This window comes from Vulpes vulpes, chromosome 2 (assembly GCF_048418805.1).
Source record: "Vulpes vulpes isolate BD-2025 chromosome 2, VulVul3, whole genome shotgun sequence".
Taxonomy (NCBI): domain Eukaryota; kingdom Metazoa; phylum Chordata; class Mammalia; order Carnivora; family Canidae; genus Vulpes; species Vulpes vulpes.
Window position 1 is genome coordinate 106,736,704 of NC_132781.1, and position 1,135,261 is coordinate 107,871,964.

At 43.4% G+C, this 1,135,261-nt stretch overlaps 4 protein-coding genes, 1 long non-coding RNA gene and 1 pseudogene across 37 annotated transcripts; 3 read left to right on the top strand and 3 right to left on the bottom strand.

The window, feature by feature from the left end:
• The first annotated feature begins 5,702 nt into the window (after positions 1 to 5,702).
• FAM107B (family with sequence similarity 107 member B) lies at positions 5,703 to 77,302 on the top strand. 2 transcript variants are annotated; one of them, XM_072749466.1, is made up of 4 exons: positions 5,703 to 5,843; positions 65,295 to 65,478; positions 73,357 to 73,507; positions 74,530 to 77,302. In XM_072749466.1, the coding sequence occupies exons 2-4, from the start codon at positions 65,351 to 65,353 to the stop codon at positions 74,644 to 74,646; spliced, it is 396 nt and encodes a 131-aa protein (XP_072605567.1). In that variant the 5' UTR covers positions 5,703 to 5,843; positions 65,295 to 65,350; the 3' UTR covers positions 74,647 to 77,302. The 2 variants fall into 2 exon arrangements, with proteins under 2 accessions (XP_072605567.1, XP_025872102.1); XM_026016317.2 differs by lacking the exon at positions 5,703 to 5,843 and adding an exon at positions 61,243 to 61,340.
• A 163,958-nt stretch (positions 77,303 to 241,260) lies between these two features.
• Positions 241,261 to 855,578, top strand: FRMD4A (FERM domain containing 4A). Of its 11 annotated transcripts, none has more exons than XM_072749476.1 (25): positions 241,265 to 241,630; positions 242,093 to 242,204; positions 661,289 to 661,354; positions 702,189 to 702,283; positions 715,185 to 715,277; positions 727,234 to 727,318; positions 741,304 to 741,360; positions 742,291 to 742,313; positions 755,657 to 755,740; positions 761,119 to 761,184; positions 761,458 to 761,515; positions 765,294 to 765,380; positions 788,512 to 788,588; positions 794,716 to 794,854; positions 800,753 to 800,894; positions 817,286 to 817,419; positions 821,447 to 821,569; positions 823,833 to 824,061; positions 826,631 to 826,687; positions 829,237 to 829,474; positions 830,111 to 830,278; positions 832,617 to 833,470; positions 836,192 to 836,288; positions 838,496 to 838,567; positions 852,357 to 855,578. In XM_072749476.1, the coding sequence occupies exons 2-24, from the start codon at positions 242,103 to 242,105 to the stop codon at positions 838,563 to 838,565; spliced, it is 3,144 nt and encodes a 1,047-aa protein (XP_072605577.1). In that variant the 5' UTR covers positions 241,265 to 241,630; positions 242,093 to 242,102; the 3' UTR covers positions 838,566 to 838,567; positions 852,357 to 855,578. The 11 variants fall into 11 exon arrangements, with proteins under 11 accessions (XP_072605571.1, XP_072605577.1, XP_072605578.1 ...); XM_072749477.1 differs by having other exon boundaries at positions 241,281 to 241,630; positions 241,948 to 242,204; XM_072749469.1 differs by having other exon boundaries at positions 241,291 to 241,381.
• Positions 340,452 to 341,925, bottom strand: LOC112933202 (calcium uptake protein 1, mitochondrial-like; annotated as a pseudogene).
• An 8,295-nt stretch (positions 855,579 to 863,873) lies between the features above and the next one.
• On the bottom strand, positions 863,874 to 947,240 carry PRPF18 (pre-mRNA processing factor 18). 6 transcript variants are annotated; one of them, XM_072749500.1, is made up of 13 exons: positions 916,072 to 916,223; positions 915,269 to 915,611; positions 903,510 to 903,549; positions 898,058 to 898,135; positions 897,916 to 897,942; positions 894,681 to 894,785; positions 892,310 to 892,423; positions 887,331 to 887,477; positions 885,494 to 885,562; positions 882,993 to 883,133; positions 882,798 to 882,869; positions 880,294 to 880,449; positions 863,874 to 866,428 (listed from the first exon to the last, which is right to left on the bottom strand). In XM_072749500.1, exons 6-13 carry the CDS (start codon positions 894,699 to 894,701, stop codon positions 866,348 to 866,350), a joined length of 801 nt encoding a protein of 266 aa, XP_072605601.1. In that variant the 5' UTR covers positions 894,702 to 894,785; positions 897,916 to 897,942; positions 898,058 to 898,135; positions 903,510 to 903,549; positions 915,269 to 915,611; positions 916,072 to 916,223; the 3' UTR covers positions 863,874 to 866,347. The 6 variants fall into 6 exon arrangements, with proteins under 6 accessions (XP_072605601.1, XP_072605597.1, XP_025872109.1 ...); XM_072749496.1 differs by lacking the exons at positions 897,916 to 897,942; positions 903,510 to 903,549; positions 915,269 to 915,611; positions 916,072 to 916,223 and adding exons at positions 928,637 to 928,754; positions 946,916 to 947,240; XM_026016324.2 differs by lacking the exons at positions 903,510 to 903,549; positions 915,269 to 915,611 and having other exon boundaries at positions 916,072 to 916,256.
• Positions 910,549 to 913,141, bottom strand: LOC140597920 (uncharacterized). Of its 2 annotated transcripts, none has more exons than XR_011999957.1 (2): positions 912,992 to 913,141; positions 910,549 to 910,937 (listed from the first exon to the last, which is right to left on the bottom strand). It is a non-coding gene; the product is annotated as an uncharacterized lncRNA (long non-coding RNA). The 2 variants fall into 2 exon arrangements; XR_011999958.1 differs by having other exon boundaries at positions 910,719 to 910,937; positions 912,986 to 913,108.
• A 23,146-nt stretch (positions 947,241 to 970,386) lies between the features above and the next one.
• BEND7 (BEN domain containing 7) lies at positions 970,387 to 1,050,595 on the top strand. 16 transcript variants are annotated; one of them, XM_072749486.1, is made up of 9 exons: positions 970,387 to 970,813; positions 973,241 to 973,324; positions 996,364 to 996,666; positions 999,502 to 999,624; positions 1,002,826 to 1,003,091; positions 1,014,612 to 1,014,837; positions 1,035,711 to 1,035,830; positions 1,044,631 to 1,044,684; positions 1,046,572 to 1,050,595. In XM_072749486.1, the coding sequence occupies exons 1-9, from the start codon at positions 970,753 to 970,755 to the stop codon at positions 1,046,583 to 1,046,585; spliced, it is 1,251 nt and encodes a 416-aa protein (XP_072605587.1). In that variant the 5' UTR covers positions 970,387 to 970,752; the 3' UTR covers positions 1,046,586 to 1,050,595. The 16 variants fall into 16 exon arrangements, with proteins under 16 accessions (XP_072605587.1, XP_072605585.1, XP_072605583.1 ...); XM_072749484.1 differs by having other exon boundaries at positions 1,048,118 to 1,050,595; XM_072749482.1 differs by having other exon boundaries at positions 1,048,374 to 1,050,595.
• Positions 1,050,596 to 1,135,261: the final 84,666 nt, after the last annotated feature.

Sequence of the window (1,135,261 nt, forward strand, 5' to 3'; positions counted from 1 at the left end):
AGCTATGCTGTGAAGTGATTTTGCAGAGGTAAGGAAGGTCTCAAGCCCATTGACCTTAAGATAGGGAGGCGATCTGGGTCAGGCTGGCCTAATCACAACTAGCACTGTAAAAGAGTCTAGGAGCAGAGATGGAGGGAGATAGAGGTTAAGGGAGGCAGAGATAGGAAGTATGAGAAGGATTTGATGTGTCTTTGCCAACTTGATAATGGAAAGAGCCCCATGGTAAGGCACATGGACAGCCTTTAAAATCTGAGAGTGGATCTTAGTTGACAGCCAGAAAGGAAACAACAAGGAAACCTTAACCTTGGTCATACAGACTGGACAAACGAGGAACTGCATTCTGCCAAGAGGACCTTTGCGGTCCAGATGAGATGAGCCATGGGCTCTGCCAAGTTCTTGATTTTGGGATTGGGGGGGGCGGACCTTGAGCAGAGAACCCAGCCAGGCCATCCCTGAAGAAAGTGAAGATGAGTTGATCTATGGGTACTGTCTGAAGTTGCGAAGTCTGTAGTAGTTGGTTATGTGGCAAGAGAAAACTAATACACTGGTGTGGAATTTGGTTAAGCTTAGCTTGTTTAGAGACCTAATGCTATTTTTACCTCTAGTCTCATTCTTACTTGAAAGCAAAAACAAATAAACAGAAATCAAGTATTTACTCTGATCTATCAATTCAGGACATGAAGCCAGTACCAATTTATGGAACCTGTTATTATGAGCTTTATGTTCAGTTGCAGGTGGCTTTTGACTTGTTTATAAATCAGAATGATATCCCTTGAGACTACCATTCTCAGTTGTCACAGTTACCCTCCACTCTGGTTCCTCAACTCCAACTTGGGGGAAGATTCTTTGCAGGGATGATGGCCACAATTCCTCCTATCCTTGGATCTGGGTGCTCAGGTCCCTGTGTAATGTGACCACTGCTTTTACCATCAAGGGGTGTTGGCTATTTTCCTGAACCTCGGATTAGGGCTGGCTCTGTGCTATTTTTGAATGCTAGAATGTCACAGAATGACCTGGCGGCTAGACCTCCTGGGGCCCTACTGCTTCCTCTTTCACCCTCTTGGACACAGCTGCCCCGTGAGGAAGTCTCAGGGATCCTGCTGAGAGGCTATGTGGAGGGCATCTGAGGCACCCATGTAACAGCTCTAGGTAACATCTGGACTTTGAGGCCACTGGGGACATGCTGGGCCCTGGCAGGCCTCCCAACGGACGTCAAACACGTGACAGAGCCTGGCTAAAACCAAATGGAGCAGAAAGAAGCTAATCCCAGCTGAGTGTGGTCCACGTTGCCAGACCCTAGCATTGTGAGCAAATCATTCATTCTTATCTACTAAGTTTTAAGGTAATTTATTCTACAGTAATCGTTCACTGATACAGATATTAAAGAACATGACTTTTACAATACTATTTTAAAATTAAAATTTTATTTTTTTTAAAGATTTATTTATTTCAGGGAGAGATTGAGAAAGAGGGGGAGAAAGAGAGAGAGAGAGAGAGAGAGAGGCGGAGGGAGAGAGGAAAACAAGATTCCTCGCCGAATGTGGAGCCTGACAAGGGCTTGATCTTCCAATGGGGAGATCACAGTTTGAGCTGAAACCAAGAGTTGGATGCTTACAACTGGGCCACCCAGGTGCCCCTAAAATTTTATTTCTTTTTTAATGGATTATCTATTTGAATGTCCGCATACACAGTACAAAATTTAAGATACAAAAGAGTATACACATAAAATGAATTTCCAGCCTTCACGGCACTGTGAAACCCTTCTCATCTCTCTGGAGCTCTTCAGGACAATAGGTAGGGCATAAAGGAACAATTTCAAGACTATACATAGGGAAAAGTGACCAAGTAGGAGCTAAAGAACATCTTATTCCAAATTGCTTTGCGTTGTTTTACTTCATGCCCCAGATGTTCATCACTGCTTTCTTCACTTTTCCTTAGGAATAACTTTAAAAGGCCTCTAGATGTGAAAGCAACAATGAGGTTAAAGTTGAGTGCATGGGTGACCTTGTGGGTAAGTGTTATAGGATAGGAAATTATCATCCACGTTTTCTAGTAATGTCAGGTTAGGGACTCTATGACCAACATATTAAGTGACTCAACCCTTCAGAGGAGTATTTTCTTCATATTGTATTTGGAGAAAGCAAGTGGGGCAGCCCCGGTGGCTTAGCAGTTTAGCATGGCCTTCAGCCCAGGGCCTGATCCTGGAGACCCAGGACTGAGTCCCGTGTCGGGCTCCCTACATGGAGCCTGCTTCTCCCTCTGCCTGCGTCTCTGCCTCTCTCTCTGTCTCTCATGAATACATAAATAAAATCTTAAAAAAAAAAAAAAGAAAAAGAAAGCAAGTGAAAGGCCCTTGATGTCTGTCGCCTGATAATCCATGTCATCCCAGGAGCAAGAAACCCAAGCAGAGCACAGGAGGTGCCTAGGCCACTGACATTTCTTGGAGTCCTGTCCACATCCAGAATGTGGAATCTGTAGAACATAATACCTGGGCTGAGAGTTGGTGTGACCTGGCATAACCCTGGGAAGTCTACTAGTGCCCTGAAAATCTAAATGTATTCATTCTACAAACATCTACCATGCACCCACTATATTCCGGGCACTGTTGGTAGATGGTATGGGTACAAATATAAATATCACTCTAGTTCTTAACCTTAAAGTTTTTACTTCTGAGCTCTATCCATAAGAGCCCCAAACCAAACTGGATACTTGATCCTACCTGGATTAAAATTCCCCTAAGTTTCCCAGAATGTGAAATATTCAGCCCAAAACAGTAGATTCAGTAAGTGGGTATTGGTGTCTTTTCTTTTAAGAAGGCTTTGACTCAAGAAGTTCAAAGATATATTTCATCTCCTCTTAATGTTTTTGTTTAAATTATGTTTTGTGATACAAGGGTAGGCTTGTATCTTAGTGATGGCTAAGAATCTGTGGGCATTTATACCTCAGGCTATGGAATGAGCTACATATTCCTCTCAGAGGGCAGAGGAAATGCTATGTGGTCGCTTCTCACATCCAGACACTCTACCCGCTGTCCTAGCATCTTAGAAGTTTGCTTCAGGCTGCTAGAAGGGGACATTACAGGCTCACTGGTGGGTTAGTGCTTTTCCAAGGTTAGAATCTAGAATTTAATGCATGCTCAGGCTGCCATGATAGTGGCTTAAACAACATTTATTTTCTCACATTTCTGGAGGCTGGATGTCCATGAGTAAGATGCTGGCAGGGTTGGTTTCTGATGAGGCTTCTTCTTGGCTTGCACATGGTTGCTTTTTTTTGGCTATGTCCTCACATGACCTCTTCTCTGAGAAGTCTCTAGTGTCTCTTCCTCTTCTTGTAATGTCACCAGTTCTACCAGATTAGGTCCCTACCTTTATGACTTCATTTAACCTTAATTACTTCCCTAAAGGCCTTATCTCCAAATATAGTCACATTGAGGGTTAGGGTTTCAACATATGAATTTGTTGGGGGCGGGGGGAGGGAACACAATTCAGTTCCTAACTATGTTAAGCATGAGGGTGTAAAGATATATGTATCAAGCATAAACTCAGTTCACGGAGGACATATATTGGGTTGCCTCGGTAGCTCAGTGGTTGAGGATCTGCCTTTGGCTCAGGGCAGTATCCCAATGTCTTGGGATGGAGTCTTGCATCAGGCTCCCCAAGAGGAGTCTGCTTCTCCCTCTGCCTACATCTCTGCTTCTCTCTCTGTGTCTCCTTTTTTTCAAAGACAAACCTTTGAATAAATAAATAAAATCTTTTTTTTAAAAAAGGAGGACATATATTTACTGTAAAGCACAATAATTACCAGGCTGTGCCAGGCATGAGATGGGAGAGAAGGTCCATCCAGTTTGAGCAAATGAGGGAAGTCTTTTCAGAGGAACCTGGGCCTCAGAGAGGAGAGGAACCTTGGGGGGTGGAGTGGGGTGAAGGTATGCTAGGCAGAGGGGAGGTGTGCGGAAGAGCATAACAGGCTCTTCCTCCAGTCCTTATATTCACAGAGCAGGGTCATTCAGCAAATATAGCACTCTGGTTGAGTGAAGCTCTGTGGTTGTCTGGGGGATGTAAGAAGGACACACGGGACAGGTTAGGTGATATCAAAAAGTATACTACCTTATGGGGTACTATAGCAAGGGGCTTGGACTTGATTATGTAGTAGGAATTGGGTATTTGTTGAAGGGTTTTAACCTGAGCAGATTTGCACTTGGGAAGTTCACTGAGAAGCAGTTTGGAGGAAAAAATTGTGTGTGACTGGAAGCTGGGGTCAGTTGGGAGGCCAGTGTGATGACTGACACCAAAGGCCAACTATGGCAGTGTTAGTGGGATGGAGAGGTGGGCATCTAGGCCTCCTGCAGGATTCCGAAGACTTGGGATTGGCTCTATCAGCTCTATCAGGTCCTAGGATCCTGGGCTGGATCCCAGGTTCTGGTTTGGCGACTGGTAGACCCTTTGTTAGTTACAGAAACAATACAATGCAAGGACTGGGAGAAAAGAAAGATATGTAGGAAACCCTATGGATAAAGTTCACACGACAGTTTCTCGGCTGGGAAGGAGCTGCTTTCTCTCTAAATCCTGTATCAAGTGATTCCACCCCTCAGTGGGCTTCAGGGATCTAGGGCTGGTCAGGCCATTTAGGGCTTGTGGCTTTAGAGCATCTTTGGAGTGAAGTTATTCGTTTACCAAAATCCGTAATTGATATGACTGTTCTTTGTGATAATGACCCAAGCTGTTTTAGTCAGAAAGATTTCCCAATTAAAAAACAAAACAAAACACCTCATTCATCTGTTGCCAAGAAAATTAAAAAGGTTTTGATCTAAAATCCACCAACCTGCTGTCCTCCTTTGCTACTCTGAATTAGATATTTTCTCTTTTTTGTTCTATGTCCTGATTCAGGTACATGGTAATCTGAGAGTCTTAGGGTTGGGCAGAGAAGCAATTTACCGTACGAGAGCTGTAAATAAGGAAAATCAGAGAGGGGGTAAAAAGGAGGTGAGACAAACATTTCCTCCTGGCGCACAAATTAAATCCCCAATGACTCTTTGATGATTTGGGACAGGGAAGGAATAGGAGTAAATTTCCAGGTCACTGGGTTTGAAGTCCTGGTTTGGCAGTAAATTTATACAATTAGTACAAATCTGCTTCCTCTTCCTCCCTGATTCCTTTTGAGTTTTCTCCTGTGACGTATTTTCAGGATTTCAACGGGGACAGCCTCGCTAAGCCTCACAAGCATGGATTGGGGATGGAGGCCGGACACCCACCAGCCCAGCACGTGAGAGAGACAGAGACGGAGACGGGGGAGGAGAGGGAGGGAGAGAAAGGCCTTTCACTGTGGGCTTCCTGACCCTACTCCCGCCACCTTCCAGTCCCCATTTCTCTCTCTCATCTGGTGACACTTAGGGTTTTTTTTCCTTCCAACATTGCCTCTCTTCTTTGCAAGTGCCTGAAGCCAACCGGACCCAAACAGCAGAAGGGAAACCTCTCGGAACCGAATCCTCGGACTTTCTCCGAGGTCCCGCGGGGCCGGGGGCGCGCTCCCCTCGGGGCCGCCGCGAGTCCCGAGCGCCGAGCCCGCAGCCAGCGCGGCGGGGCGGGGCCGGGGCGGGGCTTCCGCCGCACGCCCCGCCCCCGCCCCGCCCCGCCCCCGCCCCGCCCCGCCCCGCCGCTTAATTCGGACGCGCGGGGCCGCGGGGTGTGAAAGAGCCGCCCTGCGCCGGACGGGCCGCGCCGCAGTCGGAGCCGCCGCCCGCGCCGCCTCGGGGCCGCCCTGAGAAGCCGGGCCGCTGGGCGCCGCCGCGGCCGCCCGCAGCGAGCGCCGGGGAGGGAGCCGCGCGCCTTTGTGAGCGCGCCGAGGTAGGTTCGCCGCCCGCACTTACTTTGCACACAAAGACTGGGAGCTCGGGAGGCGGGTGCCCGCCCCGGGGAGAGCGCGCAGCCCCGACCCCCGGCCCGAGGGACCCCGGGCGGAGACGGCGGCCGGCGCCCGCGCGGCGTGGGCGGTGGGGCGGGGGCCCCTGCGTGCGCCGGAGGACGGACACGCGCCGGGCGCCGGGAGACGGGCGACGGGCGACGGGCGTGCGGGAGCCCGCGGGGGGCCCGGGGGCGGGGCCGGGGCGGGGCGGGGCCGGCGCGTGGCCCCCGGCCCGAGGGGCGCGGGGGGGCGGGGGGCGCCGCGAGGAAGGGGAGCCCCGGCGGCCGCTCAGCTCGGCTTATTGTTGCCTCGTCGGCCCTGAAAATGGAGAGACCCTGCCCGCCCGCCCGCCCGCCCGCTCGCCCGCCTGCCTGCCTGCCTGCCTGCGGCGGGATGCGCGGCCAGATGCCGAGCCCCGGCGCCCCGTCGGCCCCGCGCTTTGCGGGCGCGCCCGGGGGGGTCGCAGCCGGCTGCGGGGCCGCCGCGAGCCGGGGCCTGGCCAGACAAAGGAGGGGCCGCGGGGGGCTTGCCCCGCCGCTTTAACGGTGACCGGCGCCCTGTTGCCCAACAGTCTGCAAGTAGTAACTTTTCCATTTTTGACTGCTTTACGCTCCCTTCCCTTGCAGTCACCCCAGCATATTGGGTGGCGTCTGCAGCCCAAGAAGTCCTGAAAATTGGGTTCCCGTTAATTTCTCCCTTCGGGTCCCTTGGGGATGGCACGGCTGCGTATGGCCAAGTTTTGACATGCTGCCTCGGGCATGGTAACAGCCCCTTCTGAAATGTGAAAAGCAATCCTGTTAGAGACGATAAATTGCAGATGTTAATCTCTGAGGCAATACACCATACCCTTCCTTCCTCAAAAAAAAAAAGAAAAGAAAAAGAAAAAAAAATCAGTAGAGCAAAGTTATTTGATTAGAATGAGTGTGATATTTAAGGGAAATAACAGAAAAATGAAGTGAGGCTTGTTAGACTTTACCTTCTTTACCTTGAGGATTTCTTGCTTACAGGTATGTTTTCTTCTTTGACCATGTTCCCCGGGCCATTACTTTGGAGATGTTAGCTGTCCAAGGAGCTTCAAGTTGACATAGTATTTGGGGTGCCTGTCTGGAGATTCCTTAGTGTTCGTAGTTTAGGGTTTAAAACTTTTAATTATAGAATTATGTATGTATATTATGAAATTGAAAAGAACACGGAAAAGAAGGTCACTTATGTCTACCACCCAAACACACCCAGAGGTTGAAGGCATCTTAGCCTGATTCATGGCTTGGCAGCCACAGTGTGATTGTGTGAGGGAGAGAGAGAGTGTGTGTGTGTGAATAAAGGAAGGAGTTACAGATTCTTAGTCTTTACCATTCACATCAGACTGAAATACATCTAATAACCATAGTCTACAGAAGTGGTTTGCCACTTTTCACATAGGATTAATACCAACAACTTGTCTGAATAGTATTTTCTTTTTTTTTTAATTTTTATTTATTTATCCATGATAGTCACAGAGAGAGAGAGAGAGAGGCAGAGACACAGGCAGAGGGAGAAGCAGGCTCCATGCACCGGGAGCCGACGTGGGATTCGATCCCGGGTCTCCAGGATCGCGCCCTGGGCCAAAGGCAGGCGCCAAACCGCTGCGCCACCCAGGGATCCCTGAATAGTATTTTCTTATAGCCTAACAAATAACTACCTGCACAAAAGGGAGAAGGGAAGAAATAGGAAAAAAAACCAGGTACTTTCCACTTAATTTGGAAGAATGAACCGACAGAAAAGTTTTAGGGACTGTTCTTTCGAATTCAGGAGTTTTAGATTGATCATTTTTTAAGAAAAGAAATATTTCAGCTTTTAAAATATTTAAAAAGTAAAATTCTGTGATTTATGAGAAATATGTGATGGAAAGGCACCCTTTTTGTAGAACACGGAATGACAGAGATTTGATAGCCAGATAACATGTTTACTTCCAAACATTTAAAAAAAAAAAATTTCCCTGAGTAGTGAGTGGTTTCAAGTGCCTGTGTTCTGTTAAAAAAAAAAAAAAAGCCAGAAAACAACACATTATTCAACCATAGATTTGTCATTGAATGCTTTTGTTATTACCTATGTTTATTTTCCACTTGTAAAATCTTCGGACATTTCATTTCTCCAGTTTCCACTTGTAAAATTTTTGGACATCTTCATTACTCCGTGCTAAGTGTAGAGGTCTTGGAGACAACTGGAAGTAGATTGATCATGAGGATGATGCAATACTCTTCGAAGTTAGAATTTACAAGAAGGAAGTTGTGGCCTTATTCTATTAGGTGCAATCTTCGTTCCTGTTCCTGACTTGAGGCTCCTTAATCTGCGTACATGCATACAGGGAGCTTTTGCCATGCAGTAGACACTTCTAAGTCAGCATGTGAAGTATATGGTGCAAAGTATGTAGTGGGCTGTAATGATCAGTGTTCCTTCAGAAACAAGGGGATCCTGCCACATGCAAAAGTCAAAAGAAACTCGAAAAACATCAGAATTTTTAGATATTAATTTTCAACCGTCCTGTGGCCTTGGACAACAGTGTAAGCAACGTAAGCCCACCTGGAATAGAGGTCAGAGTTGAGTAGCTTTGCCTTTTTTCTATAATGTTGCTTCGTGGGGAGGAGAGAAAAGTTTGGGAGTGGCCCAGTGTCATGGACTTGGCTATGGCTGTTTGTTATGGCCAGCCTCTTGCCCCGATGGACCGCAGAATCCATTCTTCAGGTGTTTAAAAGTAGACCTGGTTTGTGTTTTAGAGAAGTTCTATGAGAAATCCTCTTCCTCAGCTGTGGTAGGCTGGATATTCTTATCCTTATCTTTGTTTTCTTAATTGTTTAAAATGTCACAAGTAAAGGTGGAAAAGATTTACACTGATTTTCTTTGGGAGTGGTTGCGGGGTGGAGGATTTTTCTCTGAAAAGAGGGACCCCAGTAGATTAGTAATGTGGCTTTCGTGTTATTCATGATGTCTTGTCTGCACTTTCTTCTCTCCAGGATTCTGTGTGCAGAATGTTTTTTAAAATGGGTCAGGAGGGATCCCTGGGTGGCGCAGTGGTTTGGCGCTTGTCTTTGGCCCAGGGCGCGATCCTGGAGACCCGGGATCGAATCCCACATCGGGCTCCCGGTGCATGGAGCCTGCTTCTCCCTCTCTCTGCCTGTGTCTCTGCCTCTCTCTCTCTCTCTCTCTGTGTGACTATCATAAATAAATAAAAATTAAAAAAAATAAATAAAATGGGTCAGGACATTTGGTTCAGTAAGCTCTAGATTTCAGGCATTGGTAGAAGTCCCCATATATGTTGGGGAGTGAGTCTGGAGAAAGTAGCTGTGGGCACTGGCCCATTTTTGCAACTCATTTTGGGCGTGTGTTTTGGGGAAGCTTTGGTGCTGACGAGAAGTCTGTGTGCACAGCCCATGTAGTGCTGGGATGTCCTGATGAGGCTTCATTTTCTTGTATAATTTCCTTGTCTTATCTTGGCCTATTTTTGCTTTTCCTTTGTGAAGGCAAGTCATTTTTCTCCCTTTTTCGTTCCTAGTGCTGAAAGTGCTGGGCCTTATCTATCTGAATTTTTCCTTATGCTCAATATTTAGGGAACTCAGCTGAAAAGGAATTGGAGCTTTTACCCACCTGATATTATTTATTTCATTTCGCATCAATAAAATAAATAATTTGGCAAGCTGATGTAGGTTGCCATTTAGCCATTGTAAATAGCGGCTGTTTCTAAGACTGGTGGGGGAGCTTTTGCTTTTCATTCACTCCTTCATTTAACAGACATTCACATAGAGCCTCTTCTGTGCCCGGGGATTGGCCTAGCATGGGGTGTATTGCAGTTGACAAGACTGATGGGGGGGTTCATGTCCTCATGGCAGGGTAGGTGTGGACAGTATTTAAAGAACTGCACAAAATGACACAAAAGTTGTTTAATGACTGCGGCTCCTGGGTCAGTGAAGCCTCTGCCTTTAGCTCAGGTCATGAGCTTGGGGTCCTGGGATTGAGCCCTGGGTTAGGCTCCCCTGCTCAGTGGGGGAATCTGTTTCTCCCTCTCCTTCTGCCCTCCCCATTGCCACCTGCTTATGCCCCCCCCCCCCATAAACAAAATCTTTTAGAAAATTTCTTAAAAAGTTGTTTACTGACAGTCATGGTAAGGGCTGTGAATTAAGGTATCTGAGAGTATGATGTAAATCACAGCTAAAGCTAAGGGGTCGGGTTTCTGATTCAAAGGTGAAGCCCGGGAGAGGCGTGGGAGGGAAATGAGTGTCATTTGCTCAGGGCTGATCAGTTTAAGAGTCTGGTGGCAGGGGCGTAGCTGAACACAGGAAGAGGACTGTTCATTTTTGTCTCAAGTGTGGCTGCCTCGAGGTTGGGGCAGTCTGTAGTGTGGAATCCAGGAGAGAGAGAAACTCTGGTATTATTCTTGTGTTCTTGCTGGACATAGACGTCACAGCTGATGGCCCTTGGAAACCAGTTGTGGTGGGGCCTTTTGGTCCTGAGCTGTTCCGAAGTCTTCCCAGGAGCCGAGGGCTGGTGTCATCCGGGAGGATGGGGGTAGCTGGCTACAGGTGTGCCCACCAGACGTTCTGGACAGATGAGAAGATAAGATGGGGTTTGTGGGGGAAGTTGTGGGAATTCTAACTTCATGTTTTTCAAAGTCTGGTGAACTGTGGGCAGGAGAACGAAGGGGAGAGGTTCAGAAAAAGGAAGTAAAGAAGGAAAAAAACGAAAAAAAAGAAAAAGGAAGAAATTTGCTTTAGCACTAGGTGACCGCGTTAGCTGTGTTACCAAAGATTTCAGTGGAGGGGAAGCAGTGGGCACCAAGCATTTGTGAAGCACGGCCATAGTCTGCTCTGTGGTGGTGCTAGGTGGGGAGGTGGGAGGGAGGCATGGTCTAGTGACAGTCATGTTCCACCTACACCCCAAAGTCTTGGGGTTCTGCGGTGTAAAAGGATACGCCTATTAAAAAAAAAGCACCCTTCCCCCACCTTTAGAGGCCATGAAACAACAGAGGCCTCTGGGCTGTACACAGTGCTTTTTCCTGCTTACGCTTCTGTATCATGAGTTAGGCCCACAAGTCTTAAATAGAGGGGATGCCTAGCCTACGTAGCCTTCTGGGGTGAGTATGTGTTGTGAAGTCTCCTCCAAAAACAGGATTGAGAAAATGCAGGTTATGGACCAGCTGTCTGCTTCCTGGCTGGTCGTAGGTGCATGTGGTTTGGAGCGTTCTTGATTATCCTCTTTGTTGTCAATGCCCACTTGGGTTGCCCTGGAGCACCTATGGGGCGCTGCATGGAGCATACTCCATGAAAGGTAAGATGAAAACTCACATTTTATCCAAGTTTTTCAGGTACCTGGGCCTGTTGCATGCTAATGAGCTTATGAAACGACAGTTCTATTATAAACTGCGGTGTTAGGGACGCCTGGGTGACTCAGTGGTTGAGTGTCTGCCTTCAACTCAGGGTGTGATCCCAGGGTTCTGGGATCGAGTCCCACATCAGGCTCCCTGTAGGGAGCCTGTTTCTCCCTCTGCCTATGTCTCTGCCTCTCTATGTCTCTCATGAATAAATAAATAGAATCTAAAAGAATAAAAAATAAATAAAAAATAAACTTCCTGTAGTGTAAATAATCAGAAGTTACTTATGAATGTCTCATGTGGATGAATTCAAATTTCCAGGAAGTTAAGAATGTCATTGTGGATATGTATATGTAGAAAGACTTTACAATATTCATTTCCCTTATAACTTAATGTCATTTAAAATAGCTAAAGCTGTGGTCTTTATTTTTCTTGCTGTTTTTAATGGATGCACAGAGTAATATAGTGTGTGGGGGGACAGAGAGAGAGAGACACCTAGGTTTTAAAATTTTTAAGAATCCTAAATGCAAGCTTCTTAGTAGTATGATTTTTGAGTGGGTCATTTATTTCTGTTTTTCTACTTTCTCATCTGTAAACTGGAGGTAAATCAATCACCCTTGCCTACCTCATAGAGCTGTCTTGAGGGTGAGGTGAAGCTCGCATGCTTTATAGCTGGTGGAGGGCCTCATAACTCTAAGTTGTCATTTGAGGGACTCCCCTGTGGTTCTGTGGCACCCGGGCCACCCCGTTAGGACAGGGGTGGATCTTTGAAGGCAGAGGAGGCAGAGAAGGATGGTGAAAATCAGTTGCATCATCCTTTATGTTCCTGCCAGAGTGAGAACATGTTCCTCTGTGCTCATGGGATGAAGGCATCTTGAGTACCAAAGTGGCATACTTAGAGTTCTACCTGGATTATTAGCATGTTAACCTAGGAGGGCTTCCATATTCTTTTGTGAAATAAAATAACAATAAATGTGTTATTATTTATTACACATTGTTACTAACTTACAATTCTGGAGGATTTCCTACCTGGCAGGCTAAGTGCTTTATGAGATCTCTTCATTCAGAAAGTATTTAAGTTTCCTCTTCCATGAAATTTCCTCTATGCCAGGCTCTGTGCCAGACTCCGGGTATGTGACGAGGACAGTGGGCAGGACTGTCAAAATCCTTGCCTACATGGAGTTTTCACTATAGCAGGAAGACAGTATGTGATTCTAGGGAACAGCGATGCAATGAAGAAACCAATCAGGCGAAGGGGCTAGAGTCTAGCAGGGCAGGAAGTGGTGGTTTTAATAGGGCAAGGCCCATCTCGGAGGAGAATTTGAGATCTTAAGGGAGGAACGGATGAGCCTCGCCCCCATCTCTCTGTACAAATAACAGCCCAGAAGTGGGAGGAACTTGCTTTTGGGGAATGGCAAGAAGGCCCAGGTGGATGGAGCCAGTTGTGGGTGTGTGGTGGGACATGAGCTGAAGTCCGAGTGGACACCGGATTGTGTGGGGCCTGGAGGCCATGGTCTAGTCAGTCATGGGAGGGACTGCACAGGGAATGATAGAGCTTGGCCTTGAGTTCAACATACACCCCTTTGGGATGGAGTGCAGTGGTACCTGCAGAGGGGCCAGAATGTAAGTCCAGAGACCAACCAGTAGGCGGCTTTTGTGAGTCCCTGGGGATGTTGTGATGACTGGGAAAGAACTGGTGGGAACTGGTTGGGTACCTGATAGAGTTTGAAGATGGAGCCATCAGAACTTGCTAATGGATTGGAGCTAATATTTGAGAGGGAACGGAGTCAGATATGACATGGCACTTTTAGCCTCAACGACTTCATGAAGGGTGGCGCCATTTATTGATCTGGGAAACCCTGGAGAGGGGTAAGGGGAGGATGATGTAATGCCCACAGCAGCCTTTGAGAGTCATATTGTTAGGATTCCCATTCCCGTTTCACAGATACAGAAGCTGATGCCCAGAGAAGTGAAGAGTTTGCCCTGAAATGAGCAAAGCTGGATTAGGATTGGGATCCAAGTCTGATCCTTGCCCAAACTTGCATTCTCCACTATTTCTGCTGTCCTTGGTAAAATATCTGAATTTGCTATTTTCATGGAGAGGTATGAAAATGCCTGTGCCAAGGCTTTGGAAACCTCTCTTTTTTAGATTAGTGTGGCTTTATTGAGGTTTAATTTACATTCATACACCTTGCCCATCGTAAAGTGTGCCACTCTATAGCGCTCAGTAGATTATGCAGTTAAATGACTGTCACCCAGATTTTGCAGTCCATTCCAGTTGCCATCCGCAGTCTTAGGCAACCACGCATCTTTCTTCTGTCTCTAGAATGTTGCTTTTTCTAGACATTTCATCCACAGAGAATTGTACACACGTGGCCTTTTTGTCTGGCTTTGTCTTTGCAGTTCACCCACTGTTGCTCCATGCATCTTGCTTTTGAGGCATGTGTTTTTGCCTTTGTCAGAAAGAGGTGCTCTGTATTGATAAGAATGATTTCCACTGAGATGGGTCTTAAAGATGATGATTAAAAATAGTAATAGCTGGCATTTACCGAGCGTTTACTCTTATGCCAGGCGTGGTGGTATTCATTGTCTTCTGTGATCTTCCAAGTGATGCTTTGAGGCAGGTAGCATTACTAATGTTTGACAGATGAGACACTAAAGGATAAAGAGATTTTTTTTAAAAGATTTTATTTATTTATTCATGAGAGAGAGAGAAAGAGAGAGAGAGAGGCAGAGTCATAGGCAGAGGGAGAAGCAGGCTCCATGCAGGGAGTCCGACGTGGGACTCGATCTCGGGTCTCCAGGATCACGCCCTGGGCTGAAGGCAGCGCTAAGCCGCTCAGCCACCCGGGCTGCCCAGGACAAAGAGATTTAAAAACTTGTCCAAGGTTATGGTGAGAGCTGGTATCACACTTGGGCCTTCTCTCTCAGGACCATGTCTGTATTCCCTGTGTGGATAACACGTTTGACTTCCCAACTTTAGAAGGAGTTTGGGATCCCAATGGGAGTAATGCACTTGCCAGGTAAATCCAAAATCATAGTTTTAAGGAGAATATTTGTACTGCATTTTTACTTTGGCATTACCATATGGAAATTATAGCATCTTAACACGATTTGTTTGTGAAGTCGCTTTCTTTTAGGTCTCATGTTTGGATGGTGCCAAATTAAAAACACATAATTATGTCATAAGACAGTGCTTGTATATTTGAGTAGTGTTTTAAATATTATATTTACCAGAAATGCCATTTTTGTACAAACTATCCCCAGGCTACTGCCTTATTAATGGATGGAATTTAATTAGGCATGATGCATTTTTCAAGATGTTTATATAATTATATTATACATTAATACGTTTTTCCCCTCTTTGTAACAATTCTGTATTCAAACAGTGTTTTTTTTTCTATTCACATATAATCCATATTGGAGGATTTTGTATTCCCTATTGAAGAGGAATTCTTTGTGTATCCCCAATATTCTGAACATTTTCAAAGCATTTTAAACACCTCCTGTGTGTTTTTCTATTTACCTTTTTTTTTTTTTTAAAGATTATTAAGTAGCTTGATAAGAGCTGGTTATATAATTTTACCCTCATGAGTAATAGCCTCTTAGGAATAGGACTAACTTTACACTTTGGTTTCTGGTGAGACACTTTTTACTGGCCTCCCAGCTTCCTGACTTTCTAAAACGGAATTACAGCATTGCTAAGCTAACTCTGTAGGTGTAGTACATCTTTCATTTTTAGGGATTTTTTAATTATGGACCCAGTTTACTAGTTCAAAATAGCAAACAAAAAGGCCACTCTTTATTTTAGAATACCTGGTTTGAAGAGTGAAACAAATGAACAGTTTTGCATTTTGATCTAAAAAGATTTCCTTCAAATCTTTAAAAAGTCTCTATACAGTTAGAACCATGGGGGAGTCCGCTGTGTTTTAAAAGAAGATTGACCAGTAAAATGGCAGGTCTTTGAAACCTGTGAAAGGAGAGAAACCCTGTTCCGCAGCCATTGGGACAGTTTGGGCAGCAGCAGCAGGTTAAAAGCCCTAGAACTTGAGCTAGAAACTCTGGGAAAGTCAGATTTGGGGGCGGAGTTAGAGACTCAGAAGGTGTGGTGAAGAAGCCGTATCTTCACTTGCCATCGCCGTCTGTTCACATTTACTGTTTGTACCCTGGCTGGACGGCACATTTCGGCTGCCGAGGCCACCAGTGTGCAGAGCTTGGAAGTTGGAAACAGGCCCCAACCTGTTTCTTTGTCCATCCCAGGCTGGCTTCTGGCTGGCTCTTTAGCCTTAGGGAAAGGGGAACGCTACAAAGACAAATCAAATAAAAAGACAAAGACAAATCAAATAAAACTAAAATTACAGCAAGTGAAAAGTGATGGAAATGGTGTGAAATGTGTGCCATTTGCATTATGTATGTTCTGCCTCCATTAGATAGATTTGAAAATAGATGAGAAACAAAAGGAAACTCAACCAAACTCTCTGAGGAGTAGAGGCAGGAGTGGAGAACAGCTGAAGAAAGCAAACGTGAAGTTGCCACTTGGGTGTTGCTTGTGTGTTTTCTCCCATCGCACAGGTAACTTGCTTGTTTCAGATGCTGGTTTTCCTGCTCAGAGCAGTAATTTTATGCTTTTTACATGATGGGTTTCAGATGGAGCTTGGGGCTGCTGGAAACCTATTGGCAAAACTTGTTCGTAGAGGAACCTGTCCATTTCCTCCCTAGGTAACCCCAGGAACTAACTGCCTCTTGTTCCACCAACTGTGAATCTTCCGAATCTTACCTGCGAGTCTCCCCTTTCCGCATGGGGCTTGGTGAGGCCCAGCCATCGGTGCCCTGGTCTCCCTATGGGCCCTGCCCTTTCATTGTGGAGTGGCTGAACACACAGTTCCAGAGCATCAGACGGCAAGGTCTAGGGGAGGGCAGGGGTCTGTAGAACTTCCACCTGCCCGGGGTTGACCTCATGCCTAGTAGCTTAAAAAGGTCTTTTACAGTAAGTTTTTTTCAAACTGGCACCAGGATAGAGTCCAGACTTGCAGTCTGATTATTACACCTCCCGAAGCTTTTAAACTCTGGAGCAGCTCTTCTTCCCCCACCCTTTTCTCCAGAGCTGTTGATTTGTTGAAGAATCAGGTCAGTTGTCTTGGAAAGTGGCCCACATTCTGGACTTGGCAGCTGGTTTCAACCTGTTCCACCAGTGTCTGTAATGTCTGTAAACTGGAAGTTAACCCTAAAGCTTGATGAGATCCAGGTCCAGTTGTTTGGGTGAGATCCATCTGTTAGTGGTGGTGGTGAGTACTTCACGTTGCATCATCTGAGAAGAATGTCTGGGTACCTCCCTTGGGGTGATACCGAGGCAGGTCACTGAGTTCACAGGGTGGCCTCTTAATCCTTTCATCGTGAATTTCTTATCCTCCTCTCCCCTGATGTCTGCTAACATCCCCTGGGGACTGTTACCCAAACTAAGGATTTCAGGACAGGTTGTTGATTCTTCTTTCTTCATGGACATGGTTAGGGAGAGTGAGGCGGAATTGAAACGGGCCAGGGGTCAGGGAATACCAGTGGTGTTGATGCAGCCTAGGGACATCCAGATGACTCATAGAGAAGTAAAGATTGGTCTGGTTTCCTCCAGGTATCTCGGATACTTCCTGTCAGTACAGCTGATTACCATTTGTAGTTTTTTTTTTTTTTTTTTAACGAGTGTTACTCTGTCAGGTTAATTGTATTGTAGTCTTGCTTAGCAGCAGCATTAAGATCTGCCCTATGTTTACATAATGTGGGTACCTGGCCACCACCTAAATTAAGAGATTATGGTGTGGGTTTATGAGACAGAATCCTGTGTGATGGTGCGCACCATGACAGATTATCCTTTTCAGTAATCATTTTAAATCTCCTGCTTCGTAAGGACGTTAAAGCCCTGTCTTTCCTTAGAAGAGGTGTCACTGAGGAGTTTAAAACAGTGAGGGGAAAATGATAAATCTGAAATAGTTGCTGTTCCACCCAGATTTAAGAGAAATGGACTTTTAGTGGCTGCTTTTCGACTTCATTGTTAAGCTTAGAAAGGATAGGTTCTTGCAGTGTTTTCAGCAGGAAGTAATTGAGAGCTCCTTTTATGAAGAAGGGTGGTTACAGCAAATGAATTTAATTTACATACACGCTCCTTCACTCCCAAGCCACACCAGGACACATTACACCACATCCTGATTTGGGGACAGCCCCAACATTTGAAAGCCACAGGAATGGAAATCTATTGATTCCTCCTAGCACAGGCAGGCCTTCCTTTTGCCACCGTGTGTTCCTGGAAACCACTTGTGAGAGGGATCATCACAAAACAGGATTCCCATAAGCACAGTCACACAATGGGGAGTTGTGTTTGTTGTTGTTGTTGTTGTTGTTTTTTGGGGGGGGAGTTGTGTTTGTTGTTGTTGTTTTTTTTTGGAGAGGGGGGGAGTTGTGTTTGTGACCACACCTTTGGTATCCAGTCATGGCTGGGACCAATAAATCCCAAAAGAAAGGTGTGGGTACTAGAAGCATAAAGACGTTTGACCTGGTAAAGCACATCACGTTGTCAGAGAGGATTTGAGCTTGGAGAAGCCACAGAGATCATCTAACCGAGACTCATTTATTTTGTGAATAAGCCAACATTCAGACATGGCGACTAGCTTGCCTCAGACCACACAGCTAATTAGTGGTGGAGTTGGAACTGAACTCAGTCCAGAATGATGGTCGCTAATACTTAATTTCTTGCACACATGCTGAATGTTTTATGTGCATCATTTTTTGGATCCTCATCCATCCCACAATTGTCTTTTGCCAAAGAGGACATTGGTATATACAGACCTTCAGTAACTGATCCAAGATCACTAGAATTCCATACACTCGCTACAGACAATGCACGCTTATCCACCCTAGGGCATTGCCCTTCTCTTCACCCCTTCTTTCTTTTCCTCATTTCTTCCTTTTTATTATTTTTTAAACTTTATTATTATTCACTCAAGTAATGCTCTATTCCTTGTGGCCCATAACATTACTGCTCTAGAGCCTTCCATTTACTCTAAAGATCTATATTAAAAATCTATAAGCTCTAATTTATTGTAAATATGGTCAGTGGAAAACGAAGCACTTGCCATAATCAGTATTTAAATAATTGCTTTGCTTATTTAACAAGTGGTTCTACTTGGCTCCTTAGTATGTGGAGCTCTTAGGTGGTAGATGGTTCAGGACTCTTAGAAGAGGTCTGGGTAGGTGTGAATGGAGGGCTTTTTTCTTTTGATCAATACCCTGTGCCCACCCAAAGCTGTAAAGGTATAATTCCTTTGATAATTAAAACCAGTTGCCCCTCATCTTTTAGCGCTGGGAAACATCCCTGAGGCACTGGCTGGAGGTGGGGTCTGAAAAGCAGAAGTTTTCTCCTCTCCTGTTCCTCCTCTTTGTTTCTTGTCTTCAGTTACACCCTAGGAGTCCTGTGGCACAGATCTCATCAAAAGCGACTCTTCTTGTGGGGATCATTGTGCGAGGGGTGGTGGGCAGAAGGCAGTGCTGGTGAGTAGTCAGCCCACTAGACACGGGAGATTGTGTTTGGTGTTGGTTTTCTGAGCACTGGCCTCTTGCTGCTTCTGACTGTAAGACTCCCCTCTTTCTCTGTCCACGCTGTCCCCACAGAGCATGGTGTGGGTGTCGCAGACGCATTTATTAGACTGGTTGGTCTGTGTTATGTGAGTCCATAGGGAGGGGAAACGTGGAGACCTTGGTAACGTCCAGGGAAATGTCCACTTGGATGTCTCTCGTACTGTGCTCCGCTGGTCGCTTTAAACAATTTGCGGTTAAACAAAAACACAGTTGGCTTTGCAGCTGTCCATATATATGCCCAAAATAGGTCTTTTTGGGGGGTTTTGTTTGATTTAAATGCTTCTAAATTGCATTTTTCATGAGCTTCCTGTTTGATTTGTACAGCTGAAATCTGTAATGATTGGATGTACAAGGCTGTTTTTTTTTTGTTTTTTGTTTTTTGTTTTTTTTTTTTTCCATTTTTGCTAGAAACAAACCAGCTTACAAATAGAGTCTGGAACATGTTGCATGCATGTGGTTCTCAGTGAGCCTTAAGTCAGCCGTAGCTGCCTGACTTCATACACTCCTATTTATAGCCTCTTCAGGAGAACTGTAAAACATTAGATGTTCCCTCTACGAACCTCTTGTTGATGAACACGACTCTCTAAATGGAGGTAAATGAGTTTTTACTCATGGATGATTCACTCCCTAATCTCCTTTAAACACATACCCTCTGTTTCTTGGAAGTGTAGTCACCCCGGTCGTAAGCCCTTGTTGTTGTGGGATTGACTGGGAGATGAGGCCTCATGATGTGGAGCTCTGGCTGGGAAGCAGAAGCCCGGGAGTGCCGACTAGACCAGCATCTCACAGCTCCTGAGTGTGTGCATAGGACTTGAATTCTCTTTCCTCCATCCCTGAGTCAATACAGGTTCCTTCGTGTCACCCACCTTGAGTCACCCTGCCTACTGCACCTGTTGCCTGTTGCCACTGCTGAGGAATAGAAACAAAAACCCAAGATCGAAACTTCCTAGATACTGGGATGATGGTGACAATTTTATGGCAGAAAAAGAATGTTAGAAGAAAAGCAACTCACACAATTCTGTCATCGTAAAAAACTGCCCTTTTGGGGGGGATGTGTGCATTCTTAGCTCTTGTTTTGACTAATGTCTTAAAAACATTAAGCGTAGTTACTTGAAACACTGCGAAAGCCTAGGGACTCATTCGAATGTAGGAGAACTATCTTTGTGAACTCTCGTCTGTTCACATTTTGACTTGTAGTGCAGGCAACTTCCTACAAGTAAATACATATATAATTTCTTTCTAAATAAATATATGAGCGTATTTTTGTAAATAAGTGTGTGAGAATATAGTTCTAAGAACAAATGTGTGAGTTCTTTCTATGATTGTGGAAGAATGCCCTTCACATTACCTTTCCCTGCAAGCCTTTTTATTTTTATTTTTTTAAAGATTTTATTTATTTGAGAGAGAGAGGAAGAGTGAGCCAGAGAGCATAGCTGGGGAAACAGCAGAGGGAAAGGGAGAGGCAGGCTCCCCACTGAGCAGGGAACCCAATGCAGGGCTCAATCCCAGGACCCTGGGATCATGACCAGAGCTGAAGGCAGATGCTTAACCAACTGAGCCACCCAGGCACCCCCCTGCAAGGCTTTTTAAAGTGTTGGTTAGTATTCATTCCAACCCTGGCAAATTAGAAAGAGCATGTGCCTTATTTTAGGTAGACTTGGTGGTGTGTGGTAAGTTCTTTTACCTTTGTGAGCTCCAGTTTTCTCATTTCTACCATGGGAATTTCAGGCAGGTAATGCAGGTGAAGCCCCTGGCTCTGTGCCTGCATGTAGGTGCTAAGAGATGTTAGCGTTCTTACTTTGCCTGCTCTCCTCAAGCTGGTATCTGGATGTGACATTATACAGGACTGTTTTCATCCACCCGGTGGAATAAAACCGTTCAGTTCCATTGGACTCAGAGTCTCCCTGAGGTTTGGGGTGAGTGCCCTATTCACCTGTATCGTCCTAGTGGACCTTCTGTACCTGAAGTGCTGAGTCAGTTTTATAAATCGTGGTAGAGAAGAGAGTTGGGTTAAGAAGCTCTAGGTGAGGGGCCCACCCTGGGAGAGTAGAAGAGAGAACATTGGCTGGAAGAAAGAAAACTGAACCCAAAGGTATGGATATGCTGTCTTTGTCAGCCCAGGGGCTGTCACATGTACCATAGATGGGGTGGCATAGACAGCAGACATTTATTTCTCACAATTGTGGTAGCTGGAAGGCCGAGATCAAGATGCTGACAGATTTGGTGTCTGATGAGTGCCCCCTTCATGGTTTGCAGATGGCGGTCCTGCTATATCTTTACTTGGCAGAGAGAGAGAAGTCATCTCTCTTGTGTCTCTTCTTCCAAGGACACTAATCCCATTCACCTCCCAAAGGCCTCACCTCCAGGTACCATCATATTGGGCATTAGGGCTTCAACGTCAGAATTTTGGGGAGATAGAAACATCCAGCCCATACCAATGGCCAATGTGAAGAGAGGTTTAAAATGTGTGAACAGGCAAGGTTTTTAGAAACAAAGACATGTTATGCAGAGAAGGTAGAATTTCAGTGGTCCAGCATGGGAGTGTAAGTGAGGAGGATGTGGTGAGTGAGTCGGGAATCTCAGCCAGAGAAGAAAATCAGGTCACTAGGTCACCAGTAACCAAGAGTTACTTGGCAGGGATGCTGAGTAAGGATTGTTGCCTGGTTCATTTGTGGGTCTTGGGCTCCTGTAAATGCAGGAACTGACTGCTCGTTGAGGGGTCCAGGGTCAGTGGTTAATGGCAGTAGAGCAGCCCACCAGGTACCCCTTACATAGGGATGATTTGTTTGTCTGGTTTAAGCTTTGTTTATGTCTTTTATGTCATGTGTAGTTAATAGTAGAGCCTTCATCCAGATTCCACAGTGACCTGGTATCATTGACAAATAATTTAGCTTCCCTAGGCACATATCCTTGGTGGCAGATAAGTGTTTGTTGTGTGTTTGAATAAAGATCCTTGATCAAAAGGTTGATTGACATAAGGTTCTCTGGGAATCCCAAGTCTCCCTGCCTCATTGGGGGAGGTTGGCTCCTATCTCTTTGCTTATTATTTAGATTCTGAAGAACATTCTACATTACATTTTTCAGCGTTCTTTTCACTCTGGGTTTGTTTTCAACGACTATTTTAGGAGTGACTACTAGTGCTGTACCTGGTAATACAATCACACCTGGCAGTACCCTAATTGCACCTTTTTGGCTGCACCTCCTTAGGAGGCTGTGGTTTCTGTGGGGCTCCCCACAGTGCATGAGCTCCACATAACACCTCAGCGGCAGGACTAGTGAGAGGAAGGGAGGAGGGAAAGGATGCTTGGCCTCCTTTTATTGGTCAGCCTGATTAGAAGGGCTTTGGGAAGTCTTGCCAGCCTGGCAATTGGGGCCCCGAGGGGGTGGTGGGGGTGAGTGAGGTAAGCAGGTCTTGGGGCCATCTTGGTGCTGTTGATAAGGCATCCTGTGTGTGTTTCCTGTTCCCCTTGGCGTGGGTTCTCTGTCCATTCTGGTAAGAGTTTCATTCCCTAGAAGAAGAATGGATGTTTTTTCTTGAAGCTCCTTGAGCACTATTTGATGTGGATGCCAGCATCACGCAGTGTACTGTCCTGTTTTGAGACAGCTTCACTTATGATGAAGTGGAGTGAAAGGCTCCGGGCCTTTGGGTGCCCTGGGATGAGAAAGCAGAGCTCACTGCACATTGCCGCTGCTGGGAAGTGCTTTCCTCCTTCGGGTTTCTTTGTCGTCACTTATCACGAGTTGCATATTTTCATCTCTGATCCGAAACTGAGGATGGGGCCCCTGTCATCCTAATCGTGGCCTCCAAGTGCTTCTTCCTATGTGCTGCTATGCCGTTCCCAGGTCAGACTGATGGATGGGCTTCAGGCTGCGTAGAAGCCAAGGCTAACTTCAGTCATGCCGTTCATGAAGCGCATGAAATGTGTGTGGCCTCTTACTCAGCCTTTGTTTCAGGCTCACTGTGTGTCAGCATTGAGATCTCATGAGTGCTAGGAGTTCCTTTTCAAAGGCATCCTTTTACATATGGTTTTATGTCATTTAAGTCCCATATTTCCTGTCCCTCCTAAGGACTGGTCTTGAAACCTATCACCTCTTTCCCTGACACCAACAGCACCTCTGACAGATCCTTTTAGGGGAAAGTCTTGTACTTGATGCTGTGTCCCCAGGCCCCAGATCTCAAGAACTGGCCTTGTGATAATTGCAGAGAATCCCAACCATGTTGAGATAACAGAGATGATCCTCCTGGTAAGTGGATGGTACAGGTTTGTGTGTTTGCCTTCCCTTTGCATCAGTCGCTTACTTCCATTATGAACTTTCCCCCTTCCTCCGTGGCAGTGGTATTGGCAACTGAACGTGCAGGTTGGTGGGGCTGAGCCTCTTCCTCCACCCCCATGTACCGTGTCTTTGCAATTTTGGGTGGGGTGGTGTGTCAGGCCACAACTTTGTGACCCCTTGTTTTATTTATTTATTTATTTTTAAAAATATTTTATTTACTTATTCATCAGAGAGAGAGAGAGAGAGAGAGAGAGGCAGAGACACACCCAGAGGGAGAAGCAGGCTCCACGCAGGGAGCCCGATGTGGGGCTCCCAGGTCTCCAGGATCACGCCCTGGGCCGAAGGCAGCGCTAAACCGCTGAGCCACTGGGGCTGCCCTGTGACCCCTTGTTTTAACTAACTAACTTACTAACTACACGACAAGCTTGTGCTCTTCCCCAGATGAAAGGATGCGGAAATGTAGAAGGAGGGTGGCTAGTGGGTGGGTGCCCAGGAACGTGAGCTTGCATCCTGTTTGTGGAGGTCTGTGGTCCACACAGTGGTTCCGCATTTCATGTCACTCGTCATTAATGAGCAGTAGATTCTTCTCTGTAGTTTCTTTAGCTCTAGGTTATATATATCTCCCTAAAGAGTCTTGACTGACTGTAGATCTTAAAGAAGACACAAGACTCTCATTTTTAGCTAAATGGAAAAGGATGTGGGTAACTTTGGTCAATGAGTGAATTCTCACTGTACGATTTCTTTAAAGAGAGGCAGTGTGATTTGGCATCCTCTGGGATCAGACTGCTTGGGCCCACCCTCTGGGTCTTTAGTTTACTAGCTTTATCATAAAATAGGAATAACAACAGTATAGGCTTGATAGAGTCTTACAGAAATACAAACAGTGCATTAGCAGTGTGCCTGCATGTAGTAAGCATTCAGGCAAATGTTAAAAAACATGGGAATGTTAATAATGCAAGCCTCAACATTCTGGTACTGTTTTTAGAAGAATTTTTATCTGTCTCCTAGAGGTGTGGTCACTGTGTGTTCTCTAATCATGACCAGAGTAATTTGAGAATAAGGCATGCATTTATGGGGATGATAGGGAAGAGTATTTGAGGTTGGGGGTGTCCCAGAAAACCCCAGCTCTTTGATAACCTGTGACAGGTGGGATGAAGATGACAGGAGTTTTATTCTAACACACCATAACCTGGAGTTTCAGCTGCTGTCACAAAGAGTGTGTGGGCAGTATGCCAGGTCGGAAACCATCCGCCAGGGCAAGGAGCCTACACAGTCTCCAGCATTAATTCTGAGCACCCTGCTGTGTGTCTTCTTACAGGAACAAGGCATTGGTTCACAAATACCACCGTGTGCCGATGCCTACAGGTGAAGCCGAAGTGAGACAGTCCTGGGAACCCCCCAGATGGCCTTAGGAGGCTGGGCCAGTGGATCACTTTGAGCATCTGTCAGGCCGGTTGATTTCCACTGCATTCAGAGGTGTAGAACTCTGATCCCTGAATCAACCATTGCTCCAAGTGTTGGAGTGAATCAGAAGCTGGTCTGGCTGCTGCCATCCCCCTAACCTAGTTTCCAACCACTTTCCTCGTTCCCTCGCTCCAGCCACATTGGCCTCTTTTCTGTTTTTCCTAAACATGCCAAGCACACGCTTGCCCAGGGCCTATGGGGCTCTCCAGATCTGCTCTCTGGAAAGCTCATCCCAGATACTCTGAGGCCTCTCCATCACCCCTTAGGAAATCAGCCCCTGACCTGTACCATCTCACCCTGCTTTGTTTGTCCTGCTACCACTTAGCCAGATGCAGGACAGTTACGTCATGAGCTCCACTGTTTCCTGTCCTTGCCCTCCCCTTGCAACACCAGTAGAACATAAAGGCTGAGAAACCAGTGTTTCCAGCAACAGGGACTGTGCTTTGTTCTTGGTTTGCTGTAACCCCAGGTGTCCTTCCCCTGGATGTGATGCCTTCTCATGCTGCCGAGCAATGCAGGATAAGAGTTATTGAGGTTTTAATCACGGAGTATAACAAAAATCATTTGTCTTCTCAGTAAGGAAGAAAATATTTGGGAAGAAAATTCTGCAGAATACATTACTTTAAGTTCCATCTTGGTATAAAGTCAGGATCTTGGGAGGCCAAGTATGAGGATCACATTAGCGTTTCCTTTTGGTAAATTAAAATGAATTAAAGGCCAGTGAATTAAAGGCCAGGCATAATCCTCTGCCTTTGGCCTTTAACAGGTTGTTTTTGTTTTTGTTTTAAATAGAAAATAGCTTAAATAAATAAATAAATAAATAAATAAATAAATAGAAAATAGCTATGTGTTCCATGTGCTTTTTTGGGATTGGGCAAATGGATAAGGGATATTGTTCACACTGTTGTTCATTGTTCATACTTTTGCTGTTCCTTCTGTAGTGTGATCTTAACTTTTAAATTCTATGTATTTAGTTGCACATAGGACTTATTTTGAGGTACCCCATATCTTTGAGAGGAACCAGGGGATGACAAAACAATTTTATCCCCATTTCATCTCCTAATGAGAGGTTTTGAGTAGCCAACTTGGTTTTGAGACTGTTACCTCTGTGTGTTGCTACTTGGGCAATGCTGCTAACAAAAATTTCTGTGTTTACTTAGGTAGTTTGCATTTCTTTGGCTGATAAGCTCAGGGAAGCAACTTTTGGGTCGTGGCCAGTCAGGTAGGAGGTAAATAATCTGGGTAGGGTTTTTTAGGTGAATTTCTCTGGCTTTATCTGGATTATTCTAGTTGTAAGGTTTTGGTTACTTTGCAGTTAGGAGGCTTTCAAAGGAATATGCACTGTAATAGGGGAAACAGATAACTAGCTTCTGAATATTAAAATACAATTTCTTAAACATTGCTATTTCCAGAGGATTTGAGTCCTTTCACTCAGTAATGCTGTGCCTTCCTGTGTTCCAAGGTTTACACTAGTTGCTATGGAGGTCTAGGTTTATACTTAATAGCAGAACCTACTTTTGAGAAGCTTACATTCTAATAAATTAGTTTTCAAAATTAGCGTGTCACATTGGTAACTGTTTCATAAGCAATGAAAGAAGTATCTTCTGTTTTAGAAAATCAGTTTATTTACTAACCTGAACTTTGGGCATAATATAAAAAAATGGGTCTTTTCCTGCTGTTTGGTACCAGAATTTTTCCTAGACGCCTGTAGAAATAGAAAGCAAATGTGTTTTTTCTTTTGTTTCCTTTGTTGTTAAAATTTTTCATAGTCTTAAAGTTTGTGAACAAGGCTGTCCTTTTTAGCACCCATCTGAACAAAAACATTTCTTTTTAAAGATTTTATGTATTTATTCATGAGAGAGACACACAGAGAGAGGCAGAGACGTAGGCAGAGGGAGAAGCAGATTTCCTCTGGGAAGCCTGATGTGGGACTCGATCCTAAGATACCAGGATCACGACCCAAGCCAAAGGCAGATGCTCAACCACTGAGCCACCCAGGCACCCTGAACAAAAGCGTTTTATACTTTGTGATTAGAATAGGCACTTAGGGGGCACCAGGGTGGCTCAGTCAGCTAAGTGTCTGCATACAATTCATTGACATTCGTACATTCACATTGTTGTGCCACCATCACACCATCCATCTCCGGAACTTTGTCATTTCCCAAATGGAAACTCTGTACTCCTGAAACACAAATCCCCTATTCTCTCCTGTCCCCAGTCCTGGCAACCCCCGTTTGACCCTCTGTCTCTATAAATTCGAGTATTATAGACCTCATGTAAGTGGAACCATATGGTATTTATCTTTTTGTGTCTGACTGATTTCACTCAGCATATGGTCATTGGGGTTCGTCCGTTGTAGCAGGTGTCAGAGTTTTCTTCCTTTTAAAGGCTGAATAATATTCCACCATATGTCTGTACCACATTTTGTACACACATCCATCCTTTGATGGATCTAACTCTGTTTTATACTGTGGGTCACAATCAGTACATTTATAACATAAAATGTGATAGGAAATGTATGCTGTATTAGGTATTACCATTTTTTGAAACGTGTCTGTTATATTAAACCCTTGTTTTCACAGGTGGAGTGGGGTTGAACTCCTAAATATCTACCAGGTCTTAGGACACTTTTCACATGGGGAGGTGTGCAGTGTTTCCTTTGTGATGGGAGGGGCAGATAGAAGGAACAGGAAGGATCAACTGACTCATGTCCACAGTGATGCACTTGGAAGGAATTCTAGTGAATCAGATATGAGCCAAGCAGCATGGTTTATAAACAGTTTTCGGGATTGTCCATGGAGCCTCGCTGGTTCTCTCTGTGCCACTGTTATGTGTTGGGCTTGGTGTGGGAGCAGGTGTCACTAAATATGTCTTATGTGTGCATCTGCAATTGTAATTTTCACACCCTGCACCTTGGTCTAGATTTGATATTTCCTAATAACTTAACCTAGACCTAAAAGGAAACTTCTTTGGTTTGGAGAGGTGGATGCTTCCCAGCCCAGAATTTCACTCAGGTAGTTGGACAGAATTGGGACGGCGCAAGGCCCTTCTTCCCCTGGTTGTGGTTTTTCCATTATCTTAAACACTTCCCCCAAAATAGAAAGTTCGGAGCACATTTCATAAGTGGGCCCTCATGTCCTGAATTATTATCCTTAGAAGTGCAAGTTTTAGGTATCTTAAAGCATCTGTGCTACAGGTATCACCGTGGTGTTATAATGAGTATTAAACCCCAGCCTCTTGTAGTTGGAGAGGGTATTTATAAGCTGTTGGACAGGTGACTTGAGCATGATTAAGGTGTATGAATGTTGGATTGGGGACCGTGCACAGGCATTGACTTGTTTATAAATGTATATTGTCACAGCACTCAGAGAGGACGCTGATTCATAGGTGGAAGTGCTTGCCTTTGTTATTAGATTTCAGTGAACGGGTATAGAGGGCATTTGCCTTCTAGCAGAGTAGCTGATGTTCAGCATGAGATAGCATGTTCCATTGGTCTGGAAGGTCAGTAACTGGTACCAGAGTTGGAACAGTTTGTTTTGCATTGTTTGCTCTTGTTTCTATGCCTCATGAGGTCATTCATCTGCACACGCAGATGGATATGCCAACTTTCCTGCTCTCTGGATTTGCCACAGCGTCTCCCTTTGAAGTTGAATTCTGTCTTTTTTGAGTTCCAGAAAGAGGGCTTCTTGGTAGGGGGACAGGTAGTGGTGGTAAAGTCTTGTCTGAGGGGCTTTTCTTCCCCCTAAGGGTACTACTGCTATCTGGTAGTGCAAGTGTTTTTTAAAAATCTGTTGTATTGAGTGAGGAGCCTGCAAATATCCAGAATTTAGCCTTCATTCTCAATAACCTTTTCTTGCTTATGCTTTGAATTAGGTGACAAGTATAGGTCAATTTCCTGGGCAACTTTGTCTTACTAGAGGTTGATTTTTCAAAGCTTTGAGTGAGCATGAGTAAAGCATAAACAAGAGAATGTGTATCTGAAGTAATAATAAACCTTGAGATCTTCCCACGGGTTATTGAATCATCTAGTCCTGAAGGACTAGAAACTGTATGAACTTAAATATGTGTGTTTAACAGAATAGCAGACCTGTATGATACAAGGCCAAATTAAAAAAAATCACCTCTTGTTATAGTTCTGGACATCATATCATATCTTTGCCAGGGAGAGAGCTCTGTAAGAGGCTGTCTCTCTTAGAGTCATAGACTTTTACCCCCTAAGATTTCTTCAGATGCCCAACCATCTCTGCATACTCCGGATGAGTTGTACTTTGCTTACCTTTTTAAAATACCTTTTTTTTGTGTCCAGTAAGTTTTATCTCCATGTATTTATCTGTCCTCTATTCCATGTTTGGGATCCTGATGTTTAAATTGTGCAATTTCTTTGAAGATACATACTTCTGGTTAAAAAAAAAAAAAGTGACTATCCAATGAAAATTATAGGACTGATGTGTATTTTGAAGTATTGCATTTTAGCAAAATAGCACTTGATTTGAAGTTGTTTGGTTCATTGCCTTCACCTCCTCCCTAGTAACTGTGGATGTGAAAAACACAAGTGCGCAGCAACAACAAAACGCTCTGATATGCTCTGAGTTTAATTTGCTGCTTCTTCCCTGGTTGGGATCAGGAAGGATGGTTTCTTGGGTGTCCAATAGGAAATAGTATTTTCAGTCTCTGCTAGTACCAATCTGATAAGAAAAGGGACGCAAATGCTCTCCTTCATCATGCTGTAATTTTCACAGTGGGTCTGACTTTCCTTGCTATATGCTTCTTCACTGGCATAGGCGTGTACAAATATTTGGTGACAATGTAAAGTTGATGTAGATGGACAGATCCCCCCCCCCGCACAATTTTTTGGTTTGTTTTCTTTTTTTTGATAGGTGCATTTGCAGTATATATATATATATATATATATATATATATATATATATTTTTTTTTTTTTTTTTTTAGATTTTATTTATTTATTTATGAGAGACACAGAGAGAGGCAGAGACAAAGGCAGAGGGGAGAAGCAGGCTCCCTGTGGGGCGCTTGATGTGGGACTTGATCCCAGGATCTGGGATCACAATCTGAGCCAAAGGCAGGTGCTCAACCTCTGAGCCACCCAGGTGCTCCTGCAGTGTGTTTTTACTTGAGAAAAAAATACGGGCTATGCTAATTAACATAGGATCCTGATCTGCTTTGGGCACATTCATATTTATTTATATATAAATTAAATTTTGAGTAGCAGAGACAAATGCCCAGCTGAAGTAATACAGGCTTAACTTTTGAAAGCTTTAGTTGATAAAAGAATTCTCTTTCTGTAGCTAACAAAACTGATTTAGAAATATTTATTGACTGGGAACTGCATCTGTAGGAAATGGACCCAGTTGCTGGGGGTTTCTGCTCCAGTTTCTGTGCTCTGGTTTTTGATGAGCTCCAGCTTGTGGTTGGGGCTGAGCTGAGGCTGTCATGGGAAACTGTAGAAGCACCCATGAGGTATGAGAGCAAAGTCCCATTTTCTGTCATGAAACCTGGGCTTGAATCAACAGAGAGAGTGAGCTTGTTTGTGGACCGTGTGAGAGGAGGCAAAGGGCCTTTGGTTTCCTTCCCAGGCCTTACCTGTTGAGTAACCATCATACCTCCTGGCACCTGTGAGCTCACTGTGCTTTTTGTGTTTGGTTAGCGCCTCCCCCCAGTTCATTGTGTTATTCTGTCGCATAAGGATTTGTGAATACTCAAGTCTCTCCTATATTAAAACCAAAATAGAAAGAGCAAACACCACAAAACCCATCCCTTCCCCGGTGTCCTCCTCTTTTGGCTACTACTTTCTCTCTCCTCTTTGATTAAACTTCACAAGAGGATATTTTCCTTTCTGACTTGTACCTTATATACTGCTGCATAACAAGTTATCATAAACTTAGTGCCTTAAAGTGACATGCCTTTATTATCTCACCATTTCTGTGGGGCAGGAATCCAGGCACAGCCTATCTGGGTCCTGTGCTTCAGGCTGTCCTCAGGCTGCAGTCCATGTGTGTATGGGGCTGCAGTCTCATTAGAGGCTGAACTGGGGAAGAATTGCTTTTAAGCTCACTGAGGTTGTTGGCAGAATTCATTTCCTTGCCAGTCATTAAGCTGCATTAAGTTGTCCTCTGTTCCTAGAGGTCTCTCTTGCACTTCCATGTCACCTGGGGCTCTGCCGACTTCATGGCAGCTCCTCACAGCTGGCAAGAGAGAGACTCCAGCAAGACATAATCATGGGAGTGATATCCCATCGCGCTGTATTGTGTGGGTTAAAGGTGAGTCAAGGTCCTGTCCCCACCCAGAGGGAAGGGATTATACCAGGAGAGGTTGGTGTGGGCCACCCTAGTGTGTCCACCACACACCATATGTCTCAAGTGGCTCTCTTCTGTTCACTCCCCCAAACTACTATATTCTTTTTATAATCCCTACTTACTTCACTGAAATGGATCTCAAAGGCAAAATTAGCTATATAGTGTTCAGAGTTCAGTGCTCATTTTAAGCATGAAAATGTGAGGCTCCTTGTTCAAAAATTATTAAGAATTTCAAGATGGTGACAGCAAAGCATTAAGGCAAGTCTGGGGCCCAGGCATGCAGAGCCAGCCTCTCAGAAAAGCTGTTCTCCCAGTTGTGAAGTCCAGGGGGTGTTTCCTTGTGTTCTTGATTGACCACTTCACAGTTTTTGCTTGACAGAGATTACTACTGCTGAGGAGGTGTGCCTCTGTGCAACCTGTCTCTGAGCTTCTGAGACCTTGCTCTCTCCTGGATTCCCTTCTTTTCCTGAATACTCCCCTTCAGTCTCCCTCATTGGCTCTTCCACTTTACCCACCCTGTGGGTTTTTGGTTCCCAAGTCTGTGTATCTAGCCTATATCTGACTCCTCAGCTTGAGCACTTATGCTCAGTGCCTCCTTTATATGTCCACTAACATGCTTTATGAGCATCAAAAATGCAGCATATCTTAAAACTCTTCTTATGTTCTCTGATCCACCAAATTTGTTTCCCTCTCAGTGTTTTCCATTTTGGTGTCTGGCTTCACTGTCTCCCCAGGTGAGTTTTGACTTCAATACATATACACCCCTGCTCTCAAGCTCTTTCCTTTTTCTGATTAATCTTAAACTTATGCTCAAGATCTGTACTGCCACATGTCCACAGAGGGCTGGTTGCTGGACCTGTATTTCATCCCAAAGATCATCCTGGTGGCCTGTTCTCAGGGTTTCCCAGGCTGCTTCTCTTAAAACCCAGTGCACTTCGCTGCTGCTTCATTAGTTAGCATATTAACCTCATGAGACCAAGGGCTTTGTTTTGTTCACTGCTTTATTCTTGGTGTTGATGTGTGCTGGGCATTTGCTACACACTGGATAAATATATATTCTAATGAAAGGCTTTTTTATATTCAACCTGATTTTTTGAAGTGGGATCATTTTCTTTATAGAAACCGAATGTTATGGAAGACCAGGACAATGGCAGAGTAGCATTGCAGTTCTTGAGATACTAGGAATATCTGTAATGCTAGAATAGTTTTGGGACTTTGGATTGTTGTTGATTAGAAAGTAACATTGTAATAGAAACTAAGTGGATATTTTCTTATTTCCATGGAGTTCTGGGCACTATAGGTTAGAAGGGTGTATGTGTGTATAATTTGGTCTCTACAATTCACAGAATTGCTTTTGTAATTCTGTAAGAGGAAGTAAAACAGTTGATGACTGTGTCTTAGGCATCATCATCTGAATCACTCTGCTCTTACCTCAGATGTATTTTGATAATTTTTTGTTTTATTGTGTTTAACCAGCAAGTGGAGAAGTAATTGTCGTTAGAGATCTATATCTCTTTCTGGAGTTCTGTTTTCTTTGCACTATCTGCTTTAAGAAAGTATTTGGCAATACAATGCTGAAATGGATTAAGTATTTGGGAGCCTAGTTATTTACAGACTCAATGTGGGCCAGGAGAGGAAGAATTCCACTCAGTGCAGACATGACGAATCTCTCAAAGGTCATGGAGCAATCTCATTTTAAGCAGAAATCAGTCACAAGCAAACAAAATAATACATGGGCTTACTTGTTAAAGAGATCCTTCATTCTACAGCCCTGGATTTTTTTTTTTTTAAGATTTTAGTTTATTTATTCATGAAAGACACACACACACACACACACGCACACACACACACACACCCACACACACACAGAGGCAGAGACACAGGCAGAGGGAGAAGCAGGCAGGGAGCCCACCACGGGACTCGATCTTAGGACTCCAAGATCACGCCCTGGGCCAAAGGCAGGTGCTAAACCGCTGAGCCACCCAGGGATCCCCTGGGTTCTTAAACTTCTTGATGTCAGGACCCTTTTGTGCTGTTAAAAGGTGTTTGAGGACCTCCAAAGAACTTTTTCTATTGTAATGTGTATTGATATTTACTATATTAGACCTTAAAACTAAAAAAATTAAAAAAACGTACTTAAAAATGACAATATACTCGTTAACATTGAACAAAAAGACCATTTATAATGAAAATAACTTTTCTGGAACAAAAAAAGTATTGATATGGGAACCCTGGGTGGCGCAGCGGTTTAGCGCCTGCCTTTGGCCCAGGGCGCAATCCTAGAGTCCTGGGATCGAGTCCCACGTCGGGCTCCCGGCATGGAGCCTGCTTCTCCCTCTGCCTGTGTCTCTGCCTCTCTCTCTCTCTCTCTCTTTCTCTCTCTCTCTGTGTGACTGTCATAAATAAATAAAAATTAAAAAAAAAAAGTAGTGACAGGAACGACATTATTTTACATTTGTGTCAGTCTCTAACAATTATTTTTTTTAATAAAAAATAAGTATTTTCCAACCCCCCAAAAAAATTTAGTGAGAAGAGTGGCACTGTTTCACATTGTTTGCAGTCTGTTTCATAACAGCTTTAATAAAAAGTAGTGGGTTCTCTGGTCTGCTTTGCCCTGCGGTCTGTAAATGAGTTGGGTGGAAGTGTGCAGAAAATTTAGTCTTGCACAGATGTGTAATTGTGAAAGGTAGGAGTCTTGAAATAACCTTTTCAGATAATTGTGGGTATTCTTCTTTGATACTACACTAAAACATAACTAGTAGTAGTTTTTTAAAGGTTAGGTATGATGTAGATGCTAAAACCATAATATAGATCTTTTACCAAATCTGTTACCTTAAAATTCATTAATTTATCTTGCATTGTGAATAGAACAGGAAGGGGGGGGTGGTTAAGTCAGTTACCACACATCTGTGTAATGGAATATTATGCAACCATATTTAAAAAGTATTTTATCACAGATGAAATGTTTACCAATGGAATAAGTTGTCTCATGATCCTGATTTTGCTGAAGAATGAAGAGTGTGTGTGTTTGTATTAATTGAAAGGAAAATACAGCAAAATAAGGATATGTTTAGGGATGTGTTCATGGATGATATTTCATTTTCTTTATACTTTTCTGTATTTTCCAAATTTTCTACAATCCGCACGTTGCTTCTAAAACCAAGGGAAAATAAGATTTTTAAAAATGAGAATAAATATGTCTATTAAGCTATTTCCCTCATTCATAAGCCACCTTTTATAAGAACCACCCTGGTATTTCCAGTTGGAGTGGTAGCAGGATCTATTTCTCCCCGTTAAGTTTTATTTATTTAACAGACCAGTGTAACCTCTTTGGCTGTTCTAAGCCTCAGAACTTTTCCTCTTTATTTCAGTGGAAATTAATTATTTTTATTATATTTATTATATTTATTTATTATATTTATTATATTTATTATATTTATTATATTATAAATATTATATTTATTTCAGTGGAAATTAATTATTCAAGAAAAAAGAATTATTCAAGAAAAGTATTAGTTGTTGAGCTTTATATAGCAGGGACATAATTTGTTTTTTCTCATTTCTGTTGCACCCCAGGCAAGTTCTATTTCTAAGTAGAATGGCAAAAGGATCTTGTCCTAGGTGATAGAACGGAGTTGAGAAATATCCTAGAAATCAGCATGTAATTAACCTTTCATTTATTGCCTCTGAGTAGTTTGTCACTGTTGTGTCTGTCACATTTGTCTTTATGGTTTTATGGCTAGCAGTTGAAGTGGCTTTATAGAAATGTAGAGGGCAGCCCACGTCTAGGGATTAGTTCCCTGCTTACCCCTGGATTTAGAAAGGATGTTTGCTCACTATTATGTCCCTGAAATAGTATTGTCCTAAAATATTGCTGCTTTAAGGCTTTTGTCCTCAGTCTGTGGACAGGAATCCAAATCTGCTGATGTTTTTTTTTTTTTTTTCCTGAAAATGGAAGACCTCATCCTGTTGGCATTTTTTTTGTTTTGTTTTATGTTCCTTATGATATAATTAAGTGATTATTAAGATGTCTACAGAAGCTACAACGCATCCACAAAGCAGGAAATTAGCAGCTTTGCATCCTCTACTTCTCATCTTAAAGATGAGAACAGTCCTTTGATATTTCCAGCTGAGCATACAGTTCTGTGGCTTTAGGTAATATGTTAGTGACATGCAGTATTTGCAGTCTCTCCCAAGACTGTTTACTAAGGCACAGCTCACTTTGAAGTATAAACTGTGATGGGAAACTATGTCAATGCCTATTCTGATACTGTTTTACATTAAAAGACCATTCTATCCTCTGCCTATAAAACAGCTGAGAATGTTCTACTTGTGGGCATCCCTAATGGTTAAAGCCATCATTAAATTGGAAGTATTCTGATTTCCATCAGATTTTTGAGTTGAACATTTTGGAGGCTGGGGAATGCTCTAAATATACCTAATACTTTCTTCTTCATTTTATTATTGAAACTGCTCTTTGCATTGAATTTATTTCTCAGATCCGTCTTCATCTTTTGTGTAACAGACCAGACTTGGAAGGATCTGTAGCTTCTAAGGAAGGAATGAAGACTGTTATTATTACTGTATTACCATGACCATAAACTTTGTAAACTGCAGGGGTGCTGTACTGCTGCCTGCCTGTGGTGTTGTTGCCATAATCTTGTTCCTGACCACTCTCACAGCTCACCCTGTGCCACTCCTGCTACCTGTGCTGTACCCAGGCCTCCTGGCTGTCTGGTCTCAGCTTCTGCACCTGCACCTGCCCATAACTCTGCCTGTGCCTGGAGTGGAACTCTGGCCCCACAGAGCAGGTTGGCTTGCTCTCTCACTTCATTTGGCTCTTTGCTCAAATATCACTCAAGTATCTGCTCTCTCAATGCAGTCTTCCCCAAATATCCAGAATAACACTACCTATTTCCTTACCTGTGTGTGTTTTCCATAGTACTTACTTCCTGTCTGATAAATGCACCCTTTCTATTTGCTTGCCGGCTGCCTGCCTGCCCACCTCTCTGTCCCATGTAGGCTTCATCAGGGCAGGGGCTTTGTGTCCTTTGCTGCCACTTCCACACTGTATGGAATAGTGTCTGGTTTTACTTCATGGACATGAAATAAATACTTGGTGAATGAATGGAAGAAGGAACTCACCAGAATCTCTGTTGTGGGCTGCTATGAACAGATTGTATTTGCTTTCCAGGTATTATACCTCCTTTGAAAGACCGGGATGAAAGGCTTGCTGTTGTTAGACCTTGATTCAAACTGTGCCAAACACCGTGCCTGACACACAGTTGATGGTCACATGTCACAGTACAAAATTATACATGGATGGCCAGATAGTTGTTTGTTCATGTCTATGTCTGTCAGTGGTTCCCAGAACACCAAGTGTGCTCTGCAGATGGTGAAGATGGAGCACGAAAAAGCTCAGGAGGTCGGTGTTTGATTTTCTAGTTTGTAAATATTTGGATTCTGGCATACTTTGGCTTGATTTTTTAATAGTAGGAATGGAAGTGTTCTGAACCACTTTGATGACATTCTTGTTGAAAATAACTGGTGTGTCAGATATTCATTATAGGCTGAATCAGAGTTAATGACAGCTGTCTTATCCATGTGCCTAAGACAGTTTCCATCTGTGCTCTACTCCTTTCCTTCTCAGAGTCATGCCACACCTGTCTTTACAGGGTCATAGGACCACATCTGATTCAGAGCCCCATGTTGAACTGTTCCTACCTGTATATAGCCTTTCCTGCGCTGACCTGATGAGTCCTCCTTGATTCAGTCAGGCTGATGTCTCCATTATTTCTCTCATCCCTGGGCTCATGGTGCTCCTTAAAATATCCTGCTTGGTCACTGCTGACTATGCCTGGCCAAACCCTTCTTTCAGAGCTTGCTTCAATGGAGTGCTCACACCCTAAGTAATCGATATTCCCTACTCCTTCCACAGTTTAGTTCTGAATCAGTATGTAATATTAATATGTTGTATATCTTAGTTTAGTTTTTACAAAAAGACTAAATACTCTTTAAGAGGGATTTTTGGAGGTCTTTTATATGTCCCCAAGCCTGTGATAGACCATGAGAAAAAGAGAACATATGAGACCCAGCATGGTAATGGGACAAACTTGACTTCGGAACATTCCAGTCATCCTGAGGATGTGGATGCAGTCAGGGGCACTGAGGAAATAGTGTTTGATTGTCTGGATCCAGCCATTGAGTAGAGCAATCCATTGGGTAGTGCCTGGCCTGCCAGCTGAAGCACAGCACAATGCAACAAAAGACTTTTCGGAGGATCGAATGAGAAGCTGTGGTTTAAAAGGACTTCAGTTCAGTGAAACTGTTGGAAACTGGGGGAACCTTTTTAGCTGCCTTTTTTTTTTTTTTTTTTTAAATAGGTTAACTTAAATCACCCTGGTGTGATTTCACTAGATGGAAGGTCCTTGAGGGCAGGTCTGCCAGTGTGGTCGGCTACGTGTCTCTGGTACACAGTGCTGGCACAAGAGGTGCTCAGGGACGGGTGGATGGATGGATGGATAGTAGGTTCAGGTGGTTGGTCTTGGAGGGGAAGGAAGAGGAGACTCGAGGACTAGTTGGTTCTTGGAATCCTGACCAGCCCTCCCTCTTTACATGGTTACATGTTGGGACAGGCCCTATTGGAGGTGGCTGACGAGTGGCTGATCATGGTTGATTCTCCTTTCGTGGTTCTCTAATGGAGCAGACCCTGGAATTGTGTTCTGAAGTTCTGGCATGATTCTAATGTGTGAGCCAGGGTTGTAAACCACAGTTGTGGAGTGTTTGAAGGAAAATGGAGGTCCTGGTAGTTCAGGTGGTTCACATGTAAATAAGCAGTCAGCGTGGCCTATTGGGGGATGCGTTATTTTGCTACTCTCTAATGGGAGCCGTACAAAACTCAGTAGTTGAAGGGTTTTTTCTCTCCTACATCTTCATCTGCTACTTCAGGCTTCCTTTCACATTTAGCTCTTGGCAGCTTAAGAATCCAAGCTCTTTGGGTACACTTTTATTATACCTGGCAGCACATATTATTAAGGTGTTGAAGTGTTTTTAAAAATTCAGCAACAAAGTGTAGGCGGCCTCCAGCTGCAAACACTGGAGTTAGAATCCTCTGTTCAGTGTTCTTTCCACACATCAATTTTCCATTCCTCCCTGTGTGTTCTCCAGAAATATAGTTATGAGCAGCCTGGACTCTGGATTTGGAAACAGGGGATCATAGATAGGAAAAATCACAGTCAGGTGAGTGGTTGCCAGTTGGCCACTTGATTTAATTATCATCCTGGACACTTCTTGAAGTTGCCACCTAATTTTGGTCATTTTCAGGCTCTGTAATAATTCAACTGTACTCGGTGAACACGTAACCTTTTATGTTATGTATTTTAGCATCTCTAGGAGGGTCAAGGAGTTTTTTGTTACCTCTTCTTATACCTCAGAATGAATAGTTTAGGTGACTTATTTACCTTCCGACTTCTAAAAGCTAGAGAGAACAAGTTGGAGTTTGGAAAGGGATTTGCATATGCACGTGTGATTGCGTGGGCACACTTAGCACTCACACACTTGCACAGGCTGGGGCAGAAAGTAGTTCTGGACTGTGTGATGAATTCCAAAGCATTGAGATGCATGAAGGAGCAGGTCAGGGAAGTAGGAGACACAGGGAAGTAGGAATAGGGGAGTAGCCTCTGGAGGAATTAGGATAGAATCAGCTGGACTGAGGCCAAGTGGGTCACAAATGAGTTTTTGTTTTTGTTTTCTTTTTCCCCCAGAAAACAACAACAAAAAAATGGCCTGGTTCCAAAATAAAAAGAGAAAGCTCTACCTTGTCTCTCTTTCCCCTAGGAATGGACTGCTCTAGGAGGGATAGAAGATGGGGCAGGGATCCCTGGGTGGCTCAACGGTTTAGTGCCTGCCTTCTGCCCAGGGCGTGATCGTGGAGTCCCAGGATCGAGTCCCACATCAGGTTGCCTGCATGGAGCCTGCTTCTCACTCTGCCTGTGTCTCTGCCTCTCTCTCTCTCTCTCTCTCTCTCTCTCAAAAATAAATAAAATCTTAAAAAAAAAAAAAAAAAAAGATGGGGCAGTAGTGAGGAGGCCAGGTCTCACAGCGCCCCACCCAACCAACCCACCTCTTCCTGCAGCATGACCTTGAGCTAGTTGCTAAGTCGCTGTTCATCCGCTCCTACTCTGTCAGTAGGCATGAGAATACCTCTCTCATGGAACTGTCTTGGAGGTTACATAAGATGAACTACACAGTGTTTGAACGGTGCCTGGAACATAGTAAGCACTGAATAAATGGAAGCTAGTAGGAGGAGTATTTCTATAGATTACCTGAGACCCAACCATCACTGATAATATAGTTCCTATTACAAATTTCAAATATTTTTTTTCAAAATCTCATTTTAATCAGGAAATTGCAGTAGAGCACAGACCCAACCACAGGTGGGTATTTAGTAGGGAGAAATAGAGTAGAAATTAATTTATCTCAATACCAGTGAATAACTTTTTTTTCCACCCTGACCAATTTAGGACAAATAAAAATGTTTATGGGCTGCATCTTTTCTCCATGCAAAATTTATTGAGATGTTGAATCATCTTAACAAATGATAATTGAGCATTTAGTATATTTTTTAGCCCTGGAGATACAGTGGTTACAAGAGAAATGGCTGTGGCCCTTAGGTAGCTCTGTATCTAGAGGGGAGATGATCAAATAACATATATAGCAATATATAAAGAGTTCCAGATTGTGAGAGGGAGACACAAGCTCCCCCATTGGTTAGGGCAAAGACTGAGCGACCTGTTAGATGGGGCGCTCTGGAAAGATGATGTTTAGGTACAGATAAAAAGGGCAAGGATGAGCCAGCATAAGGAGAGTTTGGGGAAGGGTTGGGAGGGCATTCTCTAGGGTTGGGGTAATGGCCTATGCGAAGACTCAGCTGGGTAAGAAATGAAGGATGGGTAGTGTGGCTGGAGTGCACGGAGCAAGGTGAGGGAAGAGCTTGGTGTAGGCCCATGTCCAATGTGGTAGGGAGTGTGAGGGCCACTGCCAGGGGTTCAGAGAAGCTACTGTGCCAGGGACTTGACCTAATTTACCTTTTAAAATAATTGCCTGGGAAGAAGGTCCATTCTTAGAGCAGGTGTCCCGCTTTGACGTTTTTCTTTTTAATAATGAAAATGTTGGCACTGCTTTTTTAGCTATGGAACTGTTGGTATCTGAGTATGTCTGAGAAGTGGCAGTGCCAGAGTGGCCTTCGCAGATTTTCCCCTGAAACTGCATTGTTGCCAGTGAAGCCAGGCTGGTGGCTGCAGCCCAGACTGTAGATTCCCATCGAGAAGAACACATGGTGGGTTGCTAATCAAGTCAGAGGTCCTGTACAGCTCCGTTGTGTCAAGAGCAGAACTCTGAGTCAGGACTGCGATGGGTGAGAATTTTGTGCCCAGGCTGCTGTCTGGCCTGCAGAGCGCTGACTGGTGTGTTTCCTTCTTCAGTCACAGCATCCTGGCTGAGCCAGAATAATGCAGAAATTCTGTGATCAGCACTTGTAGATCTTGTGCTTGGAGAGGAGTAATTGTGGACTCCTTGATTGTAGATCTCTGATATCAAATTACTGACTTTCAAATCTGTCAGTTCTGACGACAGGGAAGGACTCTTAGGAAGGCCATTTTCAAATAATTGTTATTAATCAAGTCGTGTTTTGTGGTTACTGTTTGTTTACATTGAGTATTGAAAAAGGAGAATGTAATGCTGTGTTACTGCAGTTTGCTTTCTCTTGCTGCTAGATCACCTCTGACTGTTGAAAGCCCCAAGGTGGCAATGAGGGGCTGCATTTCATACTCAAGCTTTAATATGCATTCCTTATGGGTCATAGGTATTTTAGGGGTCACCCTATTAATTGTATTATAGCTGCAGATATAGGTAAAGAGCAGATTTCTCACATTTCTCATTTTTCGGGGGATGGGGGAGTGTGTGTGTGTGTGTGTGTGTAAGTCTCAGGTTTAGATCACACTGTCCTGACTACTGTGAACCTCTGATCTGGGTTGGGGCTCACAGGTGAGGAAACTGACCCAAAGGGACATGATCATTTTCTGAATGCACAAGCCTTTGGGGTGACAGACTTGGGAATGGGACCAGGCACTCCTGAGGCTTGAGCTTGTGCCCTCTGACAAAGAGTGTTTTAGGTAATTATAAAGGAAAGGGTCAGTAACAGATGTAATGAGGATAATAATGTCCAATTTTTCCAAGTCCTGGAGTCAAATCTTTCTATCTCTGCAGTGAACCATTTTAAGAGAAAACAAAATTTGTTTCTTACTAATGAGGTGGAAACAATTTATTTTTAAAAAAAGCACAAAAGGCAAAATAAAACTAAAGACAAAGTCTAGGATACTTTGTGTTTATTTTATAATCAGGCATTAAATGATAACTTCAGTAGGAGTGACATTAATGGTTCTAAGCTCACAGTGTCATCAGTACTTCATTTAATTAACATAATAGATGTATTTGTAAACTGCTTTTGTTTAGATAATAGTAATCTGGCAGTTAGTTTCATGGTTAATTTTTTTCCAAAGTCTGAAAGCAATGTATCTCTTGAGATTATTAAATGGCTTTATAGTAACAATGTCTTATTTTCTGAACATTCATAAATTCAATTTATGTCATTTATACCTTTCAGTGCTTTTTTTTTTTTTTTTTTCCTCCAAGTCAGGCTCATTGGTTATATTCCCCCTTGGTATGGCAAGCTAGTGATAACCTAATACTCAGAAGGTGGTTTTTATAGTGAGTAGTGATAGATGTATAATGTGAAACAGGTAAATTTCTAACTACCAATCTGAGCAGGCATTGTTGTCTGCTGTTGCTACAACAGCTAATGATTGAGTTCTGACATTGGTTGCTCCCTTGTTACACCATAGGAGCATACATACACAGTTACTCGATCTTTGTGTTAAAAAATGGCCTGAATCAGTAAGTGGGTGATGGTGTATTACTGGCATATCTTTCAACAACTTGGAAACTTGATTGATGTGTTTTGGTTAGGTCCATTGAGTGGTCCATTGAGGTCCACAGCCCATTGAGCCTGTGAGTCTGCCTCTGTTTACCCACTTTTCTTGTGAGGAAATGGAGCGGATGGCATTTGCCAATGCATATGGACAGGAAAGAAAGGGAGAATGTAATTCTATTTTGAAAACTTCTGTCGACACTTATTAGCTACTTGATACTAGTACTTCCTGTTTCCAAAACTGATGTTAATGCAATCCTGCTTTGCATTGTAAGGTGGTTTATTGCCCTCAGCAGAATTCCTGGCATATTTGAGGCCCTGCCCTCGGATTTCTGCCAGCCCCCCCCCCCCCCCCAAGCCACAACTGGCCCAGTCCATCCCACTCTGGCACTACCCACTGAGGCTCCCTCCTGCCTTCGTGCTGTTGGTGGTAGAGATCTTCCTTGCTCGGTAAATGAGCATTACCCTGATGATCGTTCTGGCACACTCCTGCCACTGCGCTGAGTCCTCTGTAGCTCTCTGCTCTCATTGTCTTGGCTTTGAGTTAGGCCTGACTACTTTGCCCTGTCTTACAAACATTACATACCTCCCTTCCTTCCTTTGGTAAATATACTCACAGGGGTTATACTGCTCTACCTCTGGTACATATTTCCTGAGGTCAGTGAAAGGTATTTGTGGGGGAGGTGTGTTTGAGGGGTGTGGGGCAGTGAGAGAGTAGAAGAAGAGATCAAAGTTTGTGACTGAACAGGTGAAGTCAGCTTACCTGAGACAGTCTGTGCCCTGTGCTGGTGGCAGCTGTCACTGGATCCTGCTGGTGATGAGCCTTTATCTGACAGGCCAGATAAAGGTGTTAATCCATATAGCAGCCCTGAGAGGGAATGATAAGGAAACCAGGGCTCAGAAGACAACCCTCACAAAGGTTTTGGGATGAGTTGGGCTGTGTTTGAACTCTGGCCTTCTTATGACTGTCTGCAGTTGGATGAGTTTCCTAGTCCCTTTGTGTCCCTCAACCTACCTCAGGGTGTTGTGAAAATTCAGTGAGTTGGTGGGTCCTTGCCCACAGCTAATATTTATTGAGTGCTATCTTTAAAGTGTTTTTATGATTGAACTAAGGTCATACAGCTAATGTGTGCTTAGAGCTGTGTTTGAGTTTCTCAGGTACTAAAGCTTAAGCTCCTCTACTGTTCCATTTTGCCCTTACTGTTGCCTTACCTCTGTTGACCAGGAAGAAAAATGGGTCAATTTTATTTTCTCCCTTACATATTCTACCCAGTTTCCTGGGTGGTGGGGCTAAACGGCCTATCCTTGGTTCCAGATACCTGGGATGGGAGCCTTTCCTCTTACTCACTGTTAACTTTAGCTTCCCTTATGGAATTTTGTTCTGCTTCTTACAAGATTATGCAAACAGAATTATTATTTTGGTGTTAAGAAACATGAGCTGAGTTGCACTGTCATTTTTTAAAAAATAGGCAAATGCCACTCAAGTTAGTTTTAAATATTGATGTACTGTATCTATAATTTTATTTGTGGGTAGAGAAATTATGAAAACTGCTTTTTAACAATATTTTAAGAAGGGGAGGGGTGCCTAGGTGGCTCAGTCAATTGTATGTGCCTTCAGCTTAGCTCATGATCTCAGTGTCCTGGGTTTGGCAAAAGTTGTCAGGCACTGTGCTCAGTGGGAAGTCTGCTTCTTCCTCTCCCCACTCATGCTCTCGCATGTGTGCACACACTCTCTCTCAAATAAAATCTTTAAAAAAATAAATTCTATAAAAAATATTTTAAGAGGAGAAAATACAATACATCCTCAGTCTTCTCTATTCCCTACCTTCTACCAGAAGCAGAGAGAAAAACTTACCTATGAACAGAATTCTCTAGGTAATCTTTAATTTGTATTCCTTTACTCATTCACACACAGCTGGAAGGATTTGAGGTTATTCTTTAATGATTGTAGTTAGGATAGTTTAAAGATTAGGTGGGAGAGAGATGATGACTTTAGTATTAAAGTCATACTAACCCAAATAAAACTTTTAAAAGGTAATGGATTTTAAGTGTTTTCTATCTGGGAGGGATGATGACAGTTGGCATACAGTAGCTCATCCAATTTACATTGCTGTTGGAAGATTTCAGGTGCCTTCTCTTGTTGCTTCAGAGTGCTGCTAAGTTATTGTGGCAAGTTTAATGAGTAAATGAATCAGGGCAGGATTTCTCAAGCTACATCCATTAATGGGTCACGAAATCAATTTAGTGGGTCACGACCAGCATTACCAAAAAAAAAAAAAAAAAAAAAAAAAGACAATGCAAACAGAGTGTATAGCATGTAGTAAAGGTGGCATATTGCTTCTGGAAACTTCTGCCTCAGCTAATTTTAGTGCGGGTGTGTATTCGGTCACTGAGTGCAAAGAGGATTTCAGACAAGTTTAAAAGCCATTGATTTCAGGTATTTTAGAAAGCTTACCAATTTTAGAGCAAGTCTTATGGTGCATAGAAGGAAAGTGCTTATAACCGTCTTTAACATTTTTTTGTGTGTATTGCTATGGGTATAAGGATATTTAGGAATGGTAACAAATCTTTTCTAGAACTAATATATTTTATAAAGAGGAAAGAAGGCTTAGGACTTTAATTCCAAAGAGTCACGGATGAAATTAGGAAAATAAAGTTGTTAATGTCCTGCTTAATTACCATGTCGTATGTACCATTGTGTTTGTAGATTTTGTACTATAAACTGAATTTTTAAATCAGAGATAAACTTCACTCCCAAATACTTGGAATCTTGTTCAATTTGACATTTGTAAGATTACAAACTAAAGAATACTTATTTCTAGATTTTGTTCGAGCCCTGAATTGCCTTGAAAATTTTTTTTAAAGAATTGTCTCATTTTTTCATAACTGCCTTTTAATTTTGAATACTTTATGTAAGTAGGTAAAACTGTTCCTATTAAGCTTTTCAGATTTTTTTTTTTTTTAAGGAATAAGAGAAATAGTCGTCATGGTACATCTGTAGTTTCTTGTTAGAGAATGATTTTATAATTGTTCTTCTGGAAGCAATTAATGATTTCCTTTATAACCAGCTGTAAGTAAAAGACAACTTTTCATTGTGAATGTGTTGACAAGTCATTTTGCCCTTCCCCTTTTCATTTAATTAAATTACAGTAGCTACTACTTGTGTGGGTTTTAAAACAGATACTGTTAAAGTTCTGAACTTTTTGACAGGAGATGTGAGAGAAGTCAAAACTGATGAGAAGTTTCTGGATGTCGAGTTCTTGAGTAATGAATCCTCTAGCAACAAGAGAAGTGAAAACATTTAAAACTTCGGTAACTGCAGGGTGAGAGAAGCAGAATTCTCCATTTTATATGGAACAAGCATTGGGCAGGGTGTTTACTGTTACCAGCCTATCCTGTTCTTTATCACTATTGCAGCTATAGAATTTAAGTGGCCTGATGGTATGGTAACATTGGAGGAAACGTCATTTGACTAGTACTATTAGTTAGTAAAAGATCTGATTGAAATGCCAGAATAAGTAGCCTGTAGCCTGATGGAGGATATGTTGAGACTTGGGGCATAAGTCCTCATCCTGCCTGATGACTGAAGCCACGAGGGCTATAGACACAGTGGTAGATGGTTTGAATCTTGCATGCTTGCATAGGAGGAAGAAGGAGTGATTTGCTTTAAGAAGAAATTTACTTAGAGTGGAAGCTATAAAGTAAATAGGAGACTATTGCAATGGTTATAAATCGGTCTTAAAAGCATCCTGTTTGAATGGGAATGAATGAAATCTCTCAACTACTATAGGATCTGGATTATGACTTACGTATCTATTTCTCACTGCTAAAAGTAAGTGATTATTTCTCTAAGGCCTCCACTCCAGAAATATGTTTGCATTTTTGAAACCTTGAATATTTTCCAAATCAGCGAGCTTCCTTCCTATTCCAGTAAGAATAAGGGCCATTACACTTTTTTTTTTTTTTTTTTTAAAGACATTATGGCACCTGAGATCTGCTCATTTGAATGCAGGCTGCTTGTTCTTAGGCTTCCATTTTCCTGTGTTCCTAGTTTGCCAAGTTGGTTGCTGTTCTTTTTCCCCCAAAACTCGTTTTGAAAGTTTCTGTCTGTTATACAGAGAGATAGTCAAGGCTTCGGTGTAGCCCTGCCAGAGACTGGATGTGTCTGTGAGATGGGTGGCTGAAGTAATGGCTTGTGGGAAGTTAGATGCATCCTGGAGCTGGGGACACCGTGTTTTGTTTTCCTGTGACTCTGCATGCAGCTCTGAGAAATAGCAAGGTCCGCGGTCTTAGAATGACAGGGGTCCGGAGGGAGCTGGATAAATGTGCAGAGTTCAAGCCGAGAAAGTAACCAGTCGGGGTCGTTGACTCCCTTGTTACAGGCTCCACACCCCCAACACATGTGTTTACACTTGAACTCTTGCCAAACTCTCCCCTCCAACCCTCCCCCCCCCCCCCCCCCCCCCCCGTGTGTAGAAAGGGAGGTTTTGTGTAGATGGAAAAGAAAAGCTAAGGATAAAACGGTTTCCATTAAAGGCCTCCTGTCTGTGTTGCTTGTTGCAGCGCTGTGAGGACTATACGCTTCCAAGACATTATTGTTGCTGGGATTTCCCGTTCCGCTTTGGAGCCCGGGTCCGGAGTGGCTAAAGGACCTCTCCCAGAAGGCCCAGCAAGCCTCTTGTCGGGAGGCTAGAGTGCCCTTGAAGGCAGGCGCATCGCGGGTATGTGGCGGTCCGCTCCGGCCACCATGGCAAAATACCCTAGGCTGGGCGCCTTACGGGACAGCCGTGTCCCTCGCACAGTTCCAGAGGCTGGCGGCCCACGAGGAGGACGCCCTTCCCAGCTTCAGGCGGCTGCCTTCTCGCCCACTGGCCTCACAGGGTGCCCGCCGCGGTGACCTCCTCCAGTCACCCCCAGGTGCCATTGCACTGGGGACTAGGGCTCTACCGGACGAATCGGGGCGGCGGGAGAGACGGAGGGGCTCTGCCCGACGGCCCCTGCTCTGGGCTGCTGGCTGCTGACTTTCCCAGCTTCCTTTGTGCGTCTGCCGAGCACATGACGTAGTTCTGACCAATCAGATGCAAGAGGCAGCCCCGGGGGCTCCTGGGAGTGACTTCCCCCAGACGGCAGGGGCGACTCCTGGGCGGAGCTGCGGTATGGGGCCGCCAAGGCAGGGCCGAGCCGCGACAGCCGAGGTCCCTGGTAACACCCCCGAGCCCCGAGGCCGCCCTGGACGGTCCGCGCCGGCTTCTTGTGTGAGTTAACCCCGAGGGCCTGTGGTTTGAGCCGCCCGCGTGCCTCGGCGCCCTCTCACGGAGCACCTGGAGTCGGAAGGAGGAGTGCGGGGAACGCCTCTGAGGCCTGGATATCACACCGGCTCAGGGCTCAGCTCGCTGGGAGCTGGGCCCCGGGGACCGCGTCTCCCCGCACCCGCACCCTCGGGGCCTGAGCCGACTCACCCTAGCGGGGGACATGGCGGCCCCCAGCGGCGGCCCCTTCCTGTCTCGGTTTCGGCCTCTTCCAGAACAAGACCGGCGGATGCTGCTGCTCACAGAAAGCCCAGGAGGGAACCGGAGGGGAGTGAGGGGGAGAACAAGCCTTAATTAAAAGTACCTGGGCTGTGTAAATGGCTGCTCTCCGGGGCTTAGTTAGAGCCAGACAGTCTTCTGAAGAACCAGACGGAGACAGAGCCCCATGTTCATTGTGAAAGCAGAAATCAAATAAAAGTCAACTGATATTCTTATAATTATGAGACATTTTAACCATTCGGAAAATAACACGTAATTGTAACCACTGTTTTTGGTATGAAGTTCTTCCCTCCTCCCTCACACACTTTTTTTTTTGAGTGTGAAAAATGAAATTTTCTAGACAAACTGTTATCAGTGGAAGGGTAAGTTGAGCGAGTGGAAGCCAGCTCACGTTCTTCCATAGAAACAAATCTGTTTGACACACAATATGGCAGAAATTTAGCAGATTTGAGATGAAAGTGAAAGGATTATGGGCTGTCATTTTATCAGTAAGGAATCGACCCAGAAAAGTGATGTCAGTTTGTGGGCTTTTTATTTTTGAGGTTCTTTCTACTCTGCCACATGGTAATGGTACCTTATTAAGACAAAAGTGTGTTGAATCTCATCCACCAGCAACAGCCAGGAGCAGGTGTGGTCAGACCCAAGTGTGGTTCATTCAGCTTGCTGCTGTAGGTGAATGCACCCCAGAAGACCGTTGAAATTTTCTTGGAAAGCAGAGTTGGGATTGTGCTTGAGCAGGGGGTTTTGAAGGCAGGATTGGGGGAATGGGGCCAAATCTGGGTTGGCTGTGGTCAGGAAGCAGGCACAGTTCAGCGATGGGGTATACTAACAATATTTATCTGGGAAGCAGGAGATGAATGTAGAGTTAGAGCTGTCACTTAGTAAAAAGTTAGCGATCACATCTGCTAGTGAGATAAGAGGGATGTCTTGTCATTTTTCTGGTGGCGGCATTGTGGGCTCATCTGGGTCTCATTCTGAGCACTCTTTATGTTCTGGTGGCAGCATTGGGGACCGCTTGTAATGTTGGTCTTCTCCAGTTGTCAGGAGGGCTGATTTTCGCTTCTCCAATAGTTTAATTTTATCCTGAATCCTGATGCTTGAGGAAGGGTAGGATTTAACAGAGGGTTGAGATCATAAGTGGGGAGTCTAAAGGGGATGTCTGAAGTTACTGTGTCTGAGTAGTCACTGGTTTTTGGTATTTTTTTGTGTGTTTGCTTTTTGTTTTTTTAACGTTGTTCAGTGCTAATATCTCAGGTTTTTAAAAAAGGGCAGAAGTGCCTGGCTGGCTTAGAAGAGTGTATGTATGATTTTAGAGTCGTGAGTTTGAGCCACAAGTTGGGTGTAGAGATTACTTAAATAAATAAATAAAAAAAATTTTTTTTTAAAGGTCAAATCAATAGTTTTCTCCTACCTTGAGGCTTTTTTTTTTTTTTTTTAAATCCTCACAATGAATTTGTACTCTTCCAGAAAATTTTGGCAGGGTATAGAAGGAGATAGAGTGTTGGTGCTGTTATTAAAGTATCCTTAAAATTCAAACATATAAGCCTCTTTAAAGATGCTATTCAGTTATTGATCGAGAGGTAATGTTAATGGTGGTGCTAGAGATTGTGCCAAATGAGTAGAAAATGTAGAGAATCAACTGAGAAAATTCAGTATGGTTGCCAGAAATGAGAGAAGGAGCCAGTGTGGAACACTGCAGTGGGGACCAGTTAGATATTGGTTCTAGTCCAGGCATTGTCCCTTTCTCTGTGAACTTAGCCAAGCCCTTTCAGTTTCCTGGGCCTCAGTTTCCTCATCTGTAATAACAGGAAGTTGAACAAATGGCCTCTGTGCTCCTTTAAAGTTTCTGTCACTAAAGTCCTTTTAAAGATAGCCTTCTCTTTTAAAATATTTGGTTGGTTGGTTGGGCCAAGTCATAAATTTTATGGAATTATTATTCAGCTCTTGAAGGCAGGAATATTTGAGGGCTTTGAAAGCTAGTCCAGCTGGATGTTTTTTTGTAGTCTGTGTAGTTTCCTTCCTTTCAGGAGTGATGAGGCCTAAATCAGCCCATCTTCCAGTGCACCCCCTTTGTAGTTTCCTGACATGAATGACTGAGGTGTTTCTTCCTAGAAAATAACATGCAATAAAGGTGCTGAGGGAGGCCTCTTTCCTTAGGAATTTGCAGTTTGGGAATAAAATCTGGCATAATCATTTTTTAAACTTGAATTTTGTGAATATAAAATAGTGTAATGTAAAAATGTACTACGTGGAAATTTTGAAATAATGCAGAAACCAGAAGAGTAAAAGAAACTGATCAAAAGTTGCATCATTTCAAAACTGGTAAGGCAGGCAGTTTGTAAAGTGTGTGTCTGGGACTGCCACACAACAGCTTCATTTCAGCTGCCAGTAGACAGGCCTTCTGTGTGTAGTTGGTATCGTGGTCCATGCTGTCTTTTGCTGGCGGGCATTGAGGCGTTTGCCAGTGTGGACTGATGTTTAACATGCACTTCAATCTAAAGATCTTTCGAGAGCCTTCAGAGATACCAAGCAGATGCTCACCAAGAGGTGTGTCTACAGTGGTGCCAGTGATCATACCAAAACACCTCCACTCCAGGCAGTAGCTTTGTAACAGAAGCACTAAAACACAGTGAAATAGGCAAACCAATAAGTGGAATGCATCATGCTGTTCGTTTAGGGGAATGAGCATGGAGCACACTTTCAAATATGAGTTCATCTGGAGAGCCTCTAGAGCAAAGTGGGTAAGAGTATGGACTCTGGGGCTAGCTGTGTGATGCTGCCCACTTATTAGCTTTTTGGCCTCAGTTGAATTACCCAGCTTCTCTGGGCCTCAGTCTGATAGGGTGAGTTTCAGTATCTTACCTCAAAGATTGTGTGGCACACAGTAAGCATGAAACATGGATTGCTGGGCCTGCCCACAGCAGTTCTGATTCAGTAGCTCTGAGGCTGGGCATTTGCATTTAGCAAGTTCCTTGTTGGTGCTGATGACAGCTGGGCCTTGTACTGTGTTTTGAATAGCTTTTGTACATGCAGACACACATACTAGAAACTAGGGGGTATACCATCTTAAAACCTGATATTTTTCTGTGTGATACATGGTGAATATTTCCCCTTTTACTGTTTAAAAATATAATGTTTAAGCCACATCGTAACCCAGTATGAAATATTTAAGTGGCTTCCGTTTTTTCACTATCATAGATTATAGATATGTGTTCTTATTTTTGTTTGTTTGTTTGTTTATTTATTTATTTATTTATTTATTTAATTTATTTATTTCTAGGGATCGCTGGGTGGCGCAGCGGTTTGGCGCCTGCCTTTGGCCCAGGGTGCGATCCTGGAGACCCAGGATCGAATCCCACGTCGGGCTCCCAGTGCATGGAGCCTGCTTCTCCCTCTGCCTGTCTCTCTCCCTCTCTCTCTGTGTGTGTGTGACTATCACAAATAAAAATTTTTTTTTAAAAAAGGCATTATTTATTTATTTCTAAAGATTTTATTTATTTATGAGAGACACAGAGAAAGAGAGGCAGAGACACAGGCAGAGGGAGAAGCAGGCTCCATGCAGGGATCCCGATGTCGGTCGGACTCGATCCAGGGACTCCAGGATCACGCCCTGGGCTGAAGGCAGGCGCTCAACCGCTGAGTCACCCAGCGATCCCTGATAAATGTTCTTATACAATATATTTTTGTCTGAATCTCTGATTATCATCTTGGAGTAAATTCTTAGAAGTGAAATTACCCTGTTCCAGGGTGTGTACATATTAAAACCTTTTGCCACAGACTGCTAACAAATTCTTCAGAAAGGATGCAGCAAAAATTTATCTTCTGATAAGTGGTCCATGAGAGTAGATAGTGATTTTCTGAATGTAAGAGAATGAGGAGAAAAGTGTAATTAACTTCATAAAACTACTAGGTATTTGGGATTTGGCAAGAATTAGCAAGAAGAATATCTATGAATTTATAAAGAAGACAAAGATGTGTAAATAGAAACTAGGTGGGAAGTAATGGGTGAATTGTGGCATGATCCTAGGGTAATTTTTAGCATTCAGACTTGAATATATTCAATTATGGTACAATTATATACTTGATGTAGGAGACTTTATGCAAAGAGGAATAAATAGATTTTAATTTACCCTCTATGGTGTATGTGTGTTTCTTCACTATGATATCAAGGAGGATATCAGGATATCAAATCCCCCCTGGATTTGGAGTTTTGGTTTATTGAAGTCTGGTTCATGCTCCATTCCTATGTGCATGTCTCTAGCTCTAGGCCAAGCAGATGAGACTTCGGAGGACTTGGAGTAAAGGTGGCTGCCTATGGGGAAATTTAGTATCACTACCAGAAAACCTCCTCACTGTAGATTTCATATGGAGAAGTCCATGGTTCTTGGGAACAGGGGTGAGTTGGAGTGGAGGCCAAGGTGGAATGTATGTGGAGTATCAGGGGAGCATCTTCCTCTAGTCCATCTGGCTTGAATGATGGGGCCAAGCTCTGTAGCCCTTGGCTATAAGCCTCTGTGGTTGAGAGCCCCAGATAAGCTGGACTCTTCTGTATTATCAGAATGTTAGAACTAGTGAGGGATCTCAAGGGTCATCTGGTCTAGCCTTCTCTTTTTACAGATAAGGATGTTAAATAATTTATTATTTTCAATTAAACTTCACCTCATAAGTTTTTAAAATCAGTCAGCCTTGGAACAGAATTGGCTGGTTCTTCTTTCCTTGTTCTGAAAGATCTAAGCTTTTGAGAACTGAAAGTGGCCAAATGGTAGACAATAAAGCAGATGGCAGGGGTGACTGCGGTCCTGTTGCTCAGCCTTGGAACACTGAACTGATTTAAAGTCAAACCTACACTACCCGAGTCACAGGAGCTTCACTTGTGCCTCTCTTCAGATCTGTACACTCTTGTGTGGTTCCCAAGGGCTTCAAAGTAACCTTGGCTATAGGGTAGCTCTCTTCTTGTACCAGCCCCATGTTTTCCAGAATTTACACATACTAGTTTCCTTTGTTCAATTCAGAAAAGTGGTTTTCTTTTTTCCCTTTTAGTAAACACATGAGACAAGTGCTTCTTTTTAAAAACAACAGCTGCTCTGAACACAAACTGTGCCTACTACCACTGGGTGACACTGTTAGATCACAGAACAGTCTTCTCTGGGAAAAAGCAAGAGTGCTTGAACTTCGGATCTCATTAAGCTGCTTTCTGTAGGAGAGACAGGCTCAGAGTCAACGGTCATGTATCAAATGTTATTTGATAAATATAATTTTCCTATCTAAGGCAATTTTAAGGCCAATGACTTTAAGGTAATCAATTATTAAAGAAATCTGTTAATTGCTTTGAGGTTTGTTCAGATTAGTGGGCAGCATTTTAATGAAGTACTAATTACTTTATGGGAATTTTTATGTAAGCCAATGGACTAATAATGTATTTCTCACCAGACAGCAATTTAAGTTATCTTTTTGGGGCAAAAGACTCAGCATTTAATGTATGGACTTCTGGTGAGTGTTTTGTTGGGTCATCTTGTTCAAGAGGGAATGTAATCTTCTGGGTTAGAAAAATGGACATTTGGTTCCCTATACTGATCTGTATTAAGAGAAGAGACTTGCCTATAACTCGTTCTGGGCTCCTTCAAAATCAAATGAGGATGGACAATGTGGAAAGCACACTGAGATGTTTCCAGAGTTGAGAAATAAGAGTCAGGCTTTCCCTTTGTGTGTTTGATGTGATGGATAAGAAAACTTCAAATATAGGGTTTTTTTTTTTTTTCCCCTTAAGATTTATTTGAGAACGAGAGGGGGAGTGCAAGTGTATATGCTTGTGAGTCGGGGGAGGGGCACAGGAAGAGAGAGAGAGAGAGAGAGAGAATCTCAAGCAGACTCTCCACTGAGCTCAGCCTGACATGGGGCTCAGTCTCATGACACTGAAATCCTGACCTGAGCCGAAACCAAGAGGGAAACACTCAACCAACTGATTGACCCAGGTGCCCCCAAGTATAGTTTTAATAGGAGTAGACTTCAGTAGCCTAAGAAGAACATGAACAATGTCCTGTTGGGCTAGAGGGGAAGGATCCCCCATGAGGAGTCAGGAAAAGCATCATGAAAGGAGCTACTTCATTTGGACACTCAAATCCTTCAGTGTTGGCTCCTGTCATTCAGTATATGTTTCTAGAATGGACATAAGCATGGTGGATTAGGGACACAGTAGAGAGTGAACCCAGATCTGTCACTGACCCCATGGTCTGCAGCAAAGGCACAAGGGGCCAGTGGCCCCCGCCTCCTCCTGGTTCTTTTGCATCATGTAGTCACTGTGTGGCTGCTTCTCCTCCTCATGCCTTCTGTTTGAGGTATTGTGCTAGAGCTGCGGGGATGACATAAGTCAGTCAGAGTCTCTTCCCTGCCAAAGGGGTGAACATCTGTTCTTGAAGGGAGACAACATGGATATATAGGAAAACTTATCTCATGATAAGTGTCAGATTCGTGGGTACAGGGGGCTGACAAGCAGAATTGTCTCCATCAGTCCAGGCAAGAGGAAGATGGCTCTTGAGTAGTTGGTATGGGAAGATTCGTGGTGAGGTGAGCTTAGAGCTGAGTCTCTGCAAAGTGCCTGGGCTTTTCATTGGCTTTGATGAGGGAATTCCACCTGGGAGGAAATCGGGAACAGAGGTGGAGATGGGAACATGTATGGGTTTGTGTGGATTTGTTTGCCAGAGTAGAGGGTTAAAGCTGGAGTGTAGGAGCCAGAGGTTTGCAAAGGTGTTTGAGGGACCTTAAGAACTAGGCAGAAAGTAAAATTTTATCCTGGTGTCTCAGTGATGCTTGGCTTGGTGGTTCTTGATCTGATTAAACAGTGTATTGGATTTGGCTAGGGTGCAGCTGGATTAGGGAAGAGTGACCAGGGGGAGCGGAGGCTCTAAAGAACCAGGTGCTCCATCCTGAGACTAGGATAAAAGCGTGGACTAGGATTAAAGCAGCGGCAATGGGTGATGGTCTCAAGGATTTAGTATGAGAAAGAAACACTGAATGTTCAATTACTTATGAGAAAGAAACACTGAATGTTCAATCATCAAGGCTGAGGGCTAGGACATTGCAGAGATAACATTGATTTAAAAGATGCCTGGCTGATAGCGAAATAAGGAAGTTGAGGGAAGGCAACAGGATTATTTCTGACACTGGAAGAATGGTGTGTGTGATGTCCTCTTTGTTGCTGTTGAAAAACAGTAATTTCAATGTAAATTTGGCTGGGTTGGTTTCCACTAGAATGTAAGGGGCCTACTCTGTCCTGTTCAGTGTTCTATCCTTATCTGGTCCATAACGGGGCACTCAGTGAATGAGCCAGCAAGGTTGAGCTCAACTTCAAGCATGTTGCTTCAGATGTGAAGTACCAGTTGGCACTTGGAGTCTGTGACCTGGAGCTTGGGGAGAAGGGAACAGTCTTTACATATGCTCTAGAAATGGCTCACGTAGCAGAAAGGCCAAGGCCACGTGGGATGACCAAAGGCAAGAGTTTAGAGAGCTAGGGACTCATTCCTGGAGAACAGTGGGAGAGAGTGGGAAGGAAGAGGCTGCTTGGGCAGACAGGTAAGGGAAAACCAGGAGAGCATTGTACAAGGGACTGGCTTTCACATCAAGGAGGAGACGGACAACAGCTTTGAATTTCAGGGAGGGGCTCAGGAGAAGAAACCAGGAGCCCTAAGAGCCCTGAGGAGAAGCCCTGTGTGTGGATGCCTTGCTGATAGGACCATGCTGTGCAGGCAGTGAGTGATCCCTGCTCAGAATTTGTTCTCTGGGACCTGTTAGTGATCCACTGGTGAGTCCTTGGCTGCCTCACAGATCGCTGTCCTTGTGAACAGACCTGAGGGCTGGAGCACAGGACCTCTTAACCTGAAAGAACACTAGACTGAACCCTGACTGAACGTCAGCCCTGTGGATAGCAGCTGATAAGGAGGCCCCCTTCTCAGGTTAAAATATCTCTGGGTTAGAACTCAAGCCCAGCTGTTTTCTTGTACTTGTTTGGTTGAGAAACCATTCTGTGCTCTTGTGCTTTGGGTAGGACTAGGTAGCTGGGACATGCGGCACCAGAAGCACAGCAGGCTCTGACATGCCCTGTGGTATGCAGCTGTGCTGCATGTCGGTACCCTTGGTGGTGCCAGTTGCTTGGTTGTCCCTGTCCTTTCAGATGTGTGTTGCTGTTGGCTAGAGCTGAGGAGCATTTCTCCCCCTCCATCATTTACGCCTCACAGAAGTAGGGTAGTCCTGCAGGCCACCAGGGAGTTCTAGAATCTGCCCTGGAGGTAGAAGGAGGGAATGTGCAGAATTCAAGTCTTATCTGAGGCCACAGGAGATTAAGCAAAATTGTGAACATTAGTAAGGTTGTCTTGATGTTTGAAGAGTTTTACCCTTCATATCAGGCCAAACTAGATGTTTTGTTTTTGTATGTTATGTTTTGATCTACAAAACAAAACAACATATGATTGCTCTGTGCTCAGAAAAGTTATTTGCAACAGACTACTGAGAAAGGGGAGAGAAATGACCACCCAGTTCTGCTGATAAGAAGACTGAAGCATAGATATTGGGAAATTATCAGGATTTTCAGGGCCTTGGCAGACTCAGGCTGTGGGCTCTGCTCTGTGCTTTGGCCTCATCTGTCTGGCATTTTCATATCTGCCCCCCGGCCCCCCATGTCCCTCTCTGTCACGTAAGTCCAAATTGGAAAGGTGAGCAGAGCAGAGACCAAGATTGGGTTTATCCGTTAAACTTTGTCTGAACTAGTATACGTGTAGTGTATGGTCATTCATTTTTACTTTGACCAAACATTAGTTAATGGAGGGGTAGATTAATGAATTAATTTGTTGGAACTATTAAACTGTCTAACTTATTGAGTGGCTGCTGCAGGGTAGGTATGGTGTACAGTGGATGTTTTCCATAGGTTTCCTTTCATGCTTATAACCACTCTGTAAAGGTAGGTAAGTAATTTATATAAAATCACATAACTGATGAGCGACAAAACCAGGATTCTAATCCAGAATAGGTGGTCTTGAAACCTGGTCTCTTTTTCCATTATATACTGTATTACTTCTCATAGACTGAACAAAGTATAAAATAACAAAGTTCTAATTACATAGCAGCAACCAAATGATCCCTAGATAGTAATTTTAATAGCTATTTAATATGTACTGCATTGAACCCAGTATACTGTACATACAGAGAAGGGCATAAGCCAAAAAGCTGTAGTAATTGGTGAATTTTCGGAATGAACAAGCCTGTATAACCAGAACATATATCAGGAAGCAGAACATTATCAGCACCCCAAAAGCCCCCTTTATCCCCTTCTAAGCCTAGCCCACTCCGAAGATACCCTTTATCCTGACATCTGACACCAAAGATTGGTTTCGCCTGTTTTTGAACATTATATATATGGAATCATCCAGTATGGACTCTTCTGTGTCTGGCTTCCTTTGCTTAATATTCTATTTGTGAGATTCAGCCTTGCAATTGTCCATTCATTCCCTTGCTGTGTAGTAGTCCACTGTCAGTGTACCATAATTTACTTATCGATACTACTGATAATGGACATTTGGGTCACTTCTGATGTGGAGCTGTCAAGAATAGCCACGCTGTGAATGACTTATAAAAGCCTTTATGTGTTTTAAGGAAAATGTGTCTTTCACTTCCTTCTGTCCTCACTTTAATGTGATAGCTTCTGCAAGATGTTTTCAGTTTGGTGTTATAAAGCTATGATGTTAGGTAGGGAAGCTTCCAAAATCTTCTCGAGAGAGAAAAATCATCCTGTTTTAAAGTGAAACTCAGTTCTTCCCTCTCTATTCATTATCCCAGTCCAGAAGAATGGAATGCCCAAAGAGCATCCTTTTGGAATCAGACCCAAGGTCAAATCCTAGTCCTGTTCTTTAGTAGCCATGTGATGCAGTACAGCAAATAACAGTGTTATCATTACTAATTATTATTTATTGCCAGTGACAGTGCGAATAAAAGATGACATCTACTGAAGGTTAGCGATTTCTAGTCCCTACCTTTGGTATACATTTTGCATTTACTCTTCCTAACAACCCTAGGAGATAATCTGCCTTTTTTTTTTTTTTTTAAAACTAGTGAGATGACATGTCCAAAGACACACAGTAAGTGAGAAATCTGGAATTTAGACCCTATTCATGTGATCTGGAATCCATGTTCTTGAAGCTGTCTGAGCCCCCTTTGTAGGCCATAGGAAGTAATAACCCCTCACCTCATAGGGTCTCATCAAGGATTAAAATATGGGGAGAAACTTAGGTACACCTTCTAGGGCAGATGCACAGGGATTCCCAAACGGATTTCTTTCGTGGCATATCTCTGTGCTTTCAGCCTGTACTTCTCACAGTGCTGAGGGCCAGGGTGAGGCGTCCCTGCTCTTCTCTGGGTTGTGGTTTTGATGATGAACACCTGGTTATTCGTGGAGCTGTCGCCACCTTCTGGTTGGTCTCACCTCAGCCAGACCTGCTTAGCTTTGATAAGGGCCTGTGTTCTGTTTACCCGATGTTTCTTGCCTCCCTTCCCATGTTCTAAATATAAAATATGTGCCTTTTTTTTAAAATAAAAATACATTTTTAGGGAATGAAAAAACTGATGAGAAAATGAGTTTGGTATTTTCCCAAGGGCGTCACCGTTTGGCATTTGTACAGCAGCATATTTGCAGCCAATTTATTGCAAGTTTGAAGTGGCGACAGTAGTGGAGTGGGCAGAGCAGAAAAAGTAATGTTTCTGTGCTTGTGCAGATGGCTCTGGTTGGCTGTCATTTCTAAGCCTTAGTTTAGGTTTGTGGCCACTAAGGCCCCCTGGGCTCTCCTAACGCCTTAGGGTACCAGTTGTTGTCACTGTTCTTGATGAATTTGCAGGTTCGCCTGAGGACCAGGCTAGTCAGGAGTTTGTCAGTGAAACCCTTGGCTGTTGGGGAACCATTCTTGCCTTAACTCACTCTGCTTCACAACTTTCTTCTCACAGCTGCTGCCCTTCTGGGAATAGTGGGTGCCGAGGGCAGGCTTTCCATCCTTAGCTGACCTAGGCCTGGACTTGGCCTGCCTGCAATCTGAAGTAACTTGGCTCTATCAGAGTTTTGTCAGAGGGTCACTAGAATTTGTTAGAGCCAGCCTGGGAAACAGCCACTCCCAAAAAATGCTTTGGAATTACTTTTAACTTGCCAGAAGTAGTTGTAGCAATTCAGAAGTTTAATTGTTTTGCTTTGACTGGTTATAGTATAGCTGTAACCTGTAGGACACCTGCATTCATTGCCATGTTTCAGGTGTTGTTTAAAAGACTTCAATTATTAGTGCTTCTGGGTAGAATTTGATTTTAAATATTTAGGTAAACGTAAAACTTAGTATAATCTCAAAATTTGAGGTTTAAATCTCATAGGATTAGGTTTTAAATTTTATCTTTCTGATATGCAGATGAACTACTAGTGTCCAAAATAGTATGAAGAGGAAACTGCAATATGATCCAAGAAATACTTGTTTTATTAATCCTGTATAATTTTTCTGTGGGAATGGTTATTTACCTCTGGAAAGCAATCAACACAGGATGCCTGGTGTAGGCATGGAGTGGTCCCAGAATCAACCTCCGGTAGGGAAAACAATGAAAAGCAAGGATTCAAAATCCATTATAATGTTGGGATTTCTTGACCTTGGGAATAGCAGAGTTTAGTAATGACTTCTGTTGATTTGCAGAAATTAAAGGCCGAAGTCTCATCAGGTGGTGTTTTTCAGTGCATGCTGTTTGGGCCTGCGGCCTCAAAGGTCCTCCAGGCTCTCGTCTAATGCCTTTGGGTACTAGAAGGTGTCCCTACCTCTTCCTGGACTAAGACTGAGTTTTTAGGTTTGCTTCAAATACCTGCCTCAGATGTACTTAGTATCTGTCTAAGATGCAATTCTGTGTTATTATTCAACTTCTTAAAATATTTCAGCAAACCCCCTTTGTCTCAGAGCAGTATAAAAGGTCCTTTTTTCTCTGTCAGGCCTGTTTCTTGCTGTTCCCTATACTCTGACTGAGCCATTCAGAACTCCATGGAGCACCTTGAAGGGGTGTGATCAACCTTTTTATACTTTTCAGAAGGTTCTTGATATTTGTTTGTAGCCTGAATGGGCCTTAGAACAATTGACTCTTATCAATGAGAAGTTCTGTGGGTCATTTAGTCAAACTCTTATGTTTTTGAAGAAAACAAGGCTTATAGAGGTGAAGTTTTGTATGTCAGTTTTCCCAGACCTCTAAATAAACTCTGTCATGGTGTTGGTCACATAGTTTATTTAGTAATAGCTTCTATTTGTTGAGCTCCCACAGACATGCCAGATATTGTACAGAGTACTTAAATCTACATTTCAGCCAGTTCTTACAACAGTCAGTTTAACAGATGGGCGAACGGGGAGTCAGGGAAGTTAAGCTCTGTTCAAGATTTCAAGCCAGTTTTATTTCTCCTACACTGAGCCAGCACTAGTTTTCCCTTATCAACTTGAAACTTAAACTGATTTGTAACTTTTAAAATTTTATCTGATCAGGGGAGTATGACAGAAATGTCTTCATGTTTATTTCTGGAAGAGTGTTTCATGTAGTAATGATAATACCCAAATGCCAAGTACTTTTCCTTCCAGATAGTTCTGTCTCATCTTTTTTGTCTGTCAGGCTTCTGGATTGCCTGATTCTCCGTGAGGAGACCTGGTTTCTCAACTCCATTCTCAGCCCTGTACAAACGCCTTGTTGCTAGGACGTCAGACAGCTCAGGGGCTCCCTCTACTGGGAGTTAACCCAGGACTCCGTTACCTAATTTAAACATTTATTGATTCAGTCCTGGGAGTCTGAGGAACGTGAATATAGAACAGATATGGTCTTTGCAGTGAAGAGTTGACGATATATATTTGTATCGCTGGAACAGTAGGTTTGGGGATTGGTGAGTAGTAGGAAGAGGAAACAGAAAATTCTTTTGTTTTTGAGAAGTCAGAGACTTTAATCGCAACTGGGGAATTAGGAAAAGTGTGGAAGATGTGACATTTATCTGGATCTGAAGGGATGAGTGAGATTTGGCTTTGTGGCAGTTCTGGGATAGGGTAGGAAGAGGATCAGCATCTCTGCTGGAAGGAATGGTGCTAGCAAAGGCATGCTGGTGAGGAATGCAGGGAAATGAAAATTTGGGGGAGCAGTGCATGTTCATTTTAGTTTAAGTAGAGCTCAACTGGAAGATAGGATCTCTGAATGGAAGAATTCCCTTAGGATCAGGATGGCATTTTCCAGCCTTGGTAGCGATGAGGAAGATGGTTGGCAGAGGGAAGAAAGTTGAATAAGAATGTAGATTCCACGTGTTGGTCTTGGCTCCAGGGGGGAAAGTCGCTGAGAAATGACCAGAATCCAGATCCTTCGCAGCCACTGCCACTGCCACGAGTACTGGAGCTTTATAGAGGTTGCTCCCTGCCAGTTCACCCCCTTCTTCCTAAGTGACCTTTGCCCAGACTCCGGCCTGGTCTACTTCATGAGGGGCTATAAGGAAACCTCAGAGCTACACTGGACTCAGGCTGAGAGCCTTCCGTCTCTCATGTCCCAGTCCCGGTTGTGAAGAAGGGCCAGTCAGTGAGGAAAGAATTGAAGGGAAGTGTTTGCACCTTCGCCTGCAGCAGAACTCCTCCTGCACACCCCTTCCTCCACCTGTAAGGGTGTCTGCTTCAGTCCAGTAGGAGACACGCTACCGCCTTCCTACACTGGTCCTCTGGGAGAAGAGCACTTCCCAGATACTAAATCTAAAGAGGAATCAGAAAAGTTTCCAAGCTGGAACTTGTTTTCTAGATTCAGAACTGAAGCCTTTTCATTCTGCACGCTGGAAGTTCTCGGAGTCTTGGCACCAGGGCCCAAGATGATGCCTGTACCCCAGTGCTGACAGGAGACATAGGTGAGCTATGTTGCCTCTGCTAGTGAGAACAGGCGAATGGAGGGGCAGAGGATGGGGGCTGGCAAGGCGGGGATGGCTGAAGTGAGAGACCGCGGAGGTCAGATTAGTGAGACAAAGGAAAGAGTCACCCAGGGGTTGAGTACTGACTGCCTTCACAGCCTTGCTGTCACCGCTTGGACGTCTGTCCAGCAAGTACCTTAAATTCTGCGTCTCCCAAACGGGATTCCTGGGCTCATCTCCTGTCCAGCTCCCCTGAGAGCACGGACTGACCTCCTCGTTGCTCAGGCCAGGAACCTCGGAGTCACCCTTGATTCTCCTGTGCCTTTCACACTTCATATCCAGTCCTCCAGGAAGTCCCGGAGGCTTTCTTATCCGAGTCTATCCTGACCGTCTGTCCTCCCACCTGTGCTGCAAGCACCCTGGTCTAAACCATCTGTCACCCTCATCATGGCGATAGCTTCCTGCCTAGTTCTTTCCCTGCCTGCTGCTGCTGTTCTAAATTCTGTAACTAGAGTAGTCTTTTAAAAATAGGAGTCAGATCTTGTCACTTTTCTGCTTCAAACCCTGAATGGCTTCTCCACTATCTCCTGAGTAAAGGCCAGCAGTCCTCACGGTGGCCCTCATGCTCCCACAACATCTGGCCCTTCCACCCCCATTCCCTCCCTCAGCTGTTACCTCTGTGTCCTCACTGACACTCCCTTGCCTCCGGCCTCACTGGCTTCTTTGCTTCTTCTTGTACTCACCAGGCACACTACTACCTCATGGCCTGGGCATGAGCTCTTCCCTCTCTGTGGAGTGCTGTTTTTCCACAAGTCCACAGGGCTCACCCTCCCGTATGTAATACCTTAGGAGGCTGTAATCTGTTTTGATTTGGTGTCATGGAGATTACCCGTGGTTTAGAACAGAGAAACAGATTCTTTTATGGAATCCTGTAGGCCTTCTTATCTACTGATTAATGAGAATGAAACTACTGTTGGTTTTTAAAGACAACTGGGACTGCACAGAGGTGTGTATGGTGCATTTTACATTTCATCCAAGGAGCACAATTTTGTGTGGGCCAGTGCATTAAAGGCAGGCCGGCTGCGATGGGTTCACTAATTCTCCATGTGCAAGGTTTATGTTTCTCCAATCATTGAAGGTTGTAGGTGTTCTTATTTAAAAGATCAATGCATGGGCAGCCAGGTGGCTCAGCGGTTTAGTGCTGCCTTCAGCCCAGGGCATGATCCTGGAGACACGAGATCGAGTCCCACGTCAGGCTCCCTGCATGGAGCCTGCTTCTCCCTCTGCCTGTGTCTCTCTCTTTCTCTCTCTCTCATGAATAAATAAATAAAAATCTTTTAAAAAAATAAAATAAAAGATCAATGCAAATAGTGTTCAAGGAACACTTGGTGTAATTTGTTATATATGTCTCAATGTTTAGTAATTTTGAGCCTCAATTATGCCATTGAACCTAAAATATATAAATGAATAACACATCTACAATGTTGCTATTTTAGTTGATTTATTTATTCTTTGGATTTTTAACCTCTTTATTTTCACATAATCTTCAAAAGATTCATTATAAAAATAGCAAATTTGATTGAGCATGAGTTTTGAGACCAGCGGGCATTCATTTTAGTTCTTTACCTTACTAGTAATTATTAGTATGAACAAGTTATTTAATGTTTGTTTCTACATTTTATTGTCTGCAAAGCAAAGATTCTAATTCTTTTCCTCGTTGGGTTGTTGCTAGGATCAGATGTGGCATGTTGTATGTGTTGCTAGGTCAGGTACTGGCTCTGAGTAGTTGTTGGCTGCCACTTGGAACGCATTTCCCTTTGGATGTGGAAGAGTACAATGGTGTTTTGGGATAGTTCAGGAAGACATCTTTAATGACTTTGAAAGCAAAACTCCTGTTTGTAGCTGAGTACCACTGAACCCATTTTTTGTTTTTGTTTTAAAATTTTTAGTTGAAAACACCTCTTTATTTTTTCCACTGTCCACCCCCCACCCCCATGTCCAGAGTCCATGGAAACATACCATGTGTTCTCTCCTCCTTTAGTCTGTGAGCATATAAATAAGCACACAGTTACTTAGATGTTTGCTCGGTGGGTTGATGTCATGGGCAGAAATAAAGATGGAGCTTGTCTTCCGTTAAGAAGCTTATTTCTGGAGGACCTCTCCACTTTTTCAGTTTAGACCAGATTTTATTTGGTTCAGCGTTTATTCACCTTCTACCATGTACCAGGCACATTGCTGGACTTGGGGATTTAAAACTGCAAAAGAAGTGGTTCTAGTCCTTGGGGAGAATAGACAGAAACATGTGGTTACCCTGTGTCGGTGCATTTCATGACGAAAGTACATCACCACCACTGCTGGACTGGGAAGGCATGTAGGTGATGATTATTTTGCTGTCCCAGGGGAGGTGGGGCAAGGTGGCAGTATTGGGTGTGAGTCCATTCACATGCACATCCCCCTCCCAAACTTCCCCTGTTCTGTGATCACTGTTTCATTTAAGGGCATAAAGCTGGCCAAAGGATTAGTAAGCATGTTCTCTGGACTTCCAAGGAAAGGCCCAATGTCTAATACTCTGCCTTAGTCTGGCTCTGCATCTGCTTTTTGGTTTGGGAAATAAAATCATCATGCAGGAACAGGGAAGCAGAAAATGCCACATTAGTTATCTTGAAATATTGGCCAGATTTGTTTTGAGGGCAAGGGAACAGGATTGAGGTCATCATCAAGAGAAGAACCTAGGAGTCTACAGCAATGGGATGCCTGCCTGATGGACCTGTGGGCTACTTCCAGCAGGATGCCCATTAGCCTTCTTGCTCCCAGCTCTTGCCCTCACTGAGTGTGTTCTTCTGTCTCATTAAGGATCACATATGTTCATGGAACACTCACCCTGTGCTGCACACTGCCCCCGGATAGCTACAGGGGTATGTGTCCTGCTGTCCGGGAGCATCTCTTATTGGGGAGGTCACGTACACTTGAATCCTAGGATGAGCAGCTCAAATTGAACATGGAGGAAGGGACCCTAGGGATTATCATCTGTTCATTTCACTGTACTGGTCTGGAATCTGAAACCGGAAAGGCTATGTGTCTCTGCCTAGGCATTACATCAATTTTTCTTCTTCTGTACTCCAGTGACTGCTTGTCCTCCTTACTAAAAAACTTGTATGGATAGGCTTTCAATACAAGGCATCCTCCCTTCTTCCTCTCTGGAACTTCCTTCCTTCCTGGCACTTTTCTAGGGCATGTGTGTTTGTGTTTGTGTGTGTGTGTGTGTGTGTGTGTGTGGCAGGGGGTAAGACCAAACCACTGCCCCCCAGAAGCATTTGCTTTGAGAGCTAGTAACAAGCAAAATCTGTAGTATTGGCAAAGCAGGGAAGAGCAGGGGTTGGGATTGCAGGTTTAAATGTGGTGGTAACAGGTCAGACCTCTTTGAGGAGGTGACATTTGAGGAGGGGCCTGAGAAGATGTGAACAGGGTGCTCATGAGAGGGGAGAGGAGACCCCGGCCGGTGGCAGCATAAGGAACAGAGGGCTCTGTGTTCCAGAAACCTCCTGACGTTGATGGATATCAGGCGTCTGTACATTGTCAGTGCATAATCATTTGGGGTGGTGGAAAGCAATGAAGCACTTCAGTCAGGTGGCCAGGGTGTTGCTTGTTATGGGGTTAAGTTGGGCTTGAGACATGTTGGTGGGAAGCATCCTATGTGACCTGAAATTCCTCAAGGTGTGAGTAGTTGTGACCAGAGTCAGATTATGGGACCCCTCTGCTTTAATCACGGGCAACCCAAAACAACAAAGCCATTCTTCTTCCCATGGCTTTCACAAAACTTCACATATTTTTCCATGAAGCAGCCAAGTGGGCCCACAAGGATAACATGTTGGTCAGATTTGTTTTGAGGGCAAGTGTGTTGCACAGGATGTTTCAGCAGAAGAGCTTATAGATGATCTCCCCTTTGTATTTCAGACGGCCCATCTGAGGATACTGACCTTAAGGATACATATCTCATCCCAAGAAACATCATGGCCGAGCCAGACTACATAGAAGATGACAATCCTGAGCTAATTAGGCCTCAGAAACTAGTCAATCCTGTCAAAACGTCCCGCAACCATCAGGATCTTCACAGAGAACTTCTCATGAATCAAAAAAGGTATTATAGTGGTTTCTCGAGCAAAGTTTGACTTTGGGGACTTTGACTTCAGAGATTTTTTTTTTTTAATTTTTATTTATTTATGATAGTCACACACACACAGAGAGGAGAGAGAGAGGCAGAGACATAGGCAGAGGGAGAAGCAGGCTCCATGCACCGGGAGCCCGACGTGGGATTCGATCCCGTATCTCCAGGATCACGCCCTGGGCCAAAGGCAGGTGCCAAACCGCTGCGCCACTCAGGGATCCCCCAGAGATTTTTTTTTTTAATTCTTTTCTTGACTGTATTTAAGGCTGTCTTATTCCTTCTAGTCTGACCCAGGGCATCCCTTCATGTAATAAGGTCATCTGCGTAGCTGCCACTACCACTCTTACTCCATGATCTACAGGACTCTGTCGCCTTCTCAGATGGACATATATTGTAGAATTTGTATGGAAGGGGATTGATTAAGGATAAAAGATAATATCCTAAGTTGAAGAGAAATACATTATTTCTTGGATTTGTAAAAACTCTGAATTTGCTCCTTACATTTGGGGAAATGTAGGAATCACATGTAATACTGCCTGCTTTAGCCTTTGTGAGTGGCAAGGAGAAGTCTCTAGAACTACATCAACTTAATAATAGACAAGAACCCTCTTTCTTTTTTTTTAAGTAACACTAAAATTATTACTATGATCATTTTTATTAATTTTTTTAAAGGGAAGAAAACATTTGCCTTTTATCTTCTTTGTAGACCATTTGTCAGCTCTACGTGTGTCATAAAAATGACAAAAATGTTTGGATGTTGGGTTGACGTAGTCTGCTTTTTAAGTGATTTTGGGCAGGGCCAATTGACTAGGCGAGCTGAAGATACAAAGGTACTTTTTATGTATTAGGACACAAAATTACTTACATTATCCAAAACCTATTAAGCTTCCTGTAGAGCTATTCTCAGACCTTCAGAATGAAATTGTTGATCTGAATTGTGGGACCACAGGTCAGTCATCCCCTCACTCTTTGCCAAGCAAGCCCTAGTTAGCTAACCATTGAACTGAAGGATATGTAGACCAAGTAAGCAGAGGGTCATGTTTTAGACAGAAGGCCTAATTTAAAAACAAAAAAATATAAAGAGGTTGTGAAGGGCAGTCCTCCTTCCCTCATGTACCCCTGCCAGAATTTGTAACTCGTGCTGAGGCGTTCATTGTCAATCGCCCTTCCTCCAGCCTGGGAATGTGACTTACTACCTTCTTTTTGTTACCAGCATGTACTAGTATGCCATTGGATTTATGCTGATAAAACTGAATGCAAGTTTGATCCATTCTGAATAAGTGCTTAGCTTCTAACTGTCTTTGTCACATAGAAGGAAAAAAAAAATACAGATTTGGTATCATCATGCTCAAAGCAAAACAAGAATATGTACATTCCTAAGTAGGCCACAGAATTTGGAGGCAGTCTTGTCTGGGAAATGATGCCTGCATTTTGATACGAAGATCACAAGTTTGATATGCTCCAAAAGAGCATTATAAGTCAGCACTAACTACTTTCCTTCTTGGACCTCAGTTCTTTTATCTGTAAAACGGGAATAGGGGACTCCATTGATCTCTGAGGGACATTTTCTCTCAAACAAGGGTTGGTTTGTTTTTCTGTTCTATTTATGAATAAAGGCTCCAAGTCAGAATAGAGGCAAAGGTAAAACCAACATTGGCAGAACAACTGTTCTCTGAATTAGAGGCTACAAATTATTCCACAGAAATGTATTTAGCACCCTGGGTTATATATCTCTAGAAAGTAGAGAATCTATTGCCAGATTTTCTAGAATACACACTTTTGTGAAAATGGACCTCCCTTCTGCCTGATGTTCTCTGGCCTGAGATCCCTTGTCCTCGTTCACATGGTGACTCTAGCCAGGCCCAGCTCAAGTAATCTGGGAGATCAGTCTGTTCCCTTGAGTACCACAGTGTAGAGAGGATGTCGCTTTGAGGTTAGAGGGAAATCATCCAGATCCTGGTTTGCCATTTGACTTGACCTACCTTTATGACCTTGGACAAGATCCGCCTTCCTGAGATGTGGCTTCATTTATAAAGTGGAGAATAAAAAAGATCCTTCTTCTAAAACTTAAAGAATAACAGGTCCAAAGTCCTACTAGGATGACTGGTGTATAATAAATATAACAAACAGATGACTCTGCCATCCATGGTCTGTTCTCAGGGAGCATCTTCAGGAAATCCCCATTGCCTCTCCCTCTTTTCCTCTGAGGGGCGCTGGTGTGGCTTTTGAAGTACATCAAGAGGGGTGGAGGGGGAAGGCAGTAAGGCAGGTTTCCAAATAAAATGAATCCATCTCATCCTATGTTTCCAGGTTTTTCAAGATAAAAATCGTAGTTTGGTGGGGGTCCTCTCATTAGAAATTACAACTGGTTTGTGAGAAACCTCTCCAGCGGTTTCTTCTCTTTATTCACCTTCCATCATGTACTTGCTAGGGACTTTGGTTTTTTTTTTTTTTCCCCTAAATTTTTGTGCCAAATGACAGGAAGTTTCACATGGATAATATGTGTGTTTGGTTATACAGGATAATTATACTTGATTACTGGTTCAGATCGTAACAAAAGTCTGCTTACTTTCCTACAATTAGTCAAGGGCCTTCCCATATTTTATCTTACCCAGTGATCTTTCCAGTAACCCAGCGTGTATTATCGTGGGGTCACCCTTATTTGATGTGTAAGTAAGAGAAAACTCAGAATAAACATGGAATTAAAGGCAGTTCATGTAGATAAGGCAAGTAATATTATTGGGAAAAAAAAGAGAAAAAGAGTGGAGACAGCAGTGAGATCAGCATGCGACAGGTGAAGCCCTGCACCTTTGCATATGCACAAATATGGCTCACAGCCCTGGAGCAGGTGGTTCACAGAGTTTTTCAGGTTACATTTTAGAAATCAAGATAAAAGCAGCATCACTACTTTTACTTCTAAGTATTTTAGCTCTGAAACCTATACCCTTTCAAGGATCTAATTCTCCTCTACTTCGCATCTTCAGACCTAGCTAAGTTTTTTAGCTCTGAAACCTATACCCTTTCAAGGATCTAATTCAGCTCCTCTACTTCGCATCCTCAGACCTAGCTAAGTTTCAGATTAAAAATCTTTAAATTTTAAACTGGTGACAGTCTGCCATTTTGTCTGATTCTGAGGACCCTTGGTCAGGTTCTCAGGTTCTGTATGTGTTACAATGGCATCATTTCAAGAGGCATTATTTTTCGTAGTTGACAGATGGGTGTTCAAGAGGTCTCTTAAATAGAGATATTTCTCATATAACCTAGAGAGGTTCTATTTTCTCTACTAAGTGTACTTTTGGCCACAAATATAGAATATCCAGTCACTTAAACATATCCCTAAAATCGATTCTTTGACTTTACCTTCCAGTTAGTGGTTTCCAGTTCTCTATGCTTTTAGTTGATCATTTTACATGCTTTGCTAGTCATAGAGTTCTTCAATAAATATTGTTGCTGTACCACATGGAAAAAAATAATAGGAAGTTGAATTACAAATGTTTGCTTTTATAAGCCATGTAGGTAGACATGGCTCAAGCCAAAAATGTAGATAAGACAGGCCAGGGCAGCCCCAGTGGCTCAGCGGTTTAGTGCCGCCTTCAGCCCAGGGCCTGATCCTAGAGACCTGGATAGAGTCCCACGTCGTCGTTGGGCCCTCTGCATGGAGCCTGCTTCTCCCTCTGCCTGTGTCTCTGCCTCTCTCTCTCTCTCTGTCTCTCATGAATAAATAAATCTTTAAAAAACAAAAAAGAAAGAAATCCTTCAATCAGTTTTTCCTCTGCCTGTGCCTCTGCCTTTCTCTCTATCTCCCTCTCCGTGTCTCTCATGAATAAATAAATAAAATCTTAAAAAAAAAAAAAAAAAAAAAGACAAGCCATACCAGGAGATTCCAAGATTAAAGGTCAAGGGCTTGAAATCCAAAAGCAGCCCTCCCCCTTCACCCTAAGAAAAAGATTAGGCCAGGAGATGTTTGGCTGGGTGGGTAGGGGGTTTGTTCTGTTAGGGTTTGCACCCGCCCTTGCCTCTGGCTCCATAGGCTTTCTGCATCTGGGATGGAGGTGGAGTGAGTGTAGACCCCTCCATCCCACCCCTGGATGTATTCAGCAGTTCTACTTCTGTGAATCTAGCCAACAGAAATACTTACATAGGAGCGTAAGTATACACATGCAAGGAAGTTCATTGCCTCATTGCCTTTAATAGGGGATGATTGAAAACAGCCTAAATGTCTGTCAAGGGAGTGGAAAATTATGGCATTTCTGTACTGTGGTATCTTGGGCAGATGTTGGGAAGAATGAGGAAGAGCTCTGTCAGGATATAGAAAGTATGGAAGAGCACAGACCAAACTCTTAGTTATCTCTGGGTGTAGGAACAGGAAGCATTGTGGGACAAGGGCCACCACGGTGTACCTTATACAGTTCTGTCCACATAGAAGAATACAATGTAAGTGGTATTTCCAAGATTGGTTTAACAGGAATAGTTTGGGTGTGCTTTTACTCCTTATTTCACATATATTTATGTTTCCTAACCAATTTTTTGTAAAAAGCACATACTAATTTTTCTAATTTATTTATTTTTGGGAGGAGGGACAGAGGGAATTATTGGGGGCAGCGGGGAGCAGAGGGAGAGGGAGAAAGAAACTTCAGCAGATTCCGTGCTGAGTGGGGATCCTGACACAGGTTTCGATCTCATGACCCTGAGACCACAATTTGAGCTGAAACTAAGAGTCAGATGCTTGACCAACTGCACCACGCAGATACCCCTAGAGCACATATTAATTTAAAAATTGTCTTGGGGGATCCCTGGGTGGCGCAGCAGTTTGGCGCCTGCCTTTGGCCCAGGGCTCGATCCTGGAGACCCGGGATCAAATCCCACATCGGGCTCCCGGTGCATGGAGCCTGCTTCTCCCTCTGCCTGTGTCTCTGCCTCTCTCTCTCTCTCTCTCTATGACTATCATAAAAAAAAAAAAAAAAAAAAAAAATTGTCTTGACCTTCTGTCACGTCACGGCCACTGAAAGACTCAGAAATAACTGCTGGTGTTGATTGGTTCAAAACCACCAGGACTTGAGCACCTGTCAGTCATAAAGGAATTGAAAGTACTTATTAATTATATATGTCAGAATTGATTAAAGCAAATCAACTGTTAACCAAGCACAGAAATGACATTGTAGTCTTTATGAGATTTGGAGAGGCTCATTTCTGTCTTTGGGCACGCTTTCTGCAATCTGATCCAGTTTTCAACTCATAATCATATGGGCAAAGCTTGACTTTTTCCATTCAGCCCAGAAAGTGAAGTGATCTGCTGTGATAAAATATTAACTAAATTTGTATGACTTTTTGACTGCTGTAAGTGCAGAACATTTATCAGATAAGCACCATTTTCCTGAGCCTTCTGTGACTAAATATTTTGTCTTACTGCCACCATTGTGTAAAATCTTTGACTAGAAAATGAATACTGGATATTAGTTAAACCCATTCATAGGCTGCAACAGAATGTCAGCTTAGTGTTCATACATCAAAGTTTGTTCAACAGCCTTTGCATAATCCAGAAGAATTTAATAACCATTGAGGTTAATTTTGTCAGTAAAATAAAGGGAAAGGAAAATGTTTGAAATTTAAATTACGCAGATAGCTAAATTCTTAATCCTAAAATTTAAATCCCTTAATTCTGTCTGTGGTATCACACTGAGGCTTTTTAATAGTCATGAAACTGAGTGGGTCTTTACTCAGATTATCTACAAACAAGTTTTCCTACATTTGCTGTGAGCAAAGTACCATAAGCACATAATATTTTTTTGCACATATTTAATTTCCAGAATCATCTGTCCATACTTCTGTAGATATTATAAGATCTTAATAACTGCAAAACAAACTATAAATTATAAAAGTTACACATGTCTTTTGCTGCTTCTTTTTTTAGCTGAATTTTAATACTTTTTTTATCAAAAGTTCTAGTGAAAATTGGCAAAGTGGAGCCATATGTTATTTTGACTACCTTTTATCGATGGAATATACTGATCTTTACTCTGTAAACAACAATTTTGAAAATTTTCTGATTTGAAAAAAATGTAGATAGGAGAGATGCCAGAATTTTTAAAAACTATAGTTAAATAAATGAAGCAGTGTGAAATTAAGAATTCATTTGTAAATGTGGTAGTGTGTACTTGAAAGACTCTGAGATGAGTGTGTTGTTAAGTTTCTACAACCAGAGCACACACTTTAGTAATTATTTAACAGTTTCTTAGATGACTCCTAGATGCTGAGACCCATTGGTTGATTGACATAGTGTAGAGAACAACCACCCAGGTATACATTCCTGATTTACAGACTAGCAATCACCATCAACAGGACCAGGAGGTGCATGGGAAGGTGCTTGGGTTCATCTCAGTTCTGGGTAGATTCAGCAGGGCCTTTTGTTGCTGCCCAGAAAAGCCTGAGTCACTGTCAGGTCAAGTGTGGCACGTGTGTGGAAGCATGAGAGTAAACACCCCCACCATCACTTACACCATGTGCTGCCTGAAATTGACAGTGTTCTTCCTGTTTTGTGGTTTCATTTTCATTTTAAATGTTCTTACTAAATGTTAATATCAAGTTGAGATGACTTATAAGCTAGTGGAGACTTGCTACAGAGAAAGGGAAGACAAGAGAGGCTGGCTGAGCGAGCACCTTGAAAGCCTGTCCTACAGAAGTCTTAAGGAAATGGTAGAAAACTGAGACAAGGAGTGTCCTTGCTAATGGTTAAACATAGACATTCCATCTAAGGAAATGCCCTTGACTTACCTCAGACATTTTGGGTGGAGGGGTAGTAGAGAATGGTCTAAGTTTTGGTTTTGTTTCTCCCATCTAAAGAGATGGCAGCCTAATTTATCTCTTAGAAATGTAGAACTTCCTGTAACCTGGTTTCCATCCATCAGTAGAAAACGACACATCTGAAGTGGTTCCATAGTGAGGAGCCCTGGGGGTGGTGGGATCAGAGTTCCCTGCTGCCACACATCCCCAGGATTGATGACATTTTAGACATCTCTGGAGATATTCAAGAACCCTCTGACAAAGTTGAGAATTTTGAAAGGGTCCAGTGCCATTTTGCTGTTTAAATTTCTGTGCTGGCCTGTCTTTAGGCTGCTTTTAGTACATGGGATCAGGGGCTCCATCTTGGAAAGCTTTCCCTAAAACTTCAAGTGGAGGCACCTTATATTCTGGGCATCTCTATCATCACCATCTCCATCTCTATCATTTTCTTCTTCACTATCTCCATTGTCTTCATCTCTGTCTTTTTTTTTTTTTTAAGATTTTATTTATTTATTCATGAGAGATAGAGAGACGAGACCCTGGCAGAGGGAGAAGCAGGCTCCACGCAGGCAGCCCTATGTGGGACTCGATCTCGGAACTCTGGGATCACACCCTGAGCCAAAGGCAGATGCTCAACTGCTAAGCTACCCTGGCATCCCTCATCTTTATCTTCTCCATCTCCGCTATCTCCATTGTCTTCATCTCCGTCGTCTCCATCATCATGAGTGATCGTGATTGAGTGATTGAATGAGCATGCTATTCCAACCTTCCCCACTCTAAACCTTTGCATAGGCTAGTATCTGGCACATAGTGGGTGCTTAATACATTTTTATTGAGTGAGTGGATTTTTCTAACTCCTGGAAGTTGTTCTTGCCCTTTTTTTCGTGTTTGAATTTCTCATACCACCAGTATTGACTAACTGGTAGCAGGCATCATAGTAATGTTAACTTGGTAGACTCATATTCTGTGGCTGACACCTTAAATTAAGTTTCTGTTTATGAAGGATGTGTCCATTAGATTAAAACCTTTTTTTTTTAGGTTTTGTTGTTATTTTTTTGTTATTTTTTGCAGGGGTCTTGCCCCTCAGAACAAGCCGGAACTGCAGAAGGTGATGGAAAAGAGAAAACGAGATCAAGTAATAAAACAGAAAGAAGAAGAAGCACAGAAGAAGAAATCTGACTTGGAAATAGAACTATTAAAACGGCAGCAGAAGCTGGAACAGGTGAGAGTACTGGGGATGAAGATTGTCTTTTTCCTTTAATGAGTTATATTTGACATATATATCAAGTATTGTATAAGTTTAAGGCATGCAGCATGTTGAATTGGCACATTTATGTTGTTGTATGTCTGCCCCTGAAGCTTAGCTAGCCCCTCTATCACATCACATAGATACCCTTTCTTGTGGTGCTGGCAACAGTTGAGATCCAGTCACTTAGCAAGTTGAATGTTCATAGTAGAGTTTTGTTGATTGCAGCCAACAAAACTGTACTGTGTGTATCAGGTCTCCAGGACTTCTATAGCTACTGGTTGTAAGTACATACCCTTAAACAATCTCTCTCCCATTTCCCCAGCCCCTGGAAGCCACCACTTTACTCTCCTTTACAGTTTTAGTGGTTATCTTTAGAGTCTACCTATGAGAGAGATCATGCAGTATTTGTCTGTGTTTGACTCATCTCAAATGTTATTGTTTTTGTCCTGAGAAATAAGGATATTGGAACAAGCCGAATTTGCCAGGCATAGGCGATGTAAATGTTTTGTCCTGTAAATGCACAAAAGGAAAATATGAGCCACAGTGTCAGCAAAGGGGCTAAAATACATTCAAAGTAAAGACAAAGATTCTGCTGAGGACCTAGATTCAGGAAGCAAAGCCCAGACTGGGGAATATCACTGAACTCACAACAGAGCATTGGGAGGAGCACAAGCAATCGAGTGAAATTGAACTTCACTGAGATTACATGCAGAGTCAACTGTGCCCTGGTCTCAGGATCTTGTTTGGTTAGCCTTGATGTTGGGTTCTCATCATCTCTGGCATTGCTGGTAGTACCAGCCAAGGAGCTGCTGCTCCTGCACAGGATGACTCCAGGGCCTGTACACATATGCCCTTTTATATACATGTGAGGTGGAGACCAGGGGAAACTTTCTCCCACTGGGAAATAGAAGGTGTTAGGGACTTTGGAAAGAGGAGGAATATTTGCAAAGCCTCTCAGTATGTGAATAATTTTCCTGTTTCTGAATTTCATTTAGCAAGAACTTGAGAAGCAGAAATTGCAAGAAGAACAAGAAAATGCCCCCGAGTTTGTGAAGGTTAAAGGCAATCTCAGAAGAACAGGCCAAGAAGTGGCACAAGTACAGGAGTCCTAGGCCCTGGCGACAGAGACCACGCATGCGCCACACCCACTCACTCCGTGGGGAAGCTGTGAGCAGGCGCCTCCTCGACACTTAATCTCAGGGCCAGAGCCCCTGGAGAGAACCCCAGCCAGCAGAGAATTGTTACTTTAAAAAAGATTTGGCTTTGATTTTCCTACAATCTAGGCGGATAAATGATCTGTGATGGTTGCAGTTCCTATTCACCAAACGAAGGACGTTGACCAGCACTTAAGTTGGGATAAATGAACCTGTGTTCGTAAGACATAAAACAAAAACACAAACACCACAAAGCAGAACAGAAAGAGGACATTGGAATAAATTCTTGAGAGTTGCACTACCTGGTTTTTCTTCCAGTCCAGGTTTAATGGGGCACAGAGCCTTTTTTCTTTTAAATCTAAAGAAAATGTGTTTTGTTTCTCCTTTAGTTATCTGTTAGATAATTTAAATCACATAGGAAGGTGTTTGATCTGTTACATCCAGTATTTGTAAATTTCCTTTTGTGAATTAGAATTTTCTTGTTTGGTTATGTTTTCACCTGTGTTAGATCTACACCTGACAGTGTTAATGTTGAGCACAGCTGTTAACCTTAGTTGGCATTAAGATTCAGGAAGAGGGTGAGAAGTTTTAAAAATATGGAGGAAAAAAAATACATAAAAATTCGGAAACAAATATATGTAAAAGATAGGAAAAAAAAAACCCACATAAATCTTGATCTTATTTTAATTCCTTTTGGTTCTCTGATACTAGAATGCTCCACAGTGATTATTCCAGTTCAGAGAAGGCACATCATATAAATCCATTTATTGTTTTGATAACTGGTAAGAATTTTGTTTGCTTTTTCAATTTCTTGCTGAGCTAGTCCTTTTATACATGAAACAATCTCCCGATCCTTCAGAGAAGAAAAATGAGTCCGTGTAACGCAGCTTCAGTGTCAAAAGTAGAGGATCCAGATCTTTGAGAACAGGGTGGGGAAAGCTCCCATGGGAAGCTGGGCAAGGAGGACTTCTTTGGGTATTTTAATGTGAAACAAACGTAGGCTGGTCTCCAGGAGGCCGAGCTGAAAGGTCGGTGGTAGTAGCATTTGTACATTTTGATTTTCATTAGAATCCCAAGTTTTGAAAACCAGATTAAGGATCACATACTGCTTTGCTTTTTTTTTTTTTTTTTTCTTGTGAAGAAAGATTGCTCACCGCTCTGTTGGCGGTGACGACTACTGTACTGCATCTCAGGAAGTGCTGAGGTGAAGGGGAGAGGCTGCCTGGCGTCTGCACGCTAGCCAGCTCGCGGTCCAAAGTGAAGTCCCAGTCCAGCAGCAAAGTCCTGATCCAGAGTGCTTTTTTTTTTTTTTTTTTTTACTGCTGGTCTGGGCAGGGGTATATTCTACATGAGGTGATCGGAGGAATTGAGGAGGATTCTGTGTGTTTCCATTGAGGTGATTGGGCCAGTCACTCTCACATTGAAGAGTCGTCTTAAACTTCCTTTAAAGGCTCCATAGGAAACTGGATCCTGAGCTTTTAATCCTAATAAGCATTGTAGAAATTAGCTTTCTATGGGAATGCTTTAGTTTTCAGTCAACAGGCTCATATTCAATCCTCATGTGAACCAGATAAAGGTAAACACGATGACAATATACTGCTAGTCAGAGGACACGTCAGTCACACCTGACTTCTCAGTAAATATCTCTGAAGAAAATATGAGATGGTTAAGATAAAATGTTGCTCTATGATAGTTCGCTTTCGAAGGATGGAACGGTAACTATTTTTCCATCCTTCTAGCTTTTGCAAGAAGAAAGTCTGTTAAATGATCATCTTGAAAATACATTCTGATAGCATATTGACTGGAATGCTTTCTTTGTGCATCTGGACTCATGATGAGATTTGCGAGGTGAGGATTCAGGACTGGTCATAGCCTTTCACCCGACTGGATGTTGGATCTTAAGTCCTGTGCCCTTGAAGCAGTTCTGCTGCTTGATAACATTCTCAAGGGCGCTGACAGGCCCCGGTACCACGATTCACCTAGAATTCATTCTTCACCGGGAAGAAAAATTATAAAAGCATTTCCCTCCCAATCGCACTCCCCAGACTGCACAGTGACATGTAGTGAGTAGTACAAAGTCTGGCCAAAAGATTTGTAAATAGTGTGAAGTGATGTCTCGGGACCGGACAGTGGAATGTACAGGTAGAGAAGCTCTGCGAAGTTGTCTGCTCCGCTCGGCTCACAGGCCTGAGCTTCAGGGCGCCCGTCTCCGCTCCACACATTGATACTGTACAGTCCAAACTCCTAGGGCTCGTGAACATCTGAGCAGTTTTGTGCTGTGAGCCACTTTTTGACAAAGAATGGCTCCATTTTTCCACTCTGTGGTTTTATTAAAATAGTTCACTGTTTTATAGTCTCCTGGTAGTAAAGTAGCGTTGCTTTCTAAGCTACAGCAAACAGTTGACTTTATTCTTCTACTCCGAAAAATCTTGACTTGTTTGAGTGTATATAATATATATAAAGGGAGCCTTAATGGATTTGTTTTCATAATTTAATATTTTTTGTATTTGCTCTTGTACAATTGTTTTTAATGGAAAGTATTACAGAATTGAGGGTGGAATTCTTAGAACCAAAGTTATTCTTAATAAAAATCACCACATGCTTGGACCATGAAGCTGTGTTTGTCTGATCTGTTGGCGATGGATGTCTGGCGCTACAGGTGGGGGTGCTGTGTTCAGCTCAAGGAGCAGAGAAGGTGCTTTTAGGGTCTCCCTTTGGTGACTGCCACCCCCTCCCCGCCCCAAATCAGTTACCTCTGCCTTGTTTCAGGCTGACAATTCACTGTGTCAAATTCATGCTTAGAGATCATCTACTTTTTGTATAAAGAATGTGGTATTTTAGCAGCCACTGCCATTCCTTCAAAGTATTCTGAATCTTCAGGGCTGGGGAGGACAGTGGGAGGTATATTTTGGTAGGGGCCATTTTTTAATGCTGTGACCTAGAACGTGTGACATACCTGAACTGTGACCATGAGATTATTCTACTTATTAAGGGAAATGAACCTTAGCCTCAAAAAGTTACTTTGGGAAACTGTACACATTGATTACATTGTACTATTAGTTACAGTAGTTCAGAGGTTTTGGTCTCTCTCTGCCTTTATTTTCTAACCCCTAATTACTACTCCATTTGATTACCCAGCTCCTGGTGTTTTGGGACTCCATTTTGATAATCAGATCTACTCAGGGCAGCGCAGGTCTCCTACCTCTCAGGGTTTGCCATGAGTTCTAAAGGCCAGTGCCCAAGATGGGCTCCAAGATGATCTGAGCTATAGTTGCATTCTTGGGCTGCAAGCAGCCAGTTTCCCCAGGGGGGCAGTTCTGAGGCTGTGGCTCCAAGCCACGCTGTGCTTGTTTGTTACTTAGAGTAATACTCCTAGATTTGAAAAGAGAGGGCAATTAAAGTCTTTGATAACATTTAAAATGCCAAGTGCAGGGAAAAACTCTTAGACTAAAACTGCCAGGCTTACATTTACTAGTATAATGAGAAGCGAAGTGTTTTCTTTCTAAGGTCTTAGGGTAAATAAAATCTTCATGAGGTAGCCTCACAATTACAATTTCTTCCTTTCTGTTTGCTCTTGAGAAGATGCAGTCTGATGATGATGAACTAGGGATGTTTTGAATGTCTTCCCACTTGTTCCTAGATGTCCTAGCAAGGTGGTAATGACCAGCTAGAGTCTGGTAATAAGGACCCTTGGTTATTTACTAAGAAAGAGTGTGCTGATTGCTGCTGGGATGTTGAGGCTCCCAGACCCCTAAAGGTTAGGGAATATGTTTGTATGTGTCAGTGTAAGTATCTTTCTGCACATTTGCATTGATAGGTTTATATCTCTAGTTGTTGAAAATCATGAGTTCATATTAGTATTCTCTAGTCTAACCTAGTAGTACTTTCTCACTTTCCAGTTTCCGTAATTGTGGCTCCTTTCTCTAGCATTGAAAGCCTCCTCCTTTTCACAGTAAGTAACCTGCCTCCTGCCTTTGCTCAGCGCCATCCCCACTCTGGCCCTGCCTGGTGGCTTTGTGACTGGATTATTAAGGAAGGAAAGAAGGAAACATGTTTTCCTTGGACATTTAAGCATTTATTGTGAATTTAAACTAGTTAAATCATCTTAAACCTCTTAAGCTGCAGATTTAGTATGCCTGGTTATTTTTTACCTTTCAAAAACTCAAACAGGATATGAACCACACTTGTCCTGTCAGGTCGGGTTCTCTAGAGAAACAGAACCAAGGAGAAATAAGAAAGGTTTAGTGAAAGATTGGATTGATGGATTGATTGATTGATAGGTAGGTAGCTTGCTAGATAGGCTTATGAGGAATTGGCTTACACAGTGATGGAGGCTGAGAGGTCACACCAACTGCTGTCTGCATCCGGAGACATCCCGGAGACCCGGGAGATTGAGCCAGTGGTGTGATTAAGCTGGAGTCTGAAGGTGTGACTCCAGTCTGAGGACAGGAGAAGACCCCAGTTCCAGCTCAGAAGTCAGGCAGAGAGCGAGAAAGGGAGTGAAATTCCTTTCCTTTGCCTTTTCTGTTCAGGTAGGCCATCCGCGGATTGGTTGAGGCACCTCCCATCCTGGGGAGAGCAGCTTACTGATTGAACCCACTGATCCAAATGCCAGTCTCCTCTGGAAACACTCTCATGGACACACCTAGAAATTATGTTCACTCTGGGTACCCTGTGGCTAGGTCAGGTCGACACAAAGCCATTATACTTGAATACAATGGTTAATACATTATTAAAACTAACTTACATAAACTACTTTAAAGTCAACTTTTGAGCTTTATGTTAAAAAATGTGTTACTTTAGAAATGCTTTCCTACTTTTATGGCTGTATTTACTTTCCTATCTTCCTAGGGATTTAGTCATAACTCACTCTATTGCCTGGGCTTGTAGGAATCTTACACCAAGCCTAAAAGAAAAGGAATTCCTCAGGCCGAGAACGTCATCTAAGGGCACGGAGCCTGGCCACACAGTGCAAGTTGATTCAACCATGAGCTGTGGATTAAGTCTTTTTATAATTAATTCTTACTTGCTTTGTCATGGGATTTTTTACTATCTTAACATATATATTACTTTAAATTTTTGGAACTTGGTGTCTTTACCAGAAATGAAGTATTCTTTACCCTTGCATGGCCAGCATTGCGTAACTTGTCCTGCCTTTAGGATACATTGATCTTGTCTATTAGCATTATTGAAAATTAGATGCGCCTTATCAATATCATGTAGGCTCAGTAGGATTATATTGAGTTTAATTAGTAGAATCATGTTGAGATTTTGTCTAAAGAATCATTAGGTCTGTGAGGCAAATTCTTTGAGACATATCTGCCTATTATCTTGGGCATGCTGTCATGTCCATTTCAATTTGTTACTGGGTCTAATCAGTGACTCCGTTTCTGTTTGTTCCATATATGTGATGTGACCACTGATGATGATCAGTATTCCTTCTTCTTGAGCTACTTTTTCTTGTTTCCTGTATAGATAGCTAGAAATAAGCACATGCCCTTGCTTTGTGAAAATACGTATTCTTAGAACAAAATACTCATATAGAAATAATTCCTTAAGTGTATCCATCCTTATTTTGTCTTGTTTTTAAAGATTTCATTTTATTATTCATGAGAGACAGAGGCAGACACAGGCAGAGGGAGAAGCAGGCTCTATGCAGGGAGCCTGATGTGCAACTCGATCCCAGGACCCCAGGATCATGCCCTGAGCCGAAGGCAAGACGCCAAACCACTGAGCCACCCAGGGATCCCTCCATTCTTATTTTGTATTAAAATTCATTTTTCTCTTTTGGGTATCACGAATCTGGCCTTTTGTAGATTCAGCTTCTTAACCATTTCCATTTCCTTTTCTTGGATGCTCAGAATTTTATAACTTGGCTAATGGAAGCCCCAAGGTTACTCCTGTGTTTTTGGAGTTTTATGAAATACTGATCCTAGCAGGAAAGCATCCTTACTTTGTTACAACGATAGGATGTTTCAGACCATCCTAATTTTTTTTCCTGACCTAAAACATATATGTGCCTTTCAAGGAGTCCTGGTTCCTCTGATGGAGAATGGAAAGGGGGATCACTGTCTGGATGAGGGGGTGCAGAGGGGAGTTAGTGGACAAAAGTGCTCCTGCATGTTTAGTAGTGTTAGAGCTACAGGATGTGAAATCACCTTGGGTTTTCCATTTTAATCCTTTAGGTGGTTCTGTCCTATGTTTCTTACAGCATGAGTCTCAGTGAACCAGAAACTTTTTCATTACACTTAGATTTACAGAGATCTTTTCCTTTAATGTAAGAATTATGAAGAGGGGGGTGGGCACACCTGGGTGGTCAGTCAGTTAAACATCTGCCTTCTGCTCAAGTCCTGATGTCAGGGTTGGAAGATCGAGCCCCACATCAGGCTTACTCTGCTTAGTGGAGAGTCTGTTCCTCTTTTCGCTCTGCCCCTCCCCACCATTCATGCTCATTCCTGCTCTCTCTTTCTCTCAAATAAAATGTTTAAATAAATATTAAATAAATAAAATCTTAAAAAAAATTATGAAAGGGGACCTGCCTGCCTAGGTATTAAAACATACTTGTAAGCAACAGTAATTTAATTGGGCTGATATTGGCCCAGAGTAGACACTCAATGGAATGGAATAGAAAGCCCAGAAAGAGACTCATTTATATATTGAAGTTACTTTATGATTGAGGTAGAATTTTATTTCACATCAGTTAGGAAAGGGTGTACAATTCAGTGAAAAGTTTTGGGGCCACTGGATCTAACCAAATACATATTCCTCTACCTAACACCATGTGTGAGACTGACTGCCAAATTTATTAAAGTGTTCACATAAAAATAAAACTATAGAAGTATTAGAAGAAAGTATAATGGAATATTTTTATAATCCTGGGAACAGGAGGGGCTTTCCTAAACAAGACATCTAATTCAAAATCTATAATGAAGAAAACTGGCAGATAGAACTGGTGAAAATTAAATGTTTTTGCACAAAAAAATTTTTAAAGGTTAAAAGGAAAGTAAGATCTACATGTATAGCAGCAAATGAATAATACCTACATTGCATACGTGTCTTACATACATGTCTACATCATAAAATGTCTATATCAATCCAATAAAAAAGAACATATGTAACAGGCAGTTCACAGAAGGAGAAATACAAATGGCCCATCAATATGTGGAGAGATGCTCAATGTCACTAGTATCAGCAAAAGGCAAATTAAGATGAGGTAATCTTATGCAAATATTCATAGAGCAAAACTTAAATAGATTGATAATAGCTATTATTGGTGAGGATGTGGAGAAATAGGTACTATTACATAGACACCTTTGGTGGGAGTGCAAGTTGGTAAACCCAACTTTGAAACACACACACCTTCACACCCTCTGGAATGAAGATGATCAGAAAGACAAAGAGGTATTGATAGGAGACTGGTGAGAATATAACATGGTACAGCCACTTTGGAAAAGCCTGGGAGTTTCTTAGGATGTCAAACATAGATTTATTATGACTCAGCAATTCTGCTTCTCAGTATATACCCCCAAAACAGAGTCTTGCACACATTTTGGAGCAACATTATTCATAGTGGCTAAAAAGTGGAAATGACCCAAATGTCTATCAGCCATTTGGTGGATAAGCAACAGGTTGCTGTATCCCTACAGTGGAATATTACTGAGCAATAAAAAGCGAAATACTGATACATGGATAAACCTCAAAAACATCACGCTAAGTAAAAAAAAGGCAAATACCAAGGACCACATAGTGTATGGTTACATTTATATCCAATGTCCAGAAGAGAGAAAGGAAGTACAGTAGTGGTTGTCTAGGGCAGGGGGCAGGTATGATGGGTTGGGGAGCCACTGCAAATGGGCATAAAGTGCCTTTTTGGGGGTGATGGAAATGATTTAAAATAAAATCATGGTGCTGGTGGCACAACACTTTAAATATGATAATGATCATTAATATAAATATAGTAATACCCACGTAAACTTTTATGGTATGTAATACATCAGTAAAGCTTTTTAATACATACATATCGTGTGACACACAATTACAGCTCTAGGAATTTGGCCTTCAGGAATATCTATACACACAAAAGTTGTTGGTCATTTCTCAGGAGAACAACCCAACTATACAATAGTAGCTTACTAAATTAAGTATAATAATACATCCCTATTTGCTATTATGGACCTATTATATTATGCTACATATATAGAAATAAGACTGAAACTATCCTGTTATACAAAACAGCAAGCTGAGGAACGACACAAAGTATAATCTCATTGACATGAAAAAAATTAAAAAAAATATATATATATAGCCATATAGCCATATAAATACTTACAGATAGGACCGGGAGTTTATTGATCATGTCAACAGTGGGGAAAGGGAGGGAATTGTGGCCAGAAATAAAAGGCTGCTGCCATGTATATTTTTGTGCAATAAAAATGTGTTCATCAATGACTATTTAAAAGGCCATAAGTCACTTGATGGGATGAGCACTGGGTGTTATGCTATATGTTGGCAAATTGAACTCAAATAAATAAATAAATAGCCATAAGTAGCAGGAGTGCCTGGGTGGTGCAGTCAGTTGAGTGTCTAACTCTTGATTTCGGCTCCCGTCGTGACTCAGGGTCATGAGATCGAGCCCTGCACTGGGTTCCCTGCTCAGCGCAGAATCTGCTTGGGATTCTCTCTCCCTCTCCTTCTGCCCCACCTGCTCATGCTCTCTCTCTCTCTCTCTGCAAAATAAATAAATCTTTTAAAAAAAGGGTATTAAAAAGCAAAGAAAAAAGTTGGAAAATGTCTGCTTCATACAAAATTCTCTCTTCCAGTTTAAACGCTATTCCTTTCCTGTTTTTTCTTTTCTTTTTTTTTTAAAGATTTTATTTATTTATTCATGAGAGACACAGAAAAAGAGAGAGGCAGAGACACAGGCAGAGGGAGAAGCAGCCTCCATCCAGGGAGCCCGATGCGGAACTCGATCCCAGGACTCCAGGATCATGCCCTGGGCCGAAGGCAGGTGCTAAACCACTGAGCCACCCAAGGATCTCCATGCTATTCCTTTCGTGATTGTGCACATGCAGAGCACAGGTGTGCTGAGAACTCACAGCACCATGATTTCAGTGTTCCAAAATAGCAGAGTAAAAGTGAATCTGTTGTAAGAAACTGTCAGGAATCCAATTATTTTAAGCAGACCTGTAATTGATGGAGAGTCCAAGAGAAAAAGGGTCCAGGTAAGGAATAAAGAGAAGCTTAGGCTTCCGTCCCGGTAAGGACGGAACAGAGACGTGAGCCAGGGCTCCCTGTGAGGGATCAGCTTTAGGCTTTGCCATGAAAACAACTCCGCCCTTTACATTTTTGCCCTGCCACCGGGATTTAAGGTAATATGGTTCCAAGATTAACTACATTTTTCCTCCTATTATTTTTATTGGATGAGGCCAGGGTTCCTGGCAATGTGAGGAAATGCGGTTTGGTAATGAAGTTCTGGCACAAGGTGCACACAGGGCCTTGGGGGAACTCTTAGTTGACCCATCAAGGTCTTCCTGGCACACATTCGCTCTTGGATGATGGTGAAACTTCTGTTCACCTTCTTCCTTGATTCCAGATGGAGCCTTCATCATATTACTCAGAACACTTTCCTTTCTCTTTCTGCTCCTGGATGCTGCTTAAGATTTAAACTTGGGCAAAGGAGCCTGCCAAGGATGGAAGAATGATGATGCCTGGCCTTGTATGGAGGCCCAGTAGGCAGAGGTGGGATAGAGGTGGGCTGAGAATGGAACTTACCAGAAAGAACATAAATGGCAGTGTTACCCGTTCTGACTTCATCATCGAGGCTTGAGGTGCACGCTCCTGGGGACCTCCTTGGTCATTTGTAGATGGCCATTCGAGAGATTCTGGGAAACCATTATACCTGTGTCAGCCAAGTGCCAACAAGGAGGGAAGCAGCATGATTAAAACATCTGCTGCTAAGCAAGAGTCCAGAATCTTACACAAGGAACTGTGAGCCACTATCGGGCTTCGTAGGTAGGCTCTCTGGAGCTAATGGCCACCCCAGGGCCTTAACGAGAACTGTGTCAACTCCAATGAGCAAAGGCGATTCTCTGGCTACTGCAAGTTGGCTTTAATTTGCTGAGTTAGAGCTCTTGTTATCTGGAGACAGCTGTTCCTGTGTGTTCTCTTTCTTCTCATTCTTCTTTCCTTCCTTAATGATTTCCGTTTCCCAAAGATAAGCAGCCAGATCAATCAGCTAAAATTACTTACCAAATACATTTACCAGATACCTTGCTAGGAGCTGGTTCCAACCCTGGGGCAGTTTATAATCTTGTTCAGAGATAAGGCATTGCCTGAGATGTAATAAATAATAACATGCATTAAATAAAATGCCACATCAACACCTACAAGATGCGAACCATAGGAGCAAATTAAGAAAAGAGAGTAAACACGCTAAACCAAATGGCTTTATTGCTGCATTAGATGGTCACATAAATGTTCTCCGAGGGAGGCTGTGAAAAAGAACAGATAATGTTTTAAATTAAATGTGAATCTTATTCATCCTTGAGCTTCCTCTCTGCTTCACAGACTCCTCTTCCAAAACTAAGACCAGACAGTTTGAAACCCCTGTTTTTTTGTGAGTACCAGCAACGGGAGAGAGATGGGGGGCGGGGGGGGTGGGAATGGCGATCAGCCCACAGCCTCCCCCACCCCTGATGGTAGTACTGCCATGTAACCTCGGTCCTGGTGGCTTTCTGCAGACCTTCCTGGGGTGCTCGAGGTTAGGCTGTGGGTGAGTTGAGGTTTGCTCTCTGCATGAAATCTGAGGCACTGTGGGGTTTCCTGTGGCATACTTGGTAACCACCGCGGGGCAGGCTGGCCCCTGGTCCTGAAGTGGCGGCGGGGGGGGGGGGGGGGGACACAGAAGTGAATGGGGCTCTGGCAAAGCAGGTGTTTCCTGTTGGGGTTGGTGGTCCACATTTATCACAATGCTTGGTGCTGGGGACACAAGGCTGAACAAAACCATACTCAGGCCCCGCCTCTTTGGAGCTGGAAATCTAGTGATGAGGCAACTATTTTTCAAAGAATCACACAAATGAATAGAAATGACAGCTGTAATGAGTGCTCTGAAGCCCCACCAAAGAAGCAGGAGCCCAGAAAGTTTGAGTGAGTCCACAGGGTGGGTCATGCCAACAAATCGAGCTAACTGGAAACTCGGGACAGTCTAGAAGGCCCTGGATAATCTGACAGGTACAAGGTGGAATGCAATGATTGCCCCTGCTCTTCCACATTGTATTTTTCAGACAAAGGGATTGGATCTATAATCAAGACTTGGATAAACTCAAACGTAAGCCATTTGTTTACCCTTATTGAGATGCTATTAGTCATCAAAAATAAGTCTCCTCTCCTCTTTCTCAATACAACTCATTGTCTTTCCCACTCTCTTTCCTGACTCTCCTTTCAACATAGCAAGACCAAAGAGATACGGTAACTGCTGATCATAACTTACTTAGCCAGGTGAGGTTTTTTTTTTTGTTTTTTCAAACCTGGAACCTCAAGGCTCTAATGAATCAACATTCCTTTACCTAATTTTTTATAATGGCTTATGTTTCTTACACAAGACCTGGAGGCATCTTGCCAATGTCGTACTTATCCAAGCTGTGCCGGCTTCTTCTGCACTGCTGTTTAAGTTTCCTCCTATCTTATTTTATACCTGGTAGCTTTTGGCTGTGATACGCATGCTCACACACCCCCACCCCCTATTCTGTGATGGGAGCAGTGAGAGGGGCCTCCCTGGGGAGCCCCAGAGAAGCCCCATGAGGGAATGGCAGGTTTGAGTGGTGGCCAGCCCAGGCAGCAGGTGGTAGGAATCCAGAGGTGACTCATTCTTTTCTGAGCCCACTCTCTCTTCTTCCTACTGTGTTCTCACACTTTACTTTGTGTCAGCTAACATTTATTGAGTGCCCACTGTGGGTGCCAGCCAGCATGAAGATAAAACAATGACTAGAACAGGGTCCCCATTCTTGAGCCTATACCCTCTGGAGACTCTGCCAGTAAATAAGCATTCCCAACATGTAAGGAGCCTCCCCTATGTTGACCTTGACCAAGTGGATATGGAAAATATAGGAGCCACAAAAGGACATAGAGATTTTTCTATGAAGCAAGTTCAGATTCAGGTGTCACAAGGAAGTAGCATGGTCTTGTCTGTGTCCCTGCACAAACACAATTACAGGCTCACACACATTTGTATAAGAGTAAAATGCCACGAACCAAAGGCAGCAGCCCATTCCTGTTTCTCTGTGGCTTCCTTTCCCTGGCCTGCCACTTACTGTTGGGCTAATTCTCACTGGCTGACAGCAGGAGCCAGGATATATTGGGGCTGGCCGCCTTCAGTAGAAGGGTGCTTGTGTGTGTGTGTGTGTGTGTGTGTGTGTCCAGGGGGTAGAGGCTGCTGTCCATACCCAAGACCTGATGTAATTTATATTGGATGTCACTTTGGAGTTTGGAAGACATTGAAGGGGCAATAGAGTAAAAGTTAGGAGTGCAGGTGCTGGTTTAGATTTTAACCCCACCCTACTTTCTAGCTTTGTGATCCTGGGAAAATAAATTCTCTGGCTTGCTACTTCCTCATCTGAAAAATGGGGATAATGAGTATACATGCGTCATTGTGCTGTTGCAAGCGTGACAGGAGTTAATCCATGCAGAGCACTTGATAAACATTAATAATTATTGTTGCTGTCCTTCATGCTGGGATCTCTATGCTGTGTTTCTGAGGTCTGAGCAAGCACAGGCTCAGTCAGCAGGGATCTGTGTGGGGCAGAATGGTTACAGGACTGTTGCCCACAGAATGAACGCCCCAGGCCAGGGGGCCTTCCAGACAAGACCTTCCACCACATGGTAGGATGTCAAGCCATAACCTATCCAACCCAGATTCCTCTTCTAAAAGCCTCTAGCATTAACCTTTAAAATCCCAAAAAGTTCAGGGGCACCTGGGTGGCTCAGTCAGTTAAGCATCTGACTCTTGATCTCAGCTCAGGTCTGGATCTCAGGGTCATGAGGTCAAACCCCATGTTGGGCTCCACACTGAGCATGGAGCCTATTGAAAAAAAAAAAAAAGCGAAACAGTTAAGATCTAAGTTCCAACATGTCATTATGTGAGGAGACACAACACATTTACGCTTTACTGCATAGCGGAGACCTCTTGATGCACTGGCAAGTACTGGAAGCAGTCTGCACTATCCCTCGTGGTTTGGGAAGGGTGGAGACAGGGCCAGGCCATGTGGGGTCAGGCTTGGGGAAGCCACACAGGAGCCCCCAAGAATCTGGAACAGCAGTGTGAGTGGAGGTGGATGGTGTTGGAGGTGAAGACACGTGGGAGTGGGGGGCTGGTGTTTGGGGCATAACTCCTGGGGCACAGCAGGAGCTCAGTAAATACCTGGCATGAAATGGCAGGTCCTGGAGGGAGGTAGCCCAGGGAACGGGGTGGCCTGAGCCCCGCTGCCCTGCTGGGGACCTCCCAGCTCCAGGTAAGTCAGGGGTGGGAGGAAGGCAGCAGGTGGTGTTGCTGCTCCATCCTCCCGGCCACACCTTCTTCACTCAGAAGAACCCCTCACTTACAGGCTCCTGGGGGTCCAGGCTTCCCCCGGGGGGGCTCCTGGAGCCGCAGGGCAGCCCAAGGAAACCGCTCGCCCTGCCGGGGTTGGTAGGAAGGTTGGTGACGATGGGCTTCTGCAACTCGGATTAGCTCCTCTTTGCTAGGGCGTTTTAGTCTAGGGTGCTGAGCAGTGGAGAAGCTTAAATAAACGAAATTCAAGCCCTTGCTTTGGTCTACGCGGCCCCTGAGAGGAGCCTGCGCTTGCTGCCCTCAATGGCCTGGAAACGATGCGAGATGCTGCCACCTGGTGTGCATCAGCAGCACTTGTCGCACTTTTTCATTAGAATTGCAATTATTATTATTAATCATTATTATTATTTATTATTATTATTATCTCTGTTGGACTTAGAATTTTTTGTTATAATCCTGATCTTTGTTCTTGGCCTCGGGCGACCCGGTGTGCACCAGGCCCCCCGCCCAGTTCACTGCTCCTGGGCGCCCCCCCCCCAGCCCGGCCTCCCTGTGGGGCGGCCCGCAGGTCCCCAGTGAGCACCCCCTGCCCGTTGCTCACCGAGCGCAGGAAGGCTGCCTTCATTCTCTGCTCCCCGCGCCCCCCTTTCCTGGTCCTAGTTCACCTGTGAATCGTGAACCTGAGCGCATAACCGCCTGGCTCACGCGTCTCCCCCTGGCAATGCAGTAGCGGCCCTACCCGCGGGGGACCCGACCCCCGACCCTCCGGGGTGCCTCAGGCCGCGACAGCACCGAACCATCTATGGTGTCTTTCCCTCTACATACAGACCTGTTGTAAAGTTTAATTCACAAATCAGGCACAGTAAGCGATTACTAGCTAATGACAAAATGCAGTTATAACTATAATAAAAGTTACATGAATGGGGTCTCTTCCAAAATGCCCCATTGTGCTCTACTCACCCTTCTTCTTGTGACACGTGAGATGCCCAAATGCCCACGCGATGGCATGAAGGGAGATGAGTGCGGTAGGTGCTGTGACCAGGTAGGTGCCAGGCGACTGCTGTTGGCCTTGTGGCCGTGTCAGAAGGGAGGTCACCTGCTTTTGGACCCTTCAGGGGTACTTGAAGCTGCAGAAAGCACAACCGCAGATAAGGGGGGAACCACTGTATAATCAAGACCACTGTATAATCAAGACTCAAGGAAAATCCATCTGCGGGTTTATATGTACTACATGGGCATTGCGGGCATTGCATTTGCGGGCATTGCATTCCCACCATGGGGGCTAGGGCTCCAGTCAAGCTGGCTGGCTTCATCAGGCTGTTGGCGGCTTTCTGGAATACCAGCAGGTGACCTTTACTTCTGCTAAGTGTTTTATCCACTAACATTCACGGCAACCTTGTTATTGTCTCTTGTTCACCTGTGGGGAAACTGAGGCAGAGAGCAGGGAAAGAACCTATCAGAGGTCCCGCAGCCACCGAAACCGAGGTCCGGCTGAGAGTAGAGCCCATGCCCTTAGCCAAGGTGTCGCATGGGGGCTGCTTCCCACTTCTGCCCCTGGGCCCCTGTCCCCTCCCACCTGGAGCGCTTGCCTTCCATCGCCCTGACTGCTCGCCGGCTCAGGTATCTCGACCTCCAGGCTGCTCCTAAGGGCCACACACTGGCCTGCTCTGCTGCCCCAGCCCTAGAGGGGTGGCGCATGTGTCAGGCTCCATGGTGCACGGTAGAGGTTGTGCCTGTGTCTGCTTCCCTTGGCACAGGGCAAGCCTCTCGTAGACACTTTGAAGACAGTCTTGCAGACGGTCTGAACTAAAGGAAGTTTTGCTGAATTGGAGTAAGTGAACAGCACAGGAAGAAAGCGCTCTGGAAACTGTAAAATACCATAGAACATAAGTCAGCAGATGATTTGAAAATGTCTTTGATTTGAAGATGATTTGAAAACGATTTGAAGATGCAAATGAATTTATAATATAAAATATTCATTTGTTTCTGAGCGTGTTCTTTTTTTATTTTAGCCCACTTTCTATGCCAGCTAGGGATTACTTCTACCTCTTTAACCAGGGGTTACTACATGGGGAAATATTCGAGGCAGGGATTTGAAACTGTCCCTCTACAGACTTTACATGAAAGCAAGCCTGACAGCGCCTGGGTGCTTAGTCCGTGACTCTTGGTTTCAGCTCAGGTCATGATCTCAGGGTCATGAGACTGAGATGGAGCCTCGCATTGGGCTCCGTACTCAGCACGGAGTTTGCTGGAGATTCTCACTCCCTCTCCCTCTGCCCCTCCCTCACTCTCTTTCTCTCTCAAATAAAATAAGTAAAAAAAAAAAAAAAAGTTAAAAAAAGAAATCAAGCCTGACCTTCCCTGCAGAGATTCAAGAGGCTCCAGTGAAGTGACTCCAACTGCGGGAAAACCTTGCCAGGAAATGGAAGGGCCCTGGCCTTGGCACAGTCCTTGGTTCTGGCTGGGGCTCTGCCTCTACTGAGGCAGAATGACATTAACCTTCTCAGCAGAACAAAGGAGCCTCGAAATTATTTCTGAGAGTCCTTCCAGTCCTAGGGTTCTTAGATTCAGATCTTGGCTCTGCAGCCTCATTACTCAGTTTCTTAATTGATTTGGGAAATCAATTTCCTTGCCTATAAATTAGAGCTGGTCTAACTTATTGGAAAATTGTGGGCATTGCAGAGAAATATGAATGTGAATTGCTCATGCAATTTAAAAATCTAATGAATGCAGGGACGCATAGTGGAGCACCGTGTTGCCACAGGTAAGTTAAGAGGGATGGCTCCCTCAAAGTGGCCTGTTTTCTCTTTCTGGGAAATGAATTAGGTAGATGAAATCTGGAATCTTTTTTCTTTGGGGGTGACAACCAGATAGTAATAATCTGTGACATCAGAAACTAGGTCTCTTGTTCTCTAAGAAAGAATGTCTTCCTCCTTCTTCCGTTGTCACCCTTGTCCGGTGGTGACGACTCCCCACTCCTCTGACCTTCCTGTTTAACAGTTCTAGACTCAAAGACGAGCAAGCTCATGGCCTCCTTCTGCCCATGCTTCTGGTTGCTAAGAGTAATTGCTTTATATGAAATAATTTGGAATGGGGGGGAAATACCTTATTAAAAGACCCAAATACTCTTCAGTCATATTTACATGCTTTGAAAATACTGAACAGTGATCAAAAAGATCTTAAAAGTCCGTACACAGCTTGCATGGCAAGTTTTACCAGATAATTAAGAAAAAAAATAATTCCAATTTTACAGAAACTCTTCCAAGGCACAGCAAAAGAGGAACTCAATTTGTGAGACTTCCAAAATGTCAATAACCTAACAAAGGCAAGTAGGAAAATTATTGGCCAGTATTAGTTATAATCATGGATACAAAAAATTCCATACAGTGTACTGGCAAACTAACTCCAGCAACGTTCAAAAGGGTAAGATGTCAGAACCAAGTCTGTTTCTTGGGGGAATGCAAGGCTGGTTTAACTTTTATTTTAGTTAATGTAATTTACTAAATTATTGCAACAAGGGAGAGAAATCATGATGATTTCACTGTATAGAAAAATACTTAATAAAATTCCACATCATTCATGATTTTTAAAAAAATCCTTTGCAATCTTAGAGAATTTTCTTAACATGATAAATATATATTAACCAAGCCAAACAAAAATCTGGCCACAGAGATCATTGTTAATGGTGAAAATATGAAATTATTGCTATTGAGATAAGTAATAATCAAAGGGCTGTCACAATCTTTAGTCATCATTGTTCTGGAAGTCTTAAAAAGTAGAGTAAGGCAAGAAAAATAAATAAAAGTATAAGAATTATAAAAGAAGAAATAAAACAATTATTACATAGAAGAGTCATTGTATATATGGGAAATTCAAAAGAATCAATGAAAAACTTATTAGATTTAATAAAAAGTTGTCAGAATTGTGGATGTAATATTAATATACAAAAATATTGTATTTTAGTATACTGGCAAGAAAAATTTAGAAAATTAAATGAAAGAGCTATTATTTATTTTTGCTGTGAACCTAAAGCTATTCTAAAAAAAAAATTTGTTGATTTTTAAAAGTTGCTATTTAGAAGAGTGTATATATTAATTTCTGCACCCAACATGAGGCTTGAACTCACAACCCTGAGATCAAGAGTCAAGCACCCCTCGAGTAGCAAAAACATTTTTAAAATTTTAAATATTTATTGAAAAATAGGAAAGAAGTCAAATAAGTGGAGAAATATACTATGCTCATGGATTAGAAGATATTCTTTTCAAATTGATTTATATTCTCAGAGCAGTCTCAATAGGTTTGTGTGTGTGTGTGTGTGTGCACATGCACACATGTGTGTGTTTGTATAATTACTAAGCAGATTCTAAATTTATATGGAAGTATGAAGGGCCAAGTACAACCAAGGAGAAGAGATCAGCCCGAGAAGGCTAATAACCTTACCAGATATCAAGACATAGTATAAGCCGAACAAGTGACTCTTGAACAACACGGGTTTGAACAGCACAGGTTCAGTTATTCGTGGAGTTTGTTTTTTTTTTTTTATAAATACAGTACAGAACTATAAATGTGTTTTCTCTTCCTTATGATTTTCTTCATGGCATTTTATTTTCTCTAGTTGGCTTTATTATAAATGTACAGTATATGATACATATGCCATACAAAATATGTGTGAATTGACTGATTACATGATCAGTAAGTCTTCTAGCCAACAGTCGGCTGTTAATAGTTACATTTTGGTGGCAGAAATTATGCATGGAGTTAGACCATGTCTCTAATCCCTGCATTGTTCAAAAGTGATGTAATAATTAAGATTGTATGGTATGATATAGAAATAAAAAAAACTGAACATGAGAACACAATAGGTCCAAAAACCAGAGCAGCACAGATATTGTCATTGGTTATACAACATAGCTGATATTACAAATTTGGAAGGAGAAGGATTGACATTTTAATAAATGTTGCTGAAACAATCATTTATCCATGTGGGAAAAATGAAATTGGATTCTACATCATACCATACACAAAAATCAATTCCAGGTGGATTAAAGAACCTAAATATGAAAGCAGAAGTTGAAAGCATTTATGAAAGAACATTTTCAGGGCTTGGGAATAGTGATGCATTTCTTAAGACAAAAATCTTAAGGAAGGTATTATAAAAATTGTAAAGAAGGGCTCACATCCAGAGTATATAGGGAGATCTTATCAATGAATGAGAAAAGACAGAACTCAGGGCACCTGGGTGGCTCAGTTGGTTGAGCATCTGCCTTCAGCTCAGGCCATGACCCCAGGGTCCTGGGATAGAGCCCCAAGTCAGGCCCCCTGCTGAGTGGCGAGCTTGCTTCTCCCTCTCCTTCCCACTCTCTATCTCTGTCGCTATCTCTCTCTCAAATAAATAAATAAAATCATTTTTTTAAAAAAGATGAGGAACTCAACAGAGAATTGCATTCAAGATGTGGTCAAATATTGCACAAAAGAAGGATAATTCGGTACTCCTGGGTGGCTCAGCGGCTGAGCGTCTGCCTTCGGTTCAGGGTGTGATCCCGAGATTTGGGATCAAGTCCTGCATCGGGCTCCCTGCAGGGAGTCTGCTTCTCCCTCTGCCTATGTCTCTGCCTTTCTCTCTCTCTGTCTTTCATGAGTAAATACATGAATTTTTTTTTTAAGGGTAATTCAATGGTCAGAAAGCATATGAAGGACGGCCAGCTTCATTAGTGATTGTTAAATGCAAATTAAAACCATAGTGTAATGCCATTACATGCACACTACATTTGGAATTTTAAAAGACTGAAAATATCCTGTTTTGGCAGGAATATGGAGCAACTAGAAATACTGTACACTGGGGTGAGGGTGAATATTGTGGCAACATTTTCGAAAACAGCCAGCATCACTTTGTAACACTGAGCAGGTGCACACACTCCAGGACCTAAGAACTTCACTGGTGTAGATGCTGTATTAATTTTCTAGTGCTGTGTAACAAAAACCACTGCAAATACAGCAGCTTAAAATATCACACCCTTGTTAGCTCACAGCTCTATAGGTCAGAAGTCTGACAGGCTGGACTGGGCTCTCTGCTTAAAGCTCTCTCAAGGTCAAAGTCAAGGTGTTAGCTGGGCTCTTGTCTGGAGGCTTAGGGAGGAATCCGCTTCCAAGCTCAATGAGGTCGTTGGCAAGATGCAATTCCCTGTGGTTGTAACACTGAGGTCTTGTCTCTTGTTTCTGCCAGTGGTGGGGAGGACCTGGAGCCCTCCCTTTGTCCAGCAAGACCACGCCATGTCCTTCTCCTGCTTTGAATTTTCTGACTTCTTCAGCACACAGAGAAAACTGTTTTCAATCCTTTTTTTAAAGATTTTTAAAATTTATTCATGAGACACACACACACACACACACACACACACAGAGGCAGAGACAGAAGCAGGCTCCATGCAGGGAGCCCGATGTGGAACTCGATCTTGGGTCTCCAGGATTGGGCCCTGGACTGAAGGCTGCACTAAACCTCTGAGCCACCAGGGCTGCCCTGCTTTAAGCCCTTTAAAGGTTCATTCGATTAGATTAAGCACCCTGGGATGATCTGCCTTTTGATTGACTCAGACAATTGATTAGGAACCTTAATTACATATGCAGAATCTCTTTCACTATGTAACTTAACATAATCAGCAGTGTACTACCTCCTGAAAGTCATGTCCCAGAGAATAGGGTGGGAAATATTGGAGGTGTTTTATAGTTTCCCCTGCCCCATATGTATCAATGAGAAACTATTCTACACGTGTACAAGGAGCCAAATACAAGAATGTTCATAACCCCCAAGTGAATGCATGCCGATGTTTATTGCCATTAGGTGAATAAATTATGATATAATCGTAAGATGGAATTCAGTACAGCAATAGAAATAAGTGAACTACAACCACTTTCATCAACAGGCATGAACTTCACAGACGACGTTAGCAAAGGAAATTTTTCACAAAAGAATGCATATACTTTGACTCCTTTCATATAAAGTACAGACAGAGGCAAAATGAGACTACTGTGCAGCAAAATCTCATGACTAGTGATGCCCTAAAATGTGGTAAAACTATTAAAAAGGGAATGAAAGGATTCTTAGAAAAATTATGATGTAGTTACTTCACATACCTCTGGGTTTAGGAAGAAAGATGCATCAAGGAGAGGAATGCAAGAACTTTCTAAGTTATTCTGATGCTCTACTTCAAAACTTGGATCATGGTTGTTTGTATATGTTTGCTTTATCATTATTTATAGTGTCGGCATATGTTTTATACACTCTTCTATAGTACAAAATATTTCAAATTAAATTTTTTTAAAGGCAAATTTTCTTTTTTTTTTTTTAGAGGTGTGGGGCGAGGGGCAGAGGGAGAGATTGGATCTCAAGCAGGCTCCATGCTCAGTGCGGAGCCTGACATGGGACTTGATCTCATGACCCTGAGCCAAAATCAAGAGTTGGATGCTTAACTGATGGAGCCACTCAGGTGCCTCTAAAGGGTGAATTTTCAGTGAAGTCTTATGAAACCAGGAAGCTTTCACCAAACAATGGTTCTGAAAGAAAGGATCTCCAGTTTCATCTCAGAGCCAGACTCTCTCCACTGCTCTGCAATCATCTCTTGCCTATCCACCAGCACTCCCAGTGGGTTCTGGCAACTGCTAGTATGCAGCGGCGGAAATACAATTCTACTGTTCCAAGGAGTAAAGGGGAGACGGCGACGGTGCCCTAATATTGCAGCAAAGGGATTTAGGTGAGATTTACTTCATCTATTTTTTAAAACTGGTAGCACTGGCAACATTTGTAATGAATCTGTAGGATGTATATTGGCCTTCTGTGCTTGTCATTGAAAACCTAAGACCCCCCCTATCTTCATCTCCTTTTACTGGCCCCCTATCATGAGGCTGAGAGAGAGTGCTAGCATCTCCTTATCTGAAATTTCATTTAGAACTCCCTTGAAACAACTGTTCCCTATAAAAATGAAACAAACAGAAGTGAAGGGGAGGAGGGCCATGCCCAGTAATTGGTCATTATGTTCACTTTATCCGTTGTAATTCATTTTGGCCCTCACTTCTATCTCCATATCTCAGGTAAGCGCTCAGGAGGCTTTTCTGCCTACGAGGTCTCTGAGGCACTGGAGCATGTGGCCATCCAAAGTTGGAACCCCCTTTGTTCTTTGAGGGCGCACTTTGGATGCTCCTACTGGCAATTTGGCGAAGGGCCCTCAGTGTATACCATTTGGGGAGATATAATCCATGCAGCAATGTCTTAATTCAATCATTTCCATGCATAAAGGGCTTCACCATTATTTTATAGGATGAATGTATTTCTTTGAAAAGAGCGCCATGTGAGGAAATTAATAACTATGGAATCAGTAAAATTTAAATTCATTCTAGTAAGAAACTGTTACTAACAAATTATTTGTAAGTAACAAATAATTATCAGTTATTTCCCACCCCACCCCCTGCCCCGACACTGGGCATGGATCATGCAGTGCTGGAGCTCCCATGTCTCACACGGCAGTGAGAAGGGACTTGTTGGGTCATGCCGAGTGACATACGCATTAGGCCGAGCATCCAGGCTTTGATTAGTGTTTTGTCCAGGCCACACTTTTAGGATCACTGCATCAAGAGACTTGTTTTCCAGCGTGTTATTCTGTGAATTTTGAGTGAAAAAAAGTAACACTTTTCCATTGCATCAAGCAGGAAGGCCATAAAACCCCTAGGCTTGAGTTTATGGTATTAAGACCTTAAAGACTCAAGATTCTGTTTGTATCAGAAGTGAAAAGTAGAATTGTGCTGGTGAATGCAGAATAGCACAGCGCATATCTTTTCCCATAAAATGGGTTTATTGAATGAAATGTAAATGTAATGTAAATATACTGGGTGAAGCAGGATGGCTCATCAAGTTATTTAAAAGAGATAGCCTGTCCTATTAGGCTCCAGAACCTTGCATTAGGCCTGAAGAGTATATTAAAATCACAAAACTTCCCCTTGAGGGTTGTAAAAACAAATCCCTGTTATTATGAGTTTTAAAAAAAAATCACTTATCTATAGAGGTCACTCCTCATGTTTTCAACCACAGATTTCCATAAGATAAAAACATGAGAATCAGAATTTAAGACAATGTGTTGTCAGTGATATATATATATATATATATATATATATATATATACACACACACACACACATAGATGTAAAATTATATATATAATTTATATATTTAAAAATATATATTTAAATTATATATATAATTTATAAATAAAATTATATATATATATATATTTGGTCTTTTTGTTTAGCTGCACGTTCTCTGAAATTAGTCTGCTGGCCTCCCAGGCCCGGGTCTGGGGCAGCCAAGCACAGATTCTCTCTTCAGGAGCACAAGTGAAGGGCCTGGCTGGTGCCTCCTGCTGAAGGTCGTAGCTCCTCTTGGGCTGCCTGAGAACCTCAGCCTCTCAAACATCCAAGTGCCCAGGAATCAATACCTGTGCTGCTCCACAGCACCCATGAGGCCAAGATCCAATTGCATCTGTGAGCAAACTTCCTAGAGTGTATAGAAAGTGAGCCTTCTTCTCTGCTCTCCTTCTTCCTTCATGCTCATGTTTTTTATTTAAGTAGGCTCCACACCCAGGGTGGGGCTTGAACTCATGACCCTGTGATCAACAGTCATTCATTCCACAAACCCAGCCCGGCACTCCGTCTCATGCTCCTGTTTTGATTCATAAAGACAAGAGTGTTGTGCCTGAATCATCTGAATCTTGACTCTATAAGCATTTGATAAAAACTCTACCTTAGCCTAGAAAATCATCTGTCATCTTTTGGATGACATGTGCCAGGCATGTGGCCCTGTTATCAGAAAAATGGCTTCTAGCCAGCTAGAGGTTCAGGGAGCCCACTACAGTGAATGTGGCCCTGCAAGTGCATTCCACGCCTGAGGGAAGTGGCATGGAGCATGCATGCTGTGGGAGGCCGTGGCGTGCCAGGTGAGCAGCTCTAGCCTTGAATCCTGCTTCCTTTATGCATCCACTTAAGGAACATTTGAGTGCCTGCTGTGGGCCAGGTTCTGTTCTAGGCATTCGTGATGCATCAGTAGACAAAGTCCTGGTCTTTACAGAGCTTGCAAACTAGCAGAGGGGGCATGTCCCAGACAAAACCAGTAAATTCTTGGATTTTGTGTTTGTTGATTCTGGGAAGAACAGTGTTTTACTTCAGCAACTCTGAAGTTGAGATGCCTTCCACAATCACTGGCATGTTTGAATTTCTGTTGGCTAGAACTATTTGTCAGTGCCTATGAATCTGCAAGCCGTTCACATTGTTGCTACTTCTGTTCAGTTCCCCATGTTGTTGGTATGCGTAGGACTTAATTCACCATTTAGTCTGTCTTCATAAAGATCCTATGATGACTTAGCATTAAAACAAAAAGTTATCATGTACCCAGAAAAGTGTGGAAACCAAGAAGCAAATATCCATTCCTGGAAGATGGACCACAATTTTATATTTCCTAATAAACGACCAGCGGTGTTTTGACACCATAAGAAAGGAGGGTACCCCCAAGTGAGAAGCAAGCTGTGTCATGTCTTACTAGTGAGCTATATGTGCAGAAAGATTGACTATCACATGCCAAGGAATTCAGCAGAAAGGCAGGAAAAGTCTCGTAAAACCTCTGAATTACTAAAGGAAACTGGAGAGATTTGACCTCATGTTAAGGCCATGACTCAGTGGCAAGTCTTAGTGGCACATGACATAACGATGTTCCTTAAAATTAATTCTGCCTTAGCTGAAATAAGCTATTTTGAGTGTCAGATGTGTCGTGCAGGAGAACACAACAGGGGGGGATGCTGGGAGGAGGTGCAGTTTTCAATGGTGGAGATGTGGATGTGCTCACTGAGAAGGTGGCATTTGAGCCAACACATGGAGGAGCTTCCTTCCAGGGGACGACTGTTCTGAGAAGAGCAACTCTAAAGGAAAATTTACTGAAGGCTGTACTCCAGCCAAACACAAAATAATTTAGAGCCGTCACTGGGGAGTAAGCTCTGCCAAAGACTGAGATTTTGCCCCCTGGTTACCGCTAGATCTCCATGCAGGGCACGTACTAGGCACTCGCTCAGTATTTGTGAATTAAGTGAATAAACTCAACAAAAGGAAAGAAATACTACAGTGAGCAGTGAAATAATTAATGCTTGAAGTTACATTTAAATAACTACTGTCAATGTGGTTGTAAGGTCTAATACTGTTGTGGTAGGAATATTGATAACCCCCAGGTTCATATATTGGAATCTTAAGCCCAAGGTGATGGGGTTAGCAGGTGGGGCCATTGGGAGTACTCATGGGTGGGATCCATGCCCTTCTAAAGAAACCCCATGAGCTCTCTCATGGAACCCTCCGACTTTCAATAGGTGAATGAATACATAAACTGTGGTACATCCATGCAGCGGAATATTATGCAACGCTAAAAGGAAGTGAGCTATCAAACCATGAAAAAGCCACGGAGGAAACTCATGTGTGTATTACTAAGTGAAGGAAGCCATCTGAAAAGGCCACCTACTTTATCATTCCAACTATATCACATTCTGGAAAAGGCGAACTATGGAGGCAGTAAAGGGTCAGTATTTGCCAGAAGTTGGCATGGGGTCAGGAGAGGCGAATAAGCAGAGCACAGAGGATTTTGGGAGCAGTGAAACCACTGCACAGGACACTACAATGGTGGATCCATGTCGTGATACATTTGTCCAAACCCATAGAGGACGAAACACCAAGTTTAGGAGGTAAACCAAAGATGTGTCAGTGTGGATTCCACTCTGGTGGGGGGTGTTGATAGTGAGGGAGGCTGTGCATGGGGGTGGGGGGACAGGAGGTATACGGGAAATCTCTAGACTTAACCCTCAATTTTCCTATAACCTAGAGCTGCTATAAAAAAATAAAGTCTCTTAGAAGTAAAAGAAAAAGCATGAAAGAGGCCCTACTGATAATAATTATAATCCTCAAACTAGAATGCCACATTATTCCAACAAAGCCCAAAGGCCAGGGGCTATTGAGAAGGGGGGTGGGTTATAAGAAGTTATGAATATCTCATCTGGCTTGACTCAGAGAAGAGAGAGGTTATAAATACTAGTTAATTATTGATGTGGCTAGGAAAATGTAGTTTAATTGAGTTAGTTAAAAATTAAAGTAAAGCTAGTAGAATAAAAATAGAACGTAGAACTTCAAAAAAGAGGACAGCAAAGAACAAAGAAAAAACTGAATGAAGCCAGTCTGTTAGGAAAGGTTTTCTCTTTATATGTAGGGAAGATATAAAGAGAAAACATAAATGGAGCTGGCGAGAGCAGGGCACCTAGCTCGGCAACACTGGGATCCCCCCCATCAGGGGCAGATGGTTCTGGGTGTTGTGAGGGAGGAGGAGGGGGCTGCCCAGGACATACTTTGGGGCTTCCTCGAGTGGGGTGGGTGCCGGCAGGAGAGGCTCTGGGGGCCAGTCCCCTTCATCCGAGGAAGCTCATGGGCTGCAAAGGAAGGGAGTTTGCAGAACCTGCTTCATGCCTTCCCGGCCGACTGTTGGCTTGGGGTCGGGGGGTCCCCGGGTGTTGCCAGTGGCGGGAAATCGGGAAGGCAGTGACACAGGAGCAAAGACTTTATCCATCGCCTTTCCCTCCTCTCCAAGCTGTGGGGCACGAGGCTCCTCAGGGATCACACTGTCTTGCTCACTGCCTCCCACCCCCTGCTTGGATGTTGGGAAACTGGGGGGCAAATCCTCCCTTCCCAGGCCAGCTGTGCACCCTGCAGGAAGCTGTTCTTTGGTGATCCTGGTGGAAGTTTGAGAGGAAAGGCATATGAGTAGCAATCTGAAGATGCAAGTTGCAATCGCAGAATGGCCTCCTTGTAAAATGAGTGTAAAAGCACTTTGAGGGTAAAAACACTCACATGGGTGTACCACGTATGGCACAGTACGTTTGTTAAGAGACAAAGCCCGTTCCTTTGAGTGCGCCGGGCCTTTGCAGGTCTCTTCCCACTGCTGGCCTGGCCCCCCCGCAGATGCTCACATAGCTTGTATCCTCTTCACTTGTTCTCTGCTCAGATGCCCCCTCCTCAGAGGGACAGTCCCTCAGTACCTTTGCCGTCTCTCTCCTTCTTTGCTTTGTTTTTTACCCTCTCTGTCTTTCCTTGCTTTATTTCTTAGCACTTCTCATTCCTTGACATTGTCTTATGCATTTATCTGTTTGCTTTTTGCCTCTCCTCTCAATAGGGATGAACTCCAAAAGGGCAGGGAGTTTGCCAACTTCTCCATCCCCAGCTCCTAGAACAGTGCCTGGCACACAGACATAACTATTGATATTTGTGACTCTAAGGATCTGTGATCATGGAGAGGGGCAACCGGTCCAGCTGGGTTGGCCGAACCACAGCCCTCATTTCCCCTTCTGTAATGTCAGATTCACACGACAGCTTGCCTTATAGTTTTGGTAGGTTTTCATCTCTGGATTAAAAAAAATCTATCTTGCATTTCATTGCATAGTAATATATCGACCTTCCAGTTAACAAAACAGCCTCTGAGATACTGGGTTACAGAGCCTGGAGACGTAACCATGTCAGAAGCCTAAACCCTGCTGCCCGTGTGCGGTGTCCCTCTGAGTATAACCTTTTGTTTGTGAGCACGTAGCTCGGATCTGCCAGCTGGACAATCATTCAGAGATAATAAGGCGGTATAGCAGTTCCCAATGGCTATGTTTGGTTGGTTCTGTCCTCAGCTGACATGATTTTATTAATACCAGCAATCACTCTTTACCATTCTATTATTTTCCAGTGTGATTAATGGTAAGCCTATGGATGAAAGGAGCTTTACAATAGTAAACGATTATTTAAGTCATGCTTTGACTACCTCCAGCTGCCTGTTCAAGTGGAAACCAACTGCTCGAGGAGGAAAGTAATTGCTAGATGTAGAATTTAAGTACCAAGAAGTGGTAAGGTGGGGAAGAAGGTTCTGAGGAGGACAGAGCATCCTGCACGGGGCAGGCTGGCCTTCCAGAGCTGCACTCGGGCCAAGGCAGGGATCAACCATCTCGTTAGCAATCTGCAGGTCCAAAGGTCCTCCAGGAGAGAGCATGAGCCAGGAACAATAGTTGTTATGAAGAAGGAGGGCGGGTGCAGAGGAGGCAGAGAAGAGGAATAAAGAAATTGGTTTCATTGGGGAGTACTAGAATATCATGATAAGAGAATTTTGCTCTCTGACCTCATTATAAGATCTTCTTTCCAAAACACTTAGGAAGGAGGGCAAGAACTGGTTCTCACTTTTCCATTGACTTCTTAATGATCTCCACAAGTCAGTGTGCTTTGATGTTGTCAGAATTGCCCTGGACAGCTTCAGCTCTTAAGCAGCACTTCAGGACACTGATAGCAGGCATCGAGAGGCTTCCAATTGTGAGGGGAAGCTGGTACCAGTGGACAGAAGTAATAAACATCCTGTTGGCCGCTCCCAGAATTCCTCCTTTTTGGGGTTAATGTTGAGGAGCTGAAGTCTGCCCTGGCTCTCAGGATGACTTTCAGGGTATGTTTTTGATCTCTGATGCCAGCTGCTATGTTGGAGCCGGAGAAGGTTATAGGATAAGACTAGCTCAAAGGGTAAATTTTGATGAAAGCTGTTACAGGAAAAATCCCATCCCTTACTGGAACATTCCATAATTCCTTCTTGGTTGAGTGCCCCTGGTTGGCGCCAGAACCAGATGTGGTGTTAACTGATGGGATATAATCAGGGAGGATGGAAAGAATCCCGCAATACAGGTTTGCCTCCAGTTCAGCCTTCAAGTTGCCTTCTTATGTTCTCCTGGTTTATGCTCAGCACATTCAGACAGGTGACATTCTACCATTAGCATTTAAAGCTTTCCAGACTACATTTAACATGTTGGCAACAAAGATATTGCTGGAATCCTTCCCTGCTGTGTCTAGTAGCAATATCTGAGGAAAATAACGCAGTTGCATAAATTTTAGCATAAGGGGTACGTTAGCAACAAGGGGCCTTGATTAACGGTTAAAAAAAGAGAGAGAGAAGACTGTATATGGTTAAGAACATGGGCTTGGCAGTCCAAAAACCTCCAAGAGCTCCTGCCTGGTAGCCTTACGAGCTTCACCTCATTACCGAGCTTCGGAAACCTCAGTTGCTTCACCTGTGAAATAGGGAGCCTCTGTCATGAGAGTTCCCAGGCAGGATTCTCAGTGGCAGGCCTTGCATATTCAAAATGTACAATAAGCAAGTGTGGTGCTATGATTACTGCTATTGCTGTGCATTCTGGAGAATAATGGGAAGAAATTTTAGCCCAAACCACATGGACTGGAGATCTTCTCTGGCCAAATCCCCCAAAATCAAACTCAAGAATCTCTCAACAGTGTATAATTGTGATCAACACGAACTGGACTGTTGTGTGCCGTCCCAACCCATCTGTCCTACCATCTCCAGATTTTATTTAAACAGTGAGAATCTTACCGTGTTACTTCCTGTCCCCTCCTCCTCCAGGAAGAAGTCTGGGGGCCTCTGCCTTGGTCCTCCTGTAAACCCATAGTTCTCACTCCCTTTCAGGAGAGACTCCAGACTGCCGAGCTGGATTCTGATCAGATAGGAGGGTTGGTAGTGGCCCTTGCAGACACCAGGCTTCCGCCACAGTGGCCCCCTCTTCCTCTCTCCCTGCCTTTGTCCACTTTGGCCACTGCCATTCATCTTTAAGGCACAACCCAAATGCCACATCCTCTGAATACTTGGCTCAGACCCAGCCGCTCACTCCCTCTGTTGTGCAGGAGCCCTGGTGTAGCCCTCTGGCTGCATTTATTTCGTGGATTAGTGGATGGTGGCATTCCTGTCCCCTTCCCCCACTAGACCTTGAGTGTCTGAGGGGTTCAGGCCATGTCTCGCTCATCTTGGGGGCCTCCATGCACACCCACTGCCTGATAACAGAAGATGCTCAGCACGGTAGTTGAATAAATCAACGAATGGCAATCGGTGTCACCTCGGGGAAGCGAGGTGCACCCCTGGGTGCCAACCTGCCTTCCTACTGTATCCCGTGGGGATGCTAATGTTAGCACAGCCTGTGCTTTCTCAGCTCCAGCATGCTCAGGACTTCCACTTCCCGAGGCTGGAGTATAGTTTCCCCTTTCCCTTGCCCTGCTCACTCCTAGGCACCTTGAAGCCTTGGCTAGAAGGGCTGCAGTTTTGAATAGTATTCAGGCCTGGTTGTAATGTGTGGCCTCCCCTGATTACCTGTGGACCCCTGAGGATAGACGCTTTGTCTTCCATCACTATAGTTTGGAGCCTGGTTGAGTGCCTGGAACATGGGATTTACTACAGAAATTTTTTTTTATGATGTGTGTATAGATGAAAGATAGACAGTGTCCTCCTTATTCATTTGAGACTTATTTACTCCTGATGTTTTAGTTGCCTTTTTAAATCTTAGACTTCTGGAAATTGCTTTTAGCAACCGTCCCTGGCCTGAAGATTTAATAGGCCCTTACCAGATATTGCTTGCTGACTCAAGGTTTTCCTTACTGTTGAGCGTTACGACTTCAATTCTGCCATTATTAAATTTCTTAATGTTATCCCGGAAGTGAAAGACACACACTTAAACTTTAAGCCCAGGCTTTCGCAGAGAAGCGGAATTATGATTATAGATAAACAGACATTCATATGTAAGTGAATCGAGTGCTGCTGGATGGCAGAAAAGTAGCTCAACACTAGAGGCCCCTCTCTCCATATCATCCCATGGCCCTTCCCAGGATCTTCGCCAGCTTCAGTGGCTTCTGGCTTGGAACAAAAAGTGAGGAGCAAAGGAAATTTGAACCAGTAAATTCTTTGCGGCATCACAAATTAGATCTTAAACATCAGGCCTGCATTGCCGAGGCTCTGGAAGAACCACAAGTAAAGTACTATTTTCTGCCCCCAAATTCTAGCCCCAGTTTAATTTTATTCTATTTATATCTGGCTCTTGAATTAGCCCATGTGACTTTATTCAGCTCTTTTTATCTCATCCCCATCTGGGAGGCAATCTGGGTTTGGTTACTAGTTTCATACTGAATTATCACTGTGGAATATAATAAGCAAGGAGTGGTGTTCCCCTGTCCCTCCTAGTGGCATGTCAAATGGCAAGACTAGAGTAGTTCGGTAATGAGTAGGATGTCCTTATTCAAGGGAAAGCTTGGATGGGGAGTACGGTATGATACCCCACAAGCAGTAGAGCACTCTTCCAGAGGGATTCTGGGGAAGAGCAAGTTTTATGGTGTTAGAAGAGGCAGAGTGGAAACAGGGCATGGTAGACTAGTGGGTCAGGGGTGTCCTTTGAAGGCTAGCAGGTCCTGTTTTCAAGGGTAGATGAGCTAGCTGGAGCTCTGATGGAAAGTTGTGATTGGCATATGTTAGCTTCCCTTGACAGATGTTTCCTGTAAGCCAGGCTGATTTAGGTTTAGATTTGTGGTGTGGTCCAGGCCACTGGGGCAGCCTCCATTTTGTGGGTTCCAATATATGAATTAACTTTATCTCAGTTCCCCCCTTTGAGAGTATTGATCAAAATCTACGATACTAGAGCTGTTTCAAGGTATCACTTTTTGTTGGTGTTGGAATCAGGTTGGGTCTCCAACTGGAAATCATAGATTAGGATATCAAGGTCCCGGTCCCTTCATTGGCCTTTTTTCTTTTTTATCTTGTTTTTAGCATTCTGAGTGAAGGGAGACCATTTGTCTGGTCACCAGTGGCTGCACATATGCATTTAAAGCTTTTGAGAGAACACAGTGTACCAGGGAGACTGTTAGAATGACTATAAGCAGGATAATATCCAACATTTGGAGAATGGTTGGAAGCCACGATCCCCATAACCCAGACTAATTTAGATGAAACAGATCAAAGAAAGGCCCGTGGAAGGAGTCGCTTTTGTAAGCCAAATGGCTTGTCCAGTGATCTTATCTAGCTGACTCTCAACTTTCCCAGAAGTGTTAATGTAAGTGTGGCAAGTCATGTTGGCCACAGCACAGACATCTCTTTGCTCAGCTAAAAGATAGTCAAAAGCTGTCCTATTATCAGGAGCAACTCTGGTCAGAGAGTGTAGGGATTTTTTTTTTTTTTTTTTTTGACACCTACTGCTGTAGCAGGAAATTCTGCAAAACTTTCAAGAGTTAAGAGATTCCTAATCATAACCTCATGTATACTTACTCCAAGCCAGGGTAGTAGGGATCTGCCCAAAGAAGTGAATTTTGAATCATGAATGCCTCCTGACAATTCCCATTTGAGCCTGTGATGTAGGTTGAGAAGTGTAGCCCGACATGAAGGTTTGGTTATGGACAGTCAGGTGTGCTGAGGTAGCACAGACCACAACTTCCAACCATTTCCCATCTATTTAACATGGAGCTGCCCATCAATGAGGGGATACTAGCCCTCCATAGATAAAGAAAAGCCCAGGAGGAGCACAGTGGCATTGCTAAAAGTGATGTCCCATGGTGGAGGCTGTTAGAATAGTGGAACACATGGCAACTAGCCAAGGCTCTGAACAGGAAAGATTATAGCCCTGGAGGCAAGTCAGATTGAAGAGTCAGATTGAAGACCACAAGATGATATTATACCAATTTCTCTTTCTGTGGCAAAGCCAGGATGGGAAGTTTCTCAAGTTTGGAGTTTTTAATTGGAAGCAGGGGCATTGACTTGCAGGGACAGGGTTAGGGAGTCTGACACTATAGAGAGGGAGCTTAGCGTCTAGCACAAGGCAAAGAGGCATTGTTTGTAGAAAAATTTGTAACGGACAATACTAAAGGAGCCCAGTATCATGAACTCACCGGGGGATTTGGTGGCAAACCCATCAGTCAGATAGGTTTCTCCATTTCCATGAACTCCAGAAATATGAATGATAACATTATTTTCCCCACCTGCAGAAAGAGAAAGAATGGCAAAGCAGATACCAAGGGGGGGGGGGGGCGGCGGGGGAAGGGGTTTTGGTTGAGAGGGGAAAGGATCAGGATTCTGGTTCTAATGTCTTGGTTACCAGCAGTCTACTTTGTGATATCAGTGGATTCTTGTCCCAGGAAGCTTGATTTTGAGGTCACCAGTGTTTGTACAGGACAGTATCATGTGGAGCCTTCTTCAGTTGTGAAATATACACCAAATTTCAACATCTTGTAATTTGGCCAGGGTGTCTGTGCTCAAGAGTTCTTGGCAAGTGTTCTTTTCATGAATCTCACTTTTGCAAAAGCATCATAGTAAAGCAATAACTGTCTGTAAATGACAAAAGACTTAAAAATGCCCATGGTTGAAAATCTAAGGAGAGTTCATTTGATAAGGAAATGTAGTTATTTCTGTGACATACAATAATTTAGGATAATAATTGGACAATGGGAGTATGGACAAATTTCTAGACTTTAACCAATTTTTGGAATGCCAATATTAGTAATATATATCCAAATACATGTAACCTAAGGTTTATCATCACTTATTTGACAATGCTACCCACATAATTCAGCATACCAAATAAACCTAATTAGTTTAATGCCTCTCCTTTCCAAGATGAGAGACAAATCCTTTGAGATTTTCCAGGGATTCTCTGGGAAATATCAAAGTTACTTTGAGTTCAGAAGACTCCATTTAGAATTTGGTTTGGAGATGTTGTCAAAATGGCTATAGGTTTGAACATTCGACTAACCAGGATCACAGATAAATAGGAAATAATACTTATCTATTTCACCAAAGTGATGATGAGATGTTAAAGGCAAACACAGAAGGTTACATAGTGATGAACAGAACTTAGCTCCTTTAAAATCAAGAAGACTAGGTTTTCCTAAGTAATCCTACCTGATAAAGACAACAGGAAGCATAGTAAATTATTTTGGTTAAGACACAAGTTCTTTGCTGTCCAAGTAGATTACTCAAAAGTTAAAAAAAAAAAAAACTTTCACAATTTCTTATAAAGAACAGATCAATAGTCCAAGAAAACTTTGTTCTTTTAACAGAGAGAAAACCAAATTCCAATTTTGTTCCAGTGTACTTTTTTATATTAAAATCATTTTTTAAAGAACTTAATTAAATCCATTCCAATCTTAGCCAGGTTAACTGCACCTAAAACTCCTTTCCCAAGATTCCACTCTCATAAATACTTTACCATTTTTTTAATATCCATTCAAGTTTGTCTTATTCCTCACCTCCCTTTCTCATTCTGGATCAATAATTTTACTTTAGCACAAAATTACTCTCCCTTCCCTTTAGAAAAACCACACACGCATACCTTTTACCTTTTCTTACCAAAAATACATCCTACTTTCTCTTCATAAAGTTATTAACTTTATTATTTCTAGTAGTTTAAATTATTTATATTGACTAGAATTCTTAACACTTAGAATCATTAATTTCTAGTGAAAACCAAGAAGTAAGCACTTGCGAACTGTCAAACTACAGTTCGGTGGATTGGCCAATTTATATACATATTATAATTTCTAGAAATATATTTTTCCTTGCAGTGAATTTTTCACTGTGACACAAAACACGTTTATGAGTAGACTCAAATATTTTTAGTTCCTCTGGAAAAGGAAGCCAAAAGTAGATAAACCTATGTTGAGTAATTAATGTTTCAGTATCTTATCTTTTTAGAAAGTGATCTAGGTATTCAGTGAATATTCATCATTTGACCATGTGACTTTAAGGTTTCAAGTTACCATATTTTTTAAGTAGATATGCCGTGACTGTAACTATTGTTGAAAAGTTTATAAACTTGTATCTTACTTATATCTATTTAATTTACTTATTCTTAATAATTATGTTTAGATTACTCATGAGACATTAAATGGCTAAACATTTTAAGTATCTTTCTTGCCGACAAATTTTGTAGCGGAGATAATATGAGCTTATTTGACTGGTAGCAAAACCTAGGTAGAATGAAAGTTTTGTGCAGAACTGTATTTAATATTGATAGTTCAAAAGAGCTACCAAGAGTTTTTGTCTTTGGGCTTTGGTCCAGTGTGGAGCCCAATGCAGGGCTTAAACTCACCACCGGGAGATCAAGACCTGAGCTGAGATCAAGAGTCAGAGCTTACCTGGCTTCAGTCACCCAGGAGCCCCAAGACATGCCTGTTTTAATTAAACTGACAAACTAGCTTTTGTTTCCTGAAGGTTACCCTAAATCATGAGAACTTGAACATTTATGTTGGTTTCTAAATTTCTGAGAGTATGCTTATTTATATAAATGCTTAAATTTTTTGAAGCTTATCAAATAGAATTCTTTACAAATTAATTTTGTCAGTACCAAGGTAGAAGAAAAAGCCCATACTTATAACACACATACATAGACATACATAGTATACAGACAGATAAAAACAGATCTGATAGCTTATGTTTTAAAATTTTAGCCATTAGACAGTCAAGATAATGCAAAACTCACTAACTTATAAAAGAATAGTTGGATCCAAACTGTGTTTCTAGCAGATGAAATAAATTAAGCTTACCTGCTCAGATGCCTTCGTCTTTGGAAAGATTTTTCATTTTCCTTGTCTCCAAATTTTTTCTCTCCTTTTTTCTCTCTTTTTTCCTTCCCATAAGAATTACCTCCCTGAAGTTTGCATTTCAAAGAGATGGCCCTTAGTTCCCAGAGAAGACTGAGTAGAACATTTACACTGAAAATGGTCAGGAAAAGAATGCAAGTCCCTCCAAGAAGGATTTTGTTTCCTAACTTCAGAATTTTACAAACCACACCTTTATAGATGAATTGGAGAGTTTGGGGTCAAGAGAATTGGTCAAGAGGATAGGTGGGCTTTGAATTGCTTTTTGAGATGAATTTTTGTTCCTGTAAAGGCTCAATTTATAAGATAAAGACACTTGTTTTTAATTTCTTAGACCTAGGTTGTAACCTCCCAGGCTGACCTGCCCATCCAACTACATTATCTTCAGTTTGCTTCTCCCCACCCCCACCCCCCTTTCTGGTTTGTTTCCCTGGTGGTCTAGTGGTTAGGATTCCACGCTCTCTTTCTGGCTTGCTTCTTTATGTCTTTCTATCAGGGAGAAGATTTTCAAGTAAGATGGAAATCAAAACATTCCTATGCTCTAGATTTAGAGCTCTTTGTCTTTGGAATGTTTTTCTTTCCTTCTGGGTACATAGTTTCATTTAGCTTAGAGGAGGAAGACATAGAAAAAAGTTCCTATCAGGCTCTGAATATCAGCTTTCAATTTGGCCAATTTCTGACCACAGAGCTGCTTAAAAAATCCTTTCAAGTATCTTGTCAGGTTTCACCCAAGACAAATAGTCAATATTCCTGGCAAGATTGAACAACCCCTTGGATGCAAGAGGCATCCTCACAGAGGGTGCAAAAGATAGTACCCTCTCAGGATCCAGAGCCACTGCCAAAGATCACCTGAAGAAAGAAATATTTAGACAGTTTCCTTGAGAACTGGCAAAAGTTGAAAGGACACCAGCTACAAATGGAGTGCAACCCACATTTCTGTTTGGCCCTATCTGGCTGCAAAATGGGATGTGGCCCACATTTCTGTCTGGCCATATTTTTAGAGCCCCCTACCTGATTTTGCCAAGCCAAGTTCTCAGGACACCATTTGAGACACACGAGAAGGCAACAGTTGTCCCTGGGAGAGAAAAGATCAATAATCAATGGGTCTAGGTTTGGAAAGTAAGGGACATGAAATTTTACCTTCCTCTTTGGGCACAGCAGAGGTTTGGGAGAGCTAATTCTGGTGAGGATTCTCACCCTGTGCCCATTTCTTCCAGTTTTCCTAGGATCTCACCTACAAGGTCTGAAGCAAGTGGGGTTTAAAGCAGAGAGTGTAGCCCTCATATCTACCAGAATTTGGTAAGGTTTTCCATTAATTTTAATTTTAATTTCCCCTTGGCGTTTAAGGGAATATCTGGTAACAGTTACAAGAGAATCCTTTGGAGTCCCATCAGTCTGGGAGGAGCTCATATATAGGGGGGGTCCTCCACTGAGGGCAGATATGAGGTGTCTGCAAGACTACTAACTTGGCAGACTTTTGTTTACAGTCCTGTGGTCTCTTCAGAGAAGACAGTACAGATAGAGGATTAGTAGTCCCTGAGTACTCATATAAAGGAAGATAAAGGGGAGTAGCGGGGCTTATGTCAGCCTTATCGTCTTTTGTTTTAGGTACCTCTTGTGTCTTTAATTTTTCATAGCTTTTTGCAATGAGCATTTCAATGAAGCTATTTTGGCATTTTGGAGCCTTTTAGAGGCTTTTGTGTGCCAATTAAAATAGGTACCCCATTCTGTTCATTGATTTGGGAACAATGACTTTTTTTTCACAATGCTTAACTCAAGGAGCCATCCCTCCCATACAAAACTAATAACACCAAAATTTTACATTCTTCCATCAAATTAAAAAGATAATCAAGGTCAAATTTCAGGTCATGAAAAATACTGTAAAGACCTAATTTAGCATTTTACAGCTGGAAAGGATTTTAGTCTCTACCCAACATCTCCTTTTATAGATAGGGGAAATGAAACCCAGGAGAGTTCAAGGATTCCCTAAATCCATACAATCAACTGTGTTAGAAGGTTTAAAAGGTTAGAACTAAGGTGATTTAAGAACTGGGTTTCCTGATTCCTAGGAAATTGCTCTGCACTGAGCAAAAATGACTTGAGAGCTATTTGTGTGGGTTGGCTTGTAGATTCATTGTGGAACCAAGATTCTTACTGCTTTAGTACATTTCTACTACTTTCAGCAAAAAGATGGATCAGTTTTTTAAGTCACTGGCTACTTTCTGATTCATTCTCTCAATAACTCTCTCTCTCTCTCTCTCCCTCTCTCTCTCCAGTATAAAGGAGTTTTCTATCTTAATTTTAAAGCATCCCTAAACTAATTAGGATTATTTAAGAGAAAAAGTTAGGGTAATTTACATGGTATTATTGAAAAGAAAAGGTAGAAAAACCTGTTAGTGAATAAAGTGAGCATGTAAACTGCTGAGAAATTGGACCATGTCAGTGTCAAAACAGAAGACAAGTACACAAATTCACTTGGCAAATGTAGAGAAGAAAGGACAGAAGAAGAAAGCAGAATAGAAGCCTCACAAAATATTTATCTTTCATCTTTGGTTTTTTGTTTTTAAAGACTTGGTTTATTTATTCATGAGAGACACAGAGAGAGGCAGAGACACAGGCAGAGGGAGAAGCAGGCTCCCTGCAGGGAGCCCGATTCGGGACTCAATTCCTGAATCCCAGGATCATGCCCTGAGCCAAAGGCAGATAGTTCCACCGCTGAGCCACTCAGGCATCCCTATCTTTCATCTTTGTTTGAAAAATGGCAAGAGGAAATTTTTAAGAAACTATCATGAAATGAGTCAGTACATAAAGTAGGAAACAAACAACAAAATGAGCAATATTTTGATTGCAACCCACTGGGACCAGCAGGGCCAGAATGTCTTTGTTGCCACAAGCATAACCACCCCTCCCTTTTAAAATTGAGGTATAATTGACATATAATATTCATTAATTTGGGGGATACAACATAATGATTCAATATTTGTATACACTGCAAAATGATCACCACAATAAGTCTAGTTAGCATCTGTCACCACACATAGTTACATTTTTTTTGTAATGAGCACTTTTAAGATCGACTCTCTTAGGAGCTTTCAAATAGGCAGCGAAGTATTATTAACTGTAGCTGCCACGCTGCATATTACATGCCCATCACTCACTTTATAACTGGAAGTTTGTATCTTTTGACCCCCTTCATCCATTTCACCACTGGTCCTTGTCTGACAACCACCAATCCATTCTCTGCATTTATGAGCTTGGTCTTTTTTTAAAGATTCTACATGTAAGTGAGATCATATGGGATTTGTCTTTGTCTGACTTATATCAGCATAATGCCTTCAAGGTCCATTCATGTCACAAATGGCAAAATTTCATTCTCATTTTATGGCTAAAAATATTCAATATGTATATTGAACAATAAATTATATATATTATATAATATTCAAAATATTGTGTATATCTACTACATCTTCTTTACTCATTTATCCACTGATGGACACTTAAGCTATTTCCATGTCTTGGCTATCATAAATAATGCCGCAATGAACATGGGGGGTGCATATATCTTTTTGACTTAGTGGTTTTCTTTTCTTTGGATAAATATCCAGAAGGGAAATTGCTGGATCATATGGAAATTCTATTTTTAATTTTCGAGGCACCTCCATACTGTTTTCCATGTGGATGCACCAATTTACATTCCCACCAACAGTGCACAGGGGTTTCCTTTTCTTTCCATCCTTGCCAACACTTATTTCTTGTCTTTTTGATAATATCCATTCTAATAGGTATGGGGTAATATCTTATTGTGGTTTTGATTTGCTTTTCTTTGATGATAAGTGATTTTGAGCATCTTTTCAAGTGCCTGCTGACCATCTGGATATCTTTTTTTTTGGAATAATGTCTATTCAGATCCTCTGCCTATTTTTAAATGGGATTATTTGGTTGGGTTTTTTTTTTTTTGATATTGAATTGTATGATTTTTAAAATATATTTTGGATATTAACCCTTATCAGATACGTAACTTGCAAATATTTTCTCTCATTTAATAGGTTTCAAGTGCACCTCTTAAATGAATAATCTTGTCTAGTTGGAATATTTCCTGTAATAGCCATTTTAATTCTAGGTTGTTTTAATAAGATTTTGCCATTTTTGTAGACATCTATAGCTTCCAGGACCACAGTTCTTAGACTAAAATAAGCAGTTGTATTCAAAGGTGGCACGTTTAATTCTTTGAAACTTGGGGATCTCATTTCTTTAGCCAAGCCTTAGGTCTCTTGGAGCCAAATTAATATGTAAGGGAATATGCCCCTGAGTTAGAGATTTTGTGGCGTTTTACAGTATACTTTTTTTGCACAGAGATTTTCTTGAGAATTGGCAGATGACCTACTGTCAATCTAACCCATTTCATGAGCAATTTATCCTAGCACAGGAGTTGGGTCGTGAGCACTCTAACAGCTTTTAAGTGCTTGACCCATGCCCATCAATTTTGTAGCTTTGGCTCTCAGACTCCCATGAGCAACAGATCTATGATGTCCTTCATGAGATTTCTTTATAATGGTAGAGTCCTAATGGCTATTAATAGTCCTGATTTAGGCCTCTTAGATTTTGATGTGGTCAAAGAAATCCAAGTTTCTCCTCTAAATTTATTTCTCCAAATCCCCAGCAGTTTATGCTGTGGACTTACCTCAAGGCTCTGGGAGTCTTCTGATAGCTGCCATCTTATTTTCTTAGACTGAGGGGTACCCATTATTTTCCTTGTTGAAATAATCCTCCTAATTCAACTAGATTTACTGTTTCTGGCTGCTGGTGCCCAGTTTCTGAGATCTGTCAGGACCCCTGAAGGCACTTACCTTGTAGATGAGCTTCGACATAAACCCAAATGCTGTGAGTTCACTAAGTCTCTCTTGGAAAATCTGGAGTTAGAAGGATTAAGACAAACTCAAGGAGCTCAGAATACAAAATAGAGTTTGATCTGAGAGAAGCTTTGGGAGATCCCAGAGAGCAGCCTAAAAGGCAGAGAATCACAAGGGCTTTGTAGGTACCCTCACCTGGACCTAGGAGCGGTCCCTGGGATCTTCAGCAGCTGTTTCTGGGTCCCATCTTGTCACCAAAACTGTCCAATGACAAACTAAAACAATTAGTAAGGAGTTTGATGTCCTTTATTTGAAGGAAAACAACCCAGGGATGAGGGATTCTGGGCAAGAACAAGTTTTATGAAGTGTTAGAAAAGGCAGCATGGAGACAGGACATGACTGGCTAGCAGTCAGTCCTGTCATCTACAGTAAGATGAGCTAGCTGAAGGCCAGGCGGAGGATTAAGACTGGTGCACTTCTCGTTCCTTGACAGGTGTTTCCCATAAGTGCAAGCTGCCTTGGCTTTATGTGTTTGTGACGTGGGCCAGGCCACTGGCAGGGCGCGGGAATGGGGGGGCTCCCTTTTGTGGGTCCCAGTATCTAAGCTAGCTCTCACACATGAAGGAAATGGGAATAAACTCAAGTACCAGGGTTTCAGAGCTCAGGCTGTGCCTTCTCCAGGATGGCTTCACACCTCAAGGGTCAAGGCTCTGCTCATCTGCAGAGCACCTTCATTTTTCACATGCAGCCAGAAGTAATGTGGGGGTGGGGGTGGCTGTAGGTGGGCACATTATTCTTTCCATCGGGATCAATAGCTCATAACCAGAAATCAGTAGAGGAACCCATGGAAAGGGTAAACACTGCTTTGAAATGAGAAACACATTTTTTTAAAATAAATTTTTATTGGTGTTCAATTTACCAACATACAGAAAAACACCCAGTGCTCATCCCGTCAAGTGTCCGCCTCAGTGCCCGTCACCCATTCCCCTCCACCCCCTGCCCTCCTCCCTATCCACCACCCCTAGTTCGAGAGAAACACATTTTAACTTCTGTTACAAAATAATAGAAAGCTGACTTTCAAGCACATAAGAAAATTAAGTTTCAGCTTTTCGACACCGCACTGATAGAGTTGTGAAGAAGAGGAGGCAAAAGGTGAAGGGTTTCCTGTAAGCTCCTTGTGGCTAAAGCAAATGTAGCCTTTTCAGAACTCATTTTGTATGATCTCCAACACTGCAGGCCCAGGAAAGGGCCTCCCCCCTTCTCTGTATCACAAGGGCCCTCCACCCTCTCCGCTGTAGGCACCTGCCCCTTGGCACTGTACGTCCCTGTGACGTACATGGGCAGAGCGCAGGACAGGGGAGGAGGTTAGGGCAGCCCTGCATGCAGGCTCTGGGCAACCTGATCACGGAATTCTGGGCTCTAGAAGTGGGAGGTGATCTGATATCTGGTTGTTGATGTTGGGGGATATCCTCTCAGCCTTATGAACTCCTATCTCTAGCTGGAGACTGGTCAGCTCAAAGCCCAGGGCCCGGACCCTGGTTGTCCCGGGGGTACTAAGAGTGATTTCAAAGTCTCCATTCTTGGATCCTTGGTTTTCTGGTTCTATGTTCAGTGCCCCCTGAGCTCAAGCCTTCCCCCCTCAAGACCAGGGACTATCCCATCACTAACCTAACTGCTTCCAGTAGTTAAACTCTTAAAGATTTACCAAATCCAATGGCATTGGACTTGGCACAAAATGTGTATAGCAGAGGAAATTTTTTTTTTTATTTATTTATGATAGTCACAGAGAGAGAAAGAGAGAGAGGCAGAGACACAGGCAGAGGGAGAAGCAGGCTCCATGCACCGGGAGCCCGATGTGGGATTCGATCCCGGGTCTCCAGGATCACGCCCTGGGCCAAAGGCAGGCGCCAAACCGCTGTGCCATGCAGGGATACCTAGCAGAGGAAATTTCAACCAGATGAGATGGGATTGGAAGTGGTAGACAATTACACAACTTATCAATGCAATTCTACATCCAGGCGAAACTCATTTTATTGCCCTTTGCAGATATAGGTAGGGGCAAGCGCAGTGCCCCCTGAAGATGGACCACTTTGGCAGGAACATTGTTTTGAGCTACAAAGCAATCAAACCCCAGTAGATTCAGGAAAAGCTCTTTGCCTCCCCTACAACTGCCTAAAAAGAATTAACATAGTGGACCTGCTCCAGGAAGGGGGCTGTCACCATAGAGAACTACATTATGACAGGAACCTAGCAAAGTGTGTTCAGTCAGAACCCTCTCTTCGTCCCATGGTTTCTGAGTGGCCCAGCAAGCATCTTCCTGTGAGTCACACTTCTTTCCTCTGAAGTCCCAGACCCCTACCCTCTTCTCCGTAGTTCAGGATGACACAGATACCTCATTTTGCCTGGCTGTCTTTGGAATTCCCACACCTGTGAGGGTTCCCCGTATGCTGTGAAATTTGATCTTCTCCTGCTAATCTGTCCCATGCCAATTTGATTCTTAGTCCAGCTAGAAGGACCTTGGAGGGGACAGATATCTTGCTCTCTGACACAGATACTGTCTTTTTTTTTTTTTCCACTAACTGAAGGTTCGTGGCAACCCCACATTGAGTGAGTTTATTCGTGCCATCTTTCCAACAGCATTTGCTCAATTTGTGTCTGTATGTCACATTTTAGTAATTCTCACAGTATTTCAAACTTTTTCGTTATTACACTTGTTATGGTGATCTGTAATTAGTAATTACTAATCACTGGCTGAAAGCGTAGATGAAGGTTAACATTTTTTAACAATAGAACATCTTTTTAAAGAAGATTTTATTTATTTATTTGAGAGAGAGAGAGAGAGGACACGAGCAGGAGGTGGGCAGAAAGAGAAGCAGACCCCCCACTAAGCAGGGAGCCCGATGGGGCTCAACCCCAGGACCCCAGGATCATGACCTGAGCCGAAGACAGATGCTTCACCGCCTGAGCCACCCAAGTGCACCATAAAATATCTTTAAAATTAACATATGCACATTGTTCTTTTAGACACAATGCTATTGCACAATTAATAAACTACAGTATAGTGTCAACATAACTTTTATGTGTGCACTGGGAAACCAAAAAATTCATCAAACTTCATTGCAATACTTGCTTTGTGGCAGTGGTCTGGCAGGGCACCCGCGGCATCTCCAAGGGGTGCCTGTACGCCTCCAGTGCCCGGGGTTTGCTCCAAGGTGGTTCCTGACTACTTTCAGGACGGGCTACACCCGGGGAATGCCCAGGGCCTGGAAATGGGTTTTAGAACCTAAGGCCAAACGCCCTTTGCCAGGAGTTCACAAAGCGGGGAGATGGGGGTGATGCCCCAGTAGCCGCCTCCCGTTGGGAATGACCCTACAGACATTTCTGACGCCTCAGTTTCAAAGGCCATGTGTCAGGTTACAGACACGTTAGTTTGCCACCCTGGAACTCTGCTTGGGGTTTGGCAGAGCCTCTTAGCTGGCTGTGACCCGGCCGCAAACGGGTAGGAATTAATGTGTTTCACATGTTGTTGGCAACTCTGAGCCCTCCTACAGTAGTGAAATAACTCAGGAAATTCTTTTGCTGACTCCTTATGGTTTTTATTTCCCCCCCCAGAGACACAACTCCGAGGCCTCTGTGATTTCCAAATCAATGAGCAGGAACACCTGTGAATCACTAATGGCATGAAACTTTGGGGAAAGAGCTCCAAACCTGACAGTGGCCTTCTGATTTATGTAGGGAGAGGCAGTGTGCAAGTGTGTATCCAGGGCGGATTTTCCCAGCATCTTGTACCTTGTTTAGTTATGAACATGTACAACCTCCTCTGAGGTGCACAGACTCTGAAATGCAATCCAATTAACCTTTTGCAGAGTTTCAGCTGGGAGGCTGTAAAGCACATTTGTTTCCCCTAATCCTGCCATTGTCGTGATGCTAATCGATGATAGCACATTGATGGGCCTAATAGTCATTTTTATAGCCTGGCAATTAGCTTCTCCATTTGACAGCAGCCTGGAAGGCTGGAATCCCAAGGCAAGATCCTTCCTCCCCACGTCCCCTGCTTCTGAGCTGCGGCGCCCCTGTGTTCTGCAGGTGCCGGAGAAGCCCCCCGAGCTCGCCCCTTGGTGGAGGGCAGTTAGGCTTCAGCAAGAAGAATGTCAGTTGCGAAACATTACAATCTTTTTTCTGTATGGAATGCATTTCTTTGGAAGATGTGGAGCTTCTACTGTGCCAGGAATTTAAAAATAAGTATTTCTGAGACATTGGAGTATTCTGGTTATAAATTGCTGTGTTGCAAATTACACCAAAAACTTTAGTAGCTTAGAGCAAAACTATTCATTTATCACCACAGTATTGATGTGCTAAGCTGCCATAACAAGGGACCACAGGCTGGCGACTTCAACAAATACATTTATTTTTTCAAGGTTCAAGGACCAAGGTGTAGGCGGGGTTGGTATCTTCCGAGGCCCCTCTCCATGGCTCTTCAATGGCCATCTCTTCCCTGTGTCCTTACATGGTCTTCCCCTACTTGCCTGTCTCCTAATCTCCTCCCCTCATGGATCAGGGCACCCCCTAACGGCCTCCTGTTAACTTACCTCTTTAAAGGCACTATCTCCAAATACAGGCACATTCTGAGGTCCTGGAATTTGGGACTTCAACTTGTGAATGTGAGGAGACGGTCATGCATCTATCGTTTGGACAGAGGTCAACAGAGACAACTCATTGTGCTCTCCAACATTCTGGGCATCAGCAGGGATGGCTGGGGCAGCCGTCGCCATCCAGGCATCTCTCTCTTCATTGGCTCTCTCCCTAAGTGTCCTTTCCTTCACTGGCTGCTTCAGGGTGGCCAATTTCTTACTTCATGCTGGGTCCAGGATCCAAGAAAATGAGGCCGAAGAAGCTACAAGGCCTTTTACAGTTCAGTCTTAGAAGTCATCGTTAGCTGTCCTTTATTCAATGGGTCACACAGGGCCAGCTCCAATTCAGCATGGGAAGGGTCTGTGAATAGTGGGAGGTCTGCATCACTGGAAAGCCATCGTGCAGGCTGGCTCCCACAGGAGAGAAGATGGACCTAACACTCAGAGGTGAAAGGAGGATAGATTGTTGGGAGAGGTCAGGGAATCATGAGTTATGGTCATGGCAACAGAGAGAAAGGAGAGATTTGAGAAATGTTTAGAATTAAAATTGACAAGGTTTTGCCAGCGATTTGGGAGTGAGGGGTGGTGGTGGTAGGGTATGTATATGTGTGTGTGTGTGTTGGGGGATGGTTCTAGAATGCTTTTTCATGGAGAAGTCTTGGCCTGACATCCTTATGGATGTAGATATACTTGGCACAGTTTCCATGATGTCCAGCTGACATCATATCAACAAAATCACCATGGAACACTGGGGGCCAGATTGATTTCAATCTTTAAATTACCCTAGGGCCCCAGAGGTCTCCAACTATGGAGAAAAGACCCTGGTGCTGGGGCAATGGCCACTTGGCAAGGTTTTCATGAGGATTAAACGAGGCTTATTTCTATGAAGGGCCTGGTAAGTGATAAACCAAAGTTCATTTCTTTCTCTTTATGGTCTTATTATAATTTATGGTCTTAAAATGATTTCTTTAAAAAATAAGGTTTTAAAAATAGCAATTCCACTTCTCTAGCAATTTTAGAAAGTTTATTTCAGGCTTGGGCACAGTTTCTAACTCTGTATAATAGATGAACCAATGCACTATAGTTTAGTGGGGGTCAGGCCAACACAGTCACCCCAGAAGTACTTGAAAACCAACTGGTGAAAAACATTTTCATGATTACAGCAACTATATATTTTTTGAGTCGAGTGGAAAACAAGTCCCAAGAAAGTGTGCAAAATGGTTCTCAGAGAAACGATAAAATCCATAGGAAGGACATCAATAGGCTATTCTTCCAACTGCCAACAAAAAAGAATAAACACTATGGTCTGCCCCGATTCCAAAGCACAGCTTTTGGAAAATAAAGATTTATGATCTGGGTATAAATGGTGATGAATCACTTGGCGATACATGTTTTCTGGCACAACCTGTCAGAAGTAACGAGCCGTAGTCTGTTCCAGAGTTCATCTGGTTGTTAGCGTTCCCTATAAAATATGGAAGAGAGTGGGGCACAATTTGTCTGAGTCTTTGCACGACTTTCCTCCCAATTACTGTGCTTCTGTCCCTGTCACCAGTGAAAATAAATGGGCTGATAATTACAGCCTCAGATACAGTCTTGTCGCCTGCGTTTCCCTGGGCTTCACCAGCCTGTGTGTATAATGGGGTCACATTACGAGTCATAACTCAAATTTTATTGTCTCCTACCAATGCCCCCTCACCCCTCTGCTCCCTCACTGACCTCTGTTTTAGTATAGGCTTCTCCCCTCACATCTCAGGCTCTCCCTGGGGCACGCCTCACTTACCCTTGGATAAGTCTGCTCTTTGGATACTGTCCATGTTCTGGGCACACAGTGTCCCCCTGGGCACATCAGGTGTCATACTATTTTTGCTGGGCTTTGGGTCTTCCTCTGCCATCATCACTGCCCCTAATTCCTGGGACCTTCCTGGTCCCAAAGCTGTGTGGTGAGCTATGGCAAGACAGGGCAACACCTCTCTCCTTGTTACTCTATGCTGTGTGCGACTATGCGTAGGCATGCGTGCCTGTAATCTGCGATGCATGCACCAGAAAGTTGTACAAATATATTAATGAAAAAGCCTGTCTAATTTTACATGTAGCCTTCCTTCTCCCTCAGACCCAAGTAAAAGCCACTGTGGCCCTCCTGCATCCCTGGCTCTCCATGCCTGGCTCTTTCTCCCCGGCTTACAATGAACTCTCTCCCAGGAGACACCTTAGTTTCCCATGTAAATAATGAGTCTGTCCTCCAGGTTCACCATACAAGTTCAACAAACATAAATCGCAGCTGAAGCTCAAGCTGGGACCTGTCTTACGTTTTCTTTTTAATGAAATATTGGTAGCTCTTTTGCAACGGTTTTCATAGCTACCCATGAATCCCGTCTTGGAAGGTAGAGAAATGAGCCGTGGCACTTCTTCCGGGGGGCTCACAGGGCCTGCTCGATCTTTTGCGTGAGACCTTGACCCTGGCTGTTATTGCTCTGTCTGTCCTACAGGTAGCTGACCCCACCCATTCTCCTTGATCTCCAACTGGTTCCGTTAGGAGTGCTGTGTCCTAGGAAAACCACCGTGAGCAATCACGTGTACGATGTTCCTGTGGCCAGTTCTTAGAAAGTGTGAGGACAGAATGTCTGCTTGGCCTATTCTGATTTTTATTGCTTTTTAAAAAAAAATCACTTAAAATTTTCTTTTATATATATATAATTTATGTAAATTCAATTTGCCAGCATATAGTATAACACTCAGTGCTTATCTCATCACATGCCCTCCTTAGTGCCCGTCACCCAGTCACCCCATCCCCACACCCACCTCCTCTTCTGCAACCCTTTATTTGTTTCCCAGAGTCAGGAGTCTCATGGTCTGTCTTCCTCTCTAATTTTTCCCCACTCAGTTTCCCTCCTTTCCCTAATGATCCCTTTCACTATTTCTTATATTCCACATATGAGTGAAACCATATAACTGTCTTTCTCCAATTGATTTATTTCACTCAGCATCATACCCTCCAGTTCCATCCACGTCAAAGCAAATGGTGGGTATTCGTCATTTCTGATGGCTGAGGAATATTCCATTGTATACATAGACCACAGCTTCTTTATCCATTCATCTGTCCATGGACACCGAGGCTCCTCCCACAGTTAAGCTATTGTGGACATTGCTGCTGTGAACACTGGGATGTGGGTGTCCCGGTATTTCACTCCATCTGTATCTTTGGGGTAAATACCCCAAAGTAGTGCTATTGCTGGGTCATAGGGTAGCTCTATTTTTAACTTCTTGAGGACCCTCCACACTGTTTTCCAGAGTGGCTACACCAGCTTGTGTTCCCACCAATAGTGCAAGAGGGTTCCCTTTTTCCACATCCTCACCAGCATTTGTTGTTTCCTGTCCTGTTAATTTTAGCCATTCTCCATGCCTGGCTTAATGATGTAAAGTGGTTGATTCTTATTGCTTTTAAGTCAACTTTATTTGCATATCTAACTTCAGATAATGGTCTTCTTTTTTTTAATTATGAATAGGGAAATTGAGAAAAAAAATTCTGAACCCTGCATCTTTCTTATAATCATCAGTGACCTGCCCTGGATACGAACTTGAAGTAGAGACTGAAAACGGAGAATACATTGACACCCAGACTTATCCCTTCTCAAGTTTGGGCCCCATTCCAGGGTTTGAGCACATGCTGTCTGTCTTCTTCCAGGATGACTTCATGTCATACTGTTGGTTTTCACGAGCCATGAAGGACACCGGTCCAGGTCACAGATGGCTGGTCCCAGTGAGTCATGCTCGCAGTTCCAAGATCTCTCCCTGTGAGCATGATTGATGGGACCTTAGGGAAGACAGCACTTCACCTTTCCAGAGGTTACCATGGAACCAGCTCAACTTAGCTGAGATTAAAAAAAAAAAAATCTCATGAGCCATGTTATAATAGCTGTAACAGGGATTTGGAAAAATAAGCATCCGGAATCCCAATATACCAATAAATAACTATTTTATTTTTTTCTGTGTTCATCTATAAGAAACAAACAAAAAATAGTATAAAGGGTGGTTGAGGCTTTGAGTAAATGTACAAAATTGATTAAATATATATGTAAATAGACCTACTTGGGTAAAAGCTATAGTCATAATACTGGATACTCCTAATTTATTCAAAAGGATTTAAAAAAATGAAATGAGAAAGCTCTATTACTTTCACACATCCTGCCCGAGTTCCTTTTGTCTAAGAGAAAGAAGTATCTTAACACCTTTTATTTTTTTATTTTTTTATGTGTGAAATATTTATTTTATTTTTTAAAAATAAATTTATTTTTTATTGGTGTTCAATTTACCAACATACAGAATAACACCCAGTGCTCATCCCGTCAAGTGCCCCCCTCCGTGCCTGTCACCCATTCACCCCCACCCCCTTCCCTCCTCCCCTTCCACCACCCCTAGTTCGTTTCCCAGAGTTAGGAGTCTTTATGTTCTGTCTCCCTTTCTGATATTTCCCAAATCACCTGTCCCCACCAAATTAACACCTTTTATTTTTAAAAGAAAACAATTAGTTTATTGCTTAAGAACTTTTTACTGATTATAAAAGTAACATACACTTATGGTAGAATATCAGCAAAAATAATAAGAAAGTGGGGGTGCCTGGGTGGCTCAGTCGATTGAGCATCTAACTCTTTTTTTTTTTTTTTTGAGCATCTAACTCTTGATTTCCACTCAGGTCATGATCTCAGGGTCATGATACCGAGCCCCGCATTAGACTCTGCACTCTGCCTAGAGTCTGCTTAAGATTCGCTTTCCCTCCTTCTGCCCCTCCCGCTCCTTTCTCTCTCTCTCTCTTTCTCTCTCTCTCAAATAAAATAAATAAATGAAATATTTTTTAAAAAAATAAGAAGAAAGTAGAAATCACTTAATTTCACCACCAGGGATGATAGCTATACTTTGTTTACTTTTTAATGATGTCTTCTCTGCACACATATGTGTACTCTAAAAACTAAATTTGGTCGTGCTGAATTGATAATGTTTATTTCTGCTCTTTTCACTTATTATCATGTGCACAGCATCTCCTCAACGCCAGTAAACATTATTTGAGGGCATCATGTTAAATGGCTGTGTCATCGTCCATCACAGAGATTCTTCTATCACTAAACATTTGATTCCAACGTTCATCATAAGCACTTCAGTGAACAAGTTTGTACATTGACCTTTGCTTGGGTTTTGGAAAAATTCCTTAGGGAAGGTGCTTAGAAAGCTTCCTGCTATTATTAGCGTGAACAGTGACATTCTTTGTTTCATCCTTTTTATTCTGATTTTGGTGGTTATCAAAGGTTTTATAGCATAATCCATGACTTCTCAAAGCCTAATTAATATCTGGTATTTTTGCCCTCTTTGGATAAGACAAAGTCCTTATAACACTTTACCATTTACAGGTGATCATTTTATTTTAATTCTCTATTTTATAACCCACAAAACTTTTGGGGGGGTATGTAAATAGTCAAAAGTTCCTCATACTTACCTACAGATTTACCCTTTTCAGTGAGCTTCATTTTTTCCTGTAACAGTGAACTTTATCTGGGATCATTTTTTCTTCTGCCTGAAGAACTCTTCTAGTATTTTTTGCAGTGCGAGCAATCAGTTCTCTGCTTCTGTTTGCACGAAAATGTCTTTATCTCACCTTTTTGGAGGATCCTTCAGCTGGGCATAGTAGTCACTTCTTTCATTCCTTTGCTTTCTGTCTTTCATTTTTTTTTCGTACTGATCTAACTGTTGCTCCTTTAAAGATAACTTGTTTTTCTTTTAAGGCTAATGTTAAGGTTTCAATTTTTATATATGTTTTAAAGGTAGTTTTACTAATATGGACCCAGACGACCATTTTCTTTTTCTTTTTTTTTCTTCCTTTCTCTATTCCTCTCTTCCTTTCTTCCTCTCGTTTGGAATTTGTAGGGCTTGAATTTTTGACTTCATATCTTTTCTTAGTTTTACCCAAGTATTTCTTACCTCCAGTTTTTTCCAGTCTCATTCTGAGACTCCAGATATACTGCTGGACCTTTACCCAGCATTCTATGTTTCCTACTCTTTTCTTCTATAGTTTTTAATCCTTATGTCTCTGTGGTTCATCCTGGATCTTTTCTTGTTAGCTGCATGTTTTTGTTCATTCTTCCTCCACCTATCTAATCTGCTCTTAATCCCATTCTTTGAGTTTTTCATTTCAGTTATTGAAGTTTTATTTATTTTTTAAAAGATTTTATTTATTTATTCATGAGAGACACAGAGAGAGAGGCAGAGACATAGGCAGAGGGAGAAGCAGGCTTCCTGCAGGGAGCCTGATGTGGAACTTGATTCCGGGATCACCCCCTGAGCTGAAGGCAGATGTTCAACCACTGAGCCACCCAGATGTCCCAGTTATTAAAGTTTTTATTTTATAATTTTAATGTCCTTTCAAATAGTTTCACATTCTCTGTTGAAATTCTCAGCCTTATTTGTCCCCTTGAGAATTGTTACCATAAAGTCTGTGTCTGGTAACTGTAATGTCTAGAGTCCTATAGGTCTGTGTCTTTTTGTTGTTGTTGTTATTTCTGCTCATTTTTATTCATGTAGTCTTATCAGTTCATGTGCTGGGTTATTTTTGATTGTGAACTTACAAAATTCTATGCAGAAATACTTATGAGGTCAACAGTGATTGTATCTTCCTTTGCCAGTAAGAAGGGGGTGGGAGGGGGCACGACCATCTGAGATTTCCTTGATACAATTTCAGGGATTAAGACCGTTCAGATGCCTCCAAGGGCCACCAGTACCTCCGTGTTATCCTACTCCTAGGATGGAGCTCTCTATAACACTAACTGAAGAAAGGGCCTTCACCAGGACATCCTCATTGTTGGAGTCTAGATCCTAGTCCTTTTTCTCTGTCAGACACAGTGCTCAGTCTTTCAGCAATGGCTGTAGAAATTGGCAAATACTTCTGGGGGAAATCAGTGCTAAGTGCCAGCTGGATGTCCCTGGACCTCTGTCCTCTCCCAGGTCCCGGCCCAGTAGTTATTCACTGGCTCATCACCTCCCTGTCCTCTCACAGGGCCAGGAGCTGAGCTGGCAGGGCCTTGGCGCAGATGGGTCCCTCTCTCTCTTCTGAGTCCTAGACCAGCACCTGGGGAGGACACTGCAACAAGCCAATGGCCCCACCATCAACCCAGCACCAAGACAGATAATCCATTTCATTATCTACCTGAAGTAACTTATCTTCTTTCATTTTGAATTTCAAGTTTTATCATTGTTGTTGCTTTTTTTTCTGCCTTAAAATTAAACCCAGTGAAGTGCCATTCCTGATGGCGAAGTCTGGATGCTTACGTCTTCGTCAGATCTGTGTTAAGTGTGGGGGGAGATTGCTGGTGGGGCTTGGATCCTTTTTCATCCTCCTATTTTTTTAGGAAAGAGCACCAGATAACAACCCAGGAAAGCTAAAACAGAAAGTGTGAGGCCAAAGCCACAGCTCCCGTTATCAAAGCCAGCCATCTCCCTGGTTGATCTCTGTTCGGATGTGTTCCAGATCCTCAAAATACCACGGCTTTATTCTCCGCCATGCCCAACAGCCAAGTCTGACCTTCAGAGTGATAGAGAAAATAAGCATCCTCTCAGGAAAGGAATGATGTCACCCCCAGTCTCTTTGTTGCTCTACATCCCAGGGGGAAGCACAGCACATTTCCCAGAAAACCACCCTGGTGATATCTTAGCCATGGTTTCATAAGCTTTACAAATGTTAGGGCCCCAGAGTACAGAGCTGCTCGCAGTTCTAGGGTAGGCACAACCTGGCTCCTCCTCTCACTTGGGCTGGATGAAATATCAGGCTGTCAATGGTTATGAAAAGAAGAAAGTAAAAGTGAGAGCAATTGCATTTTTTGCTCTGCTTCCTTTTCTCTAACATGTATCTGCCCAAAGATGACCGAGTGGAAGCTGGGAGCATGCAGGGCTGGCTGGAGAGGCTTGGCCACGCTGGGGAAAGCTGGCGTGGTGACGTCTGGGGAGCTATGTGACGCCTGTCAGAACTTGCCTCCCCATGCCGCCTGGCACGTTGGTTCCTGGCTGGTGGCAAGTGCCTGACAGGCGGGCAGTTTGTGGTGTGGGACACACTGCATAGGATGGAGCCCATGGGCATGTCTCCAGGGGGAGTGTTCTAGGTGAGGACCTGAGGCAGGACCATGTCTGGAGAGGAGAGGCCCTGCTGGGAGCTGGTGGGGCTGGAGCAAGATGAAAGCGGTGAGCTGAGAGACAGGCTTATGGGGTCAGGTGACATAGTGCTCTGAGGAATCTACAGTAAGGAATCTGAATTGTAGTATACAGGATGGTGAGGCTCAGGAGGGCCTTAGACAGGGGAGTGATAGGATCCAGTGTGTAAACCAGCTCATCGTGGCTGGTGGCTGGAGAAGGCACCAGTGGGCAAGAGCAGTGGCAGGGACACCAGTTGGGAGATCATTCTAGTACCTTGGTTGCTCCAGCTTCCTGGGAATCAGCATCCAGTGACTTTCCCTGCTCATCCTAATGGCTATATTCTTTTCTTGTTCAAACCTTGCCTCTCCTTGATTCTCTGGGTTCTGGGAACCGGCCCCTTCTAGTGCCTGAACACTGTTTTTATAAGTTACCTGGACCCACAGGGCTTCCTTTTCTTACTCATCTCTCCTTCCCACCCTAGGGAAGGAGCCTGTCTCTGGAGCCCAGGCCTGTGGTACCAGCATTCTTCCTGCTTCACTGTGTTAGGCACTGAGCAGGGAGCTGGGAATTCAGAGCTGGACAAGACAGACACAGTTCTTGTTCAAAGGGAGCTTACAGTCTCCCAGGGGAGAGAAAACATGGAAACATCAAGGAAACTAACAAATACACAGCTGAAATACCTTAACTACATGCTTATGAAATATGTAGGTCCTGGGAAAAACCCAAGAAACATGAACAGGTGGGTCTATTAGTCAGGGTTCTCTAGAGAAACAGAATATATACATATATATATTTAATATATTAAAATATATTTGTGTTTATAGAGATATTCTATATATATATGTTATATATATATGGAGGAAGGGGAGAGGGGGAGAGAGAACATATACATCTTCCATATATATGTTAGATATGGATATAGATATGTAATACATATGCTATTGAGAAAGAGATTTTAAGGAATTAGGTCATGGAATTATAGAGGCTAGCAAATCCAGAATCCACAGAGCAAGGCAGAAGGCTGGAAACTCAGGCAGGATTCCTATGTCACATGAAGTCTTGAGACAGAAGTCTTTCTATTCTGGAGAACCCAGTCTTTGCTCTTAAGGCCTTCAACTGATTAGATGAGGCCCACCACACCGTGGAGAGCAATTTGCTTTACTTAAAGTTAATGGTTAATCATATCTAAAAATTATCCTCACGGCAATATCTAGACTGGTGTTGGGCCAAAGAACTGGGCATCATAGCCTAGCCAGGTTGACACATAAAATAAACATGTGTGTGTGGGGGTTGCTTTAGACAAGATGGATGTGGAAACCCTCTGTGAGGACGGGACATTTATATGTGAATTAAAAGGATAAGAAGGGGGACGCCTGGGTGGCTCAGTGGTTGAGCGTCTGCCTTTGGCCCAGGGCGTGATCCTGGAGTCCCTGGATCGAGTCCCACATCAGGCTCCCTGCATGGAGCCTGCCTCACCCTCTGCCTATGTCTCTCCCTCTTTCTCTATGTCTTTCATGAATGAATAAATAAAACCTTTAAAAAAAAAAAAAAAAAGGATAAGAAGGATGTAACCATGTGAAGGAAGGGGAGAGAGTCCCCAGGTAGGGGAAGTCGTGTGCTCGGGTTTTGAGGCAGAGAACCTGTGTGCAGAGCAGTGGGAATGTATCCGGACAGTAATAGGAGGACAGAAGTAGGGTTGGGGGGGACAGGAGCCAGGTCACTCAGGGCCTCACTTGTGCGAGCCCTGTCGTCCCTGTAGAGAGTCTGAATTTCATTCAAAGTACAGAGGGAACCTACTGTGAGGTTTTAAGCATAAATGATATTTTGATGCACTATTTTTAAATTTTAAAATTAATGCAAAAAAAAAAAAAAAGCCATGATGAGCAATGTATCCAACTTTTAAATAAAGACAGGATCCGGTGGTGCCGTGCTGAGCCATACTGAGGCCTGAGGCCAAAGAGAAAACATTGCTCTGGTTTGCATGTTTTAATATATTTTTTAATGGTTAATTTTCCAGGACATTATAGTTGTTGAAAAATATTGAGAAATGGGAAAGTAGGTGTGTTGAAACTCACATGATTATTTTAGGTTGAAATATTGGGAAAGACATTTATTGACGCCTTTTGTAAAATTTAACATTTACCAACACACTTTAAAAGTCACTTTCTCCCATTGGTTGTCACTTAAAACTCCCAGCTGAAAAGAAGATGAACAAAGAAGTAGATTTTGAAAATACTACTGATTACTTTTGTTATATCCAGGGAAATGAAGTTATAATAAATTCTTTTTTTCTAATTATAATAAATTCTGTTTGGGGTATAAGCAAAATACTTGAACTTAAAATAACATAATAAGTTTTAATTCATCTACTTTTTCAATTTTTCAGTATTTTCAACTACTTTAATGTTTTTTAAAAAGTCACTATTAACATTTTCCCTAAAACCTGTGGATAGAAGTGCACAATTTTCCTTCTGCGCCAGGCTCCAGTGTGACGTGGCATGGCACTGTTGCACCATGTCTTTCTTTATAATTTTGGTATTTTGTTAGTTATGAATACATTTGCGTTAAATTAGGTTTTTAAAAACTGTTGCACTGAACTAGAATTTATCCCAAGTCCTGCATTTTTCAGTATATTTTGCACCCTTGCACTTTGCAGGTGAACCCCTGCTGCACCTAATTTGGATCCTGATAGGGAGTGGGGTAGTCCGTGAGAGCTTACCGTGACAGCCCAGGGGAGGCGGGTGGTAGCTGGGTCTGGGTAGTGGGGGTGGAATGGGAAAACAGTCTGAAAAGTATGAATGAGCATAACTACATGGTGTTTTAGTATTATGGTTCCTTGTTGCTTTGAAGATAATCATTTGCTGCTTCTTACTCTTTGCCTTGCTGGGCAATGTGGAGTCGGGATGTAGGTTTGCCTTAGTGGTGTAGTTTTGCAAAAGCAAAATTACAACAATCACATATTCATTTTTCACTTCATGCCAACATTTCACATGCACAAAGCCAGTCATTTTCTTCTAACATTTCAGACATTGGAATAGGAAGGAAATATATTCTGTAGGCAGTTCTCTTTCATAGCCGGGCACTGCAGACTGAATAAATATGGCACTGAAGGCAGTTGACCATAATCACGTAAAGGAAATAGTACCTTCCCTTTAAGAGACCTGGGCCATGAATAAACCAACGTGGCTTCTGGGGCCTTAGTGGATTGTCCCCCATTTGAGACTCACAGAGTTCACATGGCAACTCGGCCTATGGTGATTGCTATGCGCGTCTGATGAGTGATTTTTATTAAGTCTTCTCAATTTTCAGTAGTGACAGGTGAGGGGGATACAATACAATGATGATACAAAGAGCGTAGTTCCCAGGGATAGGATCATTCTGGCATGGATCGGGAAATTTTCTGATGATTTTTTTTTTCCTGAATGTCTCATTAATTTTCTTTCTTTCATTTCCTTTTTAATGTTTTTTTTTTTCTTCAAGGAAGCTTATTCTAGTTTAAACGATATGCTCCCAAGGAAAGAGCATGTGCAAATTATCTTTTGTTAGAAATAAAAGGGCATGTCATGAATGCTTTTCCACCGTAGGGTTTCGAAGAATGCGTTCACTCTTCTGGACAGAGAAATAATTGACTCTGAATTAATTATGCAATGAAGATTAAAATGTAATTTTCATAGCAGGGGTCCTCTGGGTACTTTACCTTTCCGTCACAGGTGAGGCATAGCCTCTGGGTTTCCTTCCCTCTGAGCTGCCATGTATTGATATGGGATATGCGGAGAATCCTAAGAGGTTTCAAATTTGGGGAATATCAAATTTGATAATGGCAGTCATCAAATCGACAGTGACCATATTATTTGATTTTTCTACACTCACTTGGGATCTAGTTTTGGAGCTAATGATGATAAATACCAAGTATCGTGTCTTAGAACTGGTAACATTAAATGCCTCTTTATCACATTCATTCAACAAATATTTGTCACATGTGCACATGTGCCTTGTGTGGTGCTAGAACTGAAGGTATGATACTTAAATGAATGTTTTATTAAACACTGGCGGATTTAAAACCTTAAGATATATGTTTTGAGTGGGTCTATTGGACTATGCCTTATAGGGAGAATCCTTGGCTTCCAGATGGCAGAAAGGTCCCCATCTTGGTCAACTCAGGCTGTTATAGCAAAACACCACAGACTGGGAGGCTTAAACAACAGTTATTTCTCATGGTTCTGGAGGCTGGACCATCAAGATCAATGTGTAGGCAGACTTGGTACTTGGAGAGGGCCTGCTTCTTGGCTTGTAGATGGTTGCCATCTTGCTGCATGCTCACATGACTTTTCTGTGTGTAAGGAGAGAGGGAATCTTCTTCTTATAAGGCATGGGGGCCTCACCCTCATGACCACATCTAAACTTATTTCTCCCAAAGACACCATTTCTAAATACCATGCCCTGGGGAGTTAGAGCTTCAACATATGAATTTGAGGGAACAGAAACTTTCAGTTCTTCACTGTTCCCTTGGGGAAGGAACCAGCTCAGGAAGGGCCACTTGAAGTGAAGAATGTTTGAGCCCTGCCTGAGCTCAGAGGAGCATGAGGAGTGGAGAAAGAATTGTTCTGTGGGCAAATCTCCCCCTGCCCCTCAGATTCCCCACCCTGAGCAGGGCTGTTGGCAACTTCAATCTGCAAAGTGAGGAGAACTTGTCAGGGGCATGCTCCCAGGCCCAGGCCTGCTGATGGCTAGAGTTTTCTCTCCCCTCATTTATTTGGGGTATGTTGGACGACTCTGAGGCAACATTTCAGCTACTCACTAATGTCCCCATAATTCCTCTCAACCCCAGCTTACCACTTTTTTGCTCAGAAATCCCTTGCCTTCTCTTTCTCCTTCAGCTGTATTTCCAAGAGGAAGGAGTCACTCTGTTATCTGTTAGAAGGAAGAAGCCCTTGCAGAAAGGACACAGCTCCGTGCTCTCCCTGGGCAAGAGCTGACCTCGGCACTGTCCCTCCTGGAACCTGTCTCCTAGACATGGCTCTCAGCTTCTTTTCTTTGTCTTTCTAAATCTGAATGAGGCCACAGTCCACGTGACTGGCACCCTTTAGTAGGACACTGGGATCCTTGCTTTCTGTCAGCAGCTGTCTTGCTTTCTCCATTCCCAGAGGCTTCCAAAGAGTGTCTCTACTGTGAAGGAGGAACACCAGAAAGAGGAGTTCCAGATGTTTGCCTGCATCCCTGTGGTTCCCTTTTGACAAGCCCTCTACACAGAGTTGTGTTCTGTTCAGGTTACCTCTTAAGCCTTCACTGGAGCAAGGAGAGTCGGTAGCTGGAGGACTTGTATGGATGCCCACCGTCCTCACCACCGTGTTGCATGTCTCCCATGCTCCAGGCTGAGGCTTTAGTCCTTAATATCCAAGGTAGTTAGTGCCTTGACTTCAAGTTCACTTGTCTTTCGCTTCATGATGTAGAAGTAGCTCAGAGTAGCGGGGAACACACTAGGCTGGTGCCTGAGGGTCCTGACTGCCTGTCCTAGCTCGGCCACTGATAGCTGTGGGGTCTTGGGCAACTTCCCCATTTAGAACTGCAATTGTCAACGGGGGCATCTACATTCCCATTCTTCGCCACTCAAGCCCCCTTTCCCACTGGATGTAGAGTCCTCCAGAAAGGTCTACCAGTGACTGGATTTGCTCACATAACCGAATCCCATATAAAATGAGGGATGTTGTACATCACTGGTTTTCCAACAATTTTTACAGAAGAATTCTTTCTTCAGATGTGGAAACCCTATATACAAGTACATTCTTCCTCATTATTCATGGATTCTGTATTTGCCAATTTGCCCACTTGCTAAAAATGTATTTGTAACCCTAAAATCAATACTTGTGGGTCTTCACAGATATGCATGGAGTGATGAGATATTCGAATTGCCCTATGGATATATTCTCAGCTTGAGTCAAACAAGGTTCTTATTTCAGCCTTATTTCAGACTAGAGGATGGACATGGCTGGAAGGGGGCAGGGTGGGTCAAGGGCTCCTGGGGCCAATCAATAGGATTTGAATCCCAACTCTGGCTCCTGTTAGTGGGGCTGCCTAAGGCAACTCATTTGACACTCAGAACCTTGTTTTCTCTTTTGTAAATCACAGAAAATATAATCAACCAGGACAAATTGTGTTTGGGATGTAAGATTATAATCTATATGATATATATATATATATATATATATATATATATATATATATATATACACACACACATGCTTCCCCTAGAAGCAATGTTAGTATTCACTAATTCAGAGGTCAGGTCACTTTATAGAACATACCCACTATGAATAACCATAATTGACTGTAAACCAAAGTGCTGACCTGGCCTGGAGATCTGTTAGTGGACCTCTCTCAACCTGGAAGAGGGTGCAAGGAAGCTAATGTCACAAGCCCTGGACATATGACTCTAAGGAGCTCCTTTGTAGTTGTTACGCTGAATGGGTTGGATCCTCCTAGTCAGAGGGGGAGACTCCCCTGGTCGAGCTGGACAGGAGGACTGCTCCATTTGGAGGATCACAAAGAATTATTCTTTCCTGAAAAAGATTTCCCACACAGCTCTTCCAGGGAGGTCTCGGCTGAATCAAAGGGACCCATTTCTATTCATGTGGTTGGGGTATCAGATCCAGAAACTCCTCTGCAGTTGGCTGTCTTTTCTGTTTCCTTTACTGGAATGAAGTGTGATTGTTTGAGCATTAAATATTGCAGTGTGTGTGTATGTGCATATTTGTGTGTCTCTGTATGGGTGTACATGTGTGTCCATGCATGTGGGTACTTGTAGGTGTACTTGTGTGTATTTATGCATGCTTATCTGTACATCTGTGTATGTGTGTGCATATTTGTGTGTATGTGCATTTATGTGAGTACATATGCATGCATGTGTATATGTGTTTGCATGTGTATGCGTTACAGGTGTGCATGGATGTATATTTGTGTTACGTGTTATGTATATTTGTGTCTCTGTGTCTGTGTTGATGCATGTTTGTATTATGTGTCTCTGTGTGAGTATGTGTGTGCACATGTGTATGTGTGCTTACGTGATATGTGCTCATGTGTGTGTTGGAGGTAGAGTGTTAAGATTCAAGGTGGGGGGAAGGCAACCAGCCCAAGTAGTGAATTTAAAGGCAGCAGAGACATGAATTTCACAATGAAATTAGTTAGTTCCGGGGCCGGAACTAACTTAAAAGATGTCAACATCCTTTCCTATTTCAGCGTTTGAACCACCGCCCAGATGGTGTCTTCAGCATGATCAAAAGGAGACAGATGCCCTCCTCTTGCTTTGATCGCCCCTCTCGTCTCATCCTCCTGAACCTCTCTCCCTTTCCAGCACTGCTTCCTCCACCGTCCCTTCTCCCACCCAGGTCGTGACTAGATTTCTTTGTCAGCAACAGGCTTTAAAGCCAGCAACTGCCACACATCCCTGCCCCCACACTCAGCCTCACTGACCTAGTCCATTTGTGGCGCAGAAGGACCTTTGCTCATCCCCAGCAAGCCAATGGGGGCCGTGGGCCAGTAGCCTCTGTCTCCCCACTTCTTTCCCCACCTCCCAAGGCTCTGGGAGCCATCACTCAAAGCTAACTATGCAGGAGAAAGTAGCTGGCCATAAGGTAACATGAGGAATGAACACATCGAGCATCCTCAAAGGAAAGCATCCTCAAATGGCAGCACACCTGCTTCAACACCGCAGTGCGAAGGGACATCTGGGGCGTCCTGCTCTGATGTTCATGGTGCATTTTTAGCACTGCAGATTGGCCATGAGAGGGGCCAGGGCTTACCTGCCACATTGGGGAGTGGATTCGGTACTGCTGCTCCCCTGGTGCTCATCCATTCACTTGTTTATTTGTGATAGGTGATCACTGAGTGCCTGCTATGTGCCAGGCACCGTTCTAGGCACTCAGGACATTGGACTCTGCCCTGATTCAACCACTCGACCTTGGGCAAAGCAACAACAAAACATCATAGCATTTGGGAATCTGACTGCTAGGAAATCCCCCGACTTAGGCCTCTCCCTCACTTTCAGCAACCTGCAAGGTCAGGAGGAGTCCACCAGGGCTTCGGGCATGACGATCAGTCCCCTTGTCAGGGCAGGGGCTGAGCTAGCTGTCCCCAAATCCCCCATGCTCCAGCCAACATCACTCAACTTCTGTTGGATTTATTAACACTTTGCCAGACTTTATTGCGCAAAGTGTTCTGGGGTTTGTTTTACTTATTTATTTTTATAAAGATTACTTGCTCAGCTTTGGATTTGGAAGGAGACTTGTATGTGATTTTCTAACCTTGAGGCAAGGTCCAACCTATGGCAACTCACTTGCTTTGGTTCCGCTTGGCTTATTTCCCCCCAGGGGATAGGGATATTAATAATTGGTAATAGCTTACATAGCTATCCCTTTATGTATTCAAAATAATTTATATACACTATGTCATTAGGTATACATTTCCTTTTTCTCATGGTTGTAGCAAAATAGTGATTGCTGTTACTGGAAGAAAGAGCACAGAGCACGTCTAAATGGATAGTTTCTGTGTAATGACAGGGTAGGCTACAAGAATGTATTTTTTTTCTATAGCACACATTATTGAAAAAGAAGCCTGTATACATTTGGGGCTTCAACATATCAATAATTAAACAGGATCATCAAATAAATATTGCAGCAATCTCCCCTTCGCCTCTTCCTTTTCCACATGGGCACCCTGACATTTTGTGCTGTCGGGATGGCTGACAAATCTGTTTACCATTGAGAAATAAACTGCTTTTCCAACCCAAAGGGGCACCCAAACAGTGTCTGTTCTTATAAGGAGACGTAAAATATATATTTTGATTAAAAGAAAATGTCAACAAGGGGGAAATACTGGGCTTTTCTCCCGACTGCAGCTGGTAGCTCTGAAGCAAAGGTTGAGATCATGAGCAATGAAAAGTAGTCTACAGAAAAAGCCCCAGTCCCATAGCCCTTTGTAGCAAAATGTTCTGAAGGTATACTCTGTACAGAAGCAAAACTTTTTGGCTATTTATTCCTTTGGCTATTTATTTCGTCCTTCATTTAAGAATTTTTTTTTGTTTGCCAATTTATAAATTATTATGATATAGTTTTAGACATAAAAAGATTTTATGTATCTATGTTTAAGATAGGAAGGATGATTAATAACCGTGTACTCATCATCCTAGTTTAAGAATATTATAAGAACTTTATGATGATAGTCCTCTCCGTTAGCCCCCCAGCAATACACTATTTTATTGTTGGTGTTCATCAATCCCTTGCTTTTTACTATAATTTTATTACCTAAATATGAATCCTTAGACTAGATGGCTTTGTTTGTATTTTTGATCATTTTATGAATAGTATCCTCCTGCTTTTATTCTTCTGTGACTTTTTGTTTTGCATTTTATGGTGCATACATGCATTCTTAAAAAAATTATCCATTTTCCTATGGAAGGACATTGATTCTTCTTTGTTTTGTTTTTGTTTTTGTTTTTGTTTTTTTGCATCACGCACAATGCTATTATGAATATTCCTGAGGCTGCTCCCTGTGCTCCAGTGCAAGAGTTTCTCTAAAGATTTTATTTATTTATTTATTTATTTATTTATTTATTTATTTATTTATTTATTTATTCATAGAGACAGAGAGAGAGAGAGGCAGAGACACAGGCAGAGGGAGAAGCAGGCTCCATGCAGGTAGCCCGACGTGGGACTCAATCCCGCGTCTCCAGGATCACACCCTGGGCTGCAGGCGCTGCCAAACCACTGCGCCACCACCACTGGGGCTGCCTGCAAGAGTTTCTCTAGAGTAGATTTCCTAGGGTAGAATTTCAGGCTCATGCAGCCTGTACATCTTCAACTTTACCAGATAATGTCAAGTTGCTTTACAAAATGTAGCAGTTTACGCCCTAGCAATATATAAAAGTTTCTGTTGCTTTGCAAACCTGCCAACACTTGATATTTTGTAACTTTAAAAATGTTTCCCTCTCTGAGGGGTGTTGATACTCATGTTGTGTTAATTTACATTTCCTCCATTAGTATTAAAGTCCAGTATTTTTTCATTCTCAACCATTGGTCATTTGTGAGAAAATGTTCTGGGAAAATATTCCTATTTTTTTGTGTCTCTGTGTAAATATTGTATCAGTTCTTTCTAGCTCCTGGGCACTGATTGTTTGCTGGTTACGTATGTTGCATCTCCTCTGGCTTGTGGCTTGATGTTTAATATCTTTAGATGGTTGTTTGATAAAGAGATCATTCTAAGTATAATGTCAAAATTGTCTGTGTTTCCTTTATGACTTGTTCTTTTTGTATATGGTCTCAAAATGCCTTCCCCACCCAAAGCTACAGAAATGTTTTCAGTACAGTTAGTTCCCTGTTCAATGAAGGGTTGATTTTTGTGTATATCGTGAAGAATAGGTCAAATGTTATTCCCTAAATGGATAACAGGTGTTCCACCCCCATTTTTGAATAATCCATTTTGTCCCCATGGTCTGCAATATCGTATCTGGGTTTTCTTTTATATTCTGTTGGTTTACAGACTTCTCTCCCATTCATACTCAGGTACAAAGGGTGAGGTTAATCATCAAATGCCTCAGTTCATGGTACATTATTATGATTGGTTCATGCAAGCTCCTCTCTTGTCTACCTCTCTCTTCCTCCCTCCATGTCTTTCTCTTTTTCTTCCCTTTTTTTTTCTTCCTAATCTCATTTTCCTCCCTTTCCCACGGGCAATCTTTCTAAATAACATAATGTATATGTTTTCACTTTTGTTTGCACAATTTTGTTTGTGTGTGTGTGCAATCAGCTTTATTGAACTGTAATTTACTTATAATAAAACTCACCCATTTTAAGCATACAGTTAGATGAGTCTTGGCAAATGTATACAATCATTAACTACCACTACAACCAAGATATGAAATGTTTCTATCACCCCACAAAGTTCTTCCATGGTTCTTTGTACTCAATCCCTCCCCTCTCCCCTAGCCTCTGGCAACTGCTGATTTGCTGTCTCTGTATTTTTTCTATAACTAAATGGAGTAATATAATCTTGAGTGTTTGAGTTATTTGTACTTCGCATGATGCTCTTAAGTTTCCTCCATGTTGTCCTATAGATCACTATTTCATTCCTTTCCATTGCTGAGCAGGATTTTGTTGTATGGATACATCACTATTTGTTTGTTCATTAACACTTTGATGGGTGTCTGGGTTGTCTCCAGTCTGAGGGGGCTATTGTGAATGAGGTAGCTAATAATATAATGTCTAAGATTGTGGAATGTATCATCATTGTTTTAGGTAAATAGCTAGAAGGAGGTTTTCTGGGTGGTATGATAGTATATATTCACCTTGATTATAACTTGTCAACATGTTTTCCAAAGTGGTTGTGTAATGTGAATTCTCACCAACAAAGAATGAGCATTCCTGTTTCTCTGCATACTCGTGAATAAACATATTGTTGGTCTTTTAAATTTTTGCCATTCTTATGGCCATGTTGTAGTATCCTCTGGTGTTTTCATTTGCATTTCCTCAATGACTAGGGATGTTGAACATTTTCTTTTATGGGCTGTTTGCCATTCTTAAGGCTGTGAAGTATTTGTTCAAATCATTTGCCTGTATTATTTTTACTAGTTGATTTTCTTGTTGTATTATAAATACACACGCACACACATATATATATGTATATATATATAAATATATATATTTATATATCCCATTGAAAGTTCTTTGTCAGATATATATTTTGCATTTATTTTTTCCCAGGATGTGACTTGCCTTTTTATTTTCTAACAGTGTGTTTCAAAGAGCAAACATTTAAAATTTTTATTTATCCAGGCACCTGGCTGACTCAGTTGGTAAAGCATGTGACTCTTGATCTCAGGGTTGTGAATTCAAGCCCCAAGTTGGGTGTGGAGCCTACTTAAAAATTTTAAAAACCTCTTTTATTTTTTTTTTCTTTTTGATGGTTTATGTTTCTGTCCTATCTGAGAAATCTTTTCTTTAAACCTAAGTTCACAAATAGTTTTTTCCTATGTTTTCTTCGGGAAGTTTTATGCTTTGAGCTCTTACATTTTGGTCTTTGATTCATTTTGAGTTTTTTTTTTTGTGTTTTTTTTTTAATACTATGAAGTTGAGTTTTAGATTCAGCCTGCTGGGATTTTGAGACAGGTATGCTGAAGAATCTCCTGCAGAAGACTGATACATGATTTTCATGCTAATTGTAAATCTAAATTCCCTCTTACAGAGGAGACATATCCTAAATCAATTTGCTTTTTCTTTTCTTTTCTTTTTTTTTTTAATTTATGATAGTCACACACAGAGAGAGAGAGAGAGAGAGAGAGGCAGAGACATAGGCAGAGGGAGAAGCAGGCTCCATGCACCGGAAGCCCGATGTGGGATTCGATCCCGGTCTCCAGGATCGCGCCCTGGGCCAAAGGCAGGAGCCAATCCGCTGCGCCACCCAGGGATCCCCAATTTGCTTTTTCTTTAAGGAGCTCTGATATTGCACTTAAACTTTCCAATCCTTGAAGCTTAAACAGCACAAGCAATTTTCACTTTTGAAATTAAATTTTTTATAATGTAAGTTCATGGCAAAGACTATATAACAATCTTGCATTTTAAGACAAGTATTCTTTTATTTCTTTTAAACTGAATGTATAATTTTTATTCCCTAGGCAACTAACTTTTGCTTGTAGCTACAATTTAATTTCAAAGTTAACTAAACACAAACAGTAAAAAGACAATTTTGATTGTGAGGACCTAATTAAAAAGTAAATAACATAAGAAAAAAAATTAAAAAATAAAAAATAAAATAAATAAAATAATAAAAAATGAAAAATAAATAAACTAATTTAAATAATAAATAAATAAAATGCAAGGAAAAACAAAAAAGTGAGGATACTTAGTTTTATTTATTTTAATAGTGGTCAGTAATTTTTTTTTTAGCTTTATTAGGTATAGTTGACAAAATTGTAAGATTTTTTTAGGTTAAATTGATTCTAGTTGGTTTCTCTTTCTGGTCATTGAAAGTGTTCTACAAATGGTCAGGGGAACGCTAGTACTTTATAGACATCAGGTTTCCAAGTAAGTCTAGGTAATCAGAAAGCTCCAAGTGTCTGAGGATGATGGAGAAATACAGTGGTAGGAAGAAGCCTGCTGTTACCAGCTGAATATCCATGTTCCTCCCAAATTCACATGTTGAAGCCCTACCCCACAATGTAATGGTTTTTGGAGGTAGGGCCTTTGAGTGGTGTTAGGATTAGATGAGATCATGAGGGTGGAGACCCACAGTGGGTTAGCATTGAGAAAGGGTCAGGTGAGGACACAGTGAGAAAGTGGCTGTCTACAAGCCCACATGAGAGCCCTCTCCATGAGCTGCATATGCTGCCCTCTTGATCTTGGACTTCCCAGCCTCCAGAACTGTGAGAAATAGATTTCTGTGTTTGAGCCACCCCTTCTGTGGGATTTGTCATGACAGTGTAAGCTGACTAAGATACCAAATCATATGCTTTCTGCTCCATTCACTCTACTTAAACCTGTGCAGACCAATGTCCACCCTGGGGCTGCTCTATGGGCATGCAAGTGAGCAAGGCCAAAGTCAGGATGCAGCAGAGGCATTGAGCATGAAGCAGTACGACTAAACAGTCTGCACACTCTATCTTTCAACCTTCCCATCTTTTCGCCTCGTTACTGCAGGTCCACAGATCACTGCTCTCCCTCGGCCTCACTGTGCTCCTTCCTTTCCCAAAGAAGCAGATGCACACCCCCATACACACCCCACCGGCACACAGCCACATGCCCACACTCCCCACCCACAGCCCTTCTCCCCTATTCCACCCTGCATACCTTTGCCAACATACCTTCAAATGCAGTAGATTCTGTGGCGATAAAGAAAGTCTCCGTTTATGTCCCCCCAACTTTATTAAAATATATAGTAATGAAGATTAGCTCAGACCAGAGCATTTACTTCCAACTTAATTTTTTCTTTGTAGGAATTCATTGATGTCCTCAATTTCCCTGACTTGGCACTACCGCGTCTAACTTAGAGGGCTTAATGGGATGGCTTCAGTCTAAGTAGGATGTCCCTGTGATGCTTGCAGCCAGACTTGGCCTAATTCATTGCTATTGCTCTGAGCTCAGCCACCAGCTACCAGATCTTGAAAATTTGCAAGGAATTGAAAAAAATCACTGGAGAAGAAAGTCAAGGAAAATAAATGTGTCCTCAGATGGCCTTTGTTCACTCGATCTGACAAGTGTAGATTATGTTGTTTGAAATACTTTCCAGTCTGCTAGAAAGTGTCCCCTAGTGGAGTATATGAAGGGAATAAAGTCCTTGTATTGTTATACACTGCTCTACTATTTATGAAATGGCGTAGATTTGAAACAAAAGGCTCATTAAGTCATTGGGTCTGCTATGGCAGCACAGACTTCTTTCTTTCTAATACTACATTCACCCTGCAGTGTTTGGCTATTTTATGCCTATAATTACTTATAGCAAAGTAGTACAAGGCCAAGGTTGAGTGCAATTCATCTTTGGATCTATAGTACCTACCTTGGTAAAGGTGACTTACAGATTAATAAATGTTTGTTGAATGGAATTAAAGCAACATTTTATCTAAAGCCTAGTCTTTGGCATATTGAATTTTTCTAGTTTGCTTATTGATTTATTATTTATTATCCACAATAGGTGAAGCACTGGTTACCTATTTTTTTTGATAATTTTTGATATACACATAAAAACAGGTTCATCCATCTTCACAAATAAATAAGATAAAACATGTGGTAGAATGGAATCCTTAGCAACTGACCTCATACTGCTTAGCTTAAAAAAAAAAAAAAAAAGAATCAGCTTTCTTTTAAAAATGAGAGAGAGCTGTGTGTAAAGAATGTAAAACAGATTTTGTTTTGTCTCTTTTTTCTTCTAAAAGCAAGTCTTAATAGACACCACAGGCAAACAAACAAAAAAGACTAATGAGAAGCTGAAAACTACTGAAATTAGAAAATGTTTTTCGTGTTATGACCAATCTTATAGAAAAGATATAATAGGTTCCTAATAAATGGAGCAATTGAAATAACCAAGGAGCTTAAATTTCATGCTGTACATCATTGCTCACATTTTTACCAATAGAATAAAAAATGTTTTTTAAAAAACAACAAATACTTAACCATATGCCATGTACAGACTATTTTTAAAGACATGCTTATGGGCAGTATCTGCATTTAGGTTCTATGATTCTTGGAGACTAATCTTACAAGGGATTGTTATAATGTAACTTCTCTGTACCCAAGTTGTTACCTTGTGTGTTTATTCCTCTCTGGAAATGATGAGGGAGGAAGTAGAAATCTTTAGTAATAGTCTTTAAAAAATAGTCTGTACATGGCATGTCATAAGGAACTTGATAAAATTAAAAATTGCAAATGCAGAGACTTGCCCACATGTTAAACATCCCAGAGCTATTCAGCATTCTTTTATCTTTTTATTTTTTAAGATTTTATTTATTTACTCATGAGAGACAGAGAGAGAGAGAGAGAGACAGAGACAGAGACAGAGAGGCAGAGATACAGGCAGAGGGAGAAGCAGGCTCCATGCAGGGACCCTGACGTGAGACTCAACCCCAGGTCTCCAGGATGACGCCCTGAGTTGAAGGCAAGCGCCAAACCGCTGAGCTACCCAGGGATCCCCATTCAGCATTCTTTTAGAATCCTCTTTGGTGTTGTTATAAAATGGTGCCATCAATTTTAAAGAAAATTCCTTTCTTTGCATTAATGGCTTTTCTCAGAGCCCCTAAAGGAAAAACACGATGTCCTCAAGGACCATAACCTCTCCCAGAACTGCTTTCCTTTTTGCTAATTAGAACCCAGTTGGTTTCATCTACAACTTAAGTTCTCTTCAGTCTTTCTGTGATGCCATTTGAAATCCTTGATGATATCTGGTCCCATCACTTGATTTTAGTTAACAGTGCTTGGGAAATCCAAATCCTTAAATCATAATCCCATGTCATACTTCATTTTTAATCTGAGTTCACATTGAATATTCTGTGATAATGTGTAATAAAAGCATCTTGTTTTTATTTGTAATGAAGAGATGTTATGGGAGAAAATGTCTCAGTGCATTACCATACAAGGCTGGCTTCATGGCCACACTCCCCATATTTCTTTTAATGTTCTGTTTTCCCATCTTGAAACTCTTCATGCTTATTGAACAAGGGACCCACATGTTCATTTTACTCTGAGCTCTTCAGATACTAGAGCTGGTCCTGTCATCAACTGCCCCAATATGTTTCTCCATTAGCAGAAAGCTGGATTTGGATGAAACACTAAAACATACTGTCTCAATGTGGCTGAGAACACAGTGGATTTTTGCAGTATTTGTTCATATTTGCTGAACACAGCGTCTTGGGGGAATCCCAATTCTTCCAGGGAAAGGAAATGGGGGTCCTTCAAGCTGTTGGCTATTATTCTTTACAATGTACCTGAAGTGTAGTGTGTGTTCCAGGCAGAATGAAAGGCAAAAATAAATAGAAATGTGTGGGAAAGTGGGGTGATGCAAGAGGTAGCCCAGTGTTGCTCATATTGCCATACTTCTTCCAGACATTTAGGCTACCCTAGAGCACAGAGTACAGCTAAGTATTTTAATGTACTTTGTGTTCAGTGATTATATTAAAGTAAATTCAGAGGCACCTTGGCAGCTCAGTCAATTAAATGTCTGCCTTCAGCTCAGGTCATGATGCCAGGGTCCTGGGGTAAAGACCCGAGTTGGGCTCCCTGCTCAGCAGAGTCTGCTTCTCTTGCTCCCTCTGTTCCTCCCCTCCCCGCCCCTCCCCCCAGCTTGTGCTCACAAGCACTCTCCCTTTCTCAAATAAACAAAATCTTTAAAAAATAATAAATTCAATCCATGTTTCTGAATCATTTATTCCTAATTCTACAAGATAATATTCTTAAAGGCCCTTTGAGGTCTAGAAAAATCTCAGAAGTTCATAGATATTTTCTTAATTCCTTTTTGCTAAAATTAAAAATATAAGATTGAGATGTGGAGAACAAGGAACCCTCTTTCACTTTGGTGGGAATCAAACTGGTGCAGCCACTTTGGAAAACAGCATGGAGTTTCCTCAAAAAGTTGAAAATAAAATCTTATGACCCAGGAATCACACGACTGGATATTTATCCAAAGAATACAAGAACCCTAATTCAGAGGGATACATGCATCCCGGTGTTTATAGCATTATTTGTAATAGCCAAGATATGGAAGCGGCCCAAGTGTCCCTCAATTGATGAATGGATGGTGAAGATGTGGTGCAAGAAGTGTTTATGTGCAATGGAGTATTAGTTAGCAATAAAAATAATAAAATCTTGCCATTTACAACAACGTGGATAGAGCTAGAGAGTACAATGCTAAGTGAAATAAGTCAGTTAGAGAAAGACAAATACCATATAATTTCAGAATTTAAGAAACCAAACAAACAAAAAGAAAAATAAACAAAAAGAAAAAAATGAAAGAGAGAGAGAGAAACCAAGAGTCAGACTCTTAATTATAGAGAACAAACTGATGGTCACCAGAGGGGATGGGTGAAAAAAGTGACGGGGATGAAGGAGTGAACTTGTGATGGGCACCAGATGTTGTATGGAAATGTCGAGTCACTATATTGTGCACCTGAAACTAATATAACACTGTATGTTAACAAACTGGAATTAAAATGAAAACTTCAAAATAGAAAAAAATGGAAAATCAAAGATTTTCCACATAACTGAAAACAAGAAATTGTAGAATATGATTTGGAACTCAAAATGTGGTAAGTGTTTTCAGTTGGCCAGTTGGTATTCAGTTTGTGCTTTCACCTCCAGCACAAACTCTGTCACTTAACCACAAAAATGTGGCCACCCTCTTCAGCTCTGGCTGACTTGTACTGCATGTAAATCAAGATAACCCTGTCACCTCCTTCAAGATTGCCTTCTGTCATAGAACGAGTTCTCAATGGTAGATCTAAATAGATTAATATTTGGTCTCTGATGTTTAGATGACAGGCAGTGTGCATATCATTTCTGCCCCTGGATTGTGGGTGGCCTTGGGTGGGTTTTCATTCTTCTAGGACCTTGATTTCAGGACTAGACTTAGATGATCCTCCATCTAAAGTGCCACCAAGACTGCCATTTGCCTTTTGATTCCCATTTTGGTCCCCATGGTGCACATATCTGGACCACAAGCACATTCTATGCAATTTAGTGGAGGTGCCATAGATAGTATGATGTTGTCCAGCCATAGTAAAATAGAGATGCCAGTATTTTCCTTTGAAACCATGGTGTGGATGTGACCACTAAAGGGTAAGTTTGCAGATATGACTTACATATGTTTGTAACCCCTCATACTTCTTAGCATAATTCCTTACCATGGAAAACTCTCCCACTATATTTCTGGTATGAATACAATGGTTTCAATACAACAGTGGAAGCACAGATGGACTTCTATTGATAATTTCTAAGTGAGTGCCAGAAAAAATTTTAAAACTTTTTTGCAATCCTCAACACTAAGGGAAAATTTTCTGCTAACAGAAGTAGGCCAAATAATCAAAGAGTGTCTAAAATAATACTTTAGAATTTCCTCCAGGATGGAAGCTCCAGGAGAACAGAGCCCTTTGTCTGTTTGATCTTTGATGTGTTCCATCAGCTTGATGGGTACTCAAGAAAATTTGTTGAATGACTATCATTGGGGATGGATGCTGGACATTTCTGGAAGCCATGGCTTCTCCCCAAGGATGAAAGCTATGATTCACCACCTACCTTAATTCCCCCTTTGCCTCATCCCAATTAACAAAAGAAATCCTGGGACGCCTGGGTGGCTCAGTGGTTGAGTGTCTCTACTTTTGGCTCAGGTCGTGATCCTGAGATCCTCGTATCGAGTCCCGCATCAGGCTCCCTACGGGGAGCTGGCTTCTCACTCTGCTTATATTTCTGCCCCTCTCTCTGTGTCTTTCATGAAAAAATAAATACAATCTTAAAAAAATAAATCCTTAAAGAAAAAAATCTCTCCATGCTGCAGACCACTATAAGCAGGTCAAAGGTGATCTGTAGACTAAGCCCCTATAAAAGTCTTGGAAAATGTTACAATTATTAATGGAACATAATTACTTGAATTCATAGTTATTTATAGGAAAGTGCAGTAGAGAAGAGATTGAGGTTTTGGAAATATATTTTGTTTTTTAACAGGCCCAATTATTTTTTTATGATACATGTCCACACATGTCTGAATCAGCCTAATCACTTTGTACCAAGATGGTCACTGGTACCATACATATACTATCATGTAATTAATGTGGCTCTGGTGATGAGATTTATTTCACAATCTTTTGGCTCCATTCCATTCTCAGCCTCTTCATTTATTTTTCAAGTAGAAGTTTTTAAAATTCGGAAAAGACTTATAGGACTGTTAAGAGCTCACCTGGATGCCCTCCCCTTACACTCTTACTGGTTTTGTTAATCTTAAGATAAACTTTACATCATCTAAATGTGACCTTTGTCTCTCAAATATGATCATTTGGGTTTGTGATTCAGAGGGCAGTGCAACAGTGACCAAGGAGTTAGGGGAGGGATATATCACTGCTGGCATGCATAGTCCCACTCTCCCTCCTTCTGCCCATGGCAGACATTGCCATTGGGCCTGGCTGTCCCATCCACTACCAATGGCCCCAGACTCCTCAGTGTAGTGTTGTGTTCACCCACCAAGTGACTGGAGTTGGTTGTTTGTCATCTTTAGCTTTGGATCTTTTCAAAATGCCATTCTGGTGAACAAATCAATTAAAGTAATTTTTACATGACTAGGGTTCATTTTGGTGGTGTTAGAGGCAATTCTAGAGATGATCTGGTTTTAGACTGGAGTACCAGGAAGTTCTATGCCATGGAAGCATGCTTAATAAGGCTCTCTCTGTTCATTTTCTCTTTGAATGGGTGTCTGTGATGTAGTGATGATGAGCCAAGCCCACCTAATTGTGCTTAGTGCCTACTGAGTATTTCATCAGTTCCTTTATGTTTCTTAGATGACTTTGCAGTTAACATGGGCCACATGATTAGTTCTGACCAGTGGACTGTGTCACCTCTGGGCTTGGACAGTCAAGAATGATACCTTTTTCTTCTCCCTGTACCACCCCCCATCCCTGCCTCCAAACAGTGATCTTGTCAACTGAGATGGCAGCATGATAAGATAGCACAATCCCTAATGTCTAGATTAAGAGAAAGAGTCTCCTGCAACCTGCAGTGGTCCTTAATTATGTTAAATTAATGCACTATATGAGTGAAACATCACTACCATGTGAATGGGATGGATTAACTTCAAGTTCAGTGTGTGACTGATATACCTGCCAGTAGAACTCATCACAGGTATTGAATGTGAACCTATGTCATATGCTTTAAAAACAAGGAACAGCATAAATACCAAAAGTGAAAGATATTTGTATACCCACGTTCACAGCAGCATTATTCACAAGAGCCAAAAAGTGGAAGCACCCAAGTATCCATCGATGGATGAGTAGATAAGCAAAATGTGGTAAATACCTACAATTGAATATTATTCAGCCTGCAAAAGTGATGAACTTCTGATATATGCTGTGGTACGGATGAACCTTGTGGACATTGTGCTAAGTGAAATAAGCCAGTCACAAACAGACACATAGTGCTTCCACTCATATGAAGTACCTCGAGCAGGCAAATTTACAGAGATGGAAAGTAGAATAGTGGTGGCCGGTGGCCAGGGAGGGAGAAACGCAGAGTTGTTTAATGAGTACAGTTACATTTGGGAAGATAAAAAAAAAAAAGTTCTGGAGATGAATGGTGGTGATGGTGGCACAATGTGAATGTACCTAATGCCACTGACCTGTACCCTTTAACCTAAAATGGGTTAAAATAATAAATTTTATGCTATGTAGAATTACCACAGTTAAGAAAAAAAAGAGAGAGGGGGAGGGGAAGAAACAGAGAAGATTATTTAACTTCTGTTAGGGGAGAGCTCTCTGAGTCTTTATCCTCTCTTGGGCAGATAATTCTCTCCTTTTCTCAATTCTCCTTCCCAGATTCTACACACTTTTCTTATCAGCCTCCTCTCCAAGGCTGCCTCCTTGTTTCTGTGACTGAAAACACTGGGAGGGCAGGGACTGGGTCTGACTCATTCATTATCATGTCTCTAGAATAGAGCATCAGCCAGGGATGCCTGGGGGGCTCAGTTGGGTAGTGGCTGCCTTTGGCTCAGGTCATGATCCCAGGGTCCTGGGATGGTGCCCTTTGTTGTTGGGCTCCCTGCTCAGCACAGAGTCGGCTCCTCTCTCTGACCCTCCCCTCTGCTTGTGCTCTCTCCCTTCCTCTCAAATAAATAAATAAAACCTTTAAGGGGGGGGTGGGGGCTAGTGTCAGGGAGAATCTAGAACTCCAGAAACCCTAAGTGAAGGAACGCGGGGACTCCCGTTTTCCCTCGATTGGTGCTGTCAGAAGCTACCAGATGGGGGCAGCACTGCTCTAGTGAACTCCTTGATGCCGCTGGAGGTGAGGCCTGGGTTCTTCCCTGTGGTCAAAGCCAGCCTGGGCACCTGCAGCTGTCGACCCATTGGGTAGAATAATGTCTGTTTTCCCTGGTGTCAACCTCCAAGAATTAAGAAGCTACCTTAAACACCATCAGCTTTCCTTAATATCTTGTTATGAATTTATTATTATATTCATATATATGAATTTATTATCAATTTATTATATATAAATATTATATATTCATTATATATATTATTATATATAATATCTTGTTATGAATTATATATCTGTATTTCTCTTAAATTCATTCATTCATTCATTCATTCATTCATTCATTCATTCAGTAAATATTTATTAGGTGCTTACTAGTCTCAAGTACTCTTCTGGGCACTGGGTAAGAAGACAGACCATAGGTTCTTGCCCTCATGGAGTTGATCCTAGTGTGGGGACACTGCCTTCCACCTAGACAAGCAGATGAGTGAACCTTGTGTATGGAGTGGGGATGAAAGCTGTGGAGAATGGGTCAAAGAAGAGGATAGACAGTGATGGATGGTTTCATGATGGTCTTTTTCCAAGTTTGTGTCTTGTGCGCTTGTTCGGAACCCATTTTTCTGTCTCTTCATTTTGATTGACTCTCTTTCTTGAGAGAGTGGCCTCCCGGGAAGGATGAACCTTGTCTTTCTACCCTGCGCTGGCCCTTGGTTGTCTCACCAGCTTTTGTGATGATTGTCCGAGCAGCCTACTGCCCTTTCAGTGGCTCCCAGGAATGGGCGTCTTCCCAGGGGAGGATCTCAGCACCTGGATTTATGCTGAATGGATGCCAGACCCTTAAGAAGCAGCTTATTTTTTATTTTTTATGAATATGTATCATCCCAGTGTAAGTCCCATGGGCCACCAGAGCTGGGGGTTCTAGAGCTGTCCTCTGGGCCACGGGGGCAAATAGGAGGGCAAGGGATGAGATGAGCACTGGGTGTTCTACTCTATGCTGGCAAATTGAATTTAGGGGCTCCAGGGCTGACCCCGGGAGGGAGAGGCGCAAAGATGGCACTGGCTTGCTGTCTTTGGAGAGCAATTTAGTAGGTCGGTTAGTAGCTGTGTAAAATTAGATGCCATGTCAATGTCTTCCTCTGTGAGATTTCTGTTCATGTCTTTTGCCCATTTCATGATTGGATTGTTTGTTTCTTTGCTGTTGAGTTTGATAAGTTCTTCATAGATCTTGGACACCAGCCCTTCATCTGATAGGTCATTTGCAAATATCTTCTCCCATTCTGGAGGCTGTCTTTTTAGTTTTGTTGACTGTTTCTTTTGCTGTTGGCAAATCGGACTCCAATTAAAAAAATACCAAAAAAAAAAAAAAATTAGATGCCTGCCCCTCAGGCCAATGCCTGATGATAGGCAAGACATCCCCGCCGGAAGTGGGAAGAACAAGTGTACAATTCTTTGTTTCTGAGCTCTGTTTCTCTTCAGACCACAGTTCTTCTAGCATTTTCTTCTTCTTCTTTTTTTTTTTAAGATTTTATTTATTTATTTATTCCTGAGAGACACACAGAGAGAGGCGGAGACATAGGCAGAGGGAGAAGCATGCTCCCTGCGGGGAGCTGGATGTAGGATTCGATCCCAGGACCCCAGAATCATGACCTGAGCCAAAAGCAGATGCTCAAATACTGAACCACTCAGGTGTCACCCCTCTTGCATCTTGTAATGAGCGCCTCAGGCAGCGAGGGATCAGGATGTCAGGTTTCCAGGGTGCTGGGAGCCTTGGCATTCCAGGATCCCGTACAAAGACATGTTCACCCTTCATCTTTTTGTGGTCTTGAGCTTCCAGAGTCGCTTCTCCTGGCCCCCATCCCCAGTCTGAGGCTTCATTTCTTTTCTTCTCATTTTATTTAAATTCACTTTGCCAGCATATAGAACACCCACTGCTCATCTCATCACATGCTCTCCTTAGTGCTCGGCACCCAGTTACCCCGCCCCCCAGCCTCCTCCTGCTCTTCCACAGCCCTTTGTTTCCCAGAGTCGGGAGTCTCTCATAGTTTGTCTTCCTCTCTGATTTTTCCCTACTTAGTTCCTAACCCCCCACATAGTCTCTTTCATTACTTCTTATATTCCACAAATGAGTGAGACCATATCATAATTGTCTTTCTCTGAGTGACTTATTTCATTCAGCATCATCCCCTCCAGTTCTATCTATGTTGATGTAAATGGTGGAAATTCATCCTTTCTGATGGCTGAGTAATATTCCGTGGTGTATATAGACCACCTCTTCTTTATCCATTCATCTGTCGAAGGACATCGTGGTTTCTTGCACAGTTTGGCTATTGTGGACATTGCTGCCATGAACATTGGGGTGCAGGTGTCCCAATGTTTTACTCCATCTGTATCTTTGGGGTAAATACTCAGGAGTGCAGTTGCTGGGTCGTAGGGTAGCTCTATTTTTAACTTGTTGAGGTCCCTCCACACTGTTTTCCAGAGTGGCTGCACCAGTCTGGAAGAGGTGCAGTCTTTCTCCACATCCTCACCAGCACTTGTTGTTTCCAATCTTGTTACTGAGGCCCTTTATTGAAGGTCAGCTCTACTGTCTGCCTGTTGATTGGTGTTGTCATCACCCAGAAAGTTTGCTTTCTGAGATAGATAGTGTGTATTATTGAGTGGAATGCTTTAGGGAGGAATTAAAATGAGTCCACTATTCTTACTTATTAGCTACCATCTTCATCAGGAATTGTTTCAATGCAATGAATGGAAACCAGTTTATCAAGGTCTAGATCAATGGCTTAGCCACCAGTGGCCTTCTTCCTTTACCCTGGGACCATCTGGAAATATGTAAAGGTCACTTTTAGTTGTCACAGTGACTGTGGGTACTCTGTCATTTAGTTGCTAGGAGCCAGTGATGCTAAGCATCCTGCAGTCTGCAAGATGGTCTTGAATGGTAAAGCATTGTTCTATTGAAATTGCTGTGAGAAACCTGTTGAAAAACACTGACCTATGAAAAAGAGTGGGGTTTGCTATAACTCAAGTAAAACTGGGCCTCCTTGTGTCCTGGCTCAGAATAGGATCTCCTTAAGAGAGGAATGCAAGTCTATTTCCTTAGAAAGCCTTGGGAAATAAAACAGCTTGCAGAGTTCCAAAGTAGTACTGCATTTAAACAGATAGCAGAGCTTTGTAAAATCTTTCCAAATATCTCATTCAATCTCAATTTTATTTTATTCTCTCAACATATCAACGTCTTACACAAACAGTTTTTCCTGAGTATTTCTCCACTCTTGTCCCCTATGCTGAGCAGCCCTCTTCTTTCCTAATACAAACCACATCTAGTTTTTCTATCTTCCTTAGTTCTGTACTAGTTACATGTGCCAGAATGTATATGAATGTGTGTGGGTGTGAGAGAGAGATCATGAGGTTGTAAACACTCCTATTTATGACTTTTTCCATGGCAAACCTAAGTGGGGGCATTGGATAAGATTACAGGTAATCCTTTAAAACTCAATGGCTAGATTTATAGCAGTGTGTCACAGGACCTAGGAAGCCATTTGGTGTCTATTGTTTCCATCCTGTTCTTTCTGGGTCCACTCCCATCTTCTCTCTGCATTTCCTATGCTCCCTACTTGGTTAACCTGCTTTTTCAGACAGCCTCCTAGTTTCTGCTCTCCATAGCTGCAATTGACTGAATGTGTCCTCACAAAATTCATGCGTTGACCCTTAACCTCCAATGCAAGGATATTAGATGATTAGGTATTGAGAAGTAATGAGGTCTTGAGGATGATACCCTTGCATGGGATTAGAAAACTCCCCCACCCGTTCCACCATGTGACATAAGAAGGCTGTCTATGAACCAGTGGTTCTTGCCAGACACCGAATCTGCTGGCATCTTCATCTTAGGCTTCTAGCTTCCAGAACTGTGAGAAATGAGTTTCTGTTGTTTATAAGCTACTCAGCCTATGACATTCTGTGGTAGAAGCCCAGACAAACTAAGATAATAACTTTGCTAACTTTTAACTTTGCATGTCATGTGAGTCTAACTTTACATGAACTTCAGCTCCAGTACTATCTGACTGATTCAAACTCTATCTCTCAGTTCCATGTGCCTTTGGTGGGGGAGCCAGTGGCTATAGATGAGGTCCTGCCTTCCCCAATGGAGTGGCATCTTCTGAGTTGTGGTGAGACAGATTCTTTAAGGAAGGGCTAGTGATGGGGAAGTGCTGATGGGTGTCTGGTTCAGCAACATAAGTCCGTGTAGTTCATGGTGATACTTAGTCAATATTAGTAAATTCCAGCTTCAGGTTAAGGCATTATCTTGAGCTCATTATTCTGCTAAAGCAACTAAACTAATCCTAGCAAATTAGCATAGTAGAGAAACTTAACCTGATGTGCTTCATTTATTTGTGGCCTTTATGATCGTAAAGCAGGTTCAAAGCTGAGTTTTAGTCTTCGTTTTGAATTTTTCTGGTTTTCACCTAGCCTGGGCGAAACATTAATATTTAACTTATAATGTCAAGGGTGGTCTAATCATAAACTCCAAGAAAACTGTAGAGATAATGCAGACTCTTAAAATGGAGATGAGCCACAAATTTTGTAGTGATGCATAAACTCTAGGGCAATGGAAATATTAATTTTAATAGCTCCAAGGACATTAATTAATATTTATTGAGAGCCAGCAACATTTACTCAATTTGGCATGTTGTAAAAAAACAAGAACGTTCTTTGCTTCTAACTAATATTTGTTGAATATTCATCATGAGACAGCAATCACTGCCATCACTGAATTGGGAATAAAAGTAAAACCATATTTACGTAGACAAGAAATTTAAAAGTCTATTTTTGTAGTTATTATTTCCTTAAATCAAACTGAAGACATTAGAAGTGCTTCTGACATAACTAAAATTCTTCTTTCATTAAAACATAGAGTTGATTGTGACCTTATAGACCTAATAGTAATACCTGTTTTTTTTTTTAAGATTTATTTATTTATTTATTCACGATAGAGAGAAAGAGATAGAGAGAGAGGCAGAGACACAGGCAGAGGGAGAAGCAGGCTCCATGCCAGGAGCCTGACACGGGACTCCATCCTAGGACTCCGGGGACTCCAGGATCGCGCCCTGGGCCAAAGGCAGGCGCTAAACCGCTGAGCCACCCAGGGATCCCCTGGTTTTTGTTTTTTTTTTTAAAGAGCAAATTGAAACCTAATAAGGGGCTAAGAAATCAGTTTAAAGTCACATGACTAATGGGCTCTCTTTCTCTTAATGCCTATGGTGTGAGCTACTTAGATGCTCTCTAGGTAGAGTGGAAAGTTGCTTGAAAAAAGGGCCAATCAGTATTGCAAACTGGAGACATTGTTTCCACATTATGTTTGATGTTTCCTTAATTAATTAAGATTCCAAAAACACTGGTTGATGACCAACTTTGTATTTTTTTTTAAAGATTTTATTTATTTATTCATGAGAGACACAGAGAGAGGCAGAGACACAGGCAGAGGGAGGAGCAGGCGCCCTGCAGGGAGCCCCATGTGAGACTCCATCCCAGGACCCCGCTATCAGGACTTGAGCCAAAGCAGACACTCAACCACTGAGCCACCAGGTGTCCCAACTTTGTATTGGTTTAAAAAAATCTCTATTGCTTGAGAATTTATGTACTTTTTATGTTCTTCTAGGTTTTTATTTTGAAGCTTCAAACTGTTTTATTTATTTATTTATTTATTTATTTATCCCCAGAAAAGCAAAACAAATTCAAACAGTTGTCTGGGAATTCTCAATCATTTAAGCAAGAAATAGTAGAAAATAGGACAAATATATAAATACTAATCAAATTGATAAATAGGTTCAAGAATAAAGGATTCTCCTCAAAATAAAAGTAGACAAAAGAACAAAGCAGATTTTCACATCGATCAGAAGCATCATGCTGTAATCATTTACTTTTTAAAAATTGAGGATTATAGCTGTAGTAAAGTATAATACTAATCTGAAGTGTTCATCTGGATGAATTTTTGTGCATAAATAATGCATGCATCTACCTGTAACCACTACCCAGATCAATACCTCCAGCATCTGCCAAGATACTCGTTCCCAGCTTATACTTTATCCCTACTAAGGAACCTACCATCTGACTGCCAGCATACTTCTTATCTAAAAGAAATTAAAGTTTTAAAGTGGAAGTTACCATAATTTATTTGCCATTCATTAATTTAACAAATATTTAATAACTATAATGAGCTTTACATAGGCACTGGGCAGCACTGGTGAAAATGACAGAAACCATTTCTCATTATTATAAATAATGCTGTGATCATTTTTACTGTATTATTTTTTAATATTTTATTTTTTAAGTAATCTTGACACCCAATGTAGGACTCAAACTCACAATCCAGATATCAAGAGCCGTATGCTCCACCAACTGAGCCAGCCAGGCGCCCTCATTCTTACTGTGTTTTGAGCCTTTTTCCTCTTAAATTTTATTCTAATTGTGAATATTTCTGAAAGATGTTACATATATCAATTTATCTTTTATAGCTTTAATATACAGTTTGAACTTTTAAAAACTTTTTTTTCTTTTTTTGAAGTGTAATGAATAGAACCATGAGAACAGTAGGATGCAACTTTCTTAGTTGACCTGCTGGGAACTCTGGCTGTCAGAACTAAACAGCTGTGGCTGTAGCACCTTTACCAACTTGGGGCAGCACATCTTGATGAAGGCAGAGTGTCCAGATGGAATAAAATGCACTGATCTGTGAATTATGCCCTGAGTTACTGTGCTATAGAGGGAGAGGAACCACGGCCTGTTGTAGGAAGGTGAAGATGGAATGTCCCAAGAGAAATGCATCAACAACAGCTGTCTGTAGGTGGAAATAGATCTCCACAGCTCATTTCATTTTTGAAATATATCAGTTGTACTCTAAGGGCAAAATGGGCAGGTGAATCTCTTTTTTTTAATTGAAAAGTATAATTAACAGTGTTGTATTAGTTTCAAGTGTATAATGATTCAACAATTTTATATATTACTCAGTGCTCATCTGGATAAGTATGCTCCTAATCCCCTTTATCTATTTTACCCATTCCCCCACCTACCTTCCCTCTGGCAACCACCAGTTCTTTGTATTTGAGTCTGTTTTTTTCTTTTTTTTCCCTTGTTTTTTCTGTTTCTTAAATGCCACATATGAGTGGAACTATATGGTATTTGTCTTTCTCTGACTGGCTTATTTCACTTAGCATTATACCCTCTAGGTTCATCCATGTTATTGCAAATGGTAAAGTCTCATTTTTTATGGCTGAGTAATATTCCTTTGTGTGTGTGTGTATGTGTGTGTGTATATTACATATTTTGTATCCATTCATCTTTGTATGGACACTTGGGTTGTTTCAATATCTTGGCTGTTGTAAATAATGCTACAAAAAACATAGGGGTGCATGTATCTTTTCAAATTAGTGTGTTCATTTTCTTTGGGTAAATACCTAGCAGTGGAATTACTTGTGTGTTATTGGTGGGATGCAAGTAGATAAGTCACGGACTGTTGTATCAGAAGTCTCTCTATAGTCCCCATATCTAAATGATGATTAAAAGCTTGCTGAGTGTATTTCCCAGAAAGAAAGACACTTCGAAGGTCACTATTAATTACAAGTACTATTCCAGGCCAGTGCTCTTGGATATCTCAGTTCTATTGTAGGGAGTCAGCTTATGATTTCTGTAAGTTAGAACTGAATTTAGATACAGTTGTTTTTGGAAAGGGGAAACACACTTTTCATTTTTATAAGAACAATCTTGAAAAAGATGTCCACTTTCATTCTTTCTAATAAACAGTTGGCGCAAGTGAAAGCAAACCAATCTATATACATAGGAAATGGCTTGTAGAAAGTGGGACTTGATCTATTATAGATTTATGGAATCTCCAAAACCAATCAACAGTCATTTACTGTTTACCAAGGAGGTTTAGGAAGGAAATAGTAGACAGGTTCACAGACTAATGTCCCAGATAGCTCTTGAGTTTGCTGTCTCTTTTTTACTTCCTGCAGGGAATGGGAGACTTCCCAGATGAACGTTTATTTCAGACAATTAAATAGAGGGTCATGATTGACATGTTTTCATGTTATTCTTTCTTGGTTTGACATAGAAAATCTACTGGAATCAGGCTAATTTACAAATGAAGGGGTTTATTTTCCCTTTGGTTTGTGGGCATAATTGTCTCCATTAACTTTAATAGGAGTTTCGGGGCCTGGTCTGAAGGGAGAATGGATGGTTTATGGTAGAGTGCGGCTCTGTGCTATTAAATCCATAGGGAGGAAATGCAGTGTATATTTCGACACCCAACTTGTATACTGTGCAGAAAATAGAAACTGTTTGAAAGCATTCACATTTTTCTCTATCAATGCCTTAAAAAGAAATAAAAATGAAAGCCCAGTGTGCACAAGAACAATTTTATGTGACCATTGAAAAGATTAAGGATCATCTTAAAAACACCACAAACATTTCGTCTTGAGTTATGAGGATGTGTGGAGCAAATAAATGCACGACAACAGGGAGTCCAATTTCTGCATCTTGTAACCAGTGCAAGTCCATATCCAAAAGGTCAGGTTGGCCAATAAAAACTTCCATAAAATTCAGGCAGTGGCAACCTAATCCCCTGGGAAATGAATATGAGATATTATCAGGGAGGTATTTCCTTTTTTAAAAAAAATCAGGGAAATAATTCACGTGAGGGTCTCTGTTTCACTATTTTAAGAATCAAGAGTGCAATAGGCATCTGGACAAGATACTAAATTCACAATTATGACACCATTATATTAATGATATAACTATCATGTAGCGTTGTATACTATGTGAAAATGATAAAAGGGCTCTGAGTGAATGGAACTCTACTTAGGATTTAATTCATTTCTAGAAATGTTAATTGTCTTCTTCACTGTCTGGCACATATTTGGAATCAGGTAGTATTTGTTGAATGAAGAATGGGCGATGAAATGTTTACAATGCACTATCTTAATAAGGAGAATCAAATAAGGTCCTTGCTCTCAAGAAACCACAGTCTAATAGATTCACATATGCAACTAGAGTGTCCTTTTATTTTTTTCAACTCTAATCTTTAAATCCAAATGCAAAGCTTATTATCCTGTCAGTATTTTTTTTAAGTATAATCTAGGTATAATGGGAGAACACAGAAGGGAGTTGTGAATTATCTAAAGGGATCTGGGAATATTTCACAAAGGAAATACCAGTTGGCCTAGGCATTCTATGATAGGGAGAAAGAGGGATGAGAAGGGGATCAGAGATGTGAAGATCCTTTCCAGGGAATAACAATCTAGTGATAATACCCATGCTTCCTTAACAGCTACTTTTTCTCCTTCATTTTCCTAACAAACCTTGATTTCTTTCTGATATTGGTTGGCCATGTACTTTTGGAGAAGCTGGACTCTTCCTCAGTCCCAGGCAGTTGATCTCAATTAGTACAAATTACTTATTAATTTATTCAATATTTATTGAGAACCTTCTAGGTACAGTTTTTCAGAACTGGGGAGATAGCAGTGAGATGAATAATGATGATTCCTCCAACTAAGATGCTCACAGTTTATTATTGGAGACACTTACTTTGATTGGAGTACATAAAAATTAACTATAGTCAGACTTGTAATGCTCATCCATATCTTAAGCTCTTCTCCTGGGTGCACACACTCCCGCAGTTAGGCAGGACCAAAGTGACTAATCATTTCTTAGCCAGGATCACTGAGTTTGCATGGAGGACCAGTACCCAACTCACTATTAACTGAGTAGGCCTTGCTTGAGAGGTGAAAAGCCTCTGCTTATACAATAACAATGATTTTCAGAGTTGATTATTACTGTAGCACAACTCAGCCTTACCTGACTGATAAAATGATTAATGCTAGTGTTCAGGTCTGAGCTAAGTGCTGCTGAAGCCCAGAGAAGGGAGTTAGCTGAACAGATAGGCAGCAAGAGGCTTCAAAGTAGCAGCTTAGGGGCTGAAGTGTCCTGACAAGTGGGAAGATTACTTTAGCCCCATGGAGAGTGTGTGGCCAAGAGAATGGCTTTTGTCAGGCCAGGAGTTCAGCTCATTACTGCAGAGTGCCTTCCCAGCACTACGATTGAGAATGGTGGAAGAACAGCAAGAGAACCAAATACAAGTAGCAAATCAAATGTCAGAGCTTTTACTTAATCACGGTAATTAGGCGTAGAATTACAGGTTTTCTTTCCACTTCAGACTTTCAGCCTTTGCCGTCACTAAATACCCTTAAATGAAGTGATATAACCTATTAGGGTCTTTCAGACAATTCCCTTTGGGCGCATGGAGATCTCTTTAGAAAGATTAAACTTTGGAACCAATGGTATAAATAGAAATTATCCAGGGAGAATTAACAAGAGTGGGTGGATGCCATTTGAGTTGTATATATTTATGGTTTAAAAAAAGGAAACCTAAAAATACTCTTAGAGCAGTGACATGTTTTGTGGCAAATTTAGTTCTATAGAGAGGGACAATTATACTATTTACTGGGAGTAATTATTTTTAAAATGTCTTCTCTATGGCTCACAAACTTTATAATAAAGAAGTACATGCCATCATGGAACTTATTAGATGTCTCAAGAAAATGCATAAGCTAGAAAATATTCTTTAGTCACTTTATAAAACTAAAGAGAATTTAATTTTTTCCTCTTTATTCCTTGACATTAAAAAAACCAGTAACTAATAAATGAATTATTAATACTGAAGACTATAAGCTCTTCTACTTGAAGGTAGAAGTGTGCTAATTATTTTTATATTTCTCCAAAACCTGGTGCAAGACAGTAAAATAAATTAATTTATTCAATTTCACAACAAATATTTACTAAATGCCTACTCTGAGTCTGGCAGTATTCTAGGTGCTAGGGTAGTGGTCAACATACTGGACTGATTGCTGCCTGGAGAAACTTGCATTTGAGTGGAAGAAGAGATTTTAAGCAAATAAATGAGTAAATGTAAATGATGTCAGATGGTGGTAAGGGCTATGGAAATAATAAATCAGGGGAGAGGTAGGACATATTGGGAATTATTTACTATTATATTTAGATTGGTTAGGGAGGGCCTCACCTGTATAAAGTGACATTTGTGCAGAGACCTGGAGGAAATAAGGTAAAGATCCTGTGGATATCTGGGCAAAGACAGATCCAAGCAGGAGGAGCAGCCATGCTGCTGAGGTGGGATGTGCTTGAGGTGGGATGAGCTTGGCATGTTGTAGGAACAGCAAGAAGGCCATTGGGGAAGGAGTGGAGTGAGCAAAGATGAGATCAGCACAGTCTTGGGATCAGATCCTATAGGACTTGTAGATCATCCTGGGAACTTTGGCTTTTGTGCTGAGTAGTCAGAGACCACTGGAGACTTCAACTGGAGTGTGAAATCTGGCTCTTACAGGCTGAGTTTTGTCCTCCTGAAATTCATTTGTTGAAGTCCTAGCCCTCCAATACCTCAGAATGTGGCTGTATTTAGAGCTAGGGCCTTTAAAGAGTTACTTTTGGTAGAATCAAGTTATATATATGGATGGACTGTAGTTCAATGTGACTAGTATCCTTACAAGAGGAGATTAGGAGACAGATGCACACAGAGGGAAGATGATGTGAAGACACAGGGAGAAGATGGCCATCTACAAGCCAAGGAGAGAGGCTTCAGGGGAAACCCATCCTGCTCACACCTTGCACTTGTACCTCCAGAACTGTGAGAAATAAATTCCTGTTGTTTAAGCCATATAGATGGTGGTACTTTGTTATGGTAGCCCTAGCTGACACCAGCATGGACCTTCTTTTTAAAACAGATCAATCTGTCCTTTGTATGAGTACAGAATGTGGGGGTCAAGGGCAAAAGCTGGAAGAACAGGTAAATGCTATTTTAATAATCCAGATAGGATTTGCTGGTGCTCAGTTCTGAGAGCTGGCAGTAGAGGAGGTGTGAAATGATCAGATTTGGGATATATTTTCAAGGTAGAATAGAGGGAATTTGTTCTTGGCTTAAGTTCTGTGTGGTAGAGGAAGAGAGGAGTCAAGACTGTCTTCAAGGTTTCAGCCTGAGCAACTAGAAAATGACATTGACATTTTCTGAGATGGGAAAGACAGGAGGAGTGGGGTTGGGAGGGTGGTGTGGAAATCAGGAAGTATGATTGGGATTTGTGAGTCTGACATGTCTACCAGAGAGCCTGTAAATGTATCTCCAGTGCCAGGTAATGGGAAAGAGAGTTTCAAGAGCCTTTGTCTACTGACCGCTCAGTAAGTGATTATACAGTGCTGATTGGATAAATGAGTGAATGAATTTGAAGATGAGGATTTTAGCTGTGCTCCTTTTAGCTTTGGGAAAAGCATATTATATCTCTGCATTTGAAAAAATGTGAATGCTACTGCAGAGATATCTTGCTATGAGCTATCTTTACAAATTATATGATGGCAGCTTAGGAAGGGATTCACATTATAGAGATATGTGCTGCCTTATTGTTTTAAGGGGATTTTCCAAATGCATTTAAATGGGACATATGATCTGAATAATGAAATGTTTGATGTTTTGTAACCTCTCTGGGACAGTTCTTGGTCCTTTCCTCCAGAAAGTGTTTAGTCCATCCTGTCCCCTTAGGTCTGTTTACATCCTGGTCTTCAGGAGGAGCCAGAAGTGTTACCCTATATTGAGATCGCTTAAGCATGGCCACTTGGTGATTCTACACATCTCCAAGATTATGTGTAGTATCCTCTAAAGGAGATAGAGCAGGTTAGACAAATTTCAAAATTCCACCCAGCAGATATACTGCAACACAAATAAATATTTGTGGATTAATTTTTTCTAGCTGTGACTTCTTCCTTGATACTATTTTGATAACATTTTAAACTTAGAGAAAAGTTTTGAGACTGGGACAAGGAATTTCTGAATACCCTTTGCCCAGAATCACCAGTTGTTTTAATTTCCCTATTCCCTCTTTGCCTCTCTCTCTCTCTCTCTCTCCCTCTCTCCATGCATGCACATGTGCATTTTTAAAAATAATATGGAAGTTGGGGATCACTGGGTGGCTCAGCAGTTTGGCACCTGCCTTTGGCCCAGAGCGTGATCCTGGAGTCCCAGGATGGAGTCCCACATCGGGCTCCCGGCATGGAGCCTGCTTCTCCCTCCTCCTGTGTCTCTGTCTCTCTCTCAATCTGTGTCTATCATTCATAAATAAATAAATAAATCTTTAAAAAAATTATATGGAAGTTAGAAACACCATCCTCTTTCATCCCTAAATACTTTAGTATGTGTTCCCTTAAAGCACGAATATTCTGTTACGTGATAATATATTATCAAAATCAGGAAATTTACTATTTATATGATGCTATTACTTAGTTCATAGTCCAAACATGCTCAAGTTTTTCATTGGTGATAATAATGTTCTTTATAGCCATTTTCTCCCCTAGCCTAGGATCCGATGATCTGAGGACACAGATTGCCTTTATTTGTCATAGCTTGTTTGTCTTTAGTTTCTCGACCCACCTTAGTTTTCTTGATCATGACATTCTTGAAAAGTAGAGGTCATTTATTTTTTAGAATGTCTATATGGCTTGTTTCTGTCTTCATAACTAGATTCAGGTACTGCATTTTGGCAGGAATAGCACAGAAGTGTTGTGTCTCTCTCTGTGCCCTATATCAGGAGGTACATGTCTGTTTGTCCCAATGTTGGAGATGGTTGTTTTGCTCACTTGTTAAAGTGAGGTCTCTCACTTGTGTTGTTACTTTTGCTCCCTTTGTAGTGAATAATGTCTGGGAGATACCACGAGACTTATATAAATGTGTTGTTTCTCATCAGGCTTTGGCCTACTAGTTTTAGTATCTGATGATGAGTTTCTGTCTCCGGGTTGATTGACTTTTATTGGTTATCCATTGGTAAGTTTCTGTCTTAAGGTTGATTAAACTTAAGACATCTAGGACATCTATTGAACTGGACATTTATAAAATTATTCCTCTCTAGATCTGTCTGTGGAGCTCAGTATATCATAACTGAGGCACACAAGTACTCATGGCCTTCTTTGGTCATGAAGGTCATGGTTAATTAAAATCCTCTGGCAAGGTGTCATAAAATTATTGGATATTCTGGAAGTCAGAGGGGTTTGTTCTAGCAATTATTTAATATTTGAAGACCATCTTATAGAATTGACAGTTCTGTATATGTAGAATGCATATGATGTACTTCTGGATGGCATAGAATAAGTGTTATAAAGTAAATCCCTGATTTGAGCCTTGTTTTCATTTACTATCCATTCAAAAGTCAAAGGAGCGATATTCCAATTACTGGAAGATTTCATTTATGTTTTAATAAAGTATGGCATAGCTAAATGTAAAAAGATCACTTTCTAAGCAATTTTAGGAATCTTTATTTCTTATGACAGAATGGAAGTTTATAGATGTCGTTATAATATATATATATATATATTCCTCTTCTTCCTGTTATATAAGTTTTGTATTATAGGACATATGCATTATAATTTTCTTCTCAGTTTTGGACAATATTTTATTTTTTGATTTGAGAGAGAGAGACAGAGAGAGAGAACAAGCAGGGGGAGCAGCAGAGGGAGAGGGAGAAGCAGGCTTTCTGGTAGGCAGAGAGCCCAATGTGGGGCTTGATCCCAAGACCCTGAGATCATGATCTGAGCCTAAGGCAGACACTTAACTGACTGAGCAACCCAGGTGCCCCTCTTTTTTCATGAATAACAGCCATGCAATACCTCAAAAACCAAGTTAGGTTAAAAATTACTTATGTGTTTAAATGATAATTCATACAAAACAGTGATTATTGTTACCCCAATAATATTGGATCAATTCATAAACAATGTCATAGTTAATAAAATTTGTAAGTATTTAGCAAAATGAAACGAAATACTCAGAAGTTCTGAGTCTCCTGTATATCTCAATGGCTTCCAGGTTACCAGGTTTTCTCTGTGACACTTAGATGTTAATTATGCTAATTTTGCCCTAGGATGGGAACCCAGCTAACTGGAGCGATCCTAGCCTAGCCCACTGCAGGATATGTTCACAAAATCTGGTCCCTCCTAGCCTCATTCCAACCCTCCTAGGTATCCATACAGACTCAGGGGCTTGAGGAGATATCTGAATAGAAGAACAGAACCAGGATTTACCACCATGGGTAGTAAGTGCACTGTGACTGGTGGGTTCTAACCCTGTCATTTGCTAAATCTGCAGGACCCCATGCTGAATGAAGCAGAACCAAGTTTCTGTTTGTGTGCTGTTGTGAGTTTTAGAAACCAGCCTCAGTGAGGAATGTCAGAGTCTTAGAAATTTTTTTAAGATTTTATTTATTTATTCATGAAAGACAGAGAGAGAGGCAGAGACACAGGCAGAGGGAGAAGCAGGCTCCATGCAGGAAGCCTGACGTGGGACTTGATCCTGGGTCTCCAGGATCACACCCTGGACTGAAGGAGGCTCTAAACCGCTGAGCCACCCGGACTACCCAGAATCTTAGAATTTTTAATGTGCTCTTATATTGCAAGCTGAACTCACAATCTGTTCAGAGACAGGAAGAGAAGTTATTAAACTCTGATCTTTGTAGTATGTGCTTAAAATGAGAATGAATTCCTTGGTTTCAGTTTGGTTATAGTGGAAGAGATGGGAGTATAGAAATCTACCAGAGCAAGGGAGACTTTCATTATGATGATGGTCCAAAGTTACCTCTTTTTGTGCAATGTGAGATCTCAGTAAATTTTTAGAGGGAGTGGACACATGCAGACCTTGACCTCACGCTGATATTACCACTTAAGGAACCCCTAATCTCCTTGATGTGGACTGAATATTATTGTATCACATAAGGTTTTCTTTCCAATGTGTTCTGTACTTGGCATGCTTTATTTACAGGAGTAGCAAATCTAGCACCACATGAATGAATTACTTTTATTGTAATATTTGGCATGCTGCTGGGATGTTGAGTAGCCCATAAGATGAATATGCTCTCTTTACATATGTGTATATATACTTGGTAGCATTTTCAGCAGTGTTCTTGAAGCTTTCAAATGTTCACTGTTATTTAGAGGAACTAAGAATTCAATCACACATTTTATTTCTTTATGCAAAGTCAAATGAGGCATCCATAGATCCAAAGTGAAATCTTTACCCTTTTTGGGATATTGCTCATGGGGCCAGGGGAGTCTGGCTGCCTCGTGTTAGTTATGCCCACAAATACGGCTCCCCTTCAGTGCTTGTTTATTGAACTAGCAGGCTAATAGGCCACTGTTTTATTAAGTGGAAGTGTTTATGGGCAGTGAGATGGTCAATAACATTGACTATTCATAAATCAAATATTTAAGTCAAATGAAGCCCCCACAAGGTAAGCTGACAATTCTCTAGAAACTAACTTCCCAAGACACTTCAACTGGTACAATTTATTTTGCTAGACTTCAAGTTATTCTGGGTTTAGCATGGAGTGGTAGTTTTGGTTTGAGGAATGTGGAGTAATACCCACAGCACAGCTTGTACCTGGGTGTTTGTTTTGATTCCCCCACTATGGTGAGATGGCACTGTCACATTTAGTGAGCTGTTCATTCTCCAAGGGCACTCCTCAAGGTTCTTCTGAATCTGCCAGGACTCAAACAGGAAAACTAAAGGCACCACACATACTTCATATTCCTACAGAGCTTTACCTGTTTCAAAGAGGAATTCTCACTGGCTGTTTCTCTAGGGAAGAATAGGAATGTTCTCAGAGCCTTTTCTCATTGTGTCTCTATGGCAAGATCAAGGACAGGAAATCAGGAAGACAAAAGAACTCCTGTTAATTCCAATTGACTTACTTCACTCAGCATTATACCCTCCAGTTCCATCCACGTTGAAGCAAATGGAAGTAAGTCAATCGGAAAAGGACAAACAGTGTATGTTCTCATTCATTTGGGGAATATAAATAATAGTGAAAGGGAATATAAGGGAAGGGAGAAGAAATGTGTGGGAAATATCAGGAAGGGAGACAGAACATAAAGACTCCTAACTCTGGGAAACGAACTAGGGGTGGTGGAAGGGGAGGAGGGCGGGGGGTGGGGGGGAATGGGTGACGGGCACTGAGGGGGACACTTGACGGGATGAGCACTGGGTGTTATTCTGTATGTTGGTAAATTGAACACCAATAAAAATTAATTTATTAAAAAAAAAGAACTCCTGTTAAACTAGGTGCATTCTTTAGCTTTAGAAATCATAATGGCAATAATGCTCTATTTGCCATTTATGAAGTGCCTGTGAGATACCAAGGATTGCACTGTAATCTTTGCACGTGTTGACTCAGACACTCAAAATAGTCTCATAGGGCAGGTAGTGTTCTCCTCTAACAGATGAATTGGGTTCTGAACATAAAGTGATAAGACTGGGATTTAAACCTGGATTGGACTGCCCTCAATAAGTATCTAGTTGGAAGAAAAAGCTAAGGCCAGATGACTCTGGGGGTAGAGTAAACCAACTTCTCTGTAACATATATTTCTAAGGCTTATGCCTGAGCTGGGAGTGTGAGTAGGTGCTGTTGAACTATGGAGACATGAGTTTCATTGAGCTTTGTGGCTCCAACAAGACAATAACTACCGCTCATGCAGTGCCTAGTAGGTGTTGATCATTTTTCTGAGCCCTTTTTTTAAAAAAAACATTTTATTTATTCATGAGAGATACAGAAAGAGGCAAAGACATAGACAAAGGGAGAAGCAGGCTCCTTGCAGGGAGCCTGATGTGGGACTCGATCCCAGGACCCAGGATCACAGCCTGAACTGAAGGCAGACGCTCAACCGCTGAGCCACCCAGGCATCCTTATTATTCTGAGTTCTTGTATATATAAGTACGCAATCCTCACCATGATCCTATGACGTAGGTACGGTTATGACCCCTGATACACCTTTGTAGGTAACCAGCAGTGTCCTCAGTGGTCTGAATTTTGATGTGGCAAAAGAAACACACTGAAATCTAACAGGAGTGAAAAAAACAGAAAACAGCCTTTTCTGGTAACTGTTCCTATAAATTCCATTTGTTGTAACACTTTTGGGTCCACATGTGCATTGTCTGATAAAATCTAAGATGACTATCTGTTACACGCATTTTGAATTTAACATTTGTTTTGATTGCAAGTATGATTTAAAATAATTTTTTAAAAGAATTATTTAATTTTTTTAGAGAGTGTGCAAGAGGGCACATGCACATGCATGGGGAGAAGGGCAGACTCCCTACCTAAGAGACCTGCTCCTGGGATCCTAAGACCCATGAGATCATGACCTGAGCCAAAATCAAGAGTCAGATGCTCAACTGACTGAGCCATCCAGGCGCCCCTGCAAGCCTGATTTTTAAAAACTAAAATAATTTTAAAAATTTCTAACCAAAAGCTTTTCTTTTTTTTTTTTTTTTTAATTAATTTTTATTGGTGTTCAATTTACCAACATACAGAAAAACACCCAGTGCTCATCCCGTCAAGTGTCCACCTCAGTGCCCGTCACCCATTCCCCTCCAACACCCGCCCTCCTCCCCCTCCACCACCCCTAGTTCGTTTCCCCGAGTTAGGAGTCTTTATGTTCTGTCTCCCTTCCTGATATTTCCCAACATTTCTTCTCCCTTCCTTTATATTCCCTTTCACTATTATTCATATTCCCCAAATGAATGAGAACATACACTGTTTGTCCTTCTCCGACTGACTTATTTCACTCAGCATAATACCCTCCAGTTCCATCCACGTTGAAGCAAATGGTGGGTATTTGTCGTTTCTAATTGCTGAGTAATATTCCATTGTATACATAGACCACATCTTCTTTATCCATTCATCTTTCGATGGACACCGAGGCTCCTTCCACAGTTTGGCTATTGTGGCCATTGCTGATAGAAACATCGGGGTGCAGGTGTCCCGACGTTTCATTGCATCTGAATCTTTGGGGTAAATCCCCAACAGTGCAATTGCTGGGTCGTAGGGCAGGTCTATTTTTAACTCTTTGAGGAACCTCCACACAGTTTTCCAGAGTGGCTGCACCAGTTCACATTCCCACCAACAGTGTAAGAGGGTTCCCTTTTCTCCGCATCCTCTCCAACATTTTCTAACCAAAAGCTTTTCAATGGTAGGGCTGGAATCTTAGAAAATCGTTACTCTTTGAGTAAGTCAGGTGGTTTAGGAAAAATCAGAAGGAATCCATTGCATCTCAAATGTCTGCTCAACACTGAAATTACCCAGACAGAGGGAACCTTCGCTGGGGATTATTCACAGTCTTTCTTTAGTTGTAGCAAAGGGAACAAACAGGCATTCTGAATGCTCTTGATTAAAAACTGCGATTCTGTCTGAGTTCTGTAGTAATCAGAACATACCTACTAGATGTCTGAGGGAGATTCAGAAGCCAGTAGCAGTTCACCTGTCAATAGGTGTAATAATCAAGTTATTAATTTACTTAAAATAACATAGTTTAGAATAGGATAGTGATGAAAAACCCACAAACTTCTGTTATCTAAAAATTTTAGATACTATAAAAACTGTTATAAAATTATTTATAATTTATTTTGAATTAGAAAATTCAAATACACAAGAATATATTTTTATTTGTCCGTAATCCCATGTCTCAGAGAAAAATCTTTGGTTGTTTTTTGTGATTTTATTAACAAGGACATCTGTGTTTTTCTGACACAGGCTAGCAACCATGTGATTCTGTGGCTAATTACTGTTGCTGGTAAGGAGATGTTCTGATTGCTACTCACTTCCAGTGATTTCCCTGCTGAAGGTGGCTCAGCGGAAGGTGGGATGGTTGTACCATTTTTGCCAAATGGCAGGAGAGAAACAAAATGAGAATAACAAATGCAGTGGTACTTAAGATGATCTAATTCAGTGAGATAAACTGCTGCCTGTAAAGTGACACAACAAATCAAGGACAAAGCTAGGGCAAACCAGAGCCTGAGACTCTACATCCTTCATTGCTTGTTCTCCACCCTCCTGGCTGACACCAGGAATTCTGGCAGTGACAAATTCTTGAGCGTGGCTTAATCCCTCTTTGTCTTCATTTTAACTCAAACAGTCACTGTCTTGTTTCATATCACAGGTCATCAGAGGAATGGATTTTTTGCTTAGGCACATCTCCACTTAGATCTTTGGTGTTTTAAGCAAAGAATTTTAGGTGAAATGCAGCTAGTGTTTATATATTTGTTTTTAACTGCCTGTTTTACCTAAATTCTCATAAGGATAAGTGAGGGATCTGGGGGTTTCTTTAAAGAGAAGGAATAAACTAATGACATGGGCAACAACATGAATCTCAAAATCATTAAACTGAGTCAAAGGAGCAGGAGGAAGGGATTACCATGGAGTACCAGGAGACTTGAGGGGTGATGAGTATGTCCTTTATCTCCATATGGTGGTAGTTTCACAGATGTACAAATGTGTAAAGGAATAAGTGAGGGACATAGGGGTCATTTGAGGGGACAAGACCGAAGGAGTAGACAAAAAAGATTGTCATCCACAGGAAGTAAGATGGGTTGAAGACCTTGGATGGGGTGAAGGGCAGGAAAGTGAGAAGCGTTAATAGGAGTGGTGTGAGGGGAGAAAACAAAGAAATAACCACAATATGGAAACAATAGGTAGAAGAAGTCAAATGAGAGGGTGTGGGCTCAAGAAAATTCAGGTCAACACTTTTCTTCCATCTAATTTTATAATTTAAAAATAATAGTAGGTTATTGGTTTTTATTGAAAAAAAAAATGGGGGGTGCTGTTTACACACACCTAGATGATGATGTTGTCATCATCTCCCTTGTCAGTTAATATAATGAATAAATCTAAACTTTCTGTGATATTTTTAGTCTTTAGGCTTATTCCCTGTGATATAAGTATGTTTAATAATAAATATGTTTGTTTTAATAAGTTCAGTATGGTTATATGAAGAGTGGAAAATATGTTTTCAGTTAAGAAGGAAAAGGAGTCCTTGGTCAAATAACTGTTAAAATATAAATAAGAATTGGAATGAAAAAAATCCAGAGAGGGTTGTAAAATGTACTGTGTTGGCAATGATGCTAGTTATGATTTTGAAGGCCAGGAAAAAATTACGAAGTTTCTCATGCCATCCAAGGGCTAATATCACAATTTATGGGCCATATAACATGTTTTATATAAACTCCTGGGAAATTTAAAAACTGTATATACCAAGATGATATTTGAGGAAATAAAGAATCTTGTTTTAATTCGATAAGGTGGTTTGAATGTTATTAATGTATGGGAGTTCATAGCTCCCTGACCTTCTCCAACCCTGCTTTTTCTGGAGAAGAAAAGGACAAAAGCCATGGAGGAACAAGGGAACCGGGGGCTGAGATGGGGCCAGGATGGGTGGACTTGGCTTAGGTGAAAGACAGAGTGGATCCTGGGAGATGTAGCCATTTAAGAGTTTGCATGGACTAATTTTTTTGACCTACCTTAAACATTTGAGAGAAGAACAAGGATTGAAATTCCCATATGGTTATTCTTCTTCCACTGTAACCCCAATTCACACTTATATACTGAGGGACAGGGCTACGTAAGGATTGTTAAGACAGAGTGACAGGACACTAACTCTACCCTAAAGTAGATCCATGTAGGAGGACAAAAGCCCATTGGTTCCAGGCTTAATGTATTTAGTGTGTGTAATCCTCATAACAGCTATCTAGTGCTGATGTCATTGAATCTCATTTACGGGCAAGGTAATCAAAACTTGGGGAGGCTGCTTAAGTTAAGCAAGTGTCGACAGCTCATATCCCATACCCAGTTATGTCTAGTGGGCTGACCCCATGCTCTGACCTCTTTCCTCTTGTCCTAAACAGCCTTTTAGTTTAGAATCACTTCTCAGTTCTTTCCATTTGGGGCCTAGTCACAAATCTCTCCCTTCTGCCCCATGGGATGTTCAGCTGAGACGGTGAGTGACAAAATGCCAAACTTAGATATGGCTTTGCTGACGGGATTGTTTCAACTCAGGGGACTTAAAATCTCTCAGATCCTCCAAGGCAAAAAACAGATAGAAGAATGTTGTTATTCTCAATCCCACAGAGAGTTTGTGAAGATTAAGAAGTCAAGGCCTGCTGCAAAACCCCTCAGGAGAAAAGCACTTCTTACAGTCAACCAGAATCAGGGTCCTTCCTATGATCATCCCAAGGTCTTGCTCAGAAGACCTCCATAAATGAGTGCATGGCAGGTCTACAACTGATTAGGATTTGAGTTACATTGCTAAGGGAAAATTCAGAATCTGAGTTGCACTTCTTCTCTGTGAGAATTGGAGATGAGAAGGGATAGGGCCCGAAATGCTTTCCCAAGTGTCTACTTAGCAGATAAGGTTCTTCGGTTTAGCACATGATTTGTCGACTGGAGTATCAGACCCCATAGAATAAACCCTGTCTGAACATAGATGCATGACTGGATAGAGTTTGCACAGGGACACCTGTCATATTACACACATAAGTAATCCTTTGTTAGCTTCCTCTCCCTAGGATAAGTGGCATTGGCAGTAATATGGAATTAAATTCTAGACCTTTAATCAAATAAATTCAGAATGAACTCTCTTGCCCATATTGATTTCAGAATAAACATATATCCAACAAAGGGACATTCTTCCTTTGAGAGCCTCCTTGTAAGTCAGGGACCGCTTGGAAGATAGTGATTCTTTTGATGCCAGGAGTTACTTAAACATCATCTTAAAATAAGGGAACTCAAAATATTTAGCAGAGGGAAGGCCACCAGATCTTGTGTCTTTGTGGTCAGGCAGCCATGTGGTGGCAGGTTACCTAACTTCTCTGCAGCCATCTGAGACTGAGAAACTGAGAAAGTAAAGCCATTCCATCAAGAGAATTATAACAATTTGAAAGAATCTTCTTTGCTTTTTACTAGATCTGATCCATGGCAGGTTGGATCCAAAAGAAGGGATATATTGACTTGGTATCTTCTTCCTGAGGGTGGTGACAAAATGAGGGTGACCTGTCAAATATGCTAGACCAGATCCTGATATTCCAGCAAGAGACAGCACAACAAAGCAATAGTACAGCATCTAGATTGACCCCAGGCAGTCAGTGGGCAGTCCTGGGCATTTTGTCCTGGTGAGGGAAGCAGTTCATTTCAGACATAGTGTCCCTTTTTTTTTTTTTAAGGCTTAGAAACTCTCTCTTAAGGGATACTTCCTCTCCTAGCCCAAGACCTCTAATCATCCTGTAGGCTGACTTTGTGCCCGACCCTAAAAAGAGAACATTGGTGGTAAATTCAGTGTCTCCTTAAATTACCCCTTTATTTGAGCATTTAAATGTTGTCCTTTGTTATTGTTGTTGAGTTATTTTTAAGCCAGAATGAATCTCTATCCTTACACCATCTATTTTGGACACCCATGAGACAAGGAGCGATGTTAGAAATCAATGCTGGCTGTGGCTTTCTAAATTAGCTTAAGAGATCCAAGAATCCTTATGTGCCCTAAACATTGTGTGTTGCCTGGGTAATAATGATTTATGTACATATGTGAGATTTATGGATTTTATTGTAAGAAATAAGATACAAATTTGTTTATAAACATTATTAAATTTATAGTAGCTTTTTGCCTTGTTCAGTGTGTGCTAAGAATAGAGTGATGATCATGTATATTTTGGAAAATTACAACAGGATTCTAATGTTGAAAAGAATGGAAGTTAGTGGAGCTGCAGGATGAACTTCACAATAGCACCTAGCTCTCCAGACCTTCTTCTACTTCATTTGATTCCTGAGAGTAGAACCTGTTTCCCTTCAAGGAGCCAGCCAGGATGGACCATGAATGGACTCAAACAACCTGTATTTAAATTCAAGCTTGTTCCTCCGTTGCTAGTTCTGTGACCCTGGCAAAGTTCCATGGCCTCTGCTTACCCTAATGTTCTCATCTGTAATATGGGCACAATGCTAGGGCTACTTAAGGTATTTATCATGAAGCTTGGAATGTAGTTACTATTCAATGAACAATAGCTATTTAAAAAATAATAATAATAGCTATGCGCTAAGAGGCCCAAACTGTGCAATTTCAATTTGATTGGTCAGTAGCCCTGTTTGTGATCAAGTGCTCTCATGAGTATGCTTTGCCTGAGCTCTGTAATTCCTTCTGTGGAGAGATAAGACACAAAGGATAAGATACTAAAATGAGCCCCAGGAAACAAAGCTGATGAGATGTTTAATTTTGTTCTAATTGAACAGACTCAGCCCATGTTTAATAGTTCCTTTATTTTTAAAATAAAAAGAGGAAGTCAAAGCCTCCCAGATAGATGTGCCTGACAGAATGGGATAACCAACCAAGAATGGCTGCTGAGCATCCAAACTCCTGTTGGGCTGCCTGCCTGTGTCCTTCGACATTGACAGCAGGTTCTGGAAGACGACCTGGCAGCCCTCACAGTCCATTAAGACAGCAGATGCAAACACACTCAGAAGCCAACTGCTGCAATCAGGTTAATTTCAGGCTCATCCTGCGGCTGTCCCTTCACAGCCAATGCCAGCTCAACCCAGAACTGTGCAAGGTTAGGTCATGGTAAAGCTCCCACTAATGGACATTTCTCAGTAGGGTGTGTGCTAAATAAATGCAAAACTGGGTGGCTGCATGGCTTCTGTTTGGAATAGAAATTGCCAGTCTGTCATTAGGAGATGAAAGTAGGGTAGAGCGTAGATAATAGGAGACAAATGCACAGAAGCGGAGTTGGGTGACAGGAAAAGTCTTCGACTTGATCTGTGTTCGTTTCCTAGAAGATAAGATTGTTTCAGCAACAGTGGGCTTAATTGGGTTATGTGATTGAACTTTTTATGAAGCAGTAAGGCTTATTTGTATTTTGCCATTGTGACAATAGCGTGTCCATGTGGAGAAACAGGAAGACAAAATTGAATAATTCAATGACCCTGCAACAACTAAAGTTGGATTTTAGATCATTTGTCCTTACCTTTGTTCTCCATACTCTCTTTTGCCTTCTTGTTGACTCAGGATTGTACTTAACATTGAGAAAATTTGTTGTTAGGCTTGCTTTTTGTGTGTGTATGTTTGTGATTTAGAGTAAAGAATGAACTTTGGGAAAATGAAAGAATTTGGAGGCTGCCAACTTTCTGGTAACAGTTACTTTGCCTCTTAGGGAAAGTGCTTTTCTCTTACTGGAAAGGGAAAATGATGTGCTTTTTCTCTCTGATGCCATTAAATTTCTGATGATTGTGGTCCCTTGATAGGCAGGTCCCCTGCCTGCCTTCTCCTGTTTGCCTTGGTGGTGTCCCTACTTCTTCTCTTCCTTTTTTCCCCAGTGCCCAGTTCAGTGTAGCTCAAAAAAAAAAAAAAAAAAAGGTCATGTGCACCTGCTCTTTGCTGGGCATATGGTAGAGCATTGGGTAGATGAGACAAACAAGTCTGATCCTTGCCCATAAAGAGTCCAAAGCCTAGGAATGTAGGGCTTGCCACCTCCAGAGGAGAAAGGCATAGCACAGGGAGGGAGAGAATCCCAAGCTCATGCTCTTTGCTCTGCAGTTCCTACCTTGAATGTACCCTAAGCTCATTTGGGCTCATGAATGGGTACAAAATGTGAATGGAAGCTTGTTTGGGCATTTTTAGGAGTGATGGTTTAAAGAGCAGTGCTGTCCATGGTTAAGAGTCTGGGCATTGGAATTAGAACAGATAGAATCGGAATTCTGGTGTTGCCATTAACCATTGCGAGACCTTGATGAATGTGCTTATTTACTTTCTGAGCATCAGTTTTTATATACGTCCAAACAAGGTGCTTTGTTGTGTTATTAAATGACATAAAGAGGAGCTTAGCAAACTGACTTGCACATAGAAGGTGCTTAATAAATGGTAACTGCTATTATCTTCTGGTTTTGTATGTTTGTGGATGAATTTGCTTATGTCTGTGAAGGGTAGGACTGCAGGCATGGGAGGAGAGAATAGCTGGGGCAGGTGACACATGAGCCATGGATGGCTGCCCAGGAACCAAGGTGGGTATGAGGAGGTGGGGGACATTGACAACATCTTTGCTTTGGCAGCTGCTGAGTTTTCTCTTATGGGAAGGAAATGGCATGTTTAGCCAGCCAGATAACCAAGCTGCTACCATCAGACAGCCTTTAAAACAGAGCTTTGCAAATGTGTTCCATGCAGCCCCTAGTAATGAGATTCATGCTTCTTCAGTGGTAATCCTCTACTAGACAGCATTTTAAATCTTTTCCTATTTGGTACACAGAACTGAAGTCCAGGATATACATATTTCCAAGTGTCATTTTTAATTTAATGGATGATTGAACGTATTACCACTGGCACAGCTAAATAGTTAAACTAGAATCTATCAATTTGTCCTGAACTGTTGACATGCAGGGTAATGCTACGGTTAAATTAAATTTAAATATAAGAATGAGAGGCAGCTTGGTTTCCTGGCAATCCTAGGGCCTGCTTTGTCAGTGAGGCCTGGCTGCAGGGAAGAAGGACATTTTAAAATATGAAGTGCGTCTCTCCCTTCCCCTCCGTATGGCTTGGAGAATTGCTAATTCTTTTGCATTTCTGGTTATTTTCCCTGAGTGGCAAAGCAGACCAGGTGTCCAGGTTCTGGCAGGAGGGCATTGTGCAAATGTAAAAGCAAATCACTGTTAATAGGAAAAACCTGGTTTGCAAATCATAACGTTTCAAAACTAGAACAGATTTGGGAGACCCCAGAATGTCAGAATCAGGGAGATGGGCCAGAGCTTTGGTCCAGCTCAGAGAGACTGGGAAACCTGCCCAAGGACATGTGAGATGAGGACCAGACAGGCTCTCCCAATTCAGAGAGAATGTTATCTCCTCTGCATTTCTTTATGCTTTATGCAAAGATGTGGCCCAGTGTGCTCTGCTGCTCATTCATGTGAGAACCTGAGGACAAGTGAGTGAACCATTCTGAGCTCAGTTTGCTTGTCTGTATAATGGAGAGAATATCAGTAGCTACCTCACAGGATTGTCAAGAAGACTAAATGGATTTTAGATGTGAGATGATTAGAACAGTGGCTGGTACTTGCTAAGAGCTCAATAGCTATAAACTGTCCTGTTTTGTTACACTAATAAAAATAACTTACTTTTATTATTAACTCAACATTTTCCCAGTTTTTTTTGTCATTCTAAGAATTCCTTGGTTTGTTCCCACATCACTCAACTCTCTCATCTTCACATAGCCTTCTCTTCTCCATGTAACTGTCCTTTATGTGTCTTTCTTTTTTTTTAAAAGATTTTTTAAAAATTTATTTATTAATGAGAGATACAGAGAGAGAGAGAGAGAGAGAGAGGTAGAGACACAGGTAGAGGGAGAAGCAGGCTCCATGAAGGGAGCCCGATGTGGGACTCGATCCCGAGTCTCCAGGATCAGGCCCTGGGCTGAAGGCAGCGCTAAACCGCTGAGGCACCCGTGGCTGCCCCTCTATGTATCTCTTATAAAAACATTTGTCATTGGATTTAGGACCCACCTGGATAATTGAGGACTTATTTCATCTGAGATTTTATGCTTAACTTAATTATATATATGCAAAAAATACCCTTTCCAAATAAGGTCATATTTATATTCATAATTTTAGAACATGGACATACCTTTTTGGGGACCACTATTCAGTTTGCCTCAGCTGGCAATTGTTGGGGTGATACTGGACATTGGAAATGGAAAAGAGCTGAAAGGTGTTAAACCCTTAGACTTGGCTTTGATTGAACTTTGTGCTAACCCACCATAGTCTCTGGTACCTAAAGGGGTGGAAAATGGTAGAAAGAGAGAGATGATGTAGAAAGACTTCATTTGGGTAATCAAAATGAAACATGTGTTGTGACTGGTAAATAAGTTGGGCCTCATTTATTCATTCAGCAAACATGAATTGAGGGCATACTATGTCTCCAGCTCTACTATGTGGCACATGTCAGAGATAGAAAGATGAAAAGGGACACTGTTTCTGTCCTTATGGAGCCAGTAGTCTGGAGAGGAGCAAACATGAAATTTAAAAAATTATAAAACGATATAATCAATCTAAAGCTTGAGCTGTTTTCAGAGTATTGTAAGTATAGGGAGGGAGTGGGATAGGGTATTAGAAAAAGAAGGTTGAGTGGTGTGTCTATTCAGGCTTCCTGAAGGAAGTGACAGTGAGTCAAATCTCAGTGAAGAAGTCAAGTTGAACACAAAAGGTGCCATGGAAGAGGAGATAGGAAGAGGGGAAGGGCTTACCAGGCATGGGGGACCAATGCATGAACAAAGCCACAGAGGCAAGTCAACAAATATGGGGACCAGGGGCCAATACAGGGGTTTTAGAGCACAGAGAGTGTGACAGGAAGTACCTGCAGCGTCCACAGAAGTAGGTAAGGGCAGATTGTGGAGAGCCTTGCTGTGCTAAGTATAGAACATGACATTTATTCTATAGGATATTCTTGAGGGTTCCTGAGTATTATAAGCAATGTAGAGTCAGATTTGCTTTATACAAGACAATCCTGGCTATGTGGAAGAGATTGAAAGGAGAGGGCAAGAAATGGAGCAAGAGGCAGTTAAGGGGGATTTTATAGAAACTCAGTCAAAAGATGAGAAGACCTAAATTTAGCTACTAAATATTGTGAGGGAAAATGAGTCATAAAAATTGCCTTCCATATCTCCGGCCTGGGTGACAGGAAGGATGGTGATGGCACTGAATGAGTGAAGAATATAGGAAAGAACACATTTTAATGGAAATTCCTGACTTCTGCTGGATGTGTCCACATGTTGGACAGTCAGGTTGGAGGAGCCAGGTGAAAACAAACATGAGTTGGAAACAAGAGGTTGGGGTATGGAGAGAAAGCTAAGGTGCTGACATAGCTTTGTGACTTACCAGCACCTTCATTAGGTCTTACAGCTGCTGTCACAAACAGCCATAACCTGGGTGACTTAAAACGACTGAAATTTATTCTCTCACGGTTCTGGAGGCTAGAAGCCTAAAATCAAGGCATCTTCAGGGTTAGTTCCTACTGAAAGCTCTAGAGAGAACCTCCTCCATGTCTTTGCGCTAGCTTCTGGTGTTTGCCTACAATCCTAGGTGTCTCTCATCTTATAGACTCATCCCTTCAAATCTCCCTCTCAGGGCCTTCTCTTCTATGTCTGTATCTTTGCTTCTTATCCTTGTCTTAGAAGGACACCATATAGGATTTAAGTCACTCTGCCCCAACTGCATATGATCACATCCTAACTAATTACATCTACAAAGTTGCTATTTCCAAATAAGCTCACATTCTGAAGTTCTGAGAAGGACATGAAATTTGGAGGATGCTATTCAACACAGTGCAGCATCCATTGTAGTATTTAAAACGATGGGAGTAAATTAAATCATTTGAACACAGGAATAGCAAGTTGAGGACAAAACACCTACTTTTTAATAATTAGCACACATTAATATCTTAGTTTCAGCTGTATACAGTATAGTGATTTGACCTTTGTATATGCTATCAAATGATCAGATCAATAAGTCTAGTTACCATCTATCACCATACAAAGTCAATACAACATTACTGACTGTTCTCCAAGTTCTATACATTATATCTCATGACTTATTTATTTTATACCTGGAATATTGTACTTCTTGATCCCCTTCACCCATTTCCTAGCCCACCCCCCTGCCTCTGCAGCCTTCCTCCCTTCTGGCAACCAATCTGCTTTCAGTAGAACTAGGTTTTGTTTTGTTTTGCTTGTTTTATTTTTTAGATTCCACATATAAGGGAAAACATATGGTATTTGTCTTTCTATGTGACTTATTTCACTTAGCATAATACCTTGAAGGTCCATCCATGTTGTCACAAATGGCAAGATTTCATTCTTTTTTATGACGGAGTAGTATCCCATTGTGTGTGAGTGTGCATGTGTGTATGTGTCACATCTTTTTATCTCTTCCTTTGTTGATGGACACAGGTTGCTTCCATATCTTGGCAATTGTCAATAATGTGCAATGAACAGAGGGGTCCATATATCTGGTCCAATTAGTGTTTTCATTTTCTTTAGATAGATACCCAGAAATGGAACTGCTGGATCATATGGTAGTTCTATTTTTAATTTTTTTAGGAATCTCTGTACTGTTTTCCACTGTGGCTAAACCAATTTACATTCCCACCAACCTCATTCTCAAGGATTCTCTTTTCTTCACATCCTTGCCGATACTTGCTATTTGGTATCTTTTGATAATAGCCACTGTGACAGGTGTGAGGTGATATCTCATTTTCTTTTGATTTGTGTTTCCCTGAGGATGAGTGATGTTGAATATCTTTTCATGTGCCTTTGACCATCTGTATATCATCTTGGGGAAAAAAAGCTACTTAGATCCTTTCTGTCCATTTTTAAATTGGACTGTTGTTTTCTGTTATTGAGTTGTATGAACTTTTTATATTTTTAATATTAACCTCTTAACCAATATATGATTTGCAGATGTGTTTTCCTATTCAGTAGGTTGCCTTTTCATTTTGTTAGTGGTTTCCTTCCCTGTGCAGAAGTTTTTTAATTTGATGTAGTCCCATTTGTTTATTTTTGCTTTTGTTACCTCTGCTTTTGGAGTCAGATCCAAAAAAAACATTGCTAAGACTGATGTCAAGTAGCTTACCACCTATATTTTTTCTAGGATTTTTATGGCTTCAGATCTTACATCCAAGTGTTTATCTGTTTTGAGTTAATTTTTGCACATGGTGTAAGACAGTGGTCCAGTTTCATTCTTTTGCATGTGGCTGTCCAGTTTTGCCAACACCATTCATTGAAGAAGACTGTTTTTTTACCATTGTATATTCTTGGCTGCTTTGTTATAAATTAAATGACCATATATTCATTGGTTGATTTGGGGGCTCTCTCTTCTGTTGATTTGTATGTCTTGTTTAATGCCAAAAACATACTGTTTTGATTACTATAGCTTTGTAGTGCAGTTTGAAATGCAGGAGCATGATACCTCAAACCTTGTTCTTTCTCAAGTTTGCTTTTGTATACACGGTCTTCTGTGGATCCATAAAGATTTTGGAATTACTTGTTTTAGCTCTGAGAAAAACGTCATTGGCATTTTTATAGGAATTGCATTGAATCTATAGATTGTTTTGGGTAATATGGACATTTTAACAATATTCTCCAAATCTATGAGCATAGACTTATCTTTCAACTTATTTATGTTGTCTTCAATTTCTTTCATCAGTGTCCTAATAGTTTTCAGGGTACAGGTTTTTCACCTTTGCTAACTTTCTTCCTAAGTATTTTATTCTTTAAAAAAATATTTTATTTATTTATGAGAGAGAGAGAGAGAGAAAGAGAGAGAGGCAGAGACACAGGCAGAGGGAGAAGCAGGCTCCATGCAGGGAGCCCGATGTGGGACTCAATCCCGGGACTCCCGGGTCATTCCCTGGGCCAAAGGCAGGCGCTAAACCACTGAGCCACGCAGGGACCCAGTATTTTATTGTTTTTGATGCAATTATAGATGTTTTCTTGATTTATCTTTCTGATAATTCGTTACTAGTGTATAGAAATGAAACAGAATTATGTGTATTAATTTTGTTTTGTGGAACTTCACTGAATTCATTTATTTTAACCATTTTTTTGTGTGTGGAGTCTTTAGGATTTTCTATGTATAGTATATGTCATCTGCAAATAGTGAAAAGTTTTATTTCTTTCCAATTTGGATGCCGTTTGCTTCTTTTTCTTGCTTAATTTCTGTGACTAGGGCTTCTAATACTGTGCTGAATAAAAGCAGAGACAGTGGGCATCCTTTTCTTATCGGACCTTAGAGAAAAAGATTTTAGCTTTTCACTATTGAGTATGATGTTATCTGTGCATTTATATAACCTTTGTATACTGAATTATGTTCCCGCCATACCCATCTTGTTAAGAGTTTTTACCAAAAATTAATGTTGATTTTTTGGCAAATGTTTTTTTTTTTTGCATCTATTGAGATAATATGATTTTTGTTTTTCATTTTTAATGTGGCATATCATGTTGATTGATTTGTGGACATTAAACTACCCTTGTTTCCCAGGAATAAATCCCACTCAATCCTTGTGGGAATTTAAAAGTCCTTTTAAAGTACTGTTGAATTCAGTTTGTTAAGGATATTTGCATCTATATTCATCAGAGACATTGTCCTATAATTTTCTTTTTCTGTAATATCTGTATTTGGTTTTAATATCAGGGTAATGTTATCCTTGTAAAATGAGTTTAGAAGCATTCTCTCTCTCACACACGTTTTGGAAGAGCTTGAGAATAATAAGCATTAAATCTTTTTTTGAATGTTTGGTATTGTACTCACTTTTCTTCTAATGATGTAAGATGATAAAATGCCTACAAGATGAGATGCAGTGAAGTGAAGGACATAGGCATTGTGACATGGCGTTAAGCTACTACTGACCTTTTGATATCAGAAGAAGGATTATCTGCTTCTGGAATGTGGTTGACTGCAGGTAACTAAAACTGTGGACAGTAAAGCCATGGAGAAGGGGAGATTATTGTAGAAAATCTAAATGGACTAATTAGTAAGGAGATTGAATCAGTAATTAAAAATCCCCAAGAAATAAAAGTCCAGGTCCCAATAGCTTCACTGGTGAACTACTAAACATTCAACAAAGATTTAATGCCTATTCTTCTGAAACTCTTCCCAAAAGAAAGGGAGAGAATGCTTCCAAACTCCTTTGACAAGGACAGCATTACCCCAATACCAAAACCCAGATGACTACTGCTTCTCAGTGCACCTCACCCATCCCATTTCCTTTGCACTGCTTCCACCTTACTTCACAACCTCATCATCTCATACTAGACTCAACTAGGAAATGTCTAGGTGCTGTCCACACTTCAGTCTCCTCTGCTCCTGATTTTGTTCCATATACCATAGAATCGTGGGGTTTCCACACAAGGATAATGGGACTTTCAATATGTCAGAATGTCTCTATAGACTTTTTCCTGTTCAAAACTCTTTGTGACTCCTCATTTTCTACAAGGCCTTTATCTGACCTTGTGTTACTCTTTTCACACGATTCTCCTATAAATTGTCCCTATCACTAGACTGGTCAAGTGGTTCCTTACCACCTGGAAATAACTCTTATTATATTCTTGTACACCAGAATTCCCTACAGCCCCTCTCCAACTATACTTATTCTACATTATTTTCAAGTCCCGACTCTTGTTCTGTGTCCCTTGTGAATTCTTCTGCATGATTCCAGCTTTCTACCAGCTTTGCTTCTTCTGACTTCCTTCAACTTTTATTAACTGTATTACTCATGAGGCATATTTTATTTTAAGGATTTGCCTTAGTTATTTTTCTGCATTTCTCTTCCTTTCAGCTAGACTGAAAAATTCTTGGGGGAAGCCCGTTTGGTGTGATGGATTGTTCTGGAGAGAGAGTAAGATAGCCTGAATTATAAACCCACTTGCATAAATTGGTAACTGTGATTTTGAGTAAACCACAGGCCCTTATTGTTTCACTGTGTGGTAGGACTTAAACTTATCTCCCCTGCCTTCACCATAAGCTTGCTGAGATCAGATGAGTAGCACGTGGGAGTGTATTGCCCTGGTAAAGTGCCTTCCCATGTTAGGTGCTGATAAATAACTGGAGCGTCATTCAGAAATTCTCCTTTGATAATCAGAAAGTAAAGTAAGTGACATCTGAGGGTGAGGGGTCACTTTTATTTCTCATATGGCTCATAACAATAGTTGGTTAAGTGAAGTTATGCCCAGAATACACCCACAAGGATGGTCTGTTTTAAAGTTTTAAGAGAAAATGGACTCAGTGTGTTTCATTACTAATTTCCTTTCACTTGCTTACCTGGTGCCAGCTACTACAAACAAAGCAACCTCTGCTTATATATCTTACAGAAAGAAAAGAAGTTTCAGTTACCTGTTTTCATAAAAAGAAGCCAAAAGTTTTACTAGGGTCCCTGCAGGAGTTTTCAAATCCAAGCTCCTTCAGGATGATCCTATAGGAAAGTCCAGTTTTTGGATTGCATATGAAACTGTGCTAAATTCTCTGGTTTTTGCACCATCATTCTCTGGTTTTGTATCTTCATTTCTTTTATAGCCCAAACTCAATGGGTAGAGAAGAAAGAAAGGTGAGGTCCATCCAAGGCAGCAACATCAGACACACCTGGCTGGCCAGCCTTGCCACCAGCCTCTCTCAGCCTGCTGTATGCTCCACAGCAAGGGAGGTGGCTGACCAGCTCCTGGCATGACATTATCAGCTGTGCAGCTGTGGGCCTGGCACATCATTGCTTGAGTGTGGTGGTAGACTGCCAGCCACTGAATAGCTGGTGATTAGGATGAAGTGCCCAGCAGATGGGTCAGATTTAAGCCTGCTGCTTGTGGTCATAGCAGCCATTTTTATCTGTCCTATTGATGCAGATTTAAGCACTCAAATGATTTTTTTTTTTTCTTTCAAGTGATTTCTTAAATTTCTTGGCCCCTGGCCTTTAAGATGACAACCACCTTTTGGGAGACCTTGACACTGCTCTTTTTATAGTTTCCCTAGGCCCACACTCTCTTTCTACTCTTCTCCAGAATGAGAGGGAACCCTTGATGCCATGAGTTCTGGGACTGATTATGCCATGATTTGAATCCAAGAAACTTTGAAAGCTGACTTTTCTTGCTGTCCTTCTATGACATCAGAACTTGGAGTCTTTGGAATCTTAGAGGGAATTTCAAAGCTGAGATAACTAATAAAACTGTGAGTTGGGCTAATGAGGTAAATGAATACCAGACAAGTTAACATGAGGATAGAGTATGGCGCCTCCTGAAGCGTAATGTCAGGGTCACCAAGATACCCATTCATGGTCACCAGGTCAAGGAGTCCTGAAATTTGACCAGCAGAAGATTGTTCTTTTGACTTAAGCCTGTTCTTTTATTGAGGAGTGAGGGCTCCTGGAAGGGATGGCCAATTCATCTGTTTTAAGATATGTCTACCTAAATGAGCATGAGTTTATCAGATTGCTTCCTAAGATTAGATTTTGTTGGCAGGATGAAAGAGGGAAAATGAGGGCACTATACATCTGAGTGATGTGAGGAATTGGGAGAGGGGCTGTCAGTAAGAGAGGGTAAAGAGAATAAGGCTAACTTCACATATATTGCTAGGCTTGGCACTGTGAAAGAACAGAATGGTGGGAAATTAGGACATCTTGATGGAATATGATGGTTAGAATCCTGCTCTCCTGGAGAGAGAGGCAGGGAGTCATCCAGCACATCATTTAAAATGTAGCAGTAGGTTAAGTGGGTTCCAGGCTTCCTTTCTTATATAATCTTTTTCTGGGTGTAAAAAACAGCCTGATACATTTTAATATATTTTCCCTTTCCTTACCTCCCCACCCCCACCCAACAAAGCATTTCATAGACCATTGCTGGATACTTAGTCCCCTTTCTCAGCTTTCCCGATGCCGAACAAGACTTTTCCACAAAGTCATACTACAGTAGGTTAATTAATGGAAAATACAATGTTGCACCTATATTTAAAATAGCAGGTGTGAACTGTTCTATAGCCCTTAGGCTGTAAATACTATAATGTCTCCATTATTTCCTCAAATTAAATTAAAACTAGACTGTGAAAATTGGCTAAAACTTAAAATTACCCTATTGAGTCTTGGTTAAAGCTAGAAGAAAGAGAACTAAGGTTGTAAGAATATGAAATAAGGTTATGGTGGCTTTGATGGAGTCAAAACTTGAAATGGAATAAACTTTGTTGACAAACTGGTTCAAGAATCCAAAGTGCAGGGCTAAGCAATTCCATATTTCAGCAAGATATGAAAGATTGAATTAAGTGATACTTATATTTGGTGGTTCATAAAATACAATGGACCAATGATCCTCAGCCATGGGAAAAAACCTTGTATTTTTCTTTAAATTTTCACATGCTCTGATTCTTGTAGATATAAGGATGGTTCTTCCTAAAATTTGGTGAATAACGGGCATAGAATTCTTTAGATGAGATCTGGCTTCTCCTTCAGAGATTATTTATTTTTGGATAATTATCACCCAAGGTTGGAACTGAAAATCATCAGTCTGTGTAAACCTCAATGTTTAAAGACAGTCATTAAAGAAACTTTATTTGTTCCTTTAAACTTATAAACTCTGTCATAGGAAATTTCATTTACTTGCTAATAACTAAATTTTTGTCTATGGCTTCACTGACCACAGTTACATAAACTAGTTAAGTTCTCTTGCTGGTCAGAAAAATATTTAAGAATTGACCTCCTTATATCCAGAATTTCCTCCTAGAAAGTCAACTAAATAAGTAAAATAACATCTTGTTTATGTCCACAATCATAAATGCACATTATTTCACAGCTACCACCTCTCCCTAAGATAAGTGGGAAGTCTCGTGTTTCTTGGGGATACTCTCCTCCGCTGGATGATAGGAGAACCCAGGGAAGTTTACACGGTTTAAGAGCCCTGTCAAATCTTGTTCTTAAGCCTACATGAGAATACTGTACTTAAAGGATACATTCTGTCATCAGAACCCAAGATACGGACACCTGGTTTTATGACTGCTGGTCAGTAGACGTGGGAGACTGAGGAAAGGCATGTACTTACTCTTATATTAGACACAATAGCTTCATGGAACTCAGTGAATTTAATATGTGTGGATAAATCAATTGTCTGTCTGCATCCAACAAGAACTCTGATTTACCTAAATTAAAGCAGGAAGCCAAGGTTATGTAATGAATATAGGGCATTCACATAATCGGCTAACATCCTTAGAGCTACCATGTCATAGACTTTTTAGCATAAACATAGCCTAGTAAATAGTGTGTATATATATGTTGGTGTGGAGTGAATTCCTTCCAGGACTCATATGGTCCTCGGGATTCAATGTCATTTACACAGTACAGTGCTTATTCTGAATTCTTGACTAATACTCATCAAGCTTCCTGAACCCACAAGTGATCATTACTAGAAGTTGGTATCTTAATTCTCCTGAAGAATTCAGTTCAGCAAAACATATCAAGACAGTGAGCTGCTGAAGATGTACCAAACTGGAGAAATACACATTTGACAAACATCAAGTTGAGATTTTGACTCATCACTGTTCATGGAGGTTTCTCATTGAAACTTGTTAAGGTCAGTGACTGAACCAAACAACTAAATTCTGTTAACATTTTTTGGATCTCATGGTCTATAGCCAGGGGTTTGTGCTATATCTCTTTACACTAAATGCTCCCCTATTTGAAGAAATATCATAAGTCATCACCCCCCTTTTATGAAATGCTATCAGTTGATTTATTCATTTATTCATTCAATTCCTTATTTAAGAAATAATGCCTGTGTTATTCTTGGCTATTAGTCCAGAATTGGTTAACATATACTTTTTAAGCTCTAGAGACAAAATAGTGAGAAAAACAGACATGTTTTACACTCTTACAGTGTTCATTGTCTTGCAGGAAAGACAAGACATTAAGCACATAATGGCAGCTAGTTAAATGCATGATTATAGGTAGGTGAAATGCCATATGGGAAAACTGGGTGCTGTGGGAATATTTAACAGGGAGACCTGAGTCAGGGAAGTCGGGAAGGTTTCCTTGAGGAAATTTAAGCTGAAATAGGATAGAAGCATCTGCATATTGTTAAGTAGCACAGATACTATTTTTAGTGGGTTTTCAGATGTACCTGTAATCCCAACTCTGTTATCATGCCCTAGTAGTCACATGAATTGGTCATTAAACTATTTCACTTGTCTCTGCATTTCAGGGAGCCAGTGGTTCCATGGGATGCACATGAAACTGAGGCCTGTTCCCAGGTCATGGGCCAGAAGGAATCTGACTTCAGCTTTGAGTCATGGGCATAATGGATTTTATCCCTGAGTATCCTAAGTTTCAAGACAGTCATTGAATTAATGAAGAACCTTCCTTCTGACAGTAGAATTCTGTCATAGGATGGCTCAGGTTTCTGCTCCCACAGCAGTCTGATAGGGGGCATGAAGTAACTATGAGTTTTATTAACAACAGCTTTTGCTCAACAGCTCCCTCTTTGAATACAGCCCACACATCCTTCCCATCACAACGAGGGATCCTCGAGTCTCTTCCATATACTTCTGAGTGCCCATTGGAATTCTTTTCTGATTGTTCTGGAATGATCCCCTTGTTTTTCTCACTATGTGATTTCTTAACTATTAGAAGGGAGAGGAAGGTCAGTAATGTATCCTTCAGACTGAGAAGGCACTTTGATACTGAAAAATAAAACAAGCCTCTTCATGTCACTTACACAAAGTTTTATTCAGGGTAACTTATTGACAGGGATGGGCAGACAGATGATTCAGGTCATACTACTCAGCTATTCTCTGCCCAGTCCAGACCTTAATCCCCACCTTTTATGGAGGAGGGCCATGGTGGTAAGGTCAGGGGGTAGATCATCTGGTCGGGGGGTAGATCATCTGTGTGCCAGAGCATCTCTACTAGTTGTCTAAAGTGGAGTCTTTTGTATGGTAGAGGGGAGGACAAGATGGAGGGCTAAAGACAGAGTCAGTATTGTCAGCAGTCCTATACTTAAAACTGTGTTGATACTTTTGCAAGGGAGAGTACTAGATGGTGCCTCAGTGTTTTGATGTTAATTTGGATCTGTATTTTCTTGTTGTTGTTGATACATGGCAACTATGTGCTTTGGGTTCCTTTGAGTCAAGGTTCCAGTGTACACAGTCAACCCCCCTCTCCTCCAGAAATTGTACAGCAACTCTGTACAATTGAAGAACAAAGAAGAAGAAGAACTCTGTACAAAAGAAAGAACAAAGAAGCAGTTGGTGCTGGTGCTGTCCACCTGTGGACCCCTTTCCCACCCTTCTGCTCCTAATGTGTACTTCTTGAGTGGTAGTGTGAATTCTTTAGCTTGAAGAAAGAGGTTCAACCCTAATGAAGAAACACCATGTCTCTGAATTCAATGCAGATAATTTGGGGGAGGAGGAGCCCAATCTATTACACACAAGTTTAAAATTTCCAAAGCTCTGTGTGGGAGCTGCTGTTATAAATCCTGCTATCTGTTAATGGGATTTGAGCCTGAAACGCCCACATGCTGCTTTGAAATTTTCCTCCATCTGTTCATCTCTGCAAAGCTTATTTATTTATTTAGGACAAGAGAAGTGGCCTACTAATGTTGCCAGCAGGACAAAATTGTAGATCTGAAGAGCAAATAAGCTGTTTGCTGAGGGTTTCCTGACATTTGTCTTCTTATGCCCATTCCTCTAGTATCTTGAGGTGAGAAATTTTTGGTAGAAATAGAGATTAATGGTAGATTAGTGGTAGAAGTCACCATTGGATAGTCACCCATCCTCAGGATGAGGGTTCCTGCAGATTAACTGTGTGGTGTCAACATGGTCACTGGAAAGTGCAGTAAATGGGTTTCAGATCATAATACTGGGTAGACCGAGAAGTGATAGGCAAGAGCTGTTCAAGCAGCTATGGAAAATATGATCAAATAAATACCTAGGAGTCTCCGTTGTGAATTGGCCCAATTTAGACCTAGTTTAGGACTTTGTTCTTAATTTGCCTTTGGAAAATTTCACCATAAACATTGGCTTTTAAAAAAAAATCAACTTTTGGAGCTTTTCTCTCCATTCTTTTTGATTATGAGCTGATTATACTTAGGGGGCTTCCTTTCCCTTTCTTGCTGGGTGGGGGTTTGGCCCGGATTTCCACTCACAAGCTTTTTGGCCCATGTCTTGAGATACTGTGGACAAGATGAGTACAAAGCTTTCAGAACCCTGGCCCTTTCTTTTGATTGTCTGCTGCTCTGGCCACAGCACTTCTACAGTTCCAGTTTTCTTTTCATAAAAATGGAGAACTAAGTCTTCTACCTATTTTGTAATTATAGAGGACTTCTGGATATTTTCTCCTTTAGCAGATATTTACTGAGTGCCCGATATGTACCAGGCACCTTGGGGATATAGAAGCAAAAATACAGACAAGGGTTTTGGCTCCTAAGATGCTATGGTTGAGTGGGAGAAACCTATATTAAACAAGGAAATACACATACACACATATTTTACTATTGTGGACAGTGTTGTTAAAAAGAGTGAATGGAAAGATCAAGACTAGGGGCCTGATTGAGAGGGGGGCACTTCTCAGAGGAGGTAACTTTCTGTTATGAAGGGCTTTACCTCTCCATTTGTGTTACATTTCAGTTCCACTTCTATTAAGGGCTTGACTGGGAATTAAAACAATGCTTGTCATTATTAAAACTCAACTTGGCTGGGTGATGCTTTCCATCCATGTCACCTTTGGTGATTGGTTACTGAGACCAGGAAACTATAACACATCCAGATATATATTTACATCATGTTTTCAGTGCCTGAGCAACTCATTTGGAAAGCGTTAGATTAATATTCCCCATGTCAGCCTTTTGTGGGGAGGGGACAAGGTCCTTAGGGAGGGAGCAGGCTAGGTAGAGAAGCAGGAGGAAGACATTGCTCACAGTTATGGTACCAGGTAGCCAGCAGAGGGTCTTTCTCCTCCATTCCTTCAGGAAATTCTGGCTGTCCTATGGGATGGGGGTGGTGGAAGGGGGCTGATGTGGAGGAGAACCTGTGGTAGTAACTGGCTTGGGGATCCACCACAGAAAGCTTTGAGGTCAACTCCTCAGAAACCCCAGGCCCAGAAAAGCATTTCCCCAGGACTCTGTGAAGAGGGAAAAGTCTCAGAAAGGAGATAAAGTGCTTCCATATCAACCACTTGGCATGGGCCCAAGAATTTGTATTTCCATCAAGTTCCCAGGTGATGCTGAAGCTGCTGATCCTTACAAGCCACCTCCACAATCTCTCTTCTGGTCTCTCTCTGTGGTCCCTCTCTGCCTCTCTCAAATGTCTCCTGTCTTAAGGGACATTTACTTTCCCCTATACTTCTCATCGCTGTTTCCCCTAGATCTACCTGGCCCCAGACACCATCTCAGCTCTGAATTTGGTCATTTCTGAAATGAGTGAAACAAAGAGTGGATACTCTTCCTGCCTTTCCTGTAACACAGATATTACATCTGACTTATGGGAGGAAGTAGACCTATCCCATATCTAGAAAAGATGGGTCATTCACAGTCTCCATCAGAACCGTGTCAGCCTTACAGTTTTTTCCATTGCTTTAGGTGTTTTCTTTCTCACTAATAGTATCCACTTAACACAAACTAGTTATGAGACAAAATTTCTTAGTGTCTACATGAGCACGCACTTAGGATGAAGTCTTGTAGATAATTATACTTTGGTGAACCTCTTTTGGATTTATTTGACAATTTGAAAAACTCAAGGAAGGATATAGAAGCAATGATTTATGTACTTAGTTTGGATTCCATAGCTGGATTACAGTACTAATGATGGCACAGAATGGTGTGGTCCACAAAACAAGTCACATGCATAATTTTAAGATTTCTAGTAATGATGTTTAAAGAAATACAAAAAAGTGGGTACAAATAGTCTTAATAGTATATTAAATTTACATATAAAATGTTATCATTTCTACCTGTAATCAATATAAAATTGTTAACATTGCAATTCAGTGTACATTTCATACTTACAGCATCTTTTAATCTGGACCAGCCACATTTCAGACACGCCATTACTACATGTGGTTAGTGGCTTCTGAATTTATACAGATAGAGCATTGTTCTCTATTTCTTCTTTGGCTTCCCAGATTTAAATAATGTCATTTTAAAATTAAAAGTCTTTCAAAACTGTTTAGCCCAAATCTCACTTTTTACAGATAAGAGATTTGAGTCTAGGAGAGATAAGGTGAATTGCCAGAGAGTGTACAGTGAGACTGAGTGGGCTCAGAGCCAGGGCTCATGTCTCCTGCTCCCCCTACCATGGCTTTTCCAGACCATGCTCCATCCCTTAGGTGTGGTGACTCATGAAACTCGTCTAGACAAGGAGCAGGCCAAACTTTGCAAATGCTGCATTCTGTGTTGTGCCTCTGCCTTAAGATAGGATCAGTTTCATATCCTTTTCTTGACAGATTCACTTGCTCACTCAATTCGTTTGACTGCCTACTACATGCTACACACTAGGAATGCAAATGGACCCCGGACAAGTTCAGTGTGAGGGGGACAAACAGCTGTGACATCCTTTGCAGCATTATGGAACCATGTATGAAAGGGTCCACCATGAATGTGTGTAAGTTTTAAAAGCTGAGGGACCATCAAGGAGAGGACTGATGAAGACATAAAATGGCAGGAGTGTAGTGAAGAGCCTAACTAAATGGACAAGTGCCACTGATACCTGTGCTGGAATTGAGACCTTTATTCATTTATGCAGGATGTGTTATTAAGTTTGTATTAGGCAGTGGGAAATAGAGTAACAAACAAGACACAATTTGCATTCTAGTGGGAGAGACATACCAAAATTAGTATGTTAAAATGAGTAAATAAGTTACAAAGTATGAAAAGAGGAAAAGAAACAACATGGTGACACAGAGAATGATGGAGGGGTAAAGATTTTTGTCATTGGTAGGGCAGAGAATACCTATGAGATTTGTATTAAAGATTAGTGTTTTAATCATAAGAGGAGCACTGCAAAATATATAAAGGCTCTAAAACAAGGGTTTCTTTTTTTAATCACTCATATAAAATCCAAATTATTTTATCAGCAGGTGGCTCCTTTCCATGCAGTTATTCAGAAACCCTGGCCCCTTCCATCTGTTGGCTCCTCAGTTTTCAACACAGCTTTCACAGGTCACTGTGCTCTTCTGCATTGTCGTTTTGTTATAGGAGATAACGAGCCCATAAGTGATGCATGCTATTTGTGCCCACTGTCATGTGACACATCTAACTACAAGGAAGGCTGGGAAATCAGGTCTAGCCCCATACCCCAGAGGAAGATTGAAGCAGCTTGCTGTATATATAGCTAGCTTTTGTCATAGATTCAAAGGTTTAAAAGTACTTATATCTGCAAAGAATAGCGAGAAGAATGTTCTTGATGAGGAAAAGATATATGCAAAGGCTCTGAGGCAAGAAAGAGGTTGGCATGTCTGAGGACCTGAAATAAGAATGTGGTGGCTGAAGCATGGGTAGCAGAGATGAGGCAATATGAGAGAGTGGTGAAGAAATGGGTAGAGGTCCAATTAGGAGAGGGGTTTGGAGTTTTTAAATTTTTTATTGTGGTAAAATATACATAACATCAAATTTATCATTTTAACCATTTTTAAGTATGTGGTTGGTGGCATTAAGTACATTGACATTGTTGTGCAGCCATTACCACTGTCCACTCCAGAACTCTTTCATCTTCCCAAACTGTATATCTGTTAAACATTAACTCTCCATTCCCCATCCTTCCACGTTCTGGCAACTACTAGTTTACTTTCTTTATCTATGGATGTGACTACTTTAGGAAACTTGAATAAGAGAAATCATGCAGTATTTGTCCTTTTGTGTCTGGCTTATTACACTCAGCTGAATGTCTTCACCATTAATCTATGGTGTAACATGTATCAGAATTTCATTCCTTTTTAAGATTAATATTCTATTACATGCATATAGCACATTTTGTTTATCCATTTCTCTAACCTGTAATGGACAGTTAAGTTGTTTCTACCTTTTTGCTATTTTGTATAATGCTACTTTGAACGCTGGTGTACAAATATGTGTTTGAGTCCCTGCTTTCAATTATTTTGAATATATATTAAGAAGAATTGGTAGATCATATGGTAATTCTGTGTTTAATTTTTTGAAGAAACACCACACTATTTTCCACAATGGCTGTACCATTTTATATTCTCACCAGCAATTTACAGAGGGTCCAATTTGTCAACATTCTTACCAACAATTACAATGTTCTGGATTTAAAAAAAAATAATAACCATAGTAGTGGATGTGGGGTGGTATCAGACTATGGTTCTGATTTGCATCTCTCTAATGATTAGTGATGTTGAGCATCTTTTCACATGCATATTGGCCATTTGTATATATTCTCTGGAGAAATGTCTATTCAAATCCCTTGCTGATTTTTGAATTGGGTTGTTATGTTGTTGAGTTTAGGATTTTATTTTAAGTGCAGTAGAAAGGCATCCTAGAGATCAGACAAGGGAGTGACATTTTAGGAAGAACCTGTGCCTTTTTCTGGGCAATTGCGTGGCATTCTTCAGCAACATTGGCTCCTGGGTCCAGAAGCAGTGTGGGTGGATATTGATGACGTCATTAACCAAAAGAGTCCTTGTTCACTATGAGCTAAAAATGTAGTGTAACTAGGGCAGAAAGCCTGGGTTCTGTTTTTCCTCCCACAAACTTCAGCAATGGCCTATATTTTCATGCTGCTCCCATGATGTCCCATATTTCCCATATACTGAAACTGAAATTGGTTGGAGTAGGGGGTGGGGCTGAGACAGTTCTGAGCCTATGAAAAGTGATTTAATTTCCAGGGCTCATTTAGTCCCTTTGATTCTTAAAGGACCTGACAAGGGCAGCCCAATTAGTGCAGGCAGTGATAGTGGTTGCTGTGAGATGGCAAAGACACCTGTTCCTTGGGAAGCTGATGACATTGTGAATTCATTTCACACCATCCTGACGGGAACAGCTGGATCAGAGTAAGAGATCAGTGATGGAGAAACAATAGGATTTCTGCTCTCCTGAGAGCCAGTTCCCCTCACCTCCCAATGTTACTGCAGTTTTATACAGCCTGATACATTCAAGTCAGGACTCAATATTAGACTTAACATGGCACTTGACAATTTTACCTGTCTTTTGCATGTTTTATTCTTCTCATAAGCTCCTGTTTATCCACTAAGGCAGCAGTTCTCAAACTTGAGTGCATTGGAATCACCTGGAGGGCCTGTTAAACTATAGAGTGCTGGGCCTGATCCCCCCAAAACTTCTGTTTTAGTGGGCTCAACTCACATTTCCGACATGTTCCCAGGAGATGCTGCTGCTGCTGCTGCTGATCTGGGCCTGCTTTTTGAGAGTCACCACACGAAGACACTAAGCAAAGCTCTTTGGGGTCATTGAGCAAGCTGATTTAGAGCTCTTAAATTAGAAGTAATTGCCGCTGCTGTTTGGTGTGGCATGGCAATAGACTGCCTACCTTCTTTAGTGAGCTTTTTGTCTTTGGCCTACAGTATGCAAGAGTGTGTGTGCATGTGAACACAGACATGTGAATCCATGACCTCTGGGGAGTCTTCAGAAGCAGCAGTAGGAAAGTCCCTGGCCCTGATATGTCTGGGAGGAAATCATTCTATTGTTTTGTGTGATCAAAAAGAAAAATATTATCTCTATTACTCAGGAGTGCATGGCAATTAATTAACACCCATTAAAACCTTGATTTCCTGCATACATCTCATTAAAAATATTAATTGAACATCTATTTTATGTTAACTTTGCTTTATATGCTGGAGACACAGTAGTGAACAAAACAAAACCCCTAATGAAGTGGAACCTTTTTTCTTTTTCTTTTTTTTTTTTTTTTGGAACCTTTTTTTCTAATGGTAGGGTGAAGAGATAAAGAGAAATTTAAATATGTTGTACGTCTAATGGCAGTACATGCTATGAGGGGAAAAAAGAGTATGGGAGGTAGGGTGCAGTGGGAGGGGGGATTTGCTCTGTGTGTGTGTGTGTGTGTGTGTGTGCGTGTGTATTTACGGTGTTCAGGGAGGCATCTCTGAGAAAGTGGCATTTGGGCATAGATTTGAAGGAAGTGAGGGAGTGAGCCATAGGGAAATCTGGAGTAAGAAGGAACAGTAAGTGCAAACGCCCTGAGGTAGAGCACCCTTAACATTTCAAGGAATAGCAAAGAAGTATTGTGGCTGGTGTGGAGAAAAATTCACAGAAGTAACCAGGACCAGATTGTGTAGGAATGGGTAAGCCACTGTAAAGATTGTAGTGAGGTGTATGTCATTGGACGGTTTGAGCAGATGACGGGAGCAGTAGGATTTATATATTAAAAGGCTCTTCCTGGTTGCTGAGTGGAGCATGCTCAGTAGGGGAGTGATGGGGGAAGCAGGAAGATCACTTAGGATGCAGTTTCAGCAACTAAGGCAATGGTGATGGTCGACTGGGTCAGAAGGTTGGAGGCCAAGGTGGGGATGAGTGGTGGCATTTTGAAGGAAGAGCCAATAGGATTATTTATTTAGATGTGAGGCAGGAGAGAGGATGGCACATGACTTCAGGTGTTTTGGCTCAAGCAGTGGGAGCAACAGAGTTGCCATTAACTGAGATGGGGAAATCTGCTGAAGGAGCAGGCCTGTTGTTTAGCTATGTGCCTGGGAGAGATTGGAAATGTAACAGTAAAAGGAAAACAAAAGAGAATATAAAAGAAAATCACCTGAATCCTACAACTTCAAAAGAGCTGATTTTTTTTCATGATTTTTTCCATTTCATATTCATATCGTACCTAGTTTACAGGTAGCAATAGTTACCATTATTGAGTAGTTAATATAAGACAGGGACTGTAATAAACATTTGTCATGCATTATCTCATTGAATCCTCAAAACACCCCAGAATAAAGATAGTAGAAATTAGACAAATTGAGCAATGTCCTGCTAGTAAGCAGGGGAACTGAAATCTCAGCCAGGACTGTCAGACTCTAAAACCTCCTGTTACATTGTAATGCAGTATTATTATCATGTATAATAAGACTTTTCTTTCTGTTGTACTGAGGGAATTCCTCACCTTCCACAATATTCCTGTGTACATTTAGGGATTGCTTTCCCTGGAATGTCAGAAATAATAAAGCCAAAAATCACCAGGGATAAATGTGTAGATCAGGGAGATTTGCTGACTTGTTACAACATAGGGGAGTCTTCCAGGGGAACCCCAGAGGATCTCATTAAACAAAGGAAGCTGCGAGGTTATAACGGGAGTTGGGGAAATGGTAGGATTTAGCTAAAATTCAAATAACCCAGGGTTTTGATGGGTTCAAAGCAACGCAGGGCTGTGTGTAAACAAATTAACATCAGCCTGGGCTAAGGAGGAGACAGACTCAGTCCTGTTTCCTTGGAAACTACAGGGTTAAGAGAGGGACAGAATGTGGTGTCCGGAAATCCTTATAGACACCTGTGCACCTGGGCTGGAAATCCAGGCTGCTTCCCTGCATCCAGGATGGCTGGGATCTTCCAGGTAGCAGTGGGATACTTCATTCTCCCTGAAATAATTTCCAACAGAAAAGTTTCTGGAAGTTAATTTTAGAAAATAAATTTCTTTTTAAAAAAGAGTTTATTTTAGAGAGAAAGGGGAGGGAGAAAGAGGATCTCAAACGGATTCTGCACTGAGCACAGATCCTGATCCTCAGGACCCTGAGACCATGACCTGAGCTGAAGCCAAGAGTCGGATGCTTAACCAACAGAGCCACCCAGGTGCCCCAGAAAATAAGTTTTTTAATGCAATGTCTTTTTGCTTGTTAGTAAAAGTATTTTTTCACAGGCTCACAGAACAAAGCTGTGTTTCCTGGCTGTTGTTTCCATGGCTCCTGTTTTGCTTGCTAACCAAGCTTGCCTTGCTGTGGTCCTGGGCCTGTGTATTCCCATGTGCATCTAACATTGGGCTGCCCATTCTTGCTTTTGTATCTGGGATCACAGCATGGGATTATAGTACAATGCAGAAGGCGTGGTTGCACTGTCAACATGACTGCTTAAAAATCATTTCCTCCTTAAGGAAATTGCCCATTGGCCAAGTCTTGCTTACTGCTGTTTTCTCAGGATTCTCTTCACTCCTTGAGGCTCTTCCTTTCCTAGCTCTCCTTCCTTTCTCTCATTTTGGGGTTCCTTACTGTTCTGCTCAATGCAGCATTCTCAGATGTACCCCACTTTCTTGTGCAGAGCATTTCTGCTTTCTTTCCCTTCTTCTAAGTAATGACCTGATGGGCAATGACTCCTCAGGTGGAGTGCTGGGGCAGGGATCTGGCAGCATGGGCTCAAGAAGGCAAGGGAGGGGAGCTCAGGTCCCTCTGTGGTGCACTCATAGGAGAGTCTACCTCTTCTGATGCCGGTCATGCCAGGATGATAGTCTCCCAAGATACACACACAGATGCAGCAGGTTTTTATTGAAAATGCAAATACTTTTCTTGGAGTTACAACAGCATATTGAAAGGGTTTACCTGGTATAGAGTTGATGAGCCCAGGATGTGGGTCTGATGTCTTTCATCTTGAGAGCAGACCGAGGAGTGATGATTTGCAAAGCTCAAGCAAAGGTGTTTCCTACCTGAGCATAGAGCCGGGATCTCTCATGCGTGGGCACAGGCTTTACGTAACTGAAGGACTCCAGGTGGGTTGCAGGGAAACTTGTGCTGGTGCACTCCACAGAGCTGCTGCCCATGTACTCAGTACAGTTTTTACTGAGGTGTACTTCTTGCCAGGCCCTGGGCAAGACTCTTGGGTAGAATGGTGTTTGAAATATAGACTTGTCCTCAAGTGTCACGTGTGAAGCAGATGAGGTGGGGGAAGAGGTCTCATTTGTGATTGTGATTGTGATTGAAATATAGACTTGTCCTCAAGTGTCACGTGTGAAGCACCTGAGGTGGGGGAAGAGGTCTCATTTGTCCTTTGGGAAGGTCCTTCTGGATGCACATGGGTGAAGTACCAGAGGCAATATGGACAGCCGGGTGAGGGCCCAGGAGAGCCTGCACTGAAGCAGCAGTGAGAAAACTGGAGAGAAATGAAAATACCAGACAGCACATGTGAGTGGGTGAGAGTGGCTACTGGGAACCTTATGTGGTAACCAGGGCCTCTCAGAGGGCAGGAGGCAAGGAGTGGAGTAAGAGTCCCAAACTGTAAGGTGGGAGCACATGCCACGTCCCCACGGAGCCACTAGGAGCCACTCCATAGCTGCCTGGGTCAAGGCTCCAAGAATGGAGACCGTGTTAGGATTATTTTCTGTTTTGTGGGGCTTGTACATGTGACTTGTTGGGTAGACTCATTCACATTTTCCACTTCGTGATGAGAAGTGGGAATGCCCTTCGGGGTGTGACGGATGCTCTCCATTAGGCTGCCTGGGGCTGTAAAGGGGGTTCAGTGGTATGTGATTAATAACCACTAATGGCTCTATTATAATGTACACTCAAGAGTAAACTGTCCATTTATCTTCACCACATGAGTAAGAAGCACTATTTAATGAGATACTAGGAAAATTTACTGAGAGAAATGCCCTCTATATAGTGTGAGGATGAAGAACAAAGGAAGACCCAGCTTTTTTTTTTTTTTATTTTTTAAGGTACCTGACATCACTTAATCACTCAACAAATATTTATTGAGCACCTAGCATGTGGCAGGCAGTGTGCTAGGCTCTGGAGATAGAACAGTGAACACAGGAAACAAAACTCCTGATGGGGTAGACACTTGGCGAAGGAGGCAGGCAACCAACAAATAACAAACAGGCAGGATAACTTGCTGGTGTGAAGTGCAGTGAAGAGAGTGATTTAACAGGGCAACATGATATAGTGTGTCAGTGGGGGTGGCCAGAACAGGCCCTCGGTCTGATAAGGTGATCCTGAGCCTGGAAGGATGAGCTGGGGTCTGCTAGTCAAGACCCAGTGGAACAGATGCTCAAACAGAGGACACTGGAAATCTGGAGGGCCTGAGAGGTTTTATGCTAGAGCAAGGCTAGAAACAGGGACATATGAGGGGCAGCAGAAGAGGTGGGCTCCAGATGGCAGCGCCGCTAACATGCTTGTGAATGTTAGGGGCCACTGAAAGGGTTCAACAGAAGAGAGACCTGGTTTGCACTGTTAAAACATCGCTGTCCTGCTGAGGGGATGAATCAATTGAAGGAAGGTAGGAGTCTGAGCAGGGAGCTCAGTTGGGAGGCAGAGGCAGTTGTTCAGAGCAGATACATTGGTGGCTTGCATTAGGGGGGTAGCCACAAGCACAGGGAAGGATGCATGAGGTTGAGGCAGAGTGGACAGGGCTTGTTGCTCAATTCAGTGTGCAGTTTGGGGTAAAGAGGTATCCAGGAATACCCCTGAAGTTGAACGGGTGGAGGGTGGCATCATTGACTACAATGGAACATCTGGGTAAAGTGTGAATAACGATACACATGTAGAACATCTGGAGTCTGAGAGGCCCCTTGGCTCTCCAGGCAGAGACATTCAAGAGACGAAGTTGGGCTGTGAGCCTATTGCCCAGAAGCCAGGTGTGGGATAGGAATTTGAGGGCCTCCATATGTAGATGGCTTCATTCAGACTATAGGATTGGGAAATAATAGCTCACACAGAGAGGCTTCGAGAGAGGAAGATCCCACCAAAGAGATGGAGGAGAGGGCCATTCAGGTAGAAGGGGAGTCTAGGGAATACAGCACATGAAAAGGCCTGACAGGAGAGAACTTCTGGAAGGAGTAGATCGTATGCTGCTACACAGCAAGTCACAGGGGTGCTGAGACAGAGCAGTGGGTTAGCAACCAGGGACAGTTGGTGACCCGGACTAAAATGTGCCAAAATATAGCTCTGGCACCCCTTGCCTGAAGAATGGCTCGACTTACATATTTTGTTATATTTCAAATAGTCTCCCTGGGCCACAGGTTAGATGAATGTAGATAGTTCAGTAACAATGATTGGGGTAGGAGCTATGGCTGCTTATCTGTATTGTGAAACAGATACAGGGTTTTACTACCAATGCCATCTTTTCTTTAAACAAGCATCAGAGGGATCCCTGGGTGGCGCAGTGGTTTAGCGCCTGTCTTTGGCCCAGGGGGTGATCCTGGAGACCCGGGATCGAATCCCACGTCGGGCTCCCGGTGCATGGAGCCTGCTTCTCCCTCTGCCTGTGTCTCTGCCTCTCTCTCTGTGTGACTATCATAAAAAAAAAAAATTAAACAAGCATCAGAGCAGACAGCAAATTCTGACTTAGAGTGGGTTCCAGAGAACCACTGCCCCGTGTTCATTTAAACAACAGTTCAGATTTGACTGTTAATTTGGCTCAAATCATGGAAGTCTCCAAGGAAGGCAAGTTGGACGCTTTGGTGTTCTCGGCTTCAGGCAACTTTCATTTGGAATACCATCAGAGTACATAGAATCATCTTCTTGTGTTTGCCCCTTCCATGTTCCTACATTGCCTAGGAGGGCAGGCTGCTCCAGCTTTGATGAGATATGGACACTATGATGCCAGATTGCATCTAGCATAACCCTCTCATTATCAGCCCAGGAAACAGGCTGTGTCACAGAGATACTCCTCCACAGATCTCAGGGCTGCCAAGACAGGAAGAAAGAACTGAAACTGAGAACTTTGGATCTCCAAAGTCCTGGGTTCTTCTAGTCCAGCTGAAGACCTTGAACTACTTATTGGTACTGCCTTTACCAACATCGTCTTGGGCTTCACAGTCATGTTAATAGCTGTTATCATTTTGCCGCTCACCTCCTCTTCCTCCTCTTTACTACAACACTATGCTCTGAAGGGAAAATGTACCTAGGACTAGAGAGAGAGTTTATGTTATAGTCTTGCACTTTCTAGAAAGATCATGCAGTGATTAGCATCAAAGGCACATGTGCACACACACACAGTATATATACACACACATATATATACGTATACACACACATTTATTTGAGTGTATAGACCATATATAGGTATACTTACATATGTATATATATAAATATAAATATTTTTATTTCTAAATATATTTTATAATATAATCTACATTATTTTGTGATAAAATACCAACCATTAGGTCACTATGGAAATGAAATATTTTGAAAGTGACTGTCATCTGGCCTTGATGTCGAATACAAACCAACTAGAACAGGATGGTGGAAGAAGTGGGAGAGGACAGTGTTGCTTGTTTTTGCTCATGAAGGCCATGGCCCTCAAGCTTATGGGTTTAAGGCTTGTTGGTGGCAGGGTTGGAGGCCCTGACTCTCCTTTCATCTTTCTGGATCTCGGCACATGATCAGCTCTGGTCTTTTTGTGAACTTGGACATGCTCCTAAATGTACACACTCCCTAAAGACCAGTTTTGTCAAGAGGGTGTTTGAGCTGGTAGTCTCTGTGCTTGTACTGAAAGGGGGCAGGAACTCTGAACTCACAGAAGAAACTCACAAAAGGGTATCTCTTGGGTGGATGCAGATGGATATGGGCTACAACCTAGCTGCAGCCCATTTGCTGAGGTCCAGAGAGATAGCTCCTGTCCTTTCCCACCCATGGACAGGAAACCACAGACGTCCAGCAATTTGATATGCTGTGATGTTTTCAGAGTCCCAGAGTGGCATGTGTGTCTGCATTGCTTGCTTCCAAGAGAGTGTCTCCAATGTGGGGAATTTGTCATTTTGTCTATAGCTCCATTAAAAGCTTTGTAGTGGTACAAACCCCAGGCAGAAATGGCCTTTTTGTAAATGCCAAGAAAATCACTGGGTTCAGATGCACAGTGTTTGTAAAAAAAGAGCAAAGCCAGAGTGATTTTTCACAACTGGTGCTTCCTGTGGTCCACTGTGAATGTGACATAACAGTCCACTGACAATGACATAATTTGCCCAGCTATCTTTATGGTCTATTTACTCAGAAAATATTTTTTTAAATGCATAGAAGATGACTTCAGGTTTAGCTGTTTTTCTTTATTTTTTTTTTTTTAATTTAGGAATGCTATACCACATTAGCTACACAAATGGCAAATTCATTTGCCCTTTCATGCAGAATTTCCACGTTTGGAAATTATTTTATAGGTTTATTTCACTGTATATGAAATAACATCTTCAGCGCCACACCCACACAGTGGGAGCCTATGCCACTTAAACAGGAGCCAGGGGAAAGAAAAGAAAAAAAGGAGCCAGGATGTGCTCTTTTTACTGACACAGTATGATGGCTAGCTTATGTTATTCATTGGAAGAAAGAGAGAAGTGGAACGGTGCTATACTTGTGTGAGAAATGGAGGAAAAATAAGCAAGTATTCATATTTGCTTGCATATGCATAAATAAACACTGGGAGGTAGAAAGGAAATTAATAAAAATGGTCCCTTTGGGGGAGGAAATGAATGGAGTAGATAGAAGACATAGTGCAAGACACCTCAGTGTATTTCTTTATTAGAGTTTTGATATTAGAGTCATGCAAATGTATTCTCCCCCCCCACACACACACAAGTGTTTTTTTGAACTAAGGAAGATACAGCCAACTATATCTAGGCCCTAGTGGGGGGCCTAGTCAATAGTTTGACTTTTGACAATGGCATACCGAGGTGCAAAGAGTTCTGAAAGTCATATAAATTTTGGACACCAGCGTGTCTGGCAGGGGCTGGGTCAGGGGGCTTCAGAGGGAGAGGTGAAGACCTAGGAGCTACCCTGGAGGTATGTGTGCTGGAGGAGGCAGGTGAGTAAATATCTGGTGACAACACATTGTACTTGGAGCCCATAGGAGAGGAAAGTACTGGATGCTCTGATGCTCAGAGATGCAGTAGCTAGCTGTTGGTGTGGGGTTGGTGCGATCTCAAAGACAGGGGAGAAGTGGCCCAATCGTAAATGTCCTCATATGTCTTTCTGTGACGAATGGTGCTTCTTGTGCTATGAATATCCTTTCTCCCTTTATTCACTTCCATTTTTGCTTAGCATATGGTCTCTTGGAACAGACGATATTACCTAGCTACTTTTGGGCATGGGTGTGGCCACGTGACTAAGTCCTGGATAAAGGGATGTAAGTGGAAGTGATGTGTGGAACTTCCAGGAAGTACTCTATTATAAGGGAAGGGGTGTGCCTTTTACCTGACCTTTTCTTCTTCCTGATGGCTGGAATGCAAACACAACAGCTAGAGCTACAGCATCCAAGTTAGACCTGACGGAAAACACATGTAGAAATGAGTAGAGCAAAGAGACTTAAGTGTCTATGTTTATGTAAGAAAGAAGTAAATTTATGACCTAGTTTAAGTCACTACAGGGTTTTCTGTTTCATGATGCTAAATCCAATACCAGTTAACGTGGATTTTATTTTTTTTTAAGGTTTTATTTATTTGAGACAGAGAGGGTGAGCATGGACGGGGGTACGGGCAGAGGGAGAGGGAGAAGCAGACTCTTCACTGAGCAGGGAGCCCGATGTGGGGCTCAATCCCAGGACCCTGGGATCGTGATCTGAACCAAAGGCAGATGCTTAACTGACTGAGCCACACAGGCACCCCTAACCTGGATTTTAAATCTTCACTATGCATTATCCTTGGTGGTTTGGGACTGTGTTTCCCAATATCTAACTTCCTTTGACTATCTCTGTCTGAAGCTAGGAATCTCGACTCTAGCCTTTGACTATTTCTAGTCTACACAATGTGTTTGAATGAACATCTCCTTATCCTTCCTGTTTGATACATGTTTTTGGAATCATTGAAAACCTTCTCCTTCAAGCTTGATATAATATCATGTGTTTAAATCAAGTCAGTATTACAGAGTGGCTGAAAGTAACCAGCTGTGTGAGGTCAGATAAGTTACTTGTTCTTAGTAAGTCCCAATTTCCCACCTTTAAAATGAGGAAACTGGTAGTCTGTTCTTTATAGCCATGTTAAGAGAATCAACTGACAAAATGTAGGAAGAGCAATTAGCACAATTCTGGTGCTTGGTAACTGCCCAGTACATTTTAAGTGCTCTTGCATTTTTTGAGAATCTCTAAGCATATTCCAAGCATAGGCTCATCAATATGCACACAAAGCTCTCATCCCAAAGTCATGTGAGGAAAGTATGTTTATCCTCTCTATTTATAGGTATAGAGATGTAAAATTGTATTTTTCACAGAGCACAGACAGAAGTAGAAATCAGATCTAGTTATGTTCTCAGATTAAAGATAATACATGTGAAACAATTTTGCTAGTTGTTCAGAAATTTATAAAGGAGATATTTTAGTATTATTTCATTTTCCTTGTTTTCTGCCTCACAGCACTTGCCCCTTACCTCTTATATCTATGCTACTACTACCTTTTTCCTGTTTGGCTTCCTGGATGACAGAAACATTGCAGGAGGAGATAGGAGGCCCTCTCTCCCCTCTACCCCCCGCCCTCCACCAGCCCCTGCCCTTCTCCCTCTATCGCCATCAGGCACTGGGCTCCTATTCTGTGCCACTCCTTACCTGCCATCCCCCGAATTGGTGCGGTAAATAGGAAAAAAATGATCCCTTCAGCATTTGTTCTCATTGGCAGGAAGAATGAGATGAGTATGAAGTATTCATGATGTAATTACAGAGCTGCTCCTATATGGACGTGTCTGGAAGCTGACAGAGTACAAGAATGGCCCTAGAGGGTTTTTGCATGTGCTGCCCCTGAAGTTAGGACAACTATTGGTGAAGACTGGGATTCTGGAATGAGGCTGCCTGGATTCAAATTCTGGCTCTGCACTTTGTTCCTGTGAGTTTGGGCAAGTTACTTAACCTCATCTGCAAATGGGGGTTACAGTAGAAGATGTGGTGATGGGACAGTGCTGTACACAAAGTTTGCCCTCAGTGTAGTGTCTGGCCCTGTAAGACACATGGTGAGTGCTGGGTTGAGTAAGGGATATCTCTCAGGGACAATTTAAGTTTTCCCTCCCGGAGTGCTTAACCTCATTTGACTATTAACTATAATCCAATGTGCTTCTTTGTATGCACAAGTCTTTTTCCTCACCTGGATTATGGGCTCTGTAATTTCTTTCTTATCAGTCCCAGGACTCCTCTGCAAAGCCTACCATGTACCTGCATCAGTTAGCTTTTGCTGCATAACAAACTTCCTTAAAGCATATTGACTTAAAGTAATAACTATTTATGGAATTCATCATTTTGCAAGTTGGCATCTTGTACTCAGCTTAGTTGGGTAATTCTGGTCTAGCCTGGACTTTGCCAATCTCACCTGGGCTCACGCACAATTTTGTGGTCAGTCAGAGGGCCAGCTGGGGAGGGCTGGTTTGTCACAACCCTACCTTGGATCCCTGGCTGACTGGAGTCCCTTTCCATTGGTGTCTAATCTTCAGCAGGCTGGCCTGGGCTTGCTAACACACTGGTTGCAAGGGCCTGAGAATTACAGAGAGGCATTAGCATTCTCTAGTCTTTGCTTCTGTCACAGTTTTCTACTGTCCTGTTATCCAAAGCAAGTCCCAGGGCCAACCCCAGAGCGAATGTGAGAGGAGATGCCTGAAGGCATGGAGACAGGGAGGTGTGAAAAAATTAGGATCCATTACTGCAACGGTCTATCATGGTGTTTCAGAGAAGAATTTTCATAACTGCTTACTAATTGGGTGATTACAGTCTGGCCCTTTCCTGGCTGAGTAGCTATCAGAAGCCACTCACTTTCCACTTTGTTTTCTGAGGCCAACATTCTAGTCAGCTCTGTATCATCACAACTGGCTGCCAGTGTGAACTATCTGTCCCTCTTTTTAGCTCTATCTAAGAAAAGAAGGTGTATCCTTCTCCTCTTAGAAAAGCCCAGGGAATCCATGTATCAAGATTCCAGAGGTGCTATTTACTTAGTTTTTGTATGAATGCACTTCCTTAATTGTGCAGTGCATAGCCTGTGCAACCATATGTGGCAGGTCTCAAGCAGAATCTCTCTGGTGGATGTGAAGGTTTTCAACTCTAACGGAGGAACTAGGTCACTGTATAGTCAAGAAGGAGGGGGAGAGTTTGCATGGCCACAAATTCTTGTGTTTTAGGAGGGGGTTGGTGTCTAGACCTCATCTGTGTCACCTGTTAACTAAGCAGCATGTACCAGAGACTCTCAATTTGAGTAAGAGTCTAACCTTCTCAGTAGTATGTTGGTTATACCAGTTAATGCCTCTCTAGTTGAGAAACAATGGAAGGGGAACTAGTATTTATCTCAGGCCTATAGGCCTATTATGTACCAGGCACTTTATATGTAGGTTACCTTGTCTAATCTTTACACCAAAGAGTCCGTGAGGTGGGTACAATTAACTCAATTTTTGCAGAAGTGGAGACTGGAAATCAGAGAGGATAAGCAACTTGCCTGAGGTCACAGAGGCAGTAAACAACAGGGATAGGATTTGAACTCTGTTCTGTCTGGCACCAAAGCACTTTTCCCTCCCCTGCAAATAACAGAAGCCTGATGAATAACAGTCAGTTTGTCTATGACAGTCTCCCTAAATATTCCATGGGCAGTTGCAGGTTGCTCACAGGGAGCCGCAGTTGTGAACATCAAAGCTGGTCAGGAATGGGGGGCCTCCACTCTTGGTAAGGCACTCGGGCAGAGCGTCATGAAGGAGGAAGGAGCACAGCTGGCTAGCTGGGCTGGAGGGCAGATTCCCGACTGGACACTAATTCTGTTGAGGGGAAATTGGCTGTTTACTGGAGATAATAAAACAGGAAATATTTCAACATTAAAGGTATCTGAGTTTTGGCAGGGAAAGATTCGATGACTTAATGACAAGCACTGGAGGCTAATTTGAAAATAGCAGATACCTCTATCTATCCCTAAAATAGGGGACTGGGCTGCTTTAAAATGGAATATGCCAACAAGCCTGGAGACAGTATTATTTAAATTGGATGGGAAGGAGAAAGCTCAGCACCAGAGGATGGCTTTTATTTCTTTTTAGGATTAATGATGTGGTGCTGGGCCTGTTCCGTTTGGTGGCCTGGCTGTGTGGGTGGCATGTTGAGGGCTCAGCTGACGGGAAGCAGCTGTCGGGAAGGGTGTTCTATCCTCAGAAAGGGAGGGCAGGAGCTGGAGCCATGAGCAGCACCATGTGACCTTATATCTGCACGCTCCCTTTTCTGATCTGCCTCTGGAGTCTATGCAGCTGACTCTCAGTTACCTAAATGGAGGAAGAGAGCTTGGCCAGCTCACAGGGAATTCATTGTTTTGACCAGTGCTGCTGATGTGCCAGTATGAGCTTGGTACTGGGGTATGCAGGTGGATTAAACTACTTCCTTATCTTGACCCTGCCTCCAGTTTGGTTACAGGAAGAAGGCAAACAGGCAACTTTAGTGTGACCTGCTAAGTGATTGTATAGCACCAATCCTGGGGATTTGGGGATGGGGATGCTGGTCCAAGCATGCATCAACCCTTAGGGTGTCCCATGGAGGCCACAGTTCCCTCATTGGACAGGTGAAGTGGACACAGTGGCTAGAAGTTGGTAGTTGTGTCCTTGGGGGCCCTAGGGGTTCCTGCCTAGAAGTTTGAGGACATTTGCTCCCCTGAGTGCCAGAATTGTCATCAGGGCAGTCACCTCCCTCACCACTGTCCAACCCCACTCTGGCTAAGGAGCCGCGTGGGGTGAGGGAACTTAGGGTGGTTGAGGTGGGGGCACTTGGTGGTCCTGGGGCAGCATCTCTTTACCAACCAGACAATTTAGACACATGTCGTCTTTTTCACCGCATTGTAGCTGTACCTGTGCATTCAGGCTCAGTGGCACATAGGAAGAGCACTGAGGGAAGAGAGGACATAGAAGACAAAGGTGAGATAAGCATTCTAAGAAGAGAGATTGGTTTATGAGAGCAACAGGGTCGGGTGGGCACTGTGATTGTGGCATAGAGGGATGTGACGAGGCTGAGGGCATGGAGGGGGGAGGGCAAGCCTGGAATGCCATTCTAGGGAGTTCAGAATACTTTCTGTTGGTGATGGCATGCTCTTTAAGGGTTTTAAGTAGCCAGTAATAATAATAATGGCCATTTAGTGAGTACTCACTATGTGTTCTATAATGTACTGCTTCCAGATTTAATTCTGGAAATAACTTCATGAGTTAGGAATTACTATCCTCCTATTTTACAAAGGAGGAAACCAAAGTACTAATAAGTCCACCTGCTATGGTTTATGCAGTCAGTGATCAGAACAGCAGGGATTTGTCTCCAAAACCCATACACATGACGAGTTTCCTACACTACCTCAGGCAGAAAAGGCCTTAGACTAGACCACTCCACTTGCAGTGTAGATGGTGAGCTGAAAGAGGGCAAGAGTATAAGCTTTTGTCCACTGGGCCTGTGCCTGGCCACTAGTAGGAACTCATGAGGAATTCATTAAGTAAGGAAGTGATCAGAGGCAGGGGGCCAGTTAGAAGGCTACTGTGACAGTTCACGCGAGTTAGAAAGTCTTCAATTAGAAGATCGTCACAGGCATTTGGACAGAATGGGAAGATTAAAATCCCTCATACCTTGATAACTGCCTAGTTAATGAGAGAACTATTTTGGTCACAACCAGGGTACATGTGGAAGAGACGAGGAAAAATGTTCAGTGCTCCCGTGGGGACACATATCTGAAGCTCACAGGGAGGTTGAGGCCACAGGTGGCAACTTGGGATCATCAGATCTAAGGTTAAAATTCTGTGAATTTCCATGAAGAGGACTAGAAAGAAAAGCCAGGAGAGCGAGAGAGGAACCAGGAGAGTGATGGAACCTGAGGGGAAGAACATATCCAGAGGGCATCAGAAGTCATCTATGGCTGCCTAAGGGAAGGAGGATTCCCTTGTGTTATGCTCTCAGCATGCCAAGAGCCACACCAGCCCTGCTGCAGCTTCTGGTTGCTTCAGGGCTCTTGGTCGCCCCTTGGGAAGCTACTGGGTGTTAAAGGAGGAGCAAATAAGTAGAAAGTTTGTGCAACTAATTTTTCAAAGTGTCTCATTTGGAAGCCACGCGAGGGGAAATCTGATGTTCCAGTAGTTTCCACGGGTTTCTGCTGACTCATCTGTTACATCTGGGTGTAGTGTTAGCACTTAGAAGATCTTTTACAGTTGGAGCATCGTAAGGCTGATGTGCAGTACCAGCCTTGGTGGGGAAGTGGATCTTCAGATGACACATTAATACATTGGTCATGGTCCCTTAGTTACATTAGATGATGTACTAGCAATTCACCCTTCCTTTTTTTTTTTTTTTAAGAACTTTTTTTTTAAGGTTTTATTTATTTATTCATGAGAGCCAGAGAGAGAGAGAGAGAGAGAGAGAGAGAGAGAGAGAGGCAGAGACACAGGCAGAGGGAGAAGTAGGCTCCACACTGGGAGGCCGACGCGGGACTCGATCCTGGGACTCCAGAATCACATCCTGGGCTGAAGGCAGGCACTTAACCGCTGAGCCACCCAGGGATCCCCTCACCCTTCTTTCTAAGGGACGTTCTTTTAAAGAACATTCAACCTTAGCTCCCTTCTCTTGACTTCATGTTAGTACCTGATGATGGAGAAAAAGAGCAGGGATGGAAAATATCTAGTATCCCATATGGTTAAGACTTGGATTCAAATTCTGATGAAATTACTTTGGTATTTTTATTATGACCCATTTTCTATTATATGACTTACTCTCTATCATTGTGACCCTCAGCAAATTGTTCAACCTTTCTTAGTTTTTTCATCTATAAAACAGGTATAATGATAATAACTAGTATTACATTACTATGTAGAAGGCACATTACCCCAGTTAGCTGATGAGTCCTTGCACCAATCCAGGAACTTTTAGTACCTGTTCTCTAGACAAAATTATTCTTTACAATGATACTAGGACATATTTGCCTTTTTTGCTATCATTCTGCCATGAGTGTATGGTGGGTTTTCTAGAAGATATGTAATGGGTGGTATGGCAACTGATAGAATGCAGAAGCAAACAGAATTTAGCTGTTTTCTTTTAATCCAGACATTTAAGAGTTTTTGCAAAAAATGTGAAACTATAATAAAACTGAATAATAAATAAAACTAAAATATTAAATAAATATTAAATAAAACATATTTTTGGATTGAAAAATATAGTCATTTGGATAATAGAAAATTTTCATTAATATTTTAAATTAACAAGTAGCTATTTTAAAATATTTCTCAGTTTTAAGTTCTATTATAGAAAATGTTGATAGGTATGATACATATAAACAAAAGTTCTCAGGGTCCCTTAGTTATTTTTAAGGTGTGCAGATGGGTCCTGCGATGAAATGAAATGTTTAGGAGTGTGGGTTGACAATGTTTATAGCAGCAATGCCCACAATAGCCAAACTGTGGAAGGAGCCTCGGTGTCCATTGAAAGATGAATGGATAAAGAAGCTGAGGTCTACGTATACAATGGAAATTACTCAGCCATTAGGAATGACAAATACCCACCAATGGCTTCAACGTGAATGGAACTGGAGGGTATTGTGCTGAATGAAGTAAGTCAGTCAGAGAAGGACAATCATTATATGGCTTCATATGGGGAATATAAAAAATAGTGAAAGGGATTATAGGGGAAAGGAGAGAAAATGAGTGGGAAAAATTAGAGAGGGTGACAAAACATGAAAGACTCCTAACTCTTGGAAACGATCAAGGGGTAGTGGAAGGGGAGGTGGGCAGGGTGATGGGGTAACTGGGTAATGGGCACTGAGGAGGACACTTGACGGGATGAGCACTGGGTGTTATATGTTGGCAAATCGATTTCCAATAAAAAAAATATACATATTAAAAAAAGGAATGTGGGTTGATACCATAGTTTATTTTTATATGTTTTAAAGTTTTTATTTAGTTATTTGAGAGAGAGAACACAAGGGCATGAGTAGGGAAGAAGGGCAGAGAGAGAAGCAGGCTCCCAGCTGAGCAGGGAGCCCTAATTGGGGCTCAATATCCCAGGATCCTGAGATCATGACAGGAGCCACCCAGGTGCCCCTACCATGGAGTATAAAAGGATGTGTTTAAGAACGTGCTCTGACATCATCTGGGATATGGCAGCTCTCCAGCCAAAGTCATGGTGGAACCAGAAGCAGCAGCTCTGTGACAGTCACTGTGGTGGGGATTGCTGTTCTGCAGCCATGCTTGTGTCCTGTTACAGCCTGAGTGGAACTTGACTGAAGAGCAGCAAGAACCAGCCGTCACTGAAAGCACAACATTCAACATACAATACTCGGGGCTGCCTAGGTATATTAGGGTTCTCCAGAGAAACAGAACCAAGAGAATATATAGAGATTTCTTTATAGAGAGATTTATTATGGGAATTGGCTCTCATAATCACAGAGGCTGAACAGTCCCACAATCTGCATCTGTAAGCTGGAGAACCAGGGGAGCCAATGGTATAATTCCCTGTTCAAGGCCCAAGGCTTGAGAACAAGAAGTGGGGGTGGGGGGGCACTGGTGTAAGTCCCAGAGTCCCAAGGCCGAGAACCAGGAGCTCCAGTGTCCAAGGGCAGAAGATGAACATCCCAGCTCAAGAAGTTTGTCCTTCCTCTGCCTGTTTGTTCCTTTCAAACCCTCAATGGATTGAATGATGCCCACTTGCATTGGGAGGAGTTATCTTTACTTGGCCTACCAGTCCAAATGTTAATCTCGTCTGGAAACAACCTTCATAGGCACACCCAGAAATAATATTCTACCAATTATCTAGGTAGCCTTCAGCCTGGCCAAATTGACATGTAAAATTAACCGTCACATCAGGTCCTTATCTTCACTTGTGATTTGGGGTAGTGGGAGCAGAAGAATGACAGAGAAATTATAACCCCTGATAATTATGAATTTTGGCAAAGTTTAAGTAGGTCTTGGATTAAAAGGAGGAACAACATGTTTTCATGGTACACACAATGAGTATGCTTATATTTCCCTTAATAACAGATGTACCTTGATGTCAAAGAGTGAAGATGTGGGTGGCAGGTGGGGAAACAGAGCTCTAAAATTTTGACAGTAGGGAAGTATCATGATGTGTTATACCAAATAGGATGGTCCAGAATATTATCCTCTTCAGAAAAATGTACCAGGTGATAATGAAATCTGCAGAGTTCAGGCTCCACTGGCCATGATGAGCACCTTCAAGATCCAGATGGCTTTGAATCCAACCTACAGATGGGGGGGACCAGTGCTGAGGCCTACCTCTACTTTAGGAAAGACTAAAGTATGTTAGACTAAACATGCTGTCTGCAAAGTGAATTATGATTTAAGTCCTAGAGGGAAGCTCAGTACCCACAGCATCATTGTGGCAAACCCTGTTTTAAAGCAAATGATCCTTTTTGACAAATGCTTATTTCAAGTTTCACACTCAGTCACATCACTTGCTGAGACTCCATGGAGAAAAAGGCCTCATTCTTTAAGACATGACACGGCATGTAATTAGAGTTGGTTTGTAAAACACCGCTCCAAGATAGAGGTGGAGATAGCACCTTGTGTTGATTTATTCAGCTTCCAGTAACCTCTTGGTAATGACCACAATAAACACAAATCCAACAGTCTGGATTTAAAGCAAGGTGGTTTCCTTTAAGAATCAAATGAATTGAGTGGGAGATCTGAGCATTTCTTTTTCTTATAACTGGGCCCCAGGGAAGTTAGGGAAGCACAGTAAGGAGCCATCCCAGAGATCCAAATGGGGGAGGTCAGTCTTCCTGCAGACAGCTTCTCCTCTGGAGGCCTCAGATGTCCAGGTGAATCACCTGCGCTTGCTTTCAGCTCTCTAGTTTCTGCTTAGCCTGGAAGTCAGGTGGGCAGCAGAGGCTGTAATGGACTGTGGTTCTCAAGTTGGGGCCACAAGCTTGGCTCCTACGTGCTGAGCCCAGTTGTTTGGGATAGACAGGATTCTGGCATGTGGGAGGTGCTATTGACCGCATGTAATAAGGTGTTATAGGGACAATTCAAGAGGTTAAGCTAGTGAGAATGGGTTGATAAAATGGGAGAGGGATCATGTCTATTGCTATGAATTAAGGCAGAATTTTGGTTCTAATGAATGCAAGATTGAGACAAACTCTTCCAACTCTGGCTGTTGCTCCCTCTGCACCAGACGGAGGCTCCTGAAAGACAGAAGCTAGGTCTCTGTTACACTTGTATCTCCCAGGCTTGGAGCGTAGTAAGTTTTCTGTGAGCATTTGTTTGCTAAATTCAAGTAGGATCTAATTCATCTCTCATTTGGAAATAATTTTGAACTTACAGAATAGATGCAAGAAAAAGTGCAGAGAGCACCTGTATATTCTGGACTCAGATTCACCTCTTGTTTGTTGGCATTTGCTTCATCATTTGCTCTCTGCCTCTTTCTGCCCCTACCCTCTACTCTCTATTCATAATGTTATTTTTTGCCTGAATCACCTGAGAGTAGGTTGCCTATATCACTGCCATGTACCCTTAAATACTTCAATATTTATTTGCTAAGAATAAAAATCTCTTCAACTGTATGGTTAACCTCAGTAGATTTGACACGTATTCTGTCCTTGTATTTACTCTACCATTAGTATTCCAGTTTTCTTAATTATTCCAATATTGGCCTTTATAGTTTATGCCCCCTCTGGTATAGGTCCTAAGATCAAGTGTATCATTTATTGTCATGTCCCTTTAGTCTTCTTTACCTAGAATGTTTCCACAGTCTGTTTTGTTCTTTATAACATTAATATTTTTGCAAAATACACTCATCAATTCTTCTGGATTGCTGTGGACATATATTCTAGATATGTGTCTGCATTTGCCTCCTGTGGTGCCTCAGACATTGCATTTCTCAAAGGGCTTCCCTGATATCTGATGTATTGTCTTGGGGTCTTGAGTAACCTTAGAACAAGGGACCAATTTTAATGCAAAGGAAGTGACCCAGGATCCACTGGTCCTGCTATACTACTGAATTGGCTGGAGATTGCCAGCCCACATTTTGGTATGGTCCTTTCAAGTGGCAGCTAAGGTGCTAGCTTGGAGATGGCACCCTGAGAGTTGAAGGTGCTATCCTTTAAGATGCAATATGTACTTTGAATCAATGACTGTTATGTGTTGCTGTGACTTCAAAAAATAGAATCAAGAGTGGATGTAGAATCAGCCCCTCTGTTGTTGTTGATCTTAGTGATCCACTGGGAATTCCCTTTCTATCCCTACAACTTCAGGTTCTTTTGGGAGTGAGGGTCTCTTTTTCTAGGGTGTACCTGGAAAAGATACTACTAAATCTGAAGGTATGGCCATCTCCTGGTTATTCTGGGCTTCTCCTGTCAGAAGTCCAGCAGGCAAAGGAGTTACTGTACTAGTGCTAATTGACCCTGATTGTCTCAAGGAGATAGGGTTGCCCTACATAATGGGATAGGAAAAGATATGTCTAGAACCCAGGGAATTCACCAGGCATTTCTTGGTGCTTCCATGATCGGTGATTACTATAAATAGACAATAGTGACAACCATAGCCTGACAAGGGCATGGTGCCCAGGGGCTCAGATCCCTTTAGGGATGAAGGCCTTGGTTGCCCCCAACCCCAACCCCTGCAAGTAAACTGGGCAGCAGAAATGTTGCCCAAGGATGAGAGGAATCTAGAACGGGTGGTGGAGCAGGGAGAAGATGAAAATCAATTAGTTTTGAGACCAACTGCGATGAGGTTGCATCTTGTCTCACTAACATTCACACTGAAACTCTTTCTTATTTTTAATTGTGAGTGGCCCCCATCTTAACGATACAGCAGACTGAGCACATGGTTTGAGTGGATCTGAGTGATGTAAATGCCAGACTGAAGCAGACACTCCTTGTGAAGTACCTGTATCCCTTGGCATTCCTCTCTATACAATAAAGGCTGCTTACAGAATCTGCCTGAACACTTCTTCCTGGTCCTGGAGACGCACTCAGCCTTCTTTCAGGGAAAGCCAGAAATGCTTTCTGCAGAGTTAACAGGCTGGGGAACATCTATGAACCAATGACAGATGGGGAGTTAGTGAGAAAACGCTGACTCTCTTGCCCTTCACTGTCTCCCAGAGTACTCTCTGGGACTGAGCTCTGGTTGCTTTTACAACTGTTTTAATAATGGGTCCTTTATTGGCTTCCTCCCCTCCTCTGTCTCACCTCTCTATTCCTTTACCAGTGTTTCGTGGGTCTACTTCCTAGATATCCCTGACTCAGGGTCTGCCTCTTGGGACACCCAAATTGGGACACCTAAGGAAGTTGCTCTAGGCTCCAAGGTCCTCATTCATGACCATTCAGGTACGTCCTCCAAGTTTATGGGCCTTTGCTTCACAGTGTCCAAGAGAGCTATGGAAGAAAAAAAATAAAACTTTTTGGGGGAGAATATTTGTAAAGAAAAGTACACATAGGAAATTATGCAGCTCATGAATTTCCCTGAAGTCAACACCTAGACTAAGGTCCAGAGTATTACCGGACTCCCAGAAGTGTTTATGGATGTTCAACTTTACTAGACACTGAAATGGTTTTCCAAACTAATTGTATGAATTTACATCGTCTTGAGCAGTATGTAAGGGTTCCCCTTGCTCATAAATTTTGTCAATACTTGATATTGCCTGTCCTTTTTTAGCCATTCTGGTGGGTATGTAGTGACTCACAATGTAGCTTTCACTTACATTTCCCTGAAGACTAGTGAATGTGAACACTTTCAGTACCTTTCCAGCCATTTGGATTTTCTCTTCTTTGAAGCATTGGGATCCAGTCTTTGCCAGTTTTTCTATCAGGTTATCTGTCTTTTTCTTATTGATTAGTAAAAATCCCTTATATATTCTGGATATGAATCATTTGACAGATATATGTATGGAAAATAACTTTTCTTTGTGAATTATCTTTTTACTCTCTTAATGGTGACTCTTGATGAGTAGAATTTCTTAACTTTAATACAGTCCAATTTATTGATTTTCCTTTTAAGTTCAGTATCTTTTGTGTCTCATTTAAGAAATCTTTGCCTGAGAATGCTTACATGGGACTGTATATATAAGGCTCCATCTGGACTTTCTGTTCCATTGGTTAGTTTTTCTATTCTTGTGTCTCTTTATTCTTATGTTAATTACTGTAGTGTGTAATAGGTTTTAATGTCCAAGGGGGGAAGTTGTGCAGCTTTTTCCACCTTTTTCAAGATTGCTTTTATACTTTCTGGCCTTTTGTATTTACATGATGGTTTTAGGATCCACTTGTATATTTCTGAAAAAAAAAAAGAAAAGGAAAATTCTGGGATTTCGTTTGGAATTACATGAAATCTATAGATTCATTAGGGAAAAAATTGATTTTTATAATATCATGTCCTACAGTTCATGAACATAGCAAGCCCCTTGATTCATTCAATTTTTCTTTATATTCTGACAGTATTGTATTTTTAGTTATCAGTGTAGAGTTCTGGCATACCATAGGGGCCTTAGAAGGTCTGAGTTGCTTCAAAGGCAGCAAAAGGATAAGTTGAGACACAAGACACACTCTACTGAGTGAAAGTTGAAATGTTTTTCAGTTCACTCAGCATCCACCCAACTACATAGCCATTACTATGGTAAAGTTTTGGAGTGAGCTGCAGTCCTCCCTTCCAAAGGAAGAAAGGACTGATGTGGGTTACATTATGGAAGTTGAAATGTTTTTTGGTTAACTCAGCAACCACCAAACTACATATCCATCACTACAGCAAGATTTTAGAGTGAGCTGCAATCCTCTCTTCCAAAGGAAGAAGGACTGATGTGGGTTACATTATGTGCCCCAGAAAGATATTTTGAGGTCCAAACCTCCTTTACCTGGATGCAGGAGAGTCTGAGAAGTGCAGTTTTTGACATTTGAGTCTTCAGTGCGGAAAGGCCCACAATAGAAGCAGGAATGAATGTTGAGTGAGCCAGCTTGAGGCATCTATTAAAGGTAAGAGGACATTTCTCCACTGCTATGGCTGGTGTCAGGAAGAGAAAACCTTCCAGGTCAATTTAGAGAGACTTCTTCATCTCAGAATTTGTGTGTAGTTTCTTCTTTTGCTGTATTATTAAATATCACCTATCTCTTACTCCTTGCCCTCTGCTAGTCTTGGGTTTTGACTCCTTAACCCTTTCCTGCCATTTGTGAAGATGACATTAGCATTCTGGTTTCAAAAGCTCTAATAGATTCTAGTAGCTATTTTCCAATCCATAGGAGAAACTACCAGACCATTGCTTTGTCTGTCTTCTCAACATATTAGAGGCAGAAGGTAACTCTTGGAACATCCAGGGCCTGCTTCCCTTTGCTCTCACTTTTGTTCTCCCAGTTCTATTCTTGGGACTGGCTGCAATTCTAACAATAGCACCACATGGCATTCTGCCTCCAGATCTACCTCTGATCAGCAATGCGTTTTTCTCTCCTCTGGTGCAGCTGACTGTTGGGCGCTTATGAAGTAGGATCAACAATACATGCTGCTAGTTGGCACTGGTACACACTCACACATATGTAATGTGTGTGGTCTGGCCGCTGTCTCCCACTATGGTGACTGGGGCATGCACCTTTCACATCACCCTAGCACAGCCACAGCAACCAATGGTGTTAGGGATGGTCTCTGGCAATGGCATTTATGTGGTCTGGCGAGGGAGGAGTATGAGCTTGTGGTTGTGCCCAAACCCAGCTGCCGTCTTTCACCTTCTCTTTAAGGGGGACAATGGCAGATGAGCTGCCCCTGCATTTGTGTACGGTATAGAGGTGGGTTTTCATGGGCTCTTGTGACTTTTGGCCCCCTGCCCTTGTAAGAACAAACTGCACAGAAAGCTTCACTCTTACCTTTTCTAAGCTCTCTGCTAGATATAAATTTGCTGTTGCAGCTGCTCAGATCGTATTTCATCTTGGGAAAAGGAGGTCCTGGCACTTGCATTTGACAACAGGGTGTAACTGACTGAATCACACTGGCTTTCCTGACAAGTCACACTTGCTTTCCTGATTCCTTCACTTGAATTTGTTTTTACGATGTATATCGATGAGAGTCCTGCAGGAAACAGATGGAATAGTCCAATGGAATAATTGCAGAGGGTTAGTTAAATGGACTTTTTATAAAGTTGGGGGTGGTGATGGTGAAGGGGCAGGAACAAGGGATGGCGAAGTATCCTTTGGGGAGTTGGAGCTATTTGGGCCTCCAAAGGGACAAGGAGAAGGCACCATTCTGAGACCCTGGTTATTGTAAGAAGGAGACTGCATGACCAGAGATCAGTCCAGAGTTGTGACCTTCAGTTCAGGAATGCAGCCACTCCCTGACCACCTTGGAGGGAGGGATTGGTGAAAAATACCCTTGCCTCATATTCCTCCTTTCCTGTAACCTCTTACCCTTCATTGACCCAACCCAGCCAGAAACCAGAGTGCAAGGGAAGCCATATGCAGCCTACATAGGTTAACCTCCTGGGGTATCAAGGGTATAAAGTGAATGTGGAGAACAGATCACCAGCAGCTGTAGGAGGAATGAATTTACCCTACTATGTTTGGGCCCAAGAGTTGTCTCATTGCTCTATTTTTCTAAATAGAGATAAAACTGGCTCAATATGCCATTATTTCAGCAGATCACAAAGCAAACATCAATCATTAGGAGGCTCCTCTGTATGACACTGGGTCATATAAAAATCCTGGCTCTACATAGCTATGGCAACAAGTGGAAGAGGCTTTTTCCTTGGCTCATAGGGTCCTAGCCATTGTGGACACCTGTAGTTTTTCCAGCATGCTCCCTTCTTTTAGCAAACAACCTATCATGTTTATTTGGGAAATGACTACCCATCAGTTGTATACTGCATGGTGGGTTTGTCAACTAACCAGTCTGCTTTTCCTTGGCCAAAGGGGAGGCATGGAACCATTACGCCAAGTACACTCAATTTTCTGGGAGTTTAAATTAGAGCCAAGTACTCAACATCTGAACCGAAAATGGGTGGAATGAAAACATCCCAGTAGTAGTCCCATGGAGAATGGACATTGCTGGTTATCTAGATATCTTGAATTGCCTTGATTTCTATCCTTTTAGAGACCTAGTTTTTCAGTTTTCCCTTTAATTGTGTGAGCTACCCTTTATTCTTTTTAAATCACCGCTGTTGCTTTTGTTGCTTACAATCAAAGCACACTGATAGCTACACCATTGTTGCCATGCTACATCTGCTACATGGTGCCTTTGCTGCCCTTATCTCCAGCCAGCTGCACTGGGAGAGCTGCAGGGAGCTCCTCACAGAGGTCTTTCCCCAATTGCAGGCTTAGTCATGGAGGACCTTACTGCAGCTGGTAACACTGTGGCTTTAGTGTCCAGCCTCCCTGCCATCCTGCCTCCAGGGAGCTTCCTGGGAACAGAGGGCATGTTTCCACACTTATGCAGAGTGCTATCCTTTTGTGCTTCCTCTTTCCCTCCTTCCTTTCCTGGGAAGTTGAGATTGGGCTGGGCCAGCTCCTTCTCTTCCAGTCCTCAGAGCTCTCTTCTCTTTGCCTACATTTAAAAAAACTAAGTCTGTTAACTCCTTGTAAGCAGGATGAGTCTTGATTCCTAGGGTTCAAACACCTTGGACTGTCTTCTTTAATGGGGGAGTTGTGGTGGAAAAATTCACCATTCTATTGTGGGAAAACTTCAGTACAAAACTAAAACAGTACAAAAATAGTTAATTTCTCTGTTTATCCTGTAATATTTCTTTCAATATCTTTTGACAGAATATATCTAAACCTATAGTATGTGTCTATGGGATCTCTTCTCTCTCTCTTTCTTTCTCCTTCCCTCCTTGCCTCTCCATATTTAATTATCATGAATATAACTTACTACTAAACTATAAGGGTTTCTCTGTATGCAAATGAACTATATTCGTAATTGAATACATGCTATTGTATATAAACAGTATTTCTCTTGAAATTGCTAGAAAAATGAATGAAATAATATCTACAATAAATGAATTCCTACCAGCTCACTAGCACTGAACTTTAATGATTTTAGTCAACATGAAAAGATGGAAACTCGCTGTTTTTCTCTGACTCCCCTCATAGTGCCTGTTTGTCATCATTCATTTATCTGGCTACAGAGCTCATTATAGTTGCTTCCGAACCCTTTATGTAAGCATCTCTTTCTGGCTAGGTGATCTCTCTTTGGTAAACTTATTGTTATTCCATTGTTTTTCATGCCTATGTCATATCTCCCCACTTATAAGAACATTTCCAAGCTTAACGGGAATTTTGTCTTTACGTAATACGAATATAGAATATAAATTCAAATACATGTTCACCCTTTCTTCCATTTGTGTATTTGTTTGTCTATTATCTATCAATCTCTTTGTTACCTCTGTGTTTACATAAACAGAGAATATGTTCATGTATTAAAACTTAATTTTGAACAAGAACCCATTTACATGTAAGAAGAAGAAGCAAATGGAAGACAAAACTTTTCCTTGCATTGAATGTGCCACTTTGCATTTATTAGAGTTTAGACAAACAGGAATAATTTTCCCTAATTTGTTTTTTGAAGAAAAGGAAATGAAACCACTATCTATAATAACTTAATGGTAACAAATTAAGACTCTATATTGACACAAGAATAATGAGAGTATAAAAGGGTGCAAGGCCAAAGGTAAGCAAAGTTGATCTAAAAAAAGCTTATTGTCCAAATAAATGAGATCATATAATGTTTGTCCTTCTCCTATTGACTTATTTCACTCAGCATAATACCCTCCAGTTCCATTCACGTTGAAGCAAATGGTGGGTATTTGTCATTTCTAATGGCTGAGTAATACTCCATTGTATACATAAACCACATCTTCTTTATCCATTCATCTTTCGATGGACACTGAGGCTCCTTCCACAGTTTGGCTTTTGTGGACATTAAGGGAAGGGAGAAGAAATGGGTAGGAAATATCAGAAAGAGAGACAGAACATAAAGACTCCTAACTCTGGGAAACGAACTAGGGGTGGTGGAAGGGGAGGAGGGCGGGAGGTGGGGGTGACTGGGTGATGGGCACTGAGGAGGGCACTTGACGGGATGAGCACTGGGTGTTATTCTGTATGTTGGCAAATTGAACACCAATAAAAATAAATTTATTATTTAAAAAAAATAAAATAAAATAAAAAAGCTTATTGTCATAAGGAATTAGTAGTAATTCTGGTAGTCTGGAAAATCGAGAAATTTCCTGAATTGCTGAAAATTTGAGTTTGTATTGGGAGAAGACAAAGAATAGTGTATTGTGATTTATGGTTTTGAATCATAAAATGTCAACTTTCAATGTAAAAGAGAGAGAAAGTTAGTCATGTTTATGTTTTATGTGCCAGGAAGCAAAGAGCAATTTCAGTTTCTTTGTGGTTTATGTCCCTCAAGTATATTTCAAAGGATGCTTATAAATTTATGCATGTCTGCAGAAGTTCATGAGGCCCCCAGGAAAAGAAGTCTAGGTACAAGAAGTTCTTCTTTACTACACTCAGGTGTCACAGAGATTGAAATTCTATTAGAAATGATTCTTTTGAGTTATGTGTTGTCCATTTTTTCATGTGTATATTAATTTTGCGTACCATTATTGAGCCTGAACATTTTCAGGGAACTGTAGGAGAACCTAAAGATGGAGAAGACTTGGTTCTGCCAGAATATATACAGCTTGGTGTGCCCCATAGGCATGTTAATAAAAAATTATGCAGGGGAAAACAGGACGTGTGCTCCAAGAGGATGGAAACACGGTGGTGAAGGAGGGAGCTCAGGGAAGGAGTGAGGTGTTCCTAGGGAAAGTACATCTTCAGGGGTCCTGATGCTGATCAGTGTGACTGCCTGATGCTGAGCACCTGCAGAGGAACTTGCCAAAGAATGGAATCTAAGGGTTAGAGAGTCACCAAAGCACTGGGGACACGGTGCTCTTCAGCAGACTTTGCTTAGGATTGGTTTTACAAAAATCACAAATGGGATATAAACTTATTGTGAACACATTCCCTGACGTTTGAAAGCTGGCCTTCTCAGATGGATTTTTATGGAACATCCCTGTTTTGTGAGCCGTCTGAGTGCAGAAGTAGATGTGTCAGTAGGCAATCTGACTTACTGAGTTGGCATCTTGCTTCACTGCTTCCCTTTTGCTCCAGGGACCCCGTTCCTTCCTTTCAGCACCTTTGTGAATTCAGGATGAGGATTTCTTCTTGCTGCCCCTGCCTCTTAAATTTGTCTCTCTTCTAAAATGTCAGTGCACTGACCCCCTAAGAACCTGGGAAAGTTAGCGGCATTACAGATAGCTTTTCTTTCAGGTCGTTGGTTCCAACCCCATTGAAGATACTCCAGCTACTTTCATTGCTGCCCACTGTATGTGCCCTGGAATATCCCTGTCACTATAGGAATCCATATCAACAAAAAGGAAAAATCAGTTATATTACAATTCTTATAAGTGCATTGCCCAAAATCTACTAGGCCATCAGTAGTTCTGGGCCTTCAGGCCACTGTTTCTTTTTATATTTGGGTTAAGGAGTTGCATTTGGATTCTGGGAATAAGAAGGTATCTGAAGCACAGCACTAACTACCGCAGCAGGGAAAAGGATGCTATTTAAATTTCCACAGTACTGCCAGGATTGATGACTCAGCAGTACTGGCTCCTGCCTCCCATTGAAAGCTATGACAAGGGACTTACCCTGGGCAGTGAGCCAGTAAACCACCTGACTGGCACATGCCCTTGCCCAGAGCTCTTCGCTTCTCTCGCCTTGCAGAGGGGCCATGGTGTTCCCAGGAAGCAGCACGGGCACAACCCAGTATGTAAATGAAGTCTTTGAAACAGCCTTTGGAGTCTTGGCGGTGCTATCCCTTTGCAGGTTCTAAAAGAAAGACTAATCTTTTTTAGAAAGTGTGTGAACCTGGGAATGACTGTATAGGGCCCTAATGAGCAGATCGTTGGGACATAATGAGACTTATGTGGTCATTTTGATGGAAAATAAGAGAGGTGGATAGATATTATAAAAAATTCATCTTTATCTTAATCAAATCCATTCACACACTTAGCACCTATCCCCAACAGCAGCTACTAACTAAATGGACAAACCTCTACTAATTAAAGTAGAATTCTCAACATTTATGTATTTTCTCTCATTCTATGTGAACAAATGGTGTATAGGACCATTAATATTTAAACTAACTGCATGATTAAGACCATTTCACAATAATTGGCTAGAGGAGTCTGATATTTACCATCTAGATATTGACCTTTTGGGCATTTGATGTTAATTATTTTATGTTGAATATTCTCTGCAGTTTTTAGAGTCTAATTAGGTTGCATTTATGTTTTATCTGGGAAGCCTAACAGGGAGAGGGAGAGTTTGTTTATTGGATATTGTTTAATTATTCTTTGAAAGCTCTTCTTCTAGCAAAAATAGGCCTTGAAGATATCCCCATTACCTTCCAGTTCTCTCCTTAACTGTTTTTTGTTCTTGCCTGAGGGCAGGTGCGAGGCCTGAGGCTCCTCTGGTTAGCAGCCAAGCGAGGAATGAGGTGCTGGCTGCCAGCAGCTGGTTTGACTATTTCTCAAGTAAAAAACACAGTACCTAAATTCCATATTAACACTGGGCCTGGCCATATGCAACCCTGGGAAAAATCATTACTAATACAGAAATTAGGTGATGAAAAACAAGTGAGAAACATGGAAGTAAAGCACTTAATGGCAACTATTTCCTAAGACTGTGTGATGCTTTAGGAGAGAAGGAGGAGAGCTACATTGTATTTTTTTCTATTGGATTATTTATATTTTTAGGTTAATTTCCCTCTGATTTCTATATTACTTGAATAATTTGTGGTTTTCTAAGAACTTATTTATTATTTATTTGAGAGAGAGAGAGAGAGTGGGAGTGGAGGGGCATAGGGAGAAGCGAGTTCTAAGCATACTCCATGGTAAGCATGGAGCCCAATGCAGAGCTTGATCCCTGGACTGTAAGATCATGACCTGAGCCAAAACCAAGAGTCAGACTCTTAACCTACTGTACCACCCAGGTGCCCCCATTGAATAATTTTGTTTTTAAAAATATTCTGGAATAGAAAATTCCCCTATAATGCATACAGTGAATTTATTAACTAGTTTCCCCCTTGATATTTTCAGTATTCTTAAGTAAATTTCTTCTTGAGAACCTTCATAGAAGTATCATATTTAGTATGTTCTTCTGAAAAGCTAATGTTGCTATCTTTTTACACTAGTAAATATTTAAAATGTAAATATTAAAGAGCAAGTTAGCAGTGGTTTGCTTGTGATCATAGAAGCTAGATCTTTGGAAGTAACTCCCAAGGTTCACTCCCAAACCCCTTTGCTCTCTCTTTTACATTAAAACACATCGCTAGGGAATGTTTGGTTTCACTTTTCCTGTGAGGGAATGCTGGAAGTCAACCCTGAAAGATACAGACACGGAAAACACAGTTTAGGGATTTGTCTATTTAACTTCATAGTAATGCTGAGTTTATGAATTCAAAATTTTCTTTGCTTCCAGCTCTTTGCTTGAGTTTTCTGTCTTGACATTAACTCAGGGTGAGGAGTAAAGAGTGCTAACTTCATGCTGTGGATTGTTTCTCTTCAGCTTGTTGACCTGATAGGCTCAACCCTGTTAGTTCCCATGGGAAAGGCTTGATCATTTGTGGTCAAGTTGCAGGAATTTGTCATTCTGGCTGCTGCCTTGTTTGCAGTTGGGCACTTAGGAGCAGAGCTCTGTGACCTTTGTGGCTATTACAAGGCTGGCTGATACCTGTTCCCTAGGGTGATATTTGGTTTGATACTACTAGATACACTGTATAGTTTGTTGTTTATAGAAGTATGCATTGCTTTAAGTAAATATACTGCACAAAAATCAAGATTTATAAAGAGAATCTGATGATCATATATTTTACAAAGGGATCATCAGTTTTGAAGAAATATTTAGCATTCTATTTTTTTTAAGTGTGATCCATATCTGCTCATTATTGACCATTCCATTATTCAGAACCAGTGTTGCTGTCTTATTTGTTTGGATTTTTATAAATATAGGCTACCTTATAAATATAAGCAATATGGAATATCAAGACAATCATCTAGATAATTCAAGCCAAAAATTACTTTGATCTCTTCGCAGAATCCAGGAGGAAAAGAATACCAGAATCGATATCACCACTTACAGTAAAATATCTCATTTGAAATTTTACATATAGTTTTGGAACATTTTTCAGCATCTGTTATGAAAATAAATCACAGTAATAATCAATATATTTGACCAAGTTTTAGCCATGTTCACAATTCTAATTTTTAGGGGGATCTCTGGGTGGCTCAGCAGTTCAGCGCCTGCCTTTGGCCCAGGGCATGATCCTGGAGTCCCGGGATCGAGTACTGCGTTGGGCTCCCGGCGGCATGGAGCCTGCCTCTCCCTCTGCCTGTGTCTCTGCCTCTCTCTCTGTCTCTCTGTCTCTCTGTCTCTCTCTATGTCTATCATGAATAAATAAAATCTTAAACAAAAAATAATTCTAATTTTTAAAATAAATTTCAGAATGCCTGGTAGTTCAGTTAATTGCGCATCCAACTCTTGGTTTTGGCTCAGCTCATGATCTTATAGGTCTTGGGAGTGAGCCCTGCGTCAGGTTTGTTCCCACTCCTGCTCCTTCGTGTTCCGTGCTCAGTGGGGAGTCTGCTAAAAGATTCTTTCTCTCTGCCCCTCTCCCCACTCACCTGAGCATGAGCACCCATGCACGTACTCTTTCTCCCTCAAATGAATAAATCTTTAAAGAAAGTAAAATAAACTTTAAAATTTTAGAACAATTTTAGATTTACAGAAAAATTGAGAAGATAGTACAGAGAATTCTCTTTTAGTTCATACACAGCTTCCCTTATTATTAATACCTTACATTAGTACAGTAGAGTTGCCAAAATCAATATTGATACATATTTTTTAAAGATTTTATTTATTTATTCATGAGAAACAGAGAGAGAGAGAGAGGGGAGGGGGGCAGAGACACAGGCAGAGGGAGAAGCAGGCTCCATGCAGGGAGCCTGATGTGGGACTCAGTCCTGGGACTCCAGGATCATGCCCTGGGCCAAAGGCAGGTGCTAAACCACTGAGCCACCCAGGGATTCCCCCTTGATACATAGTTTTAACTAAGGTCCATACTTCTTGAGAGTCCCTTCATTTTTACATAATGTCCCTTTTCTGTTTTAGGCTCCCATCCAGGGTACCACATTACATTTGGTTATCATGTCTCCTTAGGCTCCTCTTGACTGTGACAGTATTTTTTTTAAGACTTTCCTTGTTTTCAAAGGCTTTAACAATTTTAAGGAGCACTGGTCAAGTATTTTATAAAATATCCCTCATTTGGGATTTTCTAGTGCTTTTGTCATGAGTGCACTTGAGTTATATAGGTTTTTGAGAGGAAGACCAGAGAAATAAAGTGCCATTTGAATTGGCTTTGATCACTTGGCTGATGTAGTGTTTGTTAGTTTTATTTATGTATGTAAGTATGTATGCATGTATGTATGTACGTATAATTAACACACAAGTGTTATAGTGATTTCAGGTGTCTGATATAATGATTTGACAATTCTATACATTACTCAGTGCTCATCTAGGTAAGTGTACTCTTAATCCTCTTCACCTATTTCATCCATTTCCCTAACCCACCTCCCTTCCAGAAATCAACAGTTTGTCTTCTGTACCTAAGAGTCTGTTTTTTGGGTTGTCTTTTTTCTTGTTTGTTTCTTTTGTTTCTGAAATTCTACATATGAGTGAAATCATAGAATATTTGTGTTTCTCTGACTGACTTATTTCACTTAGCATTATACCTTCTAAGTCCATCCATGTTGTTGCAAATGGCAAGATTTCATTCTATTTTTGTGGCTAAGTTATATTCCAGAGTGTGTGTGTGTGTGTGTGTGTGTGTGTGTGTCAATGGACACTTGTATTGCTTCCATATTTTGGCTATTGTAAACAATGCTATAATAAACATAAGGGTGTACTTATCTTTTTATATTTCTATTTTCATTTTCTTATAGTGGAATTACTGGATCATATGATTTTTATTTATCTTTAATTTCTTGAGGAAACTTCATACTGTTTTCCACTAGTGGCTTCACTAGTTTGTATTCTCAGCAACGTTGCAGAAGAATGTAGAGCAACGTTCCTTTTGCTCTACATTCTTGCCAACACTTACTTCCTGTGTTTTTTATCTTAGCCATTCTGACAGGTGTAAGGTGATTGTAGTTTTGATTTGCATTTCCCTGATGAGAGATGTTGAGCATTTTTCGTGTCCCTTGTTGCCATCTGTTTTTCTTCTCCAGAGAGATGTCTATTCAGGTCTTCTGCCTGTTTTTAATTGGATTATTTGGGTGTTTTGGTGTTGATTTGTATACGTTCTTTATATTTTTTGGATATTAACCCCTTATCAGACACATCATTTGCAAATATCTTTTCCCATTCAGTTGGTTTGCTTTTTTGTTTTGTTGATGGATTCCTGTGCTGGGCATAGAACTCTTTTAAATGGCAATTTTCCATTGCCTATTTGAAGGATGATAAATTTATTTCTGTGCCACCTGCCGGGAACACAGCTTTTACCCAAAACAAATTATGGCCATAATGTTAATTTTGGGTAGTGAGAGACTGAATGGACATGGAATAAACCAGAACACCTAGAATTGACAAAATATTTGAATTTCTGACCAGGTTCAGATTTCATTTGACTTTTAAATATTTGTAAGTTTAAAAATAGCTCAAAAATATTTCTAAGCATTCTGAATTCTACAATATTTTATTCTATAGTAAACACCAGATTTTTACCACTGAAGGCAAAGGTTAATATAATTTATTCATTAAAACACTTTGGACACTTTGGGGCAACTGGGTGCTCTGTCGGTTAAGCATCTGCTTTTGATGATCCCAAGGTCCTGTGATGGAGCCCTGTGTTGGGCTCCCTTTGCTCCTCCCCCCTCGTGCTCCCTCTCTCTTTCTCTTAAATAAATAAATAAAATCTTTAAAAAACCTTTGAACACTTTTTCTGTGCTAATATCACAGATACGTATGTTGGAATTGGTATCTACATTCTACTTCTTACTTGTGGAGCTATTTGTAGGAAATAGTTGGGAATAAGAAAACTGCCAGATGTTGGTAAAAGAGTTAGGAGGTTAAAATCAAGGAGGTTAAAAGAAATTATAACTCTTGGGCTATGTCATATGAGGGAAACATTGTCTGTATAAAACTAGTTGTTGATAACTGGAACTCCCATCAACTTACCCAGACAGTCATTAATCAATGTTCTGTACACAAACAAATGAGACCTATTCACAGGAGTCAAGTTGAAATATGTCAGCAAAGCATTTTCACTTTATCTTGGTTATTTTTCATGCTGGCTAAATCATTAGAATTTCCTCTTCTTTGCTCTCTCGTGGATAAACCATTGGCCTGTATCCATGAAAAGGCAGTAAGCCCAGTTGAACAATATATCCAATATTTTTAGGAATATCCCTAGAGATTAATTTCATTCAATCATTCAAGGAGAAATGCTTACTGAAATGCATTAACCCCCTGAAGAATGGCATGCTATATAAAGTTACACCTGTCTAATGAAGTGTTTAATAAAATTCAGCACCAGTTCCTAATCAAAGCTATGAAAATAAAGACAGTGTTCTTCTAAAATATGATAAAAGGGTCCACTTATTATAGGTAAAAATGATTACTGAATTTAGATATATTCAGAGTGATTTATCTTCAACTAGATGCAAAACATCAGGTGTGCTTTTATTCAGTACAATTACTTATTGAGCATCTACTTTCTAATGCTGAGGATATAGTAATGAGCAAAGCAGGGAGAAATCCTCACACTCTGAATCTTTTAGTTTAGTGGTGGTGGGGGGTGGAGTGGGAAGGAGATGGGTAGAGAGATGAAAAATAACACATATACAATGTCAGATGGTGAAAAGTGCAGTGGAGAAAAATGAAGCAGGAAAGATTTAGGGAGCACAGGGGAGGAGGATGTATTTTTTAAAGGGGAGTCAGGAGAGGCCTCCTTGATGATCTGAAATTTGAGCAAACATGTGGAGGATGTGAAGGAGTGAGACAAGCAAATGCCCAGGGAAGAGCTTTTCAGGCATCCACAGCGGCAAATGCAAAAACCCTGAGGCAGGAGCATATCTGATATATTTAGGAATAGTAGAGCCTACTATTACTGCAAAAAAATTAATAAGGAAAATAGGTTAGATGAGTGGAGGAGGGAGACCATATAGAACCTTGTAAGAAACTGTTAGGACTTTGGAGAGTTTTGAGCAGAAGTGTTAGAATTTCTGATGTAAATTCTCAGAAATCACTCTGGCTGCTCTTTTGGATTGTGATTGGGAGGCCATTACAATAATCCACGTGAGAGAGGATGGTGGCTGAGAGCAAGGTGGTGAAGCAGACAGAGATGGTGGGAAGTGGTGGAATTCTGGAAGTATCTTGAAAGTAGAGTCAGCAGATTTTGCTGATCAGTCAAGTGTGGATGTGAGTTTCCTTTCATTAAGAGCAGCAGGAAGGATTTCACAGGGACTATTTTGTAGAGGCTTATATTTTCTTGTCCACACAATAATGTACAAAAAAAGAAATGAGCTTTAAAAGGAACCTGATTAGAAAATTATAATTATATACCTACCAGAGCTAAAGTAATCAACCAGAAGCTAAGAGAGATAATAGAACAATGGGGAAAAAACTGCTGGCCAAAAGATAGAATAATACAAATCAGTCCTATACTCAAATACCTTTATTTTCTAGCCAAAAATATAATAATAAAAGACTGCTAACTTATGATAGCCACAAAATTGAATTATATGTTAATTAAACTTATGTGAGCATATATAACACCTATCAAAAAAATCTACAAAATTTTAATGGTGAAAAAAGGCCTGAATTCTTAGAGAAATATGTCCTACTCCTGGATAGGGATAATGAATTGAGGTGGCAATTGTTTCTAGTTTAATTTGCAATTTTAACACAACTCCAATTAAGATGCCAAATGATGTCATTGGCATTATATAGAATTCAAAATAATTGATTCTACAGAATACTGGGAAAGATAGATAATAATATTAAAGCATTAATGAAGGAGTAATAATTATCTCCCAAAACAGACTGTTTAAAAAAAAAAAACAACTGAGCCAGTGTAATGCTGGATTAGAAGGAGAAATGTAAACCATTGAAATAAAATAGAGCATGCATAAATAATTTTAAGTACATATAAAAATATAATATATGGCAAATGAGTATAATAGAATTACAGAGAACATTATTTTATACATGCTACTAAAATAACTTTATTTCAATATGGCAAAAACCAAATTTACCTCAAGAAATTAAAGTAGAAAACTAAATCATAGACAAAAAGATAGTTTGTTTATTTAACCAAAGAGGGAAACCATTTTAGATTGTTAGAGAAGTTATGAAGAAAAGATGGGCAAAGACATTTAAATAAAATTCAAATATATTTACAATTAAAATAAATTACAAATAAAATAGTAGCAAAATAAAATATTTTTATTTTAAGTACTTGCAGGAAGTCCAAGTATCACATGTGTGGTGTTATTAAATGTTCTTTAGAGTTACTGATATTTTAAAAACACACTAATACAACATAGAAATGTAATATATGGAATATATAAAGAGCTGATAAAGTCTCTAAAATCAGCACCAAAACTCTAAATTTAGCACCAAATCTCAAATGGATATATATATATATGTATACATATATATATTTATATTTGTGTACACACACATTAAATTGGCTCCAATCAGGTGCCTGGCTGGCTAAATCAGTAGAGCATGGAATTCTTCATCTCTGAGTTGTGAGTTCTAGTCCTACTTTATGTGCCTATCCCTGGCATTGTTGTCACAATCCAACTTAATTTCAATTCAGTTTTTACTTTGCCGTTACAATTAGAAGATGAAGGAACAGGAGATTAATGCATTCCAGTAATTTCGAATGGTGATAGCAATATCTTCTTGAATGTGGTAATACTTTAGAAGTTGAATTGTTTCATTTATATATTTTGTAAAGAGCAAAATTATTGAAGGAAATTTCCAGTCTTTCATGTATACATAAAATGTATTCATTTTTATTAATGTAATGTTATCCACATATGATTTAGATAATTCTAAGGCATAATATATCCATTAAAGCATCATTTAATTTGTAAAATTATAAACTTTTTTTAAGTACCTAATAAATGTTTAATTAGTGGTTCTGAATCACAAACAAAACAAAACAAAACAAAACACACAGAGATTGTTTTAAAAATAAAATCTTAAAAAAAAAATAGCCCAAATCAGGGGACATACAGATAAATCTTAAAGAAAAGGTGCCTCACTCAAAGAGAGGACAGTGTAAATGAGTTCAGTTCTTCAATAGGGCAATGTTTTAGGGAGCATTCGTGTTTTTTTGGTTAATTCTAGGAATCTCATTATGGAGGAAGTTTTTGAACAAAAATAATTTAAAATAAAATAAATGTTAATTATACAAAGATGCACTATAGTAGTGTACCCATGGTAGTGAACAATAACTAGAAACCAAATAAATGGTCAACAATTGGAGAGTGATGAAGGAGAATTTTGAGTAATTTTATGCAAGGCTGTTTACTGTGAACCTGAGATGGGAAATTAGAAAAAATATTATCAGGAAAGGATTATAGGGAAAAAGAGCCAGAACACAAAATTTTTGATCATGATCCAAGTATTGGATAAAATCTACCTATGGTTAAAGGTAGGAGATTCTATTGAGAAGGGTAGTGAAGGAATTTAGAATATAATTTTTGTAAAAAGAATGAGTATAAACATCTGCATATGTTAATAGATTTATTGAAGGTGTTAGGATGTTATAAGAAATATACTCATTTGCCCATTTCTTATGCTTTGAATTCCTTAGGCAGTGTTGTTTGTTTCATTTTGGAACTGGGGTGGTTGAAGGCACCTTCATCTGTGGGCCCTTGGAGTGGAGGAATCCTGGCTATGGGTGGGGCTGGGGAAGGTGACCCAGGCTGCTTTGTTGCATAGACGGCATGTGACTAGGGTTTGGGGACAGAATTGGAATCTTTTGTGGAACTGGAATGCTGGGCAGGGGGCTAAGGCACAAGCTGGTCATATGGATCCAGCTACCTCAGCAAGAATGTGGCAGAGGAAGTCTTCGGGGAACAGGTCCCCTGGGGTTGATATAGGATTCCAGCAGACAACTGGCTCTGGTTTATAGCTGAGAAGACTGGGTCTGTTAGTGAGAGACATCTCTAACCCTTAGTGGGGGGGGCCCTCTGGGGAGGCTAGGGGTGGGGCCACCAACCATTGTTCTGCTACAGAGGAACAGGGAGAGACCCGTGATTGAGCCTGGGTCTGGGCTGTGGTCAGAGGGTCCTGACTGTGGGCTGGGGCTCTGAAATGGCATCAGGGAGAGCAAGCACCCAGGGAAGCCTGGCCTATTGCAGGACTTGTGTGGGGCACACATCACCTCTGTAACCCTGTGCATGCATGGTTGGTGACTGCTCAGAAAGAGGGGCCTGGCGTTGGGGAGGAGCTGGAGTAGGGCAACCAGCACTTGCCAGGGCTTGTTGTTACGTGGCGAAAGGGAGAGAGGGATGGAAACATGAGGAACATCTACGAGATCAAGACCCTTAAAAGACGGTGCATCAGGTCCTCCTTGGCAGACTAAAATATCCGTTTCTGCTTCTCCATGCTTTTTAAACATTTCTTTGCATTTTTACTTATTTATTTATTTATTTATTTATTTATTTATTTATTTATTATTTTTTATTTTTATCTTATGAGAATAAGCTCCCTTCTTTCACATGAAGAAATAAACCCTTTCCCTGGATTCTATTCTCTTTCCACTCCTTTGGTGTTTATAGTATCTTTTTGTCTTTTCATCTGTCTGGCTTCTTTTTACATGCCTTAAGATACACCTGAGCTCTTCTGCTTTCACCAGCAACAAGCACCAGCATCTTCTGACTCTACTAGCTCCTCAGTCTGTACTTTTCTCCTTATTTAGGTTAATAAAATATTTCCATAAACATTATTATTTTAATTATTGAAAATATGATGTAAAGACAAGTCAAAAATTTGAAACGGAAAAATCATGCAATCCCACCTTCTAATTTAATTTTTTTTGGTAATTATCATACCATCTGTGTCCCTTAAAAAACAGCTTTATTGACATAAAATGGACATACCATAACCTGCACATATTTAAAGCACATAGTTTGGTAAGTTTTGACATATTTATACTTCCATGAAACCACCACCATGATGAAGAAAATGGGCATACTCATCACCCCCCAAGTCTCTTCATCCCCTATGGTAATCCCTTCTTCCTTCCTCTTTGACTCAATTTAATGATTTTGAGATTCATCCATGTTGTTGCCTGTGTCATTAGATCATTCCTTCTTAAAAAAAAAACACACAGCATTTTATAGGTATAACTGACATATAATATGATTTACCCATTTAGGTGTACACTTCAATTAGTTTTCATAAGGTTGCAGAATTGTGCAACCATCACCACCATCCAGTTCTAGAATAACTTTATCCCTCAGAAAAACCCTCGTGCTCATTTGCAGCCACTGTGTTATAGGCAATCACTAATGTACTTTCTGACTTGACTGGTTTGCTTTTTTTGGATGTTGCATATAAACGGAATAAAAAAATATGTGGTTTTTGTATCTGGCTTCTTCTACTTAGCATAGTGTTCTTGAGGTTCATCCGTGTGGTATATGTATCAGTACCTTCTTCATTTTTAATTGCTGAATTGGATTTCATCATATGGCTATCCAGTTTGTTCAGACATTCACCCGCTGATGGACATTTCAATTTCCAAATTTTGGCTATTACAAATAAAGCTGCCATTAACATTCATGTACAAGTCTTTGCATGAACATAGGTTTTCACTTCTCCTAAGATGGCTGGATCATAAGATAGATATATGTTTAACTTCATAAGAAACTGCCAAACTGTTTTCCAGAGTAGGGTATATTTTACATTCTTACCAGATCATCACATGCTGCTTAATACTTGGTATGGTCAGTTTTTTTAATCGTTGCCATGTAATAGGTGTGTTACGTTGTCTCATTATGATTTTAACTTGCATTTTCCTTTTTTTAAAGTTTTGTTTATATAAGTAATCTCAATACCCAACATGGGGCTTGAACTCATGACCCTGAGATCAAGAGTCACATGTTCTTACCCCTAAGCCAGCCAGGTGCCTCTAACGTGCATTTTCCTAAAGACTGATGATGTCAAGCACCTTTTCATATTAATATTTGTCATACATATATATTCTGTGAAGTGCTTATTCAAATATTTTATATACTTTTTGTTCCATTGTTATCTTAATATTGAATATTAGGAAGCTTTTTATATGTCCCCGATCCAATACCTGTACCAAACATATGCTTTGCAAATGTTTGTTATCATTCTTTGAGTTGCATTTCTGTCCTTTTAATGGTGTTTTCCAAATAGCAGAAGTCTTAATTATGATGAAGCACAATTTATTGATCTTTTATTAGCTGTGATTTTGGTGCCACATCTAAGACATTTTTGCTCTACCCAAAGTCACAAGGATTTTCTCTTCCATGTTTTTATCTACTGATCTTACAGTTTTAGGTTTTGATTAAGTCTATGATATATTTTAAGTTAAATTTTGTGTATGTTGCAAGGAATGGATTGAAGTTCATTATTTTGCATATGCATATCCTATTATTCCACCATCTTTTAAAAAGATTTTATTTATTTATTCATGAGACACACAGAGAGAGAGAGAGAGAGAGGCAGAGACACAGGCCAAAGGAGAAGCAGGCTCCATGCAGGGTGCCTGATGTTGGACTTGATCCTGGAGTCCCAGGATCTCGCCCTGAGCCAAAGGCAGATGTTCAACCACTGAACCACCCATGCATCCCTATTCCACCATTTCTTAAAAAGGCTATCTCTTCTCCAGTGGATTGCCTTTGTACCTTTGTCAAAGATCTATTGTCTATATATCTATAGATCTCTTTCTGGATTCTTTTTTTAGCTTTGTTGGACTGTTCGCCTTTCATTATGTCAATACTACACTTTTCAATACTGTAAGTTTCTAATAAATCTTTAAGGTAGGCAGAGTTAGTTCTCCAATGCTATTTTTCTTTTCTGAAATGTTTTGGCTATTATGTCCTTTGCATTTCCATATCAATTTAGAATCAGCTTGCCAGTTTCTGCAATAAAAACCAGATGGGATATTGATTGGGATTCTGTTCAATCTCTGAATCATTTTGGTAAGAATGGACATCTCAATAACACTGAGTTTTCTGATCCATGAGCCAAGTCTGTCTCTCCATTTAAGTCTGTACTGACTGTCAGCAATGTTTTGTCCTTTTCAGTGCACAGATCTTTTATATCTTTGTCACATTTGTCCCTGAGCATTTCATATAGTCTATTGCTATTGTTAATTGTACTTTTAATTTAAATCACCTACTATTTGTTGTTGGCATGTAGAGTAATACAGTAGATTTTTTAATGTTGATGTTGTATCCTTCAACTTTACTAACCTTTCTTATTCTAGTAGCTTTTTTGTAGATTCTGACAGATTTTCTACATGAAAAATCATGTTGTCTGTGACTAAAAATAATTTTACTTTTTCTTTTCTGATCTGACTAGACTTTTTTTTCCCCCTTGGTCCTATTGCTCTGTCTCCCATATAATGTTGAAGAGCAGTCCCAAGAGTAGACATCTTTGCCCTATTCCTGATCTTGGGGGGAAAGTATTCAGTCTTCTACATTAAGTATGGTAATAGCTGTAATTTGTTGTGGATGCTCTTTATTAGGTTGAGAAAGTTCTCTTCTATTCTTAATTGTTGAAATTTTTTGGAAATCAGGAATAGATCTTGAATTTTGTTAATTGCTTTTTGTGAGTCTATTGAGCTAATTGTGTGGTTTTTCTTTTTTTCATTTGTTAATATGGTAAATTCCACTGGTTGTTTTTAGGATGTTAAACCAACCTTGTATTCCTAAGTCCTGGTTGGTCATGATGTGTTATCTTTTTATATATTGTTGGATTTTATTTTCTAGAAGTTTGTTTAGAATGTCTGCATTTTTATTCATGGGAATAATGATCTATAGTTTTCTTATACTCTGTCTCATATTTATGCTAGCTTCATAAAATGAGTTCTGAAACATTTCCTCCTCTTCAATTTTCTCAAAGAATTTATGGAGACTCAGTATTATTTCTTCCTTAAATATTTACTAGAACTCACAACTGAAACCCTGTGGGCCTGAGTTTTCTTTGTGGGAAGTTTTTCTTCCTTTCCAATCTGTTTGGCTTCTATTTGCTTTGTATATCTGAAAAAGTCTTCCTCTTGCTTTTATCTTTGAAAAATATTTTTGTTGGATTTGGAATCCTAAATTGATGATAATTTTTTCCTTTAAAATTTTTAAAGGATGTTGCTGTACTGTCTTCTTGCTTATGTTAGTTCCAACAAAAAATCTGTTGTCATCCTTATCTTTGCCCCTCAGTGTGTGTTATATATTTATTCCCCTCTGGTTGTTCTCAGAATATTCTCTTTATCACTGATATTGAGCAATTTGATTATGATGTGCCTTGGTGTAGTCTTCCTTATGCTTAGAATTTTTTCAGTGTGTAATTTGGAGGAAATCTCAGCCTTATGTCTTCAAGCATAGTGTGGCTCTTTCTTCAGGAATTACAAATTTCTTGTACATCAGGTTCCTAAAAGTTGTTCCACTGCACACACTTTTGTTTTTGTTTATAAAAACATTAAAATCTCTGTGTTTTGTCTGGAATAGTTTTTATGTTTTCAAGTTCACTAAGTTTTTCTTATATAGTGTCTAATCTCCATTAATCCCAACAAAGTGGGGGTTTTTTCCTTTTTATTTTTTTTAATTAATTTTTTTTAAATTTGACAGAGAGGGGGAGAGAGAGCAGGAGTGTGGGGAAGGGGGAAGGGTCAGAGTTAGATGGAGAAGCAGACTCCCACTGAATAGGGAGCCTGACATGGGGTTTGATCCCAAGACCTTGAGATCATTACCTGAGTGGAAGGCAAATGCTTAACCAACTGAGCCACATAGGCACCCCTCCTTTTCACTTTTAACATTGTAATTTTTCATCTCTGGAAGTTCAGGTTGGTTCTTTTTTTATATCTTTCATATCTCTACTTAACTTTTGAACATACTATATAAAATTACAGTATATAAAATTACTGTTTTAGTGTTCTTTTCTGCTAATTCTAAAATCTGTTAGCTCTGGATGATTTTGCTTGATTTTTCTTCTATTTAGTGGTCATGTTTTCCTGCTTCTTTCCATATGTGATAATTTTTATTAGATGCCAGACACTATAAATTTTACCTTGTTGAATGCTGATATTTTTATATATCTATAAATATTCTTTAACATTGTTTTTGAACACAGTTATTTGGAAACAGTTTGATTCTTTCAGGTCTTGCTTTTCAAATTTGTTAGGCAGACTCAGGGGAGTGATCGATCTAGTGCTAATTATTCCTCATGCCCGAGGCAAGAACCTTTTGAGCATCCTATCTAATGCACCATGAATCTGCGTGGCCTTCTGGCCTGGCTGGTGTGAAAAGGTACGAAACTGGCCTCTGTGTGAGCACCAGTCGCCTATCTTTTTAATTATTTTAGGTGGTTCTTTCCACAACTTCAGATAGTTTCTTCTTGTGCATGTGGTGATTAGTACCCAACTAAATGTTCAAAGGGAAGATCTCTGAGGTTCTCTCTCTGCACCACTGTCCTCTCTGGTGTCCTGCCCTGTGAATTCTACCCCTCCTGGTTTCCCCTCTTGGTTCTGCTCTTCAATTTAAGGAATCTACTTGACTGCACCTGGGTTTCCCTCTCTGTTCTGTGGCCTGGAAACACTCTGAATTCAATAATCTGGGTTATTTTAAGTCTTATCATTGTCCTTTGTTGTCCTGTGTCCAGTGTCTTGAAAATTATTGGTTCATATATTTTGCCCATTTTTTGCTTTTTTCAGTTAGTATAAATGTTGTCCCTGTTATTCCATCTTGGCTGAAAGCAAAAGTTTCTTCATGTTTTCTTAAGTACAAATATTTACATGGTTGTAATTAAAGTATATGTATCATTTTATGGTCAAATAAACTCTGTAGTTCAGACAGTTTCCATATTTTCTAAATAGTTTTCATAATTGCCATTTTAGTAGCTGCAAAGTGTTTCACAGTGTGCCAAATTTATTTGAGAGCCGTTTATACATTAAGAATGATTTATGTTCTACCTCTTTCCAAAAAAGAATTTCAGATGGCTCACTGACAAAAAGGCCTACTAAATAAGACTAATACATTATGAATTAGAAGGGAAAACAAGGTTGAGAAAAACCGAGGAAGTAATAATGCCAACTATGATAATGTCTGCTGTGGGTATCCTGGCAGCCAAATGTGACAACTGTGATCAGTTCTGTTATGTTCATTATCAGAATGAGAAGGAGATTTCTAGGGAATAATAGTTATTGAGTGCCTACTGTGCACAACTTAAGGAAAAAGTGTCTTTGATTTTACCTCTACCTTACGGTACTTGCCCTGGAGCACAGAGTAAATGACAGAATAGGCATTTTGGTTCCCAAGAATAAAATGGCACAACAGGCGTTCTGAGGATAACGCCATCCATCACACGCTACTTCAGGAGAGACAGACATCTTCCTGGTACTGAATTTTTTTTTTTTTTTTTTTTTTCCTGGTACTGAATTCTGAAAGAAATTTCTCACATGGGGCAATTCATAGAGGCAACAATGAGTGATACAGTGATCAGTGTTTTCACAACAGCTTCACACTAAATACAGAAATTTTTAATGAATTTTTTTTTTTTTTTTTTTGGTAATGACTTTTGATAGCTGTGACATTGAACCATTCTTCAGTTGAGAAGTTACACTGAAAGGATTAACGTGTCTTTCTTGGGAGATAACACTAGCCAACGATGGAATTTAGTTCCTTGGAGGAAAGGATTGCTTGCTGTCCCACATGCCTCTTTTTATGATCTGGATTGTTCTTGGATGAGGTTCTGAAAAGAACTAGAGGGCTCCTGTCTCATTGCTTTTGATTTTTAATGTGAGAGTCTATTTTTACTAATTAACTCCTTTTTCTCACAAACTGCTCCATAATCCTTTGTACTTTGACTTCTTTTAAAATATTTTTTATTTAAATAGAATTTGATTAACATATACTATATTATTAGTTTCAGGGGTAGAATTTAGTGATTCATCAGTTGTATATAACACACAGTGCTCATCCTATCACGTGCCCTCCTTCATGTCCATCACCCAGTTAGGCCACCCTCTGGGCCAACCTTTCTTCCAACGACCCTCAGCTTGTTCCCTAGAGTTAAGAGCCTCTCATGGCTTGCCTCCCTCTCCACTTTGCCTTCAGTGTCTGTAACTCTACTAAAAGCTCTAGGCACCTTTGTGGGACCACCATTGTCACTGGAATTCTGGGGTCCCTCCTTCTCTGTCAGCCTGTTACCTTTCCTCACAAACTCCTTGTGTTCTCCTTGTGTGCACTCCCAGTCCTTACCCCTTTCTATTTGTACTTAACATTTTAGCAACTTCATTAGTGCCTAACTTGATATGACTGAGTACCCACTACTCTTTGAGCTTGATGCTCAGAGCTACAGGAGTGAACAGAGACAAATGATACCTAATTCTGATGGGTTGTTCGCTTTCTAGTAGGAGATAATAAAGGAAAGTAAATAACTGTTATAAAAACCCAGCAACTTAGAAGTTGTATAAACAAAGCAAATATGAATACCCAAGTGGAAAAATGAGGGAATATTTCATACAGGCTGTAACTTTTGATGTTGTGAGTTATGTCTGTAAACATACACGCTTGCACCGGACTCCAGACTCCGTTCATCTACCCACCTTCCCCTCCATCCCACTGACTAGCTCCTGGGATTTAGCTGTTTTCTTGGTGGGACTCTAAGTGCTATCACTGTCATTTCAACTCCTGGCACTACCAGCCGTCCCAGACTTTTCCAGAGTGTGGACTGAGCTTTGGGACAATTTTCATAACATGCGCTGGGGACAGAGCCTCAGCAGCCTCAGTGTTGAGGTCCTGTCTTACTGATCCACAACGTCTGTGGCATCCCTTTCCATTTCTGGCTTCAGATGTCATGCCTTTCTGCTGTTTCTCTTCTGGTATGTTGTGCCAGCAGCTGGTATGACGTAACTCTGCAGTGCAAGGGAGTTCATGCCCTATGGGGTCAATCTGCCCAGCAAGATTCAGCTGATAGGAATAGGCAAGCAATTCCCTCTCTCCCCCTGATGTACTGTTCCAGGGAATAGAGTTCCATGCCTGTCTGGAAGCCTTTCCTCATGACTGAGCAGCTGTATTGTGAGCAGTTTAGTAGGCACCACCTTGTACCTGCTCTCATCCCTTCCCTGCCCCTCCTTCCCAACTTCTTCACTCTTGCCTCCCTGAGATGACACCTCCCAGTAATGTCTTCACACAGGAGATCTTTTTTTTCTAAAGAATCTGGACAAAGGTTCAGCAAAGTACAGAGAAAGCAAGGCAGGTGTGCTGAGGCTCCACACCAGTAGTCAATATAAAATCTTTCAGGGTGTGATCTCAGGGTCCTGGGATGGAGTTCTGCATCAGGCTCCCATAGGGAGCCTGCTTCTCTCTCTGCCTATGTCTCTGCCCCCCTCTATGTGTATCTCATGAATAAATAAATAAGATCTTTAAAAAAATCTATCTCTCAGGCCTGCCTGTCCAACTTGAGCATGTCCTGTACTCTTGCATGCCTGGAACTGTTCTCCTGGGCTCTCTGTGGGCACTGTCCCCTGCCCACCCCACCAGCAGCAGGAGTACAATATTAATTTCTCCTTGTGCTTTCTGTGTTTTACAAGCTCGTGGTCCATATAGAATTATAAAACACAAGTCATAAAAAAGACATTCTGCATATTCCTCAAGTTTCGGCCTAACAACCACCATGTTCTTGAAGCCAAAAGTAAATTTTCTCTACTCTGTGCAGCCCAACTATTTGTTTTTAGGTCACTTTCTAGCATTTATCACATACTGTCTTGAATCATAGACAGTTGTTGGGTATTACTGCATTTGTCAGATAAAAAAGGTCCTTGAGGGGAAGGGCCACAATTTAGTTTTACATCTTCTATGAAGCTTATCATAGAGTACTGCACACAGTAGGCACTCAGCACTTATCAGGTGAATACATTTAGAAAGCTATGTTCAAGGTTAAGGTAACACTATGGATATGTTCTTTAAATTTTTATGGTCACACTTGATGGGATGAACACTGGGTGATATGCTATATGTTGGCAAATTGAACTCCAATAAAAAATTTTTCAAAATTATTATGGTCAAATAATAAATTATAATAATAATCAAAAATTCTTTTGAGAAACCCACCAGCAAGTCTAGAATTTTCTGACAGCTCAGTTTCAAGGACACATTGAGAGGACTGAGGTCATGCTGTGAATCTCCAAACACCTGATAGTAGAAGATTCTCAGAGGTTCCTGAGTTCAAGGGCATTAGAATCCAATCAGACAACATAGAACAAAGGTTCAATCTCATTGGGCCACAGGATAAACAACAAGAGAGGAATCTTTTCTTTCATTCAGTGAATATTTTTGAGCACTTACTTTGTGATAATCAAATAAATGCTTTTAAAATATGAATGATAGAGGGACAATAGTTATACTTGTCCATGGGAACATATGTAAAGGTGATTAATTTCCTCCCTGAGTTTCTTATTTAGAAAGTTGGTTTGTGTTCTTACATTTCACACTGTCCAATTAATTTCAAGGAATTTTTGGAGTCATTACAGCAGGTGAGTAAAGGAAGAAATTGAAAGAGAACATGAAAACTGTTATCAGAAGTGTTAGTAATCGCCATGTGTAGTTGAATAATTGTGCTCCATAAGAAGATAGAAGCTTGGTGGTGCTCATAAATAAAAAGTATTTAATTTTCTTAAATCTTTGACTGTGAGAAGCCTTTTCAGCCACTCATTATATAACAAGACTGGGCAAGCTTCCTTCTTTCCTTTTTTTTTTTTTTTTTTTTTTTTGCCATTGACATCTTCCAAGGAAAATGCTGCATGATATGATTTTCAAGGCTAATTTGCTTTTTTGTCTTAAGCAGTGCCTCTTGCTACACATTAGCCTCCTGTACCTCCCTGAGCTAGAGAGGCTCCTTCAAAATTCCTAACAGGCAGCCTGGTGGAGAGATGGGAGGGAAAGGAAGGGAGGGAGGAAGGGCGGGAGGAAGGGAGGGAGAGAGGTAGAGGGTGCCTGTCTGCTGCGTACATGTGGTACAGGCTGGGAGATCGGAACGCTAACAGAACAGGCAGTGTAATTACATGTTCCCTGTAAGTATGTTAGCCCCACGGGGAACTGAGCTGGCCAGTCTACTTGGAGAGGAAAAGTAGATTTAAGGATAGTAGAAGGGGTCATTTCATAACTGACTTATTACTCGGTTATGATGAGGGCATTTGCTGATCTCCAGTGACTGCCTGATGCTTTTGGTCAGGCTCGGCTCTGTCACTCCCAGATACTTGATTTTGCAAAAGGGACACACCTTTCTGCAGGAAAAGAAGACACTGACCAGATTGCAAGCGGTAGGTTGTGACATTCAGCATGTTTATGCAGCAGAATTGCTGAGAGATGGGGGTGGGGTAGGGAGTGGGGGGTGGTAGTGGTGGTGTTTGGGTTGGTTAATTTATCTGCAACAGGGAATGTTTTATTTTAATTGTCAGTTAAAAAAAGAGTTGCTGCCTAGGCTAAGGTATCAGTTAAAAAATTCTGCGTTCCCAGCTTTTATATTTGTTAGATGTGGTTTCTGTGCTCATGCAGCTTTAGTGAAGCTAGGGAGGGCTCACCTTTAAATAACCTGCAGCTTCCTATTTTCATTCTTTTTTTTTTTTTCATCCCTAAGCACTGTTCCCACCCCTTCTTCCCAACATCCGCCTGACCGTCCCCCCCACCCCACCCCACCCCACCCCACCCCACATGAAATGTGGCCTCTCTTCATCATGAGTCTTCTGCACCCTGAGTCTGGATTTCTGGCTGGTTTGCTGTAGGTGTTTGTGGATGCCTCGCAGTCAGCCAGGGCCCAGGCGAACTGACTGTGCATGGGAATCGGAGACCATGGCCGTGCAGCTGGTGCCCGACTCTGCTCTAAGCCTGCTGATGGTGAGTGCTCCGGGAGGAGGTGGGGCCCAGGCAGCGCCCAGCTCCAGGCTCCCCGCCTGCTCCGCACGGTGCGCTGCTGCAGTAGCTGCAGACATGCTAAAAATCGCCCTGCTTTATCCCGCAGGCTTGTTTGAAATGATTTCTTGGGTGAGAGTATCAGCCATGACAAAGCACTCTCAGGGAAAAGAAGCATTAGATTTGCCATTTTAGAAACTTGTTGCTTAATGCTATTTTGAGAGATGTGCTTGCAAACAGGTGCTAAGAGCCCCTGGAAATAGATTCCCACCAACGCCTCCCCCTGGCTTCTCAGCATCCTTTCCCTGCTGCCTTTTGCATCGAAATTAAGGTGATGGTGTTTGTTTGTTTTTATATCTTCTCATAGCAACTGTGGAATATTTTGCCCACGGAGCAATTGAATAGGATCTTCTTTCTAAGGTGCCCCCCCCCATGACTATTCAGATTTCCCCATAGAAGCAGCTGAGGAGGTAGTTTGTGGCCTTGTGTAACACTGGGACTGTAGAGCTCACCTCCCAACTGTGATTGCTGGGGAGACACTGGTAGGCCTTGTCCAGGCACTTGCCAGTGTGTGGACCACTGACCTACTGGAAGCTTCTCTGTGATTCCCATCATGTTAAGAAGGCCTCCACTCTTAGCCTATCTAAGCAAACAGGGACACTGATGTCACCTTGTTTTAACCTGATTGACTTTCTGCTAGACTCTAGATTCAGAGTTTGCTTTTACTGTCCTGTTGCTCCCCTTCTCACTGAGCAGCCCATATGCCAGGGTAATGCTGACAGAAGTAGGGGCTTGGTGTGTGAATGTTCTCACAGTCACACAGGAGGTTTTACGAACAAGGCATAAGTGCTTCTGCTGTGTATATTGATCTGTGTTTTCTGACTGAGAAGGGGAAATGCAGCTTTGTGAGGCCTGATGAGTTTATTAAGAGCACTTGGAAGAAGAGCCAGTGGGGAGTCTGCCTCCAGAGTGATGAGCTGGGTCAAGTTAAGAGGGATAGATATCATAGCTTCTTTGTTACCCCAAATGTCATTTAGGCCACACAACCATTTGAAATGCCTGAGATCTCTTGGGCTTCTGCTGACTTCCGATTCTGCTGGGAGAGAAGTATCCACAAGAATTAAAGTTGTTTTCTGGAGAAATTATCCTTGACCCATCTCCCTTCCTCATAATTGTATTGTCTAATGACACTTTATCCTCCATTGTGTACCTGTGGTCACGTATGTGGATGGTGAGGGTCTGAGTATTTCTGACTGTGGCAGGAGATGCAGTGACAGTATCTATGAGGACCAAGAGACTCCAAGAAACTGAGAATGAGTCATTTGCAAAAAAAAATATATATATATATATATATAGGCACATATGCTCATATTCAGGTATGCATATGATCTAATATTATCTAATTAAATCTTGCATTATATTAATATAGAGAAGAAATGTGTTATTAAAAATTAGCTTTAGGGAGAGCTGGACTTGTTTGCCTCCAGATTTTGGTTCTATTTCTCCTTGATGCTTCTGAGCATTCAAGTGTGTGTCTGTTTTACTGTGAGCCATGAGGATAAATCCTTGGTACCCAAACAGAATGCAGTTTGGCATCCTGGTCCAGCTACTCTTGCCGCACGCACATTCAGGTTCTTTTATTCCTTGTGTTCCCAAATATTATGGTTGCTTTCCTGGAGGTGTCTACAGCTCACACTTGATCCTCTGTTTGTCAGCAGCCTCTGCCCTCAGATCTATCCCTAGTGCTCCCCTCTTGCCCAGATTAAAGAATTGCAAGTATGTCTCTTAGAAGCTGGGAGGAAATAGCTCTTTACACTATGAGGGACCGTTAGATTAGATAACCTTGGGGCACCATGTATAATCACAGTCTGTGCATTTTTCTGTTTCATGACTGGTTTAGAGGAATTTTCTCCTATGGACTTGGTTGCTTTTTTCATTTTTGAGAGTAAACCTCAAAATAATTGCTTCCCAACCTATTGCGTTGATGAGTCTCAAAATGTATAAGCAAGTCAATAAGGGAGAAAGGAGGAAAAGAGGCCACTTAGCAGTTGCTTTGGCTGTGAATTCAGGAAGGAAGTCGTAAACATGATTGTTTATTAGCTAATCAATCAACCAATCAGTCCTCAGCATTTATGGAATGCCTGCTGACCGAGGAAAGTAGCATAGTATAAGGGCCAGAGCAAGAGTCATAAACACCCTGTTTGGGGAGAGGTCCATACTGGGTGTCTTGATTGCAATTCTGCCATTTTATCCTGTAAAGTCATTGAGCTGCAGGGAACTAGGGGAGAGCAATTGACCACACCTCTTGATTTTGAATAAGGAGGCAGCCAGAGATTATATTCACTGTAGACTCTAGATGATTCAGGACAGAACACATTAATTTGGTTATGCAAGTGGCAACAGATCTAAAATTGGAGAGCCCTGTGCTGTCTAGCTTTGCCACTCAGGTGATCCTGGGTATGTTGCTTCCTTTCACTGTGCTTTAGTTGTGTTATTTGCTTACTGCGGAGGTCATACTCATCTGTAGGGTCCCTTTAAGCCCTGTTAAGCATAATTTAAGACTTCTAGGAATAGTGTCTAGAACAGAGGTCCTCAAGAGGCAACTCTAATGCTTTATTCAGCATTATGTCTTATTTATACCCTACAATATGGACAGTGATGCTTTTAGATGGTGGAATTTTTTCCCACCCGTATGGCTTTTATGTCGAAAGAAGTGTTTGATATTATTTGCGTGAAGAGGTAATCATTTGGGTTTGTTCACACTCTGCTATCTGGAGTCCTACCCCATGGGAGCCTAATTTATTCTGTTGGACCAGAGCAGGTGACTTTTGGAAAGTACCTAAGATGACTTTCTAAGCTGGTGCAGGGTTTGGGACATATGTAAGGGTCCTGGGTAGTAAGCATGTGCTGACTGTTTTGAGGTGGGTGGATTTCACTGATTCTTTCAGTGAAGAGTTAATTCAGGGAGATGATGATCATCCGTGCAAGACAGAGGTCTCCTCAAATAACCAAGGCAGGGTGGACTCAGAGAAAGGACACGTGCTGGTGGTGAAGACCACCTCACAGGCCATTGAAAAGCCTACCTCCTCCATCTCTGCAGAAATCTTGGGAAGCAAGAAAAGAGTATTGTGTTCACCACATCATTGGGAGTCTCTAGCCTGATGTGACTAATTATAGAGCAGGAAGCTCTTGGCTATGTGTCATTTGCTGAAATCACAAGAGTTTAGGGAACCCTTTAAGGATTGGAATGTGGTAGATCTAGCCAGAGATTTATTGATCATTTCTCTAATGACAGCTAGAGATATTTAACGAAGAGGCTACAGAGGTAGTATTAGGATATTTTGGCTCTTAGATTCTGAAAGCTCAGACAGCTAGCTTAAAATATTTTAATGTAAGTTAGCTAGCTAGGCAATAATGCAAATTATGCTTTTCTACCAACAGAGTTTCTTTACATATATTATCTCACTTAATCCCTTCAACAGTCCTGGTTTTAAGACAAAACTTTTTGATAATTAGAATCTGAGAAACTGTCAGTGGTCACACAACTGAAATTGATGGGGCAAAGTTTCAAAATCAGGGTGCTTTGACTTTCAAGTCAGGGCTTTCTTTGATACCATGTCAAAGCTCAAGAATTTGACCACCAGGATCTTCTAACACTTTGGATTTAGTGTCTCTTGGGGGCTTCACCTCTGAACCACTCTGCACTTTTCACATTTTAGGTAAGTAGTATTATCTTATTATTTATTTTTATTCTTTTCCATGTTGCAACTTAAAATAAAAATCCAGTGCCTGGCTCAAGACATCTGGTTTCATTCTAGGAAAAAGAAATATTTTTATATCTATAAGAAAATTCCCATGTTTCCAAGGTTCCATTCTCTTGGATTCTAAGAAAATTGCCAGGAGTCAAGTTTTATAATAGGAAAATTAAATATGTAAAAACTTCCATTCATAAGTCAGAGAAATTAGTGAGTAATTATTCTCAGTGAATGAAGGATGTGAATTAGATTATCTTGAAGATTCCTTCCATTGCTACAAATTTGATTTCAGATTTCTGGGATTCTCTTGAATATATTAACTCTCTGGTCTGTTTTGAATAGATTCCAGTTCATAACCTGCTCTTGGAAAACTTTATCTCTCTAGTTTTTTTTCATTTCACTTTATTATGGATTCTTCTTTCCTCACGTATTTTCCTTATTTGGAAATTTTCTTTTTTAATTAACCAAAAAATACTTGCTGAGTATCCACTCTGTGTAGGAAGAATACATGGCAGTCATTAGCTTTTGTGAACTTAAAGACTAATTGGAAAGACAAAGTAGAGATGTGACCAGGAATTTATAGGACAACTTCAGAAAATCACATAAGAACTGCAGTAAGATGTGATGATCCATAACCAAGTCAGTCCTGGGGTGCAGTGCCTATCAGAGTGGAGGAACTGGTTCAAGTTTAAGTAACAAGTTGAGGGATAGATGAACGTGAATCTGAGTTGAGGTGAGTTTATAAATTAAGATATAGTCCAGACGATGTCAGGAGACGGAAGGTGTACTGGTTTGGAGAAAGTTCCTAGAGATAACAAAGGCTTACATGGTCAGAAAAGCAGGTTAGGAGTGTGACCAATGTCCTAAGTCTATTACTATAACCTCATTTTCTTCTAAATTTGACCTGTGACAGGTCTCTATTCAGACTTTCTAGTAAGACCACAGATTTTCTCCAGATGGCAAAAGGCAAAAGGCATAGGGTAAAATTAGAGTCTGTTTTGAGGAATCTTTCTCTTGAATTAATAATAATAATCCTTATATTTTTCAAAGTGCTTTTATGCCTGCTGTCAGGACGAGTACTGTATCTTTCTATTATATGGTCAAACTGAGATCCAGAAATACTAAATGGCTTGCCCAAGATCTAAAAGGTTTTGCCCCCAGCCAACCACTGGGTCCAGGGATGGGTTCTCTGACCAAGCAGGTTGGCTAATTGTGATGGTTTCCATTATAGTTAGCTCATACATTTGAAAATGTAATATTGACCACATTTATGAAAATTCAAAGAATAATAATTATGTGTTAATACAGAATATAGCCACTTAAAGTACTGTGCACAGAGTGGGACCATCTAAGTTTAGGGTCCAGCCAGGGGTCCTGGATGTTCACATCTATAGTGGGATGGGTTCTTAGTATCATTTATCTTTCTCATTTATTTAGAGTTGGTTGATTGTCAGAACATCTCTGGAAAATGTTCGTGTAATTGTTATATCTAAGTCAGTAGCTAAAATCCTTCTTAAACTCAATTATCCACCTTCTAAAGTACATTTTTCCTAATGGATATGTCTGAAATATTGATATTAATAATATTTGTGGTTAGTATTTAATGTACAAATTTATCTGTCTCAGAAGGTGAAATTTAAAATCAATGAGTCATACTCCCTCTCTTAATTTTTTGCTGAGTGTATTTTTATTTCATTTTATGTCTTTCTGATTTTAAGTGACAGAGATCAACTCACACCAGCATTAATAAAGAGTGGAAATGTATTGACTAATGTAAATTGGAAGTCCAAGGAATTAAGTAGTTTCAGGAGAAGCTGGGCTGTGGATTTTTGGGTGACAGAATCTGGACCCTGTTTTTCTGCCTCTTTTCATGTCTTAATTCCACTTCATTCTGTGTTAACTTTAGGCTCTAGCAGATTACTTGTCCTTAGAGCTAATGGGCCCAGATAAATGAGCGGGACTTTCCTTATAAAGTAATTTCTTTTTTTTTTTTAAGATTTTATTTATTTATTTATTCATGAGAGACAGACAGAGAGAGAGAGAGAGAGAGAGAGAGAAAGGCAGAGACACAGGCAGAGGGAGAAGCAGGCTCCCTGCAGGGAGCCCAACGTGGGACTCAATCCCGGGACTCCAGGATCACGCCCTAGGCTGAAGGCAAGTGCTAAACCACTGAGCCACCAGGGATCTCCTATAAAGTCATTTCTTAACATCTGTTTGGCCCTGTTAGATAATAGGTTTTGCCCCTGGCCAATCGTTGAGTCCCGGGATGGATTCTCTGACCAAGCAGGTTGGCTTCTATTTCTAGATCTGTTGGGAAAAAGGAATTGGGTCAGTTGGCTAATAATTCCACCTGAATCAACAGGGAATGGGAAGGCCAGGTTCCAGAAGAAAAAGAGCTCTTTTACCTGGAAGGAGAAAGGGATACTAGCAAGGTAAAAACAATAGATGTTCATTACAGTGTTGCAACTTGTGTGCCATTTATAGGGCTCCTATAAAACTGGTCAGAGGGGTAAAGCATCAGTAAACCCTAAAAATAAGTATAAATGGAAAAGTCCAGTTTCCCTAAAAATAAATATAAATGGAAAAGCCCAATTATCTAGTTTATGCTAGATTTAAAAAGTCTCACCATCTGTGAAGTGGGTTAATAATAGCTACCATGTAAGATTTGGATAATTCAATGAGATATGCAGGTAGAGTACTTAGCACTGTTCCTAGATCAAAGTAAATACATGGTAAGTATTTGTAATTGTTTGCTTTATGTCAAAATGATGTGAAAGCACCATCTACCTAAGCTCATCTTATTAGACTCCTGCATGAGCCAGAGTCAATCTAAAAGAAGTTCCCCAAGCCTCTCTGCATCCCAGTTTCTGAACAGTCAGTGACCACTTTGGACAGCCAGCCAGTTGTTTTAGAAAAACAGATGCTCCTAGGATCAGGTGAACTGTTCCAATCATGAGCAAATTTAAATTTGCACTCCTATCTTGACTAACAAAATTTTCTTACCCTCTGAGGGAAGATGACTAAAATATGGGAGGCAATATGTTCTCTCTGGCATGCAAAATGCATGCCATCCAGACTGCTGTACATGATCGGGTGGCTATTAGTGCATCTCTCCTAAAAATTAATTGTATGGCTGCTTTGCAAAGTTTAGTAGTCATTTGGAGAGCATGTGTTACTGGTGCAGGTAGCACTATCTCGTTGAATTCTATGCCAAAATACAAAGTTAAATGGAACATATGGTATTTAGCCTGGACATAATCAAAGGTTCCGGAAACATGCTTGACTAAAACCATGGGTACATACAGTGTAAGAAGACTAAATTCCAATATGAAGGTAACATTGGCCTGCAATGGATGTTTCCTAGTAATGAGTGCTCTTTACAGCCTTGGATATTGAAATGTTAGTCTCTCAATCCAGACCTGAAGAAGCAATTTCCTGAGCAGCAGATCCAGTTCCACTCCCCAAGCAATGTCATGCATGCCCATGGTTATAACTCTCATCTGTACACTCATGACTCCCTAATCATGCCTTTGGCTTAGGCCTTGCCCCCAAGTTTCTCATGACTACTAATCCAAATTTATCCTTCTGCTTGTCCCATAGATGTCTTAAACTCAGTTCACTCCAAAGAGGAATTGTGACCTTCTTACTGGTTTACACTTCTTTCATTGGTGGTAGTACTATTCACTGTTGACTTTTTCTTCCTCATCCACATTATCCAGTTATCTCCAGGTTCTGTTGCTTCTGCTCCCTTGCTTCTCTGTAATCTGGCCCCTCCTCCCCTCATGCCCCTCTCCCTGCCTAGTTCAAGTTTACAATTTCTTGCACCTGACTTCTGCTTCTACTTTCTTTTCACTATATCTATCCTCTGTACATTTTCCAGAGTGATATTTATAAAATGAAATTCTGATTTCTCTACTAATTAGATCTATTTTCTTCTAAAATGAAAGTCTAAAATCCTCTGATTATACTCGATTATACATGGGATAAAGCTCAAGCTTTTTAGTTTTAATTGAGGTAAAATTGGTTTATAATAGTATGTAAGTTTCAGATGTACAAAATTATAATGATATCTGTGTGCACTACAAAGTGATCAAGCTTTTTAACAAGCACATTAGTCACTTCAAGCTCTGACCTCCGCCTCCCTGTCCAACCTCATGCTTGCTATACCTCTTACCAGCCCTCAGAATTGGTGCCTTAGCAGTGTTGGGCTGTTACTGCTCCTCAGAAACACCAAGCTGAATCTAGCCCCCCAGAAATACCAAGCTGGTTCCTGCCCCCTAGAAACACTGTGCTTATTTCTGCCCCCAGAAACACTGTGGAAGCTTCCTCCCCTCAGATACACCATGGGAGTTCCTGCCCCCCAGAAACACCATGCTGGTTCAAGACTGCACTTTTGAATGTGCTCTTTCCACTCCCTGGATTATTATTCTTTTTACTCTCCTCACTTTTTCCTTCATTTCATTTATATTTATATTTTCTATCATTTCACTTATTGATAACACTGTGTATGACATTTGACTTTTATTGTCTGTTTTCTTAATAGAATATGAGCACATCAACAATATAGAGTCTTTCTTATCCATTTATTCAACAAATATTTATTGAACACCTAGTATCTTCTGGACAGTTTTAACGTGAAGGATACAGTAAAGTGAACAAGACAGACAAGGTTTTTGGTGTCCTTGAGCTTACCTGGGTAGAGATAAGAAATAAGTACATTAAAAACACATAGAAATATCAGGGAATAGTAACTGCTTTAGAGCAAACTATAAATGATGATGGGGAGACGATGTTTGGGTGACAGCTCTAGAGTGGGTGATCAAGGGAGCCTTCTCTGAGGCAGCTAAATGATGACTGGAAGAAGGAGACAGTACTGAAAATTGTGAGCAGGGCATTCCAATTAAGGTAGAAGCCATTGGACCTGAAGGCATTTATTGGGTCCCAGCACCTGGCACCGTATAAAGTATATTTGATAAATTAAAGTATTGCTTGTTCATGTCTGGCATTTTAGCCCAGGACCAAGCTAAGACACACGAGTCTCTATCCAGAGCTTACATACCACAAAAGAAATACACCTACAGGAAAGGTGGAGGTAACACGTCATGACCTTGTGAGAGGGACAGTGCCCCCCCCCCCTTATAGGGTATGGTACCAAGACTGTGGGAAGGAGTTCAGAGGACTGGTCTGGGAGGGTTCAGGGAGGGGGACCTAGAGATCCAGTTATGGCAGGTTCTGTGGGGGAAAAGGACATGGAACCATTTGAAGGGAACAGTTTATTCCCCTCTATTGATATGACTGACATATGCATTATGTAAATGTAAGGTGGACAGTGTGTTGATTTGTTACACTGATATACTGCAATATGATTACCAGCTTAGTGTTAGCTAGCACCTCCATCAGGCACGTATTTACCATTTCTTTTTTGTGTGAAGAAAATCTAAGATTTATTCTCTCGGCAGCTTTCAAGTGTATAATACAGTGTCATTAACTCTAGTCACCATGCTGTAGATTAGATCCCAGGGCTTACTCATCTTCTAACCGCACGTTTATACCTTTGGTCAGTATTTTCCCATTTGCCCCACTCTCAGTTCCTGGTAACTGCCATTCTACTCTCCGTTTTCTGTATGTTTCACTTTTTAAGATTCCACATATAAATGATACCATACAGTATTTTGTCTTTGTCTCTCTGACTTTTTTCACTTAGGAAAATGCCCTCAATATCCGTTGATGTTGTCACAAGTGGCAGAATTTCCTTCTTTCTTGTGGCTAAATAATACTCCAGTGTGTGTGTGTGTGTGTGCGCGTGTGTGTGCGTGTGTGTGTGTGTGTGTGTGTGAGAGAGAGAGAGAGAGAGAGAGAGAGAGAGAGAGAGAGATACCTGCTTTAGCCATTCATCCATAGATGGACAGTTAGATAGTCTTGGTTAGCCAGTGTCTTAGGTTGTCGTGGTTGGCCAGTGTCTTTGCTATTGTGAGTAATGCTGCGGTGAACATGAGGATATAGATATGTCTTAGGGATCTCCTGTGTTCATTTCCTTTGGATATATTCTTAGAGGTGAGATTGGGGTGTATTTATTTTTGACGCAGGAGGGAAGGGGAAGAGTGTCTTTCTGGGAAAAGGAACAGAGTGATGAGGGAAATTGAGGAGCAAATGATTATGAACCAGTATGGTAGGGATCAGATGAAGGCAGAGGTGGGGCAGGAGGAGAAGGCTTTGGTAGGAGAGGATTTGCACTGTGGAGGAGGAGGAGATCTGATAGAGCAAGTTGGGACCAGATGAGAGAAGACATTGCAAGTGGTCCCGTGACTACTTGGTTGGAACCTTTCTGCATTCTTGGATGGGGACTGACTTAGCCAGTGTGGGAGTTGGGAAATTTAATCTGGTGGTGGTATGCAGGGCGCTCTGGGGAGACAGGAGGGTCAAATGCATGAACTCAGGTTGGGGGGTGAACGGGCAGCATCATAGTGGCTGTGGGAAAAGGGGAAAGTGGATGAATCCAAGGGATATTCTGAAAGCAGCATCATCAAGACCATATGATGGATTGACGATGGGGCCCATGCACAGGGAAGAGTCAGTCAAGACTACAGAGTGTTGATCTCAGAGCTACTGGGAGAGGTGACAGGAACACCATCAGGGTGGGAAATACGATTTGCAGATAAAAGGGTTGGAGTTACTGTAGGACCACTGTGTTAAAGGCACTGAGGAAAGAATGAGATTTCCCAGCAGAGATGGTTGATGGGCAGTTTGGATAGTGGTCATTCAGGTCACTGATTAGATTAGAGGAGCAGATCTCGGAATGAGACTAGAAGCACAGGAATCCTAAAGACAGACTATAGAGAGAAAAGAAGATAAGGCCACACCTGTGCAAGGGGAGTTCTAGAAGTCATGGTCAGAAAGAGTTCATACTTGTGATACATGCCACATTTGTAAAGGGCAATGTTACCTTAATTTTGTTAATTTTTCTTACATTAAATGTACCACATGGCCTAATTGAAGAAGCCTCAGAGCTTTTTTTTTTTTTTTTTTTTTCCTAGATGCAGGTTAAATGCAGTTTCATTAGATCACTGTACTTCCTCCCGGGTTCCTGTAGGACACAGCTGGGCTGGGAATGTGCATATGGCACCTATTACCAAACACCACAGCGCAGCTAGCTGTATCTATTGTGTGTGTGTGTGTTCCACTCACTACTAATCACTGTGTAGAAACTACTCCACACTCTGTGACTTAAGACAACTATTTTGTTAGTTTCACCAATTCTGTGGGTCAGGACTGCTAACAGATGCCAGTGGATAGGCTTGTCTTTGCTCTATAATGTCTGGAGCATCACATGGGAAGAGTGAAAGTCTGCGATGACTCAACAGCTGGAGTCAAATCTCCTGGAGGTATCTCCAATCGTGTGGCTGGTGCGGGATGGTGCTGTCAGCTGGACCACAGCACTTATGTAGGAAAACTCGGCATGACCTGGGCTTCCTCACAACATGGCTGCTTCAAGGTAGCTGGACTGCTTATGTGGTAGCTCAGGACCCAAAACTGAGTATCTGAACTAATAAGGCAGAGCTGTATGACCTTTTGTGAGCTAGCTTCAGAGGTCACACAGACTTGCTTCTGCTCCGTTTTCTTTGTTACAAACAAATCACTAAGGCTAGATTGGAAAGGAGAGGTTATAGACTCCACCTCTTGGTGAAAGGTATTAACATATTTCATGATGTGTTTAAAACCACCACAGTAGGTGTTCATTCTGCGTAATTTAATTTCATGGTCTTTGAGGGACTTTTTCTTTTCGAATCCCTCACAACTTGGCTATGGAACTTTGCTCAGAGAAAGCATTCTGTAACTATTGATAGTTGGTATCAGAAGAATCTCATTTTTTATTTTTTTGCCTACTGGCAAAAAGTTACCTTTGAGTTTTTAGATTTTTGTCCAAATCTGAAACATCTAGGGAGTAACACATTTAGTGTTTCTCTGTTATGCCTTCAAAGAACACCCAGAGAAGGTGTGAATCAGGAATGGTCTGATCTGCCTCCTCTGTGACCTCCAAGCTTCTCTGGTTTAGTTCCCACTGATGATAGGGAGCTAATAAACTAGTAGTGTTGCTTCCCTTCCATGCTTAGTGTTTGGGCTCATAATTTGTTTTGTATTTTTATTGCTCATGTGTCAAAGTAAAAGAAGGGACATAGCTTGGTATTAGGAATGAAATGCTTTCTTTCCTCATGAGGAGTGTGAGCATAATTGAGCTGTAATGAACACAGCTGAGGTCATTTTCCAGGGATTAATGACAAGGAGAATGTGTTCATGGCCCGAGGCTTAGTCTTCAGTCATTAACCTAGTTGGTCATTAATATTGTCTGGGAATGCTTTATGTTAGGCCATTACAACTACTGCCATATGCTGCTACAATTGGGAACATGAACATTACCTGTATCAGGAACTATTTGTTTCCTCCCCATTCCCCATGATTACTGAACAAGGCAGCCTTTTTAATACACACTCCAAAGGCAAGAAGCATCAAGGGCAGGACAAATTTGAAGCTTTCCTCCCTTTCTATCCCCTCCTCTCATCTTCTTCTCTTCTTTTTAAAAAAGTCATTTATGGAGGGCTGCAATCAGAGAAACAGTATAGTAAGCATAGTGAGGATATATAGACGTATGTGTAAATACCACCTTGTCCCTGCTTTCAAGAAGTTAGAGTTTATTTGGAAAGGCCAATAAACAAACAATTCCAACACAGTGAGATAAATGTTATTACAAAGAAACTGTCAATGTGCTACAGAGTACAGGAGCACAGAGCAAGAACCTCTACATGGATGGCACTGATGTTTCAGTTAAGTTTTAAAGGATTAGAAGTGGATAGGTGGACGATGGTGGTGGGGAGTTCCAGGCACAGGGAAGAGCATATACAAATGCAAATGAGAGAGTTGCATGTTCCAACAACTACGTAACATTTCTGAATGGCAAAGGTAAAAAGGAATGGAGGATAAGAGGTCAGAATCCTGCCTAGGGGCAAACCAAACTGTTTTCTGAATAAATAATAGGCAGTTTGTAATAGATGCAATAGGTGTTAATGACATGAAGCTGGAAGTGACATGATCAGTGTTGAGATATAGAAATATCATTGTGGAGGTAATGTGGAGAATCCATTCAAAGAAGATATGGGAGTCATCCAGGCCAACAATAACGTGGGCTTGAACTAATGGTGGGCCAGTGGGAATGCCTGGGATGAGCTATTCAAGTGGGAGACAGAGGTAGATCGTTTTTAATGACTCCCATTAATAAGTAAAATAAATGCCTGTTCAAACAGGACTTAGAATAGGGAAATTCTTTAGTTCATATATTAAGTCCAGAGGTGAGGCCAATTCTAGGACCGCCTCTGATCCTACTCTCACCTCCAACCCCCTTAAATCTTTGGGCTCTGCTCTTGTCTGTGAGCTTTATCTTCAGGCTAGTCACGGGATGGCTCCCAACAGTGACTGCTCAGTATGCTTCTTTATTCAAGTTTGGAGGGGAGAAGAAATGTCTTTCCTAAAATAGGAACAGTGAATTCTTCCTTTCTTTTTGAGTGGGCCAACTCAGGTCATCTGCCTTCTCCAGAGGAAAGCCAAGCACTGACTGGCTTAAGCATGAGCCAGTTACTAGCCAATGAACTAGTTACTAGCCAAGAGGCATGGAATCCCCATGGTTGGGGTTCATGTATCAGAATCTACTGCTAAAGCTTGCGATGGGGTCAGTTCTTACTACCTCATATAAAAGGGGAGGGAGAAGGTGAGTGTTGTTCCATGGACAACCTACAGTATCTGCAACTGAAGCACTCAACGCACTCAACAGAATTGGAGGATGAGGGAATCCAGTTTGTAGACTATAAGTTTCTTTAGAGCAGGAAGTGTATCTCATTTACCATTGATTCTTTAGCTCCTAGCTCAGTGCCTGGCACATAATAAGTGCTCAGTAAACATTTGCTGAGTGAGTAAAGGCATCTAAAAAGTGGTATCTGAGCTTCAAGGTACAGACCAAGTGATAAAGTAAAGGAAGGACTTCAGGCAGAGTTAAAAGTATTGATAAATATAAATGGTTATACGGTCGCATGATTCATTTCAGACAAGTCAAGGAGTTAAGAAGTGCTGGCACTAAAATCCAAGGCAGGGACAGGCAGAGGACAAGGTTAGAGAGTTAAGGAAAGGCTGTACTCTGCCGAGGAGCTTGAACCATATCCTGCAGATACCAGAAGACATCTGAATGCTTTGGGGCAAGAGAATGAAATAATCATGCTGCAGTTGTACAGATCACTATGCCAATGATGTGTAGAAAACTGCTGTAGGAATATGAGTAAAAAATTATGGGGTGAAATCAGCAGCTGATTAGATTTTGATTGGATATTTGAGACAGGGGAAGAGTGAAGTCTGACCTCAGATCTTGATTTTGGGTAAGGAAGCAGGTGGTGATCACGGGGGAAGATAGAGGTTTAAATGGAGTAATGACACCTTCATTTTGGACAGGTTCATCTCAGGGGCCTGCAAGACATTCTAGTGGTGGGTGTTAGCCGCCATGGTTGAATGTATGTGTGTGTAGTTGGGGAAGATTTCTGGACTCAACATACATATTTAGAGTCATTAGTATGCAGACAACAGAACAACGTGAGGATGAAAACCACCTGGGGAGTACAGATCAAGTGAAACCAGAATCATGAATGAGGCAGTGGAAAGGTAGGGAGTGGAAGGAAAACCCACAAAAGAGGCAAAGAAGGAAAGAGAGGTGGAAGGAGATCCAGAAATGTATACTATCTTAGATAAGAGAGTAGAGAATTTCAAAAAAGAGCAGTGATAATTATGACTATCAAGCACATCAGAAAAATTAAGGAAGTGAAAAACTGAAAAATACGTATCAGACTTGGCAGTCAGGATGGCACCAGTGGTCTCATGGTGAGATGCTTCATAAACATGATAAAATCAGGAGCCAGGATGCAAGTGAATAGGAGGTGAGCAAATAAACACCGGAAAATATAGGAAATGGGGAGAAGAGACATCGGATAGTAACCCGAGGAGTGGGAAGAAACAAGGAGTGTATTCCAGAGATGGGGAAAGCTTGAGCATTGTTATAGCTTCAAGGAAAAAGACTCAAGATATTGAAAGGTGAGCAATATAAGAGGGTGGGAGGGAATGCTGGCAATGCTCCCCCCCACCCCGACCCCTGGCTCCAAGATGACTATTGCAGCTCTAAGCTTCACATCCTTTATTCTTGTGTCCAAGAGCAAAAAGAAGAGCAGTAAAGAGAGTTCTCTTGTGTCTTTTTATTTCTATCAAGGAGGAAAATTTCTCCCAGAAGCTCCCCAGAACGCATCTCATTATTTTTAATTGGCCAGAACAGAGTTACTTCTGTGATGTGTAGCACATAGGTTCACTCAGCCCCTCCCAAACCCCTCTCTAGAAAGTCTCCTAACCTATAGAGGCTGGGGATTGAAAAAAGGCATTTCCCAACCTCTCTGCATATGACCTGGCTTTCACCAAGCAAGCTTACTGGCACCGGACCAGGAAAAGTGAAGTGAATGACTGGAAGCAGCAGTTGCAGATCAAATATCCTTGAAAGCAAGGTGGCAAAGTGTTAGGTCCCTTGGGACCAACTTCTGTGGAGGTGGTTCTGGTGTTCAGTCTCTAGGGTCAGAGGTGATGGCTCAGTGATGCTATGGAGTCTCTGCCATAATGGTACAGGGTATGCTTTGCCATTCATCTTGGTCTGTGGGGAATGACCTTGGTTATCTGGTTTTCATATATTCTTTTTTTTTAAAGAATAAAAAAAATAAAGATTTTATTTATTCATGAGAGACAGAGGGGGAAAGAGAGAGAGAGAGAGAGGCAGAGGGAGAAGCAGGGTCCATGCAGGGAGCCTGACACAGGACTTGATCCTGGGTCTCCAGGATCAGGCCCTGGGCCAAAGGTGGCACTAAACCACTGAGCCACCCAGGCTGCCCTGGTTTTCATATATTCTTAAGCTACCTAATACTCTGTAATAAATCCCTTTCTACTTATGGTAATTAGAGTGGATCTTGTTGTCTGCAATAAAGAACCCTGAAAAACACACAAGACCACTCTAACTGTAAGGGAGGCTAGGGAAGAAAGTAACCTGGCATTTTTAGGCTCTTATAAGTAGAGAAGGAAGCTAAGGGTAATGGCTGCTGTGTAGCAAATCAAAAGGTACCTACTAAAGGTAAATGTGGACATAGACAAGTTTGTAAAGATAATAGACTAGGTGAGTATTTCATTTGGTATATGTGGTTTTTAGGGGGATATAAAAATATTTAAAATACCTGTCATTCTATGAAAGTGGCTTCTGTGTAAGAGTGACTACTGCAAAACCTAAACCCACTTCACCCCTGTTGTCACTGCTGACAACAGCCTCTGAAACACCATTCAGGCCAACTAGTCCAGATCCGAGGATGACAGTTATGAAATGGAATCTGGTGAACAACAGGGGAGGAAGGAGAAAAGGAATAAGCATTGTGTCTTTTTAATAAATATTAGAATCTCAATTATGATTGGGCAAACAGGCAATATGATGAAGATATTTTCAAAGCTTTGATAGATATCTAACCATTTGATTCTTAGTTCTGAATCCTTTCAACTACTAACACCACTTTATTTGCAGATAGATTATTTGGCTGGTTTTTAAAAATAAAGATACTTTTACACATTATATACATACACATAAATAACTGCCTGCCACCCTAGTCCCTTAATCCTTTAGGTTGTTGTGTATCCTTCTGTACATATATGCACCATCTTTCCTTGTCAATCTGTGTAGTGCTACCTCATTGTTTTTAAAGGTTGTATAATATTATATTGTATGAATGACCCATAATTATTTAGTCAGTCTCTTATTAGTGAACATTAGGCTATCTTCAGTATTCTGTACTTATAAAAGTCCTGCAGTGAACATTCATGTCCATCCATCTTTGTGCAGATGGCTTGAGTGTACCACAGAATATATTCCTGGGTAGAGAGGGCTGAATCAAGGGTATGCCACTTAAAATTTTTATAGATATTGTCATACTATTATCTTCAAAAGGCCACTATGTAAATTTGTTTTTAAAAATTCTACTTTCAAAGCTCTAGGACTATAAGAACCAATTCTTATCTGCTGGTAGGGAATAGAAGGATTATAGGAAAAGTAAACTATTCTCTAAAGGGTATTTAGAATCTTACTGTATAAACAATTACAGCATTAAATGTCTGCAAAATTCAAGTGGCAAATGAGCAGTGAATATCAATTACGCATCTGCTGCATCTCAAAGGCAGATGGCCTTTTAATTTTATATCCCAAGAATTATACCCAAATTTCATTCCCTTCCTCAGATTTCTCCCCCCTCTTTTTCCACTTCCACTGAGAAAATGGTTTATTGCACTTCTCACATATTACGTGGATTTTAACAGAAAGCACAAAGAAACAACCTTACACATTTACTAAGCAGATATCTTGGATTGGGACTTTAACCCATTAATATATGTTGAGTTCTGATAATGATTTAACACTGAGGTGTACCTTACAAGAAAAATGATAAGACACGGTCCCTACCTCCATTGACTTTATAATCAGATTGAGAAATCAACATATAAAACTTGGTGAAAATTAATGGTTAAAGGCCAAATTAGAAATATCTAAGGGCTAAGCTGTATAATTTACCTATTCATGTTTGGCAAAACAAAGCTCCCAGTATAAGAGCTGTCAAGGACTCTAAGAGACATATGAGTCTTAGCTTGATATTGAGGGGCAGGAAGGAGAAATGGAAGAGCACTGGGCAGCAAGGTATGTTTGACGCAAACAAATGGAACTGAGTAAGGGCTGGCTAAGGGGGAGAAGGCCTGTGTGGGAGATGCCTGAAGCAAGGTTGGGTGGATAGGGTACTTACGGGCCACATAACAAAAGGCCATGCTTGGGAGGAATGATACAGGAAATAATGGAAAGAGGACACCTGGGTGGCTCAGTGGTTGAGCGTCTGCCTTCAGCTCAGGACGTGATCCTGGAGTTTTGGGATTGAGTCCCACATCAGGCTCCTGCATAGAGCCTCCTTCTCCTCCCTCTGCCTATGTCTCTGCCTCTCTCTGTATCTCTCATAAATAAATAAATAAATAAATAAATAAATAAATAAATAAAATCTTTAGGAAAAAAAGGAAGTAATGGAAATGAGTGTGATATACCAGAAGAAGTGTTTGGAGGAAAGAAGATGTGTAGCATATGCAGAATAGCTCTGTGGAACCAATAGGGCTCATGCCTTGGGCTCTCATACTCAGCAGTTTGAATTTGAGGTGGACCCTTCTTAGTGTCCCACGGATAAAATGTTGTCTTTCTTATGTCCCAGAGCTTTGTGAATTTATTTAATTTTGTCAAGCCTAGAAAGGATGAGACAGCTGTTTCCAGGACCTGGACAGATACTCAACAAACATTTCTTGATGAACAGTGATGGGAGGAGGAGATTGGAGTTGCGGCAGTAGGTGGGGAGCCCCAGGCCATATTTCAGGCTCATGGCTACAAAAGGCCAGTGGTAGTAGTGCACTGGTGGGCATGGATAGCACGAATGGAACTCAGGAATTTCAAAGCCAGTAACCACAGGTCTTGGTAATCACATAGAGGGTGAGGGATGAGTCTGTTAAACAATCCAGTAAGTATTAGTGGGGGGGAGGGGGTGGTCTATTGTTCAGACCCACGCTAGAGGGGAGAAAAAGCTGATAAGAGATCTTCTTCATTCAAGGAGGTACAGTGTGGGCAGGTTGAGTACTTAAAGCAACAAAGGACAAGGCCAAATTAGGTGAGAGTCCAAGACCAGTATCAAAAAAATGCTGCAGAGATTCAAAGAAGAAACAGATCCTGGCTTGCTGGGGGATCCATCCCTTGTAGGGTTGAAGAAAAGGGGTGAGGGGCGACGTCCAATAAAGAGATAAGCAAGAACAAAAGGAAGTATATAGATGTCACTGGCATTGAAGGAGTAACGTGTCATTCTGGGAGTTTAGATAGATGGAGTGCAGGAAAAGGTAGCAAATCAGGCCAGAAATCAGGCTTTGCATTCAGGGCTGGGATTTTGTTCTGGATTCTTGAGACACGGAGGTTTTATTGGAATGAGGAGGTGGTAGTGAGCCAACCAGTGGGGAAATTATCACAGGACTTCTGAAAGACTTAAGTTACCTGAGCAGTGAAAGCTACGTGACCTCTGTTGGGTATGGAACCAGAAAGAAGGGCCAGGGTGGGTAGATGTGGGAATGCCTGCCTACAGAAACTCTAATGTTGACTTTGATCTGCCTTGGAGGTTCACAGAACTTTAGACAACCCAAGAACATCATTGGGAGTTTGTTTAAAACTCCAGTTTCAGGGCCTTTACCTCTGATATTCTGATTCTCTGGGTCTGGTGTGGCTCCATAAATGAAACATTTTTAAAAACCACTCCAGATGATTCTGTTGCAAGTAACCCAAGAATCACATACATTGAGAAATTCTCTGTACCCTAACATGCTTATCTATGAACTGATTGTGGTTTGTATATAGGCTGGTGGTATAAAGCAGTTTTTTGTTTGTTTGTTTGTTTTGTTTTGTTTTTAAGGAAAAAGGAAATGGAAGGAAAGGCAGGTGTCAGAGAGAAAATACTACTGAACCCCTTGAGTAGCTCCTCAAGTACAGGAAAAATGGACATCTGCTGAGTAATTTTCATAGTTCTTCCCAATATTAGCTGTGAGATGATATCTTATAGGATGATTGATTTAAGGGTGATTTGATAGGTCACATTATCAATTAATGTGAAGACAAGTTATCTGGTTTCTTTAACCCCAAAGTGATCTTATCAGTATCATGTAATTATGGGGTGATGGTCTTTTGCCTGTTTCCCTGAGAATGACACCAAGGTATCACGGAGTATTACATGCCAATGGTGACGATGGTCATGAACACACTTCCCATCAACCCTTGAACCTTTTCAAAGAGTCTACTTGTTGTTCAACCTGAAAATCAACTTAAAAGAAGTACAGTCCCTACTCAAAGATGAAAGGTACATGCAGAGAAAGGGAACCTTTGAATTTTAAAAAGAGGTAGCTATTTCATATAAAAGCCGAGCTACATTTCCTTCTCAATCTGCTCCTGCATAATTTTATCCTACTTTCTAATTATGGTAACAGAACAAGAAAAATCCAGACTGCTGTTCACATTCTCACTACTTTCCTTAAGAAAAAAAAATGCTACTCAGTATCTATGCCAGAGAAACAAAGACAGGATGTAAATTTTCTTTGTGTGAGTTATCCTTGGCACATTTCTCTCCCTTGTCTTCCTAAAGTCATTGAAGACAGTGACACTCAAGTCCAATTAAAGGGGTTTGGATGAGAAACTTTGAGTTTACAGTTGGTACCGATCAATAGTACAATTTGTCCATCAATAGACTTTGAAATGCTCTTCAAAAATAGCTGCATTTAACCGTGGCTAAATGATTAGAAAATGAAATTTCATTGAACAGGTTCCCCTTTGTTTGAAAGACTGAGCTTCAGAGCACTGAAAAAATCACCCTTTCCCTTTATTATTTGTGTCAAAGTCTGTCCATCTGGCAAGGAGATACTATGTTGTATGCATCTTGGATACTTTCTAACACAGGTTTTGCCACAGACTTTAACCTGTGACTTGTCATGAATCCTGCATAGAAGAGAAGTGAGGAATTGGGAGTCAGTAAAGAACTAGGAACCAGAATTGAGTTGGTTCTAAGATGAAGGGAAATACGTCTTTCTCCCCAACAGTATGCCCCTAACTTAAGGCCCTGTTAAGACAAATTCCTGTGTTCTCTAGTTAGGGAACTCAAAGGCAAATAGATGTTGGGAAGGCAAATGTGTTGTTGCTAAATTTCTCTCACATTTACTCCTCATTTCTGAAAGAACCTCAGTGAAGTCAGTGATCTCTGGCACACAAGTTGTCACTCTAGGAAGGGATCACTTTCGTTTCTTCCTGTTGGGTTTTCTTCTGCAGTTACTGGCACAGAATGTAGCAGGTGAGAGAGGTGTTTTGTCACCCCCACAGGAGGGAGAAAGGGTAGGTTTGTAGTTCTGGCTCTGGAAGGTGTGGAGTTAAAAGCAGAAGAAACAGAGGTCTGGCATTTGCTCTTCAAGATAGATTCCAAAAGCACTGTGTAAATGACACTAGTGACAACCTCAAGACAGAAAAAGTGGAAGGTGTCTTATGCTCTTTTTCTTTTCATGACTCATTTTTGGGGAGAGTGATTTCTCCTTGGGGCCATTTTTTTCTTGGTGTATTAGTCAGTTCAGGCTGTCATAACAAAATATCACAGGGGGGGGGGGGGCTGCTTAACAAATAGAAATTTATTGCTCACAGTTCTGGAGGCTAGAAGTCCAAGATGAAGGTGCCAGACAGTTCAGTTTCTGGTGAGAACTCTTGTCTTGGTTTGCAGATGGTGCCTTCTCACTGTGTTGTTCTTCATGGCTGGGAGAGAGCGAGAGCAAGAGGGCTCTTGGCTTCTCCTTTTCCTGTAAATATACTAATCCCATCAGATAGGGCCCTTCCCTTACAATCTCATTTCACCTTGATTACTTCCATGAAAGCCCCATCTTCAAACATAGTCACTTCGCAGGTTAGGGCCCTTGACATATAAATTTGGGGGACATAAGCATGAGTCCATGACACCTGGTGAACATAGCCATGCAAGGCACAGTCCCTTCCTGATGTGTTGATTTTTTTCTTCTTTGTGTAATTGTCTCTAATTCATTGTTGGATTTAAATTAGTAGATTTAGTAAAGTGTATTTTGTTTCTAGTGACAAATAGATGCAAATATTTTTATCAAAGAGAAAATATCAGAAGTCAGAAACTAAGAATCAAAGAAAATTAATAAACCATGTTAATGGCTAATAAGTGTCAGTGAATTTGTAAATAGCTAAAGCATTTTGCCTTTTACCAACATGATCACATTTAAGGTATTTGTTTTTTCTTGGCTCCTACATTAGTCATAGGAGTTGGGTCTTACTAGAAACGAATACTTTTTTTCTTTAAAGGGTTATGATTTTGATAAATGTTGTTGGTCATTCTCCCTGGCTCCCCTGAGCTCCTCCCTCCTCTGCCCCCACATATATACCCTGAAGTTGCTTTGGGTTCAGAGTCTCATGTGTATAAAGTAAAATCATGGCCTTTGAATAATGGACAAATCATCTTATCTTTTAAAAGTTGGAGAAATTGAAAATAAAAATTTTAACCACTGTACCTTAAAGAAAAGAGATCTACTGAATGATTACGGAGTTGTTAACCTCTCTATTGCTTCTTTTTTGTATCATGTGCATTCCTGTCTAGGAGCATAGTTTCAAATTATGGATTTATATTAAAAATATCAGAACAGGGGATCTCTGGGTGGCTCAGTGGTTTAGTACCTGCCTTTAGCCCAGGGCGCGATCCTGGAGTCCCAGGATCGAGTCCCACGTTGGGCTTCTGGCATGGAGCCTGCTTCTCCCTCCTCCTGTATCTCTGCCCCTCTCTCTCTCTCTCTCTGTCTATCATAAATAAATAAATAAAAAATAAAAATATCAGAACAGATTCCCTTAATGCTTTTCCATGGAGAAAATGAGCAGATGCCTCTGTCCCTGCATACCCCCATTCTGAAATTTGGAATGGGTTGGCTATTACCATTGTCTGCTATTATAATGGCCATAACCTTGGTAGGGAACTTTGGATCTTTCCGATGTCATTTCAGTTTGCTCAGCTGTTTGCTACATTAGAAGCATTAACTAGTTACTATTTCTGTCTTCTGCTTAGAGCCACTACTGGGTTTCTCTTGGGTAAACGTTTACTTTCCCACAAGGATAGCACTGATGACTGTTCAGGGTCAGGCACAGACATTTCCCGTCTCCTTTCCCTCTTTTTCATTTTGAACTTGGCTAATTTTAATTTTCATTCTTCTGCTTTAAAACTTGCACATAATTCCCTTCAGGAAAAACTTTTATGTTTCTCATATAATAGTTGTTTTCCATAGTCTCATTCTCTGTGTAACAGTTATGAACCAGATATTTATGAAGGTACAGCTAACCACCAAGGAGAACCCAGCAGAGAGAGCATCTGGCATTTGGGATTCCATGATTACTAGTATTAGCTTATTACTAGAATTAAACTCTATGAAGATGTTTCCTTGGCATAAGACATATAGGAGTTCTAATACATACAATGTATGGGAGTTCTCAAATATTTGTAATAGGAAAAGGTACAAGCTATGTTACTTAAATATGTAAACTGCTTTGTTACTTTTTCGTCAATTTCCAGTGTAGTGTGCTACCTTGAGGTATTTTATTATTAGAGATAAGTGTATGGGACATATGAATCTCCTATAGACACATGCACGTTGTGGAGAAATGCAAAAAATCCGGAACCTGGTAGATTGGTTAAAGAAAAGGAAGAGACTCTCTTGAGCATTTTCACAAACCTAACAATCTTTAGCTAGTTTTTTTTTTCATTCCAACCAAGACTAGCCATGTGCTCTTCACAAGTATTTGTAGCTGAAGGAAATACACTATTGCCTTTATTGATTTGAGTTCCCCCAGAAACAGACCCTGAGGCAAGGATTGGAGTACCAGTTGTTTTTATTTATCTATTTAGGAGGTGATTTGAGGAAATACTTGTAGGGAAGTGGGGAAGTAAGGCAGAGAAAGAAAGACAGCCGGAAAATGAGGTATTGTTAAACCAGTTTCCATGATGAGCATCTGCCACTCAATGGGAAACTCTTGGAAGCAGTGTGGAGGTACTTCAGAGTTATCCCCAAACTAGGAGAGGCATCTGGGGTATTGATCTAACAGTTCTCCATTCATCACCGGTGGAGGGCTGTTCTGGAGTCCTTCATTCTTCAGCACTTTCAATAATATGCTCCATGGCTTAAGAGGATTCTTCTACTCCCAGGAGCAAAAGCCCTTAGGCAGAGTTTTTAAGTAGGTACTGATTGAGGAGAAGGTGTGGTGGGACACAGAGAGTGACTACCATAGTATCAATGAACAGAGCAGCCACTCTGGCTTAGCTGGACTCAACATGCTCTTGAGGCCGCAGGAGAAAAATGTCATGTCTTCTTAATTGATGTAGTCTTCAGCCTAGCTGGAAGCTAGGACTCACCCATGTGAGTAGTAAATGATGAGATGCTGCCTATAAATGCTGAGATTATATTATCCATTTTTATTAAAACTGCTGCTGTCAACATCACTAATCATTAAGGAAATGCAAGTCAAAACCACAATGAGATATGACTTCACATTCATTAGAATGCCTACTATTAAAAGAAAATAACAAGGGTTGGCAAGAAAGGAAAAAATTGGAATCTTTCTGCACTGTTGATGGGAATGTAAAATGGTGCAGCTGCTGTGGAAAACAATATGACAGTTCCTCAAAAAACTAAAAATAGAATAACCATATGATCCACCAATTCCATTTGTAGATATATACCCAAAAGAATTGAAAGAGGGTCTCCAGGTGATACTTGTACACTCATGTTCACAGCAGCATTATTCACAATAGCCAAGAGGTGGAGGCAACAGAAGTGTTATTGACAGAAGAATGGGCAAACAAAGTGTAGTCTAAACATAAAATGGAATACTATTCAGCTTTAAAAAGTAAGGAACTCTGACACATGCTACAACATGGATAAACCTTGAGGACATTATGCTATGTGAAATAAGCCAGTCACAAAAAGACAAGTATTGTATTATTCCACCTCTGTGCAAGTACCTTGAATAGTCAAATTCATAGAATGATGATTGTCATGGGAGAGGGGAGAAAAAAATGGCTAATGCTATAAACCTAGTTCCTCTGCCTTTTTACTTTTAAGTCTTAGATCTCTTCATTCTAACTACAAATGCTGCTTACTCAGCTCTCTCTGCTGCCCCAGCCCTGCACAGCTGAATTCACTAATTGCCCATGTGTACAACCTCAGACCCATTCCAGAGTTCTGACCATCCTGAGAAGCACATGATGGACTTCAGTGCTGCTTTCTTCTTGTCCAGTAGGGCTTAGGGTCAAGGCATACTTCCCAGTCCAAGGGCCCAGTAGCCAAGTTGCAATTACTATGCACCCACTTTGGGTTTCTCTCCAGGCACTGCCTGTGTTGCTAGATCCTGGCATCTACAGTCCACTGACCAACAACAGCATCATCACTTGGGAGCTTAGTAGAAATGTAGAACCTGGAGTCTCACTCTGACCTACTGAATAGGAATCATCATTTCAACCAGAACCCCTGTTGATTCCTGTGCACAGTAAAATTTGAGAAGTAGTTAGCAGTGGTTCTCAACTTTGGTTGCCCATTAGAATCATGTGGCTAGAGAAGGATTTTTAAAAATTGCCAGTACTCTGAAATTCTAATTGTGTTGCCACGGGGTACAACATAGTAATTGTTTAACCATTTATTAAATAGTGATTATGCTAAGAAGTCCGAATGTGTTAACTAATTTAAGCCTCATAAAAACCCTATAGGGCAGGCCCCTATTATTATTTCCATTATACACTGGAGGTACAACGTAGTGCAGTATTTTGTTCAGGGTGGTCCATGGCAGAGTTGGAATCTAGAGTCTGACTCCAGAGCCCATCTTCTTAACCATTATGCTCTCTTTGAATAAAAGTCCTTTAATACAAAGTGAGAAGATCTCAGTGAATATATTACATGCAGGCAGGTTTTACTATGTGGCTCATTCACTCAGTTCAGGCTGACTCTGCATAACATATGTTTTTTTTGTGTGTGTATTTGTTTACAATGTATCCCCACCCCCACTCCCTACCCCGTTCCCCCCCACCCCCAGGCCAGCTAAGTCAGCCTCTGATGGTCAAGATCTGTCATTGTCCTAGAACAGGCTTCAGGCAAACGAGGAGTCAGAAGAATCTTAGAGGGAAACCAGTATTTAAGAAGGTTGGAAAGGATGAGAATCCATGAAGGGGACTTAAGAAGATCACCTGATGCACTGAGTAAAAGTCAAAGTTTTCCTCCTCGGTGAGGTCTGTTCTACAGCCACTTGGCCTTTGAAGCAGCCATTTCACTGCTGTTTCTCCACATTTGTCCAGGAAGCACTCCTGGGAATTATTTTCCTCTCTTAAGCCTTTCCTAATTGGCATCCCTGAGATAGTTGGTGCCCTCCTTTTGCTGCTCACCAAGTTCTTTCAACCTACACCCAGTCATTCAGGATTTTATCTCTTACTTCTCTAGGCAATTTCTAGTTGCCATTTTTAAATAATTGGCTCAATTCCCCACTTTTATTTTTATTTTTTAAAAGATTTTATTTATTAATGAAAGACACACACACACACACACACACACACACACACACACACAAAGAGACACAGAGGAGAAGCGGCCCCATGTAGGAAGCCTGATGTGGGACTCGATCCCGGGACTCCAGAATCATACCCTGGGCCAAAGGCAGGCCCCAAACCGCTGAGCCACCCAGGGATCCCCGATTCCCCACTTTTAAATTACCTTATTGATTTTACTGCCTATAAATCTTTTCTGATCCATTGTAAATTTAGCATTTGTAAAGCCTACCATTATGACAGAAAACATGAAATGTTTTCTTATAGCAAAATAACTGTATGTCAAGTCGGAAAACATGAAAATGTTTTCTTATAGCAAAATAAGAACTGTACATCGAGTGAGGTTGTATTAATAAGTCTTGAGATTGTAGAAGGAAGAAAAATGTTTTCAAAAAATGATAGAATTCACTAGGCACTGAGTATTTTTTATAGTAGTCAGCATTAAGTCAGTTGAGTAAGAGTGAGGCTTGGGGGTACATACAGAAGACAATTATGGCTATTAAGAGCAAAGTGACCCCATGCTAAAAGTAAAACAGAAGACGTTCGTCTCACTGCCTAGGGGACTTTTTCTCTTGGCCCCTGGAGAGGGACAGTCTTTATGACGGCCCTCCCAATTCTGAGAGGAATTGCAAGTTCAAAGTGTTCCCCAAACCACACTCAGTTTCAACAATTCTTTAGTAGGACTCACAGAACTCACTGTAATCTCTTTTACGTAGAGTTCTGGCTTACTACAGTGAAAGGATACAGATGAAAACCAGCCAAGGGGAAGAAGCACATAGGGCAGAAGCCAAGAAAGGTACGAGATGTGGAGCTTCCATTGTTCTTGTCTCCATACACACACCCAGTTTTATAGAAAGCTAATTGACATATATAGCATTGTATAAGTTCAATATGTACAAGGTGTCGATTTGATACCTCTTAATGTATTGCAAAATGATGACTACCAGAGTATTAGCTAACACTTCAGTCCTTTTGCATAATTACATTTCTTTTTTTTTTTGTGGTGAGAATATATAAGATACAGTCTCTTAGCAAGTTTCAAGTCTATAATACAATTTTATTAGCTATAATCACTATGCTGTACCCTTTAACCAACATCTCTTCATTTCTTCTACCCCCCAACCCCTGGTAACCACCATTCTCTTCTGTTTCTCTGAGGCTTATGATTATGATTATGATTATTATTATTCCACATACAAGTTATATCATAGAGTATTTGTCCTTCTCTAACTTATCTCACTTAGCATAAATCCCTCAAGATTCATCCCAGTTGTCATAAATGGCAGAAGTTCCTTCTTTCTCATGCCTGAATGATATTCCTGTGTGCATGTGTAAGTATATCTCACATCTTCTTTATCCATTCATTCATTAATGGACGTTTAGGTTGTTTTCGTATCTTGGTTACTAATGCTGCCATAAACATGGTGGTGTCAATATCTACAAGATCCTGATTTCAATACATTTGGCAATATATCCAGAAGTGGGATTGCTGGATCATATTCTGTTGTCCTTTCTAGTCTCAGTCTTGGTATAGATGTTTGACAATATGCACAGAGTATTGCCAGCCAGGGGAGATCACATGAGCCGTTGACATTCAGATTATACTGGGGCTCAATCACATATTTCCCATGGCTGACCTTTAGTTTCCAATGCTTCTAGAGGTAGAACTAACACAGTGTGGCCCCAAGCCCACATCATAGTCATATTGCTAGACTGTCCAGTGGCCAAAGCCCACAGGCAAACAAAGGCACTGCTATCAAGCATGACAGTCCAGGGGCCTGGAGATCACTTCCTAGTAGCCAAGGGCAAAAGAGAGACCTCTTTTTGGGTAAGGGTAATTCTTCACCACATGGCACCTCAGCATCTACCTAATATTCAGGTCTCAGTTTCCCTATCTTTTTCTTCAGAGAAGACTTTCTTTCTCCTCAGACTGAGCTGTCCTTTCAATTTAGACCACATTCTTTTCCTTTATAGTATTTCATGCCATTTGTCATCAATGGCTTGAGCAAGTATCCCATTAACGTCTTTCTCATTGGATTGTATATCCCATGAGGCCAGGACCTAAGCCTGCCTTGCACACCAGTACCAGGCCAACTTTTGGCACAGTGCTGGGCTCATAAAATGACCTAAAAAACAAATACGTATAGTTTGAGGCTGACTTTAAAAAAAAAAAAAAAGAAAGAAAGAAAACCTCTCAGACTGGCTCACCACTTAATGTGACCTTGGAAAGTAAGTAAAGGACTGAGGTTTTATGCAGTGCTTGGCACCAGCCCTGGCAAGGTGGATGCTTATGTTAGCCCTTCATGTTTCCAAGCCTGCTTTCTCGTGAGTCATTGAAAATTGATGGTAGATGGAATAACGCAGTTCAATTCCAGGGGGGAAGACCTGGAGGCTGAAAAGACATGGGAAAGATCTTGAATATAATACTTTGCTAAGGAAATGCATTCCATTTGGAAAAAAAGAAAACAGAGCTACTGAGCTTGTTATACTTGCACTGATACTTGTCAAGGAGTTCTCTCTGGGCTATATATGGGTGGTATATAGCATGGGTGGTAGACCAGGTGCCTCTCTGAGTGCTGGGGCAAAATTCTTCCTTGGAAAATCACTCTAGAACCTTCCCCTTGTGCTTCCAGTTTCTCATGTCTTCCTCTCAGCTCCTTCCTTGTGCTATAGGGGGCAGAAAGCCCATCCATTTAGTAATGACTTTGCTTACTTGCTCCTCCCTGCCCACAGCTCTCCCTACTTCAGTTTCAGCTTAGCCAAACTATACATATTGAATTCTTCTAATCTTTCCTGACAGATCAATCTTTCTCAGTCCTTAATTATTCATGTGGTTCTCCTCTGAATTCCCTTCAGGCCACTGGCTCTTTTCTGGCAGTTGACAAGTCTTGTCTGATGCAGTTCATTTCATTCCCAGGAGGTGGGCATTGGTGCTTATGACTAGGACCCCCCAAAAGGACAGAGGAGGTGATGACTAGGGTGTGGGAGGTAAGATGTGCTTCAGGAGTAGGGGTTAGGATGACTCTCAACTTGAATTCTGGCACCCACCCTTAATAGCTGTGTGACACCAGATAAGCCACCTCTTCAGCTTCCTCAGTTGCAAGATGAGATGAAAATAATATTGAGTTTGTATGGGTTGTCATAAATATTAAGTGAAGTACTGCACCATAGCAAATGCCCCCTCAGTGGAAGACTTTATTATTATTAGCAGTGGCGAGCTCTCTTTCCTCTTTCTTACAGCTCCACACACAGTTGCTCCTCCACTGGCAAGCCATATGCTCACATTCCCACCACTAAGTCTGTGTAGTCCTTCAGGATAAGAGTTTGCTGCCAGAAGATCCTAGTTAGAATGCACCTGGAGCAAGATATAAGCAAAAAAGAGGAAGCCATTTCTTTCCATGCAAATTGCCAGGAACAGAATGGATTAGATTTCTTAGTTTAGAAGTCTCATCACCTTGTATTTGAACTACAGGCAGAGCCTCCAGACAAGCCTCCTTATCTCTCTCTAGAAGACTGAACAAATGTCTATTTTCTCAGCACCGTCCCAATTTAAGCACCAAAAGTCTGAGGACCCAGGAAAGTCCCCAGGCCTGAACCAATGGGAACAGCAGGTTATCCTAGAGTAAACCCCCCTTTTTCCAAATAGCTTTGATAATGCCACCATAATACTGATCTCAAAAACACCATTTTATCATCTGAATAACCCAGAGGCTCCCCATTGCTTAGTCTGGCAACTGCAGCTCCTCTCAGTATGGTCCCACCTTGCCTGCAAGCCTCATCTGAATGTTCTCACCCCCAGCACTTTGTTCCCAACTGCTCCTCCGTGTCATGTTCTTCCATCCACAGGCCTTTGTTGGACTGGCACTCCCTCTTTATAAAGTGCTTTCCCCTATAAAGCCAGCTAAAACCCAATCCTGCCAATCAGGGAGCCTGATGCGGGGCTGGATCTCAGGACCCCAGAGAATAGTTAATGCCAGGGTCACAAGTGTCTCCAGTGGTTTTCCTTAAATCTGGTGAATTTCACTGATTAATGGTATTTCTCTGATGCACATAGGCACTTGAGCCAGGAGTTATGATCTAGTACAGGGGTGGGCCTTTAATCCCTAAACCTATCTGTCCTTGTCCACTTATTACCCAGGGTCAAAAGAAACACAACTACATGAAATCAGAAAACAATGCATGAAATAAAATGAGAAGTTGAATAAAGAAATAGAAAATATAAAAAATGAACCAAACAGAAATATTACATCCCATAAAACCTAACATGTTTACAGCTTTGTAGAACATAAAGTTACTGTTGTAGCCACTCCACTCTGCCCCAGTGGTGTGAAAACAACCAGATAATATGTAAATGAGTGAATATGGCTGTGTTCTGATAAAACTTCACAAAAACAGGTGTTGGGTTGGATTGGTCCTTGGGCTATATCAGTTCCTGATCTAGTTTATTTCCCTTATTTTACAGCTGAAGAAACCAGAGAGAGAACGCCAGTTGCTAGTTTGTGCAGAAGTAATGCTAAGCTCTTAGCTTTTCAACATTTCAGAGCCTAATACAAATCCTTCCACTTCATGTCACTATTCAACCACTTCTGGGTCAGCCTCCCTCCTGGGCTTTAATCCCGCCCTGCTGGATGCAGTGATATGATTAGAGCTGCAGGGATAAGGATGGAAGGTGGAAGTGGTAGGGCTCAACAGAGCATATGATAAAGTGACCTTTCTCCCTCATGGTGCTCTATAACACCTCGACACTTTGTAGTGCCTTTACTTCTGCTGAGTGTAATTTCTTAAAATGGAGATCTAAGAGATGTGCGTATTCTTTTTTTTTTTTTAAAAAAAGATATTATTTATTTATTTGAGAGAGAGATAGAGATAGCGACAGAGAATGCACGAGCTGGGAGGAGAGAGAGAAGCAGCTCCCTGCTGAGCAGGGAGCCCAATGTGGGGCTGGATCCCAGGACCCCAGGATTGTGACCTGAGCCGAAGGCAGCTGCTTAGGTGACTGAGCCACGTAGGTGTCCTGATATACATAGTCTTTACATCTTATTTACCTTTCTAAGAAAAAAAAATTAGAGAAAGAACATCTGAAAAGAGCGTATGGAAGGCTGGGGTTCTTTGTGCCTGGCAGAACTGTGGTTGGTAGAGTTAAATGGGAGATAACAAATAGGTTTTATCTTGTGGGCTGTTTCTGTTCCCTTGTTCCTGGACGCCTGCAGCACTGTGATGGGAAGTGCTGTGAAGTTATCTGGGCCAGAGAGAACTCTGTGATCGACCAGCAATGTCTGCCATGGCACAGACTGAGGGAATGGGACAGGCGGGTTATAATTTATGGTAGTACCTCTCTAGAAAGTAATGAGAAAGGTAAATGAAATGGAAGTAAATGAGAAGGTAAACAGGAATACATCATTAATCCCCTTTTGGCATGAAGCACTTGGTCTCTCTTCTCATTTAGTTTCCACATTAGCATTTTCTATTAATAAGCAGCCAGAGGTACTTACCCATTTTGTTGGTCTGTCTGAGAGCATTTGAGTGAGGAGATGATCTCGCTAATGCCCGAGGGCAGATGGAGACTGATAACAAAGGTATGGCGATGAGAAATATGACCTCTGAGTGGACAGAGCCATAGGCCTGATGGGTTAAGGGCAGGGAAGCCTTTCTAAGCAATGGCAAGTGGAATGTGGGAGAGCAGAGAGTTCCCACTGCAGGTCAAAGGGCACCTTGCACCCCACCTCTCAGAGCAGGAGGTCAAGTCTTAGCTCTTTCTCTTGAGCCCTGGCTCCTGTTTTTCCATCTACATGTTCCTGCCTGTGAGTAGCCTTGTCAGGTCAGGCCAGGATTTTGTTGCTTTGGCTAAAGGCCTTCACAGGAAATACTCTCATCTGCCAAATGTTTATGACTTCGTATACATCACCCACGCCCTCCTGGCACCGTTTTTCTTCTGTTGGGAACAGGAGGGGAGGTAGGATTGCAGGAGTCCCGCTGCTACGCCAGGTGATTCAGCTTTGCATTTTCTCTCATAAAGATACTCCTTGTTAAGTAGTTTAAAAGTAGAAATAGTAATTGGGGAAAACAATTCTTAATGAAGTGCTTAGGCAAAGAGAACTGGAACATGCCACTGCATTTCCACAACTATTATTTCATGTTGTTTATTTTGACCCAGGTTAAACTGTCATATCCCATTTTCTGAAGTTATTTTTGAGATAATAGAGCTTTTTGAATTGAATTTATGTACATTTTAACATATGCAGAGGCTTTTCACATTGAGCAGTAAATTTTATTCTTTAAAACATGAATTATTTTCTTTCTTCCTTTTTAATCTTTATTCTTTATTATTATTATTATTATTTGCCTTTGCGCTGGCTAGAACAGCAGAATGTTGAATGAAATTTTTTTTGTGTATATACTTTTTATTGGAGTTCTATTTGCCAACATATAGCATAACACCCAGTGCTCATCCCAAGTGCCCCCTCAGTGCCTGTCACCCAGTCACCCCACCCCCCGCCCACCTCCCTTTCCACTACCCCTTGTTCATTTCCCAGAGTTAGGAGTCTCCCATGTTCTGTCACCCTCTCTGGTATTTCCCACCCATTTTCTCTCCTTTCCCCTTTATTCCCTTTCACTATTTTTTATATTCCCCGAATGAATGAGACCATATAATGTTTGTCCTTCTCTGATTGACTTACTTCACTCAGCATAATACCTTCCAGTTCCATCCACGTTAAAGCAAGTGGTGGGTATTTGTCCTTTCTAATGGCTGAGTAATATTCCATTATATTCATAGACCACAGCTTCTTTATAAAACATGAATTAAACAAAAATTTCTGTATCCCTGCCCACAATCTCCCTCTCCCAAACTCCAAGGGAGGGCTGTCCATTCATGGCCACTATGGCAGCCACATTTTATATGCCCTTGCATCTCCTCTCACCCCTGCTGCACTGGCAAGGGGTAGCAGACTTTGGACAGTGCCTGTGATATGTGACTCCGATGGGCAGAGCACAGAATGTGAGCTGGGTGCAGGACATTCCTTGGTCTGGGATTGGGATGCATGAAAAGGCTAAAGCAGCAAGAAAGTGGAAAGTTTGAGTAACACATGAGGTCAGAGACACTACAATGGGCCTATTCTCTGCACCCCAAAAACAAAACAGAATCAAAATCAGCTTGCATTTTCCTCTTATGTTTTTTAATCACTTGACTTTCTAGAAAAATCAGAGCTTCCCAGCGAGTTAGAGCTTCAGTGGAAGTTAGGTGTTTCCGCAACTAGAATAAATTCTTCTAGTAAACCAGGGCATCACTCAGAGGCAAGTGTGCAATCCTGGGGCGGCTTTGCCACATGCTTAATGGGGCTCAGCCCCATGGGTATCCTATAAGGGTCATGTCATGTTGATGTTGGCTTCTCCTCATCTGTTCCGCACCACATCGCTTTGTCCCAAAGCCTGAGTTTATAGAGCCTCCTTGGAATTACTACTTTGAGGAGAGAGAGAATAATCTCATGACTAAAAATACTGTGTGTGTGTGACTCTATTTCCCCATTTACAGAAAACAGGGAACCCTGTCTTCTCCCATCCCTGTGTTGCCAGGATTGATAGAAAATGAATGTGAGGCGCTGAATGATTTAGAGGGCAGATGCTATGCAAATGAAGGCCACAATAATAGCTGTGCTTGGCACACCTGAGCCCACAGTAACCTTTGGATGGCCTTTTTGGAAATAAGATGAGAGCTGATATTTAATAAAGCTTATGTTTTTGAGAAGATTGTGGGGAGAATCTTGCTGGGAAGATTTAGGCTTTGGTGACCTTTCTATGCCATTACAAATAGTGTCAGCAGGTTAACGTGATGCAGAATGTGTTCACTGTTGTAGAGAAAAAACCTTTATGTCTTTATTAGACTTTCTTTTTTTTTTTCGTTGAAAGACACTAAAAGCCTCCATTTCACTGGATTTGTCCTTTTGAATCTGCCTGAATTTGGGGCCAGTTTCTGCCATGCATGAAAGGAGCGTGGTAATCATGCCTATATTGAGGGTCAGTGAACTATGGATTGCAGTACTTTGCAGAGATATTGCATTTACTGCAAAGCCATCAGCATGGCCTTATTATTTTATCTAGAGGATGTATAGGACACCTAATATGTTTGTTTACTGGTCCTGTTTTTATTAGTCCCTACTAGGCCATTTGGACATCTGGTCTTCAAAGCCCTGATTTTTAGCATCACTGATGGCTTAAACCAAGGCATGCCTATTCCTTTCATTAAAAAGTAGGAATGAGATAATACATATAAAAGACTAGATAGAAGGTATGTCTACTTTAAAGAAGAATAAAATAAGCATCAATGTATCTACCAGTCTGAGTAGGGAACAAAATAGCAGCCCTTAGCAGTGCTGGGTGCCCCTCCTTGACCGCACCCTCTCACACCCCACTTGGACATATCAACCTGCCTGCATTTTATGTTACTCATTCCATTGCTTTTCTTGGTTGTGCTGTGTAGCTCTTCCCAAACGATACATTCATTTTTGCTTATTTTGAACTGTATATAAACAGAATGATCCTGTATGTATTCCATTTTGACTTCCTTCTTTAATTTGTCAACGTGAGTTTCCTTCACATTGATGCAGTGCTCAATTCTGAACATGCCACAGTTTATTCATTGAACTGTTGTTGAAGAGCTAAGTTTTTTTCTGGATTTTTGCTAGTATGACACTGCTGGATGAACATTCTTGAATAAGTTTCCTGATGTATATACTTGGAAGAGTTTCTGCAGGGTTCGTATCAAGGAATGAAATTGCTGGGGCTCAGGGTGAACACAACATATGTAATGCAAAATGCTTCCAACGAGGTTATACTAAGTTAAGCTCTAACCGGCAGTAGACAAGCATTACCTTTTTTTCCATGTATCTTCATCAGAATTTAGAATTACCAACCCAATAGTGTGAAATGATAATCTAAGTGTGACGTGATTTTTGTTGTCTTATTGTTAGTGAAATAGGGTATTTTTATTCATTGGACCGTTGTTATTTTCTCTTCTGTAAACTTCCTGTTGTCTTTTGCACATTTTCTATCAATTGCTTGTCTTTTTCTTATTACCTTTTGCCAGTTTGTTACATGCTCATAATACTTCTCCTTTGTCAATTATAAGTGTTATATCTCCATTTGGTGGCTTATATTTTCACTCTTCTTCAGATAATAGCTTTTAGTGAACAGAAATTCTTGATTGTAATGTAGTCAAATTTATCAATCTTTTATATATTACATACACATTGATGTGTTGTTTATGGAATTATACCTGGAGGTCTTGTTTCTTCTACAATCTTTATCATTTTCCCTATAGAGTTTAATACAATCTACCAGGGACTTTTTGTGTAGCATGTAAGGAAAGTATGCAATTTGCCTTTTTTCATGTGGTATGATGATGTTCCTGCATCATTTATTTAATTGTATATCCTTTCTCCATGTGTTTTCTGTGCCCTTGTGATAAATCTCCATATATGCTTGGACATATTTCTGAGTATTCTGTTCTGTTCAGTTGGCCTATTTCTCAGAGCCAGTGCCAATATCTTACTGATTACTGTATCTTTATAAAAAATGTGATTTCTGCAAGACAAGTCCTCCTTCCAAGTTGTTCTTCTGAAGCATCTTGGTTATTCCTAGCCCTTTAGGTTTCCACATAAACTGTAGAATCCAGCTTATCCAGTTCCATAAAATATTCCTTTTGGTATTCTCAATAGTACTACATTGAACACTTGGGTCAATTTGGGGAAAATTAATATTTTTACTACTCAAGTCTTTTTATCCATGAATTATTTAGGTCTCCATTTATTTAAGTCTCTGAAGTCTTTCATTAAAAATTTCTCATTTTCAGATGGACCTAGAGGGTATAATGCTAAGTGAAGTAAGTCAGACAGAGAAAGACAAATACTGTATGATTTCACTCATATATGGAATTTAAGAAACAAAATACAATGAACAAAGAAAAAAGAAAAAGAAAAAAACAGACTCTTAACTACAGAGAACAATCTAATGATTGCCAGAGGGGAGGTGGATGGGGAGGTGAGTGAAATAGGTAAAGGGAATTAAGAGTAAAAAAAAAAAAAAAAAAAAAAAAAAAACCCTCATTTTCTTTATGAAGCACCTGTAGGTATTTAGATTTATTCCTGAGAAATAGGTATATGTATATAACTATTGTGATGGTAGCTTTAACACTTAACATTTTAAAATTATAAAATTTAGTATATATGTAACTTAATATTTTATTAATCATTATTAATCACTTATTAATCATGAATCCATAGATTCTTTTGAGTTTTGTATCAGTGGTAAATGATGAAAAGTTTGGTGTTTTTTATTCCATTCTTATATGTGTGTATATATGTATATATGTATATATATATATATAATCTTACTGTATTAACTAGGACTTCCAATAGGAGTAGCTATAGTGGGAATTCTTAATTTTCTCCTGCTCTAAATAGTGTAACAGAGTATTTTTTAACATTTCACCAGTAAATGTATTATTTCCTAAAGATTTTTGTATAGATATACTTTATTAGGATGTTAGGGAAATGAAATTCTTTTCTGTTCTATATTTGCTAATTCTATTCTTATCATGAGTAAATGTCAAGTATTATTGAATTATTATTATTTTGTATCTACAGAAATGATCAGATAGTGTTTATTCTTTAAGTTGTTAATGGTATGAATTACATTAATCTTTTAAGCTAACCTTACATTCCTGGCATACAACCAAGGACACATGATGGTCATCCTTTTTCATACATTGCAGAGTAGTAGAAAGATCCAAACCCTGAGTCAGAGAACTTATATTTTTAAGTCTTCTCTTGCTTACTTTTTTTTTTATTATAAAGGCCATATCTTAATGATGTTGTCAGCCAGCAGATTTTAACTGAATAAACAGTAGTTTCCTTCTTGTTTTTAGTTTTCTCATTGTAAAATGTTAGAGACTTCATTAAAAATTATCGATGGTGTTACAATATATGTAGTTTGTATATCTTACAATCCATTGTATTTTTATGATTACCGTTACTCTAAATCTATATCCAGGAAAAAAGCATCCATATTCTTCATTCTTACTATCTTGATACAAGTTGAAAAGATCAAGAAAATTACTAACTTGCATCTTCCTTCTCTCTAAGCCTCACTCAGAGGAAGTAAAGGTTGACTGTAAAAGATCACAATCCAGGTTTTCTAATTTTATTTCTCAAGTTGCTGTGGATAAATTGCACATTCCTGAAGCTTCAATTAATTGCTATGAAATTAAAACTCAATTCCACTAGTAGTAATAGATACCTTTTATTGTATTCCTATGTGCCAGGCATTGTACTAGGAATTTTTCATATATTTTACATATTTTGGAACCCACGACCCTGGGAGTAGTTATCATAGAGAAAACTGAGTTTAAAAGAAGTTGAGTAACGTGCCCAACATCTTACAGGATGGAACGAACCATCCAGGACTGTCCTCCTTCCATACCACAAATGTTGCCCTTTCTCAGTTTATTGGGGTATTACTAATAATACAAGGTGATGGCTTGCTTAGACCATTGGAAAGTCCAAGTTCCCAGTGTAAAACTACTTAATCCCCCTTATATGCAAACTTGTAATTTAGATAGAGCTAGCCTCTCTCCCTTTTTCCCCCCAACTCTAGACAAACCACATTAATACATTACAAGATATATTATGGCTGGAGACTGACTTTAAAATAAAATTTTGTGATTCCCTTTTGGGAATAATGGGATCCTACTGTTTCACTTTGTGAAGTTGGACTTTGAGCTTTGTTATGAAGGCCCCTGTTCTTAACTACTTCTTTAAATACTGCAGGTCGTACATTTCTGTAATAGTGTAGATGAGAAGGTTGATGAAGGAGGTGGATTGGCATAAACCTCTTTTCTCAGGAATAGTCTTTTCATCCCCACTTTTTCACTAGAGAAAGTAATTTCATCTCAAGAATCTGTTACCTCTGAAAATGGAAGATAAACACTTAACTTCTCCATGGGAGTCTAGGGAGGTTAGTTTTTGAGGCATTTTGAGCTACTTGGATAAGTTATTCTATCATTTCTGATTTTAAAGAATTACCACTGTAATATCCTGTTTCTCTCAAACATTCTTCCATCTGCCATTCTTCCAAGTTGCTAGGGCCTTGCAAAGGAAACCTCGAGAACTGGCAGAGTGGAAAGCCTTAAGAAGGTTGAGAACACTGCCTCATCGGGGTGGGTGGTAAGTAGAAAGAGAGGGATGAGGGCAGGTGTGTAGAGGGACCTTGTTTCCTCATTAGAGAGAGGACAAATAACTTTAAGACAGTGACTATCTTATTTATAAGAGTTGGTGGTGGCCACCAGTAGAATTGAGGGGTTTGGTAGGACATCCTGCTCCCATTGACCAATAGCTCACTCTTTGGATCCCAAAGGTTTTGTGATCCTTTGTGGTCTCTTTAAAAATGCTTTTATGTCTGAGAGAAAATTTACTGAAGATGTTATCAACTAGTATCTTACCAGTTTATTCAATTGTTTTTAAAAATTGTATTCAGTAACTACTACGTGCCTTAAACAATGCTAAGATCAGGGGTTATAAAAAGGAAGGAAACAGAGCCTTCTCCTTTAAGGACTTCATTTGCTGGTGCAATATACACAAGAAAGCTACAGCGATAGCAGTGGGATCAGTGTCTACACACACACACACACACACACACATACACACACATACACACACACACACACTTTCTATGGAATCACAGAAGAGGGACATCATGATGACCAGTATGCTGCTCAGCAGGGGTGGTGGTGCTGATGGCCATCTGGTGGCATGAATGGGTGGCAAAGGAGACACATCAAACGATGAGATGACAGTGAGATTAAAGACTGGGGTACTGGTAGGTGAAGATAAACTTCACCTGCTTTGCAATTTTGTTAAAGATTGACCATTACAGGAGAGTACCCTGAGGGCAACTTGAACTAAACTCTTGTCAGAATGAAAATGTGCTGTTCCTGTTGCTTAACAGGAGGTCACGGGACCTCCACCATTTCAAATCTTTCACTGTCCCCAGCAGTATGAGCAACCAGATTTTTGTCCCTCAGCAATTCTTGGGAGTCTTCCCAAGGGTCTGGGTCTTTCCCACCACCGCCTTTGGCATCATCCCAGCTTCTGAACCAAACTGATTTTTTTGAAGGGTTCGTTCTTCAGACTTACTATACTCAGAGCAGATCGAGGGCTGTCTATACTCCCCATACTGGGGATGGATTGTGGTCTCCAAACGACCCATTTGTAACAAAGGAAGTGACTTGTGACTTTGAAGCAGGCATGCTCCTGGCCTTGTGCTGGAATATGCAGCTGCTTGACTTCTGGGTGCCGTTAGACACACAGCCTCACTGGGGAGTGGAGAATTGTGTTTCTCTTCAAAAGAACGTAGTTCTTTCCTCACCATAAAAATTTTGGTTTCCCTGGCACATTTTTTTCTCAAGCTATTACTTAAGAGAGAGCAGTAGGAATATGAATAATGCAAAACTTGAGCACAAAACTTGTAATGGCAAGAGTCTGAGCTTCTGAGGTTCATTCAGTCTGGGGATTTGACAATATTGCTAAAGAACACAGGAGTCCTGCCCATGATTTCATTTAAGGAAATTGTTGAGTGAGAAGAGAGTCCAAAGCTGTAATATCCTTTCTTTCTCTTTTTGACCATTTTACAATGTTGAGAGAATGAGAGGAGAATTGAGTGTTTATAGTTCCTTTTCTCAGCCAGCCAAATACAAGTCCGTGTATTGAGTCCAAGGAGAACTGGGACTTCGAGGAGAGTGCCAATGCTTTGAAAAGCAAAATACAGACGGACAATTTTTTATCTTAAATTAGCACCCTGACGCATGAGGAGAATTCTGATACTCCCCATGCTGGTGTGCACTGCTTTATTTTGGGAACTCTGAAGTCCTTTCATGGATCTGCCATTTTGTGTGTGTGTGTGTGGGGGGGGGGGGGTTAAATTAAATTTGTAGGAAACTAGTACTTCTAAACCCAAAATATTCAGACCAAAAAACATCATCACTATCATTTGATTAGTTTACTAGTTCTTGAGGCAAATGGAGACTGATTGACTGATTGCCAATCAGCTGGTACTGATTCATGATCTTGAACCATGAGGCAAGAGTTAGATGACTTTAGAGAGAAAGCTGGTGTTGGAGGAAGGAGAGCAAGAGAACTTTACTATTTATTGAACATACCTGGTGCTATGTCCTACAACAGGTCCTTGATGTGAAGTACTTTCTGTAATCCTCCTGACAGCCTTGAGGTGTATTATTATCCTATTTGACAGATGGCCAGATAAGTTGAGTAAGTTGCTTATGGTCTCAAAGACAGCATGTGGTAGAAGGAGGGGACAGACCAGCATCACTCTGAAACTAGCCTCTTTCCACTACACTAAGGCGGAAATGGGAGTATCACTCCCAATATCACTCACCCATGTGCCACCATGGGTGGGCCTTGTTTCACTAGTAAAACCCTGTGAAACTACATTCAGGGTAAAGGGAAAGCCCACCTCAAGGCCTCCAGTGTTTTCTTCAGGTGCTCCCTTTGAACCTTGCTGTTCATACATCCTTTCTCATGTCTAGAAAAGTGGCAGCTGCTAAAGTATATTGCTTGGATCCCCACTGCAACTCAACTCTAGAGAGGGCTTTGTAAAGACAAGAATTAGGCTCAACAGTGTGAATGTGGAAAGGTGGATGAGTTGGGGGAGCCCTGCTGAGTGGATTCACTTTGAGGGTCTATAGTATGCCTTGCTCACTATTACCCTCTGACCCTTTACTGTAGCTATACTGTAGAGTGGCAGCTGTTATTCTAAAGTGGAAAGTCTGATGAATGTTAGATTTTGCAGCGCTTACATTTTGAACCTGTTTTGTACTACCTCAGGTATTCAGGTTATTGGAATTTAAAATCAGTACAAAGTATTCCTTCATTAAATAAACAGTTATCGTGCACCTTTTGTATTATCAGTTTCCCTTGTTGGACCTTGGTATTAAATGTTTCTTAAGATGTAGTCCCTGCTCTAGAGTACCATCTAGTGGGGTTCTGGAGTAGTACAGAGGAGAAAGCAGTTCCCTTCTGTGGGTGGAAGAGAAGGTTCCAGATGAAAGAGCATTTGAGATGAGCCTTGAAGGATGAGTAGGAGTTTTCCAGGAAGAGAAGGGAGGAATAAGCACTGGAGATAAATTACCATCACACAAGCACATAGAATAAGTACTACATAAGTGCAAATAGCACCGTACAAACTTTGCAGTCACTACATGTATTTTATTGCAGAGAGATCCTAACATATTTAACTCTGCAACAGTACATTATCATTGGTTTTTTGATGCTATCAATTCCAGTTACCACAATCACTACCTAAAATTGTTATTTGGCATGCCCACATTAGGTTCAAGTAAGTAGAGTTCATTCGATGGTGATACGCATTGTGACAATTTTGGTCACCTTAGGAAGGTGTACAATTTAAGCAACTTAATATTTATTGAGTACCTACTTTGTGCCAGCCTCTATGGAATTGGTTACATATATAATCTCATTTAGGTTTTACAACAATCCTATGAGCTGAGTGTTTTTGCCTATATTTTACAGTTGAGGTAAGTGGGACTCAGGTCAAGGAATATAGCTGGACTGTTTAGATAGGACCTCCGTACTAGCTATTTGTTTGACCTTGTGCAAGTTCCTTAACTCCACCCCCCCAATATCAGTTTCTTCATCAGAGAATTGGAAATAATAATTGTATATTTATCAAAGGGTTATAGAGGGATTAATTGGCCTTGGCCCAGTGCTCAATGAAGTATGGCTATTTTTACTTATTATTACAGAGGGTAAGAAACTTGCCCAGAACTGATCATGGTTCTGTCTGATTCCACAGCATGCACTTGCATGTTTTCAAATTAGAGCTCCAATAAGGAAGATTTGCAAAATAAAGTTGTTGAAAGAACATGTATCATAAATAAGTAAATGAAGGTCAGCATTACACACAATCAAAAGAATCCCTGTGATAATGAGGTGGGGAGGAAGCAGATGTGAACACAAGAGAAACAACTTAAGGGTTTCAAAACCCATGCATGGGACCAAATCCAAAACCTTCCCTTCTTGGATTTTTTTTGTTTTTTTCTAGTCTGTCTATTTGGTTTAAAAAATTTTTTCAGTCCTTTCATCTTTACCACGGATATTAGGAATATGTAGGGTAAAGCAATACTATAAATCAGTAATTAGGTATATTATGTAATTTCTTTTATATCTAGCCTTATTTCCTTTCAACAATCAACTTTTTGGCTATTACTAATTTGTGCTCTGCTGCTTTAACAGTTGCAAAATTTGGCAGAAGTCATCTTGATTGGAAGCCATTAGAATTCTGAAATCTTTTGAAGTTAAATTCAGCCCTTACTAGGAATCCAAATCTGAGGTTGGGAGATTCATCTGAGAGTGATTGTTGGAGAAGCTTGTGAATGAACATTTCGCGGTACTGCTCTTTGTTGAGGCTACTGTGTGATAATCCCTTCAAATTTGTGGGTTTGAGTTTAAGCTCACAACTGAAATTCACAAGAGATGATGACATCTTTTAAAAACACAGCGGTAAGTGTCGAGTGGCAATGATATTTGGATGTTAGCTTCCACATTGTCTTCTGGAGACATGTACTTTGATGTTAGGCCAAACCCCAAGAAACCACTTTTTCTGGTTGTGGTTAAGACAGACAGTGTCTCCAGCTCAACAACCTAAGGAAGGGAAGGGAAGGGAAGGAGAGGACGACCCGCTGGTCTGTGAAATAAGGTCTGTCTGAGAGCAGTAGATGGAAGGGCGGAAGTCCTGAATATAAATTTTTGCTTGGAGGATCCTGATTTCAAATTCTTAGCAACACTGAATGATTGATCAAATGGTGATCAAACTCGTACATATCCCTTTTCAGATGTGTTCTCATCAAAAGTATGTTTTCTCATTTATAAGGTTCATATGTGACCTCTAGTCTGAACTCTGTCGTTTCTCTCTTTCTCTGTGTAGTTCATTTCTTCCCTTTGTCCTGGAAACTTCTCATACTTTCTTGGATTGTGGTTACTTCAATTTAACTCTATCTAACGGAACCAAAGAGGACCTTTCTGGAAGCCTGTGACAGGGCTGTATTAGAATGTATTTACTTCCCTGTCTCCTCTACCTTTATCTAATGTGTGAATTGTTGCTGTTTTCTCGTGGTTAAAGCAAAGACAATTACTCATTTTATTAGAGTACTTGCCTGCAGACTACTGAGCCTTCTGGAAGGATAGATGAATCACAATTGCTAGTTTATCTTGTCTGTAAGCAGGAGAGTTGACTAAGCAGGCCATGAGCTTCTTGGGATCAGGGTCTGGATCAAGCCCCAATACCTTTAAAAAGGACACTTGCCAGTGCCTAATAAATATCCTCACACATATTTCCTTTAATTTATTGACTAACCTGTTCTTACATTTCCCTGTGCAAGTTTACCATTCTGCATGGGAATCGAGTATGAAGAGGGTGTGCTGGCTTAGACTGTCTCATCACATATAGTTAAGAGTAGATTAGAAAAGGGAGTTAGTGTTTCATAGGAACAGTATTTCAAATGGGGAAGAGGAAAAATTTCTGGAGATTGGTGATGGTGATGCTTGTACAACAATGTGAATGTACTTAATGCCACTGAACTGAACACTTAAAAATGACTAAAACGGACAATTTTATGTTGTGTGTATTTTACCACAGTTGTATTTGTGCTGTCATAATAAGGTGCCAAGGACTGAGTGGCACTTAAACAACAGAAATTCATTTTCTTACCATTCTGGAGGCTGGAGATCCAAAACCAAAGTGTTGGCAGGGTTCATTCTTCTCAGGATTCTTTCCTTGGCATGCAGATGACTGTCTTCCCCTTGTTTCTTCTCAGGGGCTTCCCTCTGTGTTAATCTCTTCTTCATAAAAGGACACTAGTCCTACTAAAATAGGGCCTACCTTAATGATGATGTCATTGAGACTCAACCACCTCCTTAAAGACCTAATCTTCAAATACAGTCACGTTCTGAGGGCAACAGGGAAGAGGGCAAGGACTTCAATCTATGAATTTGAAGGGACACAATTCATCCCAAAAGAAAAATAAAAATTTAAAAAATAGATTGGATTGGTTATCAGAAAGTCTACAACTTTTAATTTTTAACTCAATGCTTCTCAAATGAGACATGATTGCCTGTAAACTTTTTTCCAAAATTCACATACCTGGGGACTTTCGGAATCTTGACACATAGTCCAAGATATTTTAAAATACCTCTCTGGGAGCAAAGTCTGGGATGACAGAAAGGAAGAATGGATCTAATTAGTTACTTTTATAACCCAAACTAAAGCTATTTGTCAATGGAGTCTGTTTAGGAATGATTATTGTATTTAATATTAAAAAATTGATTTATGTAAATTTAGATTATGTTTTTTATGCATGGAAATCACTTATGTAGTGGATTTGACTTTGGTGGAAGGAATTTCATGTGTATGACTAAGGTCAGGGAGGAATAAGGTCAACCCAGCAGGAAGTGGTCTCCATGATCTTTTCCACCAAGCTAAGGTTCTAGGGAAGGTGGACAGCTCCCTCCTTACCCCTGTCTGCTTTGCTCCACCAACCCATTGCACTCTCAACCCCTGGTAGTATTGTTCTTTTTTTTTTTTTTAAGATTTTATTTATTTATTCCTGAGAGACAGATAGAGAGAGAGAGAAGCAGAGACACAGGCAGAAGGAGAAGCAGGCTCCATGCAGGGAGCCCGATATGGGACTTGATCCCGGGTCTCCAGCATCAGGCCCTGGGCTGAAGGCGGCACTAAACCACTGAGCCACCCAGGGATCCCCAGTATTGTTATTAAAAAGTAAATGACCAATTATGTCCTGAGTGGGCCATATTCAGCTCAAGGTAGGCAGAATTATCAGGAACCCTGGGATGATGTACTCACTCTACCACTAATTAACATGGTGATTTTAAAAAAACACCCCCCCCCAAAAAAAAATAAAAAATAAAAAACAGCCCCTCTTTCGGTCTCAGTTTCTTCATTTGTAAAGTGAGGAACATGTACTAGTTGGCAAGAGTATACAGTGGTTATGAGTGCAGGCTTGAGTTAGAGCTGGATTAGAAGATTATGTCAGCTTGGAAAAGTCACTTGTTTTCTACCCTGAGCTTCTTCAAAATGGAGAAAATAACAGACTCTCTGGAGTGACATTGTTGTGGGGATGAAATGAGATAATGCATGTAAACTCTAGCAAAGGGTAGGCACCTATTATTATCATCCAAATCACCATCTGAGCTCCCACTCCAAGTTTGGAACTTCCTGATCCTGTGATTCTAAATCCCAATGGAAAGAATTCTGATTAGGTGAGTCACTGTCTCTCTTGAAAGAAGTATGAAGAAATAATATTATAGGTAGTAAATTCAGATCCTTTGCCTAAGTCTTATAAAAGTTGAACAATCCTACTTCCTCAGGGAAATAGTTCACTTTGATGAACTATTTCATCAAAGAGATGAAATCTTTCTCCCACTTTCTACATACCCACAGAGCAATGCCAGCAGGTATACTGCAGTGGAGCCCAGACCAGGTGGTCAGCGCACTCTGAAATGGCTCTGAGCCTGCCATGATGAACCAAGGACACTGAAGACTAAAGGAAAAAGCAAGAGTTATATAGTAGCACAGCTGTGATTAGCTGAGGAAAAGAAATCCATACATTTCATCCCAAGAACACAAAATCAAATGCAAAAGCAGAAAATAAAGATTGTCCTCCCATTCTTCTAGCTGCCAGTCTCCCATAACATTTGTCAGACAGGATGGAATTTATGGCATTATTTGGCCAGCCACGAAACTCCTGGAGCTGTAACCACTGCTCAGCCTCTTTTGCATCGTCTGCTGGGAAACACTCCAGGCCAGGGTGGCAGGATTCTTTTCCCATCTTATCCAAAGAACCTCGTGATGTGTGCCATTTCATTGGGCCTTCATTTTTATTTCTAAGCAAATGGAGTCTGGCTTTACTTATTTATTTCAACAAAAGGTTCTATGAATAAATATTTAGAGGAGTGGCTAAAATATAGAATTCTGTGAATGTGGGGAGATTGTTGAATTTTCATGTTGAGTTATGGTGACCTTCAATAAGTGTTTTCAAAATACTGGGGGTAAGAGTATTAGTTGCTTGAAGCCATATTCAGAGCTGAGCCTCACCTACCCACTGGGGAATGTGGAGGTCTACTTGGATGTGGCAGGGCAGGGGGTAGTAGTGTGGTGGGGAAATTAAATCTTGATGTGGGAAGTTATTTGTAAGTTAGAGGAACAGCCTAAAGTGGAAAAGGAAATCTATAAATAAGTTAGTTTGGCTTTCATTGGTTAAGTCCCTACAAAGACAGCTTTTAATCTCCATCCCTTAAACTCAGTTACTAAGTGACCTGAGAATGGGAACCCAAGAAGGTAGACCTCTGCTTAGCAGATCCCAAAGTTCAAACTCTTAGAGTCTCATAACTCATTTGAAATGTAGGGCCCCAGCATGTCAAAGAGGTCCCTGTACAGAGAATATCACAAAAAGCAATTGACATTATGGCAGAGGGCCCCATTGGTGGAGGCTGAATGGTCAGATGGTCAGGTGTTTGCTGAGGAACATGTACTGGGGTAACTGGGTGCCCTTCCAGAACTGGCAAGACAGGATATGCTCCGTTGGTGTTGACTTTAAACTGCCAAGTATACAACCAAATGGCAGTGTTCACGGTGCTGAGATCAGGCCACTGTAAGTAAATGACCTTGAGAAGTCAGAGAAAGCCTGAGCTTTCCTATCCGTGGGCCCTGCTGGGTTGGAGCTCCCTTCCCTGGCAGACAAAGAACTTAAGATTCAACCCAGAGTGTCCTCAGTAGGAAGTTCAGCATTTGGGGAGGAGAGCCTAGAAAGGGGACCAGATGGAGAATATGGTGACAGCATGTGGGTAGGGCCTGCTTCCTCATTTACCTCATTTATTTCTTCTTCCCCAGCTCTCAGATTCAGATTCTAACCTTCCTTCCTGATGACTGCCAAGCCTCCGGAGAATCTCAACTGGTCTTGATAGGCAGCATATGGTGCTGTAGCACAAGTGAGGGAACTATAACAGGACAAATGGAGGGGACAGACACACTGCTGACCATGTCAGAAGGAAGGTCAAGGCTTAAAACCATAGAGAAGCAAACAAACAGAAAAAAAAATAAAACCCTGTCTTGCTCCAGCAATGTGCAATTCTTGCCTCTTTCCCCTGCCTATGGGGGCCCATGACACAGGGCAGCTTTCCTCACACAATTTTATACAACTTCAGACTTCCCTGGTCAGGAATGGGAACCAGAGGCAGAGGGCCAAAGTGGCAAGCCAGACTTTGAAAATGGGGACACGGAGTTCCTGAGCTGAAAGGACCAGATGGCTGGGGCCTTCTCATTAAGAGATTCTGAAGGACTCTCTCTCCTTGAATGGGCTTCTCACGGGGTAGGGAGGAAGGCAAAAGAAGAAGGCAAGGTTTGTGCCAAGTGACTCTTTGGGGGGTCTTGGGAAGGCTCTACAGAGGAAGTGTCCAAGTTGAGTCAAACTGGGCCAGATTGTGAAGGTGGCCACATTTAACTTCTGTTCCACTGTTTCCCAGATCTCAGGGCACATAGCATCCTCAGATGGCCACTGGTTCAGGCAGTGTTTGATACTTGTGACACTGAGGCATGAAGACTAGAGCTCAAAGGGTCCTTACAGGTTAACTAAGATAAAATACTGTTTTCTGGTAGGGAAAAATATCCCTTAGAGGTTATATGACTTGGCCAGTGCCAGACATCATCAGGACCAAGGCCAGAGCTAAAGTCTCTTGATGTAGTCTGCCATTTTGTATTTTTGAAGACTGAGGATGGACTCTTGATGGGAAGACAATTTATTTAAATAACAAGATATTTGCATTTAACCAACTTTATCATCTAATGGCAGTCTGGTTGTCTATAAGAAATGTAAAAACTTCAGAACACACTAAAACAACTTTAAAAATATCACCTGAAAGTACAAATTGGCTTGATTCTTGCCTCTTGGGTCCGTCTTTCTTTTTCTTTTTCTTTCTTTCTTTCTTTCTTTCTTTCTTTCTTTCTTTCTTTCTTTCTTTCTTTCGTCCTTTCTATATTCCCCATCTTTGTATTGCTTGACATCTTTGCATAGGCTCAACATATTCAGGTAGCCAATAACCATTTGGCTGCTTATGAAAATACAAGTTGTGTTTGAATATTTTGCCTAAAAAGAAAGGCAGTATTGCTGTACACACTTCCAACACTTCCAATGTACTTTATCCATTGATGTCATATTACATTGTGCATTTTGTTACTCTCCTTTATAAAATTTAAGTGGATTTTATTATCTTTAGTCCTATTGGGAGAGACTGAGGCTTTGGCAATCACTATTAACTATATGTCATTTAATCTAGTTGCTACGACCTGATTATAAATCTCGGAGGTCAGTGATCCACAAGAGGTTTCCTTGATAGTCTCCATGTGCCTGGGATGACGCAGAGAGCCGGGCACCCAGGAAGTCAGACCTACCCTTCCGAGAGATAGGGTAGAACTACTTGGCACCATTCCCTTATCTGTAAAATGAATTCACCCATGTAAAGTGTTTAGAGCTGAGGTCTGAATGTCAAGAAATGATGGTGATCATAATCTGGCAGGAGATGGGGCAGAAAGGTGGTCCTCAAGTTCTGTTGTCCCCTCTAGTAGTAAACTGCTCACACGTGTGGCTGCTCTGGTCTACACTGATGGGCCAGCTGACTGTACCCTGGCTTTGTGTCTAGAGCAGGACACCAGCCCTCTGTCCCTACCACTCTTCAGGGGGTACTCTCCATTTATGCACAGGACTTCCCTCTGGTATTTTCTGCAAAACAATACCCTGTTTGTTTTCCCTATGACAATCAGCATTATTCATAGTTATTTTACTGGAGTTTGTTTCTTCCTTTCTCCATCTCCCTCAGCATCTTTCTCACTGGACTCTAATGTTGAAAGGTCAGGATGATGTCTTACTTGTCCATTGTTGTAGGATAGATTTCAGCACAATGTAAGGGCACTACTAAGGGATCTACAGTATTTATTGAATAACTGAATAAATCTCAACTTTTCTATGAGACAGTCTGAACCTTGAATCCAGAGATATTGTCAAAGGACCCAGACTCCCCATTCCCATTTATCCAGAAGACATAGAACCCTTTCTGCAGTTGACTCTGACCACCCAGAGCTCTGGGTCAAAGGTGTGTGGAGATGAGGTTGCAACCTAACTCTTGCCACATCTGTGTTTCGTGTTTGGATTTGGAAGGGACAGTAAAAAGATAAGCATTCACTTTTACCTTTAATCTAGACTCTCTTTTAACTTAAAAATGTGAGCAGGGAAGGGACACCTGAGTGACTCAGTCAGTTAAATACCCGACTCTTGGTTTTGGCTCAGGTCATGATTTCAGGGTCGTGGGATGGAGCGCCATGTCAAGCTCTGTACTCAGGGTGGAATCTGCTTGAGATTCTCTCTCTGTGCCCCTTCCCTTGTTTGAGCACACACACATTCTCTCACTGTTTCTTTCTCTAAAAAAATGGATAAATAACTCTTTAAAAAATGTAAGCATGAAAGACTACTAAATTAATTCACTCAAAGTCAGATTATGTGAGCTGATAAATTTTATATCACCTATTTTTTCATTTGCAAAAATGATTCCATAGGAAACAAGTGTTATAACTAAGAGACAAAGGTTGAAAGTTTGTACATAGATCAATAGAATAATGGGGAGTCTTTAACCTAGAGAACTGGAATTTCTGCATCTGGCTGCATAACTTCAAATCATAGTTCTCTAAAATGAATTAGAGAATTGGTTACTTCAGAACCAAGAACCAGAATTGGTTATTTCACTGCCGCCAGGAGAGGTATGTTTTATAAAAGCAACTAGAAGGTGTTTCAGAGCCTGAGATGTCTATTTGAGTAAAATATTTGCAAGTTAAATTGATTAAAATATTAACTTCAAACACCTGGGAAAGTAGCATTCAGGCCCCTTTGTGGTATAAGCTTTGAGTGAGTCAACATTATTGACCATCATAAAAGTAAATCATTCAGAGAAAGACAAATGAAGTGGCTTTAAACTGTCAGTCACGGAAATTGCCATGGCTTAATGGAAATTAGTCCTATTAGATAACCTTGAGAGACTCTGTCTTAGATGCAGAAAACGATCCTACCTTTAGAAAATTCTAGAGCTGCAAAATGGTAGAATACTAATGGCGGTGTTAGGGTAGATTGTGGCTTGGTTGTTTAGCTACAGATCACTTTTACTACTACTTCCATTTGTTCACGTTTCATAATAAGACAAAAGAAGTCTGTGAAAGGATGAAGGTGATAGAGTGGCAAAGACAATTAGCTCTGATCAGATAACCCAAGCACTCCCTCTGTTTCCAGCATCCTCTGAGAGCCAGTCAGAGTCATATGACTATTTCTGGCCAATGGCTTGTGAGAAGAAGGACACATGTTACTTTGTAGCCGGGGGAATTAAAAGCAGGTATGGTTTCTCCATCTCTTTCTTCCTGCCTATAACAACCTCGGCAACCCTACTTTCCTTATGGCATAGTTACCTACGTGATGGGATAAAGTTCCTGAACCGTACTGGGCTCTGCATGAGAAAAAAATAAATGTTTATTTAATTAGAGTTTTTTGAGATGTCAAGGTTTTGTTTGTTTGTTTGTTTTTAAAGATTTTATTTATTTATTCATAAGAGACACACAGAGAGAGGCAGAAACACAAGCAGAGGGAGAAGCAGGCTCCATGCAGGGAGCCTAACATGGGACTGGATCCCAGGTCTCCAGGACTTGATCCTTGTTCTCCAGGATCACACTTGGGCTGAAGGCAGCGGCGCTAAACCACTGAGCCACCTGGGCTGCCGGAAATGTCAAGTTTTATTGGTTGCCATGGCATAGCTTATTCTTTAAAAAAAAAAAAAAAAGTGGGGGAGGGGCAGAGGAAGAGGGAGAAAAATAATCTTAAGCAGGCTCCATGCCCAGCGTGGAGCCTCATTTGGGGCTGGATCCCACAACCCCAAGATCATACCTGAGCCTAAATCAAGAGTCAGATGCTTAACTGACTGAGCTACCCAGGCTCCCCTAGCATAGCTTATTATAACCTGATCAATTTAATAGGTCTCTTTATGACTTTTCTTCCAAGCCTTTTGGGTAAAATAACAAATAAGATTTTAATTATTAAATACATTTAATTATTATTAAAATTAATTATAACTGTGCTAATTAAGCTAGCTACTAAAGAACAGTCTTAAGAATTCCACTGGTTATCTTAATGCCATGATGTTGGCCACTTTGCAGTTTACAGAGCAGAACAGGTTAATTTTACCTCAGTTAATCACTTTTAAAAAACATTTTCAAAAATGCAGATCGTGTAAGACAAAAATCAGGAAAATGCCTCACTGCCCTCTCAACTTAAATTTTTTACACGTGCTGATCATTAAATAAAATAATAATGTAATGCAAAAATATCCCCAAACCAATATTGTAAGATGTTACTTTTAAGAAGAAAGTTGTAATAAAGCATAGCTATATTCTAATAGTTGTCAGGAGAACCCTTTGAGAATTTTCTATATAAATGATTAATAATAATAATAATAATAATAATAATTCTCAGGGTTAATATGCAGCAAGCAAAATTGCTCACTGTACTGGGTGGGAGGGATTTCTCATTAAAGGGGATGGGTGAGTAAAGGGTTTGGGAATCTTTAGATAATGGACCATTTTACTGGGCAGGTTAATAGCCCCCCAAAGATATCCTTCTCCTAATCCCCAGTATCTATTAATATGTTACCTTCCATCTGCAAATATGATTAAGGTTAAGGACCTTGAGATAGGGAGAGTATCCTATATTATCCACGTGGATCCAATCTAATTGCAGTAATCCTTAGAAATGGAAAACTTTTCCCATGTCTGAGAAGATGTGACAACAGAAGTGGGTCAGGAAGATGCTTCTTTCTGCGAGGACGAAGGAAAGGGGTCATGAGCCAAGAAACTGGAAGTCTCTAGAAACTGGGAAAGGCAAGGAAACAGATTCTCACCTAGAGCCTCCACCAAGGAACACAGCCCTGCCAACACCTTGACTTTAGCTTGGTGACACCCATGACAGACTTTTGACCAACAGAACTGTAAGATAATAAATTTGGGTTTTGGAAGCCACTGGGTTTGTGGTAATTTGTTACAGCAGCGGTAGGAAACCAATACAACTGTGGAAGATATTAAATCTGCTCATAAAGCAGCCAGTCTCTACTCCAGCTAAACTATGATGTGGTTGCTATTTCAAACAGATTCTTTATTGAGATGGCAATTAATGTGGCATTAGTGGCACTGCTCACCTGCCCTTCTCTCCTTTAGGAAGAACCACCACCCATCCATGGCCTTGCTCAACCAGTAGCAGCCGTGGAGCTATTGTGGTATGACTTCAGGGCTCAGTATGCAACCATCTAAACACAAAGAGAACAGAAGTTTATCTGAGGTTTCTCATGTTCCCTAATTCCGTTAATCAAACCTTAGTTTTGTTACTGCCTGTCCTGTTATCCCAAGGGATATGCTTAGTGGACAACTGCTGAACGGTTGCTTTAAATATGGGGTTATTTTTAAATGCAATCGCTGTTTGATTTAGAGCATTTATAAACTGAAGATGAGCACAAAGTGTATAGAATCTGAAACATTAGCCTTGACTCCCTGGATGGTTTGACATTGCAGGAAATGCTGACAGGCTTCTATTGGCTGTTGGCTTAGCTTGGACAGAACATTTCCTCCGTCTTGTGTATGTACGTGAATTGCAAATAAAGAGCCACCAAGCTTTGCATTTCCATCAGGATAGCATGTAGATTTCATAATGCATCAAATATTTCAGACTTTAAGTGATTTTATCCAAATATTAGTTAATCTTCACTAGTTTGTTGGAGCCCTTGGCAGGTAGGTAGCACATGAAGAACTATAGCAATTTCGTTGCTGTATACTTTTTTATGAAGATGAATGAAAAACTAAATGCATTGAGGGATCCTTACAATATATTACATTTGCAATGTTTAGGCCCATTTGTATAAAATAAATAGATCCAGGGCTGAAGCATTATGGATGAAGAGAGTCCGAGGTGTTCATTGATTAGATGAAGACATCCACAAAAAGAATTCATGTTCTATGATCTGTTGTGCATATCGTGGGCGGTACGAGTAGCCTGTAACATTGGGAGAAACTGCTCTTCGCTGCTTGCCATTTTGATTGACAAGTGTCATTTTTTTCTTAATTTAAAGCTATGCCATGAATTTAAAGTTGTATGTTAAAGCCCTAAACCAAACAAACCAAAACATACATGTAGCACCGTAATTATTTTTTTCTGCTTTTAGCTGGAAACAGACATGCACATTTAAGTAACAGTATTAATAGTATTGGTATCCTTCTGATCATTTTCCAAAGCACTTTGACATATGTTATCTCATTTGATATTCCTATCAGAATTGTGACAACATAGGTGGAGTATTATTTTATAAATTATGAAGCCCACACATATTATCCCACTGAGTCAGACCCTTAAAATACAAGGATCCTCTATTTAATGTTAGATTGTATTCTAACATTAGTAAATCAGTTATTTAGATTGCATTATTATTAAACCAATAATCCAGAATGCATCATTTTGTATAAAATGATCCCACATGGTGATTAGATGTCTAGGTTAGGTCACAAATGACTATTAAGTCATCAAGCATTTGACTCTCCATAAGATACATAGTTAATAAATTTAAGAGCCTAGTTTAAGTCTAAATTCTAAAAATGTGTTAATCTGTTCCTATTTATTTATACTGACATATACATGATTTATAGACATTTTACCTACAGGGCACTTGAGCGGCTCAATGGTAGAGCATCTGCCTTTGGCTCAGGTCCTGATCCCAGGGTTCTGGGATCGAGTTCCGCATCAGGCTCCCTGGAGGGAGCCTGCTTCTCCCTCTGCCTGTGTCTCTGCCTCTCTCTATGTCTCTCATGAATAAATAAATAAAATCTTCAAAACAAAACAAAATTTAACCTAGATTATTTGGAGCTTTAGAAGAGGTTATTTGTTAACTTAAATGAATTCCTCATTGGCTGATTGCAGACACTGAAAGAAAATGAGAAGGGTAGACCATTCTCATAATGAAAAGAGATATTTGGCTAGAGAGGTTACTCTAAGTGGCTTATGAGTAAGAAGGGGACCTTGAAACTTGATAGAGCTGAGCTTGAGCTGTGGCATCTTTGTTTTATCATTTGACATTGGACAAGTTACTGGGCCTCCAGTTTCCTCATTTAAAATGGGTCAGTAACATACTTCCCAGGCATATTACAAGGATTAAATGAGACAATCTATAAAGACCCTTGAGTTTTCCCTTCTTCTCTTCCTTCTTTTAAACCTTCAGACATGTGTTCGCAAGAACCACAAAGCACACAGAGCTGCATTTGTCTGAAAGAGACATGTAATACATAAAATAATAATTTTAAAAATCCTAAGGTCTTAACCTCTTACCTTTTTCAACCTTTCTTTCTCTCTTTAGTCATAGACTTGCTTTGTAGAATTCTAGTCAATTATGTCTACTCTGTGTGCCTTTGATCCGACTCTGTTAACTACATCTATCTGCCTGCCCCAGGCATCGAGTCTCTCAAATAAAACATGTTTTGTCAATGCACAGCACTAGCAGCACTAAAACTTAAATGCTTCTTAGGAATTCCAAAGAAGAAATAGTTGTGTTCTTGATTACTTTCATGACACAGTGTGGGAATTCATTATATTTAATACTAGCTCGATGATATAAATTGTATATTGACTACAACATGAACATTTATATATATCTATTCACCCTAAAATTCTTAGTGTTCCCCAGAGAGTAGTAAAAGGATATAATTTATAATCATGTAATTAACTTTTGACAGTATTTGCAATTACATTTCTTGGAGTCTCTTCATAATAAGAAAGAAAATAAAGGCAGTTCAACTAATGGGTACCTTCAAGTATGAAAATGATTTTTTTCTTCCTCATTTTTTTCTTATACGAATGTATTCTATTTATGTCATTAATCTTTTGGGGAACATTTTTCAAACAGCTTTTTCTGCTTTGATTTTCTGCATATTTGTGTAAAACAGCCCTGCATATCCTTAAATACACATGCACGTGCGTGCACACACACACACACACACACACACACACACGGAGTTCTAAGCATCAAATGAAGCAGAAATGGGATAATTTAATTCAATAGTCCAATGGCACTGTACCAGTCTTAAGGCCCCTCCCCAATCTTTATCTGATTTTGAGAGATGATAAGCAGTGGTTTTCAATTGGGGGCTATTTTGTCCAAACCACCACCCACCCACCCCACCCCCAGCAGACTTTTGGCAATGTCTGGAGAGATTTTTGCTTGTCACAGCCCTGGGGAAGGTGTTATTGACATTTACTCATTAGAGACAGGGGTGCTGCTAAACATGCTACAATGCACAGGACTGCCCCTTTAGCACAAAGAATTAACCCCAAATGTCAGTCAGTAGTGTCAGGAAACCAGCTCAAAGCCGGCAGCTGATTCAACCCCCTGGTTCCAGTGACCCAGCAGTATTTATATTGGCTATCTGAAGCCTATCTTCTTTGCTTGCAAGTTTTAAGACTTCAGCTGCAGTAGAGGTTGGGGGCGAGACGTCAAGATATGCTGCATACTTCTGTATTTTCGGAGTATATCATAACCTCCTCTCCACATCCCCCTCACACCAACTGCTTCTGTCCTCCCCATTGACATCTTGATCATTTATTCAGTTATTATATGTTAAAAGGTCTTTATTCATCATAAATAACTTCTGTTGAAATAATGAGAGATAGACATAGCACAACTCAACAAACTGTTGTTATAGTGGCTTTTGGGCAGGTAGAGGTGAAGTCTTCACCTCAACATGAGTAGAGACTGCTGGGGCAGCGCCATGCAGGACTTACAATGAATGATTCTCTTTCTTCTTGGCTGCTCTGGCAACCAACACCACACACAGGTGAAGTCACATTTCCAATCTATTGATTGGATTGATTTGGGATTTTGATATGCAGATATGAAATACCTGTACTTCCTAGAATTCCATAGCTACATCCTATCCCTTACCACCAGCACTATATCTTTGTCGCATTGCTAATGGGTCACTCAGTCTTAATGCCAGTGAGATTATCAGAAATCACTATAGGGATAATCGGTTTTGCTCTTCTCCCCAAGATAGGGCTGAATCTTTAAAATATACTTGTATTATTTCTGGCTTCTGCTATTTCATGTATTTGGGTCCTTGTTCCAAAGTTTGTTTTTAAATTTTTCACTCTACGGATGCCTGGGTGGCTCAGCGGTTGAGCATCTGCCTTTGGCTCAGGGTGTGATCCTGGGGTCCTGGGATCGAGTCCCACATCAGGTTTCCTGCATGGAGCCTGCTTCTCTCTCTGCCTGTGTCTCTGTCTCTGTATCTCTGTGTCTCTCATGAATAAATAAATAAAATCTTAAAAATAAATAAATAAATAAATAAAATTTTCACTCTAGTAAGTAATAGGTTTTTCTGAATATAGTATAAATCCAAATCCCATGGAATCTAGGGGAAGGAAGATGAAATCAGAGAGAGACAAACCATAAGTGATTCTTAGTTATAGGAAACAAACTGAGGGTTGCTGGAGGGGAGTTCAGTGTGGGGGTGGGGTAACTGAGTGAGGGGCATTAAGGAAGGCATGTGATGGGATGAACACTGGGTCTTATATGCAACTGATGAACTAAACTCTATGCCTGAAACTAATAGTACACTATATTTTAATTGAATTTAAATTTAAAAAAGGAAATTACCGTGGTCCTACACACATAAGGATAAAATATCTGTTCATTCTTAATCAGGCATAACCTTAAACTAAGAGCACTGAATAAGAAATTTTTTTTAAAGGAAAGTAATAATGAAAATCAATATAATTTGTTATAATTGTTTAGCACTTTATAATTTAGAAATCGTAACAGTTTATGACTATTTTAGGAATATTATGTATCTGGCACACAGAGCATTTTGTGTGGATTCTTTTTTTTTTTTTTTAAGATTCTACTTATTCATTCATGAGAGACACACACACAGAGGCAGAGACACAGGCAGAGGGAGAAGCAGGCTCCATGCTGGGATCCTCGGTCTCCAGGATTAGGCCCTGGGCTGAAGGCGGAGCCACCCCAGCTGCCCTGTGTGGATTATTTCGTTTAATCCTTGCCATCTCATGAAACATGACTGCTCAGTCTGTTTTAGAGATAAAGAAATTGAGGGTCTACAGATGTTAAGGGTCTCATCCAAGTAATAGGTGATGGTACCAGGACTGGAACCAGACCCATTTGATCAGATTCTGGATTCTTAGCCACATGCTTTCACAAGCATCATCACACTGGTTTAGGAAAGGCCTGGTATCAGGAGCAGCCACTCCAGCTCCCACAAGATATACCTAGATGGCCTTCCTGTAATGTACCTGTCTGTTTTCTTCCTGACATATATCCATCTGATCTCTGCTCCCCAGAAGCTTGACACCCATGGTTGATGCCACAGGCAATGATAGCTACATTAATCAGCACCTTTGATCAATGGACCTCTAAATCTGACCCTGAGCCTTAACAAGATTCCCTTTAGTGCTGACTCAGATCACCCCAAAATTGGACATAGACATGACGTGGTAGTATAGACCCACAGCACCCCTCCAACTGTATCACATCAAGGCACTGAGCACATCAAGGCACTGAGCCAGCTGAAGGTGGGCCATGAGCTTGATACTTGTTTAAGATCTTGTGCTTGAGTTTACTCCATAATATGACCTTGCTTGTTTTATTAGGAAATCAATATTTTAAATTACTTACCAGGTAATTTACTTAGCGTCTACCTACTGAATCTTTGATCAGAACGGACATCCTGGAAGTTGCACAGTGGTTCACTGGAGGTTTCCTACCCCCTAAGGGGTGCTTGCTATAGTCTGGCAACCAAGGGGAGGGACACCTACTCCCTCCAAAGGCAGAATTGGCTACAGAGTAAGTTGAGAGCCATTAATGGGCAAAAGACTCCTTTCTTTTCCAACGCTTGGGATAATGTTGTTAGATTACAATATCAAGTGATTAGTTCCTTGTGTCGACAAAATTAAGAGAACACAAAAGTTGAGGATGGGAAATATGAAACAGGTATTCTAATTCAATAGGAATCCCCTGAATTTGGTTAAGTAATATTACAGTAAAATTGAAGGGACATCCACATTATTTTTAAAACTAAGCATTGAGTGCAGTGTGTGGTGTCATGTTTGAAATATAGAAGGTATTCAGTAAATATCTGTTGATTTGATTAATAAGACATTGTTTTAAATATGAATTGGGAGGCACCTGGGTAGCTCAGTGGTTTAGTGTCTGTCTTCAGCTCAGGTGTGATCCTGGGATGGAGTAGCTCATTGGGCACCCCACGGGGAGCCTGCTTCTCCCTCTGCCTGTCTCTGCCTCTCTCTGTGTGTCTCTTGTGAATAAATAAATAAAAAATATGAATTGGCCATTTGCAAAAGTCTAGCAATATCTCCACTCTAAGAGAGTAACTTCTTTTGGGTAAGGACTATTTTATAGGGGAATTGATCAATAATTACATGACCTGAAGATCCAGCCCATGTATTATCTACCCTGTTCAGGGATACTCCCATCAATGGGAGGCTGAGCCAAGGGGAAAGACAGGGATACTGTAGCTCAAAACACTGTGCTCCACTGTGCAGAACAGGAATGGCTGCAGTGCGCCTAGAGGCGCCAGGCAGTAGCTTAGTCTCTGCTCAGTCACCCCATCTCTGAACTGGGCATAATAATAATCACCAGCTTCACAGGAGGGCAATGCAGATTAATGAGCTAATCTTGTAAAGTGCTTGGCAGGTGAAAAGTTCTTGAGAGGTGCAGTGATTGTGCTCATTAGTTTTTGTAGGTATTCCAGGAGTGAATCTTTAGCAAGGAGACATGTAATTAATGCAGCAGCTCTTTGTGGTTAGCGTGATGCTCGCTCGGAGAGAAGTGCCTGGTGCTGATGTGACCAGTTTCTTCCTTTTGATGTCTACTGACGGCTTTTTCCCCCAGCTCTAGTCTATCCCCACGTACCTTCTCTGGGTTGTCTTCCCTGACAACTGACCTTGCTGCTGGAGTATCTTAATTAGTTTTGAGATTTGCTTATTGTCTTAGTCTGTTCAGGCTGCTGAATAGCAAAGTACCATAGATTGGGTGGCTTATAGACAAGAGACATTTATTTCTCATAGTTCTGGAGCCTGGAAAGTCCAACATCAAGATGCTAGCAGATTTGTCTGGCGAGGGCCTGCTTCCAGATGCATAGATGGATGCTTTTGGCTCAGGTCGTGATCCTGGGGTCCTGGTATTGAGTCCCACATCGGGCTCCTTGTGGGGAGCCTGCTTCTCCCTCTGCCCATGTCTCTGCCTCTCTCTCTCTCTCTCTCTCTCACACACACACTGTGTCCTTACATGGCAAAAGTGCTGAGGGGGTTCCCTGGGGTCTCTTTTATGAATAGGGCACTAGTTCATATTAGTGAATGAACAATAGGAGTAGTGCCTTATTCATGAAGGCTCCACCTTCATTATTTAAGCAGCTCCCAAAGGCTGAACCTCCTAATACCATCACTTTGGGGGTTAGATCTCAACATATGAATCTGTGGGGGCACAAATATGCAGGCTCTAGCACTTTTCAAGGGTAGCCATGAGTCACAATGGAAATTAAGTGTCATATTAGCTCTTTTGATAACTCTAAGGGCTTCCTTGCACTTATCCCCATTCTGCCCACATAGAACTCAGGAATGTAGCCGGCTCTGGCATCCAAAGATCCTACCATTGACAGTGGCACTTCCAGGTCAGTCCCAGCAGCATCCTTCTGGGCAGTGAGCACGTGGCATGTGGTATAAGAACAGGTTGAGGAAACTCAGAGACCACTGGAAGCAGGGATGACATTCTGGTGAAGGGTAAAGGGGATTTGCTATGAACAACCTAGATATTTTGAGGTTCCAAAGCAAATGGAATGGATCCACTTGTTTAAAATTTTTTTTAAGTTTGTGAAACATGGAATGCCTGGGTGGCTCAGCAGTTGAGCATCTGCTTTTGGCTCAGGTCGTGATCCTGGGGTCCTGGTATTGAGTCCCACATCAGGCTCCTTGTGGGGAGCCTGCTTCTCCCTCTGCCCATGTCTCTGCCTCTCTCTCTCTCTCTCTCTCTCATAATAAATAAATAAATAAAATCTTTTAAAAAAAGTTTGTGAAACAAAGGAAGAAGGTGGAAATGTTAGGTGATTATTAGCAAGCCTGTCCTTTGGCTTCATGAGTGATTTATGTGGCCTGCCTTCGCCTCCTCCTGAACTGGCTGATGTCAAGGCCATGTGCTTTGTTTCTGTGCAGGGGCCTTGCCTCTGCCAAGGAGCAGCTTTGCTCTGATAGGGCTGGAGGGGAGGGAACCAAGCTGGGCCATTGGGCTGCCATGCCAGCTCGTAAGAGTGGACATCAGTGTCCTGCTTTCTCAAATCAAATTGATCCAAACTTTATGACTCTATCTTCTTTAGCGCTGCCATTAGGAAAGAGCACACTGTCTCCTCTAGGCCATTTATCCTGCAAGGAAATTTCTGAGCAAGGATGGGACAGGGATCCAGGCCAGAGGAATACTATGCTGGTTTATTTACCCCTCTTGCTTGCCCTGACTGACAGAATGGGAACAGCACACACTGGATTTGTGGTTTACTTCTTTTATGGCTTGCCCTCCAGTTTTCCTGATGAATTAGAAAGCTTATTCAGTATGCTGACTTGTTTAATTAACTTGTAGAAGAGAATGTTCTTTAGGATAGGGCACTCTTCACCACAATGCTTAGCACACCTGAGTTCCTTATTAAATACCACAGTGGTCTGAGGCCCAAGACGACCACTATTGGGTTTGTGATGTGCTGAATGTTTTCCCCATCATTGGAACATGATCATTTGTCTCTGAACCCCTCAGAGAAAGAGAAGAAGCTCATTCCAAATTCCTTTGGCTGCTCACTACCCAGGAGCCTTTTGTGTATTTGTAAATCATGAGCTCTGGCAAGGGTCTGAGGAGATTGAGATGAGGGCAGTTTAGCTCTCTGAGGAAAAGCACTCCACTCCTGCTACTTTATGCCTGTCTGACCATGCCGACAGCCCTATACATACTGCCATTCCAGAGCCTTCTGGATAAGCTCATTATACAAAATATCATTACAAATATTTACACATAATAGGGGCGCCTGGGTGGCTCAGGGGTTGAGCATCTGCCTTTGGCTCAGGTCATGTTCCTGGGGTCCTGGGATCGAGTCCCACTTCAGGCTCCCTGTGGGACATGTTTCTCCCTCTGCCTCTGTCTCTGCCTGTCTCTGAGTCTCTCATTAATAGATAAATAAAATCTTTAAAATATATATATATATATATATATATATATATATATATATATATTTACACATAATAAGGACCAACAATTTACACTGTACCAAGCACTGAAATTTTAACACAACTTGATAACTGTAGGTATTTCAACCCCATTTTACAGAACCAGAATTCAGTATCTGTCCAGGGTTACTTAGTGGTGGGGGCCAGGAAAAGAGATAACCGGCATAGGTTAAGTAGTGGAAAGCAATTTCATAACCCAGTTTTCATGGAGAAATTCAGTGAAAGCCATGGACACATCTGTCTGTGTTTTGTGGCCCTGCCACATGAAGATAGATTTTCCCTGAAAGTCTTTCCACTTATGAATCAAAGACTACTCTTGAAGTTTTGAAATTGTGTAGAGGTAAAGGAGGTATGTTGAAGAATGATAAAAAGAGGGGGGTGAGAGAGAGAGAGAGAGAGAGAGAGAAAGCAGAGAATGGGATGGGGGGGCGGAGATGAAGGTGTCAGGGGAAAGAGTATGAATGACTACCTCTCACCAGCTGGATTGGTGAACAAACAAATGGGCACAAAAGAACCTAGTAAACTAGGTAGTAAAAGATCTTTACTGTCTACAAAATGTTGGAAAAAAAGATCCTTCTTTGGGGCGCCTGGGTGCTCAGTTGGTTAAATATTTGCCTTCGGTTCAGATCATAATCCCAGGGCCCTGGGATCAAGTCTTACGTGGGGCTCCCTGCTCAATGGGGAGCCTGCTTCTCCCTCTTCCCTCTGTGTTCTCTCTCACAGTACTCTCTGACTCTCTCTCTCTCTCAAATAAATAAATAGAATCTTAAAAAAAATAAGTCCTTCCTAGTTCTTTACCTCAGGTTTTAGATGGACAACTAAAGGTGCAGAGATATTAAATGATTTACCCAAGGCCACACAACTAACTGTTGAAGTGCTGGGGCAGAGCTCAGGGCTTCTCTTGTTGCCTAGTACTTGCCACCTCCCCCCTGTGGGGCTGAAGTGCACTGGGTTGAAATGGGACAGGGTGGGATTGCGATGGCATGCTCCCTGGAAGGGAAAAGATCTAGAAAAGCCAGCTGTTGGGAAGCTGCTTCTCTGACAGCTGTTTCAGTTATGGAAGTGATAACTTTGATTTGAATCCTCGAAAGGGACATGAGGGCCTTGGCCAGGAGGTCAGTTTTCTGTTTGGAACCACCTGGATAGGGAGATAAGAGGGACACAGTGTGATAGTCAGTTTTCCAGCAAAATCCACTCTGGGTACATGCCAGTGTCTCAGATGCAGTGTCTCATCACTTTCTAGGCCAGTGATCAGGGAAGAGTAATCACTGGAAAAGGATGTGCTCTAAAGTGACTGAATGTCAGTCAGGTACTTAATGGTGCCGTGGGGTTGTCTCTTCCCTCTGAGCTTCCAGACCATTTTGTTTCTTTTTGTTTTCCTTTCCTTCTAAAAGTGAAACTACTAGATAGAGAATAATATTTTAAAAGAAGCATCTCCTCCCCACCCCCTGAGATGTGGGAGGCCACAGTGGCAGAGTTAAGGATATGTACTTGGAAATGAGAGTATCTGGGCTTGAATCCATACCCTTGTCTCTGATCCTACATGCAGGCTATAGTTTTTTCTACTTGACTTCTTTACCTCACTTTTCCAGTCTGTAAAATGGGCATTGGAATAGTACCTACCCCATAGGATTGTCTGTAAAGATTAACTAGGTTAGCAGTTATAAAACATTTCAAACTACATGATACACAGTCAGCATAGATCAGCACATGTATTTGTTAAATATACAAAAATAATTAAGAACCTACATGCCAAACAGAAATGCAGAGGTAGTGTTTAGAGTCAGATGTGGGTGAAGACTTCATGTGGTTATGACATGGTCTCAGGTTCCCTTAGAGAAATTGAATATGGCCCATGTGTTGGCAAATGCTAGAGCCATGGAGATAAATCCACTCTTTTTGACAATTTGGGTGAATGCTCCAATTAACATGGCATGTACTAGCCTCAGATTAGTAAGTACTTCTTTTTGATACTCACAGCATGAAGGCCTGAGCCTTCACCAGCTTGAATTAGCTCACATAGCTGGAATTAGCTCCCCTTGATGGTGCCTCACAAATGTCACAGGAGTTTCCTCAGAGAAGTGCCTCCCCTGGTCTTGCAAACCTATCAATCCCTCCCTGCTCCCACAGGCCTATGGCTGCTGACTTCAGAGCTGCTGGGAGCTTCATCCTGCTCTTGCTCTTCATGGGAAGGTGAATCTCCATGCGTAAGTCCGTCAGTCCATATAACTAAAATCAGGCCTGACAGGCAACAAGTGCTCAACAAATGTACACTATTATTAATACTAAGGCCATTATTCCTGGGTATCTCTCAGGCTTCCACTTTTCGGTCTATAGCATGGTTAGTTTCTCTGTAGACCTGGAGAGAATGGATGCTTCCTACACAGAAACCATTTATCTTCTGGTGTGCTATGCCTCGCATTTTATAAAGCTTTTCTTGAATACTTGGGCCCATTCCTGGCTCAGTCTCTCACCCAGACTCCATTAAGTCTCTCCTGAAAACTTACTCTAGCTCTCCTTTTCCTGACCATGCACACTCAGACTCAATCCAAGAGACTGGCCATGGTAACAACCACCATTTACTGACCTCTTAGTTTATACCAGATAGTCTTGTAAGTGCCAGGCAGTGGTGATATTTAATCTTCACAGTGACCCTGTCAGGTTAAATTGTTAGTACCCATTCTACATATGATGGAGCTAAAGCTGAGAGCATCATTTTCCAATGGTTACCCAGCTAAGAGATGATGCAGGGAGAGCTCAGACTAGTAGTCTGCTTTTGGATCCCAGTTCCTAACCAGTACACACACTGATGGGGAACAGATGTCGTGCTACTGTCATCAAATTCTGGCCCTTCTTTGCTTCGTACCTTGTCCAATGGTACCACATTTTCTTCTTCACTTTTTAGTTCCAATGTGAATCTTTCCTTGTATCTCATTTTGCATTTTATTTGTTCATTCATTAATTCACCAAGTGTGTTTTTAGCCCATCATGTGTAAGGAATCCATAAACAAGCTTATAAGCAATTATAATTGGGATAGTATTTCCAAATATTTAACCAGTGTGTTTGGATTCCCCCTTAAATCATGATTCCTCTACTTCCAAGGCTGGTTATAAGGCATATTGCCCCAAGGAAGGAAAGATTGGATGCTAAGTAGAACAAAAAGATCATGGACCACTTTTATGGCTCAAGACCAGGCTGTAGCCTTTCAATACCACATGTCTGTTGACCAGATGCCGTCTTGTATTAAAATTCTAACCTAGTGTTTAGGAATAATGCTTTTAGAGATTATCCACCTCACGCTTATTTACCAGTGAGAAATGAAGCATAAAGAACTGAATGAGATACCCCAAAAAGTTAATGGCAGAGCCAGACTTGACTCCAGAGCTCCACTTGGAATCCAGCATTCTGAATGACTTTCTTTCTTACTTGGGGAAATGTCTAAATTGTCACCCATATTTGCTTAAAAAATTTGTAATACATTTTTTTATGGTCAAGAAAAGAGTTTGCTTTGACAAAAATCCATGTTTTGTTATTTATTGCTGGGTGTTTTTCTCAAGAACAAAGGTGAAAATTGTGAGCATGGCTGTGAATGTTTTTCGTCTGTTCTACCAGTGGATTGGAGGTAGCCAGGGGTGGCCAATTTGAAGTAGTCAAGACCAGCCTGTGCCTTGAATGGTAATCATTCTGGCTTCAGTTCTAATCTTAAAAAATGATTCAACACAGTCATTGAGATGTCAGGCTTTGAAAGAAAACACTCTTTACTTGTGATTTAATGAGTATTTAGGACAACTGATAATCCTTGGATTGGATCAGTGTGTGAACTCTGAGCCCAAGAGGACATTTCATACCTTGTCTGTGTTGTTGCAGCTGTTCTGCAGCTTGACCTATTGACATAGTCACTGTTTGGTGTCAATATTTGCAGACTGGACGGTCTCCTTCTGCTAGGTCTGGTTTGTAGGGATTTAAACTCCTTTATTAGTTCACTCAAAGATAAATAGATCTCCATTCAAAATTTGGAAAAAAAAATTTGGATTACTCTGACAGCAAATAGGAGTCCACACAGTACAGGAAGGAGAGAGACCAATAGTTGGAAGTTGGATTATGGCAGACCAGTCTGGGACTTTCCATGATCTGCTGCGGTTTACTATGTCTTACCTCCCCTTCACTCATTCCACTGTGTTCTTTCTGTATGAGGTTAGTGATAACTAGATCCTTTAAATCTAGGTTAGCTGCCAAGAGAACAAAACATGGATTATTTTTTCCCCCACATACATGGACATAAAGATCCTTAGAGATTACTTTTTTCTTCAGAAGCTATTATTAATGTCCTCGGGGACTTGAGACTCCTGACAAGAATCTGAGTGGTTTTAGAAATGCATATATGGTGGAATGCATATATGCATATGTGATGGAATAGGCTAGAATCCTGTGGCTTGGAGATGCTAGTGGGGCACTGTTGTTGTCATCATGGTTCCATTTTATGAGCCATGTGTAAGAGACATCCCATGGTGACAGTGACTCCATGGTGACAATGACCATGGGAAATGAGCAGTCAATAGGCAGCGAGACCTGGAAGGTACAATCTACTCTTTGTGCATGTATGTTTTCAAAATGAAACTAATTCAAATATTTTCCACTTTACAAATAAATATTTTCTCTGATTAAAAAATTTGTGCTTGCTATTAAAAATGTACACAGGAAATTATAAAGGGAAAAATTAAAATGACTCAGGTTGCAATACCTAGAAATATGAAGACTTTAATGATATTCAAAAATGGCTTTTTTGAAAAATTTTCCCAATTACATTTTGATTGCTGGAATATGTATGCTCACCCCAGTGTATCAATATCAGCATTAATCATTAAGCCTAAAAAAATGCCATTTTTATAAATGAGAATTGGCAGGTAAATAATTGTTTTAAAAATTATTTGCTATTGGGCAGGCCGGGTGGCTCAGTGGTTTGGCGCCTGCCTTCAGCCCAGGGCGTGATCCCGGAGACCCAGGATCGAGTCCCACGTAAGGCTCCCTGTGTGGAGCCTGCTTCTCCCTCTGCCTGTGTCTGTGCCTCTCTCTCTCTCTCTGTGTCTCTCTCATGAATAAATAAAGAAAATCTTTTTAAAAAATAAGCAATAAACAATAAAAAATATTTGCTATTAATATAATTATTGAAAATTTGCATAATTTTCAGTTGTGAGTGGTTTGTTTACACTCTTGGCTTTTTAATTCATTTATCGATTTTTTTTTAAAGATTTATTTATTTATTTATGAGAGACACAGAGAGAGAGAGAGAGAGGCAGAGACACAGGCAGAGGGAGAAGCAGGCTCCACGCAGGGAGCCTGATGTGGGACTCGATCCTGGGTCTCCAGGATCACGCCCTGGGCCGAAGGCAGGCGCCAAACCACTGAGCCACCTGGGCTGCCCTCATTTATCTATTCTTATTGATTTATATGCTTTATGTGCTTGGTACATTCGCAATTATATGTCATTGTTCTTGAAAATATTTCTCCTTATTCTTTGCCTTTTACTTTTTTTTATAGTTCCATTCTTTTTCAAAGGGTTTCTAAAGTATAATTAATGTACAATAAACTGTATGGTAAAGTATATCATCACCATGGTCAAGATAACGGACATATCCATCATTACTAGGAATTTCCTTGTGCCCTTGCAATTCCTCTCTCAATTCCTTCTTCCTGTCCCCAGTAACCTCTGATCTGCTATCACTATATCTTAGTTTGAACTATCTAGAATTTGGTAAAAATGAAGTCATATAATATAACTTTTCCCCCTAGCCTCTTGGACTCAGGATAATTATTTGATCTATGCTGTTGCATGTATCAATTTTTCATTTCTTATTATTGTTTAGTAGTATTTAATTATATGATTGGTTATACCACAATTTGTTTTTTTCAACCATTGATAGACATGTGGATTTTTTCCTGTTTATAGATGTTACATATAAAGCTAATGAACATTTATAATGTTCATTATAATGTACAAATAATGAACATTTCTGTTCAGGTCTTCACATATATTTTTCATTTCTCTTAAGTAAATACCTTGGTACAGAATGACTGAGTTACATGGTGGGTGTAGGTATAACTTTTTAAGAAACTGCCAGATGTTTTCCAAAGTGATTGTAATACTTTATTTACATTCCTACCAGCAATGTAGGAGAGTTCCAGTTGCTCACTGTCACTACTACCCCTTGGTATGGACAGCCTTTTAAATTTAGCAATTCTAGTGACAATGTGGTGATACCTCATTGTAATTTTAATTTACTTTTTCCTAATAACTAATGATGTGCAACATTTTTTCATGTGTTTGTTGGCATTCTTATATCTTCCTTGGTGAAATTTCTGTTAAGATTATTTGTGTATTTTTTGTCTATTATTGAATTTTGAGAGTCCTTATATATTTCAGATAAAATCCCTTTGTCATATATGTTTCTTGAATATTTTCTCCCCAGTGTGTAGCTGCCTATTATTTTGTAACACGTTTTTTTGAAGAGTGTAAGTTTTAAGTTTTGATGAAATCAAATTGATTTCTTTTTTAACAACCTGTGCTTTTTGTGTCCTATTTTAGAAATTTTTTACAAACCCAAGGTGATTACAATTTTCATCTATGTTTTATTATAAATGTATCACAGAACATGATCCATTTGAGTTAATTTTTGTATATAGTATGAAGTAAGCATCAGGTTTTATTTATTTTTCCACTAAGATATCTAGTATTTTTAGTACCATCTGTTGAAAAGGTTTCCTTTTATCCACTGAAGATTTCCTTTTCCCCGTTGTATAAGGATACCTTATTGGAGTTAGGAGCTATTCTATTCCATATGAACTCAACATAACTGCATTTTCAAAGGCCCTATTTCCAAATAAAGTTACATTCTGAGGTTCTGGGTAGACTTGACTTTAACTCCGTACCAAATTACTTGGGTACTTTTGCTGAAGATCATTTGACCATATATATGACTTAGACTCTGTAATTTGGCTCATTGCATTACACTTCAAAACTCCTTGCTTATCTTGATATTGTTGAAATATTAACCTCTGTTTTATTCTAGTTTGTTAAACAACTTAACCTTAAAATCTAGAGTAAATTTTGGAATATGGTATATGGTTGCACCATATTGGTGCAAGGTTTTTCCCCCTAATAACCAATTTTCTTCCTTCCCTTCTTAGTATTTATGTTTTAAATTCTAAAGATACTTAGAAAATTTCATGTAAATGTGTATATGTGATCACATATACTTAAAAAATAGCCACTTTCTACTTGTGGAAAAATTAATCTCATACCCTCTCTGTTGCTTCCTTTAAGGTTTTATAAGCATATATATGGGACGACTTTGTTCTATTATTTTTTTTTTTGAGATTTGTACTAGTGCTAAGCATAATGTTATAATTGGCTTTAATAATTATTAGGGAAGATCTCCTATCATTTTGATTTTTCCTGCTTATTTTTCATGATAAACTTCAAAATTACTTGTTCAAAATTTTTAAAGTCCATTGCAGTTTCTACTGGACTGGTATTATACCAAAGCATAATTTTTGGAGAACTCTCACTTTTTCAATTTTAGTCATGCCATGGAGAAGTATGCTTTATTATATGTAGATCCTTTCCATTTTTCATTAAAGCTTCCTTGTGTGGGTTTCTAGTACACATTTCTTATTAGCATCATTCCTGGGTATTTTTTACTTACTGCCTTCTACTATGTATGAGGTCTTTATTTTCCCTATTATATTTTCCTAATCAGTTTCTACTGATATATGGGCACATAAATTCTTTTGGTTGGTTTATATTCAATCTGGTTGCTTACTAAAACTACTTGTATTAATTCTGTAATTTAAAAAATTACTTTTATCCCCTTTTGGCCTCCAAAATTTAAATTCTATTTTTTTCTTTTGGCGATTTGATGATTATTTGATGATTTGATGATTATTTTCTGATGGCTGGATTAATCTCCTTTTCAGATCTGCAATTTGAAGGCAGAGGAGAACATTCTCCCAATGTTTGGAGAGTGTTATTCTGCTGGTCTGATTGCCTCTTGCCTTTGCTGCTTTCTTCCCTGAGTTTCCCAACATCCTGGTTCATTAAAATGTACAATTTCCAGTAAGCAGTACTCCAAGGGCTCTTGTGTCCTGGCCTGCATCTCCTTTTGGACATCATACTTCGATACAATATCCCAATACCAGTTTCTAAGCCTGATCCATTTTCCTGAGAATTGCTCTATCCAGTTACATGGAGGAGAGCTGGTAAGGGCAGAATTATGGCTACCTTAGAAAGTAGCAATTAGACAGTAGAGGAGACTGCTCAGCTTTCAGCTTATTTCAGCTTTATTAACAGAAGAGACAATGAGAGAAGCAGAAATGGTTTCCCCCCCAATTTTGGGAGGATGGCTTAGTTCATTTGCTAACACTACCATATGATTTGCAGATAATAAAAATCTTTTCCTAGATTTTAGCAACCATTGATAGCCACTTCTAATTCTGAAATGGTTGTAAGTTCTTAAGTTCTTCTCCTACACATAGGTATTTCAGTGGAAAGCTGGTGGATCTTGCTTCTTGGGCTACAAGCCAGATGCTGTTCTTAATAGGAAATTAAGAAGTTTGGAGGCAAATGTAGTAAGACTTTGAAAACTAGCATGCTAGCCTTCATAGAAAAAGGAGAGTTTTCTGAAACATTTGTACAAGCCCTTTCTCACCCACCTGCCCTTCCTTTTGAAACCTAGGCGCTATCATCCTTATAAAATTTATTCAGCATTGTGGAAGAATACAAATCACAAAGCATTTATTTCATAGCAAGTGTCAGACAAAGAAGTTGACAAGAACCCTCATATCCTAAAAGCACTCCACATGTCTACAGGAGAACAAGGGACTGAAACTGGTGCTTCTATCCTAGCCTGATCCCACTTCAAGCCTATGTATACAAGAAGGCAGAATTGAGATGGTGAAGGAGTCAGGATTTCTTTTTTTATATATAAATTTATTTTTTATTGGTGTTCAATTTGCCAACATATAGAACAACACCCAGTGCTCATCCCATCAAGTGCCCCCCTCAGTGCCCATCACCCTGTACCCCCACCCCCGCCCACCTCCCCTTGCACCACCCCTAGTTCGTTTCCCAAAGTTAGAAGTCTCCCATGTGCTGTGACCCTCACTGATATTTCCCACTCATTTTCTCTCCTTTCCCCTTTATTCCCTTTCACTATTTTTTATATTCCCCAAATGAATGAGACCATTAATGTTTGTCCTCCGATGGACTTCTTTCGCTCAGCATAATACCCTCCAGTTCCATCTGCGTCGAAGAAATGGTGGGTATTTGTCGTTTCTAATGGCTGAGTAATATTCCATTGTATACATAAACCACATCTTCTTTATCCATTCATCTTTCGATGGACACCGAGGCTCCTTCCACAGTTTGGCTATTGTGGACATTGCTGCTAGAAACATCGGGGTGCAGGTGTCCCGGTGTTTCATTGCAGAGATACATCTTTGGGGTAAATCCCCAGCAGAGCAATTGCTGGGTAGTAGGGCAGATCTTTGAGGAACCTCCACACAGTTTTCCAGAGTGTCTGCACCAGTTCACATTCCCACCAACAGTGCAAGAGGGTTCCCTTTTCTCCACATCCTCTCCAGCATTTGTGGTTTCCGGAGTCAGGATTTCTTTGGAGAGAGTTGTCAGGGTGTCCATTGTTTTCCCTCCTGAGAAGGATGTCCTTCTCCAGATCAAATGAAGGGTATTTCCAGAGAAGCACTTATAAAGAGTGGGATTATCTTCCAGGAGAAGAAGCTGACACCTCATTATCCTTAAATGCATTGTGGACTGGGGAGACCCACAGGTGCACCCCAGGGTGTATATGATGAGTTTCTGGAAGAAATTGACTTTGGTTCCCCAGAGTAAAGATAGGAGGAGAGTATCATATTGTTGCATGGATTTTCCTGGAACAAATTCGAATGGTGAAACTCCAATTGGAGGTCAATGAAAGGCTGACCAGTGGAAAATTGTTTCTCTAGCAGTTAGGGGCAAAGACACTCAGTCTTTTCTTGAGTCGGGTGTTACAGAAGCCAACCGAGGAGCCTCGTCATTAGAGGTTAAGGAGAAAGTGCATCGCTTTAGGAGAGAAGTGTCTGAAATGGGCTGTCTCACACAGACCCAGAAAAGCACCGGTGAGAGAAAGAGAGAGTTGGCTTTTGGCAGCTCCCCTACAGAGGACACGTAGCTAAATTACATTACTAGTCGAGTAAGATTTTGCTCACTCACCCAGCTTCGCATCCTTCCATCCTACAGGGAACAGCCAAAACAATGAGCAGAGTGATAAGGAAAAGACCAGATGAAGAAAGAGTGAAACAGGTTAAGTTCTCTTTCCTCTTTTGCAGGTCAAGGATGTTCATGTGTTTATTCTGAGCTAGGAAAAGAAAGAAGCTTTAAATTGAACGAGAGATTGAAGTGCTTATTCCTATTGGAACTTGACTTTGGGAGCCTTAGTGAGGTTCTTCTGACACCAGAAAGGATGGGCAAAGCTGCAGATCTGTTCAGGGCTGGGAAGGAGAAATTAGAATTTGCTTGAAGGAAGTGGTTTTCAAAAAAAAATTGTTTTCCCATTTTGGACCATATGAATTCAGTCCATTTTCTATGTTCACTATACTTGTACAAAAATCTGTGTGAAAAGGTATAGCCATGTTGGAATTCTTTGCCAAATTGCTGATAAGATATTGGGGTAGAACCAGGTTTCTTGAAGTCTTAGAAAAGATGCCCACTATTTATCTTGAATGCTCCTTGCTGTCATGTTTTGCAGGAATGATTAATAATAATGCCAACCCAGTTTCTCAGTCTTCAGGGGTACTAACCTTGACCAGAACATAGACAAAAACAATGAAAAATTCTTCACATGAGCAAAATCTCTGCTCTAATAAAAGAAAATATACCTGTGTGTTTTAGAAATGAATATATCTTTTCTGGGTCCATAAATGCTGTCAAAAGTATCCATATGACTTACAGTTTATAAATTTAGATTTATATTTGGTTTTAATAAAAATTATAGATAGTAAAAGATTACCAAGGTAAGAATTCATGAGTCAACACTGATATAAATGAATGAATAAATAAATAAATGAGGAAGGAGGGAAAGTGTTTTCCTTCTAGTATAATGTCAACTAATAAATGTAAAATAAGATATGGAATTAGAAAAACACCATTTGCTGACCAGGATAGTGGTAATTGGTTTTAGCATTGTGGATGGAAGTTCGAGGAATACAGGATGTTTACATAGTCTCAAATTTTATCCTCCACAAGCTACTTTTTATTACAAAGAGTAAAATAGTAACATTAGAGTTACATGGCAGACATTTAATCAATGATCAAAGCTAACATTACCAGAAATGGCAGTGATCAACAGCCTGTGCCACCTGATATCATGCACTGACAACTCAGCATCACTTACAGAGTATTCCTACCAGAAGGTGCAACTTGAATCTCATTACAAGGAAATATTAGACAAACTCAAACCGAGGAATATTCTCTGATATAACTGGCCTGTATTCCTCAAAAATGTAAGTATCTATAAAATACACAAAAAAGAGAAACTATTATAGATTATAGAGACTAAAGAAGCATGACAACTGAATACAGCATATGATCTTGGATCTTTTGCTGTAGAGGGCATTATTGGGACAGTAGACAAAAAAACAATCTGAAGATCTGTAGAATACATGATAATGTTGCTTCAATGTTCATTTCTCATTTTGATGATTCCCTGTGGTTATGTAATAAAATTTCTTGTTTTTTGAAAAGACACAAAATCAGTCTGAAAAAATATAAGAGAAAGAGAAGGATAAAACAAATAGAACAAAATGCGAAAGTCAGAGGAATCTAGAAGAGCATAGGATTATTATTTTTTCTATTTTTGAAATTTTAACCTAAATCTGAATTTTGTAAAAATAAATTATGAACAATAAAAATTTTAAAAATACAGGGTATATATACTCATGTCTCATTTTTTAATTATCATATGCTAATAGTCATAATAACAAGCATGTATATGCACTTACTCGTTTTTAGGCACCATTGCAAGACACACACATACACACACACACTCATTTTATATTTTAACATATGAGCCAGGTGATCTTATAATTCCCATTTCATACCAGGAAACGAGGAACAGTGAAGTTAAATAATTTGACTGTAGTTATATGCTAGTAAATGGTAGAGTTGGGTATGAACTCCCAGGAATATGAATCCAGAGTCCATGTAAGGACTAAGTGAATCAGGTCTCATTAATACCACCTGGAACCTCTTTTTGAAAGTTTCTATTTGGAATCTGTATTAGTTATGCAGATAGCTAATCCTTATAACACATTGCCTCCACATTTAGTGACTTAAAGCAATAGACATGTAATATCTCACAATTTCTGTTGGTTAGGAGTCTAGGTGAATCTGATCTGGGTGCCTCTAGTTCAGGATCTCTCAAGAGGCTGCAGCTGTTGCCTGGAGCTGTGCTCTCATCTGAAGGCTCAATTGGGAGATATTTGCTTTCAAGCTCACTCGCTTGGTTGTTGGCAGGCCTGGGTCCCTTACCACGTGGACCTTAATAAAACTTCTTGTGACATGACAGTTGGATTTCCCCAGAATAAGGAGAGAGAGAACATGAGAGAGAGAGAGAGAGAGAGAGAGAGAGAGAGAGAAAGAGAGGATACTCAAGATAGAAGCTACAAATTTCTTATAATTGGGTCTCAGAACTGGTATGCCATCACTTCCTCTGTATTCTGTTCATTAAAAAACAAATCAATAAGCCCACCCTACTCCTAAAGAGAGGGGATTATAATAGGTAGTAAATACCAAAAGATGAGTATCACTCATGGCCATCTTTGATGCTGCCTACCAGAGTTTACATATTAGTTGTGTACATTTTTTTGTTGTTGTTCTCATTGGGCATTATGATCTCTTGAAAAAGGCCAGTTTATTTTAACACACCAGGGGTATGGAATGGTAATTTTCTAAGAGACAGCCTTGCTTCTACCTGGCAACGAATAAAAACTGGACTCCTATTACCTTTTTCAATCCAGTACCATTAGCTCTCCAGGTACTGGACATTACTCCCAGAAAGCAGCAAGTGACCGGCTGTGACTGTTGGGCCTCCCCCAGAGAGTGCCCATTTCTGCCTGGCTCACTGTGTCCATGTCTTCATCAGCATGTCTTTGCTAGATTAGTGGACTCTCCAAAGGTAGGGAATGTGCCATTTTTGCTAAATCTGTTACTTCCCACCTAGTACAACCCTGAGCCAGGGACTGGGTTAAAAGAACACTAGCTAATTCTCTAGGAGAGATCACTTGATTTTTGGCCATAGCAGAGGGTCTGACATATGGCCAAGTGGTTTGTACACTTACTTAGTTGACTCTGTAAGACAGGCTATTATACCTGTGCAGTTGTAATAGAGAGACCAAGCAGATTTTGGACTGGATAACTTCTCAGGATTACAACCTTAATCTTTTTCCCTTAATTGGAAAATCCTTTTGCAGGGCAATACCTTTGTGAAAGTAGTATAGGCCACAGTTTATGAAATAAGACACCATTTTCACTCAGGTATTTCTCCTGTCATTCCAGGAGGCACATTGCAGCCTGTTAGACTTCTCCTTTTGGAAGAGGCATAATTTTTTGGAAGAGGGAAAACAGAAAAGTACAAATAAGAAAATAACCATCTCCTTTAATTCCATCTCTCAGGGATTAACTAAGTTAACATGTTGTTCTTCCTTCCAGTCTTCTTTGATGTAAATATACTGTTAAAAAAATGAAACTACAATCTTTTTATATAACTTCTCATTTTTCCCACTTAATATTTCATGAAGGTTAAACATGGCTGCTTAGCATTCCACTGTGAGCATATAGTTTGACACATCCTTCATTGTGGATGTTTAGTGTGTTTTCAAATGTTTTCCCTTAAAAATAATGCTATCATGAATATCCTGAGGCTAAATCATTGTGTACCTGAGTATTTCCTTCAGTTAAACTCCTGTAAGTGAAGTGATGGGGTCAGAGGCAGGAGTGAGGATTGGTACAGGTTCTGAGAGCAGCAGGGAACTTCGGGAAAGGAAATTGGTTGTAAAAAGTGGACATGAGTTCAGGGGCCACACTGGGAGACTATGGACAGTGCCGTTGGCACATGGCCTCCTGGCCTGCAGTCCTAGCCACCAGTTATTTAAGCACTAGATCTTTGATCTTAGCAAAGTTACTTCAACTTCTGAACCTCAATTTCATGGTCTGTAAAATGGGGTTAATGATGTCGTACAAATTGGAGCATAGGTACAAGGGCTTTTACCAAAATCACCCCTGAGAAAAGAAGACATATCCAAATATTGGAATCCTTACAAAGAGACTTAAATTTGGGGATGCTGTCTTGTTTACTTAAACTGGAAAAAAAAACCATGGTGTTGTTTACAGAAAATACATTGGTCTGAAATGAGTTCAATCAGTGCTGGTTTGGGATGCTTGCAGAGGCTTCCAGACAGAATCAGTAAACAGAAAGGAGGCAAGTGATTTGAGCACAGATTTAGCAATTGTTTCTGGGAATGTGACCCCCAGAATGCAAATACTGGATCCATTATAAACAGACCTTCTGAGGATTCCTTTAAAAGGCATTGTGGTAAATTGTTACATTGCACAGCTCATCAATATACACCTGTAGTTTGAATAAACGGAACAACTGTCCCAGTGTTATATCAGTGGGTATTTGTGGCTTGGGATAAAATTTCCAGTGACAGTGTGCTGCATTTCAAACAACCAAGATGGAAATGAAGACGATGTGTCCTGGAAAAGATGAATTGAGTGACTCCAAATTTGGCTCTAGAGAAAAAGAACACATTGGTGAATAAAATTGTATAATGATCTGTAAGCCCGGAAAAAAAACAGTATTTCTACATTAATGTATAATTTAAATAGTGTATGGTGTTAAATATGTATGTGCAACTGAATAATAAATAAATAGAATTTTATAAGTCTTATTTACTTTAGCTCCATCTAAGAGTTTATATAGTTAATTGGATAAAAAGTGGTATTCAGAGAGTCTTTTCATTGGGTAAGATGGGTCTTCCTATACCTGGGCAGTTATATTGGTTATCTAACTTGTAATGTTGTGTGAGAATATAAATGTGATCTTCATGAGGTGCTTGGCCCTCTGCCTGGCACGTAGCACATGCTCAGTTAATGCTAGCTCATGTTATGTGGGGGGTCAGACAGCAGACATGAACTCTGGGTGAGCACCCATTAGGGTGGGAGTGGAAGGAGCAGGAGGCAAATTTTACTTACTTTATCATTTGGTTTAGGATAGGGTTTTATCATGTACCCTGTACAGTTGCCTGTTTGCAAAAATAATTTTTAATTTTAATTTTTAAAAGATTTTATTTATTCATTCATGAGAGACACACAGAGAGACAGAGACATAGGCAGAGGGAGAACCAGGCTCCATGCAGGAAGCCTGATGTGGAACTCGATCCTGGGACTCCAGGATCACAGCCTGAGCCAAAAGCAGATGCTTAACCACTGAACCACCCAAGCATCCCACAAAAATTATTTTTAATTCATGAAAATGATATTACGTGTGAGAACCCAAGAGAGCTTTCTGACTCTCACACGATGCTTGGAAGCCTTTTAAAAATTACAACCAAGCTATTCTGTTCCCTCACAACAAATAAAAGTGTGGAGTGGAGGTTAGGCTTCAGTGCAAGGGTGAGACTCTATCATTCTGGTGCTCCTCATGGAGCACCTCCATGGACACTCCGTGTCCTTGCCTTTATTTGAATCTCTTTAAATGGGACTGATTTCACAAGGTGCTCTGAAAGGAGGAGAATAAATGTGTCATTGATACCAGTGAGACAGAGAGAGGAGAGAGAGAGTAAAAGGGAGAGAGAGAGGAAGGGTAGGAGAAGGCTATCTGCATATTAAGCAGCTAGTTTGACAGAAAAAGGAAATGGTAAGAATTTTAATGTGATCTTATTTCTTTTGACAGGCACTATGAGCTGAGTTTTCAATTTGCTATTGTTTTGGGCACTGTGTAAATATCTGTATTCCAGGGACCTGAGGCTTGATTCCAGTTCTTCAGGAGCAAGTGCTTAGCAGTGGGGACCTTTGGGGAGATAACTGAGTGTTGTTTGGAGCTCTGTCTAGCTGTGTAGGTAGCAAACTGGCTTCCACCAGAGAATGGTCATCCAGTCTCTGTCTGGTCTCCTCGGGTCACTAGAACCTTCATGTAGCTGGCAGTTTCTGTTTGTGGATGCCAGAGGCCATTGGCTGCTTATATCACACCCCAGCTCACATTGGTGCACACATTGATGGAGCTACAGGCAAATCGAAGTGGAGAAGTGCCATCACCGTCAGACCATGTGGAAAACCTTCCATTGAAGTTTCTAGGGCTGCACATCCTTCTAAAGGCTACCCAGTTCCTCCAGTTGTGCTTACGTGCCTGTGACTGCAGCTGTCTCCCTTCCACAGCTGATGCCCTCCTCCTTTCCTGCTACTTTTCCTATAGTCCTTCGCTGTCTCCACATTGTCTCTCTGCTCTATTGCCCTAAAAAAGGCCCTTACCTCCCTTTCTTGATGTTTGATACCACATTGTCCTTTGGGAATGGTGCTAAACATTTTTGTCTAGTGGACTTGGTGTTTTGTCAAAGTAACTTAATTACTCAGGGCTCAGTGGGATAAAGTGTGTGTGTGTGTGTGTGTGTGTGTGTGTGTGTGTGTCTGAACCAGCACTTCTTAGGCCCAGGTGTGTGCTTGAAAAGCATTTTCCTAATAGTACTAACATTAGGTTTGTGTTAGGCTGTGATAAAAGTTTCTTCTTGATAAATTGACTTTGCCTCCATTTTTCTGTAACACCCCTAAATTAAAGACCTACATCTCTTATTAGACCTGAGAAAACTTTGGCGACTTAACAGAAAACCAAGCACTGGTCAACAGTTTCTCCAGGAGGTACTCCTGGACCTTGGAGATTGGGGAGCTGATCTGCAGAAGCTCCTGGGAGAGTCTTGAAGCCCCCCCTTTGGCTCAGTTCACAGGATGAGCACAGCAAAAGCAGATGAGGGTTTCTCTGAGGCTGTGTCCTCTTTAAGCTTCAGGGCAAAGCCAGCTTTGGCTGTCCAGAATCAGTATGTAAAGAGAGTTTCAGAGTTGCTCTGACCATGGCAACCAGCAGGGCCTGTTTGATTTGCAAGGATTGCCAAAACAAAGAACCACAGCATGGGGATGGGGGTGGGTTAAAGGATAGAAATTTATTTTTTCACAGTTTCAGTAGCCAGAAGTCTGAGCAAGGTGTTGGCAGGGTTGATTTCTTCTAAGTTGTCTCTCCTTGGCTTATAGACAACCATCTTCTCCCTGTGTCTTCGTATGGTCTTCCGTCTGTGTCTGTCCTAGTCTTTTCTTTTGTTTTCCTGTCCCAGTTGTATTGGATTGCAGCCTACCCTAATGACCTCATTTAACTTAATTACTCAGAAAAGACCCTGTTTCCAAATAGAGTCGCATTCTGAGGTACTGGGGTTTAGAACTATGATATCTATGGTATGTGAACTTAGTGGGGGGAGATAATTCAGCCCTTAGCAGAGTTCAAACAGCTTCTGGAAAGCACTTACCTCTCTTCTAATGCCAAAAGTACTGACTCAGGTGTTCTTCTCTACCTTTCTCCCTGGCTGTTTTATATGTAGGAACTAATTTTCTCCATACAGCAGTCCCTTGGGGTAGGTATTACTTTTGTCCCCATTTCACACGTGAGAAAACCAGAGAAGAAAGACACCCTGCCCATGCTCAGAGGTGGCACTTGGTTCATGAACCAGAGGCCTGACTCTAGTGCCCAAGCTCTTGTCCCTCGGCTGATTTGCCTCCATGCCTCCGCCTCCCACCCTCCTCCAGCACCACCACTCCTGACTCTAGGAGCCTAAGAAAGTCTCATGACTTAACTTCCTCCTCAGGACCCAAGCTAAACTCTTGTTGTGCATCGTCTGTGACAAACTTGTCATGAGACTGAGCACAGAGGTTATTATTGTCCTCATCTTTCACATGGGTTACTAGGATGTTGAGCCTTTTGTGCAAGATTCTATAGGTAAGGGACATAAGAGCTCAGAAGGTCTCTGCCTACCAAAGATTGTTCTTTTGGCAAGGTGGTACTTATTTAGATGTTAATAAGTTGAAGCGGAGAAATCATCTTTTTCATCTTGAGGAAAAAGAACATGGTAGTCATGGTAGACAGAAAATGACTCAATGGTCAAATGAGGCATGAATGTTGAAGGAACATTGGGTTATAGTGAAGGAAAGCAAGTTTAGGAGTTTTAATCATAAGTCTGCCTTTCTGAGTGTGATATTTTAGCCTCAGTTGCTTCACCTGAAAAAATGGGTATACATTATCTCCTTGCAAGGTTATTGTAGGATTTTATCTTTATTTATTCATTTTTAAAGATTGATTTCTTTATTTATTCATGAGAGACACAGAGAGAGGCAGAGACACAGGCAGAGGGAGAAGCAGGCTCCCTGCAGGAGCCTGATGTGGGACTTGATCCCAGAATTCTGGGATCATGCCCTGAGCCAAAGGCAGACACTCAACCACTGAGCCACCCAGGCATCCCTCACTGTAGGATTTTAGATTATATAATGTAAGGTGCTGAGTTCAGTGTCAGGTTGTCTGTTTTGTTTTGCAGCAAAAATAGGCGAGACTAAATAAACTGCAGTAGCAAATTACTCCCCCTTTTAATGGTTTATAACTGCAGATATTTCATCTCTGATAGTGTGTTTACCCATGACCTCTCACTCTGACAGGAGAGCGACCATCACAAGCTCTGTTGGTCACCAGAGATCTCTGGAGAATCTTGCACTAGCAATTAAACGCTTTGTTTTGGAAGTGACACATGTGACTTCTCCTTACAGCTCATTAACTGGACCTACGACCTAACTCTACCTAATCTGCCAAGATGTGCAGACCTTCCAATGCCTGCGTGGTGGAAGCCAAGCATAGCTGGTGGAAGCAGTAATGACATTTCATTAGAGTAGGTGCTTAGTAAATGATACCAACATTCTTATGACCCGTCTGCCTTTTCTGAAAGTGATTGTATTTTGTTTCATTTGCTCTCTTTCAAGCAAGACTTAATTAATCCTAATTAAGTGTACTAATTGATTTAGTCCAATGTCCTCTTGCCCCCTCACACTTGGGGAAAATTATCTATGAATATCCCGAAGTCAATTATTATTCTCTGAGCTGTCATGATGGAGCTATGTAGATTCATTTATAAAAAGAAGGCATTTTGACCTTGTGTAGAAAACAAGACTTTATGCACATGTGGAATTTTGTCTGTGTTTGTGTGTCTCAGGCAGGGGATAAAGTTCAGAGACAGTCATTTTTATTTGAAATGTACAGCTGAGGGCCACACTACTTTTTGTCATTGACCTGATTAGACTTAGACTGCAGTCTCAGTAGTGATTTCCTTTCCCCCATTTAAAAAAAATTGTAGTAAAATGCTCATAACATGCAATTTACCATTTTAACCGTTTTTAGGTAATTAGTTTAGTGGCATTAAATTACATTCACACTGTTGTGTAATCATCACCACCATCCATCTTGTAGGGAAGGACATTTTTTTTCCTTTTTCAATTTTAGGTTCTTTGGCTGGTCTAATAACCAAATTGACGTAAGACAGAGTAACAGCAAAAAGCTTTGTACATATGGGAACCCAATAAAAATATGAGACCCAAAGGGCAGCTTGGTGAGGCTTGTATAATAACAGTCTGAGCCAGGAAAACAGGTAGGGACCTGGGGACTCAAAGGGGAGGGAGGCCTTTCCCAGGAAGGCAGAGAAGATGTTTGACAGTCCAAGGATGCCCTTGTTGTGCAGATGAGGTTCTTAGGTAACCCTGGTAAAAAATTCTCTTCCTGGTACAGGCCACCTTTGTAATGTAAATGTAGGCATGAGGGGAAGGAAAAGAGCTTTTCTTGAATCTACTGGGGTTTAATTGCCTTTAGCTCCAATAGTCTTCATGCTAAAGTGGCACGTTTTGGGGTGACAAACTTCTCCCCTTCAGTCCCATCTTTGAAGTTTCAAATAAGAAATTTCACAGTCCAGAATTTAAAGTTGATCTATTGCTCCATATCTTATTAAACCAGTCTCAGTCTTGAGAAGTGTTCATTCAGGCCAGTTAAACAGTTGTGTCTCTTATTTCAGGAAACAGTGATGCAGCTGGGCTCTCAAAGTTAGGCCTGTATTGTGCAAGCAATCAGGTACTTAATAAGAGACATTTCTATAGAAACAAAAGAAAAACAAAGTCTTGAGTCCCAAGAGCTGCCAGTTGAGATTTTTGGGTGTCAGGCTTGAAGCATCTTGAGATGGTGTGAGGGCAGGCAAATCTGACAGATTTTCCTGGTTTGCAGTTTGAGCATCTTTCGTGATGTCACTGGGGACACCAGCGAGGTTTCTGAGTGGCCCATACAGAGGCAGGCCTGCAGAAGATTGGCTGAAAAGAGTAATGGTGGCTTCAGATTTCTCTGAAATTTGTTATCTAGTCATCAAGCTTCAGTTTGCAAGGGCTGAGGCAAAAAAAGTAGTTTTAGCTGTCAGGGATTCTAGTAATGAGAGAAAATTGGAAATGTTAGTTTGGAGATGTGTAGCCAGATGAGGAAACTAGAAAAATTTAGGATCAAGTCCAGTTTACAGGTAAATGGCAAAACCTCAAAGACAATTAACAGACCTTGAATCTACTATCCACAAGTACGTGTTATAGTTGCTGTTGAAACGTAATTTTTTCTCTCTCCACAATCACACCCTCATTCCTGATGTAGTTTTGGAATATAGGCAAGGTTTGGTGAGTGTCTGAAGAATGTCACACATATCTCACCTGCGGGGGCAGGGGGGGGTTCATTTGTGGGGTGTTAGCTTGTGCTTTGTCCTTAGCTAACTTACTGTTCCCTCATCAATTCCTACCAGAGGTAGCAGAATTAAAACTAATTTGTTTACAAAGTAAGCCTCATTTCAGTAAATTTGGCCTGATTATTTATGTCAGTGCAGCAAGAATAGTGATTGATCATATAGGCTCTTGTTTAAAAGAATCTATTTATTTATTTATTTATTTATTTATTTATTTATTTATTTATGAGCAAACGAGTGAGCTTAAACTTGGGGAGGAGCACAGGGAAAGGGACAAGCAGACTCTATGTTAAGTGTGGAGCCCAACTCAGGGCTCAATCTCAGGACCTTGAGATTGTTACATGAGTTGAAACCAAGAGTTGGACACTTAACTGACTATACCACCCAGGCACCCCGAGCATATAGGCTCCTTTAAATGTGCTTTGCTGGAGCGTTTCATAAGGAATCACAAATTGAACTTTTAAAAGCCTCTTGAGGCTAGGAAGTCAAGCCAAGGATTTGCCATCAAACTTTCCCTGTAGTACCTATAGATTTTGGTGAATTCTTTTTTTCTTCAGGTCCCTACTCACCTAATTAGGCTGATAGGAATCCTATGAGGAAGGTACTAGGCTTTTTTCTAAGAGACTTCATTGGCTCTAAAAGTCAATCTTAGTTCCTTAAAGCTGTCCGGCATATCTGATTTTATGCACATCATTATCAAATATGACATTCCAGTCATATTACAACAATGACATTTTAACTGGTATTTCCAGTTGTGTCCTATTACCAGAAGAACAAATTTTTACTGAACTTATGCAAATAAATGTATTAAAATAAGAATACACACTCACTAAGAGTTTCCAAATTCTGGAGGGATCCGGTAGGGAGAAAAACTGTTTCATCTTTGTTCACATAAGTACACTTTACCAAATTGTAAGTCATAATTAGCTTTAGAAAAAAGAGAAGAAATTTCCCTTAAATCTGGAAAAGCAAAACATTTGAGAACCAACAACGTTTTGAAGAAAAAGTCATAAAAATAACAGTCATCATAGTTCATTTGGTACCATTTAATTAATTCTTGTTGATCTTGATCTTTTGTTAACAGCTTTATGAACCCAGTTTTTTTTTTATAGGAGCTTCATAAATTTTTACCTAGTTCAATGAGATGATCTTAAAGTGACCAGAAACCAATACTCAGAGTTCTTTCCTGAGATTTACTGAAAAGGGAGTGCTTTTGCAGAAGCGTCAGAGTAAAGCAATAACTAAGTACCAAAAGGCTTAAAAATGGCTGTGGTTAAAGATCTGATGAGAATCCATTATAAAATGGTTGACAAGGAATTGGTTATTTCTATGATGTGCACAACATTTCAAGATAATTACTGGAATTACAGGTGATAATACTATACCAGGACATACCAGATTTCTAGAACCTTTCTACAATTTTTTAATATGATCTTATTAATAACACTTACCCATACAATATAACTTAAGGCTTATCATCACTTATTTGACAACGCTTGCTATGTGATTTAACTTACCAAATAAGTCTAATTATTGTAACATTTTATTGTTATAAGGAGAAAGAACAAATCTTTTGAGATGTTCTAGGGAACCACTTAGGTTAGTTTTTATATTTCTGTGAATTTTAGAACACCCAATTCTTACATAAGTACTTGTTTGTGTTTAATCCAGTTAAATAGAGTTCTTTTACAAATTATTTTTGGCAGTCTTGGCTGGAGGTAGAAAAATATCACATATCTACAACATACATATATAGACACACGTAAACATAGAGACTGAGGCAAACAGAGACTCCTGTAGCCGCTGTCTTAAAATTTTAACCAGAGTCAGACACAACAGTTTAAAATTCACCAGTTTACAAAAGAACAGTTAGATCCAAATTTTGTCTTGGCAGTTGGAATAAGTTCACCTATTCAGATGGCCAAAGCCCAGTTTCCAAATACTATCCCTTCTTTTCCTCCTGATGGAAATCATTTCTCCAAAGTTTGTATTTCAAAGAATGGCTCGAGGAGGAGAGTTTGAAAATCTGCATTAAAAGTATCAACTTTTCTTGATTGAGAAAGTATCAAGTTTTCTCCAAGATAAAGTTTTTGGGGGAATATTTGCCTATTATTGGAGCTATAATTTAGAATTTTCCTCTTTCTTAAGTTCAGGACAATTCTAAGTATCCTGATATTGATAAGCATTTTCAGATGAATAGGTGAGATTAGGGGATTGGTGAAGATAGATGGGATTTGAATTGCTTCTAGAGTCAATTTCTGGTTTTGTAGAAATTGGTCGTTTCTATTTCCCCCTACAATTGAGCTGTAGACTGAATGATATCAAAAGGTTGCCCATCAAACTACATTTTCTTTAATTTGCTTCTTTATCTTGGGAAGATTTCCAACAATGATGGAAATCAAAAGATTTTTTTTATGTTCTAGAACCTTAAGATTTAATACATTATGTCTTTAAAGTATGTATGAAATGTTTAACAAAAGTCTTCTTTCTGAGTGTACATTCCAACCTTGGACCAATTCACTTTAGGGAGGAATCCTCTTGCCATTGCTTCTGTTGGCCCCTGAACATCAACCTCTGCTGAGCTATTTCCTAGTCATTTGTATGAGGGCCTGGGAGAAATTATGGCCATTTGTTTTCTCTGTAAGGTGTTTTCTGGGGGGGGAGGGGGGGTGAGCATCTGGCTTACCTGATAACTACTGTATTTGCATAGGTGGGAAGAACACCCCTTAACAGCCAGTCTAGGTCCCTCTGAGTGGGGTTGCAAATGGCCACTAATCTTTTTTAACTCTTCTCTAAATTTGGTAGGATATTCTGAAAGTGGAAGTAAAAGGACCCTATAATTTACAATATCTGCTGCTATCTGGGAGACATGCATTCTTTGCAGTGGGGATCTAAGTTACATCTGCAAAAGACATCGTATCAGAAGGCCTGAGGCTGGCAGAGCCTGATTACAGAGCCCTGGGAAGTTGGAAGAGTTATAAAGAATAGTAAAAAGAGCCCTACCACCTGTCTTGGGTAGTTCTGCTAAATTCACTTCCTAACTTTGAACACATGAGTTAACTGTATACTTTGAGCCTAGAGATTAGCCTGGAGTGTTCTGTATAAATCTCATAGGGCATGGGAAATTAAAATAGGCAGATGGGTTCAGATTTTGAGAAGAGCAGTTTATGTTGGATGTGGATTTTAGCTTTTTGTTCTAAGTCTAATTTCTGTCCTTTCATCTTGTTAACTGAGTCCCTAAAGCTAGCCATTATATTCCTTTGTGTCTACTTTTTAACTCGATGTTTCCATAAGTACCAATAGGACAATTGTTTAGCATGAGAGCTCTCTAATTTTTTTTCTTTTAAATATCGCCAATTCAAAGGATCCATCATCTGGCCATTGATGAGTAATATAATCTCAATAATGACTCAATCCAATAAGCCTTTTATAGTTTAACCACAGATATGAGTGTCCCAAAAGAAGGTGCAAAAGATGCAGCCCTTATAAAGGCCAAAAAGTTCACTCCCAAAGATAGTCTAAGAAAATAAAGCCTTACTTTGTGGGGTTTTTTTTTTTTTTTGGTTGTTTTGTTGTTGTTGTTTTTGTTGTTGTTGTTTGTTTTTGTTTTTGTTTTTTTTTTACAGGCAGTAAGAATGCTTTAGTGAGAGCAGTGTCTTTGGTTTCCCACAAGAACGCGAGAGGCCTCCAGTCACAGACTCACTAGTCTGTGACACTAGGAAGGCATTATTGGGATAGGACTTTTCCAGTACTAACAAAATAATAAAAATTGAGATGACAATAGCTCCTTATGGACCAGGACCCCTTATGACAAGGTCCCCTGAGAGCTGGCATGGTCAGAAGGAATGATGCTTGTAATTTCATGTTGTATCTGCTTTTCATGTTGTATCCTTGCTTTCAATTCTTTTGGGTGTATATCCAAGAGTGGAATTGCTGGAGCTTATGGTAATTCTGTTTTTAATTTTTAAAGTAGCTGCAATATTCTTTGCCACAGCACCTGTGCCACTTTATCTCCCGACCAACAATGTCCCTTTACTCTCTGCTCCCCGGCTGGCCTTCCCATGAAGAGCTTGGGAACATTAGTTGCTTGTTTCACATTATTGTACAGAGGACAGGGTCCCCTCTTGCATCCCATCTATCATGACTTAATTTGGCATTTATTGCCTCCTTATCCTTGTTTTACTTTGTAATTTTGTTCAGAGGTCATGGGCTGGAGGCTGAGGTTATACTTTAAATCTTTACAAAGAACATGTGAAATGAAAGTTATCCTTTGTATGTCTTTATTGGACTTTTGTCATTTTTTATTACTATTAATATACTACCTATACCTATGGGCTATCTATCACTGAATTTCTCCAACATCCTTAGCAATGACATGTAAGAAATATTTGCAGAAGCTAATATAGAAACATAGCCCCTTAGAGATTTGTGGGAGTAAAATTAATTTTAGGAATGTACTTGATGTTTGGTTAGTGTCTGACTTTTTCAGGTTTGCTAGATATGTCTGATTACATGCTATTAAATTGGAATAAAAACACTTCGGCACTATAGTGAAATCTACACTTGGTCTACAATCCCTAATCCACTCTCCTTGACTTCAAATGATAATAAATACTCATCAGGGGAGTTCCTCCCCATTTTCTCAGTATTATCTATCCCTTTCACTTTTGAAATGGTGTATTTTTCCCACATCTCTTAGTTCCCAAACCTGAGGGAGTTTTACTTTCCTAAGATTCTGCCTTTAGCCTGTGAGGAGAAGTACAATGACTGTAGAAGTACAATGACAAGAGAACAGATAAAACAAGTTCTCCAGGGTTCTCTCAGATACTTCTACAAGTCAGGCTCTCCTTTAGCATTGTCTTGGGTACCCAGTAATCCCCTCCTACCTGTGTGCTCCAAGAAAAGCAGCTGGGTGATGATGCAAGCTTAGGAAAACAAAAGACTTTCTAACTATGGTCTTGCTTCCTAAATCACCCAGAAAGCCCTACGTGAGTGGTCTCAGAGTCCTCAGAAACCGATCTTCCCATTCTAACAGGCAGAGAGGCACATACATGCAAGTGACAGTTGTGTTCTTTTAGTTTTAGTTTTGCAATTTCTCTTCCTCATACCACCTCTATTTTAATTCTTTGTTGGCTTTTTTTAGGATGAGAAAACAAATCCCCTCCACTACTCTGTAGGAGGGGATTACAATCACTACTGGCTAATAAGGTAATTTGAATGTAAATTATATAAACTCTGAACATGAGTGTCTGAACTCATAGTGTCCTTCAAACCATTGCAATTTTTGTATTTCTGCTCTTAGGAATGGAAGACTTTAAAAAAACACCAAGAATTAAAGATAAATTCATAATTGAAATCTCTTTTATGTTAAATAGGAATCTTAATTATTGTTGAATAATCAGCCTTGCCTAAATACAAGGTTATGCAAAAAATGCTGGTAGTAGCAAAAAGGTTCTAGTAGCTATTTCAAATAATAGGTTCAGATTGTTCCAACTGAGTCTCTATTGAGTTGCTTAATATAAAGAACTCGGGTCACAGTAGAATTTGTTTGATATACATTCTTGTTTTCTCTGAATGGGGTCTGGCTATTTTATAAATATGGTGACATAAAATTAAATTTTGTATTATCTGCCTGTTGTATTATAGGCTACTTTTAATATAGGCAATTTTTTAGGGTTCTTTTATCATATACTTTTAAAGTATGGATTTTGGTGGAAGATATTCTATGCTCATTAGACCAGCAGACATCTATGTAGACGGAATTAACAGCCAATGGAACTGGAGTAACTGCTTCTTCATTTGCAAAATGCTGAGCCATTAGGAGCATCAATCAGTAGGGGGTGGTGTAATCCACAAACACAGACGTGCATCTGAATGCAAAATTGTTCCTTTTTTTTCTTTTTGAAATGCATTAAAGAGAAAAGCATCCCAGCAGGGGCTTAATAAAGGACTTTCTTCTTCTTTTTTTTACTTTTTATTTTTATGCCAGGCTTCACAGTTTGGAAACCATTTTGAAGTCAGCATTGTGAATATTAAGCAGGGAAGGGAATGAAGCCAAGCTGTTACCTGGTTGTAAAAATCAGATACTAACCCTCTTCCACTGCCTATGTGGAAGGTGTGATATGCTCAGAATGACCGTTTTGATCTTGTTAAATTGGCAAATTTACTAATAATGGTTAAACCTTATGCAAGCACAAGGGGAGTTATAACTGGTATGGATTTATGACGGGGCCCTAATCTCCAGGGCATAAACTTGAACCTCCCTCAGGAGACCAAAGCTGTCCTGTTGCACTGCCTTAAACTAAACATGCTGGTGTTGCCCCTAACAACAGTTGCTAGGCGACCTTTGCCAGCATGTGGAGGGGTGGGAATCACTGCTGATCATGGCACTATTTATCATCATACACCAGCAGTCTTGTTTAGGGAAAGGCCTGACACAGATATTGAGTGTACCACATGATAGAAATGTCATACACACACACGGGAAGGAAAGCATTTGGAAATGGTCTAGGAAATCATACATAGCTGTCATGCAGCTGGTGTCTCATCCCTGCCTATGTGTTTTTTGACTGTAACTTCCAACCCAGTGTTTCACTTACATGACAGTATTAGATTTACCGTGTGACCATCCTGCCTCTGTGCGGGGAGGCTTGGAAGGGATGGGGAGGGAGAGCGGGCAAGAAATAATGAAGATGTCATTGCTCTATCAGTATTGGGATTATAATTCTGGTAACAATCAACATCCTACCATACATTATCGATGTACAGCCCAAGTGAGGATATATTTGGAACATTCTCCAAATCAGTACAAGATTTTATTTATAGATCATCAAATATTTCATGATGTAATTAACTTTCTGAGGTGCAAAGGGCCCCTACTGCCAGATTAGTTACTCTTTTGAAGATGTTACATCTATTGTAGCACAAAATGTCACTACTGTTCATTGAACAGATTAGCTCAATGCAGTCAGAGCCCAAGTGGGTGTTTCCAAAAATCACACCACTCTTTGAGTTGAGCAAATGCTTGGAGCAGCATCTTTTCTCCTCCTGTTCTCTGTGTGGCCTTTCTGTGCAATCTCAGCAGCTGGGCTGGGATTCAAGTGGTTTGAGTAGTTAGATTGTAGATGGATAGAAATCTGCCTGACTCCACCCTACTTTATCAGTTTTAAAGGAGCAATTCTCAACAAGACTTTTTTTTTAAAACCAATTAAGGGATCCCTGGGTGGCGCAGCGGTTTGGCGCCTGCCTTTGGCCCAGGGCGCGATCCTGGAGCCAGGGCGCGATCCTGGAGACCCGGGATCGAATCCCACATCAGGCTCCCGGTGCATGGAGCCTGCCTCTTCCTCTGCCTGTGTCTCTGCCTTTCTCTCTCTCTCTGTGACTATCATAAATAAATAAAAATTAAAAAAAAATAAATAAAACCAATTAAAAAGCCATTTTAATTAGAGCAAATTAAGGTGGTTCATAAATTTATTAATGCTATAGTGTTACATGATCAAATAGTATCTCTACTTTGGGGGCTTCGACTCTTAAGTGATCCAGCTATGTTACCACAAACAAAAAGAAAAGGAAGCATCTCCAGGACACTTTTCCATGAATGTGCCAGATAATTAAAATGACAGTAGCTTCAGGGTGAAATGTTGTACCTGCCTTCCTGTGTTCTTAGTACTAGAATCGCATTTTAGAAGACATTTTTATAGGTCACCAAGAGAGAAGAGCAGAAATAGATCAACGAAAAAAAAAGTACATTTGCCCAAAAAAGAAAGTGGGAAAAAGAAAGAGATATTTGAAAGGTCCTTTGGAGAAGTGATGGGTGAGAGTATGTTATTATTTCCCCAAGGAAGAAACAAAGTGGGTGATGATCTGACTTTTGGATGGCCTATCACACGGTGTCTGGCTCTGAGATCCAGCCTGGATTCATTTACTGTTTCCACTTCTTACTGCTAAACCATTTTGGACAAGTTTTTAAATCTAGATGAGCTCCAGTTTCTCCCATAAATTTAGGATAATAATTATATATAACATGCATATGATATATAAACAAGGTTAGAGGACACATAGTATTATAAGGCATTCAGTATAATGCCTGAGCCCTGGTAAGCTTGCAGCAGATTAAAGGGTAGTTCATGCCTTATTTTTGCTGTAAATTGGTAGGAAAGAAGATCTTAAGGCAGAAGTCTAGAAGGGAGTGGTGAGTGTTATTTGCATGTGGGGAGTGGTGCTTGCTGCTTGCCTATCCCATTAGAGACACTCAGCTGAAAGGCTGGTGAAGGGTCTTGTCACTGGCACAGACCTACTGCAGAATCCTGGAATGGCAGGACTGGAGAAGGGAGTGAATCCTGGAATGGCAGGACTGGAGAAGGGAGTGAATCCTCCTAGAGCAGATGAAACCAAGGCCACATCTGCCCCACTGGTAGGAGAAGCTGTCAGGGGGAACCTCCATTTTTTTTTCAAGATTTTATTTTATTTATTCATGAGAGACACACACAGAGAGAGAGGCAGAGACACAGGCAGAGGGAGAAGCAGGCTCCATGCAGGGAGACCGATGCAGGACTCGATCTCGGGACTCCAGGGTCACATCCTGGGCCAAAGGCAGGTGCCAAACCGCTGAGCCATCCAGGGATCCCCAAAGGGGACCTTCAAGCAATAACCTTAGCAGCCTCATGGTGTTCAATGCTCACAGACCCAGAGTTAATAATGGATTCCCAGAAGGAACCGTAAGTGGTCAACAAAATGAATAGCATTTGCCCAACACTTCGTAGCTCCTCACATTATCCCATTTGATCCTAGCAACAGCTCAATGACACAAAGAAGGCCGGGACTCTTCCCTTCCTCTCTCTCTTTAGAGAGAAATTGATCCTCAGAATCTGTGACTTGTCCCTGATTTAACAAGTCAGCGTAGGAACTCTAAGGTTTAGTGCATGTCTTCTGCCCCCAAATCTCACATTCTAAGAGTCTTGACTTACTGTGGGAATGCTTGTTTTGCCCATGTCATATCCCTGTGTCCCATTTGGCTTCAATGCAGCCATGGGGACAGTGCCTGCATGTGCCCATAAATGCCCTGTAAGCACAGAACCTTGGTTTCTCTCTGTTTCATCCTCTAGGATTTCTCCTGAAGCCTCCTGACCTTGAAGTAGGAAAGTTAACTCCCTTGGATGCAACCCTCACCCAATAGTAGTGGGAGTCAGTGGACAGATGCCCCAGCTTCTTCTGGTCCCTAAGAGGACGGTTTTGGGAGACATTCTACAAGACTCCTTTCATCACAGCACAGTTGTGATTTTGGAGAACCAATAGAGCTAGTCTGAATCACCTTAACCTTGTTAGTAATTAAATACTACTGTTACCAAATTACCGGAAAGCAAAAACCATTGGGTGGAATATTTTTCTAATAGAGGAATATGTCATTTATTTCTGCTTGGGCATTAGCGTTCCTTTATTCAAGTTCAAAATAGGGAGCTTCAGCCTTTCCTGAAGGCTAGAGAAGCCCTAAATTGTGCTCCTCCTGAAGGGTTTGATCTGTGGTGTAAACACTACCTATTGAAAATTTGTCAATATATGAAACAAACACCATCAACAACCTATCAATGTGCTATGTAGTAAACTTTAAAAAGTAAGTTCCCGCTCCATCTGATTTCACTTAGTGGAAGGGATAGTTTTCTTTATTTAGTGTGAAAGGCTCAATTAGCATTATGAAAATGAGAGAATCTTGGGGAATGTTGGTGGATATGTCATACCCATCTTCTAAAAATATCTGAAGATTTAAATTTGGAAATATCGTGACTCTGTACTTAGCGTCTAAATCTTTTTTACAGATTTCCTTTAGGGTAAATCATACTCAGTGCAATTACAGTGTAGCAGCCAATCTCTGCAGTGATGTAACACACACGGATGCTTTCTCGTTACTTTCCCATTTGTAGCTCATCTAAATGTTGTACATGTGATGAGTACTACTAATGACAGAACGATGCCTGTTGATCTTTCCTGCCCTATTAGATACCAAGGAACAAGAAAGATGAGAGGGGGTCCTGGATGCACTTGATATCAAATCAGGATCGGTGTGTATCACAAAAGCCCGTAAAGGCTCCAAGTTTTAAACGGCTTATAGCTCAATTCCTATATTCATTGCAGCACTATTCACAATAGCCAAGATGTAGAAACAATCTAAATGTCCGTTGACAGAGGAATGGATAGAGAAAATACAGTATATATGTACAATGGAATATTATTCAGCCTTAAAAAGGAAGGTCATTTTGCCATGTGCAGCAACATGGATGAACCTTGAGGATATTAATGCTAAGTGAAATAAGCCAATCACAGAAAAATAAATGCTGCATAATTCCACTTAAATAAGGTATCTAAAATAGTCAAAATCATAGCATCAGTGGTAGAATGGTGGTTGTTAGTTGCTGGGGAAATGGGAGAAATGAGGAGTTACTAACAACCAGCATAGTTTCAGTCAATTAGGATAAAAAAGTTCTAGAGATCTGTACAACGTTGTACCTGTAGTCAACAACTATGTACAATACATTTAAAAATACGATTAGTAGGTAAATCACATATCGAGTGCTCTTACCATAATAAAATAAAATTTAAAACAAACAACCCTACCTCATGATGGGCTTCAGATATGAATGTTTTGATAATACTTGGGACTTGTAATTCCCTGTGGTCATTCTTTATTTTCCTTACCAAGACAGAGAAGCAGGTTTAGAAGAATGAGGAGGGTATCCAGTAAAGAGCTCTGTATTGGTATAAGATGCCTGTTAGATGGCAGTTGTTCACACAGCTGGATGGAGGAGTCCAGCTTAGGAGAGAGATCTGGGATAGATAAAAAAAAAATTGTGAGGGGTGTGCCTCAGTGGCTCAGTAGGTTAAGCATCTGCCTGTGGCTAAGTCATGATTTCAGGGTCATGGGATCGAGCCCCACATCAGGTTCCCTGCTCCATGGGGAACCTGCTTTTTCCTCTACCTCTGCCACTTTCCCTGCTTGTTCTCTCCCTCCCTCTCTCAAATAAATAAAATCTTTTTTAAGAAATTGAGTAACATCAGCATGCTCATGCTGTTCAGAGCACAGGCTGGGTGTGGTAATCTAGAGAGTGTAGCTGGTGCAGGAAGGTGGCTCAGCCAGGCCCTCCAGCATTCAGCAATAGGCTGCTACTGCTGCTGCATTCTGCCTATTGTGACAACTCTGCTTAGCAGGGGAGCCCCCCTCACAACTCAGGGCTCCTCGCCAGTGTGGAAGGAGGCCAAGGTGTTCCCTGGGACAGTAACCTCAGTTCCTGGGGGTTAGTTGCCAACCACAAGCCAGACATAGTAGCTCTGCTACTGTGGGAGATGGTGCTATGAAAATGGCTCCCAGGACCAGCATGCATGGTGTTTTCTCAGCCTCCCCTGCATTTGCTCCTGAATAGAGGTCTCTGAAGCATTCCACATCTACACTGGTTCTATCTCATCACAATACCCTGGCCACTGCCAGAGGTGGGGCGATGGCTGTCCTCTGCCTCTCTCCTTCTCCCTTCCACTACTTAGTGGCTTTGTTTCCACTTGGAATTTCCATCATAGATCCAGCTTAGCAATGACAGCAGTGTGACCACCTCATCCCAGTTTGCCTGGAGAGTCCCACCTTCTAGGGTATCCCTTCATCCAGGACAAATTGGGACTGTCAGTCACCTAAACTGGAAGGAAACCCAGAAAGTAATTACCCTCCTGTAAGCAGTTCGTAGGTACGTCCCTTAGCTAGGTACGTCCCTGGCTAGGACCTAAGCCATGGACTCCAGTGTTCCTCCGTGGTCTCCAGCCACTCCTTGTAGAAGGTCTCTGCCCTCTGCCCATCTGGCTGTGGTTGTGGCCCTCTACTTCACCCCTCTCCCTCTCCTACTCCCTACGGCTCTGGACTCATACCTTGCCCATCTCTTCGACAGCAGGCTGGCCCAGGGGTGGGCAGTTGGATGAAGAAGTCTGCCCCAGACTCCACTAGTTCCTACTCCTTTATTCTTTTGTCTCCAAATCTCCTATGTTTTCAGCTCTCTGCTCAGCCATATCTCCCTGCTACATACTGACAATAAAATCTTCTTGGGAGACCTCCCAAACATGTCCTTGCCCTCTCTTGCCAACTCCTCCCTTTTATAGCATGTGCCACATTTTGCTCCCTTGGATGACAACCAGGATCTCTCATCTATGCTGCTGAGAAGTTGAGTTCACTTCTACTGATAGATGTTCTGCCCAGGAAAAATGTTCCCCTAAAGATCTATAGGCAGGAGTGAGGCTGCAGAATGGAATGGGACTGAAGGATTCTCCTTTGCCCTTCTTCACCATCAGATTGAAGGCAAGAAGAGCATTCCTGCTAGAAAACCTGAAGAATATGAAAGAAAGACTCAGCAGGACTCCATGGAAGATGGTCACACATAAGACTAGATGGCATTCCTTCTGTTTCACCTTCTATCTGGCTCTATTGAGTTCTCGGTGAGACTTAGATACTCTCCTTTTTGTCATGAGCTGTTGTATCTTTAATGTGAAAGGTTAGCTTTGTGGCCTGATTCTTAGAAGAAGAGTGAATATAGTTTGGAACAAGGACTACAGTCCTTGCTTAGTCTGTGCTTATTATAGTCACCCGAATTATTGCCTTTATCTACCAGATGGCAAACGTAGCACAGAACAGAAGATATCGTTCACAGAAACGTTCCCCAGGACAGAAGATATCCCCCTGTACTCCAGGATTCTCCATTCATTTCTGTGATCTCTGGAATTACACAGCAGTCTCAGGCTGATTAGAGAGTGGTTGGTAGGGCTGACCTATGGCACACTTGGCAGTGGCTGATCCTTAATACATGTGTTTACAGGCATAACCAACATTCAATAACAAAACCCCACTGAAGCAATAAATGTGCAGGTGTTGACAATGGTCTGGAAGGTGTACGATAGTGTGGTAAAGGAAGTAACTGTCAAGTAAAGCACTTCTAACAATGTAGAGTTGGGCGTGTATGGGAAGATGGGGTTCCTGCCAAAGACTGCTTATGTTGCCCAGAAATCCCTCCCACCAAAGCGGAAGCCACAGAGACCCAGAAAATGTTATTGTAGTGAGCACTACCACGGGTGGATGACTGCTAAGGGGAAGGGAGTTATACCTTCCATTCCTGCATGTGTTTCTATAATAGCAAATAAAATAAATACCCAGAGCTTCACAAGGAAGTTGATAAAAGTAAATAAAATGCTTCATAGCCTGAGCTTGGAGCTGGTTGGGCAAGATGCTGAAAATTCCCTGTAACCCATGGGTTCTGCCTGAGACACAGAAATGATATCTAACATAGAGTGATGAGGGATGTTAGCAGGTGTGGGATAATGAAGGCTGCAGAATTTGATCATAAAAGAAAATGTGAATGCCCAGCACAGAGACATTTCCCCAGCTTCTCTGGGCTGAAAGTTCCGGCCATCTTAAGAAAGAAAGTGGTCTTTAACATCAAGATTCAGTTATTGAGTTCTGTTTCTAGAACAAGATGAGGGCACTTTTGACTATGGTGCACAGCCCACGTTCACAGGCCATAGCCACACTAGATCTGCTTTTGGCATGGGATGTGCCTCCAGAATGCCCGAGCCCAGTCCCCTGTGGCTCTTTCTGGGCAGTAAGTCTGAACAGCCTTGTGTGAGATGGGCTCATTGCTGCCTGTGAGGAATCCCCTCGTGCCTAATTCACGTTAACCCTGAGATTGCTCTGAGGGCTCCAGAGGACCAGGAGACGGGAGGAAATTGCTGATAAGAATTTTATGTGAACACAGAGGTAAAATACAACCAGTCTCTGATGTTTTGATCGGGGGGATAAGCTGCCTCAAAACTTACAGGCTTTTCACCAGGGTCAAATACAAACCCACCCAGAAACATAGGGTTGCAGTAGTTTGATTCAACCACTGCTGAATTTTTTCCCTTTCTCTGAAGTCCTAGCAAATAGGCAATCAATATACTAGATGCTTATCTTCAGAGATGCTCTATCACGGGTTCCTACAAGAAAGATGCATTTCATTTATCTGCTTGTCTGCTCCTGAGCATGGTGAGAGCACGTAGTGCTCTGTGCTCAGTCTCAGAAGGGAATACAGTAGCTTTCTATGCCATCAGCTTGGGATTTCTTTCTCTGCTCTGCATCTTGGCGTAACAGCAAAGAGGAGATGTTTGAATTCTCAGCAATGGCAAACCATTGCCTATTTAGAATCTTTTCCATGTGTCATGTTGATTTATTATTTCAGACTTACTTAGAAAAACATCTTTCCAGCCTTTAAATGTTGAATTAAAACCTGAAATGGATTCTGATTCTGACTCTAGCTCTCCAACTTGCAAAAACCAATCAACTGCATGACTGTGAGGCCTATTATGCAGCCACCTCTGCCTCTCCCTGTGCTAAGCGCAATCTTTCCTAAGGAAGCAAAGTCAGTGGGTCTCCTGCTGTTTTTATTCTTTTCTAGTCCGTTCTTACTCTTGTGAATTTGCAAAGCTCTTACATACTATCCTGAACTGACTGGGGTGACAAAAATGCCCGTGATAATTGTGTTGTATATGAGGACAATGCCATGAAATCAGATGGTTTTGAGGACATATATTTTTATGCCTTTTTGGAAGTAGAAGTAATAACATCAATAGCAAACATTTAATGAGTGTTTACTCTCATTGGCCCAATTGCTTTTCTATACATTACCTTTAATTCACAACTATTGGTATTATACCCGTTTTACGGATAAGGAAACCAAGTCTCAGAAAGGTTAAGAAAGTGGCAGAGGGTTGCATAACTATTATGTGTCAGAACTAGTTTAGAATATAGATGTGGCTTATCATAAAATCTGTGTTGTTTTTTCACTACTCTACTGGTCTATCTATACAACTCAAAATTATTATATAGGATTAGGAGTGCCAGTGACAACTCTTATAAGCAGCAATAATAGTAGCCACAAGAAAACAATAATAATAATAATTAATATTTATTGAGCCCCTACCAGATGCCAGGATCTTTGTGATTTTTTTTTTTTTTTTTTGCAGGGGTGAGGAGAGTTTATTGTAAACTGTTCTAATTAAAGTGATATTTTACAAGTACTTAAGACAGAGGGTAGACAGGCTCTGAGCCAGGCCTCAGCTTCAGAGACCCACTCCTGAAGGGGAAGTGGCGCTTACAGGGAACACAGACTTAATCACCGCTGCTCATTAAGCACCGAGTTGTGGCAGCGTCCTCCTAGGGAACCCAAGAGCCATGAAGCAGCTGCTTGAAATTCCAAATCTTGCCCCAAATCACCTGCCTGGAGCAGGCCTCAGAGCCATCCTGGGGACCGACATGGATCCTTTCTCTGGCCCAGGCTGCCCGGGTCTTCCTCATGACTGTTCATCATGGGCTTCCTTCTGCTTTTCAGAGGTCTTCCCACCTTGTGGCTTAAAAACACCAGCAGGAGGAAAAGCAAATAATGTTCTTAATGTAAATCCACAGCAAAAATGACTCAAGAACTGTTTCCCAGTGTTGGCAGGTATGGTTCCCTGCATTCTTCATCCACAGGGTAACTTGAATGCATGGTGCTGATGAACCTGCCAGAAGCCTGAACTTTTAGGACTTGTTCAAGTTTTTGAGAACCTAAGGGGATAATCAATGGGCAGAAAGAGAGCTGAGCAGAAACACTTTGCCAGGGGAAGGGTGGAGAGGGGAAACTGGTTGAATCCTGAGATCATTCCCAAGAGGAAGGGAGCGCTACTTCCACAAGCAGCAGCCGGAAAGTTGTGCCAAGGCTCTGCTCAAGGGGTCAGGGTGCTCTGGGTGGAGGCGGTGGTCCCTCTCGCAGTTCTGGGTTACTGTTTAGGCAAAGCGAAGTCCCCGGCAGTTTTCTGTGCACATTTCCACATGGCCTGCATGAGGCGGGTGAAGCCCATGACTCTGGGCTTCTCTAGGCCTCTCATCAGCCGCTGCTTCATGATGGAAACAAATTCCTTATTGCTCAGCTCCCCATTGCCATCGCAGTCAAAGAGTGCAAACACCACATCACACACATGGTTGGAGAGTTCCACTTTAGCTGTTGTCCTGGCCACCTGCTGCATGGTCACTTTATCAAGAGATGGCCCCGCCATATGCTAAAAGCTTAATGCAGTGTCCACATCATTAATATTCTTTAGGAAAGTAAAGAAGTCATCCACTTCCTGAAATGTCAGACCCTTTCCTTCTTTGAGGTGCTTCTTGAGCTGCTTCTGCATGGCAGTCAACTTCTTAGACTGCAGTCCACTGTAGGCCAGCAGCATGCCACCGAACTGCCTCTCAGTAATTTTCCTATCCACAGGGTCATGGTGTTCGAACTCTAATTTCAGAACATCATGCTGAAGTTTACCCTGAAATTCAAGGAAGTTTTTGATTGTCAGCTACCCCTTAAGATCAGCTCCAAAGGAGTAGGTTGTGAGGGCTGAACACAAGCCAGACTTTAGAGTGTTGCCAGTAGTAGGACGATCTCTGTGACGCATACCCATACTGGTTTGGGAGCGAATGATGCTCTGAACCTACTCAAACTCCTCCATGTCTACTTCTCCATATCCATTCAAGTCAAACATCTTGAAGGCAACTTCAAAATTTTTCTGAGGAGTAGAAAGAACAGTTGTAAGGAAAATGTAGTCCAAAAAGGATATGAGTCCACATTCTCCAAGGGTATAGAATATACTGCCTTCATCAGCAAATTTTTCTCGTTCCTGGGCAGTTTTCTTTCCATCAAAGCATTTTATTGTATATTGATCTAGACCCAAGTTTTCTGGTTGTTTTTCATTGCGTGTTATGGATCACACAAAATCTTGTGGAGTCATAAACACTTCAGATTCACCAGGTTCATTGATTACTTTCAAGGTGGCAAAATATTGGATGATTTTGTCTGGTGTGAAATACACTCGAATCCTATTCTCATATTCCATCACTTTTCTGTCTCTGAATCCAAAATGTTTCTTCTTTTTCTCTTCCTGATGAGGCTCAAGACAAACAGCTGCAGCCCCTTTTTCATGGTTACAAACCTCCCCTTCATCTTTATTCTTCCTTTTATCACCAAGTTCATTCTTTAGGTTGTTTACAGATGGTGGAGATTCTGCAAGGGCCCTCTTCCACAGGAGACCAGTACTTGCAGTTACTGCAGATGCTCCTAGGAAAGCCACCATCATTAGTTGTCACCTGATCTGGGTGGGCTATGATCCTCATGGTAACATTGAGAGCCCACAGCCAGTTCTGCCAATGCAGAAAGGGAGTTAAGAGGAAACATTCTGTACACACTGGAGCTGCCAACGCTCTTGGGTCAAAGCCGCCCACCTCTAACAACCCGACCTTTTTGATTTATATCCAATTTTTATTCCTGTTTCATTAGGAACTCAGAGAGACTGAGTCATAGAGCCGCTAAGGAAATTTGCTCAGGGACAGCTTTAGTTGATGAGCTTTATACCCCAGTCTGTAATATCCAGTACTTAACCATTTCTCAGTGAACAAACAGGCTGAAGAATCCCTACATTAGGTGTTTTTGTCCATGATTCCTAGAAGAAGAGGGTCCCACATTTCTAATTTATCAACTGAGCGACTGTAATGAGCCTTCTATAGATTGTAAAGGAGAGCTCTGTACGTTGGCTTGTGGCTTATTCAGGGATGGGTATACAATGCTGGCATTGGAAAGTCAGGCAGTGACTGTATTTACAAGAAACTCTCTGAGCACTTGAGATCTGAAACCTATCTGACAATTATTAGATCAGCCTGTCTCTGTAGACAGGGGTGGAATGAAGCAAATTGGATTTTCCACCAATTCTCAAAGGGCATGAACTCAACTTTTGTGGTTCATAGGACAATTCAAGTTTTGATTTGGGGCAGAATGACCCCATGTAGAGAGGACAGTCTAGCTAGATTGTAAGAGCATTCAGTTCTGTTTCAATGTGGGAGCTCCAGGGAGTCAGAATCTTAGTTTTATGTTTTATATAGAACCCATCGATATTAAATCAATTGGGGTTTTTTTTTGAAATAAAAATGTGTGTATTTATGTATGTGTGTATTAAGATTTACTATGACAACCTTGTGTATTTGGCCTTAAGAAAAACACAGGATATTTGAGTGCATTTTACAAGAGTATATACGTTTCTCTGGTTGCTATATTTCCATACCTGATTTTACTTTATTTTATTTAAGATTTATTTATTTATTCATGAGAGACACAGAGAGAGAGAGGCAGAGACACAGGCGGAGGGAGAAGCAGGCTCCATGCAGGGAGCCCAACGTGGAACTCGATCCCAGGTCTCCAGGATCATGCCCTGGGCTGAAGGCGGCGCTAAACCACTGAGCCACCCGGGCTGCCCCATACCTGATTTTAGTTTTAAAAAATGGCACCACTTAAAGAAGTGCAGGAGTTTGAAAAGCACAAGTTTAAATGGTGACATAGACACGTTCATTCCACACCCCCACCCACATTCACTGATGTCACTAACTTGGCCTTAAGTTAACATATTTAAACCTCTTGTTAGTTAATGCTTATTCAGTGAGTCTTTGCCTTATATTACCTCTATTAGATTTACTTTTCTGAATATGCTTTTAAAATTTGAACTATGAAAAAAAAATTAAAAAAATAAAAAAAAATTTGAACTATGGGGCAGCCTGGGTGGTTCAGTGGTTTAGTGCTGCCTTCGGCCCAGGGCGTGATCTTGGAGACCCAGGATCGAGTCCCATGTCGGGCTCCCTGCGTGGAGCCTGCTTTGCCTTCTGCCTGTGTCTCTGCCTCTCTCTCTCTCTCTCTCTCTCTCTCGAATAAATAAATAAATAAATAAATAAATAAATAAATAAAATCTTTTAAAACAAATTTTTGAACGATGTTAGTCAAAAGATGACAAGGTAATCTTATCCTGGAAGTGAATCTGGTCTACCTTCCTCTCCTTAAAAAAAAAGGTTCATTTTTATCATTAAACCATTCTCCCAATATTGGTAATATGAAGGAGGATAAAGACAAGGAAAATCCACATGAACAGATAATCCTAGCAGTGCCTGTATTAGGCTAGGGGGGATACTTTCATGCTCATGCTACACGGTGGCTAAACTGATGCTCTGGCATAGTCAGCACTTGAAACTGAATCACAAACCAGTCTCAAGCAATGTGATGAGGGAGTTCTAGAAAATAGACCTACATCCCTGTCCAGATTTCTGCTCTTGATCTGTGAGGCTTTGGTCATAATTTATTTAAATGTAAGATATAAATTGGATGTATTTCTCAATGACTAAAAACAAAAACAAAACAAGCCCCCCCCCCCAAAATTAAAAACCCTCAGAATTAGTGGTTCATATGAATCTGAGACCTACTGTGCTTTAACTGCATTACTCCTGACACGTGAATTCCCTGTTGGCTTGATCACAGGTTCACTCAGACTTGTTCCATTGTTTGCTTTACGGCAGAAGTCTGCATCTTACAAACCTCAGCTACTATCATCCTTTTGTTCTTAAACCCCATTTTCTCAAACAAATCTCATTCTGTATTTTGGACCATAGCTATTTACTTTCCCTTTAGAAAGCAGAGTTAGGAACACACTATTTTCATCTACAAAATGAAACATTTGTAAACTGGCTTAGGAGTAGGTGACCACATAATTAATCACCCAAAACAGTGTATTTGTGAGAGTGAACGGGAATGTTACTGATAATTACACTGGAACAATAGGCTTACACCGGGTGGTTCCAGTCAAATGGAGACATGTGGTCATTGCACTCGTGTGAACATATTGTCATGTGTACTGTCTGTCAGTATATAAATGGATTTGAATTCCTAGCCCTGGAGGTTTGCAACTGAAAACACAGTTGAAATCTTCCAACATTATTATCTACTTTGAATCTAAATTGATTCGATTAAAATTTGATTTGATTAAAATTTCTAGTCAGAAAGCCTTGTTAGCAAAAAACCAGAAAGTTATTATTTTCGACAAGTATCTAGCAATGCTCTTTACTACCTGCTACGAGCCAGAAACCTGTGCTAGGCACTCCAGGGATGCAACTGTGTGCCAAATAGACAGAATCCCTCATCATGAGGCTCACAGTCTGTGCAGAATGTAGATGAATTCGTGGACTGTTTCAGTGTTTTATGATGAGTGAAGAAAGGATGTCAAGAGAATACACAAGGATGACACTTCACACAGCCTTAGTGTAATACCCAAGCAGAGAGTTCAAGGATGTGCAGAAGTTAAAATGGTGAATGGAGAAGCGAAGTGTTCTAGGCTGAGGGGAGAGTATGTTCAGAAACCAGGAGAGTAAAGTAGAAGGGAAGGTGGATCAGTCTTGCTGGGTGTGTAGCCCTGTGTGGGATGTAGTCTGGCAATGAAGCTGGATAAGTGGTCCCAGACCTTAAGAGCCCTTAAAAACTCTGATAGGGAATTTTAATGAGTGTAAGGGAGATGCCAGTGAAGGCTTCAAAGGCAGTAATAGCAAGTGCTTTAGAGAAAGACCTCTCAGTCTAGGTGTGCAGAGTGGATTAGAGTTCTGGGTGCGAGGAGCAGGAGGGCAATAAAACAAACCAGGAGACCTAGAAGAGAGCCCTGACAGTGATGGGCAAATGCTTAGGGTCAGCAGGACTTGGTAAGAGCTTTAATGTGCGGGGAGAGAGTTAGGATTTTCTTCCCCAAAAATTCATAGGTTGAAATCCTGAGCCACGGTGTCCAGATACACGGGGAAAATTTAGACACAGACTTAGAAGAAAGACCATGTGAAGATACAGGGAACAGACAGATAATTCCCTCAGAATCCTCAGCAGGAACCAGCTCTGCCAAAACCTTGGTCTTGGACTCAGAGCCTCCAGAGCTTTGACCCAATACTTTTCTGTTGTTGAAGCCACCTGGTATGTACTACGTGTTGAAGCAGCCCTAGGCAACTAATTCAGATGGCTACTCAGGTTTGAAGCTTGAATATGTGGGTACTTTTCAGGAAATGGTTTTAAACAAAAGCAAAGGAGCAGAAAAACCCATTGTGGGGAATAGTGTGACTCAGTTTTGACATGTTGACTTTGGGGTACTTGTCAGATCTCCACGTCAGGAGGTCCACCTGGCTGTTGAACAGTCAAGGGTCAGGAGAGACAGCAGAGCTGGAGTTCCAGATTCAAGAGTCATTGTATGTAGGGAGGAACTGGTGCCGGGGGGGGGGGGGGGGTTGGACATCAGGGGGAACACGAGAGGTGAGGTGAAGTGAAAGTAAGCGCTACTATGACCTTCATACTGGACACTTCCCTCACACACCAAGTAGGTGAAAAAGGCTGTTATATGTTGTTTTAAAATATTTGCTTGTAGGAATTAGCATGAAAGGAGTTCGCAGCCAGGTCGGGATATCAAATAGAATGGCAGCCACCCAGAGGGCCAGTCTTGGCTACCCCTTGGGTCAAGGAGTTTCCCCTTTGAGGTAGTCCCAGAACAGACTCAGAAATTCTGACTCAAGCTCACAAAGCTTAGAGAGACACTATGTAGCACCCAGATACCAAATTATTAATTTATAATAAATAGAACTGGCAGGTGGAACAGATACGCTGTCTGCCTAACCAACCTCTTCTATCATTTACAAAATTGCTACAGAGGGAAACAAATTATCAGAAGGTTGTTTGGTACGCATGGAATCAGAACAAGAGGGTTAGTTTAATGATTTGAATTAGTAATGAGATCAGGCTCCAATCACTGATGTAGTGGCTCCCATGAGCAAGAAGGGATTGCCAATCTGACTGTGGACTGTAGCCCATCCATCCCCATCAGCCATCATCTGGCTGCCCCCCACCCTGAACAGTACTTGAGAGGCGCTGCCAATTTTCCACTCTGCAGCTTTCCTTGCTTCCATAGATGATCCACTCCATTTTAAGGAAAACAGTTTGTCTTTGGAATATGAATATCTTCAATCAGATTAAAGGCTGATCCTGCTGCCGTAGGACCCATTCACTTTCTTTGAAATGACTCCGCGTCTCTTTGCTTTCACCCGTCATGTGTTGATTTTAAAGTTTCTCCTCAATTCCACATTCTTAGCTGTGGGGGTGGGGATGGGTGTTGGAGAAGAGATTTTGCCATGGCTCTCATTTAAAATTTTTAAGTAAGAAAAAAATAAAAAATAAAAATAAAATAAAAATTTTAAGTAAGAAAAAAATAAAAAATAAAATAAAAATTTTAAGTAGGGATGGATATAATATTTTCAAAACAGTGATTTTGGAAATGATTATTTCAGGAGAAATGTCTTTCGGCAAATTTTCTGTAGATGTCAATTTGTAAAATATTATTAATTCAGCTGTTTTATATATAACGTTTCCGTTTTCCTACTCATTCTAACGAGAATGCCAAGCTTCTCTGGAGTCAGGTGGCTCTCTTACTATGGGGGCACTTCTGCTACTAAGACTTTTTATAATTCAGATGACACAGTATCACAATGCGGAGAAGGCAGTGCACATTTATTTGAGGGTTGTCATTTCTTTGAGACCTTTTGAATATTTTCCTTTTACTTTAAATCGGTAAATAATGTTTCCTTCTGGGGCTGTTTTTCATCAAATGCAAGTTGGACTTGCAAGTAAAGTTGACAAAACTTTGAGCTTCTCTCTCCCCATAGCTCCAGGTCAGTGAAATTAAATTAATAGGGCTTCTCCTCTTAACATAATCTGTTATCAAAAGTCATATGTTCTGTGGAGATAAACATGAGTCTCTTTTATACTTATTCTCTTTCATCTTTTGCTGTTTCTGTTGGTGTTCTGGGTGGGGCCCTAGACGGGCAAACCTGACAGTTGGGATTTTTATCCATATAGGCTTGCTTGCAAGATGAAGCTCTTCACAAGAAAAAGATTTCAAAATTTAGTCAAGGTGCCATTTTCATAGTCAAAAATGTTTCCTCCTAAATATATTCTCTGGTCTTTAAATTGGCCAGACCCCCCAAATCCTCCTTCTTGATCTGAGCAAGGATAGAGGTGAGGAAAGATAAATCAATAGAAATAAAACACAGTTTGGCTCCCAAAGGGCCCCCGATGGGGTGGGGACAGACACATATATGCAAGTAGCAGCTATACAGTGGCAGGTGTTCTCAGAGCCACAGATGTTGCAGAAGAAAAGGATGTGTAGAGAACCCCATTGGAGGGTGGGGCAGGTCTGTAAGTGTGTGCCACACATTTAGAAACAAGGACCTTGGTTCATGAGACACTGCTATTTCTGTGGAGTTGGCTTTCTGCACACTTTTAGGGAGGCTTGGATTTGAACGAGAGGGGCTAATTCTATCAGAGGGAGCAGAGCTGGAATGTGCTGGATAGGAATCCCTCCTTGAACGGAACAATGGATAGTGAATGTCACCTGAGTGCAACACCAGCTTTTCAAAGGGAGCAATTTGATGGGATGCAGGGCCACGGTCCTGCTGTAAATAATCAGTTTTAGAGAGGGGTCCCCTAAAATCTTCTCAGCTAGCCCCTTAGCAGGAATGAGTTAATGGTGGGGAGGGAGTCTGTGCCACAGATGCCTGTGGGGTTTAAGAGGAGGGTTCAACAACAGGGAGATGGAGAGTTGCCAGGGTATCCCTTCCTGGCCAAAACTGCCTCTGACGATATCTCACATTGGGTTCTTTTCAAGATCCCCAAAGAAAATGCACTGGAGCCGATGGCAGTGAAATCTGCTGCCTCCAAGGGAACAGCTCTTCCCAGAGCTAAGCATGGATTTGGTCTCCAGCCTAGGTTTAGAGAAAAGACAGAGGAAGGTTCTCCTAGCTCCCCACACCGGTGACCCAGGTATCCCTTGTATCCACGGAGAAAAGGTGGTATTCAGGAGCGGACCTGATGCTGACCATTCTGAGCAGTTGTGCTTGCTCCCCTGGGAAATGTGGGCCACAAGGTCTTCATCTCAGAGGAAGTAAAAATCACCAGACCAGTGGCTCCCACCAGTTTATTAATTTTGAAGCCCTATTGCAATCACCAGGAGCCAGAAGTGCCACCTAAAAGCAATAAGAAAATAATAAATAATGTTTGTCTGCTCAAGATGCTTTCACTCCAGTGACTTACACCTTTCATTCCTGGCTTATCTATTTCAACGTCGTAATCTAATTCTATAATGGTTGAGGGAGTGGGGAGGAGTGCAAGTGGAATAGGAAGGGGTCACACGTGATAAGAATCACATTTTGAATGTCATTATAAGAAGTAGCTTCTAATTTTTAAGTATCTGTTCCTACTCTTGATTTAGAATATCCGCTCTTACAGATGACTTAGTTTGCCCCTCTCCCTCGAATCAAATCAGATCTCCTATCTTCTGCTCTCCAAAGATGCTCCTGATTATCTGGGAACTGGATAGCCATCACATACCTTTTTAGGTGTGCTTCGTGGTGGGCACAAGCTGAGCTAGGTATTTTGTGTGCCAGGGAGCGCTCAGCAAAGCTGTGCTCGCACTGAATAATGAGACCTTTTGCTAAGTGCAGCGTACCGAGCTTTGTTGATAATTATTCTGCACTGCTAGTAAAGAACCCAAACACACAGGAGTTTCGAATGATTTCACAGCTGATTTATATGCACAAAGAATAATTAGCATCATGTAATTTTCCTTGCCAGATTGATTCTCATTTGAATATCGAAAGATACGTCATTTAAAAATAATTTCATACCTCGCTGATGAACTAAAATTGAGACATTGGGCACATATGGTTTGTATATGCTAGTGGGCAAGTGAACAATCATCCTCTCTCTTAGGAAGTAGGGACAGCAAAACCCACGAAAAGTTAATTACTGACCTTGGAGAGAAGCAACCGTCATTTCTAAGCCTGTTATCTTGAAAAGGGAACCTGGGCCTCACAACTTGATAGCCAACTGCGCCACCTGCAATATTACAGAGGGGCTTGGAAATAACACCATTGACATCAAAACTCCACAAATTAAGAAAGACAGATACAGTATTTCCACTCACCTTCTTAAGGATGAATGACTTTAGAGCTACAGCAGACTGACTTGGTTTTAAAGAAAGGAGGGTGTTGAGAGGCATCTCCCCGATGATGATGCCATCCAGGGCCTGCCCTGGCACACTTGCATCAGAGGGCTGTGCCCACCCCACACAGCACTTTCTCTGTGTCATTCTGGCCAACTTCCCAGCCTTCCTCCTCTGCAGTTCTCCAGACTTCGAAATTAGGCCTCCATCACCACCAAAACTCCCTGCTTGGCTCCGCTCTGGGAAACCCCCCCAAGCCCATGCATGGAAGCAGTTAGCCCTGACTGTGCAGGGCAGGCCCTGAGTCGCGCTCCCACAGCCATGTTCAGCTAGTCAAGAGGATATAAGGCCCCATAGGTCAGTAGGGCAGCACCGCTGCATGGGACCAGCCTCACCTTTGCTCTGTCCCATCCAGGAACCTGGGTCAGCACCTTGCTTCCCCCATGCCTGAGCCTTGCCACCATTAGCCACATGATCTCTTATTTTATAGGATGTGTTTCTGCAGCTGTCCTGCTCCTCACTCCAGTCCATGTGCTGGGGTTCTTGCTCCCTGCCACCACCAGGTGTGTCTGTCTGCCTCAGAGCTCCAGAAACCCCGTGCAAGTCAGCCCACCCCAATGCTTGCTTCCTGTGCGCCAGGGCTGCCAAACCACTCACTCAGGACTGGTCTTGTGTGGAAAGCCCTCGGATTCTGACATTCCCACTTCCTCATTGATTTCAGTGAGTTTAAATGTCACTTACTATAGAACCAGAATGCTTTTAAGCTAAATAAATTTTCTCTAATTGGTGAGATCTCAGGGTGCAGCAATGAGAAGACTTTCAGGCCATATATATACCCTACACATTTAAAAAACAATCAGGTATTTGCAAAAAGTTGGACGTAGACCCATCTTTGGAGAATGAGGGTGCATAACTCATTGTGAATGTCACTTCACTGAAAGTCACACTCACATTGTCCTCCCCACAGTGAAGTTATAAGAGTTCATGTTAGCGACTGATTTTATTTTTGAATAGCATGGCTACTAATATTTGTAATATTGTCAACAGTATAAGTCAAAATTATTTTCTAGAATTTGACCTCATAAGCAGAGCCTTTTGAGGCTTGATTTGATGGCGTTAATTTGTATCAACCTGGACCTGGTGTCGGGGGCTTCTGTGGATGAGGATGGTAAGTGGTAGTTGGCTGATGGTAGAGAGTTTGGGCACTTAGGAGAACAAGAGCAAACTGATGTGAATCACTACCATAGACGTTCTGGAATAACAGCAAAGGAGAACCAAGATCCAGTGTTTTCAGGGCCAGGTGATCATCAAAGACTGTAGCTAGCCTGGCTTAAAAACCAGACTCTTGCTTCACAGATGGTGTCTGTGATGAGGTTCTTAGCCAGTCATATAAAAACTTATTCTAGGAATCCCTATATTTCATCTCTTGTCTAGAAATGAGGGGGATTTGACAATACTTTTATCTCTCTCAACTGCAGTCACTTGCATTTTAGGAAGGACCGATGTGATTAATCTTAAAAATTCAGGCCCTGACACAAGCTGAATTTCCTCCTCTCACAGTCAGGTGTCATCCCTGAAATGAGTCTGGCCTGGGGGGAGCCACAGCAACACCTGCCTGCTTCCTTCAGCACTTCTGAAGTCCCCAGAGCTCCTGTCTGATTATCCCATTTGGCTTAGCAGTTTGCTCCTTGGGTCTTGAAAAACAAAATGAAACAAAACAAACCAGTTATTGGAGGCAGTTGGGATTCCATGGGTGGTGCAACTCAGTAAGAAGAGCAAAGTTTGTAGCCTGAGACTTAATGGTATCCCAGGACGGCCACTACCTAGTACTGTGATCTCAGACATCTTACCATCTCTGGGCCACAGTTTTCTCCATGAATAGGAATAGTAATGTCCAAATACAAATAGGAAGAATAATACTTACTTTGCAAATTTATGGAAAGATTAGAATGTACCGGTGTGTAGTATGTGCTCAGTAAAAATTTGTGGAATATGATGGAATAGCTAATTTCATGCATATCTTTTGGGGTTATATATGTTCCAGGACATTTAAGTCCTCATCAAAACCGTCAGGCGGAGAGGGCAGAGGGGTGTCCTTGAACAGTGAAGACTAGCTGACCCTGACAAAGGGCATCCAGAGACTCAGGGTACCCATGGTTACAAAAAAGAACTCACCTTAGTGCTCAGACAATGCAAAGTAAAGCAGAAACACTGCCTTTGAGATGCCTTTATTACTGTGTTTCTAGATCTTTCTTTTTTTAAGTAATTCTATGCCCAACGTGGGGCTTGAACTCACAACCCCAAGACTAAGAGTTACATGCTCTACTGATGAGCCAGCTTGGCACCGCTGTTTCTAGTTATCTCCGTCGCAAAGTCTGAATCCTGTATGTCTGGCTTTCTCTTGCTTTTTTTTTAAGATTTTATTTATTTATTCATGAGAGACACAGAGAGAGGCAGAGAGACACAGGCAGAGGGAGAAGCAGGCTCCATGCAGGGAGCCCGAAGTGGGACTTGATCCTGCCCTGAGCCAAAGGTAGATGGTTAACCACTGAGCCACTCAGGTGACTCTCTTGCTTTCTCTTTGGCTCCTTCTCACCTCTTATTTTCCTGGCCCCGTTTCTTATCCTCATTTCCATAATGAGTAACTCCATGTCTAAGATCCATCTTAATCCAGCTATATGACCTACCACAATTTGGGTGAATTGCATGAGATTGCATGAGATTCCATATACAGAAGAACTTCGTAAACTGTAAAATCTTATACAAATGTAAAGAATTGTGACATTTGGTGGGGATAATGCTTATAACGATGACCAAAATCCAGTGGATTAACCCTAAAGATGTCTCTGCAGCTTTGAGTTCTAATCTAGAGCAGTTAATGAACATTTAAGCAACTGTGCTTACTGGTGAAAAATAATTAGTTTGATAATCAATTAAATTCTCTGCTGGTGTGAATGAGCATGTGAATAAAAAGGAAATCAGTGTATATAATCTTTAGGAAAATCTCCAACTGTGTTTCACACCAGTCTCAACAAACTGAATCATCATGGAATTGGGAAATGATTGGATGTAGATTGCAAAAGTGGAGACAGTAGAGATAAATGATGACTATTTTGGAGGAAAATGTGCATGTCTATAAAGCACTTTTTGAGAATTTTTGAAAGGTGGTCCTTCCTGCACGTGGAAGGAGCCCTGTCCCAGGAGAGAGGGCCAGGACCACAGAAGGCCAGCTGGAGTTCAGCCCCAGTGCTGCTGGGACCAGGCACCCTCAGGCAGGCCACCACCTTTCAGTCCTGCTGGGGAGTCCTGAGTGGGAGCCACCTAGTCCTCTACAGATTGGTTTTTGGGACTATTGCATTTGACAGTAATGTTTCAAGCACATTGCAGACACTTAGGAAATTTATGTGAAAGAACTAAAGGGAAGATGGGAAATTGGGAAAGGGGGAAAAATAAAGAAGAAGATTCTGGATGCCAAGTGTTTAAGGATCTTGTCCCTGTCTCTGGGATCTCATGATCTCACCATGGAGTAGGGCTTGTTGGTGAGTAGATGGTTGATGCAAGATTGACAATTTGCATCCTCTTTTAAAAACTTGAAGCATCCTCTTCTCATAACCAAAGATATTTAAAAGAAAAAAAACAAGTCCATTTTACTTTTGAGCAAATGCAGGTAGTATCCCTACTTGGAATTGGGAGTGAAATATATCTTGAGAAGACTGAAGAAACCAGAAAGAAACCCTAAAATGTTGGGGTGTTTAGGAAGAGAGGAGAGAAAATCAAACTGAGTTTAATTACATTAGAAGTTGATTCCCGGGGCACCTGAGTGGCTCAGTGGTTGAGCGTCTGCTTTTGCTCAGGTCATGATCCCGGGGTCCTGGATCAAGTCCTGCATCCGGCTCCCCACAGGGGAGGAGCCTCCTTCTCCTCTGCCTATGTCTCTGCCTCTCTTACTGTGTCTCTCATGAATAAATAAATAAACCTTTAAAAAAAAAAAGTTGATCCCATCATGAATGGGAAGGATTGGTGAATACTTCCTCAGCAAATCTCAGGATCCTGGAGGGAATTTTGAATCACCATGGTGTATGCAAAGCGAGTGGGGTTTCCTAAACCTAAACGTTCATGTCCAAAAGCAGCAAACACAGCCTTACGTGTCACTGTCAAAAAGCATGGTTGAACTTCTTTTCCCAATGTGTATTGCAATGTTAGCAAAACAGGATTTTACTTTTTAAAGATTTTATTTATTTATTTGACAGAGAGAGTGCACAAGCAGGGGGAGTGGCAGACAGAGGGAGAGGGAGAAGCAGGCTCCCCACTGAGCAGGGAGCCCAATGCAAAGCTGGGCATTAGATCCCAGGACTCTGGGATTGTGATCTGAGCTGAAGGCAGATGCTTAACCGAGGGAGCCACCCAGGCACCCCAAATCAAGATTTAAAAAGGAAAACAAAGCAAAGCGTTTTTTTCTTCTAAGAAGAAAATGGAATGATCTTCTCAGGATAGTAAGGCTTTCTAGCTGAGGCTGCAAAGCAGCCAGGAGGCATGAAAAGTAGCAACAGGGACTCCCATGACTAAACCCTTAAAAAGTGTGAAATAGTTAATTTCACAGGAGGCTTTCCTTGTTCTTTGGTAAAGCTTGGTGAATTTACCGACTGATTCGTTAATATAGACTTTCGCTCACATGTTTGTACTATTCTTTCAAGCTTTCCACCCAAGCTCTTCAAATAGAATCTCTAAGAAAAGCTTTCAATGTGAGTGGGAGAAACAGCTGAACACCTTGCTGGAGTATTCTGTGGGGAATTGTATTATTATAATTTGTATTATTATACTCAGTTTTATTAAATTTCCTTTTCTTTCTACCTAATGTTCTTTTTCCGTAAGAGGGAAAGCCAAAAGAAAAAAAAAAAGGTCTAAAATCACTTTTATGACTTTTAGCTTATAAAGTTAAAAAATTACCATAAAAAAAGAAAATCATTCTTTAATGCAGTGGCTAAAATTAGGCATTCTATAGTCTTAATAATTATATTCTGGTGTTAAATTAACTTTTGAACAATACTCTGCAATTCAAGTAGCAGACGGCAAAGAAACCAAATTGCATGTTATTTCATTTTTTATGAGTAAGAAATATTGGTCCCTTTCAAACCTGAGTAGTTCATATTGATGGCTTTAATTATTTTAGGGCCTGGCTTGTTTTTCACTTAAATGTACACATGGAGTTTAAAATAACTTTTGAGCCCCCACAATGTATTTATTTTCCCTGGATTTTCTATTAACATCAAGACAATGGCTTCTAGAGTTGATGACATCTACCTTTTTCCTACTTAACTGGCTGTTCTCATGCCATGTCAATAGTCCAGCTGTGGGCATAACTTCAGATTATTCTATCATTAATCTAATTAAATGGTCCATATTCTCATGCTTGCTCTAATTCAGCCACAATAATAAACTGCAAATATTGGGATGTTGCATTTTTCATTACACGCCTGTTAGCTTTATTGGTGTGATTTGATCTTACAAATTGTGATATTAAAGTGTAAACAAACAAGGGGCTATTACTTAGATAATTCTTTGTTTTACACTTAGGCATAATACAGAGAAGATTTTAAAAATCATGGTTGGCTTCCTTCCTTTTGATTTTCCCCAGAATGCTATAACTTTGGTTCTGTCCATATGGTGCAGTGATGGTAGACTTGTAAGCATATGGGAAATATGTCAAATATAAGGTTATCGGTGGACAATGGAACTCTGAACATCAAAACTCAATGAAATATTGACTGAGAATCTAGATATATCCTGCCTCCAAAAACATGCTTTTTAGAGAAATATGATAGAAAGAGATATGTAGAAATAATAATGCTGTACAAAATAATGTATATTAAGCACTAAGTTATAAATATTTTGAGTTCAAAAGTGACAGGTTATAAAGTTTTAGAGCTAGTCGGAAATTTAGACTCACCTAGTCCCACTCCCTTATTTTGCAGGGAAAAAGAAAAATGAAGGTTCAGAAAGGTTAAATGACTTGTCTAGGGTGACTCAGCATGTACGTTATTATGCAGGATGGAAGGTAGGGTCCCCTACTCCCAGCCCAGGCCTCTAAAGACCATGACTGCCTGCCATCATCTCCAAAGGGCGATCAGGGAGTGCTTCATAGCAGACGTGGGATTTGAATTAGGTTTTGAAAACCCAAATTCAGGGCCTCTTAGGTAGAACTCTACAAGTTGGACATTGTACCTCTCTAGCAGGTGCCATTCCCATGGGTTCTGATGACCACATCCCAGAGGGAAAGACATAAGGCAGGATTGATACAGGCAGAGAACACGAAATGGTGTTGTGTTGGGGCGCTTTGACTGCCTCTGGGTCACTTTCCCTGGGTATGTTTCTGTTTGCGTAACAGACCACCTGAGCCCAGAACAACCCTCAGGGAAAATCAGGTCAAATCAATAGGACTTCATTTCAAGGACGGGCACGTCAGGAATCCTTGGCATTACTAAAACCTTGACTAGGGCTTGAGTCCTGGCTCTACTGCTTACAGTCTATATGACCTTAGATAAGTTACTTAACCTCTCTGAGCTCAAAGATAATGGTGGCACCTACCTCACAGGGTTGCTGTGAACATTAAATGAGGTCGTATTTATAAAGCAATTATCAGAGCACCTGGTCTATACTAAGTATGCTATAGTATAGTATAGGGTCTTAGTCCGTTCCAGATGCTGTAACAGAAATACCACGACTCCAGGGCAGCTTACACAGCATTTATTTGTCACAGTTCTTAAGGCTGGCAAGACCAAGATCAAGATGCCTGGGTGGCTCAGTGGTTGAGCATCTGCCTTTGGCCCAGGGCATGATCATGCAGTCCTGGGATCGAGTTCCACATCCAGCTTCTTGCATGGAGTCTGCTTCTCTCTCTGCCTATGTCTCTGCCTCTCTCTATATATATCTCTTTCATAAATAACGTCTTTAAAAAAAAATCAAGGCACCAGTAGATTCAGTGGCTGGTCCATAGACAGCTGTCTTCTTGGGTCCTGTCACAGCTAAAGGGAAGAGGGAGCTCTGTGGGGTCTCTTTTATAAGGGCACTGATCCCATCATCAGGGCTCCATCCTCATGATGTCATCACCGTCCCCAAAAGTTCCACCTCCTAATACCATCACCTTGGGGATTATTATGTTTCAATATGAATTTGGGGTTGAGGGTCGGGATAAGCAAACACTGAGTCTGTAGCAGTAAGTATGAAATAATGGGTCACCGTTTTAACCATTAGGGTCCTAATCCATCGTGGAAGTCTGCAGCTAGCCCTCATTTGGCCCTGAGCAATCCCTCTGAGGACTCCGAGGCCTTGGGAGAAATCAATTCCACTTTCTTCCTTGAGGCAACAAAGTCAAAGGCATGTATCTGGGACATTGTGAAAAATGCATTCATGAGCAAAGCCCTTCTGGCATCTCTCCCTCGGTGACCATAAAGCACTGTGCCATTTATTCAAAGAGCATTAAGACTGTTACCGTTTTCAGATTTTGAAATACCTTCTTTAAAAAACAGCTCCCCATGATGCCCATGCTAGGTATCTATCACAAAATCACCAGCAGTCATTGGCCTCTCCTACTCTGGCTTCAGAGCATCTAACATCTTCATGTGCTTTAAGGACACATATATTTGGAATTTCTTTTCCTGGTGTCCAGTGTCCAGAGTAGAAGATCTGGCTGAGCTTGCGGCTGGCATCACAGAGACTAAGTGATTTTCAGTATCAGGAGTGCAGATCTGTCCTTCCATTAAGGGAGAAATAAGATCACTGGATGCTAGGATGTCAGAGCAGACATCTGATACATTCCCCTTCTTTTCTGATAAGGTGGCAGTGTGGGCACAGGGGGCATTTAGGTGAAGCTACAAGGACAGCTGGAGCCAGTCCATCTTTCACTAGAAGCAGGAGGTCTAGAAAGGCAAAAGGGTAATGACATGCTGCCTCTTATAATTAATATTCTCCCAAAGGCTTTCCTTCCTGTGCTGTTAGTTCAAAGACCTCAGTGCCTCTGAATTTCCGTGTGGATGCTGCTGAGCAGCCCTTGTGGGTGGGGATCTCCTAGGAAAGGGGAGATGAGGTGATGAGGTGGGGAGAAGGGCCCACCCCCTTTCTCCATCTGCAGGAGGAGGGCCAATTTGGAGCTATCCTGGGGCACTTGTTCAACCCAAACAAAGACTTCCTGTCTGGAAGCATCGAAGGGGATGTCTGTTTATACTCCAGGTGTCATTTTGGAGTTTGATTCTGCTTCATTACACCACATGGGTTTCCACTAGAGAGAGATGAGGAAAATCCAGCAGCCTGTTTCCCCATGCTGAGGCATCATTGAGATATAAAAGTCGGGGCTTTTAGGTGCTCCATATTTAAATCCCTCTCATGGCAGCCTGTCTACAACTTCCATTAGGAAATTGGATTATAATATGTTGTAATGTCTGACAGTTTTTCATTCATTTAATTTGACTCATTCTTGTGGTTCGTGCTTCAATATTAAATCCCAGCTTTAAACACTTTGTGGTTTGGGGAACACGGAAATTCATTATGATCCAGTTTGGCCCAGAGCAGATACTCAGTTGTCATTTGCTCTCTCGGGGAGAGTTGGTGAAGCTTCAGGGGGTCCCAGGATAAGAAAAATACAATCTTTGCCTCTGCAGAACTTACCATAGCAAGGGACAGAAGGAGGATATAAGAGTAATAGTAAGTGGCCCTTTACAAGCAATATGCACAATTTAGTCTGATTATTACTGCAGCTCTGTAGAAATATCCGTGAACCTTGGCTTCCTTGCCTGAGAAATGGAGATTGATCCCCTAAAGAGCTATCATAACGCAGTAACTAAGAACGTAGTCATTAATAGCAGAGGCTCCCACTCCGACTGTTTGAGTCCAAATCTCAATTCTACCACTCAGATCTAACTGCTCTGAGTACTTGTTCTGGAACTCCGAGTTATATTACTTCTCCACACTTCAGTGTTCTCACCTGACCAGTGAGCTTTATGACAGGACCTGCAGCAGGGTTGCTAGAAGGATTAAATGTCCAAAGTACTCAGAATTGATTAGGCACAATGTAAGTTCTTGATGAAAATTAGCTATTGATATTATTCATGTTCTCACATATTACACATTCATTTATTTCACTGATGAACCAGAGAAATGTGACTGGAATAGGCATCCAGTGCTTCTAAGCTAATAGTCCCGTTATCTTTCCCCTGTATAATAAAATTTCCCTTAAAATATAAATAATGATGGTTCAAGACCCAACATAAGTGCTGTCTGTGCAGTTAGAGATGTACAGACCTGCTGAGGAGCTGGGACCCTGACTTCACCGTCTGCATTTTTCTAGACCTACCACAGAACAGAGGTTGGCGCATAGTAGATGCTCAGTAAATAGTATTAAGGACAATACTGTTGAATATGAGCAAATAATGAGGAGGTGGGACATCCCATGGCATGTTCAGGGATCTAAGCTTAGGATGTCTCGAATTTCATCCAAGACGTGTTGTATTAGTTTGCTAGGGCAAGAACAGATTTTCATGAGCTTGGTGTCTTAAAATAACAGAAAATTATTCTGTCACAGTTCAGGAGGCCAGAGTATGAAATGTTTGGGGAGGAAAAACTTTGTCTTCTACCCCCTTAGATTTAGACCTGGAGCCCCGCAAGTTATAATAGTTACTATAACAAAAGGCAGATTAACAGGAGAAGAGGCATAATACTTTTATTTGATGTTAATATTTAATTTTTATATGAACACAAGGGTCTCACAGAAAAGGAGATGAAAACCCATAAAGTGGTTAGGCCTGAAAGCTTATATACTGTTTTAACACAGAATGATGAATTTTTGGAGAAAAGACAGGACAAAGTGTTTAGGATTTTCAGGGGGAGTAAACTCTGAGAAAGTAAATATATGGAAGGAAACTAATAGAAGATAAGGATTATTTATTTATAGGGCCTATGTGCAGATTTACGTCAGTGCCATCTTCAGTGATAAGAGTTGTCTCCTATTCCTGGTACAAGAGAGAGGAAGGGAGGACACCTCCACAAAGGGAAGTTCATACCCTCCTTTTCTGTAGAAAGTGGGGGAGAGTACCGAGCTTTTTCTCCATCTGGGATTTCTCAGTTACCTCCAGCTCAAAATGGTTTGTATCCTAAAGTGGTATATTTTGGAGCAGCATAGTTTGATCCCATTCAGAACCAAGATATGTGCAAGCTGGTTCCTCTTGGATGTTCAAGGGGTGAATCCTTTCTTGCCTCTTCCCAGCTTCTGTGGTTCCATGTTCTCCTTGGCTTGGGACCTCATCACCCCAATCTCTGACTGCCTTCACATGGCTTCCTCCTCTGTGTGTCAGTCACCTCCTTACTCTTCTCTTAAGAGGACATTTGTCATGGGATTCAGGGTCTACCCTAACCCAGGATGATCTTCTTTCAAAATGTTGAACTAAATTACATCTGCAGACTCTTTTTCCAAATAATGTACCCTTAGTTTCAGGTGTTCAACGTAGTGATCAACAATTCTATACATTATACTATACTCACCATGATAAGGGTAGTTACCATCTGTCACTATACAACATTATTACAATATTATTGACTATATTATCTATGCTATACTTTTCATCCTGTGACTTATTTTATAACTGGAAATTTGTGCCTCTTAATCCCCTTCACCTATGTCACTCATCTCCCTGACCCAGTGCTCTGGGAACTACTAGTTTATTTTCTGTATTTATTATTCTGTTTCTGTTGTTTGTTTGTTTTGTGTTTTAGATTCCACATATATGTGAAATCATAAAATATTTGTCTTTTTCTGTCTGATTTATTTCACTTAGTAAAATACCCTCTACGTCCATCCATATTGTTGCAAATGGCAAGATATCATTCTTTTTTTATGGCTAGGTAATATTCCATTGTGTGTGTGGAATATAGTAGTATATCGTGAAATATGGGAATGTAAAACTTCCAGCTTTGTTCTTTTCTCTCAAGATTACTTTGGTTATTCAGGGTTTTTTGTGATTCTTTGCAAATTTTTGCATTATTCGTTCCAGTTCTGTAAAAAACAGTACCAGTATTTTATAGAGATTGTTTTACAGTAGATTGCTTTGGATGGTATGGACATTTTAACAATATTCATTCTCCCAGTCCATGATCATGTTATATTTTTCCATTTGTTTGTATCATCTTCAGTTTCTTTCCTCAATATTTTATAGTTTTCAGAGTACAGGTCTTTCAGAGTACAGGTCTTTCTCCTTGGTTAAATATATTCATTCCTAGGTGGTTTATTCTTTTTGATGCAATTGTAAATGAGATTGTTTTCTTAATTTCTCCTTCTGTTATTTTGTTCTTGTATATAGAAATGCAACAGATTTCTGTGCATTACTTTTGCATCCTTCAACTTTGCTGAATTCTTTATTAGTTCTAATAGTTTTTGGTGGAGACTTTAGAGTTTTCTATATATGGTAACATGTCATCTGCAAGTAGTGTTACTTTTACTTTTTCTTACCAATTTGCATGCCTTTTCTTTCTTTCTTTCTTTCTTTCTTTCTTTCTTTCTTTTTCTTTCTTCCTTCCTTCCTTCCTTCCTTCCTTCCTTCCTTCCTTCCTTCCTTCCTTCCCCCTCTCCATTCCCTTCCCTTCCCTTCCACTCTTCTGTTTCTTCCTTTCCCTCCCTCCCTCCTTCCCTCCCTCTCTCTCTCTCTCTCCCTCCCTCCTTTCCTTCCTTCCTTGTCTGATACTTCTGGCTAGGACTTCTAGTACCACACTGAATAAAAGTGGTAAGAGTGGATATCCTTGTCTTATTCCTGGTCAAGGATGATGTTAGCTGTGGGTTTGTCATATATGGCCTATATTATGTTGAGCTGTGTTCCCTCTAAACTCAATTTGTTCAGATTTTTTTTATCACGAATGGATGTTGAATCTTGTCAAATGCTTTTTCTGCATCTATTGAGATGATCACGTGGTTTTTAGCCTTCATTTTGTTAATGTGGTGGATCACTGATTGATTTGCAGATATTGAACCATCATTCTATCTCTGGAATAAATCCCACTTGGACATGGTAAATGATCCCTTTATTGTTTTTTGAATTTTGTTTACTAATATGTTGTTGAGGTTTCTTGTAGTGTCTTTGTCTGGTTTTGGTATCAGGGTAAACCTGAACTTGTAGAATGACTTTAAAAGCTTTCTATCCTCTTCTATTTGGGGGGATAATTTGAGGTGAATAGGTATTAACTCTTCTTTAAATGTTTGGCAGAATTCACCTATGAATTCATCTAGCCCTAGACTTTTGTTCATTAGGAGTTTTTTGATTAGAAGTTCAATTTTGTTACCAGTAATTGATCTGTTCAGATTTTCTACTTCTTCCTAATTCAGTTTTGGAAGATTTTATGTTTCTAGAAATTTGCTCAATTCTTCTAGTTGTCTAATTTGTATATAGCTTTTATAGCATTCTCTTATAATCTTTTATATTTCTGTGGTGTCAGTTGGCACTTCTTTCCTTTCATTTCTGATTTTGTTTATTTGAGTCCTCTTTCTTTTTTTCTTTGATGAATCTGGCTAAAGGCTTATCAATTTTGGTTACCTTTTCAAAGAACTAGCTATTGGTTTCATCGATCTTTCCTATTGCCTTTTTAACTATATCTTACTTATTTCTCCTCTAATCTTTATTATTTCCTTTCTTTTACTGACTCTAGGCTTTGTTTCTTCTTTTCTTAGTTACTTTAGGTAGAAGATGAGATTGTTTATTTGAGACTTTTCTTGTTTCTTGAAGTAGGTCTATATCACTATAACTTCCCCTCTTAGAACTGCTTTTCTCACATCCCAGAGATTTTGGACGATTATGTTTTCATTTTCATTTGTCTGCATGTATTTTTTTTATTTCTTCTTTGATTTCTTTATTGGCTCATTGATTGTTTAGTAGCATGCTATTTAGCATCCATATCTTTATGATCTTCTATTTTTTCTTATATTTCTATATTCTGTCAATATATAATAATAATTACTAATATACTATTAGTATAACATGTATTATATAATACTTTTATATATAATCCAACTCTTACTGATATCTTTATGATTACATAATGTCATTTGTCTCATGTTACATTCCTTATGGTTTTTTTTTTAAGATTTTACTTATTTATTCATGAAAGAAACAGAGAGAGAGGCAGAGATATCAGGAGGGAGAAGCAGGCTCCATGCAGGGAGCCTGATGTGGGACTCCATCCCAGGACCCTGGGATCATGACCAGAGCCAAAGGCAGACAATCACTGAGCCACCCAGGTGCCTCACATGCTTTGTTTTAAAGTCTATTTTGTCTGATACAACAAGAATTGCTGCTTCAGCTTTTTTTTTTTTTTTTTTTTTTGCTTCCTTTTGCGTGGAATATCTTTTACATCCCTTCGCTTTCAGTCTGTGTGTGTCATTAGGTCTCCTGTAAGCAGCATATAAATGGGTCTTGTTCTTTTAATCCATTCAGTCACTCTGTGTCTTTTGATTGGTATATGTAGACCATTTACATTTAAAGTAATTATCCATAGGTATGTACTTATTGCTCTTCTGTTAACTGTTTTCTGGTTGTTTGTGTAGTTCTCTGATCCCTTTTTCTTCTCCTGCTCTCCTTCTTTGTGATTGATGACTCTTTACTGTTATGCTTGGATCAAATAATTTGCCTTTAATGTAATTACCTGTGAGGTTGGAAACTGAGCACTTTGTGCTTATACAAGAAGTGCCTCCTTCCTCACTTCTTCTCCTATTACCACCCATTCACTGAACTTCCATTAAAGAATCACCCCCTCCAGAGTATCAAGAGATTCCTGTTAAATATTGAAGACTTCAGGACAGGGAAGGTGGGGGAAGTGCAACTTGTTGGTACCCATTACTTCTCACTGTCTCACCAACATGGATCTTCCAAGGATCTGGGAACAGAGGACAGGACAGAAGAATATGGATAAAAAGAGGCCAGAGTCCCAACCTATGCCTTTTCTGAGTAGGACATGCTACCACATCAGAGACAAGTATTGTTATAGGAAAACATAAACTAATAATATTAAACATAAAAAATTTATTAGGTCCTTACTATGCCCTGGGATTTCTTTTTTCTTTTCTTTTCTTTTCTTTTCTTTTCTTTTCTTTTCTTTTCTTTTCTTAAGATTTTATTTATTTATTCATGAGAGACAGATAGAGAGAGGCAGAGACATAGGCAGAGGGAGAAGCAGGCTCCATGCAGGGACCCCAATGTGGGACTCCATCCTGGGACCCCAGGATCATGCCCTGGGCCGAAGGCAGGTGCTAAACTGCTGAACCACCCAAGGATCCCAAGCCCTGGGATATCTTATAAGCACTTAATCCTTATCACAATCATTTAATGTAGGTGGTATTATTATCCCCATTTAATACATAAAGAAACAGGCACAGAGAGATTAAGTAACTTGCACAAGGTCACACAGTCCCAACTAGTAAAAGCAGAATCAAAGTCCAGGAGGTCTGAGTTTAGAGCCCCTGCTCTTACTCAGACTAACAAGTAGTAACTTTAGTAAAAATTACACAGCTCAGCCAGAAGAGCCCCTCCTCTACTACTATCCCTGTGTACAACCTATAAGCCTGGGATCTGAACATTTAGTCCATTTGCCACTATGTTCATCCAAGCTGTTCTTCATCTTGCATTCAGTAAAGTCCTACTATGGAAGTATGGACACAAAAGATACAAGTAATTTATAATGATCTCCCATATATGGAGGGATGTCCACATGGAAATAAATAACTTTGCTTTCTGCAGCCTTACTGAGCAGTGGAGAGGAGGATGTCCCAGTGCATCTCCTCCCTGAATGGGAAGAAGTAGAACCCATAGACTGACATTCCACATGGTTTTTCAGCTAAAGAATTGTTCATGTGGCCTCATATATTAAGTCATTTGTTTTTGCATCATTTTTGTTTCCTTTAAGAAGATCTTAAATTTTTACCATTGAGGGCTGGTAGGCTATATGGTGGCATCCCTACTTCTAAAGTGAGAGCCTGAGGCCACAGGTGGTGATTGACTATAGTCACAGGGCCATTCCCTGCAGATGGCCCAGAATCACCTGCCTCATGATGAGGGAGGGAGAGTGGGGTTCAGCCTCCAGTGTAGGCATTGGCTATGGGAGCAGACGCCCATGTTCCTGGTCATGTCACAGGGTCCTAAGGTCCTCTGCTAGGCTTCCTAGTTCCTTGATATGGGGGGAGGGGTCTGGGGCTCCTGGAGAAGGTGCTGCAGCAGAGGGTGGGACAGTCAAGCCAGTGGCTCTTTTCCATCTACCCTGGGAGGACTTAGTGTTTTAACATCAAGTTGGCAGTTTCCCTGTGTTCTGAGCCTTGGTTTCCTACGTGTAAAAGGAATATTCTGGATTCAGGGATGATTAAGGGTTGTTCTGGCCTCTACATTCCCAGACTGTAGGCCCGGTGGTCCCACTGGGAAGACAGAGACCAGGGTGGGAGAAGTGGGAGAGACAACTGAGGGGGTCACAGAGACACCTTCTTTGTCCCCCAGACAGGATGTATCAGAACGAGCTGTAGGCTGTGAGGCCGTTGGGATTAACTAGCACCCTCATAGTAGATAGAATGAGAATGAATGAGTGTGAACATGAAAGGGTATGTGGGAGGGTCTGTGAGCATGTTAATGCAATTCCCTATTATGGAGGTGACATTCTTCATCAGAGACCCAGGGTAGCCAAGAGCCATGGGTGGCCCAATCACATTTTATTCCTTCAGTAGCTATGACCAGAACCCTTACCTGTGACCTCTCCAATGCAGCAAGTTGTGTTTAAACAAGCATTTCATTTTATTACAGCGAGGTTCAGACTATCTTCTTCAGATTACAAAAGTAATATGTGCTCATTTTGTAACACTGAAATGCAAACAGTGTAAATAAAAAAGGAAGCAAATAAAACCCACTAGTAGTCTCATTGTCTACTGATACTTTGTGTATTACTAACTTGTCTCTCTCTCTCTCTCTCTCTCTCCCCCATGTGTGTAAATGTGAATGTGTGTGTATGTGCGTTTTGTCACATATGAGGACAATAGCTAACACATACGGCTCTCCTGCCAGTGTTAAACACTGTGCTAGAATTTATAGGACTGGTTCATTGAAACCTTACAGAAAAACCTAAAGTGGGGGGAGGGGTATCATAATTAACAGAATTTATGGGTAAGGAGACTGGGATTCAGTCTCTACTGAGTTCAAATCTCATATACAGGTTTAGGTTTATATTATGCTTTTGACACTTAACATAATAACATGAACAGCTTTCATGATATTAAGTATTTATTGAAAGCATGATCTTTGGGGCATCTGGGTGGCTCAGTTGGTTAAGCGTCTGCCTTCTGCTCAGGTCATAATCTCAGGGTCTTGGGATTGAGCCCCACATTAGGCTCCCTGCTCAGCGAGGAGCCTGCTTCTCCCTCTGCCTCTCCCTCCTTCCCCTCCTCATGTTCTCTCTCTCTCAAATAAATAAATAATTAATTAATCTTAAAAATAAAAAAAGAGAGCATGGTCTTTAATGGTTGCATAACATTCCTAAGTGTAAATATATTGTTCATAAAGCCATGTCTCTCTTGGATATTTCTGGTCCCTTCTCCAGCTTTCAGCATTTATAAATAACACTGTGATGAACATCCCTGTACATAAATCTTCCTGGGATGTATGATTGGTTCTTTAGTTCCCCAAAAATAGACGTATCAGGTCAAAGGTCATGAGTGATTTTAATTTTTTTTTTTTAATTTATGTATAATAGTCACAGAGAGAGAGAGAGAGGCAGAGACACAGGCAGAGGGAGAAGCAGGCTCCATGCACCGGGAGCCCAATGTGGGATTCGATCCCGGGTCTCCAGGATTGCACCCTGGGCCAAAGGCAGGCGCTAAACCGCTGCGCCACCCAGGGATCCCCATGAGTGATTTTAAAGCCATTGATTGCTCTGGATGAAGTTGCTTCCTAGAAATATTGAACCATTTTGGATTCCTATCAGTGCAGCATGAGTCTGTTGATTGTAACCTCCACTGTTTTATGCAATTAAAAAAAAGTTTTATTTCCTCTTTTAAAGATTGGGTTTAAAATAGCTTTTTAATATGAAACATTTGGGCTTACAAATAAGAGAGAGCAAAGAGAAATAGGGGTTACAGGGGGCAACCAAGCATACAGTTGTTGAATATATATTAAAATACAAAACACAGGCCTCTGGTATTGAGGAGACAGCTGTAATCTTTCTTTTTTTTTTAAACATAAGTGACAGATTCTTCTTTTAATTTTTTCCCCTAATTTAAGTGCTGGCCGGTTGTCAGTTTGTTGCTGGGAAGAAAAAATGTGAACTTTCATGTTGAGAAGGTTATGAGAACTCGTGTGTTTATGTATGGGTCTGTTAGGTCATTCTGAATATTTAGCCTTGAGAATAATCAAACAACCAGCCAATTTCTGGGCTTCTGTTAGCAGTAGCTGGACATGCCGTACATCAAATGGAGAAGCAGAGTGATCACTGACACAAGGGCTGGCCTTTGGGAAAACCATCCAAGAGCCAGCTTTTATCTGTCTGAAGCCACTCCCTCCTGATTATACTGAAAGACATGGCAAGAAATAAGAGTTTCAAGAAATGACAAGTTCTGGGGTTAGTCATTTGCATTGTTAATAATCGCACAGTGGATCCAAGCAATCCAGACTAGACAAGAAGTGACACCGTGCTGTTCCCCAGGGAACTGCCCTGGAGGCTGGTGGCCCCCAAACTCACTCTTTACTCTTACTCTATTTATCCTTGGCATTGCCTTTGTTGCATTTCAAAGACTGGAAGTGTGAACCCTCCAACCACTAAGCATTAGCTGGTGCTTATTTTTTTTAAATAATAAATTTATTTTTTATTGGTGTTCAATTTGCCAACATACAGAATAACACCCAGTGCTCATCTCGTCAAGTGCCCCCCTCAGTGCCCATCACCCATTCATCCCCACCCCCCGCCCTCCTCCCCTTCCACCACCCCTAGTTCGTTTCCCAGAGTTAGGAGTCTTCATGTTCTGTCTCCCTTTCTGATATTTCCTACCCATTTCTTCTCCCTTCCCTTCTATTCCCTTTCACTATTATTTATATTCCCCCAAATGAATGAGAACATATAATGTTTGTCCTTCTCCAATTGACTTACTTCACTCAGCATAATACCCTCCAGTTCCATCCACGTGGAAGCAAATGGTGGGTATTTGTCGTTTCTAATGGCTGAGGAATATTCCATTGTATACATAAACCACATCTTCTTTATCTATTCATCTTTCGATGGACCCCGAGGCTCCTTCCACAGTTTGGCTATTGTGGCCATTGCTGCTATAAACATCGGGGTGCAGGTGTCCCGGCGTTTTGTTGCATCTGTATCTTTGGGGTAAATCCCCAACAGTGCAATTGCTGGGTCGTAGGGCAGGTCTAGCTGGTGCTTTATGCCAGGGATGTAGGCTCTTTCCAGTTGAGACACTTGCCTATGTTACATGTCTGGGGTTGGAATTGGCTCATGTGATTATCTCAGGATCTGCAGCTGCAAGCTGGAGACCCGAAAAGCCAGTGGGATAATTCAGTCCGAGTGCAAAGGCCTGAAACCAGAGAAGCTAATGGTATAACTCCCTGTTCAAGGGAGGAGAGAGTGAGAGAAGATGTCCCAGCTCATTCAGGAGGCAGGGTGAATTCTTTCCTCCACCTTTTGTTCTTTTCAGGCCCTCGATGGATTGGATGAAGCCCACTGACTTTGGGTAGGGTCACCTGCTTTACTGGCTTCACCAATTCGAATGCCAATCTCATTTGGAAACACCTTCGCAGACACACCCAGAAATAATGTTTAGTCAGGGCGCCCCATGGTCTAGCCAGCGATGACACAATTAGCCATCACAAGGATTGTGGGAAGCTGCTTTAAAGATTAGGAAGAGAAATTTCTTTTTGCATCCCACATGAAGCAGAGGCCTCATAGCCTGCAAGACTGAACACAGTTTCTGAATAACCTGAGTCACCCAAGCCCTGAGGAATTCCTGGCGTCTGATCCCGCCATCCATAGGAATATCAGCAGCCCTGGGTAGAGCAAATGCTCAGAGTGTCAGAGAGCTCATAGGATCATAGGAATATAAATAATTGCATTCTGGAAATGGAGCCCTATCATCCTTTCATTTCCTAAAGAACTTTCTTCAGTGATGGAAATGTTGTCTGGATGCTGGCCAGTCCAGTAGCCACGAGTCACATGTGGCTGTCAAGTACTTGAAATGGGCTGGTGCATCTGAGCAATTGGATCTTTACATTTATTTTATCCTGATTAATATACGTTTGTTTGTTTTTAGAGAGAGCATGAGCGAGGGGGGAGGAGAAGCAGAGGGAGAGAGAGAATCCCAGGCAGGCTTGACACTAGGTGTGGAGCCCAACACAGGGCTGGATATCACGACCATGAGATAATGACCTGAGCCAAAATTAAGAGTTGATCACTTAACCAACAGAGCCCCCACCGGCCCCTATCCTAATTAATGTAAATGGTCACCTATGGCTGTTGGCTGCCGCATTGGGTAGCAGGGAGGTTACAGATGATAAAAAGCTTTTTAGTTTTATGGCTAACAATGTTGAAAGCCCAAATCCTGGTTTAGAAGGTTTGCAATTTATACAGCCTCACAGAAGGTGTTACTGTTTATTCAAAAAAGAAGGAGTGAGCAGAACTTTAATAGAAGGACAGAGGCAGAGGCGCCTCAGGGGTGGAGAGAGAGTCATGAATTTGTTTGAAATGCGGCCGAGTCTGCGTCACTGTCTGTGCTTTGCTGGGGCATTTATTCCCTTCCTTCCTGGTTAAAGCAGTTATTTTGGTGGTTCAGTGCTTTCGTGTTCAATAGACTTGATTTTTCACACAGCTGGGTTATCTCGGGCATGAAAGCTCTCTGCTTAATCTTCTCGATTTCTCCCTGCTCATCCCAGCTCCACAGATGTGAGCGTGACGTTTTCATCTTTCTCTCCAGGCGCTGATCAAGTATGACAGCTTCTATGATGTGCCCACATAGAAAAATAAAAAATGAAACCTTATGAAGAAAAAAAGAAGGCGCTGCAAAAGGAACCCAAGGGCCCCAAATGGGTTTTCTCTTTTTCCTGGGTGAAATGGGGCCTCATTCACTCATTTTACAGGTGGGGAGAAAGGGTGAACCCTGACTCTGGCAGCTCACCTTGACAGAAGATTGTTTAGCCTGCATAGTTTCCACTCTTCCAAAGAGCCTCATTCTCCTAATTAATCATTATTTCTGGATGGACTTAGTGACATTTTTAAAGGAGCCTCCCTTTCTTCTTTCCAGTAATTTCTCAAAGTGAAGGCACCTGGTTGAATGAGAAAGTTGGCTATCCAAAGTATAACACTAATTTCCCATTGCCTAGAAAGACCTCTTCCATCCACTACTGCTCCCTGTAAATGCATAAATGGAAGAAAGGGGAAAATGGCAAAGATTTCTAATAATGGTGGAACAGAGCCAAATGGCAAGATGACACACAAGGCATGTGATGTCTGTGGGAAGCACTTAGCTGATTCAAAACCCAAACAGGACTGTAAGGAAATGGAAGTAAATTAGCAGAGTTAATATCTGTTCTGTGTGTGATCAGTGGCAGAAGCCATTTGGCAGTGTTATTGTTGATTAATAACATCACTGCCTACTTTCTAGGATCTAGATGCTTTCCAGAATCTACTATTATTTTGAGTCAGATGTTCATTGGATGCCCCCTGCCATGTGTGTGATAGCACAAGTTAGAAACACCCAGTCATGAGCCACATGGTGACTATTCAGTCAGAAACAGGTGCTTGGGGTGAGGACAGCCATCATTGTATAGACACCTCAGAGCAACTTTCCTGTCTTCAGTATCCCCAGGGCATCACCACTTTCTGCTTCTTGGCCAAAGTCAGTCCTGGCACAGACAGGACGCTGCTGCACACTGGTTGCACACTCCCGTCCACCACTGCACACTGGTTGCACCACTCCATCCACCACCACAACCATTGACTTGGTTTCCAAAATCCAATGGCTCTCTGTGGATTTCTTTCTTTCTTTCTTTCTTTCTTTCTTTCTTTCTTTCTTTCTTTCTTTCTTCTTTCTTTCTTTCTTTCTTTCTTTCTTTCTTTCTTTCTTCTTTCTTTTTCCCCAAAGACTTTATTTATTTATTTATTTATTCATGAGAGACACAGAGTGGCAGAGACATGGGCAGAGGAAGAAGCAGGCTCCCTGTGGGGACTTGGTCCCAGGACCCTTGGGATCACACCCTGAGCTGAAGACAGATGCTCAACCACTGAGCCATCCATGTGTCCCATCTGTGGATTTCAAAAACATGGAGGTCCTCCTACATGGAGTGGTTAGTGTGAGGTGTCGGGGAGCAAGCCTACTGTAATAATGCCACATGGCACCTGTATGGAGAGACTCACAGCTGCAGGGAGGTCTTGACCAGGAGCACCCTCATTTCTCAGGGTGGCTCCAGTATCATCTGCAGAGCAGAGCAGCAGTTTCCTCGGTTTGGTCAGGAGCTTTTTTCTCTCAGACCACGCTTTTTGTTGGACATAATGAAAAGTAGATTCTAAAATCATGGAAACAAAAGGTAATTGAAGGGGCAGGCAACACGAGGATAACTCAAACATGGCTGTCACTTTCTGAGATGAGATGATTTCATCCCCCCAGCCAACGCCAAAGCCATACTCAGAATTGTTTGCCATCCTCTGAAGAAGAAAATGCACTTTTTATACATCAGAAGGTGTATCAGTCCAGGTCCAGTTAGGGGATAGAACCCATGTCAGTTATTTGAACAGTGAGAACTTGACATAAAGAGTCATTAACTGGGTGACTTGGAGGGCAAAGAGGGGGAAACAAAGAGATCAAAGAGGTGGCCGTTGCAGGACACAGTTACCGTTCCTGGGATAGGGGAGCCAAGGGACGAGCTGGGACCATTAGTCTGAGAAGCCTGGAGGCATGGAGCTGAAACTCAGACCTCTGAAGAGGGGGCCTTGGGTGCTAGCAGGAAGGAGGGAGTCTGTGGGCTTGGACCTCCATCTCTAAGGAGGGGACATTGGTGTCTTTGAGCTCATCATCATGAGGCTCATTCTGTTGGTGCTGGAAAATCTGCAAAGTGGATTCAGCTGCTGCTGTTGCTGGACCCTAATGCTCTGGCAGGTGGAGGCAGCTGGACTGCAGGGATGTAGACAGAACAAGAGGCAGACAGGAAGAAAGGAGCCCCGCTACCTCTCCAGCTTTGCAGGTTTTCTCTGATTTCCCAGGTGCGCAGAGCCTCAGAGAGAAGTGGAGGGTCTTGCTGACCTGGATAGCTGCCCAGGCAGCAGGAGGAAGTATCTGGAAGTGTGGATTTGAAACTGAGAAATGAGAGATAAATTACTGGCATGATGAACCATACAGATCATATTGAAAGTTCTGTGGAGGTGTCTGAGAGGTGATTACATTGCAGACTGGGCAGCACTGTGCGATTCCCTTCCACTCAGAATGCCCGCGAAATCTCTTCCCCACCACCAGTCTCTTCTCCCTGGAACCCTTCTAGAGCTGCCTCCTCCTTTTTAAAATGAACAACACTGTGTTACCTGCTCTAATCTTGCACCCCTTCACCATTGCCCTGCCAATAAAAATGATCATTCTCTCCTCTACAAGGTGGGAAGAGTTTACACAATATAGGGGTTTTTTTGTTTGTTTTTTTGTCAAAAATACCTTTTGGGGCACCTGGGTGGCTCAGTCAGTTAAGCATCCAACTCTTGATTTTGGATCAGGTCATGATCTCAGGGTTGTGAGATGGAGCCCGGCATCGGGCTTTTTGCTCAGTGTAGAGTCTACTTGGGATTCTTTCTCCCTTTCCTTCTACCACTCTCACCCCCACGGCCCCACTCACTCTCTAACTAACTAAGTAAAATCTTTAAATAAAATCTTTTTAAAAGGAATATTTTTTCTTCACATCAGGAAAAAATTAAAAAATGAAAGGTGAAGATTGAAATTAAAATGGCAATAAGAGTAAATTAAAACAAATGAAAAAAAAACAAATGAAAATACAAGAATAGAGAAATGTGTAACTAATAAGCAAATTAGTGAAATAAGCCAGACAAAGACAAATACTACATGATGTCATTTATATGTGGAACCAAAAAAGAAAAACACATATGAGTCAAACCCATAGAAACAGGGTAGAAAAGTGATTGTCAGGGGGTGGCGGGAATAGTAGTAAAAGGGGACAGAGTCTCAGTTTTTTTTTTTTTTAATTTATTTATGATAGTCACAGAGAGAGAGAGAGGCAGAGACACAGGCAGAGGGAGAAGCAGGCTCCATGCACCGGGAGCCCGACCTGGGATTCGATCCTGGGTCTCCAGGATCGCGCCCTGGGCCAAAGGCAGGCGCCAAACCGCTGCGCCACCCAGGGATCCTGAGTCTCAGTTTTAAGATGAATAAGGTCTTGGGGTACCTGGGTGGCTCAGTCACTTAAGCTTCCGACTCTTGATTTTAGCTCAAGTCTTGATCTCAGGGTTGTGAGATGGAGTCCCACATCTGGCTCCACACTTAGTGGAGCCTGCTTCTCTCCCTCTCACTCCGCCCCTCCCGGTGCACTGACTCTCTCTCTCTCTTTCTATCTCTCTCACTGTCTCTCTCAAATCAATCAATAAACCTTTTTTAAAAATGATGAATAAGGTCTGAAGAGCCCATGTAAGCAGGATGACTGTTGTTGATAAGACTCGGTTATATCATTGAGATTTGTTAAGAGAGTAAAACTTAAATGTTTCTCACCAAAAATAAGTTAGATGATTAAAAACCTAATACATATTAGCGTTCACATAAAACAACAGGGATAATGAAAGAATACTAACTACCACTTATTTGGCATTTAAAGAAGGAATGACGGGCCCTGTACTAAGTGCTTCCAGGGCAGGGTTTCATTTACATTTCCCGCAGGTGCATAAGGCAGACACTCTTAGACCTCAGATTTCATGAGGTTAGAAACTGAACATCCTCACCACTCATAAAATCATGGAGCTGGAATTTAAGTTCAGTTAGATCTGTCTAGATGCAGAGCCCACGTTTTGTAGGAAACTCCAGGAGAGCGTACACCAGAAAGAGGGAAGAAACATATTAATCAGTGCCTGTAATGTCAGTGAGATCCCAAAGTAATGATGAGTTACTGACTTGTCCAACAAAATGTACTTGTGCTAAGATAAAATGATGGCAAAATCAGAGAAGAAGCGTATGGGGGAAATGGGAGGAAACAAAATCACAAAAATCAAGGATGTGGGGAATTTACAAAGTCCCCTGTGAAACTGGCTTGCTCCCCAGAAGCCTCACTGTCCTTGTCATTGAGTCCCCTGATCACTAAGAGCCTTGAGCATCTCCTCTCCCCTTTGGCTGGATCTTAATGAACCTGTGTGGGCCCCTCCGTCAGGCCTTGCTCTCATCTGGTCTGACAAAGAGAACTTTCCAAGCAGCCATGGTGCATCAGAGGTCCGGGCGGCCTGGTTTGACTTTCGCCTGTCCCACTGCCTCGTAGTGATGGCATGGCAGTGCCTCAGCATCCCAGACCTCATCAGCTTTCAGCTCCCAGCGAGGCCACCTGACATTAATGCCCACATCTCCCTCACCCCAAGACTCCATACTCATCTGGTCCCGGCAGAGATCCGCTCTTGGAGGAATCCCAAGGAAAAGGATCTTCCACATGTCCAGGTAGCCACTCTCCACTGGTACCTGCTGCTTCCTCTTACACTCTGAGGAGTACTTGGAAGGTCTGGTGACCCCAGGAAGCTCTGCAGGCACATTTCCTACAAGGATGTATTTTGCTGGACTGAGAGTGAGTATCAGGAAGCAACCGCGATGGCATATTGTGTCTTACAGACTCCAGATTCACCAAGGAGCCAGAGTAGAAATATCAGGAAACAAGTTTGAGCTGGCACAGCATGTGCTGGGTAGTGAAAAAGGCCTTTTCTCTTTGAGATGGTTTGGGGCTCCTTGTTTCCCAAGGCTCACATACATGATCCGCTCATTTTCCAGGGTTAGTAAGCTGTAGACACTCAGGCATTAGCAGGAAGTTGGCATTTGAGGCAGCAAAGTTCACATGTATTACAAATAACTTCAGTGCAGTATCATGGTCCTAGACAGGTATGGGCCCTGGGGGGTACCACTAACTTTGTCTGTCGTACTTAACATCACTTGCTCCTTCTCTCACTGCAAAAAATAAAAATAAAAATAAAATATAAAAATAAAGCAATATAATGGCATAAAGATAATAGTAGTCATAATAAAAAAAATAATAGTGTAAACCTTGCCATAACTAGGGTGACTATGTATCCTACTTGCCCTGAATAATTTCGGTTTATTTTTTGCTCCATTATTATAGTGTCTTCTTTCACCCTTAAAAGTCATCATAACACAACAGCCATAACACAATAACTCCCAGTTTGTCGATTGTGTAAAATATGAAGTTCCTTATTTGTGAGGATAATGAATTCAACATGTGAGCAACCAGACAGCAGGGAGTTTCTAAGCTGGACTTCCTGTCCCAGTCTTGATATGGCACCACCTGGTGGCAGCTTTCTGAGCTGACTTAAATATCCATAGGGACTATTCTGGGTGTTGTGATGGGCTGAGACATTAATGACACTAGTAACAATGCTAGGATCTCCCAACTGGTTGGTTTCCGATTCATGGAGACTGGGCTGGCAAACTCCTGGGGTTGCATCACCCCACCCTAGGCAGAGTTGTCTGCCTTTGCTGCCTGGCCTTGGTGCCCGTTCTACATCATCCCTCCCCTGGACAAGAATGTTGTCCACCCCATTTAGGGAACTAAGGCTGGACACAGAGGATGGAAGGGAATTGCCTACCACTTTATCTGAATTCAAGTTATCATTGTTAGCACCAGTAAGCACAGTAATAGTTAACATTTATTGAGAAATTTCTTTGGGTCAGCAACTTGCATTAAGAAAGGCATGTCTAATTAAACATCAAATAAAGATAAATAGAAGTACACTATAGCCTCTGCTGTGATGCATACTTTCCAACCCCCCTGAGGTCGACGTCTCTCCATATCTATGATGTACTTCCAAGATATTATTTTGTTTTGTGCTTGATTTTTTTTTGTCCTTTTATAAAAATAGAGCCTTCAGATTTTGATTTAAATTGAATTTTAGGCTTTGATTCGAAACTCTCATGGTTGTCATACGCCCCAAAGTTATTTGATAATGGGCACATTTTAATGTTTTACAACCTATCTGGAACTGGTGAAGCTTGAGCTGTTGGGTTCATGGCTGAAGGGCAGACTCTGGGATCAGTTCTTGGAAGGGAAGTCATAGTTTGAATAGATCAAGTTTGAGTTGATGTGAATTCCTGGTTTCAGTTGACCCCAGTATCCCAAGTGTCTACTGATGAGATTGTCATATTTCCCTTAGGCATGTGCATGTGCCTCTATGTGTGTGTGCGTGCGCAGTTGTTGACATGCTGGCAGGCTTTTTTTCTATTCTAGAGAGAGAGTGTGTGTGTGCACATGTGGTGAGGGGAGGGTGGAGGGAGAGGGAGATAGAGAATTCTAAGCAAGCCCCACACCTAGCACAGAGCCCTACACAGGACTTAAGACCCTGAGATCATGACCTGAGCCTAAATCAAGAGGCTGACGCTCAACCGACTGAGCCACCCAGTCACCCCTTTGCTGGAAGTCTTTTCACATTAGAATCAGAATATGTTTCTGCAGTTCCTGGCCTTTTTGACTGACTTGCCTTCCTTGGGAAAGTCTTCATTGAATCTCTGCCTTTACTGACCTCTCACACAAAGCTAATAGACAAAAAAACTGCTCTCTGAATATGCGGAATGAAAAATTTCAATGTTGCAAAGTGGCAAAGAATGACTTGGTTCAGCTTCTTAGTTTGTTTTGTACAGTGTAGGCACAAGAAACCAGGACAGAGCAGACAATCTCCACCTTCCTCTGTGTAGCTTCTTCTGGGCTGTACACATGGTGGAGGATGCACCTCATTCAAGGAGTTGCTACTTTTATGTTTATAATTGGATACACCCTCAGAAAAGGAGCCAGTTTCACTCTGGTCCTTTCAGTCGCGAATATTACCACCTCTGTCGCTGGCATTTGTGCAATGGATTGGACCCAGCTTGATTCTGCCTGTAAGAGGGGACACCTGGAGTTCTCGCAGCAAGATGAGTCAGACTTGATGTGCAAAACTGAGCAAGTTTATTTATTATCTGAGGAGAGAACAGAATAAATGGAGAACCTTGGGGAAATAATTTTTACAGGTAGGTTCCAATCTATAACTGCAGCTCTGAGTCCCTCTGCTATTTCCTGATGGTAACTGATTTTTCATGCAAGGAATCACAGGGGAGGCATTTTGCTTTTGTGAGAAAGATTTACTATCTGATGCAGATAGGCTTCTCTCCTAGGTATGTTTTTCTTTTTAAATTTCACTGAAATGCTGGGCCAGATTTTAGAGATTTGGTCTCCTGTTCTTGCTCCATTTCTAATTTACTAGATTATAATAGGCAATATCCTTAACCCCTCTGGGCTCTTCAGCCCAAGCAAAAATAAAAATTAGGACATCTAGCCTACATAAAAAGGAATGTCAAGGGAGTATGTTAGATTATTTTCGATATAAAGAAGTAAATAACAGATACTACTAATAATAATTCTCATTGTTCTTTTTAAACCTGTCCTGAGAATAAGAATCATTATCTCACTTTTAAGGAAAGAAGGAAAAATGTAAGTGATCAGAGAGATGATTGTGTCATGATATGACCAATCTAAAGTGGAGTGGGGGCATTCCTCTGCAAAACCAGATGTGGTTCATCATTTTCATGGAACAGTATCTGCAAGATCAGATGAGGCATTTTTCAAAGGACATTTAAAATATAAATAGAACAATGTTTGCTGAGAATAAAAAGAAGCTTTTAAATTTTAAGGAGAGGAGAGGGGGATCATGAAATACAGGGTTTCAGAAATGTCATCCTCTTGACATGTCAGAAATTAAAAGTTCCTAAAAATAAGATCGCTCCTAGTTTGTTTTTGTTTTTGTTTTTTACCATCCCTCCCACATTGCCCAGTCCAGCTGTGTTAGAAGAGAAAGAGCTCAGTATGTGCTTGATGAAGAATGAAGGAGGGTATAGACCGATAGATTACTGAAGAGGCAATGAATATTATGGCATCATCTCTGTGCTTTATTGTTTGTTTGTTTTTGTCCTAGAATTTCGTGGCAGGGAATCTGGAAAATGGAGATAAATATAAAAATGAAGAAAAACAATCACAGAGGATCCCATTGTAAATATTTTGGCATACTTCCTTCTGTTTTTCAGACACATATGGATGCAGACACATCCACTCACACACAGACACACACATGTGTTTGTGTATAAGTCTATAACATCATCTTTATAACTTGACATCATAATATGTAGTTGTGATTAACTGTCGCTGCAATTAATATTCTATCATGAGTACTTTCTCAGATAAAATAGTGTTTATAAGTTGGTTGGGGGGAGCCCGGGTGGCTCAACGGTTTAGTGCCGCCTTCAGTACAGGGTGTGATCCTGGAGACCCGGGATCGAGTCCCATGTTGGGCTCCCTGCATGGAGGCTGCTTCTTCCTCAGCCTGTATTTCTGCTTCTCTCTCTGTGACTCTCATGAACAAATAAATAAAATATTTAAAAGTAAATAAATAGGCAGCCCTGGTGGCGCAGTGGTTTGGCACCACTGCAGCCCGGGGTGCGATCCTGGAGACCCGGGATCAGTCCCACATCAGGCTCCCTGCACGGGGCCTGCTTCTCCCTCTGCCTGTGTCTCTGCCTCTCTCTCTGTCTATGAATAAATAAATAAAATCTTTTTAAAATATAAAATAAAATAAAAAAATAAAATAAAATAAAATAAAAATAAATAAATAAAATAAAAGTTGGTTGGATGTACCTTGACATAATTGAATATTCTCACAGGTTGGACATTTAAAGTTTCACTATGAAAATAATTCCATAATACTTTCCCTGTATGTCAGTATTTATACCATCTTAGATAACTTCCTCAGGATAATTTCTGTACATCAAAGGGAAGGCCATTCTTAAAGCTTTGATTGACTTTGCCACACATTCACTGACCTCTTGTATTTCTCCTCTTACCTACTCATGGCGTCTGCCTATGGGTGCTTGTTTTACTAGGGAAGATGAAACTTGTCTTTCCTCTCAGGAAGCACACACAGCTGGTTCTGTCCCCCAGGCACATGCTGGGGGGACAGAATGGGTCAGAGAGTAGCTTTAGAAATCTACCTAAGATTTCCTAGGGCTCTCATTATTTTCCAGCTAACGTGGCTATTGGTGCGATTGTCATGGGAAGTAATTGGGTGGTTCCTCAAAAAGTTAAACATGTAATTACCCTGTGACCCTGCAATTCCACTCCTATATATGCCCCAAAACTTCAAACAGATTTTCAAACAAATACATGTACATGTGTGTTTATAGCAACACTATTGATAGTAGCTAAAAGGCAGAAAACAGCCCACATGTCAACTGCAGATTGGATAAACAGATTATGGTACATACATATAATGGAAATAATTAATAAAAAGGAATAAAGCACTGATGATGCTATAACATGGATGCGTTTCAAAAACTTTATGCTAAGCAAAAGAAGCTAGATGAAAAGCGGTCACATGTTATATGGTCCCATTCGTATGAAATGCCACGATTAGTGAATCTTTAGAGACAGAACACTGAACTAGAGAACAGCGGTGGTTCCCCAACATTATGAATGTACTAAATACCACTGAGTTGTTCACATTAAAATGGTTTATTTTATATTATGTGAATTTCACTTCAATAAAAAGAAGAAAATCCAAATGCTAAGGTACAGCATTCTGCACATACCTAAGTGATCATGGATCAGTCTAACAGCAAACGGTGAGGTTGGGGCACTTGGCAGGGATGGAGGTGATGCACAGCGGGTTGAGCAGGAGGATGGGTGAGTGTGAAATGGGAGTAAATGTTCCTTTTTGAATAATGAGAGAGGATGTTTGTGAAGGTCCATCCCCCCCCCCAACACATACACACATGCTCACATGCACACACGCACATACACACACCAATCTTTGCATGACAATAGAGGTCAGGAATCATCCCTGGGCATCAGCAGCCAGCAGCACATCATTTTACAAAGTGCATGATGAAAGGCTTGAACCTACCTGGGGTCTTTATTTATATTTTTGTACCTTCACCAACATATATAGCTAGTCATAAGATCTGACTCATAAAAATTCCTTTTTTAAAAAGGAATTAGAGAAAGAATGGTAATTTCCATGGTATGTGTATATCCATTTTTACACAGGGTAACTTTCAGATAAGTATGGGACATAGGAAGGAGCGGATATCCATGTGTTCAGTGGTCACAACAGAAACTGTCTGGGAAGAAGAACAAAGAGGTCTTGGAAAGGGGCAATACACATCCCTCAGTCTCACCAAACTGAGAAGTGTGCTAGTGGCTTGGTAAGAGGAGGCTGGAGTTGACTGTAGAACTTCATAGCAATATTTCTAAGCAGACATGTTTGTTCAAAAAACTCTAAGTAGGGATCCCTGGGTGGCTCAGCAGTTTAGCGCCTGCCTTCGGCCTAGGGCATGATCCTGGAGTCCCGGGATCAAGTCCCACATCAGGCTCCTGCATGGAGCCTGCTTCTCCCTCTGCCTGTGTCTCTGCCTCTCTTTCTCTCTCTGTCTCTATCTGTCTCTCATGAATAAATAAATAAAATCTTAAAAACACACACACATAAGGTTATCAGAAAGACAAAAAATTATAAAAAAAAGAACTCTAAGTAGCAATCTAACTGACTACACCGATGTATCATTTCCTATGTGTATATATGCAGATGTATATGTACATGTATGTGTAATTTTTAGTTTATTTCTGATGTGCTATGTTTACGATAATTGATTAAAAAGGCTTCTGTTGCTCATTCCATGGTATTCAGTTTTTTCTATGAATCTTCTTGCCTTTATAGAACCTCAGGTTTAAAGAAGCACTTGAATTATTATGGAAGTGGCAACCTAAACACATAGAGATCGAAGTGACAATTTCTGACAAACAGTCCCCACATGCAGTGGTATCTAAGCAAGAACCTTCTGTCACTCTTGCCCTGCCTAGATTGCCCTTTGAGGTCATCCACTCTGTCTTTCACTGTTTGGTCTCTGCCCCTGCATCTCTGATTCTGCCTATTTGGAAAATCCACACCACATCTCCTAGGAGCCATAAAGTCTTTCACCAAGCATTCTTCTCTTTAACTTGCCCTCTACATTCTCTGCATTCTTATAGAACTTCTGGTGTCTGTTACAGCATCTTGTCTCCAGTGTCATAGACCATCTTTTATTAATTATAGCTTCTAGTTTCTTTCCTACCCAACAGATTTGTGAGCTTTCTGAAGACTCACCTGGCTCTGGTTCTGCATGCATTCCTATAGTTCTCCATTCACTCCCTAAGTTGTTACTGCACAGTTGGTATATGATAAGACACTGTCCAGGTTAAAGGGCAAGGTAGGGTGCCAGTTTTGTTTCTTGGCAGTTTAGTGTCTGATTGATAATACAGGGTCGGCAGACCCTAAACATTTAAGCAACAGTATCAGCAAAGACTCTCTCATTGCCTCCATAGCATAGTTATTAATGCAAGACACATCCCTGCATGCATTACTCTTAATTGACTGATTGACTGATTGATTCCTTGTATCAGGATAAACCAAGATAGAGTATGGTTCATTGGTTTATACACGCTAGAAATGTGTTTAAAAATCATCTGAAGCAAGAGCATGTTCTTCACCAGGTCATGATTGCCAGAAATTTTATTCAGACACCAAACACGATTAGCCATGGTTGGCCCAGAGTGGAATTTCTGAACATAGTATTTAACTTGACCTAGATATTGACGAGGACAACAGTGCGGTCCTTGATGTTGGAATCAGCAAATCAGGTTGTTGTTATTTATCTCTTTTTGTGGCATTGCTCTGTGTGCAAATATGTCTAGTTCACATTGCTCTGTACACAATCCTGAAAACTGCAGCTTATTGGAGGGGGTGATTATACTAGTAAATAAATAAATCATGCTCTGGAAGATTCTTGTGACCCCTGGAAGAAAGAGTTGACTCAAAAAATGCTTAAACGCTCTTTCTAGGAATTATGCTTTTAAATTCAGTAATGCAGTGGCTGAGATGTCAGTTCCTGGAAATTCACTGATGAAAGTCACACCTTGGTAATGCCATGCTTACCAGTGTGCAGGAACTTATTGTTTAATGCTGTGGAGAGATCGAGAAGGCACTTCTTTGGAGAGGTTTAAAGAGGAGAAGAAAATAAATAACCTTAAGAGATCCTGAAACTCTTATAAGGAAAGGGGTTCAAAGGAGAATGCTCTTACATAGACCAAAAGCTTTGAAGAGGTTGGTGCCGGATGAACAAAAAGGATGTGAAGGACACTTACCACACAACAGTGTGCTACCTTAACAGCTTTCCTTGAGCAGAATTTGTATTTTCTGCCTCTATATTCACAATTCCTCCTTTTCTTTCTTCTAAGCTAACTAGGTTATAAGAGTTGTTATCTCTAACAGCCGATCAATCTCTTTTAACATCTTTCAAACAAGATAAACAACATATTTGTGAGCATGTGTGTGCGTGTAGACACTTACACCCAAAATGTGGAGTATACAGAGTTAAACAAAATCCTGTCAGCAGTTCTCCCAGGGGAAAGTGGAAATGACATACCTATTATTCCAGATCCAGAAAAAGATTTTATACAAGGCCTGGAAAAGTCAGTAAATGGGGATCACCTTGAATGATAAGGGAATGGTGACTTGAGAGATAAAGAATCACCAGGGGAGCAGCTATGCACCTTTGGCTGGGGCTCAGAACTGTTCATTATTAGCAGCTAAGGCTTAAAATGTGATCAGTTAAAACCAGTGGGGATTAAGACCTGGATGATGTGTCGACTGGGGATATGAAACATACAACTAGGGAGAGAGAGTCTGGGGGAAGCAGAGATAGACAGCCAGTGAGAAAATAATTTTAATTATAGAATAAAGAGAAAATAAGAGGCACGAATTAAGCAACATCTAGGAAATAAGTATATAAAGAGCTGCAATCACTTGTAAGAAGACAGTACACTTACCAGAAGAAGAGGAAAAAAAAAATCCAGCCAGTTGAACTGAAAAATCCCATCTAAATATGAAAGCAGAGAATGTATTCTGAAGCTGGAAATACTCATCAGTGTGTTAAATGTCACACATTCTAAAAATATGAGATAGATTTCAACAGCCCTATAGTTAAAGACTGATGATTGGAATTTTGCTTTTATGATGCCATAGCAATTCAGATGGTTCTGAGGTTTCCATAGCAACAGCCTGATGCTACTTTTTGTTCTGTGTAGTCACATGATGCCTGATGCACTGCTGCATAGGAAGCATAGAGAAGCAGTTGGTTGTATTTCCTAATGAGTGACATAGAGACCAGGGGCCTCCACGAAGGACTTCTATTCCTGTTGGTCCTCAGCCTTATAAACAAGAGCCAGCTTATAATAATCTTTTTTCTCCAAGTTGACACTTCTGCTGGGGGTCAGCTTTGCCTTGATGAGCCGCTGCTCTATGTCAACAGTATTATTGTTCCACGAATTGCATATCCATCTGGATAAAATTCCCTTAAGCGGATGACCCCTTCTACTTGTGCCACCCAATTGTCTTAGAAGTTGCCACCAATATATGATTGGTGGTCATTAGCCATGAACAGTGCACCATTTTCAGCCTATGACGAGCAGCAGACTAGCCTGTGAGAGCCAGAGCATACTATTGTGTCATGAAAGATTAGGCGAGTCACTCTAATGACTTGTACCTCGTTTTTACCATCTATTAAAAGGGAGTAATGACCAGAGTGATGACCCTTTTCTTACTCAAAGGGTAATATCTATAAAACATTTAGACAAGTTTTGTCAAAAATGTTTGGAAGCTGTTGTACATATCCAGAGAATCCCAGCTGCCTTAGGTTTATGTATGAGAAGTATCAAGGGGTACTTGGCTTAACTTAGACTCAAGGAGAGCACCATGAAGCTTGCAAGCACAAGTAAGACAGAAATCTCTCCTGAGCTCTCATTAAATTGGTAGGTGTTTTCTTACTGAGGCAGACTTAGGTTCCCAATGCTTTCACCATCACACTCATTAGTGAGCATCAGGTTGAGTTAAGAACCACCTAAACTAACCTTGACATTAGCTGTTTTTCAGTGGGAGTCAGAAGTTTATGGGTTCTAGTCCCAAATGATGACAGTAACATTTGTTATCCTGGCTGAATCAATTCACTCTTTTATATTATTTTTTCTTTATATGAGAGGATGTTTATTAAAGAGCAAAAAAATGGAACCTTGTGTAAGAAGGTAGTCAATAAATAGTTGTTCACCTTCCTCTTCTTATCCCTTTCTTCATTTGAAATTCTTCCATTTCTGGAATTTTGCTGTGTGGGAGTTAAAAGGTAACCCAGTGATGTAAGATGTAAGCATGTTTGGAGCTAAGGACCACATTCTGGCGATGCTACAGTATCATCATCAGGTATTAAGCTCTTACTGTCTACAGGACACTGTACATAGTGACAGAAATGCAGAAATGCATAGTGACAGCCTGTCTTGAGGGTTACTATAGAGTTGAAGGTTACAAGATAACACCAAAGGTAACCTAAACTAGATACCCAATAGACATTACAGAGAAGAAGTGGGCGGGGTTGCTGAGGAGAAGCTTCCTGCAGGGAGAGGAGTGGATGTGGATTTTGAAGGGAGCACTTAATTTTTATGAAGTAATAGGATGCCTGGGTGGCTCAGTGGTTGGGTGTCTCCCTTTGGCCCAGGGCATGATCCTGGAGACCCAAGATCGAGTCCCACATCGGGCTCCCTGGATAGAGCCTGCTCCTCTCTCTGCTTGTGTCTCTGCTTCTCTATATATCTCTCTGATGAACAAATAAATAGAAAAAATATTTATGAAGTACTTATGATATTATGGGCAGTGGGCCCTTTGCTTGATCTTATTGAGTAAGGGGGAGATTCTTGATAAGGGAGTAAAAGTGAGAAGGTGGGAATGGTGGCCTCCAAGTGGGAATGATCAAATGAGTTTGGCAGGAGGAGAGGTAAATAGGAGAAAGGATGTCAGATGATTCTGAAAGCCAAATTAAGGAGTTTGGACTTTACTTTTGTATACTAGGGGGCTATTGTACATTTCTTAGTAGAGAATGCTGTGTGCCCAACTGTACAATTTAAGAAAGAAACACTGGTGAAAGCAACCAAAAGACCACTGACAGTCCAGGCCTTAGGCTGTGGGACCTTGGCACAGAAGGGGAGGCAGAAGGCAAGAAAGTGGATAAAGCTGGCCAGAAGAATTGTGACTGTTGATGACAGCATTTGTAAAGTCTGAAGAGGGAGCTCATTTGGGAGAAAGAAGGTGTAATTTGAGTTTGAGATGTATAAAATTGGAAGGGACTACAAACATGTGGGGGTATCCTAGAAAGTATTAGACACAAGAAATCACATTATGGGAAACACACCTCACCTTCCTCATGGGCAACTGGGGAGCCCATAGCCGTACAGCGCATGTAGAGAGATTGGCCACCATGGAAACTACCTTCTGCCTCCTTACAGGGTCAGAATCACACCTGGCTTTCATTTTCTGGCCAGTGCCCTAGGGGAGCGTGAGTCATATGTTTTACTTAGTTCCATCTTTCTTTGTTTTATCTTACTTTTTCTCTAGCAAACTATGGACTCAAATAAAAGCCAAATTGTCTATTGCTAAAACCCAAATATGTCATTCAGCAAGTGTTCCTTGACTATTTCCCAGGGCCGGGCCCAAGTCCTATCCATCACTTCTGCCCACTACGCCTGGCTGGCCTTTTCCCTACGTGCACCGACTATGAGAGGAGGGATGGTTGGATACAGGTCAAAGCAATGTCCATGGAGAGTTTCTAAATCATTGCATCAACATTTATAAGCTCAGCTAAAAAAAAAAAATGCCTTTATGTACAAAAGACATATAATAGTATATTGGTGAAAAAGAACATTGGATTCTTTCGGAGGACTTGTGTAATCTTAGGAGATTCACTGACCTCCCTGGGACTCAATTTACTTATCTGGAAAATAGACTTGATATAGACTTCCACTCTAACATCCTATGCTTTTATAGCATGGAGTTAAGCTTATAATGCCTTTGAGAGGTAGCATATTATATTTATAGAATATAAGCTGTTTCTTTATTGTAAATTATTCTTTGAGAGCAAAACTTATATCCAGGGCCACCTCGACCAGTTGAAAGGCCACCGCCCCATTTCTGAATCCTCTGGCCCCAAATCCTATACTCAACTCGACAGTTGCAGCCTCAGAGGCTGAGTAACCCTCTCCTCTCGTAGGAGGCGATGAAGATAATTAAGAAGGAAGAAGATGTGCAGTCTATTCCTGTGGGTCACACGGGGGTGACACTGAATAAAAGAGCAGCAGGGTTTTCAGACCATCGTGTTTCCTTTACCTGATCACGTGGGTCCCAGCCCACACCCCTACATAGCCTATCATTCCAGTGACCGTGATTCTGTGTGGCCAGTCCTCTGGGTCCACTCCTGTCATCACCAGTGACCCAGGTAACTCCACTCTGGCTTTACTTTCACCTGCTGCTGCTTTGTAGCCATTGCTAAGGCTCTCTGTGCCTCAGTGCTGTTACCAGTCTGACTCACCCTGTGGCAGAACCTGGCCACTACTGCTTCTGCTGAGTCTAGCTCAGCTCAGCTCACGCCTTCCAAGACTAGTCTGGATGACACTTCCCTGTTGTTTTGACTAGTACCACCTTTCTCTACCGTTGCCACCATCATCTCCCTCTAGAACTGCTGTAGATGCCACTCCCCTATGCCTTGCTGTAATGTGACCACCAGAGATACTCCACATGGCTGCTAACTCCTGCTGCTGCCACTCGTATTCAGGTCCGGTTCGGGTTCCTACCCTGCCACCCTGGCCACCCTGTCATCTCTCTGGCAAGAGCATTACAAATATGTGCTTGCACATCAATGCCATGGCTACTACTATCAGCCTCACCTATAATGCTAACTGCTATCCTCAGTTTCTTACCCATGGGTGATATTCCTTCTCCCTACATTGAGCCTTTTTTTTTTTTTCTTGCCACAATAAGCCTATGAGGTTTTAGTGATCTAGTTCTGCTTTGGTGGACTTATCCTAAGTCCTCAAGAGGATTGGGAAGACTGCACACGGTGGCAGGACTTGCCAGGAATTTGGAATCTGCCTCTGTTGCAATATTCTGATCTTCAGTACCTCTCCTTTCACTTAGGGTGGTACCTCTTTCCCCAAGAACACCCTACAGATGTTGTTAAGTCACAAATATCTCTCATGCGGATGTCTAGGACTAAATGAGAAGAATCCATCTCTAAAACTCTTTGAGCGTCTCCAGGAAGCAAGGGCCTTGCATAAATGACATCTTCTAGGCTTCTTAAAGCAGACATGCAGATTAGACCACACAGTGGCTCTGGGTTACACCATAACATACACATACTAGGAAAAGGTGGATGGAATGTTCTTTCTGAGCTATATGCCTAGGAAAACCCTGTCCAGACACAGACTCTGGCAAAGGAAGGTCAGTGTGCAATGGCCCCAGGTTAGTTTAACATAGAAAAAGTAAGTGAAATTCAGGTCCAGCGACCCAGATTCAAAGCATTCCTCTCTCCTGGGCATTGTTTTCTTTCATTCCAAGCTCTCTGGTTATGTAACTATCTAAACATATTCAGACATGAAAGGGAGACACCCAACACTACTTTAGTGGTCATGTTTGTTTATGCTCTATTGTGCCCACAGAGTTGCATCCTGGCCATCCGTGCATGAGGCTACAGCTAGGAAATCCAGCATTTCCTTTCAAAAAAAAAAAAGAAATGTGGCTCTGTTCCCCAAACTTCTCTCCTTTCAAGTCTGACACATAGCCTGTGTGCCACATATCTGAGCTTCTTTGGAAAGAAGCTTCAGGAGATGTTTATTTCATTGAGAGGTAAAAAAGAAGTTGTGTCTTGCTGAGTCTGGGCATGTGCTTCTGTGAATATTTAGAGTGCCCCTTGGGAGATGGGCGCGGTGCCTTGCACAGAGAACTCCAATCTTTGTCAAGCAAATAAATTCACTTAAATTGGAAAGAAAATACCATTTTTTGCAGGAAGGTTTTGGAACATTTGAGATTTTCCCATTTTACATTTAATAGACTAGAGAGTTGGCCATGAGAAGTAGGAAGACTATCAAGATCATTCAGTAAGCTAGATAGAGAAAATGAGTTCAGATAGAAGAGTTTTGATGATTTGGTCCATTTCCTTTCCCCTGACTATGGCTGGGTGATCATTCATGACCATGCTCAGAAACCATAGCAAAGTTTTCAAGTAAAATCTTTTTTTCTGCAGCTGTGTTCCATACCTCATCATTTCTCTTGGTTCCTGTGTGATTAATTGCCATTACGTTTACGTCAATACTGTTCACATTCAACATTTGGTTTCTTAGGTTCAGGCAGAGTTCTGAATCAGAAAAATCGTGTTTTGTTAGAATTGAGGCAGCAATATTCCTCATGTCTGATTGATCCAAATGCCAATGACTTTGTGACCTAAGGCACTGGTGGCTCTTTGTCCATTTGTGAAAAAACACAGTTTCATTTCTAAAGCACATACTTAGATATCAAGGATAAGATATAGTTTGCAAAACAGTGTGTTGCTAGGTTTTTGGATAAAAGAGGCCCATCAATATCTATCAATAACTTCATGATTTTGACACAGTAAGAAATTGAGTCAAGCAATTTTTTTCCTTTGTGCCTCAGGTCAGAACTAGCCAATGAAATTTTAGATGCAGGATTGATTTGAAAAACTCCCAGAGCTATGAAAATAATGCACATTGAGGCACGTTTGTTGTTTGAAAGGTCACATTCCCAACATAATTCCACTATTAAGTAATCCCCCTACTGTTAATTAAAGAGACAAGCAAGTGCTGCTCAGGTATGCACACTCCAACTTGTATTATTAAATAACCTAAAAGAATGAGAATTCAAAATAGAAAAGAATTTCCTGCAGAAGTTTAATAAATTAATATGCAACTTTTCATAAGAACACTGACAGTATAAAGTGAACTGTACCTATTATTTGTGCATGGTGTGTAGACTTTTTCAAATAAGGAAAGGTGTAAATTAAGTTTTAAATTAAGAAAAATCGCATCTGAGGTCACATAACCTGGAGATCATTCTCAGCACTCTGCCTGCCTCAGTGTTCTTACCTCTGTCTTCAAACCTCATGTTACTTTCTGCCTCTAGATTGCCTTTACCTGTGTTTCTCTCTGCCTGAAATCCACTCTTCAGTCCCACATTTCTCCATGCACATCCTAACATCTTAACTGCCCTAAACCCCAACATAGTGACTTCCTCCCTCAAGAAAGCTTTAATCCACAATGCCAAGTGAATAAGTACTTCCTTTCACCTTTGGTTCCACTTTAGTCATCCAACTCTGTGTTAGTTCTCTCTCCCCAAATTGTTTAGGGGATTTTCATCTCCAGTCCTTGGAATTCTCTAAGAGCCACAGCCTGCTTTCATTACTTTGGTAACCTCAAAGCAGAGCCTCTGCCTGGGCCTGACATACAGTAGGTTCTTTCTATAGGTTGAATGTCTATGTCCCCCGAAAATTTGTATTTTGAAACCTGATCCTCTGTGTGATGGTATTAAGAGATGGGCCTTTGAGAGGTGTTTAGGTCATAAGGGTGGAGCCCACATGATGGGATTAGTGTCCTTAAAAAAGAGGCCCCAAAGAGCTCCCTTACCCCTTCCACCCCGTAAGAACACAGGGAGAAGGGAGCTGTCTATGGACCTGAAAGTAGATCTTCACCAGACACTGAATCTCTTGGCACCTTGATCTTGGGCTTTCAAGCCTTCAAAACTATGAGAAATAAGTATCTGTTGTTTATAAGCCACCCAGTGTATGGTATTTCTGTTATAGCAGCCTGAATGGACTGAGACATTTCTTAACACATATATGTGGCTTCTAAGAACCCCACAGCATCCTGGTGCCAAACTGAGATGAGCTCACTGGTTAATGATGTGCTTTGGGGATGTAAGATTCAGGGGGTGGGGGGGTGGAAGGGTCTCTTTCACCACCCCACCACCACCACCCCCCACCACGCCCCCACATCCCCAACCCCCCCCCCCCCCCCCCCCCCGGCCTCCCTGCCAGATGGCAGGAGGGGCCCATTAGAGAGAAAAGTTCTTGATCTGTTTGCACAGCTTGAGAGTTCCAAGAAGTCTCAGAAGCAGAAATACTTGGACTCCTGTCTCTGTTGATCACTGTCATTTTTGTCTCATCCAAGTGCAGGTTTTGATAACCAATTGCAGGCCAGCTTTTGAAAGTGACTTGTCTGAAGTGTGACCTTCCTGAACATTTTAAGGGAGATATTAAAAAATATTTCCCCTTCATAATACCCTTCAGCACCTTACTGCCTTATTTGGAGCTTTGAAGTAAGTACCATAACAGAAACAGGACGCCTTAAAATTGCTAACTGAATGCCCTCTTTGAGGGGAGGTGGGTGGAGAGGATTAGAGGAGCATCCAAGTGCTTCCTGCTCTATGGGGATTGGAAGGAAGGAAAGTGCCAGCAGCTTCCTCAGCACTTCCACCTGGATGCTCCTCTCAGCTTTTTCCTTATCTCTGCTCCCAGAGGTCTTCTAAGCAAACATTTGTGTAATGATCTGAGGCCAGGGCAGCTGTTGGTTGCTTCCCTCTTAACAAAAGCACTTAAACCAAAATCCTTAAAGAAAAGAAAGAAATGTAAATATCTCTTTTCAAACACTTCTCAAAGTAATGTCACTCTGTTCCTTATACTTTTTCATAAAACACAGGGGTAGGTAGAGACCCATTTCCAGCTCAAGCGTGCACAATGATACAAAAAAGCAGTTTTATTCTTCCCACTGTATGGTTCTTTTTCAGAAAGGCAAGAGCTGCTGAAGGAAGTCTCCTAGGGCTAGAATCCAATTAACTGCTGTACTGATTGCTGATAACTTTAGGCAATCACTGTTCTTTAGAAATTGGGACAGAGAATCTTCTGAAAGATCATAAAGACAAGATGACTGATCAACCAAGACACAGAACCTAACACTGCTCTTTCCCCTACTCTTCCACAGTTTTCAAATGAAAATAAGGGAGGAAGAAACAGGGAATAATATGCTGTAGGTCTTACATTTGGTGTTTCATAACATGAAAGTGCTAGTCTGTGTGTCTAGAAGTTCAGATTCTGATCCAGAGCTCTGGAAAATACTTGAATAATCATGAAGTATTTCCATCACTCTACATGACTTGTTCTCAGAGCTGTAGAAAACTAGGAAAAACTTGACATCTTTGAAGTTCTAAATCCTGCACGTAGAGTTTTGGTTTCCGTGTAATCCTACTGTTTAGGATTAGTTACTGTATACAGTAGCTGCATAATAAACATAGTGCCTGGTACCATGCTGTGGTAGACCTTGGGTGTTTACAAGTTTGCAGAGTTTCACTGATGTATATTGGGCTCAGCTGATGTTGACAGAGCTTGCTCAGAAGTCTGTAGGTTGGATCTTCTCTCATCTTCCTCCTGGGATCAGCAGACTAGCTGGGCTGTGTCCTACTGGGGACATTTTTAACCTTCTGCTGGTACCATATTTGTTAACATCCATTTCATCAGCCAAGAGAAGTCACATAGCCATACCCAGCAAAAGTGAGAGAGTGTGACCAAGTCTGAGTAGCAAATGGCCTGGATAACAGCATGGGTAAAAAACTGAGACTAATCTACCACAACACTTAATTCTCTCAATCTCAGATTTCCCAGCTTTTAAATGGTAATAATAATAATAATATATCTTTGAGGGACACCTGGGTGGCTCAGTCGGTTAAGTGTCTGACTCCTGATTTTGGCTCAGGTCATGATCTCGGGGTCATGGGGTCGAGCCTTGCATTGGGTTCTGTCCTGGGGCATGGATCCTACTTGAGGTTCTCTCTCTCTCCCTCTCTTTCTGCCCTTCTCCACTAAAACAATAATATACCTTTGAAAATGAAATGAGATGGCACTTTGAAGTACTTAGCTCAAGGCTGGAACAAAGTTAGGTGTTCAGTAAATGTTACTTTCTTCCTATTCACCTCCCTACCCTCACAAAATGGAAATTAATACCTGCTACACCTAACAGGATTGTTATGAGGTTTTAAAAAGATAACACATATGAGAGCCCTTTGAAAGAATATCAGTGACAATGTAATTTGTTTTGTAATAATTTATAGAATGCTTATCAATACACAGATACAAAAAATTCAAGCATTGGGAAATTGGATCACAATTTTGATTGAATGCTTTAGTTTAGCACATAGTAAGCGAAAATGTTCTCTGTGATATGTTTTGATAGTTACATTATAAAGGAAAACAAATATGTATGGCCTAGGATGAGGGACAAAGGCAGGGGAAATGGAGGAGAGGTGGAGATTTATTGCCTTAGATAAGTAACTCCCTTAGTGTTGCCCAAGATACCTGGAATCAAACCAGGAATAAGGTCTTTTCTGTCCTTTATCACCCCAAAACCTAAGTCTTAATGAGGATGTTTCCCAATAGGAAATAAAGAGTGATGAGTCACAGAGGAAAAGACCTAAGTGGTTGTCGGGTCACAATCCTTTTACCTTAATGAATCGAAAACCGTTTATGAAGCAAGGCAACCCAATCCTCAGATAATGAACCTTAATTGTGCAACTGGCTGTGGTCCCCAGAGACTACATGGGGCCTAAAGAAATTAACCTTGAGGATGATGAGATGTGAGGAAGAAAGGGTCAGTGTTTCCAGGCAAGAGAGATGGGAAATCTGAGCCTCTGACCATGCCCTATCTAATGGCCTTTATGACAATTCCAAATGCTCCTGGTCTAGAGAGGTTTATTATGAAGTTCATCCATTCATTCTTCTTCTTCTTTTTTTTTTTTAACATCAAAATGGGGAAGAAGAATGGCTCAAAGGACAAGGGGATTTGCTAAGAGAGGTTGCTTGGTAAAGGGCCATTCCCTCTGTAGGCCAGAAGCCCCCACCACACAGTGGAAATGTGCTGAGTTGGATTGCAGCTAAGACTCCCTTCCCCCGTGGTGCAAACTTAATTGATATTTCACCAGTTTCTATATATTTGATATTCATTGACTTTTTCTTCCAAGGCTGAGTTAATCCCAGATTGTAAATCCTGCCCTTTGTGAAGCTGAAGGGACTCTCTTGAAACATGAAGTTGCAAGCAGAGAGCACCCCAATATAAAGAAATTCGGTATGTAGAAATGTGAATGAGTGTTCCCAGTTCTGAAAATTTTGGCAACATAGATCATTCTCAACAGTGTTAGAACGCCTAATGATCTGATAATTATTGTTCACTGACATAATGCATCTGTTGAGTAGGTTAGAGTATTTCCTAAGCCCACCCACCACTATCACCTCCCCTCCTGCCCTCTTCCATCACTAAATAAATCTAACTACTTTAGCTGTAAAAGATGGAATGATCAGTAGTTAAAGGACCTGGAAATGATAATAATAACTAGCATGTTCCCATTTTATAAATAACTGTTTAAATAACACAAGACTTATGTTTGATAAGTGTCTTACATAGATAAGAGATAGATGGTCAATGCACATGGGTGAATGAGGTACCATAAGTGAACGAGGTACCAAATGTTAACATAATGGTCTAAAATAATACTTTCAAATGCTTTGTTTGAAGTCCCTGACTAATAAAGATCAGGTCATTAAATATGCATTTAACTCTTTATATGTTGGTGGAAGAGGTGAGAAGAAAAGGGTGTTCTCACTAGTAGTGGCCACACTGAGCTAAATGTAGGTCCATTGTGTGCAAATTAGCCAAATCTTCTGCAAAATAGCAATAAGGATGGTATCTCCCTCATAGGAGGGACCTAATCCCTGAAAATCTCCTAGTGCATGCCTCGTACAAGGTAAGTGTTTAACAACTGTTGTCAAAAAAAAAAAACAACAACTGTTGTCATCTTCATCTTTATCATCACTATCAGCATAATTTCAAGATCCTAATATGGTTCTGGGTCCTGTTGATTCCCAGGGGTTTGGTTTAGTCAGAGGTCTCACAGACCACTATAAAAACATGGTGAAAACATGACTCTGGAGGCTAAGTAGACTGGAATTGAAACAACCAGAAAAGTTACACTTTCCTTATGTGGTATGAAGATATAGGATATTCAAAATTCTTTGCTAAAGGCTCTTCCTCTAGCTCAGGAAGGCGGTTCTAGTTCTAGGAACTATGTTTGGAATTCATCAGAAACCAAATGGTCTTAAACCTGTCTAATTTTTTTTTAACCGACACCATCCCACTCTGTTATACCACTATAACTAAAATTCAGGGTCAGAGTGACAAGAGGCAGAGGGTGGTCTGTTGTGCCAAAGACAAAAAAAGAGCAAGGAGAAAACTCTAGAGGAGTGATCCTGATTGGTAATTTTGGTGAGAATGTCTCTGGGATTAGGAAGGGACAAAGACTAGAACAGAATGGCCCAGGGAAGAGTTGCCAAAAGTAAAAAGCAAATAACAGCTATACCTTGCTCAAATCAGGAATAGTCCAACAAGATGAAAGCTGAACATGGCACTTGGGATGAGTGATGTCTCCACAGTTGCCAGGGTAGCAAGCCTGTCTAAATGTCCAGGGCTAGTAAGTGGGGCAGAAGAGGATTGATACCTTGAAAACACAAGATGATTTCCTTCCCTACCCCCAAAATAAATATCCTTTGAAAGGATAGAGGGAGGGCTGAGCAAGAGAAGAGAAAGTAAAATTAAAGACGGAGGTCAAGAAATGGGATTCTCGTGAATAAATTAGTTTTTAATCACCTCAGAGAAAGTTAATAATGGATACCCACTTAGGGGAAGGGTCAAAAGAGAGCAAAGCTATAGTAGAAGGGAAATCTCTTGGTAGGGTTTACAGCCCTGTAGAGAAACACAATAACAAGGGTAGAGGTTGAAATAAAAAATGAGATGACAGATGGAAGAGCTTGATGAATTGGTTAAATTCTGTAGCAGGTCTAAGGGCATGGGAACAAAGGCTTTCTCTATTCTCCACTGTGTCACCTGAAACTGAAATGTCCTGGCACACTTAGGAGGTGCATCATATCTATTTAGTGAATGACTGGATAAAGAAAAGAAACAATTGCGGGACCCCCAAACACTAGGACACTGAATAAGAAAATGTAATGGTTAAGCTGGTAATGAGGTCCAGAGGCCCCCCAGAAATGGCAGAGACCTTTTACATAAGGGCAGAGTGTTGCACTCAATATGTCGGAGCCATTGAGAATTTGTCAGCGTGTTAAGAGTCTGGTCAAAGGAGGTAAGCAGCTGGTAAAGTGAGGATGAGATTGCAGACACGCACCTAAGGTATAGGAGAAAAAAGTTAAGAACCGAAAACTAGGAACTAGCCAAGGAGATGAATCAGGGTAATGTAGTTGGTGTAGAATCGGAAGTTCTTTAGAATGCAGTTGTATGAACTAGAGAAAGCTTGAGTTAACCAAGGGTTAAGAATTGGGCCATCCTGTGACATCATCTGGAGGACAGGTGTAGATTGCCCACCTTGAAGAGGTCTTGGGAGTCAGGCGTAAATGGAGCAGATAGAGAGGGACAAGTTCCATGCAAGGATCCGGGGACACAGGATGTCAGCCTTAAATATCGTTGATGAATTCGCATATTGTGTGTGTGTCATGTATATAATGTTGAACACCTTTGTAATGGAATAGATGTTCTTAGCTACAGGACTCACCAGCTGAAGTAGGGATATTGAATTATTTCCACATAGAGAATTCCTCAAGCATAAGAAAGTTCCATAAAATCTTTTCTTTTGGAGTCCCTGGGTGGTGCAGTGGTTTAGCGCCTGCCTTTGGCCCAGGGCACGACCCTGGAGACCAGGGATCGAATCCCACGTCGCGCTCCCGGTGCATGGAGCCTGCTTCTCCTTCTGCCTATGTCTCTGCCTCTCTCTCTCTCTCTGTGTGTGTGACTATCATAAATAAATAAAAAATTTTTTTAAAAATCTTTTCTTTTCTTCTCAACTTCATAATGCCATATGACCCAAGTCTTTGCAATATTTCCTTACTGTCTACTTTTTACAAGTGACCCGCAATGCTGAATGAAATAGTCAATCCTGGTTTATCTGGAGTCCTAGACAGAACACATGCTATTTTATGCTCAGCTGTTAGGAACTGAGCCTATAAATCAGTTTTGAAACTTTTCCTAAGAAAAGACTCTGCTTATGTACTTCTAAACATCTGGTCAGACAGAAATAAAATAAAATCCACTTCACTCTCCAGATGCTGTGTCAACAACTGGGCTAAACAAATGAGTATTTAGATATATCTAAGAGGTGAGATTTCTTTTTCAGTTTTCCCAACACAGACCAGAAAAACAGCTGAGTAATGGTGGCAACTGGAGCCACCGCTCTCGGGGTCCTGTGTCTTAACCGAGCAATGAATGGATCGCTCTAGCAGTGCCTTCAGCAGTCAGCTCCAGAGAGAGCAACTGCACAGCTGAACCCGGGGAGCCGGGGATGCCCCAGCACAGCTCAGCCCGCCTCTCCTCCTTTCCTGGGCGAGCCGCCCCTGTGGTTTGGTTCAGATCACTTTTCTTGGCTCAAATGCGGTACCTAAGACAGGGATCATTTGTCAAGTGAGCACGGTACACGGGGAGCTCTAGGCAGATGATGGAAAGAGAGGGAGGAAAAGGAGGGAGGAGAGAGCTCGGGAGAGAGAGAAGCAGGAGAGGGAAGAGGGCGAGGACGGGAGCGGGCTTCTCCAGGAACAGCGCTTTCCAGGCACTGGAGATTCAAGTTAGACCGGGGGACCGAGGCGGCGCCGCCCGGGCGCGGGCGCGGGCGCGGGGACACGCGGAGGCTCCCCGCGCGGCTCTCTTCCTGCGGGATGCTTAAGGAGAGCCCGCAGACGGGGTAACTCGGAGAGGAGGGGACCTGGCATGAGGATTCCACCAAAATGGAAGGGCTCCTGTCTCCGATGAGGACGAAGGTAAGGAGAGGGGACCTCGATTTCTTTTGATGCGCAGAGCCCGCAGCGGAGGTGCCCCAGCCTCTGTGAACGGGAGGCTCGCTGCGCTTTTGTCTTGTTGCAGAACTAAGGCTGGCGAAGGCAACTGGATCTGCCAGAGAGCAGGCTAGCCTCAAAGGCGGCGCGAGCTGTGCGAGGGGAAAGCGGGGCGGGGTGCGGGGGAGAGAACCATCTGTCAGTGTGGACAATGGGAATCCTAGTAAATGAGTTCTCCTCTCGCTTGATTAGACAGCCATATTTTAGCAGGATTTCCAATCATTCTTCTTGGAGGCTGTTGCAACCCTTGGAGCTGTTCGTTGCAGGAAGTACCTACCGATTTCTCTGGCTGCATCGCTGCTTAGCAGGAGGAGTAACGCGTTGAAAGCAGAGCATGCCCAGCTCCTGCTTGAAATATATCTATCCCTTTCCTCCTCCTCTTCTTCAGAGCGAGAGGGTCAGGGAATCCTCTGTGGAAAGTAGGTTAATGCATTCTGGAAACCAGGGTGTTCTCAGAGAGATCCCAGACCTGGAGAAAAGAGTCCAGAGCGCCAGACTCGCCTGACATCTTGAACTTGGTCCTGAAACATTTAGAGTCGCTCCCAGGGAACTGCTTACAGTCTCCTAGAGGCTCTGGGAACGAACTTGTTCTCCTTGGCTGGAGTTTGCTTTTTCACTTGAGAAAGGGATGACTTGGAGCTGGGGCTTTCCATTAAAAGCTCAGATGATGGGGAGTCTATTTGGTATTTGCTGCATGCACATATGACTCCAAAAGTTCTAAATAATACTAGAAATAGTACTTTCTTTATTTAGAAATTTCCAAAAAAAAAAATCAGGGGGGAATTGCCTCTGTAACTACACACATAGTTAAAGCCAATAGAGTAAGCCTTTGATTTACCTCATCTCTTTGATGCTCTATTCAATGATTCCAACACAAACAGACTCTTTTGTTGAACATTTTTTTCTTGCTAGTTAATGAGCATGACCACAATGTTTTAAGAGACTGTTGGAACTAGGGTCAAAGCATGAAAGTATCCTATCCTTTGGGAGAATTCCTGATCTCCCTGTCTTCTGATAGTCATTCACCGGAAGGATCGCCCCAAGAGATGTTTGTTACCAGAGGTTCTAATTCCAGCTCTTTGGCTGTCTGTCTGTCTGATCTCCTGCGAGATCCCCTCTATGACCTGTTTGCTCTCCCAGAGTATGTAGCTGAAGTCGGGATGCTTGCAGGCAGCAATCTCAATCCAAGGGGCTGTGGAAACAGCAGTTACCAGTTCATCTATCTTATACCACTGCAAAGAAAATGGCAAATGGCACCTTTTATTAACAGGGTGGTGTATGAATGCCTTAGGGGATGGCATTTTAATCTGTTTATTTGGCTAGCTTTTGAAATTGCTGCCTCAGACACGCTATCCTGGTATCATCGTGCACTCTTCGGGCTTCCATCAGATCAGTGGATCTGAGCTCATAACCTTACGAGTACAATTCTCATAGACTTGGAGGGGAGTTCCCTATGCAAATGGATCAGGACCCAGGCGCTGCATAAATCACATGGTGGGCCGATTAAAATGGCATGCTGTAGTAGGGGAGAAATAGATGTCAGGGGGTCAGACCGCTCATATATTATATTTATCATTTAATTCACAGCATGGCTTGTTCCTTAACCATCATACCATTTATTGAACATCAGACCTATGGGAGTTTGGGTTCCACCAAAGCTCAAACATAAAATCTCATAAGAAACAGACTCTCATTCAAACCCTTTAGGTCAAACAGTGTATGTTCTCATTCATTTGGGGAATATAAATAATAGTGAAAGGGAATATAAAGGAAGGGAAAAGAAATGTTGGGAAATATCAGGAAGGGAGACAGAACATAAAGACTCCTAACTCTGGGAAACGAACTAGGGGTGGTGGAAGGGGAGGAGGGCGGGTGTTGGAGGGGAATGGGTGACGGGCACTGAGGCGGACACTTGACGGGATGAGCACTGGGTGTTTTTCTGTATGTTGGTAAATTGAACACCAATAAAAATTAATTTAAAAAAAAAATCAAACCCTTTAGGTCTTAGATTTCAGGGTAAATGTGTGTCAATGTGTGTTGAGTTGCTTCTGTGGATTCTTTAATCTCTTTATTGCTGTTGCTGGAAACTTATATTTTCATATTGAAGATTCAAATTACATTTAATTTGGCCACCTATAGTATAATCAAACTCAGGGAACAGGACCTGATTAAGAAATGAGATCCCATTGGTGAGACTCAGCTTTATTACCTAAATTGCTGTGTCTGTGTTGAAATTACCCAGTGATTTTTAAAAATTTACCCGAAGACTTATATCAGTGACAATGTGTTGTCATTTTTAAACTTTATCCCACATTATGCCTCATTAAGCCTATTCTAGAATATTCTCCTCCTTTAGTAAGGATTCGGCTTGAAGTTTCTGATTTCATGGTCTCATGATGGGTTGGACAAAGAAAGCCTCCTAGAGCTAAATTTTGGTGTGTTATGGTTACTTAATAACTTACTGACAGTTTAAAGCAAGTGTTGAGGTAAATTGGACATCATGCAGTAATTTCATTATGCCATGTAATAGACTTAACCAGTCTAAATCATGGGTGCTTAATGCATTTTTATCTGGGGATTTGCATAATTGGCACATAAATATGCATGAGATTAACTGGAAGTGGCAAAACAGGGTGGGCAAAATGTTCACGAGTGTGAAAATTAAGGCAGTTGCAAAGGGGGCACCTGAGCACACTCTGTCTCCTGGGTGGTGGCCACACTTGATGTACCTAGAGGCAGACAGGGCGGCAGCTGGCCTCCCCATGTCACAGGCAGTGTGTTGTCAGTGATACACGGGCTTAGCACAGCTCTTGGCTCTTGGCTGGATTCACTTGGGCACACTACTTATTCTTTCTTTTATATATAATGCAATCTAGAGAGTCTCTAGGCTGATGGATATACTTCTGACTGGCCTCCTGGCAGGCCAAGACACAGGCCTCAGGATTCTAACCATAACAAATGATGTTTGCAGAGGCAGGGGGAAAGAAAAAGGAAAAAAGAGAGATGCTGATTGAGTCGTTTCTCCTGTGAGGGCAAAGGAAAGAATTTTATAATTAATCATCTTTATGTACTTTTAAAAATGTGTCCTTTTCCGATTCAATTTTTAATCCACCAACCTTTAATTCTCTTTAATCCTCTGTGCATTGCCTCTAGTGAACGAGGCTGGCAAGAACCCGGCCCCCCCCCCCCTCATTTTCAGCTTCTAGTGATTCCTGCTTGCCAATGCCTGCCACAGAATTTGCAGTGAGCACCTGGCTAAGGCCACGTGCAATCAAGACAAGTCTGTACTCTGTATGGAGTGTGTTCTGGATCCACCCCAGCAGCATCAGAAGAGAATGAAAAAGGAAGGGGGAGAAAAAAGAGAAGAGAATAGGAAAGGAGACAGGAGGAGGGAGGGGAGTGGGGGCAGGGAGGGGAAGCTGGCTTGGTTAGTCGTCCATCTTTTTCTCTTTTGGTTTTATTTGGATATAATTGACATTAGGCACTGTCTAAGGCCAAAATATACAAAGCCACATAAGTTTATTTAACATCCACCTCTTCTTACAGTTACAAAAAAAAAGTCTCTTTCCTTGTGATGATCAGAACTTTTAGGATTTACTCTCTTAGCAACTTTCGAATATACCATATGGCTGTGTTAGCTATACTCGCCATGCTGTACCTTCCATCTGCAGGACTTAACTGAATTTATAACTGGAAGTTTGTACCTTTTGACCACCTTCCTCCTATTCCCTCACCCCCATCCTTGCCTCTGGCAACCATAAATCTGATCTCTTTTATTATATTTGGTTTTCTTGTCTGGTTTTCATTTGTTAGATTCCACATCTAAGTGAGATCATGCAGCATTTGTCTTTCTCTGTCTGACTTCTTCCACTTAGCATAATGCCCTTAAGGTCCATCCATGTTGTTGCAAATGCTAGAGTCTTCTTTTTTATAGCTGAATAATATTCTGTTGTATATAAACACAATTTCTTTATCTATTCACCTGTCAATGGACACTTGGGTTGCTTCCATGTCTTAGCTATTGTAAGTAATGCTGCAGTGAATATGGGGGCTCAGATATCTTTGTTAGTGATTTCATTTCCTTCAGATAAGTGCCCAAAAGTGGAATTCCTGGGCTTTTGAGAATTCTATTTTTAATTTTTTGAGGAGCTAGAGATTCATCTTTATATCAGGGTTACACATGTTTGTTTGTTTATTTATTAAATGCTTGCACGGTAAATGGCGAGTGGACCTAAATTAACCTCTCTAAAAAGACTGGAGTATTGAGTTTTCCAAAATTTAACTTGACAATTCAGTAACTATTTTGTGTGCTAGGTAAGCTTTTTTAGTTAGGATAGTGTGATACTATTGTCTTTAATTTCTGTTCTCCATTTACAATTAGCTAACTCCCCAGAGAAGATGCTTATTATCTGTCTGAACCTCCCTTATGTGGCCACAAAGCTGTCATGACTTTCTTTATTGCACTTCAATTACTTTCTCAAAGGAATGACTTCAGATTTGTGGCATAAAGTTGTTTTCTAAAGGCAGTCTTCTGAAAGGATCATCCATTTATGAAAGGGACATTTACAGGGAACTGAAGGCTGAGAGAAGAATGAGCATTTGAAATGAACATCAGAATTGTGTCCTGTGAGTTCAGCTCTTGTGTTTCCATGGTAAGTGCCACACGTGGCTTGAGTTAGTTCAAGAATTATCCTCCTTCACCACACTGCAATTTTGGGAGCACATTAGATACAGTTATAAGGCGCAAAAAATCTAAAATTACAGACAATGTAGATAAGCAAAAGAAAGAATCGAAAGAGTACAGTCAAAGGTTCTCTGGCTCCTTAGGCCAATTATCATAGAGTACATGAAACCCTTACAGTCATTAGAATTATGCTAAATCTGCTTGAAACTTGGCCAGGACTCCATGGAGAGTAGTGCCTGAAATGATCCATTGTGTTCCACCTACTTGATACGTGGATTCTGATAAAACACTGGAGTCCCTTTTAAGGAGCTTTGTGAACTAGGAATCATTAGGGACTAAAGAATGGTAAGCCTGAGCAGGGAAGGCTAAGAAGGGCTTGACAATTACTTTCAAACACATTAAATATCCACAAGATTATTCACCAGCTAATGACAGGCTATCCTTTATCTTAATGGAGGCTTAAATAAGAGGAGACCTGTAGGAGCTGAAGCATGACAGGTTTAGATTGAATTCATCACACTGTTTCTTGACATCAAAATGTTTTCCTGAGAAAGGTTGATATGGTTTCTAATCTGGAGGCCTCTGAGACAGGTAGGGATGATCCACCTTGTGAAACCAGGAGCCTTTAAGACATTCCATGTTTTTATGATGCCATGATTTTTACCATAAAGCCAATAAAACCAGAAATAGGTTTGTTTATGAGGCATGCATCACATTCCTTTACAAAGAGCTACTGTAATGCATTTATTGAACCACTGAACTCAGTTGTGTGCAAACAGGAAACAACTTTATTCATTTTCAGACAACCCCTTTCAAGGCAGATGTGAACTGTGCAGAGGAAGGGAAGGAGCACAAAAAAATGTATTGGGTTAATGTGGAAAGGAGATGTGCAAGGCACCACAGCTTATCCTAACAGACTGCCTGGGCTCAAAAATTTAGCTCTGCCGCTTCCTGGGGTGTTGCTCTCCAGAATCTCAGTTTCGTCATATGTAAATGAATACAATAATAGGACCTATAGGGTGGCTCAGTCAGTTAAGGATCTGTCTCTCGATTTCGACTCAGGTCATGGTCTCAGGGTTGTGGGTTTGGGCCTCTGTGCTCAGCAGAGAGTCTGCTGGAGATTCTCTCCCTCTGCCCCTCCCCCCACTTGCTCTCTCTCTTACTCTCTCTCAATGAGAATTCTTTCTAAAGTAAATAAATAAATCTTAAAAAAAAAATAGGACCTATATCCAAGGTTGCTATAAGAAGTAAATATGTTAATGCCTACAAGGTCTTGGCACATCATAACAAATGTTAGCTCTTACTAGTATGAATGTATGAGCAAATATATAAATGGATATATGTAGAAATACAAGTTTCATAACAAATGTTTGGAATGAGTTGACATTGTCATGAGTACAAGTAGGGAAAGCAGGCAATCTATTTTCAAGATGATGCGGTTAGCTGAGATGCAGAAAGAGTTCCTCCCCCTGCAAGATCCCTGTGAAGTGGGGTCCTCGTGTGGCAAGGTACAACTCAGAGAGCTCAGAATAAAATAGATGTCTCTGTAGCATGAATCAGCTCTCATTATAATAAAGGCTTTCATGACAAGTAATTATGGTAGGTAGGTTGTTTAGAAGGAAGGACTGTAGACTCAGCATAAGCTAAATGGTTCCTCTCTAGGACCTCAAGAAAATCACTTTCCTCCATTGGTCCTTGGTTTTATCATCTCTTAACTGACATCTTAGTAAAACAACAATCTCTTTTGTGCTTGGATCTTGTAAAGTTGAGCACTTATCATCTCATGCGATCTTCACTACCGTAGTTTCAGTCTACCAGGGCGACGAGGACTGGGGACAGGCAGCAACACAGGGAGGTCCCTTCTGGGCCTCCCCAGATGGAATAGTTCTTCTGTTTCCCATGAATTGAGGCCCTTGAAGACTAGGTCTGGGCAAATTCAGGGCACAAGGTTTGCTCCATACCCCAGAAGGAAGATAAAAGAGCCAGGAACAGACCACAAGTGGCAGCTTGGTAACTGTTGGCCTTTCAAAGCCATGGTTGGTTTAAAGCCCTTTCTGTCATGTGCCAACATAAATCCTGTTGGCCCAAAAGATTTTATGAAGTCACTATGGGAGCCGTCTGGATGCCCTGTGGAATGAGAAGGTACATGGGCCACTAGCTTTAGCAGCTGGGCCCTGGATGGCTAGTCCCAGGGGCTAGGAGGCCAAGCTGCATTGGCAGGGGGGAGATATCCAGTTGGTAAAAAGAAGGCAGATGAGAGTCCCTAAGCCACTGACCTCATGCTGTATAATTAAACTGGAATAGGAATGTGGTGGGTAAAGCCTAATGTAACTGAGGGAGGTGAGGGGGTGACGTGAGGATTTCGGAGGATTTCTGATGTATAAAACATTGGAGAGGTGATTCATTTGTGTAATTCTGTCCATGTTCTGGTCAGATCTGTTTGCTACATCCCAAGCAGGGGAGGAAGAGAACTCTGAGCAGCAAAGCTATTGGGGAAAAAAAAAAGTCGTCCAGCCTTTCTTCTGTGTCATTTACTTATTCATCCAGTGAGGATTTATTAAGTGCTCATATCGAGTGTCAGGCAATAAACATTTCCTTCTGTCAACGTTGTACAAACAAAAGAAGGAGTGTTGAAGGGTCCACAAACAAGACAAAGCAACCCAATCGCTTTCCCTTGAAAACAAGTCAGAGTGCACCCTCTAGGAGCAGGAGAAAATGATTTTTCCAAAGGCCACATTCCTTTTCACTAAATGTGATGCTTTTAATACAAGAAGATGATAGCAATTGGGTAAATTAACTTTGCATTGATATTCAAAGGGAATTAAGTTAATGGTAATAACCGAGTGTCTTCAAAGGAATAAAAGTGCCTGAAGGAGGATCCTATTTAGTCTTGGAAGGTTTCCTTTATTTTACACAAAGACCATGAACCTGGACATATTTCCTAAATGAGGAAACCTAAATGTAGTCATTTCTCCCAAGATTTCAAAGTAAAACACTCTATTTAACACCAGGGAAACCAGTTTAGAAAACAGTATAGGAAACTATGAAATTATACAAAGACCAAAGTCCTCACTTCAACAATTAGCTTTGAGAACTAGAATCACCTCAAGCACGTACCTGTGCTTTCTACTATTTCTACTTTCTACTATTATTTAGTCTCTGTACAGATTCTTGGTGGAAGATGAATATTTAGGGTACCTGCATGCACACATGCACACATGGTTGTGTGTGTATCTGTGTGTGTGTGTGTGTGTGTGTGTGTGTGTGTGTGTGTGGCTGTCATTCACTTGCAAAACTGATGCTTCTGAGGTTGATTCCAATGCCACCATATGTGATAGGGACAGAGCAGGATTTAGGTATTACCCTACAAGCTATGAAGGTGGAGTAAATCATGGGGACCTCTGGGGATGGGCATGTCTGTCCTGGGTAGATCGAAAAGATATTAACATTTACTCAAAGTTGCTTTGTTTTCAATTTGGGGATAAATAAGACAAGGAAGCACAGTATGTTCCTGAGCATATGCGTAGTATATGGTGAGCAATGAAGGATATTTAAACTTTCTAACTCAAGGTTGGCCAATGGAAATATAATTCAAACCACAATGGAGCCACATGTAAAATTTTCTGGTAGCCACGTTAAAAAATTAAAAGACACAGGTATAAGTAATTTTAATAATGTATTTTATGTAGCCATATATGTCCATCATGATCATCTCCTCATGTAATCGATATAAAAATTATGAATGAGATATTTTTACGTTCTCTTTGTTTCATACTGTCTTCAAAGTCCAGTGTGCATTTTGTGCTTATAGTACATCTCAGTCCGAACTGGCTACATTTCAAGTGCTTAGTAGACAACACGGTTAGTTGGCTACTGTGTCAGACAGGCCAGCTCTACCTGATTTATTGGTACAAGCAAAGAACCCATAAAGCTGGGATTCGTCTAATACTGGTAAGTTGCAATTGCTCTCCTAATAGCCTCTTTTGACCATGTAGTCTCCCCTCCCAGTGCTTTTCTGTCGTCGGGATTTTGGCACAGCTTGGGACCTCTGGTAGGAGCATATTTGGTCGGATGAATGCCCAGAGAGCTTTGACCTCTGTAGTGAGAGCTGATGATCACACACAAAGAATGAATTAGCTCAGTGTTCCCATTGTGCGGGAGGGACGTAGGGTCAGGTCAGAGGGCACGTGTGGACACAGGGGACACAGAAGGTCCAAGCAGTTCACTTGATTGTTTTCCACACTTTCTTCCCAGTCAATTTAACACTGATCTTGAATTTCTGTCTCCTTCTCTTCCATTCCACGTGTTGTTTCAGATCTTTCTCTATTTTTTAATTGCATTCCAGTGGGTTTTTTTTAAAGCTCATTGCTGCAGATACCAAGGCACTCTGTGTGTAGGTATGCTCAGCTGAGGGAGCATCTCCCTCCATGCTCCCCAGATAAAACTGGGTCCAAGTTCTTGCCTTGCTGACTGGTGTTATGTGAGGCCTCCAGAAAATCTGCCCCTGGGCTATACCACTCTCAGGTTTCATGGATACACACCTAAGTCGTTGTGTTACTTTCGTTGTTGTTGTTTTCATCCCCTCCTGGATATATCCCAGAGACATGTTTGACCCCTTGTTATGCCCCCTGAAGCCGCTACTCTCTGTGTGTGTCCCTTATCTCACTGAGTGACAGACCTCTCTATCCAGGCCCATCCAGAATTTGCACCCCTCTCCTCTTCCCTTACTTTTTATATCTCATCATTTTCCATGTCCACTCTATCTTGTGTGTCTTCCTTCCTCTTCATCCACAGGGTCACAGTGCTGATGTAAGTGGCTATCTTCTGACTGGATCCTTAGGCTCCTAGCTGGGCTTCTGGTCCATTTAATCTAATCATGTAAGTTTTCTTTCCAAATTTTCCTCTAGCTGCTCCCATTGCCTATGGAAAAAAAATTCTACCCTCAGTGTGGCACTCAGGTCCTTTGTGAATAGTCCCTGCCTACTGATTCAGTCTCTGCTGCTACCACCGCCTTCTGGAATGTTATGCTCTAGTATTACTGATGCTTCACTAAATACCCATGGCTTGCCAGGCCTCCGTGCCTTTGACATGCTGAGTCTCATGCCTAGATTCCACTCTTGTTCACCTGGAAATTCCATAGTCCCAGAGTTGACTCAAATGTCACTTCTTCCATAAATCCTTCCTTGATTTGAGGGGCAGGCTATGTCTCTTTTTCTCATGTCTCCACTGCCATGTCCATTACCTCTTGTACACGCATCACACCTGCTACACAGGTCATTCACACAGTGTTCAACAGATGGCTTTTGAAAAGACAAAACCATCATCTAAGGATTAAGCCCTATGGCTTGTCTCAAATAGATGAGAAGTTTGGCTAAATGCAGAGTTAGCTCATTCCTGCTAACTCTGTTATCTGCTTCATGTTCTGTATGTGCCATACCATAGAAAGTAAATATTCACCTATAGATGTGTAAATGCTGATTGCATAGGACCAGGTGGCCTTCATCTCAGGCAGAGTGGCAGGGCTCTCCTGTAGCAGGAGCTATGTGGACACTGGTGTTGACTGGGCTCCAGAATGAAGGGGATGACGATGTCATCTGCTGAGTTCCAGCCACTATAATTGGCACGTGAGTTAGGTGTTTTCATCCCCATTTTATTTTACTTATTTTTATTTTTTATATATTTAAAAAAATTATTTGAGAGTGAGAATGAGAGAGAGAGATCACAAGCAGAGAAGTAGGGCAGAGGGAGAAGCAGACTCCCCACTGAGCAGGGAGTCTAATGTCAGGCTCAATCCCAGGACCTTGAGATCATGACCTGAGCCAAAGGCAGATGTTTGACTAACTGAGCCACCCAGGCTCCCTTCCTCCCCATTTTAGAGCTGAGAAAACTGAGGCTCAATAGAGGTAGCTTTTCCAAGAAAGTTCCACAGCCATTAAAGGTATAGAGCCAGGATCTGAACTCTTGTTTGGCCACAAATCCCACATTTACTCCTTTCACTAATCCAAATGCCTCCCCAATCCATCTTGTGGTTTTTGGTATTCTGATATGATATACAGGTGATAAAGTTCATCAGGAAGAAGAATGAAGGATGAGCCAGATGGCAGTAGGTTTTAGGTTCTCTTTGGATGCAGAGATAAGCAAGGAGCCGTGGAGAAGACTCAAAGACTCTATGCAAGATCCATGTCCCATAGTGCTGGAACAATTGCTGTAAGCCCCCTTATGAGATTAGTCTGAAGTATGGCACCTCTTTTAAGAACCATAGGGGAGTGTTTTTCAACTTGGTTTTAGATTTTGTTTAGACCTTTGCTATAACTTTCAGACCTTGAACACCAAGGCTCCCAAAGGTAGCAAGTTCTATCAGTGAAAATATATGTGTTCCTTTGCTCTTGGGAGCTTTTTCTCTATCAAACAAATGAACCACCATGAACAATAAAACCACCTACTTTAACATGGGCACATTTCCTTTAAGAAAAACACTTATCCAGATTGCTGTAGAGTTTCTTTTACCTTACGGACTAATGTTTTCATGTAGGGAGTCTTGATAGAATCACAAGAGGGTAAATAAGCCTTTTGATGGAGAAACCCAATGAGCTCATCAGGCAAGGCTTGTGCTCAGGTTTACAAGCTCTGTTCCAGGCATGTCTAGGAGTCTATGGAAGCTTCAAAGATTTCCATTAAGGTATTTTCCAAGCAGAGTTGCATTTTATGGAAGATGACTGATTTGTAAAAATGTTTTATCATGACTTATTTCAGGTACACAGAAACACACACAGAGTACAGACCTATATATGTATCACTCAGCTTAAGAAATGAAACTGCTGATGGAGTTGGAGCCCCTGTGTACCTCCCTCAATCATCTCCTTCACTCCCCTCCCAGAAGTAGTATCTATCCTGAATTTGGCATTTATCATCTCATGCTGTTATTTATATTTTTATTACAGTAATTTGGTGCCTAAATGTATGCACTCTTAAGTGTATGGATGTTCTGCAACTTGTTCTTTTCACTCAACAGTTTGTAGGGGGGCAGGTCACCAGCATGTATGTGCATAGTTGTAGTTCATTCATTTTTCCCTCCTGAAGGAATTGCTCGGGCACCACAGTGCATTAATATACCATCAGTCATATATCTGTCCTCTTGTGGGTAAACATCTCTCTCTCTCTTTTCAATCATTACAAACAACATTGCCATGTCCATTCTGATACATGTCTCCTCTTATACACATTTCCCAAGTGTCTGCACCTGGGAGAGGAATTGCTGGACTGTGAGATATGAGCATCCTAACATTGACCAAATTGCTCTCCAAGGACAATGACTATTAAAACATGTTTTATTTCCCTATGCTGCACCTCTGTCTCCACTGCGTTCTGTGGTATGTGTATCTGCGCACAATTAAGGATGCCAGAAAATAGGCAATGTAAGTGTTCCTGTCTATGTACAGAACATTTGTTATACTTGCTGTATCGCATCCTGAGAATGAAAGTAAGAGAGAATTTGATTACTTTGCTCCAAAACATCTATTCACTATCACTTCACTCAAAGATGTACTTTCAGTATCATTCCAATATCGCAACTCCTTCCCCAAAGCTCATTGCATTATCTATATGGCTTTGATGTATGTCATTAATTAATGTATTAATTAATTAATTAATATATGGCATCAGGGTGCCTGGGCAGCTCAGTCAGCTAGGCGTCTGCCTTCAGTTCAGGTCATGATCGCAGGGTCCTGGGATGGAGCCCCATGTCATTGGGCTCCCTACTCACAGGGGAGTCTGTTTCTCCCTCTCCCTCTGCTGCTTCTACTGCTTGTGCACTCTGATCTTTCTCTCTGTCAAATAAATCAACAAACTCTTTTTAAAAATTTAATAGATGGCATCCATCAATATGGCCTGATCAGGGATCACTTGATTTTATTTTCCTTATGCAAATTTGGTAAAACTATAAGGAAACCTGTTAGACTGTTGGTAAAACGAAGCCCACATCCTTTAAGGTTGCCAAGGGAAGGAGAATCTCCATGTGGAAAGGGATAGGAGCTAATCCTTTGAGCTTCCCTTCCCTTTCCTTGAGGTCCATCTTCCCTGTGGATTGTTCATTATTATAGCTACCACTACTACGCTGGCCTTAGAGGAAATGTTCCTATTTCCTAGAAATATTCCTGTTTCTCAGGGGGCTTCTATAAGAAGTTTAATTTTGTGTTTTAACACAATAATCTTCAAGACACAAGGAGCAGGAGAGGAGTATGCACTATCTGATGACCACCTCATGGCTGAGCACTGTCCCATGATTACATTGTGCCCCATACTTCTTTCAGGCTAATGAAGAAAGAGCAAAGATTTACTTAGTAATAAAATGATGTGGTTCTATCAAATGTAGGCCAAGGGCATCACCTTGTATTATTAAATGTTGTGCAGAGGTTTGAGCAGCAAGAAAATGGTAAGAGAATTGACTCCTTATCCAGCACATGGTAATATAGGCATACCACACTCTAAGGAACCTTCTGTATGGGAGTTAGAAACATATTCAAGGGATGCCTGGGTGGCTCAGTGGTTGAGTGTCTGCCCTCAGCCAGGGTGTGATCCCAGGGTCCAGGGATTGAGTCCCACATCGGGCTCCCTGCAGGGAGCATGCTTCTCCCTCTGCCTGTGTCTCTGCCTCTCTCTGTGTGTCTCTCATGAGTGAATAAATAAAATCTTAAAAAAAAGAAACATATTCAAGTAATTAGTTTCAGTTAAAAAAAATACACACATACCATCATAATCATCATCGTCAGGTTAAATCAGTTGTGTTCATCTGGATTTTATTGATTTCTATATTTAATTTACAAATTTGATTTTATAGTTATGTAACAGTTTAAGCATAAATATTCTTCTGGCTTTACACATTTAAGTAACTAAAGTTACAATGGAAATCAGTTCAGCCAGCACTAGAAGCCTGGGAGTAGGTTGTGCTTAAAAGGGGTGCACACATTTCTGAAGTGAAATCAAACCTCTCAGTATAGCTGAGATCCAGCTGGAACATTCCCATATGACTTTCTAAAGTCTTAGTGATATCAGAGGGAAGCAGATGATTTGCAATGGTAATCTTTATCAGGAGGGGTGATTTCTCCATCTCTAGCTTCTGGTCCTCTTGCATCTACTGTTTGCCCCTTTCTTTGCAAAGGCCCTCCTTAATTATACCCTGCAGTTCCTACAGAGCTGATAAAAGCTCTCAAAATTCACATCCTAGAACTTGAAGTCCAGAGAGAACATGCCTGTCCGGCCTGTATGGGGTCATTTCCTGCTTCCGTCAGGCTCCAATCAAGAATCTCAAACATAGATTGTTTCAGACAGAAATTGGTTACCCAGGTGCTGGGAGAACTAAGAAGCCCAGCATGGGATGGTAAAATGCCATCCGGAACCCACCACCTGCTAGAAGGCCATTGGGACACAGGAGGGGAGGTTACCAGAAAATACCAACCTGAGCCATCTGTCAGGTGTTAGCAACACAGTAGGCGCTTCTTGGTAAGGGCCAAGCTCATGCAGGAAGAGATAGCCCAAAGGGGATGCAGCACTACAGGAAGTAAGGAAAAAGGTGTCTTCCCTCAGCCTTCCTTCATCACTTCCCATTGAGCAAGCCAGTAGCCAACAAGCCTGGGAATGTACCTTCCCTTTGACATAGAGCCCGGGGGAGGGGAGAAAAATAAGAACATGAAGGCATGCCTCCCAAGTTCTGTTTTCTTGTCTGATGACCCTCCACTCCTTTCAGATGACTGACTGGGAATGACCTTTATGAATGATTACCTTCTACACACTGGCATTGGCTCACCCTATGCAAGGAAAGGCAAATAGGATTCCTATTTTATATCAGTTCTGATTGATTGGTTGCTATGGCTGTCTGGAGCCTCATGTAGAAGTTCCTGTGACTCTATCTGAGTGTGTATAGGTAATTTTAATTTTATTGGAGATATCTATATCCTTACATGCACACACATACATATATATTTAATGTAATATTTTTATATTTTTATTTATTTAATTTACAATTAAAAGTATGATGGCTTGATTAATAATGTCTGTCATGAGTGCAGAAGGTGAGTAGCCGCACTCATATGTGGTATATACCATCCCTATTTTCTGGCTTCATCACAGAAGTCTTTCAGGAGACATACAAAAGTTAGTATCTATGTAGCACATATGAATCTTAGTCTATATACAAACACATGTGTATAAGAATGTCTATTTCTCTATTTTCTTAAATGGAATTAATTTGAATCCAAGTCTTTATCTGTCTGGATGGGCGGGGATTTTAATATTGTTGCTTTTATATGGTGCATGGAAAATGGGTAAAGACCTCTCCATTCCTGTCCATCATGACACCACTGATGGCTCACTGTCAAGCCTGCATGGAGGAAGTCAAGTAGCACTCTGCTTTCCCTCCTGTGTGGGGCCCAGAACTCTGCCACAGCCTGGGCCCTTAGGGCCCAAGGTCCAGCATTTTCAGGAGCCCCTGGCTAACATTTTTCCCTTAGATAGTGTCTCCTTCCTGGGGCTCTGTCAGAGAGTAAGGTAAAGATATCTGCTGCTCATGGAACAGGAAACAACCTCACCTATCTCCATCCCAGACTTCAAGAGTTCATCTTCTCTTCATTCTTAACTGCAGGTACTTAACAAAAGGGATCCAGAAGGAGGGCATTTGTCCTCAGGTGTCCCCTTGGTTGGGTGCCACCAAGATGTGAGCCAGATACTATATTTAGACTTCCCTAATGCAAGTACATGAATACATCTTGGTTTAGCTACATAATTATTTATTTTCTGACAAATTCTAGTGTATTGAGAGACAGCATAAATGCATTGCATAGCCTTCCCTTCACACTACTCAAAGTCCCACTCCATCTCATCTTCCCCTGGGAATCCTGGCAACATCTATTCGATGAGCTTGGTTTTAGGAAACTAGAGCTGGGGTCGAAAGTGTCCTGTGAGCAACTTCTGCCTTTGGTCTGGGTTGTAAACTCTCCTTAAGTAAGGGGCACAGGGCCTGCCACTTTTCTAAAGCAAAATAGAAAAATATGGGAGAAGAATTTAATTAAACACCTCCAAAAATTGACCCACAGCATTTCTAAGAAATCCACCGTGGGGGTGGAAGGCTGTGCTCACTGCAGAATGTTCTGTTCCTTCAATCAGATATTCATTCTGCAGTGGGCACAAGGGGTATACCAGCAAATAAACTACCAGAGCTACCTCATGGAGCTTAGGACTGGGAAGTCAAGGCATTGCGGTCACCTCTATCTTAGCCTCTGAGCAGGATGTAAAATCTCTGCACAGGACTGGGAAGTCAAGGCATTGCAGTCACCTCTATCTTAGCCTCTGAGCAGGATGTAAAATCCCTGCACATATGACAAATCCAATACTTAGGATATTGGGTATGACTCTAAATTGAGATTTGTCTAGAAAATCCCATAGTCTGCAATTACATTTTTTTTCCATGAATGAGTATGAAATCGGTAATTTGTAGAGTAATTTTAAAAGTGCTGATGTATTTTCACCTTGTTTCATGCGCTAAAGCTTATTGGGAAAGAAAGTGGGGAGGAAAATGGAGATATGTAGTTTGGAGTCCTGGCTGTGAGCGTGTCTCCTAGGAAACCACCTGTGATGGAGTGGCATAGATTCTCTGAATCGTGAGAGGGGAAGTGAGAAGTATGAGGGTGACTATGCATGGGGAAAGGAAAAAATAAATCATTGGCTGAGCTCCCCCCGAGTCTTTAATTAATAAGGAAAATACTATATTCTTAGTGAAATCTTTTGGAGCTGTTGATGAGGTCAAAGCAGGAGTAGGTGAAAGAAATAAAAACAGGTGCATTGGCTGGACAGGAATAGAATCTTGCCCCATTGACATGCAAAAAATTAAGCAATGTACAAATGAAGTAATAACATCATGTCTACTTCAGCTGTGCAGTGCAAATGAAAACACCAATCTAATTATGCTCTGACAATGAAGCTGAAACTACTTTACTCTCTATCATCAAATCATGGGCATTGGTTTTTTACCAGTTGAGGCCATGTATTAAACGTGTTAAAAGTCTGTGCTGCTACATGTACTTCTTTTTATTGTCAACACTATGCACCTAGGACCTAAATGAAAGAGAGCTGGGTAGATTAGGATGTTACTTGGGGACCAGAAGCATATAAGTTAACCATCTGTGCATGCCTCCTTCTTCCACTCTTCCTGAGGGTAGAAACTGGAGCTCACTCCATATTTAAGGTAAAGGAGGGAATATTTAAGAGACATTGAGATCAAACCCACTGGATATCTTTATACCTCTAATATAATTAATATTGAAATACTAAGCATCTTATGGGAGGCATCTAGTTGCCTGCTGAACATTGTACTCATTTTTCAGTTGAAATTCTTCTATGACGTGAGTTTTCTGTGAAAGCAATGGTCTGAGAAAGAGCACATTTTAGCTATAAACAAGTACAGCTTAGTAAGTTTAAAGGACTTGTCTTTTAACTTGCTCATAATGTTTATTGGTTCCTAGAATCATCCTTATCAATATTTTGTCATTTCTGTGCTTCGGTGTCTGAATTAGGTTTATTTTCAGTGATGTATATGTGATCCCATATTATAGCTCATTTGTAATTACAAGTGTGTATTTGCATATGGCTATGTATGCGAGAAGTAAAATCTTAGTGTAAACCTCTAATAATGTAAAAAACACATTAACACTGAAAGATCTTGACCCAGTTCTTAAAGTTAAACATTTCCTGGATCTGTAAGTCCTTACAGAAACCGGGAAGAAAAAGGTTATTTTCATTATTTCTTTAAAAAAAAAGTTTCCTCTTGATTTTTAATCTCTTTGAGATCGTCTTTGTTCATTCACTGTTTGCAAAGGAGAGCTCCTGGTTGAGGCCATGGTCCACTCATGACCATGAGCTTTGGTCAACTGTGTTGAAAGATGGTAATTTCTATAAAACAATCGTGACAGGGCAGCCCCGGTGGCGCAGCGGTTTGGTGCCGCCTGCAGCCTGGGGTGTGATCCTGGAGACCCGGGATCAAGTCCCACATTGGGCTCCCTGCATGGAGCCTGCTTCTCCCTCTCCCTGTGTCTCTGCCTCTCTGTGTGTGTGTCTATGAATAAATAAATAAATAAATCTTTAAAAAAAATCATGACATGTAAACTTCCTAGAGCTCGTCAGTCTGGAACTGAAGAGGGGTAGTTAAAATATTTTATTTCCTTTCAACATCTGACTACATCTTGTGGACGCCAGAATGATAAACAGGGCATGTGCACTCATCAAATGCAGGGTGTATCTGAGTTTCTCCAACACCTTCTCTGTAACATTGTACTAATAGCATAATACACATTTATATAGGGTGTACCTCTTAGGGAATGATAACAGCCAATATTATTGAGAGCATACACTGTCCCAGGCAGGGTTCTGAGAACTTAAATACTTTGAGGAAGGAATTATTTAGACCATCCACGCCTTAACAGACAAAAAAACCAAGACACAGAAACACTAAGTAATAGTCCTAAGATTATATAGTAAGTGGAGGAGCCAGAATGTGAACTCAGATAATATAAGTGAAGAGCCCACAGTCTTAACAATGCTCTAATGGCATCTCAGGTCTGGAGTTGGGCTTTGGCATCAACATCTACAGCCAAATGATTCACCTTAGGAACATAATGAAGGCCCCCTAGGGTTGGCTCTAGACCATCTCACCTCTTACCTGCACTGTAGACTTTCACCTACTTTGGCTCATAAGTTATTCTTCAGCCATGGATTTGCATGAGAAAAGATAAATCTATATCTTTTCCAAAAGATACTAAGTCCTAGGCCTCCTAAATCTGCAAAATCCAGACCATCTTTCAGTGAACTGGCCTGTCTGGCACTTTCTTTTATTTATCATTTATACCTGAAAGAAGTTGAAGCAGCTTACAATAACAATGTGTATATGTGCTTATGAAATGAAAACGGAAATTGTAAACCTGAAAAGGAATTCAAGTAAATACATGATTGTATTTACCGTGATTCAGCATTACCATTATTACCCTGTCATTTGCCCCAGCTGATCACAGAACTGCAACATTTGTTTTTACCTCATCAATCAACTTATTTTTACTAGGAACCTACCATGTGCCCAGCTAGTGCTAGGTGCTCCAGGAAAGATGTGTAAGACGTAGCTAGATGCTGACATTAGCATCACGGAAAGTCTGGCATGTGAGCCAGTAGCTAGGAACTAGATCCCATCTAACGTAGTGTCTTATTGTGTCATAAATGGTATTAGTAAGGATTCTGAGAGGTTAAGAACCAGTCAATGTGGGCTAGCTATTCCCTAGATCTTCAGGATTCTCATAAGTATCAGTGACCCCATCATATATTGATAATAGCCATGATAGAAGTCAACAGCTATACCACATAGAGCGTTGATCCCATGCTAGATGTGGTTTTGCTATGTGTTGCATTGTGTTGTGTAGCATTGAACTACATTGTATCGCGATGTTACTGGACTCACAGATCTTAGGGAAAAATGTGCCTCCCAACTACCTTTCACACTTAGTAGGCATTTTTTTCCTCCTATATCATTGCTATCACGTAATTGCCTAGCTGCCAAGGTCAACATAGTGGAGGGATGGTAAAAAAGACAAGAACTAATAGTGATGGAGGAATTTCTGGGAGCCATCCTTTAAATTCTCATTATCAACTCAATCCTTACAGTAGCTCTCAGACAGGTCCTGCTACTTGCCATATTCCTGAGAAGGGGACACAAAGATGTTAAGTGATTTGCTGGAGGTCATGCCCACAGAAAACAAAACTCTTAACCACCAAGCCATTTGAGACGATTATCTTGTTTCTAGATTATATTCTTAGGAAAATGTTCTAAGATTCCTCTGAAATCTGCCTCACGTGCCCATAATCCACTCATCCTATTTTATTAGGTCAGTACAGAATAAGCCCATTCTTCTTCCAAAATGAAAATGCTGCTAATCCTGCATCAGACACTTTACATCCTTGCCTGGGAAGGAAGGAAGGTGAACACAATCCCCAATGTTTTGGATTAGTTTTCTGTTTCTTAGGCAGTACAGTGAGAGACCTAGAGCCTGTCTCTGGGCCCAGGCAACATAAGTTCAAGTCCCAGGTCTACCAACCATCAGCTTTGTGAGCCTGGATATGTTACTTAACCAATCTGTGCCTCATTTTCCACACATAGTGATAGTAAATACAAATCCTGCAGATACAGTTACTAAACTAGTAAACTACTAAACTAGTAATTGTATCTGCAGAATATCCTTGTCTTAATGTGTTAATCATTTGTCTATGTAAAAGAGGGTCCAGTACAGGGCAGTGGATGTCATTGGTGCTGGGACCCTCCTGCTGAACCTGAGGGACGGCCCCTCAGAGCGGTACTTAGAACCAGTCATAGGGTTCAAGACAGAATCCCTCAGTGACCTATGCATAGAACCCATTTTTCTAAATTCATGAGCAGTAGTTAATTGTATACGTTATCTTGATCTGAAGAAGAGAGTGATGACTTGGATCTGGGGGAGGTTAATTAAGTGACTCTTCCAAAGCAACTCAGTAAATCAGCAGTAGAATTAGGATTAGGATTCTACTTTCCTGTGGCTTTCTTGCCTACTGAGCAGTTCTGCTCTGTGGTTGTCAACCTCTTTGCCTATGTGCTCTTTATAGTTCTTCCAGTTGTCCTCATACACACATATTTGCTGTCTTTCTGTTTCAGTGTAAACTTCTATCTGTTCTTGGTAACAGTGCTCTCCAAGTCACCCTGGAAATGAACCTTGCAGTGACCTTGGGCTCCTTTCCCTTCTCTGCCACCAAAATCTAACCAACCACCAGCAGTTTCTCCAGGCCTCAGTAAAATGAACAACACTGGATGGTTTCAAAGGAACCTTTAGTTCCAAAAGTTTGTCTTGCCAAAGAAAACTAGAGCTGGACAGTAGTTAAAGCAGTAATACACATTTTTATCAGGACCTAAGGCAATAGGGGAAAAGAGGTAGGGCTTCCTTCTGAACACCATGTGGGCAAGTGGAAAATGATAGCCAAAGAGCAGAGTGAGGGTCAGTGAGTGGGAAATTACTAAGAGGAGGCACAGGCGTAGGGGGCCAGGGTCATCAGACATCACCTGGGGGTGGAGAGGGTTGAGGAATTTGATCAGATTTGAAGGATAGGGATTCTGTGTAAACTGGCTTGACCAGATTCATGCCACAACTGGGAGTTGCAGGCCCATTGAGGACATGCGGATGGACCCTATATGTGGAAGCCTAGAGGAGCCTTGACTACACTGTAGTCAAGCAGAGCATCTGTGTTGGTTTCCGTATCTATTCCGTCTAATTCCAGCCATGCCCACCCCTTGGACTCCATCTCCTTTGCCATTTCACCAACCCATTCCTCATTCTACACCACCTAGCCCTGGGGCCAAACAGAACAGGAAAGTCTAGGTTTTTTTCTTTCTGAAGCTACAACCTGTTCCACTTATGGCTTGGTCACCTTTCCCCCTCTTTCAGGCTCACAGATGGCCCTTCTACCATTGGAACAAATTCCCCCATGGCACCGCAGCACAATAGGACCCTTTGAGTGACACAAATTGCACTGAGACAATACCAAACATACGATAATGCTGCTGCCGGCAGATAGAAAGATACTGTTTCTTCAGACACATTTATTGCCAGTGAGGTGGTTTAAAGCAGAAACTTATCAGGGTTTCCGTGCTTTTCAATTTGAGAAATGTAAATTGTGTATGATGCAAAGATAATTATCATACTATTTAAAAGATACACCTGAACACAATAAATTAAAAAGAAAAGACAGGAACAAGAGAAATAAGAAAATTCTCTGAGTTATTAGACACCTGTTTTCCTTCCCCCCTCCTCACCTTCCTGCCTCAGAGCCAGTTCCCAGGGGAGTCCCTAACTCTTTTCTCCAAAAGAAGGCAGCTGATTGTGCTAAACCTCCTAGGAGCAGTGCTGATTTGCATTTTCACACAACCTCAAGTCAAATGAAAGAACTTCCAAGGAGGAAGTTTTGAAAATCAGCTAACAAGTGAGGAGGACTTCAGGAGGGTGTGACTTTGAGTCCTCCGCAAGGGCATGTTGGGGTCTCCTCTTCCACTCACTTATGTTCCCCCACATTTTAGCCTCTTTTCAGTTTGGGCATTTTATTCCAGTTCTTTTAAACGCTCATTCTTTGTCCTCCCTTACTGAAAAAGACATATATACATTCTATCTTTGGGCACCATTTTTATTACACCAACAACATCATCTTGGCAGTTAGATATGGCAGGAAGATTCAAACTCAGATATCTATAATACTTGGGTCTTTATTCTATCCATTGAAATACTCTCCGGCTTTATGGACTTCTGACTGTTCTCAGTTTCCCTCATCTGTAAAGGTGGCTGTTGGATTATATTATCTCCCAAGGTCTCTTGGCAGGTTTGGAAAGACCCTGATGCTAGTAATAATTCAAAGACTGGTTTGGGGGAGCTTATTATCCAAACTCTTCAAATCCATGTCCTAGAGCCAGATTTCCAGTTAAGGATGCATTTCTTAGTGTTTCTGCTTCTTTCAGTTCTCTTAGGGCACATGATGGGTTTTTGACAGTATTTGTACTCTGCGAAGCAGTCACCATGAGATTACAGCTTCCGAAGGGTCAGCATTTTACTAGGTCACATTTTCTGCTTAAATTGCTTGACAGTTTCCTTTAATAGCAGAAAGTACACTTTACTTAGGAAGCCTGTGCTCAACAATTTAGAAAATGTCACCAGAACATGTATATAAATGATACACACATCTTGAATAACCATTATTGCATGACAGAGATGATGCCTCCTCAAGGGGCAAAAGATGAGGAAGCTGGAACTTTCCGACAAAAAAAATCTTTTCTTTTAGTGGCACCTTTGTGAAGAAATACTTTTTTAATTTCTTGTACTGTCTTCATGTGTAATAGAGCTTTTATCACATATTAACGATAGTAAAAGCAGTCACTCCAGCTCTGCTTTTTGCATGGACCTTCCTTCATGACAATATAGCCTATTACCGAAAATACGTATTGTGATGTTCCCTTGTGATGTTTCAAGGGAAGTGAGATTTTTTTCAGTCAACCAATCTTTATTCAACTCAGTCACTGTACCAGGCATCAGAGAATCCAGAGACACAAGAAGCTGATAATAATGTGGGTCACACACATGGACCAGACTCAAAACCAGAAAGACCACACAGTGAAAATCACTGGAGACGAGAAAGTAGAAGCAACAAAACGTGATGTGGACGTGTAGAGAAAGGAAGGAATTGACTTTGCCTGTGGTGGGGAGGACAACAAGGGAGGTTTCCTAAGAAAGGCAAGCTCTGAAGTATTCCTTAAAGGAGAAAGGGGATTTCATTAGGTAGATGGGATGAAGATAGAGGTGTGGAGGAAGGGGTAATGAGCAAAAGGAACAGCTCATGTGTTAGGGCTCTCCAGGGAAACAGAATCAATAGGGTGTGTGTATGTGTGTGTGTGTGTGTGTGTGTACTCCACATATACATCTATACATTTATGCACATATATATATATATCATGCCTAAGTGTATATAATAAATATATATATATACATGTAAATATATACAGAGAGAGATTTATTATAAGGAATTGGCTCATTTGGAGGCTGACAAGTCCCAAGATCTTCAGGGTGAGTCAGCAAGCTGGAGATGTGGGAAAGCCAATGGTTTGGTTCCAGCCCAAGTCTCAGTGCCTGAGAACCAGGAGAAGCAGTGCTATAAGTTCTAGTCCAGAGGCTGGTGGCAGGCTTGAGATCTGGGAATAGTCAGTGCTTCAGTTGTAGTCCAAAGGCAGGGGAAAACCTGATGTCCCAACCTAAAGGATGTCAACCAGGAAGAAATCCTTCAGGCTCCAGGGACGGTCAGCACTTTGTTCTATTCAGGCCCTTGGATGAGGCCTATCCACATTAGAAAGTGCTGAGTGAAAGAAGTCAATCAGAGAAGGACAAACATTATATGATCTCATTCATTTGGGGAATATAAAAAATAGTGAAAGGGAATAAAGGAGAAAGGAGAAAAAATGAGTGGGAAATATCAGAAAGGGAGACAGAACATGAGAGACTCCTAACTGGGAAACGAACTAGAGGTGGTGGAAGGGGAGGTGGGCGGGAGGTGGGGGTGACTGGGTGATGGACACTGAGGGGGGCACCTGATGGGATGAGCACTGGGTGTTATTCTATATGTTGGCAAATTGAACACCAATAAAAAATAAATTTATTTAAAAAAAGAAAGAAAGAGGAATCTGCCCTACTCTGTCTACCAATTTTAATGTTAATTATCTAAAAACACTCTCAGAGACACAAATAATGTTTGACCAAATATCTGGGCACCCCATGGATCAGTCAAGCTGACACATAAAATTTACCATCACAGACTGGGCAAAGGCAGAGCGGTGAGTAAATGTTTGGGTGATGAATGCCCTGAGGGAGAACACTGGGTGATGGTTAATTTTATGGGAAGAAATGGGAGATAAGACTGAATAGGTAGTACAGGGTCCTACAGTGAAGGGGCTCGGGTGCCCTGCTCTCTGGTCCTCTTTTTCTTACTTATAAAATGGTGATAAATGATAAAAATGCTTGCCTCACAGCTGGTGTGATATTTCAGTGCAGTCCCTCAAGTGGTTCATGCAACACTTGGCACTTACTGAGTGCTCACTAAATATCTGCACTTTCTCTTGTGTCTTCTGAAGGACACTGTTCAAGGCTCCTTCTCTACTCATTCCTGGTAGAGGAATATGTCAGATCATCACTGCTTCTTAAGCTCAGAAAACATGTCCATATTCCATCTCTTTGAAATTTTCTCTCTCCATAGAATGTGTCTTCTTGTCAATGCCTGTACTCTGCAGTCAAGCCCCTTGGGACAGATGCTTCTTTGGGACAGTCTGCCACAGCCTCTCCCCTTGCCCATTGTGACTGAGGCTCTGCTGTCCTGGGGCAAGTGCAGGCCAGTGCCTGTCATTTTGCCTGATCCAGTCCCCAGTGACACCACACCCCAAGCTAGACCTCAGCAGCGCTGGGCCTCTGCTCTGAGAGGATAGTGACAAACTACCTACTGCCCTGAGGAGCTCAGGCCTTATACTATGGAAAATGGAGGAATTAAAGGATGTTGAGCAGAACAATGACCTGATTATATATTTATATATAATGAGGGTGATGAAGTGATGGCCATTCCTTCTCATTCCCATAAATGTTCAAGGGAACATATATCAACACACAAGGGGATGATAAACCCACAGTGAGGTAAAGTCTAAGGAGAAAACTCTAGGACCACTAGCATTTCAGGAGAACACACATGAAAAGGAATTTGGGACACCTGCGTGGCTCAGTCAGTTAAGGGTCTGCTTTTGGCTCAGGTCATGATCCCGGGGTCCTGGGATCGAACCCTGAGGTGGACTCCCTGCTCAGGAGAGAGTCTGCTTCTCCCTCTCCATCTGCCCCTTCCCCCCTTCTTGTGCTCTCTGTCTCTCTCTCCAATGAATAAATAAAATCTTAAAAAAAAAAAAAGGAACTCAGGATGAATGCTTGGAGAGGAGAAGAACCAGGGGTGGTGCCAAGGGAGAGAAGAAAAGAAATATTTTCAAGGAGAAGGAGTTGATGCCTGGCTTCAAAGGTCAAGTATAGAGGAAATATAAAATGTAATCTCTCAGATCTTCATAAATAATAATGGGCAGTTAATGCCCATCTCAACAGGTTATAGTGGGTATTAAGTAACATGTCCAAAGTGCTCAAAACATTCACTGACATACGGTAGATTCTGAAATCCTTGTCGAAAATTTCTTTATGCTAATTTGAAACTTTGGATTTAGGCATCCTTCAAAATATACAAGCATAAAATTTATTAGTTTATAATAAGCATATAAACTAATAAGGAAAATAAGCAATATATTTGTTAAAACCTATCTTTCAGTCATAGGGGCTCTTTGATTTTTTAGCCATATGTGAACATATACAAGGAGTGAAGAAAGGGAATTAAAGCTTGTATAGGAGAGTCATAGAAATTAGTATTTGAAGAGTTTCCAGAAGGGCTGAACCAACTCTGATGGCCAAGAAGACAAGAATGACAATATGTCTTATAAGAAAAATGTTTTTGATAGAATTTATTAACTTTCTTGGTCAGTAAAGATAAGGATATTGCTTAGTCCATGACTTCAGTGACTTTTAGTATGTGCCATTTAAGAAACAGAATGATAGTTGACTCAAACACATATACTATGAAACAAGTTATACTCTTAAGACGCTGCTTATTTCATGACCTTTGTGTTTCTGACTTCCTACTATTGTTACAGCTGTACTTCAGGTGCCAATTTCCAAACAGCCATTGGCTTTATTTGGCATATATATGTCTTTCTGTTTCTGCTCTTTGTGTATAATAATATATAAAATGATTATAAGAATGTCTGACAACCAATAAGACATAGATACTTGCCACTCAGAATGATTGGTGTTCATACTGTTGGAGCCAGATCCCAGGACCCTAGCCATCTATATTATAGGGAGGTTCAGACATCCTGGAGAAGGGGCAGAGTGGCTCGACATTCCAGGCTGTAAGGACACACAGACACTATGACAGTCCAGGCTAAGGAGCTCAAGGTCATGACTTGGGAAATGTGTCAGTATTTTAACGACCAGGATAGCCTTAGTGGTTGTACTAGCTGAATATCATGGACTTGTAGGTTGGTTGAAATTACTAGGCCTCCAATTTTCTACTGGTTCATTCTCTCAGCACCATTAGGAAGTTAGGAAAGCAAATTAACTTATTTATTTTGCTACTATTGTCATCAAACATTTACTGCATTACTAGAAATAGGTAATTATGTTAGAGAGCAAATGGGCCCCTTAAAAAGCTATAAAGATTCTTTTCCACTAGATACAGTTGTATTCAGCCACTCTGTCCTACCTACCGTATTGTAAAATCCTGGAGACCAAAGACAAATACATCTTGCTCACTTTGGTGTTTTCAACACCAAACACTGAGCTAGGCACGGAGAAAGTGATCAATAAAACTTTGCAAATGAATGAACAAGCTTGTTCTTGATTCCTTCAGAATGCAGAGCTAGTTGAAAACTTGGTGACTCACTTTCCATTCCCTTCAAACGAATGTTTGACACCTTTTAGTCTCTTGGCTTACCTGCTAGAATGCTGAGGTGGTCTTTGTACAGAACCATTTACTTCTTATTGTGAAGAGCTTGCCCATGCTTGCTTACGAGTGCAGAGTGCAGAGCAGCTCTCTTCAAAGTATTTTGGTGTGCCCAGCAGCAAAGTGCTTCCCAGAGACAAAGGACTTGGGGCTTAAATAATTCCATCTTATAAGAGAAGGAAAAGAGACAGGTATGAAAATGTGTTCAGACAGAATTAAAATTAAATTAGAGAATGGAGAGAGAGGCCAGTGGAACATCGCTGCATATTCAGAGGTAGAAAAAATACATAAGCAATTGGCAGCTAATGAGAAGAGAGATGATCAAGGCTAGGCTAGGAAGCTAGGGGCAAAGACGGGCAGGGAACAGGGAACCACATCTCAGAGGTGTTTATATTCAGTGAAAGCAGGTTTTCCTGGGCTCTGCAGTATGAATTTTTATCATGCCTCTCTATTCATCTCTACTCAACTTCAATCACTTCACTCATATTAGGCAAACAACTTCTTGATGTCAGAATCAGCATGTGCTTCTAGCTCTCCAGTCGCCAGGCAAAATTCAAAGGGTGGGAGTTTCACCGAGAGAGGAAGAAAGAGAGAAAGGCACCAAACCAACTCAAAGCTTCCGTTCAGTCAAATCCAACACCTTTTTGTCACTTTTCATCACTTCAAAACCCACATGTTTCCAGGCAGAATTAAAAGCCTAGCTCAAACAGCTCAGTGTTCCTGCATGTAGACTGCAAATCTTATTTCAGAGTCTGAACGCGTCCTTCCACTGGGGAGGGGGAGTTATTCCCACAGAGGAAGATGATTGATTTTTAATGACTTAAGGTCCAAATTATACTTGTTCCATTCCAGTGGAAGAGAAACAAAGCTGAAGTCGCGAGACCCTCCCTGCAGGAGCCACCTTATGAAAATTCGTCCGTGCATGCTGGCTTTGGGGAGATCAGAATAGCAAGACCCTCGGTGGCTTCACCTTATGACATGGCTCTTGTTGAGCTGCAATAATGGGCAAGTACAGATAGTTGAGGGGGAAGGGGAGTGACACTAATCATGACCTGTTACCTGGCAGGGAGGTGGACAAGACCTGTGCATCCCCAGGAATTTAGCTGAGATTCAGCATTGCTTCACTTGGCAGTGCCTGATTTTCTCCTGCTATCACACTCCTGAAAAATGCATGGTGCTAATTATGAAGGCTAGAAACCCACCATTTCCTAGGGATTAATTAACAATGAGGTGATAGGAAAGCCTTGAGTAGCCTGGCTAGAAGGGGCAGTGAGAGGGTCAGGGCTGACCTTGATGACTAGGGAATCAGGGTTGAGGAGTGAGGGAGTGGGGTGGGGGGAGGACCCATGGTATATTCACAATGACTTGTGCATTTGGAATTCATCTCTTGACCCTATACCTCTGAGAATTTGAAAAGGTGGATCTGAAAGTCTAATTTTCACTTTAAAACTGCTGATATACAGAGTGCTTGTTTTCTTATTTTGTAAAAACAAATATCCATGGAAATAGAGTGGCAGGTTACCTGTGTAGCCTCTAGTCCTAAAAGAAAAATAGCTCCTCAAAATCTTTTTGATTTCCCTTTTATGTAATTGATGAGGGTATCATGTTCTGGGCACTGCCACCCTAGGGTTTGTGACCATGTGTCCCTCCCCTCAGTTGAGTCCTCAACCTCAGTTAACCTCCTAATTTTTCTATATCTCCCTTGCAACAGCCAGGCAGGGGTAGTATGTATTCTTCCCCTCACTGCCTAAGTCTCTAGCATGACCTCTACTTCATTCAGCCTCCTGTCCAGCCTTCTTGTCCATCCATCCATCTATTCATGCTTTCCAAGTCTCATCCCCAAAAGATTTCAAGATACCTTACAAAACACGTCTTACAACAGAAAAGGAACAAAGAAAGAAGGACGAAGGAAAAATGGTAAAAAGAAGCCCAAGATGAAGTGGCCTAGCCATGGCCGTGAGACTCTCCCTGTTTGGCCATGGCCCTCTTTCTTGTTGAGAGAGTCAAGCATCTAGAGACTGTGCTGCCGGGGTATGAGAGACCCACGAATGCTTTGAAAACATATGGCCAAGTGCCCACCTCATTTTTATATGCTCAAACATTGTTCTGTCACCTAAAATCAAACTGTTCTATTGTTTACTTAATTTTCATATGCTGGCTTTATACTTAAAGCCTATAGACTTTCAGAAACTGGTATTTGATTGACCCCAAATAGCAGTGTCCCAAGGACCCTTTAGGAAGACATCATCTTTTCCTGCTAATTCAACATCTGTTGACTCTACCATATGTTGAAATGAAATCACTTTTGTCAGCAGTGCTGCTTGCTCCTTCCACAGCCAAAATCTTGAACCCAATCTTCTAAAGTTAGTTAAGAAAGAATTTACTCAAATTTCACTGATTTATCCCCCCCCCCCCCCACGTATTCTGATCTCACTGATCATGGACATGAGGATAAAATAGGATAAAATAGATAACAAGGGTGCCTGCCCTGTCTTTAGACCTCTACTGGTCCAAGGAAATACTTGTGCCATTGTTGAATCTACTAGCAACTTGATAGGAGCTCAACTCCTGTTCAGTAGGTGACAGCGAGGTCACACTGTGCCTGACACAGAATAGAACCAGTTTTCCTCCATCTATAGTGTGATTTGCAGAGAGCAGGACTGGCCTGGTGAGGCACCTCACCTGTGGCTTCCCAGACGTGGGCCCTCTCATGGTGGGGCCTATGACTGGGCCCCACAAAGGCCATGGTGTGTCCTGCTCCTCATGGTTCACCTGGCAGCCACTACCCGCTCACCTGCCATATGCAAGCAAAACTTCCATATCTAATGGAAGGCTTTAGAAGAGAGGAATGGAGGATGGTAGGAAAGACTCAAAAACCAGGCTGTCTTAGCTCAGGCTGGTACCAAAAAATTGACACAGACAAAATCATAGACAGAGAAGTTTAAACAATAACATTTACTTCTCACCATTCCTGAGGCTGGGGTCCGTGATCAAGGTGTGGGCAGAACGATTGTCTGGTGAGGGTCCTCTTCATGGTTTGCAGAGAGCTGCCTTCTCATCCTGTCCTCACAGGGCCTTCCCTGCATGCAAAGAAGGAACTGCTGGGCAGGGAGGAAGATGAGGTGGAGTTTTGCATCTCTTCCACTTTTTATAAGGACGTTAATCCCATCACAGGGGTCCTCCTCCCATGACCGCATCTTACCCTAACCAGCTCCCAAAGACCACATCTCCAATTATCATCACATTGGCAACTAGGGCTTCACCATATGAACTTGAGGGGGATGCAGACACTCAGCCCCGAGCACCAGCTTTTATCTTCCAGCTGTTTTTGTCTTCCCTCCTCTCCATGAGGAGAGCCTTACCAATTTCCCAAGTGCCCGTGGGGAGGCTCAGAGTAGACAGGGCCCAGTGCAGCTGGCAACAGCCTAAGCACAGCCAGAGACGTGAAGACGTGAACGCTGCCTGCCGTCCGTTCTTGTGGGCCCTTGGCCGGCTCTGCTATCCACGGTCCACTGGCTCTGTTCTCCTTTTCCCTCAATATTTCTCGGTCTGTTTGGTCGATGACTTGAATGCATGGCTCTCTGGGAACTCCCATGACTGTGTGTTTGAGTTTTATGCCCCATTGGTCAGGGATAAGAAATTGGAAATTGCCTGTGTGCCTGCAGACCAGAGGGTCACTGCCAGCGAGGCAGGGGTCTTCAGACGGGAGAACGGAGGAGACAGGGTTTTTTGACCAGGTGTGAAGAGGTCATTGCCATGGATAAAGGGACACAACAGAGGTCCATGGTTTCAATGGCCCTGCTCCCAGCCCTGGTATCATTTTGCAGACCTTGCAGAGGAGGAAGAGTGAGCCCTTGTGGGTCAATAATGTGTAGCAAAGGATCCCAGACATCTCGTGATGCACCATGTTGTTTGCTTCTATCTCCTGTGCCAAGATTTTGTAGTATATTTTCATCTATGCCAAATTTCTTGTAATGGACCAACAACGGATCAGAAACTTCAGATGAAAGCCTTAGACATTTGTTACAGGAGCCAGAACGGCCCCACAGCTGAGCCACAGACACTTAACTAAGTTACGCTGTCTGTTTTGTTTATGCTTTGGCTCTGTGTCCTCTTGAATAGTCACACTTAACTGAATTGCAAACCCAAGGCTGAGTATGGAGCCAGCATGACCCAGGAAAGACACCGTAGAGGAGGCAGCAGGGTGTCTGGGGTGGGGGGTGGGACCGTGGGGCTTATAAACTGGCTTAGCAGCCAGAGGTCAGCTCTCCTTCCCCTCCTTCCAGCTTCTGCCCACTCTTCAGATCTGTCAGTGTGACCACAGACCCTGAGCCTCTCTTCTCTCTGGTGACTTTGCCAGCCCTGGGATTCTGGGTGTGGCATAATTAGAGGAGAAATTTGTGGACTCTGCAATTCATCGTTTCCTTTGTTCTAGCAAAAGTATAATTTGGGGTATTGCGTGGGTAACTTCCATATTACAGAGACTGCAGTTAGGTGCTTATGGTGTAACAGGGCCAATTATAGGAGGACATGGCACATGAGAATTTAACACTCTCTGGTGCAGCTGACCTTCTCTGAAGGATTGGCAGTCCTGCACTTTCGGGCCTACAGACCGAAGAGGCTAGATCCCACTTTGGTACATCACACTTGGACAAGAGCTCAAGCTCTGACCTGGCAATGAGTTGAATGCCCCATTGGAGAATTTAGAAATTGTGGGGGCTTGATCCCAAGCCAGAATAGACTCCAGGGCCTGCTGGGAGCCAGAAATTAAGAGTTTTAAGATAAATGTATAAAGCCTTATTTCCTATCTCAGATAAATACACACATACTTACAAATGTGTACCTTACAAATGTGCAGATAGGTAGCAATGCCTCTGCCTAAGCCGTGCAGCTTATATACAATATTTAGACATGTGATCATCATACAGCTTTTCTAATGGGAATGAGAATCTATGGTACGAGTCATGTGTTAGACCACACCTGACAGTATCACCTGGAACTGCTCACAGGCCAAACATTGCAACAAGCCCAAAAGAGGAAAAATAAAACTGTGACTATGGCAAGTGTCACAGAGAGAGGGCTCTGGTTTAGTGGAGGCCAGAAGGTCTCTGAATATAGTAAAAACAAAAATGGGAGGCATCTGGGGGGCGGGACAGAAAGGCAAGTTTGTGACAGCAGAAGGACATGTGCCTCTGTGTGGTTGTCATTGTCACCGGGGCTCAGGGAAGAAGAAACCTTGAGCTGGAGAGCAAACAAGTTAGGCCCACGAGCACTGAACAGCCTGAGTGCAGTGGTTGGAGCACAGCCCAGGGAGGCTGGCAGTGAGGACAACCCTCACCCCACTTCCCCAGAGCCGTGAGAACCGAGATGGCGTGCTACAACATGGAAGGAGCCAGACAGAAAGTCTCCCCAAAGCTTCAGCCACAGAAAGCCCGCTACCAGGTGCCCGTAAGATGGGAGATTTGGCAGCATGTGGGCAAAGAGGTTTGCCAACTTCAAATATCAACCACTGACTTCCCGTTGTTTAATGTTAATTAAAGCTGTTAATATCACCCAAGGGTAAGACTTCCTGTCTTGTATTTCAGATATTTCCCAGGAGCACTGAAAGATGAGCTAACAGGGCTAACAGTTCAGCAGTAGTACACAGGACTGACTAGCTAGGGCAATCCGCACGTGGCTCCACCGACAGACGTGTTAGAAATGACCCTCCTTCCTAGGCTGGCAGTGTGCAGATGCCTCTGTTTCCAGGGACTGGTGTCCTGCCCGGCAGATGGGCCCGCTGGGGGCCTCCTTCCTAGCAGGGCACTATCTAAAGTCAGCCTTCTGTCCTGAGTGCTAATTCCAATCTGGCATTGACCCTCACTGTGCCCTCAAGCTAGTTTTTAAATTTCTGGGTCTAAATTGCATCTATAGTTCACATACATCCAAGAATAATAATGACATGTTGTAAACCAGTGGTGATTTTTAATTAGTAAGCAACCCTGCCGTTCTCAGAGGAACTGTTTTTATTTGGGGTTTTTTTCTGATTTAAATCAAATGATCAAAGAAAAAATGTCTCTATACTTTGGTTCTTTGAATTATTAACTAGATATACTATAATAAGATGCTTCACTACCATTAGCAGGAATGGAAAAAGAGAGAGAGGGATTGAAGGCTTGTGGGATGTGGCTGCTATCAGTAGAAAGTCCATCCCTATCAGGCAAGGCGCAGGTTTGCAGAGGACAGACAAGGGAAGGAGGAATCTGGGTATTTGGTGGGAACACCTACACTGTCACTATGCAGACTTGCCGTTAAAGCTTATTTTCTCAGCTAGAAAAGGAGCAGTGTAGCTTTCATTCACGCACCACTTTTTCACGTCTAATCTTAGCTGGTTCTCACAATCCAGTGATGAGGCATGTAGGGCAGGTGAGAAAGGCTGAAGAGGCACTACCAGGGGGTAGTGTCAGGCCTGAAGTGGTGACGGTGGCAGCCATAGAGGTAGTGTTGATGATGATGGTAGCAATTAATGTGCATGTAGTGCTTTCCCATCTGCAGAGCCACCACTGCATTTTCTCATCACAAAGTAGAGGACTCGTCTGTAGTAATGGTTGCAACAAGGAGTTGGGAGGCAAAAAACCATAGATCCTGAATTTGCTTGGCTACAATATGCAAAGCCATGTGCAAAGCAGCAAATTTATTTTATTTTCATGGGGAAAACATACCAACATTTGCATCAGATGTGAGTGCCTAGGATTTGAGGGGATACAATAATGGCACTTGCCCTCAACAACATCACATTTAAGTAGAGGGAAGACTCACACATGCCTATAACCACACAAGAAAGCGAGAGATGAGAAGCAACAGGAAAAATGGCCCTGTGTAGAAAAGTGAGCCTAGAGGAAGTAGAGATGGCTAGGGGTAATTGAGGAAGGCTTTTGGACGTGGAATTTGAATCCGTTTTTGGAGAATAGGTTGGATTTCAGTAGGAGGTGAAAACGTTATTCTGGGGAGAGAAAATGTCTTGAGCAAAGACAGGGAAGAGAAAAAAAAATTAGCAAGTTGAGGGAATCCTAAGTGATCCAACTGGAAGATCACAGGAAAGTGGGTTCTGAGTAAAGGCTGAAAAGGTAGGCAGTTGGTCCAACTGTGAAGGGTCTTGGAGACAGGCAAATACTATCATTGTCCCATTTTACAGACGAGAAACTAAGGCACAGAGACTATGCAGTCATAAAGTAAGGAAATGAATCTGGAAGGTCTGGCTGTGGAAGCCATCCTCAAACTCCCTTTCTAGGGCCTCTTATCTGGGTGCTTGAAAACCCTTCTGTGTCTTTAGCTTCCCCAAAGTGTGGTGAGGCCTCCTCTCTACCTTGCAGTGTCTCTTATTTTGCTTTTGGTTGCAATAGACCCCAACTCAAAATGAGCTTAAACAAAAAGCCTCACAAAATAAGGAGTCCAGAGGCTAGACAAGAGCCATCTTATATGGCTATATGCAGCAGCTCAACAGTAATTTCAAGAACCTAAGGTTTCCCTTCTCTCCACTCATAGGCCACCCTCCTGGGTCAGTTTCCACCCCTTGCTTCTTTACCTTCCTGGTCTTAGCTCAAGTGCCACCTCTTCAGGGAAGCCTTTCTGACACTCTCCTGACATCAGCTTGACTTCCAGAGGCTCCTATAGTACACGTGGGTCTCCTCCCTATAGCAGGGCTGCCCTTGCCCTTCTTATGGGATCCTGTCATCAGCAACCCTTGCTCCTGATCATGGCCCCCGGGGTGGCAGGTTTACAGAGTTCATCTAGCAGGCTTCTTCAAGACGCAGTTGGACCTTTGCAAGCCTCAGGCTATTTGGCAGGGTGATGGCACCTTTGAATGTCCTACAAGGAGGGGGCTTGTTACCCTTTTGTCTTTGAAAGGTAGAGGCCTATGCTGCGCCCCACCCCCCATCCTTGTTAGTAGGTTTCCAATTATTTGGGAAAATCTAAAATAGTATTTCAGAGGCAGTGAAGAAGCAGCTGGGGGACATTACTTGTAATTGCTTAATATTGTTATCACATTTGCTTACAAGAAAAGAGAGGCAACTGGCCATCAATCAAGGGAGGGACTATTCCTAGATGGTGATCATGGTGCATGCTTTGGAATGTCATGGCAACCGTCCCCCAGTCCTGGGCTTGATTACTTCCTGCTGCATTCCCCATCGTAGCTGTGTTGCTTCATTAACTTTACTTTCTTCAACCTCATTTGTAAAAGGAAAGCTGGAAACAGCCCTACATAGGGCTTCATGCTCCCCTGCACTGAAAAACTGATGTTACAGAACAAACAGCACTTCTTCCCTTTCTCTCTCTCCTTTTCCTCATAAGGCCTATAATTGTATTCAGGGGCTCATGGCTCCTGCTTTGACCACCAGGGAAGGACACACCCAAAGGGGGACAGAAAATTCACACCCTCTGCACACTTGCCTTTCTTTTTACAGGTGGAGAAATGGAGCCAGGAAAAGAACGTGCCGGTATTGGATAGAGTCCTGTTGGGTTCAAATCCTGGCTTCGTTGCTTACTACCCATTAGCAGTTTCACTCCCTCTGACCCTCAGTCTTCTAGTCTGTGAAATGGAGATATTAATGCCTACCTTGCAGGGCTGTTGTGAGAACCACAGATCAAGCAAAAACCATGGTATCTGGTACAGAGCAGGTGTTCAGCACTAGATATGTAATCATCGTCTTATCTAAGGTCACAAAAGGAATTTGCAGAGAAGTTGGAACTTAAATTTGTGTCTCTTGAGTTGGATCTGGCTAAATCATACCACTCTGCTTGAGTAAAGAGGCCCTGGAGTCTCTTGGGTGGGGAGATCTGTGGTATCTGCTTAGGAAACAGTTCCATTGATTCAAAGTCCAGACTAGACTGTCCAGGTTGCAGGGGGATACTGCTGTGGGTTGGTGTTCTTCTGGTCAAATATCTGCCCTAAACCCCCCTCTCTGTGTAGCATTGTATAGAACCCTCCGTGTCCTCCTAAGGCACACTGGAAGAGTAAATGGATTGTATGGTGAGTTGCAAATAAAATGGCCAGTCTGAAAGGCAGAGGGGCAGCCTAACACAAGCAAACCTCAGTGAACACTGAGCACGAGGAAGAGAGGACACGGTACACAAGGTGTGGTAGCAACAATGGATATTTTAAACTTAAACTTCAGCTCCAAATAGCCCAGTGACCTCTCTCGTAGGCCAGGAGCCAAAGCACATCACTGTTCTTGAAGCTTCTGGAAGGTAAACGGGATTTCTAGCACACAGAAGCCTTTTCCACTGAAGAAAGGCTGTACTGAGGAATGCTACTGAGAAAGCAGGCCCAGCCCAGGGTCCCTTCACAACCAGAAATAGAGATAGAGGAGTCACAGGGGAGAGCCCAGGAAGGTGGCCCTAGAGACTTGCAGAGGAGGCTGGCTTTTCCAGGGACGTCTCGTTTCCGTATGTCAGGAGAGGACAGGAGCTCTCCAGTCCTGGGGGTTTGGGCTAAGTTTTCACAGAGTTATTCCTCTCAGCTGTTAGCAGAAATGGAATTGGACACAGCCGCTGAAAGATTCATGTGGAAAGCCAAAGATGCTGGCAGGAAGGAAAGCTGGAGCAGAGCGAGGGCATGGGGCAAGCCTGTGCTCACAGTGGTGCCCGCCGACAGGCCGGTGCGAACCCGCGGCTGCTGGGCAGGTCAGAACCATGGCAGCAGAGGAGCCCCGGCCGACCACCCGCTCGGTGGGGCAGGGCCAGAGTGCACTTCAACCCGCCTCGGGTCGGGGGCCTTGTCACTCGTCGCAGCGGCAGCTACTGTGGACTCGTGTCATGCCTCCTGTGCATTTTTTCATTTAATGCCCCTGGTGTCGCTGTGAAGCAAGTGTGGTTATTCCCATTCAGGAAATGGAGATCATGAAGCTTAGAGACGTTATTGGGCCAGGGACAGAGCTGGTAGGTAGCTGTGTGAGGATTAGAACCCAAGTCTCTCCCTCTGAAGCCCGCACTTGCACACTCTAATCGTGTAACAGCAGCGGCTACCTCTGAGCCATTCTGTGCCTGGAACACACTTGCCATGCATTAAGGTAGTGCTCAAGTTTGCACAGCAAATGAGTGGCAGAGCCAGGTTTCAAAGCCAGCAGGGATGGCTCCCAGGTGCATGCTTTTAGCCATGAAACTAGTGGCTCTCAGCACGTGGTCCCTGGAACTGCTGCATGAGCATCACCTTAGAACTTGTTGGAAATGCAGTCTCCTCTTCACCCCAGAATACCTGGAATGAAGGCCCCAAGAAGCTGGCCTTGCCCTGTCATACCTATGGGTGATATTCTCTTCAGGAACCACGTGATAGCAGCTGAACCCTGTTTCTTAAATTCTTGGTCCTCACAGTGTGGCCTGGGAACAGATGACATTGGCGCCACTTTGCGGGCTTATTAGAGCTGCAGAATCTCAGGCCCATCCTGATCTACTGAATCAGAACCTGTGTTTTGATTAGGGCCCCAAATGATTTACATGTGATTAAAAGTTGAGAAGCACTGACCTAGGCTTAGTAGAGTAAGATCACACCCACGAAACTGCTCTCCAATCCCACTACTTCCAAGCCAGGGGAGAAAGGAAAGTGACTTCCCCCAGAGTCACATGAAGGGACATCAGCCAGGAGACCTAGTCCTTGGGTAAGAGGCTGATGTGTGTTAAGGTGGCAATAGCCGCTGTGATAAATAAATTCCGTCTCCATGACCTAATGTCACAGCTCTTCTCAGTCATGCAAAATCAGACCAGTGGGGAGGGTCTGATTTTGCTCCCCCAACAAACTTGAAGTGATGTCCCTCACCCCCTACCCCTTCCTTCCTTGCAGTCATTCCCACCTGCAAGGGAAGCTGGAAAATGTGGCCGAGCTGTGCACTCAGGAAAACATTTAGTGAACAGCCAGCAGTCTCCGAAAACTTTTAGCGCTCAACCATTCATTTATTCATTCTGGATAATACTGAATAATGAATTAAGTTCTTGTATTCGCCCATTCATTCTTTTCTCCATTCAACGAACATTTGTTCATGCCTGATGATGTGTGGGGGGACTTGGGGTAACAAGGTGAGTAAAAGTGTTCCTCTTCACAAAGAGCCCAACATCCAGAAGGGAAGGTGAGCAGCCCAGTGACTGGAAACTATGGGTATGACTAAGCAGGAGAGCTCTGGGAACACAGGACAGGGTACGGGCGCCAGGCAGGGACGTCAGGGAAGGCTTCCTAGAGGAAATAACAGTGACCTGCCGTTAGACATAGGGGACGAATAAACAAGGCAGAGCGTAAAGTTTGAGGACTCAAGACTGCAGAACAGACAGCATGTGGGAAGTGGCAGGGGGACTTGTTTGGGGAGTCGGAGATGTCGCTCAGCTGATCAGTAGTATCAGGGAATGATGGGGGATGGGAAGGAATATGATGCACATTGGCCTCGTAGTCTGTCTCCTGGGAGATGCGGGGGGGGGGGGGGAAGTGGGTGGACCCATGGTCTGGCCCATACTAGATAGTTTTGCCTGCACACCTGCATGGCACCCTCAGGCCACGGTCTCCCAGAAGACGACAGGCGCCCTACAATGAGCCTCCTCACTACGATGCCCTTTATAACTCTGCAAGAACGGAGGTGCAGGCTGCCTTAAATTACCCCACATTTTGTATTCCTGGAACAGCTGTCACCTGCCTTGCCCTGGGGAACTCATTACTTAAAGAGGGATATGCAGATTTCACGCCTCCTCCCAGCCTTGAGTGATGCTGGGTTTTCTGAAAAGCCAGAAACCATATCTCCACCAAACCATCAGCCCAAAATAGGTCTCTAGAAGGTCTGTGGGACAGGAGACAAAACTCTGTCCTTCATAATTAAGGAGTGATTAATAATTTAATCAGGACAGAGAGCAGCCCACACGATGTCACCTCCTCTCATTTGTTGGGCTGCAGCCCCCCATTAATCACAAGACATTCCAAATGTAAAAGAGACAGGTTGATTTGAAGCTTAGCGTTGGGGTAGCCTCACCACTGCTCCTGGATCTGCTTCAAAAACGCTGCCAATATATCACAGCACACATCACTGTCACCGGCCCAGCGTCTATCCCTGATGAACATCTTGGGCAAGGGACTGTAAAAGCTGCATGTCAGGGAAGTGGGCTCCATCCCACCTCCTCTCCGCTGTGGGCCCTGAAAATTGCCCCACAGCGCATGCACCAGTCAGGGAGTTCCCTGGGGTTGTAATCCCACCCAGGGGACGCAAAGCTCTACCCTTGCTGACACCGGGTACTTGTACCGCAGGACCAAGTCTTGTTTGAAAGGATCATTGTTTCTCTTCTGACCTTTCCTTCCTGTCTGGAAGATGGTCCCACAGAAGCCTGTAGCCCTGGTGTCAGCAGGAGTGAGAATGAGTCATCCTCTGCCACATCGTCCGTCACAGCACTCACCTTGCTTGCCTGGCTGCTGGCAGGCCACTCCTGCATCCCTTGGCACTCTCATGGCCACCTCCCTGAGCTGCAGGCTCAGCTGGAAACCAAGGCGTCTTGCAACAAAAGGCTACTTCAGTCGGCTGGGGTTCCTAGTTCCTTACTTGCAGAAGCACATTTGGCTGATTATGCAAGAAGGAAATCAGTCAAAAATGAGGTCACTCAGGAGGTTACAGAATTTCCAGAGTACCCAGACAGACAACTGCTGGTTTTTAAGAGTTATGTGGCCAGGGAAGAAGCCCCAAATCCCAGCACCAAATGGGTCCCCTGAGGATCCCACTGTCTCCACACCAAGCCGAGATGCTGCAGCTCACACTCCAGAGATGCTGACCCCAGATACCAGATATCCTCGCCAGGGTGACAGCCCCAGGGCCATATACTCTCCCACTGCTGCTGCCACTGGGTTGCCTCTTGGTGCCCAGGACTCCTTGACAGCAGCTCCTAATTCCTGGTCTAAGGTCAATGTGTGTGCCCAGGCCCCCTGCCCACACCCTACTATGAGGAGATTGGGAAGTCCAGTGAGCGCCATATGTTTTGAGCCTTTATGGTGGGAAGTTACCTCCTGCCCACCGAGACTCATCTGGTAGGCATGCCCCAAATGGAAAGGATGTTAGTTGTTGGGCTATTTCTCTTTCATGCCTCTGTGGAATGAAATGAGGCTTAAATATATCAACACTGGGGCGGTCTATACCATGATTCATAACAGGCAGTTAACACTGTCAGACTCTGACAATGAATCCATTGTCCAACCCTCTTGCCACTTCCCCGAAGTCTTTGCTTGTAAACATCTGCTGTCCTCCTTCCTACCTCCCTGCTAACAGGGGCTGGTGGCCTCTGACACTCTGGGCATTCAGAGGAAGAAGGGCCCAGGGGTTTTGATTCTATTTGACTCACAATGGAAGTTCTTTCAGTTAAATTTCTGCCTCTAATCCCTCCTCCTTTATGGTTTGCCGCCCAAAACGGGCCTTATCTCTCACTACAGTTGGTGATCACCAACTGTGGTGTCTTTAACAGTGGTCACGTAGACTACATTTAGGGCCAGTAAGTTCTTGGATGCATATTCAAATTCAGATTCCAGGGCCCTAGATCCAGAGATGATGGTGTAGTAGGTGTTCGCATTGAAGTGCTGAGGCAATTTCACCATCCCTCCTTGTGGCCTCATCTCTCAGGCTCTGCCCTCACCTTTAATTACTTGAATTAAATTTAGGGCATTTGTGCCTCACCCCAGGTGCTAGGCAGGTCTCACATCCACAGCCAAGGAAACATACTGTGGCTGCCCTAGACTTTCTGGTTATCCTACTGTGCCCCTGTGCGTCACAAGGATACTTTACAAGGGTGAGTCAAGGCCTCTACTGCTTCAGTAGATGCTCACATGATTCATGTTGAGATGTTGAGGAGCCACCTCCTCAAACTCTCCTTCTAGTCTCTCCTTCTATCCTCCCTTCCCCAGGGTAACCAGCCTATCTAACTTGGAGTTATCTTCAGCCTTTACCTGGCAATGTTGGTCTCTTGCTGAGGCCTCCTTTTTCTGGTCCCACTGGTTACAAAGGGAGTGCTCATTGCCTGATGCTTAACAACATGCAGCTCAACAGAGTGGGATGTTAAAATTCTAAATTAGAGTCTGAGAGACCCAGAATCACTGTAGCCCCCATGGCTTTTGAGGAAGTCCCCCATCACCTTCAGAAAATGGGACCTCTGCCTCTTTAGGTGTGGAGGCTGTGGCCCTAATGATAGGGAAGTCAGCAGACTGTAACTTGCACAATGTCATAAAAAGATTCATCTTCAGAGCTAGGGTTACTTGAGTGTAAGAGTGTAAGAGTCTCTCATTCACTCATTCTTTAGCCAGTGTGACTTGAATGCCGTCTGTGTGCAAGGTCCTATTCAGGCCCTGCCTTATTATGGACTCATGAATTTTCTTAGGTCACTGGAAAGGAGCCTGTGTGAGTCTTAGGTCTTGCAAGAAGCAGGCACCAGGACCAGGTTACACAGCAAGGATTTTATTAGGGGAATTGCCCACATTAAAGGAGATTGGAAAAAAACTGGGAGAGGCTGGGAGAGCCCTTCTTCAAAGACAGTGTAAGCTTGACCTTGAGAGAAGGAAAGGGCACTCTAGGGTCTGAATGTTTGTGTCCTGACCCACCTCCAGAATTCATATGCTAACATTCTAACCCCTAAGGTGAAGACAGTAGGAGGTGGATCCTTTGGGAGGTAATTGAGTTGTGAGGGTGGAGCTTCAATATATAGGATTAGTGCCTTATAAATGAGGCTCCAGAGTGACCTCCTAACCCCTTCCACCATGTAGGACTATAAGAAGTCTGCGAACCAGAGGAGACTCCTCACCCAGCCTTGCTAGCACACTGATCTCAGACTTTCAGCCCCCAAAACTGGGAGACATAAATTGCCATTGTCAATCTGTTATAGCAGCCCAGACAGACAGGTTTGGGTGGAAGCATCCCTAAGCTGCGTGGAGACATGCCAAGTGCTTAAGCCATCGGGAGTACTGGAGCCTCAACTGACAATGAGAGAGTCTGGCATCAAGCAGCCAGGGGTCTATGTTAGTACCTGTGCTGTACTCAGCCACTGGTGGGGAGTAATCTGTGTACTGTGAGGCCTCAGGGCAAGCACAACAATGAATTTCAACACACAGCAGACAGCCCTCCATCACTGTGCTCTTGGCTGTAGGGGATCTACCAGGTGCATTCTCCTGGTGGCCACAGAGCCGTGCTCTTAACCAAAACCGGAATGAGAAAGGGAGCCCAAGTAAACCTTGGCATGAAGTCAGATCTAATGTAAGAGCAAGTTAGTTACATCCATCTTCCTGAGATGCCTTAGGTCTGCCTGGCCAAGAGCCATTACCTATCTGCTAAAGACCAGGAGTAATTGATGGCGGGTGGCTATAAATTGTGCCAGGTGCTGGTCTGAGTTCACTCTAACGTTTATGGAGGGAGGGTGAGCTGGGCAAATGTTTTTATGAAATGGCCTTTGTTTATTGCTTGTTTACAAAGCTGCAGTAAATGGGGCCTTGGCACGGTGAGGAAACTGAGTTCAGGGACCCCAAGGCTTCTTTCTGCCTTACAGTCCTGCCATCTAAGGTTCTCTTTCTGCCACCAGGGCTTCTTTGCTTGCAACATCAGAGCTTGGTAGATCCCATTGTTGGGGTAATTCTCAACATCCACTTTCAGCTGAGATAGCAAACAGAAAAGGTCTAACACTTGATTAAGTCTGTTCAGCCCATCAGTTCCAGTGGATCCAATTTGATCTTAAGAGGAATGAACATGCAAAAACCACCCACAGTGTGCATTCTTCCCTTGAATTTGAGGTGAAAAACAAGCTGTCGTGGCAGTGTTCAGGTCTTCCTAACAGATGCTGCACACATTTCCGGGGTGAAACATGTCCCTGCTTTCCTATGTCAGCTCTGGTTCCTAATAGGACAGAGCAATGAGGCAGGGCATGAAATTTTCATAAACAACCCCTCCCCTTCCATGCACAAAAGCGGTGCTAGTCTGGGGAGAAAAACAACTAATGCTCTGAGATCTAAAGTGTTTCTGAATATTGGTGCTGTTTTCCTGATGCTTTGAAATTGATAAGTGGATAACATTCACAAAGTATTTTTTCAGTCTTTCACTCAAAGATATTTATTGAGTTTCTATCATGGGCAAGGTATTTCCTTTTTTTTTTTTTTTTTTTTAAAGAGAATACGGTACAGCCAGAGATGCTGATAGACAATGGAATGGAGTTAAGGGGAGCTAAATGGATTTTATAGTGATTTCTGTGAATGAGGTAGAGAAGAGAACAGTCATATAAGCAATACTTTATGGTAGAAAACCAGAAGACTTGTCATAGTATATCTAATTAGGTAATTTTTAATGATTTTTTCCTATGTAGTTTGTGATTTTATGAGGGCTGCAAAATAAACTACAAAAAGCCCAACCAAAGACAGATTGAGACCTTTGCATATGCAGTGATGGACAAGTAGCCAACTATGCCTGGACCTGTGTGCATGGTGCAGTGCAGTAGCCACTTGCACATGTGGCTGCTGTACACTTCAAAGTGCTTCATCTGATACAAGGTGCTTTAAGTATGAACTACGCCCTGGATTACCAGATGAAGCCACTCTAGACTATAAGCTCCCAGGAGACAGGCTCTCACACTGTATCCCTAGAATACTATACAATTCCTGGAATGTACAAGGTGGTCTAAGATGTTTGCTGGGTGGGTGAGTGTATTAGTTAAGTACATGTCAAGGCTGTCCCAGATAGGTAGGTGATTATTTATTATGTGACTCTGCACCTATTCATTCTTCTTCCATAGTTTTTTCATACTTTCTGACACGTCCACTCAGAGCTTGTCCTAAAGCATCCAGTGTGCAGATGACCATCACAGATCCTGTGCTAGCCTTGGCAGCTTAAAGGGGGCATTGGTGAGCCAGGATACCTCCAAGTGGATCTGTGGGATTCAGAAACTCTCTGAAGGAGGTTTAACTCTGTATATTCAGATTTCCCTCCCTGCTCTCTTACCTCTTATATTTCTCAAAAATTCTAGTTGACCCACAGATGTCTGTGGTCATCCTTTCTTTTATCTGATAGTTATATGACTATTGTTCCTGCTTGGAAACATTCTTCTGGCTGTTCCCACATTATCAGCAGTCATTCTTTCCACTCTTTGTGGGTCTGTTTCTCCTAAATAACAGGTTATAAATGGATAAGAACTAAGGAAACAAAATGAGTTTTTTAGAATTGTGTTTAAAAATAAGACTAAATTGATTCCGAGTGAGGACTTGAAGAGCCACCCTTTAGATATAGGCTTTGGAGCACAGACTTAAGCTTCTTCTGTTGGGTCTTTCTAGGGCTCCTTAACACTAGTCCCTGCAAGTGTGTGACCAGGGAAGTGACCTCTGAAAAGTAAGGTTTAGGTGTATCTAGGATAATGTAGTATTTGGAAAAGTTAGAAGCAACTGGGTTAAGGTCAAGATAGTATTTGGCCAGGGCACTCAGATCTACCCAACCACATCTCCAAACAAGTGTCTCTGGGAAAACATAAGCACAAAGAATCAAGGTTCAAAGAGGAAATATCTCACTACCACTTGGGTGGTTTCACTGCAGAGCTCCAATAAGCCGAGTTAAATGTCTCAGAGAACTCTCATACTCAAGGCAGGCTGCTGTGAGTGGTGTCAGACTGAAGCCGGCCTAGATAATGCTCTCAAAGCCTGACCTCCATCTCAGAGAGTAGGACCTGGCTTATAGCAGACCAGAGCTCACCTACTGAAAGAAGAGCTGAAGAAAAGAATGAAGGGGGGACAGGGAACAAATCTTCCCAAGGCTGAGGAGAGCTTGCCCAAGCCATCCTCCCCGAATCTTTGTTGGGGCACACAGTAGGCAATGGGCAGTGGTTAATTTTCAGAGAAGCCATGGGAACCAGATGGCATTTCCCAAGGAAGCCATACCCAAGCATGCCATCCCTTTGAAAGTACCATCCCCTGAGACTATTGCCCAATCCATGCTCTGGAGTCTGACCAACCTACAATAGCCATCAGTGTCCTTGGAGATAGGATGAATTGGGGGTGGTATATGGTACAGAAAAACAGATCTTCTTCACCCCAGAAGTCAAGGTGATTTGATTTCCAGACTATTCCAGTAAGAAAGAAGGGTGATCTCTTCAATAGAAACCTGCTGAAAAAGAAGAAAAACTAGTATATATACACATATATACAAATATGTGTGCATTTCTAATTAGGGCCTTACTAATTAGTCTTTGATTTGGATAATTTGAATAAACAGGCAACACATGATTCTGAAAATGAGTTTATTATATGTAGTTGTATTTTTTTAAAGGAACATATTTTTAAAGGATTATTTTATTCAATAACAATAATGACCAATGAAATGAAAATCAATGCACCTTACAGCAGTCTCTGAGCTAGTTTTCTCTGAAAGTATGCAGAATGTAAGTGTCATTAAAAGGGATTTTAAGCACAAACCTGTATGGCTGCACAAGCTTCTCTCCCCCACCGCTTCCACTCCCCATGGCCCTCTGCCTCCCTCACAGCTGCCCTTTTGGTGTGTATTCCATAATTAGCACACACTCAACAACCCCTTTGTATGTCCCCTCAATTATAATAATTACACCCATTGAGTGAAGGTGGAGATGGAAGCATAAAATAGGGTGTCCTTTTGGTTTCTTTTTAAAGATTTGTTTTATTTATTCATGAGAGACACACAGAGAGAGGCAGAGATACAGGTGGAGGGGGAGAAGTAGCCTCCCTATGGGGAGCCTGATGCGGGATTTGATCCTGGGACTGCCCTGAGCCGAAGGCAGATGCTCAACTGCTGAGCCCCCCGGGCGCCCCTGGGGTGTCCTTTTGAATTGAAAGGAAATAAAGTTTAGTCATTCCCTACTGTAAGTCTAACCAAGTAAAGATGGTGAGGTCCCGGGAGAGCCAGTGTTATCTCTTCAAGACCATCTCATTCTTTTGAAATGGACTGAGAGGAAACAGACATGACTACATCTTGACCACAGCAAAGAGTTCTTAACTGCTCTGTCTTCCACTGTCTTCTCTGCACTAATTCATCACACCCACCTGCCAGATTAATTCTGCTAAAATGCCACATTAATCATGTTATTCCTGTTCACCCATCTTCATAGCTCCTAATTACTTAGATAATTAAATTCAAAAACAGATTCGGCTGCTCCAAGCCCTCCCCCATAGCCCCACATTCTCATATCTGACCTTCATCTTTAGGCACCTCCCTGGCTGTCCCCTTCCTTCAGAAAAACCAGTCTGTTTATAGTGTTTCTCAAATCTTTCATGAACTTTCCCACACCAACCATTTGCTTATACCATTCCTTAGGCCACAAATCTCTTACATCATTCTCTTTGCCTTTTCAAATCCTAACCTTCCTTCTTGCCTTCAGTAATCATTGAACACCAATAGTGCATTAGGGGCTGTGTGTGAGCCCTGCTTTCAACTCTACCTGCCTTCAGGATGTCCTCCTTCCCTAAAGGACATTGTGCTTCATTTTTAGTCATCAGTTTGTAAGTTAGCCAAGATTCCTGTGACAATCTCTTATGCTATTACTATAAACTTTGTCGATTCAGGCTTCTATAAAATAATACAATCAACTAGGTGGCTTATAAACAACAGAAAGTTATTCCTCACAATTCTAGAGGCTGAAAGTCCAAGATCATGGAACCAGCAGATTTGGTGCCTGGTGATGAGCTGCTTCCTGGTTCATACACATCCATTTTTTCACTGTGTCTCCGAATAGCTGAAGGGGCAGGGTATCTCTCTGGGCTCTCTAACAAGGTCACAATTCCCATTCATGAGAGTTCCACTTTCATGACAAATACCTCCAGAGGCCCACCTCCAAATGCCATTACCATAAAGTTAGGATTTAGTGTATGAATTTTGGGCAGCAGCGAACATTCAGTCTATAGCATATACTTTATTTTTTAAATTGTGTTTACTTAAATTTCAGTAAGATTTCCAATTTCTCAGTGCAAGGATCATGCCTTATTCTTTTGGGTTCCAGACATAATGCTTTGCCTGTGGTAGGTATGCTCAGTAAACATTTCTTCTGCAGATGATCTAATTAATTAATGGATTGATTTTATTAAAATTCAGGCTTCATGATTTTTGTACTCTGATATTTCCCATAGTAAGTTTAACCATAGCATTTCAAGCTTAGGAATCCATCCAGGGAAGATGCAGCAGTGCTTTAAAAGTAACTCTTGTCTTGGAGGAAAGCCTATGTAAGGCACAGGTAATCCTGAGATGGACATGTGTGCATTTAATAACTACCCTATGGCAACAACAAAATCATGAGGCAGATCACAGCTTGGTATATTCTCTCATTATTCTCAATGGACTCATGCCTCAAGGAAATTCGTGGGATATAGACCTGTGATTTTTATAAAGCAGAAATAAATAAGAGTTAAAATATTGCCTCTGTACCTGGAGGACATTATGCTAAGTGAAATAAGGCAGTCACAAAAAGACAAATACTGTATGATTCCATTTATGTGAAGTTCCTAGAGTAGTCAGACTCAGAGACAGAAAATGGAATGGTGGCTGCCAGGGAGGTTGCAAGAGGGAAAAATGGGGAGTTAGTGTTGAATGTGTACAGTTTCAGTTTTTCAAGATAAAAATAGTTCCAGAGATTGGTTGCACAACAATGTGAATGAACTTAACACTACTGAACTGTATCTTTAAAAATAGTTAAAATAACAAATTTATGTTATGTGTATTTTACCATAGTTTTCAGAAAATTTAACCATTGAAAAGAAAAAATGAACTTCTCATGAGAATTCTAAGACGTGTGTCTGGAAGATTAAGATCATTTCAGCAATGGCAAAAAAAATTACTACGTATTGATTTTCAGCATAACAAAGAGATTCACGGGTGTTTTTCAAAACAAATGATAAATCTTCTTGAATATGGTCCAGGTAACTGATGAGCCCCTCCTTGGAAAGTCCTCCAGTCTTGTCTTTTAAAAAATAGATGCACATTTCAGTTGTCCAGAATTTGTGTGTATTTCTGTTCTCTCTTCTTGGGTATTAAAAAAGAGGAAAACCTTACAGACCACTTTACAGTTTATAAAATCTCTCACATTTGCTGTTTTCAAAGACAATGTCACTGACACCTTCAGCACCTTGCTTCCATATTTGATCATGGGCAAGAGACATATTTTCTTTCTTTCAAGTGAATTCTTTCTATTCTTTTTAGAAACCAATTTCTCCTTACTTTAGTTAATCTAGTTCTTCTAACTAGACTGAAAGATCTTAGCAGCCTTCTCATAAAATCCTTATGCTTAAACATTTGAAAGCAGTGTTTGTGTGTGCATAGTTGTTTTTGTTTTTATCTTTTTTTTTACTACATCTACTTTTTTTTAATAGTGAAAAAAATTATATTTAGGTTTAGCGAGTTTGACTCAGTTTAGATGGTCCCCAATTTTGTTGGCAACATCCAAAGCATTGTGGTCAGGAGCCAGTAGAACATATGCCTTCTTCTCTCCATCAGGCCTGAACGGGGTGTTGACCTTGGCCACATCAATGTCATAGAGTTTCTTTGCAGCCTGTTTGATCTGGTGCTTGCTGGCCTTGACATCCACAATGAACACAAGGGTGTTGTTGTCTTCTATTTTCTTCATGGTTGACTTGGCAGCCAGGGGGAGCTTGATAATGGCATAATGATCAGCTTGTTTCTCCTGGGGGCACTCTTTCCAGGGTATTTGGGCTACCTTAGGAGATGTAGTGTCTTAGGTCATCAGAATGTTGGTGACGTGGGTATTTTGTGTGTGTGTGACTGTGGACACCTTTTAGCACCACTTTCTTTGGCCTTCAGAGCCTTTGCTTTGGTTTTGGCTTTGGGAGGTGTAGGGGTATACTTCTTTGCCTCGGTTCCATCCTTTGTTTTTTTTTTAAACCATCCAAACAACTACAAACCTCAGTGCCATCTTTGTGAAAGGCTTACCACATCTATTTTTGATGAGATTTTCAGTGGCTCATAGGTTAAACATTTAGGAATAGAGAAGAGACCATTTGTAAAAATTAAAAATGGTGAAGACTTTATGCATCTATCTTGAGCAGCTTATGCCAAGTGTCAAAGAATTTTGCTGCAAGTTTTCCTGGCAGCTTAGACACAAAGGGAAACAGATCTGATTGTGTGTGTTGTTTTTCAGCAATAGAATATCTTCAAATTTAAGTGAACTTGAAAACACTAATGGGATACCTCCTACTTTTTTTAGAAGAGACAAGTATAATTCTGTTTGCCTTTCTTCATAATACTAATTTTCCATCCTTTTGTTAAGTTCTCCTCCTCCTTTACAGGTCTTTCACTTTCTTTGTAACTTCAGTGATACAGTGAACCCAACTGGACATTATGCTCTGCTAGAGAATTGACCATATGAGAGAACCAATGAAAGAGTCCTTTTCAGACTGTGTAGGGTATAATATCTCACCCATGGCGATGGCCTCCAAGGCTTTTTATCAGATGCTTTTACTTAACCAGCATTTTCTTATCCCATGTTTGCTATTCAATTCAAAAAGTACATGAATGCCTACTATTCTGGAAGCTGTGGAGCTTGAAGTTATCTTACACTTGGTGGGAATGTAAATTAGTGCCACCACTACAGAAAATAGTATGGAATTTCTTAAAAAAATTAAAAATAGAACTACGTATCATTTGACCCAGCAATTCCACTTCTTGGTACATCTCTGAAGAAGGTGACATCACTATCTCAAAGAGTTATTTGCACCCCCATGTTCCCTGTAGCTTTTTTTTTTAAGATTTTATTTATTCATGAAAGAGTGAGAGAGAGATTGAGAGGCAGAGACACAGGCAGAGGGAGAAGCAGACTCCATGCAGGGAGCCCGATGTGGGACTTGATCCCAGCTCTCCAGATCACACCCTAGGCTGAAGGTGGCACTAAACCACTGAGCCACCCAGGCTGCCCTCACTGCAACTTTAATCACAATAGCCAAGACATGGAAACAACCTAAGTGGCCACTGATAGATGAATGGATAAAGAAGTTGTGGATATATATATATATATATATATATATATATATATATAACGGAATATTATTCAGCAGTGAGAAAAAGGAGATTTTTGCCATTTGTGACGATATGAACCAAAGTTCAGGGAATTATGTAAGTGAAATAAGTCAGAGAAAGACAAATACTCTATGACTTCCCTTATATAGAGAGTCTAAATACATCAAATTCATAGAAACAGAGTAGAAAGTGGTTCCCAGAGTCTTGGGGTGGGGTAGGGAGATATTGTAGGGCACAAAATTTCAGTTATAAGATGAATAAGTTCCGGTGATCTCATGTACAGCATGGTGACTATAGTGAACAGTGTATAACATACACTTTACAGTTGCAATCAGAGTAGAGCTTCTATGTTCTCACTATAACTACAAAACAGGAAATATATGATGTAAATGATATATTAATTAGCCTTATTGGGATAAACATTTTGCAATACATACGTGTATCAAATCATCCCACTGTATATCTTAAATTTACACAATGTTATATATCAATAGTATCTCAGTAAAGCTGGAAAAAGTTGTTTTAAAAGAAGGCGCAAAGAAAAGAAGTAACTGTAAAAACTCTCTTAAGAACAGTCTTAGATCTTAATATAACCCGTTTCTTATGGGTCAGGTTTAGTTGAGGTAAACAGGACATTCAAGCTGAGACTGTAAGAAGGAAAGGAGTTCAGCTGTGTGAATATCTGGAGCAAGAGGAGGACGCCCCATAGAGAGGGCAGCCCATGCCCAGATGTTACGCAGAAGGGCTTGGTATCTCTGAGGTCAGGTCCACTGAACCCTGAGAGCCCTTCATTGTCCCCTCCCAAGATGCCATCTGAGGACAATGTTCTCAGCCCGGCTCCTGCAGCATGTGCAACTCAGAGTCTTTTAAAGATCACTCTTCTGATAGTATTGTGTGAGATGATTTTGTTTGTAACCCCTTACAGGAGAGAAGCAGACAGTACAGAGTTCAGAATACTGAGCTACATGGAATTGCCAGCTTCATAGGTCAACAGTGGCTGGCTTCTGGCAGTTTCACACACTCCAGCCTCATCATTCTGAGTATTGGGACTGGCCTGTAGGCACAGGAGTGGTCAGGGAAAGTCTCTTGGCTTGACGTCTCCCCTCACTTTTCTGTACAGGCCAGCTGGGGTTACTGAACAGACTTGGGGCCTGGGCAGAGACAGGGAGGAAAGGAGGAAGGAAGAAAGGAAAGATGGGAGGGAGAGAGAAAGAGAGAAGAGGGAAGATAGGAAGAAAAGGAGGGAGGGAGGGAAGAAGGGGGGAAGGAAGAGAGGAAGGAAGGAAAGAAGGAAAGGAAGAAAGGGAGGGAGGGAAGTAGGAAGGAAGGAAGGAAGGGAGAGGGACTCAGGAGGGAGGAAAATAAACACCTGGTTGTCTTCTGCCAATAAAAATTCTGGCCCATAGAATGGGCAGACATGGTAAGGCAACCCGCACCCCCACCAGACGTGCTGCCCTAATTTAGCTATTGCATACTAATTGGAACCTGATATTTGAAAGACATGAATTATATCAATTAGGTTGACATTCAGCTGCATATAATAGAAAAACTAAAGCTTACAGGATTACTAGTAGTGGCCCAAACAGGATAGATCTTTATTTTCTCTCTTGTAAAAAGTCCATCTGCGTGTTGGTGATCCAGGACTGGCATGGAGGCTCCATGGTCATCAGGGACCTGGCCTCTTGTATTTTAGGGTTCTATCATCCTTACCATACATATCACCTCATGGTCCCAGATGGCTCTGGGAGATTGGAGCATCACCTCTGTATTCCAAACTGCAGTAAGTGTGAAGAGCGAGAAACTTATCTAAGAAGACTTTCATTAGCATCCCACTAGGCAAAGCATAGCCACAGAACGTACCTGCGTGAAGGTGCATTTATATACCCATTTAATTGGGTTCATTGCCAATCTGATTAAAGTGCACATTTGTTACATGGGAAAGAGGACAAAGTGTGTTGGGGTAGACAGTGCTTTTTCCATCACTTTTGCTGTGGAACCTGCTGTTGTCCAAGTCATCTGTGTAAGGGAGAAGTGAGTGTTATGAAAGCAGATATAAAAGACACCCAAATAGAACAAAAAGCAAATCATTATCATGCCCCCCACCCCAACTTTTAAAAAATGCTCTTGATTTTCTATGGGCTGGGTTTAGAATTATAGAAAATAAAGCTTCAGGAAGTAGCTGTGACAAGTTGCCCTGCGTGAAACCTCCCATGCACATAATCACTGTACCGGATATAATTGGGAGCTAATTTCATATTTCCTGCATATCATATTGGAAAATTGAGCTGTCAGATCTATTTAAGGGCTACATGCCAAATGGGAACACCCAAGCCCTGCTCTCTTCAAGAATACATTTCTGCAAGACTTTTTTCTTTTCTCTTTTTAAGGCTCAACAATAATATTGTACTAGAAGCCAAATCCAGTGGAATAAGCCTTTGAAGTTTAGGTGTTTGCTATTATACATGAAATTTAGAAAACTTAGAAAAGTCAAAGTAGCTGAGAGAAATCTCCTCTGAGGTATTCTGTTCTGTATAAAGTCTCTTAATTTCCAAGGCTTTAAAAACTGTGGATCATAATATGGGAGGCCAATGTCTTAAGCATTATGTGAGGTTCAACTGGGTCTTGATAATCCCTGGTCAGGGTGCCCCAATATACCTATGTAATCAAAAGCTTGGTTAATACGAAATGAGCAGGGCATGATTCAGTCTTTCTCTTGAGAGAGATTAAGCTACATGCTGTGAATGTTTATTACTGAAGCCTTATTGCTAGTGCTGGACCTTTAGTCTGTCACTCATCAAAGAATCTTCCACTCAGTGGGCTGCCCCACTTGTGTTCTTTTCCTATCACTTTTTCTGAGCTCTTTTGCATCTTGCATTTTTTTTCCAAATATGCCTAATTGGGAGGAAAGCTACATCTTCTATTTTCTAAAAGCATGGCAGTACGTGGACAGGACTCAAACCCAGTAAAAGCAGCTTGATTTTCTCCTTCAGGTTCTAGAAATAGTTGAGAGATGATGGTCATTAAATATCTGGTGGGAGATAGATACACTTTAACTTAGACGAGATGGGGCGCATTCAGGGTGGTATAGCCGTAGACAACACTTTAACTTAGATAACTTTGGTGAAGAAGAGAAGAGGAAGAGAATATATTTCTGTGCTTTTCTCTGTCAGTAGTTTGTGAGCACCGTTCCCCGGAGACAGTGTGTTGTCTTCTACAAACCCTAGAGGTCAGGCTTAAGTCTTACAGACAGAAGTTCTCAAGCCAAAGGGAAGGAGGCCATACCGACCAGGCCAGATATGAATAGGATGCAAAGTAGATAAAATTCATTGCTGGTGTCCCCTCATCCCCTTTCTTCACCACTTTGCCCTTTACCTCATGTGCTCTCCCCTCAATTCTGTCAGTTTTTCTTCCCTTCCCCCGTCTCAAAAAGATCTGTTAAAACCAATTCACACCTAAGTTGTAATAAGGTGTAAATGGGTTTCATTGGAATATCAGCCAATGGTATCTGAGGATCTTCTGAGTAGCAGATTGCATAGGCCCTCTTTTACCTTCTCACAAGACTAACTGTATAGGAAGTAACTTTTAAGAAAAAACTTAGGGTGTGTTTTAGCAAAATTAATGATAGCAGGTCAGTTCCACTGGTTTTGTTGCCTCCCAAGAAGGATAAAGGAAATTCTGGGCAATCCTATAGCCTACATGAGATATCTAGTATGGACAAAAGGATTATAAAATCACAAGTGAGAAGCTATCTAACTTCCCTGAGCTCACCTAGAAGTTTTCAGATGTTTTTGTTATACGTGGAATATTTTTTAGCAGTAATGGGAAGTATGGGCATTCTTACCATGTAACACATAGAGCAGTGTGCTACAGCTGCTACATAGAGCAGCTGCTACATAGATGTAGCAGCGCAGTTTTGGTAGAAACCTCACTGGATATCAGGGGGTTGGGGGAGGGAGAAGGAAAGCCAGAGGCTCTTGTGGGAACCTCTGGGATTTGGGGTCAAGAGTCTAAACTCCACCGCACCATTCAGCCCACACACCAGGAAGATCCAAAAGGCTCTGAGATGCTTGAAGACTTGCCCAAAGTTACATGGCCCCAAGGGGCAGAGTCACAACTATATCCAACACACCACACTTCTGGTTCAGAGTTCAATAACAGTAAACAAATGACTGATTTCCCCTTACACATTTATCTTTTTTCTGATTATTAGAAAACCTGGAAAGTGTAGGAAATGTGGGGGGAGGGGGAATTAAATACACTTAAAATCCTATCAACCCCCAAAATATTATATGCCACATTTCCAGCAGAAAAGAATCTTCAAAAATTTTAGCTTCAGGGTCTTTTTTTTAAAATTTTTATTTATTTATGATAGTCACACAGAGAGAGAGAGAGAGAGAGGCAGAGACATAGGCAGAGGGAGAAGCAGGCTCCATGCACCAGGAGCCCGATGTGGGATTCCATCCCGGGTCTCCAGGATCCAGCCCTGGGCCAAAGGCAGGCACTAAACCGCTGCACCACCCAGGGATCCCTAGCTTCAGGGTCTTAAAGAGATTTAGATTTTCTCATGTTGATTTAATTTTGTGGCTGATCCTGAGATCCACTAAGTATATAAAACCAAATGTCCCAGATCTTAGATGGTAACTACATATAGAAAGGTTGAGTTATTTAATTTATTCTGATTTTTAAGGAGTAAAAATACATGGTAGGACAGTCTTCTTAAAATGCCTCATCCCCCCACCCCTCCCCCCCAAAAAAAGTCTCATCCCAAAACCTCCCTAACTGGGTTTCCCAGAACCCAGGCCCAGCCTGTCCTTGCAGATAATGACAGAACAATGGGAAAATGTGTGCAACAGAGAATTGTCCTCAGTATTTCTACCAAGTGTCCTGGTATAGAAGCTCTGGCTACCCCTGAATGTTTCTAATGAATTCTTTGAAGCATCAGCATGGCTGCTACTTCAAATAAAAAAGTGATAGAAAATGAAATGCTTCCCTTACCACATGCATTCAGTGGTTTTAAATTCATGAGTTCAGGTGAATCTAGATGACAGGGGGAATGAGGATGACAATAAGTGATAGGACAGCCCAAGCAACTGACTTTGTTGAGCTGACTGTAAAGCAAGGACTGGATGAGCCACTGAGGGCTGACATTTGGAATGAGAACCAGAGGTCTGTGCTCTATCCAAGAGTAGAATAGGGACATGAATGAATGACAGGGACAGGGAATTGAAGGGAGAGCCAGAGAGTGGATGGAGGGAGAATGTGCTTGCCCTAAAACCAGGCTGCCATGGTTCAAATCAGGCTGTCACCTAAAAGTTACCTAATTTCTCTGACCTTTAACATCTGCTATCTACAAAAGAGGAATCATAAATATTACACTCGTTTTTTGAAGATTTGTTAGGTGTATACACCTATATCACCTAAAGGGCCTGGCACATACTGTTGAATAAATATTAGCCAGTTTGATCACGATTATTATGCAGCTTTCTGATTTTTACCCTCTTTTACCTCTCATCTCTCTCTCTTGATTCTGCCCTGTGAATTCAGACTATAAAGACTATTTTACTGGGTGCATTTGGAAGACCAAGGGAAAGCTGAACTATAGATGTGGGTTTGGGCCTTAAGCCAAAAGTCGGGCCTGAATCTGACATGAATGGAGTATGAAGCTCAGATGAGACAGAGCAACCCCTGTATGTCTAGGTATCCCCTGACACACAAGTCTAAGAAAGGCCAGGGAACTTCCCAAGGAAAATAAAAATATCTTCCATTTACTGAATACTGTGTGCAAGACACTGTGCAAAAGACAACATATCTGCTATTCTATTTGATGCTCTCAACAAGGCATGTTTTCAGATAAAGGAAATAAGGTTTAGAGAAGTTATGTAACTAGTCCAAGATCACACAGCTGGTAGGGGCAGACTTGGGGTCCTAACCCAAGTCAATCAACTCAGAGCTCATATTCATGCCCACTATGCCACACTGCCCAGCGGAAGGCAAGCCAGACTAAGGCCAGAGTGTGAACAAAAGTCCTGGTCTTCCTGAACTTTGAACAAAGGTGTTCAAATTGATAGGAGAGATAAATAGGACCTGAGGCTGGATCATGGGATCCTTGAGCATCATATTCAGAAGTATTCACTTTATCAGTCAAGTGAAGGTAGCCATGGAGAACTTTTGAATATTGGGGAGAATGACATGACTCTAATGGCAGCTTATGGGGGATGGATTTACTGGAGCAGAGGCAGGAGTCAGGAATCAAAGGTGACCAGTTTAAAAACTATCACAATAGTCCACTGAGGGTTTCTGGGCTAGGAATATGGGAATAGAAAAGAAATGTTATACATGGAACTAAATATTAAATATCTAAGGTTTAACATATCCGTAACTATAACAGTTGGGGGAACTGACTTTGGGAGCAGATACTTCAAAGTTTGAATCTCAGTTCTATCGTATATGAATTGCTCGACCTCAGACATTAAATTTCTTCCTTTGTAAAACAGAGATAATGCTTGTTTTAGATAGTTTGAGCTGCTGTAAGAAAATACCTTAGACTGGATGGCATATAAACAACAGACACTTCTCATAGTCCTGGGGGCTGGAGGTCTAAGATCAGGGTATTAGCATGGTTGGGTTCTGGTGAGAGCCCTCATCCACGTTACAGGATGCCAACTTCTCGTTGTATCTTTTCATGGCAGAAAGAGAGCATGAGCACTCTTTGGGATCCCTTGAATAAGGTCACTAATCACATTCATAAGGATTCCATCCCCATGACCTGATTACTTCCCAAAGGTCTCACCTCCTAATACCATCACACTGAGGGGTTAGGATTTCAAATCTATGAATTTGGGGGGTACACAAACGTTCAATCCATTGTAATGATATTATCTTTATTTTGTAATGATATTATCTTAAAGGGTATTATGAAAATGAGGATTAAAAAGATGAATAGTAAGAGGAATTATAATCTAGTTACCTAGCACATAGTTAGTGCTTAATACATAGGAGCTACTTCACTGTTATTATAGTAAATTATTAATATTCCTTACTGCCTTAGTCCTCCCTGTCAACCAGAGAACAAAAGTCTGCAGAGTATCAGAATAGAGTATTTGAAATTTCATTATGACCTCATTTAAAAAAGTAAAAATTTTCAAAAATCTCAATAGCCAGGTCATCAAGGACCTGTCCTTTTCAAAATCTTGGTCTGGGGGAGGTGAACCACCTCATGGGGTCCCAGCCTGTCAAGAAATGGACCCTCCCTTTGTGCAAACCTTCTGCCCTAGCTGCCTCTTCAGACCCCTGTGTTCTTGTCCCCTTCCCTCCACACCTTCAGGGATGTTGTGAGTCAGGGAATCCAAGGAAGAACCCCAGGTGTCAGGACCCTATCTAGATAATATTTTTAGATTCCTCCCGAATGGCCTGCTTTGGGGCCAAAAAAAAAAAATTGCAAAGACTTTTTTAAAGGGTCAGAGTTTTAAAAAAGCATCTTCCCTAGAAGCTTTTTGAATTGTTTGCACTTGTGCCTGTTTTAAATTAAACTGAGTGTAAAAAAAAAAAAAAAAAAAAAAAAAAAAAAAAAAAAAAAACAACCTAAAATTTCTAACATTTCTTATGGATCAATAGTGTAAAGAATCTGTGGAGGGTACCATGGTGTCTTCCACAAATAGACACATTTTTGTCCTTTAGTGAAAAAATAAAATCTGGGATGCCTGGGTTACTCAGTTGGTAAAGCATCTGCCTTAGGCTCAGGTTATGATCCCAGGGTCCTGGGATAGAGCCCCACGTCAGGCTCCCTGCTGTGGGGAGCCTGCGCGCACGTGTGTGTGTGTGTGTGTGTGTGTGTGTGTGTATGTCTCCCCTGCCGCTCCCCCTGCTTGTGCTCTCTTGCTCTTTTTCTCTCAAATAAATAAATAAAATCTTTCAAAAAATAAAAAAATAAGATGCAACACAGCTAAACAACCTGTGTTGCTAATGACCCCCACTGGATGAGTGGTAAATCATGTGTTGCTATTATGTTTCTGTTTCATTTCCTATTTGGCTCAGACCTGTGTGTCCCTCCTGGGTCCCCAACTCCTAGATAGCAAAGTCCAGATCTGCCTCTCCTCGTGGTCAGAGTGAGTCCCACACAAAATTAGTTGCTTAAAACTTACTGTCTTTAAGTGAATTATCTTTTGTGACTTTGGAGGGAAATATCTAATATTTAAGCATTTATTTATTTGCAAAGTTTGGTTAAAAAGTAATTTTTCCCAGAGTTGCCCAGATTTCTGTTAAGTCAACTCCCTTCATCTAGTGGGATTTGGAGATCACAGAATCCCTCTACGTAATTGCTGCTAGGGAAAGAGCTAATTAAAGCTTGGCACTATTTTTCCCCAAGAACAGGCTGGTGAGGGTTATTTTTACAGCCTCTCTCAATTGGGCACAGATGATCCAAATTCACAGCAGTGCTATAGTGTTCTATAGGAGTTAACTTTTACTCCCCAAATCTTTGTTCTCTTGGGGTTTTTTGATCTGCAGGGAGCTAGTGCTCTGGCCATTTCCCATCCCATTTCACATCAGTGCACTTTGAGCTTGCTCTATGGTCAGACCACCAGCCTCTGAAAGAGGCCCAGGATCATTAGGCTCTGGAAAAGTTGGTTATTGTTTGGAAAGCACGTTAGCTAGGCTTAATCATATGCCATACCATATATGGGCTACCACCTACACATGTGGTCTTTGTTTCATTACTTCACCATGAGTAAGGATTTGAGCCACCATGTGGGATAGGAACAATGATTTGGAGAAATGGATCCAGTGAACAACATGGGCCCATAGACTGCAAAGTGCTAATGTTGAAATTATGTTTAGAAGTGCGTATGTAAAAGAATTCAACCTGAGTGATCTCCCGCGATATGCTTAGGCTCTTTAGACATTGTTTTATTAATAGCTTATGTCCCCATGGATAGTGCAAGCATTCCAGTTCAATTGACAACTGTAAATTACAATACAAATAGCTTCAAATCAGTGAATGGCCCCGCGCCAAATGATATCACCAGTTTTTCAGTGGGACAAATCTCTTCTGAGTGTGAAAGTTAGGGCTCCCAGCAATCACTTGGTTATAGGCAAAATCTCTAAAATGTGAACTAGTTCCTAGGAAGAAAAAAATCTTCTCTGGAGGATGCCTGGGAAAGAAACCTCGTGAGGTGAATGGTCAGTGATCTGAGTGCGCGAAGAAATCTTGGAGTTTCATTTTGGTATCATTTGATTCTTACAATCACTGGGGTCTTTTTCCTAGTTTCTGAGCCAAACAGCCTTACCATCTTCTCAACTATCACAGGCATTAGAACTCACCCTTCAGAGACAGTGTGCAGGAAGACAGTAAAGGACTAATGTCATCAGCCCCTTACTGTCCACAAACATGCATGCACACACATACACAAGCACGCACATGCACACACACAGACACACACACACGCTCCAATGGCAGTAGCCACTGCACATCTTCAGTGTTTCTTTCCAGGGCCCAGCACAGGTATCACTCCCTGGGCCTGAGCAAACCACTTCTACAGCTTGTGCAGAGACACTGGGAAGGGCTGACAGCTATCAAATAGACGACAAGGTAGATTCAGAATCAGACAATATATTTCCAGGATGGCCAGACAGGGCCATGCGGCACTAATTCAGCACCCCTGCCCCCTCTCTCATGCGGTTTTGTGTGTGGAGCGATGGAGGAAGTGTCGAGTGGCCCTGGGTATGAGGATTAGAAGGTTACCCTAGCCTGGTCTCGATTTACGAGATTCCAGCCTTTGTGTTCACAGTGAGGGAAGCCTGGCCAAAGACAGAGTTGAGGATGTAGGAAAGCTGCACATTATTACATTTCCATTCTAATTACATTTCCTTCACTTCTGTGATCGTCCCCCCAGGGGGCCTCGTTAACGTAGTTTTAATGCCTCACATGCACACTGGAGCTTCTGCACAGACAGCCAAACACCCTTTCTCTATACCAAGCACCTAGCATCTGCACGGGGTGGGACGTGTCGCCCTGCATTTGCGTTCAACCAAGGGGCAGTCAAAGGAACAGACTGATCCTATCGAGCCACAATGTCGTGATCAGAAGCCCTGTGTTGTCACGGCTTGCTAGCTTCAATCTGCGCTTCTCAGAAGCCTCCACTGGACAGTTCGTTTATGTGTTCTGCTCCAGCAGGTTGACTTCATCATCTCAGCCACGGCCCTTTGGCAAGAGCCTCCACCTCCCTACTCCCAGACACATTCAAATCTGCAATCAAAGTCACCCCCATAAAGCCGTTGCCTTGTAAAAAACATTTCCTTTGCAGCGATAGTTTCTTTCCCAAGTAAGTTCACTAGGTGGCAGTGAACAGGAGGGAAAGAGGGCTGCTCTTGAAAGGCTTTCAGAGGTAAGTGCAGTTGAATGTTCCAGGATATCAAATGGCGAATTTAAAAAAATCCTTCCTCGAACTGTGGCCTCTGATACATATTCCTAATAGAAGACCGACTGCGGCCTAAGGGGAACACCTCATTTTCACTAAATGATGAAATGCAGGATATATTGTCAAACCTCTTCTGAGTGCTCTGCTGATCATTTCTATCCTGGTGGTATTCATAATATTGTCGAAACCAGAGACATTTTATTATTGCCCTTAAGCATATTTCCTTTGCAGAGAATAGTGGTTACAACCAGGCCCTACTCATTCAGACACAGCTTTGCGTGTGTGTGCGCAAGTGGGTGCATATGTGAATGTGTGTCCCTCGTGATGACTTCAAGGATTTAAGAGTCACTGTTCTTGGATTAATTTCTCCATAGAACGGTCATCTCCCTTCTCAGTCAAGAAGGACAGTCCTTCCACCCTGTTAAACTCAGGGTCAGTTTTCTAAGTAGGTGAAGCCTGGAATCTACACTGCCTCGGCTTTGGGAAGACTCTAAAACTTCAAATTTATGAAAGGACACTAAAATCTGAGTACATACACTGTCAATTAGTTTATTTATATGCTGCCTGGTTTTTAACCTAAATGCACTTTGTTCAGAGGGGAAGAAAACAGTCATAAATCAACCAAAACGACTGTTTTCTGTAAACTGCTGAGTCTTGTGTAGCTGAGAATTGACCTCACAGGGATCAGGAGTGCAGGCGCTGTCACATCATCAGGTTGGCCCCCTACCCCACTGGCTCCTCATCCACAGCGCTATTCCAGCCCTGGCCCCAGGACCTTAACGGAAGTGGTGACGGGAGCTCTATTTCCAGTGCACATCCTTGGACACAGCAGCATTGCTGCATCAGTCATGTTGCTGTTCTAACCCTGATCTCGAACTCTGGCTCTCATGGCTGGGCTTCTCCAACACTCCAGGTCTCTGCCATTCTCTAGACCTAATCCCCTGTCCTGGTAATCCTGGTAACCAGTTAACCCCCTCTAGTCCTCCCTTGCTCTTGCCAGATACCCTTCAAGATGAAGTGCTACCTTTCTAGCCCAGCCTGGTCCCAGGACCCCACTGTCTGATGACAGACTCTCTCCCCCATGCCAACTGCATGCCTCTGATCGATGAATATTGTTAGCTTCCCCAAGAATACCCTCCACTGAGCTGTCTGGGAGCCACACAATTCCACACTGAGCCCCTTGAATGAGGATCATCATGAAAAACTCTAGCTTTGCTATGTTTGCACTCATATTGTGAGTGAGGCTCCAAGCTGGGGACAAGAGATGCAGTGGACATAAGGCATGGTCCCTGCCACCAGAGAGCCACCACCTGCCTGCAGATTTGTGTTCTGCTTCAGAACCTTCTCCCAAGGCGGCAGCAGAGCCTGTTCCTACCCTGCCCTCCTTTGTAGGAAGATGCTCTCCAGGGCCATACACTACCCCCGCCGCCAAGTCCTGTCACAATAACCTAGGCAGTGGCTGGCTGCACCCGAGGTCCTCAAAGTGTCCTGTCTTGGTCTCAGGTAAAATTCTTTCCATAGTGTCCATGGACAGGAGCCACCTTTATTGAACATGAGAAAAAAAATCACAGTGCCAAATATTCAGCTAGTCCCTGTCTTCTTGGGTCTGTACAGTCCACTGCCCCAACAGCACGTACAACACCGAGCAGACATGAGGGAACTGGCTGGCTTGGGGTGTGAAACCCAGGACCACTCAGGTGCTGCCTGATTGACTTGCTGTAAGAGAGATGAAGGTGTCAGGACTGTAAAATCACCCTGCCTTAGCTTTAATCGTGTAGGTGATCAAGAGATCTCCAGGTGGTGGCGAGCAGAAGACAAGCTGTCCCTTGCCTGAAATGAAGTGATCTGAGGCTAAGTTTCCGTGTGTAGTGGACAGTTGTCCCTTCTAGAAAAGCTGTGCTCCCCGTCTTGTGTTAATTATCTTGTAAATGAGTAGTGTGTGGGGTGTTAATAACAGTGGCAATTCCAGAAGGGGACTTAAAGATACACATTTTAAGTCTTAGTGAGATAGCAGCTGGAAAGCAAATAAGTAAATGCCAAGCCTCTCTTTGTTTCTCCCACTGGAACGAGGTAGATCTAGGGAAAGTAAGATTGGAAAAATTAGTTCAGGAAAATATGCTTTTTAGAAAAAAAATTTTTCCCTGCACATGCAATATTTTCATGCAGCTGTTTTCTCTAAAATTGCATTGCAGCACTATTTTTTTAAAACTGTATGCGAGATACCTTTTCTCCTGTACACACACATGCACACACACATGCACACACACACACACACACACACTCACTGATGATTGCTTGTAATGCAATTTTAAAAGAAAATTACTTAAGAAATTAGGCATACGGGATCCCCGGATGGCTCAGCGGTTTAGCGCCTGCATTCAGCCCAGGGCGTGATCCTGGAGACCCGGGATCAAGTCCCACATCAGGCTCCCTGCATGGGGCCTGCTTCTCCCTCTGCCTGTACCTCTGCCTCTCTCTCTCTCTCTCTCTCTCTCTGTGTTTGTCATGAATAAATAAATAAAATCTTAAAAAAAAAATAAAAATAACAGCCTCTTTAAAAAAAAGAAATTAGGCATACAAGGGAATCCTTTTAAGAAGACTTTTAGGAGCCTAAACTTCTTTCCTCATTTTTGAAACTCTTGTGCATGCCTCAAAGTTCTGATATGTTTGGTGTCATTTCATGTTTTGCTAGTCTGTGATTTCTGGGCTGGCGACTTCCTTGCTGATTGGTACTTAATTTGGGCACTTCTCTTTAGAAACACCTGAAGCACAAGAATTTAAAACAATGACAAAAAGATTTATTGCAAAGGTACTGAACCATGCTGTAAAGAGCACTTGATGCAGGTCATAAAGTTAGAAATGCAGAAGAAAACCTCACTGCAACAAATAGTACCCAGGCCTAATCAGAGTATGATTCCACCATTAACTAATCACCTACTTCCTGGGCAGTTGGTGAAGACCTTCGCATAGGTGTATCCTGATTCAGACCCTGACCACCCCACTCCTTGACCCAATTTTACCTTTCCTGCCCACTTCTTGCTCAGGTCCCTGCAAAGTAGCCCCTTCCTGATGCCCCCTTTTTAAAAAAAAGATTTTATTTATTTATTCATGGGAGACACAGAAAGAGAGAGAGGCAGAGAGAGACACAGGCAGAGGGAGAAGCAGGCTCCATGCAGGGAGCCTGATGTGGGACTCGATCCCGGGTCTCCAGGATCACGCCCTGGGCTGAAGGCAGGCGCTAACCTCTTGAGCCACCCCGGCTGCCCCTGATGCCCTTTATCATGCTGACCATGGTGTCCTCAGGCTCTCTTTCTGCAAGTCTGCAGTGTGCAGCACAACATTCCCTAGTTATGCTCCTGATAATCTTACCACTTCCTTCCTGTTTCCAATTCCTGGCACATCTGTGTAGCACAAAGCACCTGAGATATGAATTTTGTGCACTCTGTGAACATAGCAGATACTCTCTCCCAGGTGGTGGTGGACCTAGAGCCCTCCAGGGCTTCAGACAGGAGCAAGAATGTCTTCTAGGTGGAGTGCTACTTGGAAGAGCTTATTACTCAGGAGACTTTTCCTTTACAGTGGTTTCTAGGACCTACTATAAATACCCTCCGAGCAGCCGTCTGTGCCTATGGCTGAGTTTTACTATTCATGCTTGCTGTTTGGGGTTATAGACCACAATTCCACCATCCATTCTAGAGCCATTTCAACTGCTCCTCCCACTCCTAGAGAATGTCAGCCCCACTCTGTCAGGATAGAGCAAGATTTATTTCAGTTTGATGAAAAATCTGTGCAATTTATACTACAGTCAGGAGCTTGTTGGCTCGTGAGGTTTAATCCAGGACTCCTCTGAAGAGAATGGATGAAAGAAAACAAGGTCTGGAAATTACCTAGACATCTGTACCACCTGTGAGCTCCTGGTCCGTGGAGCTGGGCCAGTCCCTTCCCATAAATCCAAACTGTTGGTGATGGTATCTCTCAAGAGGCCAAGTAGATATTTTCCCACAAGTGAAAAATTTCCAGTAAAAGTATAGCCTGTTTTTTTTTTCTTTGTAAAGCATGAGAGGGTAAATTTTTTTCGATCCACCATAAATAAGGTGTTTTGAGGCCAGGACCCTAACGAGATAATCACCGCAAAAGCTGCCACCAAAATGAGCATGTTTGGAAACTTCTTAAAAACATGAAACGGGGCTGGCCCTGTTCCCAGCATCCTGGGTGGAAGGTTGGGGGAGAGGATCTTTGTTTTCCCCGTAAGAGGTGACAGTTCAGAGTGGGAGCGCCCATGCTCTCTGGGAACTGGGCTGATAGGTGCACGCGTGGGGCTTGTGGGCTGGCCCGACCCAGGGGAAGAATGAATAACGGGTGGGATGTCCGCCAGAGGCCATCACACTGCTCACTGTTCTCTCCCCGTAGACACAGAACCTCCAGAGAGCCACTGCCAGGGGCCTGTGGGAAAAGAGGTAGAGTTGGGAACCTTTGTGACAGTAAAACCAGCTGGGGGAGTAAATGGACTTCAAGTGCTGGGGTTTTTCCAAGAAAGAGGCTTTGAAGTGGTGGTGACCAGAGTTGCTGGAAGAGCCCCACTGGCTCCCTCATAAATGAGACTCATCCTACAGGCCGTTCCCAACATCTCCCGGCCCACCGCTGCCTGCGTCTTGCCCTTTCCAGACAAGTTAACAGTGGAGGCTCCTCATCAGACCACCACTGCCGGCTCACTTCTGGGCCCAGGTCCCCTGCTTTCCCCGCGTCCCACCTGTGTGAGTTGCACCTTGCCTCAGCCTTCACGTACCTCCATTTCCTCGTGTGCAAAACCGAGTGTCTCTGTTGGTCCTCCTAGAAGCAGACCCTGAACCAAGGATCCCAGTGAAAGTGATTAACTCAGGAAGTGCTCCCCAGAAAACCAGGAAAGGAGGAGGGTAAGCAGGATAGGTGGGTGAAGAAGCTGATGACAGGTTGGACTTCAGATGAAGTCCCAGCTTCAGCCTAATCCTCCCGGGGAGCTCTGAAGTATAAATTGCATCTCTGAGTTCACCCCCACTTGAGGAAAGGGATCCAGGCTCTGTACCCTCTCAGCTGTTAGGTCATTGCAAGGGTGGTGGAACAGACTTGAATTTTCATGCACCTCTGGCTCCCTCTCTTTGGCAGAACAGTTCCAGCAGTCTGAGGCAGGCAGCAGGTGGCAGCTGTTAGCAGCAAAGCCCACAGAGGCTGGGCGTGGGCACCAGCAGAGGTTTCTGCCACAGAGGGGATAATAGTGCCTATTTCACAGGGTTGACGTGAGGATGGAGTGCCCACCTGGAACTATCCACACAGCAAATTCTCTGTGAGTCTCTTTTTTGCCCAGTGAGCATCATGCTTCTTATGCCCCAGCTACGACTGGACATGCTGGAAACGGCGCCGCTCCACTCTATGCTTTTACATGAGCTGGTTTCAGCAGCAGCTTTCATGGTGATTAGCTCACTCATAGGACCACTCCTCAGTCAGGTGGACATCTACCATTGGGTGGATGACTCAGAGCTGGTAGGATGGGGAATCTGTGGATGGCAGATGAGCATCCAAAGGCATCACAGTAGCTAGAGTAGTGGGTAAGCACGAGAGAGAGAAAAGCTAACCATCCCGAGTGTGCAGGAAGCTGGGGAAAAGGCACAGGGGACTCAGCCAACAATACTCTCCCCTTGAGTCAATGCACAGTTGAAACTACCGAAGACATAATATAGACTTTAGCTCTCTCCACAACTATAACTGTAAGTTTTTAAAACTCTACAAGTAGCAGTGTTATCCAAGTCCAAGCTCACTCAGCCATCTCTGGAGTCATGAGTGGCTCCTGGTGCTGCCCTCCGGGAGAAGCACAGGCAATCAGGAACATGTACTTAGGTCAGAGGGCAATGAAAGCACCAGGGGTGGCCAACCAGATAATAAAAGTCTAGGCAGGTAAATATCTTCAAATATTCAAAAAACTGTCATATGAAAGAAGACGTGAAGATGTGAAGCTAAGAAGGGAAGGCCTGTTGAGAGGAAATTGTGTGGAAGTTCTTTGTGAACTTCCCTTCCAACAAAATTTTCCAAAGACTACCTCAACTCCTGGAGGCTTGTCAGGACAGACCTGCCCCCATTACACAGGACACTTGTGCACGTGCTGAAAATCAGTGGAGGGGACTCCAACGTGTAAGGGTGACCCTTTCCTTCCCCCAACATCCGAGAGCCATCATGTTTATCAAGGGTCAATGAGGCGTAGATATATAGATGATAGGTAGTCAAGATTGATAGGTAGGTGGATTAATAAACATGTAGAGAGGCAGATAGACAGATGGATGATGGTGATTATTATTGTGATAGATACATAAAGAGATGAGTAGATGGAGAGATAAACAGGAAGATAGATAGTTGGGTGGATGTAGGACATAGGGTCCAACAGAAATACATACAAAAAGGTCTGTGGTAATTAGCCTTGCTTTGGGGAGACAAGTGAGTCGGGACTTAGCCATAGCTTGCATAAGGTTTAGGGCTAATCATGGCAAAATAGATGGATTTGAGCTCTGGGTTTAGAGAGATGTGTGAGTAGGTGGGAGGTAATGTCCTGAACGTCCAGGCTGTTTTTAGTTTAAATGTGTTTGTTTTGGGTTCTACTTTACAATTATCCTTCCAGATACCAAGGCAACTTTATGAAAGCAAAAGAATCCAATTCTCCCTCATGTGAATGATAGACAATCCCCAGCTAGCCATTTATTCACTATCCAGCAGAAACCCCTGCAGGAATTTGCTTAGACTCCTTTCTGTTTCCTCTTCTGTTTAACAATGTGGCACACACAGCGCTGTTGTTTAGATTAATTATTGATTGTAAATTACTTTGGAATCTATGCTGCAGATAGGCTGTTTAAATTACAGCCGTCTTCTAAGCTAGGACTAGGGCACCCATCTGAAATAGCCTTTAATTCCTTTTTCCCAAAGAGGTAAAAGGAGACAGACAGGTGGACCAGTGTTGGTGCTTGATCCAACCCTTCAACTCAGAAGGTTTGCTTTTCTCCATGGATTTCACCAAGACCCACAGCACTGATGAAGTCATTATGCCTTCTCAAGACAGAGCTTCTGCCTCACACGCAGAATTTCTGTGAATATGAGAAACAAATTGTGGAAACACTTGAGAAAGACAATAATAGTAACAGTGTTGCCAGGTCATATGCTAGTACTTCACTGATATAATCTCTTTTCTTCCTCGCCTCAGCCCCCCAAGTCAAAGGCCATTAGTAACACACACTCTCAGATGGCACAAGGACGTCCCCAGTGGTCCCACTAAAAGTTCTAAGTCCTGGGAATGCTTCTCAGTTCTGGGCTAATCAGAATGGTTGACCATCTCACACACACACACACACACACACACACACACACACACACACCCCGCTAGTATAATGTAGCATGTACTTCCAGCATTCTGGCGTGGGAAGACCTCAAGACACACCCAAGAAATCAGGAAGCTGAGGTAGAGGGCAGTGAAATCACTTATCCAGTTCCTGCTGGGTAGTGGTAGGCACAGAGCTAGGAATCTTCTGGAGTCAGACAGAAGACCAAGAGTCAGTCAACTCAAGGATGTTTTTTATGCCATGGTGACCACTCATAATTCCAAGAAAATACACATATAAATAAACTCATAGGGGATTTACATATTAAAGATTGTCAAGCTAGGCTTTGTCTGGAGTCAAGGAGGGCCGCAAACCTTGTCCAAAATAGGACCCTGAAGGAATGGTAAGTCCGTTAATGTTGGAAATAGCCATTTCCCCTTCAACTGAAAGGGGGCAATTTATGATAAAATACCTTTTAAAAGAAACGGATTATCCCTAATTTTATTAGTGGGAAATAGCCCTGTTTTCCACTTCTAGAAGGGATGCTATAAATCATTTAGAAGTAAACTATGAAGAATTTTTTAAATAAGTTTTTCTAACCTTTATTTAGAATATATAAAAATTTATTCCAATTTTTGGGTTAGCAGACTTGATGTTCATATTATGTGAATCTGGAGCACCATCACAGGCTGAATTATCAAAGATTAATCAAATGTTCAGTCCACTAAGGCAGAAAAGCAGCCTCGTACATTTGAAAGATTTTTTGTTGTTGTTGTTAAAGTGATAGAAACCAAAATGAGCTTTCTGTCTAGCCTTTAGTTAAACAGATAATTAAATTAATCAGTATACCCCAATCTGCAAGCTACCTAATTACTTTTACATCTAAGGAGTTAAATAGAAAAGTATATCACTTCCGTTTATTTTGCACTTACACAAAGTGTATGTATTTTACTAGAGAAATGTATATCTAGAATGGAAATACCTGCCTTTAAATATGATGGAGGACTCTTGAAAGACTGAGATATAAAAGGATTACTGCCAATCACGTTTGAGTTGAAAGCAGAGGATTTTGCAAAAGAGACAAAAATTGGTTTCAATGCTAATCAAAATGCCAGAGTCCATGCATGCCTGCCACAGTCTGAAAAAGGTGCAGATTCTCAAAGCTGTGGATTGAATTGATAATTCCTCTTGCTGAAATGAACAGTTAATGCAAATCCATCCAAGTTCCCAAATCACATTTGGGACCAGGCAGTGATCCATCCCCAAAATCATGACTGCACCAATTTCTCAGAGAGGAGGTTTTCACAGGACAATGAGTGCAAATGAATAGACGGGAAGATAGCCACCCACAAGTTCCCACCCCGTTCTGCAGGCTGAGCGCTCACCGGTGTGTTGCGGTGCCCCGTGAGACAGTCTTTTTTCCCCAGCATACCCAAGGGCACTGGGTTGAAAGGCAAGCTCTCTAAATAGGAGCTTCTGAGACTTGTGCAATCTCTCTGCTGCAGAAAGAATTTATGATAAGAGAGCGTACTCCCTGCAAAGCATCAGAGCCTCGCCCAGAGGTGGTCAAGAAATTGTACCAGGAGTGTTGATTAGAGAAAATAAGATCTGCTAAAAACTACCCTTCATTTAGTACTAACTGGAATCCACATAGCTTCCTGGGTTCCCCGTGTACCCCATCCCAGGTAACCCCCACACCCTAGGAGGTGATGTTCACATTAGCATTTACCGTTGAGAGAACAGAAAGATAGTAACATGCCCCAAGTCACACAGCCAGTAAATAGGAGTTTAAATCCAACCACTTTTCTGTCTCCAGCATCCACACACTTAACCACGGGCCTATCATGGCATGAGGTCACCTGCCTCATGAGAAGGTTTTCAGAGCATGTGGCTAACACTTCTTGCACAAGCAGATGGGAGAGTGATTCCCTTAGTAAACATGACGACAATTTAGTCTTGCTTTTAATAAGATGTCTCGAAATGTACTTGGCATTTTGTTTTCATTCAGCTTCAGTAAGGCCAACATCAGGAGATATCTGTGTCATTGCAAAGAGAGTTTGTGACTCACAGTTCCCAAGAGGAGGGAGAATTGCACTCCATGCAGGGCCACCCAGGGAAGCACCAAGGTGGGCCAGGAGGCAGAAGAGGCCAGGAGAAAGCATGGGCCAAAGCCCTTATCATGGTTTTTCACAGAAAAGAACAGACAAGTCAGGGTAAACAGCCAAGCAGGTTTAGGATTGGACACTTGGAGTATTTGGATGGGCTCTGGGCTATAGAGGTGGTCCCTAGTTGTCCTTTACCTAGCCCTAGCCCTGGGCCATTTTAGGGTAGGAGGATAGTGTCCTGGCCTGCAGGAGCCTGAAAAAAGGAAGTGGGTCCAGTATGGACTCAGAATCGGTCGGTTTGAGTACCAAGGTGTGCCTGCAGGCAAATCGTTTGCTATCTCTAGGAATTAGCTCACCCTGGGGGAAACAATCCATCCTCGTGTCCTCAGGGCACCAAGATGTCAAAACATCATAAAATATAGAAAATAAAAAATATGATTAATGCAATGGAACACCTAAAAAACTTTCTGCGCCTGTGCCTTTTTTACTTTCCCCCATGACAACATAAGCAGCAGTCAGGGCTCCAGATATTTTATGGAACAATTTTGATGTTGTTGGAGCACACTGTGTATGCACTGTCTGCAAGTCCATGAGGTCTTACATGTCCCCCTGTACTAACTGCTCATAAATGAGTCTTTATTAACTCTAGTGCTTGAATCATGGAAATATTTCTTTAGAAATGTGATCATCTGCTTCTTTAACAGCCAAAGTTTTCAGCTGGGTTTCAGCTGGGCAAAGGTGCATAAGAGGTACTTAACAAAGTTATTGATGTGATAGTATGAGCTCATCCTAGGTTTTTGGTGTTTTGTTTTTTTTTTTCAATTATCTGGCTGCTTTTCTACCATAAACAAATTGTGGCTAAGAAAAGAATCTACTTGAAATGTCTCCTCATCCATTGGTAGGCATGAAATGGTAGCAGCAATGTGGGTAATTAAAGACACTGTCCCACTCTTCTGTCACTTAACCATCTTACCTCTGCCCTCTGGTATGTTCTTAGACTGAAGTCACCTCTGGGCTTCCTTTGACAAAGGGGCTGCCTTTGTCAGCCTTTCCCCCATGGAGAGGCAACTGGGAACCCAGTTCCTTTTAGACTAAGACAGAATTGAATTGAGACCGTCACAGCCCATCACACTCCACTATCCCTCCTTACCCACACCTTTGCAGAGCCTGATGGCTGAAAACAAGCGCTCTCAAGGTGCTTGGGTGGCTCAGGTCATGATCCCAGAGTCCTGGGATGGAGCCCCGCATCAGGCTCCCTTCTCAGCGGGAAGTCTTCTTGTCCCTCTGCCCCTCCACCTGCTCATGCTCACTCTCTCTCGCTCTCGCTCTCTTTCTCTCAAATAAATAAATAAAAATATTTTTTTAAAAAGTAAACAAATGCTCTGCAGCATGACGGTTGGTTCCATGCCTTACTTACTCAGATCAGTGAGCAGTACTAGTCACCTAATCTTTCTGGACTTCAGGGTTCTTTTTTCCTAATCTCTAAAATGCAGTGATATAATAGAGCCTATTTCATATAGTTGCTAAAAGGAAAGAGTTAAATAACTTTTCCAGGGACAGAGTAAGGGTCCAAAAATACCAGCCTCTATTAACAATCTTTCAAACATTATTGTATGTACGGCCCAGGGTCTATCTGCCGCAAAATTACCTATGATGCTATGACAAGGGTCCTATGGAATCAGAGTTCCTAGGGAAGGTTCCAGGATTCTGCACACCAGCTGGTTCTTACATTTACTCAGCCCACGAATATGTGAAAGCCACCTTAGAGCTTCGGGTTGCACAGCGGGTGGGATGGATACTTTGCAGGCAAACACAGCTAAGTTTGAATTTTTCCCTTACCTCTTAGATAGACCTGTGTGTTGCAGAACAACTTACAGGATTTAGGTTCTGAGAACCACCATTTCAATAAATTGAGATATTAAAATCTATCTTGTTCAACAAGTATTTATCAGTAATACTATGTATAAGATACCCCGCTAGGTGCTGGGGATAAAATAGTGAACATTCTTGAAAAATCCGTTTTAATCTTTGTCAGATCTCTGCAGGTCACTTAATAAATTTACAATCAAACCTACCCAAATTAGGGACTACCTGTCATGATCAGTACTAGGTCTGAAAATGCCCTGGGAGAGATGACTTGAAGAGTTAGCTTATGGGCTACATAGCTACTGTTTCCATTTTAACAGTGCTCGTAATGACCAGTTACTAAATCAAATACACTTGAGTTTCAGATGTATCCTCCTCACCTGGCTTCAGCCTACCTCTCTGCAGCTTGGGCCACAGTGAAATGCCAGAGCAGTGGGCCACTGGGTGTACCATTCAGCCCAAGAGATAGCATAGCATGGAGGAAGGAGCACCCAGGGTAATGTAACTAACCTAGTTCTGTTACCACCTAGCTGGCAACAGTGGACACAGTACCATAAACTCCTTGAGCTACAAACTTGTTCTGTAAAATAAGGATGTTGGATTCTGAAGACTTTCTATAATCTCTTCCAGTTTAATAGCTCATGGGTAATCCATTCCAAATGCCATTATGAATTCTAGGCCCTCCTTGAATAGGCTGTTACCAGAATCCCCACCATCTACTCATCATCTCCTACCATCCAAGTCTGTAAAGCTTCTAGTCACTCTTGGGAAAGAAAGGTTGACTTCCATTGGAAGCCTCTTACCTTGACTCTCAGGAGAGATTGTACATCTTTTGCAGAATCCATGCCTGGAATATGAATAAAACTGTGATAAGTTGTATCTGTGTTTTTAACAGTTAGTAGAAAATCTTTAAAATGTATGGTTTGCGGGATCCCTGGGTGGCGCAGCAGTTTAGTGCCTGCCTTTGGCCCAGGCCGCGATCCTGGAGACCTGGGATCGAGTCCCATGTCGGGCTCCCGGTGCATGGATCCTGCTTCTCCCTCTGCCTGTGTCTCTGCCTCTCTCTCTCTCTCTCTCTCTCTCTCTCTCTCTCTCTCTGTGTGACTATCATAAATAAATAAAAATTTTTTTAAATGTATGGCTTGAAGTAAAACAGATATACATTAATAAAAATTACATGTTTAGTAGTCCAGGGCTTGGCAATACCATGAGTGGAGCCAGATGACCAGCATTGGAAGTCTGAATCTGCCCCGCTAAGCTAGCTGTGTCTCCTCAAACAGCTTGCCCATCTGCTCTAAGCCCAAGGAGAATGATGTAGCCTCCTGAGAGCACTGTCGGGATCAAAAACAATAATGAATGTCTAGAAGACACTCAGTATATAATAGTTATTTACTATTATTATCATCATATTATTACACTTTTACATTCTCCATGACCTAGAGCTTGCTGCTGAACTTTTGCTTATTTTGTCCCCAGTCACCCCTTCGAGGATCTGCAGAGCTGGTATTATTTTTAGATAAGAAATCACTCGCTGGTGAGCAGTGGTTCCCACCCAGTTCTGCTTCAGAGGATCTCAAATGGAGGGGGCTTTCCTGTCTACTCTTTCACCTGAGGTAACCAGCTAGGCAAGTGCCCAGGCCCCAGGAGGGAGGTACAGCAACCTGATTCCAGTCGCCTGATGCAGTAAGCTGATGACTGTCTCGTGGCCTCATTTCACTTTTGTTACTGGACCTTCAGATTTCAGCACACAAACACGTGCAGAAAAAAGTCAATATCAGAAATGTCACTTCAGCACAGACCAAACATTGACTACAGTGGTTTTATAAGTCATGGAGAGTTTATTAAAAATTAAATTGACAGATAAAAAGAACTCTGACTAGGAGAAGCCCATAAACTTAATGGCATTTATTAATTTATGGGCCATTATTGTAAAACGAGTAATCATTCTATAAAAGCGGCAGAGAGCTGTGATTTCGTTACGATGACGGTTGCTATCTCCCAGGCAGAGATAAGACCGTCCTGGATCCCCACCTGCATCTGAGCCAGCTTAGGCGCCCAGCAGCGCTCTCCCCACTTCAAATGAAGTGCCTCTTTCTCCTTGAGGTCAGTCCCTAATTCTGATGACTAAGCCTGACAAATGGTCAGGAAGACAGCAGAAGAGGCATAAAGACAGCATAAAGAGGCATCCCTCCTGGCCCCTGACCACCCCAGGTCCTTTCCCAGATCAACCTCCTGCTAGCTGGACCTACCCACCCTTCCTCCACTGCTCAGGCTTCAGTCTCTTTCCCTTGCAAAATGAGGGCTTGTGTAACTGGCTTCCAGTGCCCCTTAATAACTGCAAGCCAGAACCTGGTCATCTGATCCAGCAGTGTTGGCCAACAACTGCCAGCCCAGGAGGGACCCTTCATCTCGGCCCTGGCACCAATATGGCACAAGGGAAGAGCAAGGCACCAAGGAAGGACACACCCTGCCAGTCAAATCGCTGTTCCCCACAAGTCCAGTTGGATGAAAGAGGGTGTGAGGAGCTGGGGGCTTAGGACATTACAGGTGTATGTGTAGGGGGGTGCCCTTCTAGACTAATCCATGCATAGTAGCCAGTTCCAGTGTCCAGAGGCTGCAAAAATACAGAGGAAAAGAGAAGGGGACGTAGGACGTCATAAAAGCCTTCAACTGGTACACAAGGAACAAATTGAAAAGCATGAAAGTAGCAGAGAAAGCAGATTGTTTGGACACTGCAGGTGCAGAGGAAGGAGGAGGGAGTACTCCAGCTATCCAACACTGAGACCACACAGTCTTGCTGAGTGTCAGAGGTGTTTGAGGCATTGAAGGATGCCCAGAATCAAGTCAACACAGCTCGTTTACCCTCTGGCCAGTAAATTTGTTGTCTAAAAGCACTATGTATTTCACCCATTTCATTAAATACCATTACTGTCCAGGCTTGATTAGCTGAAAATTAGTGCTGGATGTTTTCTAAAAAAGAAAAAAAAAAAAGGCATCAAGAACCATGATTTTCATTCATGGTAATATTAGAAAACACTTTCATTTGTATCTCATTTACTTTCCTAACGTTTATTGAATGCTTATCTGCTATGGGCCCCTATCATAAGTGCTTTCTGTAGCATTGTGTGCTTGACCTTCGTGTTGACCTTACAAGGTGTTTGCTGTGATTATCACCAATGTGTAGACAGGGCAAGTGAAGCACAGAAAGTGGACATGCAAAGGTAGCGAGTGGCAGAGGTGGGATTTGAACCACCCATGAGGATCTATGCTTAACTGCTCTGCCACATTAGGTGCTTGACCTCGGGAGTCCATGAGAAGAAAGGTGAGGCATTTTGGGGCCCTGCCTTAGTGCTCCAAGATGACCAAGCCCTGAACTGTTTCTGTCTCTAAGGAAAATTCTTTAAGACCGAGAAGTAGTCTTATTTCCTTGTTCCTGTGAAGAATTCTTAGGAATCATCCAGAACATGGAACCTGAATACAAGCAGCCAGCTGGGAGTGCCTGACACAGATGTGCCCGTCTCCACAGAGAGGGATGACAGCCTAGGGTAGCACGAGGTTGGTGTTGTAGAACAGGAAACATGGGCTTGGAGCCAGAAGACTTGAGTTTGGCTTTTACTGTCTTTGGACTTTGGGTAGCTCACATCACTTCTTCGAGCATCATTTTCTTCATCCATGAGATAGGGGTCACAGCCACCACCACATGAGAAAACACTATAGATGTCAAACACTATAAATGTCATGAGAAAACACTATAGATGTCAAACACTATAAAATGTGGCGTGTCTCAAAGAGCCCCTTGCATATAATAAGTGCTCAATAAACATTGAGTCAGTCTCCACTCTGGCCTTTGGTCACCCAAGGCACAGCCTGTATATCCTCTGGGGAGGAAGGAAAGGCAGCTTTCTAACTTGTGCCACTCAGAATGAGTCCCATCGCCTCTGGCCCTGTCTAAATGTATGATACCTATAAGATTTGACACAATAGTAAGGAGACTTCCTCAGAGCCAGGTATTAAAGCCTTGAAGGTTGTTCCCACCCCATTTGGTTTGGCTTGAGGGCAGTCTTGCATGGAGACAAGAAAAAGCAGTTATCCTCAGGATCCTTTCTACCCTTTGGGATTCAAAAAAACAACCTAAGAATGCTATAGGCAGGGCTGTTGTCCCCTTATGGTCCAGCAAAGCAGACAGAAGATGAACCTCTGGCTGCTACTTGTTAATATTATCCATTCAAGGAAATGGTCCCCTGCAATGAGATGCTGTCTGCCTCTGAAATCTAATGACAAGGGTCATTAATCCTTGAAGCCAGAGTGATCATCAAGTGGATTGGGGCTGTCACCATCGTGTTATATTTTGCACAACTAGGTTCATTTTATATGACCTCTTCCCCTCCATCTTTTCCCTTCCCTCCCCTATGCCCTGGTCATATGTGGGTGAGTGCGCAGATGCAGGCACACACGCCACATGATACTTGTATCACCTAGCAACAAACAGGAATATGCAAGATTGAGGCTCTATGAGAGTGGGACTATTTCTGAGTATTTTAGAAGATGAAACCTATTATTTAAAGATTTTATTTATTTGTTTATTTATTTGAGAGAGTGAGCAAGAGAGTGAGAGTGAGCACAAGTAAAGAAGGAGCAGAGGGAGAGGGAGAAGCAGACTCACCACTGAGCGGGGAGCCCCAGGCAAAGCTGGTCCCAGGACTCCAGGATCATGACCAGAGCCAAAGGCAGACATTTAACCAACTGAGCCACCCAGGCACCCCTTGAAAACTATTATTTTATTTTATTTTATTTTTTTAAGTCAGGGATTTTTTTTAATTCATGACAAACATGGAGAGAGAGGCAGAGACACAGGCAAAGGGAGAAGCAGGCTCCCTTTGGGGAGCTGGAACCCAGGACCCAGGATCACTCCCAGAGACAAAGGCAAACACTCAACCTCTCAGCCACCTGGGCATCCCTTATTTAATTTTAAAATCCTCTAAACATTAGACATAAAACCGTAGTGCAAACAGGTCAGTTTTGCCTTGTGTTTGCTTCTAAAAATTAATGCATTCATCAAATCTTAAGAGGAGGTTGCTCCAAATGGATCACTCCCCACAAGGTGCAACATCAAACTCCATGTTGCAAAAGGCCTCTGTGCATTGACATGCATGACCTCCTAATAGCAGGGTGAGGAAAAAGCTTTCCATTCAGATAGAAGGGGATGCAGAAATGGACATTTTGCCAATACAAATCATCATCACTGCAAATTCTTAGGGCACACTTTACGAAACACCTTGACGTGCATTCTCCCCTCTGAGCCTCATAATAATCAGAGAGTTTGCTGGACTAGACATCATTTTTACTATTATTATTAATATTATTACTGTCCTTAGCCTTGTGTGATGAATGAAAAGGTCACAGGTCAGAGGTGGCGCAGTCATGCCACCACAGAGGAAAGGCTTGCCTTCCAGCTTGCCATGTCCAAATCTTACATCCCAGTAAGCGAGAGGAGTTTGAAGAGGAACAACTGTTTGGGGACCAGAGGACAACTCTTCCAGCCTCTATTTCTTGTCTCATGGATCTCCCTAGTCCCAGGAGCATTTTCAGTCCATTACAGTACCTACCTAGGTACCGTGCATGGCGGAAGCTGGGGTCCCTGGCATCTCCTGGCTTCCTCGAGTGTTTGAGTGACACTGAGCTGGCCTTCATGGAAACTGCGAGATGCCCCTAGACCCAGGCTCTGTGTAAGAGGCTCCATGCAGGGAACTCCCCCACAAGCCCTGGACACTCCCTTCCTCTCTGCACTGGCTGTGTGGTGCACATCTCCTCGCCCAGCCCCTGCGTCTCCCCTCAGCTCCCTTCCTTGAGTGCTCAGGGAGGGGACAAGCCCCACACCTCATTCAGCTTTGCGTTCCAGGGCAAGCTCTCACGTTCAGGGAGTGTGTGTGGAATGGACACATGAAGAAAGTAACTAAATCATTAATTATGAGAGGGAATATACAGACAAGTGAAGGAAAAGGCAAGCTAGTGGATTTTACCCATGTTGATACTTTGTCCCCACAAAACAAACAGTGATGTGTTTTATTTTTATTTTTATTTTTAATATAGTCTTTATTTTTTTTGTATATTTTTTTACTGGAGTTCGATTTGCCAGCATAACACCCAGTGATCATCCCATCAAGTGCCCCCCTCAGTGCCTGTCACCCAGTCACCCCAACCCCCTGCCCATCTCCCCTTCCACTACCCCTTGTTCGTTTCCCAGATTAGGAGTCTCCCATGTGCTGTCACCCTCACTGATATTTTCACTAACTTTCTCTCCTTTCCCTTTATTCCCTTTCACTATATTTTATATTCCCCGAATGAATGAAACCATATAATGTTTATCCATCTCTGATTGACTTACTTCACTCAGCATAATCCCCTCCAGTTCCATCCACGTTGAAGCAAATGGTGGGTATTCTTCGTTCCTAATGGCTGAGGAATATTCCATTGTATACATAAACCACATCTTCTTTATCCATTCATCTTTCAATGGACACCGAGGCTCCTTCCGCAGTTTGGCTATTCAGTGATGTGTTTTAACAACCATCTACCTTTTAGCTTCTTAAAATGCTTTACCTCAGCCCTGCAAAAACCAAAGCAGACCTAAGGACGTTTCATTCCTTGGCCATGCTCAAAAAGTTCCGGGTCCTTAGTAAGCATGCAGGGAACCTGGTAAAGACTGGTAGGGATTCATATACAGGTCTTCATGACACAGCTGCTGGACCTGACCCATGCTGGGTGGGCTGGCCTCATGGTCATGGGGCCCAAGAGTGGCAGATACACTCAAGACCAGGTAGCCATCCAGCTAAGTTCAGATTCTTCTAAGTGTGAGTACCTTCTTGTGGTTAAAGATGGGTGGTGTATGACAAGGAAAACAAGTCTTAGGCCAAAGTCTGCCCAAAATACATTTATCAACAAACAGACACAGACACACACAGCCTTTTCCTATAACTTGGAGAAGTCCCACTCTCTGTCTTTGTAACAACATGAAAGTATCGTTAATGCAGGCTTGTTATTTAATGGAACATATATTTAATGAAACATAGTATATATATAATTTATTTAATAGAATATATATCATATAGAATATACATAGATGTTATACATCCCATTAAACAGTGTGTATAAATACACTTACTACTAATACACACATACACATGCACAAGTATATATACCCAATATTTAGGAATTTTGCATCATACATACCAGGTGAAACTTCATTCATTCATAGATAAAATATTTCAGCCCATGTTGGGCTAAAATATACTTTTCCACTATTGGTTAAGAGAAGCAACACGGTATACTAGGAGAAGGAATGGCATTGGAAGCAGATAGACAAGGGTTCCAGTACTATCTCTGTTCTTAGCAGCTGGGAAAATAAACTCTTTAGGCCTTGGTTTCTTGATTTGGAAAATAGAATTAATAATAAGTAAGGCATAGTGTTGTTCAACCTGATAATGGAAATAATGCATTTAATATGTTCCTGGACTGATTAGGTACAAAGGAAATAATGTTTCCTCCCCTTCTTGCCTCTCCTTTCCCCCAGTATAGTAAAATAACCATATGATCAAGATTTTGTGAGGCTATAAAGTACTTACTGGAGAGGAGAAACCATGAGAGATGTAGACCATTTATTGTTTGCATGCAAATGTGAGTGTCATTTTAAATAAGCCATATCTAGTCAGTGCTGATGACCTTGCAGAACCTTTTCCTGGCAATGAAATAGTAGCTAGAAGTTGGCCCCAGTTACCAATTATTAAGGGCATCTTTCTCTGACTATATTCTATGGAATATGTAGACTATCACCTAATTCTGGGTAATCTCCTCTACCAAATCTGTGTGCAGATCAATCCAACACACTGCTTGATGAACACTTCCTCTTCTATGTGTTCATGGGGCATGGACTCTGAAAGCATTACTTTGCAGGGGCACAGAAATGCTGTTATTCTGCATAGTACTCTATAGCTTTCACAATGGCTGTGATGTCTTCTCAACTATTGGTTTTGGTTGCTGTTTTTTTTTTCTCATCTGTGTATATCTAACATTTCAGCCATGAGACAGCTAATAATCCATTTTGTTGAAGATCAGGTCTTAAACACTTGTAGTGCCTGAATCTGATCCTCAGTTACTGGATGAAAGGAAGATTGGAGCACAGAACCTAGATCTAGGAGCAGTAGGTATACCCTTAAGGCATATGCCTGCCCCACCTCCTTTCACTGTTCCTTGTTTTGCTCTGCCCACTGAGACCCTATTCTATAATCTGCACCCTCACAACTCACCTTGACTATATTCTGTTAACCATCTAAGTACTTGGTTGTTGCCATGGTACTAACTACACAAAATGTAAAAGGAACTTCCGATGACCCAACTGGTACACGGCAACTTTTAGTCTGCCAACACCTGAGTTTTCAGGGACTTCAACTTGACCATTTGGGTGATCCTCACAGCATCATGAAAAACCCATGAAGACAGCTTACTCTTCCCCAAACTGCCCCTCACTCCACTCCCTCCCCCTACAGCAGCCCTTGGCCAAGCCAACACATTGCCACATTAGCTTTCATGCAAGATCTTTCCCATCATGCATACCAGCCATGTAATATCTGACCTCAGGTCCCAGTTACATATTTGTTTTGGAGGGTATATTCAAATATTCAAACTTTGAATATACCCAACCACAAAACCAACCATGCAAAAATGATGGGCAAGTCAAGTAAATCTCCTGGGAACCTGAAGAATGTTAAATTTCTTGCAGAGAACCCAATGGATCTAGTTTTCCACACTTAGAACATCTCCTTTTGTACCAAGATACTTTCAAACTTTATCTCCTCAATTTCCTTGCAGCCAGCATTCATGTCATTCCCTTCCCAGACTACTAAAGGAATTATAAGAAGTATACCGATCATCAAGATCCCCAGGAAAGGCATTTGACTAGAAGATAATGCCTAGCACCAACATCTGAGCTAAGAGTTGGGGGCACCATGAGTTTCAGTCTGGGAAGCTGGTATGGGTGCAGGTAATAGAGTATCCTCATACAGCAAGCCTTGTTTTTGTTTCTTTTATCTTTTTCTAATACTATGCTATTTTTCTTTAATCGTTTTTCCTTAGCTCTTTTTCTCTTTCCCTTCATAGAAATTATAAACATATGTATATATTTTCCTAGTAATCAGTATCCCTAGTTATACTTTACCAAGACTGCATTGAAGAAACAAGTCTCATGACTGGGAGGTGTAGGGTTAGGGAAGGGTAGAAAAGCTATTTTCCAGAAGCATGTTTTATTACTTATATGACTCAAATATCTCCATCTCACCTCATTTTCCTTTAAGGGTAAATATTGTAGCAAACTGGGACACACTGATATGGGATCTCAGTGAGGAATGAGTGCAGACAAAAGGCTTATTAGCATAGTTTCCTCTCTTCTAAAAAAAAATAAAATAAAATCCTCCCCTTTCCCAAAATAACTGATAAATGATCCTTTGTGGTGATTGTTGTGGTGCTGCTTCTATTGCTATCAAATGCCTACTTCACATCTTGCTAAAAATTAGAGCTTCACAGATTTGGACAGCAAATGCGGATGACTGCAGGATGGGGTAATGCCACTAAAGCACAGAATTCACTAGATTTTAGAAGACCAGTTGACTTCAACTCACAGAATTTAAATCCTAAAAACATGTTAGGGTTTTTCTTTTCCAAAGAATGCTTACAACTTGGAAGAGTTAGGGTTATGTGGATCCTATATTATGCCAAAAATTGCATAGCCACAGTTATTATATTTGGCTCATTCTTCCTGGTATCTCTCTCACTGGACATTATCCTGGAGAAATAAAAACTTCTGACTTCCCAAGACCCCACTGTGTCCACTCAGCCCAGTGTCTCCTTGACCCCTAATTGCATTGCCTCTTCTTATCTACTTGGCCCATCTAACTCTCATTGCTCAGCTGATCTCCACTAGATATCCTGAAGAAAGCAGCCTTATTAAACATTCATTGCAGAGAATGAATAGTCAGTTGACTCAGACCTTCTGAAAAGAAATTTTATTTTATGGGGAAAGTTGTTAGTGTCCGATAGGTGGAATTTCAGGTGTAAACATCCACATATGGCATGGAGAGCAAGTGTTTTAGGGAGCACTGAGTCAGCCATGGATTTATATTTGCTCTTGACTGGTTTCTGAGAATCTGAGGCCTAAGTGTTGTCGCAGGTGGGTGGCCACATGGAACAGCAGAAAGGCAAATCAAGAAAATGAGAAAGACACAAGTATTCAGGGATCTGGGTTCTTTTCTTAGAAAGGAGTATATGCTATGGTACATCAGTGACCTCAGTTTATGCCTTTTTGTAGAGAATAATTACAAAAGACTCACTGGTATGGATCTTGTCTTGCAACCCTTCAATTCCCTTTGATTAGATGCATCAATCTTGATCTGAAATCCTTGTATTTCCTTTTAAGAAGCTAAAGAAACTTCCTTGGGCAATGCATCTGTCAACTCATTGATCTTGAAACATACCCTTCTCCCTAATCCTGCTGATTCAGTGTCAGTCTGAGCTGCCCATGTTTGCAGAAGCCATGTCTGCATTTGTTCATTGTGGCATGCCAAATGCCTAGCATACTGTCTAGTGCATAGCATCCATCCAATAGACATTTGTTGAATAAGTGAATGAACCCAGATATAGCACTACAACATGGATAACAGTCTCAAAGCTCTTCAAAGACCTGGAGTAGATGAATTGTCCAGGGCTTCTGAAGCCCCGAACAGACAGCGCTCTGTTATCAGGTCCATTCTTACTCGGACTGAAGACCAGCTCTTCACTTCTCTGCCTCTCTTCAAGGCTTACCCTCCTTGACCAGATGTTTTACTTTCATCCAGTTCTTCTCCAGTGAGCTGTCCTTCTATACAGCTAAGAAAATATGGTAGAAAAAAGAGACTGCGGGCGGCGGGGGGGGGGGGGGACAAATAAAATGAAGGATTAAGGACAAAGAATGTAGTTTATAGTTGTCATTTTCAAGCCTCAGTTCTTTGAACTATAACTTCTATTACAAGATGGAGGACTTTATCTTCCAAAATTCAAGGAAGACTGCATGGGGAAGAAGGCGGTGAAAAGGAGGTAGAGTAGCTGCTGGATCATACCCTATGGGGATCTGGCCAAGTTGGAGGGTCCCCAGGGAGGAGCAAGGGATGGGACATGGCACCATGCTCAGAAAGCGGTAGAGAAGACAGGGGGAAGCTGGCAGTGCAAGGGCTCAGGGAAAGAAGCTGAGCAGTTCTGCTCAACATGACATCTGAGGGAAGAAAAGTCTAAATGTACTGCAATGTGTATGTGAGCCATCCCTTCAAAAACACCTAAGGTGAAGATCTGTTTGTTCTTCAAAGCTGACAACTATTGATTGGTATTGAATAGGCTGGCTGTAGAGATAAACCAGTGACACTTGATTAATATTATTCTCAAAATAGCCAAAGATAGATAACCAAAGTTAGAAGGGAAATAAAGGTTCAGGAGAATCCTCTATAAAAGCTGTAATTCCCAAATACTCAGTTTCACGGGCCATGAACTATTAAAAAGTTTTTTGAAGCTAACTTAAATTTTGCCAAGGGAAGCCACTGGGCAGGAGGATGGGGGTCTACCCTACATTAACACTATCATAACAGTAAGTTAAACACCAAAAAAATTGGAAAATATATACTTTAAAAATGAAATGTAGTTTTTAAAGTTGAATACATTTAGCTATGTGGAAACCCCTTTACTGTGAAACAAACAAAACAAAAAAATTTTTTTCACATTTCATCATGGACCAATGAAAATTCTTCATGAGTCCCAGTCAATTCATCATGAGACCAGTGTTTATAAGCAGCTGCCCTAGAGGCTCCAGGGCACACAGGCTTCTCTGAATCCTGAAGGAACTCAAGAACCCTCTCCCAAGAAAACATGGATACGCACACAAACTTTTGCAGAGAACTTCAGGGAGTCATCTCTAAACTAAGTACTTGTGTCCCAGAGAACCCATTGCACTAATAGAGATCAGTCATTTGAATTAAACATACCATGCCAGTAGTTTTTACAATCTTATCTTAATTTTATAGCTGTGCATACTAAGGCATAGCAGTTCAATAACTTACAGTCTATTACCATATGAATTAGTGGCAGACCAAGGAATAAAATTCATATGACCTAAGTTCAATATTGATTTGGCCAAGCTAGCTAACCCTGAGAATATAACATAATGAGCAAATGACATTTCCCCAAAGATGCAGAAAAGGAAATCAGCAAATCTACTCCTTTATTACCCTGGAGGCAGGAGTAGGGATTGGGAGTGAGGGATGGGGGGAGGGAAGAGGGTAACTGGAAACAGTGACAGTAGACAGAGAATAAAAGCCTACTACTTTGACATGAGAGGATAATATACTCACAAATCATTCAGGATATTTTTTAAGAGAGAGAATTGAGTAAATAAGATAGCTTCCTTCAATTCGCTTTGCCCTGGGGGGAGGATATAGGGAGGGGAGGAAGGGTAAAACAGGGGCTCAGGAAACAATTCCATTTAATCCTAACAAAATTAACATCCTAATATGTGAAAATCTTGAGTTTAGTTGCTACCCAGCAGTCTCTGATAATGCATGTGTGAGAATGCATATCACACATATGGAAGTGATATCAAATGTAAGGTATTATTGTTTTGTATGTAATCATTTTCAATGGTAAAGAAAAGACAACTCCCCTCCCACCACCCTCCATAAACTTTTTTAGATCCCAAGGTTTTTTTTTAGATCCCAAGATTAATAAGTCCAAGTATAGCTATTTAGCACAGCCCAAAGTCAGATTTAAGTATAATAAACAAGGTATAGTAAATATACTAGCGTATATATAAATGTATATAATTATAAATGTATTAGAATCAAAGCTTTATTGGACTAGATTTCTCTGTACTACATTTGAATGATAAAATCACAGAAAACAAATAAATATTGGAGATATGTTATATATTATTTGTTTTTTATCATAGCCGATTCACTCTCCCAAACATTCCCCTCAGATATTTAGTATAATCACAATCTAGAGGAACCATCAGTGAAATGACAACGCTGTTCCTTCCATTGACACCAGCAGAATCTTCATTCCTCCCCGGGGCCTGAGTCTGGAAAAGGTGCACTTTATAATACCTGGAATTCCTGCTGATGTGATCATGACTTCATTCAGTACTCCTCTCAGGCATCTTTAGTCTCCAAAAGATGATTCTAGAAAGTACATTGCTTAATGTATTAAAAAACTTCTTTTTTAAAAAGATTTTATTTATTTATTCATGAGAGACACACAGAGAGAGAGAGAGGCAGAGACACAGGCAGAGGGAGAAGCAGGCTCCATGCAGGGAGCCTGATGTGGGACTCGATCCCGGGACTCCAGGATCATGGTCTGGGCCGAAGGCAGGCGCCAAACCACTGAGCCACCCAGGGATCCCCTAAAGTGACCTTCTAATGGTAGAATTTCAGATTAAATAACACCTGGTTGGAGAACATACTTGTAGTGGAAGGACACTTACCCAGCACAAGTTAAATCTTGCTATATTAGTTTTTATTTTTGATATGTAGAATTGGCCTTGGCCCTGCTACTACTATTACTAGTAATGAGATGACTCTGTTTATGTATATTTGTATGGGTGTATGTTCATGCTGGTGTTAGTAATAAGGCAGCAAGCCAGGGAATTGATACATTTTTATTATTTCCTATTTCTGCTATCATAAATAAGGCTGATTTCCCCAAATTTAACTTTTTTCTTTCAGATTTGTTTTATAGAGTTTTAGTTTTTTCTTTTTATACCCTATGCTGGTTTTATTTAAAAATGTATTAACTTCAATGAGAGATTTACTGAGATTTTCTATGTGACTTACTATATCACAGGTTTTTGTATGGGCTCCTGAGAAGGAGGTTTATTCTTTGGAGGACAGAGAGTTAGATATACATCTATTGGTACAGCTCTATGATCATTGACATTCTTCCATAGTATTATTTTATTTTGTCTATTTGGTCAGTCATAGGCTGAAAGATGTGCTTTAAGTCTCTCGTGCCAATAACAGTCCTGTTTCTCCCTATTTCTCTTTGTATTTTTTGCCTTATGTATTTTTATGTTAGGGGGTTTACTACATAAAGTTTCATAACTTTTGTTGTCATTGTGGATTCTGTGTCCTTCACCAATATACTTTGACTTTCTTAGTTTTCTGTGAGCCTTTTTGCCCATGAATTCAGTGTATATAGCACACAAGATATAGTGTCGGCCTCCGAATCCCTCAAATGGTGGTTGCTCCCTGTTGTACTTCTGTGTGCTTTTTGTATAGTTCTCTCTCTGCTTCCAACACACATATATGTAATTTTTATCCTCCTTACTCCTCTCTATCCAGACTCAGCATTGTCTGGTTTCTTTAACAAATATCAAGTGCCTGCCTGGGCTACAGTCAGCCAGGTTCCTGATCTTAAGGCACTGAGAAAATAGACATGCACCTACCATACCTTGAGCACACAGGTAGACTCCCCAGTCACTTTCATCAGAAGACACTTTGGCTCAACCATCCTTGTGGGGAGGCCAGTCCCCCATTCAGATCTTCAATAAGAAAAGTAGTTTGAAGTGCAAGACATCCCATTCAATTCCTAGTGTGGCTCTCCTGTACCAAGGTGTGTCTCTTCCTCAGCTGGTCAGGTTTCTGCAACTCTGAATCAGTGCAGTATTTCATAACATTCTCTCCCTGTCATGTATCTCTATCAGCCTCCACATGTTATACTTCACATCCAAAGGCTGTACCTCCCAGAAGACACAGAACTACCACCAGTCTCTATCCCCATCACAACTTCCCCCGACACATGTCCTACCTCCCTCCCACTTCACATTTCCTCCTTTGTTGTTTCCCAGAAGCTACAGAATGCTTATGCCAGTATAATTATGTTAGGGTCAATTAGGGGCTAGAGCTCTGGTCACCTCTAAATTATTCCATGTAGCAAAGACTACTGTAGAGGTGCCTGGGTAGCTCAGTTGATTAAGCAGCTGACTCTTGCTTTTGGCTCAGGTCAAGATCTTGGGGTCATGAGATCGAGGCCTGTGTCGAGTTCCATGTTTAGTGGAGTCTGCTTGAGATTCTCTCTGTCCCTCTCCCTCTGCTCCTCCCTCCACTTGGGTGCACACGTGCTTGAAAGGGAGAAAGAAAGAAAAAGAAAGAAAGAAAGAAAGAAAGAAAGAAAGAAAGAAAGAAAGAAAGAAAGAAAAAGAAAGAAAGAAAGAAGAAAGAAAGAAAGAAAGAAAGAAAGAAAGAAAGAAAGAAAGAAAGAAAGAAAGAAAAGAAAGAAAGAAAGGGGGGAGGGAGGACAGAAGGAAGAAAAGAAAAAGGAAATGAAAAAGAAAAAGAAAGGAAAGGAAAGATCTTTAGAAAGAGAGAGAGAGAGAGAGGGCGGCCCGGGTGGCTCAATGATTTAGTGCCACTTTTGGCCCAGGGCATGATCATGGAGACCCAGGATCGAATCCCACATCCGGCTCCCTGCATGGAGCCTGCTTCTCCCTCTGCCTGTGTCTCTGCCTCTTTCTCTCTGTGTCTTTCATGAATAAATAAATAAAATCTTAAAAGAGAGAGAGAGAGAGAGAGAGAACTATAACTCTTTACATGCTTTATTCAAGCCCTGAGTCTGAGCCAGGGAGACATACAAAGAAGGAGGAATGGCATGTCCCTACCTTTATTCATGGGGGTAGGCTTTCTTCATTTCATAAAATTAAACATGGCTAGATTACGGTTTATTTTATTTTAATTCCAACAACCTTTCTAATAGTGGTAATTTCTCCTAGATTCTGTTTCTTGATGTTTCAGTTTCGAGTACTTCAGTGAGTTCTTATTTTCTGTGACTTAGGTATTCCAGTCGGAAATTAGAGAGGCTGCAGCAGAGGCCTCTACTCCGATGCCACTTCAAATGTGAACTAGAAAAACAAAATTCAGCTGAAGGAGACAAGGCTACTATTCTCCATCTGCTTCCCTCTGTTACTGGTAGAATAAAACATCAATGATGAGTGTGAACAAGGATCCTATGAGCCAACAACTTGGGTTTACAACATGGGCAGCAGACTCTACCACTCAAATTAGGTAGTGCTATGAAAATGCTTGAAACCAGTATGGCATCCAGTAAATATATGGTGCCTTTATTATAATATGTTATTATCACTGCAGTCTTGCATTCTAAAATTTCCTCTGCTGCTATGTCAATGAGTGACCCATTTCCTAATGTTAAAAATAAGCATAATATTCTGATTCCTGAAGCCTATCAGAGCACAACAGTAATAGGTACCAGCAAAATGCCTTCAAAAGTTCAGGCAGAAGAAATTATAATTTCCTGAGAATAAGCATTTATTGTTTTCCCGAAGGCCAAAAGAAAGCCTTCCCCTCTGGTGGCCATAGCAATGTTGGATGCAGGAATTAGATACTTAGACAGCAGCCTTCACAGGGCACTGTTTTACAATAAGAAGCATTTCTGAGACGACTGGAAGTGGCCATAAAGGCATGTAATTTAAAAGCACTATGAAAGGGAAAGTGGAACTGTGACCACATGCATTCTTTCAGTAAAGCGTAGTTAGGGAAAACACCAAAGTAAAAAAAAAAAAAAAAAAAAAAAAAAAAAAAAAAAAAAGCTATTTTTGGACTTCAATATCTCAGCTCTGTGAATGCTTCTGAGTCATATTTTATGAGGACGACACACTTGGTACTGTTGGGCCACAGCTCCCATCCAGCTGGGGGGATTAAGTGGCTTTCCATTGTTGAGCACTTCCCAGCAAAATTGCTAGTGAGCTTCTGATTGCAAAATCTTTACCCTTGGTATTGACTTAAGTATCAGAAAGAACATGACTTGATTTTTCAAATCCCTGGTTGATATGCTGCTATTCTTAAGTTCTTTAACCATTCGTGTCCCCCAAGACTTTGGGAAGTCTTGGGGAAGCTGTAAAATTTCTATTTCTGATTCTTAATTTTTTAGTGAGCTAAAAACCTGTGGGGCACTTTTTCAATCACACATATATAGCAAGTAGACTTAATTCTCATGTTTTGACTACAGTGTCTTTTATACTGAGACAGCTAGGAAATTCTAAGTAGTTTAGAATGCACCAACAGGAGAATGCATACCAGCTGGAAGTCAGCTAGATTCACACACAAGAGTGTGTGCTTTAAAGCAGTGATCCCCATTCTATCCTAATTTGACTGTATAATGGCCAGATAGTTATTAAGATATAAATACATGCCCAACATTTGGTTGAAACCTGGCGAGTTTCAAAAGAACAATGAGGAGTGGTTCACTAAATTAAGGATATGAATTAAAACATATAATGTAATTTTTTTTTTGTTTTTTTTGTTTTGTTTTGTTTTTTTTAAGAGAAAAGGGAGTATGATGGAAAGGACTTTGGCTTTTATCTTTCATTTCGGAAATGTTATTTGAACTTTCTGAACCTGTTTCCATATCTGTAAAATCTCCCAAGTAATAAAATAAACTTAATGGTGTTGTTGAGAGAATGATAACTTAATAAGTATAAATAGCTTAGCGAAGTCTGGCTCATTTTGATAAGGCAAATGAGGACTAAAGCTAGAAGAAGCATCTGGATCTTGCCTCTGCTTTGAAGAGTCAAGGACTGACTCTTGTCAATTTCCAGAGTAATTCAGACTGGAGATATGGACACACAGTAATCATAGCACCCAGGAGACTGAGGTGGGCCCCAAGGTGCTATTAATTTCAATGCACCTTTATAATTTTAGATTGATTTCTTGGAATGGGAAAATAAGTTCAAAAATAAGTACATCTGCAAAATAAGTACATTCTCTCCTTCCTGTGTGTGGGACTCTTAAAATACTGTCTGGCATGTGGTTAGTGCTTCATTAAATAATAACTAAGATGTAAGTTTTATAATGAAAGATATCATGAGAAGCGCTTTCAAACAAACAGGAAACATGCAGTGTCTGAATGAGGAGCACATTATATCCCTGTAGACAAAACCACTGGAGATTAAAATAAGGAAGTTGGAGGGGCACCTGGGTGGCTCAGTGGTGGAATGTCTGCTTTTAGCTGAGATCATGATCCCAGGGTCCTGGGATCGAGTCCTGCACCAGGCTCTCCTCATGGAGCCTGCTTCTCCCTCTGCCTGTGTCTCTGCCTCTCTCTCTCTCCCTGTGTGTGTCTCTCATGAATAAATAAATAAAATCTTAAAAAAAAAAACTAAGGAAGTTGGAGTGATAAAATAAGGACCAGTGTGGTGAGTTAGTGGACACAGTACAGCTCCCACCCACAACCCACATACCTATCCTTTTTTCTTAACATTTTGTTCAGCTACCCACCACTCAGGGAGACTTCAGTTCTGTTGGAAAACCTAGTTGGGCTAGGGCAATGCTATCCTTATCCTAAGCAGTTAGTTCAAGTGCAGCAGTAGGAATTCATGATATTCAATGAGTCAATCATACCACAAATCCACTCCAACTCAGGACGTGAGTTAGGCGAGATAATCATTTCCAGCTGGTTGAAGTTGAGGATTCTATGATTTGCTGCTGAGGACATCCAAACAGAAACAGAGGACACCAGCTCAGATGGATACACCATCTCACAAGAGGAAATATTGCCAGTGAGACCAGAAATTTGAAGTTCCTGGCTACAATGCCTTGTTCTTTCTTATCCTCATCTTAGAGACAACCCTTGCCATTAGTTTAAAAAAGACTTTAAATCCACTCACTTTACCAGGAGCATTGCCTATCAGACACTCCCTATGTTTGTTTCTGGAAGAGTCCTTCTCTGTGCATCTGTGGCTTAACAACTACCTTTACCATCACTTTGGTGGATAACCTTCTACACATCTCTTTAATTAGATACACATAATCTTGCACAAATGACATCTTACTGATGTATGTTCTTTTGTAAGCTGATTTCCCCTCTGAACAATATGTCTCAAATAATATTTTTTGTCTGTCAATATAGATCTGCATCATCAATTTTTTTGCTGCATAAAAGTGATTTAATTGTGTATTTAACCAATTTCTCTTTGAAGGCATTTAAATTGCTTCTGAGTTCTTCATTGCTTATACTATGTCATATACACATCCTTTTATACTTGTCTAGTTATCTCCTTGAGATGAAGCTCTAGAAATTTCCTTTGGATTCGAAGCATATACACGTTTGACTCATTTTGTCAGGATTTCTTCAGTTACAAATAGGAGTTCTGATTAATGAAATAAAAATATAAGGAATTGGGCAGCCGTGGTGGCTCAGTGGGGTTTAGCACCACCTTCAGTCCAGGGTGTGATCCTGGAGACCCGGGATCGAGTCCCACATTGGGCTCCCTGCATGGAGCCTGCTTCTCCCTCTGCCTGTGTCTCTACATCTCTCTCTCTGTGTGTCTCTATGAATAAATAAATAGAATGTTTTAAAAAAAATTTTTAAAAAAACGTAAGGAATTGAGTATGTTACATAACAAGAAGTTTAGAAGTTGGGACATTCTAGAGTTTAGTTAGCAACTCAGTAATGTCGCCAAATACTAGATTTTTTCCATCCTATTCATCTGGTATCTTCGATGTATTGCCCAGTCCTCAAACCTATCCCTCATGGGTACAAAATGGTGTCAGAATTCCGGACATCACATGGCAATACCTGTATGAAGAAAAGGGGCATTTCCTCCTATTCTCTTTTTATCACAAGGACAGTGTTTCTCAGAATCTCCTAGCAAATTCCCTTTTGTATCCCTTAGCCAGAATTGGCTGGACACGTAATGTGTTAGCTAAGAAAAGTCTAGGGATGAGGAGATCTCCAGAACAATTGTATCCACTATATTTTTACTATCAGTGCCTATTTTTCCACCTTTTGTCAATCTGATAATACATAAAAAGATACCTTGTTTTTATATTAATTTATCTACTTACTGAATATCTTTTCAAATACATATTGGCTGTTTTGGCTCTTTAATAAAACTGCCTGATTGTATCCTTTGTTCAAAATTTTTTCTTATTGGTTTGTAAGTGCTTTGGGTACATTAGGAAAAGTAAGTCTTGTATATTAGGACCCTAGATGCTGCTGATTTTTCCACTAATTGGCTATCTGCCTATTAACATTATTTACACTGAATTTTGCCATACAGAATTTTTAATTTTTAGGTAGTCAAATTTATTACATTTCCCTTCATGGTTTCTAGCTTCATTAGTAAGTTTAAAAGTCCATGCCAACTCAAAGATCAAAACACATTCACCTGTGTGTTTTTTAAAAAAAATATTTCTTCTTTTAAGTGGCTAGCCATCTGTCCCAGCAAACATTAATTAAATAATTCATCTTCTCCCCACTAATTGGAGAATGCCATCTTTATAAGATACTAATTCCCATATATGTAAATTATTTGTGTACACCAGTTTTTAAAATGAGGCATTCAACAAATATTTACTGTTTTTTTTTTCAATGTCGAAAGCACCTTGCTTATGGATGAAAGTAGAAACAGAGATGAATTAGACATAACATTTGTCTCTAATCACACACATGCCTGTTAGTAAAAAGCACAGGTACTGGACCAAGAATGATTGGTTTGATTCCCAAGTTGTCCTCTTAGAAAAAGCTGCAACCTCATATGACCTCGAGTGCAATACTTAGCCCCACTCTGCTTCAGTTCTCTCTTGTGCAAAATAGGGTACTAATAATTGTACCTATTTCATAGAATTGATATAATTATTAAATGAGTGAATTCATGTAAAATACTCAGAGTCTTGCACAGAAGAAGAGCATAATAAATGCCAGCTATTTCTTAAACCTGGAGGTAGGGCATCATAGCGTTAAGGGTACACACTCTGAAAACACAGCACATGGGGTTAGAATCCTTCTCCCAACACTTACCAGGTGGGTTAATTACTTGCCATACCTCAGTTTTTTCATCTGTGAGATAGGGATAGTAATGATAACACTTCCTTCATGGGGTTACTGTAATTATTAAATAAATTGATATGTGTAAAGTGCTTAGAGTAACATCTGACACACAGTAAGCACAAAATACATAAAAGCTATTTTTATTACCCAGGGAATATCTTCACTTGATTCCAGACAATTTCATATTCTGACAGTAGGACTAAATGAGGATGGAAAATGATTCTGGGGTGCTTAGGTTGACCTTCCATTATTGAACCACCTAACTGAATAAGCAGAGCAGTAGTTTCCAAGAAATTTCACCTCTCGCATCTACATTTTTCTTTGTTTTGGAGGAACAGCACTGGAACTCTAGAAGAAACAATAGCTAATGCTAGCTACAATAGTTTCATCTATGTACAAACATTAGACTCCATAATGACTTTCATAAAACATAATTAGATTTAAACCAGATTTGGAGCACCTGGGTGGCTCAGTCAGTTAAGCATCTGCCTTTGGCTCAGGTCATGATCCTGGAGTCCTTGTATTGAGCCCTTTGTCAAGCTCTCTGCTCAGCAAGGAGTCTGCTTCTCCCTCTCTGTCTGCCTTTGTACTTTCTCCCTCTCAAATGAATAAATAAAATCTTTTGGGGAAAAAAAAAAGATTTAGACCAGGTTTGCTCTCTCTTTCAATCCTGTTATGATTTGAAATGAGCTCTTTGCTTTTCCATTGTTTTTTAACCAAAATTATCAGAAAGAACACATGCATTGAATTTTGGTTTTTGCTTTCTCCTCAATTATATCCAGATCCATTATTACTGCCTTGACTACAAGAAACATTTTTAGTTTGACCGGGGCATTTTTTCCCTGCTCCCACCCACCTTCTAAACCAAGGGTAGGCATTATACATGATTATGGCTATCTAAAACTCCACATGTGGCCTCTGAGTGCTGTGCATTGCATTTGGATCTGTGGTGTAGTGGTGGGTGTGTGTAAACATGCACAGCCAGTCCACTCTCTGGAGACTGCAAATTCAGGGAGCTCTGTGACATGTTGCTTCACCAAAGGGCTACATGCTGTCCTTGAAGACTGCTATGCTGGGAGGCCCGTGTCATTTTAACCAGGCCATCTCCTTCTGGGATCACAATAGGTTCTTGGTCAACAATAAATGTCTGTATTTATCCTTTTTGTGAAATGTAATCAATTTTTTTTTCTCCAGCTTCAATTATACTATAGAAAATGGGAAGTCCTAGATATGAAGAGTAACCTAGATGTTAAAAAAAGATACTCTTTGGATTTTTTCTCTATCAGACTCTTCTATTTTCTGCCAGTGTTTTATTGATCCAGATTAGACAATGTACCTAAAAGAGAAGTAGGGAAAAGATTCTTAAGACGAGAAATGAAGATTTCGAAAGTGTGTATTTCAAACTGCATTTACGCAGCTACAACTTGTCCTTTTAAAAAAAGCAAAAAGTAGGTAAATTGAAACTTCAGATTGAGCCTAAGCTGATGAATTCTATGAATTCAGTATGAAAATAGCCAAATCCTTTCTCTTTCTCATCCCTGAGGATTGAGAAAAGGAGAAGAAGCTAGCATTTGGGGATGGAGTATATTTGGAAAGAGGAGCCTACACTACCTCCACCACCTCCCTCAACCAAGCCTGTTTGTCTTTACTATCACCCATCAGTGGAACCGAAAATACCATTTATGCTGAGCTTAACTTAAGACCTAGGTGAAGGTGAACAGATTATTTTATCTGTAACTAGATATTATTTCTGTGATCAAAATTACTCTCTTATTTCTGGGTGAGTTTATTTTTTTAATAACATCCACTGACACAGTCAAGCAAACTGAGTTTGATTCTAAGAGACTCTGATACATCAAATGAGAGCAAAAGTATAAATAAACACAGTGGATGGGAAAGGGGTCCTTTGGTTTCAAACTTGGCTGTAACATGCATTGTTATTTGTCTTCTTTGACTCATGTCTCCCTTTCCTTGAAATGTCTCAAATTAAAGCCATAATATGAAACAGCCACAGAGCCTGGCATTTATTATTTTCTTGTATTTGTCAACATGACATATTTTCATAAATCCCACTGAAAAGTGAAGATGATGTGTGAAGAAGATACTATATTCAGATGGTGCCAAGGAGGGGGGGGAAACCCTCTCTTTTATTGCTTTCATTTAATTAAGAACTTCACTGTACTTATTGGAATTTGAAAAGTAAAGCACCAATGTGTTCTCTGCTTGCATTGCCTTATTTGAGAAAAAAAAATAACTTAAGAGCCTAGGGTTTGGGGGCACCCAGGTGACTCAGTTGGTTAAGTCTTGGTTAAGCATCCAACTCTTGATTTTGGCTCAGGTCATGGTGTCTCCAGGTAGGGAGTTTGAGCCCTGCATCTGGCTCTGTGCTGTGCAGAGAGTCTGCTTGGGATTCTCTCTCTCTTTCTCCCTCTGCCTTCCCTGAGTGTGTGTGTGCTCTCTCTTTCTCTCTCTCTATCAAATAAATCTTTTAAAATAAGAATCCAGGGTCTGTATTAACAATATTATATTGCATAACTTCCACTGACCTAAATGCCTTAATTACAAAGCTCTTTGAAGCCTCTTCCCCTGAAGCTGACTGAAGAAGATTCTTACATTTTTATTGTCTCCTGTTTCCTAAATATGACAAGCCCAAAGAGGTAGAGATGTATCAGTCCACTTAAGGCTTCAAGGTTTTGTGACAAAACATCATCTGCTAGACCTAGCAGGGATGAATATAACCATAAAAACCTCACTTGCTACCTGAGGAAATGTTGGGAACAGTTGACTGTTTTTCAAAATATTCCATAAGCGATATCTTTTCTTTCTCTTTTGATTGTATGAAGGGCAGAAAGCAAGAAATCAAGAATACAAGCTCTTTTCTCTCACTAGAAGAGACAAAGAAGCAGCAAAGAGCTTAGCTTGCATTTGAAATGCCTAAGTATTTGTGCATGAATGAACCGGAGCAGATGGTAGGGAGGTCTCCCAGGGAATGTGGGTTTGGATAGGGTGGAAGATGTGTGAATAGCAGCTTAGAAAGCCAATAGTGAATTAGTGACACCATGCACACAGCAGGGATCCAGAGAAATGATAATTGGGACAGAGACTGGTACTATAGAAATACTGAGAAAAAATACTTTTAATTTTTTTTCCATTCAAAATGGCTAATGAATTTAGCATGTAAAAACTGAAAAGGGTAAATATCTTCAGAATGAAAGCAGGCATTATTTATAGTCTTTTTTAATTCTTCAGTTGCTGTTTCAGAAGCTTTGTGACAAAGCAAACAATCTGGTGATCATTGAGGGCCTGCTGTATATACATGATCCATGATTTTAGGTCTTGAGTGTGTGTGTGTGTGTGTGTGTGTGTGTGTGTGTGTGTGTGTGGCTAGAACAGCATAGGGATGGAGAGTATAGGAAAGTCAAAAGAAAGAGAATACAACCCTTACTCTCTATTATTGAGAATCTTATTGTCTAGATGGGAACACAGATCTCATACAGACATGAACATTAACATTGCATCTGGAAAGAACAGATCCCTTAATGCATATTCATAATGCAACTTGATAACATAAGCTTCTTGCATCTTCCTTGGAAGAAAATGAAGCATTGACGTATTAATTTATTAACAAAGTGAGTATGGTTGAGTTGCTAGGGACAAAAGACCAGATGATACTATGTGGCTGGGGGTGAGTTTTTCCCTGGAGTAAATCGGTGCCCTCACTACCTATCTTCCTGGGAAGAGGCAGAAAGTGAAGACCCAGCCAAGTGGACTTGAGATGGTGATAGAGGGAATTACTCACTCTCATGGGATCCAAGAAGGCAGTTTTCCCTGAAAATGAAGCCTGGAGAGACCTAGACAGCCTCCCTCATCCATGGAAGACTCTCCAGGCACTGTCTGTGTAGCAAACCCTAGGATGGGTCTACTCTTACACAGAGCATTTTTAATTTTTCTTTGAGTTATTGCTGAATCTTCAATAAGACCTTATAAAAGTTTCAGCTTTGTCTCAGTGTGGTTTGGGAAATTAGAGCAAGGCTAGTGTCCATTCTTAGGACAGAGTTATACAGGAAAGAAAGAACAGTGTCCCCTGTCTCAAAATTGAAATTGGGGTAGCAGTGTCCACATAAGGAAAGACAATATCTCCAGGGCTGCCAGGAACAGAGGCGATGGCAGGAGCATTGCAGTTAATGGAAGGGCCAAAGCCAAGGAATCAGAGCTATTTGCCCAGTACAAACTGAAGACAAGGCTTCAGGAAGTGCTCAGAAACAGCAGGGGTCTTTTTGATGGAGGCAGACTGATACCATAATAATCTGGGTATAAAAAGCAAGTAACCTTGTTTAGAATTCAAAGGCGGGTGAGTCCTAGGCTGTGGGAGTCAAATATCAACAACTAAAAATACTCAGTGTCATAGACTGAAAACTATGCCCCCCAAACTCATATGCTGAAACTCTACACTGGAATGTGATGATATTAGGAGGTAGGGACTTTGGGAGAGAATTGAGATTAAATGAGGTCATGAGGGTGTGGCCCTTATGAATAAGATTGGTGCCCTCAAGAGTCATAAGGGCACTGGCCTCTCTGCTCTCTGTCATGTGAGGGAATAAGGAGAAGTCTATGTGTGTACTCTGGAAGAGATCTCAGTCATCCTGGCACCCTCATCTTGGACTTTGCCATCTCCAGAACTGTAAGAAATAATTTCCTGTTGTTTTAAGCCACCTGGTCTATGGTATTTTTGTTACAGCAACGACAAGAAACTAAGGCACTCAGGCAACACAGAAGAAAGAAGTTGCCTCCCCTGGATGAGGATAGTAAGCTAAGGATCATGGGAGAGGTACATTTGAAGTAGAATTCTAGGGACAAAAGGGAGGTGGAAAAGAAGAGCATTCCAATTTCCAGCCTGGGTAGATGTGCAGGGCTAGGCTCTGCTGATAACAAAGCTATATGATTTACATGATTTTCAGGCTGTGCAGGATGTTTCCTGCACACTCTGACCCCAAGACCTTCACATTTTACAAGGCCTTACTTAGCAGGTCCAGAATGACTCACCAGTGATCTGGTTCTCCTTCATTGCAGCTAATCAGCCATACTCTACCATCATGGATCAGTGGTCAGGAGTCTCCATTAACACGTCACCGTGGAGAGAGACACAGTTCCATGACCTCGTTTCCCTCATAGCTGTTACTAGCTTGTGAGAGAAAACAGAAATCAGAGAATCAAAAAACAGTGTTTATGAGGTTCTGGCTCCACCATCTCTGCAGGAATCCTTCAAAACATTTCCCCATGCACTCTGGGAGTGCTCAGGAAGAGGTCTAAGCTCTGTGCATTAGTTTCCAAACGCTGTCATGACAAATCACCGTGGACTTGGTGACTTGAAGCAACACACCTGTTTCTGTCACAGTTCTGGGGCCTTTGGAAGTTCAAATCCAAGCTGTCAGCAGGGTTGTTTTCTTCTGGAGGCTCATAGGGAGAGTCTGTGCCATGCCTCCTTCTGAGCCCCTCGTGGTTGCCAGCAATCCTTGGTTTTCCTTGGCTTATAGATGCATCTCTCCAGTCTCAACCACCATCATCACATGGGCTGTTCCTCTCCGTGTGTCTATCTCTGAGCCTCTTTTTCTCTCTTTACAAGGGTACCAGCCATGTTGAGTTATGGCTTCAACTTAGCATGACCTCATCTTACATCTATAACAATCATATTTCCAAAAAAGCTCTTGTTCTGAGGCCCTGAAGACATGAAATTGGTAGAGGGATACTAGTCAACTAGCACAGTGTGCAAGTGAAATGTTTCTCTCAGTAACTTTCAGGCATTGATTTTCTTCCAACCCTGCTCTGGGCCCTCTCCCTGGAGAGATTTTATTGCCAATGCCACTGAGGCTCCATTAAGCTGTCATTGCGCTGTGCAAACCCACACCATCCATGCATCCACTGAGAGCTGAGATGCCACTCCCCTCCCACAGTGTCAACCCTCCCCCTCACCAATGACAAAGCCTGTTGGGCTGTTCCCCAGGCTGGTGTCAACCAGAGAAGTTTGAGGGAAACTGCCCTTTAAGTTCTGACTCTTTGATTTCCAGCCTCCCTCTCAAGGTCCCAAGCAAGAGTCCTCGGGATGGAGGCACTAGAGCACACTGAGTAGCAGACTTGCTATTCTCACATTCAGCCCACCCTCCCAACACAGGACACAGTGTCTTCTCTTGCAGGACATGGTGCTCTCCTCTAGAGTCATTTGCAGGAGGCTACATGTACCTCCTCAGGGACCCCTGGTGTGGCTATGCCATGGAAACTCCCAAATGTGCTCAGATGAGTCTAATCCCCACACGAACATGGAAGACAGTTGAAATAATGTGGCCATTGAGCAGGACCACATGACCTGGTCATGGAAATGCAGAGATAAGGATGGGTGTGAAATGTTCAGCAAGGAGAATCCTTCCAAAGTGAAAGAGATGAAGATTTAGTTCAAAAAGAGAAAAAGAGAAGACATTTAGAGGCAAGAGATTTGGGTCAGACCAATACTTGTCAATTCTCAATTCTAAAACATCAGCTATGTGTCCAACAATTCAATTCTACCACTATCTGGACTTAATGTCAGATCCCACACAAGTCCCACAGATGGCCCTCACTTCAGATGCCAATCACAGGTCTCAGGCTTCCCATACTTTGTCCAACTGGCTGTAAATAAACAGGTCATATGATGCCCTCCTCGAGTTCAGTAATTTGCTGGAATAACTTACAGAAGTCAGAAAATACTTTGCTATACTTACTGGTCTATTATAAAGGCTATAACTCAAGAACAGTCAGATGCAAGAAATGCATAGGGTGAGGTTTGGGGAGGGGAGAGTGCAGAGCTTCTACTTCCTCTCTTGGGTGTGCCATCCCTCCCCCAGCACCTTGATCTGTTCACCAATCCAGAAGCTCATTGAACCCTGTTGTTTAGTGGTTTAGCAAGGTTTCATTATGTAGGCATGATTGATTAAGTCATTGGCCTTCGTCATTGAACTCAATCTCCAGCCCTTCTGACATCTCCAAAGGTCAGGGGGTGGGGCTTAAAGTTCCAGCTCTTTAATAGTGGCTTGATCTTTCTAGGGACCAGCCCCACCCTTTAGCTATGTAACCCTGCCTCCCCAGTGGATCATCTCATTAGTGTATGAAAGAGTAAATTCTAAAGGTTTTAGAAGCTCTGTGCCAGGAAGAAAGGACTAAAACCAAATATTCATTTTTTAATTATACAACAATGCTAATTTATATTTTCTTGCATTTCTGATTCCTCTTTAATTATTTCCCTTTTTTTTAAAAGATTTTATTTATTTATTCATGAGAGACACAGAGAGAGAGGCAGAGACACAGGCAGAGGGAGAGGCAGGCTCTCTGCAGGGAGCCCCTTGCAGGACTCCATCCTGGACCTCGGAATCATGCCCTGAGCCAAAGACAGATGCTCAACCGCTGAGCCACCCAGGCATCCCTCTTTGATGATTTCTTAACAGAAGTAGTCTTTCTAATAACCCAAGCATCACTTAACTTCTGTAAGCCTTCATCATCCACAAAAGAGGATAATAATGGAACCTACCCCATAGGCCTTCATGAGAATTAAATAAGTTAATTCATGCAAAACTCTCAGGACAGCAGTGCTGGGCACCAGGGAACAGTTCAGTACCTAAGAGCAGTTTCTGCCAAATGTGCCTTTGATACAGGTTCCGAGTGCTTTACCTTATTAACTCATCCAATCTTCACAACCCTTTGGGATGAATACCTTGAGTCCCATTTTACAGATGAGAAAACTGAGAAAAGTTAAGGAAGTGCCTGACCCAAGGCAGTTTGTAGGCTATGAAGACAAAGCCTATGCTCAAACCATGACTTTTTGTTTCCACATAGTAGGTGCTCAGTAAATTATTGGCATGAGAATCTGGGCTACATGGAGGTATGCCAAGCATGTGGAAAGACAACTGTGCAAACAGAGCCAACACACAAAAGCAAAGTACTTCCTCATATTTAACAAAACCATCACACAACGAGTCTCAACTTAAAAAAAAAAAAATCCAACAGCCCCTGAGGAAATTTGAGAGGAAAAAAGATTGAGACCATTGTGAATTATGAGGAGTGGAAGGACAAGATTTTGGCTGACCTCTTTCTTAATGTACCAACAGCCACACTGGGGGATCCTAGTTTTAAAAGGCCAGAGTGCACCTTTGGTTCTGAAAGTTCTAGAATGCTTGCCAGCACATTTCTCCAACTTCCTGTACCCAACTTATTTTGAAGACTCTATCATGTATGAAACTCTACACTTCTCCATAAATTGCTGATTTATACGGACAAGTACCTCCTCACCCCAAACTTCCCTACTGTACATTTGGAATTCTGATGAGCTTAATTGCTCTGTTTACTAGCTTTAAACTTCTTTACTTGAAGAAAGTATAAGAAAGGTCTCAGATACAAATTAAACCAGTCCATCAGTGAACCAGGAATGCAGCACTGGACAAAACCAACATTTCTTTCCCAGAGAGACTGCTTCTCACCTTTTCAGGTGATCCTGTGAGCTCCAGGTTGTTTCTTAATGAAAACTCTGGTAGTCATGACCACCCAGCTTTTTGAAGAAGGCAGTTCTCTCCAACATTCCACCAGGAAAAGATTTTGTTGTTCAGGTCAGCTCCTATCACATTTCTGAACAAACTGTAGGAACTGGAGTATAGTCAGTGAATGGAAATCTCTGAAATAACCAAGTAACGTGAGTAACCAAAATAACATAAGTTCACTCCTTAGTGAGTTAAAGATAGAAACTATAGCAGGTGAGTTGTCACAAAAGAAACTTGATTTGTAGCAAATAAGGAGATCGTGGGGATTGACTTTCAAAGCCATGATTCCTTCTATTTAGGATTAGGATGAATATTTAGATAGGGAAGTCTTGCATCATATATAGGGACAGGCCTAAAGTCACTAGCATGCCTTAAGGAAACATACCTATACATATGTTGTATGTGATGTAAATGAGGCTTGTGCTCCTCCTTGGGCAGAAATTTTAGTGTTTTAATGAGGTAAAGGTAACTGTTGTCACTCCATGGCCCAACTCTGCAGGCGCGAGTTGTGAGTTGAGCTCAAGCTGGTCTGGGTTGTCTGGGCCACCAGAGTCCGGCAGTCTTTATTGTAGTTTCAATTCCCATCATGGGATATTATGCCCATACTGTCCATTGCCTGAGTTAAGAGAGAAGCTGGGAAGAAGCTAAGGAAAAATGTGGGACAAAAGTCAGTAGGTCCAAGCAGGTTGGCAGTCAAGGTCAGGTGTTGGGGTCCAGCTAGTAACCCAGGCCCAGCAGGAAAGAAATATTTCTGTTTTAGTAACAATGGGAGAGACTCCCATTCTGTTAAGAAAAATTACTACTGTTTTTATTACTATAAGACTCTGCCATAATGTAATAAGTGGGTAGTTTACAAAAAAAAAAAAAAAAATATCAGTCACACAAAATTGAGGGGCTGTGCTATTAAGGAGCAAATGCAATGAATAAGGCAGTCTCACAGCTCACTGGCCACACTTTTCTAAATTGGTGCTTCACCATCCAAATCCATTCCAATTCCAGCAGTTTGGATGGGCCTTGAATATTCACAGGGACTCTCCTGAGTCCGAAGCTGGCTTTGAGGACAGTGGCAGCCATCCTCTTAATATCATGGTAGGCTGGTTCATTCTTCAGCCTAATCCAAGGCCACTGGCTACAGCCTTGTGTCCACCCCACCCCCACCCCCTTCCTGGATTTCCCCTAACTTCCTCTTCTTCCATGAGATCTTTACTTCCCTCCCGCATTATCTCGGGATCCCACTGAGGAAGAACACAGAAATGATGTCAGTCGTTTACAGAGGGACAATGTGGTAAGCTGTGTGCTAAATGCCTTTTATATTTTTCATTAAGTGGTCAGAACAGCTCTATGAGGTAGGTACTATTGTCCCCACTGGAGAAGAAAGCTGAGGGTTGACTTCAATGGTCTACCACAGGCTCCACAGTGGGGAAACAGCAATGTCATGATTCTAACTCTGCTCTGCGTAACTCCAAAGCCTCTATTCCATGCTGCTACCTTGCCACTCACTGGTATTAACCCCAGAGTCAGGGCACCTGGGTGGCTAAGTCGGTTAGGCATCTACCTTCGGCTCAGGTCCTGATCCCAGGGTTCTGGGACTGAGTCCTGCATTGGGCTCCCTCCCTGCTCAGCAGGGGAACCTGCTTCTTCCTCTGCTGCTCCCCCTGCTTGTGTGCACTCTCTCTCTCTCTCTCTCCCTCATACAAATAAATAAAATCCTTAAAAAAAATAAATAAACCCCCAGAGTCATGTTCTCCCATACATTTTAGATGTGGAAATTCCTCAAAGGGGAAATTTCTAAGATGGAAAGTACTTTTCATTCCTAACATTTCATGTTTCATGTTATAGTCAGTTTTGCTTTCTGTGTTATTCAGCACTAGTACAATGGGGTTCTTCTTTAGGTTTTCAGAGCACAGCCAGGAGAGGAGTAGACAGGAATGTTGAAGTTAGCTTCCCCATTCACTGATAATCAGCTGATTAAAGACTGCATAGGTTAAAGATGGTACAGAGCTCACATCAACCCCTTTGACTGGTCTCTAAAATAACCAAAGTTTTGGTTTCTTTTTTTTTTTTTTTTTTTTTTTTAGTTTTATTTATTTATGATAGTCACAGAGAGAGAGACAGAGGCAGAGACACAGGCAGAGGGATAAGCAGGCTCCATGCACCGGGAGCCCGACGTGGGATTCGATCCCGGGTCTCCAGGATCGCGCCCTGGGCCAAAGGCAGGCGCCAAACCACTGCGCCACCCAGGGATCCCCCAAAGTTTTGGTTTCAAACTGTGCTCCAGTTTGAAAAACTGAAATGAACACAGTGGCTTCTTTTTCCTTCCTGCACATATATTTACATACATTTTATTTACAGTCTTTGAAGCAAGGTGTTCTCAAGGTAAAAATCCCAGTAAAGATGATCAATCTTGAATTGGAAGTTTTTAAAAGGAGATTCTCCAAAACCATCTAGCAGTCAATCTTAGACACAGGCCATGGTTATGGTGCAACTCCAGCTATAAGATGCTCTTTCCCTCCCAACCGTTTGCAAAGCCAATACCAGATTAGTCACCTCAGTCTGGGGCTTCAGAAGACATTCTGCTGCTTTGTCTTAGATGAATGAGATGGATGGGGTTTAACTCTGGGCCCCCTTCCAGTGTGGTCTGCAGTGCTCCAGGCCTGGACCTTTTGCCTCCTATAGACCCACTTAGCTGCCACTCCAGAAATCTCCACAAAGGCCAATTCTTACAGAGCTCCTTGAGGGTAAACATTCTCATTCCATTCCCATCAGGGGACAAGAAGAGAACAGAAAATCCCTATAGACTACATGCTGGTAGGTGGGCACATGAAGAACTTTTCACCTGGACCTTCAAGACAGTGGTATTGTTTGGGGGCTTCGCTGTGAGCTACTGGTCTGGTACCACCAAAGCACATCAGAATCTATGCGCAACCTTCACTCCTAGGAACCAGGAAGCCGTTCTTCACATCGATTCTCCCAGGCAAAGACAACAACAAGAACAAAATTAAATTGCAAAGATAAAGAAGTTGAAACAAAGCAATTTGCAATGACATATTTCCACCATGAAGAATCTATTCCTTACATGTTGGGTCTATTTAGTGGAATTAAAATTTTGACACAAGTCATCAAAATTCTGTTTAGATGAAGACATCACTATGTTTCACAGAGGATTGTTCCACAATAGTCTGAGAGTGATGTTGGAAATGGAAGCCCAAAATCAGAAGGAATATTGATAGCATGGTCCCAGGATGCAGCTCCATAGTTTATAAAGACCTTGCTCTTTTCCTTCTCTGGATAATCCCTGGCAACCAGCCCTGGTGAACATGCTGCACAATAGTGGCAGTTACCACTCAGTGGGATTTGATATCTCCACATGTGGATCAGTTTGGATTTCCCTTATTAGAGCAGCCACAAAATCATTCCTTTCCCCAGTGTTTGGGCTGCTTCAGACCAAAGCCACGCAGGATACTGAAACCTTGCTCATCAAAGCATTCTAGCTGACGGCACCAAGGCCAGGGCCTTGATCATTGCCCTGAGCAAGCAGAAATGATTTCCTCTCTTGAGTCAGGAATCAGAAAGCCTGGAGCCAGGGATAAAATCACCGGAGACACCAGTAAAGCTGAAAATGACCTCTACCTTGGCATTAACAAGTATTAGAAAAATTCTGCCTTTCGTTTTCTTAAAATATGGTAATATTAAGCCCTTTGGGCTCAGTTGATCTGGGAAAAAGAATTTTTCAAAAAAAAGTTACAGAACAGCTTTGCATGTTGCCCTGTGTCTTTTTAATAATATGTTGAAGGGGTGCCTGGCTGTCTCAGTCAGTTGAGCATCTAACTCTTGACCTTGGCTCAGGTCATGATCTTGGGGTCTAGAGATTGAGCCCCATGTTGAGCTCTGTGCTCAGGAGGGAGTCTGCCTGAAATTCTCTTTTTCCCTCTGCCCCTCTCCCTGCTCAAGTGCAATCAATAAATTAATTAATTAATTAATTAATTAATTAAATATATGCTGTAAACACTGCTTTAGCAGAACAGAAAAAGTGGCTCCTATTATTCCATTAAGTTTTCACCCCAGCGTTTTATACAGAAGAAAGTGTCACAGTTCCCAACCACTGCAGTCATTATACAGCAGTAGAGATTGTAAAAGTCAATCGTGTCTTAAGCAAATATTTCAGTTATTTCAACACGTGTTGACAAAAGTGAATCATAATTTGTGTGTATGCCAGGACACATCAAAGCTGGTGACCCAAAAGGTCTAGAGACCTACAGGATTTGGTTAGTAAACTTGGAAGTATGTTTCAGTGATCCAAACTTAGTAAAATAACACTTATTTATATTTATGCCAAACACATATCCTAGTAAATTTGTTTCAAATATAGAAATCACCATAAGACAGGCCAAAAAACAGCAATCAGTGGACAATAGTGGTGCTGACTGTGGGTGTTAAAAAGAAGGAATACACACACCCCGTTGAACTGAGGAATGCTCCATGAAGACACTGGCCTTTGAGCACCTTGAGAAAGTGGCACAATTTCAGCAGGAATACATCAAGGGGAGAAGCCCTGTCAGGCGTGTAACATGGAGTGGAAAGGCAGGTGAATGCTGGGAAGAGATGAAGCATAGGGATGTGTTAGGCTGTAGCAGAAGTCACATGAAGTCATAGGAGCAGAGACCAGAGCATACTGCCTAGCTGGTAAAGGCATCACTGAAATTAATCTAGTAGGCAAGAGGGGGACATTGAAAGTCCTGGAACAGAGAAGGATTGTGGATAAAAGCAGTGTTTCGTGAAGACTTTGGCTTTATTTCTTTACCAATACGGCCATGACAAAGTGTGTAACTGGGTGGCTTAAAACAACACAGATTTATTCTGTCACCGTTGTGGAAGCTGGAGATGTGAAATCAAGGCATCAGCAGGGCCACACTCCCTCTGAAGGCTCTCAGGGAAAACCCGCTGTGTGGCTTTCTTGTAGCTTCTGCTGGTTGCTGACAGTGTTTGGCATTCCTTGGCTTGGAGACACTCTACTCTGATCTCTGTGTGTGTCTTCACATGGTATTCTCCCTGTGTGTGACAATGTCTCCCTGTCAAATTTGCCTCTTCTGATAAGGACACCAATGGTATTGGATTGAGGGTTCACCCTAAGACGGGATGATCTCATCTTAACTTGACTAATGTCTGCAATGACTCTTTCCAAATGAGTTCATGTGCATGGGTTCCTGGTGGATGTGAATTTGAGGGGGGACACTATTCAACTCAGTCAAGTAGCCAAAAGTAAGAATTAGCATGAGGAGAACCTTGCAACAGAGAGATCAGTTGCAGAGCCCAAAGCAGCCGATAAAATGATGGAGGTCCAAGATGATAACAACCCTGGGGACAGAGAGGAGAGGGAATGTCAAAGGCAGAGTCAGTTTACAAGTTTACATGGGTGACCAGTTGGAAATGGGGAGGAAGGGAGTTAAAGGTGACCCGAGATGGGGAGACTAGCCACGTGGGTGAGTGGTGGTGCCACCAACCCAGACCACCAAGTAGAAAGCCTTAACTAGTATAGTGAGAAATTATTTTGATTTTGTGTTTTATTGAGTAATTTTGACAAAAGATGTAGCTGTGTGTGGCTGTCCAGGCAACTGGGCCACAGAGGCCAGAGTGCTGGACAGGAGTCAAAGCAGGGAGTGCACATTTAGAAATGAGGTAGCCCAAGGAGCCAGAGGAATTATCAAGGGAGTGGATAAAATCCCAGACTGCTGTGAGAGGATGCAGGGGGAAGGCAGAAGCTAGAACTGGGGAGAACAGCTCAGTCACATGTCAGAGAGCAAGAGGGGGATGGGAAAGGCGGGGAGAGAATTCAGGAGGCCAGTGGGCAAGAACCGAGGTGGAAAGGGGAAGGAAAACATGGTCTTGTGGGTAAAGCTTGTGATTTGGCCCTCTGATAAATGTAAACATACATTCTAGGACAATTCCTTGGGGTATTACTTTTGTACCCACACAGGACAACAAATTTGAGAATCTCTTCAAAATAACATAGAATATATGGTGGAAATGACCCATAAAGAGAAAAATCCCTCAGAAATAGATTTGTATTCAGTCCTCAGTAACTTCAGTATTATACTTTCAAGATTTTTGATTAAGAAAACATTCTTTTCAACATGTAGACAGATAACATCACAACATGTTGCAAGTAAAAGTATCCTTTTTAAAAATGTTGTCTAAGTCGTGTCCTATCTCTACACTTAAGATTTTCAGTGTTTTTTTTTTTAAGGATTTTATTTATTCATGAAAGACACAGAAAGAGGGAGGCAGAGACATAGGCAGGAGAGAAGCGGGGACCCCGATTCAGGACTCTATCCCAGAACCCCGGGACCGCGACCTGAGCCAAAGGCAGATGCTCAACCACTGAGCCACCCAGGTGCCCCAAGATTTTCTGTGTTTTTGAGCTTTATGTAAATATAACCACACTATACATACCCTTGGTATCTAGCTTCTATCACTCAAAAATATATTCCTAAGATTAAAGCCATATTCATCAACGCAACTGAGGTTCATTCATTTTTATTGATGTATTTTATTCCATTACACAATCATTTAATATGAATATACTATGTATTTTTCTCTTCTACTTATGATGGGCATTTGAATTGTTTTCATTTTGGAACAATTATGAATAATGCTACTATGAAAATCCCTGGGCATATCTTTTAGTGCTCATATGGACACATTTCTTTTGGGAGTCTGCCTAGATATGGAACTTACTTGCAAATGTTTCTAATTTTAAGTCTTGTATAACAAAATAGCTCGGGTATGAAGCTTATGGTGTGTTTCCCTTTGGGTGCAGAAAACTAATCGATAAACAGAAGAACTTTCAATTAGTCTGGATTTTAAGGATGGAAAGTTAATATGTAAATAAAATGTTGAAATTTTGGAAATGCTGCAGCAGAGCAAGGCTTTTTGAAGATCGTCGTAAGAAAGGCTTTTATAAAAACGTCTTAAGGAAGCTATTAGGCTTCCTTAAGGAGCAGCTCTGAAAAATCTGAAGGACAGAAAGAGCTCTGTTCCATTTGGAGAAAGAAGAAGTGTTCTAATTGCCCAATTTCAGCATGAAAACAAAACAAAACAAAACAAAAAAAAGGAATCGAGTGTAACTCCATATACTCCATGACTTTTTCAAAGTACTGCAAGTTGCTGTTTTAAAAGCTTAATTATGATAAAATAAGTCATTTTGCTTTCTCGCAAGGGAGTCATATAATTCCTTTAATTAAGAGGAAGCAAAAACAGCTATTCCACTCTGAAGGCCTGGCACATGCTTCTCCGAAGCCCAGAGAAGTGTATTTATATAGGCGTGTTGGTAAGATATCTTGCCATTCCCTTTTCTCACACTCCACGCATTTCTGTCTCAACCACTTTCCCATCAACACCTCGTTAAAGCCAACACCTGCATGAGGAGTGTGGAACCACTGTACCCACCACAGGGCTGAACGCCATCTCCTGCAGACCTCCGTGCCTGTGAAGAACGCACTGGCAGAGAGCAAAGCAGAGATGCCTGAATTAATCTGTGGCGTCTGAGGAGTCCACAGTCCTCTTAACCAGGGGTGGAAGCAAGAGCACAGGAGATGGATAATAGAATGTCTGGACCTGAGCCACTTGATCCGGATCCACACTGGTCTTAGGCAGACAGGGCAACTGAGGCCAAGGCCCCAGGGGCCTGTTCCCTCATCTCCAGTCCCAGACGAACATTATACTCCTCCCCCAACTTCAAGAATTACATCACTCTATGTTCTTTGCTCCAACATTCACTTCAACTGAATTCCTTTGGTACCATTATTGAATCTCTCCATGACACAATGGAGATGCTATAAAGAGTATCTTGTAAATGGATACCAGATATTTTCCAGTAAACCCCCCACCACCACTATCACACACACTCTTTAACCAGCTCTGCTTCCTCACGAGAGCTCTCTCTGTTTCGTCCAACAGAAGAAGGATTTTCCCTCAGTGACAGGGGACAAGTGATTGCTTGCAAAACTAGAATGTCCTACACACACAGACCCCATGTATGGTTGAATCACAGATTCTGGAGCCCGGAGACTTGAGCTCGTGGTCAGATCACACCATTGAACTGGCTGTGTGACTGTGACCGAGCAACTTAACCCTTCTGTTCCTGAGTTTCTCCATCCGTGAAATGGGGTGGAATGGGATAACCACTTAATTGGGCTTTTGTGAGAATTAAATAAGTTCATTTTATAAGGCATTTAAGATAGAGCCTGGTGCAGAATGAAGATTAGATGGGTGGTAGGTAGGTAGATAGGTAATAGAAGATAGATGAGCAAGAAAGCAATGACATCTTACTTAGAAATTAGGAATGAAGTTTTTTTAGATGTGAAGGACCTGCTTCACCAGCAGGATATACAACATCTATGCCATTGTGAGCAAAAAGGGTATTACCAAACAATAGTAGAAGTAAATGGTCTAAGTACAGGTCATGTCCTATAAAATGACCTAACAATTCATGAATCTAAGCATTTCCAGCCACAGGATTAATAGCTTAGGGCTGGTAGCATATGGCAAAATCACTACAGCCTCAATGCAAATTTGATAGAAAACAAGCTCAGAAAAAAAAAAAAACAAGCTCAGTAAATATTTAATATGTTTAAATTAAGTTAAATGAATGAAATCAATTATTTAGTTTGTTGGCTGCTGTTCTGTAATGATTTATTACATGTCCAAGATATTCACAGTGTCTACCCTGTCCCTTTCAAAAATGCCCAAGAAATAGTATCCTGAAGGTCAATATTTACTATCATTTTTCCAAACACAGCTGTGACCTTGAGAATAAGTGGAAACCTAAGCAGAGATTAGCAGCAGAATAAAGTAGAGGCCCATCATAAATGTCGTGAGTCAGTAAGATCAGCCTTGCTGATAAAAGTCATGGGTAACAGGTCTGCTTAGCACAGTCACAGGGAACCTGTAACCATACTTAGAAGTGTTGATGCTCATATATCTTGGCACACAATGGAAATGCTGAGGACCTTTATTGCCCACACTGCTGATCCTCCGTGAGATTAGCTTCTGAGTCTGGTAGATTCAAAATTGAGTAGCTGACAAGTGTTATCAATTTCATACAGTCCACATTTGATCACGTGTCATGGTCCAAAGTCTGTCAAGATTCAACCTTTTCATTGCTTTGATATCTCTTCTCAAGGCCGAAGGGAAATTTTACAAAGTGGAGTATTTGGATGAATTACCCTTTGTTCTTGCTTAGTGTGGTTTTAATTTTCATTCATCCTAACAGGTGTGTTTTGTGCTATGTAATACAGAGATGCATAAGGGAACCATTAATAAAGATTCTCTTAAATTGCCTTTAAATGTGGACATCAGTGGGTAGATGGGTCTAACATCTTGTTGCTAATCATTAGTATATGCCCATTATTGGAATGTTTATGAGACACAGCTGGACCCATTTAGATCAGTGTAGCCTTTAAAAGGGAATTAGTGGGACGCCTGGGTGGCTCAGGGGTTGGGCAGCTGCCTTCGGCCCAGGGCATGTCCTGGAGTCTCAGGATCGAGTCTCACATCAGGCTCCTGCAGGGGGCCTGCTTCTCCCTCTGCCTGTGTCTCTCATGAACAAATAAATAAAATATTAAAAAATATATATATATTTTTAAAAGGGAATTAGTATTAGGGAATTTTTGTGAACAATATTTCACTTATTAAAGGAGATTTTATTTATTTTTTATTTATTTTTTTAATAAATTACTTTTTATTGGTGTTCAATTTACCAACATACAGAAAAACACCCAGTGCTCATCCCGTCAAGTGTCCGCCTCAGTGCCCGTCACCCATTCCCCCCCACCCCCCGCCCTCCTCCCCTTCCACCACCCCTAGTTCGTTTCCCAGAGTTAGGAGTTAAAGGAGATTTTAATTTGAAGTAAAATATGATTCCATTTTCATATCACATCGCCCAACATTCAAAAGCTTGCTATCACACACTATGGCTGAGGGTATTGGGAATTGGGCACTCTGTTTTGTGGGAGTATAAATTGGTACAAACTCTATAGAGAACAAAATTCACAATATCAATATTTTTAAAATGTACAGCATTTTTTTTTGAGCCAGCAATTCTGCTTCTAGAAGCCTACTTTAAAAATATTTTGGCACCTGGGCAAAATCCATTTTCGTGTTGCCTTAGCAACCATGCAACTACCCATCAATAGGGAATAGGTTAAATGAAATCTTCCAGACAATGAAGTACTATTTACAGTTGTAAACAATTGTAATATATATTATACGTACATATCACATCCAGAAATGGTAATATTTTATGCCTGAATCTGATTAGAACATCTCCAGAAGTAGTAAAGGAGGTTGTCCCTACTAGGAACTGGGTGGCTTTAAGTCAGAGGAATAAAAGAGACTTTTTATCTGTACTCTCCTATTAATTTTTAATTTTATATAATCTGCATATACTACCTATTCAAAACCAGTAACAAAACAAGTTTCAAGGGAGAAGGCTTTGGTCTTGTGGACAAAAATCAGGTTGCTCCCTCTCAGGCACTTGCTTAGAGAAGAATCTTCATCACGGTGAGGCCTGTAACTCCCATTCCAGAACTTCACCTCTCAGGCTGAAGGCAGAGTGTTTATTTAGGCTTTCCTCTAGGGCTGCTGATGTTCTCAGTGCTAAAAGAGCTGGCGAGGGGTAAACACGGGTCTGCCTCCAGTGATTCGCCCATCAGTTCATTCCTGCGTCTTTAGTCTGTTGTAGTAGCAATGAGGATGTACTGAAAATTAGAGATGAAACCACAAAGTGACAGAGCTGAATTATGGCTGAGGACACTCTCATCATCTGGTTCCAGGCCCCACTCCCTCATCCACAGAGGCCTGAAATAAAGTCCTTGTAACATGGCAAAAAATATATACAGACAACAGAGGGACTTGACCGTCCAGCTGACTTCCTTCCACCTTAAAATTTGAGATATCTCTTCCATTTTTGCTGTGTGTTGAGATGTCTTTTCTTGAATAAAATCATGGTGATGTCAGGTGATAATTGGGTCATTTTTGTTACTGGTTTATATTTTTTTAATGCCCCAACTTAGCATACTGGCAATCCTAGCGTGGTCCCCCCAATATTGAACTTGATATGCAAATTGTAATGTGCCGTAATGCCCAACATCTAGAAACCATTGTCTAATCTCTGCCTGGAATTAGACCCATAAGGAAACTGAATTGAGAAGTTCCAATTCAGGAAACTGAATCTCAGAGGCTGAGATCCTAAAGTCACAGACTGCGGACCCCAGCATCACTGCTGCCTCTGCTGCCCTGGGACAGCCTCCCTGTGTGGAGAGAAGTGCACACTGCTCTATCCTCAAAGTGCCTGTGACTTCCAGGCCCAACCAGCCAGCCCAGCAGTAGCCACATGCAGACCAAGTTATAGCAAATCCTAGCTGTTTGTAAAGTAATCCCATGGAATAAGCTTTTGGGTCATTTGCTTTCTATCTTAAGCCAAACGTAAGCAACCATCTTCTAGCATGACCTCACATGGCAGAAGGAAGGGGTGAGGGAGCTCCCTGGGACCTTTTGTATAAGGCACTAACTACATTCATGAGGGCTCCCGCTTTCATGACCTCATCACCTCCCAGAGGTTCCACCTAGAAATACCATCACATTGGGGATTAGGTTTCCTACCTGTGAGTTTTGGGGGGTGCATAAACATTCAGTCCCCAGCCACTAGTTACCACCACATAGTTCCTGTGTGCATAGCTTCTTATTTTGGACTAGCTCCAAGCACTTTACCTTTATCATGTTTGCTCACCAAGCAACCCTGGAAGGCACAGAAATCTTTAAATCCCGTGCAACTTTTACAGATGAGAAAGAGTCATCAAAAACACCCGTAAAAGGGATCCCTGGGTGGCGCAGTGGTTTGGCGCCTGCCTTTGGCCCAGGGCGCGATCCTGGAGACCCGGGATCGAACCCCACATCAGGCTCCCGGTGCATGGAGCCTGCTTCTCCCTCCGCCTGTGTCTCTGCCTCTCTCTCTCTCTGTGACTATCATAAATAAATAAATAAATAAATAAATAAATAAATAAATTTTAAAAAAAAATTTAAAAAAAAAAAAAAACCCGTAAAAGATTTGGGAGACTGTGGTAAGGATCTGTGTTTCCAAACCCTGCATTTGAACTCTGGAAAGTGGTGTGGCTTAGAAAACACAGGTGGTGGAGCTGAGGTGCTTGCTCTTGGCCTATCCCCAGCGTGCCCCACTGGTGCTGGCTTCAGAACCCCCACAAGCCTCTTTCACTCCAAGTAGAAGAGCACGTGGCAGGTGGCAAGATTGAGAGATCAGGCAAGTTATTATGTGTTTCTCTCCATCATGAGCCCAGGGCACTACTGCGTGTGCCTGACACGAATTTCACTGCCTGTTAGTTTTGAAAGTCTTGAAATTCATCCTTGTGACTGGGCAGGGGCTGCGGGTGGGAGAGACAGGCAGAGTGGGGCGGGGGACAGCTAGAGAGGAATAGAGCCTTTGTACTTGTCAGAGAGGCGAAATTGAAAAGGCACTGTGAGCAGGGAAGACAAGGTTGGTTGTGTTACAGGAAGGATGAGCAGACACGGAGAGCATGGCTGTTGATACCATGGCCCTGATCCACTGCTGTGCCAGCCTGCCAGGGGCCCTATAGACACAAACCTTTAAATTACCGTGACTGTCGTCTGAGAGACGGCTAGGGCAGACAGACGAGCCCTTATGATTAGACCCAGACAGGCAGCTGTCTGTAGGGCCATCAGAAGAGCCTGGTTTGCTTAAACAAGCAGGATTCCTTTAATAAAAATCCTCCCTTTCTGGTTTTAAGGTGAGGCAGAAGCTTGACAGACAAGTTCATCGATAGGACGCTAATATGAGTTGCTTTCACAACATATTGTTAGGGGATTTTTTTGTACTATAAACTGGGTCTGTGGGACATAATTGAGTGATCAAAATAAAAGTCAGTGATTTCGCTTTTTTAAAAATCTCAGTAATTATTTCACCATTGGATCAAACTTCTGCTTAGATTCACCAGTCAAGACACTAAAATGGTTGCTAGGTTATCTCAATGACCTATTCTGATTGACCCGATGGTGGTCTGATCCACCACTTTGTACCTGACCTTTAAATAAATGGTTTTACTGAATAGAAAGTCACTGCTCTAGGGTGGAGAGAGAGACCTTTCCAGGAAAACACTTTTGCCTATTCAATTGCCTACTGCCTTGGGCTTGCTCATCATCCTACTTAATAGAAATTGTTTGCTATGAACTGGATTGTGATCTAGTTGAACCACAGACCTTACCTCCATAAAGACTCATGCTTTTGGAGCAGCCAATTCATTTTCAGGGCTGCAGAAAACATGGCACTTTCTAGAAGGTTGGTTTGCCCACAACTCCCCTGGGGAAACTGAGGGAGACTGGATGGCTATAAAGGGAATCCAGCCAAAGCTCCACTTTCCAAAGATTTTCCTTTTATTGAGTTCTATCACCAAAATGTTGAGTCTGCTGGGGGGATTTTTCATAGACAAGGAAGAAAAAGATGGTCATCCAAGATTTAAAAAGGAAGAAACTCAAAATTTAAAACCGTACACACCAGTGTTACAATTCAAGTTGCAGAACAAATTCTAGCATTTACCTCCTGTATCAGGTGTATTGCTGACTCATGGTTCTCACTGGGGAGCCCCAGCATGGTGAGGCATGTCAGATCCTTCTCAGGGGGCCCAGAAGCTTCGATTAAATGCCTGATACTACTGAAGCGGCAGTTTCCCTGCCTTAAGACTGGTGTGGTCTTGCTGCCTCCAGGGTACCCACTTACTCCACATGGCTCAATCATCCACTAACATCGAACTCATAGTAAATGTCTCTTATGGGTGACATGCACAACCCACTACCAATTTCCTTCTCTTCTTGCTAACTCCCTTCTGGTCAATTTCTCCCCTTTAGAAACTGTTAAAGTCGTTTTGTTTCTAAAAGTAGGATATTCTTTACACATCCTCCTCAGAGCCCTAGTTCAAGAAGACTAACCACTCACATGGCTCAAATTATGCACAATTTCTTGTTCCTGAAGTTTGCTGTTTGTATTCTGCAGAAGCCACTGCCGGCTCCTTAGGGCCATGTAAACTCACTGTTGGGGCTGGGAGACTGCCTGCCTTAAATGAAAGATATTAACTGTTCTCCATTGGTCAATTCTTTGTCCATCCCAGGAAGAAACTTAGTGAAAGAAAAAAAGTACACTTTTTGCAAAATTCCAGACATTTGAAATACTTGGTCCAAATTTAGTTCCTAAAAGGCAGGGGTTTCAAAACCTGCTTTTGAAAACACCCCTGAGATTGCTGGGAGCTGAGAACAGAGCTGCATCTATGTACACACCCCTCGACCCCATTAATCTGATCATACGGCCAGTTTTTGTTCACCCAACACTCTCTTCTTACCTAGTGAGAGAAGACTTTTTGAGTATCTTCTGGACAGCCATAGTTTCAACAAAACATGGCAACTGCAAGGCAAGAAATTGGCTTAATGCTGAGTCTCTAGTGCTGACATAGTTTGCTCTAGCCATTGCACCAGTTGCCGACATGGCAAACGCATTCGCTGATAGGAAGTGCTGTGAATATGAGTTCACCCAGCCAGAAAATATATTTTCTGTACATTCTTGGGTATTGGAGCCATTCATCACAGCATCACCACCCCTCCTTGGTGCCTTTGCCTAAACAGAGATGCTTGTCATGAAACCATTCTAATTCCCCTACCAGAGGCCCCAAAACAGAACCGAAACCATAACTCAAAGAACATTTATGTACAATTTATGACCAACTGTCAAGCTAAACTACTCTGACAGACTCCAAATCCGCTTTAGGAATAATATGATGCTTTTTATCAATTTTTTTTCTTTGTCCTTTACTTTATGGTTGCTTTGTTTAAATGTTAAATGCTGAATTAAGTGGGTCTGTATCTCCTTTGGGAAAATGAAAATTCATGGAAAGATACTAAATTGGAGAGTTTCAGCTGTTTCCACTTTAGAGAGCTCTGATGAGAAGGGGAGAAGTTTTATCACAGAACAGAGACTTTTTAGATTTCCTCAACTTCACGTGGGGCACCAATATTCGGCATCAATATTGACTGTGAAGTGGTCACACCCTATTTGGAGTCAGAGACTAGACTTTTCATGGATCATTCAGCTTGGAAATTGTTTAGGGAACAGGACAGAACTCGCTTGTAGACCAAGGCTGTTTTAGTTAGGACCATCACAGCAAGAATGGCCACTAAAGACTTGACAGCCAAGTGTTCCTGAGAGATTTTCTCAGGCCTGAAAAATTGTCCAAAGCAGGGGTCTTTCTTAGGATATAAAATTTCAGCCTTATAAGGGAAGGAAATTCTGACATATGTTGTAACATAGATGAATCTTGAAGACAAGCTAAGTGAAATAAGCCAGACACAAAAGAACTTGGTAAAAAAAAAAATACTGTATAATTTCACTTACACGAGGTGCGAGAGTAGTCAAATCCATAGAGATGTAAAGTGGAATGATGTGTTCCAGGGGCTGGGAAGAGCGGCGGGGGTTGGAGAGTGGTGGCGATTTGTTAATGGGCACAGAGTTTCAGTTTTGCAAGATAAGACTGGAGATTGGTCCTACAACAATGTGAATGTACTTAACACTACTGAACTTGACACTTAAAATGCAATGAAGATGGTAGATTTTATGTTATGGGTATTTTACTGCAATTTTACATTTTTTTTTTAGGCAAGAAAAAAATGTCAAATTTTGAAGACCAAAAAGGAAAAATGACATTTGCGCAAGAGAGTGGATATTCTTTACTGGCAGAAGCTTGAGGAGTTGACACACGAGATTAAATTTTTTCCTTGATGTTTATCTACTCTTGCAGAGGAGGGGGTGGGGAGGACAGAGGATGGGGGTGAGTGTAAGGATCTAATAATATTCCGAGGAAAAATTTAGTACCCCCACAACTTTCGTTTCCTTGTTTTTCACAAGACTATGTGCTTTTCTGTCATCGTGTACAGAACAAGGTCTGATGGGCTTTTTTACAAAGAACTATTGATGGCGTGTCTGTGTGAATTGCCCTAGCATTGGTCACAGCCAACTTCTGTGGGACCCACTGCCCCCGCTCTACAATACACTCCAGTGTGCTTGGCCATTATGAAAGGTCAGAAATGAACTGAGAAATGGGCTAGAGTCAAAAACATGTGGCCCTATAAATATCAGAGTCAGACGGCTTCTTCCATTCTCTCCCTGCTGCCTCTCCCCATCTCTCTGGGGCTTTTTCTTTCGCCCACTGTTGGGGTTTCCTGCATTTTGCAGAGCACCTCAGACCAGAGAGCTGTAAAGAGCAGGCAGGGGCTGGATGCTTCACCTGGTGACATCACTTTGCCTCCAGTCTCGTCCCCTAGTGCCATCAATCTAGCTCTTTCCTTTAACACTTTAAGATTTCTGGCTACCGAGCTCCATCAGGTCAGTCTGCGATGTTCTATTCTGCTTCTCGCTGTGCCAGTCCCACCTGTGACTAAATCTGACACCAGCCGTGTTCTCTGAGCCGAGGAGCTTGCAGGTTTGGGCTGTCAGCGGGGCCTCATCACAAACCGGGGCGTTCATTATGACTTTAGCTGCCAAACTGGAAGACTTTGAAGTGACACTGGAACACCTGCTCATGGACGTGTTTGTAAGTAAAGGCTTTCACTTATTCTGCATAATAGAGCCTCCTCTGCCACCCCCCAAGTCTTCATGACTCTGCCCCCATTACTGAATAGGATTCTATTCCACAACTGTCCAGTTCTCACACGCTGTCTTTATTTATGCTTATGTGCCTTGGCGGGGAGGGTGGGGTAGAAAACCATAAAGTTGCTAAGTGCCTGAGTGGTGCGGATTGGTCTGTACAGATGACATAGCAGAGAAATGGCTTCAAAGAACAAGTAGTATCCAGGACCCTGAATGAATGAGATGAAGAACTAGAAAACATTTGCCCAAAGAGACAAAAGCAGCTTCAGTAGGTATTCCCTGGAAGACTCAGATCTGTTTGTGAGGTGAAGTGAGCATTCCAGAAGACAAAGGGGAGGGTGGGTCAACATACTGTATTTTTCCTATGGAAAATGCTGAGGGTGGGGTAGAAAGAGAATATCACTCTGCACACAGCACCAGCCCCTGGATCCTGGCCACTTTCCTAGGGATTGGGTCACCAGTGCTTTCTCAGGAATTTTATGGGATGAGGCTGTTTGAGTGACTGGTTTTTAAAGAAGCAGCAGCTGATAAGGATACTTCTGTTCCTGCAACGATTTTAGAAACACAATCTTTGAAAACCCCTGGCATCCATAGCATCCTAAGCATCGTTTCTGCCCCAGGCCAACCACAGTCATTCTTACTCTCTTCTCGGGGTTTTCTGTTGGTGACTGGTCTGTCTGTGTTGTATTATTGATGGGGGCTTAGGGAACTACAGACTATGTGAAGCATGCAGGGGGCAATACAGCTGAAAGAAAGGTGTTCTCCTTCCAAGAACAACAACTGGCGCCCCCCTGGGAAAGGCGGCGGTGGTACATTTGGAGGACTAGCCCGTCTGCGTCTCGAATCTGGAAAAGGCTGTAGGGGGTTGGCTCTTTGACTATACATCACTAAGTCCCTTTCAGGAACCTTACGGGGAATCGTGTGTTTTGGCAGACGTTAGAGTCTGGGGCTTTTTTTTTTCTTTATTAATTTATAATCTGTCATCTAATTGAGGCAACATTACACTGGCAGGATTCCCAGAGGGAATCGCCCTTTCCAGGCTGTTTGCAGGATCCCAGTACCTCACATTCATTCTGACCGGAGGGTCAAGAAGTTTTGCCTTCAGGAGGAATGTGTTAAGAAGGGAGAGTGATGTTTCCAGTGGTGGAAGGTTCATGGCCCGCATCACTATAGCCTTAAGCATAGAGATTGAGCAGCAGGACAGGAAGTTTCTTTGAAAGCTGATACCCTCTGGCCAACCACCATGGTCTGCCTTGGTGGTGGCTGGTGGTAGGTGGCTTAGGGTCTTGTGTAGGGGCAGTCTGTGGCATACCAAAGGGTTGGTGTGTGCTTGGTCACCTCAGGGAAAAATTAATTAGGAAGTTGTTTTATTTAAATACTACAAAGTTGGGCAGCCCCGGGGGCTCAGCGGTTTAGCGCCACCTTCAGCCCACGGCCTGATCCTGGAGACCTGGGATCGAGTCCCACATTGGGCTCCCTACATGGAGCCTGCTTCTCCCTCTGCCTGTCTCTCTCTCTCTCTCTCTCTTTCTCATGAATAAATAAATAAGATCTTCAAAAAAATAGAAAAACAGAAATACTACAAAGTCATTAATGTAGTCCTCTTCTCTCCTTATTTGCCCTCCTCCGCCTCCCCCCCCTCCCCCAACTATTTTCCAATACTTTTACCATTATCATCTTGTTTGGGAACTTCCAGATACACTGTCCCCTGGAGGAGAGTGCAGTCTCGTACTTCCCTCCTTTTTTGTAAATACAACCTGTAATTTCATCGCCCCAGTTTAGGACCTTGTTACCCCTCTACTTGGACCAACTATCTCATTATTCTCCTGGATCCACAATTTCTCCTCTAGTTCATCCTAGTTTATCATCTCTAGATCAACCTCTTTACATTCTATTTTATTAATTACTAAAAAAAATAATATTTTTAGGCTAGTTAGAAGTTCACAGCAAAATTGAGCAAAGTACAGAGATTTCCTATATACTTCTATTCCCACACACTCACAGCCTCTCTCACTAAGGACATCCCACACTAGAATGATATATTTACTGTAATCAGTGAGCCTATATCGACACATCATTATCACTCAAAGTCAGTAGTTTACATTAGGGTTCACTATTTGTGTTATAGAATCACGTAAGATGGTCTCACTGCCCTAAAAATCCACTGTGCTCTACCTCTTCATCCTTCCCCCTCTCTAATGTCTAGCGACCACTGATCTTTTTACTGTCTCCTTTATTATTTTGCCTTTGCCAGAACACCATGTAATTAGACTTATACAGTATGTAGCCCTTTCAGATTGGTTTCTTTCATTTAATGATAAGTAAGTTTCCTCCATGTCTTTTCATAGCTTCATAGCTCATATTTCTTTTTAGTGCTTGATAATAGGCTGTTGTTCAGATGTGCCAAAGTTTATTTATTCATTAGCCTACTGAAAACATCTTGGTTGCTTCCATGCTTTAGCAATTATGAGTAAACGATTATAAACATCTATGTGCAGGTTTTTGTGTGGACATATATTTCAATTTTTTTAAGTAAATACCAAGGAGCTCAATTGCTGGATTGTATGGTAAATGTTTAGTTTTGCAAGATACCACCAAACTATTTTCCAAATTGGTCATTGCCATTTTGCATTCCCACCACTGCTCCTGCTGCTCCACATCCTTGCCATCATTTGGTGTTTTCAGTGTTTTGGATTTGGGCTATTCTAACAAGTGTGTAGTGATACCATATTATTGTCTTAAATTGTAATTCCTTAACGATTTATGATGTTCAACAACTCTACATGTTTACTTTCCATCTATATATGTTTTTTAAAAGATTTTATTTATTTACTCATGGGAGACACAGAGAGACAGAGAGAAGCAGAGACACAGGCAGAAGGAGAAGCAGGCTCCATGCAAGGAGCCTGACGTGGGACTCGATCCCAGGACTCCAGGATCACACCCTGGGCTGAAGGCAGCAGTGCTAAACTGCTGAGCCACCCAGGCTGCTCTCCATCTATATATCTTCTTTGGTGAGGTGTCTGTTAAGGTCATTTGTTCACTTCTTCATCTGGTTGTTTATTTACTTCTTGTTGGGTTTTGAGTTCTTTGTATATCTGGGATATCAGCCATTTGTCAGGTATATCTTTTACAAATATTTTCTCCCAGTCTATGGCTCTTCTCATTCGCTTGCCAGTTTTTTCCAAAGCAGTTTTTCATTTCAGTGAAGCCCACCTTATCAATCATTTCTTTCATGGATCTTGCCTTGGTGTTATATCTTAAAAGATATCACCATATCCAAGCTATCCAAGATAGCTATACTATCTTCTAGGAGTTTTATAGTTTTGTAGTTTACACTTAAGTCTGCAACCCATTTTGTGTTAATATTTGTAAAGGGTATAAAGTCCGTGTCTAGATTCTTTTTTTTTTTTTGCATGTGAATGTTCAGTTGTTCCAGCACCATTTGTTGAAAAGATTGTCTTTGCTCCATTGTACTACCTTTGATCCTTTGCCAAAGATCAGATGACTATATTTATGTAGGTCTATTTCTGGGCTCTCTATTCTGTTTCAGTGATCTATTTATCTACTCTCACACCAATACCATACTCTCTTACTTAAAGTAGCTTTAGTAAGTCTTGAAGTTGGATGGTGTCAGCTCTCCGACTTTTTTCCCATCAATATTGAATCAATTAATCTGGATCTTTTGCCTCTCCATATAAATTTCAGAATCAGTTTGTTGATATCTGCAAAATAACTTGCTGGGATTTTGACTGAGATTGTGTTAATCTATAGATGAATTTGGGGAAACCTGTCATTTAGACAATATCAAGTCTTCCTATCCGTGGACGTGGAATATTTGTCTGATTATTTAGTTCTTCTTTGGTATCCTTCATCAAAGTTTTCTCATTTTCCTCATATAAATTTTGTACATATTTTATTAGAACTATACCTAAATGTTTCTCTTTGGAGAGTGCTAATGTAAATGGGAACGTATTTTTAATTTCAAGTTCCACTTGCTCATTGCTGGTATATAAGAAAGCAATTAACTTTTGTATATTAACCTTGTGTTCTGTAACCTTGCTATAATCACTTATTAGTTCCAGAAATATTTTTTCTTTCAGCTTTTCTTCATGAATAATCATATCATCCATATGATATGTATGACAGTTTTGTATGTTTTATGTTCTTTCCCAGTCTGCAATTTTATTTCTTTTTCTTGTCTTATTGCACTAGGTAGGACTTATGATATTGAAAAGCAGTGATGAGAAAGACATTGCCTTGTTCCTGATCTTAGTGGGAAAATTTCAAGTTTCCCACCATGAAGTACAGTGTTAGCTGAAGGCTTTTTGAGGGCATTGTTTCTCAGGTTGGGAAAGTTCCCCCTCTATTCCTAGTTCATTGAGAGATTTTGTCCTGAACAGAAGTTGGATTTTGTCAAATGTTTTCTCTGCATCTATTGATATGATTATGTAATTTTTCTTCTTTAGCATTTTATACATTGCATTTTTGTTACATTAGTTAATTTTTAATGTTGAAGCACCCTTGTATACCTGGGATAAATCCCAGTTGATCATGGTGTATATAATACTTTTTATACATTGTTGCACTCAATTTGCTAATATTTTGTTGAGAATTCTTGAATCTGTGTTCATGACATATGTCAATCTGTAGTTTTCTAGTAAGGTGTTTGTCTGGTTTTGATACTAGAGTAATGCTGGCCTCATAAAACTAATTAAGAAGTATTTGCTTCTATCTTCTGGAAAATATTGTAGAAGATTTATATAATTTCTTCCATAAATTTTTTAAACTTTATTTATTTATTGATGAGAGACACAGAGAGAGAAGCAGAGACATAGGCAGAGGGAGGAGCAGGCCCCCTGCAGGGAGCCCAATGTGGGACTCCATCCCAGGACCCCAGGATCATGCCCTGAGCCAAAGGCAGATGGTCAACCACTGAGCCACCCAGGATCCCCTTCCATAAATGTTTGATAGAATTTATTAGTGTACCTATCTGGGCTTAGTGCTTTCTGTTTTGCAAGGTTATCAGTTATTGATTCTGTTTCTTCTTGTGTGAGTTTTGGAAGATTTTCAAAGAATGGATCCATTTCATCTAGGTTATCATATCTGTGGGCACAGAGTTGTCCATAGTGTTCCTTTATTATCCTTTTAATGTTCAATGGATGTCTCCTCTTTCACTTCTGATGTTAGTAATTTGTGTCTTCTCTTTTTTAATTTATCGTGGCTAAATGCTTATTGCTTTTATTGATCTTTTCAAAGAACCAGCTTTTGGTTTGATTGATTTTCTCTATTGATTTCCTGTTTTTAATTTTATTGATTTTTGCTCTAATTTTTATCTTTTTTTTCTATTTCCTTTAGATTTAATTTGCTCTTCTCTTTTCTACTTTCCTTAATGGGAAGCTATTATATTACTGATTTTTAGATCTTTCTTGCTTTCTTTTCTAATTTATGCATTCAATGCTATAAATTTCCCACAAAGCACTTTTTTCACTGTGCTCCATAAATCTTGATAAGTTGTATTTTCAGTTTCATTTAGTTCAAAAATTTTTAATTTCTCTTTAGATTTTTTCTTTTTTTTTAAGTTTTTTTTTTTTTTAAGATTTTATTTATTTACCCATGAGAGATACAGAGAGAGAGAGAGAGAGAGGCAGAGATACAGGCAGAGGGAGAAGCAGGCTCCATGCAGGGAGCCCGACATGGGACTCAATCCTCGGTCTTCAGGATCAGGCCCTGGGCCGAAGGCAGGCACTAAACCGCTGAGCCACCCAGGGATCCCCTCTCTTTAGATTTTTTTTTCTTTGATCTGTGTGTTATATAGAACTATAATGTTTAATATCCAAATATTATGTATCTTTTTTGTTTTTTTAAGACTTTATTTATTTATTTATTTATTTATTTATTTATTTATTTATTCATGAGACACACACAGAGAGAGAGAGAGAGAGAGAGAGAGAGAGAGAGGGGCAGAGACACAGGCAGAGGGAGAAGCAAGCTCCATGCAGGGAGCCCGACATGGGACTCAATCCTCCGTCTTCAAGATCAGGCCCTGGGCTGAAGGCGGCGCTAAACCTAAGCCACCCGGGCTGCCCTCTTTTTTGTTATTGATTTCTAGTTTAATTCCATTGTGGTCTGAGAGAAGACATTGTATGATTTTTTAATCTTTTACATTTGTTAAAGTGTGTTTTATGTCCAAGAAAATGGCTTATCTTGGTGAATGGTCCATATGAACTTCAGAGGAATGTGTATTCTGCTGTTGTTGGGAGAAATAGTCTATAGACATATATCTTATCCAGTTGATTGATGGTGTTTTGGAGTTCAACTATATCCTTACTGAATTTATACATGCTAGATCTATCCATTTCTGATAATGGGGTATTGACATGTCCACCTATAATAGTGGATTTATCTTTTTCTTCTTGCAGTTCAATCAGTTTTTGCTTCACATATTTTGACACTCTGTTATTAGGGGCATATATGTTAAGAATTGTTATGTCTTCTTGGAGAATTGACCCATTTATCATTATTTAATGCCTGTTTTATTCCTGGTACTTTTACTTGAAGTCTTCTGAGTCTGAAATTAATATAGCTACTCCCACTTTCTTTTGACTAGTGTTGTTACCACAGTATATCTTTCTCCATCTCTTTGCTTTCTATCTATATGTGTCTGTGGATTTCTTATAGAAAACCTATAGTTGGGTCCTGTGTTTTCATCCACTCTGACAATCTCTGTCTTTTAATAGTTTATTTAGATCATTGACATTTAAAGTGACCGTTGATATTGTTACATTAACATTTACTATAGTTGTTACTATGTCCTATTTGCTATCTTTGTTCTCTGTTCTTATTTTGTCTTTTACACTTTTCTGTCTTTTGTGATTTTCATTGAGTACTTTTATATAATTCCATTATCTCTTTCTTAGTATATTAATTATACATTTTTTTTTACTTATTTAGTGGTTTCCCTAGAGTTTGTAATATACATTCACAACTAATCCAAGTCCACTTTCAAATAACACTATACCACCTCATATAGGAAGTGCAAGTACCTTATCTCACAAAATATTCCTAATTCTTCCTCCCCTCTGTTCCCTGTATCATTGTTGTCATTTTTTACACTTATACTTAATATATACTTACATATACATGTATGTATATGTACATGAACATACATAATCAAATACATTGTTACTATTACTAATTTGAACAAACTATTAACTGTTACATCACTTAAGAATGAGTAAAATTGGGTGGCCCGGTGGCTTAGCGGTTTAGTGCTGCCTTCAGCCTAGGGCGTGACCCTAGAGACCCAGGATCGAGTCCCACATCGGGCTCCCTTTGAGGAGCCTGCTTCTCCCTCTGCCCATGTCTCTGTCTCTCTTTCTCTCTGTGTCTCATGAATAAATAAATAAAATCTTAAAAAAAAAGGAATGAGTAAAATTTTATTTTATTATCATTTATTCATTCTCTGATGTTCTTCCTTTCTTTACATAGATCCAAATTTCCAGTCTATATAATTTTCCTTTTCTCTGAAGAACTTGTTTTAACATTTCTCACATGGCAGGTCTCCTGGCAACAAATTTCCTTAATTTTCTTTTGTCTGATAAAATCTTTATTTTTCCTTCAACTTTAAAGGATAATTTCCCAGCATACAGAATCCCAGGTTGGTGTACTTTTAAAAAAATATTTCACTGTACCTTCTACTTGCTTCTGAGGGAAAACTGAATATAATTCTTACCTTTGCTTTATAATAGGTAAGGTGTTTTTTTTTCCCCTGGTTTCTTTCAAAACTTTTTCTTTATTTTCCATCTTTTGAAGTTTGGCCATGATATGCCTAGAAGCATCATGGAGGGTTTTTATGTTTTGGATTTTTGTGGATTGTTTTTGTTTTTGTTTTGGGAGGGGCATTTATCTGGTTTGGTGTTCTTTGAGCTTTCTGGATCTGTGGTTTTGTGCTTGACAGTAAACTTGGGGAAATTTTTAGTCACTTTTTCTTCAAATATTGCTCCTGTTCCTTTCTTCTCCTTCTACTCCCATTATGCATATTTATACATTTTATAGTTGTCTTGCAGTACTTGGGTATTCTATTTTGTTTTTTTCAGTCTTTTTTTCCTTTTCCTTTTCAATTTTAGGAGTTTCTATTGGCATGTCATCAAGCTCAGAAATTCTTTCTTCATCTGTGTCCAGTCTACTAATAAACATGTCAAGGCACTCTTCTTTTACAATTCTTGATCTCTAGAGTTTCTTTTTGATCCTTAGAATTTCCATCTCTCTGTTTACCTTATTCATCTATCTGTTCTTCCATATTGCCAACGTTTTCCATTAAATCTCTTAGGATATAACTCTTAGTTAAGTTTTTAGTTCCTGGTCTAATAATTCCAACAATCCTGCCATGTCTTACTCATTCTGATGCTTGTTCAGTTTCTTCAAACTGTGTTTTTTGCCTCTTATTATGCCTTGTAATTTCAAAGTGGACATGATGTACTGTATGAAAGGAACTATGGGAAATAGGCCTTTAGGAATGTGGTAGTAAGGTATGGGAGGAGGAAAGGCATTGTATAGTCCTATGCTAGTTCTTGAGCTTTTGGTGAATCTGTGCCCTTAGGATATGAACTACACCAGAGTTTCTTAGGGTGCTTTTCTCCCTTAGGTGAGACAGGATAGGTGGAGGGGATGGAATTGGCATTTCCCTTCCCCCACAAGGAAAGGTAGAGCCAGCTGAGGTTGAGTGTTTCCCTCCCCCAGGGACACTCCCCGGAAAGGCTTCCCTTCCCCATTGTTTAGGCTTTCATAAAATAGTTTCTTCTGAGGGCAGGCTTTGTTGAGGACAGAATGCTCTGATGTGTTTCCATGTGCACATCCCTAAAGAATATTGAAAATGGGCTTTAAAGTCACATGGGCTTGGTTCTCCATCCCAGTTCAGCACAACGTCCTACTCGCATGACTGTCAGCAAGCATTTAATCTCTCTGAGCTTTGATTTCCTTATCAATAAAGTGTAGCTAATGCTACCCAGCTTACAGGATCATAGTGAAGATCTAAAAGAGGTAATTTAGAGCAACTGCCCAGGGCCATGCCTGTTGCAAAGGAGGTAGTCATGAGTTAGTCCTCATTTTCCCCTTGCCTTCCCCTAGAAAAGGCATCTGTTTCAACCCCTGAACTGCAATAAGTCACTTTCTGTTTCTCTACCCCTAAGCATTCTCTCTCTACTCCTACTCAACCTTCTCCTTGGAATTAGCAGAGGTTTTGGTTCTGCCAAAGCACAGCATTCACTTCATCAATCTGGGGCCATTCTTCCTGCCTGCTCCCAAAATGTAGGAGCTACCTGGTCCTGAGCTCTGCAGCCTACACAGGCATGGAGCCCTGGGGACACACCTGTACTTGGCTTCTTCTGCTCTCTAGCTGGGTTTCCCTGGCGGGGCTTCTGAGCAAAGTGACTTTGGACTCCCTTGCCAGAGCCACCTCCCAGGAAAGAGCCAAGGAAAATGTCCAACATCCCACAGGGCTAGGGGACTTGACATCTATAGGTCAATGACTCCTCTCAGCCTTACTAGAGAATATAGGCTTTCTTGTATAAGTCTAATTGTCTAGAAAAAATATTTGCATCACAGTCCCATTAGCCTTAGGTTTCCTCTGTTGCTCATAGCATGCTCATTAGGATGTCAACCCACTATCTCAAGAACAGCTGTTTCCAGATTGACACTTCCTTTCCAGGATTACCAAGGGCCACTGGGGGATTTTGCGGGAATGCAAGGCTTCTGCAAGATGCGATAAAAGGAACATATCAGACCTGGTGTTTCATAATTAGTTGTCACCACTCTGGGGCTGCTGTAGCCACTGCAATGCCACTGGGTTCATGAGAGCAAATAACACACATATGTGTGTACATGAGTGTATTCATGCAAGCACACACACTATATCACACCAAAGTGAAGAGCACAGAAGATCCAGCCGAAAGTACATGAATGGCTCTTCAGAACTATCCAGAATTGTTGGCAATGTCCTTGCTGATGTATTTGTCCTGCTTCCTTTTGTCCTCCTCTTGTTTCATAGGATTTAAAGTTCTTCCTTTCCAGGTATAGCTTAGAGGCTTCTCAATAGCAGATCCATAGACTAAGAGCCCTGAAACATACACTGAAGGAAAGGAAAACGGAGAAAATCAAGCAGGGCTCCTGAAACATTACCTGTCAGATTGAATGACCCCATATCTAGACTCAAATCTGCCCATTCAGAATGAGGCCCAGGGGCTCCAGCTCTCCCTCCTGCGGTCTGGCTTCTGTTGTCAGCCCGCTGTGCACCTTTCTCAAGGCCACCAGTGACCCTTGAACGCCACACACTGCTCCCAGCCCTTATCTGCTGGCTCTGTTGCTCCTCTGTTTACAGTTCTCATTTTTAGCAAAATAGTACATGTCCAAGGCAATGTTCATAACACTGGAAAGCTGAAGAGTGCTACAAGGCTTCTAAAGAAAAATGCCAGGCTTCCAACCCTTTCTCCTGAGCTGCGTCCTCTCCCCAGGGACCTCCCTTAAAAGCTGAGGCTCTGACTTACTTAAAGCCTTACTCCACATCGCTATAAGGGCTCACTTATCTCTCTCCCTCTATCTTTACCAGTATATCTATATCACAGTTTAAATCAAAATTCAGTTTTATTATGACTAGCAATATACTGTTTATAGTGAAGAAATGGTGTATATTATGATTGCATATCCTGGATTTTACAACCTTATGTTTTTCCAGGTGGTAGTAATTGCCTGGTTTCATTGTGGGCTTGATATTCTGTGTACCTATCAATCATTTTTTTCTAAGAACTTTAGTAGAGCTTTGTATCTCCTCTCAATTTGGCACACTCATTAGATACTCAATCCATGCATTTTTTCCCCCCAGTTATTGAGACTCCCTCCTTCCTGGCTCCCTCCCGGCTCCTACATCCCCTGGGCCAGCTCCTCTCCAAGTCCCTTGCAAGACTGTGTCCTTGGGGCTCCTCTCTTCTTAATTCTGAGAACTCTCTTTTCAGCTCTCTTAGGATTCATTCTCTTTTTCTTAGAATTCAAATCCCCCAGCCCCCCCCCCCCCCTTTGTAGGTTTAACTTTCTTTTACTGGAGACTCTTCCAGTAAACTCCGGAGAAGAATTGCATGAGAAATAAATTTTTGCTTTCTTGAATGTCTGCCTTCACACTTAACTAGTAACTTGACTAGTGGTTACTTGTCTGTGGTTGAAATCCAAAGCTGCATTTCCAGACTTGACTCCCCTCTTAAGTTCCGGGTCAAAATGTTTGGGCCCTGGTATCTCTGTATGTCCAGAGGTACTCATTATCCTCTCCCCGAACCTGCCCTTCCTCCTGGGTACTTGGCTAATAGGACCATCCTTCTCTACTCATGATAGAGGATCACTGTACACCTCCCTCTACCATTTACTGTTCCCCAACATCTTATATCCAGCCTTTCACCACTGCCCCAGCTCTGGGCATAATCACCTCTCATTTGGACGATTGCAGTAACCTTGCAGCTGCTCTTCTGGCTTCTGATACACCTGGGTTCTCCATTCTAACACTCAGCCTTTATTACTCAAGCTCAAAAAATTCAGGTTAGATGCTATCACTTCCTTGCAAAAAGTGACTTGTAATGATTCCCTGTTGCTCACAGGATAAGGCCTAAAATATATTTTTCTGTAGTATACATGTCAGAATCTGGCTCTAATGGCATTTCTTACTGCCTTTATTCCTACACATGTGATTCCACTGTCTCACTTAATTTTCTCAACAAGTCTATTATCTGCATTCATACTTAAAGTTTACAATTCAAACGGAGTGGCGATGCCTGGGTGGCTCAGTGGTTGATTCAGCTCAAGACGTGGTCTGGGAGTCCCAGGATGGAGTTCCACATTGGACTCCCCTCAAGGAGCCTGCTTCTCCCACTGCCTATCTCTCTGCCTCTCTCTCTCTCATGAATAAATAAATAAAATCTTAAAAAAAAAAATTCAAATGGAGTGGAGTACCCCATGCAGACAGTAACAGTCCCCTAAGCATCCTCATTTACATCTCAGTATGTGTCCATTGTACATATTTTGCCCATTCTGGCTTGATCTTCTACTAGATGATCCTTTCTCTCTCTCTCTCTCTCTCTCTCTCTCTCTCTCTCTCTCTCTCTCATATATATATATATATTTGTTGAAGTTCAATTTGCCAACATATACTATAACACCCAGTGCTCATCCTGTCATGTGCCCCCTCAATGCCTGTCACCCAATCACCCCATCCTCCCGCCCACCCCCCCCTTCCACTACCCCTTGTTTGTTTCCCAAAATTAGGAGTCTCTCATGTTTTGTCACCCTCTCTAATTTTTCCCACTCATTTTCTCTCCTTTCCCCTTTAATCTCTTTCACTATTTCTTATATTCCCCATATGAGTGAAACAATATAATGATTGTCCTTCTCTGATTGACTTACTTCACTTAGCATAATACCCTCCAGTTCCATCCATGTAGAAGTAAATGTTGGGTGTTCGTCATTTCTAATGGCTGAGTAATATTCCATTGTATACATAGACCACATCTTCTTTATCCATTTGTCTTTCAATGGACATCGAAGCTCCTTCCATAGTTTAGCTATTGTGGACATTGCTGCTATAAACATTGAGGAGCAGGTGTCCAGGCTTTTCACTGCATCTGTGTCTTTGGGGTAAATCTCCAGCAGTGCAATTGCTGGGTCATAGAGTAGCTCTATTTTTAACTCTTTGAGGAACTGCAGTTTTCCAGAGTGGCTGCACCAGTTCATTTTCTCACCAACAGTGCAAGAGGGTTCCCTTTTCTCCACATCCTCTCCAACATTTGTTATTTCCTGTCTTGTTAATTTTCACCATTCTCACTGGTGGGAGGTGGTGTCTCATTGGGTCACCCATGGATTACAATTTGATGGGTGACCCTTTCTCATTTTGACTTATGGGATGTTGGGAGTCCTCTAAGGCACACTCAAGATAAACCGTATTCCCATGATGTGAGATTTTTCAGTACTTATCTTTTTAACAGATCAAGTGCTTTCCTTCCTCACCTCGGGAAAATACAGGCCACATGACTTATCCCAGAGACCCCTGGGCTAATGGGCACTTACCCCTGGGAGTGACATGATCCTGGGCACAGGACAGAAAGCAATCTGATGGCCCCAAAGAAAGCCACCCTCCTTTGCAGCACCGGAGGGATTACTTAAACCAAGACAATCATTCTCCTATTGAAGGAAATTACATTAAACCTCTCCCCCTGGAAAAAGGAAGCATGGAAATTAGAAGCAGATTTAAAAGTTGATCATTTGCCACCCAATGCTTATCTAAGACACCTGAAATTTGAGAGCTGAGCCTAGTAAAAATCAAAAGTCAACATCCATTGACTCTGTTTGGAGGTGTACTATATATATATTCAGCTAATCCTAGGTCGTCAATACCATAGATAAGAACCTTATTTATTTTGCCATTCTGGGTGCAATTACACAGTTTACCCTGCGCAAACTGCACTTCATAAAAATGGCAAATCAATGCTAGTTATCAAAATCCATCCACATGGATGGATAGCCCATGAAAGAGAGCTTTGCAAAATGGTCTCGAAAGCCAATCTACACAGCTGGCCCCACACAGGTCAGCTTATTACCTGATTAATCACACAGGCATCCTGGCAATCTTATCGATTCCTCAAGACCTGGACATGACATCACTTCTAATAGCACGTGCAATAAGCCATTACCACCATGCAGAATAGCCATTATCCTACGCTGCAGCCATTGATTGGCTGACTTAGCCTGACGCTGGGCAGGGCAAGTGGAGCTCTGATGGGGGCAAATAACATCCAGGGCAGATGTGAAGGACCCTCATATGGAGGAATAAAATCTGTCTCCTGCTTGCAAACAGGATCTCTACCCATTCCCTCCTTCTCTGGGTAAAGAGTTGAATAATCCTGCCAGCATGCTGATAAGCTGGATTTTGATGTCCGTGAAGTAAGGAATCCTAAGACAATATAGACCAATCCTCCACACGGGCCATTAATATTTTATACCTGACATTCTCTACAGCTTTATCATTGCCATAAAGATTGAATGAGGTTCTGGGGTGCCCGATTAACACATGAGGTTTCCGTGCCCCAAATGTTGTATTTTTTTCCTTACCCTGGAAGAATGTAAGGTCTGGTTTCCTTGGTAATGGGATGTGTATTGTTGAGTTGATGGGGATGGGGGTCTTATTCTGGGCTAATTCTCTACTCCTGGTTACTCCAATGACACTACTGAACAGAGTGATTTCAAAGGTCCAAGAAGAAGCCTCTTTACCACCCGGTGGGTGTGGCTAAGTTGGATGACCTTTAAGGAATGCAGATGGCTGTTATGGGAGAATATGTATGAAGAGGCAGAGAGATGGTGAAATCCAGGAAGGCTCTTGTGCTGAGGCAACAATAGGAAAAGAGTGTGCAGAAATGAGTGTGTGTGTATGTGTGTGTGTACCATTTACAAAGAACTTTGACAAATTTCATTTCATCCTGTTGGGTAGTTGTTCAGGAACCTTCCAGGTATAAATCAGGTATAAGGTTCTTGTGCTTTACTACAGATACCTTATCCCACGATGAAATAAGTTGGAGGAACAAAAACAAACCCTCCCAAAAAACAGAAATTCCCTTATATCCTCAATTCGTGGCCCAACACCAGATAGATAGTAGCCATCTAGCAGAGTCCAGCAGTTAATGGACACCAAAGTCTCTCACAGTGTGACCCTGGGCAGATTACATCATTTCTCCGTGCCTTGGTGTCTCCATCTTCCTCGAGGGAAAAGGGATATGCCTATTTGATAAGGTGTTATGAGAATTAAAGAACTAATATATTAAAAAGTCTTTTTAGAATAGTGTCTGCCACACACTGCACCATGTCAGGGGGTTACCATTATTCTATTAGACACTGAATTAAGTAACTATTGAATGGATCGTGCAGTGTAATAAAAGGATTTTTTTAAAAGGATATTTTAAAAATCAGTTTAGACAAAGGCAAGGCCCATAGAATAGAGCTTGGTATGGCATCCAAGTAGAGCACAGACAATGTAATATCCGGGAGTAGTAGACTCATCTCAGTCCACCAGACCTCTACCAGCAACAATAATTAGGAGTCAAGTTGAAGAATTCAGTTCCAACATCTTTTATTTTCTTTGCCTGGCTTGTCATGGAGGAGAACTATTAAATAAAGCCCAGAATGTCACCCAAGTAGACAAGAGAAGCTTGAGAGAGGAAGGAAGAAAAGAAGGGAGAAAGGAAGGAAAGAAGGACTGAAGGAAGGAAAGGAGGAAAGAAGGGGGGAGGGAAGGAGGGAAAGGAAGGAAAATTTTATCTGCCTATGCATCCTAGCTACAGTCATACCTACAGTTTCTTCCAAATGCCATAAAAGGAGGGAAAGCCCATCCAAAGATGGACAATGCCAACAACGCACTCAGTTAGTGCAAACTTCTGTGAAAACCAAGAGAACCCTCAACTATCCTGCCTGGGGGAAATGCAAATAATCTTGCAGACCTTGGGCACGTGAGGTCTGATGATAACTGTGTTGCTTGGTATCTTGCTCCTGCCCTTGGGGGTATTGGGTTTCATGTTCGGCCTAAGTTCCAGCTACTTTTCAAATATAAAATTATGGATGCAGGCAGCATTTCTGTTTGCATAACCTCAGTCAGAGCTTACTTAGATAAAACAGGACAGGAATGACCCAGGTTAGCTGAGTTAGGAGCTAATGGGAACGGCGATGGGGCCTTTAAAGAAATCCAGGGCTTCTCTTCCCAACTTCCCTCACCCCTACTCCAGGAATGTTCCAGATTGCTGAGGAGTTCTTCGTGTGTGTCTCTGGTTCAATCTCATCCCATTTATCTTCCCATCTCCCATTTACAGGACAACAGTTAAACACCACAAACTTCATTCAAAGCCTGTCTTCCATCCCTCAGCTCAGGGGTACGTGGGGAAGGCAGGCGTGCGTCAGGGGTTCCTTCTCCAACGTCCTTCTTCACGGGCCCTGCTCACCAGGCTGCCTGCAGCACATCTGGTTTCTCCATGGGACTGATGGCATCTAAACCCAGCTCTGGTTCAAGTGGAGCTGAGTGCCTCATGGGTTCTTTGAAGACCCTGCTCCCTTCCCACTGCAGTCCCCTGGCACAAGCGAGGTCTTTCTTCCACTCAGTCATTTAAGAACCCCTGTTGCTCTGGGCCCCTAGCCTGGGCCCCTTTCTCCTTGGGTTCCCTAGCCCTTTGTACAACACCCTGAGCACCTAAGACAGGCCAAGACCACCTCTCTAAGGCACCCACATCTGACCCAAGATGATGGGATTGAAGTTACTTCCCATACACCACTCTTCCCTTCCCTTGGCTGCCATCCACACTTCCACCAGCCTATTTCCCCTAAAAAGCTCACTGAACGCCTCCCAACAGGCTCCTCAGAGCTCCTCACTGGGCCTGAGGTGTCGAGGGGGCTTGGAGGAGCAGCAGGCTCCCACCGTCCTTGTTCTTCTGACTCCTTTGCTGATGGTCTGCAAGGCCAGGTCACCACGGGGCCTCAAATCTGGTCTCAGACTTTCCTTTGCACACTTCATGCAGATGTGGAAAAAGAGGGAATGATTGGTGCCTGTGGTCTTCAGACCTCCAATGAAACCAAGAGTCCTCTTTTAACATGATGCTAAATTTTCAACAAATAATGGCTTGAGATGGATGTTAGAAGAGGCATTTATACTGTCAGCTTTGTGTCTGTGTCCTTAACATAAGCCATATTTCACCTTTTACCAAAGAAAGAACAAGAAAAGACAAGGGTAACATCTCTCAAAATGATTCTGTCCTTATTTTCCAGAAGGGTGCTTCAACTCACCCACCCAACACTGCTTGGCTCCCTGCCCTTTGCCCTTGATCCCTGGCTCACAGTGGTCCCAGGCCGCCCTTTGGCCAGGAGCTTCATTATGGCACCCCTCTATATGTGTGACCTGTTACCCCCAAAACCTGGCCCACACCTCTCTGTCCTTTTGTCCCTTCTCTCTGGCAAATGAACAAAATAAAGCCATCCAGATCAGTTTACCTAATACCAGTGATTACAGGTCTGAGGTGAGATAGGCATACACGAGGAACTTCGGGGGGCTGAAGGGATGAGCCTCACCAGTGGTCATTTGGAGCACTGGGCTGCAGTTGGGGCAAACACTTGAGGCTGGTAGGCCAGGCACAGTGTGGACAAGAGGTTGCAGTGACCAGTCCCCGTTTCTGTGTCAGTTCTCAGGATCCTATCAGGAATGCCCACCCCACACTCTCCCCCTGGCTTCTGAGCATGTGTCAGCATGGTCCCTGGCCTCATCCACAGCCGCGGCCCCCTTGCACACACACTCAGCGGGCAGCCTCTCCCCTGTCCTGCGGCTGCCTCCCACTAGCTCTGCTGTTGTCAAATGCTTTCTCTCTGCCGGGTCCTTACCCCTGCCACCCCCTCTTCCACCTCCTGCTATTCGTGACCACGAACACCCATTTGATTTGATACATCTGGTGTATCAAGACCATTGATTTTCCTGAAATATGGTTCAATAGATGCCTATGCATGTTCACTCCGGAGTTTGAATGTACATGTTCACTGAGATGGGAAGGAGGTGTTCAAAATCAACAAACCAAAAGGCTCCACCAGCCTTGAATGCTCTGCTTTAAGCGCCATCAAAAGCAGCCGCTTCCAAGGCTGGAGAGCAGAGGTGGGTCTTCTGCACCCCATCTCCCGGGGGCTCGCTCACACTGCATCCCCGCAGCAAGCACCCATCTGTTCCATGGGCCACTACACTGTGCCCTGGGTGCCTGGGGAACCTCAGTGCCCACCATCCTGGCAAAAACGAGCTTGCTCTAAGTAATACTCTGTTCCGAGGGTTTTCCCCTTAGGCTTTTCTGTTTTCTTTTAGCTACTCCTTATTCACCATCTCCCTGTCCTTTCTTCCCACGTCTCTGGTCACAGTGCTGATCCTGGCATTTACCCTCAGCATCCTTCCTTCTCTCTCACTCCCCCACCCCTACGGCTGTTTCCAGGGCTCCATGTCAGCTGGCTGGCATCAGTGCACAGAGGATGCCGAGACTGGAGGAGAGTTGCAAGGGGGGAGTGAGGCCCTCCCCACCACCCTGCACTCGGCCTTGGCCCATGGCTCTGGCTGTGATGGGGTCTCACCCAGTGGGTCCACAGGGTTCCAGCCTCTCCAAGGTGACCCTGGCCCTAGTCACTTAGTAATCTGGCTCCTCCCTTTACCCCTCAGGCCAAGGATTGTGCTGCCTGCCCAGCTCCTGTGGGCTTCTTTCTCTTCTGTCACTCATGCTTCTTAGCAGGGGACATTAGAGCAGCAGTTCAGAGACTCTAGAACTGCTCCTTCCGATGCCATTTCCTGTACTTAAATTCTCTCTCTTGCAAAGACAGGGACTTTTTCCCTTTCTCTGTTAGGTCTCATGGATAGATGTCCTTTCTGGATTTCTAACCTGCTGTAATCTGATATAGTCCTCTGTATCATGTGAGAGTATAATGGACCAGGTCAGGCCCTGAAATCAAACACCTTGACCTGGGTTTCATCTTAGATCTGACATGTCTAGCTGTGTTACCTTGGCCAAATTATTAAACCTTTCTGAGCCACCTGTAAAATATGGACCATGAAGCTCATTTCTGCCATTGAGATAGCCTTGGGTCACCTTCTAGCCCGCTGCCTGGCAACTGCTAGGTTCTCAGTGAACGTTAGTTTCTCTCACCTCTCCTAAACTGGTCACATCTGCAAAGGTATGAGTGCATATCCCTTCCTGGGAAACACATTTGTATTATAACAATGGCCTTCTGAAATTAAATGCTTTAGTCTCAATAACTAATTTTAAATGTGTAAATCTTAAACACCCACAGCAAAACAATCAAAAGGACAGTTTTGGACAAGCTGACCTTTGAGAGAGCCTTCAGATCTGTCTGAGGAGGCCGCCAGCTACTCTGTGGGGGCTGGGGAAGGCTCCAGAGCCAACCTCCTCCTCCCCATTAGCTGGGAGAAGGCACTGGTGCTGATATGAGAAATGATCCCACTCCTCACCCTCCCGGGGGGTTGAGTATATGGGGCTTAAATGTGTGCGAGTCTGACTCAGGGTTATTTTTGTTTCCATTAACATTCTCTTCTATATGTATTTTAACCTTAATCAAATGCATATGTTTTTGTTTTATTTGCACTTAGTTCATCAAAGTGTCCTCTATGATCTGAACTATGCCATGAGGCCTTAAGCTCTTCAGTGAAACACTCTTTAATACCCCTGGGAAACAGGAAGTTGCATTTAGTCTAATATAAATAAATTCAGTTCCCAGGGGCTTTGCCCTGGCCCAGGTCAGGAGAGAGACAGTGACTTCTCAGCTGATCTGGTCCAGCGCCCCCTCTCAAATTGCTCTGGAAGGAAGAAGCCCCAGGACTCTCGACAGATCAGTATTTTGAAAATGTGCCTGTCCTTTGTTCAAAACTGCTACGTGGTCAAGTGGGATTTTATCAAGGAAGTTCGACGCATTTGGCCAAATAGTTGGGGACCATTCCAGATTTGTTTCTACCCCAAAATAGCTTGAAACCAGGCAGTGCAGAAAGGAAGCAAGAAAGAGGGAAAAAAGGTATATAAACCTCAGCCACCTAGCCAGAGACGCTCCGCAAGTCAGGCTGAGCAACTTCCCGTCTCTCCTTGTTGCTGGCCTTCTCTCTCACCCTCTCACTGGCTCCCCCGATGCACATATGGAACCAATTACGAACAAAGCCCAATTGTTGTATATTTGGAATTTCCCACATCAACTTGATGCTTTCTTTAACTGCCTCTTAATGTGTGTCTGCACTGAGTGACCAGGCCCACGTTTCCATCCTTCCCACCCCGCCCCCACCAGCACCCCCCTTCCGAGAGGCTTTCCTGGTTCATTTTCCAGCAGAGCAAACCTCCACTTCTTCCCCTCGCACCCCATCCCACTTCCTATTGGAGTCTTTGAATAAACACAACTTTCTTTTCCACGGTTTGCAATAAACTGGTCTGCAGAGAGTAAATAAAAGCCGGATCCCAAAGCATAAAAGTGATATCAGGCTAACACCAAAGCACGATTACTACAAAGGAAATGGCATCCCCTTCCTAAAACCCAGAGCAGTGGATGTAGAAATACATTACAAACATGAAAAAGAAGAAAACTCCGATTCTAGAAGCCCCTTGTTTTTCCTTTATATAGTTTTCTCTGCTATAGAAATAAACAGATTAGAGGGGGAGGGGACATAGGGGAGGAATATATCAATTACAAGATATTATAGAAAAGTTAACATTTTAGACCACGTGTACCATCCCTCAGAAGATTGTCTGATGTGGAATCACATACTATTTATTAGAAAAGAATAGGCAAACGTGATGGATACATCTGAACTTAGTCCTCATCAGAGCCTTGCAAAATCAAGCAAAACTTCTTCATGTTTACCGGCACACGTAAAAATAAATGTTCTATAACACAAACATTGAAATGAAGAGATGCCAAATGCGAGTCTGTCCGGTATATTCGGTGCATCTGAACCATGTGACACCAACATTTTCTTCCCCTTCTCTCACGCTCTATCTTTGTGGACTACATTCACATATATAATTAGTTGCACTCCTACATTTATTTGCTATGCATTGGAAAGAGGGAGAGAAAAACCAGATATGTGCATCCGATGCTCAGGGTCACCCGTGTAATTTACGACCGTGAGCAGCGGTCCCTCCCAGTCCCCAGTGCGTGATGTCACTGGTCTGCAAATATTTTTCCCGTGTTCGGAAGAGGGAGAAATCAGAATGCAGGGTTTCACATTAATCTCCGCACCAGATGGTGATATTCCAAATAGTCTTTTTTAAAAGGTGAGCATGTGACCTACTGTACGGCCCAGGGGCTCGGGAGTCATGTGATGTGATGAATAATAGGACTGGTAGAGCTCTGAGTAGACAACTGACCTGGTTACTGTCTGTAGCCACGAGAAGCAAAGTTGACATTTCTGGATCACTCTCCCCAGAGGCGTCGCTTGCCAACTTCTGGGACATGCCGTCTCAGCCGAGGGACTGACAGGCAGGGACAGACCAGGGGCGGCTGAAGCCATCCCCCTGCCCCCGCCTCCCCCTACCCCCCAGGAACCACATCTTGATTCACATGGTCCAAAGAAAAAACTCGTTCAGTTATTTGATATTTGGGAAACCTCCAGGAGACCATAACTTAGTTTTGAGGAAGCCTTGTCTTGCACTTTGCTGGGAACACACGCACACGCGCGCGCACACACACACACACACACACACAGAGGAACGCACACACGCGGCTCTACACCATGGTGGTTCAGGCTGCAGTGGCTCCGAATAGATCTCAAAGACTTTTACTGAAAATTCCGTATGGATCTCTGAGAAGACGCAGCGTGGAGAGGGTAAGCGACGTGGCGGGCTGCTTGTTTGGCATGGAGCGATTGCTCCACAGGAAAGGAGATGTTTGTTTGCATTGTACGTAGCATCTCTTCGGGGAGCCCTGTTTTCCTGAAAAATGCGAATTCCTGGGACAGTAGAGTACTATGTCATGTGTATATTTTTTCCTTCTTAATGGGTAATGATGAGATGTTTGAAACAAATTTTTGCCAGCTGCGCATGTGGGGGTGCTGTGAGAGATGAGCTAGGAGGGGAGAGGTTGGGGTAGGGACTGCGCTTGGGAATCGGGATGGAAGATGTGAGTGCCTGGAGAGAAAAGCAGGGGCTGCAAACAGATGCATTCGTGCAGCACAGCTGCAAATTTCCTCTGTGGGGTGACTGTGTCTTCAAAGAAGGCGCTGACGATGTTAAGGAGCTTTGATGCCTGGTGGGTTTAAATGATGCCCCCAAGATCCCCCTGTTGTGTTGTTGCTGTTTCACATACCTTGTGGTCATTTTGGATTTTTTTTTTTACTACTACAGATTTTGGTTCAAAATTACTCTGTTAATTTTTGAAACATGCTTACTTTGCGGTAACCTTAGGCAGAGATGATCCTGTAAAATAACAAGGGTTTGTCTTTCCGTGGAGTGACTAACGCACTTTTGGGGATGCAGAGCTAGCTGCCCCCCTAGGATGTTGGGCTCATTCATGTAGGGACAAAATGCCTGCACCCCCACTGGGGTGGAAGGCTTTGCAGGTCTCAGAAACCCAGAAGCCCCTGTTTGAATCATGACAGTCCCCTCTGTGAGCTGCAGAATCTACTTAGACATCGTAGTTGAAGGTGTGCTCCAATAGCCATAAAGGCAAATAGCTTCACCAAAAGCTGTCTTGACAGATAAGCAACCTGCTGCATCTTCTTAAGGGGAATGGGGTTGAATTTGAATAACTTTTTCTGGTTGGTAAACTGACTACTCGGTGATTTTTAAATTTAAGGAAAGCACAGTTGAAGGTTTAAAACATGAGGGTCTGTCTAGAATCCAGGTGGGCATGATTTCCTGACTGGTGATGAGTGACATTCTTTCTGCCATCTGAGTACTGATGGGAAAGAAAAAAAAAAAAAAGCTCCACTTCCTATGTAGGTCTTTGAGACATATCTCTTGTGCTCAATATCAGAGCCATCAACTAATCTGCAGTAAGTGCCCATCGCATGCTCCCTCCTATCCAATAGCTTTAGAGCATGGGACTGACAGTTACGGCAAATGTTAAAAGGCTTATGTTGAATATGATTTTAGGTTTTGTTGAAAATATTTTGACCTTTATGGGAACTAAGTTTATAGAATGTGTTCTGTTCACAACTAGTCATTTAGAAACATGAATTATATGCATTGGGGTTGTGGAACCTGGCAATACTAAGGGGAGAGTTATCTGGGCATAGGCACAAAAAAAATCCATAGTAACCTTTATTTAACCATTAGAATCTCCAGATGGATGTTTGATAGATTGTGGGCTTTTAATAAATCCAGATGTATGCAGTTACCATTTCTTTTATTCATTGCTTACCAATTTAAGAAAGACTGACAGTCTACAGCGTCATACATAAAACATTGTCGCATGTGCTGGCATATACTTACATTCAAAACACACAGACTTATTTTCTGCCCGTGGGCACACACACCAGTGTTGCACGGGTCTTAGATCTGCAAGCTGCTGGCCTCTTAGGAGAAGCACCAGACATCCCATTCATCTCGGTTTTTCGAGGTGAAGCGATATGGCCGGGACACCATGGCTCACAGGAAGAGCACCCCTGCATTCCTTATGAGCCGCCCCTCTCACCCTCCACTGTAAGGGAGGATGACACTAATTGGAACCTATGATGAAAGTGTCAATTCCAACTGGGCATTTTATACTGTTGCCGACTTGATGACAATTTTCAGAATCAGAGTCAAACATTTGTGTAAAATGGAGGACACAAAAAGGTGAGATGTGGCAACTGCTTTAAGGGCAGGAACTGAGAACCAGCACTCTTTTCTTGGAACTCCCTGAATTAAAAGCAACAGCACCTTTTCCAGTGACATCAGCAGCCATTCAGGGTGATTTCCATTGTCTCACAATATATAATGATCTTCAGGTCTCATGTCCATACTGTCTTTACTCCAATGAATTTTTTTATTCGTTAATTCATATTATGATCCTGAGTTGCTGGTGAGACATAGAAAATGGGGGTTATCACCCTTGTCCTGTAGGAAGAGAGAAGCCAAGGCAAGGGAGGTAGTGTTCATCTTTAATCTTCTGTTCAGGGACATATAGTCAACCACAGAGCAGGACCCATGTCCAAGGACCCAGTATCTTCTGTCCTGCTTCATCACCTTTGGTCCCTGGGGGAGCTTCCACACGGCAGCCTGTCCCTGAGCAAAGGGCTGTAACCAGCTTGTCACCAGGACTTCTCATGAAAGGGTATATAGAAGACTCTTGACCAAGAGGAATAGCTAATGATTTCTAGGGCTGGTTGTGTGCCCTCAGGCATCCAGGAGTGCATGTGGCTCCTGTTTTCTAACTGCCAGTTGAGTTGAAAGAAAAGAAATACACTTTTTTTTTGGACGCCTGGGTTGTTCATCAGTTGAGTGTCTGCCTTCGGTTCAGGTAGTGATCCTGGGGTCCAGGGATCAAGTCCCACATGGGGCTCCCGGTGGGGAGTCTGCTTCTCCTTCTGCCTGTGTCTTTGCCTCTCTCATGAATAAATAAATAGAATCTTAAAAAAAAAAGAAAAAGAAAAAGAAAAGATACAGACCTTTTTAACTATGCTATCTAGACCTTTATCAAATCCTGATTTCAGAAACACTCAGGCTGTGAGACCAGGCTCAGTTCTTGTTCATATTTTCACAGACTGCCACGAGCCCATCAAGGAGTTAGGCAAGGTAAGGAAAACAACAAAATATAAAATACTTTGCTTGGTAAGACAGGAGAAGTTAGGGATACGGGTTTACATAAACAAAACAGTAATGACGTAACAGGGCACTCATTTAGCTACAAAACAAGAAATGAAGACAATTTAGGTGCTACCTAAAGCAGCAAAGTGGGGTGGAAAGGGTAGGGTTTGCAGTCACAGGGTTCCCAAAACTGAGAGCCTCGCCCTTTACTAATTGTGTGATCTTGGCAGAGTGGCCAGACTTTCTCAGAGTTCTTTTTTTTTTTTTTAAGATTTTATTTCATTTATTCATGAGAGACACAGAGAGAGAGAGAGGCAGAGACACAGGCAGAGGGAGGAGCAGGCTCCATGCAGGGAGCCTGACATGGGACTCGATCCCGGGTCTCCAGGATCACACCTCAGGATGAAGGTGGCGCTAAACCATTGAGCCACTGGGGCTGCCCTCAGAGTTCTTAGGTTATACATCTGTACTATCCACTATTGAGGGTGGTTTTTAAGATTAAAGGTCACTTATATAAGGATTTTTAACACAACACCTCACATATAGAAAGCAATCATCAATTATGGGGTATTTTTAAAGTTTGTATCTTTGAATGGAGGAGCACTTGGCTTGTATGTTTGATAATTGATAGTCTTTACAAACATACACACACTCTTGATCATACCTTACTCATTTGGACCTTTCCAAAAGATCCCTAAAGGACCTTTACCCAGTAAAGCCAAGACAGACAGCATTTCCTGGTGATAATTTGCCTTGGACTTCCAATTTTATGTAAGACACATAGAAAACAAAATGTTTCAAATTTATTGCATACAAATGCCAAGTAACTACACTTACTCAAGCCCCTATGCTTCTATTGGATCTCTTCCTCCCAAAGCCAGGTGTTGTTACTTCAGAGGTAAAAATGAACTTCATGAAAAATTCTAATGACTGTGAGAGCACAACATATAAATGAGTTAAGGAAAGAACAAACGTGGACCTTTTTCCTGGGGGGTTGCCTTGGAGCAAGGGTAATGTTTTTATTAAACTACTGTAACCCTGCATTATGAGGAAATGGTGTCAGGTTGGAGATTACCTTTCTTTATAGATCCAAAACCCAAGAATAAGGATCTTTCTGTGGCCCAGCCTGAGCTGTTTCAGGCATGCATTTATTAAGAATGTATCTTCTCTGGCATCCAGACCCACATACCCCAGGAAGGGCTGGACATCTTTGTTCTCCTGAATGATACAATGCCTTAAATTCAACATGTCCAAACTGGAATTGATCACCTCACTGATAGTCCTGCTCCTCCTTCAGTCCACTAGCTACCTGAACACCCAGAGCAGAACCCAGGCGACCTCCCTGCCTCCTTCCTTCCCTTGGCTCAGGCCACCATAACCTTTCACTTTCAAACAGTTGCCAGTCTTGTTCCCTCAAGTCCATGCTCTGTGTTGCAGCAATGTGATCGTTCTAAAACATAGGCATGGTCATGTCCACTTGTCTACTTAAAACCCTTAAGTGGTCCCTTGCTTCAAGATAAGTACTTAGATAAATGCCTAAATGTAAATAGAGGCCTTCATGATTAGGACTCTCCTACCCTCTCCAGCCTCAGCTCTCCCCCTACTTTACCTTGAGAATGCTAGACTCCAACCACACTGAACAGGTCTATGATTCCTTCAAACTGCCATGTTCTCCCTTGCCTCAGGGCCTTTGCACATGCTTTTGTCTGCCTGAACGCACAATGCCTCCTCCCTCTACCTCTTTAACTTCCTAGTCACATCCTTTCAGCCTAAAAGTAACACCCTTGGGAAGGCTTTTCAGAAACCCTACCCGCTCTTCAAGTCTGAATGAGTGCTTTTCCTTTGGGTTCCCTTAGCCCTCTGCATTTTCCTTACAGCAGCACAGATCACACTTCATTGAATCCCCCTATTTCCATCCTGTTTCTGTCAAGTCAAATCTCCACATGATGACAAGCTCCTTGAGGACAGGGAACATATCTTGGTCTCTGGTTAAGAGTGTGATAAATATTCCCTAGATGAGAAAATAAATGAAATCTGAAAGTTCTTATAAACTTCCCTCAGTGAGAAGAAGAGCAGAATTAAGACATAAATAGAAACAACTTCTTTTTTTTTTTTTAACATTAAATTACTCCATGCCCAATTATCACTGATGGGAAATGTGTTCACTTTTATATGTTAATACAAACTGTGGATACAAATGCTCTAAACTCTAAGACCAAGCCATGTGTCGTAAAGCAGAATGAAGCATGTGTGCGAACAACTGACCAGACTCAGCTTATATATCTCTTCACAGAGTAATGTAAATTTGACATTTTTATTGGGGAGGAAAAAAAGAAACAAGAAAGCATTCTCTTTTACCACAATTATTTGAATATTTAAGTGAAAGGATTTTTTTTTTTTTTTTGTCTTGGAAAGACTGAAATGGTGTGATATTTCTGGAGCAGTATTTTTAACACAGTATAAATTAAACCTTTTTGCACCCACATTATTCATTATTTGATGTGTTATTTCAGGTTGACGTATTGCCAGTCTATTATTTTGCAAACCATTACATTATCACAGCTGCTAAGCTGCATAACTTAAGAATTCAGAATACAACAGAGTCTCTATAGTCGAGTGTGTGGTGCTTACATTCTGAATGTATTCATGCAGGGAAGTGTGAGACTTTACCAGAAACACATACAGCAGACAGCTTTTAGTGGATATTTATTACCATTGAAAGCAGACAGCCAAGAAACTGTTCAGACAGATCAGTGTATTCACACATATTATTATCCAACGCCCTCATCCTGCATAGGGTTTTGTTCCTGCTATAAATATACCCCTCTCTGGAGAACATGGACCATCAGGGACCCCAGATCTCTGGTTCACAGGCCTCATTGAAAGCCCTCCCCCCGCCGCCCCCATATTGGTAGCCCTGTACGATTTTAAGTGACCCAAACTTGATGAACTGACATTGACTTTATTTCTTACAGTAGCTTCTGTCAAGTTTTAAACCAGTGACTTCCCATCTTGGCTGGAATGAGATTGCACAGTGGAAAGGCTGTCCCTATTGTTACCCCTCTCTAGAGTTTTCATTCCTTGGGCTAGGGTGGAAAGCAGGGCAGGAAACCTCTTATTCAAATGGTAAGGACCATTGGTAAATGGTAAGCCCCCTCCCCCCCCCCCCCAGCTTCCCCATCTGGCACCCAATGGCATTTATCCAGCTAAGCATGGAACCAAGCGATGGTTTCTCTCTATAGACTCCTTAGCCCCAAGTCCTGACTGCTTCTTAGGACTCTCACTGATGTCGTGGGCCCAGTGCCATGACTCATCCTAAAGCAGGACTTCTCAACCTTGGTTTCACATGGGAAGCCCCTGAGGAGCTTTTAAAAAATCCCAATGTCCAGGCTGTCTCCCTGACCAGTGTGTATCAGAATCTCTGGAGAAGGGACCCAGGCATTGCTATTTAAGTCCCAGGAAATTCTAGTGTGAGCTGCACACTGAGGTAAGATTACAGCCAACATGGACCATCTGGGCAAGGTGGAGCTTTAGGAAATTATTTAAATTATCTACTGTGCTTTCTGGTGTCTTCACATGAAAAGGAAATAATTGAGTTGATTATGTTGGATTTTTAGTCAAAAGTGTCATTCTCAATAGGAAAAAAAAAATCATTTAAACTCCCTGAGCATTGGGTTCATATTTCTAGGACATCTTATGTAGTGTTCAGCACTCGGAGGCCACTTTCTGGGTAATTCAACAGAAGATTCTGAAGTCACAGCAACTAGTTTTATGCAGGACTTCCAGACAGTTTGAGATCAGAAACACCCAATCCAGCTAGCCCTGCAGAGTTTTTCTCCACTGGAGCAGGAACAAAGCCCCATTCCGAGCTTTCAGTCTGCCATATCGCAGCTATGTCCACAAAATCAATCATGTAATCTCTGAACACTTTCTATGGGTGTTTTGAAAACAGATCTCTTATAAATTGCTCTCACAGAGTGAATACTATCCACCTGTGTAACATAAGAGTTTCTTTGAACACACAGTTAAAAACAGTCCGCTTTTGTTTGTATTGATTCATCAATGCACCTCTGAGAACAATATTATCTAGGTGTATAAAACAATATGGAAGAAACTATGGTCACGGATCTTTGTTTTCTAAGCTGGGAGTGGATAAACCACATCTGTGGATTTTTTGTCCCTTTTCTTTTCCTTTCTGGTCACTCAGTAACTAACTGCTTCAAAGGACTTGACCAGTTTTTCTGGAAACTAGAACAGTGCCTGGCATGTATATTGGGCAAAAAAATATTTATTGAATGAATGTGAACAGAGGAGCAAAAAGAATGTCTTCATGGTCATAAACTCAGACCTTTAATCAAATAGAATTGTCACCCAAAAGGTAGGGTTGCAAAGAGCCTGCCTTTCTTATGCAGATGAATACTTGTATCATTGTTAGTCCCAGCAGGTGACTTATTTTAGGATGCTAGCTCTTCTTGGTAGAGAATTTGCTCATGAAAAACTCACTGAAATTCCACTACACAACACTTTTGAGTGTGTGGGCAGCCCTCCTCCTTCCCAGTCAGAATCTGTATATGAGTATTTTGAAATAGTCAATAAATATGCCTCTGATCATTTTCCTCTATTGCTTACTGACTTTTCTCAAAAATGCCAAGGTCACATTTCCATATGGATAATGCTTTCAAATGGTCCTCTAATACCTCTGTTGGAACATTAATCAGGAAAACCAATAAGGCTTAGAAGTATATTGATCATTTCTGGAAAATGTGGTCTGAGTTCAATCAAATCAGTCTCAAAATACAAATACCCCAGGGAATGTAATACCTAGGACCCAATACACTATTTATTAATTACACAGATTTTTATTTAATAACTACTACATGCCAAGCACGCATTCTAGACCCAGGGATGTAGCAAAGTCTTTTAAGTGATGTTAAGGCCTCTAAGGAAAAATAGAGCAGCATAAAAAGTGAGGAGAGATGGGAGGTGCTACATTTTTATATGATGTGACTCTTGGTAAAGATATTTGAGAAGAGAGTAAGTGCAGGAGTAAGGGGATGAGCTGTAGAGCCTTCTGGGGAAGGAATGTGCCCTGCAGAAGAAACCACCAGTACACAGGGAATACAATGCCAGAGCATCCTTGATGGGCTTGAAACTAGTTGGTGTGTGTGTGTGGTGGGGGCTGAGGGGGCGGTGGACAGGTAGCAGGAGCTGGAGCAGAGTGAGGGGATGGGGTACATGGAATGGAAGAGCAGTCAGGAAAGTGCTAGGAGGCCAGGTGACAGAGAGCTGTGGGGGCCATGATAAGGACTTGGGCATTTTACTCTGAATGAGACAGAAGACCAGTGGTTTGGGGACAGAAGGATGGCATCTGCTGACATATTTGTTTGTTTGTTTGTTTGTTTGTTTGTTTTAATATTTTGTTTATTCATTAGAGAGAGAGAAAGAGAGAGGCGGAGACACAGGCAGAGGGAGAAGCAGGCTCCATGCCGAAGCCCGATGTGGGACTTGATCCTGGGACTCCAGGATCTCACCCTGGGCCAAAGGCAGGCACTAAACCGCTGAGCCACCCAGAAATTCCAGCTGACATGTTTTGAAGGAATCATTGTGGCTACAAGGCTGATAGAAAAATGTATGGAAGTAAGGTGACTCATTACACTATGATGAGAGATGATGATGGTTTAGGCCAGAGGATACTCTGGAGATGCTGAGAAGTGAGAAAAGAATGGGTTCTGGATTTATCTAGAGGGTAGAGTTGACAGGATTAGTGCATGGGTCAGGCGATGAGTGAGAGAGGAAGGGTTGAGACTGACCCCTAGGCAGCTGTAGCCTGAGGTTGAGCCTAAGATTGGAGACGCTGCCAAGAGGCTGGTAGGAGTGACAGCAAAGGCAGAGGAGGCTGAGAGCCCTATTTGGATGGGATGACCTTGAGATGATTAAAATTCAAATGGAGGACATTAAGAATGTAAGTTTCGTGTGCAGGTGAGAGTTCTGGGCTTCTTGGTAAACATGGACATTGTTGAAGGTGCTCTGAAGCTGGCTTGTCCAGGTTCTCAAAAGCTGAGTGTGCGGATGTCTTCCCAACTCCCCACTCAGTGGTGACACACGGATGGCTTCAGATGGGTCATGGTGGGAGAAATGCACCATACCAATTACCAAACATTACAAATCATGGCTTTTTTTTTTTTCTTCTAGAAAGTTGATAGTTAAAGTAGGGCACCACCACCAGATGGTGTTTAAGGCCACAGGACCAGGAGATACCACCTGGGGAATGTTTTGTGAATGGGGACAAGGAAATGTCTGAGGACTAGACCCAAGGCCACTCTAAAGTTTAGAGGTCAGTTCCATGAGGAGGAACCAGCAAATAAGACTAGTAAGGAGCAACCAGTGAGGTAGAAAGAGAATTGAGGAGAAATTTGCAGAAGGGAATGTTGGGTTGTCCAGTGCTGCTGATAGCCATGGAAGATAGGGGCTAGAAAATCATCTTACTGCACTGTTATCAAAAAACTTGTGTGCAAACTGCACGCATCAAAATTTCTGGGTGTTCTCTAAATCACAGATGCATAGTCTCCACCCCAGACATACTGAATCTGAACCTCTGGGGCACAGAACATGAACTAAAGTTTGAAAAAACAGTACCTGCAGTATAGTTTTCCAGAAGCATCAGCACCGAGGAAGTAGAGAAGAGAGCACAGCATAGGAAGGGGGAAATAGAGGGATCTCTGGGTGGCTCGTCGGTTTAGCTCCTGCCTTTGGCCCAGGGCATGATCCTGGAGACCCAGGATCGAGTCCCACGTCGGGCTCCCTGCATGGAGGCTGCTTCTCCCTCTGCCTGTGTCTCTACCTCTCTCTCTTTCTGTGTCTCTCATGGATAAATAAATAAAATCTTAAAAAAAAAAAAAAAAAAGGAAGACAGGAAAGCTGAGACTCCTGATAGTCTCAGGACAATTTTTACTCAACCAGAGTCAATCCCAGACACAGCAAGTAGAGGCTGTGATGGAGAATGAGGTGAAGCTTATGGCAACAAAGGCCAGTAGTGAATCTTCCTCCTGATGGCACCCTAGAAATATGGTGTTCCCTTTCTGTTTGTTTGTTTGTTTTTAATTCATGAGAGACACACAGAGAGAGGTAGAGACATAGGCAGAGGGAGAAGCAGGCTCCCTACAGGGAGCCCAATGTGGGACTTGATCCCAGGACCCTGGGATCATGACCTGAGCCAAAGGCAGATACTCAACCACTGAGCTACCCAGGTGTCCCTACAGTATTCCTACTTGACATTGCCCTCCCCTCACCCCACCCACTTAAACAACTGTATCAGAAAAGTAGAACTGCAGTTGTCCCTTACAGCTTGTCCAGCCAAAAACAAAACAAAACAAAACAAAACACCATAGTGCAAGAAAGAAGATGAAAAATTTCAATATCTTTTGTTGGTCACCTATGTCAAAAGCTAACAATCCACCTCAAAGTCTTAGCTTTCCTAAGATCTATCTGAAGAAAACCTCTTTTCTTTTGTTTTACTTTGCCTCTGAAAATTTTTTTAAAAACTGATTGATGTGTAATCATGTGTCAGGGCTTCGTAAACCCAGCCAAGTCCCAGAATATATTTAGAAAGTTTAGTTGAGGGTTGAGCCAGCCACTGAAGGACCCAAATGAGCAAGTCCTAACTTGAACTCTGAATTTAGGGCCTCAGAACTGGTCTGTAAAAGCAAATGGATTTGAATTGCCATGGAAGAAATTATGTCTTTGACATCAGGTACTGTATTACTGGGTCTTCGTGGCACTCTTGTAGAAGAAAATCATGCACTTCTCTGCCAGTCGGGTCAAAGGAAAGTAACAGCTATCAACGATTTGAACGCAGTCCTTGAGGTAGATCCCATCAGAGTGTTCACCCAGTTACAACCTCTAGATTTCCCTTCCCCCCACCATCTTCCTCTTCTAGATAAGCAGGTGCCTCTGGCACATCAAATTTGAACTAGTGAGAGAACAGTTTCAACAGCAGACATGTTGTGGGTCCCTCCCACGATTCTGGGCTGATGACGGTGAATAAGCCTATTTTGTTTCTGGAGTGGAAGTGGTGGGCCTGAATGTGGGTAAGTTCAGTTGCCAGTGCTTGGAGCACACTCCTGCATACGTGTAACACCCTCACTTTTGCAGGGCTATGTTGCATGGCCAAGTCCAGTCCATCCATATAGGCAACAATGCAGCTGCCAGTCCTAGGTCCTCTATTGTTAAATGTCAACCCACTACATAAGGAGAGGGAAAGGAGATGGCACCCCTCATCCTTCTGGGCAACAGCTCTGGTTTTTCAAGTAGCTGAGCTTTTAGGGAGAAGAACTACAAAAGAAAAAAAAAATCCTCCAGAAACACTTACTGATTTGAACTGAGCAGCACAGAGCAACATACTCACACGATTGCCTCCAATGGCAGCTCTGCAGTCTCTCCCAGGGACCAAGGCCCAAAGAGTAAGAGCCAGGCTCCCCAGGCCATGTGCCATCCCATTCAATGTCACCCCTCGGGGATAATACTAATATCCTGTGGCTTTAGGTTCAGTCATGGAGTCCGTTCTCAGAGCATCTGAATTGTCCTCTATTTCTAGCTGTATGTTCTGTGATTCCCCTCTGGACAGTACTGAACCGACGTGCCCAACAGCAAATTAAAGTATCTTTGAGACTTGGTGACTTCCTTTTCCCTTCAGTCAAATGGCCTTAAGGTGGCATGAGAGAAACATGTATAATGTGCAGGCCAAGACTTTCTGGTCCCTTCTGAGACTCACCAATCAGAAAGTGGTTCTTTTCAAGAGCTTTTATCTATTTCCTACGGTACCTTTGGGACTTAATCCTTCATGTTAGTCCTGGAACGCCTCTATTCACATTCGGTGTCCTGTAAAATAAGGTGCCATCCAGGCCTTATAACTCAAACCCTATATGAGCCAGGCAGTCAAATAAATGTAGCACAACAAGGAAAGGCACCCTTGCCCCCAGTACTGGGGCCAGGACGGCTCAGCTCTGCCATGGGGAGACAGGGCTGCTGGTCTTGCCCTTTGACTTTTCCAAAAAAACTCTTTGTACAGTTTCTTCTAAGTAAGGGAAAATGTGTGTGTGTATGAGAGAGAGACAGAGACAGAGACAGAGAATATCTCAACTTTTTATATGCTGGCAACTGATCCAAGCTCAAAAAAAAAAAAAAACAAAACAAAACATTGCATGCCAACAAAGGCACATTTGTGGGCTACATTTGGTCCATAAGATGCCAGTTTTCAACTTCTACAATAAAATGAGTACCACCTCAACCTAAATAGCTATGTATTCTCTCTCCCCAGTCTTGAATTTCATAAAAAGAAGACATCTCCATACAAAAAATACTAATCCTGGAATAGATCCTCAGGCCTTCCAGCTGGCATCGTAATCCCACTGCTAAATCAGAATTTATTTTTTATAAAAAGGAAAAAAAAAACTCCTTTGACAGGTTAAATGCAAATTTTAAAATACATTTAAATAAACTGAATGCATGTCCTATAGCTACAGGAAATTGGAAGACAGCATCCTCTTGGCTTAGAGCATAGTTTTATCACCTAGCAAAGAGAACAGAACTTGGTAGGAACGGAACCTACAGTCTAATTACTTTGCCTGATAGGCCAGCTTAGCATCAGCCACATTCTTCTGCTTTCAGCAGATGTTCCCCAGTGTTAAAGAAAACCATACCTAACAATTTCATCCAATGAAGCAATTGTTCCACCACCCAAGGGCATATAGTTTGCTGCTAACTCATATTTACAGACCAGCGGTGTGTGGTCCTACTCAAAACCAGAGGCCACATGAGAACCAAAATGAGGTTCTTTTATGATCAAGGTGGTTGACTGGTAACAGCTGAACTAAAACCTTTTAGTTCTAAATCATTTCTTTCATGCTAGATGGAAGGGAATTCTGGGGTCTTGGCCAAGTCCCTAAGCAAGAACTTGAACGGATCCACAGCTCCCTTTCTAATGAAAGCATTGGCTCTTCCCATCTAGTCTCCTGATCCTACCAGGTGGAAGGATGATCTGGCTGGATGACAATGCAAGTCACACTTCCTAACTGTCCCTTCTGAATAGCAGCCCTCACTTATCATTTTCGCAGCAGAGATGTGTCTCTTTCATTTTCATCTCAGAATAGCTTTATTTCTGCCTCTTCCCAGTACGGTCACTGTAAACTGATCGCCTCCTAGCACTTAGCCCGAGGCTTCCTAGGGACATCCAATCCCAGGAGAAGCAGATCGATGTACACCTTAGGTATTCATTTGTTAGCTGTTCATTACTTTAATTCCATTATGCTATATCTTTACAAAATTAAATAATCATATATCAATATACTCCCTGCAGATAATATTTTAAGATTTTATTCATATATATTGAGGCTTGATGTTTAGGATCCTTTTTTTAGACAAGCAGCAGCCCATTCTGGACGTGAATCTGGCTGGCTGACCTGGGTCTTGGACAGGACGTGGAATGGAGTGGAGTAGGCAGGAGTTACAGAATATAAAACCAAGGCCAGATAAAAGAGTTTGCTAGTGGCCGTGATCTCTGAAACAAGCCCCATAGACAAGTTAATGGGGCATGAGTCTGAAAGTGTTAGAGCTGGAAACATTTGGAATGAAACAGAGACCAGAGAAATGAGAGAGGTAGAGTCAAAGCAGAAGGTAAGAGGAAGAGTCTGGGGGAACCACCTGAAGCACTTACACAGCTGCAGCGTGTCTGAGCACAGGGAGAGGGTGAGTAAGGGACCACCTTGATCAGAAAGCCAACAAAAGAAACATGTACAAAAATGCTTCCAAGGCTTTTTCAAAATGACAGTGAAAGATATTGTTCCTTGGGGCGCCTGGATGGTGCAGTCAGGTAAGCGTCTGATTCATGGTTTCAGATCCGGTCACAACCTTGGGTCCTGAGATCGAGCCCCACATCGGGCTTTGCACTGAGCGCCGAGTCTTCTTAGAACTTCCTCTCTCTCTCTGTGCCCCTACCCCTGCTTGCACTGTTTTTCTCCTTCTCTCCCTATCAAATAAATAAATCTTTTTTCTTTTTTAAAGATATTGTTCCTTAGTTTTTCAGTGTCCTTTATATAAATTCCACCTTATTAATTCCTTTTAGGATATGATAAGTAGTACATGTATGATTCGACTTGCTTACCTTTTTTTTTTTTTTTAACCTTTGCTGCCAGCTAAGGAATAGGCCTTTTCACATTGATCCCACCCTTCTGAGTAGCTCTTTTTTTCTATTTCTATTATCCTTCATTTCCTGGTTTGCTCTCATTTTCTGTGTATTTATTTATATGCCTATATTTTTCACCCCTGCCAAGCAGCATGGAATCCTGTAAGTTTCCCTCCTGTTTGTGTTCCTTTCTGAAAGGGAAACCAACACAATGGAAACACAGTCCATTGAGAGTAAAAAATAGAACAAAGTATGCTACTTCCCTTCTCTTGGCAGAACTAATGATCCCAACAGGTGTATCAGAAATGCTTATAGGTAAGCTGAGACATGGGAACACTGTGCTCTGAACAAGGCAGTTCTTTTTCCCAGATGGGAATGGATTCATTCGGAATGCTCAGCCCTGACAAAACAGAGCTACTCCATTTCACCCTATTGTGTGTTGCATGTACGTGGTGACTTTGCACAGCTTCAACTTTGGTGGCTGTTGAAGGGGTGTTCCTGGGGAGAACAGAGACTACGCTATAGACAGGTACCCCAGTGGAGGGTCAGAAGGTGCCTGCTCCTATTTGGAATCCCTGTGTCTGATGCCCACCTCCCCAACAAGCTGCAGGTACCCCTGACAATGACTTTTCTGTAGCGTCCTAACTCGCCGTGCAGTGGGCCAAAAAAGAGGCAGTTTCTGGCTTACAGTTCCCACCAGGATGCTGGAAGCCTCCGTTTTGTCCTTTTCACCCTCCCCTGCTTTTTTCTTTTTCTCTCTAAATGTTGCTGTCAGTGTGCTCGGCTGTAAACTATCAGATACACAAATAACAATAGGTTCCTGGGAAAGATTTGCTGCTGCAGGCGATGGGTCAGTGCCAAGAGGAATAGGAAAGCCAAGAACGCTGTTTTAGGGAAACCACAGCATTCAGATAGCAGTTTCGGGATAATTGTTCAATTCCACTAGGGATTCCGAGTCAGAATCTACCTCAGAACCTGGCCCCAGGATCTCCTCCGGGGGGACTTTGAGCCCCACCTGCTTCCAGATACCTTGGCCTTCTTGTTTTGTTTAATGTTTAATAACAGTCCATTCCTGGAATTTAGTCTCAGATCTTGCAGTTCATGGGAAGAAAGATAATAATAAAAGCTTCGAGACAATGAGATTTCCCTGGTGGGTCAGGTTTACTCCGAGAGGAAGAAATAACATTCCCAAGTGCTGGCTCTGGGATCTAGAAGCTTTCTGAGAATCATTAACCTTGAGGTAGAAGATGTCACTCGGCTAGGGCCTGTCCACTTTGCCAGGCTATGGGTTCTCCCATTGCTCAGCTGAATGTCAAGGAAGCAAGATCTGGCTTGCTGATCGCTGAGATGGAAGGCCAAGAAGCTCTGGCAAAGGAAGTCCTCCCGAGTGTGCTTCCTTCCATCCTGTAGTGAATTAGCTGGGTCAGCCCGGGTCAAGGAGCAAATATCAAGTGACACATTTTCCTCCCTCCTTCCCCAACACATCCCCAGACACAGCCCTCTGGGAACAGGAGGAAGGAAATGCACTGACCGGATAGACACGCCAGCCAGGCCCCTGGGGAAGGAGGGGAGAGCACGTCCTCCTATGGCTTTTCAGGCACTGTGTCTTCCTCTCCCTCCCCAACCTCTCCACATTGATCTCAGGTCTCCAAGAAAATGACCATGGGCAATGCTGGACAGAAAGTTGCTGAGACTCAGAAGACTTGGACCTGATAGGCACCTGTGTAAAGTTCAGTTATGCCATGAGCCAGTGGTGATGTGCATCCCTGCTTTATAAAAGAGGAAAAAAGATTGGGGAGAGATGAAATCATGGCCTAGGGTCAGGGAGGCAGCAGGGGCAGCTCTGGGATTTGAACCCAGGCGGTTTGACTCTAGGGATCTCTGTGGAGGGAATCTGCCTGGGATCTAAATTACGGTGAGACTCCTGGGGGCCCAGGGTGCTGAGAAGTGTCCTTGAGGGAGGAACCAGGACAATCAGGTTCTGCAAATGAAAATACAGGACGCTCTGCTGAGTTTGAATTGCAACAAATAATTGTTTAGTGTAAGTATGCCTTGTGCAGTTTACCCAAAATTCAAATTTAACTGGGTGTCCTATATTTTATCTGGCAACTCTAACTGTATGAATCCCTTCCATTTCTCTATCTTTCTGATGTTCCTCTCATATTAACTATGCTCTCCCCCTGCCTTCCGTGATTTCTCCTCCTAGGTCCTCCTATGGAATTTTCTGAGCTCGGCTTCTGTACGTACTCTTGCTTTAAAATTCAGTTGTTTGGGCAGCCCGGGTGGCTCAGCCATTTAGCACCGCCTTCAGCCCAGGGCCTGATCCTGGAAACCCGGGGATCGAGTCCCACGTCGGGCTCCCTGCATGGAGCCTGCTTCTCCCTCTGCCTGTGTCTCTGTGTCTCTCATGAATAAATAAATAAAATCTTTAAAAAATAATAAAAATAAATAAAAATCAGTTGATGATCATCTGATATTGCTCGAGCACTCATAATATACCAGGGCTTAGAATGTTGTTCAGAAGACCCTGAGGGATGGCCTGTGTTCTGTAAACCAGTAGGTGTCCGGGGATGCTCACTGGGAACCCTTGCTGCCCCAAAGAAGTGGGGCCAGACGTGTGGGGGTTGGAGATGCCACCAAGGTGCTGGGGAGACTTAGATCCCTAGCTCAGCCCTGCTGCCCCAGAACAGTTCCAACATATTTCTTATGTTTCTACCTGAGATTTCATGCAGGCTGAGGTTTCCCTGACTTGAAAGTCACTAAAGACAACTGTTTTCAGTTCTAACTTGTTATGTTCTAAAGCAGGGCTCCTCAAATGTCAGGGTACAAGGGATCACCCGGGAATCTTGTCAAAAGCAGATGCTGATTCTTTAGGTCTGGGGCATGGGGCAGGGCCTGAGAATCTGCATTCCTAACCAGCTCCCAGGTGATGCTGAAACCAGTGTCCACGCAGAACACTTAGTGGAGCAAGATTCTAAAGTATCTTAACTGATAGATATCACCCATCTCTCTGACTACCCCTCTACCCGTTATCTTTGCCTTGACCATTTTATACAAACACATAGGCAAGAACAGGGTGAGTGTCCAGTGTGTACGACAAGAAATGAGGTCCTTCCTGGTGCAGGAGGTTGTAAGAGAGAAAGGAAGGAACATGACACAGTGAGATATCCCTTTCTGAAAAGCATTCCTTCCTTGCATGTTGTGGACACTTAAAATATAATCCCCTGTGAACAGGCTCTCCCTCCTTGACATCCTACCAAGGCCAAAGAGGCCAGTTAGGAGACTTTTACATTTGCCAAATTTGGAATTCCTACAGACCTGAAGCAGTCTCGGGTCTTTAAGAAAAAAAAAAAAAAAAAAAAAAAAAAAAAAAACCCTGTAACCCTTGAATGACCAAAAGGGAACGTTTATGGGTTGTGGATCATCCTTTAAAAAGTCCTGTGCACAGATGGAAGGCAGATCATGGCCTTCAGGCCAGAAAGAGATTATTTCACCCCCCTCTCTGTTTTGTATGAGTAGGAAATAAAATAAGTAGGCCTGAGCCACCAGCCTTTGTGTATTGTCTGAATAGATATTTTTTTCATTTTCTATATATCTCAAATGTTTTGTTTCTGTGAAACTTAAACCTTGTTCCTTAAGAAAAAAAAAAAGTATTCATTTTTCAGCCACAGATGATATCAACTGCTCCTGCCTTGGAGTGATTTAATTTTTTTCCCTCTTCCTTTACAGCTGTAGCCTCGTTAATTGTAGGTGGGAAGCAAACTCTGAAATCATTTGACTTTCTGCTTTGCTTAGAAATCTTGCTCCATTAAATTGTAGGATATCCTCCTTCACAGGAAGTGGGGTTCTGCGAGCAGCAACATTTGTATTCTTTGTGTATGGAGATAAAGAGGAGCAAGTGTGTCGCCTGCATTTTCCTCACGGTTAGGGGAGAGTGGAGAGAGAGAGAGGGCAGATAGACAAGAAAATGACCCGAAGATGAGTCACTCATTTCTAAAACAAGAGTCTAAATGCTCTTTGTTGATGCCGGATTGTAACCTCTGAACGTTCTGGCCTCCCAGACACAAGGACAAAGGAGTAAGTGATTCAGGGTCTCCATGTGGCTGCTTCATTCCTGCCTTTGGGGGACCCAAGGACTGAAATATCACATCATGGAGAAACCATTTTAATTTAGAAATAAACACGTGTGACTAATACTTAGGCTTTTCAAGTCAGTATGCAGTCTTTGTGATGGGAGGAGAAATTCTATTCCTTTTACCAAAACATTTCTTTCAACTATGTAATTATTCTTTCAGGGAAGGGGGTGAGGAAACATTGGGTGGAGGGTCCTTAAGTGTTGATTTGCCATCTTGTGTATGCGGGAAAGGTCTTTTAGGAGCTGCTACCACAGACCAACTACTCCGCTAGAATGTTCCTTCCCGTGATACTCGGAGGTGAATGCAAGGCTGAGTCTCAAGGTGAAGAGGCTGTTGAAAAAGACAACCCATAAACAGTAAACACATGACTTGCACAGCCCCCTTCCGTTTCTCTCAATCACCCTAACTGTAAGAATTAAGGGCCATGGCGGGCCTAGATCAGTGGCTCTCAAAGTGTGGTCTCAGGGCCAGAGACTCAGCCTTACCAGGGACTGTGTTGGAAATGCAGATGCCCAGGCCCTACACCCAACCTGCTGAGTCAAAAACTCTGGGGTGAGGCCCAGAGATCTGTGGGGTTTTTTTTTTTAAGATTTATTTATTTATTTGAGAGACAGAACAAGTGCACAAGTGAGTGGTGGGGAGGAACAAGGGAAAGAATCTGCGAGCAGACTCCCCACTGAGCCCATCTCAGGGCTCAGTCTCATGACCCATAAGATCATGACTTGAGCAGAAACCTAGAGTCGGTTGCACAACTGACGGAGCCACTCAGGCACCCACCCCCACCCAGAGATCTGTTTTTAAGAAGCCCTCCAGGTGATTCTAATACAGGCTACAATGTGAGAACTGGTCATCACAAGACAAAGAGGAACTTGTCTGCGGGACAGAGACCTCGGTGCTGGTTCTTTTTGTTGGCTGCACGTTAGAACCCCTGGCATGCATTTTTAAAATAGCACTGCCAAGTCCCTCCCCCAGATGGATAAAATTGGAATCCCTCAAGGGTGGAGCCCAAGTAAAAACATTTTGTAAAAGCTTCCCTGATGACTCTAACGAGCAGCCAAGGTGGACAACCGTTAGCCTGTGGCAAAGGAGATTCTAAGGTAGGAGAGGGTGCTGAGGCAGCTGAAATGCCAATGCCCAGGAAAGGGAGCCTGCAGTCTGTGGTTCAAGGGTCTGGGCAAGCCCTGCAAACTTGCCCTGCCAGGCAACAGAGATGTCCAAAGCCACAAAGCCACAGGTGGTTTCACTGTCATCAGTGGGCACCATGGGGGGTGGGGAGAGCCCATCAGCAGCACCTGTCAGAGCCACCTCACTAGCCCTTCCTGGCTGCAGGTGTGAAAACTGTCAGCACTCTGCTCCTCAGATGGCACTGAGCAAGACTGGCAGAGTTCCAGAAGTTGACCTGCATTAGCAGGCAGGGCTGGTTGGCCCTGAAGCCTGGCACACAATGGCTTAGGGTGTGCCAGGGACCTATAGGTACCCATGTTGTAGATGTTTCTTCCTAATCCCAGGACAAACCAATGGCTTCATGTCCTTCCCTGACTTGTGTCTGCTTTCTTCTCACAGAGGCTAGAACTGGCTAGGCTATAGTTCTTTGTGTGTATGTGTGTGTGTGTGTGTGTGTGTGTTTTGTTTTGGTTTTTTTTTTTTTTTTTTTTTTTTTGGTCTTCCTTAAAGATTTTATCTATCCATCTAGGAAAAACATGAAGACTTAGGCAGAGGGAGAAGCAGGCTCTCTGCAGGGAGCCCAATGTGGGAACTGTAATCCCAGGACCCCAGGATCACAACCTGAGCTGAAGGCAGATGTTCAACCACTGAGCCAACCATGCGCCCCTAGGGTTATAGTTCTTTTTTATTATTATTATTCATGATAGACCCAGGGAGGGAGAGAGAGAGGGGCAGAGACACAGGCAGAGGGAGGAGCAGGCTCCATGCAGGGAGTCCAACATGGGACTCCATCCTGGGACTCCAGGATCATGCCCTGGACGGAAGGCAGGTGCTTAAACCACTGAGCCATCCAGGCTGCCCTAGGGCTGTAGTTCTAAGGCTCTGCTTTGCTCTTCCTAATCCTGCTCCCAGTTGGGGGCCCTTCTTCAAATCAGAAGGGGTACTCATCTTTGGTAGCTTCCCACGTCCTGATGCCTGACCCTAACTCACACACACTAGCCTGTGTGCAGGGTAGTTTATATGGGCCCACAGCCTCAAGCAGCCTCTGGCCCCTCACCCCCAAATGCCCTGGACCAGTGTGATTTGCTCAATGGGCACCAGCCATTCCCAATGTCCTTCCCTCTTCCCTGCCCCTCAGCTGAGGAACCTGCCTGTCTTGCCGCTAAGGCCCCACGGAGCATGACAAGGAGAGTGACCAGCACTGTGTGTCCAGGAGGAGAGAATGACGAGGGCCCTGCAGGATGCCTCAACACCAAATACTTGAGCTAGACTTCAGAGCTGGAGTCCAGGTCCAGCCTGGGAATGAGGATGCAAATCCAGCAGACACAGCAAAGGTTAGGGCTAGCTGAGACTCCTGAGTGCAAAGAAGCATAGGTTTACCCTAGGGCCACTCATGAACAGGATTCACTGGGACAAACAACTAGATGTTGGCAGTTGTATGTCCCTCTGTGGGCAAAGTCCTGGCCTGCCTCCAGAAAGGCCTAGGAACTGGACAGGGCAGAAGCAGTAGAAAAGATTAGTATGGAGTAGAATTGCAGTCCCCCAAAGATTAAATAGAATCATCATATGATCCAGCAATGCCACTTCTGGGTAGATACCCAAGAGACATAAAAGCAGAGGCTCAGTCAGGTCATTTGTTCGCCCATGTCCATAGCAGCACTATGCGCAACAGCCACAAGGTAGAAACAACCTTAATATCCAATGACAGATGAATAGATAAAATGTGGTCCTTCCATACAGAGGAGTATTATTCAGCCTTAAAAAGGATGCAAACTCTGACACTTGCTACAACATGGATGAACCTCGAACACTATGTTAAGTGAAATAAGTCCAACACAAAAGGACAGATACTGCACGCTTCCACTCATACGAGGTACCTAGTGCAGCCAAATTCATGAGGACAGGAAGTAGAATGGTGGGTGCCAGGGGCTGGGGGTGGGAGGAATGGGGAGTTAGTGTTTAATGATTACCAGGGTTTCATTTTGCAAGATGAAAAAGACTTGGGATGCCTGGGTGGCTCAGTGGTTGAGCGTCTGCCTTCGGCTCAGGGCATGATCCTGGAGTCGCGGGATCAAGTCCCACACCAGGCTCCTTGCATGGAGCCTGCTTCTCCTACTGACTGTGTCTCTACCTCTCTTTCTCTCTGTCATGAATAAATAAATAAATCTTAAAAAAAAGAAAAAGATGAAAAAGACTTGTGGAGATGGACAGTGATGATGTTTGCAAACACTGTGATGTACTTAACGCCACTGAACTGTACACTTAAAAATAGTCAAAATGGTAAATTTTATGCTACATATATTTTACCATGATAAAAAAAAAAAACAGTAAATGTTGGGAAGCTGGAGGGTTGGGGGGTGTGCAATGGGACACGGGAATACTGCCATTCAACGCACTGGAAGGGAGGGAGGGGTTCTTAACCTGGGTCTGGGCTCTGAACACGTGTTCAGCTTCGCAAAACCTCCACCACGTGGGCTGCTCTGGTTTTCACATTTTGAAATCTGTCCTGAATTTTGGTGGAGGAGATGGAGGGCTCACTAGAGAGAGTGCCCCAGGCCACTTAATTGTGGTCAAACTCACCAAGGGGAGCTCAGACCTGCCTATTACCAGTGCTTAATTAATGAGAAGCCTGGTCCCTCTGCGGTACCAGGAGGCTGTTGTCCTGGGTTTATTAAGTGACACTAGCAGAAGGCGCTTAGCTCCTTCGCATCCCCTCCCCGCTGAACCTTAAATCATCACCTTTGTTTCTGCATGAAGGGGGAAATAACCAATACCCCGATCCAATTTCCTTCTTTTCTCCTGGAGATTTACCTCAAATTATATGACACAGAGATTTTTTTTCTTTTTGAAAAAAAGGAGAAAAATTCATTATATTCTATTTTTCATGACAAACCCAACCGTAAAGTCTAAGGTAGTTTTCCTTATAGATTTTCAGATGCTTTCATGGCCTGCACGGGCGTAATTACATTTCTTGAGTCGTTAAAAGGCATTCTCTTTCTTTTCATCGGTTGTCTCCGTGGTTCACCGATTGCAGGGCTGCGAAAGGAGGAAGAAGGCCTCCCGCAAATTCAGGGACATGCTGAGCCTTGGGATCAGTCAATATTTCACTTAGATGGTCAGAGACGGCAGGACATAAGAAGAGATCCAGAGGGAATTTTAAGCGGTTGATACAAGTACCTGGCAGGGCTTCACCTGCATACCTGCGCTTTGGGTTCAACCTGCTTGGCTCTCCTTCAGGCTTCCATCCAGCCATGGCCACCCCTGGCTTGCCATGTATCTTTTGGTCTGTTTGCTCTTACCCATCTAGTTACTGGCCTTCCGGCCGACCCAAACTCCGGATTCTCTATTGACAGACATTCTGATTGCCTGTTTTAAATTCATTGATTCAGGGATGCCTGGGTGGTTCAGCAGTTGGGCACCTGCCTTTGGCTTGGGTCATGATCCTGGCATCTGGGATGGAGTTCCACATCGGGCTCCCTGCGAGAAGCCTCCTTCTCCCTCTGCCTACGTCTCTGCCTCTCTCTCTTGGTCTGTGTCTCTCATGAATAAATAAATAAATCTTTAAAAATAAATTCATTCATTCATTCATTCATTCATTCACCTTGACCTTTAAACCTGGATAACTCTGGATGTCTGTGACCACTGTCCTGATTTCCTAACCAGAATGTGCCCGGACCTCTACCCAACACCAATAGAGTTCTTGGTTTTCCAAACTCTGTGGCTAAATCCTAACCCACCCCTGCTATCCTCGTCAGCCATGGTTGCGGAGAGATCTTGCTATCTATGGTCAGGTTAGCTTAAATGGTCCCAAAAAGCACCACTCCAAATAAACACCTTTATCTAGGGATCCCTGGGTGGTGCAGCGGTTTGGCGCCTGCCTTTGGCCCAGGGCGCGATCCTGGAGACCCGGGATCGAATCCCACATCGGGCTCCTGGTGCATGGAGCCTGCTTCTCCCTCTGCCTGTGTCTCTGCGCCTCTCTCTCTCTCTCTCTCTCTCTCTATGTGACTATTATAAATAAATAAAAGTTTAAAAAAAAAAAGTCTGTAGATTTAAAAAAAAAAACACCTTTATCTATAAAAGATCTTAATGAGAAAGGGGCACCTGGGTGACTTGTTGTTTACATGTCCCACTCTGGATTTCAGCTCAGGTCATGATCTCAGTGTCGTGAGATGGAACCCCATATGGGGCCCCGTGCTCAGCGGGAGCCTGCTGGAGCTTCTCTCTTTCCTTTGTCTCTCTCCCGCTGTCATGTGTGTACTCTTTCCCTCTCACTCTCAATCTCTCTCAAATAAATAAATAAATCTTTTTTAAAAAGAGATCTTAATGAAAAAAATACAGAATTAAGTTCTTCCATGGTAGTCTAGGCAACTCACCACATCAATAAACTTATCCTAAAACAGGCCTAATTTGTATATATATCAAAGGATTTGCTTTTTGGCTCACGTGGAGTTTGTAATACCAAAGTCCAGCTGACGGACTAATCCAATCCCCATTGACCAACTCGAGTAAAGAACTCATGGTTGCTTTTTGTTTTGTTTTGTGCATTTTGGAGATTTGTTGTCATTTGTTAGGTGCTTTTCCATCAGAGAACTTTTGTAAACTTTAGAAAATGGGATGGACTAGAACAGAATAGATTTTCTGCCACAGTTATGCTGGAATATGGTCTCTAGACTCAGGCATAACTCTGGGCTATTTGACGTCCTGACCCCTGGACTCAGTGACACTAATGATACAGAGCCCTGGGGTCAGACAAAGTGGTAGTCAGCAGATAGTCCCCCAGCTGGGTTCATGGGATGGCCAGACATCTTTTACATCTCTGCTTTCCTTTTCTCCCTTGAGAAAAGCATTCTAAGGAAGCAAGAGAAAAATGTGGCCTTGAAAATGGCTTCCCAAAGTCATTAGCTCACCAAAATTGCCTCTGACCCACAGAGCTGCATTGACCCTACCTACATTAGGAGGGCCATTCCATTCCCATTCATCAAGCCTCCTGCATTGTCTTTGTCATCATGTGTCATGTCTTCATTCCTGAATAAGAAAGGGGATGGAGAGCTAACCCTAATGTGCCTGCTCTTTGAGAAGCCAAAACAAGAACAACAGAACTTCCCCATTAGGGAACTGAAGTTACCCTGGGGTAGATTTTATGAAGGCATAGCACCCAGGAGCAACATGAAAAGCCCCAAGCCTATGGTTTTATATAAAATACACATTTTTAAAAAGATATTATTTATTCATTCATGAGAGACACACAGAGAGAGGCAGAGACATAGGCAGAGAGAGAAGGAGGCTCCCCGCTGGGAGCCCAATGCGGGACTCGATCCCAGGACCCCAGGATCACTCCCTGAGCCAAAGGCAGACACTCAACCACTGAACCACCCAGGGGCCCCTAAAATACACATTTTTATTCATTCCATAGCCATTACATTTCTATTAAGTTCAAACACTAAGGATTTTTTTTTTTTAAGTAAGATTGCTAAATTGGAAGGAGTTTTAGAGAAGAAATAGACTTTAGTGGAAACGAGTAACAGATTTTCTTAAAAACTTCCTAATATATTATAATAACACAATATTATAAACAGTGTAATACCCACAGTTGAGTAAAGAGCTAAAAGGAATTTAAGCTCTAGGTAAAAACTGAGTGTCCTTATTCCGGTTTATGTCTTACTCAGGTCTACTTGTCTTCCTTCACATCTGGAGGAGAAACCTTAAGTTCCTCCTCACTGAGTTATCCTCAAACCTTTTCCCATGATCTAGACACAAGTTTTCTAATATCTTCTTAGCTCCCATGTGGAGGGCCAGTGTTGATGATCTGTCAACAACTCTCCTAGAAGCATTAACACATCTTCCTCTGTGAGAGGAGGTGGAAGTGGCTCTCAAGCAGCCAGACCTCCTTTTTCTATGAATAGGACCCCCAGTCTTAGAACTTCACTCCCAACAAGCCCCAAACCATGGTTCTTCCGAGTGTTCATGACTCCTAAACTAAACAGAACGTATTTTTTTTTCACAGAAGGCCCTGATCTCATAAACACACGCTTGCAGAATATATGCTCAAAAATCATCATTGGCCACTAAGTTCCATGGAAACCAAATAAGAGATGGAGAAAAGAGGAGCCGAGAGCATTTAATTTCTCATTCAGGGCCCCGACTGATTGAATTCAGACGGCCCTGATTGTATTTCTGTTGGGGCCTGGCATATGTATGAGAACTTACTTTCATAACCACGGTAATTGATAGGATGACATCACTTTTAAGGCCCTAGGACCACTTGTATAATGGTTTGTGGAGCGTGGGGGAAATATTTCTAAACATAGCTCTTGGCATGCTGCTCTGGAAGCGCTTAAGCCAGAGGGCAGCTTCTGCCTCTCTTCTACTTTCCCAGGGATCCAAAATATTTTTATATACACAGCCAAGCGTTTTTTAAAAATTATTCTCCCAAATGAACAGAGTGAGCTCCCTAGCTTTTATATAAACGGGCCCCTGGGGTTCTCAGGTTGAGGAATGATGATGCAGTGATGACTCTTTGTCAGAGCTGGGACCTCTTCCAGACCCAAATATGGGATTAAATATGTTAGCGAGCGGCCCTGCAACGCCTCTGGATTTCAAAAGATTGTTTGGGTTTGGGTTTTGCGCCTCACCCACTCACTTAACCATACCAGTGCTATTTCTAAATATCCTCTTCCCAAAGAGCTGGTGCTAGGACGATAAAGGGACAAATGAGAACATCCAAAAATGTTTGAACTTTTTGCCCTCCTGATGGTGGGCGTGAGAGGGTCAGGATGGGAAGGAAGACATGGCAGAGGGAGCAGTCAAGGACAGAGGAGGAAATGCTGGACTTTCCAGCACCCTCCATCCCGTCTTCCCGGAATCCATGTGCAGCAGCAAGGACAGGGCTCAGCCAGGGGAAACAGCAGGTAGCCCCTGAGAGTCACCCTTCCCACGTGCTACCACACCCCCTCTACTCAAAGGCATGTCCTAGAATTTGATTAGGAAAGCAAGAACACTTTACCACCTCACACCCACCAGGATGGCTCTAATCAAAAAGACAGGCGCTAAGATGGTTGGTGAGGATGTGGGGAGAGGAGAGCCCTCACACCCCACTGGTGGGAATATAGGATGGTGTGGCTGCTGTTGGAAACACTGTGCAAGTTCCTCAAAAGCTTAAGCATAGAGTTACCGCATGATCTCACAGTTCCATTCCCAGGCATCTACCCAAGAGAACTGAAAAATGTACATCTACACAAAAACTTGTACATTAATATCCATAGCAGCATCACTGCTGAGAGCACAAGAGTGGGAATGATGGAAATGCTCACCAGTGGGTGAACGGATAAATAAAATGTGATCCATCCGTACAATGGGATTGTTTTCACCAAGAGAAAGAAACGAAGTATGGTACCTGCTACAACATGAATGAACCTTGAAAACATTATGCTTGAGCGAGTGAAGCCGATGGCAAAGATCACATTTATATAACATTTGCAGAAGAGGCACATGGGTGGAGGTAGACAGTAGATGTGTGGTTGCTGGGGGCAGGGGAGGGGTGAGAAAATGTGGAGTGGTGGTGCCAGCTCATAAGTATAGGCTCTCTTTTTGGGGGTAATGAATATGTTCTAAATTTAGATTGTGGTGATGGTTGTAGAGCCCGTCAATATACTAAAAAACCATTGAGTTGTACAGTTGAAACGGCTGGAGTGCATGGTCCATAAATTATACCTCAGTAAAGTGTTGGGTTTTGTTTTGTTTTGTTTTTAAGAATTACTAACAAAGAAGTATGGGCCTCCTTCACTTAAAGAATAAAGCTTCCAGCTCCACCCCAGACCAGCATTTTGGTTACACACAGAGTTTTAATCGTAAGAGCATTCAATGCAAGGAAAGAACAAAATGTGCAATAAATTTAAGCCTAAGTTTGAGTCCTCTGTTGGAAGTCAGGAGGCGAATGTAGAATTAAAATGTGAGTTAGTAGCTGAGAACTGAAAAGGTCCACATGTGGCACAGAAATGTTTGCTGCACAGAAAAAGCGAAAGGAATCTGCTTTCTATGAAACCCGGAAATAGGGTTGATGGGTATTTCTGAACACAGCCCCTGTCTTCCCCTCTCTGTTGTTGATTCATTTATTTTCCAGCACCTTCTCAGGTTCACTTTGGAGTGAGTTACCCATTGATGCCTGTCCTTCTTTTTTTTTTTTTTTTTTTAAGATTTATCTATTTATGATAGACACAGATAGAGAGAGAGAGGCAGAGACACAGGTAGAGGGAGAAGCAGGCTCCATGCCAGGAGCCCAATTGCGGGACTCAATCTCGGGACCCCAGGATCGCTCCCTGAGCCAAAGGCAGGCGCCGAACTGCTGAGCCACCCAGGGATCCCCCGATGCCTGTCCTTCTAAGAGAACAGATCTGGTTGGAGTAAGCCTTCATTCTGGTTTAAATATCTGGACTGGGCTTTTTCTTTTTCTTTTCTTTTTTTATTTTATTTTATTTTAAGATTTTATTTATTTGGGGGAAGGGGAGAGTTTAGAGGGAGAGGGAGAGGCAGGCTCCCCGATGAGTAGGGAGCCCAAAGCTGGGCTCGATCCCAGGACCCTGAGATCATGACCTGAGCCGAAGACAGATGTTTAACCAGCTGAGCCACCCAGGCGTGGTCCCTGGACTGAGCTTTGATATAGGAGCAACTGCCCTTTATCTTCAGATTCTGTCAAAGATAACAAAATGCATCCAAGAGAATTTTTTTTAAAATGGTATTTGTGCCTCTCAGCAGCTGACTTTCACCTGACAGAGACCATAACAGTTCTCCATCAGTCTTAGGGCTGACATTTTCTAAAATAGGTGGGTAACTAATCACTAAATAATTAAAATGGATTACATTAGAATGCATTTCTGCATATATTTCTTGGGCTGCTATAAATATACTTCTCCGTGTGCACACAATTTCCTGTATCTTTATGTGTTTGCAAATTTCGTTCCTAATTGCGCTGCATATTACTTTCAACTTAGAGCTTTTCCAAGTCCTTCTCGAGGCGGTAATTATGTCTGAAAACATCCCTAGAGTCGGGCAAAGGCATTTATTGCTTTGAGAAGAATTCCTCTGTCTTTACAAATACAGTGAACGAGAGTCTGGAAGCAGGGACAGAAAACCCAGAGGCGGAGGTAGACACAGGGAAGATGAACAGCTGTGCAAGGCGGGGAGCAGCTGGCAGGGTAGGGGTGGCTCCGTGTGCCGTGCAAACCCCACCTGCCTCTCCTGCCATCACCCTGGGTGGGAGCTCCTGGCTTGGCCACACCTGCCATCTCCCCAGGTCAGCACCTGACTTAGAGTTTCCAGCCCCGGTCCCTTCCCAAATATGGAACCACAGGACCAAGACTTCGGTTCCCACTTGTGATGTTCCCCAGGGGGTACGATGGGCCAACACTCAGCAACAAGGCCAATCCTGCCAACTGACTCAACCCTCAGACTCTTTTCACCCCAAATGTTAGCAAGAAGTCTCCTGAAAGGAGAGGTGACTCTGTAATCGCTCTTACCGGCGCCTTCCTGGTATCTCAAATGCTGTTCGTCACCCCTTAGTCACCCACAGGGCCACTGATTCATCACTCTTTAAAGTCTAGTGAGCGACTGTGTAAGTGGTAAGCTGCCCAGAAAAACCCTGATTTTCTATTACTTTCAAAGAAAGAATAAAGAACGTGGTTAGAGAGGGAGGAGTCACCAAGGCAAGTGCAGATCCTTCTTTTGCCTGCTGAGCCCTGAGATCATGTCCCTGTTCCATTACAATGTGCATGTGGTCTGAGCAGGTCACTGCCACCCTCTGCACTGTGATCCCCCAGATGCACACGCAGGCATGCATACTCAGACCCGCAGATAGACATACGTGCACAGACACGCATGTATGGACACACATACACACACACATCCATGTCTCGTTGCTCTGCGCACTCTACACCCCTTTCAAAGCACGGGCTTCCCGGTTGATGGCAGTGGTGCTGTTTGCATGCACAACATCCCATATGCCGTCGAGGAAGCTGCCCCATCAAAGTCTGAGTTACGGACCTCAAATCTCGGGCAGAACCAGATACGCTGAAGACACTGGGCAGTGTCCTCCACCAGCACATCTGCTGAAGCTACCAAGCTCCACAAAGGACGTCTCTGTCCCCATGAGTGATAAAGATTTCAGGTCAGTTGGAGTAAGTCTTGCTGTTCTCAGGAACTAATAGGTTTATATTCGGGAATGTTGTTAAAAGCTTATTATGGCACCTTTATACTTAAAAGATTCCCAGACCGTAAGCTAAATATACATTTAACTTTAAAAATTGTTTTAAAGTCACATTGTTGAATCATAGAGTAAAACGGTGCCTTTAAAACTGCCCCTATCTATTCCATAATTACACGCTTTGGATAAGAGCTTGGTTCACAGCCAAAATCCCCAGAGGATGGAGAACATGAGCTCAGGGACACAGGCAAAAGCTGACTATGATGTAGCTTGCATTTGTTTTTTCTTGAGAATTCCAAGGTGGTTAACTAATGTTAATGGAGCAATCATTTTCCACATACTATGAGTTTTAAATTTTTCTTTTGTTTTCTTTTCATTCTTCCTTCCTTCCTTTCTTCCCTTCTTCCTTCCTTCTGTCTTAATGAAACAACCTCTGGTGAGGGAGTATTTGTAGGAAAGCAAGATTCTTTAGTATCCCCTCGCCTTGTATGACAGAGTGTGTGGAAATAAAGGAATAACATGTAGGAATGAAATCATGTATAATGTTTTACCCTAGAGCTCTTACTCATGGTGATAAGATTCATCAAAGAGGAGTTTAAATGAAAATGATCCTCACATATTAATTAATTAATGTCTTTACCCATAGCAAAAAGGGAAAGGAATTAAGAGAAGATGGTTTAGAGAAACACAACATTGGAAACCATCACTAGAGTTTTGTATTATCAGGGGTAGGCATGTCCTTGACTTGCCTGATCATGGTAAGTGCACACACACAAAAAAAATAAAAATCAGCTACGGCCACACCCTGTGTTATCTACTTTAAGTATAGCACCTCATTATTTCCTCTTTGGCATATAACCACCTATTGAATTCAGATGCAGATGCCCTTCTGAAACAAGGTTAAAAATGATCAAAACCTGGGACACCTGGGTGGCTGGCTCAATTGGTTGAGCATCCAACTCCTGGTTTCAGCTCAGGTCATGATCTCAGGGTCGAGAGATCAAGCCCTGCAGTGGGCTCTGTGCTCAGCACAGAGTCTGATTGAGATTCTCTTTCTCCTTTGCCCTCTGCCCCTCCCCCCATGCTTGTAGTGTTCATTCTCTCTCTCTCTCTCTCTCTCTCTCTCTCTCTCTCAAATAAATAAATAAATCTTTAAAAATGATCAAAACTCAAAAAACGTAATAGACATGGAAAATAGCTATACCCCATTTAACCGGATATCTTCCCTTGGGTTGAGGTCTTCATAGGGCTTATCTAACACATGATAGAGCCACAAGAGCTTTTGCAGAAAATGCCCCATCGTGGGGAGAAATGAGATATGTTGCCTTTACCTCTTTTATCTGCTTTCCCCCAAAATCACAGATGTTGATATTAAATCTGATAGATAAGTTTTCTTACAGCCCTTTTAATCCTAATGTAAACTTGGGAAATTTCCAAAGAAAATGCCTGTGCTTTTGTAAAGCACCCCCAGAAATAGCAACCCCTCCAGTGTTGGTATAAAGTTAGATTTTTGCTTCACCACACAGAAACTCTTTGCTTCTCTAAGTCTTAAAGAGTTAAGAGGATAGATGGAATGCCTTGGGAATGTTGGCAGGGGAAGCCAGAGCTCCTTCCCCTTTGCTTCTCACCCTGGATGGAATCTTGAAACCACGAGAACCCAGTGATAACCTCCGGGCTTATGCTCTTCCCTAAATTTTGGGTTGACCTGCCCCAAAAGTCAGTTCTGTGTCCAAAGCGGTTCCCCGACAGGGAGGGCTGTGCAATTATCTGCAGAGTGAGAGACTTGTTTTTACCTTGCCCCTGGTTAGTTCCCAGAGACAGAGAGAAAGCATTTTGATTTAGGAGCTATTTGCTAATCCTTGAGGGAAAACAGTCCCTGCAGATTAGTGAGGGTAGAGGGAAGGTAGGAGAGGAGAGTGGGACAGAGGAAACAGAGTTATTTTGACTGCATTTTTCCCTTGCCTGATTAAATCTTGGTGACATTTGAACTTTGAGTTACTAAAAGAACACAGCCCTGTATGTGGGGCCTGGGACCAGAGGGGTAAAGGCGGGGCCTGGAGCTGGCATGGCTGCAGGGCTGCTTGGCTCGGAAGACCTGCTATGTAGCTGGGACCGTCTGCTGTGGGGCCTGACTTCCCGGGTCCTGAGGACGTGCCGAGGGGGACACCTTCGGGTCCTGCAGCTGATGCTGAAACCATGGTGCATCTCCAGGGCTGTCTACCAGGTGGGACTGAAGCTCTTCTTATGTTTCTTTGTAGCATCAGAAACCAGTGCAGGATGATGGGGGAGCAGTGTACGCTGTTGTCACATGTTTAGTATTTTGATGAGTGTTGTAATAATGGGGGAGCGGCTAATGGTGATCAAACATCATCTTCTAGGTACCAGGCACTGCGACAGGTGCTTCGTACACAGGACGCAATTCAGTCTTTGAGCAACCAGATAAAGTAGGTGCTTTTGTCACTATTTTGAGATGAGGTTATTGGAACTCAGAGAAGTTTATCATTCGTTCAAAGTCACGCTGCTGGTGAAGGACAGAGCCCTGTGATTTAAAGCAAAGGTTTCTGGCTATAAAGACAAGGATGCCTTTTCTGTGAGCTCATGTTCCTCTCACATGAGAGATGCTGTTTTCTCAAAAGATGTGCATGTGTGTGTCCGTGTGTCGGTGGGGGGTGGGGGGGGGCGGTGGCCAGCTAGTTAGGAGCCGTGGCCATGCACAGGAGGCAAGGAGGGAAGAATGCTGAGAAACAGCACTGAGTCTCTGTCCTCACCTCGCTGCCCTTTGCTGGCTTCCCCGGCAGCCTCTGAAGCCAGACATCCACACACGGCCTCTTCTTCTCAAGAGAGAACATTGCCTGCAGGAGGGTGGCCCTTCTTTTGAGTCCACTGGCTGGGGGTGCAAGGCACTTCGCAGGGGAAAATGAGAGGGTCTGCTGTCCCCAGCCATCCGTCCAGACTGGTGGCATTCCCCCAGGTTCCACTTGCCACAGGGACTGCCCCAGCTCAGACTGAGAGAAAGGACCAGACCTGACCAGGGGTGTGAAGGCAGAGCATTAAAGGGGGGGCTCTTCCCCGGACTGCTCTCAAAGGGGCTGTCACTAGCTCTTCCTCCGTTGATGGTTTCCCTCATTAAGTCAACTTGAGTGGTTTTGCTGTCTTGGTTAGCTGGCTCACCCCACTGCTTGGAACCAAGGACGTACAGCTGGCCTTTGTGCTTTTAGGCATAATTTGGCAGCATATAATCCCTTAATGAACTGTCATGGCTAAACAGTGCGGGGCCATGTGGCCTCCCCTCCCCTGACCTCTCCTCATGGAATGTCTGGACTCACTGAAGGGACGTCTCCTTGGAAGACGTGCCCAAGAGCCCTGCGTTGATTTCACAGAGGGACACAGCCCTCCAGGGCTCCCACTCCTGCTTCTTCATCACCTCATCAGCAGACGGGGTGCACACGGTTCAGGTGGTTTCTGGGAAAGAGCTCTTTTTCCAGAACTCTTGTGTTTGAAGGGCACATACCTTGAGTGTTACTACAAACAGCAAACCTGTCTGTAATAGATCAGAAAAGAAACTTGAAAGCAGTCTTCCCAGATTTGACAGTGGGCTGAAAAATGCATACGGTATTTCCAAACCATGAGTTGTGAATCTGAAAGAATCCTGGACAAAGTCTCCCAGGTGGGAGAGTCAAGTAGTCAGGTGGTTGGTCTGCCCATCTGCAGCTTTTCCTGTACTTCTGGTTGGCATTTGGTATAATTCCATAATCAGGACCATTCTAATGATCTAATTCTTCTTAGCTGTTGCTGTGATCGCGCATGAGCCTGGGGGTCTCGGGTCCCTACCTGGATCTCCCACTTTATCTCTTGTTTGTCTTCTCTTGTGTCTCATCAAGTTATATAAAAACCAAGACTCTACATCAAGTAAGCAGGGTGGGCTAGCCCCCACTCAGGGGGCTTTTTCCAGGACTTCCCTTAACTTTGTGAGTGTCCTGAAGAGAACACTGAATTATTGGCCTCCAGGCCTGGAAAAAAAAAAAAAAAAATGCTGCTGCTCAGCCTTACCTCAATTCACCAGCCCTGTGAGAAGCTAATTGCACATTGGGCTCATTCACCGCCTGCCTGTGGCTGAGCCAGGCTGGTCAGCCCGGGGCCAATGCCTTTGACCTGCACAGCCTTGTCCACAGCCAGCAGGTAATGCCCACACGTGCCAGGGGAAAGCAGTCACTGAGCAGGGAGCCAGGATGGCAAGTCTAATCACTGACCCAGGGGTCCGGGTTGGCAGCTTTACCTGTTCCCAGCCCCCACTCACGCTGGCAAGCAGAGTTGATTTGAAGGGACATTTAGAATAAAATACTGGCTCATCCTCAAAAGCTCACAGCCTCCTGGGGAAGAATCGAGAAACCAAATAATTGCATTTTGACTAATAACATCCTCAAGGTAAGAGCAGAGAGAAACTAATGTTGCTAGGGGAAGACTTTACCAGAAAATCTTGTATTCTCTCACAGCCTTTGCTTCCTCCCTTGTAGAGTAGGGGTGATAGTTCAAAGTGGTGCACGGATTGAGTAAGAAGGACACGTTTGTGAGTGTGCTACGCATACCAAAGCATGTAGAAATGGGACGTGCTGGGTTTTTTTAAATATATACTATACTCTTAACTTTTTTTTATCTTGGGAAGAATTCATCGAGAGTGTCCTTATGAGGTAACTAATGGCCATTCCTATATATTTTGTTAAGTCTAGGTGCTCTCCTTTATTCACACCCTGCTTCCACACTCATGACACTTCTGGCACCAGGTGTGGGGTGTTTCCACACCAAGCAATTAGGGCACAGACTCTCAAGAGCACAGACTCCCCAGGTTAGGAGCTGCACCCCCACGTGAGATGCCAGTAACAAGTAGTAAGTCCCAGATTACACCTGACTTCTGTCTGACTTGGCTACAAATCAGATGGTCCCCGGACCTCCTTCTTGGGTTCCATCATTGCTAGGACAGCTCACAGAACTCAGGGACATGCTTCTTATGTTTACCAGTGTATTATGTGATGAAGGCTATGACAGAGGATTGGGATGAACAGCTCAATGAAGAGATACACAGGGGTGACTGGGAGGATTCTGGGCTCCTGTTCCCCTTGGAGTTTGGGTTGTGCCACCTTCCCGGCCGGTAGCTTTGTTCACCAGACTGGAAGCTCTCTGAACCCAGTACTTTTGGGATGATTCTTCATGAAGACATGATCAATCATTAACTCTATTAACAGTCCCTCTCCCCTTCCTGGAGGTTGGAGGGGTAGGGCTGAAAGTTCCAAGCTTCTAATTATAGCTTTCTGGTGCCCAGCCCCCATCCAGGAGCCCTGCCAGAGTCGCCTCATTAAAACAAAAAACACAGCTACCACCCAGGAAATTCCAAGGGATTTAGGAGTTCTGTTCCAGGAACCAGGGTCAAACACCAAATAGAACAGAAGATGTTCCCCGTGCTTTTATCACTTAGGAAAATTAAAAGGGTTTTAGGAGCTCTGCGCCAGGAAGGAGGTGCAGGGACCAATATATATTTTTCCTATTATTTCATAGCAGTGGTTTCATGGTTTACAGTCTCTCTGTTGGCTAAAGTGGTGGCTGTCAATCCTGGCTGAACTTCAGATTCAACTAGGAAGGTTTAAAAACTCCCCATACCCAGGCCCAACTCTCAGAGATTCTGATATAATTGATATCAGAAGTGGAGTCTGGGTATTGGTCTGTTTTTAAAGCTTTCCAGGTGATTCTAATGTGCCAGCGGGTCCCTGAGCAGGAGGCCCAGTCTACTGTCAGACACTAAGCAGATGTTGGCAGAACCACAAGGGGCCACCTTAAAATACACTCATACATATATTAATTTCATGAGCCCCACCTTATACCTAATGATTCAGAATATCTAAGTATCAGGCCTGGCAATCTGTATATGATCCACAATATCAGAAAGAACCACTAACGGAAGACAAAAAAAAAAGCATTATATGTCCCCTAAAAAGTGAGGGTTATAACTAAGGATGAGATAATCATGAGAAAGAATTCAGTTCATTTTCAGCCCATTGCTCGGCACGCACATAGCGCTCCATAAATGTTAGCAGCTTTCCGTGTCACAAGAACGAACATGATCACACAAGCTCCCACAGAGGTATGGTGGTCAATGAGCACAGAGCGACCCCTCTAGAACAGGACGGCAGCCCCCGGGGGCAACCTGCCTCGTTCCCAGATCCCCATCACTCTCCAGGCAGGTGGGAGGCAGCGCTGCCCAGAGCGCCAGCTCTTCCCCACAGGGACATCTGCCTTTCTGCAGTGGCTGGCGCTCAGCACTTCTTTCTCACATCGCTCTCTCGGACCAGGCCTCACTGTGGAGCCTACAATGGATACAGAATCTATAATTCGATAATCCAGGGTAGGGACATTTTGAAAGAAAAATAACTAAAAATTACTTAAAAGAAAAATAACTTAAAATTAGGCAAACTTAGGTGTGAAGGGAAAATCACAGCCCATTCCGATGTAAGAAAGCAAACACCATAAGCATCATGAAATCCAGAGAAATGACGTGTCCGTTAATTAACTGCCTGACACATCGCTGTTACCCTTCTTCGTCCTGTATCTTTTGACTGCCTTACTCCATGATCTCTTCTTCCCTAGGCAATCACTCTCTTCTGCTAGCACGGCTGATCAAAAAGTGTCCCTTCATTACTGTTAAGCTAGAAAGCTTTCTTTCAGAGGCCCAACATGTTGTTGGAAATAGTGTGCAAATTTTTAGAATTGCTGTCAAATTTGGAAAGCCTTCTGCCAGGCTTCATTTCCATATGATCTGTTACCAAACATACTTGTTTACAGTAAAAGCACAGGTACGTGCCCTCTAAACACAGGAATTCTGGAGAAATTCAATTACATTCTATTCCCTTTAATAAGAAAAAAGAAAATTATAGGGTGCTTTTGTGATTGTGTATGTTGTATATTATATATACTACTGACAGAGGGAAAACCTTCCACTCCTTGACAAACTCCTTACTTATAATTTTACCTGTCTGACAGTTGGAAGGTTTCTCCACAGACTAGATTCTGGCTCTTAGCATTTCATTTTATTAATTTTTTAAAAGATTTAATTTATTTACTTGACAGAGAGAGAGAGAGAGAGAGAGAACACAAGTGGGGGAGTGGGAGTGGGAGAGGGAGAAGCCGGCTCCCCGCTGACCAGGGAGTCTGATGAGGGGCTCCATCCCAGGCCCCTGGGATTGTAACCTGAGCTGAAGGCAGATGCTTAACCCACTGAGCCACCCAGGAGCCTTTGGCTCTTCGCATTTTAAACTTTATTTCTCCTGTGTGGATGGAGGTCACATACCTCCACAGCCAAGTGCTATAACATGTAGTAATATCTGCATAAAATCTCTCTCTGGTCTGTTGTGGATGACACAGGTGTCAGTAGCACCTAGGGGTGAGGAAGCTGGCTAGAACCCATTTCCACACTGGTACAGCTCACCTCCACTTTTTCATAGCTGGAAATGACTGTGAGCCTCATACATACATATATCCCACTAGACTCAAACTACATGTACCTCAACTCAACTTTACCCTTAGCTGAATTCCAAAACTGCCCCCAGCTACCTCATCAAGAGGGAAAGTTTAATAGAGGGGAGAGCAGTGCAGAAAGAGCCATGAGTCATAACTGATGACAATTAAAATAGCTCACTTCTACAAATATGAGTATTTGCACATATTGCCAGGAATTGTCCTGGAGACTTGGGAGAGACCCCAAGAAGTAAGGAGCCCTGAAGTTTAAGCTTCATGATAAATGCACCCCTGTACCCTTCCAGCCACCCCCCCAACCCGCCTTGGTTGTGCAGTATGAATTATAGGAAAAATAAAATAAATAAGACCAATAACCTGAATTATTGCCATGCCATAAATTGCTTCTGGCCCCAAAGATGGGGATCACATATGTTTGGCATATGTGAGCCTGTTTTAGATTGTGATAGTTTTTTTTAAGTTGGATGTCATCAGTTTTTTTAAAAATTTATCTTTTTTATTTTTGGTCTATTTGTAGAAACTGCACTCTTCATGAGAGTTGTCAACTTTGTTTCTGCTTTTTATTTTCTAATGCCTGCTGAACAGAGCACAAAAGGGGCGACACACCTGGTCCTCCTGACTTCAGGATGGAAGCTGTATCAGAGAAAGTAGGGCTGCAAAAATGTCCCAGGGCACATTCCCATCTTCCTCCAGGAAGTGTGGTCTGTTCTATGGTCTTCAAATTATCTGTGTTCACCCATCACTGCTGCTTCTGGGAGGAAACAGGGCCCCATGGCCCTCGTGACCACCCGAGTATCAGGAATCAGGGAAGAGTCCTCTTTAAATCATATGTACCAGTTCCGTCGCAGTGCTCTGCCCCTAGCTCTTCATGCCACAAGAGCCACGCCTGCAATGATCTAGCCACACTGGGGCAAGTGAGCTGATCCATGAGCTTGGCCCTACCCTCCTGGGATGGGGTGAATTGTCCAAGAGAAAGGTGTGTGTGTTTTCTTCCTAGTAGAAAACCTGTTTCTGAAACTGAGAGGTTCTAGAGATGGAACTATTCTGAAAGTGCAACTCTGTCAGCTGTCTGCATGATGAGTTATAGTGATGTCAGGGCTGCATTGCCCTAACAATGAGCAAGTCCTCCAAAATGAGATTGGGTTTTTCACCGATCCATCCGTATCTTCTGAAACAACTAATACAACCAATCTGGGACCGGTGGATTTTGCCATGATTCCAGCAAACGTTTCCACATGTGGAAAGTTAGGCTTTGATTCTCAATTTGCTATTTTAGCTGTTCCCCTTTCATCATTGCGTTATGGCAATGTATGTTTTCAAAGGGCTGTGCCCTTTGTATTATTTAATGCCTACAGATGGCGTGGGGCTTAGCGTTTTCTCCAGTGATCTATAACATGTGTTCCGGGTAAAGGAAGGGGGGGGAAAGGAGGTTTGCACCCAGAAGAACAATTAGCTAGTATCATATGTCTTTCTAAGTTTTGTCAAGTCTGTGCATTTGTGTGTTTTACCCTTTTCTGCCACTCACTGGTTGGTGCCTGTCAGTAAAGGATGATGTGTTTGCGTTTCCCCGAGCGCTTGAACGTCACACACCCTACCTTTTGCAGCAGTCTGTTCCCACATTGACACGGAAGCACGTCTCTGCAATCAGACCGGGAGCGAAACTCCCATTCTTGGATTTTCTCATTCTTCTTTGATGTGGACAGAGTTTGCAACCCATGTAAGAACTCGATTTTTACTTTGTTCGTCAAATATTTTTTGAGTCTCACATGTGGTATGTTTTCATCCTCCAGGAAGGCATTTTCCTCAGTTCCAGTAAGAAAGTAGTACTTTGGAGGTTTAAAAAGCCGCCCTCCAGTCAGTTACTACCTCAGCCATCCCTCACTTTGGGTGGGTCCCTCCCAACACATGCTAATCTTCAAAAGCACTGTGCGAATCAACTCAGAATTTTAGCTTCGGAACAATATCAGACTCCCTTTGGACAGTAGGGGCTTCTCAATTCTCCAGAGGTAGGGTTTGTGGATAGTAATCCCATTGGAAAGGGAGTAACCAGTGTTTCACTTAAATTGTACATTTGGGTGTCTCTGGGTTGGAGCTGATGGAGTCCATGGGGGCCCTAATTTCTCTGCCATCAAGTGAAAAAATGATAACTAAATCAAGAGTTTTTACCTGACATCCTCAAAATGTCCCATTCTTCACAAACTGGTGTCTTTTCAAAATCCCATCATAGGAGAGATAATTTTCACACTTCTTAACTTCAAGAGAACTACACAGGCCTATCTTTTTTTTTTTTTTTTTTTTTTAAGATTTGATTTATTTGTTGATGAAAGACAGAGAGAGAGGCAGAGACAGAGACGTAGACATAGATTCGATCCCAGGACCCCGGGATCATGACCCAAGCCAAAGGCAGATGCTCAACCACCGAGCCACCCAGGCGCCCCAGGCCTATCTTTGTTATAGTTTACCTGTACTTTCCTTTCTTTCTGATTCTTCACACCACTGGGAGGTGTTATAAGTAAAGGGGACCACATCCAGGCTCCGGGAAGCTTGTAGTTGGCCTTCTGTGGACAAAGATTTCAGGAGCGATGCTAGACATTTGCTCTGGGGGCAATGCTCAGCTATGCAAATTTGAGTGGATTCTGAGTAGTCTCTTCAACAGAGTCATTTGGAAAACGAGCTGCTGCAGCCAAGTATTCTAAGTTACACTTCTAGCTTTTACAGTAAATCTGGGTATGGCCTATGTCTGCCTCAGCTAGTCCACTAATTAAAAGTGCAGACTCACTCATTCATTCATGTGTTTGCCCATCTATCCAACAAATAATGAGCAGACACCTACTATGAGCTATGTTCTGGAGATGGGATGGTGGACAAAACCAGACATGATTCCATATACTAATAGAGGTTAGATGCCACTGGTGGAGAGCTGACATTCATTCATGCATTGGCACTGATATAATAATTATACAAACTCACATGAAATTACATTCATGAGTCAATGTTTGAGGACAAGGTACCTGGTCGTGTAAGAGGATCCAATACTTGCCTGTTCCTAGATGTTCAGGGAAGTGTTCCTGAGGAGGCAACCCATGAACAGAGATCTTAAAGACAAGTGGGAGTTAACAAGGCTAAGAGGTAGGAGGGAGACGGGCAGGAATAACATGATTCAGAGTTGCTGCGGTACACAGAACAAGAAAACGGAATGTGTCAAGCCTTCTATCACCTGTCCTGACTTAATAGGTGTAATGTGTTTCCTATCATTTACGATAATGATACTGCTTGACCAGTGTGATCACTGGGTGCTCTTGACTTAGCAGCATCCTAAGCCACCGCTGGACCTTCTGAAAACCAGCTGGACTATTTTGGGAAGGCCCCACCAACCAGCCTCAGCTGTAAATTTTCTTTTTTCTCAAGGGGATGAGCTCATCCACACACCAGATGGGTTCCCAATAAATGATGATTGTGCAATCTGATTATTTTCATGTCATGCTGACTCCCTTTGGAAGATGGAAACAGGGTACGTGGTCCATATCATCTTTCTAAGTGAGGAGAATTTCCTCAATAGGGAGGCACACCCTGTAGATTGAGAGAAAATATGTGCGTTAGAACTATCTGCCCATTCTGCTATAAGGGCCCACTAAGAATCAATTCATATTTATCATAGGGCACATCAGTTAAAGTAACTTGGGCTTCTGCAGCAGGTACTTTGGAAATCTAAGTGACTTGACATGACAGAAATTTATTTCTCACTCATAGTAAGTCCAACAGTGTTCTTGGTAGACAGCCTTCCATGGGATCACTCAGAGTAATTTTATGACTTTGCCTTCTAATAGGGACCAAGTGACCTATTCATTTACCAAAAGAAGACAGAGAAGGGAAGCACCCATCAGACTTTTTTAGGTGTCAGACCAAGCAATGGCAGTCTTCCCTTCTATTCATATCCCATTGGCCCAAACAGTCACATGACTACCCCCAACAGGGACACTGAGAAGAGCAGGTGCATGGACAGCTGGCCCACCCATCACAGAGGATCAGGGCATGTCCCCTGGGGTTAGTGAATTAGGTGTAATTTTCAGACCAAATCTCCTCTGTAAAATGGAAATAAAAACTCTGGAATGAGATGTTATATATAAAATACTTAGACCATGCCTGATAAATAGTAAGGGCTAGATAAATATCAAGCCATTATTATCAGTGTATTCATTTGTTTAAAAATAAAAGCAAATTTGCAGATATCCAGTCATTTTTGTATTATCTCATCTGAGAAATGAGTGGAGATACAAAACAGTATTTCTTGATTTCTCCAAGAAAGAGAAGAAAAAAAACCCCTTGATTTCCAAGATGTGTGTAGGACTGTTATTTGTGAGCTTCCTTTTAAGTTTCTTGGGGAAATTTAAGGAAGTCTCTTGACAGACAATTCTGTTGGAAAATAAACAAGCTGCGACCCACGCTTAGAAGCAGGCAATTTGGCATTTTAGGTAGCAGATGCCACAGGGGACTCAGAGCTGAATGAAAGTCACAGGGTAGTGGTTCCTAGGAATCTGAAGGGCCCTCTGTTCTCTCCTCCCTGAGGAGCCTGGATCCAGGCTGGGGGGCTGCGTCTCGCACACCATGCAGCTTTGTTTGTGTTTCCCTAAGGGAGCATTCTGTCTGTGATTTCCCTGTTCTGGGGAGGCCTCTGTGGCTTTTCCACAGCGCCTTCTGGTCTGGGCCAAATAACCTGCCGTTTGTTTTCTCTCTTGGCCAAGAGCTCAGGGCACCCCCAAGCATTTTCTGAGCAAGAGGAAGTGCTTGTTGATATTCTGCCCTGGGGGGCAAATTGCAGCTGACACCTCTTTGGAGGGCTCAGATCCAGGCAAGGCAGCAGACAGGGCGTGAAACGCCAGCTCTCACTGTGTGCTGGGGTCGGAATCGGGGACACGGATGAGGTTGGTTGGCCTCCTTTTAGCAACTGATGCTATATTTAGTTTACCTCCCACACCCATGAAGCCTTAGGTAAACCCTTGGAAAAAATTGGCTCAGCCGTTGCCACACAACTTGGCCTTCCTCTGAAAGCTCTCTGCAGGATATTCAGAGCAGATCACCTGATGATCTCAAATCTTAAAAGAAAAAAATAATTCACAGCTTCTGAATCTTGATAGACATTATCAGATAACCATTGCAGGGAGGGAGTTGCTGAGAGGGGATTCTGAGAGTTCCAGCCACGCTGTCTAATAAAATTCCCATATTTAATCCACTTTGTAGAATAAAATACTTGGAGTGCTGGGGAATCTTGTTAAGGTAGCATAAGCCCTTCTGTTCTGTCAAGGCTACATCTCAACCACTCAAGGGAACCACTTGTCTAGACTGGTTCTAACTATAAAAAGTAAAATAAATTAAAAGTGTTTCTCTGCATATACAAATCTTCTGCATATACATTAACTCTCCCAAGGATCCCCTGAGGTAGCTACTATGATTACTGTATTTTACAGATAAGAAGTGGAGGGTGGGTCACTCAGCCCAAGGTCACCTAGCTCCTATGAGACAATCACAGGCCTGATTTGCACCGGCTCTTCATCACTGTGTTTAGTGTTTGTAGAAAACACCAATTCACATACTACAGTGTCCAGTGTGTAGCAGCAGGGGGTCCTTCCTGGTGCCCACCCCTGTCCCTCACCTCCATCACTAGTTTCCCGTCAGCACCGCAGCAGCCTGTCTGGAAATCCTCAAGACACAGTCTTTGGGTTGCCTTTCTCCCTCTTCTGAAACTACTTGTCTGCAGTTTCTTTGTTGTGTTAGGAATTGAAGGATAAAAAAGGAGCTCTTAACGCCCCCCCCCCCCGCCCCAAAAAAAAATCCCTGTGAGATACCCACCTTCTGCCTGTAACCCTAGATTCTATTGCTTTGGTCTAAGTTAGAGATTCTTGATGGTAATAGCTGACATTACTTTGTATGTGCACTTCTCATGTGTATATTGAACTCTCAAGGCAACCAAATGAGGGAGGTACCATATTGTCCAATTATATGCACAGGGAAAGTTTAAGTCACTCACTCAAGATCAGACAGCTAGTGAGTTGTAGGGCCAAGATTCAAGCCCAGTCAGTATTTAAGTTCAAAATTCAGGATTTGAAGCAGTCAGCAGTGTGGCCTACATGGGGATCCCACTTGAGAATCTGCTGTCTGCCAAGCTCTTTGCATGGAATCCCCACATTATCTCCTTCCTCTTTCTGTTTTAGTTGCCTACTTACTATTCCTACCGCCAGCCCAGCCGCAGGAATCATGAATGTAAATGTCCCTGCCTTGTACCATTGTTGTTGTAATCAATCCAGTATTTCTTGACCAAGGCAAGGGGACATGGTAGTGCAAGCATAATGGAACCTACAGCTCTAGGGCTAAATCTCAGTCTTTGCACCTGCTAGTTGTGGGATCACTACTTTGTTAATGAGCTTCAGTTCCCTCCACTGTAAAATGAGCATTAACGAGACCCCAAAACATTGTTGTAAGATATTGCATTGCAAAGCTCTTAGCATTGTTCAGTAGACAATAACCATTCAATATAAAAAGGTAGCCACTGTGTTAACAGTGTTTTACATTTCAATCAACCAACATTTATTGAGTTCCATGCCAGTCTATGTGCTGATAGATATTGAGGGAGAAACATAAAAGAAGAGGACAAGATATTTACTGCAACTTTTAAGGCAACGGGGTAAATTAGGCAAGTGGGGAAAAAGTAACTGGCTATGCCCGGCAGGAGCCAAAAGAGACCATGAGAAGGTCAGACAACAAATGCTGCTGTATTTCAGAGGTGCTCAGAGCAGGGTTCAAGGCCCAAGATGAAGAGTAGACAGGATTTATCCAAGCTGTAGTTTGGGACACGGTTTCCAAATAGGAGAACAGTGCAAGCAAAGGGGAAGAAACATAGTGTATCCACGGTTACCATATATGATCAACCTTCTAAGTGGCTTAAGGTAGGGGTGGGAGTGAGAAGAAGGGGCAAAGAGATACAAGGACACAAATAGGAAGGAATATAATGAGGAACCAAAGGCAGAAAAAAAAGCTCATGATTTGTGATTTGCTCAACTCTGTGAATTAATGTTGCAGCCAGAAATAACATCAAGGATTCCCGATTCCCAGCCGGGTTCTCCATATGAGATACTTCATTCCCAGCGAAGGAGGATTTACACTACCTCCTTTTTCCTTGGACTCTGCCTGAGATAAAATACAGACCAAAAAGAAGTGGTAAGATCCATAAACATCAGCAGTCAGGCAGTATATAGCCTGTTGGAGGTACCCACCTATTTGTTTAATCTTTCAGCTTCAAGACAGACTTGCCTTTGCACACAGACATCTGGGCAGAGTCAAAGCCATCCGCCAGAGAGGGCTGGTCTTGTCATTTATAAACTGTTTGGGTTACCCTCTGGTTCAGGGTCTGCTGACTCTTTTCACAACTTTCCAAGCCAGTGATTTAACAAGAATGTTCTGGACAAGCAGACACTCAGTTCTGAGGCCTGGAGGAAGTATCCAGTGTGGAGGCAGGAGGGAGGATCAGAACTGAATGTGGAACTCATGGTGAACCTCAGTTTTCAAAAATGCTCAAAATCTCTTGCTTTCTGCCCCTCCCAGGCATTTGCTGAAGGCCAAGACTTGGGAGTAGTTCATTTGCTTTGTTTTCTCATCCAACTTTGTGCTGTTCCCCAATTGCTCATGCTGGTCAGAAATTCATGTCAATTCATCTGCATCTTAAAACTCACTGCCAAATCAATTCACAATTTTCTATGCCAGTGGGAAAAATACAAAGCCATGCACTCACAATTATTTTCTTTTTCCTAGCTAGTAATTAATTTTTTTCCAGTTGCATTGAGGTATAATTGACATAAGCACTATATAAGTCTAAGGTATATAGCATCATGATTTGACTTACATATATTATGAGATGATTCCTACAATAAGTTTGGTTAACATCTATCTCATATAGAAAGAAAGAAAGAAAGACAGAAGGAAGGAGGGAAGGAAGGAAGGAAATGTTTTTGCCTTTGGTGAGAACTCTTGGGATTTTTTTTCTCATAACGACTTTTCTATGTACCATAGAGTAATGTCAGCTGCAGTCATCAGGTTGTACACTAAATCCCCAGGACTTAATTTATTTTATAACTGGAAGTGTGTACCTTTTGACCACCTTCCTCCAATTCCCCCACCCCCTACCCTCTGCCTCTGATAACCACAAGTCTGATAGCTTTTGCTATGAGTTTGCTTTTTGTTTTGTTTTTAGATTTTGCATATAAGTGAGATAGTACAGTATTTGTCTTTCTGTGTCTGACATGTTACTCAGCGTGATGCTCTCAGCATCCATCCATGTTGTCAAAAAAGGCAAGATTTCCTTCTTTTTTATGGCTGAATAATATTCCATTGTGTATATATACTACAACCTCTTTATTCATCTATCCACTGATGGACAGTCATGTAATTTCCATGCCTTGGCTATTGTAAATAATGCTGCAAGGAGGGGCGCCTGCGTGGCTCAGTTGGTTGAGCATCCGACTCTTGATTTCCACTTAGGTCATGAACTTAGGGTCATGAGATGGAGCCCTGCGTTGGGCTCCTCACACAGCAGGGAGACTGCTTCTCTCTTTCCTCCTCGCTTTCTGCCCCTCCCCCCACCCATGCTCATTCTCTCTCTCTAAAATAAATAAATAAATATTTTAAAAATAATGCTGCAAGGAACATGGGGTGCAGCTAATAATTTTAGGTTGGCATCATGCTGTGCCTAAGACGAGGAGAGATTTGGAGATCGAACTGATACAGATTCACATTACCTGTCTCCACCAAATACAGGTCCATTGTGTACCCATGGCATGAACCTGCCAAGCTATCTAGTTGTTCTGAGCCTCAGTTTCCTTTTCTACTAAATGAGGGATGAAAACCAATTTCTTATGTGATTGTTTTAGGAAAAAGATATCCTACCTAAAGCCCTCAGCACATTATGTAGCACACACAAGGTGCTCAGTAAGTGGTAGTAGTTTCATTATCAATTCTTCATTCACCATTTAAGCACTCCTGGAAATCTATCCTCACTTGGAAGACCCTTTGCAGCAGCTTTAGGGGAGGAATTTGAAAAGGCTTAAAACAAAAAACACCCCGATATTTTTTACATGCATTACCAATTTCAAACCAAGAGTGGGAGAGCCTGGAAAATATAGAAATGTTCTTCGTATATACCACTTTATGTGTTAGAACAATGCCCTCCCCCTCCCAGCACTGACTACTAACCAAACCCCCTCCTTTCCTTCGCCTCTGCTTTTCTGGATGGCTGGGTATCCCCACATATGGAGCACAGTTTCTCCGTAGGGTCTTAATACACTAGAAATTCCAAAACAAAGTAGACCCTGGCAGGGCACTGTCTTCACGTTGGCAAATCAGCCTGCCATCAGATCAAGCACCATCTCTGATATTACCATGTGTTTTGAATTAAGGAAGAAGCTGCAACTGCAGACTACAAAGGTAGCTCCTAGCCCTGTGCAAAAGCCCACGGGCAACTAATACCACACATCGGCAGAACGGAGAGACCTTGAGCCAGCGAGAACTTTCTCCACCCCTGCTGACTCTTTGGCCTCACCGGCCTCCAGATCCTTCTTTGTGCATTTACAATTTAGTACCTTGGGTTAGGAGGACGATGGATCGATGACCCATTAAATGGCATTTAAGAGCAGAATTATTAAAACCAGGTTGTAGGACTACCTCACCCAATTGAATATGATGTATGCTTTGTTAAGGTCCTGTGGCATTTGATAAATGGGGCCCATCCACTAAAGAAAATTGTGTCTGTGGCTCAAAGAATTAAAATCCATGTCCTTTATTAGAAGAAAATTCAAATTGCTTTTAAAGACAATTGCTGATTGCTTCTAGCCTACCAATGATCTAAAGTATCACCAATTAAAAGGGTAATGATAGAGCCAGGGTTGTGTGCAGACCCTGCATTTCACTCTGACTCTCTGGGGAGGGCTTAGCCAAGGGGTTGGACCTAGGCCTGCAGGTCTGTAATATCCTCCAGGTCCTGCCTTGGAGGAGCATTGCCCATGACCCCGACAACCACATCGGCTGCCAGCAGGTGGGGATGGGGAAATGCTGCCCTGAGCCTGTGAGGCCAGTGTCTGGAAGGGCTGCAGTAGTGCTGGGGATGAGTTGCTCATGCTGGGTCTGTCTCCTGCTCCTTGAACCGTCAATGCCACTGAGCACCGTAGGGAGACTCTGATTAGAAAGGGGACCCTCCTCTTACTTTATTTTCTGTGCAAACACAGCCTGACCAAAAGAGGAGCAGCAAAAACCAGGTGGAGAACTGAAAACGGGGCACATTTCAGTCTGTTTCTTCCCTGACATCCTGACACAGTGCCAGATCCTTCGTTTTTGCTTCTCTTTTGTTTCTGTAAAGAAGGAATAAGGACTGGCTGCTGCCCTGTGATGATTCTCTGTAAAGTGAACTCCTTGTGTGCTTATGGTAGGCAGAGTTCTTCAGCTTTCCAGAGGGTGAAAACAGGTCATGCCAGCTCATGACGACAAGCAGTTCTTTCGATCTGCGGGATTCCTGCCCTCGCTCACCTTAGGATAACAGGAAATGTTGTAGATGTTACAGGAGGGTCTTCCCAAGTTACCGGTATGTGGGAACAAAAACAGGATACATAATATTCAGACAAAAGCAATCCCCATTTTACAAGGGGCAGAACATCTATATGTTCAAAGACTTGCGTTGGAAGATGCCCCATTATCATAAAAGTGGACACTTTTGAGGTATATGTTCTGGAGACATTACCCAATCTAATCCTCGCCACAGCCCCGCTGGGCATTGACTGCTACCACCATCTCTATCTCATGTGAAAAGACACTGAAACTTTAGAGTTGATGTCACTTGCAACTATCCCTCTGGAGGAAACAATGGAGGCAGTTTTGAACCATGGCAGGTGCTTCTAGAATTCATGCTTTTTGTCACCATGCTGTATTGGAGCAGTTATTTCTGGGTAGTAGAAATAGAGATACATTTTAACCTCCTTTCACTTTTCTGTGTTTTCCAATTTTGCTTCTGACAATGAGCATATATTACCTGAATTTTTTTTTTTAATTGAGGGCATAAAGAAGGCGTGAAAAACTATATATGTTGTGGGGGGGGGGGGTCAGGTTTCGTTCATCTCAGAGATGTTTGTAAAACCAGATTTAATTGGCTCTAAAACAAGGCACTTCTAATTTAAGATGAAAAATCTGAAGGAACGTCTTAAGAAAAGAACTCCAAAAATTGGAAACGCAGAGGGAACAGATAGTCTCACCTACCACTTCTCTGCAAAATTTTAGGTCATAATTCGTGGCCATCCTCAGCATTCTGTCTGTAGGTTAGGATGACACCCTGGCCCCCATGCCTGGCCCTAGCCTTCCTCCATGGCCTCTGCCTCTCCTTCTCTCGCATCTCCCTGCAGTCTTCCCTGCAAAAACTCCCCCTGCTTCTTTCACCGTGGTTCCCGTCTGTGGTTTCCTCTTGGTCTGCACTCAAACTCACACCTTCCCATCTATTCCCAAAGCAGGTTCTCTCAAGCTGCAGTCCCAAGATGGCACACTAACTCTCCTTCTTGCCTACCAACAAGCAGGTGGAGGGTGCTGTTCTTGGAGACCCACATCCTCACCACCCTCTCCATAAGCCCTCATCATCTTGGCCTCTGCCCCTACTGCCCCTGCTTCCCTCAGAAGCCACCGGTGACCATTCACTTGTCACATCCAATGCCAGTTTCCCACCCTCTTCAATGTCTCTGTAGCTTGGAACAGCTTCTCGCTTGAAGGCACCCAGTACCCTTGGCTTCTCTCTTTCTATGCTCCCCTCCTCCTCATCCTTCTCAGTTCCTACTGCTGGTGTCTTTTGCTCCTCATTCCACCTAAATTGGATAAAGCCAAAGATCAATTCCCAGGCTTGTTCTCTTCTCTCTGGATACAGTTAACCCTTGAATAACACAAGTTTGAACTGTACAAGTCCACTTACATGTGGATTTTTTTCAGTAAATATGGTACAGTATTTTAAATGTATTTTCTCTTTCTTATGATTTTCTTTTAAGATTTTATTTATTTATTAATAAGAGACGCACAGAGAAAGGCAGAGACATAGGCAGAGGGAGAAGCAGGCTCCCTATGTGGAGTCTGATGCGGGACTCGGTCCCAGGACCCCGGGATCATAACCTGAGCCAAAAGTAGATGCTAAACCACTGAGCCACCCAGGTGCCCATCTTATGATTTCTTAACATTTCCTTTTCTTTAGCTTACTTCATTATAAGAATACAGCATATAATACATACAACACACAAAATCTATGTGTTTTTTAAAAATATTTACTTATTTATTCATGAGAGACACAGAGAGGCAGAGACACAGGCAGAAGGAGAAGCAGGCTCCCTGTAGGGAGCCTAATGTGGGACTCGATCCTGGGACCCCGGGGTCACACCCTGAGCTGAAGGCAAATGCTCAACCGCTGAGCCCCCCAGGCATCCCAAAATCTGTGTTAATCGACTGCTTATGTTATCAGTAAGACTTCCAGTCAACAGTGGGCTGTTAGTAGTTACGTTTTGGGGGAGTGAAAAGTTATACATGGGTTTTTGACTATGTGGAAGAATGGCACCCTTAACCTCTGTGCTGCTCAAGGGCTAACTTTACTCCCTTTGAATCTCAGTATGTTTTGAGACTGTTCACCAACATAGTTTATTCATGACTCCCAAATAGATATGGGTAGCTCACATTCTGTTGGACAAGAGGGACAATAACTAAACAAATAAGCAAGATAAGGTCATCAGGAGGGGCTTCCTGACATAATGACATCTGAGCCAAGACCTAAATTTTGAAAAAGAATGAGGCAAGCAAAGTTGTAGAGGAAGAACAGAGGGCAGAGGAAAGAGCAGGTGCAAAGGTCCTGAGGCAGAAGCAAATATGGCATGCTCTAGGAAGAGAAAGAAAACAGCATGGCTAGGTAGTGTGATGAGCAGCGGGGAGAGTGGAAGAAAGAATGTTGGGAAAGTAAAAAAAAAAAAAAAAAGAAGGAATGTTGGGAAAGATCGATTCTTCCAAGAAATGTTAACTTCCTACCTCATTTGGCAATCCTATCAGTGTTATCATCCTGCATTGTAATGGCATCATTTACATAATGCCTTACATCTCCTACTGTAGGCCTCTCGAGTGGAAGGACCAGATCTTACTTGTTTCTCTATCCCCTCCAGCACTGGGTAAACACAGTCTCAAAATTAGCTGAATTTTAGCGAAGGAGAGAAAACAGAAATGAAATCTGTTACGAGGCATGACTCTCCCCAAGTTAAAACCAGTCTTTGAATCACTAATCAAAATGATGCCAGAAATAACATCACCCTGAACCATCAGTACAATGCAGCCAGAACATCCATGGCAAGGGTCTCTTCCTCTTTTGTCTCCGCCTGCCTGGGAATTCGGCATCCCCCAGAGCCACTCATCTGGGACAAGATTTCAGGGCGTGTGCATGTTTTTCATCTCCGCCGGACCAGCCGTGGGTGGAGGAGAATTCTTATCCCAACACAGGATAAGGTCACACTGAATTAACCCAGAAGATTTTCCTGGGGAAACGGTCTGCACGTTGGAAAACCAGCACCACCGCTCGTTAAACGTTGTCTGAGAGACTGTGATCTGTCACGAGAAGGGCTGACTCTCGATGATGGCGAGGATGACCAGCATCTTATTTCATGCATTCCACAGAGACAGACACACAGATGTGGATGTCCGCTCTCCGTAACCATCGCTTCTGAAACAGAACACTGAGAAATCTCGGTGGTTGAGGGTATAACCTGGAGTCAGAAAATCTAGTATGAACAGAAAGTGCTTGAGGTCCCTCCCCACCCCCTGGCCACCCCAAACCCTCAGAAGTCACCACCACACTGATGCACTTCTGACAGCAGATGTGTGACACGCCAAGCAGTTCTGCACCACCAGCTGAGCTACAGTTGAACTCATCTCTCAATTGTCTACCCGGAGATAGTACCAGACCCCACAGGTTAAAGACCCAGTCCTACAAGACCTCCACCCCGCACTGTAGATGCCAGCTACATGTCCAGCTTGTCCTCTTGCTTCTGACCAACCAGCTGTAGCTCGAAAGATCCCACGACCCCCTCTTCAGGTTCAATGAATTTTCTAGAGCAGCTCACAGAACTCAGGGAAACATTTTACTTACTAGATCACTGGCCTATTATAAGAGGAGATAATTCAGGGAACAGCCAGATGGAAGAGATGCGTAGGGCGAGGTATGTGGGGAAGGGCACGGGTTTCCATGCTCTCTGAGTGTCATCCTCCCCACATCTCCACATGTTCACCAACCTGAAGCTCTCAAAATGTCACTTTTTTTTTTTAATGGAGATTTCATTGCACAGGCATGATTGATGAAATCATTGGCCATTGGAGACTGATTCAACCTCCAGCCTCTCCTCCATCCTTGGAGGGAAGGGGGTGCGTGTGGGAAGTTCCTACCCTTATCATTTCACGATTGGCTCTCTTGGCAGGTGCCTTCAACCTCTGGGGCTTTCCAAAAGTCACTCCATTAACATAAACTCAAATATGATTGAAAGGGGTTTTTTATGAATAACAAAACACCTTTACCACTCTTTCCACTTAGGAAATGCTTAGAGTTTTAGGAGCTCTGTGCCAGGAACAGGGGTGAAAGCCAAATATACATTTCATTTTTTTTTAGATTTATTTATTTATTTATTCATGAGAGACACAGAGAGAGAGAGAGAGGCAGAGACACAGCAGAAGGAGAAGCAGGCTCCATGCAGGGAGCCCGATGTGGACTCAATCCCTGGATTCCAGGATCACGCCCTGAGCCAAAGGCAGATGCTCAACCACTGAGCCAACTAGGCGCCCCCAAATATACATTTCTTATTATAAATCACAATATCACTCCTAGGCTTAGTTATCAGCTTGGCAGCACTTATTTACTGTCACCCACCCTGGGCCTCAGTGTCCTTATCTACAAAATACGATTCATACAATCTGTCTAATCCAGTTGGTGTGAAGATCACAAGTTTGTGAAATTGCTTTGTAAGTCCTAAAAGGTCTTTAGAAAAATTTAAGTATGTTTGAAGCTTTTGCGAAGTCTTGGCAATATCTATTCTGGTTTTCATTATGTGGAGCCGCAAAAACGAGATATTCCCAGAGTTCCTTTTGATCCTAGGACCCATGCTGTATTTTCCAAATCAGGCAGATGAGCTCACAAAGAAAAAACTTGAAGTCGTACGTTGATGCCCATGATAGTGAAATTGCTGTGGAAGTAAGCAAGGCTGTATTTTAAAAATTAAAATTTAGAAAATACAAGCAGAAAGCCTCTTATTGAGAACATACAGTAGCTCTTCTCATCAACTGCCCCATACCAGGCCCAACAGTTTTTACCCTGGGCTCCATGGCAGACTTGCTCTTGCTAGGTTAATTGATCTGGAAAGTGAGACGTGTTTAACAGTGGCTACATAGTAATGGAAGATCATTCGATTCCAGGCTTGGAATGGTATTTAATTCAGCGAAAGAGCAAATGAGTCCTAAAAATGAGCAAATTCCCATTCCTAAGTCCCAGCAAATAGCCAGACTGTAGGGGCTGCATCTATTGCGAATGTCATAAGGTGTTTGAACAATCAAATAAATTATTTGTGTCTTAACTTTTAAGAGTCCTCTCTTTCTATAGGCTTATCAGTTCTGCTGGTCCCGTCTCCCCGTCTCTACCACCTGCCGTCTTGTCCAGACCTTTTCACCCTGGCTTCTACCTCTGAGCTGCCCACTCACTGCCCTGAACTCCTTCTTCAACACTTATCCTACTGTCCTCGCCTGTGTTTGTTTCACCCATCACAAGATACGTCCCCCATCTGCTAACGTATCAATACCTTTAGTGGTTCCCGTTTGCTTTTCTCAGGGCCAAGCATTTCGGCAGCAGAACACTTTTTTATGTGGAATCATAGGCTAAGCTCCCAATGTACAGAACGGGTTTGAAGAATGACACTTTAACAGCATAACCGTACAGCATTTGTCTATGACGAGGCCATTCTTTGGGAAGGATATTCGGTCACACAAACACAAATAAAGAGAGAGCTCTGGAACACTTTGATAAGTACTTTGTACATCAGTGCACATGCACAGGCTTACTTGTAAAGGCCAGTACAGAGTTAGTCTTGTTGACTCTTCATGGCGTGAAGGATAAACTAGCCAGTGAGGCATTTATGAAAATTCTAAACAGACCCCAAGTGTCAAGATAGACACATTGACTAAACACACCAGTCATTTGGCAAGTAGTCTACTTGGCTAGTTCTCTTATATGCAATTTTTGAAAGGTTTTGGTTTTTTCATTTTTTTAAGAGCACTTTTAGGTTTACCACAAAATTAAGAGGAAGGTCCAGAGATACCCCATATACCTCCACCCCCTACATATATAGCATTTCCCATCAGCATCCCCACCAGATGGTTCATTTGTTACCAAAGATCAAGCCACGTGACACATCACAATCACCCAAAGCCCACAGTTTACCTTAGGGTTCATTCACTCTTGGCATTGTACATTCCGTTTATTATCTCCATAGTTTTGCTTACGTATCTCTTTATGTATGATCACCACAGGCTGTCTGTGCTGATTTTTAACCAATTGAGTACTTTTACTGTTGGACCAGGAGAATGGTGTCATAGAAAAGTTGTGGAAGTTGGAGGGTATAAAAGAAACAATGAGGGGTGCCTGGGTGGCTCCGTCAGTTATGTGTTTGACTCTTGATTTTGGTTCAGGTCATGATCTCGGGGTCCTGGGATGCAGCCCCGTGTCAGGCTCCACGCTCAGCAGAGGGTCTGCTGAAGACTCTCTCTCCCTCTCCCTTTTCTTCTCCTCTCACTCACACACACTCTCTCTCTCTCTCAAATAAATAAATAAATCTTTAAAAAAAAAAAAGAAAAGAAAAGAAAGAAAAGACTAGAAAAAAAAGTCTGGATTCTATTCCCACAGTAGAGCATCACTCAAAAGTGAGTCAGCGGCCACAAGGGTTTACAGAGTGACCCAACAGAAATGAAAATGTACTCAGTGAGTCAAAAAGACACATCTGAGTGATTAGGAAAATTATAGGAGGAACCTAAACAAGTGACTGTTACACAGAAGCACCTGGAGTCTTTGCTGGGAGAAGAAAAATGCTTTCCTCTCCTGAGAAACCCCCTGCCTCTTGGCATGATAGAGCAGGGGGTTCTGGGTAACTGGCACATCTCTGCTCCTCAGTCCCAGGCTTAGGTCCTCCAGCCATCAGATATGGTTCTTTGTGTTGAGGGAAGGGCCCCCTTGGAAAGTTTGTTCTTGTAGCCCTGAAGTTCAGGAAGGATTCCTGGCCCCTGGCGTCCGAGGCCATCCCTCCTGCATTCTCCCCGCTGTGGCCAGGCGTGCTGGCTTCAGCAGGGACAGAGTTAGGGGAGTCCACAGCATCCTTTCCCTTGCACTGTTCCATCCTAACTCATAGTTGTGGGACGCAAAGTTTTTCTTCACCAAGATCCTGGGTTTTGTTTGTTTTTTTTTTGTTTTGTTTTGTTTTACCTCCCTAAACCTTGGCATGTTGCTCTAGGAGAGGGGAAGGCAAATCCTAGAGGATGTGTGATTTATGGCTTTGGTTTCAGCCAGATAAAAGGGAAACTGGAATATCTGCCCCTGGCCTGGTCTGGCTTCTTTCTCGAAATCTGGAGTAATGAGCAAGGAAATGAAAGATCTAGTTGCTAGTGATAACTGGATAAGGAGGAGAAACAACAGCCAAATGTTCGGTTCTCCTCCCTCTTTAAATGGAAGAGGGGCCAGGGGGTGGCGGCAAGATTTCCAGGGCTGAACCTGGGTGTAGAATCGAGAAAGCCTTATGGAATGACTTGTCATATGCAGCATGGAAAGTCTCCCCTCAGTTTATATAACGCTCTGTTTGAGAGGCGGAAACCAGTTCAAATTTGAACCTTTGCAGAGCCCTGCCTGGCAGATTTGCAGACAGCGGTGCCCGTGAGACATCTCAAACTTTACGACTACATATTTAAGCATTTATGAGACTTGAACTGTGTTCCATTAAAATGAAAGGGGAGGGGGGGGGGCAAAGAAAAAAAATCCGGAGACTTCCAGCAAGGGTAATTAGCCCCAAATGTTTCATAAAGGATTTGATAGCATTCTGGTTTTAAGTTCCTTTCCCAGGTCTCCTGTAGGAGGGAAAGAGAAGAAAGGAAAGTATTAAAATTCACCATTGCCTTAAAAACAAAACAAAACAAAAATCTTAGGGCCAACCCAAGCAGCTGGACCTGTCATATTTAGAAGGGGACTAACCACACAGATCTCATCCTCCCAAGGTAACATAAAAATTGTACGGAAGAGAAAGTATTTAAGACCTGGACTTGGCAATTTTCACCAGACTCACCCGGGAAATGCCTTTCTTTTGCCCCCTCATCTACTTCACTCTGTGTCTTGTGTGTTGGTTCTAGGTCTGGGGTTAGAGCACCGTGGTGCCTTCCCAGCCTCCCTCCAGCTCAGGTGTATTTATTTCTCCATCACTCCCATTGCCCCATGTCAGGTGGAGAGGCATGGAGGGGGACCCAGGGTAAGACCAGCCCTGAGCCCCACTCACATGACATCACATAATTGTGGCTCCACCTGATAATGGTGACCTCCCCACCATGAGATCCACACCCCAGGGCTGTCCTCATCAGACTGGGTCTCGCAAAGACTCAGATGGTCAATGTTGTTCATTGGAAGGATAGTGTTGCTGCATGCCCGGGCAGAGAAGGCACGGCGCCCACATGCATTTATTAACCCTCACCCTCTTACAAAGAAGCCATTAGTCAGTACTGAGGCAGCTCCGGTCTCCAAAAACAGCTACCAACATACCAACAGGGATTTTCTGTCTACCACGGGGGAACACACCTTTAAACCTGAACCAGACCAAACAGTGTCATGCATGCTCTGTCGGGCCCTAACGGGTGTGTGGTCCCCATTGCATAAAAGATCCTCAAGAATAAACAGGCCACCGTCATGGCTTCAGTGTTCACCTGCCTGAAGGGAGGTCCTGGACAGATGGCCCCTTCTGGGTTTTCCGGCTCTTTAATTCTGTTGTCTCGGGGTGGAAGAAACATTTGAGTGTTCTCACGTATGGCCCGAGTTATTTATGACCAGATCCTCTCGCTGCCATATGGAGTGTGCTTTTCTTCCCACCATAGCGGGACCCCCTGCTCCAGCCTCTTCTGAATCAGACTTTCAACAGCAATTTAACCCATAAATGCCAACCTACTTCCACGTCAGGCATTTTTATTATCTGAAAAGAATGAAAATTGTTGGCTTCACAGCTGTATATAAAACATTACTCTTGCTTTAGGTCTCTTTTCACCAAATTAACTGTTTCTGTCAAAAGTTAGGGTTGGCTTTGGGGCGCCTGGGTGGCTCAAGTCAGTTGAGCGTCTGACTCTTGGTTTCGGCTCAGGTGGTGATCTTAGGGTCGTGAGATTGAGTCCCACCTCTTGTGCTCTGTGCTCAGCGTGAGTCTACTCCAGATACTGTGTCTGGAGTAGACTCTGTCCCTGTCCTCACTTGCTCGTTCTTTCAATCTCTCTCTCACAAATAAAAAAATAAATCTTTAAAAATATAACATATATTTTTAAGATATATCTTTTAAAATTTTTTAAAGTTAAGGTTGGCTTTTGTGTCCTCCTGGATGTTTCGCCATGTGAAAAAAAGCAGTTATTTGCAAATGGCATAGAAATTTTCCATATGAAACATATAACCCATAGTTTTAGAGTGACTTAACGGCATTTTATAATTCATGAAATCCACCCCCCCATATGATCAGACATTTTATGACATAAACCGCAACACATCTTGTTTCTCTCAAAGAAGATAAAAGCAGAAGACACGGTTTTCTTAACCATTGCTTTACCATCTGGGAAGACTTTCTGTTTTTGCACAAAATTCAGACATCTTTGTAAAACTGCTGTGAAACAATTCACTCACATCTTTTCTAGGCGTCTTGATCAGAAAATGTCAAGTCATATGTGTTGGTCCATTCAGGCTGCTATAACAAAATACCACGGCCTCAGTAGCTCACTAACAATAGAAATTTACTTCTCATAATTCTGGAAGCTAGGAAGTCCCAGATCAAGGTGTCTGCAGATTTGGTGTCTGATGAAAGCCCCCTTCCTGGCTCATAGAACACTTCTTTCTACATCCTCACAAGGGTGGAAGTCTCATGGGGGCTCCCTGGAGTCTCTTTCATAAGAGCACTAATCCCATTCTGGAGGTCTCCAGCCTCATGACCTAATTACCCCCAAATACCATCACCTTGGGAATTAGGTATTAACATATGAAGTGGGTCCATAGCACTCTATGTCCCGAGTACTGTTCTAATAACAGAAATCCAGGCTAGCCCTTGGCCATCCTTGTGGAGCGTTGGTAGCCATAGCTCCATGACTTCTTCAGATGCTTTCAGGATGGCCTTGCCTTTCAGACTAGAATGCTACCTTTGTTCACAGATTTCTACCTCCGTGAGTGTGCCCTCCCATGAAGAGCACAGGGCCCAGCATTGCAGCAACAGTATTGGAGAAGTCAAGATAGCTCCGGGAATGAAAGGGACAACTCATTAGTGCCCTTAATGAGCCTTCCCCACTTTCATTTGCAGCTGAATCAGAAACTTTCTGAATCATTTACCCTGTCACAGAACCATTTTCAGAGAGGGTCACCCACATCAGAAAGGACAGGTTTCCTCTATCACAGAGATACTGTGATGAAAGTTTAAGACGAGCCAGAAGGGAGGTCACACTGCTGACCTGGAGATCCCAGGCCCTGCCTTTGGCTCTGCAGGCTCCACTGGCAGCTCACCTGAACAAGGAGCTAAGGATGCATGCTGGGCATGCTGGGCCCTTCTCGGCCCCTTCCTGTGTCCTCTCTGGTCTCCATCTTGAGTGCAAGGGTTCTCATGGGCCTGGAATAAGTTCTAGCGTCTCCAGGGAAGCCCCATCGAGCAGCGAGCTAGAGTCATCGCTCTGAAACACTTCAGAACTTTTCTGGCATCATCCATTGCGGGCCACTTTGTTCTCATGTGGGAACCTCTGGGAAACAGAGAGGTTCCAGGCCAGGGAAACACTGATTCTATCAGTATAGCAGGAGAAGGCTCATTCTGTTCCAGGGCCAGTTATGAGCTTGTGGTGACCTTCGCCAAAGGACAAGCACACACCCTTGCTATAATTCCACCAGCCTGAGCTTCTAGGTAGCAGGAAATCTCCCCTAGGTAACCTGTCAGGAGTCTACCACCTGAAATTCTCACTTCATCCTTTAGTTGAATTTTGTTTTGCTTAAGGAGCCTTCATATTATTTAGTGTGCCATTGTTTTGAGAAAGCAAAGCTCTATGTTTTCTTTTCCATCCTCACTTTTGTGTTCAACAAAATTGGGCTTTTTCACATCCCATGGTTTTTAGACACTGGAATTTCAGGTCTTTGGTCTCTTTTTCCATCCCCACTGTGGGTCCATCCTGCTTCCTCACTTTGTATTCAGTGACGTTGTAGAGTAGAAGACCAACTGGCCACTGACTGGCTGTGTCATCATTGACACACTTACCTGTTCTGGCCCAGTTTTCCTGAGCTGTAACCTTCCACAAGTCTATGGATAAGGTAACAGGGTCAGGCTCTTGGAGAGACAAAATGGATAGGCCCCATCAGGATGCTGTTTTCCCAGAACAGCAATCAGACCCTTATCCTGCCAGTGTTCTCTGCCCATCATTGCTCCCGTCACCTCCCATCTGTCAATCCCTCCAAATCCACTAGATAAAAGAGTTAATGCAGTGCAAAGAAGCAGAGATGGAGCCATTCCTCCTCCAGACTCAAAGCACCCAGACTGAGAAAGAGAAATGTTCCCAGGGCAATAAATGGACATTTCACAGAAATCTAATTTTAACAAAAGTACATAATTTTTTTTTAATGGAACAAGAAATGATGACATATATGGCACCATATTAAATTTAAAGAATCCTATCTTTTGACTATGAAATCAATGACACACTGTACGATGGCCTTTCTTGGAAGTGGCCCAGTAGGAATGATCCCATGTTCTAGTGCCTTCCAACTACGGCAGTTTGTCTATTCTTAAGTGGACATCTAGGGAAGGCTAGGAAGGCGGGCTTTGGTCATAAGACTAGAAGAAGCTGGCCGCCCATGGGAGGAGTCAACCCATGACCTTGGCCTCGGTTGACACTGCTCTGAGTGAAACATTGTCAGACTCTCCAGGGAAGGAAGGCTAGTGTACAAACTCCTTCAGTTTCACCAACCAAACCAGGGTGGTAGTAACATTTCTCTCTTTCTAACTCATTTGGCCAAATGGCTTGTGGTGGACAGGATTTGAGCAAGTATCAAGTTGTTTTCCCATATTTATTTCAATCAAGGAGCTGCATTGTTTGCTTTTTGCACATTGGAGATTAACACGCTGATGAGTCTTACAAGTGTTTCCCTGTACGATTTACAAAGTACTTCAGCTCACTGTCAGGATATTGGGCCTTGGTTTCCAACAAAGGTGATGAGATGGGAAAGCCTTTTAGCTGCCAGGATGGGAAATCTGATTTTACATAGGCTCTAGATTGACTTCCCTTGTGGCCGTCCTGTTGAAAAGACATGTGGCACGTTTGGAAGTTGTCAGGCAAGACAGTCACTTTGCAGCCCTGTAGGTTATGCTTGTTGTTTTTGGCTCCACGAAGTCAAACGGAGTTCGTTCCATTCTATATTTAGTCATGCCTGCTATGAAATTAGGAATACTTTTATATTGTTGACATTTGACACATAGGCATTTTTTTCTGGAGGGGAAAAAAAAAACATTCAAGTTCTCACATTAATGTTGGGAAAGTACAGCTCCTCCAGAATGTGGCAGTTTCTAAAGTCGGGGCCAGGGACTAACCAGCCAGAAGTTTATATTACAAATAAATCACACTCATTATGCCGAGGAAGCATATCGAGAGCCTGACGGTTAAGCTGGCCAAGCCAAAATGTTTCCTGAAAAATTAGAATTCCCAAATAATGAATTACAGCTTTCACCTGATGAAAAATAAAGGCAAATTGGGTTGGTAATCTCATGATAAAATGTGAAATTAATCCAAAATATAACTAAAATCATGTGGTTAATAATTTTCAAAACCTCAAATGATCTCCAGGGTGGCATTTCTCCCTAATCTCAGTCCACGTTGATTAATCCCATGAGTCTCTGAACAATTGGAACCACACAGTCGATACTGGGGTCGAATTCCCCACAGCTGTTTCAGGGGGCTTGCTTTCTCACGTGGCCACCGCTTCCTCCTAACCCGGGCTTTCTCAACCGTGGTGACAGTGGCATTTCGGTCTGGATCATTCTTTGTTGCAGGGGCTGTCCCGAGCCCTGTAGGATGTCTAGCAGCACCTCGGGCCCCTACCTGCCAGATGCCAGTAGCCCTTCTCAAATTGTAGAGATTAAAACGTCTCCAGATGTTGCCAAATGGCCCCAGGGGTTGGGGGTGGTGGCAAAGACTGTCCCCCACCCCATACACCCCTTGCTGAGAATCACTGTTAACTCCTCTGTGGCTGGTACAAAGTTTGGTCAAGACAACCTGAATTTGTGCTATCCAAATATGTTATCATGGTTTATTGAGACCTTCCAAGAACAGAGCAAAAAGCAGCTCATTAAAACCTCAATAGGAGTGATTTCTGAACACAAGAACCTTTTGAATATTGAGGGTAGTTATTAATGACATATATTCAGGGCCACTCTGAAAATCTTTAAAAATTAAATTAGAAGGCTGTCTGTAGTGGGTGGTTTAGGTAGCAGTGGGTAAATAGAATGAAATTTCCTTAAAGTCTGTTTTCAGACTTTTTGTTTGGTTTCTTTCCCATTTCACACAAAGCATAAATAGAAAAGCATGTGAGTACACAAGACTACGAAGGAAGAGTTAATTATTTCACGAGAGGCTTTTATCCTTCTTTAACTGACAAACTAGGCATACAAGGGAAGAAAGAATATGTTTAAATGAGAAACAGTGGAGAATGAAATTGAGAGATTAGTGGATCATTCATAACATAATATAATGGTTACAATTAAGAGATTTGCCTACTGATAAATGTTTCAGACCACGAGTGATACTAACCGTTCTTCCATCCCTTTCACTGGAAATGGATTTACAGATTGAAGAGCTTTTTAAATTTTAATTTTAAGTCCCTTTTTTTATTTCAGTTTTATTAATCTTCATCATAAATATTAATTTATGAGCAGCGATGCCCAAAGGGCCTTGGAGTATGGCTCCAGAAGATAATGAACATCACTACCACAGTTAACCAAAAAAGCAGTGTGAGCGTAAAAGAACCTGACAATTTGCTGTTCAATTCCAAGCAGATCTAAACCTAAAAGACGGGATCCCTGGGTGGCGCAGCAGTTTGGCACCTGCCTTTGGCCCAGGGCGCGATCCTGGAGACCCGGGATGGAATCCCACGTCGGGCTCCTGGTGCATGGAGCCTGCTTCTCCCTCTGCCTGTGTCTCTGCCTCTCTCTCTCTCTGTGTGTGACTATCGTAGATTAAAAAATAATAATAAATGAATAAATAAATAAATAAACCTAAAAGACACCCCTCCTTGTCCATGACCACAAGTAAAGGAACAATACCCTACATATAAGTAGGACCTTGAAAGGCTTGCCACTGGGTGCTGGGGAGGGGTTGTAGTTTTGGCTTTCATCGTTCAAAGAGTGAACCTGAAGTCGTTTCTCAGTGTATCTACTAACTATTATTTAAACTCTACCCTTTCTGCTTCCCTTTCTGCATTCTCCACGGGGTCAATGATTTCAGATCTTGCTGGAATCGCCTCTGTAACCACAGGAGGAGCTCCTTTACAACCCACCTGAGATTTGCTATTATCAAAATGGGTGTTATTCTTTCCTCTCTCTGAAGACACGTCGCTTCTGGGGATGGCAAGCATTTGATGCTTTCCAGAGAGCAAAGAGTGTTACTCACCAAAAGGTTTGCAAAAATGTCACCCCCGGAGGACTTTTTCAACCTCCCTTTTTGTTGTCAGGAGTCTTCCCATCTGGCTGAGAACCAAAGGCTCCTTCAGCTAGCCCTTCCAAAAATGCTGTCGGTGCCTGTCTAGTCATTGGTGACAGAGACCTCCCCAGTGTTTATTAAATGGATCAGATGCAGCACAAAGAAATGTCAAACAATTCATTTAAGGGGAAAAGCTTAGTTAACACATGAGTGTGCTGTGTAAGTGATGAAAGCATAACCAAATGAGAAAGATTTTTCTTAATCAAAGTAGGACATAGACTCTTAGATCTTTAAGACTCAAAGCACCCCACACATCCCTGGCTCATCTCTGCATTTACAATGAAGAGCCATTTTCAGTCCACTAAGTGAGGAAGAGCCTGGCCCAAGGAGCCCCATTGGGTCCTCAGACTCTAGTTCTGGGCCATTTTTGCCATTCTACCACCCTTTAGTGATTTCAATGACTACTGTCCTCCCAGAAATAAGGAGTCCAGAAGCTCTGGATTTTCCACTAAGTTCAAACGCTGATCCCTCTGTGACACTTTCCTGGATGCGCACACCTGGCATATGGTTATTCATGTACTAGCACCTTCCAGATAGGAATGATGTCCATTTCTGTATATTTTGTTTACAGTATCTGACATAGCAGCTTGAACAAAGGAGAATGTGAGGAACTACTTCTTGGGAGAACACATTTCCCCTAACTTACACAAATCTTCCACGGTGGCAGAGAAAAGGGAAACATCTTTGTGGGGACAGCCAGCTACAATGAGAAGCACATGGATGCCAGGGGCAGACAGGCTTGGGTCCGAGTCATGTTTTTTCCACCACAAAGATGCATATCTGTAGGGACTTGGTAGACCATCCTGAGTCTCGGTTTCTGGTCTATAAGGAGTGTAAGAGCAGCTAAGTGGCTCTGGTTGGTGTGAGAATCAACAAGGTCGGTGGAAAGATCCATCTGGGCACAGCTCCTGGCAGTAGGGGGCGCTCGCCAGAGAACTCCTAGGAGCTCCTGTACTAACTGGGCTTTGCTCGGCTTCACCCTTGAGAAATAAATATCAAAGATGATAAGCTTGCTCTTACCCAGTCTCTACAAAATATGACACATTTTATATAAAATTATTCTACCTAAAGCACCGCATGTGGATCATCCTCGGATTTTCTTGAATATCATCAATTATTTGGTATCACTTCTGGAATGAGGGGTGCTGTTCTAGTCTTGAATTTACACATTCCTCCTCATTGCCTGGTAACAAATTTTTTACAAGGTCATTGGCTGGTGGTCCATTTCTAGTTTGTCTGGAAGAAAACACAACTACCATTTAACATCCTAAGCTAATGCAACCTAAAAAATGTTCTGCAAGTCACTGACAACAAAGTGACTGACCATTTTATGTCAGCAAGTATATAGTGAAAGAGCACATACTCTGAGGAAGCTGTATTTACCAACACAGATCAAGTGGGATTGCCCGCAAAATTGGTTTTCCTCTGCCCTTTGATCAACGAACATTAAAGAACTTCTCCAATTAAAAAAAAAAAAAGACTTTTTTTTTTTTTAAGTGGGATGGCAAGGACTCTTTTAGAAACTTGCTTTTCCAGTTATAAAATCGAGCCTGTTTATCCTGCAATTAAATGAATAAAGGTACATCTCTGGATCTTTGTTGAGGGAAAGAATTCAGACTTTTCTCCAAATTCTGATGTCCCGATTTTGAAATGAACGGTTCTCTCTGCTCTGCTGTCTCACGATTAGAAACTAGATTGCTACACCTTACTAGAATCTGCTCCTTGTTCTAGCAGTCATTTGATTTAGAAATAATAAAATAAATGCATCCCTTCCAGCCCTCCTCAGGCCCCCTTCCACATTTCTCACCACCCTCAATGCTGTCATCGTCAATAGTTTTAGGCATAGAACTCATACATTTTTTTCCAAAGTGTGAAAATTTAATTAACCTCGCATACAGGTGCTTGCCAAATCCTGAAGTGATTTTTTTTGATCACGTCTTTTTAGATCTTCATTCATAGCAGTTTTAATGTTTCTTTACAACCTTGGATGATTCTGGCTGTTGCTATTTCCTGCATAATAGTTATCGAGCTGTCAAGGATGCTGCATTCCCCCACACAGTTACACTGGTGGTGTTTCTATATTTTACTCAGTTACTCCCAGGGTTGGGCTTGCCTCATGGTCCACAGAAATGAGCTTTTCCTCTCCGTCTGTTTCACCACCTGCCTCCCCCTCCCTGGCCACCTCATCTGTTGCCCAGGTCTTCGGGGATGCCTGGTCCTCTCTCTCCGTGCCCCAAATGCCACCAGGAAAAAGGATACAGGAGACAGATAGCATACATTGGCCATGATTGATGAAAACATCAGAGAACAACCAAACTTCTCACATTGAAAAACTGGGAGGGAAAAATTTAAATGTGGACAAATCTGACTTTAAAAAAATAGGGGAACATCTGGTCCCTGTGCTCTGCATTAGTGCCTCCCAGTTATGTTGCGAATATGACTTCTAGTATGTGTATAATTTAGAAGTCCTTTACTCTTCTAAATGTAGTCAAAAACTGTTTTTTAATTACAGTGAATAAAATCAATTACCTTTTCAGCATTCACACATGTGTCCATTGCAACGTATATTCCAGTCACTTTATGTGTTGCTGAGCTTGACGTCTTCAGATAGAGTGTAAGTTCTTCAGGACATTTTTTTTCTAAGAATACATGGTGGGCTTAGATGATTATATGTTAAAGATGAGCCAAAAATGGTGCCCAGTGGTTACAGGAGCCAACACAGTCTTAAGTCTTGTTCATAGAAACACAGGGACCAGCTCATGGGAGAAAAGAATCCGACTGGCCGGCTGCTCTGTCTGGAGCACAGTGTAGCCTCACTGAGCCTCCAGCTCAGCAGAGCTTGAAGAACCCTTAGTCTGCCCAGAAGACGCTTTCAGATGATGAAGATTCTGGAAACCTTGAGAAGCAGGAAAAAAATGGAGATGATTAGCTTGAAGAAGGGAGATCTAGGGAAGATGAGATTGATTTTTAGGAGTTACAATGAATATTATAGTGAATATTATAATGAATCTTCATTCACCTTTCATTTAACAAACCTTTGTTGAACACCTTCCTTGTGCCCAGGAAGAGTACCAAGGGCAACAGGAGAGGGTCCAGGTTGCTGCTTTTACAGATCTTAGAGTCTGTGGGGGGAAACCCGACAAAAGCATTTCCCAAATGGGTAATACAGTTTGAGGTAGGAACCACTTCTCTACAATTCATTGGGGGAAAGAGGCCATATGCCTCCTCTTTTTAAATTGAGATGTAATTTTTTAAAATATCTTTTCACAAGCAGCTATAATCCACATATAACAATGTTAGGTTCGGGTGTACGATGTAATGACTCTAATCTGCATGTATTGCAAAATAATCACCACAACAAGTCTAGTTAACATCCTCGCCACATGTAATTACAAATTTTTTTTGTTGGGATGAGAACTTGTAAGATTTGCACTTGCAGCAACTTTCAAATATACAGTACAGTATTATTCATTGTGGTCACCATGCTGCACATTCTACCCCCAGGACTTAGTTATAACTGGAAGTGTGGACACTTGCCCACCTCTACTCATTTCACCACCACCACCTGTCTGTTCTCTGACAACCACCAGTCTATTCTCTGGATCTGGGAGTCGGGTATTTTATTTATTTATTTTTCTTTAGATGCCATATACCAGGGAGGTCATGCAGCATTTGTCTTTCTCCGTCTGACTTATTTCGCTTAGCACCATGCCCTCCAAGTCGATCCGCGTTGTCACAAATGATTTCCTTCTTTTTATGGCTGAATAATAGTCCATCGTATGTATATACACACCACCTTTTCTTTATCCATTCAGGCTTCGATGCACACTTAGGTCATGTCCCCATCTTGGCTATTGTAAATAATGCTTCAGGGAATGTGCAGTACAGGTATCTCTCTCCCAGATAGTGTTTTCCTTTTCTTTGAATAAATACCTAGAAGTGGAATTGCTGGATCATAGGGTAATTCTATTTTTAATTTTTTGAAGGATCTCTGTACCGTTTTCCACAGTGGCTGTGCCAAGTTATATCCGCACCAACAGCACACAAGAGTTTGTCTTACTATTTCTTAATTCCAGATCTTTATGTTTCTGTGTAACTGCTTTTATTGTTTTCTGCCTCAAGCATGGGCAGTTATATCAAGTGCGAGATATGTGGAGGGATGATGGGGGTTTTAGAAGCTCAGGGAGGGGAGCGTCCCACCAACACTCCCAGGGAACCATGTGGTGATGTCTAAGCTCTGAAATGTGAGGAACACAGGGGAATTCATCAGTAACTAAGGCCATCATAAAGGATCCTGAGGGTGTAATGAGGCACAAAGGCGGGGAGGAAGAAGGGATTTGGTCAGTCCTGGAATGAGGCTCGCATTTGGCTGGAGCTATTCAGTCCCAAAGGGTCACGTGGAGACAAGGGGTTGTATGAAAGGCCCAGAATGAGAGGCCAAGTGCTCTGGATTCTAGTCCTGCCTTAGCTGTGATTTAGCTCTGCAGCCTGAGCGACTCGCCGGCCTCTCCAGAGTTAGCCCCTTTCCTGCCAACTAATCAACGAACTGAATTATCTCTATCCCCTTCTCTCCACTGACCTCTACTAGGTTCCATCACACCTGTGGTCTAAGGTGAAAATTTGAGGTTTCCTCAGGAGTGTATTATCTGGGCAAAGAACTGCTGCTCTGGGATTCTGCAGCAATTAAAGGGCCCATTTACCTTATTATTAACTCTGCACTGTTATGTTTCTATTTAAGTGTTCTTTCGCTCAGACGGCATTATTCCCTAAAGCTGAAATCCCCTTATCTGTCTCTTCCCCCCTAGCCCTTCTGGAAACGTCTGGTAGTGATTCCCTCTGCTCGTGACTGGATTTTATAGTAGATTAGAGAGAATCGTCTTGTGCACAGTAGGAACAAACCTGTCCCTTGTTGAAAAACAATCCATAGGCCATTTTGCCAGCCTCCACAGGCACCACCTGGCTTCCTTTCTCATTCCTTGGAAGGCTCACAGAGGACAGGAAACCCCTATGGCTTATCTAGCACAGACCAGCATTATCAGAAACTTAACTGAGCAGTCAGATAGTGGCAGGAACTTACCCTCTTGTCCACTCATCACCTCTTTATTACAGCTCTTAGCCAGAGCTGCACAAGCCACCAAATCCAGCGAACTGTCTTTGATTGAAGCAAGCTGTAATAAGTAACGGAGGTAGCCTCTGGAACACCTGACTTAGCCTCCCGGAATTTTAGCTGCAAGCACTCCACAAACACATAGCTCTGTGCACTAGTGAAGTCTTCTCTGTCTACTTACGAAGTTTGAGATGCTGTATTAGCCTATGAAACTCTTCTTTCTGGATAGTCAAAGTATTTTTTCTTGAGAAATGAAGGATGAATTCTCATTATATGTCCTGTCATGGAATAGTAATAATTACAGTCATGACAGCCAATGTGTATTGCAAGCTTATTAAGTACCAGGCTCTCTGGTCTGTGTGGTTCTCATGGAATAACTCATTTAATCCTCATGACAACCTTACAAGGTAGACACAGTCCCCGTTTAATAGATGAGCAGACTGAGGCACAAGACATTTAACTTAATTTGCCCCATCCTGGAGCCAGTAAGCAGCATGGGGCCAAGACACACCCACAGAGGCTCACCCCAGATCTTGCCTCTTTCCTATACCTTCCCACCATTTTTACCTACAGAGAATTTAACTATGGAAGTTCATAAAAAGTTTGCATAAGTCCTCACTTGGGAATGAATGCCTTGGCACCCATGTCCCCCAGCTTTGGGGAGCTCTCTTCCTCTCCCCTCTCTTTGTTCAGGACCAGTTACATCACTTGATTTGGGCTCCCCCCTCCAAAGACTCTCATGTTCACAAACTGTCTTTACTCTGGAAGTGGCAATACTTCTCCATGACAGACTTGGCCATTGAAAACCTTGACGAGGCATCACTCCTGTGAACAGGTGACCATAGACACAGGCGGGCTTGATGCCAGGGTGCCTGCAGGCCCAGCCCCGGCATCCCCCGAGGGCCTCCAGGAGCTGAGGAGGGTCTTCGGCAGGAGCCTGTCCTGGAGAATGCATGCAGAAGTCTGAGAGACCATCTGCCTGCTGGTCATCCATCTGGAAGAGAATGGACCAGACAAATTGTGAAGCATGGGCTGCCACTATTGCTGTATGATTACGGAATATTGACATTTTGTACGTCAAGTGGTAACCTAATTTAAAAATAAAAAATTGCTGCAGGCTGCCATCCCACAAATAATTTGGAGCTTGCTGTGCAGCCAAACACGTCTACGAATAATAAGGAAATAAAACGTGAGAACAGCTAGATGGCTTGGCACAAGAAGAAAAGGATCCCGAGCATGTCCAGTTACTTTCGGACCAATTTCCAACATGCCACCAAATGCTCAATCATGTTTGGAACAAACTGGAGGCTAAATTAAAAATTCCATGTACCATGATTCCAAGTAGGCCTCCTGCCTCTCATTATTCTGTTGCATGTCTCTGAAAAGGTGAAAGAAGGAAGAGGGAAAGGGAAAGGGGAGACCTCCAGGACTGGGGTCCCCTGGGGGCTGGCTGAGTGTTCAGCTGGTCCTGTAGTCCTGGGTGGACTGAACAGGGGTCAAGCATCATCCCCAAGGGACCCCACCTGTGCAATGACACTTCTACACGTCTTCAGAGCAGGCTATTCAGGAGAATGTATAATCCCTGTTTACCACTGAATGTAAAAAGAAATGAATTAGAGCCACTAAAATAAAATAGAAAACAAAACAAAAACACTGCTCATCTTCTAGAAAGAGTGTTTATTTTTTTAATTCCACAAGTTAAAAAAAATGGGCATTTAGATCATTTGCCTCAGCTCAAGGTATAAATGCCAATTCAAACAGTTGTGCAAATAGTTTGATTTTCATTGATTAGAATTCACAGTTCAGGAATTTTAAGTACAAGAGAAAAACTCAGTTGTGAAAGCAGCTCAAGATAGATTAAGTATAACCATCCTTTTTCTTCCAGCTGAACTTCTACTTTTTAAAATAGATCATTGAGCTATAATTTTAAATCCTGAATATAAATTCAGTCGAATTCTTAAAATGAACTCTAAAAATGAGACTAGGGGAAAAAAATGAATTTCATTTCTTAGGATCTCCAGCTTAATTTACATGTTTCCAAAGAACTTAAGTTTCTGGAATTTCAAGCACTGCCAACTATTTTAAAATTTAAAGATCAAATTGTGTTCACTTTCCATATGTTGTTATGAGATTACAGGCTTCTTTTTTGTACTGACAGTCTGTCCACATGTATAGAATTTATAGTCTCTGCGTCATGATCGTGTTAGCTTCACTTGTAAAAGAAGACAGCCGAATGGAAATAACTTTTCCTGATCCTTTCCTGCTGTGGAGGATATCTCTTGGCTGTCTTTATTTTGCTGTTCCTTGTAATACTTGTGTCCAGGTAGAAAGAAGAAACCAACAGAACCCCACTGACATCCAAAATTTTTACTTTTTGAGTGGTGCGGGAAAAATCAGATACCAATATACAATGCTATAAAAATTCAAGCAGAAATTCATGGGCTGACACGAGTTTAGGGTAAGGCTAGGGTTAACCGTCTGGATGTTTGCACCCCCCACCTTCAGCCCCCACCCAAATTCACATGTTAAAAGCTAGTCCCCAAAGCAATGGTATTAAGAGGCTGGGCCTTTGGGAGGAGATGTTAGGTCATGAAGGGGAAAGCCCTTGTGAATTAGTGTCCCCATAAAAGGAACTCCAGAAAGTTCTCTCGCCCCTTATGCTGTGCAAGGACACAGCATGAAGTTGGCTGTCTGCAGCCGGGAAGAGGGGTCTCGCCAGAATTCAACCATCCTGGCACCCTGATCCTGGACTTCCAGCCCCAGAACTATGAAGAATAAATTTCTATTGTTCAGAGCCACCAAGTCTGGAATTCTGTTTAGCAACCCGAATGCACTGAGATCTCCAGCTTCTAGAAGACAAATCCATTCTCATAGAATCGGTTTTTCCAAGTGGATGATTTTCTATGTTGGGGGGAGAACAGTGTCAATGGGCTTACGTCTAGATAGAAATCTTAGAGATTAATGTGGAACTCTGCACTTGGGATCATTTGACCATGCATGCTACTACCTTCTTTGGAAAGGTGGGAGATCCAATAAGCAAGAAAAAAAAGAGCGAGACTCCCAGAGTTAGCCTATGGCAGCTATTTATTTCTCTCTTCTAAAAGCATCAGGCGCTCGGTGGTGCCTCTGGGTATCTTTATTCTCTTCATTCTGTGTCCTTGTGCGTTCGGACACCGTGTTCTGCTGGTTTGTCCATGTGAGGAAATGGCTTACATAGAAGAGGACACATGAAGACAGGCATGCTCAGTGGGCCCTGAGTGATAGACCTCCTCTCCTACTGCTGCAGTCAGAACTCTGTCAACAGCAGTTGGTGGACCACAAAGGAAATATTGTGATTTACAATAATGTTGGGAAAAGACGACCTCAACAAGCCTACAAATAAGGGCCCCTGGGTGGCTCAGTCAGTTGAGCATCTGCCTCTGCTCAGATCATGATCTCGGGGTCCTGGGATCGAGCCCCACATCAGGCTCCCTGCTCTGTGGGGATCCTGCTTCTCCCTCTCTCAAATAAATGAATAAAAATGTAAAAAAAAAAAAAGAAGAAGAAGAAGACTACAAATATTCAGGCTTTTCCTATCTTTACCTTTGGCTACTAAATTGCCGGCTGCTTATTGGCACTGCTGCTGTGTCACCTTTATCCCCCCATGGACTGGACTTGCTTGGGTATTGTCTTGGCATTCATCGATACCCTGTATGGAAGGGAACAGCCTGTTAGCCCCTCCATCTCCCTGTGTCTTAAGGGGTCCAGACAGCATTATTCCCTCCAGTAAAATCTCAAGTATCTAGAGCAGTCTGGCTGCGCTTGACCTCAAGAAGGAGGTTTTCACTGGCTCTCTGGGGATCTGTGCTCATGATCCGCCCGGGCAGGTTGAGAAATGTTTCCCGACATACAGCCTCCCTTTCTCCTCTGTTCTTTTTTTTTTTTTTTTTTTCTCCTCTGTTCTATGTCTTCATACCATTGCCAGTTAATGCCCAAGACACAAAAGCAGAAACCAGTCAAAATTGAATGTATTCCTTCCACTATGGTTTTCTAATCTTTGTAGCGTGAGGTAGAGGGAAACTTTATATAAATAATAAATAAATAAATAAATAAATAAATAAATAATAACATTTCACAACAATTCATTGTGTTATACTGAAAGTGTGTTTTCACAAAGAGAGAGAAGCTAAAAACTGAAAAGGACTGATATGTTTCCTCTGGTTCAAATGAACTTTCCCAGGAAAATGGACTGAATAAATAGGAGTGGGAAGTGATCAGATCAGTGAGATTGAATTTTTGTACAAAAATAGACATGCAAGTGCTTCTGAATGTAAAAATTGCCATTAGAAGAAATTCTTCGTGGGATGTCTGTACTTCTCTCTCTCTCTCCCAGCCCAGTGGTCAAATCCATTGGTGCAGTAACTGACTCTAAATCCCAACTGGTGATGAGGTCAGATGCTGCCACCCCAGCCCTCTCTCTGAGTGGCTGCAGAGCTCTACCAGTTACGTCATCAGGCAGCCTATGTTCAGTGAAGAAATGCTCCAGCTGCATTCTCTATGAGGTCACTCTTTCAACAAATAGCTATTGACAACCTGCTATGTTCCAGATGTCCCTCAAACACAGGGGATAAAGCGAAGAGCAGAGCGTGCCCTTGCCACTCTCATGAAGTTCCATTTTGTGCAGGCCTAGAGGAGACAGCAAATAAATCAGTACTATGTCAGATGATGGGTCCTGTCATGAAGGAAAAGAAAGTAGTGTAGGGAGAGAGTGAAGGCTGGGGCAAGGGTGTTCATTAAACCTAGTCATCAAGAATCTCCTCTTGGAGAGAAGTCCTTATATTCACTAAGAGACTATAGGGGCACCTGGGTGGCTCAGTGGTTGAGTGTCTGCCTTTGGCTCAGGTCGTGATCCAGGGGTCCTGGGATCAACTCCCACATCAGGCTCCCCAGAGGGAGCCTGCTTCTTCTGCCTGTGCCTCTGCCTCTCTTTCTCTGTGTGTGTCTCTCATGAATAAATAAATAAAATCTTTTAAAAAAAAAACAAAACCAAGAGACTTTATTTGGGAAAGAGAGGCAGAGAGAATGGAGGGTGATGGCCTGGAGGCAGGGCCATGGCCAGTCCAGTGACTGGGATGAAGGGAAAAGGAGGAGATGCATCGGAGTAGGGAGAAAGTATTCCAAATCCTGTCTATCGCATTTAGGCTGCCATATGCACTTTGGTTCTTACTCCTCAGGAGCTGGGAAATCTTGGAGGGATTTGAACTGTGGAATGATGTGACTTGGCTCATATGATTTTAGAGTTGCTCTGATGGCTGCCTGGAGGAGATGCTAGCAGAGGCCAGGCCCTACAGCTCAAGTGCTTTCCAGTCATTTCCTAACTGGCCAAAACAGAAAGCAAGCTCATGAGACTTGCAAATTTAATACAAAGCAGAGAAAATAACAGAATCAAGATCTAAAAACATTTCTTCTGAACTCTTATCACCCAAATGACTAGCATCATCTGCCATGAAGCCTTTCCTGCTCAGCCCCAGACTTACCCCGCCCCATGGTGATGCTCCATAAACGTGGGGGCGCGCTTCCACTGTGGCCCCTGTGACTTGTGAGGTTCGTTTTCTCGCTCTCTTCTCTTCAACACTGAGCATTGCAAACAGGACAGTGCTCATTCACCTCCCTGTTCCACAGGGCTGGCACATGGCAGCGATTCAATAAAATGCCTTTGAAATCAGTGCATCTTTTAATAATCGTTCAAGACTAATTAGCACAATAATATGAAATATATTCAAAACCAGCTGCTTATATCTAAGATAGATAAGGTCTACCTTTACTACAGTTCAGGAAAAAGTCTGACTTTTAGCAGACCTTGATCTCAGTGTGAGGCATACACGTGATCTAGCTGCTTTCCAAAAAAGGACGTTCCTGGGGCGACTGGATGGCTCCATTGGTGAAGCATTTGATTCTTGGTCTCAGCTCAGGTGATGATCTCAGGGTCATGAGATTGAGTCCCACATCAGGCTCTGCCCTCAGCATGGAGTCTGCTTTTCCCTTTCCCTCTGTTCCTCCCACCTTTCCCCCCACCAAACCCACTGTTACTCTCTCTCTCTCTCTCTCTCAAATAAGTAATTTCTCTCTTTAAAAAAAGTACATTTTTATGGTCTAAGCAGGTTGGCACATTTGCTGATCAGATCCAAAGCATAATATGGGGTACATTATGTGGTATTAACACACCTGGTTTGGATTTGCATCTGTGTGTATGTGTCTGTATTTGTGTGTGTGCACGAACGTGCATGTGCAAGCAGGAGAATACTCTTTCATCAGCGTAAGGGCCTGGCCAGCCTGCAGAACCTAAATCTGAAGCTGTGATACCAGTGGTTTGGAAGCAGAAAGGTCCACACCTGTCTGGTGTTCTGTGTTCCTTCAGATTTTAGCTTGGCCTTGGGCTTGGCTGATACCTGAAGAAGGAAGCCATGCATTTACGTGTACGCTGTATTTATGCCCATGTACATGTGTTTACATGTGTTTACATGTACATCTCATCTCCCCTGAGGTGAAAGGGAAGGCCTGATTCAGATAAATATCACCTTCAAGGAAACAGGTGTGGATGCTTCCAAATTTCAAAAAGTGGACAGTTTTTATAAACCTACCCCTGGAAATCTTCACTCACGTGACCTCCGGCTCTAGCCTTACACCATGCTACTTACTTTGTGTCTAAGGTGTTTATTCTCTGTTATTTCTCTTGAGAAAATATGTCATTACCATAGGTTATCATTATAGATGGAGTGCATTTTTTCCTTCTATTTTCTCACTTTCTACGAGCATAATTTAACCAGAGAATGAGCTACTCGCAGTTGGTTATAATACTGAATAACAAATTAGTCCTGCTCTTTGAATACAGTCTATTTATTGCTGACAATTACTGTAGTTTGAAGAAGTCATAAATAGACAGACATGACAGAAATAGTCAACATTTCTGTCACAGGTCTCATTGTAATGAATCATTTCTACCAACTATGTCCTAGAGAGAGGGAAAAAAATTTAAAAACACTAAACTTGTTGGTTTCTAAATAATGTTTAACTGGCATCATATGATTTTAATTGCATCTCATATTTTGGCTCTTTCTCGTCAGAAGTGGTGTGATCTTGTCATTAGAATAACAAAACAGGAATCGTACTTCCTTTTTTTTCCCTAAGATTTTATTTATTCATTCATGAGAGACACAGAGAAAGAGAGAGGCAGAGACACAGGCAGAGGGAGAAGCAGGCTTCATGCAGGGAGCCTGATGTGGGACTCGATCCCAGGTCTCCAGGATCACTCCCTGGGCCGAAGGCAGACAACCACTGGGCCACCCAGGCGTCCCAGAATCGTACTTCCTATCTCAAGTGTAAGTAGGAAGAGAATGAGAGCTTTTTATTTTCAAAGCAGAATCCACTTACCTTATAGATAGAAAATGATCTTCTCTAACCCCACAAAATAGACAACTGTCTATCTATTCCTTGTACTAACGTCTGTGTGACATGGAGCAAGTCACTTAAGCTCTCTGAGATTTACTTTCTTTTATTAAGTAAAAGGGTTGGACCACATAATCTCAAACAAATTTTCTGGCTCTGTAAAAATGCTCTGTTATAATGCATGGATTGATGTTGATCTTAAAGACCATTGCCCACCTGCTTATTTTCATGGTACCTTAATTATTTGTTCTCTACATATCACCAACATCAGAGGTAGACAGATGGATTGTCACAGTCTTAGGCGGCTGTTGGGGCAGGGGGGCTACTATAACTGGGTGGATTAAACAACAGACATTTATTCTCACAGTTCTGGAGGCCAGATAGTCCGAGATCAAGGAGATTTTGTTAGTACGAACTCTCTTCCTAGCTTACAGATGGTTGCCTTCCTACTATGTCCTCATATGGTAGAGAGAGCTCTGGTCCCAGGCATCTCTTCTTATAGGGACACAAATCCCATCATGGGAGTCCTACCTTCATGACCTCATCTAAACCTCATCTCCTCCCAAAGACCCCACCTCCTAATACCACCCCCTGAGGTTAGAGCATCAATGTATGAATGAGGTGGCTGCGGGGACATAATTCAGTCCATAGCAGTCACCATATAAAATTCCTAAATTCTTAACAGATGAGAAAGCAGAGGTTGCCATGAGAAACAATATGGAATAGAGCCACACTGTCTGAGTTTGAATTTCACTTCTGGCTTTCACTAGCTCTTTGACTTCATTCCTCATCTGTAAAATGGAGATGTTCCAAAGATTCAGTGAACTGAGGTAGATAAAGTGCTTGGCCCAGTGTCCAACACACAGAAAGAATTTATCAAATGTTCTTTCTGACTCTGCTACTGGAGCACCTGTACATACCTGGTCCCATTCTAAAAGCCCCAGAGGGATTAAAAAGGCGAAAAGAAAGCTATGCATTGAATATAAAAGTTGACTCCCAGGCCCAGACAGACAATGTGTGTAAAAAAAACACCCTTTGGAATAATAATAAAGGGCACTTGCCTACAACAGAATGCTCCCACAGGAGAACCCAGGGTTGAATTTCTGACTTCCTACTAATGTCAAGGAAATACTTAGATATGGTGCTTTTTCAATACACATCTACAATATTAAAATTCATGTTCTGAGAATGGGCTCAAATTGGGATGCAACCAAAGGACATATTGTATTGTAGGTTCTTACGTCCTGTAAAGAAATCCTATAATCACCTTGAAAGTCTACATCCTGGATGAAAGAATTTAATGTTGTCTAAATAATCGGGCAGGAATAGGTGAGGACAGGCAGGATGTGAGGGAGGAATTGCAGGTGTTTGGTAAAAAAAAAGAACCTCGCTGTAGCCTTGAGGACCGCATTGCAGTATTGTCATAAGAAAGCCTAAACATTTGGACAGAAAGGATATCACTCATTCAATAGCTACATAGCTTTGCTTCCACCACAAAAATGCCTGAGTGTTCAAGAAATGCTAACAGGCCTGATTTTCTTTTTCTTCACCGAACAAGTTTCGTAAAGATTTTTGTGCGATTTTATAATTGCTTTACTCTTAAAGGCTTTTCTCAGCTGACATGAACTTTCCTGCTTTCCAGATCCTGCTCCTCTTCTGAGAGATAGGACAGATGTGGGACTATGAGGGAAAATTTTCTAGTTTTCATTGGCTTCCTTTACGGTCTCCATTGCGTTTCATATGTCAGGTTAGATGTTCCCATAGAAGCATCATTTGAATCCAAAGTTTTAAAAAATTACTTGGGTTCCAAAGTAGGTATTCTTACATTGACTTGTGACTTTTTAAATTTACCAGTGCTTTTTTTTTTCTTTTTGTATATATATGTCACAGTGAAGCGTTTCCTATACCCTCAATCCAGTGATAATGTGTTATTCTTTAAAATAGGTGTACCACAAATATATTTCTAAACATTCTGAGCTGTTTCTAAGTTTTCTTTCCCTATTGGGCCCTTCTTTTCAAACCGTTCTTTCTGTCACTGCCCAGAAATAAAGTGGGGCTCATAATTGGAAAATATGGGCGTCTGGTTACTTATTAACTCATTAGTACAATGATGAATGAACAGCTTCCCGAGTAAAACGATACCCAACTGCAGAATAAACCAAGTCACAGACAACTGGCTCATTTAAAAGTCATCACATGAGAACAGGGATTTGCTTTTTAACCTTTTCTGCTGAGGGACTTTTTTGCACATCAACTACATTCACTAGGGCTATAAACTCACAAGCTCCCAGTGATTGCAACTATTTTAGAAGTGAGTGTGGAAGAGACCAGAGGATATAGTATCTTCCCCTCAGCATCCAAGCAGATGTCACTCTGCGAATTAAAACAATCCTCTTAAATCTAGAAAGTGCCACTAAAAGCAAAAGTGTCTGTAAATGGGCTTTGAAGACATCAAATAGAATGATTGGGAACTAGAGGGACATATTGTCGTTTCAATATGTATTTGAAATCACTTTTTTACAAAGCCCATTTTGCTTTATTTTATAATATTCTCAATTATGACCCACACTCAGCATGGTTCCTCCATTGCCTACCCCAGAGCTTTGCACACAGTAGATGCTAAAAAAAAAAAAAAAAAAAAAAAAAAAAACGTATGCAGGGCAGGGCAGCCCGGGGGGCTCAGCAGTTTAGCGCCTGTCTTTGGCCCAGGGCGTGATCCTGGAGACCCACATGTTGGGCTCCCTCCATGGAGCCTGCTTCTCCCTCTGCCTGTGTCTCTGCCTCTCTCTCTCATGAATAAATAAATAAAATCTTTTTAAAATAATGTATGAAAAAATGAATAAAACACTACTGACTAAATCCTTCTTCCAAAGCTCAAGTTCCTGAAACTATGATTTTTATGACAGCTTATTCAAGCTGCCAGAGCCAGGGGCTAGCATGGGGGTTATTTAGGCTAGAAATATCGCTTGACCTTCATTCATTCAACAAAAATGTACTGAGCCTAGTATGTAGCAGGCACTGTTCCAGGCTCTGGGACACAATAGAGAACAGAATAGATGAAAACCATGTCACCTAATATGGGGAAACAGATAATGGGCAAATACAGAAAACATAGATCATGTTAAGAAGTGATAAGCACAAAGGAGAAAACCCAGTGATTGGGAAGAGAGCCTGTAGTGGGCAATTTCATATAAGAGATCTCTTTTTGGGGGGGGCAGCCCGGGTGGTTCAGCAGTTTAGGGTCACCTCCAGCCCAGGGCCTGATCCTGGAGACCTGGGATTGAGTCCCACGTCAGGCTTCCTGCACGGAGCCTGCTTCTCCCTCTGCCTGTGTCTCTGCCTCTCTCTCTCTCTCTGTCTCTCATGAATAAATAAGTAAATAAAATCTTTTTTAAAAAAAGAGAGAGAGATGTCCTTTTTAAGAGCTTATCAATTGAATCCCCCATCCCCACCCGAGGAAGTCTGTTGACTAAAGTAATAGTAACCATTTTTTGCATTGCTGTAGAGTTCACTATGGACTCCCACAGGTGGACCTCACTTGATCCTCTTTGCAGCCCTGCGAGGTTTTCAGAGTCCCCATTTTATTGATGCTAAAACTGAAGGATTATGCAACTTAGCCATCTGCCCAAGGAGTGGCGCTGTCTGGCACTGGCCATGAAGTCCTGTCCCCACTGCCGGGTGATGTGGAGAGAGTGTCTACCTGCATTACTCCTGCCAGTGGGGGAATGGGGAAACTTGCCATGGTGCCTTGTATTTTGCTCAGAGTTGCTGTTTCATGGAGTTTGACATTTATGGTTTTTGGGTTTGGTGTCTGTTTGTTTTCTCCCTAGGGGGAATGAAAGTGCAGTGTGTGTTTATTATTAAATGAAATCTGTAAAGACTATTGCTATACAAGAGAAAAGAAGTGGGTAAAACTGAGGGATCTCCCAACAATCTGTGCATAACCCCGCTCCACCACCCCATACTTATTCATCTGGAATGAGGCATTAGCCAGGAGCCGCTGTCCCTGCCACAATTGGTGCTACATAAATGTTTGTCTTCTGGGCCATCACCTGACTTGTTAGTCATCAAACTAAAGCCAGTTCCTGGTGATGAGAGTCTGTGTCAGGAAGTACGAGTCATCCCTGCTACCCTGAAAACTCTTTTAGTTTCATTCATAAATTAAGTTTTGAGAGCCAAAACTTCAGTAAACCCACAGAGACCCATTTTTTTTTCCTACTTAGAATTATCCAAGTATAAAACCTCAAAGCAAATCTGTCAAGTGGAAAGCTTTCATGTTAAATGTGTTCAGCCACTGTTTATGCAAAAAGTCATAAGATCATGGCCTGGTTTTGTTTTGTTTTTTGAAAATGAGTGGAATATTTTTCTTCATTCCCCTAAAAATAAGCAAATGGACAAAAAAGAAATAATCACCAAATAGTTGCTGAAAATCTGGTATAGTTTTAGAACGGTGCTAACTCAAAACTAGAGAAAAATGTGGATCTGGGAAGCAGATTGAGGCTCAGATTCTAGTTCTGACCTTGTGGAGGAAGTGAGCAAGTTACATAGCCTCCGAGCTTCACACTCCTCTTCTATAAAAAGGGCATAACACCTGCTCTGAAATGTCATTATTGGGAGCAAACGAGCTATCAACCGTTCTGTGTCTGGCACGTAGTAGATGATCAATAAATGACACTACTGTGGGGCTGGTGAGTGTCCTCTGCACACCCGCTGCCCCTTCCCTCCGGGGCATAAAGACCTTGACTTGGGCAGTGATGCACAAGAACCAGAGGTGGGTAGGCAAGGGCTGGACCCCAGGAGCAGAAGTAGAGCTGAAGGAGCACGAAGGCAGCCTCGGGAAGTGAGTACGGCCCCGGGAGCGGAGGCAGCAATCTACAGGGGTGAGCAAGCATATGGGAGTAGGCGATTCAGATGGCAGAGCTGGGACGGGCCTCCCGAAATAGCCCACGGGAGCAGGAGGACGGGATACAACTTCCCAAGGACTCCAGGGCTCACGGATGGATGGGTCAAGCCGGGCCAGGCAGCCAGAGAGGGTGCCAGCATGCTTCTATTTTGGAGACATTTGCATTTCTAATTCACCTGCAGCCAGCACCATTCCAGATAACGTTTACTTCTTCAAGCCCATGGCTCGGTGGTGCTTGAATTTGGACAAAGCTGTGTTTGTTCTCCGAGTACAAATCGCCAGGGCTGGGAACCCCCAGTGCCTCAGCCAAGCAGCCAGCTGGAGCTCTTGCTTGGTGGGGTTTGCTCCCAGACTTGGAGAGCCAGAGGGACGTCAGGCATCCAACAACTCCCCTCCAGGGGCAGGGGTTCCAGCCACTCATGTTCACAGGTGGTGCCCACCCTCTGCAGGGACACTCCCTGTGGCAGGACACCTGCCCGCCACCTCACAAGGAAGCCTTCCCCTGGATGAGCAGCTCCAAGTCCTCCCAAGGGTCACTGTAAAGCCTGCCCCCTCCCCACGTAGTGGTCCTGGTTTCAGGCACCAGCACTCAAGGCTCCTGACCCCCCTGAGGACAGCTCTCCAGGGAGCTGCCTCCCACCTCCCTTCCACTGGAGCTATTCCTTCCTCATCTCCTCAACCAGTAAAGTTGGCCTTGAGGGCTTCCCATCCTAATTGTTCATCCTAATTGTTGACATTGTTAAATTTGCAAGCATTCTTCTTAAAAGGTAGCCCGTGAAACTGAACACAGCACTTCAGTTATGTTCTGAATACACTGGTCCTGTGAACACCCTTGTCAAGAACACTGATTTATTTTGTGTACTAATACTGCCCTAGCATTTGGGTCCACCACATGACACTTGAGGCTTCCATTGAGTTTGTTATCAAAATTCAGCTGCATGTGCATAGAGACAGAGAATTTGGGGAGATTTATTGTGTTCACTCACTATATCTTCAGTATTAAAAATAGTATCTGACTTGTAGGATCTCAATCAATGCCTGTTAGATGAATAAATGGGGATTGTGTACTTGAGAAGATTGTCTCCAGACTTTTTGTTTAGGATAATAGAATCCTTCAGTGCCAATGGCAGAGAAGACCAAAGATGTGTACCAGAGCCTGGGTACAGAGGCCCTAATGAAAGCTGGACACTAGTAATTCATATGCCTTTTGATTCACCCATGAAATTGTGCAAGTCAGTGATATTTAGAATATTCATAGAATAATCCAACCATTACCATCGTCCACTTTAGAACATCTTTGTCATTCCCACAAAGAAACCGTGTACCCGTTAACTATCACCCTGCCCTGCAATCATCCCATCCCCTTAACCCTAGGCAACCAGTAATTTATTTTCTTTATAGGTAGGTTTGTCTATTTTGAACTTTTCATATAAATGGAATCATACAATGTCTTCTGTTGTTACCAATTTCTTTCATTTAGCATTATGTGTTCAAGATTCATCCATGTTGTATCATGCATGTATCAGTCCTTAATTCCATTTTTTGCTCTTTTGTCTTCCCTTTAATTTTTTTTATTGAAGTATTATTAACATACAATGTTGTATCAGTTTCTTTTTTTTAATATCAGTTTCAATGTATGACATATTGATTCGACAGTTCTATATAGGACTCAGTGCTCACCATGACAAGTGTAGTCACCATCTGTCACCATACAATGTTATTACAATATTATTGATTCTATGCCCTATGCTGTACTTTTCATCCCCATGACTTAGTTATTCTATAACTGAAAGTTTGTGCTCCTTAATCTCTTTACCTATTTCGCCCATCCCCCCACACCCATCTGCCCTCTGACAACCACCAGTTTGTATTTAAGAGTCTGCTCAGCTTTTGTGTGTATATATGTTTGTTTATTTGTTCATTTGTTTTTTTTAGATCCCATATATGAGTGGAATCACGGTGTTCATCTTTCTCTGTCTGACTTATTTCATTTAGCATAATACCCTCTAGGTCCATCCATGTTGTTCAAATGCCAAGATCTCATTCCTTTTTTATGCATGAGTAATATTCCATTGTATACACACCACATCTTCTTTATCCATTCATCTATGGATGGACACTTTGGTTTCTTCCATAGCTTGGCTATTGTAAATAATGCTGCAATAAACACAGAGGCATATATCTTTTTGAATTAGTATTTTCATTTTCTTTGGGTAAATACTCAGTAATGGAATTACTGGATAGTATTGTGTTTTTGTTTTTAGGTTTCTGAGGAATCTGTTTTCCATAATGGCTGCACCAATTTACAACCGTGGATAAGGGTTCCTCACCAACACTTGTTGTTTCTTGTCTTTTTGATAGTAGCCATTCTGGCGGGTGTGAGGTGATATCTCATTGTGGTTTTGATTTCCATTTCCCTGATAATTTAGTGATGTTGGGCATTATTTCCTATGCCTGCTGGCCATCTGTATGTCCTCTTTGAAAAAAAAAATTGTGTTCAGATCTTCTGCCCATCTTACAGTCAGATTGTTTGTTTTTGTGATGTTGAGTTGTATAACTTCTTAATGTATTTTGGATGTTAACCCCTTATCAGATAGATCATTTGAAAATATCTTCTCCCATTCAGTAGGCTGCCTTTTTGTTTTGTTGCTAGCTTTCCTTCATTGTGCAAGAACTTTATTTTGGTATAGTCCCAGTGGTTTATTTTTGCTTTTGTTTCCCTTGTCTGTGGACCATATCTGTAAATGTGTTGCTAAGGCTGATGTCCAAGAGATGATTGTTTGTGTTTTCTTTTAGGAGTTTTATGGTCTCAGGTCTCACATTAGGAATTTAATCCACTTTGAGTTATTTTGTGTATGGCATAAAAAGGTGATCCAGTTTCATTCCTTTGCATGTAGCTGTCCAGTCCTTAATTCCTTTGGCTGACTGACTAATATTCCAGTGTACAGATAGACCACACTTTGTTCACCCATTTATCAGATGAGGGACACTTAGGTTGTTTCCATTTTAGCCTATTGTGACTAACATTGCTATGAACATTCATGTACAAGTTTTTGTGTGATGTATGTTTTCATTTCTCTTGGATGTACACCTAGGAGTGGGTCATATGGTCACTCTATATTTAACATTTTGAGGATACGTCAGACTGTTTTCTGCAGCAGCTGCACTATTTTATATTCCCACCAGCAGTGCATAAGGGTTCCAATTTCTCCCTGTTCTCAACAACACTGGTGGAAGGAGGCTTCTTTTTAGCCTCATCGCTTATCTTACATTTGTTTTAAATTTTGCATTCCTTTCCATGATAGAAAGGGTTTGTTTCCAGAATTTAAATTACTTATCATCAGGAAAAATAAAGGAAAACCAAAAATGGGAAATATTTCAATTGTGCCTCTTCATGTGGGAAAGCTGAGCCGCGTTAAAGGAAGAGCAAGGAAAACTAAAGCTGTCAGTTTCATGTCCAGAGAGTGTCCCTTCTCTGCTTTGGTGCCTTAGCATTTTGAGGACCTGGACGCCCATACATATGTGAGTAGAAAGAGCAACATTTCTCACCCTGCTTTACATGCTATGGACGTATAATCCCTGAGGATTCCCTGGGATGCTACCAAAACATGGAGCATTTTGAGGCTTCTGCATATGGAGATGTCAAAAAATGCATCTTTTTGCACATGGAGAGCTGAGAGTGTCTCTGGTCCAGTAATCAGTCTCTTAAATTCCTGACTCTCTCAGGCTTTCGGTGAAGATGACTGAGTGTATTCTTTCTTTTACCCTCATCATAATGTTTTCATAGCATCAAGCTCTTAGTGTTACAAAGAGCCTATTGCTCCCCATCAACTCTTTGCATTCATTTGTAGAACTTCCTTTTTATAGAAGTGGCCTTACCATTCGCAGGAAAAAACATCCACAGCTTTGCTTAGTACTGATTATAGGCCAAGATTTCCTACTTTTTAGCTGAAAAGTAATAATAGTAAGGTGGTTTTCCTTCAAAATTTGTATAATGGCCTTTTCAGTGTCCTTGCAATGGGTTGGTGCAATTTTCGTTTGTTTTCTTCCATGAGAGAAATCCTGCCATGGCTCAGGATTGTTTTCACATCCATAATAACGAAGTCATCTTTTAAATAAGCACCTAAAGACATCTGACACCTTTCAGATTAATGATTACTGTTAAATTATGAATTCACAAGCTGCAGTTCACTACTGGATATTTTATATTTTCACTCAGGTTTTAACTATTGCTATAAAATTAAAATTATTGTATTTTCAAAGAGAAAGGGAGAGAGAAAGAAAGCAAGCAAATATGGGGAAATGGAACTTTTATACATGGCTGATGGAAATGAAAATTAGTTCAATCACTTTGAAGAGCAAATTGGCAATACTTGGTGAAGAAACACACCCTGCAAAAAGCAATTCCATTTCTGAGTGTTTATCCCAGAGAAATCCTCAGACACATGCTAAGGTGGCATCTATGATCTTTGCATGTTTTTTTTCATTTATTCATTCATCCAGCAAGTATTTATTGGGCATACACTGTTTCCCACGTACATATTATAGATATAGCAGAGGACAGAGCAAACAGAAATTCTACCTTCAGGGAGCTTACATTCCAGAGGAGGATGACATAAAATGAACAAACTAAGTAAGGAAAATATATGGCAGGTAAATTGGTCATAAATGTTACAGAGAAAAATAAAGAGACTAAGAAGTATTGGGAGGGGATTAAAAACTTTAGTAGGATAGACAAGGAGAGCCTCATTGATAACATGACAATCAGGGCTGCTGGATCTAGCAAAGAGAAATATAAGACACCATCTTAAACTTGAATTTCAGATAATCAGTGAGTTTTATTTAAGAATAAGTTTGCCAAAAAAAAAAAAAGAATAAGTTTGCCCCGGCGCACCTGAGTGGTGCAGTCAGATAAGCATCCGACTGTTGATTAGGTCCTGAGATCAAGCCCCACACTGGGCTCCGCGCTGGGTGTGGAACCTGCTTAAGATTCTGTCTCTGACTCTCGCTGCCTGTTCTCCCTCTCAAAAAACAAAAACAAACCAACAAAAATGAATAAGCAAGCCCCATACAATATTTGGGGCTACACACATAGTTTTGTGTGTTGACCTGAAATTCAAATTTAACTGGACATGCTGTATTTTATCTGGCAATCCTAGTGATAGCTGAGTTACACCCTGCAGGAATGAAGAAGCAAATCAAGTGAACATCATAAGAATGCTGTCGAATGAGTGAGTAACTGGGAGGCAAAGACTTCAGGCAGAGGAAACAGTAGGAGCAAAGGTTCTGGCCAACTGTAATAGTGAAAACTTAGAAATACCTTGCTCCTCGGTAAGAGAAAGATAAATAATTTGTGCACTATTTGTACAGTGGAGTCAAATGGATGGACTAAATTTAAATGTGTCAATATTGATAAATCTCAAAAACATTATGTTGAATGAAAAATAGTGAAAAGATAAAAATCTATTTGGTTGCATCTCTGTAAGGTTTAAAAACACACAAAACAGCAAACTGTAGTCATTGTTCATGACTACAATTCATGTGAATCAAAGGACAAAGCAATCATGAGAATGCTATAGAGCAACTTTAGGAGAGCCTTCACCTCTGGGGAGTGAAAGAGAAAAATTTAGAGGTGAGAGGTATGGTTCTCTTTCTCTCTGTCTCTCTCCCCCTCTCTCACAGTAAGATAGTCAATCTACATATGGAAAAATGTGTATAGATCTTGAGGGCTTTATGTTGAGTGAGATAAGCCAGACAGAGAAAGACAGATACTGTAAGATGTCTCTTATATGTGGGATCCAAAGAAGACAAACTCATAAAAGCCAGAGTAGATAGATCGATGGTTACCAGAGTCCGACAGGGGAGAGAATGGGAGAAATGTAGTTTAAAGGCACAAACTTGCAACTAGTAAGTAACTGAGTTCTGGAGATCTCATGCACAGCACAGTGATTACAGTCCACAATATTGTATAATAAACTTTGAAGTTGCAAAGAAACTGGACCTTAATTCTTTTCACCACAGAAAAGAAATAACAATTATGTGACATGATAGAGGTTTTAGAGTGGCAAACTGCAAAGTGTAAATGTATCAAACCAGTCCATGGTACACCACAAACCTACATAATGTTCTACATCGATTATATCTCAATAAAAAAAAAAAATAGAGAGGCAGTACAAAGCCAATAAGGCCAAATGCTCCATCTTCATGGTAGTTATTTACTACTCTATGTTCTGCACTTTTCTGAATGCTTATGTGTTTTATTTAAAATACTTTTTGAGGAAGGACAGCAAAATTTAAAGAAAAAGAATTTTAGGTAACTTTGTAATATGAGGAACTCAGTACAGTAGGAAGTAACTGGTGAGTGTGTAAATATTTGATCTAGCAACAATCCTCTGCAGATATGGGTCCGTAGGTGGCAAATATTGGTGCACAGTGCTCGTGACCTAGTGGGAGAAGCTGTCTGTTCTAATCCTGGATGTCCCGCAAATTCACGGGGAGCCCTGAGGCTGGTGAGGAACTCCTCAGCACCTGTTTCCTTATCCATCCAGCAGAGGTGCTAACAGAAGCCTGTAGCCCTCAGCGCGTGACTGTGAATAATGAGCAGGACCACAGCTGGGCAGGCACTGTAAGGATCCCAGGATGGAGCAGTCAGAGCATTTTGTTTTGTCTAATCTGGAACCCCCATTGGATTTCCCACTGAACCGGAGATCAAACAGATATGAAAATCAGGCTCATTTCCTACTTCCCTCTCCAGAGGGAAATTGAATTTAGACTCCTAAGAGATGGAACATGATCTTGGAGGCTCTGCGTCACTAACTTGCTGAGTGACCCAGGGTGACCAGGGTCTGCATGGTCAGAAGGAAATGGAAGTTCACACGTGGGTGTGGGTATGCTGTATCACACATCTGCAGATGAGATGGAGCCACCCTTTAGAGACAAGTGCTGAGACCGATGGTCTTTCCTAGGGGCATCCATTTAAAGCACACGGTATACCCTCAACAGGTGAATGAAGTGGTGGGCTCCATAAATGGACTTAAATCCATTGAGTTACACCCTAAAGTTAATCACAGATGAGCAGAGTGAACATTCTCTACGAGGAGAGGGCATGCGGTGTACTCAGAGGAAAGGAAGGGAATCCAGGACACAGTTATTTAGGGCAAGGATATTTCCTATGATTTATTTACAGGGCTTAGCTCACCTGGGATCTCATTAAAGCTCCCAACACTTAGGTATAGGGCTTCAACCAAGAATCAACATCTAATATACCAAGCAAAGGGGCATTATGCAGACACAAAAGCTGCCAGATTTCATGGTCTTAGATGACGCAGATAATGCAAGTAAGAATATTAATAGCATATGTTTTATTAAACACACGCTCCGTGCCCAAAGCTCCACATACATAATGCAGTACAATCCTCAGAGCAAACCTACGGAGTGGGAGCCTGAGAGAAGTTTAGAACTCGTTCGCCTAAGGCGACACAACTAGTAAGTTGTTGACTTGTGGTTGAAAACTAGGCAGTCCAGTGCCGTAGTCTGCACTCCAAACCACAAGAACGGTTGATTCTAGGCATCTTTGGGCAAGAAAGTGGATCCTAACCCTTGTTCCAGCCTTCTAGGTAGACAGATAAGGAATGCCCTGCCCCAAGATTCAGCGGACCTGTTCAAAGCCCTAGGCTAACCATAAGGATCATGGTAAAAATAGAATCCTTACATAACTGTTGTAATAGTATATACCCAGAATTATGTCAGATTAGCAAACTGGGGGTGCCTGGGTGGCTCAGTTGATTAAGCATCTGCCTTCAGCTCAGGTCATGGTCTCAGGGTCCTGGGATCAAGTCCCACATCAGGCTCCCTGCTCAGTGGGGAGCCTGCTTCTCTTTCTCCGTCTATGTACACACTCTGTCTCAAATAAATAAATAAATCTTAAAAAAAAAAAAAAGATTAGCAAACTGGAGGCCAGCAGTGACCAAGTTATGCCCATCATTGGATGGAGACTACCTCCATGGGTCTGCAGAGCTCTGCTTGGGTGGTAATGATTTTAAAGGGCAGGGTCAGTGTCATGGCAGTGATCAGCAAAACTGTCACATAGCTGAATATTCTCTTTGGTGCTTCCTGTTTCCTTTTCCTTCCTCCAGCTCCCCCTCCACCCACCCACTCCACCAGAAACCAGTTCCAAGACGCTTCTTCCTAGGAGTCCTTCACTGACCGATTTCTGCTTTGGCTCCAAATTAAGCCTCAGTGGACAGAACACACTGGAGGCTTTGGAGACAGACACCCATTGAAATGTGCCCCTTTCTGGGTGTGGACTTTTGGCAAGTTACTCAATGTTTCTGAGCCTCAATTTCTGGTTCTACACAATGGGAATTAATAATACCCACTCTGTAGTGTTGCCTCGAGGATTGTAGAGGATGCACATGGTGTGCCCAGCACCACTCAGTAAATATGAGCAATGAGGACAGTGATGATGATGAGTAGCTAGTCCCATTTTAGCTGTTAACTGTTTGCAAGGGAATTTCTTTGTAAGGGACACAGGGGGCCATTCTCTGAAGATTCTAAAGATGCTCTCTTCTCCCTCTACCGCATGGCCCCTCTTCTAACAGAACTCTAGACCAAAACTGGCCTCGGGCGTCCTGGCCTCTACTTAGGATCAGCTGTTCAGACCATACTGTTTATTTGCTCGTTTTGGATTTTTTCTTAAAGGTTTTATTTATTTATTCCTGAGAGACTCACAGAGAGAGGCAGAGAAGCAGACTCCCTGCAGGGAGCCTGACGTGGGACTCGATCCCGGGACTCTGGGATCACGACCTGAACCAAAGGCAGATACTCAACCATCTAGCCACCCAGATGCCCCTGTTTTGGATTTTTGAGGCACTAAAAGTAGAATAGGAGAAAAGACCCAGGGAGATCTTCTCAAGAACACACCCAAGAAGGTGAAAGAATATAAACAAAGGGAGTTCTTTAGGCTTCTGCAAGCCAATGCCAGAACAATTTAGTCACTAGGTAGACATGAAAAGGAGAGATGGAAGGACAACCATGTTAAGATAGAAATTATCCCCGCTGGATTACTTACGTATTTTGATTAGGTCTCCACAAACACAGGAATCTTTAGAACATATTGCAAGCATTCCAAAAAAGCTGGGCTTTGATGTTGGCGTGTTAGCATCATGAGCGGCCCGAGCCCATTTACGAGAGACAGAGCCTACTTACAGTTTCAGATTGGCCATAATTTAGGCCGCCTTTATTAAGACAATTATATGGAATTGCTTATAAACACTGGTCAAATGCTGTTCTCAACCATCACAGGGTCTTCTCCTTTTTTTTTTTTTTTATTAGCAAGATGGATTTAATTATAAAAATCTATTGAGTAATTATCACAACGCTCGGCCAAAAGAAAGTGATAAAGCAAAATTAAATACACCATGTACAGATTAATACATTTTGAGGACTTGGGATGCAATGCAGTTCTTAAACAAAGCATTGCCATGATTTCTACCTGTGAGGAATTGCCAGTGGAGTGACGAATACAGGCATATGTGGATTTCCACATATGATATGTGCATATGATAAAGTGCTACACTCTACAGATACACATGGGCTCTCTGGGAGCGCTGGGGGGGTGCCTCCGGAGTGCTTCCCGGAAAGTGTGAAGAGCAAGGGGGGGTAGGTGAAGGGAGAAGAAGGAGGCCTCCTGAGCAGAAGTGCAGTGTGAGCAAGACAGGGGACCTGCATGTGCTTCTCGCCTGCTGGGAGGTGGCAAGCAGGGAAGCGGCTGCACAGGCAGGAGAGAGTGGTAAGCAAAAGGAAGATAGGGATGTGCCCTCCCATGTCCCAGCCCCAGCCGGTGCCTACTGATGAATATATACTAAGGCAGGCGCTTTACCCCTGGTGTTTTACCCCTGGTGCAAGAGCAGATGTTTTCAGAATGCAGCAACATGTTCCTATTTCATTTTTGATAGGGAGGTGACCAGATAGGAAGGGTGTCCATCGGAATTACATTCTTTTATTTTTAAAGATTTTATTTACTTATTGGAGAGAGTGCATGCGCATGTGCACACATGCGAGTACCTGAGTGAGGGGAGGGACAGAGGGAGAGGGAGAAGCAGACCCCCGCTGAGCAGGGAGCTGGATGGGAGACTTGATCCAAGGACCACGGGATATGACCTGAGCTGAAGGCGGATGCTTAACCAATTGAGCCATCAAGGTGCCCCTGGCAGAAATAGACTCTTTAAACCCTAATTCTTGGGCAGCCCGGGTGGCTCAGCGGTTTAGCACCACCTTGGGCCCAGGGCCTAATCCTGGAGACCCAGGATCCAGTCCCATGTCGGGCTCCCTGCGTGGAGCCTGCTTCTCCCTCTGCCTGTGTCTCTGCCTCTCTCTGTGTCTCTCATGAATAAATAAATAAATAAAATCTTTAAAAATAAATAAATAAATAATAAACCACAATTCTACATCTGACAATGTTCATTCATTCATCGAGTCATCCCTTCAACGAATATTTATTGAACGTTTAATATGTGCTAGGGACTGTTTTAGCTGAGTGGAGTCAGTAATAAACAAAACAGACATAAATCCTTGCTCTCCTGGGAGGGACAGGTAATAGAGCACATAAGTGAATAAGTTGTATACAGACGTTAGAAGGTGATTAGGACAATCGAGAATAAAACAGGGAAGACATTAGGGTGAAGGGTAGTAGCAGGAGGGCAAGTGGGACGAATTGCCATTTTTAAGGAAGATGGTCATAGATCACTGGGATTTGGAGCATTTAAAGAATTGAGCAATACAGTTATGAAAGGAAAACCTCCCCCCATTCCTCTGTATTAAAAAGGAAAAAAAAAAAAAAGATGGTCAGAAAAGATCTCATTAAGAAAAGATCTCACTGGGACGCCTGGGTGGCTCAGCAGTTGAGCGTCTGCCTTTGGATCAGGGCATGGTCCCGGGATGCCAGGATTGAGTCCCATATCAGGCTCCCTGCATGGAGCCTGCTTCTCCCTCTGCCTGTGTCTCTGCCTGTCTCTCATGAATACATAAATAAAATCTTAAAAAAAAAAAAAAGATCTCACTAATAAGGTAACATTTGAGCAGAGATCTGAAAAAAAAATGCCGCCTTGCTTCTCCTGATATCTGGGGAAGTGCATTCCAGGCAGAAGGAAGTGCAAAGGCCCTGGGGCTAGAAAGCCTGAAGAGTAGGGACTATAGCAGGGACGCCAGGGTGCCTGGAGCAAAGTCAAGGTCAAAGTGGAAGAGTAGTATCCACTCAGCTGACCAGCAGAATCAACAACACAGGAACTTGTTAGAAATGTAAATTATTATACCTCCCAACCTCCTACTCAGACTATGAATCAGAAATCAGGTGTGTGTGTGTGGGGGGAGGGGTGAGACCCAGCATCGTTTTGATAGCCTTCCAGTTGCTCTTGATGCTGGCTTAAGTCTGAGAACCACCGTCTTAGAACTGGGTCCAGAGACCCCCCTCTTTCCCTACCTTTTTTATTTTCCAGCCAGATACCTCTTTTTGAGTTTTTTTTTTTTTAATATTTTATTTGTTTATTTGAGAAAGAGAGAGAGAGAGAAAGAGAGAGAGAGAGAGAATGAGCAGTGGGGAGGGACAGAGGAAGAAGGAGAAGCAGATTCTCTGCTGAGCAGGGAGCCCAACATGGGACTCAATCCTAGGATCTTCGGACCATGACCTGAGCCAAAGGCAGACCTCCAACTGACTGAGCCACCCAGGTGCCCCTGAGGGGTTTTTTTGTTTTTTGTTTTTAAGAGTTATTTATTTATTTAAGAGAGAAAGAGAGCATGAGCAGGAGGGGTAGAGGGAGAGGAGAAGAGAATCTCCAGCAGACTCTGGTTGAGCTCTGAGTCTGACACAGGGCTCCATATCAAAACCTTGAGATCATTACCTGAGCCAAAAGCAAGAGTCAGACGCCTGACTGTGCCACCCAGGTGCCCCTCTATTGGAGTTCTGATTGTATGTATCCAATCTCCATCTCAACAGGTAGCTGAACCAGCTTCCTATTTGGTGTATGAGAACTCTAGAAATTTGCTACACTAAACTTACCAAATTCATAATGTGAACTATGACAATTCTTTGCCATAATAATTGGGGGTAGGTCAGATTCGGTTTTGGTAGCTGAATAAATTGTCATATCACAAACATGACAGCTTCCAACCCCATGTCAACTCCAAGAAACTGATACGCCTTTTTCTCCCTGGGGCACAGGTGTCCATGTTCTCATGAATCCTGGGGCTCTTCCTCCCACACAGATTCATCATTTCAATATCTTCTTATTGCTTGCCTACAAGATTGATTGATTGATTGATGCCACCGGCACATAAAGCCGCCACACTATGAGAAGTTACAACTAGAAACAGAATACTTGCTGAATTTTTTTTTCCATTCAATCTCACAAATATTTCTGTCTTAACTTCCTTTATAATGAGGCAATGGGCCAACAAACAAATAATAGGTATCGAGTTCCAGCTGATAGACGTTGTGCTAGGCACTGTAAGGAATGCAAAGCCATCACATGCTTGAAATTGGCAGGTAAGATGAGTGTTAATAAGACCACCTCTGAAGTTAGGTGGCCAGGGTTTGCTAACTGGCTGTTGTGTACTTACCAGGGATAGGACCTGAGGTGAGTTGTAAAACCTCCCTGTGCCAGGGTGCCTGGGTGGCTCAGTCTGTTAAGTGTCTGACTTTGGCTTAGGTCATGATCTCAGGGTCCTGGGATCAAATCCCGCATGGGACTCTGTGCTCAATGGGGAATCTGTTGGAGATTCTCTCCTGCCTCTCCCCTTGCTCATTCCTTCTCTCCCTCCCTCCCAAATTAGTAAAATCTTAAATAAATAAAACCTCTCTGTGCCTTAATTTCCTTCATCCTAAATGGTGTTAATAATAGTACCAACCTCATAGGGCTGGTGAGAAGATTAAATGAGGTTATATGTAAAGCACATAATCAGTTCTGGTGCTTGGTAAGTGCCGAGTGTTGACTATGGTTATTAATACCTATTTCTGAGTAAACAGAAAGGGTTGGGTGAGAGAGCTAATAATCTATGCATTTGAGCATGTTTCTAATGTACACCAGTTTCATGCGGTGGTACTCACTGTAATACAGCTGCTCCCGGGGGCTCCAAATTACATTAATTAGCCTGTGATGTTTTGATTGATTCTTGTCTGTGTTTCAGAAAGAAAAGACTTGCCCTGGGTTTTTGTTGCCCTGAGTTGAGGCGGTCAAAACCATGAATCCCAACCAGGAAAAAATAATAAGCAATAATCTAATGTAACGAGAACATAACAAGATTATAAAACATAGCTATTAAAAAAAACGATATTGCTATTCGAAAAAAATAACAAAACACAGCTATTAAATGATCTTCGTGTACCCCAGGGAACAGGGTTTTAAGTACTTGCTGTCAAGCCATGAAAGGAGATAGAATTCTTTCTTTTTGATCGAAGTGGTTCAGAATTGGCCTTGAATTAGGCAGAGTGAGGAGAAAAAAGGATTGGGTATAAAAATATAACAGGGTTCACTTAAGATCTCAAACACTTCAACCTGCCCCAGAGGGGTCTTGCCGTATCCTTAAAATCTGGTTGGAGTATGGAAGGGAAAGAGGCAAAATGGAATGTAACTGTCTGTCCCCGTAGTTAGGAACTAATGTTTCAGTTCAAGTTTCGGTCACATCCATGTACCATCCAAGGCCAACCATGATTCAGTCCATTATTAAGACCATGTATAAAGTAAATTTGCAGGCTTGCTCACCGTGATTGTTAATATATAGATATGGGAGTCAAGCATGAAAGATGAGGGCTTGGAGTCAAAAAAGGATGACTTTGGGTTCAAATCCAATTAACAGAATCACCTTAGCGAGTTACTTGACCTTTTCAAGGCCCCAAGTGCCTCATCTGTAGAAAGGGAACAAAAATAGTTTCCATCCCATAGGAATCTTGGGATGATGAAAATAATCAATGTTTGGAAAGTTCAGAGCACTGTGCCTGGTACAGAGGACGTATTCATAATAATGTTAGATATCATCATCAGTTGTATGGTTGTGAAAATCTTTGGTATGTGTTGAACCCATAGTCTTCGTATGGCTGGAGATAGATAGTATCATCAGGCTCATTGTTTAAAAGGTGAAGAAATGGGCACCAAAGAGTTAAGAGACTCATTGAAGGTGACACTGGACCTTCTGGGTGGGAGTCCAGGGCTATTCCATGTTACTGGAACAGATTATGTGGCCCAGACCCAGACCTATGCCCACACTGGCATCTGTCCTCAGCGAGGCAGTGACACAAAGGCAGAAGTATGGGCCATTTTCTTCACCACTAGTGGTGGTCTGGCCAAGACCTGAACTGAGGAACCTTCTGCCAATAGCCCATTTACCGCCCAGAATTTGTTTTGGAAAGCTGTGACTTCAGATCCCAGAGTTAAGAACCGGATACTTTTTTCACTAGTGTAGCAGGTATAATTTTTGCTCTGCGACTCTGGGTGTATAAAACGTCACACTAACTACTTCTCTAAACCCAGGGAAATCTGACTACATCTTCCTTCCCCATCCCCCAGCTCCCATTGTACCTTAAAAAAAAAGGGGTCTCTTGTTTATCAATCCAGCATAGTTGCCACTACATGCTCAGGGCCCAAGAACTCAAGGAGCATTTTAAAGTCAAAGACTCCATCCCTGGGGGGGCCAAACCCCAAGATCCTTTGCTGTGCCAAGAGACACCTCTTAGAACTTAGTACCCCTGTACACCCAGTGTCTGCATGCTGTCGGATGTCTGGCGCCCTCTTGGGGCACTACACAGAGTAAGGGCCTCTCCAATCACAGATGTTACTCCTTTCCTTCTGGCGGTGCTGCTGCCTCTCTCCATCCCCTATTTCCAAGCCTCAGAACACCTCTCCACTCTTTGAGAGTTCAGCCCTTTTCAAAATAAAATTCCCCAAACTCTATGCAAGAGGCAAGGGGAACCCCAGACATTCAAGTCTCAAAATCCTGCTCACCCTGTGGAAGGGCAAAGGAAAAGTAGTTCTCCTTCTCCTTTCTGAATCTTCTCAGGCAGGGAAAGGAAACACAGAGGCAAATGTCCAGAAATCAGCCTGCCACGTTTCTTTTCCTTTTTTTCGGAATTAGGCTCTTCAAAAAGTATTAAACTCAGGCTGAAAATGGAAACACTATAGTCTTTCATCAAGACTGCATGTTAGGGCTGGCCGATGGACGGACACTTTGCAAAGATCCTTTGATTCTCTATGCCTTTGCAAGTAACTGCCTGAATTCTTGGTGGTGGAATCAGCTGCTCTTCGGAAAACAAACCATTACAGAATTCCGACTGGCAAGGCTTGCCATCCATCAACTCCAAGGATCACCACTGGTGAGACAGAGGATAAATTTCCTTCATATGTCCATTAACTTCCAGATAATTTAAGTTTGAATTTTATCTCATTCATCAAGTTTTACCATGGCCTATTTCTCTAGGCACTTAAATTCTTCAAATACAATTTTCTTCCCTAAATTTTTAGCCTTTCTTCTTCTTCTTTTTCTTATTTTTTTTTTTTTAGCCTTTCTTAGTCTGTGCCCCAAACACATAGGGCATGGGGGGGTAAAGAGATCTTGTGCCAGGACTAGCCCAGGCCACAAGGACAGAGTGAGAATAAAACACATAAAGGCCCTCCCAGGGCTTATGCTTATACAGTTAGGCCCTCTCCTAAGTGTTTTATGTACAGTGATTCATTTCATCCTCATAAAAACCTTACTATTCTCATTTCAAAGATGAGAAAACTGAGGCCCAGAGAGGTTAAGAAACTTGCCTAAGGCTACACAGCTAGCAAGTGGCCAAGGCAAGATTCAAGGCCAGGCAGTCTGAGCACTTAACACAGGGCTATGAACACAGATTGTGGTTAAGTGTTAAAAGGAAATATACAGGATAATGACACAAAGACTATCTGGTGAGGAGGGGGTGGGGGGATTTTCCATGTGTTGATCAGGAAAGGTTATCTAGGAGGCAGCAGTGTTTGAGCTAAAATCTGAAGGAAGACAAGAATCCAGCTATACAAAGAGTGGGGCTGGGATGACAGATGAGTATTCCAGGCAGAAGGAACAAGAGATGCAAAAAAGCCAGGAGGAGAAAGAGTCTCTTAAAGGCAGAAATGTGGCCCATGCAACAAAGCAGAATAACATGGGATGGGTATGGAGGAGATGCTTTCAGGAGCAAGGAGAAGCCATGCTTAGTCACAGGGATTATGACATGATCAGAGTTGTTTCTGAAGTCACCTGCTGCTAGGTGACAAGGGGATGAGAATATAAGGGACTTAGAAGAGGGTTTTGTAGCTGAGGGTACAGGGTGACATGGACCCTGGTGGTATCAGGTGGCAAGAGATAAGGCTGGATGGATCAGGAGGGCCTGGTGCTCAGGACATTCTGGCCATCTAAGGAAGTGTGGGCTTTATTCTGAAGAACCAGAGAAGCCCTGAACAGGTTGAAGCAAAGAAGTCCCATGCTCAGATCTGAGTTCTAGGAGAATGAGCAGAGCTGGTGTGACAAGGTGTTGGAGGGACGAGTCCACAGTCCAGTTAGGAGGCTGCTGGGGACCTCATAGTGAAAGGTAAGGGGGACTCATTGAGGCTGAGGCTGGGGCTATTCATTCAGCAAAGACTAACGTCACCAGGCATGGTTGGATCAAGTCAGGCAAGGGGCTGCTCTTGACGAATTTTCCAGAGCCATCTATGAGGACAGGCTTGGTGATAGTGTGAGTATAAGGAATGAGAGAAAGGAAAAAGATAAAAGACCCCTGTAGCCCTGTTCTTGGCATTTGGGGTGGCGGGGGTGGGGGGGAGGGAAGCCTGCTCAGAAAGATGGGGAACCTGGAAAGAGGATTTGCCAATGGGATAAGTTCAGGTCAGGACAAATAAACAGTTCCATTGGCCAAGGCGGAAAAGCAGCAGGTAGATGGAGAAGCAACCTAATGACTCTTCGAAGGATGGGAACTAAGTACCCCAAGAGAAAGGTCTGAGCACTATCACCCCTTCACTAGCTGATGCAGTCAAAACAGATCCGCGCTGGAAATGCTCTTCCAAAGAAATAGCCTTCCCTCTGAGGGACTCAACTATATCACGAGAGAATCGGGCTTTGCATTAGAGTGACCTTCAGGGACTCCCAAAGTACAGGAACATCCCGTTTAATCACAGCTTTCTGTGACTCAGGTTCAGATAATCAAGTGTCCCCAGTCACGAGTCTGTGATGACAACAGGTTGAAATAAAATAGATAATCCTTATTACAGGTGTCCGTTCCCCTTTCCCCAATGCTAACCGTATACAGATTCCCTTCTGTTGGCTCGGAGACCTCTGGAACTGCCAGAAATTTCCACCAGAGATCTTTAGAGAAAAAATACCCAAACTGTGCCTAGAAAGAGTTAATTTTGGGTCAGAGCGCGAGAGAGACTGCAGTGTTTCTTTTTATTACGAATTTTTGAGTCTTTGCTCCCGCCAGTGTCAGGGAAATAACGGTGCTAGATCTAACAGATCCTTCAACTGTGGTGAAAGGGGAAGTCATCTCTCCCTCAAAGGATGGATGGATGGTTGGATGGATGGATGGATGGATGGGGAGATGTTGGGATTTCAAGCGATGCGTAAACTCTAGGGAAAGATTTTACCCCTGAGACAAGCCGGCTTTCCCACCCAGAATAAGCGGGTGCTCCTGTCTGCCTCTCCCTTTATTTTATCAAACCATGTTTTGACAATTCGTGGGAAAAAAAAAGAAAAGAAAAGAACGTGTCTAGGGCAAACTGAGCTGCCGAAGCAATAAACATTTAGACACATCACGCGAACTGAGTTATTGTTCTTGGTGGGGGTACTCTGAGTTTGTTTCTCCTTTTTGGAAAGAGAACGTGTCAGCCAGTCTCCCCCCCCCCCCCCCCCCCCAGGCCTCCTGAAACGCGAGTCTCCTCCTCCCGGTCACCGCCGCGAATCCTTGACAATAGCAAGACTAGGTCTAAGACCCAAGACTAGGTCACCTCGCAGGAACTCCCATTTCCAGAGTTGAGGGCGATAAAGCCCCCGACGACTGGACGGCCCCGGGGGGCGGGGGCTGCGTCTGCGTCTGCGGCCGCGGGGTGGGGGCCCCCGGAGGGTCCCGCGGGCGGGGCGGGGGCGGGGGCGCGGGGGCTGCCGGCTCCAGGACCCCGCTGCTGCTCCTCCTCCTCCTCCCCCTCCCCCTCCGCTCGCCCCGCGGCCCCTCGGGCTCGGGCCGCTCGCGGGACCTAACTTGGCCCCGACTGCGTGCGCGGCGGCGAGGAGCCCGAGGCTGAGCTCCCGCGGCGCGCACCGCTGCCCGCCCGCAGCCCCCGCGGTCCGCCTGCAGCCCCCGCGGTCCGCCTGCAGCGCGCGGGGGGCGGGGGCGCGCCGGGGGCGGGGCGGGGGCGGGGCGGGCGCGGGGCGGGGCGGCGGGAGGGCGGCGGGAGGGCGCCCCGCAGCACGCGGCGGGCCGGGAGGGCCGGGAGGGGCGGGGCGGGGCGGGGCGGGGCGGGGCGGCGGGCGCCCTGGCGCGGGGCCAGGCTCGGCGTGAGCGGCGCGAGCGGGCGATGGGCTGACGGCGGACCGGCGGGGCGGGGCGGGGCGGGGCGGGGCGGGGGCCGTGCGGCGGCGGCGGCGGCGGCGGCGGCGGCGGCGGGGGCGCGCGGGGACCCGGCGGGGCGGCTGCGGCCGCGGCGGGGGCGGGGGCGGGGGCGGAGGCGCCGGGCGCGGATGCCGCCTGCTAGGCCGCGGGCCTGCGCGCCCCGGGGCGAATGGGACGCCGGTTTCGGGGGATCCGCCGCTGCAAACCCGAAGTTCCTCGGCTCCTAGCGAAGCGCAACAAATAAAAGGTAATGTGTCTTTGTTCCCCGGCCGCGGCGGCCGGCAGGCGGCTGGCCGTGCAGCACTTCTGTGCCCGCTTTTACGTGCTGGGCCGGTGGAAGGGACGTGACACTTCTTCACTGGAAGCGTAGAGTAGTTAATGTCGCGGATGTGACATTTTTCTTTCTTTTTTTTTTTTTTTTTTCAATGCACACCCACGTGCGGCACCTACTACACTCCCTTCTGCTACCCGCCCCCTCCCCCACACACTTTCTCTGGCATCTCAGCCTCACGCTGTCTTGAATTTTCCCAGGGAGAAAGGAGAGGACATCGCTGAAAGCAGACCCGGGTGGGATTTTATTCCATTTTATTTTGTAAGAAAAACCGTTTTTATGGAAGTGACAGGGGAGTCCTGTCCTGTGGGTGCCCGAGGGGCAGGAGGCAGGCAGATGATCCTGCTAGAACAGATTGCTCTTTTACATTCCAAATGGCTGCAGCAAGTTTGATGCATGGAGAAAGGGGGAGGAGGACGGCAGGAGACCTTCTGAGGGACGCGGTCATTTAAAAATGACCAAACGCGATGCTTCTGCGTTGCAGACACAAGCCCAGACGTTCGTGCCTATTGCATCTCGGAAAGATCAACCGGTCCTGCAGTTTGAAAGCTGCGTGGGCCGCCCCTGTGTAACCGGGAACCCGGTGCCTTTCTCCAGTACCTTGCGAGCAGAGTAACTGCTCAGTAGATTCAAGCAAATTCTGCAAAATTTCCGAGGGATGGCCCTTCTAATAATAGCCCTGGCGGTGGTTTCCTAATAGACATACTCATTCTGAATGATGCAGCCATGCCAGCCTGCCGGAAGCTCAGCTTGCTGAGCGAGGCGATCCAATGCCGGTAAAGGACTCCCTGACCCCACCATGAATGGATGAGGCTTTCTCCCCTATGAATGGAACATCCCAGTAGAGGCTGCTAGCGCTAGTCTGGCGTCTTTCAGTTTGAATCCGCACAGCTTCTCCTGAGAGGGATTCACAGAACACCTAAGGCAGGCACGTTTCTAAATCTGAGCTGCTCAGTGGTGACAGCCTAGGCAGTATTGGAGTAGCTACTGGCCTATCCTTACACACCTGGTCTGGCTGACTTGGTCTGCATTTACCCGATTGGTCTAAGTCAGGGTTTAGAGCAGCTGCTTAGACACCTCTTCTGGCTCAGCATCCCCTAAGTCTCATTCTTTTCCAACAGAGTGATTTTGCCAGGTGTGGGAAAGCACCAGCCAGAGAGCCAGGAGCAAACTTCTGACTTCATCCAGGGAAGCCCCTGCCAACCCTGGGGAAGTACTTCAGGCATTGGATGCAAAAATCGATACCTTGTATTTACTGGAACTTAGCTGTGTGTGCCATCTTGAAAATGTGCAACAAAGTGTGGACATTATAGCGGACAAGGGAGGACGCATTTCACTGTTTTGTTTCTGGTGTCTACATCGCTTCGTGTTCATTCATAGCGTTTGACCCCATTTCTTTGGAGTCTGACTTGGATAAGGCCAGAAGGCCAGACTGTCAGATCAGCAGAAATCTAATTTTGATTCTCAAAGTGTCACTTATCTCCTGCAACCCAGAGTATCAGGGGCTGAGCCACTTCTTTTGGCCGAGGGAACCATTCTGCTGCAAATGAAATCTGTATTTATTTAAGGCACAACGGGAATGATGGTCATGCAGCAAATAGATTGGAATCCATTTGGTCCTGAGAGGTTAAATAGCCACAGTTAATGTAATTGGAAACAATATTTGGACTTGCTCTGAAATCAATACTATATTGTCTTGCCGATGAATAGAATGTTGCCTCCTGATAACTTGGAATGAAGTTTTGCATGATGTACAAAGTTGTGTGGGTAGGAGTAACCTTATAGGAAAAAAAAAAAAAAAGAAAGATTAAAGTCTTCTTGTATTAAAGGGAAGCACTGTTCTTAGAAATGAGGATCAGAAAATCCCTCCACCCTCTTTTGTTCTGACCAAGTGTGATCTGCCGCTGCCATTGCTGTATTCTCTTTGGCACTTGTCTTGAACTAATTTTATTAATAAGACTTGTTATTTATGGCATAGGGCCTCTTGGTGATTTGCAGATGCTGTTGCCAAGTCCCCTGATAGCCTGGCAGGTGGCTAGTGCCATTAGCATTATCTTGTCGTTGGGGAAACTGAGGCCCCTTGAGGTTCTGTGAGTCGCTGATTTCATAATCCATGAGAAGTGCACCCCAGATGTGTACAGTGCTTAGTTGTTGTTTTTTTTTAAGATTTTATCCATTCATTCATGAGAGACACACACACAGAGAGAGAGAGAGGCAGAGACACAGGCAGAGGGAGAAGCAGGCTCCATGCAGGGAGCCCGATGTGGGACTTGATCCCGAGACTCCAGGATCACACCCTGGGCTGGAGGTGGCACTAAACCACTGGGCCACCCAGGGATCCCCAATAGTGCTCAGTTTTATTATAACAGCAAAGTTACAGGCTGAGGTCAGAGAACAAGCCAAAAAGAGTGAGTCCTTGCTTGAGTTCTGGAACTGGGGGAAGGCTCTGTAGACTACTGGGTTTGCCAGCGTTTGTCAGGATGGGGCCCTGGAATCAACCTTGATGAGTTGAGGGGAAAAAATGTGATGGGTTTGCAGTGGGAAAGGCAGTGAGAGATGAAGGTCCAGGAAGTCTTGTATGAGGGGACCTGCCAGTACCAGTGTGCTTCAGTCAGTGTGGGATGGAGTAAGACCCCTTCTGCAGGAGATCACTCCTGACTTTACTGCCTATGTGTACCACTTGTGTTCACGTTATTGGGTGTGTGTGTGTGTGTGTGTGTGTGTGTAAGACACAGTTCTACTCACATGCCATATACTATCTGTTGTAAGGGTTGCGATTAGCCTAACACTGAATGAACAAGTGATTTCAAATATAAAGTTTTGATCTTAGACAATTTTGAATACACAAATACTTCTTTTTTTAAGAAAAAAGAAGGAATAGTACAGCCTCTGGAGAATTTCTAGTTTAATAGGTCAAAATGAGAAGTAGGCAGGATCACGGTTAAAGAACTCTTGAGGCCATTTTAATCCACTCTCTACACAGTATCAGAATGGAGAAGTCTGGATTCAGTGATGACTTCAGTTCACATCTTCTGTTTTCTAGATTCCACCTGCTGGGTCAATAAAATTTTGGCAGAAATTGATTTAGGCTTAGTCATAGTGAAAATCTCAGCATCTCAGTTAGAGATGGTTTCTGAGACCTCACAGGAACATAAGCCTTGGGATAAAGATCTTCCAATGTTTTTTCAAACTTAAGTCCCCAAAAACCCTCATCCCTTGAGCAAAGGCACCTCAGGCTCATATTTCCTGAGGACCTCCCCACGACACTGGTTGTTTATCGCACCTTCCTGCTTCTGATTCTTTGCTGTCCATTTCTTTCTGAAATGTAATGAGAGTAACGAAAGACGTTACAGGAGTTGAAGTGAGAAACGGAGTAACGGGGATCATTCCCTCAGTTGCATAGGATACACAGATACTTGAACTTAATGCAGTAAGCAAGAGTGGAGACAGTAAAGACAGTAAAGAATCCAGGGGAGGAGGCCACTGTTGGGGAGTGGATTTGCATATTTTACCTTGTTTTCATTGAAGCCCTTTTCGGACTGTGGTACCTTGGTCTTTTTATTTTTCTCCCAAGACATCTAATCTGAAAAAGCTGGTACAGTAGTAGCTCTTGGAGCTCTGAGCTTCAGGGTCACCAGTGCACACACAGGCCTGCTGGTTTCACTGCTTTGCCCTGCAAGAAGTTTTCTGAATCAGCATAAAACTGGCTTATCAGAAAGTCTCTCCACAGCAATTTCCTCTCCTTCCCTAAATCCATCAGCTCCCACCCTTTCCTGTGTCCCAGGCGATCAGCATGTCTTTCTCGTATAAGGAATAATTTGGACACACTCTTACACTTATGGCAGTCAGTTCTACCACTAGAAGCATCGCCCTAAGAATATTGATCACTACGCCTCTCTTCCTCTCAGAGAAGATGATCAGAGCTTTTGCTCCTAGTTAGTGAATTGCATTAATGCTTATTTGGGTGCTTGTGTGTGTGTGTGTGTGTGTGTGTGTGTATGTATGTGTATATGTGTTCAGCTCACAATTGTATCGGTGGAAATTAGGGATTTATTTCCCCCCAAAAAGAAGTACTTTTCTCTTTGAAGATGGAAATTACTGCCAAGAATCAAGACCATGGTTATTGGAAGGAATGTGCAAAATAGAAGGGATCTGGTTTAGGTCAGTGGCCTTATTATTACCAAAGAAGAATCAAGAAAAATAGCCAAATAAAAATCAAGGCTGGTAGCTACAGTGGGAACTGAGTGAGTAGGTACAGGCCTGGTTAACTGATTCAGACATGCAGCATCTAGGCTCTAGCTTGTGAGGCTAGATCTCCATCATCTGTGGTGGTTTCTGGTTTTTGTTTTAAAGTTGGAGCCCTGGCCATTCCAGGATGCAGTATAAGAAGAAACTAGTTGTCTAAGGTCAAGAATATCTGTACCTGCACACCCTCCCCCCAAACTCTGATTCCGATCCCATGGGTCTTCTAGTAAGAGCAACTATTTGCCAGTCCATGGTTCACTGAATGCTCACTGCTTTGGACTCCCTGATCATGATGGGCACTCAGTGGATCCTGCTGGAATAAGTAAATCCCGGACTGACTTTATTATGCCATGCTCCCACGTGGATATGGTTAGGCATCTTCAGGACACCCTGTGGCCTAAAGTAAAATGGATCCTGTTGGGTCTTCCTGTGTCTACCTTGTCCTAGTCTGTCCTGTGGCGCGGCCCCTCTTTCAGAGTTGGTCAGGCCTTGCCAGGCATAGGGCCAGAAGTCTTGGTATGGATGCAGAACACGAAACCTTTTAACAATAATTTTCACTTCAAATTAACCAAAAGCTGTCCCCCCAAACTTAAACCTACAGCTCCACAGTTTCCATCAAGATGAGCCTGTTCTTCTCATGATTCAGTCTTCTTTGCAGGGCTTTTGCCTTCTTTGTCCTTGCTGTATGAAGAATGCATGAAAAAAAAGGCGTGTAATGGGGAATTAGATTGATAATGCATGACAGCGAATGGAAATGATGATCGGAGAGTTGCCAGGCTGTGCCATTCATAACCATAAAATGCACAATTATGCTCTCACCACATGCCTGCGAACAAGTGTATAGAAGTGACAAACCCAAACTAGGAAACCGAATAGTGTGGAGCCATCTGGAGCTGGGCAGTTATACCTACAGCCTGAGCTGAGGAATGCCGGGCTGGCTTCCCCGTTCCTCTGCTCTTGCTGGCTACCCCCAATACGCATCAGCTACTCATTTCTCTGTGGCTCGGGGTGTGGGGGGGACAAGAACCAGATTGGAGCTGAACACAATGGAGAGCAGTGTCCTGCCTTCTGAATCCTCTTTTATTGGGAGGGTTGAGTGTTTTGTAACAGAGTGACTACAGAGTGACCAGTAACACAGATGTAGCCTGCAGGTCTTGGCTGGAGGCAGAGGCCTTGAACCCGGCAGAGGAGCAGGGGTCGATATCACACTGAATGTTCAGTGCGGACTGTGAACCACATGCAAACCTGATTTGGGGATTATCAGCCAGGTCAAAGATTTCAGAAAGAGTTCTAGGAATGGGAAGGGGGTATATAGATCCTTTTAACAGCTGAGGAGAGCCTTACAGATGTTCAGGGACCTTGCCAGGGCCTCAGTTACAGTACCAAGACTAAAGTCCCCAGCATCTGACAAGGATTTAGATGGGGCATGGAAGTATGGTGGGCAAAGAGTGGAACCTGAGCCATATCTGGTGTGGGTTTGATTACCGGTTCCGCCTCTTGCTAGCTATGGGGCCTTGGGTGAGTTATTGAATCACTGAATCTCTCCAGACTTCATTTTTTTTTTTTTAATTGGCAAGAGAAGTTACATTCAAAGGAACCAGTGAGACACACTCTGTGAAACACCTAGGACACAAATATGAGAGACTTTAAAATATATATATTTTATTTATTCATGAGAGACACAGAGAGAAGAGAGAGGCAGAGACACAGGCAGAGGGAAAAGCAGGCTCCATGCAGGGAGCCCAGTGCAGGACTCGATCCCGGGACTCCAGGCTCATGCCCTGAGCCAATGGCAGGCGCTAAACCGCTGAGCCACCCAGGGATCCCCGAGAGACTTTTTTAGAATAAGTGATGTTGTCTTCATATCCTTGCCCCTCAGCCCCCACCCCCACCCCCAGCATGACTTGCTTATATCACTGGAGGGTTCAGCACTGCTAACTGCAGGGGCTTTAGAACACACAGTGGGGTGTGAGAAGGCCACTGGCCCTGGAAGTGGAGGTATGACTCGAGTAGGTGGTACCTCCTCACCTACGATCCTGAGACACATTTTGTAAAGAGAAAGTAGCAGAAGGGGAACAGCCATTGGCTCTGATGCTACATAAGTGTCACCTGACCTTCCAGAAAGACTTCTGCAGGATCACCCCAGCAATCCTCACCTCTTAGGATGGAAAAGGCTTACTAAGAGTGGTCGGCATCCCTCCACATCTGTGAGACTCTGTTGAGTCTGGGAGGTTGATAGGGTTTGAGTGTGGGTTGGAGGTGGGGAAGGAAGAGAAGAGAGATGATTCTGCTTTGGCACTGAAAATCAGAGGTTTTGGATTCTTCACTTTTCAAAAATGATTAGAAAGGGCTTTTATCTTGCAAAAGAATACTTATCTTACAAAAAGATGGTAATGCCATCTTTTTCTTCACAACAAAGGCAAAAAATCCAATCACTGTGTCACATTCTTTGGTTACTTCCTATTCGTTACCATTATTAGGAAGAATTTCACCTTCTATTTACCTTCTTTATGTTTCACTCAAGTAATTAATGCAGAGACTGAATGGCAGAAACAAGCCTAGAATCTGAGTGTAGTGGATGCTTGTGGGGGCATTTTCTCATTGTACCTCCCACCTGAAAATAACTGGGAGTTTCTCTGTAGCATGAGAAACCAACATACCAATTTGCATAATATTCATCAGAAATTATTTAAGCTCTTAATAAACTTCTGGGTGTTAAATAAATCAGAATGAGAGATGGCCCATCATCTGGAGGCAGATTCAGAAGGCACACAGGCTGCAGCATAAGAACATTAAAAAAATATAAAAACAAGGGACATATTTATAGAATGTCATAGCCTTATCCAGGACAAGGATATATTTTAGGTGCAGCCTCAGGGACATGCGCATGGAAATAGTTTGCCTGGACAGTTTTATACTCTTGGCTTTGGTTTTCCGTTGGAAATGGGTGGAAAAGACAGTGTGTGAGCATGCGTGCTTGTCTGACAGGCGGGAGCTATAGGAAGCCCACGTCCCTGCCACAGCCCTGCAGGTTCCCCAGCGGCCTGGGGGTGACCAGGGGGACAGCACGCAGCATTGGCTCCTGCGCTTGTCCCCAGGCCCTCCTGAGGGGGGCCGCCTGTCACACTTGCTTTGGAGTGGCCAGTTCTCCATGTGGCTCTTTATCCATATTCTCCCAGTTTGGCTCACCCTCCGACAGAATTCCGGGGTGAGCCAAGGTGCTGCCCAGCCTCCCTTCCTACCACCACGTGTACCCGTGTGGTGGTTTGGCTGCTGCTCCTCCTCCGCTCCATCAGGGCGCATCGTCCTGTGGTAAACGAGTCACAGGTAGCCTGGCCCTTCCTCCTGGCTGCAGTACTGGTGGCTAAGTTCTCGAAGCCTTTGCCATACGTTCCTCCAGCGCTTTGCTCCTGTGTTTCCTTCCCAGGTTCCTTCGGGGTGAGGTGCCCACTCAGGGCTCACGGGGGACTGTAAGGTCACCGCCTTAGCACGGGCACCGCCTCCCCATGCTCTCGCCGCCCCCCCCTTCACTTCCCGCGGCCCCCGGGACTCACCGGAGGGACCCACCGCAGCCTGGCAGCCCGCATCTCGGCCTGTCTGGGCCGCCCCGAGACACCAGGGGCCCGGGAGCTTAGAGGTGACAGACGTTGCCTCACTTCTGGAGGCTGCGTGCCCGAGCAAGGCGCCTGCAGGTTCCGTGGCGGGTGAGGGCCGGCTCCCTGGTTCACAGATGGCTCGCTCCACGCCACGTCCTCACGAGGCGGAAGGCACAAGTGAGCTCCCTGGGCGCTGATCTCTCCACCGAGGGCTGCACTCCCTGACCTAATCCCCTCCCAGAGGCCTCGCTTCAAGAAACCGTCACCTGCAGGTTAGGACCCACACCTGACTTTCTTAGGTGTGGGTGGGGAGGGGCAGGGGTGGCCGTCTTGGGCCCACCCACACAGCCACACACCCCCTCGCCTTTCCCCAAGCACGTTTGGCCCTTTCTGGATGTCAGCCTCCTGCTAATGCTCGTTCTTGGGCTTGAGCGGCCCCTGCCATCCCTCCTGGGCCTGGGACACCCCTTCTGCGGCGGCTGAATTCCAAGCTGCTACCTCCTGCTGTTCCCCCAGACAGAGCGCCTCTCCCTCCTTTATTCTCCCAAAGCATCCTGATGGCTCGCTCCGCTTTGATCTCCTGAATGGGGATGGCCTGTTCATGTGTGTCGCACACCTTTCTAAGGAAGGACCGTGTCATATTTATCTTTGGTTCTGCAGCACCCGATATTATGTCTGACATTTGGTGGGTGCTCAGAAATATAAATGAGTAATTATTTGTTACGTCACGCCGTGTCCCGTTTCGTTGCTTGTGTGCAAATGGCTAGAATGAGTTTTTCCCTGCGTAAGCCTGGGGTTTTACCCCTCTGCTAGCTCTTCTCTCTCTGCTTTTCAGCCGGGATATCTCTCTCTGGATGTGCCTGTGTCAGAGGGCCAGGGAGTAAGGATGGTACAGCACAACTGCCATCCTTTATACGAGGGCTGCTCTTGCAAAGCCCAGCTGGCAGGACGGCAGAAAGTACCTGAGCATCCCAGTCCTATCATCTAGTCGTTCAGTCGGTCATTCAACACACACCTAATGTTGTGCCGCATACGTCCCAGGAATGTATCTTTGAGCAAAACTGATCAAGATTCTTGTCCCCAGGGAGCTTGAAGTCCAAGAGGAAGAGGTGGACAGCAAATGTAGTGAAGTATACAGAAGGCGGCCAATGCTATAGGGAAAAGAAAGCAGAGGCCAGAAAGTCTGGCAAGGTTACCATCTTAAATACAGGATCAGAAGAGACTCTATGGAAAGGTGATATGTTTTTAAATTTTATTTATTTATTCATGAGAGAGAGAAAGAGACAGGCAGAGGCAGAGAAGCAGGCTCCATGCAGGGAGCCCAGTGCAGGACTCAATCCTGGGACTCCAGGATCACACTCTGGGCCAAAGGGAGGCACCAAACTGCTGAGCCACCCAGGGATCCCATGGAAAGGTGATATTTTGAGCAGAGCTTTGAAGGATGTGAAGAGGTGAGCCACATGAATGCCTAGGGAGACATTCCAGGCAGATGAAGGAGCTCATCAAAGGCTCTGGGAGGGAAGAGTGTCCCAGAGGGAATAGTAAGGAAATGAGTGTGGAAGGGCAGACTGAGTAGGGGGAGCATAGAGGTGGGTCTGTGTGGGGCCTTGAAGGTGTCCAGCTGAGGGGTACGGGTTTGGGGAGCACCATGGCCCCACTTGGGCTGCACAGGGAGGGTTTGGGTACTGTGTAGGGCTAGATTGTGAGGCCAGGAGGTGCCAGATGGGTGGCTGTTGTAAGAATCAGGCAAGTGATAAAGTATTGATGAAGTGTTCTGGGTCTGGGTAATTTAGAGAGAACCAAGATTTTCTAGTATGCTGGGTGTGCAATGTGAGATGAAGAAGGAAATCCCCAACTGGGTCCTAAAGAACAGAATGTGGTGATGGAGTGGCTGTTATGAGCAGGGAAAGCTGTGGGTGGAGGTGGCTGAGGAAGAAGGTAGGTCAGCAGTTCTGTTTGGCACATGCTGAGTCTCAGATCTTAACAGATAGCTAAATGCAGATGTTGAGCGGGCGGGTTTGTACAGAATCACAGACAGGCCTGGGAAAGGTAGGCAGTCCAGGTGAAGATGCAAAGTAGGGCTCAGCCACCTAGAGATGATATGTAACGATTCCAGGCCTCAATCCTGAATATGACATCTGGGGAAAAAACTGTAAGCACCAAACTTCAAATAAAAAGAATATAGGATACAAAGAAATGAACTGGGGCACCTGGGTGGCTCAGTCGGTTAAGCATCTGCCTTCAGCTCAGTCAGGATCCTGGAGTCCTGGGATCGAGCCCTGGTTCATGCTCCCTGCTCAGTGGGAGCCTGCTTCTCCCTCTGCCTCTCCCCTGCATGCGCTCTCTCTCTCTCAAATAAATAAGTAAAATCAGAAAAAAAGAAAGAAAGAGAGAGGGAGGGAGGGAGGGAGGGACGGAGGGAAAGAAAGAGAAAGAAAGAAGAAAAAGAAAGGAAAGGTGGAAGGAAGGAAAGGAAAGGAAAGGAAAGGAAAGGAAAGGGAAGAAAGAAAGAAAGAAAGAAAGAAAGAAAGAAAGAAAGAAAGAAAGAAAGAAAATGAAGCAATTCCTGGAACATGAAGAGCTCTATGTACTCCTGAGGTAGAGCTCTTTGTATCCTCCTGAGGGTCTTTCTCTTTTCTGATATATGAAAAGAATATCTCTAACCCTTATGCTTTAATCAGATTTGTTGATAGGCCATTGACATGCATACAAGGAAACTGCATGTGTCCACAGCCATGAAGCCATCACCACCATCAAGAACTTGGAACTCCAAATTTTCAATCCGTGATCTTTCCTGAGACTCTTGTGTGTCTAAAGCTCTGTGGCAGGTGCAGGAAAGATCTAAACTGTAGCCACTACCCCTGCCTCCTGTAATTTGTTCTGATGCAACATCCTGGCGTCCCCTACACAGTCCCCTCTTCTAAGGCCTGTGCTCTTCTAAAGGACGCTCAAGTTTGGTGACCACAGGGTTTGGAATGACCATTTGAGGGCAGTGCTACTGGTTAAATCAGGAAAGAGGAGAGATTAAGAACCCTGCTATCCTTTTGTCCGTTCTGATGCAGGCAAAAACACACACCCCGGGATCCCTGGGTGGCGCAGCGGTTTAGCGCCTGCCTTTGACCCAGGGCGCGATCCTGGAGACCCGGGATCGAGTCCCACGTCGGGCTCCCGGTGCATGGAGCTGCTTCTCCCTCTGCCTATGTCTCTGCCCCCCTCTCTCTCTCTCTCTGTGACTATCATAAATAAATAAAAATTTTTAAAAAAACACACACCCCATTCCTCCTTCTGTGGAGACAGCCCAGACAGCAGGCTCAGCTCCATCCTTATTTTTTATGTGTCCGCAACACAATAATTACCTCTCATCGAAAGCTTTGAGAAGTTGTTCTGTGTCTAATCAGAATTTTTTTTTAAGATTTTATTTATTTATTCATGATAGACACACAGAGAGAAACAGAGACACAGACAGAGGGAGAAGCAGGCTCCATGGAAGGAGCCCAGTGTGGGACTCAATCCCGACCCTAGGTCACACCCTGAGCAAAAGGCAGATGCTCAACCACTGAGCCACCAGACGTCCCATCCAATCAGAACTTTTTATTTGACTAGCAGATACAACATAACATCTTTACTTCTGAACCGCTTACTGGTGATATGTACCCCGGATATTTTTAGATCTACCATTTGCCAAACGGCCAGTGCATTTCAAGACACTGTTATTTCCTGTGACAGCTTTTCTACGGGGCGGCTTGTGGACCGTGGGTTGAAAGGAGGGGTGAGGGACCCTCTTTGGTTTTGGAATCCTCTCCCTTCCTCCTCTGCACCCCCTCCATTTCCCTTCCTTTCCCAGCCTCTTGCCCCCTACCGCCACCCCTCCTTTTTAAGTGGTATTAAGGAAGAAATGGAACAGTTCTAGAAACTCGTCGTGTGCCGGGTGCTATGGCAGCAGAATGAGCCCCATGAGCAGGTCTCCAGGAGGGTCTGGGGTGGCTCATGGGGCAGCCAGCCAGTGCTGAAACCTCCAACAAGATGAACAGAGGAAGGGAGCCGCCAGCGCAGCTCCAGCTCGTGCAAGTGTGGAGAGTCCCTGCCAGGCCTCTCCAGCAGAATCCTTTCCAGAGAGCTCTGTTATGTAAATATCCAGGCAGCAGCCTGGATTGACTGCCCCATACAGATGTCAAAGATAGCTGCAAAAACTTCCCTTAATGCCAGCACTTCAGGTTCCTAAGCTCTCCAGACACCTCTTTTATTGGGGCATTTGGCCAGGGAGGGTGAGAGCTTGCTGCTATCTCTAGAAGCTGGACGGTGGCTTTCTGGATGGAGTCATCTTGGTCTCCAGATGCACTTTGCTGGGATACCACTGGAAGTTTGGTCTGATTTAAGCATGCATCGCAAAAGGATCAGCTGTTGGGCTGGAATGCTTCCTTCCGAACCAGAGGACTTGGCATCTGAGCCCTAGGCCCCTGGATTCAGATGTCACAGGCACAAGTGGCTGCTCTGTATCCCATGCAGGTTCTGTGAAAGCAGGTGGGCCATGCCGAAGAGGTGGCTTTCTCCCACTGTGTTTCAAGAGTCACCTAAGAAGGGAATTCCAAAGACCCAAGAATAGATTTGCAGTAGCTTGCAGATGGTCTTGAATACTCTTTTCTGCCTCCTACATCCCCAGGGATAATGGTGAGTTTTCTGTAGTTATACACAAAGGAGCTTGTTTATGTGAAGGAAAACCCATTCCCAAACTATGTGGCAAGAGGCCCCAGCTACCAGTGATGGCAGGTTGACAGCAGGGCTACTCATTTGACATGTGGTCCTGTATTTATGAAGAATGCAGGTGTTCTGTCTGGGTTTTGGGGTATGTTCCTACAGAACAGGCAAATTAAAACATATCTCACTGAATGCAAAATTAAGTTGTATAGTACCTATATTTTGGAGTTGTCCTTGAAATGGCATATAAGGATATACGTTATTTGAATATATATTTGTTAATTCATATAAAATTATGTATTGAGTGCCTGTTAGGATAGTCATGTGATTCTGTTTCAATCATAGATATATAATATCATTTTAACATCAACCAAATGCTTTCAGTAAAAATGTGATAACCCATTGCTTCATAAGACCCATGGTTGTAGTAGTGTGATCTCATCCCACTAATCACAATATAAGCAAAAATTGAAAACAAAATTTAATTTAAAATGACAGATTGAATTAGACATTGGAGCAAAATAGGCAAATTCATGTTACCAAGGAAATGTCATTGAGGTCCTTGGTTATTAAATACATGAATACCAATCCAGTGACAGAAGCTTGTAACCAACCACTCTACGGCATCTTATTTTGAATAGAGGACGTCTGCTTGCATATCTATACAAAGGAAATGGGTAGGGAAAAAAGGTAGAATAATGTGTTCATGCCAGCACTCTGCAGTGTGATTTTTTAAAAAAACTCTTCTGAAGCAGGAAATGGATGTTGCCAACATTTGGTTCATCAAATGTAATATTGTAACAGGAGCATTGTAAATAAATACATGGGGGCGCCTGGGTGGCTCAGTGATTGAGGGTCTGCCTTTGGCTCAGGTCGTGATCCCTGGGTCATGGGATGGTGTCCTGCTTCTCCCTCTCCCTATGTCTCTGCCTCTCTCTGTGTGTCTCTAATGAATAAATAAAAATCTTAAAAAAAATGTTTTTTAAATCTTTAAAAAATAAGTAAAGACATGGGCTATTAGAATGAACCTTTTTTTTTTTTTTTGAATTCTTGTCTGTAGTTGTGCACATATATCCGTAACGTACCTTAGGGTGTGACTGTCCCGCCTTCCTCTGGAGTTCAGTAATCCTTTCTTACAGTGTCCCTGGCTAAAGGCCTTCTGGCCCCTTTCTGATCGCATATAGTGATGATGGGGCAGCCCTTTCCATTTTGAACAATAATGCTTGTTTAAACGTTCTCCCTTCTGTTGAATTCACATGTGTCTTCTAGAACGTGTCTCATTGATTCCATTTCTGCCCGCCAAAGCACAGTTCTTCTCTCTCTTCATTAAAGTATTAAATTTAATCATCAGATTTTAAAATTATTAAATTAGCCAGTCCCCACTTCCAGGCATGTCCAGTTGAATTTATATGTTATCTCTGTGGAATCCACCATTGTCTCCCTTTTCTCTCATTGATGTGTCTTGGCAGGGACAATAGCTTGTGCAGGGTTACCCTAACACTGCAGCCTTTGCTGGTTAGGCTGGTACGCGGTTTTCCTGTCAGCCCTGAGAAGACACAGTTTCCAGATCTTTACCCAATCTGATTATTCTTGTTTGCCATACTCCACTTTCTTCCATTTCCTGTGTCAAATATGGTGCCCAGAATGAACACAGATGTCCAGAAATGGTTTAACCGTGGTGGAGTGTGGGAGGCTTCTTAATTCCATTATTCAGGAAGTTATGCTTCCAGCCTGTGAACTAAGAATAGGATCCCAAACTATAAATAATATGATCCCAGCTGTTAAATTTTGAAGCTACCATCTAAACCTCCCCATCAACTGTACATTTGGTCAGCACACTTTCTTTGTTTGGTTATAAGTCATTGAGGGTAATACAGATATGGAGAAAGACAGCTTATATTTAGTATTTCCTTACAGTTTTCTTTAGACATTGAACCTCAACACTTGCACTTAGTACCCCCTTTCCAGACTCCCGTTTCCACATCAATTAGGATTAAATTGACTTGAAAACGATGTTCAGGGGCGCCTGGGTGGCTCAGTCAATTAAACATCTAATTCTGGCTCAGGTCATGATCCTAGAGTCCTGGGATCAAGCCCCACATTGGGCTCCCTGCTCTGCGGGGAGTCTGCTTCCATTTCTGCCTCTGCTCCTCCCCCTACTCCTCCTCTACGTCTCTCTCTAAAACAAATAAATAAAATCTGGGATGCCTGGGTGGCTCAGCAGTTGAGTGTCTGCCTTTGGCCCAGGGTGTGATCCTGGAGTCCCAGGCTCGAGTCCCACATTGGGCTCCCTACATGGAGCATGCCTCTCCTTCTGCCTATGTCTCTGCCTCTCTGTGTCTCTCATGAATAAATGAATAAAATCTTTTAAAAAATAAATAAATAAAATCTTTTTTAAAAATATTTTTAAAAGTTTTTTTTATTTATTTATGATAGTCACAGAGAGAGAGAGAGGCAGAGACACAGGCAGAGGGAGAAGCAGGCTCCATGCACCAGGAGCCCGACGTGGGATTCGATCCCCGGTCTCCAGGATCGCGCCCTGGGCCAAAGGCAGGCGCCAAACCGCTGCACCACCCAGGGATCCCCCAAATAAATAAAATCTTAAAAAGAAAAAAAAAAGAAAATGATGTTCTTTGGCTCCTTACTATTTCACCTTATACCACCCTCAGGCCATTGAATATATGGATATCTCTTTTCATCTTTTTTTTTTTTAATTTATTCATGAGAGAGACACAGAAAGAGAGAGAGAGAGAGAGGGAGAAGCAGGCTCCATGCAGGGACCCCAATGTGAGACTCGATCCTAGGACTCCAGGATCATGCCCTGGGCCGAAGGCAGGCACTAAACCGCTGAGCCACCCAGGGATCCCCTTCTTGTCTTCTTAAATAGGGTTCTCTACCTGGTTTTCTCACTGCTCCTAGTCTACCCACCACTCTCTGTTCTCACCTCTTCTGCATAGTCTATGTTTCCAGAACATGCCTTTTCTCTCCCATCCCAGATCTTCTTTCGTCAGGCTGCTTCTGCCAGGTGTCCTGTTGTTCACGTACTACTTCCTCGCCTGAGTGTTGACCAGTCCTCCAGGTGTGAGTTACGGTCCTTCCCACCCTCTGCCCAGAACATCCTATGCCCTCCCCGTCATCACACCGTTTACACTGTAATGGCCTATTAACTTTGGTATTTCCTCTGTGGGATATAGAAGCTGATTAAATATAGGAACAAAATCATGTTCATCATTATATATCTAATAAGATGCCCTGCACATAATACTGTACCATAAACACTTGCTGAATGAACATACACGGTGGTGGACATTGTCATATATCACCCTTTAACCTGCCTTCTCTGTATTTCATTAGGGTGGGTCGGTCACTCGATTACTTTCTAGATGCCTGGAGACAGAGATACATCTCTTCTCCAGAGGAGAAATGACCCCACCAAAGGATAGGAACTTTTCTAGCCATTTGCAGTATAATTTTATTTCCTGTAGGGTATTAGTAACTTTCGAATTAATTTGTAATTATCTACTAATTAAATAGTTTTATTTTTAACACATTAACCCTTTGTTGTGGTTGCTAATCACCCTTCCCCCCAAAATTTGCAGTTGCTTTTTCTTTTTGCTTAGGGTGTTTGTGAAGTAAAATTGCTTTTTTTAATTGAAGTGTTTTTAAGGTAGTCCACTGTATACATTTTCCCCTTTGGGCCCAGCCCCTTTTGTGCTTAGAATGCCCTACTAAGTAATTACCTATTTTTAATACTAACTTTATAAACCCTATGAGGAATTTGTCTGGAGGAAGGAGGTACAGTTAGTTTCTATCATACTAGCTAGCCCCACTGTATTGCTTCTTGCTCAAGAAGATTGAAACCAACCCAGAACTGAGTAGTTCAGGGGTTCGTCTTTTAACAAAGATGGATTGGCTCCAGACAACAAAAACATTCCTCCTCTCACTTGTCTTGCTTTGAATCTATCTTTAAAGGTTCTTTGATTGTTCTTAAACTTGGGTTATTTCAGATGTCACCTTTGGTTTTCCAGCCCAGTCCTGTCAGCCTGTGACCCTCTAAAAGTATTCGTCGTATTTGTACAGAATATAACTCACTGTGCACCCTTGACATGTTGCATATGTTACGCCAAAAATCTCATCTCCTTTGGGAGTTCTCTGTGCAAATACTCCATGTTCTTTGGATACCTCACTCCTCATTCTCTCATTCAGTTTTATTTTTGTTGTTATGAAATTTTTACTTGTAAAGTCTCTCTCATAAAAACAATATTCTTTTGGGTCCATTGAGGCAGCCTTTTTTTTTTTTTTCCCTTCTGGACTTTTAAAAACTTTCCCTTGTGTCTGGGGTCCTTGTCTGACCACTCCATCCTCTTTTCCTACTATAAAAATTCCAAGTACAATCCCCAAAGCCAAAGAAAGAGTAGATATCTGCCTTTTCCTTTGGAAAAAGCATCCTCATTCTACTCCAGGACTCTGCCACTAAGATACTAGAGCCAGAACTCCACACGACCGAGAATGTGTGTCATTTTCTCACATCTGTCGTCAAGGGGCACAGTGGGACATTAGATGGATATGTAGGTTCTTGCTGCTTCTTTGATGTTTTGTTTCATCCGGGTTTATACCTCACTCAGCTGCCTTTAAGGAATGTCTGCATAGACACCTCTGCTGTGAACGGCGTGTGAGTAGGAATAATACCCCGAACCTGCCCAAAGAGACAGGTGCAAGAGCTTTCATCTCTTGCACTAACATAGCAGACTGTGGCCTGGCAGTGCTTGCCATCCAGCCAGCATTGACCCAAGAGTCATGCACTGACTTTCCCAAACCCCCTTTCTTAGGCTTATTCCATGTTCCTTATGTCAGCTCTCTGTTGGTGATTGCCAGCTAGCACAGGATGACTCTGGGAGGTGCTATTGCTGGGGAGAAGGACTGGCTGTCCAGACACCCTGTCTGGATGAAGTGCCCCCTCTATGTGTGCCCAGGGCCCTACAGAGCCCTGCTCTGTGAAGGCCTGGCACTTGCTCAGTGCAGGGGACAGCCGCCCGAGTGAAGCCTGTCCACACCCGCCTCCTACCCACCCTGCCACAGAGCAAAATATCTTGTGTGAGCGGATGGAAAACCATCCTGGGTTGGGGGTGGGAGGGAGGTATGCTGTCTGCTATGTTTCTGACACTCCTGCTCAGATGAGCCTCGAAACCCCTGACTGGAAACTTCTAAAGGTAATATTAATGGAGAGCCTTCTTCGCACCAAGCAGAGTTCCACACTCTTTACCTGCAGCACCTCCCAGCAGCCCCTCGGGGGTGGCACTGTGATGGCCTCAGTTATCTAGTCTAGGGAAGTGTGACCCAAGCTGGTGAGGTGATGTGCACAGGTTCACCCCCAACTCGCTCATGGTGAAGCCAGCATAAAACACAAAGCCACACAGTCAGGCTCTGAGCCAGGCTCCCATCCTCTGTGCATCCCGGGGGGTCGGGCAGGGCAGGGCAGCAGGGAGCACACGGTGCCTGGCCTCAGGCCTGCGTTGGTGGCCAGAGAGAGGGGGTGGGTGGGGGGAAAGTGTGAGCATCAGCAGAGCTGGGTGTGGAAGAACGAACGAAGGTAAATGCTCATCTCTCCCTCAAGACAGCCTCTGAGGAGGGGGACCGTGGTTCTTTGAGTCACCACTGTGTCCCTGGCACCTGGCTCAGTGCATGGCCAAGAGCAGACAGGCAGGGAGGGTCCTTGGAGTACGTGAGTGAAGAGAGTGTTTCCAGGCAGAGGCACAGCTCAGCCAAGCCCAGAGGCAAGGCAGAGGGTGGCCCTCACAGGAACAGGATTTAGAAGTCCGGATGGCCAAGGGGACAGGAAAGGAGAGCATTTGAAAAACTTGCTCTGGCAAGGCAAGCCTGATCTCAGAGGGCTTGTTATCATCAAACATTCCAATGTCCCCCTTTCACAGCTGGTAGCAGCAATGCACAGTGAAGGAGAGAGAACCACCCTGTCAGGCATCACCTGCTCGGGCCCTTACGCCCTGAGGCCTGCTGTCCAGACCTGCACAGGAGTCCGCTCTATTCAGTCCCCGCTTCTGTTTCCTGTGGGTTTCTTTCTTCTTTTTTTTTTTTTTTTTAAGATTTTTAAAATGTATTTATTCATGAGAGACAGAGACAGAGAGAGAGAGAGGCAGAGACACAGGCAGAGGGAGAAGCAGGCTCCATGCAGGGAGCCTGACGTGGGACTTGATCCCGGGACTCCAGGACCACACCCTGGGCTGAAGGCGACGCTAAACTGCTAAGCTACTCGGGCTGCCCTCCTGTGGGTTTCTATTTGGATGGCATCAGACCCCCAGCTCCCTTTCCTCTGTAAGGAGTAGGCTATAGTCCCTTCCCAGCCCTTCTCCAAATAATAAGAGGAATGGCAGTAATAATAGCCAGGTGTGGAGAGGATTCAGCCTCTCTGTGTCTTCAGAGGCTCGGGTGCAGAACCAGCGTGTGGGCTGCAGAAGGCTGCAGGTGCGTGGTGAGCGGGGTGAGGAAGTGTTCACACGTGGAGACGAACGAAAGCCCGTCTGCAGAAGGTGCTCTAGCAGAGCCCGAGTGCCACAATCCAGTTACCGCTCTCTAGGCGTCCAGCTAGTTGGAGGGAAATGCGGAAAGCCCTGTGCCGTCCAGAGCCTTGGATATGTCACCACACATAAGCTCATCGAAGTGAGCTTCCTGCTCTGCTCACCAGGTCGGTGTCCGTGGTATAGAGCCAGCCTGCAGAGCCCGGGCATTCGGATCTCCTGGTGTCTGTGTGCTCCTGACCGGTGACTCAGAGGGGTTGGCCTCAGAGGAGACTGTTGGCCTGTCCCACTGTGGCCCTGGGTTGCATTGACTGGACCTTTTCTTTCCATATCTGCAACGGACCTGTCTGACCTCTGCATCAAGAGCTTGTCCTCAAATTTCAATGTCTTGTTGGAAGATGGGAAGAGTACCCTTCCTTCCTCCCTCCTCCACAGTCCGCAACTTGGCACTGAGTCAGAGTTCCTGTGCACTGGAGCTTCCCGGCTGTCCTCACTGCCTATGATGAATGTCTGGGCCCATTCCTCATCTTCTAAGCTTTAGGCCCAGAGATTGTTAGTATTCCCTGACCTCTGCCCTGCAGTTCCATCTGGAGGGATTGAGATGGACTGTGCTACAGGACTTGTGGCTCCATCACACACAGCAGTGGTCTTCTGGGTGGCAGGGTCCAGGCTAGAAAGTTGCATGCCAGAGCAGCGGCCCTGCACTGCCCCCAAGCCCTGAGTGTGCCCATGACATCCCAACTTCTCTTCCTACATGATGGGAGAAAGCCCCAGGTCCTTTTACTGAAGGTAGAAGCAGCATCCGAGCATCCGCAGCCCCAAAACCTGCTTTCCAAAGATCCTCTGGTAAAGCACAGGCCCTGCTTATGACCTTCCCAGATGCAATTGTGGAAGGTTGAGCTTTGAAGAATGCAGGGCTATTTCAACTTTTATAATCCATCGAGTTGCCATGTGAATTTGTTTCTAGCAGAGCCACTCACTTAATCACTTTCGTCTGGGTTTGATAAGTTACAACTGTATTCAGCAGCCAGGAGCCTCAAGGACATGCCTCTGTGTTTCCTTCTTTTAAATCCAGGAGACTCATGGTCAAGACAGAGGTGAAACAATTCGCCAGAGGACATAGGGCAAAATAGGGACAAGGTCATTCTCTAAATCAGACTTCTGACGTCTAGCACCGTGGGTCTCCATCCCGTCGGGGTAAATTGTACTAAAAGTGGGCAAAACACCTAAAGATTATGGGCAGAGACTCCCCATGCCTGTTATGAAATTATAAAATTACATTATGATAATTTAATTTGTTCTATCTGGCATTTCCATGGTACAGGCTACGTGTGAGTAGCAGCAAATGGATGCATATTTTCAGTAAATTTTAATTTGCCCGAAGGCCTTTCTGTGTATTCACGGTGAGTTGAATTTCTGGAGGCCGCTGTGAATGTATCTCATTCAAATATCTCCTGGATGTGATAGCTTTATGATTCTTGAGACTTTGTGAGCCTGTGGCTTTCTGGTACCTTCACTGGGTCGTTGGGCCTTCATTAGCCTGAGAGGAAACTGAAGTGGAGAGAGGAATGTAACATGCTGAGGTGACCCGGAGAGCAGAAGCTCCAACAGTGAGTCGCACTGGGAAGTTGTAGTCATGTTTCTGGAATTTCCTTGTGAGCCACAGAACGGCCCAGGTCAAAGGGCAGATTGTGAGGTGCTGCCGTAGCACATCCGCCCGTCTGGCTGCCTTGGGATGCTCTGTGGTTTAACGGACCAGGCTAGGAGGGGAGGCTTGTCTCTGTGTTTGGGCTGTGGCTGGGATGCTTTGGAAATCTGAAATTTCTATTTGATGGTAGAATTTTAAAGGATAGGATTCCAGGTTTGGGGTGGGGTGGGGAGTAGTGATAACTTTCCTAAACACAGCACATTCTGGAAGTTTCAATAGTTCCCTTTATACAGTCCTAGTGAGGCTTTGATATTTCTTCTTTTATTGTCTCAGGAAGTTACCATCTCTAAGATGAATATGAGTCACAGCACAGTGACTTACTGTATGGAGATGAACCACGAGGACATGTGGAAAGTAGGTTCAAAGCCGTATTCGCAGGCCGTGTACCTTGCCTCCTGGCCCCGTGCTCACCCGGCCCTTACCCCACTCCCTGGTGCCTCGGGGATAACCGGCTCCGTATAAAGGAAATGTAATGGTAACATGTGCTGATAAGATGTCTTTTAGTCTTTCTTTTTTGAAAGCCTTGTGCGTTTGTGAGCTCAGAATCAGTGACCCCGTATAGTCGTTTGTCCCACTGCGTTAGAGTCCAGTGAAAATGTTATCAGCCGTGGAACGAGGTGTGTGTACCCTGGTGTGTGACTTAATTGGCAAAGGACAAGAAGCAAGAGAGGGGCGACATCCAGGCAATGGCTCAGAGAGCAGGAGGGAGCGAGAGGGAGAGGTGGTTATGTCGAGAACCGAATGGTAATGCAAAGCATATGAAGATGGGCGTTTACTTAGTTTTGAATGTGAAGACAAAAGGTTCCTAATAAAACGTGTTCGCACGTGCTGAACTTGGTAGCCTGCCCTTCTCCACAGAAGGCATCTGAAAACTACCGTTTGGGGGACTTTGTCATTGCTAGTTAATTACTGTTTCTGTTTTACTAATGCCCTGGAGGCCACATCTGGACAGTGGTCCCTTGCACCAGCAGGAATATTCCAGGATGTTGTAGAAGGAAAGATGCCCTCAGACAGAGATATTTATACATCTCCCCTCTTTTCAGGGTCTGTGCTCCCTGAGCAACTTCTTTTTTTTTTTTTTTTAAGATTTTATTTCTTTATTCATGAGAGAGGCAGAGACATAGGCAGAGGGAGAAGCAGGCTCCCCTGGGGGAACCTGATATGGGACTTGATCCCAAGATCCCTGAATCACACCCTGAGCCAAAGGCAGATACTCAACCACTGAACCACCCTGGCATCCCCCTGAGCAACTTCTGATCGCAGTTGGCTTCCCATTCATTCCACCTGCAGGGGGAGAATATGTCAGACCTTCCACCTCCAGTATTCTGACCTGTGTGACCATTGTAATTCTCATTCGTAAACTAATTGATTTGATTTGATACGTTAAAACCATAGGCAATCTAAAACGAATTCATTGGGAACAAAGCTTCTCAAGATCCTTTTCCTATGGCTGACCTCAAATACTGTCGTTCATTTTTCGAGATAAAGTTTCTTTTTTCTAAATTTTTTAACTGAAAAAAAAAGTGTTTGGATGGGATGGGAGGGAACTACCCATTAGCCTACTCCCCTAGCACATCAGCTATTTATTTTATTTTTGTCTCCCAATTCCTGTCCAAATGCATGGTAATTTTATTGGCCGCCTTTATAGTACAGTCCACATAGCATTTCATATTCTGCTATGCTCACTTAAGCTAGTATCGTATATGCATTTCTCTGTTTATGAATAACCTTCCTGATTCCGTGTGTGTCTTAACAGCAAAGTTGGATCAATGGAGTGGACACCTCACTTCCAAAATAACACTTTTCTGTGTATCCTTTGGAATCACAGTGCATTTGGCAGGCCCGTGCTTGGTGTAGAATTGTATTGTAGCAAGACGATTTCTGTTGGGAGTGGTAGCCAGCTGACATCTACAAGAAGCCTTGTTCTCCAAAAGGATTTCCTCTGAGGGGGATGCCAATGCTGCAATTGTGCATGAGCAGCTGAAAATGAAAACAAGCAAAGCAGTATTATTTTACAATTGTTAGTATTCAAAAGAAAATTTCAGTATGCGTGGAAAGCCAGACAAAGCTACAGATGTCCACTCTGTCCCCGTACACACCCAGAATGGTAAACCTTTTCTCAACTGATGAGAACAGGATACTCCAGTCTTCCTTCAATATGAAACAACAAACCATCCCCCCCTTTGAGAAGAAAAAAAAAAAAAAAACCAGCAGCACCGTCAAAAGACAGGCGTACTTTCAAAAACATGATGATTCAAAGTTGAGTTTCCGTTTGGACGCACTTCTCTGGACTGCCTTTTTTTCAGGGACGTTTTGCCTTCCAAAAGAGAGGCAGCTTATAAATTCTCCTGTTTAAAATAGGGAGCATGCTTATTTAAAAAATTCCCCAGAACTGAAAATTGAGGCTTTTTTTTTTTTTTTTAAGAGAAGAATGAGCTTGGAAAACTCTGAGTAGATCTTAACATCTTGGTGTATAGTTTATTCCTTCAACTGCTGAGCAGATAAGGTGAGATTATTTAACGGAATGAGAATTTTCTTTTTCAGATGAAAATGAGAGCCTCACAGTAAACTTCTAGGTATGGCTATGCACTCGGTGTCATGTCATGCTTTGTGTGCTTTGAAATATTTTGAGAAAATGATATGCTACCTCTTTATGATTGCAGTTAAAACTTCATTTGATACAGTAATGCCTTGGTGATACCAACTTCCCTTTGTTTTTATCAGATTTATTTGAATGTGGTTAAGGAAGTCAAGAACGTGTTACGTGTTTATATCCTTAGCTTTTTAGGATTAAATGAAGCTTAAAACTGTGGGTTCTAAAGATGCTAAGGGCCAGCAGCATTTTTTTAAAAAAATTCTCTTCCGTCCCCGCCCTTCAGAGAATTTTCTGAAACCTGTAATAAATGTCTGTAAAGGAATTTCATAATAGTATGCTGGATGGTTGTAGCACTTTTCTTCCTTGAACTTCCACTGTCTTAACTTTCGGTTCTTACGATTAAGAGCTGAACTGCTGGAAATCTGTACCTTTTACACTTTGGACTCGTTTCACCAATTTCCCTCACTCCTCTCACACCCCAGCTCTGGCAACTACCAGTCTGTTCTCTGTATCCATGAATTTGGTGTTTTGTTTATTTAGATTCCACATGAGATCATTTGTCTTCCTCTGACTTAATTTCACTTAGCATCATGCCCTCAGGACACTATCCATGGTGTCACCAATGGCAAGATTTTCTTCTTTCTTTAGCTGAATAATATTCCACTGTGTACCTACACCACCTATTCTTTATCCGTTTATCCACCAATGGACACTTTGGTTTCTGTGTCTTACCAATCATACAGAATGCTGCAGTGAGAATGGGGCAACATTTATCTTTTGAATTAGTGTTCTCCTCTTCTTCAGGTAAATACCCAGAATTGAAATTCCTGGATCATATGGTGGCTTCATTTTTAATTTTTTGAGGACCCTCCGTACTGGTTTCCACAGCGGCTACAGTAATGGGACATTCCCACCAGCAGTGCATGAGGGTTCCCTTTACTCCACATCCTCATCAATGCTTGTTATTGCTTGACTTTTTCATAATAGCCATTCTAACACATGCGAGGTTGATAACTCATTGTAGTTTTAATTTGTATTTGCCTGATGATGAGTGATGTCGAGCATCTTTTCATATGTCTGTTGGCCGTCTGTATGTCTTCTTTGGGGAAGTGTCTATTCAGATCCTTTGCCCATTTTGTTTAATAGGATCGTTTGGGGCTTTGCTATTGAGTCATCTGCATTTGTTATATATTTATTAATAATTATGGGATGCCTGAGTGGCTCAGCGGTTGACTGTCTGCCTTTGGCCCAGGGTGTGATCCTGGAGTCCCGGGATCGAGTCCCATGTCAGGCTCCCTGAATGGAGCCTGCTTCTCCCTTTGCCTGTGTCTCTGCCTCTCTCTCTGTCTCTCATGAATAAATAAAATCTAAAAAGAAAAAAAAATTAGTGATTAACCCTTTTTCAGATATATGATTGGAAAGTATTTTCTTCCATTTAGTAGGTTGTCTTTTCATTTGTTGATGGTTTCCTTTGCCATGCAGGAGCTCTTTTTTTTTTTTAACATTTGTTTTTATTTAAGTTTGATTTGCCAGCATACAGCAGGAACTTTTTATTATGATGTCTGCCCACTTACTTATTTTTTGAAGCTGATGGATTTTTAAAAATTAAGTCTATCAGCTAGGATGCCTCCTATGTGCAAAGTTGGTGGATTCTAATGGGATTGGAGCCCATTCTCCTTTTAAGGCAGTGAACAGAGTTAAGAGTTCAAAGAATGAATTGGAGTTTTCATAGACCCATCTCTTGTCCATGGCCACCAGCTTCAGCATATATGTGCAAAATGGCAGACCCTTGGAGTGAAGGTTTCCTTGGTTTTTACTCTATTTTAACCTCTGTTGAAGTGCCAGTGAGTAGGTGAAACTTCTCTTGGTGCATTTTCCAGAGCTGAGGACTGCTAGGTCATCCTTATAACTCAGATTCAAGAGACTTTATTTTGGCTCCATCCAAGCACGTGTGCTATTTTGGTTAAGATCCCAGAACTAGGGAAATCTGACTCGTTGGTAGTTGGAAGGGTTGGCTCCTTCTGAGGAAGGAATAAGAATTTTCCCACAGGAGTCCCTGCCAGCTTTGGACATGCTGACAGCGGGCAATCCCTGTTGAACAGGAAGAGAAGATGCTACCTATTGTGTCATTCCTGGAGAAAGTGCTCGTGAGAAGGGACTGCGGTGGCTGTAATGAGATGAGGCCAGGATCTGCTCATGTGCTTCCCTCCCCTTGAGCTGCGTGCAGTGGCTGCCAGCTGGGCAAAAAAGGTGGTTTCATTGGGGGCTCTGGAGTCATAGAAAAATACGCAGACCAGAAGGAAGCTTCTGGGTCTTCTGGTCTAGACGGTGAGGTTAGAGCCAGCTCTTCCCTGTTGTGAGAGCCAGTTGGTACATCTTGGGGAATTCTGCGTGCCGGTGGTAAAACATCATCATTATTAAAATAAAATTCTATGAATTTAGAGTACATTAAAAACAAAGGTAATAAGTACTCCAAACCCATCACTAACGGATAGAAAATTCCCTAATTATTTGACTATACTATCATCCACGCCCCTGGGCTTATTTAAGTCTACAGTATGTGTAGAAGATATGTTTGTCAGGACGGTAGCTTAAAATCAGACCCAGTGAAAGTATCTAGAGTGTGGCAGGACAAGTTTTGGTTAAAGTGGTGGCCAGCTGACATCAATGAGAAGCCTCATTCTTTAAAGGATTTCCTTTGAGAGCATTGCCAGGGCACTAGCAAATGCTACGAATTAAGGCTTTTTCCTCCCAGAAAGCCAATGATTCAACATTTCAGCAGCACTTCCCTGGGCTCAGCCCACTCCCTTTTGTATATGAGACGGGGCTGCAGAGATGAAGGGACACTTGTCCAAAGCCTTGCAGCCAAGATCTGACATGGGTCTCCCCAGGCCTTTCGGGGTGCTCTTTCTCTTATGTCGCCAGCAGTGTGAGTAGGGAAAGGAGCAATGGTTAGGGGTCAGGTATAGCCATGACTGGCTCCTGGGTTCCTCTATCACAGGTGAAAACACTGGAGGGACTAGGTAATAAACGATTAACACAGAAATTCTGAGGAAAAGGAGTTCCCAGAAATCAGATGCAGTTCCCAGAGGGGTGCTCATCTGCTCCAGGGTGCTCAGTAAAGGGGACAAGGTGGCAGAGCCCAGATACTGAAATCTGTCCCTAATGTGTGGGGATAAAATTATTGAATGGAAGAATGATTAAAGCATGAAACACTTATCACCAGCTGGTGTTAGGTTAGGAATGTGTTTGCTAATTTATTTTAGATCTCCCCCTTTAGAATGTAAGCTCCCTGCGGACAGGAACCTTGTCTCATGTGCCGCTGTGCACCCAGCTCCCAGAATAGTGCCTGGCACGTAGGAAGTGCTCCATAAGTATTTTTGAAGGAAGGAAGGAATGAACCAGTCCTGCCACTCCTTGGCATTGTCTGGCTCCATCTCCCAGGGCAAGTTTTGCCTGGTGGAGTCCAGCACAGGGGCCCTGCTCACCCTTTGTCAGGCTGCCAGACCCTCAGTGACCATCATTTGTCTTTCTTTGTAGATGACGGAGGGCCGTCGATGTCAAGTACATCTTCTCGATGACCGGAAGCTGGAACTCCTAGTACAGGTAAATGACTTTTGGCCAACGTTTTAAGTTTCTTCTGAGGCTGGTGCGGTTTAGACTCCCAATTCAGCCGATGGGTGGGGAAGAATAAAATGTTTTTTAAATTGGTATCTGGTAGAGATAGAGAAGGGCGGCGCACCATGGCATTTCTGTGTGTGAGTGCTATTTTTGATCATTCTGTTTCTTGTACACCACGCCTAAGGCATTCAAGGCCAGATGTATATCTAACCTATTGTTGCACATCTCGAGAAAAGGAAATTCCTGGACTGCCATTAGCGATTTCTACTTGCAGGAGTTCACTATAATATAACGTAAATCCGTCTTGCTGCAACTGGAGCTGATTTGGTCATCTTTGCTACTTGGAGAGGGGTGGAAAACCATTTGCCGTTTTCAGGGTCATCTTTCATGGGTGTGGGGAAAGAGAGGCAGTCTCTTGGCTCTGTCTCCCCTCCGAGGGCTGAGTAACCCTCATCCCGTGTGTCCACATTGTGTCACCCTTGAACATCTATGTGTCCATGGACAGCAGGAAATCATTCAGTCCACCTCCAAACTGCGCACCCATCAGAGTCAGAGAAGTCTGATTCTGACTGAAATCAGAGATCCTGGTCTCGTTCAGCTGACTCTTGAAAGAAATCATTTTACTTAGAGCCCTAAAGAATCACGAAGCTGCCCAACGTGATTTAAAGAACCTTAATTCCAAATCTGTTGTTGAACTCCAACTTTTATATCTGTATTTGCTTGAAATGCTCAAATGTCTATCACAGTCTTAGGGCAGTGCTCCTCATTATCCAGAACACTTTGCCAAAGAAGTTGTAGTTCATCAGTAGGTTGAAATGACACCTGTATCCTCATTCCCTGGGGAGGGATGATATTGCTGCAATGGGAAGATTTTCACAGAGAACTACTCTTATCTCATGTTCCCTTGGATTTGAAAATGTTCAAATTGCTAACTTAAAGAAGTTAATACTTTAAATTAGATTTAAATTATAAAGGCAACGTAGGGAACAGAGAAAGTAGGGAAAAGCTCATAATCACAGCACTCACTCACCTGCTAGCTTCATTTCAGCAAATTTCTTTCCAACGTTTTTCATACTTCTGTTTCTTACATGGTTGTATTGTAATGTGTAATTGTATTTTATTTTTCCTCCTAACATTGCGTTTTATTGGCATTTTCCAAGTTATTTAAGTTCATCTTTGTTAATATCAGCATAAATTCCAGAAATGGATATACCATTATTGTCTAATCGTTCACCCATTTGGGTACATTTACGGCTTTTGTTTGTTTTACCGTTTTTCTGCTATTACCAGTAAATGTCATTAATTTATCCCTGTATATAGAGTTCTCCCATGTTTTGGATTATGACCTTATTAGGCTAGGTTCCAAGACCTGTGGTCTTATTAAGAGTCAAACTTGTGGTTTGGATTTAGGGGGGGAGGTGAGGCAGTAGATAGTAGCTGTGAAGTGAGCAAGATCTCTCCTGTTAGCGAAATCACAAAGTGGAGCTTTCAGTTGTTAAGAATCAGCATGAAGAATTTATAGGTGAGTGCCCCAGTGTTTTTTCGATACTTATTTTTTTTTAAATCAACTCTTAGAGGCTTAGAAAGCAGCCAGTCTCTGAAACAGGAAACGAGACTTCCAAGTGGCTGTGAAGTATGGTGTGTCAGGGGAAGATGTGAGTCAGGGCATTGGAAGGTGGACTTGAATCACAGAAAAGATACTTAGTTGCTTCTGTTCATAGCTTTGGAAGGGTCATCCTCAGCCCTTCACAATCCAGAAGATGTCGAATTAAGCCAAGCAAGAGAAGTCATACTCTTCCCACCCTCTTTGGAACACATGTCACATGTTACTCCCTCTTTCTAGAACTCTGCTACCCGTGCTTGCACCTCTATGCCTGGCTGGTTTCTGCCAAGCCTCCAGTTCACAGCCTAGAAGATGCTTTTTCCCCCAAGCTCTTGGCTCTACCTGCTGTTCCTCCCAAGTCTGGTTCTTAGCTGAGTCCCCCCACCCCCACACATCCCTTTCACAGCACTGTCACAACTCAATGTCACAGCTCACTGTCCTTGCCTGTTTACCTTGTTGCCCAGAGCCACCAGTGGTTGGAGGGCTGGGTCTACGCTCTGGTCACTGTGTATACCCAGCACCCAGCCCCATGCCTGGCACAAATGTCACTAAACAAATCCTTGTGGAATGAAAGAACAGGCTAATCCCAAAATGCCTTGGTATTATTTCCCCTAAGGACTTTTTGTCATAGAACCAATTGCTTGGCAGGGGATTTAGTTTAGCACAAAAAACCATAGATAGAAAAAGGAACACTTCTGAACTCCTTTCGGCATTATTACAAAGCAGACTTCAGCAAAATACAGAGGAGCAAGGTTAAAACTATTGGCCGGACACCAAGTTAAATATGACTTTTCTTTCTCCTCTACCAAGTTCCCTTGTCCAGGATTATGTTCTTTTGACAATCCTTTCTTAAAGGGAATCCCTCTTGAGTTCATTTGGACCAGTGCTAGTTTTTCATAGAACATTTGGGTCCCATACTTGTCTTTTTGATACTGTATGTCCAGAGAGTGACAACCTTGCAGGTTCATTTATACTTTAGTCATCAAAGTACATGAAGTGCGGAAGGTTTTGCTGTTGTCGCTGTGAAGTATTTCAGCCTATTTGTAATGAGCTTTAGATGAAGAAGCGCCCTTCTCTGTCTTCTTCTTTTTTTTAAAAAAAAAAAGATCTTATTTATTTATTCATGAGAGACACACAGAGAGGGAGGCAGACACACAGGCAGAGGGAGAAGTAGGCTCCACGAAGGGAGCCCGACGTGGGACTTGATCCCAGGTCTCCAGGATCACACCCTGGGCTGAAGACAGTGCTAAACTGCTAAGCCACCTGGGCTGCCCCCCTTCTCTGTCTTCTGATCTGGGTTTGCGGAGATGGGTTGGGTGGGTGTTTACCTGACCAGGTTTGTAAGATGGAGAGGCAGGATTGGAGGAGGTGTTTTCTCTCCCACAGAGAAGCAAGTGAGTTTACACAAGAGTGGTTGACATTAGAAATAGCAGCAGGAGTGGGAGGTCTAGTTTTTCAGCCACTAGGTAAGAGATGCATCGAAGGCAACATCTCATAAAACTCCAGCAGCATAAAAGAAAAGTGAGATGTCTTGGAATTAGCAACTAATAAGGATTCTTCCCCCCTCCCTCCCACCAGATGGATTCTGGTAACCAGACACCCAAACAGATCATTTCCTATGGTGGCAGAGACCTGGCCCCTGTGACTAGCGTTTCCCTTCTTCGAGTTATGGAGCAAAATGGCCATAATCTCAACAGTTAATGCTTCTTACAAAGCCCTTTGAGATTACTGAGAGGAATCTGTGCTTCCAAATCCCTGATTGCCCTGAGTAAATCCCACATTACCCTTACAGGGGTAAGGGCAAAGGTCAAGAGTACACATACTAGGATTTAATATTTGGAAGGTTCTCCTTAAATCCTTAAATTCCACTTAAGGACAGCAGGGGAATGATGATGTGAACTTTCAGTAACAAAACCAAGCCTCCAACCTTGGTCATCTCTATGTGGCAGGTGTCCAGCTAGATCCCTCCCATCCAACCTAGAAACAGGAGACAGTGTTATTTGCCCTGTTGCCCAAAACTGTTTCAACCAATTAGAAATGTACTCAAAAAAAGCCAGCATCAAAATGAGAGAGGGGGCACCCGGGTGGCTCAGTGGTTGAGCGTCTGCCTTTGGCTCAGGTCATGATCCCAGGGCCCTGGGATCGAGTCCCACTTTGTGTTCCCCACAGGGAGCCTGCTTCTCCCTCTGCCTATGTCTCTGCCTCTCACTTTCTCTCATGAATAAATAAATAAAATCTTAAAAAAAAAGAATGAGAGAGGCTGCCATTATGTATGCCTGTCAGCCTCCTCCTGATGCTTATGTAGCCAGCTAAGAGAGTGTTGTGAATGTTTTGTATTAAAGTAAAATTCTCAAGTCTTATCTTCATATGGTTATTCCTTTAAAATTAGTTTCTCCATTTTTCTCCTGCATATTTTGAAAGCCAAGAAAGGGAAATGTCCTTTTTAGCCTTAGTGAGAATCATTTAAATAAGACGAAGAATAATTTCCTGACAGTGAAGGTCAATAGATGGAGTCCTAGAAGCAGTATAAGGAAGATCCTGGACTCTTTCTCTTGAATTTCTTAAAAATAGAATAGATTTTTCACTAGATTGGAATGGCTGAGGTGTGGCCCTTCCTTATTAGGAATCACACCTGGTTCTCCTGAGGCTTATGACATTATGTGGCATCCTTTCTTACAGGAAGACAGGCCAGCACAGGAAAAACAGACATGTGCCTTCAACACGTTTCAGGGTTTTACCCCAGCACTGGAGATGAGTAGATGTTGTGCTCTGCTGGCAGGAACTCTTTCCTCAGATGATAGAGCTTTACAAATCAGAATCCTCTCCACCCCACAACTGCCACAAGGAACCCCACTTTTTGTTTTGTCCAGGAAGCTGTCCCGTGATGTCACCAGTATTCTTGGACTGTTGTGCCTCTCCCTCTGACCCAGTCTCACAGTGGCCGTTGGCAGCACTTTTATAACCATCCACTTCTGTTAAAATAGAGGAACAGTGTCCTGTGATTCTGAGAAGTGGAGCAAACTTCAGCATTTTTTCCCAGAGAATGAGAGATAGTAGCTGGGTTATTGTTGTACATTACACAGTGTCCCTAATTCTGAGAAAGCCGGGGGACAGAAACATCGGGAAAGATCTGAAGCGGCAGTGGCAGCATTTGAAACATTGGCTATCCAAACCGACACGTGGTGTCAGTGTAAAATATATACCAGATTCTGAAGGTTTCGTATGAAAACAAAAACACCTTGTTAATTCTTTTATATTGCTGATTCCATGTTGAAGATGAACTATTTGGGGTATATTAATTAGGTGAAATTAAGTATGTGATTAATTGAAATTAATCACACCTGGTTTAATTGGACTACTAAAAAATTTTTATTTCATATTGGATTCACATTTGTGGTTGACATTGTATTTCTGTTGGACAGTTATCTCTAAAGGATAGAGAGAAGATAATTTAAACAAGAGAAAAGATTGTGGACACAGTCAAATTACCCAGATTTAATACTGGATGTCCTCCACAAGATTGACCACATATTATAGTTCCTCATAGCGGTCGCTGGGGCATGTCTTATTTAATTTTTATGTTGACTATATAAAGCCGGCACTAATTCAGATAAGGAAACAGAAACTCAGGAAGGTCAGATAACTTGCTGGAAGTCACATAGTAGTAGTAGTGTATACAGCTTGAACATGGGTTATTTCCTGACCTCCTTTCATTGCACCATATATATATATATATATATAATAAAGACGCAGGACATGGTTCCTATGCTGGTCCCTATGCTGGTCCCCAGCAACAGCAGCAGAAACAACTGGAATTAAAGCCTTCGACCCCCCCCCCCCATCTCAGGTCTTGACCAAAGATGGGCTTACCCAGGTCATTTCATTTCTCTGATCTAAGTTCCTAATCTGTCTGGTGAGGATCTGAACACGTGACACACGTGGTGAAGGATTTCCACATCAGGTGTCAACCTCAGGGTATAAGATGTGGAAGAAACAAGCCACAGCAGATTAAACCTTCTGATCATTTTTCTTTGACAACCATGCTGCTGGTGATACTCCTGCTTAGAGGTTCAGGAAGTTGCTATGGGCCCCCCGTCAGGCAGCATGGAGGGCAAAGGAAATATTCTGGCCTATTATGGGCTTAAAAAAAAAACTATAAAAAGTCTGACACTCTAATAGTGCTACCTAGAATAAATGAACAGACTTGGGATCTCTCCATGTGCACACCCCACATACACACTCACCCTCACCCTCTATCCTCAGCTGCGTCTATGGTTAAGGATGTTCTGTTAAAAAAAAAAAATTACAAGGGATTATTTTCTACCAAATAAACCAGGAATTCCCCCAAAGCACATGTTGCCAAGAAAAAAGAAAAAACCAGAGTTGGTTCCCTATCTACCCAACTGAGAAGCATGGTCTGCTTTGCTTTGCCGGCCTGTCCACTGAAGTGTAAACCAGGTCTGCCATCTGCTCCTGTCTGGTCTGAATTCACCAGGAGGTACAGTGTCAGCCAGGAGTGAGGAGTCATGTGCAGGAGCTGGAAGCAGACTAAGGGACTCGGGTTAGGAACCTTCTGTCCGGGACCTCCCAGGCCACCAGGCCACCTCATAAAACCAGAGCCAGAAGGGTGTCAGGCAGCACTGCTTTGGGCTGACCTCAAACTTCACCATGATTGCCATCATCATTTCTTAGGCTCCTCTTTGCAAAGTCGGGTCCTCCACTCAATGAGCCAGACAGATGTCTTTCCAGCCCCTGGGGGTGGCTGATAATATTTAAAATTTTGAAGGCGCATGAAGCAAATCAATGTTCAGGTGTAGATTAGAGGCAGATAACACAAGGCTAGCACTACATGTCATCGAGCGTTCATTTAGTGGCCTGGAGGAATGAGAAATAGTCCACAGAGCATACCCTGGGGTGACACAAGCAGCTAACGAGGCTCCCCCTTGGCAAGGAGGGAGGGACCTGTACATCGCCCTTCGCCAGCGAGGGCTGTGATGGAGCAGTTGGTGAGCTGTGCTCTGGTTGAGAACAAAAGAGAATCTCGGTCTCCCTATGGGGCAGTGATGGAGGGAGGAGCGTCAGGATCCAGCAGATTGATGCAATCATCCAGGGGCCCCCGCCCCCAACACACAAGCACACACAGCTCCTGGACCAGACAGCTCATCCGGCACACGGTGAGGAGAGGAGGCCGGCTGCGGCTAGAGGGGGGTCCAGGCTCTGGTTCTGAGCAAAACCCCTTCCTTCCTTCCTCCCCTCTCCCACCTGACCCTCCCTGTGAACTCCCTCCACCCCACCCCCCCATTCTCCCTTGACTCTCATTTTAACCAGTTTTAAGATGTATTAGCTGGAACCATTTGAAGTGGCTGCTCTGGGGCCAACTTTGTCCTACGGAAGGGACAGTTTCATATGGTTCACACATAATGGGACAGAGAAGGAGTAAAGGGAGAGGGAGACAGGGCAGCTCCTGGCCTTCCCAGGAATGACCGTCCAGAGAGTTGATTTCATGCTTTTGCTTTGGGGTCACTGCTGAGTTGCTTTTTTTTCTTTGATCCCTTTACAAAATCATTTCCACATATTCTCCAAAGTAGCCAGTAGGAGTGTTGGCAGATAAGGAGCCTTGGGAGATGGCTGTAAACCAGGGGCTTCTAGTTTTCATCTCTCTGCTCACGGAGGAGAAGAAAGGTGGAGCAGGGGTGGGGGGTGGGCCGGATAAAAACAAATTTAAGGGCAGCCTGGGTGGGTCAGCAGTTTAGCGCCCAGTGTGTGATCCTGGGGACCCGGGATCGAGTCCCACGTGGTGATCCCTGTATGGAGCCTGCTTCTCCCTCTGCCTGTGTCTCTGCCTCTGTGTGTATGTGTGTGTGTGTGTGTCTCATGAATAAATAAATAAAATCTTTAAAAAAAATTTAACACACAGTACAGTTCAGCAAAATGGGAGTAGTTGTGTTTGTAGAGGAAAGACACATAAAAACACGCATATGTGCACACACCCCTAAGAAGAGTATGGCACTGGAGAGAAGTGGCCATCTGGAAGGGATGGCGTCACAGGAATCTGGGAGTTAGCAAATCTGGGTGTTTTTTGTCTTTTATCCATAACTCACAGATTGGTTTTTGGCACATTGCTCAATTTAAATACTTGCTCATTTGGTAAATCTCTATTGTTCATCTGCCAGTGTGCCCTGCTGATCTAGGTGCCTCCCTTTGGGGCAAGAGGTTATGTGTAGAGGTGAGACAGTATTCAGGCCCTCAGACGATTTACACATCCAGGACTGGGGGTTCCTCTTCCTGAAATGGGCTGCATGTTCTCTTTCCCTACCTCCTGTGGTGGGACAGCACCCTCCTGGGTGCAGCTCTACCAACTGCACCCCATCCTCCCTTGTAAGGAGGGCAGATGTGTTCATTCTCACAGCTCTGCCGCTCCCGGTTCCACCCAGCCCGCAGATGGCAGGAGGGAGGAAGACACCTCTCCTGAGAAATTACAGAGTTGTTAGGTGTCCGGGAATTGAGAAGACTGAGGAAATCTCAGCTGCTGTATATTTTTCTCTGACTCTTGCACCCCTGTGAGCCTTCCCCATAGCCCTTCATTTTGTCTGCTCTCCTGTTCCTCGCTAGCCCAGCACAGAACTAACAATTTTGCTGTCAAAGCAACATGGAAGATTTGCAGATTCGCCACAGCCGAGGCACACACCTCAGCTGCCTGCTGGGTATGTGAAGTGGCCTCTCGGGTGGCAGCTCGTTCTCCACACAGCCACCTCACATCATGTTCTTCTTGCACCTTCTTTGAAGGTGAGTCCACCAGTCTCCAAGGCAACCAAGCTTAGGAACCCAGACTCCTGTGCTCACTTCCTCCTCCACTCCATCCCTATCCTTGAGGTGTGGCCAAGTCTTTCTTTCTCCAGTTGCCATTACCCTTAGGCCAGCATTCACCACCTGGCTTTGACACTACCAACACAGGTTGCTCATTGTCACTGCTTTTTGCTCGGGATCCTATAGCAGCCTCCTCGCTGACCCCCGTCACTCCACATTTTGGCCATTCCAGTTGGTCCTGCACAACACAACCAGATTATCCTCCCATAGAAGTACGGCTTTGTGACATGTCTCTGCACAGAAACCATCAGCTATTCATTCTGTTTGAATTCCACTGTTGGACTCTCATGTCCCTCCATCATTTGACTCATCCTTCTTACAAGAGCAGTATATTTAAGACGCGAAGAGTGTTGTGTTGCCCCTCAGTGCCCTGCTCTGGGTGTGCCCTCGGGGGTCATAGTGCCCAGCCTCAGCCCAGCAGAGCTGGCACCCGGCATTTTGTGACTGTGGGAAGTTATATTCATGGTCACGGATGGAAGTAACCACGTGACCCCCCAGTAGTCCTTGAAACCAGTAGTTTTCAAACTTCTCTTCCTTGCGGAACCCTCTGTCTAGTACATGTTGGTGGAGGAGGTCTGAATCCCACCTGCTGTCCACCACCTCTTACAGCGATTCACCTGAGGGGTCTCTGTAGAGACGTCCCCTCAGGGCTTGGAACTCACTATTCTAGAGAGAAAGCAGATGACAGAAAACATAAGTATTCCTTGCTGTATGTAAATGAATGCTTTCCTGAACAGTTAAGTGTAAATCAAATTTTAATTACATAAACCATCTTTTGAATGTTATAACAAACTTTATAGCTTTGTGATTAATCATCACATTAGCTAATTGAGCACTTCTTTCTGTAGCAGACTGTGTTCTCAGTGCTTCAGATATGCTATACCATCAGCTGATGATCACTTCATAAGTCTGGAAGAGGTGGGTCACTGTCACTTCCCATTTTTCAGATGAAGACATTTCAGCACAGAGAAGTTAAGTAACTTTTTTGGAGTGGCACAACCAGTGAAGAGTAGTGAAGAGTAAAGACCTGATTCAAAGTCAGGCCATGTCACTCCAGAGTAAGAGCAGCTTCAGTGTCCTGAGAGCACAGGCTTTGGAGCCAGACGGCCTGGCCTCAAAACCTGACCAAAATTCAAAATTGGCCAAGGCCGGGGATTACTAACTCTAAATCTCAGTAGTTCTGTCCCCTTAGCCAATTACACCACCTGTTTGAACTTTGGTTTCTTTATCTCTGACCCGGGAAGAATAACTACCTCCAGTCTTCCTGCTGTAATTTTATCTGTAAACTGACACTACTGGTATCCTAGTGTTGTAGAAAGGATTCACAGATTAGAACATGTAAAGCGCTCAGCAGATGTGCTGGCACCTCATAGGCACTGTCTTGGCCAGGCATTGGGTGCCAGGCTAGACCACTTAGTAGCTGCAGTAATCTGGACAAACCGTGCGCCTTTGCTACCTCATCTGTAAAATGAGGATATATACTACATCAGCTTTGGGGGGAAATGCTTCAAATTTCCTGTGTTATTCTTAATAATTTTGTCTTTGTTAGGGCTCTGCAAGGCTTTATGGTATATTTGTGGATTTCGTATAAGTTCACACAACGGTGATGAAGCATATCTTCACTGCTTCACCTTCCAGGCTTCCCTACACATCAGCCCCTAATGTTTTCACAAACACTGGTTAGCAAGGCTAATCCTTCCAATGTCATACATAACTCATGACAAGATCACTTGAGTACAGGCATGCAGATAACCATCTAGATCTGTGAATTGGGTTTTGACCTCCAAGTGTGTCAAAGTATGCTAATCACTTACCATTCTTCAAGACAAAATAGAAAAAAAATGTTTCTGATGGTTGCAGCCTAGTACCTTCTGAGTGACCCCATCCTTACTGCTTCCTGTTCAAGTGATGCTGACCACAATTATATACAGATGGATCATATTGGCTGTGATGTATGGGAAGGTAGGACCAAAGGCAAATTCTTTCCCTTGTAGACAAGTTAGTGATTGGTTTCCCAGCCTGTTACTCATGAATTCAGCTGCTCTCAAGTTCACCTATTAACTCTTGTTTCCCATTAAGGGTTGTGTCCTTTATAGAGGCTGCGGCCTGCTAGCCAGATTGTGTAGTGCACAGCAGGGTGGACGGTTTGGGGCATTTAGGTGTGTTCAGTGCAGCTTTGCAAGGCACAGAACACGTGTCTCACCAAGCCTGCTGGATCCTAGCAGCCTTTGATGAAACCCGGGAGAACCTCATGGCTCCGGAAATGCCCTACTGCCAGTTCAAAACCCATCAAAATTTTATTCTTTAAGGGAAGACAATTTTAAAAGCCCAGCAGAGTCTTTTGAGGGTAGCGGTAGATCCGGACAATGATGCCAACATTTGACATTGTTGACAGAGCCTAGGACATGTTACAATATTAAAGTGGGCCATATGTTGGTATTATAAAACTCATTTGTCAGCCTTCCTAACCTATAATAGGGTTTGTGATTTTATAAAATAACAAAAAGTATCATTGCATTCCTACAAAGGTCTGTGTGAACTTAACTGATTTCTGCAGATGACCTCAGTTCTCCATATCATTTTACCATGTATCCTCAAGAGCCAGGGGGGTACAGGGAAACCACTGCCTTCTCACCTGCATTTTGGAGATTAAATAAAATGATATTTATACCAGTGAACACTGTGATATCAGAATGCCTTCAGCATTCAGTTGGCTCTCTGAAACACACGTGCGCGTGTGCGCGTGCACACACACACTGCATAAATCTTAGGGTGTAGCTCTGTCACAGAACCCTAAGTTCAGCAGCAGTGTCCTCACCAAATTGTACTCATAAGCATGAAGAGAAATAATAATTTTCGTGTGCAGCTTCATTTTGAGCACAGTGAAATCAAATGTAGTCAGTTCAAGGGAAAATCCTTGACTTGTGTCCTTGCCAGCCGTAGCTAGACTGCTTATGGGCTGGCTGCCGTATCTCCATGCAACAGGTTGGAAAGCAGCAAAGAGAGTCGTTCCTCTCATTAACTCTTTTTCTTACAGGGGAAGAAAATCTCAGATTGCCTTCCCCATCTCTCACATCCCTGTTGCACTCCAGACCATAGTTGGTTCATATCGCCCTGTATGGACCAGTCACTGACAAGGGGAAGAGGAGGGGTAGGATTCGTGTGATTGGATTAACTCAGTGATTCTCACAGTGCAGTCCTGGATTGATAGCATTAGCATCAGTCAAGAACATGTTAGAAATGCAACTTCTCAGGCTCCATCCCAAACAGAGCCAGAATGTGATCCAGTAGACTCAGCCTCTGGAGCTTCTGTGTTTTCCCAGCACAATTAGGCAGTCGTATTGAGGCTTACCGTTCTGGAGCTTCCCTCTGTGGCTCGGAGCTAGGGCCCCTGTGATGCAGTGGTTTCCAGACTTTGGCATTTAAGAGACCAGAAAATTTAAAGATAAAGGGAAAGTAGGGCTGGAAGATTTGCTTTTTGCCAAGTAAGGGGAATAAAAAATATTGCAGCCTGCTTTTTTCTTCATTTGTGTAATAAAAGCAAAAACGTGAAAAAGAATAGGAAAGCAGAATAAAAATGTCTTTTAGATAAGATACATTTAAATTTATGAAAAATTTACATATACTGATCTTATTTTTTTTGTTGTACCACTGACCTGTGGACAGGTATACTGGGGCTTAGGAGCCACTGATGTGATAAAGCTCACACTTTGGCTAAAATCAGATCCAGGTTTGAATCCTGGCTCTTTTTAAAATACTTACCTTTATGAACCTCAGCTTTCTCATTGCTGAAATGGGAATTATAGTAACTGCCTTGTAGGGCTGTGATGAGAAATCCAGATAATGGAGTCAAGTACTCGATTCAGTCGAGTACTGAATGATACCAGTGAATGGTCACTGGTATCACCAAAACATTGACCATTGTTGGACAGATGAAGAAATGCATGAAATAGCTATCAAATTAAAACTTCTCCTTCCTTCAATCTCTGATCTCTATCCTCGTTTATTTGTGACCGAAGGAACAACCAAACTATTTTTCAGTGAGTCCAAGTGTATGCACTAAATGATACTCAATGAGAAAGGAACATAGGAATGGGGCACAGACTCAGCAGTGATTATTCTTGGGATAATCATTTGAATTCCTAAAATTCATCCAGCCTTGGGTTTGGCTGTCCCTTGGCCTCCCAACACCTCTGTCTTCACATGCTTAGCTGTTTAATAATAGCCAGTCTGTAATTGGCAGAGCCTCTGGCTGCAAAATCACAAGACGATACGGTGCCACGTGCCAAGGGAGTGGATGAGAGTGGATGGGTGCTACACTGCATTGCAGTTCTGGCAATAAGCACGGGGACTCAGTGCAGACTGCACACATTCCCAACGAGGTGACCCTCCCTCCAGAGGCCAGCTGCAAGTTCAAGGATCCCCATGTCTCCTGCACTTCTGACCAATAGGCTGAAACCTCGGGAGTTCTCGTGACCCCGGTTTGATAATTCACTAGAATGACTCACAAAATGCAAGAAAGCATGATAGTTATGGTTATACAGTTTCATTATAAAGAATACAAACCCAGGCCCACCAGTGAAGAGACACAAAGGGTGAGATCTGGAAGGGTCCTGAATGCAGAGCTTCCGTGCCCTCTCCCCAGAGATACATCACTCTCCTGGTGCATCAATGTGTTCACCAACCAGGAAGCTCCACCAAGCCTCAATGTACAAAGATTTTATTAGGGTTTCATTATATACATTTTTTTTACTGAAATATAATTGACTATAATATTGTGTAAGTCTAGGTTATACAAGATATTGATCTGATACACTTATATATTGTAATACAATTACCAGTGTAGTATTATCGAACACTTCTATCATGTCACATAATTACCATGTGTTTTTTATTATATTTTTATTTATTTATTATTTTTTAAATATTTTTTTATTATTTTATTATAATTATATATTAGGTGCTCAGAACTTACTCATCTTATAGCGGCAAGTCAGTACCCTTTAACAACATCTCTTCAGTTCCCCCACCTTCCAGCTCTTATTAACCGCTATTCTACTCTCTGTTTCTATGAATTTGGCTAGTGAATTTGACTCTATGAATTTTAGACTCTCTGTGAAAGTGAGAATTTACAAATTTGTCTTTCTCTGTCTGGCCCATTTCACTTAGCCTAATGCCCTCAAGATCCACCCACATTGTTGCAAATAGTAGGACTTCTTTCTTTTTCAAAACTGAATAATATTCCATTGTGTGTGTGTGTGTGTGTATACCACATCTTCTTTACTCATTTTTCCATTGGCCAACACTTAAGTTGTTTCCATGTCTTAGCTGTTGTGAATATGCTGCCATAAACATGGCATATCTCTTTAATACCCTGTTTTCATTTCCCTTGGATATGTACTCAGGAATGGGATTGCTAGATCAGATGGTAGTTCAGTTTTTAATTTTTTGAGGCACCTCCATGCTGTTTTCTGTAGTGGCTTTACATTCCCTCCAACAGTTACGTAAACATAGTTGACTGAATCATTGGCCGAGTGATTGGGAACAGTCTCCAGAGGTTGTGGGTTAGACTACTAGCATGCAGCTCAGAGCCCCAACCCTCTAATCAGATCCCCAGCCCTCTAATCACATGATTGGTCACTGTCATCTCATTAGCATGAAGTTAGGTGTGACCCAGGGGCTTGTGAATATCAAAGACACTCCCTTACTGGGGAAATTCTAAGGACACAGAGGCTACATTCCAGGAATCAGGATCAAAATGGGTTAAATCCTGTGTTATACAATAAGAGTTAATGAGGGAGGCATCTGAAGACTTGTTCTGAGATTGTTGAAACAAGGTATGGCATCTCTACTGCCTCCAAGCATGAACTTTGACATCAGACAACTTTTTTTTAACTGTATGACTCTTGGTTGCTGAGGCTGCCATAACAAAATACCCACAGGCTGGTGGTTGAAACAGGAAGTTCCTTCTTCCCAGCTCTGGAGGCAGGGTTGGTTTCCCCTGAGGGGTGTCTCCTTGGCTTGCAGATGACCATCCTGTGTCTCCTCATGTGGCTTTTTTCTGTGTGAGTGTATACTTGGAGTCCCTTCCTCTGCTTATAAGGACCCAAATTCTATTGCATTAAGGCCCAACCCTTATGACCACATTAAATCTTAATTACCTTTTAAAATACAGTCCCAGGAATCCCTGGGTGGCGCAGCGGTTTGGTGCCTGCCTTTGGCCCAGGGCGCGATCCTGGAGACCCAGGATCGAATCCCACGTCGGGCTCCCGGTGCATGGAGCCTGCTTCTCCCTCTGCCTGTGTCTCTGCCTCTCTCTCTCTCTCTCTCTGTGACTATCATAAATAAATAAAAAAATTAAAAGAAATAAAATAAAAAATAAAATACAGTCCCATTTAGGGTGAGGGCTTCAACATACGAATTTGGGAGACAATTCAGTTCATAACAGTGATTTTGACCTCTTTGAGCCTTGGAATCTAGATTTTTTTTTTTTTTAAAGAAAGTAAAAGAAAAAGTAGATGATGATTCTTTCTTCAAAGGGCAGTTGTGAGGCATTAAAACAATAGAGTGTGTAAAGCTGCCCACCACAGCCATCCTGAGGGAATGCAGCAGGCCTCCTGCCATGATTTATAAAGGGATGCCCTGGTGTGCTGCCTGGGATGAGACCCTGGCTTCTCACCTGGGAAGCAAATGTTTCAGAGACTGATTCTCTCTTGCTGGCTCTGAAGGCCTCAGTTGCTCTCCAACTGGGTATTTCCCAGAGGGAATCAGAGCTGGCTCAGCACGTGCCATCTGGGACCTGAGCCATTGCTCTGGTGGTAATGTCTGCTACTTCCTGATCTCAATCAACATAAAACATGGGTGATTGCTTCTATGGCTCCCTGCCCCTCCTTCCCCTAGTGAGCCAGGAAACTGTACGCTATAAGCTGTGATGGCTTGAGTTTGATGAGCATTGAGCCAGCTGTCTTTGACATAGCAATCTGGAAAAGCACAGGTATCTTAATATTAAACCCTTGTGTTCTATAAACATAAAGGAGAAAGAAAAGAGAAGAATGTTAATTATGCCCAAAGCTAAATTACCTTAGACCTCACTGAAAACCTTAGAACTTTACAACTGCATCTACAGACTCAGATTTATCTCAGTGGACATTTTAGGGCAAAAGCCTGTTGGCTGAGATTACCACCGAAAAGGATCATTTAAAAAGTATTTCCTCAGAAATATAAATCCCTTAGTCTTCTGTCCAGAAGGATAACGAAATAGTTGGTGACCTCCTCAAATTGTCTTGAGAAATGGTTCTTCCAGTTGGGAAGTTTTGTTAATCATTATGTTTATCTGTTTCATCATTATATGGCTTTATCCAATGTCATGGTCACGGACTGTATTTTGGATGGTATAATAAGGAAATTAGGCACTGTCTCCATCTTCTGGGAGCTCACAATGTGAAGAATTTAATGCCAGTATAGTCAGATACATAGAAAACAATTCAGAGAAGAAACGACACAAGCAAGAAGCACAGTAGCAAGAGAAGAGTTTAGAAGTCAGACCACAATGGTACCTTGGAATTCAGAGATGTTTCCCATGAAGTTTTGAAGAGTGGAATGAGCAGAGAAGTAGTTATGCCCTGTCTTTCATGGAAAGGGTGATTTCCAGTGGCATTAAGCTCACTTTCCTCTTCCATCCTCTTTAATGCTGCTCCCTGGGTGGGTAACTATGGAGGCCAGAGACAGATTCCCGACTGCTCTGGTGTGGTCAGAACTTGAAGCAGAATGGAGAGTGAGGAAGTGGACAGGAGATGGCTGGTGGTTCTGTGTGACCGGGGTCATGTCAATTGTCAGAACACCTAGTGGAAGAGGAGTGGGATGGGGATCGGAAAGGGGAAAAGCAGAAGGTCATGATTGTACCACACTCACACATTTCTTACTGGTGAATGTGGAGGTACACATTCAGAGGGGGAGCACCAGGTGAACATGTGTATTATGCCAACATAGGGTGAGATTAAGGAATAATATTACCCAAGAATATGAAAAAAATCAGAAGTTGCTCGTTTTGACCAACTGTTGGAAAAAGCACAGTGGCTTTTTAAAACATGACCCTCTGATCCTTTGCAGTTTATTCATGTTCTCCCACTGCGGGCATTCTGATTTACGGAAATCTCTCAACAGTTTCATTAGACAAGGTCAAGAATCTTGGCTGGAATTCTTGGATTCTTGGTGTGTGATACAGGGAAGCAGTGATTCAGAGCCCAGTTGGGATTTCAGAATCCAAGTGTCAGGGCCTTTGATCCTTGCTGAGCCCAGTGTGCTCCAGGAGAAATTTCTTTCCAGCCAGTAACCATATTAAGGAAGAGAGAAAGGAGGCAGTTTGGTTGGTTTAAACTTGTATTTCTAATTTTGGTTGGTCCTGTCCAAAGCCTACCCTACCTCTTGAGGAAACCATTCCCTGAACTAGCATTCCAAAAGATGTGCTCTGTGGAATATAAGGCCCAGAAGGTTCTCCATGAGGAGAGGGTTCTGTGTCAAAGAAGTTTGAGAACCGCCTTACAGTGCATTCCCATCTGAGATATGGGCACATTTGCTTCTTAAAGTCATTGAGGAGGCCTCCTATGAAGGTACTTGGTTAGGCAGTCTTCCCAGGACTCTGTGTCTAACACTCTGGGAAATGCTCCATGCCTGCTCCATGCCAAGACACCTGTCCTCTCAGCACAACCAGGTGCTCATATGCTCTGAAAAAGCTGCTTAGCCTTTCTGGGCCTCACTTTCCTCCACAAAGAATGTTGATTTCTATACTTCCTTTTTATCCTTCCCCAGAAACTATCAAGATCAAGGAAATGACCAAAAAAAATGTTTTCAGCTTTTTAAGAAGATGGTGCCACTAAAATGTCGGATAAATGTCATAAAAAAAGGAACATTCCTTTAAAAAAAAAAAGATGTCCATTCCTTAAAGAAAAATTCTGTACTGAATTCTCTACTGAGCCATGTAGTGCCAGCTCATCATAGGCACACTCTAGATGTTCATTGAATCATTGAATTAAAATAATAACAATAGGGATGCCTTGGTGGCTTAGTCAGTTAGACATCTGCCTTCGGCTCATGTCATGATCCTCAGGGTCCTAAGATTGAGCCCACGTCAGGCTATGTGCTCAGTGGGGTGTCTGCTTCTCCCTCTCCGTCTGCCCCTCCCCCCTGTTCATGGTCTTTCTCTCTCTCTCAAATAAATAAAATATTAAAAAAATAATAACAGTATATAAAGAGTGTGAACTACATATAAAAGTATATAACAACATATTAAAATTGAGAGTATTTATATGCCAGACACCCTCCAAAATACAGTTGTGTGTTTTTACCAATATTTAATTTATTTATTCATGATAGACACAGAGAGAGAGGCAGAGACACAGGCAGAGGGAGAAGCAGGCTCCATGCAGGGAGCCCGACGGGGGACTCGATCCCCAGACCAAGGATCACACCCTGAGCCAAAGGCAGACGCTCAACCACTGAGCCACCCAGGCATCCCAGTTTTACTGATTCTTTGTGACAGCTCTGGGAACACCTGTTCTTATGTCCATTCCTGTGTTGAAAAAACTGAGTCACAAAGAGTTAAGTAAATTGCTGGAGGTCACACAGCTCCAGGAGTGAAGGAACAGGGCTCAAACCCAAGTTTGTCTGGTACCAGAGCCCTGCTCTCAGCCATTACATTTGCTGCTGTGCTGAATGAGTGCATTTTGACCAGAAAGAGACCATATGTTGCTTTCGAGTTTGTTCTGGTGACCTCCATCCCAGGCCCCCTCGGCAGCCCACCTCCCTGGTCCGAGAAGGTGGTGGCTGTCGGTGCTCTGCGCACACGGCCATCACGGGGATGATGTGATTGTCTGCGAGTCCCTTTGGCAAAGTGGGAACAAGGAAAAAAAAAACGAGCAGAGAAGATTTTGAGAAGGTCAGCGTGAGGTCTGTGTAGTCAAGAAGAGAAATGTTAACCCTGTCTGCTTAAAAAGCCATTTGGCTATCCCTGGAGCTCATGTAAATCACCCCCTCTTAATAGCCTTCCTGGAAGTATGTCATCCGCTAGCTTGGGCCTGTCTCTGTTCCCTGTTCACCTCCTCTAGCCTCCCATTCCTTTCTCTACTGATGTTCTTTGTAACCCTGAAGACTATTCTCCAGACCAGAAATTTCAGGCACATCAATTTAGTCTTCTGTATGCCCTGGAGGTTGAAGTCAGTCTTTTCAAAAGTTTTCTTTTTAATGTCAAGCTTTCAAATTCTGGTACCCTTTGACTATTCAAAAATTAATACTTGGAGGAGCTAAAAGGAGCCTCAGGGGTAAGAGGTTTGATAACTCTCCATTTTTCTTCCTGGAGAAGAGGACAGGGGATTGAGCTCACGTCTGCAGGCAGAGTTATATTTTAAGGAAGACTAAACGAATTTGTGTCCAGAGACTGGTTTCTTAAGAGAAGCAGCTCTGCTGCCTCAACAGTTGGTATTTTTCGAACCAGCGAGGAGGACTTCCTCCTGGTGTGTGTCCACTTTGGGTTTGACGTGTAAGCGCCCAGGGCCCACTTTTGTGTCTGAGCATGTGTCTGAAAAAAAATCCCTAGAATTGGGGGCTTGGAGGTTGGGGTGAGGGAGGGACTGACTTTTCGCTGTGCATACCTTTTACTGGGAATTTTTAAAGCAGCATTTTTAAGTATCTTGAACAGCTTAATTGAGGCATAATTGACATATATCAAAATGAGCATAAAGTGTGCAATCTGATTGTTTTGACGCGTGTATACACCCTTGGAAGCATCAAAAAACCCAGCTCATTCTGCAGCTACAGCCAACAAACACATCTCCCCTGCCTCCCCCTCTCCCCAGCCGCCCTGGGCACTCAGTAGCCCTTCTTGATGAGCCCAGACCCCACAGTGCAGTTCATGGATGGCTGGGGCAGCAGATTGTCACAGGGTGCTCATGGGCTCTCTGGAAACCACGTTAAAATTTTTTAGCAGCTCTGTGAAGGAAAGGCAGGCACATGTTTGTTTTTGTTTTTGTTTTTGTTTTACTTCACCACGCCTTTACCCCCAGACTCAGTGCTGCAGTGTTCTGGATAGTGAATGCAACAGGGAGCATTGCCTTGGCCTGGAAAAGCTTACAGGGATTCTGAGTGTGAGGAGTGAACCATTGGCCACTTGTAACCTGGGTTCTAGGGTGTAGTCAGGATGGGGGGGAGGAGTGTTTCACTTCCTTATTGGCACCAAGTCAGGAAGATGGGCAGGAAGAGTCCTAGGATTGGGGCATTTCAACAGGAACCAAACCTAAAATAAATGCTGAAGGGAGGGCACAGATGGTGAGGGCGGGGGTGAGTGTTGGGGAGTGGACACCAGAGCACATGTCACAGCAAGAATTAGTCCTGCTGTATTTCCCAGGCCAGCCCATGGATTCCTCTACCTTTCTTCTCTCCTGTCATCCAGGTGTACAGACAAGAGAAAAAAAATAAGTAAAAATTACCCAAGGTTCTGTAACTAAAATATTGAGTTATGAAACTGTTCTTTCAAACATACCCACCTTTTTGTGCTTCTGACACACGAAGGCAGTTATTTGAAATCCAAGCATAAAAACGTTAAGCCCTTGTTGAAGAGCATGGATATCCTCCTTCATGGAGCGAGTGCAAACACACCAACAGTCCATAGAGCTCTGTTTGCATTCCGTAGTTTTGGTAACAAATTTCATCCACGTCACGTACCATAACCTGTTTTAATTAACCTCATGCAATGTACCCTTCCTGTTACATATCATGGCATCTCCTTCCATGAAGATTCTAAGTTTGGTCCTGTGACTTGCTGTTCAATTGTCAGGGTTGTGATTTATTTGGAAAGAAACAAGTAAAGGTAAACTGAGAGTCAGGCCTCTTGCCCAGTCCTGCATCAATTAAAATTGAAAGACAAAGAGAGTCTACATGCATGAAGCACGGGTGCTGCTTCGAGTGACACATCTATGACGCTTGGTCCCCAGTTCAGGCTAGGAGGAAATGTTGACTTGGTGTCTCAAGGCACTAAGAATTGCTTCTTAGGACTGATCCTGTAAAAAAAAAAAAAAAAAAAAAAAAAAAGAAATTTAAAAAAATTCCATAGTTTTCAGATTCAATTTTAACAACATAAAATAAGGGAATCCCTCATTGGGGCACCTGGGTGGCTCAGTTGGTTGGGTGTCTGCTTTCAGCTCAGCTCATGATCTCAGAGTCCTGGGATCAAGCCCCACATTGGCTCTCTGCTCAGCGGGGAATCTGCTTCTCCCTCTCTGTATTCCCACTCTCTTGCTCTCACCCCCTCTCAAATATATAAATTAAATTAAATCTTTCCAAAAAAGGTTGGGGGAAAATCCCTTGTTCCCAGAGTGTTGGTGGGCTACAAACAAAGGTCAGATTCTTGGGGGGAACTGGTGTGTTTTCTGCACAACTGGACCATCACATTTATCGAGAATCTTTATTTCTTACATTTTTAATATGTTGCGTGTTTGAAACACCGAAGTGAAGGAGGAGGCAGTAGGAAAGGAATAAATGATAAAACTTGAAACTCATGGGATGGAAAAAGACATGCCTATTGCAGACCTTAGCCCTCAATTTTTAAAACAGGGCTGATTTAATTTTCCTCCAGCTGTCATATGCTTGATACCTTGTTTAATGGGTACAGAGTTACAGTGTCACTGAATGGCAAGAGCGCTGGAGGTTGCTTGTACAACTTGTAGTGTGAATGCACTCAACACTCATGAACACTTAAAAATGGTTGAGATCGTAAATTTTGTGGTATGTTTTAGCACACACAGAAAAGTCACAGCCTTCTTAGAAAGCAATGGGGTAGTCAGAACCTTCTTAGGGAGGGAATTCTTAATGCCTGTGTTAATTCTCTTAGAACTTCACATCATCTCCTCCTTAGGGCAGAGAAAGAGGCGCTTAAATACCACCTGTAAAATGCTCTTTCATAAGCACTAATAGGCTTAAAGAGTAATAACCCTGCTTAACATTCTCTGACCACTTAATACTCAAAAGGAGAAGAGGAGGTGGTGGCTCCCCAAGGCTTTGGGGCCCCATGGTTGGAGTTCAGACTATCTTTCCTCCAGATCCTCCCCTGCAAGTGGCCAGGTGAACTCACTGCTTGGAGGGTGCTCCCTGGAGAACAGGGGGAAATCCGGAGACAAACTCAGCCTCTCCTGTGGTTGAACCAACTCCCAGGAAAGGAGAGTGGCCTGGAGGAGCTTCCAGAATGGGGGACGTCAGGGAAGACCACTGCCTCCTCTGCTTCCTCCACTCTCTGTCCCTCCAGAAAGCACAGAAGATTCCTGGTGGGTCCTGTTCCGGACAGTGCCCTCTGACTTTTTGGAATGTTCTGCTCCCTGCTGAAAGCTCAGACCTTGGTCATGGGATACCTACCATGCCACCTCCTGGTCTCCCAGATGGAATGCTAGGGTAGTTAGGGTACCTGACAGGGCATTAAATTACAGCCTCTCTTCGGAATGGGAGCAGAGGTGTCTTAAACCTTCCCCACTGACAGGAAGCAGTATCATGCCATGGGTGAGACGAGGTTCAGCAGTCTTTCAGCCCCAGTTTAAGCTCGGACTGTGCCCCTTGCTTGCTCTGTGATGGGGTGATCCGTGACAAGGGTGTCTCAGTCTCTGGGGCGATCCCATTTTTCTTCAGTTCCTCATAATTGCAGTGGTCGCATCTGGTCATGTTATCCCCCCTAAACCTGTAGAATCAAAATCTAACCTGTGGCAGCACTCAGAGGCCCATTCTCTTCCCTGATGGGCCCCTCCTGGTGGGGCCTCTCACCTCTTTCGTGTGTTGTCATTCACCTGCCCAGGCTTTATTGAATCACGCCTGGCCTGCTTTTATGGCAGCCACATCCCTCTTGTCACATTTAGTGGGTAGGTTTTGGGGTTTTGCTTAATTGTGTTCCCCACAAGCAGCACCAGAAGCAGGGAGTTACAGACTCCCCAGTGGAGGAATAGGATATAGAGTCTGCGTGCCTAGGTTTGAAGCCCCGGGTACCCTGTGATAGTTGTGGGACCTTTGCTGTAGGAACAACAGTGACAAATAGTACTTGTCTCACGGCACAGGGTTGTTAGGATTAACTGCAGTGACATGTCTATCACTGAGCTCTTCTGATGACCTCATGAGATGCCAGACACTGTTCTAAGGTCTTACCTGTTATTAGGCTTTTAACCTTCACAACATGAGCATGAATAAGTGCTATTAATTACTGAGAGGTTCGTTGAACTTGCCAAGGCCATGTAGCCCTGGAATCAGGGCACTCAACCACGAGGCCCTGCACCCAGCACAGAGTGGGTGCTCCGTGAACACCACATTGCATGAGGGGAACATATATGTGAAGACAGTCCATATACTCTAAGAGGTCAGAATTCTGATACCACAGATAAATGTCCCCACAACTCATTGTTTCTTCCTTTAGAATCTCAATCCTGGCTGTACAGTAGAATCAGCCAGTGCCTGGGCCCCCCTAAGACCCATTTCATCAGACTCTCAGACTGGGGCTCAGGTGCCTCTGGCTTTTTAAACTTCCCAGGCAACTCCCATGTGCAGCCAAGGCTGGAAATCAAGAATTTTGGATAACATACCAGGTGACCTTTCTGCCGACACCTCCTGCTTCCCATTCTGGAACTTCTGGCTCTGAACAAAGCACCAGGTTCTGTTTGGGAAACAGATTTGGGGAGTGCATTGGATAGTCCCTGAGGGGATTTTGAACAAGATGTTTGAAAAGAGAGCCTGAGATGTTCCTCCAAAGAGATGCTGAAGGAGTAGTGAGAAGTGCACAGGGAGAGAATGCGGCATCCAAGCTCACCCTCTAGGGAGCAGAGTGAGAAAATCTGGTCTCCCTGTCTGTCTGCTTGTCACCTCACAGGCACTAGAACATAAGTCAGGGCGGGATTTTGTTTTGGTCTTCACTCTATTTTCTCCCCTACACTCCCTGACTGAGGAAATGAAAGTCTTGAAGGCTATGCACCAAGAGGAGCTTTTCTTGGGCTCCACTAAGAAGGTCTTGCAGTAGCAGACCTCATGAATTCTGGGAGAGGTGTGCGTCTACCCGGACGCCAGGACCATCCAGTGCACCTCAGCCCCAGTGGATGCCAGCCTGTTCCCTGGTCATGACAGCCTGGGGGAGGTCCTAGCCAAACAACAGTCTGAGAGGAGGGTGTCCACAGAATTTGGGGGTATGGCAGGGGAAGCACAAAGAGAAAGTGTGAGGGGGAATTAATAGACATTCCATCATGATCATGTGTCAAGAACTGAATGACATTTTGCACATACTGTCTTATTTCATCTTCACAATATTTGTAAGGTCAGCGGTATTAAACCCATTTCACAGAAAAGAAGCTAAAGCTATGAGAAATTAAGCTACTTGGCCATGATCCCACAACAGTTCACAAGCCACAATTCCAGTGCAGGTTTCTGACCCCTAGCCCCTCCTGTTTATTAACCTGGATGATCCTGGGTCCTTAAGGCTTGGATCAATGCCCAGGACTCCAGCTGGCAGCTCACGGGGTCAGTTTCATCCGGGGAAGCTCTACTAGGGGATCAGAGAAGGCATGTTTGGTCTAAAAACCTGGCAGACTGAAAGGGAGGGTCCCCCCTTTCTCAAGCCTCTGTGTTCATCTGAGAAGTGTCATGTGGTGGAAGGACATAGGTCTGGAGTAATTTTTAAAAATCAGAAGTCATAAAAAATATAAATAAATAAATAAATAAATAAATAAATAAATAAATAAATAAAAATCAGAAGTCATTGGGGTGCCTGGGTGGCTCAGTTGGTTGGGCATCCGGCTCTTGGTTTCAGGTCAAGTCATGATCTCAGAGGATCATGGGATTGAGCCCTGTGTGGGGCCCCACACTCAGCAGGGAATCTGCTTGAAGATCCTCTCCCTCTACCCCTCCCCTGCTCCGTGCATGCGTGTGCATATGCTCTCTAAATAAATCTTTTCAAAAATAAAAATAAAAGCCAGAAGTCATGATACTGAGGCGCATGCATGTGTGTGCACATGCTCACACTCCGTATGACCCTGAACTTGAACCCGCAGGGTAGACTTTCCTTTTGGCATCTTATAAAGTGTTAGATGGTGGTGCTGGAGTTGTGTTCATTTGGAGCTTCACGCTGATTCTGCAGGGGGCAGGAATACATGAAATCAAGCAGCGGGAAATTAATTGCATATCCCAACCCCTCTGCTTTTAGAACCAGAGAATCTATGTTTAGCAGAGTCGGGACAAGTGCCTGGAACTCTGATCTGGGCCCGGGACCCATCCTACCACAGCATGACTTTAGAGAGAAGCTCTGGGAGGAAAATGTGTTATATTTGCATTGTTTTCTTTCACCTTCTCTTTCTAACGCTACTGCCAGGTCGAATCCTTGATTTCTTTGATGGAGTCTTTCAGAGAGGCTTTGAAAGGCTGCAGCATAGACAACAAAATCTCCTTTGTGCTGGGGCCCCGGGGCCATCGTCTGACCCTTCCCTCCTAGAAGTGAAGGGAAGAGGGTCCAGGAGTGACAGCTCCCTGCCCAAAGGACACCCTGCCTAGCAACCAGTGACACTCACTGCCACAGGGTCACAACCTGTGAGGATTTCTCTCTCTCCAGCCTGACACGCTATTATGAATGTAAAGTGTATTGACTATGCTCCGGAAAGGAGAATGCGAGGACAGGCTGGAGCAGTGCACAGGCAGTTCCCCAGATGAGCCATTGCTAGACGCAGACAGAAGGGGTCAGAGGGTCCCCCACACTGCACACGCATCATCCTGCTGAGAGTCTTCAAGTGAGATGTTGCAGGTGACCCTGCCAGGCCTCTGTTTTATCCTGATGAAATGATCTTGACATGAAGAGACAGGCAGGTGACAAAAGCAGCCTGGGATGAGCACTGTCATCCTGACTTCTCTTTATTCCCACTGCCAGACCTCCCTGAATTTGCTCAGCAACACTTAGTGAGGCTTGAGAGCTCATGGGCCCCTATGCCGAAATCTTCTCTGTAAGAGTCCCAATGAACTGGTGGAGATCCAGGCAGTTGGGGATGCCCTGACTTTGGGATGCACTTGAATTCAGTGGGTGTTAGAACCAGAAGAGGTAAGTTCACCCAGGGCCCATGTGAGGATTGAGGGGGCCATGACTTGGGAATGGAACCCAGGGAACACTGGGTGTGTATCCATGAAGGCTTCCTGTCTCCCTGCCTCACTGTTCATCCATTCATGGATTCTTCATCCATCCACGGAGCCCATTACCGTTGGCCATTTGGGCCAAGCATAACAGCAGCAAGCGTGCGACACTGTTCCTACTCCCAGAAGGTGGTCATTCTTGGGAAAACAAAAAAAACAAACAAAAAAAAACCAGATGTGAACAATGAGGAGTGTCGTGGGGCAAGCGTGTCAGCAGAGGCACCTGACACGCTACACCTCCCTAAGTAGAGCCAGCCATGGGGCCGCCGGAGTCGGGGGCGTGAGATGAAGACAGCTGTCTGTGTGGGGGTCACCACGCAGGGTCCCGAAGGAGAGGTGGTTCGGGCAGCAGACAAAGAGCAAGGGGCCTGGAGGGCACAGGAGCAGATGTGCAGAGCAGAGCTGGCGGCCAAGAGCAGAAGCAGGTGGGAGCTTAGAGACCTCCTCCCTCCCGCCCATGCACCCACCCTCCTGCTGTGTGGGCCTCCCCGGCCCCCTCTGAGGGCGGCGCGTGGAGACCTTCCCTGCCTCTGGAAGGGGAGACCCAGGCCTTTCCCTGCCTCCTGGCCCACCACCAGCGGCCTCCATCCGTCCCGCTCAGATCCAAGAGCACTTGGCTCAGTTCTCCTGCTTTCACTTTTTTGAACGTGGTCTCTTGAAAATGATTCCTTCCTCTCGTCTTCTCCGTCTACGGGAGGCTGTTCGCGTTGCCTGAATTGGGACTGACTCCGCATTTCTTATGCGGTTTGGCTTTCGAATCAAGACAAAATGTCCATGCCAGACTGCTAATGTCTGACACGAGCATGTGTTTAAAACCTAATAAAATATCGCCTCCAAAATTTCTGGCCAAAGTCACTTATGACCATATCAAAGGCCTCTCCCAGAATATACCATCCAGTCTCGAGAAATTGCTTTAAAATCTGCTCAGGGGCAGCCCAGGTGGCGCAGCGGTTTAGCGCCGCCTTCAGTCCAGGGCCTGATCCTGGAGACCAGGGATCAAGTCCCAGGTCGGGCTCCCTGCATGGAGCCTGCTTCTCCCTCTGCCTGTGTCTCTGCCTCTCTCTCTGTGTGTGTCTCTCATGAATAAATAAAATCTTTAAAAAATTTTTTTAAAAATAAAAGCTGCTCCAGGCAGCAAAAGTGGTGCACACTGCCTTGTCCTGGGCTTCGTCAGGGGCTTAACTGGGAAACGTATCACGTGAGTTGCGTCTCTTTGATTCCTGGAAAGTAGGTGGAAGGCGTGCTGCGTGCTGGCCGGCCCTTCTGTACGGGACCGTACGACAAATTCTTCTCTGGTGTGCTTCCAGGGAAGTGTGTGTGAACTTCGTCTGCCCCCTCAGCCTGCTCGGGAGCTTGCTGTGTAACCGAGTCCAGTGTGCTGGTGGCCAGAACCCTCTTCCATGGCCTCTGTCTTATATATGTCCTTAACGCCCCCTTTCTTATGCCATTTAAAACGTCGTGAGCCTCCTCCAAACCTAGAAGTGGTGGTGGGGGTGGTGTGGGGCGTAAGTAATAAAATAATATTTTTGATCTGAGAACAAGGATATTACGAACGCACAATTTTTCTTTGGGCCCTGCGGCATATCATCTGTTCTCATCCACTTAATTAGCACGAGGGGGGGCGGGCTGCAGTGCCTTTGGCATTGCTGCTTGTCTGACTTTAATGAAACTGCTCTTCAGGAATAAATATTTTTCAGCAAAGTTGATCTTGGCCTCCTGGGACACCCGTACCTGCACTTTTTCATCACTCCTACCCCAGGGGGAGTGCCTTCTTAATCATATTGAAAATGACATCAGCAGCAGAGCATGCAGAGCAAGGTGTATCCCTGCCAGCAGTTTGCAAGAGCAACCGGGTTGGGGGGAAGGTCCGCAGGGAGGAGACTTGGGAAATTTCCAAATTAAAATGCTGACCAACACTGGAAAGCCAGTGCCATGTGTCCGGGCATCTCACTGGAGCCGGGGAGAGGCTGCCTTTTCTTCTGACCGATAAATGTCATTTTAATGCAGGGACAGGTGGGAAGAGGTAAAGTACCACTGTGAATGGAGGCAGGTATTACGAGCGGACACTGGGAGCGGAGGTGTGCTACCTAGGGCAAACCTACCCAGATGAATTTAATTCCAAGGGAAGTCGTCTGCCTCCTGTTCTCCTTACTGCGTGGTGATGATTTATTCAGGGTTCCAGAGATAAAGGGTGTGGCAGTTCAATCAAGAGGACTGAGATTCTGATCAGAGTGGGTCCTTGGCAAAGTGATGAGAGATTCGGGGTGTTTATGGGGATTCAGTTACTGATCAAAAAAGAAAAGGGGAACCTGCTTTTCTTGAGTGCCTTTCATGCACCAGGTACTTTATAAACCATCATGTGGATGCTCTCAGCTACTCTGAGGCAGAGGCTGTTGTCTCAGTGTTTCAAAGCAAAAGGCTGAGTAGCAATCACATAGACTAGAATTGTGTTTCCAAGCCCTGTGGTCTGACCACAAGTCCACTACCCCCGATTTCATGAAGGAACGTTAACATTTTCCCCCTTCACAAACTTCCCACTCCCACCACCGTCATACAAGAGGGCAGGTCACACTGTTTGAACACCAGCCACACTCTGGGCTCCGGACAGCAGGTGCCACCCCTTCTCTACATTACATTGCAAAGGCAGCAGATCAACCAGCTATCCCTACAAATGGCTCCACCTTTACTATTCCTCTCTGCCCTCTGGCCATACAGTGTCTTTGCTAACCACACACCTAAGAGCTCCTAGTTATTTGCGATCATAAATTGGTGGTTGGAATGATTGAAGCTGGCCTAAGACTTCGTGGCCTCTGTGCCACACAGAGCCAATTTCACAGATCCAGTTTACTGGGCTCTTGAATATCACTCTTCTCCACTCTTCCCTGAGCAGCAAGCAAAGAGAGTAGGTCAGTGTGCAATGTCATGAAGACCTCAAGTTTGAATTGGGTCCTGGTACCATTTGGCCGACTGGAAAAGTTAATGCATCTGCCAGTTTGATCCTGGAAAACTCACTTCACCTCCCAGTGAATGTATGGGCCGTTCACATCCAAAATCGTGATTTATTACTCACTGTAGGACAAGGCAGGGTCATAACGGAGTTGTGGAGTAGGCTTCTTTTTAAAGGGGGAAAAAAATACAAGTGGTAGACATGATACCTGTGGAAGATGAAGCTTGAATCCCAGCAACTTCAGCATCCCCACATTTGCTGGAAATATCTCAGAATTGGGACTGCAGACTTGACGGCCCTCTGCGGTAGAGCCAAGTTGACTACTGTTTGTCTCTTTTGTGTTTTCACCTCAGTGAAACAGTTATCATTTCATGAATGCAAAGAGGCTGCCGAGGAGAGCCACCCTGGAAGAACAGTCCTTGTGACATTGCCGTGAGCGGGCTGGAGTCTGGGGGTTACTATGTTAATCAGCAGGCACTCCCTAATGAACACCTGCCCGGCCCGCCCCAAGTCCCAAGGGGGCAAGAGCCTGAATAAAGCAGGCTCCCCAGCCGGCTGGCAGAAGCACTTTGCATTTCTGGAGGAGCAATAATTATGTACGCCTGTCAAAGCCTTCCCATTGGGCATCATTCAAATGCATGGATGAGAAAGACTCAGCCTCCCAGACGGTATCAGCCTCAGCTTCTCTAAACCTGAGACCAGGCTGTCTCTCTCAGCGAAATGTGGAAATAAGAGGAAGAGAGCAAGGGGAGAAAATAGTATCGTAGAAAGAGTGGTATACGAGGAAGTGCATGGTGGTGGAGGGCCAACCGGGGAGCCAAGACGGCTATTCCCGGGAGTCTCCATCTCTAGGCAGATGACAGTCAGTTGGCAGGAGAGGGGATGGGGGGGGGGGGCAGGGGGAGGGGGAGGAGAGCCATTAAAGGAGCCAGTTGTGACCTAGTTGGCGTCAGGAAGAAATCAGGGTAGGAGGAAAAGCCGCACTGAGATAGGGGTTAGGAGTACGGACATGAAGCATCCCTCCTTGGGGTTACAGGTAGTGTTGCCAAAGTAGGTATCATGGCATCCTGTTGAAATGTGGCTCTGTCACATCTGAGCATGTGGCATCTGTTCCCATCTAGCTGGGTCTGCCTAGCGGGTCCCTGCTTGAGACTGAGTGTGGGGTCATCCCCTCCTGCGGTCTGCTTCCCTGCTAGGCTGCTTAACAGTCAGCTGCGCCCCCTTCAGCCCTTCAGCCTCTATCAATCTTTTTTTTTTTTTTTTTAAGATTTTATTTATCCATGAGAGACACACAGAGAGTGGCAGAGACACAGGCAGGGGGAGAAGTGGGCTTCATGCAGGGAGCCTGACGGTGGGACTCGATCCCAGGACTCCAGGATCACGCCCTGGGCTGAAGGCAGGCGCTTAAAACCACTGAGCCACCCAGGCTGCCCATGGATGAGAAAGCTGTATTGGACACCTGCTATGTGCCAGGTGTTGTGCCAGGGTGCAGGACTCCAGTATTTGGTAAAAACTTGATCCCTGCCCTTTAGGAACTTATTATCTGGCAAAATCCTGTTGCATTTGGAAAAAGCAGCTCAGTCCCCTCCGGACTGCACTGTTACTTGCTGGATCTGTACCCAGTCTTTAAAGCCAAAGCTTTGGAGTCTCTCACAAACTCAAGCTCTGCATATGCCCTGTGCCCTTGTGGGGCTGTGACCTTGGGCACACTAACACTTGTAAGCCCCTGTGTCCTCATCCAGAGACTACGGTTTTGAAGATTAAATTAGTCGAGGGCACCTGGATGGCTCAGTCAGTTAAGTGTCTGCCTTTGGCTCAGGTCGTGATTCTGGTGTCCTGGGATCGAGTCCTGCATCAGGCTCCCTACTCCTCCCTCTGCCTCTGCCTCTGTCTGTCTTTCAGAATAAATAAATAAAATCTTAAAAAAATTAAGTTAGGCAATAAAAGTGAATCTTGCAGCCCAGAATCCGGGGCAGGGGTGGGGGGCGGTGTGCTGCAGAAAAAGACAGTCCTGGGGGAGGGGAAGGCGGTAACAGCAGGAGGGAAAGCCAAGGAGAGGCCAGGAAGCCTGAACCTTAATATAGTGTATGTTATGGTTCATAAGCAAATGACCACCTCTGCCTGCCAGGACACCTCCTGTCATTTTTGAGGTGCTTCCTGCTTCAGAACTTTGCACCCCTTTCTGAAACAACCCACACAGTCCCTACTGACATGGAATCGTAGAAGGGCCCAAGGGCTGCAGTGGGTGCTTGGACCCCAGCCCTACCTGTGCCAGCAACTAAGATGACCTCCTTGGACAGGCATCTCCACCCCCTGAGCCTTCGTCTCCTCCCCTGTAAATTAATGAGTTGGGTAAATATTCCCTCTGGCTCTATATGATCCAGCCTCCTGGGGTGACCTGCACTCACCAGCTGTAGGGTTAAGACCTGCTAGTTACTAGTGGTGCGTATCGGGCCAGTTACTATTGTCTCTGCCTCAGCTTCCTCCTCCATCAAGTGGGAGTGATCCTGGCATCTCCCTCCTGAGCTTCTGGTGAGGACTGACCCCTCAGTTTGTGTAAAGCACCTCGAGCAGCTATGGCACAGAGGCCACAGCCGTAGACAGAAGCCTTTGGCCACAGCCGTAGACAGAAGCCTTTGGCCACAGCCGTAGACAGAAGCCTTTGGTCGTGGCCACGTCCCCTGCCAGCTTTACAGAGAGGATCTGCCTTTGGCTGCTCTTAAGCTGGAGGAGCAGCATTTGTCTCATGTCCTCTGATTGTTTGGGGTTCAGGCTGGAGGGGGACAACTGAATAGAGAGATGCTTCCCTGGCAGGACCAGCTTAACTTTAGGACCCCTGCTCCCTCTCCCGGGCAGGTATCCTATTGCTCTTCCATCAGCCTGCATAACGAGGTGGCCCCCCTATGCCTCTGCTACAGAACCCAGGGCCATGCTCAGAGGGCAGGAAGGAAGTCAGCCGCCCCAGCTAATCAGCCAGAGCATCAAGAGGGTGACTGGGAAGGGGAGTGCCGCCAGACCCTTGTCCCTGTGCAGGACGACCTCATGCTTTCTCTCCATCACTGGTGCCCCCTCCCCAGGAATAATGGGCAGCCAACAAGCACTCGCCCTGCTTATTACAGAGCCCCCAGGGGCGGGGGGAGGGCAGGGCTCCCAGCTGCTCTGGAACACAATGACAGGCAGGGCTTCAGAGAGGCAGCGAGCTCAGGTGTCCTGTATTCTGCACCCCTCTCTCCCTCTAGGTTTCCAGAGGACTTGGACAGAAAGGGCAGGCTGACCACGTTTCTTTCTGCTCTTCGGCCATGGCCACCCCTGCAGGGAAGGGAATCACCATTTCCTGGGGCTGGCATTGCCATCGGGGTGCCCGGCTGGTGGGTGCGGAGCCAGCCTGGCAGCCCAGCCGTCCCTGTGTGCTGCATGAGAAGTGAATTATCCGAAAAGGCCTTAGGGAGGAGGGGAGGGGAAGGAGGGGAGCAGAGGGGAAGGGAGAGGTCAGTCCTCAGGCCTGGGGGGCCTCGGTTCCTCCCAAAGCACAGATGGGAGCCCTTTAATGTTTTAATTCTCTTTAATGCAATTAATTCAAGAGTGGCAATTCCCTTGATTTAGAATCTGTGAGATGCTCCAAGGGGACCACAGATGACAGGAAGGGGTGTGTGAGGGGAGAGTCCCCCCCAGTCAGGTCAGCTCTGAGACAGAGGCTTCCCCACCTGGACTTTCCTATATGGCTTCCTTGCCCAGAAAGTCCATGGTACAGGAAAGAGAGAACTTTGGTCCCAGTTTACTCCTGCCTCAACCAACCAGCCAGCCAGTGTGAAGTTTCCTGCTGTTAGGGACTCCATGTCAGGCACTCTGGAGGGGGTCCCAGATCTTGGGGGTTGCAGTCTGAGCATGTATATTTGTTTGCTGAGGCTGCTGTAACAAATCCCCACAAACTCAGTGGCTTAGAATTACAGAAACATATTCTCACACAGTTCTGGAAGGCAGAGCTGAAATAAAGCTGCTGGCAGGGCTATGCTTCCTCCAGAAGCTTGAGGGGAAAATCCATTCCTTGCCTCTTCAACCGGCTGGCAGTCTCCAGCTTTCCTTGACATGTGGCTTCGTCACTTCAAGTTTGTCTGTCTGCGCGTGGCCTTTCGCCACAGAAATCCGTCTGCCTCTGTCCTATAAGAATCCATGTGGTTCATTTATCCAGGGTCACCTGATAATCCAGGATAAACTCTTCCTTTCAAGAATTGTAATCACATTTTCTGTAACATAGGGTAAGACTCACAGGTTCCAGGGGTTAGGATGTGGACGTAACTTTTGGGGGCCACCATTCAGCCCATTATAGGGTACAACAAATCATGTCATCAAAAATCCACTGTGACCCCCCCCAAAAAAAATCCACTGTGTCTATACAACATTATTGACAATAGCCAAAACTTGGAGGCAACCAAAGTGTCCATCAACAGAGGAATAGATAAGCAAGATGTGGTCTGTCCATACAATGGAGTATTATTCAGCCTTAAGAAGGAAGGATATTTTGACACCTGCTACAACTTGCTGAACCTTGAGGATATTATGCTAAGTGAACTAAGCCAGACACAAAAGGACAAATACTATGTAATTGCACATATATGAGGTACGTAGTCAAGTACATAAGGATAGAAGGCAGAATGGTGGTTGCCAGGGGCCAGAAGAGGGGGTAAGGGAAGTTGTTTCATGGGTACAGTTTCTGTTTTGTAGGAGAAACGTTCTGGAGGTTGGTTGTACAACAATGTGAATATGCTTAACAATATTGAGCTGTGTCATTAAAAGTTGTTAAGATGATAGATTCTATGTTATGAGCATTTTGCCACAACTTAAAATTTTTTAAAGATTTATTTATTTGAGAGATAGAGAGACCATCTCCTTGGGGGTGCCAAAGGAGGGAATCTTCAGGCAGACTCCCTGCTGAGCACAGAGCCCAGTGTGGGGCTCCATCTCACCACCCAGGAGATCATGACCTGAGCTGAAACCAAGAGTCCGACACTTAACCAGCTGGGCCATCCAGGAGCCCCCCTGTTTAAATTTTTTTTAATTGGGACACCTGGCTGGCTCAGCAGTTGAGCATCTGCCTTCAGCTCAGGTCATGATCCCGGGGTCCTGGGATCGAGTCCCGCATCAGGCAGGGAGCCTGCTTCTCCCTCTCCCTATGTCTCTGCCTTTCTCTCTCTGTCTCTCATGAATAAATAAATAAAATCTTTAAAAAAATAAAAAATTTTAAATTACAATAAATTGGACAGCCCAGGTAGCTTAGCGGTTCAGTGCCGCCTTCAGTCCAGGGTGTGATCCTAGAGACCCGGGATCAAGTCCCACATCAGGCTCCCTGCATGCAGCCTGCTTCTCCCTCTGCCTGTGTGTGTCTCTGCCTCTCTCTGTGTGTGTCTCTCATGAATGGATAAAGTCTTTTTTAAAAAAATAAAATAAATAAATTACAATAAATTCACCACAATGCAAGAGCATGCATGCTAAGGGTGATTGAAGTACATGTGGCAAATGTTATAGAGATTCAAAGGAAAAAGAGACTATTTGTAGGTGGCATGGCCAGAGAGGGTTTCCTGGAAGAAGTGGGCTTTAAACAGGGCAGATTTAAATGAGAAGAGGGAAGAGAGGGGAGGCTGTGGGCAAAAGTTTAGAAGTAAAAATGAAATTGATGTTTCCTTTATGCCCATGCAAAAAGATCAAACAGAAATGAGTATTTTCATAGGGAACTAGTCAGAGTGAGGTTGCATAGGTAAACTGGATTCAAAGATTGGCCTGCAATACCAGGCTGACTTTTAGAAGATGACACCATGTAGAAGGTTCTTATAATAATTCGTAGGTGAGGTGATGAGGGTCTGGAATCATAACACAGAAAATGGGGCAGGCACTATCTAAGCCCCTTGTGCAGATCAATATTAATTCATTTCATCTTCAAAACAGCCCTAGGACTTGGGTATAGTTATCGCCTCCATTTTGCAGCTGAGAAGACTGAGGCACAGAAAGGTTAGATATTTGCCCCAAATTATGTAAGAAACTGACTAGGTTTAAGAGATCAAGGGGTGTAGGGGTGGGGGAGTGTGGAATGGTTGTGAAGCTTTTGAGAATAGGTGGATAGACCTTGAGAAGGTTGGGAACTTTGGGGGGAGGAAGACATGTCATGTCATGATGACATATATGTGGATGTTTTAAGGCAGGAATCCAGTTCCTGAACCTAATTGGTGGTTTTAGGGATGAGGACTCTGAGGCCCAGAGTACCCTGTACCATTTGTCCAGGGACATTTGTCTGGGATGTAGCCATGTGAAGTTTAAAGTGGTTGTATGATACGCGAGGGATGATAAAATACCATGTGGGAGATGGGAGAGGGCCCCTGGTCGTCTGATTTCTCTCCCTGGGCTCTGCTAGGACGCCTCACAGGAATCACCTGGAGGATCATCACCTTGGATCCTGGAAGGATCATCACCTTGGGGACATGCCTAGAGCACTTCATCACCCTCCGTCCTTAAAAAGTGCTCTTTTGATCATGTCCCTCCTTGGAAGGCAGACCAGGCCTATTCTGGAAGCCTGTGTGTGCTGGGTATGAGCACATTTCCCACTGAAGTAGTCCAGAGCCCTGGGGACCTTAAATATGAGTGGTAGGGCCACGTTGCAGTGCCAAAGAGCCACTCTGCCCTTTCTCCTGAAGAATGTGACCAAAACCCGGGTTTCTAAGCTCTGTTAGCTTCACAAAGGCCATCCTGCTAGCATCTTGAGCAGCTCCCATCAGGCAGCACATTTCGAGAGGGGCATTTATTAAGAGATTTTATTTGTCAAATATAAGGAGAAATAAAACCTTAGGAGGACAAATGAAAAAAGAACCTGAGAAGAGAAGGGAACACGAAAAGGGAGAAGCTGTTGAGTGAGTATAGTTAATTATAGGCTGGGAGAAAGTCAGTCTTAAATGTAGTGACCTCATGTGGCCAGGACAGTGCCGGTGACCCAGAACAGGCAGCTTCTGACCTGAGACGCACGCAGCTTGTCCAGTGTGTCCTGTAGCCCTTGAGTGGGCCACCAGCTGCCTTTCTGGCCTGGCTCCCAGCCTGGCCCCTGCAAAGCCCCACAAATGTTTATAGCACCAGTAACCAGCAGACTGTAATCAGCAGGATTCTGTAAACATCCCTTCAAAGTACATAATGGCATAAAGCTTTCTGCCTACCCAGCAACTTTCTCTAAATGAGTTTAAGAAATGTTCGGAACAGTGTAGTTCATTAATCACTATCATGTCAAGGTGGGATATTGTCTCTGTTTGCAAGATCAGGAAATCACAGAGCCGATGCCGTAAGTAGTTTTTAAACCAACTATACAGAGAATTAAAGAGTAATTGATACGGTGCCTGAATCAATCAGGATAGGCGAGGTTGTGCTGTGATGACAAACAACCCCCCACGTCACGGTGGCTTCACCGCTCATGCTACACATCCATCAGGCCAGTGGGAGCAGAGCCCTCCCTCCCAGCGATTCGGCAGTGACCCGCTGGGCTGTTGCCACTCACCGTGACAGCGGAAGAAAGAATGTGGCTTTTCCAGGGACATAAGATTCGGGAGCTGTGACCTCAGACTCTTCTGGGATCTGTTAGCTTCCCCTTCAGTGCCTTTGTTTCCCTCTTTGTAAATTGTGTGGAATATAGACTTTTCTTCATTGAGGGTGGTGCACGTGACCCATCCTAAGTGTCATGTGTCAAGTAACAGGCCTTTTTTTGTTTTTTTAACCAAGGGGACACGTTCAATTAGGTACAATCCTATAAAGGTTAGTTTGAGATCATACAGTTTATTCTGGTGGTGCTGCTGTTGCTCAGTTGCCTCCAGTTAATGAGTCACCTAGAACGTTCATTTTCTTACCGTAGACAGGGTTGTGGTTACGGCGCAATCATAGGGCCCTGTCACCACCGAGAAGCCAAAAGTCCGTCCCCACGAGGCTCCCAGAATGGGGTGCCCATCACTCCAGTGATTCCTTGAGCATGTCGAGTCAGTTCTTAAGCTCTGCAGACTCTGAAACATGATTTTTCATCTTTGCGGGGCGGGGGGGGAGGCTCAACGTTACTCAAGTTCAAAGTACCGCAGCGTCCTGGCGTCTGGTGAGCGACACAGCCCTCACCCAGATGGGGCCCTCCGGCACGTGATCCTTGACCTCCCACCCGGAAAGGAAGGTCAGCAGGGGTGGGGGGCAGGGGAGTGATGTGCATGGGCCTTGAGTCCGGCCTGACTTTGTTTGGAATCCTGGCTTTGCTGTCAGACAGAGAACAGCCTGCCTGCCATCTCCAAGTCTCAAAATCTCTGTTGGCGAAGGAACAATAGAATCTTATTCTAGATCGTAAGGCAACCATCTAGGAGAGTGTGTAGCACCACATCTAGGACATAGCAGGGCCTCGGTGGCTTCTTCAGAAGGCATGGCATTAGAAGGAGGGTTACACAGACGAGCATTTCCTATGGGCAGCTACAATAGCCCCATACCCTCACGTCTGCCATGTGTGACGCCTTGCTGGTGGGCCCCCATATCCTAGGCTTCGTGGCTAAGACCCCATTTGCTTCCCCTCCATTCCTCTCCCCCCACACACCTTCCACTCACCACCCCCCCTTCCATACTGTGATTACTGTACTTAATCACGTTACAGAAAAACTGTACCAGCCCTGAGAGTAATTCTTCCCCTTCCTTGGTAAGTTTATGGGTCTCTGATCAATCCCACTGAAACGTTGGCTTTAACATTTACTCTTAAGGGGAAGGAAATCTTATTTCTGTCACTCGAAGTTTGGGCCAGAAAGCTCACCATAAGCCCGAAGAACCCACAATAATTACGTAATAGTCACACCTTGTTTTATAAAACCAGCTTGACCACCTCCTCCTCCACCTCCATCCTGCTCACTACGCTTGACTTAAAGTGACTTTTTGCCACTTAGAAAAACAAGTAAAGGGGATCCCTGGGTGGCTCAGTGGTTTAGCGCCTGCTTTGGCCCAGGGCGTGATCCTGGAGACCCAGGATCAAGTCCCACGTCCGGCTCCCTGCATGGAGCCTGCTTCTCCCTCTGCCTGTGTCTCTGCCTCTCTCTCTCTCTTTCATGAATAAATAAATAAAATCTTTAAAAAAAAAAAAAAGAAGAAAAACAATTAAATCCATTCTGAGGACCAAAAAATTTGTCACCATGGAAGATGTTCTTATAAGTGTGATGTGAGCTTCAAAGGCAACCCAATATCAAAAATGTGAGCAGGAGTCATAGGAATACTCTGACTACTTTGAAAGGAATGGCAATCATTTGGACAGATAAAGTATGGTGCATTGCAATTTAAAACCAGCCATACCGGGATCCCTGGGTGGCGCAGCGGTTTGGCGCCTGCCTTTGGCCCATCCTGGAGACCCGGGATCGAATCCCACATCGGGCTCCCGGTGCATGGAGCCTGCTTCTCCCTCTGCCTGTGTCTCTGCCTCTCTCTCTCTCTCTCTCTGTGGTTATCATAAATAAATAAAAATTTAAAAAAATAAAAAATAAAAAAATAATAAAAAAATAAAACCAGCCATACCATCCTTACATTCAGTCATGACCTCTGCATTAAATGCTCTGTATGTGGGCAGCCAGGGACCTCCGGGGGCTGGAGGTGGTGCTGAGCCTGTAGCAGCCTGTAGCAAACACAGCCTGAACCCCTTCCCTCTGATCTACTTTGTAATTTATCAGTGACATCCTCAGGTGCCACGGTGACCTCACCGCGTTGTTGTCTACCATTTACCAAGGAGGGTCTTCTATAAAACCCCCACTGCCCTATTGGTTACAGGGATTACTTATTCATGTTTCACATTTTAGCATGAGCAGAAGTATAGAATCTTAGATGATATTAATTTATAAGATAGATTCTCCTGTTGATTCATAGCTTTCCGGGAGAGGAAACAGCCTGGGCTTCAAATCCAGTCCTGTCATTTCCAGTTGCTTTTATTGGTAAACCGATGGTCAGGGAAGCCCAGAGGCTGCCACCCTGTGAGCCCAGGAGCGAGATAGCAAAGGGAAACTCTCTGCTTTAGCTTCTTAAAATGAGTATTAGCTCATCCTCTGCACCCCTGATAAGCTCTCCTTATCAGCAGGTGCTACAGGACACCCCTTTCTCTGGGTCCTGCCGTAATGGCTAGTAACCTGCACATATTAGACAGTCAGTAAATATTTGTTGAATTAAAGGGAAGTGTACCTGAATTAGTTGGGACTGCCACAACAAAATACCACAGACTGGGGGCTTGCACAACAGACAATTATTTTCTCACAGTCCTGGAGGCTGGAAGTTCACAACCAGGGTACCAGCCTGGTTTGGTTCTCAGGAGGGCCCTCTTCCCAGCTGGCAGATGGCCACCTTGGCCCTGTGTCCTTACATGGTGGAGAGGGAGAACATGGGCCATCTCTCTGTCTCTTCTCATAAAGTCACTGACCCATTCATGACAACCCCACTCTCATGACTTCATCTAACCCTAATTCCCCCTCCCGAAGGTCCCATCTCCAAATGCCACCACATGGGGCTTAGGGCTTCAACATAAATTTGGAGAGGGACACAGCACAGCTCATAGCAATACTCAGAAAGTGAAATAAGAAATCAAACTTATTTCGCCAGAGTGCCTGGGTGGCTCAGTTGGTTAAGCGTCTGCCTTCAGCTCAGGTCATGATCCCAGGGTCCTGGGATCTAGCCCTACGTCAGGCTCGCTGCTCAGTGGGGCAACTACTTCTCCCTCTCCCTCTGTTCTTCCCCTGGCTTGTGCTCTCTGTCTTGCTCACTCTCTCTCAAATAAGTAATTTTTTGATAACTCTTTAAAAAGGGGAAATCAGGGACACTTAGGTGGCTCAATGGTTGAGCATCTGCCTTTGGCTCAGGGTGTGATCCCAGAGTCCCAGGATTGAGTCCTGCATTGGGTTCCCTGTGGGGAGCCTGCTTCTCCCTCTGCCTGTGTCTCTGCCTCTCTCTGTGTTTCTCATTAATAAATGAATAAAATCAAATTACCACGTATCACGTAACATGATTGAGATGTCTTGTCCCCTCCCCTATCAGAGTAGCCACTAGAATAGGAAACATACTCAGGAAGGTATATCGATGTGCATAAATGCACACACGTACACACACAGAAAATACACAACCTTTTCTCTTCTGGAATCTTTGTTTCTGCTCTGAGCTTGGAGACCCAGCGAGTACAGTTGGAGTACAGTAATTGTCATAGGGACAATGCATTTGCAGATACTTGACTTGGAAGCTGATTAAGAAATAACTACTCCCATTAGCCCCGAGTCTCCCTCAGATGGCCTTTCCTTCCACCCTCACCTCACAGGCTGGTGTTCTGTGGCCACCTTGCCTGTGCTTGGCTAAGGTGAACAATGTATTAACAATACAGACCTCCATGGAGATTTCATGCCTACACCTCTGGCATACTCCTTTAGATTAAAAAGGAGTTTATGATAAAAAACACTCTTAACATAAAGACTGTTCTTCTCCTTTGGAAAGCCAACCAGAGGGTGAATTTGTAATTCATTCTTCAATTCTGTTCCCAAGCTGCTTTGGCCTTAATTTTAACATTCCTGGAAGGAGGTACTTTTATTGTTTGTATTCAAAATTATGGAGTGGATCAAGTGGTCAAGGGCAGTCTGGAGCCAGGATTCAAATCCCAGTCCCAACACTTGCTTGATCTCTGGTGTGTATTTCCTCCCCATATGACAGAGTTGTTTTTTTTTTTTTTTATATGACAGAGTTAATAACAGGAGCACCTCATGGAGCTGTAATGGGGGGCAGAGATGGTGATATTTGTAAAGTACTTAGAATAGGGCCTGACATGTAGCAAATACTATGTGAACGTATGTTACATGTATATACATAAAAATATATTTTAATAAGGCATCTTCCTGTTGATGCAACGTAAAATGTTCTCCTGTGTGGGTAAGAAGAGCCAGAGGGCCTGACAGTCCTGCCAAAGAACAGATACCATATGTTTCAGAACAAACTACTAGGAAACCAAGGCAGAAGTTCTCTGCCTATTGATGGCCCTGTGCTTGGCTTTTTCGCTCGGCAGCATCCTCATTGTCTACTCCTTTGAGTTTTACAAAAATCATTTGCATTAATGTACTTGAGCTTTGAGATATCCCATTTAAAAAATTGTATCAACCTGCCATCACATGTCTTAGGACAAGTCCTCCCTACTCATTTGTCTCTTTTCCATCTTACTCTTCCTCCAGCCCAAGCTTTTGGCCAAGGAGCTGCTGGACCTCGTGGCATCTCACTTCAATCTGAAGGAAAAGGAATACTTTGGAATAGCCTTCACAGATGAAACGTAAGTGCTGCCATGGGCTCTCCCGCCCTGCAGGGAGAACCTGACATTGCACTGTCTGAGCTGTCAACAGTGAAATCCGCTGCAGGCCACTTGGGTCCTGTGGTACGGGGTCAGTCCAAGTTCATGATCCGAATTTCAAAGACCTTGTGATCATGCCTGGAACAGCCAAAGGATATAATTAGGATGATGTTAATATAAAATTATTAGGTTAACTAGTTCTTATAATCAAGCAGCTTCGCGTTCAGAACTAAAATGTTTATTTTTTTTTAAAGTGGATTTTAAAGTGAGTTTATTTCCTATTAAAGTTAAATGAAAACTTCTGGAAATTAAATATTCCTCTCCAGTGTTAGGATAACAATAACAGGAAATGAATTTGATGATAAATTCAAAATGAAAAGTGTCTGTTCAGTTTCACTGTCTCGGCTGGCATAGAATATAAAAATCAAAAATTCATATCATTCAAGTGATGAAAAGTACGTTTGTTTTCAATGGTTTTCAATTTGGCTCTATAAAGTGGCATTTTGCGACACAGGTAAGGAATATCTTTACTAAAATTTCAATTTCCTTCTTAATACGCTGTTATCAAGAGTACATTGAATACCTGCACAGATTCCTAGATAAGATGCAAAAAGGAAATGCTTCACAATTTCTTTTCCTTTGTGTTCTCTCTCTCACTTGCTCTCCAAATTTTTAGAATGACAGAGGTGATTTCCTAGGATATTAACAGAGAAGGGGGGTTACGTTAGTGGCTGGACAAGACAGTACAGGGGAGGCAATGCCCCATCAGTCAAGATGGTGCCATCGAGGCAGGACAAGCTCAGATGCAAGGACAGGAGGAACCCACATTGGGCAGTTGGAGGTATCTGCACATTGTCCCGTTAGCCTCAGGAGCTACAAGTGAGTAGGATGGCCATCTGATTTATTATTTGAATCAGGACAGTATGAGTAGTAAAATGACATGGAAACAAGGACTGTCTTGGATGAACTGGAATGTTTGCCCTCTAAATTAGCAGTGTTTCAAGTGACAGTGCAATCAGGTTGCAGGCATGGGGAGTAGAGCTACATCGTCCTCAAGAAAGCCAGGAGGAGCCAGGTTGGCCTCTGGCCCTGGAACATGTAGAGAAGTGAGCAGGACGGAAAGCAGGAGTGTTGCCCAGGCCTAGAATGATCACTGTGCCTGCAGGTAGGGCCGGTAAGCAGGGTCCAGGGAAAGTGTGGCCACCACTATCCCCTTCACCCCAATCTAGGGTGGAGGATCCATCCAGCAAGCATAGGAGCAACAGGCAGCTGGGAGGAGCTCAGTGGGTGAGGGCTGCAGCTGCCAGGTGGGCCTGACTCATGGGGAACCGGCTAGTGGGCAAGCTGGAGGACTCTGGGGGGAAGGAGCCAGAGTAGTAATAAAGCAAATGCTTTAAAACAAATACAGATCGAGAGCAACTACTTTCACAAGCACAGATACTTTCTTCCCCTTTGCCTGAGAATCACTGTTAAACCGCCTAAATTGCTATTCGTACGTTCCACTAATTGGAAGGAAACCAGAAGTTTCAATTAATCATATCCCATTGTTCACATTGCCTGAGTATGTTTACTCTTGTAAAAGATCTGTGAACTCTCTGTTAGTCCCGGTTAGACTTTCCTTTTTAATACACAAGAATCAAGGAATGAGCATGTGGTCCCAGGCCAATGAGGAAGAAATAGGCCGGCTGAACGTTGCAAATCCCTGCTGGAGCAGCATAGGCCAAAAGGAATGGATTGTAAGGTAGAAAGTCACCCTCGTCCCGAGAGAGAGGACAGCACACAACCACACGGTACAGAAAGGAAAGTGGGAAAGCACAGGGCCGCACACTTGTGCCATCAGATGGCCTGCAGCTGCACCTGGGTGACTCAGTCAGTGAGGCATCCAACTCTTGATCCACCTCAGGTCTTGATCCCAAGATTGTTAGTTTAAGCCCCACATTGGGCTCCATGCTGGTGTGGAGCCTACTTAAAAACAACAAAACAAAACCCAGCCTATGGTTCTCTGGGCTGGCCAGGAAAGCATGAGTGTGCCCCTCCCTGAGTATGTGAGTGTGAGGCCAGGCTGCCAAAAAGCGTCTTACTACCTTGAGTGGTGGAATTGGAGGTGAGGCAGGCTCTGTGGGGAGGAATCATGGGAGGGTGGGGGGATGTGAGCCATCCTCTAGCAGGGTCCAGGGAAAGTGTGGCCACCACCATCCCCTTCACCCCATTCTGGGTGGGAGGATTCATCCAGCAAGTGTAGGAGCAGCAGGCAGCTGGCAGGAGCTCAGTGGGCGAGGGCTGCAGCTGCCAGGTGGGCCTAACTCATGGGGAACTGGCTAGGGTCAGGGACCTGCGGAAATCAAGAACCAGGGTCCCTGAGGGACCAGGACAAGGGGGCAGAAACAAAGAGATGGCTATGACTCAGGGCGTAGTCAGTTGTGGCCTGACAACACCTGGGGCCAACAGATGTTGGCTGATGGCCTTGTTGGTAATCTGAACTTTCCTCCTTTTCCTGGTAGGAAAAGGGGGCAGGGCAGCTGCCATCATGAAGTAGCGCCCGTGGCTGGGACCTGGCCTAGGTTGGTGGTCATATGTCAGTGAGCACTTAGCCTTGTTATATGTGCCTCCAGCCCTCATTCTGGGCACTGCTGGACTAACATAGAATTTTTTAATAACCGTGTGTCCAAATTGTGTGTATGTACTATGATGTAGTGTGTGTGTGAGAGAAAGAGAGAAAGAGAGAGAGATTTATGCAGGTGCTACACTGTGTCTCCTCTATTAAAATGAAATCAAAGTTCCATCTTATTACAGCCCAAGATATACCCTGTGGATTTGCCTATTTCCTAATGCAAATCAAACAAGACTAACATTTGGAAAGTACTCATGAGCTGTAAAATATTGTACAAGATCCCATCACAGTACTATGATTCTGTGTAGTAGAATAGATGACTTTAAGGTCATAGATTGCCAGCAAGGCCTTTTATATTAATTGCTGTTGATGACATTTTGTAGGATCTGGACGGAGCTGGAGAAGAGCTATATAAAAGCAGAAGAAAGACAGGAAATTGGGAGTTTCTCTAAGCTTCTCTCATGCCATAATGTTGTATTCTTTAATAAAGTGCCCAGATCCACAGGGCACAACTTTGTGCCCAAGGGTATTCAATATTGTTGGCTAATCCGCAGTTTTGCAGCATTAGTACTAGCTTTGCCTTTTCCTGTTTTAATTTAACTTTTTAACTTTTTATTTTGAAATAATTAAACTTATAAGAGTTGGCAAAAATAGCAAAGCTCCCATATACCTTCCACCCAGCTTCCTCAATTGTTAATCGTTTACAGAGTGTGTTACATTTTTCAAAACTGAGAGATTAGCATTGGAACTAGTATGCTCTGATATTATTGGTACTGACCTACAGACTTTAAGTTTTACTAGTTTTTTCATGAATGCCTTTTTTTCTGTTCCAAGATCCAATTGCATTTAGCACCCTTTTATTTTTAATAACTAATACAGAGAGACATCAGTAGTCATCTGTAAATGGTCTGAATGCTGGTGATCCATGCAAACAGTGACATTTTGGCAGCCTTTTAAACATTCTGCAGCTAAGTAAGAGCACAGTATAAATTTGATCTTAAAATAATTAATGTTTTGCTAGAGTCATGGTTCTCAGTCTTGACCACATACTGGCGTCACCAAGACATTTTATAAAATACCAGTGCCTGGGACCTGCCCCCTAAATTTTGATTTAATTGATTTGGCTGTGGCCTGAACATCAAGATCTTTCAAAGCTTCCTGATGGATTGTAAATGTGTAGCCAAATTTCAAAAAGACCCTGTTCTAGAGAGAGAGGGGAAAGTTGGAATGAATTTCTTCTGCTTCCTCCCAAAGATCCAAGAAGAGAAGCTGAGTTCACCCAACTTTGAGTATTTGGAGCCAGACATCACCAATTATGTCATGACACATGCCAGGGACCTGCACAGTTATGGACTCTCTCTATTCCCAGGAGAGTCAGGAAACCTAATGTGTTAGGTTCCCAGCTCAGAAGTGCAGATTTAGTGTTTCCATGAGCACATATGGGATAACTGAAATTTTCTCTTACCAATCATTTGCTCCCATCATTTAAAGAAAGTTATTTGTACATTTTATTTTCAAAATATATACATGGCTGTTTCGGGATCCCTGGGTGGCGCAGCGGTTTGGCGCCTGCCTTTGGCCCAGGGCGCGATCCTGGAGACCCGGGATCGAGTCCCACGTCGGGCTCCCGGTGCGTGGAGCCTGCTTCTCCCTCTGCCTGTCTCTGCCTCTCTCTCTCTCTGTGTGTGTGACTATCATGAATAAATAAATAAAATCTTTAAAAAAAAAACAAAAACAAAATATATACATGGCTGTTTTAACACCCAAGTTTTGTTTTGGTTTTTTGTTTTCAGAGCCTGTGGCTCTGGTAGTGTAATTTAAATCAATTAAGTCCAGTTTGTAGTTACCCAATCTATTTTCCATCATCATTTTGTTTCCTCTGTTTGGGTTTCTTTTTAAAGGAAAATGCTTTTTTGAGGTATAATTGCTATACAAAGAACTGTGCATATTTTATGTGTGCAGTTCTATATGTTTGGACATGATGCAAACACTCTTCACACCCAAGTGTTTTTAATTAAGTTTTAGGTTTTTATTTGTTGACAGAGGATCCTATCATCAAAAGCTGTAATTTTTATCCTGGGGGCACCTGGCTGGCTCAGTAGATAGAGCCTGTGACTCTTGATCTCAGGTTCATGAATTCAAATCCTACAATGAGCATAGAGTCTACTTAAAAAAAATAATAATTGGGATACCTGGGTGGCACAGGTATCCAACTCTTGATTTCAGCTCAGGTTGTGACCTCAGGGTCCTGAGATCAAGCCCTGTGTCCTGATCTGTGCCCAGTGTGGGTTCTGCTTAAGACTCTCTCTCCCTCTCCTTCTGCCCTTCCTCCCTGCACACACACACACACACACACTCTCTCTCTCTCTCTCAAATAAATAAATAAATAAATAAATTTAAAAAATAATAATAATAAATTGGGGTACCTGGGTGGCATAGTCCATTGAGCATCTGACTCTTGGTTTCAGCTCACGTTGTGATCTCACAGTCATAGGATCGAACTCCACATCTGGCTCTGCTCTCAGCGTGGAGTCTGCTTGATATTCTCTCTCTCACTCTCCCTCTCCCTCTGCCCCTTTCCCTTGCCCATCTCTCTAAAATAAATAATCTTTAATAATAATAACAATAAATTTAAAAAATAACTGTAGTAGATTTAACAGAAATAGTCAAACACATGCCAAGTTGAAGTAATGATTTTCATAGTGTATTTAAATTTTAATCTGAATCTTCTATTAAAATTGTTAAGAATTGTGTGTCAGAAGCTGTAAATGAGTATTCATGTAATGAAAACCTTTAAGAAGTATTTAGAAAACTGAGGGAGAAAGAAACTTGTTTAGCGATCATTGCATATTTTAAAAGCCAGGTACAGTTAGAATGTGTTTTCACATACCAATTAAGAAAATGACTAGTTCTTAACCTCTTATTTAATCACAGAACCCTTTGAAATTTGTTAACAAGTTACATTCCATTGCCTCCACCAAAATTTACGCACATAATAATTTATGCTCAAATTTTAGAGGATTCACAGACAGCACGAAGCCGGAATCCTAATGTAAGAACCAATTAAGGATTTTTTTTTTTAACAACATGCTATGTTTCCATTGATCGCATCATTGATTGGTACTGTTTGTAGAGTCTGGGTTATTCAAATAATTTCGGTCCCAAATGCCTTCTTGTACTGGAAATGCATCAGTTCAGTGCTGGGACGGTGGGGAGAATCCTTTCTGCTATGCAGTGTCCTTGATCTCTGCTCCCCTCTAGCAGAAGCAGGACTACCATTGGTGGAGGCTTCTGAGAAGGATTTAGCTAGTGAGCATTCGCAGTCTCAAGCTTATCTACAACTTAAAAATAAAGTAGAAAAGCAATTTTTTCACTTGCAAAAGAAACAACAGGAAGATACAGCTGTGGGAAAGTAATTTTAGAAAGAAGTTTGGGATTTCCATTCATTAAATGCTCTGTACCAGGAGACTGGGGAGAAAAATCAGTACCAAGGCCTCTGTGGCTGGGTTGTAACTGCTGCTCCTGGGAATGTAGTATTCAGCACTCAGTGCTACCTCGGAGACAGCTTGTGTAGACATCAGACATATAGCAAACCACAGTACCTTCTATTTACTGACCAGAGAAGGGCTCCAGAACTCTTTCTGTTTTCAGCTGAGACAAATGAAAATAGAATGGTGCAATCTGAAGAGGCCTTAGGAATCCATGCTTTCTCCTGACTTTTTCATTCCCAGTGTGAATGGTACAGTGGAGCTCAGATCCTGGAGTCAGTGAGCAGTGAATTCCCCCTGAGTACGGAGACTGTTTAGGGCAGGAGCAGTGTCTATACAGCGTCTATACGGATAGCTGTCATCACACTGACAATATTGATCAATGGTGCATAAGTGAAGCTGATGTAGTCATTCACTTAGCATCCACTGTTAAGCTCTGGAAATACAGAAATGACTAGCCTTGACCCCCTATAGGACTTGTATTTTGAGTTTAGGAGGTAAATAATCAGATACAGTGTAGGAGGTGCTACAAAAGAAAATTCAGAACAGCCTTAAGAGAACATAGTAGAGCAAATTCCTCCATAAATAAAAAATTAAAGCCATAAAGTCAGTGGGGCTGAACAGCCATCTGCCTCAATACTCATCTTTGTCTGTCTCCCTCTCTGTCTCTGTCTCTTTCACACATGTACATACACACACACTCTCACTCACACACTTGAAAGCCACTATTTGAGAGTTTCTAGCACGAGCTGTCCCTGATGAGCCCACGTATTTCCAACTAAGGACATCAACTAGCTAAACATTCTTCCATTTGAAGAGCACTCTGCCCCCCACCCTACCCCATTCAGTGACACCTGTAAGAATTTCATGCTCTTGCTTGGCTTTCTTTGGAAACTCATTGCATAGGAAATAACCTGTCTACAATAAAAACCTCTAAAAAGCACAGCATATTGCTCCCCTTCAGGGGTCCAAGAGGCAGTGAGCTCAGATGGACTTAGCACATACCTCCACCCTCCGGTAGCTCTCTGTAAACAAAGCTCTCCTTAGGGCCATCTCTGTTGAAGGTGCCTGGGCTGGAACCAAAAATCTATTTGTGTTATATGTAGAAGCTAAAAGCAATCTGTTAAATAAATGCATCCAATTTCTGTTGCCTGGAAGCAATTGCATATTTTTTACTGACCTAACAGTTTGACCTATTGCCACCATAAACCAAATGAGTGTTATCTTGCTCAGCTTTAAAGATAGTTATCAGTCAGACAGTAACACAAATAAACTCAGTGTCTGCTGGGGCATTGTTTTATTTTTTGCTTTGTTACTGGTAAACGCACCGAGGTGAATCCTCAAATGAAAAATCAATGAGAATAATGAAAACTGAGCTATCAGCCATCTCTTAGTTAAACTGAATAGAGAAAATGCTCCTTTGACCTATTTGTTGCCCATCCCACCCGAACTTAAAGGGAAAAAAAAGGTATTTGAGGGTAGGGACTTCGTGCAGAGACTGTGGGGTGTTATGTAGGCAAAGAAGCGTCCTGTGCTGTGAGGAATCCTTGATGCTGTTGGCTGCAGCAGACATGACTTTGAGCCACGTACAATGAGCAGACAATATTTTAATGAGCCAAAAGTGGTGGCCTCCAGGGTACTGGACTTTCCAGTTGACATGTCTGTCCATCTCTTAGCTTTTACCCAAATATCAGACAGTTATCATAAAAGACTTCAGATGAGTCACTTGTCCCTTTAGTCTTTGCCTTTGTGAGCAGCAACCTGCAGTGAAGACACTTTTGCAGGCATGCAAAATGGGGGGACCCCCTTCCTTCCACATGAGGGTCTCAGGATTCCAGGTATGGGAAGTCCACCTGTCCGTGGTTGGTAGAGCGTGTGCATCATGCCATCCTCCACCTCCCCCAGTTGAGGTGGTGAGGCGTTCAAGCAGAGGTTGTGGAGAGAGGAAATTCATTTCTCCTCAGAGGCCTAGCTATTCAATTTGGGGTGATTCTGGCCTCCTCCTCCTCATTCTCTCTGCTTCCTGATCATTTTTTCATGGTCTGTTTCATTGTGTTGTAAATGCTAAACCAATATATGGCTGTGAACCAAGGAATTTCCAGTTAAAGTTTATTACTACACTGTCATTCTTTTTTTAAAATAAATTTTATTTTATTCATGAGAGACACAAAGAGAGAGAGAGAGAGAGGCAGAGACACAGGCAGAGGGAGAAACAAGCTCCATGCAGGTAGCCTGACGTGGGACTCGACCCCAGGTCTCCAAGATCATGCCCTAGGCTGAAGGCGGCGCTAAACCGCTGAGCCACTGGGGCTGCCCCACTGTCATTCTTTTAAAGATTTTTAAAAAAATTTTTTTAAAGATTAATTTATTTATCTGAGGCGACACAGGGCAGGGGTAGAAGGAGAGAGAAACTCAAGCAGACTCCATGCTGAGCACAGAGCCCAATGTGGGGCTCGATCTCACAACCCTGAGATCATGACCTGAGCTGAAATCAAGAGTTGGACGCTTAACTGACTGAGCCACCAGGGACCCACCTTTAAAAAAATTTCAGTGTGGGAATGAAATTCTCTAGAGAGAGAATCTATTCCTCTAGTTGTCTTATGTTAACATGGATGAAGAAGGGCAGTGAGCACCCCCAACAGAGTGGCATTCAGGTGACACCCATATCTGTGTCCCTTCGTGCACAGTGTCCCTACTGGGAGGTTCTTCACCAAGTGAATCATGCCCCCTGGGGGAGCCCAGGTCAAATCTCCAACAGTCTGTGTGGTCAGTAATGTTGGGCCATTGTACTGGGCTGTGGATTTGTCTTGTGATGATCATGAAAAGATTATTCCTGCCAGAGCCTTTATTTATCACAAATTATTGTCAGGCGAAAGATTAAAATTCCAATCTTCATTGTCATTGGATGGATTGCTGTTCGGAGAGTTCTCAGATTCTCTGTTTATTTGGCATCCATTAATTCCAAAGCCAGATTAACAGCCAAAGCTGTTTGCCTCTCCCCTGTGACTCAGAGCCCTCCTCTGAGGCACCTTCTCTGTCGGGATCTCACACATGGAGCCAGGGTGACCGCTGCCCTTAATCAGTTCACGGCCGGGTGCCAGACGGCTGGGGACAGCCCTTATGCCTCAGAACCCGCCAGAGTCATTAAAACTAGCCAACCCTGAGCTGTTTCCACTGTCCTGTCTTGCCTTTCCTGTGGAGACCCCAGCAGAGGCTCTGACCCTTGCCTTCCCCTTATTCCATGTCTGTCTCATAACCAACACTGGTGCTTCCCCCCATGGCCCCCCCTGGCTTGGTGTGCCTCTCACTGATGGGGGGACTCTGAATAACATTAAACTCTTCTTTCAATAGCGTTAACCTCTGAGCTGTCACTTGGTCACTTTCGTAAAATGAGATGCAGGCGTAAATCTGTGGCTTTTGATGGCAGTCATCCCATCAGTGAGCATGCCCTTAGGAGCACCTAATACTTGTCAAGCACGGTGTGAGGTTCGGGGATGACATTTTTTTTTTTAAATGTTGAAAACTTACAACTTAGTCGAGGAGACAGGTTGTATTCTTTATTTATTTGTTTATTTATTTTTTTGGTTGTATTCTTTAACTAATTGTATGAGAATATGCCACACGTTCTGAGGATGACATAAAAAAAAGCCTGGAGAAGTTTCAAAGAAACCCAAAGCGAATCAATGAAGGAAGGCTTCCCTGAAAGACTGGAACTCAGCCTTGAACAAAGGCTAGAGCTCAGATAATGAGGATGGAGAGACCAATTCCAATTAGGGGAAACGGCATGATCAGAGTCCTAGCAGAGAGCACGCATGTGGCATGTTTGCAGGAGGCTGAGCCTAAAGAGAAGACTCTAGGAGATTTTGGACATTTTCAGAGGCAGGAAGAGAGTGGCTGTAACTTATTTTCCAATAATTAGGGCTAATGTTTGTGTTAATACCTTCCGCTCGATCAGACACATACTCTGACCTTATGGAGCAGATCTCTGCTTTCAGATGTAAAAGGCCTATTGGGGAGATAGAACACATACACAGGGGAGCTTCTATGGAGTGTGGGAGGTCCAGGAGCAGGTGTGCCAGGGGTGGGCGCCGTGAGGGGCCAGAGAGGAGCCCAGCCCAGGCTGGTGTGTGGTGTGGGAAGATGGGCCAAGGAACGCTTTCTGGAGGAGACATGGGAGAGCTCGGTCCTGAAGGATGAGTCAGACCTCACTCAGTGATGCAGGAGGGGAAGGGCATTCTAGGCAGAGAGGGCAGCTGAGCTAAGGCACAGAGATATGAAACAATGTGACCCTGTGGGGCATTAGCAGCATTGCAGGTACGACTAGAGACCAAGTTGGCACCCAGGCTTGCTGTTCCCAGATCCTGTGTTCTAGTTGGATGGGAATTCATCCCACCATTTTGGAAGAAGTTGATCTGGTCGTCCTATTTAGAAAACTTTTTTTTTGTTGTTATTTTTTTATCCTTACTATATTTAGGGAAGAATAACCAAACATAAAAGGCAAAGTTAATAGGAAAAAAAAAGATTTTCTAGCTTGAGAGCCCCAGAAGGAGGAAGAAGAGCCAGAGTTCCTCAGGTGGATGCTCCTCAGAAGCAGATCCCCCTGCCATCTTTAGAGCCACAGCTGTGGGCGTCATTGAAAGAGGGTTTTGTGGGATGCCTGGGTGGATCAGCAGTTGAGCATCTGCCTTCGACTCAGGGTGTGATCCCAGGATCCAGGATCGAGTCCTACATCAGGCTCCTTGCGGGAAGCCTGCTTCTCCCTCGGCCTGTTCTCTGCCCCTCTCTCTCTGTCTCTGTGTCTCTCATGAATAAATAAATAGAATCTTAAAAAAAAAAAAAAAGGAAAGAAAGAGGGTTTTGTGCAAAAGGTGCAGCTTGAATGAAGTCTTAAAGTGGAGCTAGAAGCCTCTAGTGCATTCTCTGTCTTGCATTTGTTGGAGACAAGCATCTTTTCAGAGGAGCAAACATTTTAATACAATGGCCAGACAACTTTTGTCTCACATTATCCACAGAGCCAGTGCCAGCCTTTCCCACGAGTGGATATATTATGACCATGTTACACAGCATCAGGCACCTGAGGAGACTTTGTGTTACCAGTTGTGTCAGTTCAACATGAGCTTCCTGAGTAAAAGTGATTATGGGGCTTAGTTGTCCAGGCTGGTGGACTGTGATTGGGCCAGGAGAGGACAGGAAAAGGTAGACTCCTCTGCTCATACTTGTCCCAGGGCTCTGCCTCACTCTGCAAAGACTGCTGTCCTCAGCATAGCCTCCTAGGCCCTAACAGCTGGTCCCTGCCCTCTCCAGCCTCATCTCTTTTGACTCACGTGACACCAACATGCCAGATCTCTCCCTACCTCAGGGCCTTTGCACATGCTGGCTGCGCTGCTTGGAGTATGGTTCCCTTGCTCTTTTGCTGAGTTAATTCTTCTTCTTCAAATCTCAAACACCAGGCAGTACTTCTCAGGCCCCAAACTCAGTCAGGGCCTTACATATTCTCATTACTCATGGTCCTTGTACCTTAAGTGTTAAGTCCTAATACCAATCTGATTAGTAGTTATGCAATTAATTGTGGGAATAGTGGTTGAGTGTCTGTCTCCCGGCAAGAATGTAAGTCCAAGGGGAATAGGGATTGTGTCTATTTTGCTCACTGTTGCACCTCCAGATCCTTTTTCAGAGAAGGTTATTAATATTTACAAAAGGAAATAAGAGAGGGAGGGAGAGAGGGAAGGAGGAAATGCACAAGCCCCTCCATTTGTGTATCATCCAACGTCTCTGGGGTTTCACTGTTTAAAATAGCTTTGACGAGGTATAATTGACATATCGTAAACACACATGTTAAAGAGTACAGTTTGATAAGTTTTGACGTGTGTCTACACCCATGAAACCATCACTACCATTGAGATAATGAATATATCCATCACTACCAAAAGTTTCCTCTTGTCTCACTAAAAGCCCTTCCTCCCACCCTCTCCCCAGGCAACCACGGATTTGCCTCTGTCACTATAGATCACTTGGTACCTTCTGGAGTTTTATATAGATGGAATCCTACAGTCTGCACTCTTTTGTTTGGCTTCTTTGACTCAGCGTAATTACTCTGAGATTCAGCCATGGTGGTATATGTATCAATAGCTCACTGTCTTTATTGGGGCCTAGGACTCTGTTCCAAAACTCTATCATGCTCATTCCTCTATTAATAAACATTTGGGTTGTTCCAAGTTTTGAGCTATTTTAGGTAAAGTGTCTCTGCACATCTGTGTGTAAAAGTCCTGGCATGAATGTAGCTTTCATTTCTCTCAGGTAATACCTAGGAGTAGCACGGCTGGGTCATGTGGTGGGTGTGAGTTTAATTTTTTAAGAAACTTGTCTGTGATTCACTTTTCACCCTGTCTGCTTCCGGCAAGATGTTGTGAAGATTGCTAACATTTCGAAAGTGGGTTTGAGTGCTTCAGGAAAAAAAGGCAGTCAGGAGGGTGGTGGTAAGGGAATTCAGCACGAGGAGAGAGTAGGATTTCATTTTAATTTTTAAATTTTAGCACAGTCTAGGAAATGGATAGCAGGTTGCAAACCCCAGACCTTCTGATTGCCACTCCCCTCCTCTATGTCACACAGTATCTGCCATTGATTCGGTCTTCCTCCAGATAATTCCTTGAGGTTTCTTAAATTGAGAACTTCGTAGTGAGGTATAGGTCCACATTGGTCTGTGATCCAGCATGTTCTACTGTACACACGCCTTCATCACAGGACACTTCTCCAGTCCTAACCCGTTTGTCTCTCTTCTCCTCAGGGGACACTTAAACTGGCTTCAGCTAGATCGAAGAGTGTTGGAACATGACTTCCCCAAAAAGTCCGGACCGGTGGTTTTATACTTTTGTGTCAGGTATGTATAGCTGGTGTCCCTCCTTTTACTTCTTATATTTTTCTTTGTCAAGAAAAGTCTGGGAGGACAGTGTAACAAAGGAAAGGGGAATCAAGTTTGTTGTGGTCCGTTGGCCAATGACAGAGGTCACAGTCGACTGTATGCATGCTGCATTCCCAGTAGATGTGGGCATAGGGTGTGAGTGTCCAAGGCCTGCCCTGTATGCATGAATACACATGTTTTGCTCTTGCACTATGATATTTGTGTGGAATGAAGATAAGAGCTCTTTTTTTTTTTTTTTTGCTTTTTTGGGGGGAAGGGCATATATCTCAAACTCAACTAAGTCTCTTACAGTAATACAAAACTCTTGGATTACTATTATTTTCTTGTGTGGCAGTCATTTAGAGCTATATCACAAATACCTGTGTCTTTCCTTTTTCTTAAGATTTTATTTATTTATTTGAGAGATCAAGCGAGCACACAAGTCAGGGGGGAGGGACAGAGGAAGAGGGAGAAGCAGACTCCCTGCTGAGCAAGGAGCTTGACTTGGGCTCTTACCCCGGACCCTGGGATCATGACTTGAGCTGAAGGCAGATGCTCAACCGACAGAGCCACCCAGGTGCCCCTGTGTCTTCTTTCCTTTTACCATAAGTGGCACTTGGCCTCTTGAAACTTGCGTATTTTAACTTATTCCAAATAGGAATAGCTGAAATGCAGCAGCAAACCATAGATCAATGCCTTCCCCACTAAGGGAGGATATGGCATAATAAAATACCAGAAACAAAGGGCATTTTCTGTTTACTAATCTATTATAAGAAGTTTTATTTTGTGACTGCAGAGAATATAATTTGCTTCTCACGGTTAAGATTTGTAAATATCTCACAAAGTCAGCTGGACTTACCACTTTAATTTGCAGAAGGTTTTGGCAAGTTAGAGGGGGTCGTGTTATAGGTTCAGGGACAATGCCAGGATCTGAGCATCCAGATCCAGCAGCTCCCAGAGCACTTGTCCTTGGAGCCACCAGGCAAGTTTCTGTGCAGAACATTCATTGCACACTATTGCAGGGACATTTAGGCTTGAAGGGCTCCATCTTCCATTGGACACCAACCGAGTGTGTATTCCTACCGAATACACCTTGTTCTTTTAAAATATGTTAAAATTTTACAGTGTGGTGCCTGGGTGGCTCAATGGTTGAGCTTCTGTTTTTGGCTCATACCATGATCCCGGGGTCCTGAGATTGAGCCCCAGGTCAGGCTCCCTGCTCAGGTGGCGAGTCTGCTTCTCCCTCTTCCTCTCCCTCTGCCCCTTCCCCAAACTCGTGTTTGTGCGTGCACACACTCACACACGCACATGTTCTCTGTCTCTCAAATAAATAAAATTTTTAAAAAGTATATATTAACAATTTCAAGAGCAGGACACAAACAATTCACAGGCCAATTCTTCCTAAAGAGCATGGTCAGAAATGCAGTTTCAGATGTAGCCATCCTGATACCACGGAAGGCACCCGAGAGCCTAAACAAGAATTAAAGGGTCCATTTACCAGGCAGGAATGTGTATCGCCACCTCCACCGGAGAAGCAAATTTAAACTTAGATTTAATGCCCTTTTGATTTGTTTAAGAGCTGCAAACCTTTCAGAGCTAATCTTAGCCATTTCCATTACTGATGGGTGTGATCTTGATGTCACAGTCTCTTTAATGGTGGCTCCATTTTCTCAGATAAATGGAAAAGTAACCACATAATGGAGAGTTAACAATACCACCGGGGTGGGGGTGGGGCGCAGCATCAAGCAAGACTCAGTTGAATTGAAGCGTTTCCTTAACCTGTAATCAAGGGTGGATTTGCCATGTGCTTGCTGCACATCATCAGGATCTCCCCTCCTTCCCGCTGCTTTTCACTGACGTTGTCAAAAAGAGAAAATACTGGGCTGGTGGTATATTAGCTGGTTTTTGCAAGGGTTGTGAGCTGAGTTACTGGTGGGTTTCAGAGTCTGAGCCTTGGCAGAAAACTTGGGGCACCGTGAGATTGCCTGGTTGACACATTGGTCACAGGATATGGAGGCCATTCCAGGTCACTCCTGACTTCTGTCTGTGATGCCAGCTACTCAGAGAGCTACAGAGGTAGATCCCGTGCTCTCAGTACAGAGAACCAGGAATGAAGGCTTCTGCCAACCGGCCCCCATTTTCCTAGTTGGCCGCAGCAGGCACCTCGCAGGACACTCCCCTGGAAAAACTCTCCCAGGCCCACATTTGGGGACAGACTCCTAGCAGAATACGGCCACAACGCCAAGCTCCTTCTGTAAGCTCATCGCGAAAGCTGCTCTTTCTGCAGAGCCTCGGGTTTCTTTGTCCACTTACTTCTTGGCCACTTCTGAGTGCTTCTAACTCATCAGGTTCATAGCCAGACTCATCATCTTGACCCCCCACCCAGGCCTTCCGCGGTCCCTGGAATCTGTGATGTTGTTATCCATTCAGTCCTATAGACTTTAACCTTGAAGTCTTTCCTCTTCCCCAGATACTTAGATGCATTGATTGTCAGCTGCTGCTTCCACCTTCTGCCCTATCCTCCCGCCCCTCATCATCTGTCACTTGAACTATTGCAGCCGTGTCCCATGGGTGGGTGGGTGTCACCTGGCCACCAATCACAGAGGATCCTGGCTCCCAGACCTCACTCTCCTGAGTCCCCACTTCACAACTAGCTGGGCAGTGCAGTTGCAAAACATCAAGAATGCTTTCTCCAAGAGAGGAGGCAGATTCTCTCATGTAGGTGAATTGTGCTTTTTTTTTTTACCTTGGTACCTGGGAAGAACTCCCAGCTTATAACTTGGTACTTTTCTAGGGGTGCCCAGAGGCTATTTCCTCCAAAGGAATGCTAGGATAAGTCATCTTCATAAAAGACTCCGATCATGGGCTATGCCAGAGTCCATTGAGGAGCCCCTGTCCAGCTGGGCGATGTCCCTGTGTGCACACCCTGTCCTTCCTCAACAAGGGAGCAGCCACCTGAGCAGCCCCAGCCCAGCCATCGGTACCCATGCTTGACTGCAAGTGGTCTGACTCTCCAGCCACTCATTTAGCCTTTCTCCTTTTGTTTAAACACCTATAGATGACATCTCCATAGCACCTGCACCGTTAGCCTTCGTGGAAAAGGAGAATAAAAGCACCCAGTAAGAGACTGTGGAAAAGACTGGCTGCCTTAAGCCAAGATTTAGGAATTCATCCAGTGGAAATATTAACCCTGTATCACTGGGGATCTAAATTTGGGCTGCCACCCCAGCATGGCTTATTATTTTTCAATTATATAGTCTCTCGCTATAATGCATGTTCAAAATGTCTGTGAGAATGAGGGCAAAATTCTTACCTCCATTCAACTGATTATGAAAAATAAGACCCAAATATATTAAATAACATGAATTTGAATTCAGAGAATTCTGCTTTAGCCTCCGAGCACGTCCTTGAAGGGGACACCTGAAGCTGGTATCGCACTGCTGGATATCCTCAGAATGGCAGGGGCAGAGGACTAGGTATCCATCTTCACTGACCCATGGTTTTTAGCCTACAAAGGACTACCCCCCCCCTTCTCCTCAGATCACCAGGAGCGAGCACAGAGGCTTCAGAGTCTTAATAATCACCTAAAAAGAAGCAAGGTCCAAGGGAAAGATCTATCCATTTTTAAACACCTGTCCATTATTCAGGATGATTGTAAATCTTCACAGGCCTTAAATAAGGTATTGTTACTCCTGCTTAAGGAGAGGGAGATGGGGGATGCTTGGGTGGCTCACTGGTTGAGCATCTGCCTTCATTCAGCTCAGGTCATGATCCCTGGGATCCTGGGATCGAGTCCCACTTCGGGCTCCCAAAAGGGAGCCTGCTTGTGTCTCTGCCTCTCTCTCTGTGTCTCTCATGAATAAATAAATAAAAATAAAAAATAAAAAAAAGATCTGGCTCCAGACCTCATGCCCTATCCCCATCCCCAACCACACTGCTTCTCTCTCCACAAGTGAAAAGCAACTCTGTGATTGCTTATCAGAGACTCTGGCAGGGCCACGGGCCACTGAGTCAGGATCAGTGACTTTGGTCCATCTCGTGGTCCACACTTGGCTGCAGCTGCAGAGCGAGGGTGTACCTATAGAGATGGCCTTGGGTACAGATGCACCCCCATCGGGTGAGAGGGCATGAGAGCAGCCCTCCCAGAGCTGATATTCCAGATCTAGCACTACTGAACCCCGAGTCGCCTCGGCGGAGAGCACCCTATTGGTGGAGGGACATCCCATAGTCGCAGAGCTTGGAGGCAGGTTGGAACCTCCCTATTGGCAGAGAAAGGGACATGGCTGATGGCAAAGCAGGAGTTTTCAGAAGCCGAGAGATGCATCGTTAGCCCCACTTGAGACACTCTTGCCGTTTCCTGACCAGGGTGAACACCGGTGGGAAGGCATCCTGCCCTGCGCTGTGCCCCCTCCTGTAAGGAAGACTCTGCAGTCCCATAGGCACCCCGAGCTTTATCTCTGCAGGGCCTGGAGCCAAAACGCACTCTCGTTCCAGCTGTGAGAGTGAGCTTCCCCCGTGGGACGCTGTGCTGCACACTCGCCGTTGGCAGCAGATTCAGTTACTGATGCACAAATACTCCACTGGCTCTCACCACACCATGGGCATTGTTTTAGGAGCTAAGGTAGAGCGGTGAGCGGAGCGGGCAAGATGTGCACCTGTGCATCTATTGCCCCAAATTCTGAGGCCCTCTCAGCCCGCCTGCCATCACCTCTGCAGGTTCAGCCCAAACCCCGTTACGCACGGTTGCAGCCTCCACCCCTGACCCAGGACCGCCCCTCCCATTGCTGCTGGGCACATGTGGGCATGATGCGCTGGTGCATGTATGCACACACACACGCATGCTCACTTGCACGCATGCACACACGTAGGTTAGGATCCGTCCATTCACATATTTCTTTTATTTCTACCCCTGAGCTGCTGAGAGCAGTCGGGGCCGGGGGAGGGGGAAAACACAACTGCAGGCTGCTGCATGATTGCTTATGACCAATGTCACACACTCAGCGGGTGTCTAGCCAGTTCTGCTGGGTGTGTGGCTCAGGGTCGGCCGCACTGCCCACTGTGGCTCTTCCTCCTGCCGTAAACACCAAACCAGAAGCTTACGCCTTTGCTCTGAGGAGGTGACATTGCTCATGATTTTGCAGAGAAAAGGAAAGCTGGCCCAAGGGAGCTTCAGCTTCCTACTCCCTTCCTCAGTCGAACCCACCCATCTTTGTGGCCTCCTGAGCCCCCTCAGTGTGCCCGTGCACACGCGCTCATGCACGCACATGTCCGAGGCCAGCAGGTCCACCTGTGCCCCAGTTCCAGCCCGTTCCAAGAGCTGCCTGCCTGCAGTCTGCCGTCTCTCTTTCTCCGTCTTACACTGCTGCTTCTCCACAGATGTCTCCCCTCCACGACCATGACTCTCCTACCCTGACTGAAGAAAATACCCTCTCTGACCCACATCCTCCTTTAGCCGCTGCCCCCAAGCTTCCACCCCTGCCCTCAGCAAAGGTCTGGAAGGATAAGTCTGTCCTTGTCTCCCTTCTCCACATCCCACCGGTTCCTCAGCTTGTGGCTGTCCCATCACCACCATGGTCACTGGTGGTCTCTGTAGGCCCCAGATTCCATGGGTGCTTCTCTGCCCTCCTCTCCCTGAATCAATGGCATCTTCATCTCACTGACCCCCAAACTTACCCCTCGTCCCATGGCATCTCCTTATCTCCATGATTGGCACCACCACACACCCAGCCAGAAACTAGGGAGTCAACCTTGACTCTCTTGCTCTCTCCCCACTGCCTGTTTGCCCTCCTTCATTCACTAATTCCTGTTCCTTTTGTGTCTTAAATTGGTCTTATATGCACCACTGATTCCCCACAAACACCCCCTTGGCTGTAATTAGGACCTTCCTAAACCTCTCCTGGTCATGCCTCCTTGCAGTCTCCTCTCAGTTACCACGGAGTATCTTTCCAGAAGTCTCATCTGATACCCTACTCAGAATTTTTCTGGCTTCCTGTCATCCTGCTGTGGTTATCCTTAGCATGTCCTGTATGATCTGACTTCTGTGTACCTGCCAGCCTCACCTCCTGCTGCTCCATCACCCCTCACACCCGGACCTTACATGCAGCCCAGGCATCAGTGCAGGAGCAAGATCACATTCATTTGCAGATCGCTGTTTAGGACTATGAGGCCAGTGCCCCCAATAGAACAATGCCCCTCTGGTGGTAAGCTTAAGTAATACATCAAGAAAAATTATAAGAAAAATATCCCTGCACACGCAAGGACGTCTCTTTATTTCGGTAGGAGCATGTTTGTGCTCAGAATGGTTCCCTCCACTCCTGGGCTGTTCCTTCAGTTGTGCCTTCTTCAGCCACGTGTCCCTGCAACTCTGACCATCTACGCTGCTTGTAGGAGAAAAAATAGAGATTAGATTTGTCTCCTCAAATGGAGTTTCACCATCAATAAACTGAGGCGAGCACCAGGAAAATTAAAACAACAAAAGGAGAGGTGATCCCAGGAAGCTTTAATCTGGGAGAGGGGATTTTACAGCCAAGTTTATGGCCTGACAATGGTGTCTCTCCTGGTTGGCCGAAGACAAGCCGTTGCTCTATGCGGTCACCATAGTAACACTGAAGGCAGGGATCCAAAATGAGGTGCCTGCTAACCAGAACTTGCTAGATCTCAACTGGGTGCCCCAGTTAAGATTTTAGAGCTGCTGAAATTCTAAAGATCAGAGATATTTGGCCCCAGAAACTCACAGCGGTACCAGATAGCCTTTTCATTACCATCGCTTCTCTTTGCTACTAAAAGTCAGCATTCCAAATGCGACACTTGTGTTCATTATAGAATGAAATCAGTGGTCCATTTAATTAACACTTGCTGTAAATATTCGGTGATTCCCAAGTGCCAAGGGGTGGATGTGAGAGGAAAGACGAGGAGCGGGCGGTTGAGAGAAGGAAAGCTAACTGGTGTCCTGTGGCTGGACACTTCAAGCTGCTGCAGCCGGAGGTGTCCACGGGTTAAAGGGGGCGAGACTGCCTTCAGGCTTCAGAGCCTCTTGATTATCTTTGTGCTCACACACGTATTTATTCCTTCTTCAGACCGTCTGATAAAATACCTCAGGTCCACATCATCTGGGCCAGGTTGGGTGTGACATTGCTTATGGTATTCAAGAAACAGATTTAGACTTAGCCAGATTTGCCGTTGTCCTAGAACACAGGTTGGCCCTTTGATTCAAAAAAAAAAAAAAAAAAAAAGCCATCAGATCCAGTCCTGCTAAGTCCTGCCGAAGAACCCGTTTTAAAGTTTAAGTTTTATTCTTACTCAGGTATGGGTACTCCCAACAAACATGAGGGGATGGTGGCCATTGAAAAGGCTAGTTTGCTATTTACAGTTCCCAAAAGGAGAAGAGAGGGCTCGCCACACCAGGCAAGGCCAGAAGGGACTCACCAGGGTTGGTCAGGAGGCAGAGGGAGGGGAGGGAATTGTGGGGAAGAGCCTTTGTTTTGTGGTTTCTACAGGAAGGAACGGGTGAGGCAGAGTAATCAGGTTTAGGATTGACTACTTTGAATAATTTCAGCAGGCTATGGGGCATAGAGGCTGTCCTGAGTTGTCTGGCCCTGGCTCTGGGGTGATTAGGGCAGGAGGGTAATGACCTGGAGTGTGAGAGCCCCACAAAGGAGCAGGAAGGGTGTGTGAGCTCTCTAGATCGGCCTGTCTGCACATGAAGGGCAAGCTCACACCTCTAAGGAACTGACTGGTCAACCCTGGGAGGGGCCCGTCCCTCCAGAGCCACCAAGGCCCCAGATGTCAAAGCACCAGAAACCCCTGGTTAATCTGGAGCCACACTTGGAATTGTCTGTGCAGACCCTGTGAATCAACAAGAAAGCATTCAGTTCCTTAGGTTTACCCAGAGACCCGGAATTTCTTTGTGAACCAGGTCTTGGAGGAAGCACTGCTCCCCACCCCTCAATAACCCGTGCACTGGGAATTAAGGAAAAGCAACATCGCCACCTGCTGATAAAAACGAGGAGCTCTCATGAAAATCAAAAAGAACACAACTGGTTTAAAAAAAAAAAAATCCTGACTTTATACCCAAACCATCAATGTTTCCCACTTTCCCAGAAGTTTCTTCTCTCTGGGGCTCCCGCACTTTGCGCTCTTGGCCTCAGTGTGTGGATCGAGATGTCGAAGGTCTGTTTTCCTCCAGGCATTTTGACTCTCAAGTCTCCTGGTGCTGATGGAAAGTTCTGGATGAGTTAAATATCCAGGGTTACAGAATGATAACATGACCACCCTGGAGCTCACACAGACTTTTTGTTATTGTTGTTTTTTTAAGATTTTATTTATTTACGAGAGACACACAGAAAGAGGCAGAGACACAGGCAGAGGGAGAAGCAGGCTCCCTGCGAGAGCCTGATGTGGGACTTGATCCCAGGACCTGGGGATCATGACCTGAGCCAAAGGCAGACACTCAGCCACTGAGGCACCCGGGCATCTCTGCTCACACGGTTTTCCAGGCTGTTTCTCGGTGATAAAGGTTCACAGGAAGCTGCTTTCTAGTTTCTGTCAAGAGGAGGTGATTTATTTTCTTCTCTACCCTCCTGCCTCTGGTCCAGCTTGTAACTGGGGCGGGGGGTGGGGGGGGTGGGCAGGGCACACGAATGCTGTCGCAGAGGACAGAACTTGCCCTGTCCTTTCCAGTTTCCGTTACTAGAGAGAAGGGGGAGTGCTGTTTCCTTTTTATACTATTGAGGAGAAATGCATGGCAGGGGTGGCAGGTGTCTTCACTCCTTCATTCTCAGGAATTGAAACAAATGCCATAAAGACAGAAGGCATCGCTTTGAGAATGACAGGACAGCAGACCCAACAGATTTAGACTCTGAATGATTATTGCAGAACTAAGGTCACTCGCTTAGTCACACAGAAACCTCTGGTGTAGTTCTGGCTTTAAGATTCGTGATGATTAAAAAAAAAAAAAAGATTCGTGGTGATCAGCAGCTTGTTTGTGCAACCTGTCATGTTGACAGTGAGCAAGGGGCAGGGGGGCAGGGCACACACACACACACACACACACACACACACATACACTGGGCATTTCAGGGCATGGGGGACACAGTAGGGGTCACTTAGCTCCTCCCTCTCCTGCAGTGCCTTCCCTGCCCACCTCACTGGCCTATCCTGAGAGCTCCACTCAGCGGCAAGTGAGGACGAGTGAAGCTGAGAACCAGAGCCTTTTGCTCCCAGACCCTTAACTATGCCCACGTGTGTGCCAGGCGCTGTGTTAGTGCTGGAGAGACAGAAAAAATGAATAGGATTTGGCCTCACCCTCCAGGGGGCATTAATCACCTAGGAAGAAGATGCCCCAGGGAACAGAAAAGTACGGGACACAGAGGAAGAGCCTAGAGAGAGGAGCTCTTCCCTGGGCTGTCAGCAGAGATCAGGAAACATGGTGTTTCTGGGTGAGGGCAAGGGAGCAAGAGTGGTTTGAGGTGTGGAGGATGGTGGTTTCTGGGACGAGGGCAAGAGCTTGAGCAAAGGTACGAAGCAAGACGACTCTATAATGGGGCCGCACCTGCAAGTTGGCCTCCCTCCCTCCTTGCTTGCTCACTCTCCCCCCCCTTCCTTTTTTTTTTTTTTTTTAAGATTTTATTTATTTATTTATGAGAGACATAGAGAGAGAGAGGCAGAGACGCAGGCAGAGGGAAAAGCAGGCTCCAAGCCAGGAGCCCGACATGTGACTCGATCCTGAGTCTCCAGGATCAGGCCCTGGGCTGAAGGCGGAGCTAAACCGCTGGGCCACCCAGGCTGCCCCCCCTTCCTTCCTCCCTCCCTTCCTTCCTTCTTCCTTCTGATTCTGCTATCCTGACTATCCCCGGTCAAAATTCCTTCACAACAAATGTGGATTTTTTTTTTAAATTAAGTCACATGTAACTTATTTTGCTTTAAGACCTAGGCTTTGCAGGACACCTGGGTGACTCAGTGGTCGAGCATCTGCCTGTGGCTCAGGTTGTGATCCTGGGGTTCTGGGATCGAGTCCCACATCAGGCTCCCCGCAGGGTGTCTGCATCTCCCTCTGCCTCTCTGTGTCTCTCATGAATAAATAAGTAAAATATTTAAAAAAAAAAAAAAAAGACCTAGAGTTTGCTACTGCATTTCAAGTCTCCACTAGTAGAGAAGTGGAAGTTGTGCCACTTTGCAGATCCTTCGGGAACTACTGCAGACTCTTTATGGAGGCCTCCATGACCTGAAATACCTACTCTGAAAGCAGGACGTAGGTGCTCTTTCTTTTTTTTTTTTTTTTTCCTTGCTGGGAGAATGTGAGTGGCAGAGGTCCACCAAGGATCCTTACTCATCCGCAAGCTTTGCAAGAGTGAAGGACATACTGTAATTTCCAAACATTTTGTAGACTCTCATGTGGTGGTAATTGTATTAATATCTGTTGATTGAAAATATCTGCTAGTATCTGAAGTCACTCTGGATTCATTCACAAATTTAAATGAATCTCTATGATATTAATCACGGCAGCGTCTGCACACACTGGAAAAATGACAAGATATTAATAGTCTGCAGACAGGAGGTTACAAACTGGTAGGCCGTGGGCTCATCCGTGCCTATGGGTATGTTTTGCCAGCCTGGTGCAATGTTGGCTTGTTGTTTTTGCTACTGTTATTGTTGTTCTTATCTGAATGAGTTTCCAGTGCTGGACAGCAGTAGACTTCTTAGGTGGAGAAACACTGACTGGGTCCCACAGTCTTTTGCAGTCTGGAAACCAGAAGCCCAGCGAGATGAAGCGATTTGCCCTAAATCATACAGAGCTGGGACCAGATCACTGGTCTATTGACTTCCTCCCCAGGATTCTTTCCATCATATTGTAATGCTGTTCTAGAAGAATACAGCACTTGTCTTCCCATTGTACCTGCTGCCGCCCCCTCAAGGTATCCCCAGTTTCCAGGAGGCAGGTATCCAGTGGCCCCACAGGAGGTACCACACCCTCTCGGGGCCTGTTTCCTGGCAAGGCTCTGCATTCCATCACCCTCTCCCTGAATGCAGCTGGTCCCTAGACAAGCACAAGTGCCTAATCTAATTACATAATTTAATAAACTCCAAAGTCGATGTGTAAAGGTGCATTAAATGTAAACGTAAATAATTTCAGCGTGTTTTATCATGAAAAAAATCTATAAGCTCCATCTGGATAAAAATCCAATTCTCATTTGGCTTAATGTGCATTAATATCAAAGCATTAAGAGCACTTGCCACAGCTCTCTGGATACACAGAAATCAAATCTCACCTCACCACCTTTGGGAAGATATGTCATAACCATTTCAAAGAGAATTAGGGCCCCCGTTCTTCAGTTGAGCAGAAGAAATTATCTTTAAGATATAAAATCTTCAATTCAGGTCATGGGTACCTGGATTAAGTTGGTTAAGCGACCTGCCTTCGGCTCAGGTCCTGATCCTGGGATAGAGCCCAGCTTCAGGCTCCCTGCTCAGTGGGGAGACTGCTTCTCCCTCTCTGTCCTTCCCTCTGCTTATGCTCTTCTCTCTCTATCAAATAAATAAATAAAATCTTTTTAAAAATCCAGCTAATTCAACAATGATTAGTACCAAAATAAAGTAAGATATGAAAAACAAATAATATAAAAAATTGGAAAGCAGGTCAGGAAAAAGAAAAGTAGATGGTCGAGTTTAACCCCCTCTTGGAAGCTGGTGGGAGTCCCAGCTCTTTGGCTCTGGTCAAGGTTGTCAGGCGTGGCAGTCCGAATGGCCTAGAAAAGGGCTTGAAAAACTGCTTCCTTTCAAAAAGGAACCATATAAAAAGCAGCTGATCACACCTTTTTCTTTTTCATTTAGGATGAGGAGTTCTGGTCCTTCTGTCAAATCCTGTAGCTCAGAAAACAGCTCATTTTTGGCAAGATCAGTTGCTGCTTTTGTGGCTCATTTGCAGTTTTTCTTTCAGGTTCTATATAGAAAGCATCTCATACCTAAAAGACAACGCTACCATCGAGCTCTTCTTTCTGAATGCTAAGTCCTGTATCTACAAGGTAAGAACTCTTTCTTCCCATTCAGTTTTCCACTGAGATCCGAAAGTATCATTTAAAGCCGAAAATCCCAAGTTGTTGCCCCAATGTGATTTTATTGATTAGTAGATGTAATTTATAAATGGATTGCTTTAAATAAATGAGAGCATCCTGAAAGTAATACTATCCACTTAACAATGGGACCCCTCCTGATCCCATCACTGACTTTTGGCTCCTTGGAGGTGGGCATTTACCTGATTATAGGGGTCCCCTTCTCCTGGCAACTGAAACAAAAAAGAAACCTGGACCAGGAGGGCAGATGCACTGGTCCATGCAGATAGGTCTCCTAAGGATGAGTCGACTCTTTATTCATTTATTTATTTGTTTCTTTATTTATTTATAGAAGTCTGTTTGGTTTATTCCCAGGTAAATGTTAGAAATGCATTGTCAGATGTGGCAAAACAAAAACACATGCAAAAAAAAAAAAAACCCACCTTAATTGGAATTGTATTGAATGATGGAGAGATGGTCTACATAGAAAGACCACATTTTGTAGATCCATTCATCTATCAATGAATACTTGGGTTTCTTATACCTTTTGGCTATTATGAATAATGCTCCTATGAACATGGGTCTGTAAATATCTCTTCAAGTCCATGCTTTCAGTTTTCCCAGGTATATACCCAAAAGCACAATTGCTGGATCATATGGTAATTGTATGCTTAATTTTTAGAAGAGCTGCCATTCTGTTTTCCACAGTGACTACACCATATAATATGCCCACCAACAGTGCATAAAGGTTCCAATTTCTCAACATCTCTCCGACACTTGATATTTTGTAGGGTTTTCTTTTTATAACAGGTGTCCTACTAAGTGTTAGGCAGTGTCTCACTGTGATTTTGATTTGCATTTCCCTAATGATTAGTGATGCCAAGCATCTTTTCATACGCTTATTGGCCATTTGTACATCTTCTTTAGAGAAATGTCTGTTCAGGGACAATTCTTAATTGAGTGGGGCAGTCCCTTGTACTACTTCTCATTTCCCCATATTCTAGTAGTGTTTCCTTTCTTTGGCTAACCCAAAAATGCTCACACACATTTCCAGTACATACACACCCCTCTCCTGAGGAGAGCAGATGGCAAACACCACCAGGGCTGAGGTCATCTGCTGGGAAAATTTTTTTTTTCAAAAAATTTATTTATTTACTCATGAGAGACACACACACACAGAGGCAGAGACACAAGCAGAGGGAGAAGCAGGCTCCATGCAGGGAGCCCGACATGGGACTCAATCCCGGGACTCCAGGATCATGCCCTGAGCCAAAGGCAGGCACTAAACCACTGAGCCACCCAGGGATCCCCTGGGAAAATGTATTTGAAGTAGACATCCATGCTGCAGCCCCTTGTGTGCCATGAATGCAGCCTTCAGGGTACCACCTCAGGTTGGCTAACTGACTGCAGAAAAGGACAGCATATTCCCACTGTGGTGTGCTCGGTGCTGAGTGCTTTCTGTACGTTGTATGGCTCAGCCTTCCCAACACTTGAGGTGCATACTACTTTTTGTCCCTGGTTTCCCTGTGAAGGAAGATAAGGCACAGGGAAGTTAGATTCACCCAAGGTCACACATCTTCTGAATGGCAGCGCCTGTGGGAGCCAAAGCTGGCAACCTGACTCTAGGTCACGGAGCTCAACCACCAGGTGGCTCTAAGCCCCAGAGGGCAGGCGCTCCCTGGAGTGGAGAAGGCCCCCATAGCCACAGAGGACTTCAGAGCTGAGTGCCCCCATGGTAAAAGTGGTCAGAGGCCAAGGAAGAAGTCTGAGGAGGTCCCACTGCCTATATTTTCATGTTTAACTAAACCCTCTTTAGTGGGGGGCATTGCAAGAAGCCCACCAAACGTCAAACCACATGCAAGAGTTGGATTGGGACATCAGCCATCAGTTTTTCTTCTGGAAAAGAGGTACTTCAGCACATTCTGTGCACAGAATAGTCCCTCCACACGCAGATGTCCGCAGTGATGGAGGGCCTCATAGGGATCAAGTTCAATTCTGTGAGAGGACCTCACTTGGTGACAGTTGCTGAGCTAGGACTTAAACTGGGCTCAAACCCAGACCACTCAGACTGCGGTATTTTGGGTTTTTGCTGAATGGAAGAAAAAGACCCTAAAGGCAGTTCCAGGAACTTGCAAATTCCTTCCTGTCTATAAGCGTGTGTTCTCATTTCAGCGTGGAAATAATACCAGCCTTACAGAGCTCGCAGATTGCAGGAGTCTCAGGGGTTTTAATGCGTGTGAAGGCACTTTGAGAAAGTTGAGAAATAAAACGGGAAGTTGTCCACCAGGTGGCACGCTGGGGCAACAAATGTCTGGAAACTCCAGCCGCAGGACTGGGAATCAGCTCAATCCACAAGTGAAAAAGTGACCCCAAATCGTGCTTATACAGACACCTGGGTAAAAGGAGAGAAACAGTGTCTCACTCAGGGTTGTTCAGTCCAGTCCAGGCACAAGTGCTCAGCTGGTGCTTATGGCTGCAGTGCTTCTGAACACAGAAGAGTGTGAGTTTCTGTCGGAGTCACAGAAAATAAAAAAGAAGAAATCCCCTGAATCAAATATTATAGGTCCTCTGGGTGGAGGTGGTGATGCGTGCAGAGCCAGCCACGTTTAGGAGCAAGGCACCCACAGCATCAGCCTGCCTGCTGACCTGACCGCCGTCCTTGATCCAGAACCGTCTCTTCTCGGGATCCCTACTAGAGCTGGCTTCCCTGAAGTTTACTCAGGATACCAACCAGGGTCACAAGACCACCTGTCTCCCTCCTAGCATCCAAAATAATATTTTCATCTGCCTAAATTGGCACCTCAAGCTTCTTTAAAACTTTCACATATATTATTTTATTTGAGCCTAATGAGGAGGTTGAGCCAGAATCATTAGTTCACCGAGAAAAATACTGATGTCAGAGAGGTTAAGTGACTTCCTCAAGGACCCAGGACTGAAAGTGGTTGAACAGACTATGCGGCCCAGTTTGCACAGTTGTAAATATGCAGACGCGGTGGGAGGCCCAGTAGCAGAGTTGATTGGGAGTTTCAGGTTGGAGCTCCTGTCCTAGCTCTGCTGTGTGATAAATGCAATGAATGTGGACACCTCCTGTGATGTCGCCAAGCTTCATTTTCCTCTTTGGTTAAACAAGGACATTAAAGGACCCAACCAGGGTGCCTGGGGATGCGCTGGGTTAAGCATCCAACTCTTGGTTTTGGCGCAGGTCACCATCTCAGGTTCAGGGGATTGAGCCCTGAGTCCACTTGAGATTCTCTCCCAGCTCGCTGGTGCACGCTCTCTCTCTCTCTCTAAAATGTACAAATAAATCTTTAAAAGACCCAACCTGCAACCTTCTTGGGAAGATGAAGCATGAGTGTGGTTGGTTAGCACCTGTGCTGGACGCTTTAGGAGCGCCTATAGTGGAAGTACTGCTCACTGGGATCCAGACCCAAGTCGTTCATCTTGGCTGAGAGTTTCTGTGTGCTGCCCCTGCCAGCACTTCGGGGGCCTGGAGAGCCCAGAGGCCCATGCCAGACACACCGCCTGGACCTGATGCTGATAGATGGGGACTTGGGTTTACCCAGTGCAGGATTCATATCAGCTCCCTCCCTGTTTCCCTGGGAGCCATCCATGCGGTATACCAGAATCTGAATTGTTCAGATAAATGACCTGTTTGCTCGTGCTTCCTCCAGGCACTGTTCTATTTACTTTTTAAAGCACTAATACTTTTTTTTTTTTTTTGAGAGAGAGAGAGAGAGAGTACAAAGGTGGGTGAGGGGAGGAGTTGGAGGGCAGAGAGAGGGAGAGAAAGAATCTGAAGCAGGCTCCACACTCAGCACAGAGCCCAACATGGAGCATGATCTCACGACCCTGAGATCATCACCTGAGCTGAAATCAAGAGTTGGTCACTTAACCTACTGAGTGCAGGCACCCCTAAATTAATTAACACTTTTATCAAAGTAATACATGATGCAGTTTAAAGTCAGATGGTTCTAAGAGACTTCAGATGGTTCTAAGAGACTTATTACGAAAAACCCACCCCCAAGTCCCACCACCTTCAACAATTTTAGCAGGGTTTTTTTTCTGTTTTTTGCCTATTTCCAAATACGTTGGCACCAGGCGTTATTCCTTGATATATCCATTTTAGATTTATTGAATTTCAGCTGAGTTGGGCAGAGATTAAGGTCTCCACACTTTCCCATTTCCGGAAATGGTGGTAAGCCCAATTCTGGTTAAAAGCCACAGCCACCAGCATTGCATTATTATGACGAATCCAAGCAGCATCCTCTGGTTGTGCTTCCCTTTTTAGACAACCACTCGTTTTACCTAAAAGTAATGATCGCCTTGCTGTTACCTGTTTGTTTTCTATGTGCCCATCATTTTGTCCCCAAGAGCTTCTACACATTCCCAGATGCAAGCCCATATTCATTTCCATATGCATCGGGTAATTCACCCATTCCTCTCTTCAGCTTGGTCTTTGTGGTTTGTCCTGGGATCTCCCCATAGCCACCCTCCACCCTCTCACTCCAGCTTGGACCTGGCCTTATCCACAGTCCTCAGCACGGGACCCCTTTTCCCATCCTGGCCGTCCTTCCCCAGGCCTGGAGTGGGTCCTCTGTTTCCTGGGTCCCAAGTCTTCCTGTGTTTTATTTTATGCCATTGTTTCACTGGAGAACATCCTCCAATAAATCCAGGGAAAGGGCATATGGGAAGGACAGTGTTTGGGTCCTTGCCTATCTGAAAAAGTCATCCTTCTACCTCTATATCTGATCAATAGTTTGAATGATATGGAAATACAGAATGAAGACATCTCTCAAAATATCCAAGGTGTTGCTTCACAGTTTGCTCTGGAGAAGTTTGCAGCACTGTGTATTATATGTGGACCCTCTTCCCCTCTCCCACCACCACCAGTGGGATCTTTTAGGATTTCCTCTTTATTCCTCTTCCTCTGAAATTTGGGGGAGGTATGCCTTGACAAGGGTCTCTGTAAATCCATAAGACTGTGCATTTGATAGGCACCTTCATTCTGGAGATTGGTATTCTAGTTCTGGGAGATTTTTCTGTGTTATTTCTTAAGTGGTGTCTCCTCTGTTTTCTCTGCGCTCTCCTTGTGGAACTCCTGTTAATTAGATGCTGGGTACAGCCTCTGGCTTTGATACCTTGTATCCTGTTTTCCATCTCTGTCTTTTTATTCTATTTTCTGGAAGATTTCATCAATATTATGTTTAATCTCTATTGGCTTTTGAACTTTTGCTATCATGTTTTTAATTTCTGAGACGTCATATTATCTGATCATTCTTTCCATATATCCATTGTCTTGTCTATTATCCTGTTATTGCCTTTAAATTTAACATTCTCTTATCGTTTTCAATATCAGTTATGCATGTTCTGTGTCCTTTCTGTTTCTTTCCAGTTCTCCCCCCCACCCCCACCCCCGTGTATTTCCTATTTATTTTGGTTTTTGTCCTTCGTAGAAGAGATTTCCCTCAATTGTCTGTTGATCTTGGTCTAACCACAAGTAAGAGTAAGGCACCCAAGTGAGGTTGGTCCCCTGGGGGTTGTCCCTGTGGAGCCATCCAATGGCAAGCTGGTTCTTTCAGTAGGAAGCTTGGATGGCAGTGTTTAGGTGTCCTTCCTCGTGACTCCTCATTGTCTCCAGAGGAGAATCTTCCCACTTCCTGTCTCGGTGCTCATCTCTGCTTTCTGTCTGGTCTTCCTCTTCCTGTCTGGTCCTCCACTTCCCATCTGGGCCTGTCCACTTCCAGGGTTAGGGAGGGAACACCCCCCCCCAACACACTTGGGGTATAAACTCCCTTTCTAATCCTGGTGCTTTTGATGGGCCTCATTCCAGCTTCCTGTTCATCTCCAGAGAACAAACCTCTGATCTTTTCAACGGCAGAAAAGTGAGGAAAGATGTTTCATGTTGTTTTGGTCTGTTTGTCATCTTCCCCAGAAGCATCTTCCCCTAGGAGCACCACCTTCCTGCCCCCCCACTCTTTCTTCACAAGGAGGCAAAACCCATGATCCAATGGGTTTCTCTCTTATATCCCCTTGCTTTATACTTTTTCCCTGTTTTGCACAAAAAGAACAGGAAAATACAGTCCAGGTTGCTGAGGATTAGAATACGGTTGTGAGAGAACAGGGTTCTGTCGTGAACTTTAAGTGAAACAGGAGGACGTACAATGGGGGGCCCTGACACCCCACATAGCCACATTCCTCAACAGCATTTCTGAGGTGTTTTGACTCACTGAGGTTATCAGTAAGTGAAGGAAAGAAAATATATGACCAGGGGATGGATATAACTCAGAAATGTGTGTCTTGTTCTGTATAAAGCTCTCATGGGAAGTCCACCCTTGATGTTGTGTGTTCCCTGGAAAATCACACAAGAAAGCAGAGCTCTCCTGCCAAGCCTTCTCTCTTTGGATGTGGCTTCCCATGCCAACTGAAGAAGCCCATATGGGGGCACCTGGGTGGCTCAGTGGTTGAACATGCCTTTGGCTCAGGTTATAATCCCAGGGTCCTGGGATCAAGTCCAGCATCAGGCTCCCTGGAAGGAGCCTGCTTCTCCCTCTGTCTATGTCTCTGCCTCTTTCTGTGTCTCTCATGAATAAAATCTAAAAAGAAGAAGAAGAAGAAGAAGCAGAAGCCCATATGCCAGCCCTGCCAGAGGCAGTGGGCTTATCATACCCAATGGGAGCTGTTGGGTGGGTGTGGATTCTGGTCCCAGCTCTTGCCCTGACTTCAGGCTCTGGGACTGAATCCTATCTTCTCTACCCTGATAAAGGGAATTGCTGTAAAAAAAAAAATTAGTGACTGCAGTGATTTTTGAGTCTTGCAAACCACAGGTGCTAGGTTATAAAATGTGAATGTCTTTTTAATTTTTTTTAAAGATTTTATTTATTTATTCATGAGAGACTCAGAGAGAGAGAGAGAGCGAGGCAGAGACACAGGCAGAGGGAGAAGCAGGCTCCATGCAGGGAGCCCGACGTGGGACTCAATCCCGGATCTCCAGGATCACACCCGGGCTGCAGGTGGCGCTAAACTGCTAAGGCACCGGGGCTGCCCAGGAAATTGTTTTTAATTGCTTGCTTTCCAATCCCAGGGACCAAAGGTTTGCATATTTCCTATGAAATTACCAAGCCTGGTGCCTACATGTACCCAGTGAGAGCAGATCATGTTAGAAAAGAAAAAGCTTAAAATTCCTGCTTTATGTGGGCTGGGGGTTCTTGCCCCACCTTCCTTTCTGAGATGTCCACATTGGTCTGGGAGCTTCAGATATTATTGAAATGTAAATAAGCATCCTCGGGCCACATTTGCTGTGTAGGGCTAAACACCATCAGTTCTTACTGAAATTGAAGTCCATGGTCTTTGTCCAAGAGCTTCCAAGAGCTTTGTTAATGAGCAGATCATATCGTCTGTCTGAAGATGAGAGAAACAAAGCCTGCAACCAGGCCCCACAGGACAAAGGAACCAAAATAAATATTAATCTCAGACTTACAGAATCCTAGTCTTTATCTCTTAGTTTGATTATTACAGGGCTAGCATGTGTGCTCATATGACGGGGTGGAACAAAACACGGGCAGAGAGGGACTTTCGTTTTCAGTTCTAGAAAGAAATTCACTTGGGCTCATCATCTTAGTGGTGCCCCGGACCTCTAAAAGAGAGACTCCCCAGGGTCATGATACGGGCTGTAAACAAGAGGCAGCAGGAGGAATTGCTGTGCCACAGAGGGAGCATGATGGCCCAGCAGGAGTGGCACGTACCCCAGTGGATCATCAGCCAAATGTGAAGTAACTAGACTGATGAAAAACTGGCCAAGGCCGAAGGAAGACGGTTGTGCCGGACTATGTTGGTCCTGTCCCACCCCGTGGCCCCTGTTTGCCTCAGGGTCTCTTCATGTAGCCATTCGGAGTTGTGCAATGAGCCTGGGCTCCTACACAGGCAGAGTGAGGCCAGTTGTGGGCATCAGGACCACTGGGGTGATACAGACTTGTAGACACACACATGCACACAATGCTGCCCTCCTTTTTAAAAAAAATGTCTTACGATTCCTATAAATGCTCAACAGTGCTGAAGAACAGGCAACACAGATTATAAACACCCATGAGCCCAAATAAATGCTACAGACAGGACACTTGTAGTATGTCCTGTGGTTTCCAGATCACCCCTCTGTGTCCTCACCAATTGTAAAATAATTGGAAAAGAAATCATTATCCCCCTTCTCCTGATGAAGAAAATGAAACTTGAGGAGATCCAGGGATTTATTCAGTGCCCCAGAGCTGTTGGGGGATGGGAACGAGAACCTGGAACACTCCAGTGAGCGTAGAAATGATCTTAGGGAGGAGGGCAAGAAACCATGGTCTTTAGACATTTTGTGATAAGAAGAGAGGTGGTGGCGGTTGGCGAGGGCTGATTGAGGAAACCTTTAGGCCGGCCCTGCAGATTATTCTGGACGGACTTGGTATAGATCATGCTCCCTGAAACCTTATCAACCTACCATGTGGTTGTTAATCACATTTTCTCTTATAATTATCTTATTAATCTTCCGTGGAAAGCTGGAATTTCTGTCATTCCCGACCTCGGTGGAATGTTTTTCATTAAGATCCTGGGTAGTGGGGGATCCCTGGGTGGCTCAGTGGTTTAGTGCCTGCCTTTGGCCCAGGGTGTGATCCTGGAGTCCCAGGATCAAGTCCCACATCAGGCTGTCTGCATCGAGCCTGTTTCTCTCTCTGCCTGTGTCTCTGCCTCTCTCTTTCAGTGTCTCTCATGAATAAATAAATAAAATCTTTAAAAAAAAAAAAAAAGATCCTGGGTTGTGTGAGGACCACCACCGAGTCCCTCGAGCGAGGGGATCCTGAAGAGGTCCTCCAGCTCTCGGTTCCTTTGGAGCATGTCCATGACACCTGCCGCCTCGGGTCCTCGTGGGGCCATTTGGAACTCTTGGAGACCCACAGACGGAAATCTTTCCAAGAACATTATTAACGGTTACACTGCTGATAAATGACCTCAGGCCTCTTCCTTCAGCTAGTTAATCACCTGGGATAAAACCGTGCTGAGGGGGAGGAAGTGGGGCCATCCTCCCCACCCCGGCTCTGAGCACCCGGCGCACACCTGCAGGCAGTCACGTTTTTGTCCTTCCCTGGCACTTTGCAAAAGATCAGAGAAAGCTGAACACACTATTCAGTAGTAAGTAAAACAGATGCCCCAGAGTACACACCAAATGGCCATAATAACTGTAAGGCCTCACATTCCCTTCTACCAGCACCTTCCTCGTACCAGGGTATCTGCATGCCCAGGAGACCGCCCTGGATTCCCAAGCAGGATTGATTGGAGCTCAGAAAACACCCCAAAGGCTCGACTCTCAAGTGGCTCTGAGAGCATGAGGGCCACCGAGGCATGTCATACCCCAGCCTCTGGGTCATGCCAGCTGGGCAGCTCCAACCGCTCTTCCCTGACAGGTCCTCTTCCGCTCCCCCGTCCCTTGTTGGTGTCAGCTAGGGAAAACCCAGGAAAGTGCTCGATCTTTGCATGCCCCCTTTGTGGTCTCACTCAGCTCATTTTCTCTGCTTGAGCAGAGACACGTGAACGATACCGCCTCTGGATTGCCGGAGCAGTCACATAAGGTTAAGGGAGAGTAGGCTTTTTTTTTTAAAGGTTTTATTTTTTTTTTAAGATTTTATTTGTTTATTCATAAACACAGAGAGAGAGAGGCAGAGACACAGGCAGAGGGAGAAGCAGGCTCCATGCAGGGGTCCCGATGTGGGACTCGATCCCGGGTCTCCAGGATCACACCTCAGACTGCAGGCGGCGCCAAACCGCTGCACCACCAGGGCTGCCCCGAGAGTAGGCTTTTTGATGTTAGATGGTGGCATGTGTCTGACAGGAGGGTCCCTGGAAACATCTATCCCCCACCCTCCTAACTTGGGGAACTCAGCTTGTAGGTTCAGGGCACAAGAGGAAACGTGTGGTGTGGGCAGAAAGTCTCGACCGCTGTTCCCTCGGAGTGGATTTTCTTTTTTAAATATTTTATTTATTTATTCATGAGAGACAGAGAGAGAGAGAGGCAGAGACACAGGCAGACGGAGAAGCAGGCTCCATGCAGGGAGCCCGACCTGGGACTCGATCCTGGGACTCGATCCTGGGACTCTGGGATCATGCCCTGGGCTGAAGGCAGGTGCTAAACCGCTGAGCCACCCAGGGATCCCTCTTGCAGTGGATTTTAAAGATTAAATCCCCGGGAGGGCCAAGTGTGAAAGCGGGAGCGCATTAGGAACAGAAGACGTTGGGGAATGGGGCAGACACTGCAAAAGGTAGGAACACATCTTCTTCACAGTTAGGACTGTGTCTTCCCATGTTCGTGCACTGGTTCTTCCACACACCATTTATTGATTGATTGATTGATTGATTGATGATAGACATAGAGAGATAGAGAGGCAGAGACACAGGAGGAGGGAGAAGCAGGCTCCATGCCGGGAGCCCAATGTGAGACTCGATCCCGGGACTCCAGGATCGCGCCCTGGGACAAAGGCAGGCGCCAAACCGCTGAGCCACCCAGGGATCCCTCCACACACCATTTAGATGTCTGTGCTGCGTCCTCTGTGGACGGACAACACGGTGATCCTTGAACTCAATCAGTACTGAGCAGAGGTGGTAAGGGGTGATAATGCAGCTGTCTTCCATCACATTGTGCAAGCACGTGCGCCGTCTCAGCCACTTCAGTCTTTAAGCCTTTTCCCTCTTTCCTGCCACGTTTTGACACCACCTTGTTTTTTAATATCTGGGAGACAGTCAAGGTCAGAGAAGGTGAAAACTCACCCCAGTTCAAGGGCGAGGGCGCCCAATCACTCCGAGGACGAGTGCCTTGAGGGAGAACTGGGGTAAATCAGGTCAGGCATTTAATTGTGCATTTTCAGTAGCTTTACTCTGAATAATGGCACATTGCAGTTAACATTCACCACCAGATTCATTTCTGACAGTCTCTCCTGGAACTTTATAAAGTAAAATGAAATTGTAAAAGACCTTCCTCTGCCTTTCCTACCCTGCTTCCCCCCAAGAGGTACATTTTCATTTAGCGGATGGGTCAAATAATGAACTAAAAGCTATGTTTGCGCTTGAAAGGGTTGTTCCCAATGGCTGGTTTTGAGTTGGTCGCGACATCAGCCTCTGCATGGATGTTAAAGATTAGCCCACCATCGACCATTAGCCTCAACACAGGCGTAAATGTTTGACAGGAGAACACACACCCCGGGACGGGGGCAGCGCTCAGGAAGGTGTTGGTGGGAATAGAAAGGAACCTCATGGTCCATTGTGGGAACCCTGGACAGTGTTTCTGTTAAATCATTTGTACACTGTTAAATGATTTACATTCTGATGGGATCTGGTAATCCCAAAAGGCCAATTCCACGCATTCCTCTATATCTCAACCCTGACAGTCTATATCAATTACAGCGGCCATAAAGCTCTCTCAACTGGTTACGCATAAAGAATTATTGTGCCCGATTCTTCCATATGCTCTCCCTGGTTCCCTTAGCCCACACTCCTGAGGTGGTTCAGTAGCAAATATTATTATCCACCTTTGAAATTACTGGGCCTGAAAGGGCCCAAATGATATCCCTCTTTCAAAAGATACAGGCTTGCTAGAGTGTGTTGTTTTGAATTCCAGGGTCCCGTTGAGGACCACAAAAAAAAAAAAAAATTAATTAGAAAATCCGTGAATCAGAGTTTGGTTTATAATTCAAGTGAAAAGTAACTCTGGTTTTAGCTAACTTCAGTGATGGTTATGGCTCTGAGAACAGGTTGGCTGAAACCAAATCCTTATTTTTTTTAATCGAAAAATAATTGACATATAACATTATATCAGTTTCAGGTATATAACATAGTGACCCAATAGTTGTGTATCTTGTGAAATGATCCCCACCGTAGGTCTCATTAGTATCCATCACCCCACATATATATTTTTTGTCTTGGGATGAGAACTTCAGAGATCTAGCTCTCTTAGCAGCCTTCAGATAGACAGTATAGTAACAACTATAGTCACTGTGCTGTACATTACATCCTCAGGACTTGTTTTATAAACTGACGTTTTTACATTTGACCCCCTTCACCCATTTCCCCCACCCCCTGCCTCTGGCAACCATCAGTCTGTTCTCTGTATCTATGTATTTGAATTTTCTTCCTTTCAGACTCCACGTGCAAGTGATATCATGTAATATTTTCTCTGTCTTGTTTCATTTAGCATGATGCCTTCCAGATCTATTCATGTTTTTCCAATGGCAAGATCTTGTTCTTTTTTATGACTGGATAATATTCCATTGTGTGGAATATTATATATATACATACGCAGACACCATATTTTCCTTATCCATTCATCAATTGATGGACACTTAGGTTGTTCCCATGTTTACAAAAATTTGGCTATCATAAATACTGCTGCAGTGAACATGGGGGTAAAGATATCTTTTCAAGCTGGTACTTTCATTTCCTTTGGGCAAATACACAGAAGTAGAATTGCTGGGTCATAGGCTAGTTCTATTTTTAATTTTTTGAGGAACCTCTGTTCTGTTTTCCATAGAGGCTGCCCCAATTTACACCCCCCCCCCCCAACATGCACAAGGGTTCCCTTTTCTCCACATGCTCTCCAACACTTGCAATTTCTTGTCTTTTTGATAATAGCCATTCTAACAAGTGTCAAGCGATAGCCCCAAGTCCTTACTGACTTAGGGGAGTAGATGCACTCAGGGAGGTCACTTGCCGGACAAGAGGTGAGGCAATTGTTTCCAGCCTCCTCACTGCCACTAAGGCCTTGTGGTTTGGGGAGAGTCCCTTGACATTTTTGGATTTCTGATCTCAATAAAAGCAGAGGGCTGGGCTAGCCGGTGTTGAAGCCTGGCTTAGCTCTAATGTTCTGTGGTCCCATCACTCACTATAGCATCTAGTGATATGAAGGAGAGAGAAAGAAAGAATAAAACAGACATTTCTACTTAAGTTTCACAACACAAGTATAACATTAGTTAATTTGTTTATTATTTTTCTGGGCTGATGGACTCCAGAGTTCCCTCTGTTTTTAAGATCTGAACAATATATGACAATACAACGTCATGCACTTAAAATATGTGAAGAAGGTGGTTGTTGTGTTAAGTGTTTTGTACCGTATACCAAACATGCACACACACAAAGGTACACGAGGACATTCATGGGAAGCATTTTTAAACTCAGGCTCTGTGGCAGTGCTAGTCTGTAGAACTTTCTGCAATGACGGAAGTGCCCTGTATTTGCTCTGACCCTATGGTAGCTAATAGCTACATCAAACTGTCAAGCGCTTGAAAGCCATGAGACCATTGCAGTGAGAAACTGTATTTTTGGGGTAGCCCCGGTGGCCCAGCGGTTTAGTGCTGCCTTCAGCCCGGGGCGTGATCCTGCAGACCCAGGATCAAGTCCCACATCAGGCTCTCCGACGTGGAGCCTACTTCCCCCTCTGCTTGTGTCTCTGCCTCTCTCTCTCATGAATAAATAAATAAAATCTTTTTTTAAAACTGTATTTTTTATTAAATTTAATATTAATTTAAAGGGTCACAATCCCATTATGACTTTTTTTTCCCAATAAAGCCTTACTCCTGGTTCTAAAGTAGTTTATGAAGAAAACACAATTGGTTATGACTCCATTGATGAATCAGATTAATAAATTTGTAAAAAGCCCGAGACTGGTCTGCCGCCTACTGTCACAAGATTTAAAGATGAGGCCTTTGAGATGAGGTGACTGAGAAAGCCCAGGACCGCTGGGGTCCCTTCTGGCTAAAAGCCGAGAACAGGATGTCAGGGAGCACTTGGGGCCGAGTAATCCAGACCACAGATATCCTGTGAGCATTTGAGATTCTGAGGGTCACCTCAGAAGAGGAAGACCGGGCCTTTATTTAGGAGTTGTCATAAAGAAGTCATTGTTAAGTACCAAACTTACCTTCCTTGTGGGTTTTTCCTTTCAGGAGCTGATTGATGTGGACAGCGAAGTGGTGTTTGAATTAGCCTCCTATATTTTACAGGTAGGTTGTTCTGCCCTCATCTGTGGATCCCAGAGCCAGACACAGAAGAGACAGCAGTAAGTCTTACCATGCACAGCCAGCTGCCCTATGCACTACCTGTTGGTCATCTTATTTATAGAGCTAACAGGAAGGAGTACACCATGGCTGTAAATAGGAGCTTCTGATATTTCCAAATTATATGACAGTGTCTCTCTGCAAAGGAAAATTATGTATATATCGTTTGAGTTGGAAAACTAAGATAAAAAAAAAAGAAAAAGAAAACTAAGATATTCAGTGGCCCTATTTCCTTCCATTTTGGTGCCCCCCTCACTCTGGAGAAAGCCAAGTCCATAGAAGAATTAATTGCAAGAGAATCATTTCACACCCCATGGAAAGATAATGAGAGACCTTTAGCTTATGTGTGAAAGACTTATTAATGAAAATTAGCAACAGTGACCATAATAGTAACACTGACAAGATGAACTGAAAGAAGGTCATTCATTTATTTCTTCAACAAAGATTTATTGAACAACTACTATATTCAAGGCATCGTGCTAGAGTCATTAAAGCTCTTCATGGTCCCTCTGTAGTATAACATGGTACAAGACAAAACAAATAATGCAACACAGAGGCAGACCCACCTTTAGATTCAGAATCTTTAAACTAGAAAAAAGCAAACCCGGGTCTAGAGGGAGAAACTTGTGTTTTGTTATTATGAATCACTTTTTTTGTATACGACTTTCCAAAGTTTAATTTAAAATTTAGTGTCTCATATTCAGGGGCAAATGCCTGGTCCTTTCCTCATTTCCTTCCTGTAGCAGGTAGGACAACAGTAGTAGTAAGCTGAGCTGACTCAGTAGAGGAGTTGTCGTGACCGTAGGTAGAATGTACTGGAAAGTCTGGCACACTGGACTGGAGCCTTTCACTGATGTTGACTTTTTTCTTCTACAGGAAGCAAAGGGAGATTTTTCTAGGTGAGTTTCCAAAAGGTTTTGGGGTCATTGTGGTTTTTCTGTTTTTGTTTTTTGTTATTTTTTGCTCAATGTGCTCTATCACATCTCTGTTAAAAGAAATTGTTCTTCATATCCTTTATAGGAGGGCAGTGCTTTAATTATATTAATGATGAGATCCAGCTCTCAACTTGTCAATTGAAACAGATAACGTCAGGCAGAGGAAACCTAGTAATACCAAGGAGGATATTGTGTACTAAATGGGAAGCCTACAGGTGGCTAAAAAGCTGAGAGTAGTACCCAGTGTCACACTTGGCAGCTGTATGGAAGTTTGTTAGATTGTCCAGGTGTGTCCATGGAGCCGGAACTCACCACTCTGGTGTGAATAGGGCTTCCGATAACCCTGGGGTGTGCATATCTTTTTCGTTGTCTCTGTTTCAGCCCCCTGCCCCTCCAGAGGACAAAATGCTATCCCATTTTAGCTTTCTTTCATCAAACTATTACAGTCCCCCACTTCTACGTTTCTTCCTTCTCTAGATACTCCGTTGGATAGAATGTAAATGCTTAACCACTGGGGACACTGCGTGCTGCTTATTAAGCCTGTGGAACTGCCAGCTTCAATCTTGTCATTCATTTCCTGAGGCATCACCCACTAGCCAGCGTGGTTGGATTGCCTCTCATTTTCTCACGATCATTCCTCGAGCCCTTACCAAGTAGGGAGGTATAGCCATCCACCAACAGGACTGTCTGCTCAAAGACAGATATTACTCCTGGCATTCTGTTTTATTGCAAGAAACATGTGGGATAACCTGTGTTGTAGAATCAAGGTCTAAATGTACAAGAAAACAGTGTCAGGGCATCGCATTCCGGCTCCTCAATAGGGAATTGGCAAAATTGGTATTAAAAGGAAACACGGGGGATCCCTGGGTGGCTCAGCAGTTTGGCGCCTGCCTTTGGCCCAGGGCGCGATCCTGGAGTCCCAGGATCGAGTCCCACGTCGGGCTCCCGGCATGGAGCCTGCTTCTCCCTCCTCCTGTGTCTCTGCCTCTCTCTCTCTCTCTCTGTGTCTATCATAAATAAATAAATAAATCTTTAAAAAATAAAAATTAAAAAAAAAAAAGGAAACACGGGAAAAAATAAATAAATAAATAAAAATTAAAGGAAACACGGGGACACCTGCATGGCTCAGTAGATTAAGCATTTGCTTTGGGCTCAGGTCATGATCTCAGTGATGAAGTTTTGGAATATTAGGTGAGATCCAGAGCCAAAAACCAAGAAAGAATTCTTGAGACATCTTTGGTGCAAAATGGTGGTTTTATTAAAAAAACAGGGGGACATTACCTGTGGGCAGAAAGAGCTGCTGCCAGGAGGGGGCGGTTTGTGAGGAATGACTGATTATTTATACTTTCAAGTTGGGAGGGGTTTGGGGATTGTATACTCTCTAAGGAATTTTGGAAGCAAGGTTTCCAGGACCTTGAGGGCACTAGCTATTGTTGGGAAAAGGTCACTTATTACCATCTAATAAAACCTACGTCAAGAGACCCTTCAGATGTGCATCAGTAGGCTATACACTAGGGGGATGATTGCCGACATGTATCTTGGGGGGTTTAGAGAGAAAGGAAATTTCTAAAGGAATTTTTATATGTTAAAGTAGACTTACAGGATCCTGGGTGTCGGCTAAGATCCCCTTTTGCCCTTAGCAAAGTGTTAACATCGAGGCAATTGAGTCCGTAGAGGAAGGTCGCTTTGCCTGTTTCAAGGACTTTGTCAACATACTGTTTTCCCTCTAACAAGGTATTAACATTAAGACAGTTGGGAACTTCCTGAGGAATGTCATACATATCCCTCCCTGGGGGGCAGGGGGTGTCCTTTGTGGGATATCAGCTTCTACTTTGTCCTTAGTTAACTCTCTGTTCCCCACCATCAGGGTCCTGGGGTAGAGCTCTGTCCTCTGTTGTCCCCACGTCCTTGGGGCTTCCCACTCAGCAGGAAGTCTGCTTCTCCCTCTGACCCTCTTCCCCCTCATGCTCACTCCCTCTCTCTCCCGTTCTCTCTCTCTCTCAAATAAATCTCTAAAAAAGAAAGAAAGAAACACAAATACTGCCTTTACTCTTTGAAGGAACTTGTGTGTTTTCTCTTGCTTTTGGTGGATTTGATCTGTAATGTAAATACCTTGGGTTTTGCAAGCCATACAGTCATTACTCAGCTCTCTCTTTGTAAATGCAAAAGCAGCCACAGTAGGTAAATAAATGAGGGCAGCAGTGTGCCAATAAAACTTTATTTACAGACTTAGAAATTTGAATTCTGTATACATTTTCCTGTATCACAAAATACTATTCTTTTGATTTTTTTTTTCCCCTCCCGAACCATTTACAAATGTAAAAGGCATTCTCAGCTCACAGGCCATATAAAAACAAGTAGAGGGCTGGAGCTAGCTGGTGACTTGCAGCATGCTTTCCCCTGATGCTAAAATTAGTCCCTTCAGCTCCGTTTGAATATTTGCATAAGGAGACCTCCAGGCCCCTTTTATTTAGACTTCCCAAGTTCTTGCTATAAAACAGAGGTAGTCTTTTTTTTTTTTTTTAAACTAAGGCTGTCTTACAGCCTTAGCTGGAGACCTCAAGCATTGTAGGTGGTCAATGACCATCCACTGAATTTCTCGAATAAAACATTTTCAGGATGTAGAAACCATGTTCATTTTGTTGGTTTTTTTACAGTTGTTACTTTTTTCTGCCCTTCATTTGGTATTCGAATCGGGGGGTTATGATAAGCTCCGGTTCATATACTTACCAAATGTTTCTGGTCTCATGAAAAATAGTTGAACAATCACTATCTTTCTCCGAAGGTACTCTTCCCTCCTTTTCTTTCACCAGCCCTGAACTCTGTTGTAAATTTTTTTTTTTTTTTATTTTTGAGAGCACCCTGACAGCATGGAATGTGAACTGGGACCAGCGTCGCCTGGCCCCACGGATCCTGGGAATGTATGGCCACAGGGATTGCCAAGGAGGAGGAAGTGCAGGCCTGGCCTCACTAATTCACAGCCCCCTCATGAGCTTGTGGAATGCCAGCTTGTGGGCTTCCAAGAAACAAAGGATCCTGGTTTAGCTTCATTTGTCAAAGTGCTGCCTCTTGGTTTGTTTGTCTCCAGCTGTCTGGGGAGAGAAATAGCTGTCAGGGGAGGGAGGGGTCAGGCACCTTATCCAGAAGGTCAGTGTATCTGCCAGCCTAGCACTCCCATCATGAAGTTGGTGGTGATCTATTAGTGCAGCGCCCTGAAAAACACCCATCTGAGGCCCAAGGTTCGTGTGCAGCAGCAGCCTGGAGTCTGGGAATCAGAGAAGAGGTTCCAAGTCCCTTGTTTTTGCCTCTCCCCATCTATACCCAGGGAAATCCCCAGAACGGTGAAACTGAGTATATTTGGTTTGGTGGCTGATCATTAGACCTGTTAGATGTCCCACTCTCATAATCTAGTATTTTAGGGTTATCTTTGCTCTATTAATAATTAATGCAGGACTGTGCAACCTGTGTTGTATTTCACTAGAAGGCCTAGGGCAGCCCAGGTGGCTCAGCAGTTTAGCGCTGCCTTCAGCCCAGGGCGTGATCCTGGAGACCCCACATTGAGTCCCACGTTGGGTTCCTAGCATGGAGCCTGCTTCTTTCTTTGCCTCTCTCTCTCTCTCATAAATAAATAAATATTTTAAAAAATAATAATTAGAAGGCCTTGACTTGTATACATACCCTTTAAATATAATATGCTTTTCTGTACAGCATCAATAAAATGAGATGTCAGTGTAGAACACAGAAAACACTGCAGGAGACTTTTTTTTTTTTTTTTTTTTAGTTATTCATGAGAATACACAGAGAGGAAAGAGAAAGAGGCAGAGGTAGAGGCACAGGCAGAGGGAGAAGCAGGCTCCATGTAGGGAGCCCGACGTGGGACTCGATCTGGGGTCTCCATGATCATGCCCTGGGCCAAAGGTGGAGGTAAACCACTGAGCCACCTGGGCTGCCCTGCAGGAGACTTTTATATTTTTTTTAAGATTTATTTATTTATTAGAAAGAGCATGAGCAAAGGGTTGGGGCCAGAGGGAGAGAGAGAGCGAATCCCAAGCAGACTCCCCACTGAGCGTGGAGCCCCACACAAGGGCTGGATCCCAGAACCCTGAAATCCTGACCTGAGCCAAAATCAAGAGTTGAACGCCTAATCAAGAGTGGACTGAGCCACACAGGCACTCCTGCAGAAGCCTTTTAAATAAGGCATGGTCCAGGGCTTAAGTCTAGAATGTTCTAGAATCTAGAGGCTTAGAGAACCTTTTAACTAATTGTCACACACAAAAGACAAAGTAACATTTTCATAGCTGAAGGGTCCTGAATCTAACTCTCTAAAAGGCTATTTTGCCTGGAGGTACTATTATTCTGTATATTTACATGTCAGTGAATATATATGAATTATTATTTAAGGGGAATGAGGATTTAAAAGTCTACAAATTATAGGAGCAGTTTCCTTGAACTATGAAAAGAAAAAGGTTATTTTTACAAAAGGGAGAAGTCAAAAGTGCTGATTTACTTGAGTAGAAGGAGAACTGTATGCAGACAACCCGGAATCAAAGCTATTCTTTCTCAGGGTCCTCACAGGCTGTTCTGTTTCTTCTTTTGGACTCATTTTGCCCAGCAGACCCCTGAGGGCTTATTCTTACATAACTCCCTTTTCTTTCCAATGGATGGAAATGCTCACCTTCCTGTTTCCTTGGACTTGGCCATGAGATGTCGGGCTGAGTGTTGCTGAAAGAAAATGATCAGGGTCTAGATAGATACAAGACATTGTCCATGGTAGGAAGAGACCATTGTCCATGGTCATAAATGTTCATATTCTAACATATTGTGGACAGATTTGTGAGGTATTGTTAAAGGTTTTGGAAGGGGGTGCCTGGGTGGCTCAGTCAGTTAAGCATCTACCTTTGGCTCAGGTCATTATCTCAGGGTCCCGGGATCGAGCCCTATGTCAGGCTCCTTGCTCAGTGGGAAACTTGTTTCTCCCTCTGCTGCTCCCCCTGTCTTTCTCTTTCTGTCAAATAAGTAAATAAAATCTTAAAAAAAAATAAAGGTTTAGGAAGTAGTCTTATCTAAAAACAATATTTTCTCACTTGTATTATTTTCCTCAGCACAGCATGGTAATCATATTTCACTTCCTGGTGTTTTTGTGTGTACAAAAATGAGTGTCCATCCACAATCAGGAAATCTAGAGTTGGCATTTCTGTTTAAAAACAATTGAAAGCCTAAGAACTGCTAACCATGACAGCTATGTAGGCAAATATAAGGTTGAGAAGGATCAACATAGTTTTTTTTGTTTTGTTTTGTTTTGTTTTTTAAGATTTATTTATTCATGAGAAATACACAGAGAGAGGCAGAAACATAGGCAGAGGAAGAAGCAGGCTCCCTCTGGGGAACCTGATATGGGACTTGATCCCAGGATCCCGGGATCCCGACCTGAGCCAAAGGCAGACTCTGCTCAACCACTGAACCACCCAGGCGCCCCAGATCAACACAGTTTAAAAACAGAAAGTTCTTATTTGATAATTGCTCCTGATCATTCATCAGCTAACACACATTTTCCATAATGTATACATATTTTATGCATCACAAATGGTGTAGTGATTTGAGTGCTGAATACTGACATTTCCTATATAAAAAAATTAAAGAAAAAATCTTGGTTATGATAGGAAAATAATATTCTCTTTCTTAAAAAGGTCAGTGGAATCAGCTGAATAGGACATCCAGATTGCATAGTTACATTCTAATGTAATTTAACAGAAGACTTCTTGCTACATTGTATGCAAAAACTTGATTTTTTTTTTTTTTTTGCTTTTCTTTTTTTTCTCTAGGGGGACTTTAGGGGGACTTCACTGAAAACGCTAGCAGCCAGTCTCTCTTTTTTAAAAAAAAAAGAAAAATTTATTTATTTGAGAGAGAGAGTGAGAGCACAAGCAGGGAGGAGGGACAGAGGGCAGAGGAAGAAGCAGACTCCTCACTGAGCAGGGAGCCTGACATGGGGCTCGATCCCAGGACCCCAAGATCATGACGCTTAACCGACTGAGCCATCCAGGCACCCTGGCCTCTCTAGCTTGATTTGCAGAATCACCTTATATTTTACTTTCCACCAGCCCTTTGATACTTCCAGAAGGGTGCCATGAGACAAGAAAAGAAAAATCATTTTAAACATTTTGGCAAATCAGTGAATTAATTAAAAAATGGTTTATGCCAAACAGCACAAATAAATGCACAGATCACCGCTACCTTTGATATAAAGAACCATCCAAACATTAGCAGGGATTGATTAGTAAAAAACATCTGTTATATACAATTTTTTGTTAACAAGATCTATTGGAACCAGATCAGTAAAGCTCTGTTACACTGGGCGGTCTATTGGGACCTGGAAATACCTTTGTTATAGCGGACTAGAGATATACTGATGCTAATCATTAAAACAGGGTTCTACTAGCATAAGATTTATCAGAACCAGTAAGCAAAAAGCACCTGGAAAAGACAGGTATTAAGAACATTTCAGGTAGAGGGCCGTGGGCCACATTTGGCTTACCTGTTCGGCAGAGCCCGTCGTGTGCATAAGAGGCCGTGGAAGGGGAACCTCCATCTGCAGGCTCTCTCTGTTCCAAAATAAACACAGCAGCCATAGGCAAAGAAGTGAAGCTGTAATTGAGTACTTAGGGGTCAGTTTATGTGACATCTGTGCAAAGTGAAATGCAGGTCCAGCAGAGTTCAGTGGTAGGTATGAAATTGTACCATGTTCCCATCATCAGCCTGCAGGTGTCTAATTCCACTTCTTAAAATAATAAGATACTAATAATAGAAATAATAATGTTTTCTGAAATGGAGCAGTGCATTACTCAGTGCATACTACTGAAGAGCAGTCCTTGGCCACAGAGGATATTGATCTTTCCCTCCCTTTCAGGAGAGGTCTTGGAGTATTTATTTGTGCTGGAAGATTCCCTTTAACTTTCACAGACTGCAGGTTCTTAGGGCTCTGGGGGAACAGTTAGAAGCAAAAAAAAAAAAAAAAGTTAACACTTTTTAATATTTTATCTTCCATAAACCATGGAATCCTGTGTTTACTAGTCTGGAATGACAAAATGCAATTTCTGGGACCAAAAAAAAAAATTACCCTCTTGAATTTTTTTTGGTTCTTTGTTTGAAAGCTTTTCTGCCTTTTCAAAGAGCATTTGTGAATTAATGGAAATGAAGCTCGGCTTTCTGGTGCCTGAAAATTCCAGGTTTGTGGGCCTTTTTTGTCAGTCTAGAGGAGGCCTTTTAGGCAGTACTAAGTTTAAGGCAGAATTTTAGAAGATCAACAGGAAAAGAAGACAAAGAGCTGGTTTTCTTCTGAAAGACTTTTTTAGTAACATAAACATTACTGTAGATTGCTATCTTTAAAAAGATGACAATGTTATTCTCTTGCCCAGTGTTGAAAGTTGATTAATCTCAGGCAGCAGTCTATAAATCACCATTCCGAGTCCACTGATATCATTACTTTGCATTTACATAAGTGGTTTTACTACTACAACTCAAAGCACGCTCGGCTTTAAATCATTATTAGAGCATTTGATCATTTGGCATATGTTTTCCTGCAATTTTTTAATTGGCCTCTTGAAAGAAAACAGCTGGCAGTAATCATATAGTAAGTGAAATAGATTTGCTGAGACCCTTAGATAATTAGTAAGAAATACTCAGACAGTGGTGTTTGGAACAGTCAATATTTGGAATATAACTGATAGAACCTCATAGTATCTTTAATACCCCCCAATTTGCAAATGTCCCTATTGGAAACTTACTAGAAAAGTCATCTGTTAAGTTTGAAACACATCTGTCAACCCAAAGATGAGTTTCTGTGGGAAGAATTTATAAACTTATATAATTCTCATATATTCACAAAAAGGGAGAGAGGGGAGGGGTATGATGTTTTCCCCGTGATTTAAGAAAGGACTTTTGAGTGAGAAGCAGCTGGAATCTTTCACACCAGCAGGACCTTTTGAAAGGAACAGAATCTGTGAAAATTTGAAACAAAATGTTCAAGTGGAAAAGTTATAAATTGTTACAGAAATCTTTGTTTTATGCACAAAAATCCATTTGACTGAGCTTTTCAAGTGTGTAATTCATTTTTCTGGGCATAGAAAAGTATTCAGATAGGGTATTTTGCAGGATGATAGTCTTCAAATCCTATGGGAATCATTTAGCTATAAAGTAAGGAGGAGATTTTATATTATGACAGCTGTCTCTTTTATGCCGCCTTTATGTAATGTCAATATCGTATTTCTTGACCTTGTGAATAGCAGAACAGCTCACGGCTTTAACACTATGTCAGTCTTTCAAAATTAAGATTCTCACTGTAAAGGGTGATGTAGCAAACTCATCAGTTGCTTCTTTGTGCTAGTTGAGTAAAATTACTATCTTCAATTGTAGACTTCTAAAAATTCCTCAAGACTGGTTTTGAATGTTATAAGTTTACAACTGTTAGAAACTCATAAAATGAAAAAAAAAAAAAGAAGAAAAGAAAAAGAAACTCACAAAAGGTTTTGCATTACCCTAGGAAACCAAACTCACTAATCAGGAAAAAAAAATTTGCATTTAGGTAAATTGGTACTAAACATCAGAAATAAAGGCACATAATTCGTAAATGTAATTTTGCCCCTCTGTACAGTGTGACCTATTTCTCTGTGATCCATGCCCAGAATCTAGAATCTCATGCTGGAGAAGTCTCAGGGGGTCCCCCAGATGTTTCCCTTTGTCTGAAAATAGTCACACGATGCCAGGAGAAGCTTTACAGAGAAGATCCTAGCTACCAGCTTTGCGAGCAAGCCCTCCCTACACACCTAAAAATCATAGGTGATTGGAGGAGATATGCCAGTGTATAGAAATACGCTCAAATAGTAACTTCTCTGTTAAACCTGAACTTGAATTTGGTTCACAAAGTAAAGAGGAAGAAAGGAAAAGGAAAGGAAAATTGTTTCCTGCACAGTTTTTTTATTTTTATTTTTTTAAGATTTGTTATTATTATTATTTATTCATGAGAGACACAGAGAGAGAGAGAGGCAGAGACACAGGCAGGGGAGAAGCAGGCTCCATGCAGGGAGCCCGACGTGGGACTCGATCCCAGGACTCCAGGATCACGCCCTGGGCTGAAGGCAGGCACTAAAACTCTGAGCCACCCAGGGATCCCCAGTTTTTTTATTTTTAAATTTTATTTTTTACGTGAGAGAGAAAGAGCATGAGTGGCAATGGGGAGACAGGCATAGGGAGAGGGAGAAGCAGACTCCCCACTGAGCAGGGAGCTGGACATGGGGCTCAATCCCAGGACCCCAGGATCATGACCTGAGCTGAAGGCAGATGCTTAACCAACTGAGCCATCCAGGCACCCCCTCCTGCATGGTTTTTAATGATCACCAAAGGAGAAACAAATACACAGCTTCTCTTATTAATCTATCTCTGATTTTTCTAGATTCGTTGTACCAAAATAAAGTCATACAGACCCACAGTGCATGTCTGAAACTTTAGTCCCAGTTCTTCCATATCCAGAAATTTGTAGGTTTTAGACGGATGACTCAGGGAATTCCTGAACACCGAGTCAGGGTCCGGGCAGCACCTGGAGTCCAGTCTCGTACTGTGCCTGCACCAGAACGTGGCTCCTGGCACCAAGTGGAGCAGAGGAAGGTCGAACATTGCCTCGTGTGACAAAGTCTAGGTTTGCCACCAAGAGGGTTAAGAAATGTCCATTTTTAGAGCTTTTCAGATTTGGGAATTGCCAATCATGAGGATCTGTAATACTCTCCCTGGAGAACTGGACCCTTGTGATGGGCTCACAAAATGTGGAGGCATTGGTGTGACGCTAGCATCATGGTGCCTTTTCTCGATGTCACAGGGCAGTGCTCTCTGTTACACTGGTTTGCCATTCCGGGTTTAGTGCCCCGTAGTGTTTTAGTGCTACGTGCATCAAAACCCCTGGTGCAGGAATAATTCTCCCACACTAAGCATGTTCTTTTTGCCCCAGATTTGTGCCACAAATTATGGACATCGCCTTTCACCCAAGGAGAATCTTCTGAAAATGAATGTCCTCATTTTTCCTTTTTTTTTTTTTTTAAAGATTTTATTGATTTATTCAAGAGAGACACACACACAGAGGCAGAGACACAGGCAGAGGGAGAAGCAGGCTCCCTGCAGGGAGCCTGACGTGGGACTCGATCCCAGGACCCCAGGATCACGCCCTGGGCTGAAGGCAGCGCCAAACCACTGAGCCACCCAGGCTGCCCTCCTCGTTTTTCCTAAAGGAAGACAAACCCATGTGGATTTTGCTAATCCTCCTATCAAATAGGATTTTTGCTTCCTTTGCCTCATGGTGTCTTGGTTAAATTTGCTGTTGCTGTTATTTGCGGCAAATTCCGTTTGATGTATTGCTAGAAATCTCAGAAAATTTTCTTAGTGGATCATTCAAAGTTCCTAGGTTTGATGAGTGGTATGGGCAGTAGATGAGAGACACATCATGGCAACAAACAAAAAACAAAACAAAAAACCCTAAATCAAAGGACCAGGGTAGCACTGGGAGTCTATGTTTTTGCTGGTAACGTTAATAACTACCTAAAAGATTGTATTTTTCATAGAATCTGGTTAATGTTAAAAATAAGAAAACTTCGGTTTTAGTCTCAGTTCAGCAAATGACTCTCCAAGAGACCGTTTTTCTTTTTCTAAAAATGAAACATGGACTGTTTTAGCGTGTCTTCTAAGTTGACCTTTATCAGGTGCACTGAACTCTGGGGGAGATGTCCGAGAAAGTGGAAGACCCCGGGAGAGGAAGCTGGGAACTTCCAGCATATTCATTAGGTTTTAGCTTCTCACACCTCCGGAGATGGAGTGACCAGGTCTCCCATCAGGGCAACTTTGTGATACGCAACCACGGCGCGAGGCTGGATCATTCCACAGGGCTGACCACCTATAAGTTAGTGCAGATGTTTACAGACAGCAGAAAGGCAAATAGAACATTTCTACATAGTTGTCCTTTGGGAAGGATTAAGAGCCATGGATCCCTTCCAGAACGTAATGGATTTGGACGGGCTTCACGCCTTAGTGATTTCTTGTTATATTTGTCTATGTAACCCTGCCCTGGGGGGAGAGGGAGAGGAACCACTACAGGCTCTAGCAGGGAAGTCAAGCCTGGGATTGTCATCGGGGAATCTTGTTTGCCAACAAACTAGTGTTTCATGGGTAAGACAATCCCTTCCTCCTTTAGCTCCTTCCTTCCCCAAATATACTTTGAACATGATGAGTGTGGGTAAACCTAGACTCCAGCTTAATTGCCTCTCCCACAGCCTCAGCCAGTCAAAGCCCGTCCCTTAAGAGTGTCTTTCGATATTTACAGTGAATCAGATCCCTGTTCTCGGGGTGCTTGTAGTTAAAGGGAAGAGGCAAGACCCAGAAATCCATCACTGTGGGCTCTCCGGTGTTTGGTGAACTGAGTATTTGCTTAAACTATGTCTTAATGGCATGTGAGTAAAAACTTCAAACCCTACTTGGGAATTGAACTGTCCTGAACGCAAGTGGCTTACCTGTGTGAAGACCTCCAGTGGCTGACCACTGCCTCCTGGGAGAGTTTGAACTCTGTGAGCCTGCGGGTGAAGGTTCTCAACATTCTGTGCCTAATCTGCCTTTCATTTGGCCTTATTTCCTCTTACCTCCCCCGCCCCCCCTACTACTGAGCTCATACCGCATTGCTCTTTTGACGTCACTGCCCAGCATCCCAGTGACCAGTATCTGCCTTGTTCTGTGTGAGCAGCACAGAAGCTGCTCCCATAGCCTTGGTTAGAGCTGAGGACCAGGGGGGCCTGGAGGGTTCAGTGGTTGAGCATCTGCCTTTGGCTCAAGGCATGATCCCGGGGTCCTGGAATTGAGTCCCGCATTGGACTCCTTGTAGGGAGCCTGCTTTTCCCTCTGCCTGTGTCTCTGCCTCTCTCTCGGTGTGTCTCATGAATAGTAAATAAAATCTTTTTAAAAAGTAAAATAGAGATTCCTGGGTGGCTCAGCAGTTGGGTGCTTGCCTTTGGCTCAGGTCGTGATCCTGGGATCTGGGATCAAGCCCCACATCAGGTTCCCTGCATGGAGCCTGCTTATCCCTCTGCCTGTGTCTCTGTCTCTCTCTCTCTCAGTCATGTCTCTCATGAATAAATAAATAAATCCTTAAAAAAAAGGTAAAATAAAAAAAGAACCGAGGACCAAGGCAGGCTCCATGGGGTGAGCCTCTGCCAGCCCAATAGGAGCCATAAGACACTTGCTAGACCAGGAGAGGGAAATACCCTCTAAATAGCAAAACCTCCATCCCAAGGTGGAGGCCAGTAATTGCCTTTGAGGTAAAGAGTGGGTGCAAACACCAAATACACTGGCCCAGTGGGGATGCAGGTCTATTGAGTGTGCAGAGAGGAATCAAGCCTCTGAAAAACACTGGCTAAAACCAGGAGAGTATTTAAGTATCCTTCAAACCTGAGAACATGGGAGTCTGTGGAAAAAGGGATTTCTGGTGCCAGACCTCCTACTAGTACCAGATAATCCACTTCCCACTCTCAGAGTCATTTCCAGGCCTTGCCAAAAGCAAAGGTTATTTATTTGTCATATTTTAGACAACAGTTTCCAGCATGTGGTCAATCCAAGCGAAGAAAACCAGACTTGTGTGTCAGCAAGGGGAACAGCTCTCAAGGAGCAGCAGTCAGGCTCCCCATTCTTTTTTTTTTTTTTTAAGATTTTATTTATTTATTCATGAGAGGCAGAGAGTGAGAGAGGCAGAGACACAGGCAGAGGGAGAAGCAGGCTCCAATACAGGGAGCCCAACGTGGGACTCAATCCCGGGACCCCAGGATCACGCCCTGGGCTGAAGGCAGATGCTCAACTGCTGAGCCACCCAGGCATCCCGTGGGCTGCCCCTTCTTGCAGGCCTTTGAGCCCATGATCAATCCCTGAGAGCTTCTCCCACGGGATACGGGTGACTCTTTTCCTCCCAGATTCATGCTGCTCAGGGACACTTGGTCTCTGGCTCTCTCTGCTTTCAGGCTATCTGTGAGCACTCTGCTCTGCCCTATTCTGTGCCCCTGGGGAGAGGGCCCCTGGGCTCTGCACCTTGTGTGTTCTCTTCCCTCTGTATTAAATACATAAATTTAAAGGGAGCACCCCTTCCTCCTCCCCCCACTTTTCATTAAAAGGGAACAGATGTGGGGTCTCAGCTGAGGCTGCTGGGTCGGGTTGGATCCTGTAGTGCAGGTGTCTAGGACAGAGGGTGAGCCATTCCTGGGCATTATCTCTGTCCCATTCCTCTCTTCCAGCAATGAGGTGGTGAGGAGTGACTTGAAGAAGCTGCCAGCACTTCCCACTCAAGCCCTGAAGGAACACCCTTCCCTGGCCTACTGGTAAGCTGCACCCCCTCTGCATACCCCTCAGGAGTGAGCCCTCCCGGGGTGCAGGGGGCTAGGGGCTGCCGAGGGGCAGGCTAGACCAACGTGTCGGAGTGGCTTGGGTCTGTGTCAGACCACTTCCCGCATGTATTTAGATGCCACGGTTTGTGTGAGACCTCCTTTTTCTATTTTCTTTCTTTAAAAAGAAAAAAGAAAACCTTCTAAAATTTCACTTTGGATGCTTTGCCTCCTTGGAGACCCTTTCATGTGCTGCTCAAGTTTCGTTCTGGAATCCTTGTCATTTGATGACAGGATGTGTGAGGTTTTGAGATGTGGGAGGACTACAGGGTTTTTTTTTTTTCTTCTTCACTGAAGAGAGAGATTGATTCTTTGATTTTCCCACAATGTTTCATATCTCCTCATTTGGCTTCCATGTAACATTGTACCCTCGTTCATCTGTCAGGCCCTAAATTACTGATTCTGAATAGCACAGGCATGTGAAAGGGTCCCAGAGTGTGGTTCTGGTCACAGTCGAGCATGGCCTGCATTCCTGGGTGGTGTGTGCAAACACTGTGCACACAGGCCCTGGCCACTGTCCCCTGACAAGCGACAGTGCCACGTCCCTTCTGACTTCTTTATGGCAAGCATCGGCCGCTTTTATAATAAATCATCATCATCATAATAAAACAAAAATCGCAGGACAGGTCAATCTTGAAAAATTGTAGCATGTGACTCTTCTAAGCACATCTTTGTTATGCTTTATGAAACGTATGGATGGCAAGCATTTCATCTCATCTGGACACGTCTGCAGTTAGCACGCTTGGGTCTCAGCCATTCAGGTGGCTCTGGGAGACCCCTTTGGCTGGGATAAGGCATGTTGTGATGCGGAAGGGCATGAGCCGGATTAAACTCTAGTCCAGAAGAAGTTTCTCCTCAAGAGACCATGGGATGGGGCAGCGGGAGCAGAAATGAGAAGCTGGACCCTGGGGCAGAGAGCTCCCTCCAGGGTGCTGACATGCTCTCCCCACCCAATCTCTTCTCAGTGAGCTTTTTCTTTTCCTTTTTTCTTTTTTTTTTCTTTCTTTCTTTTTTTCTTTCTTTCTTTCTTTCTTTTTTTTTTTTTTTTGCCATTCATCCTTTGCTAACATAGATGGCGCTCCACAGTGGCTTTGTGTAATTATAATCTAGCCCCCAGGAACAGAATCTGTTTAGCCTGCAGGGACTAACTACCCTGTCTGCATGTGTGAACACCAACATGTGTTCTTGGGGTCCTGTTGGCCTCTCCCCAATCCCCTGTGCTCCCTGGGCCTCATCTTCTGTGTCCTCCTACCATCCCCCCAGCTGCTCATTCTTAGGAAACCAGTGGTGAAAGAGCTAGAGATACAAGAATATAACTCTGGAAGCCAGTAGTTTCTACACAAAGCAGGTGTGTTTGCCAGGTAGGGGCTGTGATGTTGCTGGGTTGTCTGGGGTCAAAGTTGCTATTTTAGCCTAAACCATCCCTCCGTGATCTCCTCATTCAGTTGTTTCCAGACACTTCCTACACCTCGTGCTTACCAACTCCTCTGTAACTCTCCCTCTCTCCTTCCTTCTCTCTGTCTCTGTCTCTCTGTCTCGATTTCTCTTTCATTTTCTCCACAGTCTGCTCCATGCTCCCATGTTATTACTAATACAGAAATGCTGTATCTTCTCTTGTGTCAATATGAACATCTTCATCTTCATCTGCATCTATAATCTTGCCGGAGTGTCCCTCTGTGTCTGTGACCTGGCCAGCACTTTCCCTGGGCCTCCTTTAGACCCAAAGACACCCATGCCACTGTGTGCACTCACGGAGAGGATGCAGAACTGAGGGCTATTTCTGAAGTGGGTGCCTTCCAGCTCCATAGCCCAGACAAGCCAGCAGCATGGCCATCCTGTTGACTTATTGCTAAAAATCACCTTATTCCACTGTGCTTGGCTAGCTGTAGTTGACCCTCCTCTCCTAATCTACTTATTTGGTTTTCTTTAAAAAAAAAAAAAAAAAAAAAGCAAAGATTTCAGGAAGGGATAAATGCTGCTCATGCTTCAGAGCCTGGAGACAAAGCTGGCAGACCAAGCATGTTCATGGACTTCTGTTGGCCTTGGTATCATCACACATCTCTGTGATTTACCATCACCCCTTGTTGATGGAAGAGATCTTCACGGGCCCTGACCTCACAGTCTCTATCGAGCTGCCCGCAGCCCTGATTATCCCTGAATGGAGGACACATATTTGCAGTTCTTCGAGGCTCTCCTGCTCGCGCTGGCCTTCACAGAGGAGGCAGATGGCCTTCAGGCCAGAAAAGGCCGTAGGCAGCCCATCCACGCTAGTCAGGAAAGACATTACAGCCTAGAGAGCGAAGCAGTGGGTTTTGGAATCCCAGCCACGTTTCTGAACATGGGGTAATGACAGCCCAGGAAGCTTGACTTACTTGACTTACTTCTCTGCTGCCTCAATTTCCCATCTATAAAATGGAATTAACCATACCAACCGAATCCAGACTCTAATTAAGAGCGGAAGAAGTCACATAATGCAATTAGCAAGTAGTGAAAGGTGCATAGGAATGCTGAGTAATCATGCAGTAATCCTTTCTGCTGCTTTTCCCTCAGCGTGTAACAAGCTTGGACTTCTACTCCTTGGGGTTTCCCAATTGGCAGGCATCTGAGGCAGAGGTTAGAATTATGTGTTCAGGGCCACAGAACAGAGCCGTATGAGGGCCCTGACCTGGATTCTCCTGAGGGCCTAGCTTGCAAATGCTGGACACCCCCCACCCTCACAGCACCCACGCCAGCTATGCAGGGGCATCTACATTTACTCCAGAATCACTGCCCCCGGCTGGCGATGGCTCCTCTAAGACAGGAAACCATGTCACCATCCCCATGTTTCCTCTTGATCCCCCATGCATTTCCTGGGCCCTTGGCCTGCAGAGAGATGATCTTACTGAAAGACTAGCGAAGCCTAGACAGCCTTAATCGCTGTCTTTTCCTTTCGTGTGACGCGGTGTCCTCGAGTTAGTGTTTTAGAGTTCTATTTGCTCTGGCTGGTGCATTTTTTATAGTTATTCCATTGAGTTCCTGCCACAGATCTGGGGTCACTGGGAAACTCTGCAAAGCTCAGTGCACTTGAGCCCATCTGTAAATTCCAGAGGAAGTGGGGGGAGAGATGGGGGCAGAATGGCTTCTCGGTGAGTATGGCAGGTGATCACAGGATGGGCCCACGGTGTTTCGATTGGGCCCAAAGATTTGGGAGAAGCTGAAGAAGGAGAGGGGATCCCTGGGTGGCTCAGCGGTTTAGCGCCTGCCTTTGGCCCAGGGTGCAATCCTGGAGTCCTGGGATCGAGTCCCATGTCGGGCTCCCAGCATGGAGCCTGTTTCTCCCTCCTCCTGTGTCTCTGCCTCTCTCTCTCTCTCTCTCTCTCTCTCTCTCTCTCTCTATTTCTCTGTGTGTCTATCATAAATAAATAAATAAATAATCTTTAAAAAAAAGAAAGAAAAGCTGAAGAAGGAGAAGCTAGATACTGTGGCCTCACCGTTGGCCCCGGGCACCAGGAGATCCTGGGAGTTGTGGTGGTAGCAGAGCCCTGCAGCTGTTGGGCACTAAGAAACAGCTGCCTGCGGTGCTTCTGATTTACACGGGTGTTGGTCTGAGCCTCCAGTGTGTTCGCAGCTACGGCACAACATTGATTTTTATCTCCCCAGCCCAGCCCAGGGATCCTCCCTCCCATCAGCTCACATCCACACTGAGCTGCTTGCCCCTGGATCCAAGAGTTGACCTCACAAAATGCTAGATCCTGTGGTAGGAAACATGCCAAAGCATGTGAGTGGGAGACGTGCGAGCTAGAAGAGGAACCCTGCAAATGTCCCAACAGATCTCCAAAGGTCTGGTGAGGTGGGGCCCTCCCCAGGCAGCATGCTCCTGGAGAATGCTCTCGGGAGAGGGCTTTCTCACACTCTGTGCAGAGCGTCCCAGGTTGCCTGGGAGCCGAGGATAAATAGATCTGCATCTGCCCCTTTCTGAACACAAAGTGTTCAGACCCCCCCCCCCAAATGACTTTCCAACCAGAGAAGGGCTCCTTGTGGCTAGCCAGTTTCCGTTCTGAGCATAAAGATGCTCGCTTGGGAAGAGTCAGTTGATTGTACATACCCCAAATTTCAGAATACTAAAATGAAGAGGGAGCCATTCAATAGTAAGATAATAATTGGGAAAATCAATAAATTAGCCCCAAGTAGTAGTTAGTGAACATACAGGAGACATTACCTCTAGAAATGGCCTTTCTTTTTTTCCTTTATTATTTTTTTAAGATTTTATTTATTTATTCATGAGAAACAGAGAGACAGAGACACAGGCAGGGGGAGAAGCAGGCTCCATGTAGGGAGCCCAACATGGGACTCCATCCTGGGTCTCCAGGATCATGTCCTGGGCCAAAGGTGGTGCTAGACCGCTGAGCTACCCAGGCTGCCCCCTTTTTTTCCTTTGAAAAAAAAAGGCAAGAAAAGGCTTTAGATCACCTCAGATACCAAATAAATACATAATGACCAGGTCACAGAGTCCAAGTTTTTCAGACTTGACTTCTCAGCAGGTGGGATGTGCTTCCCCTCTGGCTCTCCTGGTTAGTTCTGTGCTTCCAAAGGTAGCAGCCATAGCTCCCTGGGCACCAGAGTCACTTCTCAGAGTCCCTTCATGCCCCCTGCTCTGTCAAAGCAGGGTCTGGCTGGCTGGCCAGTGCCCCCCAAGGCACGAGCTAGTCTCTTGTTTTAGGAGTAAGATTTCAAGACATCAAGGAGCTCTCATCTCACTTCTAGTAGCTGGCATGGTGTTTCCCAGTGCTTCTCTGGGCCTCTGATTATCTCGTGGTTTGGATTAGCCAGGCCCAAATTCCAGAACTTTCCCATCCTCACTGGAAGCCCTCAACCCTGACCACTAATTCATGCTAGGGAAGCCCTGGGCATTCTGTTGAGGTCAACGCCTGCCCTCCTGTGTGAGGTCCTGTGTGCACAGGGTTCAGGAGATGAGGAGGGGGAGGAAGACATGTGGGCGTTCCAGCCAAAGCATCACCCCGATGTTCAGCCAGTGGTTTTCCTCCCCCCTCATTCTGTGTCCCTCTCCAGTGAGACACATGCTCACTGCTGCTTCCTCCCCTCCCCTCATAGCATTTCCTGCAAGGAGCCTACCCCATGGAAATCTGTAGCCCGAGGTACATCACTTAGGCTGAGTTCAGAAGTGCCACTCAGGGCAAATCATTTCTACGAGAGCTATCAGCTCCTTGGAGCTTCTCTTAAGATTGCTCAGGCTCAGAGGAAGTATCTCCATTAGCAGGGTGCTGGCTGGTGACCCAGGGACTATATGTAACAGAATATTTGTCTTATAATTCTAGCGAGGATCGAGTAATTGAGCACTATAAGAAACTGAATGGCCAGACCAGAGGTCAAGCAATTGTAAAGTAAGTGGTCCCCTCCCAGCTCCCTTAGGCTGTGTGTGTGTGTGTGTGTGTGTGTGCATGTAGCATGTGTCAGGGCTGTTCAGTTCTGAACAGCTGGATGGACATATCTCCACGGGGGGATGGTTCCGTTTCATTTTCAAGTCAGTAATCCCCCCAAGAGCTTTGTCATGCACATGCACACACAAATATGTATATGATTCCAGTTCTGCCGAATAACCACCCTTGTGTGTGTGTGTGTGTCTGTGTGTGCGTACACCTGTGCTGTCTTCCCAGCTACATGAGCATTGTGGAGTCTCTTCCGACCTACGGAGTTCACTATTATGCGGTGAAGGTAAGTGCCAAGCCTGCCCTAAAAACAAAACCCAAAAAAACCCACAAGCACCTCTCACTTTTTTCCTTTTCAGTCTTACTGAAGATCTGGTGGGCGGACTAGCAGTGGGCAGGGTGGAGGACTTGGTCAGGATGACTGTGTCCTAGGGGAAGTTGGGGTTCTGGAGCTTCCCCCTTGTGGGAGGACTTGATGCAGTTTCTCTTCAAAACTCACGTTCCCTCATGTAAAGTGGGTACAATAAATCACTACTTCCTTTTATACTCAGAAGAATCTTGGGAGGTCGGGACCGCAGATTCCATCTAAATGCAATGAATTGCAGAGAACAAAAACTTTAAGCAGAATCAGCAGTGTTTTTCTTGGTGGTCAGATGCCACATAGGCAGTTTTGGAGAAGGACTGGCATTAGCGGCTGACAGATTAAGTACATGGCTGTTTAAGGAGACAGATCTTGTCTTTCTAAATATTGTGATGTTCAGTCCAACGGAACACAGACTCTATTCCAAACTCTCTTTAATTTTATCCGTAATGCCCATGTCTGGGACCCCTTCCTTGAAATAATAGACAAGGATGTGCTGGTGTGCCCTTATCTGTGATGAGAAAGGATACTTTTCCTCCCTTAGTTTACCACAACATGCAGAGTTTAAGTCATTGCCTAAAGTCCGGCCAAAAAGTGCAGAAAGCCCTCCTGAATGCAAGACGGTTCCACCAGCCAACCTGAGATTCTCTTGCTCTTTGGCCAGTTTCTTTCCACAAGGTTCCATCCAGCTGTATTTTTAATTCCTTTGGGCTAGAACATGCTCCATGTTTCATTTATCTTTGTGTCGCTCGTGGCAGCCTATACAACACTTTGCATGTCCTTGGTACATGTTCAGTTGCCTCTGTCTTCCACTAACCTGCAGCCTTCGGATGGCCAAGACTGTGTGTTGCATCCTGTTACTTATTCCTGGAACCCAGTGTGGCACCTGACACATTGAAGATGCTCAGTAGATATTTACTGAATAAATGTTACTGAGCATTGAACTGGGTCATTGAGGTATACTTCCATGATAGGAACAAATGTCAGAACTCTATTCATGGAGCCCGGATATGAGGCATATGCAGGGACACCAGTCCGACCCAGCAGCTCAGCTCAGGATCTCTCATAAAGCCTGAAACTGTTAAATCCTTCCTGATGTCCTACCAAAGCTCTTCCAACCGAGGGAGGCCATAATCTCTCTTCACCATCATTCATGAAACTCACAGAACTGTCACCACCATTCCTGCCCAGAAGTTCTCAGGCTTAAGCTGGAGGTCTTATCAGGAGTGTCACCTGGCCTTTTGAGTCACCTCCCATCCCCATGAGGGAGATGGATCCATGAAGGAGAACCCCAACCTGAGAGGCCACACGCTGTCATGTGCCCAGTGAATTCATTGGGCAGTCAACCCCCAAGAGGAAATCGGACAGTCTGTGACATGGGGTTGAACATCCACAGCACTGGCTGCCAAGGTTCCACACATAGCTGAGTCCATTTCCTAGAGTCCATTTCCACTTCACCGTCTTGTTACCATAAAGAAACGTAAGGATCTAACAGTAGTTCCTGACATTGTTACAAGAGGCATTTCATAGAAATCAGCCAGTGAGTCCGTCTCTCCGTTGTGGAAATATTCTGTGGGGCCATGTGGCAAAGGGGTCTGCATTCTAGAAAGTGAACAAGGACTTGCCTGGACTAGTTGCTTTCATTCACTGTTTGTTCATAATTTGATCTCGCCTCCATTGCTCATACTTAAAATAGAGCTTACGAAATTTGCTACCCCCACAAAGTCTCCTAGGTGTTGGAAGACGATCAAGGTAGATATCAGACTATATAGACAAAGTGGAAATCTTTGAGCAGAGACTTCATCCAGCCTTTTACTTGTATAAACCTGTGTCATCCCATCTCTTTGTCAGCCCCAGAACTTGACAAAAGGGTGGCCTCTGATGAATATGCTTTCTGCCCTCCAGTGCAACTTGAGTAACATGCTCTTCTGCCATTTGTGAGAGCAGAAGCAGACCCTGTGATTTTCAGAGTGTCAGAAGTAAGTGCATGTTTGGCTCTTGGAATCTCCAGGCTTAAGTAGTTGCTCTCCTACTTATTTGGAGAAAGAGCACAGGAAGCCAAGCCAGCCCAAACCAACCAGATCCAGCCTTACCAGTCAGTGGCCTCGTGATTTCACAGATGCCATGTTCTGTGGGGTGGCGACCACCCTTACCTGGTCAACCCGAAGCTGTGGTGGTATTGAATCCCCTGTGCTGTTCTCTGAAACTGTTGCAGGACACACAGGTGCTTTCCAGAGACAGAGGATTTATACCTTTAAAAAAATGTGTAGGAAATCACATACCCTGAAACTTTTCTAAAAATTCAAAGTGTATTTTCTTGCCAGTCTTCTTTATCATTGTGTTTACATTGAAATAACTCATACGAGTATTTGAAAAGCATGAAGCCTGTTTTGAGTTGTTAAGAATCTACGATGGGTTATACTGGGTTATTCATAGGTGTGGCAACTAGGACAAATCTAGGGAATGGCTGCTTCATATGCCCACTTGGCTCCTAGCATCCAGGAGCTTTAATGAACAGCTCAGAGTCCTCCTACCTGAATGTCGGATCACAGTTTACAATCTGGTGGCAAGAGGTCTCTGTTGAAAGAATAAAGAGAGGGACTTGGTGTTTCTAATTCAGGTCTCAGAAGGTCTAGGCTTCAATTTTGCTACTTTTGTCTGACAGCGGGAGTCACACAGTCCAGCGGATCTCTTAAAATGAGCACCACATGGTGGCATCTGCCCATCCTGGACTGCCATTGGCCTGCTGGAGGGACGGGGTAGGCCCTGAGTATAACAGAACCAACCCTTTGCTTTGATTTCTTTGTTTTTGAAATCGGAGGAATCTTAAATGCATATTACTGAGTGAAATAAGCCAAGCTGAAAAGTCTACATACTATATGATTACAACTATATGACATTCTGGCAGAGGTAAAACTATGGGCCAGAACTTAGGATGGGGAGAAGAAGAGGTAAATAGGTGGAACACAGGATTTTCAGGACAGTAAACTACTCTGATGTTATAATGGTGGATACACATCATTGTACATTTGTCCATTCTCATGGAGTATTCCACACCAAGAATGAACCCTAATGTAACGTCTGGACTGTGGATGATCATGATGGATCAATGTAGGTTCATCAAGTTATAACAAATGTTCCCCTCTGGTGGGGATGTTGATAGTGGGGGAGACTGCAGGTATGGGGGCAAGAGTGTATGGGAAATCTCTGTACTTCCTTCTCCATTTTGTTGTGAACCTCAAACTTCTCTTTAAAAAACCACCAACTTAAAAAAAAGATCTTTAGAGGAGTCACCTTCTCCATGGTCCCTTCTAAGCTGTGATAATCGATGATACCTTCTCTGCTTAGAAGGTCATTTCATTTGAATGCTCTCAGATTTTTCTGTTGTGGTGAAACCTGAAATCTTAGAAGGAGACAAAGAATTCTCTACTTACTCAAAGACGGGGAAGGACCACAGTGTGCTGCTGGTTGGGAGCAGAGCTGGGTCCCCATCCCAGGGCATGTTCCATGGCACCTGTTCACATAACTGAGCATCATCTGCTGATAGGGCACATGCATTAAGGTGGAAAGTAGAAAGGTGGACTCCATCCATTTCAAGGGATTTGCATTTTCCTGGGTCATCACGTGAGCCAGGAGGCCTTCCCTAGGTTCCTGTATGTGTTCTCTGGCTCTGTATTTACCCATACTCCTTTCCATGCCCTAGGACAAGCAGGGGATACCATGGTGGCTGGGACTAAGCTACAAAGGAATCTTCCAGTATGACTACCACGATAAAGTGAAGCCGAGGAAGGTAAGCAGGCTCTCCTTTGTGGGCGTCTGGCTGTCAGAGAGAAGTGAGTAGAAATGTTACATTGTGCAGCCTCCGGGCTCAGCCATCACCTGCTAATTTGAATGTATACAAATTACTCCACGGTAATCCAGTCTGAGTTCCCAGGTAAATATTTTTTCTCCTGGTCACTCGGGAGATCTGAGCTGTTATAATTATTTAAGATAAGGAGACTGGCCCAGCTCTCCCAAAGCAGATGGGCAAAAGGGCTTTGAGAGACTGTCCTGTTCCTCGATTTCCTGGCTGGGGAGGGTGGGGGCTCCATCCACTTGCAAAAGGGAGAGAATGTCTCTCTTCAGCCCTGAGGCCAGTCTGAGCTTTCCCAGAGCATTCTGGTGTGCTGCTTTAGTTTTTTGGGGGGTTTTGGTTTTGGTTTTGTTGGTGGGGAGCTAAAAGAAGAAATTGTAGGTCAAAACAGGGTGAAAAATAAAGAAGAATACAAGGCATTCCTGCAAATCAGGTAAATATTTTATGGCATATTAGAAGTGGTCAGAAATCTGGAAAAAATAAGGTCATTTGCCAAAAAGAAAGGGAAGCAGAGCAGGGTCTGCAGTGTCATCGCAAACACAAAACAGAATGTTTGAAGGGGAGCACAGTGCTCGAATTCTGTTTTCATTTACACACATTTTTCAGACCAGAACAAATTGAAAAATTATAATGGAAAAATATCTCTGGGCTAGAGCTGTCATTCAGATCCTCTGGCAGAGAATAATGGAGTTCGAGCCCTGAAATACATATTAAAAGTCTATCAAAACCACAGTTGCTTTAGGAGAGAGAAAGCAATATTGGTCCATTATGTCATTCTGGATGGCTTTCCAAGCTTCTCTGTCCACGAACAGGATGGAAATCCAGGCTACAGATCTGAGCTGATCTAAGGCTCTCCTTGGCTTCACATCAGCCCTAAAGCCAGCTTCTTTATTAAAATGATAAGGGGAGAAATGGACCTTTGCTGGGGAGGATTTGCACTCCCATTGATCAGTAAGTCAGTTCGGTTCTAAGAAAAGATCCTGAGCAAGTGAGGGGGGCATTCTTCCTTGGGAACAATTCAGCAGGGACCTGGCTGTCCAGGGGCACATTGTTCGGTGGCTATATCCTCTCCAGGTTCCACTTACACGCTGCAAGACCTTCATCAGACCCTGCATTGTCTCCTCTGTGTTTTTCTCAGTCCCAGGGTTTGTGCTTCTTCCGCACTCTTTCTTCCAGTTTTCCCTCTGCCATGTGCCCACATGACCTTTGTTTCTGTGCTTTATTTTTTCTTGCATGATCCCTTCCCTCTCTCCTTCTTTTGACATCCAGTCTCCTATCTTTGCAACCTGCCTGGCCTTTTTTCCAGCTGACAAGACCCAAGAACCCTCTTAGATCCTCTCACAAAATCCTGGTTCTAATCCCTCCAGTGCCTGACTGCCCGCATTGGTGGAAGACCAAAACAGACGTGCATAGTCGCCACTGGGCAGTTTGTTAAAATGCAGCAGAATTCTGCTCTCCCTCTGGATGTCCGAAAGACATACTAACAGTATTCATCAGCGTTCAGTTTCATTTATTAATAAGTTTAAGCTGGCTTCGCTTCTCTAATTGAGGTACTAAGGAAGATTGCAGAATGAATTAATGAGATAGCACCCCATAGGCAGAAAACTGCAGGGTGCGACCCATCGCAGGAGCTCTGTAAGCTGTCACTGTTCCTGCAGGACTCTGTGACAGGCGTCAGGATCCAGAACAGCACGAAGTCAAAGGTGTGGATAATTGGCCATTGACTGAGGGGATTTACTCTCATTTGTTGAGCTCATCCAGGTCAGCAAAAAAAAATGTTAAAAGGTCAGGATATTTATTCAGGGCATTGGCTGTACTCAGACCGTGTTGTTATGTAAAATAACTGATGTTTCTGTGGCCTCTAAGGAAGTAGTTTCTGGGTTGGGGGCGGGGGTGGCAGTGTGAGCAGAGGGAGAAGCAGACTCCCCGCTGAGCCTGGAGCCTGATGTAGGGCTGGATCCCAGGACCCTTGAGATCATGACCTGAGCTGAAGGCAGACACTTAACCAACTGTGCCACCCAGGCGCCCCAGTAGTTGAGATTCCTGAGCCTGTTACTAATCGAGGGGCAACCAAGCCACCAAAATGACTGTGCAGTCGCGCATTCAGGAAAATATTTATTGCATATTTGTTATGTGCCAAGCAGAGCAGAGGGTGAGAAAGTACATAAGCTACGTCATGTCCCCAAGACCCAGCCAGGCCCTCAAGGAGTGAAGTGTATGATAATTGCATCAGTGTCCCCAAGGGCTCTAAGAGAGGTCTGTGTGAGGGTCGGTGGAGAATTAAGGAAGAATCCACAACTAGGCCTGAGGAGGAATGAAATTTTGCAGGCAGCGAAGGGGGAGCCAGAGGAACAGGGTGGGCAGGCGTGTGGGCATGCGTGGAAACCCTGTGAAGGAGAGCAACATGCCAGGTGCAGAAGCACACAGCCCCCAGGTTGACACCCAGGGGCAGAGAGGCCTGTCAGAGAAGACTGATGAGGCTGGGGCCTCAAGGCTCTGTGTGTTTCATCTTCGAGGCAGCAAGAGCCACCATGAAGCAGACGAGGGGCTGCATCAGAGCCTCACTGTTCTGGAAGCATCCCTCTGGCAGCATGTGGAGGATGAGCTGGAGAAATAGAGGACAGAACTTGCATACCGGGACATAATTACAGTAGTGTCATAGGCCAGAACTGGCGGGGATGCAGGGTGTCAGTAGTAGGTGTGGAGAGGGGACACAGGAGTGTTTAGAAGGTAGGTGAGGTTTATCGGTTGTGTGGGGCGACAGGGTGGCAGTCAGAGCAGCAGGGGAATCTGGAATGGCTCCCAGCGTGGGACACAAGAGAAGGCAAAGCAGGGAAGTTTAGAACCAGCAGTTAGAGGAGTAATGGGACACCGGGGTAGCTGTGACAGGTAAGCAGCTGGGCATTCAGTTGGAGCTCCAGGGTGTGAAGAGTTTCCAAAGCATAACTGAACCAGAGCTGAACAGTGGGGAGGGAGAGACACTTGGCACACCAGAGGAATTTCCAGTAGCTGTGAGCAGACTTCAGCTGGGTTCCCCACCATGACACTGACTGTGGGACAGAGGGGGACCCAGTGGCACGGCCCTGACCCCGATGTAATTTGGGGAGCCCTCTTTAAGAAATTAATGTACAAAAAAAAAAGAAAGAAAAGAAATTAATGTACATTCTGAAGGTAAAATAAGAACAGGCCTTTGCGGGATGCCTGGGTGGCTCAGCGGTTTAGCACCTGCCTTCAGCCCAGGGTGTGATCCTGGAGTCCCAGGATCGAGTCCCACCGCGGGCTCCCTGCATGGAGCCTGCTTCTCCCTCTGCCTGTGTCTCTGCCCCCTCCTCTCTCTCTCTGTCTCTCATGAATAAATAAATAAAATCTTAAAAACAAAAAAACAAAAACAGGCCTTTGCAAGGTCTGTGAGGGAGAGGTGCCTGAGTTTCATTAGCCTGAGGGGTGTCTGCGCCTGCAGAGACGTCATGGGGTGGGACCTTCAAGAAAACCAGACATGAACCCAAGCCACGGTGCAGGCCCAGTGGTGGGAACACGGCAGGGAGCCTGTTCTTCCCTCCCACAAAATCAGGACCTTTGGGAAGGAGCCATCTGTTTTGTGAGTCGCTGGGAATGCAGGGTGCACTCCTGGCTCCCGAGCTGTGCGTGCAAGGAGGTGCACGCTAATGCCCTTACGCAGATCACTGTGCATTAAGTGCCCGAAGCCCCTTGCCCGTGCCCCAGGCTGCTGCTTCTTAGTCTGCGTTGACTATTGGAAACTCGCATGAAACTGTTGGAACGTGTAGGTGCCACAGCCACCAGGCTCCAGCTCACCCCCGTCTCGGGCCGGTCACTTCCCACGTGCAGCTGGAGTTAGGACGGGTGGGGCCATCTGTGCTCCCTTTCCAAACCCGGCAGGGCCAGCCAGGCTCCACAAGTGCATCTGCATCTGCGGATGGGGGAGCCGCAGTGCCCCGAGGCTGGGCCAGCTCATGGGGCACGGGGGTGGGGGACTACTCTGCTGCTACTCGCTCGGGGCTCCACCCACGGGCCCCAACGGGGCTCGGGAACTGGGAGTGGTGCCCAGCTCTGCGCACCTGGATGCGCTTCTGCAGCAGCAGCTGTACCTCCGGCCCCAGCAGAGGCCCTGCCTGACACTCTGCCCCAGTTACAGCAGCCGTCCCTGGCGCACGATCCTGAGAGCCAGCGTCCAAGTAGAGGCAGTGACAGGGTGAGCCTGCTGCCTTTCCTTCCGGGGGCCTGCGGGCATCCTCTGCTATGCAGCAGCAAACCAACAGCACAGCCAGGGGAACTCAGAAGCCGCTCAAGTGTTTCCATATGAGCCCCCCAAAAGGGGAGATGGGGGTATGGATAGCTGATCGCTGTCCAGAAATGGGCAGAACCCCTAGCTCACGGTTGGGTGCACTTCGCCATTCTGGTCACAGAGTCTACCCTAAATTGCTTAATCGTCACTCTGAAGGCCTGGTGGCTTTGGAGACATGGAGTAAAACACAGAGGATGTGACAGGTGGAGTGGAGAGAGAACATTGACCTCCCCTCCTGCTCACACGCTCCTCCCTGCTGCCTGAACCTTCTAAACAAATGGGCTCCGGCTTACAGAAGCACAACCCCAAATACAAGCTGCCACTGTTTGCCAGAAGAAGAGCCATGTCCAGGTCCTCAGGGCACACGTGTCAGGAGCAGCGAGACATGTGAGGACACCTGAGAACGGTGTTTTGGCTTTTGTGTATGCTCAGAAGCTCAAGGCCAACTTCAGAGGTGTTTTTAAAAATTGTTTTTAAGATGTTGTTTATTTTGAGAGTGCACACGTGAGCAGCGGGGAGGAGCAGAGGGGGGGAACCTACAGCAGACTCCCTGCTGAGCACGGACCCCCCCCCCCCCCCCCCCCCGCCGACTCAGCTCGGGGCTTGATCCCAGGACCCTGAAATCACCGCCTGAGTCGAAGCCAAGGGTTAGAGGCTCAACCACCTGTGCCACCCAGGTGCCCCCAGAAGTATTTTAGAACTGCATATGCAGAAGAATAGCCCACCAAAAACTTAAAAATCCACGCATCAAATTAAATCAAAATAGAAATCTACAGGGGCTCCCAGGTGTCCCAGTAGTTAAGCATCTGACTTCAGCTCAGATCATGGTCCCAGGGTCCTGGGATGAAGCCCCACATCGGGCTCCCTGCTCAGCAGGAAGTCTTCTCCCTTTCCTTCTGCTCCTCCCCTGACTTGTACTCTCTTGCGCTCACTCTTTCTCTCTCAAATAAATAAAATCTTTTTAAAAAAAATAGAAATCTACAATACATTCATGTATCCCAGAACATGGGCCCTCTTGCTTATATTTATGAGCGATTTTGAAAAAAATCAGGGAGCACCCCAAACAGTATCCAAGGCTAAGTATCCAAATTTGCTACAAGCTCTTAAATATCCCACCGCTACCTCTCCACAGACCCTTCTGCTTCTCCCTTTTCCCCAGGGGTGTGTTCCCTCCCACCCTATGCCTGCCTCCCCACTCCTGAACTCCAGGATGTCCAAACTAAATTACAGTGTGACCCTTGGAAATATCCCTCTGGCCATCTCAGCTCACCTCTCTTCCCACATGTTGGTTTGACAGTTTGTGGGCACAGTTGAGAACCTGGCATGCACATACAGGAACAACAGGGTCCGTGCATCTGACTATGTAGCTTTGGGGCTGGTGAGAGGAGGGGAAGGAGGGTTACTGTGGTCAGAAAGTCTTGCAGCTACAGAGATGATCTTACCCATCTTCTCCTCTCTGCCATGTCCATTTTAGCACATGTGCGTGTGCACGCATAGCAAGGGGGCCTGCCTGAGTAAGAGGTTCTTGATTTCAGAAGTTACTGTCCTCTTGGCCTCAGGGAATAAGGAAACATGGTCAGATTGGCATTTAGGCACTTGCACTCAATCTCAAGCTTCATCTTAGTTTGCATTTACAGCCAAGCAAATAGACCTAAGCCACCAAAAACAGGCTAGATGCCAGCCTGTAAACCCTGTGTAAAGGGGTTATTGGTAATATGCCGCGGATCCACTGTCCCATGGGTGTCAGGCAATTGTGCTGCTACGAGCAAGTGTTTTTCCTCTTTCCTCCTTGAGAACATCTGAATGAAAATTAAATGATAGATCTTGAGGAGAGCATTGGTTATTACCTCTCTCAGAACTGGGGTCACACGGGGCAGAGATGAATAGGCCGGGTGAAATCCGTCACATAGGGAGGGTTCTCTATTTTTGAGGAGGACTTTGCATTCCTGAGAGCAAAGCTGAGAGAGTCTGAAAGCCACATGTGTGGGACAATCTGTCCCTTCCTAGAAGCATGAGGACCAGAGGTGATGGGACACCAGGCTGTCCCACACTCAGGACTCTGCTCCCCACCCTGCCCTGGTGCCATGCAGAGCTGCTTCTCTGCCGTGCTGCTGTAGTTTGCGCTCTTCAGACCCACGGGCACCCCAGCCATGGAACCATCAGAGACCATCATAAATTACAAGAGAAAAGTCTTTCTGAATGGGGCGCCAGGAAGGTGTGAGTAATCCGTCCTGTGGGCTGTATCTGGGACTGTAAGCATTAGAGGACAAACAGCACGAGACACATGGCTCCAGAGCCCACCCCACAAGGGATGTTCAATATCTGCTCATCATCACTTATGGCTGCAGTCCACCGGCCAGCCCGCATCTGATGAAATCCACCCACTGGGGAGCAATGGCAATGGGCTCCCTGTTACGTATTCAGCAGACAGCATTTACTTATTTATTTGATATGCAATTAGGGGCACTTTTATGTACACTTAGATGCACAATTAGGAGCACTGTGGGGTCCCCTCTGAGACATTAGGAGAAAGAACCAGAGTAAATGGTCTGCCCCTGTCCCTGAGCAGCCAGTGTAGCTTCCTACAGTTCCTGAGAGTATTTCAGAAGCAGGGGCATTAGCTCAGGGAATTGATGCATTACTGTCACCTCCTCAGATTAGTAAAGATTTTTGATGATGAGACAGGAAGAGAAAATAATATTTACAGGAAATATTCCATTAACTGTGAACTGACTCCCAGGGGAGCTAGCCTGCTTCAATTATTCAGCATTAAGCATCCATTAAGTGCACTGCTGATCTTGTTTCAACTTCTGTTTGGATGCACTTGACTCATTTTCGGGTTGCTGAGCCCTATGCCTCAGCAGGCCCTGGGTGGGTGCCTCCCTCATTCCACTATGTCCCCTCTTGGACACCACACCCTACTTCATGCATTTAGCATTCTTAGCATTTTGCAGCCTTTGTACCTTCCCAGTGTTGGATCAGAGGACCTCCTCCGGTTGCCACCTGTTGGTTCACAGATCTCCCTCCGTGTGGAGCAGACCCAGAGGGGGCAGGGGACTGTAGGTGACAGACTGGCCACAGGTCACCGAGAGGGGCCTGCCGGAGGGGTAATGGGGGGGGTGGGGGTGGGAGTGAGAGCCATAGAGAGTTACCAGAGTCTGCCATCTGAACTCCGCAAGAGAAAGGGGAGAAAAAGCAGTTGTCTTCTAAGGAAGTTGAGGCACCCTTCCCAAAATATCAATACGAGATGTCCTGTTCCCAGAGCACCAATGCTAGGTATAGCTGAACTCTCTCTGGAACATCAACAGAGGGTGTTGACTTTGAAATCCCTTCCAGTAAAACAGTCCCCACTTGAGAACTGCCCGTCGTGGGCCAGGCATTGCTCTAGGGAACAAGAGAGGACCCTGCTCTCACAGAGCATACAACCCGGTGGGGAAGACGGTCAGACGATAACATGAAGTCACCCTACAGCATACGGTGTCAAGAGTATGCAATTCTAGGAAGACAGCAAGTCGGTAAGGAAGAGTAAAGGAGAGGGTGGATGGTCAGGAGTGGTCTAAGGAGGTGACATTTAAGTGACTCTCCCTACAAGAAGTGGCACATCCCTGGGCTCCCTGGGAGGAGCGTCAGAACCGGATTGACAGGCAGAAAGTACCCTGGGATTAAGGCCAAAGGGGAAGGGGAAGGAAGCAGGAACATGCAGAGAGGGAGGCCGAGCTATGATGCAATCTTGGACCAAGCTCTATAGCTCACAAGGGGCCATCGGGAGCCATCACCATGAGACCAAGGGCTGAGCCTAATCCCCCGGGGCAACCCACCACTAATGCAGGTGACCCACAGGGTCATGACCTTGGGCAAGGTGGCTCCCTACTGTGGAGGACGATTCCCAAAGAGGGGATGAGTCCTCCAGTCCCAAAGGCAGAGGCATCAGTAGGGTGCTGTAGCTTTCACAGCCGTGGTTCTCAGAGTGTGGCCGTGGGCCTGCAGCATCCACCCAGGAACACGTGAGAAGTGCACACCCCACGTCCCCACCTGAGCCGTGCAGATTCAGATACTAAGAAGGTGGGCCTGGGCACTCTGTTTCCACAAGCCCTCAAGGGGATTCGGATACACCGTACAGCGTGAGGACAACTGCTCCACAGACGGGTAATGTGGAACTTTGTGATGCTACTTTGTTATTGTGAAGATAGTCTAGTCTAAGTTAAAGTCAAACTCCCTCCTTGGGCAGTTATGCTTTAAAGAAAAAAAAAAAAAAGAGTTTGTAAGCCAGCAGCCCAAAGTAAATCTCAGAATCTCAACCAACGAGGAATTTTGGTGCTGTTAACTCAATTTCCAACATATTCAGAAAAGTCACGATGACCTATTTACCCTGTGTGCCTCTCTTTTTATGTCTGTGAAATGGAGACTCTACACCACGAGACATAGTCTGATTTTCCCCATCTTGAATGTTTACATCTCCGAGTTTTATTTTCGCTCTCAAAATGATGTTGCCCTTGACATAGCAAATATTGTTAATTTCTTTTACACTGAGCTTGAGAGAGAGAACTGCCACGAAGAGCAAACAATATCTCTTTGTTAAGAGCACTAATTTTTTTTTTTTTTTTGGTTATTGGATCTGGGAACCCATGGTCCCTCTGTTCCCACAAGTCCCTGTGAAGGCCATGTGGGAGCCTAGTCCTGACTTATCCAAAGCTTCAAGGACACCAGCTTGTCTCTTGTTGCGTTCTCATGGAAACTGTCCCACAACACTCATGCCGGTGTCAGATTGTCACTCTTGAAGAAGATGATGTCCATAAGCAGAAAATGAAAGCATCACCCCATTCAGGCGGATCGTCCTTTAAAAGAAGCTGTCACAGGACAGCAGTTTCTCTGCAGGGCTACAGAAGGAGGAGAATGTGATGATTCCTTTAGGAGAGGCAGATCCAAATCTCTCCTGGGGTGATCTGCTTGGAGGTACCCCTTGGACATGGGTGCACTCTGTCCTAAAGATCCCACCCAATGGTCCCAGGGGGACTGGTTTTCGGGGGTTAACCTCTAGGCCTGGCATAATCCTTTGGGTGTGCCACGTTTTTGCTCCCACCCCCTATCATTATTTGTAGCAGGAAGATAGTTGGCCTGATGGTCAAGACATCTGAGTTCTAGCTCCAGTGCTGCAAGACGAGTCACTTCTCTGGGCCACTGATTCCTCATCGCCAAAGCAGCTAATATAGACAATCGGTACTCTTGAGGTGAAGAGAATCAAGAGACTAGAGACCGGTAAAGAGAATGAAACAAGGGGCAAGTTCATCATAAAGCTAGAAAGGACCTGTCCCTTTTGGGAAGCGTGAGGTCTCCCAGGGCTCAGCCACTTCCCACAGCAGTGCCTGGTCTCAGGCTTCTTGTCGTCCTGACGCAGACGGGCACATGTGACAGCACGAGGGAGGCCATATAAACACCCACATTGATGGTGTGGAGAGTAGGAGTCAAACACAACCCTGGCTATTTATAACACACAAATAAACACCCAGGCAGACAGGCCAGCAGCCCCCTGGAGACTGACCATCTTTAAATAAGTCACAGAAACAGATTCCCACTACTCGGGGAGCCCCACTGGCCTTGGATGCAGTTTGAAGAAGCAAGTCAAAACCAAACGCTGTGGTTGGATCCCAGACCTCCACAGAGGAGTGTCCAGTAGCCCCAGCCACTTCAAAAGGAACCATGAGCCAATAGTGACTTACGAACAGACTTGGTTTCTCCAGCTTAAAACCCAAGTCTTCACTAGTCTAACAAGAACACTGATCACCTGGGACTCTCAAAAGGCAAATCTCTTTTATCTCACACTGTTTGTTAAAAATGTGCTCTTCCCTAGATAAAAACAGGGGCAGGCCTGGGACTTGTCTGATCACTTCCAAATAATAAATACAAAGTCTCATGGTCACTTTGAGTAGCAAAATTAACTTCATTAAGTAATTAGAGTGTCTAATCGTTTCTAACAACAACCAAAGCTCCAAGCCTGGCTTAAAGTGACATCTCCTCCCTTCTTCCCCTCACCTGGCCAACGTGCTTCTCATTGTTTTGATTTCTTGAGCAGGAAGGAGCCAGGCAGGAGGTTTTGGTTGCCCAAACTTCAGGAAGCACCCATCAAGCTCTCCTGCTGACCCTAGTGAGCTCTCTTTCAGTAGGTTTGCAGAAGGCACCCTCCACTTCCCTTCCCAGGTAGGGGAAGCTCACAGCACGTCTCTCTCCCCCTGACATCTCCCCCAGTTTCCACCTTTCTGTTTGGTGTTTTGGCTTTTTATTTTATTTTATTTATTTATTTGAGAGAGAGAGAGCACACATGCAAGTACAGCAGGGGCAGAGGGAGATGCAGACACCCCGCTGAGCAGGGAGCCCACTTGGGGTTTGATCCTAGGACTGTGGGATCCCAACCTGAGCCGAAGGCAGATGCTTAACCCACTGAGCCACCCAGGCGTCCCTAAATATTTTATGCCCCAATTGAAGGTGAGGAATACCAGAGTCATTTAAGCTGTAAGGCTTTAAATTTTTTTTTAATTTGTTAATTGTAATAAAAATACACATAGACTTTATCAATGGAACCTTTCTACTTGTCCAGTTCATTGTATTAAGTATATCCACATCATCAGCCAATCTCCAGAACTTCCATGCCGTGCAAGACTGAAAGTCTGTCCCCTTTGACAACAACCCACCCTCCAACACCTGGGACCCCCTCTTCTACTTTGCATTTCCGTGAGTTTGACCACTCTGGGAACTTCATCTAAGTGGGATCACAGAGTATTTGTATTTTGGTGACCATAGGATTTTAATATCAAGACCAGGACACTTCAGATGATGAATGAGGGCACTGGTGAGCAATTGCACCATGACATCAGACCAACCAGGGTTATCACAGCAGACCGGGACTCGGGCTTGCCTATTGAGACTGCTCTTGACCCTTCTCTTAGCTTCCACCACATGGGCCTTCTCATGAGAAAGATCGTTTCAAAGCCTCAGCCAGTGCTTCTACTTCCATATCCTGAGCCATGGTTCTGCTGTGGTCTTGTCACCCCCAGAGAGCACAGCTCATCACAAACCTGTGTTGACCCAGAAAGTGGGGTGACTCCAGAAAGCCCCAGCCGGTGAAATCCTGGAGTATCTAGCATTGCCAGCAGGTGTTCTTGGTGGCTCCATGGGGCTTTACAAGTCTCCTCAGCGGTCCCTATCATCATTCTAGAAAGTGTATGCTAACATCAGATGTGGCCCGTGGACTCCCCCTGACCAGAACAGATTCAGCCTCCTTGTGCCGAATGTTCTATTCCTGCCTTTTATCGGGAGGGCAAAGAGCCAGAGGGGCTCTGGATGCCCATCTCTCCAGGCCTCTTGTTACACTGGAAACCAAAACCGAGTCCTGGCTGCAGGAGGTGTTAGGAGCCCCATCTGAAGGAATTGCCCCTGCGTGCCTGCACACATGTGTATGTTTAAGTACATCATTGACTTTATGCTTGCAGCTGTGCGGCTTGGAAAACCATAAAATGCAGCTCACTGAGCAGATTTCTCACCAGCCAATCCGTGAAGGCTACAGGTCATGCAACAGGGGAAGAGAACACTGCTCCGTGATGCCTTCCCCCTGACAGCCCAGAGCTGCCAGGCAGGGGGAGGTCAGGTGTCATCCGCAGAGGCCACCAGCAGGTCCAAGAGGAAGGCCCTGGTCGGAGAACCCTCTGACAGGGCTTGGGGGTGCTTCTTATGGGGAGAGGGGATGCCTCCAGGGATCAGCGAGCCTTTATCTTAAACTGCTGGCTCCTTTTAGGTAGTTAACTTTAGGAAGTGTTAACCAAAGAGCATCTTGTGATTCGTGATTGACTCAATATAGGATTTCCCAGCCCAAAGTGTAGAAAAGCCACAGGGAGCTCTTGGTCACTCCCCTTTCATCCCTAAGCCCGAGGCACTCCGAACCTGCCTTCTGTCTGTGTGGATTCACCTCTCCTAGACATTTCATGTGAGTAGAACCCTAGAATCTGTGTCCTTTGAGTCCAGCTTCTTCCACTTAGAAGAGTGTTTTCAAGGGTCATCCATGTTTTAGCATGAATTAGGACTGCATTCCTCTTGATGGCTGAAGAATATTCCTTTGTCTTCTAACGTTTCCTTCCCTGCCTTCTGCATTAATGTAGCAAACACACACACACACACACACACGCACACGCACAAGTGGTGCCTTGGGCCTTTGCATTTGTCACACTTTCTCATAAGGTTTATCTCTGCCCTCTGTTTCCTTCTGAAAAGATTCCATTGTGGCTCCAGTGAGCATTCCCCAACCACCTTCTTAACAGTGGCAACCCCTGTCCTATTGCCTTTGTCCTTGGAACCTGTTTTTTTCTGACTTCCTTGCTGCATAGTTTTATTGATTTGTCCACCTCCCCCCTCAGAAAAATGTAGAGATCTTTCTTCTTTTTTTTCTTCCCAGTACCATATGTGTGCTGCCTAGCACCATGCCTGATATATGATAGATGCTTCATAAATAGCTGCTCAATAAATAAAAGCAGAGCCAAGTATTAGCTTGTTGTGCCCACTGCCAGTTGTGGGGATGTCTTCATGTGCGTGTGTGCAATGGCCTCATCGACATCAGGATATGTATGTAGTTCCTGTAAGGAAGGGTTTGAAGATTCCACACTGAGCCTGAGCCCTTTATAAGCAAGAGGAAGGGAGGAGGGGGAGGCACCAGAGCTTTTCACAGCTTGTGTTTGTTGATGGAAAGAAGAAAAGCATAAGAAATTCCTTCCATCTGGACCATCCCTTAATTTTATTTTTTTGTCTCTTGGACCAAAAGGACCCAAAAAAGCTAACAGTAATTGGACATCAGGAGTGCATAGCAGGAATCCTGTGGGCCATGGAGCAGTGATGGCAAGTCTGGATGCCTTTTCTTTCATGGGCAGGAAGCATTATGCTGGGAAACCCTGCTTGTTGACTCCTGTAACCTTCTTTTCTTGGAGAGAACTTAACAGCTTGTTTTGCTGAGCCATGCGATACTTAAGGAGCTCTGTACGATTTGGGTTTTTTTTTTTTTTAATGAGCATGATTCTAAGGGAAACCCAGGCTAACCTCACCTTCCTGAAAGTGTGAGCCTGTTGAACACCAAATGCTGGCACAGCCAGAACAGTGTCATGAGGCCCTCAGGCTCCTTGGGGCTCCATGTGGGTGCCTGTGGGAGCGGGGCAACTGGTCCCATGCTGAGCCTCACAGCGAGGCTCAAGCAGATTTTAGGCAGCTTGTGGGCAGAAAGAGTTGTGGGAATCACTCCAGTCTGGCAGATTCCAGCTTGGGCCTGTTGATTGTGGACTACAGTTTAGCTCAGACAGGGCTGCCAGAGGGGGAAGGGCTGCCATTCCTAGGTTGTGGCTCTCGGGGTGGCCCTCACTGCCACTTCCCTGTTGCCATATCCCTTACAGTTGAGAGATCTACTTGCAATCACATGTCTAGGTCCAAGCCCTGGGGTTCTTCACATTGTGAAGAACATTGTGTGGGCCTTGCCTGGATTTTGAGCAGACAGATAAGGATTCAGATCCCAGTTCCCATCATTTATCACCTGTGTGACTTTTAGAAAGTGACTTAGCCTCTCTGAGCTTCGGTTGCCATAATACTTACCTCATAAAGCTCTTCACTCTCTCAACAGACCATTGTTGAGTGCCTGACAGGCCTTGGGTGTGGTGCTGGGTGCAAGGAAGTACCTTCAGGAGGCTTGTAGTCAGGTAGAGAAGACCTTCGGGGGCGGGGTGTGTGTGTGTGTGTGTGTGTGTAAAAGACCATTGTGATACAGGATGGTGACTGGGCAGAAGTACACACGTGAATATCTGGGAGAACTAGCCCGGCTGGGGGTGGGAAGAGTCCGGTAAGAAAGCTTGGATTAGAGCAGGCTGCTGAGGCCAAGTGTGATTTTCCTCCTTGGCTCCCCCTACCTCTTCTAAACTCACAGCTCCCCAAACTGATCTGCCCACTTCAGAATCTAAGGAAGAGAAGATTAAAAAAAAAAAAAAAAAGTTTTAAATAGGACCAGTCCTTTTGGAAGGACAGAAATCCTAGAGTTGAAGTCCTCACCTCTAGGAAACAACCGCTCCTCCCCCTTTCTGGGAAGGAACACTGGTGTAGCAACAAAACTGCTCCAGGAAGAGCCGGAGGGAGAAGTCCCCAAAGTCCAGCAGGGCCCCAGCTGTGGGGATGGCCGCCCAGCCCCAGCCCCTCCAGCAGACAGTCTGGCTGAAGTGGGGCAGTCTCCGGCCTCCCCTGGCTGCGGTCCTGTCCGTAAGAGCACAAGTGTCCTCAGCTGCAGCCTGACTTAAAAAGCAGGCTGCCCACCCCTGGTCCAGTGCCCGCCTGGCCACACCACTCTGAGACCCTTCCAGCCAGGAAAGCCTGGAGCTCACACCTGAGGTCCCAGCGGCAGGCGGGTGGCCTCCCTCCTGGAATCTGCAAAAACCCTGGTCTGCAAGACCTTACCCTTCCCGGTGGGATCAGCCAACTCTTGAGGGACTAGGTGCTTTAAAATGCACACAAGGTGCTCTTAATTATTCCCAAAGAGCCTTTGCTGCCTTACTAAATTTTTTTAAGGTAGAGAACTGTCATTTCGGCTTTTTTTTTTTTTAGCTTGCTTAAACGGGCTTAGTTATGGGAGTATACTTTTCTTTCCATGGAGAGCCACTTGCCAACCCATTCTTTTCCATCCTGTCCCCATCTTCCATGGACTCCGATGGCCTTCACCAGTGGAATCCGGGGTTACTGTGATGCCATACCTTGGGACAGAGCACCAGGCATAAGAGGACTGATGACTACCAGCCTCTCCCCCTCCAAAATAGAATACAGATTTTCCCCGAAGCAATCAAAACAAAACCTTCACAGCAATCCAGAAAGAGGTCTTTGCCATTGCAGGTGAAAATGCTCCTCCTTTTCCCTCCAGATGTGCCAGATGTCTCATTAAATCCCTGTGTGAAAGCATCCCATTGACGTAAGTCAGGGCAGGTGTGATTAGCCTTGAAGGGCTTTTTTTTTTTTTTTAAGTTTTATTTTCATTTTAGTTAACATAAAGTGTAATAGTAGTTTCAGGTGTACAGTACAGTGATTTAACACTTCCATACATCACTTGGTGCTCATTGTCCCAAGTGCACCCCTCAGTCTCCACCGCCTATTTAACCCAACCACCCTGCCAAGCTTTGAAGGTTTTCCAAAAGAAGCCTGGCACTCAAAGAGGTTGAGCTACACGAAACTGGGCCACAGAGCTCATTGCTTTAAAAACAAAAACAAAGCTAGGGCGACTGGGTGGCTGAGTCGGTTAAGCATCTGCCTTCAGCTCAGGTCATGATCGCAGGGCCCTGGGATGGAGCCCCACATCTGAGCTCCCTGCTCAGCGAGGAGTCTGCTTCTCCCTCTGCCTCTGCCTCCCCCAACTCATTTTCCAGCTCAGCCTCCTGTGCACTTGTTTTTTCTCTCTCTCTCTCTCTCTCTCACTCTCTCTCTCTCTCTCTCTCTCTCAAAAATACGTTTTAAAAAGCTAGACCCAGTTATCACAAATCACTGGCCAGCTTCTCCATTCAACACTAACCCTGATGCATCCCCCAGGGGCACACTCTAAAGGGAAGAAATTGCAACAGGAGACCAAGGATAAGAAGGGAAAAACCCGTTCAGCTTCTCTTGAAGGTTTTTTACACTTGCCAAAGCTTATGGTAAGATCTTTCTATACAGAAGACCAGAGTACGCACAAGAATGTAATAGAGCTCCCCCCACCCCACCCAAAGAGAAAAATAAAAGGCAGTATAGTCCGATGGGGAAAAATGAAGTGGCCTGTTTCTCTGGGCCTGTTAAGTACTTGTTGACCTTCTTTCTCTGCCCCAAGTAATGACTATTAAGCCAAAGGAAGCTAAGAGGTTCCTGATGGGTTAAAAAGAGGTCATCCATTAAAGGGTCAAGGCCTGGCGCTCTGGGCATCTGTCACTGAATTAACCAAATCAGTGTAGAGCTTGTGGAGTCTGACAGGAGTAGGCAGCCAGCCGGAGGGACATCTTGATTCCATTACGTCTGGCTGCTGAGAAAAATTAGCCATTGTTTTCCTTGCTGGGTATGTGGCCCTCTCAGAAGAAGATAGAGGTCAGGGAGCCCTCCTTCAGTGCCATCCTCCTGTTCACTTCGGAAGCTCCTGGTCTGAGAACACGGCTTCCCTGTTTTGGGGGGCCTGACTTGCTCCCCAGTGTAGCCCATTCCATGTAATTTTTTAAAAAGATTTTATTTATTCATGAATGACAGAGAGAGAGAGAGAGAGAGAGAGAGAGGCAGAGACACAGGCAGAGGGAGAAGTAGGTTCCATGCAGGGAGCACGATGTGGGAATCGATCCCAGGTCTCCAGGATCACGCTCTGGGCCAAAGGCAGCGCTAAACTGCTGAGCCACCCAGGCTGCCCTGTTCCATGTAATTTTGAGCTGGATTATGGCAGGGTGCTTTCTTCCCAGGGTGAATGTTCTGAGATAATAAGTTTAGTAGGTAAATGGTCAAAATGGGCTCTGGTCAAAACTGCAGTGGACCTGAATCATCTGGAAAATAATTGGAACCAAGGAGCCCAAAGGGAATATAGCAAACACCAGCTGAAGGGCAGGGAACAAGAGCCCACTTAGGCTTATGCTTGAATTGTGAAAACTCCAAGGAACTCAAAACATGTTTTTAGAATACCCATGGCAGGGGCACCTGGGTGGCTCAGTGGGTTAAGCATCTGCCTTCAGCTCAGAACGTGATCCTGGGGTCATGGGATGGAGCCCCATGTCCAGCTCCCTGCTCAGCGGGGAGTTTGCTTCTCCCTCTCCATCTGCCCCCTGCTCATGCTCTTTACACTTTGTCTCTAATAACATCCTTAAAAAAAAAATGCCCATGCACCATTTTCACCATCTCTTTAAAAAAAAAAATTACATAACCTGTACTTTAGGCTAATAGGTATCCAGAGCTTTATTTTGACATGAGAAATAATCCTGGTGTGTCCACGATGGAATGGAGAGAACGTGATGATCACTAATATTTTTTGAGTGCTGTGTCCTGGGCACTGTTTTAAGCATTTTATATCCAGTAATTGATACAACAGCTCTGTGAAAAGAAAAGAACTGGTTATTAGTCATAGAATTTCAAAGATGAGAAAAATAAGACCCAAAGAAATGACATTGCCAGAACACAGTCAGGAAGCGGTAGACAGTATGGTTGTGAAAACCATGCTTTTATTCAGTGCTATTCTGTACGGTCTCCCAGAACTAGGAGGTGGTGAAGACAAGCAACTTTATTTTTAAATTCCAAGGAGTAGCAGTATGACACCCTGGATTTACTGTACTGACCTTTACCCCATGCATAGCGTATGGGAATGCCCACACGCGTGCACACATGCACTCTTCCTTTTACGGTAAAGGCAGCTGAGCTGTAGAGGGACATAGAGTCAGGACTGTCACGAGGCCTCTTGACTTCCAAGCCAGAGTTCTTGCTCCTAAAAACGATACACTGAAACAGTAGAGAATAAGCGATGGTCGTGAATATTGATGATCTGAGGCAGGAGCATGAGAGTACCTTAATAAGGTAACGTGGTGCCTCTGTAGAGTTTTAAGGGTCTAACATTCAAACTCCTGAGGATTTTTTTTTTGTAAATTTATTTTTTATTGGTGTTCAATTTGCCAACATATAGAATAACACCCAGTGCTCATCCCGTCAAGTGCCCCCCTCAGTGCCCGTCACCCAGTCACCCCCACCCCCCACCCACCTCCCCTTCCACCACCCCTAGTTCGTTTCCCCGAGTTAGGAGTCTTTCATGTTCTGTCTCCCTTACTGATATTTCCCACTTCTTTTTTCTCCTTTGCCCTTTATTCCCTCCTGAGGATTTTGAGCTCCATCACGAAGTTAGTTGCCATATCATTGCTGTACAGTCTATTTTTTGTCTGGCTTGTCTTTTTAGCTAGATTGTGAGCTGCTGACGAATATAAACATGCATTAGGCATCCTGTCCTTCCCCTTTCCTATTAGCGTGGGTTGGCACAGAGTAGACACTCAGTTCTTGAAAGATTGGAAAGGGGGTAGGTATTCGACATGGCCTGAAATCCCAGAGCCTTGGCTTTCTTCTTTAGCATAGAGGAACTTCTATTGAATACTTATGCAACTGCTGTTGAAAAAAATAAAATAAAAAAGACAGGAAACCTGTCATATGTGTCAGCCCACCAAGTGTTGTGAGTGACAAGCCCTGCTTCTAGAAGGTGAACAGAGCAGAAATGAAACAAGGAAGCGAGTTTTGTAGTTTGTGTGTTTCGTTCTGAGCTGGGGGATTATTCCTGGCTGTGAGTCTGATTCCTTTTATAAGAGAACTCTTTGCTAATGTTTGGAAAGCATGCAGGCTCTTGACACTGCCTTTGAAGAAGGGATCATTTCTGATCATGTCCTTACCCATCGGCTTGCGGCGACTTCGTTCTCGCTCATCATCAGGTCTCCTTGGTGTGTTAGGAAGAGCCCAGGACAACCCAGTCACAGGATGAGTCCTGACATCAGTTACTTATTCAACCTCTGCCAGCCCCCTAACCTCTCTCCACTGAGCTTGCTGTGTCTGCGGAAGGGGGATGCTGGAGCAGATGGCTGCTGGGATTCTGAATAGTGGCACCCCCCCCCCCCCCACTAGAAGCAGGAAGTTACTCAGAGGTCATTAAGAGGCTTGGTGACTCAGCCTCGGGGACAGGAGGAAGACCGGCTCCCTGAAGTCCTGGTCAAGAATCAGAGCCACGAAAGCAAGCTTCCTGTCAGGCCTTTATGTCCGCATCATTTTGAGAGCTTGCCCACTAGCCCGTGTGCTGTTCCAGCACTCTGTAAACACTTGGCCCCGCCATGCTTTCCCCCACTCAGAAAGAGCAGGGCTTGGGGGGTTGGAGGCGGTGACATTAGCTGTTTTCTGCCCTGACCCTCTGCGATACACAGGATGTGGGAATCCACCAGACTCGCTAATAGGATCCAGTAGCCAGGTCTGCTCATTGTTTATAGTGAACCCCATTGCACTGAGGGCTCAAAGGCAGTATTTATGAGCCACTCTTGTTGGCTCTCCATGGAGAAGCCTCTTCCATCTCCTGCTTTCTACATTGGAAAGTGGAGTAGAGAACCCATGATCTCTCGGGAATCCCACATCTTGGTCAAAACTGCAAATCTGAGTCAAGTACCAGGCGCGGTCCCCACAGTGGTGATTCTCTAACTATTTGTTTTTGGGGCAAGCCCAAACTATTAAGGCTGTCCTCACTCCTGGTTCTTGGTGGTTGTGAGTTCTTGACTGACAGCCACAACATGCAGAGACCTTGCTCTAGAGGAAGCCAGGGAAGCCCAGGTCTCTAAGAGGTGAAGGAGGTAGTAGTACAAGAATGAAAAGCCTCTGTGTGGGGCTAGAAAGACTTGATTCTTTGCTTCCTACTTACAGTCACGTTGTTGCTCATTTGTAAAAATCATTCCGCTCATAAAGTTAACCAGCCATTAGTGAGTGAGAGCTGTTCCCACTAATTGGTGGGCCCCGGTGGAAAGGAGCACAGAGTAATGGGCCAAGTGCCCTTGACTCCTGTTTCTGGTTCCTTCACCAACATGCTGTGTGGCCTGAGGCAGTTTCCCCTAATTTCTCTGGGCCTCATTTTCCCTAAGAAGATAATTTCCCACTCATTCTTCTTGGGAGATGGTAAGAGATCAAAGAAGAGATGTTTGCAGAGCTTTAAAGATGCCCAGGTGCATTAGAAAGGCCTTGATTTGCTAGGTATTAATTAATAAATCCTTTGATTATTGATAAACCGGTATGTTAGCTTTTAATTAGCTCCATGGGCCTCATTGGCCATAGAAGTCATGCAAAATCATAAGAGAACTAGCTGAACTATAATGATGGTCGTGTGTGTGTGTGTGTGTGTGTGTGTGTGTGTGAGTGTGTGAGTGATGTGTCTTTATGTGGATTCACAAAGCACATTGACAGATTTAGCTAGCTGGGAGCTGGGTTAAGACAGCTGGGTGAGCTGGGACCGCCTCCAAAACCAGCACATCGGAGCCCAGTGCACCCGGTTTACAAAGAGCATACAAGGTCGAGCATCATCCGTTTGGAAGATGTCAGCTTGTACTCTGCTTGTACTCTGTCAGCCTCAGAGTAGAGGGGTTGGCAGGATGGGCCTCTAAACTGTGGGGTACAGGGCCTGGGGGCAGAAACACCTAGCTCTCCATGAAGAGACAGTGCAGTTACCACAAGGGGTAAAGGTCCTCGTGGCCAACAGCTGCCTGGATGCACAGAGAGGTCAGGGGAGGTGGAGCGATGTTTAACTGCCTTCGTACCCTGACCCCAGCCCTTCCCATTCCCCCCTATACGAGGTGAAAAAGACCAGGCTAGTGTTCCTGCATGAACACCACCTCTTGGGGTCCCAGGACCCTGCTAATGCCCAAATGCAATTCTGTCCTAAAAGCCCATCCGTTCATTGACCTCATTCCCACCCTCCCTTCCTAATGTTTGATTTGCAAACAAACTCCCTGCTTATACTAGATCTGAGGGAAAGCCCCTGCTCTGCCCCTTGTTGGAAAATGTCTACAAGCATGTAGCATGCTAGAGAGACACTAGGAACCCGCCACCAGGGTCAGTGCCAGGAGCGGGAGGACAAAGGGACTGCAGTGGAGCCGGGAGTGGGCAGAGGTGAGGCTCTCTGCAGCACCTTGAGGGAGTTGCCCTTGCCTTCTGCTTTCCAAGGAGTGGGAGGGAGGAGGTGGCCAGGGAACCGACCCTTCTAAGCATGGGCTCTGGGATTCTCCACCCAGTGGGAGGGGGCTTCAAACAAAAAGCCCAGGTGAGATGTTAGAAAGCTCAAGGAAATGCTGTCACTTGCCTAAGGTGAGAGGACTTGGATGTAGGGCACCCTGTACTCCCACAGATGCAGTCAGGCTCCAGGGCAGCTGTGCCTGGGCACTGTGGCCTGTATACTACCTCCAGTTTAGGAGATCGGTGGTTAGTTGTGGTGCCTTTGTGTTTGTGGCTAAGTTCAGGTGGAATGTCTATAAATACCTAACAACGGGGGAGAAGAGTGGTCAGAGAGGAGCTGAAGGTGTTTCACTGAGGGATTCAGCTTAGCAGAGCATCCAATAGGAGCGTGAGACTCAGATCTGCGACTTGAGTGATGGGCTCTACTCCGGTGGCATTTCATCCGTGACCTCACACAAAGCTGTGGGAGCCAAGGGAGGGCTTCGGGTCACTCGCCTTCCTTGGAATGTCTCTCTACCCGCTTGGAACCAACGCGAAAGGCAAAAAGAGAAGCACAGCTTCCCTTGGGCTTCAGACGGAAATGTTCTCTGACCAAAGAGTAGAAAGTAGTAAATGTCCTCCTCCCTATTAGGCAGACAAAATAATTGTAACATTCTGCAGAGCAGGTCATGAAAAGAAAAGAATGCAGCCATTCTGGAAACAGTTTTTCTTCTAGTCCAGTTTGACAAAGGGGTGGAGTCCTTTTGGCCAAGCCCTGACTAGCTGGCGTGTCTCGGTCTGGGAGGGCAGGGCTGATGGGGCACCGGGACGTTGCTGTCACCTCTTTAAGGAGGAGAAAATGTGAGTAGATCAGGGAGCGCCAGGAGCCCCAGCTGGGAGAACCCCAGGAGCCAGGATGAGACCCTACAAAGCACGTGAGCAAAGAATCCGCGGCTCCCAGGCCGAAGAAGCACAGGATTCCTGTTTTACCCTACTTGGGTCAAAATCGACCCAGATTCTAGGTGGCTAGAAGGGGCTGCGCTCTGCATCAAATGTAAGCATAAATAATAGAAATACGAACATGTGTGCACGTAACTTTAACCTCTTTTGACATTTTCCAGAAGGTTAAGTAACTTTTTTTCCCCCTTCCGATGAAAGGAACCCCCTCCCAGAGAGCTGCTGCCCTAATCACTCCCAGACCTTGCAGTCAGCTTCTTCGGTAACCGGCTCCCTGGTGGGAGGAGGAGTGCCCACCAGGCCCGAGGGCACTCAAGGGGCAGTGGCAGGAACTCTCTCCCTCCCACTTTGCAAAGCGGCCTCATTTCTACTCCCCCCCACTACCCACCCCCCATACCCCCCCACCAGGGCAGCAGGCCCCTGGCTGCAGCTCCCGCCTGCAGCCGGACTCCGGCTGGGCTTTGTGCTGCAGGAGGCAGGGGCTCGGCCGGCTGTTATCTGGAGTTGCCTACCCTGAAATAGGGTTCCAGCAGCCCCCGCCCTTCTCGGGGAAGCTTCCCGAGCCCAATCACCAGGGCGAGTCCCGAGCTCTTGCACATTAGTAGGCAGGAAGTGGAGTCCCGATGGGAGGCTGGGAATTTGACCGCCTTCCCATTTCAGCACTGGAGGGAGGAAGCTGAGCGCCGCTCGGCGCCCACGGCTCCCGCGCCCCTCCGGGAGCTGCCCTGCACCCCGCCCGCCTCCGAGGGCAGCGGCCGGGAGCTGGGGAGCCTCGTGGGGCACGCAACAAAGGCAGAGCGGAGGGGACCGACTCCAGAAGAACTTGTTTTGTTCCCGTTAAGAAACCTGCAGGAAAATCCACACCCACGTTGCCGGCTTTGAATTGGAGAGCGGCGTGTGTGTGCGCGCGCGCGTGCGTGTGTGTGTGTGTGTGTGTGTGTGTGTGTGTGTCTCAAGCAAGAGGCGGAGGACTTGCAAACAACTGTGCGGTGTCTGTTTTGATAAGGAAGCTGCCAGCTAGAGAAGTTAAGCGGCAAAGAGAGGACTAGAGAGCCGTGAGCCAACCACTTTTGAACGTGAACCGCATTGTTTTCTGTCCAGATATTCCAATGGAGGCAGTTGGAAAACCTGTATTTCAGAGAGAAGAAGTTTTCCGTGGAAGTTCATGACCCCCGCAGGTAAGCTGGAAAAGTCCTCTTCTTCTCGGAGTGTCTGGCCCACCCGGCATATTATTTATATTACTATTTTCTGGCTGTCATTGTCCATTTTGGGGAGGGGGTGTGCAGGGAGAGGAGGGGTAGAGGCTGGTTGCCCTTGGAGAGTCTATTCAAATCTGATGGCAAAGCTTTGTTTTGTAACTAAGTATGTTGATAGATGTGGTGGGTTCAAGTGTGCTTTGCGGGTATATGTGCATGAGTGTGTGTGTGTGTGCACGCATGAGAGGGATTGGCAATTCCGTGATCATCTCATCTGGCTACACGTGTTCAGTGTCCATGTGTGGAGTTGTCTTTGTATGCCAGGGCATTTCTAGGGAAGATGGATGGCACTTGGTGACAAACACCAAATGAAACTGGGTGGTAGTCTGAATCCTTTTAGTGGAGCTTTTGCCAGGGAAGAGTCTGAAGGATGGCCTGTCAGAGCTTCTGAGAATATTTCGGGGAGGACAGTCAGCATCAAAAGGAATCTATACCTAAAGCAGTTGTGTTGAACTGTTTGATTCCATGATCTGTAATTTTAGGGTGTTAGTTAGTGTTGTGGGTGGATGTGAAAGAAATAGACTTCATTTTCTGCCCACGTCACGCTGTGTCCCAGGGAGCACCAGCGTGAAAACCAGTGTTCTCTAAGTCACATGCCAAACAATAGGGTCCCGGTTTGGAATGCAGCGAGCCCTGCGTGGAAGGTTCTCGGGCGGCACATACCGGCTGCTTTTCCTCTCTTTGTCTGCTAGCAGTCTTAGACTTAGAGGCAGCCCAGAAACAGGACCAAAACTCCCTGAAAACAGGCCTGACACCTAAGGATAAATTGCTTTCAAGAAGTCCAAAATGAATTTACAAGAAGGTGGCCCTAGGAAGACCATGAGAAGGTCAGACTCTGTAGAGAAGCAAACAGGATGTTTAGGCACCATTGAGACCCCAGCCTTGGCCTGCCAAAGAGGCATGGCCCCAGCTCCACTCACGCATGGCTTCCAAGCACCTGAAACAAACCTCTTTGCCTCCCAGAGAGCTCAGAGAGAACAAGACGCTGGCCCCCCAGTCAGAGGGTTGAGCTTGTGCAATGTCTCTGCTCCTGCCACCAGTGATAACCCAGCAGGGGTGACATGCCACTTTGCCCCACCATGTAATCTGTGTGAAACAGCCACTCCCGCGGAGGGGAAGAGTGCTCGGCCCACACCCCACAGTCACCGCACCACCAGCAGGTGGAGAACATTGTAGAGATCCAGTCTGCACAATCAGATGAAGGCGGTGACATTAGCAGAGTCAGGCTTGCCCAGCATTTCTTGGGGTCCTGCAAAGGCTCTCTCGGTCTAGAGACTCTGCCTCTGCAGAGCAGGGATCCATTTGTGCAGGCCAAGTTGGGGAGAGGCAGATGCTGAGAGTAATGCTCCGGCCAGGCTTTTCCAGGTGAATGGAATCAGACTTAGAAATTTGAGGGGAGGCAAAACCTATGTTTGAAAAGAGTGAAACGAATATTGCCACAGTGAGTCAGATGCAGAAAGGGGCTGCCTGACAATGTAAACGGGGAGTTGGATCATCTAAGGAGCTGTGCGTAAGGACCAGACAGACAATCCTCGGTTAGAATTGTGCTAACTCCAAGAAACACCTTGGATACATCCTTGAATGGTGTGTGTGTGTGTGCGCACGTGCGTGTGTGTTCTTGGGTCTGTCACCATATCCATGATGTAATACTAACTTCCCTTCACTTTCCCAAGACCCAAGACAGAGGAAAGAGTCCAAACTCCACACATGACTATTACGTGGGTTTTTAGCTCATTTTAGGTGTTCTGGGTACAGAAAGAGGTACTTTGTCCTGAGAAGACTGGGTCCTTTGGCCTTCTAGCACAGTTGAGGAGAAAGGCAGAAAGAACTTGCTATTTATTGAGCATTTGCTCTGGGCAGGCACTGTTGTAAACACTTGGGATACATTATTTCATAGGGTCCTCACTGGAACCCCAGGAAACAGGTGCTGCTAGGTTCCTGTCCTACAAGCAGGAAACTGAGGCATGAAAGAAACAAAGTCACCTGCTCTGGGTTTCAAAAAGCTGGCAAGCAGTACAAGCAGGATTTGAACCCAGGGAGTCTGGCTCCAGAGCTCAGAGGCATTACCCCAGGCTACACACAAAACACAGGGAACTGAGTGCCAGATGGCACAGGCCATAAATACCAAAGGTGCCAGAAGCCAGGCTGGTCAGGAGAAGTTTCTGGGAGGGAGGGATTCTGAACTGAATTTCAAAGCCTGACTAGGATTTAAAGCTGAAGGTAGGCCCTTGGGGGGATGAAGGCTTTGTCCAGGTATGTAAGAGAGAAGCAGGAAGGGAGGCGCCCGAGGCAGACCAAGCGCAGAATGTGATCACACCTCCCCGAGGAAATCAGCCCTCTGCCAGCCTAGCGGCAGGTGGGCAGGGAGGTGAGAAGGGAGGCCCAGGAAGTGTCTGCCCTGATGTCAGAGGCAGAAACCCAAGTCAGCTGCAGCTTTAAAGACACCTTTTCCAAACGTGCACCCAGGCAAGCAGAGGGGATGGCTGCAGTTTAGCTACTTGGCCTGGTACCTTTGCTCTGCCCCCAACCCTCCTACCCAGGTAAGTGCGCTCTCCCCAGGGTCGCAGGGCGCTCCTTACACTAACCACCTCCCCAGGTTTATTTGGAGCAGGGAAGATGAGTCTGGTTGACTCCCCATTGAGGGGGGGTCCCAGCAGGAAATGGAGTCAGAACCGAAGTGATGGGATGGCAAGTAAGGAAGAGGATCATGCCCTGAAGAGGCCATGGGTGGGACGCGGCACGGACAGAGAGGATGACATCGGGTCTGTGCTCCTCTACACACACTTCCAGCTCAATACCCACATTGGTTCTGTGATTCTCTGGGCTTGGCAAATACTCTATTTCTAAGGTTTTGCAAAACAGAGAAGTTGGTGAGCTGGGAAGAGCCTAAAGGGAAAGATGCAGAGAAGAGAGAAATGAATAACGGCACAGGAGAAGACTCTCATGGGTGTCTGATGTGCTGCTCCTACAGAACCTTCCAGACCTGGCTGGCATCCTGAACCCTTCCTCCCTTGCCTTCCCTAAAAAGCACAAGCATGTGGCCCCTACCACTCTCAGGCTTACTCCAACACGCTTCCAGTGACTTTTCCTCTCTAATTCAGCTTTTCTGGGAGAAAGGATCACACTTATTCCCAGGAACAGCCATTGGTATCGAAGCCAATGTGGGCGTTCTGATCATTTTCTTTTCACTTCTACAGAGCTACAGGGGTGCTCTTCCTAACTCTTGTCGGCATCCTTCCCAATATTTTCAACTGTGCACTCTCCTGTCTCATGAGGTGGCATTTCCTCCCAACTTTTAACCCAAGTGAGGACTACCTTGCCTGGATAGTAGCATTAATGAACCACCAGATATGAATTTCTCCCTGAATGTGGGTCTGAAGAAGACCGTCTGTTCAGTCTTTAGCCCCCAAGTAAAATGATGGGAGCAGCTCTGGATTTTCTTCCAGGGAAAAATGCCATAAAAAAAGTTATTCAGGAGGCCTGCCTACCCCAGGTTTCTTCCAAATTAGGTATCTTAACCTGAGAGAACACTTTTTTCTCCTGATGTTCACATCAGATACCCCAGGCCCTACCCCAGCACCTTGCCCCGCACACATAGACATGCAGTGCAAACATGCATCCTCAGATTTCACTTGCAAAATTACCTGCCTATCCCATGGAATGCACATCACTGAAAGCATGATCATGTCACTTTTTCCCTCCCTGACACCATGGATATGGCAAATTATGTTGGGACCCACACTTTCCAGTTTTCATTTTCACAGTCTGATTGCCTCTCTGCACCCCAGGCAGATCCACACCCTATCTACTCTGTAAACGTGTGTGTGGAGGTGGGGTTGGTGCAGAATATTGGCTGGACTCCTTTCTGCCGCCTCTCTCTGGATTCTTTATACCCTACCTGCCCTTCAACCAAATTTGAAATTGATAACCAGCTCTTTCAAGGAACAGTGAGTTAGAGCAGTTTAAGAAGTCTGGGCTCCCTCGAGGTTTCCTGCAGGCTGCAGCCTGTGGTGGTGATTAGAACAGAATTTACTTATCCTTCACCATAGGCAGCATCGCCTGCTTAATAAAGGACTTTGTCAAAGGCTTTTCCTGTTTCTCAAGTTTGTTTTGGCCCAACGCCAGGATCTGAAGCTCAGAAAGGACCGTCCAGTGACCTAGAATGACCCATCTTATCCCAGACGAGGCAGAGGCTTGGACCGATTCTGAACCCCAGGGAGACAGAAAATCCAAAGAATAGCATTATTCATGATAGCCAGGTTATGGGAATGATCTAAGTGTTCATTGAGTTATGAATAGATGAAGAAATTGTGGTGTGTATATATACAAGGGAATATTACTCGGCCGTAAGAAAGAAGGTGATCCTGCCACTTACAACAATGTGGATGAACATGGAGGACATTATGTTAAGAGAAATAAGCGGCGGGGGGGAGGGGGGGAAGCTACATAATCTCATGCATATGTGGAATCTAAAAAGTCAAATATATAGAAGCAGAGGGTAGAAAGGTGGTTATACGGGCCCGGGAAGAGAGGAAATGGGGCGGGGGGATGTTGGTCAGAAGTACAAAGTTCCAGTTATGTAGAATAAACCTACAGAGCTATGGGGACTGTAGTTAATGACCCTGTTCTGAATAATGGAAATGGGCTAAGAGAGTAAATCTCAGGTGCTCTCATGACACAGATATGTGAAGACATGACATACATTTATTAGCTTGACAGTAATAATCATTTCACTGGGTATATATCAACTCCTCTTGTACACCTTAAATATATATAACTTTTTAATTTAAATTCAAATTAGTTAATATTGAGTGCAGCATGGTTTCAGGAGCAGAATCCAGTGATTCATCACCCACATACAACCCAGTGCTCATCCCACCAAGTGCCCTCAAGGCCCATCACCTATTTAGCTCCTCCCCCTCCTCTCCTCCAGCAACCCTCAGTTTGTTCTCTATTTTAAGAGTTTTGTATGCTTTGCTTCTCTCTCTGTTTTTATCTTCTTTTTCCTTCCCTCCCCCTCTGCTCCTGTTTTGTTTCTTAAATTCCACATATGAGTGAAATCATATATTTGTCTTTCTCTGACTTCACTTAGCATAATACACTCTGGTTCCATCCACGTTGTTGCAAATGGCAAGATTTCATTCTTTTTGGTCACCAAGTAATATTCCATTGTACAAGGAGGCAGGGGAAACAAAAGTAAAAATGAACTGTTGGGATCTCTTCAAAATAAAAAGCTTCTGCCCAGTGAAGGAAGTAATCACCAAAAGTAAAAGGCAACTGAAGGAATGGGAGAAGATATTTGCAACTGACATGTCAGTTAAAGGGTTAGTATCCAAAATATATAAAGAAATATAAACAAATAATCCAGTTTAAAAATGGGCGGAAGACGTGAATAGGCACTTTTCCAAAGCAGACATCCAGATGGCCAACAGACACATGAAAAGAGGTTCAATATCACTCATCATCAGGAAAATGCAAATCAAAACCACAATGAGATACTACCTCACACCTGTCAGAATGGCTAAAATTAACAACTCAGGAAACAACAGGTGTTGGTGAGGATGTAGAGAAAGGGGAACCCTCATGGGCTGTTGGGGGAATGCAAACTGGTGCAGCCACTGTGGAAAGCAGTGTGGAGGTTCCTCAAAAAGTCAGAAATAGACCCAGCAATTGCACTACTAGGTATTTATCCAAAGGATACAAAAATGCTATTTGAAAGGGGCCCATGTACCCCAATGTTTATAGCAGCATTATCAACAATAGCTAAAATGTGGAAAGAGCCCAAATGTCCATTGACTGATGAATGGATAAAGAAAATATATACAATCTTTACTAAACAATTAAAAAGATGACTTATGCTGGCTAGTTTCCTTAAGAGTGTGTGTATGTGTATGTGTGTGTATGCATGCGTATGAGTGCATGCATGTTCATTTGTCCCCTTTATGCCAGGGCTTTTAGATCCCATGACGTTTTCAGCAAAAGCTGTCACCCAGTCACTGGAGTCCCGCATCATAAACCTGGTTGAACCTTGTGATTCTTGCTGTCCCAGGGCTTCAGTGACAAGGAGGACGTTTGGGCACAGTGGCATCGCAGTGCATACATGGTACGCATGTCCAGCTTTGATCAAGTCCATTTGGGCTATGGCCATTAGCCAACACCAATTCTACCTGGACAGAAAGCAGAGTAAGGTAAGTCCTTTTCTGGGGACTGGGAGGGACTGTGCAATGAGCAGACCTTTCACCAAGCCGCAGGCTTGCCCGAGGGCATGCCAGAGCCCATGTGTCCTAGCTGAGGGATTGGGGATTGAATTGGGGGGGAGGGGTGCTGCGGCCCTCGCCCTGGGATGTGCGCAGGTACAGACTGGCCTTTCAGAATGCTAGGAGGGAGGAAGGAGACAGGCCCTTCCAGAAGGCACGTTCCACGCAACTTGGTCAAAGGGCCCCAGCCCAACCAATGATGCAGCCTCGCAAACCACTTACCCTAGCCAGGTAGGGCCCTTTTGAGGAATTCGGAGCATGCTTCCAAACCTCAGGAACCTCTCCTGGGAACAGGCTGTCAAGCCCTTTACGGTTTAAACAGTGGCATATTGTTTTCTTTTTGAGGGGGAAAAAAAAAAAGGAAAAAGCAACCGTTTGCAATTAATAGACACCATCTAACTGTTTAGGATAATTGCTGTGAAAGCGCTCCAGGCTTTTCCAACTGCCAGTTCCATTTTTTTTTAAAAAGTCAGAACTGGAAACATTAAAAAAAAAAAAAAAACCCACACACACAGGCACCCAACCCTGTTTCCCTAAAGTAGACCTGGAGCCTCGGGCCTTAGTAAACAGTCATCCTCCAAGGGAGATTTGACCCAGCCCAAGTGCAGACACACAGGTGCATTTTCTGGCGGGTGGGAGAATGACGTCTCCTTGGTTCACACACGGCTTATGTCAACACTCAGCCCCCTCTTCCTGCAGCCGCTGCCTGCCTTCCCGCCACGAGCCTGTGTCATTCATTAGCTCTCCGGTGAGGAGCCCCATCAGGGTGGGTCCGGCACCTTCCCAAGGATCCTGCTGGCTCTGGGCAGGAGGGGATACAGAGCTGTGGAGGGAGACTGGCCGTGGCCCATAGTGACTTTTTGTCCCATCCTCTGAGTTCTCGGGGGGCAAGGAGGTGGCCAGACCCCGGCTTTCCTGGGCCAAGATTCGTCAGATCAGTGCCCTCTTGGATCCTGGCCACTTCTTCTGCCTGGATGAGTCGCTCTCTCCCTGGCTTGGGAAGGGGAGTGGGAGGAAGGAGAGAGTAAGAAAACAGGAGAAGAGGAAACAATCTCTCAACTCATAACTCAGTTTCAAATCTGAGCCCCTGCCCTTGTAGCTGTCACTTTCTTCTTTGTAACACGTTTTTCTCCTCTGTTAAATCTTCTTCCTGACCCCCTTTTTTGGTCATTTTCTGGGGTGAGTGGGCACAGAGTGGAGGTTTTTGTGTTGTTGTTAGGCATAATGGGAGCATTCCACGGCTTTCCTCGTGATGATGGACATTGGCACAGGGATTTGAAGCCCGATTACATCAAAAGAAACAGGGCCAAAGCCTTTTGACTCATGCTTTAGATTGAGACTGTGGGTGGGTGTCAGCATTTTGCCCTCCGGTTGCAGGAGTTGGAAGCCCAAACCTTAAAACATCGATTCCATCCTCTGCATTGTTTGGGAAGGGACGGTAAGGGGTAGAGAGACCTTGGCAGCCCTCCTGAACCCCACTGCCAATTCCTCTTGTGGGCAGACCCCTCACACCCTGACAGCACAGTTTTGAAAGGAGAAAAAACAAAGTATCTTTCACCCTGAGATTAGTACATTAGCTGTTTGAGGTCTGGCAAACCCCCTCCCCCCCAGATCCCATGCTCATTCTTTGCATTGAGGGTCTCCTGGGTAACTCAAGAGGCCAGTTATCGGGACTCTTCTCCCCCGTTCTTGAAAATGGTCTTACTGTGTAGCTGGAGAGGCCTTATTCTCCAGGCTTACAGATCAGCCCTCTGATGCAACAAGTAAACTTCAAAAACTAATGATCAAAGATCGTTTATTAACAGGACATGTCATTTATTTATTTATTTATTTATTTATTTATTTATTTATTTATTAGGACATGTCTTTTAAAAGGCCAAACCAGGTAGGGAAGTTTCAGCTGTCCTTCTCAGTGAACCCTGGGGGATGGGAGGAGATACACTTCCACCCAGGAGTGGGAGAACCTTCCCCCAGTATACTTTGAATGCTCACAGAGGCTCAAGAGCCCTTCCATTTCTTGCACGAACCAATTCCTCATCCCCCAGAGGCAGGCGAGGAGCAAGTCTCCCACCTTGAAATCCAGGGACTCTCTTTCTAGTTCTGTGACCCTGGGCAAGTTTTCTGTTGCTCCTGGTTAAGTTTTCTGTTGCTCCTGGTTTGCTTCCCTGATTAGAGAACGAGGAAGGAAATTCAGAAAGTATTGATTGGCCCAGTGACACAATGTGTGTGAAATTGCTTCAGGAGATAATGTGCTATCTTTTATTATCATCATTAATCCAACCTACCGTTCGCTGGCCAACACTTGTGTAAAGGTTAAATTCTCTCAGAGTTTCCCAAATTAAATCAGAGATGATAAAATTCCCCTTAGGAATTATGTTACGACACCTTTCATTGCTGGAATGTCGTTCTTTGTACAAGGGTGAGGTGATCCGTCGCTGGTGGGCAGAATGACCTCTGGTGAGTGATGGCAGACAGGCCCGGGACGAGCTGCAAAATATTTCTGAGCAACCAGTGTTGGCTGGCATACCAGCTGTTGCTTCACATCCTACCGCGTTGGCCCATGCCAACCATTCCTTTCTCTGAAGTGCTTCGGCAAAGCCCAGGCCTCCCAAGTGATGCTTATCAGTCCCAGAGACAAGTGCAGTCTAGTGGTTTGAGTCAGCAGGGGTGGGTGGCCGAGAAGTCTCACGTTCTTCCTTGGCGCTCAGGATCCTTCTGCAAATCACGTAAGAACATTCATCCTCTCTCTCTCTCTGTCTCTCTCATTCACACACACACACACACACACACACACACACACACACCCCTTCCATCACCAAAGGCAGAACAGAAAGAGCCCATATTAGTTGGTTTCCTGTGACTCCTACAGAATGAGAGGCTGTTCAGGCACCAACTACAGCTGGTAGCTTATATCTGTTGACCCCAATGATCAGAAATGTCAGCTGGATCCCAGCAACCTCTGAAGCCCAGAGCCAAGACATGTCTTCTAGATTTGGGAGGAAAATACTTGAAAGCACCAAGTGATGAGAGTAAACATTAGACACTTGTCCTCTAAACTCAGAGTGGGGACTTCTGGAGTTGGCCTCCAGTCCAGATATCTTCCTTTTTCTTAGTCTTTTTTTTTCCCCCCGATCCGTCTTCTGTTCTTCATTCCATCTAGATGAAAAGCGAAAGCATGGTAGGGAATGATGCAGCCTTGCCCATGAGATATAACAGTAATGAAACTTCATAGGGCAAGACCCTCAAAGCACAATGTTCAGAATGTTGGAACCATTTTGGGGTTGTTCCAAAGACTTGACTTTGTGAGAAAAGAATCCCCCCATCTGTACTCATTCCTCTTAGCACTGCACTCTCTGCTGGGTCTTTTTGATCATTGTCATATTTCCATTTGGAGAGAAGCTAGTAATTTCCTAAAGCTTCTAAGAATCTAGTGTCCCTCTCAGACGGATGTGTGGCAGGAATGAGGGTGGGGTGGGGACAGGTCTTCTGTGTGATTAATGAGATCCCCCAGATACCAAGTTGAGCCATCAATCTCACCTCATTGACTTCCAGGCCCTGATTTGAATCCTGTTCCTATTTTAATTCCAGTGGCCCTCACATATATTACCTAATTTATTCCAGCCTCACCATGTGGTAGTTTTAAGAGCTCCATTTTGTAGACAGGGATCTGAGTATCCGACAGGTTGAAGATCATGGCCAAACAGTGGTGAATTGGCGAAAGCCAAAATTCCAGTCCAGATCTTTCTGACTTCAAAGCCTGGGTACCTCCCCACCATTGCTGACTTGTTCTGTGTCCATGAGTCATTAGGTAGCTGCAAGCGACAGCTCCTTTTATTAAGACGTGGGCGTTGGTGAAGAGGAGTGCTGCAGAAAGTAATGAGTGTGCTCCCTCTGCTTGCTCAGAGGGTAAAGCTCAACCAGATGCGCCCCGTGGATATGCGCTGTGGATGTGAAATGAAGGGCACTTCTTGCTTCTGCCCACCCCCCAACCCCCACCCTGAGCCTGATGTTGCTGGGGGGTTGGCCAGGGTTATGTCCTGAGCAAAGAGGCCCTGACCCAACAAAGGTGACCTGGATCTCAGTGCAGGGACATTCAGGGTTGATGTCAGAACGGAGACATGGGTCAAGAAAGGACCAATGGGATGATGTTGGTACACGGAGAACAAAACAAGCAACAAGACTCTGCATTTCCTCAGTCCTCAGGCTCCCTTATAACTAGGGGAAAGTACTCATCTGTCGAAAGACATGGTCCTTCATCAGTGTAGGGGTCAGAAGAAGGGAGGCCATGGGGATTCAGAGAGCCTTTGCTGGACAGCTCAGGGCACCCGGGCAGAGCATGTCAAATAAGGGGGGCGGGGGCAGCGTCTAGCCACCCTGCGGTGGCCCCCTTATCTGCCCTCTGCCAGCTTCTCCTGTGTGGCAGACAGCCCTGGTCTCATACAGAGGGCTGGTGGTGGGGGATGATTGATGAACACACTTTAAGTGCCTGAAAACCTCGGTTTGGGACATCACCCCGTTCCATTGGTGTACGGGCTATAGCCGATGGCCACAGAAAGAAACCTCAGCAAATGGATGGGTCCTACTAGCATTTATAGTTGTTTCATTAAGTTTGCCTGTTGCCTTGAGTACGATCACAAAAATGGATTTTCTGAAGGGGGCAAAAAAAAAAAAAAAAAGCAAACCTCAAACACATGTAGGAAATGCAAACCCATTTTCATTTACCAAGGGCAGTAACTAACAAAGGTTAGCCTTATGAAAAACAAACAATTTGGGGCACCTGGGTGGCTCCATTGGTTTAGCCTCTGCCTTCAGCTCAGGTCAGGATCCCAGGGTCCTGGATCAAGCCCTACATAGGGCTCTCTGCTCAGCAGGGAGTCTGCTTCTCCCCTCTGCCTGCTGTTCCCCCTGCTTATGCTCTCTAATAGATAAATAAAATCTTTCTCTTTTTTTTGAAGAAACCACTTTTAGGAATATAACTGTGATAACTGAGTACTTTTCCAATTAATCTAGCCTGATGTTACTAGGAGCCAAGGCAGGCCAATTAATATGGAGAATAAACGGAGTGGAGCGTTAACTATATTCTGAAGACTTTGGAGTATATAGTTAGGTATCGAAATAGAAGCAGCAACACCGTGTTGGGCATTTGTTGGTGAGGCCCACGTGTCCAAATGAGCAGTTGTCTAGGGGTGTCTACACATGTAGACATGCTGCTTATATGTATAGAGCACGGTCACTTGCCAGTCTTCTAAACATCCCATGGCCTAATGACCTAAGGGGTTTAAGTCACCTCAGAATCTATAGGAACCTCATAAATCTGTTTCATGTACCTCTTATGTCATTCACAGAGCTGAAAATTATTTTTTTCCCTCCTCCTTTCAACACAAAATATAATCACCACTATTTATTGGGAGCTGTGCAGCAGAGGGGAGCCCTTCACCTTACTTCCTTCCACCCTCACAGACCCGTCAGTGGTAGGTAGTGTTTTTCCCATTTTGTAGTTGGGAATAATGAGTCTCAGTGAGATCAAGTGACTTTCCCCAAACCAGGACTCCAACCAGGTCTGTCTGACACCAGAACTGCTGCTCTAGGCACTAGATGGCTCAGCCTGTAGAGTCGCTTGAAAACGCATCACTGGTGTCAGCTCTAGAGCCATACCTCCTGCAGGGATTTTCAGTGTTGAGGCACGAGGCCAAGGAACCACAAACCGAAAAGTGCTGCAAGCCAGAAATGAGTCCATTTGCTAAATTTCAGGACCATGAGTGCACAGGTGATGACCCTTCCCTCAGAGGTGAACGCCTCTTCATAACCTAGTCGTCTTTTCCACTCTAGTCTAAGATCCATGCCGCGCGAAGCCTGAGTGAGATCGCCATTGACCTAACCGAGACTGGCACGCTGAAGACCTCGAAGCTGGCCAACATGGGGAGCAAAGGGAAGATCATCAGTGGCAGCAGCGGGAGCCTCCTGTCATCAGGTGAGCAGGGCTTTTGTGGAGAAAGTGGGGGAGGCTGTCGCTGGAGCATGGCTTCCACCCCAGAGTGGCTCTGGGGAAGGTCACAGAGTGGCAGCTGCTGAGGAGGCAGCTTGGCAGGCTCGCCAGGAACTGGCTCCGCTTGTGAGACCCAGGTTTTGAGCCAAATAGGAATCTGAGAAAACTGCCAGAAGTGCCAAAGGGTGGGGGGCGGAGAAGCCACAGCAGAGCCGCTAGTGTGGGAAGGACTGTTGGCCGCATGCGTCCCCTCAGGCACCCTCCATCAGCCTGCTGAGTGCCTATGGCGGATGGCCACTGTCTGGAATGTCAAGTCCAAGGACAAGGTGTGGTTGGTTCACTTGTGTGTCCTTAAAGGAAAATTCCACTAAGGAGGGGCTGAAGGCAGGTGCGTGGTGCAGAGCAGACCTGCATCCTATTCCCAGGGTATCTCCTCGGGACTTTAGAAGGTACAGACACGGGGATCCCTGGGTGGCGCAGTGGTTTGGCGCCTGCCTTTGGCCCAGGGCGCGATCCTGGAGACCCGGGATCGAATCCCACATCAGGCTCCCGGTGCATGGAGCCTGCTTCTCCCTCCGCCTGTGTCTCTGCCTCTCTCTCTCTCTCTGTGACTATCATAAATAAATAAAAAATTAAAAAAAAATTAAAAAAAAAAAAAAAAAAGAAGGTACAGACACTCTTGGCCTTTGGCAAGGAGAGTCTTGTGTCACGGAACGCGGTGTAGGAGTTGAGCCCTTTTACACCTGAGCGTCCAAGGGTCTGATTCCAAGTTTGTTTCTACGAGCCCTGGGCAAGTCATTTTGTCCCTGGATGCAGGAGAGAGGCCCTGGCGGCTCTGACTGGGCTGACTGGTGTCCAGAGTAGGGATACAGTGACAGGAAGAGGAGCGCAGGAAGAGGGAGGGAGAGGATCATTGTTTGGAAATGCTAGAAAGTATAACTGATGCAGATTACTCCTCCGGCCACACCTTCGAAGGCTGATTGTTCTTGGGCGCAGTGTACCTTTGCCTCTGAGCCCTGAAAGGGAAGCAAGAAGTCTTTATTTGCCCGACGTCATCTTCTCTTTCTTCTTCTTTTTTTTTTAAATTCTTTCCTGCTCTAGCATTCTGGAAGCTGTCTCTGAATATTAAATCCCTAGCATCATCTTTGTTCTGCACGGGTTGGAGCATCCCTCTATCTTTGGTGGCCCTGCCCCATGTGTTTGCTAAGGCTCCGCCCCATAGGGTTTCCTGAGGCCTCGCCCCCTGTGGCCTACCGAGGCCCCGCCCCCTACGGTTTATAAGGCCCCGCCCTCATATGCAGCCTTTCCTTCTGTGCTCCTCCTGCTTCCACCCCTGGTGATGGGGACACGAGCTCCTTCACTCACAGAGGCATCCTGCCCATGCAGAGGATCTTGCCTCCTGCCTCCATCAGCTTTGTCTAGATTCCTCCACTCCTCACTGCACTTCCTCTTTGTTGCACCTTCCCTATGGTGTTTCTCTTCTAGCTTCTTGTTGTTTTTCTTTTCACCTGGTGCTTCCGGGGTTGTAAAAGAATGGAAGCGAAAACATTACCAAAGAGAAACAAATAAGCAAGAATTAGCAGTGAAGAGTGATGTCATAAGAACAAAATCCTGTGCTTACTGGGGTCTTTTTTTTTTTTAAGATTATTTATTTATTTATTCATGAGAGACACAGAGAGAGAGAGACAGAGAGACAGAGAGAGAGAAGCAGAGACACTGGCAGAGGGAGAAGCAGGCTCCATGCAGGGAGCCCGATGTGGGACTCGATCCCAGGTCTCCAGGATCGCACTCTGGGTGGAAGGCGGTGCTAAACTGCTGAGCCACCCAGGGATCCCGGGCATGGGGGTCTTTCTACAACCATCTAGTGACTGCACGTGTTCACATGCCATGTGTTTTTGTGGAAGTTCTACGTTTTGCGTTCTTTTTTTTTTTACCTGGAAATGCAGTTGACACACAGTGTTACATTAGTTTCAGGTGTACAAGGTAGTGATCCATCACCTCTGGTCTCCTGTGCTCACTGCAAATGTAGCTGCCATCTCTCCCTGTTAAAATATAAAATATAAAATACGTTTCATCCCTATGACTTACTCGTTGCATCTCTGGAAGACTGGACTTCCCACTCGCCTTTACCTGTTTTACTGGTCGCTCCATCCCTCTCCCTCTGTCAACTACCAGTTCTCTGTATTTATGGATCTGTTTCTGCTTTTTGCTTGTTTATTCGTTTCTTTTTTAGATTCCACATCTGAGTGAAATCATATGGTATTTGTTTCTCTGTCTGACTTATTTTACTTAGCGTAGTACCTGCTAAGTCCATGTTGTCATAAATGGTAAGATCTCATTCCTTTCTATGGCTGAGTAATACTCCATTGTGTATATATGCCACGTTAACTTTATCCATTCATCTGTCAGTGGACACTTAAATTGCTTCTGTGTCATGGCTATTGCAATAATTTCATTCTTTTCCTTAAATGAAGCTGCCACAAAACCTGGATCTGCCTCTCCTAGATCACCATAGCGTTTACCATAAACCCCTCGCCACCTTGATTCTCCAAATGTTTTTCATCAGCACAGAGAGCCGCATGATCATCATTTCTGAGGCCCTGAGGTTTATGGTAAAAGCTGTAAAGAATGGGGCTGTTGTGTATTGAAGAGAATGTTATACAAAGCTCCAGACCCCTGCCTCAAATTAATAGCCACTCTCAATCCCCTGCTGAGTGGCAGAGGGCAGAGCCAGAACCAAACCCTGTGTTTATACTCTAGACACTTCCAACTCTTGTTAAAATCCATAGTCTCCTATTCAAGCTTGGATTTATCTGCTGACAGTCCTCCTCATCCAGCCACAAATGAGCCCGGCTCATCCTTCAGGCTCAGTGAGATGTGCATCTCTGCTATGGTTTCATATCCATTTGGAAGTCTGGGTACTTTCTGAGTATGGCCTGGTTATATCCAAAAGGACAGTGAATTCTTGTAACCTGAGGGTTCTTAAACTTACAGGTGCATCAGAGCCATTCAGAGGGCAGCTCAAAACACAGATAGTTGAACTCCAGCCCCAGGGGGTCTGACTGCAGGTTCTGGGGTGAGCCTGAGAATTGGCATATACAAGTCCCTGAGAGATGCTGATGCAGCCAGTCTGGGGACAGCACCTTGAGCCACACTCTTCCTGCTAAGAAAGAGCTAGAAGCCTGAGGTGATGGTGTTGCTCAGGGACACAGAACACAGGTATCCCCAGTTCCAGACCTGTGTTTTGGGCCATCTCCTCTGGCCCCTCATATCTGTCAGCCTCTGGAGCACCATGCCAGTAACCTAACAGAGTCACAGACCAGATTGTGCACTGGATTGTGCACTCACACCTCCTGACCTTGAACGGGCACCACTCAGTCATCAGCAAATGAGATCCAGGCATCTTTAAGATTAGGAAACAGTTCGTCTGTGTGACTGCCACCAGCCTGGTAGACAGAGTAATATAATGTTATAATATCAAATGAAGCAGCTTTATACTGAGATATTAAAGTAATTTTCAAATGTGTGGTGACTTCATGTCAAGGGCCCCAGGCTAAGCTGTTTGGGAGTGGCTGGAGGCAGCTAAAGCCTTAGCTGTCTCTGCTTTTAGAGGGGCGACAGTGGTGGGCCCTGGCCCTCTGGGCTCTTTCCCTGCCTGCTGTCTGCTGTACCACTGTGCGAGAGGAGGAGCCTGGGAAGTAGGAGCCACACCCCATGACCAGACCCACCAGCATCTCAAACCCTGTCTAGCCCTGCAAGCTGGAGCCTGAAGCCATGCTGAGGCTGAGGTCATTGGGGAGGCCTCCGTCCTGTGACTTAGGAAGACCATGGAGGGAGAGATCCCCAAAAGGAAAGAATATAGGCCATCAGTTCACAAAGGGAATTTCTAGTGTCCATAGATGTGGACATCTAGCTGGCTTACATGTCTCCATAGCTGGCTGATACCCGCTGCGTTCTTTTTGTACCTTGGTGTCCTCTTGCCTAACCATTTCTTGAGAGTTCCTTAGTCATACACTCCCACAGATGTATTGCTTTTCCAGGAAAGCCCTGATTTTAAACACTTTTTTTTTAGTACACTTGTCAGACTCCCATGTTCTACTTTTCATTTGAAAATATGATGCATCTGATTTAGTATCCTATTTGGTCAATTCGTTTCTCTCCTTCACCGACTGCCTCATGCTTTAAAAAAAAAAAAAAAGAAAGGAAAAGGAAAAGAGAAAAAGGTATCTAATATATATTCTTTAAAAACATTTTGAGAAATGAATCTTTATTTTAAAGTCCTTTTTTTCCATGGTCACCTGGGCGCCTCAGTCAGTTGAGCATCTGACTATTGGACTGAGCTCAGGTCCTGATCTCAGGGTCATGAGTTTGAGTCCTGCTTTGGGCATAGAGCCTACTTAAGAAAAAAGAAAATCCTTCTTTCTACTTCTAGCCCAGTGTCTGGCACCCAGTGGATACTCCAAACATGATTTTTAAAATGTTTAACATTACATTTGTATGACTTATTTTTAACTGGAAATAAGTACATTTTGAACCTCTTCATCAATTTCCCCCACCCCCATCTCTGGCAACCACCAGTCTCTTCTGTGCATCTATGAGCTTCAGTTTTGGGGTTTGTATTAAGTTCCACATATAAGTGAGATCATACATATGGTATTTGTTTCTCTTTATCTGACTTATTTCACTTAACATAATGCTGTCAGGTTCCATCTGTGTTTTCCCAAACAGCAAGATTTCATTCACTTTTATGGCTGAACAATATTCCATTTATGTATATGCCACATTTTCATTATCCATTCATTGGTGGGTGGTTTTCATACCTTGGCTGTTTTAAGTAATGCTGCAGTGAAAGGAGGGGCACGTGTGTCTTTGTGAATTAGCGTTTTCATTCTTTCCAGGGAAGTATCCAAAAGTAGAATTGCTAGATCATATGGTAGTTTTATTCTTAATTTTTTTGAGGACCCTCCTACTGTTTTCCAGAGTAGCTGCACCAGTTTGCATTCCCACCAACAGCTCACAAGGGTTCCTTTCTCTCTACATCCTCACCAATATTTGTTATTTCTTCTGTTTTTGATTCTAGCCATCTTGACAGGTACTGTATCTCATTGTAGTTTTGATTGGCATTTCCCTGATGATAAGTGATGCTGAACACCTTTTCACATGTTTGTTGGCCATTTGAATGTCTTTAGGAAAATGTCTAATAAGGTCCTATGCCCAGTTTTTCATTGGATTGTTTGAGTTTTTTGCTATTGAGTTGTATGAGGTTTTTTTTGTTTGGTTTTTTGTTTTGTTTTTTTTCTTTTTTTTTTTTTTGATATTAACTCCTTGATCAGATAGATGATTTGCAAGTATCTTCCCCCATTCAGTAGGTTGCCTTTTTTGCTTTGTTGATGGTTTCCTTAACTGTACAGAAGCTTCTTAGTTTAATGTAGTTCCACTTGTTCATTTTTGCTTTGGGTGCTTTTGATTTTGGTGTCAAATCCAGAAAATCACTGCCAAAACCAAAGTCAGTGCCATAGGATTATTGAAATCAAAATTGGAAGATGAGTACTAAGAATCCTGCATATGACACATCCTTCTTCTGTGTTCCTGAGGCATATGGTGTGTTGGGCCTTGCCCAACTCACACATACCCACCACCAATAGTCTCCCTTGGGTTGTACTGTGTCACTTTGTACGCTGGCGTCAGACCTCGAAAGGCTAATCTTGTCAAATCAGGCTCCTCTTGCAAAGAATGTGCACCCTTGCTGCCTTCCATCCACTTTTTTACCTTGGTGTATACCTAGATTTGGTGTAGCTGAGCCATATGACAACATAAGGTTATTGCTATGGTGTGAACACTTTTCCTAGTTCCCAAACCTTGCTTGGTGTAGTATACACAACATTTTAAAAAGTTAGAGTCTCTTTCTTCAAAGTGTTTCATACTGTTTATTGATGTCAACAGAGAAAATATTTCCAGGCTCTTAGTAACTCTGAAGGCAGTTTTCCTATTTAACTAAAGGCATGTAAATACCTTTAAAACTACTGACGCCCAGTACTTGGCATGTGAGGTATGAGTTGCTAGAGAAACAAAGCAGTGTCATTGCTATGTATGAAGGAAGTCGGAAGTCTATACTTACTAACGCCCTGTGCCAGGGGCTTGTGTTTCAAAAAGAAACAGTCCACATAATTGAAACGATTTATTGAGACTTACAGCTAGGCTCCCTAAATTCTTCAGTGGTGATCCTGGGGACCCTCCTGTGTCAGACCTGTAGGCCCCTGTCCTAGTGGACTCCCTTAGAGCCGGTGAACTGTCTGAGCCCAAGATGTAAGGCCTGTGTTGGACTAAAAGGAATCCATCCCCTCCAGCACTGAATGTGATTCAGACTGCAGGAAATCTATCTGCATCCCAAATCTATTTGTGGAGAGGCCCTGGTGGCCAGACTTGAAAGGACATGAGAAACCTTATCCCCAGAACACATCAGCGCAGAGATGGCACGGTTTTCCCAGAGTTCCCTGGGAGAAGGGACATCAAGGCAGCTCGGGTGCCAAGGCAGGCCGATGGAGCCACCTGCCCTGCCCTCCACAAGCCTGCCGCTGCCTCGGCCCCCTCAGAGCTTTGCATGGCCGGGTGCGCCCTCAACACTCTGATTGCCCACTGCAGGGGTGGGAAGCAGGGTCCTCTCTTCACTATGCCCTGGGAGAACCTGCACGTTTCCTCCCAATTTGTCTACACCTCTCTCCATTGCTCTTGCTGATCTGTGTTTCAGGTGACAAATTTGCAGGGGCCCACACAGGGTCAGAGAGGACAGCTCTGAATTTAAACCACTCAAGATGTCTTCAGAGTTCAAACAAACAGAAGCATCTGAAATCTTTTTCTGTAGGACTTCACAGGGTTGGTTCCTCCCTTCCCTTTCTCCATTTCTTGAAATCTAAAAAAAACTGGAGAGGAGAAAAAAAAATGCAGTAGCCAAACAAAACCCAAAACAACAAGTGCCCTTGTCCCGGTAGCTGAGCCCACAGGGCCTTTCCTTGGCTCCTCTGAAAGTGGGAGGGAGTGTAGGACTGTCTCGAACATTGTCTGGAGGCTTTGCCATCGTGTAACCATTCTTTTTTTTTTTTTTTTAAAGATTTTATTTATTCATGAGAGACACAGAGCGAGAGAGAGGAGCAGAGACACAGGCAGAGGGAGAAGCAGGCTCTATGCAGGGAGCCCGATGCGAGACTCGTCCCAGGACCCCAGGATCACACCCTGGGCCGAAGGCAGGCTCTAAACTGCTAAGCCACCCAGGGATCCCTCGTGTAACCATTCTGATGCCAGTGGGAGTGTAGGGCCCAAGGGAGACCTGCTTTTGCTCTCAGCCTATTTAAAGAAAACAGTGTAAACTTAGAAAACAACCTACTCTTCCGAAGCCCCTGTGGCTTGTCGCGTGAATCAACAAGACCAAAAAAAAAAAAAAAAAATGTACTGTGTGTCCTCTCTTAGGGAGACAAAACCAGGGGACTGAGGCTGGCTTCTTGACTGGGAGTGCAGGGGCATGAGCCACCCATTGGCTACAAAACAAAGGGCCATGTTGTGCCTATAAATAGGAGTGAGGCTGGGTGATTAATGAGATAGCAATTGAGTCATCACTGTGATCAGCAGGATTGCGAAGAATGTGGCCAGGGATCTTTGGTTTAAAACACAAAAAACCCCCAAACCCTGCGGTCTGCAGTCATGCCCCCGCTCTGACACTTTCCGTTGTGGGGGGAAACATGTGCTGAGCCTGGGCCCGCGCTCCGCCTGGATCTGTCCGCATCCATTACTCACCCTTTCACACATTCTCATTCTCTGAGCACTGGCACTTCCTTCCATTGTTCGGAAGTTTATTAATAACCAATATAACAATGAGGATGCCAGCTCTCTGACCTCTCTCCCCAAGGAGGGGTGATCTGATCGGCCGCAGCCAGCTGTATTATGGCCGTGGCTGTGTTTGGCTCAAAACACACTGCCTCGTGCTGGGAGCGATTGCATTGTTTTGGGGGTTGTTTGGGCCTTAAAAATGTAAGCCCAGACTTCAATCTTTCTCCTTTCTTTTTTGCTCTCACTCCATCTCCTCCCTGGTGTGTCTCTCCCTAGCCTCTTAGAGATCCCTGTTACCAGCCCCGTGCCCCCTCTACTTTTGGGTCTAGGGATGAGCAGGATTCCAGGGGCTTTAATCTTGGTCATAAGCTCAGTGCTTTGCAGGCGGGCACAGCCCTGCAGGCTCAACCAGGGGACAGGGCCTCCTCCGGGCAGTGTTCATACTGGACTGTGTAACCAGTGAGGGCTGAGAAATCTCCTTCTGTGGAATGGCTATTTCTGGGCTTGCTTGAGTGGGTTGTGCCGGAGTCAAAACTAAGAACAGGGGGAACAGTTGCCCCTCTCTGATCTCATAAGGGGGGGTGGGGAGCCCAATTAAGTCATTTACAGTGATCTGTTTCTGCTAAAGGAATAGCTCTACCGGGACGCCTGCCTGGGTGGCTCAGCGGTTGAGCATCTGCCTTTGGCTCAGGGCATGATCCTGGAGTCTTGGGATCAAGTCCCACATCGGGCTCCCTGCATGGAGCCTGCTTCTCCCTCTGCCTATGTCTCTGCCTCTCTCTAATGAATAAATAAATAAAATCTTAAAAAAAAAAAAAAAAGGAATAGCTCTACCTAGTAAAGAGAACTAGAACAGAGTAACCATGTACAACCTAAGTGACCTCCTCTCCAATGATGAAATTTTAAACATTGAAAAATAAATACCACTGTTGAATTCTTGTAGGCATTGCTCTCTTCCCATTTCGGCTAGCCCTCTTGTTTTTTGTTTCTTTTTTTAAGATTTATTTATTTATTCATGAGAGACACAGAGAGGCAGAGACACAGGCAGAGAGAGAAGCCAGCTCCCTGAGGGAAGCCTAATACAGGACTCGATCCCAGGACCCTGAGATCATGACCTGAGCCAAAGGCAGACACTCAACCAGTGAGCCATCCAGACACCCCTTAGCTAACCCTCTTGATACTGCAATGGAATTAAGAGTCTGGGAGCTAGAAGGATAAAGCCTCCTCATTCCACAGTAAATGAAAGACAATCCATATGAGTTGCTCAAAAATGGTAGATTCAACTAGAGATTGTACTTTGTATTTTTACTAGATGCTGCTGCTAATTTTTGTAACCGACTGTTCATCCTCTGCCCCCAGTGATATTTGTCCTCTTCATCCATTGGCAAAAGCGCCAACTGAGCAATGAAGCAGCCACACTGGAGAGCTCCTGCAGAGACCCCTCCCCACTCTCGGGGGCGCTGCTTTTCCACAGAGCCTCCACTTCACCACTCTTTGAAGTGAACCATCTAATTTTTATAATTTCTGAGCCTGATGAGAAGTCGTCCAGGCATGCATTTTTCATGTTAAGAATCGCATTTAATTCTCGGAGACGGTCTCCCGAGATCACACGTTTATCTCAAAATCTACAATGTGACATTATTTCGCAGGGTCTCTTAGGACATCTTTTATGTAAGGAACTTATAATTGAGGATTTGTAAGGGAAATAAATGTCTCTTCATCATAACAAAGAGTTCAAACTTTTCCCTCCTGTTTACTCCTGAGGCGTCTGCCAGAACTTTTCCTTACAGCTTTTGCAGATCTGCTGGGAATATGCTGCTGCTGGTGGGCTTTTTGGGGGGTTTTTTTGTTGTTGTTTTTCCCTGAAGGCTGAAACAGATTGTCATTTCCTTCCCTTACTTTTAGGACAACAGATTTCTTTCTTCTTTGGGGATACTGTTTGTTTCAAATTTCCCCTCTTTTCAAAGAGGAAAGCACCCCTTCTGTCTTCTGAGATCAGTGGGCTAGTCACCAGTGTTCCATCTGTGTAAAAACAGATGAGCCACAGTTCCTGACAACATTCTCTCATAGGATGCGTACTCATATCCGGTGCTGCCGAGGGTCTTTGGAAAAATTGGCACAAATTCTCCATCACAGCTGAATGAGGAGCTCTTCCCATGTGTTTGCCGGCTGGAGGGGCCCTGGTGTCCCCCCCCCACCTCGCCCACCCACATCCTGCCCCAGGCACCCGGCTGCCCACGGGGTGAAGTCTGGAGTTTCCCAGTCGGGAAATAAGAGGCTTTTTCCCCAGAGGCAGCCCAGCAGGTTTTCAGTACATCTCTGCCAGTTAACACCTACAGCTCCGGTACCGTAGGATCCGTAGTTCTCTCAAAAGATGTCCAGATGCGAGCTGAAAAGGACTTTCTGACCTTGAGCACATTGGTCAGAAACTCTGACTTGTGGCCTGATGGATCAGGAAAGGTCTGCTCTGAGGTCAGGTTTTTTTTCTCCTCTTCCCCCACCTAAATTAATCGCAAAATTATCAGTGACCTATTTCTAGAAAACCCTTCGGATTCCAGATTGACACATAATAATAAAATCGCCCAAGACGAAAGATTTTATTTTCAAACCTGGCATCAGGCAAACAGATAGTTCCTAAGCAAGCAGCAGGAGTGTTTCCTAGAGCGTGAATCTGACCACGCTCTGCTTCCTGGCGGTGAAACGCCCGGAGCACCTCCACTCATCAGACGAGAGGTGACCATCAAGGTGACCCTCAGGTGGGGGCTCCCTGTTGTATGCTGCTCCCTCTTTGTGCAGGTGACACTGCTCATCTCCTGCCTCTTCCTGGTAGGCAGCTTTGCACCCGCCCCACCCCACCTGGCTCACAGAGGCTCTGTTGGCTCATCTGAAGGACCCCTCGGCTCCTCCTCCTCCTTCCTTCCCCCTGCATCGTAATCCACGCAGGCCGTGGACAGAGAGTCGAGGCATAAAAGGCAGACACGATCGCACACCGCGTGGTTTTTCACTCTGGCAACCCACCGGCGACCCAGACAAGATAAAGTTCCTGCTCTCGTCGTGCCCTTTCCGTTCTGGGTGCGGGACAGACCACACAGAGCCGCCCCACTGGAATCCCAGCTCTGCCTCCCTGAGTCCCAGTGACCTCTTCTGTGAAAACAAGGGTAATGTTTTCGTGAAGACTACGTGAACTGGGACGTGGGCAGCTCCTATCAGGAGTCTAGGAAAAATCACTTCCCCTGTTTCCTCCCAAGCATCCTGAGGGCACAGGGCTGTGGCCGTGTGAGCCTTCCACCTGCTTCCATGCGTCTTGCCTGCCCACTCACTAGTCTTCCTCTTTTACTTCATGGGTTCCCTGGAATTGGGGTGCCAACCCCCCATAAAGGCCAGGCACACTGTTGAGTACAAAAAACTTCGGCTTCCCATGCAGGTAGCATTCACCAGGTTCTGACTCTCTTCGGGCATCTCTGAGGCGTGACGTCATGAGTTCCCCCAGCTTCTGAGGAAGTCCTGTTTTCATTCCTGTACTTGAGGGGAAGGATCAGAGGCCGAGAGAGGTGGTGTCCTGTTGCCAAATCCCTGCAGCTAGTGCGTCCCAGAGCCGGGACACAAGCCCAGACCTGCTGACTCTAAACTACTGGTTTGTAGACTTCTGCCTCAGGAGGCTGTGAGCCAGCATGTTTTCCCAAGAACATTCACCCCACTCCTCCTGTAAACGTGGTGCTGCCTAAAACTTCGAAAGACAACCGAGTATTAATGAATTACTTATATCTTTCCAAAATGCTCACATCAGCCCTGTTTTCCCTTTGGCTCCTGCTCGGATTCATCATGTGTAGACAGTCCTTTCCAAGCAGCACTTGGCTACTGTTTTGTCAAGTATAAATTTTGAAGTCTTGCTCCTCTGATCCAGCAGAGAGTTTCCATCTATTTTCCTGCTTCATTAATCCCAAAGACAGCCCAGATGAACCTCTTTATAAAAAAATTTTTGAACCTCTTTTTTCTGGCATCCAAACTTACACACACGTGCTTTGGTCTGTTGATAAGGTGGAGAGGTTAAATCCTTTCAGCCCTGGTTGATAATTAGACATTCCCTTCCAGCTTGAGGCAAACTATCCCAGTAACTGGGGGTAGGACCAGAGTTGGTAGGGTGCTTGTCTTTTCTGGAAGTGGGGATGGTACAGAGGAGGGAAACTTAAACTGTATGTAACACTTGTAATGTTAACAGCAAGGGTTGCCAGAGGCAAGAAGGAGCTACCTAAGTAAGCTGTTTATTAATACATCCTCCAGATTTGGAAGCATCTTGGAGGTTGGTTAATTGGTCTTTTTCCACATAGGGACATCATGGCTCCAAGGTCTTATACTGATCAATAGCACATATATCACAGAAACTCAGGTCCCTTCCCTGTCCATCACTGTTCCTTTCAGAGGTAGCAGATTTACATCTTTTTCGATTTCCAAGAGACTAAACTTACAACCCCACAGTGCTCTTGCACGTGCCAAGGCATGCGTGTGTTCAAGTAACCAGAAATGGATAAACCAGAGCAACGGTGAACTTCTATACCTTTCACCAAGTCCAGGTGCTGATGTGAAATGATTTCTCCATCCTGAATCATTTCTTATTCACGGATCTTTAGTTTGTAAGACTCCTGTTAACTTGAGGCCCTTCCCTGATTGAGTTTCTTCCTGGGGTCATTCTTTGTCACTTCAGGGTAACTGTGAAACAGTGTCTCCTGATTCTAGGCCCTCTTGCTGGCCTCCGTTGCATGTATCTGCCACCTAAGCCAGGTGCATGTATACATGTATACATGCTCCTGATTCTAGGCCCTCTTGCTGGCCTCCCTTGCATGTATCTGCCACCTAAGCCAGGTGCATGTATACATGTATACATGCTGAGCCAGGTGGGGTGGGGTGGGTGCAAAGCTGCCTACCAGGAAGAGGCAAGAGATGAGTAGTGTCACCTGCACAAAGAGGGATGGTCCAGGGATTCCCAAGCACACCTGCAGGGGCTGTAGGAAGCCACCTTGGCATTCTCATGATACCCCTGGGGCTCATTCTCCTGATGCCCCTGAGCTTCTCTCTGTGGAACTGGTAGCAGAGCACTGCTGCTGGGCACTCGGTCACCTCTTCTTGTGGCCACCATGTTTGCCTGGTTGCAAGTAATGGCCCCCCAGCCTCAGAACCCTTCCCCCAGTGCCTGGGATTTCCTTTCCAAAGGAAAGGAAATCAAAAGCACTGGGGAACCTCTTTTCAAATGCATAAACAGGTGAATGCAGAGCTGCCCTAAGCTTGAGGATGGGGGGGGTGGGGTGGGGAGCCAGAACCCCTCAATCTCTGTGACCTTGATCCACCCCTCATGCACAGCAGCTCCAAAAGAATAATTGCAAATTCAGGCATTCAAGAAACAGTTTGAAAATACTGCCTTTGTACACTGAATTGCAGAGTGAGGTCTTTTCTTGAGCAGCAAGGAAGAGGTGGTATCAATGGTCTCTTTCTTTCCAATTCTGCTGTGTGTGTGTGTTTCACTCCTATTAAATCTACAGTGGATCTTGACCATTTACCTATTCCAGGCACAGTGATAAGTGTTGTATCTCATTTAGCCTTCACAGCATTTTAAGGAGGACAGATCATGTGCCCAAAGTCACACAACTAACTAGTGGGTGGTGTAGAGTTCATCAAAACCAGACTGTTTTGCCTCTACTCACCATCCAGTTACTGCTAAAAACAAAAACAAAACAAAAAATCTGCATGGCCAGGCCAACTCAGGTACTTTGTAAAAATTTAACTTGGTACCCGGCACTACATTCCTCATGAGGCAATTTCCAGAATAAAGGTATGAACTGGAGCCAGCCAGTATTCGTGGTTTCAGATGCAGAAAGGGCCTCTTGAGCCATCCCACTTGCTGTCTTAGGTGGGTTTGGTGGTTAGACTAATTATTATAAATAATTATAATTTAAGTAGCACTAATGAACCTTATAATTCAGCGCTAAAGCTTAGAGGCCAGATCATCTAAACCTTTGTGCCTTGCTTCCCAGACTTGAATGTTCTTGTGATATCTGCCATTCTGGAACATAGTGAATCCTTAGGCTCAATAAATCATCATTTTCTATTGAGAGGTTAGGCAGGGATGAAAGGGAGAGCAATAGATTTTTCACTTGAGCTACAAATCCTTTAATCTTCCTTCTCAGGTCCAGTTTTCTCCAGGCCTGTTTTTTAAATCTAAAGTCTGACTTCTTCCCCACATTATGTTACATCATTATTAATGCTTTAGATTAGGACAGAGAGAACCCCATTATGTGTTCCTGTGTCTTCCATTTTGATGGATCACTGTGGCTAAGAGAACCTGATGCAAAGTGATTGAGCTGTGGGACCTCAGATGGGTGTAAACCAAAGATAGTTGAGGGGTAATAGGCACAGGGTAACTGACCTACAGAAGTAGGAAATTTGAGCCACATGGGAAGGGGAGCCAGTGATGTGTTGCATTAGACTATAACACCATCTGGGCTTAACGTCTGACAACCATGAGGTCACAGGAGCCTTAGTAAGAGTCAAGCTTTTATTTGAGTTTGCTATTGAATTTGGAATCCTGCAACTGAGCTTGACAAAATCTGGGGAAGAGCTACAAAAATTATTAAAAGTTTGGAAGGCAGGTTTTATAACACATAAGTACTCATGGGTACTAAATTTCTTTACCAAGATGAGCTATGGCTTAATTGTAGCATCCAAGTGTATCAATGATGACATTTTATGTGTTTGTTCAAGGTAATATTTATTAGCTATTGCAGAGGCATGAAGATGGTATGTTCCTGCAGTGGTACATACTCTCTATTTCAAGCTAAGATGGGCTGGGGGAGAAAAAGTAAAAAGCCCACGTTGGAGTCAAAATGTGCTTACCCGTTGAGACTTTATTGAGTATTAGGGTTCTAGAAGCCTAATTGCATGGCAAGAGACTGTTCAAAGACTGAAGGAGAAGAATAGTGTATTTAGGGGGATGGTTTGAGTATAACAGAGGTTTTTTGATGCAAAAGCACAGAAGACTTTCTTAGCCTTAGGATTCTGGGATGGCTTCATTATCATCAGAAGAGACAAAATACTTGAGGCTGGCAGTTCTTTTTTTTTTATTTTTTTAAGATTATTTATTCATGAAAGACACAGAGAGAGAGGCAGAGACCTAGGCAGAGGGAGAAGCAGGCTCCCTGAGGTAAGCCTGATGCAGGACTCCATCCCAGGACTCTGGAATCACAACCTAAGCTAAAGGCAGATGCTCAACCACTCACCCACCCTGGGTCTGGCAGTTCTGATTGCATTGTTCTCATCTGGCATGTGATCACTGAATTGTCCCAAAATGTTTCATACAGAAATACAGTTCCCACTGGAATTTTTCCTGAGATTGCAACAATTCTCTTGTTTAATTCCTGCAGAATGGACATCTGTACAATGTCAGGCTTCCAATCCATGACCATGGTATACCTCTCTACTTTTTTTAGGGTTTTAATGTTTCTCAGTAGGATATTAGAGTTTTCACTAGAGATCTTACACATCTTTCACTAGAAAAATCCCTAGGTATTTGGTGGTGGTTGTTGCTGTTGTAAGTGGCATCATCATCTGAACCCCTTGAATGCACACCCGGTAATACCCATTCATGTCCGTGGGCATGAGAAGCAAAGTAATAATCAGCTTCTCCTTTCCTATGGCATCAGTGGCCTTGTCAGAACCTATCAAGATAAAAATGTGTAATAACTTCACTGCTGGAAACCCACTTCAGGATCCAAACACTGCAGCCCGGAAAGTGTTCTTTTAGTCCAACCTAAATTCCTCCAGTTGGCATTCTAGCTTATTTTCCTTTTGTGTTTGGTTCACAGTTTGCCTTCCACCAAGATTTCATATCTAGCAGTCTGCTGCTTGAATCATCATGCAGATATTTCCACCCTGACTGGTAAAATATGTGTAACTTTCATCAGGAGGATATTTGCTCATGATACAATATGAAGTTAAAAATATATATAATTAAAATCAAATTTTATTTTTAAAATATATGTGCTTAGATAAACAGGTCAAGAGAAAATACATAGCAGTGGTTATCTCTAGGGGACTTATGTGTGGACTATTTTTCTACACGTCTCCATTTTCAAAATTTTTATGACAAGCCTGCATCATCTTTGAAGTAAGCCAAAAATGAGCATTCTTAAGTGGAAAAAAGAAAGTTAAAGCTATGTATTTAAATGACTGACTTGAATTTAACTTTACCCTTCATTGTGTAAAGCCTATTTCAATGCCCTAGTGAAATCAAAACAGGTATGCCACATAACTTAAGATAATCAAGAAAGAGAAACTTCTTTTTTGGGCATGTAAATTTTCCTGCCAGTCCTCCAAGTAGCTATAAATTCCACTAGGTGCCAAGAATTCGCTCCTTGCGCCTGGGCCCCTGCAGCACCTGCTTTGTGTCTCCCTCCCCGGATTCCTGGGTAGGTCCCACCTCCAAGTGTGGGCTCCAGTGAGGCTGTCAGAGGCCCAGATATATGTCCCCCATCTGTTTCTCCAGTAACCCCACTGTTTATTGACAGGTTCTCAGGAATCTGATAGCTCTCAATCGGCCAAGAAAGATATGCTGGCTGCCTTGAAATCCAGGCAGGAAGCTCTGGAGGAAACGCTCCGCCAGCGACTGGAAGAACTGAAGAAACTCTGTCTTCGAGAAGCTGTAAGCAGTTCACATTTCACTTACGCGCGCGCGCGTGTGTGTGTGTGTGTGTGTGTGTGTGTGTGTGTGTGTGTGTGTATGTGTGGTTCTCTGTCTCTTTTTTTAAGATTTTATTTATTTACTCATGAGAGACACACAGAGAGAGGCAGACACCTAGGGAGAGGGAGAAGCAGACTCCCTGCTCGGAGCCTGATGCAGGACTCTATCCCAGGACCCTGGGTTCATGCCCTGAGCCAAAGGCAGATGCTCAATCACTGAGCCACCCAGGTGCCCTTTGCCCTCTGTCACCACATATTTATGAAAAGCAAAGGTGGGCTCACACAGAGAGCATAAGCAAGAGACAGGACCTCTCCTGAAGCGCAGATGGGGGAGACTCCAACCCCTCTGGCGTGCCCTGTCGTTAACAGCAGTGAACCATAATGAAACATAAGGCCAGCAGTTAGAGTGGCTCCACCCAAATCCTCAAAGGGACCCCACTGGAGACCAAATGACAAGTAATAATGGCAGTCCCTTCTGTGTGCATCATGCACCATAGGTGATAAAGGGTCTCTCCCTGTAGGATTACCTCCTTGGATATACTGGCTTGCCACCATCTTCCTAAAATCGGAGCCTGATTTTATTATCATGGTGGCTTTTGTTTCTCTTGAGGATATTTCCCGTTGGTCTTGGGGCATCCTATGGAGAAGCTTCAGTGGGGATCTTCAAGGAAACCAAGATTTCGCTTGATATTTAATCCCCTTCACAACTCATAATCTGGTGTGTCTTCCCCCTTTTTAGTTTTTACTTTTTTAAAGATTTTTATTTATTTATTCATGACAGACACAGAGAGAGAGAGAGGCAGAGACACAGGCAGAGGGAGAAGCAGGCTCCATGCAGGGAGCCCGATGTGGGACCCTATCCCGGGTTTCCAGGATCACACCCTGGGCTGAAGGGGGCACTAAACCGCTGAGCCACCGGGACTGCCCCCCCCCCCTTTTTTTAATGAAGTCACAGCCTAGTGGTCTTTTAAATTTTGTGTAAAGCAAGTCTTCCTCAAGCCCCTGTATACGCTAGTCTCATGTTTCCTTGGGATTCAGATGCTGTGGCCCGTCACTGTCTGCAGTTGCTGGAACGTCACTTCTTACTTTCTCCTGTTCATCTGGTGACTGTTAGCATGTTCGAACAGTTGATTTTCTTAATGCAACACACATGACCTGCGTGGGGGGGTGTACACACACGGATGCGGTGGGCTGGGAGCCCTCTGTGCCCTGCATAGCATTACAGAGAGCTCTGTTGGTAAACAGTTCAGAATGGGAAGCAAAAGAGGTTCTGGGGCGAAGTTGAGGAGTGGATTACCCCCACCCCTTCCTTCTCCCCCCCCACCATGCCCCCAGGGCTTGCCCCAGGAAGAATGAAACAAGGGGCTATAGAATGAGATCGCATTACATTTCAACTCGGCTTAATTAGGCTCTGGGTTGATTTAAACCGGAGCCTGCGCAAAGCAGACCCACATGGGCACAAATCCACTGCAAAGCTTGGGAAAGCAGCTGGCCTGGCCAGGGGATGTGCTCTGTGGTACTCCTACCATTAGCAGCCTTTTCGTGAAGAATATGCTGAAAGCATTGAAAAAATATGGGCTTGGGTGTCTGCATTTAATAATTTGTAAAGCCTGGTTTTGTTGTTCACAAAGGAAACATCCCTAAACCCAGCAGGGACTCAGCATCAGAAAATTGGAGAAACATGTCAGGGCAAGGTTAGCATGCATTATCAAGGTCTCCCCGTCTCTCTCAAAATAAAAGCAAAATAAGGAAAACAAGCCTCCCACTTCTTGGAGTGTTGGCACCAGAAAACGGAGCTTGAGTGGAAGAAGTAGCCTCTCTCAGGGAAGTGGGCCTGGGGGGCTGCGGATTGCTTCTGTGCTTGCTCAGCCAGGCGCGTCGCTCGCCTGTAGTGAAGGAGCGAGAGAACTTTCTCGGTGACTGTTCTGCTCTTTCTCTGGGGCACCCACGCTGTGCACCCTCTGCTCAGTATCAAGAAGTGCTGTTTGTGGGCGGGAATGGGGGGGAATGGGGCGGAATGGGGCAGCCCGACTGCAGCAGAGGGAGCTGAGCCGCAGCAGGGTGCGAGCAAAGTGGGAGCAGAAGATAGCAGGCACCTGAGAGCTCTGGTTACCTGTGAAATCAGATGAAATATGGGGAATCCAGGCTGGACTCAAATACCTTTAAGCCGATGATGAAAAATCCGTAGGCTCATTTTTTTTAAACGTAGTTTGTTTCAAAACCACAGACACTTTAGAGTTACAAGTCAGTGGTCGTGTGGACGGACGTGCGGCGCCCTCCTGTAGGTTCGGAGCAGACAGGAGAGGCCTGACAATATAAAATCCTCAGTGTGCGGTGTTACTGATAGACCAGCTTTTAGGGGCGTGGATAAAAGTCTTACAGAATAAGCACGTAACTACTTTGGAGACATTTGAACCAGGTTTTATTAAAAACCGGGAAGAAAATTGCAGAGCGTTTCATCCTCCAGAGTTGGCCGTTAGGTTCTGAAATGTGTACACTAGGGAGGAAAACAAGCCCAAGAGTTCATTTCCTGGTGGCCTGAACACAGAAGGAAAGAGGCCCAGGAGAGTGAGGCGTGGGTGTGCTTGCGCGTGCCAGTTGCACTTGTGCACACGCGCTCTCTCTCACACACACACCACACATGTGCATATATCCATACCCAATACGTGCATGCACACACACCAGTGCATACACGTTACATACTCAATGCATGCATTCATCTTAGTGCACACACACTCCAGTGTGCACACATAGCATGGGGAAAGGCCAGATCCTTCCTCATTTTTTGTTGTTTTTTTTTAAAGATTGTATTTATTTATTCATGAGAGACAGAGACAGAGAGAGAGACAGAGACAGGCAGAGGGAGAAGAAGGCTCCATGCAGGGGGCTCAATGTGGGACTCGATCCCCGGACTCCAGGATCACACCCTGGGCCAAAGGGAGGCACTCAACCCCTGAGCCACCCAGGCGTCCTCAGATCTTCCTCCTATTAGAAGGGGAGTGAACATTAGGAGTCTACGTCTGGGCTTTCTCACCCACCGGACACTCGTACTGGGCTGCGTTCTGACCAGACTTCAGTCAGGATCGGAGTCACTGCAGTGATACATCAATAAAATTCACTGTCATTATATTCACACAATTAGATTTCGGAGAGCTGAAAATACGCAATATCTTTTTTAATGGCCCTGTCAATAAAATGGATTATATTTTCAGTTTCTACTGAAACTGTGATTTGTATACATGTAATATTTTTTAAGCTCAGCCTGCCCCTAGTCTGAGCGGACGAATTATTTATATTCAGTTTCTAATTTATATAATTTGCACCTTTCTTGGCTTTGCTGTTTAGATACCATTCCTCCTAAGAACACTCACTTGAAGGGCATTTTAAACTGAGATATTTGCGAGGGACTATCTGATGCAGTGAAAAGAGCACAGAAACTGTGAAGACCAGAGATGTCATGTTGGCTCTGCCCCTTCCTGGCTGTGTGGCCCCACCTGGCACATAGCAGGCACAGGGGATCACTGGGGATGTTAACCAATGGGTGAGACTTGGGTTTTATGATGAAAGCCAATAATTTTATTCACCCAAAAGAAATTCACTTTGGGAGAAACTTCGAAGCATGTCTATTCCATAAAGAAAGGACTGCTCTCATACTGTTTTAGAGAAATGGGCGCCTGGGTGGCTCAGTCGGTTAAGTGTCTGCCTTTGGCTCAGGTTATGATTCCAGGGTCCTGGGAAATGTGCATTAGGCTCCTTGCTCTGCAGAGAGCCTGCTTCTCCCTCCACCTCTGCCTCTCCCTCCATCATGAATAAATAAATAAAATCTTTAAAAAGAGAGAAGTGAAATTGCATTTCAGGAGCACTTAGGCGTGTTGCTAAAGGTGACGATTTCAAACCTGTGCATTGCATCTGTGCTTTGAAGCACCTGCATGGGCACGCATGTGTCCCAGAAACCTGATCTCTGTCCTCATGCTGTTGCACACATGCAGGAGCTGACAGGCAAACTGCCCGTTGAATATCCCTTGGATCCAGGGGAGGAACCACCCATTGTTCGAAGAAGAATTGGGACAGCCTTCAAGCTGGATGAACAGAAAATCCTGCCCAAAGGAGAGGTGTGTCCTTCTGTGTGCTGTTGTTGGATTCTCTCGCATTAGCCATATTTCTCCCATATGTTGGGGCTTCCAGGGTTTTCTGTAACAGTTGTCTTCATTCTACTCGATGCCAAATACCATTTCCCTTTCCTCCCCAGGATCCTCCCTTCTACCTTTTAAGTTGGCTGGTCAGCCAGCATGGGGCTCCCCTTGGTAGGATTCATTAGCTCGAGTTCGTAAGCATCTGGATTTCCATGGAAGTTGCTTGTCTAACACGATTGGCCTGTCACAAGGGGCTGCGTTAAGCTTGAGAGAACATCCCAACAACATTCCTGTGTACCTATCTTTTTAATGGCTTCCCAGCTCTCTGTTACTTAGAGCCCAGCATGACGTGGAAGAAAACAGCCAAAGGAGAAAGAAAACTCAGGCCATGCCAGCAGGTGCAGGGATGCCACAGGCTGGGGGAAAGATAGTACGGCCTGCCCTCAGTGGCCTTCCCTTCACCTTGCTGCTAAAATTGCTGCCAGAGGAAGGGCAAGCTGCTGGGCCTTCCTGAGGTCATCTGTCTGCATTTGGAGGAGCCCCTGAAGCCTTGCTCATTTATCCTCTTTGACACTAAATGTTGGTGGGGCCTGGGGGTAGAGACAGGCTCCCCACCCCCAACCCCCTCACTGCCTCTGTTTCTCCTGGGAACGCACTTGGCTTCCCTGTCCACACAGCAGGCGGCCATCTGGACAGCCAGGCCCTCCGGCGGCCTGGTGCCTGTCTGGCTAGGGAGTGAGCCATGGTCCTGGGCTCCCACGCCAGGTCAGGTCGCGGGCCAGGGCTCTCTAAGCGCTGGGAACAGCTGCTCATGGCAGTTAGGCCTCACAGACCAGCCTTTGTCCTTGGTGGCTTGTTTGTTTCCCAACCCCGGGCGGGAATCCATCTCGGTGTCCTTCTCCCTCTGGAGAACGAGTGCAGCCAGCGATCGAAAGACCTGGAAGGAGTTTATCATCTCCTAAGCAGTTCTGTGTAATCTCCACGCCGCCCCTCCTCCTGGGCCCCTGTTCCCCTCAGGCCTGAGATGCTCAAACAGAAATGAATCCGGCCAAGAGTACTGTGCTTGGTGGAGGCTCCCGACCTGGGACGTGCTGCCCCGAGGCAAGCCTTTTCTTCCAGCCTTGAGCTGGGAGGATCTGTCCCTTCCCACAGACGTGGTGATGGGCTCCCACGTGGTTAGGTCCATTCCTGTCAGGTTTTGCAGGACTCTGGGTCGCCTAGGATGAGGGTAGGTGTGGCCTCCCCTGCGGGCCTTGCTAGCCTCCGGGCTGGTGCTGGAAAGGAACCTCTGATGGAGCTGCAGAGAGTAAGGGGTGCACAGGTCCACAAAGGGGGGCTGAAGAACCTCTGCAGCCTGCGGCCCACCCCGGTTCCTCTGCCCATCCCGGCAGCCACAGCCTCATTTCTCCCGGGACCAAAACTGTGCGAGGGCATGTTACCCATCTGCTCCTTTGGGCCGAAGTAAGGGTCAGGGCTGCAGGGAGGTGCCGAGGGGAGGACAGAGATGCTGTAAAGCAGATCCAGGAATGGGGGCCAGGCTCCTCCAAACCCCACATCCATGCCTCGCAGAGCAGTGCTGCTGCAAACGGCAGGCATGAGGATGGCGGGAGCTTGCAGAGAAGCTTCCAGAAGAGATCCTGGTGAGTGGGGTACGTCCCACCACAAAGGGCTCAAAATACAAGAGACCGAGGGCATGTGTGGGAGGGTGGGATGTCACGCACGTGTGAGCTGCCTGCTGCCAAACCCACAGAAGCCCACTCTAGAAGTGACGGTGCATCTTCTGCCCAAGATGGCAAGGAGACACCAACCAGAGGGGCTCTGATTTCCACGGGGGTTTGGTCTTCATGAACCTTGCTGTGGAGACCAAGGAGATGAAGCCAAGTGACCCTGCCTCCGGCCCGCAGCAGGGAGCTCTGTTTCTCTGCGATGCTGCTCATACAGTGACCAACACTCGTCTCCTGAACATAACGGGCCAAGGGCCTTGAAAGTGGGAGCACCCAGGGCCTGGCCGCCAGAGATTTGAGGGAAAGGGCCATTGCAGGGTCAGGCAGGGTCGGGGCTAGGTACTGGGAGTGCTGGGTTCCTAGTATGCGTGTCTCCCAAAGAGCAGGGTCCTGGGTTCCTAGTATGCGTGTCTCCCAAAGAGCAGGGCGTGCTCGCCTGGGGACAGGGACAGAGATGGGGAGGATGGTGCCTCCCTTAGCATCCCCCTAAATGTAAGTCCCATCTTCCCCTCCCACAGGAAGCCGAGTTGGAACGCCTGGAACGAGAGTTTGCCATTCAATCCCAGATTACAGAGGCTGCCCGCCGCCTGGCCAGTGACCCCAACGTCAGCAAAAAACTGAAGAAACAAAGGAAAACCTCTTATCTGAATGCACTGAAGAAGCTGCAGGAGATTGAAAATGCCATCAACGAGAACCGCATCAAGTCTGGGAAGAAACCCACGCAGAGGGCTTCCCTGATCATCGCTGGTCAGTGCTAAGCCGGCCCCCCCAGAGGGACAGCACCCCTCCACACACACACGAGGGGCCTTGGGGGTCAGCACCGGTCCCGGGAGCGAGTCCAAAGCTGGTGCCCTGCGGACCTGAGCAAGCTGCTTAGCCACCCTGGGCCTGCTTTTTATTTATTTTTCAGTCCGTAAAGTGAAGCTAATAAGGCCTGATACCAAATGAGAGCAGTAAGGGGTACACAGGTCCACAAAGGCGGGCTTTACAGGTTGAACTGTCCTGATCCCTACTTACTGCCCCCTGGGAGAGCTTGCAGCCCTGAGCTCTAGGCTGCTTCTCCACCCTCAGCAGCACTTGGGCTGAGCTAAGGTGCCAGCTCAGTCGAGCTGGAGTTGCCAGGCTCTGACCTCCCCTGGGGACCTGATCACCCAGCATCCGGATGGCTGGGGTCCACTGCAAGCCGGCACTCCCGCTGAGCCTCTGTCCTCAGACACACCAGTTCCCAGGGCGCCTGTCCCAAAGCTGAAGCCAGGGAGGACTGGGCTGCCCCACTCTGTCTAGACCCCTGAGCCAGGTCAGCAGGGGTTAGGAATTTGGGCGATTGTATTTGGTAAACACCTCTAAAAGGAAATAGCCCTGAATCCTCCAACAGCATCAAGTTCCCCAAACGGTTACAATCCTTTTTTCCTGTTTAGCAAACTCCTTAGAATGTATGTCAAGTATTCTTTCGTAGTTTATACGTTTAAAACGCTTTTGCTCTAAGAAGGTCAAAAGTGGAATAGAAATTACCAGGGGTTAGGAGAGGCGGAGTGGGAAGTTAGTATTTGAGGGGTACAGGTTCTGATTGGAAAAATGGAAAAGTTGCAGAGACAGATAGCGGTGATGGCTGCGCAACAATGCAAATAATCCTTAATGCCACTGAACGGCTGTCAGTACGCCCAATACGGCTGACAGTGGCTAAAACGGTAAATTTATGTTGTGTATACATTACCACGATAATCTATATAATTATATAATACATAAATACATATACAAAAAATATAATACATATAATAAATACAAAATATACATATAATACATGAAATATAATTGTGCCACCTTAAAACGTGGGCATGCTATACTAGAAGCCACGCTGTACTGGAAACTCCAAGATGCCAAAGTTAAGGCTCTCCATCCCCTACATGCTCACAGTCCACCAAACCAGAGATACCATTAAAAAATCCTTTCCCTCTAGAAAATTTGGAATAACTGTCTTTCCCCATCCTGCCCTTTTGTCCTTGGCCAAGACTTTGTCACTCTGTCGCCCACTTCCTAACAGAACTGCAGCCAGCCAACTCCTATCTGCATGCTGCCCCTTTGGGACCTCCCTGTGGCCCCCTGAAGGCTGTTGGGGTGTCCTGGCTCTGCGGGAGCATTCCAGCAGGGTCACCAGAGCCAAGTTCGGGAGAGGCCCCTCAGGGCCACACCTGTCTCCGGTCCCTAGCCCCTGGTCAGCCACAGAAGAGCCCGCCTCCCCAGCCCGCCCAGTGAGAGCTGTCCTGTGAGCCCCGCCACCAGAGTCTGTGGTCCCATCCAGATTTGCAGCCTTTTTTTTTTTTTTAACTACTCAAGAATATACCTTTATTCTGCTCCCTCCTTGAAAGATTTTTTTATTTTTTATTATTTATTTTTTTGAAAGAATTTTTTTAAAGATTTTATTAACTTATTCATGAGAGACACAGAGAGAGGCAGGCTACCTGCAGGGAGCCCAACATAGAACTCGATCCCAGGACCCCAGGATCACGACCTGAGCCAAAGGCAGATACTCAACCACTGAGCCACCCAGGGATCCCTAAAATGTCTCTGCCGCATTCGAATTAGAGGAATAACCCCAGTTCTTCTTAGTTCCTTAGTTCCTTGGCGTCTTATCTCTTGAGATAAAACTTGGAACTTCACACCTGGCACCTTTTGCTCATTTTACCGGGAGAACAGAGCAACTGCAGACAAACCACGCCACCCTAGCTGGGCCTCAGTTTCCCCAGATGTTAAAGGGGAAGGATTATTTTACTGACTCCCTCTTGGGTGTGTCCCCATGGTTCACCAGTATCTATAAAAACCAGCTTTGCGGAGAGAGAGGCTGTACTTAGGTTGTTTTTACTACTAATGACTGAAGAAGTTTATGGAGAGGACGTTTATTGCCGTAAGAGCAAAGCCAAGTTCCTCACCTAGTTTCGCATGTAGAGAAAGAGCAGTTCAGTTCCTTTGGTTCAGTGGGAACGTGCCCTGAGATTGGGCCAGGACGCTGATGGGCTGAACCGGGCCAGGCGGCCTTTATCCTGGCTTTCTAGCCCCTCAGCGCTGTGGGGCCCCGTGAGACAAGGGTGCCGACACAGAGGCCGGGCCACAGCGCAGCATCAGGCCTCGGGGATGACCAGTGCCCCACCCCAGGGACCCCAGAGAAATGCCAAGCGTCTTGTTGACTGTATTTCATGCATTCTTTCCGCTCAGAAAGAGGAGGACGTGGGATGGTCCCAAACGCATGATCGTCACAGGCTGGACGGTGTCTGGGGGATGTGCTAATAAACTCATAGGCTTTTGCGTTTTGCCTCCTCAGATGGAAACATTGCCAGTGAAGACAGTTCCCTCTCAGATGCACTCGTGCTAGAGGATGGTAGGTTGTCCGTTTCCTGACTCAGAACTCGGGCCCAGGCCGAACAGGGATTAAGGTGTGCGCAGTCGGGCCCGGCCTGGTGGAAAGGCAAGAGCAGGCTGAGGTGGGGGCCGGGTGCCCCGCCAGCCCCTTGCCCCAGGCGTCAGCTTCTGTCTGTCGGAACCTGAGTGTTTCCAGTGGCCCACGGGGAGGGGCTGAGGTGACCGTCCGTGAGCGCTGGTGTGTGGTGTGGTTGCCACAACCACGTCTGTGACTAAACACCATGCGCGGTTTCCTTTTGAGTCTCCGTTGTTTCTGGAGGAAAGTCGTGGACTCTGGTTGGATCACAAGTCAGAGATTGAAGCCTCCTAGGAAAGCCTGGGGGTGGCGGGAGGAACACCGGGCCTCCCCATCTACCTGAGAAATAGCAAAGACCAAAGGGAATGGTGTCCTTCTAGATTGCTGGTCAGGCGTTGAAATTGTCTATTTTCCATTGACCTCTGAAAACCCAGCAGTTATTGGGATATTTTCTTGGGAAATTCTGAGAAAAGCAGAACCGATCCCCCACACCTCTGCACCCTCCCCCAGGCCACCACCACCTCACACGGGGGTAGAAAGGATTCCAGGCACAGGACCATCTCTGAGAACATTCCTGTGGGTTTAAGCCAAAACTTGGGAGGCCAGGACATTAATCACATGGAAATATATTAAGTGGCAGTTAATTTTTTTGCCCTTTGGGGAACCCTCGTGTGGGCAGTGCTAAGTGGCTGTTCAGACAGAAAACATAAACCAGTCTACCCAACCCAGAGTCTGGATGATCGCGGCAAAGCTAATAATAGGGGCTACTGATGTGGGGAGAGGCTGGCAGGGTATTTACCCAGCGGCCTTGGCCTTGCTCTTAGCAATCAGGTTGTAACATTTCCATTGTCAGCTTGGTTACATGGGTGGGAAGGGGAGGGAGCATGGCTGCAGAAGAATAGGGAGAGGTGTTTTTTTTTTTTTAAGATCTTATTTATTCATGAGAGACACAGAGAGAGGCAGAGACACAGGCAGAGGGAGAAGCAGGCTCCCCGAGGGGAGCCCGATGTGGGACTCGATCCCAGGACCCCAGGATCACGACCTGAGCTGAAAGCAGATGCTCAACCACTGAGCCACCCAGCCCAAAATTCCCAGGAATTTTGACTATGGGAGATCCAGCCCCAGTTTGGGGCTCTGGGGATGGCAGTTTCTCCAAAGGCAGGACCTAGAATGATTTAATGAGAAGAGAAGACCAAGAGGAGAGTTGGGGGAGGTGCATATTGTTGGCAGCTGAAAGGAGGCCTCCTTGGCCTTGAGTCCCCAGACCCCCAGGCCCCCTGCAGGCTTGCCCCTTGTTGGGGGGGGGGCTCTTTCCTTCACTGATTACTGGGGGGGAGGGGGGGTGGAATGGAGAATTAGGCGGTGAGAAGAATCCTGGTGGGAAATGGATTGGGGGCCAAGTGGAAGGTGGTTGGAGGTTTTGAGGTTTGCTTCTGTGAAGTATTTCCCTTCACGCTCCCCGTCCGCCTTCACAAGGAACCCTGAATTCTTCCTCCCTCCCTCCCCCTGCCCTCTCCTGCTCCTCACTCCCCGCCTGCCCCCACCACGGGGTTCTCCACACTGTGGACCTCCCCTAGCCCCTGCCAGGTGGCTGGCCCTCAGAAAAGATTTTCATCCTGACACGTCTGGGCTTCCGAAGTTGCAAAGTCTTCTTAGGCCCTTCAGACCAAAGCCCCATTCCTCAGCATGAAGGCCCCCCATCAGCTGGGCTGCCCAGTTCATCTTGGGGGGCACAGCAGGTCAGCCCCAGCAATCCGACTCTGTTCCTCCTCCTCCCCAGCCACTGCCCCAGCTGGCCTGGGCTCTCCCCTTCGTCCTCTCTGCGCCCCCCACCGCTGAACTCCCCTCGGCACCCGGGGGGCTGACTGTGGGTCCCGCAAGCCAGGGAATAAGCTCCTTTCACTCAGTATGTGTAGCCTGGCTCCTTCCTGCAGAACCTAGGGCTGGTCCAGGGGGAATCTCGGGAGCACGATCCAATACAGGCAGGAGGAAAGAGAGGTCCATACCCGGGGCCCCTACAGATACTTACGCTCAGCATGTCCACTTGGCTTCCCCTGTTCTAACGAGTGTTTGTTGAGCACCTGCTGGGGGCCTGCCGGCCTCCTAGGCGCCAGGGTTACGGAAATGAAGGAAACAGTCCTCCGGAGCCGCAGGTCCCCAGAGCACCTTAGGCGCTCGCTGTCTCCGGAGAGACACTGTGACAGTGTTACAGGGACCACGTTCTGCTGTTGGCTCCAGCTGTAGCTCCTCAGAAGGGAACCTTCTCTCCCTAGCGAGGGCCGCTTGAGGCGGGGGGTTTGGTTGGTTCTGGTTCCACCTGTCGTGGCAAGCGGGGAAGCCGTGGTTTGCTCTGCCCAGGCCGGGGGGGGGGGGGGGGGGGGGGGGGGGCACCTGCCCGTACTGCAGGGGTGAGGGGTGGGGGGACGGGGCAGGGCTGTCTGCGTCGGTGGGGGGGACCCTTGCTCAGTTCGTCTCTCTCCATCTCTGTGCAGAAGACTCTCAGGTCACCAGCACACTGTCCCCCTTACAGTCTCCTCACAAGGGACTCCCTCCTCGGCCACCGTCACACAACAGGCCCCCCCCTCCGCAGTCCCTGGAGGGGCTCCGGCAGATGCACTATCCCCGCAACGACTATGACAAGTCCCCCATAAAGCCCAAAATGTGGAGCGAGTCCTCCTTGGATGAGCCTTACGAGAAGGTCAAGAAACGTTCCTCCCACGGCCATTCCAGGTGAGCCGGGTCGGCGAGGGCCCCCGAGGTCACAGGACAAGCAAGCAGGGGTGGCCCACAGGAGGGCACCCGCATCCCGCTCACAGCCACCCCGAGGGCGCGGCCCCCCAGCCGCAGGTGGGGCGTGGGGGCCCGGGAGCTGCTGTGCGCTGACGCGAGAGTTAGGGAGGAAGCCTGGGCAGCGCCACCCCGAATGGCAAGGGACAGACCCCTCATAGGAGCCCCAGCGTGGCTCGGGACCCCGCCCCCCCCCACCCGCCCCCCAGCAGGTTTGGGGCTGGCTGCTGCTGCCTGAGAGGGTGGCGGGTTTCCGGCCCGTTTCTCTGTTTTTCTCCTTCCCTTTCGCTACGCCCTGTCAAGTGTAGCTGGCAGGGCACGTAAATATTTGTTGGCTGCAAAACGGAAACCAACCGTGGTCGAGGGCAGGGGCTTCACGGGACAGTCCCACTGCCTGCTGGGGACAGGCTGATGAGGCTGTGGTCTCCCACCACCCTGGGGTCGGGCATGCCCCCCCGCCCCGGCTCCGGGGGTGATGCTGAGTAGCCCCTTAGGAACCCGAGGGAGAGGCGGGCTGTCCCCTGGGAAGAGGGACGGTTTTGTCCGGCGGTGACCAGCCCGGCGTCCTCTGGTTTGCAGCAGCCACAAACGCTTTCCCAGCACGGGGAGCTGCGCCGAAGCCGGAGGGGGCAGCAGCTCCCTGCAGAACAGCCCCATCCGCAGCCTCCCGCACTGGAACTCCCAGTCCAGCATGCCGTCCACACCAGACCTGCGGGTCCGGAGTCCCCACTACGTTCATTCCACGAGGTGAGTCCTCCCACACCAGGCCGTTGGGCCACCTCCCTCCCTGGACCGGATGTCCAGGCCCCCAACTGGCCCAAAGGACTGGGGAGCTAGTGGGGTGGGTTCCCATTAAATCGAAGCAGGATGGAAACCCCAGCTGGCAGCGGAAGCCCACGTTAGGTGAGACCTGTTCTTAGCCTGGTGTTCGTGTCCGGTGAGCGCCAAGAAACGCCTGGAGAACCCCCAGGCTTCTGGAGGCAGCAGGCACGGAGTGAGCCCCCCTCTTTTTTTTTTAAAATTTTATTTATTTATTTATTTAATAATTTCCATATGTTTGTTTTTTAAGCTTTTATTTATTCATGAGAGACACAGAGAGAAAGAGAGGCAGAGACACAGGCAGAGGGAGAAGCAGGCTCCCTGCAGGGAGCCCGATGTGGGATTCGATCCCGGGTCTCCAGGATCACACCTCAGGCTGCAGGCGGCGCTAAGCCACTGCGCCACTGGGGCCACCCTTTTTTTTAAATTTTAAAGATTTGTTGGAAGTTTGTGTATTTAAGCAATCTCTACACCAAATCTGGGGCTTGAATTCACAACCCTGCGGGAAACAGCCGTGCTGTGCTGACAGAGCCAGCCAGGCGCCCCCCACAGAGGGAGCTTTCCTAACCAAGGGGAAGGCAGGCGGGGCCAGCCAGGTAGCGGGGAGGCCTCTGGAACCAGGAGATCTTCACTCTGTCGTCCTCATGTATCTTCCCACCGGTGCCTCAGTTTATCCTGGATTTTTTAATGCCTCAAGGTGTGAAACCATTGAAGGGCAAAAGGAATAGGCAAAAGTGAGGCTGTGAATCACACCTTCATTTTCTGAAAAGAGGCCACACCAAAGCTGTCATTCTGTTTTATCAAAAACTGTGATTGCACAGGACCGGCTCAAAGCATGGATTTATATAGGATAAGATTTGGCTCTGCAGGCAAGGCTGTCCCCTTCACGTTTTCATGCGACACATACTTATCAAGTGCCTTGAGGTGCCAGGTACCACCGACCAGGCTAGAGCAGTGGACAAAGCCAACCACGCTCCAGCTGTCAGCGGAGTGTTTTGGTGGAGGGAGTCATGAGAAAGAACAATATGTGTCAAGTGGTAATAAGTACAGAGGAAAAAAAAAAAAAAACGAACAGGGCAGGGGCCACACTGTGGAAAGACAGACTCTGTTAGGTGGAAGCATCAGGGACATTTGAGCAGAGACCAGAATGGATGGGGTGGCAAGTTCGGAGGCTGTTATCAGGCAACAGCAGGATCAGAGAGCATCAGAGGCAGGCCTGCACTTGGCCTATTCCCAGGAGGCCAGGAGGAGGTAGGACCAGGGAGGAAACTGAGGCCCGAGTCCTGGAGTGCCCCTGTCTGTGGACTCTGTTCTACCATGAGTGACAGCAGGAACTCCTGTCCTCCGGTCCTTGGCCAGGGGGGCTGCTCTGACTTGCATGGGTGTCTAAGCACTGTCCCTCCTGCCATGACCCGGGTGGATGTTTGGAGTCTGGAGTTTGGGACTGGTGGGGGGGATTATAGATGAAGCAGGGGGCTGTTAAGTAGTTGCATCAGTCATTGTGAAGTATTTGAGTTTCAGCTGCCTTCCTTTTTAGAGTTTCAGGGGAATGGAAGTCTATTTTATGTGGGTTTCATAATAGTATTTGGTGAATGCTGTGAAGTGCCCTCTGTGGGACTGTTTTTTATGATCAAAAAAAAAAAAAAAAAACGAGGGGGGGGGATTTCATCTGATTTGAGACAATACCAGAATAGGGATTGTCGTGGTTCTCCAGAATCCCTTTCCAGCATTAAAAAACAGGCCAGGCTACTGGTGTCTGTCTTTTTTTTTTTTTTTTTTTATGATAGTCACACAGAGAGAGAGAGAGATAGAGGCAGAGACACAGGCAGAGGGAGAAGCGGGCTCCATGCACCGGGAGCCTGATATGGGATTTGATCCTGGGTCTCCAGAATCACGCCCTGGGCCAAAGGCAGGCGCCAAACCACTGCGCCACCCAGGGATCCCTTTTTTTTTTTTTTTTTTAATTTTTTTAATTTACTTATGATAGTCACAGAGAGAGAGAGAGAGGCAGAGACACAGGCAGAGGGAGAAGCGGGCTCCCCGCGGGGATCACAGCCTGAGCCCAAGGCGGGTGCGGTGTTCTGTCGCCCCGGTCGCGGCCAGGCGGTCCCCCCCGTCGCGGCCAGGCGGTCCCCCCCACCCGTGTTCTGGTGGCGACAGCAGGCCGCACGCGGGCTCCCGGGGCAGCGCTGCCCGTCCGGGTCCCCGGGTCTCCGGGTCCCGGGTCCCCCCCACCCACGCGCCGCGCCGCGCCGTCTCCCCGCAGGTCGGTGGACCTCAGCCCCACGCGGCTGCACAGCCTCGCCCTGCACTTTAGGCACCGGAGCTCCAGCTTGGAGTCCCAGGGCAAGCTCCTGGGCTCGGAGAACGACACGGGGAGCCCCGACTTCTACACCCCACGGACTCGCAGCAGCAACGGCTCGGACCCCATGGACGACTGCTCGTCCTGCACCAGCCACTCGAGCTCCGAGCACTACTACCCGGCGCAGATGAACGCCAACTACTCCACGCTGGCCGAGGACTCGCCGTCCAAGGCGCGCGCGCGGCAGCGGCAGCGGCAGCGCGCGGCGGGCGCGCTGGGGGCGGCGAACTCGGGCAGCATGCCCAACCTGGCGGCGCGCGCGGCGGGCGGCGGCGTGTACCTGCACAGCCAGAGCCAGCCCAGCTCGCAGTACCGCATCAAGGAGTACCCGCTGTACGTGGAGGGCGGCGCCACGCCCGTGGTGGTGCGCAGCCTGGAGAGCGACCAGGAGGGCCACTACAGCGTCAAGGCGCAGTTCAAGACGTCCAGCTCCTACACGGCGGGCGGCCTGTTCAGGGAGAGCTGGCGCGGCGGCGACGACGGCGACCCGGGCCGCCTGACGCCGTCGCGCTCGCAGATCCTGCGGACTCCGTCGCTGGGCCGCGAGGCGGCGCACGACAAGGGCCGCGCCGCCGTGTCGGACGAGCTGCGCCAGTGGTACCAGCGCTCGGCCGCGGCGCACCGCGAGCACAGCCGCCTGTCGCACACCAGCTCCACGTCGTCCGACAGCGGCTCCCAGTACAGCACCTCCTCCCAGAGCACCTTCGTGGCGCACAGCAGGGTCACGCGCATGCCCCAGATGTGCAAGGCCACGTCAGGTGAGCGCCAGGAGCCCCCCTCGGCCGGCGAGGTGGGGCGCCCGGCGGGGACCTGGGGGTGCGGGGTCCCAGCCGCCCCAAGGCCCCTCGCAGGGACGTCGGGAGGGGACGGGAGCAATCTGTGCAGGGTGCTGGGGGTGCTTTCAGGTGCCTGACACCGCCTCTTCACGCTTTGCTGACCTCATTGAGGGGGTCACCTTTTCGCCCCGTGTGCTAAGAGCAGTGAGCGGGCGCCGGGATGTAAGAGTGAAAATGCACACCACGGCCCTTGCGCCGGAGCCAGGAGCCGCTTCCCCTTTCCAGTCCCTCTCTGGGAACAGCAGTGGTGACGGAGGGGACCCGCAGGGCTCTCAGCAGGCGCTCGGAGGGGGAACCAGCGGCCAGGAGCTCAGACGTGACCGTAGGAAAGGAAGGGGAGGATGTGCAGACGTAATAAAATTATTTTTATTTTTTATTTTATTTTTTTTACTTTTAAAGATTTTGTTTATGTGGGAGAAAGAGAGCATAAGTGGGAGGAGGGGCCCTAGGGAGAGGGAGAGGGAGAAGCAGGGAGCAGGATGCAGGGCTCCATCCCAGGACCCTGAGACCACAACCTGCACCAAAGGCAGATACTTAACTGACCGAGCCACTCAGGCACCCCAGTAAAATGATCTTTTTTTTTTTTAAAGATTTTTTTTATTTATTTACTCATGAGACACACACAGAGAGAGGCAGAGACCCAGGCAGAGGGAGAAGCAGGCTCCATGCAGGGAGCCCGACGTGGGACTCGATCCCGGGACTCCAGGTTCACACCCAGGGCCAAAGGCAGGCGCTAAACCGCTGAGCCACCCAGGGATCCCCCAGTAAAATGCTTTTTAAGAATAGAAGAATAACATGAGTAGCAAACAGAAGGAACTCTGAGTCAGGGCCTTCCCTGAGACGGGAGAAAGTTAGGTGAAGGTCAAGACTGGGGGGAGGGCAGAAAAGGGGGTTCACTAGGCGCTAAACCGCTGAGCCACCCAGGGATCCCCCAGTAAAATGCTTTTTAAGAATAGAAGAAGAACATGAGTAGCAAACAGAAGGAACCCTGAGTCAGGGCCTTACCTGAGACGGGAGAAAGTTAGGTGAAGGTCAAGACTGGGGGGAGGGCAGAAAAGGGGGTTCACCAGGCGCTAAACCGCTGGGCCACCCAGGGATCCCCCAGTAAAATGCTTTTTAAGAATAGAAGAATAACATGAATAGCAAACAGAAGGAACTCTGAGTCAGGGCCTTACCTGAGATGGGAGAAAGTTAGGTGAAGGTCAAGACTGGGGAGAGGGCAGAAAAGGGGGTTCACCAGGCGCTAAACCGCTGAGCCACCCAGGGATCCCCCAGTAAAATGCTTTTTAAGAATAGAAGAATAACATGAGTAGCAAACAGAAGGAACTCTGAGTCAGGGCCTTACCTGAGACGGGAGAAAGTTAGGTGAAGGTCAAGACTGGGGGGAGGGCAGAAAAGGGGGTTCACCAGGCGCTAAACCACTGAGCCACCCAGGGATCCCCCAGTAAAATGCTTTTTAAGAATAGAAGAATAACATGAATAGCAAACAGAATGAACTCTGAGTCAGGGCCTTACCTGAGATAGGAGAAAGTTAGGTGAAGGTCAAGACTGGGGGGAGGGCAGAAAAGGGGGTTCACCTCTGAGGAACTGGAGGGACCTGAAATGAATGGGACGAAGAGGCAGGACCGGCTGGCTGCCCGTGCCCAGGTGCACCAGACCTCTGGGCCCCTGCCTTTCGTCCCCGTCGACTCCCTTACTGTGGCCCACTGGCCAAATGACAGGATCCAGGGATGAGAATAAAAGTGATTTGGGCAACCACGAGACAACCATGGACTTGAGGTCCTAGAGCCTTCTCCGTGTCCCTCCTCGGTCTCATAAGCCCAGAGAATTGTGCCCTGGACTTCCCAGGGGGACCTTGAGAGGAACGGATGAACGCATCACCCGAACCAAAGAGCAGGAGCCTCCCTCACGGCGTCAGGAGCCGCAGCTGGCAGGCGGGCGCAGGGGTGCTTCTGTTCTGTCGCGGTTGCAGCCCTGCCTACAGATTGGCCTCACCGACAGACTCAGCAACTCTCTGGGAACACGTGAGAGGACAGATTTTAAGAAGCTGTTTCTCAGGTTTACTGATCCTTCCCGGGAACGCAGAGGACGCATTCAAGCAGCTTTACTTGCTACTGAATTTTCCCAGCTAGAAAAATCCTACCCACATCCTACCCTCTGGAAGTGTCCCCAGGTGGTCGATCATAAGCCTAAAATGACAAAGAGACCAAGTACTGAGCACCTTTCTGGAAGTTCTCTGTTCATAGCACGATTTTTGACACCAGGGCCACATCTGAAGATGCCTGGAGGCCTCTCTCCCTGGTGTCCAGAGAAAGGGGCTCTCTGGCTCAGCCCCGCCCAGGTCTCCCCCAGAGCTCGGGGGGGGGGCCTTCAGAGTCTCTGCCGCAGTGTCGGCTGTCGCCACCCCTCTGGCCACCTGCTAGTGCAAAGCAGGGACCGAGGATCCCCAGGTCAGCTTGACTCAGAGTGGAGCTGCATGCTTTGGGGAGAGAAAATGGAAATGGCCAAATGCGGTGGGGAGGGACGGGTATCTCCCCGCTGTGGCCCTGCTGCGGCGTCCTACCGGCATTTCTGGAAGGAAGCTCAGCTCCTTCACCCGCCCTGTGTCTGACCCCCTGTCTTTTCTGCGTCACCTCTCTGCAGCTGCCTTACCTCAAAGCCAGAGAAGCTCAACACCGTCAAGTGAAATTGGAGCGACGCCCCCGAGCAGTCCCCACCACATCCTAACCTGGCAGACTGGGTGAGTCCCCTTTTCAGGCCTTCCATCCTCCTCTTACCGGCTCTAGAATGATCCTTAGCATTACTTGTTAGGAAGGGTGTAATAAGGATAAGATCCTAGTGACAGGAGGGTTTATCAGCAGAAGCATCATGAGTGTGTGTTCTCGGGAAGCTGCCTCCTTCCCGAAGAAGCTGTGTGCACACGGCTCCCACCCACGTGGTTGCTTTCTCCATCACTGTCCCTTTAGACGGGCCGTTCTGTTGGCTCTCGCTCAGCGCTGGCGGCGGTCCCAGGAACGTAGGGGCAGGTGGGTGCCCGAAGTCAGACTGCACTTCCGTGGTCACAGTTCCAGGCAGCATTTGAGTGGATTCAGATTCCATCAGGCCGCCTCAAAGGGCCAGGCGAGAAGGGAGAGGGGAGAGAGGATCCGAGCATCAAGCGCCTCGGCGTGTCCCGTCCTGCAGTCGGGATGTTTCTGAGGGAAGAGGACAGGAGGCTCAGAGCCCCGTCTCTGTCCTGGCCACCTGCTTGTTCTCACCAAACAAAGGGGATTGGGTGCAGGTCCTCTGAGAACCATAGGAAGTGGTCCACAGCAGGAGGACGAAACCAAAATTCGGGTCCTTTTATAGCTTTCGCGGCAGGCCTAGAGCATTCTGATCTCGTGGACAGTTAGGATGTTCTGGCTCCCGGAGTCCAGCAGAGACAGCTGCTGTCCTCACGATCCCTGCCTCTACTCCTCGGACGTCACCTCCAACTGGATGTTACGTTCTGTCAGTGGCCATTGGGTGAAGGAGCGAGGGGTCCCTTGTTCCAGCTTTACTCACTTCCCAGTTTGCTGGAGCACCAGTGGGGATGTCTGGGAAATGGGACAGCTCTGTGTGAGTGGGATCATCGCCAAACAACAGGACCCGGATTGGCTCCACTGACCACATTTCAGGCTCCCGTGCTTGACAGAGCTTTTGGTTTTTGTTCATTTGTGGTGATTTTAAGCCAGGCTTTAACGGGGCCTTAGGGTTTGACGGAAGTGAAGGGGTGCTAATGGTTATTGACTGCTTGCTGTGTACCCAGAGGCTGGGAGCTTTTTCTAACGTGGATGAGTTCACGTACTCCTCACTGCAACCTCGCAGGGGCAATACACAGACCTTTGGTTTTGTAGAGGAGGCTCAGAAAATCCAGCTGGAAGAAGCTGCATTCTCTGATCATCCAGAGTCTTGTCTTTTTCCACCAGGCAGGTGATCCTTTGAGTGCTGTCCCCAGACCAGCAGCAGGAGCATCTTGTTAGAAATGCAGACTCTGGGGGCCCAGCCATGACCTACTGCACGAGAAACGCGGGGGTGGGGCTGGGCAGGTGGGTTTGAACAAGGTCTCCGAGGATTCTGAAGCCTGCCCCAGTCTGACTGGCCGGAGCAATACCCCCAGCTGCCTCCTACTCCCTTTCAATCAGGAGAACCCACAGTTCCAAGTGCAGGGATCTCCTGTCCACTCCCACTCCTTGCTCTGCCTTTGGGCAGCAGCTACCCACCCCTGTCCTTATTCTAGACCATCCTAACCATTCCTTACGTAGCAGCCACACACCAGCTCCATACTGTGTGGTCCAGCAGCTACTTCAGGCCTTGGGCCCCAGAGTTTCACTGAGAAAAACTCAGAAAAGGCCTGGTCGGCTGTATAGATGACACCCCCCAGGGGACAAACCATTCCACCCAAAGAAAGACCTTCAGGTGGCAGGCTGTCTGGATCGTCCACATTTTCTGGACCATGCCCGGTCTCCCCTGATCCGACCACCCGACAGCGGGCCTGAAACTGGTGAACACGCCTCAAACGCCCACACCCTTGAGCTGACCTCGAAGCCTGCATTTGACCCCAGAGCTAGTCAGGACTCAGGACAGATTGTGAACAAACTGGAGACAATTTTGGTCCTCGAAGCAAACCTTTATCAGGTGGAGGTGAATGATCATTAACAACCGGTAACTCTTCTCTGCGTTTAGGAAATGGGAAATGAGAAATGGGTAAAAAGTGCCAAAGCCTGCCTGCCTCACAGAACCGAGGAGGCCTTTTAGTCACTCGTGGGGGTGAAAGTTCTGCATGCTGATACGCTCTGTCACTAACACCTGGGTGTAGAGTCAGCTGATCTCTCCAGCATTATTAATAAGCTACTAATCATGTCTGTGTCAGTTCCTCTCTTTAACATGACCTCTCTTCTCTTCCTTCTTCTGCTTTCCTTTGTTCAGAGAAGCAACAGAAAACTCACCCATTATGGATGGGTCTGAGTCTCCAACTCACCAAAGCACTGATGAATAGAGGTACCGTAAGGGAATGTTTGGTTCTCCTAGCCCTCCCCCCTTCACTGCTCATGAGTTTGTGTGATCTCAGACGTGCTGCATGTGTGCCCCCTGCCCATTTCGTAATTTCCAGAAGGAAAATTCTGAATGGTGTGGGAGCTGTTACTTTTATGTCTTATTTCTAGACATGTGTGGAGCTCTGTTTATATGTATGTGTTTACATCAGATGGTAGATATTCCCAATGCTGCTCCCCAGAAAGGACCTCAGAGTATGTTTTAGCCTTTTCCAGATTCTGTGTACACACTGGCTTAGTGACCATGGTTTAGTCCATGGAAAGAAGAGCATCCTGCAGTTTACATTTCAAAGCACCTAAAGCACACCTAGTTGACCTAGTCCCCTGAAGATCACCCATGATTTTATCCAGCAGGGACAGACGTATACTCTGCCAAATGCCCTGCTTTTCAAAGTGTGGTCCATGCAGGAGCTTTGCAATCATCATCGCCTGGGAGCTTGTTGGAAGGCCAGACTCCTGGGCCTCCTGAATTTGAATCTGCATTTTAATGAGATCCCTGGGTGAATCAAATGCACCTTCAAATTTGCGAAGGACTGCTACAGTGGGCTTAACACCTGGTCTGGTTGTGGCTCCTGGGGACCAGGATCTAACTGGCAGGTGAAATTTAAACAGCATTTCAAGAGTCAGCTAAAAAGATAAGGACACCATTCAGAAGTGGAAACAAGTTGTAAGCTTACTCAGCCAAAAAATGGAACCCTGACTATGTTCCCCGAACCATGCTTGAGACCAGAGTTCAAGTTCAAATCCGCAACTTGAAAAATTGAACAGGAGCCATACAAGGAGAGTAAAGAAGTGCAGGACTTCTGTATTAACTACTCTGAAACTTTACAGCATCCCAAGGGGAGTAGGAGGACTCTGGCTTCAGGGAGACACCTCTAGAACCTGGCTTCCACGGCCTGGCGTGGGGTTGAGGAGGCAGGTAGGGGTGTGGAGAGGCCATTCCAGGGGCAAAAAGATGCAGCAATAGGCAGAGGTGTTCGGTAAACAGCAAAAAGCTTCATTTTGCTATAGAGAAAGAGCCAGATTTCTCCCTTAAAAAGTAGGGTATGCCAAGATCCTGAACAAATTAGGTGAGAGACCTGGAACGGTTTTTGTTGAAAGTCCCCCGAGTTGGCTGATGAAGGATTAGGAAAACAGGGGCTTAGCCTTCCAGAGGAAGATGGTGTTCAAAAAACAAAATTCAACTGAGGAAATAAATCTGAAAGACACTATTGGCTTTATTCACCAATTTATGAATTGGGCAGCATCTAATCCAGCAGGTCAAAGGGAGCTCAGAGGAGCTAATGAGACTTTTACAGGCAGAAGGGAGCAGGAACAAGGGACAAAGTCACTTTTCTTTAGGGCATGACAGGGGTCTATCAGGCCCATGACCTAACTCGGGCTGACCAGGTGACTGACGGGTTTAACTCCATTTCTGGAAGATCTGATACTCATTAAGTCAGATCTCAGTTTGGTGAAATGGGTCTTAGCATGAGTGACTCCATTTCAGGCCTATTTTCTGGTTTTTAACAGTTCCTATGGTTTTGTTTTTGTTTTTTTGCTGAATCTCTGCCTGGTATTCACAGGTTCATTCTTCATGTTGGTCTTTCTCTTTGTTCCTTTTCTCAAATTCTGTTCTTAGAGAGATCCTTTGCTGGGTGGTTTAAAGCTTTTGAGAGGAAAACGTGCATCACTGAGTCATTATTAGAGCAGAATAACACCCACTGTCTAGAGGGTACTTCAGGGCCATGGTTCCCAGGACCCAGACATATGTCCAAGACCCCACTGAAGGAGTCCCTTTCTTAGCCAGCTGGCTTGCATACCGATCGTGTGTAGGGGAGTCTCGGCTTCCCCAGAAGCATCTGTCCAAGAGCAGCAAGTGCTGTTGGCCGCGGCACAGCCTCTGCTCAAAGATAACCGAGGGCTCTCCGATCATCAGAACGACTTTGGCAGGGAGCCTAGGAACTTGTGAGGCGCAGCTCTTGCTCTAGCAGTCGATTCTGCACCAGCTGTGAGGGTGAAGGAGAGGTCCCCAAGTGCAACCTTGCTTGCACTTCTATCTGGGGGGCGCGTAGGATCTGGCAAGGGAAATGAACTTTGAATTATGAATGCTTCCTTCTCATTCCCAACTGAATGGGCTTAGGGCTCAGAGGAGGGCAGCCTTGGAGGCCAGTAAAACTTGGTCTGTAGATCCCACAGGAGGTTTTATATGGTTACCCTTGCCTTGAGTCCCTTTCTTTGGCCAGACCTTGGATGCAAAGTTGCCTGGGACTGGGGTTCTTCACCAGGGACTGTGACCTGAGAGAGAGGGGCCGGGTTTGGCCCAGAGAAGCTGAAGCATTGGCAGTCAGGCAGAAGCCTGAGACAGGCAGAGCTACAGGAGCATTGTCTTCTCGGGCCAGGAAAGAGGTGGACAAAAGAATCAAAGACCTTCACGGAGTAAGACTTAGGGAAGGATGGTCAGAGAGGGAAGGAGGAATGGAAACCCCACACCTTGGGAAAAAGCTGTCAACCTGGATGTCCCCTGTGTCTCTTCCTAGGCAATCTGACTTTGAGGTCTCCTGCTTTTGCACTGAACCAGAAGTCAGATGGAGCTGTCCTCGGTCATAAAATGTGCACCCAGGGCTCAACCCCTTATGATTTGGCAGTAGTGTCAGGGGTCGAGTGTTCTTGGTAGGGTTGTTTTCCATGAGTCTGTTTTGCAAAATCATCAGAGTAAAACAAACAAGTGGCTGTAAATGACTAAACACAAAAGTGTTCAGGTCTGAGTTCATTCATTATAATGGAATTGATAAGGAGATTTGGTTACTTCTATGATACGCAATATTTAAAGATAACTAGAATTAGGAATAACATTATACCAGGACATACCAGATTTCTAGAAACTTCATACAGTTTCAAGACCATTTATATTAATAACATCTATACAAATACTCTAAGAACGTTTTTATCACTTATTTGACAAAGCTTCCCATGTAATTTAACATAGCAAGTAAACCTAATTAGTGTAACATCTTTTATAAGGTGAAAGACAAATCCTTGGAGATTTTCCAGGGACAGTCTAGGGAAATCTCAAAGTTACTTTCAGGTCAGAAAGACATCATTGTTGGTTATGGGAAGTTGTCAAAACATCAACAGGTTTGAAGACAGGATCACGGATCCTTATGAAAGAATTATCTACCTAACCAGAGTGACAAAGGCGAATAGTAGTCGTGAACAAATAGTTGGGTCTATTAATATTGAGAAGACCAAGTTTTCTTGATAAAGATCACAGGAAGCATGGTAAATTATTTTGCTAAGACACAAAATCTTTGCTGTCCAGGCAGATGACTTAAAAGGTGGAGAATCCTTCATAATTGCTTATCAAAAGCAGACCAAAAGTCCAAGAAAACTTTGTTCTTTTAACAGAAAACCAAATTCTGTTTTTGCATCCGTGTACTTTTGATATTAAAACTCATTTAAAAACTTAAATAAGTCCATTCCCATCTTAGCCAGCCTGACCACACATCACATTCCCTTCCCAAGATCCCTTTCCCACAAACCACTTAAATTTTTTTAGATCCATTCAGATTTTGTTCCTTATTTATTTATTTTCCCTCATTCTGGAAGAACCAGTCATTTTATTTCCCTTGCCTACTCTTCATCCACAGTTGTTTCCTTTTATTATTTCTAATTTTAGTTACACATAGGGATGAGAATTCCTCATTCCTAGTAAAAACTGAAAAGCAACTGTGAACTTTTTACACCAACTTTCTGTGGACTGACAAACTTATGTAGACACTTCATGATTTCTAGAAGTATATTCTTCCTCATGGCACAGAACTTATTTACTAAGAGACCCAAATATCTTTAGGCCCTCTGTAAAAGGAAGTGAGAAGTGGATGAATCTGTGTTCAGTAATTAAAAATTCATTATTTTATTTGGAAATTGTCTAGATACCATTGGAAAGTCCATCCTTTAACTGTAGCTTTAAGGTTTCAACTTACCAAAAAGATTTTGGAAACTATTTTCTACGTAGACCTAACATAAGCATAACAATTATTGAAAAGTTCATTTATAAACCTTTATCATTTTTATCTATTTAATTATCTTGTTAACAATTTTTAGATTACTCAGTCTCGTGAGCATTAGCTATCAGATTATCTTGGTGGTGACAAATTCTGTAACAGAACATGAGCTTATATATGACTTTTAGTTAACCTAGGAAGGAAAGAAGTATTCTATTTCATGCTGTTAACTCCAAAGACATGCCTATTTTATTTAAACTAACCAACTTAAACTAGCTTTTATTAAGAATACATTAGATCCCATGAACCTCAGAGAAATTTGGGTTTTTATTATTCTGAGAGTACACATAATTTGTATAGCCCTTGTTTGTCTTTAAGCCAATTAAATGGAGCTCTTGAAAAATTAATTTTGGTAATACCTCCAGAGGAAAGAAGCTCACACCTGTGTAACTTGCATGCACAGACGTACAAAATCATAGAAACAAAGATCTTACAGCTTTTGTTTTAAATTTTTTAGCTATGAGACCGGGAAATAATGCAAAACCCACCAGTTTAAAAAAGAATGGTTGGATCCAAATTGTACTTTTGGCAAAAGGTTAAGATGACAGGGTGACATGGCTTAAACTTTTCACATGTTTGTGAAGACAAGATTTTTCATTTGCTTAGTTTCAAAATAACCTTTCCAGCCCCACTCCCCGGGCTCCTTTTCCCTTTTGATAAGAATAACCTGGGTTCCTAGAGAAGACCATACAGAACACTTACATCGCGACAGCACAGAGGAAGCACAAGTTCCTCCAAGATGGAGTTTTATTGTCCTGAGGCCAGAATTTCACGGTAACTCTAAGCCTATTGAGATAGATGGGAGAGTTTGGGGCTTGGTAAAAATGCTAGGCCGGCTCTGAATTGCTTCCACTCGAATCGCTGCACTTCTGTTCTTATAAAAGACTCAATTCCTAAGAAATCAGGGAAGCCGACTCTCCTTTGCCAGCTTCTGCCACTTTTCCTGGGCCCTCTCCGTAGGCTCCTAAGCAAGTGGGGCTTGAAGTAGAGCGTATAGCCCTGGTATCTTCCAGAATTGGACAAGGCTTTCCATGAATTTCAGTTGTAGTTTTCTGTTGGCCGTTTCATGGAGTAACCGGTAGCAGGTGACCAGAAAACCCCTCAGAGTCCCGTCAACTATGAGTAGGGCTCCTGTGCAGGCCCACCTTTGGGGCCAGTAACAGGGCAGACTTTTGCTTACGACCATGTGGTCTCTCCAGAGGGAAAGGCACTTCAGAGGATTAGTTAGATCATGAGTACTCAGAAGTAAAAGAGGTTAAAGGGAAGTAGTAAGACCATGTCAGTCTTATCGTCTTTGGTTTTAGCTTCCTCTTCTTTCATTTTTCATTATCCTCTTGGAGTGACTCTTTTAATGAAGCTATTTTGGAATCATGAAGCCTTCTGGAGCCTTCCACATGCCAGTGAAAAAAAGTAATTCATCCAGTTTCATTTGGCAAACCTTGCTTTCAGGTTCACTTAAATGAATGAACTTGTCTAACTGGAATGTTCCCAATAATGTCTAACAACCTCAATAAGGAGGCCCACTGAGGCAAGCTCAAATTACCGGAAATTGAGTTTATTTGGGGATGGCGGAAAAATTCAGTTTGGGAAATGCAGGCTGTAGCAAGCTACAGGTGGGCGCTGAGGGCTGGGGGCCACCTGGATTTGCAAAGAGTGCGAAGAGGGAGAAGTCTAGCCAGAGTGTAAACACATTCATGGGCTGGAGGACAGGAGGAGATCCTAAGCATATGTTCGCTGGTTAGGCAGTAAGTCTCAGTCTTCTGTAAGTCGGGCATTTATGGAAAATCAGTCTCTGAGTTCTGAGGGCACATGCATGAGATTCTTTAATTTCCTATCCTCTGGTTTCATTTTAGATTGAAATCCTTTCACATTCCCCACTCTTGCTCAGGATCTTTTGCAGAAAGCATTGCTGATCAACCATGTTGTTTAGGCATTATTTTCCCCCTTTTTTTTTTTTCCTTGAGTCCAAGTCCCTTGGAGCCGAGGAAGACCATCCTCGGGTGTCTTGTGCCCCAGAGGAGGGAACTGGAAAGTGGATTTCATTGGCCCCATTTGAACAAGCAGCAACGTCAAAAACCAGACTATGCGTATTGGCAGGGGTCAGGGAAGTTCAGAAGGGCGTGGAATTTTTGCCCATCATTTCCTTTGCTGATTTATGGGAAGAGCGTCATTTGTGTAAGGATAGCTTATGTTTCCTATAAGAACCTGCATTGATGGTCTCCGTTTTGTCCTTGACATAAGTGACATTATGTCTTTGACATAATTCCATCTTAGTTTGGTTCTACATTTCCCCTATTTGATCCAGCAGTCACCCAGTACACATTGCCAAGTGTTTTTTGCATGGACTTTGCCTTTTGATGAAGGTTCTTCACGTTGTTTCTTTTTCTTCACCATGCCATGAATGGACCCCTTTTTCAGGGTGAGAGCTGCTTCAGGAAGAGCAGCAAGCAAAAGGCCACACTTGAGCAACTTCTTACACTAGGTCAAAGCAGCAGGTCAAGGCAAGGAGACTTTGTCAAGGGTATACATGTAAGACATTTGCTTCCCCAAGGCTTTGAAATGCTCTCAAGTTTGTTATTTTTACAAAACCAGGATAACTTAGTAAGTTAAAAAAATCACAACACAAAATGACAGGATAGAAAGACCCAATTGTAGCATAGATTTAAGCCATAAGCCTAATCTTATTGGGAATCAGCTGAATGAATCAAAATGTCAAGATGAGTCAGATTGGACTTCCAGTGTCCAACTGTTGTAACCAGTGGGAACCTCGACGTCCCCAGAAGTGTTAATCCAAGTCTGAGTGTTGATTGATTATGACGCATACATCCTGTTCAGCTAAGGCTGAAGGGCTGGCTGACGATCAAAGACAATTTTAGGTAGAGAATCTAGGGAGTTATGCTGGGCGGCTTTGGCCGGAGCATTAGAGTTGGCAGTGGCTTGATGGATTAAAGTGAAGTTTGGGGTCCTGTCCTCATTTGCACCCACTCCTAACCAGGGAAATAGGGATCGTGAATGCTTCCCGGTTTCCTCTAACTTGACAGTGTAAATTCAGGAGAGTTGAGCAAGGAGGTGGCTCAGTTTGGCTGTGGACAGTTAGGGGTACAGTGAGAGAACCGAAGAGATATTGCCTGCGTATATGCCAGTCTGGGCACTCGTAGGTCCAGGAGAATGATGACCACCCCGGACAAAGAGGAATCCTGTCGGGGCACAGACCACTCCTGCTAAAACAGCATTGTTTTGTTGGTTTTAAAGATTGTATTCATTTGAGAGAGAGAGAGTGCATGAGCAGGGAGGAGGGGCAGAGGGAGAAGGAGAAGTGGGCTCCCGGGAGCAGGGAGGCTCATCCCTGCTCGTGGGGCTCATCCCAGGACCTGGACATCATGACCTGAGCCAAAGGACATGCTTAACTGATTTAGCCACTGTTAGGCATTCCTAACAGTCTCTTCAGCACTGTTAATACAGTGACTCGTTTGTATAGATTGTCACATTTGCTTGTTCAAGCCCAGAGTCAGTTAGGTTTTAGGCACATTCAGGAAGCCAATCTCCTAACCTTGAAATAAAGAGTGGCTCTAAATTCCTTGCAAAAGCAGGTGCTGCTTCTGGTGAAAATTCTTTGTGATCAGGGGTAGATCTGATTTAGATAATCATAAGAACATGGTGGTGCCCATGTACTGTGGTGAGCAGAGGTATCTGTATCTAATGCCAGATACAGGTATCATCAGAGAAAGATAAAAAAACAAGGTGCTGGGAAGCTTGACTTTAAAGAAGTTTATATAAACTGTCGTGGGGCGGGGGATGGGGGGCCTCCATCATCATGGACAGATCAGGTTTCAAAGGCAAATCCAGCAGTCTGAGAGGTTATCTCCCTTGGCAATTGCCTGGGAGGTAAAGAGGAGGGTACAGTCTTTCCAAGTCAAGGAGCAACAGGAAAGAGCAAACAAGAGGAAGAAAAACACAGAAGTGGAGGAGTCTGATGAATTTTTGCCCATCATTTCATGGTAAAGGAGAACCAGTGATACAGGCCCGGTCCGACATCTTGGGAGAGCAGGCTCGATCCGATGCATCGGCTGCTGGCACCAGAGATCTTAAGTTTGAGAGCACCAGTGATTTCGCAGCTCCCTTCAGGTCCCGTGAGTCTGTAATCGGGACAGATGAATCCAGGGGCAGATGCAGGAATTGGTAAGCAGCAAGCTCCTTTCAACCTAGGGGAGAGGGAGTCCTTTACCTGATATCTCCTACAGTGTGAGTATTCTCCAGGACGTGGCTCATGAAGGGACTTCGGAGGTCAGGGTGTGTTGTTTTGTTTTTTATTTATTTATTTATTCATGAGAGACAGAGCGGGAATGAGAGAGAGGCAGAGGGAGAAGCAGGCTCCATGCAGGGAGCCAATATGGGACTCGATCCTGGAACTCCAGGATCACACCCTGGGCTGAAGGCAGGCGCTAAACCGCTGAGCCACCCAAGGATCCCCCCAAGGTGTATTCTTGTTCAGCATAAGCTTCTTGAACTTGTGTCAGATGTTTCTGGCAACAGAGTAAGTGGCAATATTTTAATAGGTCTTATTGGACAATCGGAGAGTCAGAGTACAGGGAAGGAGGCAGATGCGTGGATCTGCCAGTTACCATTCTGTAGGGAGCAAACTTTTCAAAAGGATTAGGACGCTAGATGCAAAAGGACCAGTCATAGCATCTTGGTCCAGAGAAATTCCAGAAGTTTCCTAATGGAATTTTAATGACACCATTAGTCCTTTCTTCTCGTCCTGGGGAGTGAAGATGATAAGGCATATCGCCGCAGAGGAAAGACTGTACGTGCTCTGGGATTACTGGGCCAGGAAGGTGACCACACAAAACTGGGGGGGGTCACCCTGATGGTGTTCTCAAATAATTTTTTCACTACAAAACTGGCAGTGGTTTGTTGACAAGGAAAGCTGCTACCCAGTGAGAAACAGAGACCATGACCGATACGTATTTGTTCACTTAATTACGTATCATGAAACTTCTCAAGACATTAAAGTACCTTCCTTGCTAACAAGTTTGGTAACAGAGATAACATGAATTCAAATCACTAAAAGCTGTATCTCTATGTTACATTTAATGCTGATAACAAAGGCATTCCTACTTTAAACCTACAAACTTGAACTAGCTTTTACTTAGGATTATCCTAGATCATATGAATTTGACAAATATGTGGCTTCTGTATTTGTGACAGTTTAATAAGTCAACTTAATAAGCCAATTAATTAAAACTTTTACAAATTAACTTTGGCAGCACCATCCAGAGATAGAAAAATGTCACCATTTACAACATGCATGCCTAGACATAGAGATCTCACAGCTTTCATTTTAAGTTTTAGTCATGAGACCAGTATGAACGTGCAAAACTGACTAGTTTACAAAAGAACAGCTGGATCCAAGTTGCATTTCTGGAAACTGGAAAAAATTAAAGTTACCTGCTTAGGTGGCTAACACAGTTGTGGAGAAAGTCATGCACCTAAGTTCCAAATAGCCTTCCCTCCTTTTTTTTTTTTTTTTTCCTTCTGGCAGAATTACCTCCCTGAAGATGACTTCTAAGGGAAATTCCTGCAAGTACAAATTTTCCATCATCCATCTCATAGAAGAGCTTTGTTTCTTAAATCCAGATCTTTGAAAATACCTGCAGGCCTTCTGAGATGGTTAGGGAAGGTTTGGGGTGTGGTAAGATTGACAGGTGGCTCTGACTTGGTACTAGAGCTACGTTTGTTCTGATAGAGACTTTATTTGTTCTCAGACAGGGTCCCCCACTGTTAATTCTTCAGTTGGGTTCCAACCGGAGTGACCGCACAGGCTGACCCTGCAGCCTACTCCATTATCTTCAGTTTCTTTGTATCTGAGAGATCCTCAGCTAGGATGGAAATCAAGAATCCTATGTTCTAGATCTAGAGCTTAGTCTCTGGCTTATTCTGGTAAATCCTTCCACAAATGGCTTCAGAATGTTTTTCTTTCCCTCTGGGTCCACGGTTTCATTTCAGCTTGGGGGAGAGAGCCCCCAAAGAGTTGCTGTCAGGCACTGAAGATGACTGTGTGTTTCCAGGGTGGCCAACTTCTGATCATAGAGCTACTTAATCCTTTCAGCTATCTTGTCAGGTTTGAGCTCCAATAGTAAATATTCCCGCTAGTGTTGAACATCGTCACGGACTCCAGAGGTGCCCTCAGAGGGGGTATAAGGAATGCCACTCTCCCAAGACCAGAGCCACTCCCAGGGAGGACCAACAGCAAAGGCTGAGGACTGGCGATAAGCCGTGGGAGCCCAGGCACACATGGAGTTCAAGCCACATTTCTGCCTGGCCATACACTGGGGCCCCCAGCGTCACGGTCACCAGGCTCTCAGGACACAGTAGACGAGGCCAGAGGCGGTCCCCGGGAGAGAGAGGATCAAACCCGTGGATCTGGAGGTGGAAAGGAAGGGATGTGCGATGTTACCTTCCTCTCGGGTGGGCTGCAGAGATTCGGGAGAGGGACGCTGGTAAGGATCCTCGCCCTTTGCTGGCTTCTCCCGGTTTTTCCAGGATTGCCACCCGTGGGCTCCGGAGCGGGTCGGGTTTAAAGTACACAGTATAACCCATGTGCTGCCGGAGTCCGACAGGTGCCCCTTTTTTCAGGAATAACTGGTAGCAGAAGAGACTCCCTCAGCATCCTGTCGGCCTCGCGGGGGCCCCATGTGGGGACCCTCCTCTGATGGACACACTCTGTGTGGTCGTAGGGTCTCTTGCGAGCGGAAAGACCACACAGATGGAGGATTAACGGCCGAGTAAAGGAGGTTAAAGGGGAGCAGCAGGCGGACGGTCTTCTGTTTTACGTACGGCTTCTTTCACTTTTCATTACCTTTTTTACGATGAGTCTTTACATGAAGGAGTTTCAGAATTTCGGAGGCTTCTAGAGGTTTCTGCATGCCGATTACAATGGGCATCCTATTCGTCTGGGAGCCCTTGCATCCACGTGCACTTGAATGAACTTGTCTAACTGGAACATTCCTCGTAATGACTGCTGGAATTCTAGGTTGTCTTCAGTAGCGCTGGTCCGTGTGCCTGAGAGACCAGAACTATTCAGCACAAAATGCCCACGGCCCCAGTGCCCGGCTTGAGGGGACCCTGGGCAGGTGTGTTCCTCTTCTGAGGCCGCGTGCGCGCCAGCCTCCACTTCGCATGCTCGGGTTTTGCTTCCCGGCGGCTGCTGTGATCCCAGCTTGGTTTACCGAGATCCTGCGGTCTTGGCAGGGACCTACCACTCCCGGGCCGCAGCTCCTACGGGGAAAGAAGCGGCTGTACCGGAAGGTGGCACACGCAGGTCCTTGGGGGCCGTGCCGCCGGGCAGGGGACCTTGGGGTGGTTCACGTGTGCACCTCGTGGCGTGGAAGTGTCCTTGAGGTTGACGGGTGACTTGCTGTCCGTCTGACCCATTCCGTCAGCCACCTGCCCCAGCTCGGGGGTCGGGTTAGGTGACCGGGGCTCTAGTGGCTTTTTTAAGTGCTTGACCTCTGTCCCCCAGTTGTGCAGCGTTGGCTCCAGAGATTCTAGTACCAACACATCTGTCACTCCCTCACCTCACCCACAGTGACCTGAGACACGATACTTGGACTGGCCCAGAGAAGGCCTGAAGTGTGCACCAGCCAGCAGTTCCCACCCTGGCACTCTGGACGCAGCCAGCACGCCCCAACGAATGGGTGCTGGGGTCCAGCCAAGGGCTGGGACTGGGGCTGCAGCTGGCCCTCCCAGCCCTGGCCCCAGACTGCAGACGAGCAAGGACTGAGGCCTTGTTAACACTGCACCAGGAAGCTTAACTCAGAAGGGGTGACCACGAGACGGCACGGGGTCCTCAGGCACCACTGCCTGTGTTCCTGAAGCTGTCTGAAGTCTCCTTGGGAGCCCCAAGGGTCCCCACCACTGCCACCAAACTGTTTAAAATTTACTCAGCTGAATTTTGTTTCTTAAAGATCTTACTGGCTTTTACTCAATCCAGTTGCCATCCCAGTTCCTTGAGGAACTCAAAACAAGTGACCCGGTCTTGCAAACACCATCTTTACGGAACACTAACAGGGTTCCAATGCCCAAACCTCCCCTATTCACCTCAAAAGGCTTTGTATTTTTTAAAACTCTGGATTTAGGAAACCAAATCCTTCCTGGAGAAACTTGCCTTCTTTCCGTGTGTCTGAGACAGAAATGCTCCATGGGTCTCCTCCAGGAACTATCCTGTGGGCCATTTCTTTAAAGTGTGAATGTCAAGGAGGTCATTCCTACCAGGAAGAAAAAAAAGAGGGGGAAGGCTATTTGGAACTTGGGTGAATGACAATCTTAAATGTCCTCTCCACAGCTGCACTAGCCATCTGAGCAGGTAACCCTAATTTATTCCGACTTCCAGAAACACAGTTTGGATCCAGCTGTTCTTTTAGAAACGAATGAGTTTTGCTGCATGGAGCCTGTCTCGTGGTTGGGGCAGAAGCGCAGCTAGAGCTTGCTAGTTGTCTCTCGTCTGTCCCTGCTTCCTGCTCCTGCTAACTATAGTCTCGGGAAGTAACACATCCTCCTTGGGGGAAGGCTGCTTGGGCCTCTGCTGTTGGGTGAACCAGGGACTGTGACCTGAGGATTCTAAGTGGCCCCCTGGGTCACCTGTTCACCCGGAGGGGGGGGGAGCAGAGGGCACCACCAGGACCGCGGGGAGTTAGGGCAGGACTGTCCCTCAAAATACAGCATATGTCCCCTGTGGGTCGGCATCTCTACCCCGAGGCGGCATCGGCTCTGGGGCATTAAAGACACACAGACCTGACAACCCCGAGGCACAGGCCCTGTCATTCGGGGCGGTGTCACTTCAACCCCAGGAGGCTCAGGGCCCCCGGTTTCATCCCGGTAGGAATCAGGCCAGATCAGCGCGCAGAGGGTACGAGGAGTTACGCTAGGGACACAGGCGCTCCAGGCTGCACCTCTGCTGGGCCCAGAGAGCCCAGAGAGGAGCCAGCCAGCACCAGGGTGGCCACCAGGCGCGCGGCGGGGGGGGGGGGGGGGGGGTCACCTTCATCTCCTCAGCCCGCCTCCTGACACTGACACCTGCCGGGCGAACGCCACCCCCTTTCTGTGGCCGTGGGGGTGAAGTCTCACCTTCGCTTTTAGCCTGGAACTGCCAGGTGGGGCTCAGAAAGGGGCTGCTGTTCCTAGTAGTGCTTATTGGCTTCGGCACATCTGTGTCCTCACCGCTTTCCCTCTCCCCAGCCTCCGTGGTGAGGTGTGCCTGAGGGATGTTCACAAGTCTCTTGTTTTCATTCTAGTTAAAAATGTAAAGATTTGGGGAGAGCCCCCAGAGAGCGCGCGCACAAGCGGCAGGCCGAGGAGAGGCAGGCTCCCCGCCGAGCAGGGAGCCTGATGTGGGGCTGACCCCAGGGCCCGGGATCCCGCCCTGGGCCGTAGGCGGACGCTCCACCGACTGAGCCACCGGGCTGGCACCCCGCTATACATTACATGTCTCTGTAAAGAGCAGCCGTGGAAGCTCCCGGGCCGCCGCCACCCTCCTCCCCCGGGGCCCAGGTTTCCCGGGCGCGGGCCGGCCTCCCCGTGGACAGGACAACCACCCGGCCCCGGGCCTGGGCAGCAAAGGCGCCCGTCCCGCCCTCGGCCGACGCCTGGCCTCCCCTCCACTAACCAGCTCCTCCCCTTGGTTCCCTGCAGGAGCTGCACTGACAGCTGTTTCCTGGATGCCTCCCTCTATCCAGAACTAGCCGACGTCCAGTGGTACGGGCAGGAGAAAGCCAAGCCCGGGACCCTCGTGTGAGCCAGCCGGCCTCGACCTGACCGCCTCAACGCCATTCAGAGATCACCTCACTGCCTCTCATTTGCCTTACCCAGACGCACTGTCACCCTGCACCAGCTTTGGCCCTCAGCACTTTCTTTCTCCCGTCTCCGCGTCCCCTTCACCCTCAAAAACCTGACTGAGGAGACATTCTGGAGGGTTCCGGTCCCACTGTGTGTCCCCTGGCGCTCCCGCCCACGGAGAGCCAGGCACCAATCCTCAACGGCACCTTGGTGGCCTCCCCCTGCCGTGACAGCCCCCAGGCCGGGAACCATCAGGGAAGGGAGCTGCCGTCCAATTCCCGCGGACAAGTGGCATGAGAACAGGAAAGGGGACTTCCGTACAGGGTGATCCAGAAGGATGACGAAGCGGTGGTCAGCCTGCCACCCGCAGGCCCACCAGGCACCTGGTGAAGAGGACGCCTCGCGCATGCGCCGCGCGGGGAACACGCAGTTGACACTTGAAATATTCCCTGAGGAGTGGCTGTCGGGGGAGGGGGAGAAGGAGAAAGGAAGCTTACCGTGTCAGAGATGCATCCGAGGATCACAATCAGTTCTATGCTGCCAAAGATTAAAAAAAAAAAATTAAAAATAAACAAAAAAATACGAGGGGCCAAGAGGAAGACATTCGTTCTGCAATGAAATCTTTTAAAGTCTCAACCGCTACTACTCATCACAAGTGAAAGTCAACCATTTGTAAATTGTTTCCCCTCCTCCTCCCTCTCCCTTAACGGTCCACCTTCTCTCTCAGGCCAGAGCCTGGAAAACTAACCCAGTATGATGGTCCAGTCGAGGGAGTCCACGGGCGTGGCTGACGTGGGGCCCCAGGTGCGGACGTGGAGGACAGGCCTGCGGGAGGAGCCGGCCACCCGGTCCGCAGGGGCCGCGTCCATGCCCACCGCGCTCAGCTGCTCGCCCTGTGGGATCCGTAGGAAACGGAAGGTGGGGATTGCCAAAAGCGCTTCTCTCTCATTAAAACAAGCAGTAAAAGTGTGTCCTATTGTTTTGCACAAGGTGTTTGATTTTATTTTTTATGGGAAACCAAGGGAAAAAGCACATCGCGATCCATTCGAGTGTTTAACTGTCGTGGCTCATTTTCTATTCGTTAGCACTTGTGTGACAAAGAGCTCAGACCCGACTTCTCTCGGCACCCGGTTACCAATGTGTCACTTATTCCAAGAACCCAACTATGCCCTTAGGTAGAAAGAGTTTACTCATGTGTCTACTAGCAAGCAGGCGGAGCGGGGCTGAAGATCACGCCAGCTCCCAGAGGGCCCACCTGCCGCCGGCGTCGGCAGCCACCTGGACGTACCGCAGTCGTCCGCAGAACCCAGAGAGCAAGGAAGAGGTGTATGGGAGCTGCACGTTTACATGTGTTTTGAGCTATGCTTAGGACACAACTGGAAAGCCATCAATCTTCAAAGGCCTCAAAAATACTTTTATAATCGTAACAAGCGCACACTCTTAGTTGGGTTATTCAAAATGGCACAAACACGGTCTCCACGGAGGTGGTACGCTGTGCTTATTGGCGCAAGTGGGGGGGCGGGGGGAGGGATCTTTTTTCTCACTTGTAATGACTTCCTATTGGAAAGGCATTTGACAGCCAGGGACAGGAGCTGGGGTGGGTAGTTTTGTGGGAAAGCAGAACTGCAGTTAGCTTTAGCATAAAAAGAAAAATCCTTTTTTTTTTGTTTGTTTTTTGTTTGTTTGTTTTTAATGTATGTGTAATCCAAGGACAATGAGACTTTACCAGACCAGGAGGTAAGATGGACACTAAAGTTTAACCATGCTCCTTCTCTTGCAGCTTGGAAAGCTCTGTGGGCTCATGCTGAGGGCTCACGGCACCCTGGGACCGCTCTGGACAATTCAGGGCCTGGTTCCCCCAGGCCTGTGTGCACTGCATTGGTGACACACCTTGAGGAAGGGATGGATATTCACAGAACACTTGGGTTAACCCTGTAGGATAAACACAACTGGTTCTAATGTTATTAACTGATTCTGGGGATGGAGGGGGTGGGTAGAGCTACAGCCACAGGTTTTTTCCCAACTTGCCCATTCACAACATTATACTTCAGGCCAAGACACACGGGTCATCAGACTGAACTGTGTGCAATAGGAAAAGTCCAGAGAAACAGGAGGCGGCAAGGTCACGTGGCTGCAGGACCCAGCCCGCACCTTAGTTCCCAATCTGGTCTGCAGTCCATCGGATCACGCTTTGGGCCCAGGCAGGTTACAGGGAATGGGAGAGGAGATCACTTCCTCAGCACTTGGGTTTTGGATTCAGGAGGCAGAAGGGAATGGAGTGGGAGGGGAATTAGAGTTCAGGCCAACACCACGATAGTCTGGTAGCAAAGACAGAAATGAAGTACAACAGGTTTTACTGTTGAGCTGCGTTCAGTCTCTACAGCACGTACAGATGTTAGTCCTTGGAGGCCAACGTGACTCCTGATCAGTGTGGTGGGGAACGGGAGCTGCCGCAAACAAGCACTTGCGAGCTCTGCACAGATCCGTACTTCTTTAAAACAAAATGAGAGGGAATATGAAGCCCCTGGTCTGATAGAAAGCCCCACTGGATTCTTTGGATGCATGTAGGAAGTTGCCTGTGTAGTCTAAAGACTGGTGGGAACACCTACATCAGACCTTGTTGTGAGACAGGTGGATTTTTTATTTTATTATATGCAGGTGAGTGTTGAAACTGTTAAAATTCCAATTTGTTTTCATTCAGTGTTAGTTCTAAACATAGCAAACCCCCTCCAGGTGCTATCAGATGACCAGTTACTGCTTAGTTAACTAGGTGTAAAGTCTGACATATACATTAATGTCAATAGTTTATTACACGTTGTGTAAAATGGACTCTAGTTTAATAATGGGGAGAAAGGATTAGGTTGCTCCTGAAACTGACTGTAGAGCATGTACAATGATTTTACTGGATTCTGTTCAACTGTAATCAATGACAAGGATGTATGTTGTAGACAGAGTTGCAGAATTAAAAAGAAGTCTGCTTTTAATTTATTCTTTTTGTATTAAGAATTTGTATAGTACCTTTACATTTTGCAAAACAGTGTTGTCAACACTTATTAAAGCATTTTCAAAATGAAAAGATCTCAGCTGCCTCTTGGAGATTTTGTTTCTAAGTGATAATGCTCTGGGACTCTAATTCGGGTGCCTGTGGCCTTGTGGAACTCTTTTTTTTTTCCCCCCACTCAGTTGAAAGCTGGTGTCCCTATTGGCTTGCGAGATACAGACGAGCTCAGTCTGTGGTCGAGGCTACCTCTCCCTTACTCTGATGGCCTTGCTAATGATACAAGATAATACATCCTCAATCATGTATTCCTGCCACAAAAAGGGATCTGAGGTTAGAGGTCAGTCTCTGTCCATTCCCAGTAGTTCGCCATATGTGGTTCATGCCAGGCATGGATCCTGTGCCCACGGAACAGGATGTGGTGGAAGAAACCCTGAGGGATCGTGGGCTTTGGAGATCCAGATCGTGGCCTCTGCACCCGGCAGGGACACAGCAGGAAGGGGATGCTCTTCACCAGCACCGCTCCTTGGCCTGCGCTCGGACCCAGGCACCTACCATCTGCGTGGCATCACCAGCGCAACAGCCTGTGGGGACCCGGGCACAGACAGCCCCACGCTCAACGACAAACCGGCCCCCGGCCTGCTCAACCTGCAGCCTGGCCCGACCCAACAGGCAACTCTTCACTACAGGACCCCGAGGTCTGGAGGCCGAGAGCACCCCCTGCACGGAGAGCCCGAGCCAAAGCACCGGCCGTGCTGAGCGAGCCTAACTGCTGCCAAGGATGAGACAGTCCAGAGAGCGCAGAGCAGGCCGGGAGCAAGCCCGTAGGACACTGCGCTTCCGAAGCCTTTCGGGAAAGCAAATCGCAGCTCAGTACCGCAAGGTAATCAGCGCTCACATCAGGCGGAGATCTTCCCTAAGCTTTTACGTCTAAACATGTCACAGCTCCGGAAATAAATCCTGCGTCTCCTCCTGAAGCTCTGACTGTCCAGGGCTGGCACACGAAGACCTTTCTTTCCCTTGTCCCCACCTGGACGCCGCGCACCACCCTTACCCAGTGCTGACAGAGGGGTTCCATGAAGCATTAAAAATAGCCCGGGCCTCCTGCCGCATCCTCCCAGGATGCCAGAGCCGAGAGCTCGCTGGCAAACTCCTCTCCTCTCCAGCGGGGACCACTGGCGGGGCTGAGGAGCACCACCCACTGCGAGTCTGGGGAGGAGTCGGGGTCTTGGAGAGCTCACGCTCACACAGAGGAGACCCAGGCACAACTACCACGCGAGGGGAAACAAAGCTGCCAACGTTAAAGGCAAGGAGAAGATTCAGGTGCGTCCAAGGGGAAGAGACCACCGCGTGTCGATGGCGTGTCACTGCCACCCGCGTCCAGGAGCCGGCTGGTGGCAGACGTGGCCGTGAAGAGGGAAAGAACCTGCTACGCCCTCTTCCCCTTGCACAGTATCCCCCCCCCGACCCTCATAGCCGCTGTCCCTCCGAAGAGCAGGAGTCCACACAGTGCCAGGCCGACAGAGCCTGTGTGTTTACAGCTGCATCAAGATTTTTATCAGAAGCCCATTTCTGGGGACACCCGGGTGGCTCAGTGGTTGAGTGCCCCCGTTGTGATCCTGGGGTCCTGGGATCGAGTCCCTCATCCCTGCTCTGAGGGGAGCCTGTCTCTCCCTCTGCCTGTTTCTTATGAATAAAATATAAAAAAAATTTCTCTCCAGAAACTATCCCTACACACAAGTAGGTTCCTTTTGTTTTTCATTCAGTCATGCGTTTTCTAGCAAACTCCAGCCACCCTTTCGTTCCCACGCTTTTCAAAACCACTGCTGTCAAGGTCAAGGGGACACCCAGGTATGATGGTTAACTCTGTGCTCAGCTCGTGAGACTCAACAGCAACGCAACACAGCGGATCACCTCGCGGCCTTCACTGGAGCGCCTGCTCATGGCCGTCGGGCTCCTGTTTCCAGCCTCCCTGGCTGTTCTCACCCCCCTCGGTGTGTCCCAGCTCTGCCCTTGGGCTCCTCCCCTCCACCGTCCACCACACTCCGGTAGCCCACCCCTGGCCTCATGGTGTGAAGGGTCATCTCGGGGCCCTGACGCCTGTCCTCAGCCTGCATCGCTGAACGGGTCCATCCACTGGAGGCCAACACGCTGACAGGCCAGAGCCCCCGTCTGACACTCCCTCCCTCCCTTCCGAATCTGCTCCCACCACCTTCCCTCAGCTCAGCTACAGGCGACTGCAATGGCCAGGCTCAGGCCAAAGATCCCCGATCATCCAGCCATCTTGCCAACACCACTGGACGATCACCCAGTCCTCCCCTCGCTCACCTCCTATCTGCAGCAAACTGAAGAGATGCGGTTCCCTGGTCCTGAAGAGACTTCTGTTCTATCGGGGGTACAGGGAGGGGACGCCAGTCACAGAGCGCGTGACACGGTGCTAAGGAGCAGGGTCGGCCCAGGGGAGGCTGTGCTTTGCTCGCCTCCAGGGCAGTGGAGAGCTGATTGGCTGCGCAGACTGGCACCAGCCCACACGGACGGCTGCAGCCAGGTGAGGAGAGGCAGCAGGGCCGGGTCGAGAGGGCATCCTGAGGGCAGCCGGGCGCTCGCTGCCATCAGGCCCCTCTGGCAGGCCTGGAGGACACTGACAGACGGCGCAGCTTGGTTTTGTAGCTCGGTGGAGCAGGAGAGGAGGGTGACGACCGCAGAAGGAGGTCTTGGGGAAGAGTGATGGCGATGTGACAATGGGATCTACGGGGAAAAGCAAAGCAGAGGAGGCAGTGATGTAGCAGCCACTGCAGGGACAGACGGGAGGTCCTCCAGAGATGGACAGAGCAGGCAGCGAGGAAGGATCCAGCAGGGCCAGGCCCTGGGGACCAGGCAGCGGGTCAAAGGCAGGTTTCCCCAAGACCTGTCAGCCCCAGGGCGGGGGAACTCCGGTCATCAGGGAAAACATCTCCATGTCACGGGGATGCATGCAAGCCTGGGGGTGCAGGACGACCCGGGTCCCCCTCCCCTTCGTGTAGGCGCCACCCATCCGGCTGCCTTTAGGATCCAGAGTCCAAGGCCACATGCATGATTTTACCAGAGACGGCCGTCCATGGAAGGGCCCGCCCGAGGCTCTAAGGTCAGAGGGGCCTGGCAGAGCTACCGCTACATCGAGCAAGCCTATCTAAAGTTTTTAGATTAAAAAAAATGTCATAAAGGACAAAAAGACATGGGGATCTTGTTGGCCCATGTGAGTGTAAGAGGAGTCACAGGCCCAGAAGGAATAGCAAGTCAGAGCCTACCTCCCCCAAAATGACAAAGTCACGATCGTCTCTCTTCTCAAGTACATCTCACATCCCTAACAGGTATTTAGGAGTTTTTCCTCCCAAAGTTGTTTCTTGTTCTAACGAAGATCAGGGGAAAACCCCAGGGAGGGCCCAGAGCTAGACGCTTCCGTCTAATAGACGGAAGATAGAATCTTCGCGGCTGGCCAGAGGCACTCCTCTGGGTCTCCAGTACCTGGCTGTCTTCGACTGCCTTGACCATCAGCCTGAGGGAGGGCTTTTCTGCAGCTGAAGTGACCTGCTGCCAGCATCCGCTGACCTCCCTCAGACGCAGTTATGTGCACTTACACCTCAGCAGGACGAGGCCAGGTCCCATCCTACCCGGGCTCAGGCAGCCGCACCCACAGAGCAGCATCCCACACCCGCCGCAAGTCTCAAGGACTTTGAAAGCCAAGAAATCAGAGTAACGAACATATTGCTTAGGGACTGAATCCAGCGGCATATATGGGAACACCTGGGAAATGACCCCATAGTACTCTCCTAAAACAGGAGGCCCCGAGGAAGGCAGCTGCGACAGTTAATTTTGTTGTGTCGACAAGACTGGAACACAGGGTGCCAGATGTGCGTGCACATTCTCTCTCTCGCTCCCTCACTCTCTGCCTGACTGCTGAACCAGGCTATTGATCTTCTTCTTCCCTTCAGAGTAGGATTTAGACCATTGGCTTTCCTGGGTCTCGAGCATTTGGGCTCCAACTGGAATTTCTACCATCAGTTCTCTGGGGTCTCTAGCTTAGAGACAGCAAGCATATCACGGGCCTTCTCAGCCTCTGTAATCACAGGACCCAATTCCTTAAAATACACATATATTCATGTAATCATATGTAATCGCTACATTTCAACATATATTGATATATTTACATCATTCATATTATAGAGACACACGTACATACATACAGCTCCCATTGGTCTTTCTCCGGAGGACCCTACCAAAGCAGCTCGCGCTTTATACAGTGACTCCACGAGACCACCCAAGAACAGCCCTGCCACCTTTACCATGTGTGTCTCACCGTCAGGGCTGCAGGATGGCTGCAAAGCATCTGAAGCACAGCCACTTTCCAGAAAAGAACAAAGGGCAGAAGCCTTCCGTCAGCGAAGTCTATTTCTTGCTCTTAGAACAGCAGGAGCTTTCAGAAGTCCCACCCAACAGACTTCTCTCCACAGGTTATTGGCAGAACATGTCACATAACCAACCCTAACTTCAAAGCATCCTAGGAGAGCAGGGAGTTTTAACTGCACGCTGCAGCTCTGAACTATTAAGCTTCTGTGAGCAGAGGAAGAGAATGAAAACAGGGCGAGCCTCTAGCAGTGTCTACACCACACATACACACGGCATACAGACTCACACACCAAAGAGAAAACTGCCAAGTCTTCGATACGAGAATAATCTATTAAAACTGAAGTGTAGTGAAAATGCAAAAACTCTCAGGACTTCCTCTCTTTCAGATCCTACGTCCTTGAGCCACACCAGCACGAGGAGTTACCTTAAGCCTGACGCATGATCTGATGTTTATGCGACCTGGCACAGGTAACAAGGATTATGTCGATATCTGAGCTAGTTAATAAGGTTCTCTCCCCTTTGCATAAAAAGTAACGTAGCACAGAGGTGAGCCACACAAGAACATCCAAACGGAGCAAGCATATGAAGGTGCTCACCTTTGTCAGCAGGGAAATGCAGATTAAAGCCACAGCATAATACCATTTACACCCACCACAAGGCTAAAATAAAAATGACAGAGGGTATGTCCTCTGTCAGTGTGGCCAGGACGTGGAAATCTCGAATCCTGCCTGTGGGAGTGTCAACTATACGAGCCCTTTGGAAAGTTCCTGGACAGAATCGAATACAGCGGAGTCTGTGTATAGCCCAATGTCCCAGACATTTCGCCCCGTGGTGTGTGCCCTACGGAGATTCATATTCACCCAAGAACGTGTACACAACGTTCATACAATCACTGGAACCAACTCAGAGGTCTATCGATGGTGAAACATAAATCGTGGGATGTAGTGATGAGAATGAGTGACCACAACTACACACACGTCATGAGGATCAGAAACCAGAAAAAACCAAACATAAAAGTCAGGCACATTATCAGAGTCCGCTTACAAGTGAGATTACAAACCAGCCAAAGCAAGCCTACTAGTGACTGCTAATGGGAACTGATTTCTTTTGGAGCTGAGGCAATGTTCTGAACTGAGATTGTGGTGATGGTGGCACAACTATGAACACCCTAACTCCACTACACAGTTTAAATGGATGAACTGTACATTTACTACATTTCATAGCAGTAAAGTTTTTTTGTTTTTTTGTTCTTTAGTGCTATTAGACATTGGGACCCTGGTTGTGACCAGAAGGGGGTATGAGATTTCTGGGGTGTCAATAACACTATCTTTCCCGACTTGGGTGCTAGTTACTTTGAAAAACCTATATCTTCTGATTTGTCCATTTTGCTATTAACACTATTGCTTAAAGTTTTACATGAAGAGAACCATAATCCAAGCTCTCCCTGAGCCTTGGGAAGTAATCTCTAAAGGCCTGAGCAAACCCTGAATAGATATCTGACGCATGTTACTGGTCTCTACGTATCCCTCTCTGCCTCAACCCGACCTCTCACCTCATTTATTTTATGCCGCGTTTCATCTTGCTTTATACAAGGACAGCCGGCATAAGGCTATCCACACTGCCAACTACATGCTGCGGTTGTGGTTATTCTCCTCTTGGTGGACAGAAGAATTACTGCTTCGGAAGTATTTAGCATTTGAAAGGTTGTATCATCTGCTAAACTCCACACTAAACTTGAACACTCAAGTGTTCTCTCTGCACCTCTGTATCTAAAGAGCTTTTTAAAAGTAGAGTCCTTTTGGGCAGTCCGGGTGGCTGAGGGGTTTAGCGCCGCCTTCAGCCCAGGGCCTGACCCTGGATACCCAGGATCAATTCCCACATCAGGCTCCCTGCATGGAGCCTGCTTCTCCCTCTGCCACTCTCACTCTCTCTCATTAATAAATAAAATCTTTAAATAAAAAAATTAAAAAATAAAAGTAGAGTCCTTTTGCCCTGAAATCATCTTCCAGGCCATTTCCATCCTTACCTCTACTGATCATTGATAGTTTCAATCCATGGTTTTCAAACTACTGGTCACAGCCCACTGATGCATTGTACACCAGCCTGCAGTCACAGCCAGCATATGTTTTAAAGGGATACAAGAGAAGAGGTTGGGAATGCTTCTGCTGCAGTGATTTATGGATGTATTACGTGTTTGTTACTGCTTACTTGGAGCTGTGGTCCCAATGTTTCAAAAGCAACAGCTCTAACACTCCTGCTTCACCAGAGGGCAGAACCTGTAGCCCAGGCTCAGATGGTGACACCGAGTCTGCAACTGCTCCTAAGCCTTAAAGAGCAGTCTGATGGGAAAGGCAGTTTGGCTTCGGCAAGCTGTCAAACCGGGAGTCCCAAGAGGCATGCAGAGCAGACTGCGCAAAGGACTCTTGCTCGTCGTGGGAGGAAGCTCAGTGAACATTTCCGAGGCCACCGCTAAACTCGACAAGCAGCTCGAAACTTCTTAGCTGCTCTCCACGGTGAAAGCAGGTGTCCGGCCTGAATGCTGTCAGGCAAGGCCGAGAACGATTTTAGAGCTGGTGCTTCAAGGTGGGGAGGAGACTTGATGGGATGGAGCTGCCTGGTTCAACAGAGGAATGTCCACGGGCAACGCCAGGCCTAGTAGTTCCAGCAAGTCGCACCAAGGATCTCCGAATTTACAACGGGGGAAGAATAAGTAGGTAATCAGTGCTTTCAGAAGACACTGTTCTGGCAAGTATTTAAAAACAAAAAAAGCAACTCATTTTTTAAAATGATCATGGCTCCAAAATCTTGAATGGGGTCAGCTCACACCGCGGCCACCGCCGCCAGCCACACTGCTTCCCCCCTAGTTATTCCACACCACCAGAACATATTTTTAAATTTCAAAAGATTTTCAGAATATACTGTTAACCATTAAAGTACTAGCGTGTGGTCATAATTCAGCCAATGGAGCTACGGGGTCTGTGATGAAAACCAGTTGCCATAACAGTGTTCCCACAATGACCCCTCGGGGGACTGGCGCTGGCTCTTCACACTCCGGACAGCTGGAAACTCTTACACAACTAGGCCGTGAGAAAGTGCTTGCAGCTCCGGACTCCCAATATGATCCCATACCATACATTTCTACTGGATAAAGTTGGGCTGCGAGGGGCTCCAACGGGAGTGCACTGGGGGAGGCCCATCTCCCAGACCCTCAGACAAAGGAAATCGCCATACTGCTACTTAATGCCCCCCTTTCACTGAAGCTGCCCCTCTAAGCTCTACCACCTTCTGTGTTAAAGCATTAAAAGGGGGAGATGGTGTGGCTGAAAAGGGGCTAGTGATAGGAATCCCCAAATTCAAACCTACCAAAGACTCTGAAACCCTGTACCGTGGTCTTTTCTAAACCGTTCACTTTCAGAATAAATTGCTTTCTTTCCAATAAAAAAAGACAGTTGTAGTTCTCGAGTATTTACTGAGGTCAAAACCCAGGGCAATCTGAAGTGTGAGGGCAGGTCAGGAAATCACCAGATGGAAGAACTTAACCCCCAAGAAGCCCTGGTGCTATCAATCCTATTTCCTATTCCTCCCAGTTCTCACTGAGCTCAGAGCAAATCCCGAGTTCTGTGACTCGGGACAGCTGCCTTCCCAGCTCGCATCTCTCCAGACCATCCCCACCCTCCTCAGGAGACCTAAACCATCCTCGTTCTCTCTCCCTCAATTATCTTTGGCCTCAACTTTATTTTCCTAATTTCCCCCAAAGATTGAAAGCACAGCCACGGCTTCCAGGTCGTTACAGACTCTGTGCTGTAATGCTAAAATATGCTGCTTGGTCTCTGCAGTTGGCAAGAGCACTCCCAGGAAATGCAGCATCACCTCTGAGAGAAAACCAGCACTGCATTATATTCGAATCCAGAAAGACAGAACTCCCTTGGACAGGAGTCTTGGCTGGCAGTAAAGCAGAAAGGGAAGAAGGTTTACTTTAGGGCTCGGAGTGATTTTTAAAGGATGCTTTTATTATTTTAAAAATAGCTAAAACCATTAATAGAACTAAAACTAAAAAACACAAGCATGCAGTATCTGCTGAACTAAAATTTTCATGATTTGGAGAACACGAGAGGTCACTCTTCAATTTAGCCACATGCATATTCATAGTTACCAGAAGACCTTTAATTTCAGGGAAACGGAAAACTTTTCTAAGAACCTGCTCCCATTTACCCAAGCCCCAAATGGTTGACATTGACAGACTGTGGAATGTTACCGTCCCACCCCACCCACCCCGCCAAACGTTCTATCCATACAGATCAATTCTGGAAGGCACAGGTGTCACATGATCGTTTCTTCTTTATGTGGAGCGTTATTTAACAGCAAATGGAAAATGACACGAAATCAATGGACTGCCATGCTGCGGTCTGAACAAAGCAATTGGGGGAGTATTCATTCAACACTATTTATCAACCAGTCCGACACAAGACTACATAACTCGAGTCCAGACTATCGTCCTGTCTTATGAAAGTCTATCTCTCATTTGCCCTGGAGTAAGCTCTCCTAAGCCCTAATTTAATCATAAAAAATGGTTTCCAGGGGCGCCTGGGTGGCTCAATGGTTGAGCGACTGCCTTCGGCCCAGGGCATGATCCCGGAGTCGCAGGATCGCATCCCACATCGGGCTCCCTGCATGGAGCCTGCTTCTCACTCTGCCTGTGTCTCTGCCTCTCTCTGTGTCTCTTGTGAATAAATTAAAAAAGAAAAAGAAAAAAAGAAATGGTTTCCAAAGTGTGAAGGGGGGTAGGGAGTGAGCCTGATTCAGTTCAGGAGGGCGGGCTTCGGCCACCCTGTGCAAACACCCAGCAGAAATGATCCGATCGGCACAGCCATACACAAGTGACCAACTGCAAGAGGCTTTCAAGCCCTCCCCAAAGGGGCCACAGTAGGGGATGGTGAATCTGTGTGAAGCTACCCCCACCTACGACCCAGCTGACTCTACCTCCTACCACGTCCTCTCACCTTTTCAACTCTAAACTGGCTGCAAGTGGGGCAGTCAGAGCACAAAACAGTCCCTGCTCAGTAACAGCTGTTGCTGCCAGCACCCTGTTGTTGGTGTTACCCTGACATGAACACACACTGCCCCTTAGCACAGGGTTCAGGAACACTACTGTGACAACACTCTAGCAACAAGGACACAAGGACCAATATTCATTGAGCTCTTCTTAACTGCCAGGCGGTGTGGTAAGCATTTTATTTGACTTGACCACCACAACAGCACGCTGAGGTATACACTCCAATTCCTCAAGACCACTTGGAGATGGGGCAAATGAGGCGGAGATGGGGTAGGTGACACCCAGGGTCATGCACTCATGGGGGGAGAGTGGGAATCTCCAGCTCGGCAGTGCCGACTCAGGAGTCCCCCCTTACTGCTGTCCGACACCCGACTTCACCTGGGCAGGTCCACTCCATTCACCCACCTTCCTCTATTAACTGAGTCCTCTCAGCTTGCAGAGCGCAGCAATTCATCACCAGTATCTGGGTAGGACACTGTGTGCAATTCAGAAGTCCTTGTCTGTGCCAACTCAGACCCATGACCTACTGTCTTGGGCAGTGACCAGAGTCCTGGCACCTTGCTCCTCTGCCCAGCGGCGTCGAGTCTGGAGGAGCAGTCAGCACAGGCCAGGCAACGGGGAGACTTGCAGGCAGTCCTGGTCAGGGAAGAACCAGTGGCATCAAAACGTCCCTGTCCTTGGCTAGCTTGACAATCCACTATCTCACCTTGAACCTCGATGCATTGGGGTTCCTTAACTTAAACTTCTATTGACATAACATACCATCTTTTTTGAACTTCAATTTCCTGTTAATTCTTTCTGTCCCGAGAGGTGACAGATACTAAAATTTACACTCCTTAGAAGGTAAAAGCAAGCCTTGAAATGCAAGAAAAACAACACTTGAGTTAACAGTAATAACATTTACATTCCAATTCTATTGCAAGATGGCAAAAGTTCAGCAACGTTTAAGGACTATAAAGTTTCATTAAATGGTTCCATATTTTTGTTGAAATATATAAAAATACTTTTTATAAATGCTACATAAAAGACAATGTGAAAATTATCATATTTTACAGAAAAAATTAAGTCCATCCTTAAATGTTCCTTTTTAATCATCTAACTGCCAATTCTCAGGTCTAGAAGGAAGAGGTCCCGTTAGACCCCCTTCTGTGACAGTTGTCTACACATTTAAATTCGAGGAGAAGTCTTCAGAACTTAATTTCTTGCCTATTTATAGTAAATGACACAAAAATCAGTTTGCAGCCAGAGGTGACAGGAGAGCCAACACCATTTCTTATAACCGAGAGAGTAGCATGGGGAGAACGGAACCACAGGAGGCTGCACTGTTCTTCCCTTGCTCTTGCTGGTGATTCCTGAAGTCGGTACCACATCCACTGCAGTTTCTTGTTACTTAGACACCACATGCAGATATCACAGTGCATTGTACTCCACACATTTTGATGGATCTGTAGGAAAGTGCTTCTGGCAAATGGTCATTAACCTCTTCAATCCCTAAGAAAACAAGAAAAGCAAAGACTGGTTATGATATGGCTGCACTGTCCTGAAGTACCCATCTCTATGCTGGTTTGCCCATGTCCCCCCTGAAATGCAGCAGCCCCAGTGACACCACTCAGATAGACACACATGGAGAGAAGGGTCTGTTCACGTGCACCCAGGATACACTGAACACAGAGCAAAACCGTCCCCAACAATAACAAAAGTTCTGGCAACAACCCAAATGTTCTGAGGGAATATATGAATAAGCTTTAGTATGCTCACAAATGGAAAGTTTTACAGCAGTAAAAATGAATTAACTAGAACTCCAGCAGGTTCCAGTAGAGAGTTGAGCCCAAACGGCCCAGCTAACACACCCACGCTAGGTACCCAGACAGCAGCTATGTATCTAGCAAGTGCTACGTATGTACCATCCTCTCAAGAATTAAGAACCACGCAAATCATCAGCCCTGTTCTATGGGGGAATTCTGTTGATGAGGGATTCTGGATGAGAATAAATGATGTACATAAATCTCAGAAACAACGTTGAATGTAAAAAAATAAAGTGGCAAGGGCTACGTAAGTATGTCATTTTAATAAAACTGAAAAACAATTTAAAACAAAATATATGGCTTATAAATAACCTAGCATGGTAAAATTACTTTTGAGAAAAGCAAAGCAATGACAAATTCAGAATTTCTGGGGTAGAGGAGGAAAACTGTCAATGATCTTCAGCATGTCCTAGTTCTTAAGCTGGCCTTAAAGGCCTGGAGTAAGGCCTTTAGATAGATTTTTTTTTGTATCTCATAACTTACATATTACATGTATTCTTTTGTATTACAAAATAATACATGATAAAAACATTCTAATATAATCATTAGGACATAATCCAGCATTGCAAACCTCACCCGGCTAATCCTTCAGAGCTCAGTGGACAGACTCCTGTGCTGTCTCTGTCTTGTACCTCTGGCATCCATTACCACACTCTGGTTCTTTTCAGGCAACTACATCACACATGTATTCGGGTCTCACAAATATCAAGTGCTTTTTAATCTCTTCTGCAGTTTGGCCAGTTCTTGACCCATCTATAACTTTGTAGTCACTTTTTAAACTGCTGACAAGAACTGTCACTATTAGAATTCACTTGGTCTCTTTCAGCTCATCCTTCGGAGTCTGTGAGCTTCCAACATCCTTAGTTGGCATTTAGTTTTTAGTTATCTCTCTGCACTTTCTTATCCACCACTGAGCAAACATACCCCTAAGTCATTATCCAAATTCACCAACAGGAGAGGGACATGACTAGAAACCTGCAATACGTCACTACAGATCTCTCCAGAACAATTCCAGGAAGAGCTGTGCCTATTAACTCTTTTTTTTTCTACCAGTAAACAAAACAAGACGACGCTCTACCCAATGCTTTACTGCAATCTATATATAAATCACCATCACCAAGAATAGCGGCACTTAATTTTAATGACCCACAAGGCAGTATCTGGCACAAACTATTTTAAGGTTTCTCACCTTGGGTACAGAAAAACTGAAGTCACCCAGCTAATTATCACAGTAACAAGAAGAATGAAATCCTATCACAAGCCAAAGGCTGACTATGGTCAGAGCTGTATCGGATACTGAATATGAAAATGTATACAGCACACTGCCTGCTTAATTAAGATTCTCCCAGGATTCATTATCTTTCCTCAAAATGATACAATGAAATATCATCTGCTCTTAAAACAAGAACGACGACAACAAAAAGTCCCTGCAAAATCTCTTCGGTGCCACAGTAGTAACTAGACAACACAAACAGAAATCCCTTCAAATATATACTGAACTAGAATCTAACATATTCAACATCTTGAGAATCATGATTTTCAAACATTTTACTTCAAGTTTTTCAAAGATTCAAAGAGCATCCACATCATGCTACTTAAGAGCTAGGTATGTGGAGGAAGGTTACGTTTCAACTGACTTCCAAAATGACCTCTGCACACAGTGCCAAGGAAGATCATTTGCCTGCCTTGCTCTTCATTCATGCGGCGTCCCCTGTGCTGATCAGGTCCTTGGTTCAGAATGAAGACCCTTCCCTCTCACAGTCCAGCTTCTCCCGGTGTGAATTCTAATCATCTATACACAGGACTGTAATCTGTAGCCCTGGAAATATATGTGATAGGACGAGTCTGGCACCTTAAATTTTCCAAATCAACAGGTGAGAAGGGAGAGGGCTAAGAGCGAGCACCCCAAGGAAACGCAGGCAGCCTTAGCCGACACAGGGCAAGAATGATCCCGAGCGCATACAAGGCAAGCCAGTGTCCAGACTGCTGGACGTAGTTTTTCCTGTAAGAAATGGAATCCTGGCTATCGGCTCCTTATAGGAGATATCTGTGATGCTTACTTAACCTCACTAAGCAGATTCTAGGATTTAAAAATAAATACCAGTATCCTGTCTGAAATCTTAGCTGCCAAAAGGTTGTGAAATTCAAGTCTGAGTCATAAATAGTTACCATAAAACATTACGATACATTTTTGCAGAAAGGATTGATAGTACACAGCACCAGTTTTTCAAGGGGTGAAATGTCAGGACAGCATATGGTTATTTTCCAAACGGATACCAATCTTTTCAATTAGATCCCTCGGGATTTCAGTTTTAAACTGCTTGAGGATGCTTAAACCAGTAAAACAATGAACTTGCTTAGCTTAGCTTATTGCAAATAGCTTCTTAAAAACTGGTGCTACCTTTCAACATAATTTTTATTTCCATGAAAGCAATACATTTATTTTAGAAGTCTTTATTCAGAGGCTAAAGTGTGCAAAGTACTGTTCTAGGCTGAAAATACAGGAAATACAAAGAAAAAATTCCGACACTCATTGAGATTATATTCTGAGGGAACACAGACAAGAAAAATGAGTATCTTTAACACCTAATGTTAGATGATAAATGATATGGAGAAAAATACAGCAGGGAAGGGGTGTGTGGATATGGGGAGTGGCCAGAAGGGCATTTTGGCTTTTACTCCAAGTAAACCAGGAAACCATTGCAGACCTCTAAGCAAGAGAGCATCATAATCTGATTCATATTTTAACTGCATTGCTCTGATACTGTGAAGATACTGAAGAGGGGCAAGGATATGGGGCACCTGGCTGGCCCAGTCAGAAGAGCATTCAACTCTTCATCCTGGGTTGTAAGTTCAAGCCCCATGTTGGGTGTAGAGATTTTTTTTTAAAGATTTTATTTTTATTACTTTTTAAAAGAATTTTATTTTATTTTATTTTTATTTTATTTTTTTATATATTATTTATTTTATTTATTTTATTTTATTTTACTTTACTATTTATTTTATTTATTTTATTTACTATTTTTTATTTTATTTATTTTATTTTAATATTTTATTTTATTTTATTTTATTTTATTATTTTATTTTATTTATGAGAGAGAGAGAGGCAGAGACACAGGCAGAGGGAGAAGCAGGCTCCATACAGGGAGCCCGATGTGGGACTCGATCCCGGGTCTCCAGAATCACGCTCTGGGCTGAAGGTGGAGCTAAACCACTGAGCCACCCGGGCTGCCCAAAATTTTATTTTTAAGTAAAGAGCAAGAATAAGAGCTCAGAGTCTAGGCAGGAGACCTGCAGTAATCCAGGTAAGAGAGGCTGGTGGCTGAGCTCACACGGCACCAGCAATAGTGGTGAGAAGGGACCAGATCACAGATTTACTTTGAATGTAGAACCATCAAAGATTGCCGACACACAGGTTATGGGCTGAGATAGAAAAATAATGCCATGTTTCGTGTATACATGTTTTTTAAAGTCACCTATTACTTAAATAATATTCTTCTGCCTCTCTTTCCAATCCCTAAATTCCACTACCCCCAGAGGCAACCACTTTAAATCTCCTGTTTCTTCTATTTACTGCCATCTTTCTAAATATTGACAGAGCTTGATTATTTTTGCCTCAAAATAGTCTGTACTGACTTCCTACTGTGAAAGCGGAGGCTTAATCCTCTTACACCACACCCGCTGGCCCCTCAAGGCGCACACACACCTAAAACACTTTTCTCTTCCTTATCCTCCCCAATCACAATTCCTAGTGAATGCAACACGCAGGATTTACTGCGTGTCTACACGCAGTTTTATACTGTCTACACAATTACTCGTAGCAGAGTCGCAGAGTATATTATGATATTTCCTTTCCTATTTTTCCCCATCTTTTTGCTTATGTAGATACTACCAATTTACTCTCCACCAGTAGACTCCTCTCAATATGACTGAACATAACAGGTCATAGATCTGTTCCATTTTTCTCCTGGAGCCCTCTACATGTTCTGACCTAGAACAAATGAATTCCAGGACAGATCTCTCTGTACTGCTATCCTAGAGCCTCTACTATCCTAGAGCCTCCCTTCCCCTCCAATCTGGCACCTCCTTTTGATCCACTCCTGTGCTGGATCTTGTTTGCTGGACCTTTTTGGTTTCCCTCACTCACTGTGGCAGAGCACATCCTCAAGTACAGGCAATACAATATAGTGGAGTTAGGATTACTCGGGTTCAAATCCTAATTCCACCACTTCCTAGCGGTGTAACCTTGGGAACTAACTTCTCCATGGCTCAGTTTCTCCACTTATAAGACAAAGAAATTATACCATCAACCTCATATTGTTCCTCTAAAGTGCTAAAGGGAAGCACACAGAGAGCACAAAAGAAATGTTAGCTATAATGATTCCAAAGAAGATGTGAGAGGTCACATTTTTAAGACATTTTGAGACTTGTCTGAAAATATCTTTAGCCTATATTCACACTTAACTGACAGTTCAGAGAAGAATGTAATTGAGTTGAAATTTGTTTTCCTTGCTATGACACAGGTACTGATCCACTGTCTCCCAGCTTCCAGAACTGTTAATGAGAAGTACGATGGCATCTGAATTCCGGAGTTTCTGTAAATGATCTGTTTTTTCTTTTCTCCAGAAGCATTTAAAGTCTTTTATCTTTGGCCTTCCAATATTTCATTATACTAGGTCTTGATGTGAGAGCTTTCCTGTTCATTTACTATATATTTACTGAGCTCTTTTCATTCTAGAACATTCCTATCCTTCAGCTCTGGGAAGTTTTTCTGTATTAATTCCTTATTTTCTACCCACCAATCACTCCATTCACTTTTTCCGAGTATCTGAATAGTGCAGTCTTCTAGAATGATTCCCTCATTCTCTTATCCCTCTCTTTTAACTTTTATTTATTCATGAGACACAGAGAGAGAGATAGGCAGAGACAGGCCGAGGGAGAAGCAGGCTCCATGTAGGGAGTACGATGTCTCTTTTAACTTTTGGATTTCTGCTATAATATTTAATTTCTAAGAGCAAATTTTGACTTTTCTTTTTGGCATACTGTCCTTATTTCACGGTTGCAGCCTTACCTAAGGATATTAGTTAGTCCCTTAATTGAAGGGTTTTTAAAAAAATTTTTTTTTCTGTTCCTTTTACTACAACTCTTTGTCTGAATTCCTTTTTCTCTATGTGTTTATTTTGGTCTCTTTCACATTATAAATTTTCTGTAAAGGTCTGATGATACTGGGTGAAGGTTCATATTTACGAGCAAGGCACTGAAGGGCTGAGGGAAACTCCCTAAACGGGCAGGGCTTGTCAGTGGAACTTCATCTGGAGACAATAAGGCAGGCAAGCTAGTTTTTTCATTAGAGGAATTCTGAATGTTAGTAACTGTGGATCTTTTCTCTGGAGTCAGTTCACAGAGAAGAATCCTGTTTTGTTTTGTTTTGTTTTTTAAAGATTTTATTTATTCATAAGAGAGAGAGAGAGAGAGTAGAGAGGAGAGAGAAGCAGAGAGAGAAGCAGGCACCACGCAGACAGCCGGATGCGGAAATTGATCCTGGGCTGAAGGCAGGCACTCAACCACTGACCCAGGCGTCCCTGAATCATCTGAATTCTTGAGTGGAAAGGTAAAAGCCCAGCTTCCAACATCAGAGGAACCGGGGGAGAACAGGAACTACAGGTCTCATTTGTCAATACACAGACTCTCAATTAAATATCGTGTTTTACTAGGGCAGGTCACCCTTCCTGAACAGGACAAATCCCTTAGGAAGTCAGCTTTCTGCTAGAGTAGAAGGACAAGAGGGCCCACTTGGGAAAGGGAGAAGGAACTTCTGGCCTACTTATCCTAATTCTCAACCACTCCCTTGTTATCAGCCCCAGTCTGGCCCAGGAGCCCCACATCTAGATTCTTCCAAATTCTACACAGTTTATATTAATGGCTCCTTAATGACTCCTCCCCAAACAAAGTTAACCAAACTGATTTTTTTAAAAAGATTTATTTATTTATTTATTCATGAGAGACACAAGAGAGAGAGGCAGAGACACAGGCAGAGGGAGAAGCAGGCTCCATGCAGGGAGCCCGATGTGGGACTCGGTCCTGGAACTCCAGGATCATGCCCTGAGCCAAGGCAGATGCTCAACCGTTGAGCCACCCAGGCATCCCATAAACTGATTATTTTTAATGAGTATGTTTCAAGGAAAATATCTGCACTTAAATAAAAGGTCCACTGATGGAACGATACACTTAAAAATGATGAACAAGGTAAATTTTATGTGTATTTCACCATAATTTTCCAAATATCTAATTGAAAGCATTACAGAATATGCTAGATAGAGTATCAAAATATCAAATACAGATAGTTTGGTATATTATAGCACGTGATACAGGATACAAATTCAGCATAATGAAAGTTGCTTATAGCCAGATAAATCAATGAACCACTACATCAACCTGCATCCACTAAAAAATTAGCATTTTTAGGACACCTGGGTGGCTCAGTGGTTGGGCAGCTGCCTTCAGCTCAGGTCTCAGATCCCAGGATCGAGTCCACATTGGGCTCCTGTGAGGAGCCTGCTTCTCCCTCTGCCTATGTCTCTGCCTCGCTCTCTGTCTCTCATGAATAAATACATTTTTTTAAAAAAAGTAGCATTTATTTAAAAATTAGCATTTTATTTATTATTGCAGAAAACAGTAACTTTTTAAGACCAAACCAAACCAAACCACAATCACAATTCTTTAGCTAGACTTGCCTTTTCTTTTATAAACTCACATTAGTTACCAGGACTTGAGGATGATTTTGTTGTACGTAAGTAATCTCTGTACTGAGGTATAAAGACATTGCATCACATTAATTATTTCTGTACCTGTCACTACTCTACACTGTAAGAACAAAGTCTTGAAAATGGAACAGATCCATCTAGTGACACAGTCCAAGAGTGTGAAGAGTAAGAGATTAGCTGAGTGCCATTTTCTACCTAGCCAGTTAAAATTCTGTCCATGAGCTGCCAGAAGGTAGAAAAGGAATGAATTGGCATGAGACACATAAGTTAAAATTTAACCCTGACTTCGGACTGAAGGAATACGCATTTGACCTGAAACAGAACATTCAAAAAACACACATTTAAGAGTGAAAAGTTAATTTCTACAATTTCAACTAACACACAGTTAGGCAGAAAAAGGCCAATGCTTCAAAAACTGTCTAAAGGAATTCTTTTCACACAAGATCATTAAAATTGCATTCATCTAAATAACTCATTCTACCTTTTAAATAACTCATCTGGATCTTACTACTTGGGATGATGAAAAGTCCCACTGCAAGTATCAAAAGTATAAAAATTCTCAGTATCTGCAAAACTTAATGGAAACTTAAAACTGATAACTTGGGACTAACTCAGTCTGCCTTTATGGTTTACAGCAAGAAGCAGAGCTGCACTTTTTCACTTGTCTGAATGCTTCTTTAAGAGAACATATTTCTAGCTCACAGGCTCATCGTTTCACAGCAAATAAAGTACAATCACAAGTGAGAATTCCACTTTGAAAACAGCACTTGCCTGCTTGCTAAGTTAGTAAAAATTTATACTAAATGACCAATTTGGGGGAAGAGTCCCTTTATTTGATTAGCAGGCTTTCCCAGTGTAGGGTGATCTGTTTTTTTCAAGCATATAGTTGAAAAACAGAAGACTGAGTACCCAAGTTAAATGTTATCAGTTACAATGCCAGCTGAGAAAGAAGCATGCACTGCTTACACCATCATGCCCCAAAATGTGTTTCCACCGAACACTGGATTTCTAGGGTATTAAAAGGTGATGTATGTGATAGATAAATGCTAGCGGTATTTTTCTCTAAACGTTTAATAGGGTAGAATGTATTAAATAGGCAAACAGTATGCTACCACGCAATAACCTGCCTTTAAGAACTGGTCGATCATAGCCAAGAATACCAGGAGGCAGCATGAAGCCACATGACCCACACGTGTGACATAAAATTTGGTGCTTAGAGAATGTTTACCAGCTAACCATGATTGTATACTCAGTGTATGGATCAAGTTGTGTGACCACTCAGTGCAGTGATTAAAGTGTCTGTTTTACCATCTGGGGCAATACATTGGTATATTATACATTTATAAATGTTCCATGAACAAATAAGTTTGGCAAATGCTAGTATATATGCCAAAACCTGAAATACGGATTGAAATAACTGACAGAAAATGCTGGGATGATGTCTTTACTAGGGAATTTACTAACTTATATTACTGAAAACAACATTTGCCTTTTAGAATGTTACAACTTTAAGAAAAATTATTACAAATGAGTATTACTCCTTAATCATCTAATCCCCAAAGAAACCTGTATTGTAACACAGAACACATATTAATTAATCTAGATGTATCAGGGATGTTATCAGCAGGAAACAAAAAACACACACAAACTTGATGGTAGCAATTCCAAGAACTTTACAAGGGCATGGGCAAAACTCGGGACCAACAAGAGACAGTACAGTACCCCAGGGCTTGCAATACTGGGAAGTGGTAACCAGCCTGCTCTGAAGCAGGCAAGGAAAAGGGAGTGGTTCCAGGTGCCCAGAAAAGGTAACTGTATGCAGACGGCCCCCTGAGAGAAGCCACAGGACTCAGGTAGAAGGTGCCCTAGGGACTCCATAGGGAGAAGGCCAGGGAAATAAACACCCCAAATCTGTTTTTCTCCCACCTACAAAACGTCTTCCTGTCCTTCAAACTGCCTACTCCAATACAAAGCCAAAAAGCAAGGAAGCCTGTCAAAGTTGTGCATAAAAGCCAGAGAACAAGGTGCAGAAGGAGACCTGCAGAGCAAACAGCCACTTGATGTCCATTTCAGCTTTTCTTCCTTCTTGTCTTTAAGGACAAGTAAAGAACGCCCAAGAGGTGAACCTTTTCAGTACATGTCTTTAAATGACTGAATTATAAAGTCTCTCAATAACCAAGAGCTTCCTATAATCTGTATAGAAGCAGCTTTACCCAAATCTGGGCCAAAGGTTACATCTGCATTTGGCAGAACAAAGTTCTTCAAGTTACTAATACCAATTTAAATCTGACCCCAGATTTGAGGCTAGCTAATAAACTATACAACTCTCCTTTGATCTGCATGGTACAAAAACTCTCCCTGCGGTGTGTTTAATTTTTGTGAGCAAGAGAACAGTTCAAACAACTTTCTCAGTTTAAATTCTACAGAGGTTTGCATAAAACCCCAAGTTGAAATCATGGTACAAATAAAAAAAAAGCCCCTTGAATTGTTTTTGACCATATTTCCTAACACAGATATTTCTCACTAGGTTTTTTTTAATTTTTAGATTTTTTTTTTTAAAAAAGACTATGTGTTTATTCATGAGAGACAGAGAGAGAGGTAGAGGCAGAGAGAGAAGCAAGCTCCATGCAAGGAGCCCTATGTGGGACTGGATCTCAGGACTGCGGGATCACACCCTGAGCCAAAGGCAAATGCTCAACCTCTGAACCACCCAGGCATCCCCCCTCACCAGGATTTCTTTCTTTCTTTTTTTTTTTTTTTTTCAGGATTTCTAAATAAAGAATTATTCCATACTTCCAAGATTCCATTAAATGATGTCCAAAAATAGGCAAAATTAACCTATAGTTATACAAGTCAGAAGAGTGGTTACTTTTGATGGCAAGAGGACTTGGGCCAAGAAGAGGCATGAACAAACTTGTGAGGTGCCACCAGAAATGTTCTGTATCTAGATGTTTTCCATCTTGATAAATTCTGATGCATATGGAGAATCACTGAGTTGTACAATTAAGATTAGTACACCTTGCACACTGTTGAGGTTTATGGTACCTCCATTTAAAAAGAAATAGTTACCCTACTGAAGGACTTCCACAATTACCTATTCAGCAAGTATCTTGAGGTAGATGTGTGGGGTAGGCGGTTACCAGAGGTCAGCAAATGGGTCCATGGGCACTGGCCTCCTGCCTAAGTGGAGTTTGCCTGGATCGCAGCCACCAGCTGCTCCGACACTACAGCTGCAGGGCCTAGGACGTGCAACAGACACCGGGAAACGCAAAGCCTCAGTATTTTCTACGTGATCCTTTAAGACAAAGTTTGTCAACCCCTGACTCCAACTTCAAATAATATATTTAAAGTGTTTCTTTTTAATTAGTCCAGAGGCAGCCTGGGTGGCTCAGTAGGTCAATTGTCTGCCTTCGGCTCAGGTCACGATCCTGGGATGCTGGGACGAAGCCCCACATCAGGCTCCTTGCTCAGCAAGGAGTCTCCTCCCTTTCTCTCTGTCTACTGCTCTTGCCTACCTGTGTAGGCGCACACTGTCACATAAATAAATCTTTTAAATAAATAAGTAAATAAAATAAAGATTAGTCCAAATCCACCTCACTTAAACACCGAAGTAACAGGAGGGAGACTCAAAAGACAAAACTGCTAAGGCAAATTACTCCATCCGCCGCCACCAAGAATTTCATAAAACTCTCACATGGAAGTGGCAGTGTTCTTTGGCCTTGAGCTGCTGAGAGCCATAGGTTTATTGTAAAACATAAAAAATCAGCATTTTATTTGTTCTTACACAATGCTAATTTAATTTGGTATCTCTTATTTTAAAAATAGAAGCATACAATTTTTTAGAAAAAATTAAAAATTATTGGCATATTACAAAAGTGAAAATCGAGCAACACTGATAGATATTCCTCCAAGGGAACAACGAGCTGAAGTGACTCCGGCACCACTGAGGGTAAACATCAGCTGACATTTCACACTAGCCTGCACTGTCCCATTATGACAGAGTTGAGACAAAATGAAACACTGCTTCAATTTGGCCAATATGAAAATCAGGAAAATAAAACACAGGGGGTCAGGTTTCCTTAACGCTCAGCTCACTCACTACTGATAGTCATGGGCATGTGAGTTTACAACCTTAAGTTTAATCAATGGCTGCAAGGGAAAACAGCAGAGCAGAATGAAAGCTATCCAAGGACCAAAAAGGGCAACAGTTAAGCTGATGCTTGCAAATATCAAGTGCTGGGGAGCTCCCTCTTATCTTCCCAGCGCCCCTACTCCGGTCTCAGGGCACTTCTGTTAAAAAGCTTCTTTGTCCTATTTTTGCAACCTCTCGTAAGTCTATCTGTATTCCAAAAATAAACATTTAATAAAAAGAAAACTATTGTTTCCTTGCGCTGATTAAAAATGTGTCTTCCTGGGCAGCACAGGTGGCTCAGTGGTTTAGTGCCGCCTCTGGCCCAAGGCCTGATCCTGGAAACCTGGAATCGAGTCCCACATCGGGCTCCCTGCATGGAGTCTGCTTCTCCCTCTGCCTCTATCTCTGCGTGCGTGTGTGTGTGTGTCTCTCTCATGAATGGATAAATAAAATCTTAAAAAAAAAAAAAAAAAGCGTCTGCCTTCCTATACTAGTTGGTTCTTAACTATAGGACAAGTTTACCCCCTTTTCTGCCAGAAAGTTCCACCCTTATCCACAGCTCTCTTGCTCAGATCCCCACCAAAAGTATCCTTTCTTTCAAGGATGACAGAAAGAATAAGATTTTCACATTTCTTGTCCTATACAATATTCAATCAGCAAATATTTATTGAGCACCCACCACTAACTAAGGTACTGTTCTAGATTCTGAGTATCTAACACTGAACTATGTTCTTATACCTTGTGGAACCTATACTAAATTTATGATGTCTAATAATGTAGCATAAGCTTTCATTAGACCCTGTAGCGGCCATATTATACTATTAATTTTATTGCACATATAGCCCACTCAATTCCCTAATCCTTCCTCATATATGCATTGCTCAGACTATATACTCAAGCAACAGGGCCACTGGATTCAATTTTTCCTTTCATCCTTGCTAAATATTTTTTTTAGAATCTTTTTTCTTTCAGCCAAGAACTTCTAGAATGCCAATGTCTTTTCTACCTTAACACACACCCTACCCTTGTTGTCTGTAAATGTGATAAACCTCTCCATAAAGTCAACCAAATTAGTCATTAAAATGTTTAACAGGACAGCACTGAGGTGACTAAGAACCCCATGACATCTCACTAGCATCCACCCAGATAGACATGGACCCATTATTCAATACTCTGTGGCATCCCGCACTCAATCAGCTATGAATCCACCTGACTGTATTATCATATGAACATCTGTCCACAAGAAAATTATTGGGCTTAAGTCAAACATCCTTCTAAAGTACAGTATATTTACCAATTTTCCCTAATCATCTTAGGGAAAAAAGGAGGATTTACTTATTTTTTTTAATGGGAAGGTAACAGTTAAAAAGGAAGACCAATGGAAGAAGAGCAGGTCATTATATAGCTTCCAAAAGTAAACCAGAAATCTTTAAAAATGCTAGATATATTTTTGAGAAGAAAATAAGTTTGTGGGGAAATGGGAATCATGCCATTGTTGCAAAACAAAAAGCTGTCTTTAAAACAATTTATATATATATACAAAAACAACCAATTTATATAGCTAGATGAACTTTGACACTATGGCTTTGGCCATGGTACAGTTGAACACAATTAGCAAATTTAATCACCGGAAACCATTTTCTATTGTTAACACCAAACGACTTTCGACTTTCCCCTCCCCCCACCGAAATAAAAGCTTTTTGCCTCCAATACAGTCACTGGTGGTTATTAAAAAATGGAAAGGCCTTTGAATCTCAACAAGTATATTTGAACTCTGTAAGTTCTACAATTCATATTAGGGAGTCAAGTTGAACTCCTATTTGAAAATGTTAATATATATGAATAAGGCATAAAGCATGACACACAAGTTAATCTTCAGCACTTGGAATTGAAATCGCATAACAAGATAATTCATGAATGTGGTAATAATTGTTCTCTGGCACAAAATCTGAAAGCATGTTACGCATTTTAAGCAAATTTTACATTTTAAGTAAACTTCCTGAGTATCATCTTCAAACTTTAGAATTAACATCCGGCACAAGTCATTATACAGACACAGTCTGGGATTTTTGACAATTTGGCAAGAGTGGGATAACAGTTGACTTTCTCCCCCCCACTAAGGAGAAAAGTTTTACCCAACAACAATGCAAATGAGTTTATGCGAGGCACAAAGGACAGTAAGAAAATAAACTATTAACCAAATCTTTGGACCTCTTATGTCGAGAAGGGTCATTAAATGTTACTGAAAATCAATTAACAGTGTTTAATTAACAGTTGATTAAAGCCAGGTTATTATTATTCATACCTTCTTTTTAGCCCAGTAGATGTTAAATAAATCTTTCTGGAAAGTAACAAAATGAGACTTACTACTCAATGGTCTAAATTAGTCCTTCTTCACTAAACTCCCAAAGCCAACTGAAATAGTATTATTTCAATGCTAAAGTAATTAAAGCACAACACCTCACCCCGTCTGGTGACATGTATGAAACTACAAGGTTTCTATTTAATTCCGTGAAGTCATGTTTACAAAAAGTGGACTTGTGTCCTAGCATACCATATCCAATTTGCTCTAATTCTTCTGCTCTCAAAATTGACACTTTGGGATTTGTATAATGTTAACCTCCAGAGCAATTTCTTTCCCTCCCAGTTGCTTACCTGAATATATTTCCGCTGTGTTTCATCATTTAAAACATGTGCAACATGCTTAGAAAAAATCTTTTCTCTACCAGTTCTGGCATGGATACCAACCATGGTGACACCTATGGGCCAAGGGGCATTTCCAATGGCCATCTGAAGATAAGCATCATTAGCCTAAAAAAAGAAAGTTCAGGAGATCAGAAAAGCAAAAAATACTGGGTTGGTCCCAATTTGTAAAATATTTCACAGCCCTTTGTGACATAATTTTCATCCATCTCTTGAGCATGTTGAAAGTATTACCATTCCCATTATTCAAACAAAAGAAATTAAAATAACGAGGTGATAGACTGCCCTGCCCCAGACCACAAATGTCCGTGGAAAACCAGAAACCAAAGCTAATCCTGTGAGTAAAAAGACAAACATTCCTTTGCAGCCTTTGTGCGCTGGAAATTAATGCATTTCAGATCTGGAATTACCAGGTAGGTAATTTGATGCACTGACAAAAACTCTAGTTCAGTGTCCTTTAGACCCAGTCTTCTCCACAGGTGGTCACAAGTACAAGATGGAGGCCAACTGGTTTTTCACGATCCAACCTGCTAAACCCACTGCCGACTAAACCCACTGCCCGCACGGCAGTGCAGGCCTCTGAAAGCAGTGGGGGCTCTGTGAGCTGGGACTATCACACCGGGTCCACAGCAGATGTGTAAACAGAGATTAAATACTAACCCTCAAGTCGAATAGTTACAGGATGAGATCGGTTCACTTTGGCCCCTCTACCCCTCCCACCTGCCAAGAACCTTAAAATAAAAGCTGCAAAACGTAAAAAACAGAAACCAATCAAGACAAATGGCCCTCTTTCTAAACCAACCCTGGCTACCTATGAGGGGGAAAAAAGAATAAAAGAGAACTCAAGTAAATTCTGAAAGACCCCTAGAACTTTGGAGAGGCTCATACAGTCAAGTCTTGAGGAGATTTTAATTTCAAAAATCAAATTCCTATGTGACTGATATGTAGAGTTGATTTTAAAAATCAGGGGCTACAAATAGGTTACCTGGAAGATCATTTTCTACCGTGAAGACAAATTTGAATTTGCTCTCTTCAGTTTTATAAGGCTTAATTTTAAAAGAGCACATTACACACTTTTATCACAGATTCTGATTTGTGTCAATTTTAACACTGGATATTAACTGATAAAATTTCCAATATTTAGTTTCCCCAAACATCTTTTGAGAAAGCTATCCAAATAGGTTATTAAAGTCTCTTGGTTCTTCTGCAGTTTACACAAAATAAACTCACTTGCTTCTCAAATATGAAAATGCAAAGAGTAACAAAAGGGAAGGCACGCTGGCTAGTAGACAAGTGACTTGATCTTTCTGCAGTGATGGTGACCATATCTACCTATTCCAAGGCAACTGCCTTTCCTAAGTTACCATGCAACTAATAGAAACTACCCAAGAATAAAATTTATGGGCGTAAAACAAAAACATTTCCTCTGACAAAGCTAACTAGATCTCAGAGGGAGTAAAATCACTACTTGAGCCTCATTAGCACAAGGCTCCTGTCAACCGGGAATGCCAGCTAACCCTCTAAGTACAGATACTCAAAGGAGCACAGGGATAAGCACTGGCACTCCTGCTTTTCTGGCAGAGCCCCATATACTGTTCTGGAAGGGTCAGTGGAACAGCTGCACTGCAGCTCCTTAGTCCTACACTCTTGAGAGCCAATACTACTAGAAGCTTCCCTCTTCAGACTCTGCTTACGGGCCAGACGCACAGGCACATTTCCAAGCCCCACTACTGGTACAGCAGGCCATTCTCTTTACATTCCCCTGCACCAAACTGACAGCCTTCCACTCCCCTTTCTGAACTCCACCCCAGGAGTGCTGGGACACGGGAGCTCGTCCCACTGCTGCAACCTCCTAGAGCCCATTCAGGACTAAAGACACCAAAGGCAAGGGGAAAAGTCTTCCCTAACAAGGGGGTCTGCTGTTGTTGCTGTTCTGAAATAGGAGAGATAAATTCTGGCAACCTTACTTGGAACATTTTCTCATACAAGCATAAAGGGTGGTGAAATTCCATTGTATCGTTAGTACAATAGTTTAGCTATATTACGGATTAAGTAGGCTTTTATAACTGGCCTGGGAAACTAATCTACATAACATTGTTTCTATGGGAAAATTTGTTCCAAGCCATAATCTTGAACAATCTTTGAAATCCAATCCCATTCATGAAATGAACATTGCCAATATCCAGTTCATGCTCTGAAGATTTTTACACCTACCTTAAAAATGACTAAAAAAACCAATGTGGTCAGAAAAGTTTATTCTCAATGCCTTAATAATCAAGCTGTCAATGATTTAGAAAATAAAAGGTTTGAGGTTTTTTTGTTTGTTTTTTTACTAATTCATTTCACATTTATTCTTAAAGCTCCTGTGTAAAATACTTCCACATCAAATGAACATATTATACCACAACCTAGATAAGCTCATAATCGTGATACTGATGGACAGCATGGTAATGTACCTTCACATATTCTCTCTGCAACATGAATTTAATAATATCTGTTATGGATTCTTTAATATCAGCAGGAAGATTCTGGAAAATAAAAAAAAGAATATTTTTGAAAGCTGTGTATGGTTACAGACTGCATTTATTCTAATTTTTTATACTGTTTTTTAAAAACTCAGTTAAATAAAAGCATTTTTCAAGGAAACTTACCCTTTTCCGTAGCTTTCTGAAAAGAGGTCTGAGATAGGATTCAGTCTGTTTTTGCGTAGCACTGTTCAGTTTGCCCTGTACACTGCGCTTCACATAATCTTCTCTGGCATTCAACTCTTTAGCCCAAACACCCAGGAGAAACTGTTGAAAGAATGGGTAAATTTAGACGACAGTGCCCCCCAGTGGTTCAAAAAGTTTAAAAGTTCTCTAACATACTGAACAATATATTATCATCTTCAGAATAAATTTTTTCTAATTAAAATATCAATATTTAATTAATGAACTATTTCTGCTTATTTTGTCATGTATGTTTTTTAGTGCCTTTGGCAAGTCACAAACTTCCCTATTCTACATAGATATGTAGAATATACACATATTCCTAGCTCAAAGATAATCAATTTCCCCCTAACAAAGACTATCAAATTCCAAAGGTAATTTTTCAACAGAAATAAACTTTTACTCGTATTTCTACTAAAATTCAACCCACCTAGATTTATTCACTGTAATACCATATGTGTTGTTATAATACAGAGGGGGCATACCCCATAGATACCACAGGATTGGTTCTAGACCACTGTGTTAATGAAGTATCACAATAAAGTGAATCAAATGAATTTTCTAGTTTACTAATGCATTTAAAGTTATGTTTATACTATAAACTATTAAGTATATGATAGCTTTATGTCTAAAACCAAAAAACAGCAACAAAAAACAACAAAAAACCAATGTATGTACCTTAACTGAAAAATACTTTAATGTTGGAACACATGCCCGGGTAGCTCAGTCAGTTAAGCATCTGACTCTGGATTTCAGCTGAGGTCACGACCTCAGGGTCAGAGGTCACGAGAGAAGGCCCCTGTGTCAAGCTCTACGCTGGGCATGGAACCCCTGCTTGAGATTCTCTCTCCTCCTCTCCCTCTTCCCCTTCCCTCCCCTTAAAAAAATACTTGATTGCTAAAACATGTTCATCATCATCTGAGTTTTCATGTCCTAATCACTGATCACAATTCACCACCACAAACACAGTAATAATGAAAAGGTTTGAAATATTGCAAGAATCACGAAAACTTAACAGACAGACACAAAGTGAACAAATGCTATTGAAAAAAGTGCCGATACACCTGTTCAACAGATGATGGCCACAAACCATTAATTTGAAAAACAACAACAACAACAAAACAAAAAACCCAAAACAACAACAAAAAAACACCAAAGAAAACTTCATTATTTGCAAAGCACAGTAAAACCAAGCACTATAAAATGGGGTATGCCTCTATTTGGACTTTCAATTTTTGTAGTAGAGATGATAATTCAATTAAATACTCCCATTAAAGCACCAGACTAAAGGAGAAAGAAGGAAAACAAAGAACAGAAATAAACTATAGGGATCCCTGGGTGGCGCAGCGTTTTGGTGCCTGCCTTTGGCCCAGGGTGCGATCCTGGAGACCCGGGATCGAGTCCCACGTTGGGCTCCCGGTGCATGGAGCCTGCTTCTCCCTCTGCCTGTGTCTCTGCTCTCTCTCTCTCTCTCTCTCTCTCTCTCTCTCTCGATCATGAATAAATAAATAAAATCTTAAAAAAAAAAAAAAAAGAAAGAAAAAGAAACTATAACCCCTCCACCCTGCCCTGGAAAACTACCCTGGTGCCCCTAGGGTTTAAAGGCATCAAGAGCACGGATTCTATCAGTAGGTAAACAGGGAAGTTGGCAGAGCATATACCCCCCTAGTGGCATTACCTACAAGTAGCCTCTATAAAGGACGGGCTGTCACTCCGAGAGGAAATTCTAGTTCACATTAGTTCCTAAGCCCATCTAATTCCATGCCATATCCTCAAGAGACTGAGGATCCTGATGACTAATATGCTGTATTCAAACTGTTAATAAGTAGAAAGCACTTCTTAAATTTAAATCTCTTGGCCTGAACACATATGGTTTGTGAGTAAATGCTAAAATGAATCTGGCATTTGCACACACTCTCCCTAACCAAGTAAAGCAAGAAATGCTGAGAAAGATGGACTGAGCTCACCAGAGCAGGAACCTGCAGCTATCTGTAGAACTGAAAATGAACAGTCTCTGAAAGGTTGCTGATGTGTTTGCATTTTGCCACTGCCAAGGTCTCCCTACCTCCTTCCTCTCCTCGCTGTCATCACCATTCATAAAAGCTTCTGGAACACTCTCCTCTCACTGCACTCCCTCCTGGAGGGTTTTTTAAAAAAATTTTTCAACTCCCCACACTCTTTGTTCATTCCACTGTTGTGATTCTTCTCTGTGTGTTTACATTAACAAGTCAGTTTTAAAGTGCTACAGTGAAGTAAATATATGTTTCCTTTGAGTAACCTCTATATACCAGTGCACAGCAATACCATGAACCATGTGTATGCACAAAGCATGCTTATTGAGGGATTCCCTGTCCTGTCCTTAATCCTTACATCATCCAAAAATTAAAGACCAGTTTTGAACCAACTCAAATGTCTTCCTCCTTTCCCACTCTGAGATCACATACCTTAAGGAACTTCGTAATGATGTCCATGTCTTTATGATCATCGCCTTTTCCTAAAGACTCACCCAATGCCTGCAGAAAAACAATGCTTCCATTCATTAGTAAAGAGCAACAGCTGAATAGATATTCTCAACACCATTCTGAACACGAATATTTATTACATATACTAGTTTCTGTTTTTAAAAAACCTGAAAGAATTTCCAAATAAGTTAGAAAAAATAAGAAAACACCAATTGGTCATTAAGATTTAGAGAAATTATCTTCTATGAATCAAAAGACAAAAAAAAGAGGCTTAGGGAACTAATGGATAGATTTATTTTCAAGAGAAAAAAACTGTCCTAGAATTAGGTCATGATGATGGGCATCAACCTGCAAATATACTAAAAACCAGTGAATTGTATATTTTAAATGGGTAAGTTGTCAAATAAGTGAGTATCTCAATAAGGCTATTTAAGAAAAACGAAAGCCCATGGGATGCCTGGGTGGCTCAGCAGTTGAGCATCTGCCTTCGACTCAGAGCATGATCCTGGGGTTACAGGATCGAGTCCCTTATCGGGCTCCTTGCATGGAGCCTGCTTCTCCTGTCTCTGACTCTCTCTGTATCTTTCATGAATAAGTAAATAAAATCCTTAAAAAAAAAAAAAAAAAAAAAAAGGAAAAATAAAAGCCCCGAAGTGGTTGCTCACACTATTTTTGTCAAATTTAGGGTCCAGATATAGGTGCTGGTGGGGTGGGAGGAGGAGCACAATTAAAACAACTGTGATCTCATGGACAGTGCAGCCAGGAATGAAAAGAAACAGAAAAATAACAGTTTAGGTTTTCTTAAGAAGAAGAAGCTTTCAACTAAGCCATTAATTTGTGCTTGAGGTAGATATTTAGACAGTACAACACTGTTTTTTAATTATGATTACATGTATCACTCCATGTTCAACACACTGGCAAAAATGAGAAAGCAAGATACTGCCAACTGTTGGCAGTGATGTGGGAATAAAAGGCACACATGCACGGCTGACAGGGATGTAGACTAGTACAGCCAGTCTAGAGAGCAACATAAGAGTACTTGGACAAGTCACATACATATAAATGGCCCAGGGCGCGATCCTGGAGACCCGGGATCGAATCCCACGTCGGGCTCCCGGTGCATGGAGCCTGCTTCTCCCTCTGCCTGTGTCTCTGCCTCTCTCTATCTCTCTGTGACTATCATAAATAAATAAAAATTAAAAAAAAAATTTAAAAAAAAAAAAAAAAAAAAAATCAGCCATCCGGCTTCTGAGTCCGCAGGGGTTATGTACAAGATTGTTCATAACGAAGTTGTGCGTGGCAATAAGGAGCTGGGAGCAGCCCAGCTCTCACTACAAGGGAATAGAGAGTAAAAGGCAGTGCATGCCACAAAGTATGAAATGCTACTATGTACCAGTTAAGACCGCAGGTTCAGATATACAAAAAGCATCAAGGATGAATCTTAGATACAGTGCCAAGCAGAAAAAAGAAACATAAAATTAAAAAAACAAAAGAAAGAAGAATTTCATAATATCATTTATGTCTATTAACAACACAAGCATACAAAATACTACTGGTTTTACAAGACCACCAACAAATAAAAGGACGCACAAACATACCAGAATAATTACTTTTGAGGGAAGGATGGAAGGTAGTATGAGTGAAGAATGAGGGAAAAGGGAGTGAATAAGTAAAAACATGAAATTAAAAAAAAGGCCTTGGTAATGCCCACAGATCACAGTAGTGTGCTCTAAACGGAACCATCTGGTGAACTCAAGCATCTGCCCCAGGGAATGAAAGATGTGATGGGGTAAAGAGATCAGGTGGGTATAGAGATTACCTCTAACTCTTCGATTGTGGTGTTTTCTTCATGAACTTTCAAATCATTCTGTGTGTCTTCCTCTCCGGGTTCCTGACCCCCCACAAGCTCATTGAGGTACTGCTGGTCAATCTTATCCAGAGCTGCTTTCAGATCATTCCTCAACCCCTGAGAAAGGAGAAAAAATACAACTACTATGAAATTTCACTGATGTTCCCCTTAAGATTTTTCACTACTAATAAGTACAATTCATTTTTTTTCTTCTATAAAGGAATTAAGTGCTTAGAAAAACTAGAGACTCCAGTAAGATTTCAATTTATTATGCAGCTATCATCACTGTCCAGTCAAAATTATAACGAATAGATTTAAAAGAATGTATACACAATAGCTACTCTGTTCAGAAAACCAAAGCATGTGTGTGATCCAAATGAGAATATTCCTAAATGCTGGAATTTTCTAATTCGGTCTAGTGCAAGTGACCAGGGATCCACCAGAGCCCTCAACTCATTTTCCCAGTTTACTTAAAATGTCTAACCTCACCACAACTACTCTGAATTCCTTTAACATTCAGCAAAGTCAATAGTAAGAAACTGGTGTCTCATCTACATCCTAGGCTTTCACTAGATTTCTAATAAACCAGCAAATTCCACTTTCTATTCAAATCCAGTTTCTGACCATTTGATAAGAGAAGCAGCCTTAAAGCTGTACCCATACTTTACATCATGTACAAAACTATCTGAAAAAGGTTCAAAGATGTACATTTAAGAGCTAAAACAATAAAACCCTCAGAAGACTACACATGGGAAAAGCTTCATGATACTGGATCTGGCCATCATTTCTTGGACACAACACCAAGGCACAGGCAAAAAAAAAAAAAAAAAAAAACCCAAAACAAAACAAAAAATAGATAAGTTGGGGTTCGTCAAAATTAAGAACTTTTCTGCAAAGATACTACCCAAGAGTGAAAAGATAACCTGTGGAATGGGAAAAATACTTAAAAGTCACTAAGATGATAACGACTGATATATAGAATATATAAAGAACTGTTATAACAACAAACTTCACTAAAAATGGGCAAAGGTCTTGAATAGAGGACCATGTGTAAAAGGCCAATAAGCAAATGAAAAGATGCTTAACATCACTAGTTACTAGGGAAATGCAAATCAAAACCACAATAAGGGGGCACCTGGGTGGCTCAGGTCATGAGCCTGGGGTCCTGAGATTGGGCCCTGCATCACTGAGCTCTCTGTTCAGCAGGGGGTCTGCTTCTCCTCCTTCTGTCCCTCCCCCCTGCTCCTCCTTCTCCCTCTCAAATGAAGAAAATCTTAAAACACACACACACACACACACACACACACACAAGCATGCACGAAGAGACCACTTCAAACCCATCAAGGATGGCTACGATCAAAATAAGCAGTGCTAGCCAGGATATGGAGAAATGGACTCCTTCAGTGCTAGAAATACAAAACAGTGTAGTTGCTGTGAAAATGTATGGCAATCACCTCAAAAAGTTACATGTGCCCACATCAAGACACATTCTAATTAAAATATCAAAAGGTAAAGACAAGGAGAGAATATTAAAAATAACAAAATAGAAGCCACTTGTGTACAACGGCACTCCCATAAGACTATCAGCAGATTTTTCAGCAGAAATCTTGCAGGATAAAAGAGGGTAGTGCATAGTATATTCAAAGTGCTGCAAGAAAAATCTTCCAGCCAAGAATACTCTACGTCACAAAGTCATCATTCAGAACTGGAGGAGAGATAAAAGAGTCTCAGACAAGCAAAACTAAGCGACTTCATTACCACTAAACCAGCCTTACAAAGAATGTTAATGGACCTTTAAGCTGAAAAGGGTGCTAATTAGTAACAACATATGAAAGTATAAATCTCACTGGAATAGGTAAATATATAGTAAAGGTAGTAGATTAATCACTTAGAAAGACAAATGTAGTAAAAATAACTATGATTACAGTAATTAAAGGATGCACAAGAAAAATATGTAAAATGTGACATCAAAAACATAAGATGTGCAAAAGTAGTAAATATGTAGAGCTTAGAATGCATTCACACTTAAGTTTTAAAATAGTCTGTTCCAATTATAAAATAAGTCACAGGAAGTCACAGGGATACACAGCATGGTGACTACAATTAATACTGTATGGCCTACTTAAAAGTTGCTAAGGATAGATCTTAAAGTAAGATCACAAGAAAAAAAATTGTAACCATGTAGAGTGACAGATATTAACTACACTTATTGTGGTAAGCATTTCACAATATACACAAATATCAAATCACTAACGCAGTATGTCAATTACACCTCAATTTTTAAAAAATTTACAAATAAACTCTGTTATCTGGGACAAGCTTGAGCAAGATTAAAATGCAGCAGGTTGTAATAAATTAATAGCTAGAAAATTTTTCAAGGAATAAAACATGACTAGTAGAAACACTGAATCACATATTAACAGCTCACATTAGTATTTTATTACTATCTCTTGATTAAAAAAGGAACTATGATATAGAAAAGAAGTAAATGTTGATACAATGAAGCATTACAAAAACCACTAAGAAAAAAAAAAAAAAAAAACCACTAAGAATTTAAGTTATGGTTTTAAACAGGACTGAAAAAATTTTTAAAAATTGCTGTAAACATTACAATGGAAGAACATTTTTGAAATTCATTTCTGCTTAAAAGAAAAAGTTAAACAGAGAATGACTATATGATCCACCAATTCTACATGTGGGTATACATCAAAGAAGTGAAAGCAGGGACTCCAACAAGTATTTATAAACCTGTGTTCAAAGCAGCATTATTCACAATAGCTGAAAGGCAGAAACAACTCAAATGTCCATCGAAGCTAAATAGATCAACAAAATGTGATCCATATATACAAGAGAGTATTTTTCAGCTTTAAAAAGGAAGGAAATTTTTAAAATAAATAAGTAAAAAATAAAAAGGAGATTCTGACATACACTGTCACATTGATAAACCACTAAGGTACTATGCAGTTGGAAGGCCAGTCCAAGGGAGGCTTCAGTGGACCTTGGCCACAGTCCACATCTAACTGCAATCACATGCAAGACTCCAAGCAAAAAAACTTCCCAGTTTACCCCCAAACTACAGAACCGTAACAGATAATAAATTATCTTAAGTTACTAAGTTTCAGGGTGGTTTGTTACAAACTCTGAGGACCAAAAAATATTTTATAAATTGTGTGAAGCTACTCAGTTTTGGGGTGGTTTGTTACATAGCCATAGATCACCACACCTGTCTCTCAGGCCTCTTACTAAGCCCACAGAAGATCTGAACACTACCATGGCTGACATTTACCCAACATATAAAATGACTTTCCTTTCAGGAGCCCATGGAATATTCACCAAGCCAGACCATCTGCTGAGCTATGTAAGACCGGATCAGAGTCCTAAAAAACTAGAACTCTTAAGCTTTTAGAGAAAATAAAGTATCTCTTCAAAACCTTAGGATAGGGAAATAATTCTTACAAAAAAACACCAAAAGCAATAACCATAAAAAAGAAATGGACTTCATCAAAATTTAAAATGTCTGCCCAACCAGAAGACACCATGAAAAGAACAGGTAAGCCAAAGACTATCAGAAAATCGTCACAAAATTAAAAAAAAAAAAAAAAAAAAAAAAAGAGGGATCCCTGGGTGGCGCAGCGGTTTGGCGCCTGTCTTTGGCCCAGGGCGCGATCCTGGAGACCCGGGATCGAATCCCACATCGGGCTCCCGGTGCATGGAGCCTGCTTCTCCCTCTGCCTGTGTCTCTGCCTCTCTCTCTCTCTCTCTGTGACTATCATAAATAAAAAAAAAAAATTTAAAAAAAAAAAAAAAAAAAAGAAAATCATCACAAACATATAGCCATATATCTGACAAAGGATTCAGAATGTAGAAAGAACTCCTACAGTTCAAAAGTAAAAGGGCAAACAACCCAATTAAAACATGAACAAAAGATTTTAACACACACTGCCCAGAGAAATATATGGGCAATAAAGTCTATGAAAAGATGCTCATTACCTTTAGTGAACAGAGAGCTGTAAAGAGAACCACAATGAAGTACTACTACACATACAAAAGAATGGTTACAATTTAAAAGACTTAAAATAACAAATGCTGATAACATTTGGAAATATTCAACATTTCTTAAAAACTAAAGCATACATTTACTCTTACTATTCAGCAATTCTATTTCTAGGTTTTTACCAAGAGATAGAACACATTACAAATGTTCATAGCAGTGTTATTCATAACAGCCCAAAGTTGAAAACAAATGGTAGTATATTCAACTATCAGCAGCAGCAAAAAGGAACTACTGATTTCTGCAGAAACAATGCATTTTGAAAATAAGCTCAGCAGAAGAAGCCAGACAGACTCTCATGACTCCATCTATATGAAATGCAGAACAAGCAAAATTAATCTACAGTGATAAGAATTTTGAAATGTGTTTGCACAGGCATTCAAAAGGAAAAGGACTAGCTAAGAAGGGGCACTGGGCACCTTGTGTGATGAAAACATTCTTTATCTTCCCAAGGGTGGTGGTTACATACTCAGTGGATTTGTCAAAATGCACTGAACTATATGTATGCTTAACATAGGCGCTTTTTATTATTATTTTTTAAGACGTTATTTATTTATTTGAGAGGCAGGGAGGGAGAGGGGGTGGGGGAAGGGTGAAACAGAGAGCACAAGAGCAGGGGGAGGGAGAAGCAGATTCCCTGTGGAGCAGGGAGCCCATGCAGGGCTCAATCCCAGGATCATGACCTGAGCCAAAGGCAGACCCTTAACTGACTGAGCCACCCAAGTGCCCCAAAATAGGTGCCTTCTAAAAAAAATTAAAGAAAACTTACATTCAGCAGTGGTAATCTGGCAAACTTTATTCTTCCATCTTTGCCTATAATAATGCAATTACTCCAACTCCATACTCTTCTAGTTTATGGGTACAGTGGTATTTCTCAAGTTTTGTCCTGACTTCTTACCTTGTTAACTTCTGGTGTGAGGATCTCGATTTTTCTTAAACGTTGAAAAGCATCATAATCAGTTTCTCCAAATAGTCTGATGGGTTCTCCTCTTTCTCTCAATCTTCTGATAACCTGTAAGAAGAAATAACAGTAACTCCTGTTTTTAGTAATAGTAACTCCTCTTTTAGGTGACTAAATACTTATTTTGAAATGTAGATAGAAAAAGTCAGTTTTTTAATTTTCCAAAAATGGATATAGTGAGTTACTGTCACACCTTAAAAAACCCTAACATGTCCAGGTTCTTTGGCTGTTTCAGCAAAGGCTCCATCTGAATAACAGAATACCTAAGAGAAACATTAAGATGGAAGGGAGGGAAAACTTTTATATACAGAAGGAAAATAAAGTCTGGAGTCAGCTGATAACTCACTAACCATAGCCTAGAGTCAGCACTGCAATACTACATTAAAACCAAACATCCATCAGAAGAGAAGTGATCAGGACAGGGCACATGTCAGGCTTCTGAGGGGCTGATAATACCGTTTCTTGACTTGGGTATTGGTTATATGGGTGTTTTTAAATAATCATCCATTATATTGCACATGCATGTTTTGTACATTCTTCCTATACATGTATCCATTTCATAAAAAGAAAAAATTGTAACAGCAAAAAATCAAGTTGATTCAAAAAAATTTTTTGTAAGTACAAGAACTTTTTCTGGAAACATACACAGTAGCACAGAAACCACTGGTAGAACTCCTACTGAGTTACCCAAAGTATTCAAAAGCAACTTAAGAGGCCATCCAGTGCTAAGGCCCATCAATGTTGAAATGACCTCAAAACACCTCTACCAGGTGCCCAACTAACAAATGACAGGGACCACATCTCTTCATGCAACCCATCCCATTTTGGGGCAGATAGGTTTTACTTCTCAGAATAAACTAAAAACTCCGTCCCTCCAAATTCTACCAATTTATCTTCTACTTTATGAAACCTCAAGAATACGAAATTCTTGTTCAAGATTACAGCTATTGTCAATGGATTTTTTTTTTTTTTAGGTCTAATATTCTTCAAGCTAGGTATTTTAGATTCCTTCCTCTAATTTTCACAGGACAGCACTTAAGAGTCCTCTGTCCTTTCCTCCCTTTCCTTTTGTTCAAAGTTCATTTTTGTTTTGTGACCCTCTGTATAGTTTGCATTCTCTACGTCACATGAGTATCTTTAAATTTTTGTTTTGGGGATCCCTGGGTGGCGCAGCGGTTTAGCACCTGTCTTTGGCCCAGGGCGCAATCCTGGAGACCTGGGATCGAATCCCACATCGGGCTCCCGGTGCATAGAGCCTGCTTCTCCCTCTGCCTGTGTCTCTGCCTCTCTCTCTCTCTCTCTCTATCATAAATAAATAAAGTTAAAAAAAAATAATAAATAAAAAATAAATTTTTGTTTTGGCTTTTTAAGAAAAGTTACAGTTGATACTGACCAGAGTATAGACAAGCACTGTAGTACAAACTGGTACAATAGGTCTACAGAGCTCTGTGATGATATGTATCCCAAGCCACAGCAATGTACAGTCTTTAGTCACCAGACTCCAGAATCATGGTTCCCGCAACTTGTCCAAAAGGAACAATCATACATTAGTATGCACGCAATGACATCTGTATAAAGATGTTTATCTTATCTACGATTTATTTATATTAGGGAAATGCTGAGGCAATCAAAACGATCACTACTCTCTGGTTTTTAAAATATTACAGGAAATTACATAGTCATAAAAATTATACAGATCTCTGTTTTGACCTAGAAAGAGATATTAAAAGTTACAAAATGTATATTTAAAATAATTTTGAAAAATAAGTATGATTTCTTCAAATATATATTTTAGAACAATGTGTTTACTTTTTAAGGTTTAGAAATGTGTGTGTGTGTGTGTGTGTGTGTGTATATATATATATATATATATATACACACACACAAATTTTTAAAAGATTTTACTTATTCATGAGGGACAACACAGAGAGAGGCAGAGACCACAGGCCAAGGGAGAAGCAGGCTCCCTGTTGAGAGCCTAACGCAGGACTCATTCCCGGACGCGGGGATCACGGTGTAGGCCAAAGGCAGACACTCCATTGCTGAGCTACCCAGGCATCCCTAGAAAAATATATACATATATATATATATTTTTTTTTTGGAAAAATATATTCTTTTAAAAGTTTAAGGGTATCAAGAAAAGCAGAGATTAATTCAGAACCTCATGAAGAAAACTGGCTAGCTGCTCAATATTTCAGTTCAACCAGACATATTATAGAGGCAATAATGACATAAAACTTATTGGAAAGAACTGGAGATAAATGCTCTTGAGATGGTTTTTTCATAAAATGCTCATAGACAAACTTACCTCTTGCCTGGAAAGAGTCATGGGTAACTTTTCCTCTGCCAGTTCAAGTTCTAGCACTGGATTCGAAGAAGTTAATGGTTTCTGGTCCTCTTCTTTTGGCTGTATCTGTATTAATAGCCAAAAGAAATCCTATTATTCAGCTTTTAAAACATAATAATACAACTAATATTTATCATTCTGTGCATTAACTGGTCTTGGAAATTAAATATGTTTTAAATATTGAAGGTTTTCTAAATGTACCACCAAGGAAAAAGGTCCCAATAAATGTACATGCTTTTGAAAGCTCATCAAACTTCTCCATTTCAGAGACACAGGAGCAAACATGCACACAGGAGACTGCATTCTTGCTACTAAAAAATGACAGAAATATAATGGTTTACAAAATCAAAAACTTTTAAAAGGGCTGAAACTCAGACTCCTTTCTCCCTAGAGTATAAAGAATTTTATTTTCTTAAAAACAATCAACTTGCTTCTCTTTGAAAAAATCATCTTACGAGCTTCTCTGATCCTGTTTTAAATGATCCGATAAGCCGTGGGTTATAAACGAAGACAAAAACAAACAAACAAAAAAACTGCTCTCCAAGAAACCTGTGAAGCCTCAGGCTCCTGCTTTATCCTGCCCTCCTTTTTGAAAGGCAGGATTCCAAGTGCACCAAAATCACTGCTGGACATGTAGAAACACTCCAAAGGTATGGAGAATTTGCCCCCAGACCGAGCTATGGACCCCGGGGGGGGGGGGGGGGGGGCGGGGAATAACAGCACCACAACCTGACAATGGCAACCTTTCTACTCATGCGACACAGAGTACACATTTCTATACAAAAGGACCTGCAGGGGGAAAATTAAAATCTTTCCATGTGTTTTCTTGAGTCTGCTGCCCAGCTCACAGTTTAGGAAAATTAAGTTCAGCAACGTATAAGGTGTGCATGGTCTGGAAAAACATACTGAAACATGGTTTCCCATCTGATCATGAGACTAATCTAAAATGCCAAAAAAAAAAGGTTAAAAACAAACAAACACAATGCGAACATGAAGGAAAAAACCTTCCATTAAGAAAGGCGACATGGCTGGGGCACCTGGGTGGCTCAGAGGTTGAGTGTCTGCCTTTGACTCAGGTCCTGATCCCGGGGTCCTGGGATCAAGTCCTGCACTGCGTTCCCCGCAGGGAGCCTGCTTCTCCCTCTGCCTATGTCTTTGCCTCTCTTTCTGTGTCTCTCGGAAGGAAGGAAGGAAGGAAGGAAGGAAGGAAGGAAGGAAGGAAGGAAGGAAGGAAGAAAGAAAGGAAAGAAAGGAAGAAAGAAAAGAAAGAAAGGAAGAAAGAAAAGAAAGGAAGAAAGAAAGGAAGGAAGGAAGGAAGGAAGGAAGGAAGGAAGGAAGGAAGGAAGAAAAAGAAAGGCTACATGGTTAAAATGCTATTATTTCTGATTCTGTAGTTAATGGCTAAAGGTTATGTTAACCAGTGTTACCAGTGCTGACAGAAAATTGAAGTAAAAAACTGGGGATTCCTGGGTGGCTCAGTGGTTTAGCACCTGCCTTTGGCCCAGGGCCTGATCCTGGAGTCCAGGGATCAAGTCCCACATCAGGCTCCCTTCAATGGGGCCTGCTTCTCCTTCTGCCTGTGTCTCTGCCTCTCTCTCTGTTGTCTCTCATGAATAATAAAATCTTAAAAACAAACAAAAAACAACTAAACTGTACAACCAAATCAGCATCAATCCACATAAATGGTAACTATATTTCATAAAGGAATAAAAGTAATACATGCTGTATTTTCATTATTACCAAGAAGGAAATATTAAACACATTTTAGAAAGAGAACCCTGAGCTTTCTTTTTAAGCATAAAAACGGGTATTTCCCCAAAAATCTCAGGATGAAAAGCATTTTTAATTATAAAATGCCAGTTAATCACTTTTAGGAAAAGATCTAAGACATTTTGTCAGCAGGACTCAACGTTACAAGCAGTATCTTTAACTGTATTCTGCTTCAGTGCTTCTATCTAAGCAAGAAAGTAATGACATATCACTGAAGCAATCTAAACAAAGCAAAGCTGCCCCTGTTTTAAGTTATTTTCCTACCTTACCATAAAGTTGAAAAGGTTCAAATTTAGGGATCTGGGAAAGCAACAAGTCAGCAGACTAAGCCCATAGTCAATGATTCTCATTCCAGATCAAGTGTAAGTTAGACAACGATGGGCAAGCAAAAGATGAAAATTCTTCTGAGTAGCTATTCGACGGCTATTTACATAAACTGTGTTTTAATTTCCTAAACTGGAAGCAAATGAAATCAATATATTTATGAAAAAATATCAAAATACAAATGCAAACTTTTGTATTTTAGAAATCAGAAACGTAAAACTCCATTTCCAATACTTGCCCTCTGCCAACACTACAAAACCAAACCAAATGCACATACATTCCTCATGCTTCTAGAAATGCTATGCCAGATAATTTCTAGAATTCTCCCATTACATGCACAAGATTATCATATTATACATGTTTCACAAGCAAAAAGTTGATGTCAAATTTACAATCTGGCAAAAAAGTATTCAACAGAACCTCTGAATTTTGTTTCAAAAATTATCAAATTAGATATAGTCTTCTTTTAAAATAATTTCAACTTCACCTCATAACATTTAATCCCTCCCAATAAAAACCCCATATATTGTTCAACTATGATAATAGTTGAGTAAGATAATAACAGGGTAACCTCAAGGATACTTTTAGTCATGGTTCTAAAATATACAGTCTTCCAGACAACTCATTTGTTTCTAACAAATATTTCTATACATTTTCTAACAGTAGACAAAGCAGCATCTGATATGTGGTACCTTATTACACAAAAGCAATATAAATGCTGTATCACATTCTATCTCAGGCAGAGGTACTTGGGACCAAAAGGAATTTATTAGCAATGCCAAATAAAAATAATGGCTTAAAATATTCAAGTGGAAGAGGGGAAATACCACTAGTAATACCACTGTGGCTGAATGAATAAAATAATTGAAATCTCTTAAAACAGACTTTTATTGGGAGAGGTAGGGAGAGGAGTGGTGGTGGTGATGAAGATGAGGCAGTATCAGATCCAGGAATTAAAATTAAAAAAAAAAAAAAAATCAAGCTTTAATCTCAAGCCACTTCATGCTGTCCACAAAAGCCAAACCATTCCAAGCCAAAAGTCATGCATGGATTTTCCTGAATTCAAGATTTAAAAAAAAGAAAAAAGAAAAAAAGCTCATACCTCTCCAGATGGCTTCTCATTTATAGGCTAATGTATAATATTGATAAATTGAACAGAGATCAATAATTTTGTCACTTTAACAACAGCAGTAAAAATGTAAACTCAGAAATGTACAATGAAACAGAAAAGCAAGCACTCATACCTTGTAGCCACATCTTTCAAAATAGGCTTCCTCTTCTTTTTTCGCAAGTTCACTACGCTTGAAATACTTTTTATTTTCCTATTGAAGAAAAAAGTACATGAGTAGGTCCCCAGGTAATATGTCATGTTCCATAGTCCACCTAAAAACACTCCAGTTTTTCAAAATCATGATCAAGTTTGATTCTGTAGAGATCATACTGATTTCACAAACATGGCACCTGTCCTCTAGCCTGCTCTAAATATGAAGTACTGGGTGGCAGTAACTGGGTGATGGACATTACGGAGGGCACAAGACGTTATCAGCACTGGTTGTTATATGCAACGGATGTACTACTGAATTCTACATCGGGAACTAATGATAAACTATATGTTAACTAACTGAATTTAAATAAAATAAGTTAAATAAATATTAAGTATTTTTCTTACAGTATCATTTTAACAGGCATAACAAGAAGAAACCAACAATATTTTCCAAATGTTCACGTTGTTTTGATTTTATTTCCCAATGTTTGGGTTCAATGATAATTTCTACAAGTGGATTCATTATGAATCACATAAAATAGAACACTATTTTCTCCCAACAGAAACAACTAAACAAAAATTATGGTTAACTGTATCTGACATTTAACTTCCATTTATCCAGAGAGCTCCAAAGATGTATCCAAATTCTTTTTGTCATTTGGAATCTTTTTGTATCAATTTTATTTGTATTAATGAGGTCTCAAAATCACATTAATTCCTAATCTAGACACAAAATGGTTTGAGAATCTTTATTAAAAAATCGCTTAGGGATCCCTGGGTGGCGCAGTGGTTTGGCGCCTGCCTTTGGCCCAGGGCGCGATCCTGGAGACCCGGGATCGAATCCCACATCAGGCTCCCGGTGCATGGAGCCTGCTTCTCCCTCTGCCTGTGTCTCTGCTTCTCTCTCTCTATGTCTATCATGAATAAATAAATAAAATCTTAAAAAAAAATAAAAAATAAAAAATAAAAAAATAAAAAATAAAAAATCGCTTAAAGCTATTTGTTTTATAGGATTCAATGTTATGAGACAAGCTCTAAATCTGTAGGAGGAACAAATGTTTGTTCTTTCTGTACCGTATACATTATTCTCATTGTTAAATCTAGTCCCTAATTTGGACATCGTTACTGTCTACAGCTATGCCTCTTGGATATTATTCCACTAATGATTCAGCTCAAATAAAGCTCCTGCTCTCCTTCATTAGTAATTATAATTGTACCTCAAGATACCTCCATACATATTTAGCACTTCACAGTTCCCAAGCTCATTCACTCTGACAATAATCATGGATGCTAATAAGATCATGACAAGAACGGTTGATGATGAACAATGGACAACTCATGCTGCCACACTTGAAGGCAGCAGTCAAGTCTGGCATCAGGAAAACATTATGTGTCTCCTACATGATACACACAGGAAGTATACAGCGCATCTACGAAGTATTCTTGCCAAAGAGCTGCGAGGTCTCATTACGTTTTTTAAAATTTTTATTTAAATTCTATTTATTTAACATATAGCACATCACTAGTTTCAGGAGAATTTAGTGACTAGTGATTTGCATATATAACACCCAGTGCTCATTACATGAAATGCCCTCCTTAATTCTCATCACTTGGTTACCCCATCTCCCCATTCACCTCCCCCTCCAGCAACCCTCAGTTTCTTCCCTATAGCCAAGTCTCTTATGGTTTGCCTCCGTTTTTATTTTTCCTTCACTTCCCCTATGTTCATGTTTTGTTTCTTAAATTCCACGAGGAAATTGTATGGTATTTGTCTTTCTCTGACGGACTTATTTTGCCGCTTAGCATAATGCCCTCTAGTTCCATCCACTTTATTGCAAATGGCAAGATTTCCTTATTTTTAATGGCTCAGTAATATTCCCGTGTGCATGTATGTGCCTGTATACACAACACATCTTCTTCATCCATTCATCTGTTGATAGTAGGTCTCATTTCTAGTTTATAAGAAATGTAAGGAATAGGGAAATAAGCTAAACACCATCACTGGGAAGCAATTAAACACTGGTACATTACCAACTAGCCAGTTTTTCCAAAAAGTTAATGGCATAAAAAAGGGGGGGAGGGGATGTTCTTGATTAAAAGAAACCAAGAGTCATAGTAAATAAATGCAATGAGTGGACTGTGTGGATTGGATTTGAACAAACCAACTGTAAAAACATGTATTATATATTTTAATTCAACTGAGGACACGAACATGAGAGGACTATTTAATGGTATTAGAGATAAATAATTTTGCTGGGTGTGATCACATCTGGTTTATAAAAGAACACATTCTTACTTTCTAGAGTTACAAGTGTTAAGACAGGAAGAGACAAGGGTTCATTATAGAATTCTCTTTTTGCATATGTTTAAAATTCTAATAAAGAGTTTTGTTTTAGTTCATTAATTCAATGAACATTTACTGACATTCTCACAACTTACTGAGCCTCACACACAACTAGAACTCTGGTCCTGAAATCCTTTAAACTGTCCAGTATTGCAAGCTACAGATCTTCATTCCCAAAATCCTATCCCAGCATCACCAATTGTTTCTTTTGACTACACAGCATGTAGCAGTCGTATTTCATATAAATAAGCTGACAAGCATACTGGTATTCTCTCAGAAAGAGCAGATATACATGAAGAAAGTAAAGGACTCTCCAGGCCAGAGTCTGTGCTGGCATCTTTTTTTTTTTTTTTTTTTTGTGCTGGCATCTTTTACTACCATGCCCCAATTCTATGGAATACACCTAAGAAAATCTTAGTCTACAACATGGCTTCTCAAAATGTGGTTCATGGACCTTTGGGGGTCCCTGAGACCTTTTCAGAGGCTCTACAGGGTCAGACATATTTTAATAATAATACTAAGAGATCATGTGCTGGCTGCCCTTTTCACTGTGCTCACACTGGCACTGACAATACAAAAGCAATGGTGAGGAAAACCACCGGAACCTCAGCATAAGGAAAGGTAAGTATTTATTTAGGTCTCAGAGTTCATTGTATGCTTCATCTTTTAATATTTGGTATGATGAAATCAAACATATAAAATAAAACACAAAAACATATAAAGTAGTTCTGCTACATAATAAAGTAGGATAGTTGTCTCCTGTTTGGCAGACTTTTTCTCAAAACTGAACAAAGCAAGTCTGTCACTAAAAGGACAATGATAGGATTTGTTGCCAATGATAAAATTCCATCTTTCAAGTAAAAATGAGAATGGGGTAAACTTGCAGCCATCACTGTGAACTTGATGGCTTCCTAATACTTAAAAGCTTTTCTGATGAATCAGTGGTGATATTAAAGAATGTCACTTTTTTATATCATCTAATGCAACATAGCAGCATGCAGAATATCTACATGACTCAACAAACTATGACAGTACAGAGTCACCAAGTTCCAAAATTATGCATAGGCAAAAGACTTATGAGCAGAATAAATCAGAATAATCTGGAGCATAATAGATAAATAGACTGTAACATACAAAAAGTTCAGTGATGGAGGGGGTGGGGAAGACGTGGCTGGCTCAGGTGATGAAGCATGGGACTTGATCAAGGGGTTTTAAGTTCAAGGCCCATACTGTGTATAGAGATTACTTAAAAATAAAATCCTGAGGAAAAAGAAGTTCACTGATAACAGTTAGAATCCATATTCTCATCTTTAAGAAATTTACCATTTGTGTTTTGGTATAGTATCAATCAAAAAAGAATAGCCACAATTATCCAAAAAGGCTATTATTAAAATACTACCGTTTCCAACTACCTAGCTGTGTGAAGATGATGTTTCTTCATATACTTGAGCAAAAACAACATATTGCAACAGGCTGAAAGGAGAAACAGGAGAATCCAACTGTCTTCTGACATGCCAGGGATTAAAAAGAGATTTGCAAAAATGTAAAACGTCATTCTTCTTGCAATTTTCTTTTAGAAAATACAGTTTTCATTAGAACATCATTATGTTAGCACACATGGGTTTATTGTGGTATGAAACAGAAGTCAACATTTTTAAACTTCCCAGTTTTAATTTTTAAATTCCTTATTATTTATTTTTTTGAGAGGAAGAACACACACATGTGTGAGGGGGGGCTGTTGGGGAGGGGGAGGGAGAGAAAGAATTTCAAGCAGGCTTCACATCCAAGTCATGATCTCATGACCTAAGCTAAAATCAAGAGTCACTTAACTAACTGTGAACCTTAATTGACCTGTGAGCCACCCAGGTGCCCCTAAATTTCCCACTTTTAATTTCTAACATAGAGTAATTATCAATAAACACATCATACAGAAACAAAAGCTCTCTGAAGCCATCAATTAAGTATGTAAAGGGGTTTTGAAATCAAGAAGTAAGAACCAAGGTCCTAGGAGAATCCCTTTGTTGGCTCTTCCCATGCCGGTACCCCATGCGCTGCATAATGTTGGGAAACCGCTTGGGCCTCAACATTGCCTACTGATCCCGGTGTATTTATCCACTCAATTTGCTCTCCTATTCTCTACAGTGAGTGACCAGTACACAATCTCCACTCTCTTATCCCTTCATTTCCCCCCCTCACTCCCAGCAACTGACTAAGCCACTCTGTTACAGAGAAAAGGGAAGCCACTGAATGCCAAGTCGTCCCAGCACCAGTCCTTCCCTGGCTCTGTACCAATCCTCTCTTCATTTCAGAATGGAAAAGGAAATCCTCATCCTGCCTAATGCCAATCTCTTCCAGCTGCACCCCAGATCTCAAGTCCCCTCCCCCAACCCTGCCTTCCTCAGGAACTTCTCCTCAATTATACATCTTCTCTCTTGCATGGGCACCTTCTCCCTCTCTAACGGCTCCTGGCCATCACCACTTAAGTAAGCTTAAGACTCTCCAACCTTAATTATTCTTCCCTCTGCACTAGGTACAGAGCTGAGTGCCATTTACAGCAGAACGAAACTGTTTTGTCTCCATTTCCTCACTTCCAATTCTCTTTGCAGCCACTCAACAACTTGGCCTCCCTTATTATTCCTCTGAGGCCATCAACAATCTCTAAGGTGCAAATGTAGAGTCTTTCTGACAGACCTCAGGCAGTCTTTGGTTCCCAGGCTAACTCCCTCCTGCAATAGCTACACTCTTGGCTGTCAGGCAACTTTTCTTCTTTCTTCCTCACTTACTGGTTTGTTCAGATGTCCTATTTCTTGTACTTTTTTAGATCCTTTAATCATTTACTTCACTTCGATTTTTCAATTTACTAGAACAGAAGACATTATTCTCCCTAATGATTTTATTTTCCAGTATCTTCCATATTGGTAACTACAGTTCCTCCCTTTATTGTTTCAATTCAAAATTTTGTCCAGTTCTGTTTAAGTTCTTTAAAATTAAGCTGCTTTTATATTTTGATAAATTTAAAAAGGCAAGTGCAGAAGAGTGGATCTATATGCTACTATATGTATTTAAAAAAGAAAGAATATCCACCTACTTGCTTCTTTTCCACATCGATTTCACATAGATGTTAGCTGCTGTGGAGGTGAATCCAGAAGTCCGGAGACAAGTGTTAGAAGGAAACTTTATTGTATCCTCCTTCAGTAGATTTGGAATTTTGAATCATTTGAATTATTTAATTTTTTAAAGATTTATTTATTTGAGCGCACATGCACAGGCTCGGGCTCACGTACTAACAGGAGTGAGGGGCAGAGGGAGAGAGAGAACAGGAGACAGCTCACTAAGCAGGGAACCCAAAACAGGGCTGATCCCAGAACCCTAAGATCATGACCTGAGCCGAAGGCAGACACTTAACCAACTGAGCCACCCAGGTGCCCCTGAATGAATTATTAACAATGACATTTTCAAATTTGTTTTTCATTTTGGAATTATAATGAGAAATATTTTGCTTTGTACTACATGACCATTTATTTAATGACAATAAAGGATGCCTAAAACAAAAGGTTATCCACCATGTTTCACTCTTTATATACCTTCTATTTAGAAAAAAAGCAGCTTAGCAAAAGAGCAAATAAAACTTCTCTAACTATAAAACACTATTTTATAAAGTACACTGAAAATACACTTTGAAATATAAAGTGCTGAGGACACATTTATGGTATAATTTTTTTTTAAAAGATTTTACTTATTTATTCATGAGAGACAGAGAGAGAGAGAGAGGCGGAGACATAGGCAGAAGGAGAAGCAGGCTCCATACAAGAAGCCTGATGTGGGACTCGATCCTGCGACTCTGGATCCTGAGCTGAAGGCAGATGTTCAACCGCTGAGCCACTCAGGTGTCCCCATTTATTATATAATTAAAATTGTAGAATATTAAAACTTAAACGTCAGTGATACAGCAACCCCTTTATAGGTAATAACTCAGGTTAGATAACTTGTCCACATTTAAAGAGCTATCTAGGAATGCAGCCACAATTAGATTTTACAACTTGTTTATTTTACAAATTTCCTTTCTAACTATATTCAAAATTTTAAGTTTGTTGAATTAACTATGGAATACATAATAAAGACTGACATACACAAAAGTCTAAAAGTGGTTGGCATACATTTTAAGACAGCGTATGAACGAATGCTTTAAATCTCTTTGGATTCTCTCCTAAAGCACCTAACATTTTATTGGCCCTTTTACCCTGACAGATTTTAAAAACAACGTGCAAAGAGTATACATATAAGTGCTTCTTCTTTTTAAGACAGAACCTAATTCCTACATGCTGCTTCACAAATGTTATTCTTAGACTCTATCCAAATTATACTTTGTAGATTATCAAACAGATTCATAGGTCTAAAGTTCAGAAACCTATCTACCACGTCACCTAAAATGTCTGCCCACACTAATAAAGGAAAATCAAAATTTAAAACATTCAACCACGGGATCCCTGGGTGGCGCAGTGGTTTGGCGCCTGCCTTTGGCCCAGGACGCGATCCTAGAGACCCGGGATCGAATCCCACGTCGGGCTCCCAGTGCATGGAGCCTGCTTCTCCCTCTGCCTATGTCTCTGCGTCTCTCTCTCTCTCTGTGTGACTATCATAAATAAATTAAAAAAAAAAAAACATTCAACCGTGACTATCAATATTTCACTAATTTACAATCAGCCTTCCTCAATCATGTTAAGGTTTTTAGTGTTTATATAAATTGGATACAAACATCATCAAGAGCTCTACAAAAACACGCTGGAAAGCCAACATACAGCCTGAATAAGCAATGCAAGACACTTTGAGGTGTCTGGGTGGATCAGTTGATTAAGCATCTAACTTGCGATTTCGGCTCAGGCCACGATCTCAGTGTCTTGTGATCAAGCCCCACTCGCTGAGTGTGGAGCCTGCTTAAGATTCTCTCTCTCTCCCCCTCCACCCCTTCCCTGATCACACACTCTGTCGAGCATGTCCTCTCTTTAAAAAACATAAAGAAATGATGCCTTAAATGACACGTTAGACCAGCTGGATGTAACAGATACATAAAGAACATTCCATCCAAAAGCAAAACAGACATTCTTCTCAAATACACATGGAACATTCTCCAGGAGAGATCATGCATTAGGCCACAAAGCAAGTCTTAATAAATTTAAAAAGGATGCAATCACACCAATCATCTTTTCCAGTCATAATGAAGCCAGACAATTGCTTCTCAATTACAAGAAGCAAATTGGAAATTTCACAAATATGCGGAGATTAAACAACATGTTACTGAACCAGTGAGTCAGTGAAATCAAAGGAGAAAAAAATTACACTCAAACAAATGAAAACGGAAGTACAACTTACTAAAATTTATGGCATGTGGCAAAAGCAGTTCTACGGGGAAAGCTCATATCAATACATGCTTACCTCAGGAAACAAAAAAAAATCTCAAACCACCTAACTTTACACCACAAGGAACTAGAAAAAGACCAAATGTATCCCAAAGTTTGTAGAGAGAAGGAATTAACAAATATTAGTGCAAAAATAAATGAAACTGATACTAAAAAGAGACCAAAGAAACTAAGAGTTGGTTTTTTTGAGAAGATAAATCAACAAACCTTCAGCTAGTTTTATCAAATAAAAGACAGTGCTGGAAAAAAATTATGAAAGATGCTACAACTGATACCACAGAAATACAAAAGATCCTAAGAAACTATTATGAACAATCATATGCCAACAAACCGGACAACCTAAAAGAAAAAGATAAATTTCTAGAAACTTGGAAACTTCTGAATCATCAAAAAATACAAAATCTGAATTGACTGATTACTAGTAAGGAGATTGAATCAGTAATCAGAGACCTCCCCCAAAAATCACAAGTCCAGGACCAGATGGATCCACCAGTTAATTCTACTAACCACTCAAAGAAGTGATACTAATCCTTCACAAAAGTTTCAAAAAAAAAAAAAAAATAGAGAAAGGAACCCTTCAAACTCATCTTATTAGGCCAGCATTACCAAAATACCAAAACCACATAAGGATCCCACAAAGAAAGAAAAATTACTGGCCAATATTCCTGATAAATACAGATGCAAAAACCCTCAACAAAGTATTAACAAACCAAATTCAACAATATATTAAGAGAACCATACACCGCGACCAAATGGAATTTATTCAGGGATGCAAAGATCATTCAACACCTGCAAATAAATGTGATACATACACCACATTAACAAAACGGAGAAAGAAAAAATATCTTATGATCTCAATAGATGCAGAAAAAGTATCTGACAAAATTCAATATCCATTTATGATAAAACCTCTCAAAAAAGTAGTAGAGAGGGACATACCAACATAAAAAAGGCCAAAAATGAAAAGTCCACAGATAATATAAATGGTGAAAAGTTGAAAGCTATTCCTCTAAGATCAGGAATAAATCAAAGATATCAATTCTCACGACTTTTTTTTTTTTAAGATTTTATTTATTTATTCATGAGACACACACACAGAGAGAGAGAGAGAGAGAGAGAGAGAGGCAGAGACACAGGCAGAGGGAGAAGCAGGCTCCATACAGAGAGCCTGATGTGGGACTTGATCCCGGGACTCCAGGATCACACCCTGGGCCACAGGCAGGCGCTAAACCGCTGAGCCACCCAGGGATTCCCCTCAATTCTCATGACTTTTATTCAACATAGTATTGGAAGTCCTAGCCACAGCAAATACACAAGAAAAATCCAAATTTATGAAAAGGCAAAACTGTCTTTATTTGCAGAATTATATGTATATAGTCCTAAAGACTCTCATATAAAACTCTTAAGAGTAAATGAATTCAATAAAACTGCAGGATACAAAAATCAACATACACAATTTGTTTCTATGTACTAATAAAGTATGAGAAACAGAAATTAAGAAAATAATTCCATTTACAATTGCATAAAAATGAATAAAGTACTAAGAATAAATTTAACCAAGGAGGTAAAAGACCTATACCCTGAAAACTCTTAAGACAGTGATGAAAGAAACTGAAGACACAAAGAAATGGAGGGACACCTGGGTGACTCAGTGGTTGAGCATCTGCCTTCAGCTCAGGGCATGATCCTGGAGACCAGGGATCGAGTCCCAAATCGGGCTCCCTGCATGGAGCCTGCTTCTCCCTCGCCTGCATCTCTGCCTCTTTCTCTGTGTCTCTCATGAATAAATAAAATCCATAAAAAAGAGGGATCCCTGGGTGGCGCAGCGGTTTGGCGCCTGCCTTTGGCCCAGGGCACGATCCTGGAGACCCGGGATCGAATCCCACATCAGGCTCCCAGTGCATGGAGCCTGCTTCTCCCTCCGCCTGTGTCTCTGCCTCTCTCTCTCTCTCTCTCTCTCTCTCTCTCTGTGACTATCATAAATAAAAAAAAAAAAAAAAAAAAATTAAAAAAAAAAAAATCCATAAAAAAGAAAGAAAGAAAGAAACAAACAAACAAACAAACAAACGTAAAGATATTCTGTGCTCATGGATTGGGAGATTTAGTACAGGCTTATGTTGTTTTATTCACAGAAATTACGATTTTTACAATATGAAGATCTGTGGCAACCCTCCTTGAGCAAGTCTGTTGGTGCCGTTTTTCCAACAGCATTTGTGTCTGTGCCCTACTTGGTGCCTGTGCCCTATTTTGTTAATTCTAGCAATTATTTCAAACTTTTTCACTTTTATTATTTTTGCTATGGTATCCGATCAGTGATTATAACTCACTAGAAGCATAGATGATGGTTAGCATATTTATTTTTTTTTGGTTAGCATATTTTAGCAGTATTTCTAAATTAAGCTATGTTTTTACAGACAAAATGGTACTGCAAACTTAATAAACAGTATAGTGTAAACTTAACTTCGATATGCACTGGGAAACCAAAAAACTCATCTGATTCACTTTATTGCAGTGATCTGGAACCAAAACCACAGTATCTCCAAGGTATGCCTGTACTGTGCAAAGGTCCATACCACTCAAAGCAATCTATAAATTTAATCCAATCCCTATCAAAATTATACTAGTAGTTTTTACAAAAATAGAAAACAATCCAAAGTTTTATGTGGAACCACCAAAGATCCCAATAACAAAGTAATTTTGAAAGAGAAAAACAAAGCTGGAGGTATCACTCTCCCTCATCTCATACTATGATATAAAGCTATAGTAATCCAAGCAGTAAGGTAATGGCATAAAAACGGATGAATGCAACAGAATAGAGAGCCCAGAGGGGTGCCTAGGTGGCTCAGTGAGTTAAGTGTCCGACTCTTGATTTCAGCTCAGGTCATCATCTCTTGGTTGTGAGAGCAAGCCCTGCTTCAGACTCTGCACACAGCAGTGACTCTGCTTAAGTTTCTCTCCCTCTCCCCCCACTTGCTTGTTCTCTAAATAAATACATCTTTAAAAAAAAAAAAAAAAAAGAATAGGGCATCCAAAAATAAACCCATGCACATATAATCCATTAATTTACCAAAAAGGAGTCAAGAATAGGCAAGGAAAAGGTAGTCTCTTAAAAAAATGGAGCTGGATTACCACAAGCAAAAGAACTATCCTACCATGTTAAGCCATACACAGAAATTAACTCAAAATTGATTAAAGATTTGAATATAAGACCTGAAACCATGAAATTCCTAGAAGACATAGGCAGTAAGCTCTTTGACATCTGTCTTGACAAGTTTTTTAATCTAACTCCAAAAGCAAAGGCAACAAAAAAAATAAGTGAAACTACATCAACTAGGAAGTTTCTCCAAAGCAAACAAAATCATCAACAAAATGAAAAGGCAACCTACTGAATAAAAGATATTGTGAATTGCATATCTGATAAGGGATAAGATCCAAAATATATAAAGAACTCCTACAACTCAATAGCATAAAAACAAATAATCCAATTTAAAAATAAGCAGAAGGTCTGAACGGGTATTTTTCTGAAGATTACAGATAGCCAACAGACACATGAAAAAATGCTGATCAACATTACTAATCATTAGGGAAATGCAAACCATAACCAGGAGATATCATCTCACACCTGTCCGAATACTATTATCAAAAGACAACAAATAACAAGCACTGGCAAAGATGTGGAGAAAAGGGAACCCTTGTGCACTCTTGGTGGGAATGTAAACTGGTGCAGCCACCTTGGAAAATAATGCGGAGGTTCCTCAAAAACTTAACAGTATGTTCAGCAATTGCACTTCTGTATATTTATCTAAGGAAAATGAAAACACCAAAAAGACGTCTGCACCTTCGTATTCATAGCAGCATTATTTTCAATAGCAAAGATATGGAAACAACTTGTCCATCGATGAATGAATAGATTAAAAGATCTCTCTCTCTCTCTCTCTCTCTCGATCTCTCTCTCACACACACAGACCACACACAGAAAACCAAGTATTATTCAGCCATAAAAAATGAAATCTTGCTATTTACAACAAATGGATGGACCTTGAGGGCATCACGCTAAGTAACTCAAATAACTCTAGAAAATGCAAATGAAAGCCAATCAGTGGTTGCCCATGGACAGAGTGGATGTGGGATGCAGGCAGCAGCAGGAAGGTGGGATTACAAAAGGGTAAAAGGCAACTTTGGGACGAGATGTTCATTCTCTTCATTGTGGTGAAAGTCGCACAGGTGTACATGTATGTCTAAATGCACCGACTGAACATTTTAAATGTGTAGTTTACTGTATGTCAATTATACCTCAATAAATTAGGCTGTTTAAAAATAAAATATCACAGCAAGAGAATAAAGAGGACAAAGGGGAAGAGGAGGACAAAAAAAGAAATAAGAAAAAACTAGCAGTAGTGGTGATAGGATTTACCTCCCCTGACCTTGAGACTCAACATAATGCTACAGAAATCAAAAGACAGTCCAGCAGTGGCATAAAGATCACTAAATAGCTTACAAGAATACGAGTGAGCACCCAGAATGGAACCATACACAATTATTTAATTTCTAAAGACACCAAAACAATCCAAAGGGAAAATTATTTTCAGTAAATGGTGCTGGAACAATTGGATATCCACATGGAATGCAATAAGTCACATCACTACCTCACATCATACCAAAATATGGATTCAAAATTGTTCAGAACTCTATTAAATAAAAACATAAAGCTTTTAGGATATAAGAATACTTTATTTAGCCTCTTGAATTAACACCTAGGAACAGAGTGACTGGATTATATATAGGAGTATGTTTAACTTTTAAGAACTGCCAACCTTTTCTCAAGCTAGTTATACTCTCTTATATTCCCAGACAGGACACACAAAACAATAACCATAACAAACTGATAAGTTGGGCTTTATCAAAATTCAAAGATTTGCTCTTCAATAAACACTATTAAGAAAATGAACAGAGGGGAGCCTGGGTAGCTCAGTTGGTTAAGTGTCCGACTCTTGATTTCAGCTCAGGTCGTGAGCTCCAGCCCCGTGTCAGGTTCCCCACTTGGCAGTTTGCTTCTCTCCCTCTGCTCCCTTAGCTCTTTCTCTCTCAAATAAATACATCTTAAAAAAAGAAAAGGAAAGGGAAAAGAGAAGAGAAAAAGAAAGAAAATGAGTAGAAGACCTATAGTCTGGGAGAAAATATTCACAAAACATATCTGACAAAGCCTAGCATCCATGTTATTATGAAAAATTCTTTCAACACAAGGAAAAAACCCCAACCCAATTAAAAAATAAGCAAGCAATTTTAATACTTTACAAAGGAGATACAAAAAAACCCAACAACAACAACAACAAAAAAAAAAACCCCAAAAACCCAAGAGAGATACAAATGGTAAAACAAACAAACAAACCATGAAAAGCACTATCATCATCATTAGGCAGATGAGAATTAAAACCACAATGCAGGGGATCCCTGGGTGGCTCAGCGGTTTAGCACCTGCCTTCAGCCCAGGGTGTGATCCTGGAGTCCCAGGATCCAGTCCCATGTCGGGTTCCCTGCATGGAGCCTGCTTCTTCCTCTGCCTGTGTCTCTGCCTCTCGCTCTCTCTCTCTCTCTTGCTCTCTCTCATAAATAATTAAATAAAACCTTTAAAAATAAATAAAACTACAACATGGTATCACTACACATCCTCCAAATGGCTGAAATTAAAAAGACTGACAACACAACTGCTCTCAGGAATGGAGGACATCTGAACGAACTCTGCTGCTGGAGGTGTAACAGGGTCCAAGCACTTTGGAGAAGCATCTGGTGGCTTTTTATAAAGGCATGTATGTACTCTATGACCTAGCAGTTCTACTCCCCAGCATTTCCCGAAGAGAAATGAAAACATGACACTTCTAGAGAAGTTCCTGGCAGCTCTGATCTTAAGAGTCAAATCCTGGGAAGAGCCATGGTGTCCAACCTCAAAAGAATGATTTCCAAACTGGGTCTATTTATTTAATGGAATACTATGTGTGTGTAGGGGGGGGGGGGGGCCGGGGAGCAAGTGATACATGCAACATGAATACAACTCAAAACATTATGACTAAACAAAGTGGAACACAGCAGAGTGCCCAGTAGGACTCCACTTCTGTGAAGTTCTACAGCAGGCAAAACCAACCAGCAGTAGTGGCTTCTGGGGGTGGGAGGCAGAGGGAATGCCTGAGAAATGGAACGAGGGAACATTCTGTATTTTGATACAAATGGGCCTACACAGGTATATGTATTTGTCAAAATTCACTGATATGTGTATTTCTTACTATATAAATTTGTGCTTACACATAAAAAGAAGTATAAGCAAACCCTGAAGTGTGATTAATGATGCACAGCAAGTTGTTTAGGGGTAAAGTGTACCAATGTCTGCAACTTAACTTGAAATATATTAAGATTGTTAAATTGTTTTCATTACCCCATCTGCAGCCAAAAAGAAATTATCTGTTTGGTTCTGGAGGAGCTGCCTCACCTTTGGTCATTTCCGGGGGGTGTCCCAGCTTTTTATTGTTTTTGGTTTTTTTTTTTTTTAAAGATTTTATTTATTTATTCATCACACACACACACACACAGAGGCAGAAGGAGAAGCAGGCTCCATGCAGGGAGCCCGATCCAGGACTCCAGGATCATGCCCTGGGCCAAAGGCAGACGCCAAACCGCTGAGCCATCCAGTGATCCCGCAGCTTTTTATTGTTAATCTGTGAGAGTTGAAAAAATACTTACCTTGTGAGTGCCCCTTCACCAAACTGTAGAGAAGCTACTGAAACAGACTATCCCCAATCCTAAATAAGTTCTGACTGCTCAAACTACTCTGAAGTAGTTTCTGCATTGTTAGACAAAGTAATGAATGGACAGATAGAAAAATCATGATAAAGCAAATAGTTAAATGTTAACACAGGTTTAACTGCAGAATCGACATGGTAGGCATGTGAGTTTCTAACTACAATTTTTTTAGTTTTCTTCAGTTGAAAAATTTCCAAGTAAAACAAAGGACAAAAATTCTACTCTGCAGATATCAAAATACACTATCAACAGGAAAGCAAAGTCTCTACCACACTGTTTTTTGACTGCACTAAAGGAAAACTTTCAGAGGCTACCCATTGAACATGAAATACAGAAGCTCAAGAAAATTACAGACTATTACAAAGAAAAGGATGAGAGGGCAGCCCGGGTGGCTCAGCGGTTTAGCGCCTGCCTTCGGCCCAGAGCATGATCCTGGAGTCCCGGGATTGAGTCCCACATTGGGCTTCCTGGATGGAGCCTGCTTCTCCCTCTGCCTGTGTCTCTGCCTTTTTCTCTGTGTCTCTCCTGAATAAATAAAATAAAATAAAATAAAATAAAATAAAATAAAATAAAATAAAATAAAATAAAATAGATGAGAAAGAGTGAAGAAAGCCAAGTCCAAAGAACTGAAAAAATGAAAAAGGTTTAATAGAGCCAGAACAACTCTGGTGCTACAGTATAATGGGCACAGTTTTTCACCAGCACAGAAATTACTAACCCTTGACCTTTTCAAGTCCAAGATCCTTTTAGCAATATCATAAAAAGGAGGAGATTAGAGGGGCACATGTAGAAAGAAGACTCGTCAAGACTGTCAAATGCTGTTGAGGTCTGAAGGTCACTGATATCCCTCATTAGAATCAATTCAGTACAGTTGTAGGAGCAGGAACCTTTGTGCATCATGTTAAGGAGTGTGGAGGAATTAAGACTTATTTTAAGAATCCTGGTTATAAAAAAAAAAAAAAAAAAAAACCTGGGGCACTTGGGTGGCTCAGTGGTTGATTGTCTGCTTTTGGCTCAGGTCGTGATCCTGGGTTCTGTGGGTTCCTGTGATCGAGTCCTACATCAGGCTCCCCAGAGGGAGCCTGCTTCTTCCTCTGCCTGTGTCTCTGCCTCTCTGTGGCTCTCATGAATAAATAAATAAAATCTTTTTAAAAAACCTTGTTAAAGACAGGAGACATCAGTATGTTCTAGGACTAAAGGGGAAAAGCCAGAAAAGCCAGTAGACAGAAGGCACAGAAAGAGAGGAGATACGGGACATAAGGTTCCTGATGATCCTAAAAGAGATAAGCTGAGATCCAGTGAGCAAGTGGAAGGTTTGACCCAAGCTTAAATGCTACCTCATGTCCCATTTCAACAGGACAAAAGGTGAGGAATATCTTGCCTGTTGGCTTCTCTATTTTCTGTGAAACTGGATGCATAGTCCTTAAAGGATCAAGGATGACTTTTTTTTTTAACCCTCCGTTGCACAGTGTAGTGTACATGGAAACATATAGAAAACATTCAGTAAATATTATTGGGGGAAAAAACAAAAGGTAAAATTCTACACAAAGACCATACTCATGAGTACAACAGAAATGAAAACTGCTAATTGTGCTCCACTGTTTCTGAAGCACTGGGTTTTCCATATAATGACACTCTGTGTTAGCTCATGATTCACCAACACCAGGATTCCAAAGCATTGTTATGAAGCAAGAGACTACACTTCCTTCTAAGTAGTTACACCAGGCAGATCATTTAGGACAGGTGACAGGAGGCTATTTTAGGAGCTTCCCCAATTTAACAAGGAGGCACTCACAGTAAGTACTATTTCAACTCTCAGAAAAACAAAAAGCTGCAACCTCACTTGAAAGGACTAAGCTGAGGCAGCTCTTCTGAGGAACACTGTAGCACAGACAGGAGTTTTCCAACTACAGACAAGGTAATGAAAACAACACAGTGACCCCCAACCAGGATTTTTAAAAATCAAACAGAACGGATTAAAACATATGATAGAATCATATGTAGTTAAGCTAAGAACAGTTTCATGAAACTTTTTTCCATTATACCCATCAGAGCAAACTAAACATTTCACATGGTGACTGGGGCGGTGAGAAATTTGAAAACCACCGATGGACACTAGGATGCAGAAAGATAAAGACTTTAAATCATCAGATTCTACATAAAATTATACAGTTACATTATCAAGAAATGAAATCTCGTCATTTGGGACGACATGGATGGTGCTAGAGTGCACCACACAAAGTGACATTAGGTCAGAGAAAGAGAGGGCAGCCGGGGGGGTCGGCGGTTTAGGGCCTGCCTTCGGCCCAGGGCACGATCCTGGGGTCCCACGTCGGGCTCCCTGCATGGAGCCTGCTTCTCCCTCTGCCTGTATCTCTGCATGTGTGCATGTGCGTGTGATAAATAAATAAAATCTTAAAAAAAAAAAAAAAAAGTCAGAGAAAGAGATACCATATGATCTTTCTCTATGGAATCCAAAAAAGGCAAAACAAACAAAGCAGAAGCTAATAAATACAGAGACAGAGTGTTGGGGGAGCGAAACAGGTGAAGGAGGCTAAAAGGCACAAAGTTCCTGTTACAAGATCAAGTCCCGTGCATGGAAAAGCACAGCCTTGGGAACACAGGAACAGTTCAATACCTTTGTTGGCGACACATGTTAACCTACACGGTGGTCAGCATTCCCTGACGTCCGTAATCGTCGGATCCCTCCGCGACACCCCCGCAACTAACACAACCCTGAACGTCGGCTGAGCTTCCTAAGACAGACTTCCCAGCTTTGACTTCTACCGTGGCAAGTATCCGCAAACACATCGAGAAGAGCTCTCTGTGATCCCCAATAATCGGGACAAGTGTCCAGGGCTGCAGGGGCCCAAGGCCTTGAGAACCGCTGGTCTAAGGGACTGTCACGCAACGCAGTCCTGAATATCCAGTTTACGGAAGTTCCTGTGTCACGCAATTCTCCTCGTTCTCCTCTCACTCCGCTGTTTGTCCAGAACGGTGCCGGCCGTCCCATCAGCGAAGGGGCGGGGGCGGGATGGGGCGGAGGGGGAGGGGGGCAAAGACGACGACATAATAAGGGCTCAGGTTTCGAGAGCAGGACGCAGTCCCAGTTTTCACAGATATTTTTTTTTTTTTCCCAGCCGGGCACAAGCCCTCAGTAAAACGACAGACGTGAGCCACCAGAACCGGGGCCCGTCCGCGGAATACGGACAGAGGGAGCGGGTGCAAGGGGCAGCTGGGGGGGGGGGGGGGGGCATCTGCCAGAATCCCGGGGCTCGCTGCAATCCCGCGCCTCCCTGAGACTCCCAAGGGAGGCGTCCAAGGCGGGTCCGGGGGCCGCTCCCACCAAGCCCCATCCCCGCGCGGAGCCCTTCACCCCCCTCCCCGCCCCTACACACACAGGTCGGCCCCCACGGCCTCACGACCCCCAAGGATCCTCACCACCAACAGGTTCCTGTCCTCCACCAGCTGCCGCTTCCGGAGGATCTCCGACTTCAGAACGTCCATGTCGCTGGCCCGGCTTACGCCCGAGCTTCGCCCTCGGGCCCCCGGAGCAGCCGACCCACCCCCGCCAAGCTCGAACCCCCGACGACGCCTGACGGAAGCCGCTTCCGGCGGAAGCCGACGTGAGCGAGAGGAGCGGAGGGAGCGCCCCGGAGCCCCTGCGGCTGGCGAAGCGGCTGTGGACGCGCGCCCCCTGGCGGCATCCTCCGGCAGCGCGCCTGCTTCACGCTAGCAGAGCTGCCCTGCACAGGAGGCTGGAACAGGAGCGCCTCTTGAAGCCCCTGCAGGTCGACGTGCTGTGTTTTTTCATGAGAAGTGATTACACCTGCTTGTACCTGCTAGTTCAGGAGCAGAAGCCTCCGCATAAGAACACTTCAATTATGTTAATTAGGGCCAGATCCTCTCTCATTAAACCGTTTCACATCAGAGTTCCCGAAGTTTACCTGCTTGCCAAAATTAGGTCACTAAAGTGGGAAAACCCTGAACGGTACTATTAGCTCCCAAGTACAGAACAAAGGGGCAGTGTTCACTGCCAGCCCGTTAAATTTCCTGTAAAGCTAAGCAACCACATCCACTTAATTCGTTTCAGAAGTAAATGTCTCTCTTCCTCAGTTCTAAACTGCTGCTAACAGGTCTTGGTGATAAATGAACACTTATCCCACACTAATTGAGATAATTTTTATGGTCATACGTTCAGCAATCAAGATTTCTAGTGACATGATTGGAGATGTAATCAAAAATTGTGTGTGTGTGTCTGTGTGTAAGTCCGGCACATGGAAAAAAATTAAATTGTGGAGAAAAATTAGATCTAAGATTTTAAGAAGACTCTGAGAACTGTTTACAAAGCATTTATCTTGGGTTCTATGCCATTGAAGCTGGTTTTGGAACCCCAGATAAGTCATAACTGAACAATATTTGACATGTTAGTTTCCCCCCCCCTCAAAAAGGGAAGAAATATCATTTAGTTCAGTCGATTGATACTGGGTAAGATGATTTATCAAAATAAAAGATGGCAGAGAACTGTTTGATCAATTTACAAAGTTTTGTACACACCTGTGTGCTTGTGTGTTGGTTACATTTCATCTAAAAGATATCTAACTTTTACCAAAAATAAGTCAACATAGGAAGTTAACTCGCCCTCTAACCTAAAATGCTGTGCTAATTTTTAGGGCTTTTGAAAGCTTAAAATATTTTATGAAGAAAAGGTCCTTGAACTAATAATAAACATGGCAACACTCTTATATGGCTATCCGTCTCCTGAGTCACTTATTATTCACTAAGCAAATAATTAATTAGCATCTTCCTAGGTTTTTTTAAGATTTTTTTTTTAAGATTTTATTTATTTATTCATGAGAGCCATAGAGAGAGAGGCAGAGACAGGCAGAGAGGGAAGCAGGTTCCATGCAGGGAGCCCAATGTGGGACTCGCTCCTGGGACTCCAGGATCACACGCTGGGCCGAACGCAGGTGCTCAACCGCTGAGCCACCCAAGAGTCCCAAGATTTAATTTATTTTAATTGAGAGAAAGAGAGCACAGACAGAGGGAAGGGAAGACTCCCCAATGAGCAGGAAGCCCAACATAGGGCTCGATCCCAGGACCCTGAGATCATGACCTGAGCCGAAGGTGGGCCCTTAACCCACTGAGCCACCAGGTGCCCCAGGATCTTCCTGTTTTAGAGATAAGAGATTATTACATACAAACCTCAATGAAGGACTGACAAGGGATGATGGAAGTTTACAGCAAACAACAGCTGGCCAATGGGAGATTACAGTAAGTGTAAACCAGACAAAAAAACTAGCTACCTTAAACAGGCTCCTTTTAAATTTCAGATTCTCAGTGATTTTGATGTTTATGTAAACATGTGCTTTAAATCCTGATAAAGGCTTGAGATGGAACAGTGAGAGATGTGTACTTGAACAAGCAAACTGATGAGCAAGTTTTTCAATACAGAAGGGAAAAAAGACGAGGGGAGAACCAACTCATCCTAACTCTAAGAGACAATGTGTTCATTTTCAAAATATGTAACCTGGAGCGCCTGGATGGCTCAGTCATCTGAGCATCTTGCTCTTGATTTCAGCTCAGGTCATGATCTCAGAGCATGAGATCAAGCGCCACCATCCACCCCATCCCAGACTCAAAGGAGAGTCTGCTTCAGATTCTCTCTCTACTTCTCCCTCCACCCCTCCCCCGGCTCATGCATTCTAAATAAATAAATAAATAAATAAATAAATAAATAAATAAATAAAGTGGTTTTTTTTAAATGCATGCCATTCCATCACAGTAGTTATTTAAAAAGTGAAATATTGTTACCGACCCAAATATCTTTTTTTTTTTTTTTTATGATAGTCACAGAGAGAGAGAGAGAGAGGCAGAGACACAGGCAGAGGGAGAAGCAGGCTCCATGCACCGGGAGCCCGATGTGGGATTCGATCCCGGGTCTCCAGGATCGCGCCCTGGGCCAAAGGCAGGCGCCAAACCGCTGCGCCACCCAGGGATCCCCCGACCCAAATATCTTAAATAGGGGTATGGTTAAACAACTTATAGTTCATACATATGATAGAATAATCTGGAACATTAAAAACCATGTTTCAGAAAACATTCAATTATATGAGAATGCTCATGATATAGTGCTTAGTAAAAAATCAAACTAATGAAACTAGAAATATAGCATTGGGGAGGCCGAGAAAAATCAAGGCCATTCCACCTCAAGTTTAGCATTAGCACAAGTACAGCCATCTTAGGCCCCTGTGAATAAGAGCTGAACTTCACAGGAAAAACTGCAGAATGTCCTCGGCAGGGAATCTCATATCAGAAAGACAACAGAGCCCACGCCCATGGTAGAAAGTCCCATATTAGAATCAGAACAGAGCTCAATGCTCTGAAAGCCCTATATCAGAGTATAAACAGAACTTGAGAAATTCCTCCACCCCTTCTGAAAATCCCCTAGACCAGCCTATAAAAAACCCAGCTGTAACCCACTTCGGGGTCCAAGTCCCTGCCCCGCTGTGTTGGGTATACTTGGACCCAAGCTCGAGCTTGCTAATAAACCTTCGTGCGCTTGCATCAGTGTAGGCTCCTTGGTGGTTTCTCGGATTCGCAATCTTGGGCACAACAGCATATGGTCTCTTTTTGGTTAGAAAAGCATATAAACTTAGAAAAAATGGAAGGAAACATATCAAAATATTGGCTTTTCAAGAGTAACTGCTGGCGATTCTTCTTTTCTTCTTCACACCATAACTTGATACAAATTCTATAATTTGGAGAAAATATCCAGAAAGCTGTCATTTTCTGTTTTAATTACTGCAATTCCTTATACATTTTCCCAGAGTAACTACTTTAGAAATTATGTATGATAACACTTAAATAATTACAATAAAAGAAAGCAAAGATTGGACATAAAATATTTGTGTAAATCTTCATGATTATTCATCCAACATTTAAGTATCTTCTGTGAGCTCTGTCCTACATTAGGTTCTGTGACCTAAACCAAATACAAAATGAAGTCCCTACTCTTGAGAATCAAGAAACAGATCCTGAAAAGTTAAATTATGTCGGATAAATATGACTTAATAGTGTATATGGGGTTACAATAAAGTATTCACAGAAATAAAAGACCAGTCGTTTTCTAGAGAAGAAATAGTAAAAATCAATATAAGATTGATGAGATTATTGCTCGCCAGAGTAACTCATCCAAAGGGAGATTATTTGTCATTTCTGAAGACTAGAAGAAATACCTAATTTAATCAGGATGATCTGGGTTTGTTTTGTTGCTGTCCTAAAGAACAGAATGTAACTTTGTTTAAATTAGATAATCTAGTACAGTGGCCTCAATCTTCAGTTTGCCTCAGAATAACCTGGAAGACCTTTTGAAACCTGACTTCTGGCCTCCATCCCCAGAATATCTCAGTGAGGAGGCTTGGAATCATGCCAAATAATTTGCTTTTGAACAAGACCCCAAGTGAAGCAGCTGCTTTTGATCCAAGGACCACACTTTGAGAACCACTGATCTAATACATTATTTTGAAATCTCTGTGGGAAGGAAACAGTGGATGAGTCAGAAACTTGGTCTGCATGGAGTCTTGATAAACAGGAATGGAGGAGGAAACATGTGCCAGTGTCTGTAGTGCTGTTACAGACTCCTCTGAGGGTGCACTCCCACTCACAGAGATGCTTCCAGAAGTTTCCTAATGGATGGGAATAGGCTTCCTTTGGATCCAGCTACATTCACAAACCTGCAGGTACCTGACCCAATCTGGGCCAACCAGAGTCCATTCCTTAGAAAACTGGCATTGGAACTGGGTCAATCTTTCTAAGATGCAGGTAATATAAAATGTGAATTCAAGAGTGGTGGGTAGCCATTTTGGTGCCAAGCTGGAGCCAGACCAGTCTATACTGACCTGCAAGAGCAAACTGCTAAATCTTTTAAGAATTTTATGAGTCAGCTGTTAAGCATAGCCATTGTTAAAAATTAAATGTTTATTTACATAAGTACATTATAAATACAGGTAATAAATACACAGAACCTATTATGTATTACTAATTATATTACTATATTTTACTATAATTTATGCTCTTGGATTTAGTATCTTTGTGGTGGAAATTCCATATAACATGTGCTACTACATATTTTTCAATGACTCCACACTTAAAGATGTGATATTGGTACCTTAGATCAGCCACAGTGGGAATGTTCACACCACTGAAATTGGCAAATGCTACAAATCTGGACTTGATTTATTATCTTGTTGATTTTCTAAACTTTAAAGTGTTATGGAGACAATGTTAATAATACAGATCAGAGTTTCTCAACCTTGGACCAGATAATTTGTTTTAGGGAGAGGGATGTTTGGCATCTATTTACCTGTTAGATGCCAGTAACACCCTCCCCTTCTATAATTGTGACAACCAAAAATGTCTCTGGACATTGCCAAAGGTCCCCTGAGGAGCAAAATCTCTCTCCTATCAAAAACAACTGTTGCACAGTAAGTAAAGAATAAAAAGACTTGAGGAGATATTCTTCCAGGATTTGAGAAACTATTATCTGATTGAATAAAGAAGTCATCTACATGGCAAACAAATTAAGTTCTAACATGCACCTTTGTTATTTCACTTTTGTCTTATTCATTAATTTAAGCAGAAATATCAACCAGCATTCATGTCAGAGCGGGGCTCATTCATCCTTTATAACTACAAGTTGGCTGAGGACATAAGAGTTCTGCAAAAATCAATTAAAGAATCCTGTGAGAATCAACTAGCTATATGGAATTACAATAAAGAGTATTGTATAGTCCATTATTACCTACAATTGTGTCCTCCATATCCTTTATATCAGTAAAAATTACATGAATATAGGTACATACCTCTTTTCTGTCAGAGAGCCAATTTTACATATTCACCAGCACAGTACTGGTAATCATCCACTACCCATGCGGGCTTTGCTAAACTCTTCAGCAAAGAGAGCTGGAATATCAAGAAGGAAGAGTAAAGCAGATTTGCAAAAAAGAGTCAAAAATTATAGACAATGGAGAAAATTCCTGAGACCCTTTGGATTTTTAATTCTCTATTTGGATTCATCCTTGGAGTTCAGCTTGCATCTCTATACCAAAAAACACTACTGAATCCTTAGACCATATTTCTACTCTTATCTTTTTTTTTATTCTACTCTTATCTTAAGGTACACTTTCTTCACTTCTAATGTTTCTAAGTTCAGGATGTATCTTACAACAAATGTGTTTGTAGTGAATGCTGTGGGGTTCTGCCCAGAACCTCTCTTTAGAGCCAAAAGACCCATCCCCCATCTTCTGGGAATAGGGGGTGCACAACCACATCCCTCAGTAGGCAAAGCCTCAGGCTGCAGGGACCTGCCTCAGCCACAGTTACAGGCCCTCTCAGAGGATGTCCATAACCAATGATCGACTGATGTGGAGATTCCGAGGCCCAGCTCATTGCTTCAACTTAGAGCATCTCAAAGGGTCATTCTCACCACAGAGCTCTCCATAGGGTCACAGGAGATCTCAGTTGCAACTCCCTCTGCCAAACTCTGTCTTCCTCATTCCCTCACAGATGCATCTCCAAAAGCAGTCTCTAGGAAACCATAAACATTTGCATGCAAAAAAAAGCAATGCATTGATCAGTAGATATAGGTAATCTGGTTCATTTGTTAGGAAACTATTAAATTGGCATTCTAGCTTTTGCATCAGTCCTTTCTTTGAATAGAGTTAGCCAGCTACTCCAGAGCCTGATCCAAATCTGGTAACAGGGCAGCCCTGGTGGCGCAGTGGTTTAGTGCCACCTGCAGCCTGAGGTGTGATCCTGGGGACCCAGGATCAAGTCCCACATTGGGCTTCCTGCGTGGAGCCTGCTTCTCCCTCTGCCTGTGTCTCTGCCTCTCTCTCTCTCTCTCTGGGCCTCTCATGAATAAATAAATGAAATCTTAAAAAAATAATAAAATAAAATTATATAAAAAACAAATCTGGTAACACAAGCAAAATCGAATTTAAGGACACTAAAATTTGAGAAGGGCTTGCATCCTAGCGGATCTACAAATGTCAAGAGCCCTGTGATGACCAGGCAGAGAGATTGGCTAGCAATCCTCACTCTTTGTCTTGAACTTTTGCAGTGATCAAACTAGAGGGAGGGACAGCCCACACACTCTATCAGTCCCTTTCCTTCTTCCTGGACAGTTTTTGCCTGCTGTCGTCTTCCCTTGTATTCCCTTCATCCCAAAGCTTTTGTACTGTTTTATTAGTGTGTTGTGGGCACTGAATGAAATAAAGAGTGGGAGAAAAAAAATCTAAGATTAGGAATAAGAAAGGAGAGATAATCTTGGGTACAAAAAGTATTAAAGGAAATGTGAAAGATACTACCTGCAACGCAATGGCAATAAATTAAAATTTAGATCCAAAAGATATGATTTCCTAACAAAAACTTATCAAAGTTTGTTCAACTAAAAGTTTAAAACTGAAATAAGCAATTACAGCAGAGAGAAAGAAAAGGTGATTAAAAAGCACCAGGTCCCAATGTTTTGATAAGAACAGATAATTCAAACTTTCTGGTTCAGAGACCCTTTCCATTATTAAAAATTCTTAACATTTTTCATAAAGGCTTTGTTTATATGGGTTAGAACTATCAATACTTACCATCCTAGAAGTTAAAACGGGAAAAAATGTCAAATTATTAATTCATTTTAAAATAACAATAAATTAGGGATCCCTGGGTGGCTCATCGGTTTAGTGCCTGCTTTCGGCCCAGGGAGTGATCCTGGAGTCCCAGGACGGAGTCCCACATCAGGCTCCCTGCATGGAGCCTGCTTCTCCCTCTGCCTGTATCTGCCTCTCTCTCTCTTTCTCTCTCTCTCTCTCTCTCTCTGTCTCTCATGAATAAATAAATAAAATCTTTAAAAATATATTTAAAAATAACAATATATTATATATCCATATAAATAATATATTTGGCAAAAAATATTTTCAAAGAAGTTAGGAAGAAGAGTGGCATTCTTTACATTATTGTAAACCTCTTTAATGTCAGGCCTAAGTAAAAAAAAAGAAGAAAAGAAAAAAAATACAGATTCTCATATCTGCTTCTGCATTCAATCTGTTGTAATATGTTATTTTGTCTGAACTACATGAAGAAAGTCTAGCCTCATACAGATATGCAGTTAGAAAAGAGAAGAGAATATTTTTAAGTAGACTCTACACCCAACATGGAGCTTGAACTCACAACACCCCAGTTTAAGAGTTGCAGCCAGTCAGGCCTCCCGAGAAGAATATCTTTATCAGATAACTGTGGACATTCTTCTTTGATACTCTACCCAAACATGACAAGTGGTCGTTTCCTAAAAGCTGCAATCTGAAACTACATTGATAAATTTTTAATTAATTAATTATTTTTTTAAAGATAGAGAATGAGAATGTGAGAGTGGGAGCACATTAGTGTGGGGCAGAGGCAGAGGCAGAGGGAAAGAGAGAATCTTAAGCAGGCTCCATACTCAATGTGGAGCTGGACCTGGGGCTCAGTCTCATGACCCTGAGATCATGACCTGAGCTGAAATCAAGGGTCACACACTTAACTGACTGAGCCACCCAAGTGTCCAACATATTGATAAACTTTTCATACTCCATTACATTAAAATCCATTGGCCTATCTTGAACTTTGAATGGATCTTTTACTTGTGCATCATGTTGTAACATCATGCATTGATCATTTGGAAAATATTAGTTCACTGATCCATGTGAATCTTCCAAATGTTGACACACTTTATTACACAATATTTTAAAAATCACTTCCATTAGTATCACCCCCTGAATCTCATCAGAAAAGCCTTTTAATTATTGGGAAGCTATTAAGCTCATAGTGGCAAACACAATTTACTAATTGTAAAATGCTAATTGTCACTGAAAGCGCATATTTTATCACTAGCAACAAATATTGTCAGTTGTTTTCTCTAAGAGACAGGCTTATTTTGTTTATTTGCAAGAAAACATCTGCCAAATACCCAAATCTGAATAATCATATTTGTCCGCTGGTTATTATTTTAAATAAAAGTAGTGCCTCATGAAAAAAGAGCTAGTTCAGCTTCCAATTCAAACAATTACAATTACAGTGCTTTTCCTGAAGCCAACCATCATACTTCAGTACACAGCAGAAGTGCTTATGTGTACTTCCCATTTTATCACGCAGATTATTAAAAAGGTGTCTACTCGTGTCAAGATTTGGTAAAGTTAATTTTTACTTTTTTATTAAGAACATTTTTAAAATGAAACTGGCTTTTGTGTTTGTGACTGCAAGGGGGTGAAGAATATGACTCCTTGTGCAATTCAGTGACACTGCTTTGATTCCTGACAACACATCAGCAAACTTGCTATTGCTTTGGTACATTCAGCACAAATGTCAACTTTCAAAAGGTAATATATAAATTTCATGTTTCACTTGTAATTTTTATGGCACAGGGTTTTGTAATAGGAGGTAATTATCTTGAAGATCATATGGAAGCATACATTTCCAAAAATAGTCATGAAAATAGTGAAAAAATATAGAGGATTGTTGCTTTTGGCCTGAAGGTCTAACTGCCAAGAACTGCTGTCCCACCATAAACAACTAGAAAAACAGGCAAGATATATGAAACAACTATTTTTCAGACATTGGACAACATGCCACACAGGGTTATGATTCCTAAGAGAAGGAAAACCAATGAGGTGAGTCCTAGCCCAGGATTACTCCCAGAGGCAGCTTCCAGGAGACAGCTTCAGTATAGAAAATCTAAACAGCACCCAATGTCTCACTGAGTTGAGAGAAAAGTGTTGGCAGATTGAGGAAGCTACATTTATAGGGGCAGGATACTAGAAAGAAAAAAGGTGTTCAGGGGAGAGCTCAAGAGACCTACAGAGGAGACCTTTCAAATCACTGGTCAAATCTTAATCTGCATATATTTGGATGAAATTCCCCAGACTGAGTAAAGAACCACCATAAGCAGTGGGATGTGCAAAGCCCAGAGCTCACACAGAGATGGGCATTTTCCCAACATAGGATAAACTCTTCAGAAAGGAATCGCCCAAGGAGTGGGGCTACTGAAGACTGCTTTGATTCACCCTAACAAAGCAGAAAAGCAAGCCTCAAAAGGATCAAATGATTCCAACTAACTTAACTTCCTGTTGGATAAAAGGCCAATATTTTTTTGAAGGAATATAACAAGATCCAGCACCAAAAAACATAAAAATTCAGTGTCCTGAAATCCAAACAAAATTATCAGACATGCAGAAAATATAACCCATAACCAGGAGAAAAGTCAATCGATATAAATAAGCCTAGAAACAACAGAGATGAAATAGGAAAGCTTCTATACCAGCTATTATAAATATGCTCCAGTTACTCAGGAATGCAGAGGAAAACACAAATATAATGAAGAGAGAACGAGAAGAAAACAAGACCCAAATGAAACTTCTAGAGATGGGGCAGCCCCGGTGGCGCAGCGGTTTAGCACCGCCTGCAGCCCAGGGCGTGATCCTGGCGACCTTGGATCGAGTCCCACATCGGGCTCCCTGCATGGAGCCTGCTTCTGCCTCTGCCTGTATCTCTGCGCCTCTCTATCTCTCTGTCTCTATGAATAAATAAATACAATCTTTAAAAAAAAAAACTTCTAGAGATGGAAAAAAAAAGAAACTTTTAGAGATGAAAAACATAGTATTTGAAACGAAATGAAATAATAATAATATAGCATGAGTGACCAGTGAAACAATACCAAGCAGTCTAAGGTCCCTGTATTTGGAGCCCCAGGAAGTCAGAGGAAGGGTAGGAGAAAGATATTTCAAGAAACAATGGCCAATTTTTTTCCAAATTTGATTAAACTAGAAAACACACAGATCCAAAAAGCTTATGAACCCAGCAGAAAACTACACCAAAACACATCATAACCATATTTGTGAGTCCATAGTCAAAAGGACTAAGAATATCACGATGATAAAGGAATATGTTTAAAGCTGCCCCCCAAAAGTCATTATGTAAAGGGGAGCAAAGGAAGGAATGACTATAAAGTTCCTATTAGAAATGACACAAGCTAGAAGACATAGGACTGATATTTTTAATGTCACAGGAAAAAACTATCAATCTAGAATTCTACACTCAGCAAAAATATCTATTAAAAATGGAAATAAACTAAAGATTTTTTTTTTCAGACAAAAAATGTTGAGAGAATTCATCAACAAGCCTGTGCTACAAGAAATGTAGTTCTTGGGGCTCCTGGGTGGCACAGTCAGTTAGCTATCTGGCTCTTGGTTTCAGCTCAGGTCACAATCTCAGGGTCCTGAGATCAAGCCCCTCATGAGGTTCTGTGCTCAGTGCCAACTCTGTTTGCCCCTCTCCCTCCCCCTCTACTCCTCCCCTCTCTACAATAAATAAATAAATCTTTAAAAAAGAAGGAAATGTTGAAGTTTTTCATATGGAAGAAAAGTTATGCAAAAGGACTAAGAATAGTACAGAAATGCTACACATGTGGATAAAGTATAAAAGAATTTTCCTAATTGTTTAATCTCTTCCAAAGAAAGGTAACAAACTCTTTAAATCAATAATTTCATTAAATATAAATTGCCTAAACAGTATAATTGAAAAACAGAGATTATCAGGTGGACTTAAGGAAAAAAAAAACACAAATAATACCTAACAATATGATGCCCACAAGAATCCTAATTTAAATTTAAAAAAAGCACAAATAAGTTAAAGGTAAAAGGATGGGAAAGAAGATATGCATGCCACCATAAGTAAAAAGAAATTGAGAGTGGCTATATTAATATCAGACAAAGTAAACTTTAGAATAAGTAATATTAAGGAGAAAGAGGAGTATTAAGGTGTTGAGGTGTTGAAGTAACAAGAGGACATGCAATCCTAAATGTGTAGGTACTTAATAACATAGTATCAAAATACATGAAGAAAAAATTGTTAGAATTGAAAGGAGAAGTAAACAAGTCCACAATTAAAGGTAGAGATTTCGATACAGTACTATCGGTAATCGATAGAATAAGTGTACAGAAAACCAGTAAGAATACAGTAGTCTTGAACACCATCCATCTCACATGAGCTAATTACAATTTACAGAACATTCTACCCTGAATTTCAGAATGCATACACGCTCTTTTATTTTTTTAAATAAAAAATGAGTGAGCTCTACACCCAACATGAGGCTTGAACGCATAACCCCAAGATCTAGAGTCACATGCTCTAGTGAAACAGCCAGGTGCCACTATACTCACGCTATTTTATTTTATTTTATTTTAAATATTTTATTTATCTATTCATAAGAGACACAGAGAGAGAGAGGGAGAGAGAGAGAGAGAAAGAGGCAGAGACACAGGCAGAGGGAGAAGCAGGCTCCATGCAGGAAGCCTGATGCGGGACTCAATCCCAGGACCCCAGGATCATGCCCCCGGCCAAAGGCAGGCACTAAACTACTGAGCCACCCAGGAATCCCCTACACATGCTCTTTTAAAGTTCATTGGAATATGCAGTAAGACAGACATATGTCCCATATTCTGGGACATTAAACAAGACTCAATAAATTTAAATTTTTAAAATTTAAAGTTATTAAAACCATACACAGTATGTTTTCTGATAACATACTAAATTAGTAATCCATAACAGAAAGATATCTAGAAAAATCCCCAAATCCTACAAAATAAACACCCTTATAAATAACCCCTAGAATCAAAGAAGACATCACAAGGGAAATTAGAAAGTATTTTGAACTGAATGAAAATTAGAGCACAGGGTATCAAAATCTGTGGGATATTAACAGAAATCTGCAGGCCCTAATAGATTCACTGGAGAAGTTACCAAATATATAAAAGAGAATTAATACAAATTTTAGGCAGTTTCTTTCAGAGAATGGAAAAGCAGGGGATGCCTCTCAACTCATTTTGCAAGGCCAGCCTTACCCTGATACCAAAACCAGACAAAGATAGTACAGAACAACAAACCCACATCTTTCAAAAACTTTAGACACAAAATTCCTTACCAAAACATTAGCAAGTTGAATCCAGCCATGTATGAAAAGAATTATATCCTTTAACGAAGTGCTAGGCAAGGGTGTGGTTCAACATCCAGAAACCAATGTCATCCACTGTATCAAGAGGCTAAAGAAGAAAAAGCATGTGACTATATTAATTGACAAAGAAAAAAAGCATTTTACAAAATCCAACACCCACAGCAAAAGAAAGCAAACTTGGAAAAAGGGCATTTACAAAAACCCCACAGCTAATACCATATTAGATGGTGAAGGACTAAATTGTGTCACCGTTGGGTTGAGGTACAACCTGAATGTATGCCAACTGATAAATGGATAAATAAATTGTTGTACAATCCATCCAGAGGAGTTCTACCCTACAATAAAAGGGAATTAACAGCTAAGACAGGCAGCAACATGAAAAGGTTTCAAAACATGATGCTAAGGGAAATATCTCAGACATAAAATACCATGTATTGCATGATTCCATGTAATTCTTTTTTTTATAATAAATTCTTTTTTTAATAATAAATTCTTTTTTTAATAATAAATTTATTTTTTATTGGTGTTCAATTTGCCAACATACAGAATAACACCCAGTGCTCATCCCGTCAAGTGCCCCCCTCAGTGCCCATCACCCATTCACCCCCACCCCCCGCCCAATTCTTTTTTTTTTTTTAAGAGGCCCCACACCCAGCATGGACACCTATGTGGGGCTTGAACTCATCACCCTGAGATCAAGACCCAAGCTGAGATCAAGAGTCAGATGCTTAACCAACTGAGCCACCCAGGCGCCCTTCCACGCACATGAATCCTTAAAAAGTTAAAACTATAGTGATACAAAGCAATTAGTGATACCAGGAGCTGGGATTCGGGCTGGCAATTGAATATAAAGGGGCAGGAGGAACTTTTTTTGGGGGGGATGGAAATATTACATATCATAAAGTGGTAAAAGAAACATTTCTAGAACCTCCCTAAACTCCCTATCATCTGATACATTCCACACTGTGACGGCATCCATTCCTTAGCATGCTCTATCATTCTCTTCTCCTGTATGAACCACCACACCCCAAAATATACACACTTCACCAGTTTTTTGAGAAGGCCTATTTGTGACAAAAGCTGCTACAGTTCACAGCACCCAAAGGGAGGGATAAACATTGCAAGTTGACAGAAGCAGTGGTCATGAAAAAAGCTGGCTATGAACAGCCCGTAAGTGTTAGAAAAATCTATCAAAACACATTTATATGCCATATTTCATCAATTTTAAGATGCTTTTTTTTTTTTTAACACATTTTAACTTCTTGAAACAGGGATGCATCTTTCAATTGGTGACATCATGCCATTATAATTGAATGTGTTTATGGGGCGCCCGGGTGGCTTAGTCAGTTAAGTGTCTGACTCTTGATTTTGGCTTAGGTCATGATCTCAGTGTTGTGAGATCGAGCACTGCAACCGGCTCTGCCCTGGGTATGGAGCCTGCTTAAGATTCTCTCTCTCCCTCTGCCCCCCTCCCTAAAATAATAAAAATAAAAATAACAATTGGGTGTGTCTATTTTTCTTAGTAGTAAATTTTTCCTAATGGAGCACCTTAGAATTGATGACTTCGACAGAATCAATAAACTGCAGAACAGCCTGACAGAGGATGTACTGGTTTTTGCTGTGGCTGACAAGGGTAAGACATCAAAGATGAGAGATGATTCCAGAGTCCAGAGGACTGGAATCCATGCCCTGGGACAGAGTCTCCACGTTATGTATAAAATTATCAGCCCTGTTGCCACCTATTCCTGTCCCCAGTTAAGGCTGAAGAGGTACCTTGGCAAGTGGTGCAGATAGACTTTGGAGCAGGAAGTCACTACTGAATGGCTAGAAGAGACAGTAGTAGGGAAAGGTGGTAATGAGCAGGTCCCATCTCCAGCAGGTGGCACCACAAAGAGAAAAGATAAATAGAGGCACTTGGGCCTAGCTTGCTCAAGGAAGAGTACAGTCGGTTGATTGCATTATGAAATTTGGTAACTAATGACCTTGCCACTGTGCTACTAGTGGACTAGACAACAGAGCCTCCGTACTATAATTAATCTTTCTGGACTTCAGTTTCTTCATCTCTAAAATGAGGAATAATAATAATACCAACCTAAAAGAATTAGATGTTGATTAAAAAGAAATAACACTGGAGCGTCTCGCTGGCTCAGTCAATGGAGTATGTGACTCTGGATCTTGGGGTTATGAGTTTGAGCCCCACACTGAGCATAGAGATAGAGATTATTTAAAATCTTTTAAAAAGGGAGAGATAATACATGTAAAGGGCTAAAAATACTGTCTGGCATATATAAGTATTCAATGATTTATGTATCATTATAGTCACTTCCATAAATATTTTAAAATTCATCCATTCATTTATTCAACCTTTTAACATTTACTTAGCAGTTATGATGCTAAAACCTGAATAGTTTATTGTAGTTTGTTACTGTTCTTTGTGTCTTTTTAATCTCCTTAGCAATGGCCAGTGGCAAATGCCAATTTCTCCTGATTTACTAATCCTTCTTAATATATTTTATTTCTGTTCCATCATCCTGCTACTTAGGCAACTGGTTAAACATACAGGGCCATAGTTTTTATTCTTTACATTAAAAACGATACTACCGACTCTTTGTAAAATATACCCTATCAACAAAGATTTAGAAAGATGACTAAGACTGAAGAAAGAAAAATAAAGAGTAGAGAGTGTCTTTGTCACATAAGGAGGTGTGATTGTAGGCCAGGCATTTGCAAAATAAAGATAATACTTAACTGGCAAAGATTTTGACAGAAACAAATGAGATGATAGATGTCAAAATGCATAAATTTATTATGATGGACTCTTAATCATAATAGATTTTTGTTACCAAAAATAACATGATATGCCAGAAACTAATGTTGTATGTCAATTATACCTCAATTTTTAAAAATTAAAAAATTATTTTCCTTTGACTGATTATAGTAATTAAATGTATTTACATAGTAACTTCCTACTGAAAAAATCCCCAAGTTTAATTCTCCAAACTCCTGAGAGAGCCAAGGGACAGAAATGAAATATTATCCTGAGTGTATGTAACATATTTTACTGTTCTGATGAAAAGAATTTTTAAGACTTATTTATTTATTTTAGAGAGACAGAGAGAGAAAGTGCAGGAGTAAGCCCAAAGAGGGGCACAAAGGGGGAAGGAGAGTGACAAGCAGACTTGGTGCTGAGCAGTGCCCAAACCCTCTACTGGGCTTTCTCAATTTCATGATCCTGAGATCATGACCTGAGCTGAAATCAAGAGGTGGATGCTCAACTGACTGAGCCACCAAGGCAGCCCTGAAAAAAAGTTATCCAAGATGTATTAATGGGCACTAGTGTTAAATCTAGACTCTATACCTCTTATTTCTCAACTTTGTGTTTCTCTCCTTGGATTTTAAGCCCCTTAGTCTTTCAAAAGAAAAAAATATATACACAAAGACCCAACACTTCTCATCCTGGCTGGCCTTTAGAATCATCTGGGAACTTTAGAAAAATACTAATGCCTAGCCCTAGACCTACATTCAGAATCTCTGAATGTGGACTCTGAATATTGGTCATTCAAAAAGTTTCCCAGGGGATCCTTATGTGCATCCATTGTCAAAAATCACTAGTGGAGAATTAAACATCAGCTATGCAATTTCAAAAGCATGCACGTACCCTTTCCAATGTCAGTTTTTCTCCTGAAATGGTTTTGTTGAGTATAGACTCCATACAAGGCACAGCACTGGGTGCTGACTACCATGCCATCCTTTTATCTGTATGCCATTCCCCTTTATTTGTACTTTTCTGAGTGTGGTTCATAGTCTGCATTGTTGTATAGTTATTTTTGTACTTATTCAAGCCATCTTTTAGAATATCCGTCTCTTGGGGGCACCTGCCTGGTCAGTTGGAAGAGCATATGACTTTTGATCTCGGGGTTGTGAGTTTGAGCCCCACCTTGGGTGTACAGATTACTAAAAAATAAATAATTTTTAGAATATCCCTTTCTTGAGGACAAGAACCGTGACAGTGCCCTTTCATGGGAATTCTCTGGTTAATGTTTTAGTTGCCCACTCTTATCATCTCACCTTGGAACACCTTAGAACCTGTATTTCACCTTCCCAGTGCTCACTCCAACCACATATCTCCCCTTGATTATGCCCATTTTCTTTTCTTATGTTCACCTCTCACCTCCACATAATTTAATTTTGTTCTCAGAGAATTTCATTGACTATTTGTCTTCATTCTTTCAAATGTTTTATCTCCCAAATATTACCTAAATGACCTTACAGTTCTTCCTCTCCGGCCATGGCTCTTCCCTGGCTTCACTCTTTCCCACTTCCTACTATCTCTTTGCTCAATCCCTTCCCCCATCATGTAACCACTTTTCTTTCTAAATTCCCCATTGGAGGCATTAGCCCCATTCAAAGGTATCTGTTGCCAGGGGTATGGAGCTGGGGTGCTCAGGAGTGGCATGCTTTGGTCAGTTTTGATGAGGTGTTAATTAGAGCTAGACCTTAAAACAGGAAAAGGGTAGCAGTTGGTGGAGGGGGACCTGGTCATTTCACACCCAACAGGCAAGGACAAGACAGGGGACAGAGAATAGGGGCTGTTGTCAAAATGCTATGTGGAAGAGGTAAGTCAAAAAGAAGAGCCAGCAAGTTCATGGATCCAGCCAAGAGGAAACAGGTTAGAGAGAGAAACAGAGAAGAAACACAGGTAACAAAGTGCAGAGATCAGAGTCCATGAGCAAGACTGTTAGACGAATATTATTTTCAGCTTCCTAATTGCACTCCACACCTCTTTCTGCTGTACCCTGTCAGTCTTGAAGTGTTCATACTTGAATGGTTTCTGACTCTGCTCTCTATAAACCTTTCCCCTGGGTGGTAGTAGACTGGAATTTTGTGGGGTAAAAGAGGTGAAAATTTCTCTAGAGCTATGTAGTCCTTATCGTAGATGGTAGACTGGTATGTTAGTTTCTCATATGTAGTTCTTATTAACAGGGTTAGGGTGAAAATATTTGCCATAAGGAGGTAATGTCAGCTGTTATGAGGGCAAGGCTGAACCAGGCATACTTGTTGACTCAAAGAGGTAGAAGCAAAGGTAGTCCTGAGGGTAAATGAAAATCATTGTAAAGAGAAATACAAGTCCATGCTCAAAGGACAGCACCAAGCATGAGATCAGAGGGACAAGTATATGCCCATAAACAGGAGGTGAGGCAAGGGATCAAGAGCCAAAGGCATTAGAAATATCTTCCTGAAGCAGAGTGTAATCCTGAAATAAATATTTGGCATTCTAAACTGTGCACAATATATCAGAACAGAAATTCATTTACCTTGAGAATCAGACTCATGTGCTAGGGGTAGCTGACCAGTTTAAAGATACAAAGACAAGTTAATCTCTTCCAAGATGTCCCTCCCATCAGACAGGATAGACCTGGAGCTTCCCATCTGGGTATTCTTGACAGAAATGGAGTTGCTCTCTGGGCTGTGTATGAGTACCCCTTGAGCATCCTTCAGTCTCGGTCCCTGTCATCAGGACAGAGTTAAAACTATTCTTGGAGGTTGTGGGTACATCAACCTCACCAATCACTTGTTTGAGGTCTCATATAAGATTGCTGGAGTGAGTCTTTGGGGTGTGTAATAGAGAACAGGTGCTAAAATTTAAGGTAGAAACATACGAAGTGAGGAATTGAATATGGGAGGCAACCAGAGTTACGGACTTTGTCATTACAAAGAGGCCCAAATTCTCAGACAAGGACAGATGAAGAGAGTGGTAGAAGGATGGCCAGGACATCTCCCATCTGACTCATTTCCCTTACTATTTGGTACTTACTGACTCTGGCCTTGTATTATAACGTCTCCTGTGATGCTAGAGGGTGTCCTGTAGGTGTTTCTGAGTGGCCTGAGCTCCTACATTGATGTGACCAGGAGCTGGGCTCACAGAGGCTCAGGATAATAGCAGGAAGAGATGGTGGTAAAACAAGAAATACCACAAAAGGGCATTCAGGGGGGAGGAGTTAAAAGAGCTATTACATATAAATTCAGAGGTTATTTCTGGACTACTCACTTATCTGTTCATCTTTGCCACCATGAAGGTATACAAAGAGTGCCAACTTTCCAACCTCCTCTGGAAATTACTGTCCTTAATAAATCCTGTAGCTGCATAAAAGTATCTGGACCCTAAATTCTGGCAGCTTCCAAATGTCCCAGGAGAGTCATTAATGTAGATGATATTTCAGAGCCCATTGAGTCAAATGACTTAAGGTCTTTGCAAACAGCTCTGCCCTGATCTCCTCTAACGGGCAAGTAGAGGTTATAGGGTCCACTGAGGGCCCAGGGCCCTTCTCCCTCAGCAGCAACTTGGTAAAGCTGAATGACAGCTCTATCAATAGTTCTTCCTTTGCCTTACTTCAACTACCCTCCAATCCCCAAAGGTAAGTAATATCATCCCCAGAGCAAACAAGACATGGGAGGATTATGTAACTTGCCCACAGTCATACAGCTATGAGCAAAAGTCCTAGAATATGAGCCCATATTTGTCTTAGTTCAAAGTCTATGATCTTACCAAATAAGTTAGCACTGCCTCAAAGTAGAGATGAGGAACAGTATTGGAGGACAAAAGAATCACAGCTGAACACCGTGTCTGTGAGACAATGGTTAGGGCTTATTGATTTCAACACTAATTCCCATCACAGCCAAAAGAGAACAGAAAGTGAGTATAAATTATGGCCACCTGGTTGTGCAGAAGAGCACCAGAGCCCAGCTATGCTAGAAATCAATATAAATCCAATGCAGAGATTTTCAGTAAGTAGGTCTTCCTTGGAGTGCCTGGAAAAAGATGGTTCTATTGTTGTTGCTTCTTTGTATTTTTCATCAATGGCCAAATCTGCTTTTGCTAATGAAATGATGACTTTCTCAAAATAGCTATATTTATACTCACTCAAAACTCATTCCAGGACATAGAAGACATGACAACACCAATAAATTTGTTAAAATGATCATTTAAATGAGAGAAAGAATTAGTCTCAATAGGAATCTGGATTATAGAATCTTTAAAACTAATATGATCATGTTATAGAAATTTGGAAAATAGAGAAAAAGCATACATAATTCCAGCTCTACCACCATCGTTACCATTTCATAGAATTGATATACATATTTTATATGCATATTTACTGACTTTTTAATAATTATGTACATATTTTATACCCTTTAAAAATTTTAATTACAGTATAATTAACATACAGTGTTTTTTAGTTTCAGGTATACAATATAGTGATTCAACAATTCTGCAATTACTCAATGCTCATTAAGATAATGCTCAATCCCTTTCACCTATTTCTCTCATGCCCCCACCCACCTCCCCTCTGGTAACCATCAGTTTGTTCTACTACATTTAAGAGTCTGTTTTTTGGTTTGTCTCTTTTGTTGGTTTGTTTCTTAAATTCCACACATGAGTGAAATTATATGGTATTTGTCTCTCGCTTATTTCACTTAGCATTATGCCCTCTAGATACATCCATGTTGTTGCAAATGGCAAGATCTCATTCTTTTTTAGAGCTGAGTAATATTCCATTGTGTATATACACCACATGTTCTTTATCTGTTCATCTATCAATGGACACTTGGGCTGCTTCTGCAATTTGGCTATTGTTAATAATGCTGCAATAAACACAGGGTACAAATATCTTTTCAAATTGGCGTTTTGATATTCTTTGAGTAAACTCCTAGTAGTGGAATTACTGGATCATATGGTAATTCTATTCTTAATTTTTTGAGGAACCTCCATACTGTTTCCCACAGCAGCTGCATCGGTGTGCATTTTGACTATCCTGCTTTTTTCCCCCTTAATATACATCATAGGCACTTTTCCATTTTGATTAATGGCCTTCTTAACAGTTTATTTAGTTGGCTATACAGCATTTCATGAAGTGGGCTACAACTAAAATTTACTTAAATCATTCCTATGCTGTTGGATATTTAGGTCATTGCAAGTTTTTGCTGTTATAAATTATTCTGCAGTGAACATCTTTATGCAAATGTATTTTACTGGCATAAAATGTTAAGATTTTCTTGTTATATTCACTATTACTCTAGGCTTGATCTTAAGCATCACATCTCCAAATAGGTTAACATGCTAGCCAGTCCCTTTCTTCCAATCTGTCCTGTATAATACTAAGAGATTGTTATCCTAAAATACCACTTTTATCATGTCATTTTCCTACTTAAGATATTCTTATTTGCCTGTATTATATGTGGTATGACTAGACTACTCTATTAGAACCCTTACAGACCAAAATGTGAAGCGTGTTGGGCCCCCAAAGGCTAACCAGCAGGAACCAGGAAATAAACTAGAGCCAGTGGAACTAGATTCATAATATACCAACCCAGGAATGAGAGTGGGTTCCTAAATGCATGTCAGTTCCACTAGAGCAAGAAAAACTTGGGTTCAGTTCAAGTTGGATCCACCCAAGAGGTCTTATCCATCAAAGACATGGCACTGATGGTCACTGAGGGGTGTTAACACACACAGTCAAGCGGAACCAAAAATTAAAGTTCAAGATAAATTTATCCAGGTTGAACGAGACTTACAGTAGGGTGAGCAGTGTCAGATACCCAGGGGCACAGGAGCCAACATAAACTAGATGGGATCAGAGCCCAGTCAAATTGGTCTTGGTTGGGATCCCGGGGTGGCGCAGCGGTTTGGTGCCTGCCTTTGGCCCAGGGCATGATCCTGGAGACCAGGGATCGAGTCCCACGTCGGGCTCCCGGCGCATGGAGCCTGCTTCTCCCTCTGCCTATGTCTCTGCCTCTCTCTCTCTCTCTCTCTCTCTCTATTATAAAAATTTTTTTTAATTGGTCTTGGTTTATGGCATGGTTCCAGAACTACCAGATTACTAGAGTGCAAATAAGGAACCAGGGGAGAAGCCCAGTTGTATAAACTAGGTCCACGTAAGGGACAGCAGAGAAGTCTGCGCCTGTAAGCAGCAAGCAGTGCTCAATCCCACAACTGTATGATCATGATCTGAGCCAAAATCAAGAGTTAGACACTCCACTGAGCCACCCAGGTGCCCTGATGTTGCAGTCTTAATGCGAAGGCAGCTTGGAGGTAGGATTTCTTCCTCTTTGGGGAATCTCAGCCATTTTCTCTTAAGACTCTCATCTGATTGGACAAGGCCCACAACATTATAGAGGGTAACTGTTTTACTCAAAATTCTACTAATTTGAACACTAGTGTCATTGAACAAACAACCTCTACAATGGTGTTTGACCAACTGGGTGCCATAGCCTGGCCAATATAAAATTAACCATGGCAGCCACTGATATGAGTCCACATCACTCAAATCCTGAGTATGGAAGAAAGAGAAAGATAACTGTATCTTTTCCCAATTATTCCAAGATTATGGGACCAAACACAAGGTTCTCATCCTTACATGTAAGTACTCATTTCTCATGGATCCTGAATACAACTCTTCTCCTGCTGAGTCAGGTCAGCTTTGCCTCTATCATTCACCAATAGATCATGGCCACTCCTGCTGCTGTGAATCCCAATTTCTCTGCTTACACAGACTTCTACTACCTTCAAGAACAAGTTCACAAGAATGCTTCTCTACCAAGATTTCTGTCATATGTGGGCTCAAACCTGAGGTGGCATTTCCCTTCTGACTAAATCCGAAATAAAAGATATAATGAGGCAGCAAAAAAATCCACAGAAGAATGAAACCTGGAGCTAGAATTTTTTCCTCTACAAATTAGCTAACCTGAAAGACTAGCTGTGCAAGGAAATACATTTGAGAGAGCCATTCTCTACCTATTCATGATGCTCAAGAACACCGCAGCATCTCTTCAAGGTCAAGAACACTTATTTACAGCTGAGTCCTGCTTCCTTTAAGTTTTTCAGTGTTGCATCATATATTTAGTTGACTACAGCCAAATTAAGCACAGATAATAATATACAGTTGATTTTTATTGAGAGAAAATTTACATGCAGTTAAATGTTACAGATCTTAAGTGTGATTAAGTAAGTTTTGATTAACATATACACATGTGTAAACATCACTTCCATCACTCCAACTCTCTCCTCATGCACACCTTTTTAAATAGCCTCTCTTCTCTTTATTTTTTTAAAACAATAGACTGGGGCACCAGGCTGGCTCAGTCCATAGAACACACAAGTCTTGATCGGGGTCGTGAATTCAAGCCTCATGTTGGCTGTAGTTTACTTAAAAAAATATGTGTGTATGTGATCCCTGGTTGGCTCAGCGGTTTAGCACCTGCCTTCAGCCCAGGGTGTGATCCTGGAATCCCGAGATTAAGTCCCGCATCGGGCTCCCTGCATGGAGCCTGCTTCTCCCTCTGCCTGTGTCTTTCCGTGTCTCTCTCTCTCTCTCTCTCTCTCTGTGTGTGTTTCATGAATAAATAAAATCTTAAAAAAATACATGTGTGTGTGTACAAAATAATAGGTTTTCTTTCTTTTTATTATTTTTTTATTTTTTTTGTTTTCTTTTTGTTTTTGTTTTCTTTCTTTTTAGAGTAGTTTTAGATCTATAGAAAAATGAGCAGAAAGTACAGAGTTCCCAGATATCCCTCTACCCCATTTCCCCCATTATTAACATCTTGCATTAGTATAGTGCATTTGTCAGAACTGATGAGCCAATATTGATATGATTGTCTATAGTCAAATTTACAGTAGGGTTTACACTTTGTGTTGTACATTCTATGGGTTTTGACAAATGTATAATGACATGTATACACCATTACAGTATCATAGTTTCACTGTCCTAAGAATCCCTGTGCTCTACCTAAGTCATTCTTCCCTTCCACCTTCTGATCCCCAGAAACAACGGATGCTATTTTCTCCATAGTTTTGCCTTTCTAAGAACGTCACATAGTTAGAATCCTGCACTATGTGTTTTTTTTTTCAGATTGGCTTCTTTCACTTTGCAATATACAGTTAAGTGTCCTTCATGTCTTTTCGTGGCTTCATAGCTCATTACTCTTTCATCATTGAATAACATTCCACTGTCTGGATGTACCACAGTCTATTTATCCATTCAATTACTGAAAGACATCCTGTTTGCTTCCAAGTTTTGGTAATTATGAATAAAGCTATTATAAACATTAGTGTGCAGATTTTCATGTGAATGTTAAATTTTCAGATCATTTGAGTAAATACCAAGGAACATGATTCCTGGACCATATGGTTAAGAGCATGTTTAGGTTTTATAAAAAATAAATAATAATAATAATAAAACAAAAAACAAAAAGCAAAAAAACTGCTAAATGGTCTTCCAAACTCACTGTATTAGTTTGTATTCCCACCAACAATGAACAAGTTCCTATTGCCCCACATACTCAATAGCATTTGGTGTTATCAGTGTTTTGGACTTTGACCATTCCTACAGATGTTTAGCAATGTATAGTGAGTGGTATCTTCTTGTTGTCTTAGTTTTCCATTCCTTTTTGATATATAATGTTGAATACCTCTTTATATAATTATTTGTATATCTTCTTTGGTGATGTGCCTGTTCAGCTCTTTTGTCCATTAAAAAACATTGAGGGGATCCCTGGGTGGCTCAGCGGTTTAGCTCCTGCCTTTGGCCCAGGGTGTGATCCTGGAGTCCCTGGATCGAGTCCCACATCGGGCTCCCTGCATGGAGCCTGCTTCTCCCTCTGCCTGTGTCTCTGCCTCTCTCTCTCTCTCTGTCTCTCATGAATAAATAAAATCTTAAAAAAAAAAAACATTGAGTTGGGGACGCCTGGGTTGCTCAGTGGTTGAGAGTCCGCCTTCGGCTCAGGGCATGATCCTGGGGTCCTGGGATTGAGTCCTGCATTGGGCTCTCCATGGGGAGCCTGCTTCTCCCTCTGCATGTGTTTCTGCCTCTCTCTCTGTGTTGCTCATGAATAAATATTTTTTTAAAAATTGAGTTGCTTTCCCATGGAGTTTTAAGAGTTCTTTATATATTTGGATACCAGTCCTTCCTTTATCAGACATATATCTTCCAAAGATTTTCCTCTCAATTTTTGGTTTACTTCATTCTCTCAACAGTGTCCACTGCAGAGCAGAAGACATTTTAATTTTAATGAAGTCTAACTTCAGTTTTCTTTCACAGATCATGATTTTGGTGCTTTATATGAAAAGTCATCACCAAAACCAAAGTCAATTAGATTTTCTATTTTATCTTCTAGGAGTTCTGTATATTTAGGTTTACAATTCATTCTGAGTTACTTTTTTGTGGAAAGTGTATAGATTCATTTTTTGCATGTGGGTATCCAATTGTTCAAGTACCATTTAGTGAAAAGACTATTGTTTCTCTATTAAGTTGCCTTTTGCTCCTTTGTCTAAGATGACTTGACTACTTTTGTGTGGATCTATTTCTGGGCTCTCTATTCTTGGATTAAGATTGCATTAAATCTATAGATCAAGTTGGAAAGAACTGACATCTTGACATAATGAGTATTCCTACCCATATGCATAGACATCTCTCAATTAACTTGAATCTTTGATCTCTATTTCAATTTTGGTGCTAATGCATATGGTATTGTTTTTAATTTCAAATTCCACTTGATTGTTGCTGGTATACAAAAGACAATTGACTTTTATATATTAACCTTATATGCTGCAAACTTGCTATAACCACTTACTTTCAGGTGTTTTCTTTTTTGTTGTTATTGATTCATTGGGATTTTCTACATAGACAGTCATGTCATCTGCGACAAAGACTGCATTATATCTTCTTTCTCAACCTGTTCATCTTTACCCCCTTTTCTTGTCTTATTCCATCATATATGACTTCAAGTATGATGTTGAATAGGAGTGGCAAGAGAGGGGACACCTGGGCGGCTCTGCGGTTTAGCACCTGCCTTTGGCTCAGGGCATGATCCCAGGGTCCCAGGATCAAGTCCCACATCGGGCTCCCTGTGGGAAGCCTGCTTCTTTCTCTGCCTGTGTCTCTGCCTGTCTCTCTCTGTGTGTGTCTCTCATGAGTAAATAAGACCTTAAAAAAAAAAAAAAAAGGAGGGGCAGCCCCAGGGGTGCAGCGGTTTAGCGCCACCTGCAGCCTAGGGAGGGATCCTGGAGACCTTGGATCGAGTCCCACGTCGGGCTCCCTTCATGGAGCCTGCTTCTCCCTCTGCCTGTGTGTCTGCCCCCTCTCTCTCTCTCTCTCTCTCTCTCTGTGTGTGTCTCTATGAATAAATAAATAAATAAATAAATAAATAAATAAATAAATAATCTTAAAAAAAAAGGAGTGGCAAGAAAGTACATTCTTGTCATGTTCCTAATCAAGTGGGAAAGTACCTAGTTTCTCATCATGTTAAGTAGGGTTTTTTTTTAAGATTTTTTTTTTTTATGGGAGAAAAGGAGAGAAAGCCAGCATGAGGGGCAGAGGGAGAGGGAGAAGCAGACTCCTCACTGAGCAGGGAGCCTGATGCAGGACTCGATTCCAGGACCCTGGGATCGTGACCTGAGCCGAAGGCAGACACTTAACCGACTGAGCTACTCAGGTGCCCGGCTAAATAGTTTTTTTTAGTATTCTTTATCAAGTTAAGGAAGTTTCCTTACATTCCTAGTTTTTGAGAGTTTTTACCTTGAATAAGTGTCAAGTTTTCTGCATCTATCAATATGCAGATGATTCTTCTTTAGCCTGTTGATGTGATGGATTACATTAATTGATTCCAAATGTTGAACTAGTCTTGTGTAACTGGAATAAATCCCACTTGGTTGTGGTGTATAATTTTTTTATGCATTGTTTGATTTGATTTGCTAATATTTTGTTGAGGAAGAATTGATTTTTGAGTAGCACTAAAACATATGTTATTTTATAATAATCCACATGTGTTTGTGCAGAAAAATTTTGTTTACATTCTTTGTATTGCAGAATGATTACTCCTGTTAATTGGGGCTATATATATTCAATAATATAAAGTAGTAGGATTGGGTTAAAAATGATATCTAGATATCTTTTGTATTTGTCCCCTTTCTGCATCTGTGGCATCTCTCTTCAATTGTGATACCCCCACCCCCACCCCTTCACTCTCTATTGCTCCAAATCACACTACCTTTTAGGAAAGCTCAGAAGGATTTCCAGTTTTTCATGGTAGATTAAGCTAAAGATTAAATTAAAGAAGAACTTTCACCTGCTCACTCCTGAAACCAAACAAAAATGATAGTAAAGAATTTAAAAATGCAAAACCACAAAAAAGAAGGAAAAGGAAGGAAACAACAGTATTATCAATGAAATTTTGGAAAATGGAAAACAGATGGTGGAGTGGAAATTTTCTTAGCAAGGCAGGAGAAAGCTAAAAAACAAAAAAACAAAACAAAACCAAAAAAACCCCACCGAACTTGTTGGCAATAGCATGCCAACAAGAAGCAATCCAATTCACCTAAAAGAACCCTGAGAAGGCCTGGACATTAGAAGCACCAAATAAGAGAATGTCGGTGTGAGAATTGGATTGAAATGTCTATAAAAAAAAAAAATCTCTCCCATACTCCATAAACTCCTTTACCAGCCCACAGAAAGAGTGAGAGGTTTACTACACTTTTTGGAGTTTAACCCTACACTCATTTCAGGGACATTTCTTCACTGCCTTCCTCTATAATGTTTAGTGTCCATGGCCAGAGTGTAGGGTTAAACTCAAATTTTTCCATGAAAAGTCTGCATAGTGAATGATATCATCCAAGGTCCCTTTCCCACTGTCATCTCCTAACCTTATGCCACCAATCACCACCCCTCACCTACCCCTATCCTCCTGGAGAAAATGTGCAGAGGCATTTGCATTTTATTGGAAAACCAATAAAACAACTATGTGTCTGCCAATTACCTTACAATGAAGCCCACAAGACAACAAGCCCTATTCATACACATTAAACTTCTAATTATTGTTTTTTTAATATCTTATTTCTATAGGTAAAAGGACAGCCCATGATCACTAAGCAATTGAGGAACACCTCTAATATTGCTCTTTTTCAAGAATGCTTTGAATATTTTAGATCCTTTGCAATACTACCTAAAAACAATTGGCTACTTAATTTCTACAAAAAAGCCTGATGGGACTGAAATCAATATGGGGAGAAGTGACATACTGGCAATATTGGGTCTTCCAATTCATCACGGTATCTCTCTCCATTTCTTGAGACATTTTTTATTTTTTTCTCAAAGGTATTTTGTAGTTTCCAGGATAGGAGTCTTATGTATCTTTTGCTACATTCTTCCTAAATGTTGTAAATTCTCACATTACCATAAATGGAATTTAAAATTTTCATTTCCAGGGTGCGTGGGTGGCTCAGTCAGTTAAGCGTCTGACTCTTGATTTCAACTCAGGTCATGATCTCAGGGTCATGGGATCAAGTCCTACATCAGCTCCTTGCTCAGCTTGGAATCTGTTTAAGATTCTCGCCCCTCCCCTACTGTTTGTGTGCGTACTGTCTCAAAAGAGATATTTTTTTCATTTCCAACTCTTCGCTGCTAGTATATAAAATTAAAATTTTTGTATAGTAAATTTGTTTATTGCAACCTTGCTAAATTCTCATCTTTTTTTTTTTTGTAGATGCCTTAGGATTGTCTGTCAACAATCTACAATTTAGATTGATACATTGCATAAACCACACTCCATCAAGATGTAGAACATCTAAAATATCCCTAGTGTCCCTTCCCAGTCAATTCCACCACCACTAGAAGCATTAACTGTTCTGTGTTTCTTCCATCATAAAGTAACTCTGCCTCCTCTAAAACTTCATATAAATGGAATCAAACAATATGTACTCTAGCTTTGTTCACTCGGCATAATATCTATGAAATTTACCCATACTCTTACATCTATAAATAGAACATCCTGATTACTGAATAATATTATATTGTGTGATTATATCAAAATTTTAAAATCCATTTTCCTACTGATGGGTATTTTGTTCCGGACCTTGGTTATTAGGAAAAGAGCTCCCACAAGTATTCCTGCCCAAGTATCTGTGTGGGCATACATTTTCATTGCTCTTGGGTAAATACCTAGGAGTGGGATTGCTGGCTCAAAGGAAGGGATAACTTTATAAGAAACTACCAAATCTATTCCAAAGTGATTTTGTAATTTTACATTACACCAGAAATTTACAAGAGTTCTGGTTGCTTTGAACCGTCAAGACTTCCATCATCTTTTTTAATTTAACCATTCTGACAGTATCTTGTGGGTTTTGTTCCTAAGTGGATATTCCTTTTTTTAAGATTTTTATTTATTTATTCATGAGAGAGAGACAGACAGACAGACAGAGGCACAGGCACAGGCAGAGGCACAGGCAGAGGGAGGAGCAGGCTCCATGCAGGGAGCCTGACATGGGACTCGATCCCAGGATCCCAGGATCCCGCCCTGCGCTGAAGGCAGGCGCTAAACAGCTGAGCCACTCAGGGATCCCCGTGGATATTCATTTTTGAAACAATCTCAAACTTCTAGAAAAGCTGCAGGTACAGTGTGATACTTTTCCTTCCAAACCATTTGAGAGAAATTGCTAATATCATGGCCCTTACTTTCAAATACTTGGGTGTATATTTCCTAAAGAAGGATATTCTCCTGCATAATCGCAACACCATCATCAAAGTGAGGAAATTAACATTAATACATTACTACTACTTAATTCTTCTACCCATTTAAGTTTCATCAATTGTTCCGTAACAATCTTAATAGCAAAGGGAGCCAGTCCAGGATAATATGCTGCATTTACTTGTCACGTTTCTTTTGTTTCCTTCTATCTAGAATAGTTCCTTGGCCTTTTCATGATTTTCATGACCCTGACAATTCTGAAGATTACAGAACAGTTATTTTGTATAATGTCCTTCAATTTGAGTTCGTCTGCTGTTTCCTCACGATTAGACTCAGCTTATGAATCTTCAACAGGCATTATCGTAGTTCTCATTGCGTACTAGCAGGTGGTTCTGATTTCAATTTGTCCCATTACTAGGGATGTTGCCTTGGCTCATTTGATTAAGATAGTGTCTGCCAAGCCTCTCCCACTATCAAGTTACTTTTTCCCTTTGTAATCAGTAAGTGCTTGATGAGGGGGTAATTTAAGACTATGTAGATATCTGTTCCTTCACCTAACTTTCAATTTATTCACATCTTTACTCAGAGCAAATGTGGACTCATGGATTTCTGTTTTATTCAACAGCTTACACTTTGTTACTATTATTTGTTTTGAAGTCATATCCTTCAGATTTCACCAGTGGGAAGCCCAGTCAAGTTGGATTCTATGGATTTGGACAGATCCCCATCATTCCTCAGGGACTTCCTTACTTTTGGACACAAAATGTTCCAGGTTCATTTTTGTACATTTCCTCCCTCAGTCCTCAAATCAGTTGTTACTCAACAAAAAGCCTTGGTTCTTTTACACTGAGAAGTGTTCTCAGAAATCAAGATTGGGCCTCTACATATGCTCATAGTTGATGCTTTCAAAACTTGCCTGTGGTCACAGCTAGAAATGATATGGTTGTGTGTATCTATGGGTATCTATGCATATCCACATCCACATGCATATTCGTGGACATAAACACAGGTATATATTTGTATACCTACAATAATATATCCATATTTATGTACTTATATAAGTAAATTCCAATACCACTTGTTCATTCTAGTTTCTACATCTGTAATCCCCTTCTCTAACAATAAGAAACCTAGCTCCCATTATCATTAATATACATTAATAATACAGTCTATTTGTGTCTGCCCATTTCATTCTTTTTTCCTCTCTTCCTTTCTTCTTTTTTGGGTTATTTAAATCCTTTTAGCATTCCATTTTGATTTCTCCATTGGCTTTTTAGCTGTATATCTTGCGTTATTTTTAGTAGTCACTCCAAGGATTTCAATATACATATTTAAATTACCACGATATTAGTTTATGTGCTGCCGAAGTGAGCACAAATGACCACAATCTACTTAAGAGTTTACTGTACTACTTCACATAAAAGCTAGCAACTTCTAATATCATAGTGTTATTTACCACTCTCCAAGTTGGGTGAGATTTTTGTCATATCTGTCATAACTACTTATAAACCCCACAATGCTATATTATAAGCTGCATCATGCAATCAAATGCTTTTTCAAGAAATTAAGAAAATATGTACATGGGGTGCCTTGCTGGCTCAGTTGGTGGAGCATGCAACTCTTGATCTCGGGTTATGAGTTCAAGTCCCACTTGGGGTATAGAGATCACTTAAAAAGAAAATCTTAAAAAAAAAGAAAATGTGTATGTTTTCTCATGTGAACCCAAATATTTACCATTTCCTGTGTTCTTTATTCCTTCCACTGAATCCAAGTTATCACCTGGTGTCATTCCTCTTCCACTTGAAGAATTCCCTTTAGCATTTCTTATAGCACAACACACAAATTCTTAGCTTTTATCCATATGAAAACATCTTTATTTTTCTTCATTTTTGAAAGATAATTTTGTAGCATATAGAATGCTGGGTTGACAGCTTTCATTATTTCAGTACTTAAAAATGTTATTCAATTGTCGTCATGGGTTGGGTTTCCTAGGAGGTAGACTCTGAGGTGGAATTTAGCCAGCAGAATGTTTACTAAGGAGTCTCCTTGGAATCAAAACCTGTGGAAAGGAGAAGGAAGCAAGAGTAGTCAGAAGGAAAAATTGAGCTGTGATGCAAGTCCTACAGCAACCTCAGCCGATGCCCAGGGGAGATTTGGAGCAAGAATGGCCCTTTAGATTTGTCTTGCATTGGGCCAAGATGGTCAGGTCCTGCACCGATCAACCACTGGCTATAGGTATCCCATGAAGAGGCTTGATCTTAAGTGAGTCAGTGCTCTACAGCTGAAACAATCCCCCTGAAAGGGGCTGAAAATGGAAGGTTGCTGGTAGCACTCCTCCTAACTGGGGGAATGTGTTTTTCCACTGATGTGATCTGGGTGTGTAGCACAGACTTCTGGTCTCCCCCATTTCTCATGAGAAGTCTGCCTTCTTTACATTACTGTTTCTCTCTAAGTAACATACAGGCTTTATTTTCTCCCAGCTCCTTTATCTTTAGATTCCAACAGTCTGTCACATGCCTGGTGTGGTTTTCTTCGTATTTATTCTCCTTGTGCCTCACTGACCTTGGATCCATTAGTGTTTTTATTAAATTGCTAAGTTTTCTGCCATTATTTCTGCAAATATTTTTTCTTCCCTATTCTCTTGGCTCCTTCTAGTTTTCCAATCACATGTATTAAACTGCTTGTATTTCAGAAACTACAGCTCTCTGAAAAGTTATTTATATTTCTTCTATCTTTTTTCCCTTTTCCAAATTTGGACAATTTCCATTTATCTGCTTTCAAATTCATTGATTCTAGTGCAATCTCTAGTCTGCCATTAAGCATACCTAGTAAAATTTTTATTTTAGTTGCTATACTTTTCACCCAGAATTTTGACTCTGCTATAGACTGAATGTTTGTGTCTCTCCCGCCACCATTCACATGTTAAAATCCTAACCCCAATGTAATGGTATTAGGAGGTGGAGCCTCTGAAGGTAATGAAGACTCTACTTCATGAATAGTATTAGTGCCCTTGTAAAAGAAGCCCCAGAGAGCTCCCTTATTCCTTCTGCCATGTAAGAACACAGTGAGAAGATAGCCATCTATGAACCATGAATGTCACCAGAGACCAAATCTGTTGGTGCCTTGATCTTGGGCTGCCCAGCTTCCAGAACTGTGAGAAATAAATGTTTGTTATTTAAGCCTCTCAGGGTGTTTTTGTTAGAGCAGCCCAAACAGACTAAAACAGAATCTTTTCATTCTATTTGGATGCTATTTCTCCATCTGTTCATTCATTAAGACTATATTTTCCTATAATCCCTTGAGCATGTTTATAATAGCTGCTTTATTTATTTTTTTTAAAGATTTTAGAGGCAGAAAGAGAACAGGCTCCATACAGGGATCCTAATGTGGGACTTGATCCTGGGACTCCAGGATCACACCCTGGGCCAAAGGCAGGTGCTCAATCACTGAGCTACCCAGGTGTCCCTATAATAGCTGCTTTAAAGTCTCTGTCTAATAAGTACCACCTAAGGGTTTGGTTTGTTTTTCTCTCTTGCATATAGGTCATATTTTCCTGTTTTTTTTTACACATTTGGTGGTTTCATTGTATACTAGACATTAGGAATTATACATTGTAAAAATTCTGTATTCTATTATATTGCTCAGAAGAGTGTGATTTTTGTTCTAGCAGGGAATTAAATTGGCCGGACTCAAACTCCTAAGTCTGTCTCCTCTGTTTTGGGTGATAGCTGAAATCTCCACTCAATTCCTTCAGTTTCTAGTGGACATTTTTTCTCTATACTCTCTGTGGTCTCTCCTACTGATGTACATTTGAGCAGCTGGACAAGAATTTGAGGACAGTTTATATGCAGATTTGTGGTTCACCACCTCTATGACCCCCTCCCGCCTAGGATGCCCCCTCTAGATCCTTCCAGGCCTAAATTCTATATTCTGACACCAGTGTTCAGCAAATGCTTCATTCTAAGACTCCTAAATGAATTGGTGAACAACTTTGAGCAAAAACTACAAACTCAAAAATCACATTGGTAGAGTTACAATCTTTTAAAAAGTAGACTCCTCTCCAATATCTACCCTTTAGTCTCTGTCAAATGTCTTCAAATAGTTGGTTTTTAATATTCCCATCCAGACTATATCATTGTCATCTGTGGAAAGATTAGCTTGACTGAGCTATGCTACCATTACTTGAAGTCAAATTTCCCCATATTACTATTGTGCTCTATACCGGAATCCCACCTAAATCCTGATCTATGTCAGTGTTGTAATTCATTTCCTTTGCATCACTGCTATGTTTCGGAAAGGTCATAGATCAGTCTGGAAACCAGAAGCTACTCTTCGCAGTCTAGCTATAAAGGGTTTTAATATAGGGAATTGGTGGCTTATCCCCCCAAAAAAGCCTTAAGGGAGCAATGACTAGAGAAACCACCACTGACCTTCTCAACTTGAACCACTCAAGCAGGTGATTTTGAAAAATCACCTTGAAGTTTCTAAGAATATCACATCTGCTCACAATTCTGGATGCAACTGACTGGAGAATAATAATCTCTCCATCACTTTGGCTCAAGGATGCCTCTCATCAATACACTCTAGCCTGGGACCACACAACAAAGGGGAATCTGGAGAATGTAGCTCCCGGCTTCTCTTCAAAGCAAAGGAGACCTTAGAGGGGGGGGGTGGTGATGCCAAGTTGATGACAGATAATCCAAACAGGGCATATGTCCCAAATTAGCCAAAGGCACAGGAGGGAAAAGGAGGTACAGATCTTCTGGAAAAAAATTATTTGCTGATAAACTAGCAAAACAAAACAAAGATTCACAAGAAGAATGGCCTCTCTTCTTACAAGGGATTTTTTTCATGTGATTCTTAGAACAGAAACAGTGATCTCATGATCATGACAAGGTATCAGCTGAGATGGAAGCAAATATGGTGTCTGAAGCCTGTCTAGTCTGGATTTCCTATTGCTAGAGTAAGTGTCATTATTTAAGATATTTTCAATTGGCTTATTTTGTTACTTGCAGTAGATATGGCACCTTATTTAGATTATAGAGGTAAATCCCAGAACAAACCATTTGAAGTGGTGAAAGTAGTAGCTTTAAAAGAGTAAGACTGGGGGTAATGAGATGTGGTACAGTGTGCATTGGCTTTTATTCTATGTCTTGTGCTATTGTACATTGTAAAGAAGATATATGAAATACTTGGATAAAATGTGAGATCCTTTCCTAAACATAGCAATGATGCAAAGGAAACGAATTACAACACTGACATAGATCAGGATTTAGGTGGGATTCCGGTATGGAGCACAATAGTAATATGGGGAAATTTGACTTCAAGTAACCGTAGCGTAGCTCTGTCAGGCTAATCTTTCCACAGATAACAATGATATAGTCTGAATGGGACTATTAAAAACCAACTATTTGAAGACATTTGACAGAGACTAAAGGGTAGATATTGGAGAGGAGTCTACTTTTAAAACTCTGATCTTAGCACAAAAGGAAACAGCAGCTAAACACAATTTTTGCCTGCTCTTACTTCAGGCAATCATCAGTTCTAGCTGCCTACTGAACAGCTTCCTGAGTGAACCCCATCCTCATCTCCCTCAATCTACTCTTTGTCACCAAAATTATCATTCCAAAGGGCAAATATGATCACATCCCTCTCCTCCTTAAAATTCCTAATTGGCTTCATATTGTCTCCATAGGATAAAATTCAAATTTCATAATATGGGATCCAAGACTCTTCATGATCTGGCCCCTAATACTTTCTCATGTGTATATATATATATATATATGTGTGTGTGTGTGTGTATATACACACACATATATATACATCTATATATACATATTTTTTTTAAGATTTTATTTATTTATTTATTTATGATAGACACACAGAGAGAGAGGCAGAGACACAGGCAGAGGAGAAGCAGGCTCCATGCAGGAGCCTGACGTGGGACTCGATCCCAGGTCTCCAGGATCAGGCCCTGGGCTGCAGGTGGCTCTAAACTGCTGCGCCACAGGGACTGCCCTCTCATGTATATATTATAGGTATTTTTTAAATCTTGCTTTTCTCCACACTCAGACGTCCATCCATTCTCTTGGGAATTTCGTTGGTTTGGAACATCTTTCTTAAATAATCCACTTTCAGCTACCTGTTCTGTGAAGATTTCTTACTCCTCCAGTTCTATAGTCTCTCCTTCCAGAAGAGTTATCTTATAGATACCTATAGCCTCCATCAACATAAATCTTATTACAGCTCAAAAACTACTTACTAGAAAGTCTGAAATCCAGAAAATCTGTTAAAACTGAAATATTTTTTGTTAACTCATTTGGTGAATGAATTGAACTACTTATATTTAAAATCTCAGTTTATTCCACTTTGTATTAATATTTGTTAATTTTGCTGCAGAAATATTAATGGGTTTCATTGCATAGTGAAGCCTCAGACCTCACTGGTAATGGTACATAACACAAAGTATATGCACCGTTGGTATATGTACCATTCCCAAAATGGCTACTGCAGCATGTCTCATCCCACAAGTTCTAGAACTTCTATCACTTATTGCTTGACTTCCCCGGCTAGGTCATGAAAGGTGACATGGCTTCTGTCTCTTTTCCTTTCTCTCTTAAAATGCTTGCCTTTAGAACTCAGCCACCATGTTGTGAGGAAGCTCAGCTATATAGTAAGGCCACCTGTAGCTGTTCTACCCCACAACCCCAGCCAAGGTCTCAACTACCACCCACCAACAACCACCAACCAGCATCAACTACCAGACATGAGAATGAGTGATACCTTCAGATGATGCCTCTCCTGAGCACTCAAGTGCCCCCAGCTGTTTGGCTGAGTGGAGCAAAGACAAGCTGATGCCAAGCCCCTTGCCCCAAATGCAGATTCATGAGAAAGACAAATGTTTTTGTTGTTTTAAGGCACAAAATTTTAGGTAATGTTCTGCAGCCAAAGTGATGGAATCTCATTCTATTAACTTGTAAAAATGTGAAATAGTCTTAATTTTAATACACATCAAAGGTTTCAGGTAAGATCTGCATACTAAAATTATGTTTGTGTATCTATTTTTCTATAGAATTAGAAGTTCTTTGAAGACAAGAACTAAGTTTCCTTTTTTTTTTTTTTTTTTTTTAAATCTTGGTATTCTCAGAGCTACTGTTTAAGATTGGGTAGGTCCTTGGGACGCCTGGGTGGCCCAGCAGTTGAACTGCCTTTGGCTCAGGGCATGGTCCTGGAGTCCTAGGATTGAGTCCCACATCGGGCTCCCTGCATGGAGGCTGCTTCTCCCTCTGCCTGTGTCTCTGCCTCTCTCTCTCTCTCTGTCTCTCATGAATGAATAAATAAAATCTTAGAAAAAAAGATTGGGTAGGTCCTCAAGGCATGTCTATTGAATTCATGTTGAATGTATAGATGAGTGAATAAATGCAGGGTTCCAAACAAATGGTTCGTTTGAAATAGTTTTTCAGTAGCCTATATACTTTCATTCAATCCAATCCATTGCTCAAAAATAACTTAGAACACCTTATTTTTATAATTACTTTTACTTTATGAACTATATAAGACGTTTCATCAATTTTTGTGTTGTTTTTATCCAGAAGTGTCATCTTTTTTCTTAAGTTCTTTTTTTAAATATTTATTTTAGGGCAGCCCTGGTGGCCCAGTGGTTTAGCACCGCCTTCAGCCCGGAGCATTATCCTGGAGACCCGGGATCGAGTCCCATGTCAGGCTCCCTGCATGGAGCCTGCTTCTCCCTCTTCCTGTGTCTCTGCCTCTCTCTCTCTCTCTCTTTCTGTGCCTCCCATGAATAAATAAAATAAAATCTTTAAAAAATAATAAAAAATAAAGATTTAGTTTATGGAGTGAGAGAGAGAGAGGGCACATGCATGCACACAGAAGGGCCCAGGAAGAGAGGCAGAGGGAAAGAGAGAATCTCAAGCAGACTCCCCACTGAACAAGGAGCCCGACACAAGTCTTGATCCCACGACCTGAGATCATGACTTGAGCCAAAACCAAGAGTCAGATGCTTAACCCACTGAGTCACCCAGGCACCCCCAGAATTGTTATCTATTATGATCATGGACCTTACCCATCCAAGTGTGTTCCAAAGTATTCTTGGATATTTCCTTTTTTTAAAAATTTTTATTTATTTATGATAGTTACAGAGAGAGAGAGGCAGAGGCACAGGCAGAGGGAGAAGCAGGCTCCATGCACTGGGAGCCCAAGGTGGGATTCGATCCCGGGTCTCCAGGGTCACGCCCTGGGCCAAAGGCAGGCACCAAACCGCTGCGCCACCCAGGGATCCCTCCTTGAATATTTCCAAAAGTCAAATGCATCCTTAAGGATGAAGATTTTCCATTACTGAAGAGAATCAAAGTAATCTGACGCAGATTCTGCAGGTTATGCAAAACAGGGAGAGCCCAATGTTTTTGAACAACGTAGTGTTCAAATACAATGCAATGTGTGGAAATGATGCATGGATGCAAAGATTGCAGCATCCATGCTGACAACTATGGAAGAAACTACTTTGGAGTTAAGTTCTACCTTGCATGATAAAAATATAAGTTTATTTTTCTCATGGTCATATGTGACACATATGTCATGTCACATATGTACTTAAGCACATGAGGAAAGGGGATAAAGGTAGAGAGAAAATCCATAATGTCATAAAGACATGAATAGACAACATTGATCTATTTTTTAATGTTCCTATTGGGAATAAAGGTTTTAGCTCCTCCCAAGGAATGTTATAATGATGTAATAACAAGGTACTAGTTTTACAGTTCTGTTGCCCAACAACTATTTCCTCGGAATTTAATGGATCCTTATTGCCCTGCTTTTTCTTCCCTCTCCATGTCATGTAAATGACATAAACTGGGTTATATGTAGGTGTATTTCAGGCTACTTCACATTCAGAGGAAATCTCTGTGAAAGTAAGAGTCTTTAGATAAAAAGAATATTAACCACAGTTTCTCAAAAAATGCCAAGAGGGGAAGAGTCTTCCTACCCGTAGCACAACTTCCAATCTTTTCTCCTCTCTGATGTTTCATGGAGCCCGGCAGGAATACTGCCTCCAGACCTTCTTCTTACCCTTCATATTCCTCCAAAATCCCCCTTCCTCCCTCTGTCTCTCATGCCCACTTCCACACACATACCACCTTGCTCCTTTACTGCCTACCACTCTCATCTTCTCAATGTGTTCTTTCCTCATCGAGCTGTTCCTGAGATCAATCGAACTGGCCTTGGTTGTATTAATTCCCTTCCTCATGCATTAACCTGGTCCCCTGCAATCCTGGAACCAGGGACACAGTGCGATGAAAAGAAGTTCTCTTTTTCAAGGTGAGAAGGAGAGGCTGTGAATCCTGAAATATGATTTTTTTTCCTTGTCATACCAACATCTTCTAAGTAGTATTCCATTTCACTAAACAGCAATAAAATGATGAGTAACCTTGACCAGATATACTGCCAGGACACTGTAAAGTACAACATGACCTGCCTATAGACTCTAAGATGAACAGTTCAAGGACCACATATTCACTGGTATATATTGCTGCAGGCCTGCTGGGGTCTGGACAAATTGATATTGATTTAAATGGATTCATAAACAGTGTCATGAGGAGCTACTTCATCCCTGGGGCTACCATATTCCTGAGGTCCCTCTCCTTTTACCTGACACCTCAGTACCACTTTTCTAAGGAGTTGAAAGCCCTGGAAATTGCCAAAGACCTGATAATGAAAGCCAAGTATCCACTCCTATGTCCCCATCCCCCCTTCCCTCTCTTTGGACTCTGAACCCCAGAAGTTCTGGGGATTGGAGGGTGTAGAAGCTGCAACGCAGAAATTCACATTTATGATAAGGCTGTGACATAAAATACAAGTATACTGAATTAAGTCTGAATTTCACATAGAGAACAAATAACTTCTTAGTAAGAGTATCTCCTAAATATTGCATGAGGTATACTTATACTTAAAAAAAAAAAAAGCATTCATTCTTTATGTGAATGAAGTTCAAATTTAACTAGATATTCCTATTAGAATTTTCCCCAGAAATCTGGTAACCCTAATTTAGGACAATCAGTGAGAATAACAACCAGGAATGAATGTTAGGCTTAAAAATGGGAATTCTTAGGTATGTACTGTCACTTGAGTTGCCCACTAAAAATGTACCCAAAACATCAGAATAAAGAAAGAAAGAAAGAGAAAGAGAGAAAGAAGCAGTCTCTGAAAACAGCAGGATCAGACTGAGATAGTCTGTAGTAATAAGACGCTTAAGTAGCTGGAAATGTTTTATTGGTGTACTAGAGATAGAGACTAAGTCAGCTTGCCCTTAAAGCATATATGATGTGGTAGTCATGTGATAATTTACTTGTCAGCACAACCTGTCCAGATGAGCTCAAAGTCTCTTCTCAGTTTCTGGAAATGGAGATGGGAATTACAAAGCAAACTGTTGGTAGGAACATATAAAAATCTGGAGGAAATCTGCATCGCCCAACAGAGAAGACAACTAGATCAAAGGCACTACAGTAAAATGTAACCACGCTGACCTAGAAAACTTTGGGTGTGAAGGGGACACACTGGCCAAAGTGCTCAACAGCTCATGATGTTTTTGTCTTAAAAAAATGCTAATACAGTGAAGATTCTCAAACATAATCTAATCTGGTTTATTCTCACTTGCTTATCTCTGATCCTGCTCATCCTCATAAGAAAAGAAAAAGGAGGGGGCACCTGGGTGGCTCAGTCAGTTAAGCATCTGCCTTCAGCTCAGGTCATGATTCCGGGGTCCTGGGATGGAGCCCCGTGTAGGGCTCCCTGCTTAGCGGGGAGTCTGCTTCTCCCACTTCCTCTGACCGCTGCTCCCCCTGCTTGTGCTCTCTCTCCCTCTGTTAAATAAATAAATAAAATCTTTAGGGAAAGAAAAAAGCAGTCTGAGCCTAATTCTTCAGAGATTGAAACTATTGCCTCGTAGCTTCACAGTAGTTAATCATTACTTTCAAAGCAAATACGGAATCTTATTTACATCTTATTTAAAACGTAATGATAAACTACTTCAATGAAATTAGCAAACATTACTAGAAATGTACATGTTTATATGGATTATTAATTACTAATAATCAATTTATGAAACCAGGAGATGTACTAGGTCACTTAAGTTTTATAGCAAACATCCAGTTTACTTGTTCTGCTTTGCTTTTTTAAAAACATTTCTCCCAAAAGAAATAGGTATCCTTCAAGCATTCTTAAGCAAAAAGATTCAGTGTCCCAGGATGCTCTAGAGGCAATGAGAAGCCCCTGGTTGGCCCCGTCTTCGGAGTGGACTGGAGCTGTGCTGGTTCTGGGGGCTGAAGCGGCCGGGGGGGGGGGGGGGGGGGCAGGGTGGTGGTGGTTGTGAGTGTAGAACAGCTTCCCAAGCCTGCAACTCCTCCCTGTGGCCTGGGCAACAGGGGACTTGCAGGGGCTGGGGGTCAATGAGGAGATCCAAACAGGAAAGCAGACCTTCCCTGAGAACGCAGCAGGAAAACAAGGAGAGGCGCTCAGGATATGAGTGAAAACAAGATGACCATTAAGTGAAGGCATGGATGATAACAGGTAAGAGATGCCCTGCTCTGTCTCCTCTAATGAGGTCCAAAACTTACGCGATTTTGCTGAAATACAACTTAGGAGTTGTGATGGTTAACTTTATGTGTCAACCTGATGGGGACATGAGCGCTCAAATCCATTGTTATTTCTGCATGTGCCTTTGAAGGTGTTTCCAAATGAGGTTAGCAGTTGACTCGGGGGCCGGTAACATAGGTCGCCTTCCCCAAGGGGGTGGGCATTACCAAACTGTTGGCAGTCTGACAAAAAATGAAAAGGCAGAGGAAATAGGAATTCACTCCTTTTGCTTCCTCCCTGCCTGCTTGGGCTGGGACATCCATCCTCTCCTTGCCCTTGGACTGACCATTACAGCGTCAGCTCCTCTGCTTCTCTGGCCTTCAGACTCAGACTGAACTACACCACTGCCTCCCAGATCTCCGCAGTCAGGTCCTGAGACTCCTTAGCCCCTGTAATCAAATAAGCCAATTCCTCAAAGGAATCTCTGTATCTGTACCTCTATCTATATCTTTATTTCCTACTTATTCTGTTTCTCTGGAGAACCCTGATTAATAGAAAAGTAAAAATGAGGCCATAAAACATCGTGGAGGGAAATAAACTTATACCCACCCAACCTAGCTACCTCTTCCTGCACATTCCCTCTCCCCAGACCCTACCTAATCACTCACCTACCCGAATTCCATTTCCCATTGTGCATTCAGTGTTTTAGAAGTGATAGCCTAGGGGAGCCAGGGTGACTCAGTCCATGCAGTGTCTGCCTTTGGCTCAGGTCACGATCCCAGGATCTTGGGATCCCACCCCATATCAGACTCCCTGCTCAGCGGGAAGCCTGCCTCTCCCTCTCTCTCTGCTCCTCCCTGCTACCCGTGCTGTCTCTGGCTATCTCTCTCTCTCTCTCAAATAAATAAATAAAATCTTTTAAAAAAAAGTGATGGCCCATGGAAAGACAGCAGCCCTTTCTCATTTTAGCAGCTTGCCAAACTATATACTCACCGAAGGCAGGAGCAGTCTCCCAGACACTCTTATTTCCTACATGGCCCAAAACCTAGAAGCAAGTGCTTTGCACATAAGTAGGAGTTTCAAGGAATTGACAAATACAATCTCCAAACTGCTAACATCTAAAAACACTAACTAGTGTTATTAATCTCAAAAAAACAAAACAAAACAAAACCAGATCACAAAGAGAGCATCCTGCCTTTACGGTTCTCTCTAGGACGCCTTGAGAACGAGACTGAGCACAAGGTCAGGAGACTGGAGGGCAGACTGCAGTCTCCCGAGCTACAGGCTTGGCACCCTTTACCAGCACTAAGTTAGCCATAAGAAAATGAATGACAGTCCTGTCAGCATGCTATACACTTTGGGGAAAGGAACGGATGAAATCATATTGGCAGGATATGTCTCCTTTTTCCCTACAATTGTTCATTTGATCTTTATCCCAAAGCTTCTTTGACATGATTAACCAAAGACTGGAAGCTGAAGATATGAGACACACAAAAGCCTATTAGATTATCTAGTCCATTTTTTAGGCCACATGTACAATTACGTGTTCCCTATAGAAATATTTTCTAGAACTTTGTCTGCCCCTTTCCCAGTAGACCTCTCTGAATGTTTTAAAGTCTTTTCTGGGGAGCGTGTTCCAGTTAGGCACATCGTAGACACCTGGCAGTTTTTCTGAAGCTTCTATTTCAATTTGTCTTATTTAAATTTTGCCCCATTACTCCTACTTAGACCCTTTTCCTGTCACCATATTGTAGATAGTTTTCATATTCCTTTTTAGGCATAATTTAACCATGCTTCACACATTAACTTGAGTAGACAGTATATGGTATAAATTACACAAAACAGCGATGTGTGAAGACATTCTGTGGTGAATAAATTAAAGCATTAATTTCAGACATATCAAACTAACACTTTTTAAATTTGTGGTTCCTATAATTTTCAGACCTGTTTCTAAAGTCTCTGCAGTGGGGGAATTAAATGGAAGAGATTAGTCTAAAACTTCTACTTTCATTTCATAGGTTGGAGATCAGCCATTTCCATGAATATTTAAAAGAGAAAGAATCTTTTTTTTTTAAGAATTTAACACAGAGGTCCTACTCGGATTTAAGGAGATGTTGCCATTCAGACATACAGGTGAAAAAGATTAGGCTTAGCAATTCACCAGACATCACCACCAACAATCTGGCAGCCAAGAGAGAATTAAGGAAGATTTTATTGCCCACAAAGTATATGTGAAATTTGGTACAATGAATCTGAATTGACTGAAGAAGCGCACATGTTTATAGTATGAAGAGAAGATTTAAAATAAAAAAAAAGAACCTAACTCATATTTAACCAAAATTCCTCTGTGCGAAAAGGAACACTTTTCCAGCACAGGCTCTCTGGGGATCTTGGAGTTTCTGGTTTCCACGACTGATGCAGCATTGCTGAATGGACAGGGATCTAGCACCAAAACACATATGCTCACAATTCCTTTTAAATAGTGAGTCTTGAGATGAATCAAGTTTATTACCCTTGTTCCCAGTTTCAATTTTCACCATAGTACATACCACATTTACGTTTTAATTTTGCTGATTGCCTGTCTCTTCCAGCCCTGACCTAGAATCTAAGCTCCACGAGGACAGAAATTTTGTGTTTTGTCTTGTTTACTTCTGTATGCCTGGTGCCTAGAACATGGCCTGACCCACAGCAGGCAGTCAAGTGTTGGTTAAAGGAAATCACTTATTTGGCACTGATTTCTCCATTTACAGAGACAGAAAAATAGCATGCATATGTCTTTGCTAAAAAGAACTAGATCCAAAAAGAAAAAAAATTGTTCTACTACAAGAAGAAGTTTTTTAAATTCTTGAAGGTAGGCTTCAAAATAGTATTATTCCTTACAGTATAAACTAGGAAGTATCTTAAATCTGACCATCTAATTAAAGGTGCTAAAGATGAGGCTCCCTGAGGGCAGAGGCAGTGTCGTATTTTTCTCTCCATATCAGTTCAGGACACAGACCTGGAATGAGGCATAAATGACATCCAGCTGGAATGGCTGACCTAGGCTGTGCTGGCCACTGCTCTAAACACTTATGCACATTAACTCATTGACTTTTTATAATCGTTCTACTTGGGGGCACGATTTTTTATCCCCAGCTTCCAGACGAAGAACATAAAGCCTCAGAGAATAAGTAACTGCCAGTTATCAATGTTTCGTTTCTCAGCTCCAAACTCACCCTCCTTTGCCTGGGTTTGTGAGCTGGGACTGGCCCAATATTATATCAACAGAGGACACCGTAGGGACACTGCAAGGCTGCAGCCCCAGGAAGACCCTCCCTTACAGGCCAGGCCCTAGACCTCGATGTTTGTTCTTCAGTGTGAGAAACCAGAAGGCAGCTTGGAGGAGTCCCAGCTCCACCTTGGCCACACTGTGCTTCTGCAGCCCAGCGCTGGCTCTACCTTCCTGAAAGTCTTTTCCCACCAGCAGGCTGCATGTTCCCGAGGTACCCACAGCTTCTATCAAGAAGACTGACTCCCCTTAATTCCTTTATTTATCCCGTCTGCTCAGCCAGGAGGTAGTGGTTGGCACCCACCTTTTACTCTGTAAGTAGGTAGCCTCCTTCTCCTAGTTAACAATTCTTTATAATTGTCCCTGGATATAGTATTGGAAGGGTACTCTATAATTTCAGACCCCAAACAGTCCAAGACTGTACCACTAGGAAGCAATCAAGCTGGGCTTCAAACCCAAAATGTCTGATACCAGAGGGACACTCCAAACCATGATGCTACACTGTCTCCAATGTTTGGGATAGAATCCAGGATAACTCCCCCAACAGCCTGGAACTTCTGAGGCTACAGAGATGAAAACTGCAATACGGGAGTGAAGTGCTGAATTGCATCTCCTCAAGTATGACATGGCTTAATACTATACAACCCTAAATCTTAATATTTCAAATCCCTTTTATATGCAGAATTTCACCACCAAACAACCCTGTAGAGTTGATAAGGCATATGTTATTATTCCCATAGATAAACTGAGGCCCACAGATACTGAAATTTTACACAAAGAGTTAGACTCGAGTCTTCCAACTCCCAACCAAAATTTTATTTACAATATCACTAACTTGCCTTGAGATTTAGTTACTATGGAGTCAAGTGGACTGTGAGATTGTGAATAGCGGATCTCCAAAAGATCCATGTCCTAATCCTTGAAGCCTGAATATAACCCTTATAAAGGGAACTTCACATATGTGATTAAATTACAGGGAGAGAGGGAGTTATCCTGGATAATCAGGGTGACCCCTAAATGCCATCATAAGAGTCCTCAGAAGACAGAGGCAGAGAGAGACTTCACACACAGAGGAAAAGATGTGAAGACAGAGGCAAAGATGGGAATGTGTGGCTACAAGCCAAGGAATACAAGTAGCCTCCAGAAGCTGGAAGAGAAAAAGGTACAGAAAGAGAAAAGGAAGATTCTCCTCTAGAGCCTCTGTAGGGAACACAGCCCTGCTGACACCTTGACAACAGCCCAGCATACTAATTTCCAACTTCTGGCCTCCAGAACTGTGAGAGACAACATTTCTATTAAGTCGTCAAGTTTGTGGTAATGTCTTACAACAGCCTCAGTAAATTGATACACTGACAAATTCAAGTTTATTTATTTATTTATTTTTTTCAAATTCAAGTTTAAAAGAAAAGTTTATACACATAGAAAATAATTTCTTTTTTTTTAAACTTTTTATTTTATTTATTTATGATAGGCACACAGTGAGAGAGAGAGAGAGGCAGAGACACAAGCAGAGGGAGAAGCAGGCTCCATGCACCAGGAGCCCGACGTGGGACTCGATCCCGGGTCTCCAGGATTGCACCCTGGGCCAAAGGCAGGCGCTAAACCACTGCGCCACCCAGGGATCCCTAGAAAATAATTTCTAAGCATGACATAAGTAGTTCCATAAAATTAATTTCTTTCAAATGAAGGATGCTAGGCACTGGGGTGGCTCAGTCAGTTAAGCATCTAACTCTTGATTTTGGCTCAGGTCAGGATCTCAAAGGCGTGAGACCAGGCCCTGTGATGGACTTGTCCTGAGCATAGAGGCTGCTTGAGATTCTCTCTCTCCGTCCCTCCCTCACTGTGCATATATGTGCATGCTCGCTCTCTCTAAAAAGAAGTAAATAAAATGAAGGATGTTAAGAACATTGAGAATGAAAACACAAGTTACAGAAAATAAAACCTTCTGAGACTGTTGGGTGGCTCAGCGATTGAGCATCTGCCTTTAGCTCAGGGCATGAGCCCACAGTCCTGGAATCGAGTCCCGCAAGGGGCTCCATGCAGGGAGCCTGCTTCTCCCTTTGCCTACATCTCTGCCTCTCTCTCTGTGTCTCTCGTGAATAAATAAAGTCTTTTAAAAATAAACAAATAAAGAAGAGTTAATATCTATTCTTTTCAAAGTGTTCCAAAAAAAAAAAAAAAGGAGGAGGAAGAAAGTCCAAATACATTCTACAAGGCCTGTATTACCCTGATACCAAAATCCAGACAAAGACATTACAAAAAAAGAAAAAGAAAAGAAAACTATAGATCAATAACCCTGATGAACATAGATGTGAAAATCCACAAAAAGTATTAGCAAGCCACATTCAACAGTACAATAAAAGGATTATTCACCATGTTTGAGTGGAATTTATCCTGGGGATGGTTCAATATCTGCAAGTCAATCAACGTGACATACCACATTAAGAAAATGAAGGATAAAAATCATATGATCATCATAATAGATGTGGAAAAAAACATTTGACAAATTTCAACATTCATTTACGATAAAAACTCTCTAAAAGGTGGGTTTCAAGGGAACCTACCTCAACATAATTTTCCATATGTGGAAAATCCACAGCTAAAATCATAGGCAACGTTAACAGCTGAAAGCTTTTCCTTTAAGATCAAGAACAAGACAAGAATGTCCATTCCCTTCACTTTTATTCAACATAGTCCTGGAGGTCCTAACCACAGCAATCAGACAGGAAAAAGAAATAAAAAGGCATCTGAATTGATAAGGAAGAAGTTAAATTGTCACTGTTTGCAGATGACATGATAATAGAAAACCCTGAGCAACCCACCAAAAAACTATTAGAAATAGTACGGAACTTACATAATTCATTAAGAATTCTGTAAAGTTGCAGGATACAAAACCAACATACAAAAATACGTTGTGTTTCTATGCACTAATAATACAGTAGCAGAAAGATAAATTAAGAAAATAATTCCATTTACAATTACATCAAAAGGGAAAAAAAACCTAGGAATAAACTTAACCAAGGAGGGGGAAGACCTGTACTCTGAAAACTACAAAACACTGATGAAAGAAACTAAAGACAACACAAATAAATCCAAAGATATTCCATGCTCACGGATTGGAAGAATTAATATTGTTAAAAAGTCCATATTACCCAAAGCAATCTACAGATTCAGTGCAATTCCTATCAAAATACCAATAGCATTTTTCACAGATCTAGAACAGATAATACTAAAACTTGCAGAGAACCACAAAAGATTTCAAATAGCCTAAGCCAATTTTAAGAAGGGCAAAACTGGAAAGATTACAATCCCAGACTTCAAGTTCTACTATAAAGCTACCATAATAGGAAGAGTATGGTACTAGCCTAAAAATAGACACATAGATCAACAGAACAGATTAAAAAGCCCAAAAATAAATCCACCATTACATGGTCAATTAATCTATGACAAAGGAAGCAACAATATAGACTAAGTAAAAGACAGTTTCTTCAACAGATTGTGCTGGGAAAACTGGACGGCTACACACAAAAGAATGAAACTGGACCACTTACACACACACACACACACACACACACACACTAAACTCTACATGGATTAAAGATCTAAATGTGAGACCCAAGACCATAAACCTAGAAAAAAACATAAGCAGTAATCTTTCTGGCATTGGCTTAGCAACATTTTTCTAGATATATCTCCTCAGGCAAGGAAAACAAAAACAAAATTAAACTATTGGTACTATACCAAAATAAAAAGCTTTTGCACAGCAAAGGAAATCATCTACAAAGGGAAAAGGCAACCTACTGAACAGAAGAAAATATCTGCAAGTGATATATCCAGTAAGGGGTTAATACTCAGAATACATAAGGAATTTATAAAACTCAGCACCAAAAAAAAATAATAATCCAATTTAAAAATGGGCAGAGGAACTTAACATTTTTGCAAAGAAGACATCCAGATGGCCAACAGACACATGAATAGATGTTCATCATCATTCATCATCAGGGAAATACGAATCGGAACCACAATGAGATATCCGCGCACTTGTCAGGAAGGCTGAAATAAAAAAACAGAGAAACAACAAGTGTTGGTGAGGATGTATAAAAAAGGAACCCTTGTGAACTGTTGGTGTAAATGCAAATAGCGTGGTATGGAAAACTGTATGGAGGTTGCTCAAAAAATTGAAAAGAGAATTACCATATGATTCAATAATTCCACTACCAAGTACTCATCCAAAGAAAATGAAAATTCTAATTTGAAAAGACATGTGCACTCCAATGTTTATTGCCACATTATTTACAATAGCCAAGATATGGAAGCAACCCAAATGTCTATCCATAGATGAAACGATAAAGATGTTGTACAAATATACCATGGAATATTACCCAGCTATAAAAAAGAGATACCTTGCCATGTACAACAGCATGCATGGATCTAGAGGATATAATGCTAAGTGAAATAAGTCGGTCAGATAAGTATTGCACAATTTCATTCATATGTGAACTTTAAAAAACCAAACAATCAGAAAAATAAAAGACAAACAAAAGAACAGACTCTTAAAAACAGAGAACAAACTGGTGGTTGCCAGAGGAGAGGTGAGGGTGGTGGAATGGGTGAAACAAATAAAAAGGATGAAGGGCACACTTATCTGGATGAGCACTGAGTAATATATAGAACTGTTAAATCATTATACCATATGCCTAAAACTAATGTCACAGTACACTAATATACTTCAATTAAGAAAAAGAAAATGTACAAGAATATCCATCATCAATAGAATGGATAAAAAACTGTGGAAAAGAGTGAACTGCCACTATACCCAACATGAATGAATCTCACGTATAGAACGCTGGCCAAAAGAAGTCTGACACAAAACAGCATACACTATGATTCCGTTCATATAAAGTTCAAGAGCAGGCACATATTGAGGTAAGGTCATAGAAGTTAGACCTGTGGTTTCCCTCGGGGGTTATCTGGGTGGAGGGACCACAGGGGAGCCTGCTGGTGGGCCAGAAATGTTCTATATCTTAATCTAGGGGGAAGGAGTATACATGGATGATACCTAAGTAAAAGAAATCGACTGCAAGTATATACCTAAGATTTATAGTCTTTATCATATATGTTGGATTGTTTTTTTTTCTTTAAAGATTTTATTTATTTAGTCACGATAGACATTGAGAGACAGAGAGGGAGAGACACAGGCAGAGGGAGAAGCGGGCTCCATGCCAGGACCCTGACGCGGGACTCAATCCCGGGACTCCAGGATGGCACCCTGGGCCAAAGGCAGGCGCCAAACCGCTGAGCCACCTAGGAATGCCCTATATATTGGATCTTAATAAAAAAGAACATTAAATATTTATTTTATTTTTTAAAGATTTTATTTATTAATTCATGAGAGACACAGACAGAGAGGCAGAGACATACCCAGAGGGTGAAGCAGGCTCCCTATAGGGAGCCAGAGGCGGGACTCCAACCCAGGACCCCAGGATCACGACCTGAGCCAAAGGCAGACGCTCAACCACTGAGCCACCCAGGCGCCCCTAAATATTTATTTCAGGGGATCCCTGGGTGGCTCAGCGGTTTCGTGCCTGCCTTTGGCCCAAGGCGTCATCCTGGAGTCCCAGGATCAAGTCCTACGTCGGGCTCCCGGCATGGAGCCTGTTTCTCCCTCTGCCTGTGTCTCTGCCTCTCTCTCTCTCTCTCTCTATCATAAATAAATAAAAATAAATCTTTAAATAAATAAATAAATATTTATTTACTTTAAAGAAAGGACAGAAATGTAGCAAGGATAATGCATCACGTTTAAGATAGAAAAACAGTATACCATTCCCAAGTTCCACTAAAAAATAGTTTTAGGGTTTTCCTCATTTGCCAGATAGGAGTAATAGTATCTATCAACTTCATATAGCAATTAAGAGAATCAGATAATATATAAATATAAATATCTTTGTACTCTTATAAGAGAAGTCCTCTGTCGATAGAAGGTAATATTTGTAGAGCATTCCAAAGATATCATTTTCACTTAAGTAATCTCTTAGAAATACTTCTTCCGTTCTTTTAAAATACAGTAACTAAAACCCATAAAGTAAACAAAGAGGAACTCTGAGTTAGGCCAGCAACAAATCGATAAATTGATAATTGGTCCTAAAGTAGAGCTGCCCATTCTTTCCATGACCCCTCTGATGGGCAATTGTCATTAAATCAAAACGTTGTTTCTCCTAATGTTAAATCTTCCTGAAAGATTCCAGAATCTGCCTAGAACAGGATACTCAATTCCAGAGACTCCCACCAAAGATTTATTAAATTTCAAGCCCAATAATACAATCCTGCTTACCTCCTTTTTTGAGTTATTAATAAAACAAACAAGATTGGGGATCCCTGGGTGGCTCAGCGGTTTGGCACCTGCCTGGAACCTGCTTCTCCCTCTGCCTGTGTCGCTGCCTATCTCTCTCTCTCTCTCTCTCTCTCTCTCTGTCTTTCTCATGAGTAAATAAATAAAATATTAAAAACAAACAAACAATATTGCAACCAGCTCTAACAACTCATATAACAACATGGTTCAAATCATACGGTTCCTCTAAATCAGACCTGTCCAATGTGGTAACACAAGCCACGTGTGGCTACTGAACACTTGAAATTTGGCTAATCTGAACTGATCTGCCCTCTAAGTGTAACACACACACAATTTTCAAAATTTCATACAAAAAAAAGAATGCAAAATATCTCAATATTTTATATTGATTACATGTCAAAATGAAAATATTTTTAATACATTGGGTTAAATAACTAAATATACCTAATATATACCTAAGGATGCCTAGATAAGGTATACTACCATGAATTTAATCTGTTTATTTTTAGGTTTTCCAAATGTGCTAATAGAAAACTAAATTTTGGGCAGCTGGGTGGCTCAGCAGTTTAGCACTGCCTCCAGCCCAGGGCCTGATCCTGGAGTCCCGGGATCGAGTCCCACGTCAGGCACCCTGCATGGAGCCTGCTTCTCCCTCTGCCTGTGTCTCTGCATCTCTCTCTCTCTCTGTCTCTCCCATGAATAAATAAAATCTTTAACTAACTAAATAAATTTTACATATGGCTTGCATTGTATTTCTACTAGACAGCAGGGATCTAAATAAAGATAGAACTTTTTATAATGCTATTCTTCTCAGAGTTTTCAAAAGAGTTTTAAGAATTGGGGTGAAGACTGCTTAAATGTTTTCTGGCCAAATTACCTGTCTTTGTTAACAATTAAAATCTACATTGAATCTTTACAATCAACTGAGTTTTAGAGTGGTCATATGATGTTTGGCCCCCACGAAGTCACAGAATATTTAACTGGTTTTCCCTGAGCTTTAATAATATGTAAACCTGTAGTTCTAAAACTTTTCAGGGCTTTGTACTGTTGAGGCAGAGAAATGAACTTAATAGATCTCCAACATGACTTTCCAGGATGCCTCAACACAAAAGCTACATTCAATTAACCAAAAATGATACTGCTATGAATTGAATTGTTGTTCTCCCAAATTCATATGTTCCAGCCCTAGCCCCCAATATGATATGTGGAGGTGGGGGATTTGGGAGGTAATTAGGTTTAGATGAGGTCATGAGGATGGGGTGCTGATTGATGGGATTAGTGTCCTCATAAGAAGAAAAGATCAAAACTCTTTCTCTCCCTGATGTGAGGACACTGTGAGAAGGCAGCCATCTACAAGCCAGAAAGAGAACTGACCCTGCCAGACCTTCATCTGGGATTTGTTGAATTCACAACTGTGAGAAAATAAATTTTGATTATTTAAACCACCCAGTCTACTTTACTGTATTTAGTTACGGCAGCTCAAGTAACTAACACAGAGATCTACTGCTTAAAGCAATCTCTCTTTTATTAAACATGATAATCTTCACTTAAGGCTATTTATGAATAGGTACATTTTGTTATATAAAGACATGATGATAAAAATAAATAAATAAAGACATGATGATTTGCACAATGTGAAGAATTTAAAAATAATATTTGTTGACTTTCTCTATGTGTTAATAGGACAGGTCTGACCTACAGCTTCTGTAGACCAACTCACTCGGGGATCATCTTTGTCGAGCCAGAAAAAAAGGATCAAGGAAGATGAATATTATTTTAAAAACATTGTTACTTCAAAATATTTCATTCTTAATTATATAAAAAATATTTTCTTCAGCACATAGAATTCATATTTCTATCCTAACTGAAAATGCAAAGTTGTTCATCTCTCCCCTAGGGATTTGCCTATTGGTGTGGCACTTTCAATGATTTCACCATAGTTTAGGCATAATAAAATCTCATTTTATGCTCCAAGGCAGGAACGATCCTAAATGCTCCTCAACCAGTACAGTACACAACCCTGTGGCTTTTGGAACAACATTTAAATAGACATCCCAAAGAAGAAAGGGTCCCAGCCTAGGGAACGAAATAGTATGCTTGTTTCTTTAGAAACTTCAAAACATCATCAGATGTTTACTGCTTGGTTTTAAAGAAAGAAAGAGAAAGAGGGGCCAATAGAGTAGATTTAATAGTAGTAGTAACAGAAGATTCAATCCCTTTTTATCACTTTAATCTTTTTTTTTTTTTTTGCCACCTTTTAGAGCTCCAAAGGGTCTAAGTTACTCCAAACAAAACAAAACAAAAAACAAAAACAAAACCATACAAAATTTTGTTTGTCCTTCACATATTTTCTGGGAAAAGGACCCTGAGCTTTGAACATAATCTCCAAGGAGGCAATGACCAAAAAAAGTTAAGAATCTTTTGGTTAAGGATTTGCTTAAGTAAAGTGAATGGACATTTGCCCTTGCACCTGGCCAGGTAGGGCCAGCTTCCTCATTGGCTGCACACCACCTAAGACCTCAGTATGTCTGTCTGTATATATATATATATATGCCAGGCCCTGCTTCAGTGATTGGATTACCTGCTTGTTCCTAGCTTTTGCTTCCTGGGTGTGTGTACCCTAGCTGCTTCCAACCTCCCTCTTCCCCAGAGTTGTCCTGTTCTGTGTATCCCCCATTAGAGAGAGGGGCTGTCTCCTCCTCTGAGTGAGATCGGGGGTGAAATGCATCCCATTTATCAACATACCCCTCTCCCTTCTTCCTGGCTACTCTTCTGGGGCCAACCCGAGTTTGCCACCGTGTGGAATGGGTTGTCCCATCTCTTTCACTCTCTTTGTATTTAGGTCTAGGGACGGTGGGTTCGGCGAGGTACTCTGAAACCTATCAGACTACAGCCCTGCGCTGCCATTCCCAGGCCGCGTGAAAATGCTCTTCCCTTCCCACCCTGAAGATGTTGTGAGTCGGGAATGGCGTGCTCCCAGCTCCCCAGAGCAGAATATCGCATAAAAGTAATAAAAGCATTCTGTCGCTGTCAATTACTTTGGCTCCCGCACACCAGCGGCGGAGTCCCCCCCCTTGCACCTGCCTGGGCCGGTTCTTCCCCAAGAGTCGGCAGCAGAGCCACGGAGCACCCACTGACTGACGTCGCGTCCCTCACCCCTTCCACCCTCTCCACGCCCCCCCGCCCCCCGTTCCAAGTTGTCTCCGTGAAGAGAACTCCAGATCTTTCGACAACCCCTTTCGTATTGACTCGAAGCTCACTCTCCTCACCAGTAAATTCTCCAATCTCTCCGTTTCCCGGCAGAGCGCGGAGAGGGGTAAGTTGTGTGCGTGTGTGTGCGTGGGTGCGTGTGTGTGTCTCCTAAAAACTTGCATAAAGCCCGCTGAGCGCGGCCCCTCCGGCATCCTGCGTCTCCAGCAAGGAGTGGGCTGGCCGAGGGTCCCCCGACACCCGGCACGACGCCTCCCTAAGCCCGGCCCCGGGAGCGGCGGCGAGAGGCAGGCGAGCTCGGGGTCGGGAGCCGCCCCCCACCCACCCCAGCAGCAGCAGCGGCGGCGGCGGAGGCGCCCGGGCCACCCCCACCGCCCGCGGCCCGGCCCGACCCCCGCAGTCCCCGCGGGGAGGCCGGCCCGGCCGAGGGCGCTGCGCCGCGGCCTCCGGCTCCTCCGCGGGGCGCCGCGCGGCCAGGCCGGTGGGTGGCGGCGGCCCGGGCCCCCGGGGATGGCGGCGGCCGCGCTCCGCCAGCAGGTGGCCCCGGGGTCCCGGCGGCGCCGCCTCCTCCCCGGCGCCCCTCCTCCCGCGGGGGCGGTCAGCGCCCCGACCCGGCTCGCACCCCGCCGCCGCCGCCGCCGCCGCCCTCGGCCCGCCCGCCGCGTCCCCGGGGCCGCGCTCGCCGCCGCCGCCGCCGCCGCCGCCGCCGCCGCGTCCGGAGCAGCGCCCAGGCCGGCCCGCCCGCAGCACCCGGCCCGCCGCGCCGCGCCCTCCCCGCCCCCAACTCGCTCCCCCGCGGAAAGTTCGGCTCGGGCGGCGGCGGCCCGCGGACCCGGCATGCGAGGGGGCCGGGGGGCGTGCTGACGGGACCGGGCGGCGGCGCGGCGGGGGCAACTTCTGCCGCCGGCCCCGCGAGCCGCAGCCCCCGGGCGCGCTCGAGGTGGTTCTGCCCTCGCCCTCGCCTCCCCCTGCGGATCCAGGGCACGGACCTTGGTCCTGGCGCTCCCGCTGCCGGGTGACAAGAGCCGCCGCCGCCGCCTCAGCCGCCGCCGCCTCAGCCGCCTCAGCCGCCGCCGCCGCCGCCGCCTCAGCCGCCTCACCGCCCCCCGGCCGCAGCCCCTGCCTCCCGCCTCCCGCCTCCCGCCTCCCGCCAGCACCATGGAGTTCTCCGAGAGGAAGAGGAGCAGGAAATCGCAGAGCTTCAAACTGGTGAGCCGAGGTAAGCGGCGGCCGCCGGGCCGGGCGGGGGGCGTGCGGGCGGCGCGCGGGGAGGACTCGGCGCCGCGTAAACACCCCCGCGGCCCGCGCCCCGCGCCCGGCGCCCCGCGGGGGGGCCGCGGTGTGGGGGTGACGGGGGCGCTTCCGGGACCCCCGGGTCCCCTCCCGCGGGGGCGGCGCGGGGGGCGCACACGCCGCGCGGCGGGGAAAGTTGTGCATGGGGGTGGGGGGGAGGCAGGATGTTATTCAGCGTAAACAAGTCGGAGGGCACCTCAGGAAATTAGCGAACAATGACACTTGGGGAGCCGAGAGCCTTCTTTGGTATTCCACTCCCGCGGCCGGGGTGTGGGGGTGCGGGTGGGGGCGGGGGGCGGGGGCGCGCGCTGCCTCTCTCCCGCAGGCCGTGCACACTCGGATCCCGACCTCGGGTTGGGGCTGGCCTCCCCCCGCCCTCCTCACACACACACACACACACACACACACACACACACACACACCCCTCACGAAAACAGAAGCAAAAGCAAAAAAAAAAAAAAAAAAGGTGGTGGTTCTTTCAAGCACCAGAAAGCAGCTCATTAGGTGAAGGTGTACCAGCCCAGACGAGAGCGGTTGACCTCTGGCATCTTCGCTATAGATACGTTCCGGGGGTTGGGGGTGTGTGGGGGGATGTGGGAAGGTGTTTCGGAAGGGATCGCTTGTCGGTCACAAAAGTATCCCGATTTAAAAAAAAAAAAAAAAAGATTCCAGCCGGTTCCTGACGATTTAACAGGTGTATGCCGCCCGCCGTCTTCGGGCTTGGGTCTCTCACAGGGAGGGCCGGGGAAAGTTGAATCTCGCCCTGTCCTGTGTTCAGTTACTTGTCAGGTCTCTCCTGATTGGACTTTGTCAAAGACGATGAGAACTTGAGATAAGAGCAGACATTAAAATAGGGCTATTAAAATGGCTTTGTGTTACCTTAAATTACAGGCAGGTGACTTTCTCCCCCCCCCCCCCCCCATCCTCATGTCACAAGTCCTGATACCGAGTTTTGGAACCTCCTTGTTTAAATATCTTCTTTGAATCAACTTGAGGTCAGAACCAAACCCCAGAATCTGTCCCCTTTCCCTCTGTGGTTCTATCTAGCACTGGCCTCAGAGTAGAGGGAGAGCAGGAACCTGGAGAAGCCCCGTGCAAGCTGATGAAAATTAGAGGGTGATTTCCAAGTAATAGGGCTTTTCAAGCTAAGCTGAGCTAACTGTGATGTAAATTCAGTAAAGTCTGCTCTCGGCTGGTCTGAAGGTGGTTGTATAGACATTTATTTCCAAGATCGGCTCAGATCTGTTTCCCCTGTTTTAGTTTGGATGCTGTTTAATGAAAGAGGCCTGAAATAGTTTTTACAAATTCAAAATATTTGGCTCTTCCTTCTGTGTGTGGATTGCTCAGTCATTTGTACTTTTAAAAATCTCTCCGTATGTGACTGGCCGGTGGGTCTATTGATTCATTCAGGAATGTAGGCTGCTTTCTTATTTATGACCTCTCAGACAACTTACTACTTTATCTGAAAAGTGAGAAGTTTTGTAGACCTTGACCTGTTAGGTCTCAAGCCACAAAAAGGGAAATAGCTGTTAAGAAGGAACCTCTATTTTCTTCCTAGACGATCCTACCTTTTAGAAATAGACCATTGGCAAGCCCAGTAGCCTCCGTAGAGAAGAAAAACGCTTGTAAAGTACTGCATTTTAAAGTTTGACTGACATAGCAAGTTTTTCATTTTCCTCTTTTTTTTTTTCTTTGAATTATGGGTCTGATTCTTCTCTCTGCTCTGCAGGTGCATTTTTAGCAAATAAACTATTGCATATTAAAGTGCAGTAGCTGAATGCAAAAAGACTGTGTGAATGACGAGAATCTTGCTTTCTTATCTAGACTATACTATATTTGAAATAACAAATCAGTAATTTTCATGTGTGCTTTCCTGTAAGCTACTTAAAGGCTGGAATTTTTCTGGGTAAACTGAGAAAACTGAGCATCAGGTTACCCGAAAGCATGCTATTGATAGACTGTACTCATGGAAGTGGGTTGTGGAGATAATTTTGGAATCGTCCCCTGGCCTATGATTGGGCAAGGTTTTTCTTTCCCTTATAAACATACTTGTCATTTGAAAGCAAAGAGGCCTAGTAATTGGCATCTCTGGGCCAAATTTACTGTGAAAACCATGTGATCAGCAAGGCTGTTTTCTAAAGTCAAAGTAATATTTCAAGTTTGTATTCTTCCTCAGAGTAAGCAAAGTTTTAGAGATTATTAGTGACTACAAATTCAGTGATTAACCGAGTTCTTGGAAATTTATAGTTTAAAGTATAGAGTATACATCTTATATGTAATGAGAGTCTAGTCTTGTTTTTTCATATCTTGCAGCTCATTAGAATTTTAATTTTTGGTTGTTTTCTCATCCCAGATTATCACCATGAGGTATATAAGATCTCAGAATTCAACAACGATGTTAATGGGGAGGCCAAAGAGACACAACCCATTTATTTAGGTAGGTTCCTATGTCAATTAATTTCTCAGCAAAACAGCGTGGCCGTTTGCAATTAGGGGGAAGGGAAAGAGGAAAAAAAAAAAAAAGATTGTGCCAGAACGGGAAATGTCTGCCATTGCTTAATGTATGACATTCTTTTCAAGACCTTTTATTTTACAGATTGCCAATATATCCCTTATTAACATTGCTAAAAGTTGTAATTTCAGACATAAATGTTTATTAGTGTCTACACACAGTGCTAATTATCACTCACTCCCAGAGCCAGATGCTGACTGTGCAGGTTTGTCGCTCTGTGCTCACCCCATTTACATTGCATATTCGCTGGCATGCTTCACTGGCAATAGTTTGTGTAATTGGGGTATTACATCTTTGACATCTGGATAACAGAAATTCAATTTCCAGGAAGCTGCTATTTGTTTGGTTTTGCTTCTGCCTTGGGTGGGATAGAGGATTAATATGCTGTCTTATTATAATGTCCCTTCACCTCTGTGGCCTGGTTGCTAATCCTGCCATGACAAAATTAAATTAAATCTACACTCGACTTGTGTGCACTTCACCCCGGTATTTTTGGTCAGAGAGATGAGCCATGCTTTGCTCTTGCCATCCTCCTTCCAAGCTCACCTCAGGGACGAGCTAACTAAAAGCAGTGTCTGTGAGACCATCCCACTTGGGTAGCTGCATGCTGAGTAAGTGAGTAGTCAGAAGCGTTTGCCACTCTTTCCAAGCACAGTTCTTGGTACAGATGCCAATCATGAAGGACCTTGCACGTGCACGTGCAGTGTGTTACTCCCAGACCATGAACCAAAAAGTAAACAAAAAGTAAACAATGTTTACAAGGGAAGTATAATTCCCTTATAAACAAGTATGTTTATAAGGGAAGTATAAGTAAAAAGTATCAATTTTGCCACCAAGAGGGAAGTACCCATAAAGCAGGAGAAGTAGGAGTAGAGAGTGAATGGTGGTGTGTGGCTTCAACCTTGCCCATCCTGACTGCCTCCACCACCCCGGGGTAGGAGGCTGAGCGCCAAGAAGGGAGCAGAAAGTGCGAGACCTTCGAGGCCAAGAGTGATAAAAAGCAAGGGCCGGATCTGCTGGCTCTCTGGGGAGAATCGAGGGCCGAAGGAAGTAAGATTGCTGCTCAGACTCAGTGTGCGTGTAGTACCGCAGCTCCAAACAACATGAAAGCCAGATAGCGAAGTAATCTGTCTCCGGGGTCTCTCTCCCTTTGGCTTTGAGGCAGAGAAAGGGTGGGTTGCAAAGGACTGAGAAATCAGATGGATACTTGATTGAGGTAAAATAGGAGGGAAGGATCAGCATTTCTTACATGAGCCACCAATGAAGGCACATAGATCTTTCCATCCAAGCGCAGACTGTCACCAGCGCTGGCGACTATGCCTCGCACCTGTTTATGGCTAAGAGAGCTAAACACCGAGAAGTTAATAGGCAAGTGAAATGCTACAACCCAGAAGGAAGATATTCTTGGATTGTACTCTCTTCAGTTCCTTAATCGCTTAGAATTCTGTATTTTCATTTCCCTGAACTTGATTGGTTGGAATTCTGTATCTAAGTCCCACTCAACTTAGTTACTGGAAATGAGGAATTTGCCTATTAGTAGAAAATTTACATTTATCATAAAAATGGAACATCATGTCCTTGGTTGGGTTATTCCTCCACAAAGCGAGCTTCCCCGCACTACCCCCCCCCCCCCCCGCCCACCTCCAGCCAGTTCCCCTGTGTATTCGGAAAACAGTAAGGATGCTATACAGTGAGTAATTCTGGGTATGACAGGGGTGAGGGGTGGAGAACAGGAGGGTGTTATTGCTCACTAAATTCAGTAAAAGGCAAACTCTTGAAGGGGGCACACATTGCTCCTTTCATTTTCCCCAGCTCGAGTCCAGGAAGGTAAGAAAACATCACCAAAAGACCAGGTCAGAATAAGCTTTCCAAGTTACTAGACAAGAAGGCCTCAGACATCAAGAGACAAAAGATCAAACAGTGCAGACATGTGCCTGTCAATCTTGCTTATTCTGGGGACGGTGGGATGTGGTTCCCAAAGCACATTTTTATTTTATCTCCAGGTCAATTAAAAAAAAACAAAACTGGAGGAGCAAATGATCACACTAATATAATTTCTAAAGCAATGGGGAATAGTTACATGTGAAGTTAAGAATTTGGTTGTTGATGATGTTAAAAACAGGCATTTTTACTTTATACGTACTCTTCTCAAAACATAGATTTAAACCGTGGTTGTTTCATACATTGCTAGAATCTATCCATAATGGAACTTGCTAGGATGAAGAATTTTGTGAGGCTTATGACATCGAAGGGAGTTTCTTAGCAAAATGCGAGAAGAACTGTTTCAACTGTAATGTGGTCCTAAAACATGGATGTTGTATAGGATTTTCTGTGTTCAGACATATGTATTATCTTTAATGCTATCTCCACCTATAAGATTAAAGTTCATGTCTCCGGAAAAGTGAGTGAGTGCTCCGGGTTTTGGCAGAGTTCCCGCATGAAATCTATTTCTCTGGAATATTTTTAGGCTGTTGACTAATGTAGCACATCCAACATAGTAGGATAGCTCAATCGTGTGAATGGCTTGGCTGAGTGCTTTGGGAGTTACACATTTTTTAATGTGATAATAGGGCCAGAGGAGGTTACTTTGCCCTGTGGACATTGACATTGTCAGGATGGCTGTGGTGGGCTACAATAAAAATTTGAGCACTGTTTGGAAAAAAAACAGCAATTTGTTTTAATCAACGCAATTTTTTTTGGAAAATACTATGCACTCGGCACTTCTCTGGAATGAGAGTGGGGTTGGAGGTAACCAAAGAAATGGAAAGGACAGAGACCTTGTTCTCAATGATTAAATCTACTTGGGGACATAGGACAAGTTCAGAACACAGTTCTGAACAGCATTCAATAATCAGAACAGCTACGGTTGTTGGGCACTCACTGTGTGCACAGTGTTGACTTGAGGACCTCACATGAATCATCTCATTTGCTTCTCGTGGCAAATTTGTAAGTCATTATCATCCCCATTTTGTATGTGGGACTTAGATGTTTGGTAGCTGCCAGAGGCCTCTCAAGTAGCAAGTGCCATAACTGGGATCCCAGGGCACCTCCTCCTGTGCTGGAAACACCTTGCCGCACGCCTCTGTGTGAACGATAACTCATTGACAAATATGAACCATTAGGGCAATGAGCAAAAGCAGTGTTGGAAGGGAAGGCCGAATGCAGGGTCAAGTGGAGGGCTCTGGAAAGGCTAGACCTCGAGCTTGGGGAGGATTTGGATAGGCCGAGGGGAATTGGAGAAGATTCCAGGTGGGAAGGGGGCCATAAGCTACAGCAGAGACATAGTGTCATGAGAATCAGATGTTAAATGAGGGTCACCCGTGTAAGAAGTGCTTTCATGTCTGTCATCCTGTGGTTTTGGGGGTATTCCCATAAGGTCACTAGGGCAGATGTTCTTCTTCCCATTACCTAGAGAATAGGACTGAGGCTCAGAGTAAAGCACTTTGCTCATAAATAGTGGAACCCTGAGTAAACCCACGGCTCCTGTCCAAGGACCTTTCCCAATCTACCACGTCAGGCCAGATAATTCAAGGACCACCAAGAGACCTTATCTGGTGGCAAGGCACTTTTGGAAAGTATTTTAGTGAGATGGTGAATCCATTACTTGTAGCAGTAACACAGGCATTTGATAAAATCTTTTTATAAGTTGGGTTTTTAGATTGTCAATATATAAATTTGAAACATGTCTTTTTCAGGTGTTCAGTCTCATTCATTTATTCATTCGATAAATATTTATTGAGCTCCAATTACATGCCAGGCCCTGGCCCTGTTCTAGTTCCTTCTGACGTGCTCAGTTCAGTTATACAGCTTTCAACAGGCAAAGCACAGGGTATAGTAACTATGCCAGTTGAGCAAGGTTGAGGTGTCTGAATCTCTAAATCTTTCTCAGTGGCTTTATTGATGCCAGCTGCCACCACCGTGGCCCCCAGAGTCTCCTCAAAGATGACACACTCCAGTAATCCCTACCCACTTTTCCAGGCTAGGGAGTTAGCCTCTCACGACAATGTAGGTCTCCCTCCTGGAGAAATGGGCAGGTGCGTGTGTTAAATGGGGGTCCTCTTCCCGTGGAGTCAGGTGGCCTGGGTCCCACCTGGCTCCTGTTTCTTCCCAAGAGGGAGGGGGTGCCCTGATGTTCCACCTCACCTGTGGCTGAAGTTCCACGAGTGAGAAGCAACCTCAAATAAATTAAAGGTCCAAGCCGGTCCTCAGTGTTTCTTGAGCTTAGAAACATGGCCAGTAATGGTAGGTGTCATTTGGGGAGAGCTTGCTGCATGGCAGGCACTGTGCTAAGAACTTTGCACGTTACCCCAGGGCACCATGCAGCACACTCCACCTCTGCAAGGCTTTTAGGGTGCCCTCGTCGCCGTGTAAAAACTTCTGGTCTGAATGGTTTCTGAGGTTTCCTATAGCACTGAAAGTAGACCTGCTTGTCCTATAGGTCCACAAATGGCTTCAAAAAAAATTGCAAGCAAAGTCAAAGTTGAGAGAGCCTCCTGAGGCTGTTGAACGCTGATGGCTTCCTTGAACATAAGCGCATGTGTAAATTGCTTCTGTAACCGTAGATGCAGACTCAGACATCCTCAGATACCACACTCTGCCTAAAGTTTGGGAGCTGTTGGCAGTTAGACCTGTCGCATACTCACATACTCAGATTAATCATTTAGCTAATATCACAACTACACCGTGAGGCAGGGTGTTATATCTGTTATACAGACAGGAAGGAAGCTTAGCTCGGAGGTGAAAGTGATTTGCGCAAGGTCACACGGTAATTAGTCGTTGAGCATGCTTTAAAATCAGGTCTTTTGATGTCCACTTGTGCACTCTTTCACCGTGTCAGGGCCGCCTGCTGTCCTGCCCCTGCCGGTCTGCCCACATGGGCTGAGTGGGCCGTGTAACTCCGCATCCTCTCCCCGCAGAGCCAGAGCGGGGCTCCAGGTACGAGGGGGGCCTACTGGCGGTAGAAGGGAGGGGTGGGTGGCCAGAAGCTTTGGCTGGGCAGAGCCTAGGACCCACCTGGGAAGAAAGGAAGTAAAGTTGGTTGAACATCTGCTGTACGCTCGGCACTTCCTGTACTGGAGAAGTATTGTTATTTCCATTTTTAAATGAAAAACGTGGGTCTTTGGAAATGTCTGTTTGTCCAAGGTCAGAGAGCTTGCAGATGAGAGGTTGGCCGTGGACGTGGCTGCCACGTTGCTTCTGCTGTGCCTGCGGCCTCTGGGAAAGCCAGGCCCTCTCTCCTCCTCCCTTTGCTGTTCCTTGTCTGCTTCTAGCTCACCTTTATAGTCTTATCTCTCTCCTCTTCCTACTAAAAACATTTGCTTGTGTCAGCCTGGCCTCTTAGCATTCCTTTCTGGAGCACCTTTCCCTGCCTGTGTGTGTGTGTGTGTGTGTGTGTGTGTGTGTGTGTGTGTGTGTGTATCTCGCCAGCCTGTACTCTCCAGGCACTGCCATGTCTCACCCCATTTCCAGACTCCTTCTATTACAATCCTGTCTCCTATTGGTTTCTAAAGCCCAACTCAAACATTACCGAGGCCTGGAGGCCTCCTCAGTTTGTATAGCACAGTAGAGAGAAGTCAAGTTTAAAGTCAGAAGACCTCGGTTTGAATCTTGGGTTAACAGTAAATAACACCTTGCACAAAATTCTTAAGGGATTTTCTCTCTCTCTCATAATATAATAGTGATGTTGGCCCTAATCTCTGCAGCAGGTTCCCCTACAACATAAAGGAAATCCTATATGACAAAACACTTTTTTAAAGTAAGAAATACCATATTTTTATTATTATCCCCGTGTCCCTTCTTCTGAAATAGGATTTAAATGTTCTTCTGAACATTTTAGACTAAATAACAACATCACTCTTTTATGGCACTTACCATGCACTACCTAGTACCTGCTTATTTTGTGCATGGCTTATTGCACTCCAAGTTACCCTTGCAGGCACCCCCATAGCCCCCAAACCTGAACAATTACTGCACTGAATTGTGGTTGTTTATTTGCACCATCTCTCATATATATTGAGATCATATATATTGTTGTATATATACATCATATATAACATATAAATTGTTAAGATCACAGAGCGAGTGTGACCTGGATTCTTTTTCATATCCTTTGAAGCACCCAGCACAGTGTTTTATTCATAACAGGTACCCAGATGATAGGTACTCAAATATCTAAGTACGTGAATATGTTGGACACTATCATATAGACCTCTGAAGAGTTGCTGTATTTTTTTTAAGATTTTTAAAAGATTTTATTTATTCGAGAGAAAGAGAGATAGAGAGCACAAGTGGGGGAGGAGTAGAAAGGGAGGGAGAAGCGGACATCCCACTGAGTGGGGAGCCCGACATGGGTCTCCATCCTAGGACCCCAGGATCATGACCTGAGCCAAAGGCAGACACTTAACCAAAGCCACCCAGGAGCCCCTGAAGAGTTGCTTTTAAAATATACCACTCTGTTGAGATTTTGGAGACATTTAGTGAGCCAAACTAAAATAAGCCACATTTAACTGGAAGAATCTGTTATATTAAACTAGCACAGAGGGGCAGCCGGTGGCGCAGTGGTTTGGTGCCGCCTGCAGCCTGGGGTGTGATCCTGAAAACCCGGGATCGAGTCCCACATTGGGCTCCCTGCATGGAGCCTGCTTCTCCCTCTGCCTGTGTCTCTGCCTCTCTCTCTGTGTCTATGAATAAATAAATAAAATCTTTAAAAATAATAAACTAGCACAGAAATTTGGGATTTCTGATGTCAATTTGTGAGATACAACTTGAAATCTTTTTTTTTTTTTTGCCCTCAAATCTAGAGAAGACCAAAAAGGGGAGGACCTCACATTCGAAAGCCAGCGACATGTTGAAAACCCAAAACTGAAAAAATAGTCTTTGCTCCACTGGCTCTGTATTGTCCTATAACATAGGTACAGCCTGGTAGGGGTGCTTAAGAGAGGATTGACCTGTTTATCAACTGATCTTGGCATTGTCTAGTTCTCAGATTCCACATGAAGCAAGTTTTCATACCTAAATTTCAGGAAAATTGAAAGCCAGGCATTCAACAACAGGCCTTGGTGCATGTCACACTGCGAGGGAGTGCACATGCTGTGCCAGCTCACCGCAGCCCTCCTGTGTCCTGAGAAAAAGTTCCCTCTTTCTGTTTCTCATCCAGACTTGGTGTAGTTCAGGAACCGCCCTGGGAGTAAAATGTGCGTTGTGTTGTGATTGTTTGCTGTCCCTACCCTGATCATGACCAAATCATTTAAAAGGAAAAGAGAAAAAAACACGCCTCCAAGAAGGACAGACTTTAAAGAGATGTATTAACAATTTAGCCTCTCTGGTTCCCATGGGAATATGGATTTTCACTTTGGGAAGAAAAAAATAACATGGCCATCTATAAGATAAAGATTTTGGAACAGTGTGTTTTGCATCTCCAAGTTAAAAATAGATCTAGGACATTTACAAAGCAACTCTGTTATTCTTATAAGTCACAGATAACTGGAGAAAACATTACCTTACCTGGAATCACATGCACCCAAATGTGTGTGTGCGCAGTAGCAGGGGGTGGCCCACACAGCAAGGAGGAGATGCCCAAACCTGCAGGGGTTTATCCAGGGCTGCGCCACTTGGGCTGCTCCCTGCCTCGACTTTCAGGTTAGCATTGAGACTCCTAAGCCTGACCAATAAGACACTACATGAACTGCCACCTGTCTCATTGGAGCTTATTGCTGACACTGGCCGTCCACCTCCCAGGCGTCAGCCATACCAGAGGGCTTTCGTTCCTGCCAGAGGAATCCGTCCTCACCTTTGAGGCTAGGCACTTTCTCACCCTGGTGGCTGCACCAGCCACCTCTTCTGCTCAGAATTTCACACTTGGACCATCCTCGCTCTTCTTTCCTTGGCTCTCTTTTTTCCCTAGAGATGCCAAATTGATGTAACTTCCTCCAGGCAGTCTTCTCTGATTGCCCTCACCTCTCCTTCCACAGTGGCATGGTGCTATCACAGCAAAGGTGTTGCCAATTTACTCTTTTTTTCTCTCTCTCTCTCTCTTCCCCACTGGAGTGTAAACTCCCTGAGGATCGTCTCTGCATCCCCATTGCCCAGCATGCAGGTCATGTAATAAGCATCAGTACAGGCTCAGAGAATCAGTGAGACATCCACTTTTAAATTCAAAATAAAGTGGGGGAATCAGCCACTTTGAAACATTATTAGTCAACTCTTACTTCTAAGTTCCACCCTAGCTTCAAGGGGTGAAAATTTACACTTCCTTCTTAGTAGCTAACTGGACGTCACGTACCAGGAGTAAAATTGGTCAACACTGACCCCAGAAGCTTTATTTTTCATCTCATGTTTCTTTTTTCTTTTTGATTAGGTTAATGGCAGTGCCCTCTCTTAGAGTTTAACCCAGAAGAGGATGCACTGCCATACCGGTGTGTGGGTACTGGCCCTGGCCCCCAGCACCCTGCCCATACACTGTGCTGTGCAGGGCCCTCAGGGTGCTGCAGTCCAGTGGGCCTGGCGTCTGCTCTGCTGGGCTCTACCTAGAGCAGCCTCTGCCACCTTGTCTATCTAAGCCTTCATTGCTCCAATCTCAGTTTGAAATCCTGCAGGGCAAGACTCTGTTGACTGTGTTCCTAGGACACAATACTTGACATAGAGTAGCTTCTCAATAACTATTTTTGAACAAATAAATGAGTACCATATTTAAAACATGTTAAAAATGCAATTTGCTGCCGTTCTCAGCTGATCTGAGTGGGTCAGTCTGTTGCTATGGAACGATTTTCTTGTGCAGGACTGTCCCGTGTGTTATAAGAGGACTGAATGCTGGCAGCATAAGTGTAGATAAACGTCAGGGGCACCCCCTTCCCCGAATCATTGTGATGATCAGAAATGTCCCCTACACATGTCAGCTGGCATGTGGTCCTCTGCAGGCCAAGGTTGTGCGGTCAGTTAGCTTTGAGCAGAGAAACACTATTGCATTGCTATAGACTACACACCCTTCCTTGCTGGCTGGCTCCCAGCTGCCCATGTAAAGGGGGCAGAAATGAGGGGCCGGGGTGGACCTACTCAGCCACATCACCGTACCCAGAGCGAGATCAAAGGGCACATTCCATTCATGGTCAGGTTACTGAGCCTCCTTTCTGTACAAAGGACAGCTTATTATATGCATATTCGATCATATATTTTAAAATCATTAAGAAGTTTAGACAGATTTCCTTTCAGTATTCCAGACAATCAGTATCTTTGCAAATAAGAATCCATAAAATTGTTTTCTTACTATTGCATTTTCCCCCAAACATGTACAAATATACTGTATCATTTGAATTGCAAGGGTTTTACAATGTTTTTTTACTTAGAAATCAAATTTTATATCTGAAAGGTTAATGGAGAAAACTAATTATGCTATCTGGTAACCAAATGTGTGATGAGACATTTGTCTCTATAATTAACAGCAAGGAACTTTTATAGTTTCATAAAATCGAATGCTACATAGAGTATTCTGTGAGCCTTTGTTTGGATGAGGTGTCCAAAACAGAGATGTTTATGGATGATATAAAGTTGAACTGAAATGTAGTGCAGGTGTCTGTGCATCTCACAGGCATTTCTCATTGTAGAAATGGAAGCCAGAAGATTAATAACTTTACTTTGTCATGATAAAATAAGTAATGTGTTCTTGGAACAGTGGTACGGTACATAAGTTACTCAGTAATTCCAAGAATTTATTCTGTTCCAGGAATAATATCCTTAACAATTTATTTTTACAGAAAAAGTTGATGCAACATAATAGCCTTATGAAGTTGCTTGTGTGGCTAATGGAATTATATCTCAAATGTGACTTTACACCTCCGTATAAAATGTAAAGAACCCCACAAAAATGCAAGGTTAAGGTAACAAGCTAAAAGTGAAAAGTCAGGAGATGCAAAAGTTAAGGTTCTTTTGCTAACATTAACTCATGCTCATTGCACATATATAATTTTTTCAATTACTAGCAAGACTTTAATGGGCACCTTAATAAGCATTGTGTGAAATACAGTTGAAAAGGAGCTGCTGCAGGAATGTTAGCCTGAGCTTTGTCCGTACGTTCGTTGTTCTGCTGTTTAGCTCTGCTCTGGAAGCCAGCACCAGCTGCCTTGAGCAACACACGCCATGTGCATCCCAGATCTGACTTGCCTTCCTCTGGTCCGCTTTGGTCATTCTGGGCAAGTAACTTCGTCTTACCCTTTGTCAAATGGGACAAATGAGTCGCTATTTATCACCTCTGATGAACTAGGAACACAATGAGGATGAAGTATGTTCTTTTGGAAAAGCTTTCATAAGAAAGCTTGATTGAATTAAATCGAAGCACCAAATGGCCTCTGCTTGCCAACCCTACGTACTCTGTGGAGATGAGAATCTCTTTTTTAGGACAGCACAGATGTTGGTTTATGTCTTGACTGGTCAGTAGCATTCTCTTTCTCAGCTTTACTCAACTGCGGCTTCTCAGCATACCTGACACTAGAATTCACTTATTCTTGTATTCATTTCGTAGGTATTTGTGGAGTAGCCACCAGTGCCAGGCTAAGAGATTTCAAAGTTCACTAGGTTGCAATAGGGAGATGAAGGATTCTTTGGGATCGTAGAATGGGGGTGCCTCAGCAGGCCTGGGGGATTAGGGGATATGACCATTGAAGAGGTGACATTTCAGCTGAGACATGAAGGAGTAGTGGGGCTGTGTGAAGGCCAGGGAATGACAGCACTTCCTTCTAGCGAAGGCAGAGGGCCCTCCAGCTATCCAGGACGGCCACTAATTGAATTGGTATGTGATTGTTGTGAAGTGAGGCCTGAGCATGGTATTTTTAAAAAGTAGTCCAGGTGATCCTCAAGTGCAGCCAGACCTGAGAGCCACCAGTTTAGAATCTGGGGGCTGGGGGAAGGGGAGGGAACGTGGCAAGAGCTAAGATTGGAGAAATAGGCCAGGAAGGCCAGATACAGAGCCAGCTCCATCATGAGGTAGTTGGCATTCCACTGAGGTGTGTCATGTAATGAGGTTTGCATGTTTGGGAGATCACACTGGCTTCGGGGTAGAAGAAGGATTGGAGGGAGGGGCGCTACACTGGAGGCTTTGGCAATGGCCCTGTCAAGAGATAATGGGAACCTAGGGTGGAAAGAAATGGAAGGATTCAAAAGTAATTTGGAAGCTACAACAAGTAAGACTCTATGATTAATTGGCTGTAGGAGGGTGGGGCAAGAGAGAGGTCCCAGGTTTCTGGCTTGGATGGCTGGGTTGGTGCTATTTAGTAAAGCTCAGGAAGAGTCATCATTAAATACGGTTTTGGACATGGATTTAAGGTTGCTTTTGAAATATGCAAATGGGGCTGTCCAGTGAGCAGTTGGAATATGTGGGACTGGAGCCTGGAAGTGGGATCGGGGCAGGAGTCCTCATATACAGATGGTCCCTGGAGCCAGAGAGAGGATTGGTGGGGTCCAGAAAGTGTGTGGGGAGTGAGAAGGCTGCCCAGGCAGCATCCTGAAAAACTTCAACATTTAAGGTAATGCTTTTCACACCAGTTGTTATGACCTGTAAGTGGGTCATGAAATCAGCTTAGCAGATGGTCACCCACATGAGCTAACAACAATAACAGTACTAATAACAACAAAGATAGAGTAGAATAGAAAATGTCAGAGTGCATTGCAAGCAGGAAGGATAAACTCCGGAATCTTTTTTTAGTTACGAGCATTGTGTGTGTGAGAGAGAGAAAGTGTGTGAAATCTTCATGAAAAATGTATTTCTTCCTGTGAAGTATGGTCTCAAAAGCTGGGAACCCACTGACCTAAGCTGTGATTGCCGTCCCCCTGGAGATTTGTCATTAGTCTCACTCAGGGAAGATTATGGCTCTCCAGGTACTTTTGGACTCAGACAGCAGAATTCCCTGAAATCCTTGGAAGAAAAAGGTGCTGTGAATACGATCCATTTCTCATCATCAGTAGCACTATTTACCTTAAAGATGAAACTGTACAACACCACTTAGAATATTTTAAAATTTTAAATGGCTCAAGAAATGCAGTATAGCCACTTATAGCCACTGCTTAATCACATTCATACTTAACTGGTACATGATGTAGATGTGGAAATTAACAGCTCAGTTAGGGAGATTTGCACCTCTGTATTAGCATTCTTTTGGAAGTTTTCTGTACAGCATAGCAGAGGATCAGCATTTCAAATTATAACGAAAAAGGATTGTCTCTTTCCAGACAGTAAATTACGAACATTTTATCTCTTATTGAATGAAGGCAAGATTTTGGTTATGCTACTATAGGAAGATGGAAGCAGCTTTTAGTCTACAGTTTGTTATATTTAACCTATGTGTATTGCCAGCATTCGAAGACTTTTTCTATGTTTCACAGAATCATGAACATAAATAAATTCTTGTTGCACGTCTTCTAAGTGTTAATATTTGGCTTTTGTAGAACTAACAGGATTCATGTGAACCGTGCTGCCAATTTAAAAAGAAATATCTGAGCCTTATTACTCTTAAGTTAGAAACAGTACAACTAAGTTGGAATCCATAGATGGTTTGGTACAATGATTTGTTTCCACCATATATGTTAACATAACTGGGTGGTTAAGGTGCTAACTGGTTCAGACACCACCCAGTGTGTGTCTTGACTGCTTCCTGGATACCACATAGCTGGATTATTTTGTGAATGGCCTCCTTTCTGCCAGTCACCCAATTCCTTGGGCACCTCAGTAGAGTAGCTCATGGACCTTAGAGCCTGACCCACCTGGTTTAAATCTCCAATCTCAAAGTCTCTTATCTCCTGGGTAAAATGTATTCATGAACATTCTCTTAGCTTGTCATCAGGATTAAAAGTTGGCAGAGAGTTTGCTAGAGTGCCTGGTATAAATGGTGACTATAACACTTTCCCCCCTACATACTGCTAAATTACTTTAAAAAAAAATGGGTTGGGGCGCCTGGCTAGCTCAGTTGGAGGAGCATGTGACTCTCGATCTCAGGGTCTTGAGTTGAAGCCCCACGCTAGGTGGGGCTAGGTAGAGATTGCTTACATACACACACACACTTAAGAAAAATTAAAAAGGAAAGTAATCTCAGGCCTTTACACCTAGAAATACAGGGTAGACCCCACCCCAGCACCCTCCTTCCTTGACTTGCTTTGCAGTGCTCTCCCCAGCTACCTGTTACTTGTTCCTGTCCAAGTTTATATTTCCTGGGTGATGTTATATGAAATGTTTTCATGTCCAAAGCTGCCACTCTACTCAGCATCAGGATACCACAGGGAGAAGATCATACATAACTCTTCTAGGTCATTTTTTTTTCCTTAGGAAAAAATAATACATATTCATTTCAAAACCTTTTTTTTTTTCAAAACCATTTTTAAAGTTAAAAGTGATAAGGTGAAAAAAAATGTATAAAGTAAAAAGGAAAACATCTTGTCCCCGTCACACTCTCTAGTAACAACCACCATTAACCATAGAGTTGTTTTTGTGTGTGTTACTACGAAAGGAAAATGGGATCAGACTGTAAAATGTTTTCTAACTTTTTTGCTTAACCAAGTCTCTGTTGATTCCACAAGAATTGAGTAGCTAGTTTGAGGCAGGCAGTTGGCCCTGGTTATAAAGTAGTGAATGAGCGGGGCACCTGGATGGCTCAGTTGGTTGGACATCTGCCTTTGGCTCAGGTCATGATCCCAGGGTCCTGGGATCACGCCCTGCATCATTAGGCTCCCTGCTCAGCTCTTTTCTCCCTCTGCCTCTTCCCTCACCCTTGCTTGTGCCCTCTCAAATAAATAAATAAAATCTTTAATAATAAATAAATGAATAAAATAGCAAATGAAGTCACTGTGATGTCAACTGTCATGAGTTTACAATTTGTCTTGTGCATACCTCCAAATGACTATAAAAATACTATTTCATTCTTTACAGGTATATAAACATATACTGGTAATTTCATTACACCGACATGCCATGATTTACATTATCTAATGCTCCATTGATAAATGTTTGGATCGTTCCCAGTGTTTCACAGTACAATGATGCCATGGTGTGAATATCCTTGTATATGTGTTATGGGTACTTGTTGAGATGTTTCTATAGGATAAATACCTGGAAGTGGAATTGCTGAATTTCCTTCCAGAAAGGTTCCCTCCCAACAGCATATGAGAGTGACTGTAGCCCTACACCCTCACTAAAAATGGGTTTCATGAGTCTACAATCTCTGTCAAATTAATAGAGTTTAACATTATTTTTCATTACATTAATGATTTTGAAGATTAAGGGATTTAAACTATTTCCCTTGTGAATTACTTGTTGTGCCTTTTACCCAGTTTTTTATCGTTCGTATTTATCTTCCTCATTGAAGACCTCTCCCTTGTATTTGGGATTTTAACTCTGGCTCAGTTATTCTTGAACATTGCTTTGAGTGGTGGCTTCTGACCTACTCACTTAATGATGGCTGTATTTACACATCCAAGGAGCATTCAGTTGGGAAGCCACGTTATATTTAGTATAAAATAAAACTTTGTTTTCTACTATAGAAGAACATTTGAGGGATAGATAAGCAGACCTACTCTTTGAACTGGTTGGGGAGTTCCAGCTGCTTTTTATCTTTTGCTGTCTCATGGAAAAAACTTTGTTGACTTCCGGTCATTCGCAGGATAAAGTAAAAGCACCAAGGTCCTTTTGTTCACTTTGCCCACTCAGTACCTCAACTCCAGCTAAGTTAGCTTATTCACCATTACCCATTTTGTTTTTCTCTGCGTTCAGTCTTTATTCAATACCGTTCCCTTCTTTCTCTTCCCAGAAGGGCCTGTGGAAATGCTAGCCATCTATGTTGACCAACTCACATCTCACCATCTTCATGACACTGGCCATAATCCTCCCAGTTTAAAATGATCTCTTCCTTATCAGTTCCTGAACACTTGTAATTTATGCCATGTCCAAAGCATTTATTATACAATATCTTGGTTTGTTTTGTCTGTTCGGTTGTGGACGCTAGAGATGTACTCCTAGAAAGTAGCTGGGGGCATTCAAAAGCCTAACTTAAAAAGCTAAGCTGTTTGCCTTCTGTAAGAGCTCAGCTCCTCCTCTCACTGGCCAGTCCAATTTAAACTGCAGACTTGGCGCCCAGTGTTGTTCCACGAATTACAGGAATCTACACATCTCAATTGGTGGAGAGCAAAGTATAATATTGACATTTATTTTTTAAGGTAAAATATGAAGACATGAAAAAAAATAGTTCCTTTTTCTCCTTGTAGGACTTTGCCCCCCAAACTTTTTAAAGATTTTATTTGAGAGCATGAGCGAGCATGAGCAAGGGGAGCAGCAGAGGGAAAGAGAGCAACAGATTCCCCTCTGAGCAGGGAGCCCAACATGGGGCTGGATCCAGGACCCTGAGCTCATGACCTGAGAAGGCAGACAGATGCTTAGCCACCCAGGCACCCTGACCCAAACTTCTTTTGGTGGTGTTTAGTCTTCTTTGTAGGTATTTTTTTGAGGGACACATTTGAGAAACAGCATGACAGTCCCATTTTTTATAGCTGTCCAGTTGGTTTTATTTTTTTTTAAAATAGTCAACATACAACATTACGGTAGTTTCAGGTGTACAGCATAGCAGACAGACAATTCTATACATTACACGATGCTCGCCATGGTAAGTGTAGTCTCCATACAACATTATTACAATATTATTGACTAGATTCCCTGGATTCCCTGTGTTATGCTTTTTACCCCCTTGGCTTATTTTACAACTGGACATTTGTCCTCTTAATCTCCTTTATTTTGCTCATCCTCCTACTTCTCTCCTCTCTGGCAACCACCAGCCTTCTTTGTTAAAGAGTCTGTTTCAGTTTTGTTTGTGCGTTTGGTTTTTTAGATTCCACATATAAGTGAAAGCCTATGGTATCCATCGTTCTCCGTCTGATTTAGTTCATGTAACATGATGCTCTCTGGGTGCATCCATGTTGTTGCAAATGGCAAGATCTCTTCCTTTTTTACAGCTGAGTACTAATGGTGATGGCCCACTTTGAATCACTAGTCCTTGCTTCATTTCCTGATATGTCTTTGCTCTTTGGCCCTTGATAGCCATCTCAAGCTCTTTTTGCTCTGAAGACCTATTTTCCAGCTAGGATCCATGGCATTCTCTCCGGGTACCCATCCTGGCTTCACATGCTCAGCCTTAGATAAAAAAAGAGCTCCAGCCTCCCCGCTCTGGCTTCAGGTGGCTTATACTGGGCAAGCCTGCCATTCAGTAGAAGAGCATCATATTTTTAAAATTATACATTCACACATCTCCCCTGCTGGACCGTACTCTCCTGAATGGGAGCCACTAGAGCTTATATCTCTTTTCCTTTCCTTTTTTTTTTTTTTTAGTCACACAGTATCTCATATTTAGTAGTAGTAGTACAATAAATATTTATTGAACGGATGAATGAACCTGATATTCACTAAGTAGATTTGAAAGGAATGTAGTTGCCCTTTCAATGAAAATGCCATGTATATCCTGAGCTGCTTAATTATTTTTCATCTATAACTTTCAGTATAACAGGATTCCTCACACATGTGCCAGCACACAAGCAGTTTAGATGCTCCTAATCATGGTATTCGATTCAACCAATTAAGTGATTCTGTAGATACTCTTTACCTCCTCCCATCTCAGTGGCATTTAGATGATGCTGTGTGGTGCCCTCAGAGTTTCTGAATGCACCCCAGGGACTGTTTCAGGAATGCAGGTTCTGGCATGCTGTCTCCAACAGGCTTTACTCTGCTTTATTTATTAGGGTTCCGCCTAAGGCTGCATTGAAGAAAAAGGGTCAGTTGGAAACCATGGCTCTCTAATGCTTTGCAGACCATTTTTGCAGAATGGTCTAGAATCCCAGTCTTGCATGTCTCTTGTAAATATGGTTCTCAGCCCTGAGGGTGGCTAGGTGGGACCTTTGTAGCATCTGCATGTCAGTATGGGCTTGGAATGAGGGTGTCAACATCAGGCCTTTCCCAGCACAGAGTCTGCTTCACATTCCTGTGCTCTGAGACCCATCCGTTGCAATGTGTTTGGAAGAAAGGTTGTAGCATTGGCATGAAGGACCCTGTCCTCTCTCCCTGTTCTCTTTCTCACTGCTGTCATTTGACTGACTGTGGGTCTTTTCTACAGCATGGCTCCATGCTGCTGCTTACTAGTATTTGAGGGGAGATAGTTGGACTGTTCAATATAAATCTGGGTCATCTTAGTATATTATACTGATGCACTCAATTGTTTTCTCATTTAACATGTTATTACCTAAAAAATGCAAAGGGTTTTAAAGCTTTCTCTTTCTTAAGTATATACAATGTTGGGCAACCACCACCACTATCCAGTTCCAGAACTTTTTCATCATGCCAAACAGAAAAGCATTCCCGTCCCTCCTTCTGCACATGTTCTCAGATGTGTCTCTGCTGTGTTGTTGGTGTTTATGAGTTGCAAGGGTCAGCTTTTGAAGACCAGATGTTGCCCAGTCTCCTGCCTGGAAGCTACAGTTCAGTCCATTTCTCCTTGGCTGATTAAGAATATCGTACCCGTAACAACCCACAGTATAGTTGAAGACAAGTCACTCAATAACCATTTCTTTCTCAGTGAAACACCCAACTCCTGTGGCCTGTCCTCGTCCCTTTAATCTATCCTGTTGACTTTTCATGACCTCCTATAGACCCTCAACAGCCTCTTTAAAAATGTACAAAACTGGACATGATAGTATAATGACAGCCCGTACTGAATATGGCAGAAGCGTCCCTTGGTCCTTTAATAAGATTGTCTGTCCTCCCATTGAGACATGCTGCCAAGTGTGGCAGTCCTGCAGTGGACTTGATGTCGGTGGCACGGGGAGCCAGGCGTTGGAAATGACTCATTTCTGACTGGGGTGACTGCTGCTCACCCCAGGGGTAGGGAGCCCAGGAGGAATGGGTGACCCACTTTCCCAGCTTGGAGACAGATGAGCTCATGGCGCTTTTCATATTGAAATGGGGGCTTTTGCCCTCTCTGCACTCTAGATTGATAGGAAGTCTGGCATCTCCGTACACAGTGCCCTCCATCGCCTGAACTGTTAGCGAACCCCAGGGGCTTACTTGGTCCAGAGGGCCAGCTACTATTGGTAGTGGTGGTAGCTACTCCTAACAGAAATGGCTCTGTAGTCAGCCTCATGTACCAGCCATGCACATGGCTACATTCCCAGTTGCCTGCTTATTATCTGAATTTTCTTTGTCAGAACTAGGCTCATTATAACCTCACTCCACAGCAACCTTTTTCTCCAAATTCCCTGACTGGTATTAGAAACCTTGGCATTATCTTTCACTGGTTCTCCTCCTTCACCACCCGCACCATCCCCATGTCCAGCCCATCACCAGGTCTGTTTGATGAAGCTTCTCAAGTGTCTCTCTCTAGCCACACCCCCCGCACCTCCCTCCTCCCAGTCCTGGCACAGACTGTCATGGCCCTTCGGCCAGCCTTCAGCAATGACACTGTAACTGGTTTTCTCTCCCCATGCCACATTCACCATAGTTTTGCCAAAATTATTTCTCTAAAGGATAGACCTGATTATTTACTATCTTTCTATTGAAAGAGATAATGAATCTAAAATTACCCAGAGTAATAACCCAGTATCTCCAGTGTAAAATTATTCTTCCTTCGCCTGGCATGTATAGCTCTTAATGGGATGACCTCACTATATGTTTCAACTTCATCACCTGTCCTTCCCCTTAGAGAGCTTGAAATCCTGGCACACAGAACTGCTGTTCAGGAAGAAGGGGGAAGAGGGTAGAGCTCTGAGGCATCAACTCAGAGAACAGGGAGCTTTCTCCTGGGGCCAGAAGCATGGTGTCTTAGGGAGCCACCATCCCCAGCCCCAATTGGAGGTGATCAGCTTTTGTGCTGGGGCTTTAGGCAAAGCAGGATCATCAGGATAGGTCTGCAAATAGAGCAGTTTGCTCACTGAATTCCTGGAGCACACAGTTCATAGAGTTAGGGGTCAACAGGCCAGGAAGAATCAGGACCATTTTTCAGGATAACTAATCAATATAAAGTGATGTGGGTAAAAAATGTTGAGAGATTTGGAGAGGAGCTTTTTATTTGTACCAGATGATCTTTATATATCTGAGGCTCAGAAAGTGCTTGATAAATGTTTGTTGAACTATTTCTTTCTGCTACTTTTTCACTCCACTCTGTTAATGTATTGTTTGCTTACAACTTTATATTGCATTTAATTCTATTAGATTCATTCTGATTTTGATAAGCCATTTCTTTCATTCACTTAAGAAGGTTTTATGGAATACCTACCATATATCTACATTAGTACATTTGTAGGGCAAAGATATGATGACTGTTCTTCATGAATCTTCATAGTAAGACAGAGATAGACCTAAGATGTTTATGCACAATCTCTCCCTGTATGTTTGTACATTACCATATTTTTCTTTCATCATCCCAGACCATGTGTAGCATTTTCTTCTCTCCTAGCCAAGTTAAGAGAGATCAGTAAGATCACTTACTTCTGTGATGCAAGACTTTATTTGTATTACTATGCATAATCATCATATGTATAATTATTATATATTTATGTGTATTGCTTATGTAAAGAAAAGTGATCTGATAGAGTCTGGAAATTTAGCCAAAGATATGGTTTAAATCGCAATTTTTTAGACCTTGTCCAAACCCTCAAGAGGATTTCCATTAAGGTTGTTTCACCTCTTAGTAAGATTTCTTTTTGTTTGTCTTTCCTAAAAAAGAGTCAGCCTCTTGGAGTCCAGTGTAAGTAAAGACATAGATAGTTTTGGAAAGAAATCAGGAACGTGCACACGTTTCCTTATAGAATCATACTTCTGGAGCTAGCCCATGGTCCCTGAGAGCTCCCTTCTGCTGGCATTAAACATGACGAAGACGTTGACTGATCCCAAGTGGAAAGACAAATAGAAGTCAACTAATACTTCCAATTTCAATCTCTTAACATACTTTTCACCATTTCTTTTTAAGTCAAAGAACTTGTGCCCCCTTAAAAAAAAAAAGAACAAAAAACAATGGGTTCTACTGTGTGGACAGAATAAGCCACTTTTTTTCTGAGAAAGATACCTGTGACTTTCAGAGGCATCAAGTACTCTGTTAACATCTTGTAACTATGAAAAACCCACATCCCTCTTCAGCTGCTCTGTGTGCCCTTGGTTCAGATCTTCATTTTATGCTTCGGGGAGCTGAAGTCTGGGAGAAGTAGGTTAGCACACTTGGGAAGGGAGTCCGCCACAGGCCTGTTGCTGGACCACACCAGCATCTGCTGGCCGGACCTTCACTGGCTCACCCTGCTTGCCTGGATTCAGCACCCAGTCCATCCCAGTATATGTCAGTTCACTCAGCTGCTTTTGTCCTCCTGGCTTTTGGTCTCCAGGTCTCGTTTCTGACCCTCTCCTCCATCTGCCCCCAACACACAAAGCCACATTTCCCCTCTCCCTGCTGAAGACCATCGTCACCTGCAGGTGTAGCAGAGCTCTGGGACCTCTTCCCTGGGTGGTATTTTCAGGGCCCCTCCCTGCTTCTTTGGCCAAAGGAAGGACAATTCAGTTGCCCCAAAACCATTTGCGGACCTGCATCTGCTGGTCCTCAGGGGACGCCCAGCCTGTCTCCTCTGAGCAGCTTTCTGAGATCAGCCCCTCCTCAGCCTTCCCCTTGACTTTCCTCTCACTGACTTCTGCAGCTTCTCTCTATCCTGTCCTTGGAAATCTCTCGCAGGCAGGTAGACGGTGCACTGTCTCCCGAGTGATGCCCGTCAGGGTGCCTTGGCACCTGGCATCCTCCTTTGCCGCCAGTACCTTCCCCCAGCGGCTCCTGATCATGTCATTGATTGAGTTTTGTTTTGCCTTTGGAAGCAATGTCTGTCAGCGTTGTTGGGACAGCCCGGAACCAGAAGCCCCCTTATACTTTCCCCTCCTCCTGTGGACTCAGACCTGCAGCACAGACTTCTGGTCCTCCACGCAGACAAAGTACGGGGAATTCAAGTGGTACGATCTTTCTGGTAGTTCTCCGAACTAAGGAACAAAGGTCGTGCGTGACAAAGCAGACTTGCTTTTAGCAGAATCGAGGGATTTGCTTTCTGCCCCCCACACCCCCCCACCCTCGTAGACAGTACTGTATCACAGTGGAACCTCCAGAGCAGAGGAGGAACCTCGGAAAAGAGAGCATCCCTTCTGCTCAATGCATCAGGGTCCGCGTGGAGGAGCAAGCTGGCACTGGCTCGAGAGGCAGGCAGAAAGCGGCTGGGCTGGTGCGGCTCCTGCCAGGGCGCCGGGAGGGCGGGGAGTGGCGGCCACCAGCAGTGCCAGCGGTGCCAGCAGTGCCAGCCCAGACCAGTGTGCTTCAGCCCTGGATGTACTTCCCTGATCTAGAAAATGGACGATTAAAAACCCCACAGGAAAGCAGCTTCTTGCCCAGGCCATGCTATTCACTAGCCGGGGAAGTGTGTGTCTGGGTGCAGAAGCGAACTCAGCATCTGCCCGTAGCTTTCCTTCGGAATTCCTCCTGGAACTCTTCCAGACACACCCTGTTCCGGAGACATCCTGAGGAGGTCATAAATTTTGCTGGCTCTGCATTATTTAAATTGTGCTTAGTCATTCATTCGCAGAAAATCTGGAATATCACTTACTGTCTCTGTGCTGTCATTTTCACAAGTGTTTAGTACAAAACTAGTTCCATCACAAATGAAAATACATCTCCTCTCAAGCAGACACCAGCACACAACAATATTGTAAATTTGGAAATGTGTGTCATCTGTGTTCACCCATATTAGATATTAAAGGCAGAATTAATATGTTTTTACCTTTTTAAAAAATTGGAGATACTTATTTCAAAATAGTATATAAAAATTTCCTTATATACAATAATGTACCCATATATTAATTAGCTAAGTACCTAGTTTGGTAACACAAAATACCTAGATTCATTTTACAGTTACCAATTCCATAGAGAAATTTAGCTTATACAATGCTAAGTGCATTAAAACATCATCATATTAAATGTGCTGTATTTATTTGCAGGAGCTTTTTTTTTTCTGATACTTTCCATAGGCCTTTTCTTTTTTATCATTGTTTATATTTTAAGCATTTAATGGAGTGATTGGTTAGAGGAGGGGAAATATCCACCTCTCCCAATCTTTAGGAAGACACCAGCTTGATGTAGTGTAAAAAGATAGGATGTTGAAAATAGCTCCAAATAGCATCCTCTAATGTTATTATTTATGGAAAATATTTTATATCTATATAGTTTTAGAACTACCTTTAAGATATTTATTAAGTACCCCCAGTGCAGGTCCAGGGAAGTGTCATTGCAGGGACATCTCCCTCAGTGAGTTGAGGCCAGAGAAGGACAAAGCCCTCTCCTCCCTTGCCTTGGCTGTCTCTCTGCTCCTACACTGTCACTTCTGACACCCATGGCATCATACTGGGGTGCATCCCATGCTAATGGTGCTGCTGTACCAACCGCCCATCCTCAGAAAGCTCTAGGTCCAACTAATGCCACACATCCCCCTTGGTACTCACACCTACCGCCAGGTTGGTGAGCTGGCCAGCTGGCCTCCACGTCCATCCCAAGTGAATTTCCGCAGCAGATCCAAGCACAGGATTTAATGTAGTCCCATCCTGGGTCTTCTGTCTCAGCTCATTTTCTTACAATGCCCTGAGAAAATGCTTCCAAAGAGGGAATTTGAAGTGTGTTCCTGATGAAAGCCACTCAGGAAAGTTCATTTATCCTAAAAGAATGTAGCCAGAAAGAAAGTTAAAATGAGATGCACAAGGAAATGATTGGTTTCTTCAGACCATAGCCAGTTTTCTTCCTTTAATTTGTAAAGATTCCTTAACTTTCTGAAAGCTTGTATTCTGGACTCAGGGATCTTTTCCACACAAAGAAGGAGTGTGTTTTTTGGTGGCAGGTTATGTTTTGTTCTGCCCATGCACATCTCTTTGGCCCTGTTTCCATTAGGAGATGAAAGCATGGAAATTAAAAAACAAATCACAGGAATGAGAAGATTACTGAATGACAGCACTGGCAGGATCTACCAGCGTGTGGGCAAAGAGGGAGAAAAATTAAAAGAAGAACCCCAGGATTTGGATTCAGTCTGGCCCCCACGTATGAACTCCTCTGCTGAGGCACCACAGAGCCTCCACCCATCTTCACGTGGTGCGTGGAATGAGTTACCACCGCCCAGTGGGCAGTTCTCAGGGCAGTATGGCACCCACTCTAGAACCTTCCAGAGTCAGCCCCACACTGCTGGCAGCTCCAACGGTACGTACGGTTATCAGACAAAATGCTCATAGGTGGGAGAGTGTCCGAATGTGTTGTATTTCTAAATGTCCAGCATGGTTTTTGAGTTCAATACATTAAACTCTCCCCTAGTCACATGCCTCGGCTGAGAAATGCAGAGTATTAAAAAAAAAAAAAAAAACCAGAATTGGGAAACAAAACTGAGGCTCTGTATTAGAAGTAATGATTTCTTAGTAGAGATTTTAACCCTTTAAAAAGTGAAAGCTATCATATGCCAACATACAGATATTTTTGTCACAAGAGACTGAACTTTAGGGCAGAAGGAATTCCCCTTTGTCACTGAAAGGAGCTTCTGGTTCTCTGTGTATCATCAATACATCCTCTTATTTTTTTGCTTTTCTTTGTTATCACACAAGTTGTGGTTAAAGGGAGGGACACACATCCCAGCATCCTGGTGACACCTTTGCTTTTACCCCACATTCCAGCAACTGCACCAGATGATCCTAGTTGTAGGACTTGCTTCATTAGAGCTGAAAATTATTCCTTTAGAGTAAAATTTCCTTAATTTAAATTCCTAGTTGTTCAGAAAAAAAAAATAAAAGATCAAATGGAAATTATTTTCTTCTAAGCTTAAGGTAAAAAATTGATAATTTTTTTTCTGGATGTGTTAACTTACCATCCAGTAACATTGGATGTTGCTCCATAAATTGTATATGGATGTGCAGATCTATATTTTTCAGAAAGAGGACAAGAGAAAGTAAGACTGCATTTTCGGTTTCCTTGAAAGTTAAGGATTTTCTTTTCCCATTCATTATTCCTTCAAGAAGGAGAGAACTGTTTAGATTTTTTTTTTAACACAATTTGCAGGAACCAATTCAGAGGCATGAAAAACCATCCTGAGATGCTGCTGATGCGACAGGAGGGACCCCAAGAGATGTACAGGAGTCTTCCATTTCTCTCAATATTGCATAAGCCAGGATCACATTCACGTGCTGGCACTCTTCCAGATTAGGGGGAGGTGGCTCTTTAAAGACTCCCCATAAAAATAAAAAAAGTTCTCCTTAACATTAGAAAATGATTTATAACAAGCTGAAAGGGTTGGTTTTGTCCTCTAAAAATGATAAAGACAGTACTTAGAATAGTAACTAGGAAAAAAAAAAATAGTAACTAGGAATATTCTATATAGGCCCTCCTAATTCACCTGCCATGGAAGAAATGGCAAGAGAAATAGGACACCCTTAGATGTGTATGAAGTTAGTTCACCCCACATCAAGAAGTTTTGGGCAAACAGCATTCTGTTTTCCAGTAACAACAAGGATGGTGGATTTACTTGGGAAAATGTTATTAATGTTAAAAGTTAGAAACATAAATTCCCCCATATTGGTTTGAAAACAGATTTTTGCACTTATTATTTGCATATTTTTGGTAGAAATTCATTATATCAGTTTGCTACAACTTTGAGTGTAGATAAATACACCACTCGAAGCATTCATGATTTTGCGTGGTGAATTTTTTTTTACAGTATCCACAAATAATGCATACTGTGAAATTAAAATTACATTTAATCTATAATAAAAGACAGAATTGGGCGAATGCCTTAGAACTTGCATTTCCCCTTGGATCTGTGAGAAATGCCAAGTGACAGCAGCGCAATCCAGTTCACAGTTGCCAGGCTGGACACAGATGCTGGAGGGAAGGCTGCAGAAAGAGCGATCTTCCAAATGTTCCACAGTATTCCAAGGACAAGGGGACAATCTGTGTTTACTTTAGTAGGATAGTTTTATTAAGGAAAAGATACTGAATTTAAACAGAGATAAAGAGATTAAAGTGAGGGAAAGGTAAACTGTGGGAATGGAAGAAAGCTGTATGAGGATCTCCTTTACAAAGTTGAAGAAAAGCCAGGGCACCAACACCAAGTGACAGGTTCGAGTATCTCCTCCCATATACACCCTGCTCCCCCAGCTCTTCCCTGCCCCACAGACATACCGCCCCCAGAGAGTGATCTAAATGTTTTCATGTGTTGACACTTCTTAATTTGGAGAAACATGCCTAATACTAGAAAAAGTAATTTTTAATAGACACATTTGATTTTTTTAAAAGAGTTTATTTATTTATTCATGAGAGACACAAAGAGAGAGGCAGGGAGAGACAGAGGGAGAAGCAGCTCCCAAAGCTGGACTCGATCCCAGGCCCTGGGATCACGACCTGAGCCAAAGGCAGACACTCAACCACTGAACCACCCAGGCATCCAGATACATTTGATTTTCAACATGAAACTTTATAATGTGCAGCTACCAGGTTTTTCTATAAGGCTGTTCTCAGAGCTCGTGTTTTTGTGCAACATAGCACAAGTCTCTAGTGGATTTGTATGGCACCGTCATCTGAGATGCACTGGTGTGACACTGGGGAGGCCTGCCGTGGTGGCGCATGAGCTGCTGCGCACCGGGCTGTGCAGAAGCCTGGATGCTTAGCCCAAGTCAGCTCCTGACATTCAGGTGGTAACAGTTATTGGGCACCTTTTCCTTAGGCCCTGTTGCATAATAACTGCACATGTTTCAAAAGGCTGTCAAGAGGGTGGCCCGGGTGGCTCAGCAGTTTAGTGCCGCCTTCAGCCCAGGGCGAACCTGGAGGCCCGGGATCGAGTCCCACATCGGGCTCCCTGCATGGAGCCTGCTTCTCCCTCTGCCTGTGTCTCTGCCTCTCTCTCTTTCTGTGGGTGTCTCATTAATAAATAAAATCTAAAAAAAAAAGAAAAAGAAAAAGGCTGTCAAGATACCTTTTTTTTTTTTTTCTTTTTCCTCTTTGTAATTTTGTTGTTGACGTTTGGAGTGTGCCATTCTTTTCTTTGACGCTTAGGAGACCTTCCCGCAGTGAATTCGTCAGTTGGATCAAACTGTTGTACTTGCAACTGCCAGTCAACGTTGCAGGCCATCCTCCAAGAACTCAGGACCATGCGGAAATTAATGCAAATTCAAGCAGGTACCGAGACCAGGTGGGGGGTGCAGTCCCCTGATTTCTAATGCCTATCCATCCCTGTCCATTCTGGGGTGCAGCGTGACAGTGGGGAAGCCATGAAGTGTCATAGAGGTGCCGGGAGGCCCTCTTGGGAACATGGACAGGCCTGGTGAAGACATTCAAGAGCATAGGTACATGAGGTGTTGCCTCTGAGGCCCTGCTTGGGGCTTGTCTCCCTCATATTCAGGATCTAGAAGCTTGAAGATGCCTCATGTCTTGTCCTCTTTAGTTGCACCACACCTCTTCCGTTCTTGCTCATGTCAGTCAAGTCGTGGGGTGGACAAGCAGTGAGTCTGCAGGTTGGGGTCAGAGTCCCTGTTCTCCTCATGAGGTTGTGTGACTTCTCTGCTCTCAGATGTCTCATCTGTAGCTGGAGCATTAATATCTAACTCACAGGCTGCTTTTCAAAATAGCAGAAGTTAGTAAGCATAAATGAACTTGTAAAGCATGAGGCAGGCAGAAACTACTTCATTAGTGTTGTTCTAAAGGCCAGGAGTGGTTCATAGACGTCTGGGTCACCACGATAATGACTGTGGTTCCTAATCTCCACCAGTGCAGGGGAAATGCAACTTTTTGGTACCAAGGTATAGAAAATAAGAAAGCATTTCATTAAAGCCTCCTCCGGTGAGAGAAGCCTCCTCCTGGAGTAAGAAACAGCCCGGTCATAGACGGTCAGCATCCCCACCCTTGCACTGTAGAGAGATTTGGGAAGGTCATCATTCAGAAATCATACTTGGTGCCATTTAGTGAATTCTAGTAAAATTGTAATATTTAGTGATGTGGCTTGATATAAAAAGCTTACTACTTAGACACCCCGTCACCCAAGAGCACATGAAAGTGAGGTGAGCCAAAGAACCTCTGAAAAGCAACATCCAATTGTATGTGCTGAATTTGGTCTAAGCCCAAGGAAAGGATAAGCATTTTGGTCAGGCCAGTAAGCATTTAACTCATCTTGTTCTACAACAACAATCCATGTTCTTATTGACCTAGAAAAAGTTACTGTCTCTTAAATAAGGAGCAGAGAAAGAAAGGTTACTTCATGACTTACGGGTTCTTTTCTCAGAAGAAGAATTTGTTAGCACGTAAGAAAATATGCATATGAAATGGTAATGATTTATTTTTTCACTTAAGCTCCTTACTACCGAAATGGCAAACTACAAATTGCAACCATTTAAATCCTTGACTGAAGCCCTTTTGGAATCTATTAAGTAAATGCCACTTTGTCACCGTGTTTTCTTTTCTGAACCTTTTGCAGATTAGGGCAGTAAATGATTCCAGAGCTGGTAGGATAGCAGAAAGGATAAACTGAAGAAATTACTCTTCTTTAATTTCCTTAAACTTAAGAATCTGTATTGTGTGGGTAGATTTACTTAAGGCTTATTGTCTATAACACCTGTAGATTTAAATTATATTTAGAAAGTTTCGCCTCTACTTAGGGAGAAGACAAGGAATACAATGAAGCGATAAGATCTGGGTGCCAGAGACTATGGCTGTGTCTAGACTTGCAAACTCAGGAGAAAAACTCTGAAAGTGCCTGTGTTCTTTAAACCAAATGCATTCTCCCTTTAATTTAGAATAGCAAGGCTTGGAGAGGCATGAGTCCTAGACCATTGATAATTGCTTTCCTTGTCCATTTGACTTTGGGCATGGAGACCTAGCCTTGGGTAAAAATCCAGAGAACAGAGGAAAGTTCTCCACTTGAGCTTGCACACTGGAATCACTTGAGCTTTAAAAAGAAAAAAAAAGTCTCAGTTCCCCGGACGCCACCCCTGCAAATTCCAATTCAGTTAGTCTGGGGTAAGGCTGAGGCGTGGACTTTTTTTTTTTTTTTTTTAAAGCTCCCGGGTGATTCTAACATGCAGCCAAGGTCAAGCACCAGTGAACTCAACTACTAACTACACAAGTGGTTAAAAACCTTTTCAGTGTTCCTATGCAGTACAAGTGGTTTGTTTCCTTTTTTATTTTTTTAAGCAATCTCTGCACCCAACATGGGTGCAATGCCAAGATCAAAAGTTGCATGCTCCTCCTCCAACATAGCCAGCCAGGCACCCCAAGTAGTTCGGTTTCTAATACTTACTTGTAAATTTCTCGCCAGTCTAAAGATGCAAATACCAAGCTCAAAGTATAAATACCCTTTATTTGCAAACTGATGGGAAATGATCCATATTTATGTGCATTTAAAGATCTTTAGTTTTCATTTGGCTTATTTCTGTAAAAAAGCAGGCATATCCCATGATCATTTTTAGTAAGCCATATTGCTACATGAAGATTTAAATAATGATGCCGTGTTTTTCTATTACACTTTCCATCAGAATATTTCTAAATGGTTAACAAACATGACTTGCCAGAGTACATCTGAGAACTATACTTACCATCTTTGGCTTCGTTAAGTATATATATTTAATACTAGTACTTGGTGTTTGTTCAGTGCTTTTCATCTTTGGAATTCCACCTGTTTCTGGATTTTACTGGTCTTCCTGACTTGCGAAGAACTATATCATTCCTATTTTTCCACTACCTAAAACCAAGGTATGGAGGGCAGCCTGGTCAGAACCCAGTAGTGTAGTTCTGTGGAGATGGTTGTGCGTGGATAACGTGGTTTGTAAGGAAGGAGGAACTGGCCCTGATAAAGGACTAGCCGGCTTTGCCTACATAACGTACGAGTCATGCCAGACTCATTCTTTAGTAAATGATCATCATTGCTCACTCTCAGTCAGTGTTAGTGCCTGTAGATTGCTAGCAGCTGATCAACTTACCCTCCAAGGATGATTAAAATATTCCTAAGTTTGGCTTACCAGAAAGCTTGGACATCTACACCTGAACTTAAATTCTGAGTTCCCATTTATATGAAAATGTCCTGCGACTTATAAAATCACACTCAGATGTTTTCCTACAGCTCAGAATGCCTTCCACAGAACCCAGCAGCAGCAGTGAGTGTAATTATTTAGCAGCATCGAGGACAGTGCTTTTCTGTGTGTAGACCTCTAAAGTGCTTCAAAGACGTCATTTGATGACCTGCAGGTCCCACAAGAGATTGACTCTGGTCTGCTTCTTTGACTGAACCGTGCTTCGGTCTCAGTTAGTAGAACATGTAGATAGACGGGCGATGGTTTCTCCTAAGTTAGACTCAGGTGCCTGTACCCTATTTTTGTTCACTCTTCACAGTTGGAACCCAAAACAGACAACAACCCCCGATTTCCCTTATATGCTCCCAGCGAACTGCTGTCTCACGCAAGAGAAATAAAAAGAAAAAAGTGCCCCCAAAGACCATTGAACCTCTAACTGTGAAGCAAAAGTCTGGCGCATTCGAAACTGAGAAGAAGACAGCAGGGGCCTCCGAGCAGCCTGGCCCCCCGACGGCCGAGCACCCCTCTTCTGGGGAGAGCCGTGTGCTGGGATTCGGCATCGTCCTAGAGTCGCCTGCCTCAGATGTAAGTCCATGTTCTCTGGCTGCTCACACTAAGGTGATGGAATTTTCAGGAATCTTATAGTATTAATACACATTCCCCTTAACTGGTTCTGCCCAAGAAAACTAGAGAAACTGCAAAAGACCCATGGGAAAGAGGAAAGGAAGACTATTAATAATTTCCTTACCTAGAATGTTCTCTTCCAAAAATCTTCAACCTCATTTATTTGAACGTGTTTCCATTCTTTATCCCTGCACGAAGAAGGGTGATGGAGTAAATAATCTGCTCACTAATTTCTTTAACAGTTTTAATTCTGAAGTGGCCGTTTTCAATTTCCTCAGCGTAGAGAGCTAAAAGAACATAATTAAATCCTTTGTAAATGGGCATAAATGAACAGAACCTTACAGATAAGGTCACACCTTTCTAGAAACACAAACTAATAATAAAAAAAGAGCAGTAGTGCTAATTCTATTTTATAGATGCAAGCCACACTGCTAATTAGGTTGCAGTGCATGCCATTTACTCTTTATAATGATAGGTTAATGCTCTGCAAAGGTTTTTCTATTTCAATATCATAGCTAGAAAGTTGTTGCAGTCCTGGATGTTGGATGACATCTAAGAGATCCATCCGACTTGTCATCTTATAGCTGTATGACCATAAACTGAAGTCCTTAAGAATGTGCTATTTTTGCAACTGCATACTCTGTTTACAATATCTTTATCTAAGTACATTAATGTGAACCCCGTCTGGTTGGGAGAGTTCTTAAAATAAACAAGAGTGAGTGATCTATTATTATCAGTTTGCATAGGATGAGAATCCTGCTGAGAACACCCACGGGCCTATATGGGATTGGAGTTTGGCCCTACCTTTTAAACTTTAAATAAAAAATAATTGCTATTTAAAAAAAGATTGTCCCCTTTCAGATTGCAGAAAGGCAGCTTGCTAGCGTGTATCCACATTGGGTCTTTAATAAAGGGAGGTGACTTTTTTAGACTAGAAAGTCATTTGAACTTTTATCCAACCCTCAACATGAAAGGGTTTTATTGTTTTGGTTTTTTATCTTTGAACAAATGCTAAAATTAAGTAGTCCTTCTAGACTCAAAACTTAACTTTAAAAAAAATCATTATTGATGTAATGTTCTACCCCAGGCCAATCAGCTGATTTGATTATATCATATGCTTATTGGAGCTAAGGCCCTGGTTTCAAAACCCAAGTCAATCACCTATTTGGAAACAGAGGTGAATTATTCCACAACACAAAGTACATTCCATCTTAAGCAGTTTTCATTAACACTTTTATGTTTTTCTTGAATTTTCTAAGAGTTCATTTCTGATGGACATTAATATATGAGGAGCAGTCATTTCCTTGTGTAAATCATCTCCTAAATGGGTCGCTCTAATGCTGATAACTGAACTTTCTCCTTTATTTTTAAGCTCCAAATATACTTCAGAGATAAATTGAGGAAGATCTGATAAAGGCCTTATGTACATTAATAATAGAATTTTTCTTATCTTTACCAATATCACCATTTAAATTTTGTTCATATGCCAAATAAAAATAAATTTCTTTTTATTCATGATTACTTTTGCTAACAAGAGCTGTTAAATTTAACACAGCACGTTCACAATTGTCCATGAAAACTCAGTTAGGTGCTGATTATCTTTAAGGAATAACATGCTTCTAAAAGCAGAAAGTATATGGAGATAATTATCTTTACATTATCCAGCTGATAGGCCGTTTGATTCATCTGTTCAACAGAAACTGTAACTGCACCTAGAGGTCTGTGCAATGAATCCCATTGTTAGATGAGGCAATTTTGTCCACAGATAGTGTTTGTTGGAAATAATGAGACCAGCTTTCAGGGTCCCTGGCAGGGCAGGGGTTGGGGTAAGAATGTGTGGATTGACTCCCTTACGTGATGGAACTATCAGTTCAAAGGCATCCAAATTTAGGTACTCTTCTATTCTTTATTATTTCTTAGCCATAGTCCTCTTAAAATTTGGTGGAAGTCCAGAGGAGAAAACAGAAAATATATAATAATCTTGTAGAAATTGTTCTCTAAAATGGATCTGAGAATATGTAATATAATTGGATATATATAAATGGATGAGAATTCTGTGTTTGTGTATTTGAAGATGGGCCCTGGGAAGTACCCAGCATTGGGAGGATTAGGTCCAAAGTTGCAGGGTTGGGTAAGTGGTCCAGTGCTGCCTGAACAGCTATCTGGCTGACACTGGTAGTGGATGATGATGTAAAGGTAGAATGGGGCCAAGTAGTAAGAGCCCTAATATGCCATGCTGATGCCCTTGACCATCATCTTGTGGGCACTAGGAAGCCATTGTAAATCTCAAATAGAGGAGTAATCATACCTATGTCTTAAAAGTGGAACTGCCTTATGGATAATGAAAGTTGGAGAGAAGAGAGTAGAGACAAAGAGACCAGGAAGAAGAACGTCACAGTCTACTTGAGCAGTGAGCCTGCAGAAGGAGAAAGGAGGCATTTAGGAAGTACCCACACAGAGGACTTGGTGGCTCAGTAGAAAGCAACCCCCACATTTCTCTCTTAGAAAACCAGGTTCGGTCCTCAGTACTGAGGTAGGGAACACAAGGGCAGAAGCAGGCCCTTAGGTCCAGATGGGAAGCACAAGTACATTTAGTATCGCAAAATGGTCCTTAGATGTTTAGAGGGGAGGAGAAAGAGCTAGAAGCAGTGAGAAAAAGACATGTAAAACCTATACTTTCGCTGCTGTGGTAGGTGTAAAAATTCCCATTAACTTTTTCTAATTCACAGTGTATGAAGTCCTCTGTTTTGCACCATGACTTTTAATGTCACCCCAATACAGATAGGCCCCACGCAGGGCCTTTCAGGGAGACCCCTGTCATCTGAGCGATAATGGTTACCCCTACTCAGATGTGGAAAAACACTGTGATCTCCTCAAAACCACCTGCACTGTCCCTCAGTGCTATAAATGCTAAATGGTAGAGAATATGTGAGACTGTCCTCCTACAGTGCCTGGCACATAACAGGTACTCAATAAATGTGATTTAGTCTGCAAGTGACAAAATATACAAAATAAACATTTGAAACTTTAGGTCTAGGGCTCAGCTTTAATTAGAACCCTCTCTTCAGCTTAACTCCATTTCCTCATTCTCTCCTCGTTACCTGTCTCAATACTCCCACCAAACAGGCTCTGACATAATTTTTTTAAGATTTATTTATCAGAGAGTGTGTGCACACAGGTGCGTGCACACAGGTGCATGCACAAGACTGGGGGAGGGGCAGAGAGAGAGGGAGAAAGAATCTTGAGCAGACTCCCCACTGAGCAAGGAGCCTAACGTAGGGCTCGATCCCAGGACCCCGAGATCACGACCTGAGCCAAGACCAGGAGTTGGGTGCTCAACTGAGCCACCCAGGTGCTCCCAACATAATTCACTCTCATAGAATTTTCTATACTAGTCCATAATTTTTTAGAAGATTTCCCCTCCTTCCAGCAAGGAATGCCAGTTTCTCCCAGGGCAGGGGCAATAATTGTAGTATCTGTGTGCCACCCTGCACTAAAATAATTTTTCTCTTTCATCCCTACTCTTAGAGGTGTCATTCCTGTCCTCGTAGATGAGGACACTGTGGCATAAAGGGCTTAAGTATACAGCCAGGTCTGTAGTTGTCCTTACCCACTGAGTGCCACACTCGGGTGCCCCTTCTAGCTCTGTTCCTGAACACGACCCACACTCAGTAACCAGTCACAGGATGATCGATATGTGAGGAAAACTGAAAGGTTGGACTAAGGTAGTTTACTCCATTTACTTGGAAGTTTCTAAAAGAAAAGTGCATGGTAAAAGGCACAGACTCTGAAATCAGGCTGCCTGGGCAAGAAGCTCGGCCGGGTAACCCCTCACCTCAGTTTTCCCTCCTTAAATTGGGAACAGTAGTAATGCTGACCTCCTAGAACTGGCCTACTGGAAGAGTTAAATGAGGTAGTCTATGTGAAGCCCTTAGAGCAGTTCCTGGTACATTTTAAACACTCAATAAATGTTGGTTCTTTTTTAAACTTTAGCAGTCCTAGCTAAGTACCTTATAGGGACAAATATAAATGTTTATTAAATAACTGAAGTGTACATATGCATGAACAAATACACTTGAAGAAATAGTGTTTATAAAAAGAGAGTGGCCAGAAATGTTTCTACTTTGAGGCAGGACTATTTGACCCATTTTAAATTAGCACATTAAATACGATTCAAGCCTAATTTACACAGAAGCCAAAGCAAGAGCCCAAAACCCAAAACCAAATTTCAAATTTAAATACAGTATTTCCTTCTTTCTTTTACAACCCCATGCTCTGCCAGTACTCAGACAAGGCAGCCATGAATTTTTTGCAGTCATTGTTTTTCCCTACTTATTTGGATGTAGTAAGTAGTGTCTTCCAGGGTAGATATATGTGGCCCAAGCTTGTTTCATCACTGTTGCTTTTTGTTTGGCTTGTTTTTTGCCTTTGGTGAAACACTCAGATCAGTTTTTAAAAATATATTTATGAGGGCCACCTGGGTGGCTCAGTCGGCTGAGTGTCCAACTCTGATCTCCGCTCAAGTCTTGCTTCTCAGGGTCATGAGTTTGGGCTCCATGCTGGACATGGAGCCTACTTTTAAACATAAAATAAAATACATATATATATTTACATATATATATATACATACACGTATGTATATATAATTTTTAATAGTAGAAAACTTTTTTCTCTTTATTGGAATTATTGTGAACATTTTCCAGTAATCCTAGATTATATAGATTTAAAAGTTATCAGAAGATAAATCTATGGGGATCCCTGGGTGGCGCAGCGGTTTGGCGCCTGCCTTTGGCCCAGGGCGCGATCCTGGAGACCCGGGATCGAATTCCACGTCGGGCTCCATGGAGCCTGCTTCTCCCTCTGCCTGTGTCTCTGCCTCTCTCTCTCTCTCTCTCTCTCTCTCTGTGTGACTATCATAAATAAATAAAAATTAAAAAAGAAAAAGAAAAAAATAGACATTTAAAAAAAAAGAAGATAAATCTATGGCTACCCATCAACTGGTAATTCATTGGATTCTGGATAATTTCATTGATGTTTATACTAAGTCATTTTTCTAAAAAGTAATTTTTTTTTATTTTTTTTAAAAAAGTAATTTAAAATATATTGCTGCTCTCAATAGAAGTAGCTTCCAAAATCAGAACCTGTTTCCTTAACACTTTCTTAACCCAATAAATACACAATCCACTGGGAACCAGTAAAGCACATCAGTCAAGCAAGCGACTGTTTATTCATTGACACACTGAACTTAAAGCAGATATGCTTGAGAGTGTAGATTTCAGAGCAGACTGCTTGGGTTCAAATCCTTGCTCTGTCACTAAGTAGCTGGATAATCTTAAACAAGTTACCTGACCTCTCCAAGCCTTAGTTTCTGCATCTGCAAACTGAGGATAATAAAATATTCCCTTGGCAGGGTGAGGATGAAGTTAGAAAATCTGCTTCATGTGTGTTAGCCTAGGGCCTAGAATATGGTCTATAGTGAATAACTCTTAATTACATCACCATTTTCCAGGGTGTACCTAAATGAATGAAATAGTCCTTAACCCGCAAGGAGCAGAGGAGGAAAGCATGTAAGCAGTCGTAACAATATGATAGGACTTAAGCTCTAGTCCTGGTCATGACAGTCAGAAGAACGCAGAGGAGCCTGAAAGAACAGGATTTGCCCTTGGCCTGGAGGGTCAATGACAGGACCTCAGAGGAGCAGTTTCACTGGAGTTAGGGTTGGAAGAAGCTAGATGGCAGTGGCTAAAATCTTATGTCTTAAACACTTGGGCTCAAATGTCTTTAGCATCAATCAAGCCATAGTGCTTAGAGTCATTAATTTACCACTTGAGGAAGGAAAAAGCTAAAAACATCTCCAGAAGACTTTGGAGTGCCTCGTTATCCAAGTGCATGGAGAAGGTTCAAGGGGCCAAGTCGTATTGTATTTTCTAAAGTTAAATGCTTAGTTCTACCAATATTTTGCCAAATAAAAGATCCATATTGGCCCTTTAATAACTTCTTATCGTCTTTATCCAATTCAGCCTGAAATATGTGCTGGTATATAGACTGTGATAGAACTTTTGCCCGAGCATTTTTACTTACTACAGAGCATCCACCTTATAATGGACTCTTGATGTGATACCTCCAAGGTGGAGCCTCTGCCGCATCAACGCTGAAATTCTCTGTGCTCAGCTAGACCTGCTAAAGCAAGCCTGCCTTGCAGTTGTGGTGTATTCTCATGGGCACCCAGCTCACTGGCCGTGATTGTGGCATTGCATTTAGTAAATAGTAATAGTAGTTCCTGCTAAATCTACCTGGAGCAGACCTGAGTTATAGGAAATGATTTCAGTGTTTCCCAAACAAAAGCAGATCACATTTGTGAGCAAAATGAAGTGAATTCAGATCACATATGTGAGCCAAATAAAGTCAGTTATGAGGGGTTTTTTAAAATTTCTTTTCATAAAGCCCATTTACCTAGAAAAACCTCTAACATACTGCAAAATAAATACTAAATGAAAATAAAGGATCATCATATATGGAAGTATTAGGAGCGGAAAGACTAAATTCACAGTCCTTAAACAGTCTTATAAATTCCGTTATATGAAAAAAAATTAAAAATAAATAAAATAAAATAAAATAAATTAAAATAAAATAAAATTTCTGTTATGTGTTTTCAGTCCCACATCAGGGAGTTTTAGGCCACAGAATCCTGCCTCTTCATCCATGGTTATTTTTTTTTTTTTCGTTGAGCCAGTCTGAAACTTAACTAGCTAGCCACTGGAGTATACCAACTATTGTGTGTAATTTATTAATTTGTGATTGAAAATCTGAGGTTAATGTCCAATATGAATATTCATGCAATTCTTTTTACTCTTTTAACCAGTAACCACATTTAGCTATTTGCATGTTTTACTAATTTGGCATTGATTAACACCTTATGGAAAATAGCCTCTATCAGAATTGTTTCCTCTGTGTTTGATACGATCTCTTTAAAATTGCTTTACATATTTTACTTCATACAGGGGAATCAAATGATACGCTCACTCACAGGGACTGAAGGGGAAATCTTTTAATTTACCTGGTTAGAGGATTCCCCCACGCAAACTAGATCTTGACCTTAAGCAAAGGAAGGCCTCAGCTGAAGTGCAAAGAGAAGCAGGAGAGTTACTGCCGATAGGGCTGGGTCCGTAAACACTTTCAAGGGTCATTATGACTACACATGATTTTTGCCTCCAGAACTTCACTGGGTGTGAGACGTGACACCCCTGGATAAGGAAAATTCAACATTTGATACACGCTGGTGCTGAGTAGCTGCAGTACCAAAAATGGACAAGACAGGGGGATCCCTGGGTGGCTCAGCGGTTTAGCGCCTGCCTTTGGCCCAGGACGCGATCCTGGAGTCCCGGGATCGAGTCCCACGTCAGGCTCCCGGCATGGAGCCTGCTTCTCCCTCCTCCTGTGTCTCTGCCTCTGTTTCTCTCTTTCTGTGATAAATAAATAAATAAATAAATCTTTAAAAAAAAAAAAAAAGGCAAGACATCATGAAAATCCAAATTTGTAAAGCTAATTCAGACTCTTAACTCTTAAGATGATGACTCTAAGTGTCGTAAATTCCGCCCCACATTTTGTGTCATCCTTTAAAGATTGTAACCCCTCAGTAAACAATAGAACCTGTCAGTATATTAGCGATCTGTCTTTGCTTAAATATGAGACAGTGATGCCGTCAAAGAAAGTCGTTTGTAAAATGATACTCATTTGAAATAGTGTTGTTTCTGTCATAGGTATCCTTAGTAAGCAGAGATCTCATTTAAACCAGCACCAGAAAAATAAAATAAAATAAACCAGCACCAGTAAACAGAAGGAAGAGATTCAATGGTACAATTGGAGTTTTAACCTATTTTTAAATATATGTGCTCACTACATAACAGTACACTGCAATTTTCTCTCTAAAATGGAGGATATCAGAAGGTTTCATAATAAAAATTTGAGATTAGTTTTCTTCATGTCTCAGAAAATAAAGCAACCCCATTTTTTTAAGGAATTGGTTTGTTGCTTTGGGGTCCCTTGTAGACTCAGCATTAGTGCCCCTTTACAAGAGCTAAGAAATCTGCCTAACAGGACCTCAAGATCAGGAAGGAAGCAAAGATGAGTCACCCTTGCTCTCCTGGCTGCCGCTACTACCTCAAGTAATAAAACTGACTCCAGGCTCATAACTGGGTGAGTTCACATTCCTTGATCTGGTAAGAACACTTCAAAATAACAAGATCTGTCCATCAGCAGGTAGTGGACTGGGAAACACTGACAGCTTCTGCAGTAGGATAGTGTCTCAGAAATCAAGAGACCAGATGATCCCAGGGGGAGTCTCCTTGCTCCATGGAAAACTCCAGATATTTAGTTTCAGGAGTGGCAGCAAGCTCTAGAAGCAGCAACTGCCTCTGTGTCCTCAGCCCTGCCAGACAGCCCTCCTAAAATACTATCCTGCCCCTCCCTGGCCCCGCTCACCCCCTCACCCACCAGATGCTGCTCCGCGTCCGGCACATCTCATTTATCACTTTGTACTTTATGTAATATTTGTGTATGTATCTCATCTAGTGAGCCTGACTTGAAACTCCTTGCACGTGGAGTTACACACAAAATAAATATGTCTTGACCAAGTCAGGTTCTCCAAGCAGTCTGCTCCTTGAGTTAGCACAAGTGCTGCCCCCAAAAAGTCTGGTACGCTGAACCATGGCCTGGCAGGCTTTCAAACACACTTCCTTCATATTGGGCTAAAAGGTCTCTAAATCAATATTATTTTTGAATGAATGAATTTTAAATGAATTCTTACATAGTGTTTTGTTTATTCTGACAAATATCTATTGGGCAATGATGGGGCATTTGGCACTCTGAATACAAAAGAGCGCATGTTCTCATGAGAAACACAAACTCCCAACCAAATAAATGCAGCATGGAAAGTGCTAGAAACACGGTTCATAGAAAAGACTGAGTATGTGAAGAAAGGGGTGGCTCATTTTTGCCTAGTACCTAGAGGAGGTCAAACCAGGGTCAAGCCCTATAGGGTAAGTCCAAAGGCAAGTTCTGGGAATCTCAGGTCAGGTGGCTGAGTCTTAAGCACCTGTTTGATGGTATCAGAATTCAGCAGAGATCTATGAATGAGATCAGTTGGTGTCTTTCCCTCTTGACTCCTGAAAATTGAAGGGCTTCTGTATCATCTGAGCCTTTCATAGACCTACAAGCTGCTTCTGTAAATTGGGAATCCTTTTTTAATGGCTTTCAAATGACATAAGAACATGATGAATACTGGGTGCTACACTATGTGTTGGCAAATTGCATTTAAATAATAAATAAATAGTGAAATAAAATAAAAATTAAAAATGGTATAGGAACACTAAGCTAAAATCTGGGATCAGTTCATTTAGAATAAGGTCTAAATGCAGCCATAGATAGGCACAGCAAAATTCTGGTTATGAATAAAACTTCATCTTAGATGATGTTGATAAAATTCACTCAGTCTAATATTTCCACATTAACTCATTCAGCAAACATGCACTGTGAGCACTCAGTGTGAGCCAGCTTCTGTTCCAGGAGTCAGGGATACAGCCCCCAGCTCCCAGCAATGCCCCTACACACCCTTTACCAGCACCAGGACCCAAAACTCAGCAACGAGTCTGACAGCACTGTTAGTGTAGTGATACTTGCCAAGTATCCAGGGACCAAAAGCTGAAAGGAAAAGTGAAGCAGAGACATGAGATGACTTTGTGGATAATCCAGTTGAGAATTGCCTTTGGGAAGGGCAGCTCCCAAACTGCCCACATCATCTGAATCATTTATGCCCTCTTTCCTCTGACCATAGTGTGCTAGGCATTTTGAGAAACACCAGGACAAACAAAAGTAGTAATTCCTCTTCTCCAGAAGAAAACCTAATCCCACATCCTCTTGTTTCTAATAGGGTTCTAAAAATCTAAAGTCATACCAGGTTTGCAAAGTGATAAGTATGATTATCTAAGAATAAGCTGTTATAATACATCTTACTTATGTGAGATTTTCTTCTTTTTTCCTTATGAAAGTTTACCAATAAAAAAAAAGTTTACCAATTGCATTTCTTCATTAAAGTTACTCTTTTAGGGGTACCTGGGTTGCTCAGTGGTTGAGCATCTGCCTATGTCTCAGGTTGTGATCCTGGGGTTCTGGGATTGAGTCCTGCATCAGGCTCCCTGTGGGGAGTCTGCTTCTCCCTCTGCCTATGTCCCTTACTCTCTCTGTATTCTGTGTGTCTCTCATGAATAAATAAAATCTTTTTTAAAAAGTAAATAAAAATTAAAAAAAAATAAAGTTACTCCTGCAGAGTTATCATGTTATAATTAACAGTAAATGACTTAGTAGTTTAGATTATGACTAACGAACTTTTAGCTACTCAAGAATTTATTGAATACTTACTATGTGCCAGGCCCAAAAGACACAAAGTCTGAGTTGTGGGTGTCAGAAAGGGCCACAATCTAATACATAATTACACAGTATAATAAATGCAGCCATATAAGGATGTCACATAAATACCAGTGACAGGGTGCGTGGCCACCTCCATGGGAAGGAAGGCGTTTGCAAAAGTTTTGAAAATCCAAGTATTCACTAGGTTGCCAGATGAAAAGACAAGCTGTAAGCATCCATGGAGTGCTGACAGAGTAATTATTACCATCTGAGCTTATATCCTACTACTAAGAGTCTGAGTTGAAAGACACCTAATAGGTCTTCTGTTCCAGCATCCTAGTCAGAAAATCCGTGACAGGGAAGCAGCGTGACTGGTATGTAGATTTTTCAGTGGTGGTCTGGGACATGGCTTCAGATTCTTCTTCCAAAAGTAGGGGTGAGAGGCAGAATGAAACTGCCAGGGGCACCTGCTCATCGTTGTTGTTTACTTTATGTATTTGTTTACATAAGTTTTCACTGGAGAAAAATATAGTCCCACCACTGAAAACCACTGGCAGAGTAAAAAGAGCATAGGCCTCTGGGTAGCCCCATATTTGCATGCTTAGGCAAATGAAATGAAATTATTTAATGTAGGAGAAAGTAAAGCGTAATGCACTGAGTATATTCAGATTATTTTTGTCATTTTGTTATGATCTCTTTGGACCTTAGTTCCTTCATTTAAAAAAATAAGGGTATTTCACCCAGAAATCTCTCAAGTCCCCTGTAGCTCTACAGTTATATGAGTTTGTGATGATCTGTCTTCTCTTGACTGTTTCTAAAGACAAGAATGTATTTTCAGGGTACTCTTCTCTGTTGCTTTCAAAGAGACTTAATGCTAGAATTAGAGCATCTTATTTTGTAAGTAACAACTAGTCACTGGTTTTATAAATTGCATATACTAGCACACAGAGCCAAAACCACATTGTTCATAGGATATAGACACTTCAGTAGCTAGTGATGGTTTTTTTGTTGTGCATATGCCCAAAGTCAAATGCTTCAAATGTTGCTTTTAATGAAATATTTATGTTCTTTTGGTAGCCAGAAGTGCAACTTGCTGAAGGCTTTGATGTGTTCATGCCTAAATCACAGCTGGACTCTATATTGTCAAACTACACTCGCTCAGGAAGCCTTCTGTTTAGAAAGCTGGTGTGTGCATTTTTTGATGACAAGACTTTGGCTAACTCCTTACCCAATGGGAAGAGGAAAAGAGGACTCAATGACAACCGGAAAGGACTAGACCAAAATATTGTGGGTGCAATAAAAGGTTGGTCTGCATCATTTCATTTTATGGGTTCTTTGTTGAGCTTTGCCTTCAGTTCGTAAAGATACAGCTGAAACTGCAGTCAACTAACCAGAGGCTAATTTAATTTGCACCTGGCAGTTTACCCAACTGGTGTGGCTTTGGGGTATATGAGCTCTGCAACTCAGCACCCCAAATATCACTAGGATTTGGTATTTTAAGGTGATGTTGACTTGTTAAAATCATGATTTCAGAGCCAGTTTGTCTTGCTGCAGAACCAAAAAGTTTTTTCTTAATTGTCTCTTAAGATGAAAGTATCCTTCTCTCTTAGTAATTTCTAAGAACTTCATCAAAACAACTTTGACTTCAGTTTTTAGTTATAAATAAGAATAAAGCTAGGTTGCTTTTTGGAAAATAAAACAGTCCTCTCCAAAGTTCGGAAGCTGCTTTACCTAGGTCCTGGCTTCTAAAGACATTTTAATTGTCAGTGAGCCCACTGTGAAGCCAAGCCCTGCGCATGTCCACCTATTCCGGGCCTACTCTGCTCCCTCTGGTTTTGTGTATGGAGTCACGCCAGTCACCTGGAAAGAAAACCGTGAGTCTCTCCCACTTAGCACTGTGAACACATACCTGAGCTCCATTACAAAAGCCACACATGCATATATGAGTTCATTTATATCCAGTTCCACATCCTAGACCTATTTGTTAACTTTAAAATGTCCCTACATAGGACTCTGACAAATGTAATTTCGGGTAATAGAAGTACTTAAGTGTTATTTTCAAAAAGAACGTAAATGAATTCTCCAATGTAAACACAACTACCATGAAAATGGAATTTGAGATCAGGCCTTAATTTACACTAAAATTGTTGATAAGAATGTTCTTCACTGCCTCGTTCCTGCCTGGCTGGGGTTGTGGCCTGGGACTAGACATGGAGAGCCTTCCCTCCCCACTCCTGCCCCCCATTAGCTTGCAAAATGCATAAATGAATTTAATAGTGCTTAAAGGATACTTGGAAAAACCCGCGATTAACTTTACAAAATAACGTGATTTTTAAATGACATTAGCAAGTACCAAACACCCTTTGTTCATGGCCAGAAGGATCTAAGCCTTCACTAACAGAAGATTTTTCATTCTCCAACAGAATTTTTTCACTTAAGGTGACAGTTGAGTTGTATTAAATAAGAAAAGCTGCAGAGATACTACAATCTGTGTCATTTCTGAAAAGAATGATTCAGCCTGAAGTGACAGTAAAAACAAGATTACTGAATTTGAAAAATAGTCAGTGATGTAAGTGAGACCAAGTGAAGTCAAGAAGGGTCTCATTGCAATTTGATGTACCTGGAGCCTTCTAGAAACATGAAGGTCAAAGCTAATGATGCTTTTCATGCAGAGGCTCTTAGACACATTGAAATGTAGCCAGAAATTGTTTTCATTTCTTTTTTTTTTTTTTTCAGGACAATGTATTAACAGTATGAAAGTATTTGGAAATCAGGGAACCGTAAATGACCATGTTCCATTTTAATGATAGGAGAGGAGTTACCCTAATAATAGATGATAATGAAATATATCATTACAAGTAGAGTGATAGGAGTTTATTCTTCCATTTTCAGTTGAGACTGGACATCCTACGATAGTTTGAAAAAGTATATTACACAGAGAATTAGAGAATATGCCTTTATTTTCTTCACAGCCCTACTCTTTAGCTAGAAATAAAAATGGTTAACGAGGCTTCCACTCCTAATGCACAATACAGATTATTCAAATCAAAGAACTTAAATTTCCATACACTTCCTTTATTGTTGAATTATGTCTGGCATTGAAATTCTATTAAAACAACAAAACACTTTAAAACAGATAGAAACCCAACCATAAGCACCAACTTAAGTCAACAAATATCATATATTCACTTACTTCCTTGTAGTATTTACTCATAAATGTGTTTATACTTTGGTCTAGATTTTTTCCCCTAATTATAAAAATAGTATACACTTATAAAAAATCCAGACCGTAGGAATATATAGAAAGCTGAAAGGCCTCCATAATTCCTACAATATTTTCCCCCTAAAATCTTTATTCAGAGTATGACGATGATATCAGATTTATCATTCTTAGAAGGATATGCTGTTTGTAATGGTCAGCCAATATTTTTACCTGATTCATTCTGATAATTTCTCATAATCACCCCGAAGACAAGCTCTGTGTTAAATATTTTTTACTTCTTTTTGTGCTTCACTAAGAGCTTTACATATAGTAGAGTTTCCATCAATACATGTTGGGTGAGTGAACAGATATGGGTTTTTCTTTTTTATCTTGACTTTGGCCTTTAGTAGTTGACAAGAACTAAATACCCACCCTTATATCTTCTCCCAACCAGTTTGAAATAATTTACATCAAAATGTTGTAAATATTTACCAGTTAATATCAATGAGAGAAAAAAAAGAGAGGGGGGGACCAAAATTCAGTATAAATTTGGTTACAACTCTCTCAATTTCCTAATACTTTTTTCCTTTACATATATAACCATACTTTCATTAACCCACGTATTATAATAGAAAGTGGTTCTTGAAAGTAGTTCGTAATTGAAGGTCTTATAATATAACTCTCCCCAGTTTTTCTTGCTATTTATTGGTAGAGATAGAAAGGGAAGTTTGCTTCCCTAACCCAAGTCTTTTGAATTGGAGTGATCTGGGAAAAAATAAAATGGTTTCTTTGTACATAATGGAGGCAGAGCTACTCATGTCACTATTGGTATCTGCCACATATTTTGACAAGATTTCACAAATCTTAAATACTGTCTTTCTTCTCTATCATTTAATGCATCAGTACCGTATTCATTTCAAAAGTTCTACAACCTAGGAATATACAAAGACTGGTCGATTTTATAAAACATTAGAACTAAAAATAACACTAAGGGCTGCGTTCTGTTTCTTTCTTTCTTTCTTTTTTTTTTTTTTTTTTTTTTTTTGCATTCTGTTTCAAGTGAAGTGATTAGGTTGGGTAAAACAGCAGTGGCGGGAAAAGATGAACGAAAATCTAAAAAATGCTTATAAGTAAGAACAGAGGTGGGCTGAAGAGGAGTTTATTGGGGGATTATTAACAAGGTTCTTTGTAATGATAATTAATATTCCCCATGACAGTATCTTGAAACTAAAACATAAGTCTCTTTGTAAAGATCACACTTTTCACATATTTTCTTCTGTTTTATGGTGGTTAACACTTAGTGGTAATTCATTAAAAATTCATTTATAAATAGGACAAAGTATTGATGATGAAAGGATCTTTAATTAGAAACAGTCACCTGAGCACTTTGAGTTTAATGCTGGAAAGAAGCAACTTATAATCTTATTAAGTAGAGCCTTAGATTCCAGTGCTGAGGATAGTTTAGTATCTTGGATTTAATTCAGAATTGATTTCATGGCCAGAACATAGAATGGAGGTCAGTACCCAGGTACACTCTCCTCGCTTCATGCTATACCTGCTGGAGACCAGCTAAATCTAGATATCATATGCCAGGAGACAGTACAGTTTGCCTTAGTGAGAGTTGTCTAAATATTCTTGTACTCCTCGGATATCCAGTGATGCTCTTCAGGAAATATAGTTGCTATAAAGCAATTTTTAGAACCTGGATTATGGCTTTAAATTCAGCTTCATGATGATTAGTTGAGAAAGTTTTATTACTATCAAACTGTACTAGATTCTCGAGTCTTCTTGCATTCAAAGGAAATTGCGTACACCTGTCAAATGAAAGACCAGTCAGCTGCTCTCAGTAGACTCTGTGCAACACACAAACACACACATAAACCCAAACTGTGACTCCCCTGGAGAGCAGTTCCCACCTGCAGGGGGTCACAGCCTCCCCATGAGGGAACACTCCTTGGTTGGTGGTCCTCCAGAAACTTAATATGCCTCTCACAAGACTAGAAAGCCCACCTATGGTCAGCATCACCATCTCAGAGGCTCTGCCTAGCTGGCCACCAGAAACCTTGCATTTTATCCCGACAACTCTGGGGACTTGTAGGGTCTATACGAGTTCTTTCAGAATACCTTTATTTTGCATTTTTTATTGCACATCAGACTATTTTTTATTTGATCTCACATAGACGTAAATTAATATGGTTGGGATGGGATATACCTCCAATTTAGTATTTATTTTTTGATGGCCACTTTTGTGGATCCTAAGAACTCTCTGTAAGATCAAGGACGGACCAGGATCTTGGGTTTGAACACCCTCACAGAGTCGGTGATACCTTCATTTACAGGAGAAAAAACTGAAGCTCTGAGAAATTAAGTAACTTAAGGATAAATATGTAGTAGCTGGTAGAGCCAGGATTTGGTTCCAGGTCTGTATGGCTCCCAAGCCACTATCTAGCACAATTCTTTCCTTCTGAGAGGGATATCTGAAAGGAAAGAAGAGAGATATCCCAACCTTAAATTTCAGTCTTAAAATTTAGCATTTTTGGATTTTTTTTATAAATTCCAGTAGGAAGGTGGCTATACAAATTACTTAAAACGACCAGTTGGTTACTGTGTATGCAAAGCATATTCAAAGAGAATTTCTGGATAAAAGGCAGCAGCTATACCTCAGTTTACTCAGCAGCTTCAAGGGCAGGTTTTCCCTTAAAGCTAGTGATAATTGGTCCCATCATGCTAGGGAGGAGAACTGAAGTGCCATCCCTTCCCTAAGGAAAAGAGACACTTCTGAGACTCTCCAGTACACGGAGCTTGGAAGTCACACTGCATGTAAGTAATTTTATGAAACTGTCTGTAAATTAAATTCTAGCTGAACTGTTTGGCAATTGAAACCAATTGATGAATGCTTTAATTCAAGAATCCTTTTGGAAGATGCATAATCATTTGTTAATTTTTCTGTTCATATTTTTACATAACAGATCAGCTTAAAACAGGATAAACTGCATAATATATAACAGCAAAATAATATGTAACAACTCTATAATTACTTCACATACATAGCTGTCTCTCGGCTCGGGAACTCTCATGTAGTTGTGCTGTTTGTATTTTCTCACTTTTTATGGAGGCCCAGTGACAGATAAATGAAACTGAAACTTGGCCAGTCTATGTGTAAAACCTGGTATGTTCAACCCTTTCCATAGTGAGTCCCATATTTCAGTTTCATGTCAGGATTACCTGGGATATTGGTTCAAAATTCAGATATCCGGGTCCCATCATTAGAAGCTGATTCAGTAGGCATAGGGTAGTCCCAGAAATCTGATTTTGGACCCTGACACAGGTGGTTTCACACCACCTTTGGAGAAACCATGCATGCCATCAAGCTCCTGCTGCTGATGGCTGATTCTAACATACAACAGCCCTCCTGTGAAACTCTCATTCCTCTGTTCCTTAAGAACAGCCCTTTCTCTGAAGGCTGCCCTACTTCTCTCCTGCAACAAATGAGAAGATAGCATGTGTCGAAGGCTCTCATCCTTTGCACCTCTTGAACTTAAAGTTACTTGTATCTGTTGTATTATGCAAGGTTCCTGGTTTTATACATGCCTGCCATGCCTCCCCAAGACCTCCCTGAAATAACTGCCTAGTTTACCAAGGTGGCAGAAAGAATCTTCCAGACCTCAGCACGACTCTCACATCTGGATCACTAAACAAATGCTGTAGTTTTCCATATGGCCTTCTCACTAAAGGCTTGAAGAAAGCATGGTCCCCATTCTTGGCAAGCTAGCAGCCAGTCTCCTCAATTGCAGGTTTGGAACACTTGTAGCCAACTTTGACACCAAAGATATGGTCCATGCTGCTTCTCCAGTACTGAAGAAATCATGAGAACCCCAAAACCTTCATACTACCATTGTTCTCACAAACACAGAAGTCATCAACAGGCATGACATTTCTGTGAATACCACCAATGTTAGTGCCCACCCACTGGGAGCCAGGAACCAGTGACTTACAGAGGAGAAAGGCATGGCCTCTGACCTTAAGGAACGTACAGTGCAGTGGAGCTTCAGACATGGAAACAATGAGCCATAGCACAGAACCATACTCCAGGACAGGACAAAACACATGTCAAAGCACCCACTTGTGAATAGAGGGAGAAAGCACAGAGGATGTACAGCCCTGACTCTGAACTAGACTTTGAAGAATGAGAAGTATATCAAAGAAAAATGGTGGAAAAGGTTAACCACAGGATAAGTTTAATGCAGCTTAGATTAAACAAAACATTGGGTGGAAGCCTTTTGCCCCCAGAGCTGTTTTAAGTCTGCTCTAAGTTGATGGGCCTTGAGTCCTCACCAACCCATTTACCTTAAACTATATTTAAATTCCTGTGAATATAGATGCCAGGAAATATACCCCAGGGGTTTTTGGCCAGAGCCGTGCTGCTTGAATTTTCTTCCTGAGCCTCCAAAGGCTTCATCCCAGACCTGATGAATCAGAATTTGGGGTGTTTGGGCCACAGCAAGTCAGAAGTCTGTCCCTGCTTTGTCACTGGTCTTCCATAAGCTCAGAAAAGGAATCTCGCCTTCCTCCAAATTAAAGATCCATCTGCCTGCTACATAAGGAGCAAGTGGAAGTGTGGGGAGATTTGTTAAGAAGGTTGTGGCTTCTCGTGGCTCTTTAATTCAGCCTCTCACATAATGGGCAGGAGCCAGTTGTGGGCTAACTCTCGAGTTAACTCTAACTCCCAGTCACTGAATTCTTACAAAGCCTGCATTTTAACACCGCTTCTAGAGTTGAAAAAAACAGCCTCCTGTCAAAAGAGAGAAGTTTCTGTAGCACAAACAGGCCACTCCAGCATGACTGTGCATTGCACAATGTTACGGGCACCCTTCCCGTTGTTGATGTTGTCAGCTTGTATGTTTATTATGACAGTGTTCTGGCAGACGCAAGGAAAATGTCCTGAGGATGGGGTGCCTTCCTGGTTTGCACCATGGCACCATACAGGCCAGCCATGGCCCTGGAAATAGTGGTGTCTTCTGCATGACCCATCGCCTTTCTTGTGTGGCTCCCCCAGTAATGTGGCTGATCCAAGGTGCTCACCAGCATCATAAGACAATAATGCCCCACCCCTGTTCTCTTTCCCATTGTAGGGGAGCAGAATTGTATAAGAAGTCAACAGTTGGTCATATTACATTCCTTGTACCTTTTCTCCTGGGCCTATCGTGGGCACTAGTAATCTGACAAATGGTCTGATTCCGTTCCATCAACAGTTAACTATCGCATACAAGCTATGCCCCAAAAATCTGAGAGACTCAGGAATTGATGCTCGCTTGAATTTCTGCCCTAAAGGCGCGCGTGCAGATGATCATGGAATACTTCTCTTCCCTGTAGTACTATGGACTGATGGTAAGCCCACACAAAAAACTAAGAGTATATGTCAGCTTCCATTAAGGAAACCCCTTGAAAATCCATAGACCTTCATTTAAAATTGAACTGAAAGCGGTCATCGAATTTGGCTGCCTTTAAGACATCTTTGTCTAAAAGCAAGCATGCGTCTATCCTGTTAAAAGCACTCTTAGAAGAGAGGCTGCCTCTGGAAACTAGTCCTGTCTTTCCACGGGCTGCTCCCGATGCTCACGTCTCCTGTAATACTGACTGTTTCCGTGTTCTTCTTTCTCGCATCTGGCTCTTAGGTTTTGGTGCCTCTCCCTGGTCAGCTCCTGGTGTTTCTCTGAACCTTCGCCTCCCCTCATCAACCATGTACCTTTGATCATAGAACAAATCCAGTGGTCGTTATTTTAAGCAGACCCCTCCCACACCTCTTCTTCATCACCACCCATACCATCAGCTTAGCCATGTGCAACTAAGTGGGGGCCAACTCTAATGAGAAATGTGCACAGAAGCCAGGAGCAAATGAGATCATTGACAGTGAGGGCTAAGATATGCAGAACATTCCAGCTTCATTGCAGGGCCTGGGGCCTGGCCTCTTTTGAAAGAGTCAAGTGTGTCCTTCTTATGCCCACAGTACACGCCCTGAATGGTGGCCTGGGGCTTCGGACATAACACCCCCTCACAACCACACTGTTGGTAGAGGCATCAACATTCTACTTCTTATGTTTGAAAGCTCAGAATTTTCATTAGCGCCTTTTTGCCTTTGCCCCTAATCCTGCCTGCTAACCCAGCCTTGTCAGTTCTTTGGTCCCTGCTCCCTCGTCACTGGTCTCTAGCTTCTGTGACAGCATCCTAATCCAGCTGGGCATCACTTTGTCCTTGCTGGTCTGGAAAATCTCTAAATATCCTCCCTCCCCTGCATTTCCCACTCGAGTTCCTGCTGTATTAGCATGTGGCCAGATAACACTTCCTTATAAAACGTCCTGACATTTCCCCTACCTAACCAGTCTCTGCCTGTTACATCAAGTCCAAACTCTGGCTCTTCCAGACTCTACCTTACTGGAATCTCTCTCCTTGCAACTACCTGTCCCAGTGTTCCTTCCAGGCGAACCAGCCCAGTGTGGACACTATTCCTCGGGCATCACATTCTCATTGTGGACTTTGAGTCACGCTATATCCCAGGGCTACAATGCTCTTCCCTCTCTCTCTAAACAAATCTAACCCTTCATGGCTGAGCCCATGTCTCATGGCCTCTACAAGGGGACTTTCCCCAGTGTCCCAGCCTACACGGATTTCTCCTTTCTCTGCATTCCTGTAGCACACATTACCTTTGTGTAGTTTACCTTAACCCTTTGCTTTGCTACTCATGGTTTATGTGGAAGATGACAATATCAGTTATTTCCCAAACCATGACACTTAGTAGAGTGAAGATAGTGGTCTTAACCATTTCACTGGGAAAATAGGCACTTTGAACCATCCCGGATAAATCAGGGTGTGTGACCATCCTATTTACATTTGGACATCTTGTCTTCTCAGCAAGACCACAAGCCCCTGTGGGCCAGAGATCACATCCTAGATTTGCTTTGCCTGTTCCTCAGCATGTGACAAGGTGCCACTCACATAATCAATGATGAATAAATACAGGAAGGGAGGAAAGAAGGATGGAAGGAACAATGTGGTCAGTGTATCTTCACTGAAAAAGGTGGTTTCTTAAAAATGCAAACACAGCCCCACTACATTGGATGCACACAGGGCATGAATAACAGGATAACTACACAGCTTCCCTGTGACAACTCAGTGGAGGCAGAATGTAAGTCTGAAGATGAGAAGAAACAATGCCAACAAACAAATCAAGTGGTGCACAGCAATCGGGGCTGGTAGAAATCCTGTGAGTGAGAAGCATCAAGGTGATCCCGAATATCAAACCTGCCCTGTACGATGGAGGCCCTGAGAGCTCTGACTTCTGTTCAGTGTCACAGCAGTGTCCCCCCGTATGTATCATGGAAGGAGTAGCATGTCGTGCTTTCATTCATACCAGAGAGTAATCATCTTTAAGATGTTAATAATGGTGCTGCAGGACTGTGATTTAAATAAACCCCATAATGCAAACCATAAGCAGGCTCAGTGTGCCAGTGTTGCGGTTTTTGCCATCTCAGGACTTCTGGATACCTCAGTTTGCTTATCCATCCTTGTATTCATCATGGGGCCTGGGATGGCAACATGGCACCTCGACAGTATCAAAGAGAACTTCTATATTGTCAGCCTCAAAATGTGAGCCTCCAAATTCTCCTAAAGCCGATCTCAATTAAAGGGGGGCTGTCACCATTAAAAAAGAACGGGAAACAAAAGCCTAACTCAGCCGAGGTATCGGCCTGTCCTGACACCCAGTGTCATCACCCTGATGTCACACCACCACACAGCACCCATAGGCCAGCAGTGGCAGGCATGGTGGCAAATGTACTGATCCTCATAGGTGAGGCTCTATTGCTACCACTGCCCTCCTAGCTCATCACTCTCATCCTAACTACCTTTGCCATCTCTGAGTATAGGTGGCTGTGAGGGACAGGACAGTACCTGAACTTCCAGAACATGCCCTAACTTACTCTGCTACTGTGGACAAAGCTTCCAGATTTACTGGCCAGGGCATGAACCCAGGACCTCATGGGAATGACTTCGAAAGTTCATATTGCACAAAACCCGGGCTTTAAAAAGGAGAGAAAAAATCAGTACTTTCTCATCATTTATATGCAGAGCAGACAAATCTAGAAGCGCCCCGTGCAGCAGAGCTTGAGTAGAGGGAGCGTTGGTGTGCGAGCGGTCTTTATGCCACTTGCCTGACTTCTTGAACTGATGATTCTCTCAGCTCTGCTCTAGAAGATAAGTGAGTTACACTATTTCCAAGATGCCTTCCAAGTAGAATTTCCATAAATCTGTGATTCTGAAACATTTTTCTTTGCCCAGAAAAGGGAGTAAATAGCAAAACACCATTACAGCAAAACTGGTTATTATCCAGACCTTAATATTTCACAGATATAATTTATTCCCTTGAAATATACCAAACATGTTAAACAAACATGTGTTGTAGCAGCGAGCCAAAGGAAAGTGTTAATCATATCTCCCACTAAGTTGTATCATAAATGAGCTCTGCTGAGGGCTCTCTTAAATCGAAGTAAATTTAAAATTAACTTTGCTTAATTTGAGAAACCACTAAAGGCACTTTCTTTTAGACAGAGATGCCATTGTGGCAAAAGCAAGACAAAGGATATTGTTCTTTTCTACCAGACTGCTCTGGCCTCAAATCTTTGAGAATTGCTGTGATTAAACAAGATTGCTAAGACCTCAAAGTCCCACCAGTTTGGGGATAGTGAAAGGAGCATTGTGGGTATAGACTTAACTTCTGCCCCTGCCACTAAGGTCTTGAAAGACGACCTTCTCTTGGGGCAGGGAGGTGTTGGCTAATTTTTAGAAGAAGTCTCTCCCGGTTCAGAAATTCTATGGTTTGGTAACTTTAGTTCAGATTCTCAGAAGTAAACCTAGAGAATTAAAGAAATATGACTGTGAATCAATCTTACAGATACCAAGGGCCCCTTTCATTACAGCCACAAGCTGAAAGTTCCAGCCCTGATGGTCCTTATGGTCACCTTTCACCCTACTTGACCAGCGGGCCTGCTCCACAGTCTCCTGCATAGATAATCCAGGAGGATATTCTCATTTCATCAATGGATGCATTCTTGTTTGCTTTACTGTATTTTCTTAACTCATAACTTAAAGATTTCATTTTTAGGTGCATTAGTCCATGAACTTTGCTAAACCTTACAGTTAAATGATCTTCAGGGCTTAGTGTGACCTCAAGACCTGTAGCTCTTTACTGAAGAAATTCTCTAGTTCTTTCAGGTTAAGTCGCAGACCAGAGAAAAAAACGTTTCTCGGGTTATTCTTTCATGAACTGCTGCCTGACATGTGCCAGCCACTGTGCACCAGGGAGCCGTGGCCCCTGCCCTTGTCAAGTGCAGAATCTCATCACTACATGTTGTTATTTTGAAAACCATTGGATGATGAACTCGGGGAGGCGGTGGGTGCCTTGCCTGAGACGGTCACATTTCAGCTGTGAGGTGTGGGGGGATGACACCTTCTCCCTGCTACTCCCAGCAGAGTACTGAGTCTTCACCCGCACCCCCCCCCCCCAGAGAGAGTGGGTGTAAGGAGAGGACTTGAGGTCTAGTCAGAAGTGATGTCATCCCAGCAACATCGTAGGAGAAACTCTGATTCGTAGGCTGATGAGAGCATGGCATAGATTCGTTTTCTCCCCACCTTACCATGGAGGTTTAAAACAGGTGTTATATTGACTTCATGCCCATGGTCTTTTTTTTTTTTTTTTTTAAGAATCAGAATGTTCAGGGTGCCCTGGGGGGCTCAGTCGGTTAAGCACCTGCTCTTGATCTCAGCTCAGGTCATGATTTCAGCTCAGGTGGTGAGAATGAGCCCTGCATGGAGCTCTGTGCTGGGTATGGAGCCTGCCTAAGACTCTTCCTCTCCCTCTGCCCCTCCTCCTCCTTTAAAAAAAAAAAAAAAAGAATTGAAATGTCCTTCTCCCATCTCCTTTCTCTTTCTCCCGCTCACTCCAGAGTAACCTGAAGCTGATGTGACTCTTTCTCACGTTTTCCTACATTATTGCTTAAGCGTGTATCCGTAAATCACCTGTCCTACTGTCTTGTAAACTTATGAATCCACATACAGAGCCTCATCCTGTACTTCTGCAACTTTCCATCCGTTTTCCCCCCTAGATTTATCCATATTTTTACATTATAAATCCTGTTTATTTATTTTAACTGCTAACCACCATATGAATAAAACAATTTTTCCACAGTCTGCTATTAAGGGACAGTTAGAGTGGTTCTTGTGCACGATTACTGGTGGCAACAGTCACCTTTGTGTTTCCTGGGGCTCATATATGAGTTTCTCCAGGGGACACACCACGGAACCGAGCCACAGGGTGTGAGCATCTTCAGCTTCATTAAGCCTTGCCGAATGGCTCTCTGATGTGACATATCACTTACATATCCACCAGCGGCGAATAAGAAATCCTATTTTTCCTCATTTTTGCCAACACATGGTTTTAACAGACTTTAATTTTTCTAGTCTGATTGGTCTCAAGTGACACCTCACTGGTGGATTCCCTGATTGTTACAGTTGGCCATCGTTCCATATTGACAACTATTTGGTTCTTTTCCTCTGTGAATTTCTATCCTTTCTCTCTCTCCAGTAGGCCATTGTATTATTGTTGACTTAGATGAATTCTTTTGTCAGTTGCATGTGCTACAAATGTTTTCTCTTATTTTCTAGCCTGTGAAAACCTTGCATATGATCTCTTTTATCACACCAAAGTTTAGATTTAACAGCCAAACAGACTACTTTATGCTTTGTGGTTGGTTTTGAGGTTGACAGGGCAGGGGGGTTGCCCATTTCAAGAAATTCTCCCTGCTATATTATATAATGGTATTCCTTTAAGATTTTAATTTTTTTTAATTTATGATAGTCACACACACACACACACACACACAGAGGGAGGGGGGCAGAGACATAGGCAGAGGGAGAAGCAGGCTCCATGCACCAGGAGCCCGACGTGGGATTCGATTCCGGGTCTCCAGGATCGCGCCCTGGGCCAAAGGCAGGCGCTAAACCGCTGCGCCACCCAGGGATCCCTCCTTTAAGATTTTATTTATTTATTTTTTATTTATTCTCTGTGAGAGACAGAGAGAGAGAGAGGCAGAGACATAGGCAGAGGGAGAAGCAGGCTCCCCAAGGGGAGCCTGATGTGGGACTTGATCCCAGGACTCTGGGATACAACCTGAGCCTAAGTAAGACACTCAACCACTGAGCCACCCAGGCACCCTTATATAACGGTATTCCTGATTTTTTCCCTAACAAAGATTTAAAGTTTTACTTTTTATATTCAGATCTTTCATCCACTTGGAATTTATTTTTGCCTAAAATGTGAGGGAAGAATTTAATTTGTTTTTCTCTCTGGGCAATCATTTTCGCATCATCCTTTTTTTTTTTTTTTAAACATGAATCGTCATTCCCCCTTGGTCCTATACTGAGGTCATACTTTACCTGTTTACACTTAGTCTTTTGTCTGCCTCTGAGCCAGTGCTACAGTTTTTATCAAGTTGGCTTTGCCGGAGTTTTTAGTATCCTACGGCTGTGCTCTCCTTCCCCCTTGCCCTCCCCCCCTCCAGACTTCCCTTCTGCTTTCATTGCTCTTCTTCCTCAGCTGTGACCTGTAGTAATTCTCAGTAAAGACTGAGGGTTTGTGGGGTGAGTTATTTCAGTCTCTGTTTTGATCATTTCTTTACTTCACCCTCACGATCCACTGGCATGGAGTCCAGTGGAGTACTTTGCTCTAGACTGGGGGATTGTGTTTGCAGAGCGATGTGAAAACCTCCCACTGGCTTTGCAGTTTGGTTGCTGTTGTGGGTTTGCCATCAGTCTGTTCTGTGGTTAATCTGTCTTTTCCGTCTGGCTGCTTTTAAGATCACTTTGCCTTTGGTATTCTCTGTTTCCTTTATTATAAGTCTAGGTACAGATTCTTATGAATTTGCTTGGTGAACTAATTTGTAATTGTAATCATAGGGTTTGGTGGTCATTTGTGTGTAACCGATGGTGGATTAAGAATCAGCCTTTACTTGGGGCCCCTGGCTGGGCGTCTGACTCTTGATTTCAGCTCAGGTCTTGATCTCAGGGTCATGGGTTCAAGTTCTGTATTGGGCTCCACGCTAGGCATGGAGCTCACTTTAAAAAAAAAAAAAAAGGAGGAGGAAGAGGCAGCTTTACTCCAGTGTGTATAAAATGTTCTCAAGAAGGCTCTTTTGGTCTCAAAGCACGGTGTCCCTAACGCTCCCTTAGGAGGAAGCTGTTTTGTGGGGCTGCACAATAGATCTTGTGGGAACGGAGTCTGCATTTGGCCTGCCTTCCTCCCGAGACACTTGTCATACTCTCTGGCTCCCCTCTTCTCTCCACACATCGCCTTCATCTTCCTCACCAGCTGGCTTCCTCCACTTCATTTCTGCCCCCTGCCCTCCACAATTCTGGTTTGCAAGGTGTATCAGGGCTACTCACACCCTGAGGTCTCAGTTTTACAGCTACTGCTCAAGCCCTCATTCTCTCATTGCTTGCTATTCTGAAAAGCTCATCCTTTTGTGCTATCTGGGGCTTGGCTTCCCTTGGGTCAAGTGGCCATCATCACTGCCGTGGCCAAGCTGACGGCACTTTGGCAGCAGGGGCTAAGGGGGCAGTGAGGGTCGATTTCCCAGAGGCATTCTTGTTGAGCCTGGCTAGGTGTGTTGAGCCCACACCATCCAACTGCCTTTGCTTCAACTCAAACCTTCGGTTTAGTTTTCACTCCAGCACCTTGGTTCCAAGAAGTGAGAGTACTGGGTTATGACATCAAAGGTTTCAGATACTAGAAAGATAATCCCTCCCACACACGTTAATTAATTGCATCGTGATTTATTGATCAGTCCCTTGTAGGTTTAGTTATTGTGAGCTGGTTTCTCAGGCATGAACCCCTGGGTGATCTGATAAAACCAGTTTTAAAGCTGCACAGCTGAGATCCAATCCATAGATCAGTAGCACGTGCCCCAAGATCTAGAGCACCAGAACACCCTGCAGCATGCACCAGCCCTTCTAGCTCTTTCCCTTTCTCTTCTGGTACCTTAATTTCCATATCTCTCGTGACCTTAAGAAACTATTGGAATGGGTATCAAGCCTACAATTTATGGATTTCAGTTGTCCCCATGAACTTGGGAAATGAAGTTTTATTATCCTCGAGAAAAATATATTCTTTACTAGAGCCATGTCAGATGTGGACCAGAGCCCTCAGTCTCAGAGTTGAAAATGCCTATCCACCCATCCTCCCCAACACCTAGTTTCCTTCACCCTCCCTTCCTGCAGGCCGACCATCCCCACATGATCTACAAGGGCAGGTGATCTCATACACCCAACTCATCTGACTCGTCCTTCCTCACGTCCCCCTGCCTGTGCTTCTCTTTTGTGTAGATGAAAGTAGTGTTCACAACATTCACAACATTAATTTAACTATCGATTCTCTTATATTTAGAATTCAATCATTATTCTTTTATAAAGTCTACGTGCTCATATATAACCTTAAATTAAAAATTATATAACTTATGTGGAAAATAATCCCTATTAGCCATGTGGTCTGGGCCTGGTTATTTAACCTGCCTGTCTTTTGATTTTGTCTATAATGCAGGATCCCGCACCATCAGGTTACAGCAACCATTAAATGAGATAGATACATATTTAGCACATGGGAAGTTCTACATAATAGTTTCTAAAAGAGTAAAGGGAGGAGGGAGCCAGGGGAGGATGCTGGTGGTCTTCTGGTTGCTCCCAGGAGTAGCCCACAGGGAAACTTCCCTCTACTCCCACTGCAGGCTTGGCCCCCCGGGGTTCCCTCTCCTTGGCACAGCCCCAACACCCCACCAACCTACTTACTGACCTACCCCAGAGAGAGCCCTTTTTCCCACCCGCATCCCTGGCCCCTCTCATGCTTTGGGAGAGGGGCCAGTCCCAGGAGGACCGGCTGCAGTTCTGCTTGCCGTCCACCTTGATTTCTACGTGTCTGTTTGACCCTAACTTAAAACGGCACCACGAGATCAGAAGTGGGGCTCCACGAGATCAGAAGTGGAGCTCTCCGCTGGTCAGCCGTAGCCTTCTCTGCAGGTGCCATGGAAAAACCAAAGCTCTGCAGATCTCCCCCTGATTCTCAAAGTGTCTGTGCGATCCAGTGACTTCCTCTAACAATCCACCCCATATTTTGCCTTTCCCAGCATAGGGAGCCAGAAAAAAATCCAAATGAAGGGCCCTCTAGAAACCACTGTGTGAACAGATAGCCGTTTGGGAAGCACGGCCAGTCCCCGTGTTCTCAGCGTGTCACATTCAGACACACTATACGCCCCCTGCTCATTGATGATTAGATTAGATGCTGCGTTTCCCAGGGAAGGCTCTGCTCAGCCACCACCAGCTTATTCATTATTTATATACAATTAAAGGGCATGGTTCAAATGAACACAAGCATATGAGAAAAGTCATTATTCATGTACAGATCAAATTGAACATTTGTCATTTCCCTGGTGACTTAACATACTCTTTGTACCTTGGGACCTCAAATTATATTAAGCACAAGAGATGCCTTAACTCTTTTATATAGCTTAATTGTTGCCTTTAATCCGCTTGCTCAGATTATTTGGACTTGTTTAAAATTAGTCCTTGCTTCTCCTTAATATACGAAAATAGAAAAAAAGAGGGAAATTTCTTTTTAGTACCTATTGCTTTCAAAGGATGAATGCAAATTGTTCTATGATTCTTAATGACCCACCATTAACATAGTAGGAAACCCAGTGCATTAATGCAATGCCTCTTTTCACATCATTACTCCTAATGGAACTGTTACCAGGATAATAGCTTGACCTTTAGCTATAGATTCAGACAGCAAAATATATTCTGCTTACTCAATACCTCTATTCACATAGCATATTGAGCATTTTTGGATCAATACAATGACAATCTTTTGGCCTTGCTCTAAGGCCTCATCTGCGCGTGTCACAGAGAAGAGGATTTCCTCTTAAGTAGATAGATCCAAGTTAAAAGTCTCTTTTAAGTTAGAATGTAATCCATGAAATAGAACTTCAGTAATACACCCAGTGGAAATATTTGGTGGTACAGGTATTTTTCGAGAAGCCTAATGCTGTTCCTTCAAAGGTCTCAGACACAGACCCAGAAGACAGAGATTTCCCCGACTTCTTCTTAATTGTAAACGGATAAATCGTAACTGAAAGGAGAAAATAAATAACCAGAAACCATCAAGTTTTTAGTGGGTGAGAAAATATTTAAGCCCAAGGTTAGATTAGAAGGATCTGCTTGGAAGTCCCTCACCGACTGGGAGAAGACGTTCCAGAGCCTTCCCTCTAGCTCTCCTATACTTGGTCATTGACATGCTTGGTTGCCGGGAGTCCTTTTGATGTTGGCATAACCCACATCGACTTTGTAATTCAGAACCACTACTTTCTAGTGTGTGCTAATTTGGACACACGCATTTCACAATCTTAAGAGGGGTTGCTGTGGAAATTAATTATACAAATAATATTACAGGGAGGGAGATGTTTTCCTGGTAAGATGATACATTCCGTCATTTTTGTGGTACACATTTTCATATAAACTGCGCTAAATAGTTATTTTCTTCTCTTCGTTAAAAATGGGTCTTTGAGAACCTTTTGGCAATTCTCTTCGGAAATGTTACTGTGGGCATTTGGATGTAATACAGACTTGTTTCTTTATATTCCATGAATTAAAACTTCCTAAATTCATGAGCTATTATACCTGCTGCCATTAGAAACAAACCCGTGTCTGTTAAATATTTTTGACTTCTTGTTCAGTACAGGGCACTGTGGTTGGTGCTTTGAGGAAGACAAGATAAATGAAGACCCTTGAGGTCTATGATCTGACGTAGGAGACTCAAGAGCACACCTACGCCCAGGAATATCACTCTGTCTGCATCCCTTCCGCATAGAGACCACCTACTTGCCCAGCCCACAGGCCACATACTGGGCAGCCTGGTTGAGTTCTCCCCATTCCTTCCTTATGCTTCCTAGTCCTTGCCCTTCCTCTGCTTGGCTGGTGCTGGGGTGGACCCTTTCCATCAAGGCTCTTATCACAGCTACACGCCTTCCTCTCCCTCTGCTGGCCCCTTGAGTGACTTCACTGTCCTCACAAAAAATCCACCTGACCCCCTAGCCACATCGTGTCCAGACCTCATCCGCAGTGACCATGCCTTAGCATGCTCATATGGAACGGCTCCACCACTGATGCTTTATACTCCAGGGTGATATTCTCAATTGCCCTTACTCTATGGCACCTCCTTGCCAACCCCACTGATACTCCATTCCCTGATCCCCATGGATTTTTTTTTTCAAGCACAGGAGCCTTTTGCTTTCCTTCCATATGTGGGTAGGGAGAAGGGGAGTGAAGAAAGCAGAGGTAATTAAGTCCAGCTGGCATCTGCAAGTGCTTTATGTCCCTGACCTTCTGCCAGAACCATCCAGCAGAATCCTAACCTGGACCAGGCCTACCATCCAGTGGCGCCACTCCCGGCTCAGAGCTGCAGGGTGCCGCAGGACTGTTGCCACCACAAGCATGTAGGCGTCTCTTCTGCTCAGCAGCCTCACATCAGACGTCTGCTGCTTTCCTATTCCTCTTCTTAGAAGCAATTCCAGATCTTTTCCATGTTCTCCATACCCCTGGCCACTGGGTCACCGAGGTCTTAGGGGCAATTGCTCCAACATAGACCCCTTCTAAACCCACCCTGTCTCCCATTCTGTCAGGGCTCAGAGGGGGAAGTCTTGCTCCTGTTCAAGGGCAGCCCCCATTTCCAGACCCCACCACCTCCCTTCCTCTGGTGAGGTTCCTGTAACTGTTTCCTTCCTTCTCCTGGATCCTGCCTGCCTCAGAATGCTGGCTGCTTCCCTCAGCCTGTAAACCATGCTCATGTCTCCCTAGCTTGCCATCTTACCCCTCTTTTCTTCCTTCCCCCACTGAACGCGGTTTTTGGGGAATGTCCTCTGTGGCCGCGTCACCACTCCCTTGAGGACCTCCAGGTGACACTTTGCAAACCGTGTGCCTGACGCTTTCTTCTGCACGTAGTATTGTCCTTTCTCTTCATTAGTGCCACTCACTGGTCTTTACGAGACCACACTTCCCAGGTCTCCTGATTTCATCCATCCTGTGCCCCCCTTTCCTTTTGGCTGGGGCTCCCTCTGGCTCCATGCCTGGCCCAGTGCTCTGTTCATCCCATATGTTCTCCTTGCCCAACATTTTTTTCTTGCTGTTCTGACTACTACGTATAGGTATGCACCTCTCAGGCCCAGATCTTCTCCCTGGATCCCTTCCCTGAACTACAGGCTTCTGTGCCGAAATATTTGCCAGCGTCCCCAAGGGGTGCTTTTACAAACACCCCAGATCAGCATGTCCCCAACCAAACCCAGTACAGCCCACCTTTCCCCTCAAATGTTCCCTTTCTCCCATGTTTACCAGGTCATAGGATTCACCAAAAATGCCAGTTCTAGATACCGGTCTGGTGGTCTGGTCACCCCCGCCCCCTTCACTCGCTCTTCCCTCAGAGGATCTCAGTGGCTTCCTCCATGGACACCCCAGCTCCCACTCCCTTCACAACCAGCCTCCCCACTGCTGCTGGCCATCGCTTCCTGCACAACTGGATCCACTGCCTCTGTATGTGGCCTTCCTCCTCCTTTCAGATCATTTCCCTAGGATAAGTTTCGGGGAGTGAGAGGCTCAGGCCACAGGTATTAGGTTTTAAAAGCCTCTCATCATATTTTACCACCTTATTCCCCAAAAGGGTTTTGCCATTTATGCCAATGGTAGTGTTTGAATGTGCCAGGTCCCCACAAGCCTATCAATATTAAGGATTAGCTTTCTAACATTGTTTTTCTAATTTAGTAGCCAGAGTGTGTTTTGCAATTCTTTGGTTTATATATTAGCTGACCGTTTTTCCTACATACGCTTTGTCTATTTATCTATGGAGACTTTTGAAGTTTCACTTGTATTTGAACTTTCTTTTTTTTTTTTTGGTGGTAGTTATTGAACCATTTCAGTCATATTGAGCACAGCCAGCTTTTTTTATTCTGATGAGATGTTCCTTTTTCATTCAATAGAAATTTTACAGTTTTGTACGGCTGAATCTGTCAACATTTTCCCTTGTCATTTCTTTTTAACAGAAACCTTTAAAACATTAAAACTGCCAGTATTTTAAATACCAAGAAGGCAGTGTGAGGTGACCGCATGCTACGCCTTGTCCTTACGGAGAGCAGGTTGCACAGATGGGGTGTGAAAGTGCTCCAAAGTGAAGGGAAGCCCAAATGTCCGCAGCAGCGCGCGGATCGCTGTGTGGCTTTCAGAAGGCCACCGTCTTGTCTCCCTCTTGTCCTGCCGCAACGCTCCCCACAGTTCACTGGGTGCTCTCCTAGGTGCTAGCCCAGCACACCAGAGGCTGACAAAGTACAACCAGGACTTGCATTAAGATACAGCTGCATTATTATTTGAGTGCTGATTGAGTTAGTGGGAAACACCATGAGAATGCCATCCTTTTGTGTAATCTTGCATTACATTTTGTGTGATCTTGCCTGAGATCAGATTTAACAACAGTAACGATCCATTTGCTGAATTTTGTCATGGTGCCAGTGGTCCCATTGGTAACATATTCTCCTCTGCCCGTATAAGACATGTATACATGCATGTAGAATAGAGTGGTTACATCAGAACTACTTATTTTGTATAGCCAGTTGCATTTTGAAGCACCATACACTGTATGTAAGCTGGGAGATTGGGTCCTGCCAATCTCCATCTTTACCCAAGGAACGTAGTATAGACACTGAAGACATTGAAGTTCCCACTGCGGAACTTAAGGCCTTTTAGAAATACACTTTTTTTTCTTCTTAAGATAGATTCCTATTTCAGATCTGCATGCTTTGTTAAAGTACTTAATAATATTTCACATTCTCTTTCAGTCTTCACAGAAAAATACTGTACTGCTAACCATGTGGATAAACTTCCTGGCCCAAGAGACTGGGTACAGATTCTACAGGATCAGATCAAACTGGCCAGAAGAAGGTTAAAAAGAGGCTCAGGTATGAATAAGCTGCAGGAAAAAAATCACGAGAAGCCCTTTACTGAGTTCTTAGACGTCACAAAGTACAGTTCTCTGCTCTACGGCACTTCACTGTTTTGTCTTTTGAAGGAAAAGCTCTATAGAATGTGCGGCGGTTTTGCATTTTAAAGTCTTACTCAAGTGAGTTTTGAAATTTACCTGAAGATTAAGTAGTAAAAATTACATCAGGTCATTTATTCTTACTAGTACAAACAAAGAAGATTGCTAATCTCATTTGTGGCCTTGTGCATCTTACCTGCAAAGCTGGACCTTTCTTTTGTGATCTGCTTCTATTTGCTAATGGTTTTTGTGTGTTTGGATCAGCATGACTTTATAAAAAGTACCAGTGGCTTGAGGAAAAAAAGATAAATAATAATAATCCTCCCACCAGAAAAACTGCATAGAATAGACAAAGGGATTTGAAGTCACATAGATATTATTCAAATCTGGCTCTGGTGGTTCTGAGATGATGTTACCAAGGTAAGTGAATACCAGTTGAATTATGACTATTTAGATTTGGTCATTTGGGGTCTCAATGACAGTTGGTCTATTTACCAGTAAGGAATTCCTCTGAAGTCAGTTTTCTGTCATCATGTGAGAATAATCATCTCTAGGAGGCCACAAACCTCCAGACATTTTTTTAAGCAAACAATTCCAATCAAACCTCAGGATGCCTGGTCTGCCAAGAGCCTACGTGCTTCCATAGCTGCAGAGCGTAGGTTTCAGAGACGGGCTCCAGACGCTGACTTGACCGTGGCACAGCGGGCTGGTGTGGAGGCCTGGAGGACAGCAGCGCACACGCGCGGGCCTGGGTCTCTGACTCATCCCTTGTGTGAACTCAGTGTCCTGGGCACAGTGAGGAGCCTGAATCAGCTGGCGGACCCCCGCCCCCAGTGAGGAGAGCTCCCCGCACGGGCTGGGGAGTGCCTCCATGCCCGAGACCAGGGAGCAAGGGACCCAGTGCATCTCTGGTCCTCTGCTGTAAAGCAGCTGTCAGGACTCTAAAATATTTAGCGCTAGATGATTTTTTTTTTTTAATTAAAATCTTCCCTTCCTCTTTTTTTTTCCATTTGCTTCCTTTAATACTAATTGATACTCTTTATAAAGAGCAGTGGGCCACGGCTGTCTGGCCATCTGTCGTTGGTAGAAACGTATTGTTGCTTTGGGCAGTAAGTCATTGTGGAGCCCAGAAGGCCTGGCCTTCGGGTCTCTCCTCTGCTCTTCCCCAGCCCTGGCCCTTGGGCCAGTCAGTCCCCCCCAGTGTCTGTGTCACAAAGCGGTCAGGAAGATAAAGCCTGCCTCCTGGTTGTGAGGTTCCAGACCTGTGTCATACGTAGGTATCTTCATAAATGAACCTGGCGTGCCTTGTGAAAACGTCTGTGCAGCCGAGGAAGCATAGCCTGTATCCTGGGTCAGGGCCCACACAGCCCACCGTGCCCCGTGGGCCCTCTGCTCCTGTTGTCCTAGCACAACTCTCACCCTCTTCGCCTGCGAAGGGTTTTCAGGCTTGGATAATAAATAGATCATTTGCTTGCCCGGCCCCCGGGTCTCTCCGATCTCTCTGCCTCCTTTCTCTCCATCTACCAATGACCGTGACTGCACGTGAACACAGTGGGGTGTGCTGGGAAGAAAGGGCCTCACCTTCCGGCTGCCATCTGCCGACTACAAATTCCTGGGACCTTGGGCTCTCCATTTATAGAGCAAGGCTAATACCTGCCTCGGGGCTGTTTTCAGAGTTAGAATCAGCCGGTGTCAGTATTGCCACTCACAGAGCCGACGCGTCATGCCCTCCTTATCTTCCTTCTCTCTGCCAGCCCTGAACAAAGCACAGCTATTCCTCCATCCGTGCTGGTTCTTAAAACCACTGCTGGCTCTTTCTCCTGGACGGTGTTGGTCAGACTTCCTCCCAAAGGGGTTGTGTTGCCTTGGTCGGCTTCCCATCCTGTCCACTTCAGAACCCGTTGCCTTTTGCCCTGTGGCCCCACGCCAGGGCAGGAGCTCCTGCTGTATCCCCCGGATGATCAGATTCCTGTTGACGTTAACACTCTACTTGACCTGCTTGTGGATTTTGACTCCATGGGATCTCTTCCCTTGAGCCCTGGGGCTTCCCTGTCTGCTTGTCCTCCCAAGTCTCCCGCTGCCTCCGATCAAGTCCATGGCCTCTGCCTCCAGGGCCTGCCTCTGAAACCCAGTGGCTGGCTTTCCATTCTTGGTGCTGTTGTTATTCTCCAGCCTCACACAGGACCTGAACTGTCCGACCATCGATGGCCCATCAGTATGCAGCTCCAGATGTGGCCGTACCTGAGACCCTAGACTTCATTCTCTGAGAATTAGATCTGATCATGTCCCACTCCTGATGAGAGACTTCACCAGCTTCCTGTCTTCCCCAAATACCATCCCTTCAGCATTCCTACTCCAGTCTTAGACCTCATCAGACACCCTCCTGTCCTGAAACGTGCTGGGCTCTCACACACATGCTTTCCCTCTGCCTGGGAGGCGGCACCTCCTCTTGTCACAGATTTTTTTAATTTTTATTTATTTATGATAGAGAGAGAGAGGCAGAGACACAGGCAGAGGGAGAAGCAGGCTCTATGAACTGGAAGCCCGACGTGGGATTCAATCCCGGGTCTCCAGGATCGCGCCCTGGGCCAAAGGCAGGTGTTAAACCGCTGCGCCACCCAGGGATCCCTCGTCACAGACCTTAAAGGTTACTTCCTCCTGGAGCCTTCAGAGGTGGCCCTGGCCCTTTGGTCTTCTGCCCCCAGAATAATGGCACTCCTGTGTCTCCCCCACTGACCATGAGATCCTCAGGAGCAGAGTCTGCATCTGCAGCGTGTTTCGATCCCAAGTGTGTGGCACATGGTGGACATGCGAGAATATTCATTGAGTGAGCCCGCAGATCAGTCAGTGGAAAGGAGACAATAACCCACAGTGAAGAGGTCTTACTGTTTAGCTGATCCTGGTCACGTGAGACCCTGGAGACTCTCCCACCAGTTCCTTACTTAGCATTCAAGTACTCATTCCATGACCCCTAGAACCCGGGGGGGCGGGGGGCAGCATCCCTGAGCTCTGTCCCTGGGAACAAGGGACTCTCATTTCCTTCTCGGCCCCCTACATCCTTAGTCCCCTCCGTTTCCCCTCGTCTCCCTTCCTCCCACATAGGCTGTGAGTCTGGAGTCCCAGTGGCCTCACCCTCTTCAGGTAGATTAACTGAGTAACACTGAGGAAGATTAACTCCTGGCTGGTGGGTGTCTCACCCCTCCTTAGGCTACAGGTCTCCTGCCTCAGCCTGACTGGCCTCACAAAGGCCGCCTTTCATTACCTCAGCCTCCTTAGACGTCAGGCTCCAGGAAAGAGCTGAGGAGGGAAAGGTTTTTTTTTTTGTTTTGTTTTTTTGTTTTTTTTACAATTGAATGACGGGTGTTATCAAAAGACAACTGCCCAATAGAGTCCACAGCAAATAACCCCTTACTGAGCACTGATGCCACGTGGGGCGCCGTGTCTCCTCAGTTTCATTTCCCAGAGCAGATTTCACTTATTAAAGCCTGAATGGTGTTTCTGTTAGTAAGTATTAGGTTGGTCCTGCCTTGGTGGTCTGACCTGTTTGGGTATGTCAGGACTTTATTTACCTATTGGGGAAATTGTTGAAGCCCCCCAAGATCAAAGACACTAAGAATAGTCAGGCCTGAGAGAACTCTGACATCTGCCGAAGCGGGGACCTGACTTTAATGCTCCATAAGCCCAGAGGAGAACGAAAGGCCAGAGTACCCCAAGAACCGGCAACTTGGCTTCCCTTTGGTCCCAAGGATGCCCCCAGCTTCTAGGCCGGAGGTTGGTTAGCACTTCACTCCCTCTGCCTACAATCCACAGAAACTGCCTGCTTCCTGAGGGGCAGGGGCAGAAAGGGAAAATGTGGGAACTACTCCGAGCAACTTGGGAATTTGAGGGGCAAGAGCTGTATAAATCCAGAGTACCGACGCTACTTATCCAGGAGCTGCAGAGACAACTCAGTGGAAGGAAGAAGACAGCTTCATGCTACAGAACATGCACCTCTGGCTTGAGGAGAATGATTACAAGTCCCAGGGGGACTTGAAAAGTTTAAGTTTGAAGAGAAACCCTTGAAGGTAGAAGACATGAAAAGTAGAGTATTGAGTATATATCGAGTGTGTTGTGGAAGGCTATTTTCAGAGACACAGAAACAGCCTTGCTGGTGTTAAAAGGAGAACCACAGGCCCAAAGTGGAGTCTCTCGTGCTCTGGCCATATCACCAAGCAGGCTCAGTACCTCACCTGATGGTACTTTCAGCCTCCCCCGGGAACGTAGTCTTAACTGATCAGTCAGCAGTTTTCTGGCCGGGACCCTCTCCATCTCCCAGAGCAAGAGGAGGCAATCCACCTAATAAGACCCTCTTGTCCCCAAGGGAAGGTGGCCTTTCCCACAATTATCCTTTTTCCTATTTATGACTTCCCCGTCCTGTCTCTTAAAACCTTAACACTTTGCTGGAGCCCTTTGGAGCTCCCCTCTATTTGCTGGATGGGATGTTGCCTGGTTCCTGAATCACTTCAAAGCCAACTAGATCTTCGCATTTACTCAGTTGAATTGTGTTTCCAACACTGAAAGCGGGATGCATGACTAAAATAGGAAATTTGGTTTAAGTTGTGTCTCTTCGTTGTAAGGTAGTGTGGAAACATCTTCAGCGTATTGTTTCCATACCATTCATTTTTTAACGAGGAAGATGGGAAATCCATTTGTAAGCTGGTTGGAAAAGTTGATCTTCATATAAATTTATGTTTGATAAATAAAAGATAAATTTTATTTTCTCATACCATATTTTTTATACATAAGCACACCTCTTTTTTTTTCCCTAGTGCCAGATGCTGAGACCAATTACTATGAGTTCTGGTCTCCAATCCCTTCCCTGCTTCCCCCCAAAGAATACACATGCACACAGTGGGGACTTCCCTCCACATTACTGGTTGGATTTCCCGCAGACTGGCCAGTGAACCCCTTCTTAACCGTCCCAGCGTTTGTGTTAGTAATTCATCTGACACACCTGGTTCACACCCACCTGCCCACTTCTGCAGTGTGGGATCCAAACTGTAGGCCACTCCCTTACCCTTCCCCTCCTGTGGGAGCCTCTCACGAGCTCAGGATGTTGGCTGCCCGTTTCCAGAGTCATCATCATATTTGATTTAGGGCGTTTTCACATCTAACCACTGGGCTTAGATGGTCCACGTAGATATTTGTGATTGGCGCCTTGGGCACTTCTCTGCCTTCCTGGCAGGTTCGTTCCTGCGTCTGACAGGGGGAAGATGGCTTGAGGACAAAACTAGCCCTGACCTGCAAACCAAACTAGACCAAAGGACAGCGCATCAGCGGTGACCTGCCAGAAAGGTTTTATCTTCCAGTTTTGTCAAATGCTTTTTTCGCTGCATTCTCCTTAAGCAGCACCAATGTGGGACCCTAGCAGATAGACACTAGAGCCACTTGCCTTTCCTTCCTGAGGCTGATAGGAGTTGAGTGGCCTGGGTCAATAACGTTGCTCCCACTCACGTTTTCTCGTCTTGAGTATTCCCAGTCCAGACAATAATACAAACAGTGTCTCTTAGACATTCTACAACTTCAACCTTATTTATCATATTTGGTGCAATTCCTGGAATTAGTTACAGACCCCACTGTGCAAGCCAGTCAGCTCGCTGCTCACGGAAGCCCACCCTGCCTCTAGAAAAGAGAAGTTCCCCACACAGATCTGAAAGGTGGTTATGCGAATCCACATAGAAATTTATCTGGGGACTCTCGTCACATGTAATAATTTTCTCCTGTAACTGGAATGATTCCTTTGCTAGTGTGGATTTTTAATCATTTTCATTAGGCTATTTCCTCAGAGCTGAAACCACAGTTTTTTATTTGTGGGAGATCCAAGGGCAAAGCTGTCACTGCTATTAAATTTTTATTGGACTTGCTCAATCTTTTCTAAATTTCACAACTTGACTGTCACCTGAGGAGAAGGACTAGGAGCTCGTTGTTATAGACAGATGTTATAATTAAATTTAAGGAGCACAGCCGTGTTCTTCACCTGTGACACTTGCTCAGCTCCTGCAGCCAGCACACACGAATTTGCATGCAATAATTTGTATATTTTTCAGATGTGAACATTCTGTTTTTACTATAGCACAGGATTGTATAGGCCTGGTTTTTAAAAGTGAGAATGGCTAAATTAAAAAGGGAAGGGTTTTGTTATAACTAAAGAGAAAGTATATATGTAGGGAAAGTGACAAGTATACAATGAACTAGAAGATTTTAAAAATTAGCTCACAGTGATACCATGCGAAATACATCTGGACTATTCATAGCAAAGAGATTAAGAGCCCAGGTTTGGGGATCCCTGGGTGGCGCAGCGGTTTGGCGCCTGCCTTTGGCCCAGGGCGCGATCCTGGAGAACCGGGATCGAATCCCACGTCGGGCTCCCGGTGCATGGAGCCTGCTTCTCCCTCCGCCTGTGTCTCTGCCTCTCTCTCTCTCTCTCTGTGACTATCATAAATAAATAAAAAAATTTAAAAAAAAAAAAGAGCCCAGGTTTGCACCTGACTCACAGCCTTTACCGTGTCACTTACTAGCTGCATTCCCTTAATCTCTTTTTTTTTTTAAGTTTTGTTATTATTATTATCTAGCAATCTCTACACCCAGCATGGGGCTCGAACCCACAACCCCAAGATCAAGAGCCATACACTCTTCCTGAGCCAGCCAGGCACCCCATATTCCCTCAGTCTCTTAACCTCTGTCTCGGTGGTTTCATCTGTTAAAATGAGCAGAATAATAGCCCTACCTTGTAGGGTTTTCTAAGAGTTAGATGATGTATGTATAGTGCTTAGTAAATGGTAAACAGTTAATAAATGGTGGTGGCTTTCATTGCTAATAATGTTGAAAATTTTTTTAAATTTTTTTAAAATCCTAGACAATGAAAGGACTACCACGTAGTTCATCTCCCTCTCAAATTCGCTCAGACCATTTAGAAGAAAATAGTGTCTGCTCTCATAAAAATAACATTTGTTCATTAGTTGAAGATTTTTATTTATTTGAGAGAGAGCAAGCATGAGCTGGGAGGGAGGAGCAGAGAGTGAGAGAGAAGCAGACTCCCCGCTGGGCAGGGTGCCTGCTGCAGAACTTGATCCCAGGACCCTGAGATCACGACCTGAGCAGAAGGCAGACACTTCACCAAATGAGCCACCCATGCGCCAACCGCCCCCCCCCATTATTTTCTAAGTATATAGAATAATTTTTAAAACCCAAAGAACAAGGACACCCGGGTGGCTCAGTGGTTGAGGGTCCACCTTTGGCCCAGGGCATGATCCTCGGGTCCTGGGATCCAGTCCTACATCAGGCTCCCTGCAGGGAGCCTGCTTCTCCCCTGCCTATGTGTCTGCTTCTGTGTGTCTCTCACGAATAAATAAAATCTTTAAAAAAAAAAAAACCCAAAGAACAAAAGTTTAAATGCCTATAAGCCTTTCATCCGGAGAGGAACACTGCATTTTAGTATGTCCTCTATTTTGTCAATAAGCCTATGTTAACATTTTTAATCTTATCATTTTTCCTATCGCTTGAATCAAATGTTTCATTATTAAATATTCACCTACATCATTTTAGAGAAGAGGAGCAGAAACTCTTCTCTGCCCCAAACTGGTCTTAACTACCATGTCTCCTCTCAGCGTTTTCTCTCTGGTGGATTCAGCAGGTCAGCAGACAATGGGTCTTTCACCAGCACCAGTGTGTAGGGATCTGAGGACAAGGTGTTAGGGGATGAGCCAGAGTGAAAATCTTTGAATGTTTCTAGCCCTATCGGCCCCCGATTGTGTTGAAAGCCTCAGCAATAAACACAGGAGTGCAGCATTACTTTTGCTTCCCACCGGCTCAGCATTACAACGTGATGATGGCACGTGGCAGCCCCCGTGGGACCAGCCCCACGCACCCGGATGCAGGCAGCAGGAGGGTGGCTGGGAGAGGGAACTAGCCCCGGGGCCCAGGGAACAACGGGCGAAATTATCCAAGTGGCCGTGATGAAACGTGGTGACCTGTTCCCAGCATGCTGGGGAGAGTGGCAAGCCCATCATGAGACATGCGAGCACTTTCTTTTTTTGTATTTAATGGAGGGTTTTCTGTGACTGAAGGACCTACCTTTGCAAAACCCTTAAGGAGATTAAAACATATCAGGCGTGAGCAAAGGTTTGCACTTTGAAACAGAGACGTGACGAATCTTTTGAAGATACACTTACTCCTTCTGATTTCCTTTATGACTGAATTGATGCCGATTTCAGACAGGCAGTTCTAGGATCTGAATTTCAGTCATCTCCAAAGAAAGGCCGGTTCTCGGGATTTCCTAAGCCTCCCCCACAGGGATGGTTCTGGGGATGACAAGGGAAAATTCTACCACAGGGATTCACTGACGTCTGTCCTTCGATGATCATATTCAAACAATACCCCCCAGATTCTGGGTGGATATTTAAGCCTATGCAAACAAGGGAAAATGAACTAAGATCATCAACGATTGATAGAATAAGGTTCATAAGAGACCTCCAAAAAACTTAATGCAGGAAAAAAGATTTTATATCATTATCTTAAAAAAATACTTTAACTAATGGTACTAAAATCTGTACCGTGAACCAACGAGGAAGAAAGTTGAAACTATTATGCATTACTGGAGTTTTTAAATTGCATTACTGTATTCAGGGAAATGAATGTGCTCCCTGAAACTAATGAGATTTGTGTTTTATGTTTGTAACCAGCAGAGGTAGCTGACGGTGATGAAAGACTGGACAGCATTTCTCTACCACCAACAGGTAAAACACATTTACCTTTTCATCACCCGCTGGAAAATACAGCGCATGAAAATATTTGCATTGAAAATGTTTGAAACATCAGAGACGCAGACGCTTGAGCAAATGGCTTCTGGCCCAGACCCTTGTAATCAGAGGTTCTCAGGGCCCTGTGTTCAGAGATATTTTTACATGGAGTATGAAGAGCTCCATTTTTCTCACATGGTCTCATATCCTCAAGAGCCTCAGAGCAGCAAGTCCTAAGAACTTAGTGTCACAACATCATGCTTCCCAAAACCCGTAGACCTTAAAAGTACTTTAACATGAAATGATATTTCTTCCTAGAAAAAGGACCACCAGGTTTTTAATAAAATTGACATACATTCTGTCCTCATCCATCTCTCCCGAAAGGGTTTTGAGAGGCAGGAGGTCACTGCTCCTCCTTTAACAGGCACCCAGTGAAAACTGAGTGACAGAGTAAGCCTGTCCCTCTAGCCTGGGTGCACATTCCCCGTCCTAGAAACAGATCAGCCGAGTAGAGCGTTTCACTGCAACATCTGCTGCAGTGCGAAGCCACAGACGCCATCCGACTTCGTAGTATTTGACTCTGACCTTGGCCTCCTGCCTCTGTCGTTTCCTACCCGAGAGCCCCAGGGACAGGGTCCGATCCCTGAGCCATGTGATGATCAGGACTCTTTAATGACCACCCTTAAAAGACTACTGGAGACTTCTGTGCCCACAAACCTCAGACACCTCCCCCCCCCAAAAAAAAACCTCTAAGTGAAAAAAGCTCAACTCCAGATGTAGGGATGATAAGTTTTTCCATAAAATCTCGCAAATAGGGCAGCCCGGGTGGCTCAGCGGTTTAGCACCGCTTTCAGCCCAGGGCGTGATCCTGGAGTCCTGGGATCAAGTCCCATGTCGGGCTCCCTGCATGGAGCCTGCTTCTCCCTCTGCCTGTGTCTGTCTGTCTGTCTCTCTCTCTCTCTCTCTCATTTCTCATGAATAAATAAATAAAATCTTAAAAAAAAAAAAAAAACAAACCCTGGCAAATAGAAGAGGAGGAGCTAAAAAAAAAAAGAAGAAGAAGAGGAGGAGCTGATCCTTGTAGGAGCTCCTCCAGGTCAGGTGTTCACTGGTAGTGCCTGTCCAGGGATGGCAAGGAAAGTAGAGTTTGCAGGTGTAGGATAGACGCAGGTCAGGACCGCAAGAAAGCTCACCCATGTAAGTGATGCACGAGCTTTCCCGGTCACCATGTAGCTAGGCAACAGATCGATGGTCAAATAAATGAACTGAGGCGCATAGCGCGAAAACAGCCCGCTTACATCAAGTTCTTCCCGCGTACAGCCATTATAGGAGAGGGAGTTCTCTGCTTGTTTGGCTATGTTTCCACATTTATGAATTAAGATAATTGAAATGTATGATCTCTACTGTTCCTTCCCATCTTGTCCTTGTCCATCATGACGACTCCTATTAGCCTTGTTCTTATCACACCTGGCCCACTCCCAGTAGACGCATGAAATATTACTACCAGTAATGAAATGGCACATTTCAGGAGGCAGTTTGGAAGAATCCCAGCTGTTTGGTTGTGCCTTCCAGCTTTCCTCCCCGCCTATGCTGCCCTGGGGTCCATGAGCTGCCCCCTTCCTCACGGTCATCCACACACTTTGGGCTTCATAATTATTAGCAGTACTGCTATCCTTATTTGAAAACCATTCCCCTTGAAATGATACCTTTGCATTTTCCTGTCTGAAGATGGAGGCAGAGAGATGCTTCAGATGAGGGAGTTGAACACAGGCTGATAGAACCATCTCATGGAACTAAAGAATTTCAAGGAATCTGAGAAAAGAAGGAACGTTAGAGATCATCTAGTCCCTTCCCTTCTTTTTATCCAGTCCTTTTATTTTACAGGTAAAAAAGCCTGAGGCCCAGAAACACTAAATGACTTTCTCAAGGTCTCACAGCTGGTTGGTGGCCCGGCCAGAGCCCCGGCCTCTCGACTTCCAGCCTTTATACCGCATAGCTTTCTCACATCTAAGCCAAAGCCAGCTTTCCTCTGCATGTTTCTTAAAAGACCCTAAGAGTCGATGGATGTACTAATCCCTTTAGGATTCCATTCCACTGTGTGTCTTCACAATTAGAATGCCTGTCGTAAGTCTGCCTGAAGTCCTCTGCAGTTGAAACTCACTCATTGGGAGTCCTCTCTCAAACCTTGCCCAAGGCCGCAAGGTCCTGCCAGAGACAGTAGTGGTAGGCCACCCTGCAGGTGTCTTCACTAGACTACCCACACTCGATACAAATGACTAAAGAGCACGACAAATAATACTGTTGATCCTGTAGCAAAGGGGGAAAGAAGTTGGCAGATTGGTGCTTAAATTTCACAGTGTTGAAATGAGATTGTCTTGGTTAGACTAGCGAGTCTCAATCGCCTCTAAAGTAAAATCCGGGGTCGGGGCAGCATCTGTGAAGACAGCACTACACCAACCCTCCCTCCCCACGTGGGCCCCAGGACACGCCCCAGAGGTGAAGTGTGCCTTTCCTGCACACCTCGCTTCACCCCTGCCTTTGAGACTCCCTCATCAGACCTTCCTTATCTCTTTTATCTCAGGAACCGTGTGGCTCCTTTTGAGAGATTGAGCAACACCTTTTATTACCGTTTGAAGGTCTTTATCCTTCTTCCAAATTCTGCTGTCCCGGGGAGGGGCAGGAAGAGGGTATAAATCCTTTAAGTGTGTCCATGAACCAGAATCAACCAAGTCAGGGTTACAGGCAGGCAGCCCAAGGATATGTTTCTCAGTCCACTACATGGAAGCAACCTTCTGCTTGTCTGGTTTTAACCACAACGTGTGCCGCTTTTATAGTGGAAGAACACATTTTCCTCATTTCTTTTCCCTCACCACCCTGTCAGTAAGCCGTAAGCGTGCTGGAGCAGCTCCCAGGATTCAGCACTGTCAGGTTCTGTGAACAAACGCCCACCCTCGGGGAGCCCCGGTCCCGTGTGAGGCGGCTGCTGGTGCAGACAGCGCACTGTGATAACCCCGAGAAACCACCCAGGACTGGGGAACACTCTGTGCCGGGTAGGAAAAAAAAAAAAAAGGACAGAGAAAGTAAAATCAAAACAGTGCTTTCTAAAATTTAGAAAGGAGGTAGCACAGAGCTCACCGGCGCCTAGCCATTTTTGTCATACATCAGCAATCTTTTACATACTTCTAAACAATTAACAAAAGTAAAGGAAGAAACTATAAATTAATGTTACCACTCAGAGATAACTATTACGGGGTATTCCCCCCCCCAGATTTTTCTATTTATTTTATTTACTTATACAGTGAAGGTCAAATACATAATATTTTGTTTCCTAAGGGGTTTTTTTTCTTTTTTTGACCTAACCAGCATTTTCCACTTTCCACAAGTCTTCATACACATTATTTTAATAGCTGCATCATGTTCTCTTTTACAGGTAAACCATATTTTATTTAGCCATATTCTATTCCTGGACAATATGTGGACCTAACTCCAATAGTAACACACAGTCATGGACTTTCCTGTCCAGTGGCCAAAATTGCTCACTCAGCACAACTAAAGCCTTGGCCGAAAAATTAGTGATTTAAATGCGAAACAGATACTTCATCAGTGAGGTTCTCCACCGTCCCAGAAAAGTGTGCAGTTCTCTTCTAGAGAAGTGGCCCCCCTTCATTGTCTTGTCTCTGTTGTAGGTAATATATTTGACACCAGGAGAGGAAACACGGAAGACACAGAGCCAGATTTCACTGCCTAGACTCCCCTTGTAGTGACATTGTTCATTAGCACATGTAACTCTGCCGTTTGAATTCCCTCAGAGATCCACGTAGCGTTTCAGGTTACTGCAAAGTGTGGGTGTTCTGTGAAGCTTTCCTGTCATATATCATAGACTTTGTCACATATGATCATCAAGCTTCCAGTTTGGTATGAGGTCTTTAGAAATCGTTTTTAGAGTTGACTCATTCATTACCTTCTAAAAGTCCAGCGTATGACCATTGCGTTCATTGTTCATTAAAAAGCAGTTGTTTTTTTTTCTTCATAAGCTCAATGTGAACATTACAGAGATTAGAAGCATTTTTATTTTAATGTGCACTGCTTAGATGCTGTATAAAGGAGGATAGCTCTTTCCAGCGCTGAGGGAGCAGTTGGGAAGGCCAGCATTAATTAGGCCTTCAGCAGCTTAGAAGACGAAAAAGTTGTTGTGGGAGACAGGATAGCTCTGACTTATCAGACGAAATCATTTGTGACATCAGTTCCTCCAAAGATAGCCATTTGTAACTGAATAAGTGCGAAGGATCTACGAATTCTTGAATTCTTGAGAAAGAAAAACTTTTCACAAAGATTGTGTCAACCCAGTGACAAAATAACTAATTAAAAGGTGAGAAACTCAAAGTAACCGGTGACCCATATGATACCTAACAACTGTTTCCACAGATGGTTTTAAACTGTGGGGTCCAGGGTTTTGGCATGGTGTGGCAACCAGCCACAAACGTACTTAATATTATATACTTTATTTGGTTCCTAGTATACTCGTCCTCCACTTCCTATGAAACCAACATATGAAAATATGGGATTATACTAAAGAGATAGCTTGCCATGTGGGTATTGTTTTACAGAAATATTTACCTCCAGATTCCCTTCTCCAAAAAGATGGTGAACTTAAAAATACCATTTTACTTAGAAACATTGCACGTAGCCCTCATTCACTGTAGAAAGCAAATTACCATGAAATCTCGGGCACTTGACCCAAAGGCCAAAAACTGGCTGGAAAGAAATTGGGACCGTAGAAATGCCAAACCAGAGGGGGAAAATATTGTTGTGCTGACCATTACACACCCTTCCCTGGCACTTGCTTTAACTAAGTCATGGAGGATTAGAGCTCAAAGTTCTTGTAGAGGCACCCTGTCCAAGGTACCTGTGCCATCTCGCACTGAACGGCTCAGCCTGAGCTGGGAGGGGAGCTCCGGGGCAATCCTGTGTTCCACTGAAGACCAGCTCATCAACCGAAGACAGTAGATAGGCATCCCTGAAATGTGACAAAGCCGGTTCTAGGTGTGGCTTGTGGAATCAATCTAACTGCTAGACAGCTACATCTCATATCTGTGCATCTTTTATTTGTCTTATTTCTGAAGCTACAAGGAAGGTTCAGAGAAAGTGTTCCCATCACATCCTATAGTTACTAGCCTTTTACATTTTTAGGCCAGTTAGTGATCCCTTCCCTGAAACTGGTCCCATTGGTCATCATCCAGTGGCCTGATGAAGTCCTACAAACCAGGGCTTTTGTTGTTCTGCAACGTATGTTTTAAAATTTGTCTTCTGCCCCTCAGAAGGAAATATTTCTCAAGGGAAGGGAAAAGATTAATTAGTGACCTTTCAACTCTATTACAGTAAGATGGGTATGTTGCTACTAAAAGGTAGAAATATTTACCTTACAACTGTGGGATCTGTTAAATATGCGTCACGAACCTTCAAAAGCACTTCCTTCCAAGACTGGGTGACAGCTTGGATTTTTCAATACTTGAGGAAGGGTGGGGATTGCTCAACTCACGAGTACGTGCAATGCATCCACAAATTGGAAATACATATCAACTGCAACAGTGAAATCATATTTTGTACATTAAAATTGTATTTGTGTTTACTTACTGTGACTACTATTCAGACTTTATTCAGAAATCCTTTTTATAGGCTTTCTTAGTAAAAAAAAAATATTCCATATCTATGGATAATGTCTCAATCTTCTGTATATATGTTTTATTAATATGTAAATATTTAGATTTTTTAAAATGACTATGTTCTTTAAAACAATTTCAACACAAGGCTAGTTGTGAAATGGTGTATAACATTGTGTTGTGCTATCAATTCCCAAGATGCTCTTTATGTCCGTTCCAGAAGAACACAATAAATTACTTTAATTGAACGTGCCTGTTCTGTGCCTGTGTGCCAGTCCTCCCATGTTTATGAAGAGGAGTCAGTGCTAATCATTAATTAAAAGGTATTTATTAATACTCGGGTGATCTTACACAGAAAGCCATATCTCCTTAGGAAGCTAATTTTTAAAAATAAACAAACTAGATTGCCACCCGAAAGAGCGTCTTCAAATACAGAAAGTCAGACTCTGCGTGGCAGTCAGACGAATGGCAGGAGCCGGTCCCACTGTAACACTTGAGCATTAAGTACTGATAGGCTTGAAGCCTAATTTTAAATGAATTAGGTAGCTTTATAATCTTCACTTAAAAGGTTAAGCCCTGCTTCTATGGAAACAACACATCAGAAGGACAAATCAATCTTCTTTAATGCAAAGTGGCTGGTAAGACATAATTGCTTTATTCTCCTCTCTGAACGTAAGAGGGCGCCACTCCTCACTGGGCCCCGCCCCCTCCCCGGCGCCCCCCCCAACCCCCCAGCCTGGAGTACCCCCAGGCCGGTCTGTCCATTCTCTCGTGGCCTCTTCGAGGTCTGATTGTGGGTCCTCGCTTCACAGGGCCCTGAGCTACTCTGCAGCTGCCAGCAGTGGTGGGCGTGGGGTGGTGGGTGGGGAGCAGCTGCCACAGAAGCCAGCAGCTGGATTGCTGGTGAGAAAGCACAGGGTGAGGTGCTTGCAAAAATAAGAACACCCAGCTGGAGCCCCGCGCGTACCCACACCTCCTGGAAGCCTGACACCAGCCTGCCCCAACTGCCACAATGCCCCTAGAGTTTCATGCAGCTCTTGGGCCATGGAACTATCTGGAAGGGGGCCCACATCATGTTATTTGGCCCAAGACCCTAGGATGCCCTCCCCCCTGCACGTTTAAGTGTCACTGGCCTAAAGCAGGAAGTCCTGTTGAGAAGCTGTTGGAGGGGGGCACTTGGATGTCTCAGTGGTTGAGCATCTGCCTTCGTGATACCGGAGTCCTAGGATCGAGTCCCACATTGGGCTTCCTGTAGGGAGCCTGCCTCTCTCTCTGCCTCTGTCTCTCTCTGTGTCTCTCGTGAATAAATAAAATCTTTAAAAAAATAAAATTAAGCTGTTGGAGGGATGCCTGGGTGGCTCAGTGGTTGAGTGCCTGCATTAGGCTCAGGGTGTGGTCCTGGGGTCCTGGAATCGAGGCCCGTATCAGGCCCTCCACAGGGAGCCTGCTTCTCCCTATGCCTGTGTCTTTGCCTCTGTCCCTCCTGAATAAATAAATAAAATCTTTAAAAAAGAAAAAAAGCTGTTGGAATAGCGAGAGATACATCGAGCTGCCACGAGCACACAACCCCATGTGCTCAAGTATAAGAAAGAGAAGGAGCGGGACTCCGTGTCTCCCTAGCTGGGAGGAGAGGGAAGAGCAGCCCTAGAAAGGAGGAACCTCCTTGCCATTTTGCTCCCTGGGGAGGAGCCATTGTGAGAAGAACGATGGACAGGTTCAGGTGCTGATGTTATTCCATTCATTCATCCATTCATTCAACACACGTGTGCTGAACACTTGGGCGTGCCCAGTGCTGCTCTAGCGGCCAGTAGAGCAGCGAGCCAAAGTCCCCGGGCGTGGCATGGGGCCCACCCAGCCCATCAGTCACAAAGTGTGAGGAAACACCAGCACGTAAGACACCGTGTGTTCCTGAGCTGGAGAAGAGGTGAGCTCTGCCCCAGACTGGAGGCGACCAAGTCCTGAAGCACCATTCATGCAGCACAATTCGAGTCTCCACGAAAACTCAGCAGAGAGCGAGCCCTCACCGGTGGCTCACAAGCAGCCACCAGTGCCCATCGGGTCAAGGGCTGAGTCCCTTCTTGTCACCCACCACCCTCTGACACTGTCTTGCCGAACGACGTGGTGGGTTTACTGTCTACTTTGCGCTGGCATCTAAGCCTCATGAGGTCAGGGACCTTCTCTGTAAGCCTTTAGGGTTCCAAGCCCTGGTGAAGACATTTTCAGAATATCCTCTCCCTGAGACAGAGTGGACAGTGACAGATGAGGGGTCGGTACCGCATTATCCTTCCTTCTGTCCCATAGTCTTAGATCATGTGCCCTTCCTTTTGTCCCTGCATGGACACTCTTCATCAACAAGGGAGAAATTGTGTCAGTAGATCCACACGAGACGTGCTGGGTGTGGCCCATGAGAATTTGGTAACTCAGATGATTCAGAGCAACACTTTGAATTTACACAAATCAACTCCATCTGTACTTTGTAACCTCAACAGTATGCAACTGATCATCCTCCTAAAAAATATATATATGTATATGCATATATATAGAAGATATGTTTCATATACATATACAAATGTATATGTATCTCTATATAAATATATATGTGTTTTTTATTTCTGTTATCAGTGAAATTAAAAGAATATGAAGAAGCCATTTTGAAAAAAAGCCAAAGAACAGTCTGGAAATGAAGCCCAGGTGGGATAATCAGCAGGATGCTGTGCTTTACACATACAGATAGTCCAAAGAGACTTGATACTTAAGGGCCTTTTAATTGCGTGGGGTTGGGGTGGGGTTTTTTGTGTGTGTGTGTGTCATTTTTATCTGTTAATGCTGAGAAAATGAGGGACATTTTAAACCTAAAGTTATAAAACTAAGCTACTTTAGATAATTCCTTTAAAATACTTTCCAAAAATGAAGCTGATATGAGCGTGTGAAATGGAGGAGCTGGTCAGCAACTGGCTCTCTTGACTTCTAGTTGTTCATACTCTCCACCACGCTGCCATCACAGATTCAAAAAGTGGATGGCCCTTGATGTGAATATGGAGTGAAAATCAATTTTACCAAAGGAAATTGAGCGTCCTAAATTGGTTCAATGAAGTGGTAGGCCAATTGCATATTCTGGTAGAAAAACTACTTTCTGCTCGACTCTAGCAATGGGGAGAAAAAGAATACATTATAATAGATGGCACTTACTCTGTATATTACGGAATTAAGGATCCTCCAAAAGTGATGTATTTCTAACCACTGGAAATATGAAGCGACTCAGTTAACAGCCCCCGTGCTAACCCCATGCCTCCTTGTGTGTAACACCGCATGGTCAGGGGAAATAGTTCACAGTGTGAAGCAATGCCACCTCCTTCTGCTCCTCTTCCCGATTCTCCCTGTGACATAGACCTACAGCTGTGGGCAGCCTTGACTCCCAATGAAGACTTTGCTTCTCTGGTTTGTGCTACGCGCTGTTCAAGTACATCTGCGCTACTCACTCCATCATGTCGGGGCTCCTTGGGAGCAATAACCACAGCTCACCTTTCCCTTACTTAATGCTCATAGGACTGGCTCACCAGTCATGGTGGAGGGGGCATATTTCAACATCGGGCTGACTTCTGGACACCGGCTCCTGCCCATATTAAGCAATAGGAGCCCAAATGCACCTTGATCGTGCCTAAGCTGGCATTAGAACATATAACTTTAGAAGACTGAACAAACTCTCAACGACCAAGAAACGACTTCTGATTGGAAAGCACCCAGTGGCTTTGGAGGTGGGGAGGAGGAGGTGGTGTAAGTTGACAAAATTAGTCTGAATTCATTGGGCAGATTGAATGCAGGAGAAGAGCCAAGAAATGCTTTAGAAACTGTGAGTGAGACTTACTCTTCTCCCCTCATACCCTCATTTAAACATATTATAAAACTACAGAAATCGAAGCTGTGGTTTGGGTATAAGAATAGATCAATAAAATAGACTGAGAATTTAAGGAAAACCTTGTCTATATAGATATATAGCATGTGCTAAAGGTATTGCCATAACAAGAGACCTAAATATAAAGTGGTTCGAATGGATACAGATTTTTTTCCTTCTAACTCCTAATAGCCCGGATATGAATGGGTGGTCCATATAGTGTTGGTAGGTAGCTCTGTTCCATGAGGTCATCCAGAAACCCAGTCATAGCTTATTGTTCTGCGACCCCCAGGAGGATGTCCACATCCATGTGGCCAAAGCTGTCTCACAAGCCTAAGTCTACATTTGAGCCTCTGGGAAGGTAGGAAAAATTTAGTGGAGGGAACAATATCCTTATGAAAACATGATCTTGGGCAGCCTGGGTGGCTCAGCAGTTTAGTGCCACCTTTGGCCCAGGGCCTGATCCTGGAGTCCAGGGATCGAGTCCCACGTCGGGCTCCCTGCATGGAGCCTGCTTCTCCCTCTGCCTGTGTCTCTGCCCCTCTCTCTCTCTCTCTCTCTCTCTCTCTGTGTGTGTGTGTGTGTGTGTGTGTATTCTCATGAATAAATAAATAAAATCTTAAAAAAAAAATAAAACATGATCTTGGGGTTGCATGTATCACTTCTGCTACAGCAAAGGAGGGGCTGGGAAATATATCTCCAGCTGCATGGCTATGTGCCTAGTTAAAATTTGTATTCTTTTACTACCAGGGGTGGGAGAATGGATACTGGGGACAACTTGTCAGTCCGGCAAGTGCCATTTTAATTGCCAGGAAAGGAAAAATGATTCGGGAAACAGCACTGAGGACAACTGGCTAGCCATTTGTAAGAACAAAATTCACTCAAAATGGATCACAGACCTAAATGTAAAAGTGTTAACTATAAAACTCGTAGAAGGAAACAGAGAGGTAGATCTTCACACTCTTGGGTCAGGCGATGGTTTCTTAGATAAGGACGCCAAAAGCACAAGTGACAGAAGAAAGAGATAAACGGGACATCCTAGAAATGAAACACTTTCGTGCTTCAAAGAAAGTCAAAAGACAACTCACAGAAGGGATGAACAGATTTGCAAAGCGTCTATCTGATAAAGAATTTGTATCTAGGCTATATAAAGAACTTTTACAACTCAAAAATAAAAAGATAACCCAATTTAAAAATGGGCAAGAGATTCCAACAGACTTTTTCTTCAAAGATATATAAATGGCCAATAAGCTGATAAGCCTATGAAAAGATGCTCAACACCACAGTCATTAGGGAAATGCAAATCAAAACCACGAGATACCGCTTCACGCCCACAAAGGCTGGAATCAAATGACAACAGAGTCGCGTAGGAATGTGGAGAAATTGGAACCTTACACGTTGCTGGTAGAAATGTAAAATGGTGCAGGCTCTTTGGAAAACAGATTGGCAGCTCCTGAACAAGTTAAACGTAGACTTACCATAAGACCTAACAGTTACACTCCTAGGAATAGACCCAAGAGAACCAAAAACGTGTACATGAAGACTTATCCATGAACATTCAGTACATAGTATGTGACTTTTATGGATGTGAATTCTATCTCAATTGAGAAGTCATGAAAACTACAAATAAAGTTAGACCCTCCTACCTTACTCTATATGTGGTAGTTGATTCCAGGTATTTCAAGGATTTAAGCAAAACAAATAAAAACACTAGGAAATTTTAAATTCATATTTACAGAAGCTTGAGGAAAGAATTTCCCAAACATGAAAAAATTATCACATAAAAATGAATTCATTAAAAAATTTTACATACTTTCAAAATTTTACGAAAAAAATTTAAGATTTTTTTTTAAGATTTTATTCATCCATTTGAGAGAGAAAGAAAAAGAGAGGGAGAGCACAAATACAGAGAGGGTCAGAGGAAAAGAGAAGCAAATTTCCCACTGAGCACGGAGCCAGAGGAGATCACTACCCTAGTGAACATCATGGGGGAACCCACTAAACCACCCAGGTGCCCCTTAAAGATTTTAAGTAATCTCTACACACAACATGGGGCTCGAACTTACAACCCCAAGATCAAGAGTCTCATGCCCCACTGACTGAGCCAGTCCGGCGGCCCAAAATTTTATGAAATTTAACAGCAAATGACGAAATGAGAATGTTTGCAGAATAAATGGTCTTTGAGAGTATACTTATTTAAAACAATAAAAAAAATTATTAGTACAAGCCCAATTCATAAATCAAATGGCCAATAAATACTAAAGTGCTAAACTCCAACCAAGAAATACAAATTAAAATAGTAGTAAGAAATATCTCGGTTATTCCTTCAACTGGCAGAAATTGAAAAGTAACACTAGTGTTTCTTGCAATGAAAGGAACTTAGCACTGATAGGCATGTCAATTAGTACGGTGTTTCTGGGGGCGGTTAGGCAATGTAAATCAAATTTGCTTAAAACCTTTGACCCAGCAATTCTAAAAATTCAGGAATTTTTCTGAAAGCAGTAAAGATTTACCCAAAGATCAAGCCACAAAGTCACAGGGTGTTCATCACACATAGTTAAAATAATAAAACCAAGCAGCAAACAAAACAATGTACAATATCCAACACTTCAAATTCCAAAAGAAAAAAGAAAAAAAAATTCCAATACCTCCTTAAAATGGGACACTAGGCATCCATTTTTAGTGGCATACACAGAAATCCACAATCAATTAATTGAAAAGAAAAAGAAAAAAGAAAAAACAGGTCACAGAACAATAGGTACTGCAGGATTTATTTTTTTTTTAATGCACAAAAATCATAGAAAATAGTCTCAGAAAACATACACCAAGCCGTTGATGACAGTTATCTCTGGACGGTGAGATTATAAGTACTTCAAAAGTTTCTTCCTGTTGTTTACCTAAATTAGTATTTCTGTAGAGGACATGCTGCTTTTGCAATGAGAAGGGCAATCAGGGCCGCCTGCTTCTCTCTCTGCCTGTGTCTCTCATAAATAAATAAATAAAATTTGTTTAAAAAAAAAAAAGAAGGGCAATTAAAGATTTTTCTAGTAATGTAGAAAATTTCAGGATGCGTGAGTGGCTCAGTGGTTGAGCACCTGCCTTCAGCTGAGGGCATGATCCTGGTCCAGAGATCGAGTCCCGCATCAGGCTCCCTGCAAGGAGCCTGTTTCTCCCCTGTCCCTCTGTCTATCTCTCTGCCTCTCTTTGTGTGTCTATCATGAATGAATGAATGAATGAATGAATGAATGAATGAATGAATGAATGAAAAAATAAAGTCTTAAAAAATAATAATAAAGAAAATTTAATGGTGTGGAGAAACATTCATGATATATTTACTGTTAGATAGTATGTTAGGCCTGATTGTACTTCTAATTTCCAAAACACATTTCTTTTCATAAAGTTAGAACTCATGGTACTTGTGACTACACGCACAAATTGCAGCATGTCCGAAAACATACCAACAGCCACCTACGGCTTTAAAAAGATAAAGATGATGTTTTACTGCCAACCTAGTGCATTTTGTAAAAGAGATAGGTCTAGGAAGAAAGGGCTCAGTGGTCTGCATATCTGTGACTATGTAACACCTGCCGCTTGGATACTGTTAGAAATACCTGAAAATATCAGTGTAACCTCTTGTAATACAGACTTCTGAAATGTCACATTTCAGTGACATTGAAATGTCACATTTCAGCTCCAGTGAAAACACCACCTTGCTACTCCAATAATACGTACATTGCACCTACTTACAAGACTCTGGAGGTTCATGCTTTACTTTGAAAGGGCAAAAAAAAAAAAAAAAAAAAAAACCAAAAACGTTACGCAGCCTAACAGGAAGAGGATATCCTCTCCATAGCTTGAAGGGAAACTGGAGATGATGCTTTATAAAAAATGTATTAGCTGCAAGACAAGCAGCAGCCCATCTGAGGTAGACGTGCATTTGACACATCGGTTCAAAAAACAATACCGTCCGTCAGGGCCTTTGGGATCTGCAGAGTGACTACCTCAGGAAAAGAAAACACAGACTGAGGTTGCTGCAGCAAACGAGGCCAAAAATCTAGACAATTCGGGCCGTAAGGGTCTGTTCGCTCACTGGCCTCTTACTCATCTGTGCGATGCTGCACACCTTCACTCGTCTGTGCAACGTTGCACACCTACAGATGTGTGGCTCGCGTGTAGTGCAAGTGCAGGAGATGGGACTGTGGTCCCCATTTAACGGGCGGGGACAAATGAGGTACTCTGTCTCAGCTCCCAGGACTGAGAGGACTGGCCTAAGTCAAGATGTGAAACCAGGGGTGTGCCTCGACTCCCCACATTCTGGTGAGAGAAGAACCCCAGTGAGATGGGCTTGTAGGAGGTGCCTTCCCGGGCCCTGCACACCTCAGTTTGCAGGAGAGCACTGAGCCGGCCCAGAGCCCTCTTCACGAGGCCTCCTGTGAGCCAGGGGCTGCCCTCCACATCTTACCTGTCTTACCCATAGGAATGCAGTTTGTCTCCAGTTGGGGGTCTGGGGTCATGTCCCCAGTCGCATGCCCACAGCTGAGGAGGAGGAGTTGCAAAGAGCTGAAATCCCTTGTCCTCACACAGCTGGAACGTGACCAAGCAAGGATTCAGGCGCAGGCCTTCTCTGGAGGCTGGGCTTCTACCCCCTACGCTTTAGGATGCACCTCTGCGGCACCGTGTTGGAGATTGTTCTAGAGCAAACCTTAAGTGTTCTAACCAGAGGAGCACCTGGGGGGCTCAGCGGTTGAGCATCTGCCTTCAGCTCAGGGTGCCATCCCAGGGTCCCGGGATCGAGTTCCACATCGGGCTCCCCTTGAGGAGCCTGCTTCTCCCTCTGCCTGTGTCTCTGCCTCTCTCTGGGTCTCTCATGAATGAACAAAAATAAAATCTTTTTTTAATAAAATCTTTAAAAAAAAATAAAGTGTTCTGCTTGAAGCATTTTTGTTTGAAATATCCCCCACATACTGCTAGAAACAGGCCGAGAAGTCACCAGTGTCACCTGGAACTTGGTGGAGCTGAAGAATCTCCCAGAGCTGACCCAGGAGCCTGGGGTGGGGCCCGGTGTGTTTTCACACCCTGTAGGTCCTCCTGACACACACTGAAGTTTGGGAGCCAGGGGCCCAGAACACTTGGGAGGTATAGCAGCCCCCCACCCCCCGGAGCCATGGAGGGGATCACCTGTAACTTGTGACCAGTGAGAACAAGGTGTGAATTCACTCCCTTAATGGAATAAAGCAGATTCAAAGCTTTCCCTGTGATAGCATCCCTGCCCTTTACATCCTGACTGGAGAGAAGTGGGTGGCATTACAGAAGCAACTGGAAATGCCATAATCTCCAGGGACCCCCACCCCATGGAGTCAGAGTGCAGTGGGGAGAAGTTGAAGCTCAGCCCCTCGAATTTGGGCTGCTGGCACTGAAAACCCCAGAGGGCAGGGAACAGAGCAGAGGCCAACACCAAACTCACCTCCATGGGCCTCCCTTCCCTCCCTGTGCTTGGTTCCCCCAAGCACTCTGCCTTCCAGAATGACCTGATGCCACCAGCATCATGGGCCAGGATGTCCGGCAGCACCAGCTTGAGAAGGTATCAAAACCACCAAGTCCCAAAAGACAGTAAGCAAACCAACAACTGTTGACTGTACATCTACTGTAGCTCCACCAGGAAAAGAGATGAAAAGAACCTATATGGGGGCGCCTGGGTGGCTCAGTTAATTAAGCATCTGCCTCTGGCTCAGGTCATGATCCCAGGGTCCCGCAAAGCAGGGAGCCTATTTCTCCCTCTGCCCATGCTTGTGTTCTCTCTCTCCAAAATAAATTAATAAAATCTTTTAAGAAATAATAAAAGTAAAAACCTATATACAGTCACTGCTTTCAAAGTGTCAGTGAGGAGACAAAATGTAAACCCACCCTGGTTATGGAGACAATACGAGCTCCCCACTGTAGAAACAGATTTCACAAGGCACCACGCAGTCTTTGGCCAAAAGGAGGTTCCAATCCACAAAATTAGGAATTCCAAGGGTAGGGATGCTGTTCGAAATCTTTGTGAAGGAAGAGGGGCCGAGCTGAGTCTCAGGGGGAAGAGAATGTGTGCAGGGCCAGAGGAAGGGTGGCAGTCACGCCAGCCAAGGGGCCAGTACCAGAAGGCTCGGTGTGAAAAAAGGCAGCATTCGTGGAGCTCGCAAATCTGTTTTGTGGGAGAACGCAAGTCTGGCAAACATTGGAAGTACATGTAGACACGTGGGGGAGGAAGCCTAGAGCCAAATGGTCAAAATCCTTGGAATCAACATTTATGGTATAGGCCCTGCTTTCCCAATGTGTGTGTTTCTCGCTGTAGAATTTTAATAGACCCAACGGGTTCTGGTGCCAATTCCAATGAGGTGCTTCAACAAGCAGTTCTCAGGACACCAGCTGCATATCCTACAATGCATCAGTCCTGACACCATCTATCCGGACGTAACGTCAGATTCCACAGAGCAAGAGCTCAGCCCTATGGACTGCTCCTTGCCCCTCCCCACTCACCCCCACTTCAGACGCCAGCCACAAACACAGGTCGTTCCTTCTCTGTCCTTCTGACGACCGGGCTATAAATCAGAGGGTCCCATGACTCCCTCCTCACATTCGATTAATTTGCTTGAGTGGCTCACAGAACTCAGAATCATTTTACTTACTAGATGACCGATCTATTATATAAAAGGATCCATCGCAGGAACGGCCAGGTGTGGGGAAAGCATGCAGAGCTTCCCTGAGATTTTCAACCTGGAAGTTCTCTGAATTATCTCCTTTTGGGTTTTCACGGAGGCTTTATTACACAGGTTTGACTGCTTAAATCACTGGCCACTGAACTCAATCACCAGCTCCTCTCCCTTCACCGAAAGTGGGGGTGGGGGAGGCACAGGACTGGTTCTCCTGCCAACCAGCCCTAACCTTAGGGTGAGGTTCACAAGTCACCTCCTTAACGTCACAAACAACACCTTCGCTGCTTTCTTCGTTTAAGAAATTCCAAGGGTTTGGGGAATTTTGCAACAGAAACAAAACCAAATAGGTATCTCTTATCATAAAGCACAGCATCGCCAGATCGAACGGTTTTGCAATTGCCTCGGCCTTACACATTTGCACAGTCTCACAGGAGGTTTCTTACCTGCAGGACCTCTTGAATTCTGAATCTTTAAGAGAGAGTTGGAGGCAGCGTTTCCCAGACTTACTTCCATATGGAACCCCTTTTTGGGGACAAGTGCTCCACGTGAGTAACTCGGTTTGTAGATTCCTAGACATAGGCCTGTTCCTGCCGTGCTCTCCTTAGGAGCTTGTTTAAGAATACGGCCTCGGGGGCACCTGAGTGGCTCAGTCGGTAAAGAGGCCAACTCTTGGTTTTAGCTCAGGTCCTGATCTCAGGGTCCTGGGATTAAGCCCCGCATCAGGCTCTGCGCTCAGCACAGTCTGCTTAAGTTTCTCTCTCCCTCTGTCCCTCCCCACCTGCTGCTCATGCGCACTCTCTCTCAAATAAATCTTAAAAAAAAAAAAAGAATTGGTCTCAGATGCCACCTGTGGAGGCCCTCTGATGCAGAAGCACCGCCCCAGGTGAGTCCAATGTACAATCAAGCTTGGGCAAGACCGGCTTCCATTGTTGCAGCTGAATAAGGTGCCAGTAGTGATGGAGGGAGAGAGGTGGGGGGAAGGTGAAGGGATAAAGAACAAAACCCCATGGCTTGGATACGGAGGTGCTGAGGGGGAGGGGTCACCAAGGCGAGGAGGGGGTGCTGATGGGTATGTGGGGACACTGAGGGGGCACGGAGGTACACAGGGTCAGGAACAGAACAGAGGTGGGAAGGAAACCCTCCCTTTATGGTCTGACCAACCTCACAGCCCTGCAGGGGCTCCTGGTGCAGGAGGCATCTTCCAAAATACCAGCCCCGTTGTCCTTATAATCCCACCGGGCAGGGGGTGAGATGATCTCTGGCTCTCTCTGGTTTCAGGCTAGGCAAAGTGGACAGGTGTTTGGGTGTTTTTCGTTGCCCTGTCCCATCCCATAACCAGCCCCTGTTTTCACTCTTGAGAAACACTAAGGGGCCTTGTCCGACCTCCCCTGAGGCAAAGGGGCAAAAATCTGCACCAGGCCGCAGCAGAGGCCTGGCCACGCTGGGATGCCCTGCGTCCTGCCCCCCTTCCCCATCTGGTTCACCACGCGTCCCTCCATCCCTGCATTCCTTATTCTGTCTAAATTAGCCAGGGCAGGTCTCCATAACTTCCGAGAAGCCTGATTGGAATGAGAAAGGTTAAGTGTGGGCATGAACTCCACTCTCAAGCTTCAGCATTCAGCTCATCTTGCACCGTGCCAGACCGTGGCACTGAGAAGTATAATGAGTTTGATTTTTGTCCTACAATAATGTCAGTGATGAATACCCAAGTGGGAATTTCCAGTAGGCATTTGGAGATGCAGGACTGGTATAGGGGATAAAAAGTCAGGGTAGAAATATGGATTTAGGAATCCATTCTGTTGAAATCATAGGTGTTCATGAAATACCTTCTAACACAGGGCAAGCTGTGACAGCAAGCAGCAGATGACCCAAGGAGTGCAGCATAGTTTGAAAAGTCCTCCTGAAGAAGAGCTTTGGGAAGAGAAGAACACAGCAAGAAACGTGGAAAGGCCAGATATTCGGGGACATCCAGGGGTAGAAGTCACCGATATGCAGAGGCGATTTCCTAATATAGAACAGTAATATAAAAATAAAACTGTCGGCAGTACATGCTGTATGACCCCATTTTATTTTATTTTTTAAATATTTTTTAAGTATCTGCGGGAGTCTGAAGGATCTACATCAAAACGTTTGCAGTGATTATCTCTGGATGCCGCAATTTTTTTCTTACTTTGCACATCAAACATTCATCAATTTTTTTCCCCAGAAATAATTCATAGACCCTAAAACTAACCATATCAAAGTGTACAGTTCAGTAGTTTTTAGTATATTCACAAAGTTGAACAACCGTCGTCACTACCTAATTCCAGAAACCCTGCACCCGTTAGCGGTCATACCCATTACTGCTCCCTGACCCAACCTGGGCAACCACTGATTACTTTCTGGTCTCTCTGGATTTGCCCATTCTGGGTGTTTCACAGAAATGGAATCATCCACAGGGACTAGTCTTATCAAAGTGATCATTCCAGAATGCATGCAGAGGATGAGTTACTATGTTATACCCCAACACTAACAATATTATATGAAAATAATCAGAAGAGGGGCTCCTAGCAGGCTCAGTCATTAAGAGCATGCAATGTGGGCAGAGGGCTTCTCCCTCTGCCTCTGTCTCTCATGAGTAAGTATATAAAATTAAAAAAAAAAAAAGAGTATGCAATGCTTCATCTTGGGGTTGTGCGTTCAAGCCCCACCCAGGGCATAGAGATTGCTTTAAAAATAAATGTCTTTTTTTTTTTTAAGATTTTATTTATTTATTCACAAGAGACACACAGAAAGAGGCAGAGACACAGGCAGAGGGAGAAGCAGGCTCCATGCAGGGAGCCCGACGTGGGACTCGATCCCGGGTCTCCAGGATCACGCCCTGGGCCTAAGGCAGCGCTGAACCGCCGAGCCACCCGGGCTGCCCCCATAATTGTCTTTAAAAAGCAGAAGAGAAAATACAATTTGCAAGTGGTAAAAATAAACTTCTAAGTCAACATTTTTTAAAAAAATGGAATCATACAAAGGGTGTCTTTTGTGACACCTGGCTTCCTTGACTTAGCACAATGTACTTACGGTTTATCCCCCTGTTGTAGCACGTTGCAGTGTAGCATTGCTCCTTTTTGCCAAATAATACCCCACCACATTTTCTTTATCCACTCATTAGCTGATAGATACCTGAGCTGTTTCCACCTTTTGGCTATTTGAATAATGCTGCAATGAACATTTGTAAACACTTTTTGCATAGACCCATATTGGCGATTCCCTTGGGTATATATACAGCCAGGAGTGCAGCTGCTGAGCCATTTAGCCACTCTGTGCTTAATGCAAAGAACCCCCAGTTTTCCAAAGGCTCTGACCATTTAACACCCCACCAGCAGCACGTGAGGGTTCTGGTGTCTCCTCAGGCTTGCTAACACTCGCTAACATCCCTTCTTAGAACTGACAGAGCACATGTGCGAGGGAGACCCGAGACCTACTTTCTTTTTGTTTTTCCCAACAAATTTAATCCTTTCTGTAATTTTTCTGCAGATGAAATATCAATAAGAAAAGATTCTCTATAATAATAATGATACAGGGGCTGGCATTTATTAGACTCCTAATCCTGGGAGGGCTCATGTAGAACCGCCTGCATGTATTATCCTTTTGAATATTTACAGAAAACCCTGAGTTTGGAACCTACTGGAGAGATGAAGAACGTGAGGCACAGAAGTGAAGTGGCTTGATGAACATTCTAACGCTGCCCCACAGCTGAAATTCTTAACCCTCCGCTGTGACATCTAAAACCCTGCCTCTCCCTTCAGGCTAGACACCTGAAGAACAGTTTCAATAAGCCACCTTGTGTCATCTACATATTTTTCCACTGGGGGAAAAAAAAAAAGAAAAAAAACCTCTCAAGATGATTTTTCACAAGTCAGTCAAGTACAATTCATCATACTCTGAATGCTAACAAATTCTAGGGCTACAAAACCTATGGCATATGTATAAATAATTTGACTCGGCGGCGTAAACATTAATTCAATGCTTTTTTAAAAAAATGAACAACCTTGTTTCCCTGAGTTGTTGTGATACGTCTTCTCTCCTTCTGGATTTTTTATTGGCTCATTGGTGCCAATAGGAACGGGTTCCAAAACTGATTAGCCTTGAGAAAGACTTTTGTAATCAAATAAATCCAAAGTAAGGCGTGCTTTCAATTTTGTTTAGAGGGCAGATTTTTCCCCCCCAGCTCTGCTTTGTTTCCCAGCGAAAGCTTGCTATCTTTGGGTTCTAAAACTCGTCCACTTCTGTGATTTCAGAGGACAGGAGAACGAATTCTGTTTGTAACTGGCCAATTTCAGCTCCTGAGAAAGACTGTGGAGGAAGTGGTATGTGAATAAGATCTGAATAAAGCATATTATTAGATCTCAAAGAGAATCAATAGAATCTAATGTAGTTTTCCTTGCATCGCATCAATAAAGCAACGTTGTTAGGAAGGCATTAGAGTCTTGTCTTCTCTTGTTGCTTTGAGAGCTTGTCTTTTTTTGTTGTGGTGGGTGATTTGCCCCTGGGTCGTCTGTCCCAAGGACCGCCTTGTTTGGTTTTGTGATGCATCATCCCTGCAACCATAACCGAAGCCTCGGAACACCTAGGGAGATAAGTAGATGTTATTTTTATTATCTGTACTTTATAAATAAATTTTATTTTATTTTATTTTTTATTTATTTATGATAGTCACACACACAGAGAGAGAGAGAGAGAGAGGCAGAGACACAGGCAGAGGGAGAAGCAGGCTCCATGCACCGGGAGCCCGATGTGGGATTCGATCCCGGGTCTCCAGGATCGCGCCCTGGGCCAAAGGCAGGCGCCAAACCGCTGCGCCACCCAGGGATCCCTATAAATAAATTTTAACCTGGAAAGATTACATGATCTAAGTCACACAGTCAGCGGCGTGGGACACAATCTGCTTACAATCAGGCTGGACTGGGGGGGATCGCAGGCTCGCCCCTTATTTCACAGCCGGCGGGATTTATTTTCTCATGGCTCTGGTGGTTAGAAATCTGACATCTAGGTATGGGCAAGGGTTGGTTCCTGCTGATGCCATGAGGGGAGAGTCTGTGAGAAAATAAATTTCTGTTGTTTCGACCACCCCATCCTGCGGGGCTTGGTTAGAGCATCCTGAGCCAACTAATACCAGGGCTGTTGCTGCCACTTTACTATTGATGAATTAGAGACCCCTGGTCTCCTGACGGTCAGCCCAGTATCCCAGGATCATGCCTGTGGGGTTTACTGTGCCAGAGCCCAGAAAGCACAGACATGCCCGCTGTTGGGTGCTTACAAGTCCCAGATTAGCTTAGACACCAGGGAGGGACTGTGTAAACCCACAGCTTCACTCTCCTTTTTGGTCAGCAATTTTTTAAAAAAGGGTTTTATTTGTTTATTCATGAGAGACACAGATTGAGAGCCAGAGACACAGGCAGAGGGAGAAGCAAGCTCCCTGTGGGGAGCCCGATGCAGGACTCAATCCTGGAACCCCAGGATCACTACCTAAGCCAAAGGCAGATGCTCAACCACTGATCCACCTGGGTGCCCAGCATTTTTTTTTTTAAGATTTTATTTTTAAGTAATCTCTACACCCAATTCAGAGTTCAAGTTCACAACCCCCAGATCAAGAGTCGCATGCTCCACCGACTGAACCAGCCAGGCATCCCTGGTCAGCAAATCTTAATGAAATATTTGAAATGTGGCCAACTTGTCGGAGGTTGAGTTGACATCCTACCTCTCTCTCCCCAGTTCTCTTGCCAGGAGAGTTGCCCCTGAGAAATCCTCACTCATGTTGGGATTTCCAGAGGTTTCGCCCACCCAAGCCACCTCTGTTCTGACATCCAGGGCTTTGGGGAAAGAGGATCCCCTCTGTTCTTGCAAAGCAGGCTGCTCTGTTCCCTGGGGAGGAGTCCTGCTTCTTCACTGGGACCCCAACTTGAGTCTTTGTCTCTGTCATTGGTACAGTCCCACTGATGTGGGGCTGACGGAGTGATTTCTGTGGGGCTCTAGGCAGCACCACTCACAGGGGGGCCTGCACAGGGGTTCCTGAGTGGCTTGGTGACTGCTCCACCAGGAGGTGGACACAGAGGTGACCGCTCCACCGGGAGGCGGACACAGAGGTGACAGTGAGCCTTCGGTAGCATCCATACCAGTTTACCAGCAATGCTATGTCAGTGGAATCTCATAATAAAAAAAGATGTGAGCTTGTATTTCATGTCTTTTATTTTTTATTTTTTTTAAAGATTTTAAAATAAAGATTTTATTTATTCATTCATGAGAGACACGCACAGAGAGAGAGAGAGAGAGAGAGAAAGAGAGAGATACAGGCAGAGGGAGAAGCAGGCTCCATGCAAGGAGCCCACTGTGGGACTCGATCCCGGGACTCCAGGATCACACCCTGGGCCGAAGGCAGGTGCTAAACCACTGAGCCACCCAGGGATGCCCTTCATGTCTTTTTTATACAATAATTCCATCTTTCTCATCACACATCACACAGCTTTGCCATGGACCGTTTGAGTAGCTCAGCATGACCACCTGAGGAGACACAAAGATAGAGAAGCGCAGAGACTGGGCCTTAAAGCCCGAAGCCCCAACCTTCATCTTGATGGTACTTGGAGGCAGGGCCCCTGGGAGCAAATTAGCTTTGGATGAAGTCAGGAGGTCAGGGGTTCCCAAGATGGGATTCGTGTCCCTAAAAAAGGAAGAGACCAGAGCTCTTGGTCTTGCAGGAAGAAGGTGGCCTGCAAGCCGGGGAGACCCTCGCCAGGAACCTCATCAGCCAGCACTCTGATCCGCCTGACGCTTGCAGCCTCCAGAGCCTTGAGCAGCCAATGTCTGTTGTTGGACCCCCGTCTGCGGTGTCTGTTGTGATGGCCTGAACAGACAGAGACCAGGCTCCCCTCCTGACAGCCCTAGGAGCTGTGGCCCAGGCTGCCTCCTGCTGTCTGCTCTCCCTCCACTGGGGGCCTGTCTTCCCCCCAGGTCTTTATCAAAATTGGCCTGGGTTCCCATCCCCTGGCATGACAAAGCCAACCCCCTGGGACATAGACCTGCCTGTACTGTGTTAGAAGGCAGGTCCGGGGGGTGCCTGGGTGGCTCAGTCAATTAAGCACCTGCCTTCAGCTCAGGTCAGGATCCCAGGGTCCTGGAATCGAGCCCCACATTGGGCTCCCTCTCCCTCTGAGGCTCCCCCTGCTTGTGCTCTCTGCTCTTTCTCTCTCTGTCCAATAAATAAATAAAATCTTTAAAAAAAAAATGAAGGCAAATTCCAGGACACATCATACCCCAGTTCTTTCCTGTTGCCTGATGGGGTGGCCATGCCACACCCTCATGCCCCTTGTGTGTGGCCACCCCACAGGTTTCTCCCTCAAGAAGGAAGAGCTGGTGGTTCTCAGTCCCTTCCCTCCTGCAAAGCTGGTCTCACCTCGAGGCAAGGCTCATCTACTCCTTCCTTAGCAATTTAAAGCTTCCTTGGGCAGCCCAGGTGGCTCAGCGGTTTAGCACCACCTTCGGCCCAGGGCCTGATCCTGGAGACCCGGAATCGAGTCCCGAGTCGGGCTCCCTGCATGGAGCCTGCTTCTCCCTCTGTCTCTGTCTCTCTCTCTCTCTGTCATGAATAAATAAATAAAATCTTTAAAAAATAAAGCTTCCTTAAAACTCCATACAGCAAGAGTTTCCTCCTCTCTGATATGAATGGTAAATTCCATCTTTCTACGTTAATAAATTTATACCAAGAAAGATGCCATTTTTTAGATAATGCAATCAATCTGCACATGACTTACTTTTCTTGTTGTTTTGGAAAAAAGACCCAGATGCCTCAGTTGATGAACGGCCATCCCAAGCCTTCACAACAAGCCTAAGCCTGTAGCCTCAGTCATTCATTTCTCAATTATCTTGGGAGAAATAGGTCAGGGATGAAAGCAGGCCCAGGAGGCCGGGAGGTGTAGTAGAAGGACAACGGGAAATGGCCCTGCCCTGAACCCAAGTGACCTTGGGCATGAAGCCCCTTGCACCAGGCCCCCCACAGGGTTTGGAGTGCTGTGACCTCATACTTCTTTTTTTTAGGATTTTATTTATTCATGAGAGACACAGAGAAAGAGGCAGAGACATACGCAGAGAGAGAAGCAGGCTCCACGCAGGGAGCCCGATGCAGGACTCGATCCCAGGACCCCAGGATCACAACCTGAGCCAAAGGCAGACGCTCAACCGCTGAGCCCCCAGGCGCCCCTGACCCCTGACTTCTTGGTGCAGTTGCCATCCATGGGGCCCCTCCGTCCTTTAGAGAAGAACTGGGGGAGCCGCCCCGCGGCCTGGAGGGTGCCCTCCTCCACCGCGGGCCCTCTGCAGGCCGCCCGGTCACAGCAAAGAGCCAGGAGCTGCGCAGCAGCGGGCAACGGGGTGACGGGGTGAGCAGTGGCTTCGGCCTCCTGGAGTTTGCTAGACCTTGTCCGTGCAGCTACTCCCGGGCACCGAGCTGCGCTTGGCTTCTCTTTCCTGCCCACCAGCAGCCCTGCTCCTCCGTCAGCCCCCTTCCCTCCCACCCGGCCAGCCGCAGCCCGCAGCCCCTCCCGGCTCTCCTGTCCCCCCACCCCATCCCTGTGCCTGGCCTCGGACTTACACAGCAAGCACGTTCGTCCAGCACCCACAGCACTGTTGATTCATCGGCTTCTGAACAAAAATCAGCAGATCTGCGGAGCTCAATATAATTTTCCCCCACCTCCCGTATCTGCCCAGGGCCCTTGTCATCAGAAAAGTGACCCGCTAGTGCAAGCACGTGGTGTGCGTACTTCACCTCCCGTGAGCCTGGCAAGCCCTGCGAGGCCGATGGGAGTTTTTATCTTCATAAACAAGGGAAGTGGGGTGCCCGGGTGGCTCAGCGGTTGAGCATCTGCCTTCAGCTCAGGTTATGATCCTGGAGTCCCGGGATCGAGTCCTGGATCGGGCTCCCTGCATGGAGCCTGCTTCTCCCTCTGCCTGTGTCTGCCTCTCTCTGTGTCTCTCATGAAGAAATAAATAAAATCTATAAACAAACAAACATGGGAAGTGAGGCACACTTAGATACCTGGAGCAAAGTGGAAACCTGGGGGCAGCTGGTCTTAAGAGACCCGGCCATGGGCCAACTCAGAGCCAGTGCAGAGCTGGAGAGAGGCAGAGGCGGGCTCAGCCCCGATCCTGCTCCTGCGTGGTGCTGCAGCCCCTCTCCCCCGCCAGGCACCCCGCTCTGGCCCCCGCCTTTCCCCCTCTGTGGCGAGGGCTCTAGGATGCCCTGGCACTTAGGGAAGTGGGGACCTGGAATGGGAGGAGGAAGGCAGCAGGCCTGGAGCCTCTGCGATGCCCAGTGGACGCGGAGGGGACAGACCATGAGAACCCGGGGTTCTGCCCTTGGGAAGTGTGTCGGGTGTTAGCCTGGACGGGGCCAGGTTGGCCCAGGGATTTGGGTCTGGATACTTGGGGTGAGGACAGTGACCGGTCAGTCTGCCCCACATGCCAGCAGGGCCCAGGGAAGGATCACTGAGCCACCCTCATCTAGCTGCTGCTTTTGCATTCGCTCCCTCGCTGCTATCTTGACATTGGCCCAGAGGACAACATTCAGGGCTTCTGGGGTCCCTTGCCTGCTTTTAGGCTGCGGGGGAGCAAGACATTCAGAAACCCGTGACCAGGCCTCTCTGTGCTCGGGGCTTTTAATCTCCTTAATTGAAATTGATTGGCCTCTTGGGAGGTAGCTCTGCATTGGCCCTGAGCTGCAGCATGTGATCAACTTTTGCTTCTTTCTTTTAAAGACCCATTGACACACCAGGGCATCTAATCTTATCCCTGAATCCCGGGCCCCTTTCCAGATGAGGAGCAAAACCAGAAACAAGCACTGACAAAAACAGCTCAGGAAATAAAAGCGCCTGATAAAAATAAGGGGAGAATATTCTTGTCCCATTGTGGCTTAGCATGATACAAAAGGCCAGTCAAAACCCCATTAACCAAGGAAAGATGTAATCACATGGGGAAGGAGCCATGGGGGAGGGGGGATTTCTGAATCTCACAAGATAAACAGACTGGGCTACAGCGTATCTAAGAACCAGCTGCAAAATAGATAAAATGGGAAGAAAAGTGCAAACCCTTCTTAAGTTAAAAGAAAACCAAACACTGAGATAATTGTTTGAGCATTCAGATTTGCGTTCATCCAAAAGCACAACGGTCACCCCAAAGTGGCTGGAGCTGGTTGACAAACCGGTTTGGCAGGTCATATCTCTTGGCCAAGCCCTCTAATAGGGTCCCTTACTTACCAGACCGATCACATATCCTGGAAATATCCCTCTGGGGGCTCCTCTGTGCCTCCTGGGGGTCATTTCACCAACTGGACACTGGGCATCAAAGCAGATATGTTAGGGAGGCTTGGGCCACCTTGTGGCTGCCAAGCCCTGGGCTCTGTCCCTGCAGCAGTGGCATGGGGCAGCACCAGAGGGCAAGAAGTGCCTGGGAGGTGAGGAAGCACAGCAGTGATCAGTAATCATTACGAGTGACCAACTCATTCTAAGTACATCTTGCTGCCTGGCCATCTAAAGATCTAGTTGGGGGCGCCTGGGTGGCTCAGTCGGTTGAGTGTCAGACTCATGGTTTGGGCTCAGGTCCTGATCTCACAGGTCGTGGAATCGAGCCCCACATTGGCTTCCGCACTCAGTGGGGGAAGTGCTTGAAGATTCTCTCCTTCTATTTCTCCCCCTACTCACAAGCCTGCTCTCTCTCTCAAATAAATAAATAAATCTCTTTTTTTTTAAGATTTTATTTATTTATTCAAGAGAGACACAGAGAGAGAGTCAGAAACACAGGCAGAGGGAGAAGCACACTCCATCCAGGGAGCCCGATACAGAACTCGATCCCAGGACCCCAGGATCACGACCTGAGCCGAAGGCAGATGCTCAACCACTGAGCCACCCAGGCATCCCAAATAAATATATCTTAAAAAAATAATAATAAATAAAGATCAAGCTGAAGGGGATCAAGATATTCCATTCCAAGATATGCTACCTTGTCGTAAGGATTATTTTAAGCTGAAGGCATCTGAGAATCAACAAAATGCAGGAAGAGTTCTCTTCCCTCCTCTTTTCTGCCTAAAAGCAGAACATAAATTTCCCTTTGTGAAGGTGTCCCTGTCTCCCACACTAGAAAGAGAGGGACTCAAAAAAAATTAAAGTTAAAATTAAAAAAAAAGGAAGAGAGGGACTCATCATGGAGATGAGTCTGCATTAATAGATTTTACTTAAAAAAAAAAAAAAAAAAACCTTCATTTTCCCATCCATATCTTCATCACCTCCTTAAAGCCCAAACCTCCTTTCCTTTGATAAAAATGACACAGAAGCCCCAAGGTCAAATCTAACCACCTCTTTTCAGTGAACTCCTGTGCAAGAAAGATATTAATAAAATCTGTATGCCTTTTCTCCTGTTTGTCTGTCTTTTTTTGTTGGTTAAATTTGCAGGCCCCCAGGCACTGAACCTAAGAGGACAGAAGAAAAGCTTTTCTTCCTTAATGATATCAAGACACCCAGATTTTAAAAAGCAGAGATCTAGCTTTTTTGCTGGAGAAGCTCCATTTTCAAATAAATTCAAGTCGAAAGTGGTCCTTGGTCTCCACTCTCCCTAGCAGCAGGAATGTGACATAAGGGTGAAGGAAAGAGTGAGCTCTATAAAAATAAAAGCTGTATCTGTCCCAGTCATCATGGAACTGGTATCCAATGGTGCCTAACACATGGCAAACACTCAACGCATCAATGGATGAATGGATATTGGATCAAATATCCAAAATAGGATTGGAGCAAATGCATAGTGTGAAGATAAAACCGAACTTTATCGAACACGGTCTCCCATAAAACAATACCAAGATAATCTGCTGATAAGGCGCTCTTGGCATTAAGAGAGGTCACTTCTTGGTGGGTTTTTTTAAGATTTTATTTTTTTTAAAGATTTTATTTATGACAGAGAGAGAGAGAGAGAGGCAGAGACACAGGCAGAGGGAGAAGCAGGCTCCATGCAGGGAGCCCAAAGTGGGACTTGATCCCAGGACCCCAGGATCAGGCCCTGGGCTGAAGGCGCGCTAAACCGCTGAGCCACCCGGGCTGCCCTAAAGATTTTATTTTTAAGTAATCTCTACACGCAAAGTAGGGCTCAAACTTACAACCCCAAGATCAAGAGCGGTACGCTCCATCGACTGAGCCAGGCAGGTGCCCTCTTGATGGCAGTTTTAACAGTGTCTCCAAATGGGGCTGGTGAGGTCAGGATATTCATCATTTATGGTGAGTGTTTCAGTGTGGAGAGTGGGTTAGGATTGATGAAGTTTCATGATATAAAAGCTCAGGATTGTGGGCACAGCAAGGTGGGTTAATAGCCATTTACCGCTATTTTTTGAGGTGACACATTTGTTTTTTTTAAAGATTTTATTTATTTATTTATTTATTCATTCATTCATTCATTCATTCATTCATGAGAGACACACAGAGAGGCAGAGACATAGGCAGAGGGAGAAGCAGGTTCCCTGTTGGGAGCTTGAGGGACTCGATCCCAGGACCCCGGGATCACGACCTGAGTCAAAGGCAGATGCTCAACCACTGAGCCACCCAGGTGCCCCAAAGTGAGGCAGTTTTAAGTGGGCTTTGGTAAGTTCTTAAAACAATAGTTATTTGCAACTTTTATCTTCAGCAAGTGTTTCTGTCATAGGAAAATCGTATTGGTAAAGACAGTGGAATTAAATCATGTTTAGGGAGGACTGCTTGGTCCCAGCCACATTGCTGCAGATGTAAGTAAGCGAAGCAGGAGCTGGTGGCTTCAGTCCTCAAGCTAAAGACCTGACATGAACCATTCTCCTTCCAGAGTGTGACATAAACAGACAAGTAGACCATGTTTGTCCACAGGCTCTGGGATAGGCGTGGTGGCTCATTTCTGGCTAGAGAGGGCTGGTAACATGCTGAGCCATCCAAAGGAGAGGTAATTTGGGTAATTCAATTTGGTAACCTCTGAAAATAGCCCTGAGATGGGGCGCCCGGGTGGCTCAGCAGTTTAGGGCCTGCCTTCAGCCCAGGTCGTGATCCTGGAGTCCCAGGATCAAGTCCTATGTTGGGCTCCCTGCGTGGAGCCTGCTTCTCCCTCTGCCTGTGTCTCTGCCTCTCTCTTTCTCTGGGTCTCTCATGAATAATAAAATAAAATAAAATAAAATAAAATAAAATAAAATAAAATAAAATAAAATAAAATAAAATAAAATAAAATAAAATAAAATAAAATAAAATAAAATAAAATAAAATAAAATAAAAAAATAAAATAATAAATAAAATAAAAATAAAAATAAAATAAAATAAAATAAAATAAAATAAAATAAAATATAAAATAGCTGGGCAGCTGGGTGGCTCAGCAATTTAGCACCACCTTTGGCCCAGGGCATGATCCTGGAGACCCCAGATCGAGTCCCATGTCGGGCTCCCTGCATGGAGCCTGCTTCTCCCTCTGCCTGTGTCTCTCCTCTCTCTGTGTGTCTCTCATGAATGAATAAATAAAATATTAAAAATAAATAAATAAAATGGCAAATTTTACTACTTAAGTGTGCATCATTAGATAAATGGATAAACAAGTAAGATGGATCTATCATATCTCGTGGACTATTACTCAGCCATGATAAAGAATGCAATCTTGCCATTTGTAACAGCATGGATGGAACTAGAGAGAATGATGCTAAGTGAAATAAGTCAGAGAAAGACAAGGACTATATGATTTCATTCATATATGGAATTTTAAAACCAGAATAAATGAGCAAAGAAAAAAGAGACAAACAAAATACGAGACCCTTAACTATAGAGAACAAATTGGAGTTGCCAGAGGAGAGGTGGAAGGGGACAATGGATGAAACAGATGATGGGCAGCCCGGGGGGCTCAGCGGTTTAGCGCCACCTTCGGCCCAGGGCGTGATCCTGGAGCCCTGTGATCGAGTCCCACATCGGGCTCCCTGCAGGGAGCTTACTTCTGCCTCTGCCTGTGTCTCTGCCTCTGTCTCTCATGAATAAATAAATAAAATCTTAAAAAGAAAAAAAAGAAACAGATGATGGGGATGAAGAAAGGCACTTGTGATGAGTAGCAGGTGATGTATGGAAGTGTTGAATCACTATATGGAATACCTGAACCTGACATAACACTGGATGTTAATTATACTGGAATTTTTTTAAAATGTCAAATTTTATGATATGTTTTACTTTTAATTATGGTACAATACTATGTTATACATATTTGGCCACAATAGAAAAAAACTTTTTTTAAGATTAATTTTTTTTGAGAGAGACAGAGAGCATGATCAGGGGAAGGGACAGAGGAAGAAGGAGAAGCAGGCTCCCCGCTGAGCAGGGAGCCCAACGTCGGGCTCAATCCCAGGACCCTGAGATCATGACCTGAGCTGAAGGCAGACGCTTAACCAACTGAGCACCCCCTGTACCCCTAAAATAGAAAATTATTGGGGCATCTGGCTGGTTCAGTTGGAGGAAACTGTGACTCCTTATTTTGGGGTCATGAGTTTGAGCCTCACACTGGGGATGGAGATGAAAATAAAATCTTATAAAATATATATGTATATTAAATAAGAAAAATTAAGAATTTCAATACGGCAGCAACAGAGCATTAATCAAGGCAGGGCCCTTCTGTGCCTGGGGTTCTAGGTGAAGCCAGCCCTCCCTAAGAGGACAGAGCCCCTCAGATTTAGGTGGCATGTCACATCCTAGAGACTAAGGGTGTTCCATCTGGGCCACTGCAGACCTGCTGATACTACCCAGCATCCAGAATCCACTCCGTGCTCAACAAGGATGGCAAAAGTCAGGAGCCGTCACCTTCCCATTGCCGCCCCTGCTCCCCCTGACCTTCTAAAGATCAAGTCCAAGATCCAGTGTCAAAGCTCAGGAGATTTTGCGGCATCAGCCCTGGAGGTGACAGTGTCTCCGGGGTGTTTTCCTCCCCACCAGCTATGTTACGGTGGCCCCCTGCCATTGTTCACAGGGCAGACTTACGTGGCCAGGGGAGCAGAGGGAGCAGTGATCTACCTCGCGTCCCTGGCTAGGACGAGGCGAGCAGTCACCCACCACACTTCCTCGCCTGGCATTCGCTGAGCACACCGTCTCCCCTTTCTTCCGTTTCCCCCCTTGCTGCAAACTTGTCTCCCTTTCTTCTCCGGGCCCTCCGTCCCCGCCCTGGCATGCTTGGGTGGCTGCTAGGTGGGGCCTAGCTCAGTTCTCACGCAGGGCGTAGAGGGGACAGAGATGGGGCCGACGACCAGCCAAGGAGGATTGCTGGCCTTGTTGCCCAGTCCAATCAGAGTCCACAAACAGCATATGTTAGGGGCTGATGAGAGGTTGGGGGGTGAGAAAAAGGTGAGCCAGGCATGGCTCTGCCCCAAGAAACCTAATGAAAGACAGATGGCTCGCCACCTTTGCCACACATACCTTAGATTATAAGCCCTTGATCTGGGGTTTACTAGGCGGAAAGAATGCCCTTCTTTTGAGCCAAACCAAACACGATGAGCACCAACGAGGTGAGCCTTCAGAGCCCTGGAGCATCTCTTCTAACACCGGCTCCGTGGTGGCCTTAAGCTCCCCTGCCTCTGAGCGGCCACTCGACAGGAGGGTGAGGACTCTGCTCCCTGGCAGTGGACAGGTCTTAGACAAGACATTTCACATCGAGGTCACGAAGAGTTCTCTGGCTCCGACCCTGCCTACCACCGTAGGGTGACCCAGCCGCCACAGGGCCTTTCGTCCTTTCTGGGACGTCCCATGGGTATCTGTGTGTCCTCTTACAGCCGGGCGGCACGCAGGACTTTCTCCAGCTCTGCTTCCCTGGGAGCAGAGGTGCCACCCCAGCCCCCGTTCAGGTGACTACAGTCGAGCAGGGGCTGCCTGCCAATGCCCAGCACAGCGGTGCCACCACCTGCTTATACCCGCTCTCCCTCAGGGAAGGAGGGCCCTGAGGCATCAGCACCTCCTCCCTCCAATGTTGGGCCGCTGTGTGGGTGTCCGGGCACCCCAAATTCCTTGGGGATTGTCCAGGAGGATGACGTGTGGCCTTGCTGTGCTACCAACTGCCCTTTAGAGGTGCCTGGGGGGCTCAGGTGTGGAGCATCTGACTCAATCCTGGGTCTCCAGGATCAGGCCCTGGGCCAACACTTAACCGCTGAGCCACCAGGGATCCTTTGCATCCGACTCTTGATTCTGGTTCAGTCATGAACTCAGGGTCATGAGATGGGTCCCATCATGAGACTCTGCACTCAGTGCCCCTCCTCTCTCTCTCTCTCTCTCTCTCTCTCTCTAAAAAGGAATAAAGAAAATCTTCAAAATACATACAGACATACCTACTGCCCTTCAGGGTTGGGGCTGGGACTAGCTAGGATCTGCCCCACCAGCCCCGCAGGTAAACCCAGATGAGGCCTGAATCCTGGAGATTTAAAGTTTGGCTGGCAATTCTCGACCTACTAGAGGTGTAGGGCTCCAGGATGTCACAACAGGGAAAAAACCTATATGTTTTAAGTCCTTTTCCTCTTCCTCTGAGAAAATACCTAAGTTTTAGCATCAGAGGGATGAAGCTGGTTTGGGAGACTGGAGCATAAAACTACACCATGTTCCACTACCTTCACTGGGGATTTTAGAGTCAAACCTCTCTTCTCTCAACCATATTTTGCATAGAGGTGTGTGTGTGTGTATGTGTGTGTGTATATATATATATATTTTTTTTTTTAAATAATCAAAAGACACTTCCTTTGGAAAACATTCTGAAACAGCACCCCCATGGAGGTCCTTCATTGCCATACCATGCTTTCACTTTCTCACCCACCATCACAAGAGCCTTCCTTTGTTGTGCCCAAGATTGCAAATCCGAGAAACCACCAAGGAGCCGACACCGATGCAAGCACATGTGGGTTTATTTGCAAACTCGAGCCTGGGTCCAAGTATACCAGACACAGCGGAGCAGGGACTTGGACCCCGAAGTGGGTTACAGCTGGGTTTTTTATAGGCTGGTCTAGGGGATTTTCAGAAGGGGTGGAGGAATTTCTCAAGTTCCGTTTACACTCTGATATGGGGCTTTCAAGGGCATTGAGCTCTGTTCTCATTCTAATATGGGACTTTCTACCACGGGGGTGGGCTCTGTTGTCTTTCTGACATGGGATTCCCTGCTGAGGACATTCTGCAGTTTTTTTTTTTTCCTAAGATTTTATTTATTAATTCGCAATAGACAGAAAGAGAGAGAGAGGCAGAGACCCAGGCAGAGGGAAAAGCAGGCTCCATGCCTGAGCCTGACGCGGAACTCAATCCCGGGACTTCAGGATCGCACCCTGGGCCAAAGGCAGGCACTAAACCGCTGAGCCACCCAGGGATCTCCACATTCTGCAGTTTTTCCTGTAAAGTTCAGCTCTTATTCACAGGGGCCTAAGATGGCTGTACTTGTGCTAATGCTAAACTTTAGGTGGAATGGCCTTAATTTTTCTCGGCCCCCATACCTTTACAAAAATGTACCCTTTCTTTCTTTAAAGAAAAGATTTATTTATTCATGAGAGAGACACACACACACACAGAAAAGGAAAGAGGCAGAGACATAGGCAGGGGGGGAAAGCAGGCTCCCTGTGGGGAACCCAATGTGGGATTCGGTCCCAGGCCCCAGGATCATGCCCTGAGCTGAAGGCAGACACTCAAGGTGTCCCTCAAAAATGTACCCTTAATAAATAATAAGAGCTAGCATTCACCGAACATGTTCCATGTGCCAGGCATGCTCACACGCTCTCGTTTCATCCTCACAACAACCCTAATAGATAAGTATTATTATTATCCTCTCTACTTTACAAATGAGGCACATGTTCAGGGAAATTAAACAACTTCCCAAATATCACTTATTTCCCTATAAGCTGTCAGGGTCCCACAGCGCAGTTTTAATTCAGAAGAACCACTGGGCAGGCTTCAAACACAGTAATAATAAGAACCAATATCTAATAAGTACCTACTGCATGACAGATGCTTTAAGTCTCTTCTTTCATTTGACCACTTGGCGCAAGATGCCTTTATCCCCATTTTACAAATGAGGATCCTGAGGCTCAGAGACTGAGCAATATCCTGACCCTATGGGGGAGTCATTGACAATTTGGGCTCAGGAGTCCCATGGCCTGGGTTCAAATCTTAACTCCCCTAATGACGTGCTGTGTGACCTCAGGAAAATTACTTAATCTCTTTAAACCCCCATTTCCCCATCTGTACAATAAAACAGTGATAGCACTTATCTCATAGGATTACTACAGGTCACCACATGTCAGTGCTTGAAACCGTCTACAACAAAGTCAAAGTCAGTAAAGGCAAGCTACAATTATTACTCCAAGGCCCAGGCTTGGAGTAATTTTTTTCCCCACAAGACTGCTCCGTCTCCCAATCTTCACTGAGAGGTAAGAATACATTACACATTAAAATAAACAAGTTTCTTTTACTGCAATGATGCAAAATGCTTAGGTAAAGGAAGAGAACAACGGTTCAAACTCATCTGTTTGACAGCTCTCCCTGAATATTCTCAGGGAAGTGAAGCCAATGAAATGAAGGCCCAGGAAAAATGAGGCTCATGGTGAGTATGATGTATATTTATACTTCTTTTTTTTCCATTTTCTATTCATTTTTTCCTTCCCTTCCTCATCAGGCTCTGAAAGGTAAATTCATCTTTTTTTTTTTTTTTAAAGATTTCATTGATTTAAAAAAAAAAAGATTTCATTGATTTAGAAAGGGCGTGCAAATGGGGGGAGGGGCAGAGGAGAGAGAATTTCAATCAGACTGTGCACTGAGTGCAAAGTCAACGCTGGGCTTGAACTCATGACCCAGGGATGGCCACCTGAGCCAAAATCAAGAGTCCAACGCTCAGCCAACTAAGCCACCCACATGCCCCAAATTCATCTTTTTGACCTTGGAAGGACAAATTCACTCTAAAGACTCACACTCATGGTGGCTTCATAGGGAGAAGGGTCTTGAAGTCAAAGTCTGAAGATACTGGAGTGGATTTCTCGCCCAACTTCCTCCTATGTGACCAGGCCTAAATTCGCTAATCCCTGAGCTCCAATTTTGTCATCTGTGAAACATCAAGAACACGAGGAGCAAATGAATGTGTGTTAAGATGTGAGATGCATTGCAGACTGTAGATCACAGCGCAAGGGGGAGGCCGCGTGCCTTTCGTCAGCTGGCAGGAACTCTTGGGTCTCAGCGCTCCCAGCCATCACGCTCAGGAGAGGTAATTGTAGGCTTCCAGAACATCCTCCCTAAGGAGCTGCCTAGAATGCGGCCCTCCTTGGGCGGGCTGGGGTTGTGGGGAGGTGTTGGGAGACTGCTTGCTCTAAGATGCTCCCTGCTGAACGAGCTTTTAGCAGCGGTGCCATGTAAAGGAGGGAACTAAATGTGGGATGGGAGAGGAAGAGGCTGGGGGGAGAACCCAACAGCCCACTGCACCAGGTGGGGGGAGGATTCCAGGCCAAGCTGGGTACCACACCAAGTCTGAAACACACTTCTCAGGCTGGGGAACCTGACCCTACTTTAGGGAGACTGGAGAGCTCTTTGGGAGAGGATCAGTGGCTACATTCATTGCTTGATGCATAATCTCCCAACTTCAGTGAAGGGTGAAGGCCAAACAAGGGACACACATTGCTCTCGAAATGCCCCCAATAAGCCTGCTCCAGAGTAATAAGCAGGGCTGAAGAGCAGAAAAACAGATCACTTAGCACTTCCCCATGGTCACCAGAGGCTCTGCCAACAGAGCCACCGCCAATGGCAGATCAGCTGGGATGTTTAGGGTCCCCCATAACAGCGCCCGTGCACGCGACAGTGGGCAAGTACAGAAGAGTGGGCCCCAGGGGCTGCTCTCTTCCAGCCTGTGTGGGAGGGATGGCGCTGGCAGGACAGGCCCAAGGGTCCCCTGTGCCCGAGGACGACCCGGGGGGGGGGGGGGGGAGACAAGGCTGCAGCGCTCCAGGTGGCTGCAGTGTCCCCTGGTGTCACTGCCAGCATCTTCCCCACAAGCATCTTTGCCACCTGCTCGGCCGTAAAAGACAAACTAGCAAAAGAAATCAAAGAGGGACCTTCATTTAAAAAGCACATAATGAAAAATTATATGGGATCCCTGGGTGGTGCAGCGGTTTGGCGCCTGCCTTTGGCCCAGGGCGCGATCCTGGAGACCCGGGATCGAATCCCACGTCGGGCTCCCGGTGCATGGAGCCTGCTTCTCCCTCTGCCTGTGTCTCTGCTTCTCTCTCTATCTCTCTGTGACTATCATAAATAAATAAAAATTAAAAAAAAAAATTAAAAAAAAAATAATAAAAAAAAAATAAAAAGCACATAATGAAACATGAACAACATACAACAAAATTAAAAAGACTATATTGCAAAATACAAAAATCTTTGAATACATTTCACATGTGTGTAGATTCATGCCCACCCTGCACAAATAAGTGATTTGATTTTGTGGATTGTATTAAGCACTTGTCTTCAAAATCTTTCCTTCATAGTATTATTCTCTCTCTCTCTCTCTCTCTCTCTCTCTCTCTCTCTTTCTTCTGTCAATTCATTTCCTGGTTTGGCAGCTACTTTTTCTTGTTTTGTTAAAATGTCTTTCTCTGTTAAGAGAGGTCTGGGTTTCCAAATACTATGATGCATGATTTGCACGTGAGTTTTGTATTGCATTGTGAAAGCCTCTGCATTTTTTTACATTTATTTTTATTTTTATTTTTTTAAGCCTCTGCATTTTGAACGCCTCTACACTGTTGTTTGTTCTTGGCATATTGTCACATGTCCATTGATAAACGGTCCAAAGTTCTTTGGGAAATGTGGGTTCAAAACTTTGCAGCACTGTATCGAGCATTATGAGGGCTAAGATTTATATACAATAAAAATGGGAGTACTGTGTCAATGAAGAAATAAAAACAGTTGATGAAACCAATAAATTAGGATGCCTGGGTGGCTCAGTGGTTGAGTGTCTGCTTTTAGCTCAGGGTGTGATCCCGAGGTCCAGGGATAGAGTCCTGCATCGAGGAGCCTGCTTCTCCCTCTGCCTGTGTCTCCACCTCTCTCTGTCTCTCATGAATAAATAAATAAAATATTAAAAAACAACAACAACAACAAATTGTCAAACCAAATAGTCAAACAGCTATTTTTCTATCTCAAGAAAATTGCCTTATGGTCAATTAGTTACACAGCAAAACTGCATGCAACAAAGATGCCTACGTGGGAACCACCTAGAACCAAAGGCCTCCCCACACCATACCTTGCCAAAAAGTCCCCATAGTTCTCCTCACAAATTGCTTCTCTTCGAACACTCAGGAACCCAAGTAGTCCATGAAAATGTTCGCCCACCCAGCTGTCAGCCTGGCCGTGAAGTACGTTAGACTCAGCTCCTGGAACTTTTCAGAACTCTCGTTCTGAAAGGCACCTGAGAGGAAAAGGCAGTCCACACAATCTCTTCATTTACACAAATGTCAGCCAATCACAGAATGAACACACCCCTGACCCGAATCAGATTAAGGCAAAACCAAGTGAGGGAATCTTACCGGCCCATCTGTGCGAATGGCTGCTAGCAGGCCAAAGTTTTTAAACACCCTGGACCAGTTTTCATAGCCCGTCTGTTACTGCATGATCATTGTCGTAGCCTTGACCACCCACAGGGAACTGCACAAAATTAAGGTTTGGGATTATAAATTAACCCATACTGCACGGCTATAGAGCTCTTCTTCTTCTTCTTCTTCTTCTTCTTTTTTTTTTTTTAAGATTGTATTTATTTATTCATGGGAGATGCAGAGGGAAAGGTAGAGACACAGGCAGAGGGAGACACAGGCTCCCTGTAGGGAGCTTGACGTGGGACTCGATCCCGGGACCCCAGGATCACGCCATGGGCAGAAAGCAGATGCTCAACTGCTGAGCCATGCAGGTGGCCCTACAGAGCTGTTCTCAAAACACTGGGTGATAAAGGGTGTTCAATGTCCAGAATTGAAGTGCTTGGGATAGGTCCCAGCTGCCTGAATTTCTGAAGTCTGGGAAGCAATACCTTCTCCCTTTTGCTCTCCCAGCCCATCCAACAGCTTTAAGACTTAATTCTCTGTATCAAATCCCTCTTTGGGGGCACCTGAGTGGCTCAGTCAGTAAAGCGGCTGCCTTGGGCTCAGGTCATGATCCCAGGGAACCCCACGACTCAGTGAAGTGTCTGTCTCTCCCTCTGCCCCTACACCCACCTGTTCTCTCTCTCTCCCTCTCAAATAAATAAACAAAATCTTTTAAAAAATAATTTAATGAATCCCTCTTTCCTTGAAATACCTAAAGTGATTTCTGGTTTTCTAGGCACCTACTGATGAACCTTTGGGGTTTTTTTTTCTTTTGTACATCTTTCCTTCTGGATATTTGTGTTGATACCCAAGTTTTCATGTTTGGCTCCCTGTCCTTTGTCCTTGGAGTTCTTTGACAAGATCTTCCTGTTTTTAATTCTGTGGTTGCCAGTGTTTCTTCCTACCACCCTCTCAACATGGGCAAAATTGGATGCTTGCCCCTAATCGAGCTCCCTGTTACATTCAACTGCAAAATGACGACGATGTTTAAAGCACTGAGCAGACCCAGCCCCTTCCTCTGGGAACATCTCCAGGTTCCAGGGAACCTTTTGTTCCACTGGGTCATTAACAAAAAAGGTCTGCCCCAGCAGGACTCTGCCCCTGTTGTTGGGAGCTATGCATAACTAATGAAGAGGAAAATTGGGAGCGAAATGGCCTGATCAGTCTCAACATGTTTCTAATAACTTCTACATCTTCCGATCTTCATTTCCCTGCACATCTTCTTTCCTTCCTAAATGAATACTCCAAATCCTCTTCAGCCCACTAACATTTTCCAGTCTATATTTTCTCTCCCTTTCTTCCCCATCTTATGGTACTTTGTTTTTGTTAGAGGATTACTTCAGCTTCTCAGTCACACTGTACACATTTTAAAAATATATTTTTAAAGATTTTATTTGAGAAAGAGAGCATGAGCAGGGGAGGGGCAGAGGGAGAGGGAGAAGCAGACTCTCCGCTGAGCAGGGAGCCCAACATGGGACTCAATCCAAGGATCCTGAGATCATGACCCAAGACAAAGGCAGATGCTTAACCCACTAAGCCACCCAGGCACCCCTGCACACATCGTAAATACCAGTTGCCTTGGTCTCTAGTTATGGGCCTTAAGATGTCACAGATGTCCAGTAACCTGGACGATTTACGAGTAGACTTTATACTTTGTAGTAGTGAAAGTACCCCCAAGTGACAGGTACTAAATTTGTTTCCAATATGAGGTAGTTATGCTTCCGTAATTCTTTTTTTTTTTTTTGCTTCCATAATTTTTTTTATAATAAATTTATTTTTTATTGGTGTTCAATTTGCCAACATACAGAATAACACCCAGTGTTCATCCCGTCAAGTGCCCCCCTCAGTGCCCATTACCCATTCACCCCCACCTCCCGCCCTCCTCCCCTTCCACCACCCCTAGTTCGTTTCCCAGAGTTAGGAGTCTTTATGTTCTGTCTCCCTTTCTGATATTTCCCACACATTTCTTCTCCCTTCCCTTATATTCCTTTTCACTATTATTTATATTCCCCAAATGAATGAGAATGCTTCCATAATTCTTGCAGGAGTGTATTACTTGTCCAGAATCACAGAGATTATAGGAGGGCAGAGCTGGGATTTGAACCCAGATCTCTCTGATGCCACAGCTTCTGGCATCATTCAGAGGTGGAACCCAGAAAGCCTTCCCAGAGGAGGAGTGAATGCCTACAAACTGTAGAAAAGCCAAAACAAACATAAACAAAAGCACTCTTTTGAATTCCAGCAAAAGTCTATCTCTACTCTGTCAGCATGAGGTACCTCTGGGATGAAGAATTCATTCGAGTGTTTCTTAGCAACTAGAAGCATTACCATGAAACTCCAGCTCAGAAGTGTCTTCCAGAGTTCCTTTCTCCCGAGTCCCACACATAGGTGGGATACAGTCATAGGAACAAGGAAAACAGGGCAGGATGCACAGATAAGAAGAAGGGAGGGTTTACAGGAGGTAAGGAGACAATTAGTTTCACTTTTTTTTTTTTTTTAGTCTCACTTTTATACACTTGTGTTTTACTTGTTATAACAAGCATATACTGTTTTACCATTCGAGAAACATCAAATAAAAAAAGTTTAAGAGCAGGCCGCTTGGGTGGTTCAGTGGTTCAGCATCTGCCTTCCACTCAGGGCATGATCCTGGGGTCCAGGATAAATCTTAAAAAATAAATAATAATAATAAATAATAAATAATAATAAAATCTTAAAAAAAAAGAAAGTTTAAGAGCTTGCAGCAAATACTATGCATTCATCAAACCCCAGTTTATTTCCCCCCTCCTGCGTACACAAGATAACTACACTTCCCAATGTGCTTATGTCACCGGGTTCTCACCGAAGGGCTGTGGGCAGGAGTGATATATGCCATTCCCACACCATAATATCTCCTGTGACATCATCCACACTCACTCTTCCTCTTCCATGGCAAACGTTGAGGACAGGATTAAGATGACACTATGGCAAGACAAACGGAGCCTAGACTCCTGAAGCAGTTATTGCAGAAGAGCCACTGGGCCTCCAACAAACAGGGACCTAGGCTACAAGCCACTAAGAACACGGTCCTTTTGTTTCCACAGCGCTCCCTGCCTATCCTGACTACTAGGCAGCCCGTACACACCAGGACTTTTCAGTGACCCTCAGAAGTTCTGAGAGAGGGGATCCCTGGGTGGCTCAGTGGTTTAGCACCTGCCTTCAGCCCAGGGCGTGATCCTGGAGACCCGGGATCGAGTCCCACATCGGGCTCCCTGCATGGAGCCTGCTTCTCCCTCTGCCTGTGTCTCTGCCTCTCTCTCTGTGTCTCTCATGAATAAATGAAAATAAAATTAAAACAGTTCTGAGAGAGCCTCTTGGCTACTTCACACGTGAAAAAAACCTTGCAGTGTTTTTGCTAACTGGGTTTTTTTCCATCCTAAGGGTGTATGGGGACATATTGCAGGGTATAGCTCCTTTCCCTTCCTCTCCCTCTAAATCGCCTTCCCCATTCTCATTTTGTTGTGGTGGGTTTGTTCCAAAGGGAAATAAATCAAGGCCTTATCAGAAAGGAAATAGTACCTGCACTTTACGTTCTTGTTTAAACAAGGCCTGAAAGGGAAGGAAATTTTATGATAGTTTCTTCTCCTCAGGGACCATTCTGCATTTTACTACTCTAATATTTACTTATTGTTGCAGTAAAACCTTAGATAAACCGTCAGGGGCTGAGCTATTCCAGACAGACAAGTGTTTCAAAGAACTAAAGTTTATATATTTAGGCAATAAAAGGCTGTTGACTTTTAAATGTTTTGAAGAAAATATTTATGAAGCATATTAAATGAAGGTTGGGGACATGTTGTCCCCTCTCTGGGTGATTTGGGGTGGACCCAAGTTTCTTGAATGCTCCATGCTCCCTTGGGGGATTTGAACATGCTATTACCTCTGCCTGGAATCATCTCTCCCTTCTTTTGCCTACGTAGCTTCTCCTCATCTGTTGGATGCCAGCTCAAAGACCAGTCCCCTCAGGCACAATTGTCTAAATTTCCTAAAACTCATCAAACGGTTCACTTAAAACAGGTGAATTTTCTGGTATGTAAATTATACCTCACTAAAGCTATTTTTAAAAAGGCAACAACAACAAAAAAGAATTTTAAAAAATTAAAAATAAAAAATAAAAAGGCAACAACAATAACAACAAATAAATAAATTTAAAAAATGCAACAGCACTGTCAGGGAGGCAAAGCGCCCTCCCTCCCTTTAATGTGGGCTGCATAGTGACTTTGTTCCAAAGACTAGAGTATGGAAAGGGAAAGAAGGAAGGAAGTATCACCACACCAGAGAAACCTGACAAGAACTACACCTGCCAAGTAACCAAGGTCAATATTGGCGATGATAAGTCATGTTGAAAGTATGTACCCTTGATGCGATGTGGTGAATGTGGCCCTTTACCCTCCCAGACACCATAAACTGCAGTCTAACCATGAGAAAAATTCTAGTAGAGATGCATCCTACAATATAACTGGCCAGTAGTCCTCAATACTGTCAAGGTTATCAAAAACAAGAAAAATCCAATAAATATTCACAACCAAGAGGAGCCTAAAGGAGATACGACAACTAAATGTGATGTGAGGGAAGCCTGGATGGTTCAGTCAGTTGAGCATCTGCCTTCGGCTCAGGTCATGATCGTGGGGTCCTGGGACTGAGCCCCGCATCAGGCTCCCTGCTCAGCAGGGAATCTGCTTCTCTTTCTCCCTCTGCCCCTCCCCCTAATCATTCTCTCTCTCTCCCCAAAATAAATAAAATAGTTACCAAAAAGTTAAATAAGTAAATAAAAATAAATGTGATATCCTAGATGGGCTCCTGAGAGAGAAAAAGAACATTAGGTACAAACTAAGGAAATATGAATTAAGTATGTACTTTAGTTAATAATAATATATCAATATTGGTTCACTACATGTGACAAATGTACCACAGTCATTGGTGATGTAAATTATAGGGGGAACTGGATATGAAATATCTGGGACTCTCTGTACTGTCTTGATAATTTCTCTATAAATCTAAAACTGTTCTTAAAAAATAAAGGTAATTTAATTCACATTAAAAAAAAATTTCCCCAGGGATGCTTGGGTGGCTCAGTGGTTGAGCATTTGCCTTGGGCTCAGGTGGTGATCCTGGGATCAAGTCCTGCATCAGGCTCCCCCATGAGGAGCCTGCTTCTCCCTCTGCCTTTGTCTCTGCCTCTCTCTTTGTGTCTCTCATGAAGAAATAAGTCTTTTTTTTTTAAATTAATTGTTATTGGTGTTCAATTTACCAACAAACAGAAAAACACCCAGTGCTCATCCAGTCAACTGTCCGCCTCAGCCCGTCACCCATTCCCCTCCAACACCCGCCCTCCTCCCCTTCCACCACCCCTAGTTCGTTTCCCAGAGGTAGGAGTCTTTATGTTCTGTCTCCCTTTCTGATACTTCCCACATTTCTTCTCCCTTCCCTTATATTCCCTTTCACTATTATTTATATTCCCCAAATGAATGAGAACATATAATGTTTGTCCTTCTCCGATTGACTTATTTCACTCAGCATAATACCCTCCAGTTCCATCCACGTTGAAGCAAATGTTGGGTATTTGTCGTTTCTAATGGCTGAGTAATATTCCATTGTATACATAAACCACAATGAAGAAATAAGTCTTAAAAATCTTAAAAAAAAAAAAAAAGGAAGGAAATCTTGCCATTTGCAATGACATGGATGGAGCAAGAGTATTATGGTAAGCAAAATAAGTCAGACAGAGAAAGACAAATACTATATGATTTCACTCTCAAGTGGGATTTAAGAAACAAGACAAAGGACAACAGAGACAAACCAGTGTTACCAGAAGGGAGGGATGGGCGAAACAGGTGATGGGGATGCAGCGTATACTTACCATCATGAGCCCCGGGTGTCGCATGGAAGCGTCAAATCACTATCCTGCACACCTGAACCTAATATTACACTGGCTGTTGACTACATTCTAATTTTAAAAAGGGAAAGCAGAGGAAGAACTAGAAAAACATGACTAGAAAAACAAAATGACCTAATAAGTACACAGGCACAAGTAAGAGAGCAGATTTAAAGTGAAGTGAATTCATTCATTCATTCGGCAAGTATGTGCTGAGCACCCACTCTGTGGTGGGTTCCATTCTTGGTGTTAGGGATATAGCACCCAACAAAACCATGGAAATGACTGCCCCAAAGAGCTATCAGAGCCTGGTGGGTGTTTACAAAGCAACTTAAACCAGAGAGAGAGTGACTGAGTGGCCATTTTACATTGGTTGATCAAAGGAGGCCTCTTTAAGAAGGTGACATTAAATTGATACCTGAAGGGCAAGAAAGCACTGGGGGCAATGATCTACAAAGAGAGACAAACTAGGGCCCCAAGGCTACAAGGAAGTGTTCTTAAGAATATGGAGTTTGTCCCCCGACCCCCACCTCCAGGGAACATTTGGCCATATCTAGACTTTTGGGTAGTCACAACACGGTGGTAGGGAGCAAAGCTACTACCTCTAGTAGTTAGAGGCCAGGGATGCAAGTAAACATCCTACAGTTTGCATAGGACAAACCCTCATGCAAAGAATTTTCCAAATTGTCAAGGGTGCCAAGGTTGAGAAACCCTGGCCTGAGGCCATCACAGGTTTGGCATCTTCAGGGTGTGGAAAGCAGGACACCATGCCTGGAGAAGAACAGAAGAGACGACAGAGCTATGAAGTAAGCCAAGGAAGTAGGTAGAAGCAGGCAGTATGAGCCCTTGTATGCCATGACAAGGAGTTGCCATCTTGTTCTAAGTATGGGGAGGAGCCCATGGATATTCTAAAACTGGACAGTAAACATGGACCAATTTATTTGTGGAAGTAATTACTCTGGCTCTTATGTGGAATGTGGTGGCAGGGGCCAATGTGAGTAAAGGACACCAGCTGGGGGGGTTGATAGAAGTGGTGGCTTGGATGTGGGTCATGGCAGCAGAGACAGAGAAGCAGAGGGCTGAGATTTTAGAGGTAGAACTTACAGGTCCTGGTGACACAGTGAATGTGGAGGGTGAGGGCAACAGGAATCGAGGATTCACTGAAGGAGGAGCCAGCTACATGGGCACTTGACCAGTGCAAGAGCCATCCCAACCTTGGGCTGGTAGTCACCTCGGTGGAGGGCTCTCTGCCACCCTGGATCCAGATACTGAGCACAACCCGGACTGGAGGCTGCTAGCCCGGCCAGGCGGCCCACCCACTGTGGGAGGGGGCAACAGACCTGTGGGAAGAGGGAATGGGCTTCCTGCCTCGCTGGAGCTCCACATCTTCATTTTGCACCAGGTCTGGCAAATCATGAAGCTGGCCCTGCTTGAAGGTTTCCAGCTTGAGCACCTAGAGGCTTCATTACTACCAAAATAGGGAAGAGGAGGGGGTGGGGTCAAAGGTTCCACCTGGGACTTGCTGAATCTCAAGACGCCTGTGAGACATCTCACTGACAAGATCAAGTAGGCGATTGTGTGTATCTTTCTACAGCTCAGGAAAGTCATAAAGCTGTAGGCATAAAGCTGGAATTTGTCAGCCCGTGGTATATAAGACACGAGAATGATGGTGCAACTGCTATGAAAAACAGCATGGTGGGCCCTCATAAAAATTAAACCCAGAACTACCACATGATTCAATGATTCTGGGTATACACCCAAGGGAAGTCAGAGTAGGAACTCAAACAGATGTTTGTACACCTGTGTATACAGCAGCATTGCTCACAGCAGCCAAAAGGTGGAAACAACCCAAGTGTCCATCAATAGCTGAATGGATAAACAAAATGTGGTCTATATGTATACAATGGGATCTCATTTGGCCTTAAAAAGGAAAGAAATTGGGGCACCTGGGTGGTTCAGTCGGTTAAGCAGCTGTCTTCGGCTCAGGTCATGATCTCAGAGTCCTGGGATTGAGCCCTGGGTTGGGAATCTGCCCACCTCTCCTTTCCCTCTGTCCATCCCCTTGCTATGCACATGGTCTCTCATGAGCTCGCTCTCTCTCTCTCTCTCAAATAAATAAATAAAATCTTTTTTAAAAGGGGGGGGGGAAGGAAATTCTGGCACTTGCTACAACATGGGTGAACTTTGAAGACATTAGGCTAAGCAAAACGAGCCAGTCACAACAGGACAGGTATTGTATGATTCCACTTATGTGAGGAACCTACAATAGTCGAATTCATAGGATGGTAGTTGCCAGAGGCTGGAGAGAAGGAGGAATGGGAAGTTAGTATTTAATGGGACAGAGATTCCATTTGGGAAGATGAAAAAGTTCAGGAGATGGATGATGGTGGTGGCTGCATGACAGTGTGAATGCACGTAATGCCACTGAACTGTACACTTACAAATGTTTAAAATGGTAAATTTTATATTCTGTGTATTTCATCACAATAAAAAAGAACTTATGTATTATTATTTATTGAGTGCTTCCTATATGCCCAGCACTATTCTAAGTCCTTTCATTGTTTAAAACTCATATAACCCTCATAACAATCTTTTTAAAAATGATTTTATTCGGGGCGCCTGGATGGCTCAGTGCTTGAGCGTCTGCTTGGGGCATGATCCTGGGTCCTGGATCGAGTCCCACGTCGGGCTCCCTGCAAGGAGCCTGCTTCTCCCTCTGCCTGTGTCTCTGCCTCTCTGTCTCTCATTAATAAGTAAATAAATTCTTTTTTAAAAATAAGTAAAATAAAATGATTTTATTCATTTATTTGAGAGAGAGAGCTTGAGCTGGCAGGGTGGGGGGAGTGGAGACAGAGGGGGAAGGAGAAGCAGGCTCCCCACTGAGCCCGGAGCTCCAAGCCCAACAAGATGCTCGACCACAGGACCCTGAGATCATGACCAGAGCCAAAGTCAGACACTTAACCAATGGAGCCACCCAGGCGCCCCAATGCCCATAATAATCTTAAAAGTAGACACTACATATAGGCAGTCATCTCTTGGACATCAGCCTTAGCAACATATTTATGGATCTGTCTCCTCAGGCAAGAGAAACAAAAGCAAAAAATATACCACTGGGACTACACTGAAATAAAAAGCTTTTGCACAGCAAAGGAAATCATTAACAAAACCAAAAGGCAACCTAGTGAATGGGCAAAGATATTTGCAAATGATATAACCAGTAAGGGGTTAGCATTCAAAATATAAAGAACTAATACAATTCAACACCAAAAATCAAACAACTGATTAAAAGATGGGCAGTAGGAGCACCTGGGTGCCTCAGTCAGTTAAGTGTCCTACTCTTGGTTTCAGCTCAGGTCATGATCTCAAGGTCATGAGATTGAGCCCTGTGGCAGGCTCCACACTCAGCACAGAGTCTGCTTGAGATTTTCTCCCTCTACCCTTCCACCCTCTTTCTCTCTGAAATAAATAAACATGTTTAGAAATAAATACATTTAAAAATCAAAATTGAAAATGTGCTGTGGATTTGAATAGACATTTTTCCAAATAAGATATCCAGATGGGGGCAGCCCTGATGGCCCAGTGGTTTGGCGCCGCCTTCGGCCCGGGGTGTGATCCTGGGGACCTGGGATCGAGTCCCACGTCGGGCTCCCTGCAAGGAGCCTGCTTCTCCCTCTGCCTGTGTCTCTGCCTGTGTCTCTGCCTCTCTCTCTCTCTCTGTGTCTGTCTTGAATAAATAAATAAAGTCTTTAAAAAAAAAAAAGATATCCAGCTGGCCAGCAGACACATGAAAAGATGCTGAACATCACCCATCATGAGGGAAATGCAAATCAAAACCACAATGAGGTATCACTTCACACCTGTCAGAATGAGTAGTACCAAAAAGACAAGAAATAACAAGTGTTGGTGAGAAAAGGGAACCCTCGTGCACTGTTGGTGAGCGTGTGATTATTGATTGCAGTGTTATTTACAGCAGCCAAGATACGGAAGCAACCCAAGTGCCCATCGACAGATAAATGGATAAAGACGTGTGTATACACAATGGGATATTACTCAGCCATAGAAAGAAACTTGCCGGGACGCCTGGGTGGCTCACTGGTTAAGTGCATCTGCCTTTGGCTCAGGGCGTGATCCTGGGGTCCCGGGATCGAGTCCCACGTCGGGCTCCCTACATGGAGCCTGCTTCTCCCTCTGCCTGTGTCTCTGCCTCTCTTTCTGTGTCTCTCATGAATAAATAAATAAAATCTTAAAACAAAAAAACAATCTTGCCATTTGTGACAAAAGGCTGGACCTAGAGGGTACTATGCTGAGTGAAATATGTCAAAGAAAAACAAATACTATTTGATTTCACTTTTATGTGGAATTTAAAAACAAAAACGACAATAGGCAGACTGATAAACACTCATAAATACAGAGAACAATTAAAAAAAAGAAAAAGAAAAGAAAGTAGGTACAATATTATCAACCTCATTTTACAACCAAGAAAACCAATGACCAGAGTCATTAATTAACAGGCCTACACTCACACAGCTGCCAACTGGCCGGGCTCAGATTTGGATGCAGGGAGTCTGGTACCAGAGCTCAAACATTTCTTTTCTTTTCTTTTTTTTTTAAAGGCTTCTTTATTTATTTTAGAGAAAGAGAGCCCGAGTGTGTGTGTGTGAGTTAGGGAAGGGGGCGGGGGAAAGGGAGAGAGAGAATCCTCAAGCTGACTCCCCACTGAGCAAGGAGCCCGATGCGAGGCTCGATCCCAGGACCCCAAGACCGCGACCTGTGCTGGAATCAAGAGTTGGCCGCTTAACCGACTGAGCCACCCAGGTGCACCACCACCACCACCACCACCACTCCTGCCACGAACATTCTTTTAAACCTACTACTTTAAAAAAAGAAAGAAAGAAAGAAAGAAAGAAAGAAAGAAAGAAAGAAAGAAAGAAAGAAAGAAAGAAAGAAAAGAAAAAGGGCAGCCCCGGTGGTGCAGCGGTTTAGCGCTGCCTACAGCCCAGGGCATGATCCTGGAGACCTGGGATCGAGTCCCACGTCAGGCTCTCTGTGTGGTGCCTGCTTCTCCCTCTACCTGTGTCTCTGCCTCTCTCTCTCTCTCTCTCTCTCTCTCTCTCTCTGTCTCTATAAATAAATAAAATAAAATCTTTAAAAAAAATTAAAAAAAATAAATAAACCTACTGTACTACCTATCAACAAAGATTATGTCATGCACTAGAAGAACACATTTCACAATAAAAAGAAACAAAAAGAAAAATTGTAAATTGAAGGCTGAATTGATTGCTCACAAGCAGCCAGGTCCTGGCCTTCCACTGTATTTGGACGTGACTTCCCAGCACAGGGCTGGGCTGCAGAGACATGAGAAGTCCACCACCGAAGGCAGGGAGGGCACAATTATGGGTGACAAATCATTTCATCACCTTTGCAAAAATTGCTCTATGATCAGAGACATCCCCTGGAAGTACTGCCAGGGGGGCGTCTTGCTGGGTGTGAGAAGTCAGGATGGCCCACCGCTGGCCCACGGGGCCGGGAGGGGCAGTGCCCCAACCCCAGGACAGGTGGACCGGGGCGGGGGCGGGCAGGGGGAGGCTCGCCGTTCCTTGGTATTCAAGAGAAGTGGTTACTGTGCTATTTTTGGGTCGCTCTGCTGTGTTATCAATTAAACTTCTCAGCCCGAAGTCATGCCAAAGCCATGGAAACTCCAGGCCCTCAGCTGGGGCAATGCTGTGGGGGGACCAAGGAGGCCAGAAGTTCTTATTTACGAAGCGAAGCGAGAGCCCGGCTGGCAGATGGGAAGGTGCAAAGCACTCATGTAAATCCCATTTAGAGACCAGAATTCCCTCGCTCAGAAACACATCCCAAGCCGTCAGGGATCCACAGGCTACCTCTGGCTCAGGGCAGGCTGGGTCTGAGTGGATGAGAAACACGGCCTGGCGACAAGGATGCAAAACCCTTCCCTCGCTCAAGGAAAGGGCCAAGAGGCCTGAGGGGTGTCAGGAGGGCAGAAGGCAGCAGAACCTCTCATTGTGAATGACCTGGGAGCAGGGGGGAGGCCCAGCCAGGGTCAGGCTCCCCCAGCACCAAGAAGCCAGACTCTTTCCTGACCCCCTGTTGGGGATGAACCTCACCCACCTTGTCCCCAAGTCCAAATCCAACTGGATCAATCACCATTGCCTTGGACATTGCCATTGACCTTACCTTTGGGGCCCCCTTCCCTTCTGTGGTGGGAAGGCCTGTGGCCCCGGTTACGGAAGCCGGGGCGGATGTTCTGGGTGGGCGAGTGCGAGGCCTCTCTTGGTGAGTGAGGTGGGTGACCCTGGTCAGGGGAACAGGAACCGGAGCCCCGCAGGAGGAAATCCAAGGAGGGCAGCCCAAGTTCTAGTTTCAAAACCAGGCCGCACCTTCTTGCTTCACTGTCCCTAAGCACAGAGCTTTAGGCGCATACCTTCACCCACCGCGCACCCCAGCCGCACCCTTCTTCCTACCTCGAACTACCCCATAACGACCTCTGCCCTGAGGTGTTCGGGATCCGCAAAAATGGACACGCACACATTTCAATGTGTGTATTACATGGTTTGCTAGAGCTTCCATAGCAACGTTGCACAGACTGGAGAGCCTACACCACAGAAATGGTCTTCTCACAGTTCCAGAGAGGCTGGAAGTCCCAGATCGAGACACCGGCAGATTTGGTGACTGGTGAGGGCCCACCTCCTGGCTCTCTGGCTCCTCACACGGTGGCAGTGGCAACGGAGCTCTCTGGGGTCTCTCCTACAAGGGCACCAATCCCATGTGTGACGGCACCATGACCTACTCACCTCCCAAAGGTGCCACTGTGGAGGCCGAGAAAAATCAAGGCCATTCCACCTCAAGTTTAGCATTAGCACAAGTACAGCCATCTTAGGCCCCTGTGAATAAGAGCTGAAGTTCACAGGAAAAACTGCAGAATGTCCTTGGCAGGGAATCCCATATCAGAAAGACAACAGAGCCCACGCCCATGGTAGAAAGTCCCATATTAGAATGAGAACAGAGCTCAATGCCCTTGAAGGCCCCATATCAGAATGCAAACAGAACTTGAGAAATTCCTCCACCCCTTCTGAAAGTCCCCTAGACCAGCCCATAAAACTAAGCTGGAACCCACCTCAGGGTCCAAGTCCCTGCTCCGCTGTGTCGAGTATACTTGGACCCAAGCTCGAGCTTGCTACTAAACCGTCGTGCGCTTGCATCGGTGTCAGCTCCTTGGTGGTTTTTCGGATTCACAATCTTGGGCACAACACCACCTCCTTTTTTTTTTTTAAGATTTTATTTATTTTTTTTAAAGATTTTATTTATTTATTCATGAGAGACAGAGACACAGAGAGAGAGGCAGAGACACAGGCAGAGGGAGAAGCAGGCTCCATACAGGGAGCCTGATGTGGGACTCGATCCCAGGACTTCAAGATCACGCCCTGGGCCGAAGGCAGATGCTCAACTGCTGAGCCACCCAGGCGTTCTTGGTGCTACCTCCTAATTGCAATATCTTGGGGGTTAGGATTTAACATATTTTCAGAGGACACAAACATTCGATCCATAGCAGTGTCTGTGTCCTCATTTCTTCCTATAAGGACACCAGATCCACTCAAATGACCTGATTTTACCTAAATCACCTCCTTATTTTTTTTTTAAGACTTATTCACTTGAGAGAAAGAGAGCAGAGCACATGTACAGACAGGCAGGAGGAGAGGGAGAAAGAGAATCTCTTTTTTTTAATTTTTAAAAAACATTTTATTTATTCATGACTGACACAGCAAGAGAGGCAGAGACACAGGCAGAGGGAGAAGCAGGCTCCCTGCAAGGAGCCTGATGTGGGACTCGATCCCAGGACCCCGGGATCAAGATCTGAGCTAAAAGCAGATGCTCAACCACTGAGCCACCCAGGCACCCCGGGAGAGAGGGAATCTCAAGCAGACTCCCTGCTGAGTGTGGAGCCGGGTGCAGGGCTTGATTCCAGGACCCCCAGGTTTGTGACCTGAGCTGAAATCAAGAGTTGAAGGCTTAACTGACTTCAACTTCACCCGTGCCCCTAAGTCACCTCTATGAAGGCCTATCTCCAAAGACAGTCATATTCTAAGGAATTGGGGGTTAGATTATCAACATATGAATCTGGGGTGAGGGACACAATCCAGCCCATAACGGTAGGTAATGACCTTAGAGACTCTGCAGCCCGCAGCATTAGCACAATTTTGATCAATAACACTTTGTTTGGGGCGCCTGGGTGGCTCAGCGGTTGAGCATCTGACTTTAGCTCAGATCATGATCCGGGGGTCCCAGGATCGAGTCCCGCTTCAGGCTCCCTGCATGGAGCCTGCTTCTCCCTCTGCTTGTGTCTCTGCCTCTCTGTCTCTCATGAATAAATAAATAAAATATTTTTTAAAAATAACACTTTGTTTGACTTATTGGAAATAGTTTAATTTTTAGCAAGGAAGGTAGAGAAACTATTGTCTTATTATCTTCATTTCTTCTTCCACTGCTTGTAAATGAGATGTCAAAAATGACACCTACAGTAGTTCAAATCTCAGTATTTGTTAGTTATGGTTTTCTCCTAATTTTTAAAAATACTTTGGTTCAGGGATCCCTGGGTGGCGCAGCGGTTTAGCGCCTGCCTTTGGCCCAGGGCACGATCCTGGAGTCCCGGGATCGAGTCCCACGTCAGGGTCCCGGCATGGAGCCTGCTTCTCCCTCCTCCTGTCTCTGCCCCTCTCTCTATGTCTATCATAAATAAATAAATCTTTAAAAAAAATAAAATACTTTGGCTCTATGATCCGTCCCCAAGCAAAGCAGATATCAGAAAACAACCCCACATGTTACTGTCACCTGTAGTAATGAGCAAGACGGTGAGCAAGGGAATCCAGCCTCCATGGGCATTGTTGACAGCCGTCATCCATAATCCCACCACGCAGAAAAGGCTCGTGGTAGCATGCTGTGTTCCCTTCCTGTTATTATTCCATCCATCAATATTTCATATTGGTGAGAGTATCCTTTACATTGAAATCAAAGTCTTGCTTTTCTCTGTTAGGTTTTATCATACCCTTTTCCAAACACCATTAAAAAGGATCCATTGATGGGGCACCTGGGTGGCTCAGTCAGTGAGATGTCCGACTCTTGATCTCAGGATGCGAGTTCAAGCTCCTTGTTGGGCTCCATGATGGGTGCAGAGTCTACTTTAAAAAAATTGTTTAAATAATAATTAAAAAGGATCTGTTGACATGCTGAATGGTTGCATAATATTGCATGGTGTTTCATGCCACAATTGACTCAAACATTTCCAGTCATTGGAAAATTAGATTGTTTCCAGTTTGGGTTTTTTTTTTTTTTTAATGTTTCCAGTTTTTAACAATTACAAATAATGCTGACAAACACCTTTCATCTTTGGCATACACCCTTGCCTGCATTTCTGATCATTTCCCTCAGCTACATTCCTATAAGTGGAATTACTGTGTCCAAACATGCACACATTTGCTTTTAAGGCTTTTGGAACACAGGGAAACAGCCATATTTCCAAGTCTGTGACTTCGTGGGTCAGGGTAAAATTTGTTGGACCCTCCCCTGATGCTAATTCAACACTTGGCCCTACATTCTTACCAGGGCTATCGTCATCCTCTGCCCACCTTTCCACCCAAGCACAATTAGGACTTTCCATAATTACAGGGTGTTGTAGATACAGGGCATCAAGAGGCAAAACAGCTGCTAGTAGGGAAAAGGTGAGGAGAGGCACAGAAATGCTGGCATTTACGAAGGACTTTTCCTCCAAAGGACTTAAAGGTTTTCAGAGATATGGTCTCATTAATCTTCACAGCTCTGTGATTTTTCTTTCTGATACAGACCCAAACAGAAACTGTATTTGTCGGTGCATATTTGTGCATCCCTGTGCTCCTGGTTTTTGATATTCCCTAAAATGGCTTTTATATTTGGGACATCTGATTCATGCACAGGACAGACACTCCCAAACTGAGTCTATTTATCTCTTACCCTTAAAACTCTTGGGAGGGAAGAAGGAAGGACATTTAGTCCCATTTTAAGGATGAACAGAGAAGCTAAGTAACCCAGCACAGAGCATCCTGCCAAAGTGGAGAATTCAGGGCAGAAGCCCTAAGTGAAAGCTGCACACCAGACAGGTTGCTCTCTTTCAAAGCTGCTTGCTCTCACCTTCTTGCAAAAATACATTCACAACTTCTGACCTTGTAGACATTTTTTGAAAGAAACTGTGATAGAGAAATGGCTCCCCCAAAGATGTTCACATCCTATCGTCAAGATCTACCATCAAAAGGATCCCTATAAGAGGGAGGCAAAACTTCTGTGCATCAAAGGCACCATCAAGAGAGTGAAAAGACAACCCAAGAATGAGAGAAACGATCTGCAAATCAAATGTGTGATAAGGGATTAGTATCCAGAATATGTAAAGAACTCTTACACCTCAACAACAAAAAGACAAACAACTCAATTAGCACAGGGGCAAAAGACTTGAATAGACATTTCTCCAAAGAAGATATACAGATGTGTCGGCAAATTGAACACCAATAAAAAATAAATTTATTATTAAAAAAAAGATATACAGATGTCCAACAAACACACGAAAGGATGCATCTAATCACTAGTTATTAGGGAAATACACAACCACAAGGAGATATCACTTCACGCCCACTAGGGTAACTGGAATCAAAAAGGCAGATAATACCAAATGTTAAGCAAGGATTGGAAGAATTAGAACCCTGCACATTGCTGGCGGGAATGTTAAATGATGTAGTTACTAGGGAAAACAGTTGGGCAGCTCCTCAAAACTCTAAGCATGGGGGCACCCGACTAGTTCAGTCTGTGGAGCACGCGGCTCTTGACCTCAGCATCCTGAATTCAAACCCCATGTTGGATGTGGAGCCTACTTAAAAAAAAAAAAAATCTAAACATAGAATTTTCACATAATCCCAGAATTCCACTCCTAGGTATGTACCCAAAAAAATGAAAAGCAGGAACTCAAATAGATACTTCTACTCCAGTATTCATAGCGGCATTAATCATAAGAGCTAAAACATGGAAATAACCCAGGGTCCATCAATAGATGAGCAGATAAATGTCGTATGTATACATATGTATATATGCATATATAATGGAATATCATTCAGCCATAAAAGGAATGACGTTCTAGAACACACTACAACTTGGATGACTCTTGAAGAACTTACACTAGGTGAAATAACCAAACACAAAAGACAAATACCGCAGGACTCCATCTACATGGAATGTGTAGAATGGCAAATTCATAGAGGCAGCAAGTAGATTTGGAGTCCCCATCTGCCGAGGGGAGGAAAGGACGGGGGTTATTCTACTTGCGTGATGAAGGGTTCACAAATCATGGTGGTGGCCGTACTACCCTGTGAATGTACTTCATGCCACGGCATCATATACTTCAAAAAACGGCTAAATGACCAATTTTATGTTACATATATTAAATGACAATGGAGATAAAGGAGACAAGAGGGTCAAAATCAGAAAAAAAGGGATGCGAGGACAGAGGTTCTGTGGTGGAGGAAGGGGCCAAAAGCCAAGGAATGCAGGCAGCCTGGAGAAACAGATTCTCCTCCGCAGCTTCTGGAAGGAAAGCAGCCATGCCTAAACATCTGGATTTCAGCCCCCTAAGACTCCTTTCAGACTTCTGACCTCCAGGACTCTAAGAGATCAAATCTGTGTTGTTTTAAGCCACCAGGTTTGTGGCAGTTTGGGCTATTTGTTACAGCAGCAACAGGAAACAAATGCAGGGACATAAGACCTTATTCCTATATTATAGTTCACGAATCATGATACACTAATTCACTTTGTAGTTGATCCATGTGACTTTTTTAAAAGATTTTATTTATTTAAGAGAGAGAGAGAGCATGAGCAGGGGAGGAACAGAGAGGGAAGGACAAGCAGACTCCATGCTGAGCAGGGAGTCTGATAAGGACCTTGATCCCAAGACCCTGAGATCCTGACCTGAGCTGAAGGCAGATGCTTCACCAACTGAGCCGCTTTGGCACCCTGATCCACATGACTTTTAAAGTTCCTCAGCAAAGAACACTAGAGTTTGGGTCTAGCACCAATAGCCGGCAGGAGGGGCCACTGCATGCTTGATCGGCATGGGATCAGTCAGTGGAGTGAGTCCTCGTATGAAAAAGGTAGGTTGTGGAGTGGATTCAGTTAATGATATCCCAAAGAAAAATTCATTCATGTTTGAAGTGTATAATTCGTGGAAATTATACCTGCATTTAGGGCCCACATTCCTGTGTCCACTGCCTCCCGCATCTTGCCCTTCTCCTGGCATAGGACCCTGCCTCCTACCACACTGTTCCCCAGAGGGCCAGAACCAGGCCTCAGTAAGCTCGGCATCCACAGCACAAAATTTACATTTTCATCCTTATATCCAATCAGGGAATGAAAGGCTTTTTATCTGATAATCTACCAGGTGGGGAGATAATGTGCTGAAGGGTATCTTGAAAGATTGGAAGAACCAGGATGCCCAGAGGACGTCTACATCCCAACAAGTGACACGTTGAGATCTAATAGCATTAACTTCCAAGAACCCACAGAACTTTACAACTCTCTGGCCCAGCATCTCTCTCCGACGTCTCATATTATGGTATTTCTCTTAAAACACCAGCCTAGAAAATAAATAAATAAATAAATAAATAAATAAATAAATAAATAAATAAATAAATATAAATTTAAAAAAAAATAAAAAACACCAGCCTACAGCTGGTTTCAATTCCTCAGATTCTCCATGCTGAATTCCAACGTGGCCTCTTATCCACTTGCCATCTTCACATGACTTGGCTCTGTGAACTCCTTAACTGCTAAGCAGGTTACAGACAGGTGCCCCAGGCTCAGTTCCCTGAGCTCCGAGCCAGGGGCTGCCTATGTCCCTCCTGTGGTGGCACTGGGTGGGTACAAGGGCTCTGCTGGCGGGGGCTGTCAACCACAGTGCTCACCGAGCCTTGAGGCTGGGCCACAGTGGTCCGTGGTGGAGGCTGTGGATTCGGATGATCCCAGAGGTGCTCTTTCTTTATGGTGAGGATAGACACATAATAACCGAGGAAGAGTGTAAACCAGGTGGGACCCCAGCTTCCCAAGGCATGATTTCCCACTCTGCCAAATCACAATCCCAAGAACTACCAAGATCAGCCTTGGGTTTCTCACACTCTGCCTACAGGTGAAGATAAAGAAAGAGAAAGGCGTAGATCCACCCGCCCTTTCTCTCCTGCTTTTCCCATGAAGTTCACTCTTCGCAGTCAGAGGACCAACAAACAACAAACCAAAGAGACTTTTGTCAAAAAAAAGAACTAGGTAGAAAGTGAACAGGAGTCTAAAACCTGTCATTGCAACTTAACAGAACACTTCCCCATCACTTTTATTTTTTTCTAATTAAATGGGTGGGGTGCGTGTTTACTGCAAGTAATTTGGAAAAAGGAGAAAAATACAAAAAAAAACCACAAATCATCTGTAATCTGGCCATTTTGAGATAACCACCCTCCCTTCTCTAGCACCCTCTATACTCTATTACCCTGTATAGTTCACCATCCTGTAATATTATTATTATTACTACTACACCACTGCTTATTCTCCGGCTACGTCAATTGAATGTAGAGTCCACAAAGACAGGGCATTTGTCTCTCCGAGGTAGGGTTGAGCAGACTGGACACAATAGGCCGAGGGCGTGAAGGCATTAAGGAGTTAAGTGCAAAATCAAGGCATCTGAGTGAGTGGTTGAGTCTCCAGCTCGCTCCATTCCTCATCCTTAAGTTTGCCTTGCCCTAAAAAATTTGCCAGCATCGGGGCAACTGGGTAGCTCAGTTGGTTGAGTGTCTGACTCTTGATTTCAACTCAGGTTATGATCTTGGAGTCCTGGGATGGAGCCCCACATTGGGCTCCATCCTCAGCGTGGGGTCTCCTTGTCCCTCTCCCTCCCCCTCTGCTCCTCCCTCTGCTTGAGGGCTCTCTCTACCCACCTCTCTCAAATAAATAAATAAATTTTTAAAATTTGTTTGACAGCATCAGCATCTGAAGTGACCTATTCCAACATGCCTTCATTTTATATCAACATTTTCCTGACTGTCCATCCAAACTGTCACCTTTATTCTCAGAAACCAGCATCCTCCTGTCTTCCCAGGGCACCTTCATCCAGGTGCTCATGCTCTTAATGGCGCCCCTTCCATCGTCCCCAGGGTTCCACTTCACCATTTGTCTTCTCTCTGCTCATATCTTCAGTCTTTCCAAAAACATTAATTGCTTCCCCTCTTTTTATGACTGTCCCGAAACTACCCAATCCTAAAAATGACCCTCCTTCCCACTCCCCTACCCATCCTGCCTCTTGCCTTCTCTTCACACTGATCTGATTGAAAGAGTAGTTTACACCTGTTTTCTCCATTTCCTACCCACCCACTCCTTCCTTAACCTCCTGTAACCTAGTTTCCCCCTCAACCCCAAGGTCTCCAATGACCTTTTAGCTGCTGTCTGAAAGCCTTCACTCAGCTCATCCTTCCCTACCTCTCCATCTCCCTAACCTCCTACACAGTCAACTGCCATTGTCCATGGTACAACGACCGCAAGCACCGTCTCCCTGACGCTCCTTCCTCCCCTCTCTGTCCTGTCACCCCAGACATCCCACACACCCATGACAACTTAGTCTTTCCAAGGTACAAGGTACTTAGTCTTGTGTTAGGCAAGATTAATTTAATTCCTTTCTACGGTGACCCCAGGAAATTAGAAAAAAAGTGTTGAGCATACCGGGTCAAGTCTTTAGCAAGACATGAAATAGTCTCTCATCCTTGGAGAGGAGGTTGAGAAGCGCGGGCTAAAACATCTCGTGGGAGCTTTTCAGCAGAAGATCTTTCACAGATGCAGAGAAAGCAGGTCCAGAGTGGTGGCTCGCTGGCTTCACCCTCCAGAACTGCAGTAAAGCGGCCACCGCACTGCCACTGTCATTAGTTTCTGTGGATCTGAACACACCAAGTGCTAAGGAATGTCCTGCACACCTACCAAACTTGTTGCCTCGCCTCTCCTGTGCCTTCTCAATGTGCCTCTAGTGCAGCGGGGGCCATGGTAAGGCATGGGTGGGGGGGCTTCCTTCTGGTTTATCACATACTCAGCCCCAAATCTCGCCTGGGAAAAGACACCCATCTGCAAGGACCCACAAAGGTCTCCAGTCCCCAGGACCTCCCTTGTCGTCTCTCATTCTCCTAACTCAATCTTTCCTATGCAGAGCCTCATCCTCCGACTGCTGCAAAGCCCCCCTCCAACCCCTTCTTCTGCTGGGGTGCAGTCACTAGACATAGGGTCTCATAGGACAGGATTCGTGTGCTTGCTTTGTCATCGGAACATCTTGTGGGAAGGGCCTGGTTTCCAGGGAGAAGGGCACCTACACCACTCAGGGTCTGTCATACCCTCTCCTCCATCCAGTCCAATGGCATTCCTAGTGTCTCACTGTCATGTGGCCACAAATGCAGTCACCGCAGCCCCCCCTTCCCGCTCCACTACATCTTGCTGGCCTGTTACAGATCTTAACTTGACTCACCTGCCACATTCCGTTTCTACTAACCAACCCCCCGGTTCCCCTTCTCCAGAGCAGCACATTTCTCCCGCTCGGTCCTATCCAACGAGATCATTAAGGATTTTCAGTGTAGGTAACACTCATCTATCTTGGCAAAGGGTACCCATTAAGATGTAAATGAGCAAGCAGAAATCTATGACTGATTTGAAAGTTATAAACATCTGACCTCTGCTCATCATTGGTGGGCATGCATGTGGGGACAGGGAGTTTTAACCCCTCTTGATCACTTTGAATTTACGGACAAACAGATTCATGGGCAGCTTGTTTGTAAGTAGAGGTGTGTCGGTAGGATTAAGTGGATCAGTAACAGGTTGAACAACTTTACTTAGAGATATGGGCTGGTAGTCCCACATCAATCTAAAACAGGGTCTTGGGCAGCCGGGGTGGCTCAGTGGTTTAACGCCGCCTTCGGCCCATGGCGTGATGCTGGAGACCCGGGATTGAGTCCCACGCCGGGCTCCCCGCATGAAGCCTGCTTCTCCCTGTGTCTCTGCCTCTCTCTCTCATAAATAAATAAAATTTAAAATAAAACAGGGTCTTTAGCGTTTGATTAGTCTCCATTTCTACCCTGTTCGAGCCTCTCCAATTGTGAAGGGATGAGAAAATCAGGGTTAAAGATTGTGTTTAAGAATCGGGGTTTGGGGGACACTGGGTGGCTCAGTGGTTGAGCATCTGCCTTAGATTCAGGTTGTGATCCTGGGGTCCCAGGATGGAGTCCAACATCGGGCTCCTTGTGGGGAACCTGCTTCTCCCTCTGCCTGTGTGTCTACCCCTCCCTCTATGTCTCTTATGAATAAATAAATAAAATATTTTTAAAAAGATTGCTTTGGCTATTCAGGATCTTAAAAAAAAAAGAAGAAGAAGAAGAATCAGGGCTCTGGGGCACCTGATTGGCTGAGTCAGTTAAGCATCTGTCTTTGGCTCAGGTGGGGATCCCAGGGTCTTGGGCTCCCTGCTCAGTGGGGAGTCGCTTGTCCCTCCTCCTCGGCCCCTCCCCCCACTCGTGTTCTCTCTCATTCTCACTTTCTCTCTCAAAGAAATAAATAAAATCTTTAAAACACACACACACACACACACACATACACACACACAGTGGGAGATACAGACCTCAGTAAAATCAGGCAACCCGGACGAACCTGCTAGCTGATACCCAGCAATCCACTGAAAGAGACTCGATGATCATTTTGACCATTTCATGACCTTTCACGATCATCCCAAACAATAAGAAGAAACTTAATCATCATAAAGCAACCTGAGGTTTTGTGCAGGGCCCAGGAGCCAGTAGAGAGTGCAAAAGGTTGCAGCTTAGCAGGAGTGCTTGTGGGAATGGCGTAGGAGTGAAATCAGTATTATATTCCGGTTAATGACGCTGCTCACCGCAGAGTCTGCTCGGGTTTCTCTTTCCCTCTCCCTCTCCCTCGTCCCTCCCCACTATGAATAAATAAATCTTTAAAAAAAAAAAAAAAAGAGGTACACTGATGGATTTTTTTTAAAGATTTTATTTATTGGGATGCCTGGGGCTGCTCAGAGGCGGAGCATCTGCCTTCGGCTCAGGTCATGATCCCAGGGTCCTGGGATCGAGTCCCGCATCCGGCTCCTGGCAGGGAGCCTGCTTCTCCCTCTGCCTGTGTCTCTGCTTCTCTCTGTGTGTCTCTCAGGAATAAATAAAGAAAATATTTTTTAAAAAAACTTTTTTAAATTAAAAAAAGATTTTATTTATGAGAGACAGCAAGAGAGAGAGAGCGACTCAGGCAGAAGGAGAAGCAGGCTCCCACAGGGAGCCTGATGCAGGACTTGATCCCAGGACCCGGGGATCATACCCTGAGCTACAGGTAGACGCTCAACCACTGAGCCACCCAGGTGGCTCACTGCACTTCTCACATCTCCTTTCTGGAACCAGCAGCAGCCTGCTGCCCCGGCCTGCTCCTAGGACTCTGGCCACGCCACCGTGTGGAAGTAACATGGGGGACAGCCTGCGAGCTCCCACTTCACTGTTGCCTGCACAACCATCCTGTCACATGGGCTATGCCCCTGTGCTGTTGATAAACACACGGCAGTGTAAGGAAATTGAATAATATCCCCAAGGTCCCAACACCACTGAGTGTGGAGCCAGGATTCAAACTCCAGCCCTTCTGACTCAGTCTGGACGCCCTTCCTGCAGACACTACAGAGCATCTTCTTATTTTGCACTGAAACTAACAGAAGTCTTATGTTTTCTTTAAAGCACTGCCCTTATTCAAATTTCTTTTTTAATAAATCACTCCATTAAGGGATCCCTGGGTGGCTCAGCGGTTTAACGCCTGCCTTTGGCCCAAGGCATGATCCTGGGGACTGGGGATCGAGTCCCGTGTCAGGCTCCCTGCATGGGGTCTGCTTCTCCCTTTGCCTGTGTCTCTGCCTCCCTCTCTCTGTCTCTCATGAATAAATAAATAAAATCTTTTTTTAAAAAAACTCCATTAAAAAAAATTCACATTTGGACACCCTGAGACAGGAATGCAAACCCTCTTGCACACAGATGAGACCTGTTGCCTTTACAAAACTTCCTCATCAAAACTCCTCTTTCTCTGATCCACATTGTGAACCACCACTGCCATTTAAAACTAAGGATGGAGGGGAGCCTGGGGGCTCAGTTGGTTGAATGTCCAACTCTTGGTTTCGGCTCAGGTCATGATCTCAGAGTTGTTAGATCGAGCCCCATGTCAGCTTGGAGCTCAGCCAGGAGTCTGCTTGAGGGTCTCTTTCTCTCTCTCTCTTCCCCTCTCACTATGCCCCTCCCCTCACCCAGGAGCATACTCTCTGTCTCTTAAATGAATAAATAAATCTTCTGTAATAAATCTTATTAATAAATAAATTTTTAAAAAAACCCACAAATCTAAGGATGGAAAAACATTCATTAATTGCTTCAGGATGCATTTGCCATCATACTCCCAAGAGTCTTCTTTTGTCCTCTTCTGTTCCCAGACTTTCTCCCCATTTCTGTTTCTAAAGGTTTTCTTTTAAACGCTGCCAAGACTTTGAGGGGATCCATTCACTTTTATTCGTTCCCTCCAACAGCTTCCCTGGCACAGTCTCCCATCTTTGGACTCTGAAGAAGCCCACAGAGTGGTGGCAGATTGGGAAGTACTGCTCCTTCCCTTAGACCACAGCATCCTCAAATTTTCCTAAACTAAAGGATGATACGTTTATGTCCTTCCCTAGCTCTTCTCTGCCATGACCTTACATGGAGAACATACATTCACCTTTAATTACTCAAAAAAATTGGTGGGCACTGTGGTGGCTCAGTCAGTTAAGCGTCTGCCTTTGGCTCAGGTCATGATCTCGAGGTCCTGGGATCAAGTCCTGTGTCGGGTTCCCTGCTCAGCGGGCAGTCTGCTTCTCCCTCTCCCTCTGCAGCCCCACTGCTCATTCTCTCTCTCTCCCAAATAAATAATTTTTTTTTTACAAATTAGTAAACAATTCAAGGGGTGCAAAGGGTGAACCTGCCTGCCCTGGTCACTCAGTCTCCTACACACAGGCTACCACTGTCACCGGTTTCTTGCAGCTCAGGGACTGTGGATATCATTTGCCAATTCAAACAAGAAAGGTCTGTGTGAATGGTTTACTTTGCCCTGTCATTTTAAGCTACTTACAAGAAAATCCAAACATTCAGCTCAGCACACTTGAATTGCTACTCAACCTTCCACCTCCACCGAAATGACATGTCCTTCTGGAAGCCTTTCCTGTTCTATCTAGCCTGTATCGGGTGATACCCTTTCATGCCCAGGACACCAGGTACTTACCCTATGGTCTATCCTGTGTATCAGAGCGGAAGTAGCCTGTGTGTCTGCTTCTTACTGGGGACGGGGGCCAGCAGAGTACCTGGCACACAGACTGCCTTCAGGAAATATGTGCTGAAACAGTATTATCTGAATATCTACGTATATTCTGAATGATGCACTAAATCCTGGGAATGGAAAGGTAAATAAAGCATAATATCGATCCTAAACTTCCTGGCATCTTCATATAATTTACAAAAAAGAGAGAGAGAGAGAGAGAAGAAGAAGAAGAAGAAGAAGAAGAAGAAGAAGAAGAAGATCATCCACTTCTATTCGTCCAACTCTGAATGTAGGTTCACTTGGCAACACAAATAGCATTTCTCATTTGCATAATCTGTCCCTCCTCTTAGTGTTACAAAATGTCCCAGAGTCTCCCTTTATTGTAAAAATGTGGCCTCCGATTCCCGTTAACCTGCATTGGCCTAAGTGGCAAAGGCTGAAGATTTTACCTCGTGTTGTTCGCAGATAAGGTCTTGAGAGACTCAGAAGCAGCAGCATGGGTGGGTGCTCCCAGGGTCCAGGCAGAAAAGCAGGAGAGAAGCTCAGCGAGGTGCCACCCGGGTTGTCCACCAGCCACCAGGCCTCAGGCAGACTGGCAAAGAGCGCTGAGCCTCTCCTATGTGACAGGGACAGACAGAGACCGACGGGGACCACAGCTCTCCACGCCGTCACCCCAGGGGTTTGCAGAAGCATACACTGAGCTACGGAATGCAAGTGTCCCTATACTATGTGACACGTGAGAGGGCTCAGTCCTGCTGGAAGGAGTAGTCATTCCTGTGCTGTGATGCCACTTTTGATACTCATCATTTTAAAAGGATTTTATTTTTTTTTTTTAAGGATTTTAAAACTTAAAGCTCTCTTGACCACGAAATCTTGCTTACGTAAAATGGAGTGCGTGCTGTGCAATGGCCTTGAGCCCAAATCACCTTATCCCGACAGAATGTTTCTCATGCCCAAAATGACAAAGTTGGGCTAGAAGGTCTACAGACTCCCAAGAGACAAAGCAAGCACATGTGATGGCTGACCTTGGTTGGATTCTTACCAAAAAAAAAAAAAAAAAAAGGAAAAACAACTGAAACTATTCTTGGCATTGCTGATATGATGGCTCATTAGCTACTATGGAATTATTACCAGTTTTCTTAGGGGATTTTGGTTTGGTGGGCATGGAGGGGAATGTCCTTACTCGGCGGAAAAACATACCGAAGCATCATGATGTCTGCACATGTTTCAGAGAAAGAATATCTGAGTGTATGTGAAAGAGAGATTGAGGGAAAGAGTATATAGACTGTTTTTTTTTTTAAAAATGATCTCTGGGGGCACCTGGGTGGCTCACTCGGTTAAGCATCTGCCTTCAGCTCAGGTCATGATCCTGGGGTCTGTGGAGGCCGAGAAAAATTAAGGCCATTCCGCCTGAAGTTTAGCATTAGCACAAGTACAGCCATCTTAGGCCCCTGTGAATAAGAGCTGAACTTCACAGGAAAAACTGCAGAATGTCCTTGGCAGGGAATCCCATATCAGAAAGACAACAGAGCCCACGCCCATGGTAGAAAGTCCCATATTAGAATGAGAACAGAGCTCAATGCCCTTGAAAGCCCCATATCAGAATGTAAACAGAACTTGAAATTCCTCCACCCCTTCTGAAAATCCCCTAGACCAGCCTATAAAAAACCCAGCTGTAACCCACTTTGGGGTCCAAGTCCCTGCTCCGCTGTGTCTGGTATGCTTGGACCCAAGCTGGAGCTTGCAAATAAACCTTCATGCGCTTGCATCGGTGTGGGCTCCTTGGTGGTTTCTTGGATTCGCAATCTTGGGCACAACAGGTCCTGGGATGGAGCCTGCCCCCCCCCCCCCTACATCCCGCTCCCTGCTCAGTGGGGAGCCTGCTTCTTCCTCTCCCTGTGCCCCTCTCCCACTTCCCCCCTGCTCTGTCTTGCTTGCTCTCTCTCCCTCTTGGATAAATAAATATATATTCTAAAAATTATCTCTGAATTCCCTTTTGGCTATCATTTCAAATTTCTAAGAATGCCTCAAAACCTTATGACCGAATATTGAAAATTATTATTTTTTTAAATCAACAGTAAGTCTAGCTGAACAAAAAACACATTCTTTATCTTCCTTCTTACCTTTCAAGCTCTAAACTCGGCCTTTAAAGTCTAAATATTGGGGCAGCCAGGGTGACTCAGTGGTTTAGCGCTGCCTTTGGCCCAGGGCGCGATCCTGGAGACCCGGGATCGAATCCCACGTCGGGCTCCCTGCATGGAGCCTGCTTCTCTCTCTCTCTGCCTGTGTCCCTGCCTCTCTGTCTCTGTGTCTCTCATGAATAAATAAATAAAATCTTTAAAAAAATAAAATAAAGTCTAAATATTGTGCAACGTCTGCTTCATCTTAATAAAGCCTTGAAACTTGAGCATACTAAAAATTGTATCCTTACAAAATTCTTTTCATCCGTTTTTATTTATCCTAATTTTTATCTGCATTGTGACTCTCTTCCCTTCCCTCCACGGGCCTTCCTGCTTCAGGCTTTGATTAGGACCTGCCTGGCCTTCTGCTTTAGATTTTATTCTTGAACTTTTGTGTTTGTCTCCATTTGATCTTTCACTTTCACCATTTACACAAATTTCCCTTTTTCTTCCTCGCCGTCAGTATTTTCTTGCTGATTTGTGTCTCCTGTTCTGGACAGTAATTCGGCTCTCTGATTTGCCCTGCCCACACCCCACTTACTACCTCTCCATCTTTTTCACTATGTCCTAGTCGCCTAGACTCCTGGGGGGGGGGGGGGTCCTGCAGGGTGGGGGGCTGCCAGGAGCGCAGAGCTACCTCTGCGGCTTCCTTTGTTCCCTGCGGCTCTGAGCGCCTTCTCTCATCAGCCACGGTTTTATGTAAAACGGAAGCGTGTGTGTGCGTGTGTGTACACACACTTATGTGCACGTGCACTTGCATATACATACCGTGTGCACATGCGTGCACGTACACACAGAGCACTGACACACTTGGAACACACACGGGAAGGCCATGGCAGAAAGAATTTGCTCTCCCAGAGTAGGAAAATGGAGCCTGCCTGGAAATCGTCCTCCACCGTCCTCTCCAACCTCGTCTTTTTTTTTTTTTTTTTTAAGGAGCTAATTTGGTTGATGAAGCGCTTTGGGAGAAGCAAGGCCGGCCCACCTCCACCCGCGGACCTGAGGTTGCCTCGCTCCCAGCACCCTGCACCCCGGACCCGCTGTGAGCCAGCCCATCGCCCCCCGCCCCGCCCCGCCCATCTCCCCTCTCTGCCCCGCCCCTGCCTTGCCCATCATCCCTCTTCCCCGCCCCTCCCCCACCCGCCCCGCCCATTTCCCCTGTGCCCCGCCCCGCCAACCTCCCCTCACCCGCCCACCCCTCCAATCTCCCCTCTCTGCCCCGCCCACCTCCCCCCTCCCCCCGGCCACGCCCATCAACCTCTCTGCCCCGCCCACCTCCCCTCACCCACCCGCCCCTCCAATCTCCCCTCCCTGCCCCTCCCCCACCTCTGCCCCGCCCCGCCCCCTCCCCGGCCACGCCCAGGGCTTCCTGTCGTCCCACCTTCTCCCTGGTTCGCAGAACCCTTCAGCGATAATCCGCTTTTATTTTCCTGAACTTCTGAACTCCTCCGGAGTCTGACCTCCGGTCTTTGGCCGCCGGCCTCGGATTCCTTCGTCTGCCCTTGGCCTGGCCGCGACTCCTGCGCACGGCGAGGAAGAACCGCCCGTTTGCCCATCCTCGCCGCTGACCACAAGGACGCGCCACGCTGCATTTTTCTCTTCTTTCCCTCCCCCTTTTGCTCCTTCCTTTCCAGCTGACCAAACTTTTCCTATTCGTGTGTGTGTGTGTGTGTGTGTGTGTGTGTTCCCGATCCTGTGCTCTTTTTTTTTTTTTTTTTTTTCCTTTCTGCACTGTGTCCTCCGTGGTGTGAGCCACCTCGGGAGGTGGGGAGGCCGGGGAGGTGGGGGAACACGACGCCCTACGGGCTCCTCCTCTGGTCTGACCCCGGAGCAAACGGGCCCATCTCCGAGATGGAGATGGTCAGAGGCGGTCAGAGGTGGCATCTCAGCACCGGGCCGCGGACCTCCGCAGCCCGCACGGCCGGCCTGGCCGGCTTCAGGCTCTGCAGCGACGGGTGACCGCGCTCTGCTCTCGCCTTGCGAAGGATGGTCCCAGCATCTCCCTGCCGGCATCGCGGTGGCTTCGGAGCCACACTAAAATAGCAACCTTTGGTAACCATGTTATTTCTCATTTAAGACGTAAAACACAATGTGTTTCTTGTCCTGCCTGGTACTGCGCAATTGAGATATTAAATCAGAGGCCCCCACTAAGATCCCTAAATATCTCTTAAATTTTTTTTTTTTTTTTTTTTTTTTTTTTTTTTTTATGATAGTCACAGAGAGAGAGAGAGAAAGGCAGAGACACAGGCAGAGGGAGAAGCAGGCTCCATGCACCGGGAGCCCGATGTGGGATTCGATCCTGGGTCTCCAGGATCGTGCCCTGAGCCAAAGGCAGGCGCCAAACCGCTGCGCCACCCAGGGATCCCCCCTAAATATCTCTTTAAGCTTTTCTTATTTGGGGCACCTGGCTGCCTCCGTGGTTGAGCGTCTGCCTTGGGCCCAGGGTGTGGTCCTGGAGTCCCCCATCGAGTCCCACATCGTGCTCCCTGCAGGGAGCCTGCTTCTCCCTCTGCCTGTGTCTCTGCCTCTCTCTCTCTCTCTCTGTGTCTCTCATGAATAAATAAATGAAATCTTTTTTAAAAAACAAAGTTTTCTTATTCGAGTTGAGTTGACACACAGTGTTGCATTCGTTTCAGGTGAACAAGGCAGTGATTCATCTTCTCTATACGATGCCCAAATATTTTTTAAGATGTGTCATGCACTGTCCTTCTCCCGAGGCTTCATAACACACTTACTCTGGGAAACTAAAATTTCACCCACATGTCTTAGGGGATTACAGTCAAGAGACTTTGTCATCTACATTCGCTACACAAAATTCCTGCCTTGGAATATTTTTCTGATGAGATACATCCTTTCTAAAGGACCAGATAGTCCACTCTTTTCAAATCAGTCAATAGTTTGCATTAAGATTCTTTTACATTGGTGAGCTTCCTTGCCTCTTACGGAAAATGAGAGAAACTAACAAAGTCACCACTTTGTGCTTCTGACGATTTTCAGGAAACTTCTCAGCAAACACGTTTTCCATTCTTCTTCCAAGCCCCACCTCACCATCTGCCTGTTTCTACTCCCTTTTGCAATCTGAGTCTGTGACTAAAACTCCTTAGAAGAAAGCTGTTCCCTGCTAATTCCTGTTAACATGTCCTCAGCCAATGAGTCAACAGGTATTTACTAAACAATTCTAGTGGACAGCCATCAGAAAAATAGCTTTGGCAAATTCTTACAATACTGAGGCATTGAATCAAGCTGTGAGGAGGCACAGTGGCAAAATGCAGAGCACCCCTCAGGGTTGTCCATCCATGTTGTAAGGTACATGGTATAAGGGAGGAAAAACTTCTTCTACACTCTGATGTTCAGTCATGAAGGCCTGCAAATTAAACCACCAAAAGACATATTAACAGGAGAAAAGGCACACAATATTTATTAATATTCTTTCATGGGAATTCACAGAAAGAAGCAAAACTCAAAGAGGTGGTTAGACTTGGAGGCGTATATACCATTTTAACAAAGGAAAGGGGGTTTGGGCTTCAAAGGATGATAAATTATAGGGAAGTGACTAGGATATATATGGGGGAACAGATGGAAGATAAATGTTACTTTAGTAACATCTGATTATGCAGACTCATCTCAGTGCTGACTCTCTGTCTCCAGTGGTAAGTTGCTCTCCTCTTCCTGGTACAAGAGAAAATTTATGCTCTGCTTTTAGGCAGATAAGGGGAGGCCAGAGAGCCCTTCCTGCATCTGTTGATCCACAATTGCCATCAGTCCAAAATAGTCCTTATTCCAAAGTAGCATATTTTGGAGTGGGACATCCTGATTCTTCAATGGCATCACCAGTATGTGCAACCAATGCTGACATTTTTCGTTGGCACCTTATAGTGGGAAGTGTTTTGTTTTGTTTTTTTTAAGATTTTATTTATTCATTCATGATAGACACACAGAGAGAGAGAGAGAGAGAGAGAGGCAGAGACACAGGCAGAGGGAGAAGCAGGCCCCATGCTGGGAGCCCGATGCAGGACTTGATCCCGGGACTCCAGGACCGCGCCCCGGGCCAAAGGCAGGCGCTAAACCACTGAGCCACCCAGGGATCCCCTGCTTTTTTAATTTTTTTTAATTGAAGTATAATTAACATGTAATATTAAATTAGTTTCAAGTGTACAATAGAGTGGTTCAACAATTATATACATTATAGAATGCTCACCACAATAGTGTATCATGCCATCACAACAGCTAGTATCAAAAAGACAAGAAATAACAAGTGTTGGAGAGGATGTCGGGAAAAGGAAACCACCGTACACTCTTGGTGGGAATGTAAATAGGCGTGACCACCAGGATCAACAATGTGAAGTTTCCTCAAAAAACTAAAGATAGCTCAGGTGCTGGTCTGGCTCACTCGGTAGTGTGTAGGACTCTCAATCTTGGGGTTGGGAGTTCAAGCCCCACAATAGAGGTAGAGTTTACTAAATAAATAAATAAATAAATAAATAAATGTAGCATAAGGGGAAAAAAAAGAAACAAAACCAAACCTTGAAGATACCTGGGTGGCTCAGTGCTTGAGCATCTGCCTTTGGCTCAGGTCGTGATCCTGGGGTCCTAGGATTGAGTGCCACATCAGGCTCCCCCCAGGGAGTCTGTTTCTCCCTCTGCCTATATCTCTGCCTCTCTCTGTGTGTGTCTCACATGTGTCACATGACACATTTTATTTATTTATTTATTTTTAAATAAATAAAATCTTAAAAAAAAAAAAACCCTAAAGATAGAAGTACCATCCTACCCAGTAATTTTACTGCTGGGTGCCCACCTCAAGAAAATGAAAACACTAATTCAGAAAGATATAGGTTCTCTTTGGTTTACTGCAGCATTATTTACAATACCCAAGATATGAAATCAACCCAAGTTTTCATCGATAGATGAATGGATAAAGATGCGACATATATATACATATATCTAAATATATAATGGAGTATCACTCAGCCACTGAAAAGAATAAAATCTTGTCATTTGCAACAACCTGGACAGACTTACGGGGTATTATGCTAGGTGTAATAAGCCAGATAAAGAAAGACAAATAGTCTTTGATTTCACTTATAAGGGAGAAGTGCTTTTTGATTATTAGTCATATTTTTCAGTTGAGTAAACCATGGCTTTGAGAGTTCATCCCTTTGCTTCTCTGACCTGACCTCCAAAGGACTCCATTTGACTACCTTGTGTAGTTCTACATCTCCACTTTCTTCCCTTCACACTTCATTCACGTAGCTGCCACTGCTTTAAAAAAATCTACTCTGCTCCTTCCCTTCCTACTGAGGGTCCCTTGGTTTCTCCCATTACCCCTGAGAAAGAGTAAAAGAAACTGAAGAAGAGGGCACCTGGGTGGCTCAGTTGGTGAAGCGTCTGCCTTGGCCTCAGGCCATGATCCTAGGGTCCTGGGATGGAGCCCCGAGTTGGGCTCCCTGCTCAGCAGGGAGTCTGTTTATCCCTCTCCCTCTGCCTCTGCTCACTGTTCATGCTCACTCTCTCTGTCTCTCATTTTTTTTTTATGAGAGACACACAGAGAGAGGCAGACATACAGGCAGAGGGAGAAACAGACTCCCTGTGGGGAGCCCAATGCAGGACTTGATCCCAGGACCCCAGGATCACAACCTGAACCCAAGGCAGACACTCAACCATTGAGCCACCCAGCCACCCCAAATAAATAAATTAAATCTTAAAAAGAAAAGAAATGAAAGAAGAGACCCAAAGGTAGCTCAACTCTTGCCCCCGGCGTCCAGAACCCGTAACCTTGGCTCTCCAGATGCCCATGTCTGGGGGTTCAACCACAAGCTAGCTTTTGTGACTACTTCCTGTGTGAGGTCTCAAGGGTCCCTCCGAATCTAAACCCTGTCCTCACCGCCCTGGGGGGCGCACCTGATGATGGTTCAGCTGACTTGTCACATACACTGGAGGTTTTCCCCAAATGTCTCTAGATGCAGAGATCTGAGCACTTCTGGGCAGAAGTAAACTAAGGACCCACGGAATCACATATTTTTGGAGTTGGAAAGGCCCCAGAGCAGAGCATTTTTCCCCACTGTGACGCCGGCCGTGGGGGGGTTCTACTGATGAGGGCAGCAGGGAGGTTGGCCCTTCACGACAGTGGTCCATGGCATGCTGCAGACAGGAATCAAATCCATTCAGAGGCTTTAATCATATTTGTCTATTCTCTTCTGCCAATAATCCCTGATAGTGCCCAGATGTCATGATGTTATTTGGGTGGAATTAAACTGGACCGGCTTCCATTATCTGATTAATTAGAGTCGGCTTCGACTACAGTGACTAATAGGTCCAATCCTATTAGTGCAACATTCTGCCCAACGGGCTGTGGTTACATAACATGGCGAAGGGCTGGTAGAGACGGTTGGTCTCTCTGTTTCTGGAAAAGTAAGTAATGAATTTTAATTTTGCTTAAAAATATATATGTATTAGCAGGGCAACTCAACAGAGTATTATTCAGCCATGAAAAGGAATGAAGAACATCCCACCACATGGATGACCCTCAAAACATTATGCCAAGTGAAAAGAAGTCAGATACAAAAGGTCCCATACTGTATGACTCCACTTATAGGAAACGTTCAGAATAGGGGACTCCACAGAGAGGGTCAGCAGATGGATGGTTCCCAGGGGCTGAGGGAGGGGGGAATGGGGAGTGACTGCTTATTTAAGTGGTGGAATTTCTTTTGGGGGTGATAAAAATGTTTTGGAATTAGACAGAGGTAGTGTATGTATGCACAACACTGAGAATGTCCTGAATGCTACTGAATTGTTTACTTTAAAATGGTTAGCTGGGTCAGCCCGGTGGCTCAGAGGTTTAGCGCCCCCAGGGCGTGATCCTGGAGACCCAGGATCCAGTCCCACATCGGGCTCCCTGCATGGAGCCTGCTTCTCCCTCTACCTGTGTCTGTGCCCCTCAGTCTGTGTCTCTCATGAGTAAATAAATAAAATCTTTAAAAATAAAATAAAATAAAATGGTTAGCTGTATGTTACATGAATTTTACTTGGATTAAAACACACAGAGAGAGGGGTCCCTGGCTGGTTCAGTCGGTGGAGCATGCAACTCTGGATCTTGGTCTTGAATGTGAGCCCCACATTGGGTGTAGAGATTACTTAAAAATAAAATATTAAAAAAGAGAGAGAGAGAGACACACACACACACACACACACAGGCCCAGAGAGAAGGAGCAAGAGCCAATCTCCAGGTTGCATGGATCACATTTGGCCAGCAATCCACATGCCCAAAGTTAGAGGTCTACACACATACCTGTACACCTTATTGATGAGGGGGATGAGCAGCAGAGAGTGTATATCTGTCAGGGTCATACAGTTGAGCTTAGAACCCTGGCTTCCCCATGTCAGGGCTTTCCCTTTCCACTATTTTTACCAAGAGAATAACTATTTCAGTGGATCCCTAGGTGGCTCAGCGGTTTAGGGGCTACCTTCAGCCCAGGGCACGATCCTGGGGTCCCACGTCGGGCTCCCTGCATGGAGCCTGCTTCTCCCTCTGCCTGTGTCTCTGCCTCTCTCTAGGTCTCTTGTGAATAAATGAATGGAGTCTTTTAAAAAAAAGAGAGAGAGAGAGAGAATAATTGTTTCAGTCCTTGAGATCATGGCTTCAGTAACCACTTACTGAGCACCTACTACATGCCAGACACTGCAACTCAGTTCACTTGAGATCACAGGTAGCTTAACCAGCCCTTGTCTCCCCGGCGTAGAGTTATCTCATTGGTCCCCTGCTAACAACCGGTTCTAATTTTGATCTGTAATTTTTGTGTTAGTTCTCTAATAGGTCCAAGTGGCTTAGAATTTGAAAGTGTTGCTGTATCATTTAAAAGTGTTTTATGTGTGCGTGTTTTTAAAATGATCAGAAGACTACTGAGAGTAATACATATTTGGGGCACCTGGGTGGCCCAATCAGATAGATACACATCTGCCTTGGGCTCAGGTCATGATCTCAGGTTCCTGGAATTGAGCCCCACATCGGCTTCCTCACCCTCTCCATCTACCCTTCCCCCCACCCCACTCATGCTTTCTCTCTCTCTCAAATAAATAATTTTTTTTTAATTTATGATAGTCACACACACACACACACACACACAGAGAGAGAGAGAGAGAGGCAGAGACACAGGCAGAGGGAGAAGCAGGCTCCATGCACCGGGAGCCTGACGTGGGATTTGATCCCGGGTCTCCAGGATCGCGCCCTGGGCCAAAGGCAGGCGCCAAACCGATGCGCCACCCAGGGATCCCCTCTCTCAAATAAATAAATAAATAAAATCTTTAAAAAATAAATACATATGGGGACTCTTGGGTGGCACAGGGGTTGAGCGTCTGCCTTTGGCTCAGGGCGTGATCCTGGAATCCCGGGATCAAGTCCCACTTGAGGCTCCCTGCATGGAGACTGCTTCTCCCTCTGCCTATGTTTCTGCCTTTATCTGTATGTCTCTCATGATAAATAAACAAAATCTAAAAAAAAAAAAAAAAAAAAGCTAAGATCTAAAAGGTATGTACACTGAAAGAGGTGACGTAGCTTAAAAATAATCCTAAACATAGGCAACCAAATAAAATAGATAATTCAGGCTTCCTCAAAATTTAAAACTCGTGTGCTTCAAAGGAGCCATCGGGGAAGCAAAAAGAAAATTCACGGGATGGGAAAAAGTATTTGCAAATCTTGTACCTGATATGGGTCTAATATTCAGAATACACAAATCACTCTGAACACCAAGAAGGCAAATAACCCAGCTGAGAACTGAGCAAAGGAGTTTGAAGAGATGTTTCTCTCAAGAAGATAGGCAATGAAATAAACACATAAAAAGACATTCAACATCATCAGTTACTATGGAAATGCAAATAACAACCCGGAGAGCCCACTGCCTGCCACTGAGGACACCTGCAGCCCAAAGATGATAACCAGTGTGGGTGGGGAGTGAGGATGCGGAGAATGGAGCCTGCTCCTCCATTGTTGGGGGAAATGTAAAATGCAGCGGGCCCTTCGGAGAAAAGTTCCTCAAAAAGTTAAACGTGGTGTTACCATAGGACCCAGAAATTCCATCCCAAACCGTATAACCAAGAGAGATGAAAAAGTAGGTCCACGCAGCAACGTGTACAGAAAGACATGCTCACAGCAGCAAGGAGGGAGACAGTTAATGGGTATGAGGTTTCTTTCTGGGGTGACAAAAATATTCTGGAACTACATAGGGGTGATGGTGGTACGATCTTGCAATATACTAAAAAAGCACTTTAGGGACGCCTGGGTGGCTCAGGTCATGATCTGGGGGCCCTGGGATCCAGCCCCCCATCAGGCTCCTTCTCCCTCTGCCCCTCCCTCTTCTCGTGCTCTCTCTCCTGTCCCCTCTCAAATAAATTTTTTTTTAAAGATTTCATTTATTTATTCATGAGAGACACGGGAGGGCGTGCTGCAGAGACACAAGCAGAGGGAGAAGCAGGCCCCATGCAGGAGCCCGATGTGGGACTCGATCCCGGGTCTCCAGGATCACGCCCTGGGCAGAAGGCAGATGCTCAACCACTGAGCGACCCGGGCGTCCCTCTCTCAAATAAATTAATAAAATCTTGTTTATAAAAAAAAGCACTTTAAAGAATTGAATTTTTAGGATACATGTATGATATCTAAAAGCAACAACCCCCAAACCTAAGGCATAAATGACCCTTCTCAGCTTCTGAGAGCAAAGCTAGCTGAGAAGGAAGGGGTGAGGCTGGAACAGCAGGCCCCGGGAGTCCGGGGCAGGCGGCCCCAGGAGCATGGGGGGCACCCACCCTGACCTACCTACCCTCCCTCTTTCTCTGCAGGTCATTTTTTCAGCTCCCACAGTAGAAAGAAAGTGACTTCACCCGCAGGAGGGAAAGTAACCCCACCAACACTCTTGGCTGTGGAAGTTGTTTCAGACACCAAAAAACACACAAGTGACTTTCAGAAAGTGCAATCAACAAAATATGTACGTATTTTTCTCCACAGCAAAGGAAGGGAAAGGATAATGAGAAATCCTGGCTTCAGGAAGTGCTTACTTGCCAAAAGAATTATCGAAAGCATGTGGTCCCCGCTCAGTTCCCTGGATCTACGCACAAGTCACAAGACGACAGAGCGAAGCTGTGCGTGTTTACATGAAACAGGTTCCCCGGAGCCTGCAGATGTTTGCTGCCTTCCAAGAGGGGCAATTGGAGAGCAGGTTTGGTTTCAGGGCGCTGCCCACTCGAGGAAGTAACTCAGCAAGTTACTTAAGGAGCATCCTGGGGGGGGGTCACCTGGGTGGCTGGTCGAGCACCTGCCTTTGGCTCAGGTAGTGACCCCGCAGGGAGCCTGCTTCTCCCTCTGTCTGTGTCTCTGCCTCTCTCTGTGTGTCTCTCATGGATAAATAAGTAAAATGTAAAAAATAATAATAATAAATAAAATAAAAAATTCTTTTTTAAAAAAAGAGCATCCTAAAAAATTTTTTTTTAAATAATAAAAATAAAAATAAAAAAGGAGCATCCTCGGGAGATCTGCTGGCTTGGATCAGGTGTCTGAACCTGAGCAAAATAATGACACACCTTCTTTCCTAACAAAAGGAGATGCCCCTTCAGTAACCCTAGAGGAGGACTCGGCTCTTAGATTGTTAACAGACCGTGGAACCAGCGAAGTACTTCAGGGGGAAAAGCAAACAGCCTCTGGCTGGGTTCCGAGGTAGGTGTGGGCATTCTGCAAAAGGCCTGGGCTGCTCATTCCACGGCCATCATCCTCCCGACAGCCACCAGAGCCAGCACAGAAAGTTCTAGAGAAGCCCTGCTGACTTGAGTTCATGGTGCAATTATGTGGCACCTGCTGAAGAACCACACCCATCAGTAGGGGGGATCCTACAGCGTTTCTCCAGAGGCTCCTGAGAGCAAGTAGCAGAGCAGGTCGTGGAGGGGGAGGGGACACCGAATACTTCAGGTCTGTCACTTTTTCTGTCTCTGGGAATCCGGCCCAAAGGTGAGACAAAGGTGGGGGCTGGTCGGGGCAGGGAGTGAAGAGTGTCTGCACGCAGACACAGCGAAAAGTTTGGGAACCAGAAAATTGGGGTGAGACGGGGAGCCACGATGATCTGGTGCTGAAGAGCTTGAGGAGTAGTTGCTGATACTCTACAGGATTTTCAGATTTTTTTTTTTTTAATTTTTATTTATTTATTTATTTTATTTATGGTAGAGAGAGAGAGAGAGAGAGGCAGAGACACAGGCAGAGGGAGAAGCAGGCTCCATGCACCGGGAGCCCAATGTGGGATTCGATCCCGGGTCTCCAGGATCGCGCCCTGGGCCAAAGGCAGGCGCCAAACCGCTGCGCCACCCAGGGATCCCCGGATTTTCAGATTTAAAGGAAAAAAAATTGCCCAACGCCTCACGGCCTCAACCTGTAGACATCCAGAAGCAGCGAGGCAGGCGCTGAAACTAGAAGCCAGGGGCTCCTGGGTGGCTCAGCGGCTGGGAGGCTGCCCCGGGCTCAGGGCGGTCCCGGGATCCAGTCCCCGCAGGGAGCCTGCTTCTCCCTCTGCCTGTGTCTCTGCCTCTCTGTGTGTCCCCCCTTTAATAAATAAATAAAATCTAAAAAAGAGGAAGGAAGGAAGGAAGGAAGGAAGGAAGGAAGGAAGGAAGGAAGGAAGGAAGGAAGTTAGAAGCCAAAGCAGCAAACACATAGGAGACTATCCTGCCTCCTGGCCTCCAACAGGAGCGCCTCGGCCCGTCTCCACCTGGGGCATCATGAGAAGGGCAGTGGCAAGGGTCTCTCATCTTAGTTTAAGTCATTGTCATTTAGGGATCCCTGGGTGGCGCAGTGGTTTGGCGCTTGCCTTTGGCCCAGGGCGCGATCCTGGAGACCCGGGATCGAAACCCACATCAGGCTCCCGGTGCATGGAGCCTGCTTCTCCCTCTGCCTATGTCTCTGCCTCTCTCTCTCTCTCTCTCTGTGACTATCATAAATAAATAAAAATTAAAAAAAAAAAAATTTTAAGTCATTGTCATTTAGCACTACCCCCCCCCCCCCCGCCCCGCCCCGCCAGGCTCTCTCCCAAGATCTTGGCCTTTCAGTTAAACTGAATGTGTCTTTGATTCTTTTTCTATCACCTTTCCCTGTAACCTCCTGGTGGTGTGTTCGCTTTCCGTGGGGTTCCCTCTAGGCCTTGGTCCTCTGAGCCCCAGATGTCCAGCACGGCAGCCCCCGGCCACGCACAGCCACCGAGCCTCCAGGACTAAGACGTAGCTAATCCACAGGGAGGTGTGCTCTCGGTATGAAATACACCCCCCGTGTCAAAGATGAAGATGATAGATAGATAGATAGATAGATAGATAGATAGATAGATGATAGATTTTTTTTAAGATTTTATTTATTCGAGAAACAGAGAGAGAGGCAGTGACACAGGCAGAAGGAGAAGCAGGCCCCATGCAGGGAGCCCGACGTGGGACTCGATCCCGGGTCTCCAGGATCAGGCCCAGGGCTGAAGGCGGTGCTAAACTGCTGAGCCACCTGGGCTGCCTGACACTTATATTTTTAAGATATTGGTGACGCTTTGAAATGATACTATTTTGAGTATATTGGGTTCGATAAAATATATTATTAAAGTTAATTTAATCTGTTCCTTTTTCCTCTTTTATTTTTATTAAGATTGATTGATTTTTAGAGAGAGAGAGAGAGAGAGCATGGGGGGAAGATGCAGAGGCAGAGAGAGACAGAGAAAGAGAATTTCAAGCAGGCCCCATGCTAGGCATGAAGCCCGATGTGGGGCTTGATCCCAGGACCCAGAGATCATGACCTGAGCTGAAATCAAGAGTTGGATGCTCAATCAACTGAGCCACCTAGGCACCCCTCTTTTTAGTTTTATAACGTGGCTTGCTAGAAAATCTAAAACTGCATCTGTGGCTCGTATTCTGTTTCTGCGGGACACAGCTACTATGAGCTATGAGCACACTGAAGAGCATTACGAATCTGTAAGAGACCATAGCAGGCAGGGTCTCCAAACCAACAGGCGAGCACAAAACCGTTCCCCACGTAACATCTTGTTCTTGTTATATATTTATTCTCTTTTGTACTTTTCCACTTTTTCATTCCTAATAGGTGGAAGTTTGCTGAGATGCTTAGTTTAGTTTGGTTACATCTGCATGCGAGGGACCCACCAGGCGCCTTCCCTTAACTTTACATTGTAGGCCTACTGTGAAGTACAGACCGGTTTCATTTGCAGAAATGAGAACAAGACTCTTTGCAAAAAGCTTTGAGATTTTCAGATTGCAGGGCCAAGGCCCGGCACCCCCCACATCCCTGAATGTTTGAGGATGTCTGGCCACGACTTAATTCCTATCGTTTTCAGGATACAGAGAAGGGAACACAGGCAGCTCCTCCTCCCCCCCAGGGGCCGACCTCAATCCAGCAAGGAGCATCCTGACACAGAACATGAGGTTGTGCTGCCTCCTGCTGGCCACAGAGGGACACTGCACAACCCCACAGGTAGGAAAACTGAAATTCAGTGTGCTTCGTTAAAACTCCTTCTAAAGGGGGAAAAAATATCTTTTAAATATATCTGCAGTCCCCAGACTGAAAAGCACAATTCTAACTCATGCAGATGAAGAAGCTCAAACAGCAACCGAGACTTAAATTCTAGAAGGTGCCTTCAGTTTCCGTGGGAGACTCTGCAAGGCAGAGCTCAGGATCGTGCACCTTGCATGCTTCCCACGGTTAAGTCTTGCAGTAATGATGACCTTTTGTCACGGCGTCTCTGTACTTAATTTTGGTGCTGTTTATTGCTCTGTTCTTACAGAAACATACTCTTGCCCTGGCTCTGTGAAATAGAACTTATTTCTCTTCTTTGCCCCTAAGCCTTTCTGGCACCCCCAACCCCAGGATAGCGGAGGAGGTCTGTGCCTGGTCTCAGCGTGTCCTCATTGACAGCATCCGGTATCCCCTCCTCCCCAGACTCTGCCCACCTCCACCCCTGCACCTCTTCCCAAGCTGACTCAGCCTCTCTGTCCTCCCGGCGACCCCACCGCCTGTCCTTAGCTCTGTCGCCTTATTTGTAGGTTGCCTCTCTCACCCTCTAGACCTCAAGCAATTTGAGGACAGACCATGTCTTAGGTATTTCTGAATGATACACTTATTTATATTACTGGAATTTAAAAATATGCTCAGCATTATTAAAGGCTTCAACTTGACTAAGATGTTTGAATCAAAGGTTTTCTGACCTAATAAGACATACTCCTAAACTGGAATACCAGATAGAATGTGAAAGATAAATGACAGTTACAGAAGCTGATCAAACCCTCTACTAGGCAAACACAAAGGAAGAAGCAATTGCCTCCAGCTAGGGAAGGAGGAAATGGCATTTGAGACTGATCTGAAATGATAAGCTATGTCTGTGGGGATGGGGTGGGGGTGGGGATGGAGTTGTCACATGTGGAAACTCTTCCAGAAAGAAGAAATACAAATAAAATAAAATACAAGCCTCTGGGACAGGAAAGCACGAGTATCTTCTATGAGGAAGGACTGCTGTCTTTCCAGAGACAAAGGAGATTTTGGGGGAGACAGAAGGGCAGATGGGGCCAGGTTCCTGAGGGTCTTAAAAGCCAAGCTAAGGAGGCTAGTAGGATATTTTGGCCAGGCAGAGACTGGTGCTGGGGGTAGTGTTCGGGGAGGGTCTGTGGGCTGGTGGAGCACAGAAGCCCCTGGACCCAGGTGTCCAGCAGCATTCTACTTTTCCATGGGAGCTGTAGCACTTCTGGGAAACTCCTGGGTGTTCTCCTCACCTCAGAGATGGTGAAAGCAGGCAGCAACCTCTTCATTCTAGAAGAACAAGGGTTCTCCAAGTGTGCCCAAGCGCCACAATCACCTGGAGGGCTCACTGAAGCAAACTATTGGGCCCCACCTCCGAAGCACCTGAGTTGGGGGCAGCCCCCAAATTTGCATTTCCAATAACTTTCCAGGTGAGACCAGCCTTTGAAAGCCATTGTCCAAGAACATCTCTCGGAGGAAAATGCTAAGTGTAGAACCCGATGCCCGTTCAAAACGAAGTACCCAGCTCGCAGCAAAGTGCCTGAGACATAAAAGGCCTTTCAGAAATACAGAGATAAGATCTGTTAATAAACAACTGCCCCTCCGGATAGCAGGATAGATAGAGCCCCATTTTGTGTGCGTTCATGGGAGGGAGGATTTGCTTCTATCTTCAGACAGAACAATACAGAGACTAGTGCAATAGACCTTCATTTTGTATACACATTTTCATGACTTTCCTTAGATTTGTTTAATGAAATAAAATGTCACGTATAGAGTCCAAGCGTAGCCACCAACTCAGGCTTTCTCCTCCTCTCTCCCTCCCAGAAGCCAGCCCATCTTAGATCTGATATGATCCTTTCTTCAAGCGTTTATGATGCATACACATATTCGGTAAGCATGTAGTAGTAGTAGTAGTTGATGTTTTTAAATGTCACGAATGCATCACACAATGCATTTCATGGTGCACTTGTTCTGTTCATTATGTTTTTTTTTTTATTGTGGTAAAATATACATAACATAAAATTTACTTCTTAAACTATTTTTAAGCATACAGTTCAATGGCATTAACTACTCATTTATGTTGATCCCATTAGAATTGTTTTAATAATTTATTTTTGTTTTTTGTTTTAATAATTTAAACTGCTATATAATATTCCATGATCCAATATGCAACATCTATTTTTCCACCCCCATTTTGACAGAAGTTTTTAAAAAGATTTATATTTTTTATTTCAGAGAGACACAGAGAGACAGAGAGAGTGCACGAGGGGAGGGGCAAAGGGAGAAGGACAGAGAAACTCAGGCAGACTCTGTGCTGAGTGAGGAGCCCAAGGCGGGGCTCGATCTCATGACCTGAGATCACGACCGAAGTCGAAACCAAGAGTCAGCAGCTCAACCACCGACTGGGCAGTCAGGCACCCCCCTTTAGATAGAAATGTAAATTATTCCCAATTTTTGGTTCTTATAAATACCCTTGTATAGGTCTCTTTGTGCATATACCCACTCGCTAGAGGATTTAATGAGTCAGAAAATACATGCACCTTCTGACTTTACTACGGAGCATCCAATTCTCTCCAAAATGGCTTCACTAATTTCTGTTCCTGCCATCAGCATCAGACAGCACCAAGTCCCCCACATTCCTGACCTCACGTGATCTTGCTAATTTTTGCCAATCTAGTAGCTATACAAGGGTATTTTGTTTTAATTTACATTCTGCTGATTACTTGGTGAAGTTGCACATCTTCTCGTGTATTAGCAACTTAGATGTCCTCTTTTGTGAATTCCGCATTCAGATCTTTATCATTTCTTTTCTGTCAGATTTTCTTTTCCTTATTGATTTGTGTGAGTTCTTCACATATTCTGGAAGGTGTTCGTTCGTTGATTACGAGTTACAAATATTTATTTCCAGTCTGTGACTAGTCTTTCACTTGGTTTAAGTATTTTTTCTTTATTATACAGATGTTTTAAATATTAATATAGCCAAACTTACTGATATTTTTCTTTATAATATGTGCTTTTTGTCTCATTTAAAAAAACTCCTTCTTGGGGTGCCTGGGCTGGCTCAGTCGGTAGAGCATGAAACTCTTGATCTCTGGGTTGTGAGTTCAAGATCCACACTGGGCATAGAGATTACTTAAAAATAAAATTTAAAAAAAAAGACAGAAATCCTTCTTGCTCAGAAAACATAAACTCTGATATTTCCTTTTATAAGTGAAAAGATTTACTTTTCTGGGATGCCTGGGTGGCTCAGCAGTCAAGCGTCTGCCTTTGGCTCAGGTCATGATCCCAGGGTCCCGGGATCGAGTCCCACATCAGGCTTCATGCATGGAGCCTGCTTTTCCCTCTGCCTATGTCTCTACCTCTCTCTCTGTGTCTCTCATGAATAAATAAATAAAATATTTTTTTAAAAAAAAGATTCAATTTTCCTCAATAAATCTTGTAATTACCTTGCAACTTGCACCATTATATTGCATTGGTTTTGTGTATGTGAAAAGCATTAATTTGATAAATATATACATTTCCATTATACCACTCCTACTTAGAATTTTTGGCATTTTTAAGCTTTCAAGTTAAAGCTCAAGCAACGGAAGACACCCTGGCCTCTATGCCTTCTGCAGGCCTCTGGTATTCACCTGCCCCATTTCAAGAGTGAGGATGAGTATCTGGCACTGAACAACGAGTCATAATAACTGGGCTTGCTTTGTGGTACATATAAGCACCTTGGACATGTCCAGGAAGTTCGGAGAGCGAGGCGCTGCAAAAGGCAGGGCTTCCTTAGCTGAGCGGGGTCTCAGCATCTTGACACTGAGGGTAACAGTGGGGCTGATGAGGACGTCACCACTGACCAAGCGGAGCTACTTGCATTAAAAGATGTAGGCCTGCCTCCCCAGGCAGTGGGGGGGCCCTCTAGGTTTTCAGGCTGGGGGGTGGCATTACCTGTGCCATAGGATGGAACTGGGGAGATGTGTTACAGGGTTGGGACAAGAGAATGGAAGCGGCTAGAGACTTAGCGGCTCTCACAAAATACCATAGACTGTGGGCTGAAACAGCAAACATTTTCTCCCAGTTCTAGAAGCTGGGAAGTCCAACATCAAGATGCCAGCAGATAGAAGCCACCCTTGTCAGGTGTAGACATTTGCTGTGTCTTTCCGAGGCAGAGAGAGTAAGAGGGCTCTGGTCTCTTTCCCTTCTTTTATTTTTAGTTAGTTTAGTTGTTTTTTAAGAATTTATTTGTTTGTTTATTTATTTATTTATTTAACAGAGATATTGCCCAAAAGCACAAGTAGGAGGAGCAGCAGAGACAGAGGGAGCAGCCTCAGTAGGGAGTCTGATGTGGGGCTCGATCCCAGGACCCAGGGATCATGACCAGACGCCTAATCAGCTGAGCCTCCCAGGGCCCTGGTCTCTTCTGCTTCTTCTAAGGGCACTGATCACATCATGGGGCCCCACCTTCATGACCTCATCTCAACCAAATTGAAGCCCTCCCAAAGGCCCCACTTCCCACCACCACAGGAGGGAGCATCTTGGAAGGTAACAAAGATCCAGTCCAGAGACCACTGCAAGTCATTTAGGCAAATGAAACATGAATTTACGAAGAATCAGTGGAGAAGGACAAAAGTGAATGGATTCGACCAATATTCCGAGAAGTACGGATCCAGGGGAAGCCAGACTGAGCAGAGGAAATCACCACCAACAAAACCTCATGGGTGCACCTCCCCATCCAATGAATCACAGAATCTCCAGGCCAAAAAGGTCCTCAGTGCTTTTCTAGTACAACCACCCACGTGTGGCAGACGCTTGCCAAGCATCAAAATGGAAACATTCCCACTCCCTCTGGTGAAAGAGCAGGATACCACGAAGGAAATTTGAGCGGAGGAGGGCCAAACCTGAACACCATCCAAAACCAGACACGCTCCCTATATTCCAGATGTGGGTGCTCTGAAGGGAGTTAAAATAAAAACAACAGTTGCCTCTGCCATTATTTCTTTACTATTTTTTTTAAAGACTTTATTTATTTATTTATTTATGAGAGACACAGAGAGGCAGAGACACAGGCGGAGGGAGAAGCAGGCTCCATGCAGGGAGCCCGACGCGGAACTCGATCCCGGGATCCCAGGATCATGCCCTGGGCTGAAGGCGGCACTAAACCACTGAGCCACCCGGGCTGTCCAATTTGTTTACTATTTTTCATCTTGGATCCTAAGTTCAAGTCTGGAGGCCCCAAGGCCACGTCCATTCCTGAGCACATGCCCAGCACGTCGCTAACACAGAGTGCCCGGTAAGGACAGTCACCGTTGGGGTAGGAGGAACTCAGTTTGTAAGTATTTTCCCAAGTGACCTTTGGCCAGAGGAGATAATTAGGGAAGATGGTGCATTTGGGGGCAAAGGGTAAAAGTCTACCTTGGATGGAGCATTGTGAACAAAGACTGTGAATGAATAGCCTGCTCTCCTGCTTGAGGAACAGTGACTTCTGGTTAACTTAGGAGTTAGCTCCCCACTTGAATTGAACCAATTCCGAGAATAGGAGACAGACAGGAAGCCTGGGACGTGTATCCACACACTCGGGCCTTCTCCACCTCGCTCTTCCTCTCTCTCCCTTCCTCTCCTGCGCCCAGCACATACGCAGGAGAATCTGGCTCCTGACAACCATCACTCATTACAATACGATCCTGAGCGGAGGAGAGAAGAGAGCCAGTGACATGTGATGCAGAAAAATGGGAAGAGATGTGCCCAAACCCAGGTAATCAAGACTCTTCTTTCCTTATGTTGCAGAATCCCTGCCGGACAGGAGGCTGGATGTGATAGAAGTGGTTGGGATAGGTTACCTGATAAGAAAGCAGGAGCAGGGTCTTTTTTTTTTTCCTTAAAAGATCTCTACATCCAACACGGGGCTTGAACTCATGACCCCAAGAACAAGAGTGGCATGCTTCACCAACTGAGCCAGCCAGGCGTCCCCAGAGCAGCTTTTCTTAAAAGAGAGAATTGAGGGAGCCTGGGTGGCTCAGTGGGTTAAGCGTCTGCCTTTGGCTCGGGTCATGATCTCAGGGTCCAGGGATCGAACCTCACATGGGGCTCCCTGCTCAGTGGGGAAGCCTGCTTCTCCCTCTGCTGCTCCTGCTGCTTGTGCTCTCTGGCTCGCTCTCTCTCTGTCAAATAAATACATGAAATCTTCATAAAATTTTTGAAAAGAGAGAATTGAATGTTTGAGGGAAGAACTGGATAAACAATCAAGAGGGTACATCTGGGACTCAAGATTTAGGAGGGGGGTGGTCTACGCATTTTTTGAAATTAGATGCAAAACTTCACTCATTTTAAGCAGTGGAGACAGGAAAAGAGAAGGTTGGACCATGCAATAAAAGAAAATAAGCCATTCCCTACCCCACCCCACCCCACCCCACCCCAGTGTTGTCTTTCATGCATAAGAAAAAGGGAAAACTCAATAATTTTGTAGCCTTAGATAATCTCAGGGTGCAAACAATGAAATCTTCACTTTACAGCACCGAATTAGTCCTCTGTGCTTGAGAGAAACAGTATTTGCCAGGGAAATGACCATGGCCTAGTGGGATCTTAGGGAATGTGGCTACATTTTGGGGGGTGTAGAGGCAGAATTTTGAAAACTGCCTCACTGTGTGTGTGTCTCTCATGAATAAATAAAGTCTTAAAAAAAATAATGGTACCTACTTCATTGGGTTGTTACAGGACTGAATGAATAAATACATGCAGAGCTCTAAGAAGGCCGGTGGCTTCTGTTTGATTGATTAAAGATTTTATATATTTATTTGAGAGAGAGAATATGCAGCAGAGAGGAGCTGAAGGAAAGAGGGAGAGAGAGAAACAGAGAGAGAGGCAGACTCCCTGTTGAGCAGGGATCCCCATGCAGGGCTGGATCCCAGGCCCCCAAAATCATGACCTAAAAAGACACTTATCTGACCCAGGTTGTTTTAAAGACTTTATTTTTTATTTATTTATTTATTTATTTATTCATTCATTCATTCATTCATTCATTCATTCATTTGAGAAAGAGGGAGAGCACAAGCATGAGTAGGGGGAGGAGCAGAAGGAGAGGGACATGTGGATTCCCCACTGAGCACCGAGACCCGGTGGCCCAGCAGTTTAGCGGTTTAGCGCCACCTTCAGCCCAGGGCCTGACCCTGGAGACCCAGAATGAGTCCCATGTCGGGCTCCCTGCATGGAGCCTGCTTCTCCCTCTGCCTGTGTCTGTCTGTCTGTCTGTCTCTCTCTGTGTGTCTCTAATAAATAAACAAAATCTTAAAAAAAAAAAAAGAGTCTGAAAAGTATCTGACATTTCCTTGAACAATGCTATCACTTTAAAGGGGCCACTGTTGGCTTTAAAATTTTCTTGATTCAGGTGCCTGAGTGGCACAGTTGGCTGAGTCAGAATTCGGCTGGGGTCAGGATCTCAGGGCCATGGGATGGAGCCCCGTGTTGGGCTCTGTGCTCAGAGCAGAGTCAGATTCTCTCTCTGCCCTTCCTTCCTGTGCTCTCTCTCTCTAAAATAAATAAAGGGGGGCCTGGGTGGCTCTTTCAGTTGAGCATCCAACTCCTGGTTACAGCTTAGGTCATGATCTCAGGGTCATGAGATCGAGCCCATGTTGAATTCCACAATCAGCACGGAGACTGCTTGAGAGTCTCTCTCTCTCTCCCTCTCAAATAAATAAATAAAATTTAAAGTAACAAATACAAATATAAAAACTAAAATTTCCTTGACTCATTTTTTGTCCTAAAGAATCATGCCCACGAAATGACAGGTTTTATGTTAGTTATATCTTTCCAATGTGTCTTAAAACAAACACATAATTATGAAAATAAAATGTTTCTTGCATGTGCCACCTAAAATCATGCACACACACCCCTGAATGGGCACCGTCCTTGGAGAAACAGAGCCAGAAGTAGTGTAAACCACCTAGAGATTTTAGGCAGGGAAAGAACATAGTCAGGATTGCCTTTGATAAATACCACTCCAGTGGTAGAAAATAAATGTTGCATATTGGATCATGGAATATTATATAGCGGTTAAAATGCTGAAAACAATTCTGACTGGAAAAACATGAAGGACTGTAGTTAATGTGGTTGAACTGTACACTTAAAAATGGTTTAAGTAGTAAATTTTATATTATACATATATCTTACCACAATAAACCCCCCCATAATGAACAGTAAGTGCACCATGAAATGGATTGTGTGACATACTCATGACATTTAAAAACATTAAATACTACTACTACATACTTACTGAATGGAAACAAGTGAAAATTGTAACAAAGAGGCCATAAGTTAGCACACTTCTGTAATAGTCAAAGTGAGAGATGAGAAAATGAATCAAGACAGGACCATGGGAGCAGAAGGGAGGGGAGGGCTGGGTGCATATAGCACCAAGGAGGTGAAAATGCTGAATGATAGTGAAGACTGGAAAAGGAAGGGGGGATTGAGGAGAGCCACTGGGGTAACGGCCATGGATAGCTGTCCATTCACCAAGATTGTAAATAAGGAGGAGAGTCGATAACATAGTGAAGGGAGTGGGGGTGGGGGTCGGGGTTGGAAGGAAATGATTACTTCAGTCCAGACCTGCTCTGTCCAGGAGAAACACCTGGTCAGGGACGCCTGGGTGGCTCAGCGGTTGAGCATCTGCCTTCAGCTCAGGGCATGATCCTGGGGTCCTGGGATCAAGTCCCACACTGGGCTCCTTGTGGGGAGCCTACTTCTCCCTCTGCCTCTGCCTCTGTCTCTACCTCTCTCTCACACAAATAAATAAATAAAATCTTTAAAAAAAGAAGAAACACCTTGTCAGCCCCCCACACCACTTTCAGTGGCCAAGTGGCCACGTTAAAACAAGTAGAAAGTAACATGAAATTAATATTTTATATAATCCAGCATATCTGAATTATTAGATTTCAAAATGGACTGATATAAAAACCATTGAGATATTTTACACTTTTTCCTGTTTTAGGTCTTTGAACTCTGTTGTTGTTGTTTTTTTTACACACCGAGAGGCCCTCTCAATCCAGACTTGCCAAGCGCTCAGTATTCTACCATGACGGGTGGCTGCAGTAGGGGACAGATGGCACGAGAAGGACATCAGGACAAACCTGATGAATATCGCATGGGGTGTGAATAGGAGTGAAGGATGGTGGAGGGGAGGCATCAAAAAAGAATAATATGACTGGCTGGCTCAGTCAAAAGTGCATGCAAGTCTTGCTCTCGGGGTTGTGAGTTTGAGCCCCACGTTGGGTGGAGAGATTACTTAAACAAATTAAAAAAAAAAAAAACTTAAAAAAAAAAAAAAAGATGATGAAGTAGCCAAAGAGGTTAGAAGGAGAATGAGGGAAGAGCTAACATGAACCCACCCAGAGAATTTTAAGAAGAGAAGGAATATGGGCTTCATGGCCTCATATGCTGCAGGGAGGTCCTCAGGACCAGGCCCATGGACTCCAGACTTAGCCCCACTTTGAATCCTGGCTCGACTACTTACTGCTGGGCGCTGTGACAGGGGCTGTAGATGCCAGCCCACCTTGGAGGTCCCCTGTAGTTTCAAGGACAGTATCCTGCCATGCAGAGCATGCCCCCTCGGTCACCAGCCTGTGCCTGACAGCAGGGCTGCTTTTTCCAGGAGGAAATTCTGCGTCTCCTCCAGTCCAGGGTAGGGGAGGCACAGGGGGCTCACTGCCCCCAGGGACAAGCCTTAGCCAGTGAGGGATGAGAGTCTCTGGAGAAACGTCTCAGCCTCCCAGTCTGCAGGCGGTGTGATTTCAAGGGTGTATTTGTTTTCTATCATTGCCCTGACCCAGGACCTACTACTACTTTGTGAGCACAGACACTTTTGTGATCGGACAGTTCTGTGGGGTTTTTTTGTTTGTTTGTTTTGTTAAACCAGACCTCTTTCAAATAAACTGAAAGATAGATATCTCCATCTGCAAGGCCAGCTTGCAATTCATCAACAAGCACCAAGTTATAGATTTTGTTTAAGAAGTATGTTCAAAGGCCCATGCTTCTGAGGGGCAGGACCCGGGGCATGATGAAAGCAGACTTTTAAAGGGTCTCCCCTTACAGGGAGCAGTGAATCCAGCAGGGAGATGGGGCCTCAGAGGAACTCCATGAACGGTCCTGCTCCTACCAGCCGGTGATGAGCCTCCAGCAAATACAGATCACAACAGTGTGGAAGAGAGGGAGTTTGACAGGGACCTCACTGGGCAAAGGACAAAGGATCTACCTGCAGGGGGCATTCCTTTCTGGAGGCTCTAGAGGACACACTGTGTCCTTGCCCTTGCTGATGCCGGAGGCTCCTGATTCCCCTGTTTTGTGGCTTCTTCCTCCCTCATAGCTGACAACACTGGGCTGAACCCTTGTCACACTGCCTTGCCTCTAGGTCCCTCTTTTGGTTCTCTCTCCCACGTTTAAGCACCCTGTAATGACACTGTGCCACCCAGGTAATCCAGGATAACCTCCTTAAGGTCAAACATAGTTCCCTCTACCACCTGAATTACTCTTTACCCTTTTTTTAAAAACATTTTTTATTTATCTATTCAGGAGAGACACAAAGAGAGGCAGAGGCACAGGCAGAGGGGGAAGCAGGCTCTATGCAGGGAGCCCGATGTGGGACTCAATCCTAGGACCCCAGGATCACACCCTGGGCCAAAGGCAGCGCTAAACCCTGAGCCACCCGGGCTGCCCGAATTCCTCTTTACCCTTAACAAAACATGTTCACACGTCCTAGGGGTGGGGACGCAGGCAGCTGTGGGTTCAGGGGCATTAGTCTGCCTCCCAGAAAGGGGTTCCTGACAGTTTCCCAGCTAGATGCCAACAGGGCAGAGGCCACGGTGGTGACCCACTCACTTCTCTTGGGCTCTCCCTTCCCTGACTCATTTTGCCCACGTCTTGCCTTGTGCTTCCTGAGAGCACCTCCCAGATAAACTCCCCTCCCCCAGATCCTCATCTCGAGATCTGATGCTCAGAGGAACCTAAAGTAAGGTTGTGATCTTGGGCAAGTTAATCAATCTGAGCACTAGCTTCCTCCCATGAAAGCAAAATCTATCATAGTACCTAGCTCACGAGGCTGCTGGGGGAATTCTAGGGGTCCGTGTTCATAAAAGGGTCTATGTGGCAGAGTGCACAGTTAGTTAGCTACTGTTGGAGGGGAGGTGCTGGTGCACAGGGAGGGGCCAGCCTTGGACAGAGATAGTTCTCCCTCGGAGACCCTGATGGTCAGAGGGGTGGGGTGGGGTAGGGTGGGGGCAGGGTGGGAAAGCTGGAGGGTTTCCTCTGAGGGCATACCTTTGCTTCTGAGGGCAGTACAGTGTGGTACAGACTTTTGGGGACAATAATGAACATTCCCAAGAGCATAATTAAGGACTTCTGAGCTGTTGGGAAAGCCCAGTGTGCATTGGAGACCATATACTCGTCAAGGCACAATCTCTGAGCTCTGCATAGGGAAGATGGTGGGGGGAAGGGACAGAAGGCTGGACGTCTCAGGGTGGATGTGGTCAAAGGGCAGTGCAGGAGGCCAGGCTGTGGGGTGTACTGAAGGCTCCAGGCTAGATGGAAGGGGAAGGGGCCATTGTGAGAGATCGATGACCCCCATATAGTGGAAGGGCAGGTGGCCAGGTGTACAGCAATGAGGGGACTACGGGATCAGAAGTAGGATGTTGGTGCTTAATATTCCCAATATTA

Coding starts and splice junctions, on each gene's coding strand:
- PRPF18 (XM_026016324.2), bottom strand. CDS start 916,137: ATGGACGTTCTGAAGTCGGAGATCCTCCGGAAGCGGCAGCTGGTGGAG. Junction 894,786..897,915: donor ATGAGAAGCCATCTGGAGAG/GTATGAGCTTTT, acceptor CTATTAATACAG/ATACAGCCAAAAGAAGAGGA. Junction 866,429..880,293: donor CACAGCGGAAATATATTCAG/GTAAGCAACTGG, acceptor TTGTTTTCTTAG/GGATTGAAGAGGTTAATGAC.
- FRMD4A (XM_072749468.1), top strand. CDS start 241,320: ATGTGGTACAGGCTGGGAGATCGGAACGCTAACAGAACAGGCAGTGTA. Junction 702,284..715,184: donor ATAGCCTTCACAGATGAAAC/GTAAGTGCTGCC, acceptor TCTTCTCCTCAG/GGGACACTTAAACTGGCTTC. Junction 830,279..832,616: donor CACTACGTTCATTCCACGAG/GTGAGTCCTCCC, acceptor GTCTCCCCGCAG/GTCGGTGGACCTCAGCCCCA.
- FAM107B (XM_072749466.1), top strand. CDS start 65,351: ATGGCCGAGCCAGACTACATAGAAGATGACAATCCTGAGCTAATTAGG. Junction 65,479..73,356: donor CTTCTCATGAATCAAAAAAG/GTATTATAGTGG, acceptor TATTTTTTGCAG/GGGTCTTGCCCCTCAGAACA. Junction 73,508..74,529: donor GGCAGCAGAAGCTGGAACAG/GTGAGAGTACTG, acceptor AATTTCATTTAG/CAAGAACTTGAGAAGCAGAA.
- BEND7 (XM_072749479.1), top strand. CDS start 970,753: ATGGAGTTCTCCGAGAGGAAGAGGAGCAGGAAATCGCAGAGCTTCAAA. Junction 1,003,092..1,014,611: donor TAGAGTCGCCTGCCTCAGAT/GTAAGTCCATGT, acceptor TTCTTTTGGTAG/CCAGAAGTGCAACTTGCTGA. Junction 1,035,831..1,044,630: donor AAGGTTAAAAAGAGGCTCAG/GTATGAATAAGC, acceptor GTTTGTAACCAG/CAGAGGTAGCTGACGGTGAT.